Source organism: Homo sapiens, chromosome 17 (genome assembly GCF_000001405.40).
Source record: "Homo sapiens chromosome 17, GRCh38.p14 Primary Assembly".
In the NCBI taxonomy this organism is placed as follows: Eukaryota; Metazoa; Chordata; class Mammalia; order Primates; family Hominidae; genus Homo; species Homo sapiens.
Genome location: NC_000017.11, coordinates 19,477,008 through 20,491,111, shown reverse-complemented (window position 1 = coordinate 20,491,111; position 1,014,104 = coordinate 19,477,008). Strand labels below are relative to the sequence as shown.

Sequence of the window (1,014,104 nt, the reverse complement as noted above, 5' to 3'; positions counted from 1 at the left end):
TATTAATCATAAAATAAAATTTCTACATGAAACTTTCAGCCAGCACTGTGAAATGTGTGGCCGTTTAGGGGAGGGGAATGAGATAGGTCCCATGAAAGCAAAAGAATATAAATAGGTAAAGCAAAAGCTAATGCATTTTTTATAATAGCCTGACCATCTTTTTATCCCAACATTGACTATCCTTCTAACATTAAACAATTATTTTTAAATAAAAGTTGGAAACCTACATAGAAGAAAGTCATGATTCTAAAAAGGCCAACTTTTAATCTTACATTTTCCTTTCTAGTATAGAACCTACATTTCCTAATAGAAAACCTTGGACTTGCCAGTGTCAGCTACTGGAATGAGGTGTTTGTCCAGTGCATCCAGCACCTTGCCACAGATTAACTGTAGCTCAGTCTCAACCTGAAAAAATAAAAATACATTTAAAAAAATCAGATTGTTGAAGTCTAGAAATTCTGTAAATTATTACACATTCTATCTACCTCTGATTTTGAAGAAGAGAGCTTAGTATTAAAGAGAATTGGTTTCCCTCTCCAAACTCCCTTCTTCCCTTTTGACACAAAAGCAGAGAAAAGCTGCCTCTCGGTTATAAAAAGTATCTTTTCCTTTCCGCATGCAATTAAGTGCTACACACACACACCACCCCCACCCCAGCACCCCCTCACAGTCCAACTGCAGAATCACCAATGACTGAAACTGAACACTGATGCTGCTTGGTAAACACTGGTCAATTACATGAATCTTTCACAAGGTAGCAACTATTGTGTCCATTTACTTGGGAAAGCAGAAGCTAAGACATTTGCTCAAAGATCATCACCTTAAAAGAACTTAATAAGCAGAGCTAGGATTTGAACCCAGGCAGGGTGCAAGGGACAGAACAAAATTCAAACCCAGGCAGTTTGCCTTCAGTATTTACATTCCTAACAACGTTCAACAGGCAATCCCTTTAGTGGAAGAGATCCAAAACTAGTTAAGATACCAAAAATCTATGGACCAAAGTAACTATTGCCACTCATCTCTATTCATTTATAATGCTGAAAAGGTACAGCACCTCTAAACGCACATAACCCAGCTTGCTTCCTTTTTTTTTTCTTTTTTTTTTTTTTTTTTGAGACTGAGTCTCACTTTGTCCCTCAGTCTGGAGTGCAGTGGTGCGATCTCGGCTCACTGCAACCTCCGCCTCCTGGATTCAAGCTATTCTGGTGCCTCAGCCTGCAGAGTAGCTGGTATTACGGGCACTTGCCATCACAACTGGCTAATTTTTGTATTTTTCTTTCTTTTTTTTTTTTTTTGAGACAGACTCTCGCTGGTCGCCCAGGCCGGAGTGCAGTGGCACGATCTCCGCCTACTGCAAGCTCCGCCTCCCGGGTTCACGCCATTCTCCTGCCTCAGCCTCCCGAGTAGCTGGGACTACAGGCGCCCGCAACCATCCCCGGCTAATTTTTTGTATTTTTAGTAGAGACGGAGTTTCACCGTCTTAGCCAGGATGGTCTCGATCTCCTGACCTCGTGATCCGCCCACCTTGGCCTCCCAAAGTGCTGGGATTACAGGCGTGAGCCACCGTGCCCAGCCCCTGATTTTTGTATTTTTCTTAGTAGAGACAGTTTCACCGTGTTGGCCAGGCTGGTTTCAAACTCCTGAACTCAGGTGATCCGGCTGCCTCAGCCTCCCAAAGTGCTAGGATTACAGGCATGAGCCACCACGCCTGACCTTATCACAGTTTTTTTTTTTTTTTTTTTTTTAAGAGACAGAGTTGGCCGGGTGCGGTGGCTCACGCCTGTAATCCCAGCACTTTGGGAGGCGAGGCGGGTGGATCACGAGGTCAGGAGATCGAGACCATCCTGGCTAACACGGTGAAACCCCGTCTCTACTAAAAATACAAAAAATTAGCCGGGGATGGTTGCGGGCGCCTGTAGTCCCAGCTACTCGGGAGGCTGAGGCAGGAGAATGGCGTGAACTAGAGAGGCGGAGCTTGCAGTGAGCCGAGATCACGCCACTGCACTCCAGCCGGGGCCACAGAGCAAGACTCCGTCTCAAAAAAAAAAAAAAAAAGAGACGGAGTCTCACTCTGTCTCCCCGGCTGAAGTGCGGTGGTGCGATCTTGGCTCACTGCAACCTCCCACTCCTGGGTTCAAGCAATTCTTTTGCCTCAGCCTCCCGAGTAGCTGGACTACATGTGCACGCCGCCACGCGTGGCTAATTTTTTTTATATTTTGGTAGAGACGGGGTTTCACTGTGTTGCCCAGGCTGGTCTTGAAATCCTTAGCTCAGGCAATGCGCCCGCCTCAGTCTCCCAAAGTGCTAGGATTATAGGCATGAGCCACTGCGCCTGGCCTATCACAGCGTTTTAAAAGTGAAAAGTTATGTACATATAAATATTCCTTACATGTGTATCTACATTATTAAAAACCATAAACCAACTGAAGTATAAATGGGGGAACAGTTTAACACACATCAGTAAGACTGAAACTTGTTTATGCTAAGAGAGAAAACATAAAATGATGAGTGCTAGGAGAATAACTGTTAAAAACATGCCCATTGGCCTGGTGTGGTGGCTCTTGCCCTGTAATCCCAGCACTTTGGGAGGCCGAGGCAGGTGGATCACCTGAGTTCAAGTGATCAAGACCATCCTGGCCAACACGGTGAAACCACGTCTCTACTAAAAATAGAAAAATAGCTGGGCATGGTGGTGGGTGCCTGTAGTCCCAGCTACTCAGGAGGCTGAGGCAGGAGAATCTCTCGAACCCAGGAGGTGGAGGTTGCAGTAAGGTGAGATGGTGCCACTGCACTCCAGCATGGGCAACAGAGAGACACTCCATCTCAAAAAAAAAAAAAGAAAAGAAAAGAAAAAAAAAAGAATTCTATTGCCCAGATTAACAAACTAATTTTGTGCCAACTGCCTTAATGAAGATAAAATAAATGAAATAAACTACTAAATTTAGTGCAAAGGAGCAGAGCAGACAATCTATTAATCTGGTAATTTTGTTAAGAATAACGATAGCTAATATTCATGGAGAGCTTGTTATGAGCCACGTCCTATCCTAAATATCCTACTTGTTTTAACTTCATCCTAGCAACAAATATATGAGATGGATTCTAAAACTCTCTTCACTTAGAAACAACTGGGGCCTAGAGAGATTTCTCTGGCCATATGATGCTGTTTGGTAGCATTTTGCCTCCAGTAGTTTCTTTCAGAATTGGGGTCAGTCCTCTCAAACCCCTTTGCTGGTTTATCAACTAAGTTTATACCCTCTTCTGAATCCTTTGTTGTCGTTTCAACAACGTTTACAGCATCCTCACCAGTAGAATCCATCTCAAGAAACCACTTTCTTTGCTCATCTGTTAAAATCAACTCCTCACCTGTTCGCGTTTTCTCATGAGCTTATTGCAATTCGGTCACATCTTCAGGCTCCACTTCTAATTCTAGTTTTCTTGCGAGTTCTGCCACATCTGCCGTTCCTTTCTCCACTGAAGGCTTGAACCCCTCAAAGTCATCCAGGGTGGTTGGAATCAATTTCTTCCAAACTCCTGTTGATGTTGATATTCTGACCTCCTCATGAATGTTCTTAATGGTATCTAGAATGGTAACTCCTTTCCACAACGCTTTCCATTTACTTTGCACAGATCCATCAGAAGAATCACTATCTATGACAGCTTTAGCCTTACAAAATGTATTTCTTAACTAATAAGACTTGAAAGTCAAAATCGCTCCTTGAACCACGGGCTTCACAATGCATGCTGTGTTGGCAGGCGTGAAAACAACATTCCTCTCCTTGTACATCTCCATCGGAGCTCTTGAGTAACCAGGTGTGTTGTCAAAAAGAAATAATATTTTGAAAGAATTCTTTTTTTTTCTGAGCAGTAGGTCTCCACAGTGGGCTTCAAATATTCAGCAAATCATGCTGTAAACAGATGTCTTCCAGGCTTTGCTGTTAAGTGTACAGAGCACAGGCAGAGTAGATTGAACATAATTCTTAAGGGCTGTAGCATTTCTGGGATGGTAAACAAACAACGGCTTCACTTTAAAGTCATCACCAGCTATGTTAGCCCCTAAGAAGACAGTCAGCTGTCCTTTGAAGCTTTGAAGCCAGGCACTGACTTCTCGTTTCTAGGATGAAAGTCTTAAATGGCATCTTCCACCGGAAGGTGGAGGTTGCAGTGAGCTGTGACTATGCCACTGCACTCCAGCCTGGGTGACAGAGACAGACCCTGTCTTAAAAAAAAAAAAAAAAGACACATACACAACATTGATTAAGTTCATCCTCTTATATCACTGAGGTTGTAAACAATTACAATAGCAACATCAAAGATCGCTGATCGCTATGACAGATATGATAATAATGAAAACATCTAAAATACTGTTACCGAAATGGAACACAGAGACACAAAGTGAGCATATGCTGTTAGAAAAACAGCACCGCAAGACTTGCTTGACACAGGGTTGCCACCAACCTTCAGTTTGTAAAAAAATAATATCTGCAAAGTGCAATAAAGCAAACACAATAAAATTTGGTAGGCCCGTACGTGAGATTTCTTTGTATTATTTCTTTTTGTTTTTCTTTGTAGAGATGGGGTCTCACTGTCACCCAGGCTGGAGTGCAGTGGCACCATCACAGCTCACTACATCTTTGAACTCCTGGGCTTCAAGGGATCCTCCCGCCTCAGCCTCCCAGGTAACTGGAATCACAGGCATAAGCCACCACACCCGGCCTCTCTGTATTATTTCTTACAACTGCATGCAAATCTATAATTAACTCAAAACAAAAAGTTAAACATTTATTAAGTGTTGACCAATGTACCAAATGACAATAACAAAAACCCAATTCCAACTTAGATTAAATATAAAGCTACATACTTAAGTAGTATACAACTGTGAAGCAGCATTTTAAAAATCAGATAACCATGTAGAAATACATTTCTATCTAAATAAACTCAAGGCATCAGACTAGAAAGAAATGTAAAATTACAAAGCCAAGCATTTCACACAAATCGTCAGAAAGCCAGCCAGGTACACTTCATCATTTCCACTATCTGCTTTCTATAAGATCTGAAGATATAATAGCATTTGTCTTGTATCTGTTCTCAACCCCAGAGGTCAGAACCAAACTAGCTAATAAACTAGTCTAACTGCTATACTTTAGTTAGAAAATAAACTCATTATAATTTGTACTCAAAGACAATGTTCCTGAGGAATTGGAGTTGAGATGGACTCTAAGGAACATGTCATTACATATATTTCTTTATATGTCATTACATATAAAGAAAATTATTTGAAGTGGTTTGTGGCACACAGATAGAATCCTTGTTCTATGTAATGAGTGCTGGCTTAAAAGGTATGCTTTCTGGAAATGACATTTTGACCAATTTAAATCATATTTTACATGTAATAAAACTATTTTCTATTTACATGAATCAAATAGTCTCATAAAGCAAACACTTACGTCTCCATTTATTTCCCACTTTTTGCACAAAATTGGATTTTAATAGAGTAGGTTTTCTTAAAAGGATAAATGCTCACTGAAATTGGTCATTTTATATATTTGAGGCTGACAACATATCCTCATATTATGGTAATTTTATAGCAATATTGTCAAAGAAAACAGTGTTTTCTGGATTCACTTGAAAATGAAACCAACCTAAAGAAAACAAAAATTATAATCCCAAATATGCTACCCTATAGAGGAAAGGGTGTTTCTTCCCCTTAAGTCCCCTTATACATTAGTCATCTTTCTTTTATTAAAAGTCTTAAAATATCCTCTAAAGCAGATTTCAAAATACAACATTCCTGAGTCCTCAGGAGCCCTGCTCACAGAAGGGATCTTTAACTTACAGGAAGACGATGCTGACACTAGCTTAAGCACGCATTCAGCACACCACAGTTACAGTGAATCACACAGGAATTCCACACACATTCCCTACCCACTGTCAGCCTTAGTTTACATAGTGGCGTCAACAGAGAAAAGCCAGTGGTTCCTAAACGTCTTCTCAAATTGCCCAGTCTCCAGGTCCTTGCTCATTTGGCTAAGACTGAATAAACAAACACCATTCATTAAAATGCCTCCTGGCCAGTGTGGACACAACGACAGAGTGACTCCATACCGATGGCATCATCTAGTTAAAATTAAATTTAAACTTATTTTCCTTTGGGGTATGAAATATATAATCAAATGGAGTTATCCTTCGTATGTAAGTACTTGATAACAGCCCTGAGGTGTTCTATAAACTCATCTAGAGCCTGTAATTAAGAAACAAAATTCTGTTTGTCTCAAGACCAATGTAAACTAGCTGAAAACAATAAGCTACATTTCATCAGCAGTTATCATGCTGAGGAATCACTAAAACCATATCTAAATAATTCTCTTTTTAAAAAATAACTCATTTCCCTTTAAAAAATAACTCATTTCCCTTCACACACACACTGCAAATGGCACACATTTCAAGAATAAACGTGATTTCAAGCATATATCTTAAAGCAATTTAAACCAACAAAATGTAAGAACTTGGCAAAATCACTTAGATAATATCTAATTAGAATCCTCTTTTAAAACAACAGGAAAGTAAGTAAATAATAAGCAAATAAATAAGAAAGCAAGTAAATGAGAAAACAAATAAGCACGTATATAATTAATAAGTAAAAATTTAAAAATCAATCCCTTTGCAAGCTGCAATAATTAATGAGGTTGTCACTAACCAATCAGACCATTTACATCAAGCATTGTGGTGAGACAGTCTTTCAGTTAGTATAAGAGTAAACAGAAATGGCGAAAAACTAATTCTTCACAATACTAGGATTTAGTTAAATTGAATTCATTTTATAGGTGGGTAACTATTCGTAGACCTTGAAGTTCTGAAATACAGAGTTAAAATAAGAGAAAGCTTTCTGGAATCAATAATATTCTAGTTATTGCTTAGTTGACTCATTGTGACATGCTTCCAACCTGGGCATCAAACAAGGATACACATCAAATCGGACTCAGTCTGGTTGGCTCCTTGCGCTCTGTAGCCGTGGTGGCAGCAGCAGCAGACGTCGGCGGCTGGGCTGCCAGGAGCAGTTCCACTGGGTTTCACTGTCCGAGACTTCCTTTGGGGCACTCCAGCAAACCAAGGTGGAGTACGAATGGAAATCTGATAAGCAAGGGCTTCAGCAAATCCTGCAGCTATTGAAGGAGTCCCAGTCCCCAGACACCACCATCCAGAGAACTGTGCAACAATTCTAGAAACTGGAACAACTTAATCAATATCCAGACTTTAGCAACTACTTGATTTTTGTTCTTACAAAATTAAAATCTGAAGATGAACCCACAAGTTCATTGCGTGGTCTCATCTTGAAGAATAATGTGAAAGCACACTTTCAGAACTTCCCAAATGGTGCAACAAACTTCATTAAAAGTGAATGTTTAAATAATATTGGTGACTCCTCTCTTCTGATTAGAGCCACTGTTGGTATTTCGATCACAGCTATAGCCTCCAAGAGAGAATTGCAGAATTGGCCTGACCTCTTACCAAAACTCTGTAGCCTGTTGGATTCTGACGATTACACCACCTGTGAGGGAGCATTTGGCACCCTTCAGAAGATTTGTGAAGATTCTGTTGAGATTTTAGATAGTGATGTTTTAGATTGTCCTCTCAACATCAGGATTCCCAAATTTTTACAGTTCTTCAAGCACAGTAGTCCAAAAATAAGGTCTCACGCTGTTGTATGTGTCAATCAGTTTATCATCAGGACTCAAGCTCTGATGTTGCACATTGATTCTTTTATTGAGAAATCTCTTTGCATTGGCTGGTGAGCCAGAGGTATGGAAAAATGTGTGCCGAGCACTTGTGATGTTGTTCGAAGTTTGAGTGGATCGCCTGCTCCCTCACATGCGTAATATAGTTGAGTATATGCTACAGAGGACTCAAGATCAAGATGAAAATGTGGCTTTAGAAGCCTGTGAATTTTGGCTAACTTTAGCTGAACAGCAAGTATGCAAAGATGTATTCGTAAGGCATCTTCCCAGGTTGATTCCTGTGTTAGTGAATGGCATGAAGTACTCAGATATAGATATTATCCTACCTAAGGGTGATGTTGAAGAAGACGAAATGATTCCTGATAGTGAACAGGATATATGGCCACGTTTTCACCGATCAAGGACAGTGGCTCAGCAGCATGATGAAGATGGAATTGAAGAGGAAGATGATGATGATAATGAAATTGATGGTGATGATACAATTTCTGACTGGAATCTAAGGAAATGTTCTGTTGCTGCCCTAGATGTTCTTGCAAACGTGCATCATGATGAACTGCTGCCATATATATTGCCCCTTTTGAAAGAATTACTTTTTCATCATGAATGGGTTGTTAAAGAATTAGCCATCTTGGGTTTAGGAACAGTTGCTGAAGGTTTGCATGCAGGGCATGATTCCTTGCTTGCCTGAGCTTATTCCTCACCTTATTCAGTGCCTCTCTGATAAAAAGGCTCTTGTCCGTTCCATAACATGCTGGACTCTTAGCCGCTATGCACACTGGGTAGTCAGCCAGCCACCAGACACGTACCTGAAGTCATTAATGACAGAGTTGCTAAAACGCATCCTGGATAGCAACAAGAGAGTACCAGAAGCTGCCTGCAGTGTCTTTGCTACCCTAGAAGAGGAGGCTTGTACAGAACTTGTTGCTTACCTTGCTTATATACTTGATACCCTGGTCTTTGCATTTAGTAAATACCAGCATAAGAACCTGCTCATTCTTTACAATGCCAGAGGGACATTAGCAGATTCAGTAGGACATCATTTAAACAAACCAGAATATATTCAAATGCTAATGCCTCCACTGATCCAGAAACGGAACATGTTAAAGGATGAAGATAAAGATCTTTTCCCTTTACCTGAGTGTCCATTTTCAGTTGCCACGGTGCTGCAGTCTGGCTTCCTTCCATACTGTGAACCTATGTATCAGCATTGGGTAAACCTAGTACAGAAGACTCTTGCACAAGCCATGCTAAGCAATGCTCAACCAGATCAATATGAAGCTCCAGATAAAGATTTTATGATAGTGGCTCTTGATTTACTGAGTGGCCTGGCTGAAGGACTTGGAGGCAATATTGAACAACTGGTAGCCCGAAGTAACATCCTAACACTAACATATCAGTGCATGCAGGATAAAATGCCGGAAGTTCGACAGAGTTCTTTTGCCCTGTTAAGTGACCTCACAAAAGCTTGCTTTCAGCATGTTAAGCCTTGTGTAGCTGATTTCATGCCAATATTGGGAACCAACCTAACTCCAGAATTCATTTCAGTCTGCAACAATGACACATGAGCAATTGGAGAAATCTCCATTCAAATGGGTATAGAGATGCAGCCTTATATTTACCCTATGGTGTTGCACCAGCTTGTAGAAATCATTAACAGACCCAACACACCAAAGACGTTGCTAAAGAATACAGCAGTAACAATTGGTTGTCTTGGTTATGTTTGTCCTCAAGAGGTGGCCCCCATGCTACAGCAGTTTACGAGACCCTGGTGCACCTCTCTGAGAAACATAAGAGACAATGAGAAAAAGATTCAGCATTCCGTGGAATCTGCATCATGATCAGTGTGAATCCCCATGGCATAATCCAAGATTTTATATTTTTTTGTGATGCTGTTGCATCATGGATTAACCCAAAAGATTATCTCAGAGACATGTTCTGTAAGATCCTTCATGGATTTAAAAATCAAATTGGCAATGAAAATGGGAGGCATTTCTCTGACCAGTTTCCTCTTCCCTTAAAAGAGCATCTTGCAGCTTTTTATGGTGTTTAATGTAATACACTTAAGCTGCAGTCCCAAAATTAGGGGTCCTTCAGTCTTGGAGACTATGAGGGAGCCTCTGCACCCAGGGAAAATGCTACCCTTCATGGGGGGAAGGGTAAACCACTAGGGAATACAGTATAATCTCAACCCTACTGGGAGGGGCGGGGGGGAGGTGTTGCCATCACTGTATTAAGTTGATGTTGGGAAACGTTTTAACATCTGGAGGCTTTGTGGGTGGAAATATGTCTCCAGTTACAACTCCACAGTGGACGTGAAGAGGGGGAAAAAAAAGAAGAAAAAGAAAGAAAGTGTGGCCGGGCACAGTGGCTTATACCTGTAATCTTAGCACTTTGGGAGGCTAAGGCAGGTGGATCTGTTCAGGTCAGGAGTTTGAGACCAGCCTGACCAACATGGTGAAAAAAATACATCTCTATTAAAAAAATACATGCACACACACAAAAAATCTAGGCATGGTGGAGGGCACCTGTAATCCCAGCTACTTGGGAGGCTTAGGTGGGAGGATCACTTGAACCTGGGAGGTGAAGGTTACAGTGAGTTGATATCATGCCATGGCACTCCAGCCTGGGCAACAGAGCAAGACTCCTGTTTAAAAAAAAAAAAAGAAAGAAAGAAAGAAAGGGATGGGGGAATGCTTCATTAATGCAGTTGTTTAAATATATTGTGATTAATCCATACAACCAAACTGTAAAGATGTATCTTAAAGAACAAGGCACCTCTCTGTGTACTGAAATGTACTGTATGTACATTTGTACTGAAATATAAGCATAAGCAAGTATGTGCTGTCTATGTATGTGGAAAGAGTCTGTAATGCATTAAGAGGAGAAGGCGTGCATTAAAGGAGGTATTTCCCATTTTGGAGGCAGGGAGGAAATTCTGGCATGCATGTGTGTGAGAGAGAGTGCATTAGAATATGCGCAGAAAACACATCTGCGAACACATAGCGCAAATGCTTACTAATGGAGAGCAGGGGTGCTGGCCAGCTTCTACTCTGTTGTGTGTTTCCATTGTGTTAGACTTACTGATAATGAGTTCATGTGACTTTGTAATCCTAGAGAGGGGACAGCATGTGTGAAGGTCTGAAGCAATAGAATGCATTAGGGAAAATACTAAAATTGGCCCAAAAAGGAAAAAAGGATGGCAGGAAGAGATGAGAGTGGAGAGGAAGGCGGCAGGCAGATGGCCCAGGGTAGCCTACGCTCTGCCAAGGAGTGTGGGGTTCATCCCAGTGCAGCAGGCTTTCTTTGTCCTCACTGGCAGCTCCTCTCAGCCTATGAGGCTGCCTCCTTGTCTTCTGCCCACATCTGACTGTGGGAGTTTCTAATCTAATCGCTTAGGAGGCCATCAACTTTACTTAGGGCTGAAGAATGTCTCATTCACTCAATAAATATTTACAAGCCCCAGCACAGTGGCTCACGCCTGTAATCCTAGCACTTTGGAGGCCAAGGTGGGAAGATCACTTGGATCTAGGAGTTGGAGAGCAGCCTGGGCAACATAGCAAGACCCCATCTCTACGAAAAATAAGAAATTAGTCAGGCCTGGTGCTGCGCACCTGTGGTCCCAGCTACTTGGGAGACTGAGGTGGGAGAATCGCTTGAGCCTGGGAAGTCAAGGCTTCAGTGAGCCGAGATCTTGCCACTGCACTCCAATTTGGGCAACAAGCAAGACCTTGTCAAAAAAAAAAAGAAGGAAGGAAAGAAGGAAGGAAGGAAGGAAGGAAGGAAGGAAGGAAGAAAGAAAGAAAGAAAGAAAGAAAGAAAGAAAGAAAGAAAGAAAGAAAGACAGAGAAGGAAGGAAGGAAAGAAAGAAAGAGAAAGAAAGAAAGAGAAAGGAGAGGAGAGGAGAGGAGAAAGAAAATATTCATAAAGAGAAACTGGAATCCCACAGGCTCAGTCCTGATGAGGGTGGTCCTGCTTCCTCATCTCTTCTCTGTCTACACTGTCTCCTGTGACATCATCCATGTTCCTGGCTGTGTAAAGCATCTTCATGTGCCCCTCCCACGTCCTCTCTCCTGCTTGGTCTCCCTCTAAGCACAGACTTGGGAATATAACTGCCTCCTTGGCACTTTCATCTGATAGGCATCTCACATCAAAAACTCAACTCTGGCTTATAGCCACCCGCCAATCTGCTCCTGTTTTAATCTTCATCTCAGTAAACAGTGCTACCATCCACCCTGCTGCCCAGGCCAGACACCTAGGAGTCTTCTTTTTTTAATTAATTTATTTATTTGAGACAAAGTATTGCTCTGTCGTCCAGGCTGGAGTGCAGTAGCACGATCTCATCTCACTGCAACCTCGGCCTCCTGGGTTCAAGCAATTCTCATGCCTCACCCTCTGGAGTAACTGGGATTATAGGCGTGTGCCACTATGCCTGGCTAATTTTTGAATTTTTAGTGGAGATGGGGTTTTGCCATGTTGGCCATGGCTGGTCTCAAATTCCTGGCCTCAAGAGATCTGTCCACATCGGGCTCCCAAAGTGCTGGGATTACAGGTGTGAGCCACCACACCCAGCCTATTTTCACTCTCTTAATGATGTCTTTGGAAGTGCAAAAGTTTTGAATTTTGAAGAAGTCTAATTTATCAATTTTATTGTGATCTATCTATCTATAGAGCTATACATACAGACATTTCCTGATTTACAATGGTTCAACCTACAATTTTTGACTTTACTGTGGTATGAAAGCCATATACATGCAGCAGAAATCATGCCAAGTACCCATAAAACCATTCTGTTTTTCACTTTCAGTACAGTATTCCATAAATTATGTAAGATAGTCACCACTTTATTATAAAATAAGCTTCGTGTTAGATGATGTTGCTCAACTGTAGGCTAATGTATGTGTTCTGAGCACGTGTAAAGTAGGCTAGGCTAAGCTATGATGTTTCATAGGTTGTGTATTAGATGCATTTTTAACCTGATATTTTCAGCCTACGACGGGTTTGTTGGGATGTAACCCCATCATAAGTCAAGGAGCATCTGCATATAATGTTTTGTGTGTGCATATATTTTTAAAGTCTAGCTGACAGTATTTGGTAATGAATTAGATTTCGGGTAGAGAAGAATTAAGAATGATTCCAGTGGTTTTGGTCAAGCAAGTGTCTAAGATGGGGGAAGCCTACAGAAGCAGGAAGTTGGGGATGGGGGATCAGGAGCTCTGTTCTGGATGCACAGAGTTTGAGCTTGTCTGTTAGAAATCCACGCAGAGATGCTGAGAGGCAGGTGGAATCTGGAGTTCACAGTCATTTGATAGATTAGGTGGCTGAGTGAGGTTGCAGAAGACCAACAGGGGTGAGAGGGTGGACTGAAAGGAGGAGAGAATCGAGGCCTGCCCAGGGCCTCTGCACTTAGAGGTTAGACAATGAGGTAAACCCAGCAGGAAGATGAGAAGGAGTGGCCAGTGAGGTGCAGTTAATCTTCCTGAACATCAGTTTCCTTGTAATAACTAGGCAGCAGTCATGAACAGTACTTCCCTCATAGCGTGATGGTGAGGTTCCTGGAATGTGCGCTAAAAGTGCTTAGAGCAGCACCTTGCATGTAGGAGCTGCTCAGCGCATGTTAGCTAAACATGAGAATCTTCTCTCTAAACCTTCTAAAGAATTGTCAGACCTTGCCTGATGGCCTTAGCTATCAGGAGAGAAAATCTACAGAGAAACTTGGAGCCCACCTCAGCCAGGTGGCCTGGGCACTGTAGGATGCCAGCTGCTCAAGGGGAGGACTGGGCACTGCACTGAGTCTGCTGCCCAGAGCCTGGCACCATTGGGCTGGCTGAGGCACACTGCCAAGCCAGCAGGTTTGTGCAACAGACTTGGCTCCCAAAAGGGAGGCCCAGAAGGCCCAGACACCCTCAGGAATAGGGCCTGGCTGAAGACTGTGATTAAGGAGGTTTGAGTTTCAAGTCTGGTAATTTTGTTATTAAACAGAAATGTGACTTCATTTACATTCCTGAGCCTCGAAGCCTGGACTTAAAGATGAATCCCCAGTGGGTGAGGCTGGGTACCAGAAGTGGCTACATATTTGCAGAGCCCACCGAAAATGGAAATGTGGATCTCTTGGTCATGTGTCATGAGGGATGTCAAGGCAGTTATAGCAGAGCATTAAACCAAGTGTGGGGCCCTTAACACCGGGGCCCTCTGTGACTGCACAGGTCGTAGGCCCATGCAGCTAGTCCTGTCTAGCCCTGCCTGGTTTCCATCCACAATGAAGGAGGACAGAGTCTGGAAGGTTGAAGAGGGAGGCACTAGACATTCGTGGGTAGAGAGACCACTGTGGCTACAGTGTGGAGAATGGGTCACGGTGAGCAGGAGTGGTCAGAGCTGTTGGAGCTTTATGCTGAGATGGGATGAGGTCTGCCCAGATGGGTGGGGAGGGGACAGGAGAGGAGTGGGACCCTCTCTCTGGGGAGGTTGCCCTGCGGCTTCCTGTTTCTCCCTGTTTCCTGCTCATTGGGCCTTTTCTGCCTTCTCCTCAGGAATTCTCCTGGGACTGCCATTCTGGGATGTGCATATTCTTTCATTCCACTCCCTTTTGTAGAGATGGAAGCTCCCCCACTGGTGTGGGGCTGAGAGCAGATTCCCCCCCATTGACAGAAACGAAGACACCACAACCCCTCCCTCACGGCACCATTGCTATCCCTTCGGGAACTGTGGCTTGAGATGTCCTGTTGAGTCACTTCACACCAGCCTCTCACTGGCAACCTTTGAATGTCTATGACATTCAAAGACAGAAAAAGTAGGCCAGGCGCGGTGGCTCACGCCGGTAATCCCAGCCCTTTGGGAGGTCCAGGCGGGCAGATCACCTGAGATCAGGAGTTCGAGACCAGCCTGGCCAACAAGGTGAAAACCCGTCTCTACTAAAAATACAAAAATAATTAGCCAGGCATGGTGGTGGGTGGCTGTAATCCCAGCTACTTCGGAGGCTGAGGCAAGAGAATCACTTGAATCCAGGAAGCGTAGGTTGCAGTGAGCCGAGATCACGCCACTGCACTCCAGCCTTGGCAACACAGTGAAACCCCATCTCAGAAATAAATTAATAAAAGGGAGGTTCTCTAAAAAAATTCTTTATAAGTTGCATTATTCAATTCTGTCTTTGTGAAAATTAAATTAAATTTAAAAAGTTATATTGTACTTCTTCTGTCTTTGGTTTGTTTTTTTGTTTGTTTGTTTGTTTTGTTTTGAGACGGAGTTTTGTTCTTGTTGCCAAGGCTGGAATGCAATGGCGTCGTCTCAGCTCACTGCAACTTCCACCTCCTGGGTTCAAGCAATTCTCCTCCCTCAGCCTCCCAAATAGCTGGGATTACCGGAGTACACCACCAAGCCCAGCTAATTTGTGTATTTTTAGTAGAGTCCAGGTTTCACCATGTTGGCCAGGCTGGTTTCAAACTCCTGACCTCAAGTGATCTGCCCACCTGGGCCTCCCAAAGCGCTGGGATTACAGGCGTGAGCCACCGCATCAGCTTTTTTTTTTTTTTTTTTTTTTTAAGAGATGCTAGAAGTGTGGAATTTTATGTGAAATCTCCCAATTTTCAGAAGTTGGCTTACATTTTTAAAACAGTTTATAGGACAAACAAAACAAGTTTGCAGACTGGAATTGGCTGCAGGCCACCAAGTTGCAGGTTCTGACAGCTCCACTGTCACTGGGAGGCATCTGGAGCTGATTCCAAGCTGCTACGCCCAGCATCAGGAAGTGTCAACTGTATGTTCACCTTCCAGCTTTTGGCTGCCACACACTGTGTGCTCTAGTTACATGCTCTGACCCGCCACAGACCACGGTGGCTCTCCCCAAGGCCCAGAGTCCATGATGGGAGCGTGACATGGTGTCAGTGAGATTCAGTAGAAAGGGGGTCTCCCCCAACAGTGCAGCGAAAAGCAACAAGAGTTGGGGTGGGGACGTGGGGAACAACATGCTCACATGCAGGGCTCTGAGCTCTGTCCGCTCTGCCTAATTGTTCTTCTCTTGGTCATTGGACAGCCCCAGCCCCTGCAGTTCCTGCTCTCCTCAACAGGGCTGCCCAGTGAGAACCGGACCCTGTCTGCTAGTCTGCTAGAACACTTTACCTTCACAGATGCAGGATTAAATACCCTGGCATCACACAGTGAGGATGTTATTTTCAAGTGTCTTTCAACCCTTCTGATGACCTCAAGAAGAAAGGCTAGGCCAGGTGTGGTGGCTCAAGCCTGTAATCTCAGCACTTTGGGACACTGAGGTTGGAGGATCGCTTGAGCCCAGGAGTTTGAGACCAGCCTGCGCAACATAGCGTGACCCTGTCTGTAAAATAAATTAAATAAATAAATAAATAAATAATTTTTTAAAAAGAGAAAGGCTCAGGTTGATGCCAGTACCTCCTCTCCACCGGTGTTGATTGCATTTTTTTTTTTTTTTTTTGAGACAGAGTCTTGCATTGTTGCCCTGGCTGGAGTGCAATGGCTCACTGCAACCTCCGCCTCCTGGGTTCAAGTGATTCTCCTACCTCAGCCTCCCAAATAGATGGGATTACAGGTGCCTGCCACCATGCCTGGCTAATTTTTGTATTTTTAGTAGAGACGGGGTTTCACTATGTTGGCCAGGTTGGTCTTGAACTCCCGACCTCATGATCCACCCTCCTCAGCCTCCCAAAGTGCTGGGATTACAGGTGTGAACCACCATGTCTGGCCACATTTTTTTTTTTAAGAGATGCGGGTCTGTTTCTGTCACCCAGACTGGACTGCAGTGGCTATTCACAGACATAATCATAGCATGCTACTGTGTGGAACTCCTAAGCTCAAGCGATCCTCCTGCCCCAGCCTCCCAAGCAGCTGGGACTACAAGTGCACACCACCACGCCTGGGTCTGATCTCACTTTTAACACAAAAAGGGCAGGCTTCAGACTCAGAACTTTGGGTTGACCACATTATCCCATCTGGAATATAATAGCAGTTGAGGGGGAAGCAGGCTCAATTCAATCAGGCCAAGCACCTGCATTCTTTTAATTATGTACATTGCAGAGACAGAGCAGGTGTGTGGATTCTGGAGCAAAACAATGGGAGACTGTAAGTGAGTATTTTAGCTTTTTCTTCCTGATACCTTTATATACACTTGCAGAGTTACCACAGCAACCTAGCAGTGATTGCCTTCCTCCCCCCACCTTTTTTATGTGGTAAAGTGTACAGAATATAAAAGTTATCATTTAAACCATTTGGAAATGTACAAATTACTAGCATTAAGTACATTCACACTGTTATGCAACCATCACCACCATCCATCTCCAGAACCTTTTCATCTCCAAATGAAACTCCCATTAAACACTAACTCCCCTTTCCCCAGTCCCCTGAGTCCATGGGGGACACCAAGACAGCCCTCAGCCCCGCTACGGGTTCCTGCACCTCCTGGAACCTCCGTCTCCTTGTTGATAAGGGAAGTGGGATCTTGCTACTTGGCAGGCTTGTGGTGATGACCAAATCAATGAAGTGTGTGAAGCACTTAGCACATAAAGTGAATGTTCAAAGCCTGATGGCTGCCCTCATCCAGCCAGGATCTGCACCTCCCTTCCAGGATCACTAAGTCCATTCCCAGAAGGGAAGCTGTGCATTGATTGCAGTGACCCGGTGATGCCTTCTTTCCAGCCCACGTGAGCTCTGGCAACGCATCACGTTCAATGCTCGCAGCATGTGGACGGCCCGTGACAACACTCTAGTTTCCAGTGTGAATGTAGATTTCCACTTCCCGCCCACATCCCACCTTTAAAATTGTTGGTTGTTATTTCAGTCAGTTTCTAGGCTGGGAGGCAGAGCCGCACTGAAGAAGTAGACACACCCTTCTCAGTCACCTTCTCATCACCAAGTAGGAACTGAGCATCTACTGTCTTTCTCCCTTGAGCAAATGGCTGGACAATACGCCTCAGGAATAGGGCTCATCAGAGGGAGGGTGCGGGAGGCCTGGGTTCTGAATCTTACCCATCTCTCCTTCGTTGGGGTATTGAGCAAGCCTTTAGTGTGGAAGGAAACAGGTCCTGAGGTGTGCAGGAAGTGGCCTGGGATTTTCCATATTTCTGTAACAGCACAACTATCACTGCAGCCAGGTCATTTATGATGGCCGCTGGGAGGACACTGAGAAGCAGCTGCTACCTGTGGAAAGAACTGTAGGATTTTAGTTGATGAGAACCACTGAGGGATATGGCTGCCAAAATAATAAAATAATCTTAGGTGACATCACTGGTGGTAGAGTGTGTAGAAACAAGGGAGGTGAAAGCCCACACTGCAGTGTGTTGGTCAGATTCCTTGGGGGACAGGGTCTAGGTCCGGCACATGCCAGGAAGCCTGGCCAAAGGGAGAGATGGTCACTGACTGCCTACTACGTGGCAGGATCATGCTAGGTGCTTCACATGTGTTCTCTCATTTCACATCAGGGAAGTCATGTGAGAAAATATCACCCCCATGTACAGAAGGGAAAACTGGGGGTTACTGCAGTGAAGTAGCCTGCACAGCATCATCCCGCCTGGAAGTGAAGGAGCTTGGAATTGGGGCCAGGCCTGGCTGACTCCCAAAGTGTGTGCCCTTGTTGGACACTGGGGCTCCCCTAGAAGCTGGCGTTCCACTCTTTCATACCATGTTGCATTCTTCTCTGGGGATCCCCAGATACAAAAGAGAATGGACTCAGTGTTCCTTCCTGTTCAGCAGAGCAACCCCCACCCCTCATTCCCTGCCACCCCTCTGGAATCAGCCCTGGATGAGAGTGAGTTGATAGGACTAGGAGCTGAGCTGTGCCATTCTGGGCTTCCCACCCCCCAGGCACAGAAAACAGTGATCAAAATGAAACCACTTGGCAGAACCCTCCTCACTCCCTAGGGACAGAGTGCAGTCACTCAGGCCCATGTTCCCTGCAAAGACGTTGAGGTCCGTGAAAGTAGGTCCATCCCATGAGGGGGCATCTGAGAAGAGAGGTGGGGTGGTGCCGTGGTGAGCAGCACAGACTCCATTGCGGGACTGCCCGGGCTGAGTCCCGGCTCTGGCACTTTGCCTCTGTGTGACTGTGGGCAAGTTGCTTCACCTCTCCGTGCTTTTGTTTCTTTCCAGGTAGAATGGGGATTATTATTTGTGCCTGCTTCATAAAACTGACATAAAGTTAATTGTAAGACACCTAGAATGATGTCCAGCACATAAGCAACTATATTAACTTTAACAAAAAATCTTGGCCGGGCACGGTGGCTCACACCTGTAATCCCAGCATTTTGGGAGGCCGAGGTGGGTGGATCACCTGAGGTCAGAAGTTCGAGATCAACCTGGCCAATATGGTGAAAGCTTGTCTGTACTAAAAATACAAAAAATTAGCCGGGTGTGGTGGTGGGTGCCTGTAATCCCAGCTACTCAGGAGGCTGAGGCAGGAGAATCCTTGAACCCTGGAGGGGGATCTTGCAGTGAGCTGAGATGGCACCATTGCACTCCAGCCTGGGCGACAGAGACAGACTCTGTCTCAAAAAAAAAAAAAAAAAAATCTCTGTGCACTTCCTCCTTGAAGCCATGTAGCCCAGCTGTATATCCATCTTACCCTTTGGAATATGAGATGCTTAAGGCTGGGACTATGTCCAATTCTCTCTGTACCCCAGTGCCCAGAGGAGTCCAGCACTTACTTATTGTCTGCGGCAGGCATTGAATTTTCCAAATATTCCTGGTCCCAGGTGCTCTTTCAACCTCTTGCTGCCTCCTGTCTGGAGGTGAGGTCTCTTTCCCCTCCCCTTGAGCCTGGGTGGTGCTCATGTGATTGCCTCAACAAATAGAATGTGGTGGAAATGGCACTGGATGGCTTCTGAGGCTAGGTTATAAAAGGGATGTAAGTTCCACCTGGCTCTCACTGGGAATGCTCACCCGTGGACTCCAGCCACCATATTGTGGGGAAGCCCAAGCCATGTGGAAAAGCCACTTGCAGGTGTTCTAGTCAATGGCCTCAGCTAAGATCTTAGCCAAGAGCCAATATTAAGTGGTAGACCTGTGGTATTAAGAACATTCATGCTGTTATACAATTATCACTACCATCCATCCGCAAAACTCTTTTCATCTTGTAAAACCAGAACTCTATGCCTATTAAATGATAAGTCTTCATTCCCCCTCCTACCAGCCCCTAACCACCATTCTACTTTCTTTTGTTGATTCTGGCCACTCTAGGTATCTCAGACAAGTGAAATCATACAGTGCTTTTTCTTTTTCTTTTTTTTTTTTTTTGAGACAGAGTCTCATTTTGTTGCCCAGGCTGGAGTGCAGTGGTGCGACCTCAGCTCACTGCAACCTCTGCCTCCCAGGTTCAAGCGATTCTCCTGCTTCAGCCTCCCGAGTAGCTGGGACTACAGGCACTCATCACCGCACCTGGCTACTGTTTGTAATTTTAATAGAGACGGGATTTCACCATGTTGGCCAGGCTGGTCTTGAACTCCTGACCTCAGGTGATTTTCCCACCTTGGCCTCCCAAAGTGCTGGGATTACAGGTGTGAGCCACCGCACCCGGCCTACAGTGCTTGTTCTTTTATGGCTGTTTTATTTCACTTAATGTTCTCAAGGACCATCCATGTTGTGGCATATGCCAGAATTTCCTTCCTTTTTAGGGCTGAATTGTATGTCTGGCCCACATTTTGCTGACCACTCATCCGTTGATGGACACGTGATGCTTTCACCTCTTGGCTTTTGTGAATGATGCTGCTACAAACGTGGGTGTTCACATGTCTCTTTGAGTTCCTGCTTTTGGTTATTTGGGGGATATACCCAGAAGTGGAATTGCTGGATCATATAGTAATTCTATGATGAGGTTTTTGAGGAACAGCCACGCTGTTTTCACAGGGTTCCAGTTTACTCACATTCTGGCCAACAGTTGTTATTTTCTGGATTTTTTTTTTAATCATAGGCATCCTAATGAGTGTGAGGTGGCAGACTCCCTCAGTCTCTAGGGCAGAGAAGAGAGAGCCTCTGAGAAGGGTCTGTGACTTTGAACACTAGAGCTCTGAGCAGGAACATTCCCGAGGGCTGCTTCTAGTCTCCTGAAGACCAGAGCTAACCACTGGGAATGGATTGTGGTGACTGAAGGGTGCCGAAGTCAGAACTCTCAGTGGCCTGGCACTGTGCCTCGAAGTGCCTCCCTACTGTGTTGATTAGTCTAAAAACATGTCAGCCTTTGGGTATGACCTTACTGGGGCCCCTCCAGACAGGGCATGGAGCAGAGGGCCCTCCTTTATGGGCTGGACTCACTAGTGAAGCTGCTTAACTGTGACTCACCTCCAAGGCTCAAGGTGATGCTAAGGTGCTAAACTGCTGGAACTCTTAGCTGTGCCTGTGTCTCCTTGGGCTCTGGGAGATTTTTTCTTTTAGCAGTATTTTATGGCGATATTGTCTAGGTAGAATAAAATGTACAGATCCTGGTTTTCTGTTTGAGTTTTGTTTTGTTTTGTTTTGAGACAGGGTCTTGCTCTGTCACTCAACCTGCAATGCAGTGGCACGATCATAGCTCACTGTGGCCTCAGCCTCCCAGGCTCAAGCAATACTCCTGCCTCAGCCTCCCTGTAGCTGGGACTACAGGCATGCACCACCATGCCTCACTAATTTTTTTGATTTTTAGTACACAGAAGGTCTTGCTATGCCGCCCAGGCTTGTCTCAAACTCCCGGACTCAAGCAATTCTCCTGCCTCAGTCTCCCAAAGTGCTGAATTACAGGTGTCAGCTGCTGCACCCAGCCTCAGCCTGTTGTTAATGGATGTAAACACCTGTGGGACCACCACCCAGAACCAGATCCAGAACATTTCCAGCCTCTCGAAGACTCCTTCGTGCCCCTCCCAGTCAGTGACTCCCAAGGGTAACGCCACTCTGGCCTGTTGTTCAACTTGACTCGAATGGAATTCTCACAGCATGTGTCTGTTTGGATCTGGCTTCTTCCGCTCAGTTGCAAGGCTCATTGACGTTTCCTGTGGCCTAGCTCCTTTTTATTGCTGAGGGCCACCCTGTGGTGTGAAAACCACAATTCATTTCTCCCTTCTTCTGTTGGTGACTATTTGCATTGTTACCAGCCTGGGGCTATGACGAGTAAAGCTTTTAAAAACAGACAAATATGTTTTCCTTTCTCTTGGGTAATTTTTCAGAAGTAGAAAAGCCAGCAACTTTGAAGTAGATATTTGACTATATTACAACTCACCAAGCAGTTTTTCTTTCTTTTTATTTTTTTTATTTTTTGAGACAGAGTCTTGCTCTGTTACCTAGGCTGGAGTGCAGTGGCGTGATGAGGGTTCACTGCAGCCTCGGCCTCCTGGGCTCAAGTGAGCCTCCCACCTCAGCCTCCCACATAGCTGGGACCACAGGTGTGCACCACCACACCTGGCTAATTTGCCTTTTAAATTATATGTAGAGACAGGGTCTTCCTATCTTGACCAGGCTGGTCTCAACTTCTTGGACTCAAGTGATCCTCCCGCTTCAGCCTCCCAAAGGGCTGGGATTACAGGCATGAGCCACCACGCCCTGCCCATTTTTCTAAGTTGGATTATTTTACACTCAAGTCTGCTATGAATGATAGTTCCAGTTGTTCCATATCCCAATCAATTGGTGATTGCTACAAATGACGTGACGTGATGAAAATATTCCTGGTGTTCGAGAGGATTGCAAAGAATTTCCCTTCTTTTCTCTCCTTTCTGCTCCCCTTGTACTGTCTACTCCTTAACTTGGTCAAATTCTACTTGATCCAGAACATAATGGGATGGTGAGTGCAGACGACACACACGGCCTCAGTCTATGGGAACATCTCAAAGGAGTTCGTCTGCAAATTCTAGTGCATCTAGGCAGAACACAGGAAGGAAGAGAGGTGCAGACTCACGTATGGCCTGGGGCACCTGCCATCCCCTCGAGCCTGTATGGTCCTTACCCGCCCATCCCCAGCTTGAGTTCTGGGCCTTCTCGCCAGCACATCGTTGGGACCTGGTCAACTTCAGGTAAGTTTATTTCATGGCTCCCTCTCCCCTCTGCAGCCTATCCTGTTATTCTCTGTTTCAGCCAATTATTTCCCCTAACTAGGTGCTGAAGCCAATTAAAGGCAGTTCATGCCATATGTTCCTTCCCACTCCCATGTCACTTGAAATGTTCTATTATGTCCAAGACTTCTCTCCCCATCCTAAAGCTCACAAAATAAGGATGGAGAAGAGAAGAAAGAGAGATTCACTGAGGGGGAGGATCAGAAGCTCCTGGGCACCCCATACTCTAGAATAAAAATCTTCATTATAGTGTTTTTCATGCAAAATATTCCCTTCTACATAATTATGTTTTAACATGAAGAATAGAAATTTAAAGAGGAGAAATACTTCTTGAAGATTCTGAGAATCTTCATATAGCTCAGGCTGCCACGAATTAGCTGTGTGACCTGGGGCATGTCCCTCAGACTCTGAGCCTCAGCTTCTCTATATGTAAAATGGGTTGAAGCCGCCCTTCCCCACAAGCACCCTGTGCACAGGCAATGCCCAGCCCCATTATTTTCTGGAACCAGTGGCCAAGCATGCTTAGGACACCCAGCCACATACTTCTGGGCAGTGTCATCTGGCAACTCACTGTCATGTCAGTGTGGTCAAGCATTGTAGACCTCTATGAACCAAATATGCTTCAGGCTGGGGTTGAGCACAGGAGAGGGAGGAGGGAAAGGTCACTGGGGCTGGGAGTGCCTACTTCCCTCTATGAGTGTCACCCCAGTTCACCCAACACCCTACCTTTCTCTCTCTGGACCCACTTCCTCTTGCTGCCGGCTCCTCCCCATTGAATAACAGCCAAGTTGCTTTGGTTTCTATTACTTTGTTAAGTCATTCCTTCTGCAAAGGACTGCCTGGCAGGTGTGAAAGGCAGCGGTGGCCACAGAGGCGGTGGAGATGGCCTTCAGCGGTTCCCAGGCTCCCTATCTGAGCCCAGTGAGTTCCAGGGCCGTGGGCACAGGGCTGCCTCAGCCAGGGGGACACAGTTATGGGGCTCTGAGGAAGCAACTCCTGGGTGGCAGGAGACAGGGGTGGGGGCATCCCAAAGAGAACACAAGCAGGGCAGAAATGTCAGTGGGGGTCGTCCTGGCACAGCTGTGCCATGCTGAGCTCACTCATGCCTGGAGGGATGCTCCTCCCATGAATCATGGGTTTGACAGTGTTGGCTGAGCTGTCGTGTCCTGTCCTGTGCGCTCAGGGGAAGAGGTGTAGAGTGGGATGGTTTGTGTAAAGAGGAAGCAAGCATGCTTCTGGGACAGTAAGGATGCTACCCGGCATGGTAGTTAAGGGTGCGTACTGTGGAGTTGGCCTCCCTGGGTCCAGCTATTTACTGGCTGGTGGTCTCTGGGCCTCAGTTTCCATATCTGTGAAGTGGGAATAATACTTGAGCCCCCCACTCCCAGGGTTGGGATATGGATTAAGGAAGTAGTGTATCTAGAGTGTTTGAACAGTGCCTGACACACTGTAGGTGCTTTGGGAGTGTTTCATGTTATTGGGAGTCTGGGGGCAGCAGGGAAGGCCTCCCGAGGAGGTGTCTGTGCTCTGAAGGGTGAGGCGGAGTTAACCAGGCATAGGCATGTCAGGGCATCTGTAGACGGACAGTCTCAGAGGTGACGGAGGCAGGGACTGTCCCTGCAGTGTGGGGTCAGAGGGCTGCAGGTGCCTTGCTGAAACTCTGTGAGGTTTATGAGTCCCCTTCATTCACGGAAAATCCAAGGTTCAGGGAGGCAAAGGCCAGTTGCCAAATGCCCCCAGATGGGAGTGGCAGCCCCAGGAGCCCAGGAGCCTTCAGGGGTGACTGTGTCCTGGGCTGGGTCCTGTCACAGGATCTCACCCTGCCTTGGCAAAGAGCTTCCCGAGGGGCTGGAGTGGGTGGGCTGATGGGCCCTTCCTGAGTGGGGAGACAGAATGGGGAGGGTGGGCAGAGGCAGGGTGCTGAGGGCAGGGAAGCTGCCAGGGGCCACCTCAGCAGAGGCCAGGGTCGGGCTTGGGTGCCCTCTGGTGATACTGAGTCCAGAATGAGGCTGCCTATGTTCTGGTCTGCAGAGCTCAGCTCTGCTTTCTAGACTCCAGAGAGGAAGAATGGAGAAAGGAGGCCTGTTTCCTCCTGGCTGTCACCAATGACCCCTCAGCCACCCTATGGAAGCCCCCAAGGTAGAACCTGCATAGAGGGAGTGGGGGAAGCTGGAACGGGCTGCCGGTGTTGGGCGAGCCTTAGAGTCAGCGTATGCCACCTTGAGCATGTCACCCCGTTTCTGGTTTTCTGCCAGAGAGGGGATCCCAGAGCTTCTTCCAGGTTCTGACATATTATTATTCTGGTAACTGGTTTTTACTTTCTAATCTTTGGATTCAGAAGGAAAATCCTCCTATGCACATCAGAGAGTTTGAGAGAGTTAAAGCGGGGCCTTGGAGCTCAGACAAGAAAGACGATCAGTGCAGCCCCCACAGGTGTCCAGAGCTCCCCTCTACCCTACGGGGGCTCCCCTGGGTTGGGACACTTGAGCCTCACTCGGTGACCCATCTGGCAGTCGGAGCCACGCTTTCTCCACATGCCGACAGTGGGGGAAGGTCACGCGGTTCACTGTCCTGCTGAGGAGGGCTGAGTGCCATGAGGGCCTGGCTTGGAAACCTCACTCCCACTTCTTGTCTGGCCTCATCTAGCCCAGCCTCTTTGGAGGGCTGGGGGGAAGCTGGAACCACCTGCTGTGTGGCCCAGGAAGCACTGCGAGAGCCAGGAATAAGGACGTTCCGAGCTTCCTCATGAGAGGAAGCCTGTGTGGTGGTTAGAAGCGTGGGTGCTGGGGTTCAAATCCCAGCTCTGTTGCCGACCAGCTGTGTAGCTTTGGGCAAGTGACTGAACTTTTCTGTGCCTCAGTTTCCTCATCTGTAAAAGTGGCCGGGGTTGCTGTGAGGATAAATGTTCCCGGTCACCCCCAGAGCCCTCATGGACACACATGGATCCAAATGCCACAGCAGCCTTAGCTGGCCAACTTAAAACAACACATTTGTGCTTACAGTGTTGGAGGTCAGAAGGCTAAAATCAAAGTGTCATGAAAGGTGGCCAGCAGGACCGTGGAGCCTCTGAGGCAACAGGGCACTTTGGCTAAGGGCCACGTACTGGCTCCAGCTGGCAGGCAGTCTCGGCCAGCCAGGCTGAGCTCCCTACTCCTGGGGCCAGGCCTTGGTGTCCTCTGGTGATGCTGAGTCCAGAATGAGGCTGCCCACATTCTGGTCCGCAGGGCTCAGCTCTGCTTTGACTTCCAGGTAGGAAGAAGAGGGAAAGTCCCCGGTCTCTGGGCACAACCAGGAACAGAGAGCAAGTTCTGACTCAGCAGAGGGATTGATTTGTTCCATGCAAAGAGCTGCACTGTCAAGGCCGACATGGGCCAGAGGCTCAGCACATGGCATCGCACCCCGTCCTCTCAGAACGCTGCCAGCCAGGGACTCAGCACATGGCATTCCACCCAGTCCTCTCCAGAATGCTGCCAGCCAGGGACTCAGCACACAGCATTGCACCCAGTCCTCTCCAGAACACTGTCGGGTGGTGTTACTGCCCTGCCATTCAGAGGAGGGAAGTGGGGCACAGGCAGGTCAAGTGACTTGGCCAGTGTCAGAATTGCTAGTGTACAGAGCTGGGAGGCGAGCCCAGGCCCATGGGACCACAAATCCAACACAAAAATCCATCCTCCTGCACCCTACGGAGCAAAAGTAGGTCCAGTTGTTTTCCTGGGTTTCCTGGACACACGGATCTAAATTCCACAGCAGCCTTGGCTGGCCAATCTTAAAACAACAAATTTGCTTTCTTAATGATTCTGGAGGGCAGATGTTAAAATCATCGTGTGAGCAAGGTTGTTTCCTTCCGGAGGCTCCAGGGGAGAATCTGTTTCTTTTGCTTTTCCAGCTTCTAGAGGCTGCCTGCCTGCCTTGGCTTATGACCCCTCCTGCCATCTTTAAAACCAGCAGCTTTGTCTGGGTGCAGTGGCTCATGCCTGTAATCCCAGCACTTTGGGAAGCTGAGGCAGGAGGATCTCTTTAGCCCAGGAGTTGGAGACCAGCCTGGGCAACAAACTGAGACTGTGTCTCTACAAAGAATAGACAAAAATTAGCCAGGCATGGTGGTGCATGCCTGTAGTCCCAGCTACCTGGGAGGCTGAGGTGGGAGGATCGCGTGAGCCTGGGGAAGTGGAGGCTGCAGTGAGCTGAGATCATGCCACTGCACTCCAGCCTGGGTGACAGAATGAGATCCTGTCTCAAAAAAAAAAAAAAAAAAAAAACACAACAAACAAACAAACAAAACCCCCAAAACCAGCTTCTTGCTTCTGTTGTCACATCTCTTACCTCTGACTTTGATCCTCCTGCTCCCTTTTATAGGACCTTTGTGATTACATTGGGACCACCTGTATAATCCAAGACAATCTCCCCATGCCAAAATTATGCATTTAATCACATCTGCAAAGTCCCTTCTACAACATATTCACAGTTTCCGGGGATTCGAATGTGGATGTTTCTGGGGGGTCGCCCACTGATAACCAGTATTATAAGTTTCTTGTAAATCCTTCCAGAGATATTTTATCTATAAATAAATAAATGCAAGTCCATAGCCTTCCCCTACCCACTTTTTATGCAAATGGCATTATTCCATATCGGTGCTCAGAGTTTTCCTCTTTTTCTTTTTTCTTTTCCGTCTTCTTTTTCTTTTCTTTTGAAAGCTACACAGAACTTATTCTATTATATGGAAATACCCTAATTTATTTCACCTTTTCCCTGTTGGAAGACTTTTAGGCTCCTTCCAATGCTTTGCTTTATAATCCTTTGTGTTATAATGCTGCAATGAATAACCTTGTTTGTTGGATGATATTCAATTTAAAATCTCATTTTTCAGGACAGGCATAGTGGTTCATGTCTGAAATCCCGGCCCTTTGGGAGGCCAAGACAGAAGGATCACTTGAGCCCAGGTGTTCAAGACCAGCCCTGGCAACATATCGAGACCTGGTCTTTTCAAAAAAATTTGAAAATTAGTGGGGTATGGCTTGGTGGCCTGCACTTATTTGGTCTCAGCTGCTCGGGAGGCTGAGGTGGGAGGATTACTTGAGCACAGGAGGTGGAGGCTGCAGTGATCCATGATCACACTCCTCACTGCACTCCAGCCTGGGCAACAGAGTGAGAACCCATCTCAAAATAAAATAAAATAAAATAAATAATAAAATAATCTTGTTTTTCAGAAATTGGGGGTGCCATTTAAGACATTTTGAAACCTCACAGAACTTTTTTGGGGAACTTGTTGCCTTGGAGATTAGCCTGCCCTGTCCTGCCCCCATGACCTGTACTTGGTCTTTCTCCCTCCTGGCTTCCTTAGTTAAGCCTTGTGTGGACTTGCGAGCCCATGTCCATCACTCTCTGCCTTCAATTCTAGGTGCTGTGGTGTGAATACGCTTGAGTGGAGGCCGCATGCTTCCCAGGAGGGTGTGTATTTTCAGCGTTGTCTCTCATGATAGAATGAAAGGCTCTGGAGGGAATCACAGGCTGCCACAAACAGGCAAGGGGAAAAATCTTCCACAGACGTGTTTCAGGGACAACAGGCTTCCCAATCCTAGCCCATGCTGGCCCATAACTGGATCAGGCTGACTCTCCTTCCCCCACACCGCTGGTGTAGACAGGGACAAGAAAGAGAAGTCAGAGACACAGAGAAGCTGTGATTTGCTTGAGGTCACCAAAGTATTTAATGGCAGAGTTCAGACCTGACCTGAGGGGCAAGAAAAGACAACCCCCTCAAATCCATGGGGAGCAGAGACTATCTGGATCAGATCTCAGATTGCCTGGGGCTTTCACGGTGCCAGGTGTGTACACTGAGCTAGGATGGGTTTCCCAGGGTGCTGTGTGGTCACATAACTCAACAATACAGACCAGAAAGCAGTGACCAGTAGGCTGAATTTGGCTAGTGGGTGTTTTCTGTTTGGCCTACACAGTGTTTACTTTAACTTGTTATTATAGGAAATTCAAACATGCAGAGAGAATTGTACCATCAACAACACACACCCATCACTCTGCTCCAACAATGATCAACTCAGGCCTATCTTGCTTCATCCTGTACCCTCCCTCGCTTGCTTCTCTTCCCACCTTCAGATATGCGGAAGCAAATCCAGAGATTTCATTCCATTGTAAATATTTCATTGTGTATCTCTACAATGTGGGAATTTGGGGAGTTTCATTTGAGACAGGGTCTCGCTTTGTTGCCCAGGCTGGAGTGCAGTGGTGCAATCGTGGCTCACTACAGCCTCGACCTCCCAGGCTCAAGTGATCCTCCCACCTCAGCCTCCCAAGTAACTGGGGTTAAAGGTGTGCACCACCACATCTGGCCAATTTTTTTATTTTTTGTAGAGATGGGGGTCCCACTATGTTGCCCAGGCTGGCCTAAAACTCCTGGGCTCAAGTGATTGTTTTACCTCAGCCTCCCAAAATGCTGGGATTATAGATGTGAGCCACTGTGCCCAGTCAGGAACTTTTACATAATCCTTTTTGACAAAAGATTTCCCCCAAGAAATTAGAAAGTTTTACAAAAAAAAAAAAAAAAAAAAATTCAGGTTTCTGTCTCATCTTAAAAATTTGGAAGTTCTGCCAATACTAAGCCCAGATGGTAATCATTGGTTAGTGCTGAGAAGATGTTGACTTTTTAGATGAGGCGTGTGACGTCTACTTTGCCACAGTCCCCACCACTCCCTACCTGGCCATCTGACTCATACACATCACCTGCCTGGCTTCTTTAGGCATTTAATTTGTGTAGGAAATTGACCTAAAGGAGATATTAGAGAAGACATTAAAAACTTGAAGAATGTGAAAATCAGCCATGAGATAGAACTGTGCTTTAATGCAGGTTATAGAACCACACCGGATATGAGGCATTTCGGAATAAACTTTGAAGATTGGAAGTACCAGTTTGTGAATTTTGCTCAGAGAGACCAAGGTGGGGGTGGGTGACAGTGGTGAAGCGTCTCCTCTGTGCCAGTCTCTTCTACCACAGGCTTTTTCTCACAAAATCATCAATCATATGCAGTAGGAGAAACACCTTCCTATTTTACAGATGAGGAAACTGAGGCAAAGAGAGGTGAAATAGGCTTCCCAAGGCCACTCAGGTCAGGAGCAGCAGAGTTAGGATTCAGACCTGGAGTCCGCCTGACTCCAAAACGATGCATGCCTCACCATGGCCCATAGCTCCTTTAAAGAGGCGCGGAAGAGAGAATTTGACAAAGTGCTTGCCCACGGGGCCTGGGATGGGTGGGGAAACTACGCTGGGGCTCGGGGCTGCGGAGGGCATCTGGGAAGAGGCTCTGCTGAAGGTGGTCAGGAGGGCAAAGGTCATGGTGGCCATTGTTATATGGTGGTGGTGGGGAGAGGTGCATGCCTTCTTCTTGACACTCTCTGGTGACCCTCTCGGTGGAACCTGCAGACCCTTGATGGGTCCCTTTGTTCCCTTGGGCCTCCTGAGTCCCCAGCCAGGGCGCTGGGCACTTTGCTGGGAGCTTGGCATGGGGTCCAGCAGCCCCATTGCTACCTAGTTCCTTACCAGCCCAGGGCGTCTGCCTGCTACTTCCCTGCCTGGAAGGAAGGCCTTCCGCCTGGAGCGTTCCTGGTGTGGCCTCCGCTGCCTCTCAGACTCTCACACAAGCTCAGCTCCCTGTCGCGTCCTCTCAGGGCCAGGATTCTCCTTATCACAAGCTTAGACTGTCTGAGTAACTAATTGGATTTGTGTCTGCCTCCACACAGGACCCTAAGACCCGTGGGGCTGAGACTCCTTCTGTCCTGGTCACAGCTGCACCCTAGCCCCTCGCATGGTGCGGTCACACCCAGGCCAGCCACTGACTAGCCCCGAAGGGGAGCAAACAGGAGGCCGGCCACCTGACTGAGGCCCCATGTCTTCTCCCTGCAGGCCGTCCCCTTTTCTGGGACTATCCAAGGGGGTCTCCAGGACGGATTTCAGATCACTGTCAATGGGGCCGTTCTCAGCTCCAGTGGAACCAGGTGTGTGTATATGGATGGAAACGTTTCACTCCAGCCTCGTCCCTTAGTAAAGCCACTGTGCCTGTGAGCCTCGGTTAGTTCAAACAACAACATCCAAGCTCACGTGCCTGGCGCAGGGGAGACCCAATGCATCCTTAACCCATGCCACAGGACAGCACTCCACAGGCACAACCTGCACCCAGGGATGCCATTAACCTGGACTCCAGGATGAATGGGGCCCTGGGAGCTGAAGGTCTAAGGAAGGAGTGGGATGGTCAGAGTTGGATGATTATGTTCTGGGCTGAACCTTGCACACTGTGACTGAGAGTTGCAAAAATCAAACTTCCTCCGTTTCCCATAACTGCTTTCATCCACTCTGAAGCTCTCCTTCTGCTGACATGAAAATACTGAAAATTGACATCCGAAGTAATTTGGTCTCTTTCGGTTTCAAGGCCTTTTCTGGAAACTACTAAGTCCATTCAAAATACTAACATTGTATCAGGGCTGTTTCCCACCCCTTCCTCCCTCCCAAGGTGGGCTGTCTGGGAACAGAGAGGAGCTCACGTGGCTTGTCAGTGGCTGGGAGGGCCCCCGACCCTCACGCAGGCCTGGCTGACCCCTGCCGAGGCATCCTGACTGGGTGGCACAGAGGTGTGCAGCTCTCTCCTGGTTTAGTGAGGGACCACGGGTGGCTGCCTGCTGAAGTCTGCGGGGCCCACAGAAGAGCCTCTGGACTCATGGCTCTCTCTCGGAAGCCTCTCTGCCTCAGTCCCAGTGGACCTCTCTTAAGACCCTCTGGGCCTCGTAGATGCCAGCTCAACCTCAGCTCCGCCACCTAGATTCTTGATGACCTCCTCCGCCATTGCTATCCTGCTGTCGGACTTCTCTGAGAGCCTGCAGTGCCCCCAGGAGATGCCAAGGGCAGGGAGGCCCTGATCCCCCTGAATCCTCCAACCGGGGGAATCAGAACCATGCCTCTGATCTTCCACCCCTTCCTCTTTCCCTCTCCCTCTGTTTCCCCCACCTCCCAGCACCAGGAGGGCTTCCCACTCCCATCCTGTTGCACAGAGACAGATCCTACCTCAGAGGGCCCTCTCCTCTCAGGAGCTTTCTGTCTCTCCCTTCCTTGGGGCAGGAATTTCCAAAGGGCCACAGGAATGAAGCTGAAGGTCTCCAAAGGAAAAAAATACATGCAGTGATATTTCAAATGCAATCTTCTCCATTTATTCATTTAATTAATTTATTTTTTTCTTTAGAGACAGGGACTTTTTTCTTTCACCCAGGCTGGAGTGCAGTGGTACGATCATAGCTCACTGCAGCCTCGACTTCCTGGGCTCAAGGGATCCTCCCATCTCATCCCCCAGAGCAGCTGGGACTATAGACATGCATCATGATGTCTAGCTAATTAAATATATATATATATCTTTTTGTTTTTTAAGTAGAGATGAGATCTCGCTCTGTTGCTCAGGCTGGTCTTCAACTCCTGGGCTCAAGTGATCCACCCACCTTGGCGTCCCAAAGTGCTGTGATTACAGGCGTGAGGCACTGCGCCCGGCCCCGATTTCACATGCTCTTTACATTTGTTCTCTTCTTTCGCACTTAATCAGGCATGTGCTGGCCTCCAACAAGTGTCCACTGGCACAGAAGCCTCTCTCTTCTAGGTGTGCTTAACAACTTCCATCTTTGTTACCAACTGGTAATCACTTTCCAGGACCTATGCTTCTTGTTTGCTAATGCCAGCACTTTCCCTTAGCCATTTTCTACTTATGTTTAGAAAATCGTGCTGTAAAGGCAAAATGCAATAATCGCACAAAAACACATTGGATCCAAATTAGAGAAACAAAAACGATGCCAACCAAGCAGTCTCTGCCACGCAGGTTGTATGCAAGATCCCAGACAAACACAGGGCAGAGGCACCGAGGCCCTCCTGTGCCTGTCACTGGCAATAATCCATGCCACAGAAGACTATTTGCTTTTCCTGGGCCTAGGTTTGCTGTGGACTTTCAGACGGGCTTCAGTGGAAACGACATTGCCTTCCACTTCAACCCTCGGTTTGAAGACGGAGGGTATGTGGTGTGCAACACGAGGCAGAAAGGAAGATGGGGGCCCGAGGAGAGGAAGATGCACATGCCCTTCCAGAAGGGGATGCCCTTTGACCTCTGCTTCCTGGTGCAGAGCTCAGATTTCAAGGTAAGCAGGAATCCCCTCCCCACCTCTCGCCCACGGGACTCCCAGCCCTATCAGGTGAATGTGAATGGCCTTTTAAGTAACCACTTTAATTGACATTCAGCCAGAGTGACACCACCATACAGATAACATGACCATTTCCTTGTAAGGGTGTTACCCATGGCTGTGTAGTCTCCTTACGCACCTTCACCTGAATCTACAGGTGCACCTCCTGCTTCTTTTACTCTGAAAATAAGAACTAGAGGAGTCATCACGTTGCTGTTAGGTGTTGTGTGTCTTTGAATTCCAAGCTCATTCCATTCCTCTGCTATCACCATACCTCCTCTCCAGGTCCCTGGTAACATTTATTTTTCAGCGACATTGTTCCAGCCTTTATCCAGAGTCTATTACGGTTATAGTTCTGTAAGCACATTGCAAATTACCTTTGCAAGCACAGTAGGTCTCTGGGCTTGAGAAGCCGGTGGGTAACTCAGTCTGAATATGCTTATCTGAGATAAGGATGTTCCCATCCATTCAGTATGCAACCCGATGTCACCTCTCCTCTGCTCCCCGTGAGCATTTTATGCATATTTAAATAATACCCCTGCAGTCCTAAAAAGGAATGAGATCATGTCCTTTACAGGAACATGGATGGAGCTGGAAGCCGTTGCAGGAGCAGAAAACCAAACACCGCAAGTTCTCACTTATAAGTAGGAGCTGAACGATGAGAACACATGGACACAAGTGGGGAAACAACACACACTGGGGCCTGGTCGGGGACGGAGAGCATCAGGAAGATTAGCTAATGGATGCTGGGCTTGATACCAAGGTGAAGGGTTGATCTGTGCAGCAAAACACCGTGGCACACATTTACCTAGTTAACAAACCTGCAGATCCTATACTCATACCCTGGAACTTGAAATAAAAGTTGAAGGGGCTGGGCACGGCGGCTCACCCTTATAATCCAAGCACTTTGGGAGGGTGAGGAGGACAGATGGCTTGAGGTCAGGAGTTCAAGACCTGCCTGGCCAACATGGTGAAATCCCGTCTCTACTAAAAATACAAACATTAGCTTGGTGTGGTGGTGGATGCCTGTAATCCCAGCTACTCGGGAGGCTGAGGCAGGAGAATCGCTTGAACCACTGCACTGCAGCCTGGCTGACAGAGTGACACTCTATCTCAAAAAAAAAAAAAAAAAGTTGAAGGAAAAATAATAAATAAATGAAACCCCAGGAAATTCAGTTTGGTTCCTGAGCATGGGCTCTTTCTGGAACAATATGGCCTCCTAACCAGGCTGGAAATCGAGGAGTGAGAAGAAAGGGGAAGGAAACAACCAGAAGAATGGAAAGCCCGACTGGAGCCCAGTAGAGACTCCGGTTGATGCACTTCGGGCCACACACACGTCCCTGTAACTGGCCCCACACTGAAGACCAGACTCAGGTCTTCATTTTTTAGAAGGAGGGACCAGGAGCTCAGGGGTGGTCCCCATCCCGGCCTGGGGCACCTCCCCCGAAATACGTGCTCTCCTCTGGCAGGTGATGGTGAACGGGAGCCTCTTCGTGCAGTACTTCCACCGCGTGCCCTTCCACCGTGTGGACACCATCTCCGTCAATGGCTCTGTGCAGCTGTCCTACATCAGCTTCCAGGTCAGACTGTCCACCTGGCACCGGTCCCAGGGGCTGGGATGCAGGGCCCAGCTGGGGGGACCCAAGCCAATCTCCTACCCAGGTCACTCTGGGGACAACCTCTGCTTCCCTGTCCCAGTACCTGCCCGCCCCTTCTCCTCTGTCACTCTGCCCCTCCTTCTGTGTCACTGTCTCTGTCTGGAACACCTGCCTTGGTCTCCCAGACTCCTCAGCTGCCCCTTTCTCTTCATCCGTCAATTTCCATCCTGGTAAGGAGGGCATATTGTTCTAGAAAGAGCCCAGGCTCAAGAACCAAACTGAATCCAGTTCAAATTCCCAGCTCTGCCATTCGTCATCTGTGGGATCTTAGACAAGCAACTTTGCCTCTCTCAGCCTCAGTTTCGTCATCTGTAGAATGAGCATGGTCATTGCCTGGCCCCCATGGGTGGTTGTGTGATTCATTGAGGAGACAGATATCAGAGGTCACACAATGGCGCCCCTGGGCCCACACCAGGGTCTGTGTGACCTCTGTGTTTTAAAAACTTTGAATGCGTTGCCAACATCTAAAAGGTCAGGAGACCCAGGTATGGTGGTGGAGGTCTGCAATCCTGGTTACTCAAGAGGCTGAGGCAGGAGAATCGCTTGAGCCCAGGAATTAGAGTTCTGCCTGAGCAACATAGCAAGACCCCATCTCTAAAATCTTTTTGTTTGAATAATAAAATAAAATAAATAAAACTAAAGAAGGTCAGGAGATACCAACACCACGTGAAAAATGGGAAGATTAGGGTATGCTGGGCCCACATTCCCACAGGGCACCGGCAGCTGGATGGGAGCTGCTGTTACCCTTTTGGCATTCGAGGGAGCTCCCTGAGATGAGCGAAGTGCACAGTAGGCCCTCAGCAAATCTGGGCTCCTCACCCTTTGGTCCTCATCTCTCATTCCCTCCTTCCCTGACTCTCTCCCCTGCGGGTGGAAGGGGAGGGAAGAGCTGGAGGGAGACTGTCCCCCTGCGCTGCTCACCGAAGCCTGGCCCTTTCCGCTCTCGCCTCCGTGTGGCCCTAACCCCCTTGCTGCATCCCCCTGCCTGCCTGTTCTCTGCCTCCTGCCCCTGCATCTGCCTTTCGGCTTCTCCTTGGCTCTATTAATGCTTCTCCTCACCGGCCGGTGCCTTTTGTTTTAACAGAATCCCCGCACAGTCCCCGTTCAGCCTGCCTTCTCCACGGTGCCGTTCTCCCAGCCTGTCTGTTTCCCACCCAGGCCCAGGGGGCGCAGACAAAAAGTGAGTTCAACACAGAGGCCCTGGGTGGCTGAGCAGACAGCAGGAAGGACCGAGGGTTTGAGAGGCTGGCCCCAGCCAGCAGGCCACCAGGGCCTATGGGCCACATCTTGCCCACTCAAGAGTTCCCTGTCTCTGTCTGCTGGGCACCCAGAGCCGGGGACCTGGGTGTTGCCCTGGATTCTTCACTACCCTTTCTTTATGTCTCTCCAAGGCACCAACATATCTCCCTCCCAAAGCCACCGATGTGGCCCAGGCCTCTGGGATTCCTCACCATGACTACAGGGGTCCAGTTCCCCACCCCCCACACCCAACCGCTGCCACAGTGACCTTCTTATAAGCAAATCTGATCACACTCTCTCCCTGCTTAAAAATCTTAAAAGTCCCCAGCCCTTCAAACAAAGCCCAAATTCCCCAGCAGGGCATACGAATTCCTCCCCAGTCTGGCCCCAGTCCACCTCCTTGCCTCACCCCCAACCCACGAAGCTCATGCAACCTCCACGGCTCACTCAAGGCCCTCTCGGGCCACCATGCTTTTGCATATGCTGTCCCTGGTCCCGGAAGCACCCTCTGCCAGCCTGCCCTCAGCACACGCCTAATCGCCCTTCCATGCTCTGCCAAAGTGTCGCTCCTCTGGGAGTCCTCCCTGCCCAGAATATTGTTGGATGCTCCCCCCATGCCCCCACGGAGTCTGTACATATCTGTGCCATGCCAGTTCACAGCACCCCATTGTAACTGTTTGCGTGTCTGTCCCTGTCACTCCACCCCCATCTCCCTATGCCCATGAGGCCCCAGAGGGCTGGGACTGTGGGTCGTTCATTTGCACAGTGCCTGGCACTCACTAGGGACTCGAAGAATGGATGAATGTGGAATGTGGTTTTCGCAGCCAGGGAGAATGGGATACCAGCCAGGGCAAGAACAGTCTACTGGGTGGGGCAGGATCCACGACAAGGAGGTGGGCAGCCCTTCCTCTGGCCACTCAAGCAGTGGGGACTGGGAGGAGGGGCGCTTTGTCTATGTAGCCTTTTTATGGCCCATGATGGTACAGACAGTGCACCTGCCTCCTGCCACGCTGACTTCAGGACTGGTGGAGCCCCAGGGAACATTCGCAGGGCAGCCAAACTTTGGCCCTGGCCCTGGCGCTGGCCCTGGCCCTAGGGATGACAGAAAGTGTGCTGGATGCAGTCAGACAGAATTGGCTGCCATTTTGGATTTGATCCCTTCCACCCGGGCAAGCTTGGGCAAGTTGCTTAATCTTTCTGAGCCTCATTGCCTCACCAGGGACACAGGAGCTGAGGCTGCTTCCCTCTTTGGAAAGCACTGAAGCCCAGGACTCGGCCCACAATAGGCCTTCAACAAATACCACTTCTCAGCTTACGGGTGAAATATGGCACCGGAAGTAATGCTCTTGGCTGTGGGAGCTACAGACAGCAATGAGGTCTCTATCAAACCCAGCCTCCTCTCTCTCGAGAGGAACCAATGGGGATACCCTACCCCTCAACCCCAAAGCCTTGTGCACCTGAGGGTAAAAATCTGGGTGCCACGGGCTCAGGAAGGCTTGCTTGGGAGCAAGAGGGAGGTGGGTGTGTCTGGGGAGGCATTTCTGAGCACAAGAGCCTCCCTGGAGTTCTGCCATCGTCTCTCCCCGTTCTGTGGTGCCCGCAATAACCACCGTTCTGACTCTCCTCACCCCTCCAGCCTCCCAGCGTGCGGCCTGCCAACCCAGCTCCCATTGTAAGTCTCTTGCTTTCTTTTTGGATCCTCTTGATTTTGGCTCTTCTTCTGGGCTAATGGAGGATGCAGGGCCAGGCATTGGGCCTCTCCCATCGGGAGTGGGGAGGGCAGAGGCCAGGCCCTTGACCATCTACCCGGCCTGGCGAGGTTGGTGGGTGAATGTGGTTGGCTGGCCGTGATGGAACAACCTGAGTTGCCACTCCATGGGCAGCCACGGAAGACCATGCCCCACGTTCACTTCTCTCACCTGCAAAGGGAGGCTAGGCTGAGAGACGTTTCCCCGAGAGGAAAGATGGGCCAGAGCCACCAGCGTCCCCATCTGTCTTCTCCAGGGTTCTAACCTTTGCCTCTCCCTCGTCCCCTGGACCCACCCTCCGTGGGGTCTGTGGGGCCACTGGGCTGGTTATGCCCCTGGAGGGTGCCTGCCGTGTGGCACCCTCTGGTGGGAGCTGGGGTGGTCTTTACTCAGGAGAGCCTGGGTGAGACCTGGTTTCTTTCTTCCAGACCCAGACAGTCATCCACACGGTGCAGAGCGCCTCTGGACAGATGTTCTCTGTAAGTCTTCAAGTTCTGATCAGTTCACAGCTGCACAGTGCCCTCCTTCCCCAAGAACTAAACTCCCTAGAGCCCTAGAGTTGGGAAGAAAGCGGTTTAGCAAGGAGGGTGGGGACATCTGGGGCTGAGTCCTTGGCTCAGGTGACATGTGGTTAAAACTATCCTTGGGACAGCAGAGATTCTGGATTTATCCAGTGGTGGAAGAGGCAGGTTCCCTAGAGACTGGGAGGGAAACTGGTCCTTCTGTCACCAAGTGGGGAGTGCAGTGGCCCCAGCACCCAGATGTGAGGTTCCTGGCCCTGCCTCCTGGGTCCCCGGGATGTCACTACAGATCACAGGCTTAAGCTCTTCTCCTGCTGGTGCAAATCAGGCCGGGAACTTAGCATTAGTGGGGCTGCCTGCGGAGGGGCTGAGGGGCAGGTGACCATGGTGGGGTCTGGGAACACGGCAGGAAGTTCCAGGAAGGCTAACATGAAAACGGAGGTTTACGGGAGAGTCCAAGGGCCAAAGGCTCATGAGGTCAGCCTCACAGTGGAGCCCCCTCTAGAATGCGTGGGTGCGCGTGGGTGAGTGCTCGCGCACACATGCGCTCTCCCATTGAATTTCCTGGTTTCTTTTCAGCAGACTCCCGCCATCCCACCTATGATGTACCCCCACCCTGCCTATGTAAGTGGTTTCTCAGGGAGGGCAGAGGTTCTGTTTGTGGTGGGCAGGCTAGGGATGAAGGGCCGCTACGGGGGGATCCGCTGGCCTTGAAAAATGAAAAGCGAAGGGCTTTCAAAATGGTAAGCTGAAGGGCTTCAAAGCGTCCCAGTGAATTAGAAGACTGTGGAGAGGAGCTTTCAACCTTAAAACTGTCGTGTCAACGTGAGCACATTGCATGGCCCTCCCTTTTCACCCCACGAGTCTTTCTTTCTGTGTTTGGCCAAATTTCCTTTCATGACACTAATCTAAGCCCATTAATTTGAGGAGCACCGGAAAGTTTTCCTTTGGCTTTTATGGAACCAAGTAAAGATATCGTGGGCTTCTTCTCAGCTGACAGCCTAAATTCATGGGAAATGGTACAATCTTCCCCTTCCATGTGGCGGCTGCCCTGGCTGCCACTGGCTGACCTGTCCCCGTCCTTCTGACAGCCGATGCCTTTCATCACCACCATTCCGGGAGGGCTGTACCCATCCAAGTCCATCATCCTGTCAGGCACTGTCCTGCCCAGTGCTCAGAGGTAAGCCAAAGGCTCCAGTGACCTCTGGGAAGAGAGAGCCCTTCAAGGTAATTCCAGCCATTCCCCTGGCTTTTGGCAGGCTGGCGATGATGGGGAGGAAATGGGGCTCAGAACTCAGTGGACAAAGGTCCAGGTAGGCTGCCCACCGCAGGTTCCACATCAACCTGTGCTCTGGGAGCCACATCGCCTTCCACATGAACCCCCGTTTTGATGAGAATGCTGTGGTCCGTAACACCCAGATCAACAACTCTTGGGGGTCTGAGGAGCGAAGTCTGCCCCGAAAAATGCCCTTCGTCCGAGGCCAGAGCTTCTCGGTAAGGCGCCGCAGCCTGGAGCTTGAGGAGGCTCCTATGGGTACACGGGGAGGGGGTAAAGGAGGTCTGGGGCACCTTGAACAGGATGGAAGCTGATGCCTCTGGGATGAGGGCCCAGAAGAAAAGGTGGCCAAAAAATTATTGTCATTATTATTAATAATTATTACTGTCCTGCATGAAGGAAGCGTTGGGATCTGCTTTTTTAGATGAGGAAAGAAACTCACAAGTGCAGGTTACTTGCTTGCGGTCACACAGTCAGTAAGTGTCAAATCAGACCCAAGAAGGAGGTGTTATTCATTTCTTCACTGACTCATTCAACGATTTCACTGTCGCCCGCTTTGTGCAGGAAGCACTCCACGTGCTGGGAGCGCAGTCATGAAGCAGACACATAGGGTCCTTCCTCCAGAGAGTTTACAATTTAGCTGGGGGAAGGAACAAGGAAACTAAAGCATGAACAGATTGTTGCAGATAACAACAGTGCCACGCAGAAAGCAAAACAGAGCGATGAGATAGAGCGAGCCTGGGAGGGGCAGCTAGGGCCAACATGCAGAGGTGCGGGTGTGGCCTCTCCAGGAACAGCAGCAGGCGTGCTCCGCCCTGACTACACATTCAAATCACCCAGAGAGCTTACAAAGAACATATAGGTGCTGGGACCCCAGCCCAGGCCAATGAGGCGGTCAGCCTGGGCATTTGTATTTTTAAAATATGCCTGAAGTGATTACACTCTGCAATCAGAGTTGAAAATGACTGATGTAGGGCTTTGCAGCCATGGAGCCAGGGAGCAACATTCTTTGATTTGTGGACAGCTGTGTGACCTCGGGCAAGTGACTTAGCTACTCTGTGCTTCAGTTTCCTCATCTACAAAATGGAGCTAATAATCATATGAATCTCCTAGAGCTGTAAGAATGGAATGAGGCAGTATCTGTAGCACGCTTAGGACAGTGCCTTACACATGGCATGTGTGTTAAGAGTGTCAGCTATTGCAAAGGGCAGGAGGTTTTAACATTTGTACCCTGACTGCCTCATGGAGAAGGCATTGGGGTGGAAAAGACAAGTTAGGAGGCTGATGCTGCAGGAGCCCAGGCCCAGAGCACTCCTGTGTGCTGGGTCCGAGGGATACAGATGGCACAGGCCAGTGCTCCTGTCCCTGATGTCGTGGGAACAGTATTCTAGGCCAGGGAACAGTACAGGGGAAGGAGCACGCACAGCCTGTTTAGTGAAGAGCCGGTCGCTCAGTGGGGATAGAGTGCAGGTGAGGGGCTTATTAACAACTGAGGAGGGAGGGAGGGAGGGAGAGAGGAGGCTGCAGTGAGGGTGGAGGACTTCCCAAGTGTAGTGCAAACGGCATAATCTCTGCACAGGTGTGGATCTTGTGTGAAGCTCACTGCCTCAAGGTGGCCGTGGATGGTCAGCACGTGTTTGAATACTACCATCGCCTGAGGAACCTGCCCACCATCAACAAACTGGAAGTGGGTGGCGACATCCAGCTGACCCACGTGCAGACATAGGCGGCTCCCTGGCCCTGGGGCCGGGGGCTGGGGTGTGGGGCAGTCGGGGTCCTCTCATCATCCCCACTTCCCAGGCCCAGCCTTTCCAACCGTGCCTGGGATCTGGGCTTTAATGCAGAGGCCATGTCCTTATCTGGTCCTGCTTCTGGCTACAGCCACCCTGGAATTGAGAAGGCAGCTGACTGGGATTGTCTTCCTCAGCCGCAGCAGCACCTGGGGCGCCAGCTGCTGGAATCCTACAATCCCAGAAGGCGGGCACAGCCAGGGAGAGGGGAGGAGCGGGCAGTGAAGATGAAGCCCCATGCTCAGTCCCCTCCCATCCCCCACGCAGCTCCACCCCAGTCTCAAGCCACCAGCTGTCTGCTCCTGGTGGGAGATGGCCTCCTCAGCCCCTCCTCTCTGACCTTTAACCTCACTCTCACCTTGCACCCTGCACCAACCCTTCACCCCTCCTGGAAAGCAGGTCTGATGGCTTCCCACTGGCCTCCACCAACTGACCAGAGTGTTCTCTTCAGGGGACTGGCTCCTTTCCCAGTGTCCTTAAAATAAAGAAATGAAAATGCTTGTTGGCACATTCATGTGGGTTGACTGTGGCTTCTTTAATTCATTTGGAGACATTTTGGAATCTGTGGAATCAGGCGGAGGGGCTGCTGAGAGGAGTGGGATGGGAGAGCATGGACTCCCTTTGGGCAGGGGGTCCTGACCTCACACCTCCTAATTAAAAAAGGATTAATGGCCGGGTATGCTGGCTCACGCCTGTAATCCCAGCACTTTGGAGGCTGACGCAGGTGGATCACCTGAGGTTGGGAGCTCATGACTCGCCTGTCCAACATGAAGAAACCCCATCTCTACTAAAAATACAAAATTAGCCAGGCGTGGTGGTGCACACCTGTAATTCCGTCTACCTGGGAGGCTGAGGCAGGAGAATGGCTTGAACCTGGGAGGTGGAGGTTGCAGTGAGCCGCGATTGCGCCATTGAACTCCAGCCTGGGCAACAAGAGTGAAACTCTATCTCAAAAACAAACAAACAAACAAAAAAACGAAAAACGAGCTGGGCATGGTGGTGGTGGCGGTGGGTATCTGTAGTCCCAGTTACTTGGGAGGCTGAGACACAAGAATCACTTTAACCCGGGAGGCAGAGGTTGCAGTGAGCCGAGACTGCACCACTGCACTCCAGCCTGGGTGACAGAGCAAGGCTCTGTCAAAAAAAAAAAAAAAAAAAAAAGGAAGCCAATGCATGGGCTCCTCTGGTGGCCACAGGGTCTAGAATTATCAGGTCTCAGGGATGACTCCACCAGGGCAGTGTGGAAGGGAAATGTGGGGTTGAAGCCCCCACACAGAGCCCCCACTGGGCCAGTGTCTAGGGGAGCTATGAGAAGAGAGCCACCGTCCCATGAGGGTGTTGGAGAAAGCAGGCTGGGGCTCTAGTCTTTTGGGCAGGAGTCTCGGACACAGGAAAGGTGGTAATGGGGGACCCCAGGAAACAGCCCCATGCCTCCGAGATGGGAGGCGGGCTGGGGCAGAGCCTGTGAGGGCCACAGCAGGGCCAGAGCTGGCTCCTCGGACCTGGCATCCCAGTGGGAGGAGGTGGCTTGGGGAAGGGGTGTCAGGAGAGGCCCACCCGAAGCACCGTATGGGTGTGTGTTCCATTGTGGGTCTCCCTGGCAATAGGGTTAGGACTCGCATGAGAAAAGTGGCTCAGTGTCCATGTGTGGGGTTCTGCCAGCCACTGAGCCACCGCCAGACAGCCCAGCTCCGCGTCAACGTGATGCCAACACATCCTGCTTGGCCCAGCAAGAATCCAGTTCCTCAGGCCCCCGTGTAGTCCTCAGAGTGGCGGCGGCAGCAGCGACTGAGAGCTTGTTGGAAACGCAGCATCCCGCACCCCACCCCACCTGCGAGATCAGAGTCTCTGTCTTCACGGGACCCCAGATGAGGCCCGCACATGAAAGCTGGGAAGCCCTGGTCCGGAGCGGACTCCTGGCCGTGTTGCTGAGATGCACGGCTGCCACGCAGGGCAGGGCACGTCTGGAGCCTGAAGTTGGCACTGCACCTTCTCCTGCCACCTGAGACGCTGCTGCTGGAAGGAGGAGGGGAGGGGGAGGGTCCTGGGCCTGGCCCAGGAGGCACAGGCCAAACCCCAGCTGGGAGCCACGTGTTGCCAGGACCCCAGAGGCCGCCACTGAGCTCCTTCCTTGGTTCTGACCAGGAGAAGGAAATGGGTCTAGTCTCTTAAAAAGCCTTCCCTGGCTGTCTCCAAACCCAGGAGGGTCTTCAGTCCCTTGGGCGAGGATGCTGTGGCCCACACTCGCTTTGACACCCTGTGTTCCCAGAGGCCACATCTGTACTGGCCAAACTCACGTGAGACAGGTGGCCCCAGAGCAAAACCTTTCTAAGACAGTGTCCAAGAAGAAGCTCAAGACCTTCCCTGAAGCTCTGGCCTCATATGAGAATCCCACTCTTGCCAGACCCCGCGTCAGATCCTTTGTGTGGGAGGCAGGCCTGTGCCGTCCACCCTACCGCAGGTCTTTGGACCAGCACGAAGCTCCATCTGCTGCTGTCACACCTGGCAGCCATTTCAGAGGAGCCGTGGCCTGCCTGGGGTGTCCCTCTGTGGGGCATCTGTCCAGGCTGCGACACCCACCAGCTCCCCACTCTATAACTGAGGGCCACATTCCCTATAAAACATCCCCCACCAGCTCCCCCAACAAACACACACACAGTGTGATTAAAGTAAAATTCAACTCATGTAAATATCTCCATCAGGGAATCATACAGAGAAGACCCAAGGGGCCATTAGGAACAGACTAGGGTGTTCGTTTTTTAAACAGAGGCATAAATAATTGTACCCATGGCAGTTAAATACACAGTGGTGTGACGGCACTTCCTGGTGGTCACTTGAAGTGGTGCACTCAGCAGCGGGTTCCATCTTTCACCCACTTGCCAGGCCTGGCATTGAAGATTTCGTCTCCAAGGGACCAGGGAGGCCCCAGCTTGAGAGAGGAGGCTCCGATCAATCCAGGGTGCTACTTGGTAGGAGGTCAAGTAAAGGGCTTGATGGGGAACGAGGTGAGAAATAAGACGTGAGGCTGGGGGATATCACTTTCCTCCATCTCCCCAGGCCCTGTGACCTCGGATAATGCAGAGCTGGCTCCATCGTTAAGTTCTGTGCTGGCAGCTTTAACCCCTCCTGTGGGCCCTCAGAGTGCTGACATCTCCAGGCTGCTGGGCTGCACCGCCGCCCTGTCCTTCTTTGCCTCGTAGGGAAATACAGCACCAAAGATATCGTCATGGAAGTGCTTCTGGCTCTTTTAGGTAAAAACAGAGACCAATGTGTCAAGTCCAGGCTGGAATGAGCCCCTGGGGTTGCCCAGCTTCCTTATCACATGGACCTTCATGAGCCATCTGTCTTCCCAACTGTTATACTTTGATTGCGCTTGAATCTGGTTTAGACCCTAAACCCGCTCAGCACCTGCTCTGGAGCAGGCCCTCTAACCATTTCCAAAGCTTTACTTGGCATTCCCATTTCCTGCCCTGTGCTCATCCCCCACCCAAGATGCTCCAGGAAGTGTGAGCTTTCAGATTAACACATTTGGGAAATGCTACATCCTTTCTTTCCTCCCAGCCTTGAAGGGTCCCGATGCACAGCAGCACGTTGAAGGCCCCCAGAAGTCTTGTAGTAAAGCAACGTGCTTGCCTTGGCTTAACTAAGCATGTCCTAGGCTATTCGACCTTGTAACCTTTTGGATGCCAAACATCTACCGACTCATTTAACACATTTGGGGAAATGCCTGTTATCTCCTCACTGTTCTTCAAACACGCCAGCTTAACTCCCACCCCCGGGCCTTTGTATCTGCTGCCCTCTCCAGAACAGCCCAGAGTGTTTCCTTCAGTATCCACGGGGCTCCTCCTCACCATCTCAGGTTTATTCTCAGACGCCGCCTTCCAGCTCCGCCTTCCCTGGCCACCCTATTTAAAATTACACTCCCCAGTGTCCCCTGGGCTATTTCCTGCTGTTTTTCTCCGAAGCACTACACCTCTTCCTTGTTTGGGTTTGTCAGCCCCAGTGGAATGTAAATAATTTTTGCCTGATTCATTTACTGCTCTATCCCTAGCACACAGTAGGTGCTCAATAAATATTCAGTTGAATGTATGAATGTGTCTTAGGGAGAGTATGGAAGTCACAATCACAGGCTTTGGAATCAGAGAGACGCAGACTGAACTCTAGGCTCTCACTGCTGTAGACCCCATAGGCCCCCTTCCCTCTGTAAAACAGGGTGCTTCCCTCATAAAGTCCTCGGCAGGACTGAAAGAAATGTCACATGAGAATCCTTGGCAAGCACTTGGCCCAGTGTAAGCCCTTGATAAATATCACTATTATTTTCATCAATAAAATGCAAGCCCTTCCTGCTGGGAGGATGAGGGTGAGCAGACGCCAGCCTGTGTGTAAATAAGAAGTGTGAGGTTCACACGAGGCTGACGGGGGGCAGCCTTGCTCTCCCCTGTGTTCACAGCCTTGCTTTGGCCACACAGATACTTTCTGAAAGGGGGGTTTGGGGAGAGGGCAAGTAGACTCTCTTGCTCCCATTCCACAGATGGAAAAATGGAACACATTCACCTGACTTCTCAAAGCTGCCAACCAGTCCAGGATGTGCAGTGGGGCCTTCTGACAGCCCACCCAGCTCAGATCCCAGCCACTGCTAAGATTCCCTTGGGGTCCAGAACTTTTCTGGGCCTGACTCCCCTGGGTCTACCTGCCACCCCTGGTCCTGGCTCCAATAGCCTGTGCCCTTGGCCAGGACCCTCAGCCCATACACCCACTATTACACCTTGAGCTGAAAGAAATAGTCCTCGACCTGCTCCTCATTCAAGTTCAGCTAGGCAGCCACCAGCTGCTAGGGTGTGGGCCACATCCCAGGCCATGCACACAGCCCTGCAAACATAGAGGTGGCCCGGCTCCTTGTGGAGCACACGGAGCACCTCGCTGGCCAGCTGCTGCTGCAGGATGTCCTGAACACAGACCTAAAACCAGAGGAAACGGTGGGTCCAGTTCCCGGCCACTGGAGACAAGGATTGCAGGCAGGACTGCTGGCCTCAGGGAGTTGGGGAGAGGGCACTAAGGGCTGTGGAGTGAGTCCCCTCCCAGCCACGACCTTGCACAGGTCCAGGCTCAGGAAGAGGAGGAGCACAGATGCTCTGGGGGCTGGGCTGGGAGTAGAGACATAAATGCTGGACACAGGCCTGCCCTCAAGGGGCTGACTGTCCAGTGGGGCTCCCAGACTGTCTCTGAATTTGCCATGCTTCAAAGAGGCATCAATGAAGGCAGTCCCCCTGCCCAGGGCTCTGCCTACACCCCTGAAAAGTATCCTCTCAATGCAGACTGTCCATCGGGTCCCTGCAGGGTACGGATCCCGGGCTTCCCAGTTAGAAGGTCCAGGAGTCAGTCGGGGACTCTCTGCTCCTGCTCCACACAGCATGCCCAGTGGCCCCAGCACTGGGCACAGAGCACTGGGCCCGAGAGGTGCCCTGATGGCAACAAATGTGTGAGAGCCGAGAGTCTATTCTGACACCTCAGGCTCAGAGGGCAACGCGGCCCTGGGGGCAGGTGAGCCCGTCTGAGGGCCATGGTGGAAGCATCGGCCGCCCTCCAGCCTTGCTGGGTTTGAACGTAGCCGGCCTGGACCACCTCTCCCAGGGGAGCCACCTGTCCCGGGGGCCTGCGGATGACCTTCAGCAGGCTGGGCTCTGGGCTCAACCCGCCTGTGACCTAGGTTAGTCCTGAACCTCTCCGGTCCTGTCACTTCTCTTGGAAGAGAGGGCGTAACAGTCTTCACAGCCCCACTCTGATGGTTGTGAATTACCTGCATTTTAGAGCTCAGGAGCTGCAGGCTCAGGGAGGCGAGGGGCCTGTGGGGACCCCGGGCTCACACTGGAGCCTGCGTTGTGTACTGCTTCACCTGCTTTGAGGCTGCATTTACCTTGGGCTTGCCAGGCAGGCAGGAATAGGCTGTGGGCACCGCAGGCAGCACCCCCTTCCGAGCCATCTCCAGCATCTCCTCCTGGTAGATGTGGTCCTCATTTGGGCTGCGGCACTCGAACACCGGGGTCATGCGGCCTCCCTGCACTCCTGCAGGAGTCCCGGGCTGTTGTTACCATGTTGGCCAGCAGGGCGCTATGGCTCAAAGCCGAACTGGAATTCTCACTTCACTCCCACAAGTATCCTAGCTAGTTAACAGCATTATCCCCACTTTACAGATGAAGAAACTGAGGCCCAGGGCATTCCAATCACTCATACATAGTCACACAACTGAAAGTGCAGATGCAGGATTCCCTCAGCCCATCGGAGGTCAAAAGCAGGGACTTTCCCGTTACCTCCACTCCCGAGAGAGGGAGCCCCGGTTCCAATGCCGGAGACAGGAAGGCGGCCGTTCTCACCCACATAGGCCCCACACAGGGAGACAAACTTGGGAGGCCTTCCCTCCAGAGAGGTCCAGGAACCGTTTGTGGGGCTACGGTTCTGCTCCTAGGCAGGCGCTGGCCTCTGGTACCCTCCCACCTGGGAAGCCTCCAGCCACACCCTTTTGCTGGGAGTCATGGAGCCGCTGCTGCCAGAAACTGAGGAAGGGAGGGATGCCTGTGCCAGGCCCGATGAGGACACGAGGATGGGAGGGGTCCTCGGGGAGCCGGAAGCCGCTGGCGCTGAAGAGGACAGGAGAAGAGGGGGCCAGTCCTCAGACACCCCGGGCCCACGCACACACAGGACGGCTGGGGAGCTGGGCCTGTGGGGAGCGGTCGTAGCGGGTGGAGAGCAGCTCCTATTTGATTTCCCACGCCCTGCAGGCGGCTTCACTTCTGTCCAGCCACCAGCACCTCCCCCAGGTCCTTCTGAAAAAGGGCCAAGCTCACTGGACTCTGGGCCCTTCCAGCTCTGCTGTCATCGCTGTCTCTGCTAGAGACAGCCACACCAGTGTGACCCCAGTGTCTTCTTTGTGGGCCAAGGAGCCCCGAGCGGCACCTAAACCCCAGATCCCTCCCTTTCCTCCCCGAACCTCCAGGGGTCGGCGGTCCCACAGGGGACAGAGTGGAAGGGGTGCTTACTTCCGCACAAAGCAGGACACTTGGTCTTGGGGCTTCAGTTGTTGAGCCATGTGCCGCAGACGCCGTGGTGCAGGGGACCCTGGCCATCTGCAACGATACCACAAAGTGACCAACGTCCCCCCACTGCCCATGCGCAAACTGTACCAGCTGCTCCGCCCACACCACGGCCTCCTTGGACGCCCCCACTCAGGCACTCTCAGGACTCAATGAGCAGCTCTTTGTCCTCCTGGTTCTGAGATCCACCCGCTGTGAGCCCAGAGCTGAGGAAGGTTGAAAGGGACTTAGAGAGGTTGCGAGTTGCTCCATCTTCAACGCAGAAAGTGAGTCCCGGAGAGGAAGAGTGACTTGGACAAGGTCACTCAGGTCATGGTGAAATCAGGACAGCTCAGCTTCCCTGACTCCTACTCCAGTGCTCCTTCCAAAGAGTTTCTCCAGGAACACTCCCAGCTCACCACTGAGCTCCACTGACAGCAGCAGGAAGTGGCCCCTCGGGGTGGCTACTGCTGTGCGTGCTCATGAGCGTGGCCCTTGCTGGTTGCAACCCTGGGTGGCGGATGAGCTCCGCGCGTTTCAGCCTGCTCTGGCACCTCGCTTTCCTCCTCAGTTGCCCCTCCTGGGCTGGTAGAAACCCAGGAGGTTTCTCTGGGTTGCATTTCTTTTACAATGGCCCAGCACTTGCTGGAGGCCTCCAACCAAACTGCAGAGGTCCCCCTGGTTTTCCTCGGGATTAAATTTTGCTCTCACAGGACGTGTCTGCCTCTCCTCTCCTGGTCTGGGTGGGTGTTCTCTAGCAGGACAAACAGAGTCTCTGGCCAGTTTTTAGAAACTGTGTTTTTGTTTCCTAGACAGAGGGCTCAGAAGTATAGGCAGCTCCCAGCTTTGCCAAACCAAGCAACACTCAGTTACAGAGGGCAGGGCGGGGGGCAGAGGCCAGTGGTGGAGCCAAGACCACCTGAAAGAGATGTTGGCCTACCACTCTATGGCAGCGTCACCCCCTCTTCACTGTCCTCAGTGATGCTGACCTTTCCTTCTTGGCTTCTGGACAATGAGAATCATCTAATTATTTCTACACTCATCTCTCCACTGCTGCCTCTAGATGCTCCCTGAGGGCAGGGCTGATGTCTGTTGTATTTCCACACCTGCCCCAGTGCTGAGCACGGAGAGATGTGAAATAAACCGTCACTGAATGAGCTCAGTGAGTGAGTGAACAGCCAATGCAGAATCTCCCCTGCGTTCAGGCTGCACAATCAGGAAGACTAAGGACCACTGGGCTCTCACCAAGGGTTGGGTGCTCTCCAAGTCTGATCTCATTAAATTGTCTCAAGAGTAGTGGGACAGTGGAGTGGTGGAAGACTTGGACTCAGCAGTTAGACCACCCAGGTCCAAATCTCAGCTCTCCACTTACTCACAGTGTGACTTTCTGTGCCACCTGTAAAATGCACACAGTACCTACCCTACATGGTAACTGATCATATACATACAGAAGGCTTGGTTTACTGCCTGGTTCATAGAGCTGTCTCCCACATGCCTCCTATTACCATTAGCAACTCTGGGCTGTAGGTGTTCCCTCCCTCCTTGAACTGATGAGGGAACTGAAGGGGCAGAGCGTGACTGCTCCACAGCCTCTGCCCCAGGCTCACCTCGAGTGTGGTACATGAGCACGGCCACAGTCAGGTGGATCGCTGTGGGCGTGTGATCCTGGGAGGAGCTGATGGAGTAAAACCTGGGCTTCAGAATGGGGAGCAGGGAGAGCAGGAAGCCAGCAGACACCTGCAGGGATGGGAACTCCTCCAGCAACTCCAGGAACGTGGGGCTGTTGGTGAACTTCCACTTGCTGTACTCTGAGGACTGAAAGCCAAGGGTGATGTGAGCGACTCAGGGCGCCTGCCCTGCTTTGGGGAAAAGGCTGTCACAACCCAGTATTCATTCATTTCTTCACTCACTCAACAAACAAGTCCATGTGCCAGGCACTGTCCGGGGTGCTGAGACTACCAAGCTTAAGAAGAAATAGTTCCTGTCCTGGAGGAACTCAGTCCGGTACACTTATCTAACTTATGTGACTTCCACTGTCAGCAACTCATGGGCTGGGGTCAAATCTTTGTTGAATGGCACTTTCCCCAGCTGTCGTGTCCTAGGCAGTTTGGGTGGTAGGTGGGCAAATCATTAAAAACAAATCAAAATCTCTAGTGAGAAAATCTTTTTCATTGTCTTTCAATCTTCCCGAATCCTTTGAGGGGTCTGTTGCTAGGCTAGGCTTACTCTCAAACCCTTGTAAATCCGTCCCTCCTGCCTGAAAACACTCTCCCTCAGCCCCTGCTTTTATCAAACAGAGCAAAAGCAGCTCTCAAGCTCAGAAGGTTTACCACTGTAGAATTTAATGATATTGTTTTGTTTTATTGCATTTATTTTTGTGATTACTTTCCATTAATGGCAAGTGACATTATTTTTCCATTTAGAGTGATTTAAAATTTTTCTTAAAACACAGGTAATCAAATTTTAAAAACTGAGTTGATTTCTATGAAAATATTAAGTAATGGTGTAGGTTCTACACAAATATGACACTATGGAACAGATGGTTCCTGGAATTTGGGAAATGTTGATGGGCGGCGTTCCCTAACCTGACACTGCTTAGAACGTTGATGGGCGGCATTCCCTAACCTGGCACTGCTTAGAACGTTGATGGGTGGCGTTCCCTAACCTGGCACTGCTTAGAGCGTTGATGGGCGGCGTTCCCTAACCTGGCACTGCTTAGATAGGGGAGACACCTCTGAACACAATAGTGTTTGTAGTGCCATTTAGATCTACTGGGTTCTGATAACTCATGGGTCTTTTTTTTTCTTTTTAAATAAATAATTACCTTTTCTTGATCACTATTGTGTAAAACTTGGAAATACAGAAAAACATGTAGAATAAAAGAAAATATAGAAAAATATATAGAATAGAATGAAAAATCACTCATCATCTCGCCACTCAGAAATAACCACTCCTAGTATATTGGTAAATGTTTTTCTCTCTGTGCACCAACATAGCTGTTATTATAGTACATATATTTTATTTTTGTAGCCTGTTTTATTTCCTTAACCTCATAGTATAAGCATGTTCCATATCATTCAAAATTCTTTATAAACATGGTTATAAATGGCTGTAAGATATTTAATGTAGAGAAGCCTCATAATGGATTTAATCATTCCCTAGCTGTTGGACATTTAACTATTCTCCAAATGTTGGGTTGTTTCTGGTTCTGTCTATTATCATGTTGTGATGAATATATTTTTGTTTGTTTGTTTGTTTGTTTAATAGACAAGTCTTACTCTGTTGCCCGGGCTGGAATGCAATCATGTGATCATAGCTCACTGTAGCCTCAAATTCCTGGGCTCAAGCAATCTTCTTCCCTCATCCTCCCAAAGCACTGGAATTACAAGTGTGAGCCACGGCACCTGGCCTGAATATTTTTATGCACAGCTCTTTGTCTTTATTTTAGATGGTTTCCTTATAGTAATTTCAGAAGTGGCATTCCCAAATGGGAAGATTTTGTAAGGCTTTTAGGATACGTATTGCTGGACTTTTTTTAGAAGGATGAAACATGAAGGTATTCAGATCCCCTGGACCTACATGATGGGACATACCCTAATTTGTGTGTGGGGTGGTGTTGTCACTAGAAAGAGCTCAGACTCTGCTACATTGGGCAAGTTACCCAACTTCACCAACTCCTGTTGGTGCAGGTCTGAGTAGTCACTTCCCAGAAATCCAAGAGTGACAGTTCTTCACAGCTAGGCTAATGAGTGCTCATATTTTAGCTTTAAAAGTACAGATGTGGGCTGGGCATGGTGGCTCATGACTGTAATCCCCGCACTTTGGGAGGCCGAGGTGGGTGGATCACTTCAGGTAAGGTGTTCAAGACCAGCCTGGCCAACATGATAAAAACCCATCTCTACTAAGAAAACATAAAAGTTAACTGGGCATGGTGATGCGTGCCTGCAGTCTCAGCTACTTGGGAGGCTGAATCAGGAGAATCTCTTGAACCCGGGAGGCAGTGCTTTCAGTGAGCCGAGATCGTGCCACTGCACTCCAGCCTGGGCGACAGAGCGAGGCTCCAAAATACAGATGTCATTAACTTCAGTTTGTGTTATTTCCCTTTCACGAGAAGGGCTCAACAAAAATATTTGGGAAAACTACTTGTCTCAACAGCCTAAAATGCTTTTTTTGTAGCAGAAGCAGGAAAGGTTTGACCAAACATACCTGACATTAGGAAGAAATGCAACAGGCACTCATGCTTCCTGGTGTCCACGATGCATGTGCCAGGAGCCGAGCAGAGGGCCTGGTGTTGAGCATTTCTAATCTTCCCAAGCAGCTTTCCCCACCACGGATTACACAAAACATTGGTTCTGCAGGATGCTAACAGGTATTCCTTGCAAAAAGGAATTTTGTTGTTTAGAAAAACTGAGTTAATGAAAGTGGAACCCATTCTTTTGTTATTTGAGAATTCCCAAGATGAGGATATGATATTGAGCATTTGCCAAACTCACTTGATAATAAAAACCTTTTCCATCTCATAGGATTGATGTCCCAAAGACAAAACTTTGAGAATCACTGCTGACAACAAGCTTACAATATAATATTTCTCTTTGTATCTCACAAATAGGAAAGCTGAGGTCAGGTAAATTGACCAAGATAGCAAAACCTAGTGATTCAAGGACTCAGGGTCAGAACCCAGAGCCACCTGACCTCAAACCCATGTTCTGTTCCACTCTCTCCCCGAAAGGGGCTCAGACTGTAGGGTGCCCCTGACCCAAGTGAGTGCCTGAAGCCAGAGGGCGAATATGAAATCAATATCAGAGCTTGAATAGAGAATCCCAAACTGACTGTGTTGATCCTGGAGACTGGGCCACACTAGAAACTGATGCAGGGTGAATAAGCCAAGGAAATGAGCAGCCTGGAAGCTGAGCATGAGGAAGGCAGTTGGGATAAATTTTGGGGACTGCATGGACTGCTGTGTCATGGAATCAGCTGGCTTATGGGGGAACAGGATTCATCTCTTGTACCTGGGGTAAGGTGGAGAGAGGAGGAGGAATAATATTCTATTTGAGGGCTGCCCAAGAGTCTCCTCTTATTGCCTCGCAGCTCTTGACTACGTTAATTCTCCATGCCTCCCACTATGAAATCATCAAGTATTCTTCTGTCTCCTGTTGTCCCCAAAGTCTCAGCCTGGGCTGTTTTCTTCTAGGGCTCTGCTTTTCCACACCTTTAAAACCTCTCCACGTGCATTATTCTGGCTTCAGAGGTGTGGAAGAAATGGATTCTGATAACGCAATAGCATAATATCTAAAGCACTGCTGGTCCATGCACTCGACAAAGATTCATGTCCCAGTTGCTGGTCTAGGCACCACAGATACATTAGTGAGCCATCCGGACACAAATTCCCGGCCTCATGGCATAGCCCTTCGCTGAGGGAGAGACGATAAGCCAGATAAAGAAGTCAAATGTTAAACAGTGATCCGCAATAAAGAGAAAAGGGGGAGGGGCCTGACATTTCAGATTGGGTGTCCAGAGGGCCTTACTGAGAAGGGGCTTTTGAATTTCCATCACAGCCTTTTGAGCAGAGAAGGGATTTAACATTTGCTGCACTTCTGGCAGCTGACAGGCATTGCACACTTACATATCCCATATTTTCTTTTCCTCTGTAACTTAACAGATGAAGACAGTGAGGCTCCAAGAAGGCAAGTAATTTTTCCTCATTAGAAACTTGTTCTGACACCAGAAAGCCCATGCTCTCTCTGCAATCTCACACTCTCTTCTTGAAATAACCAGGCCAGCCACTATGTTACTCCACTTTATAGGAAAGGAAACAGAGGCCAGAGAACCTTGGAGGCCTGCAGAGCTGGGACTGGGGTTCATGTCACCTAACGCCCAGTCCAGTTTTCTTTCTGCTTTAGTAGACTGGGAGCAATGAGTATAGGATTGGTTTTTTGTTTTTTGGTTTTTTTTTGGTTTTGGTTGTCTTTTGTTGTTGTTGTTGTTGAGATGGAGTCTCGCTCTGTCACCTAGACTGGAGTGCAGTGGCACGATCTCGGCTCACTGCACCTCCACCTCCTGGGTTCAAGCGATTCTCCCACCTCAGTCTCCCAAGTAGCTGGGACTACAGGTGCGTCCAGCTAATTTTTTGTCTTTTTAGTAGAGACAGGGTTTCACTGTGTTAGCCAGGATGGTCTCGATCTCCTGACCTCGTGGTCTGCCTGCCTCAGCCTCCCAAAGTGCTGGGATTACAGGCATGAGCCACCGTGCCTGGCTTGTTCTTTCTTTTTTACTGGCGTACAGAAAGAAACAAAAGACTGAAGGGCTTGTCAAAACTTCTATGCATGTGAAATGATAGAAGTTGACTTAACAAGAAGCGGCAGTGACCAAATGACTCAGCACCCGATTGCACCGCACCGGTCTCTTGAACAGCTGCGAGGAGACTAAAGCCTTCTAAACGCTTCTGGTGGAAGGATGGGCCACAGGCCAGCAACATGGGCAGGACCTGGGAGCGTGTTAGATGTGCAGAATCTCAGGCCTCATCCCAGACCTACTGGATCAGAATCCACATGCTAACCAGGTGATCGTATGCATGTTAAAGTGTAAGAAGCCCTGCTCTGACTGCCCCATCCTGTGGTGCAATGAGGCTGGGTGTCCCCACAGAGCAGTCAGGAAGCCTAGGTATAGTTATAGGAAGACTCATGCCAGGTAGGACTGCGGAGCTGGGGTGACATGGGCAGAGGCCTCTGCAGAAGCTTAGCTCTGGTTCTCCCAGCAGCGGCAGCTCATTTTAGAGGGACTGAAGGGGAGGGTATGGGATGGTGGTGTTTCTGTTTCATTTACTGTCCCATTGAGACTAGGACTGGTGGAAGAGATGTTCTCTATGACCTGCTGAAACCTGAGAAGGAATCTGCAGGAATAAACAAAGCCTTTAGAGCTTACTAATTCTGATATTTGGAGGCCTTTGCAAGGTTTAATTCAATTTATTATTTACTGATGACCTACCGTGTACCAGACATTGCACTAGGTACTGGGAATACAAAGGGAATCAAATGTCCTAGTGTTGTATTGGGAAGGGAGTGTCACATTCTTGCATGTGTCTGTGTTTGGGGATGAGATGAGTGAGGGGCAGGCCTGCAGGGATAGAGCAATTGCATACTCGGTGTCACCTGGGTCCCGAGGGGCAGGACGAAGGACAGATTAAGGAAGGCTTCCTGGAGGAGGTGGCTCCTAAGCTGTCAAGTAGGCTAAGAAATGCTCTATGCATGGGCTACCCACTTCCATACACTCGCCACACACACTCACTCAGATGCACTCACAAACTCCCACCCACACTCACACATCTGCATCCACACACACACTCACAGCATGTATACCTATTCCATCCACACACACACTCACATGCACTCACGATCTCCCACCCACACTCACACATCCGCATCCACACACACATTCACAGGCATGTATACCTACTCCATCCACACACACACTCACATGCACTCACGATCTCCCACCCACACTCACAATGCACATCCACACACACACAGCATGTATACCTACTCCATCCACACACACATATAGGCAAATTCACACACACCCACACATGTGCACAGGCACCTACACACACACACACCACATATTGTAGTATTTTTCTGGGGAAACAGAGAAACAGTCACTCTTTTGAAGAACCTCAGAAACTGCACAAGAAGAGCTCTTCATTTATCATCAAAATTCAGATAAAGTTGAAGGTCTAACTTCCAAGAAGATCTAGACTGTTTTCCAGATTGTTATAAATGCATCTTCGGACATGAAGGAGCACCTCACGGTTGCATTCAGATACCTCCTGGGATGTGATTTAGTCTTGATGATTATCATTACATGTCAGTGAATATAGTTTGATGGAAACTTTTAGGGAAACAAAAATTTTCAGAAACTGTGTCCAGATTTACTGTAGTAGTAGTCAACTCTGAGGATACATTTTTTGACCAGGCAACTATTGTTGGGGGCCCTATACCTGACTTGGAGAGGTGTGTTTGTGCCTTTTAGGTAAGATGAGGAATAGAGGGCCCTCAGACTTAAGAGCTACATGTGATATTTGAGATAAATTGATCCTTAACATTTTTCCCAAGTCAGAGTTCTCATTACTTGTCTCCTTGATGCCAATAGAGTAAAATGCAAAATGGCTCACCACAAATGCAAAATGGCTCAAAGCCCCTCCCTTTCAACTGGCCACATCCTGGCTTTCCTGGGCTCTTTCTACTGAACCAAGCTCTGTGTTCCAAGAAATCATCCTGTCCTCAAATCTCTGTACCTCGTTCTCTGCCGAAGCCATGCCCAAGCAGTTCCCTTTGCCTGGTATGTTTCCCTCTCCCATTTTCCTGCAACACTGCCCCTCAACGTCTTCAATGCGAGGTTCCAGCCCCTCCTTCTAGAAGCTTCCAGAAGCCAGTATTGGGCTTTGGCATTAAACAGCCTGTGTTCAAACTCCACCTCTGTCATTGACAGGGTGACTCTGAGTACGTGGGTCCTTTTGAGCCTCTGTTTTCTAATCTTAAAAAAAAAGGGAGGGGAAAATATTTACTTCACACTTTTATTTAGTTTGTCAAAGATTAAATGAGACAATGTGAGTGAAACTGACCAGCATACAGGAGATAGTCAAGAAATAGTTCAGTGGATAATGGCATTTCTCTCCTGATGAAGTTGGATTAACCCTCTCTTCTACAGTCCGGAACGATCTGTACCTTATACAGCTGCCTTGGATCTGAGGTTTCTGGGTTTGTGAGGTGGGCTCATCTTGGTCTCTTGCCTGGTGACTTTAGCATAATCCTTGCTCAAAAAATTAAATTAAATGAAATAGACTCTTTGGGTATCGCTTTCTTTTTTTCTGCCACATTCCTTCTAACAGCCACCGAGCCTGAAGACAGCAAAGCTGCCCAGACTTTTCTCCTGGGCTCCAGCCCCTCCTGTCTGACTGCTCAAAAGAATCTCAGCAAGCAGGTCTCCCAGGCACCTCAAATCCAGCCTGTGTAAACCTGAGCTGCCTGTGTCCACACTCCTATATCCTAGAACCATGGTTCTCAAATGTGGGTGTTTTTGCCCCCCAGGTTACATTTGGCAGGGTCTGGGGATGTTTTTCTTTGTCACGACTTGGACAGAGGGTCCTTCCTGGCGTCTTGTAGGCAGAGGTCGGGGGTGCTGCTGAACATCCCACACTGCATAGGACAGTCTCCGTAACAAGGAATGATCCTGCCCCAAGTGTCACTAGTGCCGGGTTGAGAAATCCTGATCAAGAGGGAGCCTTTACCTGGTAGGTCAGGCCATTGCACCGCTCTGCTCACCATCCCCCGGGACTGGTGCTGTGGAAGACAATTTTCCACGGACTGGGGGGCTGGGGGGAATGGTTTCAGGATAAAACTGTTCCACCTCAAATCATCAGGCATTAGATTCTCATAAGGAGGGCACAACCTAGATTGCTAGCATGCGCAGTTCACAATAGGGTTCGTTCTCCTGCGAGAATGGCATGCCGCTGCTGATCTAACAGGAGGCAGAGCTCAGGCGGTAATGGGAGCAAGGGGGAGCGGCTATAAATACAGCTCACCACTCACCTGCTGCTGTGCAGCCCGGTTCCTAACAGGCCATGGACGGTGCTGGTCTGTAGCCCAGGAGTTGGGGAATCCTGCTCTACAGAGTTTCCAACCTCAGAGATGAAGCATCCCCTCTGTAAGTCAGAAAGAAATTATTCAAGTAGGAGAATTAAAACAGGATCACAGAGAGGGAGGCTGAAGAATTTGACTTTCTGTGTTTACTTGTATGAGGAAAAACAGTACATAGAGGCATCCACAGTATTTAATTTGTTTGGATAACAGTTACAGATAAATAGGTACACCCCATATACAATTACCAATACTTTTTATACAGTTCATATTTCAGTACATCAACACTATTTTATTTACACTCTATTTATGCACATTAACATCTTTCTAAAGTCAGTGCATTGTCAACAAGTTTTATACAGTCATTTACAAGGTGAATGTGGTTAATAGTTAATTTAATAAATTTTCCGCTAGTTCATGAATTAAAAAAATTAATTACAACCAGTATAACAAACACAGATCAAACAACATTAGTAGATTGTGCTACCTGCTTAAATAAAACATCTGTAAAGAAATTATTTAAGATCTTCCACTTTTTAATGGGACATGTCCAGGTAGGAAAGGACAGATTTTATATACTGAAAATCTTGAAACTATAAAGTATGCATTTTGTCTGACTTTATTACATTAGATAATTTAGGCCACTCCTACCTATTTGCAATTATATTTTTTCTGAAAAGGATTTCAATTTAGGTAGCCATTTAAGATAACCTTTCCAAATGCTCTGAGAACTAGATATTAATAGTTACTGGCCTCAGATATCAGAACACAAATGCTTAGTTACACTGGTAATTACTACCTATGAGGAAGAAAGTGTAGTGGAATCTGACAATTAATGAGAATCAACTTGCAGGGTCTAAATGAATAAACAAAGACCAAAAATAAGGTGAAACATTTCCTTCAAGTATATATTAAAAAACTACATGAAAAAAATTCTACCTGAAATAAATAATATTTATACTTTTGTCCCAGTCTTGAATAATTAGAGGAAAAAATGAAGTAAACAAAGAAACATAACTTTCAATGACTACTGTAAAATTTTTTTAAAAAGACTAATATCAAAATAAAAAAATTAGTGGACATGCAAACAAAGCAAAACTAAAGTTGACTTCCTAAAACCACCAATTTCATTAAATATACTTATGAACTCCTAATGTCTGGGATGTGTTTTGTTTGTAATTCATAGCCCTTGGAGCCATCAAATACACACAAGCAAGTTCATTTGCATGTGTTCTCTCTTTTTTAAAGTGCAAAATAAACATGGAAAAGAACCACCACTAATTGTGAAACGTGATCTAGCTCCGATGCCGCTTACCTTCCCAGAAGCTCTTGTTGCAACATGTGCATGTGAAGATGGTGCAAATATTGGCAACTGCTCCCCTTCCCTCAGCATGGGCGGGGCCGGGGGTGCAGAATACATTTCTGAGGATACCTGAAGTATCCTAAATGTAAGATGCCTCCACTGGGAGGGCCATGGTAGCTGGATTTCCCAGGATGTTTTTCTTTCTACTGGGTCTCCCTCTGAGTAGAAGGCACATAGCTCTTAAGAGAGCCTCCCTTTCAGACTGACCACTCTATGCCCCTGCCACCAATGACTGGTTGTGTCTCAAACTTAAACACAACGGCAAAAACAAAAAGCAAGAAAGACAAAGAAAGGGTATGGAAACTTTAAAAAATAAATTGAAAAATCCTCGCCCATGCCGTAAGAATCATTTGCACACCTTCATGATCTTGCTTTCACCATCTTGTCAACAGAATGGAATAAAACTTCAGGAAAAAGGAGGTAGCATATCATGTCATCCCTAGACAACATTACAATTTTTTGTTTTTTACTTTGACTCCAAGGAAATCTTTAATATTTGTTATGATTATTGATAAACTCTATACTCACTACATATTTGTTCATATCTGGACAAGCACAATTGAATTCTTATTTGGTCCCAGGTGGCTGGTGCCAAACCTTTTGTTTACAGGCTAATGGTGGGATCTGCCTGAAAGTTCTCTATCGGACAACTTGCATGAGACTTCAAAATAAAATTACTGCTACTCTTAAAGTTAACTATTTTAATTAGAATTTGTATTCTAACAGGATAAAATAACTACATTTAGCTTGCCTCTCAGTGACACTTTTGCCAAGTATCAGCTACAAGGAGTCATCTTCCTCCCAACCAAGCTGTCTAGCAGCCAGAGTGGTAGCTTTACTGTAACACACAGTACTTTTTGTAATCAGACTCAAAGTCTTCATCCATACTGCTTGTGTCTGCCATCTTTTTGCCATCAATCTTTGGCAGAAATTGTGCGTAGTCTATCCTCTGCTGCTCATAGAAAAGAATGTAGGCAGAGTCGGTGTCAATTTCATCAGGGTGACGTTCCTGAAAGGGCAAGAAAAACCTTTAACAAAAAGCCATCACTATTATGGCTCTAAATCCTTGCCAGGAAAGGGAAGACCAACCCTCTGTAATTACTAAACCTGATTGCTTCCAATAAGCTCACTAGTTTGGCTGTCTCACACCTGCCCCTTTAAAATGAGCCCCATTATTTCCAAAGTTTGCTTTGGAGAAAATATTTTGACCATAGACAAGTCAAAAGAGAATGACCTAAAACCCCATCAAATTCTATTTATTTATTTTGTATTTATTTATTTTTTTGAGAAGGAGTCTTGCTCTGTCACCAGGCTGGTGTGCACTGGCACGATCTCAGCTCACTGCAACCTCTGCCTCCTGGGTTCAAGTGATTCTCCTGCGTCAGCCTCCTGAGTAGCTGGGACTATAGGCATGTGCCACCACGCCTGGCTAATTTTTTGTATTTTTAGTAGAGACGGGCTTTCACCATATTAGCCAGGATGGTCTCGATCTCCTGACTTCATCATCTGCCCACCTTGGCCTCCCAAAGTGCTGGGATTACAGGCGTGAGCCACTGCACTTGGCCCAACCCCATCAAATTCTAACAGTCTAGAAGATAGGAGCTTTTTGCATTAACTAACTCCTTTTTTTTTTTTTTTTTTTTTGAGACGGAGTCTTGCTCTGTTGCCCAGGCTGGAGTGCAGTGGTGCAGTCTTGGCTCACTGCAACCTCCACCTCCCAGGTTCAAGCCATTCTCTTGCCTCAGCCTCCTGAGTAGCTGGAATTACAGGCATGTGCCAACATGCCCAACTAATTTTTGTATTTTTAGCAGAGATGGGGTTTCACCATGTTGGCCAGTCTGGTCTTGAACTCCTGACATCAAGTGATCCACCTCCTAAGCCTGCCTCAGCCTCCCAAAGTGCTGGGATTACAGGCATGAGCCACTGCGCCCAGTCAACTAACTCTTTATTTTTCCTCACTACTCATGTTTTCATTCCCTACTCTGCATATCACTTTTGTTTCTTTAATACTGACAGCATCTATATATTGATTCTAACAGAAATATCTATTTCCTATTCAAGAGATAGTCTATTATTTCAACAAATGTTTCCCAGTTCTGTTGATATTCTGTTTCTAACCTTCATTCAAAGATTGAGAATGTTTACCTCACAGATGCTGCCATTGTAGCAGTACCACTTGCAGTTTGGGTTTTTCGCATAAGTGACGTAACGGCCCCCACTCAGAATTCCTGAATGGCACTGTAAGAGATAAGAGAGTGGATGTATGTTAGTTGTTAACTGTACTATGTACTATGGCCAGGGTATAGCACTAGGATCTGAGCAGGAGAACAGTGATCATGTAAATGATCAGTAGGTGAGAAAATATTTTAGAACCCTCTAACTTTCTCTAAAACCAAAATAAGCAAAAAGCAAAATACAAAAGTCATAAGCTCCAAGTCTTGTGTGGATAAACAATCATTTTATAATGTAATTACTATTATTATTATTATTTTGAGACAGGGGCTTGCTCTATCACCCAGGCTGGGGTGCAGTCGAGTGATCACAACTCTCTAAAGACTTGGCCTCCTGGGCTCAGGTGATCCTTCTGCCTCAGCCTTCCAAGTAGCTGGGACCACAGGCAATGCCACCATACCTCGCTCCATTTTAAAATTATTTGTAGAGATGGGGCCCAGGCTGGTCTCAAACTCCTGGGCTCAAGCGATCCTTCTGCCTCAGCCTTCTAAAGTGCTGGGATTACAGGTGTGAGCCACCACACCTGGGCAGGCCCAGATTTCTATGTTAACTTTCTCTATCACTAAGCTCAATGCTAGGAAATAAGCAGGACCTGAAAAATACTTGCTGATGAATACATGAAAACAAGTGAACAAAACACAGACCACTCTCCGAAAACCATACAATAAACCACTTACTGAAATTGCATATAGATTATAAATAGGCTTAATATGAGTGTCTTCTCTTTGGTCATCAGTGCTGTCTTCTTCACTGTGGTTTCCAAGCTGACCATTGCTGTAGCCATTGCCACATGCTTCATGCTCATAAAGGAATCCATTGGCCAAAGCTACCTCGTGGTCCTGAGGAGTGACCAGCTCTGGTTGGCTGCCCCCACCGCATATGCCCTCGGCTCAAGGCGTCAGCCAGCTCACAGATCTGCCCAGCCCCATTCTCTTTGCTGGCATCCAAGTTCTTCTTACTACTTGACAGTTTATTTTTGCTGCCAATCTGGGGCAGCCGGAGCCTCCCTTTGCTCCTCCCCAAAGTCCGTGGGCTGCTATTAGGGCTGCTGTTTTTGCTGGAGGGACAGCTGGTTCCACTTTTTCTTGATGAAGAAGGAGAACCTGTGAACAGGACAGAAGAAAAGATTCACAAATCCAAATGCCACAAAGTAAGCCAGCCCCAAATGCTAACTCTGAGGTTAGCTTCACAAATGTACACACAAAGGTAAAGACAGGGGAGTCGTGACTGGCTACCCTTTAGTTCCTATTGTGTGGCCAGTAAGTTACATTTTTGTCTTCTTCAATGCCGAGTCCCTATAAGCAACAATGTCCTGAAAATGTAAAGTAGGTTATAGGGACTCAGAAAATAGCGGAAAGATGATTTATGTCAGATTCAGTTGAAAAAAATCTAATTATTAAGAGTAAGGAGTTTTCCAAATACATATTCCTCTCCTTTGTAAAATTAGACAAAAAATGCAACCACCATTTACTGAGTACTTCCTATTGTTAGGCATGGTACTGGGAATTTCTTGCTGTCCACTGTTACCTCTATGTCTCACAAAAATCCTGTAAGGCTTTAAACTTTTTGGTTATAGCCTCTTACCCCTACCCCCTTTTATACCTTTAAAAATTATTGAGAACCTTTAGAACTTTTATATGAATTTTATCTATCAATATTTCCTGTATTAGAAACTAAAACTGAGGCATGAAAAAGTACAATACATTAGCACAGACTTCACTGTCAAAGTGACGATATTATTCCATGTCGTCTCTTACACCATTGTACATCTGTGAGAGAATAAAAGCGAAAAGGCACATATTGTCTTAGTATTTTTATGAAAATAGTTTTGGGCCAGGCACAGTGGCTCACACCTGTAATCCCAGCAGTTTAGGAGGCCGAAGCAGGAGGTTCACTTGGGTGCAGGAGTTCGAGCCCAGCCTGGGAAACATGGTGAAGCACCATCTCTACAAAAAATACAAAAATTAGCTAGGTGCAGTGGTGCGTGCCTGTAGTCCCAGCTACTCAGGAGGCTGAGGTGGGAGGATTGATTGACCCCAGGAGGTCGAGGCTGCAGTGAGCTGTGATCTGTGTTGCACCACTGCACTCCAGCCTGGGTGACAGAGTGAGAACCTGTCTCAAAAAAGTAAAAAATAAAATAAATAAATAAATAAATAAATAAATAAATAAATAAAGAGTTTTGATCCTCTAGACCCCCTGAAAGATGGGGAACCTCAGAACTTTCACTATAAGGGGACAAGACAGCAGCTACCATTCCTGTTTACCATACATCAGGCACTGTGTGAAGTGCTTTACTCTCCATGTGTCAAACTCTCAACTCTGTAAACCTGGCATTATCTCCATTTTACAGATGAGAAAATAGATTCAGGGAGGCTGAATCTCTTGATAAAACTTACATAGCTCAAATACAGATAGGTCTGATTCCAGATAGGTTCCTTCCACCCAACCAACCTGATGTTCCAGAACAGAAGACAGAAACATATGTAGCCTACAGGAGTCCCAAGAAAGCAACTGCATAAGGCCCCCAGGCCTCACCTTTTGGGCTGCTGCTGATGTTAGCGCTGAGTGAGGATGGGCTTTTGCTCAGGAGCATGTCCTCTTCCCCAGCCAAACTCTGCACATCCACTTTCTTCACCTCTCTTGCCAGAATCCTGGGCTTGGAGAGCTCATCCCCCTGGGGTGTGAGTGGTTGATGCTGGCAGAGAGCTGGGTCTCGTGGTACCAAAAAAGCACTCGGATCAAAACTTTCCCGAGGAAATTTGACAATTTTCTGTGATTTTATCCACTGATCATTTACAAATTGAAATCACTTAAGGTGAATAATCTGGAGAAGTAAAGGTAGAAAACATCGCATTAAAGCGTTCTGAAGATACAAAATTTACATGGAAAAAACAAGTCAAATACATGTGAATGTTTGGGAATATATAACAGAACATTTGCTCTTCATTATTTTTTAAATACTTCAAAAATATGGTTTCCTAAAGGCCTCTACACAGGCCCCAATGCACTGGCGTGCTTGTGCACACACTCAACTCAGCAGTGTGGCACAGCCACCTGACTGCGCAATGGGTATTGCCTCCAGGCTCAGTTGCTCTTCTAGAGTCCACAAAGGGCTAGCCTGAGCTTCCACTCTCCACAGAGCCAGAAGTTCACCCTCTCCTGAAGTTCAAATTCACCACGTTGTACCCCTTGTGGCAGTTCTCACATCACACTGAATTGCAGTTACTGGGCTACATGACTGCTCTGCTTGTTTTATTTGATGATTATATGAAAATATATACTTGTTAAAATTCATCAAACTGGATATTAAAAATCTATGCTTTTAATTGTATGTTAATTATACCTCAATTTTTTTAAAAGGTCTCCCCCTCGGCCAGGCGTGGTGGCTCACACCTGTAATCCCCATACTTTGGGAGGCCGAGGTGGGTGGATCACGAGGTCAGGAGATCGAGACCATCCTGGCTAACACAGTGAATCCTCGTCTCTACTAAAAAAAATAAATAAAAAACACACAAAAAATTAGTCAGGCGTGGTGGTAGGCGCCTGTAGTCCCAGCTACTCGGGGGGCTAAGGCAGGAGAATGGTGTGAACCTGGGAGGTGGGGCTTGCAGTGAACTGAGATCTTGCCACTGCACTCCAGCCTGGGCGACAGAGCGAGATTCCATCTCAAAAAAAAAAAAAAGGTCTCCCCCTCCTCCCCACCCACCTTGTCCCCAAGCCTGCCCCTTCCCTCTAGTTCCTATCTGTGGAGCTAGCTGACAACCAGTGTTATTAATTTCTTGTGCATCATTCCCTGGGAAGCTGTTCTGGTCCAAGAAAAACTTACATTCAGCTTCACAGAGTAGTGTGACAGAGACATGATTAGAGTAAGAAAATACGGCTGGGCATGGTGGCTCATGCCTGTAATTCCAGCACTTTGGGAGGCCAAGGTGGGTGGTTCACCTGAGGTCAGGAATTCGAGACCAGCCTGGCCAACATGGTGAAACCCCATCTCTACTAAAAGTACAAAAATTAGCCAGGTGGTGGTGGTGCATGCCTGTAATCTCAGCTACTCAGGAGACTGAGGCAAGAGAATCACTTGAGCCCAAGAGGTAGATGTTGCGGTGAGCTGAGATTACAACACTGCACTACAGCCTGGGTGACACAGTGAGACCCTGTCTCCAAAAAAAAAAAAAAAAAAAAGAAAGAAAGAAAATACATATAAATATCTGATTAAAATAGGCCAGTACCTTACAGTTACACTGACCTTAATGAATAGGAAGATTTGTCACTTCAAACTCTCCTGACAAACAAAAGGACAGTCTCCTAATCCATGAAGGGAGAAGGCAGAAGTAAATTGAATCTAAAAGAACACACAGGCCCTAGTGCACTGGCGTGCTTGTGCACACACACTCAACTCAGCAGCGTGCCACAGCCACATGACTATGTGCAGTGGGTGTTGGGGGCTCCGGGCTCAGTTGCTCTTCTAGAGTCCACAAAGGGCTAGCCTGAGCTTCCTCTCTCCACAGAGCCAGAAGTTCACCCTCTCCTGAAGTTCAAATTCACCACGTTGTACCCCTTGTGGCAGTTCTCACATCACACTGAATTGCAGTTACTGGTCTACATGATTGAGCTCTTCTTCTAGGTTGTAAGCTCTTTAGGAAAAGGAACTACCAAATATTTGTAGAAAGATTCATCTCTGTATTCAACATAAAAACCTTGTACAGAAAGTGTTTTAAACACTGCTGCAGGAAAAGTCTTATTCTCAAAAATAACAAAACCTCCTGTTTGTTCATGTCTTCTTTCTTTTATGCTAGATTCCTGCTCTCTCAGAGGCAGGACTGTAACATACCAGGAAGGGTGGAAGCCTCCAGAGATCCAGCTTCTTTGTTGCTAAGCAGTGGGTCTTACACTTGGAACAGTAGTACATCTCATCTTCCCCTAGCTCTTCCTCACTGGTGAAAGCACGGAGACAGCTGTCCAGGTTGATGGGCTCGACTTGCACTCGCCAACTCTGCTCCACACTCTCATGCTCATCTACAACCTGTAGGTAGAGGGAACAGGAGGAAAGGGGTGTGTGGGAAGGCATTTAAACTGGTGATCTAGCTATGCATCAACCTCTCGGTCACTCACCCTTATTTTACTCTATATAAGGAAAAAGAAAATATAACTGGCTGGGTATGGTGGCTCAGGCCTGTAATCCCAGCACTTTAGGAGGCTGAGGTGGGGGGCATTGCTTGAGTCCAGGAGTTCGAAACCAGCCTGGCCAACAGAGTGAGACCCTGTCTATGTGAAAGAAAAACCTAAAAATGAGCTGGGCGTTGTGGCGCATGTCTCTAGTCCCAGCTACTCAGGAGGATTGCTTGAGCCTGGGAGTAGAGGTTGCAGTGAGCTGTGATTACGCCACTGCACTGCAGCCCAGATGACAGAGAGAGACCCTGTCTCAAAAAAAAAAAGGGAAAAGAAAACACAACCCAAACTAGAGTCTGAGCAAATACAGCACCTACACATTTATTCACAAATGTTACATTGTAACATTCTGGATAAAATTTCTATTTATATGATCATAGCTTTTCTTGAAAAATTTTTGAATGCTTCAAAATGACAAAAAGAACTGCATTTATTTAACAACTTTGGAATCCTATAAGGGATTACATGTGAGCTGGCCCTCAAACCAGGGGTGATGATAGTAAGCCATTTATCTTTAATCAGAAAGCCAGAGCATTATTAGTATGCTGCAGAGTTTACAGAGGCTAGGAGAAATAACATGAAACACAGAAACCAGAGCTGGATGAAATAAGGGCACAGAAAAGCTCACCATGAGAAGACAACACAGCAGAGCACGAAACACCACAGGGTACAACTCATTTACATCTGATCCCATGTAACACAGAGTTATCAGAATACCAAGTCTATACTTATCTGTCTCCTCCCTCATGGGGCCTTTTTATCTGAGATGGCAACAAAAGGAAGAACAAGCTCAAGAGTGTGCTGCTTTTGTTGAGAAGGCCCCTAATACCCACCCAAACCTTTGGGGTCCTGTTAATCAGCATGTTAGGCTGTGGAGCAAGAAGGAGTTAAGTGTAAGAAAGGAGAGAGAGCAAAGAATGGGCGGGGTGCAGGGATATGTGTTGGGGGTGGTGTAGAATGAAGAAGGAGGAGAGAAGGAAGGATCTAGAGTGCAGCAGAAAAGAAAGAATTTTTCCCTCTCCATGCCTGGCTGCTACCTGACAAACAATCAAGAACCATAGAGCTGGGATCCTTCTGTTTGTCCCTCTAATGTATGGGAAGGTGGGTGAAGCATCAGGGTTATGAATGCTACCATAAGACTTCACACAGTTTATATTTGTGTCCCAAAGCAGAGCCCGGACCACAAGGCCCATACTGACGGCCTCTCTGTGGCAAACGTCACATATGTCCATCACCCACCCTATTTATTGCTCCTCACCCTTCCAGAGGTGAACTTCCTCCATGAATTTCCCTTCCTGAAACTCACGATGGGAACCTTAGGCTGCCTGGAATACAAATTGGCACAGCTCAAGACACGCAGCTTAGCATGGGTTTTCAGGCGAGACTTTTTCCCTATGTGAGAGTCACGAGGCTGTCAAATGCTGTTATAAACAAGCAAGGTTGGGTTTGATCATGCAGTTACGGTTCTAGCACTGCATAATTACCCAGGCTAAAGAGCTCATTTAAAAAGGGGAACTTAGAGGAAAATTCTTTTTTTAGAAAAGGAAATCTGGCTTGGACTTGGGTTATAGACTTCTTTTTTGAGTACAAATTCTGTAGTAACAAGATATTAACTGTCATCATCTTTTGAACTGGTCACTCAAGGAAAAAACACGTGCTTCAAAAGGAAACGTGCTGTATCATCGTTGTTGGAATGAGTAGAAAAAGGGGTGTATCATATACGATAGTGTTTCCTTTCTCATGGCCAGTTAAATATTATCTCTATTATCTCTACCAGGAATACTTTACGGCCAACCACAAATTAGAGTAAGCTAGTAAAGAATGTTGAATTTTATTGACTATATTTTCTGTGGAACACAGGCTACAGTGCTAGAGGAAGACAGGGAGGAAAGATGGCTGATAAACAACATATTTGTGGACTGTACTGACAGTAATTTCTATTTATCAGTAAAAGTTCCCAAAGTGATAAAGATTCCCTTTACCTCTTGGGATCTATGCTTAGATCCTCTACTATTGTTTAAACAGTCTATGAATTACTTATACGCACCCTCTTCTTTTTCAGAGTTGCTTTAAAGCTCATCTTAACACAAAACACAGGAAATGAAGTAATAGTCTTCATATAAGACTATTAAAAAAAAAAAAGAGGCCTAAGAATTTGTCTAGTTTAATTTTCTTTTTTTCTTTTTTTTTTCTTTTTTTTTTGTGAGACAGGGTCTTGCTTTGTTACCCAGGCTAGAGTGCAGTGGCGAGATCACAGCTCACTGCAGCCTTGATTTCTTGGGCTCAAGCAATCCTCCAACCTCAGCCTCCCAAGCAGCTGGGACTATAGGTGCACAACACCACACCTGGCTAATTTGTGCATTTTTTGTAAAGACAGAGTGACATCATATTGCCCAGGCTGGCATCTAGTTTAATTTTCTACTGAGGAATCTGAGGTCCAAACAGGAGAGAAATGTAAAGGATAAGAGTGAGTGTCCCTGTATTTTTTTCTGATTACTAGGTATAATATTCATGTGGAAATTTTGGAAAGCAGAGAAAAATGTAAAAAGGCAGGGAATCCTTTTATATTCTTAATACAAAGGCAACCACTGTCAACATTTTGGCAGATTTTCTTCTGTCCTTTTTCCTAAATAGTATTTTTTTCAATATTGAAGGTATTATTTCCAGTATATGCAACTTTATGTCTTGTTTTTAAAAAAATGTTCACATATCATAAGCATGTTCCCATAAATGTTAGCAAAAACTCCTGGTAATCATTTTCAACAACTGCATTATAGTTTATCCAATGAATACACCATGCTTTATTTAACCACTCCTCTAATGTGAGACAAATATAAGTTGTTAATAACTTTTTACTCTCCTAAAAAATGCTATGATGATATTTGCCTGCAAATTATGGAGTAATTACAGAGTATTCTCCCCTCAGATAAATTCCTAAAAGGGAAATCACTGGAATAAAAAATATAAAACATATGGACAATAATTCCAATTTAAAAAGATGTTAATGTATATAAATAGAGTGTAAATAAAATAGTGTTGATGTACTGAAATATGAACTGTATAAAAAGTATTGGTAATTGTATATGGGGTGTACCTGTTTATCTGTAACTGTTATCCAAACAAATTAAATACTGTGGATGCCTCTATGTGCTGTTTTTCCTCATACAAGTAAACACAGAATGTCAAATCCTTCAGCCTCCCTCTCTGTGATCCTGTTTTAATTCTCCTACTTGAATAATTTCTTTCTGACTTACAGAGGGGATGCTTCATCTCTGAGGTTGGAAACTCTGTAGAGCAGGATTCCCCAACTCCTGGGCTACAGACCAGCACCGTCCATGGCCTGTTAGGAACCGGGCTGCACAGCAGCAGGTGAGTGGTGAGCTGTATTTATAGCCGCTCCCCCTTGCTCCCATTACCGCCTGAGCTCTGCCTCCTGTTAGATCAGCAGCGGCATGCCATTCTCGCAGGAGAACGAACCCTATTGTGAACTGCGCATGCTAGCAATCTAGGTTGTGCCCTCCTTATGAGAATCTAATGCCTGATGATTTAAGGTGGAACAGTTTTATCCTGAAACCATTCCCCCCAGCCCCCCAGTCCGTGGAAAATTGTCTTCCACAACACCAGTCCCTGGTGCCAAAAAGGTTGGCAACCACTGATGTAGAACAAGATCCCTACAGTGGGTACTACCCTACAGAGGTACTACTACAGGGGGTAGAACAAGATCCCTCCAGTGACCAGGTGACTTTAAACATGGCTCACATCCCTTTTAGAAAGTTATGGCAGGGAAGCAAGTAGAGAGCAGGTGGTAAACTGAGGATTGGTGCCTACATCGGTACCTACACTGGGTCCTACAGTCACTTTTGTGCAGATCAGGAGATGAGGTGAAGAGAAGGAAAGCTTCTCATTTGCATAATGCCTTGAAATGACCCGAGGTTTCTAGGGGGCACCGAGAAACCAGAGATGTCCCTTGTTGTCTGTCTGGGAAATCCAAGGGGACAGTTGGCAGTGTTGAGAAGAGATGAAGGTGACAGCTGTAGGTCCTTCACCCTCAGCTTCTATTTGTTCACCTATAAAATTAAAATACCGAACACTCAGGCTTGTAAGAATTAAATGAAGGACGCAAATGCCTGGCACAGTTGCTTGGTAAGTGCTCAATCCAACGATACTCAATCCTATTTTACAAAATGGGTTTTTTTTGTTTGTTTTGTTGTTTGTTTTTTTACCTCCTTGCTATACTGATGCTAAAAGAGTTTAATAGTCCTCTGGTCACATTTTCCAAAAACAAGAATACACATTAAAAATGTATAAAATGGGCCAGGCCCAGTAGCTTACGCCTGTAATCCCAGCACTTTGGAAGGCCAAGGCAGGCAGATCACCTAAGGTTGAGAGTTCCAGACCAGCCTGACCAACATGGAGAAACCCCGTCTCTACTAAAAATACAAAATAGCCGGGTGTGGTGGTGCATGCCTGTAAACCCAGCTACTTGGGAGGCTGAGGCAGGAGAATTGCTTGAACCTGGGAGGCAGAGGTTGCAGTGAGCCGAGGTCATGCCATTGCACTGCAGCCTGGGCAATAAGAGCGAAACTCTGTCTGAAAAAAAAAAAAAAAGTATAAAATGAAACATGTTGAATCAGCAGCAGTGGCAGCTTGTTTAAGGAAAGGAACAGACAAAATTAATACAGAAAGTCAAAAAATGAAGCACAACTCTTTTAAGTGCCAGTCTGTTTTTAGGTTTCTTTCTTTCTTTTTTTTTTTTTAAATAGAGACAGGGTCTCTGTTGCCCAGGCCGGAATGCAGTGAGGTAATCACAGCTCACTGCAGCCTCGACCTCCCAGGCTCAAGCAATCCTCCCACCTCAGCCTCCCCAGTAGCTGGGACCACAGATGTGCACCATCACACTCAGCTAATTTTTGTATTTTTTGTAGAGATGGGGTTTCACCATGTTGCCCAGGCTGGTCTTGAACTCCTCGGCTCAAGCTATCTGCCCACCTCAGCTTCCCAAAGTGCAGTGATTACAAGTGTGAGCTGCCATGGCTGGCCAAGGCTGTCTTTTAAAAAGCTAAAGATGTGTTGGTTCAAGACCAGTCTGAGCAATATGGCGAGACCTCATTTCTACTAAAAAGAAAAAAAAAAAATCAGCTGGGTGTGGTGGCCCATGCCTGTAGTCATCCCAGCTACTCGAAAGGCTGAAGTGGGAGGATCGCTTGAACCCAGAAGGTTGAGGTTGCAGTGAGCCTTGATTGTGCCACTGCACTCCGGCCTGGGTGACAGTGAGACTTTGTCTCAAAAAGCCTCGGAAGGAGTGGCCTAGGGAGATGAGCAAGCATTTTGTTTCTAGTTTCTGAATGGCCCTGTGCATTGAGAGAGGTCTTCGGCCTCCCAGCCTCTCTGGCTGAAGGTGGCGATTCTGCATGGAGTCTCTCCACCACTTGGTGGCATTGCTCACAGTGACTTCTTACTTCTAAACACTATTGAATTGGAGCAAGTAGATGATTTGCCACATTTTTCCCAGCTAGTTTGGAGGCTGAATATAGAATTTTACTGGGGCACACCAGAATGTGTACGTTGGGGAGCAGCGATCCCCGTTTTCCTTGATAATGTGCCGACAGCTTCCTTAGTATTGAAATCACAAAGTCAGAAATGCACACACCTCTATGATGAGAGATCCATACAGGAGAGAGCAACAAAAAGAGGCCTTTTAAGTTTGCCAGACTTCCTGACCAGTGGGAAGCAAGAGAGTAGATAAGTGTGCAACAGGCACAAACCCAGGCCTATAAGAACCTAGTTGGGAACAGAATGTAAGAGAATGGGGAGCGATGGGGACTCTAGTGTGTTCTGGGCACGTGCCCATCTAAAGTCTCCATGTGACTGTTGCCCTGCAGGAATGTGGGCCCCATTGTTCACCAAACCTTTTTTTTTGTTTGTTTGTTTCCCATGAAGAGAAGCCAGAAACCCAGATATTGATACAAAGTATCCAGTTTAGAAGTGTTGGTAGTTTTTTTAATTTTGAACATTGTGCTGCCCAAAGAAGGTATCTGCAAGCCAGGTACAAACCAGCAGTTCATGCCCTCTGGTGAGCAGAAATGTCGGAGGTCGAATTCTAGTTCTGCTGTTGCAACAGCTGTAAACGAAAGTCTTCAGATTTCTAATGCCCAATGGAAATGCCACTTTATTTCCAAAGGTTATTAAAAGGAATAGTTCATGTATGTAAGTAGGCACAGAGCTTGCCACCTATTAGGTACTCAAAAGCATTCTTCCTTCACCTAAGGAAACAATACAGGCATAATGCAACAATAATGTTACGATCAAGTTCATTATCAGGAGGCATACACCCAAACAATAGGGGAGTGAGCACCTACCACGTACAGAGCTCTCTGCTAGGTTCTCTGGGGGCAGCAGTTCCCAACCTGGCAATTCATCGGCATCATCGGAATCAGCCAGCAGCTTGTTGGATATGCTGAGTCCAGAGTCCCGCCCATATTACACCTAACGTTCTGTGCCTATTACACCCAGATTTATGAGATCCTCCTCTCCCATGCAGTCAAAGAATCTGCATTCTAATAAGTTCCTCAGAGGAAGCTCTTTTGCAGCCAGTTTGCACTGGTCTGTGGGTTGGTCACTTATGGAAACCACTGCTCCAGGGAATGAATCATGATTTCCAGTCTCATTAGGGAAAGATGATATGCATATGCACACATGTAAAGAGGAGTGACAGTAATTAGCCAAAAGCTCTGTGGACATAATTGCCTCTGATGAAGTGCTGACTGATGACATCAGACAGTAGGCTATTGACAGTGTACCCCGGGGAAAGCTAAATGCAAAAGAGAAGCGAACTGCCTCATGAAGTGAGATCAGGATTACAGGGTCAGAAATGTGGAGAGGGTGATTCAGATGGACAAAGGAGCAGAGGCAGGGTTCCAGTGATGTGTTTCGGAGGCAGTGCAGCCTGTTTGTGCTGAGTGGAAGGTGCACGAGGAACATAGTAGACGGTAACATGAAGGCAGGAGCTGTGAAGGCCTTTGAAGGTCAGGCCAGTTGTAATAAAACTATTTCACATTGTCAGGTATCTTGCGATGGTTGCCAAACATTTTTCTATGGTTTGCATAAATACATATCTATTTTATTTATGTATTTATTTATTTTATGTATTTATTTTATTTATTTATTTATTTTTTGAGACGGAGGTTCGCTCTTGTTGCCCAGGCTGGAGTGCAATGGAGCAATCCCAGCTCACTACAACCTCCGCCTCTCAGGTTCAAGCAGTTCTCCTGCCTCAGCCTCCTGAGTAGCTGGGATTACAGGCATGAGCCACCACGCCCAGCTAATTTTGTATTTTTAGTAGAGATGGGGTTTCTCCATGTTGGTCAGGCTGGTCTTGAACTCCCAGCCTCAGGTGATCCACCCATCTCGGCCTCCCAAAGTGCTGGGATTACAGGCATGAGTCACTGCACCCAGCCTATTTTAGTTTTCTTTGAGACGGAGTTTCACTCTTGTCGCCCAGGCTGCAGTGAAGTGGCACTATCTCGGCTCACTGAAACCTCCACCTCCCGGATTCAAGTGATTCTCCTGCCTCAGCCTGCCAAGTAGTTGGGATTACAGGGTCCCTTGAAGCCCAGGCCAAATGGCCCTGCTGTGGCCTTGCCCCAACTCACCCCCGACTTCCTCTGGGTCAGCCCCAACTCGTAGTGCAGTCCTCCCAGTTCCTCTGCTTCTCTGAGTATAACTTGAGCTGACGTGTGGTGCATTCCACCTACCTGACTTACATCAAGCTGTCAATGGCAATCAAGCGTAATGAGAGCATGGCCAAAGGTCTGCAGAGGGCTCTGCTGCAGCAGCAGCCAGAGGATGACAGCAAGTGCTTCCCCCGGCCCCAGGACCTGATCCGGCTTTATGACATCATCTTACAGCTGACCCTTGAGGACCGGGAAGGCAAGGGCCTGTCATTTTCCTTTGCCTGTGTCAGACACAAAATGACTTAACTTTGTATCATGGAAGGGCTGTGACAAGCAGGACCTGTTAGTAGCTGGGAAAAGACAAAGGTCTTACACCAGTTCCACAGTCTGTGAGCCCCTACCTCTCAGACATGCTGATCTGCAGAGAATAGTGACCCCAGATCATCACTGAGCACTTCACCTGTGTAAGATGCTCCCAGGTGCCATAGAGCATCTGAGACCTGAATCCATGCCATCTCGGCCCCCAGGGAGTTTGTCAGTCAGTAGGACTGTGAGACACACACAGTCAAGGCATCTGAGTAGATGCTAAGCAAAATAAAAGCTCAGCGCTGGAACAGATCCCTTCCAGCTAAGATGGGCCAAGAAGTCTCTGAAGGCGGGTGAGCTATGAGTTGAGTTGTAAAGGGCAAATCTGTTTCCAAGATGAGAGGGGAATGGAGGTGACAGCAGGTGTGGCTGCTGCCAGGTCACTTCACAGGCTTTTCCCCATTGTATTGACCTCGGGGTTTTTTTTTCTCACCATTTTCTGTTCTTACAAGGTCTTCTGTGAAAAATTCAACCTAAGATCTACTCTTCATGAATTTTCTTGTTGCATCTGTTGTACAGAATCTGGTGGAATTGCTCCAGCTTCCTGGTTTAGAGGAAGACAAAGCCTTCCAGAAAGAGATAGGCCTCAAGATTCTGGTGTTCAAAGCTTACAGGTAACGTCCCATGGGATGGGCAGAGTTTTCCTCTGCCTCCCAGGTTCTGTAAGCATTGGGAGCATGACCCAGCCCACAGCAGATGGGATCATTGGCCTTGAGTGTATGGTTACCTTGCCTGTGATCAGAGGAAGGTCAGCCCAGCACGTTCAAGGGGAGTTTCTAAAGGCTGTGGTCAGTAGTGGCCAGTGATGATGACTGCCCTTTGGCCAGGTTGGAGGAGTGGAGCACACACGTTAAACTTGGCTTCCTCGCTGGGTGTGGTAGCTCACGCTTGTAATCCCAGCACTTTGGGAGGCAAAGGCAGGATTAAAAACTTAAATCTAAAATGAAAACATATTAAAACCTTGGACGATAACCTAGGAAATACCATTGCAGACATAGGACCTGGAAATGATCTTCATGACAAAGATGCCAAAAGTAATTGCAAGAAAAACAAAAATTGGCAAATGGGACCTAATTAAACTAAAGAGCTTCTTTACGGCAAAAGAAACTATCAACAGAGTAAACAGCTCACAGAAAGGGAGAAAATATTTGCAACCTAGCCATCTGACAAAGGTCTAATATCCAGCATCTGCAAGGAACTTAAATTTACAAGAAAAAAAACAAACAACCCCATCAAAAGTGGGCAAAGGACATGAACAGATACTTTTCAAAAGAAGACATAACATGTGGCCAACAAGGCTATGAAAAAAAAGCTCAAACTCACTAATCATTAGAGAAATGCAAATCAAAACCACAGTGAGACACCATCTCACACCAGTCAGAATGACTATTATTAAAAGGTCAAAAACTAACAGAAGCTGGCAAGGTTGTAGAGAAAAGGGGACGTTTATGCACTTCTGGTGGGAATTTAAACTTGTTTAGTCATTGCGGAAAGCAGTTTGGCGATTTCTCAAAGAACTTAGAATTGCCATTTGATCCAGCAGTCCCATTGCTTTCCCCATTGCTTTTTTTAAGTGGAGTTGTTGAAGGTTGGATGGTTGTAGGTGTGCTGCATTATTTCTTAGCTCTCTATTCTGTTCCATTGGTATATGTGTCTGCTGTTGTAACAGTACCATGCTATTTCTGTTACTGCAGGTTTGTAGTATAGTTTGAAGTCAGCTACCAAACCACCAATGACATTCTTCACAGAATTAGGATAAACTATTTTAAAATTTATATCGAACCCCAAAACAGCTGGAATAGCTAAGGCAATTCTAGCTTACTTTTATAAGAATATAGTGTATAATACATAGAATATACAGCATATATATTAATCAACTTTGTTATGGGTAAGGTTTCTGGTCAACAATAGTTAATCAGGTCAGTCAGCAGTTACATTACAGGGAAGTCAAAATTTAGGCAAATTTTCGGCTGTGTGGGGTTCAGCCCCTCTAACTTCCACATTGTTCAAAGGTCAAGAGTACTGAAAGGGAAAAAAAACTAAAATGAGCCATGTGTGATTCAACTGGAATTAGAATCACCAGGAAGAACTCATGGTTTTCAGTATATTCTAATATAGAAATATCGATGAATATAAGCATGTATGTTTGTATATTTATCCATCTAGCTGTATTTTTCTGCTCTGTTCACTGAGGAAGCCTATGAGCAATGACAACTCCAATAGCCATACGTATCTACCACAATTACTGCCCAGATATTGGTTTCTAATTACTGTCCCCTAAAGAAAGTCAGGGCTTCTGGAAAAAAATGAAAATGGCTGATTCAAGGGCTGGGGCAGAGAAAATACAAAGTATGGTTGAAACAGCTTATGCCAGAAAGTAAGGAAGTATTCAAAGAACAATAAGGACAGTTCAAAAAGACATGAACTCAGCTTGAAATGGCTACCACTGGTCAAAGCGGAGGGAACCTGAACAGCAAAACAATAAATTTTCCCTTCTCCCCTATTTGTTGGTTGGTTTTGTTTTGTTTTACTTATCCACGTAGAAGGAATGAAAGATGAAGACAATCATGACTTGGCAACCACCATAATAATAATTGACCCAACAAAAATAATCAATGAAATGCTAAATCTAGTGGGTGAGATGTTTAGAGTAACCAGATATTTACAGAGCCTCAAACTATGCTCACATAAGACATTGGTGAAAAACAAAGGGTAGACAGTCACTTTATCATGGACAGACCTGGTAGATTCTCAAACAAAGTCAACACTGGCCAGTAATGGAGCCAAGTAACAGCATATGCCTCCAGATATGCTGCATTGGGAAGAACTTAGCCTCACTTGTGTGACCTTCCTGCCTGAATGGTATAACCTGAACTGAATCATGAAGAAATATCCTATGAACCCAAACTGAGAGAAAATCCACAAAAAACTGACCCATACTCTTCAAACACATAAATGCCATGAAAATCAAGGAAAGACTCAGGAATCATCCTGGACTAAAAGAGACTAAAAAGACAGAATAATTTGACACAGATCGACTCCTCCAAAGGTCAGCAACCTCAAACATCAAAGGTACATAGGCCCACAGAGATGAGGAAGAATCAACGTAAAAATGCTGAAACCTCTCAACATCATGGATTATGAAAGTCAACATCATGGATTGTAACATCACCCATCTTAAATTATTTGGCTATAAAAAATATTATTGAGACAACTGAAAAAAGTAAAATAAGGTTTATGGATGAGATAGTAACAGTAAACCATTTTTAATTTCCTGATTTTGATAGTTATACTATAATTATGCAAGATAATGCCTTGTTTTTAGGAGACACACATAAAATTATTTAGAAATAAAGAGGCATCATACCTGCAACTTATAAACCATTCAGAAAAAGTCTATATTATGCACCTACATTTATATTTACCTAGAAAGAGAAGAGGAAAAGGGGGAGAAAGGATAAAGCAAATACAGTAAAATGTTCACATTTGGGGAATAGTATCCAAGAATGTTTTGTAGTTTTCTTACTATTTTTCTATAAGTCTAAAATTGTTAAAATAAAACATTTCTAAAAAGAAAAAAATTGTTAAAAAAAATTGTCAAATTATAACCTATTAAATGAAATAAACCACAAGTAAATATCAAATCAAGTAAATGAATAAATTGAGTTTGATGAAGAACAGAGATATCTACATAGTCTCAAATTACCTCCCCACAAAATATTAATATTAATTAATTACAAGGTGAAAAAGTAACATTACAGAGGAGAAAGCTAGCAGACACCACTGTTTGTGATCAATGCCAACATCACCAGTAAAAGGGCAAATCAAAATTGTAGGTCACTCATGTTCTATGGGGCTAACAGAGCTCTAATTTCTTCCCGGGATGGAGTGCCTGAGGGGTGGGGCAGGCTGCCACCTAGGCCTTTCAAGCTTCTCAGCCAGTTCAGCCTGTGGGCCTTTGGACAGCCCAAACTGAATGGGAACTAAAGGGATCCCCAACACAGCACAGCTGGTCTACCAAAAAGTAGCCAGAATCATTCTTTAAGCAGGTCCCTTATCCCATTTCTCCTGACTGGAGGAGACCTCCCAACTGGGGTATCCAGCCACCTCCTACAGGCACTTTCGAGCCAGCAATAGGTCAGTACCCTGCTGGGATGGAGCTTCCAGAGGAAGTGGCAGGCAGCCATCTTTGCTGTTTCACAGACTTCACTGATGATACCTCCAGCTATGGGAAAAACCGAGGCAACTAGGGTATAGTGCGAACCCCCAGCAAACTGCAGCAGCCCTGCAGAAGAGTGGCCAGACTGTTAAAAGAAAAACAAGCAGGAAACAACAACAATAACAATTTAAAAAGCCACAAAAACCCCATCCTCAAGGTCAAAGTTTAAGATAGACCCACAGAGATGAGAAATAACCCCAAAATCCTGAGGACTCAAAAAGCCAGAGTATCCCTGCAACACCTCTCCAGCAAGGGCTCAGAACTGGGTTGAGCCTGAGATGGCTGAAATGACAGAGTAGGCTTCAGAATGTGAATAACAGTGAACTTCAATGACCTAAAGGAGCATCTTGTAACCCAATGCAAAGAAACTAAGAATCATGACAAAACAGTACAGGAGCGGACAGCCAAAATAGCCGGTCTAGAGAAAAACATAACTCACCTGTTAGAGCTGAAAAACACACTACAAGAACTTCACAATGAAATCACAATTACTAACAGCAGAATAGGCCAAGAAAAGAATCTCAGAGCTTGAAGACGATCTTTCTGAAATAAGACAGGCAGACAAGAATAGAGATAAAACAATGAAAAGGAACAAACGATACCATCAAAAAATATGGGATTACATAAAGAGAACGAATCTATGATGGATTGGGGTACCTGAAAAAGACAAGGAGAATGGAACCAAGTTGGAAAACATACTTCAGCATAGGATCCAAGAGAACTAACTTCCCCAAGTTAGTTCTAGCAAGACAGGCCAACACTCAAATTCAAGAAATCCAGAGAACTCCAGTGAGATACTCCACGAGGAGATCATCCCCGAGACACATAATCATCAGATTCTCCAAACTCTAAATGAAAGAAAAAATGTTAAGGGCAGTCAGACAGAAAGGCCAGGTCACCTACAAAGGGAACCCCATCAGATGAACAGCCGACCTCTCAGTGGAAACCCTACAAGTCAGAAGATACTGGGAACCAATATTCAACATTCTTAAAGAAAAGAATTTCCAACCCAGAATTTCACATCTGGCCAAACCAAGCTTCATAAGCAAAGGATAAATAAGATGCTTTTCAGACAAGCAAATGCTGAGGGAACTTGTTACTACCAGACCTGTCTTGCAAGAGCTCCTGAAGGAAGCAGTAAATATGAAAAGGAAAAACCATTACCAGGCACCAGAAAAACACACTAAAGTACAAACAACAGTGACACTGTGAAGCAACCACATAAACAAGTTAGCAAAATAACCAGCTAGCATCATGATGATGAGATCAAATCCACATATAATACTACTAACCTTAAATCTCAATGTGTTCTCCAATGAAAGACACAGAATGGCAAGCTAGATAAAGAACCAAGACCCATCAGTATGCTGTATTCAAGAGACCCATCTCACACACAAAGAAACACATAGGCTAAAAATAAAGGGATGGAGGAAAATTTACCAAGCAAACAGAAAGCAGAAAAAAACAGAGCTTGCAATCCTAGTTTCTAACAAAACAGACTTTAAATTAACAAAGATCAAAAAAGAGAAAGAAGAGCACTACCTGTTGGTAAAGGGTTCAATTCAACCAGAAGAGTTAACTATCCTAAATATATATGCACCCTATACAAGAGCACCCAGGTCCATAAAGCAAGTTATTGGAGACCTTCAAAGAGACTTAGACTCCCACACAATAATAGTGGGAGACTTTAACACCACAATGACAATATTAGACACATCATGGAGACAGAAAATTAACAAAGATATTCAGGACCTGAACTCAGCTGTGGATCAAGTAGACATGATAGTTATCTACAGAACTCTCCAACAAAAAACAAGCGAATATACATTCTTCTCATAGCCACATGACACTTACCCTAAAACTAATCATAAATTAGGAAGAAAAACACTCCTCAGCAAATGAAAAATAACTGAAATCATAACAAAGAGTCTCTCAGACCACAGCAAAATCAAATTAGAACTCAAGATTAAGAAATTCACTTAAAACCACACAACTATATGGAAATTGAACAATCTGCTCCTGAATGACTTTGGGGTAAATAATAAAATTATGGCAGAGATCAAGAAGTGTTTTAAAACTAATTAGAACAAAGAGACAACATAACAGAATCTCCAGGACTCAGCTAAAGCAGTGTTAAGAGGAAAATTTATAGCATTAAATGCCCACATCAAAAAGAGAGAAAGATCTCAAGTTAACAACCTAATATTACAACTAAAATGACTAGAGAACCAAGAGGAAACAAACTCCCAAGCTAGCAGAAGACAAGAAATAACCAAGATCAGGGCTGAACTGAAATAGAGACACAAAAAAACCTTCAAAAAAATCAATGAATCCAGGAGGTTTTTTTAAATTTACTTTTTATTTCAATAGGTTTTTAAGGAACAGGTGGTGTTTGGTTATATAAATAAGTTCTTTAGTGGTGATTTTTGAGATTTTGGTGCATCCCTCACCCGAGCAGTGTACACTGTACTCAATGTGTAGTCTTTTATTTCTCACTCCCTTCCCACCATTTCCGCTGAGTCCCCAAAGTCCCCTGTATCATTCTTCTGCCTTTACATTCTCATAGCTTAGTTCCCACATATGAGAACATATGATGTTTGGTTTTCCATTCTTGAGCTACTTCACTTAGAAGAATGGTCTCCAATTCCATCCAGGTTGCTGCAATTAGAAGAATGGTCTCCAATTCCATCCAGTTTGCTCCTTTTTATGGCTGAGTAGTATTCCATGGGGTGTGTGTGTACATATCACGTTTTCTTTATCCACTCATTGATTGATGGGCATTTGGGCTGGTTCCATATTTTCACAATTATGAATTTTGCTGCTATAAACATGTGTACAAGTATCTTTTTTGTATAATGACTTCTTTTCCTCTGGGTAGATACTGAGGAATGGGGTTGTTGGATCAAATGGTAGATCTACTTTTAGTTCTTTAAGCAATCTCCACACCGTTTTCCATAGTGGTTGTACTAGTTTACATTAGTATCAACACTATAAAAGTGTTCCCTTTCCACCACATCCATGCTGACATCTATTATTTTTTAATTTTTTTAATATTGCCATTCTTATAGGAATGAGGTGATATCGCGTTGTGGTTTTGATTTGCATTTCCCTGATCATTAGGGATGTTGAGCATTTTTCCATATGCTTGTTGGCCATTTGTATATTTTCTTTTGAGAATTGTCTATTCGTGTCCTTAGCCCACTTTTTTATGGGATTGGTTTTTTTCTTACTGATTTGAGTTCTTTGTAGATTCTGAATATTAGTCCTTTGTTGGATGTGTAGGTTGTGAAGATTTTCTCCCACTCTGTGTGTTGTCTGTTAACTCTGCTAATTATTTCTTTTGCTGTGCAAAAGCTTTTTAGTTTAGTTAAGTCCCATCTATTTATCTTTTGTTTTTGTTGCATTTGTTTTGAGCTTCTTGGTCATGAAGTCTTTGCCTAAGCCAATGTCTAGAAGGGTTTTTCCAATGTTATCTTCTAGAATTTTTAAGGCTTCAGGTCTTAAGTTCTTGATCCATCTTGAGTTGATTTTTGTATAAGGTGAGAGATAAGGATCCAGTTTCATTCTCCTAAATGTGGCTAGCCAATTATCCCAGCACTATGTGTTGAATAGGGTGTCCTTTCCTCACTTTGTTGAAGATCAGCTGGCTGTAAGTATTTGGCTTTAATTCTGGGTTCTCTATGCTGTTCCATTGGTCTATGTGCCTATTTTTATACCAGTATCATGCTGTTTTAGTGACTATGGTGTTACAGAATAGTTTGAAGTTAGGTAATGTGATGTCACCAGATTTATTCTTTTTGGTTAGTCTTCTTTTGGCTATGTAGGCTCTTTTTTGGTTCCATATGAATTTTGGGATTATTTTTCATCATTTTGTAAAGAATGATGGTGGTATTTTGATGGGAATTGGATTAAATTTGTAGATTGCTTTTGGCAGTATGGTCATTTTCACAATATTGATTCTACCCATCCATGAGCATGGGATGTGCTGCCATTTGTTTGTGTCATCTGTGATTTCTTTCAGTAGTGTTTTGTAGTTTTCCATGCAGAGATCTTTCACCTCCTTGGTTAGGAATATTCCTAAGTATTTTATTGTTATTATTATTATTTGTAGCTATTGTAAAAAGGGTTGAGTTATTGGTTTGATTCTTGGCTTGGTCGCTGAAGGTGTATAGCACAGCTACGGATTTGTGCACACTTGTGTGTAACTCTGTACCCTGAAACTTTGCTGAATGCATTTACCAGTTCTAGAAGCTTTTTGGATGAGTCTTTAGGGTTTTCTAGGTATACAATCATATCATTGGGAAACAGCAATAGGCAGACTTCTTCTTTACCACTTTGGATGCCCTTGATTTCTTTCTCTCGTCTGATTGCTCTGGCTAGAACTTCCAGTACCATGTTGAATAGAAGTGGAGAAAGTGGGCAATCTTGTCTTCTTCCAGTTTTCAGGAGGAATGCTTTCAACTTTTCCCTGTTCAGTATAATGCTGGCTGTGGGTTTGTCATAGATGGCTTTTATTACCTTAATGTATGTCCCTTCTATGCTGATTTTGCTGAGGGTCTTAATAAAATAAGGATGCTGGATTTTCTCAAGTGGTTTTTCTGCATCTATTGAGATGATCATGTGACTTTTGTTTTTTAATTCTGTTTATGTAGTGTATCGCATTTATTGACTTGTAGATGTTAAACCATCCCTGCATCCCTGGTATGAAACCCACTTGATCATGATGGATTATCTTTTTGATATGTTGTTAGATTCAGCTAGCTAGTATTTTTTTGAGGATTACTGCATCTCTGCTCATCAGGGATGTTGGTCTGTAGCTTTCTTTTCTCATTATGTCCTTCCTTGCTTTTGGTATTAGGGTGTCTATTAGTCTGTTTCAGTATTAGGGTGTGTATTAGTCCATTTTCACACTGCTGATAAAGACATACCTGAGACGGGGCAATTTACAAAAGAAAGAGGTTTATTTGACTTACAGTTCCACATATTTGGGGAGGCCTCAAAGTCATGGTGGAGTCAAGGAAGAGCAAGTCACATCCTACGTGGATGGCAGCAGGCAAAAAGAAAGAGCTTGTGTAGAGAAAGTCCTGTTTTTAAAACCATCAGATCTTGTGACACTCACTCACTGTCATGAGAACAGCATGGAAAAGACCTGCCCTCATGATTCAATCATCTCCTACTGGGTCCTTCTCACAACATGTGGGAATTATGGGAGCTAAAAGATGAGATTTGGGTGGGGACACAGAGCCAAAACATATCATGGTGATTTTGGTTTCATCAAATGATTTAGGGAAGATTTCTCTTTCTCTATCCTGTGAAATAGTGTTAATAGGAAGGGTACCAATTCTTTGAATGTCTGATAGAATTCAGGTGTGAATCCATCTGGTCCTGGACTTTTTTGTTGTTGGCAATTTTTAAATTACCATTTTCAATCTTGCTGCTTCTGATTGGTCTGTTCAGAGTTTCTATATCTTCCTGATTTAATCCAGGAGGGTTGTATATTTCCAGGAATTTATCGATCTCCTGTAGGTTTTCTAGTTTATGGATGTGAAGATGTTCATAGTAGTCTTGAATAATCTTTTGTATTTCTGTGGTATCAGTGGTAATATCTCCCATTTCATTTCTAATACAGCTTATTTGGAGCTTCTCTCTTCTTTTCTTGATTAATCTTGCTAATGCTTATCAATTTTATTTATCTTTTCAAAGAACCAGCTTTTTGTTTCATTTATCTGTTGTATTTTTTTGTTTCAATTTCATTTAGTTTTGTTCTGATTTTGTTATTTCTTTTCTTCTGCTGGGTTTGGATTTGGACTGTTCTAGTTTCTCCAATTCTGTGAGGTGTGACCTTAGATTGTTTATTTGTGCTCTTTCAGACTTTTTGATATAGGCATTTAATGCTATGAATTTTCTTCTTAGCTCCACTTTTGCTGTATCCCAGAGTTTTTGATAGGTTGTGTCACTATTATCGTTCAGTTCAAAGAATTTTTAAATTTCCCTCTTGATATCATTGTTGACCCAACAATCATTCAGGAGTAGGTTATTTAATTACCATGTATTTGCATGCTTTTGAGTGTTCCTTTTGGAATTAATTTCCAATTTTATTCCACTGTGGTCTGAGAGAGTACTTGATATAATTCTGATTTTCTTAAATTTACTGAGACTTGTTTTGTGCCCTATCATATGGTCTATTTTGGAGAATGTCCCGTGTTCTGATGTATACAATGTATATTCTATGCTTGTTGGGTAGAATGTTCTGTAAGTATCTGTTAAGTCCATTTGTTCTAGGGTATAGTTTAAGTCCATTGTTTCTTTGTTGACTTTCTGTCTTGGTGATCTGCCTCGTGCTGCCAGCGGAGTATTAACATCCCCCACTATTATTGTGTTGCCAACTACCTCATTTCTTATGTCTAGTAGTAATTGTTTTATAAATTTGGGATCTCCAGTATTAGGTGCATATATATTTAGGACTGTGATATTTTCCTGTTGAACTAGTCCTTTTATCATTATATAATGTCCCTCTTTGTCTTTTTAAAACTGCTGTTGTCTTAAAGTCCGTTTTGTCTGATATAAGAACAGCTACTCCTGCTCGCTTTTGATGTGTCCATTTAGACGAAGTGTCTTTTTCCAACCCTTTGCCTTAAGTTTATGTGAGTCCGTATGTGTTAGGTGAGTCTCCTGAAGACAGCAGCAACTTGGTTGGTGAATTCTTACCCATTCTGCCATTCTATATCTTTTAAGTGGAGCATTTAGGCCATTTACGTTCAACATTAGCATTGAGATGTGAGGTACTATTCTATTCGTAACGCTATTTGTTGCCTGAGTACCTGAAAACCTGGAAGCATTCCCTTGAAAACTGACACAAGACAAAGATGCCCTCTCTCACCACTCCTATTCAACACAGTATTAGAAATTCTCACCAAGGCAATCAGGCAAGAGAAAGAAAGAAAAGCTATTCAAATAGGAAGACAGGAAGTCAAACTTTCTTTGCAGATGATATGATCCTATATCTAGAAAACTCCATCATCTCAGCTCAAAAACTTCTTAGCTGATAAGCAACTTCAACAAAGTCTCAGGATACAAAATCAATGTGCAAAAGTCACTAGCATTCCTATACACCAACAACAGGCAAGCCGAGAGAAAAATCATGAATTAACTCCCATTCACAATTGCCACAAGAAGAGTATAATACCTAGGAATACAGCTAACAAGAAAAGTGAAGGACCTTTTCAAGGATAACTATAAACCATTATTCAAAGAAATCAGAGATGACACAAACAAATGGAAAAACATATGCTCACAGACAGGAAGGATCAATATCATGAAAATGACCACACTGCCCAAGGCAATCTGTAAATTAAATGCTAGGCCCATTAAACTACTATTGACATTCTTTACAGACCTAGAAAAAGCTATTTTAAAATTCATATGGAACCAAAACAGAGCCCAAATAGCCAAGACAATCCTAAGCAAGAAGAGCAAAGCTAGAGGCATCATGCTACCCAGCTTCAAAATATACTACAAGACTACAGTAACCAAAACAGCATGGTGCTGGTACAAGAACCGACACATAGACCAATGGAACAGAATAGAGAACCCAGAAATAAGACCACACACCTACAACCATGTGATCTTTGACAAACCTGACAAAAGGAAGCAATGGGGAAAAGATTCCCTATTTAATAAATGGTGCTGGGAGAACTGGCTAGCCATATGCAGCAAATTGACACTGGACCCCTTCCTTAACCCATATACAAAAGTTAACTCAAGATGGATTAAAGACTTAAATCTACAACCCAAAACTATAAAAATCCTGAAAGAAAACCTAGGCAATGCCATTCAGGACACAGGCAAGGGCAAAGATTTCATGACGAAGATGCCAAAAGCAATTGCAACAAAAGCCAAAATTGACAAATGGGATCTAATTAAACTAAAGAGCTTCTGCACAGCATTAAGAAACTATCAACAGAGTAAACCGACAACCTACAGAATGGGAGAAAATTTTTGCACTCTATCCATCTGACAAAGGTCTAATATCCAGCATCTACAAGGAACTTAAACAAATTTACAAGAAAAAAAAACCCAACCCCATTAGAAAGTGGTCAAAGGACACAAACAGACACTTTTCAAAAGAAGGCATACATGCAGCCAACAAACAAAAAAACCTCAACATCACTGATCATCTGAGAAATGCAAATCAAAACCACAATGAGACACCATCTCACAACAGTCAGAATGGCTATAATTCAAAAAAATGAAAAGATGCTGGCAAGATTATGGAGAAACAGGAATGCTTTTACACTGTTGATAGGAGTGTAAATTAGTTCAACCAGTGTGGAAGACAGTGTGGTGATTCCTCAAAGATCTAGAACCTGAAATACCATTTAACCCAGCAATCCCATTACTTGGTATATACCCAAAGGAATATAACTAATTCTAGTATAAAGATACACGCACAGGTATGTTCATTGCAGCACTATTCACAATAGCAAAGACAAAGAATCAACCTAAAAGCCCATCAATGATAAACTGGATAAAGAAAATGTGGTACATATACACCATGGAATACTATGCAGCCATGAAAAGGAATGAGACATGTCCTTTGCAGGGACATGGGTGGAGCTGCAGAACATTATCCTCAGCAAACCAACGCAGAAATAGAAAATGAAATACTGCATGCTCTCACTTACAAGTGGGAGCTGAATAATGAGAACACATGGACACATGGCGGGGAACAACACACACAGGGGCATGTGGGATGGTGGCGGGTGAGAGAAGGGAGAGCATCGTGAAGAACAGCTAATGGATGCTGGGCTATTATTAATACCTAGGTGATGGGATGATCTGTGCAGCAAACCACCATGGCACCTATTTACCTATGTAACAAACCTGGACATCCTGCACATCCTGCACATGTACCCCTGAACTTAAAAGATGAAAATAAAAAATAATAATAATTGCAGGTCACCTGATAGAATGCAGTGAGAAGATCATGGGATAACTTCTGTGATACTCTTGCCAAAAAAAAAAATTATCATCTAAATCTTATCATAAAAAAACTTCAGAGAAATCCAATGGAGGGACATTCTGTATTATTGGACTTTACTCTTCAAAAGATTTAAGGTCATAAAGGTCAAAGAAAAACTGAGGAACTGTTCCAGACTGAAAGAGTCATGACAACTAAATGAAATTCATGGACCTGAATGGGATCCTTCTGCTACAAAGAACATTATAGACAATTAAGAAAACTTGAAAAGAAACTGAGAATGAAATGATCAAGTGTATTGATGTTAACTTTCTGATTATGAAGTAGTTATATAAAATGTCCTGACTTGTGGGAATACCCACATACCAGATGTGATGGCATAATGTCAGCAATTTACTCTCAAATGGCCCACAGGGGGAAAGCTGTTTTTCCTAAAATGTGGAAATTTTCTCCAATTTTAAGACTGTTTCCCAAAAGTTAATCTAATAAAGAAATGAAACAATAAATAAAAAAGCAAAAAGCCTTAGGCAAACCTTATTTTTCCACAAGGAAAGATCTAAATAAATCAGTGCTTAAAATTAAAATTATCTAAGTTTGATTGCACTATAACAATCGTAATATATCCAAACATTGACAATGACCACAGTACCAGTATACCAAAATGATGTCTATCTAAACTTAAATCTATCACTATGTATAAAGATAAAATTATAAAATACAAACAAGCCATCAATTGGCTCCACTAAATTATTAATGGCAACTTGATTATTTGGCTGTTTAAACAGCTAACATTTGGGCAGTTCGAGTATGTAAAACTCAGTAATACTGGTTTTCATTTGCAAAATCCACTTAAAAGTTAGCTGAAGAGGCCAAGAAACATTATTTAAAATACTATATAAATTTTCATCAGACATGTATAACATAGAATATTTCCCTTTAGTAAAAATGTTCACATCATATATTTAATGGGAAACAAAATATCATGTGAATAGCCCAAATAAAATTGCCTTATCTTTCAGAGTATGTATTTTCTTCTTAAAATCTGTGCATATTCTTTTGCTACTTCCAAAACTGGATCTTGATTCAGATTTTCCTTGTGTGTAAATCCTAGAGGAGAAGCTATATAGGATCCAGGTTCATATTTAGTAGCAGCTGAAAAAAAAAGCAAGAATTATATTATTATTATTATTATTATTATTATTATTATTATTATTGTTATTATTTTAAGATAGGGTCTCACTCTTTCACCTATGCTGGAGTGCCGTGGTGTGATCACAGGTCACTGCAGTCTCGTCCTCCCAGGCTTAAGCAATTCTCCTGCCTCAGCCCCAAGTACTTGGAACTGCAGGCATGAGCCACTGTGCCTGGCAAGCTTTTGTATTTTTTATAGGGGCAGGGTTTCGTCATGTTGGCACAGGCTGCTCTCAAACTCCTGGGCTCCAGTGATCTGCCTGCCTCAGGCTCCCAAAGTGCTGGGACTACAAACGTGAGCCAACATGCCTGGCCAAAGAATTATATTCTATATATTTCATAGTTAACTAAGTGCAAATCAGTAAAAAAGAGTTGAGAGCTTTTTCAGTGTTAACAAGAATGAAAAGTATGTATGACTACAATGCTAACTTATTATTAGATAAGAATCTGCCCATAGTTGCACACTAAATGATCATTGTGGTTGTGTATCACAGCTTCTGGTTTTCTCATTCTTCATTCATTTATTCAACAACCGCATGCTAAGGTACTAGACTATGCCCTGGAGTTACAAGATGAAGATGATACAGTCCACCCCTCAGCAATCACATGCTATAACCTGAAAAAGCAGACAAATAGGCAATTTCCATACCAAGTCATAGATACCCTGACAGGTATAAAACAGGGCACTATTGGAATGCAAGAGGGACACCTATCCCAGTTTTGTCTCGATACTGTAGGTTTTTCGGTGGAGGCATGGTTAGTGGATACCTGAAGGATGAGAAAAAAAGGTTGGCAGATAGAGCAAAGAAGCAAGTGCAAAGAGCTGGAGGAGAAGGACGAGCACTGTGGAATTCTGTGCAGTCCAGTTTGGCTGGATCCTAGAGCAAAGGGGCAGAGTAAAGTAAGTGGTGAGAGATAAGCCTGAGTAACTTGACAAGAACCAAATGAATGTGGGTGTTTATATTACATGTTAAGGAATTTGGAACTTTTTCTGAGGGCAAAAGTAAACCAATGACACTGTAAATGACTGGAGATTTAAAGTGTTACCTCTCAAGCGACTGCTTATAAACTGTAACTGCTTGAATAGGTTACTAGATGAGACTGGGATGTTTTGGCCTTAAAAATCACTACCATAACCCTGAGAAGTTGATGATGCCTCTGTTTTCTGAGAACCGTTTCTGTGTGCTGGCTGACAATTCCATAGGGATGGCAGAAGTGAAGAGTAGAGCCAGACTTCTTGAGCTATTTTTTTCAAGCTATGGAACGTGATGATTCATGAGGCATAAGTATGCTCTTCATTATACATGTTCAGGTTTTCACATCTTTCATTAGATGTATATGAAAGAATATTTAATGTAGTATCTACTAGCCCAAGAACGGAAAGGGATGTCGTTTGCAGTTTATTTCAGATATATATTAATCTAAATTTAATTCATAAATTTTGGTAACATACCTGCTACTTCTGCAGTTAGGTCATTTTGCAACTTCTGCTGCATCTGAAATAAGTCAAATATTATTTATAACGTTTAAGAAGAGACATTATCATGGTAAGGAGCATTAATTACAAAATGCGGCCTTTAAATAATACTTTTACAGACTAGACCTAACTTGAAGATAGCTTAAATTAAAAATATCATATAAATTCCTACCTATTTTAAGTTTAGATAATGGAGAACATATATGTGTTATGCTGTTTAGATTAATCTCACAAAAGTACAATTAATATTGGTCTGTTGGATCTATGTCATTTCAAAAGTGTGATGTTTTCCCTTATCAGTACAGAGGTTACACAATTCAAGTCATATTCTGCAATGAATGCATTACTTTCCCATTCTTATCAAAACTCTGCCCTTTATCAAGGTCTAACCAGTTTTTCACTTTAATGAATAGTTCCTTACAATGAACTCTCCATTCTCCACTTTTAGAAAATAATAATTTCAAAGTATGTTCTTTGCTATTAATTCAGCACAGAATCTTTAATACATACTTGAAGAAAGCAGTATTGTTGTGATGCCATGTGAAAGTTCCACTGGCAAAAGATTAAAAACATTATGCTATTATGATTAACATTTCTTCATTCATACGGACACAAAGATTTCAGAAAATTTACATAAAAGCAAGGATAAATACAGGTTAGAGCCAGTTTTCAATCTTAGTTTCTTTGATTCATGAGTGTCTAGAATTAAAAACTAGGAAAACAATTTAGAGTTATTTAACTACAACTTTGATTTCTTTTCAGAAATTAGTACCCATTTTTTAAGCATCTGACAAGTTATAGTTATCTACTTAATTATGAAAGGTGTGGGAATATTTCAAACTTATTGCCAGTGTCCCTATCTAGAGTGCTCTTATTTAATTTTTTTTTAGAATAGGTATTCTCTCACTAAATGCCTAGAACAGGGTCTGAGATAGTTTGTGGTGATAAAGATAATGATATCTAATGCCTTTACAAATTTTAGGTGTCAAGTCAATTTTTTTGTTTTACTAACAGGTTTACCAATATTTTGAGACTCCTTTCCATAACATTTCTGTGACAAAAACATTACAGATAGGCTTTATAGAGTAGGTAACATGACAACAGCATTACCATCCAGGCCTTATAAAAGTAATAATTCAAGAAATGATCCTTTTCAAGCTATGTCCCACAGAAATCTAAGGTTCCACAGAGGATGCTGAAGGATTAAGGGATAAGAAAGTCACAGCTTCAGAGCACTGATCCTTCCTTTAGTCAGGCAGCACTACTTCTGTTTTCTATAATGTGGTTTTATGCAATTTAAAAAAGTTCCATTCTTAAAAAAAAAAAGAGATTTACTTAAACGTATGAATGTCACTGATTTAGTCAAAGTCCTTAATTTTACATAAGAAACAAAACAGGCTCAGAGAGCCTGCAGCTTGCCTGAGGTCACAAAACCAATTAGTTACAAGGTAGGAGTGGGCTTCAGATCTTTCACTGAGCCTGGAGTTATTCTATGCCAGCACCTTCCTTCATATTCAGAAAAGAAATACAGATTTTTAAAAATAACTCAGGCTGGGCGCGGTGGCTCACACCTGTAATCCCAGCACTTTGGGAGGCCGAGACGGGAGGATCACAAGGTCAGAAGATCAAGACCATCCTGGCTAACACAATGAAACCCCGTCTCTACTAAAAATACACAAAATTAGCCGGGCATGGTGGCAGGCGCCTGTAGTCCCAGCTACTCAGGAGGCTGAGGCAGGAGAATGGCGTGAACCCAGGAGGCGGAGCTTGCAGTGAGCCGAGATCGTGCCACTGCACTCCAGCCTGGATGACAGAGTCAGACTCCGCATCAAAAATAATAATAATAATAATAAAAATAAAAAAATAACTCAGACAGTCCAGGTGTGGTGGCTCACGCCTGTAATCTCAGCACTTTGGGAGGCTGAATTGGGTGGATCACAAGGTTAGGAGTTCAAGACCAGCCTGGACAATATGGTGAAACCCCGTCTCTACTAAAAATATAAAAATTAGCCAGGCGTGGTGGTGTGCACCTGTAGTCCCAGCTACTCAGGAGGCTGAGGCAGGAGAATCGCTTGAACCCGGCAGGCAGAGGTTGCAGTGAGCAGAGATCACGCCACTGCTCTCCAGCCTGGGAGACAGAGTGAGACTCTGTCTCAAAAACAACAACAACAAAAAAAAGAGAAAATGCATCTATAAACTGTCATGATGCTCTATAATGTTTAAGCATGAGACAAAAAATAGTAGCTCTCCAAATTGTAAGTTATGAATCAAATTTAAAGAACAATTAATATCATAACTTCTGGCTAGTACCAGTCAAGACACTCAATTTATAAAGAACCCATTTTTCAAAACGCAGAACAGAAAACTTGAAGGAGAAAATCTTTAGTTGAACCAAGCAAGCAGAAATTAAGAAAACTGTTCCTTAAAAGAACTATTCATTCTCCTCCAAATAAGACGTGGTTTAGGAAAATCAATCAAGTCAATTATCCATGTTGTGAGTTACTTATAGAAAAACTGAAAACACAAAACAGATTTCTCTTTACCATCTACCACACGTCTGTCCAACTTCTAATCACTAATTTGTACATACAAAGACATGGGATTAATTTCAATTATCACTTAAATCCAGCCATAAATGATAGGAGAACCTTCATTTTCCTGGCCTCAGGTTTCAAATGAGGACTTAGACTCTCTCTACCTATAGCTTCCTCTTGAGAGGATATCAGATCTACCTAATGGGTGAATTTGGGCAAAGCACACAGTGTGCTTGCTTGGCTCAGGGTCTCTTTCAAAAGATGTGTCTGCCCACAGTGACATGAGTTCAGGTCTGCTGTCATCTCTGCAGTAAGCAGCATGCACCTGCGATGGGTGTCAAGCATTTGTTTTCTCCACTTAAAACTCTGTGGGTTAGTGCCTAATCTGGGATAAAATACTGTGGCTGCACATCTGAGCCACATCCTCCCATTAGTTATCATGAGTCTGTAATAGAGCTAGTGTGTTGATGTCCATCTATCTGACTCCTGTGTTCTGAACTCAGAAGGGAATGAGGAGCACCATTTGCTGCCTATCCACCACAGCCTGAAAAAGAACCATGACTGTATAACACTTATAGAAATAGTTTCTTCTTCCTTGACTTTTCTAATCTTACCATACATTCTTCACAACTACCTCCACTTTTTTTTTTTTGAGATGGAGTCTTGCTCTGTCACCTGGGCTGCAGTGCAGTGGCACAATCTTGGCTCACTGCAACCTCTGCGTCCTGGGTTCAAGCGATTCTCCAGCCTCAGCCTCCCGAGTAGCTAGGATTATAGGCGCCTGCCACCACGCCAGGCTAATTTTTGTATTTTTAGCAGAGACAGGGTTTCACCATGTTGTCCAGGCTGGTCTCGAATTCCTGACCTCAAGTGACCCACTCGCCTCGGCCTCCCAAAGTGCTGGGATTACACGTGTGAGCCTCCGCACCAAGCACTCATATCTTGATATAATCATGCTTTTAAATCTCTTTTAGTAAATCTAACATGATTGGGCAAAAAATGCCCCACAAGGAAACTAGGTATGCCTTGGAACTACTACATTAACATTAACTTTAAAACAAACAAATTTTCTACTTATCTAGAAATACTAAAAAATGAACACCCCCTTCCCCACAAAACAGAAATTAAAAAAAAAAAGTTCCTCAAAAATCTTCCCTTGCATCACATCTGCTTTTATTTATTTTATTTATTTTTTTCCCCCACCCATGAGATGGAGTCTTGCTCTGTCGCCCAGGTTGGAGTGCAGCAGCACAATCTCAGCTCACTGCAACCTTTGCCTCCCAGGTTCAAGCGATTCTCCTGCCTCAGCCTCCCAAGTAACTGGGACTGCAGGCGCACACCACCATGCCCAGCTAATTTTTGTATTTTTATTAGGTACGGGGTTTCACCATGTTGGAGGTTGGTCTCGAACTCCTGACCTCAGGTGATCCACCCACCTTGGCCTCCCAAGGTGCTGGGATTATAGGTTTGAGCTACAGTGCCCGGCCTACATCTGCTTTTTATACTCTCTCAGCACCATCTTGTAAAATGATACATTACCTTGTTTTTCTGGTAAGTATTGTGAAAGGAAAATATCTTGGGCCTCCAAAATCACTAAGCTAAAAGGAAAACTCAGGCTGGAAACTGCTTAGGGCAAACCTGCCTCCCATTCTATTCAAAGTTACCTCTCTGCTCACTAAGATAAATGCAGATCTGACTGTCTCCTTTGGAAAGGCTAATCAGAAACTCAAAAGAGTGCAACTGTTTGTCTCTCATCTATCTGTGACCTGGAAGCCCCCTCCCCGCTACCAGTCTTCCTCCCTTTGCTTCAAATTGTCCCGCCTTTCCAGAGTGAACCAATGTACTTCTTAAATATATTGATTGATGTCTCATGTCTCCCTAAAATGTATAAAACCAAGTTGTGCCCCAACCACCTTGGACACATGTCATCAGGACTTCCTGAGGCTGTGTCACGGATGTGTGTCCTCAACCTCGGCAAAATAAACTTTCTAAATTAATTGAGACTTGTCTCAAATTTGGGGGGTTCATAGTACTAATGAGAACATTATATTTGCATCTTGCTTAACCATTTACAGACGTATTTAACATTCATTTCCCATTAGTACCCAGTGGTACAATTTCGTGACTGAGGCATTTGGACGCTGATCATCTCATTTTTTTCAGAAAAATAAAACCTAAGCGAACAATATGATTAAAAATATCAGCTAGCTGGGCTCTTGTAATCTATGTATTAAAACAATCATTTAATGCATTCCCTTTTAAGCTATTTGGCCACAATGCTATCTAAGAAACCTTAGATTTGCTCTTCTATGATTTGTTAGGACACGAAATAGCCAGGTAAACACAACAAGGTTGAGGTTCATTCCATGTGGGCCTGCGCTACTTTTCTGTGCGCTAAGGAGATCATAAAAACATCAAAACTATAAGCCAATGTGCATCGATTGAAAATTTTAAAAACAACAATATACACAAAGAAAACTATTTATCTATTGTTGTTCAAACAAATGTTTTATGGATTTTGTAATTTTTTTAAGAGACAGAATCTTGCTATGTTACCCAGATTGGAATGCTGCAGTGCCGTAGCTACTCACAGGAATAATCATTGCGCACTGCAGATTTGAACTCCTGGGTTCAAGTGATCTTCCTGCCTCAGCCTCAGGAGCAGCTGGGACTACAGGTGTGTGCCACTGTGCCCAGTTTTTGTAATTTTCCCTCAGTTGAAAAATGGACAAATGTTAGACAAATACCTTAATCTGGGTCAAGCATAGTTGAACTACGTTTTGTTTTTTTTTTTCCTTACCAACTCTATAGTTGATACAGCTCGTCATTTTTGGATCCATTTTGAAATCCCCAGAAATAGACTCTTACTCTGAGTGAAACCACACGGTTGAACTAAAAGGTTCCTGTTACATGTCCAGGGGAGATGTCCATGTGCAGCTTTACATGGAATTTGGGGTATTAAGAATAGAACTGATTCTGTTTGGTCACATTTGCTATTGAAGGACTCTAGATACCATTGCCATCTTAGTCATCAATTACTAAAGTTATGGCCAGGTAGAGAGACAAAACTTATGTGAGCTTTACTTTAAAAATTCAAATATTTATTTGATTTAACTATTTCAAAACCACTGTGCTATTGCATAGCAACAGACACATTTTACTAAAATTGGGATTAAAACACTATTAAGTGCAATAGCAATTACAGATGTACTCATGTAAGAAAATCACAAAACTTTTAACTTAAAGAACAGATTAATCAAGTGTTGCAGGTTTATATAACATATAAAAGTGTTCACCTTGGGTCCTTTTAAATAATAAACATCCATGGGTGGTTAGTGTTTGGACACCAATCATTCACATATGATGACGGGTAGAAAACCTGAGATGATGCAGAAAAACTTTAAAAGTGACCCCAGGCACACTAAACCCATTAAAAGTGAACCCCAGACAAACTAAAATCAATTAGTAAGACAAAGCACATCAAAGTAAACCTTTGGTTAAAATCTAACTTAAATGCAGTTTTTAAAAAAATTTAAAATGTGTCAGTTTGGTTACATTTATTAAATAAAGTTAACAAAGGAGTAATCTCTTATGAATGAGAGCTCCAGAGACTTGAAAATAACTGTAAAATTTCTGTCTCCTCTCTTTATTAACACAGGTAATTATTACTTTTACTTACCATACACAAGACAATTAAGTAACTGAGTATTTTACCAAATAACATACAAGAATTCTATCAGAAATCTGAACGCCGAAGGAAAAAAGATAGCTAAACTTCAACAAGTAGCTCTCCATGTCCTTAAGAGCAGACCTCTTTTTTCTTGGAATATGTTTTCTGTTGAGACCTTCACTATCATTAAGATTTCCAACGCAAGGTGACTCTAGGACTGGCCTTGTAGCATAAGCAGTGAATAGAGATCTGGATCTGGTCTGCTCTTTCTCCACAGTAAGTTGTGTACTGACCTCTGCTATCATCTCATTAGTTCTATGAAGATTGCAAAAGACAAATGCTTAGTATTTCATTTTTTCCTAAATGATTCCTAAATGACTTCGATTGTTCTAAAAGTTGCCATTAAGAGTAAATGGAATATACCATAAGCCGTGTTTTAACTCTGAAAATGTGTTAGAGCATGCCTACTGTATCCAATTATAGTTTTAACATTGTTCTAAAGAAGTACATCTATTTCTAGAGGGATTTCTAACAAACAAGTAGTTCAAAGAGAGGGAGGGGACAGAAAAGACTATCAATGATGTATGGCTTCATAGTTAACACTTGTTGCCCATCTGGAATGACTCTACTTATACGATTCTTAAGGATGCCATTAGAATTACTTGTATTCCAAGGGTAACTATGTGAAATGATGAAGATATTAATTTGCTTGACAAAATAACCATTTCACTGCGTATAAATATATCAAAACATCAAGTTGTACTCCTTAAATATATACAAGAAAAAACTAAAAGTAAAAATAAAAGCTAGAAATACTTGTATTTAGTAAACAATACATGTTGTTAGAGATTGTCTAAAAAACTCTCTCTCAAAGACATTTTCAAACAATTGTTTTCACCACCCTTGTATATTTCACCCATTATCTGGAAAAACTTGAGCATTTGGCACTGAGGAATCATTCACGGCGACTTTTCCTTGGGGAGAATAAGACTGCTGAAATCAAAGAGAACTAAAGCAGCATGGAGGACAATCAGCTCCTAACACTGCGGCCCATGTATCAGAGGTGGGGCCTGCCCTTTCTGTCTTCCATATACCCCCTCAGGCTGACCAAGGTGTTATTTTTTATCACTTAGTAAGTTATACTTCCCTTCAACCCTAGTTGATCATTCTCTGCTTCACAAGTGTGCCTTTATGTGGATTGGAAAAACTATACAGGACACTTCTTCTCAAGGCACCCTCTAATGATCACAATCAAGCAAAGTGAATTTACTGAGTGCCAGAATGTGTCCAGAGTAGTCGTACTTGACCCTTTTGGTTTTCAGCTGTCGTCTTCCAGAAATTAATTAAATTCATTAGTATTTTGAATTAAGGGAATACTGACAAGCAATTTTTATAATGGTATCACTGTCTAAATTATGAAGCTTCATAAATATTTAGCTGAAACCCTAATAGATCAGGTTAACTATATAAGAATATTAAGGGGTGGGGGGAAGCCACATAAACCCAAAAAACAGGAGAGACAGGAACTGTCCTGGACTAAAGATTTTAAAGGTTACGTTCATTTACTATTTTCAATTTTACTTAAAGGTTAAGTTCATTTACTATATATAATTTACAATTTTCCAAAATTGTATGATCTAGTTAGCTTTCACTTCCCACAAATCTCATGAACCTGTCTCACTAAAAGTCATGCTTTTGAAGGCAAATTAATGAGCTTAACTTATTTTCTATGATTCTGCATATTGACTTACCTACTGAGTTCATTTGACAAGGATTCTCTAACTTTCACTTCTTCTAGGTAGAGTTCCTTATATCTTTCCAATTTGGTTTTATTAAAGTCGGCTTGCGAAGTTTTTATTCTGGAGATTTCAGATTCCAGATCTATGACTGTGAGTTCCATCTGAGTTTTTATTGAAGTAGTATTATCCTCCCTTAACTGTGCTAACTGTTCATGAGATACTGCTGCTTGTTTCTAAAATAAATTAAAAGGGAACATTTTAAAAGTAATTGTAACCTGAATAATTACTGTGTATTTGTTTCCTTTTGTTTGGAGTCAGTGATTCAGAGAACAATTTTAAGTACGTGATTCAGAGAACAATTTTAAGAAAAATGTGAAGAAAGAAAGAAGCTCAAGCTTAACATATTTATGACCAGTACCAACTGAATTAATAACTGAATCTGAATTGTTGAACAATTCTCCAAAGAATGACAGAACCAAGTTAAAATTTTAAAAGTGGAACAACGTAACTTAAAAGCAGTTCAAGAGTATGGTATAATTTCTAAATCACAATTTTTTTTTTTACTTTTTCTATTAGTCTTGTTTTATGCCAACTGGCTTTAGTAATTAAATGATTCTCTAGTGAGAATTATTCTTATGGAAGATCAATTTAGTTATAAGAATGATGGAAACAAAAATATTTAAATGGAGAAACAAATACCACCTTCCTTCTAGAAGTCTACCAAACAAATTGCTGTAAGGAAAGTAGAGAAAACATGTACAATGTATATATCCAAAATAAAATTTGCAGCGAAATGAATGAAAGCACATTACAGATAAATAAACCAACCTGCAAGGTGAGAATGGCTTCGTTTAATTTTTCTTCTATCTCCTTCCTTGCTCTTTCTTCAATCAACAGTTTATGCCATTCAGCTTCACCACGTTCTAACATATTTCTTTCCATATAACTTTTGAGGTTTACTACTTCTTGTTTCAGCTGCTTCTTATTCTTCTGTAGTGTTTCACATTGCTTTTGTATTGCTTTCATAGAGAATAATGTCTGTTGAAGTTGAAGAACTTCATTCTCTGCATCCAGATGTAGACATCGTGAAGGTACAGTTTCCTGTGCTTCTGTAAGGTCAATCTGCATGAGTAAAACAATATAGTTTGGTAATGAAGAAGGTAGACTGAGAATGGTCTAACAAAAAACTAATATTTTTTTTTTTTTTTTTTTTTTTGAGATGGAGTCTCGCTCTGTCGCCCAGGCTGGAGTACAGTGACGGGATCTCGGCTCACTACAAGCTCTGCCTCCCGGGTTCAGGCCATTCTCCTGCGTAGCTGGAGTAGCTGGGACTACAGGCGCCCACCACCACCCCTGGCTAAATTTTTTTATTTATTTATTTTTTATTTTTAGTAGATGGGGTTTCACCGTGTTAGCCAGGATGGTCTCGATCTCCTGACCTCATGATCCACTCGCCTCGGCCTCCCAAAGTGCTGAGATTACAGACGTGAGCCACCGCGCCCAGCCAAAACTAATAATTTTTGAAATAAATTCAGTTGCAATAAAATGTTACCTATACTGTTGTAGATTCATAAAATACAGACCCTTGGATTACTCAGAAAATTAAAAACAAAGTTAAAACCACCAGAATTCACAAAAATACATCCTTTACTTTCATCATCTTTGCCACACAACATTTGGACTTGATCTTAGACTTCTGTTTTCCTATGACGGTTTCATGGCTTTCCTCCTTAAAATGGCTCTAAGTTACCCCTTTAGCACAAAGTCTCTTATTCCTTTAACCCACTATCATTCTCCATAATTTGCAGAGAAGTTTTAGGGGCATCATATTGAATTATTTGGGCCTGAGTCAATAAATGGCTCCCATAATAAGACTCTGAAAATAAGACTCTAATTAATACATTTTGGAAAAAAAAAAAAAAAGGATTCCAATACCATAAGCCTTTTGCTGAACTGCAAATGTCTTACGCTAATTTGAGTTACATTTCAAAGAGTAATGATACTTGGAGTTAAGAAGCAATCACATCTCCCAGTATAAAAGTTCAGTGGCATGATCCATACCATTTTTCTGAAGAAAAATGCCTTAATTCAGTAGCACAATCTTGTAATTCATTGTTACTTTACACAAAATAAGGGAGCACATTAAAGAATGACAACAAAAAATTGCACTGAAATTTCAGTGGTGCTGAGTTGGAAATAACTGCTTTCCTTTAGAGGAAATAATTATGATTGTCTTTTATTTTATAAAGGTAAGTGAAGTGGTGGTTTTAAAACATCTACAAATTGCTTGCCACTTCTCCCATGACATTCCCTCTCCTGAATACAAGCTGGCATTGACAACCGGCTTCTCCGGAACACAATGTGGCAGAACTGCTGTGTGACTTCTAAAGTTGGTTACAAAAAGTCACACAGCTTCTACCTGACTCTCTCTCTAGGGACGCTTGTCCTTAAAATGCAGCCAACATGCCGTGAGAAAGCCCAAACCACACCGTGAACCCTCATGTAGGTAGGTGTTCGAGCTGACTTCCCTACCTAACGTCCCAGCCAAAAGCCAGCTTCGAATGCCGCACAGGTAAATAAACAAGCCTTTAGATGATTCTAGTCCCCAGCTTTAAGTCACCTCAGCTGATGCCAAGTAAAGAGAAAGTGAGTTGGACCCACTGAGCCTTGCCTAAAACTGCAGATTGTGAACAAAATAGATGTTGTTTTGAGACACTGCATTTTCTTATATACCAAGAAATAACTGATACAGATATTGACACTACATATAGATTGCACAACAACAACACAACAAAAACTACTAAAACATGTAGGACTACCATTGGACCAGGAGCTAATCAGAAGCTAAAAGGACCTACAGAAGAATAAGCACAAAAACAAGAAGAGTTTTAAAGAGACTGTTAGTGGAAGCCTGATGGTCCTCGAAGAAGCTGGTAGGAAGGGCTTCAAGGATAGTGAAGAAGACGATACGGGAACCTGAAGGAAAGGGCACTGTTACTACACAGCCGCTGAAAGTAAAACCAATGCAAGAGATAAGCTAAAGAAAGACTACTACATATAAAAGAACCAGGACTTTCTAGGTTCAGTATCCTTTTTATAGCCTCTCCACATGTCAGATTCCCAAATATAGACAGTCCTTGACTTAGCATGGTTCGACTCACCATTTTCTGACTTTTTATAATACTGTGAAAATGATATGTGTTGAGTAATGAAATGATATGTGTAAGCCTTTTGGCTTACAGGGGTGGTTACATCAGGATAAAGTCACTGTAAGTGGAAATTATCGTAAATGGAAAACCCACCCATAACTTCTGATATTTGCAATTTATGATGGCCTATAAATTGCAAATATCAGACATAACAAATGCAAATGCCATCCAGACATAAACCCATCCTAATCTGAGGAGCATCTGTATTGCTGAAATAAATGGCCTCTGAGATAAGATCAAATCCAGGGTGCCGCCAGGAGAAAGTCTGAAGGTGAAGCCAAGACTGTCAGTGTAAGGCCCTATTTTAAGACCTTAGAAAGATTTAAGGTGGTGCCTCAAATTCCCTTAAAGATCTTAAGGGTATAAGCATCTTAAGGCACTGTCCTACTACACAGAACAGTGTGCTTCCTTCACAGGAAGCACAAGGTGAAGTGCTTATCTCAAAGAGATTGGGACAAGTGGTTTTTCCAATGACAAGAACTCAAGTAAAATTCACAAGAGACTCTAAGAGAATTATAGTAACAATAGCACTGCTTGCTAGCTTGGCTTAAAAGACAACAAGACAGTAAAAATGAAGAGAGGCCTTAGGACCTAAGAGGTTCTACAGGGAGGAAGCTGGCTGAAGAAACTACTTAGCTGAAAACACAGGTCATTGCTTATGAAAAGGATACAACAAAGAGCCAAGAAGGTATCACAAAAAGCCACAGAGGATGGTTCCCATGAAGTCCAAATCAAGTAAGTGGAAGCACACATCAGGCTGTATTTCAGAATTTCTATGGTCTAATATTCCCTTTGTGACTCCCATTTTCTCTCTGTTCAATAGGAGGGTCTCTGGCAGTTTAGGAGAATGCTGGGTGGGTGAGTGGTAGACAAGTTGTCCCTTTAGTTCTTACGTCTTTGTGTTGACAAGAAATGCACTCAAGGGGTTATACCGCAGAAACCACAACCCAGGGTGCATCCCTACCATCTGTGATAAAGATGGTAGGGTCTTGCACTTCAAGCCTGAGCTTGCTGCCATATTAAATGAAACTTGTGTGTGTGTGGTGGGAGGTTAGGATCTTGCACTTTAAGCCTGAGTCTGCTGCCATATTAAATAAAACCTGTGTGTGGGGTGAGAGGTAATAATTAGAAATTAGTGTGTTTTTCAAGTGGTAGAAATCTTTTAAATTATAGTTATAGGGTCAGTTGTGCAGGTTTTAAAACATGTCTATACATTCCTTAATATGCACAGCATAGACAGAGACATCATCGAGATGGCTGACTGGGAATACCCAGCACTCACCTCTTTCAAAAAGAAAAACCAAAACAGCAAGTAGGTAACCACACCTTGAGGAAAACATCAAAGAGAGTATACTGGAATTCAGCAGGAAATTGATAGGGATCCTCTGATGACAGGAGGAAAGGGAACTGAGGTAGCCAGCCCAGCCAGGATCATCTCAAAACTAGGACTGATTCCCCCAAATCCCTAGTCCCACAGCACCATATACCTGTGGAAATAGGTGGTCACCTAATAGCCCACCAGGGAAACTACTCTAGGTCAAAGGGATCCTAAGTATGTGCTGTCTAGAGCCTAGGAGCCACCTGACTGACACCACTGCCACCACCAGCAGCCCTATCCCCTTCAGGGGCAGTGCTGTGCATACCTGTACATACCTTTAGGAGGCCGGAGGACTGGCCCACTCGAGTGTACCATGCAGGAGCCTGAGAACAAGCCTGTCAAACCCACCAGGGGTGGCGCCCATGTGAGCCATATGAGAGCCTGAAGACAAGGCCACTTTGCTTGCTGCTGCTATTGTTGCTATCAGTGCTCACATACACTGTCCAGGACCCTGAGGAGCAGTCCACCCCACCCAGGCCTCTGTGCCTTTACCCAGGCCCCGTCTACCACTAATACCAAGGAGAGTCCTACTGCCCCACCGGCACCTGCACATGGCATCCAGGAGCATAAAGACAGGGCTGCCTCACCAGCCACTGGCAAAGGTTCCTGCACGTGTCTTCAGTTAACCTGTGGACAAGCCTGCTCCACACACTGCCTTAGGTACCCACCTAAATGTTCCTCATAGGGGGCCAGAGAAATGCCCATGCAGCCTGCTTTCACCACTACCAGTGCCCATGCATGCTACCAAGGGATCCAAGGTCCGGCCCCCAGCTGCTACTGTCATCTCCAGTGCCACAAGTGTCACCAAGGTCCTGTGGCCTGGCCTGCTATTGCCACCTCTGATCCCAGCACACACCACCTGGAGGCCCAAGGGCCAGCCCACTCAGGTAACCCACTGCCACAAAAACTGGGAAGCATGGCCTGGTGCTGCCAATCACACATACATCCTTGTGTATGCCATCAATGTGCCTGAGGACCGGCCTGCTGTCCTCCCCATCACCATCAAGGCCTCACCACAGCATCCCCTGCTACTAACAACCACACCGTAAGCCACTGAGGAACTTACAGACGCTGATGTTGATTACAGCAGAAGAAAGCATAAGTATATGGAGACCACACCAATGCACCCACCCATCATCAATGCCAGAGCACCATATTCAACCAACAACATAGATACATCTACAGAAAAAAGTCAACCCCTAAAACTAGATGAAGTGACTGTTATACCAGCTGCACAGTTATCAACATTAAGGACACAAGAAGTATGAAAAATCAAAGAAACATGACACCTCCAAAGGAACAGAGTAATTCTCCAGTAACAGATCCCAAAGAAAACAAAACCTATAAAATTCAAAATAATGATCTTAAGGAAACATAGTGAGATACACAATAATACAAAGGAATCAGGAAAGATTCCTGATAGGAAAGATAGGTAATACAAATGAATCAGGAAAACAATTTATGATCTAAATAAGAAATTCAACAATGAAAAAGATAGCATTAAAAGGAACCAAACAGAAATCCTGGAACTGAGAATTCAATACATAAAATAAAAACAACTGAGAATGTTGGCAATAGACTAGATCAAGGAGAAGAATGAATTTCTGAACTTGAAGAGAGGTCTTTATATGAGGCCAGGCAAACAAAAAGCAAAAAGAAAAAAAAGAAAAGAAAAAGAATGAAGACAGTGTATGTAATATATGGACCATCATGAGCCAAAATTTTTTCGGATATTGGGAGTTGCAGAAATAGAAGAGATGGGAAAAGGCACAGAAAACCTATCTAATGAAATAATAGCTGAAAAACTACCAAGTCTTGTGAGAGATGCAAACATCTGGATACAGATGTCTCAAAGATCCCCAAAGAAATACAATAAAAAATGTCTTCTCTGCGGCACATCAGAGTCAAATGTCAAAAGTCAAAGACAAAGAGCAAGAGAAAAACACCAAGTCACATACAAGGGAATCCATATCAAATAGCATATTTGTCAGCAGAAACCTTAGAGGATAGGAGAGAATGACATGATATATTTAATATGCGGGAAGAAAAAGACTGCCTGTCAAGAATATTATACCTAGCAAAGCTATCCTTTAAAACTGAAAAAGAGGGGCCAGGTGCAGTGGTTCATCCCTGTAATCCTAGCACTTTGGGAGGCCAAGGTTGGGGGATTGCTTGAGCTCAGGAGTTCAAGACCAGCCTGGGCAATTTGGCAAAACCCTGTCTCTACGAAAAATATACAAATTAGCTAGGCATGGTGGCTCATGCCTGTAGTCCCAGCTACTCAGGAGGCTGAGGCACAAGAATTGCTTGAACCTGGGAGGCAGAGGTTGCAGTAAGCTGAGATCATGCCACTGAACTCCAGCCAGGGCAACAGAGTGAGACTCTGTCTCCAATAAATAAATAAAACTGAAAAAGAAATAACATCTCAGACAAGCAAAACCTGAAGGAATGCATCACCACTAGACTGATCCTACAAGAAATGCTTACAGGAGTCCTCAATCTGGAAGCAAAAAGACAATGTCTACCACCATGAAAATCAAAAAACTGTAAGACTCACTGGTAGAGCAGGTACAGAACTGAAAAAGAGAAAGGAATCAAACATTATCACTACAGAAAACCAGCAAATTGTAGAGGTAAACAATAAAAGAGGAAGATAGGAACAAATGATAGACAAAACAATCACTAAACAATTAATAAAATGAAAGGAGTAAGTCCTCACCTATCATAAAAACTTTGAATATACATGATTTAAATTCCCCAATTAAAGATATAGATAGAATGAATGGATTACAAAAAAAGACCAAATAATATGCTGTCTACAAGAAACTCACTTTACCTGTAAAGACACATAGACTGCAAGTGAAAGGAAGGAAGGATATTCCATGCAAATGGAAACCAAAAGCACACAGAAGTAGCTATATTTATATCAGACAAAATAGATCTTAAGTAAAAAAAAAAAAAAATAAATAAAAGAGAAAGAGAAGGGCATTATATAATAATAACAGGATCAATTCAGCAAGAGGATACAGCAGTCATAAAGGTATATATACTCAATACCTGAGCACACAGATATATAAGGCAAACATCACTGAAACTAAAGAGACAGATAGCCTCCAGTACAATAATAGATGGGGACTCCATAGTCTGACTTTCAGCATTGAAGGGATCATCTAAACAGAAAATCAACAAAGAAACATCAAAATGAACCTGCACTATAGACCACATGGACCTAGCAGACACTTACAGAACACTGTATTAAGAAGCTGCAGAATACACATTCTTCTCATTAGCACATAGAACATTCTCCAGAATAGACCATATATTGAGTTTAAAAGCTCATATCAAATATCTTCTCAAACCACAATGGAATAAAAATGGAAATCAGTAACGACAAAAACTTTGTAAACTGTACAAATGCATGGAAATTAAACAGCATGCTCCTGAATGAACAACTGGGCCAATCAATAAATTAAGAAAAAAAATTTAAAATATCTTGAAACAAATGAAAATGGGGAAAAAAAATCAATCCCTATAGAAAGTGACAAAAGAAGCACTAAGAGGGCAATTTATAGCAATTAACAGCTACATCCAAAAAAGAGAAAGACTTCAAATAAACAACCTAACAATACACCTGAAGAAACCAAAAAAGCAAGAACAGACCCAAAACTCAAATGTAGTAGAAGGAAAGAAATGATAAAGGCAGGGCAGAACTGAACGAGGTAGACTAATAAAGCAAAACTGCAAACTACATTAACAAGAAAAAAGAGAAAACTCAAGTAAATAAAGAGGGAAACATAAAAGGAGATAGCAAAGAAATACATGGAGTCATGAGAGACTATTATGAACAACTATATGCCAACAAACTGGAAACGTATGGAAAATGGATACATTCCTGGAAGTGCATAACCAGCAAGAATGAACCAAGAAGAAAAGGAAACCTGGACAGACCAATAACGGTAATGTAATTGAATCAGTAATAAAGTTTACCAACAAAGAAAGGTCTAAAACTGGGTAAGTTACTCTGAATTCTACTAAACTTTTAAGGAAAAACTAACAGCAATTTTTTATAAATTATTCCAAAATCTTCCTAGTTTATTCTAAAGGTCAGTATTACTCTAAGGCCAAACCCAGACAAAGACACAACAACAAAAGAAAACTACATGCCAATATCCCTGAAGGATGCAGATACAAAAATTGTCAGAGAAATAAAGGGGATCCAGATTGGAAAACAGAAAGTCAAATTGTCTCCCTGTGCACATGACCTGATCTCATATACAGAAAACCATAAACACGCCACCAAAAAAGCCTGTTAGAACTAAAGAATTCAGCAAAGGTGCAGGCCACAAAATCAGCATACAAAAATAATGCCAATAGCATGTGTAACATTTCTATACACTAATAATCAACTAGCATAAAAAGACATCAAGAAGGCCGTCCCACTATTCTAGCTACAAAATAATAAAATGGCTCAGAATAAAGTTAACCAGAGAGATTTTGTAAAGAGCTTTACAAAAAAAAAAAAAAAAAACTACAAAACACCGACAAAAGAAATTGTAGAGGACACAAACATGGAAAGATATTGCATGCTCACGGACTGGAAGAATATTGGTTAAATGACCTTATTACTGAAAGCAGTCTACAGACTGAACGCAAGCTCTATTAAATACCAATTTTGATGTTTTTAGGGGAAGACAAGATGGTCACCACATGCAGCCAGGAAATGCCTCTCTGCGAGAGAGAAACCAAAATATCAAGTAAATTATCACACTTGGAGTAGGTCTTTGGAGAGAAAACACTGAAATTTGATAGGTAATGCAGGCATCAAGGCTGAAGAGGAATAAATCTGGGAAGCCTGCACAGAGTCACCAAGCACTAGGATTACCTCCCAATCCAGAAACTAAGGAAGGGGTGGGTGAAGGAACTGTGCAGCACCACACTCCCACCAACGAACTCTGGGATACTAGCTCCCGGAGATCCCTGGACCCACACAGACATCTGAACTGGCAAGAGGAACCGGCTGGCGAATAGGCAGAGGCAGAGCTCAAACCCGCATACAGCCCAGAAGGTTTCGCACCTGGTACGGCTGCAGCAAAACATGACCATAGGCACCCATCCCCCAAGGCTCTCCATCTTGCTCTGAGTGACTCTAGCTCCTGCTTACTGCCAGGCCAGAAGACAGTAGGGCTGCATTTACCATGGGACTGCAGCATATCTGGTCTGTGTACCTTCTTGTCCACCAGCCCCTCCCAAGGCCCCTGCCTAGCTACTCACGCAAGGGTAAGCACACAGCACAGCCTCCACTGCCCCATCTGAGTGCTTTGCCGGAGGCCTGGGAGCAGTTCAGCCCCCACCCTCAGCACAGCCAAAGCTCAACCCCATGAGACCAGAAGACAAAGTCATGAACCTGGTCTCAATACCCCCAGGATTCAAGCACACTGCTCAAGTATACTGAGCTGGTATCTGTGGCCTGAGCTCAAGAAGAGGAGTAGCTTTCTCTCTCACAATGCCGAGAAGAGAGGGCCCAAGTTCATATGCCAGTGTGGGAGCCGGGTGTGCTCCCTCTGCAACAGCAGTCCCCAACCTTTTTGGCACCAGGTGCTGGCATTGTGGAAAACAATTTTTCCACAGACGGTGGGGTGGGGATGGTTTCGCGATGGAACTGTTCCACCTCAGATCGTCAGGCATTAGATTCTCATAAGGAGCACGCAACCTAGGTCCCTCACGTGCACAGTTCACAACACGGCTCGCGCTCCTATGAGAATCTAATGCCGCTGCTGATGTGACAAGAGGCGAAGCTCACGTGGTAATGCTCACTCACCAGCCCTCCCCTCACCTCCTGCTGTGCGGCCCAGTTCCTAACAGGCCACAGACCAGTACTGGTCTGCCACCTGGAGGTTGGGGACCCTGTTCTACAAGATCTGTCCAGGAAGGGTGTAACCTGTCTGTCCACAGCCTCTGCCTGAGGGAGCACCACTGCCTGAAACAGCTAACAGTCCAGTTGATCTGGGCACGGAAGGCTGGGGGACAAAACTACCTAGTTGGGCCTGCCCTGGGGGCAGACACTGGAGGGAGGCCTGGTTGGGTGAGTGCCAGCTAAGTGCTCCCCACAGCCATCTGCTGGGCAAAAAACCCTGGGCTGCACGCATCACACCAGGTGCACACCCACAGAACCACAGCCCTGCCCGGGGATCCTCCCCCCTTGACCCACATTATATCAACAGACGACCCGCAGATCCGCAGACATACTCTACAACCTGCTCTGACTCTACCAAGCCCAGACAACCAGCACGTCCCCAGAGAGTTGTAGGTCTCTCGGCAACCTAACTTTTGGCTTGGGCCGCTGCCCTAAGGGTGGGAGGTGTGCAGCCCTCAAAATTCAGGTGTGGCATCAGTGATTGGAGGGGGCTCTCCCAAGTTCCAGGAACTGATTTGGTGAGGGGGTTATCTCTCGCCTTCCCAATCCTACTTCTCCCCCTTCCCCAGAGCACTGCTGCCAACACGCTGAAACAGAAAAGAGGCATGCCAGCCCGTACTCTAGAGCACCATCTCCTGGATTGCAGACTGAATTACACCACCAAACAAAAATCATGATATACCTTCAACACACATCTGTGAAACCCAATGCAGGGAAGTAGCCACAAGGAAGGAACCTGTGTAGAGTCCTGGCCATCTGAAACCACCCAGAAAAAAAGGCCAATCAACTATACACAATACACACCACAAACCCTCAAGAGAAAAAAAAGAACATAAAAACAAAAATTCCCATCCAAATGACAGGAATTTCAAAACGATAAAGAAACATCAGCATTTTCAGAGGAGGAATAATCAGCACAAGAACTCTAGCAATTCAACAAATCAGAGCATTTCATTACCTCCAAAAAATCACACTAGCTCCCCAGCTATAAATTCTCACCAGATTAAAGTGTAATGACATGCTTTATCACAGACATGTGATTCAGAATCTCAATGGCAACAAAGCTCAATGAGATTAAAGAGAAAGTTGAAATCCAATCCAAGGAAGCCAGTATAACCATCCAAAAGTTGAAACACGACAGAGCCATTTTTAAAAAGAATCAAACTGAACTTCTGGAGCTGCAAAATTCAACACAGGAGGGAGCTTCAAAACCAGATGAGACCAAGCGGAGGGAAGGATTACAGAGCTCAAAGACCTGTCTTTTGAGTCAGCCCAGTCAGACAAAAATAAAGAAAAAACCATTTTAAAAATGAACAAAACATCTGAGGAATGTGGGATTTTGTAAAGACACTAATCTATGACTCATTGGCATGGCTGAAAGAGAAGGAGAGAGAGGAAGCAACATGGAAAACATATCTGAGGATATAGTCCATGAAATTTCCCCAATCTCATTACAGAGGTTGATGGAAAAATTCAAGAAATTCAGAGAACCTCTACAACCATCCCCAAGATACACAGCCCATCAGACTTTCCAAGGTCAACACGAAAGGAAAAATCTCACAGGCAGCTATAACAGCTGCATCAGGTGAAAAGCTGACCTCTTTCCGGCAAAACCTTATAAGCCAGAAAGTGGGGCCTGTTGTCAGCATCCTTAAAGAAATTTCAGCCAAGAACTTCATACCACTCCAATCTAAGCCTCATCAGTGACAGAGAAATACAATCTTTTCCAGACAAACACTAAAGAAATTCATTACCGCTAGACCAGACTTACAAGAGATTCTTAAGGAGTTCTAAATATGGAAAAGAAAGAACAATACCCACTACCACAAAAACACACCTAAGTACATAGCCCACAGACCCTATTACACAACTACACAATCGAGAGTACAAAGCAAACAGCTAAAAACATCATGGCGGAATCAAAATCTCACATATAAATATTAATACTGAATTCAATGGTCTAAATGCCTCACTTAAAAGGCACAGAGTGGCAAGTTGAATTAAAAAAAAACAAACCAATAAGAATCAACAGTCTGCTATATTCAAAAGACACATCTCACATGTAATGGCACCCACAGGCTCTGAGTAAAGAGATAGACAAAGATCTGTCATGCAAATAAAATGCAAAAAGCAAGGGGTTGTTATTCTTAGATAAAACAGACTTTAAACCAACAACAGCCAAAAAAGGATGAAGAAGGGCATTACACAATGATAAAGGACTCACTTCGCCAAGAAGACATCCCTATCCTAAATACATACCCACCCAACACTGGAGCACCCACATTCAAAAACAACCAAGTACTTCCAGACCTACCAAAAGACTCAGTCACACAATAACAGTGGGGATCTTCAACATTTCATTGATAGTGTTAAGGCAAATCATTGAGACAAAAAACTAACAAAGAAATTCTGGGCTTAAATTTAACACTTGACTAATTGGACCTAACAGACATCTACAGAATACTCCACCCAACAACTACAGAATACACTTTTTTCTCATCTGCACAAAGAACATACTCCAAGATCAACAACATGTTTGACCATAAAGCAAGTCATGATAAATTTTTAAAAAATGAAATCACACAACACCATTCTCTTGGACTACAGTGCAATAAAAATAGAAATGAATACCAAGAAGATCTCTGAAAACCACACAATCACATGGAAATCAAACAACTGGCTCCTAAATGACTTTGGGAAAAGAAAGAATTTCAGGCAGAAATCAAACAATGATTTGTAATAAGCAAAAAGAAACATCATACCAAAACTTCTGGGATACAGCAAAAGCAGCATAAGAGGAAAGCTTATAGTGCAAAACAAATATGTTGAAAAGTTAGACAGATCTGTAATTAACAATCTGACACTGTGCCGAGAGGAACTAAAAAACAAGGACAAAATAACCCCAAAGCTGGCAACAGAAAAGAAATAACTAAAATTAGAGCATAACTGAGAAAACTTGAGGCCCAAAAATCCATACAAAGGATCGGTGAAACCAAAAGTTGGCTTTTTGAAGGGATAAAAATACCGACAGGCTACTAGCTAGATAAATAAATAAATAAATAAATAAATAACAGAGAACATCTAAATAAGCACAATCAGAAACAACAAAGATGACATTACAACCAATCCCACAGTAATACAAAAGATCCTCAGAGACTACAATGAACACCACTGTATACACACAAACTAGAATATCTAGGAGAAATGGATAAATCCTTGGAAACCAACAAAGATTGAACCACGAGGAAATTGAAATCATGAACAGACAAATAACAAGCTCTGAAATTGAATCAGTAATAAAAAACCAACTAGCCAAAAACAGATTCAGATCAGACTGACTCATAGCCAATTTCTACCAGACATACAAAGAAGAGCTGTTAACAAACCTAATGAAACTATTCCAAAATATTGAGGAGATACTTCTCCCTAACTCATTGTATGATGCCAGCATCATCTTGATACTAAAAGCCAGCAAAGACACAATGAATAAAGAAAACTACAGCCCAATATCCCCAATGAATGTAGACACCAAAGTCCTCAATAAAATATCAGCAAACAAAATCCAGCAAACACATCAAAAACTTACTTCACCACAATCAAGTCAGCTTTATTTTTGTGATGCAATTGGTTCAAAGTACACAAATCAATAAATGTGTTTCACCACATAAACAGAATGAAAACGAAAAACCATATGATCAACTCAAAAGATGCAAAAAAGCTTTCAATAACGTCCATCATCCCTTCATGAAAAAAACACCCAACAAATTAGGCATCAAAGAAACAGACCTCAAAATAATAAAGGCCACTCTATAACAAACCCACAGCTAAAACCATACAGAATGGGCAAAAGCTGGAAGTGGGGGCTAAGTGCAGTGGCTCATGCTTGTAACCCCAGCATGTTGGGAGGCGAAGACAGGAGAATCACTTGAGGCCAGGAGTCTGAGACCAGGCTGGGCAACACAGTGAGACCTTGTCTCTATAAAATAGTAAAGAAAAAAATTAAAGAAAAAAGAACAAAAATAGTTGGAAGCATTCCCCTTGCCAACTGGAACAAGACAAAGATGCCCACTCTCACTGTATGTATTCAACATAGTACTGGAACTCCTAGCCAGAGCAATCAGGAAAAAGAAAGAAAGAAAAGGCATCCAAAAAGGAAAAGAAGCCAAACTATCTCTCTTTGCTGATGATATGATTCTGTACCTAAAAAACTCTAAAGAGTTTGCCAATTTATCCTGGAACTGATAAATGACTTCAGTCAGGACACAAAAATCAATGTAAAAATATCCATAGCATTTCTATATACCAATAAAGTTCAAGCTGAGAGACAAATCAAGAATGTAATCCAATTTATAATAGCCACACACAAAAAAGCAAAATACTTAGGAATGCATCTAACTACAGAGATGAAAGGTGGTTACAAGGAGAACTACAAAACACTGCTGAAAAAAAATCATGACACCAAATAGATGACACCAAAAAAAATGGCAAAACATTCCATGCTCATGAATTGGAAAAATCAATCGCATTAAAATGGCCATACTGCCCAAAGCAGTCTACAGATTCAATACCATTCCTATCAAACTACTAATGTCATTTTTCACAGCATTAGAAATAACTATTCTAAAACTTCATATGGAACCAGAAAAGAGCCCAAACACCCAGAGCCATCCTAAGCAAAGAGAACCAAGCCTGATGCATCACATTACCCAACTTCAAACTATACTACAGTAAACAAACGCTACACTAAACAAATCAGCACGGTACTGGCACAAAAACAGACACATAGACCAATGGAACAGAACAGAGAGCCCAGAAATAAAGCCACACGCCTACAACCATTGGGTCTTTGACAAAGCCGACACAAATATGCAATGGGGAAAGGACTCCCTATTCAATAAATGGTGCTGGGATGACTGGTTATCCATACACAGAAGAATGAAACTTGACCCCTAGCTATCACCACATACAAAAATTAATGAAAGCTGAATTACATTCTTAAAAGTAAGACCTCTAACTATAAAAATCCTACAAGAAAACCTAAGAAATACACTATTAGAAATCAGCCTCTGAAAATAATTTATGAATAAGCCCTCAAAAGCAATTGCAACAAAAGTCAAAATGAAAAATTGGGACCTAGAGGGGAGGGAGGGGAGGGAGAGGAGGGAGGGGCGGGGGCCGGGCCTCCCAGCGCGGTACGCGGTGCCTTTTGAGCTCCTTGTCCACGCTCCGCCCCTGTGGGAACGGCCGCGCTCCCCGCAGCTGGTCATCCGCCGCCTGCCTCCGGGCCTCACCAAGGAGCAGCTGGAGGAGCAGCTGCGCCCGTTGCCAGCACACGACTACTTCGAGTTCTTCGCCGCCGACCTGAGTCTTTATCCTCATCTCTACTCAAGAGCATACATTAATTTTAGGAATCCTGATGACATCCTTCTTTTTAGAGATCGTTTTGATGGGATATATCTTCCTTGACAGCAAAGATCCAGAATATAAGAAGTTTTTAGAAACCTACTGTGTGGAGGAAGAGAAGGCCAGTGCCAACCCTGAGACTCTGCTGGGGGAGATGGAGGCGAAGACAAGAGAGCTCATTGCTAGAAGAACCACACCTCTTTTGGAATATATTAAAAATAGAAAATTAGAAAAGCAGAGAATTCGAGAAGAGAAGCGAGAAGAACGGAGGAGGAGAGAGTTAGAAAAGAAACGTTTGCGGGAAGAGGAAAAAAGAAGAAGAAGAGAAGAAGAAAGATGCAAAAAAAAAAAGAGAGACAGATAAACAGAAGAAAATTGCAGAGAAAGAAGTAAGGATTAAGCTTCTTAAGAAACCAGAAAAGGGAGAGGAACCAACCACAGAGAAACCAAAAGAAAGAGGAGAGGAGATTGATACTGGAGGTGGCAAGCAGGAATCCTGTGCCCCCGGTGCAGTCGTAAAAGCCAGGCCCGTGGAAGGCTCGCTGGAGGAGCCCCAGGAGACGTCACACAGCGGCAGTGATAAAGAGCACAGGGATGTGGAGAGATCTCAAGAACAAGAATCTGAAGCACAAAGACACCATGTGGATGATGGCAGGAGGCACAGAGCTCACCACGAGCCTGACCGGCTTTCCAGAGGGAGTGAGGATGAGCAGAGATGGGGGAAAGGACCTGGCCAAGACAGAGGGAAGAAGGGGAGCCAGGACAGCGGGGCTCCGGGGGAGGCCATGGAGAGACTGGGAAGAGCGCAGAGGTGTGACGACAGTCCAGCACCCAGAAAAGAGCGACTGGCAAACAAGGACCGGCCAGCCTTGCAGCTGTATGATCCAGGAGCTCACTTCCGAGCGCTAGAGTGTGGCGGAAACAGGAGGATCTGCAAGGCAGAAGGTTCGGGAACTGGTCCTGAGAAGAGGGAAGAGGCAGAGTGAGTCACTGCACGCACCTGGCCTCCATGGACGAGCGAGGGCATCCCAGAAACGTGTAAATGACCCCGAGTGTGACTGGGAAGGAGAACTTATTCCTTACCAGGAAACTGGAAGCTAAAACTACAGAGGGTGACATAGAAACACGCAGAAACCATTCTAAAGAAAGTAGTGATCTTGTATTAAATTGAGCAGAATTCTCACAGATTTTACCATTCCTGTTATAAACTAGTATTTGTTGTTTAGCCAAAACAGAAAATGATTTCCACTGGACAGTAGAAAAATATGTGTAAAATAGGGAAGAAAGTTAGTATTGGATCAGTGTGAGTCCTGAAGCACTTTCAGTGCTGTGAGAACGACATCCACTTTGGGTTTCATTCGTTTGTAAGCAGAGGAGCTGTCAGTCACTCGTGCTTCTCGTTGGCCTCTGAGCCATGGTGTCGAGTGAAGAGTAGTTCTTGTTTGTTACAACCTTTGTGAGTCAGCCATGCCTGCAAAGTGTGCTGTGTTTTAGTCCTGGTAGGAATATTTATCAGAGTTCACACTATATAAAACCCAACAGCTTCAACTATTGCCCTTTCAACAGTTTTGCCACTGACCGGATAAAAACGGTTTCAGTCTTTGGATGGATGTGTTTGTGGTTTGTAACCATTACGGTTTAAACCATGGTTTAAGAATTTGCCCAAATAACAGAAATTTTGTTCGGGAAGGGATAAACGAGATATAGCATATAGAGCCTGTTTTTGAGTTTTAGATACTTTATTTGTAAATAACTTAAAATAGCTTTCTGAAACCGTGCATTCTGTAGTTTCTTCCTTTCAGTGAAATTGCTAAATGTGAATGTATTTTTGGCACTGCGATTTTAACCATTTATTAAATAAAAATTTTGTTAAAGAAAAAAAAAAAAGAAAAGAAAAATTGGGACCTAGTTAAACAAAGGAGCTTCTGCATAGGAAAAGGAACCATTCAAGAGACTAAATAGGCAACCTAAATAATGAAAGAATGTATTTACAAGCTATGCATTGAACAAAGTTCTAATATCCAGAACCTATAAGGAACTTAAATCAACAAACAAGAATTTAAAAAAATATATAAAAGCGGGCAAAATACATTAACAGACACTTCTCAAAAAAAGACATAAAAGTGGAGAGCAAACATATGAAAAAATGCTCATCATCACTGATCATCAGAGAAAAGCAAATCAAAGCCACAATGACATACCATCTCACACCAGACATAATGGCTATTACTAAAAAGTCAAAAAATAAGCAACAACAACCCAGATTTTGGCAGAGCTGCTACAGCAAAAAGGGAATTCTAATACACTTTTGGGAGAAAATGGTAAATTCGTTCAGCCACTGTGGAAAGCAGTTTGGAGGTTTCTCTCACGGAACTAAAAGTAGAACTGCCATTCAACCCAGCAATCCCATTAGTTGGTTAAATATCCACTTCCCACCACCAAAAAATCATTCTACCAAAAAGACACATGCACCCAATGTTCACTGCAGCACTATTCACAATAGCAAAGATATGGAATAAAACCAGAAGCTCATCAATGATGCACTGGATTAAGAAAATGTAGCACATATACAATATGGAATACTATGCAACTATAAAAAGAACAAAATACTGCCCTTTGCAGCAACATGGATGCAGCTGGAGGCCATTATCCTAAGCAAACTGATGCAGAAACAGAAAACCAAATACTACATGTTCTCACTTATAAGTGGGAGCTAAACACTGGGTACACATGGACATAAAGATGGGAGCAATAGACAGTGGGGACTATAAGAAGGGGGACTGGGTTGGACAATGATTGAAAAATGACATGCCAGGTACTATGCTCATTACCTGGGTGATAGGTTCAACTGCACCCTAAACCTAAGCATTATGCAATATACCTGTGTAACAAACCTGCACATGTACTCCCTGAATCTGAAAGTTAAGAAAGAGAAAGAATAAGATAAAAATAAAATGCCCTTTATAACTTGCAACAAAAAAACACCAATAACCCTCTTCACAGAAATGGAAAAAACAATCCTAAAATTCATATGGAACTGCAAAAAAGCTAGACTATACAAGCCAAGCCTGAGGGAAAAGAACAGAGCTGGAGGCATCACTCCACCTGACTTCAAAATATATTACAAGGTTACAGTAACCAAAAGAACAAGGTCTTGGTATAAAAATAGAAAATTAAACCAATGGAACAGAGAATGCAGAAATAAATCCACATATTTACAGACACCTGATTTTCAACAAAAGTATCAAAAACATACATTGGGGAAAGAACCCTCTCTTCAACAAATGGGGCTGGGAAAAGTGGGTATCTGTAAAAAGAAGAATGAAACCAGGTCCCTATCTTTCACCATATACAAAAATCAACTCAAAATAGATTAAAGACTTAAACATGAGATCCAAAATTATAAAACTACTACAAGAAAATATATGGAAAATGCTTCAGGACATTGGTCAAGGCAAAGATTTTATAGCTAAGTTATCACGGGCATATGCAAAAAAAAGCACAGGTATAAAAACAAAAATACATAAGTAAAGCTATATTAAAATTAGGTTTCTTCACAGCAAAGGAAACAATCAACAAAGTGAAGGAAACAACCAACAATTGTAGACTGGGAGAAAATATTTACAAATCTATTCATCTGAGAAAGGTCTAATATCTAGAATATGCCAGGAACTCAAACAACTCAACAGTAAAAATTGTTAATAATCCCCCCTGAAATGTGGAGAAAGAATTTAAATAGACATTTCTAAAAAGAAGACATACGAATGTCCACAAATGTATGGAAAAGTACTCAACATCACTAACAGGAAAATGAAAACAAAATCCCAAATAAGATATCGTCTCACCACAGAATGGCTACTATCAAAAAAATCAAAAAACAAAAAACAAAGAAACCAGAAGTAAAAAATCCTGGCGAGGTTGGAGAGAAAAAGAAAACTCTTATGCTCGTGGAGGGAATGTAAACTAGTATAACCATGGAAGTTTCTTAAAAAGCTAAAAATAGAAGTGTCATATGATCCAACAATCCCACTACTAAGTATTTATCCAAAAGAAAGAAAATCAGCGTATCAAAGGGATACCAGTATTCCCATGTTGATTGCAGCACTATTCACAACAACCAAGATACAGAATCAACCTAAATGTTCATCAACAGATCAATGTGGTTGATGAGTAAAGAAAATGTGGTATATGTCCACAGTGGAATACTATTCAGCCATAAAAAAAGAATAAAATCATATCATTTACAGCATGGATGAGGCCATTAAGTGACACTAAGTGAAATAATTCAAGCACAGAAAAATAACTACTGTATGTTTTCACTCATGTGGGAGCTAAAATTTAAAAAAACGTTCACGGAAGTAGAGAGTAGAACTGTGGGTATTAGAGGCTGAGAAAGGTAAAGGGGAGTAGAAGATGGGGAGAGGCTGGTTAATGGATACAAGATTACAGTTACATAGGAGGAATGAATTCTAGTGTTCTGTTGCATTGTAGGGTGAATATGGTTAACTAATATTTTTTTTTTTTTGAGACAGAGTCTTGCTCTGTCACCCAGGCTTGGCGTGCAGTGGTGCAATCTCAGCTCACTGCAATCTCCGCCTCCGGGGTTCAAGCCATTCTCCTGCCTCAGCCTCCCAAACAGCTGGGATTACAGGTGTGTGCCACTACACCTGGCTTGGCTAGCTAATATTTAAAAAGCTAGAGGAGAGGATTTTGAAAGTTCACAACACAAAGAAATGGTAAATGTTTGAGGTGATGGAATATATTAATTAGCCTGATTTGACCATTATACATTGTTTACACATATCAAAATATCACTGTGTATACCATAAATATGTACAATTATACAGGTCCACAAAAAATCAAAGGAAGCCAGGTGTGGTGTCACATTCCTGTGGTCTCAGCTACTTGGGAGGCAGAGGCAGGAAGAATTCTTGAGACATGGAGGTCAAGGCCGGCCTGGGTAACATAATAAGACACCATGTCTAAAAAAAAAATACATCAATAAAAATAAAAGCAAAATCATTCATCCTATATATAGACTATAGGTGAAACTTAGTGACTTGCTTCTAATGAACAGAAAGTGTTAAAAGTGATAACCATGTGGCTTCGAACATTAAGTTAGAAGAGGCTCTCTACCGCAGACTGCTCACCCTTGGACCCCAGCCCCCATGTTGTGAGGAAGCTTAGGCCACAAAGAGAGCCTAGGAGTTCCAATGTAGATATTTGGGCAACCTGCCCCAGCTAAAGTTCCAACCAATAGCCACCATCAGCAACAGACATCTTAGTGAACAAACCTTCAGATGATTCCAGTCCCTCAGCCTTTGATTTATCCCAAGTGAAGCTGAAGGGAGCAGAGGCAAGCTGTCCCAGCCAAGGTTTTCCCAAGCCACAGATTGGTGAACTAAACGAATGTTGTTCTTAGCCACTCAACTTTGGGTAATTTGTTAGGAAAAAATAACCAGAAAAATAAATTTAAACAAGGAGACAACAAGAAATAGAATAACATACCCAGTAGAAATTAGTCTCCTTTAAAGTAAGATCTAAAAAATGTTGAGGTTAATTTATTAATGACAAACAACTCTAATGGGAAGCAGCAGACAACCAGGAGAAGGATGTAAGAACTACTGCAGAGGAAGTTTAGAAAAAGTTCCTTTCGATTACAAATTCTGATGACTAAGCCAGTGAGGCTTTTAGAATTTGTCCCCCGAGTTATGAAATAAGGAAGATGAAGAACGAAGGAGATATATAATTTGAAGTATAAAGTTGAAAAAACCAGAAATATTTGATTAATAACCAAAAATCAGACATTGTACCTGATTTCAATGAACTGAAATTCTAAAAGTGATAAGCAGCTTTGGATATTTATTAGTCAATCTAGGATTCAATCTTCATTTCCATTACCTCACTGAGAAAATTAACAAAATATTATGGAATCAGTTTTAACAATCTCAGAAGTAAAAATGTAGTGTCCTTTGAGTGTTAAGCTATTAAATGCAATTTCCCCTTTACCTTACTTCAAGCTCATTTGTATGGAGAAGGGAAGAGCATCTCATCTTTATGTTGTATCAAAATGCTTCTCCATATCATACAAATTGGCTCTGAAATTTTGAAATTCATACAACTAATTCAACCATTTGTTTCTGATAAATGCCTGGACATGACCTGATTTCCAGTTGCTGCACTCCTGGAAGTTGTTCTTTGAATGGGTTGAAGTATTTATTCAATGAATTATGTATTGAACTATAAAAGCATAGCTATGCATCTCTATTTAAGCAAAAGGAGGTAAATGCAGGGAACTCTGGTTTCTGAGAATGTAGTATCTGTGCCAAGAAGAGGATTCAGCTCCGGGAGTGTACAAGAGAACCGGGTGCTGGGTCAAAAGAGTATCTAACTGTAAACTGCAACATGATGAATTAGCTCAATTTCCAATGAGGAAAGATGACAGCCTAGACTTAATCTTGCCCTTCATAGATAGTTAAAATCTACACATGACTCTATGACTTACAATGAGTTAATAAAAACATAATGCAGTAAATAGTAGACGGAGTCAGCATATCCTGTGACCAAGATTTGATGGAAATGGGAATGAAGAGAGAGGCACTGGGTGAGAGACAAAAGGTATGACTGGAGAAAAAAAATTAATGGGATCTGTCTTCATAAGCCTGACTCTCATCATGTCATGGAGTCAGCAAGGCATAAGCTGGCCATACACTCCTTCAAGAAGCAAAAAGTGAAATTAAAGACATTCTACTACTTGAATTTCTATTCTTACATAAGACAACTGGTAATAAGCAACAGGACTGAAAATGAATTTTCCTAAAATGTGATTTGCTACTGGCATAAGGATAGACATAGCTCAATATATTAGAACTGAGAATCCAAAAACAAACCCACACTTTTATGGTCAACTGATTTTCAACAAAGGTGTAAAAAAAATTAAATGAGAAATGAATAGATTTTTCAACAAATGGTTCTGGGAAAACGGTATATCCACATGCAAAAGAATAAAGGTGGACTTCACCAAATGTCATATCTAAAAGTAACAAAATAGAACCGCTAAATGTAAGAACTAAAACTATAAAATTCCTAGAAGAAAACATAGCCATAAATCTTTGTGACTGCAAAACAAACAAACAAAAAATTAACTGGACTTCATCAAAATGTGAAACTTCTGTGCTTGAACAGAGACCATCAAGAAAGTGAAAAGGAGGCTGGGCATGGTGGCTTACACCTATAATCCCAACACTTGGGAGGCCGAGGTGGGAGGATTGCTTGAGCTCAGGAGTTCAAAACCAGCCTGGACAACATAGTGAGACCTTCTCTCTACAATTTAAAATTATATAAATTTTAAAAACATAATAAATCATAAAAAAGAAAATAAAAAGGAAAGCCATTGAAAATATTTGGAAACATATCTGATAAGGGACTTACACCTAGGGTATATAAAGAACTCTTAAAATTCAGAAATTTAGGACAACCCAATTTTAATGTGGGCAAAAGATTTGAACAGATATTTCTCCAGAGAAGATATACAAGTGGCTCATAAGCACATAAAAAGAGGCTTAAAGTCATTCATCATTAGGGAAATGTGAATCAAAACCACAATGAGGTACCACTTCATACCTCTAGGTTGGAATCCTTTTTCAATCAAAAATATGAAAAATGTTGGCAAGGATGTGGAGAAATTAGAACCCTCATACAATGCTGATGGGAATGTAAAATGGTGCAACCACTTTGGAAAGCAGACTGGAAGCTCCTCAAAATGTTAAGCATAGTGTTACCATATGACCCAGAAATTCAACTCATATGTATATACCCAAGAGAAAGGAATACATATACAAACACAAAAACTTGTAAATAAAAGTTCACAGCAGCATGATTAATAATAGCCAAAACATGGAAACAACCCAAAGGTCCATCAACTGATGAATGGCTAAATAAATTAGTGGTATGTCCATACAGTGGAAAATTACTCAGCAATAAGATGAAATTAAATACTGATACATGTTACAACACAATGAACCTTAAAAATGTTATGCTAAGTAGAAGAAGCCAGTCACAAAAGACCACCACACATTGTGTGATCCAATTGATACGTGGTGTCCAGAATGGGCTAATCTATGGAAACAAAATAGATTGCTGATTCTTTTCAGGGTCATGAAAATGTCCTACAATTGATGATGGTGATGGTTATGCAACTCTGTGAATATATTAAGAGACCATGAATTGTACACGTTCAATGGGTAAACTGTATGGTATGAGAATTCTCTCTCAGTAAACTTGTTTTTAAAAATTCAGTGGTAGAATCTAGATATATCTCTTAATTCTCTACTTTGGATGTACATACTATACATGATTTGTAAAAAAGCACAATATATTTAAAATGAAAGGAAAATAAAGGAAGTACCTAACATTTCAAGTAGTTTGTAAATTAAAACATTTGCATTTTGGAGAACAGTACTATGGCCTTTCTGTACCAGTTATCCTGAAATTCATGAAATAAATATACACAGATTCTGTACCCATTCACAAAAGTAAAGATAAGAAATAAGACAATTTTCTGGAACATTCTATTAAACATTATCCTATAATTTAATCTGGCTTGCCTCACCATGGCAATAGAGAAATCACTAAAAAAATACTACTTCACAGGAAAAAAAAAAAGCCTCTCAACTTCTGTGAGGAATACTGAATAATTCCCAATTTTCCTAAGGATCTTTGGAAATGATCCTTATTTTTAAAATGTACTTATGAGGAGAAAAGGACAGAATGAAAGCCAGATGGTAAGAAACAAGTGTATTATAAAGATAATTAAATTGTAATAAAATGAATTATAATAAAAATACAAAAGAAAGCTATCCACTGCAATCAGTATCCTAAAACATCTGACATTATTTCACCACCTATAGATTAACTGTTGACATGTTATGTTTCATACATACTTCACTTCTGATTTGACCCAATTTCTTCTTTGAATCCTGTGTCTCATCTAAATTAATGTGACAACGTGAGGTAGCCTCTGACGTAGGTTGTTGTTTTAGGAGATCGGTCCATTCTTGCTGGAATTCTCTCATAACTACCTGTGAAGGTATTTTTTGTTACTGATTTATAAATCACCTTATTATTAAATTATGGTAGTAAGATTTAACTCTAACTCATATACTTTGAAAAACATCAACACATATATGATTCGCCTTCTTTTCCTCATGTGCACACATTCTTGTTTATTACTGAATTTAGTTAAGGACAAAGAAGGTGTTATCTTCCTGCCAAATCGGTTTTCTGTTAACTTAGGCAATAGATTCAGCCCACTACTCACTCTTCCCTGAAACATCTGCAGTGCTTAACAACCTACTGAAGTCTCAAAAAGAATTTGATACGTGGGTGGGGCTGCTGGTGGTACATCCCACACTGGTAAAATGTTTTCTCTGTTTTTTATTAGAAGCTCAAATCAACCTCAGAGTTCCTTGCATATTCAATTGCCTGCTCAGATCCTTCTAAAAGATTTCTATCTCACAATACAAGTAAAATTCCAATGGCCTTTGAGGCCCTAGGTAACCTGGCCTCTACCTCCCTCCTGATCTCAGCTCCTACAACTGTCTCACCGATTCAGTCCATTCCTGCTATATGTGAATCCTGCCACTTCTGATTAGTTTGAAAATGGGACTCAATGCCAAACAAATAAATCACAGATAGCCACAGTTACCTTTGTACTATCAGTTATATCCGAATGATAGGCAGTGAGCCTTGAAATGAAAATTATGAGCAAATTCTTTGTAAAAACATTCAAAGTAAATGATAAATACCAGTGGTAAGATTAAATGTAACATGGCTTTGCTGAAATTCACATCTGTCCCAAATTATGATTTAATAAAAAGTAAATGCCTTTAGGCCGGGCACAGTGGCTCACGCCTCTAATCCCAGCACTTTGGGAGGCCAAGGCGGGCGGATCACCTGAGGTCAGGAGTTCCAGACCAGCCTTGCCAACATGGCAAAACTCCGTCTCTACTAAAAATACAAAACTTACAGAGCAAGATTCCATCTCAAAAAAAAAAAAAAAAAAAAAAAAAGTAAATGCCTTTAAAGAATTGAGCGGTCATAACAAGTAATTTGAGACTGAAATCGTCTCAGATTTAAGTCAAATTGATATGAATAAAAATAAAATTATACCAACTTAAATACATTACAAAATTACTGAAGGAAAAGTATTATGAGATACAGCAGTATACTTCAGTTCACCTGGGAAATCTGGAATTAACGGTCAAAGCAACCCTCCCCACTGAATCTTAATTTCAAAATACTCATGTCAGGTATGAGCATTTCTGTTTATCTGCTTCATCATGGTATTAAAACATGGCCACATAAAGGCATTGCAATGATCATTTCAGCAGCATAAGACTACATCATGAGTATTAGTCTGTACCTATTAACACTGTAACTGAACTTAAAATTTCATAGGTGACACAATTTCTTTATGCAAAGTAAAGCATCTTTCAGGTTTAACTTCTTTTTCACTGGTACATTTCTAGGCTGATACAGCAAATACATTTATGATCTATACATTTTATATTCAACTAGATACAACATTTAGCCATAACCAAATATTACTTTACATTTTCTTTCAGGAAGGTTGAAAAATATTTTATCTTTCTTAATACTTACTTTTCTTCCTGCTTTCTCTTTCTCACATTGATCCATTCTTTCTTTTAAATGATTATATTCATCCATCAGCTCCTTGTTCTTCTCTTGTAGTGAAAGAATCTGCTTTTCACTCTCAGCTTGAAGATTTTTGGCAGCAGAATGAAACTGGTCTTGGATAGTACTGATTGTCTTTTCTTGACTGTTAGCTTTCTTGTGAACATCATCCAGTTGCTGTCGAAGCAACATATTTTCACTTTGTAGTTGAGATAATCTCTCCTCTACAGATTCCTGCTTGGCAATGTATTTCTTCAGTTTGCTTTGGTACATTTGTTCAGTTTCTTTCTTCTGACACTGTGTTTGGCTGAGGTCTCTTTGCACACGTTCCAAAATCAAACTCTCTCTTCCAAGAGCATCTCTTGTGTTATGGAGCTGAATTTGTAGGCTGTTAATTTTACTTTCAGCATTAGAAAGTTTTTCAGAAAGAATCTCATTCTTAGCTTGTAGGCCAGACATATCAACCTTCATTTTGTCATGTAAACGAACCCACTCTTGTCTTGTTCTCTGGAAATCAAGTTTTAGGTCTCTTGCTGTCTGACTTTGATCACAGTCATGTACAGCAGCAGCCAGTCTACAACGGTATGATTCCATTTCTATTTCTAGTCTTTCTTGGTTCTCTTTCCCATTCTCCAGTTCAGAATTGAGCATTTTGTTCTCAGCTGTCAGATTGTTCAGCTGTCCACTGTACTGGAGTATTGTTTCTGTTAATGTTTCCTCATTTCGTTTTATAATTTTTTGAAGGTTATCATTCTTTTCTTTCACAACCTCAATGTCCTCAAAATATTTCTTTTCCTTTTGCTTGTTCTGATTTTTTATTGTATCTATTTCCAGTCTCAGCAAGGCAATTTCTTCCTGCAACATGCAATTTTCATGAAAGAGATCCTTTTCTTTCTGATGCCTATGAGAAATCTAAGTAAGAAAGGAAACATTCAGTAGCACTCAATAAAATGACAGATTATGATTTTCTCTGAAATTAAATAACCTATACATGTATACAATGAAAAGATTGCCATAAGTGGATATCCAACTGGAAAAAAATATTCTATCGAAACTTCAAACCTCATAGAGCATAAATTCCCAAAACTTCATAAGTTTATTTGAAGACAATGAATCCATGAATGTAGAACATAAATAACTAGAGAATTTTTAAGCATCTCAGAATTGGAAAAGACGGTCTCCAAATTACAACAAACTCAAAGGCATTAAAGACTAATAAATTTGACTACATTAAAAAATTGGCTTTACACTCTGACATCTAACCTATACACCACCCTATAGTAAAAGCTGTAGCTTTGCATATATCTGGACAGAGGAAATGTTCCAACGTTCTTGAAGTTCTTTTTTTCCTGAGAATATTCTATAGCTATTTATTTTTCTAACATTTTTCTCATCGGTTATATAAGAATTACATTTATTCATAAATGCTAAATCTAAGCATTATATTAGGCTTTTTTTTTTTTTCGAGATAGGGTCTCCACTCCATCACTCAGGTTAGAGGGCAGTGACGCAATCAAGACTCACTGTAGCCTTGGCCTCCCGGGCTCAGGTGATCCTCCCACTTCGGCCTCCTGGGTAGCTGAACTAGAGGCACACACCCCCACACGCAGCTAAATGTATTTGTACTTTTTGTAGAGATGGGGTTTCGCCATGCTGCCCAGGCTGGTCTGGAACTCCTGGGCTCAAGTGATCCACCCACCTCGGCCTCCCAAAGTGCTGGGATTACAGGCGTGAGCCGCTGCACCTGGCCTTGTACCAAGCACTTGTACATGTATCACTGAACTCATTTATATCACAATTCTGAAAGGAGAGGTCAAAAAATATGCAAGTTGCAGGATTTTCCCTAGGTTCCCTTACTTTACTTCTAGTGCTCTTCCACCAAACCACAATTACTTCTGTGTTGTAAATATATAAATATAAAAGACGCTTATTTCAAAACACCAGTGGTAAAAAAAGAAGTTACAGAGCTTTTCTTAGAAAATCATGAGATTATCTGTTATTACAATAACTTACGTTTCCTCTTTATAATGTCTGAAACAGAAATAAGCATGAAACAAGGTGAAATACACTGAACTATTTTTCTTTTCTCTTTTTTTTTTTTTGAGACGGAGTCTCGCACTGTCACCCAGGCTGGAGGGCAGTGGCCCAATTTCGGCTGACTGCAAGCTCCGCCACCTAGGGTTCATGCCATTCTCCTGCCTCAGCCTCCCGAGTAGCTGGGACTACAGGTTCCCGCCACCACGCCTGGCTAATTTTTTTTGTATTTTTAGTAGAGATGGGGTTTCACCGCGTTAGCCAGGATGGTCTTGATCTCCTGACCTCGTGATCCACCCGCCTCAGTCTCCCACACACTGAACTATTTTTCTAAGAAAAAACACTTACCAATAAATTATCACCAAGTTTATATTATGGCATATCATTGTTTTCAAAGCTCTTTGCACTGAAATGAGACACTACTTGGAGCAAACTGTTACTCTCCTCAAAAGTAAGGGAAACGGCTTCTGAAGTACGGCCTCTGAACTGGCTATACATTTCATCCTTACTGCAAGTGGAAATAATAATCTAACCTCTCCATTAATATATTAGGAAGATGAAATAATGTCTGAAAACTAGAACGTCTGTTGTTAGTAGCAAGGATTTTGAGATTGTGGAAAGATCATTAATTCTATGAAAAATAACAAATGTTTCTCCTTTGGATAAGGCCACTGTGAATGTCACTACTTGACTCTTGCAAACAAATGGAGTTGAATTAAGAACATGACTTTATTCAATGAGCCAAAAATGCCAGAACCACCATCACCACCCCCAAATGTGTGTGTGTGTGTGTGTGTGTGTGTGTGTGTGTGTGTAGTTCAAAAATCCATTGTACTTTCCAAGTTGCACAGAGTTGTTTTTTAAAAATATATTCACATACAAAAATATATTTGAAAATGACTAAAGAAAATACCTCAGGATTCCTTTTCTTCTGAGCCATTTCTAGTTCCTTTTGTTTACTCGTCAGAATCTGATCTTGTAATATTCTGGCATCCTGTTCTTCAGAAAGTTGCTTCTGGGCATCGTTTCTCTCCTGCACAACCTAGAGATGACATGGAGGTTTTGGTCTAATAGCACTGAAAAAGAAAATCTAAAAGGTTAAGAGCAGAGCCTCTCTTATAAAACGGTTAAAAAGAAGTAGCCTGTTAAAACACAAGAACTTTTATCCCTCAAGAATCACTCAAATCTTAATTGCATACATGACAGCTAAATCTGTCAAAGAGGAAAAACAGTTCTTAACTACGAGAAGATACAGCATTGTGAAATAAAATTTCTTTCAAAACATTTAACTAGTGTCCTTATAGTTTCAAAGCTATTTAGCCTGTATTTTAACATAAAAAATGTGTAAATGAACAGCTATATTAGTAATTAAACTCAACTTATCCTCCACTCTAAAAACACAGACTGAGCATCTATTAGATGACAAGGTTTACAGTAAATAATTTTATCTATAAATGTCATAGTTCATTCTTAAGAGGAAATAACAGTTTTGGTTTATTTTAAACCTAAATGATATACATGAAGGCAAAAAATTATAAGTAATACCGATGAAACATAAAGTTAGAAAAATGAAGTTTACACCAAAGATTAATTTACCAGATCCAAGTTATTTCTTACTGTCCTCAATTCCTTAACAAGTCTTCTCAGATTCCATTTAAGTTGTTGCTTTGTTTCAACCACTTTCCCACACTCCTCTTCTTTTATTCTTAACTGTTCACTATCTTTATTATACAACATATCGGCATTTCTTTTCTCCTCATTTTCTTGTTTTAAGGCAAGTCTGCAGTTAAACATGGATTACATTAAAATGTGTTTTGTTAAAAAATAAAAAAGTTTATTCTGTGATCTGGCTCTTCCCATGTGGGTTTATTATCCTCATAAAAACTCCTATGCTCTTGTTTCCTTTCTAGTTCTCATGTTTTTAATTTCTCACTTCGATCTCTTCCAAGGGACATATATATTTGAGAGGTAGTGAGGAAAGAAATATTCCATTAACTGGTAAGTTTCTGTTACTAGTAACCCTGGTAAATATTATGGAAAAGCATATTTGAAATTTTTCAGTAAAGTTACAAGTTGAAAATTACTTCTTTTTCACGTTATGCAAGTTGAAAATTAATTAGATCATTTAGAGTTAATTTAAAAGAAGTTACTGTTTACAAACAAGTTTAGAAATTCACTAGAAATGCATTTTCGTCTTCATGGAATAGTGTATGTGTAGTCATAAAAATGATTTACAGTGTAAGATAACACCTTCAGATGTCATTCACACAACATGTATCTGCAGATTACTATAATCCAAGACTAGCCTAAGCTGTCTATAACTGTTACCCCATCCTTTTTATGTTTCTCTTTTGGGTAACACTTTCAACTTATCTTCTTGATTCTTAAGTATTTCATCACCAATTTTAAAATCCCTTTTTGGAACAAGACAGGATCTAATATTTAGTTTAAAAGTAAAGGATAATATGTGTTTCAACAATGAATTTGGAATTAATTTTATCTGCATATGAGAGATATGGAATAAAATAATCATCAATTACTGTCCATTTTACTTATTTCGTGCATATTTAGAATAAAACTGGGAAGTCCTAGCCAGAGCAATCAGGTAAGAGAAATAAATAAAGGGCATCCAAATTGGAAAAGACAAAGTCAAACTATCTCTGTTTTAGCTTAGAAAACCCTAAAGACTCCTAGATTTAATCAATGAAATCAGTAAAAGTCTCATGTTACAAAATCAATGTACACAAATCAGGAGCACTAGTAAACATCAAGAACGACCAAGGTGAGAATCTAATCAAGAACCTAATCCCTTTTACAACAGCTGCAACAACAACAACAACAACAAAAACCTAGGAATATACTTAACCAAGGAGGTGAAAGATCTCTAAAAGGAGAATTAGAAAGCACTGCTGAAGGAAATCATAGATGACACAAACAAATGGAAATATGCCCTATGTTCATAGATTAGAAGAATCAATATAGTGAAAATGATCATATTAACCAAAGCAATCTACAGATTCCATGCAATTCCTATTAACATACCACTGTCATTCTTCACAGAATTAGAGAAAGTACCCCTAAAATTCACAGGGAATCAAAAACGAGCCTGAATAGCCAAAGCAATCCCAAGCAAAAAGAACGAAGCCAGAGACATCACATTACCAGATCTAAAACCATATGACAAGGCTAAAGTAACCAAAACAGCATGGTACTTGTATAAAAAAGTACATACGTAGACCAATGGAACAGAATAGAGAACCTAGAAATAAAGCCAAATATGTATAACCAACTGACCTTTCACAAAGCGTACAAAGACATAAACTGGGCAAAGAACACCCTATTCAATAAATGGTGTTGGGAAAATTGAATAGCCACATGTAGAAGAATGAAACTGGATCCCTATCTCTCAACATATATAAAAATTAACTCAAGATGGATTAGGCCTAACATGTGGCTCACATCTGTAATCCTGGTACTTTGGGAGGCCAAGGCAGGAGAATGACTTGAGCCCAGAAGTTTGAGACTAGCCTGGGCAACATAATGAGACCTCATGTCTACCAAAAAAAAAAAATGTGTGTGTATATATATATGAAACTACCTACTGAGGTACAATGTGTACTACTCAGGTGATGGGCACACTAAAATCCCAGAGTTCACCACCATACACTTCATCCATTTAACCAAAAACATATATATATATATATATATATATATTTTTTTTTTTTTTTTTTTTTTTGAGACAGAGTCTTGCTCTGTCACCCAGGCTGGAGTGCAGTGACATGGAGGCCAAGGTGGGAGAATCACCTGAGGTCAGGAGTTCAAGACCAGCCTGACCAACAGGGAGAAACCTTGTCTTACTAAAAATACAAAATTAGCCAGGTATGGTGGCAATGCCTTTAATCACAGCTACTCAGGAGGCTGAGGCAGGAGAATAGCTTGAACCCGGGAGGCAGAGGTAGCCATGAGCCGAGATCACGCCATTATACTCCAGCCTGGGCAACAAGAGTGAAACTCTGCCTCAAAAAAAAAAAAGAAAAGAAAAGAAAAGAAAAGAAAAGGCTTCTGCACAGCAAAAGAAATAATCATCAGAGTAAGAGAACCTACAGCATAGGAGAAAATATTTGCAAACTATGCATCTGACAAAGGACAAACAAATCAGCAAGAAAATGCAAATAATCCCATCAAAAAGTACACAAATGACATGAACATTTTTCAAAAGAAGATGCACAAATGGCCAAAAAACATATTTAAAAATGCTCAACAGCACTAATATTCACAGAAATACAAACTAAAACAACAAGGAGATATCACCTTACTCCAGCCAGAATGCTCATTATTAAAAAGTCAAAAAACAATAGATGTTGGTGCAGATGTGGTGAAAAGGAAATGCTTATACACTGCTGGTGGAAATGTAAATTAGTACAACCTCTATGAAAAACAGTAGACAGATTTCTCAAACAACTAAAATAGAGCTACCATTCAATCCAACAATCCCCTACTGGGTATCTACCCAAAGGAAAAGAAATCATTATATCAAAAAAAAAACACCTGCAAACGTATGTCTATTGCAGCACATTTCACAACTGCGAAGATACGGAATCAACCTAAGTGTCCATCAACCAATGAATGGAATAAATAATATGTGGTATATATATGTCATGGAGTACTACTCAGCCATAAGAAGAATGAAATAATGTCTTTTGCAGCAACTTGGAAGGGACTGGAGGCCATTATTCTAAGTGAACTAACTCAGGAATGGAAAGCCAAATAAAACCACATTCTCACTCATAATAGGGAGTTAAGCTATGGGTGCACAAATGCAGACAGAGTAGTATAATGGACATCGGAGAATCAGAAGTGGGAGAGTGTGGGAGGAGGATGAGGGATGAGAAACTACCTACTGAGGTACAATGTGTACTACTCGGGTGATAGGCACACTAAAATCCCAGACTTCACCACCATACAATTCATCCATTTAACCAAAAACCACTTGTATACCTAAAGCTATGAAATTAAAAAAAAGTTTTCAAAAAGAATAAAACTGTATAAATTTTTTGAAAATTACTTTGGGTTTAGAAAAGTGACCAGTTCATGCTCTGTTGCTTGAACTATAAATTAACACAAACATTCTTGTGAAAAATTAAGAAATGTTGATCAGAGGTCTTTTTAAAAAGTTCCTATATTTCAACCAATAATTCTATATTGGAGAATTTATTCAAAGCAAACAGTTTAGGAATGTAGAAAAACATTTATATAAAAAATGTTCTGGGCTGGGCATGATGGCTCATGTCTGTCATACTAATGATTTGGGAGGCCAATTTTGCAGAAGTAATGCTTGAGGTTGGGAATTGGAGATCATCCTGAGCAACATAGTGATACCCCGTCTCTACAAAACACTTAAAAAGTTAGCCAAGCATGAGAATGTGCACCTGGAGTCCCAACTACTTAGGACGCTGAGGCAGGAGGATGGAGTTCAAGGCTGCAGGGAGGTATGATCACACCAGTGAACTCCAGTTCCAGGCACAGAGACCCTGTGTCTACAAATAATAGTAACGATAAAAGATGTTCCTTACATCATTAATTATAAATACAAGATAATTTTAAAACCCAAATTACAATTTGTTAAATGAGTAACAAGATTTTATATGGTGGACTTCTATATGGCCATTTAGATTGCAAAGAATATACATTTATTTATTAGAAGAGTTCACAGTTAATAATTTGTTTTATTATTTCCAAGAATTTCATATCCCACAAGACCAAAAAGGTTTCTCCCCCATTAATCTGCAGAAGGTAAGTCAGCAGTTACAAAAATTCTGATATATTGTCTTTAGTATAAATATTTCTTTAGAACTAGAACATCATACCTCAAATCGTACAGCTCTTTCTCCCATTCAATTTTTTGAAGTTCTAACTGTAATTTTGTCTTTTTTGTTTCAGATAGCTCATTTTGTAGTACACTGACCATATTTTCCATTTGTTTAAGTTTTACTGTAAGTTGGTCACAGTGATTATTCTTAAGTTTCAGTAAGTGTTCACACAAACAAAATGTGTCTTTCTTGGATTCTTGGTAGGCTAGCAGAATCTGTGTCAGGGAGAAAAGGTAGAAATAAAATATATGAGTACTTTTAGGTATTAAAAAACTGTGCATTTTTAACATTGTCTCCTTCATACATTGAACACATATGCACTGAGTGCCTACAAAGTGGGAGACATTCTACTAAGCTCTGCAGATAAAACAGATAAGACCTCTACTCTCATTTAGCCTTAAGTGAAGTAAGGAACAAACACAACAAAAATGACAATTATAAATTCAGATATATGGTGTAAGAAAACAGAGTTCTATGATCACACAGAAGAATTTGATCTATAATGGGCCCAGGGAAGATTCCCCTGAGGAACAGATGGCTACACTGAGAAATGAAGGGTGAGAAGGAAGCAGTTAAGCAAAGGGGTAGAAAAGCATTCTTGCCAGTCGACAGCAGGTGCTGAAGCTCTGCTGGAATCTGCTTCTGGCCACAATGGACAGCAAGTACTGATTTACCTTCTGGCCTGAAACAACCAAAAAGAAAACAGACAAAATATATTATACAATGATTTACCAGGCAGTGGACTTCAGGTAATGAAGACAATGATCCCCGTAAGACAGGAAACAAAGGAAATTCATCCAACACTCCAGCTCCCTGCCTTCACGGAGTTTCCAGGCTACCGCACAGAGAGAAAAAACTGACATAGAGTCCACCAGATTCCCTGAGATGAGATGATGAAGCTGAGAGTCTGGTAAAGCCAAGGCACACAGAGATCACAAAACAGAACACCGGAAAGGAGACAAAGTACAGGGAAAGAACACTGAAGATTTGCAAAAATACCTCCTGGGTATCTAGCAGAGTAACAAACAGCACATGTGTGCCAGAAAACCGCCCCAGATCAAGGGGAAAAAAACATCTAAAAAACACTGGAAAGAAACATGTCTGGTGTTCACGATGTGCCAAAAAGAGTGTCCATTCCCATGAGTGATGCTGGGAAAACTCAGACTTCGCATGGCAATGAATAGAGTCATCACAAAGATCTTGCCTCAGGAGCAGGAAATTAGACCAATCATAAAAGCAAGATCAGAAAGATCAAGCTGTTCATATGGAACTCAACTGTATATTAAAATTAAGCTCAAGCAGACAGGCAGAGGCATGGAAGATTTTTCTTTAAAGCAAACTACACTTGTAGAGATTCAAATTACAATGTCAGGAATGAAAGCTAAAATGGATGGAGGTGAACACAGATTAGACATCACCAAAGAGAAGATTCATAAATTTGAGACATCAGTGAACTATGAGAAAACTTCAAGCAGGAATAAGTCCCCAAAGAGGGAAAAAGAGAGACAGAAAAATAAAAAAAGAATGGCCAAAACTTTCTAAATGTAAAGAAAACTATAATCCTACAAATCCAGAAGTATCTGGCTGGGAGAGAGGAAATGAAAGTATACTATTCCAATTTTCTTTTTTAAAAAATTTCAATAGCTTTTGGGGTAACAGGTGGTCCTTGGTTACATGAATAAGTTCTTTAGTGGTGGTTTCTGAGATTTTGGCGCACCCATCACCCAAGCAGCATACACTGGATCCAATCCGTAGTCTTTTGTCCCTCACCCCCCTCCCACTCTTTCCCCACAAGTCCCCAACCTGTATCATTTTTATGCCCCTGCATCCTCATAGCATAGCTCCCACTTACAAGTGAGAACATACAATGTTTGGGTTTTCATTCATAATTTTCTTATGCCATATATGATATGCCATAATATTTTTTGAAGATGGACTGTGATGTTAAAATCATATACTATAAATTGTAGTGCAACTGCTAAGATAGAAAAAAATAGTTATCGCTAATAAGCCATAAAAGGGAGATAAAAATAAATCATAAAAATTACTGGACTAATTGAGAAGAAAGCAGAAAAAGAAGAGAACAAAGAACTGGGGGGACCAATGGAAATCAAACAGCTTGATGACAGACAAATTTCACTGTATCAATAAGCACATTATAAATGGAACTGGCCTAAAAATCTCAATTAAAAGGCAGATTGTCAGACTGGATAAAAAGGCAAGAACCTACTCCATGCTTCCTATTAAAAAAAGCACTTTAAATGTAAAAACATAAATTGTTCAAAAGAATGGAAAAAGATATATCAGGCTAAGAGTTGACAAAAGAAGCCTGAGAAGAAATGGCTATGTTAATACCAAAGTAGATTTCACACCAAAAAAAAAAAAAAAAATTACCAGCTATAAACAGTCATTTCCTAATGACTTTTAAAAGTTCAGTTAATCGGCTGGGCGCGGTGGCTCATGCCTGTAATCCTAGCACTTTGGGAGGCCGAGGCAGGTGGATCACGAGGTCAGGAAATCGAGACCATCCTGGCTAACATGGTGAAATCCCGTCTCTACTAAAAATACAAAAAAAAAAAAAAAAAATTCAGTTAATCAAGAACGTGTAATCTCAAATGTTTGTGCACCTAATAACAGCTTCAAAATATATGAGGCAAAAATCAATAGACGAAATAGACAAATTCACAAGTACATCTGAGATTTGAATATCACTTACTCAATAAGTGATAAAACAAGGGAGCTGCAAATCAGCAAGAATGGAGCACACTTGAACAACACCATGCTTCTCAAGTACCCAGTGAGCACTTACCAAACAGACCACATTCTAGGTTCTGCAATCAATCTTTTTTTTTTTTTTTTTGAGACGGAGTCTCGCTCTGTCGCCTAGGCTGGAGTGCAGTGGCGGGATCTCGGCTCACTGCAAGCTCCGCCTCCCGGGTTCATGCCATTCTCCTGCCTCAGCCTGCCACCACGCCCGGCTAATTTTTTGTATTTTTAGTAGAGACAGAGTTTCACCGTATTGGTCAGGATGGTCTCGATCTCCTGACCTCGTGATCCATCCGCCTCAGCCTCCCAAAGTGCTGGGATTACAGGCGTGAGCCACTGCACCCGGCCTGCAATCAATCTTAATGAAAGAATTAAGTCAGAAAGATTTAAGTCATACAAAGTATGTTCCCTGACCACATGGCAATCAAATCACAAATTAGTAACAAAATATCTCATCAAAATATTCAAATATTTTAAAACAAAGTAATACACATCTAAATAACCCTAGGTCAAAGACACGATGCAAAGAGAAATTAGAGAGTATTTTGAACTGAATGAAAATGAAAATACTACATATCAGGATTTGTGGAACACAGCTACAACAGTACTTAAAATTTTTTAGCACTTAATGTCTATATTAGAAGACTCTCAAGTCAATGGTCTTGACTTTTATCTTAAGAAACTAAAAAAAGAGAAGAAACTAAAAAAGAAGAAGAACAAATTAAACTCAAAGCAAGCAGAGGAAATGATACAATAAGCATCTGGTATTGTCTGACATTTGCATCCTCCCAGAACTCATATGCTGAAACTTAATCACAGAGGTGATGTTATCAGAAGGTGGGGCTTTGTGGAGGTAATTAGCTCATGGGAGCCAAGCCCTCATTAGTGGGATTAGTGCCCTTATATATATAGACCCCAGAGGGCTCATTCACCTGTTCTGCCATGTGAGGACACAGGGGGAAAAAAGAGATCTATGAACCAGGAATTGGTCTCTCACCAGACACCAAATCTGCCAGCACCTAGATCTTGGACTTTTGTGAGAAATCTATTTCTGTTGTTTATAAGCTACCCAGTCTATGGTATTTTGTTATAGCAGGCCGAACAGACCAAAACATCAAAGATGAAACCAATAAAACGGAAAAACAATAGGAAAAAAATCAATAAAACCACACACTTTGAGGAGGTCAATAAAAGTGATAAAACTCTAGCCAGGTTGATCATAAAAAAGAAGATGCAAATTACTAACTTCAGAAACATAGTAACATGACATTTTTATAGATTCTACAGATACTAAAAGAATACAAATATAATAAGGTAAGCTTTATGTGACTAAACATGACAACTTTGATAAAATGGACACTTGCCTTGAAAAACAAAAATTACCAAGGTCCAATTTAAGAAGGAATAACATGAACTGTCCTATATCTATAAAAGAAAGCATAAGTAAAGCCTTCCTAGAAAGAAAACTCCAGGCCCAGATAGCTATGCTGGTGAATTCTACCAAATATTTAAGAAGCAATATAACAATTTTACATGACCTCTCCCCCTGCCCTCAAAAAAAAAATAGAGGAGAAATACAACTCATTCTGTCCCTCTAGCATTACCCTGAACCAAAATCTGACTCCCTCATGAACATGGACGTAAAAATGTAACCAGTTTCTCAAAAAACCAAGATATCCTCCTTTAGGTGAGTGAACAACTTCTGGTACAGCCATGCGATAATGAGCTATCATGCCATGAGAAGACATGAAGGAACCACAAAGGCATATTACCAAGTGAAAGATGCCAGTCTAAAGGCTACACGCTGTCTGATACCAACTAAATGACATTTTGGAAAAGGCAAAACTACAGACACAGTAAAAAAAGTCAGTGGTTGCCAAGAGTTGGGGAGGGAAGGTGGGAAAAGATGAACAGATGAAGCACAAAGGAGTTTTAAAGCTCTGAAATTACTTTGGATAATACTACAATGATAAATACATGTCCTTATACTTTTGTCCAAATTCACAGAATATAAGACACCGAGAATGAACCCTAATATAAACTATGGACTTTGGGTGATTATGATTATCAATTCAGGAACATCAATGAGATCAAGTGTAGCACTCTGGTGAGGATATTGATAATTGTGGAGGCTATGCACGTGTGGGGGCAGGGAGTACAGGGATAATCTCTGTGCCTTACTTTCAATTTTGCTGTGAAGCTAAAACTACTCTAAAAAATAGTCTTTTAAAACGCTCTAAATAAAGCTTTGGCAAATCAAATCCAATGATACATTAGAAGGATAATACATCATAAACAAGTGGGGTGTATCCCTAAATACACGGTTTGTTTGACATTAAAATATAAGTATTCACCACATTAAAAAACTAAAAGAGAAGAACCATATGATCATCTCAGTAGATAGAGGCATTTGATAAAATACAACATTCATTCCTGATTTAAAAAAAAAAAACCCCTCTCAGTAACTAAAGAATACAAGGGAACGCCATCAGCATGATAAAGAGCATCTCTGATAAACCTACAACTAACATGTGTCATGATGAATAACTGAATGCTTTCCCTGTAAGATCGGGAACAATACAGGAATGTCTCCTTTCACTATTCTAGTCAGCATTGCACTGAAGCCAGTGCAGTTAGGAAAGAAAAGGAAATAAAAGCTACCTGAGTTGAAAAGAAGAAGTAAAACTGTCTGTATTCACAATCATGATCACATAATAGGGATGGGTAAAATCCAACCTGCGGGGCAGCTTCTTATTTTTGCAAATAAAGTTTTAATGGAATGCAGTTGTGTTTTTTAACATATGTATTGTCTATGGCTGGTCTCATACTACAATGGCAGAGTTGATTGGCTGTGACAGAGACCATTTCATCACAAGTTTAAAATATTTACTATGTTTAGTAAGATAACAGTTTGAAAATGAAAAGGTTTGACTATCTTTGGTGTATGTAAAAAAGCTGATTGAATCGAATCTCAATTTTAAATGTTCATAAGCTACCCAGATTGGAAAAGACAGTTCACAGGTGGCAAATAAGCATATACAAGATGCTCAACATTATTAGTCCTTAGGGTAATGCACATTAAAACCATAATGATATGCATAATACACACCCATCAGAATGGCTAAAATTTCAAAATTTAAAAACAGCAATAATAAGAGCTTGTGATGATACAGAACAACAAGAAATGTCGTATACCTCTGGTTGGAATGCAAAATCAATACAAATACTTTGGAAAACAATTTAGCAGTTTCTTAATAAAGAAAGACAAAGGGACAAGAAGAGACTTTTATGGATGATGAACATGTTAACTCTCCTGATTATGGTGGTTTCAAATGTGCACACGATTGTATATTTTATATACGTGCAGTCTATCATATATCAGTTATACCTCACTGAAGCTATCAGTGCTGGAACAAACATATAAGACACAGAGTGGGACACAGAGAAAGAGAAGAGTAAAAACGATGCAGGATAAAGCTAGAGGATTCAGATCTCTAACCTTACAGCAATAAGAAGTAGTAGCTGAGTTATAAGCAAAGGAGTAACATGATCAGATCCAAATTTTTAAAAATTTGTCATTATGATTGCAGAGTAGACCATGGTTTTAGGAGGTGGGGTATTTGGGAAAACAGTTCTAAGATTCCTAAGATTCTCGCAGCATTCCAGGTGGAGAAAAAAATGGTAACCTGACATTGGGGGAAGGAATAGGAGAGAAAGAGTCAACAAAAAGACTGGGAATGCCACTCACACTGAGAGAAGTACAGTGGAGTTATCATAGCTCTTTGGCGTAGAGTATAAGCTAGTTCTCTATTTTAACACTGAGCGTATTTCTGAGATGAGCTTCACTATCACACATCAGTTCTCAGCAATGTATACACACATTACTGCAGGATACATCAAAAGGCCTTGCATTTATGCAGTGGTCCTACCTTTATACTCCATTCTAAGTTGTTCAATCAGCAACATAAAATTCTCATAAACAGAGTGAGACAATTCACAATCCTCCGAGGCTATTTCAGATGGCTCCATTGAGTCAGCAAAGTCAGCCTCAGGATATATTTGGTTTTTGACCTATAAGATAAATAATACTGTTTCAAAATGTCCTCGAAAGATTTATAGCATATACTAAAGGTACAGAAGCGGTATTTCTCCATTTTTTTTGTATGAGCAAAAATACAGGTACTTCTTAAAGCAACAGATTGTTCTTAAAAGGTACCATTATCAACGGTTACTGTTTCTTCATCACTTTTTCTAAGCAAACAGCCTTACAACAAAACATCTTGTTTTTTTCATTTTTACCTTTTAGAACTTGTTTTTTTAAAACAATATTTTAGATCATTTCCTTTTTTACAATACCTCGTTCTTTTCATTAGATGTTTTATCTGCAGGCCTGAAAAAAAAAAAAACAATTCCTCTTAGAAAAATAGCAAAGATTTAAAATACAAAGAATATCTAACACTACTGTTTTATCATATAAAATGTCTGCATTTGTGTTACTTCTATTCATCAAGTGTATAGGTAATTTTTTTACAGGTAATGTAAAATGCAGTAATTTTCTACAACGGACATTAAACTATAAACAGAAACAGCAACATTAAGGGATAAAGAAATTTACTACTACTAATATAATTACAAAGAATTAAATTTAGGTCAAGATTTCTCATAGTAAAACCAAAAGAAAAAAATATGTTACCTGCATTACGTGATAAAAATAAATATACCAGGGTCTTCTCATTGTTGTCCTTTTCAATAAAAACAAGCTTTTACGGGCACTAAAACCTATTTGGAAAATATTACTCACATTCTTATATAAGGGAAACCCTTTTTTAATGATGATATTAGTAAGCTTTTTCTGGACTTACTATGCAGGTACTGTGCATCATTCTGAGCACTGTCCATGTGTCAAACTCATATAATCCTCATAACAATTCTGTGAGGTCAGTAACATATTAAGAATTTTATAAAGAAAGAAAATAGGCACAGAAGGGCCAAGTGACTGTCCTCAGCCCATACAGCTGGTCAGTAGCAGATCCAGAACTCAAACCCAAGAATTCTGCCTCAAAAACATGTGCTTCATGATATGCTGTGAAGGTAACATTTATTTTCAAGTGTTTTAAAGAGAGATGATAGCAGATGAACCCACATTGTCATTCCATTTCTGACTACAACTATAAATAATGTCAGAATCTTGCAATTTTTTCTAATAAAAAAACTTTATACAGAGGCAAGTTTAGAAAACTACTTTCAAAAAACTAAAAAGTATTTTTAATGAAATCCATCAACAGGTATTCATTCATGTATTCACCCATTCATTCACGCATTCAACAAATAAATACTCATTGAGCACACAATACATGCTGATGGCAATGTTGGTCAAGGGAAACATGGTTTTGATACTTCAGAACTTTATAATCCATTGTAGGTCAACTTGATTAAATATTTTTAAAAAAAACTTTATAGGCCAGGTGCAGTGGCTCACGCCTGTAATCTCAGCACTTTGGGAGGCCAAGGTGGATGGATCACGAGGTCAGGAGTTCAAGACCAGCTTTCCCAAGATGATGAAACCCCGTCTCTACTACAAATACAAAAATTAGCTGGGCACGGTGGCGGGCGCCTGCAATCCCAGCTACTCAGGAGGCTGAGACAGGAGAATCGCTTGAATCTGGGAAGTGGAGATTGCAGTGAGCTAAGATTGTGCCACTGCACTCTAGCCTGGGTGAAAGAGCAAGACTCTGTCTCAAAAAAAAAAAAACAAAAAAAACAAAAAAAACAAAACTTTATAATCCAGAAGTAATAATCTGATAGACTGTCAACAGTTAGCTTTTCTAAAGTACTTAAACAAAACCCTCCCCTTCTCCCCAGAATCTAAACAACTGTAAAGTTGATACTCCTGACATTTTAGAGTACCTCAGCAGATCATACCTATTCATCAGGGATGTTTAAATTCTATTCAGTATGGCCTAAGTGTTTGCATGTTTATTATTTCATAATTAAAAACAATCTGCATATGATAGTTTAAATTTTAGGTCACCATTCACAGGTTCAGTTATGCTAATATGTTACATTTCTGAACCAATGCTGAAGGAACAAACTCTTACCATAAAACTCTACATGAATAAACACTTTAAGGACAATTAGTTTGCTAAAAACCTACAAAAGATAATGAACCGAGCTTTCAAACACTTAGACATACAAAATTAAATCTCATAAACATGTTATCCTTGTCCCTATCATTCCCAGCAGCATACAAACACACTCTAAAAGCTTCTATTTTGAAATAAAAAAGAAAGAAAATTCCCTTGAATCCCACATTCTTCTTCAGTTATCACTCATTTCTCTGTTGCCTTTCCCAATAACGGTTCCCTCAAGGGGTATCTATGCTTATCCACTACAGTCAGGATTCCACAGCAATTATTTATTGAAACTGCTCCTTGTCAAAGTTACCAGCCCTCATCATAATCAGTCTTTCAGCATTGATATAGTTGAGTATTCTCTAGCTTTGGCAGACTACACTATTTTCTATTTCCAGAAAAAGTAACCACTGGGAATATTCCTTCTCAGAGAAATAAAGAACTTATACATTTTAACTTCTTTCAACCTCATCTATTTCACTTAAACTGCTGTCATCATCTCCTTGTAGCAGACCACAAGTTACTAAATTAGCCTTCTCAAACACTGGTGTAATCAGAGATTATTTTAGAGATTATTTTGAGGTACATTTTTTATTTTCATTTTTCTTTACTTCCTTCATATGTAACGCAGAACCACAACTTTAAAAAATCTACAAAAAGCCAATGTTTTATAATAATTCTACTGATAACAAATAAAAAAAATTTTGTAAAATTCCAATTCTTCCCCATCTCAATTCATTAATTCAAAAAACACAGTTATGAATTATCAACAACATATAAAGAAATATATATTTCCTGCCTCAAAAACCAGGTAATATGCAATTATGATACAATGTGTAGTTTAAGAGTTGATATATGGAAAGTTATATTTTAGCACAAGGAAGTCATTACAGAAGAGGCAAAATATAAGAGGAGCTCACCAGGGAAAAAATAGAGAAAACTACTCCACTTGGAGAATGGAATGACAGCACAAAGATTAGTCCCATGGAGTCTAGGTGTTTCCTAGGAACTTGAAAGGAAAAGTGTAAAACACAAAGAAAGTAAGAATGGAAGATGAATGCCACACTAAAAAGCTGGAGTCAGCTGGGTGCGGTGGCTCACACCTGTAATCCCAGCACTTTGGGAGGCTGAGGCGGGCGGATCATGAGGTCAATGGATCAAGACCATCCTGGCCAACATGGTGAAGCCCATCTCTACTAAAAATACAAAAATTAGCTGGGCATGGTGGCGCACCTGTAGTCCCAGCTATTCGGGAGGCTGAGGCAGAAGAATCGCTTGAAGCCAGGAGCTGGAGGTTGCAGTGAGCTGAGATTGCCACTGCACTCCAGCCTGGTGACAGAGTGAGACTCTGTCACAACGAAAAAAGAAAAGAAAAAAAAAAACAGCTGGCCGGGCGCAGTGGCTCACGCCTGTAATCCCAGCACTTTGGGAGGCCGAGGCGGGCGGATCATGAGGTCAGGAGATCGAGACCACGGTGAAACCCCGTCTCTACTAAAAATACAAAAAATTAGCTGGGTGCGGTGGCGGGTGCCTGTAGTCCCAGCTACTCGGGAGGCTGAGGCAGGAGAATGGCGGGAACCCAGGAGGCGGAGCTTGCAGTGAGCTGAGATGGTGCCACTGCACTCCAGCCTGGGCGACAGAGCGAGACTGCGTCTCAAAAAAAAAAAAAAAAAAAAAAAAACAGCTGGAGTCCACTGCACACAGGCAATGACTCTCACACATGAAACTCATATTTAGATCTGTGCTATGTTTTGGGTTTTGTTTTTAAATATAATAATGTTTAAACAGATTAACCAAGTTTTAAAAATAACAGGCACATATTACATGAAAGAAATCAAGGAAATGTCTCGGGAAGAAAAAAATCTTAGTGTTAAAATTCCTAAATGTCATTATAGTCATTATATATTGTTCAAAAATAGCAATATTCTGATTAGTTATATGTTTGTTTGAAAATAAAATAATTTGGTAAATTTCCCACATATTTAGTCTAGTACTTAGTCTTAATATAAAAAGGTGGATTTGCCAGCAGAAAATTGTAATTACTTTTTTATGAAGTAAACACACATTATATCACTATCATTGCATGGAAGAGAAGGTGAACAAAAAAAGATTAAGGAATAAAAAAAAGAATATCACTATCATATAACTACATACATTAACAAAGAGACAAACATTTCCCACTGGAGATTAGGAGTTTAGCAGAAGTCTCTGAAAATACTAAAAACTGAAACAAAATTAATAATTGCTTTTTGTTTGTTTGTTTGCTTGTTTTTTAACTATGTAGCGAATTCTTCTGGTTAAGACTAAGCATCAAAAAAAGAGATCTTCCTGAGAGCAATTATTAAACAATTCCTCTTGACCCACACTTCCAAATTAAGTCTATAGTTCTGGAATATGAAATCATTTTCATTTTAAACATAGTTGATGGAAGGCAACTTTTAAACAGAAAACTGCAGTTTAAAGTTGTCTCAAACTTAGTAGCTATATTTGTAACAAGCAACCACCCACAGCCAGTTGTAAATACAGTCAATCATCAGTGACCATTGGCCTCTCTCACCAACCAATATCAATGTGGACCACTTGCTTCGGAAAGACAGCCAATTAAACACAAACTCACTCCAATCCACAAGCCTGGGAGTGTTAACCAACCCACAGCAGCCTCACTCAGATAGCCATGTTTCTCCAGATGATGTTAACCCTCCTATGCCGCTGAGAGTCTGCCAATGCTTCAAGTCCGCTCCTCCTGCAACCCTATGTAAGATCAACAGCTGCTCTGTCAGAATACAGAGTGCCTGATGAGCATAGCTCTCTTATAGAAAGCAACACATTCCAACTTGGTCTTTTAACTTCAAATACTGAAGGTTCATAATCAATTGGAAACAATTTTAAGTCCATTAAATTTACCACCCTTATATTTTAATTTTCTTTATAAATTACCAATGAACTATGTAATTCCTTTGATCCATTTTATCATAAGTAAAACTATCATGATTATTAGTAAAAGAATAAATAGTGAGTAACCACAATATTGAGCTTTTCTCTCTAAATGGAAAACTATTAATACAAAGAATGTAGCTTATTACAAAGAGCCAAAAAATCCAAAAACGCATATAATTTCCAGGCAAAAGTGTTAGAATGAACCCATGTGAAACCTTTCTTTTTCTTTTTTTTTTTTTCTTACCTGAGAATCAATCTAATGTTTAAAACAATACACCGAAGGGTAAACTTCAGTTGCTCATTTAATAAATATTTATTGAGTAGCTACTTATTGCAAGCTAGGCCCTTTTCTAGGCACACAAACATCCTACTCATGGGAGTGAAATAAACACAATAACCATAGATAGATTAGGCAAAATATACAGTGTTAAAGGAGAAAAACTAAAGCAGGAAAATGAAATGTTTACAGGTTTGAGAGGAGGGATAGTGGGAATTCTAGGATGGCCAGAAAAGTCCTTATTGAGAAAGGGGCTTTGAAGTAAAGAACTGAAGGAATGGAAAAAGAAAGCCAGGAGGCTATCTGAGGAAAAGGCATCCCAAACACAGGGAACTGCCCAGTACAGAGGTGTGCCTGGGGTGTTTAAGCAACTGTGATAGATAACGAAGAGCAAGAAGTTTAGTGTAGCTGAAGCACAGCAAAGGGAATAAGAAACAGAAGTTTAAGTGAGAGAGAGAACAGGGCATATTGTGTGTTGCCTTCTAGGTATGAGGAGGAACCCTGACACATACTCAGAGTGAAATGGGAGGCAATCAGATGGATCTGAGCAGAAGAATGACATCATCTGACTTATGTTTTAAGTATGGCCACTGAGTTAAGGATTAATGAAAAGAGGTTTCTTTAAAAAAAAAACAACAGACCAATTAACAGTCTATTACATGCATCTAGAGAGCAGATGGTGGTGGGTTGGAAATGGAAGATATGACTGGCTTCTGGATATATTCTTCAGGTACTCCTGACAAGATCTGCTGACAGATTAGATGTGAGGTGTCAGAGAGAGAGGGGAGTCAATGATGACACCTTAGTTTCTAGCAGAGCAACTGCAAGAGTTGCCATTAATGCAAGTAGGAAAGACCATGTGAGGGGTAGGTATGAGAAAGAATATCGGTACCCCAATCTTGGACCTGGTAAGTTTGTGATACCCAACAGTTCGTGACCAATCAAACAGAGATGTCAAGTAGGCAGGTTGGTATAGAAGTCTGGAATTAAGGAGAGAGATCTAGGCTGGAGACACGCATTTGGAAATCATTAGCACACACAAGGTAGTAAAAGTCATGAGAAAGAAGATTGAGGACTGAGTCCTGGGACATATCAGTCCTGGGACATATCAATGTGTAAAAGGTGGGATATGAGAAGAAAGCAAAACAGACTATGACAGATGGACTGGAAAGGCAGGAAGAAAAGCCAGGTGAGTGAGTGAGATCCTGAAAGCCAAGTGAAGACACTGTTATGGAGGAGAGAGTTTTCCATTGGGTCCAATATTGCTGACAGGTTAAATAAAATGAGGTCTAAGAAACAATGTCTAGATTTACAAATCAATGGTAAACTTGAGAACAACAATCTTGGAAGAGTGGTGGGAGTGAAAATTACTGGTATCAGCTCAAGAGTGAATGGACAAGAAATCTGAATCCATGAGTATAAACCATTCTTTCAAGGCCAGCATACCTAGGGGCATGACTGTAGATGATCTAATTTTCTTCTTGTTTAGCTGTATTTTTCAATTCTTATATAACTATATGCTATATTTTTACCCTTTAAAAGTTTTTTTTAAATCATATCTATATGGCATTTTTGAAATGCCAGATGAAGGTATTAAATAAAAATTCATTAACTTATAAGACCAAAAGACCTCTTGAACATTTCTAGATTATATAAGCTGATTATCATTTTGCTCATGCTTATACATAAAGACCAAGGAAGACTAACAGTTTCAGGAGAAGTATTTCTTGCTTGATAAAAATCATCTAACTCTAGAATATTTTATACTCATCAAATATACAAAGTAATAGTCAAAATATGGAATTCTATAACAAGAATAAAAGGGGACAAGTGCAGAAAATCATCTTATTTTGTAAATCAAATTTGTCTAAATTATATGAAGCTACTGTTGAAAAATATGGTGTGTTTCCTACTGAAATACATTATCTTTTAAAAGAAAGGATAATGGCATGCATGTAGGGTACCTTTAAAAAGAGGATTCACTGCATAACAGCACCTTGGTTTTAGCACAAGGATCAACAAATTGGTGCTTGTGGAGCAAATCCAGCCCACTGCCTGTTTTCATAAGGAAATTTCCTTGAAATGCAGCCACACTTATGCCCTTTATAATTCACAAGGCCTAAAATATTTACTAACTGGCTCTTTACAAAAAGAGCTGTCCAATTCTTGGTTCAGTAGAGCTAAGATCCTCTGTTGTATTTTAGTAAGTTTTACCCAGTATATTGAAAAGCTGACACGGAACATGAATCCCCATGTGCAATCCCTTGGCAATATTCAGATTAATTTGAGGATCTGGTATTTCAGCACTCACACATTGACAGCAAAAAACAAAAATTTAATAACTAGAATTCTGTTGCTAACAAGGTACAGTGTCAATGTAGCATGTAGCTAGCTTCCTTTTGTAACTCAGCAGATATTATGAGAATTCCAACAAAACTGGCTTAAGATGTGTCATCAAACTAAAGGCTTTAAATAGACTTTAATTGTGAAATAATCAGTACACTCCTGGTCTAACAACTTCTTTTATTAAAATGAGTGCATGCTACATTATTTTCTGGGTATGACAATTGTACTATTTCCTTATTGCTAAGGATTTAGACTATCTCCAACTTCTTGATATTACAATGCTATAATAAATATCCTTATACATAAGTATATATGTAACATATATAATTATCCTTAACATATATATCATATATACTTAACATTATATATATTTAACCTATTAGCCTATTGTATGTTACATACATGTAATAAATGTCCTTAACACATATGTGTATGTGTTTACACAAGTCATATTTTCCTGTAGGATCTTGTCCCAAAAGTGAAGTTGTTAGGTTAAAGAAGTGACATATTTGAAATTTTGATACATGCTACTAAATTACCCTGCAAAAAGGATTCATCAATTTCATTTAACAAGTGTATGAAAACGCCTTTTTCTTCACATTTGCCAATACTTCCTATTTTTTAAATAAAATATCAATATGATTGGAAAACATGGTGTCTCATTGTTAGTTTGCATTTTTCTGATAACCAAGGAAGGCTGAATATCCTAGTAAAAGTATAAAATCTGTTCATCATGAATATTAGCCCAAATTAGGATTCATTTCATAGCACATAATTGTCTCCTGTTTTTTGTTTTTGTTTCTGTTTTTGCTTTTTTTTTTTTTTTTGAAATGGAGTTTTACTCTTGTTGCCCAGGCTCGAGTGCAATGGCATGATCATGGCTCACCACAACCCCCGCCTCCCAGGTTCAAACGATTCTCTTGCCTCAGCCTCCTGAGTAACTGGGATTACAGGCATGCACCACTACACCTGGCTAATTTTGTATTTTTAGTAGAGATGGGGTTTATCCATGTTGGTCAGGCTGGTCTTGAACTCCTGACCTCAGGTGATTCACCCACCTTGGCCTCCCAAATTGCTGGATTACAGGCGTGAGCCACCACACTTGACCAATTGTCTCCTGTTAAACGCTGCTATAGGCTTACCTGTCATGCTCTCCATTTTCCTTCCTAGGAATCTGCTGATTTAGTCCATCATCATCATTGCCAACAGTAGTACCATCAGTTAGGGTTCCTGATAATTCTGTGCTATTACTTCTGTGCTTCTCCATTTCTTCTTCAACCTTGAGTGAGAGTTTGATGTTCAGGATGATTGTTATTGCTTTATTCAATACAAAGAACTTTTTTCTGTTTTCATTGATTTCATCATCACTTGACTCAGTTTAATTATAATTTTAGTCATTAAAATATTTGGTGCTTACTTTAATTTTATCACATCTGGAACTATCATCATATAATTATAATTATTATAATTTTATCATCAACATTTTTGTAAAGTCAGCTTCATTTCTGTTTCAATGAATGAGACAGAATTTCCCAAAATTTCAACCAGGGCCCGTCTTAATTTTGTGCTTTTATTCCCAACCACCCTTCACTATGTATTATGAATTTTTACCTCATTTGACTGGCACAAACATGGAAATAAGAAGATAAAGACACAAAGCATGTCTTCTTCTGTCTTTGCCACTTGACTTTCATATTCAACAGCCAGATTGAGAGGATACAACACTGTGGGGTTTTAGGAAAAGAAAGGAAGCTTTCCCTTTTCTGCACTAAGCTATTCTTTTCCCCCACTAACTTTTGTCTTTTTTTTTTTTTTTTTTTTCATTTGAATCCTGGGATATCGAAAAGGTGAAGGTGCTTACTGAAATACAAGTCTGGCACAACACAAAAAGCAGAGTGAAACTGCTGAGCTAGGGTGGAATTCTCGAAATGAGATGCTCCCCAAATTTCACATTCAATAGCCATAAAAGTTTATAGCTGGAGGATATACAGTATAAGAATCTACTTTAGCTCACTCTCTATTGATAACTGGGCTAAAGCCAAAAAAGATTAAAATGATTGATCCAAAGCCCCTGAAGTGCCATTACCTAGCATTTTGTGGCACCAAAAGAGACAGTACAATTCCATAATGCTGAATCAGACAAATTCAGCAAAGTAATCAGATAGGTTAAAAGTGTGACTTGGGTAAAATAATTTAATGCCTTAGAGGAGGGTGGGAGGCCTGCCCTAATCAATGTAGAAGACTCAGCTTTCTACTTTGGCATCATATACTAAGTGTTTGGCTGAGCATTTATGCTACTTACATGGAAAAAATATATGTGCCAAAACTTACTGTACTTTATTAAGCAACATAACATAAAGGTCTGATTCAACAGAAACAGTGGAGAGTAGTTATATTAACAAATATATTAAAGTGTATATACTTGTTGTTGAAAAATATTTAAAGTGGTCATGATGCAATTCTAAGTTCCAACAGTTTGAGTTAAACAGATAAACCTGAAAAGCACAATAAACAGATTCATTGGCCAGGAATATTTGCTGCAGCTCTCAGGGCTGGATACTTTCTTTTTCTTTTCTTTTCTTTTTTTAGTAAGAGATGAGGTCTCACTATGTTGCCCAGGCTGGAATGCAGTAGCTATTCACAGGCACGATCCCACTACTGATCAGCACAGGAGTTACTTATGACCTGCTCCATTTCCGACCTGGGCTGGTTCACCCTTCTTTAGCAAATCTGGTGGTGCCCCGCTCCCAGGAGGTCACCATATTGATGCCGAACTTAGTGTGAACACCTGATCGGCATAGCACACTACGGCCCAGAATGCCTGGCCTCAAATGATCCTCCTGCCTTAGGCTCCCTAGTAGCTGAGACTACAGGTGTTTGCCACCACGCCTGCTAGATACATTTTTATATCTCTTCTTAGTCATTGCTTCCTTTCTACTGTATTCCCATCTTATTGTTAGACACAACTCATCTTTAAGTCGGTAAAAGGAAAAAGCCCTCAAGCTCATCACATTTCCTTTAGCAATTTTCTTGACGCCTCTCCTGGTTCTGAAGGTCACATGATATATGGCTACATGAGTTTCACAATCCATACGCCACTTGGAAGACTGACAGAGAGACTTAGGTCAATTAAGAAACAAAGATTATGAGAAAGTTTTCCTAAACTCCTATTACTTAGAAATCATCTGTTTCTACACACAATTACAGATTTAGACAACCAAACTGTATGATTTTCATATGCTTTTCCTAAGTGGAAAATCAGAATGGACCAGATAATTGAGAGAAAAAACAAAGAGTGGCAGCAAGTAAAACCCTACCTCTTTATGAAGTTGAACATTTTCTTTCTTCAAAGCCAGGAACTCTTCTTCTAATGTGTTGACCTCATTCTTAAACTTTTGCATGTCTTGCTGTAATTCTTCATGTAGATATACTTCTGATGTTCTGTCAGAATCTGGTGGTAAAGAACTCAGATTTTCTAATTTAGGTTTCAGGCTTTTATAGTTATTTGTACTGCCACTGTCACTATTTTGGTTCATATTTTTTGTCATTTGCAAATCAAACTCTTGGTCTTCTTTCATTTCAACCGTAACCACTTCTGGGTTCCTTGCTTTCTTAGTGCTTGCATCATTATGAAAGTTCTTATCTGTACTAAAAATATGTCCAATGCCTGGTTTGTTATCATTGTCGCAGTCTAATTTATTTTCATGTAAATGAAGCTTAGAAGATGACTGGCAAACATGTTCCTGGGACCCAGAGTACGGATGGTAGTATGAATGGATGATATTTTTGAGACTGGGTTCTTTTTGTTCAGGAAATGTCTCGAATACCACTGAGACAGATATTTCAGATGCATCTTCTTCCTCACAACCAGGTATGTTATTTGTCAAATTAAAGGGAATATCCTTCACATCTGTTCCTCTTGTAGAGTTATCAAGTAGTGGCTCTTCCTCAGGACAAGCCGGAATTTTGTATTTTTCATAAATTTCACCAAACCTCTGCTTTAACTCATTTATGACGAGTTTTAATTGGTTTTTCCACTCTAATTTGCCTTGTTCAATCCGCATTTCCTCAGATTTTTGCACATGAGGAAGTACTGGATATATAGGTATATCCTCTCTATCACAATCCTTAGCCATTTCTGGTTCTTGAGACGTTTTCTGCAGATGCAAAAGTGGAAGATTAATTTGCTTGTTTTGTTTCTTGGGTGTCTTCTCTGTTGGGCTACATGTTTTAAAAATAGCTTTGTCCTTAAATAACAGGTATAAACAAAGAAAAATTCACAAATAATTAAAATGAAAATTTAACTGTTAAACTTCTTCATCTAGGTTTGGCTACTCCCAAATCACTGGCTTGTAACTAAGAAGTTAAAAAAAATTGTCTTAGCTGAAAGGAGGAGAAAAATATGAACCAGCAAACTTAACTTTGTCACTGTTTGTTTGGAATAAACTTAATTCATTATGTGTTAAATCTACCAAAAATGAATTAGCAGATGATTTCTAGTGTTACAAAGGCTTCCTCACTTGAAAAGTGAGCCCCTACAGTACATGTAAGTACTACATATTACTACATGTAAGTACTATATATTACTACATGTAAGTTCTATAGATTACTAACTGGAGGGTAGGCAATCTTCAAATTATTAGGAGCCCGAATCAACACCAATCAGAAACAAAAGCAAATTCTTAAGTTTTAATTCAAATTATATACTGTAACATCATAGGGTTATATATCTAGACTATCTTCTTCAGTTCAGTTCTAATATATACTACGGTCCCCTAATAACACTAACTAAAACTTTAAAGATAATTCTTACTAAGTTTCTGCATCTAAAAAGTTAGAAAGTTATTGTTTGTACCCTAACACCAAAGATCCCATTCTGCAAGGTATGATTCCCTTAATAGGCAGTTGGGTTGATTTCATAACCCCACTCTCACTGAATGTAGACCGTGAAGTCAATGAAAGGCCACATCTTTAACCTAGGCATTAGTAACTGGCAATATAAAACTGCAAAATTTGAGCCACTGGCCATGATTACTCCTATACCATGAATCCAACTTAGTGGCCATCACTGTTAAATTGTTCATAATTTCTGTTGCTTAATAATATAAGTCAATAATTGACATTACCTTCTTTATCCCATAAGGATATTGTAAGAATGGAAGAGCAAACAAAATTCTGGAATGTTTGCCTCTACTCCAAGGGTAAAGATTAACTATAAGTTATGATAGATTCTAACAATATTGTGTTTTATAACTAGTTTAAATGTATTTAAAATTAAATATTAAGTAAGGATCTATTGATTCTCAAAGGCTAGTCTGAGAGGTAATTTCATTTGGGCTAGCATATTAAAGCAAAGAAAAGAGTATTAAACCAGAAATTTAGATTTTAGTTTAAATGTTTCCACACTTGTGGCTGCTTATTTTCGCATCCTTTAAGTCTTTCTTGCTCTTCCTCTGATGTCAGCTCCAAGTCTTGTTCTGCTGCAAAATCCAAACGTTCAGTTAAACTACTTAGAACAGTTAGATAAAAGACATAGTCTTTATAAAAATAGATTTTAAATTACATTTCATTTTATTTCATAAATTGAGAGTTTAAATGAAGCTTGATCTTTAGTGGAATACTTACTTCTTTAAGAAATAATTCTAATTCTCCAAAACTTCAACAAACCACTTTCTGGGAGACACTAGATGCCACCAGGTTAAAGAAATACAATCATGTTGAAGATTCACTCACAGATTCATCCACCCAACATCAATGAACAAAGCCATCACAAACAAAACAAAATTTTGGAATGCAGTAGCAATATTATCAGGCAATGCTGCATACTGTTCTCCATTTCATAATAGTACCTTATTAATGATTTCCAAAATGACTGTGGACACCTTTATTGGTGTACAACCTCTTCCTAACATCCGAAATGGTTCCCTGTATTATTCTGACAAATGTATTAATATTTTCATCTTTTAAAACAGACTGCTAAAAATAAATAAATAAAATACATAAAATAAAAAACAGACTGCTAGGTGAAGTTGACCCTCATCCTCATCTTTCCCCAGGTAAACAGGTATCTAGGTATCTCCTTCCTTAGGGCTGCCCTAGAACTTTACTGATTTTTCTACTGCATCTCCACCACCCGAATTGTCAATTATTGCTTTACATGTCTATTCCCTCTGCTCCTTGACTGTAGGGAACAATCTTGAAAATCATCTTTGTACAAAGAGTCATTATCTATTTTACTCAGCAATTATGTATTGAGTCTTGCTATGTGCTAGGCACTAGGATTTAAAGAGTGAAAAGAAAGCATGTCAGAGATGACTTTTCTAGAGATCCTGCCCGAGCTGAGGCTTAAAGAGTGAGGCTAGCCTAATTAGAAGGGGTAGGGGACAGGAAAGAGTGAGAGCATGACAGGCAGCAACAAAAGGCAGAAAGAGGCCTGAAAGAGTGTATGTGTTTGCCTGCAGTCGAAGGATGGGTCAGCAGGACAGGACCAGCAGTTCAGTAAGGCCAGAGAAGGGGCACACGGGGGAAAGGGCTAAAGATGGAGAGCTGAGCAGAATCACATTATGAAAGCCTTACGTATAACTTTAAGATGCTTGGACATTAATGTTCTCAAGAGTGGTCCCTGGTCTTATTTGCATTGGTGATAGAACACTGTCAATGCCAAAACCAACATCCCTAGCGAACACATTTATTAACGCAAGGTGGTAGCTCATGTGGACACAGCCAAGGAGATACTATGCAGCAAATTCTCAATAAGTCTCATTAATTACTGACTTGGAAAGTCAATTCTATAATACATAAAGTCATAGAAACGATAGGAAGTCACTTAATATTTGCTTTTGGAAGGTGTTTTTTTGTTTTTGTTTTTGTTTTTTGAGACGGAGTCTTCCTCTATTGCCCGGGTTGGAGTGCAGTGGCGCAATCTCGGCTCACTGCAACCTCCACCTTCTGGGTTCCAGCGATTCTCCTGCTTCAGCCTCCTGAGTAGCTGGGACTACAGGCATTCACCACCATGCCTGGCTAGTTTTTTTTGTATTTTTAGTAGAGATGGGGTTTCACCATATTGGCCAGGCTGGTCTCGAACTACTGACCTCGTGATCCACCCACCTCGGCCTCCTAAAGTGCTGAGATTGCAGGTGTGGGAAGGTGTCTTTTAAATTATAGTGCATATAGTTATAACTAACAGCTGTGAATTCAGAGCTGTAAAAATAAAGCAAAGAAACCACATTGTGTTTGAGTCAGCAATCTTTAGGTCTCTACTAAGTTATCCTAAATATAATCCTATGTTAGTCCCTAAACATACTTAGTCCCTATATTCTAAATATAATCCTACTTCCTAAAGAAAATCCTGCTTTCCCCTAATTCTCTGTTATCTAGATGTTGCTTTGGTTAAAGGAAGAACACAAATATCCTGCCAAAAGGTATTCTGTTCAGTGCAAAAGGTGAGTAAACACAAAGCACATTTTACCAGAAAAAGTTTTTTTAAGTCAGAACTATAGCTCTATGCAGCCAAGCAGAGGCACTCTAGGACTGAATTCTCTATGCTTCTTTGTTACCTTCTTTGCTCTCTTTGTTTTCTGGTAGCTGTGATTGGCACAGGTCATGGAGAGTATCATTCCCTGAGAGAAGTACAACCCCAGTGTCCATCTTTTCTCGTTCTGTTAAGTTCATCTGTCCCAGTTCTTTGGTTGCTGACTGATTTTCAGGCATTGATGGTGATACAGATGGACATTTATCATCAACTTTCAGATTCTTGGATCTCTGACAAGTCTCATCACTAAGGGTCAAATTAGTAGGATGCCAATCTGAAAAATCCGAAAATGAAGTTTTCATTTTTAGGATGTAAATAACACAATAATTTGACTAACTTGTATACATGCTTTCTTCACAGAAACAGTCCCACATCCTGCTCTCTCCCACAACACACTATGCATTCAGGATTATTACATTTTACATGTCCTATGCTTACAATTCATTCAGGTAAGTTTAATTAACTATCATCTCTCACTTTTCTACATTTTTACCGTTTACTATTACTTACTTTTATTCACTCAGCAGTCTCTATTACATATTTTGCTTCCCATTAAGATTCTTCGTGGATATAAATCTTTTAAAACAGAATTTATGTCTAACCATTTTAAGCTTAAATATACATGACAGCATTGTATGTATGTATTGTAGAGACACAGGATTTACAAAAACTCATAATAAATATACTTTTAAAACTATTTTAATTATAATGAGATGGTCTTTCCTCAATGCACCACTATCTTCAGAATTTCCTTTCAAATACTTGGATAAATTTCATACATTTATTTGCAAAATAAGAGCTGTTAAGGGCTCTAACTGTTCCCATGTGAGAACAGGATTAGTCTAGGACCACACTAGGTCCAAATAGCACACAGTGCCACGAGACAGGAAAGGAATACATAACAAAAATATTTTCCTTTTTACTATATAAACAAAATTGTTGGGATTTAAATTTTTTTTTTTATTTTTTGAGACGGAGTCTCGCTCTGTCACCCAGGCTGGAGTGCAATGGCGCAATCTTGGCTCACTGCAAGCTCCGCCTCCCGGGTTCACACCATTCTCTGCCTCAGCCTCCCGAGTAGCTGGGACTACCGGCGCCCTCCACCACGCCTGGCTAATTTTTTGTATTTTTAGTAGAGACGGGGTTTCACCGTGTTAGCCAGGATGGTCTCGTCTCGATCTCCTGACTTCGTGATCCGCCCGCCTCGGCCTCCCAAAGTGCTGGCACTACAGGCGTGAGCCACCACGCCCGGCTGCATGCTTGTTTTTAAAATATTTTAGTTTTTATTTCTAAAATAGTAAATAACAAAAGACACAACCGACTTAAATAAAAGCTCTTTGGAATTTGCAATAATTTTTCTTTATTTTAATTATTTATTTATCATTATGAAGAGAGTTTGAGATCCAGTCATTTGATAGAAAACCAGAGCTTCCTGTGTCAATAAGGACTGACCTCAAAAATGTAATGTGACCAGACAAAAGAAAGTTGCAAAATATGTAGAGTGTAAAACAATTTATATACAATTTTAGGACATGAAAACAAATTCTACATATTATTTATGACCATACACATATGTAATAAAATGTTTTAAAAGGGAATGGACATAATAAATTCTTAATTCAGGGTGTTGGTTACCTCTAGGCAATAATATTTAATCATATAAAATGAACCCCAGGCCAAAAAGTTTCAGAATCAATGTTTTAAAAGACTGTGTCCACCATATAGTTATTAAGGGTAATTAATTGCTTTCTTCATTTCTGATAATCAAAACACACACACATATGATTTGCTGACCAGAATATCTGACTGGCTTAAAATCATCAGTATAGCCACACTATGATGAAATAATTAAACTTAAAGCACAACTAACATATTGGCAAGTAAAGTTTGTCTTATCTGATAAGTTTTGGTGCTGCACGTTCACCTTATATTCTTTCCACCTTTCTAATACCCCACTCTTCTTTTGAAGTATTATCTCATTTTACCACCCTCCATCATATCCACTTGCTTCTTTTCCCTTCATTTACTCTCTGTACTCTCTGCCTTCCACATTCTTTATTCCCCCTTTTGCTCTTATCCTCTTCCTTCTATCCTGACATTGCATATCTAGGGTTCAGTACTATCCACAGTTCCAGGCATTCACTGGGGGTCTTGGAACATATCCCCCATGGATAAGGGGGGAAAACTGTACATTTTGTTATGTAGGTCTATGGGTGCTGTGCTGTGTTATGTGGCAAAACATAGGGAAGAGACCAGGGATAAGGATCTTTGCAAAGACTTTTCAGCTGCCAGTGGAGAAGAGCTCAAGGGAGATCAATGTACTCACTCTCACTAATCCTCTTCTGGGGCAGATGCTGGCAATGTTTACTGAGTTCTAGCTATTTTCCCTAGTACAAACAAGGCTCAAATTCACCTCCCATTTTACCTCCTATGGACAGAACCACTGGAAAGATCACTCCCTTAAAGAGCTTATTCACTCTGAGCCACACCATTCATTCAGTGAGAAGCTTAAGAAGAAACACTGCCACAGTGGTGGCAGGTTGCCAGGGAATACTACCTGGTATGAAAAATATATATGAACAGAACTATCAGCTCACTCAACCTGCCAGAATGTGCCAACAGTTGTTACTCTCTCTGGTGAAAACAAAATTATTTTTCATTTATTGTAAAGAAAAACACTGGCATTTCCATGACAGAGCATTTAGTTGTAGATGAGCCATATTCTAATAATATAGACTGTTTTCAAGCTCATCCCTAAAAGGAAGAGAACCAGAGAGGAACATATTTATTCACCTGTAGTGTTCACTGCCTGATCTTTTTAAGTGCAAGGTAAGTATGCAAGACTTTGTGATTCTAGTTTTATAAAGTCCAGCTCTTGAGATTATCCCGTCCCATCGCTAGAGTCTATCTGGACCCATCTCCTAGAGCATGATGGTCCAGTTAGTGCTGTGGAATACTGCATGATGCCATTTTCCCCACCCTCCCCGTTACATGGCAAACGTCTACAGAAATCACGCTTTCTCAGCACGTCAAATCATATGCCATCAGATCCTGTTCTGATGAACACAACATGAGGAAAACAAACGCAAGGACAAAGAACATCTAAAATGACAGAATCAAATTACCATGGAACTTTATTGTTTAAATATTCAAAAAGATATCCACCACTGTTTTATTCCAACTATATGACTAGTCTGGAAAAAGCAAAACTACTGAGACACCAAAAAGACCAATGGTTGCCAGAAACCAGTGGAGAGGAAGAGACGAAACAGTGGAGGACAGAGGATATTTAGGGCAGTGAAACTATTTTGTCTGTGATACTACAAGGGTATATACATGCCATCACACATTTGTCCAACACCATAGAATGTACAACACCAAGAGTGAACCCTAACGTAGACTGTGGACCTTGGGGGTGATGTGTCTGTCAAGGTAGATTCCTCAACTGTAACTCTGATGAACTCTGATGGGGGGTACTGATAATGAGGGAGGCTATTCATATGTCAGGGGTCATGGGGAATATGGAAAATCTCTGTACCTTCTCAATTTTGCTGTGAATCTAAAACTGCTCAGAAAATAATATTATTAATTTTAAAGCACATACTCACTGAACTTGCTATTACCCTAAATTATAAAAAGACAGAGTCACCTTGAAAATTGCAAATCACTAAAGATCAAGGTAACAGAATACGAGTACTATCTCCCAAATTGAAGCATATAAAAACACATAAAGCAATTAATTTTAATTGTATACTTAGGCAAAAAAAATTCACAAAAATGATTGAATATCTGATCTTATTTCATAATTGTAAACAGGGATTTAGTACAATATGAATCAAAACTGGTCCATCCATGAAAATAAAATGAAAGACAATTTTTATTCTAATTTCAAATCAGAACTTATTATGCCTACTTTATCCCACAATTTTACTGAAAGGTTAATCAGATAAGAAGGACAGATTATAATTACTTAATATTGCCATAGTAACTTATGTACCAATACCTGTTAAGTATTCACCAAATGTCAAAACTGTAAGCAGCCTTGCTATTTAATATGAATGATGCAGCTGAAACCAGTACCATGTTATGGTCTATCATATTATTTGCTATTGTATTATATAAAATGTTAAGATAACACCAAAAATTTACTCAGGGGCATAGCTGCTGGGCAGCAAAGATTTCATATAGCAGGCATGAGACACCCATCCTTAGAAAGGCTTGCTTGCAAGGCTAGTCCTTGGCTGGTGTTTGGGACCTTGAATTTGGGAGGGTTCCCAGCATTCCCTAACTTAGAAGAAGGGAGTGGCTCACTGTGCCTAAACTGTTTGTGCAAATGTGGTTTACTATGAACAGTTAATTTCCTCCTGGGAGTCTAGAGTTTTGTTACATGTGAGGGAGAGGAGAGGTTGCCTATGTGACTAGCCTCCATCGAAAACATGGGTGCTGAGCCTCTAATGAAACTCTGGTAAGGTAGACAACATTGCACATGTGTCGTCAAAATTTGAGGCTGGGGGAATTAAGCATATCCTGCTAGCTACACAGGAGATGACTCCTGTAGCTTGTGCCTGGCTTCCTCCAGACTTTGACACATGCACCTTTTCCTTTCTCAAATGTTGCTTTGTGTCTTTTTGCTGTATTAAATGTAATAAATCAAAGCCCCAAGTATGACTATCTGCTGAGTCCTGTGAGTCCTTCTCAGTGAATTACCAAACCTCAGTGAAGGGGGTCTTGGGAACCCCTGATACAATTACATTATACAATTTTTTATTGTTTAAGTTGATGTGTTTCATGTGACTACAATCAGAAGGTAATTTCACAGAATACCTTTCCCTAATCTGCTTATTTTTTTTTTTGACATTTGCCTTGGAGATTCCTGTACTTCTATATCCACCGGACTAAAGGCATTAAAAATGCATGAAACAATGATGTCAGAAAGTAATTTTAAAAAGCAACAATCCTATTTTAACTCAATTAAAAATAGAAAATCTTAATGACTGACAATATATTCTACAGTATAAAAGTTTCTGGAACAAAAAATTATAAGATCACAGTCAATTTTCTCCCACTAGGTAGGATTTAATTCATTTTTATAATAATTGTGCAGCAGGCCAGGTGCAGTAGCACACATCTGTTGTTCCACCTACTCAGGAGGCTGAGGCAGAACAATTGCTTGAGGCTAGGAACTAAAGCTGCAGTGTGCTATAATCACACCCGTTCAAAAAAAAAGTCCAGGCCGGGCGCGGTGGCTCACGCCTGTAATCCCAGCACTCTGGGAGGCCGAGGCGGGTGGATCACGAGGTCAGGAGATCGAGACCATCCTGGCTAACACGGTGAAACCTCGTCCCTACTAAAAATACAAAAATTTAGCCAGGCGCGGTGGCGGGCACCTGTAATCCCAGCTACTCAGGAGGCTGAGGCAGGAGAATGGCGTGAACCCGGGAGGCGGAGCTTGCAGTGAGCCGAGATAGCGCCACTGCAGTCCCGCCTGGGTGGAAGAGCGAGACTCCGTCTCAACAACAACAACAACAAAAGTCCAAAAAAACCCTGCAAATAGTGGAACTGATCAGTAAGGATCAACAGGACTTTTAACTTATCTGGCCGGGAGAAGAGACATCTTATGTATAGATGGTTAAAAGTGTGGTAATCCAATTGACCACATATTCTAGTTAAATCACAGATTACCAATTTCTGAAGAAATGTAATACCAGAAAAGCACTTCACATTTAAACTATGTCAGATAAAACAATTTGTATTTGACAACCCAGAAGACACTTAAAATCTTGGCAGACCATCATCATTGTGTCATTGTGGTGCAGATATAAAGAAGTGCATTTGAAATGTGTTCTAATAGTATTTTCTTTAGGAATGGAATTCAAAAGGAAGCAGTAAGAGCAGAAATATCACAAGAGGGTAAATGAAAAGGGAACTGCACTAACAAAAGGAGTCAGGCACTGACTTTTCTCCTGATGTGACCAAAACCCCAAGTACTGAGAACTGGTATATTCAGCATTTCACTTTATTTTTTTCTCCAGGACATTATATTAGTTTCCTGCAATAAAATATTTTTAAAATGTCAGTTTGTCTAAACTGCTGGCCTGTAAACTATTTCTAATCAAAACCTGAAATTGTGTCACAACATGGCTGTATTATGATTCCATGTCAGAGGAAGGATATATACGTGTATCTGGTGGTGGCTTCCCGTTGTTGCTGTCAGATGTTTGTTTGGGAATGCATTCAGAAGAGCCTATCAAGGACTTGAGTACCAAACAAGCATTTCCACAAAAAAGCAGTTAAGAAAGACTACACTTTTCCTCACATATGACCTTAGGTTTAGACAATTCTAGGAAAATGGTGGTACATTAACTCACCAGTCTTGACCATTTTCCCTGATCCTGTACAGGGAGCTGCTGCAGTTACAAAAGTTAGGTAGGATCTTGGTAGGTGTATTCTTCCACATTTGAACATCAGAAGTACTGATCACATAAACAGCGAACCCCACAACTCTATGATTGTTCTTTAGAAGACAGTGCCACTGAAGGCTTTTAAAAGCTTAACTCACTTTACTTTTTAGTAATCTTACTGGTTAGAATTGATACTCCCTCCTTGAAATTCTCACCTTTGTAAATTTTTGCAACATCACTTTATGATTCCTCTCCTCTTTTTCTTTAGCCACGGCTCAGGCTTCTTTCCTAATTCCTCTGGGAAATGCTGATATTCCCAGGGTTCTGTCACTGGCCCTCTGCTCATTCTATACCTTTCCCATCATGGACAAGCTCACTCAGATCTACAACTTTGCCTCAGTTATTCCAAGTCTGCAACTCCAACCTCAGAGCTCCATCTCCAGCCATAAAAATTTATCCAATTACCTACTGAAAATATCCCACATGGACATTTCAGTAAACTCAGCAATGCAGAGAAAACTGTTAGTCGTGACTGCTGACCTGCTGCTCTCCTCTATACACCTGAAAACTGCCTACTCCCTCGTGTCCAGGTTAAATGCTAGGGCACAAGCCAGAAACCTGAGAATCATCTGAGATTTCTCCCTATCCCCTATCTTTTTACATTCAACAATCACTAAATCATATTAACTGTACCTCTTTTCTGCATCTGCTTTATATTTCCACTGTGACACGTTTATTTTATGTTTATATTTCCTAGTTAAACATGGGCTCTTAAGTAGTGGCTTTTATAGGGAAAAAACAACTATTAATGTTATTTCTTAAATTAAAAAAAGTTTAAGTAAAATAAATGAAAAAGGCATCATGCCAAGAAAAAGACCAACATTTTTAAATGAATAACTGAGCTCCTTAACCTTAGTGATTTCACCATGGATGGGTGAAAACCTCACAACAGACTGACACTAGTCTGAGGACAGCACAAGGAAACTATAGCTCTGATAAATGCAAATGTTTCTTTTGTTTCCCTGTCTCTTTATGTGGTTATCTTCCAGCTGCTCTCCATATGAGGGGTCAGCAAACTACAGGCCATGGAGCAAATCCAGTCTGCCTTATAGTTTTGTAAATAAAGTTTTACCGGAGCTCAGTCATGTGTATTTGCTTGCCTTTTTATGACTGTTTTCATACTTCAATGGTAGGGTTGAGTAGGAATGACAGACCACATGAAAAAGCCCTGTACAGAAAATGCTTGCCAATCCCTGCTTTATACCATAACCAGATTGCCCTAATACTCAAATCTAATCATGTGACTCCCCACTCCAATGTGTTCCTACAGTAAACATTGCTGTCTCCCTACCCAATAGCGATTCCCTGTTCTGTCTTGCTGGAGAAACACGAATCTATTTGGATATTTATCATGCCAATAGCCCTCCCCACTCCAAAAGAAGAAATGATTATTCTAAGCTCATCATAGTAATTACATTTGCTTCCCCAGTGCCTGGTTTAGGAATGAGCATGTGGTAGGACCCAGCCAATAAAATGTTACAGGAAGTCAACTGCACCCTTCTGAGTCTTCTCCCTAACTAAAAGAAACATGTAAAGAAAAGCCACCCTTTCAGCCTTCAGATATTGTCGGTGAGACCATGATGTTTGGAGCTGTTGCTAATTAGTCAGCCATGAAAACAGACATGAACAAAACATCGTGTTATCACTGAACCATCAAAATAACTCTGGTCCCTACTGTTTTAGCCATTGTTAGTTAGGTCACCTAGTATTTACAGCCCAATGCATTCCACCTGGTAAATTTCCCATGGCCTACAGGAAAAGTTCTACTCATTTCTTTTTTTCTTTTTCTTTTCTTTCTTTTTTTTTTTTGAGACAGAGTCTTGCTCTGTCACTCAGGCTGCAGTGCAGTGGTGCGATCTTGGCTCACTGCAGCCTCTGCCTCCAAGGTTCAAGTGATTCTCCTGCCTCAGCCTCCTGAGTAGCTGGGACCATAGGCACGCTCCACCATGTCCAGCTAATTTTTCATGTGTATTTTTAGTAGAGACAGGTTTCACCATGTTGGCCAGGATGGTCTCAATCTCCTGACCTTGTGATCTGCCCTCCTTGGCCTCCCAAAATGCTGGGATTATAGGCATAAGCCACCATGCCCGGCCCGAGATCTACTCATTTCTATAGTATTAAAAAGTCTGGGCAGGGAGTGGTGGCTCACGTCTGTAATCCCAGCACTTGAGAGGCCAAGGTGGGTGGATCACTTGAGGTCAGGAGTTTGAGACCAGCCTGTCAAACATGCCGAAACCCTGTCTCTACTGAAAATACAAAAATCAGCTGGGCATGGTGGCTGGCGCCTGTAATCCCAGCTACCTGGGAGGCTGAGGCACGAGAATCACTTGAACTCAGGAGGCGGAGGTTGCAGTGAGCCAAGAGAACGCCACTGCACTCCAGCCTGGGTGACAGAGTGAGACTCTGTCTCAAAAAAAAGTCTGTCATGAGCTTGCCTTAGGTATTCACTTCATTCCCAACCATTCACATCTCATATGTTTTGCACTGGCAAAACTGAACTGCTCATAAACCCTGCAAAGTTCACTCAAGCATCTTACTTTTGCACTCGCTGCTCCTTCTGTGAAACACACAATCTTCTGCCCACATCATCCTTCTGCCTCTTTACCTAGAAAAGTTCTACTCACTCTTCATGCCTACCTTAAATCTTACTCACTTTTTTACAGCTTTCATTCCTCACCACATAAAGTGTCTGGCACATATTTAACATAATAAATGATCACTATACGGTTCCAGAGGGCATCTAACACAGTAGTAGGCACTGAATAAATAATTCATCAAATAATTAAAGTGACAATGATAATAACAAGCTCCTGGGTTTTGTTGGTTTGTTTTTTTTCTTTTTTGAGACAGGGTCTCACTCTGTTACCCAGACACGAGTGCAGTGGCATGATCATAGCTCACTGTAGCCTCAAACACCCAGGCTCAAGCAATCCTCCCACCTCAGCCTCCCAAGTAGCTGGAAGTACAGGCACCTGGCACCATGCCCAGCTAATGTTTTATTGTTTTTTTAAAAATTTAGTAGAGATGAGGTCTTGTCATGTTGCCCGGGCTGGTCTCGAACTTCTGGGCTCAAGTGATCCTCCCATCTCAGCCTCCCAAAGTGGTGAGATTACAGGCATGCACCACTGTGCTGGCCCCAACAGTATTTTTAAATGTCTGTATTCTGTAACATTAGAAAAAAAATGCTTAGTACTAAAAGACATTTGATAATTATTTGTGAAGTGGACAAATGAATAAATGATTTCCTTGAAAATTCTGTTGAAAAAAACACAGAAATTAAATAGAGAAAGCTCTATTCTATTATGAGCACCTCAAAGACCAAAACTATGTCTATTTCATGTTTGTCTCCCATAACGTGCAAAACCTAACTTAGAGAAGTTCTTTGATTAATATGTACTAAATTAAAGGTGTCCTCTTACAGTTCAGATTGTCCAATGCATTAGGCATAACATCTTGGAAGCACAGAAGCATTTTTTGTTATTGTGAAACATTTTTATACTTTCATTATAATTTGTTGAGCCTAGAGTTGGGCTATTTGAATATTTATTATGATAATCTTTTGGCTAATGGTAACTGCATATCTTGTTCTAACAAAATTACTGTTAACATAGCAATTAACCAGCAGGTAGAAAAACACATCTTGTTCTAATGAAGTAAATATACCTCATTCGATTTCAAATTGGGGGAAAGTCAATAATAGCGACACCTTGTTGGTTTATAAGTATGTAACATGACCTGTTCTTCTCAACAAGGAATTGCTTTTCTGACTTCTGCACTCAGAAGGTATCTTTGAAAAATAATTTCCCATTAGTATTAGTGCACATTGGGTATGTTTGGCAGGGTTTTGTTTGTGTTTTTGTTTTTGTTTTTTTCTGAGACAGGGTCTCACTCTGTCATCCAGGTTGTGATCATGATCACAGCTCACTACAGCCTTGACTCCCAGGCTCAAGCGATCCTCCCATCTCAGTCTCCCAAGTAGCTGGGATTACAGGTGTGCACCAAAACACCCAGCTAATTTTGTATTTGCTTTTGTAGAGATGTGGTCTCACTATGTCACCCAGGCTGGTCTGGAACTTCTGGACACAAGCGATCCTCCCACCTAGGCCTCCCAACTTGCTGGGACTACAGGTGTGGGCAGCACACCTGGCCATTTCACAGTTCTTATTGCTATTTGTTTATGGTGCCAGAAAGGTATTGCTGAGTTTCCAGTTTTGAAACTAATTTCTTTTAGTGACACAAATCACTATGTAATATAGTTAGCCTTTGAACAACACGGATTTGAACTGCAGGGGTCTACTTATGAGCAGATTTTCTCCCACTTCTACCACCTGAGACAGCGAAGACCAATCTTCCTCTTCCTCCTTCTCCTTAGCCTGCTCAACTTGAAGACTATGATGAAGAGTTATATAATGATCCACTTGCATTTAATGAACAGTAAGCGTATTTTTTCTGCCTTATGATTTTCTTAACAGTTTATTTTCCTAGCTTCCTTTATTGTAAGAATACAGCATATTAATACATATACCATACCAAACATATCTTAATTGACTATTTATGTTATCAATAAGGCTGCTGGTCAACAGTTAGCTATTAGTAGTTACGTTCTTGGGGGAGTCAAAAGTTATACACAGATGTTTGACTGCAGAGGGAATCAAGCATCCCTAAATTCCACATTGTTAAGGGTCAATTGTGATTGATATTCATTTACTAAACATAAGTCATTTATTTTAAAAATTAAATAGAAGTTCCAATTTCATAATAAGTCTAATTCATTATAATGTGACTATAAAGAAAACATACAACTTACTAACTCAAAAATATCTTTTTCTTGGCCGGGCGCGGTGGCTCACGCCTGTAATCCCAGCACTTTGGGAGGTCGAGGCAGATGGATCACGAGGTCAGGAGATCGAGACCATCCTGGCTAACATGGTGAAACCCCGTCTCTACTAAAAATACAAAAAATTAGCCAGGCGGGGTGGCGGGCGCCTGTAGTCCCAGCTACTCTGCAGGCTGAGGCAAGAGAATGGCATGAACCCCAGGGGGTGGAGCCTGCAGTGAGCCGAGATCGTGCCACTGCACTCCAGCCTGGGCAACAGCGAGACTCTGTCTCAAAAAAAAAAAAAAATCTTTTTCTTATTTATACAAAAATATCACATAGGATTTTAGGGACTATAATTAATTTTTTTTCAGACCAGATTGTTTGAAAAAATAAATGACCTATAATTAACTTTTTAAATAATTGTGACATCTAACCTACCAAGAAATCTAACCTATCAACAAAGAAATAAAGATTTTTTAAAACTGCTCTTTCATGATCAAAACTTCCTGACTCTTACTTCTTTTTTACCTATGGTAGGACCACCAAAAATAATTCACTATCAGAAGTCTTACCTGGATTGTTATTTTGAGGAAGACTTTCAGGTGTCTGTTTTTCCTTATATTCAGGAACTAGTTGCTGAATGCTATGGATAAAAATGTAATAAATGAAATTACTATTTTAAAACAAATGAAAAATACCAAATATATTAAATTTTTAGAGTATTTCAAACAATATCAGAGTTAATATCAGAACTTTAATTATCCCATATACTTCAATTTGTGAGTTCTACCAACTTCTCTTTAAGCTTCTGAAGAAGAAAAAAAGATGAAGTACTCATGAATTGAAGGGAGTATAGTTCAGTAAATTAACTCACATTAGCTTGGCATAATGGAAAGCATCCTAGCTCTATTACCAGCAGCTATTTATTCTCTGACAAGTTGCTTCTCTTAGGCTCAATGTATTCTTCTAAAAAGCACGGATTTTACTGCCTTATTTCACTAGGTTGTTAAAGATTTAACAAGAAAACGTTTTGTAAATGCTCAGAGAAACAGTGAAGCAATGAAATAATTTGTTCTTGAGCTTTATTGCGGAAATGGTTTTGGAATCACAAATAAAACCCAATGTGTATTTTTTCCAGAGGTTCTAATATTCAAATGTTGCAGTTTTCCAAAACTGTTATTAAGTTCTAGTTTTATTAGTTCTATTCTTTGTGGCTTATAATTTGGGGCATCACAGCTAGTTCATAGTTTGTAACTAAATTTACTTATAAATATATTATTTCATCAAACTAGATAGCAACACTGTCCACTATTACTGAGCTCATCAATCACGCCAAGGGGAGAAAGCTAATAGATGTCAAGACCTAGCTTGGACTACTGTTCCATACAGACTCAAACTCTGAATCGGCAGATCTTTGTTAGAAGGATGCTCAATCCCCATGTTCATCTCCAACTGACATGGAAAACAAAATTCTACTTTTTTTTTTCAGTTCCATGAAAGACATGCAAGTTGACATTCTCTCATTTCTGAGATACATACTGACAATATATTTGCACACAACATCCCACGTGTTACTCAGCTCCATTGATCACCTTACTGCATATTTTTGTAGTGAAAAATCACAATTTTAATATTAGGTGATACCCAGTTTGCTTTGACTCACACTGTCTTTGGAACTAGTCAGCAAATAGTCAAATGAACTTCTAGTGACTGCGCAAAATATGGACCACTTCAAAAATCTGTGCATCATCCTTATGCAGGCAGGGGCCATGCTAATTTCTCTCCATTTTGTTCCAATTTTAGTATATGTTTGCTGCTGAAGCAAGTTTTGTTTGTTTGTTTGTTTTAGACTGAGTCTCGCTCTGTCACCCAGGCTGGAGTGCAGTGGCGCGATCTCGGCTCACTGCAAGCTCCGCCTCCCGGGTTCATGCCATTCTCCTGCCTTAGCCTCCTGAGTAGCTGGGACTACAGGCACCCACCACCACGCCCGGCTATTTTTTTTTGTATTTTTTAGTAGTGACGGGGTTTCACCGTGTTAGCCAGGATGCTCTCAATCACCTGACCTCGTGATCCGCCCACCTTAGCCTCCCAAATTGCTGGGATTACAGGCATGAGCCACTGCACCCTGCCAAAGCTCTCATTTTATACATGGATATTCATGAGTCATGGATGAGACTTAGCTCTGTTAAATCCAACTAACATGCTTGAGACTCAGAATTCTGGTGATGGCTTCCTGCCACAAATCTGGGAAAGGATAATATGGGACATTCCACGATCTAAGAAAAGGGTCCTCAGCATACAGATCTGGTAGCAATGAGAAAAGGAAACTCATCTCTTTCTGCAACATTATTTGAACTGAACCCCGAGGGCCTAAAGGATAATTTGTCATGAAGGTTTTAGCTAAGTCTAGGCTGAGACAAAAGCATAACATGCGGGGTTTCACCATGTCGGTCAGGCTGGTCTCGAACTTCTGACCTCGTGATCTGCCCTCCTCGGCCTCCCAAAGTGCTGGGATTACAGGCATGAGCCACCGAGCCCGGCCAACATGAAGTTCTTAAGGATGGAAGGAACCTGAGCGACAGTAGAATATGTCTGCTGTATAATAGGTATTCAGTTTATGTTTTTTTTTTTTTTTTTTTGAGACGGAGTCTCGTTCTGTCGCCCAGGCGGGAGTGCTGTGGCGCGATCTCCGCTCACTGCAAGCTCCGCCTTCTGGGTTCACGCCATTCTCCTGCCTCAGCCTCCCGAGTAGCTGGGACTACAGGCGCCCGCCACTGCGCCCGGCTAATTTTTTGTATTTTTAGTAGAGACGGGGTTTCACCGTGGTCTCGATCTCCTGACCTCGTGATCCGCCCGCCTCGGCCTCCCAAAGTGCTGGTATTACAGGCGTGAGCCACCGCGCCCGGCCCTTATGTTTGATGAATAAATTGAGAAAATGGATAAACACAGTTGGGAAGTGCAATATTTTTAAAGAAAACTCCTGTAAAGTAGACCAACACTTTTGCAATAGTAATAATCCTTTATATTTGATCCCGTCTCACTAAGAGGCCTGGGCCCCTGACCCCTCTGACGTTTCCCCATCCCGGGTGCCGTGGGGCCTGCGGGCACCAGAAAGCCAGTGTCCCCGACAGGACGGCGCGCCCGCATCCTTCGCCTGGCCATTACCTCTTCTTCCTATCCCTCTTGTCCACGCCAGTGTCTCCAGGAACCAAGACGTGCTCCACCCCAGGGACGTCGCCCGACCGGGCAGCTCTGTGGAGCTCGCCAAGATCTTCCAGGCGGACATCGTGCTGGGGCTGGTCTAAGGCGCCCTCACCGTGCTTGCTCTCGCTGCCGACGCTGTTTTTCCACCAGCTGTAGGAGAAGCCCGAGGACCACTGGTCCCCCGGGTAGCCCAAGTACCACTGGTCCTCCTGGCTCCTGACGCTACCGGTTTTCCTCGTGGCGTAGACTGCCGGCTTCGGAGACCCCTCAGCCCCTCCCCGCTTTTCTCCACCCCAGGAGACCATCAGTAGCGAGCTACTGCCTCGGCCACAACCTCCCAGCAGGATAGCCCGCGGTTTCCAATCTGCGAAAGGAGGACCGCTAAGCCAGAAATGCCAAGCCAAGCGATCACTGCCACGCCAAGCCAAGCGACCACTGCCAAGCCAAGCAGCCACTGCAAAGCCTCGCGGGTAAGGCCAAGCCAATCCGTTACAGACTAGTGCGCCTGCCCACCTGTGACGTCACGGAACCTGTGACTTCACTGCAACTGCAGCTCCAGCCTCCCAGAAAAAGACTCCTTGGCCTGCACGTCGCGCTGCAGCTCCAGCCTCCCAGAAAAAGACTCCTTGGCCTGCAGGTGGCGCTGCAGCTCCAGCCTCCCAGAAAAAGACTTCTTGGCCTGCAGGTGGCGCTGCAGCTCCAGCGCCAACCTGGGCTGGCTGGTCCTCCCTCGGAGGTTTCGGGGTGGCGGCGCCCAGCCTGCCTGTCATGAGTGCCGCTTCACAGCGCCGCCGGCGCACCTGCTCCTAGGCTTGCTCGGTTCAGGGGTATGGGCCAGTTCCGCCCCCGGCTTGGCCACTGCAGCGAAGTTGCCCTAGGGTCCGCGCTGCCAGGACGCAAGCGGAGTCTGATGGCTGGGTCAGAGCGGCCTGTCAGCCCGGCTGGAAGGGCCTGCCCGACGCCGCTGCCCGCCCAGCTGCTACTCGGCCTGCGCCTGGAGCCAGGGACCAGCTCTGGGCATTCTGCTGCCTTAGGATGGGGCCGAGCAGCCGCTCCCCGCCCTGTGCCGCAGCCGCTGCGCGCATCTGCCCAGGGTCCGTGCAGCTGGCGACCCGGGCAGGTCGGGGAATGCCTGGTGCCACCGGGATTGCTCGCCTCTAGTCCGTCCTGACCCTTCAGCCCGCGAGCACCAGTGAGATTGAAGAAAAGTGACGGCCGGGCGCGGTGGCTCACACCTGTAATCCCAGCACTTTGGGAGGTTGAGGCGGGCAGATCACTTGAGGTCAGGAGTTTGAGGCCAGCCTGGCCAACATGGTGAAACCCTGTCTCTACTAAAAATACAAAAATTAGTTGGGCGTGGTGGTGCGCGCCTGTAGTCCCAGCTACTCCAGAGGCTGAGACAGGAGAATCGCTTGAACCCGGGAGGTGGATGTTGCAGTGAGCTGATATCGTGCCACCAAACTCCAGCCTGGGCGACAGAGCAAGACTCCGTCTCAAAAAAAGAAAGAAGGCAGGAGAGAACGAAGGAAAGAGAAGAAAAGAAGGAAGAAAGGAAGGAAGGAAGGAAGGAAGGGTGACAAAGAAGAATCTAGAGAGCACTCAAATACTAATTCTTGAGGACAATTAAGACAGATCGCATTATGAAAAACAGATTTTGTCACTGAAGCCTCAGGGCTTCAGCCTAGATCCTGCGCTGCTCACCCACAGAAAGCCAACCACTGAGATGAGTATTGCAAAGGAAGAAGGCTTTAATCAGATGCTGCAGCCGAGGAGATGGGAGCTCAGTCTCAAATCCCTCTCTCTGACCAACTAAAATTAGGGATTTTTAGTATAGCAAAGAAGAAATGTAACTATGTTTAAGAAAACATGAACTAGGAAGGGGTAAGGAAGCAATCATTTACAAAATATCTGTGGCCGGGCGCAGTGGCTCCCACCTGTAATCCCAGCACTTTGGGAGGCAGAGGCGGGTAGATCATGAGGTCAAGAGATCAAGACCATCCTGGCTAACATGGTGACCCCTTGTTCTCTACTAAAAATACAAAAATTAGTTGGGCGTGGTGGCACGTGCCTGTAGTCCCAGCTACTCGGGAGGCTGAGACAAAAGAATCGCTTGAACCCGGGAGGCGGAGGTTGCAGTGAGTCAAGATCGTGCCACTGTACTCCAGCCTGGCGACAGGGCTAGACTCCATCTCAAAAAAAAAAAAAAACCAGAAAAAGAAAAAAAGTATCTTCACCCTGCCTCCTCAATCTTGGCATAATTCCCCCTGCGAGTGGTTTCTGGGGTCTCAGTTGGCATTTAGTCACACATTGCACATATCGTGTGCACATCTGCACAGCTCAGCAGTGTCCTGGGTAGGCCTTGAAGGGTGATCTTCACGTAAGCCTGTGGCCTGAGCAAGAAAGCTGCACACGGGCAGCGGAGGAACCAGCAGGAGCCCAGTCCTCTGTGGAAAATTCCAGCACCACCCGCAAGAGCAGCTGCAGTGGAGACTGTGACCCGACAAGGATATATGCATGAAGATGCTGGTCTGAAAACAGACTCAGTTTAAGGGTGGCACTTTGAAAAAATATTGATAAATGTCAGTGAGAAAAAAATAATTAGAAACAAAATATATTTATTAGAAATATTACAGTCATTTATCATACACTTTCCTATGAATAGTTAAATACATCTAATTAGCATGTCATATCCAAAAGTGCTGGGTACAATCTAGTGTGCTCTTTATAGACACGAGGCCACAGATGTATCAACTACACTCAACTAATGTAGTTAAAGTTAGTGTGCTAAAAAAAAAAATTAGTGTGCTATTCAGGATGCTACAGATTTAGCAAAATTCTAACCTGGATCAGAGGAGTGAAATGCCCCGTGAATTGAGGCAACTGTAGATATTCGAAATGCTTCTAAAAAGGCTGTGAGGTTATGTCCTTTACTGCATGTCATTGGTAGGTCATCTCAAAATGGCACTCGAGCTTTGGAAGGGTGAGAACTATTGCTAGATTTGGTAGGGGGTCTGCATCTATGGGCCCGAGTCCTCCATCTCCACAAGCTGCCCCTCAGTGGGGAAGAGGAGGGGGAGGCTAAGGGAGTCTCCGTAACGTTTGTGGGCAGCAGGGAAGAGAACATGGCAGAGATTCCTCACCGCTGGATGGCTTGTCCCCTGGGGATGTGTGTTTTTATCTAACACCCACCTGCATCTACTTGGGTTGGTCTCTACAAAAGCTGTAAAACAAAAACTGAATGAAAAAGGAAAATAAAAGACTAATATTTTTGAAATGAGAAGGGGCTAGGACAAGAGAAGCTCCTGAGAATGTTATCCCCGCAGGGCGGGGGCCATGGGTTACCATCAGACAAGGAAAATTCAATCCATGTTCAATGCAGAGAACAGCGACTTCTCACCTTGAAAAACTCTCCAACTCTACTGGGGCTTGCATTTTGCAGCTGTCTTTCATGTAAAAATGATACATTAAAAAAAGGATCTTCAGAACAACTGAAGAATTTTAAATGACTACTGGCTGAGGGAAGATGGAAAGAAATGTGGCTGTTGTGGTCTTTGAAATCCTCAGGACAGAAACTGGGAATGGCACACTCTGCTGAGTATAGAAAAAATAAGATGCTGACCTTGTTTTCCTGCCAACTTTCCACCTTCACCTGGTGCTCTGAGCTCTGTTAAAAACAGACCTAAAAACCCTACCCCTTGGCCTAGCTGGGTTGGGGACTGCCTCCCCCAGGTCCTGCACCTCCACACGCCAGCGGATGGCTTGGGGGAGCCCTACTAGCTGCTGTGCTAGAAGGCCTATTCCTGGACTCCTGAGGCCATCAGTCACAGTTCCAGGACCCCAGCAGAACCTTCCCTTCCCCAAAACACCACCTGTATTTCTTTTTTTTGTGTGTGTGTGTGACAGGGTCTTGCTCTTTGGCCCAGGCCAGAGTGCAGTGGCACAAACACAGCTTACTGCAGCCTCAAACTCCTGGGCTCAAGTGATGCTCCCACCTCAGCCTCCCAAGCAGCTGAGATTACAGGTGCCTATCATTGTACCCAGCTAATTAAAAAACAAAATTTTGGGCCAGGCGCGGTGGCTTACCCCTGTAGTCCCAGCACTTTGGGAGGTTGAGGCAGGCTTATCACTTGAGGTCAGGAGTTCAAGACCAGCCTGGCCAACATGGTGAAACTGTTTCTACTAAAAATACAAAAATATGCCAGGCATGGTGGCATGTGCCTATAATCCCAGCTACTTAGGAGGCTAAGGCAGGAGAATCTCTTGAACCTGGGAGGCGGAAGTTGTAATAAGCCAAGATCACACTACTCTAGCCTGGGTGACAGAGAAGTGAGACGCTCTCTCAAAAAAAAAAAAAAAAAAAAATTTTTTTATAGAGTCAGAGGTCTTGCCATGTTGCCCAGGCTGGTCTCAAACTCCTGGGCTCAAGCAATCCTCCCACCTCAGCCTCCCAAAGTGCTGGGATTATAGGCATGAGCCACCATGCCTGACCACCATGTGTATTTCTATGGACAGGACATGGCATTCCTCTTCTACATGCACACCACTGGCAAATAAAAAAAAAAAAAATGGTAGTCGGGGAAACTCCTGGAGTTGTAAAAATAAATTGTACATGGCCTTTCATGTTTCTTTCCTTCTTTTTAACCTAAAGAGAGCAGGATACAGACAAAAATGGGGGAGTTTGGCCACAGTCATTGGCAACTTGGGCTCCCAGTGGAGAGGGGCTGGTATGGCCCCAGCGGGGAGGGAGGGACACCGCAACGCCATTGCTCAGAGCTGGTTCTAGATGATTTACACGTAATCACTCAAAATAGAGCCAATCACAGGCCAGGTGTGGTGGCTCACTCCTGAGTGAGCTGAAATCGCGCCACTGGCACTCCAGCCTGGGCGACAGAGCAAGACTCTGTCTCAAAAAAAAAAACAAACAAACAACAACAAAAAAAACACAAAAAAACAGCCGGGCTCAGTGGCTCATGCCTGTAATCCCAGCACTTTGGGAGGCTGAGGCAGGCAGATCACCTTGCCATCAGGAGTTCGAGACCAGCCGGGCCAACATGGTGAAACCCCCTCTTTACTAAAAATACAAAAACATTAGCTGGGTGTGGTGATGGGCACCTGTAATCCCAGCCACATGGGAGGCTGAGGCAGGAGAATCGCTTAAACACGGGCGGCGGAGGTTGCAGTGAGCTGAGACGGTGCTATTGCCCTCCAGCCTGGGCAATAAGGATGAAACTCCATCTCAAAATAAATAAGTAAAAATAAAAAACAGAACCAATCACAGAAAACACCCACTCCCACTCCGGGTATCCCAAGACAGCAACTGCCTCCCCACATAAAACCCTGGACTAATTCCAGCTTAAATCTAACAACCAACAGCTCAACTCAACTACTTGGGATATTACTTTCCCCCACTTTAATGGTGGGCAAAGAAGAAGTACAGGGTTAATAAAAAAAAAATGCTTCAAACAAGTGCCTGAATCAGCAGAAGTAGTAACTTTCAGGTTGAATTGGTTCTATGTGTCGAGTTTCATTTAAATACAAAGGCATGGGTGATGTAATGACCATCGCCCAACAGCTGCTCAGGAGCTCCCGCAGGCTGCCTGCCTTGTGGCTGCCAGGGGAAGGTGTCCACCCCTCAGTGGTTCTCCAAGCAGCTGTGCTTCAGTCGCCTAAAGAACTTACAAAACATGTGAACTGCATCTCTGGTCCCATTCCAGACATTCTGAAGTTAACCAACTAGGGCAGCCAAGAGTGTTTTCAAAAGGGTCCACTGTAGGTTCTGATGCAGAGCTGCAGCTGGGATGCACTAACAGGGGGGCGGAGTTCTTGTCTCAAGGTGGCTTGAGAATCAGGGATCTGCTGACCCGTGCAGCCCAGTTGCCACCTCTGCAAAGGTCTGGCTTGGAGGAAGGGACTGAGCTCCTACCTCTCCAGGAATGGTAAGGGGCTGGACCTGCAGCCTCTAGAACCTGGCTCTGAACCAGTGGCTCAGATCAGCAATCAGAGATGTACTTTGAATAGTAATGGCAGTCACTGTCATTCTCGGTGACTCACTGGAAGGATGATCCTTTGTTGGAGGGGCGCTAACACGCTATTTGGCACTTAAAACAGCAAGGGATGGGCATTACCCATTTCCCTCAAACAACTGTGTGAGCCACGCCCTCACTCGCTGTGTAGTGCACACAGATCCGCCCAGAAGAACACGGCAGAGCCACCAGATGGGCACTCGGGCCGGACTGAGCACTTCTGAGGGACTGGGGCACCGCTGGGGAGGGCTCTGCTGCCACTTAAGGTGACCAGTAGGATGCTGGGGCAACTGCATTCTTCTTTGTTAGTTATAAATGTGCCCTCACCGCCCACCCCTAAGGGCTTTTCCCATGCCGATGAAAGAGGCCTGGGGAAGCACTAAAGGCCAAATCAGTCCAGAGCCGAAATACTGTTGGGATTTGCTGTCAGCCCAGCATCCCCAGAGGCACACACCCTCAGCCTGCTCAACCCTGTAAAGCAGACACAGGCCATTCACACATGTGACCTCCTGTCAAGTTCTGTGGGGTACAAGCCTGTGTGGATGTGAACGGGAGGGTAAACGAATGGGAGGACAAAGGCGCAGGTGACGAGGACTGCGGTTTCCCTACTGTGAAAGCCGCGAGCTGCTCAGGAGCACACAGACTTTGGTGGCAGAGGTGTGGGGCACCTCCCAGGGACTCCAGCAAAGCAGCCAGGGGCTCCCTTGCATTCTCACAGGCTTTCCTTTTGCTACAATAAATCAAATAAGGGATGGTGAGAGCTAAAAGTGAATCAAGTTCCAGGTGTTAACATTGTTACCTAGAACTCCCATTTTTCCCCAAAAGGCTGAGTGCGCACGCACGTTTCCAGGTTGCCCTGGAACAAATGTTTATTTTTTGTGTTTTGTTGTTTTTTTTTGGGGGGGGAGGGGGGAAGGGAGGGTTCACAAGGGCAAAGTTTTGGGTTTTATCATTTTTTTGAGACAGGGTCTGGCTCTTTCACACAGGCTGGAGTGCAGTGGTATGCTCATAGCTCACTGCAGCCTCGAACTCCTGGGCTCAAACGATCCTACTGCCTTGGCTTCCTAAAGTGCTGGGATTACAGCCACGAGCTACCACACCCAGCCAAGGGCAAAGGTTTCATAAAGGCAAAGCCGGGATATTTTTAACAACAGCAACCAAAAGACTGATTTGGAGATGTTCTTTGTCTGAATTTCTGCAGATAATGTGTTCGTTCAGCCACCCAATATAATCAGCAAAACAAGCCTGGGTGTGGGGTCTTGGTCTGGAAGGAGGGAGGCTGCCCTCTTTAGAAGCATCCCACAAGAGATCAAAGAGTCCCCAATTTACAGTCCAGCTGCATTTGCATTTCAGACAGGTACATCGTGGGACCCACTCTGTTTCTTATTTGGGTGTTGGTCCACTTGGATTGAGCCTGTCTTTGAAGTCTAGGCAGCTGGGTGGTGGGCAGAGCAGGGTCAGTGGACAGTAATCAGGCGCTTCCAGGAAAAGCTGCAGTAGGTGGCAATGGTGGCTGCCCCAGGCCCTCCAGGGTTACGTCTCAAAGTACTTGTAGATTTGGGCCACGTACTGCATCACACTCTGCCAGTCGGGCCGGTCTGTGTACAGCATCTCGCTGAGTTCCTGCAGGGGAAGGGAATGGGGGACAGATCACAAGGCAGGACATCACAGACCCCTTCCCCTCAAGGACTTCAGTCCAGGTTAGGGCTTACACTGCCTGGAAACCCTCCACTTACACAGACAGAACGTGAAGGCCAGCACAGGTGGTGCTGAAAGCGATGAGTTAAAGGACTTTTCCTCCCACTTATTCAGGAGATACTGTCCCTTTCCAAAAACGGAAAACATGACCTCCCACTGCTTTTATCTTTTAACCATATGACAGCATTTAAACAAGTTTTAAAAAGCAAAAATCACCCATAATTTCACTATTAAAATGATTTCCAAGTTTCTAAATTACATTTGAATCCACCTCTAATTCCCCAGACTCCCAGCACACTGCACGCGCTATTACGTGGGCTGTGCCATTACGTGGGCTGAGCATTTCACACCCGGGTCCCCGTGCTGCTGTGCCACTGTGCGGGCTGCCATTCTAGTGAATGTGCACTCACCAGGGAAACTGCTGTCCACAAGGGACATGGCATCCAGTGTACGCTCACCTCGTGACCACCACAGACTCTGCAATCAGCATCTTTGTGCAGTATTGTTTCCTTCTGTCGAACTAGTCCCTCAAGATAAATTACTGAGTGGGATTATCACAAAAGCCTTGAACCAATTTCAAATGCAACCATTTATTTTACCAGCATTGTTACTACTTAATGTGTTTTTTTGTTTGTTTGTTATTTAATACAGTTTGGTGATTTTTTGGCTTATTTTTATTTTACTTTTGCTAATTTGCTGGTTTTTACTGACTGATTTATTTTTGTTCATTTTGCAAGTAAGCTTGTAATGAGCATGCATAACATCCAGGCCAGAAAGGGAGGGGCAAGAGGGTGGGCATCCTGTCAGGCACTCAAACTTTTCTGAAATTTGTGCCACTGGACATATTTAATAATTAACTTTGGGATTGAATTTGGATTCTGTGTGGTTAAAAGAGAATAGTAGGAAAGGACCCTGATGTAAAGCCAGAAGCAGAGATGCCATGGAAAAGTAAGGCTGAACTTAGCACATCAGTTCCTGGGGGTTAACAGAGTTGGCTGAGGCTGTTAATGAGCCATTCATCCCCTGATTCAAAATCTGAACAGACTTCACTTATTCTGCTCCCTGGTGATGCTAAAAAATTATCAGCCTATCATTAGTCATGGGAAAGGAGTGGAAGAAGAGTTGGTAGAACATTCCGTGCAGGTACACCTAGAACAATTTTAAAAGAAAAACAAACTTTCACAGAATACAAGAATAGAATGTCTCCTTCTACCTACACTGGCTGTAGTCATGACTGCACACAGACTGAGGCCTGGCAACCTAAAATCCGTACCAAGGAGTGTTGCTAACATGACTTACAGAAAGGAACTGATGAAGAATTGGGCATGCAATTTGGACATAGATGAGCTCTGGGAAAAGAAGGGATACCTACAAACACAAGAGAGATGGCACACTGCACACTTTCCTCTGTATTATGGAAAGGGTGTGTCTTTAATCTCAGAGAGGACTCCGAAGTCCAATCAATATTCAGTTTTGAGCAGACAATCTTACATGCTTGAACTTCATAACTGAACTAAAAATATTTAGTACATTGTTAACATATTTGAGAATTTGTGAAAAGATGTTATACATTTCAGAAGACAGAGTATGCTGCATTAGTAACAATCTTATAGTGCATGACATTTGTTTGAATTAGTAGTTAAGACCCTCCAAAAGATACCAGACCCAGATGATTTCACTTGTGAATTCTATCAAATACTTAAGGAAGAAATAATACCAATTCTACACAATCTCTTCAAAAAATGGAAGAGGAGAGAATAATTCCCAACTCATTCCAGGATCCCAACATTATCCTGATACCAAAACTAGACATAAACATTACAGGAAATCTACATGCCAATTTCTCATGAATACACAATCTATTAACCTATAAAAGTATAATACATCATGATCAAGTGAGGTTCATCCCAGGAACACAAGGCTGGTTCAACATTTGTAAACTGATGTAATTCGTCACATTAACTAACTGAACAAGAAAAACCATATGATCAAATCAACAGATGAAGAAAAAGCATTACACAAAATTCCACAATCAAGATAGTTTTTATAGGTGGTAACTCTCAACAAACTAGGAAGAGAAGGGAACCTCTTTTACCTAGCAAAGGATATGTATAAAAAACCAACAGCTGACATCATACTTAATGGTGAAAGACCTGAACATTCCCCCCGTAAAATCATGAACAAGGCAAGGATGTCCTTTCTCATCTGTCCTATTTAAAACTGTACTGGACTGTAATCCCAGCACTTTGGGAGGCCGAGGCGGGTGGATCACCTGAGGTCAGGAGTTCAAGGCAGGCCTGGCAAACATGTTGAAACTCCGTCTCTACTAAAAATACAAAAAAATTAGCCAGGCATGGTGACAGGTGTCTATAATCCCAGTTACTCAGGAGGCTGAGACAGGAGAATCACTTGAACCCAGGAGGCAGAGGTTGCAGTGAGCCGAGATCATGCCATTGCACCCCAGGCCTGGGTGACAGAGCAAGACTCCATCTCAAAAACAAAAACAAAAACAAAAACAAAAAAAAAATGTACTGGAAGTTCTAGCTAGTGCTAAACGGCATGAAAAAGAAACAAATGGCACGCAGATTGGAAAGGGAGACATAAAACTGCCTTTATTTGCAGATGATATGATTGTTTAGAAAAATCCCAAAGCATTTACATGCAGGTTTAGCTAAGTCTCAGGATACAAGGTCAGTATACAAAAGTCCATTGCTGTCCTATGTACCAATTGAACAACTGGATTTTGTAATAAGAAAAACAATAACATTTACAATAGCACCAAAAAAAAAAAAAAAAAAACCCCACTAAGGTCTAAATCTAACAAGGTATGTGCAGAAGGCAGACACAGCTGTCAGGGTGGTTGACGGCATGCGCTCTGGAGCTGCCTGCCTGGCCTTGCCTCTTGCCTTTCCCGCTCATAAGCCATGTGCCTCAGTTTCCTCTTATAGAGTGCATCCACCTTGCAGGACCTCCATGAGGGTCCAACAAGTCCTTGCATGAAAAATGCCCAAAATGGTAAATACATACAGTAAATATGAAAAACAAAATGCTTGTCACACAATCAAGCACAAATTAGCTATTTAAGCACAGCTCATTAAGTTTACACTTGCAGAGTAGGCCCAGCCATGCCTCAGGAATTGCTGCATGGTGACCTCCCTCCACGGGGGCATGCCAGCACCCAGTCCTGCAGCAGCTGTCCTGGTGGGCATGCTGGCACTCAGTGAGCAACAGCCCTCATGGACTACATGGCCTGGTAAAGACACAGCAGCCCTGGGGACACATGTTTTGGCCGTTTTTATGACAGTGACATCACATATCGTCCCTCGCCTAATTCCTTTTCTGGGGAGTTGCTTGCATCTGTAATTGGGCTGGCTAAGATGCTCTCCTTACACGGTGGCTGAGAAAGAACACTTTCTAATATCTGGGGAACACTATAGAGCTTCATTTTTAAAGATCTCATCATCTCACACCAGTCAGAATGGCTATTGATAGAACGTCAAAAAGTAACAGATGCTGACAAGGCTGTGGAGAAAAGGGAATACACTCTTGGTGGAAATGTAAATTAGTTCAGTTACTGTGGAAGGCACTTTGGAGATTTCTCAAAGAACTTAAAACAGAACTACCATTTGACTCAGCAATATCATTACTGGGTATATATCCAGAAGAAAAGAAATCGTTCTATCAAAAACACATGCACACTTATGTTCATCACAGTGCTAGTCACAATAGCAAAGACATGAAATCAACCTAGGTGTCCATCAACAGTAGACTGGATAAAGGGCCGGGCACAGTGGCTCATGCCTGTAATCCCAGCCCTTTGGGAGGCTGAGGTGGGTGGATCACCTGAGGTCAGGAGTTTGAGACCAGCCTGGCTAACATGATGAAACCCCATTTCTACTAAAAAAAATACAAAAAATTAGCTGGGCATGGTGGTGCGTGCCTATAATCCCAGCTACTCAGGAGGCTGAGGCAGAAGAATTGCTTGAACCCGGAAGTCGGAGGTTGCAGTGAGCCAAGATTGCACCATTGCACTCTATCTTGGGCAACAAGGCGAAATTCCATCTCAAAAAAAAAAAAAAAAAAAAGAAAAGGAGAAAGAAAACCAGTAGACTGGATAAAGAAAATGTGGTACATATATACCATGGAATACTATGCAGCCATAAAAAGAACAAAATCATGTCCTTTGCAGCAGCGTGGATTCAGCTAGGGGCCATTATCCTCAGCAAACTAATGCACAAACAGAAAACCAAATAAGACATGTTCTCACTTATAAATGGAGCTCAACATTGGGTAGTCATGGACATAAAGATGGGGACAGTAGACACTGGGGACTACAAGAGGGAGAAAGGAGGGAGGGAGGCAAGGGCTGAAAAACTATCGGCTACTATGTGCCTATCTGGGTGACAGGATCACTCATATCCCAAACCTCAGCATCATCCAGTGTACCCATGTAACAAACCTGTACATGTACTCCTTGAATCTAAAATAAAAGTTGAAATTATAAAAATAAAGATCTCATCCTAATATGTTATACCCCAGAAACTTATATTTACTTGAATATAAACATATAAGACAATTTTCCTGGCATAATCTAACAACAGAACTTGACTGAAGATTTGGGGATTACTGCTGTCACTTCTGACTGGGTGTAGTTTTAAAGTGTCATGTGTAATTCAACATACTGGATTTTCCAATCCACATCAAGGTACTGAAAAGCAAATTTAAGAATGTAGGAAATTTCTATTTTGTTGGTGGAAAAAGCCGGGAAAGTGCTCACAAACACTCCTAAGTGCCTTTGAGATTAATTATCATGTGTGTCAGCAGCTCCTCACAGACCATCCACACCAATGAAACCCCTGGCTCTGACAATTAGGACAACAAAATGACCTCATTCACTTCCCAGCTCACTAACTTCTATAGCACATTAGATGAAAATTAAGAAAAAGATATTATATTTAAACAGAAGTAAATATTAATTACAACACTACAAAGAAAAATGTATTCTGTGTAAAATATAATCTTCCAACAAGGTCTCATTGTATCTTTATCCTTACCTGATCTCTCTGTTGGTACTCCTTAGTTTTGTTGTTTCTGAAGGGAGATCCCTGCTACTCCACCCTGGTCAGATGTGTAAGTTTCCTCACACCTTTTTAAATTTCCCAGACTTGTAAATACACAATAGGGATATCTGCGTCTTAAAGATTTAGCAAAATCTGGGCTGATGGGGATATTTTTTCTTTGTGTGTGTGACTACATTTTAAAGCATAAATTCAACCTCTTCAATGGTTAAAGTTTTATGTCTTCTTAAGTTTCATAGGAATATTTACATTTAATATTTGAAGAAACATACTTGTATTTTTCTAGAAAACTGTCCATTCTGTTTCAAAATTACACTGGCATAGCACTGTTCATGGTGGTAAGATTTCACAATAGATGTACATTCACTTTTTCATTTCTCAGATTCCCCACATGCTTTGAGGGTTATGGAATTTTTTTTTTTTTTTTTTTTTTGAGATGGAGTTTCGCTCTTGTCACCCAGGCTGGAGTGCAATGGTGCAATCTTGGCTCACTGCAACCTCTGCCTCCTGGGTTCAAGCAATTCTCCTGCCTCAGCCTCCCGAGTAGCTGGGATTACAGGTGCCCGCCACCACACCTGGCCAATTTTGTGTATCTTTAGTAGGTACGGGCTTTCACAATGTTGGCCAGGCTGGTCTCAAACTCCTGACCTCAGGTGATCCACCCACCTCAGCCTCCCAAAGTGCTGGGATTACAGGTGTGGGCCACTGCACCCAGCTGGAATTGTTATCTCATTTTTATTTCAACTTAGATTTTCCCAATCCCTAATGAGATTGAACATCTTTAAAAATCCTCATTGACCATTCATCATCATCATCTGTGAATTTTCTCTTCTAGTCTTTGATAATTTCCTACTAGGTTGTATTTTTATTACTGGTGAGCAGAAATTTTTAATAGATTATCTGTCTTTGCTTTTTCTGTAGTTTCATTACAATATGTCTAGATGGATATTTTGTTTTATTCATCCTGCTTGAGATAAATAAAGAATCTGTGGACTCTTTCATTATCCTTTCATCATTCTGGAAAATTTTCAGGCATCATATCTTCAAATACTGTCTCCATTCCATTCTTTCTATCCTTTTCATCTGGAATTCCCTCTGGGCATGGGACATGGCCATTGTCTGATTTTTTTTGTCCCTGTCTCTTAAACTCTGAGACAGACACTATTATTTAGATAGCCCAACAGTCATTCCCAAGCTCTCTCCCTCGCAGGCTTCCCACTAAAGAAACTGAAAACTGTTCATATGCTCACTTCCTCAAATGCCCTTGCAGCTGGGGACCATGTAACAGAGTACTGCCAATGAGCTGGAGAAACCCAGGGAGCCTTTCACTTTCATTCTTTAAAGGGAAAGATAGGAGGCACTTGCTCTCTCTCTTCCCCTTCTTCCTGCCCTGTAGGTGGAAGTGATGTCTGAAGTTTGGCAGCCACCTTCAACCACAAAGAACAAGCATGGGGACAAAAGGAACAGATTAAAGATGGTGAGAATGGAGAGGAGACACTCTGGGGCTTTGATTACAATACTGAGTGGTGAACCAGTTCTAAAACTACTATTGTTAAGAAAATTAACATTTTTATGGTTTAAGCAACTGCTGGTTGGGTTTTCCATTTCTTGAAGCTGAACACATACTAATTCAACCTTACCATTATATTTTATATTTTTTAATGTCTCTTTTATATTTTGGGTGATCTCCCTGTATTTATTTTCCAATTTAGTATTTCTCTCTTCTGCTGTATCTAATGAGTTTGGCAACACATATTGTGGTCTTAATTCCAATTTTTCATTTCTAGAAGTGTTAGATTCTTTTTACAAATCTCTTTTTTAAATAGAATCATTCTTTCCTTGTGGTTTCTATTCCTCCTTTTATCTCTTTCATGTTTAAATAGTCTTTTGGTAGTCTCTTATTTATCATCTCAAGTTCTGGTAGATAATCCTTTTGTTTGCTATATCTGCTGACTAGCTCAAGTAGATCATTTTCTCAAGTGTTCTGTTACTTTTTAGCAGCCATTGTAGTATCAGCCCAGGGGCTTCCTGCATCTAAGAGTATACTAAGGGCTTCATGCAGCACAGATATTATAAATTTGGACTCTAAACCTCATCTGGCCCTGTTTCCTTTCCTTGCAAGAGACTCTCTCTCTTTTCTCTCTCTCCTTTTCCTCTCTCTGCGCGCACGTGCGCACACAATCCCAGGTGGAAACCAGCTTCCTTATCACCTCCCTGGGCTGGCTGGTGGAGTTTTAGAGATTTCTGCTTTCACTAAGAAGATCAGCATGTTGTGAGCCTTGGCTTTATGCAGGCTTGCTGCTTGCTTGGCCCACCATCCCCCACCCACCCCTGCCGAGTTTTGCAGGCTCAGTTGTGCCTGGTTTCTGCTTTGTTTTACATTTCTGGCATCTGGGTATTTCCCATTCTTTATTAAGAGCTTAGCTATGTGTTGATATTTTTTAACATAGCATTTTATTCAGATTTCTAGGTGTTCTGAACAAGAGGGCTCTAATAATAATTCAGTCCACTGTGTTTCCAGAACTGAAATTTGTCCATATGAAATCTTATGCGATTGAAAATCTCTAAATCATATGTTGATATGTGATTATATCAACTGGATAACTCTATATTAGGTATTGAGAGCAACAGACTTTCGGCAAACAGATGTCAATGTTCTACGAGAAACTGTTTATCAGATGGCATAAAGTCATTTCTCATACAATTAAAGTATCACAAGGATACAAAATAGGATACGTACCAGGCTGGGTTTGATGCCTACACTTTCAGCCGCTTCAAATGCCAACAAGAGATTCCTCTTCTAAGTTAAAAAGACAAAGAGACTGGAATCAGTAATTTAAAATATATAGCTTTTGCCAGGAAAGAATATCAACTGATATTCCCATATAGATTATTCACTATTATAAAGCGAAGAATAGTAAGTCAAGTGTACAATATTTGATCTCAGTTTAAGAAAAAAAAAAATCAACAGGTTGCAACTGCACCAAAACTAACATTACTGATTGACACCTATCAAAGATAAATTTTTGTTTACCTTTGTCAAGATTTAGGTAATTCATACTTTGCAAGATTTATGGCATAAACATTCTGTTGCATAACAAAGTTGCTTAATCATGATGCTATATCAAAAAAATTATCAAAGTAATAAATGCATATATTATAGTATATATAGATTGTATTTAAATCAAATGAAAACCTGTTCCTTCCTTCAATCCTGGTCCTTCAGAGAACTACCTTTCAATTTCTGTTTAGTTATGGATTATTTCCGTATCTCTGTAATATGCTAATACGACTACTACTTGATTTCTAAAATGAAGGCATTTTCTACTGACTTCCTCCAGGACATATGAGGACTCAGGCACCATGCATCTGCCTCCTCCTTACACTATAGACACATAGCTAATTTTAGTGCCCGTATTAATATTAGCTATGTTTGTGACCTTAAATAATATCCTTGAACTTCTATTTTTTGTCCCACTGGGTATGGACAACACTTCCTGACTCTACTTTGTATGTCAGGAGTAAATTACCCTTTCTTCCCTCCACCTGGTCAAGTTGTACATTGTCACAGCTGAGAACCTTTGCTTCCTTCCCTGGAAGCACATTTAAGTCCTCGGCGCTCTCTGACTAGAATGATTCTGGAAGCTGAAAACCACAAGCGGCATCACAGAAGCCAGCTGTGGGCACGTGTCCTCTACAGCTCCACCATCATGACCTGAGCCACTCAAAGCATCATTTAAAGGAGTTCCTCTGTTACTCTACCAGTCGCCCAAAATCACCCCACATTTTAGTGTGCCCCAGATTTGGACCCTGCCTTTCTTCAAAAGTTTGTTTTTTTCCTACAGTTTCTGCTTGTTTGGGGTTTTCCTTACTGGGAGGGGGGCTTTGTGCCTCCTTCTCATCTGGCCTCTTGCCCATTCTGACTGTTGCTTTTAAGTCCTAACATTCTCCTTGTGGCTGCCGCCATTCTATTCTGACACAGAGGGCCTGCCTCATAGTTGGACCCTGGCTTCCTCGCACAGTTTCTCATCTTCTCCTTTATCACAGCCTCGAGCTCTTAATCATCTCATCATTCTATGAAACCCTACAGCCCCAAGCCCTCCAGAACCTCACTGATTTTTGGATTTTACCCCCATTCTATTGCCTAGGTTCCTTCTTAAGAAAGAATATGGGGAGACACATTTTCTGGATGTATGAAAATTTCTCCTTTCTACCATCACGTTCAGTTAACAGGCTGGCTGGACAGGGAATCTGAGGCTGAAAATAATTTCCCCTTAGAATGTTAATGGTAGTGCTCCACAATCATTCAGCCCTAGTGTGTGGCTTCTTTTGGGGACTCTTCCTGGCTATTCTCTGATGTTTGTTCATCTAGATGAACCTAAGAATCATTTGTTCATGCTTCTCCCATTCCAAAATTCATTTCAAAATTATTAGGATTATATTAAAATTAAATTGTTATATTAAGTATAATTGAGATATAAATGTTTCTCTACATATTCAGTTTTAAGTTCCTCAGTGAAATTTCCTTTTTTTGAGATGGAATCTCGCCCTGTCACCCAGGCTGGAGTGTAGTGGCTTGAGCTCAGCTCACTGCAACCTCTGCCTCCCAGGTCCAAGTGATTCTCGTTTCTCAGTTACCTCAGTAGCTGAGATTATAGACATGCACCACCACACCTGGCTTTTTTTTTTTTTTTTTTTTTTTTTTGTATTTTTAGTAGAGAAGGGGTTTCGTCATGTTGACCAGGCTAGTTTCGAACTCCTGGGCTCAAGCGATCTGCCTACCTCAGCCTCCCAAAGTGCTGGGATTACAGGTGTGAGCTATGGCACCTGGCCATTATGTTCCTCAGTAGAATTTCTTAATTTTTTTTTTGAGATGGAGTCTCGCTGTGTCACCCAGGCTGGAGTGCAGTGGCACGATCTCGGCTCACTGCCACCTCTGCCTCTTGGGTTCAACCAGTTCCCTTGCCTCAGCCTCCCTAGTAGCTGGGACTACACGCGCCCACTACCACGCCTGGCTAATTTTTGTATTTTTAGTAGAGACAGGTTTTCACCACATTGGCCAGGCTGGTCTTGAACTCCTGACCTCAGGTGATCCGCCTGTCAAAGTCTTCCGAACTGCTGGGATTACAGACGTGAGCCACAGCACCTGTCCAAATTTCTTAATTTTGTATGTTTAGATTTTATACATAATTATGTATTTTAGATTTCATACATCATTTTATACCCTTTTCCATTTCCCCCACGGCTCTCACTCTCTACCCTTGCTTGAACATCTAGAGCCTGAAGCGACGGGTTTTCCCTGACACTGAAGCAAACTCTAGGCACCAGGTCACCAAAAAAACAGAAAGATGTAGCCACCACATTTTCTTCCAGTCTGTGGCCCATGCCTTGGAAAGCTGTTGATCTGTGGTGATCCTGCCCAAGCTGCCATGCCCCTTCCTTGAAATTAAAGGAAAGGAGCGGGCATGGGCTGGAAACTGCACACTTGTTACCCTAACACTACTCTGTTCTGCTGAGAGGGGAGCTGTGAACTCCTGGCTTCCTTCCATTTAGCCCAAATTAATGGCAGCAATCTCCTATTTTGGTGCTATTGAGGTCTTTGTGTTTACTTCAGTCCTTTTGGTTTTTAGCCAGTTTTTAGGCCACCATTATTCCAGAAGTCAAATATTTTATGGCTTTTAATATGTAATGCCAAACATTGCTTTCTAGAGCGTTACCCCAATTTTTGGCTCCAGCAATAGTGTATAAGTGGCTATTTTCCTGTACTGTCTCTGCCAAATGTATCAGGCTAAAAATATTTTATTGTTTTAATTTGTATTGATTACTAGTAAGGTCTAACGAGAAAGCATTTTTAAACTCAACGTTTTATGCAAAAACCTTCTAGTTTGATTCTAATGAAACCACTTGTTTTCTTTCCTCTTTTTTTTTTTTTTTTTTTTTTTTTAGATGGGCTCACTACTGCAGCCTCAAAATCCTGGGCTCAAGGGATCCCCCAGCCTCAGGCTCTGGAGTAGCTGGGATTACAGGCATGTTGCCACAACGCCTGGCACCGCTGTGTTTTCACAGTGTGCTGCATGCTGTTTCTTCTATGTTCAGTATCTGTTGTGAAAACACAAGCGGAGCAAGACGTGGTGGCAACATGCCTGTAATCCCAGCTACTCTGAAGCCTGAGGTGGGAGGATCCCTTGATGAAAAACTGTCTCAAAATACCCTGAAATAGTATACAGGGTGACATAGAATACAGAGAGGGGGTGGTTTTTTATTCACAACAGTAACTTTTATTCATTTTTGCAGCAGCAGAACATCTGTGACCAAGTGTTATTATCCCAATGCTCTTTCATTTGATCACTGTCACCACCACTGTGCAGAGGCCACCTGGGAGGCAGAAGCCACAGACAAGCAGCAGCTCCGAAGGGCCTCACTTCCCCCACGGGCTGTAAGCTTCAGATGCAGCTCAGCCCACAGGAGCCGGGCAGGGTGACGCCATCACTGCTTCAGTCTGCCCTGGTCGGGGGATGATGGTGCAGGCCTGGGACCTTCCAGTTCCAGGACAGCCTAAGTGCCCAACCTGTGGCAAAACTCTTAGTCACCAGCAGGGATTGAGGGGTTGGGCCCGTTGGGCCTCACACTCAAAACCGACGGGAGAAAGATGCCAATCCTAGAGTTCCCCCTCTCAGGGTCACACTTCATTCATTTCAGATACTGACATAAGCAAGGTCCAGTCCACTACCTGAGTCCGTCTGGACTAAGCAGAGAGTTGCAAAGGCGGACAAGTGAATGCCCTATCTTTTTACTGAAAACAATAAAAACAAAAATGGCTGGGCACAGTGATTCACCACTGTAATCCCAGAACTATTGGGAGGCCCAAGCGGGTGGATCACCTAAAGTCAGGAGTTTGAGACCAGCCTGACCAACATGATGAAACCCCATCTCTACTAAAAATATAAAAACTAGCCAGGTGTAGTGCCGTGTGCCTGTAGTCACAGCTACTCGAGAGGTTGAGGCAGGAGAATCGCTTGGACTTGGGAGGCGGAGGTTGCAGTGAGCTGAGATGGTACCACTGCGCTCCAGCCTGGGTGACAGAGTGAGACTCTGTCTCAAAACAGCAACAACAACAACAAAATGACAAAATCTTTCATGGACTGTAAATCGCACCCTGTGATCATATATCTCTTTACTATCATAGAAGACATGCTTGTTAGTTTTTATCAGAAATTCTCTACTTAATACCAATGTCAGACATAGTTTAATTGCTTCCATCCAGGTGGGGACACCTCATAATTTCTATACATTCTGGGCTATCAACAACTCTATCACATACTTTTTAGATTTTGATTTTAATAGTTTTACAAACATTAAAGGCTTCTCTTGGTGCCCTTTCTGATGTAAGTGTAAATTAAAAAAAAAAAAAAATGCCCTGGCACTGAGCACATAGGGGAACACGGCTCCAGGCTGGGGCTGGACACATGTGCCTCTCATCCTGATGACCCAAGGTATGTGCTGTATTCACATCCACTTGCTCCCTGTGAATCCCAGCTTCTAACACACTTTTAGGAAATCTTTCCTGCTCTTTCCCCTCTCTGCTCTAGTAAGATTCCCCCCGTGTGCTCAGTTTTATATGGTACGAGTCTGCCTGTTGGGATACGTTACTTTGAAAACCCACACCCGTAACTGTGATAGATATGGCCTCTCTCACCAAAAAGAACGCCAGCATCCCCCAGGGCAAGCCACACACCAAGAAGTGGCGAAATGTCACTGCAGCCACTGTGGCTCCTCCAGAGTGTGGCCAGGATGGGGCATTTAGGAAACAGGAGGCTGGTTGTTCCTTCAGAGAGTGGCAAACGGGCTGTAATTAGCAAATAAAATCCTAGGCTCTGGGACACAACCCAATTCAAGATTACTGTGAGGCCAAACAGATCCTAAAATGAAAAATTCCAGACATCCAGGGCTGACTCAGACTCTCATCACAGACCCACAGTCTTCCACACGCTGCCTTACACACTCCCTGGTGGTCGGGTGATTGGTCTGGGGAAGAAATTCAACCCTGCATGTAGGGAGCAGGGGCCTATACCATGGCCTCAGCCTGCCCCCACTGCATGCTGCCACGGCTGCGGGAGGCCTGGGCAGCTGGCGGAGCCTCTGCGCTCAGAATCGCAGAGACTAGGGCCAGACACAGGGGCTCTGGCCCAGGAGGCAAGGCTCACAATTTGGAGCCTGAGAACAAACACTTTTAGGTCCATAATTTTCCAATACAGCCATGCTGATTCAAGGACAAAGCAGCCAGTCTGTCTGGATGACTGCAGGGAGTGACGCACACACACTGTCAGGAGGACGTAGGTGTGTGCATGTGTGGGCTTCACCCAGCACAGTGTTAGAAAGGCCTTCTGACTATTTTCAGTGCTTTTATGCCCACTATTTCCTCAGTTATCTCTCCAACATCGTATCAGAAAAGCAGACACTAAGACATCAAGAGGGCAGGGAGGGAATAAATGCATAGATGACACCTGTGACCCGTGAGGCCGCTGAAGCCTGTGGCCCCAGCTCAGGCCACCTCTCTGGCTGCTCCTTCCTGGTCCCCTTTGCTGTGTCCTCCTCCTCTACCTCCACAACAAACACTGGGGTTCCCAGGTGTGTTCCTCGGTCCTCCCTCTGTATGCTTCCCTAAGACCAAGGGACTGGGTGCTCTCCTCCACTCTTAATGGCTTTAAATTCCATTTGTGCCCATGCTGTCCAACATGGCAGCCACACATGATGTGGTTATTTAACATGAAAATTGAAATTAAAAATTCAGTCTTCAGTCACATCTGCCACATTTCAAGTGCTCAAAAGCAGGTGTGGTTGGTGGTTGCCCTGTGGGCAGTGCAGATACACAACATTCCCATCATCCCAGGAACCTGCATTAGACAGCATGGATCTCTTCATGGACGACCCCCAGATCTGTGTTTCAAGCTCTGCTCTCCCATCCAGCTCCGGATTTGCTGTGCAATCGCCTGCCTGCCATCACCACCTGCATATTTCACAGCCCCTCAGACTTCACATGATTTAAATACAATCTTTCCCCCAGAATGTTTAATAATCCTGTACAGCCTGCTTCACAAACAAAGCACCCCACAGAAAAGTAATTTAAATATTTTAATACATTCTGTGATGGTTAATTGCATGTGTTAACTTGGATAGGCATGGCACCCAGATACTTGGCCAAATATTATTCTAGATGTTTCTGTGAAGGTTTTTTTTCTTTTCTTTTTTTTTTTTTTTTTTTTTTTTGAGACAGGGTCTCTGTCACCCAGGCTGGAGAGCAGTGGTACAATCATGGCTTGCTACAGCCTCAAACTCCCAGAGTCAAGTGATTCTCCCACCTCAGCCTCCTGAGTAGCTGGGATCTCAGATGTGCGCCACCAAGCTCAGCTAATTGAAAAAAAATTTTTTTTGTAGAAATGGAGGTCTGCCTATGTTGCCTAGGCTGGTCTTAAACTCCTGGGCTCAAGTGATCCTCCTGTCTCAGCCGCCCAAAGTGCTGGGATTACAAGTATGAGCCCCCACACATGGCCCAAGTTTAACATTTAAAGCAGGAGACTTTCGGCAAAGCAAATGACCCCAGTTAGTGTGGGTGGGCCTCATCTAATCAGGTGAAGGCCTTAAAAGAAAAGGCTAACCTCACTGAAGAAGAGGGAATTCCACCAGCAAATGGCCTTCACATTGGGACTGTAGTATCAGCTCTTCCCTGAGTCTCCAGCCTGCTGGCTTACCCTGCAGATGCTGGACTTGCTAGCTTCTATAATCTCGAGCTAGTTCCTTAGAATAAATCTCTCTCCCCAGCCCCCACCTCTCTCTCTCTCTCTCTCTACATACACACACACACACACACACACACTCTCTCTCTCTCTCTCTCTCTCTCTCTTTTGGTTCTGCTTTTTTGGAGAATTCTAACACCTTAAAAATTAAATTACTTTGCTCAGTTTTTGTCATTGCTATGATCCTTCTTTGTACTTTATTTAAATCCTGATGTGGGATAATCGAAACAGAGCTTTTAAACATATCTATGCCCTCCCCATCTCAGAAAATGGCCCTTTCAAACTAGACACCAGGGCGTCATCTTTGACTCCTTCCTCTCCTCCTCCCCTACAACCAATCTGTCACTAAATCCAGTTGATTCTGTCTGAGACATATTTCAAATCCTTCTATGTCTTTCCGTCTGCGTTGCTACCACCCTCATGGTTAGTGGGTGAGGCCAAACCAGAGCTGTGGGGAAGCTCTGTCGCCTCTCCCGCCCCAGACTCCCCAGATCAGCCCAGCTATGGGGGTCTGCCCCCTCCACTTCCCTGGATCAGCACAGCCTCTCTGGCCCCACTAACTGCATCCAGCCAACCAGCCTTCTTCCACGGCCTGGACAACACCAAGGTGTTCCCCAGCTGCTGCTGCTCCATAGCCCTGGCTCTGCACTGCTGCCTCCTCTACCTTCCAATGCCAGTTTGTTTTTCTTTTTTTTTTTGAGGAGTCTTGCTCTGTTGCCCAGGCTGAAGTGCAGTGGTGCGATCTGCCTCCCAGGTTCAAGCAATTCTCCTGCCTCAGCCTCCCAAGTAGCTGGGATTACAGGTGTGCACCACCATGCCCAGCTAATTTTTGTATTTTTAGTAGAGATGGAGTTTCACCATGTTGGGCAGGCTGGTCTTGAACTCCTGAACTCAAGTGATCCACCCGCTTCGGCCTCCCAAAGTACTGGGATTACAGGCGGGAGCCACTATGCCCAGCCCCAACACCAGTTCTGACATCACCGCTGCAGTCTCCCTGGTCTAAATGTGATCCCCGTCACTCTGTCTCACAGCACTGAGTTTCTCTCTGGGCTCTTAGACCACTTATCCTTGCTAATTTATAATTTTACTTGTTATAAGTCTACTCGCTTGCTTATTATCTGTCTAGCTCATGAGGGCATAGAACGTCTCTATTGTTGCCTGTTTTCTTATGATAGTGCCCGATGCTTGACAAGAAATTCTTGAGTGACCAACAGCGGGACCCAGCACAGTATTTTCCAAAGTATGCTCTGTGGGACATTTTGTAGGAGGTTCTAGGTCAGGGGTTGGCAAACTGCTGTCCCAAATCTGGCTCATAGCCTGTTTTTGTAAATAAAGGTTTGTTGGGACACAGCCATGCACATTCATTTACAAAGTGATCAATGGCCTCTTTAGCCCGATGGTAGAGTTGAACAGTTGTGACTGGACCACCTGACCCACTGAGTCTATTACGTGGCCCTTAACAGGGAAAATTTGCCAACCCTTGTTGTGTGATTGTAGTAAAACAAACAAATATAAGTAAAGAGGTTAAGTGGATCTGATCTATGCTGTGTTAAACAGTCACATAGATTTCTTAATGTAGGACTTCTTGAAGTCTTTAATGTGTTAACAGGCACCATGCTCTCTGAAAATGTGATGCAATATACAGTGTCCAAGACTTATTTGAACAGGGAATTCTTTTTGTTGGTGCTTGCTGGTTCTTTGGAATAGGCTTTGAAAAATGCTGGCCAAGGTCTTGAAACCATGAAGCTGAGATTCCTGAGAAGGGAAACTGAGGAAGATTTGCTGAGGATGGGATTCCACGGTGCAGTCAAACATTCAGGAGTTATCTGTACCTGGTATCAATATCCCAACTTCTACTTCAGGCCTGTAAGCCCCCTCCCACAGTGGGGTTTATCAATTAGGACTCCTGCATTTCTTAGAGGATAACCAAGGTGACAGGGCCATGACTTACTTTCTCCTGACTATTCAGCTCCTGGTAGGGGATGTGGGCAGGCAGGTAGGTGTGGAGCAGAGCACAGAAGGCCAGGCCATCGCTCCAGCTGCTGCTGAAATTGGTGATGTCAATGTTCTGCAGGAGAGAAAAGTAGTAATAAACAAGAACTATTGCAAACTGTGCAGTATCACAGATGAGGAAGATTGTGATAAGATGGGAATCTACACAAAATCAATGTGCAAAAATCACAAGCATTCCTATACACCAATAACAGACAGAGAGCCGAATTCACGAGTGAACTCTCATTCACAAATGCTACAAAGAGAGTAAAATACCTAGGAATCCAACTTACAAGGGATGTGAAGGACCTCTTCAAGGAGAACTACAAACAACTGCTCAACGAAATAAAAGAGGACACAAACAAATGGAAGAACATTCCATGCTCATGGATAGGAAGAATCAATATCATGAAAATGGCCATACTACCCAAGGTAATTTATAGATTCAATGCCATCCCCATCAAGCTACCAATGACTTTCTTCACAGAATTGGAAAAAACTACTTTAAAGTTCATATGGAACCAAAAATGAGCCTGCATTGCCAAGACAATCCTAAGCAAAAAGCACAAAGCTGGAGGCATCACGCTACCTGACTTCAAACTATACTCCAAGGCTACAGCAACCAAAACAGCATGGTACTGGTACCAAAACAGAGATGTAGACCAATGGAACAGCATAGAGCCCTCGGAAATAATACCACACATCTACAACCATCTGATCTTTGACAAACCTGACAAAAACAAGCAACGGGGAAAGGATTCCCTATTTAATAAATGGTGCTGGGAAAACTGGCTAGCCATATGTAGAAAGCTGAAACTGGATCCCTTCCTTACACCTTAGACAAAAATTAATTCAAGATGGATTAAAGACTTAAATGTTAGACCTAAAACCATAAAAACCCTAGAAGAAAACCTAGGCAATACCATTCAGGACATAGGCATGGGCAAGGACTTCATGTCTAAAACACCAAAAGCAATGGCAACAAAAGCCAAAATAGACAAATGAGATCTAATTAAACTAAAGAGTTTCTGCACAGCAAAAGAAACTGCCATCAGAGTGAACAGGCAACCTACAGAATGGGAGAAAATTTTTATAATCTACCCATCTGGCAAAGGGCTAATATCCAGAACCTACAAAGAACTTAAACAAATTTACAAGAAAAAATCAAACAACCCCATCAAAAAGTGGGCAAAGGATATGAACAGAAACTGCTCAAAAGAAGACATTTATGCTGCCAACAGACACATGAAACAATGCTCATCATCACTGGCCATCAGAGAAATGCAAATCAAAACCTCAATGAGATACCATCTCACACCAGTTAGAATGGTGATCATTAAAAAGTCAGGAAATAACAGGTGCTGGAGAAGATGTTGAGAAATAGGAACACTTTTACACTGTTGGTGGGACTGTAAACTAGTTCAACCATTGTGGAAGACAGTGTGGTGATTCCTCAAGGATCTAGAACTAGAAATACCATTTGACCCAGCCATCCCATTACTGGGCATATATCCAAAAGATTATAAATCACGCTGCTATAAAGACACATGCACACATATGTTTATTGCGGCACTAATCACTATAGCAAAGACCTGGAACCAACCCAAATGTCCATCAATGATAGACTGGATTAAGAAAATGTGGCACATGTACACCATCGAATACTATACAGCCATAAAAAGGATGAGTTCATGTCCTTTGTAGGGACATGGATGAAGCTGGAAACCATCATACTGAGTAAACTATCACAAGGACAGAAAACCAAACACTGCATGTTCTCACTCATAGGTGGGAACTAAACAATGAGAACACTTGGCCACAGGGTAGGGAACAACACACACCGGGGCCTGTCATGGGGTGGGGGGAGGGGGGAGGGATAGCATTAGGAGATATACCTAATGTAAATGATGAGTTAATGGGTGCAGGACACCAACATGGCACATGTATACTTATGTAACAAACCTGCACATTGTGCACATGTACCCCAGAACTTAAAGTATAATAATAATAATAATAATAATAGATGGGAATCTACCTTTGGATTTTTCAGTAAGGCAACATAAGAATAAACTTCCCAAATTTGCTCAGAGTACATTTTGTTTTGGTACCAGGAATGGCCTGGTGTTGCCCAAATCCATTCACAGAATAGTATTGAGGAAAAGCCTTCAGTGCTCAAAACAGTAGAGGATTTCTGTCCATCCCTCAGGAGAGTCATTAAAGGCTCAAAGATATCTTATTCTCAAATTAACCCACCTGATTAGTTTTGTACATGCCAGCATTTCCCAGACTTATTTGGTCAAGGAGGAATCACTACCACCACCACCATCATCAGTACCTTCATAACCATGACCATCATCCCCACCACCATCATCAGTACCTTCATAACCATGACCATCATCCCCACCACCGTCGTCATTACCTTCATAACCATGACCATCATCCCCACCACCGTCATCACTACCACCATCACCATCTCTGTATAACCCCAATTCGCAACAAGCAGACCAAGATGAGAAGGTCTTAAAGACCTACAAGACTGTCTCTGGATTGCTCTTCCTACCACACTCTTCTCCCCACAATGTAGGAGGCTTCTCAGGGGGAAAAGAAAACCCGTCCTGTTCAGCAGCCCCGTCAGCACACCAAACAAGCAGGGAGCATGAGGCTGCATGGGGAGAAAGAAGCTCCTCCATCGGGATGGGTGCAGCCCCCAGCAGCTGCTTGGTACACAGTGATAAGGAAACTAAAATCCAACTCTAGCTGGGCATGGTGGCTCACGCCTCTATTCCCAACACTTTGGAAGGCCGAGGCAAGTGGATCACCTGAGGTCAAGAGTTTGAGACCAGCTTAGCCAACATGGTTAAACCCCGTCTCTACTAAAAATACAAAAATGAGCCAGGTGTGGTGGTGGGCACCTGTAATCCCAGCTACTTGGGAGGCTGAGGCAGGCAAATGCCTTGAACCTGGAAGGCAGAGGTTGCAGTGAGCTGAGATTGCACCACTGCACTCCAGCCTAGGTGACATTCTGTCTCAAAAAAAACAAAAACAAAAAAAATTCAATTCTAAGTCCCTGCCCATCGAGATGGTGGCTTCTGAAGACTCCTGTACCGGTCCCCTAGGCCAGCTGGGGACTCCAGTGCATCCCCACCTCTTAGATCCTCAGTCCTGTCGGCCACCTGCTCACCCCAACAAGGTTTTCTTCCCTGGATCCACAAAGTTTGTCCCAAATGAAGCATCAAGTTCCCAAGCCTACTAAAGCTGGGAGCTCAGGTTGTTTAAGCAGGGGCCTTGCAAGAGATTGCAGAAGCGGGGCATAGCTTGGGCTTGGCTGAGTTTTAGGTCTGTGTTGGGTTTTGGGACAAGAAGAAATGGGCAAGTCTAGGGCTCCTTCCTGCACTCTCCCCACAGCCACTGAGGAGCTCTTCCTCTTCTTGCCCTGTCCTGGGAAATGTGAAGCCAGCAAAGTTGGAAAGCTGTGGTGGGTGCTGCCTCCCTCCCACAGGGTGGACACTGACCACTGTTTCCTCCCTCTGCCCAGATGGCCAAATGCAACCCTACAACAAGTTAACTCTCTGACTGCCCTGGGAAGGTCATTTAGGGTGTTTCTATCAGAATCAATTTGTAACTGAAAAGGAGAGGCAGGATGAAGAGAAATAATGCATGACATTAAGATGGAATAAGAGAAGGAGGTTTGATGGAACTCTCCTCAAAGTGTGTGTGAAGAGGTTCTGGAGAACATGCATAGGATGGAGATGTGTACTAAAATATGGTACCATGTTTCCTGTGAAGTTTCCTTAGGGTTCTGGAAGCAAATAATCTTAGGCAAAAAAAAAAAGCCTATAATCTCATTTAGGTTTTTATCTAGATTTCTTGAGGGTTATTTCAAGCTAGCCTGACCCTTAGCAATAAGGTTGGTCAAATATCTCATTTGAAACTGAGGTCAAAAGAGATGGTGTCACATGTCACATGTAGGGTTTACCTGAATGACATAGATACAAAGAATCTGTCCCTATCTTCCCAGCAAACCTCTTCTCAGTTCCAGTCAGCATCCAGGATGACCCTGGTGGGCCCCAGAATGTCCCCCAAAAGCACCGGCTTTCAGGAAGACAGTGTCCTGGAGTCTGCTTTGCAGTTACATTTCCCCAGCGAGGAGTATCTAGCTGAAAGCAACACACAACCATAATAACGTCTCTTCATCTTGGCTTTCACGACACAAGCACAGTCAACTTTCAGCAGTCGCTAAGCACACCAGCATTACGTAAAAGCCTGAGGATGCCTTTTGTTGGGAGGGCCCCATCTTGTAACTTCTGGGGCCACTGGGAAGCTGATCCTGTGGACTCTTGGCTTCAAAGTCTCTTTGGGTTCGACAGCTACCTGATGAAACCTGGACACTGCTTTAGAAATGGGGAAATGCTTTCATTTTACACTTTCTGAAGAGGTTTGTAGGTTACAGAGGCTGAGGTGAGCGGATCACCTGACGTCAGGAGTTCGAGACCAGCCTGGCCAATGTAGTGAAACCTCAACTCTACTAAAAATACAAAATTAGCTGGGCGTGGTGGCTGGTACCTGTAATCCCCGCTACTCAGGAGGCTGAGGCAGGAGAATTGCTTGAACCTGGGAGGTGGAGGTTGCAGTCAGCTGAGATAGCGCCACTGCACTCCAGCTGGGGTGCAGAGATTAACTCCGTCCCCCCCCCAAAAAAAAAGATGAAAAAACAGGCGGTGGTGGGGCAGTGGGGTGCCCCATCCAGTTCGCTGGAATCATTCAAACCAGATGTTATGGACATCAAACCCTGGGAAGGTGAAAACAAGGAGGGCCTCTAACAGAGGGTCTGGTTTCTGCTTTCCTCTTGGGAAGGGCAGAGAGCACTGTGGCCCCTGCCAGTACTCAGCTCCCCCTTCCTTCCTCTGCCACGCACAGGCTGGCTGCGACCCTATCTCCAAACCCATCTCTTGCACTGCTGACCTGGAAGAAAGCAAGCCAGGCTTTAGATCCAGAAACCCGTTTTGACGTTTACATTATGCTGATCTCAAGGCATCTGTGTACACAAGGCAAGTGCTTGCCCTGCCTGGAAGTGTTCTTTCCCAAGAGCAATGCTGACGGATACTAGATCGTTTCCAACAGAAAGACCACATTTTAAATAGAAAACCAAATGCTCAATGAGCAAGACCAAAGTCCTTTAAGTATGAGTCCCTTGGCTGGGTGCGGTAGCTCACGCTGTAACCCCAGAACTTTGGGAGGCCAATGCAGGCAGATCACTTGAGCTCAGGGGTTTGAGACCGGACAGGCCAACATGGTGAAATCCCATCTCTACTAAAAATACAAAAATTAGCTGGGTGTGGTGGCACATGCCTGTAGTTCCAGCTACTTGGGAGGCTGAAGCAGGAAGATCGTTTGAGCCCAGGATGCGGAGCTTGCAGTGAGCCAAGATCATGCCACTGCACTCCCGCCTGCATGACAGAGCAAAACCGTCTTTTAAAAAAAAAATGGTGGGCTGGGAAGGGCAGTGGCATTTGCTGAGTGCCTGTGATAAGCCTGTCACTGTGCATTTTCTCATTTACAGCCATGCACGGTGACTAGTGTTATACCCATTTTACAGATAAGAAAGCCAGAACAAAAAGAAATATTTCTAGCGCCAGAGTCAGGGCCAGAACGCCAGCTCCATTTGCCTCTGAAGCACATGTCCCATTTGCAGTGGACACTGCCAGCAGACCCTGCTGAAAGAGGCCCTGCAGCTTGCTCAATTCATGTCTTCGACAAGAGTGAAAGGAAAGGCTGAGGGTGGGAGAGGGCAGATTCTAGAGGAGTGAGTGGTGAAACTTTGATTCCTTCTTGTCAGTTAAAGAAACTAGAACCCCATTTTCTGAGGCCAGGCCAGGCCCACCAGGAACAGACTCTGGGGTGGATGGCACTGCTCTCTGCACTGGTGAATGCTACCGCCCCAAGGAACTTGTGCATCCAAACGGGCCAGGTTCTCCTTCTCACCCTTCCTCGCTCCCTTCCCAAATTCACTTTAACACTTGCTAAATCCTTCTTTTCCAAAAACATGAGAACATTATATACACACTTACATCTTCTATCATTTCTGATACAAAACAGCATTTTTCTTCATCTGCAAAATCTTCAGAAGCATTTGAGAGGTCAGATGGATCCGGAAGCTCAACAATGCCACCATCTCCCACAACCAAGAAGGCGCCCATATGCTAGTTCATTGAACACTGTCAAGAATAGTTTTTGGGCTCAGAGTGGTGGCCCAGAACTTTGGGAGGCCAAGGTGGGCAGATCACTTGAGGTTAGGAGTTCGAGACCAGCCTGGGCAACATGGTGAAACCTCACGTCTACCAAAAAAATTTAAAAATTAGCCAGGCATGGTGGTGTGTGCCTGTAATCCCAGCTATTCAGGAGGCTGAAGAGGGAGAATTGCTTGAACTCAGGAGGCAGAGGTTTCAGTGAGCAGAGATCATGCCACTACACTCCAGCCAGGGCAACAGAGTGAAACCCTGTCTCAAAAAAATAAATATAAAATACATAAAAATAAAAATCAGACAAGTGTGGTGGTGCATGTCTGTAGTTGCAGCTACTTGGGAAGCTGAGGTGGGAGACTCACTGGAGCCCTGGCATTCAAGGTGGCAGTGAGCCATGATCACACCAGCCTGGGTGACAGAGTGAGACTCTCTTTAAAAAAAAAAAAAAAAGTTATTTTTTTGTTTTCCTTGTGTAGGGTCCCTGCCAGTCTTCTCTGTATCATTTCCATGTTGGTATGTATGTTGCCAAAGTGACCACTAGTTCTTGATCTGTAACTATAAATGGGTCACAGGTTGAGACTAAAGTCTGGCAAGATCAAAGCCATGGTTGAAAAACCAAACAAAATGACTGAAACCCGCAGGAGAGCTCTGAGAGTCCAGTGCCTCAGGACAGACTGCACTGGTGGTGCTCTGGGGGCTCGGCCGTATTTGAATGCAGATCCTGGCACTGCAGCAGTGAGACCACAGAGAAACAACACAGGAAAAAGGAGAATGTGTACCATCTTAAAAAAGAATTATTATAAAAGTCCAAATCTAGTCAGGTAGACAAGCCCAAGCCCATGATCAGGAAACACTCTTCTTCTCTCTAAAAAGTTTCCCTGCCTCAGACTTTTTATTGCTGACGTTGGCAGAGGTAGAGGCCACCCAACTATGGTTTGTGACATAACACTCGCTCCAAGAACATTATACTCCTAAATAAAGACGTTCCCTTTCATCTCAGAGTGGAACAACCCCAACCGAGTCCCCTAGTTGCCATCTAAAATTATCTCTAATTCTAGCTGAGCATCAGGAGCACCAGCAACTCCCAGTCCAGTGCAGCTGGGGGACAATTCAAAGCCGTGTGCACTGTCATCCACAACGGCTGAACTAATTTACATTCCCACCAACAGTATAAAAGTGTTCCCTTTTTGGCCAGGCACAGTAGCTCACGCTTGTTAATCCCAGCACTTTTTGGGAGGCCTAGGCGGATGGATCACTTGAGGCCAGGAGTTTGAGACCAGCCTGGCCAACATGGTGAAACCCCATCTCTACTAAAAATACAAAAAATTAGCCAGGCATGGTGGTGTGCACCTATAGTACCAGCTACTTGGGAGGCTGAGGCAGGAGAATCACTTGAACCCAGGAGGCAGAGGTTGCACTGAGCCTAGATGGCGCCCCTGCCCTCTAGCCTGGACATCAGAGCAAGACTCCATCTGATATGGTCTGGCTGTGTCCCCACCCAAATCTCAACTTGAATTGTATTTCCCAGAATTCTCAAGTGTTGTGGGAGGGACCCAGGGGGAGGTAACTGAATCATGGGGGCCAGTCTTTCCCATGCTATTCTCGTGATAGTGAATAAGTCTCACAACATCTCATGAGTTTATCAGGGGTTTCCACTTTTGCTTCTGTCCTCTTTTTCTCTTGCCACCACCACCATGTAAGAAGTGCCTTTCAGCCAGGCACGGCGGCTCATGCCTATAATCCCAGCACTTTGGGAGGCTGAGATGGGTGGATCACGAGGTCAGGAGTTCAAGACTAGCCTGGCCAAGATGGTGAAATCCCATCTCTACTAAAAATACAAAAATTAGCCGGGCACGGTGGCAGGCGCCTGTAATCCCAGCTACTCAGGAGGCTGAGGCAGGAGAATCACTTGAACCCGGGGGGGCGGAGGTTGCAGTTAGCCGAGATCGCACCACTGCACTCCAGCCTGGGCAACAGAGTGAGACTCCGTCTTGGGACAAAAAAAAAAAAAAAAAAAAAAAAAGAAGTGCCCTTCACCTCCTGCCATGATTCTGAGGCCTCCCCAGCAATGTGAAACTGTAAGTCCAATTAATCCTCTTTTTCTTCCCAGTCTCAGGTATGTCTTTATCAACAGCATGATAATGGACTAATATACCGTCTCAAAAAAGAAAAAAAAGTGTTCATTTTTCTCTGCAACCTCGCCAGCATCTGTTGTTTCTTGACTTTTTAATAATCGCCATTCTGGCTGGTGTGACATGGTATCTCACTGTGATTTTGCTTTACATTTCTCTAATGATCAGTGATGTTGAGGTTTTTTTCATATATTTGTTGGCTACATAAATGTCTTCTTTTGAGAAGTGTCTGTTCATGTCCTTTGCCCACTTTTTAATGGGGATGTTGTTTTTTTTTCTTCTAAATTTGTTTAAGTTCCTTGTAGTCCTCAAAGATCTAGAAGAAAAACCATTTGACCCAGCAATCCTATTAGTGGTTATATACCCAAATGAATATAAATCCTTCTATTATAAAGATACATGCACACGTTATGTCCACTGCAGCACCATTCACAATAGCACAGTCAAGGAATCAACCCAAATGCCCATCAGTGATAGACTGAATAAAGAAAATGTGGTACATATACACCATACTATGCAGCCATAAAAAAACAAGATCATGTCCTTTGCAGGGACATGGATGGAGCTGGAAGCCCCTTTCCTCAGCAAACTAGTACAGAAACAGAAAACCAAACAAAGTATGTTCTCATTTATAAGTGGAAGGTGAACAAATGAGAACACATGGACACATGGAGAGAAACAACATACACTAAGGCCTATTGGGGGTGGGGGAGGGAGAGCATCAGGAAGAATCACTAATGTATGTTGAGCTTAATACCTAGGTGATGGGTTGATCTATGCAGCAAACCACCATGGCACACCTATGTAACAAACCTGCACATCCTGCACATGTACCCTGAAATTTTAAAATAAAAGTTGATTTAAAAAAAGAACTAAAATAATTAAATTTCTCAGAAATAAAACAAAAAAAAAAAGCTATGTGTACTTAGGCCTTACTCAGACATAAGGCCAAGCAGCAACCTGCAGAGCCCTGTGCACCTCAGAGGCTGCTCTGCTGCTGTGCTTACAACAAAAGTGGCTTCCTTTCCAGTAACTGGGGTGTGCTTTCATGAGCTCTAAGGTGTATTTTCAGGAACGAGGGGGTCAGTATCAATGTGGCACAACTGGTATCATTCACACTTTCCACATGGATGGAAGATGACTTGCAGAAAAGAGATGAATTGAGTTATGCTTTATCAGAGCTCTCAGTTCATTCAAAGCCATGTCATTTTTTTTTTTTTTTTTTTTTTTTTTTTTTTTGAGACGGAGTCTCGCTCTGTCGCCCAGGCCGGACTGCGGACTGCAGTGGCGCAATCTCGGCTCACTGCAAGCTCCGCTTCCCGGGTTCACGCCATTCTCCTGCCTCAGCCTCCCGAGTAGCTGGGACTACAGGCGCCCGCCACCGCGCCCGGCTAATTTTTTGTATTTTTCGTAGAGACGGGGTTTCACCTTGTTAGCCAGGATGGTCTCGATATCCTGACCTCATGATCCACCCGCCTCGGCCTCCCAAAGTGCTGGGATTACAGGCGTGAGCACCCGCGCCCGGCCAAAGCCATGTCATTTAAATTACTGTTCCCTTGCAGACCACGTACAGAGGCTATGAGCTATGCAGTGTGTTGCACCCTCATCAGCAGAGCCCAGGGGAGGCAGGGGAGGCTGCTGACGGCAGCCGATGGCCTAAGGAGTGCAAGGGGATCAGTCCTCCAGGAGCCAGGACTTTCTTGGGGCTAGCACAGTTTCCAGGAGCTCCTGCAGCCTGGGCCCTGGGGGCCAGTTCGTGGGGGTTGGAGGGAAGAGGCAGGCAGCAGCGATGGGATCATGCCATCATTCACCAGTCTCTTGGGGGCTGGTTTCCTGGACTGGAAAAGCATCCAGCCCTGGGCAGCCAGGAGCTAGGCAAGGTCTGTGGGTCCCAGGTAGGTGGGTTAAGATCCAGTCCCACTGCAGTGACCAGAGAGGTCAAGGAAGCCATGGCAGCAAGGTACTCGTGTGGGCAGGGCCAATATACTGGGCACCAGGCAGAAAAACAGCAGTTTGTGGGACATGGGTGGCCGGGCAAGTCCTAGGCACCCCAGGGAGCAAGCTGAGAACTCACTCCAGGACCTACCCCTGGATGGAGGTGAAAAGTCTCATTTTTGGCGAGGGGATGACTAGAGCTGGCACAGGCCTTAAAGTAGAGAGGGGTGAAATCTGGCTGAGCTGCTGCGCGACAGTCCTCAATGCTCACAGAAGCAGCCAAAACTAAGAAGAAACACAGACCACCCCAGGGATGTTAGTATGGTAAGGTCTTTTCCCAAGGACCACTCATCTGAGACTCAGAGGTTCATCAAAAGAACCATGAGAAGAAAATGAAAAGCAGCCCAGCAGGCATTCTGTAGGCTGTTACCTTCTGGTATTTTCCTTGATATTCATCCCTGAATAAAACGGACTAGGATCATTGTTATCCTTGAGTGGAAGCTGGTAACCAGGGGAACATGAAGAGGATTCTGGGGGGCTGAATGCTGTGCTTTCTAGACCTGGGTCACCTCGTGAGCATCCCCCATGCACATGTGTATGTTATACCTCAATTAAAAAGGAGGTCATGTGCGATGGCTCACAAATCCCAGCACTTTGGGAGGCCGAGGCAGGAGGTGCTTAAGCCCAAGAGCTCAAGACTAGCCTGGGCAACATGGCGGGACCCTGTCTCTACAAAAAATGTAAAAATTAGCCAGGCATGATAGTGCATGCCTATAATCCCAGCTACTGGGAAGGCTGAGGCAGGAGAATCACTTGAGCCTGGGGAGACTGGGGCTGCAGTGAGCCATGATCAAATCACTTCACTCCAACCTGGGTGGTAGAGCGAGACCCTATCAAAAAAAAAAAAAGGAAGGAAGGAAGAAAGAAAGGGAGGGAGGGAAGGGGAGAGAGAAGGAGGGAGGACAGGGAGGGGGAGGGAAGAAGGAAACAAGGAGGGAAGGACCCTGATTGTCTTAAGGGGCTAGAGTGTGGTGTCCACTCTGAACACTAACATTTGGAATTTATGTACAAGATTTTTGGGGAGGAAAAAGTGGAGCAAAAACAGAAAGAAACTTGCTGATTATTTTTACCCAGGGAAATGCTAGTTACTAATTACAAATTAACTTTTCCCAGGATATAAATACTTTAGCAATATTTCTGAGTGGAATATGGAACTTTTTGATGAAAGTCTTAGATGTTTAATAAAAGGGTAACAGTCCAACCATCTCCAAAACTGGTTATAGGTCTCTAGGAGGGTTTAGGAAAAAAAAAAAGTAAGATACAGAATTTTGTCCACCTCAATGAAGCAAAAGTCATTTGAGAAAAATGAAGACATTGAATTACACATGGGAAGGTAAAAATCTAATTTTAGTGCATATCCAAGAATATCTTCCCAGAGTGTTGAGGTTGTACTAAAGTTGCAGACGGGGGAATGTAGAGACAGCACTCATGAATAACGCAGCAGGACAGGGCAAAGCAAAACCACACAGCCTGCGCATTTGCTTCTAGAAGATGCTTTCGCTTGCCTTGGTTGCCTGGTTACTTGCCTTGCCTTGGTTATTAACATTTGGTAAAAAACATCAATCACTGGGGGGACAAGCTGCAGGGTACACACTGAATTGTGTACTGTGCTAAATTCAATCGAGGACACAGCTGGATTCCGTGGCTGCATTCCCAGTACTTCTTTACCTTCACCAAGGACCTCCAGGTGCCTCCATGAGGTGTCTGTGAATGAACTGACTCTGTGTACACTAACTGCAAAAGTCAAAAAGAAAAAAGCAAAGCTTCTTGGGAAAAAGGCAGGAGACTGATTAGAAAATGCTGTACATTCATTCTTGCAGGAACCAGCTGTCTCAGGCTCATGGTGATCTAAACAGTCTCACTCCCTGAATCTCTCTGGGGTTTTCCCAATTGGTCTTTATTATCACAGCTGTGGAATCAGATTGAGTTTTTAGTTTTTGGAAAGTTTAACAGTTTACAGATCACAGAGGATAAAAGCAGCTCATTCCTCACTGGAGCTCAGCATGTGCAATAAAAGCCCAGGGAGGATCACACTTACTTTGAAGGTCTGGTCAGAGAGGATACAAAGCAAATGCACACATAACATTTCATGTGAAATCTCAGCAAATGCAGCCTGTGCTCCTTCCCTGCCGTGCATTCAGTGTTCGGTCCTTGCCTGGGACAAGTGTACACACACATCCAGTTTTAGTACCTCTGTTCTGATCTCAGACTATCTGGTAAACCTCGAGTGGCCTCGTCCTGCACACGGACAGCACAACCCTTGGCCATGACTTGTGGAGACCTGCACATAGACTCCTGGGCCCCCTATCTTCACAGCATCCTCCTTTCTGATGCCCCATTCCATAAAATGTGCAGCTTTGGCTGCCCCTCTCTGATCACCGCCTCCTCAGCCAGTGGGGCTGCTGTGCTCTGCTCAGAGGCCAGCTCCCTGCACTGGGAAGTGGATATTGTTCCCAGGCAGAGAGCTGGTGAGCTGGCCATCACTGCAGGAGTTTCCCTTCTCCCAGGGATTAGTCTCGCATCGCTTGTTTCCTAGAGATGAGTTCCAGATGGCTAAGCTTAAAAACCAAAATTATAACATTATAAAAAGAAAAATATAGAAGAATAGGCTTATAATCCTGGGGAAAGAAAGCCATCTAAGGCACAAAATGCAAAAAGTATAAAGGAAAGGATTAAGAAATCTGACTTAAAGAAAGTTTCTATATGACAAAATTAAAACCAATATATGTATAGCAAACGACTAATACTCAAAATATATTCCTGTAATCAATAAGAAAGAGGACAGACATGGTAGCTCATGCCTATAATCCTAGCACTTTGAGAGGTTGAGGCAAGTGGATCGCTCGAGGCCAGGGGTTTGAGAACAGTCTGGGAAACATGGCGAAACCTCATCTCTACCAAAAAAATACAAAAATTAGCCAAATGTGGTGGCATGCAGCTGTAGTCCCAGCTACTTGGGAGGCTGAGGTGGGAGGACTGCTTGAGCTCAGGAGGCAGAGGTTGAGGTGAGCCAAGATCGTGCCACTACACTCCAGCCAGGGTGACAGAGCAAGACTCTGTCTCAAAGAAAAAGACAAACAACTCAAGTAAAAATTGGCAGAGAAATGAACCTGTAATGTACTGAAGAGGAAATACAAATAGTCTGAAATGTATGAAAAGATGTTCAGTCTCACCAGAAAATAAAAACGGTAAAATATCATTTTCACTCATCAAACTGGCAAAAATTAAAGACATTTAATTCATAAGGTTAATGAAGATGTTATTGTAATCCACTGTTTCGGGGTGGTTTGCTCTACAGCTACAGACAATCAGAATGCCTGAAGTGACTTCTTTTATATTTGCTGCAAAGGGCAAGTCACATCTCTGGCAGCGGAAAGCTACCTTTTGTCCCTCATGGAATAACTCTGGGATTCCTTGGAATGCCTTTCCATTTCTGCTCCTGTTCATATTATTGCTTTAATCTTTTTTGTTTGTTTGTTTTTCTAAGATAGGGTCTGGCTCTGCTGCCCAGGTTGGAGTGCAATAGTGTGATCAGGGCTCACTGTAGCCTCAATCTCCTGTGCTCAAGTGATCCTCCCACCTCAGCCTCCAGAGTAGCTGGGACTACAGGTGGAAGCCACCATGCCTGGCTAATTTTTTTTTTCATCTTTTCTTAGAGATGGGGTCTCACTATGTTGCCCAGGCTGGTCTTGAACTCCCGAGGTCAAGCAATCCTCCTGCCTCAGCCTCTGAAAGTGCTGGGATTACAGGCGTGAGCCACTGCACGCACCCAGCCAATTATTTATTTTTCTACTTTAGATTTTATATGGCTCATTATCTCCCAAATCAAATCTGACAACTTCTACTTATCTTTTAAGATTTAAAAAAATGCAGACCTCCTCAACCCGTTCAAGTCAGTGTCATTACTATTCTGAAACATGAGCTGCAGGGGCCATGCTCATGGCTGTTTCCACTGTGTCTTTGCTTCTGCAACGCTACGGTGGGCAGAATGACGTGTGAAGGGGGTCTCCTCTGCCGTGGCTTCATTGCACCTTTCCAGTCAGGCAGGGCAACCCACTTTCATCAGCACTCTTTCTCTAAACTTTTTTGGCTCTTCTTAGTTGCTTATTCTTCCAGGTGAATTTTTAATTACTTTGTTAAGTTCAAGAATAAAGAAAGTCTGTTGGGATTTTAATCGGAATTGCATTAAATTTAGAGACTAATTTGGAATAATTCACTTTTTAAATGTTCCTCCCACTCTTTTATCCACACTGAAAGCACCGAGGGTTTGAGACTGCGAAAATGGAGACAGCGGCCACGGTGAGCTGGTGCAGGAAGCAGCGCCCTTCCCTTTACTCCTCTGTGGACAAGAGCCTTCCTATGGCGAGAGGACGGCTGTGTCCCAGAGATGTTCAGGCAGATGCTGCACAGTCCCTCCCTGGAGACAGAATCACAGAAGATACACATCTCAGGAGCAGCTGGGGCCCTGTCTTTCTTGCTTCCTCCATTTTCACTTGACAAACACTCAGAAGTCCCCACCCACGGCGTTTCTTCCCCGAGGTTAACTGGCTTTGGCATTGTGACACAGGGTCTGGTTGCCTTGCAAGCATGGGCCTGCGGCCAACACCTCCTGCCCCCTGGCTGGGTCCACTTCCTCCAGCCCAACAGCAGTTCCACTGGCAGTGCTAGCCTCACACAGCACCCGAACGCAGGCGAAGCCCCGCGGCTCAGCAGGGGCCTCCCAGTTCTTCCTTGGCGTCCTGAGAACAGGTCTTCTCTGTGCCCTCACCTCGGATCCCAGATGATTCCCTGCCATCTTCTGACCCCTAGGACCATGCTCAGGCCTCTGGGGAAACACTTCCCTGGAATTTTCTTTCCTCTTCTGCCTTTCTGTTAAGTTGGCTACCTCATTTTCATTAATTCCACTCTTCCTCCTTGCTTGCTGCTTCTAAAAAAGGTCATGGTCATGCATAGCTCTGCTGGCTCCTCTCCTCCTGGAGTCACCCAGGCTCAGTGGACTAGCAGCCCCCTGAAGCCCCATTCTGCTCCTTGCTGAGTGTTTACCTGTGTCCAGCAGCTCCCTCAAGGAAATGTTGGAGAAATCTCCTCATGAGCCATCTGCACAACTCACTAGCGGTTCAGCCCTCGAGGCTGGGAGTAGAGTCCACACAAACATTTCCAAAGCCCTCCATGTGTGAGGCGCTGAGGAGTACACCGCAGGGAAGCATGGTCCTACCATGGTTCACCCATGCTGTGGTGCAGGCAGGCAGGACAGCCTGAGCCTGGGGTGTGCAGGAGGCAGGATGAACTCTGGGGCTTCAGGAAAGGGCGAGCCACTGCAAGATTCCTCATGGAGTTCTGGGAGCCCAGGAGACAAAAGTCTGGTTCTTTCTTTCTTTTATAGTAAGTCCTCACTTAATGTTGGGAGGTTCTTGGACACTGTAACATTAAGTGAAATGGTGACACGCTGTATAACAAAACCAGTTTCACCGCAGGCTAATTGACATGGGCCAGAGTTGAGTTCCCATGGCTTACAGCACATGGTTTCACCCAAAGCCGCCATTTCCAGGAACCGACCGGCCATGCTAAGAACTGAGCTGACATCAGATTGAATGAAGCCCCTGGCAAACGAGAATGTCCGATGCTCTAAAGAGGAACAAACCAAACCAAACTGTGACCCGCTCCTTCCTCCTCACACTAACGCAGCTGAATATGACTTTAGGAAAGTGACTCAACTTTTCTGCCTTAAGTTTCCTCATCTCTCAAATGAAGTGGCTAGATTAAATTAGTGGTTCTGAAATAAACAGTTATGAAACCCGTTCTTCCAATGATGCTTCTGCAGAAGGTTTTTTAAAAGTAGGGATTGCAAACCACAAAATCCGGTGATCTTTTCTTTAACATCCATCTGTCTATATTCTACCTTGCATTGCCCCATACGACAGCCACCAGCCCCATGTGGCTGTTTAAATTAGTTAAAATTAAATAATATCAAAATTCCATTTCTCAGTCACATTAGGAATCTTTTAAGTGCTCAGCAGCCACCTGTGGCTACAGGATTGGCCAGCACAGATATAGAACATTCCCATCATCACAGAGGGTTCTACAGGACAGTGCTGTCTTGCACTTATGCAAACATGCATGTGTATTTCCCCCTTTTATGCAGATGGTGGCATGTTCTGCACCCTTACCAAGATATATAGAGCTAGGTCCTTCACGACATCTGGATGAACAGTTTCAGTGTAGAGACCAAGGGACTGGATGCTGGGCCCAACAGCAGGAGTTCAGTCCCAGCTCTATCCCTTACTAGGGTGTGACTCTGAGCAGTCATGGAGCCTCTTGCTGCCTTAGTTTTGTATTTGTAAAATGGATACAAAATGCCTAACTCATGAGATTGTGGTCAAGATTAGATGCACTTAGACAATGTCGGTCACGTGGTAAATATTTTGTCACTGCTAGCTTTACTTCCATCACCATTCGCTACTTTGTTCTCTGACGACACATGCAGGTCCATCACATGGATGGAGACAGCAGCCCGTTTAGGTTGTTTCCAGTTTTCTGTTATCACAAACAGTACTGCGATAATTGTCCTCCCATGCACCTCTCTGCACACAGGTGGAATCCATTTTGATGGATTCTGCCAAATTGCCCTCAAAGAGGTTCTTCCACCTTAAACTCCACCTCCCAACAACACACATGCGACTATGTTCCTCCACCACACAGCACGTGCCCTTTGGTGATGGGCTGATTTCACTCACTGAAGCATCCTCAGACCCATCTGTGTTGCAGCGTGTGTCAGCCACTCTGCTTCTGCATCCATCTGTCCACCTTCTCCTCTCCATATCCCAACCCCCATCCTAGTTCAGGAGTTGTGGTCTTCCTCATGTCTTCCAAAACCACAGCTCTGGCTGGGAGACCACCTGTCACCATGGTTTTTAAACCCTTTCTGACTCTGTAGTCAGCAGAATTAGAATTGTACTAAGAAAATAATATGCAATAACTGAAAAATTGATTATAAGGAATTTTGTTCCAAGATCAAGTTTAGTTTATACTAGAAAAGTAACCTTCAAGGCTGGGCGCGGTGGCTCATACCTGTAATCCCAACACTTTGGGAGGCCAAGGCAGGCGGATCACCTGAGGTCGGGAGTTCAAGATCAGCCTGACCAACATGGAGAAACCCTTTCTCTACTAAAAATACAAAATTAGCCGGGCATGGTGGCGCATGCCTGCAATCCCAGCTACTCGGGAGGCTGAGGCAGGAGAATCGCTTGAACCCAGGGGGCAGAGGTTGCAGTGAGCTGAGATCGCACCATTGCACTCCAGCCTGGGCAACAAGGGAGAAACTCCATCTCAGAAAAAAAAAAAAAAGAAAAAAAAAAAAAGAAAGAAAAGTAACCTTCAACTCCGTTAACCTTCTACCCTCAGAAAGACTGAATTCAGCCTGTGAAATCATAAGTGTCTTGCCATGAAATTACTTCTTTTTCCCAAATGAACATTTCACGAGTAAGAGAATGGAAAAAATGCTCAGTGCAGATTCACCTGGGACTGTGATTATCTAAATAGACTCACATGCTGTCCTGGGGGATGGAGAAGGAACAGCAGCAAAAATCAAGGCCTCCTTTTTCTGAATGGTGACAAGATGATGGCTTTGGTGTTGGGCAGTGTTATGCTGCAGCAGCAGCTGCTGGCATACTTGACCCATGGAGGCCCTCAGCTGGGGACAAACAGCCCATGGGAGGAAAGAAGACCAAGGGACTTAAATCACCCTCAGTCCCCAGGAGGATGACACATTCTTATAACATTTTATTTTGAAAATCCTGTTTTTCCTTCCTGAAGCTGGCAAAACATCTAACATTTATATAAAAAATTTTAAAGTGTAAATTGGCAGTTTTGATGCAGATGCTTCCTTCAAATGACCCTGGGAAGTCAGAAGACGAGGCTAACTCATGGTAAGAACCTTTAAAAAAAAAAAGAGAGAGAGAGAGAGAGAGACAGGGTCTCACTCTGTCACCCAGGCTGGAATGCAGTGACACAATCATAGCTCACTGCAGCCTCAAACTTCTATACTCAAGTGATCTTCCTGCATCAACCTTCCAAAGTGTTGACATTACAGGTGTGAGCTACTGTGCCCAGCCAAGAACCTTTAACCAGATTAATAAGCTCACCTTATTAGTTCCCTCACTTTCTCCTGCATGTTGTAGGAATTTGGCAGGTCAGAAGAGGGAGGATGTGGGCCCTTAGCCTGTAGGGTGGCTGAGTTTCCAGTCTTCCCAGTTCCACCTCTCAGCCCCCGGCCACCACATCCAAGGGCGCTGGCCTCTGCTCTCCCTCAACCTAAGCCTCTGCTCTTATCCTCTGCCTCTGTTACCCTCTTGCTTCTAATTCTCCAATATGGACCTTGATGACTTACAGAAGCCTGGAGCCCAAATTGTTGGCAATCAAAACACTCTCTTCTTTTCCTTAAGGACATGGTGGATCTAATCTTCCCGTTTTTCAGGTAGGTGTGGTGAGGGTGGGGAGGGGAGCTATGTTCCATACCTCTGAGAAAAGGGAGGACAAATAATACAGCTAAATAGTCCCATTAAAAAAAGCCGGTCTTTCACACAGGCCAGGAATATGGGTCCAACTCTGCTGGCTGCAGAGTCGTTAAGGGTTTTCAAGCCATGGTAGCAGGCGATCTCCCAGCTTTGGTTCTGGAAGACACAAGGAAAAATCACAACTCCTGACCCAGGATGGGGTGGGGACTATGGAGAGGAGAAGGTGGACAGATGGATGCAGAAGCAGCGTGGCTGACACACGCCACAACATAAGTGGGCCTGAGGACGCTGTGCTGAGTGAAATCAGCCCCTCATCAAAGGGCACATTCTGTGTAAGTCCACGTCTACAAGGTGGCTAGAATGGGTAAATTCAGAGACGAAGCGGAACGGTGGTTAGGCGCTGAGGGCGGGGAATATGGAGTCCCCTACCCCGTGTTTAAAGCATACAGAGCTCAGTTTGGGATGATGAAAACATTTCGGAAATAGAAAGCAGTGATGGTTGCACAACCATGTGAACGTGCTTCATGCCCCTGAACTGTACACTTAAAATAGTTAAAATGATAAATTTCATGTTATGTGTATTTTACAATAAAAAAGAAAAAAAGAAAAACCAGATCAAGAACTATAAGGCTAAAGGGACAGACCACACCCCCTCTTCCCCAAAGCACCAATAAAAGGAGCTAAGTGAACTTCATTTGGCAAAAACAGATCCTCCCTGTGAAATTAAACATACTTTCATTTAGCAGCATCATTTTAAAAAAAAAGTTTAAAAAGTACTTTAAGCATATGCCCTACTTAGCAAATTGGTAAGCCATCTTACCCAATTAGGTTGGAGAGTTTCCAGTTATCCTTTTAAATGGCTGCTAAGGAGTTCTGCTTGGTCATGTGGTTGTTTCTGTCCAGGGGCACCCTGCTACCGTGAGGCTCAGTCATGCAGAAGCATCAGCCCAAGTGTCCAGGCATGTCCCCATGCATGCTGGTGACTAGACATCAGATGCCATGAGACACTGGTCTGGATCCCTGAATGGGCCACATCTGTCCCTCTCTGTCCATCTTGCTTTCTCAGCACCCTCACCCTTGCAGGCTGCTATCCGAGCCCGACTCCTCCAACTCACAGTGCTCCAGATCTGCTCCAGGTCTTTGGAGTCCTTCTTGTTCCCAGGTACGGCCCTGACTTCGGGCTGCTCCCCTGGTGACAGTGGCCAGTGGACTTGGCCCTTGCCCATGGCTCTTCCTCCATTCTACCCCAGAAAGCAGCCCTGGCAAGAGCAACTGGGCCCAGGCCCTGCCTCCAATTCTGACTTCTGACCCCAAAGGGGCCGACGGGGCTGTTTCTCACTAATGCAGCCGGCTCTGTAGCTCTGCATTTTTTAAAATGTGTTTGATTTATGATTCTGCTCCAGTTTAACAAAAACAGACTCTAGCTTTAAACTTTATGATTATTCCACTGTGGTTACCCCTCAGAGTCTCAGGCCTGGGTTTTTCCACCTCTTCAACTCACACACCTTACCACGCTGCTAGGTGCCTGGGAATCAGTAAGAAGGAAGCCAGCAAGAGAAGTCTACTAAAAATAGAAAGTGAGACAGAGGAAGAAGATAAAACACATACAGCCACAAGAAAATGTGAACAGGCTAAGCTGCCCTGTTAGAGGAATTTTCAGATTACATGTAAAGCCAAACTATTTATAAGACATAACCCTGAAACAACCAACTAAGAAAGGCTGAAAATAAAGGAGCTGGGCAAAGTGGCTCCACACTTGTAATCCCAGCTAAGTGGGGAGACTAATGTGGGAGGATCTCTTCAGCCCAGGAGTTCAAAATCAGCCTGGGCAACATAGCAACACCCTGTCTCTAAAAAAATTTTTTAAAGAATTAGCCAGGTGTGGTGTCATGTACCTGTAGACCCAGCTACTTAGGAGGCTAAGAAAAGAGGATTGCTTGAGCCCAGGAGGTGGAGGCTGCAGTGAGCTATGATTGTGCCACTACACTCTAGCCTGGGCAACAGAGCAAGACTCCAACTCTGGGGGAAAAAAAGAGAAGAAAGGAAAGAAAGTACAAAGATATATCATGCAAATAACATAAATGCAAAACATAAAATGCACAGAAAACATAAATGGAAATAGCAATATTGGTATATAAAATGTAAGCTTCTAGATCAAAAGGATTAACTGAAGTAAAAGGTAAAAACCACCAAGAAGATAGAACAAGAAACCTTTACGTATGGTTCAAAATATCTGGAACATAATCTCTCAGCAATCAAAGCTTTTGACACAAACCACAGTCAGAGTAAGAGATTTCAACACACCTGACTCAGAATCCAGCAGATCAAGTGGCCACATGGGGACAGGGGACACTTGAGCTCCCACTGAGGTAACTGGGACCACTGATGGGCCTTCGGCTGCTCAGGCCTTGAGCCCTGAGAATAGGCAGGGGCCTAGCCTTACCTCTATGCAACTAACAAGTCCTTTCAGAGGACTTTCATCAAAACAAAAGAGCATCAGTTCCAGGAAAAATGTTAAGTCTTCACTCTTATACTTTTCACAAAAATTGTCTGAAGCTTAAATGAAAGGTTTCCCAACTTCTACCCAACAACATTTTTGGGGTTTTCAGGTTTTCATTTGTCAGACTGGACAGAACTTTGCAACTAGAGTATAAAACATTCTCTTTGGCTAAGAATTAATTCTGTCATTAATCCTACTACAGAAGGTGGTAAAATAAATACCTATTGCACTTTTTACTATATACAGATGATACAGGGTTTTAGAGCTCACTAACATCATAACAAAAACAAAAACAGGCCTTATTGAGACAAAACTTCATTTATACCAAAGCAACCAACAAGAAGCCAAATGTCTCATCAATAACTGAGTATAAAAAATCGTATATTTCACATTAAAGAATAACCACAATCAAGTAGAGTTTCCTTCAGGAATAGTATACCATGACCAAGTTGGAATTTTGCCCCCAGATATGTACAAATGTTCCCCTACTAGTAAATGTATTTATGTTATTAATTACATAAATGGGTCAAAAGAGAAGAAACCATATGGATAGCTCATTAAAAGCTAAAAAGGAATTTGATATAATTCTTACCTATTTCTGGACTTAAAACATCCCCCGGTAAGCTCAAAACAGATGCAAGCTTCCTTTAGTTGATAGAGTATTTATCACAAAACAATACAAGAATCTCATTTAGGTGATTATTAAATTATTATTAAATTATTTAATAATATTATTAAATCTTATTTCTGTTATTACGAACAGAAAATAAAACAAGAATATCCACCATCAATAGCATTATTCAACAGTGACCTGGACTTTCATGAATGCAATAAACCAAAAAAAGTACAAGAGGTATAAATATTAGAAGAAACAAGGCTGGGCACAGTGGCTCATGTGTGTAATCCTAGCACTTTGGGAAGCCAAGGCAGGTGGATCACAAGGTCAGGAGATCAAGACCATCCTGGCTAATGTGGTGAAACCTCGTCTCTACTAAAAACACAAAAAATTAGCCAGGTGTGGTGGCACGTGCTTGTAATCCCAGCTACTAGGGAGGCTGAGGCAGGAGAATCACTTGAACCTGGGAGGCGGAGATTGCAGTGAGCCGAGACTTTTTTGAGACTACCTCTCAAAAAAAAAAAAAAAAAAGAAAAAAGAAAAAAAGGAAACAAAACTATTGTTATGTGTAATAGTTTACCTAGAAAACCAACAAGTATAATCAAATAATGAAAAATGCCAGGGCATTAAATTCATCAAAACAACGCATGCCACAGCACTGACTGACACTCACAGGACCCTGGCTGAGGCCCAGGGCGCTGTGCCGCACTCAGGTCCTGCTCTCATTTCTCTGCTCGGCAGCAACCTGTGGCAGAGGCCAGACCCACAGAGGCACAGAAGGGAACAGCAAGTCCAGACACCACTCAGTTCCCATTCATACCTAGGCCTATCAGTTAGTTCAAGAGAGATGATGAAATAAGTGATGCTGAAATAAATAGCCATCCATCTGGGGGAAAAATAAAACTTGACCTAACAAACACAAATGCACTCCAGAAGGAACAAAAGGGTGTGTGTATTTGTATATAATATAGTATATATGTAAAGGGTACTTGGAACCTCTATGACAGATAATGGTTAATATCCTTAAGGAGAAAGGAATAAAGCTCTCTGAGGCCTCCAGGCTGATGGCAATGAAACGCATGCATTCACAATCTCACCCCCTCGTGAAGCCCCAGAAAACCACAGAAAGGAATTTTTCCTCCAAAGGCATTAACAGACAAGGAAAAAGGGAACATGAAAGAAAGCAAAAAGACAAAACATTGGCAGCTGAAAAGTCAATGGACAAGAGATAACTAACATAACAGACCGAAGCAAACTAAATCCCAGGCCAGCAGTGGCGAAGGGCAAAGACCCAACCTGATTTATGGTGCAAAATCCCTCAAAGACACAGGAAATTGGTGGCAAGAGGTGCTTCAGGTGGGGGAATGAAGGTGGTTAAAAACAGGAAGAATGGGTTGGAGATCTGTTTATAGAGCAGCCAAAGCTCCAAACGTTCTCTCTTCTGTGCACACCCAGAGGACAGTGAGCAGTGGAGGCATGAGTGATGCAGTGAAAACAAGGGAATTAAGTGAATTTACATGGTGAGGGCTGAGGTAGTCACTCTCCACCCCCAGGCCTCTTCTTTTTTTTTTTTTGACAGAGTCTCGCTGTGTCACCCAGGCTGGAATGCAGTGGCACGATCTCGCCTCCGCCTCCCAGGTTCAAGAGACTCTCATGCCTCAGCCTCCCAAGCAGTTGGGACTACAGGCGTGCACCACCATGCCCCACTAATGTTTTTAGTAGAGATGAGGTTTCACCATGTTGGCCAGCCTGGTCTTGAACTCCTGGCCTCAAGCAATCCACCCACCTCGGCCTCCCAAAGTGCTGGGACTACAGGGGTGAGCCACTGTGCCTGGCCCACAGGCCTCTTTTCTGATTAGGTCCCACAATTCTGGTTGCCAGGTTGATGTCCTCCAGCAGGAGACTAGAAGGCCTTTCTCTGGAGAATGGATGTGCCCAAGAGGAAGGACCACCTAAAGACACTGACACCAGAAGTTCGTCATGGATATGCCACAGGAACATAGTCGCAGGCCTCATACGCAGGCCAGGGAGGGGGTCAGCTTTGCAGAGCCTCCACCTAAACATGAGCAGTCAAACCTCCAGCATAAAGATAGAGACCTAAAGATACCAATGGAATAAAGGGACTGTAGGAAACAATCTGCATAGAGAGATTTGGTGATAAAATCAACCTACAATCCTCAGTGAAATTCATATGTAACATTGTATCTGTGAAACAAGAACAGGATGCTATAAAAAATTTCAGGGAATAAAAAAGAAATCCTAGAAGTTAAAAATATGATAGCAAATATAATCAACGGAATTTTATTCAGTCTTAAAAAGGAAGGAAATTTTGACACATGCTATAACATGGATGAACCTTGAGGACATCATGCTAAGTGAAATATGCCAGACACAAAAGGACAAATACTGTATGATTCCGTTTATATGGGGTACCTAAAGTGGTTAAATTCATAGTGATACAAAGTAGAATGGCTGCTGCCAGAGGCTGGGGGAAGAGGGGAATGTCAGATTAGTGTTTAATGGGTATAGAATTTAAGTTTTGCAAAATGAAAACATTCTAGAGATTGGTTACACAATAATGAGAACATACTCAACGATACTGAACTGTACATTTAAAAATAGTTAAGATGGTAAATTTTATCCTATGTACATTTCACAATTAAAAAACAATTGAAATGATGCAAAAGCAAAAAAAAAAATGCAAAATTAAGCATTTAATAGAATTTGGAAGATTAAAGTTAGGGAAGCCTCCCAGAAAACAAAACTGTAATGCAAAGAGATAGAAATAGGGGAAAAAAAGAATATGATAATTAGAGGGCCAGGCCAGGGGGATTTCCAGAAAAAGAAAACAGAGTAGAAGAAATTACCAATGAAATAATTCCAGAAAATAAAGTCATGAATTACATATTGAAAGGGTGCAGTGAGTGCCTAGCATGATAGAAAACACAAAACTTAAGCTATAGAGCAAGGCACATCACCCTGAAATTTTAGAATCCTGGAGACAACCAGAACCTCCTATGAGCTTTTGCAGAGGAAAAAAAAATCACAAACGACTGTAATCATTCTTTTCTTGCTGCAACACTGGCAAATAGAAGACAATGGAGCGATGCCCACAAAATTATGAATGAAAATAATTTCTGACCTAAAATCTTATACCTAAAGAAACCATCAAGCATCAGGGTAAAACAAAGATGCGAGGTCATAAAATTTTACCATCTATGAACTCATTCTCAGGGAGATACTGAAGGGAAAAAAAAACAAAGGGAAAAAAAAACAAAGGGGAAAAAAAAGAATAGGATGTAGGATACAGAAGATCAAAAAAGAGAGAGGCAAAGAACTAACAGGGACTCTGTGCACCAGGCATAGAGGGCAGCCATGATGGAAGAGGTCAGAGGCTCCAGAGAGATCTCCTCAGGATAACACAGCTGCAACCCCTGACCCTTGTGATGTGTGGGGATATCTCATGAAGAGTTGCGGTTGAATGAGTATCATTTACATACAAAACTAAGTAAACAGACAAAAACAAGACGATTTTAAGTGTAAGGCAAGTAACAGGTTGTGTAAAAGAAAAAGCTGCAGCAGTGTATACTACTACATGGCTAATCTATGAATGACACTCACAGCATCTTAATGTGAACTCCAGATATGTACAACCATGAAAGAATGCAAAGACAGGAAGCATGGGGGGGGTGGGAGTGAAAAAGAAATAAACCCTCATCTTTCACAGTAGGAGATCAAAATACAACATCTAAAATGAAAAACTAGAAATAGCAGTTGATAAACGTGCTAGTCAGCAACGTAGAGGTAAATGACAAAAAAAAAATCAGCAAGGTGACTTGAAAATGCTTGACTCTGGGGAGCAGGAAGCAGAGCTCTCAGGCCGGCTGACTGCTTTGCTCATCAGGATCTCTGCATACCTGATTGTGGGCATGCAGAGCTTTGATAAAAATAAAAACCAAAAGAAAACCAAAAAGAGCTATCACAAATTTTGAGGAAAAAAGATGAACATACAAATAGAAAAGCAAGCAAAGCAACTGTAGTAGTAATTCACAGAAGAAAGATATAAATAACTAACAAGTTGATAAAAAGTGCTTCTCCTTCATCTGCAATGAAAAATTAAAAGAAATGCCATTTTCTCCTCTTAGGCTGAAAAAGATCAAAAGAGTAGGTGTATCCAGTATTGGGAATGTATAATCTTGTACACTGTATAGAGAAGTGTAAACTAAATAACCTTAATGAAGGCAATTTGAGAATATATATTAAAATGGAAAGTGTAACACACCCTTTTGCAAAAACAAATTCACTTCTAGGAACTTACTTTACAAAAATTTGGCACTATTTCACAACTATTTAGCATAAGCATAAAAATGCATGGTAAGTGATATTCATCATCATGGCACACTTTTTTTTTTTTTCCCCAGAGACAGGGTCTCTCTCTGTTGCCCAGGCTGGAGTGCAGTGGTGTGATCATAGCTCACGGAGGCCTTGAACTTCTGGGCTCAAGTAAGTCTCTGTCTTCAGCCTCCTGAATAGCTGGAATCACAGGTGTACACCATCGTAGCCGGCTAATGTTTTTTTTTTTTTTTTTTTTTTTTTTTTTTTTTTGGTAAAGACAGGGCCTTGCTATGTTGCCCAGGCTGGTGTTGAACTCCTGGTCTCAGCAGTCCTCCTGCCTTGGCCCCTCAAAGTGTCTGGATTACAGGCATGAGCTATCGTGTCTGTTCATAACACTGTTTTTTTTAAAAAAAATTAAGGTAAAATTAATGTATCACTTTCACCATTTTAAACCAGTTTAAAGTGTATAGTTCAGTGGCTTTTAGCACATTCCCAATGTTGTGCAACCATCACCACTACCTAGTTCCAGAACATTTTCATCACCCAACAGAAAACCCTGTACCCACTAAGCAGCCACTCCAGTCCCTATTGCCCTCTCTCCTCAGCCTCTGGCAACCGCTCATCTGCTTTCTGTTTCTGTGAATTTGCCTATTCTGGATATTTCTTATAAATGGACTCATACAAGATGTAGATTTTGCACCCAGCTCTTTCACCTGGCAACACGTCTTCAGGGAACATTCATACTGCAGCCTGTGTCAGTGCCTTACTCCTTTTTAAGGCTCAATAAAAAGCCCGTGTTCAATGATCAGGGGAAGGACCCACAGGACGCAGCATGGAGTCATGGCCACGGCTATTCACAGATTTATTACTGCGAAAGGACACAAAGCCAGATCAGCAAAGGGAAAAGGCACAGGGCAGGAAGTCCCGAGGAAACCAGGCACGTGCTTCCAAGAATTCTCTCCAGCAGTCACGGACATGTTTAATTCCCCTGGCAACAAGCCATGACAACACGTGTGAAATGCTGCCAACCGGCCGGGTGCAGGGGCTCACACCTGTAATCCCAGCACTTTGGGAGGCCGAAGCAGGCAGATCACCTGAGGTCGGGAGTTTGAGACCAGCTGGGTGTGGTGGCACATGCCTGTAATCCCAGCTACTCGGGAGACTGAGGCAGGAGAATCTTGAACCCGGGAGCGGAGGTTGTGGTGAGCCGAGATGGTGCCATTGCACTCCAGCCTGGGCAACAAGACTGAAACCCCATCTCAAGAAAAAATGCTGCCAACCAGGGAAGCTCACTAGGGACTCAGCATCCAGCCCCTTCTGCCCAGCACATACTACATTCCAGACTCCCCAAAGGAAAGCTGCTGTTCAGCACATACCATGTGTTTGCACAAACAGTTTCAGCACCGTGAGCCCCTCTCATCAGTTCTGGAAACAATGGGAACCCTCCTGTAATCCCAGTTCCCAGACGCCAGCCAAGGGCCAGCCTTGCAAGCAGCCTTGCTAAAGAGAGCCGTCCCAGGCCTACTGGGTTAAGTCTTTTTTGCACAGAGGCAAAAACATGGCTGCCAATAGCATCTGGGCTTTATATTTTAGAGTAATCTTTCTCAGTTTTATTTCCAAAATTCCCAAGGAATTGGGGATGTGCCCAGCTTAGACTTGTCAGGGCTGCTTCTTCGGTGTTTGTGCAGACTAAGGTGGGAGAACGTGTCCCTCCCCATCTGCTGTGCGAACAGTCTGACAGGTCTCTACACACTTTGATATTTTTGTTCAGAAAGCCACTTTTATTCCTTGAAGTTTCATACCTCTGGGCATGCACACACCACTGAGAGTGGGAGTGGGAGCGGGTGCCCCACAGCACACTGGCTCGTGAGAGAAAACCAACCAGAAACACGGCCACCAGGAGAGGACTGTGTCTCCCACAACATGGGAAAGCCTTGCATCTTTATTTTGCAAACAAACTCCACTGTTGTCACAGGTTGTAGGACAACACCTGTGCCACTGAAAATGTCTTCACAGACCACTGTGTCAGAAACGGTACAGAAGCAGAGAAAGTGGGTAGAAAAGGCCTCAATAGAGTGGAAGCCCACAGTGCCGCGCATCTGCTATTGAGACTCTATCATCTAAGTCAGGGAAAGGACCACTCTGATGGCAGTAAATAAATCAAAGGCTTTATGTTCTTTGAATTGTGCGTGTAGCCTTCAAGAGATCTGTCTCAAAAAAGAATATAAGAAACAGAGCCCCAAGTGACCTGATATTTTAGAGGCTGCTTGCTATTGGCTAAGCAGATTTTAGTGCTTGTTTGTGGGAACTCAGAGACAGAACAACAGAAGTTGCCTGCAACATGGGTGTTCTTTCCAGATTCAAAGCAAAATTCAGTGTGGACACACAAAGACTGATTTTTTTTTCTCCAAAAGAGAAGAAGATATAGGTCTGAGCTAACAGGTTAAAACCTGGTTCAAAGACGTCATCTGTCCCTTAATGATAGTGTAGGTGTCGCCTGCTATCTGAATTCTTGCCATACAATTTCAAAAGTGGAACAGATACAGATACATTTTCAAGTAAATCCCTATCTAAACTCTTCTTTCTTTTGATCTGAAATGCAAGAACCAAACAGGAATTCAAGTAACAGTAAATACCGGTATATATTTTCGTCTAAAAGATACTTGCAAGTATCTTCATGCCACCCATGGAGGTGAAGGGTAGCTGTGCCTCATCATGCCTCCTGGGAGGTAACAGAGGACTCAGGAGAGACTTAGAGCTGAATTCCACATGTTCATCAGAGTGACTTCCAGCCCAAGATCCCCCAGCTGAGGGAAAGCAGAAGGCAAAGCAAACTGAGCGTCCCTGGCCTGGCTGAGGTCTGAGGGCATCAGGACAGAGGAGGAGACAAAGGACCCGGTGGCACTACACACAACTTGCAGTTGTCAACCTCAAAACTCCAGAGCACCCACATGGCAATTTCTGGGCACGGCCAGGACCTCAGCACTAATGCTTTAGTGCTAGAAAGTCCCTGTTTCCTGCTGGCTGCCAGCCAGGGGGCCCTTCTTGGCTCCTTCTCACGTGCCCCCTCCCTCTTCAAACCACCAAGAACAATCAGAGTCCTTCTCATGCTTTGAATTTCCCCAACTTCTGCCACAAGCCAGAGACATCACTTGGCTTCTACAGGGGTTTGTGATTAGTGGGCATATCCAGACCATCTCCCTGTGTCATATAAAGAGGAGGACATTCTACCATGGAGAGTCATGGGGGTTATCTTCAGAATTCTTCCTGTCACACCTACCCTCCCGACTTTCTGTCCCTTCAGAATTCTTACTGGAAATTACAAATGGAAATCTCTCCATCGTAACAGAAAACTAGGAGCTTAAACTAGACTTTCAGATGAAAGAAAGGGAGGGGTAGGAGTTATCTGAGTCAGGCCTGCCCTTGGCTTGGAAAACAGCCAACACACATCAGGAGTATGAAATTTGAGGACTGAGAGTAATTTAGAGGGCCTTTCCAGGAGTGACTTATTCCAAAAAGACACCAGTGTGTATGAGTTGAGCAGAATGTGAGGAAGGGCCTCCTAGGAGCGCCATTTTGAGCTTAGTGAACTGGGCCTCACTTCGTAGTGAGGGCAAACTCACATCCTTTCACTGGGTCTCAATCCTGGGCCACTCGAGATGTCAGGCAGTTGGCCCGGAGCTCGGCAGGTGGGTCTGGCTGCGATGCTCACTTCCCAGTGCTGCTGACCTGGGTCGACCACCGTGTGTCACTTCAGCTTCTATTGGCACAGTAACGACAGTAATGACCTCCTTACTCTGACCCTCCACACCTAGGCCTTGGTGGGAAATAAAGCTTCATGCAGACACCAAAGCCCTTCAAGAGAGGGGAGCAAGTGCTCAAATGTCATCTCCCTGACCACTATGTATAAATTGTACCATTCACCCAACATTCCCAACCCTCCTTCCCTGCTTTATTTCTCTCCACGGCAATACAACCTTCAAATACCGTACATATGTTACCTTTTATTTCAGTTAACTGCCAGACCCCATGAGGATTTAAGTTCCATGAGAGCAGGGACTGTTGCCTGTTTCATTCACTGTGGAATCCCCAGGACCTACAATATATATATATATTTTTTGAGACGGAGTCTTGCTCTGTCGCCCAGGCTGGAGTGCAGTGGCGCTATCTCGGCTCACCGCAAGCTCCGCCTCCCGGGTTCACGCCATTCCCCTACCTCAGCCTCCCGAGCAGCTGGGACCACAGGTGCGTGCCACCACGCCCGGCTAATTTTTTGTATTTTTTAGTAGAGACGGGGTTTCACCATGTTAGCCAGGATGGTGTCGATCTCCCGACCTTGTGATCCACCCGCCTCAGCCTCCCAAAGTGCTGGGATTACAGGCGTGAGTCACCGCGCCCGGCCCCCAGCACCTACAATATTACCTGGAGCTGAACAATATATGGAAGGAGGCTGAAAGAAACCAGCTATGACACAAATAAATGGAGAAACATTCCATGCTCATGGATTGGAAAAATCAGTATCATTCAAATGGCTATACTGCCCAAAGCACTTTACAGATTCAATGGTATTCCTATCAAACTACAAATGTCATTTTTCAAAGAATTAGAAAAAACTATTCTAAAATTCATATGGAACCAAAACAGAGTCTGAATAGCCAAAGCAATCTTAAGTAAGAAGATCAAAGCTGGAGACTCGCATTGCCTGAGTTCATGTTATATTCTAAGGCTACAGTAACCAAAACAGCATGGCACTGGTATAAAAACAGACACATACACAAGTTAGAGTATCCAGAAATAGAGCTGCAAACCTATAATCATCTGATCTTTGACAAAAACAAGCAATGGGAAGAGAATTCCCTATTCAGCAAATGCTGCTGGGATGACTGGCTGACCATACGCAGAAGATAGAAACTAGACCTCTACCTGTCACTACATATAAAAATTAACTTAAAATGGATTACAGATTTAAATATAAGACTTCGAACTATAAAAATCCTAGAAGAAAACCTAGGAAATAACTTTTTCAACATTGGCCTTAGCAAAGAATTTTTGGCTAAGTCCCCAAAAGCAAGTGCAGCAAAATAAAAAATTGACAAGTGGAATCTAACTAAACTAAAGAGTTCCTTCACAGCAAAAGAAGCTATCAACAGAGTTAACAGACAACCCATAGAATGGGAAGAAATATTCACAAACTATGCATCTAATATCCAGAATCTATAAGAACTTAAATCCACAAGCAAAAACCAAATAACCCCATTAAAAAATAGGCAAAGGAAATGAACAGTCACCTCTCAAAAGAAGACATATATACATTCAATAAACATGAAAACACGCTCAACATCCCTAATCTTCAAAGAAATACGAATCAAAACCACAATGAGATACCATCTAACACTAGCCAGGAGGCTATTATTAAAAAGCCAAAAAATAGCAGACGCTAGCGAGGCCATGGAGAAAAAGAAATGCTTATACACTGCTGGTGGGAATAAAATTAGTTCAGCCCCTGTGGAAAGCAGTTTGGAGATTTCTCAAGGTACTAAAAATAGAACATTTGACCCAGCAATCCCATGACTAGGTATATACCCAAAGAAAAATAAGTCGTTCTACCACTCGTATGTTCATTGCAGCACTGTTCACAGTAGAAAAAACATAAAATCAACCTAAGTACCCACCAACAGTGGGTTGGATAAAGAAAATGTGGTAAATATACACCATGGAAATACACAGCCATAAAAAAGAACAAAAATCATGTCCATATAAAAGAACAAAAACATGGATGCAGCTGGAGGCCACTATTCTAAGCAAACTAACGCAGGAACAGAAAACCAAATACCACATCTCACTTATAAGTGGGAGCTAAACGTTGAGTACATATGGATATAAAGGGCCAGGTGCAGTGGCCCTTTTTATGTATATGTATCCAGTAGCCCTTTATGTATATTACAGGTGTGAACCTGTAATCCCAGCACTTTGGGAGGTCAAGGTGGGCGGATCACCTGAGGTCAGGAGTTCGAGACCAGCCTAGCCAACATGGCGAAACCCTGTCTCTACTAAAAATACAAAAATTAGCCAGGTGTGGTGGGGTGCACCTGTAGTCCCAGCTACTTGGGAGGCTAAGGCAGGAGAATTGCTAGAACCTGGGAGGTGGAAGTTGCAGTGACCTGAGATTGTGCCACTGCACCCCAGACTGGGTGACAGAGTGAGACTCTGTCTCAAAAAAAAAAAAAAAAAAAAAAAAAAAAAAAATCCGTCTCCAAAAAAAGCCACATGGATGGCAACAATAGATACTGGGGACTACTAGACAAGGGAGGAAGGGAAGAAGGCCTGAGTTGAAAACCTACCTACAGAGTACTATGCTTACTACCTGGGTGACGGGACCCATAACTCAAGCCTCAGCATCAAGCAATATACCCTTGTAACAAACCTGCCCACTCACCCCCTGAATCTATAACTAAAGCTGAAATAAAAATATATATATATGGAGGGATGTAACATAACCTTTCACGCTGTATTTTGATGAAATAAAAGGAAAGTTATTTTAAGTCAAGTACACATGGTTCCCGGTTTTCAAAAAGTTTTCACCAGTTATTTTTGGCTTCCTAATTCTGAGAGAACAAGACTATGAGGTGTCTCAGACAAACAGGTCTAGACATATTTTGTGAAGGGTAAATAAAGCAGACACATGGTCATATTTCTAATTTTACAGAGATTTCATGATGAATGAAAAGTACTACAGGCAAAATGAGTTTTGGGTTTCATCAAACGTAAAATGTTTTGAAAACGAATCCAAAATGTTCACACACACACACACACACACAAATCACTCCAGCAGGAAATAGTGTTCTTGTGATCCTGACTGGAAACATCTTATTGTCTGTCTCTTCCCTGCATTACAACAAGGTTACATCATAGAAGGCCACTCCTTCTGAAAACGTGAATTGTCTTTTCATATGCACTCTGGCAGCTGCCTTGGTCCATTACTGTCAGGTGGGGAACAGCACAGGCGGCATCAGTGGAGTCATTCTTGAATGACAGCTCTTTTTAAATGTTTTCTTCAATTTCCCATCACCATTCCTATTTTCTTTACGCTAAACCTCCTGCAGGCAGCTGCCTCCCTCTGACTTCTTATTCTTTTTTTTTCTTTCTCCTTCTTGATATTTATTTATTTTCTTTTAATATATTTTTATTATACTTTAAGTTCTATGGTACATCTGCACAATGTGCAGGTTTGTTACATATGTATATATGTGCCATGTTGGTGTGCTGCACCCATTAACTCATCATTTACATTAGGTATATCTCCTAATGCTATCCTTCCCCCCTCCCCCCACCCCACAACAGGCCCCCGTGTGTGATGTTCCCCTTCCTGTGTCCAAGTGTTCACATTGTTCAACTGCCATGAAGGAAGGCCCCTTGGTTACAGCCTCCCCAGCCCATCAGTCACGCTGCCAAGGACACAGGAAAGAATAAGAAGTCATAGCTATTGGTTCTTATGGCTTCTTATTCTTTCCCGTGTCCTCGGCAGCGTGGCTGATGGGCTGGGGGAGGCTGTAACCAAGAGGCCTTCCTTCATGGCATGGTCCATCCTTGAAACAGGGCAGAGGCAGAGTGGACAGGGTAGCAGGAAGAATAAACAAGGGTCTGAGGCGAGTTTATACTTTGGGAGCCTCTATTATTGGTCAGTAGCATGACAGGTTTTTCTTTTCTTTTTTCTGACCCACACTGCACTACAGTGGTGCTATCTCAGCTCACTGCAGCCTCAAACTCCTGGGCGCAAACAATCCTGCCCCCTCGGCCTCTCAAAGTGCTGCGATTCTTTTTCTTTTTTAACATAAAGTGAAAAGAAGGTAATGGCAAAGATACAGGATACACATACTCTGGGTAGATTCTGGTTTTAAGACATCTGACTGCTGACATGACAGAGACTCCCAGCCCTGCTAATTTACTATCTGGGATGGATCTTGGCTGAGGCTGGGTTTTTCTTGCTAGCTTCTTTCATTTTCCATCCCCACCTCCCTCAAAAGCTTCAGCCTGGGAAGGGAGTATTACGGTGCTGGAATCTTCCGAAATTTTAGCAAAATATTGTTAAGAATGCAGTAGGAATTGCCAATTTTAAAGAGGGTATCTATTTGCATATGAAAAGGTGTTCAGCCTCCCCAGCCAACAGGAAAATGCAAACCAAAACCACAGTGAGACAGTACTACACATTACCCACATGACCTTGAGTAAAAAGACTGACAATACCAAGTGTTGATGTGAATGCAGAGAAATAAATCTCTCATAAATTGCTGGAGAGACATAAATTATACAATTACTTCAGTCATCTGTTTGGCACTATCCACTAGATTGTATGCATACCCTATGGCCCAGGAATTCCATTCTTAAGCATGTATCCAGCAGGAATGAGCACATATGTTTTTCAGGAAATACGCACAAGAACATAACAGCGTTATTCATAATAGCTCCAAACTAGAAATGACTCAACTCTCCATCAATAATCGAATGGATAAATAATGGTATAATCCTACAATGGGTTACTAAATGGTGAAGAAAATGAACAAATTACAGCTATATGCAACAATGAGGATAAATCTCACTGACTCAATACCGTGTAAAAAAAGCTAGCTGCAAATATTACATAGTTTTTTATTCCATTTGTAATAAAATTCAAATGCAAGCAATACTAACATAGTACTTACGGATGCATACTTTTGTAAAAATCTGGAAGGAGAATTGAGGACAATGGTTATCTTAGGGAGTACTGAGGGCTATGATGGGAAAGTCATAGGAAGGGTCTGTGGGAGCTGGTGATGCTCCTCTTCTGGATGGGAGTGGTGACTGCATGACTTTTCACTTCCTCACAGTTCAAGAAATTATGATTTATATTTTGTGCATTTTATCTTTGTGTATTTCACAAGAAAAAAACTTAAACTTACATCAGGTATTACTTCCCTTTTCTGATATTCACAGAAAACAGATACTGTCCTAGAAAACAAAAACTCTTAAACTAAACGCAAACAATTCTCAAAACAATAGAAACAAAATGTTTGGAGAAGTTTTGGAGGCCCAACTACATAGGACCTTTATGCGAATTAGGCAAAGCACTCTTCTTCAGGAGGGTAATTCAGCAAAAGCTGTCTTCTTGGGTGGAGGCATCACTGCTCGGGGAGCTTGTGTCTGCTTTTTTTTTTTTTTTTTTTTTGAGACGGAGTCTTGCTCTGTCGCCCAGCCTGGAGTGCAGTGGCGCAATCTTGGCTCACTGCAAGCTTCGCCTCCCGGGTTCACACCATTCTCCTGCCTCAGCCTCCCGAGTAGCTGTGACTACAGGCGCCCGCCACCACGCCCGGCTAATTTTTTGTATTTTTAGTAGAGATGGGGTTTCACTGTGTTAGCCAGGATGGTCTCGATCTCCTGACCTCGTGATCTGCCCACCTCGGCCTCCCAAAGTGCTAGGATTACAGGCGTGAGCCACTGGAGCTTGTGTCTTCTTCTGAGACAGCAGGGACAGGACTTGGCTTCAGCTCATCCCCACTATAGCATTCTTTCATGCATTCCCACTGATCACAAAACCCACACCACTACTTCACTGACATACCTGCTTAACAGTCATGCAAAGAAAATAGCCATACTGTTTTTCCGCACTCTCATAATGTTTAAAAGAATAAAAGAATGTTTAATTCTTTTACTTAAATAATTCCAGAAACTGGCCCTAGGAAATCCAACATATCCAACCAAAGTTGCAAATGTCCTCATCTCAGGGAAGAATGCTAAACAACTGATTTACAGCCTTGCTGCCACCAACCAGAACACTAGGTGGCCCATGACTCAAGACAACCGTCGCCAGCAGATAAACTGACCCACATCCCCTACCCCTCATATGATCTACCCAGCCCAGCCCACATTCTCTATGTTGATATCAATTCCTGCACTTTGCTTAATAAAAAAATCCCTACCAGCTCATTTCAAGGAGTCAGCCAGAGAATCCTCCCTCTCCCGTGCTTCCTCCCTCATGCCTGAGGGATAAGGGCATAAGCTCCAATAAAGCCTTGTTGAGAAAACTCTTTTGGCCTCATGACAATTTCTATCGCATTGACAGCCCAAGAACCTGTGGCCAGTAACACTCTGACCAAAGAAAAAGGTCCCCTTCCCTCGGGAGGTGCAGCTCTGCGTGCAGCCATACATTTGGTGGGTGGAGTGCAGACCGTTTTTCAGTTGCATTTGCCTCTGTCACGGTGCCTTTGGGCAGTGCACAAATATCAAACATTCCCTGGCAGCCCTGCCTAGGAGAATAGAAAGATGACAATTACATGCATATTGGCCCATCAAGCACAGGCACACAAGGAACATGTATTGGCACAGGACTACTACTGCCCAGGGGCAGCTGGAAGTTGGCTGATGTTGTCCCTTACCGCATAACCTTGTGTCTTCTTCTGGCACCATTTCAGTAGAGCATTGCGCTTGGAACCACCGTATTCCCGGGCCAAGGCTGCCAGAGGGTCTTTTCTTTCCACACTGGTTAGAAAGAAGAGCACATGGTAAGGAGAAGATGCTAATACTTAGAATTCTCAAATACACAAGAAATAAATACCTACTTTAGAAAAGCAAAAGTCTAGTTTATCCAGCAAGATTCTAAAGAAACAGCCGAATTAGTCACATTACTATTTTGTGATATCTCACAGTATAAAATAAAAATTAAATTGTGCTTCCTGACTATCATAAATTTGGGGAGAGTTTTGTTACATTTTGTTTTCAAATCCATTTGTTGCTCATCCATCTAGTCTTTCATTTGTTTACTTAAGTACAGTATCATTTGAATTAAAGATACGTAAACAAAACACACCCTACATGTTTCAAGACTAAACCAGTACCTAAATAACATGTAAAAGGTAGATTGGCTGGGTGCAGTGGCCCACATCTATAATCCCAGAACTTTACGAGCCAAGGGAAGAAGATCTCTTGAGCCCAAGAGTTCAAGACCAGCCTGGGCAACATAGCGAGACCCCATCTTTAAAAAAATAAAAAATAAAAAAATTAGCTGGGCATGGTGGTGTGCATCTCTAATCCCAGCTACTCAGGAGGCTGAGAAGGGAGGACTGCTTGAGGCCAGGAGTTCAGGGTTGTAGTGCACTATGACTGTGCCACTTCACTACAGCCCGGGCAACAGAGCAAGACCCCATCTCCAAAAAATAAAATAAAATAAATTTTAAAGGTGCATTGGAAGGGCATATTAAAAACACCAAATATCTTGCCATTGTTTATGTCAATAACGTAAGTGTAAAATTGAAATAAGAATTTTACTAATTTAACTTTTCATTAAAAAAGGTAAAATATCAATAGCATATTCATATACATATAGCCTTTTTGTATGCATTTCTGGCATAAAGAAAACGGCAACTTCAGAACAGCACTAATTCTGGTCCTTAAAACCTCTTTTGATTATTTAAATCTCTTGCACATAAACAGGACAATATGTAGTATCTGGGGCTTTACATTAAACTTCTGAAACACATGACTTCATCTATTTGGGTCCAAATATATGCTGTACCCAAAGGTGTAACAAGACCTGAATTTATTCAGACTTTTATAAATCCTTCTATAATACCCATATTTGTGATTATAAGATTTATTAAAAAGCTATTACTCCTAAACTAGCCAATTTTGTATATTAATCCATCTACTCACTCGTAAGTTTTACTAAGTGAAATGCTATGTGTGTTGCACAATGCAAGGGGCTGGAAGAGATACCAAAATGTAAGTTGAACTTTTACTGTCAACTAAATTATAGCATAAATGGAGACAATGGCATGTACTGTGCAACAGTGTTCCACACTACAAAGCAGTACAAAAACTAAACACCCAAAAAAGTGTAAGACGCCAAAGTCAGAGAAGGGATATGTCAATGTGCCAGGTGTTAGGTACAACTTCATGAAAGGTTTGACCTTGAAGGAGAAGCAGTATTTGGAGTATGAAAGGAGAAAAGAAAAACGATTCAGGCTAGAACCTTATACATAAAGACTTGCAATCAGACATGGTCATGTTCTATTACAAAGGCAGAAACTAAAACAGGCTCAGGTGGAGGGAGGAACAGGGCCATTCTGGCAGGTGGGTGGGGTGGTGCTAAGTTGTGGGGCATCTAGAAGACCAGGATGAGGAGTGCAGATGACAGAGTCATGTGAGATTTCTGCAAGGTCTGCAGCAGGATGTGCTCAGTGCATCAGAAAATTAACCAACACAGAGAAGCAGGGAAGTCACAAGGGGAGAGGAAGCAGCTGAAAGAGGTTTGCTGTGGCCTGGGCGACCAGGGGCACTGGAAAGGGAGGAGGTGACAGAGGTGTGGGAACAAAGACAAGCTCTTAGTGACCACCCTGCTGGTCTTGCCATCCTCTCCCTCTGCCAACCATTCCTTTACATCCCTGTGACAGTCCTTCTTAAACACTGATTTCAAAATGCCTCTTCAATCCTTATATACCACTGTTTTCTGATGAATCCTCCTTAAAATGCAGGTCCAATCTCACTGTACAACCTCAAAATCCGAAACAAAATCCCACAAACTTGGTGGTACTCCAGTGCTTTACCAAAATAATGCACAAACCTCTTCCTTAGCAATGAAGACTACTTACAATATGCCCTCCAGATGGAATGTCCTAGTCACTTATCCATCCACCCAACAAATACTGACAGAGAGCTTGTTATGCATATGTACAGCAGAGTCCCGGCTCTCAGGAAGCCCACAGACTAGTTCAGACACATGACACCACCCACATTCCCTGATCACTATTCCACAGCGTGCTTGTAATGGTACCTTTAGAGCCCTTGGCAGAAACACCACTTCTCTCTAGACTTCTTGATCCAACTAACAACCTCTCAAGACTTTGCTTATGCAGTATTGTTTTTTACAGCCCTTAATTCCATTTTGCGCACTACTACTATCCACTGTCATCCTTTTAGACTCACCAAGGGCAGGCACAGTGTCTTAGTCATTTTCATGCAGGAAATATTTGTAGAAGTAAATTGGCCACGGGGACAAAACGGAAGGAAGAATAAAAGGTGATTAGCCCGATGTTTTTCTGATTTCTTATTGTTTGAAACACGATACCTGAGTTTGCTTTGTGGTTTCCATGCCCGGGTGGAAGCACTCAGCAGTCTTGTGTCCCCAAAGCCCAGAGACGGGGGTCTGCTCAGTGACTCTAGTGAGGGACTCTTGCGGAGGTGGGGGTCTGGCTTCAGGGTCTCAGTCCTTCCCTTTAGAATATCTGTGGGAACAACCACATAATCACTCATTCCCAAAGAAGCAGCTCTTGACTGCCATCATACTTCATTCTCAAATACAATACAGTTCTCATTTTATCCTCAAGTGCAAACATATATATAGTTTCTGAAGTAATAAAAATGCAATAGGGATGTGGATTCTACAGGCAGGACCACTACATCATTTACAGCATCTAGCACCAAATCAACCTCCTGCTCAAAAATCACTGTGAATTTCAAGATGATGTCATCAGAGCATTACACCAAGCATGTGTCCTTCTAAGGGCCTTGTGCAAGTGCCAACGAAGCCAGCCCTGTCCCCAGGTAGTATCTTTTGTTTTAACTGACAGACATCTGAGAGAGAGTGGCAGGAAAATGCCTCAAGTGATGATCAGACCACAGGCAGCAATAAACAAGAAGCTGGGAACCAAGAAGAACTACTTGACAAGAGAAAAGGCCATTCTAGCCATAGGGCCTGGCTTGCTAAACAAGAAGTAGGAATCACTCTTTCAAGGCTCCTTTCTGCTGTCATATTAGTCTGAGTCAAAAAACAGGTAATGAAATGAACTGAATCCTCCAGATGATACTTGTTTTTCTTTTTCTCTTCTAGAGACAGGGTCTTGCCGTGTTGCCCAGGCTGGATTTGGACTTGACCTCCTAATGATCCTCTGTCTCAGCCTCCCAAGTAGCTGGGACTACAGGAAAGTGCACCACCATGTCTAGCCAGACTATATTTCTCAAAGGACCATAAAAGTGCGGAACAGGAGACATCTTTCGAGACTGTCTAGTTTATATTTATAGAGGAAACTGGAGCTCAGAGAACTAAGTGCCTTGTTCTAAGCTACAGAGCAGACCAGGGACCAGGATGAGCCCACAGTTGCCGCCCATGACCTGTGAATAGTCACAGAAGAAAGTAATCCTTCCACAGCTCACTGCCACCAATTAGGGGCAGTAAAGTTGGGAGTGAGGCTAGTCAGCTCTAAATAGCAGAGAAAAACAGTATTTACATCCAAGGGAACAACAAGAACAGCACATTAATCTTTGGTTTCTGCAGCTTCCAATGACCTCAGTGTTGACAAGCAATTCCTGGGGATTGCTAGAAGCAAGTAATTGTCACTGTAATCCTTTGCTGTAATAACAGTAAATATAATCATCCAAGCAGACAGGTGCCTGGTGGGGGCTAAGTAGGGAGGGCTGTCAATGAGATATTAACTGCAGAGCAATAAGCTATTGTGGTCTCAAGTTCAGTATGTACCGTGTCAACTAAAAGAATGGTTTTGGCCGGGTGCAGTGGCTCATGCCTGTAATCCCAGCACTTTGGGAGGCCGAGGTGGGTGGATTACGAGGTCAGGAGATCGAGACCATCCTGGCTAACACGGTGAAACCCCATCTCTACTAAAAATACAAAAAATTAGCCGGGCATGGTGGCAGGCGCCTGTAGTCCCAGCTACTCGGGAGGCTGAGGCAGGAGAATGGTGTGAACCTGGGAGGCAGAGATTGCAGTGAGCCGAGCTCACGCCACTGCACTCCAGCCTGGGTGACAGAGCAAGACTGCATCTCAAAAAAAAAAAAGAATGGTTTCTTGGCCAGGCATGATGGCTCATAACTGTAATCCCAGCGCTTTGGGAGGCCAAGGCAAGAGGATTGCTTGAGGCCAGGAGTTCAAGACCAGCCTGGGCAACTTAGTGAGACCCTGTCTCTATCCCCCCACAAAATTTTTGTAATTAGCCAGGCATGGTGACATGCACCTCTAGTCCCAGCCACTTGAAGGCTGAAGCAGGAGGATCATTTGAGGCCAGATGTTTGAGGCTGTAGTGAGCTATGATAATGCCACTGCACTCCTGCCTGTGTGACAGCAAGACTCTCTCTCAAAGAAAACCAGAAAGAATGGTGTCTCTACACAATAGAAAACTTTAAGGCTAGTGGAACAGAGAGAAGAACAAATATTATCTACCAAAGGCTTACCTAGTTCACTTAAAAATGGTTGATAAGGTAAATTTTATATTATGTGTCTTTTACCACAATTTTTCAAAAACCCCACACCTAGCACTATGCGTGTCATCAAATTATTCCCTCTTTTGTGCTACACAGCAAGCACGGAGATGGTGAGCCAAGTGGGCTTCCTGCTGTGCTCTGGTCTCCTCCACTCCCCTCCTAGTATGGGACACTCAGGCCTGGTCTCCTGGAGCACGTACTCTCTCATTTCTCTACCTCCACTGAACTCTGTTTGTTCTTACACTCTTGACTTTACACTGGCCTTTGGTCTTCATTTCCTTCTGCTGGGAAGTCACTATCATGACTTGGAGTCCCACGTAAACTTTCACCACTTTAGAAAGCTATTACTCGAGCAATCACCAGCCTCAGCACCAAGAGGCACATGGTAGAAAGAATCAGGAGACTTCCTGGCCCCACAGCCATCCAAAATCGCTGTAGCCTTTATAAGTCACTCAATTTCTGTAGGGCTTGAATCTCTCCCATGTAAAACTCGAGGAATGGGCTCAGATCATCTTCAAATTCTCAATTGTCAGTGTTTACCCAACTCTAAAATCCTTATTTAATTCCATGAAAAAGCAAAGAAGATTCAGAGGGGAAAGTTCCCTCATAGAAACAACTATTTTAAGAACAAGCCTGATTGTGTTTGACCAAGATCTAAAGGAAGTACAGCTGTAGAAATTTTATTTTATGCTTAGAAACAAAAGGATTTCTGTCCATGTGACCCAGACTTTTGGCTTTCTATCCCTTCTACAGGGACCAGTAAACAGTCCATTCAGTGTTCTTTTTGCCTTTTTTATTTCCTAACAGTCACCACATAGACACATACATAGGTTCTAAGCCCCGTATTCTGGACAACCTTAACTTCCCACTAGGCTTGAGCACTGTTGTCCCTTTAGTTCTGGGCAGGCGAACTGGGTCAGCAGAGAACAGCAGGTGAGATGTGCACAGTAAACACTTCCACAGTGCTTGCCACACACCCAGCATGTTCAAGGCGCTTTAATGTGCTAACTCAATCCTTGATACAATCCTAGGAAGTGGACCGGATTATTTCCGTTTTAGAGATGAGGAGACTAAAGCACAGAGAAGTGGGGTGATGGGGCCAAAGCCAGGCTGAGCAGCAGTACTGAGACTCAAGCCCACGTGTCCCTTCTTGAGGGCTGCTTCACATCAGCCTGTGACACAGGAAATATGACGCCACGCAAATGTGATGGATGGGGACTGCTGGGACTGCTGAATGCAACCTCCACTTTACAACCAGGATTGGAGTTAAAACAAAAAACAAATACACACACACACACACACACACACACACACACACACACACACGGTGTAACAACAGGAAGAGGACTGCACCAAAAGACAAATACCTTTAAAGGGGCAAATTTTAAGAATTGCAGAAGTAGCAGACAAATTCAAAATCAGGTAAGATTTTTTCCCTTAGTTACTTTTTAAAGATTAGAAAATATGCTCTTGAGGTTCAGTTAAAAAACAATATGCCAGGCACAGTGGCTCACACCTATAATCCCAGCACTGTGGGAGGCCGAGGCAGGAGGATCACTTGAGACCAGGAGTTTGAGACCAGCCTGGGAAACAAAGCAAGACCATGTCTCTGAAAAAAGGAAAAGAAAAAAAAAATTGGGCCTGTCTCCCCAGCACAAGGGCACTGAGAAGTGCAGCTGGCAGGAGACACTTTTTCCTTTTGTCAGCTGCACTGCTGCATCTAACATTCATGATATGTACATTATTCGGGGTTGAAATCACTTGCAAGAAATGCCACTGATTATTTTTCTAAGCTCAGTTTCATGCAGAGAAATGAAGAAAAGTTAACTGCACGGAAAGATAAGTCAAAAGTTCTTTATGTTGACATAATTTACCTGAGAGGGGAAGGTCAGGAAGGTCCAAGCGTTGAGTCACCCCTCTGCTGGCTGGCCGCACACTGCTGTAAGTCGAATGCCTCTGTAAAAACCAGGGGGACACCAGCACGGTGAGCTCATAACATCAAGAATAGCACAAACACAGATGTGTGTGTGTGCATGCGTGTGTGTGCAACAGTTCTTAAACACAGTGGAATAACCAGGGGAGTTTTTAATTAACTCATTTATTTGAATAGGTAATACATGCAATAGACACTATCCCCAAAAGCAATGAAAAGGGCAAATAATGAAGAGAAAGTCTCCTTTTCCTTCCCATCTCCCAGTTCTTCTCTCCAAGGGCAATCATTATTAATTGGCTTTGTGAATATCTTTCCTGGAATGTTCTATGTATATTCAAGGATGTGTGTATAAGTATTCTATTTTTAATGGTTAATAGGTATATGAAAAGATGCTCAACATCACTAATCATCAGGGAAATGCAAACCAAAACCACAGTGACACGCCACCTCACATTTATTAGGAAGACCATCATCAAAAAAAAAAAACTGAAAAAGAACAAGTATTGGTGAGGAGGTAGAGAAAATGAAACTCCTGTGTACTGTTAGTGGGAATGTACAATGGTGCAGCCATTACGCAGAACAGTATGGAGGTTCCTCAAAAAATTAGAAATAGTACTACCAAATGATCCAGCAACACCACTTCTAGGTATTTATCCAAGAAAATTGAAAACAGGATCTCAAAGAGATACTTGCACTCTCTTGCTCATTGCAGCATAATTCACAACAGCCAAGACGTGGAAGCAACCCCAGTGTCCACCACCAGATGAATGGACGAAGAAAATGTGGTATAGAATATACAATGGAATATTATTCAGCCTTAAAAAAGAAGGAAATCCTGTCCCATGCTACAACATAAATGAGTTTTGGAGACATTATGCTAAGTCAAATACACCAGTCACTGAAGGACAAGAGCGGCATAACTCTATGTACGTGAGGAATCTAAAGTAGTCAAAATCACAGAAGCAGACAGTGGAGTGGTGGCTCCCAGAGGCCTCAGGGAGGGGAAGTGGGGAATTGTTCCGTGGATACAGAGTTTCAGTCAGGCAAGATAACAAAGTTCTAGAGGACAGAAAGATGGCAACAAGAGACACTGGGGAGTGCTAGAGGAGGGGGAGGCAAGCACTGAAAACCTGTTGGGTACTATGCTCACTACTTGGGTGATGGGATCAATCATACCCCAAACCTCAGCATCCCACAATATATCCATGTAACAAATCTGTACATGTACACCCTGAATCTGAAATAAAATTAAAAATTTAAAAAAAAATTTTTCTAGAGACCTGCCATACAATATTGTGCTTCTAGTTAACAATACTTAAAAATTTGTTAATAGAGTAGATTTCATGGTGTATTTTTTTTACTGCCATTTAAAAAAGCATTTCAGAATGCAAGTAAGCATGATATTATTCAAGGAAAAACCTTGAAAAACACCCTCTGTTTTTCTAAAAACACAACTGTTATCATAGCATTATATTGTTTTGTACACCATTTTGCTTCTTTCACTTACTGTATCTTAGAAGTCATTCTATACCCACCATCACCCACCATCTTGGCAGCTTCCTCTGAGAAGTGCCACAAGAGGCCAAGTAAGTGGCTCTGGGGACAGATGGCACCACCCACCTGTGAGACTCTGGGTTACTTAATTTTCTGTGCCTTATTTTCTTTATTTATAAAATGGCAACGATACTAAACGTACTTACCTCAAAGGGTTATGGGAGGATTAAATGAGTTAAATCCAGTTAGAACAATCAAAACACAGCCCAGCAGATAGTAAGCATTCAGTAGATCTTAGCTATTTTCATTACCATAATTTATTTTACTGATTCTCTATTGATATTCATGTTGATATTGATATTAGGAACAATGCTGCAATGAACAACCTGGTACATTTGCCTGTGCAGGGCCATTCTGAGGCTTTCCAGAACATTATTTTCTCTTAGAGGCTCTACTTCATAGCATATTAAACACAATTCCATGTATCCACATCCCACAAAAATATAATGGTCGTGGTATACAGTTTTCAAAAGTAGTTTTAAATCTTGCTTTTGAAGTTGGCTGAACAAAAGTGACAATATGGGGCATTCCTATCCCATTCACAATCCTGTGGGAAAGCATCCGATATTTCACCATTAAGTATGATGTTTGCTGTAGATATATAATACAGACCCTTTATCAGATTAAAGACTTTCCCTTCTATTCCTACTTTTCTAAGAATTTCCATCAAGAAAGATATTAATCTTTATCGACTACATTTTCCTGCCACCACCTACTAAGATGACCATATGCTTTTTTTTTTTTTTTTTGAGATAGAGTCTTACTCTGTCGCCCAGGAGTGGAATGGCAATGATCTCAGGTGACTGCAACCTCCGCCTCCTGGATTTAAGCCATTCTTGTGCCTCAGCCTCCCAAGTAGCTGGGGGTTACAGGCGTGCACCACCACGCCCAGCTAATTTTTGTATTTTTAGTAGAGATGGGGTTTCGCCATGGTGACCAGAGTGGTCTTGAACTCCTGGCCTCCAGTGATCCACCTACCTTGGCCTCCCAAAGTGCTGGGATTACAGGCATAAGCCATTGTACCTGGCCAACCATATTCTTTTTATACCTTTGTTAATGTGGTGAATTACTCTGGTTGGCTTCAATATTAACCACCTTCCATTCCTGGAATAAACCCAACATGACATGATCTTTTTCATGTGTCTCTGAATAAGGTTTTCCAAGATTTTGTTCAGGATTTTTGCAAAGAGGTTCGTGAGAAAGACCTTTTAATTTTCTTGTCTATTAATGTTCTTGCAACTATTAGGGATCAAAGCTATGCTGACCTCTTTCCTAGTCTCTGAATTTACGTAAGATTGACATTATTTCTTCCTTAAATGTTTGGGAGGTTTCATGGTGAAGCCATAAGGCCCTGGCATTTCTTTTAAGGAAAAGATATAAATTATAGGTGATTGAGATTTTCTACTACTCTCTCCTATGTAAGTTTAGCACGTTACATTTTTCTAAGATTTTGACCATTTCATCAATATTTTCTAATTTATAGCACAAAGTAGTAATATATAATATTCTCTTACTATTGCTTTAATAATTATGAAATCTTTAGTGATGTACCCATTTACAAATTCCTGATACAGGTAATTTTGCATTAGCTTTTCTTGTCAGATGTTTTGAATTTTAATAGTCTTTTAAAAGAACAAACTCCATGCAGAACTCCTTTAAATAGTCTTTTCACTGCAAGTATCCTAGGAAAAAACATCTGGTTTTGTTGGACTCAAAGCATCTTTCTTTTGTGTTCACCTTTGAAGGGTATTTTCACCAGGTACAGCACTTTGAAGCATATTTTCATGAGGTAAAGGAAAGCAGGTGTTTTCTTTCAGCATTTTGCAGATGCCACTGCATTGTCTTCAGGGCTTCCATCATTCTTCTTGAGAAGAAAGATGTCAGTTTTGCTCTTCCTCCTTGGACATTGAGGTATCTTTTTTCTTTTGGGTGCTTTTAGGATGCTTTCTCTTTCATTTCCAGCAGTTTTAACCTCATGTGTCTGGGTGGTTTTCTTTGTACTTATCTCACTTGGGGTTCTTATTGTTTCTTGAATCTGGGCTTGACATCTTTTATCAGTTTTGGAAATTCTTGATCATTATCCCTTCCAATATCACTTCTGCTCTTTTTCTCCCCTTTTGGGGACTCCAATTACACATGAGATTTTTTTATTCCATCCCATATGTTTCTTATGTCCTTTTCTCTATTTCCTATCCTTTTTCTCTGTGCTTCAGTTCAGATATTTATACTGACTTGTCTTCAGTTCTTTAAGCCTCTCTTAAACTGTTTAAGCTACAGCTAAACTTTATTGAGTCTTTAATTCAGGTATTTTATTTTTAAGTCATAAAATCTCTAACAGATTCTTTTTTATACATTGTGGTTTTCTGCTGAAATTCTCTACCTTGTCACTTATTTTGTTGACAGCATTAATCTCAGTTGTTTTAGGGTCTATGTCTAATAATATCAATATCTGAATCTTCCGTGTCTGTTTCTATTGTCTATTTTTTCTCTTGGCTTTTCATCATTTGGTATTATCTATTTGTATGCCTGGTTTTTTGTTTTATTTTATTTTATTTTAAGATGGAGTCTTGCTCTGTTGCCCAGGCTGGAATGCAGTGGCGCGATCTCAGCTTACCACAACCTCTGCCTCCTGAGTTCAAGTGATTCTCCTGCCTCAGCCTCCTGAGTGGCTGGGACAACAGGCACACACCACCATGCCCAGTTGATTTTTGTATTTTTAGTAGAGACGGGGTTTCACTATGTCGGCCACCCTGGTCTCGAACTCCTGACCTCGTGATCTGCCTGCTTCGGCCTCCCAAAATGCTAGGATTACAGGCATGAGCCACTGCACCTGGCCATGCCTGGTATTGTTTAAAGTTACTATATAACGTTGTATTTTTTAAAATGTGGCTATAATTTAAGGATCTAGATGGTGTAATTGTCCTCCAGAGAGTATTTACTTCTGCTTCCAGAAGGCAGTTAAGATAGGGGAAGAATATCTAAATCCAAACCCATGTTTCTATGGGTTTTAAGACTGAAGAAATAAAAGACTTCCTTAAGATATTTAGGGAGAATATTTTAATCATCTAATAGCTAGAAAAGACATTTTAAGGCAGGAAACAAAACAAAATCTTAAAACACAACACAAACATGTAAAATTTCTCTTCAGTAAAAGATAACTATTAATATGACATTAAAAGATAAAAAAGGTAATACAATTACATATGAAAAAATGTTAAAAAGCACAATATATCAATACTTCTTACAAAACATAAACAGACTAACACTTCAAAAGAAAAGCAGGCAAAGTATGTAAGTTTCCACACCGACACACAAGAGATAAATGGCCTATAATCATACGAAGAAGTGCTCCACCTTACTGATAAAGTAAAACAAGATATTATTGTTCACTTACTTGATCTTCAAAAATTATAGACAGTGTCAAAATTCTTGGAAAATAGTACTGTAAGCGGGAGGGCAAACTGAAGGGCAATGTGTCTATCAAGTTTTTCGACATGCTGGAACAGGTCAAATACATTTCCTTTTCTAGGACTCCATTTTCCTTCACTAGGAATCAATTTGTAGAAGATCTCAAGACGGGCTCACTCAACTCCATCCTCATCTCCTTGTAGGGCGACTTATTGAACTATAAGGGACTGGGAAGCTAAAGGGTGTACTTGGCAAACTCCTTTAAAGCTTGGCTCATCAAGTGGCCTAGCTTCTGTCAAACAGGCCCCTTCTCAGAGGATCTGGAAGGTGCAAGGGAGTGTAAGGCTTCCCTTCTGCAGCTTCTCCTGGTAAACATGGCTGGGAAGGCATTCGCTGTTCTGTGGCAGGGGAGCAGAGGTTCTGGGGTCTGTTCCACCGTTTTCTGGTCAGTATGGGGCAGGCACAGAGTGTGCTTTTCTGGCATGGACTGCACCTGTGGCAGTGTAGTCACCAGGCTGATCCTAGATCTTGGTAGCAGTGGCAGTCCTGGGTAAGCACTTAGAGAAAGACTTCCCGATTCTGGCAGAAACAGAAGCTCCTTTAATGGGCCAACTTTCAGATGCTCTGGGAACCTTTCCTGGAAGCTCAGTGCAGCCTAGACCTTTCTCCAGCCCTCAGTACCAAAATCCCTGTATTAAATTCCTTTCTGCTTAACTACAGTCATCTCTGATACTTACAAATGAATCTTGATATACCCTTATTTAAAAAGTAGCCCCTTAAGTGGTCAAAAATTTGTATCAGTATCTTCACTGTATTATTTTTTGTAATAAGTTAAATCCAAAAAAACCTAACTTCTATCAGTAGAACAGTGGCTAAATAAATCACCACATATTATGTAATCTTTTATAAAAAGAATCGTTTCTGCAAATATTAAAATTTGAAAACATATTCCTTCATTCATTTAATATTTATTGAACTTCTACTATAATGTGACCATGTGCCAACCAGTGTTACAGACAAGAGATAAAACAGCAAGCAAAATGAACAAAAATATCTGACCTCATGAAGCTTACATTCCGATGATAAAGTGAAATAAGTATTGGAATAATGCATAGTGCAATCCAATTTACAAAACACATACTCTACACACACACATACACACACGGACACTAATATGTGTAAAGAAAAACATCTAGAGGGATACACAGCAAACCATAAGCAGTGGTTATTTCTGGGGCTCATCTACCTGCATTGGAGAGACAGCAGCTGCTGGAGCAGTCCTCACTGGTATCCCACTTAGGGGACTTCTGGGGGTCTTATGGACAGAAATATTCTGTCCAGCTCCACCTGCCAAGAAAAAACATGGGAACATTTATATGTTGTTCCACTTCAAAATAGCATATACTTGTTCCTGATTTCTTGTTACTTTTTTTGGTGGCTTAAGGAGTATCCGTGTTTAGTGTAATATTTACTCTATTATCCTTTTCTTCTCCGGACTAGAGCTGCTTTGGGGAAACAAGAAGGGAAGATTTAGCTGAGTGGAGGTCAGTCTTAGATGAAGGATAGCTGAGCAAAAAGAAACTGTATAAATAATGAGATGCCTAGAGAAGGAAGGAACAGAAAAGTTCTTGTACAAATTGTTAATTCATTTCCTGTCTTCACAGACATGAAAGGCTTTCATGTCTTTGAATATGTAGAGTCTAGTCTTAATCTAATTTAGGTGCAAACAATTTTAGCAGAGACAACCAGGTACATCCTAGGATTAACTTTTACTACAGTCTCCCAATACAATGGCATGTTTGTTGCACTCTGGGGAAGAAAGATATTGTTACTGTAGACAGATGCACATTCTGTTTCTTCTATTTGCTATGTTTATGTGTACAGTATATGTATGAAGTATAGCTACGCATCTTTCTCATATAGGAAGATAAGCATGACTAAAGGGGAATTGTGAGACCATCAGACAACACCAGGAAAAGCTGGGAACACACCTAGATCAGGAGTGACAGATTAGCACAGGTGCTCACGTACAAGACCAGGTAGAAAAACGTCTAGCAGGTTGCAAGATGGGGATGGCCAGGGGTGCCTCCAAGAGGGCCAGGTGCAGAGATGTGATGTCTCGTTTCCTAGGAGATGAAGTCTCCAGCTGACCCTCATAATTCTCATGAGATGACAAAAAGGCAAATAGTAGTGACCTGAATTTAATGGCTATGAGAGGCAGAAAAGAAAGGTAGCAAGGCAGGAACTGGATGGAAGGAAGCGGTAGAGAGGAAGAGGCTGCATTTGTGTTATTCATGAGCCAGGCTCTCCATCAGTGCCTCCCTGGAGCCTCAGCCAGGCTCCTGCATGCAGTGGCTGCACGTGGTAGGACCTGGAAAGCGCCCTTGTGGTTGTAACAACACAGGGCCAGGGTGGAGTAGAGATAGTAGACATATCAAATGTCGGGCCAAAGTTTGAATTTGGAGCTTTGCTTATAGAAAAAATGATTAAATACCTGGGCGTCCCAAGTCAAATGACTTGATAAGTGACTTAACGGTGGTTGCCGACTCTGGGGGTGTTGGAGATGTTCTGCTAACACAGACACCAGGCCACCGACCAGCAGCATCGACCTCAGAGGACTCTGGCTCTTCATCCACAGGTCTGCATGGCAAAGAGCAAATCAGATTGAAAAGATGGAGGACATCCCCATGGGAGAAAAAGACACAGAGGAAAACAGAACTGATGTGGAGAAAATAAATGAAGCTGGAAGGGAAATTCTGAATTTAACATCCTGTTTTCTCTACCAGTTTGCATCTTTAGGAAATAATGTAGGCATTGCTCTCAATTTTTAGAAGAGCTGTTTTCTTGGGAAATGGTCAGAAATAATTATTTTTATATGTAGAGTGACTTGATATTAGCTCTAAATAAAAAGTGTGTATGGCTACTCTGCAAATTGTGCATTTTTTGTGAAAAAATGCAAATGTTATTGACCATAAATATTTCACCTACTGTCAATGGTGAATGCAGTGGACCGGCTGCCGACATGTGCTCCAACCCCCATGCAGTACACAGAGTTTGGAAAGATGAAATCTCACAGCTCTCCTACAGCTGGGATTTTGGGTGTGATTTAAGTTCCACCAATCAGAAAGACTTGGGCAAGACCTGGAGTGGGACCTGAATCAGAGGAAGAGAGGCAGGGCACCGGGCATTCACTATGTAGACAGAGACTGTAGCAGAGACAAGATGCTATGGTGCTGGCAACTGTGGTGGCAGCTTTCCAACTGGGTGGGCAGCTTTCTGAAGTTAAGGCTCCTGTCCTGGTGGAGGGAGCAGGTTCCCTGGTGGTCCAGTTGTGTGTGGAGACTTTGGGAGCTGCTCCTGGAAGCTCAGCCTTCCCAACAATTCTGCAAACCATTTAACACCTTTCTGCCTAAGCCAACGAGAGTGCAATCCATTATACACAACAGAATCCTGATTCAGACACTCTGACTTCTAAGCATAAGAATGGTAACAGCACTCTAAAATCACACTGCAATTCTGCATGAGGTGAAGCTCCTGCTCTCACCCAAGTTTCCTGGTGTGTTCTTCATGAGGCTTCTAGACTCATAGAAAGCATTCTATGATAGATCATTGACCCAATCCTCAATCCTCTCAATGCATGGCTTCCTCATATAGGGGACTTTGGCATGTCATGTGATCTCCCTGTGAAGGAGCCAAGACAAGAACTCCCAACCTTCTCATTGCTAAATCACTGCTCTCTTCATTGTATCATATTGCCACAGCTGTTTTGCAAGATGACTAATTTATGATAATAGTTCAAACAGAATGTTTCTGGAAGTATATTTCAATAAGGTCGGTGGAAGTTTAAAATAAATCAGTAAATAAAATAGTTATTTACTGATCATTTTCAAATTAATCTAGCTACTACTCATAAGCTTCTCCAGTTGAATTTGTCTTTAATTCTCTAAGCTTTCTTCTGTTGCTCTGTAAATAACATGAATAGAATAAATTTAAGAGAAACAGAACTTAAAACAGTTAAACCACACTGCCTTACAATCTTCACTCCACAGTCCCTTCTTATGAGTGAAAAAAAAAATCAGTAAACTGAAAACTTCATTGGAAGAAATTATCAGGCACTTCAGAAATTGTAGGAGGTTGGGTTTTTAAAATAATTTTTAAATAATTTTATTGAGAGGAACTGGTTTTCATACTTTCCCATACAATAAAATCAGGTGGCAAAAATGCAGAAAGAAAAAGAAATCAGGTTAGGTTTGAGCAGAAAATAATTTCCTCGGTCTGTGCTAGCCATTCTCATGAAGGTCATCAACAAACAAAATGGGCCACCTTTTTTTTGTTCTGAGACAGAGTCTCGCTCTGTCGCCCAGGCTGGAGTGCAGTGGTGTGATCTTGGCTCACTGCAACCTCTACCTCCCAGGTTCAAGCGATTCTAATGCCTCAGCCTCCTGCGTAGCTTGCTGGGACTACAGGCAAGCACCAGCACACTTTGCTAATCTTTCGTATTTTTTTTTTTTAGTAGAGATGGGGTTTCGCCATGTTGCCCAGGCTGGTCTCAACCTCCTGAGCTCAGACAATCTGCCTGCCTTGGCCTCCCAAAGTGCCAGGATTACAGGCATGAGCCACTGCGCCTGGCCACCTTCTTACCAGTCCATTTAAATGACTCAGTACCAAAGGCCCCCAAGGACAATCATTTTAAATAATTCATTTTACATTTCATTCTTTGATAATTTAATAAGAACAAAATGGAGACGCCTACATTCTGCTGAGGTTATTCCTTTCAGTTATCTAAATTTATCTGCAATTCAAAATATCAAATGATAAATTTAAAAAGCAAGGCCACAAGAATCAATTACCTCAGGCTTCAGGTATCCAAAGATGGTATTTCAAACACTAAGTCTACTTGGCCAGAACAATAAGAGTCAGTATGAGAAAACCCTGTATAATTTGAGAAGAGAAATACCCACTGTGTTATGTAACAGTGGTATGTGTGTGTGTGTCTGTGTGTCTCTCTGTGTATGTGAGAGGGATTCACAAAACATAGCCTGAATTGAATAACCAAAGAAAATGGTTATTAAGAATGCTATTGGCTTATTAGTATGTACTTAAATCATAAATGAGGCTGAAAATCCTTACACCAGCCTATTTTAGAATTGGCTGGGATCAATTAGTAACAGCCTCAGCCATAAATGAAGTCTTACATTTCCTCTGTTCCAAGGAAGAATAAAAACTCTGTATTCTATAATGAATATTAAGAAATATGTAAGTATACAGCCAGGTATGTCTTAGCATTAAATAAAAGAAAAACTGCAAGGTACCACTACTGGAGAAACACTTGTTCAAGGCTTGCTACTGCCTCTAAGGCTGATGTTAGGTTCTAAAATCAACCTGCAAAGTAATAATCACACATGTAGTCAAATAAACCATGAAAATAATTTGAGTCACTCAAAAGTACATGCTTTTGTAAACATGACTGTTTACAAACACACCAACTCTCCAGAAGTCTCACATACTTGCATTCCCTCCAGCATTTCATGATTGGCTCTTTCTTCAGTTACATCACACATTAAATAGGTGCTTAGTGTTTAGGGGCCATGCTTAAAACAACAAAAATGAAGCAAGTATTCTACCTGCTCCCAGCATATAAAACTGGGATAATAATCGATAATTTCAGCAAAACAAATATGAATGTGTATAACTCCACTGTATATGCCAAGCACAGTACCATGTGTCTTAAAAGCATTATCTAATTTAATTTTCAACAAAACTAGATATTATTATCCCTTATTTTAGAGGAAAATTTGACCATGGTCACATGATTCATGAATGGTGAAACTGGGGTGCAAATCCAGCTCTGGCCACGCATTTCTCAAATTTTCTATAATGCATAAATGTTCTGTGAGAGATATACAAGGTTCTAGAAATAATACTGATGGTATTTCTTCCTAAATTTTAAGTACATTTAAAAAATACTACCAAGTTATTTCAGTGTTCCTATCTTTATACAATAATCTGCTCTTAAAAGGCGGCAACCCATACTAGAGAACAACAGTTGCAGGCCAGATACTAGAGAACAACAGTTGCAGGCCAGACCGCCTGATGCTGTGTCACACACAGCAGGTGATGCACACTCCATAAGCAGACAGTGTCTCCATGGAGCACAGCAAGGCACATGGCCCTCCTCACTGAATGTCGGTCTGCCTTCCATGCCTCACCTTGTCATTTAAGCACATATACATACATGTCTCTAATTATTTCCCTTTAAAACTTTTATTTAACCTCTCTAATTTGCTGCTTTCCTTGTTATGTTAGAGAACAGAGTTTTCAAATGTCAGTCATGGTCTACAGCATTTACTTCCTAAAAACAGCACTTTATGTCATTGTTCATTCTGATCCAGGAACAGGTGAGCTCCTGTACATGATGATTTTTAAAGTATTCAAAGGTTAACTCCATTTGGGTAGTGTTGTATGGCACCACTGCTACCTTCACAATTGGCAGATTAATATTTGTGAAGAGGGCGGGTCGCATGTCAACCACATGCTCACGCCTGCCGGTCTCTTTACTGAACACCTGAACAAAGCCCAACCCCAGGTCTTTCAGTTAATCTCCCAAGACTCCCCTCTGCCCATCTAGTTTTGGACTATTCACCTGAAGTTTTTTACTTTTATGCCCTGCCTCTGTGCCTTTGCTCATTCTATGCCCTTGCCTGGAATGTAATTTTTTCTAAATACTTATTTTGCATAAAACAAATCTAACAGAAGTTTTTCACTCTATTTGAAGACAGAAATTATGAAGTACTTTGTCTCTTAGGTGTCAAACAATATCTTCTAAATTTCACTTTCAAATTTCAGTAAAAGCATATATAACAATAAAAACAAACAGGATAAGAAAGTAATTTGAACACCAGCATCATAATCTACAAATCCCAACAATAAGAATCAAATAGTAAAAGTCCTGTAGTCGAGTATCATTGACGTGGCTTAGATTCTGAAGAATTTCTGCTAATAGAGAGTACACGGTCGGGGGAATGAAAATACAATACCAAGGGCTTTCCCTCAATTCCCTTCCAAAGAAAATGGAGATATGGGAAAACCCCAACTAATGTCCCCCACCCTAGAGGGCCAAGGCTGGAGAGGAGCATGAGAAGCCCAGAGAGATGCACGGCGTTTTGGCAAAGGATCAGGAACAAGAAGAATTTACATCCGAGAAGGCCAAGGTTGGTTTACCCTAGGCATAAAGGGCAGTAGTGACAAGGGGCAGGATAGGAAGAGCCACAGTGTGCACCTAAAATGGATGAGGGGCACGCAAAGAGATCCAGAGAGCTGGCTCTGCGTTCCAGGCTCACCAGGCAGAGAAGAAACTGGGTACAGGTGAATTTCCCAACTAGGCACTCACCCTTCTCTACTCTACCTGGGCTTCTGTACCTCCAAGTATGTAATACAAATGTACCTTCAAGAGCCTCCCAACACGTTTAAGTCATGAGAAGAAGATCAGAAGCACTGTCAGGCAAAGGCAGTGGATCTGAGCAGAATTCAGACACGGACCTGGGGCAAACGTCAGGCCCTGCCACACCTGGATCTGCTTCAGCAAGAGAAGGTGACAGGCAAAATCATGCCCTGCTCGATGCAAACAGTTCATAATACAAAGTGAAGGGGAAACTGCACTCAAGAGAGGACTGGCGTTTGTAAATTCATGACTGGAAACAGAGTTCAACACTGATACTGTCTGCCTTAAAATTCAATAAAATAAAAATTTTAAATGAAAGGATGAGTTAAAAGTAATATAAGCAATCTAATAATCTATGAATATTTTAAAGCAGAGCTAACTCAAAAGAGAAAGAAATGGGAGCACATCTAGGGCAGGTCTCTCTGAATGTGGATGACATAAACCATGTAAAGGTGGGATTTCAATTCAGTGGACAAAGGATGACTCTGGTAATAAACAGTGCTACCCAGTGGGAGAAAAAGAACCACACCTCACATCAGATTAAATAAAGAGAGGTGGATCAAATGGCCTGCATATGTGTGTGCATCAAGTAGATGAAGACATTTAATAGCACATTTGTATAATACTGGGGAGAAGGAATCTTAAAAAAAAGAGTAAAGGAAAACACTAACAGTTTACATAAAAATATAAAATTTTCTATGATAAAGATAAAGCCATATCACATGAAAAATATGATAAAGGCTCATAATATAGGGGATACAACCGTATCCCTAATAAAATACTGACTTATAAGCTGATGAGAAAAAAACAATCAGCTCAGTGAAAAAGCAGGGAAAAGTTGCAAAACTAGTAATTCTTAGAAGAGAAAATGCAGTGGTTAGTAAACATACAAAGATGTGCTTAGAAAGGGCTGGGCATGGTGGCTCATGGCTGTAATCCCTGCACTTTGGGAGGCTGAGTTGGGAGGATCACTTGAGCCCAGGAGTTCGATACCAGTCTCTCTGTGCAACACAGTGAGACCTCGTGTCTACCAAAAAAAAAAAAAAAAAAAAAAAAAAAAAAAATTAGCTGGACATGGTGGTGTGCCCCTGTAGTCCCAGCTACTCAGGAGGCTGGGGTGGGAGGACTGCTCAAGTCCAGGAGGTTGAGGCTGCAGTGAGCCATGACTGTACCACTGCACTCCAGCCTAGGTGACAGAGTGAGGCCCTGTCTTTAAAAAAAAAAAAAAAAAAAAAAAAAAAAAAAACTCAGCGAAATGCAAATTAAAGTGCTAATAAGATAGTATTTTTTGATTATCCTATTGGCAAAAATATGATCAAGGCTCTCCACTACTGCTCAGGATGTATACAGATGGGCATGTTCAAGAGTGAAATGTCACAGCACTCAGGTGAGTAATTGGAGACATCTATTAAAATAAAAATGTGCATATACTTTAGAGCAGCAATAGTATTTTGAAAAACCCATTCTATAAAAATAAAACCACAACTACATAGGACTATATGAATAAGGACTGCTATTATAGCATTACTCATAAAAAAAAAATTATAACCTTGTTGTGCATTAGTAAGACAATATTTTAATATTCCAGGACATATCCTTCCTATGGAAGGTCATGTTGCTCTTAAAATAAGATAGATTTCTATGTATTGACCTGGAAGGATGCCTATGATATGATAAAATAAAAAGGTGCAGAGTACTGAAAAGAATATAATCCAATTTTTATTAAAAATATGAAAATGAACCCTATACATATTCATGAGTAAAGAAAAATGTACACACTGTTAACACTGATTTCCTCACAGGTGGTACTGAGGGAGAAGAAAGATTAATATTTTTCTTCACACGTCTCCATTTTGTTATTAGTATACCTAAATAATACTTCATAATTAAGAAAAAATCCAATACATTAAATCATCAATCTATTCATATTTAAATGTCAACAAAACACATCTAGACTTTAAGTCCATGCTATATTTTCTGAGACCCTAGAGTTTTAAAAATTTATGCAAAATTAGCATTTTTACTCCATGCCCTTTTGTTCTACTAATGAAACTGTTCATATTCCATGTCAACCTCCTATTTACAACTTACATCCAGCTTTTTTCTACCTCAAATTCTAGTTACTTGATGTGACTTTGAAGTTCTGAAACTGTATTCAGAAAAAAATGTAGAACAAAACGACATAAAGGCCCTGCAGAAACGTAGCTGGTGATTAAAACTAAGCAGCAGACGCTTCTATATAATAACATGTTTATTTTGCACTTCATAAATGCTTACAGATAAAAATATTCAACAGTACCTAACGACAGGTCAAAATATAGGGTGCAAATACAGCAGTGCCTTTTAAGTTGAAGTTGCAGTTTTCTTATTGTTTATACTTGAAAACATCCAGCAAATGAATTTTAAATAATCCTAAGAACTCTGAATCTGAGGTAAAGAGTGCCCAAAATATAAATTTCAGTCCTATTCACAAGTATCTAAGTAAATTTTACAGAGAAGACCTCAATGTCTCTTCTCACGCCAAGCTAATTTTTCTAATGATTCTGTGCTGTCCAGTTTGACACCCCAAAAGATCTTCCTGAGTTTAAAGAGCATTCCTGTTCCTAATTTTCCTTTTATTAGACAGTAACTTTTGTCTTGTCTCATCCTTTGGATAACGTCACTAATGGCTCCATGCTGTGTACACTGTGAACCAGTTCCTCATGTGAGGATTGCAGAAGGTTTCTGCCTGATGGAGGTTGCTGAATTGGATTTGGATCTTCACAAACACACATATTTCCAGAAGTTTAAAATCACATTTTGAATTGTGTATCACTCTGATTTGAACACTAAGTTTCTGGGGTGAGTTTCATCCATGAAACTTTGGTGTAGTTGTCATTCAATCGTTTTCCATTAGATTTCTATTGCCATTGTCACCGTGCTTACCTATCCGGCTTAATAACATCCTTTATGATCAAACTTCTACTTATGTTTAACCCAACAAGATTCTGGAAATCAACCCAAAGCTTGGAGGCACCTTGTTTCAGACGAGGTAATGAAGTCAGACTCCAAGTGAAGGGGCTCAATCAAGACCCCACAGAAGGGGCCAGACATGGGGTCTCAAGCCTGTAATCCCAGCACTTTGGGAGGCTGAGGCGGCCAGATCACTTGAGGTCAGGAGTTCGAGACCAGCCTGACCAACATGGTGAAATTGCATCTCTACTAAAAATACAAAATTAGCCAGGAGTGACGGCACATGCCTGTAATCCCAGCTACTTGGGAGGCCAAGGCAGGAGAATAGCTTAAACCCAGGAAGCGGAGCTTGCAATGAGCCAAGATCGCACCACTGCACTCTAGCCTGGGCAACAAGAGTAAAGCTCCAACTCGCCGAACCTTCTGACTTCTTCGGAATGTGACATCACGCAGATGGCTTCCTATTTTGCCTTGAGTAATGTGAATTCCAAGATGATCAGACACCACGATCAAAAGGAAGCAGAGAAATGAACACCAAAAAGTAGAACTTGGGCCTTAGGTTCTGGGTGCGGTGGCTCATGTCTGTAATCCCAGCACTTTGGGAGGCTGAGGTGGGGATCACCTGAGGTCAGGAGTTCAAGAGCAGCCTGGCCAACACGGTGAAACCCCATCTCTACTAACAATACAAAAATTAGCTGGGTGTGGTGGCAGGCGCCTGTAATTCCAGCTACTTGGAAGGCTGAGGCAAGAGAATCACTTGAACCCGGGAGGCAGAGGTTGCAGTGAGCCGAGATCGTACCATTGCACTCCAGCCTGGGCAACAAGAGTGAAACTCTGTCTCAAAAAAAAAAAAAAAACAAAACAAAACAACAACAACAACAACAACAAAAAACAAAAGAACTCGGGCCTGCGCTGTACCCAGCTCTGCATCTGCTCTGCCACTGTGCCCTTTTCAGCACTCCAGCTGCAAATAACTTTTCATAAGACTTGTACTTTGTTTTTTTCAGAACTTCATTTTATTCTCCAAATAAAAGACAGCTCAATCTTCTGAGGAAAAGTAAAAAGAGGGAAACATCATCTTTGATCATGCAGTAAGCTGATCCCAAAATGTGGACAAAAAGCAGAGACTCGACGGCAATGACTCTGAGAAACAGAGAATGTCACAAGGAGACAACTGGGCTCTTTATAAAGAGGCAATTTCTCCTCTACACATTCCCCCTTTCATCTAGAGATGGCTGCGGCTCCCAATCATGGCAAGAGCTGGGCTGTCTTTCTTCCACCAAATGCTCTGCTAGCTGACAGAGCCCAGGGAGCTGTGAAAATAGAAACGGGAGGGAGAGGCTGTAAAGGAGTTACCTAAGGCAATACAGTCTTAGTTCACAAACGCAAGAATTTCCAGCTTACACTGTCCCACAGGGAAAAGCTAATGTCCAGGATAGGCCAACAGATTTTAAGTCCTACTGTTCCAATTTTTTGGAAGCCAAAGGTTTTCAGACATAAAAAAAAAAAAAAAAAAAGCCAGACTGCAAATGCCTGTACTAGGCTCCTCCACCAGAACTTCTCCAGCAAAGAACTGTGTGGTGAAGCAGAGATGTCCAGGATGAACACCATAGGCCCCTCCAGAATTTACAGAGGCTCATGCTTCTCTCTACTGTCAAGGCCAAAAACCTTCTTGCTTTTATAACTGCAACCTAAAAATCCTAAAGGCCTAAGGGAAGCTTATGTCCACATTGTTGAAATCTGTAAAATCAGGGGTCAGAGAACAGGGAGGCAGACACAGCTCTTTAGAATTATAGACTGTGTGTCTAATGTCATAAATGTACATTTAAACTATGAAAAAAAGAGTACTAGGTGAGGGAACAGATAATGCTAGCTGGAATAAGAGCACATTGAGAGGACCAGGTTCTGCATCAAGGGCCAAATTAAATGCTGGAGACCCCTGTCCATCATGCCGTCATGGGTGCTAAGGTGAGGTCTGTTCAGAAACTGCTTAAGAATCCTCAGGAGAACAGCCCCCCTCCACCTGGGAGAGGGGCTCAGTATCAGAGCATCTGTGGCAAGACAGCTGGAAAAGGGACCTTAAAGAATCTATACCTCCAACTTCCGCCCCTCCCCTCTCCATGGTAGCTGGAGAACACATGCTGAGCGGCTGTGACCCATTAGAGCCATCAGAGCAACACAGAGGGCAGCACAGGCACACACAGTGACACTCAGGCTGACACGGATGTGCACACATGGAGTTAAGCCAATTCCAGTGGAGTCTGCACGTGCTGCGCTGCCACACTGCTCACCTCCAAGAGGGGACAATGCAAGAACTTGTGGTATAGGCAAAATGAAACACATTCGAATCACAGACATTCTATTTAGAAACCAACAGCATTAATTAGGCACAGATATTAAGTGTGTTTAATTATCTCTTTTAAAGACGTTTTCCATGGATGTTTATTGGTGTTATATGACAGACACAGTAAGAATCAGATAAGTCACCCTAAAAGTAATGGCATTTGCTGTTTCAGAACAAGAGGAACAAATGCCACAAACACAGAGGTCTTTCCCTGATGCTGCTTGAGAAGCCTGTGCCATGCACTGCTCACGAACCATGTCTTTCATTAGAAAGCTTGTATGCGGCACAATATATCATTACATTGAGCTGCCTGTGTTTTTTCTGTTTTTGCCAGGTCCCAGGACTCAACTTTTCAGGAAAAAGATGTGACGGGTTCATTTCAGTGAGAGTTTTCATTTCAAAGCCTTTTTCTCAATTGGTAGTTTTCAAAACTGGGAGGAGCCAGAGCTGAAAAAGTTATTATCTTTTCATCTATTACATTATATGTGTCCAATGAAACAGATCACTTTTAGGTCCCTAAAAACACACTGGCTTGTTCACATTTCTGGAAGAGAAAGAGCAGGCTCCCAAGCCACAACTAAGATATGGAGATGCCACTGTGTCAAAGAGGTTCAAGGCATTGCACCAGAATAACTCTAAGGCTGGCACTGGAGTTTCTTACTCTCCCACCAGGGAAAGGTCAGCTAACCAACCAGTCCAGAGAACAGCAGAGCTTAAAGAGACCTCAAAAACGACCCCCTCTTCCCACCTCTTTTAACAGAGGCAAGAGGCAGGGCTGAGAATGAGATGTTACTGGTTGGCTGCAAACATGACACTGGGAATGAGATATTGCTGGTTGACTGCAAAGATGAGGCTACCGCCTTCCTTCCCCACATACCTTAACATCAGTTATTCTGACTCTGAAATAAAAATATCTGTGAAAGTGTAACAGGACCGAAGATCATGGATGAGTTAGATAATATCCCACTGTTTAGTTACTGAGTTCCAGCAATGAATGCTGGTTTGCATTTCTGCCCAGGTGCTTCATCTCGTGCTTATCAGCCTGGCTGCAACCAACCCTGTGAGTGCCCACGGACGCAAACAGAGCTTAAGAACCAGGTAATCTCATGTCTGGATCCAGGTGCTTTTTGGGTGATCTTACCTTCTCTCAGTTGTCCTTGAGGACCTCGTCAGAGAATGCTCTGCAAGTTCTTTGGCTGTGGCTGAACCAAGAATGACTTTTGAGTTCTCACTAGATGACTGTCAAAGTCAAACTGAGTTTCAATCAAGAACTCATTCAGTCAAGATGGAAACACTAGGTGGCTTCCGGAGCTTTGAGGGTGTGAGTTGGTTTCAAGTCTTGCTCATGGGGTAGGTGCTGGAAGTGGCTGAACCACCAGCAACTAACTGCCATATAGTCAACTCTTTACAAGGGGCAGCTTGCCAGAGAAGTGCAAAATCAGACAAGAAACCAGCATCTCCGGCACTTGTCTGACTTCCTGCCAAATGCACTGACAGACAGAAACGTTCTGATGCCTGATTTCAGTACCATGACATGTTCTCATTGGTGTCCATTCTAAAATTTTGAAATGTTTTTTGAGAAGGGATTAAACTGTTAGATTGGGAGGTAGGTTTGCAAATCACTGGAAAATCAAAAAAGAAACATTCTGTGCTTAAAAAAAAACGTGACGTTAAGATTGAAGATGCAGGATGCAGCATAGGGAGTCCTAAACTGGCAGGACGTATGCGGAGATTTCCTAGAATATCAGGGTTCACGCTGCATGGTCTGGCCTGTGTCTCAGAATATACATAAGAAACATGGCATCTCATAGAAGAACCTGGCCTGTGTCTCAGAGTATACGTAAGAAACACAGCATCTCATACAAGAACCTATTCAGGGCCACCATAGAAACTCAGGACTTGTCTTTTACCATTTATCATTAAAATAACGTACATGTGAAGCAACACAAGTTCTGACTCGGATTTTCTTCCAATGACAGACAATAGGGAAGCAAGACAGAGGCAAACGAAACAAAAGCAGACACAGAGGCCACCCAGAACGGCCTCACTACTGTTTCAGTAGGGAACACTGTGAAACCTAGTTTTCCTATTCTCCCTCTACCTCCACTTAAAATTCACATCCTTTGGTGTCCAGAGGGAGAGCTCTGTCTATAAAGTAATGACCTTGTCTGGCGCATGTGTAGTCCTAGTTAGTCAGAAGGCTGAGGCAGAAGAATCTCCTGGGCTCAGTAGTTCGAGTCCAGCCTGGGCAACATAGTGAGACCCCCATCTCTAAAAATAAATAACTAAATAAAATAATGATCTCGATATTGATTTTTCAACAGTGAATTGTGGAGCTAGCTATATCTGATCTTCATCCTTCCCCAAAGGCCATTTTATGTAAAAGTTATAAACAAAGAAATAAGGAATTACTTGGAGCAGAATTGACAGGAGAATCACAGCTGAATTCTGAAAAATCTCCTCTTTCCAATGTCATGAAATTCATGATAACCAAACATCAGATCAAAAGGCTCAGGAGCTAGCCACTGATCTTGGAAACATGTAAACACTAGGGCCACCTGATCAACATTCAAAACCCAGGAAATTTGATCTAAAAAGACTATGTTTGATATTTGAGAGACACCTAAAAATTCAAAATCATTTCCTAATATCCAAGAATCTCAAAGTTAAGGACACTGATTCCTCATTGGGTAAATATAATATTAGCTAAAGCAAAAAATGCTGTTTATAAATTTGTCTGTAAACCATCTAAATTTCAGATAATAATTAACATTGCATTCACTTTGGGAATACCTTCCTCTTAAATGTCACTGTTAGTAGAGCTCCCTGGGCTGATACACTGTGTGCTTCTCCCCATCAAGAGCAGAAGGGAATGTCACACATCAGCCAAATGCATGTTTTCTACTCTCATCCTTTTTTAATAAAATAGGTTATGTCAAGGCCTTTTGACGTAGCTCATGGGTGTTCTCAATAAGCAGGCACATCCTTGGGCCCAGAGGAATGTGTCCTTCTCCGGCGGCTCCTCCCCTTGGGAGTGATTCCAGCTTCTCCCACTGCATGGGAGTGACCTGTACAAGGTGGTGGATTCGTATTTATTAGTGTGCACTCCCCTGCATTAATAAATACTAAGATTCAGGGAGCATTCTAGACAGGACTTCTATTCTTTAAGCCTAGCAGGATACTTGGCTAGAACTGGCCCTTCATATGTAAGTGAGGAGCTTAGCAGCCTCTTATGCTGCAGCATGGCAGGGACTGGGTACTGTACAGAATGTTCCTAGTGGTAAGGTGGTGCTAGTAATTCAGGGTGATCTCAGAAAGGAAATAGCAGAACCTGGCACAGACATGAAGAGTCCCATCCCCACCAGGGAGCCCCATACATAGTGATTGAGAAGCAAGCACGGCCCTGGTGCCCACCAGACTCACGGAGGGGCGGCTCTGCTGGTGACCACCCTGCCGTGGCCCTGCACATCCCCCAGCTCCTTCTGCAACCGGGCATTCTTCTCCTCCTCCTCCAGCAGTTTCCTCTTCACGGTGCGCAGCTCCTGCTGGGCCTCACACTTGATGTCATTGGCCACCACCACTGCGGTCTGCAGATCCGCCTGGAACCGCCTCCATTCCTCGGTCTCCTCCTGAAAATGTCAGAGCCCATCCTTATGTCAGACGCCTGCCAGGGCCAGTGCCTGGGCAGGGACCCCAGAGTCCCCGTGTTGGTCACCAAGAAAAAAATGCCATCAGTGCTTGGTGAGGCCCTGCTTACACGGTGGCTCACTGCTAGGAAAAGGCACTGGTGGAATTACACCTTCAGGTTATGAGAATTCTCCATCCTGACACCAAATGACTCCTTTGATTTTACTTCCTGCCAACAAGAATTTACAGTTCCAGGGCCCACCATGCCGTGGAAACGTTCCAAGAGAAAGCAGGATAGAGAGAGTGATCCACACCTCGGAGCGGGTAATTCATAGGAAGATGGTGGTGAAGGCTCCCACCCGCATCTCACCTTCATCTGCTTGGTCAGAGTCTTCAGCTGCCTCTCCAGGTCTGACTTCTGTTCCTCCAGCTTGATCACACTACCTAGAAATAAATAATTCAGACAGGGCTTAGAAAAGCTGTGAGACTCTTAAGAGAAGACACGCTAGGTAGCAAAGAAAGGGGCAGCTCCAGATGCCACAACAGGCATCCAAATCCATCCATTCTACTCTAAATGCAACTTTTAGCAATTTCAATTTACCCTGTAAACCAGGGAATGGACACAAGAGCCTCCTCTGAGATAAAGAACAGGATGATCTGGAAAATATGTGATGTGTATTGAGGTTACAGTCTCAGCAGACAGAATGCACAACCAAATAGCAGCACTACGGGAAGAGGCCTCCATGGCCATGCACACTTGCATACCGAGTCCGGCCTCCCTCGCACTCACACACAATCGTCCTAAGTGTCCTTTATTGCTGTGAGATAGAGGCTTTCACATAACAGAGCACATGAATGCTTATTCCTCCTGTGATTTGTAAAGCACTTTCTAGAGTCATGGGTCTCAATCACAGTTAAGCCTCTAAATCACTGGTGAAGCTTTTCAAAAGCACCGATGTTCTAGTCCCACACTCCAGACACCTGGAGGCAGAATCTCCAAGGGCAGACAGAACCCGGGGATGTGTGCATTTAACATCTTCCCAGGTGGTTGCCTGCCTCTCCCTACTTAAGGACACCTGCAGCCCCTTGTTCTCCTTGCCTCCAATTCTCTCCATCTGGCTATCAGAGTCATTCAAATTTAAATCTGATGGTGTCAGTCACTGAGCTGAAATTCCTCAATAGGTCCTCATGCTCTAACCTAGAGCATTAGCTTTCTATGAAGGATGCAAATCAGAATCACCAGAGTAGGCTAAAAAGATGCTGTGGGCAGGTCCTACCCCAGCAGTTCTAGTTCTAGTGGGACTGAGAGTTTGTGTCTGGAATCAATGCTGCACAGTAGAAAACACTCCCTAACTTCCTTTTATTTTCCAGTCCATTCCTTTCCCATCAGGATCTTATAGGAAGAAGTGATTGGTCTAGGCTGGATTTATGTGTCCCTAGGTCTCTGTGCAAAAACATATCTTAACAATACCTCAATATCCTTTTAAAAAGTTTAAAAGTTTTTCAAAAGATGGCTTGCATTGTTGTCAGTCTTGGATATATGATGATATAACCACAGGCATGTGTCTAAATTTTGCTGTGGACATTAATTATACACTGGTTTTCTTAGTGTGTCTGTGCTGACTTTTAAGGATTTAGGGACAATACAACCCTATTTTCAACAGCAAAATATCACAAAAACAAAAACAAAACAGAACTTGTCTTGACTTTTCTTCTCAATCATGGTGCTGGGTTTGGAAGGATACACTGATGATGATGGCGTCCAGGTTTTCAGTTGTATCCTGAGAACAGCCTGGATGGCACTGACACTGAACGCTGAGGTTCTGCAGTTCTACTACATGTCATGTTCAAGGAGAAATGGGGCAGGTGCTGTCAACTGTCACTCTAACCAACTAGTCAATGTCTGAAATACATAGTCAATTCTAATAATCATGGTAGTTGCAGAGAGTTGCCATGCACACCAAATCAGCAAACACCGAACTATTGTCTCTAGGAAAAATACAGGTTAGGTTCCTGCAAGCCTCTGGTCACAACATTCTCATCAACTAAAATGCCATTTGCATTATATAGACGTATCTGCCAATGTCTCTATAAACAAGCCAGGCTCATCAACCATGGAAACCCACTCTTTCCTTTTTTCCTCTTCCTGAATAACACTTAGCAAGTATTTTTAAATTCTTCTTCAGCCTCCTGATCTGCAGAACCTCCCCTGCCTGCAAGGTTAACCTTTCTCACACTTTATGGCCTTTTGAAACTTGGGAGCCAACCAGCACTAGCCAAGAAGGGGTTAACATTTTCCTGACCCTGGGTGATGTGAACAAATATTGCTTTGGTTTTCAGCCACACAACAATATTGCCCACAGCTTTTTAAAACTGGCTGTCATCTCACAAATCCATGAATTTGGCTGCTTTAGCACATCGCTTTAGCATGTCTCAGGGCAGCCTTATATACATATTGTCAAACTTCTCCCTTTCTCTGATGCACCGTATTGGGCTTTTTTGTTTGGTTTGGTTTTTTTATTTTTTTAGAGATGCAGTCTTGCTCTATTGCCCAGGCTGGAGTGCAGTGGCACAATCTTGGTTCACTGCAGTCTCAGCCTTTCAGGCTCAAGGGATCCTCCCACCTCAGCCTCCAGAGAAGCTGGGACTAAAGGCATGCGCCACCACACGTGGCTAGTTTTTATTTTATTTTATTTTTTTGTCAAGACAGGGTCTCACTATGTTGCCCAGGCTGGTCTCGAACTCCTGGGCTCAATCGATCCTCCTGCCTCAGTCTCCCAAAGTGCTGAGATTACAGGGATGAGGTCACTGCACTTAGCCTGATGCGCTTTGTTGATTCAATAACACCGAACTCACGCACAACGGGACAAGAGCTTGCGTCTGCATGAAGCTTCCCTAATACACGTGTTTTCTCTGTAGGTGCGTCTCAACCTCACTGTGCTTGGGGACAGTGGACAGCACTGCACTCAGGGCCATTTTAAATAGCAAAGTCACCAAAAACAAAAGCACAAAAATGTTAAAAGCATGGTATTAAGCAGACTGTAAAAAAGACACATGTACAGTATGAGAAGGCCAAGTGTCTCTGTCTGACCCGAGTTGGGAACATAAGCACTGGATGACACAACCTTTTCACTTCTCTGTGCATGTCTGAAAATGACTGTGGAAGTGCTCTGTGTATTGGTTTTGGGGTTAAAATACGTTTTATCAAGCAGATGAATTCACCAATGTGAAATCTGTGAATAAGGAGGATCGACTGCATGGGGTAAGGAACTTCTCAGGCAACTGACCAAGCTATTCTTAGTAATGGCTGGTGTGACTAAATGCTTTGTGCATTAAATCTTTTGTTACAAAAGAAAACACATTAGATGTGATAATTTGGTAAGGCTTATTTGGACAAAGAAGGTAATGTTTAATCTCTTTTAAAAATTTCTTTCCCAATTCAAAGCAAACTATGAGTTCATAAATAAGCCATATGCTGATGTCTCTTCAGCAACTAAGTGGCAAACATCTAGAAGTTACTTGATATCCTACCACCAATGGGACACATGCGGGAATTGTTTTCTCCCTTAGACCAAGAGCACACATTGTTCATCCACTCTGATACCTATCATCCATCTCTGTCAGATACAAGAGATAACACAGTGTCAGTACTTGATGACTGGCAAGCAATTTCTTCTGAATAACCTTCTCCTACCCTGCAAAATATCCTTAGGAAGGGTCCCTGTGAACTCTCACAGTCACAGCTAAAGTATCCTAACATGTGGCCTTCAAGCTGATCAGGCTGCCTGGAGACAGCAGCAGTAGCATGGCTCACACAAAACACATCCAGCACAGCCAAAAAACATTTGCAGCTCAATACGGTGGCTCACACCTGTAATCCCAGTGCTTTGAGAGGCCAGGAGGATCACCTGAGCCCAGGAGTTTGAGGCTGCAGTGAGCTACAACTGCACCACTGCACTCCAGCCAGGGTGATAGAGCAAGACTTCTTAAAAAAAACAAAATGAAAAGCATTTCTATTTTTCGCAATCACCTACACACTGCTGACTCATGTTCAACAGCCTGTTCTTCTGTCATCCCAGTTTTCAACTGCTATGATCATTGATCTCTTAATCTCTAGTTTTTAAACTGGAGATTAATGATTGTTTCTTAGGTGACATTCTTCCTAGGAGATTACAGCGCACTCAAATGAGAGACTTCATAAACCCCAGCCAACATACAGTCAAACCCACCCCCCCTCGTCACCCACTGCTGCTGGTTTCTTTAGTGTCCTACTCAGCTCCATTCCACATTTCTCCTGGGCTTGACCTCATTTGCTTTCTTTTGCAGTGGCGCAATCTCGGCTCACTGCAACCTCCGCCTCCTGCGTTCAAGTGATTCTCCTGCCTCAGCCTCCTGAGTAGCTGGGATTACAGGCGCCCACCACCACGCCCGGCTAATTTTGTATTTTTAGTAGAGACAGGGTTTCACCATGTTGGTCAGGCTGGGTCTCGAACTTCTGACCTCAGGTGATCCTCCTGCCTCAGCCTCCCAAAGTGCTGGGATTATAGGTGTGAGCCACCATGCCTGGCAGACCCCACTTACTTTCTAGCTCACTGATGAGTTGATTATTGTGTAACTTGACAGCCCGGTGCTGTTCCACCTGATCTTCCAATTCAAATATGGTTTCTTTCATGTCTTTGATCTCTGCATCACTCTCTGATGCTTTTTCTTGCAGCTTTAGGCTGGTTCTGCTCAGCTGTTCGGCTTGGTGATCACATATCTCCTTCAGGTATGAATAATCCTTTTCCACCTAAAATAAAAGGAAGGTTCCTTGGTCAGTTAACAACAAAAAAATTCCCACAGTGATCTGTACACTAGAAGGCCAAGCCCCACCATGATGCAATATACCCATGTAACAAACCTGAACATGAACCTCTTCAATCTAAAATAAAACATTACGAAAAGCTCCCCACAAGTCAGCAGCAGGCTCACGGACATAGTAGCAAAGACGCCCTTGGCATGTGCTGTTTCTTGCATTCTTAGCCTCAGAAACAGCCAAGGCTGTGAATAGTCAGAGAAACACGATGTATGCTTCCAAATGGCTGGATTCTGTGCCCCCTCCTACAAGCAGGAGGGAATCTGCACGTACTTAAATATTCCTCTTTCCCACAGCTGGGGAGAGCAGTGCTTCCCTGGGAGAGCAGTGCTTCCCTGGGAGGCACTGGCCCTGCACCAAGAGAGCTGCCTGGTGTGGCCACCCCCACCGCACATCTGCTATGGAGCAGCGCCCTCTGCTGCTGAGCTGTGAACAACAACCCTGAAGCCAGGCTAATCTGCACACCCCCAGGTTCCCTTAGAGATAAGATACTTGGGGCTGCAATGCTTCTTTAGAGGAAACTCTAAAGATTCTCTATCACATTCATGCTCTATCACAGCAAAAATGTGATAGAGAATGTCGGCGGAAGGCACACAAAAACGTACATACACAGAAGCAGAAAAGTGGCACGGCACAATCGCTTCATCTGTTCAATTTTTTAATTGTTAAACATTTTAAATACACAGAAAAGCACCAAAAATAATAATCATGCACCAAACAGACTTAACAATGGTTAAATGTTGTCACATTTGCAAAATCTTTTTACTTTAATAAGAATTTTTTAAAACCTCAATCTTCCCTCCTACCTCAGAGAGTAATAAGCATTATCCTAAAATTGGTATGTGGTCAATCCTTGAATGGTTTTTCACTTTTACTATATATGCATGTGTCCATGACAATACATAGTATTGTCCTTTTACACAATGCTACACTATATTGTGCTTTTGCAGTGGATTATACTGTATCTGTATTATTCTGCATTTATAACATGGTAATATGCTTTGTCCTCTACAATACTATGCTTACTATGCTCCTGCATTTTAACTGTGTTTTTGAAATGTATCCACACTGATACACATCATGCTAAGTCATTACTTTAATTGGTGCATAGTATTCCACTGTTTGACTATATTATTTTATTATTACAAAAATGCTGCAATAAACATCATTGTCCCTTTTCTACAGTCCTTTAATTAACATTACTAAATAGCTGTATATTTACCAGGTAATCTGGCGCTGGGGGTGGGGTTTCTTTGTATGAAATGAAATTTTTTTCCAATTACATTTCATGTGCAAAACCTTCTGGCTATAAGCTCTATGGGAATAGGGACCTTGTCTGTTTAATTCACCATTGCACCCCTAGTATCTACACAGCATCACACACAGGAGGCATTTAATGAATATTTGATGAATGATTGAATGAACACTGGGAGGCAGCACTGCAGGATCATTCACTGGGAAATTGTGACAAAGGATAAGGAAAGGAGGAGAGACCTGGAGACAGAACAACATGGCCAAAAAGGATCCTCCAGCAATGGCTTCCCTGCAGGAACACCAAATGGAACTGCTATCCACGTAAGAAAGCATCTTCATAAGAACCAAAAATCAGATGAACGATCACAGTGCCTGGTTTTAACACATCATATCAAGGAAAGATGCACCGGAGAGGGGAGGAAAGACCGTCTTGACTCTCCAACATCCCCTCTCCCTCATCCCTTGGCAGCAACCACATGGTAGAGAGACAGCATCTGTGCACCCCGGGGGAGGGAAAGCACAATGATTGTGAGATTGCATTGGAATTTGGTGCTGTCCCATCACAGCAGAAAGCAACACAGGACAGAATTCAGCCAGCACCCATAAAAGGAGCATTTAGACCAGCCCTAGCCAGAGGGGAATCTTCCATTCCAGTGAGAATCTGAGTTCTGGCAAGCCCTACCTCTGTGGGCTAAAGCACTTTGGAGTCCTAAGTAAATCTGAAAGAGGCTAGGCCACAAGGGCTGCAATTTCTGGGCAAGTCCTGGTGCTGTGCTGGGCTCAGACAGTGGACTTGGAGTGCACATGACCCAGTGAGACACCACCTGGAGCAGCCAAGGGAGTGCTTGCACCACTCTTCCCCCAACCCCAGGCAGCACAGCTCACAGCTCTGGGCGGAGAGGGAAGAGTAAAGAGGACTTTGTCTTGCAACTTGGATACCAGCTCAGCCACAGTAAAATAAAGCACTAAGCAGATTCCTGAAGCCCCCATTCCGGGTCCTAGCTCCCAGATAACATTTCTAGACATAGCCTGGACCAGAAGGAAACCCACTGTCATGAAAGGAAGGACCCAGTCCTGGCAGCATTCATCACCTGCTGACCAAAGAGTCCTTGGGCTTTGATTAAACATCAGTGGTACCCACACAGTACTCATCATGGGCCACACACTGTACCGGCTTCAGGTGTGACCCAGTGCATTCCCAGCTGTGGTGGCCACAGGGAGAGATCCCTTCTGCTTGAGGAAAGCAGAGGGAAGAGTAAAGGGGACTTCATCTTGCAACTTGGGCACAGCTCAGCCACAGTAAAATAAAGCACCAAGCAGGCTCCTAAAGTCCCCCATCTAGGCCTTAGTTCCTGGACAGCATTTCTAGACCCACCGTGGACCTGAAGGGAGAGATCCAGACCTGCTGACTAAAGAGAACTTGGGCCCTGAATAAACATCAGTGGTGCTGCCACAGGCTTGGGGTGGCGGTGGCCACTGGCAGAGATCCCTTTGGCTTGAGAAAAGGAGAGGGAAGGGTAAAGGGCTTTGTCTTCCAACTTGGATACCAGCTCAGCCACAATAAAATAAAGAACCAAGCAGACTGCTAAAGCTGCTGACTCCAGGCCCCAGCTCCCAAGTAGCATTTCTAGACCCACTCTGGGCTAGAAGGGAACCCATCACCCTGAAGGGAAAGATACAAGCCTGGCTAGATTCCCCATCTGCTAATTAAACGGCCCTTGGGCCTTGAATAAACATCAGCAGTAGCCAGGCAATAGTCACCACAAGTTTTGACTGAGACCCAGTGCTGGGCTGGCTTCAGGTCTGACCCAGCACAGTCCCAGTAGTGGTAGCCACAGAAGTGCATCACCCCTGCTCCAACTCCAGGCAGCTCAGCATGAAGAGAGAGACTCTGTGTGTTTAGGGGAAAGTAAGGAAAAGGAACAAGAGACTCTGCCTCATAAACCGGGAAATTCTCCTAGATCTTATCTAGGATCACCAAGGTGATACCTCAATGAGTCTGCAAGAATCACAGCATTACTGGGCTTGTGGTGCCCCCTAATGCGGACACAGCTGCAGTGACCAAAGGCTTAGATCCTAACACTCAATTCCCTTTGAATATCTGGAAAGTCTTCTCAAGAAAGACAAGTACAAACAAGCCCAGACTGTGAAGACTGAATAAATACCGGACTCTTCCATGCCCAGACATCTATGAACATCCACAAGCATCAAGACCATCCAGTAAAACATGACCTCATCAAATGAAGTAAATAAGACACCAGTGACCAATCCCAGAGTGACAGAGATGTGATCTTTCAGACAGAAAATTCAAAATAGCTGTTTTGAGGAAGCTCAATGAAATTCAAGATAACACAGCGAAAGAATTTAGAATCCTTTCGATATATTTAATAAAGAGATTGAAATAATTTTTTTTTTTTTTTGAGACAAAGTCTTGCTCTGTCGCCCAGGCTGGAGTGCAGTGGTACTTTCTCGGCTCACTGCAACCTCTGCCTCCCAGGTTCAAGCGATTCTCCTGCCTCAGCCTCCTGAGTAGCTGGGATTACAGGCAGGCGCTACCACGCCCGGCTAATTTTTGTATTTTTAGTAGAGACGGGTTTCACCATGTTGGTCAGGCTGGTCTCAAACTCCTGACCTCGTGATCTGCCCACTCCGGCCTCCCAAAGTGCTGGGATTACAGGCATGAGCCACCGCACCCGGCCGAGATTGAAATAATTTTTTAAAAATAAAGCAGAAATTATGGAGCTAAAAGTTTATGACATACTGAAGAATGCATCAGAGTCTCAACAGCAGAACTGACCAAACAGAAGAAAAATTAGTGAGCTTGAAGACAGGCTAATTGAAAATATACAGAGGAGACAAAATTTAAAAAAAATAAAGCACACATACAAGATCTACAAAACAGTCTAAAAAAAGCGCAAATCTAGTAAGTTATTGGCTTTAAAGAGGAGGTAGAGAGAGAGATTGGGGTAGAAAGTTTATTCAAAGGGATAACAACAGAGAACTTCCCAAATCTAGAGAAAAATATTAATACTCAAGTACAATAGGTTATAGAACACCAAGCAGACTTTGCCCAAGTAAGACATTTTAATAAACAAATTCCCAAAAGGCAAAGATAATGAAAAGATCCTAGAAGCAGCAAGAAAAAAGAAACAAAGGAGCAGACTTCTCAGTGGAAACCTTACAGGCCAGGGAGAGAGAGGCATGCCATATTTAAAGTACTGAAGGAAAAAATGTCAAACATGACAGAGAAATAGAGACTTTCCCAGACAAACAAAACCTAAGAAATTTCATCAACAGCAGACAAGAAATGCAAATGGGAGTTCTTTGATCTGAAAGAAAAGGACATTAACAAACAAAAAGAAATCATCTGAACATACAAAACTCATTGGTAACAGCAAGTACACAGACAAATACAGAATATTTTAACACTAATTGTGATGTGTCAACTACTCGTATCTTAAACAGAAAGACTAAAAGATGAATCTATCAAGAGAAATAACTACAACTTTTCAAGACATGGTATAATAAGCTGTAAATAGAAACAACAGACAACAACAAAAAGTTAATAAGACAGAAAATCAACAAAGAAATATCAGACTTAATCTGCACTATAAAACAAAACAAATGGAACTAACAGACCTTTACAGAACATTTCATCTAATGGCTGCAGAATACACACTCTTTTCCTCAGCACATGATTCTTCTCAAGGAGAGACCACATGTTAGGCCACAAAATAATTCCTGAAACTTTTTTTTTTCGAGACACAATCTCGCTCTGTCTCCCAGGCTGGAGTGTGGTGGTGCGATCTCGCTTCACTTGCAACCTCCGCCTCCTGGGTTCAAGCAATTTTCCTGTCTCAGTCTCCCAAGTAGCTGGGACTACAGGTGCATGCCACCACACCCAGCTAATTTTGTATTTTTAGTAGAGACAGGGTTTCTCCATGTTGGCCAGGCTGGTCTCAAACTCCTGACCTCAGGTGATGTGCCCGCCTCGGCCTCCCAAAGCGCTGGGATTACAGGCTTGAACCACCACGCCTGGCCCTGTAACTCCTAAAACTTAAAAAAAAAAAAAAAAACTGAAATCATATCAGGTATCTTCTCTGACCACCATGGAATAAAACTAGAAATCACAAAGAGGAACTTTGGAAATTATACGAATACATGGAAATTAAGTAATACACTCCTGAATGACCAGTGGGTCAATGAAGGAATTAAGAAGAAAAAATTAAAATGTCTTAAAACAAATGAAAATGGAAACACAACATACCAAAGCTTATGAGATACAGCAAAAGCAGTACTAAGAGGAAATCTTACAGCAATCAGCGCCTACATCAAAAACAGAGAAAAACTTCAAATAAACAAACAATGCATCTTAAATAACCAGAAAAGCAAGAGCAAATGAAACCCAAAATGAGAAGAAACAATAAAGATCAAAGCAGAAATAAATGAAATTTTAATGAAAAAAATACAAAAGATCAACAAACAAAAAGTTGGTTTTTGAAAAGATAAACAAAATTGACAAAACTTTGGCCAGACTATGAAAAAGAGAAGACCCAATTAAATAAAATCAAAGATAAAAAAGGAGATATTGCAACCAATACTACCGAAATTCAAAGGATCATTAGAGACTACTATGAGCAACTATATGCCAATAAATTGGAAAACCTAGAAGAAATGGATAAATTCCTAGACACATACAACCTAACAAGATTGAATCATGAAGAAATCCAAAACCTGAACAGACCGGTAACAAGTAACGAGATAAAAGCCAGAATAAAAAGTCCCCCAGCAAAGAAATGCCCAGGACCCAATGGTTTCACTGCTGAAATTTACCAAACATTTAAAGAAAAATACCAATCCTATTCAAACTATTCCAAGAAATAGAAGAGAAGGGAATGTTTCCAAACCAATTCTGAAAGCAGTATTATCCTGATAACAAAACCAGACAAAGAAAGATACATGAAAAAAAGAAAACTATAGGCCAATATCCCTGGTGAACATTGATGCAAAAATCCTCAACAAAATCCTAGCAAACCAAATTCAACAAAATATTTAAAAGATTATTCATCATGACCAAGTGGGATTTATCCTAGGGATGCAAAGGTGGTTTGACATATGCAATGTGGTATCAACCAAATGAAAGGTAAAAACCATATGGTCATTTCAACTGATGCTGAAAAAACATTTGAGAAAATGCAACATCCCTTCATGATAAAAACTGTCAATAAACTGGGTACAGAAGGAACATATCTCAACATAATAAAAGCCATATACAACAGACCCACACCTAGTATCATATGAATGGAGAAAAACTGAAAGCTTTTCCTCTAAGATCTGGAACAGGATAAGGATGCCCACTGTCACCACTGTTATTCACACACAGTACTGGAAGTCCCAGCTAAAGCAATCAGACAAGGGAAAGAAATAAAGGGCATCCAAATTGGAAAGGAAGAAGTCAAATTATCCTGGTTTGCAGATGATATGACTTGATATCTGGAAAAAACTAGCCTCCACAAAAAAAAAAAAAAAAAAAACTATTAAGAACTGATAAATTCAGTGAAGTTGCAGGATACAAAATCAACATGCAAAAATCAGTAGCATTTTTATATGCCAACAGTGAACAATCTGAAAAAGGAATCAAGAAAGTAATCCCATTTATAGTAGCTGTGAGTAGAATAAAGTAGGAATAAACTTAATCAAAGAAGTGAAAGATCTCTACAATGAAAACTATAAAATATTGACACCAGAAATGGAAGAAAACACACACACAAAAATAAAGACACTCTATGTGTAGAGACTGGATAAGTCAATATGTTAAAATGTCCACACTACCCAAAGCAATCTAAACAGTCAAAGCAATCCCTATCAAAATACCAATGACATTCTTTATAATTTTTTTTAAATCCTAAAAGTCATATGGAACCACAAAAGACCCAGAATAGCCAAAGCCATCCTGAGCAAAAAGAACAAAACTGGAAGAATCACATTATCTGACTTCAAATTATACTACAGAGCCATAGTAACCCAAACAGCATGGTACTGGCATAAAAACAGACACATAGAATAATGAAATAGAATAGAGAATCCAGGAATAAATCCATACATCTACATGAACTCATTTTCGACAAAGGTGCCAAGAACATATATTGAGGAAAAGACAGTCTCTTCAGTAAATGGTGCTAGGAAAACTGGATATCCATGAGCAGAAGAATGAAACTAGACACCCCCCCCATATACAAAAATCATATCAAAAGGATTAAAGACTTACATCTAAGACCTCAAACTATGAAAACTACTAAAAAACCAACAACATTGGGGAAACTCTCCAGGACATTGATCTGGGCAATGATTTCTTGAGTAATAGCCCAAAAGCACAGAATACCAAAACAAAAATGAACCTATGAGATCACATCAAGTTAAAAAGCTTCTGCACAGCAAAGGAAACAATCAACAAAGTGAAGAGACAGCCCACAGAATGGGAGAAAATACTTGCAAACTACCCATCCGATAAGGAATTAATAACCAGAATATATAAGGAGCTTAAACAATTCAATGGGGGAAAAAAATCTAGTAGTCTGATTAAACAGTGGGCAAAAGATCTTACTAGACATTCTTTAAAGACATACAAATGGCAAACAGAAACATGAAAACATACTGAATGTCACTGATCATCAGAGAAATGCAAATGCAAGTCAAAACTACAATGAGATACCATCTCACCCCAATTAAAATGGCTTTTATCCAAAAGTCATGACTTTTATTCAAAAGTCATGAATGACAAATGCTGGGGAAGATGCAGAGAAAAGCAGACCCTTGTACACTGTTGGCGGGAAAGTAAATTAGTACAGCCACTATGGAAAACAGTACAGAAGTCCCTCAAAAAAACTAAAAATAGAACTACCATATGATCCAGCAATCACACTGCTGGGTATACACCCAAAAGAAAGGAAATTAGTCTATCAAAGAGATATCTGCACTCACCAAGTTTATTGCAGCACTATTTACAATAGCCAAGACTTGGAATCAACCTAAGTATCCATCAACAGACAAATGGATAAAGAAAATATAGTCCATATACACAACAGAGTATTCAGCCATAAAAAAGAATGAGATCCTGCTATTTGCAACAACATGGATGGAACTGGAAATCATTATGTTAAGTGAAATAAGCCAGACATAGAAAGATAAATTCATATATTCTCACTCATTTGTGGGAGTTAAAAATTAAAACAATTGAACTCATGAAGATAGAGAGTAGAATGATTACCAGAGGCTGGGAAGGGTGGTGGGGCAGGGGTGGAAACAGGGATGGTTAATGGATACAATATAGTTAATAAAACCTATTATTTGACAGCACAACAGGGTGACTACAGCATTGCATACCTGTGTCAAAATATCTCAGGTACCCCATAAATATATATACCTACTATGTACCCATAACAATTAAAAATTAGAAAAAAAGAATAAGGGAGGGGGGAGGAAGGGACGGAGGGAAAGGACAGGAGAAGAGAGAGAGAAACAGCCTGGGAAACAGCCAGAGAGCCCTGCCTGTGCTCAGGGGTCAGCACTGCTCTGTGAAGCTTGTGTTTTAATTATAAAGGCGTGAGACTCTGGATTGTAATACAAAATAGATCATTGCAGGTTGTGCTCTGAAGCTTGAAAGCTGCTTAAATGCATCAAGATGACTAAGGACATATATTCTGGAGCCAGACCGCCAGGGTTTAAACCCCAATTCTAGTGAATCAAGCCTTGTATTCCTTAATCCCTCTGCCTCTGTTTCATAATCTAACAATGCAGGGTTGGGGGGTGGGCAGTTAAGTGAAATAATGACTTGGAGAGTTTATCATAGTGCCTGGAACATGTAACAGTAAAAGTCAATGAAAGTCATTCTTTCTCTCACAATTGCCCTATGTATTATATATACAACACTAGGTAGTAATATAATACAGGTCAGTTTGACCAAGAAAAATCACAATACATGAAAGACCAATATATACTTAGCAATAGCTACTTTATTAAACAGAAGCTGACTTTACTATTTTTTAGTTTTTTTGGAGTCAAGGGACAAGGTCTTGCTCTGTTGCCCAGGCTGGAGCACAGTGGCACGATCACGGGTCATTGCAGCCTCTATCTCCTGGCTCAAGCCATTCTCCCCACTTCGGCCTCCCTCAGAGCCAGGACTATAGGTGTGCATCACAATGCCCAGTTCATTTTTTTTTTATAGGTGGGGTCTTGCTATGTTGCCCAGGCTCCCGGGCTTAAGTGATCCTCCCATCTTGGCCTCCCAAGTGCTGGGATTACAGGCATGAGCTGCTGTGCCTGGCCAGAAGATGAATTTAAGGAGAAAAGAAGTAATGCATTTTAGATCCTGGAAGGCTGATGTCTGAAATCATTTGAAAAGCAGCAATAGAAGGTGGCTTTTGAGTCTTGCATCCTGGGGCAGACTGTGGCCTTCTGCATAACTACCTGGCTGCATGTTGTAGAGTCCTCAGGCTAAGGGCCTGTCACCTGGAGTCTAGAAACATGCATGTGGTTTGGCTGGGACAACTGTGGGCCAGGAATTAAACTGAGGATGTAACGAGGCAGCCTAGAGGTCGAGCACCCTGAGCAAAGCCTCTGCTTGCAGGTGAGGCTGCTGTCCCTCAAAGGCTCTGCGCCAAGTTACAAGCTAGGTAACTCGGCATGGGGGAGGGGACCTGCAAATCAGCAGTTGTTTCACATGCACACATCACTACATCCTTCTTGGATGTTGGAATAACTATCTCAAGTTTAACAATATATTCCAGAAAGCTATTTACAAGAAAAAAAAAACACACACACACACACACAATAAAAAAACTGAAACCCTTAAGTCATTTCACAACTTCTCACAAGGGCTTGCTACATAATAACAGGCAGATATTTTTATATTCATTTTACAGAATAACATATGAAGAGAGGGAGAAATTAAATCACTTGAAAAGAGTAATCCAGCATGTATCAAGTGGCTGAGACCAAAGCCTACCCTTCCACGACTGCAGGGGATCCAGGCCCTATTCACATTGCTGGTCTCTCTGCTGGCCAGCTCCTTTGCATTTCCCTTGAGATTTTTTTTTCTTTTTTTTAAGACATGGGGTCTCGCTATGTTGCTTAGGCTGAACTCCGGGGCTCAAGTGATCCTCCTGCCTCAGCCCTCTGAAGCTGGAACTACAGGGAGACCACCCAACATGTCTGACTGGCCAGCTCCTTAGAGTTTAACTTCTCTAGGTCAAGAATCACACTCTTAGACACCCAGCAATGTGATTTTCAACGTTTCCCTTGAAAAAAGGAATCACTCTCATGCATCTCTCAATTTCAAAGATCAACTTTCTGTAGATATGGAGCCAGTGGAATTGCACTATAAATAGAGTCAAACAAACTTCCCAAGAAGGGTTCCTGCAGAGAGGACAGAGAAAGCCACTCCTTTCCATCAGGTGCCCAAGGCATATGGCAGCAGAGGTTCCTACGCAGGGCCCAGAGGATAAGCAGGCAGCTCTGAAGTCAGACCCCTCTAGAATCCTATCAAGGGTCACCTCCTCCACCCACCCCACCCCCACACCATGCTTGTCAGACACATGTAAAGGAAAATAAAGTCTCAGGACCCCCAAACTCCTTACTCGGAAGATAAAGTTAAGCCTGGAGGCTGAGTCATGCTACTTGCCATCCTCTCCCCAAAAGAATCACTGTCACTTCACAAGCTTGGATCAAAGAATTAGATTAGACATTAACCAGCACCCTAAGGAAAGGCAATGGGCCTCGGGCATCTCCAGATGAGTGCTCCTGCAAAGAGGAAGTGCTTGGGGGTGGGGGGGATGCTCTCCCCGACTGCAGATATTAAGAGCACTCCTATGCTGGTGGCAACACACACATCTAGATTCTCCTCTCTCGGAGGGGTAAACAACTGTTTGTGATGGTTTGACCAAGGGTAGGGTTTGGTCTCAGCCACTTGATACATGCTGGATTGTTCTTTTCAAGTGATTTAATTTCTCCCTCTCTTCATATGTTAATCTGTAAAGTGAATATAAAAATATCTGCCTGTTATTATGCAGCAAGCCCTTGTGAGAAGCTGTGAAGTTACTTAAGGGTTTCTGTTTTTTGATACCAGATAATTTGACAATACTGAAAAAAGATCTCTGTCAGGGCATCTATATAGCTTTCTTTAGTGTGATGAACAAAAGCAGAAAGGAAATCAAGCTAGAGATATCTAAGAACCAAGCTCTTCTCCTACACAAAGCAGCCATAAGAATAGAGACTGTAGACTAAAGAGAATAAGGAATTAGGTTTATAGATTACCCAACATTATCAATATATAAAGAACAAAGAAAACAGTACATTCAAGTAAAAGCATTCTGTGAGACAAAATGCGGCTCAAACATTTCAGTGTTAGTTATTTTTTGTAAATTTTTATAGCAAAGACAGTATCTTGAAGAATTATGCCCTGGCTATGAGAAATCATTTAATCTTTCATTCAAATAGTTACATGCCAAAAACATGGTACTATAGAGACATGGACAGAATGAGATCACTATAATAAGTTCTGAGTAAATTCCAGTAACATTAAAGTTGTACAGACAGTTTTATTAGAAAACAGAACAAGTGGAGAAGAAAGATACCTGACTCATAAACCCCCCATAACTGCCTCTTGTGTAAGTCTGTCATTTTACTTGGCTTTTGACTTAATCTGTTTATTATATAGTGATTATATAGTCCATTCAATCAAGTTTTCTCGAGTGCTTAAAAAGAGATCATCTACCAGGGCAGAGAATGGTCAAGAATTCAGAATCGCACCTGCTCATCTTCAGAGTCGCAACCTCCTCTGACACTGTGGAGGCTCCTCACAAACCTCAGCATATGTGAAATGCATTCATGGAACATCCTGTCTAGACATATTTCTACAGCTTCTAAAGGTACTGGAGGGGCAAAGAGAGACCTCAGGCACGAGGCCCCGGCCTTGGAGGACTCTTGGCCTGGAAGGGCAGAGGCTCCCGGATCTCCTCTGTGGCTGCATCGGCAGTTGCTGACAGCAGCCTGGGCTTGCAGGCCTGGGTATCCTTGTTAGCTCCAGCAGATAACGCTCCCTTCTCAAGCCTGCCCCACATTCTGTGTTTCCTCTCCCAGGAAGCAGCACAACCGCACATTCAATCCTACAAGCTGGAGATCTATGAATAGGCTGAAATGCCTTCCTCCTGCCCGTCCCTGACATCAAATCAGTCACCTGACCCTACTGAGCCTCCCTTCTACACATCTAACATCTAAATGTCTTTCCAGGCCGGGTGCAGTGGCTCACGCCTGTAATCCCAGCACTTTGGGAGGTTGAGGTGGGTGGATCACTTAAGGTCAGGGGTTTGAGACCAGCCTGGCCAACATGGTGAAACCCCGTCTCTACTAAAAATAGGAAAGTTAGCTGGGCGTGGTGGCAGGTGCCTGTAATCCCAGCTACTCAGGAGGCTGAGGCAGGAGAATCGCTTGAACCCAGGAGGTGGAGGCTGCAGTGCGTGAAGAGATGCACCACTGCACTCAGCCTGGATAACAGAGCAAGACTCCGTCTCAAAAATAAATAAGTAAATAAAATGAATGTCTTTCCAGCCCTCATCTTCCCACCCAACTCACTCCCTGTTCTGTCCTTCATTCTTTCTCACCTAACTGTGGCCCAAGTCATCTTTCTCAACAGTAAATGTGATTCCATAACTCTTAAAATTCCTCCGACCAAAAGCACAAACCACCAAAGAAAAATAACTAAATTCGACTTCATAAAAATAAAAATTAAACAATTTTGTGCCATAAAGGGCATTATCAAGACAATGAAAAGATAACCCACAGAATGAGAGGAAATATTTGCAAATCATTTATCTGGTAAAGGATTTGTATCCAAAGAATAGAAAGAACTCTTCAGCACTCTGGGAGGCTAAAGTGGGAGGGCTGCTTGAGGCCGCAGGGCGTGGGTTCCATGTGTATAAAACATCCAGAAGACCCAAGTCCACAGAGCCAAAACATAGATTTGTGGTTGCCAGGGGCTGGGAGGGAGGCGGTCTTGGAGGGTGACTGCTGTGGGTTAAGATTTTTTTACGGGGTGATAAAAATGTTCTAAAATTGATTGTAGTGATGGTTGCACAATTGTGTGAATACACTAAAACCCACAGACTTACGTGATTTAAATGGATCATATCTCAATAAAAGCTGCTATTTAAAAAAAAAAATTCTTCAGAGACTCCCACTGTCTTGAGGATAAAATCCTAACTGCTTGGCTGGTGTCTCCACCAGGCCACTTCCACTGACCACCCTGTTCACTCCAACAAGGACAAACTACCTGCATCACTTCCTTGGTGGCCAGGCTTTCTGGCCTTAGGACCTGCTGTTCTCTTCTGGCAGCATTCCCAGAGTCCCCACCCCATACACTCAGGGGTCAACTCACCCCCTCTCCCCTCAAGACTCAGGTAGAGGTCAAACAAAATAACATTTCTTGATGACTCAGGTTTTCACTGTGAATTTCTCCATTGTATTACAATCAGGTAAAACTCTCCTAGTTCAACAAGGCTTTCAAAGGTGGTTTTCTTCAAAGGGCTTTGGCCTTAAGATGACAGTGACAACTATTAGTCTTAGGTCTGCTTTAAGTGTTTTTCTGTCTCTTCTTTGCTTTCAGGTAACTGGGCAGCAGTCTAAATCAGTGATTATAATAAGAGCTCTGGGTACGTTGGCTCACCCCTGCAATCCCAGCACTTTGGGAGGCACTGAGGTGTGGGAGGATCATCATAAGTTTGAGATCAGCCTTGTCAACAGAGCAAGATCCTGTCTCTATGAAAATAAAAATAAAAAATTGGGCATAGTGTTGCACACCTGTAATTCCAGCTACTTGGGAAGCTGAGGTGGGAGGATCACTGGAGCCCAGGAATTTGAGACTGCAGAGAGCTATGATCGCACCACTGTACTCCAGCCTGGGCAACAGAGCAAGACCATGTCTCAAAAAAAAAGAAAAGAAAAAAAAGAATAAGAGCTCTAAGGTCAGACCCAACTTTGAATGCTGGCTTCATTTCATCAATCCATTAGACTAATAACTTAAATCATTCTGTTTGCTCAAATGAAAAAATACTAGACAACAGAATCAACAGCATAAAATTAAGATAAATAAGATTAAATGATGGAAAAGCTCTGAGACTGCTTAGCACATACAAATAGCCCAAAATATTAGTTGCTGTTATTAAAATATAATAAACTTTACTTTTTAAACATATTAATATAATTATAGCAGCCCCTCAATTCTGCTGCAAGTTTCTCTGACATTCATTCATTCGTCTGAAAAGTATTTACTGAACACCTAATAGATGGAAGGAATTGCAATGCTAAAATTACATATAGTTTAAAAGGAAATAAACTTGGAATGACAGCTTGAGTAAATTTACCATGAGTGATACAGACTGGCTGCCTCCCCACCTAAATCTCATCTTGTATTCCCACATGTTGTGGGAGGGACCCCAGTGGGAGGTAATTGAATCAGGGAGGCAGGTCTTTCCTGTGCTGTTCTCCTGACAGTATAAGTCTCACGAGATCTGATGATTATATAAGGGGGAGTTTCCCTGCACAAGCTCTCTTATTTTGTCTGCCACCATGTGAGATGTGCCTTTCACCTTCCACCATGATTGTGAGGCATCCCCAGCCAAGTGGAACTGTTAAGTTCATTAATCCTTTTTTTCTTTCCAGTCTCAGGTATGTCTTTATCAGCAGCATGAAAACGGGCTAATTCAATGAGTAAGAAAGTGGGGTGTTTCTGTTCTGGCATCTAGCTTGGGTACTGCAAAACTCCCTCTGCTCGGTTCTTAGCCCTGTTGTGAATAGACACTGCTGATAATCATCCATAGTTCATTCTTATTGGCCTAAAGTTGAATTATTATTATTTTGGCCAATGCTGCTCCACCAAGGGAGAGGAGGAAATGTTAGTTTATTTACACTTCAGGTATAGTGGAGAAAGGCTGTTAGAAAACTCAAAGATGAGGGTAAACATCTGTATTTCACCTTTAGGAACTCAGAGGCAAGCTTCAGAAGCAGTGGCTGTACCCTGGTAGGGACCTTTCGAAGCAACAAGGCCCCACGCAGGTACTTCCCAAGAACTCGGACTGGAGAGAGAAGTGCTGGGCAACACCAGGTTCGCAGATGAGTCCTGAGGTCATGTGAAAGGAAGAGACTGCTTAGGCCTCACCTCACAAAAGGCATTAACGTGTCCAGGAGAAAACAAGTCCATCGCAGGGAAGCAGGGTCAGGCAGGATTGGGAAGCAGCCCCCTGTGGAGTCACAGGTAAGAGCAAGGGGTCGGAGCCACAGGTTCTGTGGATCTGCCCAACTGGCAAGACCACCCTTCCTCAAACTATCTGACTGTCTCCACCAAACTTCTGCCCCTTTTCAAGGGGCTTCAAGAACAGAGACCTGGGGGTGTCGGGAGAGGACCTGGCAGACATGCCATGAGTTCCGGGCCACATGCCTATCACATCCCACAAAATAAAAGGCTGCACAGGCATTCTGGCTTTGTAGTTTAATCTCTAGAAGATTCCGCTCCTAATGCTAAACTGGCTCTGCACAGCCAGGCTGAGGCCTGTGGCAATTTTCCCCAGGCCACAGCCCCTTGAGCAGAGGCTTACTGGTGCAACAGCTGTGGGGCTCTCCCCAACAGCCTCCACAGGCCTCCTCGACTTCCACATCCTCATGGCTTGCCCAGGGGAGCTGGAAAACAGGCCCTGTTGACAGGAGCTGCTGACAGGCCTCCTTCCCAGCATGAAGCCACAGGCCTCTGCTCACCAGAGTTGATATTTGGTGCCAGTGGGATGCCTTATGTGTGAGCTGAAGATGACTGAAATCTCCATGTTTTCAGCTCAGTAACCTTCCCACCTCTCCAGCAGCAGCCAGTGGCTACTCAGGCAGCAGGTTCCCTCAGCTTCCCTGCAGGGCCCCAAAGAGTTTTGCCTGCACATCTGAATCCTCTGAGGGCCAGGGTGGGTCAGGCCATTCCCATGAGTGACCTTGGCTGAGTGACAATAATGTCATTTACTGAGATGAGTCTGAAGTTCCATGGGACAGGGCCCCGCAGAGCTGAATGCCTCGCTGAAGACCCCATAACTGAGGCGGAAAGCTTCAGGAGGGACCAGGTAATGGTCAATGGGGTGGGGTCTCTTCAGGCCGAGAAAACCCCCTGAGCAAACATGACTGCCAGACAGTCACTGGCCCGGCCAGGCCTGGCATGGAGGGAGGGGTGGGAATATGGCTGGATGTGGGGTGGGACTGCAAGTGGAGGTGTGGTGGGAGCTGGGCACTGGGCGAAGCCATGTGGTGCCCCAGGCAGCACCGGAAGGCGCTACATGATCAGATCACTGTGAGTACTTTGTGGGAAAAGGTGAGGGAGTGGAGGCCTGGTGGGGCAAGTGCCCATCCCCCACCAAAAGCCACCCCCACCTTGTTTCTTCCTAACAGAATCCCAATTTTGTTCAAGAATCAGGCTGCAACTGTGATTTCAAGAGAGGTGGCCTGGGGGCACTGTGTGACGCAGTTCTCACCAATCAGATGTAAAGGTAAAGCTCTGGGAAACCCTCTCCCCATAGGACCCAGATGTCCAGGTGACATGCCTGCCCCAAGTCGCCAACAGGTGGACCAAGATGCTTGGCAATGCTGAGCTGTCCTGTACCCCTGGCAGGAGGTCCAGAACCACAGCACTGCCAGCCACAGCCTGGGCCTGCATCATGGGCAGCCACAGCCAATCTCCCACCCTTGGGGCCGGGGTGGAGGGAGTGTCCCCTGGCTCAAGCCGCTGACAGGAGGGCAGTTTCTCATATATCAATACATCACCTGGATACACTTCCAACCCACCTGACTGTTTAAACCAGGTTTCCAGATCTCTTAAGTCCTTTAAGGCATCCTATTCCAATGTCACAGCTACAGGATCATCTATTTGCCACATATTTCCCTCAAATTCTGGTTCTGCCATCTCTGACCACTGGCCACTCTAAATCAGTTTGGCTCTAGGACCCACACAAGCAGAACACTAGTCATTTCACCTCTGCTGACTCCCGCAAACCATTCATGCCAAGGGGTTATTTATAATCTCCTTACTCTTCTGGAAGCGGACTGAAGTTTCTGCAGAAAGAACTAAGATTCTAAGGATACCACCTATAAGCTTCAACCTCACGGGAATAAATAGATAATTTTCTTTTAAAACTTCTAGGTTTCAAGCCCAGAAAAGATATTCTAACTTGAAACCAAGATCCCAAACAACTGAAAAGGTAAAAAAGTAAATTAAAGCTGGGTCATGTTATTGTCTGGAAAAACAACAATCCCATACAACTCCATGCTGCTTGCTAGCTAGGGCAAGGATAGGAGTGGTGGCTTTGGGTTCTGTGGAAATCAGACCCGTCCTCAAAGTTGTACAGAAGTATGTCATGTGACTACAGATTAAGCGGCCATCAAGATGCATATGGGGTATATCAGAGAAGTTGAAAAAAATAAAGAAATCAGCAAACCAATGAAGAAAAAGAAATGAGAAGAAAAAAAGCCTACAAGATAGTGTAGAAATCCTACCAATTTTCCATTTATTGTTTGAGGAAGACACCTACCTCCTATTTTTAAAAAAGTACTTTTCAAGGCTTTTTATAGGTTCTTTTGACGGTATCTGGGTTGCTTGAGTAATCTTAACTTGAAACTTACATAGATTTACGGAATCTATTAGATCATAGGATGGTTTGGCACCACTTTCCCCTTTTGTAAATAGCTTATTGTATCCTTTTTAATAATATTCACCTTTCGCCAAGCATTAGAGTGGATGAATGCACTGCTCATGGGGTACACGTTGTTGCTTGGTGCTCAACAGGACAGTTACTCCGATACCTGCTGAAGGCAGCTATATTTGGAAGTTCTCAGCAAAAAGTCAAGTGAAACCACTGAAAACTGAAGAATTAGGATTTACCCCAGGAATGCAAGCATGATTTTACACTAGAGCACCTTAGAAAATCTGTTGTTATAACTTGCCTCACTAACAAGTTAGAGGAGAAAAAAACTTGATTACATAAAAACTATCAGATCACGTCATTAGCTGTAGAAAAAATTCAATCCTCATCCTTTAAAAACAAGCCAAGTAGTCAGGCATGGTGGTGCCTGGCTGCAGTCCCAGCTACCCAGAAAGGCTGAGGTGGGAGGATTGCTTGAGCCCAGGAGTTCAAGGCTGCAGTGAGCTATAATCGCCACTACACTCCAGCCTAAGTGACAAAACGAGAACCTGTCTCTAAAAATAAACCACCAAACAAAACACCTCTTAGCAAATACTTGCATAACATAATAAAAGGTATGTACCAAATGCCTACAAAAAACATACATCATAATTAAATGTTAAATGCTTCCCTTGGAATTAGATACGAGACCAGGATCCATCCACCGTCACGCTTCTATTCGACATTGCACAATGTAAAGGGGCCTGCCCAAGGTCACATCATTGCTCACTGGGTAAGTCAAGAGGACCCAGTCCAGCATGTTAGACCCTTCATCATAGTTTTGTGCTAAAACTTCTCCTGTTATCCTTTGGACATGAGTCTCTTAAGTATTATCATTTAAATTCATGGTTGTTGGCAGATTACTTGATAGTCTGTGGTAGAGATACAATCAGTATTAGTCCATTTAGGAGGTCTATGTTTTGCTTTTTCTACAGTAATGTAAAAGGGTAGGAAGATTAGTATGTTACAAGTCCACTGCAATTACAAATCAGTCTCTGTGCACATAAGACAGCACAAAATCACAAACCTAGGGTCTTGATAGATATACAAGAAACCCTATGTGATAGCATGCCCCCATCTTTACCTCAAACTCTCACCTAAAAATACTAGCTAGGACCTTTCCCTTCTTACTATCAGTATTTGATACTTCTAGTTAGCATGCAGTAAGATGTAGGATACATGAATAATAACAGTTTGATTTTAAACATATATGTTGTGCCTTGCACTCTACAGAAAATGCACACTTTCCTTTAAATTACATTTAGTTTATTCCAGAAGATTCCAGATTTTATTGCCTCTATTTACCAAAGCTATAACTTTAAATGCTTTCATTATCAACCAAGGATAAAAAAAAGTTAAATGAACAAAGAATTTTAGTCAAGAAACCAAAATGTACAAAAAATAAGACAAAAAAATTAATAAAGATAAAAGTAGAAACAAGTTAATCAGAAACAGATTAATAGTGGAATAGATAAACTAATCCAACTGATTCTTTGTAATGGAATGTGGACAGACATACTCTACTCTTCTGGATAGGAAGACAAAATATCATAATCATATCAATGCAAGTTTTTATGCATGCTCAAACATGTATAAACTGAGAAAAGGCCTGAAAGGACATACAGCAAAAGGTTAGCAGTTTTTCTCCAAGTGGTGAAATTAAAGGTAATACTTTTCTTTTTTATACTTTTCTGTACTTTTTAAATCGTCTGTAATAAAAATATTTTATGATCAGAAAAAAATAAGCTATTTTTAAGATGTCAAATTATTTCTCACTGATATGCACATTTAATGTAATGCCAAACTACCAAAAACACAGAGGGACTGATAAAGAACTTCAAGAAGGTGCACATGGGAGATAAAACATTTTGCCAGAGAGTAGTGAGTAATCTTAAAGTAAAAAAAGAATAATCTTACTCCACAAGATATTAAAACCCAATGCCAAGCCTGACTAGTAACCTCTAATGGAATTACTTCCGTACTTTCAATAAAATACCTACAAATTTAGAATACAGACAAAGAGAGAAACTCCTTAACATGACCCACCACTAAGCTCATCAGATGGCCAAATTGCAGAATCAGGCTGCAACAGACTCATCTTAAGACAGACGAAGCAGTGGAGAAAAATCTCCCTGAGAGCTCATGGCATAATTTGCTCCTTGAAACAATGACAACCCCTAAACTAAGGTAGGAAGATGTTTTGAATCTCTCTTGCCAGTAGATCCCTAAATCAGACCCAGAACTTGGAGGGAACAAGAAATAGGAGGCCATCTCTCTGCACCTCTCCAGCACTGCTCTGGGAGGTGGGCAGAATATCATAAAATCACCACAATTCTTGCATCAAAAACAAAATTACAGGCTGATTAAAGTGTTGAGAAAAGTTATTTGCTCTTGGGCTATGGAAGATCTTCCCAAGCAAAAAAGGTTAAAAAAATGAAATGATTAACAGATTTAAATGATATAACAATGTAATACCAAGTGCTGGCAAAGGCTCAGGAAAGCTCATGATCTCATGACCGCTAGGATGAATAAACTGGCATAATATTTCTGAAGGGCAATCTGGCTGAATGTGTTGAAAGTCTTTAAAATGTTTATACTCTTTGACTCGGTAAGTCATCGTCTAGGAATTTTTCCTAAATAAACAGTAAGATAGATATAAAAAAGTATTTATAATATTGAAAGACTGGAAAGACCACAAATGTTTGACAATACATGTATGTTCAACAACAGGGTAAATATGAAATATTTATATTAAAATAGTATCTGGCCTTTAAAATAATGTTTAAATGAATATTTAATGATAGGAATATGCTGAGAAAAGTTTTAATATTTCTAAAATGTCAAATGCAAAAAAAGTTAATAACATGTACAGGATGATTATAAATTTGTGTAACTTGTATGATACACATACACACACATATATCTGGAAGAAAACACCAAAATAGTGGTAATATTTTAGTTGAAAATTGGGAGTGATTTCATTTTCTGTTACTGGCAGCTAAAAGCATGCTGACAGACTGGCAAACTCCCACTCAATCTTCAGAACTCAGCTCAGTTGCTATTTCTTCCAGGAAGTCCTTCTGTGCTACGCCCAACCCCCACGTTACACCAGATGCCCCTCCTTTGCACTAGACTAGAGCCTGGGCATAGGCTGTATGATATTCTTTTATCACTGCATCATACTCTGATTTGACTCTACATCCCCACATTTTGAACCGCCCATAATCAGAAATTTGGGTGTTTCCTTTTTGTATCCCCCAATCCCAACCTGTGTGCAATCTAACAGGCCTTCAAGCTGGAATGCTGGCTTCGTGAATGAAACAGACTAAGCAAATGCTTCTCTGTGCTCTGTGAATTTAGAGGTTAAGGGCAGAAATGTGAACAAGGATGAGCAAATACCAGTAAAGAGCTGTCTCTTCTCACCTTGGCCAGCAGACTGGAAACATGTTTAATTTCACCGTTTGCCTTTAGTAATTCTTGTCTGAGCTCATTGCAAGACAGTTCCAGTAGATCTTTCTCTGCTCGGGCTACTTTCAACATTTCTTGAACTTCGCAGCTCTCTGCCGTCTGCTCCACAGCACTGGCCTCTGTGGCTTTCTGCTTCTCACCCTGCAAATGAGACTTCAAAGATCCATTCTCCATTTTTAGCCCTTCCAAGGTAACTCTACACTCTTCCAAAGTTTTGGCCATCATGTTATTATTATGCCGTTCCAGTTCTAGAAACTCATTCAGTTTTTCATTTTCTTCCTTCAGACGTTTAATCATTTCTAAAGCTCCTTGGTTTTCTTCCTCAACCTTCCGCAAGCTACAGGTCAACTGCTGCTGAATGTTGAGTAGCTTCTCTCTTTCAAAGCGGCCCTGTTCAAGAATACCTGTGCACTTCTGCTCCAGTTCAATAATTTTTCCTTCCTGAGTGGTGGGCTCTTCATTCTTTACTCGCTCTTGTAAAAGATTCATCAGCTTCTCATTTTCTTGACTTAGCTGCTCTGCCCTCTCTCGATGCTGATGAAAGGATGTCTCTAAAATCGTCTTTTCATCCACCAGCTTCTCATTTTCAGCTGTCAATTCCTGTACCATTTGTTGCTGGTCTGATAATTCTTGTAGAGTAGCCTGTAGTTCTTCTGCAGTGCTATGGTGGTTTTCTTCCATCTTTTGTATCTTCTCTGTGAGGGAAGCCAGGGACAATTCACTTACGCTGTTTGGGGAACTCCCAGCAGTAGAACACTTTGAACTCTTAAAGGGGTTACTGGTGGAGGACAGGGGCCTTGAGGGTGTCTCTGCTGTAATGTGCTCAAAGTCGGAAGCATCTGGCGACAAAGAAGCTTTGGTAACATCGCTACTTGAGGAGCCTGATGTCCGTAATGCATTTCCATGTATGTTTTTTTTATACTCATCAATGTCACTGGACATCTGATTTCCAGTTGGGCTTCCGAAGCTTGACTCTTGAGTTATGGATGTTGGGCAGCTGCTGTCGCCAGTGTGACTTGCTGCCCCTTCTGAATTTGGGGAGTGCTCAAGATAGATCAGTTTCTCCTTCAGGACCCGGTTTTCTTCCTCTAGATCGGAAAGCTCTTTCTGAAAGTTCTTGTTCTTCTCCTCAAGAGCTCTTATCATAGGTTCCGTGTCACCTGGGGAGACTGATGTTCCATCGACATTTGGGCCCAAAGCATCAGTCCCCTCAGCGTTCAGAGTCCTTTTCTCTTTGTATTTCTTTAGTTCACTTCGAAGCCTGTTAATTTCACTATCTTTTGCTTTGGCTTCTGCCAAAAGTTCCCGAACTTGGGACTCAAGCGCAGCCTTTTCTCCACCTTCATTCTCTTGCTTGGGCTTTGTGGAAGGGGTCCTCAGGTGTTTCGTAGGAGTGGGAGTGTTGGAAGAAGTTGGACTGGACACTGATTTCCTGGGGTTGGAGGGACCACGTGGCACAGACCTCTCTCTTGAGACAGTTACTGAAAATTCCCGTGGGGCTGGAATGCCTGTCCGTTTAGTTGTTGTAAAGGCCCCTTAAAGACAGAAGAAGAAAAAAATGAAAAAATAAAGCAAGCATTCTTATAAACAAAACCCAAATGACTGTAAATCACATGGCACAGTGGACAGTGGCTGTCGCTCTTCATCCATTTCCTCCTCCTCTAGCTAATTACCCAGTTCTGACTGTGGTTTCTGTGCTTCCTCCCCACAGCCCTATACTTTGGGTGAGGCTGACTCCAAGCCTGAGCTACTCAGGATGACCCCATCCCCAGCCAGTTGCTGGTTCACGCATGGGCACACAACTCAATTAAGATCAATGTGACAAAGGGAAGGTTTTCTGGGCAAGCTATTAAACACCACGGGACCAGAGTGAGAAAATGTGTAGGTGTGGGAATGGCTGGCAACCACCCTGCCCTTTCAAGAGGAAGGTGGGAATGCAGATGGCAGAGAAGGAAGAAGGAAACTAAACTCTCAATAGCATTGTTAAGTTGCTAAATCAAATCAACCCTGAAGTTTGGCCTATAGCTGGCCTTTCAGTTAGGCAAGCCAGTAAATACCCTTCCTATAAGTCACCTTGAGCTGGGTTTTCTGTAACTTGCAATTTAGTACATCTGCACTGATAATGTTGGCAACAAAAACAATGGCCTTTTGACAAAATACAAGTTCTTTGTGAATTTCTCAATAAACACTTTAAAAAACATCATTAACATATTTTGACAGCATAAATTTGATTAAGAAATCAGAAGATACAGATAATACTGAGAGATGGATCTGATACAATGACATATCACTTTTGCCGTAAGTGGAAATGATGTACTCATTTGTGTACATGGAGAAACAAGAATAAATGAAATAAGAACATACCTATGTTACTTGACATGATATAGACATAATACAGAATACTTGTAACAGCAAATGTAAGGTGTAAATAATTCTCTTTTATTTTCATCTGTACTATATCACAGACAATGTAAAAACAATTCTAGGGGTGAAACCCAGACATCAGTCTCCATTGTGCTCTAGAATTGAAACCCACCTCAGATGTTACAGTGTAAAATAAAATCCTGGACTTTTTTTTTTTTTTTTTTACAAACTGAAAGACTATTTGATGAGTCAAGGCTGGCTGCTGTCACTTACACAACTCTACATGCTTTCAGTGAGAGGTGTAATGAAGGGTCCCAGAAGTGGTCATCAACCTGTAGGCCTCTACAGTGTAGGAAGGGCACGGGAGGGAATGTTCCCATAGACTGGCAGCAGCCCCAGCGCTAAGGCAGGTTCCACACCTAACAAGATGGGCAGCTGTAAACCCACCACCAAGACTATTTCTGAGCCCTGAGCAAACACACACCTAAACATCCTGAATCCTGATGACATAAAGGCTGATGGCATTCATTACTAAACATCTAACAGCTGAGCTCTTTTGAAACTTTGACCTAATAAAGGCTGAACTGTCAAATTAATATATAGAAAACTATGGTTTTTAAATTAACTTCTTCAAATTAAGTTTCTGGAAAGCCAAGAGTATATCATAGACTTTTAATATAGTTGACCCCTGAACAACTTGGAGGTTAGGGGTGCCAACCTTTCATGCAGTCAAAACTCTGTGTATAACTTTTGGCTCCCCAGAAACTTAACTACTAATAGCCTATTGTTGACCGGAAGCCTGACTGAAAACATAAACAGTTAACACACACTTTGTGTTATATGTATTATATACTGTATTCTTAAGATAAAATGAGATAGAAAAAAGAAAATGTTATTCAGAAAACCATAAGGAAGAGGAAATACATTTGCAGTACCATACTGTATTTATCAATACCATAAGTTTACATGGTCTGTTTGCAAAATGAATCATCTGTCTGAAGCGACAGGCAACCATTCCTCAATCTAGCAAGCAATTCAATGCTGTCAGGGGTTTTATTGGCTTCTAGGGAGCACTGCCAGCATCACTAGTGGCACTTTGTATGGGTCCCATAGTGTTATTCAAGGTTTGTGGTACTGCACTAAACACAACAAAACATACTCAAGAATCTCAAGAGGTCACTTTTTACTGCGATCTGAGGTGTACTGGAGAGAGGAACTGCTCCCACAGAGATGATTAGCATCACAGTACCTTCCAAGCAGCTACCCCCAATGCTTGAGCGCACTGCAACAACATCAGGAAGTGGCTATAGAATTGTTACAGGAGTACTGTATGTACTACAGTTAATTGTATGCAGTTATAATACTGCATCTTTATATTTGTTTACATTTCTCTCAACTATGAATAGCACCATGTACAGTCTGTGTGTGCATAAGTTTAGACAAATTTTAACTTTTTATAATAGATTTGTGTATATTTTATGGTAGTAAATGATAAAACTGATTATTAGTATCTACATGTATTTTATGCATTCATGACATATGTAACTTTTTCTCAATTGTTTTCATATTTCTAGACTACCCAGTTCATCTGAATTTTTTTCAAACTGTTGCAACTCTCCAAATAATTTTCCAATGTATTTATTTTTTTTAAGTCTCCATATAAATGGACCCACACAGTTCAAGCTAGTGTTGTTCATGGGTCAGCCTTACTTATAGGTGTCACAGATACCTAACCTGCATCATACTACACACTCAACGAGGAAAAGACTTATTTAATTATTCTTGTGAAATAAGTATTAAAAACCACTAAGCACTAAAATGTTTTAGTAATGCTAGTTCTCTAGAATAAAGTCATTGCAGCAAGGACCGTATTAAAAACTGGAAGATAACTAAAGTTTCACCATAACTCTAGTCAGAACAGGCAAACCTGAGAGTCCAGGACTGATCATCACACTGGCATTTGTTATTCTTAATAACATCACTAAATTAAGGCTGACTTTTTCTTTCTTTTTTTATTTTTTTGAGATGGAGTTTTGCTCTTGTTGCCCAGGCTGGAATGCAATGTGCGACCTCAGCTCACTGCAACCTCTGCCTCCAAAGTTTAAGTGATTCTCCTGCCTCAGCATCCCGAATAGCTGGAACTACAGGCGCGAGCCACCATGCTCGGCTAATTTACTGTATTTCGTTTTTTTGTTTTTTTTTTTTTAGTAGAGATGGGGTTTCACCATGTTGGCCAGGCTGGTCTCGATCTCCTGACCTCAGGTGATCTCCCCGCCTTGGCCTCCCAAGTGCTAGGATGACAGGCGTGAGCCACCGTGCCCAGCCACTTTCTTTTTTTTAAACCTTCAATTGTTTGTTGGTTTTGAAGCTGGAAAAATTAATATAGAACAGATCAAGTCTGCTGTTATTTCCAGCTACAGTTTAACACCTTCCTTTTGCTGCCAAATTGCAGTCTGTTCTCCCCATAAGTGTTACTTCTGCCTTATCTATACTACTAGGAATTTTTAAAAAACCATGAAACTAAAGTATATTTATGAATGGATGTGTATTATGAAATGTACAATCCAGCCATATTTTTGTTATATCTATTCTTTTTCCTTTTTTTTTTTTTTTACTATGTCTGTCTCTGTTTTCCAAAAGATTCTTCCCATCTCTGTACACCTCATTTCAGAAACTGTTACAGAGCACAGGTTAGGTTCAGAGTTGCTAAAAATTCATCATCAGACCAATGATGATGGTCTTGGTTGTGCACCCACCATGTGAGCCCAGGCCTCCAGCCCAAACACACCTCCTCGTGGGTACTGACAGGGAAAAGTAAAGAGCAACAGCCCTACAGCTTACGACACCTCCTTGAAGCAGTGGGAGTCAGACCTCACTGCTAACCAAAGCACTCTGAAGTCCTGAGACTGGCCATGCTTCCTTACACAGCACCACATAAGGGACAGTGGAGAGAAGGGCCAGTGGAACAGGGATTGGCTCAGCCAGCACCATTGGATCTTTTGTGCTGCTCCCACCCCGTCATCACTTATGTGTACCATCCTCCTGAGGCTGGCTGATTCCAAGAAGTTAACATAAAAGCAAGCTCCATCTCATAATTATGAAGATTAACACAATCATAAAGAAGAAACATGTTTGAAGTGTGACATTTTTTAAATGCCAATGAAAAATTATACTGTGGTCAATCACGAGTACATCAAACTAAGCATTCATAGAATTCATATAAAATAAGCATTCACAAACTATAACAGAACACATGATATTGAGAACAGCTGAGTATTAAGCTGGTTGGTCTGTGAGTAATGTTACTGTTTCTCTTTTATGATTACATCTGTGCAATAAATTAGAAAACAGGAGTTAGCCAAACTGTATATGAAAAAAATGCACTAATCATCAGGGAAATGCAAATTAAAACCACAATGAGATATCACTTCTGTTAGAATGGGTACTACATTTGGGAGGTCAAGGCGGGTGGATCACAAGGTCAGGAGATCGAGACCATCCTGGCCAACGTGGTGAAACCCCATCTCTACTAAAAATGCAAAAATTAGCCGGGCGGTGGTGCCACAAACGCCTGTAGTCCCAGCTACTCAGGAGGCTGAGGCAAGAGAATCACTTAAAGCCGGGAGGCGGAGGTTGCAGTGAGCCAAGATCACGCCACTGCACGCCAGCCTGGGCAACAGAGCGAGACTCTGTCTCAAAAAATAAAATAAAATAAGACACAAGATAACAAGTATTGGTGAGGATATGGAGAAAAAGGAACCCCTGTACACTGTTGGTGAGAATGTCAATCAGTACAACCATTATGGAGAACAGTATGGAGTTTCCTCAAAAAGTTTAAAATAAGGCCAAGGCAGTAGGATCACTAGAGACTAGGAGTTCAAGAACAGCCTGGGCAACAGAGTGAGACCCTATCTCTACACAAAAATATTTAAACATTAGCCTGGGAATGGGGGCATGCACCTGTGGTCCCAGCCACTTGGAAGGATGAGGTAGGAGGATCACTTGAGCCCAGGAGTTTGAGGCTGCAGTGAGCTGAGATTACACCACTGTACTCCAGCCTGGGTGACCAGAGAAAGACCCTGTCTCTATTTAAAAAAAAAAAAAAAAAAAAAAAAAAAAACCAGCACGGTGGCTCACGCCTGTAATTCCAGCACTTTGGGAGGCCGAGGCAGGTGGATCACCTGAGGTCAGGAGTTCAAGACCAGCCTGGCCAACATGGCAAAACCCTGTCTCTACTAAAAATACAAAAATTAGCTGGGCGCCACAGCACATGCCTGTAACTCCAGCTACTTGGGAGGCTGAGGCAGGAGAATTGCTTGAACCCAGGAGACGAAGGGTGCAGTGAGCTGAAATCAGACTACTGCACTCCAGCCTGGGCAACAGAGTAAGACTCTGTTTCAAAAAAAAAAAAAAAAAAAAAAAAGCTACCATAAGATCCTGCAATTCCATTACCACATATGTAGCCTAGAAGGCAACAAAGCAAAAGCCTTCAAAGTTCGGAGGGAAAATGACTTTCAACCTAGATTTCTCTACCCAGATGAACTATAAATCAATCACAGAGGTAGAATACATTTTAAAGCATGCAAAAACTGAGAAAATTAAACTGTTAATACCCTTTCTAAGGAAGTTATTTGAGGATGTGTTCCAGAAAAACAAGGGAGGAAACCAAAGAGGAAGAGAAAGCAGTGGCTCTATTACAGGAAACCAGTCAAGAGAAGTCTCAAAATGATATCCATGAAACAAGTCTGAAAAATTAGTCTCTGATTCAAGAGGACAAAGTGCCCCTCTTAATAAAAGGCAAGGGTTAGAGGTCCAACTTATGAGGGATAGAGTCCCTTCTAAGATTTAGGGGGTTAGAGGCCCGTCTCAGTAAAGGCCTTCTTGGGTAAGAACAGGTTTGGCACTATGGGATGTTAACTGCTATTCTCTTTGGATTAATCTGCCTTGCACTCTTTGCTAATGGCTGTGGGTGACAGAGTCAGGTATGTACAGGACTATGGGACATGGGGAACTTTTTCTTCCCTAAAAGGGGAAACTTAAGAGCTGATGGGATGGCTGGAAAAGATCCCTTTGCTACTGAGGAGCAGCCACCTGAACTTTTCAATGTCACTGCAATGGGTGGGTCTTTCTCTGACCTCCCTGATCATTTCGCTTTCCCCACCCTGCTACAGGCAATGCTTTTCTCTCTCTACTTTTCCTTTCCTATCTTTTCTGTTACTCAGGGCAACCACCTTGCCCAGAGGCCACGTAAGTCTGAGGCTGGATTAAAGATGACGGGGCCCATTTGGGGGCAAATTTAAGCCTCACCAGTTTGATATTGGGTGTTAAGCAGAGTGGCTAATGTCTATGTCTTATCACATGTATTTTGCTCTGGCCAGAACAAAAAAAAGTAATTTTCCTTTATGATGAGGCTTGGCCCCCAGGGCAATGGTGCTGCAAGCCAGATCACTAGTGCCACTCAGGGAAAGGGAACCCAGAAGCCTGGCATGCTGGCCAAAGGGTAAGAATTTCTTGCCAGTCAGATTTCTAGCTTCTCACTCTCTATGCAAACAGTTGAATGAATGGGGGGAAAAATCAGTATTTATCTCCTCTGTAATGTTTTGATTAATGCAAAAAAAAATTCTAAGGCTAGTCTTAAGCTGGTGTATTTTGTGCTATGAATTTCTTTTTCCGTGTCAAGGGGTGCTTTAGGATAAAACACGGGCTTAGAATACCTGCAGGCCCACTTTTCAAGATAAGCCAGCAAGCTAGCTGGTCAGTAACAAACTTGGCTACAGATCCCTGAAACAAACAAAAAAGTGGATGAAGTCTCCACCTTGTTTATGTCCTTGGGAGCTTGACCTTGTAACCATGTGGCAGTACTTTTGGTCTCTGCCTTCCAGGGAACAGGAATTTTAGGGTTCATGTCATAGTTAGATCTAAAAATCATATTAGTTAAAAGCCTTTGCAAGCTCAAAATTAACTACTCTAAATTCCTTCTAGGAAAGGAAACAGAGACTGTCCCGTGCTGTAGCTCAGAAGCCAGGGTTTTGCACTTTCACAGTAGCAGTTCGGGTTTGATTCCTTCCCTAGGAAGTCGTTTCTGGTTTAATATCTGTGTGACCTTGTCTATTCTCTTCTCCTCCATGGACTGTCTTAAATTTTCCTTTCTCTAAGCACCTTGGAGGTTACCTTAGGTAAAGTTCAAAAGCCAGAAATATTGGCTGTTTGGCATAAAAAATTCTAAAAAGACTTTGTTAAAGAGTGCTATGGTTAAAATCAGTTTAATTAAAAGCAGATATTCAAGCTCTAACAGCCTGAACTCCTTGGGAAAAACAGGAGGCACCAGGGACCCCCTTTCCTGGCCCTGTTCTTCCAACGGCTCCACCTTAAAGCCAGTAATCCAATTAAGAAACTTAAAAACTGGCAAATGAAAAATCTTACAACTACTGTAGTAATATTCTTCTTTCTGGGTAGCTATATACATATTATGTGTAATGTTTATATAAAAGAAGTCTAATTGGCTGAAACAAAAATAAGTGCTTAAATCAAATATTTTGAAAGCAAAACAAAAACTGTAATGCCTTTTAGTTCATGTAATCTTAGTAATCTTCGGGAAATACAAACAGCTTTAAAAATTACTGATAAAATAAAAACATTCAGTCTAAATTATGCAGGTCAGATATTAAGTTTGTTAAATGCTTTAAGGTCATAAACTGTTTAACTTTTAAAAATTGTTCAATTTACCTGCCTTAAAGCCATTAGATTCTAGATAAGGCCTGGGGACATGTGGAATTGGCCATGCCCCCTAGCTATACAAAGATGATTATAAAGAAAGATTTTATATAAGAAAAGATCTTGGTATGGTAAATTCTTCTCCTAAAATAAAATGGTTGTTTAAAAGGAGGGATGTTTAGGGCAAGTCAGAAAGTCCAAGAATGTCTCAGATGGTCTGTGTAAGTCGTGAAAGGATTTTTGAAAGAAAATTTATGCAAGAAATGTTGCACAATTCAAAGGTTGTTAGGCCTCCTAAATGCGTCATAAAATGCCACTATGACTCTTACTGTATAACTTGCCTGCTTAAGTAAGGTAAGGCCTGGGGACATGTGGAGTTAGCCATGCCCCCTAGCTATGCTGGAGAGTCAGCCCTTATCTGCACTTCTGCCTGGCGTGTCCTAAGGCTAGGCTCCACACCTAATACACAATTAAAATTGCTTACTAACCAGGGTTTTCACCAAAAATAAAAGTTGCTAAAAGTTAACATTGTAACATGTAATTGAGACTATTGAAGAAATAGTTTTACCTGTAAGGTGTGTAAGGAAAGTAGAATATATTTTTGGTAAAAGATTATAAGAAGGCATGGGAATATGGGTTTTTTGCCTAAAGGGTTAAAGAATTGCTTTAAGTTAGAATAAAGCTAAAGGTTTGAACAGTTGTGGAAGGTTTGTAAAAAATTAATTGTAAAAGAGATTCTGTGTGTGGACATTGGCTAAATTAAAGGGGTATTATTCAGTTTTTCTATAAATTAAAATTGGTTTCTTAGAGCAAATTAAAATAGCCAGTGTGTGGACATTGGCTAAATTAAAGGGGTATTATTCAGCTTTTCTATAAATTAAAATTGGTTTCTTAGAGCAAAAACCTGCTTATGACCTGCTCTTTAACAAAAACTTGTAAAGGGTTATAAAAAGTTTATGAGAATCTTACCTTATGGTCAAACTGATTAAGATTGGAAAGATTTATTTATTTATAAGGTTTTATTAAGAATTGGCAAAACTCTATCTCTACTAAAAATACTAAAAATTAGCCGGGTGTGGTGGCTGGTGCCTGTAGTCTCAGCTACTCAGGATGTTGAGGCAGGAGAACTGTTTGAACCCGGGAGGCAGAGGTTGCAGTGAGCCAAGATAGCGTCACTACACTCCAGACTGGGTGACAGAGCAAGACTCCGTCTCAAAAAAAAAAAAAAATTGGGTTTTATATCTATAATGCACTAATACAACAGTGACATTTGGCTTATTTGATATAAAAATCATACAGGAAGCATAATCGAATGTGAAATGGTGTTTTGCTTTCTTTGGACTATATTTACATAAATGTGTTATTGGTATATTCTAAAGTTATGGGAAACTCCTATAATTCTAATATTATTTAGTGTGTTATTAATAATTATAATTGTTATGTAAAATTCTGTGTATCACAGAAGTAACAAAATTTCCTTATCAAATGTGGCTTTAATAGTGGCTGTCCTAAAGCTTTTTATCATCCAGAGATGACTGTCTTGTTTTAATCTCCTTTAGAAGGTGGTTTATAATCAATTATAGAACTCTAACAGGTGTTCTTCAATGCATGTTTTCTTGTAACTTTGGAGAGCGTAACAACAGAATAGAGGAAAAACTTTCAGGACTCTCATGGAGAGATGAAATGTTCATGAATATCAAGCAAAACAGGAGTTACCTAAATTCACTGAACCAATAAAAAACGGAAGTAATATTTCAAACTTTGCATAAAACACTACTGATCCTTTGTTTTTCAGAGTCAAGGAAACTTTCCTTTTGAGCTATTTATATTATAGCTCTTAACAGTTTATATACTCCTATGCACAAAATTCTGAGCATATTTGTTTCTCTCTACCTGATTTCTCCAGAATTTGGCAACTAGTTGTGAGTATTCTTAACTTACAGCAAAATAGTTATTTGCAAAGGTGCAATAAGAATCTGTTTTCTTGGCTGGGCATGGTGGCTCACACCTGTAATCCCAGCACTTTGGGAGGCCGAGGCGGGTGGGTCTCGTGGTCAGGAGATCGAGACCATCCTAGCCAACATGGTGAAACCCCATCTCTACTAAAATACAAAAAAGTAGCTAGGCGTGGTGGCGCCACCTGTAGTCCCAGCTACTCAGGGGGCTGAGGCAGGGGAATCGCTTGAACCTGGGAGGCAGAGGTTGCAGTGAGCCAAGATCATGTCACTGCACTCCAGCCTGGTGACAGAGCAAGACTCTGTCTCAAAAAAAAAAAAAAAAAAAAAAATTCGTTCTCTTTTCTAACAGAACACAATTGGAGAAATTGGTTATGTTACCAAGGTTTTGACTGGAATGGTGTGTTTTCCTTTAAGGAATTAAACTTGATTTATAGAGCCAATAAAAGCCTGTGTGGAACTGGCCTCACACCTTGTCTACAACAGTCCCTGTTCAAGGTTTCTGACTTGGGGTAAGTAAAGAATGTCACTTTCTCACAGGTCGAAGAGCCCCAAGTTATCCTGGGACCTCAAAAAGAAAGGAATTTACCCAACTCATAGGTATTTGAGGGTACAAACCCATGATGGGGCTCAGCTTTTAAAAAGTCTTATCTGAGATCCCTTACAAAACAGAGTTCCATTAAAGTCAATTAAAAAGCCTATGTGAAAAATAATTATTCTTGCTGCACTTTATACAAATTATCAGGCCAAGTATAATAAAACAAATCAGTCTTACCATAATTTGTCTTTCGTAAAAATGGAAAACTGGAGAGAGAAATATGTTTCAAGAACTATGGTACACCTGTTATTAAATTCTAGTCTCATCTGTTTTTCAGTTTGTTTCTGCAATTTAGTCTACACCTGCTTATTCCTGTGAACCTACCAGTGATCTCTGACTGCTGCTCAGAAGAAACAAGAGGGATGGATAATGTAAAAATCTGGATTAGTATTCTAATTCTGGGCACATTACAATCAGCTAACAACCCTATATCAGCTTAATTCCAACAGTTGCCCAGTTCATGGAAAGTCTTCTAATTTAGTTTACTTGGAATAACTTTACTTATTTTGCTTTACTCTTGTGGAATATATTGCTGTTATACTTTTTGTGTAGGAATACAGGACAAGCTTACTGAATGTTTTCTTAAACTCTTATTCATCTTCCAGATACCACCCTCTGTCGAAACTCAAGAGTTATGAATGGACCTTACCATACTGATGCTTTCTGACTCTGCTCCTCTCTACTCTGAATGTAAGAGACCCTAATAGTCAGGCAGGAATATCATCACCTCTATTCAGCCTGAAGGAGTTATAGAAGATGAATCTTCATCCCTCCGCAACCCTTAGGATTAAGCGTTCTCTTATAAAAGGGAGGGGGGAAATGTCAGAGGCATGTGAACCAGAACAACTCCATCTTGAATAGGAGCTGGGTAAAATGAGGCTGAAACCTACTGGGCTGTATTCCCAGTTAAGGCATTCTAAGTCACAGGATGAGATAACAGGTTGGCACAAGATACAGGTCATAAAGACCTTGCTGATATAACAGGCTGCAGTAAAGAAGCTGGCTAAATCCTACCAAAACCAAGATGGCCACAAGAGTGACCTCTGGTCGTCCTCACTACTACACTCCTGCCAGCGCCATGACAGTTTACAAATGTCATAGCAACTTCAGGAAATTACCCTATATGGTCTAAAAAGGGGAGGCATGAATAATCCACCCCTTGTTTAGCATATCATTAAAAAATAACCATAAAAATGGGCAACCAGCAGCCCTCAGGGCTGCTCTATGGAGTAGCCATTCTTTTATTCCTTTACTTTCTTACTAAACTTGCTTTCACTTTGCACTGTGGACTTGCCCTGAATTCATTCTTGTGCGAGATCCAAGAATCCTCTCTTAAGGTCTGGATCGGGCCCCCTTTCCTGTAACAAAAATAGTCACAAAACAAGAAACTTCATAAAAATAAGCTGTATAAGACAGATAACAAAATCACAGCACATAACTTCACTCTGCAGGGCACAATATATATGTAGTCACAATAATATCCATACTACACACAGAACATGCAAGACTATTTTCTAGAACATATGAATACTGTCATCCTTGCTAGTGAAAAAGGTAAAGTACAGATGAAAGAAACTGGGAGGTAGAAGAGAAAGCAGAGAGAGTGGGCAAAAAGGATGGCAGCAATAATATCCACCCTCACCTTACAAACAGGGTGTCAAAGATACTATATACAGTTGACAAGACAAGAAATAAAGATGAAATACATTACTAAAAGCAATAACCAAGAAAGAAACTAAAAACAGTGATATTATGACACTAGGAGAGGGTTGCAGGGCCATGTGTTAAATCCTCATCTATCATAAGAGGAATCAACAAAATTGGGGAAAAAAATAGCAACATCAAAAGAATGAGAACACAAGCCACAGGCTGGGAGAAAATATGTGCAAAAGACATATCCGATAAAGGACTGTTATCCAAAATATACAAAGAATGCTCAAAACTCAACAGTAAGATAATGAGGGCTCGGTGTAATGGCTCACACCTGTAATCCCAGCACAGCACACTTTGGGAGGCCAGGGCGGGAGGATCACCTGTGTCCAGGGGTTCAAGACCAGTCTGGGCAGCCTTGAGACCCCTGTCTCAAGGGGTCTCCCTGCATAGTGAGACTCGTCTCATCAAAAAAATCAAAAATTAGCTGGGCATGGTGGCTTACACTTGTAGTCCCAGCTACTCAGGAGACTGAAGAAGAAGGATCACTTGAGCCCAGGAGGTGAAGGCTGCAGTAAGTCATAATTGCACCACTGCACTCCAGCCTGCACAACAGAGTGAGACACTGTCTCAATAAAGAAAAAAATGGAAAACGAAACACCTGACTAAAAATGGAAAAACACCTGAATAGACAACTCACCGAAGAAGAAATACAGATGGAAAATGAGCTATGAAAAGCTGCTCTACATCAGACAGTGTGGCAATTCCTCATGGATCTAGAACTAGAAATACCATTTGACCCAGCAATCCCATTAAGGGGTATATACAGAAAACCAAACATCGCATGTTCTTTCTCATAAGTAGGAGCTGAACAATGAGAACACATGGACACAGGGAGGGGAACATCACACACCAGGGCTTGTCAGTGGGTGGGGGGGCTAGGGAAGGGATAGCATTAGGAGAAATACCTAATGTAGATGACAGGTTGATGATGGGTGCAACAAACCATCATGGTATGTGCATACCTATGTAACAAACCTGCACATTCTGCACATGTACCCCAGAACTTAAAGTATAATTAAAAAAAAAAAAAAAAAAAGCTGCTCCACATCATACATCCGTAGGCAATTTCAAATTAACACAAAAGTGAGATATCACTACACAACTATTAGAATGGCTACAATCCAAAACAATAAGAACACCAAATACTGGTGAGGATGTGGAGCAACCGGGACTCATTGCTGGTAGGAACGCAAAATAATTCAGCCACGTTGGAAGACAGTTTGGTGGTTTCCTAGAAAAGTAAACATACTTGTTCTCTATGATCCAGCAATAGCACTCCTTGGTATTTAGCCAAATGAGTCAAAAACATATGTCCACACAAAAACCTGCACATGGATCTTTACAGCAGCTTTACTCATAACTGCCAAAACTTGGAAGCAACCAACTGTGGTACACCCAGATAATGGACTATTAGTATCATCCACCCCTTAAAATGAAATAACTATTAAGCCATGAAAAGACATGGAGGAACCTTAACTGAAGCATTTACTAAGTTAAAGAAGCAGTCTGAAAAAGCTACACACAGTATGATTCCAACTATGACATTCTGCAAAAGACAAAACTACAGAGACCGTAGTTTTGTAAAACTATGGTCCTTTTGCTTGCTAAAGCAAAAAGATCAATGGTTGCCAGGGGTTGGGGGGAGGGAGGAATGAATAAGTAGAGCCAGGCACAGGTGAGCTACTGTGCCTGCCCATTCATCCCCCACCCCCAAGGGAGGGAGGCAAGGTGGGAGAATTGCTTGAGGCCAGGAGTTCCAGACCAGCCTGGGCAAGACAGCAAGGCCCTGTCTCTACAAAAAACTTGGATACATGGCATTATACATTTATCCAAACCTACAGAATGCACAATGCCAAGAGTGAACCTCAATGTAAACCACGGACTCTGAGCAATGTTACATCGGTGTGGGTTCACTGATTGGAAGATGTTGATAATGAGGAGGCTGAGTGTGTTTGGGAACAGGAGTACACTATAGGAAAACTTGTACTTTTCACTCAATTTTGCTGTGCCTAAAACTGCTCTTTAAAAAAGAGTGTTTATTTTTTTAGAAGGCAGTAAAAGCATAATAAAGTGTTTACCTTTGAGAAGAGGGACAAGAAATGGGAAGGGGTAGGGCAGCAGGGCAGCAGCAGTCTTGCTTTTCATAATAAGCTCCTTGTCCTGGTTCATTATTTTAACCCCTGTATATACTACTTTGATAATGAAAATTAGGAAAAAGAAATATGAATGTTTATGAGTACAGTGTGGAAACAGGCAATTAGCAATCCGTCAGCTTTATAGGCAGCACTGATCCTTTGGACTTAGAACAAATGAGATAACAGAAGTTTGAGGCAATTCAGCAAGCAGATGCACAGCCATAAGGAACTAAGTCTGTTATCAAATCTTGGGGCCCCACCTTGACTATGACAGAAAAGTAGTTTTTTCCACAGCTGGACTGTCTTTTGGGTCGTCTCAGTGGTGTGCTTTCTAGAGATTCATACCTAACTTGTACTAAAAGTCAATAGAAATTGTCTTTGCAAATCAAATGGAGGGAAAAAAACACAAAAGAGTCCTACACTCATGCAAATGAACCAAATTACTCACCCATTTTACTTCCTTTGTTAAAAGCAAACAGCAGTGTCAATGTGTAAAGATGATTTTTGTAAAGGGATAAACATTTTCTATCTCATCTCCATTTTACTTTTTTTGGGAAGAATGCAAAATTAATTTTCCTCACACTCCACTTGCTCAGCAAATTGGATTAGAATTCAAAATGCTTGTAAATCTACTCCTCCTGTTTCCCAAATACTCATGCTGTACCACGGCCACTATGAACAGCACTCCAGAAAGAGGGGGACAATAAAGCTTCTGAACAAAAGCCCCCTAACACTAAGAAGGGGCTCAGGCCTGGAGAGGACACAGTGACCGCTCTGTGTCAGGATGCAGGGGAGATAGGGCAGCAGACAAAGCCTCAGTGTTTCTGAGGAGAGATAATGGTATGGTCTGACTAGCTTCTAGCAGGCGGCCCACACAACCAGCTGCCATTAGTCATCTCCAGGAGAAGCCAGAATGCCAAGCAGCTCTGGGAGGGCAACTCCTGACAGGCCATTTGAAAAGTGCAAAGCAGGCAGGGACATCAAATTTCCATTGAAACTGAAGTGGCTGGAGGAGCGCTTCGTCCCAGAATTCTCTCTGCATACTGCGCCTTAGCTTCCTTGCCCATTGTGTAGGCCAAATGAAATCCTCATTGCCTAACTAGAGAGCTTGGCACCTCTGAACAGAAATCTCCCAGCAGCACTGTGGGAAAATAAAGCCCACAGTCTCCAGGCACCAAACACTGAGAATAAGGAGGAGCTGAGGGTGCAGGCTTTAGTGAACTAAAAGATCTGCCATATTCACGTGCAGCCTTACTTTCAGGACAGATGGGAAAAGCTAACCTCCAGGTTACGGAGGCTCGATGCAAGTGAGAACCACCTAGTCTAGTCTAGATCATAATCAGGCCCTGACTTCCTACAGTTATGGCTCAGGTGTACCTCAGTTATACCTCACAGAGATCACTGAGAAACTTCCAAGTTCTACCAGGAAAACATAATAAATTCACCTGAATTTGTAACTGGAGAAATTAGATAATTAGATGGACTGGGCACGCAAAATCCTGTTTATTTCTATTAATATCACTTTGGGGGTGGGAGTTGTTTTTTCAAAGCACCCATGGGTCAAAACACACAAAGAAATTTAAGGAATCGTCCGTATCCTTTGAATCGGAGTTTACTATGTAGGAAGGATAACAGCACTTTACCTTTGTGTAGCACTTTGGTTTTGTAAGCACTTTCACATACATTAACTTGAGGCACACAAAACTCAGTTCATAAAAGTATTATTATTGTTATTTTACAGATAAAGAAACAAAGTCTGAGAGACTTCATAATTTGCCCAACGGTCACATCATAAGTATATCTTCTAATACAAGCCGGGCACGGTGGCTCACGCCTGTAATCTCAGCACTTTGGGAGGCCAAGGCAGGCAGATCACCTGAGGTCAGGAATATCACCTGAGGTCAGGAATTCGAGATCAGCCTAGCCAACATGGTGAAACCCCGTCTCTACTAAAAATACAAAAATTAGCCAGGCGTGGTGGTGCGCACCTGTATCCCAGCCACTCCGGAGGCTTAGACAGGAGAATCACTTGAATCCAGGAGGCAGAGGCTGCAGTGAGCCGAGATCACACCACTGCACTCCAGCCTGGGTGACAAAGTGAGACTCTGTCCCAAAAAAAGAAAAAAAAAAAAGGATGTCTTTTGATACCTAAGGAAATACAAAATCACGTTATTTCAGAACTGGAAGAAACAGAAATCATATAACCTAATTTTTCATTCAAAGTGGCATCAATAGCATCCAACTTCTGTTGCCATCTACTAAAGTCTCATGTTCCAGTTACCATTGAATATTTTCAGTAAAAGGAAACCCACCACTAGACAGCCCCTTCCACTGTTGAGCAGCTCAAATAGTTGGACAATCCTTCCTTATATGAGGCTGAATTCTATATCTTCATTAACATGGCACACACCGATTCCAGTTCTGAAACACTCTGGAACCACAAAGAACAAATTTATTGCCTCTTCCACGTGACATCTGAATGTCTGCAGGCAGCTTTGTTTCCCCATTGGTCTTCTAAATCTTCACTCAAAACATTCCTAATTCTTCCCACCAGGCCTCATAGGTCCCGGGGTCCATTCATTGGATAAACTGCCTAGAGAGCTTCTGATTTACCAAGGTCCCTCTGAAATATTACCCAGAATCTCAGAAACACTGCAGATGTGGGTTTCTGTGAGTTAAAAATCTCTTGGTTGCAAGAGAAAACCCAACTCAAGCTTACAACAATAAAAAGAGGTTTTGACTCCCATAACTGAAAGTCTAGGATCAAGTCCAACTTCAGGTCTGGCTCAACTGAAAGATGTTCTCTCAGGGTCAATTTCTCTCCATCTTCTGCTCCTCCCTTCCTCCACAGGTCACCTTCATCAATAAGCTGCCTGCCCTCATGGCTATGTGATGGTACTGGCAGCTCCAGGGCTCACATCTGCACACCATCAAATCCAGCAAAGAGCGGGGACTCTCTCCCAGGCACCCCAAAAAACATCTACTCAACACTCATTCTGATTGAGTCTCTGCCATCCTTGACTCACTGAGACCAGGGTGATATGCTGACTCACTTTAAAGTGGGAATTAGCTAAAGAGAATTCCTGGGAGAAGACGGGGTTAAATGCTGGGAAGTCAACCAAAAAGTGTTCAAAATGTGGTCTGACCAATGCCGAGTCAGTTCCCTGGTGTAGTATACTGGTACGGGTTGAGCATCCCTAATTCAGAAAAAAATACAAAACCCTAAACATTCTGAGTGCTGACATGACCATAAAAGGAAACACTCATTGGAGTATTTCAGATTTCCAGATTAGGGATGCTCAATTGCTAAGTATAATGCAAGTATTCCAAAATACAAAAAAAAAATCCAAAGTTCAAAACACATCTGGTCCCAAGCATTTCAGATAAGGGATACTCAAACCTGTATAATTAATACAGCACATAGAACTGGTGTAGTGTGCCAGTTGAAAACAAACCAACCCAAAAGACTTCAGGACCCAGCAGGGGACATCAGGCAACAATTAAAAACAAAAATTGGCCAGGCTCAGTGGCTCACACCTATGATCTATAATCCCAGCACTTTGGGAAGCCAAGGCAGGAGCACTGCTTGAGCCCAGGAGTTTGAAACCAGCCTGGGCAACATAGTGAGACACCCATCTCTACTGAAAATACAAAAAAAACCCAGGTGTGGTGGTGTCTGCCTGCAGCTCTAGCTACTCAGGAGAGGCTGAGGTGGGAGGATCACCTGAGCCTGGGAAGTCAAGGCTGCAGTAAGCTGTGATTGTACCACTGCACTTCAGCCTGAGCGATGGGAGTGAGACCCTGTCTCATAAGCAGATACATACATACAAAAATCACGTAAACCATTTGGCATACTTTTAGTATACATGAGACACAATACAAGCACTTGCTTTATTGAGCTTTGCTTTTTTGTGCTTTGCAGATAATACATTTCTTACAAATTGAAGGCTTGTGGCAACCCTGCATCGAGCAAGTCTATCAGTGTCATTTCTCCAACAGAATGGGCTTACTTCGTTAGCATTTTTTAGCAATATTTTTTAAATTAAGGCATGTACATTGCTTTTTTTAAGATGTAATGCTATTGCACACTTAACAGACTACAATATAGTGTAAACATAATTTTTGTATGCACCAGGAAACCAAAAACCTCATGTAATTCATTTTATTGTGGTGGTCTGAAACTGAATTCACAACATCACCAAGATGTGTCTGTAGTTAAAATGCAACGTGAAATAAAAAATACAAAACACAAGCTGGGTGCAGTGGCTCATGCCTGCAATCCCAGCACTTTGGGAGGCCGAGGAGGGTGGATCACCTGAGGTCAGGAGTTCGAGACCAGCCTGACCAACATGGTGAAACCCCGCCTCTACTAAAAATACCAAAATTAGCTGGGTGTGGTGGCACACGCCTGTAGTCCTAGCTACTCAGGAGGCTGAGGCAGAAGAATAGCTTGAACCTGGGAGGCAGAGGTTGCAGTGAGCCAAGATCGTGCCATTGCACTCCAGCCTGGGCAACACAGAGAGACTCTGCCTCAAAAAAAATAAATAAATAAAAATACAAAACAGGACACCACACTTGAAGACTCCTGTGATTATCACTAGACAAATGCTTCTGGTTCATGGGACCATCAATCTGGGTGCAAGGAGTAGTGGAGGTTGGCTCTGCAAAGGTCTTTCCAACATGAATGAATGAATTCCTTCATCACAGAGTCGCTGCTGTTTACTAACCCTTACATTCCTGCCACCACTGTTTCAGAGCAAATTTCCCCATAACCTCATCACTTAACACAACCGTTTTATTTTCTGATCATTTTGCCGGTCAGGAATTTGGGAAGAGCTTGGCTAGGCCATTCTTACATAGACACTAGGAGGTGGCTCCTGCCATCCGAAACCCTGGCTGAGATGACAGCTCCACGGACTGTGGGCTGGAGCACCATGTGGTAGTCTCCCCAGCATGGTAGCCTCACAGTGGTTGGACTTATTACAGAACGGCTCACGGCTCCAAGCACAAGTGCCCCCGCAAACAAGAGGGGCCTGCACAGCCTTTTATAATTTAGCCTCAGCAGTCAGAGGAGCACTTCCACCCTCTTCTACCAGCTGAAGCGGTTCTAGGGCTGCCCAAATTCAAGAAGTAGATCCCTTAACAGAGGAAGTGGCAGAGTCACACTGTAGGAGGGCATGTGGGACAAGGGAGAGTCACAGCCTCAGCTGGAAAATGCAATCTGCTCCACCTCAGGAGGATGACAAGACAGATTTTTATCTCAAAACCCATTCATTCAAGTGTCTCTATTTCCCAAACTGATTTTTGCATCACTGAAGTGTTTAGACATCGAACCAGTGTGAATTCTGTGGACAATCAGCCAATTCCAAAAACACAGTGAAGACAGCTATAAAGCCCACTCGCTGTTAAATACAAAACTCTGTGCTTCGCACTTTCTCAGGCCAGCTGATCCTGTTTCTTCACTCCACTGAAAACGAGGCAAAGGCATAATTAAGAAATATTTTGCTGCATCACCATGTTCTTCAAAATCAAGCTCTAGGACTGATGAAAATATGTTCAGCACTTTACCACGGAAAGAATACAATGACCTTTCCTCTACCCTTGACTTACTTTAATAATAATACTTAAAATGTTTAAAAATAATAAAGCCGGCCCTCTCTTATATAGAACTCTCATGTAGAACTTCTACGGTACCAAATACTTTACATATACTGACTTGTTTGAAACTATATACAGTAGGTCCTGTTTCTACAAATATTTTACCAAGGAGGAAACTGAGGCACAGTAGAGATAACTTGCCCAAGATCACACAGCTTCAGCTGGAATTCAAACTCAGGAAATGCGGGCTCCAAAGTTCATACTTTTAATCACTAAACTCCCCTAAGCCCTCACATATAAAAACAATACATGCTGTTTCTAAGAGCAAAATAATCAAAATCCCCTACTTGCCTGGGATAATCATTATGAACAGCCTGGAAAGAATGTATTCTTCCAAGAATACATTCTCTCTGTGTTGACACAAACATGCTTAGCCTTTCGTTTGGGATCACAGCATAGGCACTATGACATAAAGGTGTAAACACTCTCTTGTGAGTTATATTTGTCACCTGATAATACATCCTGGTCATAGCTTCAGGAAATAGCTCTCACTTGTCCTTTTTAATAATATTTCTTACCTCTACATCTTTTTTTTTTTTTTTTTTTTTTGAGACAGGAGTCTTGCTCTGTCACCCAGGCCGGAGTGCAGTGGCACAATCTCAGCTCACTGCAACCTCCATTTCCCGGGTTCAAGCGATTCTCATGCCTCAGCCTCCCGAGTAGCTGGGACGATAGGCACGTGCCACCACACCTGGCTAATTTTTTGTCTTTTTTTTTTTTTAAGTAGAGATGGGGTTTTGCCGTGTTGCCCAGGCTGGTCTCGAACTCCTGAGCTCAGACAATCCGCCTGCCTCGGCCTCCCAAAGTACTAGGATTATAAGCGTGAGCCACCACGCCCGGTTGACATCATTCTTATTTAATAAAATTTCATAAGAATGATATAGTCGGCCTTCCATATTTCTGGGTTCCCCACCCAGAATTCTACCAACCACAGATAGAACATATTTGGGGGAAAAAGGGATGGGTACATCTGAATGTATATAGACATGTTTTTCTTGTCATTATTCCCTAAACAATACAGTATAACAACAAATGACACGGCATTTACATTGTATTAGGTAGTATAAGTAATCTGGACATCATTTAAACTATATGGGAGAATGTGCGTAGTTTAAATGCAAATACTATGCCATTTTATAGCATTTTATATCAGGGACTTGAGTTATCTGTGGATGTTAGTATCCATAGGAGATTCTGGAATGAATCTCCCAAGGATACTGAGGATGACTGTACTATAATTTATTTAACCAATTCCTACTGAGGGACATTCAGTATTCCTAGATTCGGGCCAGAACAAAAAAAGTACTGCAATTAGCAAACTTTTCCTACATTTGCAACGTTAAGTATGTACTTGTGCTTTTATGTCTACAAGACAGAATTCCTGGATTCCTCAAGAGAAACATATTTTCAATCTCAAAATTATTGCCGGATTGCTTTATAAAAAAGATTGCAATCATTCACACACCACAGGGGTAGACATATAGGAGTAATTGTTTCTCTGTACACTTACCACCACTGGAAGTTATTATTTTTGAAGGTCGAAAAGTGATTTCTTTTGATGTGCATTTCTCTGATTACTACTGATGTTGAACACCTTTGTTTTTCTTTTTTGCCACTTGATTGCTCATCACCCTATACCTACTGACCTCTACCGCCACCTCTTTTGGCATTTACTTTTATTTGTTTACAAGCGTACTAATATTTCAGCATATTTTATAATGTTTTCCCCCAGAGTACTACCTATGTCCAAGTAGAGGCTAGTTGTACCCCATTATTTGTTCTCTTTTCTTCCTCATTAACTCAACTTTTTGTTGGGCACTTGGTGGTTCCAGAACACTTCCAACGTCTTTTGCAGCTGGGTGTGGCCAGATGGCTAGGTTCTGGCCAAGCGGATGAAGCATTTTCTGGAAGCTCTCTTTAACAGGCAGTGCAGGTATCATGCATCACCTTGGTTCTCTCTTTCTTCACCCCTTTCCTCTATCCTCTAAGCTACTTGAGACTCAGTACTTTCTGAATCCAATGATAGTATTACGCTGTCATTGAAAATGTTATACTAAGTCACAAATACGTACTTATATGACATTAGGTCAGTTTTTTTAAAAACATTCTTCCTGTAGGTATACATTTGTGATCTCTACAACCTAACCAATTATTGCATTGTTATATAGTCTTTCAAAGCCTCAATTCAACAATACTTGTAACTATGAGATCATACCCAATGGAATAAGTACTAAATAAAACAAAATTGTCTATCTTTTTTTAAACCGATTCTGTCCGGTGGCCTCTATAAAACTCAATTTAAAATAAATTGAAGAGGTTGGGCGTGGTGGGTCATGCCTGTAATCCTAGCACTTTGGGAGGCCAATGAAGGCGGATTACTTGAGTCCAAGAGTTTGCTGCTAGCCTGAGCAACACGGCAAAACCTTGTCTCTACTAAAAATACAAAAAGTTTAGCGGGACATGGTGGTGTGCAACTGTAGTTCTAGCTACTTGGGAGGCTGAGGTGAGAGAATCACCTGGGCCCTGGAGGATGAGGCTCCAGTGAACCAAGTTCATGCCACTGCACTCCAGCCTGGGAAAGTGGAGTGAGGCCCTGTCTCCAAAAAAAAAAGAAAAAGAAAGAAAAAGAAAAAATTGAGGTTTGTCTGAAGTATTACTTCGTTATTCAAAAATAAAGTTATTAAGAACATGCCAAGTTTAAAAAGACACTTTCTAAGACTTAAATGTAAGGAGCTTCCTTTTTTCCTAATGAAAAATTCTGGGGAGAATTAGTCTCTTAAGCAGGCTACTTGGGAAGGACAATTTTATAACATTATATCTACCCACCCTGGAACATACTGCAGTTTCTCCATTATCTCAGGTCTTGTTTTATGAACCACAGTAAGATTTAATATTTATTCACTTTATGTCCTATAATTTTCTAGTTTAAATTACTCCTAGATATTTTATGGTATTTGTGAATTGAATTTTTTTTTCACGTTCCAATGCTAACCAGTTATTGATGGCATAGAAAAAAGGTATTTTGTTTTTATATTTATCTTATATATAATCACAAATTCTCTTATTCTTAGGTCAAGTTTATTTTCCTCTTTTTCAGTATTTAAAACAAAAAATGTTTTTGCCTTATTGCATCAATACCAAAACAATGTTAAATACTAGCAATAATACTTCAGGTTTTATATTTTTTCTAGAAAACAATTTGTGAATTTATATTTTGAGGGGAAATTGCCCACTTCCTCCAGAGTTTCACAAATATTGCTGCAGATTTAATTTTTCATTTATTCCATACCTATAACAATGGATTCTTCTTTGCTAATACTTTTTCCTTTTTCCTTTAATCAAGAATAATTTCCATTATTTGCCTTTTCAAAGAACTAGTGTTGTTCTTATTTATCTTCTCTACCATTTTATTTTCTATTTCATTCATTTCAGCTTTTACCTTTCTCTTTATTTTGTACTTTTTTCTAGTTTCATAAGTTGAATATTTCGCTCTTATATTTTCAGTCTTTCTTTTCTTATACTAATAAAAGCATCTAAGATTATACTTTTTCCTGACTATAGATTCAGTTCTATTCTACAAATTTTGATATCAAAAGGCTTCTATTTCTTTTATTTCTAGATGATTTATAATTTGTCTAGATTTTCTTTTGGTGCAGAGATTATTTTACAACAGTGGCTCTTAACTCCAAGGTAGTTTTTGTTGTTGTTGTTATAATCATCTCTTTTTTTTTACCACTAATTTCACTGGACTGACAGGACAGGTTATTGCATACAAAAATCAAAATTTTCATATTTCACTTTTTGTTTTCTGTGATAAATGACATGATCAACTTCTGTAAATACTCCCTAGACCTAGGGGAAAATGTACATTCCCTGTACATTTTCGCAATAAATATGTTTGCAACATATGCAATACATTTGTTGCATATGTTGTTTCTAACCTCTATACTTTTGCTTTTTTGTTTCAAAGGTTGAAAACTGGCAGGCTGCAAGCAAGCTACAAATATATTTTGTTTGGCTGGCAAAGTGCTTTAAAATGTATGAATTTCAATGCCTTTAGGCAAGACATGCATTATCCAGTTCGCTGTGCAATTCCCACCATCCCTGGTCTCTCACCATATAATTCACATATTCATGCCACCCACCGGCCCCTGTGAGCATCCAAGTTGGCAATTTAGCTTAGCTGACCCGTCAAATTAGAAAAGACACATAATTAGCATCTCTTAGTAGAATATGTTTCTTACCAAATTCTTTTGTTCCTGGTGTTTGTTCTATGCATTTTGCTGCTTAAAGGCAGTTATACTTTATATTTTTGGTTTCTACCAATATATAGTACCTCTTAGTCCTGTTCAATGCTTTTGTTCTTGCATCTTGCTCTGACACTAATATTCTGGACCTTTGTTTTTTAATAGGTGAGTTTAGCTGATGAGTATTTACTGTGGGGCTGCTCATTTGGCTTTACTGTTTCCACTTGATTTTGTTTACTATTTGTTAACTCATTTCATCTTTTTCCTCTCCTCGCTTTTGCTAATTTGATATTACTTCTCTTTATTCCTTCCTGGCCTGCTTACCTCTGTGCTCACTATCATCCTTGATCCCTGTTATTTTGGGAATACTATGTTTTACTACTTGGTTAGTAGTTACCTGCCATTTCTAACACTCTTAATTAAACCTTCATCCAAACTAAATAACCATGCCCCCCAGTCCCACACCAACAAAGATGAAATTTTTAGAGGAATTTTATATCTGAATGCCTGCAATCCTAGTTCAGGATTTTGCTGAGATGGTCTAGAATTTTTAGTTCCACGCTATTTCCTAGATGTTCCAAGGCAGTACGATCCTTCCAAGAATTCTTACTTTACACTTACATTCTGAATCTTCAGCCGTGTTAATATCTTCCATTTATGTATGCAATGTTTCCTGCTGCAACATTCACTGCTCTCTACTGTTACTTATATTATTCATTTTCTTCTATCTTCATATTTCTATTCTGAGCCAATTACCAGCATCCAATTGGACATCTGAATATTTGTTCAAATGAGATGGATGAATCCCTCATGGCTAAAAATATTCTTCTTTTGCCCTGGTTCGCTGAATTATATCTGGGCAAGAGTACTTGATCTCTGACATTCTTTCTGACTACCTAGCTTTTGAACCCTTCTTTCCTAAGCCTGGGGACTTTCCCACCTTATTAGTCTCAGTTAAAGGTAGGGTCTACCTCCCATTAAATAAGCTAAAAATGCCAGCTGCCTGCCTTCTCAGTGCCCCCTTGCAGCTAGGAGGCCCCCTTGACCCTGCCATTATTTACACCTGTCCCAGACTTTGATTCAGGAACTAATGCTGCAAAGCAAGGACTATGATGGAAAATGCTCACTGCAAGAATGGTAGCTGCAGCAAGATCAAGATCCCAGAAAGCAGTGGCCAAGGCACTCACTGTAGACTTTAGTGCCTGCAGCATCTGGTGCAAGCTACACTGTCTACGCCCAGGAACACAGCAGCAGCATCCGGCCTGGGCCAATTCTGTGTAAGATTTGATGCGCTGTCCCTGGCTGCAGTGCCTGCAGACATCTCTCTCTAGCCCTTCTAACAATTTCACAGCAACTCAACATCTTTAAAAATTTATTAGCCAACCAAAATCAGCTTCTGTGGCATGCAAGTAAAAACCCAGGCTGATATGTCTGAATACAGAAGATTTATATTAGTTCCTTAGAGTCAATAATCCATACAGACTCTATTCTAGCTTCTTTGTGAAGTGGGTAAGAATTCCTATGGCATCCCAATTTCCCTCAAAACAGACCTATCTTCCTGCCTAGAAGTTGACAGGATTTCTATCTTTATTGCTGCAGTCCAGCAATTGTCTTTTAAAAAAGAATTCCATGAGTCCTTTCAATCTGAAGTCTAACATTTTATTCAGCTCAGATGGGTTTCTTCTTTTATAATACGATGTATTTTCCATCTGTTACTTTGTCCCCTTCTAAGAATCCTATCATTCAATTATTAGGTCTCCTACATAGATCCCTTAAGCATCTTACATTTTTCACCTCACAATATCTTTGTTTTACAAGACACTCCTTCCAGAAAATTAATTCAGTTCTCAACACAGTCTGTTACCCTTTGTATTTCATCTAGTAAAAGTTTTAAATCAGGAGTAATCACTCTTTAAAAGTTAGTACTTATTTTTCTGGTTAATGCTTTCTTCTGCCTCTCTGATTTAGTTATGCTTGTTGTGAATGTTCAGCTTGATATCTCCATCTCAAGTTATTAAACCCCCTTTTAAGTGGATCACACTATTTCTTTGCTAAATGTGGGTTTGGCCCTTGGCACCCACACAAATCATCACACAGAGAAAAACACAGAAGTTTCCACTCTAGAGCCCAGGAGTAAATGAAAGGGCACACTGGGGTCTCCTCCACCTAGACACGGGAACATTTCTACCTGATCTCACGTCTCAAGAGAATAAACAGAGGAGAAGCACTCCTGCCCTGAGGAAACATTCAAAAACTTAAACACAGATCTATGTGTTAGTATTATTTAAAATAGAGAGGAGTCGGGAGTGGTGGCTCATGCCTGCAGTCCCAGCTACTAGGGAGGCTGAGGTGGGAGGATTGCTTGAGCCTGAGAAGTCAAGGCTGCAGTGAGCAGTGATCGTACCACTGCACCCCAGCCTGGGTGACAGGGCAAGACAGACCCTGCCTCAAAAATAAATAAATAAAATAAAATATGGCTGGGTGAGGTGGCTCATGCCTGTTAATCCCAGCACTTTGGGAGGCCGAGGCAGGCGGATCACGAGGTCAGGAGTTCAAGACCATTCTGGCCAACATGGTGAAACCCCGTCTCTAGTAAAAATACAAAAATTAGCCGGGCGTGGTGGCACATGCCTGTGGGCCCAGCTACTCGGGAGGCTGAGGCAGAAGAATTGCTTAAACCCAGAAGGCGGAGGTTGCAGTGAGCCGAGATCGCGCCACTGCACTCCAGCCTGGGCGACAGAGAAAGACTCTGTCTCAAAAAATAATAATAAATAAAATAAAATACAAAAATATTGAATCTAACAATGAAGGATTAAATAAATTATGGTAATATATACAATAGGATATTATGGAGATGTTAAGGATAGTTGAGAGTATTTAATTACATGAAGAAATGTTGATATGCCGTTAACTAAAGAATTCAAGATATGAAATTTAATATACAGTGAGGTTTCAACTGGGTAAACAGACACACAAATGGCTCAATAATGACACTACACAGAAATGTCAACAGTCATTATCTCTGAGTAGCAGGGCTTTGAATGATTTTATTTTCTTGATCTATTTATTTGGTTTCTTCATTTTCTAGAAGAAGAAAACTACTTACACAATCAGACAAAAATTTATAATTGAAAAGCCACCAAAACAACTCCACTGGCTCCCCTCTCTTTACAGGATACATTAGAAGCTCATTATCACAGCACATTCTAGTTTTAACCTACAATTTTCTTTGCCTACCACTCTCCTCAATATACCCTGTGTCTTAGCAACATCAAAGATTTCACTATTCCTCAAAATTGCTGGATTTTTTTTACAAGTCTATTTCTTAGCAAGTGTTGTTTCCTCAGCCTAAAAGCCTTCCAAACTTCCCTGGCCTCTTCATCCTTTAGGACTCAGCTCAAACATCTCTCTTCTATCAAACTTTTCCCAATGTCCTCAGAAATAACTGCTTCCTTGTCTGAGGTCCACACCTTTGGCTCAGGGTACCGCTGTGCAAGTCCCACCTGCACTATGCTATGATAAAAGGTTTACACATCTACCTTCCTGCAGCACACTGAATAACAATCCCCCAAATATGTCCACATCCTAATCCCTAGAACCTGTGAGTATGTCACACAACAAAGGGATTTTGCAGATGTGCTTAAGGATATTGAGATAAAGAGATTATCCTGAATTCTCTGCTGGGCTCAATATAATCACCAGGGTTTTACAACAGGGATGCAAGACAATCAGGGACGGAAAAAGGAGATGTGATGACAGCCCAAGAGGTTGAAGCAATATACTCTGAAGAGGGAAGAAGGGGCCACAAGCTGAGGAATGCTTGTGGCCTCTAGAAGCTGGGAAGGCAAGGAAACTGATATTCCCCTGAAGCCTCCAGAAGGAACACAGCCCTGCCAGTACCTTGACTTTAGACTTCTAACCTCTAGAACTGCCAGGAAATAATTCTGCATTGTTTTTGAATCCACTAAATTTGTAGTTATTTGTTATAGCAGCAACAGGAACCAATACACTCCCTGACTACATAAATAATACCTTAGAGAAGGCAAGAAGGGTAGTGGGAGAAGGAGAGGGACACGGAAGTAGGGAGAAGCACCTGTCTGCATTTGGTGAGAAATGAAATGTTGCCTACCCTCAAGTAAAATGACTGAAAAGTAGGAAAACGAGGCGGAGAAGACAAAAGAAAAAGAGAAGGGGTTAAGATTTTTTGAAACTAACATTTTCTGATAATTTATTTAACATTTATTAACATTCATTGAGAACTTATTAACTTCTGGGCTTTGTTCAAAGAACTCCCTAAGGAAATACTAACAGCCCCATTTTACACAGGAGGGGAATGTAGCAAGCAAGCAAGAAACTAGCCTGCGATCCTACAGCTAGTAAATAAAGGAAGCCAGGATAAGAATTTTCGCTCCAGAAAGCATGAAGAAAAAAACTTCTATGCAGAGAATCTGCAGAAATTTGCGCATTTACATAAGCCAAGGGGGCTGAATATAGTTTAAATCAGGCCTAATTCATTTAAAAAATACTCTCTACTCAATGTGCCATAGGTCAGTATGGTTCTCTTTTATGAGTAGTTGAATTCACACCTGGATTCAAATCCCTTGGCATGACACAGGAGAAGTTCACAGACTAGGAATGCTGCACTAAAGCCTACCCTACATGTGCATCCAGCCCACTGTCCCACCCGGCAGAGGCCCAGGCCCCCTAGGGACCTGAGCTACAGAAGTCCCAGTACTTAATCTCCAGGAGCAGAACAGTCATGGGTACCCACATACCCAGCAAGGCCAGTGTAGTAATAGTCCTTCAGAAAGTCAACCAATTTTCAGTAAGATGTTTAAAGAAAAACATCTTTGTTAAAAGGGAAAATGTCACATCAGAAAAGATTGCTGTCACTTGCAAAATAATGATCACTAGCAATACTGAACACTACAGAAAATCCAATCAATGAATGAGAAGACCGACTAAGAATACTGAAATGAATAGAAGTTTTAAAAATTTAAGAGACATAGAGGACTGAAAAGATCCAATACAAGTATAACAGGAAAGCCAGAGAGCCAGGAGAGGGCACACACAGAAGAAAAAGTAATGGAAGAAAACTTGCAGTAAACAAAAGCATTAAAAGATTTTAAAGGGAGTGCCAATTTCTAGGCAAAAATTAATAAAATGGTATTCACGCTTAGATGATGATCAACTGCCTGAATTCGAAGTGCTGTGCTGGCTTAGGGCAAATGACTTATGAGTGGAGGTGGTGGTGAGGGGTTCTAACGTGATGATGATGGCATCAGGAGCTTTGGCATGACTACATCCCCTCTGGGGGCTGCAGGCTGAAGGTCCTGGGCCCACAGCATTACCCCAGAAACAGAGGCGCACTTTCTTGACAACTGGCCAGGGCTCTCCCGCCAAAACTGAGCTGCGGAGCACAGAGGCGGCCCCAGGCTGTCCAGGGGCCTCTGACCCCACCCTCCACACTGCAGGGTGAGCCTGACCTGGCCTGCCCACCCACCACAGGCAAAGAGGAGGTTAAGATTTTTTTTGAAACTAACATTTCAAAAAATTTTGACCAAAATTTTGCCTTGGTCATTTTGACCAAGGCAGAGGGCTTGGTCAAATGAGGTGCCAGGAAGCAGGCCCTGGTGAGGTCGGCAAGGAGCGGAAGAAAATGAGTCAGGTCTAGGCGCTGACCTCCTGAGTCAGCCAGGCTGAATGCCGGCGGGACCTGTGGTCAGCCAGGGAGCCACCTCCCCGAGAATAAACTTTTGAAAGAAGAAAATACTCGGTGAGTGTTTGAGATGTATAAAGGAAATGAAGGGCAAGACTGCTGGAAAAGGCAAAGAAACAGATTCTCTGCAGACTCCCCTCCAAGACTGATGGGGGGGAGAGACTGATGTGACCACCTGGTCTCCATTTGGGACACGGTGAAGGCCCATTCCAGCTCAATCCCCTGGGACTGAAGAGGCAGCTATCGCAGCTGCATCCATCTTAGCTTCTCCCTCTGCCCAACCGGCTTCCCTCACCCCCTCATTGGTACTGTTCCCAGAAGCAACCCCCATAAACTCTGCACACAAATCTGGGTCTTGAGTCCTGCTTCCCTGGGAAGTAACCAGGAAGATCAATTATCTCCTAACTGCATATTTACAGTATATCAATTTAATTTTTAAAATTTATTTTATTTAAAAATCACCTTTATTGTAATTTAAATTCCAGTATTATAATAGTCTTTTCTTTTTTTAAACAGGGGTCAAAACTTCAACTGCCAGCCAGGTGTAGTGGCTTAGGCATGTAAACAGCACTTTTGGAGGCTGAGGCAGGTGGATCAATTGAGGTCAGGAGTTCAAAACCAGCCTGACCAACGTGGTGAAACCCTGTCTCTACTAAAAATACCAAATTAGCCAAATGTGGTGGCACATGCCTGTAATCCCAGCTACTTGGGAGGTTGAGCAGGAGGATCGCTTGAACCTGGGAGGTGGAGATTGCAGTGAGCCGAGATCACACCACTGCACTCCAGCATGGGCAACAAAAGCAAAACTCCGTCTCCACAAAAACAAAAAAAAAAAACACCAAAAACTTCAACTGTCTATAGAGCTAAATAGGTAAATAAATGTTTGCAAGAGCCAAGTAAAGAACAAAGGGGCTGGCAGAAACTGCAGCAAGTGGAGAACTCAGGCCCAAAATGTTATAATTCAAAAAACTTTAAACACTGTAAGGCAAATGAATTTTGCCAATTTGTGTCCTGTGGACTGTACTTTCACAAAGACTGAATCAGCATTCACACAACTTTGCACTTAGCTTTGTTCATGTACCTTTATGCCCAACATTTCACCACGGTTGAGGTCTAATCCTGACAATTACAGTTTAAAACGGCAGTCTACACACTCTCCAATAAGGCAAGTTGCCATCATTACTTCGCCATTCCTTTATGGTTGAGATGGCTAGACTGCTGGGAGGCGACCTAGCAATGTTATAGTGATAGTGTCATTGGGGGTATACTGAATGTCACCATAATCATTTGTGAGCCCAGGTTTATTTCTCTAAATTTAGCTTTCCAGCACTGCTCCTGATACATATACAATAAACATGGCACTTTGATAAATAAAAGTGACCACAGCTGTCTCACAGATAATAAAACCATCTTAATGTTGCACAAATATCTTAAAGTCTGGAGAGAAACTTCTTTGGGAGTAATGGTCAAAGCTGACCATTTCACCTAAACGTGAAATAAAACAGAAACCTTTAGGTCAGCTAACAGTCTGCATTCTTTTCATGCCAGGGCAAAGGCTAGACTTGTATTCTAGTTATTGTTTCCCTGTGTTTCCCAGAGTGGACTGTGCATCCTTATTTGGAAATTTTCCTTTCTGGCCCACAATTAGGGGAAAAGAAATAGTAAAATTCAAAATGCTTTATAGTCTGGACTCACTAGAGCGTACAACAGAATTATATACTTCTAAAAATTGGAAGGGATTTCATAGATGTAGCCCAAGTCTTCATTTGACCAACATGAAAATCCATCAAGGTAAAGAAAGGAGGCAAAATGCACCTAGAGTGCCTTTTCTCTGAATCCAAAGTTTTGTCTAACAGTCCAACCTATCACCTAGGAAAAATGAAGCTTGTCATCCACTTATAATCAGGCCTCACCAAAGATCTCTCCTGTATCAGTTCTCTTCAAGTTAATCGCACACACCGTCTCATTTTCAAAACACTCAGATCTGACTCTTACAGCCTTGAGGGGTAAAGCAGATTAAAACTCATCAAGGGCTAGTGGGCACAGAGCTTACAGCACACTTCCATGTTTCTTCCCCCTGGCTTCAGTCCTCACTCTTCCTCCCCATGTCTCTCCCAACCCTCCCAGCACCTGGCTGCCCCTCCCATCTCACGTCCTCCCACGCTGGCCTGCCATGGGCCCTCACATAGAAAGAAGCCTGAATTTGTCTGCTGGCAAACCCTGGCTCAGCCCAACCAAGCCCTGGGGTTTATTCTGCAGTCACAGCAAACCAGGAGACTTGCCCCCTGAGAGAGAAAGGGAAAGGTCTACCTGAAGAGGTGACACTGGACTGAGACCTGAAATGGTTAAGTAGGAGACAGTATATTTTATCTTCCAAATTGGGGCACTTTTTGAGAGTAAAAATAACAGGAGTAAACTGATCCACAATCAGGTGTTAACTGGAAGTATCCTGTGCAAACTGGGCCTTGCAGTCAACCCATGGAGGATCAGCTGTAACACGCTGAGAGAGGAGCATCCAGGCACAGAGAAGCCCATGCAGGAGCCCTGAGGCCAGAAGGGGTGTGGTGTGGTACAAGAAAGCAACAGAAAGGAGGCCCACACACCTTCCACAGGTGCCAGGGCAGGGGAACAGCACCTGACCACATGCTTGTGCAGTGACACTTTATCTAAGACTCAGTTCTATGGCCACTCAGCTACCTGAGATAATGTCATCAGCGGGAAAAGGAAGAGAGCTCCAGAGAAGCTCAAAATGACTGTGCCCTAAACTCCACACCTGCATACTACTAGGAGAAGCACTTCTGGTCTGTATACAGTTCTGGCAGGTTTGGCTACCAGTCTCCAGGCACACAGGAACAGATTAGAGGCAGCAGATAAGAGAGGAATGACCAGAATGCTGGCAAGCACATGACCATGGTGTGGGCTGACCACAGCCATCAAGAAGCCCCAGAGCATCTCCAGAGTCAAAGCTGGTACCAGAATTCACATTAATAGGGATGAGACCAGCCTGAGCAATACAGCAAGACCCTACCTCTACTAAAAATTTAAAAAAATTAGCCAAGTGAGGTGGCACACGTCTGTGGTCCTAGCTACCCGAGAGGTTGAGGCAGGAGGATCACTTGAGCCTGGGAGGTCGAGGCTGCAGTGAGCCATGATTGCACCACTGCTCTCCAGCCTGGGTGACAACGCAAGACTCTGTCTCAAAAAAAAATAGGAATAACCTAAGTAATGAAAAAAACAGTAAATGAAAAAGGCATGTTTGTGATACTTCAAGCCCTGTTTTCTATCTGAAAGGGTTAGCATAAGGTTCTGGATACCAAAATTTACAGAAGAAGTCATTTTAATGTATAGTTTACACTAAAATTTCATCATTGATCTGATTACTGGTATCTCTTGATTTGCAATCTTTCTTCTTTCCCTTATGATTCAAAATCCCTATGAAAGCATAAAGCACAGGCTGTCAGGGAAGTTGTGCAGGAGGAACACAGAAACACAAATACAAACAGGCAAACAAAGCACTCAGAGCCACATACCCCTCTCACTCATACTTTGTTAACCTGCAAATACAGGCTGTTATATGACATTTTTGGTCCAGTTTGGAAGTATATTAATTCCATGTATCTTCAGCATACTATAACATACGACTGAGGGGAGAGCAAAAGAGGCCAAAATATAACTATAAACAGATAATTTTCATAACAGTTTTTTACCACTATGAATAGACTCTGTTTATCTGCTTACAGATCAAAAGGTTAGACTGCTTATAATGTAACCTTCCAAGATTTTTTTAAAATTTGGCTGCTTGTGCTAGAGAGAAAAGCAGGACCAATTAGAGAAAGAGATGAATTCTCTGGCAGATAAAACAAAGGGGATTTTCAAGGGCTTTGGAGGTGGTTGGTACCAGTTCTTTACTAGATATAGTTTCACATAAAAATGTATTACTTTATCTTTCTAGGTTTATCATAAACCGTAATCTTAACACTCAACCATAATTAGGCTTAATTTGGAACAGGAAGTTGGAAATGAGGGGAGCATAAAAGAAAAAAGAAAAATTTTTCTGAAGTAAAAGAGCAACAGTTAAAAAGGAAAAATAACAGAGAAAGAATGATATTGGTAAAAGAGTATTTACAAATACTTATGAAAGACTGAGGGAAAGGAGACCATGGTGATGTTAGGTCTCTGGGACAGGGATGAAAGGAGACAGTAGGGTGGGCAAGGTCCCAGTGATACCTGCACCCCCCTGGGAGTTCCACTGGCTCAGGATTTCTGGGTCACTTTTGTAGTGGTGTGGGGTGAGGAAAAACTCTTATGGACAAGCTTTCTGGAAGTTTGTGGTACTAAAATAATTTCTTTAATCCCAATATAAAACATTTGGCCAACCACATTCGTTTTGAAATATCAAACCTACTTTCTCCTGAGAATTCAAAACTTTCCTGGAAATACAAGGGACAGCTGCCATCAATTCATTAAAACCATACATTTTGCTAAGGACTCTGCAGAGTGTTGGAGACCATGGAGATGGCAAAGATAAACATGGATCCTCAGACAGTTCTTACTTAGCTGGAGAAGCAACCAACTGCAGCACAATGTCCATGTGAAGGCAGATGCCAAACAACACACATCCTGGCTAAGCAAGAAGGTAGCGGACAAACTGGACGGAGGAGGGCAGCAAGGGCAATGGAACAGCAGAGGCTGGGTCTGGTGGAAGGACAGCCCTATAAGTGTTTTTGTCCTGTGACGGTAAAGTCTTCAGGATACCTGGAACCCTTCAAAATTCTCAATATTTTAATGTTACTTCTATGATACTACATAGGCTGGTTTGATCTGATTGGAGCCATATAAAAAATTTTTGTAAGTAAAATAGAATTCAACAAACTAGAAATCCCGTACCTAAAGCAAATTGGCGCAACACATTCAAGAGGTAAAATCCAAACACTTCTCTGAGTTAGAAATGTTTAAAAGTCTGGCCATGAGCGGTGGCTCATGCCTGTTACACCAGCATTTTGGGAGGCCAGGGCAGGAGGATCCCTTGAGGCCAGGAGTTCGAGACCAGCCTGAACAACAGAGCAAGCCCCTGTCTCTTGGGAAAAAATGTCTAAAACCATAAGATCACAGAATGTTAAAATTATCAGGAACTTTAGAACTAACCATGCACACATACCCTTATTTTATATATAACGCAATAAGGGACCAAGAAAAATTAATGCTGTTAATTCACCTTTCATGTTAAAAAAAAAAAAATTCCAAAAGGAAGATTTAGAAAAACCTGACACAGTTTATTGTAAGGTGAAGATATTTAAATCCATCAAATCATTCTATCTAAAAAGAAAAATAGATCTGTGTGAATGCCCAAAAGGCATTTTGGAAAATTCAGCAGCTATTTCTGATTTTCAGAACTATAATATATAATGATAATTCCTCCACTTAATGGAGGACACCTACCACATCAACACCAGTGCCTCTGAGGAGATAGTTTGTATCTATGCCCCTGAGTAGATAGTTTATAGCTCCCACAGAGGCCTTGCACACTTCTTATTTCTTCCTCAGGTTTTATACATTTTGTTCATAGTGTGAATGAAACCTTTTAACAAACCATTGTGGCCAGAGTGGCTCACGCCTATAATCTCAGTACTTTGAGAGGCTGAGGTGGGTGGCTCACTTGAGCTCAGGAGTTCAAGACCAGCCTGGGCAACATAGTGAAACCCCGTCTCTACAAAAAATACAAAAATTAGCTGGGTGTGGTAGCGCATGCCTGTAGTCCCAGTTACTCAGGAAGCTGAGGTGGAAGGATTGCCTGGGCCTGGAAGGCACAGGTTGCAGTGAGCCCAGATAGCACCACTGTACTCCAGCCTGGATGACAGAGCAAGACCCTGCCTCAAAAAAATAAAATAAAATATACCATCGTTTCTGATTACTAACATAAAACTACTGTTACATATACATCTACATCATATAAGCATACACATACATATCTGAATCATTCAAGCATACAAGCACACACATATATATCTGAATTTATATACTCATTTCCAAGCTGGTTACCTTACTAAATTGCCATAAGTTCTCATGCTTTTTCAGTTGATCTCCTTGGTTATTCTAACAAGAGAATTCTAGTATCTACAAATAATGCTAATTTTTTCTCATTTTTTAATAACCATTTTTTTAAAATCTTACTGGTTTGGCTAGTATATTTGAAAACAGTGTCATACAGTCTTGTATGGGCACCACTGTTTTGTCCCTGACCTTTATGGGGATGTTTTTAGTTTCCTGTTAAGCATGGTATGTGCTGCTTTTAGAGCATTTTATTTATCTTCAGAAAAGATCCAGACTATTCCAACAGGAATTAAATGTTTATGAGGTAGATGTTAAATTTTATTAAATGCATTACTGACATACAGTATGATGTTAATTTTTATCTTTAAATGTACTGATATTTCCAATTCTATTTATATAATAATATTTTTGCATTCTTAGAATAAGCCACTTTTTAGCCAATGGTGTAATGTTTTTTTAAATGCATGGTTGGATTAAATGTGGCTGATATGTCAGTTAAGGAGAGCATCTACATTAGTAAGAATATACTGTGGCTTTCTTTGTTCATACCATCTTTGAAAAGCTTTGGTATCAGAAACAGTATTAACAGTATTAGTACTACTTTTATCAAAACAAATCGGAATGCTTTCCATCTTTTCTGTACTTTGGAATATTTTTCAAGTTTCTATTATTTGAATATCACCTTCATAATTTTGGCTATATTTGCATTCAGCTGTCTTATGTGTTTAATATTTTTCTGCATAAACTTAATATTGACTAATTTCTTCTTTGACTTAACCTGATCCTAAGCAACAGACATAGATTAAATGTACAAGTTATAGTTTTTCTAGCATATGTTAATTATTAAATTAAGAAATAATCATCTGTACATATCTTATTATATCCTCTGTAATATGTAATATCCAATATCTTTGGGAAACATACCACATAACTTTAAATAGCACAGAAATTACATTTTTCTCATATATGAAAAACTTTACCTATAACACCATCTGGATTCAGGATTATTTGAGGAGGTATTTTCTTTTTGTTTTTGAGACGTAGTTTCACTCAAGTTGCCCAGGCTGGAGTGCAATGGCACAATCTCAGCTCACTGCAACCTCCACCTCCTGGGTTCAAGTGATTCTCCTGCCTCAGCCTCCCGAGTAATTGGGATTACAGGCATGCACCACTATGCCCGTCTAATTTTGTGTTTTTAGTAGAGATAGGGTTTCTCCATGATGGTCAGGCTGGTCTCGAACTCCTGACTTTGGTGATCCGCCCATCTCGGCCTCCCAAAGTGCTAGGATTACAGGCCGTGAGCCACTGCGCCCAGCTGGGAGCTATTTTCTTAAGTCACTTTGTGACATCTTCCAAGAATATTTTTCTGTCCAAGTGTTTCATTTCTTTATGAATTGATTTTGGTAATTTTGTTTTCCTAATTTCATCAAGATTTTCTATTTTTTATTCTAGTTTTTAAAAAATATCCAACATTCCTGATTATATACATTATATATATAGTATATATATAAACACATATATGTAGCTAACATATTACATACACTATATATAATATAAATTATATATAATATAATATATATATACACATTACATATATATAGCTAATTTGGGGTATTTGTGTTATCCTATTTCTTGATGAGTCTAACTAAAACTTTACTTCATTTGTTTAACAAAGAACATACTCTTAGGCTTTTTCTGCCCCAGCCTCCTGAGTAGCTGGGACTACAAGCAGTGCCACCATGCCCAGCTAATTAAAAAAATTTTTTTTTGTACAGATGGTGTCTCACTGTGTTGCCCAGGCTAGTCTCCAACTCCTGGCCTCAAGCGGTCCTCTCACCTCAGCCTCCCAAAGTGTTGACATTTGCCACCATGCCTGGTCCCATATAATTTTTGGGGTTGTCTTCTCAGTTTGCTGAGGTTTTTTTAATAAACAGAGATCTCTGACAGGGACAAGGCTGGGCTAGGTACTGAGGAAAGAGAAGAGTGAAACAGACACAGTCGTAACTTACTTCATTAATGTCTGCCGTTTTTAAAAACTCCCTCCGGTTATCCCAGATTTCTTTTGTTGTTTCTTTTCTTTTGAATGTCCTTTGTGTAGAACTTAATTTTCATTCTTTATTTTTTGATAATAAAAGTTTTCAGAGGAATAAATTTGCTTATTATTTGTAACTTTATTAGTATTTCATAATTATTTTTCTAAATGATCTATAATTGTAGTTTTCAATTCCTATTTGACTCAAAATTTCCAAATAGAATAAGTTTTTAAAATGTCAACTTTCATTATTTACAGTTTTATTGCATTACGATCACAGAGTGACCAGTAAAATTTCCCTTGAACAACAGTAATGACGTTTTCTTCCTGGCCTTAGAATAGATCAATATATTAACCATTCCATGATAATTTTGAAAAAATGGTTTGTGTAAGACAGTTAAATTCTCCCACTTTACTTGTGAGTTTTTCCATGTGTTTCAAATAGGTTTTGCTTTAGTTATTTCCAGTGTTTTGCTATTTAGTGAGTGGACTTTGTAACTGCTACTTTTTATTCTTGAATTGTACTTTTATCAATATAAAAGGTCCTATCTCATTTAAGACACTCTGTGGTGTATTGTGTTTTTAACTGATACTATTGTTTCAGTAGAATTATCTTGTAAGATAGACAAAGCCAAGAAAGATATCCACAATTAAATCACATTTTGTTTTAACTGTCAAGAAGGATACTGCTACCTACAGAATGGGAGAACATTTTTGCAAGCTATCCATCTGACAAAAGTCTAATATCCAGAATCTACAAGGAACTTAAACAAATTTACAAGAAAAAAAAAACCCATTAAAAAGTGGGCAAAGGACATCAACAGGTACTTTTCTAAAGAAAATATTTATGCAGCCAACAAACGTATGAAAAATAGTTCAACATCACTGATTATTAGAAAAATGCACATCAAAACCACAATGACATACCATCTCATGCCAGTCAGAATGACGATTATCAAAAAGTCAAGAAACAACAGACGCTGGTGAGGCTGTGGAGAAATACACTGTTGGTGGGAATGCAAATTAGTTCAACCATTGTGGAAGACAGTGCAGCGATTCCTCAAAGACCTAGAACCAGAAATGCCATTTGACTCAGCAATTCCATTACTGAATATATACCCAAAGGAATATAAATCATTCTGTTATAAAGATACATGTACCTGTATGTTCACTGCAGCATTTTTCACAATAGCAAAGACATGGAATCAATCCAAATGTCCATCAATGACAGAGTGGATAAAGAAAATGTGGTACATATACACCATGGAACAGAATGCAGCCATAAAAAGGAACAAGATCATGCCCTCTGCAGGGACACGGATGGAGCTGGAAGCCATTATCCTCAGCAAACTAACACAGGAACAGAAAACCAAACACTGCATGTTCTTGCTTATAAATGGAAGCTTAACAATGAGAACACATGGAAACGGCACAGGGGGTGGGGGGAACAACACACACTGGGGCCTGTCAGGGCGGGGGTAGTAGGAGGGACAGCATCAGGATAAACAGCTAATGCACGTGGGGCTTTAATACCTAGGTGACGGGTTGATCTGTGCAGCAAACCACCATGGCACACGTTTACTTATGTAACAAACCTGCATGTCATGCACGTGTATCCTTAAAATAAATTTAACTTTTTAAAATAAATTTAACTTAAAATAAAATTAATTTTTTTAAAAAAGATACTGCTTTAAGAGACAGAAAGTATAAAAAAACCAGGCAGTATTCTATCAAGTCAAAGTTCTTTGGAGTTAAATGGGAAAATATTTATATATTTTAAGTGCTAAAGAAGTGTAAACTCTAATCAGGTGATATGGCCGTTCGAATGGGGGTCTCAGGCTATTAGAAGCTACACAAATTAAATGTAATTTGAATCTAAGGCACATGAGTATTATGACACCTCTTTCTTCAAGTTTTGAAGTCCATGCTACAGAAAGATTACAAAGGTGGTGAACAAGAATTCTATACCCGGGCAAAGTATATAAAGGGTAAGGGCAAAACATTATCCTCAGATGAAGGTTGAGAAAACTAACAAGCACAGAATATCCCTGAATATGCTCAAACCAAATATGTTAAAGAATATGTTCCAACCAAAGCAAAAGTTGCTCAAGCTGATATCTGAAGTCTGGGTAGGGTAAGAATCCCAACCTTGTCCCTGTCAGAGATCTCTGTTTATTAAAAAAAACCTCAGCAAACTGAGAAGACAACCCCAAAAATTATATGGGGCCAGGCATGGTGGCAAATGTCAACACTTTGGGAGGCTTAGGTGAGAGGACCGCTTGAGGCCAGGAGCTGGAGACTAGCCTGGGCAACACAGTGAGACCCCGTCTGCACCAAAAAAAAAATTTTTTTTAATTAGCTGGGCATGGTGGCACTGCCTGTAGTCCCAGCTACTTCAGGAGGCTGGGGCAGAGAGGAAGGTCAAGGCTGCAGTGGGCCAGCATCGCACCACTGCACTCCAGCCTGGCCAACAGAGCAAGACTTTGTCTCTTTAAAAAAAAAAAAAAAAAAATTACATGGGAAGAAATCCCAATATTATTTGGAATAAAACACTTATGTAAACATCTTTTAATCCTAGAAAGATTTAGAACAAGTGGGGAAATAATCAAAAGAATCAGACAAGTAGTAATAGAATTCCATATTAAGAAATATCTGCATTATAGAATTATACTTTTAATGTTTATGAGAATTGGATCTATTAAAGAGTTACAGGGTCAACCTTGCGATTCCAATTCAAAATATGTAACTGAGTAATTAATTTGTAATTTTAAATTGGAAAGCTTGCATCTACATATACACACATATAAAGAGAGAATACAGGCTGGGCACTGTGGCTCACACCTATAAAATCTCAGCACTTTGGGAGGCCAAGGTGGGAGGATAGCTTGAGCCCAGGAGTTCAAGACCAGCCAGGGCAATATAGCAAGACCCCGTCTCTATAAAAAACACAAAAATTAGCCAGGGGTGGTGACATGCTCCTGTAGTCGTAGCTACTCGGGAGGCTGCAGTGAGAGGACCGCCTGCACCCAGGAGGTCAAGGCTGCAGTAAGCTCTGACCCTGCCACTGCACTCCAGCCTGTGTGACAGAGACAGAAACTGTCTCAAAAAAAAAAAAAAGAGAGAGAGAGAATATAAATGTTTTGGAATATATAAGAGGACTTAAGAATCACTAAGTTTATTAGAATAATTATTAAATTTATAAGACTTTAAAAACTGGATTTTTTTGTCAGACTTTAACAAGAACCTAAATATACTAAATTAATAAACACAAATTAAAATGTTAATTTTATTAGCAAAGTTTGTAAACAGAACTCAATTTAACCAGATGCTCTTAAAGAGTGCTTATTAAATTTTACTGCATTTGTAAATAGAACATATGGAATAACAAGACGTTGAACTTGAAAATTTCAAGAGCTACTTTTTTATTATCCACAACTTTAAATGACTTAATTTTAAAAATCAAAGTAACGTATAAACAAGCTTTTCTGCAGTATATATATTTGATTTTCTGTCTTAATTAGGGGAAGCTCTTTAATGGGGAGCTTAACCCACTGACATTTATTACAGTAACATATATTTGACCTTCTTAGATTTTTTACTATGTATTACCATTGATATTTGATGTATGCATCTTCACTTTGTTTTTTGTTTTTGAGATGGAGTTTTGCTCTTGTTGCCCAAGCTGGAGTGCAATGGTGCAATCTTGGCTCACCGCAACCTCCGCCTCCCAGGTTCAAGGGACTCTCCTGCCTCAGCCTCCCAAGTAGCTGGGATTACAGGCATGTGCCACCATGCCTGGCTAATTTTGTATTTTTCAGTAGAGACAAGGCTTCTCCATGTTGGTCAGGCTGGTCTCGAACTCCCAACTTCGGGTGATCCGCCCACCTTGGCCTCCCAAAGTGCTGCGATTACAGGCGTGAGCCACTGCACCCAGCCACATCTTCACTTTTACAAAAGCAAAGAGAATCCAAAAAAGAGAAAAAGGATCCAAGAAATAATGAACTAACCTGAGAATGAGATGGGACTAGAAAGCAACCAGTCCAAACCAAAGTATTATGTTGGAGGGTTAAGAAGAATTAACAGCTAAAACTTATCAGGTGCTTTCTATGTGTGTCTATTTTAAGCCTTCATATGTTTTAACCTATGAATCACCACAACAATCCTACAATGTAGGTTATATTACTCTTCCCTTTCCTAGATAAAGAATTTGAAGCTCGAGGAAAAATTATTTGCCTGGGCCGGGCGCGGTGGCTCACGTCTGTAATCCCAGCACTTTGGGGGTCCAAGGTGGGCGGATCACAATGTCAGGAGATGGAGACCAGCCTGGCTAACGCGGTGAAACCCTGTGTCTACTAAAAAATAGAAAAAATTAGCCGGGCGCAGTGGCAGGTGCCTGTAGTCCCAGCTACTTGGGAGGCTGAGGCAGGAGAATGGCGTGAACCCGGGAGGTGGAGCTTGCAGTGAGGCGAGATCGTGCCACTGCACTCCAGCCTGGACGACAGAGCGAGACTCTGTCTAAAAAATATATATATAAAAAAATAAAAAATTATTTGCCCGAAGTCTGAGGGCAGAAGTGACAGAAATGAGAGCAGGGCACGGTGGCTCATGCCTGTAATCCCAGCAATTTGGGAGGCCCAGGTGGGCGGATCACCTGAGGTCAGGAATTGGAGACCAGCCTGGCCAACATGGCGAAACCCCGTCTCTACTAAAAATACAAAAATTAGCCAGGCATGGTGGCACGCACCTGTAGTCCCAGGTACTCAAGAGGCTGAGGCAGGAGAATCTCTTGAACCTGGGAGGCAGAAGTTGCAGGGAGCTGAGATCACTCCACTGCACTCCAGCCTAGGCAACAGAATGAGACTCTGTCTCAAAAAAAAAAAAAAGAAAGAAAAAAAGAAGTGACAGAACTGAGTATGAAAAGGCAGACTAGCTTCTTGTTTTTAAGAAAAAAGAAATTCCCTCTTACAGTCTGCAAAAGACAGAAACTGAGTAACAGGATAAAAGCATATTAATTTTAAAAGTAAAGAGCATATTCATACCAACTCCTTTCCATTCTCCTTACTCCTTCCTCCTGTCTTCACAGATCACGCGTTATGCAATGTAAGATGCCACTGTCTTCTCTATAAATCTAAACATACTACCTGGTTCTCCATTAAATAATACATGAGATCCTGATATTTTAAATGCTGATAGGCCTTCCATTTTTAGAATTAACCTATAAATGATGCACAGAAGACTTACTAATACTAATTATGGAACAGAATGAAAATGTTCTAGCCATGTGAAAGGTCCAGAGGCAGACTGGGAATAAGTGCAGGAGGGGGACTCTTGAGAATAAGGCAGAAGACATTTAGGGGCACTACATCCTCATTTACCTGTGACGAAGCCTAGGACACTATTTAAAGCTGGTGAGTCAAGAAATAGAAGTGGAAAACAATAGATTACCTTAGAATTTTAAAGTTTTTTCTTTTTTGAGACACTCTTACTCTGTCACCCAGGTTGGAATGCAGTAGCGCGATCTCAGCTCACTGCAACCTCCGCCTCCCGGGCTCAAGCGATTCTCCTGCCTCAGCCTCCCAAGTAGCTCGGATTACAGGTGCCCACCACCGCACTCGACTAATTTTTGTATTTTTAGTAGAGACGGGGTTTCACCATGTTGGCCAGGCTGGTCTCAAAATGAAATTTTCATATAGCAAAGTGGAAGGACTTTTACAGTAAACTTCTGTATACCACTACTTGTATTCTACCACTAGCATTTTTATACTAACAATGGATTTGGAAAATTTAAGTATGACTTGCAGAAACGGGGAGTGAGGAGAATATATAGCAGGGAAAATGTGCTTAATTCCTCAACTTTCATAGTGCAGGTTAGTAGTAGAGAGGCTTGAAAACTAACAAATCAAGAAACAATAAGGGTATAGTATATCATGTAGAATTGTAGAGGTAACTACCATTTCATTGAAATGCATCAAAAAATAAGACAGACTAATGGGTGGGTAGAGGAATGAATATAGAGATGTACAAATAAAGCAAATACAGCAAAATATTAATTTAGAATCTAGGTGGTTGGTACATGGGTGTTTACTATGTAAGTCTTAATTTTTCTGATTAAAATTTTTGTAATAAAATACTGATGCAAATGTGGTTGAGAATGGTCATCATGTCTACAAAGAGACACTAATGTTTACCAATATGCATGCTCTCTGCTTGATGCAGTCCCCTGGCATGTCAGTGGGTCTCTGTGACTGAGTCTGGCCAGTGGAACATAAGTAGAAATAATGTGCACCACTTCTAGGCCTGGCCCCTAAAACCTCGGGCAGGGTCCTCCACACGCCTTCTCCTCTCCCGACTGCTGGCAGATTCAGGGCAATTTGGGAGCCATATGCTGAAGAGGAGCATCCACCAGCCTGAGTCTCTAACAACCACCTGCTGATGGCCCCCAACTCACACCAGATGCGACATGAGGCAGCAATCAACTTTAACTGTCTTAAGTGGCTATTTTGGAATTTATCTGTAACCACAGTTAGCATTAACTATAACTAATACAGAGTGCACCTGAGCAGCTTTTATTTCATGTAATTTGCATTAACTTTTTAATTTCATACATGCAAATTTAAAACAAATAATAAGCTGGTACTGGGACTAGGGAAAACCTTCTAAACTCACTTTCTAAGACTTCTTTAACACTTTGGGCACCTTTGTGTGAATATAAAAAGGCAAAATTGCAAAACGGCACCCCTTCCTCTGGGTTGCTACAACCCTGCCAGGCCCACTCAACTCTCTAAGCAGATGCCTTTGAACAGTACACAAATTGCACAACCATGCCCAGCAGCCCTGACAATGAGGTGATGACAACCTGGTTGGAAACTGAAGGACTGTTAACTAGGACCTTTTAGGAAGCATGAGATGTGGTCACCAACTTTCTCTGCCCAGGCTGAAAATTTCAGACATGAAATTTTCATATCTTTTACTGGATCTATTTATCTTATCCATTCTGCAATACCATGTTAAGTCATGATGTCCCAACTCGGAGGACTGCAGATACCACAACAGAGGAATCCTGCTGCCACCACAGCCAATTCCAGGGCTAGAAAAGCAGCAGCAGCTGAGAAGCTGCCTTCTGCCTTAGAAACACCCCAGAGGGGATGAGGAGCTTCCATCTGGAAAAGATGGTGCAATCTCAACGCCTACAGCGGGTCTCAGATGGGGATTTTACCTCTTTACTCTTTAAAGAGACTCTCCCTGTCCAAGCAACTGAGGTCCTGTGGCAGTCAACCATGGAGGTGTTCCACTGGGATCCCTTTTTCAAGAAAGAACTTAACCAGGTACAGTGGCTTACACCTGTAATCCCAGCACTTTGGGAGGCTGAAGCAAGAGGATCACCTGAGCCCAGGAGTTTGGGACCAGCCTGGGCAACATGGCAAGATCCCATCTCTACGCCAGGCATGGTGGCTCACACCTGTGATCCCAGCACTGTGGGAGGCTGAGTCAGGCAGATCACTTGAGGTCAGGAGTTCAAGACCAGCCTGGCCAACATGGTGAAATCCCACCTCTACTAAAAATACAAAAATTAGGCGGGCATAGTGGTGCACACCTGCAGTCTCAGCTACTCGGGAGGATCGCTTTAACCCAGGAGGCAGAGGTTGCAGTGAGCCAAGATCACACCACTGCACTCTAGCCTGGGTGGCAGAACAAGCCTCCATCTCAAAAAAAAAAACAAAAACAAAAACAAAATCCCATCTCTACAAAAAAAAACAAAACAAAAACGAAACAGCCGGGCCTGTTGTCCTAGCTACTTGGGTGGCTGAAGTGGAAGGATTGCCTGAGCTTGGAAGGTCAAGGCTGCAGTGAGCCATGATCACAGCACTGCACTCCACCCCAGGTGACAGTCAGACCTTGTCTCAAAAAACAAAACAGAACAAAAAAAACCGAACTTGCCATTCATCTGCAAGGACTGCAGAGGGCTGACAGCTTCCAGCTGTTGGCACCACGAGGATCCCAAGACTTGTGTTAGCTTCTGAGCTGAAGGCACGTTCTTCCAAAGTAGCCTCTGGCCAATGACTGACCCACAGAAAGACTAGGGACTGTCCTTTCTGCCCAACCTGAGACCCCTCTAATGGGTGGGCTTTGCTAGGGAGCTCCCCCATCAAGTGGCCAAGACTTCAGGTCTGCATCATTATCTGAGGCTCTCCCTGCCCAAACCTGCTGCCTCCCGCTTCCCTTTCATAGGTGTTGGGTCTGCATCATGATCAAAAGCTTTCCTTGCCCAGGCTGGTCTCGAACTCCTCTAATTCTGCTTCCTATCCCTATTGTCTGTCTTGGATACATTCTTAATTCTAAATGTCTGTTCTCCATGGACAAAACTGACACAATACGGGAACCATGCGACACTCAGGCTTGTGTGCTGCTATCACTCATCCAGCCTCCCTTCTCCTTCTGCTTCCCCCTTATATCCTTTTGGTCCCCTTGCTCTGATGACCCTCGGAAGCACTTGTTGAGATTCTAGTCCAATGTACCACAACTGCCAGTTGGGGCCATGCGACCTCATCCCAGTCCCTGTGGTAAAGCCGACTGAAAACCCACGCATCTTTAACAAAGCTCTAATTTCCAGGATCTCAGTGATGAACTCTACAGCATTTCATCACAGCATTAGAAGGCCAGTTAAAATTACACTTTCAGACAGTAATCCAGCATTTAAAGTTTTTACCACGAATTTCTAGCCAGGCAAGGTGGCATTTGTCTGTAGTCTCAGCTACTTGGGAGGCTGACGGAGGAGAGGTGCTGGAGCCCAAGACTTCAAGGCCAGTCTGGGCAACATAGTGAGACACCATCTCTTAAAAATGCCCTAAATCCGGTATCTTCATTTGCAGCAAATCAGAGTTCCCATTCTGAAATGATATGCATTCTTTGAAAAATACAATAAAATAAGTCACTGGCATAAACATATTCTTTTTATGTCCTATCCATCACAGTGCTTTAAAAAGTAAGGTCACTAAAAAAATTGGAACACAGGCATCCAATCAGTCTTAAAAGCTGTAACAAGAGTAACTCTTTTCACAATTTTAACACAAAGGAAATAATACACAGGGGTTTTCACAATACCTGGACAAGCATGTAACTAATGAGAAGTGTTTTTAAAATGTTACCAATCCTTTACCGAACCAATCCTTTACCAACAGGGTTATTTATAACAAGTATATTATTTTTATTTTATGCATATTTCATTTTATGAATATGCTTATTGTTGGTTATTCTGCCCAAAAAATAGTCTGAACAAGTGCTGTGTAACTAAAGTCACCTCTAGGCAGTAAGCTGGCCCCTGAAATTTTTCTTCATAGTATTCCTGTGAAGAAACTTGGACAGCCCGTCCAAGTTTTCCATCCTGGCTGTGGTACCAGTCCAATGTACCCCAAGTGTCAGGGAGGCACCCGCCTCCACCCCACCCCGAGGATAGGGCCAAGGTGGGGCGGCTGGGGCGCTGGGAGATGAAGGAGAAGCAATGCGCAGAGGCCAGGACGACCCAGCGTCCTACAGCACGGCACCCAGCTCCGGAAAAGGTCACTCGGACAAGTCGCTTCACCTCTCAGAGCCTCAAAGTCCTCATTCAAATTAAAATTCAAATATTACGCCTTTGGAAAATATTTACAGTTCTGACTCTCCCACAGAAACACATACCTGTCACCGGCCCCCCACCCCCACAAGGACTCCAGAGTCAGGTCAACCACCTCTTTCCTATCAGCCAAGATGCCATTTTTCAGGCAAAACTAAATCCCTTTTGCTTCACGTGACAGTCCAGAAATGTTTCGTTTTGTTTTTAAAAGCAACCCTGCTTATCGGCATCTAACTCTGCTGGGGGCCGACATGAGCTACCAGAGGACGAAAACTACGGCCCAACTGACTCCACGAAGCTCACTCAGGACTGAGGAAGTAAAAACGGGATAACCAGAGGCGCGCCCGACACCCCAGAACAAGCACGGACTATTCTGGGTTAGGAACAGTCGCGGGGCAGCCCTGGCGTGAGTGTGAGGGGCAGAGCCGCGGGCGCCACAAACTGCGGGGCCGGCGGCCGACAGGGAGAGGCCGCGGGGCACGCCCTCCCCGCAAACGCCCGGAAAGTCCGAGGGCGGCCTGCGCGCTCAGGAGACCTGGTCTAGGCGCAGGCCAGGCGCGGAGTGGGGAACCCCGCGGCAGGGACCCAGCGGTGCCTGCCCGGCGGCCCCGGCGCCCAGGTGCGCGTTCAGGACGAGCAGCGTTTTCTGGTCGCGGCGTCGGCACAGGTAATTTCACAATCCCAAGCGGCGCATTCCAACGACAAGAATCACACCCCAGGACCTTAGCCTTTCGCTCGCCCCAGTCGGCGCCGCGAGCCGGAGGCGGTGGGGGAAGGGCGCCTGGAGGGGGGGTGGGGTTGCGGCTGCGGCGCGACCCCCGCCAGCCGCACAGACCTGGTTCCGGATCCTCGGGCCGTCCTGAGTGGTTGCCCATGCTTGGCCGACTCGGGCACCAGCCGGCTTGCCGGCCTCGGACCGGGTGTCCACCGTGCCGAGCTCGCGCTGGCTCCGGCTGGCGAGGCGGTTGCGTCCGGCGGGTCCGCTCCAGTCAAAGAAAGGACCGGGCGCCTTCCAGTTCCCAGCAGCTGCCGGCGGAGCCGCTGCTCTCCCGCGCCCGTGGGCCCCGCCCCCTCATCTGCATCAAGCCCGCCCTCGCGGCCCGCCCCCTTCATCTGCATCCTGCCGGACCACCTCAACTGCACACCGCCCGCCAGGCGCGGCCCGCCCCCGTCATCTGCATACTGTCCGCCCACCTCATCTGTATTTCCTTCTTGGCTGCCAGAAGGCCCCGCGCCGTGGGCGGGACGCACCGGCTGACCGGCTGCAGGCCTCCGCCCGCGGATGCTGAGAACCGCAGCTGCACAAGGTAGGCTGGAAAAACCCCACTGCGGTGAGGCGGAAGCCTAGTGCCGCCGGAAAGGCAAAATCCTGCTCGTGTGAAGCTAGACCTATCAGGACAAGAGAAACCTAGGACTAGCGCAGGACAGGCGCTTAATAAGCATTTCTTTGGGTGAATGAATGAATGGATGAACAACTCGAGGAGGTGGTGAAGAAAAATAACGCTAACAAAGACGTACTCACCCAAAATGAATACTATGGCTAATAATAAAAATGCATACCAATCGTAAGTAGAAACTGTTCTGCCGCTGTCGGAAATTACTAAAATGGAAATTACCCTGAACGACTTTCATCCTTCATCTGACAGTGAAAACACTTAGAACAACGAAATCTTGCAGTAAAAATATTTAGGACTAAAAAAACCATTAGTGGTATGACTGGTTCTATCTCGTGCATCACTTGAACACTACGGTCCATTCTCAGGTGTCACGCATCAACATCGTAGGACACCACTGATTACTCCTAACGCCTCCAAACAGTGTGTTCACTTGGTTCCAGGATGCTACCCTCTCCTAGTTTTCTGCTCACTCCCCTAGAAGCCTCTTCCCAGTCCCCTTTGTTGGTTCCTCCTCATCTTGACCCACCCTGGGCACTAAAGCTCAGCCAACAGACCTCTTTCCTATATACTCTCTTGGTCTTTGATTTACCAACTTGTGGCTTTCAAATACCATCTACATATCTCCAGGCTGGTTCCCTCTTCTAACTCCAGACTCATTTGTCCAACTACCTTCTTGACACCTTCTCTTGACACCTCCACTTAGGTTTTTTAATAGTCCTCTCCATCTCCATAAGTGGCAGTTCCGTTCTTCCAGTGACTCAGGCCAGAAACCTCGACTCCTTTCACATGCCACATCTCGTCCCTCAACAACGCCTGTCAGTATGTGTATCATAAATAGCCCTACATCTCAGCACTTCTCACCTCCTCCACTGCTACCCCCGATCCAAGCCGCTGTCATCTCCTGCCAGGATTACTGCAACTGCCTCCTAACCAGTCTCACTTCTCCTGCCCTTGCCTCTTTATAGTCCATTCTGCACATACAGTGAGAGTGATGCTTCTAAAGCCTAGGTCAAATCATGTCACACCCCCACTTGCAACGCTCCAGTGTCTTTCTGTCTCACTTGGAGGGAAAGTCAAAGCCCTTACAATGGCCTCCAAGGCCCTGAATAATCCTCCTCTTCCCCCATCAGTGAACTCACCTTCCCCTTCTCACATTGCTGTTGCTACACCGGCCTCCTCACTGTTCCTCAAATAAGCGGGGCATGTTCCCATCTCAGGGCCTTTGCACTTGGTGTTCCCTCTGCCTGCAACATTCTTCCTCCCGACACCTACACTGCATAGACCTTATGTCTCACCCTCTCTCACTCCCTGGGCCTTTGCTCAAATGTCACCCTACTAAGGGGGCTTCTCTCATCGCACCACATTAAATAGTAAGCCAGACCCTCAGCACACACCCTCTCCTACTTTGCTGGCCTCTGTGACACTGATCACCATTCCATATACTACATGTTTACTAATTATTGTTCCTCCACTAGAGTGTAAACTTTATAAACACAGAGACTCGGAACAAATGAATGAAAACAAATGAATGAACCAATGTATAGGCTGCAGGCAGCAGACACAAATTAGCCCTTAAATACACATTACTTCTTTTTAGTGGTAGTATAGTACCATGAGTTGGTTTCTGCCACAAAACTAGCGTGTCAAAGACAAGAGTCACAGTTTTATTTCTGTAATCTATAAAACACAGCACAATACTGAGCATGTACAAGCAAATATACTAAGGAAAATAAATAGCAGGAAACAATGTTAGAGCAGAAATGCATATGACACCAAGTGCAACTCCCTCCCCTTTTAAAAAGGTAACTAGCCCAGAAAAGATGGTCGACTTCCCCAAATAGTTCCAAAATGATAGGCAGAGCCTGAGTTTGTGATCATGGTAAGAGTGACACAACTTCAATCTACAGAACAGTTACATACTTATTCAAAGAGTTTTGGAAATCAATGAGTCAATATACTAATTCTGTAAAATGTCAAGTAATTAACATGTCTCTTTATGGAAACTGGACAAGTAAGACCCCAACCCAACCTGGACTCCTATGGCTCTCTCACCTCCCACATTTAAAATATCTAGTCAAGTCCTGCACATTTCATCACCTTAACATTTTCCAGACTTTGCCTCTCTTGTCTTTGCTGCATCTTTGCTTCACAAGGGCTACTGCATTAGCTTCCCAACTAACTTACTACTTCCACTTTCGCTGCTACTTAAATTGCTCCTCCACCTGAATTATCAAAAATGCAAATCTGACTGCGCCATGCCTCTGCCTAGAAGTTCCTGTGGCTCCCCTCTACCCTTAAGATGAAGTCCTTCTAAGCTTAGTATACCAAGGTCCTTCATAATCATGTGCTCCACCTCCACCCCTATTGTTCTAGCCTCAGCTTTCAGAAGTTCTCCCTCCCAACTTATATTACAGCAATGTTGAGCCAGCTGTAGCTCCCTGAACACACCCTATTGTTTCAGGCCTCTATGCTTTCATATCTGCTATATTCCGTCGGTTTCAACACCTCGTCCATAACTGAGCTGCCTGGCAAATGCTTATTCATCTGCTGTGAACTGAGTTGTGTCCTTCCTAAATTCATGTTGAAGCCCTACCCCCCACAATGTGATAGTATTTGGAGACAGGGCCTTTAGGAGGTAATTAAGGTTAAATGAGGTCATAAGGGTGGGGGGCCCTAATCTAGCAGGATAGGTGGCCTTATAAGAAGAGGAAGAGGCTGGCGGAGGCTCACGCCTGTAATCCCAGCACTTTGGGAGGCTGAGGCAGGCAGATCACGAGGTCAAGAGATCAAGACCATCTGGCCAACATGGTGAAACCCCATCTCTACCAAAAATACAAAAATTAGCTAGGCGTGGTGGCACGTGCCTCTAGTCCCACCTTCTCAGCTGAGGCAGGAGAATCGCTTGAACCCGGGAGGCAGAGGTTGCAGTGAGCCGAGATCGCACCATTGTACTCCAGCCTGGCAACAGAGCAAGACTCCATCTCAAAAAACAAAACAAAATAAAACAAATAAAAATAAAAAAAGAAGAGGAAGAGATCTTTCTCTCTCTCTCTTTCTGTTATGTGAGGTCACAGTGAGATGGTGGCATGTATAAGCCAAGAAGACTCCTCACCAGAACCCAGCCATGCTGGCACTCTGAACTCAGGCTTCCAGCCTCCAACACTCCGAGAAATAAATTTCTGCTGTTTAAGCCATCCAGTCTGTGCAATTGGTTATGGCAGCTGAAGCAGAGTAATATATATCATCTTTTAAATTCTTGCTCTGTTATCACCCCCCTTTGGTCTGCCTGCACATCTCAGACAGAATTCAATGCTGTCTCCCTCATGGTACTTCTGTACCTGTCAATGCTTGTATTATTTTATTTTATTTTATTTTTTGAGACAGTTTTGCTCTGTTGCCCAGGCTGGAGTGCAATAGCGTGATCTCAGCTCACTGCAATCTCCGCCTCCTGGGTTTAAGTGATTTTCGTGCCTCAGCCTCCCAAGTAGCTGGGATTACAGGTGCATGCTACCATGCCTGGCTAATTTTTTTATTTTTGTAGAGATGGGGTTTCACCATGTTGGTCAGGCTGGTCTCAAACTCCTGACCTCAAGTGATCCACCTCCCTCTGCCTCCCGAGTAGCTGGGATTACAGGCATGAGCCACCAGGCCCAGCTGGGGTTTCTCCCACAGAACTAGCATGTCAAAGACAAGAGCCTCCCGGGTTCAAGCGATTCTCCTGCCTCAGCCTCCCAAGTAGCTGGGATTACAGGCGCCTGCCACCATGCCCAGCTAATTTTTCTATTTTAAGTAGAGACAGGGTTTCACCATGTTGGTCAGGCTGGTCTCGAACTCCTGACCTCAGGTGATCCACCTGAGTTGGCCTCCCAAAGTGCTGGGATTACAGGCATGAGCCACCATGCCCAGCCATGGATAATTTTAAAAAGCAGTTCAGGGATCAGTCAGGTTGTGGCAGTCACACATCCTGGGCAAATGAAAAACCAACTGCCTGAATGTTATATGAACAGGATAAAATTTCCTGTGGAATCAAAGAGTCCAGTGGAATCAAGCAACACGCGGAAGTGAAGCTGATGTGCTGTGTATCTGATGTAAACCTTAAAAGTGGCTCTGATGATCATGGTGACAGGGTGACATGTCAAAGACGCCTGTGATGACTATAAAAAAAGCAACAGTGTACAGACACTCCTCAACTTATGATGGGTTACGTCCCAATAACCCATTGTAAACTGAAAATATTCTAAGTCGAGATGGGCTTTGTAGACAGGATGGATGCAAAAATGCTGGCAAACAATATTCAAAAAAATGCTGACAACGCAGTACTGTTGAAGGTTTACCCCCATGATTGCAGGGCTGACTAGGAGCTGCGGCTCACAACCACTGCCCAGCATCACAAAAAAGTGTAGCTCCACATATCACTAGCCTGGTAAAAGATCAAAATTCAAAATTTGAAGTACAGTATAGCTTTTGTACCATCACAAAGTCAAAAAATCCTAAGTCAAACCATCATAAGTCAGGGACTGTCTGTAATTTCTAAATTACTGTATTTCTATAATGTGTAATTTCAAATGTAAAGGTATAACTAAGTTGACAACTTGGACATTATAATTACATATTTTTTACTTCACCTATAATCTAAGCGTTTTAAGGAAGACAAAAAGGTTTTTATGGAACTTCACTGAATATAAAGATCCCTTATATACAGGCATAAACAATAAAATAATATATATGTGGTCCCATTTTTATTAAAAATTTCTATATTCTACTGTCCATATTAATATGTGTAGAAATAAATTTTGACATGTATATAGCAAATTATTAGAAATAACTATATCTGAAATATAGAATTAGGAAAGACTTTTTTTCTATACCAAATATCTGTCTTAATAAATATATTTTACTACTATGACCAGAACACATTAAAAAAAGTACATATCCTTAAGCTCAGCAGTTATTCTTACAGAAATTTATTTGAAAGAAATAGTTACAGGCCAGTCACGGTGGCTCAAACCTGTAATCCCAGCACTTTTTTTTTTTTTTGAGACAGAGTTTCACTCGTTGCCCAGGTTGGAGTGCAGTGGTGCGATCTCGGCTCACTGCAACCTCCGCCTCCCGAGTTCAAGCGATTCTCCTGCCTCAGCCTCCCGAGTAGCTGGGATTACAGGCATGCACCACCACACCTGGCTAATTTAGTATTTTTAGTAGAGACGGGATTTCTCCATGTTGGTCAGGCTAGTCTCGAACTCCCGACCTCAGGTGATCTGCCCGCCTCGGCCTCCCAAAGTGCAGGGATGATCCCAGCTACTTGGGAGGCTGAGGCAGAAAAAATCACTTGAACCTGTGAGGCAAAGGTTGTGATGAGCTGAGACTCCGTCCCAAAAAAAAAAAGAAAAAAGGCCGGGCACAGTGGCTCACGCCTGTAATCCCAGCACTTTAGGAGGCTGAGGCGGGCAGATCACCAGGTCAGGAGATCGAGACCATCCGGACTAAAACGGTGAAACCCTGTCTCTACTATACTAAAAAAAAAATACAAAAAAATTAGCCGGGCGTGGTGGCGGGCGCCTGTAGTCCCAGCTACTCGGGAGGCTGAGGCAGGATAATGGTGTGAACCCGGGAGGCGGAGCTTGCAGTGAGCCGAGATCGCACCTCTGCACTCCAGCCTGGGAGACAGAGTGAGACTCCATCTCAGAAAAAAAAAGAAGAAAAGAAATAGTTACAAATATACACAAACATCTAGCTTGCAAGATAATTCTTAACATTTGTTGAGAAATAATTACATGCCAGGCACTATTCTAAGTACATTATATATTTCGATTTATAAAACAAAACTGTTTTTTTAACTCAAATTAAAGATTAGAAAATGACTGAGAGGGTGAGTAACTTGCCTAAGTTTACTCCGCTAGAAAGCAGCAGAGCCAGGATTTAAACCTGTGTCCCCAAGTCCACCCCAAGGTTTGGTGATTCTCTGAAAGGACTCACAAGACTCAGCACACAGTTGCACTCAGAGCTATGATATATGACAGCAAAAGGATACAAAGAAAAGGGAAAAGGTCTACAAGACCAAGTCCAGAGGAAACTAGGTGCAAGCTTCCATGAATTTCCCCCCAGTGTAGTCATTCAGGGTGTGCTTAATTCTTCCAGCAATGAGCTGTGACAACACGTGTGAAATGTCTGCCAGGGAAATTCACTAGAGACTTAGCATCCAGGGTTTTTACCAGGCGATCACATAGGCTCCTGGAAGGAAAACAGGAGTTCAGCATAAACTACAGTGTTTGCACAGTTTATGCAGTGAGCCACTCTTACCAATTAGGGTGGCAGGAACCCTTCCGAAATCCAAGTTCCCTGACACGAGCCAAGTGCCAACCTTGGAAGCAGCCTTTCTAAGGACAGCAGTCCCAGACCTGCTACATTCACCCTTTTCTGCAGAGAAACCATGCCATTTAACTCCAGAGTTTGTGTTCTTAACAACTGCACGTTGCCTCCTTTCTGTTTGTAATAGCAAAAAGCTGGAAAAACCTACAATGTTCAACACAAATGTCCAAGTTTAATAAAATATAATACAGCTATATGATGGCTTCCTATGCAGTCTCTAAAGCTATGTGTCAGATACTAAGTTAAAAGCAAAACAGTACATATGTTAAGAATGTAATCCGCTGGGCGAGGGGTGGTGGCCTACCCCTGTAATCCCAGCACTTTGGGAGGCTGAGGCAGGCGGGATTGCCTGAGGTCAGGAGTTTGAGACCAGCCTGGCCAACATGGTGAAACCCCGTCTCTACTAAAAATACAAAACAATAGCTGGGCGCAGTGGCAGGTGCCTGTAATCTCGGCTACTCGGGAGCCTGAGGCAGGAGAATCGCTTGAACCTGGGAGGCAGAGGCTGCAGTGAGCCGAGAACGCGCCACTGCACTCCAGCCTGGGCAACAAGAGCAAAACTCTGTCTCAAAAAAAAAAGAATACAATTCTAAATTTTTGTACATAAACAAAAACTATATAGACACAGATACCTGGATAAGATGGAAAGGGTTTCAACAATTATACCTCAAGGCACTGATTGAGAGTGGCCCTCTCTGAGTAGGCAAGATTATGATGTCCTTTATATAAGTTCTTTTATTGCTTGTCCTTTTTTTTTTTTTTCTAGTGCACATGTACTGCTTTTTGCTTTTGAGTTAAAAATACATTTATTTGGAAAAATACATAAATGTTAAAATAATTTAAAGTAAAATTCAGCCTGGGAAACAGCACAAGACCCTATCTCTAGAAAAAATAAAAAATCAGCCAAGTGTGGTAGTGTGCACCTGTAGTCCCAGTTACTCGGGAGGCTGAGGTGGGAGAACCACTTGAGCCCAGGAGTTCAAGGTTGCAGTGAGCTATGATTGCACTACTGCACTCCAGCCTGGGCCACAGAGTGAGACCCTATCTCTAAAAATAATAATTTCAAGTAAAATTTATCATATTACCAAAAATCTTCAGTTTCTAGGAAGATTCCTTGAATAATAAACTCTAATACATATATATTCAACAAATATTCATTTATTCCTCAGAATACTGTTAAGAACTAAACTTAAGCAAAGGTAGGACCAGAAGACAGTTCCTAATTTTTACTAAACACCAAAGTGTCCATCTTTTTTCTTATTTTGAGACAGAGTCTTGCTCTATTGCCCAGGCTTGAATACAGTGGCCCAATTATAGCTCACTGCAGTCTCGAACTCCTGGGCTCAAATGATCCTCCCACCTCAGCCTCCCTCCCAAGTAGCTGGGATTATAGCCTCATGTCATCACACCCAGCTAACTTTTTTAAATGTTTTATAGATATGGGATCTCACTATGTTGCCCAGACTGGCCTTGAACTCCAGGCCTCCAGCAATTTTCCCTACTTGGCCTCCTGAAGTGTTGGGATTATAGCATGAGCCATTGCACCCTGTCTCTATCATTTTTAAATAATACATGATTAAACTTTAATTAGTAAAAACCTTTTATGAAAAGCCGCAACATACACAAAACTAAAGAGAACTAATATAATGGCCCTCCATATGCCTCTCAACTCAGTTTCAATAGTTTCCAACTCAGAGCCAATTTTTTTCATCTATCACCCACTTCTTCCTCTAGCTTCAATTATTTTGAAGCAAATCCAAGACATCCTATTTCATTGGTAAATATTTCAGCATGGATTTCTAAAGATAAGAACTCTTTAAAAAACACACACACAATTCCATTATCTCAACTAAAAAATATTAACAATAATTTTTTACCAAATAGCCAGAGTTCAAATTTCCTTGTGCCAGTATTTTTTTTAAATCATGATCCATGGCCAGGCATGGTGGCTCACACCTGTTAATCTCAGCACTTTGGGAGGCCAAGGCAGGCAGATCACCTGAGGTTGTGAGATCGAGACCAGCCTGACCAACATGGAGAAACCCTGTCTTTACTAAAAATACAAAATTAGCCGGGCATGGTGGTGCATATCTGTAATCCCAGCTACTCAGGAGGCTGAGGCAGGAGAATCACTTGAACCCAGGAGGCGGAGCCTGCGGTGAGCCAAGCACTCCAGCCTGGGAAACAAGAGCGAAACTCCGTCTCAAAAAAAAAAAAAAAAAAATCACGATCCATACTGTTATGCACCTATTAGAATGGTGAAAATCCAAAAGACTGACAACACCAAATGCTGGCAAGGATGTAGAACAACAGAAACTCTCATTCATTGCTGGTGGAAATGCAAAATGGTACAACCATTTTGAAAGACAGTTTGTCAGTTTTGTTTTGTTTTGTTTTTTGAGACAGAGTTTTGCTCTTATTGCCCAGGCTGGAGTGCAGTGGTGCAATCTCAGCTCACTGCAACTTCCACCTCCTGGGTTCAAGCAATTCTCCTGCCTCAGCCTCCCAAGTAGCTGGGATTACAGGCACCCGCCACCATGCCCAGCTAATTTTTTGTATTTTTAGTAGAGACAGGGTTTTGCCATGTTGGCCAGGCTGGTCTTGAACTCCTGACCTCATGTTCCACCCGCCTCAGCCTCCCAAAGTTCCAGGATTACAGGCGTGAACCACCATGCCCAGCGTCAGTTTCTTACAAAACTAAACATATTCTTATCATAAGATCCAGCAGTTGAGCTTCTTGATATCTACCCAAATGAGCTGAAAACTTAGGTCTACACAAAAACCTGCACATGAATGTTTATAGCAGTTTTATTCATAATTGCCAAAACTTGGAAGCAACAAAAATATCCTTCAATAGTTGAATGATAAACTGTGGTACATCCATATAATGGAATATTATTCAGCACTAAAAAGAAATGATCAAGACACAAAAAGACATGGAGGAACCTTAAATGCATACTGCTAAGTGAAAGAAGCCGGTCTGAAAAGGCCACTTCTTTTCAGCTACACTACATCATTCCAGCTATCTGACAAAAAAGGCAAACCTGTAGAGACAGTAAGATCAGTGGTTGCCAGGCACTTAGGAGGAAGGATGAACGGGTGGAGCACAGGCGATTTTTAGGGCAGGGAAACTACTCTGTATGACTCTGTAATGGTGGATACGTGTCAAAACCCATAGAATGTACACCACCAAAAGTGAACCCTAACATAAACTATGGACTTTAGTTAATAACAATGTACTTACACTGGCTCATCAATTCCAAGAAATGTACCATCCTAATGCAAGAAGTTAGTAACTTGGGAGTCTGGAGGTGATGGTGAGGGGGTATATATGGAAACTTTCTATACTTTCCACTAACTTTTCTATAAACCTACAATACCTCTAAAAGATAAAGCCCATTAATTTTTTAAACATTCCTGATCCAAATAATAAACTAGACCTTAAATTAACACCACAAAACAAGTGTGGCAGTCTCTGTGGACTACCTATCAGCCATTTCCCACATCTTCCTTCCTTCCTTCCTGCCTGCCAGGGAGCTGGCCCTGAGAGAAGGTGGCCTGTTCTTAGCTGAGTAGTAGATCCTTCATGCACAGCCTACGTTAATCCTGGTGATTCCATTTTCCTTGCTAGTGACTAGGTCAAGGATGCTATGAGACCCAGTTCTGACCAAAAACATTTGAAGGGAGGTCTGCTGGGAGGAAGGCTGGGGAAAGTTCTCTTATTCTTAAAGAGATACTGAAACCTTCTTCTTCCATGGGACTCTGTCCTCGGTTTGAGGTTGCCAGAACTCTAGTAGTTATCTCGTGATGACGAGGGGAGCTGGCCAGAGGGCCAAGCCAGCACAATCAGGGTGGTCGACCAAAAAGATGGAAAGAACCTGCACCCTTTTTGGCATGCCGAACCCCTGAATTAAACACCCTCTGAGTTACCTACTTTCCATTCTGTTACGCACTTGGCACACTTCCTCAGTGTTACAATCCAGCGAATCCGGTGTGGTCTGACCCAGTAGCCATTCTTTTTCTCTACTTACAAGCAAGAGACCGAGGTTCAGGGAGATTACGCTATCTTGCCCAAGGTCATATAGATTAAAAGTAGGGAGCTGAAATTTAATGCAGGCCTGTTGCCACTGAAGCACTCGTTCTTCCTACACTAAACCACTTTGTCTCCAGTAGAAGCTGGACACAGAATCTTCAAAGAGAAATCAACATTTCAGGATTCACAGAAAACAAATAGTTTCTTTAAACAGCAAACTATAAAATATGTAATATCTTTAAGGAGAGAATCTTGAACATCCTTCTTGAATTAGAATGTTTTTAGCCTTAATAGGGCTTAACTTAAATATGAATAACCTTGCTATAATCTAAATGAAAGAAGACTGATATCAATCACTATAAAACTATACACACAAAAAAAACCTCTGTACTTGTCTCAGCCACTGATTCATTAGGTGATCCATCCTCCTAGCGTGTGACACCTCTATTATCTGCCCACTGCCTTCTTTGAGACCTTGGTACAAATATAAAAAATCTTCATTGAGCCAGGCATAGTAATGCATGCCAGTAGCCCCAGCTATTTGGGAGGCTGAGGCAGGAGGATTGCCTGAGCCCAGAAGCTCCAGTCTAATCTAAGCAACATAGCAAGACCCTATTGCTAAAACAGAAAAATCAAAGTCATCATTGGCCTTCAAGATTTTGAAGTTCACTTATATATAAAGGAAAATTATAGGCTGAACACCTTCCTATGTATTTTGTGTGTCTCATGTTTCCCTAGACCAACAAGTCTAGGGGTACCAATGGGGTCATGTTAACAGTACTGGCTGGGCACAGTGGCTCACACCTGCAATCCCAGCACTTTGGGAGGCCAAGGCAAGAAGATCACTTGAGCTCAGTAGTTCGAGACCAGCCTGGGCAACACAGGGAGACCACATCTCTACAAAAAGTAAAAAAATTAGCCGAGCATGATGGTATGCACCTGTAGTCCCAGCTACTTGGGAGTCTGAGGCAGGAGAATCACTTGAGCTTGAGCCCAGGAGGTCAAGGCAGCAGTGAGCTGTGATCGCACCACTGCACTCCAGCCTCGGTGACAGACAGAGACCCTGCCTCAAAAAAAAAAAAAAAAAAAAAAAAAAAGAAAAGAAAAAAACAGTATTAAATAATATTTTTCTGGCCCTAGTCATTTACTTATCGTCCCAACTGCAAAGTTCCCGCAGTATTTCTGGGAGTCCCAGGAGTGTGTCACCTTTTCTCAAAGCGAGGACTCTCAGTGAACTCACATAGTGTGCTCTTTATTCTCTCCTCTACAGAACTCCCTTGGGAAGCTCAACCTCAGCAGCCTAGGCCCCTCCCTCCACTAATGGCAGAAGGAGGCTCCCTGTTGCCTGGGCTCCCCCACGCCCTGTGGTGGGCACTGAAGCCGCCCCACAGGCCTATCAGGCACTCACTGCTGCAGGTACAGACAACTTTCCTGCCTTGCGTGATCAGCCCCCCATCCCTGCTGCAGGCCTCCTCTCAAGGACTCTGAATGGATTCCCCCTACTCTGAACCTGTACTGGTATTTGTCGTTACGAAGGTACCACCGCTGAAAGAGATGCTTAGAAAACCATCCCCATACACTGGTTGTTTTTTTGTTTTTTTTTTGAGACAGAGTCTTACCTCTGTTGCACAGGCTGGAGTGCAGTGGCTCAACCTCCGCCTCCCAGGTTCAAGCCATTCTCGTGCCTCAGCCTCCCAAGTACCTGGGATTACAGGCACGTGCCACCATGCCCAGCTAAATTTTGTATTTTTAGTAGAGACAGGGTTTCACTATGTTGGCCAGGCTGGTTTCAAACCCCTGACCTCAAGTGATCTGCCCGCCTCGGCCTGCCAAAGTGCTGGGATTACAGGCATGAGCCACCACGCTCGGACTTTTTTTTTTTTTTTTGAAACTTGATCTTGCTCTGTTACCCAGGCTGGCGTGCAGTAGTGCCATCACAGCTCACTACAGCCTCGACTTCCTGGGCTCAAGCAATCCTCCTGCCTCAGCCTCCTGAGTAGCTGGGACCACAGGCACGTACCACCACGGTTGGCTAAAGTTTTGTATTTTTGATAGAGATGGGGTTTTGCCACGTTGCCCAGGCTTTTTTTTTTTTTTCCTATAAAGAATATTCCTGTGGCAAACACTGGTTGTTTCTAAGACGTGGTGTTTCAGATAGTACTTTAACTTTCTTCTCTGTTCTTCTTCTGTTATTCCCTTTATTATTTTTATTTTTTAATTGTGGTAAAATATATGTAACATAAAACTCACCATCTCAATTATTATTTTTTTTGAGACAGGGTCTCACTCTGTCAACCAAGGCTAGAGTACAGTGGCGCGATCTCAGCTCACTGAAACCTCCACCTCCCAGGTTCAAGTGATTCTCCTGCCTTAGCCTCCCGAGTAGCTGTGACTACAGGCACGCACCACCATGCCTGGCTAATTTTTGTTGGTTTTTTTTTTTTTGGTAAAGATAGGCTTTCACTGTGTCAGCCAGGCTGGCATCTCAACTATTTTTAGTGTACAGTCCAGAGGTGTTAAGTACATTCACATTGTTGTACAACCATCACCACCCCCATTTCCAGAACTCTTTTCATCTTGCACAACCAAAACTTGGTACCTATAAAAGAATAACTCTCTACTCCCTCCTCCCGCAGCCGCTGGCAATCACCATTCAACTTTCTGTCTCTATGGATTTGGTGACTCTAGGTCCCTCATAGGAATGATCACACAATCCTTTTACTCAGCATAATGTCTTTGAGGTAGCACATGCTGTAGCACGTGTCAGAAATTCTTTCTTTTTAAGGCTGGCCTGACATTCTGTTGTATGTATATACCACATTTTTGTTGATCTACGCATCTGTTGATGGACACTTGGGTTGCTTCCACCTTTTAGTTATTGCAAACAATGCTGCTAAGAACACGGGCGCACAAATATCTTTTCAAGTTCCTGCTTTCAATTATTTTGGGTATATAACCAGAAGTGGAAATACTGGATCATATTATACTTTTCTTTTTAAGGTATTACTTTGTTTGTACTCTTTAAGCTATCAAGCATGAATCATCTTAATAAAAACAATGTAATTTTCCTTACCAAAAAATAAAAAGTATTTATTAACCAAAATAATAATTTAGTGACTTTACACGCACTATGCTGAATGTAACAGAAGACAAGATTTCCCATGCCTTAGCAGGGCTCAGATTCCTTCATTCGGTAGATAACATTCAGCATCTGGTTTGTACATGACACTACAATATTTGTACATGACACTATTCAAGTTTTCCATATTCTGAAAGAGGGGAAAAAGCTCAGTTTTCTTAATAAGCCAAAGGCCAACTCGGTGAACAGAGACTAGGTTCACACAACAAAGAAAACCAAGAGAAACTTGAACATGGGGAGAATGAGTGAAAGAGAAGATCACAAAGTTACGTAACTGAATCGGAAGAAAAGTTCCTTAGGCAAATAGCACACACATTAGTCCAGAAAACACTCCAATTCTGAGGAAGTGGCAGGGAGAGTCAAGGGAGGAGCTATACGGATAAAAAACAGATTAGTGGTTGCCTGGAGCTGGTGGTGGAAACAGATATTGACTGGAAACAGCAGCATGGGGTATTTCTGGAGTGACAGGAATATCTTAAAACTCATCTGCGGTGATGGTTGTAACTCAGTCAATTCACTAAAATTCACTGGATTGCACACTGTAAATGGGTGAATTTTATGGTATGTAAATTATTATCAATAAAGCTGCTTCTTGAAAAAGTCAAGGGAGACAAGCAGATAAGCCTTCAAGACTTGATGTATTATTTACAACCTCAAAAGAGCCATGTCCTCGCTCTGAATCAGTTAGCATGACTGAAGCCTGGGGGAGCCTGGTGAGCTCGCATTCAAAGACACACAGTCTTTGAAGAAGAGGAGATAAAGGGGACAGCATCGCCCATACTCAGGAGTTGCCTGCTTGCTGAATGAGCAGCGAGCAGGTCCAGTGAGCTGGGTTCAACTCACGGCAACAGAGAGTTATTAGGCAGGAGAAGCAGTATAGGTAGGATATGGGAGTGACTTAACAAATACACATGGGGTGCTGCAGAAGGGTTTTTAAAGGAAAAAGCATGCCCTGTTGAAAGGAGCTCAAGAAACGCTTTTTGAAGGAGGTGCTACTATGAGCGGGTCCTTTCCAGGTGAACAGCATATCCATCAAGGTCTGCAGTGGCAGGAGGAGAGAAGGGGGCAGCAGGGAGGGAGGGGCTTGGCTTGGACATGCACAGCCTAGACAAGCAAGGCCCCGGCAGCAGGCCCCGTCGTTGTTCACCAGAGTGACTGTGAAAAGGTCACAGTCAAGGCACCAACGGGGGAGGGAGGTAAGACAGCCATAGATCACAATGAATCACAAGGCAAGATGTTGCCCTTGGCCCCTCAACCAGTGAGGAGTGCTTGAAGGTTTTCGAGCAGAGAAGTGATCTCATGACAGCTGTGGCTTAGGAAGATTACTCTGGTAATACAGAAGTTGCTCTCTTATGCACTCTCTACTGAACATTTTACAGATAATCAATTCACCAAAATAACCAATGCACCCCATGTTTACAGGACACACTGACTGACACCCTTGGCAAGATGAACACTTTTGGCTGGTAGTCTCCTCTCTGGGACACCTGGGCACTCATGCTCCCATCATGTGGGTTGTCTTCATAGTAAGAGTCAAGCATATTTGTTCCCAAACCTATTTATGCTAGTTGTACTTGCAAATTTATTTCCATAACTTTGTACATTAACTAGTGAAATATGAGTACAAAGAGGGAGAGATATCGCTTCCTCAAAAGACATGCTGAATGGTTTGAAAAGACTCAATGAAGATGAGTCACTAAAAATGGCTGAAGCAATTATAATAGAGGAATATTTGCAAACATGTGAAAGGATTCAGTATCCAATCTTCCTCTTAAGTATTTTCGTTCTTTCTCATGTTTAAAAAAACTAAAACTGGAAATCATAGGAGATATAAGAATGGAAAGATGTTTAAAAAAACTTCAATCAACAAGACCACTGTAAGACAATGTCTTGGCTCTATAACTAAAGATGAGTGAACAAATGTGCAGTTATATGTTTTGGGTGAAAATAAAATGTTTAAAAGTATAGTTTAATTTTTTTAGGTTTCCCTGGTTTAGCCAACTTTTTCAATTGATGGGCCGAAAATGATCCTACTCACATAGGACGAGAGAGTAAGCATTAACCACCAGCAGCAACTCAAGTCAGGAAGCTACTGTGCTTTGGGTAAGAGATGCTGTGTTGGGTGAAGTCAGGGGAATGCAAAAGAAATAAAAAGAAGTGGGCTGGGTGCGGTGGCTCACACCTGTAATCCCGGCACTTTGGGAGGCTGAGACAGGCGGATCACAACGTCAGGAGTTCAAGACCAGCCTGGCCAACATAGCGAAACCCCGTCTCTACTAAAAATACAAAAAATTAGCCAGGCGTGGTGATGGGCACCTGTCATCCCAGCTACTCAGTAGGCTGAGGCAGGAGAATTGCTTGAACCGGGGAGGCGGAGGTTGCAGTGAGCCGAGATTGCGCAATTGCACCCTAGCCTGGGAGACAAGAGCGAGATTTCGTCTCAAAAAATAAATAAATAAATAAATAAGAAGTGTAAGATGCAACTGTAGATGACAATTACATGTTGAGAGAAAGGAAGTTAATAAAGATAACACTAGAATGTATCTGGAGGACTGAGAAATGCCACTTCAGTTAGGACAAATCCAGATGCTAGAGAAAGCAGTTAAACAACTCTATAATGAAACGAGGATGATGGGTTTGGTTAAGACATGTTGAGAATGAAATGTAAGATCCATGAGAGCAGGGACTTTTTTTGTTGTCGTTAACTGCTGCATCCCTAGCACCCAGAAAGATGCCTGGAACATAGTAGACACTAAATATGTATTGAAGGAATGAATGAATACACATGCAGAATATTCCCCAGACATTTTCAGCAAACAGTGGGAGGAGTGTTTCTGGAGTACAACGGGCAAGTTGGGATCCGAGATGCAGGTTTGGGAATCATCAAGGACTTCTGTCTATCTTGTAACCCAAAGGCTTGGAACAGAGCTTCCCACATGGGAGGATACAAGAAAATGTACCCAAGAACAGGTCTTTGACCTTAATAGCAGCCCCTTCAGGGTTGGAAAGGACTTTGATGAAAGTCTTCCAATCCTGTCACTCCATAGCTCCTCCACTTGTAGAGAATGAGTACCTCTCTAGCAAGCACATGGAGTTCCTTACTTCCTGGAGCAACATGCTTGTCTCTGAATTGCTGCAGCTAACCAGAATATTCTTTCATCTATTAGTCAAAATCTGGCCCTATTTTTACTAGTTGGAGCCAAAAATGGAAAAATTTAATATTGACCAAAAAAGAACTGGTTGATAAGTGATGGTAACTTGGGGAGAAAAAAACATGTCATCTTAAAGCAAAGCTTCACGAGTATTTATAGAAGCTTTATTCATAATTGCCAACACTTGGAAGCAACCAGGATGTCCTTCAGTAGGAGAATGGATAAATAAACTGTTGTACATCCAGAAAATGGAATATTATTCAGTGCTAAAAAGAAATGAACTATCAAGCCATGAAAAGACATGGAGGAAACTTAAATGTGTATTACTAAGTGAAAGAAGCCAATATAAAAGGTGACATACTGTATGATTCCAACTATGTGACATTCTAGGAAAGGCAAAACTATGGGACAGTAAAAAGATCAGTGGTTTCCAGGGACTAGGGATGAGGGAGGGATGAACGGGCAGAGCACAGAGGATTTTGGGGGCAGTGAAACTACTCTGTGTGATATTACAATTGCCGATACGTGGCATTATACATTCATTCAAACCCACAGAATGTACACCACCAAAAGTGAACCCAAACTTAAACTATGGACTTTGGGTGACAATGATCTGTCATGTCAATGTACCACGCTGGTGGGGGATGTTGATAATGGGAGAGGCTGTACATGTGTGGGGGCAGAGGGTGTATGGAAACTCCAAAAAAAAATTAAGACTCAAGCTAGGCCTGGTGGCTCATGCCTGTAATCCCAGCACTTTGGGAGGCTACAGCAGGAACATTGATTGAACATGAGTTCAAGACCACCCTGGGCAACATAGTGACACCCCATCTCTACAAACAAAATTTAGCTGGGCATGAAGGTGCCCACCTGTAGTCCCAGCTACTCAGGAGGCTGGGGTGGGAGGGCTGCTTGAGCCCAGGAGTTCAAGGCTGCAGTGAGCCATGATTGCACCACTGCACTCCAGCCTGGGCAACAGAGTGAGACCCTGTTGCATAAAAATAAAATAAAATAAAGGGCTGGGTACGGTGGCTCACGCCTGTAATCCTAGTACTTTGGGAGGTGGAAGGGCGGATTATTTGAGGTCAGGAGTTCGAGACCAGCCTGGTCAACATGCCGAAAACCCATCTCTAGTAAAAAATACAAAAATTAGCTGGGCTTGGTGGCATGGACCTGTAATCCCAGCTACTCAGGAGGCTGAGGTATGAGAATCACTTGAACCCGGGAGGCAGAGGTTGCAGTAAGCCAAGATTGTGCCACTGCACTCCAGCCTGGGCAATGGAGTTAGACTCTGTCTCAAAAAACAAAATAATAAATAAAATAAAGATTTAATTTTAAAAAAACCTTTTAAAGGAAATAAAAAAAGAAAGCAAAACTTGAAGAATCTTAAAAGATGACCAAGAGTCTAAGGCAGGTGGATTTTTTTAAGTTTGTTTTTGTTTTGCCATAATTCCTAAGTAGGATATTCTGTTAAAGAAGATTATTTGAGGGAAAAATCACATTTTATAAAAATATCTATATTTCAGTTTCTGCTCTTAGTTCTGCAGATGTGTCATTTCATTTGCTTGTCACAATTCTCTGTAATGGGCACGATTAACTCCATCTTATGGATGAGGAAACCAGCTGAGAGACACTAAGCAGCTTGTCCAACATCACACACGATGCTCCTCCAAGAGGCTAAGACATTCGCAGAATTGTGAGTCTGACCTCAAATGAGTAACTGACAGACTGAAGAAGAAAGGGGACGGTTCCTAAATAAACCAGTGTAACCGTGCAGGCGTTCTTGATGTGCTCAGGAAAACATGAGGGCATATATAGAAACTGAAAATAGGGCACACGGCCATGGCCAAACAGGAGTGGGCAGAAATCTCGGAAAGCAGTCTGAAAAGCTAGCCCTGAAAAGGAGCTGAGTGGTTTCCGATGGTGAAGGCAAACCCTCTGGATGCTCTTTCAGCTTTGTTTTTCTGTCTTCCCTCAGGCATATACATCCAAAAATGGTCTTTGCCCATTTGCAAAGTGTAGCTCAAACCTTAGTGGGAGGAAACTAAAGTCCAAGGAAACCATCTCATGAATGTAAATATCCTGGCCCAGGGAAATTAAACCCCAAACACGGAGATAACTTGGGAATGAGGCTGTGAACTGCTATCAGTAACCACTGAGAAATCATAAAACAAGTGCCAGAGAGATGGGGACCAGAACGAGGAGGTTCTTTATGGAATGATAGGAATGATTTCCAAAATACACTGAAAAGAGAAAATGCGCACGTGCAGAATGGTGTGTCCATTTACGTTACTATTTGCATACAGAAAGGTAAAAGGATATCCTTTTGCTTCCAGACACACTGAATAGTTCTAGAAAGATACCACATTCCCCACCACTGGTGGGTGAACTTGGTGGCTGGGCAAAGGGGCAGGAGCAAAACTTTTCACTGTAACCCTTTACATTTTGAATAAGTAAACTGTCTTACTTGTTCCAAAAAAAATGAATAAAACTTAGAAAATGTTTACCTGATAAAAGACTAGAGTTTGAAAAGACAGATTTTTTTTTTTTTTTTTAATAGATGGAGTCTAGCTCTGCCACCCAGACTGGAGTGCAGTGGCGTGATCTTGGCTAACTGCAACCTCCGCCTCCCGTGTTCAAGCAATTCTCCTGCCTCAACCTCCTGAGTAGCTGGGATTAACAGACGTGCGCCACTATGCCTGGCTAATTTTTGTATTTTCAGTAGAGACGGGGTTTCACTATGTTGGTCAGGATGGTCTTGAACTCCTGACCTCGTGATCTGCCTGCCTTGGCCTCCCAAAGTGCTGGGATTACAAGTGTGAGAAGTGTGAGCCACCGCGCCCAGTGCAATGGTTTGCAAGGAGACATAGTGATCCCCAGTACACAAAATAAGCCAAACTCTAGGACCCTTTCTACAGCAGGGTGTGTAGGCCCTTTCTACAGCAACATCCTAGAGTTTGGCTTCTTCTCAGTGATTTTTCCACTCCCACAGATTTGGCTCCTCCCAACAGAAGGAATGGTTGTAGTTGGTAGGTTAATTTGCTTAAGGTCACACAGCCAGGATGTGGCCAAGAGGACAGAACAAAGTCATGCCTATGCCCTCTCTTATACAGACTTTTCTTATGGTCTTCTCATTACTGCATTGACTACGTGCAAGTCTTATCTTCTGGTCCCCCACACATGGTTCCTAATGTAATTCCCTGCAATGTAGATTATTAAATGTATGTTGGGATCAGGCACAGTGGCTCACACCTGTAGTCCCAGCACTGTAGGAGGTCAAGGCAGGAGGATCACTTGAGCCCAGGAGTTCAAGACCAGCCTGAGCAACATAGTAAGACTCTGTCTACAAAAATAACAAATTATCCAGGCATGGTGGTGCATGCCTGTGGTCCATCCAGACTATTCCAGAGGCTGAGGCGGGAGGATCACTTGGGACCAGGAGGTCAAGGCTGCAGTGGGCCATGATCATACCACTGCACTGCATCCTGGGTGACACAGCAAGACCCTGTCTCAAATGAATACATAAACAAATTTGATTTTATTGCAAACTTCTTGGCTTAATGTTCCAAAACTAATTTTCACAGTATAAAACTACCACAAAGGGGCTGCCTTTTGGGATTGATCAAATAAGGATAAACGTCCCATCTAAACAGCACTGACAAAATCCCAGCAAGATTCCACTGTTGAGGGGGAAGAGGGAAGTATCAAGAGTACACACTTCTACTCTGACCATCTGTACTGTAATTTGCTTAGGAACAGTACTTTCACAGTATTAAACTACTTTTTGAAGTGGAAATCAATATGCAAACAAAGACAATTCAATGGCAAACTCAGTAACATGCACAAACTTTCAGGAAAAGAGAACACACAACACTGAGAATCTACTGTGTGTCAGCAGCCAGGAAAAGCAGCATAAGAGATCTGATCATGTTTTCCACTGACAAACTTGAACATTTCAGAAGGTCACACCCAAGTTCAAGGACTGGAACTTTAATATTCCATGAATTCAGTGGAAAGACCTTCAGCTTCCCTTCCATCCAATGTGATGATTACACAGAACCAGAAAAGCAGAACTTTCTTCTGGAACATAAAACTTGTTATATGGTGGGATCCTACAATTCTTTCCCTTTTCTCCTCTTCCATAAGGGAGTATGGGATACTGGAACCTGACCAAGTTACCTGCAGGGACAGCATTTCTCATTCACCCCCATTTCAGCATTTCTAGGCAACATGTCAGGTGCAGTGGCTCACACCTATATTCCCAGCTACTCTGGAGGCTGAGGCAGGAGGATGGCTTGAACCCAGGAGTTGGAGACTAGCCTGGGCAACATAGTGAGACCCTGTCTCAAAAAAATAAAACAAAACTTTCCTAAGCAATAAGAAGTACCTTTCTCAACAAAGAAAGCAGGAAATCTTGCTTTCTGATAATGCAAACAACTAGAAGTACGAAGCACATTTAATTGGCTTTATAATATACCATTTTTAAAAAGCTCCTGTGCCCAATTTTTTTTCCCTTCCCAGGGCAAGGGGTCAGCATGGGAGCTGAGTATGGGGCAGTGAAAGGATGTTATGGAGTCATGCAGAGGGGTGGGTTGGTCAGTGAGGCTGGAGGGTGGGGAATGGGGAGTTGGGTGCAGGTGGCAGGTGGGAGAAGGATTTGAGACTGGTTATATTGAGCAAATAGGTACATAAATTGAGGATACTGGCAGCCATGTTTCTCACTACTACCAGAGATGATGGTTACAAGCAGAGAAAGGGGCAAGGCTAGAAAGAACCCTGAGTGGTTGGATTGAAATTGGAGGTGTGGCTTTATTATATATACATAGGGAATATATAATATATATTTTATACTATATTTTGTTATATTTATATTACATAAATATATACATGTTTGTAATATGTTTATATTTAAACATATATAAACATTATATGAAGTAATACTTATATAATGTGTGAATATTCTATATGGGAATATATAATCTTGTAACCCTAACCATCAACTGTTATGAATAACACCATCTGGGCCCCAAGAAACACTTCACATCTCTTTTCCTTGTCCTTGAAACAAAAAAGAGTGCGTCTGAACGCTGTGAGGGTTTGTGAGTTGTACCACTGCCCACAGTGGAGACTGGTCTGGTTGGGAATACGGAGTGCAAAGCCGGGAGGGGCTTTGACAACAGATCACACAAAAGATTCAGTCTGTTAAACTGGTTTCAGATAGGATGAATACAATACATTCTTACACTTTGCCAGAGGTGCCAAGTTCCATTTTCCATTTTCTTTTTCTTTCCATCCCAACAGGTGGTTCTGGAATATTCATGAATCCCTGCAGTGTTTGCAACAGGAGCCATGGTGGCCGAGGAGTAGTTTGCAATACTAAACTATTCTTATTCCTCTCAAATTTATGTATATGTAAATCTAGACATAACATGAGTCAAGTGTGATTTTGAAAAAAAAAAGAAAAATCTTAAGAAAGCAAAGCCTGAAACACTGGGCAAGGTACACCACACTAAGGCAGGTAGATTCTTTTTTTTTAACTGCCATGATTCCTAAGTAGGAGATTCTATTAAGGGAGCTAGTTCAAGGGGGAAAAAAATCACATTTTACAAAATAATCTACACTTCTGCTTCTGTCCTAGGTACGTGTATTTGTCATTTCACTTAATTCTCACACTGTAGGAGATGGGTAAGACTAGCTCTGTTTTTCAGATAAGGAAATAATAAAGAAGAGCAGAACTCGGTGAAATGGGAAAAAAAAATAGAGAAAAACGAGTGAGACAAATAGCTGGTTCTGAAAAAAAATTATAAAATTGACAAACTTCTGACAAAAAAAGAGAAAGAATATACAGATTACCAATGGCAGGAATGAAACTGGGGATATCACTACAGACTCCACAGACTCAAAAAGGATAAAGGGGAATATAATATGAATAACTATACACACGGCTAGGCACGGTGGCTCACACCTGTAATCCCAGAACTTCGGGAGGCCGAGGCGGCAGGATCACGAGGTCAGGAGATCGAGACCATCCTGCCTAACACAGTGAAACCCCATCTCTACTAAAAATATAAAAAATTAGCTGGGCATGGTGGCGGGCGCCTGTAGTCCCAGCTACTCGGGAGGCTGAGGCAGGAGAATGGCTTGAACCCAGGAGGTGGAGCTTGCAGTGAGCCGAGATCACGCCACTGCACTCCAGCCTGGGTGACAGAGCGAGACTCCATCTCAACAAATAAATAAATAAATAAATAAATAAATAAATAAATAAATAACTACACATAAAATTTGACAGTTTAGAAGACATGGACCAACTGCTTGAAAAATACAACTCACTCAATATTAAGCAGGTAATATGAGTAGCCCTATAACAATTAGGGAAATTTGAATTTGAAATTTTTTTAAACTCACCCTTTCACACCAAAAAAAAAAGCCAAAAAAAAATGAAAACAAACAAACAAACAAACAAACTTCTAAGTAGAGAATATTTCACTCAGAATTCTACCAATTATTTAACGAAGAATTAACACAAACTTTACCTAATTTCTTCCAGAAAAAAAGAAAAGTTAGGAATACTTCCCAGTTTACTTTATGAAGTAGTATTATCCTGATACCAAAACCAGAAAATGTCAGTACAAAAAATGCAAACTACAGACCCTCATGAATACAGATTTTTAAATTCTTAACAAAATACTAGCAAATAGAATTCAGTAATATATAAAAATAATCATATACCACGACCAAGTGGACTTTAGAGGGTACAAGGCAGGTTCAAGATCTGAAAAATCAGTCAATGTAATCTACCATATTAACAGGCTAAGAAAAGTCACATAATCACATCTATCAATGCAGAGAAAACATTAGACAAATTCAAAATCCACTCATGGTAAAGACTGGAATAGAGGGACATTTCTCAGAAAAAAAAAAATCTTAGAAAAACTGGAATAGAGGAGAAATTCCTCAACTTGCTAAAGAGCATCTACAGAAACTCCCGAAAGCTAACATTACATAATTAATGGTTAAAGGCTGAATGCTTGGCCGGATGCAGTGGCTCACGCCTGTAATCCCAGCACTTTGGGAGGCCAAGGCGGGCGGGGATTGCCTGAGCTCAGGAGTTCAAGACCAGCCTGGGCAACACAGTGAAACCCCGTCTCTACTAAAATACAAAAAATTAGCCAGGCGTGGTGGTGCGCACCTGTAATCCCAGCTACTTGGAAGGCTGAGGCAGGAGAATTGCTTGAACTCGGGAGGCAGAGGTTGCAGTGAGCCGAAATTGTGCCACTGCACTCCAGCCTGGGTGACAGAGTGAGACTCCATCTTCAAAAAAGCAAAAAAAAAAAAAAAAAAAGAAGAAGACTGAATGCTTTCCACGTAGATCAGGAACAAGACAAAGATGTCTACTGTTAGCACTTTTATTCAATATAGTGTTAAACTTTCTAGCCAGTGTGATAAGACATGAAAAGGAAATAAAAGGCATACAGATCAGAAATGAAGAAATAAAACTGTCCTGGCTGGGCACAGTGGCTCACACCTGTAATCCTGGCACTCTGGGAGGTCAAGGTGGGTGGATCACTTGAGGTCAGGTGTTCAAAACCAGCCTCGCCAACATGGTGAAACCCCGTCTCTACTAAAAATACAAAAAAATTAGCATGCCTGTAATCCCACCTACTCAGGAGGCTAAGGCAGGAGAATCACTTGAATCTGGGAGGCAGAGGTTGCAGTGAGCCGAGATCATGCCACTGCACTCCAGCCTGGGCAACAGAGGAAGAAAACGACTCAAAAGAAAAAGGAAGAAATAAAACTGTACCTATTTGTAGATGACATGATTGTTTACATTGAAAAATCCCAAGGAATCTAAAACAAACAAAAAATCCTCCTAGAACTAATAAGCGACTTTAGCAAAGTTGCAAGGTATAAGGCAAACATATAAATATCAATTGCATTTCAATATACTAGCAATGAACACACAAACACCAAAATTAAAAATACAGTATCATTTACAATTCCTCAAAAATAAAAAATAAATACTTAGGTGTAAATCTAACAAAACAGGTATAGGATTTGTATGCCGCAAACTACAAAATGCTGATGAAAGAAATCAAAGATCTAAATAAATGGAGAGCCATACCATGTTTATGGATTAGGAGATTCAACATAGTAAAAACATGTGAATTCTCCCCAAATTGATTTACAGGTTCAACACAATTACTATCAAATCTCAGAAGATTTCTTTGTAGGTATATTTATATGGGAAGTCAAAGGAACTAGACTAGCTAGAACAATTTTGGAAAATAATAAAGTAGGAAGAATCAGTCTACTTGATTTCAAGACATTACAAAGCTACCATAATCAACAGTATGAGGCATTGTCAGAGGGACAGACATATAGATCAACAACACAAAATGGAGAACCCAGAATAAAAGTATGCCCAACTGATATTTTCTTTTTTAATAGAGACAGGGTCTCGCTCTGTCACCTAGGCTGGAGTGCAATGGCGTTATTATATATCACTGCAGACTTGACCTCCCAGGCTCAAACAATCCTCCCACCTCAGCATCTCAAGTAGCTGGGACCACAAGTGTGCACCACCATACCCAGCTAATTTTTTTATTTCTTGTAGAGACGGGATCTTGCCGTGTTGTCCAGGCTGCCATCCTCTGGCCTCAGCCTCCCAAAGTGTTGGGCTTACAGGTGTGAGCCACCACGCCCAGCCCCAACTGATTTTCACAAAAGTAGAAAAGCGATTCAATAGAGAAAGGATACCCTTTCCAACAATGGAGCAACTGGACATCCACAACAAAAGTAACCTTGACCCAAGTCTCACAACTTTTGCAAAAATTAACTAAAAATGAATAACACACTTAAATGTAAATGTAAAACTATAAGACTTTCGGGAAAAATATAAGAGAAAATCTTAAAGAAGTGGCTCTAGGCAGCTGGGCGCAGTGGCTCACACCTGTATTCCCAGTACTTTGAGAGGCTGAGGCAGGTGGATCACCTGAGGTCAGGAGTTCAAAACCAGCCTGAGCAACATAGTGAAACCCAGTTTCTACTAAAAATACAAAAATTAGCTGGGCGCAGTGGCACAAGCCTATAATCCCAGCTTCTTGGGAGGCTGAGGCAGGAGAATCACTTGAGCCCAGGAGGCAGAGGTTGCAGTGAGCCAAGATTGTGCCATTGCACTCCAGCCTGGGCAACAGAGTTAGACTCTGTCTCAAAACAACCAAACAAACAAACAAAACAACAACAACAACAACAACAAAACTGGCTCTAGGCAAAGAATTTTGACATCAAAAGCACAATCTATAGAAGGGAAAATTAGCAAGTTGGACTTCATCAAAATTTAAAATTTTTGGTCTGTGAAAGACCCTGTTATAAGGTTGAAAAGATAAAAGAGAGACTGGAAGAACATATTTGCAGACCACATATCCAATAAAGAACTAGTTTCTAGTACATATAAAGAACTCACAAAATTCAACAGCTAAAAAAAAAAGAAATCTGGCTGGGCGCGGTGGCTCACACCTGTAATCCCAGCACTTTGGGAGGCCGAGGTGCGTAGATCACGAGGTCAGGAGATTGAGACCATCCTGGCTAACACGGGGTAAAACCCCGTCTCTACTAAAAATACAAAAAAATTAGCTGGGCGTGGTGGCAGGCGCCTGTAGTCCCCAGCTACTCGGGAGGCTGAGGCAGGAGAATGGCTTGAACCCGGGAGGCGGAGCTTGCAGTGAGCCGAGATGGTGCCACTGCACTCCAGCCTGGTGATAGAGTGAGACTCCGTCTCAAAAAAAAAAAACAAAAAAAAACAAAACAGGCCAGGCACAGTGGCTCACACCCATAATCTCAGCACTTTGGGAGGCCAGGATGGAAGGATGGCTTCAGCCCAGGAACATAGTGAGCACCTGTCTCTACAAAAAAATTTAAAAAATTAACCAGGCATGGTGGCGCATGGCTGTAGTCCCAGCAACTTTGGAGGCTGAGGCAGGAGGATCGTTTGAGGCCAGGAGTTTGAGGCTGCACTGAGCCATGATCATGCCATTGCACTCCAGCCTGTGTTACAGAGTGTGACGCTGTCTCTAAAAATAAAAAATTAAATTAAAAAATTTAAAAATATGAAATATATTTCACCCTTTATATTGACTTTAATTTCTATTTTGAAGAAAAATTATTTTAAAATTATATTTGAATATCATTAATTTTTTTAACCTTTGAGAAGAATTACAAATTTCAAAGTGATAAAAATGAGAAAATACTAAAGTAGAACTTGGGGGAAGCTGGGAAGAAAAAATAAAATTCACCACACAAAATTCACCCATTACTGATTAAAAAAAAGATGAAAATGAGTAAGAAAATTATTGTCATTAGATCGACAAGCTACCAGGTCATCTGAAATCCCTGACACTTGATCTCCTTTACTAGAATATTTAATTATATCAGAATATTGTGAATAAACAGATGGCCCCCGCTGCACTCTTGCCCCAAGCCTTGCAAATATGAGGGGCACGCCTGCTTCCTGCTTCCTGCTCCCTCCTTGTGATCTGACAGCACTCCTGAATAGGAGAACACAGTTATAAATACCTACATCCAGAATCTAACTCTGTTTTACAGAGAAACACAAAGCAGTTTCACACAGCATTGCTATTATACACTGAATTTTCTAGGAATGCAACTATCATGTAACTTAAGGAAAGACAGTACTTTGCTTTATTCAAAATGTTTACCCTGAGCTGTCAACATTTCAAAGTCACTGATGTCAACACGCCTGGTATTTGAATTCTCAACACTGCACCCATGAGTCAGTCTCATTTGTAGCATTCAAGCTTAAGGCAGCAATCTCCACTAATGTACAAGCATCTGTCTTCTAGTGGAGTCAGGCTCCAGCACTTACACACTGATATGTCACTTCATTAGAAATTATTTGCCTTTTATTTCTTCTCTACATTATAGGTACAGCATTATATTGATTTTTTTCAGTAATGTATATGGACTGGTGAATTTCATTTTAGGATATTAAAGGGCACATTACAGAATCGTCATCATTTAAAAGGGTAACTGGACTACTAAGTTGAGGCCTCTGCCATGAGCAGCTTCAGAAGGCCTGCTAGTGTTCCCTTCTCCTTGCCTGCATGCACAGAAGGCCACACAAGGGAAACAGCCATGGCCAGCTGATAAGAACAGGGGCCATCATGCAAGCAGAAGGGGAGGACAAGGCCACCTTCCAACAGGCACTAAAGTAACAATGAGAACAACAAAAACAAAATACATAGAAAAGAAAAAAATGGCAAAATTGCACTTCAGGCTTTAATGCCCTCCTTACTTTCACCCCAGATAATGCAAAAATTTTTCCTCTTCCTTCGACAGAGCGTAAATGATATGACCTGGCTGGGCGCTGTGGCTTACGCCTATAATCCCATCACTTTGAGAGCCTGAGGCAAGAGGACTGCTGGAGCCCAGGAGCTCCAGGCTACAGTGAGCTATGGTCACGCCACTACACTTCAGCCTGGGCAAAAGAGTGAGAGTCTGTCTCAAAAAAAAAAAAAAAAAAAAAAAGATGACCTGATAACCACACATTCTCCAGTAGTATCCCTCTCAATTTCTGATTTTTGGACCAATACTAGCTTCCCTCTGTAAAGATAGGTGATCACAGAAAACTCTCTAGATCTATCTGGAAAGCTCTGGCAGATCATAAAAGGGGGAGCAGCTGAGGATTCCAAGTAAATATGCACCTATGAAACAAAGTTACTGGTAGAAATGGGAGATTTCAAAAAAATCTGCAATTTGCATTCTCATTTGAAATTCAAGATTTGATAGCTATGAAAGTTGAGCAAGAAGTCATGAAGAAATAATTTGAAAGCACAGAAATCAGACTAAAGATTAAAAACATAATAGTTGAAGAAAAGAAACATACAAAGCAAAGCACATTAGATGATAAACTTTGAAAAATCAGAGCATGAATGAAAGTGATCACAAGAATCAGAGATAACATATGTGACATGGAAGAAATACCCAGGAGACCAAATACACACATACTTTAATTTCCTGGAGGAGACTCCAGGGTAAAAAGAGAAGCAATAATCAAAGTAATAACAGCATGCCTAGAAGGCATTTAATAAAAGCCATGACCAAATCCTAATAACTCAAAGGAATATAGGAGGAGAAGACTTAACATGTAAAACAAAGCCCCAAGCCAACTTTCTGCATCATATTTAATCAGAAAACACCAAAATCACCCACAGTAAAGTGAGAGCAAGTCAAGATGTCACTAGCATTTAACACAACTGGGGTCACACATGCACAAAACAGCAAGAACCAGAAATAAAAGAATAACTCCTGGAATGGAGGAGACAAAAGGCATTGTTATCTGCAGCTGATATGACTGTCTGCTTGGAAGACACCTGAGAATCAACTGAAAACCATTAGTGCTAAGAAGAGAGGATGGTAAGGGAGCGAGCCAGTTCCAAACTAAATATTTTTTAAAGTATCTAATTAGAAAATATAGTCAGTGACAGTGCTAATACCAAAACTGGAATGATGCAGAGAAGATTAGCATGGTTCCTGTGTAAGGATGACATTCAAAGTCGTGAAATAGTCCATATGTTAGAAAATAAGAACAAAGTACAATGAATAAAGAATCCCATTCACAATAGGAATAAAAGTATAAAACAAAGGCATAAACTCAACAAAAAGGAAGGAAGGAATGAAGGGAGAGAAGAAGAGAGGAAGGGAGGGAAGGCATAAACAAAGGTATAAACTCAACAAAAAGGAAAGGAGGAGAGGAGAGCAGGGAAGGAGGGAGAAAGGAAATAGCAAACTTCAGGGGAAGAGCCCAAATAAAAGGAAGAGAGGACATGGAGAACTGGAGAGACAGCCAGGACCTGGATGGAAAGAGTTGGCAAAGATGTCAGTATTCTTCGGGGAGGTGCAGGGAGAGCTCCCCACTGTCTATACCACAGGCACCCAGGGAGGACCCAGGAGAGCTGCCATCCCCAAACCAGCACTGCACCTTGTGCCAACAGAGAAAGTCACAGAAAACCCTTGGCCCCACTCCAAAGCCCTGACTAAATCATGTACTCCCGGGAAACGCAGGGCCACGACACCACCATGTGTGTCCTCAAGCTTAGAATTCAGCACCTTAACTAGTGCAGAGTTCATAACATCCTCACAACTGGGTTTACCTCAGACACCACCAGAAGCTGAAAGCCAGTCTGGTCCATCCATGTATGATGGATAAACAAAGTGTGGCTATCCAGACGATCGAATATTATTCAGCCTTTAAAAGGAAGGAAACTCTGACACATGTCCCATTGTGGATGAACCTGAAGGATACTATGCTAAGGGAAATAAGCCAGTCCCAAAAGGATACTGTATGATCTCACTTGGATGCAGAATCTCAAACAGTCAAACTCACAGAAACAGAAAGTTGAGTGGTGGCTGCCAAGGGCTGCAGACAGTGCGACAGGGAGTCGTTCAGTGGGTACAGATGCGTAAGCTTGAGGGACCTGCTATGCAGCATTGCCCCTGAATTACATGCTTAAAAATGTGTTCAGAGGGTAGATCTCCTACCACAATGTGAAAATGAATTAAATGTAGAATAAAATAGAAGAAAATGAAAATACAGACAGTTCCGAACTTATGATGGTGTGACTTACCCTTTTTGACCTTAAGGTGATGCAAACATGACGCGCATTCAGTAGAAGCTGTACTTCAAGTGCCCAGACAACCATTCTGCTTTTCACTTCCAGTAAATTAGGTTGATGGAAAAGTAACTGCAATTTTTTTGTTTTGTTTTGTTTTTGTTTTTGTTTTTTGAGATGGAGTCTCGCTCTGTCGCCCAGGCTGGAGTGCAGTGGCGCGATCTCGGCTCACTGCAAGCTCCGCCTCCCGGGTTCACGCCATTCTCCTGCCTCAGCCTCCCGAGTAGCTGGAACTACAGGCGCCCACCACCATGCCTGGCTGATTTTTTGTATTTTTAGTAGAGACGGGGTTTTACCGTGTTAGTCAGGATGGTCTCCATCTCCTGACCTCGTGATCCGCCCACCTCGGCCTCCCAAAGTGCTGGGATTACAGGCATGAGCCACCGCGCCTGGCCTGCAATTTTTAAAATGGCAAAAATCACAATTACTTTTTTGCACCAATCTAATACAATAAATTATGTAAGATATTCAACACTTTATTATAAAATAGGCTCTGTGTTAGATGATTTTGCCCAAATGTAGGCTCATATGAGTGTTCTGAGCCTGTTTAAAGCAGGCTGGGCTCAGCTATGATGTTCGGAAGGTTAAGTGCATTAAATGTGTTTTCAACTTAGCATATTTGCAGCTTATGATGAGTTTATCTGGAAGTAACCGATGAAGTAAGTGGAGGAGCATCTATACCGAATCTGAAATTTTTTTTATCACAAAATATACTCATTGATAAATGACCTCTCTAAAATTATGAAAACAAGAACAAACTCATTCCTGGCATTCTGTGATTTTCCAGGTTCTCATCTCCAAAGCGATTCAGCCCCACCTGCCCCAGGCCCCTCCCTTGAGTCCCCAACACTTCTTCAGGGCCCTTCAGAACTCACAGTGAAATCAACATTTCCCATAGGCTGAGCTCTCTGAATGTCCCCTCACTTCCACAGCTGGATGAATCCCACCACTGCCTTCCCAAGGCCAGTCTGTTCATTTTCTCACATTTCCCAAACTGAAGGTCTCGCTGTACCTCATACCTATGACTGTTGCTTCCCCCCGTCTGTTCCCCTCCCCACTGTAAACAGACACCTTCCATTTCTGCAGTTCACACAGCAGGACCTGGCATCCTCTTCCCCTCCCTGTTGCCATCTACACATCCCCACCCCATTCTCCCCATTCCCTGACATCCCTGGCTCATGGCCCTCCTCCTTCTGTGGCATCCAAGAAACTGACCCACCCACCTTCCGGCCTCTCAACTCCAAAACTTCCAACATCCCCTTCCTCCACTCTCACCCCAGCAAGCCAACCCATCCATGGTTTTCTTTCAGCCCCTGTTTCCTAATCTGCAAGTCCTGGTACCAATATTTATATCCCATGGACTTGGACAGTCTGCTTAATCTCTTTATGCCTCAGTCTCCTGATCTATAAAATGGGAATGATAATAAGGATACTATTTCATAGGGCTGTAGTAAAGACTAAAGGAGACCATATTCATCGCACACTGAGAACAGTGGTTAGCACATAGTGAGCAAAGAATGCTAGTCACCGGTAATAGTAATTCTACAACAGGTAAAGATGATGAGGGAAGAAAACAAGTCTCCCTACCTGAGACAAACAGAGTAGCAGAAAAAAGAACTCTGGAGTCGGACCTGGGTTTGAATTTGGGAACACTACCTATCCTGGAGCTTTCGCTTCTTCACATGTCAGATGGGGATAAGAATACTTACCTTCCATGTTAGACGAGTTCCCCTCCTCATGTCAGAGAGGACAGAGTTATTCCCTCCTCATGTCAGAGAGGACAGGTGTCTCAGGTTGGAGCCTCAGGCATTACCTGGTTGTGATGCAGGTAACTGGGAGCATGCAGGGGTCCAGGTATCAGCGAGGACACTGACAGTTTCTTGGCAGTGAGCCAATCACGACTGCTTGCCCTTACTGATCACCATCTGAGATGTCTGAGATTCTGCAAGCATCAGAGTTTGGCCACAGTAAAACTAGCCCTTCACATTTATTTTGCCTTTTAGAAAACACTGATATCAGTTTAAAATAGTGACATGTCTTTGGATCCCACGTGTGCTATATAAAGAAACATCTAAATGGGCACTTCCATGTCTCGTGGTTTTAAAAATGTTTTAAATGTGGCTACATGAACCTCCTTCTAGCCGACTGCTGTCTCCAGAAGAGATCCACGTTCACTCCTCATCCCTTGGGAAGGCCCATCAGATTTCATCTCACTCATCCCACTGCTAACATGAGCAGAAATCTTACCCTACACCAACTTTACAATCCATCAGGAGAATCCAGCAATCCCACTTCCAGGTATATACCCTCAAAAAGTCAAAGCAGTGTCTCAAGGAGATATCTGTACACCTGTGTACAGAGCAGCATTATTCACAATAGCCAAAAGGTAGAAATAGGCCAAGGGTCCTTCAACAGGTGAATGGATAAAGAAGATACGGTATATCCAGACAAGGAAATATTATTTAGCCTCAAAAACGAAGGAAATTCTGACACATGCTACAGTGTGGATGTACCTTGAGGATATTATGCTGAGTGAAATAAGCCGGTTGCAAAAGGACAAACACTGTGTGATGCCACTCCTATGAGGAACTGAGAGCAGTCAGATTCAGAGACAAAGAACAGAATGGTGCTTGCCGGGAGCTGAGGGAAGGGGAATGGGAAGCGAGTGTTTAATGGGGACAGAGTTTCACTTTGAGAAGATGAAACAGTTCTGGAAATGGAAGGTGGTGATGGTTGTACAACAATGTGAATGAACTTAATGCCGCTGAACTGTACACTTAAAAATGATTATGTGTATTTTTCCACAATTCAAAAACCAGGAAAGTTGAGAGCCAGCTGGCTCTCCCCTTCAGAATATATCCAGACGCAGCTGCTGTTCCCCGGTGCCATGGCTGCCAGCCCAGCCCAGGTCACTTCTTTCCTAGACCACAGCCCTAGCCTCCAAGCTGGTCTGCTTACCCCATCTGTCCACTCTCAACAAGCAGCCCAAAGCAGTCCTTTTAAAATGAGGTTGGGTCATATCACTGCTCTGTGCAAAACCTTGCAAAAGTTCCCCAGTGGAGTCAAGAGTAAAAAATCCAAAGTCCTGACAGTGACTCGCAAGCTCCCCCATCTTTCTATCCTCCTCCCCAACTGCTTGTTCACTCTGCTGCGGCCCCACTGGTCTTCCTGCCACTCCCTTGACGTGGGGGACACGGGCCAGCCGTCATCTCTGCCTGGAATGTCCACCACTCCAGCTGTTCACCTGGCTTTCTCATCTCTCCCACGTCTTGCTCATGTACCTTTATGAAGGCAGGGATGTTTGTCCTGCTCACTCATATAGTCCTTTTGCCTAGAACAGTGCCAGGCACATGGTAGCCACTCAAAGATATTTGTTGAATTAATCAATAAATACAAGCATTGTTTCTAAAGTCAGAAACATTTGTCAGAACCAGAACTTGTAGCAGAGGAGAAGGTGGGTGCTTTTGACAAGGCTGCCACCTAGTGGCTGGATTCCTTGACAGCCTTCTGGGGGTTCCACAACCTTTCACTTGACCCTGGGGCAGGCAGGGAGGACCCTGCACACAAGGAACCTCCTCATTCTCTAAAAGCCACACCACTGTGTAACATGAGATACACACAAAGGACACCTCAGGGAGAAAAAGAATAATAAGAACTGGAATCCAGGCCAGGCGCAGTGGCTCATGTCTGTAATCCCAGCACTTTGGGAGGCCAAGGCAGGAGGAGCCCAGGAGTTCAAGACCAGCCTGGGCAACATGGCGAGACCCCGGTGGTGTGCACCTGTAGTCCCAGCTACTCGAGAGCTGGGGCAGGAGGATTGCTTGAGCCCAGAAGTTGGAGGCTGCAATGAGCTATGATTGCACCACTGCACTCCAGCCTGGACAACAGAGCAAAACTCCGTCTATAGAAAAAACAACAACAACAAAAAAAAGAATTCAGAATTCTTTTTTGGAATTCAGATAAGTGAATAATATTAATGAAATAAAACCAATTAGAAAAAGTGGATGTTCCATATGGAAACCTGTGGTGGGCACGGGAGAGAAAAAGTAAAACTGGTTTGACCTTTCCAAAGCCAAGGTTCCTGGTCTAGATAAAATAACCATGCTCTTCCTATGGCTATTGTGAGCATGAATAGAGACAGCAGCTCAGAGAAGCCGGCACAGTGCAGGCAGGTGGCAGGGCTCAAAAATAGAAGCCCCTTTTGTGATTTTTGCTGTGTTCTTGCTATTGTTGGAGCAAACTTTGGCATAGCCCCAGAGAACAGCATAAGGCCTGGAAACCAGAAACTGGAAATAGTCTTGAAAAGAATGAGGAAGCTCATGCCTCCCCATTCAAGCAGTTCCAATACCACCCATGACAGATGGCAAGTTGGCGCCCTAGGCAAGGCTGAGACAATAATATAATTATTACGACCAAAAGATTACATGATTTCTCCTGGAGTAGATTTCAGGGATTCTCCCTGAGGACAGATCAGCTCCCAGGAAAGGGTGCAATAAAATATAGGCTGACTATAGATTTAATTCTTGTAAGTTCAAAATCACAACACTGTATTAAAATTTCATGACAAAAATCTTTCTCAAAATTAATACAATTGAAATAAAATATAGATAATACCATGCTATGCATCGTAGAAAACTTGTCCCCAAGTCAAAAGTACAAAAACTAAGTCTTGCATGGCATAAAAAGAATTCTGCCCCCTACAAGTCTAATATATAGTTGATTTCCTGTGAAAAGAAATTTCCTCTGAAAGGAAATCAACTATATATTGCCAGAAGTCCCCCAATTTCCTTTAATTTTATTCTTTTCCTTCACAGCTGAGCCTATAGAAAATTGGTTTAAGTCCAGTGAACATCTAATTTCTAACACACTAAATAATTTCCATCTTTGTATCAACTGTATTTTTTTTTTGAGACTGAGTCTCACTGTGTTGCCCAGGCTCGAGTGCAGTGGCACAATCTCGGCTCACTGCAGCCTCCACCTCCCAGGTTCAAGAGATTCTTCTGCCTCAGCCTCCCAAGTAGCTGGGATTACAGGCACCCGCCACAACACTTGGCTAATTTTTTTCTATTTTTAGTAAAGAAGGGGTTTCGCCATGTTGGCCAGGCTGGTCTCCAAATATCTCAGGTGATCCGCCTGCCTCGGCCTCCCAGAGTGCTGGGATTACAGGCATAAGCCACCCCACCCGGCAGTACTGAGATTTTAAAACCCAAGCTTATTACTACAGGGTGAGTATCCCTTATCCAAAATGCTCAGGACCATAAGTGTTCTGGATTTCTGATTTTTTATTTTGGAATATTTGCATTATACTTACCAGTTCAGCATCTCTAATCCAAAAATCCAAAATCCAAAATGCCCCAGTGAGCATTTCCTTTGAGCATCATGTCAGTGCTCAAAACATTTCAGATTTTGAAGCATTTGGGATTTTGAATTTTTGGATTTGGGATGTTCAGCCTGTACAACTAGTTGCTGTAATCCCAACCAGCACTTTCATTTTCCTCGTTTTCACGCATGTAAAATAGACAAAATGCAATCAAATATTGAAATGATTACCGAAACAATACTATACAACTGTAGAGGTGATAACACCTGCAACAGACAGGCACTGCATACCACTGCTCCTAATGGTCTGTCCTAATAGACTGGTATTCACCTATTCCAAATGAGGCAGTCTGGGGACAGCATGACAATGTACAAAAGTATCAGCTGTCCAAAGGTGCTACAAAAATGTTGAGGACTACTGACATTTAAAAATAAAAGCTCTTGGCTGGGTGTGGTGGCTCACGCCTGTAATCCCAGCACTTTGGGAGGCTGAGGCAGGTGGATCACCTGAGGTTGGGAGTTCAAGACCAGCCTGACCAACATGGAGAAACCCGATCTCAACTAAAAGTACAACATTAGCTGGGCGTGGTGGCGCAAGCCTGTAATCCCAGCTACTCAGGAGGCTGAGGCAGGAGAATCACTTGAACTCAGGAGGCGGAGGTTGTGGAGCGCCATGGCACTCCAGCCTGGGCAACAAGAGCGAAACTCCGTCTCAAAAAATAAAATAAATTTAAAAAAATAAAAGCTTCAGAAACAAAATGTAATTTTCAAATTCAACCCTATTAACTCAAATAATTTAATTTCACTTAAATGAAGTAACTGACAAACAATTTGTATAACTAGGAGAATAATAACTGTCACTTACTTTTCATTACAGTCTATATAAATTATTCACAGACCTTTTTCCCAACATCACTGTATAGTAGATATGTAGTTATTTCCTTCCTTTGACAAATAAAGGATGCCAATGCCCCTTGGGGCATGGGAACTTGTCTACTTTAGGAGCCAATATGAAACCAAGGTCTTTTCCTAGAATCCTGTGCAAAGGAGCAGATGCTATAAGCAAACAATAAAAAAAAATCCACCAACAAATGGCTAAAGAACACTACAAAAGGCAAGTAGAAGAGGAAGGATTTTGTGAAGGCAAAAAAAAGTTTAGTTTATATTTATATTGTCTAAATTTATGTTGTATTTACCTTGTTTTTAATTTTGTATAGCAATGTATGCATATGTTTAAAATGTTCAAACAGCACAGGAAAATCTAAAATGAAAAAATTTTCCTCTGCCACTATCAATTCTGCTAACTCTCCTCAAAGATAATCATTCTGACATCCTTCCAGGAAAAAAAAGTTGATTTTAATAATTAATATATACTTCTAAAACCAAAACCAAATTAAGGTTATACCATATGCACCATATTATTTTCCCCACTTAGTAATGTATATTGGAAATCTTTCCCTATCAGTACACACAAATCTACTGTATTCATTTTCATGCCTGTATACTATTCTACTGCACCAAAATCACATTGTTCAACCAGCCCTGTATGAATACATACTTAGGTTGTTTCCCATATTATACTATTATAAATAATCATGCAACTGAACTTGCTCATACATGTTGGCATCCTTTTCCAAGAATATCAGTAACCGTTAAGTGCTAAATAATAGAAATGCTTGGTGAAAGATTAAATTAAGATTTAGATAGATATTACCAACTTGTCCTTGTGCATCAACCATATGTGGCTCTTTACACCCTTAATGACACCAGAAATGATAAACTGTTTTAATTTTTGCTAATGTATTAGCGGAAATTATATATCTAATTGTTGTTTTGCTTTATTTATTTATTTATTTATTATTTATTTATTGTGAGACAGGGTCTCACTGTTGCCCAGGCCGGAGTGCAGTGGCATGATTTCAGTTCACTGCAACCTTCACTTCCCAGGTTCAAGTGATCCTCCCACCTCTGTCTCCCAACTAGCTGGGACTACAGGTGCACGCTTCCATGCTTGGCTAATTTTTGTATTTTTTGTACAGACAGGGTTTCACCATTTTGCCCAGATTGGTCTCGAACTCCTGGGCTCAAGCAATCAGCCCGCCTCAGCTTCCCAAGGTGCTAGGATTACAGGCGTTGAGCCACCGCACCCAGCCTTGCTTTACATTTCTTAAGTAAGGCTTAGTATCTTTCCACTAGCCATCTGTATTTTTCATGGGCGCTATATATATTTCTATTATATTATTTTTCCTTTTCTTTTTTTTTTTTTTTTTTGAGACAATCATCCCACCTCAGCCTCCCAAGCAGCTGGGACTACAGGCACGCACCCAGCTAATTTTTATTTATTTATTTTTGTAGAGATGAGGTCTCACTATGTTGCCCAGGCTGGTCTTCAACTCCTGGGCTCAAGCAATCCTCCCACTTTGGCCTCCCAAATTGCTGGGATTATAGGCATGAGCCACCACATCTGGCCTATTTTTCTTTTTCTTATTGATTTGTATAAACTCTTTGTAAATAAGCATTTTGTTACATGTATTGCAAATAATTTCTTCTTTTTGCAAAGAAGTTTCTTATATTTATGTAAGTACATTTTTCATCTTTTCCTTTATGGCTTCTGTGTCTGTTCCTACTTAGAAAGGTTCTTCCAAGGCCAAGACTACAAATTAATTCTCTGATGCTTTCTCTTTGTAGTCTTGCAGTTTCATTTTTTAATATTTAAATCTTTAATCCTCCTAGAATTTATTTTGATGGGAGGAATGAGATAGGGATCCAGCTTTATTCCTTCCTAAATACTTACTCGGTCACATTTTTGAGTGAATTATCCACCGTGATATGAAATGCCACCTTTCCCCTGTACTAAATCTTCCAGTGTATTCTGCACTTTGTCCACCGTTCCACTGAGCTGCCTAGCACCTCTTCAGTTCCAGAATGCCTAAGGTTAATCCCCTGATTAGTATTGTCAGAATTTTCCTGGTTACTCTAGAATATTTATTCTGCTAGGTCAGGATTTCTCAGCAGCAGTACTGTTGACATTTTTGGGCAGGACACTCTCCACTGCAGGGACGGTCCTGCGCATCCTAGGATGTTTAGTATCTCTGGCTTCTACCCACTAGATGGCAGTAGCAGCCCCGAGTCATGACAGCCAAAAAAAAAAAAAAAAAAAAAAAAAAAAAAGTCTCCAGACACTGCCAATTGTTCCCTGGGTTGGAACTGGGGGACAAAATCGTCCCCCATTGAGAACAACGGGTTTTAGATAAATTCCAGTTATTTTATTCAGGTTTCCACTCCCAAATTCCCACTGAATCAAGATGAAAAGGAATTCTTAGAATAATTCAGACATCCTTATTACATTTTATATCTTGTACTAAGTTTAATCTTAATTCTATTTAATCTTCCTAAGAATCACATATATGCTTTCACTTATTTATGTCTTCTTTGAAGGACATAAGACTTCTCCTTCAAAAGAGTTTTAAGATTTTTTTTATAGATGCTCACACTATTTCTAAATATTTTGCCCTTTCATTCCTTTATAAATAGAACTGTTTCTTACATTATTATCTTTTCTAGTCACTGGTAAGAAAGCTACTGATGGCCGGTCATGGTGGCTCATGCCTGTAATTCCAGCACTTTGGGAGGCCAAGGTGGGTGGATCACGAGGTCAGGAGATCGAGACCATCCTGGCTAACATGGTGAAACCCCATCTCTACTAAAAATACAAAAAATTAGCTGGGCGTGGTGGCGGGCACCTGTAGTCCCAAGCTACTCGGGAGGCTGAGGCAGGAGAATGGCGTGAAACTGGGAGGCGGAGCTTGCCGTGAGCCAAGATCGCGCCACTGCACTCCAGCCTGGGCGACAGACCGAGACTCCATCTCAAAAAAATAAATAAATAAAATAAATAAAAAAGAAAGTTATTGATATATTATAGTCTACAACTAGCCACATACAGAACTCTTATTGTCTCTAATAGAATTTCAGAAAATTCTAAGACAATTTTCAGGAAATTCAAAGCATACAATGTTATTATCTGATTACAATCATCATTTTGTTCCCTCATTTCCAATATTTATGTACTTCTACATCTCTCTTATCTTACTGCCTTGGTTAGTATCTACCGAAAATTTTAGATGACTGGTGATAGTAAGCAACCTTGAATTATCTTTGACTTTAATGGGAATCGCTGGCTTTTGTTTGTGACACATACACATCATTAAAGAAGTCTCTGCACATGTATAGTCTATCAAGAGTTTGTTGTTAGAAAGATTGTTAATTGTGTCACATGTATGTTCTGTATCTATAGAGATAACTACAGTTTTTCTTCTTTGGCCTGTTAATATGGTATGATAGATTATATTCCAAAATTTCTTAATATTCATCCATTCTTGGGTGGCATAAATTCACTTAGTTGTGATGTACACTACTGTTCTTTTAATTTATTGTTGAATCCTATGCACTAATATTTTGATCTCCAATTTTTTTTATTTTTATTTATTTATTTATTTATTTATTTGAGACAGTCTTGCTTTGTCACTCAGGCTGGAGTGTAGTTGCACGATCTCGGCTCACTGCAACCTCCACCTCCCGGGTTCAAGTGATTCTCCTGCCTCAGCCTCCTGAGTAGCTGGGATTACAGGCACCCGCCACCGCGCCCAGCTAATGTTTGTATTTTTAGTAGAGATGGGTTTTCACCATGTTGGCCAGGCTAGTCTTGATCTCCTGACCTCATGATCCACCCACCTTGGCCTCCCAAAGTGCTGGGATTACAGGTGTGAGCCACCGTGCCCGGCTGATCTCAAATTTTTATATTAATATTTGATCATGGGATCAGTCTTTTTTTTTCCTTTTCCACACTTTACATCATTTATTAATGCAGTATACATTAGATCTAAAATCTGCAGTTTCTAAACACACCATGTTATATCTTTCGGATCCTTCTGCAGTTTTAGGTTATTTCTACAGAGGTACCTTTAAGTGAGTGAATAACACATTCTATAATTCCTGAAAATATAGTACAAAGTGAAATGATTTAAATATAATTTAGGCAAATGTTGATTATGAAAATAGATAATCTCTCAATACAATACTTCTCTGTCTTGGTAAAAATAATAAAGCAAAGAAAATAATTCATTTCTGAAGTTGCTTTCCTTCACTTGTAAAGGTCTGATCTTCTCCCACTATGCATATGTGCCCTTTACTGTCAAAGAAAGCTTTGCATATGTAGATATAGAAGAATACACTACATAAATACTAAAGATGAGTCATTCTCCCAAAGGAGACAAAAGTGGTTTTCAATGATTCCTTGCCTCATGTTGATGAGTCTGTAGAATTCAGAACCCTGTGGACACAGCTAACATCCCTGCTCTTGGGGTAGATGTAAGGACACCAGGTCATTGGTAGGGAGATACAGGCCCTTCCTCTACTGTTGCAGAGAGAAAATGACTCAAGAAAAACAGGCTAAATTTCACTAAAAAAAAAAACAAAAAAAAAAACAGGCTGGGCGCCATGACTCACGCCTGTAATCTCAGCACTTTGGGAGGCTAAGGCAGGTGGATCACAAGGTCAGTAGATCAAGACCATCCTGGCTAACATGGTGAAACCCTGTCTCTACTAAAAATACAAAAATTAGCTGGGCGTGGTGGTGTGCACCTGTAGTCCCAGCTACTCGAGAGGCTGAGGCAGGAGAATCGCTTGAACCCAGGAGGCGGAGGTTGCAGTGAGCCAAGATTGCGCCACTGCACTCCAGCCTGGCGACAGACTGATACTCTGTCTCAAAAAAACAAAAACAAAAACAAAAAGTAAAAAATGTAAGTAAAAGAATCATAGGTGCTGACTGATTGGTGTTACATCTTGGACCAGCCAAATGCCTTTATTTTTACTTTCTTTATATATACTTTTTTGGTGGCTGTAATCAAATATATGTTTAAAATTCCTCATTCCCCACTGTAGGGTTCTAGCAGCAATTATATTACATTGCCTTTTAACAGGCAACTCTACCATATTCATTCATATTGTGTAAGCTTTGATTGCAGTAGATCTGGATTTAATATCTATTTCTAAGATGGCCCTATGTAAAACTATTTGGTATTTGAATTAAATGAATATTAATGGTGCACCTTGGTTTTTTGGTTTTGAAGTATCTTCCTATGCTTGTGCTGATTGTATGAGAAAACTAGGCTAATAGTGTGAATAGACAGAATTGCTTGGTCTGGTGTTGAGTGGAACTTGCCTAGAATGACATTCTGAGAAATGCTCATTTATAAGTGTTGTAGTGATAGGTAAGTTCTTCCTCCATCCGGAGTTCCACTGTACCTTTGGAATGACAGTGATGTACAACGATGTCTTTCTTTCCACTCTGTCTCAATCAGTAAGAACTGGATATTACTGTAATTTAGCTACTGTTTTGTTCTAAAAAGTAAACATTATAAAAATGAACCTGAAGAGTCTTAGGGAGTCTGATCTTACCATATTCATATGCTGTGACAAGTATTTAAAGAAGGAGGCATCACTAAAGCTATTTATAAACCTGAACAACCTTTTCCAAGTTTTCGTAAAGTTTTTACAATTTAAATATCCATACTGCATCTAGTATTCAATAAATATAAATTGCATATGTTGTGCTTTCCATAAATTAAAATCCTCAAATGCATCTCAAACCAAGATGGTATTTCCACATCATGCCTATTTAAAAGCAAATGTAATAGATACTATTCCTGGTCATAAAACCAGGTAAACCCCCCTACCCTGTTCAAAAGGCAGCAATATCTAGTTTCCCTATATCTATTAAATGAGTGCTTTTCTGTTAAAAATCAGAATATGGAAAAAAAAGTCAATTTTTTCCCTTATGCACCACTGAGAACAAGCATAATCCTCTAAATTTTTTTTTAACTTCCTTACAGTGTTATTTCTTCTAGACAACTGAGCGGGTGGAGAAAGAAAAGTGATAAGGAAAACATTTTCATCTTGTACATGTTCCTCCAGCCCCTAAAATTCTCATCTAACACTTTGTGACATGTGTAGTGGTGTTAGCATCTCTTCAAATCTAGCTCCCTTCATGTTGGACCCTCTCAGGTTGGCTTCTTGAAGATCACACCCAGACAGATCACAATTCTCTAAATCAGTTCCTGCCAGAGTTGCTCCTCTGAGGTTACAGTTCTTCAACTTTGCATTTTTTAAGGTAGTCACTCTCAGGTTAATTCCTGTTATCTGACTTCCTTCCATATCCACACCTTTCAGGTTAGCACCTTCTAAATTGGCTTTAAGACCGGAAGGATCCTCAAAATTACACAGTTTCAGGGATGCTCCTTCTACATTAGAACAGAGTGTCTTGACTCCCTGAAGATTTGCACAGTCAAGCACTGATCCAGAGAGATCAGCTTGTTTAAGATTTGCACAGCAAAGATTTGCATGTGCAAGACTGCAGCGGCTTAAACTGGCCATTTTGAAGTTAATGTTTCAAAGGTCCAAATGAGAAAGATCAGCACCACTGAAGTTCAAACCTTGGCATCGCAGTTCTGACTTGATTGAAGTTGCCAGCAAAAATCAGACAAATTCCTTTCAGGATATTGGTGAATGATCCTCCGGTGGTTTAGAATTCTTTATTGCCATTTCTAGGTGTTCAATCAATGAGTCAATACAAAAAATCTTGCTTCTTCTAACATATCCAATAAATTAATGCCATCATGTACAATAAGCTCTCCATGACACAAGTAGTTCAAAATGGGTTCAAAGTACTCAGGACTTCGGTCAATTAAGAAAGCTCCTCTGTGATCTTGCTTATTTCCCAGACATCTTTGTCCTTAAACATGTGGGCCAGCATACTATCAGGTTCTTTATTCACTAAAGTGCTCTGTGTGGTTGTAAAGTACCGCCCCTCCAGCATTTAATGTTAGCCAGTCTATGTGGAATCCTGACAATCCCTCAGGTGGTTTAGAATCTGTCAGGATCAATAAATGGCTCTCCTTCACACACAAACAAAACATCATCATCCCTGATCAAAGCAATATCATCAATCAGTCCACCTTTGCCATTATACACACTGGTGGCTTTTATGCCAAGTTTACCACTGGCCACAGAAAGCAAATCAGATAAAGTTCCACATACAGCAACCACCTTTCCCTTCTTGGGGCTGCCGTTCAGGAACAGGGCCACCCACCTCATCGCGCTGCCCCCCCCCTGGGTCCTGAGTGAGCCACCACCCTCCCACCCGATCCTCCTCCCACCTTTTTCTCCTTCCGCCTTTCCCCTCCCTCCACCCACTGGGATTCGCCTCCTTTCGCCACCTTCCTGCTTTTGGGGACACACCACACACACGCAATTTGTCCCACACCCGGGACTCGGCTGGTCCTCATTCCCACCCTGCCCCTAGGCTCCTCCCAGTCTGTCTTTTTTTGAGTGGGGCTTTATTAACTTTTGGGATCACTGTTAGGCTGGCTTGATAAAAATAAATGGTACTTTTGTTTATTGTATTTTAAAAACCAAGTGTGTGTGTATGTTTAATACAATATCAGTATTTACAATGGTAAAGCCATTATATAGAAAAACCAGGCCATTCCCTTTATATCCAAGAAAAGAATACCTTGTATGGTTTTCACAGATTCAACTTTTTAAAAACTGATAAATTAAAATATACCTTTTGAGATCTAGCCTGAATGTGACTTTTACGAAAAGAGCACAAAAATTATAAGTGCCCCTTCAACACATTAAAAATTAGTAACGATGTATTTCAGTTATTTTTCCCGTCTTAGACAATTTAGCAATACACTGAGGGCTGCACTGTAAGAGTTAGGCCATGAAAGCTTAAGAGTTATTATCTATATGCACAAAGAGAGAATTAAATAAATTCTTTGATATTTCATGTTTCACATGCTCTGAACTCAAATATAATGATTGAAAAACCCTTTTCTGATTCTTAAAAAATGAGTAACACTGAGAAGGTTCACAGCTTCCTGTTGCCACTGCCGTCCAAGCCACTCTGAGCAGCCTTCCACAGCTGCTGGGCGAGGCTCTTCCCAGCTTTCCATAGGGTTCAGTACAAATATTAGACACCCACCTTCGCAAGGGATCAACAGGGTTCATTCATTCCTCTAATGCATTCTGTATCAAGACAGCCCCAGAACATATGCCGCCCTGCTTGGATGTCAGAAGGATTTCACACGTGCATGGTGACAAATGGACCTCCGAAGGGACCAAAGAAACCACAGCACGCCCAGTTACCTTTTGCTTCTCATCGGTCTCCCCACTCTATAGATGTAAACTCCCTGTGGGCAGCGACATCGTCTGCCTAAAACAGTTCCGGCCCAGGGTAAGTGGTCAAGAAATATTTCACGAGGGAAGGAATGGATGGGTCATGGGTCACTGAAGTGCTTCCATGCGGCCAGGACTGATGGCCTGCCGAGCCCACCTGCCCGGTCCCTCCTACCTGTGCCGCTCCTCAGGCGGCTCTCCGTGAGCTCCGAGATGGCTCCGGCAGTGGCGGTCTTCTTCAGGCGAACCACCCCCGATGCAGCGGTACTTCCTGGCTTGTTGAGCGTGTCCTCACTGCTGGCCCTCTTGAGCTGAGAGAGTTGGAAGGAAAGAGAGAGGATGAAGAGGTGGTTTTCAGGAAGGAGCGCTATAAACAAGCAGAGCATGGGAGCTGGGCTATGTGCCCAGCAGTCAAGATACAATAACAGCACTTTGAGTAGCATGATAGAGTGAAGTGAAAAAATGCAAAGCTACACAAACCTGTTTCTGTCATAACAGGTCCGAGTATGATCTCCCATGACTGTTTCAAAGAGCAGTGTCTAAGACTGTGCGTGAAGAATACCATCAGGTCACACTTCAAGTAATGAGCCTTAAAAAATGTGGCTGGGCACAGTGACTCACGACTGTAGTCCCAGAACTTTGGGAGGCTGAGGTGGGAGGACTGCTGGGCTCAGGAGTTCAAGACCAGCCTGGGCAACAGTGAGACTCTGTCTCGCTAATATTTTTTTTTAATTAGCTGGGCATGGTGACACCCAGGAGGCTGAGGTGAGAGGATTGCTTGAGCCCAGAAGTTCAAGGTTGCAGTAAGCTATGATTGTGCCATTGTACTCCAGCCTGGGTGACAAAGTGAAACCTCGTCTCTAAACAAAAATTTTAAATAAAAAATAAATCTGCTCTCCTGGTGGGGGAAAAAAAGAATGGGAACCAATGAAAAAAGAACTGGGAGATGCACAAAAGGCAGGGTAGGGCAATGCAAAAGAAATTCCAGGACAACAAAAAAAGGCTCATGACATAGGCCAGGAGGAGGTGGAGGGAGAGAAACAATCTGAGTATCTGCTGTGGCCTCACCACCAAGCATTCTGTAGATGATCTGACACAGAAAATGTGTTCAAAGGTGAGAAAGGAAATCTTGGAGGCTGGAAGACAGAAGAAAGCAGCGCCCTCTGTTCTGGCTTTGCTTTCTTCCCTGTCATGGGACAAACATTTGCTAAAAGGTGCTGAAGTCTAAGAAAGGAGACTCCTAAGTGATCCACACTTCAGGCCCAGATAGATTACATTCAACGTTAATGAGAAAAACCACAACTGAATTCTCTCAACTACTGTTGGGTCTTCATGAAAGAAGGCTCTGGAGAGGAACAGTGCCGGAAGACTGGAGAAGGCAGCTGCCCAAAGCTGTCTAATGTATCTGACATCCAGAGCACACAGTAAGGAAAAGCCCTTAAATCAATGTCGATATGCAGTGGGCGAGCCCCGCCCATCACACAGGCTGAAGGGAAAAGCCCTGCTCCATCCTACTCCACTGGCTTTGGGGTCATTTACTGAGAGTTAGAAGTTTAAATATTTGCACAATTTTTTAAAGTTTCCATCTTTGCATCATTTAAATTTCAGGGTGTAACCACCCTCACCCCACCATAGTTTGAAAGTGAATAAACACCAATACCAAGTGTTGGTGAGGCTGTGAAGCAACTGGAACACTCATGCCCTGTGAGTGGAAGTGTAAACTGGCATAACTGCTTTGGAAAGTGGCAGTATCTACTAACGCTAAGGCTGGAAAATAGAAGAAAGCAACACCCTCTGCTCTTGCTTTGCTTTCTTCCCTGTCATGAAAGGGGTAGGACAAACATTTGCTGAAAGGCAGTAAGTCGAAGAAGGGAGACTCCTAAGTGAGCACGCACAGTTCCCTGTGACTCAGCAATCCCATTCCTAGATCCGCACCCAAGAGAAGCAAGTACATAGGTCCCTCAAAAGAATGTTCATAGCACCTTTTTTATAGCAGCCCAAAACTAGAACAACCCAAATGTCCTTCAACAGAGAGGATAAATGCAATGAGAACCACACAGCAAATAGGAAAAAAATGAATTACTGATATACTAATAAATGGGTGGCTGTCCCAGGTATTATGCTAAGTGAAAGAAGCAGACACAAAAGAGTATATACTGCCTGATTCCACTTGTATTAAGTTTAAAAGCTGCACAATCAAATGATGGTAATATAAGTCAGAATAGTGGTTACCTCTCGGGGAGTTACAACCAAAAAGAAACCTTCTGGGGTGCTGGAACGTTCAACATATTGACAGGGTGGTGGTTACACAAGTGTAAAAAAATATAAACATGCAATGAGCTTTATAGCTAAGATTAAGATTAGTGTACTTTATGGATTTTATTGTAAATATGCTGTGCTTCATTAAAACAGAAAAAGAAAATTGGAGTGAAGGAAGTTTGCAATTTAGGCAAAGTCCTAGTTCCACTCCTGCAAATACTAGCCTTCTGGGTTTTTTTTTTTTCCTTTTTTTTGTAATTTTTAAAACTTTACTGTGCTAAAATAAGCATAATATAAAATTCACCATTTTAAGTGCACAATTCAGTGGTATTAAATACATTCACCATGTTGTACAACCATCACCACCATCCATCTCCAGAAATTTTTACCATCACAAATAAAGTCTACTCATTAAACAGTAACTCGCCATTGCCTTTTAACAAGAGGGATGACGGTAGAAGTCTTTTTGTTTTTTTAGAGACAAGGTCTTGCTCTGTTACACAGGCAGGAGTGTAGTAGTTCAAACATGGCTCATTGCAGCCTTGAATTCCTGGGCTTTCCTGCCTCAGCCTCCCAAGTAGCTAGGACTATAGGTGCACAACACTATGCCTGGCTAATTTTTTAAAAATATTTTTGTAGAGGTGGGATCACATGGTCGAGCGCAGTGGCTCATGCCTATAATCCTAGCACTTTGGGAGGCCAAAACGGGCAGATCACCTGAGGTCAGGAGTTTGAGACAAGCCTTGTCAACATGGTGAAACCCCATCTCTACTAAAAATACAAAAATTAGCCAGGTGAGTTCGAGATGAGCCTGGTCAACATGGTGAAACCCCATCTCTGCTAAGAATACAAAAATTAGCCAGGTGTGGTGACACATGCCTGTAATCCCAGCTACTCGGGAGGCTGAGGCAGGAGAATCGCTTGAACCCAGGAGATGGAGGTTACAGTGAGCCGAGATCGCGCCACTGCACTCTATACTGGCAAACAGTCTATCCATCTCAAAAAAAAAAAAAAAAGAAAAAAGAAAAGAAAAGAAGAGACAGGATCTCACTATGTTGCCCAGGCTGGTCTTGAACTCCTGGCCTCAAGCAATCCTCCACCTCAGCCTCCCAAATGCTGGTATTATCGGTATGAGCCACCACTCCCAGCCTGATGGTGGATGTCTTCATATTAGCCATGCAATCTTGGTCAAGATTTCAAAACAAATTATTAACTTTAAAAACAAGTAATTCACATTAAAAGGATGATTTGTGTGCAACTCCAGTTACTAGATGTCAGCATAATCACATTTTCTTTTGTTTTTCTTTTCTTTTTTTTTTTTTTTTTTTTTTTTTGAGACACGAGTCTCACTCTGTCGCCCAGGCTGGAGTGCCGTGATGCGATCTCGGCTCACTGCAACCTCTGCCTTCCTGATTCTCATCCTCCCAAGTAGTAGTTGGGGCTACAGGCGTGTGCCTCCACACCTGGCTGATTTTTGTATTTTTAGTAGAGACGGGGTTTCATCATGTTGCCCAGGCTGGTCTCAAACTCCTGATCTCGGGTGATCCACCTGCCTCAGCCTCCCAAAGTGCTAGGATTACAGGCGTGGGCCACCACGCCTGGCCCACGACCACATTTTCTGAACAACAGCACAGTCCCCTAATTTAGCAACTGGACTGTATTAGTCTGTTCTCATGCTGCTAATAAAGACATACCCAAGACTGGGTAATTTACAAAGGAAAGAGGTTTAGTTGACTCACAGTTCCACATGGCTAGGGAGGCCTCACAATCATGGTGGAAAGCAAAGGAGGAGCAAAGTCACATCTCACTATACTCTTGGTAGGCAAGAGAGAGCATGTGCAGGGGAACTCCCCTTTATAAAACCATCAGACCTCCTGAGACTTATTCACTATCATGAGAACAGCAGGATTCAATTACCTCCCACCAGATCCCTCCTGTGACATGTGGGGATTATGGGAGCTAAAATTCAACATGAATTTTGGTTGGGGACACAGCCAAACCATATCATGGACCAAACATGACACTTGAGTTAATCCAGAAGTTACACTACTACCCTTCTTAGAGAACTCTGTAATGGTCTTTCCACTTCCCATCTCAGAGTAAAAAGCATCCCTTCACTCAAGCTCTCCAACCTCTCAAACCATCCATCAGGTCACCTGTATAATACATGTTTAATATTAAATGACCATAGTCTATAATGTTGGCAGCTTTTTCTCAATAGAGAAAAACTATTACTCACTCTTCCAAGAAGCACACTCAGGTGCCTCCCTGGTCCCCAAATGAAAATCAATTCTGGTTTGAAACTTTGAAAACTCCCTAGATGACTTCTCAAATGAAAAAGGGAAATCACAGTGGTTAAGGGAATTCTTAACGCAATAACGCAAGCCATACACGGTGGATTCTGCTTTTCCCCTATCTGATTCTCTGACATTTCTAAAATCTGCAAGTCTGACTCAAAGTACAGAATTTTCAAACTCTACAGCAAAGGCCAAGAGAGGAAGGGCTCTCTGAAACCCAGAATAAACCAGGAAATCCAACAAATGAGAGCACTCCTACTGGGAACAGAAGTGAAACCCCCTCGGAGATCCCACCACAGCCTCCATCCCCAGCCACCACCCCAGAGCAGCAGAGGTAGAGCTTGCCCTGCCCCCTTCCATAAGGGGTTGGTTCCTGGGACTCAAGGTCTTGGTGAGATGACAGCTGGAGGCAACACAAGACAGCAGTGCGCAAGCAGTGGGAGTTTTGCCTTTGAGGCACTGCAAGAGGACCTGGCATGGTAACATAGGTGGCGCCAGTCATGATAAGAACAGGGGTGAAGCAGTAGCAGTGACCGGGGGGAAAGCACAGGTAGCTGCAGCACCATGCTCAGGGCTGGGGGGTCTCTGGTGAGGAGTCAGCAGTAAGTGCTGCATCGCAGGGTTTGTTTTTGTTTTCAAGGGTGGGGAGGGAGTGGGACATGCAAAAGAAGACTTGGGATCTGGGATCTCTATATAGGAGGTTCCCTGCAATCACACAGGAAGGAGGCAGCCCAGGGAGTGGTGAAGGGAGCAGCGCTCCTTCTTCCTACCTATATGACCCAGGTACTGATGCTGCAGTTCCTCAATTCTAAAATGGAGAAAACATTTGAAGGCCAAGGCAAGACAATCACTTGAGGTCAGGAGTCCAAGACCAGCCTGAGCAACATAGTAAGACTCCATTTCTACAAATAATCTTTTTTAAAAATTAGTGGGGTGTGGCACTGCGTGCCTGTAGTCCTAGCTACTCAGGAGGCTGAGGCGGGAGGATCGCTGGAGTTCGAGGCTGCAGGGAGCCATGATTGCACCACTGCACTCCAGTATGGGCAACAGAGCAAAACCCTGTCTCCCGCCCCCCCACCGAAAAAAAAAAGAGAAAGCAGTTGGCGTATCTCTAGAGTTGTGCCCTTAGTTAAAAATTTAAAGCATTTTATTAAGAACATAAATGTTGGAGGCTCTCATCATCTTCAACATCATCATTGCAGCTGTTTTCCTAGTGGCTCTCCATGGTGGTTCTCCAGGCTGGCAGCAACAGAAGCATCTTTAGATTTACAAACAAAATCTAAATCCTCCTTTGGAAGGAGGGCATGAAGTACCATGCTGTATTAGGAATCGGGCAACCTGTGAGCCATGGAGCCCTGGAAAGGTTTGGATCTGGTAGCTCAGTCTCCTCACCTCCAAAAGAGAATTTTTTTTTCTTTTTTTTTTTTTTTTTTTTTTTTTTGAGACAGTCTCACTCTTTCACCCAAGCTGGAGTGCAGTGGCACAATCTCGGCTCACTGCAACCTCCGCCTCCCAGATTTGAACGATTCTCCTGTCTCAGCCTCCCAAGAAGCTGGGATTACAGGCACGTGCCCCCACACCCAGCTAATTTTTGTATTTTTAGTAGAGACGGGATTTCACCATGTTGGCCAGGCTGGTCTCAAACTCCTGACCTCAGGTGATCCACCTGCCTCGGCCTCCCAAAGTGGCGGGATTACAGGCATGAGCCACCGTGCCTGGCCAACAAAAGAGAATTTGAATCACCTAAGATCCTTCTCCCTGTTTATGTCCTCATTGCTATGAGACTGCATATGCTTATTAGGCTTAAAGAGTTTATTGATCAGTGTCACTGCATTTTGTGCACATGTACTCAGAGCACAAACAGCAGAGAATACAAAAATACCCCACACTGTCTGGGCTGATTAGCTGAAGAAGGAATGTGCTGATGCCTTCACGATCCTGCACTGACTGTACTCATCACGCCTTCTGTTTAGTACACATAGTGGCTGCTTTTTCACCCTCCTTACATCAGAAAAACTGCACCATTAAGGGCCCAGGGTAAATGTCAAATATCGTACTAACCAACTGATTGTAACCTCCACTTCAAACATGCTGATTTTTGTCCACTGATCCTAAAACAGACTTTATATTCATTCCACAAACATAGAAATGCCACCACTCATAGCCTAGGGCCTGGATGCAGCAACATTTCACACGGAAAAGAATGTGAACAATGGGTCCTGAGCAGAGGGTGGGGCTCCCTTTCTCGTCCCCCTTCTCCTCTCCCCTTCTCCTCCAGCCAGCTCACCCACAGTAAAAGAGCCCTTAGAATATGGGAACACCTAGTATGTTAGCTGTAAAGGCTGAAGGGGATTCCAGCCATCCAACAGCCTTTCAGTGAATCCTGCAGTGAGATAAAGTCCAGATTTCAGTGCCAGGAGGAAGTGGACGGGGGATGCGGACGTCCTGGGGAGAGAGGGGGGCACTCCTCCTGGGATGCCATGCTCCTAGGGAGACTGCAGCAGCCCTCCACATGTATGTGGGAGAGGGAAGGGAAGATCGGCAGGAGAAACAGCTCCAAACCCCTCCCTCCCTTCTTGTCACTTTGCCAGGGCTGCTTCTGTCGGGCTTGTGGCTTCTCCATTCCTGTCCCTCCCATTCTGAACACTGTAATTCAGCTAAGCTTTACCAAAAACCCACTAGAGGCTGGACGTACATCTTTAGCCTACGTCCACTTAGAAGATCTGTATGCTGTGCATATGGCATGAATGTCAAAGTGAATCAGGAGGCCCTGCCGATCAGAGTTAACCACCTAAAGAGGAGGTTCCCATATAACCACACAGAACACACTGAGGACAGCACTAAGCTGCAGAGAAACGAATGTGGAGAAAGCCCAGGAGGGGCTGGGGGAGTCCCAAGACCTCACAGAAGAGGCCATGATTCAGTTTTTCTCAGGCAGAGAGGGCAGGGAGGCATTCTGGAGGGGTGGGTGTCTTCCACAGCAACACCAGGCTGAAGACCAACAGGAGCCAGGAGGTCCCCATCCCACGTCACAGGGGTTGGGAAAAAAGCTATGTCACGTGGCAGCACAGTTTAGTGGCCAAGGGCTGAAAATACAGACCACCTGGGTCTGAATCCTGGCTCTGCCAGTGCTTAGCTGTGTGACCTTGGGCAAATCACGTCCTCTCTGTGCTTTGGTTTCTTCACCTAAAAAGTAAGTATGATCATGGTACCCACTTCAGAGTGTTGCTCTGAGGATTAAACAAGTTAGCCATGCAGTGTGCTTAGGATAACAGTGTCTGACACAGTATGCATTGAACAGACACCAACTATAACGATAACAAATGAAAATCATCATTATTGTTTTTACTATTGTTATCCTGTAAAAACTAAATTCAAATTAAGGCAAGGAGGAGGAGGGAGGAGGGGAGTGTTTTTAGGAAAAATGAACGCAATGCAACGGGGATTCCAGAGAGTACAATAGAACATCAAGCAAGTCATCAACCTCTCTGAACCTCAGGCTCTTCTTCGGTAAATCCATCCAAGAACAATATTCAGTAAAAATGCATAGTGTGCCTGCCTGTGATGCACCAGGCACAGCTAGAGATAACACACATCAGCTATTGTGTTCCATTTTGTGAGCCAGCCACACTCAGCTGACTCTGTCTCCTCTTGGACTAGGGGATTTTATGCTGCACTGTGGGTAGATGTGGTCCTGTCCTTCCCAGACAACAGGATAAGTATGATGTGCTGCAGGCCAGTGCTGTGCCACCTCCCTCCCATAGGGCATGGAGTTTGGGTAGCAGCAAAGCTTTCAAGGGGAGCACTTCATTTCCCCTGCACCTTCCACGAGGAATTCCATTTGAAAAAGACTGGTAGCTTAAAAGGTTTCCTGGGGGTAGGACATAAAGACAAAAAACTGATCCCACGTGTCCTTCAAAACAAACAGCTGAAGGTAGCTACTCTTACTTTGTCACTGCTTTTTGGATGCAACATCAAAAGGAAAGCTACCAGTCTCAGTTACTAATTCTTGCTCCTTCTCTATTCACCACTGCATTTTTTGCTTTGTTTCCTGGCCACAGCACCACTTGAGATTTCTGGCTTGCTCCAGAAGATCCTATGAAGGTGTGCACTTCGGTGCTGCTTTGCTATTTAGTAAGTATCTTCATTAACAGCTTCACTGATATTTAAGCTGCCAACCACCTGTATAAGAAAGTATATAAAAGGAAAAAGTTCAAATGCCTCACAGATTAAAGTAACTAAGAAATTCCTCTCAATTCCACAAAGATGTAGAAAAGAATTCACAGCCCTAAAATCATCAGACATAACATAATCTGGTCGTTACTGGTGGATAACATGTTATGGTTGGACACCGCTTCTCAAACTTGAGCAGACATCAGAGTCACAGGAAGGGTTTGTTAAAATGCACCTTTGTCCCGCTCATAGTGACATGGGAGCCTTAGGATCTGCTCAGTACATTCCTTTTCTGCTGAAGCAAGCTTAAGCCAATGTTTCATCATTTGCAACCAAGAGGACCCCAATTAATAGACCTGGGCCTCGCAAATGACACTGCAGGTTCTCTTCTTTCTGGGCTGTGCTCAGATACCACAAGGAGGATTTACAGGAGTGTATGCACCCTCCCTGAGTGTCCACGTCCCCAGCCTCTGCACCCTGCTTTCTTTCACTGCTCCTTCAGTTCAGGCCAATGTTGAAAGTCAGGTATTTAGACACTTCTCAAAAGAAGACATTTATGCAGCCAACAAACATGAAAAAAAGCTCATCATCACTGGTCACTAGAGAAATGCAAATCAAAACCATAATGAGATACCATCTCACGCCAGTTAGAATGGCGATCATTAAAAAGTCAGGAAACAACAGATGCTGGTGAGGCTGTGGAGAAATAGGAATGCTTTTACACTGTTGGTGGGAGTGTAAATTAGTTCAACCATTGTGGAAGACAGTGTGGTGATTCCTCAAGGATCTAGAACCAGAAATACCATTTGACCCAGCAATCTCATTATTGGGTATATACCCAACGGAATATAAATCATTCCACTAAAAAGACACATGCACATGTATGTTTATTGCAGCACTATTTTCAATAGCAAAAACTTGGAACCAACCTAAACATCCATCAATGATAGACTGGATAAAGAAAATGCGTCACATATACACCATGGAATACTATGCAGCCATAAAAAAGAATGAGTTCATGTCCTTTGCAGGGACATGGATGAAGCTGGAAGCCATCATTCTCAGCAAACTAACACAGGAACAGAAAACCAGACACTGCATGTTCTCACTCATAAGTGGGAGTTGAACAATGAGAACAAATGGACACAGGGAGGGGAACATCACACACCCGGGTCTGTTGGTGGGTAGGGGGCAAGGGGAGGGAGAACATTAGGACAAATACCTAATGCATGCGGGGCTTAAAATCTAGATGACTGGTTGATAGGCACAGCAAAGCACCATGGCACATTTATACCTATGTAACAAACCTGCATGTTCTGCACATGTATCCCAGAACTTAAAGTAAAATTTTAAAAAAATAATAATTCGAATTAAAATTTAAAAAAAGAAAGTCAGGTATTCAGTTCTACTTTCAGTGGATTTGTCTCAGTGTTCCTGTTTTGACCAGTGAAACCCTATCTATCCATTTCCTATAAAGCAAATATAGTGAGATGCTAACTGTAGGACCTAGGTGGTGGTCTATGGTGTCTGCTGTGGGATCCCCTGTACTACTGTAGAACCTCCCCGTGTGCTTACAAATTGTCACAGTAAAATATTGGGAGGGAAAATTACTTGCTTTTTTGTCCACCACCATTTCCTCTTTCTCTCTTCTGCTCTCTGACTTCCTTTTTAGTATTTTTCTTCTTCCCATACCATAGGTGGAAAGATTAAGGTCAAATCAGAGGAACAGAACCAGGGCTGGAAAGGTCAGGCGGGCTACATTTCTTTCTGCTGCTCCTTCCCTCAAGCCCTATCATTTTCCTGCACAGAATCAGGCCTGGAGAGGACAGGAATCGGGAAGGAGAGCAGAAGGCCCCTAATATGCGCATGGTACCAAGTGCAGAAAAAGTTATTCAAAACATTAATTTTAAAAATTAACAATACAACAATAAAAAAATTTAAAATGACACAGTATAACAACTATGTATGCGGCAGTTACATTGCATGAGGTATCATAAGTAATCTAGAGATCACTTAAAGTATATGGGAGGATGTGTGTAGGTTATATGCAAACACCCTTTATATCAGGGACTTGAGCATCCATGGATTTTGGTATCCACAGTGGGTCCTGGAACCAATCCCCCAAGGATACCAAGGAATGACTGTATTTGCTTTTCCCTGACATTTTCTCTTTGGAACAAGTTTCCAAAACATGAACCTATCAATGGGAGAAGTGTCCAGCATCTCATTCATTGTCCTTTAGAAACATTCCTATGCTTCTTCCGGCCTTATTTTATATATTTTGTGGGTTTTTTTTTTTTTTTTTTTTTTTTTTGAGATAGAGTGTCACTCTGTCACCCAGGCTGGAGTGCAGTGGTGCGCTCTTGGCTGACTGCAACCTCCGCCTCCCAGGTTCAAGCAATTCTCCTGTCTCAGCCTCCCAAGTAGCTGGGACTACAGGACTATGCCACCACGCCCGGCTAAGGCTAATTTTTTTTTTTTTTTTTTTTTTTTTTTTGGGTAAAGACAGGATTTCACCATGTTGGTCAGGCTGGTCTTGAACTCCTGACCTCAGGTGATCCATCCACCTCAGCCTCCCAAAGTGGCATAAGCCACCCTGCCCGGCCGAGGCCTTATTTTAAACACTGCTTTTAAAAATATTTCCGTATTCCAGCAGCTCTAATGATCTGTTATTGTGGAATGTATGTATTCATTTAAAAATCTAAGTTTATATGTTGCTTATTGGATATAGAAAAAATAATAATAAACATAAAAATCTAAGTTTAAAGTGTGCTGTTGGGTTGAAAATAATAAAAACAAAAATAATGGAAATGATGTTTCAATCCAGGATAATAGAATAATAAACAAAATTACACATAGGATGCTTTACCCACATTTACTCCTTATGACAAAGAAGGTGTTACCTTCATCTGAAAGACAAGGAAGCACAAGCTCAGGGCAGCTACACAGCTTGCCTGCAGCTTCACAGTGGGGAAGTGGCAGAGCCAGGATTCCAACTCAGGCCAGCCCCACGCCCCCAAGCTCCTCTTGTTCCATCAGACCGCCAGAAAACAGGTGTGCTCATCATTCAATAAATACTGAGTGCCTACCAGGTAGCAGGTGCTCTTCTAAGCACTAGGGACAGAGCCGAGTACAAAAAAGAAGCATACAGTCCCTGTCTGCAGGGGGCTTACTTTCCAGCCATGAGAAGACAGACCGTAAACAAGCAGGTGTGTGCAATGGCATCAAGAGCAGAGAAGGAAAACAAGGCAGCAGGAGGAGGAGGATGGAGGTCAAGGACACTTCCTATAGAGGCACCAGGTGCTTTCCGGGCAGAGGGAGCAGCAAACACAAACACACTGCCGCAGGAGTGCACCTGGCAATCCGAAGGACAGCTGTCACCAAACACCAGCAGAACGTGTGGCTGGAGCTCCAGGAGCCAGGGCACAGAGGAGCGAGACCACACCTGAGAGGCAGGGGACAGGGTTGGGCCCTGAGGGCATCGCTGGCCATTTCAAGGACTCTGCTTTTCACTCTGAGTGAATGGGGAGAGCCACTAGAGGGTTGACGCAGAGAAGTGACATGACTCAGGTGTTCCAAGGACCAGGACTAGGGCACAGAAGGGTGGGGGCATGACCCAACTGGTCACAAGGGAGGCAGTGGGAATTGGTTGGAGTTGACACATATTTTTAAGGTAGAAGTGATGGCATTTCACTGATGGACTGTGAGACATGAGAAAAGGAGGGTTTAAGGGTGATGCCACTGGCTGTGGCCTGAGCAACCAAGAAGATGGAGTTGCTATTTACACAAATGGGAAGATTTGGGGGAGCAGGTTAGGGGATGGTGAGAGAGATGGAGAGGAAGGCATTGAGATTCGGTTTTGGACATGTTACACTTTTGGACATCCAAGGGTGATGTCACAAAGGCAGTTAGAGGGGTCCCAGCTGGAGATGCAAATTTGGACGTTATCCACTTAGAGTGTTAAAAGCCATGAGAATGGACCCGTCACCTAGAACAATGGTTCTCAATGGGGACAGGGCTGTCCCTCAGGGGATGTGTTGAAAATCTGAGGGCACATTTTTGGTTGTCACCATGACTGGATGTGTTACTAATATTTAACGGGTAGGAGGACAGGAAATTCAGATGTCCTAAAATGCTCATGACAATCTTACACAAAGAACTGCTCCACGACCCACACACTTTCCACATATTCCGCAGGCACTGACACAGGTGGAACACCTTTTATTATTATCTGAGCCTAGAGCCTCCCTCCATTTGACTCATAAAAACAATGTGCCCCTTGCCTAGCTCTAAGAGTGTCTTCACCAAGAGTGTCTGCTCTAAGTCCAAAAATACTAAAACAAAGGGAGCCGGCACCATGCTTGGTTCAGAACTTCACCAAGAGTGTCTGCTATTTCAAAACAATCCCGTCACTCCTTCTGCAGCAGCCTTCACCGTAGTTGAGTCATCAACACAATTCAAATCAGTCTGCATCTCAAATCCATCTGCATTGTAGCTGTCACGCCCGTGGTGCTTTAAGGAGCATCTCAAGGCCTTTAGCACAGCTGTGCAGATGGAAATCCATGCTAATATAGAAGATCATATTGACTTTTCTAAAGTATTGCATGAGGTAGGTGCTACTGTCTATGAATTCATCTCAGGGCAGCTAAGGAGGCACTAGGCTTTGCACGGTGAGAGCCTCTCATGTAAAGAAATGAATGCAGCTAGAAAAGAGATGAGTCTAGGAATGTGGCATGGGCCCACCCAACCTTAGAGACCAAAGGGATGGGGGGAGGAGAAAACCAGAGGAGAACGCACTCCCTCATGAAGGGCGTAATCAACAGCGTCCATGCTGCTGCGGGGTCCAGTAAGAGGGGCTTGAAGAACTACAACTGGATTGTGGGGGGCTGCAAAGATCGTGCATGACCTCGACCCCTATCCAGGGCCGTGCTTGGGGCAAAACTGCCGGGATGTCCATGCAACCCAGGGCAGAGGACCTTAATTACTGTGTTAAACACTTTGCAGACCTCCTTTCTGGACCCCAGAGGGCCCCCACTCCCACCCGCTAGCTCTATTCCTTCATGTCCAGGCATGCTGGTCCTCCTGCGACCCCTCCTTGGGAGCCTCCTTCCCTGCCCCGAGAGGCCACTGGTTTGCTTACTGCCCTCTTCAATCCTCCCAACCCAGGGTATCCAGGCGCTCTGCCTGGCCCTGTGCATTTTGATCCATACCCTGCTGAGTCGGGACTCAAAAGCCAAGGAAGTTGAAGACTTAGAACTCTTCATGCCGGAAGAGGCTGCAGGCAGAGGCCGCACCCGGTCTGGGCCGTGGCCCCCTGCTCTGATGGCTGGGTTCCAGGGCTTGGCTGCACTCCGCATGCTTGACTTCGTGGGTCTGTCCTGCAAAAGAGCAGAAAAGAAAAACATGTCTCCATCACTTGAACCTGCTGCATGACATCATCACACTTTACACCCCACATACCACGTCACCATGAACTATCACAGAGTAGGAGCACCTATGATTTGGCTGGAAATAGAATATTCCTAAGATGGGTTTATAGGCTTTATACTAGGCTAATTTTTACAACTCCATAACAGCTTTTACCAAACTACTGAAACATATCCACATTACTGATGTCCTGACATCACTTTTCAGCAGAATGACCTGAGACAGCATTCCACCAAATACCCATACACTATGTATCTGTATCTCACACCCAGATAAAACAGGTCAGCCAGAGTCAACCAATAAAATGCCCATAAGCTTTGTGGCTTTAGGGTTGACAAAGGAACAATATACTTATTTTTAAAATAAACATAAATGAATTACTTGAAAGAATTCACAGAAGCACAAAATGACTTTTTTCTTCTTTTGGATAAAAATGGGTATCATAAAAAATTAATGAAGCATATTTTAATTGGTCAGACCCAACACTGTTGGGCAGAGTGACTGCCCTAACTACAATATTTTATGAAAGGAAAATTGTTCAAACCAGCAAGATACAGCTGAAGACATCAGGGGAAAATCCACACAGAGATGTGGAAGGCAGCCCGAGACTGGCCAGCAGGGACCGGCACTGTGATTCCTGAGCAAGGAGCGGCCTGGTCCATCCCTCACCCTCTCAGAGCCTCTGTTTCTTCTGTCAATAACATAACAGGACTGGATTAAATGCCCTCTCGGTTCTCTTCCAGCCCCAACCCTGACTCCGCCTGTCCCCATGGACTCAGGGTGTGACACAGGGCACCAAACCCATGATGTTCTGTCCTTTCAAAGAACATCAGAAATGCACTTTACAAAACACCCACAAGTGACAACCAATTCTAACTGCCACTCTCACAGTGCACAGGGTGGGGGCAGGGTGGGTCTCACTAACTGCCCCCGGGGGATGGCGGCCAGTGCTAGCGTCCCTGGCTGCCTCTCCCCTCACAGCCCGTTAGCCAGCCACGAGAAGAACCACAGGCAGCATCCTGCTCAGTCTGCGACCTTGTTTCTCCTGACAATGTCTCTCTAGTTCCCGACCATCTAGTTCCCGACCCTATTGAAACAGTGACCAGCTGGTGGCGTGTGTCCAGGCATGCATCTGACTGAGCTCACGCTGCAGAGCTGATGGCAGCGGCTCTGTGAATGCTGCTACCAGTGGAAACACTCCTTTAAAGGCGGCGTAATTTGTTTTCCACAGTGTTTCCAAGGAAAACTATTAATGATTCAGTTACATAATTAGTTCAGAACCTTATGAGTCTCAGCTTTGTTCCAAGTATGATGATTTTTTTAAAATTCTGGATTACAGAAAGCAAGTTAATTATCATGTATTTTACAGATGTTCAGCACCGATTATTTTTCTTCTTCAACCCACGATTTTTATTGCTTGTTTCCACAGCAACAATGAAAGAATGCATAGGTTGAGACCTATACAGTAACTAATTTCATGAGGACCTCCTCCCAATATAAAATGAATGAACAGAGCCGGAGTGACTCTTGAAGAGAATTACTGATGAATTTCACCAATTACTGCAGAATCAACCAGCAACCTGTCAGTCTGACTGACTCATGGAGATGACTTAATAAAGTATCTGTTTAATCAAGACACCCTTTTATGTTATGATTAGAATTACTTAGAAATGACTATTACAGTCCAGGCACAGTGGCTCATGCCTGTAATTCCAATATTTTGGGAGGCCAAAGTGGGAGGATCACTTGAGTCTAGGAGTTTGAGACCAGCCTGGGCAACATAGCAAGACTCTGTCTCTACAAAAAATACAAAAATTAGCCAGGCATGGTGGTGCACACCTGTAGTCCCAGCTACTTGGGACAGTGACAGAGTGAAAACCTCTCTCTAAATAAAAAAAAAAAATAAAGGACTGGATATTACAGGGCTTACTTTATGAAAACATAGGATGATTTTGCAATCTGTCTACATTTTCCAAAATCTGCCCAGGTTACCCCTGAAATGAAATGCCTTTTATTTATTGCCCACCACCACACCACCACAAAAGAGAAAAATATAGAGATGAAAAACAGCAGGAAGAGGGTGGATGTTTTCCCTGTCAACCTTTTCCCCAACATTTCAGGAGTCTAAGTCCTTGGTTAAAGAAAAGAAGGAAAAGCCACCTCAGTCAAAATTAAAAGATCTAAACTTCTCTCTTAATCTCTGGCAACAAATGCGTCGATCCTGTGGATGGTGCCCCTGACGAACACGCAGCCTCCTTTCCAGGGTTGGCAGGTGGCCCGCTCTGAGGCAGCACTGTCCAGGCCCATGTTTGTTGCATCAGGGTCCCTTTCTCTTGGACCCTCTGAATTCAACCCAACTACTCCCACATGACTGCACCCAGAAAATGCTCCTCATCCATCCCCCTCCTGCTGCCCACACTCCCTTTCCTGAGCATCTTCGGCTTCATTCCCATCATTGTTTTCCTGGGCAAGGCCTTCCATTTTGTACCCACCCATCAGCCATACACTGCTCCTCAAATCCCATCTTCTTCTCAAATTTAAAATATACAATATAGGCTGGGAGTGGCTCACACCTGTAATCCCAGCACTTTAGGAGGCCAAGGTGGATGGACTGCCTGTGCTCAGGAGTTCGAGACCAGCCTGGGCAACATGGTGAGACCCTGTCTCACTAAAAATACAAAAAATTAGGGGGACGTGGTGACACACACCTGTAGCCCCAGCTACTTGGGGAGATGAGGCATGAAAATCACTTGAACCCGGGAGGCAGAGGTTGTAGTGAACCAAGATTGAGCTACTGCACTCCAGCCTGGGTGACAGAGGGAGACTCCATCTCCAAAAAAAAAAAAAACAAAAAACAAAAACAAAAACAAAAACAAAAAACCCACAATATGGTGCCCTCCGTCCACTTGCAGGAAGGACTCCTACTAGAAGGGGAGCAGGTGCACCCCTAGGCCCACTCCAAGTTTCTTCAGGTTTCCTCCCAATCCACTTCCCACCACTTCTACATCCCTCCCGTCATCTCAGCCCCTCAGCCTGGCTCTCTGAAGCCAGTTCATTTACATAAATGCTGTCATGAGCTGAGAGCAGCTATCCTATTTCATTCTGAGCCTGGCAAAGCACTGCTAAATGCTCTATGTAAATAGCTCAGTAACCCTACGAGGTAAGGGTCACCTCCTGCTATGATCTGAATGTTCTCCCAGAATGTACATGTTGGAACCTAACCCCCATTGTGGTATTAGGAGGTAGGGCATCTGGGAGGCAGAGCCCTCATCAATGTAATTAGTGCCTGAGGGAGCTTGTTTGCCCCTTCCACCAAGTGAGGGCACTGCAAGAGGACTCCATCTATGAACCAGACAGCAGGCCCTTGCCAGATACCAAATCTAGTGGCACCTTGATCTTAGACTATGCAGCCTCCAGAACTGTGAGCAATAAATTTCTGTTGCTTATAAGTCACCCAGTTTATGGTATTTCTCTTACAGCAGCCTGAACAGACTAAGACATATCCATTTCACAGGTGGGGAAACTTCATTTCCCCAAGGGAGGTTAAGCAACTTGCCCAAATCTCAGAGTTTATCTTGGAGCCAAGATTCAGATCCAGTTTAAATTGGTTCCAAAACCTACACACCTAAACACCAGGGACGGATGGCCTCTCTGAATAATCTTTGCTCCCTGGAGAGCACCAAGGCTATAGATCAAATGCACCTGGTCCAAATTCAGCTCCACTGTTGACATTGTGAACTCAGCCATGCTTTCTGAACATGATTCTCTACATCTTCACCCAATAAGATGGAGTTATCAGTGCCAACTTCATAAAACTGTAAAGATGAAAGGAGAACAAGTCCATCAGGTGCCAGGCACACAGAAGGCTGTTGACAACTATGAGCCGCCCTCTCGACAAAAACTGTTGATGGTGTTCAACGGAGCGCTGCTCTGCCTTCTGACTCAGCAGCACACAGTGATGGGTCAATTAAATGTGTGTTCAGGGCAGGAGGCAGACAGACATATCAGATCCAAGGAACACACTCTTCTACACAGAGAAGACTATTTTCACTTGGAAATGTGAAAGAGAGAAAGAAGCGAGGGAAACACACCTGCAGGGAAGACACTTCACAGCAATTAAAATTGCCCAGGGCTTAACAAATCCTGGCTGCTGAAAGATAAACACAGGTGGGAATGCTAGCTGAGTAATCGTTTTCTTATGGATATGAATTAGCCATACAAAATAAACAGGCTCCAGCCAAGTACAAGACAGTGAAAAGAAGGTTTCTATTATTAATCTCATGATTTCCTAAAATCCTCATGAACACCACAAAGGATCACATCGATCAAGGAATTACAGTTAAATCTAGGACCCCACACCCATGGTGGGGTGGGGGATGTCGTTCCAGGGGTGTTTTCTTTAAATTTGTCAAACATTTTATTTTCTTACCAAGTTTCTCTCCTCTCCAGAATAGTGTAGGACTTAAACTGCAACTCTTAAATTTCACAGTGTAAAGTAGAAGAGAAAGGAGGGAGGGAGAAAAGGAGGAGAGAGGGAACCCCTATTTAAGGAATACAATTAGGCGCTGGGCAACAGTTAAAGTCAGAGTCCACACGTCTCCTGCTCCCTGAAAACACGCTGTTCCGCCACTAAATTGCTGCCTTCGGAGCCTGCGTTGGAGAGGTTATCTCGGGCCTCAGCTTCATTATCCTTTTAAGGCAAGAAATAGAAAGGCAACTGGGAAACCATTCTGGACAATCAGAAAATAATGACGAGTCTCCAGGAGTGGGAGAGGGCACTCAGGGCTCGGCTACAAGCACAATAAGCACTGGGAAGCGGAAGAGGCCAAACCATTCAAGTCTGAGAACCAACAAAATAAGAATGTGCACATAGCTCAATTGCCAGGGGACTCAGCAGGAAATAGAACGTAAGTGAACCACATGTTGAAAATACTGAGCTGGAGCTTTTTGGAACATGGGTCGAATTTGCTCCTGACCTCTTCTACAGTAGTAGTTCTAAGCCCAATGGGCACGTGGCAATGTGCAGAGGCATTTACGGTGTCACAACTTGGGGTGCTACTGGACAGAGCCCAGAGATGCTGCTAGACATCGGTAACCCAAAGGGGAGCCCTACAACAAGGAAGCATCTGGCCTACAATGTCAGCAGTGCCACGGTGGAGAGACTTCCAGAGGAAGAATGAGAGCCCTGGGACACTGGCTCCTAGACCAGCCGGCACATGACATATCTGCTTAGCCTCACCACCTAACATGGAAACATTAACACTGAAAATCTGGTTGGGGCGCAGCTGACGGAATCCCAGACTTCAGCAAATGGCCACAGGAAATGCTTCAAAGCTGATTATTTCCCACAGTCTTGAGATGAAAAATCATCCCAATAGCCTCAGATTCTTTCCCAGTAAATAAGGAAAAGAACAGATTTCCATACAGCATCAGAAGAAAAATTCCAAAGTAAAATTCATTGATCCCATCAGCAGAAGTCACTGGAAAAAAAGAAGTGATAAAAACAAAAACTAAATGGAAAAGAACATTTGTACATCGCTAACCACACCACCTCAAACCTGAAAACAAACTTTGATAGTGGAGTAAGAAACTATGGACTCCTGCCAGAAGGTGAAGACCCATAAAGAATAGGGTGTAATCTGGAGACCCATAAGGAATAGGGTATAATATGGAGACCCATAAGGAATAGGGTGTAATCTGGAATAAGAAACAGAGGCCGAGGCAAGTCCCAAATATGAAATGCAGACCCAAGAGAGAGGCTATAATCTGGCAGCTATATTGAGACCAAGAGCTCACAATCACTGGTCTGTGACGTCCTTCTGTCTCCAAAGCTGCCTCAAGCAACCAGCATCCCAAAGAGCTAAATGACCACTAATAAGTAGTTATTCCCTTACCTGTAACATGGCTTCCATCAAAGGATTAAAGTGAATGAGCCAAGGCAGTAGGAAAAGGAGATGGAAATAAAATAAGAGCCCTTTTTTTTTTTTTTTGGAATAGTGTAAAATGGTCTAGTGCAAAGTAAACAGAATAAAAACTACAGTATAGGAGGGAACCAGAGACTTTCATATCTATCTAGGCTGCAGCATCTTGAGCCATATTTATCAAGTCCTGGCTCCGGGCCTTTGCACATGCAACTGCCTCTGCCTGGGACGCCAGCTGGGGAACTGAGGTGAGCTGAGAAAGGAAGTGTTTACAAAGGTGTGGGCAGGGCTTGTAATGAAAGGGAGAAGCAAAACGGAAAGTGCAGCACCCCAGAGCTAGGAAACACCTCATACGCATCCTCTCCCTCCCTCCAACCTGACAGCCAGTGCTGCCCACAGGCTCAGGGAAGGCATGGGACACAGGTACAGTGTCTACGGTCGCCTGCGCTGGTGCAGAGCTGGAGGAAGAAGACAGAGATGTGGTGTGGCAAACAGGAGGCCCAGGAAACCTGCCCAGCTCCCATGGCCCGGCTAACTTCAACACCACCTTCCAAAGTGTGCTCAAGTCTCTCCGCTCCAGAAAATCTTCTCCTAGTCTGAGACGGTCTCATACGTATGCCTCTCCTTGTTGGTAAGCCCTTCCCAGGGGCAGCCTCCTGGCATCTGCCTGTGTACAGCCAGCCTCAGCCTGGGGCACAGAACAAACCCTGAATAACCAGCTTCAGCCCGGACTTCCCTATTTCTGTCATCGGCACAGCCTTTCTCTTGCTCTTCCAGACTCAAAACCTCAGTCATCTTGGACTCCTCTCTAGGGCGCCCATTTCTCAAATTCACGGCTGTCCAGGCCAGCAGATCAGATGCCTGCAACATTTCCTGTAGGAGCCCTGCCTTTTTCTCCAGCACAGATTGGCATTAAGGCCCTCCTGGGCTCATCCGTTCCACATATTCAAGACAGATTTCTGAAAATTCAGCTGGGGTCAGTCATTTTCTGCTCAAAATCCTGCATTTTATCTTATTTACTCATTTATTTTTTTAGAGATGGGGTCTTACTCCATTGCCCAAGCTGGAGTGCTGTGGCATAATCACAATTCACTACAGCCTCGACCCCCTGGGCTTAAGGGATCCTCCTGCCTCAGCCTCCCAAGTAGCTGGGACAACAGATGTGTCACCACGCCTGGCTAATTTTTTTTTTTTTATATAGAGGCGAAATCTCACCTTGTTGCCTAGGCTGGTCTCAAACTCATGGGCTCAAGTGATCCTCCCGCGTCAAGCCTCCCAAAATGCTGGGATTACTGGCATGAGCCACTGCACTCAGCCCATTTTACTGTATTTTTAAGCTAACATTTAGCAACACCAACTAAGAGACTGGCACCATGTTCATCATTTTCCTTCGTCTTCTTTCATGTTTCTGACTACCCTGTGAGGTAGCTGCTGTCATCCCCATTTTATAGTTCAGCAACAAGGGAATGTCGAGGAGTTTGCTAACTCCCCCAACGGGACCCTCAGCAATGCCACTTCAGGCTGTGTGCCTAACCCTGGCCTACTGCTCCCCTTACACACCGTCTGAGTCCATTTGGGTTCCTACAACAAAAAACTGTAGACTGGGTAATTTATAAACAAGGCAAACTCATTGCTTACAGTTTTGGAGGCTGGGAAGTCCAAGGCAAGGCACCAGCAGATTCAGTGTCTGGTGAGGGCTCACTCTGCCGCACAGAAGGTGCCTTCTTGCTGCGCCTCACATGGCAGAAGGGGCAAGGGAGCTCCTCAAGCCTGTTTTGCACAAGCACAATCCCATTCATGAGGGTGAAGCCCTCATGGCCGACTTCCCAAAGGCCCCACCTCTTAATCCTATCACATGGGGTTTTAGGTTCCAACAGATAAATTTTGGGGGGTACATCAACATTCAGACAATAGCATCCACCAAATTAAATGACGGCTTGCCTGAGCTCGGCTGAGCCACGCTGACCCCTTACCCTGCAGCGTAGCCAAACAGGACTCTTCTCTGCACTTCCAATGAAACTTGCGGTTCTCATCTTGGGGTATTCACCAATCTGAGGGCCTCCCTGTATGAATGTTTTATCCCCTCCTTTTAGGCTTATGCCAATCAAGACTTTCTTGCAAAAACCTTTCTGATGAGATACTCCCAGCTCTAAACCTCCAGAAAATCGTCTCTCTTCTGGAACTCCTAGGTCTGTGACCACTGCCCACCCCTTGGGCCAGCCCTGCCTCTCACCCGGGTGCTGCAGCCTCCCCTCACTGGCTCTTGGCTTCTGCTCTTGCCCCTTCTTGCCTACCACTTAATGCCCATTCAGCAGCCACAGGAGTCTTTTCAAAACACAAATCATGAACTGTCCACTTAAAAATGGTTAAGATGGTAAATTTCATGTTATGTGACTTTTTTTCACTAAAATTAAAGTTTCAAAATTAAGACACGTACACAAAAATCAGATCACATCACTCCCTACACAGAACCCCCCAGTGGCTTCTCACTGCATTGGGAGTGAAAGCCCAAGGTCTTTGTCCCAGCCCCAAGCTCCTAGGCTTCCTGGCCCTGCCCACCTCCTCGCCTAGCTCTGATCACTCTCCCCTGCTCACTGTGCTTCATGTGGGCCGCTCCCAGCTCCCTGAGCATGTGCAGCTAGTTCCCAAGGAAGAGCTCTGACCCTGCTGTTCCCTCTGTCCAGAATGTCCCCCCAGCTCCTCACACAGTGGGCTCCTTTCTCCTAGGTCAGTCTCTGCTCCAAGGTGCTTCCTCTAGGAGGCGTCTTTCTTATACTCTCTAGAGTAGCTCTCCCACCCCACCAAACAGCCCCTGGTTTATTTCTTCAGAGCCTTTATCACCAAATGAAGACTCTCACTGCCATCGATTATCTGCCATTGATTTTCTGTCATGGGTTATCTGCCTTCCTGTGCTACTAGGGAAGGTCCGTGATAGCAGGGCCTTTACCTCCCTTGTTCACCATTGTGTTCCTGGCACATAATAAGTGTTCAACAAATATTAGTTAATGAATACTTAGATTCTGGCTTTCACTGAAAACATGCATATGGGTGCCTCCCTGGCCCTGCCCCACCAGCCAGGGAGCTTCTACAAAGGTACACAGTCCCAGCAGGCAGGAGCCACTCACTAAATAGGTGCTGAATTAACGGGCAAGCACAAAAGAGAACTGGAAGGCAATGACAATCCTTCTCCCATAATACTTATAAATATCTCTAAATGGTTGAAAAAAAATAATAAAGTCCCCAGACTGCTTTCAGGATGAGAGCCCCATGGATGTGAATATAGAGCCTTCCAGCACTACTACCTTGAAAACATTCATGCTGATGTGTAAGCATCAGTGTTATAAAACTTAATATTCTTAACTCACAGTCATGCTTGAGAAATAATTCCTAAATTTATTCCTGAGGGATGGCTTTTAAAACTTTTGGTTTACACCCTAGTTTCACAGAAATAGTAAACAATACTTTACATTTCTATGGTTTCAGATTTAACCAGGCATCTTCACAGAAACATAATAAATGAATTTATGTTAATAAATGCTTTGTAAAGTATGAACTGATGGTAACCATAGACTTAGGAACTTGATAATTTAAAGTATCAAGTCTGAGTACCTTATCTTTTATCCAACCTTTTCTGCTTCTTTGTTCCTAACTTAGGGGCCCCTAAGCCAAGCGGGGATATGGGCACAGCCCTGTGATGTCAGGAGAACAGCTTCCCAGGCAACAGGCAGGCCAGTTCTGTTGCATTCTATTCTATTTCCTCTGGAAACAATGCAAGAACTGCAGGGCATGCTGCCCCACCCACCCAGCAAAACCTCTGTGTGCTCTACCAACATGCTTCCGTGCATTTGAACGATGAGGACCTGGGAGGAAGGGGACAAACCCTCTTCCCCCGCACTGCTGAGCACAGACGCAAAAAAGGGACCCTCCATAACGAGAGCCCCCACCCATGGATGGAGAGGTCTGGCCCCTCACCACGTCCACTGCCCCTCCCTCTGCTCACTATACTTCAGCCACTCTGGTCCAGAGGAAGATAAAATCAAGGAGGAGCCAGCCCAGCTCTGCAAACTCAGGAGAGGCAGGCTACACATGCCACATGCCCCTGGTGACACATACTGGCTGTATGGGACCCAACAAGAGAAGCCAGAGGGTGATCTCATAAGTCCCCTAGTGGCTTAATTCAATGCACAGAAGCCTTAAGTCATGAGCAGCAGGGTCTCAACTGGACCCAACCACACTGAGTGCTGTGGCCTCGGCATGTGAAGAGGCTGGCTGAGGAGGGTCCCTGGCAGTCTGTCTGTCTGTCTGTGGAAGTGAAGGGTCTCCTGGGATAACACTTGGCCTAGGGGGAGAGACAGGAGGTGGGAACAGGGCCATCAAGGCAACATGGAAAGAGCTACTTCCCCAGGAAAATTCTGAGGCCTCCACCATACTCATCATGGCTTCTGGGGCGTGCTGAAGACTTGGCACTATGGCACCTCACAGCCACAGGGCAACAAGGCAGCAGTGGTGCCCAGGGTGGCGGAGGCAGCAGTGGGACTGCAGGCAGCAGAGGCCTTCAGTGTCATGGACATGATGGCAGCAGCCATCCCAGAAAGTGCCTGGCCAGGTAGAGAAGGGAGAGAGAGATGGCACATTAGCTAGGCCTATTCATTTGCTTCACTCCTTGGGGACATCAGGAAGAAAAGAGGGGAACACAGAACTTTGCTGGAGCTTCTCTAGTTGCAGAGGATGCAGGAACAAAACCTGGATCATCGCCGCATGGCCCTAACTCACATCTGCATCCCGCCGTGGGTACCCAGAGTCGTGGTGGATATCCCCTCCACTGAACAGGGAATATCCATCCACTCGCACATGCAGCGGGAGTCCGCCATTGCTCAGAGCACCGTGAGTTCTGGATTTCCTTATTGTTGCCAGATTAAGTTAAATCACTGAATGTGGCTGATTTCTTTTTTGTTCTCGCATTCCTGAGATTTTCTTTTCTAACCCACAGGCTTTAGCAATATTCCTGCAGTGCCAGCTGGCTAATGAAAGCAACTGCTGTGCTTTGCAGGGTTAATTTATTCAGTGCCTGGAATATGCCCTATCCTTCGTCAGCATCAATCGCTTCTAGCATTGTGTTTTAAATATACACAGGAACCACAAATACGACGGATAATTTTGCAGGCTGCTCCTGGGATTACCTTGTCATTACACGTTCCTTGCACAGGAGTAAGTCTACAAGGAACAGCAAGTACAGCAACTGCTGTGCGATCTGTTTCCAGCGTGAGGGACAGAAACGGTTATGTAACAGCACTTCCGCTGCCCCCTATGGATGTGCCCTTTATGACACAGACACATCTGACTTTCAAAATAAAGAGGGACAGTTACCCCCGACCCTCAAAGAGCACAGCCTGAGCCATGCCATGAAGCCACCTCCACCTCCTCTTTGTTGGAGGATAAGGCACACCAAGTGCTCAGGCCCCTGCTCCCTTCTGCCCACTCCTGCCAGCTGTCTTGCACTTTGACCCCAGGCACAGCAAATGACCAGCAGCTGCAGGGATGCTGAGTTCTATCATCCAGCCTCCAGGCCTGCCCAAGGCCACTCTAAGCCCAGAACAGGCTTCCCAGCCTGAACTCCTGCTTTTCACTTACCCTCTACTGTCTGGTAAACCTCAGTTCACAGCCCCTTGTCTGGGCACAGACCTGCTTCCACACCACAGTGTGTCCACAGCACCCTGGACCCAGGCTTATCAGCAGGCCTTACACCAGACAAAGACTGTTTCCCTGTGTGACTCCCACCCCCACCTCCCTTGCCCAGATGGTCCCTGAGTGAAGGGCTCTGTCTCATTCCTCTGTGGTTCCACACCTGTGGGCCCAGTGTCTGGTCCACATTAAAGACAGCCCATTGACCTAAAGGTGAAACCTGAAACTAGAAAACCTCTAGAAGAAAACAGGAGAAAACTGTTGTGACCTCGAGTAAGGCAAAGATTTCTTAGTTACAACACCAAAAATATGAGCAATAAAATAACTAAGATAAAAAAACAAAAAAACCCACCTGATTAATGGGATACTGTCAAAATTTAAAACTTATGGTCTTCAAAAGACATTGTCAACAAAATGAAAAGACAAGCCATCAACTGGAAGGGAAATATCTGCAAAACACAAAACTGATAAAGGACTTGAATCTTGAATTCTTGAATAATAACCATTTTTGTTATTATTTGTTACTTTTATTTTTTATTTATTGAGACGGAGTCTTCCCCTTGTCGCCCAGGCTGGAGTGCAATGGCAACGGCACAGTCTCGGCTCACTGCAACCTCTGCCTCCCAGGTTCAAGCAATTCTCCTGCCTCAGCCTCCCGAGTAGCTGGAATTACAAGTGCCCTCCACTGTGCCCGACTAATTTTTATATTTTTAGTAGAGACAGGGTTTCACCATGTTGGTCAGGTTGGTCTCAAACTCCTGACCTCAGGTGATCTGCCCGCCTCGCCTCCCAAAGTGCTGGGATTACAGGCGTGAGTCACAGTGCCCAGCCTCTTTGTTATTTTTGTTAAAAATAACAAATGATGTCCATATTAATAACAAATAATAATAATAAACTGCACAAGGCAATAAAAAATGACCAAATATTTAAATAAAAACTTCACCACACAAGATATTTGGATGGCAAATAAGCACATGAAAAAATGCTTGACATCATTAGTCATTAAGAAAATGCAAATTGAAACCATAAGAGCTATCACTACACACCTACTAGAATGGCTAAAAATTTAAAAACAAAACAAAACAGTATCAAGTGCTGGCAAGGATATGGAGCAACTGGAACTCTAATACATTGCTGGCGGAAATGCAAAATGGTACAGCCACTTTGCAGTGCTGAAGTTTCTTAAAAATTAAACATATACAATCCATTAATCCCACTCTTCAGTATTTATCCAAGAGAAATAAAATTTGTATTCACACAAACATCTGTAACACTAATGTTCATGGCAGCTTGATTTCGTAACAGCAAAAGTCAAGCAACCTAACTCTCCCTCAACAGTGAGTGGATACATAAACTGATGCATCCCCACATTAGACTAGTACTCAGCAATAGAAAGAATGAACTCAGCAATAAAAGTGAATGAATAGCACACACACAAAAAGGATGTATTTCAAATGCACTATGCTAAGTGAAAAAAGCCTAAACTCAAAAGGCCACCTATCTACACAAATCTTACCCATCTTTAAGTCCCAGATCAAATGTCAGTTCACCCTTGTAGTCTTATCTGCCATCTCCCCACACCTACAAAGACAAATGTGATTTGGTGTTGCTCTAAATTCCAAGCATTTTGTCTATGTCCTCTCTTGTATGACTGTATATGCCAGTTATGTCTCTCCAACTAACTGGAAGTGCCAACTCTGATTCGCCTTTGCATTTAAAAGGAAAGGCAAATCAGTGGCCCCACCAGCAGCTGGCTGGCATTCAGACCCCTTCTGCTGTGCCTGCTGCCTAGCATCTGGATCAATGCCTTACATATGAGAAGTGTTCAGAAATTTTGTTTGATGAATTAACAAAAAATTAAATGTCCCAGGTGACCTGTGTCAGATATAGTTGGTGTGGTCAGGACTCAAAGAATAATACAGTCCAGGAGTCTGGACTAGATGTCTCTTAGTACTATTTTTAGATGGATGAATGAACGAACGAACGAACGAACGAACGAACGAACGAACGAACGAACGAACACCAAAGGACACAGCAACCAGTGCTAGAAAGAAGCCCACTAACAGGCTATGGTGTGTGAGCACAGTGGGTGCTGGAGGGGAAAGTGGCATCTCACTGAGACTCTAGTCATGGGCTGAACTGTGTCCCTCCCCGCCACTCCCTTCCTATGTTGAAGCCCTAACCCCTAATGTCTCAGAATGTAACTGTATTTGGAGAGAGGGTCTTTCAAGTGGTAATTAAGGTGCAATGAGGTCATATGGTTGAGCCCTAATCCAGTATGACTGATGTCCATATAAGAAAAGATTAGGACACAGGCACACACAGAGGGATAACCATGTGAAGATACAAGGTGAATATATATATATATACACACATATAGTTTGAGACAGGGTCTTGCTCTGTTGCCAAGGCTGGAGAGCAGTGGCATGATCATACCTCACTGAAGCCTCAAACTCAACACTCAAGCAACCCTCCCACCTCAGCCTCTTCAGTAGCTGGGACAAGGTGCGCACCACCACGCCTGGCTAATTTTTTTCTTTTTTGAGAAATGGGGTCTCACTGTGTTGCCCAGGCTGGTCTCAAACTCCTGGGATGAAGCAATTCTCCTGCCTCAACCTCCCAAAATAACACCTTGATTTTGACTCCAATGTCTGCTTCCAGTACTGTGAGAAAATTAATGTCTTTTGTTTAAGACCTACAGTCTGTGTTACTTTGTTGTGAGCGACCAAGCAGACTAATACAACTCTGAAGGATGGGTAGGAGGTTGACATGTGAAAACTGGAGGAGAGGGCATTCCAGGTGAGAAGAGGAGCACCCCCAAAAGCAGGCAAGGAGTAGTGCTGTTTGGCCACAGCGCGCGAGCACGGTGGAAGTTGTGCAAAATGGCACTGGAAAACAAGAGTGGCGGTGGATGGCGGAGGCCCAGAACGGCAGGTTGAAGAGCTGAGGCTTTGAGGGTGCCTTTTCCCTGTCTTGACTGGTAACAACTCAGTATCATCTGTGATGGAAGGAGGCAGCGGGAGCAGCAGCAGGAGTCTGAACGGCCAGCCAGCTGCAGGTGGGGCCACCGTGGCCTCAACTGGCACACATGGGCCCCAGGGGCTCCTGGGGTGGCTTTGGGGGCAGCAAAGGTTTGTTGATTGAAAAGTTGTGTGTGTGTTGTAATGTGGGAAACTCAGGGCCCCAGCATAGCTCACCTGTGAAAAGTTACAGCACGGATCAGAGCAACAAACACATCACGGGATCCTGACGCCCAGAACGCTGCACCCGTGGGCTCTACATTCCGGACAGATCCCAGTCCAGCCCAATCTTCCAGATGCCACCACCCCTCTAATTCACCTCCATCCTCTCCTCAGCCCTCTCCCTCCACCTGGCTAATCTTTCCACACTAACCACAATGATCCTTTAGCAATGTAGGTCAGATCCCATCACTCCTCTGCTCAAAGCCCTCCAGTCGGTCCCTGTGTCCCTTGGAATAAAACGCAGGCTTCCTCCCATGGTTCACACGCACACCCCACATCCCCGCTCCCCAGGCCCTCCTCTCCCCTTCATTCCCTGTGCTCTGCTGCACTGGGAAAAAAAACCAGGCCCAAAACGAGTCGTGGGAATTCACTCGTTTACACAAACAGCTGGGGACTGTCTCATTCATTTGTTTGCTCAAGAATCATTCTGGAAGCACCTCCTGTATCTAGGCACTGCAGTAGGCACCAGGACACAGGATGGACAAAACCAAACACCACCCCTCCCCACCTGGGGCTCACCATCCAGTGTAGGGAACTATCAAATGGCCTTGAAAATACCAGATATCAATTGGGAAAATGCTACTAAAAAGTCACACAGTGACAGAAGAGCTTATTCAAGGGGCACATGACCCAGCAGGAAGGAAAAGACCCTTTGGTGACCCTTCCAGGATAAGAAGCATGAACTAGATGACAAGAGGGAGAGAAACTCACAGGCACAGGGAACAGCAAAGCAAGGAGGAGGCATACTGGGGCAGGAAGGAGAATGCAAGTTTGGGGCAGGGGTTTCAAGTTCCTGCAGCTACAGGGGTGACGCCGGCAAGAAGGACCACAGGAGGGCCCCAGTGACCACCCCCCCCTGCACTGATCCCATCATGTGGGCCTGGCCCTCCTCAGGATGGCCAAGGGATGCCCAAATCTCTCAGCATCCCAAGCCAGTTCAAAAAAGCTGCTGTACCGCCTTCTTGTCCTGGGGCTCCTCCCATGCAGTAAGGGCTCGCAGGCAGCACAGGTGAAGCCAGGAGGACTTCCTTTCCCTATGTTCGACCTCATCAGTAAGACCCGGAGAGGCCCTCAAGCTCCTAGACTCAAGACAACCCGAGACCCTCCCCACGAGAGTCTCATTCTTTACCCACTGCGAAACCTCCCCGAGACTGCCTTCCCCAAGAGGCAGCAAGGTAGGCCGCTTGTTGCTCCTCTGCCCCAAGCCATTTATGTCGGGCACTTGTGGCTCTTCTCGTTATAAGGAGGCCCGTTACTGTAGCAACCAGATGTGGCTCCCGCAGTCTGTCTCAGAGGGACCCTCTGATCCCCCGGGTTGTAATGTGTTGCTGGCTTATCTCACGCTTGTAATTAAACAAAATAAATAAATGCTCTGCAGTCTCTCCCTCTTTCTGTCATCTCTTTCCTACAGTGTCCTCCCTGAGTTCACTGACAAGAGAGTCCCCCTGCCAGCTAAATATCTAATCCTAATACATTCCCTTTCTCCCATATAAATAGCATCCCTTTGTGATCAGAGCAACCCCATGCATGCCTTCTAGACCACATTCAAGAGTTCTGCCTTCATTACCTATCATCCTAACTTTTAAATTTAGCATCATTTCATTTTCATTGTTTCTCACTTGCGGTTAAGTCCTTTCAAGATACATTAATAATGTTAAGTCAGTTTTAGGAACTGTAATAAGTAATGGTAGTTGACAATGGCAACAACTGTGAAAAGAGGCATTAAAGAACTAAAATCTGGGAAACAGTGGTCCCAGTGAAAGGAATGAAGACATGGCGGTAGGGGTGCGGAGAAAGGGATGGAATGGGAGAGACTGCAGCGATGCAGGCTCTCCTCAGAGGACCCTAGTTTCCTTGCGCCTCCTGCCCACCCAGGGAAAGGATCCCTCCCTCTGTGACTCTCCACCACAGCCCCCAATGGCAGCTTCGCAGCCACCATCACAGTGATATAATTCATCAGTGTTTACTGTCCCTCCTCCCCAACCCATGCGTAGGTCCCTGGAGGCTGGCACGTTCTCTTTTGCTCACCCTTGTCTCCCTAGGGCCTAGCACACTGCCAGCTCAGACTGGGTGCTGGATGTCTGCTGGGTGGATAATGGATGAAGGGCTTATTTTGAACCTCAGATGACAATCTTTTAAACTAGAGAGGCCAGGCACAGTGGTTCACGCTTGTAATCCCAGCACTTTGAGAGGCCAAGGTGGGAGGATCACTTGAACCCACAAGTTCAAGAACAGCCTGTAGTAAGCCTCTATACCTACAAATAAATAAATTAGCCAGGCACGGTGGTGCACACCTGTAGTCCCAGCTACTCAGGAGGCTGAAGTGGGAAGATCTCTTGAGCACAGGAGGTTGAGGCTGCAGTGAGCTATAATCTCATCACTGCACTCCAGCCTGGGTGACAGAAGAGACCCTGTCTCTAAAAATACATACATAAATAATAAATCAATAAACCAGAGATAAGGAACACATGTTGGAAAAGAAAGTGAGGAGCACAGTGCCTCGGGGGCGTCTACGAGCCGTGTGTGGGGACGCAACTGCACAAAGCCTGAAAACAGGCACAGGAGATGGAAGAGGTCGGCGCCCATCAATAAAGCAACTTTTCCTCCATGCCTCTTGGGTTGCTTCCTTTTCTAAAACATAAGTTAAGACCTTTAAGCATCTTTAAATACTGCCACCAAATTCTTGTTCTTCCCAAAATCTGTCACTCACTTTCCCAACCTTGAGCTTCTACAGCTAGCATCCTGCTCCCAAGAATCTTCTTGCCTGTGGGCCCGGAAAAATGCCTGTTTATTTACTTTATACAAATGCACAAATTCAGACTCATGAAATATTCAAACACAGAAGTATATCTAGCAAGAGGAAAAAGCAACCTGGCCCTTAGTCTACTTCTCTCTCCAGAGGTGACACAGGAAACAACAGTTTGATATCACACATCCAGTGCTTTTTATTAAATGAATTTTTATATACATACAAATAAAAATATATAGCTTATATTTTTAACATACAATTTTTAACATAAATATGTTTGTATTGTTTATGCTTACTTAAAAACATGTACAGTGTTTTTCTAAGACAAATCAAAGGTATGCATATTTTACCTTTTGATAGATTTTATAAATTTGCCATACAAAAAAGCTTTACTAATTTTTGTTCCCATTGGTTATGATTGCCAGTTCCCATCTTCCTATGATTCTCTCTATGCTGGAACATTATTCATATTTTCCATTTTTGCCAATGTGTTGCATGGGAAATGACACGTCATGAGTATTTGAATTTGCATTTCTATGACTATTATTGAGGTTGAACATTGCATGTTTATTGGCCTTCTATATTCCTTTTTCTAGGAATTGCTTTTTTATAACCTTTGCCCATTTTTCTTTGGTGTCTGTTTTTTCTAGTTGATTGCTGGGATCATTTATTATGAGTAGTACTCTTTGTGGTATGTGTGCTGCATGTATTTCTCTCAGCCACACGCTTGTCTTTCAATGTACCAAGTTTTTTGCATATGCAACTCAAACGTGTCATTCTTTCCCTCTGTGGCTAAGACAACCTTTCCTGTCTCCCAAGATTACATGAAAGGTTGTCTTAAGCCATAGAGGGAAAGAATGACATGTTTGACTCTATAAAAATACATATGTCTTTTTATGTATATATGTAATATAATCCATACTCATGTATATAGAGTCATCTATATATGCTTCAAATACTTTCTCTACACATCTACCTACATCAAATACTTTTTCAGTGTGTGTGTGTGTTTTAATTTAGCTTTTGTTTCCTCACTCCAACAACCCTATGGAATAGAAACTATTATTAATTTTATCCCCATTTTACAGATAATAAGACTGAGGGACAGAGAAGTTAAGGCTGAGCAATCTGCCTCCAGTGCCTATGGGCTTAACCAGAATCTTATGTTGCCTCAGTATTACTCCACACAACTCATTCTCTCTACATATCATAAAAGCAACAGGCTAGGTGCGGTGGCTCACGCTTGTAACCCCAGCACTTTGGGAGGCCAAAACAGGTGCATCACCTGAGGTCAGGAGTCCGAGACCAGCCTGGCCAACATTGCAAAACCCCACCTCTACTAAAAATACAAAACTTAGCCAGGCGTGGTGGCGGGTGCCTATAATCCCAACTACTCGAGAGGCTGAGGCAGGAGAATCGCTTGAACCTGGGAGGCAGAGGTTGTGGTGAGACGAGATTGTACCACTGCACTTCAGCCTGGGCCACAGAGCAAAACTCCATCTCAAAAACAAAAAAACAAAACAAACAAACAAAAAAAAGCCACAAAAGCTATCACAGTGCGATAATGGCGTAGAAACAGATTGCTCCTATAAATAATCAAATAATCCAGAAAAATCATATAATAGAAAAGCTGGAGGTATAAAAAGAGAAAATCATAAAATATTAGAAAACATAAGAGTTGCTCATAAATGATATTGGAAAAACTGGTTAGCATTTTTTAAAGCCAGTTTAAATTTACTTTCACATCATCCATGAAAGAAAATACTAGAAGAACATAAATGCCTTAAAAGCAGAGAACTTAGATCTCTAACATAGAAGACTTACGAAAAAAATGAAACCAATTTGACTACATAAAAATGTTAAATGACTGCATGTTTTTTAAAAATTTTAAAGAGGTAAACAATAGACTGGGGAAAATAACTGACAAAAATATGGCAAATAAATCTTACCCATATAAATTGGCCCCAAAAAGCCAGCATTACGATCCCATAAAATGATCAAAAGAGAAAGTACAACTTGTAAACAAGCATGTAAAAAATGTTCAGCCTAGCTGTATTAAAAGAAATGCAAAATACCATAAAGAGGTTCTGTTTTTCTTACTCTTTTTTCCCTGTGATACTGTCGGCTGGTTCTGTTTTTCTTACTCTTTTTTCCCCATGATACTGTCAGCTGGTGGAATGGATGAAATTAAACAAGTGCTCCCCCACACTGTGTTGATATAAAGTAATTTAGCAACACACACCAAGCACCATTAAAATGGTCATGCCCTTTTACCCAGTAATCCCACATCTGAAAATCTACCCTACAGATACAACCCAAAAACATAAGGAAAGTTCCATGGACAAAGACGGTTACTAATCTATTACTTATAATAGCAAAACACAAAAAAGGAAAAGCAACCTAATTTTAAAAAACAGGGAATAGTTAAATAACTTATGGACCAATCACTTAAGAAAATATTTTATGCCATTAAATATTTGTCAAACCAGGCTGGGTGCAGTGGCTCATCCCTGTAATCCCAGCACTTTAGGAGGCCAAGGCAGGCAGATCACTTCAGCTCAGGAGTTCAAGACCAGCCTGGGAACCATAGTGAAACTCCATCTCTACCAAAAATACAAAACTTAGCTGGGCATGTTGGCACACGCCTGTAATCCCAGCTACCTGGGAGGCTGAGGTGGGAGGATAGTTTGAGGCTGGGAGGCAGAAGTCACAGTGAGCTGAGATCACGCTACTGCACTCCAGCCTAGGCGACAGAGTGAGACTCTGTCTCAAAAGAATAATATAGTAATAATTGTGAAACTATGTAACAATTTTAAAGCCTTATGCTATAATATCTAGTTGTACAGGTAGAAAGAAATATATAATTTTTTTAGAACAGGGTCATACTCTGTCACTCAGAATGAAATGCAGTAGTGAGATCATAGTTCATTGTAACCTTGAATTCCTAGGTACGAGTGATCCTCTGGAGTAGCTGGGACTGCAGGCATGCAACACCACACCTGGCTAATTATTTATTTACTTATTTTAATTTTTAGTTTTTTGAGACAGGGTCTTGCTATGTTGCCCAAGGTGAAATGTAGTGGCATGATCACAGCTCACTGTAGCCTCAACCTCCTGATTTCAAGCGATCTTCTTACATCAGCCTCCTGAGTAGCTGGTGCTACAGGTGCACATCGCCACACTTAGCTTGTGTTTTGATTTTTTTGTAAAGATGAGGTATCACTATGCTGCCCAGGCTGGTCTTGAACTCCTGAGCTCAAGCGATCTACCTGTTTCAGCCTCCCAAAATGCTGGGATTAGAGGCATGACCTACGACGCCCAGACCTGGCTAAATTTTTTTACAAAATTTTGGAGACAGTGGCCTTGCTATGTTTCCCAGGCTGTTCTCGAACTCCTGGTCTCAAGCAATCCTCCTTCTTCTCCTCCTGAGTAGCTGGGATTTCAGGTGCAAGCCACTGCACCCAGCAAAAAATCCAGAAATTTTAACAGTTGCTTTAAAGTGTGGGATTAAGTCACTATTTTCTCCAATTTCTGAATTTACTGAAATGCCGTATCAGAGCATGAGCTCTGGATTGAGACAGACTTGAGTTCCCATCCTGGCTGCACCACTCACCTACCTGCCCACCCATCTCTCTGACCTCTCTAGGCCTCCACATCCTCAGCTATTAAGTGAAGACCAAAAAGGTAGCTACCTCATGGGGCTGCTGGGAGAATCAAATGAGATGATGTTGTACAGTGAGAGCTCAAAATTACTTAGATCATTTAAAAAAATGTTAATGTATTGGGGCCAGGTGTGGGGGCTCACGCCTATAATCCCAGCACTTTGGGAGGCCAAGGCAGGTGGATCGCCTAAGGTCAGGAGTTTGAGGCCAGCCTGGACAACATGCTGAAATGTTGTCTTTACTAAAAATACAAAAATTAGCTGGGTGTGATGGCATGCGCCTGTAGTCTCAGCTACTCGGGAGGCTATGACAGGAGAATCACTTGAACCTGGGAGGCAGAGGTTGCAGTAAGCCGAGATCAAGACACTGCACTCCAGCCTGGGTGACAACAGCAAGGCTCTGTCTAAAAAAAAAATAACATATTGGAAAAATAAAATTGGAATGAGGAATGATACTTCACAGGTGGTGGTTTATTTCAAATTCCAGGTTTTCAAATGAAAGTTTAGTATTGCTTATTTTGCACCCCCTCTCCTGCCTTGGGGGCTCCTCTGTTTAGACAGGCTTCCATGTTAACTCACTTGGTAAAGGAAAGGTTAAAGGAAGTGAAACACGGCTACTCTAAAACAGAACCACAGAGACACAGAGTCCATGGAGCTGAGCTGTAAAGGAGCAGAAGCAGCCACACCAGTGAGTTCTGCAGCTAGAGCAGCACCTTAGCATTCTATCGAGAAGGGGTGGAAGCCACATTTCCCAAGAAAACTTAGTGTGGACCTTCTGCACCGCTGAGCTAAACATTTTATACCTATAGGAAATTAGAGTCAGTGGGACAAGGAAATAAAAAGCAAAAACTTAATTTCTAGAAAATAGAGTGGGTAAGAGAGATTTTAAGGTATCTTCAGCCCTGTGATGGGATGTGGGGGAAAAACAATCTCAAGTAACCATATAATAAATAACTTCCCAGAAAAGCCACCAACTTTATCATATTATTGCTTGAAACTCTGCCATCTGGGCTTCACAAACATCTCATTTCAGACCCTAACACAATGTATGTATTGCCCAGATGTTGAGCATTGCGACATTATCAGACCCTCTGCCAGACGACAGGGCACACTACAGTGCTGATCTCCTCCAAGGGGAGATGACTCGAGAACGTTCCAGGGGCTAAGCACTAGTCGAGTGGGCGGTTCTCTCCACAGGACCTTAGACATCCCACACTTGGCAAAAGGAATGCACAGAAGCAGCCCTATTCACCCTGGATGGGAAAATAATCTCCACGCTGCTACTAATTAGTACCCACAGGGCTTCTTTTCTAAAGAACTTCATATATTAACTTGAAGTTGGCATTAATCATCCTTTCCTTGCAAGATAAAACAAGTGAGAAAAGATCATTTTCTTTCAACACGTCAAAAGGTGGGTTTCAAATCCTTTTTCAGCCCCCCAAAATCATGCATGTGGCATTAACTTATCCAGTCCATGCACCACGGGAGAATGTATTCACACTGCCTTAGTCACACCAAGATCCACTGGGTCTGTAAGACATTGTACCTAAAGCAGAAGCACCTCTTCCCCAGCTATCCTAAGATTTTCCATCTCTGTCTTAAATAATAACCAACGATGTACTTACTGCAAAAACTCTGCTTCTCCTGCTTCTCGGGAGCTGCCGACCTCAATCAGCAAGTCAGCCACTCTATTCTGGGTTTGGTGCTGGCCTGGGAGGAAAACCACACTCGGAGGGGGCCGGGCAGAGAGCGCTTGAGCAATGCTTCACTCAGGAAGCAGGCGGGCTCTGCTCTCCCCAAGTTCTGATGGCCTCTCCCCGTCTCTCTCCTGCCTCTCACAATCTCTCTCTCTCTTCTCTTTCTTACATGCATACATGCACAAAGTGCAAAATCATATTTCCATCCTACTTGGTCCTCAATGCTTAATTTGTACCTCTCCAAAATGTAAGGGTTTCAAGATGTAGGCTGGCTAGCTGCTGACTGCTCCCTGAGATATCAAACAGATTTAAAAACAAAAACAAAAACTCAGTCTGCTCTTCACAAATGGATTTACCCTGAAGCTTCAGCCACGCCCCACCACCTTGCCATGACCCTGTGAACACTGTGAGTTCTAGGTGGGAAGGGGAAGTCGGGCTACAACCAGGAAGCATATCACAGCAGGGGCTTCTGGTGAGCCAACTAAAGGGATCTCAAAGGTAGGCATCGGAAACTCCTAGGCTCCAATAATTTGTTGCAATTTTTTTTCGTTCTAAATAAATCTTTTCATACTTAATTTTGAATTCAGGGAGCTCCAAAATGATATGGGCATCCTCACAAAGCCTGGGGTCCACGTTCCCTGCTACTACGGATGGCCTAGAGTAAGCCCCAGTGACAATGGGATCTACTGCAACAGGGACCAAATACACTGCCCAGAAAAAAACACCGAAGAAATGTTGTGAAGGTAAACAAGCAACATGTGTTATATCCACAGGCACCAAGAACTCTATCAGCGGGCCTGGGCTAAGCTTAGTCATTGCCACAAGCTGCATTTTAATTGCTATTTTACTGGATAATAGGTGTGGAAGGCAGCCAGTCTGCTCTTGCATGGCAGAGAGCTCTTATATAGCAGGTGGCATGGGTTTGCAGAGCCTCTGTGACATAGAATCCCCCATGTTCACTATAATTCTAACCTCCATACTCAGACTCTGTCATTCTAATGGACAGAGTGCAGTAAGGAGTTCAGAGCCGGCCTGGCCTGGCACGGCAGCCCCATGCCCCACCTGGCCAAGGCTGCTGCCTCTCATGGCCATCCAGCTTTGCCTTGAAGGAGACAACAGGCACAATGCACTGAACCTGCTCTTACTGAGGAACACCCACTCTCCTGGGGGGCAAGGGGCATACAGGGTCCTAACTCATCTGGGTGACTCCCCATGTGGCACCATGGCACAGACACAGGAGGTGGTAGTGGTTGGGACTCTGCAAATGACAGACACCTAACTCAATTTTGCTTAAGCAAAATGGTGAGTTTGTTGGCTTTACTGATTTAGGAAAGTCTAGGATGAATTCAGGCTGGCTTTAAGCCAGCTCTAGACCATGAGGTCCAATGATGTCATCAGGAATGGTTTTGAATCACCTCGTAGCTTCACTCTCCTAAGCTGGTATCATTCAAACACAGGTGCTCTGAGGATAGGAAGGCCTTGCCCAGCAGCACTGCAAGACTAGAGGTCTTTAGCATTTGAGATTCCAGATTAGAGAGTCTCTCCCAGAAAAGAGCCTGAGGTGATACACTGTCCAACCCATTGGCCGTGGAGAGGGACCTGGATGATTGGCAGCTCCACTAGTTATGGGAAAAGCAGTTTCCAAAAGGAGAAAAAAGGCTAGGCAGAAAAAAAGTACAAGCTAGTCACTCAATAGTGTCTCAGATTATTAAGCCTTTCATGTGATCATGTCTTACTTCCCTCATTAGACTGTAAATCTATTAATAGAAAGATACACACAAAATGTTAACAGTGCTTATCTCTCAGACTGAGTGTCATTTACTTTTTAAATTCACATTGTAGCTTCTAAATTTTCTAAAATAAGTATGTATTCAACTGTATAATAAAATAATATACCTAAATAAGTTATCACGTTAAAAAAAATCCTACTTACAATAGCATCTATAAATAAACCTGGTAAGAAAGTTACAGTCGCCCCCCAAATTCATGCTTTACTGAATGACAAAAAAGAAGACTGGATGAAAAGCATACCATGCTCTCCCAACGGATATTCATTCTCTGCAAACAATTTTATAAATGTGTTGTAATTCCAATAAAAATTCTAATCAGATTAGAAATATGAAGAAAATTATTTATAAAATTGTCCTGAAATTCATCTGGTAGAATAATTGATTATTCTCTACAGAAGCTATCAAGTAACTTGATTCTTCTCTAAAGGAGAAAATTACACACACACACACACACAAACACACACAAACACAAACCACTTGTACTACCAGATAGTAAAATAGATCAGAAAAATAAAAAATTACAATGGCATGGTTCAGGAATAGAAAGATGAGCACTGGATCATGGCAAAGCCCAGAAATAAGAATTCAGATTATGACAAAGATGGCATGACTAATCTAGGATAAAGAATGGATTGTTTTAGCTGAGCACAGTAGTTGGTGTGAGCTTGTAGTCTCAGCTACTTGGGAGGCTGAGGAGGGAGGATTGCTTGAGCCCGGGAGATCAAGGCTGTAGCGCACTATGATTGTGCTTGCAAATAGCCACCGAACTCCAGCCTGGGCAACACAGTGAGACCCTGTCTCAAAAAACTGAAAAAGAAGAAAGACCACACGTCAACCTGGGCAACGTAGTGAAATTTTGTCTTGAAAAATTAAAAGAGAAAAAAGAAAGAAAATATAGGAGATTATCCTGAATAAGGTAGGAGAGGCCTCTCTGAGCCTATAGGCAAAGGCAGAATACATAAAGAAAAAACAGATGTGACTTACCTGAAAATTAAAAACCTCTGAAAAAAAAACCCCACTATAAACAACTTGAAAATGTCAATGACAAGATGAGACAAACATCTGTGCATAACCTTTGGTTCCATTATTCCATTTGTAGGAATGTATCCTACAAAAATAATCATGAATGAATACAAAGCTATCTGAGCAACAGTGATGAGCTTATCCTTGATTATAACAACAACAATGGCAAGAAAAGAAATAATTTAAAGTCTAATTGGTTAGATTATGGTATATCCACATAATTAAGCCTTATGCAGCCATTAAAAGTGATAATAGATGTCATATAGATAAAATATATAGATAAGATATAGAAAAATCCTCAACAAAATACTAGCAAACCAAACCTAAAAACATATATAAAGGATTATATACCATGACCAAATGGAATTTCTCCCAGAAATTCAAAGTTGGTCAAAATCAATCAGTATAATTTGCCCTAGTAATAGAATAAAGGACAAAACCACATGATCATCTCGATAGATGCAGAAAAAGCAGTAGACAAAATCCAACAGATTTTCATAATATAAACACTGAACAACTAGACATAAAAGGGAACTTCCTCAACTTGATAAAGGGCAAGTTCAAAACACTCACAAACTAACATTGTACTTTACGTGAAAATCTGATAGCTTTCTCCTAAGATCAGAAACTAGACAAGGGTGTCTCTCTGCTCTCACCACTTCTTGTCAACATTATACCAGAGGTTTTAGTCTGGACAATTAGGCAAGAAAAAGAAAGAAAATGCATCCAGATTGGTAAGAAAGTAAAACTATCTCTAATCACAGATGACATGCTCTTATATGTATAAAATCATAAGGAATTTACAACAAAAAAACCTCTTAGGGCTAATAAAGGAGTTCAGGAAGGCTGCAGAATACAAGATCTTACAAAAATCAATTGTATTGCTATATACTTGCAGTGAATAATCCAAATATACTCAGAAACCAATTACATTTATAGTAGTATCAAAAAGAATAAAATATTTATGTTTAACTATAAAATATTTATAAATGTTAATTATAAAATATTTATCAATATGTATGAGTAAGTGGAAAGTCTACACACTGAAAACTACAAAATGTCATTGAAAAAACTAAAGAAGTCAAGTAAATAAACAGACATCCCATGTCCATGTAAGACAGTCATATAGACCAATGGAATAGAATTGACAGTCCAGAAATGAACCCATAAATTTATGGGCAGTTGATTTTCAACAAGGATGCTAGGACAATTCAATGGGAGACAGTCTTTTCAACAAATTATGCTGGAATAACTGGATATCCACATATAAAAGAACAAAGTTAGACTCCTACCTCATACTATACACAAAAATCACCTCAAAGTACAAGAGCTAAAACTTTGTAATTCTTGGAAGAAAATATAGCTGTAAAACTTCATGACTATATTAGACAGTATTTTCTTAGAGATGACATCAAAAGCAGAAGTAAGCAAAGACAAACTAGATAAAGTGGACTTCATAAAAATTAAAAACCTTTTGCTTCAAAAGATACTATCAAGAAAATGAAAGGACATGCAGCCATAAAAAAGAACAAGATCACGTCCTTTATAGGGACATGGATGGAGCTGGAGGTCATTATCCTCAGCCTCCAGCTAATGCAGGAACAGAAAACCGAATACTGCATGTTCTCACTTATTAGCGAGAGCTAAATGATGAGAACTCATAAACACAAAGGAGGAAACAACAGACACTTGAGGGTGGAGGCTTGGAGGAGGGAGCAGAAAAGGTAACTGTTGGGTACTGGGCTTACTTCCTGGGTGATGAAATAATCTGTATAACAAACCCCTGTGACATGAGTTTACCTATGTGATAAACCTTCACATGTACCCCTGAACCTAAAATAAGTTAAAAAAAAGAAAATGAAAAGATAACCCACAGAATGGGAGAAATCATTTGCAAATCCTATATATGATAAGTGTCTAGTATCTAGAATGTGTAAAGATCTCTGAAAACTCAATAATAAAAAGACAAATAACCCAACTGAAAAGTGGGTAAAGGATCTGAACAGGTATTTCTCCAAATAGACTATACAATACAAGTGGCCAACAAGCACGTGAAAAGAAGCTCCACATTAGAAAAATCAATCATTAGGCATTATGCAAACCAAAGCCACTGGGAGATGCCACTCCACATCGACTGGGATGGCTCTAGCCAAAAGAACAGACATTAACAAGTGCTGGTGAGGATGTGGTGACACTGGAACCCTCATACATTGCCTACGTAAATGTGAAAAAGTACAGCCACTGTGAAAAACAGTTTGGGGAGTCCCTCAAAAAGTTACACCCAGTTACCATTATGACCCAGTAACTCCAGTCCTTGGTATATATCCAAAAGAATTGAAAACAGAAGTTCAAACAAGAACCTGCAGACAAATGTTCACAATAGCACTAATCACAGTAGCCATAAAGTAGAAAAAACCCAGTGGCCATCAGCTGTTGAATGGATAAATATAAAGTGTACATCCACACAGTGAAATATTATCCATCAGTAAAAAGGAATAATGTACCGATACATGGATGAACCCTGAAAACCTTATGTTGAACAAAAGGAGCCACACAGGCTGGGCATGGTAGCTCATACCTATAATCCCAGCACTTTGGGAGGCTGAAGCAGGCAGGTCACTTGAGCCCAGAAGTTTGAAACCAGCCTGGGCCAACATGGCGAAATCCTGTCTCTACCAAAAATACAAACCAGGGGTGGTGGTGTACATCTGTGGTCCCAGCTACTTGGGAGGCTGAGGTGGGAGGATGGCAGAGGTTGCAGTGAGCTGAGATTGCAGCACTGCACTCCAGCCTGGGTGACAGAGCAAGAACCTGTCTCAAAAAAAAAAGAGAAGCCACACACAGAAGACCATCTATTGTATAATTCCACTTCTACGCAATGTCCAGAAGAGGGGAATTCACACAAACAGAAAGTACTTGAGTGGCTGCCACAGGATGAGGGAAGGAGCGATGGAAGGGTGGTAACTGCCCTGGGTTTTCGGGGCGGGGGGGTAATGTTCTAGAATTTGACAGTGCCAACTATTGTATAACTTTGTGAAGATACAAACAAATCACCATATTGTTCACTTTTAAAAGTATGAATTTTATGGCAGTGAATATAAGTGAATACATGTTATCTCTATAGAAATATGATATATACTATAAATGTTAAAAATATTATAAATATGTAAACATTTATATAAATGTAAATATATGTGAATTTATGGCATCTCAATAGAGAAAGTGATACTACAAAATATCCAGTGATATGGAACAATGACGACAATATATTTTGGTGGAAAATACAAATTGTAAAGTGTATGCAGTAGGAGCTCATATTTACATTTAGGCATATAAAAAGACTGAAAAAAAAATCTATATATTAAGAATGGTTAGGTTGGGCGTGGTAGTTCACGCCTGAAATCCCAGCACTTTGGGAGGCCGAGGCGCATGGATCACCTTAGGTCAGGAGTTCAAGACCAGTCTGGCTAACATGGTGAAATCCTGTCTCTACTAAATACAAAAATCAGCTGGGCGTGGTGGTGTGCACCTGTAGTCCCAGCTACTTGGGAGGCTGAGGCAGGAGGATCACTTGAACCTGGGAGGCGGAGGTTTCAGTGAGATGACATCATTGGAATCTACATCTCCAAAAAAAAGAAAAAAGAAAGAATGGTTATCTAGGTGGTGGAATGATAGGAAATTTTAATTTTCTTTATGCTTTTTACATTTTTCTACACTGTCTACTATGAACATGTAACAGTTTTGTAATTTTTTAAAATCTATTTAAGGCTGGGCATAGTGGCTCACACCTAGAATCTCAGCACTTTGGCAGGCCAAGGCGGGAAGATTACTTGCATCCAAGAGTTCAAGACCCGCCTGGGCAACATAAAAGCCCTTATCTCTACCAAAAAAAAAAAAAAAAAAAATTTGATTAGCCAGGTGTGGTGGTATGGCACCTATAGACCCAGCTACTTGGGAGGCTGAGATGGGAGAACTGCTTGAGCCCAGGAGGTTGAAGGTACAGTGAGCAGTGACTGTGCCACTGCATTCCAGCCTGGGCAAAACTCTATCTCAAGAAAAAAAAAACTACTTAAGCATAACAACAATTATGTATCCTGACAGTATCAGACTCTATTTGTAAATTCATGGCTTATATTGCAGAAAGTAAATACAATTCCACCTGAGGAAAGCTTTCTTATTCGTAGAAATAATTAAACCCTGCCCAAGACATCCTTTGCAGGAACTCTCCTCCTGGATTCTGTAAAAACAGAGTAAGATGACCAACTATAATGGCATGCTGAGGTGTTCATTTGCAGGGAGACCGGGAAGTATCAGGGTAGCCAAGCTCCAGGAGCCGGATGGATGACTCCAGACCAATGCTCTTCCACTGAAGGAATCTCCGTGCAGGCTAAGTTCCTAAGTGGGCATCCAGCCAGCTCTGCACAGAACAAGAATTCCTAAATGCTAGCCAAAAATCAAAGCTTAAAAATGCTCTGTTTGCTCTTGGAAAACAAATTTATCAACCCTAAAAATAACTAGGAGAAAGGCAAAGATGAAAATGACTCTGAGTGAGTTTCAAACAGATGTTTGGCTAATTTTTGCAAAGGCTGTTAGAATAAGAGTCCTCAGAGAGGGGTACCTAGGAGACTCTAATGATTCAGGATGAAAGGGCACACTCCCATTTGTAAAAAAGGTAAAAAGCTTCATGAGTTTCCGAGTTTCACCTAGCCAGCAACAGATCCAGTTTTTATTATCAGAAAATGGGTATGGATAGAAATTGTTTATCTGATGGTATGTTGTTATGATTGACTGATAGATAGATATAGATACAGATATAGATATACATATAGATAGATAGATATAGATAACAAATTATAACAAGGACTATGGGCATTAGAACCGGTTCCTGGCTCCTGATGCCTATAGTCCTTCTTATAATTTCAGGGCACTTTAGGCCTCAGGAAACAGAATCTCTCTCTCTCTCTGAACTTCTCCTGTCCTTTCACGTGCCCAAGACAGGACCCTTCTCTAATTATGGGTCAGGAGTCCCTCAAACTAGAGAGAGTCCTAACTATACCCTAAAGGAAGGAATGTTACACAGAGAGACCAAGAAAAGTCTTGAAGAGACAGGCATGCTAGGTTTAGATCATGTACTTTTTGTCCAATCACATTTCTACATGGTTGTGGTGCCTATGCAATGAAGCCTCCATAAAAACCCAAAAGGTCACAGTTCAGAGAGCGTCTGGACAGCTGAACACCTGGAAGTTTCTGGAGGGTAGTGCACCCAGGGAAGGCGTGGAAGCTCTATGCCCTTCCCCATCCTTTGTCCTACACTTCTCTTCATCTGTATCCTTTGCGATATCCTTTATAATAAACTGATCAATGTAAGTTAGTGTTGCCCTGAGTTTTGTGAGCTGCTCCAGCAAATTAGTTGAACCCAGAGGAGTCATGGGAACCCCAACTTGAAGCCAGTTGGTCAGAAGTTCCAGAGGCCCAGACTTGAGACTGGTGACTGGAGAAGGAGGCAGCCTTGGGGCCTGAGTTTTGCCCTGTGGGATCTGATGCTCTCTCCAGGTAGACAGCGTCAGAGTTGAACTGGAGAACACCTAGCTGGTGTCCACTACTTCTATAGAGAAACCCCCATACATTTGGTCACAGAAGTCTTTTTCCGTGTTGATGACTGTTGTTGTGGTGTGAGAGCAGAGGAAAAACCCAGTTTGAGAGGGTTCTTCCAAAACAGGTGGGTTAGATCATGATTAATATACAAATTGTTAAACAAAATCTGAAATTTGACACAAGCATGTAGTTTAGAAATACATTGCTCTTCTTTCTAGTATCTATAAAGTCTGACTATAACTGCTCATTTCTACTAAGAGGAACTTGACTTCCATGATAACCAAACCATCTCTTTAGATGACTTTTTAATTTTGTTCTGAAGCATGACATTTTACCATAAGAAAGTACACAGGGAGAAGTAATTACAGAGGGAAACATACCACACCCGGCAAGGAGTGGTTAGTGAAGTTGGCCTTCTCATGAGCTATAAGACAAGGTTCATCATGCCCTCCCTGTGAAAACATAAAGGCAAGGGCTTTCTGTAAGTACATGGCTAGAAACAAGAAGTTTGTGGGCTTACAAGTTACAATACGCTGGTACATTTTCAGTTTTAAGAACAATACTGTGGTGCCAGGTGAATTCATATGCCGAAGGTCATGTAGCATGACCTTGAGAGGTCCCGTAGGGATGGAAGACGTCTGGCGCTGGGACAGATCCTCCTGCTGTCCTCCCACCCCAGCACTAAACACCCTCTGCTTCTAGCGTCATGTACCTGCCACCCACACTGTGCTTCCCTCCCAGGCTGTGTGAGGATACAATAAGGCTATGCATACATTTGCATTTGTTTAATTAGCCAGAAAGAGAAAAGCAGTTACCCTTTTGATTCCAAAGCAGATGTTAAACTAATTTGGGGAAAGAACAAGAGTCCCAGAGAGTCTGAAGAATGACTCATCGTCAATCCCCCACAAGTTTCATCACACTTGGTGGTGTGCCCGTTCTCTGACTCTCCTGCCATCAGGGTTCTGGATGTGCAATGCCCTTCTCTGGCCCCCAGCTGCTCCTCTTTTGGCTGTCCCAGCATCACACTCCCTCCGAGCTGGGTTTGCATGCTCACAAGAAGCTGAAGCCCCGACTCCTGTCTCTTCGTGGTTTTTTCCATGCCCTGCTGGTCTCACTTGCCTCACTGACTAGTCTGAAACCCCAAGATCACCTCCTTCTGCCAACTCTGGCCCTGCTTACTCAGCCACCAGCCAGAGACTGCCAACTCATTTTTCTTTGTTCCTGATCTAGGTCTCCAAACAGAACTGAAAAACCGAACTGCCCTGAGGCCATTTGGCCCTCAGCACCTCTAAGTGATTGTTTTATTCATTTCCAACTGTCTTCTTTTCAAACCTCTCAAAGCGTTTATTCTAAATGCCTTATTCTGTTGGCTAAGTTTAACTCAGAGGGAAGGGTTACTAGCCTGACTGTGATCTTAGGTCAAGCACTACTCTCTACTTCAGCCTTATTAACAAAGCTGATAGTCTGATTCAGTCTGCCTGATTCCTGACTCATTTCTTGATGGATTCTGAACTGCCTGTGTTTGTGATGGCAGTTGGGAGTGAGGAGGTGAAGGAGAATGATGCCAACAATTGTTTTCCTGACCCTCGACAACTATCTTTGAACCTTTGTTCCCACCTTCCTCTACATGAACGGGTCTTCTCTGAGTCCACAGAAAGCAGGATGAAGAATGAATAAAGATAAAAACGGCAATTAATTAAACAGAAAACATTTTTTAAATGACCTTGAAGATTAATAAAATGAAAAGCTGATGCTTTGAAAGGACTAACAAGATAGAACCTCTGGCAAATCTAATCAAGAAAGAAAAAAGGAAGGTACCCAAATTAGGAACAAGAAAGAGAACGTAATTACATATAAGGATTTGTAAACTAGGCAAAGCAGATCATTTTCTAGGAAAACATAGAATACCAAAATTAACTCAAGAAGAAACAAACAGTCCAACAGAAAAAAGGCAAAGGATATGAAAAGGCAATTCACAAAAATCCAAATGACTGCTAAACATAAGAAAAGATGCTTAACCCATCTAATAGCAACCAATATGAGCTAAAGCAATGAGGTATTTTTAAACCCATCTTGCAGACTAACATTTTAAGAAGAGATAAGACTATTAGCAAAAATATAGAAAATAGTCTCTTTCATGGCTCTTGAGAGGCAGTTGGGATGGGAATTATAAGGAGTGACTTCATATTTACTCTATATCTATATATTTGGCTTTTTATAAGAATGCGTTTCTTGGCTGGGCACGGTGGCTTATGCCTGTAATTCCAGCACTTTAGGAGGCTGTGGTGGGCAGATCACTTGAGGTCAGGAGTTCGAGACCAGCCTGGCCAACATGACGAAACCCTGTCTCCACTAAAAATACAAAAATTAGCCGAGATGGTAGCGTGCACCTGTAATCCTTGCTACTCGGGAGGCTGAGGCAGGAGACTCACTTGAACCCAGGTGGCAGAGGTTGCAGTGAGCCGAGATCCCACCAGTGCACTCCAGCCTGGGTGACAGATTGAGACTACATCTCAAAAAAAAAAAAAATGTATTTCTTGTGTTATACGTGAAATTTTGACCTGGTATGGTGGCTCATGCCAGTGGGGAAGCACTTTGGGAAGCTGAGGCAGGAGGATCACTTGAGCTCAGGAGTTTGAAACTAGCCTGGGCATCATAGCAAGGCCCCATCTCTAAAAAAAGTTTTTAAAAATTAGCCAGGCACAGTGGCACATGCCTGTAGTCCCAACTACTTGGGAGGCTGAGGTGGGAGGATCACGTGAGCACAGGAGTTCAAGGCTGTGGTGAGCCGTGATCACACCACTGCACTTCAGCCTGGATGAAAGAGGGAGAACCTGTTTAATTTTAAAATAAAAATACCTGAAATTTTTTGGATGGAAATGTTAAGCGTTTTAATGCACAAAGGTTAATGCTACGACTGTTACGGTATGTTTAGACTGGAGAACAAAATTTTTTTTTTTTTTTTTTTGACGACAGAGTCTTGCTCTGTCACCCAGGCTGGAGTGCAGTGGCGTGATCTCGGCTTACCTCAAGCTCTGCCTCCCAGGTTCACGCCATTCTCCTGCCTCAGCCTCTCGAGTAGCTGGGACTACAGGTGCCCACCGCCATGCCTGGCTAATTTTTTGTATTTTTTTAGCAGAGACGGGGTTTCACCGTGCTAGCCAGGATGGTCTTGATCTCCTAATCCACCCGCCTCGGCCTCCCAAACTGCTGGGATTACAGACGTGAGCCACCGTGCCCGGCCACAAAATAATTTGAAATAAAGACATAGACAAAATAGTTTATGGATCTGAAACATAATAGGTAAGAAAAAGGAAAAATAGAAAAGTAAGTAGCAAAGTGTAAACTGGATATGATACAGGAGAAAATAATATATACAAAGCATTAGTTCCAAGAGGGCAAAAATGCTGTCTTGTCTTTCAGAGTGCCTAGCACACAGCAAGCCCTTAATACATATTTGTTGAATAAATGAAAGAAAAATGGGACTGAAGTCAGTAAGTTATAGAAAACATTAAAAAATTTATGTGATTGGTAAGGAGAATAACTTAAAGACCTTCCAAATGTATCTGTCAAGAAATCAATTTCCTCATAGGCCTTGCTTAGCCAAGATTCCTGAGTGATGATCAACTAGGGGATTTACTTGTTTATAGCAATCAAAGGTTCAAGGTTCCCAAAGGTTGCATCTTTAAGGATCTACCAGGTGCACTCTCAGACTGGCCTCTACCATGGTCCTTGCCACCAAATGGCTACAGCCCAATGTACATACAACCTGCAGATGGAGGACATGTAGAGGCCCATGGAAGTTCAACAAAAGCTACACTGGGAATTCCTATTTCAAAAGAAACAAATGGGCCAAGTATGGTGGCTCATACCTGTAATCCCAGCACTTTGGGAGGCCGAGGTGAGTGGGTCACTTGAGGTCAGGAGTTCCAGGCCAGTCTGGCCAACATGGTGAAACACTGTCTCTACTAAAAATACAAAAATTAGCCGGGCGTGGTGGCGGGCACCTGTAATCCCAGCTACTCAGGAGGCTGAGGCAGGAGAATTGCTTGAACCTGGGAGATGGAGGTTGCAGTGAGCCGAGATCGCGCCACTGCTCTCCAGCCTGGGTGGCAGAGTGAGACTCTGTCTCAAAAAGAAACAAAGAAATAAATGAAACAATTTTGTTCACATATATTTCACAAATTTGAAATGTTAAAGGTATTATGGTCACTGATATCCTGTTTCATTCTTTATATAATCATTAAGTTTGAAATGTATACTTGCACTACTAACACAGTAGTTAATCTTAGTCCTACAAGTTACTGCTTTTACACAATATATTTTCGTAATATGTATGCACTGGTGTTTATGTACGTGTTTATGTTTATATCTGTTAAAATTAGCAGTTTCCATCTTTTTCTATTTTGTACCATCACATCAGTTCAGAAGGATTGACAGAGCAAAATGATTTGATGAAGTATAAAAGTCACATGGTGAGTGGCATAAATACAACTCTGAACAATTAGGAGGCTCACTATTGACTGGAACTAAACTGCAAGCCAGAAAGACACATATCCTATATGTCAAGAGATGTACCACCCAGGCAGTTAAAGAAGGGAAGTACACATAGAAAGCACAATGGTGAATAATTAAAAAATTGGAATTTATCAGACACTGGATTCATTTGCTCCTAAAGTCAGAGTCCTCTATTGTTTTTTTGTTTTTGTGGGTTTCTTTTTAAATTTTTTTATTTTTTGTAGAGTCGGAGTCTCACTGTGTTACCCGGGCTGGTCTAGAACTCCTGGCCTCAAACAAACCTCCTGCCTCAGCTTCCCAAAGCATTGGGATTACAGACATGAGCCACTGAGCCCAGCCCAGACGCTTTAGCATTTATGAAGCTTCTGAAATAGTTGTAGAAACCGCATAAGCTTTCCATGTCACTTTCAAAGTTTGATGGTCTCTTTAGTAAACCAACCAAGTTATTCCTCAAGGGCAAAATAACATTTCTCAGTGCAAAACTGATGCACTTCATTACCAAAAGGAAAAGACCACAACTATAGAGGCGTCATTGAAAGCTGCACTCTTCAGAGGCCAAAAAAAAAGGTACAAACACATACTAATGGAACATTCTTTAGAAGAGCCCCAAAGTTAATGATAAACATTTTCATCAAAGAGAAAAGAGAACAAGGTGTTAGCAAATTCCTCTATCAAATAACACTAAACATCAAGGAACATCAATGGCATGCCATGTGGAAGAGGAAGTGCTAGCTCATGTACAAACCAGTAGATAATTTCAACTTGCTGCCGAATGAAACCTCTTTGCAAGGTATGAATCAGCACTTCTCATGTTTGTTTTGCTTTGTTTTGTTTTGTTTTTAGAGACAGGCCCTTGCTCTGTCACACAGGCTGGAGTGCAGTGGCACGATCAGAGCTCACTGCAACCTGAAACTCCTGGGCTCAAGGGATCCTCCTGCCTTAGCCTCCCAAGTAGCTGGGACTACAGGCCCACCATGCCCAGCTAATTTTTTAAATTTTCTATAGAGATGGGATCTCACTAGCACCTTTCATGTTTGATGTTCATATACAACGACCAAGGTACAATGTGGAAAAGGGTCTCAGGGATCTAAAGTGAAGGAGGACCAGAAAGAAAAGGGGTTGCTACATAGAGTAGAAGAAGTTGCACTTCATGCCAGTCTACAACACTGCTGTTTTCCTCAGAGCAGAGTTGATGATCTAAATCAGGGGTCCCCAACCCCCAGTTCATAGCCTGTTAGGAACCGGGCCACACAGCAGGAGGTGAGCAATAGGCAAGCGAGCATTACCACCTGGGCTTCACCTCCCGTCAGATCAGTGATGTCATTAGATTCTCATAGGACCATGAACCCTATTGTGAACTGAGCATGCAAGGGATGTAGGTTTTCCGCTCTTTATGAGACTCTAATGCCGGAAGATCTGTCACTGTCTTCCATCACCCTGAGATGGGAACATCTAGTTGCAGGAAAACAACCTCAGGGCTCCCATTGATTCTATATTACAGTGAGTTGTATCATTATTTCATTCTATATTACAATGTAATAATAATAGAAATAAAGGCACAATAGGCCAGGCGTGGTGGCTCACACCTGTAATCCCAGCACTTCGGGAGGCCAAGGCAGGCGGATCACGAGGTCAGGAGATCGAGACCATCCTGGCTAAAACGGTGAAACCCCGTCTACTAAAAATTCAAAAAAAAATTAGCCGGGTGTGGTGGTGGGCACCTGTAGTCCCAGCTACTCGAGAGGCTGAGGCAGGAGAATGGTGTGAACCTGGGAGGCAGAGCTTGAGGTAAGCCGAGATCACGCCACTGCACTCCAGCCTGGGCGACAGAGCGATACTCTGTCTCAAAAAAAAAAAAAAAAAAAAAAGAAATAAAGTGAACAATAAATGTAATGTGGCTGAATCATTCCAAAACAATCCCCCCACCCCAGTTCACGGAAAAATTCTCCCACAAAACCAGTCCCTGGTGCCAAAAAGGTTGGGGACCGCTAATCTAAATAATCTAATCTTCATTCAATGCTAAAAAATGAATAAACTTTTTTTTAAATACACGGTCTCACTTTGTTGCCCAGGCTGGAGTACGGTGGCATGATCACAGCTCACTGTAGCCTCAATCACCCAGGCCCCAGCGATCCTCCCACCTAAACTTCCTGAGTAGCTGGGACTACAGGCACGCACCACCATGCCCAGCTAATTTTTAAATTTTTTATAGAGATGGGGGTCTCACCATGTTGCCCAGACTGGTCTCAAACCCTGGGCTCAAGTGATCCTCCCTCAAACTCCTGGACTCAAGTGATCCTCCTTCCTTGGCCTCCCAAAGTGCTGGGATTACAAGCATGAGCCACTGTACCCAGCTGGATAAACATTTTAAGTCGCACTACAGTCATGGACAATCAGGCTTTTCAACATGCAGTATGGACAGTGAGTCCCAGGGTCTGCTTTTCCATACTGAAATACATGTGATACTAAGGAGAAAGGTGCTCGCAAGGATATTTAAAATGAAGAATATTTAAAATGAGGAAAAAACTGTTTCTTCATGACTTTGATAAGGCTGATAAAGACCATTTCTGTGATCTCAGGTGATTCACTCAAGTAGTATATTTCAGTAATCATTATCTGGAACAGCCTGAATCTTAACCAAAATACCATGATTTTTTAATGCTGTTATGATACCTTGATGATATGACCAAACTGCAATGTAGGCAGCTAAATCTCCACGAGTTTGACTTCCCCGAGAGTTGACAGTTTTCTTCACAAATTAAAGAAATATATTTTTTGATACATGATTGGCATATTTAAAAACTACACTGAAATGCTGCAAAATGATATAAAGAAACATTTTCCAGAATCAAATGCAATCAAAGAGTGGATTAGGAATCTACTCACCATTATCAACTAAATAGAAACACTTGGACTGGGTGTGGTGGCTCACATCTGTAATCTCAGCACTTTGGGAGGCCAAGGCAGGTGGATTGCTTGAGGCCAGGAGCTCAAGACCAGCCTGAGCAACATAGCAAAACTCTGTCTCTACAAAAAAAAAAAAAAATTAACCAGGCATGGTGGCAGATGCTTGTAATCCCAGCTACTCTGGAAGCTGAAGTAGGAGGACTGCTTGAGCCCAGGAGATCAAGACTGCAGTGAGCCGTGGTCATGCTGCGCCACAGCCTGAGTGACAGAGAGAGACCCTGTCTCAAAAACAAAAACAAACAAAAAACACTTAACCTTCCTGTTTTTTGCTGTTGTTGTTGTTGTTTGTTTGTTTTGAGATGGAGTCTCACTCTGTTGCCCAGGCTGGAGTGCAGTGGCGTGATCTTGGCTCACTGCAAGCTCTGCCTCCCGGGTTCACGCCATTCTCCTGCCTCAGCCTCCCGAGTAGCTGGGACTATAGGCGCCCGCCACCACGCCCGGCTACTTTTTTGCATTTTTAGTAGAGATGGGGTTTCACCGTGTTAGCCAGGATGGTCTTGATCTCCTGACCTCGTGATCCACCTGCCTCGGCCTCCCAAAGTGCTGGGATTACAGGCATGAGCCACCGCACCCGGCCAACCTTTCTGTTTTTTAGTTTGATATGCTTGTTAACTCAGCAGCTGAAAGAATGCTGAAAGTGGCCTTCAGTAAAAAAATTTCACTAGAATCTCTACATCCATATTTAATCTGAATGCATATCCAGATTGATCAGTTAGAGCAAAAACACTCATCATCATTCCTGATGACCTCTAATTCTGGTTTCGGCTTTCTATTTCAATGGAAACAGAATAAGGAAAGAAATGGAAGGGCTCTGGAAATTTGTCCTGGGCTATAGATACTATCAAAGATCACCAACAATAAGATCTCTCCTATAAATATAAAACAAGTATAATTAATTTTTTAATTATTTTTTTCTCTTCAGAGGATTTTATTTCAAGATAAAACATAACTTCTACCCATACTATTGATTCCAAAGGTTAGAAAAAGTGTTTTTCCTCATCTTATCCTTCAAAGAGGTCACAGCAATGCAAACATCTATAAAATGCCTCTGCATAATTGTCAGAAGCTATAGTCCAGAAATCATTGAAAATGCTTTTCCATTTTAAGCTTAGGTGAGGTGTCTTAGGAAACCTCTATGACAACTTACTCTATTTATTGGGAGGTAAACTCCCAGACTCTCCCAGGGTCTCCTGTATTGATCTCATTTTTTAGGCTTCCTAATCCCTTGAAGCACAATCGAAAAAGCCCTGGATCTCTTTTCTGCACATATCATCGCGGAATTCATTCGGCTTCCAGCAAGCTGACACTCCATGATACAAGCGGCCTCGCCCTTCTCCGGACGCCAGTCCTTGCTGCGGTTAGCTAGGATGAGGGGTTTGCTGGGCTTCAGTGCAGGCTTCTGCGGGTTCCCAAGCCGCACCAGGTGGCCTCACAGGCTGGATGTCACCATTGCACACTGAGCTCCTGGCAGGCTGTACCAATTTTTTAATTATTTAATATTTATTTTTAAAATTATGGTGAATATTTTGGTATTCTGCTCTAAAATAGGCCCATAAATGCACAGCAGATATCTCTTGGAACCCACAGCTTTCCACTGGAAGAACTAAGTATTTTTCTTTTAAAGATGCTACTAAGTCTCTGAAAAGTCCAGATCCTCTACCTCTTTCCATCCCAAACTAAGACTTGGAATTTATGAGAGATCTAGCTAACAGAAATCCCAGACACATCATTGGTTCTTCCCAGAGTGCAGTCCTCCTAAAGAGGCTCAGCCCTAAGCAGGCCCCTGCACCAGGAGGGTGGGTCTGAGACCCACATAGCACTTCCCAAGGTGCATGCTCCAGAGAGGCACTGAAACAGCTGAGCACAAGCCTGCAAGCCTGGAGAACTCTCACAGTCAGAACGGAGGGGGCCCAGTGGGACTAACATAAAGAGAAAAGGGAACACAGAGAAATGGATGGCACCAACAACCAGCAAAGCCTTCATGGCCAATGAAAGCATCAGTGACGGGGCCAGAACCCTCATCCCCAAAGACTCTTCACTGCCTTTAGTGAAAAACAATGGCTAGAGAGTGAAGTTATGATCATGTATAGAGAGGTAAAGTTACATTTTTATATTCTGACTCTGCTAATGTGAAATTCCCTATCTGCTAGACTAAAAGTTTCAGACACCCTGTTCAAATATCCCATTAGTTGCTAGAGACTTAAAATGAACAGAACGCACATTGTCAGGATGACTATTACCAAAAAATCAAAAGACAGCAAGTATTGGTGAGGATGTAGAGAAACTGGAACTTTTGTGCACTGTTTATGAGAATGTAAAATGGAGCAGCTGCTGTGGAAAAGAGTATGCAGGTTCCTCAAAGAGTAAAACCAAGATGTGGAAACAACTAAATGCCCATCAGTGGATGAAGGGGTAGACAATATGTGGTATATACATACCATGGAGTACTATTCAGCCTCTAAAAAAAAAAAAGGAAATTCTATAACATGCAACAGCATGGATGAATCTTGAGGACATTTTGCTAATGAAATAAGGCAGTCATAGAAAGACAAATACTGCACGACTCCACTTATATGAGATACCAAAAATAGACAAATTCATAGAATCAAAGAGTACAATGGAGGTTACCTGGAGCTGCAGGGCGGGAAACGAGGAGTTACTAATCAACGAACATAACGTTGCAGTTAAGTAAGATGAATAAGCTCTCAAGATCAGCTGTACAACACTGTACCTAGAGTCAACAATAATGTATTGTACACTTAAAAATTTGTTAAGGGTAGATTAACAAATGTAGTAGATCCACAAATGTGGTTAAGTGTTCTTACCACAGTAAAATAAAAAAAGAATATCAAGCCCAGGAGTTCGAGACTAGCCTGGGTAACATGGTGAAACCCTGTCTCTACAGAAAATACAAAAATTAGCCAGCTGTGGAGGTGCACTCCTAGGGAGGCTGAGGTGGGAGGCTTGCTTGAGCCCAGGAGGTCAAGGCTGCAGTGAGCCATGATTGCACCACTGTACTCCAGCCCAGATGACAGAGCAAGACACCACCCCCCCCAAAAAAAGAAAAAGAATATCAAACATTTTAAAAGATCAGATACGCAAGAACAACAACAAAAAAGAGATGAACAGAGCATCGACCCTCATCTAGTGGGATTCTTGGTCTAACTGAAAAACAGACATTGAGAGACAAACAATGACAGTGATGTGATCACAGCAATTACACAGGTATCCCCTGGGGACTGCAGAAGAAAGGAGGAATGCCTAACTTTCAGAAAATAGAGAAAGCGTCAAACAGTTGGTGAAAGCCTTCCAAAACTAGAGAGAACTGCACACACCAAATCACAGAAAGAAGAAAAGCCGTGGGAGATTCTGGGACCCACCGGCTATTTTTGATGGCTGAACACCCTGCTGCAGGAGAGACAGGAGCTGGAAAGCATGGTGGGATGAAACCTCAAACAGCTTTGCCTGCATTGCTTAAGATGACTGGGCTTGATTAACTCTAGTCAATGGGGACAATTCAATCAAAGAAGAAAGATGCTCAAATTCACATTTTAGAATGATTTTTTATGGCAGTATGGGGAATAGATTAAAAGAGAGTGAAGCTGGAGGCAAGAAACTTGTTAAGAGGCAACTGAAACAGTCTAGATGATAAATAATAAACTGACAGAGTGACTAGAAAAATCAGAACAGGCTGAATCAACAGATACCTAGATGAAAATAACAGGACTTGATCACCAGTTGTATCTTGGAGAGGAAGGAGTTGTTTCCTTGCTTTCCCTACGACTGGGAATACGGAAGGTTTGCCGTGTGTATTGGTTATATACTGGTGTGTAGCCAATCACTGACAACCATTTAGCAGCTTAAAACACAAAGGCTTATCTCCCAGTTTCTGTGGGCCAGGAATCTAAGATAGGCTTAGCTGGCTGGTTCTGGCTCAGAGTTTCTCAAGAGGTTGCAATCAAGATGTCAGCTGGGGTTGCATCATCTGAAGGCTCAACTGGGGCCGGAGGGTCCACTTCCAAGGAGTTCACTCACCTGCCTGACAAGGCAGTGCTGGTTGTTGGCAGGAGATCTCAATTCATTGCCAAGTGAGCCTCTCTATAGCATTGCTGGAACATCCTCCCCATCTGGCAGTTGGCTTCTCTCAGCATGAGTGATCTGAGAGAGAGAGCAAGGAGGAAGCCACAGTGTTCTTCCTACTCCTACTCCTAACACTATGGACCTACTCCTAACACTCTCACTTCTGCCTTATTCCATTAGTTAGAAAGGGAACTAAGCTCCACCTCTTGAAATAAGAAGTGTCAAAGAATTTGTGGATATATTTAAAAATCATCACACTGTGGAAGTGGATAGGGGGTTCAATTAATGCTGAACTTGAAATGCCTGAGACATTCAAATGTCCAACAGGCAATGAACATACCCATAGATGGTCATGACTTTAGCAAGAATAGAGGAAGATCACAGAATTAAGGAGGAATTGAAAGGTAAAAGAAGTGGAGTCAGATTCCCCCTGAAAAGTGAGCCATGAAAGGAACTTTAACTATTGAGTTAGAGGTCAGAGTAGGAAATTTCGGTGGAATTCTTTTTTAAAGAAAGGAACCATATAAGCATGTTTTGAGGTAGAGGGAGAATAAATCAGTAGACAGGGAGAGGTAAAAAACATAAATGATAGGGGATAGTTGACAAAGGTCTTGGCAGAATCCCTTACCCATTGACTTGGGGCCAAGAGAGGGACACTTCTTTGTTTGAGGGATAAGGAAAATAAGAAAGAATGGGTGCTATTTAGTGTGGTCCTGTCTCTAGGGCAAACGCATAGGTAACAAACTGTGTGTGTTAGGAATATAGATGTGACCTCACATTGAGATTCTCACCTCAAATCCATTTTGTTGTTACCTGTACCTTCCTACCTTCTCTTTTTGCTACATGCAGACTGCTGTTTTGTCTTCCTGGCCTGTTCCAGGTTTCAGCATTCTGGCATATCTGCTACCCTGTTCCCAAACCTCTCTAGAGTCCATGCTCCTTCCTTGGATAGTGTTTGATTGGGCCACGTATCTAAGAAGTGATGCCTTCAGTTAGGCCTGAGAACCTCCTCTATGGAAATCTCCATCAGTGACCCTGACAGACTTGGTATCTTGGAGATGTCACTGCTCCCAGCCTGTGGTCTAGGAGAATCTCAGCCTGGGCCTCTAGTAGTATGGATAAGGCGTTAAGGTATCTTTGAACCAGAGTCTGTCATATTCCTCAATGTGGGACAGATAAAACAGTGGTAGTGCTGGTGTTTCTGAGCTAGAACTCTGGTTTTTGGTCTAGATTCTTTGATGTATGACCTTTCAGAGGTATTAAAATTTGTTCTAATACAATGTTCAATACAAATGTAGTTCCTTTTCTGTTAGGACCTCAACAAAACATGACCAACTGTAGATGAACATTAAACTATGACAATTCATGGAAATGAATACAGTAATACCTGCGGTTCCCCCATTTTAGCAGTCACTATGGTGACATTTGGCACAAATGGCTATTTAAGGGTGCTTTTGTTAAAACCTACCATCTTACTAGGCACATGATATTGAAACTAATGAAATAATGGAGAAACTTCTTAAAAACTTTTAATGAATAAAGTGATGAAGTGATAATATTTTAGCTGCTATTTATAAAGTGACTATTACAGGTCAAACATTCTTCTAGGGTTTTTTTGTTGAAGTTGTCACATTTAATCCTTAATAACCCACTATGAGTCAGGTATTCTTCTCTCCCCTTTGGACAGTTGGGGAAATGGGGGTCAGAGAGGTTAGGTAATTTGCTCAGGGCCACACAACCTGCATGTAGAAAATCTGAGATTTGTACAGGAACGTATCAAACTCTGAAGTCCATGCTTCTATTTTCCCATGCTGCCTTTCTAATAAAAGGTAACTAATGCTACTGGATGCTGCCCCCAAAGTGAGTCACTTTCACCCCACCCTACTTGATTTTCTCCATAAAACTAATCACATCCTGACAACTTATTTATTGCTGATCTCCCCCACTAGATTATAAACTCAATAAAAGCAAGATCCTTGTCTGCTGAATATCAGTACCTAAAACGCTGTCTAGCACAGAGCAAGTAATTAATATTTGTTGAATGAACAAATAAAGGAAAAAAATTCAAAGGAAGAAAAAGCCCTAAAACAGATGTTTACCTAAACATACATTTTAAAAGAAAGCATATAACAAATTCAGGACAGAATTTAAATTTGATTTTTTAAAGAAATAACCAAGTGCTAGCTGGGCACAGTGGCTCACACCTGTAATCCTAGCACTCTGGGAGGCCGAGGCAGGCAGATCACTTGAGGTCAAGAGTTCAAGACCAGCCTGGCCAACATGGTGAAACCTGTCTCTACTAAAAATACAGAAATTATCCAGGCATGGTGGCAGGTCCCTGTAACCCCAGCTACTCAGGAGGCTGAGTCAGGAGAATTGCTTGAACCCAGGAGGCAGAGGTTGCAGTGGGCCAAGATTGCACCACTGCACTCCAGCCTGAGTAACAAAGCAAGACTCTGTCTGAAGGAGAAGGAAAGAAAGAAGGAAAGAAGGAAAGAAGGAAAGAAGGAAAGAAGGAAAGAAAGAAAGAAAGAAAGAAAGAAAGAAAGAAAGAAAGAAAGAAAGAAAGAAAGAAAGAAAGAAAGAAAAAGAAAGAAAGAAAGAAAGAACCAAGTGCTTATTTGGGACCTACTATGCTATGTTTTTCCATGCACGCTATTTTCAGTAAAGCAGTTAGCAAACTTGCAAGATCATAACAACAAATATATGCTTCTATAACTCTAAAATTGTGCTTTAAGAAGTTCCTCTTTACCAGCTCATGTATGCATTAGTTTTCTAAGAGTTACTAGTAACTTTTTCCCTGGAGAATATCCACAGCCAGTTTATTTAACCAAAGGAGGATGCTTACTAACATGAAGTTATCAAATGTGAGCCTAAGTTGGGCCAGTTCATGTTAATATACTCCAGAACAAAAACCATCCTACTGTCCTCTGACAATTTTACCTGAAAATTCATTTTCCACATTACCAAGGAGCCAGGGTAGGAGAATATAGAAAGACCACCCAAGAATCCTTACTTCTTTCAGCAAAATCAATTCAAAGTAGGTAACTAAACACATGCCCTAACAATGAATAGCAGATTGTGCTCAGAAGAATGATCTACAACATCTTACTGTGAAGGAACTACTGAAATATTCCAATAAGACTTCTCTCCAAAATGATTTTATTGAATTTGCATTTTAAAAAATATTTTAAGCCTAAATTTTAAAAGGTTTGATATTGGTACATGAATAGACAAACAGACATGGACTAGACCAAGAATTAGGTTCAAACATATACAGGAATTTAATATACGATAAATCTAGTATTCCAAAGGAACCAACAAATGGTGTTCAGACAGCAGGATAGGCATCAGGAAAAACACAGTTGGGCACCCTACCTTACTCCTAACACCAGGAGTAACTGAAGGAGCACCAAATATTTATTTATTTTAATTATAGTTTTAAGTTCTAGGGTACGTGTGCACAACATGCAGGTTTATTACATAGGTATACATGTGCCATGTTGGTGAGGAGCACCAAATATTTAAAAGAAAAAAATTGGCCAGGGGCGGTGGCTCACACCTGTAATCCCAGCACTTTGGGAGGCCAAGGTGGGCAGATCACCTGAGGTCGGGAGTTCGAGACCAGCCTGAGCAACATGGAGAAACCCCATCTCTACTAAAAATACAAAATTAGCCAGGCATGGTGGCACATGCCTGTAATCCCAGCTACTTGGGAGGCTGAGGCAGGAGAATAGCTTTAATCTGGGAGGCACAGGTTGCGGTGAGCTGAGATATTGCACTCCAGCCTGGGCAACAAGAGCAAAACTTCAACTCAAAAAAATTAATAAATAAATAAAAATAAAGAAAGAAAAGAAAAAAATGAAAATAGTATAATTAGCAGAAGAAAACACCGTAGAATCCTCGGACTCTTAGGATGGGGAATGCCTATAATATAAAAACCCTGAAGTTATAAAAGAGAAAATCACCTACATACAAACCAAATCTTTCTACATGCCTAAAACATAGCACAAACACAGCTAAATAATCATAGCTGAATGAACTGGGAAAACAAAACTTGACTCATATCCAGACAGAGTTAATTTTCCTACACATAAAGAGTACCTATATAAACCCAACAAAAAAACCACCACTAACCCAAAATAAAAATGTGACAGGTAATGAACAGGTAGTTCACAGAGAATACAAATGGCTCTTCGGCACATAAGATGCTCAGACTGACTTTTACTTATTTATTTTTTGAGAGACAGGGTCTCACGATGTTGCCCAGGTTAGGCTCAAACTCCTGGGCTCAAATGATAGTACCAGGACTACAGGTGTGCCCCACCGCACCTGGCTCCTCAACCACCTGTATTAACAGGAAATGCAAAATAAAACTTTCAAATCTATTTTACCTATTAGAATGGCAAAAATTTGAAAAACTTCAAACATCATCATGTTGGTGAGAATGTGAGGAGACTGGCACTCTCATTTTTTGCTGATAGCATATATATACTGATGGCTTCTATGGAAAGCAATCTGGCAGCGTCTATCAAATGTACAAGTGCATATATCCTTTGACAAAGCAATTCCACTCTAGGAATGTGTTCTATATGGTTGTGCTTCCTGGGGCTGGGAACTGGGAGCTAAGGGACAGGGGCAGAAGATAATCTTCTTTTCCCTCCTTCCCCGTTAAACATGTTGAATTTTATATACTGTAATATATTATTTTTCACAAAAGATAATTTTTAAGCGATATGTCTGGGAATTTTTTTTTTTCTTTTCTGAGACAGGGTCTCACTCTGTCATCCAGGCTGGAATGCCATGGTATGATCTCAGCTGACTGCAGCCTCGACCTCCTGGGTTCAAGCAATCCTCCCACCTCAGCCTCCTGAGTAGCTGGGACTACAGGCACGTGCCATCATGCTAATTTTTGTATATACAGGGTCTCACTATGTTGCCCAGGCTAATGTCAAACTCCTAGGCTCAAGCAATCCACCCACCTCAGGCTCCAAAGTGCTGGGATTACAGGCGTGAGCCACCGCGCCTGGCCCTGGGAATTCTTACAAAAGAAAAAATATCTACTCTCCCCTTCTATTAAAGTCAAAACAGAGAAGGAAATTCAACCTATAATGAAAGTAGAGAAGGGCCTCAACCCTGAGCAACAAACACAAAGGCTATTTCTGAGACAGGAATTTGCTGAACAAAATCGAGGGAAGATGACAAGAATCAAGACTCACTTCTCGGCTGGGCGCAGTGGCTCACACCTGTAATCCCAGCACTTTGGGAGGCCGAGGCGGACAGATCACGAGGTCAGGAGATTGAGACCATACTGGCTAACACAGTGAAACCCAGTCTCTACTAAAAATACAAAAAATTAGCCGGGCGTGGTGGCAGGTGCCTGTAGTCCCAGCTACTTGGGAAGCTGAGGCAGGAGAATGGCGTGAACCCAGGAAGCGGAGCTTGCAGTGAGCCGAGATCACGCCACTGCACTCCAGCCTGGGTGACAGAGCAAGACTCTGTCTCAAAAAAAAAAAAAAAGACTCATTTCTCTAGATCTTGAGCCGTATTCAAATTTATCTCAGCTTAGTGAGAGGTTAAAGCAAGGAATATCCTTCCCTGTGGGCCCTGCTCCTTACTGAAGGAAGGTAACGGATGAGTCAAGGACACCAATGGAGAAAAGCACTAACACCATTATCTGATGAACATTACGTGAAGAAGGGTAAGAAGTGAAGTGGAATTGCTGAAGAAGTCAGTGAAAGCGGACATTCATTTGGGGAAATGGAATATAGGAAATCCATAAAAGTGATTAAAAAGATGTTAGAGGCTGAGGCGGGGGGACCACAGGGTCAGGAGATCGAGACCATCCTGGCTAACACGGTGAAACCCCATCTCTACTAAAAATACAAAAAATTAGCCAGGCGTGGTGGCAGGCACCTGTAGTCCCAACTACTCGGGAGACTGAGGCAGGAGAATGGCATGAACCTGGGAGACGGAGCTTGCAGTGAGCCGAGATCACGCCACTGCACTCCAGCCTGGGTGACAGAGTGAGACTCCATCTCAAAAAAAAAAGTTAGATACGAGAGATAAAGATCCAACAGACACACAACTGCTAATTCTGAACAGAACAAAACAAATGGCACAGGAAAAGAAAATTTAAGATATAACACCGGAAAACTTTCCTGAAATTGAGTAACTGAATCTATAGCTTGAAAGGGTTTAGCATATGCCAAGAAAAATCAGTAGAGTCCAACCAGCACAAGACACATCTAGCAAGGCTGGTGATTCTACCAACACAGAGAAAGAAGTGGGTGACCCATAATGCGGAAAAAGGCAGACCATCTGCAGTCTTCTCCAGAACACTGGAGTCTGAAGACAAAAGAATGCTGCCTACTGAGCCAGAAGGGAGAGAAAGTGACCCAACACATCTTTACCAAGTTAGAATGTCACGCATTATTTAAAGGCTGCAAAAGCCATGAAAGACATGAAAGAACACAAGCATTTACAACATGAAAGAACACAAGCATTCTCATACTCAAGAATCCTTAAGAAAAATGTAGTCCTAATCCAGCCCACTGAAAGTTAAATGTACTTAATGTGCTCATTAATGGGAACTTCATAGCTTCAAATCAGTCTGGTCCCATCTACCAACATCTCTCGCCCGGCTTTCCTGCAATAGTCAGCACCTTTCCCTCCTCCCAGTCTTGTCCCCTGGAGTCTGCTCTCAGCATAGCAGAGTGACCACATCAACACCCAAGTCAGAGCCCTCCAGTGCGCACTGGTCTACAAAGCCCTTCCCACCCCCCACCCCACGTGCCCTCCGGATCCTTGTGACGTGTCTCCTGCATACCCTAGCAGCCCTGGCCTCCTCACTGCCCCTCCTGTACATCAGGAAGGCGACTCCTTGAGTCTTGGCTCTGGCCGCCTCCTCCACCTGCAGTGAGTTAACTCCCTTACCTACTCTAGGTCATTGCTCAAATGTCAGCATCTCAATGGGGCCCTCCCTGACTACCCTATTTAAATTCTACATACTCCCCTTGACCCCATGGACCTCACTCACCCTATTCCACTTTTATTCTTACAATTTAGCACTTGTTCTCTTCTAACGTATTCTAAGACTTACTCATTTATTACATTGTTTGCCACCCCCTCTAGTACATAAACTCCAGAGGGGCAGGGATTTCTGTCTATTTATTCATTTCTTTATCCCTAGGACATAGAACAGGGCATAGTTCAGAGTATTCAATGTTATCAATGAATGAACTAGCAGTAGTACCAGTTCCAGTTAGGCACAGAATTAAATCTAAATAGAATTAAATCTCATGGTCTGGGTTAACTATGGATAGAAAATTAGATATAATTTTAAGAAGCCTAGAAAGAAAAAATTAATAATGTAAAAATAATATTAATTTGATAATAATAACAAAAACTCTGCCAGGCACTGTGGCTCAAATCTGCAATCCCAGCTACTCAGGAGGCTGAGGTGGAAGGATCACTTGAGACCAGAGTTCAAGACTCAGCCTAGGCAACACGGCAAGAAACTGTCTCTAAAAAAATTAAAACTTAAATTTTTAAAAAAGAATTCTCAAAGCGTCACAAAAACTGGAGATTAAGGTACAGGAAGTGTGAAGTAATATTACTATGCTAATGGTTTTTTTTTTTTTTAGAAAGGTATAACCAAAAGATTTCTTTCTCAAGTCGATAAACTGAGAAAGATAAGCATATCTTCCAATTAACAGAGGGGGAGGAAAAGCCAGATACAACAAAATAAGATATAAATTAGTTTCCAGTTGAAAACAAGAGTAGGAGTTATTTTGCATCACCTCACCTGTGACCTCCCCCAGCCCAAAAAACACTACTGATAAACAGGGTAGAAAAGCATCATCTCAGATAAAGCAGGAAAAACTGCCACAGTCTCAAACCACAAACTATAAGCACACACCTGGCCAACCCTGCCAAGTCTGGGCTCAGTAGGAGGAACGTGCTGAGAGCTAGGATGTACCAACTTAGACATTCTGTGGGATACAGATGTCCCTGGAAGGGTCACACCATCTCAAAGGCACCTGTAATGCCCACTGATTACAGCCACCATATGTGAGAGAGAAACTCAGGGCACTTAGAGAGTATAACAAGAACCTTATGTCATCTGAGATGAGGAATCCTCAGCCCTGCAAATTAACCAACTCTTTAGAACAACTGGCAAAACATAAATATCCACAACTTTTGTTTCAGTAATTCCACTCTTAGATATCAATCCAAAGTACATGAGACAGCAGATACACACACAAAATGGTATTTACTGCAGCATTGTTTATAATAGCAAAAAACAAGAAATAATCCATATGTCTCAATAGGATACTGGGTACATGAGGGTATGTACCCATCATTCAACCATCAAAAAGAGTGATATGGATGTCCACAGATGGACATAAAAAGCTGTGTGTTACGTGAAAACAAACTCAAGCAGCAGCAGGATGGGCTTATGATAGTCAGTATGAGCTAATTTCTGGAAAAAAAAATCTAGTGTGTGCACAGAAAACATCTGAAAGAACAGAAACAAAACTATCAGCAGAATATTGAGATGTTTTACTAAGTTGTATATCTATACTGCTTGTAATTTTTACCCCAAGCAAGAATTACTTTTTGGAAAAAGAAAATTCAGGAAATAAAGCATTTCTTTAAACTTCATGTTTAAACAAATGGTGATGGAATAAAAGAGTTCTTATTCATCATAAACACACACAGCACACATGCACGCATGTGCGTGAGCACACCCTTTACTTGATAAATACCATGTTGAATATTTTAGTCTTTCCTTTTAGGTTCTATCCCTTCACTCAAAATGCGGTTATAAATAAATGTACTTTTCATGTGCCTTCTGCCTAAACCCACTTTAATATAACTTTACAGTCCCATTATCATTATAGTCTCAAAGCTAGACTCAGCCTGAAACTACCCTTTCATTTGGAACCCTTATTAAAATGCCACATACAGCTCCTTCAAATAAAAACAAACCCTAGGACCTGACACTAGGCTTCCTTTGTTGCTACTCATAATGGCCAAGTTCTGTGCTTATAATACATCTTCTTTCATTTTATTGCTACATATCCAAGGGTTTTATATGTTTTTCTTATTATATCTTAATTCAAAACACCATCACGCTCTTTTCCAGATGAAAATAAGGAAAAGAAATTGAGCAACTGACTGACTTAAAGGTCATAAAACTATATAGTAGCAGAGTCAGCAAAAGAAGAAACACACATCTCCCAAGTAGAGGCTGAAAACCAGTACCATTCACCTCCAGGGTGAGCTATATACAGATTACAAAGTCACCTTCTCTAAATGTTCAAACTGAATCCCATACCCATACTTTACCACTACCTCGTAAGAACAGCCTCAGATCTTGTTATAGCCTTTTTTTTAGCATGCTGAAGCCAATAAAATGCTTCCCATTCAGCAAGAGAAACAAGTTCTGAAACACTGAATAATCTGCCCAGGGCCTATGAACATTTCCACTGTGAGAAATGTTCTCCACTGTGTGGAGAAGATCCTTACTCTTCTCCACACAGGCAGAACATTAGAAAAATTCTTGGATTCTATGATGCACAGCTTAGGAGTCTGTTTAGCACAATTTAAGTCCAAATAGTTATTAAATCCTCCTCTGTTCCAGAAACAGTGCTAAATACTGTGAATATAAAAATTGAAAAGATACTCTCCTGGCTCCCAAGAAAGTCAGCCAGATAGAGGAGACACAGGCACACAAATCACTGTCACATGAAGCTCTACCTCCCTAACTTCAAACGAGGGCCTAAGTCACCAAGAATACAGTAGCAGTTGTGACTACGAGTAACTACTATAATTCAATACTTTATCTTCCCTTAGAAAACTCTTCTCCCTTGGAAATTTATTTGCATTTCTAAATACCATTCCTTACTAAAAGGAAGCAGGGCTCCTTGGGGAAATAGCTGATTCTAGGTGTGGACTATGAAATGAAAATGGTGAGTCTGGGACATCCCATGTTGCCCAGAAATCAAGGAACTGCCCAAAGATTAACAGAGTCATGTTAAATGGACCTAAGAGTGAACCAGAAGGAGCTCACTTTGCCCCGCGTGGAACAATTTCAAGAAAAACATGACAGTAATGAATTATAAAACATGAATTAAAATACATATTGGTACTAAAAAGAGAACAAAAGGATGTGGCTTTGGATAAAGCTCTTCTTCATGGAAGAATACCAGCTAATAAATGTAAAGGAAATGAGAGAATTAGAAAAATTATCATTTTGTAAACCTTAATATATTCACCTAGACATGCTAAAACCACTGAGTAAAAGGCTGCTTGGGAAGAGGATGCTCACATGATCTCAGAGTTTCACACCACAGATAATTTATTAGATACAGGAAGGAAGATGTGATCAAGCTTCCTGTGACCCCCAGCCAGGCCCCACAACACTATGTGCCTCCTTGTGATGTGGGAGCTACACAGCATCGCCCACACAGCTTCTCGCCAAAACTGTTTGAAGCTAATCACAAGGGAAGAACTGGACAGCTTCTGACCATGAGACGCTCCACCAGACAACTTGCTTGGCCTCTCCAAAGAAACTTGCTTGGCCTCTCCAAAGAAAACTCAGTTTCATTTAAAAACAAAACTAATTATTTAAAAACAAACGAAAAGCAAGTTGTGGACTTGAGCTCCAGGGACAGAGCAGACATACTTTTCCCTGTTCTTCCCAGTAAGTGGTAATAAAAACCCTCAACACTAGATATAAAACAAATATAAGAAGGTTCTGGAAGGGGAAGAGGAGGCAGACTATCCAGGTGCCTTGAGGCCCACAGAACAACCCAGTGATGGGTTCACTGGGTCTTCTTTTTGCTTCATTATCTCAGACTTGGAGCTGAAGCAGCAGGCAACTTCAAAACACCAAGGGGCACAGATTGAAAAGCCCCAAGAAAAGCCTGCCCTCTCTAGCCAAAGGACCAGGAAGGAGACAGTCTAATGAGATGGAACACATTTAGACAGTAACTGCCCATTTACCAGCAATAACTGAGCAGGGAGCCTAGACTTCCAGTCTTGTGAGGACGTACCAAGGTACCCAACACCCCCACCAAGGCTGAGTAAGGACTGCGACTTTTATCCCTGCATGGCAGTAGTAAGGAGCCCATCCCTCACCCGCCAGCAGTGTCAGGGGAACCTGGACTTCCACTCCCACCCAGGAGTGATGAGGCCCTCCCTGCTGGGGTCATGTCAGAGGAGGCCTAGTGGAGATTCAGTGACTTAACCTTTTCCCAGAGATAATGAGGCCACCTTTCCTCCCTCTTCCCCCATGGTGACAGTGAAAGCACTGTGGCAAGCAGTAGGCACTCCTACCCCTCCTAGCCAGGGAGGTATCAGGGAGGCCAAGTAGGGAACCAGAATACCCACAACCACCCAGCAGCAACAGGGGTCCCCCACCCCATTGGGTGTCAATGGAAGCAGAGCGGAAAGCCTGGATATTTACCCCCATCTAGAAGTAACAAGCTGATGTCCCCCTTCTTCTACTACAATGGTGTTCAAAACAGGTTTAAATAAGGTCTAGAGTCTGATAACGTAATACCCAAATCGTTGAAGTTTTCATTGAGGATCATTTATACCAAGAGTCAGGAAGATCCCAAACTGAAAGAGAGAAAAGACAATTGACAGACACTAGCACTAAGAGAGCACAGATATTAGAACTACCTGAAAGGATGTTAAAGCACATATCATAAGCCTCAACAGGCTGGGCGCGGTGGCTCACGCCTGTAACCCCAGCACTTTGGGAGGCCGAGGCAGGTGGATCACAAGATCAGGAGATCGAGACCATCCTGGCTAACACGGTGAAACCCCGTCTCTACTAAAAATACAAAAAAAAATAGCAAGGCATGGTGGTGGGCACCTGTAGTCCCAGCTACTCGGGAGCCTGAGGCAGGAGAATGGCATGAACCTGGGAAGAGGAGCAGTGAGCCGAGATCGCACCACCGCACTCCAGCCTGGGCAACAGAGCAAGACTTCGTCCCAAAAAAAAAAAAAAAAAAAAAAAAAGCCTCAACAAACAACTACAAACGTGCTTGAAACAAATGAAAAAAAAATCTTGGCAAAGAAATAAAAGATATATATTTTGGCCAGGTGCAGTGGCTCACAGCCTGTAATCCCTGCACTTTGGGAGGCTGAGGCAGGCGGATCACCTGAGGTCAGGAGTTTGAGACCAGCCTGACCAACATGGAGAAACCCCGTCTCTACTAAAAATACAAAATTAGCCAGTCATGGTGGCACATGCCTGTAATCCTAGCTACTCAGGAGGCCGAGGCAGGAGAATCGCTTGAACTCAGGAGGTGGAGGTTGCGGTGAGCCGAGATCCCGCCATTGCACATTGCACTCCAGCCTGGGCAACAAGAGCAAAACTCCATCTCAAAAAAATAGATACATATTTTAATGGAAATTTTAGAATTGAAAAATACAGTAACCAAATTGAATGGAAAGACAACATAGAATGGAGGGGGCAGACAAAATAATCAGTGAACTTCAACAGAAAATAATAGAAATTACCCAATATGAAGAACAGAAAGAAAATAGACTGGCCAAAAAATAAAGAAGAAAAAAGAGGAGCAGCAGGAGGAATGATGGAAAAAGAGAAAGGAAGGAAGGAAGGGAAGGAGGGAGGGAAGGAGTGAGGGAGAAAGTCTCAAAGACCTCTGAGACTAAAATAAAAGATCTAACACTTGTCATCAGGGTCCAGGAAAGAGACAAAGATGGCACAGCTGGAAACGTATTCAAAAAATAATAGCTGAAAACTTCCCAAATTTGGCAAGAGACATAAACCTATAGATTCGAAATGCTGAACCCCAAATAAAAAGCCCAATAAAATCCACACCAAAATACATCATAGTCAAACTTCTGAAAAGACGAAAAGAGAAAACGTCTTGAAAGCAGTGAGTGAAACAACACTTCATGTATAAGGGAAAAACAATTCAAGTAACAGATTTCTTACAGAAATTAAGGAAGCCAGAAGGAAATGACACAATGGTTTTCAAGTGCTGAAAGAAAAGAAGTGTCAACACAAAATTCTAGATTCAGTAAAAATATCCTTCAAGAATCAATGGGAAATCAAGACAGTCTCAGATAAAGCAAAATAAGAGAATATGTTGCCAGCAGATCTCCCCTAAAGGAATGGCAAAAGGAAGATCATGCAACAGACCAAAAAATGATGAAAGAAGGAATCCAGAAACATCAAGAAGAAAGAAATAACATAGTAAGCAAAAATACATGTAATTACAATAAAATTTCTATCTCCTCTTAAGACTTCTAAATTATATTGATGGTTGAAGCAAAAATTATAACCCTGTCTGAAGTGCTTCTACTAAATGTATGCAGAGAATTATAAATGGGGAAAGTATAGGTTTCTATACCTCATTGAAGTGGTAAAATGACAACACTGTGAAAAGTTACATACACACACACACGTAAGTATATATAAATATATGTGTGTATATGTGTGTGTATATATATATATACATATAATGTAATACAGCAACCACTAACAACACTATACAAAGAGATAATAACCAAAAACAATTTAGATAAATTGAAATGGAATTCTAAAAAATATTCAAATACTCTACAGGAAGACAAGACAAAAAGAGAAAAAAAGAGGAGGACAAACTAAATTTTTTAAAAACATAAATAAAATGGTAGACTTAAGCCCTAACTTATCAATAATTACATAAATGTAAATGATCTAATTATATCAATTAAAAGACAGAGATAGCAGAGTTAATTTAAAAACATAGCTATAAGAAACCTGCTTTGGGCTGAGTGCAGTGACTCACACTTGTAATCCCAGCACTTCGGGAGGCCAAGGCGGGTGGATCACCTGAGGTCAGGAGTTCCAGACCAGCCTGGACAACATGGTAATACCCCATCTCTACTAAAAATACAAAAAAATTAGCCAGGCATGGTGGCACACGCCTGTAGTCCCAACTACTCAGGAGGCTGCGACACAAGAACTGCTTGAACCCGGGCAGCAGAGGTAGCAGTGGGCCAAGATTGCGCCACTCCAGCCTGAACGACAGAGTGAGACTCCACCTCAGTTGAAAAACAAAAAAGAAACCTGCTTTAAATATACCAACATATGTTGGTTGAAATTAAAAGAATAAAATATATCATGAAAACATTAATCAAAAGAAAGGAGTGGCTATATTAATAACATAAAATAGACTTCAGAGAAAAGAAAATTTCAAGAGACAGGAATAAAAGGATCAAGAAAAGATCCTGAAAGAAAAGCAGGCAAATCAATCATTCTGCTTGGAGATTCAACACCCTCTCTTAACAACTGATAGAACAACTAGACAAAAAAATCAGCATGGAGTTGAGAAGAACTTAACACCACTGAACAACAGGATCTAATAGACATTTACGGAACACTCTACCCAACAATAGCAAAATAAACATTCTTTTCAAGTATTCACTGAACATATCCTTAGACCCTACCCTGGGCCATAAAACAAAGCTCACTAGTGATTGCCGAAGGCTTGGATGGACAGTGGAAGAGCTGCATGGGGAGGGAGAAGGTGACAGTTAAAGAGTGTAGGATTTCTTTTTGGGATAATGAAAATGTTCCAAAATTGATTGTGGTGATGTTGGCGCAACTCTACAAATATAAAAAAGGCCATTGAATTGTACGTTTTAAGTGGGTGAAACATATGGTATGTGGATTATATCTAACGCTTTTTAAAAACTTAACACATTTCAAAGAATAGAAGTCATACAGAGTGTGCTCTACTGGAATCAAACTAGAAAGAGGTAACTGGAGGATAACGAGAAAAGCCTCCAAATACTTGAAAACTGGACAGCACATTTCTAAAATCATCCGTGGGTCAAAGATATTCATTTCTGATATTCATTTTTATTGTTTAATGTATTTTTAAAAATTTCTTAAGGGAAATAAACTGACTAAAAATGAATATGGCTGGGTGCGGTGGCTCACGCCTGTGATCCCAGCACTTTGGGAGGCCGAGGCTGGTGGATCACAAGATCAGGAGTTCGAGACCAGCCTGGCCAAGATGGTGAAACCCCGTCTCAACTAAAAAACTACAAAAAGTAGCCAAGCGCAGTGGCGGGAGCCTGTGGTCCCAGCTACTTGGGAGGCTGAGGTAGGAGAATCGCTTGAACACAGGCAGCAGAGGTTGCAGTGAGCCAAGATTGTGCCACTGCACGCCAGCCTGGGCGACAGAGACTGCCTCAAAAAAAAAAAAAAAAAAAAGAATATCAAAATTTGTGGGACATAGTTAAAGCAATGCTGAGAGGGAAATTTATAACACTAAATGTTTACATTAGAAAAGAGAAAAAGTTTCAAATCAATAGTCTCCACTCCCATCTCAAGAACACAGAAGATGAAGAGCAAAATAAACCCAAAGCAAGCAAAAGAAAGAAAATATAAAAATAAATCAGTAAAATTGAAAACAGAAACACAATAAAGAAAATCAGTGAAACAAAGTACTGATTCTTCGAAAGATTAATAAAATTGACAAACCTCTAGCAAGGCTAACAAACAAAAAAGAAAGAAGACACGGATTACCAGTTATTAGAATGAAAGCATAATTAGAAACAACTCTACACATTATAAATTTGACAATGTAGATGAAATGGACTAATTACTGAAAAAACACAAATTACCACAACTCACCCAATATGAAATAGATAATTGGGATAGCCTGATAACTACTGAGAAAATTGAATTTGTAATTTTAACACTCTTAAAACAGAAACATTAAACTTAATATTTTATAAATATTAGATAAGGTAATTATACCCTTCCTTAACAAATAAAAACGACAAATTATTTTGCAGCTAAAGAGATGTATGTACTGTGAAAAATATCTTCAGAAAAATAGAACTTTGTTTGAAGAATAAGGATTTAAAAAATGTTTTTAACTCTCAAGAAGCAAATATCTGGGCCCAGATGGTTTCACTGAAGAATTCTACCAAATGTTTAATGAAGAATTACCACCAACTCTACATAGCATCTTTGAGAAAACTGAAGAGAAGGGAACATCTCCCAGTTCATTTTATGAAGTGGGTGTTACTCTGATACTAGAACTGTATAAGGACAGCTACTCTTGACACACTGCCTATGGGTAGCTCTGCTCTGCAGGAACAGTCAGAAAAAAAAAAAAAAGAAGCACTGGACAAGGGCAGTATAAAAAAAGAAAACTGGGCCAGGTGCAGTGGCTCACACCTGTAATCTCAGCACTTTGGGAGGCTGACGCTGGTGGATCACCTGAGGTCAGGAGTTTGAGACTAGCCTGGCCAACATGGTAAAACCCTGTCTCTACTAAAATACAAAAATTAGCCAGGCAGGGTGGTGGGGAAAATAAAAAGGAAAAAAAAACAAAAATAAACTGCAGACCAATATCCTTCATGAGTATAGACACAAAACTCCTTAAACTCCTTAACAAAATATTAGCAAGTAGAAGCAATATATAAAAATAATTATACACCATGATCAAGTGGGACTTATTCCAGAAACGCAAGTCTGGTTCAACATTTGAAAACAAGGTAACCCACTATATGAACGTACTAAAGAGGAAAACTACATAATCACATCAATCAATGCAGAAAAAAGCATTTGCCAAAATCCAATATCCATTCATGATACTCTAATAAGAAAAATAAGAATAAAGGGGAAATTCCTTGACTTGATAAAGCTTACAAAAGACTACAAAAGCTTACAGCTAACCTATACTTAATGGTGAAAAACTAAATGCTTTCCCCTACGATCAGGAACAAAGCAAGGATGTTCACTCTCATTGCTCTTATTTAACATAGCCCTGAAGTTCTAACTTGTGCAAAACGATAAGAAAGGGAAATGAAAGACCTGCAGATTGGCAAAGAAGAAATAAAACTGTTCCTGTTTGCAGATGACATGATTGTCTCATAGAAAATGTAAAGCAACTAGGGGTAGGGGGGCAGTGGAGACACGCTGGTCAAAGGATACCAAATTTCAGTTAGGAGGAGTAAGTTCAAGATACCTATTGCACAACATGGTAACTATACTTAATATATTGTATTCTTGAAAATACTAAAAGAGTGGGTGTTAAGCGTTCTCACCACAAAAATGATAACTATGTGAAGTAATGCATACGTTAATTAGCACAACGTATATTACTCCAAAACATCATGTTGTACATGATAAATACACACAATTTTATCTGTCAGTTTAAAAACACATGATTTTGGCCAGGCACAGTGGCTCATACCTGTAATCCCAGCATTTTAGGAGGCTGAGGCGAGCAGAAAACTTGAGGTCGGGAGTTTGAGACCAGAATGGTCAACATAGTGAAATCCCGTCTCCACTAATAATACAAAAATTAGCAGGATGTGGTGGCGTGCACCTGTAGACCCAGCTACTTGGGAGGCTGAGGCACGAGAATTGCTTGAACAAGGGAGGCAGAGGTTGCAGTGAGCTGGGTGCCACTGCATTCCAGCCTGGTGACAGAGTGAGACTCCATCTCAAAAAAAATAAAATAAAGCATGACTTTTCTTAAATGCAAAGCAGCCAAGCGCAGTGGCTCATGCCTGTAATCCCACCACTTTGGGAGGCCGAGGCAGGCAGATCACAAGGTCAGGAGTTTGAGACCAGCCTGACCAACATGGTGAAACCCCATCTCTACTAAAAAATATATAAATTAGCCAGGCATGTGTAGTCTCAGCTACTCAGGAGGCTGAGGCAGGAGAATCACTTGAACCCGGAGGCAGAGGTTGCAGTGTTGAGCCACCGCACTCCAGCCTGGGTGAGAGAACGAGACTCCGTCTCAAAAAAAAAAAGCAAAATAACCTAATTTTAAAAACACTAAAACTACTAAGTGAATTCAGTAAGTCTTTAGGATTCAGGATATATGATGAACATACAAAAATCAATTGAGCTGGACAAAGGAGGATTGTTTTAGGTCAGTAGTTTGAGGCTGTAATGCACAATGATTGTGCCTGTGAATAGCTGCTGTGCTCCAGCCTGAGCAGCATAATGAGACCACATCTCTATTTAAAAAAAAAAAAATTGTATCTCTATGTACTAGCAATAAGCACATGGGTACTAAAATTAAAAACATAATAAATACTGTTTTTAATTGCCTGAAAAAAATGAAATACTTACATATAAATCTAACAAAATGTGCAGGACTTGTGTGCTGAAAACTACAAAACGCTGATAAAAGAAATCAAAGAAGACTTAAATAGCGTGAAATATACCATGCTTATAGGTTGGAAAACTTAATATAGTAAAGATGCCAATTTTATCCAAATTATTACACAGGATAACATTATTACTACCAAAATCCCAGAAAAATTTTACATAGATATAGACAAGATCATACAAAAATGTATACGGAAATATGCAAAGGAACTAGAGTAGCTAAAACAAATTTGAAAAAGAAAAATAAAGTGGGAAGAATCAGTCTATCCAGTTTCAAGACTTACATAGCTACAGTAATCAAGACTGTGATATTGACAGAGGGACAGCTATAGATCAATGCAACCAAATAGAGAACTAAGAAAGAAGCACACACAAATATGCCCAAATGATTTCTGACAAAGGTGTTAAAACACTTCAACGGGGGAAGATATGTCTCTCATTAAAGGGTGTAGAGTCATTGCACATCTATAGGCAAAAAGATGAACCTGAACCTCACACCCTACAGAAAAATTAACTCAAAATGACTCAAGGACTAAACATAAGATATACATCTATAAAACATTTAGAAAAAGGCCACGCACGGTGGCTCACGCTCGTAATCCCAGCACTTTGGGAGGCCAAGGCAGGTGGATCACCTAAGGTCAGGAGTTTGAGACCAGCCGGATCAACATGGAGAAGCCCCATCTCTACTAAAAATACAAAATTAGCTGGACGTGGTGGCACATGCCTGTAATCCCAGCTACTTGGGAGGCTGAGGCATGAGAATCGCTTGAACCCGGGGGGCAGAGGTTGCGGTGAGCCAAGATCACACCATTGCACTCCAGCCTGGGCAACAAGAGCAAAACTCCAACTCAAAAAAAAAAAAAAAAAGGAAAAATAGAAAATCTTTGGGATGTAAGGCGAGGTAAAGAATTCTTACACTTGATGCCAAACTAAGATCTATAAGGCCAGTCGTGGTGGCTCATGCCTGTAATTCCAGCACTTTGGTCAACTAGATGAAAGGTATATGGGAATTCACTGTATTATTCTTTCAACTTTTCTGTAGGTTTGACATTTTTTTAGTAAAAAATTGGGGGAAAGACCTGACGCAGTGGCTCACACCTGTAATCCCAGCACTTTGGGAGGCCGGGGCAGGTGGATCACACGGTCAGGAGTTCGAGACCAGCCTGGCCAACATGGTGAAACCCCGTCTCTACCAAAAATATAAAAAATTAGCCGGGTGTCATGGTGCATGCCTGTAATCCCAGCTACTGAGGAGGCTGAGGCAGGAGAATCACTTGAACCTGGGAGGTGGAAGTTGCAGTGAGCCGAGATTGTGCCACTGCACTCCAGCCTTGGGTGACAGAGCGAGACTCCGTCTCAAAAGAAAAAAAAAAAAAAGAATATCAAACGCTTACTTTAGAAACTATTTAAAGGAGCCAGAATTTAATTGTATTAGTATTTAGAGCAATTTTTATGCTCCATGGCATTGTTAAATAGAGCAACCAGCTAACAATTAGTGGAGTTCAACAGCTGTTAAATTTGCTAACTGTTTAGGAAGAGAGCCCTATCAATATCACTGTCATTTGAGGCTGACAATAAGCACACCCAAAGCTGTACCTCCTTGAGGAGCAACATAAGGGGTTTAACCCTGTTAGGGTGTTAATGGTTTGGATATGGTTTGTTTGGCCCCACCGAGTCTCATGTTGAAATTTGTTCCCCAGTACTGGAGGTGGGGCCTTATTGGAAGGTGTCTGAGTCATGGGGGTGGCATATCCCTCCTGAATGGTTTGGTGCCATTCTTGCAGGAATGAGTGAGTTCTTACTCTTAGTTCCCACAACAACTGGTTATTAAAAACAGCCTGGCACTTTCCCCCATCTCTCGCTTCCTCTCTCACCATGTGATCTCACTGGTTCCCCTTCCCTTTATGCAATGAGTGGAAGCAGCCTGAAGCCCTCGCCAGAAGCAGATAGTGATGCCATGCTTCTTGTACAGCCTACAAAACCATGAGCCCAATAAACCTTTTTTCTTTATAAATTATCCAGCCTCAGGTATTCCTTTATAGCAAGACAAATGAACCAAGACAGGGGGAAATCAACTTCATTAAAATAATCTATGCAGTCACTAAACAAATAAGAACAAGAGGCTCCAGAAGTGGGAAGCCAATACCCAGAGTTCCTACAATACAGTATCTGAAAAGTCCAGTTTCCAACCAAAAAATATATATATACAGGCCGGACATGGTAGCTTATGTCTGTAATCCCAGCACTTTGGGATGCTGAGGCGGGCAGATCACCCTAGGTCAGGAGTTCGAGACCAGCCTGGCCAATATGGCAAAACCCCGTCTCTACTAAAAATACAAAAATTAGCCAGGCATGGTGGTGGATGCCTGTAATCCCAGCTACTCGGGAGGCTGAGGCAGGGAATCACTTGAACCCAGGAGGCAGAGGTTGCAGTGAGCCGAGATCACGCCACTGAACTCCAGCCTGGGCAACAAAGTGAGACTCCACCTCAAAAAAAAAAAAAATATACATATATATATGTGTGTGTGTGTGTGTGCGCGCGTGTGTGTATATACACATACACATATATACATATATACAGACACACATATATATATGAAGCATGAAAAGAAACAAGGAAGTATGAACCATACTTTCTGTGGTTATGATAGGATGGGGTATCACGGGGGAAGTAGACAAGGGAAACTGCAAGTGAGAGCAAACAGTTATCAGATTTAACAGAAAAAGACTTTGGAGTAACCATTATAAATATGTCCACAGAATTAAAGAAAAGCGTGATTAAAAAAGGAAAGGAAAGTATCATAACAATATTACTCCAAATAGAGAATATCAATAAAGGCATAGAAATTATAAAATATAATACAATGGAAATTCCGGAGTTGAAAGGTAGAATAACTAAAATTTAAAATTCACTAGAGAAGGTTCAACACTATATTTGAACTGGCAGAAGAAAAATTTAGTGAGACAAATATACTTCAATAGACATTATTCAAATGAAAAATAAAAAGAAAAAAGAATGAAGAAAAATAAACAGAATCTCAGCAAAATGTGGCACACCATTAATCACATTAACATATGCATACTGAGAGTACCGGAAGCAGATGAGAAAGAGGAAGAAAAAATATTCAAATGATGGCCAGTAACTTCCTAGATTTTTGTTTTAAAGCAATAACCTATACAATCAAGAAACTCAATGAATTCCAAGTAGGATAAATACAAAAAGAACCACAAACAGATACACCATGGTAAAAATGCTGTAAGTCAAAAACAGAGAAAATATTGAAAGCAGCTAGAGGAAAACTTATAAGAGAACCTCACTTACAAAAGAACATCACTTATAAAAGAACCACAATAATAGAAACAGTTGACCTCTCATCAGAAACAATGAATGATAACATATTTGAAGTGCTCAAAGAAAAAAAATAAAGATTCCTATATACGACAAAGCTGTCTTTCAAAAATATACATCCAAAAGGATTGAAACCAGGGTCTTGAAGAGTTATTTGTACATCCATGTTCATAGCAGCATTATTCACAATAGCCAAAAGGTAGAAGCAACCCAAGGGTCCATCGACAAATAAATAAAATGTGGTATATGTATACACAATGGAATTTATTCAGTATTAAAAAGGAATGAAATTCTGACACATGCTACAACATGGCTAAACCTTGAGAACACTATGCTAAGTGAAATAAGCCAGCCACAAAAGGACAAATACCATATTACTTCACTTGTATGAAATACCTAGGGTAGTCAAATTCAGAGATAGAAAGTAAAACAGTGGTTGCCAAGGGCTGAGGGAGGGAGTAACGTGGAGTTATTGTTGAATGGGTACAGAATTTCAGTTTTGCAAGATAAAAAGAGTTCTGGAGACAGATGGTGGTGAGGGTGGTACAACAATACAAATATACTTTATACTACTGAACAGTATACTTAAAAATGATTAACATGGTGAAACCCCGTCTCTACTAAAAATACAAAAAAATTAGCTGGGTGTGGTGGCGGGCACCTGTAATCCCAGCTACTTGGGAGGCTGAGGCAGCAGAATTGCTTGAAACCAGAAGGCGGAGGTTGCAGTGAGCTGAGATTGCGCCACCGCACTCTAGCCTGGGCAATAAGAGCAAAACTCCGTCTCAAAAAATAAAAAATAAAAAAAATTTAAAAATGATTAAGCAGGAGGCCAGGCACGGTGGCTCACACCTATAATGCCAGCACTTTGGGAGGCCGAGGCAGGCGATCACTTGAGACCAGGAGTTTGAGACCAGCCTGGCCAACATGGCAAAACCCTGTCTCTGCTAAAAATACAAAAATTAGCCAGGCATGGTGGCATATACTTATAATCCCAGCTACTGGTGAGACTGAGACACGAGAATTGCTTGAACCCAGGAGGCAGAGATTGCAGTGAGTCGAGATCGCGCCACTGAATTCCAGCCTGGGCGACAGAGCAAGATTCTGTCTCGAAAAAACAAAAACAAAAACAAAAAGCAAAACCAAAAAATAATTAAGCAGGAAACGAGATTGCTGCTGAGGAGGAGAAAGATGTGCAGGACCAAGGCTCATGAGAGCACAAAACTTTTCAAAAAATGTTTAATGATTAAAATGGTAAATTTTATATGTATCTTACCACAAAAAAAAGGGCTGGGGGGCAGGAAATGAAGGTGAAATAAAGACATCCCAGAGAAACAAAAGTAGAGAATTTGTTGCCTTAGAAGAAACACCACAGGAAGTTCTTCAGGCTGAAAACAAGTGACCCCAGAGGGTAATCTGAATTCTCACAGAAAATTGAAGCATAGCAGTAAAGGTTATTCTGTAACTATGACACTAACAATGCATATTTTTTCCTTTCTTCTCTGAAATGATTTAAAAAGCAATTGCATAAAATATTATATATAAAGCCTATTGTTGAACCTATAACATATATAGAAATATACTTGTAATATATTTGCAAATAACTGCACAAAAGAGAGTTGGAACAAAGCTGTTACTAGGCTAAAGAAATTACTACAGATAGTAAAGTAATATAACAGGGAACTTAAAAATAAAATTTTAAAAAATTTAAAAATAATAATTACAACAATAATATGGTTGGGTTTGTAATATTAATAGACATAATACAAAAATACCACAAAAAGGGAAGAAGACAATAGAACTACATAGGAATAACATTTTGGTATCTAACTAGAATTAAATTATAAATATGAAGTATATTCTGGTAAGTTAAGACACACATGTTAAACCCTAGATACTAAAAAGTAACTCACATAAATACAGTAAAAAAATAAATAAAATAATTAAAATGTTTGTATTAGTTTCCTCAGGGTACAGTAACAAACTACCACAAATTGAGTGGCTTAACACAACTTAAATGTATTTTCTCCCAGTTCTGGAGGCTAAACACCTGCAATCAAGGTGAGTACAGGGCCATGCTCCCTGTGAAGGCTCTAGGAAAGAATCCTCCCTTGTCTCTTCCAGCTTCCAGTGGTTCTCAGTAACCCTAAGTGCTCCTTGGCTTGTAGCTATATCATTCCTAGCAACCAGAAAGAAGAAAATAATAAAGATTATGGCAAAAAATAATGAAATCAAAAGGAGAAAAATGGAAAAAAATAAATAAAACCAAAAGCTAGTTCTTTGAAAAGATCAACCAAGTTAACAAACCTTTTAACTAGACTGACAAAAAGGAGGTAAGACTCAAATTACTAGAATCAGAAATAAAAGAGGGGACATTACTAATGAGGGATTAGAAAAGAATACTACGAACAAATGTGTGCCAACAAATTAGAAAACTTAGATGAAATGGACAGGTTCCTAGGACAACATCAACTACCAAAATTTACTCAAGAAGAAAGAGACAATTTGAATGAGCTATAACAAGGGAAGAGACTGAATTGACAACCAAGAAACTATCCACAAAGAAAATCCCAGGCCCAGAAGATTTCACTGTGAAATTCTTTCAAACTTATAAATATAAATTAACATCAGTTCTTCACAAACTCCTCCAAAAAAAAGAACAGATCTCTATTTACAGGCGATACGATCTTTAGAAAATCCTAAGGGAACTACTAAGACACTATGATAACTGATAAACAAGTTCAGCAAGGCTGCAGGATAGAAAACCAATATACAAAAATCTATTATATTTCTATACACTTGCAGTGAACAACCCAAAAATGAGATTAAGAAAATAATTCAATTTACAATAACATCAAAAAGAATAAAAACACTCAAAAATAAATTTATTCAAGTAAGTGCAAAACTTATACTCTAGAAGCTACAAAACACTGTTAAAAGAAATTAAAGGTTTACATAAATGAAAAACTATCCCATGTTCATGGATCAAAAGACTTATTACTGGCAATGCTCTCCAAATTGATCTATAAATTCAACAAAATCCTTATCAAAATCCCAGATGAGGCTGGGGGTGGCGGTTCATGCCTGTAATCCCAGCACTTTGGGAGGCTGAGGCACGCAGATTACCTGAGGTCGGGAGCTCGAGATCAGCCTGACCAACATGGAGAAACCCTATCTCTTCTAAAAATACAAAATTAGTCAGGCGTGGTGGCACATGCCTATAATCCCAGCTACTCGGGAAGCTGAGGCAGGAGAATCGCTTGAACCCAGGAGGCAGAGGTTGCAGTGAGCCAAGATCGTGCCATTGCACTCCAGCCTGGGCAACAAGAGCAAAATTCCATCTCAAAAAAAAAAAAAAAAAAATCCCAGATGACTTCACTGTTGAAATTGAAAAGATTATTCTAAAATTCACATGGAATTGCAAGACCTTGAGAATAGCCAAAACAAACTTGAAAAACACGAACAAAATATAGGATGACTCACTTGCCAATTGCAAATGTTACGACACAGCAACAGTAATCAAGACTGTGTGGTACTGGCAAAAGACACATACATACATACATATCAATGGAATATAATTGAGAGTACAGAAACAAGCCTAAACATCTATGGTAAGTGCTTTTCTATTTTTTTCTTTTTTTTTTTCTTTTTTGTAGAGATAGAATCTCACCATGTTGCCCAGGCTGGTCTTCAACTTCTGGGCTCAAGCAATCCTCCCACTGTGGCCTCCCAAAGTGCTGGGATAACTGGCATGAGCCACCACATCCAGCCCAGATGATTTTCAAAAAAGTCAACAAGACCATTCTTTTCAACAAATAGGTCTGGGATGATCAGATAGTCACATGAAAAAAAAAATGAAGTTGGACCCTCCATCACACTAAAGTGCTGCGATTATAGGCATCAGCCACCACATCCAGCCCAAATGATTTTCAAAAAGGTCAACAAGACCATTCTTTTCAACAAATAGGTCTGGGATAATCAGATAGTCACATGAAAAAAAAAATGAAGTTGGACCCTCCATCACACCATATGCAAAAATTAATTCAAAAATGAATTGATGACTTAAACGTAAGAGTTACGACTGTAAAACTCTTAGAAGGAAACATACGGGTAAATCTTAAAGACGTTAGGTTTGACAAAGAATTCTTAGACATGACACCAAAAGCATGACCAACTAAGGTAAAATAGGGTAAATTGTACCTACCAAAATGAAAAACCTTTGTGCTGGAAAGGACACCATCAAGAAATGGAAAGCCAAAATAGCCAAGGCAATATTAAGCAAAAAGAACAAAGCTGGAGGCATCATACTACCTGACTTCAAAGCAACAGTAACCAAAACAGCATGGTACTAGTAGAAAAACAGACACATAGACCAATGGAACAGAATAAAGAACCCAAAAATAAATCCACATATTTATAGTCAACTGATTTTTGACAATGACACCCCTTCAATAAATGATACTAGGAAAACTGGATATCGATATGCAGAAGAATAAAACTAGACCCCTATCTCTCACCATATAGAAAAATCAACTCAGACTGAATTAAAGACTTGAATGTAAGACCCAAAACTATAAAACTACTGGTAGAAAACATAAGGAAAAACGCTTCAGGACATTGGTCCAGGCAAAGATCTTATGGCTAAAACCTCAAAAACACAGGCAACAAAAACAAAAATGGAAAAATAGCACTTTATTAAACTAAAAAGCTCCTGCACAGCAAAGGAAACAACAGAATGAAAAGACAACCTGTAGAATGGGAGAAAATATTTGCAAACTATCCATCCATCAAGGGACTAGTATCCAGAACACACAAGTGACTAAAACAACTCAACAGCAAAAAAGCAAATAATCTGGTTTTTATATGGGCAAAAGATCTGAATAAACATTCTCAAAGGAAGACATACAAATGTCACTATCATTCTGCCAGTACCACACTGTCTTGATTACTTGTTAGTGTATAAATTTTTAAATTGGGAAGTGTGAGTCATCCTACACTTTGTTCTTGTTTTTCAAGTTTGTTTTGGCTATTCTGGGAGCCTTGCAAGTATAAAATAGCCAACAAGTATGAAAAAATGCTCACCATCACTAATCATCAGAGAAATAAAAATCAAGACCACTATGAGATATCCTCTCACTCCAGTTAGAATGGCTACTATCAAAAAGACAAAATATAATGGATGCTGGCAAAGATTTGGAGAAAGGGGAACTCCTATACACTGTGGGTAGGGATGCAAATTGGTAATGGCCATTATGGAAAATAATACTGAGGTTTTTCAAAAAACTGAAAATAGAACTACCATATGATCCAGCAACCCTACTACTGGGTATTTATCCAAAGGAAAGAAGTCAGTATACTGAAGAAATATATGCACTCTCATGTTAATTGCAACACTGTTCACAACAGCCAAGACAGGGAATAAATCTAAATGTGCATCAACAGATGAATGGATAAAGAAAATGTGGCATATACACTCAATAGAATACTATTCAGCCATTAAAGAAGAATGAAATCCTGTCATCCCAGCAACATGGATGAACCTGGAGGACATTATATTTAATGAAATAAGTAAAGCACAAAAAGATAAACAGTACATGTTCTCACTCAGACATGGGTGCTAAAAAGAAAATGGGGTCACAGAATTAGAAGGGGAGGCTTGGGAAAAGTTAATGGATAAAAATTTACAGCTATGTAAGAAGAATAAGTTTTAGTGTTCTATAGAACTGTAGGGCGAGTATAGTTACCAATAACTTATTGTACATGTTCAAAAAGCTAGAAGAGATTTTGGATGTTCCCAGCACAAAGGAATGATAAATGTTTGTGATGATGGATATCCTAATTACCCTGATTCAATCATTACACATTGCATACATGTATCAAATTATCACTCTGTACCTCATAAATATGTATAATTATTACGTCAACAAAAAAAGGAAAAAAAAGAAAATTAAGACAACCCACATAATGGAAGAAATAAAATATCTGCAAATTATATATATCTGATAAATATTTAATATTTATAATATATAAAGAACTCCTACAACTCAAGAACAACAACAAAACAACCCAATTCAAAAATGGGTAAAAGCCTTGAATATACACTTATCTAAAGACTATATACAATTGGCCAATAAAGACACGAAAAGATGCTCAACATCACTAGTCATCAGGGAAATATAAATCAAAACCACAATGTAGAATGTAGACACCACTTCATATGCACTAGGATGGCTAGAATAAAAAGGTAATAACAAATGTTGGTAAGGATGTGAAAAAATCAGAAACCTCATTCGCTGCTGTTGGGAATGTAAAGTGATGCAGCCACTTTGGAAAACAGTCTGGCAGCTCCTCAAATTATTAAATACAGAGTTACCGTATGACCCAGGAATATTCCTCCTGGGTCTATAACCAAAAAAATGAAAACATATATCCACATAAAAACTTGTACATGGGCATTTATAGCAACATTATTCATAACAGCAAAGGTGGTAAGAACCCATATGCCCATCATCTGATGAACAGGTAAATAACATGCGGTATTATCCATACACTAGAATATTATCTGCCCATACAAGGAGTGACATCCAGCTACATGCTACAAGGATGAATCTCGGAAACCTTATGCTAAGTGAAAGAAGCCAGTCACAAATGACCACAGATTATGATTCCATGCATCGGAAATGACCAGAATAGGGAAATCTATAGAGACAGAAAGTAGATTAGTGGTTGGGTGGGGCTGGGAGGACAGGTAGTACACTACTTTCCCAGAACTACTGGAACAAAGTACCACAAACTGGGGAGCTTAAACATAGAAATTGATTTCCTCACAGTTCTGGAGACTAGGACTCTGAGATCAAGGTGTCAGCAGAGCTGGTTCTTTCTGAGGGCCCTGAGGCAAGGCTCTGTCCCAGGCCTCTCTCCTTGGCTGGCAGGTGGCCATCTTCTCCCTGCGTCTTCACATCATCTTTTCTCTGTGTGTGCCCATGTCCAAATTTTGATTGGCTCATTCTGGGTCATGGCCAATTGCTATGCACAAAGTGAAGTCTACTTCCAAAAGAAGGGAAGAGGGAACACTGACTAGGCTAAACTTATAGTCATTTTAATGTCCGCTTTTCCTATGAGATTGTGAACACACAGAAGTAGGGTTTTTATCTACATTGTGCAAAGTTTAATAAGAAAAATAGAATTCAAGAGAAGCAGTTCAATAGCAGGAATTTAATATGGGAACTAATTACAAGGTTTAGGGCAGGACTAAAAAGCCAGTTGGGATGGTGAGCCAACCCAGAGATTAGCAACAGTGGGACCCCATCTACCTACCACCCATGAAGCTGGAAGGATAAAGGAGGGGCTATTATCAGAGTCCACAAGCCAGTGTCAGAGTCCTTGGCTGGAGCTGGGACCACCCTAGAGACACTGTGCAAAGCAGAAAACAAGGGGGAAAAACCCTGACTTCTCCCTTCCTCCCACCTTTCAATCTCCCACTAGTGCTTCCTACTAGCCATACTTGGCCAGAGACAGTGACAAGGAACACTGCAAAATGAAGTTTGTAGGAATCATCTCCCTCTGAGACAGAGAAATATGGAAGGGTAGAAAATGAATCAGAGGATAAAGAGAAAAAACCCTGAGTACTATCTTATTTATCTTTGTATCTCCAGTGCCTAATCTGTCTCTCAAAAAAGGAAAGCAATTGAGAGAAACTGAAAACTCCAATTGAAATGAAAGAATGGAGAATTACTGGACTAGAAGAGAAGAGAAAAATTTATTCCGCATAGAGTAAACAAGAATGGATTCACAAAGGACGTGATGAATGAAAAGCTATAATCAGCAAAGATTTGCCAGAGAAATTAAAAAGTGGTAAACTCAGCCACGCTGTACAACCTGAAGGCACAATGCATGAAAACGTTTCAAGAAATGACAAGATTTGAAGTCAAATTCTAAGTGCTTTTCCAGAATCTCTCAAGACGATTATATAGCTACCCCATTTTATTAAATAAAATGGAAACTTACTAAACTTTCCCCTTGTATTAAACTAACATATGTCCTAATAGCAAACGATTCTGGAATTCCTAGAGTAAAATATATTTCGTCAAAGTGTATTGCTCTTTTAATATTCTGCTGACCTCCTTTTGCTATTTAGGATATTTGTATACACATCACACGTAAATTTGGTCTATAGTTTACATCTACGGGCTTATACTGTTCTTTTTTTCATTTTTTTAAAATTTCCAACCCCCAGTATCCATATACTGCTCTCTATCAGGGTTATTTTAACTTTGTAAAATCAGCTGAGATGCTTTCCATGTTTTTTTTTTTTATTTTCTGCCACATTTGAATAGCATAGGAGTTACCACCATCAACCTTGGATTATTTAAGCATTCACGATTCCACGTGTGGATTTTTTATTCAGAGTCTTTCTTGTCATTCCTGCTATCAGCACAGAACCCAATCTCAGCTTTCCAGCTATACTCTCACCCCATGGAATTTGCAGATGAAGTTCAAAAGGACCTTTGCATTATCCTGCCTCGCCCTCTTCCCCCTTCATTTAGACATCACCTTCTTCTAGAACGTCTTACCTGACATGCCCTGCTCCCAACCCCTGCTGCCCAATTGTGTGCTCTCCCGTGTCCTGGCCTGCCATCCTCTTTAGTAATTGCCTGCTCCCTCATCTGTCTCCCCACCCAGACATTAAGCTGAATAGACTGGATTTGTGTCTTGTCCATCACTATAATCTCAGCACCTAGTACCTAGTAGGTACTTACCATGTATTCATTAGCAAAATGTTATGTATAACCTTGCACCTTAAAAACAAGAGAAGGAAGACAAAATTAAGTCTTAAGACTATGGTTTAGAACATGGATCAGAAACTACAGTCTGCAGCCCAAATCCAGACCAAATGAAGAGACCATGTTCATTTACATACAACCTATAGCAGCTTTCACACTACAGGAGCAGAGCTAAGTAGTTCCAAGGGAACACACGGCCCTGCAAAGCCTAAAATATTTACTCTATAGCTCTTCACAGAAAAAGTTTTCAGATCCCTCGTTTAGAACTCTTGTTCATATGCAATTTCACTAAACCATAGTTTTTTGGGTTTGTTTGGTTTTTTTTGGCAAAAAGGAATGAGCCGATCCAGAAAAGGTTGAAAAGAATGAATCATTACTGCTGAAAGAATGTGCACACAGTCCGTCAGTATTCTGCTGCCATGCTGACACCCATCCAATAGTGTCATGAGATGCAGCAGCTACTACTGTGTTCTCAATGCCGAGTCCACCCACTCCATAACCATGTCCAAGCAATCTTGGGAACATCATCACCATGCTTGTTTATCCTTAAGGTATTGCCTCACATACAGCAGTGGCTGGTCATAAAGTCAAATGACACTAGTGGCCAGGAGGTCAAGAGAATGAGTGAGGACAGGTGGGTAGGCAGCCCAGGCCCTAGCAACAGCAGGAGCTCACCCCTCAGTCACTCTAGCCAGGACTGAAATACTTTTCACCCTTTCAAGAGAGACTAGGAATCTGGATTTTTATGTGAAATATCTTGATTACTAAATGTTGTCAACAGACATGTCAAAAGGTAAAACTAAGTAAGTTCATGGGGCAGATTGACTATTCAGGTTATAGAATTAAGGATTCTTATCCAACACAGATACCAACCAAAAAGCTGACGTATAACATATTAGGAGAAACTATGTGCACTGTCGAAACATCAACAAGGGGCTAATGTCTAAAATAGTCTATATTGGATTCCAGTTGAAACATGGGGAAAGGACATGAACAGGCAACTTATGTCAATGGAAACTCAAAAAGATAACAAGCATATATAAAAGCATTCTCAAATTCAGTAGTAAACAGACAGATGCAAATAAAAAGAGGGAAACTGCTGCCGGGCACAGTGGCTCACACCTGTAATCCCAGCACTTTGGGAGGCCGAGGCGGGCGGATCATGAAGTCAGGAGATCGAGACCATCCTGGCTAACATGGTGAAACCCCGTCTCTACTGAAAACACAAAAAATTAGCCAGGCGTAGTGGTGGGCACCAGTAGTCCCAGCTACTCAGGAGGTTGAGGCAGGAGAATGGCATGAACCCAGGAGGCGGAGATTGCAGTGAGCCGAGACCATGCCACTGCACTCCAGCCTGGGCGACTGAGTGAAACTCCATCTCAAAAAATATAATAATAATTATAATTATAATAATAATAAATAGTAAATAAATAAAAAGAGAGAGACTGCTAAAGTCTAGAAAGTTGAATGATGCCAAGCGCATGCAAAGATCAGGGCCTTGGGATGGCCGGGTGCAGTGGCTCACGCCTGTAATCCCACCACTTTGGGAGGCCAAGGCGGGCGGATCATGAGGTCAAGAGATCAAGACCATCCTGGCCGACACAGTGAAACCCGGTCTCTACTAAAAGTACAAAAAAATATATATATATATATATATTATTATATTATATATATATATATCAGAGCCTTGGGAATCCTTGTGTGCTGCTGGGGAAGGTAGTGGTGCAGCCACCCTTGACAGCAATCTGGCAGTACTTGGTTATATTAAGTATAGGCACACACCACGACCAGGCAGTCCTACTCCTGGGTCTAAATCCCAAAGAATTCTCACACAAGTCCATAAGGAGACATGTACGAGGCTCATTCAGCATTACTGGGAGTGGGAATCAACCTGGGTGTCCATCTACAGGAGACGAGATGGACAAAATGTGGTGGATATTAAGACCAGAATCACCAAGTAACAGAGATGGGTGGTGAGTGACAATCCTAAGATACAGAATAAAGGCTAGAACATGATGCCATTCATGTAAATTAAAAATAGATGCACACAAAGCAGTATACGCGTGACCCTTGAATAGCACAGGTTTGAACTGCCTGTGTCCACTTACATGTGGATTTTCTTCCACTTCTGCTACCCCCAAGACAGCAAGACCAACCCCTCTTCTTCCTCCTCCCCCTCAGCCTACTCAACATGAAGATGACAAGGATGAAGACTTTTATGATAATCCAATTCCAAGGAACTAATGAAAAGTATATTTTCTCTTCCTTATGATTTTCTTTATCTCTAGCTTACATTATTCTAAGAATATGGTACATAATACACATCACACGCAAAATAAATGTTAATTGACTGTTTATATTATGGGTAAGGCTTCCACTCAACAGTAGGCTGTCAGTAGTTAAGTTTTGGGAGTCAAAAGTTATACACAGATTTTCAACTGTGCAGGCAATCAGTTCCCCTGACCCCCTCATTGTTCACGGGTCAACTGTATATACACAAAAGTATTATATGAACCTCATTAGAATAGCTGTCTATAGGGAGAAGAGAATGAGAGTGGGATAAAACGGAATGAACAAATAAACCAACAAATGCATTAACAAGCAAAACAACAGAGGGGCTTGCATGGGCCAGTGATGATAAAGGGCTAAGAATGAGAATATAATTAATTCAATTCCTCACACCTGAGGTCTAAAACCAAGGAAAGGGAGGGCCAGGCGTGGAGGCTCACGCCTGTAATCCCAGCACTTTGGGAGGCTGAGGCGGGCGGATCACAAGATTAGGAGTTTGAGATCAGCCTGGCCAACACAGTGAAAGCCCATCTCTACAAAAAATACAAGAATTACCCAGGTGTGGTGGCACATGCCTGTAGTTAGCTACTCTGGAGGCTGAGGCAGGAGAATCACTTGAACCCAGGAGGCGGAGGTTGCAGGGAGCCGAGATCACACCATTGCACTCCAGCCTGGGTGACAGAGTAAGACTCTGTCTCAAAAAAATAAAAAAAATAAAAAAACAGAGAAAGGGAGGAAACTAGATCCAGGCTGACTAGATACAGCCTTTAGAGTTAGAAAAGATGATTTGACAATCTAAGCCCACACTCAGATTGAATGAAATTGAAAAGCCTTTCAAACTAAAACATTTAATTACACCATCTGCTGCAGACAGAACTCAGACAACTCAAACAGGTAATGTCAGCGTGGTGTTTTATATCACCACCCTCAACACAGAATAAAAATCAGCTGCATGTGAAGCAGTGACTAGAATGAAGAAAAGGCTGCTTCTTACTTCCTTCTAGTGGTTCTTTCCGAAAACATTAATAGGCACCAGCTCTATGCATGTCACCCTGCAGGGAGACATGGGGTATATAACTATGACTTACTGTTCATTCCTCAAGGAATTCCCAATCTTGTGGAAGATTATACACAATGAGGCAACAAAAACTATCCAATAAAACCACGGAAAAGAAGCCAGTGACAAAGAAGCCAGTGATGAAAGGCCCTGTGAGCAGAGCTGATGGCCATTTGGGGAAGAAAGACCAACATGGATGGGGGTGATCAGGGTGGCTCCGTGGGAAAGCTGGAAGAGAAGTGGCAGATCTCTGAGCTGGATGATGGGCCACTACCATCTGTATATGGCTAATTAAAGACCATGTGTGGATTTTTTATTCAGCTCTTTCGTGTCATTCCTGCTATCAGCACAGAACCCAATCTCAACTTTCCAGCTATATTGAGCTAAACTTCTCACCTCATGGAATTTGCAGATAAAGTTCAAAAGGATCCTTGCCTTTTCAAAATAATTTTGAATGGTTGAGTAGTCCCTCTGTGCTCTCTCACTGACACCCTCTCAAGGCTGCTGAGCACGTGCCATGCTATGGCTTTCTCCAACATCAGGAAATGTTCTCCACTCAGTTTCACCTTAATACAAATGTGTTCTCTCTTCAGAGAAGGCAAAAAAATTCATGACCATCTGACTGGGAGAAGTCATTTCTAGGTAAAGTGTCCATCTTTTTCTGAGGAACACAGGAGGAAAATCTTACAGAAAAGAGTTAACACAGCAGGCCTAAGACTGCTTTTTAAAATAAATAAATAAATAAATAAATAAATAAATAAATAAATAAATAAATAAATAAATGAATGATAGGGTCTTCTGTATTGGCCAGGCTAGTCTCAAATTCCTGGCTTCAAGAGATCCTCCCACCTTGGTCTCCCACAGTGTTGGGATTATAGACATGAGCCATTGTGCTTGGCCCAAGACTGTTATTCTTAAAAAGTCTCATAAAAAGCATGGTTAATCCTTGGCTGGCACCTGGGAACTTAGATTTCAGAAGGGTTCCCACCATCCAACCTGGAAAGAGGGACTCACTGTGCCTAAATTATTGTGTGGTTTATGCTGAACTCCTGCTTTTCTTCAGGTAGCGTGGAATGTGGTATGTGCTGGGCAAAGGGGGCCTGCATGACCAGCCCCCAATAAAAACCCTGGGTGTTGGGTCTCTAGTGAGTTTCCCTGGTAGACAGCATTTCACATGCGTTGTCACAGCTCCTTCCTCGGGGAGTTAAGCACATACATCCTGTGTGACTGCACTGGGAGAGGATGCTTGGAAGCTTGTGCCTGGCTTCCTTTGGACTTGGCCCCATGCACCTTTCCCTTTGCTGATTGTGCTTTGTATCCTTTCACTGTAATAAATTACAGCCGTGAGTACACCACATGCTGAGTCTTCCAAGTGAACCACCAGATCTGAGCATGGTCCTGGGGGCCCCCAACACAGAAATAAATTATAAAAGACCAAGGACTGGGCATGGTGGCCCATGCCGGTAATCTCAGCGCTTTGGGAGGCCGAGGCAGGAGGACCAGTTAAGCCCAAAAGTTCAAAGTTACAGTGACCTATGACTGCGCCAATGCACTCTAACCTGGGAGACAGAGCAAGACCCTGTCCCCAAAACAATAAACTAAACACATACTTCTGCCTTCCAAGTGTCTTAAAATTCAATGGAATGGTAGAAACATTTTTAAAACACTAAATCAAAAGAAACCTGGAAAACAAGAGTGCCGATGGCCAACTAAAATGTCTAGGAAATTTCTGAAAAGTAAAAAGTACTCAGAACCAGATTACCTGAGCAAACCATAGCCCAATACAAGCTTGGGAGGAGGCTGTTATGCAGAAGGAAATGGTAACAGGTTTCCAGGAACAGACTTGTAACAGCAGATAGAACAGCAGAGGTAGAACCTGACAAGGTGATTACCTGGGGAACTGCAGTCTGAATGACCAGGACTGTTGGACCCTTCCCCTCACATGGAATACACACGCCACTCAGCAGCACACCACAGCTCTTCAACAATCACAGGAGGCACGCTACGCCTAGTAAGACAGGAAAAAAGGAATTCTCAAACTTCGAAGATGAACACATAAAGAATCACCAAGTTTTTATTCAGTATGATGAAACAGGGACACTGAATCAACAGAACACAAACCCAAGCAAAGATAATTACTAGAGCACATAGAAGAAATTATTAGATATTCTTGGGAAGACCTAAGGGGACATTATAAAGAGCAAGCAGTTGGTATGTGACGATCTTTGTGATATACCAAGAAATAAAAACACAGGATGAAGACCAGATAGAGAATAATGCTACTATTTGTGCAAAAAAGGAGAAATGGAGAATCTGATTCATATTTGCTTGTATTTGCATGAAGAAACTTTGGAAGGTACATAAGTAACTAACAACAATGGTTACCTACTTGTAAGGCGAGAGAAGTAAGAGGACAGGAATGGTGGGAACACCTTTTGTGTCCGGAATTGGTGGGTTCTTGGTCTGACTTGGAGAATGAAGCCGTGGACCCTCGCGGTGAGCGTAACAGTTCTTAAAGGCGGTGTGTCTGGAGTTTGTTCCTTCTGATGTTTGGATGTGTTCGGAGTTTCTTCCTTCTGGTGGGTTCGTAGTCTCGCTGACTCAGGAGTGAAGCTGCAGACCTTCGCGGCGAGTGTTACAGCTCTTAAGGGGGCGCATCTAGAGTTGTTCGTTCCTCCTGGTGAGTTCGTGGTCTCGCTAGCTTCAGGAGTGAAGCTGCAGACCTTCGAGGTGTGTGTTGCAGCTCATATAGACAGTGCAGACCCAAAGAGTGAGCAGTAATAAGAACGCATTCCAAACATCAAAAGGACAAACCTTCAGCAGCGCGGAATGCGACCGCAGCACGTTACCACTCTTGGCTCGGGCAGCCTGCTTTTATTCTCTTATCTGGCCACACCCATATCCTGCTGATTGGTCCATTTTACAGAGAGCCGACTGCTCCATTTTACAGAGAACCGATTGGTCCATTTTTCAGAGAGCTGATTGGTCCATTTTGACAGAGTGCTGATTGGTGCGTTTACAATCCCTGAGCTAGACACAGGGTGCTGACTGGTGTATTTACAATCCCTTAGCTAGACATAAAGGTTCTCAAGTCCCCACCAGACTCAGGAGCCCAGCTGGCTTCACCCAGTGGATCCGGCATCAGTGCCACAGGTGGAGCTGCCTGCCAGTCCCGCGCCCTGCGCCCGCACTCCTCAGCCCTCTGGTGGTCGATGGGACTGGGCGCCGTGGAGCAGGGGGTGGTGCTGTCAGGGAGGCTCGGGCCGCACAGGAGCCCAGGAGGTGGGGGTGGCTCAGGCATGGCGGGCCGCAGGTCATGAGCGCTGCCCCGCAGGGAGGCAGCTAAGGCCCAGCGAGAAATCGGGCACAGCAGCTGCTGGCCCAGGTGCTAAGCCCCTCACTGCCTGGGGCCGTTGGGGCCGGCTGGCCGGCCGCTCCCAGTGCGGGGCCCGCCAAGCCCACGCCCACCGGGAACTCACGCTGGCCCGCAAGCACCGCGTACAGCCCCGGTTCCCGCCCGCGCCTCTCCCTCCACACCTCCCTGCAAAGCTGAGGGAGCTGGCTCCAGCCTTGGCCAGCCCAGAAAGGGGCTCCCACAGTGCAGCGGTGGGCTGAAGGGCTCCTCAAGCGCGGCCAGAGTGGGCACTAAGGCTGAGGAGGCACCGAGAGCGAGCGAGGACTGCCAGCACGCTGTCACCTCTCACTTTCATTTATGCCTTTTTAATACAGTCTGGTTTTGAACACTGATTATCTTACCTATTTTTTTTTTTTTTTTTTGAGATGGAGTCGCTCTCTGTCGCCCAGACTGGAGTGCAGTGGTGCCATCCTGGCTCACTGCAAGCTCCGCCTCCCGGGTTCACACCATTCTCCTGCCTCAACCTCCTGAGTAGCTGGGACTACAGGCAATCGCCACCACGCCCAGCTAATTTTTTATTTTATTTTTTTTTTAGTAGAAGCGGAGTTTCACCATGTTAGCCAGATGGTCTCAATCTCCTGACCTCGTGATCCATCCGCCTCGGCCTCCCAAAGTGCTGGGATTACAGACGTGAGCCACTGCGCCCTGCCTATCTTACCTATTTCAAAAGTTAAACTTTAAGAAGTAGAAACCCGTGGCCAGGCGTGGTGGCTCACGCCTGTAACCCCAGCACTTTGGGAGGCCGAGGCGGGCGGATCACGAGGTCAGGAGATCGAGATCATCCTGGTTAACACAGTGAAACCCCGTCGCTACTAAAAATACAAAAAATTAGCCGGGCGTGGTGGTGGGCACCGGCAGTCCTCGCTACTGGGGAGGCTGAGGCAGGAGAATGGCGTGAACCTGGGAGGCAGAGCTTGCAGTGAGCCGAGATAGTGCCATTGCCTTCCAGCCTGGGCGACAGAGCGAGACTCCACCTCAAAAAAAAAAAAAAAAAATAGAGACCCGGAAAGTTAAAAATATGATAATCAATATTTAAAAACACTCAAGAGATGGGCTAAAGAGTTGACGGAACAAATCTAAATATTAGATTGGTGACCTGCAAAACCAGCCCAAGGAACATCCCAGAATGCAGCCCATAAAGATAAAGAGAGCATTTCCGCTGGGCACAGTGGTATGGCAGGGGAATTGCCTGAGTCCAAGAGTTGCAGGTCACATTGAACCACACCATTGCACTCCAGGCCTGGGCAACACAGCAATACTCTGTCTCAAAAAAAAAAAAAATTAAATTAAAAAAGACAGAATATTTGAGAGAAAAAAATGCTTATTTCAAGAAACATGAAAGATAAATCAAGATATTCTAATTCCCAAGTAAGAATAATTCCAGAAGCAGAAAATAGAATAGAGGCAAGGAAACACTCAAAACTTCTCCAGTGCCATAGAAATGTGTATTAATCTTTAGAATGAAACGGACTACCAAATGCTGAGCAGGAAGAACAAAAGAGATCCACTCTTAAGCCAGTGTGGTGCCCAAGCGCAGTGGCTCATGCCTGTAATCCCAGCACTTTGGGAGGCCGAGGCAGGTGGATCACCTGAGGTCAGGAGTTTGAGATCAGTCAGGCCAACATGGTGAAACCCTGTCTGTACTAAAAATACAAACATTAGCTGGGTATGGTGGTGCACATCTGTAATCCCAACTACTTGGGAGGCTAAGGCAGGAGAATCACTTGAAACCAGGAGGTGGAGGTTGTAGTGAGCCGAGATCATGCCACACTCCCAGCCTGGGTGACAGAGCAAGATTCCATCTCAAAAAAAAAATCCACTCCTAGACAAATAATAGTTAAATTTTAGAACACCAAGGAGAAAGAAAAAAAATTGTAAAGCTTCAGAGAAAATAAACATTAACTACAAAGAAACGAGAGTCAGACGCGTGCACTTCTTCCTAGATACCAGCAGATAAAGCAATATCTCCAAAATTCAGAAGGTTTTAACGTAGAATCCTATACCCAGTCAAGAATATTCACATGGAAAAGTGAAATAAAAAACATTGTTTAAACATGCAAGGGTTCAGAAAGTTTACCATTCACAGAATCCCTGAAAACAAAACCAAATAATCACTTAAGGACTCATTAAGAAAACAAATGAAATAAAAGCACCAATGATGAGTAAATAATCAGAAAAATTTACAGTTTACCTAAATAACTGTTTATGCATAATGTATGAAAACCCAAAAATTTAATATGGGACAGAATTAAAATCATGATAAGATTCTTTTTTGCTTTACTCATGGAGAGTTCACATAAACAGATTATCTTTTAATAGCAAGAGAAAAAAATGTTTAGATATGTGTGAAAAACTAAGGGTACCAAAACAGTGCAAATTCATTTATCATCAGGAAAATCCAAATTAAAACCACAGTATCCACCAGAATAACTAAAAGGTAAAAGACAGAAATTACCAAGAGTTGGCAAGAATGTGGAGCAACCACATATACTTCTGGGGTAAATAAGTTGGTGCAACCGGTACTGAAAACTGTTTGCTAGTATCTACTAAAACCGAGCACATGCACAGACTACAACCAAGCAGTTCCACTCCCAGATACACACTCAACAGAAATGCACACACTCACTCAACAAAAGACGTGTACTAGAGTGTTCATGTACTTACTATTCATAATAGTCCAAAAATGCAAACAACCAACTGCCAATCAAAGTCAAATGTATATCTATATTAGGGATATATACAATGGCATATACACAGCAATGAGAATGAAATGAACCAGCTCGGCACAGTGGTTCATGCCTGTAATCTCAGCACTTTGGGCGGGTAAGGCAGGCAGATCACTTGAGGTCAGAAATTTGAGACTAGCCTGGCCAACACGGTTAAAACCTGTCCCCACTAAAAACACAAAAATTAGCCGGGCATAGTGGTTGCAGGCCTGTAATTCCAGCTACTCGGGAGGCTGGGTTGGGAGAATCGTTTGAACCCGAAAGCCGGAGGTCGCAGTGAGCGGAGATCGTGCCACTGCACTCCAGCCTGGACGATAGAGCAAGACTCCGTCTCAAAAAAGGAAATCAAAAATATAAAATAAGATGACAGGAATAATCCGCAAAAGATCAGTAATCAAAATAAATATAAATGGGCTAAAGCTACCTATTAAAAGACAAAGATTTCACACCCATAAGGATAGCTACTATCAAAAAAAGAGAGAGAATAACAGATGTTAGCAAGGATGTATGGAAACTGAAATTCTCACGCATTGCTGGTGAGAATATAAAATGGTTCAGCCTCTGCGGAAAACACTATGCTGGGTCATCAAAAAATTAAAAATAGAAGTACTACTTGATCCAACAATTCTACTTCTGGGTATATACCCAAATAACTGAAAGCAGGGTCTTGAAGAGATATTTGTACACCCATGATCATGGCAGCATTATTCATAATAGCTATGATGTGGAACCAACATAAATATCCTTTGATAAATATATGGATAAGCAAAATGTGGTGTATACATTCAATGGAATATTAATTAGCAATAAAAATGAAGAAAATTCTGACACATGCTACAACATGGATGAACCTTGAGGGCATTACATTAAATGAAATAAGCCAGTTATAAAAAGACAAATACTATATGAGGTACTATATTAGATACTCATGCAAGGTACCTAAAATAGGCAAATTCATAGAGACAAAAAGCAGAATGGTGGTTGCCAGGGGCTGCGGTAATGGATACAGAGCTTCAATTTTGTAAGATGAAAAAATTCTGGAGATTGGTTGCATAACAATGTGCACACACTTAACACTGGGGAACTGTAAACTTAAAAGTAGTAAATGGTAAAAATAAAAATAATAAATAATAAATTTTATGTTATTTTACCACAATATTTATTAAAAGACAAAGATTAACTAATTAAACAAAATCCAGCCATAAGCTAATGGTAAGAGTAACAATTAAAGAAGACACAGAAAATTGAAAATCAGTGACTAGAAAAAGATATTCCATATAAATGCTAACAAAAAGCAAGTACAGCAATATAAAGAGAATGAACAAAAAAAAAATTAAATAAGATGGCTCGTTTATTCCCAAAAGGTACAATTCACCAAGAAGATACAAGAATTGTGAACCTTTAAGCACATAAAACAGCTTCAAAAATACAACATTTAAAGAAAAATATATATTAAACATAGAAATAGTACAAAAACCCCTACAAGAATCATAATGGGAGTCTTCAATACAACTCTCCATATCAACAGGTCAAACAGAGAAAAAAAATAAGTTAAGGATGCAGAAAACCTGAATTACCATCAATAAACTTGAGATTAATATAGAACTGTATACCCAATATACTAAGAGTTCAGGGAACAGTCGTGACTGACAGTGGACTGCAAATTAATCTGTTCTTAATCTTTGTTTTTCTTTCAGCACTGTGGCAGAATAGAGATCCTAAAAACCTTCCAGCTACAAAACATCTTTTTAAAAATATAAAAAAATACAAAAATAACTCTGAAATCAATAGAAGACACATGGTGAAACCAAAATTCTAGAATACAGGGAGAATAAAGGCATTTTCAGATATTACAAAAACAGAAAATTGATCATTGCTGAAGTAATTTCTAAAGAATGTACTTGAGGGAGAAGAAAAATGTTCCAAAGAAAAGTATCTGTGATACAAGAAGGAATGGAAAGTGAAGAAATGGTAAACAGGTAGATAAAGCTAATAAATGTTGACCTAGAAAATAACAAAAACAATAGCAATAATGTCTCGTTGGAAGGGTTGAAGTAAAAATACAATTAAGGCCAAATGTGAGGTAAGTGGAATGAAAGAATTAGAAGTCCTTGCCTTGTTCACAGGACTGATTAAATAAATGAGCCAGGTTTTCCATTCAAACAGTTAAAACTTGAACAAAATAAACTCAAATTAAGTAGAAAGATAAAAAACAGAAATTAATGTCATAGAAAAATAAAAAATCAATAGAATTAATCAATAAATCCTGGTTAATAAAAGCTGGTTCTTTGAAAGGATTAATAAAATAATCATTAAGCAAGTCTGATCAAAAAAAAAGAGAAAAGGTACCAAAAAAAGTACTGTATCAGAAAGAGAACATACAGATACATACAGATATGTAAGAGTCTGTTTTCTTACACCAGAATACTATATACAACATTATGCTAGCATATATTAAATTTCAATAATGTTAATGATTTTCTAGGAAAACAGAAAATATTAAATTTACTTTGAAGAAACAGAAAAACTGAGAAAAATAAATGATCATGAAAAAAATGAAAAGGTAATTAAATACTGATATTAACTGCCTAAACAACACCAGCAGCAGCCCAGGCAGTCTGCAGTCAAGTTCTGCCAAACTTGAGGGAACAGATAATTCTTCTATTCCAGAGCATAGAAAATGATGGAAAGTTTCCCAATTTAATCAGAGAGGACAGCCTGATCCTTGTTATGAACACAGATAAAAATGGGGTAAACTATATGCCAAACTCAGATACCAAAACCCTAAATAAGATGCTAGCTTATTGATGTGAACAATCCAAAAGTGCATTTTAAATTAGCCCAGGGTTTTAGAGAAAGAAAATCTAGCAATGTGACCACCACTTATGTTAACAATTTTAAGACGAAAATCTACATGATCATATCAATGCATGCTACACAAAAGCATTTGGGCAAAAAACCCAACACCCACCCTTGACTTTTTAAACTCTTAGTAATTAGGCATAAACAGAAATGTACTTAATGTGATAGAATACACTCGGTGAAGATACAGAGGGAATGCTCCCTAAAACCAAGCCCAAGACAAAGATTCCTATTTAACCTCAATAGTCAACACTGCAGCGAGAGTAATCTATGGAAGACAAGGAAAAAAGTAAAAACATGAGAGACATCTGTTGTTTAACAGACAATAAGATCACCTACTTGGAAGAGGCAAACGAATCAAGCGAAAAACTATTAAAACTGAGACAGGCTTTAGTATGGAGGCTCAGCTTCAGCTGTAGTTTGGGCTACCAAATTCAACTCGCTTGCTTGGAGAGTTAATCCTGCAAAGCTAATTTCTGTTGAGGTATTAGGATTGACAAGCCTGTGCTCCTCCCTCCTCCCCCATCTTCAACACTGAAATAACACGGTGTTTGGAACTGGATAACAGAATCTTCCAAAAACAAAAATTGTCCTGAAGGGCTGACTTGTGCCCTTACTCAAAAAACACTTTATCTGCTGCCTGCAGCTCCTACAGTTGCTGGTGGATAAGCCTGCCAACCAGCTCGGCGTAATTCTTCCTGCAGAGGGCAAGGAAGAGCACTTTCACAGGAAAATTTTTTTCCGAACTGTATGCCGCTTATTACATAAACTTACGTGCTGGCAAATGGAGCTCCAGCAAAATAAGATATTCAGAGTCAAACTTCCTTAGGAAAAAAAAAAAAAAAAAGCAAGCACATAACACTAATTTCCTTGCATGGGCACTGGGGAAGGAGGTCGTTACTTCCGCACGCCCGCAGGTCCGCACCACCGGGAAACCCACGGGCACCGCGCGCTGCCCCCGGGCCTTCCAGGTGCACTGCGCCGCGGCGCCCCAGCTGACCCGGGATGCGCAGCCCTAGCCCTTCCCCTGTCACCCCGGCCAGGAAGGGGCGGGAGCGCGGCGGACGCCGAGGGCGAAGGGCTTCTCGGTCCTCTGCACCACGCAGCACCCCCAAGGCACAACAGGGAGGGTGCGGGAGGCTCCCGAGACCCAGGAGCCGGGGCCGGGCGTGCCCGCGCACCTGTCCCACTGCGGCGAGGGCTGGGGTCGCCTCCAGGGCCGCAGCTGTCGGGAGCCACCTGGCTCTCAGTCCCGGGTCCCTGCGACAACCCTCGGGCCCGGAGGGGAGGAGGCGGCCACCTGCCGCTGCCACCTGCGGCACCGGTCCCACCGCTCCGGGCCGGGCAGGACAGGCCAGGACGTCCCTCCTGGGCTGGGGACAGGACACGCGACGAGGGGACCGGGGCCCCCGCGGCGAAGACGCAGCACGCCTTCCCAGAAAGGCAGTCCCGTGCCCCCACGACGGACTGCCGGACCCCCGCGCTCGCCCGCCCATCCCTTCAGACCACGCGGCTGAGGCGCAAAGAGCCGGCCGGCGGGCGGGCTGGCGGCGCGGCTAGTACTCACCGGCCCCGCTGGCTCAGCGCCGCCGCAACCCCCAGCGGCCACGGCTCCGGGCGCTCACTGATGCTCAGGAGAGGGACCCGCGCTCCGCCGGCGCCTCCAGCCATCGCCGCCAGGGGGCGAGCGCGAGCCGCGCGGGGCTCGCTGGGAGATGTAGTACCCGGACCGCCGCCTGCGCCGTCCTCCTTCAGCCGGCGGCCGGGGGCCCCCTCTCTCCCAGCTCTCAGTGTCTCATCTCCCTATCTGCTCATCCTCTGGTCGCACATAATCGATGTTTGGGCGTCCCAAGCCAGATGTGGACCCCATTTCCGCACTCTACACTGGAGGTTTTCTAAGGGTGGTGCCCGGACCAGCAGCTTCAGCCTCATCTGGGAACTTGAGAAAATGCAGATTCTCCGTCCCACCCAGCCTATTCGGTTTTTCCTGCACTAAAACCATGAAGGTGGGGCCCAGCAGTCCACATTCTCGCAAGCCCGTCAAGTGATTCTGAGGCGCCCTCCAGTTTGAGAGCTATGCTCACGGCCTCACCTCCGCCCCGCAAGGAGCCCGGTCTTGCCTGTGGCGCTAGCCGCACACGGACACCTCATCCTGCGGGGCCCGCCCCCCCGCTGCACCCTCACCGCCCAACGCCTCCTCCGGGATGCAGCGGAGGCGCCTGGAAGTCGGCAAGGTCAACATCCCCCTCAGCATCTTCCCTACCCTCACGGCTCCTCCTCCAGGGGTGCCTCATGGCCAGGGGTTAGAAAGAGCCACTGTGTTTCTTGACATGGAAGTGGCCTAAGACCTTAATGAAAACTGCAGGAGTGGAATGACAGAACCTTTGGTCATACTTGAGGGCGTGAAGCTCAAATGAGGAGGAAGGAAAGGATCCAGGGAGAATAACCAACCCTGGCAAGTTGTGGCGCCCAGGTAGAGGGGCGAGCCTAGGCTAGCGGTTCTCGACCAGGGCCGGTGTTGCCCCTCCTCGCCGCCCCGCGTACATTTGGGGAGGTCTGGAGACATTTTTGGTTGTCATGATGCGGGAGTTGCTACTGTTGCCTAAGTGGGTAGACACGAGGGTGCTCCTCAACATCCTACCTGAAGGACAGGACTGCCCCACAAGGAAGAATGATCCGGCCCCAAATAAGAAACCCTGGGCTGGTCAGCAACAACCCCTTTGTTCTGAGAAGAGAGGAGGAAAGAATAAAAGAAGTGGGGTGAAGTTTTGGTTTGGTAGAGGAAACTTGAAGACATTTTCACTGGAAAGGAAGAGAGGAAGAGGAGGGAGATGTCTGTAAGGACGAGCAAACCGGGTGACAGCTGATTTCCTCATATTGAAGTAATGAGTCCTAGTTATAATAAATTCCTAATAAAAACCCAGTTTATCCCTGCAATAAACTTGTCTTTTTTTTTTAAATATACTGCTTGATTCTGTTTGCTAATATTTTATTTACAGGCTTTGCATTGATATGCAAAAATGAGATGGGCAATAATTTTCTTTTTGAATGTCTAATGTTGTTTGGTTTCAGAATCAATGTTATGCTCACATCATAAAAAATTTGGAACCGAGGCAGGAGGAGTGCTTGAGGCCAGAAGTTCGAGACCAGTCTAGGAAACACAGTGAGACCCCCCCATCTCTACAAAAAAAAAAAAAGAAAAAAAAATGGGCATGTTTGCTTTTTCCTTTTACTCTGAACAATTTAAGGAGCATTAAAATTATCTATTCTTTGAGGTTTGATCATTTCCCAGTTAAAAATGTTCCTCCCAGCCTGATGCTTTCTTTGGGGAGGGTAAATCTTTTAAGGCTAGAAAAGTTTCTTCTGTGGCAATTTTATTATTTACATTTTAAAAATTATTCTAGAGTTAATTTTGATAAAGCATGTATTTCTTAAAACAAATTATCCTTTTTTTCCAGATGTTCAAGTGTATTTGCATAAAGTTGAGGAAAGTAGTCTTTTGTGAATCTTTTAACTTCTCCCAAATATCTTATTTTGTGTATTTTTGCTTCTTTATTTTGTTAACTTTTAAAAGTGTATTTTTTTTTCAAAGAATCAGCTCTTAGGTTTATGTTTTTGGTTATACTGGAGCTTTTTTCTTCTTCTTTTTAAAATATTTTTTCTCCTTTATTTTTTAGACGTATTTTGATCTAACGTAATCGGAAGAAGGTAAATTAGAATCTTTTGTTACTATTGTGTTTTTATTTCTCCTTATTTCTCTGAAGTCCTGCTTTATAAATAGTACCATGTTATTTGTGCATAAATATTCATTTGTCTTATATTCTTGGGAATTTTCCCACTTCATCATAAAATGACCTTCCTTGTCTCATTTAATGTGTTCAAACTTTGCCCTGAATTTAACTTTGTCTGATATTTTACCATCCTGCTGAATTTTGTTTGTTACCCCAAACAACCTTTGCTGTTTTCGTCTTTTCTGAACCCTTTATTTTAGGTAATCCCTTGAATTAGAGCACTAAGTTTTGCTTTGTGATTAAATCTGAAAATCTTTATCTTGCCATAGATGAGTTGAGCCCTATTCATGTGACAGCTATATTATGCTGTTTCATAGCCCTTTTGGTCCTTTTTTCACTCTTGCATTGCATATTTTGTGTTTATTGTGTTTTGTGTTTCTTCTGATAATTTGGAAGGTTTGTATTTTTATTCAGGGAGTTGCCTTATAATCATACTCCGCAATACACATCGTCCTCAGTTTCTTCAGACTGTCTGTTAACTCCCTATTCTGAATAAAAATGACATTGTAATTTCCCTCTTTTTTCTTTACCCCTTTTCTTCTCCTCACCTAATGTAAATGATTTTATCCTTCTTTAGTATTTGCTTTTTTAATTAACTACATTTATAAATATCTTTATCACTTGATTTTTAAATCAGCTTTGAATGAGATATTTGGATTCCTAGATATAAAAGATGTTAATTATACCATTTCCACGTTAGTAGGTTTATAAAATCATACATTCTGCTGTGTAACCATAATCCCACGTTTGTTTTAGTTCCACTCCTACAGTTAAAAGATTCAGAAGTATTATTAACAGTTATTTTGCCATAGTTTTTTCCCCAACCCATTTTGTGGTAAGTTATGATCCTGCTTTAGTTTCTTAAGAATAATTTATAGAGCAGAGTGTGGTGGCTCACGTTTGTAATCCCAGCACTTTGGGAGACAAGAGGTAGAAGGATCGCTTGAAGCCAGCAGTTCAAGACCACCCTGAGCAACATAGTGAGACCTTGTCTCTACAAAAAATTTTAAAATTTAGCCAGACGTAGTGGCGTGTGCCTATAGTCCCAGCTACTCAGGAGGCTGAGGCAAGAGGATTGCTAGAGCCCAGAAGTTTGAGGCTGCAGTGACCTCTGATTGTGCCACTGCACCCCAGTCTGGGCAAGAAAGTGAGAACCTATCTCTTTAAAATAACAATAATAACTTATGAAAATTATATTCCCTGAGTTTTTCATGTTTAAAAATATTTGTTGCCTTTATCCTGTAAAAGTTTGAGTATAAATTCTTGGGTTATACTTTATTTATTGAAGAATGTATAAGTATTGTCTTCTAGAATTGAGTGTTGCTGTAATGAAACCAGAAGTCAGCCTGGTTTATTTTTCCTCAGAAATGAGGTAATTGCCGGCCGGACACCGTGGCTCATGCCTGTAATCCCAACACTTTGGGAGGCCGAGACAGGTGGATCACGAGGTCAGGAGATTGAGACCATCCTGGCTAACATGGTGAAACCCCGGCTCTACTAAAAGTACAAAAAGTTAGCTGGGCATGGTGGTGGACGCCTGTAATCCCAGCTACCCGGGAGGCTGAGGCAGGAGAATGGCGTGAACCTGGGAGGAGGAGCTTGCAGAGAGCTGAGATCGCGCCACTGCACTCCAGCCTGGGCGACAGAGTGAGACTCCGTCTCAAAAAAACAAAAAAAAAACAAAGAAGTGAAGTAATTGCCATGATGCTCCAAGAATTATCTCTTTGTCTATGAAATCCAGAAATCTCACTGTTATACATTTTGGAATTATTATTCTGGGCCAATATTTCCTGGGACACAATAGATTGACTCTATAGATTTAATTTTTTTTTTTTTTTTGAGACAGAGTCTCACTGCAATCTCAGCTTACTGCAACCTCTGCCTCACGGGTTCAAGCAATTCTCCTGCCTCAGCCTCCCAAGTAGCTGGGACTACAGGCGCGTGGCACCATGCCTGGCTAATTTTTGTCTTTTTAGTAGAGACAGGGTTTCACCATGTTGGCCAGGCTGGTCTTGAACGCCTAACCTCAAGTGATCCACCTGCCTCAGCCTCCCAAAGTGCTGGGATTACAGGCGTGAGCCACCATGCCCAGCCTCAATTCCTCTTTCTATCTGGTAATTTTTCTGAAGTTGAAAACATTTGTTCTAATACGTTATTTCAGTGTTCTTCTAAGATGTGTAAAGCACCCTATTCCCAGGTCAGCCCCCATCTTGCTAGTGAGCTCGGCTGGTTCTTCACAAGAGCTCTGGTTTTCTCCTGCTTAATCTCAAGTACCTCTGTCAGCCTCCACCTGGTTTATGATTTGGAGTTTTTTGGTTTTTGTTTTTTGTTTTTGACAGAGTCTTACTCTGTCACCCAGGCTGGAGAGCAGTGGCATAATCTCAGCTCACTGCAACCTCTGTCTCCCAGGTTTGAGCGATTCTCCTGCCTCAGCCTACTGAGTAGCTGGGATTACAGGCGCGTGCCACCACACCCGGCTAATTTTTGTATTTTTAGTAGAGATGGGGTTTCACCATGTTGGCCAGGGTGGTCTTGAACTCCTGACCTCAGGTAATCCACCTGCCTCAGCCTCCCAAAGTGCTGAGATTACAGGCGTGAGCCACCGCGCCTGGCATGGTTTGGAGTTTTAATCTGTAGTTTTAATAAAGATAGTGCTTATGTTTGTGTTTCTTATATTTCTTGGTACTCTTGGGTAATTTGTAAGATCCCCATATCTACACAAGAAGTCCATTTTCAATTCTTTTCTTCAGACTGTTTATTTTATTTTATTTTATTTTATTTTTATGTTTGAGATGGAGTCTCGCTGTGTCACTTCTGGAGGCTGGAGTGCAGTGGCGCGATCTCAGGTCACTGCAACCTCCGTCTCCCGGGTTCAAGCAATTCTCCTGCCTCAGCCTCCCGAGTAGCTGGGATTACAGGCACCTGCCACTTTTTAATTTTTTTAGAGACAGAGTCTCGCTTTGTTGACCAGGCTGGAGTGCGGTGGTGCAATCATGGCTGACTATAACCTCCAAATCCTGGGCTCAAGTGATCCTCCTGCCTCAGCCTCCTGAGTAGCTGGGACTACAGGCACATGCCACCATGCCCAGTTAATTTTAATTTTTTTGTAGAGACAGGGTCTCCATATGTTGCCCAGGCTGGCCTCCTACTCCTGGCCTCAAGTAATCCTCCTACCTCAGCCTCCCAAATTACTAGGATTATAAGCATGAGCCACCATGCCCAGCCTTGTTCTACTACTTTAATTTCATATGTTAGGTGACCATGTAATTGATCATCCAAACCAGGATACTGTAAGAATGAAAGAGGCTGACAGTAGTATGATGCTGGGACTAGCATTGTGCACTGAGATTATTTCTGGGAAAGCAGGAGATACGGTCACCCTACTTATAGTGTGCTTGTCTTTGGATTGTTGAATTTGGAGTTTCTATTTGCAGGCTTATTTCAACTGGGCAGCCTTGATCCGCCCTGCCCAGCAATGCTACCGTTCTCTCCACCGGGTCTCTGGGACCCCTTCAGTCACTATACTTAGCTCAGTTCCCCACCCTCCCACTCCCTAAAAGCGTAACCAGGAATCCTGCCTCAGGTCTACTGCCGTCTTCCGTGGGCTGTTTCAGTTCCTATTACCCAGAGTCAAACTCCCAGCATTCCCTACCTGATTCCAGACTTGGAGTCCAGAGCTTTAACCTCTTCAGGCCAACTCCCCACTTTGCATTTCTGTCCCTATATCTTAGTCCATGGAGATACATTTCATGTCTTTGAGTCTACTTACAAAGTAAATTTTGCTGTTTTTTAATTTTTTTTTTGAGATGGAGTCTTGCCCTGTCACCCAGGCTGTGGTGCAATGACGCCATCTCGGCTCACTGCAACCTCCGCCTCCTGGGTTCAAGCGATTCATCTGCCTCAGCCTCCCAAGTAGCTGTGATTACAGACAGGCACCACCACGCCCAGCTAATTTTTTTTATCTTTTAGTAGAGACAGGGTTTCACCATGTTGGCCAGGCTGGTCTTGAATTCCTGACCTCGTGATCTGCCCATCTCGGCCTCCCAAAGTGCTGAGATTACAGGCGTGAGCCACTGTGCCCAGCCAATTTTGCTTTTTTTATATTTCATTGCTATATGTTTAGAGGATAAGTTTACAGTGCTATATGCATTCCCAAATATTAGACCAAAAAAATCTCCAAAAAATTAGAAAGAAAATCCAAAAAATCTCAAAAAATACCAAAAAGCAACAATCTCACAGACCATACTCACTGACCCCCAATAAAATAAAATTAGAAATTAACCACAACTTAACAAAATAAAGTACTCAAGTCAGAGAGGAAAGAGGAAATAAACATCAAAATTACAAAGTCTAGGCGGTGGCTCACGCCTGTAATCCCAGCACTTTGGGAGGCCAAGGCGGGCAGATCACAAGGTCAGGAATTCGAGACCAGCCTGGCCAATATGGTGAAACCCCGTTTCCACTAAAAATACAAAAATTAGCCAGGCATAGTGATGTGTGCCTGTAATCCAGCCACTTGGGAGGCTGAGGCAGGAGAATCACTGAACCCAGGGAGACGAAGATTGCAGTGAGCCAAAATCGTGCCACTGCACTTCGGCCTGGGTGACAAAGCGAGACTCCATCTCAAAAAAAAAAAAATTACAAACTCTTTAGATAGAAATTTTGGTGTTTTTTTTTGAGACGGAGTCTCACTCTGTCGCAGAGGCTGGAGTGCAGTGGGACTATGTCAGCTCACCGCAACCTCCATCTCCTGGATTCAAGCAATTCTCCTGTCTCAGCCTCCCAAGTAGCTAGGATTACAGGCGCCCACCACCAGACCCAGCTAGTTTTTATATTTTTAGTAGAGATGGTGTTTCACCATGTTGGCCAGGCTGGTCTCAAACTCCTGACCTCAAGTGATCCACCTGCTTCAGCCTCCCAAAGTGCTCAGATTACAGGCGTGAGCCACCGCACCCCACCTAGATAGAAATTTCAACATGAGGCCGGGCACAATGGCTCACGCCTGTAATCTCAGCACTTCAGGAGGCTGAGGCGTGGGAGGATCACTTGGGCCCAGGAGTTCAGGACCAGCATGGGTGACAGAGACAGACCCTGTCTCTATTTATTTGAAAAAAAAAAAAAAAAAGAGAGAGAGAAAGAAATTTCAACATGAAAAGTATCTCTCAAACCCTTCGAGATGTTGGCAAAAAGCGACTCAAAGGAAAATGTATTACTGTGTGTGAATTTGCTTGAAAATAAGAAAGAGGCCGGGTGTGGTGGCTAACACCTGTAATCCCAACACTCTGGGAGTCCGAATCAAGTGGATCATGAGGTCAGGAGATCGAGACCATCCTGGCTAACATGGTGAAACCCTGTCTCTACTAAAAATACAAAAAATTAGCTAGGCGCGGTGGCTCATGCCTGTAATCCCAGCACTTTGGGAGGCTGAGGCAGGTGGATCACCTGAGGTCAGGGGTTTGAGACCAGCCTGGCCTACATGGTGAAACCTCGTCTCTTCTACAAATACAAAAATTAGCTGGGCGTGGTGGTGGGTGCCTGTAATCCCAGCTACTCAGAGGCTGAGGCAGGAGAATCGCTTGAACCCGGGAGGCGGAGGTTGCGGTGAGCCGAGATCGCACCACTACACTCCAGCCTGGGCAACAGCCTGGGTGACACAGTGAGACTCCATCTCAAAAAATACAAAAAATTAGCTGGGTGTGGTGGCCTGCGCCTGTAGTCCCAGCTACCCGGGAGGCTGAGGCAGGAGAATGGAGTGAACCTGGGAGGAGGAGCTTGCAGTGAGCCGAGATCCCACCACTGCACTCCAGCCTGGGCGACAGAGCAAGACTCTTGTCTCAAAAAAAAGAAAAAAAAAGGAAAAAAGAACCCTGATAATAAAGAAACCAAATGTTCAACTCTCAAAGCTCGGACACTTTAAAGAAATAATTAATAAAGGCAGAAGTTAAAGGGAGGATGATAAAGCAATTTTTTTTGTTGGTTTTTTTGAGATGGAGTCTTGCTCTGTCACCCAGGCTGGAGTGCAGTGATGCGATCTTGGCTCACTGCAACCTCTGCCTCCCGGGTTCAAGCAATTCTCCTGCCTCAGCCTCCTGAGTAGCTGGTACTACAGGTGCGCGCCACCTGGCCCAGCTAATTTTTGTATTTTTATTAGAGACGGGGTTTCACCATATTTGTTAGGCTGGTCTCAAACTCCTGATCTCAGGTAATCTGCCCACCTCGGCCTCTCAAAGTGCTGGGATTACAGGCAGGCGCCACCGCGCCTGGCCTAAAGCAAAATATTGGTTCTGTGCAAAAGGTCAATAAAAAGAGCAAACGTTTACAAACTGGAGCCAGCACCCATTCAGCTCAGTGTGTCTGGAGAAAAAACAATCTCGCTTCAGAATTCATGATTACGCAGCCCTTTTTGCTTCCTAAAAATCCTACTATGTTGCTGTTGACCATTCTCTCTCTTTCTCTCTCTCTTGCTTTCTCTCCAGAAAAGCTATTCAGACATTCTCCTCTTTCCTCAAACCTCCAACACTTCCTCCTCCATCCTTAGCCTCAGCTGCTGACCTCACTTCTAATCATTGAGAAACCAGGAGAAGCATTTAAGAGTGAACCTCCGCCTCCCCGCACGGGCAAAACCACCCACCCACAGAATTGTGCCCCAATTCTGCGTCCTCTCCTCTCACCATGGATGGACGGTCCAGGCTCCGAGCCAAAGCCAGGCCTCCCCTGGAGCTCTGGATCCACCACCTGCAGCTTCTCAGGCAGGGCCCCAGCAGCTCCCCTGCTCCCTTGTACCATCAATCCCTCCCCTCACTGGGTCACTCCCAACAATATATATATTTAGTGATGTTTCTCCCATGTGGTAAAATCACTTAGCCTCTCTCCTCCCCCAGCTACTATCCTATTTGTTTCTTTCCATTCTCTGCAAAACTTCTCAAAGCATTGTGTCTATGTGCTGACTCCATTTATCTTCTCCCGTTCTCTGCTGAGTCCTTCCCACAGACTCTCACCCCAGTTACTCCATGAAATGACCTCTGCACTGCCACATCCAATGGTGAATGTTCAGTTCTTAATTTTATTCAGTCTTTCAGCAGCATTTGACCTGGCCGATCACTCCCTCTTCTTAAAAATACTTTTCTCAGCCAGGCGTGATGGCTCACACCTGTAATCCCAACACTTTGGGAGGCCAAGGCGGGAGGATCATGAGAGCCCAGGAGTTCAAGATCAGCCTGGGCAACATGGCAAGACCCTATCTCTACAAAAACTAAAAAGTAGCCAGTGTGATGGCATGCACCTGTAGTCCCATCTACTTAGGAGGCTGAGGCAGTAGGATGACTTGAGCCTGGGAAATCAAGGCTGCAGTGAGCCATGATTGCACCACTGCACTCCAGCCTGAGTGACAGCGAGACCCTGTCTCAAAAAGACAAAATAGGAAACTTTTCTCAGCATATTCCTCTGATTCTCCTGCTGCTTCTGTCTGCACAGATTCAGTCTCCTTTGCCGGTTCTTCCTCATCCTCCTGATCTCTTGACCTTGAAGTGCCCCAGAGTACAGTCTTTTTTTTTTTTTTTGAGACGCAGTCTCGTCTGTCACCCAAGCTGGAGTGCAATGGCGAGGTCTCAGCTCATGCAACCTCTGCCTCCTGGGTTCAAGCGATTCTCCTGCCTCAGCCTCCCAAGTAGCCAGGACTACAGGCACATGCCACCATGCCCAGCAAATTGTTGTATTTTTAGTAGAGACAGGGTTTTACTATATTGGCCACGCTGGTCTCAAACTCCTGAACTCGTGAACCACCCGCCTCGGCCTCCCAAAGTGCTGAGATTACAGGCATGAGCCACCACACCCGGCCCAGAGTACAGTCTTTAGACGGCCTCTCTACCTATACTTGCTCCCCTCATAAACTCCTCCTGCCTCATGGCTTTAAATACCATCGGTAGACTGATGACTCCCATATTTCTCTTTTTTTTTTGGAGACGGAGTCTCGCTCAGTCCCCCAGGCTGGAGTGCAGTGGCGCGATCTCGGCTCACTGCAAGCTCCACCTGCCAAGTTCACACCATTCTCCTACCTCAGCCTCTCCAGTAGCTGGGACTACAGGCACCCGCCACCACGCCTGGCTAATTTTTTTGTATTTTTAGTAGAGATGGGGTTTCACCATGTTAGCCAGGATGGTCTCGATCTCCTGACCTCGTGATCCGCCCATCTCGGCCTCCCAAAGTGCTGGGATTATAGGTGTGAGCCACCGTGCCCAGCCGATGACTCCCATATTTCTATCTCTTGCTGTGTGGGAGTTCTCCTCAGAACTCCATACTCATAAATCCAACTCTCATAAATAGTATCTCAAATGGGCAATATGCTCAAAAGTCAATTCCTACTTTTCTCCCTAAACTTGCTTTCCTGCAGTCTCCACCATCTTAATGTCCAATCTAACATTAGGAGGCAAAAACTTTGAAGTCATTCTTGACTCTTCTCTATTACACACCCTATCCAATCTTTCTGCAGATCCAGTCGACCCCCAAATCCAGTTAGCTCTCATCATCTCCCCTGTTACCCCCTGGTCCAGGCCATCTTCCTCTCTCACCTGAATCACTGCAGCATTCTCCTCACTGGTCTCTTTGGTTCTGTTTTCACTCCACCTTAGCATAGTCTCCACAGAGCAGTCAGAGGGATCCTTTTAAAGTGTAATTCCCATCCTGTCCCTGCTCTGCTCAAAACCCTGTCGTGATTCCCGTTTTAATCTGTCAGATTAAAAGCCAGAGTCTTTCCAGTGACCTACATGATCTGCCTATTATCACCTCCCACTTCTTTCCCCTTGCTCACTCCACTCCAGCTCTGCAGCTGTCCTTTCTGTTTCCTGAACAGCCCAGATTTTGCTTCTTTAGAACCTTTGTATTTGCTGTCCCCTCTGTCTGGAATGTTTTTCCAGGAAGTCACCTGGCTCTCTCCTGCACTTCCTTCCTGACCACCATGTTTAAAAATCACTCAAACACACTTCAGGCCGGACATGGTGGCTCACGCCTGTAATCCCAGCACTTTGGGAGGCCAAGGTGGGTGGATCACCTGAGGTCAGGAGTTCGAGACCAGCCTGGCCAACATGGTGAAACTTCGTCTCTACTACAAATACAAATAGTAGCCAGGTGTAGTGGCACACACCTGTAATCTCAGCTACTCAGGAGGCTGAGGCAGGAGAATCGCTTGAACCCAGAAGGCAGAGGAGGTGCAGTGAGCCAAGATCACGCCACAACACCCCAGCCTGGGTGACAGAGCAAGACCCCATCTCAAAAAAAAAAAAAGAAAAAAAAATCACACAAACACACTTCTCTTCATATTCCTTTTCCAAGTTTTATTTTTCTCCAGAATACTTTACATTGTTTTAATGGAAGTTCTCCGTTTCCCCCCAACTAGAATGGATACTTCCTGCAGGTAGGCACTCTAGTCCTCCCATCCAAGTACTAACCAGGCTCAACCCTGCTTAGCTTCTGAGAGCAGGGGAGATCAGGCCTGTTCAGGGTGGTATGGCCCAGGAATTTTGATTCTGTTTTATTCATTGCTGTTCTGTTGATTCTCTTTTGTTCCTCCTCCTAGTGCTGAGAACACTACTTGTACATAATAAGCATTCAATAAATATTTGTTGAATGAATGACTTGTTGAATGAATTAATCTCAGAAATGCAGGACTGGTTCTACATTAGAAAATTTTTCAAGGTCATTCTCTGTTGTCGTAACACATTAAGAGAGGAAAATTTTGTACTCTAAATCATTTGATAAAATACATACTGATTTCTGTTTTCAAAAACTCTTAGTGGCTGGGCGAGGTGGCTCACATCTATAATCCCAGCATTTTGGGAGGACGAGGTGGGCGGATCACTTGAGGTCAGGAGTTTGAGACCAGCCTGGCCATCATGGTGAAACCCTATCTCTACTGAAAATAGAAAAATTAGCCGGGTGTGGTGGCGCATGCCTGTAGTCCCAGCTACCTGGGAGGCTGAGGCAGGAGAATGGCTTGAACCCGGGAGGCGGAGGTTGCAGTGAGCCAAGATCATGCCATTGCACTCCAGCCTGGGTAACAGAGTGAGACTCCATCTCAAAAGAAAACTCTTAGTGAGTTTAGGAATCCAAGGAAGACCCTCAAACTAAATAGATAATCTAGCTACCAGAAGCCTTCAGTAAACCTTAACACTCCATGGTGAAACATTAGAAACATTCCTACTAAAAGACAGGCTAAGAATGCCTGCAATCTTCACGGCTAGTCCAAGAAGTCAAAAAGAAGAAATGAGCGCTGATTTAAAAAAATAAACAAACAAAAAACTACCGATGCAGAGGCTGGCAGCAAGGACTGAAGGACTGTACAGTACTTGCCTGGAGCAGGCGGATGGCCACACCCCTGCGAAGCCTGCTCAGCTGGCTGGGGGACGCTCCAGTGTGTGAGTGGCAGGATGCAGGGTACTTCCTCTGCCAGGGAGTTGCACTGGGGAGATCCTCCCCCACTCACACTTTGGCAGCTGGGGCTTTGGAATGTGACTTAGCTTCTGTCAAAGGGTCAATCCACCCTTTGATATATGATGCAAAGGCGAACATATGATGCAAAGGTGAGAGAACAGCCCAAATTAGGACTTTTACCACAGCTGTGGAGGTGGACAGCGACAGTGGTGGGCCCTGGCCAGACTTTTCATGCTCAAAGGTGGTGGTTGTTCTTCCTACTTCTTGTCCCTCCAGGGCTTCCTTTGCCTGTGTGCTGAACCTGCTTCTTTTAATTTTTTTTAACTTTTTTAAATTTTTAATTGTTTTAATTAAAACAAATTTTGAAAACTGTCTGAACCTGCTTTTGAACCCTGCTATGATTTGAATGTTTGTCCCCTGCCAAACTGATTTTGAAACTTAATCTCCAAAGTGGCAATATTGAGATGGGGCTTTAAGCAGTGACTGGATCATGAGAGCTCTGACCTCATGAGTGGATTAATGGATTAATGAGTTGTCATGGGAGTGGCATCAGTGGCTTTATAAGAGGAAGAATTAAGACCTGAGCTAGCATGGTCGCCCCTTCACCATTTGATATCTTACACTGCCTAGGGGCTCTGCAGAGAGTCCCCACCAACAAGAAGGCTCTCACCAGATACAGCTCCTCAACCTTGTACTTCTCAGCCTCTGTAACTGTAAGAAATAAATGCCTTTTCTTTATGAATTACCCAGTTTCAGATATTCTGTTATAAACAATAGAAAACGAACTAAGGCAAACTCTCATGATTCTACTGCCATGCCATTCCAATAAACTCCCTTTATGCTTAAGAGAGCCAGAGTTGGCCAGGCGTGGTGACTCACGCCTGTAATTCCAGCACTTTGGGAGGCCGAGGCAGGTGGATCACAAGGTCAGGAGATCGAGACCATCCTGGCTAACACGGTGAAACCCCGTCTCTACTAAAAATACAAAAAAATTAGCTGGGCGTGGTAGTGGGTGCCTGTAGTCCCAGCTACTCGGGAGGCTGAAGCAGGAGGAGAATGGCGTGGACCCAGGAGGCGGAGCTTGCAGTGAGTCGAGATCGTGCCACTGCACTCCAGCCTGGGTGACAGAATGAGACTCCGTCTCAAAAAAAAAGAGAGCCAGAGTTTATTTCTGTTGCTTGCAACCAAGAAATCTGGCTGGTGCACTGAAGTTTCCATAAATAATAGCAATTTAAAGACTCTTTCCAAGCCAGGCAATGCCTAGCCTTGTGTAGTCCTTGTGGTAATACATTCATTCATTCATTTGTTCAACCAACTGTGCTCCAGAGACTAAGAATACAAAAATGGGGGCCGGGTGTGGTGGCTCACACCTATAATCCTAGCACTTTGGGAGGCCGAGGCAGGTAGATCACCTGAGGTCAGGAGTTCGAGACCAACCTGGCCAAAATGGTGAAACCCCTACTCTACTAAAAATACAAAAAATTAGCTGGGGGTGGTGGCGGACACCTGTAATCCCAGCTACTCGTGAGACTGAGGCAGGAGAATCACTTGAACCCGGGAGGCAGAGGTTGCAGTGAGCCGAGATCGCACCACTGCACTCCAGCCTGGGCAACAAGAGCGAAACTCCACCTCGAAAAAAAAAAAAAAAAAAAAAGAGGGCCGGGGCTGGGCGCAGTGGCTCACGCCTGTAATCCCAGCACTCTGGGAGGCCAAGGCAGGAGAATTACGAGGTCAGCAGATCGAGACCAGCCTGACCAACATGGTGAAACCCCATCTCTACTAAAAATACAAAAATTATCCGGGCGTGGTGGCGCACACCTCTAGTCCCAGCTACTTGGGAGGCTGAGGCAGGAGAATCGCTTGAACCCGGGAGGCAGAGGTTGCAGTGAGCCGAAATCATGCCACTGCACTCCAGCCTGGGTGACAGAGTGAGACTCCGTCTCAAAAAAAAAATAAAAAAAAAAAAAGAATTCAAAAATTGTAGAGTTATAGTGTGCTTCTAGTTTAGTTGAGAGGACATCTGTCCTTCAAGGAAGGCTAGAATCTATACCCTGAGTCCTTACTGAAATCAATCCAGCAGTCAAAACATGGGACCAACGATCACAGCAGTAAGATAGGAAGAGCACCTTTGTACATTTAGCTCATGTTGAGATAAGCCACTGACAGAGCTGAAGGAAGCTCACAGTTCTGGGTTCCATCCTTTGGCATTTAAAAAGAAAAGTGCTAAGAAAATTCGGTTGGTCACGGTGGCTCACGCCTGTAATCCCAACACTTTGAGAGGCCAAGGCAGGCAGATCACGAGGTCAGGAGTTCGAAACCAGCCTGGCCAACATGGTGAAACCCCGTCTCTACTAAAAACAGAAAAATTAGCCGGGCATGGTGGCGCATGCCTATAATCCCAGCTACTCAGGAGGCTGAGGCAGGAGAATTGCTTGAACCCGGGAGGGGGAGGTTGCAGCGAGTGAGAGCAGGCCACTGCACTCCAGCCTGGGAGACAGAGCAAGACTCTGTCTCAAAAAAAAAAAAGAAAAAAAGAAAGAAAGGAAAAAAAGAAAGAAAAAAAAAGAAAAAAGAAAATTCAGGCCAGGCCAGGCCTGGTGGCTCACACCTGTAATCCCAACACTTTGGGAGGCTGAAGCGAGACGGTGCCTTAGCCCAGGAGTTTGAGACCAGCCTGAGCAACATAGCGAGACCCTGTCTCTATAAAAAAAAATTTTTTTTTGGCCAGACGCAGTGGCTCACGCCTGTAATCCCAGCACTTTGGGAGGCCGAGGCAGGTGGATCACGAGGTCAGGAGATGGAGACCATCCTGGCTAACACGGTGAAACCCCATCTCTACTAAAAAATACAAAAAATTAACCGGGCGTGGTGGCGGGCGCCTGTAGTCCCAGCTACTCGGGAGGCTGAGGCAGGAGAATGGCGTGAACCCGGGAGGCGGAGCTTGCAGTGAGCCGAGATTGCGCCACTGCACTCCAGACTGGGAGAGAGTGAGACTCCGTCTCAAAAAAAAAAAAAAAAAAAAAAAATTAATTGTCAGGTGTGCTGGCATGCAGCTGTAGTCCTAGCTACTCGGGAGGCTGAGGTAAGAAGATCGCTTGAGCCCAGGAGTTCAAGGCTGCAGTAATAGTGCCTCTCACTCTACCCTGGGTGACAATGAGACCCTCTCTCAAAAAGAAAGAAAAAAGGGAAAGAAGAAAAGAAAGAAAGAAAGAGAAGAAAGGAAGGAAGAAAGAAAGAAAAAGAAAAGGAAGGAAGGAAGAAGAAAAAAAAAGAAAGAAAGAAAAGAGAGAGAAGTTCAAAGACCAAAGGGTCAGGATCCCAAAATAGTTTTTATGTTTTATTTATTTATTTACTTATTTATTTTTGAGACAGTATGGCTCTGTCGCCCAGGCTGGAGTGCAGTGATGCGATTGCGGCTCACTGCAGCCTCCAAACTGGGCTCAGGTGGCCCTCCCACCTCAGCCTCCCGAGTAGCTGGGACCACAGGCGCGTGCCACCATGCCCAGCTAATTTTTTAATTCTTTGTAGAGATGAGGTCTCTATATGCTGCCCAGGCTGGTCTCGAGCTCCTGGGCTTAAGCCATCCACCCGCCTGGGCCTCCCAAAGTGCTGGGATTACAGAAGTGAGCCACCGCGCCTAATCGGGTGGTTTGTTTGTTTATTGACGGGGTCTCGCTGCTGCCCAGGCTGGAGTGCCAGTGGCTGTTCACAGGTGCAGTCCTGGAGCATTGCATCAGCTCTTGGGCTCTAGCGATCCTCCAGAGTAGCTGCAGCTGGGATTCCAGGCGCGCCACCGCGCGGGGCTCAGAATGGGTTTTTATATTGAGGGTTATGCTGCCACCTAGAGGATATATGTAGTACCGAACTGTGTGCGCAGGGAGGCTGAGGTTGCAGTGAGCCAAGATGATGCCAGGGCACTCCAGCGTGGGTGACAGAGCAAGATTTCATCTCAAAAAAAAAAAAAAAAAAAAAAAAAAAAGAATTGAAAGTAAGGTCTTGAAGAGATATTTGTGCCTGTATGGTCATAGCAGTATTAACTTTGACCCACTAGCTAAAACACAAAAGCAACATGTGTCTGTCAGCAGGTGAACGGATAAACAAAATGTGGTATATATGTACAATTGAATATTATTCAGCCTTTAAAAAGGAATAAAAGGCTGGATGCGGGGGCTCACGCCTGTAATCCTAACACTTTGGGAGACTGAGGTGGGTGGATCACCCGAGGTTAGGAGTTTGAGAACAGCCTGGCCAACATGGTGAAACTTCATCTCTACTAAAAATACTAAAATTAGCCGGGCATGGTGGCACTTGTCTGTAATCCAAGCTACTGGGGAGGCTAAGGCAGGAGAATTGCTTGAACTCAGGAGCCGGAGGTTGCAGTGAGCTAAGATGGCACCACTGCACTCCAGCCTGGGCAACAGAGTGAGACTCCATCTCAAAACAAACAAACAAAAAATTATTATTTCCAAAGAAACAAGACCCTGGGTCCATTTCCCAGCCCACACCTGATGTTGACTCACAACACACAGCCTGGTTTGCTATGAGCCTGCTTCATTTAATTGTCACCTTAACTTCACATCACCCTCAAGTCCTGGAATAACTCTTTGCTGACCTTTGTGTGCTGAGCCATCTCCATGTCGCTCAACGTGCAGTCCCTCTCACTGCACTGAGTCAATAGCCAGACGTGGTCTGACTGCAGGGTCATCCTTGGTGGCTTAGGCTGACTCGGGCATAGCAGGGTGCTCTGAGACCTCACCGCATATAGGCTTTGCCCCCAATAAACTCTATATAATATTCATATTATGTGGTCTGGGTGTGTGTAGCTTTGCACTGTCTTCTCGTGACAGTGCCCTCAACCTCTTTCCCAGGATTTCCTCCTCTACCTCCTCAAGTCCCACTGCTCTGCAAAGACCAAAAGCTGCAGAGTCCCAGCTCCCTCCTTTACACCCCACGACGCAGCCTCCTCTCTCAGAACCCTTTAAACAGAGTCTTTTACTGCAGATCCCAAGAACAGCCACACCCCTCTCTCCCACCCACTCCAGACACACCCAGGTAATTATAGCACCCAGGGTAACTATGTAGATGGAGTCCCTGGAACATGTGGATAGTGCCCCCTGGGAGTATGCAAAAGCAACATTGCTGGCACCTGCAGAGAACAGGGTGACATCCAGGAATCAGAGCATGGGCCTCTGGGAGGTAGGGATGTGGCCAGGCAGGCTGCCAAAAATTGGTAGAGCAAGGCCACAGGATCTTTCTGACCTTCCTTCCAAACAGAGGCTCCTGTACTGGTGATCCCTGTGTTGATTGACCACTCCCTTCCTGGGGGTCGTGGTCTCTGTCCCAGTTGCCCGGACTTCTGTGAGTGTCCTACTGAGGTCCTTTTCATGAGAAGCATGCTGTCCTTCCACCTGCTGGGAGCAAGAGTGACAACTTCAATACTATAATAGCAGTGGCATACAGAGAAGAAGAAAGATGAAGTGGCAAGAAAAACAGGCTTCCAAGCAGGAGTTTTTCTATAAAAACAAAAACGTTTACAAGCAAACTTTTTATAAAGGGCTAGATAGTAAATATTTTAGGCTTTGAGAGCCACATAGACTTGTTTGCAGGGACTCAATGTCGCTATTGTAGTTTGAAAGCAGCCATCAGGGTTATGTAAATGAGTGAGTCTGATTTTGTTTCAGCAAAATTTTATTTACCAAAACAGACAATGAGTGGGCTGGATTTGGCCCATGATCCTTAGTTTGCCAACTCCTGCTTTGGGCTCACCCAGATCTGATTTTGAATTCTGGCTCTGCTACTGGTTAGCTGCAGGAGCTTGGAAGGCTCTCTGAGCCTGTTTCCTCATCTGTAAAATTAAAGCAATAATTTCTAACACTCAAGAGTGTTACCTCACGCCTGTAATCCCAGCACTTTGGAGGCTGAGGCAGGCGGATCACCTGAGGTCAGAAGTTCAAGACCAGCGTGGCCAACGTGGCAAAACCCTGTCTCTACTAAAAAATACAAAAAGTAGCCGGGCATGGTGGCGCGCATCTGTAATCCCAGCTACTTGGGAGGCTGAGGCAGGGATACTGCTAGAACCTGGGAGGTGGAGCGTGCAGTGAGTGGAGATCACACCTCCACACTCCAGCCTGGCCGACAGAGCGAGACTCCATCTCAAAAAAAAAAAAAAAAAGAGTGTTAGAAGGTTTTGAGATAATGAATAAAAGATGCCTTGTGTATACTAAGTATTCAACAACTGATAGCTGCATTGGTCTAATTATAACAGTTTAGAAGCGATTGAGTCAACAAATGCTGGATTTGTCAGGGAGGACTTCCTATCAGGAGGTAGATCTTGGGCTGAGTCCTGAAGCAAAGATAGGCATTGGATAGAGGAGTTGAGAGAACACCCTAGGACTGTTATTATTATTATTCGACACGGAGTCTCTTGCTCTGTCACCCAGGCTGGAGTGCAGTGGCGCGATCTCGGCTCACTGCAACCTCTGCCTCCCAGGTTCAAGCGATTCTCCTGCCTCCTAAGTAGCTGAGACTACAGGTGTGTGCCACCACACCCGGCTAATTTTTATATTTTTAGTAGAGACAGAGTTTCACCATGTTGGCCATGCTGGTCTCGAACTCCTGACTTCAGGTGATCCACCCGCCTCAGCCTCCCAAAGTGCTGGAATAACAGATGTGAGCCACCGCACCCAGCCCAGAACCATTTTTCAATCCTTGGCTCTGCCTTTTATTAGCTGCAAGATCTCAGGCAATTTATTTAACCTCTCCAAAGACTCATTTTCTCATTCACAAAATGAGGCAAATAATAATATCTACTATCCCAGGTTGTCATGAGAATTAAATGCAACATGACATTTAATGAAATGAGAAGTCCCTTGGACATTAACTGGCTAAAGTATGTGCTCGACAAGGATATCATTTTAGGTGGATACTTAGCATCTCAGAACTGATGCTCACAATGGAATATCATTGAAACGCATTAAAATTCATTTTAAATGATTGTAGGTAGTGAGGCAATTGAAAGAAGAAGACAAGAGGACTGATTATAATGCTTCAGGCTCACTAGTCTCCTTTTAGGAGGGAAAAACAATTTCAAGTTAAATTTTAGGCTCTAGATTTTTACCCCTGCTGCTCATTAGAATCACCCAGATTGATGAAATCAGAGCCCATCTGAGGCTGTGTTTTTCATCTCCAGAATGAGAGCTGTTGTGGGGATTAAGTTTTTGAAAAAGTACATCTAACAGGTGATCGAAAATGATAGTGATATTATTGCAGTGATGGTCATTATTGTTGTTATTATTATACTGAAAGAGGCTTCAGTTTTCTGATCCATAAAGTGAGGGAATTGCATGAGACCATTGCTAAGATTCCTTCTAGCTCTGTTTTTTTGTTTTTGTTTTTTAGACAGAGTCTCTGTCGCCCAGGCTGGAGTGCAATGGCATGATCTTGGCTCACTGCAACCTCCGCCTCCCGGGTTCAAATGATCCTCCTGTCTCAGCCTCCGAAGTAGCTGGGACTACAGGCACACACCACCATGCCCAGCTAACTTTTATATTTTTAATAGAGGTGGGGTTTCACCATATTGGTCAGGCTGGTCTCAAACTCCTGACCTCAGGTGATCCACCCGCCTCGGCCTCCCAACATGCTGGGATTACAGGCATGAGCCACTGTGCCCAACCCCTTCTAGCTTTCTTGATCACTGATTCTAGGGTTCTCTGCTGAAATATATTTGAGACATCCTGGATAAAAGATCATGCAAGAGCTCCCAATATGGTATTAATAATTGATTCTGGAGGCTTAGCTACTCCTGATGGATTAGACATGACTCAACTGCCTCTCTTATGTGTACAACACAACAACACAACCAAGAAAGGTTATTCTGGCATTCCATTTATTCAGTTTATTTACAGCCCTTACTTCCAGCAGCACGTTAAAGATATGGCCAGGGCCGGGTGCAGTGGCTCAAGTCTGTAATCCCAGGACTTTGGGAGGCCAAGGTGGGCGGATCACAAGGTCAGGAGTTTGAGAATCTGGCAATTCTTCAGACTTAGAAGCAACCAGCTCGATAACACAGTCTTGTGTGGGCTCTCCCTCTGTCCCTCCCTCGCTTCCCTCATTTCTCATCCCTGCCCCTGAGACTGTGCACCTTCACATAGCCCTGCCATGAGACCTTCATCTCAGGCTTTGCTTTCTGGGGTAACTGAGGCTAAACACTGAGTGGCCCTAAAAGAGGATTGGGATTTGGAAGTTAGATTATTCACCAGAGAACAGACTTTGCTGATGATCAGGCCCAGGTTGTAATTGTTGAAAAAAAGAGAGGATGCATAGTCTTATCTCATCTCCTAGTCAAAGTCAACACCATGATAAATAAGAGTCAAATCCTGAGATGTGAATTGGGGACATTTGAGTGGTTAACCCTGAGAAGCTTGCACCTTCAGACCCCTCAATACCCCTGCTCCCCAGAGAAGGCTGGACATTGACCTCAGCACAGGCAGGAGCCCTGCAAGATGCCATTTGTCCTACTAAAGATGGACCCCTCCACTCTGTTTCTAGGTAAATAACCAAAGTCAAGTCTCCACACAGCCTGAGCAAGAAAGTCAGAGCCTGCTACAGGAGAAAATACCACACTGGCCAAAGGATTCACTAGCCCTGGCCACTGTGTGTGGGAGGAACCAGGGAATCATGTGTGGGAGTCAATGTTGAAGCTGTTGGACTGGGGGTGGGGTGGAATATAAGCCTGGCCCTGGGGAGTTTTTCCCGTTTGAGGGCCTTTACCCACAACTCAAGATCCAGTGCTATAGCAGGAGATCCCAGAGCTAGTCCTAACAGATGGTCAGGATTGAACTTGGCCTAGAGTAAAATGAGGAGGATAGTGCCAGAACTTTCTCAACATACTATTGAGGAAGAGGTCAGAAGGCTTAAGGAGGTAGTGTAACTGGAAAGGGGTCCTGATCCAGACCCCAGGAGAGGGTTCTTGGACCTTGCATAAGAAAGAGTTCGAGACGAGTCCACCCAGTAAAGTGAAAGCAATTTTATTAAAGAAGAAACAGAAAAATGGCTACTCCATAGAGCAGCGACATGGGCTGCTTAACTGAGTGTTCTTATGATTATTTCTTGATTCTATGCTAAACAAAGGGTGGATTATTTGTGAGGTTTCCAGGAAAGGGGCAGGGATTTCCCAGAACTGATGGATCCCCCCACTTTTAGACCATATAGAGTAACTTCCTGACGTTGCCATGGCGTTTGTAAACTGTCATGGCCCTGGAGGGAATGTCTTTTAGCATGTTAATGTATTATAATGTGTATAATGAGCAGTGAGGACGGCCAGAGGTCGCTTTCATCACCATCTTGGTTTTGGTGGGTTTTGGCCGGCTTCTTTATCACATCCTGTTTTATGAGCAGGGTCTTTATGACCTATAACTTCTCCTGCCGACCTCCTATCTCCTCCTGTGACTAAGAATGCAGCCTAGCAGGTCTCAGCCTCATTTTACCATGGAGTCGCTCTGATTCCAATGCCTCTGACAGCAGGAATGTTGGAATTGAATTACTATGCAAGACCTGAGAAGCCATTGGAGGACACAGCCTTCATTAGGACACTGGCATCTGTGACAGGCTGGGTGGTGGTAATTGTCTGTTGGCCAGTGTGGACTGTGGGAGATGCTACTACTGTAAGATATGACAAGGTTTCTCTTCAAACAGGCTGATCCGCTTCTTATTCTCTAATTCCAAGTACCACCCCCCGCCTTTCTTCTCCTTTTCCTTCTTTCTGATTTTACTACATGCCCAGGCATGCTACGGCCCCAGCTCACATTCCTTTCCTTATTTAAAAATGGACTGGGGCTGGGCGCGGTGGCTCATGCCTGTAATCCCAGCACTTTGGGAGGCCGAGGCGGGCGGATCATGAGGTCAGGAGATCGAGACCATCCTGGCTAACACGGTGAAACCCCGTCTCTACTAAAAATGCAAAAACATTAGCCAGGCGTGGTTGCAGGTGCCTGCAGTCCCAGCGGCTCAGGAGGCTGAGGCAGGAGAATGGCGTGAACCTGGGAGGTGGAGGTTGCAATGAGCCGAGATTGTGCCACTGCACTCCAGCCTGGGTGACAGAGCGAGACTCCGTCTCAAAAAAAAAAAAAAAAAAAAAAATAGCTGGGCATGGTGGCGCGTGCCTGTAATACCAGCTACTCTGGAGGCTGAGGCAAGAGAATCGCTTGAACCCAGTAGGCGGAAGTTGCAGTGAGCCGAGATCTTGACACTGCACTCCAGCCTGGTGACAGAGTGAGACTCTGTCTCAAAAAAAAAAAAAAGAAAAAAAAAGACAGAAAGAAAGAGCACAGACAGAGTCACAGGTATTTGCAGTAGGAAGCTGTCAGGTTAGAGTGCACGGAAATAGAAAGTATATTTTACACTTACAGCACATCTTCGTTTGATTAGCCACATTTAAAATACTGAATAGCAACGTGTGGCTATTTAGTATTCACTAAAATCTTGGACAGTGCAAGTCTAAAGAATCCTTGATCCGTCCGGCATGGTGGCTCACGCCTTTAATCCCAGCACTTTGGGAGGCCAAGGTGGAAGGATCACTTAAGGTCAGGAGTTCGAGACCAGCCTGGCCAACATGGTGAAACCTCGTCTCTACTAATAATACAAAAAAAATTAGCCGGGCATGGTGGTGCATGCCTGTAATCCCAGGTACTTGGGAGGCTGAGGCAGGAGAATAGCTTGAATCCAGGAGGCGCTGCAGTGAGCCGAGATCATGCCATGCCACTACTGCACTCCAGCCTGGGCAACAGAGTGAGACTGTCTCAAAAAAAAAAAAAAAATTGTTGGGCGTGGTGGCTCACGCCTGTAATCCCAGCACTTTGGGAGGCTGAGGGGGGTGGATCACCTGGGTTCTGGAGTTCGAGACCAGCCTGGCCAACATGGTGAAACCCCATCTCTACTAAAAATACAAAAATTAGCTGGGCGTGGTGGTGGGCACCTGAAATCTCAGCTACTCAGGAGGCTGAGGCAGGAGAATTTCTTGAACCCAGGAGGCAGAGGTTGCAGTGAGCCAAGATCGCGCCTCTGCACTCCATCCTGGGTGGCAGAGCAAGACTATGTCTCAAAAAAAAAAAAAAAAATACTTGATTGTCTGGACATTCTGCAGAACATCATATGGAGACACTATGTTGACGACATCATGCTGATTGTAAGCAAGAAATGGCAAGTGTTCCAGAAACACAGTCAAGACACATACATGCCAGAAGGTGAGATATAAACTCTACTAAGATTCAGTGGCCTGCCACACTGGTGACATTTTTAAACCTGCTAGATGTTTGTGTAGAAAAGGATTTAACCTTGCCCAAAGAGGGGTCTGGCCTTTGTCCCCAGCTACTGGACATAATCTCTTTAAACTCTTGAAATATCATTCCTGATAGAAGTATTTTTGTTTTGACTAGGGGCCTTGGGCCAGCCAGATAGCAACAATGTGATCTGGGTTGGGGGCTTTGGATCAGGTGGCATCAGTGTGACCTCCTGAGTGGCTAGAGACTAGAATCAACCACATGGGCAGACAACCCAGCTTACATGATGGAATTCCAATAAAGACTTTGGACACAAGGGCTTGGGTAAGCTTTCCTGGTTGGCAATGCTCTATACTGGGAAACCCATTCTGACTCCATAGGGAGAGGACAACTGGATATTCTCATTTGGTACCTCCCTGGGCTTTGCCCTATGCATTTTTCCCTTGTCTGATTATTATTATTATTATGAGATGGAATCTCGCTCTGTCACCCAGGCTGGAGTGCAGTGGAATGATCTCAACTCACTGCAACCTCTGCCTCCCCGGTTCAAGCGATTTTCCTGTCTCGGCCTCCCGAGTAGCTGGGACTACAGATGCATACCACCACACCCGGCTAATTTTTTTGTATTTTTAGTAGAGACGGGGTTTCACGTTAGCCAGGATGGTCTCGATCTCCTGACCTCATGTTCCGCCTGCCTCGGCCTCTCAAAGTGCTAGGAATACATGTGTGAGCCACCGCGCCCAGCCCCCTTGGCTGATTATTAAAGTGTATCCTTGAGCTGTAGTAAATTATAACCGTGAATATAACAGCTTTTAGTGAGTTTTGTGAGCACTTCTAGCAAATTATCAAACCTAAGGATAGCCTTGGGGACCCCTGAACTTGCAGTTGGTGTCAGAAATAAGGGTGCTCATGTGTGTACCATGCCCTCTAATTTTGTAGTTAATTAACTTTCACAACTTTATTATTACCGCTTACACTCAATGTTTATTCACATTTATCCACATACCACTTATTCTAGTGCCTTGCATCAAAGACTTTCTATCTCATGTACTTTATTCTGCTTGAAGTAAATCCTTTAGGATATTCTTTTTTTTTTTTAAACTTTGCACATACATACTTTTATTTTTTATTTATTTTTAATTTTGTTATTTTTGTGGGTACGTAGTAGATATATGTATTTATGGAGTACATGAGATGTTTTGATACAGGCATGCAATGTGAAATAAGCACATCATGGAGAATGGGGTATCCATCCTCTCAAGCAATTTATCCTTCAAGTTACAAACAATCCAATTACACTCTTTAAGTTATTTTAAAATGTACATTTAATTTTGTATTGACTAGAGTCACTCTGTTGTGCTATCAAATATAATTTTTTTTTTTTTTGAGACAGAGTCTCACTCAGTGGCCCAGACTGAAAGTGCAGTGGCACAAGCTCGGCTCACTTCAATCTCTGCCTCCCTGGTTCAAGCGAATCTCCTGCCTCAGCCTCCCACATAGCTGGGATTACAGGCACACACCACCATGCCCAGCTAATTTTTATATTTTTTTAGTAGAGACGGGTTTTCGCCATGTTGGCCAGGCTGGTCTTGAACTCCTGGCCTCAAATGATCTGACCACCTCAGCCTCCCAAAGTGCTAGGATTACAGGCATGAGCCACCACACCTGGCCAAAATAGAATATTCTTTAGTGAGGTCTGCTGGTGACAATTTTTTTCTTTTTTTTGAGACTGAGTCTCGCTGTTGTCAGCTTGGGCTGGAGTGCAATAGCACGATCTCAGCTCACTGCAACCTCCACCTCCCGGATTCCAGCAATTCTCCTGCCTCAGCCTCCCAAGTAGCTGAGAGATTACAGGCACCCACCACCACACGCGGCTAATTTTTGTATTTTTAGTAGAAATGGGGGTTCACCGTGTTGGCCAGGCTGGTCTCGAACTCCTGACCTCAGGTGATCCACCCACCTTGGCCTCCCAAAGTGCTGGGATTACAAGCATGAGCCACCACGCACAGCCAATTTTTTCCGTTTTTGTCTGAAATCTTATTTTGTGTCATCTTTGAAATATATTTTTGATGGATATAAAATTGTTGGTTGATAGTTATTATCATTATTATTATTATTTTGAGACAGGGTCTCACTCTGTTGCCTATGCTGGGGTGTAGTAATGTGATCTCGGTTCACTGCAGACTTGACCTCCTAGGGCTCAGGTGATCTTCCCACCTCAGCCTCCCTAGTAGCTGGGACTACAGATGCATGCCACCATACCCAACTAATTTTTCTATTTTTTGTAGAGATGAGGCTTTGCCACATTTCCCAGGCTGGTCTCTAACTCCTGAGCTCTAGCAATCCACCCACCTTGGCCTTACAAAGTGCTGGGCCATGACTAGCCAGCAGTTACTTTTTATAGCATATTGAATATTTAATATGAATCTTCTGGCATCCACTGTAACTGTTTAAAAAATCAGCTGTTTACTTGGCACTCTTTTTTTTTTTTTTTTTTTTGAGACAGAGTCTTGCCCTGTCGCCCAGGCTGGAGTGCAGTGGCGTGATCTTGGCTCACTGCAAGCTCTGCCTCCCGGGTTCACGCCATTCTCCTGCCTCAGCCTCCGGAGTAGCTGGGACTAAAGGCGCCCGCCACCACGCCCGGCTGATTTTTTTGTATTTTTCGTAGAGTTGGGGTTTCACCGTGTTAGCCAGGATGGTCTCGATCTCCTGACCTCGTGATCTGTCCGCCTCGGCCTCCCAAAGTGCTGGGATTATAGGCGTGAGCCACCGCGCCCAGCCTCTTTTTTTTTTTTTTTTAGACGGAGTCTTACTCTGTCATCTAGGCTGGTGTACAGTGGCGTGATCTCAGCTCAGTGCAACCTCCACCTCCTGCCTCAGCCTGCCAAATAGCTGGGATTACAGGTGCGTACCATCACGCCCGGCTAATTTTTGTATTTTCAGTAGAGATGGGGTTTCACCATGTTAGACAGGCTGGTCTCGAACTCCTGGCCTCAAGTGATCTGCCTGCCCCAGCCTCCCAAAGATTACAGGCATGAGCCACCGCACCCGGCCAAGTAGCACTCCTTTGAAGGTAATCTGCTTCCCCTACCCCTAGCAATTTTTAACAATTTTTCTTCATTTTTATTTCCTGAAGTTTTGTTATTAATAATCTGTGTGCAGATTTCTTTGTATTTCTTTTGTTTGCAGTTCATAGTGATTCTTGAATTAGTGTGTTGGTTTCTGTTATCACCACAGGAAAATTGTCAGCCGTTAGCTTTTCAAATATTTCCTTGCTAAATTCTCTCTTCTCCCCTTTCGGTACAATTGATTTGATTAAAACTAAAACCAGGGCCGGGTGCAGTGACTCATGCCTGTAATCCCAACACTTTGAGAGGCTGAGGCAGGTGGATCACCTAAGCTCAGGAGTTCAAGACCAGCCTGGCCAATATGGTGAAACCCCGTCTCTACTAAAAATACAAAAATTACCAGGCATGGTGGCACACATTTGTAGTCAGGAGGCTGAGGCAGGAGAATTGCTTGAATCCAGGAGGTGGAGGTTGCAGTGAGCTGAGATCCCACCACTGCAGTCTGGCCTGGGCGACAGAGTGAGATGAGAATCTGTCTCGAAAAAAAAAGTTATGAATGTTTGATAAACTATATTTGTTAGAATGTTTGTTGTAGAATACTATTCATTGATTTTTAAACAATGTTAGATTAAACCATTCACTGGATTTGTGATAATTAACTTACTGATTTTACCTCACTGATTTGTTGTAATTAATACAACTGGTATAAAAAGACTGTGACGAGGCCGGGCATGGTGGCTCCCGCCTATAATCCCAGCACTTTGGGAGGCTGAGGCAGGCGGATCACCTGAGGTCAGGAGTTCAAGACCAGCCTGACCAACATGGTGAAACCCCATCTTTACTAAAAATACAAAATTAGCCGGTCGTGGTGGTGCATGCCTGTAATCCCAGCTCTTCGGGAGGCTGTGGCAGGAGAATCACTTGAACCCGGGAGGTGGAGGTTGCAGTGAGCCGATATCGCGCCATTGCACTCCAGCCTGGGCAACAAGAGCGAAACTCCGTCTAAAAAAAAAAAAGAAAAAAAACACATAAAACAAAACAACACTGTGACGGTTCCCAAAAATTAGGAGCATAATTAAAGGAACTCCTGATAAAAATTAATTTTATCTTACATGTAAACTAAAATGACTTTATGAAGTTAATTCAGAAATACAATGCAGGGTATTAGTTTGCCACAGCTGCGTATTCAGCCTAATGTAATATTCTTGTTATTTTTAAATTCTTCTTTTAACTTTACTCATATGTGGATCATCAAATTTCAAAAGATTAAATGACAATACTCTTAGCAGCAAGCTTCCCTAAGCATATAAACATTTTAATGGGTGATGATTCAGAAGGTACCCGAAGAATATGTACTGCCAGATATCATTCACCCCCATATACCTGCCCGACAGACATCCCATTTTGGGACCCTGGATAAATGTGTGGGTGGAGAGAAAGATAGGAGAAAGTGGTATAAGCAAATGGCTTTGGAGTCTGATTGACAGCGATTGAAATCCTGTCTCTACCTCTTAACAGCCTCATGATCCTACATAAGTTACCCCGATCCTCAGGGCCACATCTGTAAATTGGGGGTTGCGATGGCAGCCATCTCACAGGGTCTCTTTTCGGGGAAGGGCAGGAATTATGGATTAAGTGAGCTAGTAATTGTAAAGCACTTAATACAAGGAGGGCGCATAATAAGTACTTCATAAATAATGACGGCCATTATCATGACTGAGGTGTATGCAGCTGTCGGGGATTACGGCGACTTCAGAATTTCTGGTGGGCAGGGCTCAAAGGCAGCAAATCACACTGGAAGTCGAGGTGAGGCACTGCTTCTGCACAGACTGCTTAGCTGGAGAGAATGAGGAAGGCTTAGAGGAGATTTAGAGGAACTTAGAGTCCTCCGCCTCCAACTCTGTGGGATCTGCTCCCGTGCCAGAGACATTCAGGGGATTTCTCGCACTCTCCCCTCCCCTACGTCCCTCCCGCCCCATCCAACTAACCACACAACACATACAAAATAGCCCCTGCGAGGTTCTGCACGCTGGAAGGGAACAGGAGAAGGGCGCTGCGCTTTCTTGCTGATGCCCTGTACTTGGGCCCCTGGTAGACACAGCCACTTGTCCCCTCAGCCTGCAGAGAAATCCCACGTAGACCGCGCCCGGGTCCTTGGCTTCAGCCAATCTCCCTTTGGTGGGGGTGGGATGCACGATCCAAGGTTTTATTGGCTACAGACAGCGGGGTGTGGTCCGCCAAGAACACAGATTGGCTCCCGAGGGCATCTCGGATCCCTGGTGGGGCGCCGCTCAGCCTCCCGGTGCAGGCCCGGCCGAGGCCAGGAGGAAGCGGCCAGACCGCGTCCATTCGGCGCCAGCTCACTCCGGACGTCCGGAGCCTCTGCCAGCGCTGCTTCCGTCCAGTGCGCCTGGACGCGCTGTCCTTAACTGGAGAAAGGCTTCACCTTGAAATCCAGGCTTCATCCCTAGTTAGCGTGTGACCTTGAGCAGTTGACTTTATTTTTCAGTGCCTAGTTTTCCAGATACCAGGACTGACTCCAAGGACTATTACTCATCTGGAGGGTTTAGCACAGTACCGTCGCATAGTAAATTTCCATGTCAGTTTTGGTTACCTTTCATGCACTTGCAAACATGCCATGCTCTGAAACGAAATAGGCACATCTTTTTTTTTTTTTTTTTTAAGGAGTCTTCCTCTCGCCCAGGCTGGAGTGCAGTGGCGCGATCTTGGCTCACTGCAACCTCCACCTCCCGTGTTCGAGATTCTCCTGCCTCAGCCTCCTGATTAGCTGGGACTACAGGCATGCCACGACGCCCAGTTAATTTTTGTATTTTTAGTAGAGACGGGGTTTCGCCATCTTGGCCAGGCTGGTCTAACTCCTGACCTCAGGTGATCTGACTGCCTCAGCCTCTCAAAGTGTTGGGATTACAGGCATAAGCCACTGCATCTGGCCAGAAATGAAATAAGTAAATCTTTTAACCTGCTCTAACAATATAGTGAAAAGACCATATTATTATTAGAGCAGGTTAAGGGATTTGCCTATTTCGGGTTCTAGTTATAGTCTTAAACTTGGACATTCTTGTAGAAAGTAAAAAGTTTCCTCTTCAAAGTTCCCCTTCTTGTTAAAGAATACATCATAAGTGTTAGAAGTAATAGTTTATTTTAAAGACTAACTTTCTTCAAGCCTCCTTGCTTTGTGCTAATAACTCTTTGTTAAGCCCTATCCTATGTAACTGTTGGACATGCTCACAGGCACGTTCCAGTTCACAGCCTATGCCCCTTCCTTATTTGGAAATGTTATTGCTTCCTTAAACCTTTCGGTAAGCAACTTCCTCTCCTTCTTCGTTCTTCCTTGCACTTACCTATTTAGAAAGTTTTAGGCTATTAGCAAATCGGCTATCAGTTTAAGAGTGTGAGGTCCCGCTCCAGCCAATGGATGCAGGACATAGCAGTGAGGACGACCCAAATGCGTAAGGGATAAATATGTTTGCTTTTCCTTTGTTCAGGTGTGCTCTCGACATCGTTCCATCTGCGATTGAGCACCCTTTCTGCAGAAAGTAAAGATTGCCTTGCTGGAGATCTTTTGTCTCCGTGCTGACTTTTCTTCGTGGCACCGATTATCTATTTCTAACAATTTTGGTATTTCTAACATTCTGAACAATCTTGGGCTAGTTGTCTCTTCTGGGCCTGTTTCCCCATCCGTCACATGATAAACTTCATTGGTTTAAAAACCCCAGCGAACATTTATTGAGTTACTATTACCTTCCTGCCCTCCCCAACCCCAACCCCAGGGAGCAGTTACAACCTCAGCCGCTGAGCGCACTCGCCGGGTGTTAAGAAGCACCAAAGACAGGGAGGCTTGATTGATTTTGCTTTGGGAGTAGAGGGTCAGAAGATTCACAGGAAAATGGCATTTGAGCAAGGATGATTCACTGGAGCTAGCTTTTAAATACTGGCGAGGCTTTTATGTTGCAGTCCCTTACAAAGTTGAGCATTCGCAGGGACTGCACTCCGAAATAAGCCCGCTTCCCCTTTTCATTCGCTAATGATCCAGGGAGCTGCTGGTTCCGCATGCGGCAGGTTGTGCCTTTTCCTAATCAGGGTTCTGCATCGCCTCGAACCCGCAGGCCGTGGCGGGTTCTCCTGAGGAAGCAGGGACTGGGGTGCAGGGTGAAGCTGCTCGTGCCGGCCAGCGCCTGTGAGCAAAACTCAAACGGAGGAGCAGGAGGGGTCGAGCTGGAGCGTGGCAGGGTTGACCCTGCCTTTTAGAAGGGCACAATTTGAAGGGTACCCAGGGGCCGGAAGCCGGGGACCTAAGGCCCGCCCCGTTCCAGCTGCTGGGAGGGCTCCCGCCCCAGGGAGTTAGTTTTGCAGAGACTGGGTCTGCAGCGCTCCACCGGGGGCCGGCGACAGACGCCACAAAACAGCTGCAGGAACGGTGGCTCGCTCCAGGCACCCAGGGCCCGGGAAAGAGGCGCGGGTAGCACGCGCGGGTCACGTGGGCGATGCGGGCGTGCGCCCCTGCACCCGCGGGAGGGGGATGGGGAAAAGGGGCGGGGCCGGCGCTTGACCTCCCGTGAAGCCTAGCGCGGGGAAGGACCGGAACTCCGGGCGGGCGGCTTGTTGATAATATGGCGGCTGGAGCTGCCTGGGCATCCCGAGGAGGCGGTGGGGCCCACTCCCGGAAGAAGGGTCCCTTTTCGCGCTAGTGCAGCGGCCCCTCTGGACCCGGAAGTCCGGGCCGGTTGCTGAATGAGGGGAGCCGGGCCCTCCCCGCGCCAGTCCCCCCGCACCCTCCGTCCCGACCCGGGCCCCGCCATGTCCTTCTTCCGGCGGAAAGGTAGCTGAGGGGGCGCCGGCGGGGAGTCAGGCCGGGCCTCAGGGGCGGCGGTGGGGCAGGTGGGCCTGCGAGGGCTTTCCCCAAGGCGGCAGCAAGGCCTTCAGCGAGCCTCGACCTCGGCGCAGATGCCCCCTGAGTGCCTTGCTCTGCTCCGGGACTCTTCTGGGAGGGAGAAGGTGGCCTTCTTGCGCGAGGTCAGAGGAGTATTGTCGCGCTGGTTCAGAAGCGATTGCTAAAGCCCATAGAAGTTCCTGCCTGTTTGGTTAAGAACAGTTCTTAGGTGGGGGTTAGTTTTTTTGTGTTTCTTTGAGGACCGTGGATCAAGATCAAGGAAATCTCTTTAGAACCTTATTATGGAAGTCTGAAGTTTCCAAATGTTGAGGGTTTTATGTCTAAAAGCAACACGTGAAAAAATTGTTTTCTTCACCCAGTGCTGTCTTCCAATTTCCTCTTTGGGGGGAGGGGTAGTTACTGCTGTTACTAAAATAAAATTACTTATTGCTAAAGTTCCCCAACAGGAAGACCACTACTTTTGATGACTTTGGCAAGTTTGCTAACTACTGGAACCCTAACTTACAAACGAACTACTTACATTTTTGATTTCCAGTTGTATTACCTGCCCAATGTTTACGTAGAAACAGCTTAATTTTGATTCTGGGTAACGTTGTTGCACTTCATTAAAAATACATATCCGAAGTGAGCAAGTATGGGTCTGTGGACAGCAGTGATTTTTCCTGTCAATTCCTGTTGCTTCAGATAAAATGTACCAGACAGAGGCCGGGCGCGGTGGCTCACGCCTGTAATCCCAGCACTTTGGGAGGCTTGGCGGGTGGATCACCTGAGATCGGGAGTTCAAGACCAGCCTGACCAACATGGAGAAACCCCGTGTCTACTAAAAATACAAAATTAGCCAGGGTGGTGGCGCATGCCTGTAATGCCAGCTACTTGGGAGGCTGAAGCAGGAGAATCGCTTGAACCTGGGAGGCGGAGGTTGCGGTGAGCCGAGATAGCACCATTGCACTCCAGCCTGGGCAAAAAGAGCGAAACTCCGTCTCAAAAAAAAAGTACCAGACAGAAATGGGTTTTGTTTTCTTTTTTTGTTTTGAGACGGAGTTTCGCTCTTGTTGCCCAGGCTCGAGTGCAATGGCGCGATCTCAGTCTCGGCTCACTGCAACCTCTGTCTCCCAGGTTTAATCGATTCTCCTGCCTCAGCCTCCCAAGTAGCTGGGATTACCCATGCCCCACCATGCCCGGCTAATTTTTGTATTTTTAGTAGAAACGGGGCTTCACCATGTTAGGCTGGTCTTGAACCCCTGACCTCAAGTGGGCCTCCCACCTCGGCCTCCCAAAGTGCCAGGATTACAGGCATGAGCCACCGCGGCCAGCCAGAAATGGGTTTTGGAAAAAGCACTAAACAAAATCGAACTTGGTTTCATATGACAGCTCTGCTGCTAACTGTAACAGGGGCAGACCAGTTAACCTACTTTTCTGTCTTCTGTCAGCTGAGAATTAGATGATTCCCAAAGGCCCATTGAACTCTGAATGACTTTAAATACTTCTTCTTAAGTGGGTACACGGTTTTGGTAACTGATGCCAGGTGATGAATGCATGAAAGTGCTTAATGAATGAAACCGGTAAAATAGTAGGAGGAAGCTTTATTGGTAAGGCAGGGGTATACCTAATAGCTCTCTAATTTATTGGTATTGAAGTGGTTAACTTTTGTTTTTTTAAGGGGGGAAAACATTCTAAGAATAATGAGGCAAACTGCATATTGCACAAGAGACTGTTGTCTCTATTCAACAAATACCTTTTGAGTGTCCAGAGTCTGCCAGGTGCTGTGCTAGGCCCTCACGATTGAGTAGTGAACCAGAGAATGTCCCTGCACCCATGGAGCTTATTGTCTACTGGGGTAGACAGATAATAAATAAGCAAACAAATCTTCTCTCTTCTCCCTTTCGCTCCATGTAAGTGTGTGTGTATAGGTGTATACTTACAAGTTGAGTAAAGTGTTATGAAAGATTAAGAGGAGAAATGCATTTTGGTTAGATGTTAGAGGACTCAGCAGGTGACCTTGAAACTTAGAGCTGAAGGATCAGTAGGAGGTAACTAGAGAGGCCAGGGAATCGCATGTTCAAAGGCCAGGAGGCAAGAAAGAGCATGGTGCCCTTCAAGAGAGGAAAGAAGGCTACTGTGACTGGAGCATAGATGTAGGCAAGTGTTGGGTGATTGAGAGCTCTACGGGCCATGGTTAGGTTTTATTCCTAATGCCGAGATGCCAAACATGGTGGTTCATATCTGTAATCCCAGTATTTTAGGAGGCCGAGGCAGGAATATAGCTTGAACCCAGGAGTTCAAGACCAGCCTGAGCAACATGAGACCTGTACAAAACATTTAAAAAATTGCTGGGTATGATGGTGCACACCTGTGGTCCCAGCTACTCAGGAGGCTGAGGCAGAAGGATCACTTGAGCCTAGGAGGTGGAGGCTACAATGAGCCATATTTGAGTCACTACACTCCAGCCTGGATGACAAAGTGAGACCATGTGTCAAACAAAATACAGAAAGAATATTAATTTAAAATTTTGAAAGAGGAGTGATCTGAACTTATATCTTAAAAAGATCATTCTAGGGCATGGTGGCTCATGCCTGTAATCAAGGGCTTTGGGAGGCTGAGACAGGAGGATCACCTGAGGCCAGTTCGAGATCAACCTGTACAGCATAGAGAGACTCCATCTCTACAAAAAGAAAAAATAAATAGCTGGGTGTTGTGAGTTATTCAGGAGGCTGAAGCAGAAAGATCACTTGAGCCCAGGAGTTTGAGGCTGCAGTAAGCTATGATCCCACCACTGCAACACAGTGAGATCTTGTCTCAAAAAAAAAAAAAAATCATTCTAGGTGCTTTTTGGAGGCTGGATGTGGTAAGAGTAGAAGCTGGAGATGGTCCTGTTAGGGATTCGATTCAGACTTTAAATACCATCAATGCATTGAGTCCCAAATTTACATCACTACGTTGGATCCTTGCCCCTGAATCCAGACTGGTATATCCAACTTTAGGTTCAGTTTGTATCTCTACCTGACCAATATAGAGGTGTCCAGTCTTTTGGCTTCCCTAGGCCACATTGGAAGAAGAATTGTCTTGAGCCACACATAGAGTACACTAACGCTAACAATAGCAGATGAGCTAAAAAAAAATCGCAAAACTTATAATGTTTTAAGAAAGTTTACGAATTTGTGTTGGGCACATTCAGAGCCATCCTGGGCCGCGGGATGGACAAGCTTAATCCAGTAGATACCTTCAACTTACAATATCTAAAATTTTATGCCAGATTTAGTCATTTTAAACCTGCTCATCAGTTTTTCTCAAGAAGTAGTATTTTGGCTTTTTTTCTTTTCTTTTTTTTGAGATGGAGTTTCGCTCTTATCGTTCAAGCTGGAGTGCAGTGGCGGATCTTGGCTCACTGCAACCTCCGCCTCCTGGGTTCAAGTGATTCTCCTGCCTCAGCCTCGCAAGTAGCTGGAATTACAGGCATGCGCCACCATGACCAGCTAATTTTTGGAGACAGGGTTTCACCATGTTGGTCAGGCTGGTTTTGTACTCCTGACCTCAGGTGATCTGCCTGCCTCGGCCTCCCAAAGGCTGGGATTACAGGCATGAGCCACCGCTCCCGGCTGCATTTTTGGATTTTTAGTTGCTCAGCCCAAAACTTTAGTACATCTTTGAACCTCTTCTTTCCTCCTACTCTATATCTGATCCATCAGCAAATCTGTTAGGTCTACCTCACACATATCGAAATCCTACCACGTCTCACCATCTGTGACAATTAACACCCTGGTCTAGGCAGTCATCTCTGTTAAGATTGAGTGGTTAAGGATGTCCTCTAAGGAGATGACATTCAAATCTTAGCTTAAATGTCAAGAGGGAGCTGGTTTTATAAAGATTGAGGAGGCAGCATTATTTTGCCATAGGCTTCCATTTGGTTTCCATTCCATTCTTGATACTTATGGTATATATTCAAAACAAATGCACAGAAACAGACCCAGGTATATTGGGAATTTCGGATATAGAGTTCCTAGTTGGGAAAAGATAGACTGATCTGTAAATGATGCTAGTTATCCATCATCTGGCAAAAAATAATTTCCTGCCTCCTCTCATATATCTCAGATCAACAGACTTTTTCTGTTAAGGGCCAAATCATAAATATTTTAGGCTTTCCAGACCATATGGTTTCTGTCACACTCTCCTTTATCCTTGAAGCCATAGACAATATGTAAACAAATGGGCATGGCTGTGCTACGATAAAACTTTACTTACAAAAACTGGTAGTGGGCCAGTTTAGGCATGGCCAGCACTTTGGGAGGCTAAGGCAGATGGATCACTTGGGGTCAGGAGTTTGAGACCAGCCTGGCCAACATGGTGAAACCCTGTCTCTACTAAAAATACAAAAAATAGCTGGGCATGGTGGTGGGTGTCTATAATTCCAGCTACTCTGGAGGCTAAGACACAAGAATCACTTGAACCCAGGAGGCAGAGGTTGCAGTGAGCTGAGATAGCACCACTGCACTCCAGCCAGGGTGACGGAGTCTTAAAGCAAAACAAAACAAAAGGTAGTGGGTTGTATTTGGCCCATGGGCTGTAGTTTGCCAATCCCTGATGCAGAAACAAATTCCAGGTAAATAAGAGCCTGGAATGTTAAAAAAACAAAACTTGAAGTCATGTAGAAGAACAGGTAGGGGGAACAATCCTGATCTCAGGATAGGAAGGGATATTGCTTAAAATAAGACACAGGAAAATATAATCCATGTTGTGTAAATTTGACTACGTTAAAACTTAAAACTTTCGCCAAGCGCGGTGGCTCACGCCTGTAATACCAGTACTTTGGGAGGCCGAGGTGAGCAGATCACCAGGTCAGGAGATTGAGACCATCCTGGCTAACACGGTGAAACCCCGTCTCTACTAAAAATACAAAACATTAGCCGGGCGTGGTGGCGGGCGCCTGTAGTCCCAGCTACTTGGGAGGCTGAGGCAGGAGAATGGCCTGAACCCGGGAGGCGAAGCTTGCAGTGAGCTGAGATCGCGCCACTGCACTCCAGCCTGGGCGACAGAGTGAGATTCCGTCTCAAAAAAACAAAACAAAACAAAGCAAAAAACCTAAAACTTTCATACAATAAAGTATACCTAAGATACTTCTAGAAGAGAAGATTTACATCCAGGACGTGTATGGAATTTCTGCAAGTAATAAGTAAAAGACAAGGGACATGAAGAGGCAGTTCACAAAAGAGGAAGCCAAAATGACCAATAAACATGAAAGGATGTTTAACCTCAAAGGAAACAAGGAAATGAATTAAAAACATCAAATGCCATTTCAAAACTAGTAAGTTGGCAAAATTAAAAATACCAAGGATGAGAATATGAAGCATGGCTATATGAGTGCATGGAATGGTACAGTCACTTTCATTAAAAATGCACATAATTTGTTTTTTATTTATTTTTTTGAGACAGTCTATGTCGCCCAGGCTAGAATGCAGTGGCATGATCTCGGCTCACCACAATCTCTGCCTCCTGGGTTCAAGCAATTCTCCTGCCTCAGCCTCCTGAGTAGCTGGGATTACAGGCACATGCCACAACGCCCGGTTAAGTTTTGTATTTTTAGTAGAGACAGGGTTTTGCCATGTTGGCCAGGCTGGTCTCGAACTCCTGACCTCAGGTGAGCTGCTTCCCAAAGTGCTGGGATTAGAGGCGTGAGCCAATGCTCCTGGCTGAAAAAAATGCACATAATTTGTTACCTAGCAATTCCATGTCTAGAGGCTTATCCTAGAGAAATTCTTGCTTATATGCATAGGAAGACGTGTACTAGAATGTTCACTAGTTGAATGTTTAAGTGAAAATTAGGAAATAAAGTAAATGTTCATTAACAGGAAAATGAGTAAAGGTATATTTATAAAACAATTAAGTAGCTAAAATGAATAAACTAGAGCTGCGTGAATGAACTAGAACTGGTTCAATAGTCATGTCAGATTATTGAATGAATACAGGTCAGATATGTATAGAGTGTCATTTGTGTAATTAATTTTTTTTTTTTTTTTGAGATGGAGTCTCACTCTGTTGCCCAGGCTGGAGTGCAGTGGCGTGATCTCAGCTCACTGCAACCTCCACCTCCTGGGTTAAAGTGATTCTCCTGCCTCAGCCTCCCGAGTAGTTGGGATTACAGGCATGCACCACCATGCCCAGCTCATTTTCCTATTTTTAGTGGCCACAGGGTTTCACCATGTTGGCCAGGCTGGTCTTGAACTCCTGACCTCAAGTGTTCCACCCAACTTGGCCTCCCAAAGTGCTAGGATTACAGGCGTGAGCCACCGTGCTCAGCCATTTGCGTGATTTTTAAAGATGTGCAGAATAATGCCATTAAAAAAAATACACATACATGTATATATATACACGTTTGGCTGGGTGTGGTGGCTCACACCTGTAATCCCAGCACTTTGGGAGGCTGAGGCAGGAGGATCACTTGAGCCCAGGTGTACAAGACTAGCCTGGGCGAGATAGCAAGACCCCATCTCAACAACAGAAAGGATAATTAGGTATGGTGGCATGAGAGGATCACTTGAGCCCAGGAGTTCGAGTGTTATCAGGCCACTGCACTCTAGCCTGGACAACAAAGCAAGACCGTGTCTCAAAAAAATAAAAATAAAAAGTATTTGTATGTGGTCATAGTCAAAAAACGTACATGGAAGGAAAATGTCTTTATTTATTTATTTATTTTTTTTTTTTTAAGACAGAGTCTTGCTCTGTCACCCAGGCTGGGGTACAGTGGTGTAATCTCAGCTCACCGCAATCTCGGCCTCCCGGGTTCAAGCGATTCTTCTGCCTCAGCCTTCTAAGTAGCTGGGACTACAGGTACCCGCCACCACACCCTGCTAATTCTTGTGTTTTCAGTAGAGACAGGGTTTCACCATGTTGGCAAGGCTGGTCTCGAACTCCTGACCTTAAGTGAGCCACCCGCCTTGGCCTCCCAAAGTCCTGGGATTACAGGTGTGAGCCACTGCGCTTGGCCAGGAAATATCTAATTTAGTAAGTATTTATATCTGGGAAAGGAAGGGTCAGGTGGTGATTCATAGGAACTCTAAAGTCTATGTATAATACTTAGGGGGACAGAAGGAAATAAAGCAAAATGCTGATATTTGATTGTTGAGTTGTGTATATGTTAGAAGTATAACATAGGAGATCTGATTGATAGTAGGAGAATGTTTTTAGGTGGTAAAAGTGGAACCGTGGTGGTTTGTTTTGGCAGTAGAATCAGTTGGTCATAGTTTGTATGTGGAAGGTAATAAACAGACCATGTTAAGGATGACTTCCGGAATTTTGGTCTGAGTAGTGGGTGGATGACAGTGTCATTCATGAGGGAAGATGAAGACTGAGGTAGGAACAGGTTTGGGAGAAGATGACATGTTCCCTTTTAGACAAGTGGAATTATGGAAGATGGCAGGTAGGTGGTTAGCTATATGAATTTGAGATAAAAGATTTAGGATGGAGATATAAATTTAGGAGTAACAGCGTATCTATGGTATTGTAAGCCTTAAGAATGGGTAGGATCAGCCAGGAAATACAGATGTATATGCAGAAGAGAGGAGTCAAGGAAGCCAAGACAAGTTAATGTTTAAAGTGAGTGATGTAGTCCATGGGCAGATGCTGCTGAGAGGGCTGCAAACACCAGTGACCCTACAACATTTTTAAATGTCGTCTTCCTGACAGCAGTGATCAGTACCTGCAACGATCTTATTTATTTTTTTCATGTTAGTCTCCACACACTTGAATGTAGACTTTTTGAAGGCAAAATCATTGCCTTTTCTGAGCTGGGAGCATGTCTGGCACATACCAAGCACTCAACAGTTGATGTATTGACTTCATCCAGATACTCTGAGGGCGAGTTATTTCCTGCTACTAGCCTTTCACCTTTCAATGTTTAAGAGCACAAATACAGAGATGGGCACGTTTTGGCATTTCTTATTTTGATAACCTTTTCCTGGTAAGATTTTTTAATGTTGAAAAAAAAAAACAAGAAAAGAGGGTTAAAAATAGTCTTATGTCAGATCCTGTGATAGAATTCACACTTGGCTTAAGCTGCTGGGCACCTTCCTATCTTGGATGTCATATTAGCTTATCTACAGCAGAATTTTTACTGTTTTATGTAGTAAGGAAGCAATTATATGATTATTTTACAGACAAATTATTCTTTATCTTTTATTTTTTTAGACGGAGTCTCTCTTTGTCTCCCAGGCTGGAGTACAGTGTCGCGATCTCGGCTCACTGCAACCTCCGCCTCCTGGGTTCAAGCAATTCTCTGCCTCAGCCTCCCAAGTAGCTGGGCTTACAGGTGTCCGCCACCACACCCAGCTCATTGTTTTGTATTTTTAGTAGAGATGGGGTTTCACCATGTTGGCCAGGCTGGTCTTGAGCTACTGACCTCAGGTGATCCACCCGCCTTGGCATCCCAAAGTGCTGGAATTACAGGCGTGAGCCACCGTGCCTGGCCCAGACAAATTATTATACTCTGAGTGTTAGAGGCTTAGGATGTTTTCACTTGATGCTATGGGAGGAATAAGTAATAAGATATGATACACAACCAAAGACCTTTCTTCACTATGCTTCTAGTAGCTAGTACTATGGATGACACATGGTAATAATATTGGTTAGCATTTGTCCTCAATTTACTGTGCTAGTTACTCTTCTAAGCCCCTTACAGGTATATATTTTTTTTCATCAATAATCCTCTAAGGTAGTTTTTATTATTGACCTAATTTTATAAATCAAGAAAATTAAGACCCAGAGAAGTAAGTAACTTGTCCAAGATCACATGGCTTATAAGTGGTAGAGCCAGAATTTGACCCCAGATGTTGTGACTACATTGTCTCTCCATAAGCAGGTTCAACTCTTTTGACTGGATGCTGTTCCAAGGTCACTTCCTTAGAGAAGCCTTTGCTGACAACTACCCTCCTGTGCCCTCCTCCAAGGCTGTCCATTGTTCTAGAACTTTGAATACTCATCTTAGAATAAAGCTGGTCTAATTTTTACAGTGTTATAGAATGGATCTCTGACTGCAAAAGTTGGTCATAATTATCTTTTTATGTTCTAGTGAAAGGCAAAGAACAAGAGAAGACCTCAGATGTGAAGTCCATTAAAGGTAAGTTCTGCCCTTGGCAGTCCACTGCATTAAAAAGTGATGTGCTTTGCATTTGTGAGTTCTTTAATCCTGTTATACTCTCTCTTTTGGCATTAATCATTTCTGCCTTATTTTATAATTACTTATGATTTTGATTTATTTCCCTCTTTAACCTGTATAATGCTTTAACATCTAGCATATAATAAGTAGGCTTTTTTTTTTTTTTTTTTTTTGGAGACGGAGTCTTGCTCTGTTACCCAGGCTGGAGTGCAGTGGCGCGATCTTGGCTCACTGCAAGCTCTGTCTCCCGGGTTCACACCATTCTCCTGCCTCAGCCTCCCCAGCAGCTGGGACTACAGGTGCACGGCGCCACGCCTGGCTAATTTTTTGTATTTTTTAGTAGAGACAGAGTTTCACCATGTTAGCCAGTATGGTCTCGATCTCCTGACCTTGTGATCCGCCCGCCTCGGCCTCCCAAAGTGCTGGGATTACAAGCGTGAGCCACCGCACCCGGCCGTAAGTAGGCTTTTTTTACCTTAATTTTATTTTTTTGAGATGGAGTCTTGCTCTTATCCCCAGGCTGGAGTGCAGTGGTGCCATCTCGGCTCACTGCAGCATCCACCTCCCGGGTTCAAGCGATTCTCCTGCCTCAGCCTCCCGAGTAGCTGGGATTACAGGTGGCCGCCACCATGCCCAGCTAATTTTTGTATTTTTAGTAGAGACAGGGTTTCACCGTGTTGGCCAGGCCAGTCTCAAACTCCTGACCTCAAGTGATCCACTCGCCTTGGCCTCCCAAAGTCCTGGGATTACAGGCGTGAGCCACCATGCCTGGCCATAAGTAGGCTTTTACTGAGCCTTGTGTGTATTGGCTATCCTAGTGATTACAGTGAACCAGTGCCCTTCTTATTAATCACACATTTAATTGTTCCCTAAAAGTGATTAGTTCACTTTATTTATTTAGTAAGACAAAAAATGAAGAATACTCTTAACTGAGCAGTCTGTTAACTGTAGGAAAGCACTGACACTTATAAGGCTTAGTTTTCTGTCATTTATCCAGAAGTATGGTTGATTACAGTTTTTACTTTTTTATTTGAATGAACAACCTTAATTTAAAATATATTTTGTTTATTTTTTGTTGGGATCGATACATTGTCCTTGTTTATAGATTAGAGCATGCTTTTTAAAGATGCTGTATTACTCACTGATTTTATTTGTCCAGTGTACAGAGATTGAAGTGGGAAAATTATAATGGAAATTGTTTCCATAGTCATTACATATTAATTTCATCAATTTATTTCCATAAAATCTGTAGATTGCTACTTATTTAGATTTTTCCTTCAAATGTTTTTATGTTGTATTGCTTGCACTGAGTATTTATTCTATATGCTCAATTTGCTGGAGAAGAAGACTAATTATAACTTAGGCAAGTTGTAAAATTAGGGAAAAAAGTAAGGTACCTTACAGCCTAGTTTACTTATTTCTTATGTAAAGCCAGTTAGATTCCACATTAGTTCAAACTGCCTTCTTTGAGCAAAACTTGATTGGCAGTGATAAAGGCTTAAAGCCCTTCTCAAGCAGAGACCTGTAAAGACTAGATCTGACTGTAGTAGAAGGAAGGAACTTAGATGTTTCAGGCAGTGAGAACACCAGTCTTCCACTCTAAACTTTGCCACTAACAGTATGACCTTGGGAAGTTGTAACTTTCTTCAGATTCTTCATTTGTTGAATGGGGGGATTGGCCTAGCTAATTTCTAAATCTCTACTGGGCTAAAAAATTCTGTGCTTATACTCTGATTATGAAGTACATAATCTGTGCTTAACATTCACTGACTTATCCTTAGGATAATACAGAAGCAGTACAAGAAACAGCCCCTCAAGATGTTTGCAGTCTGGTTAGAAAGACAAACTTATACACAGAACAGTAGCAAATAGACCAAAATAATAATAGCTGCCATTTATAGAACACTTCTTCTGTTCTGGGCATTAGACAAAAACTGACTATAACGGTGAACAAAAAAGACTTAGGTCCTGCCCTCATTGAACTTACAGATTAGTAGGGGAGAGGAACATTAATCAAGTAATTCCACAGATGGCTTAGCCTAGATTGGTAGTGATGGAAGTAAAGAGATGTGAACGGACTTGAAAAAAAATTCGGAGGCAAAATGGATAGAAGTTTATTATTGATTAAATATGAGGTGTGAGAGAGAGGGATATTTAAGATTGATACCTACCTTCTGGCTTGCCTAACAGAACCAAAACAGGAAATTATATGTTCAGTTTTGTTATGTTGGGTGGGAGGTGCTTTTGAGTCATTCATTTATATATGTTATATATGTTATTTTATATGCATAGTAATTTTAAGGTCTGAGTTTTAAACCAAAGGTTAGAGAGTGATTTTTTAGAGTCTAGCAAACCTAAGTTGAAATCCTGCCTGTTGAAATGGCTGTTTACTAGCTCATTAACCTAGGGCAAAGTATTCAACTTGTTTTCATTTTTGTCTTCATCTCTAAAATGAGGAAAATATGGTCTTACAAGATTGTCCTGAGAGATAGATGAAATAATATCCAAAAAAAAAAAAGGTACATAGAGAAACTCGTATAGTGCCTGGTATATAGTAGGTCCTCCATTGGTAGCTATCATTATCTAGTTTTAACATAGCCTTCAGTTTGTTGAATTAGTCAAACTGAGTGAAGCACTGCAAGGAATTCAGAGGAATTTGAGATCAACAAATGATTTCTGAAGTTTAGGGAAGACTTCATGGCAATGACACTTACCTTGTATAAAAGTTGAAGAATAAGAAAGATTTGAATGAGAGATTCTTTCTCTTCTCCCTACCAGCCCAGCTTCTTATTTGAGGATATATTGGGCAAAGGGGCCTTCAGACAAGTAGAGGGAGATTTTTACAGAAAGATTGAGATGAAGGTATAGAAGGCTGTAAAGACCAGAAAAGAGAATTGAGACAGAGGAAGCAGGAAGCCACTGTAGGTTTTTGAGCAAGATATTGATGCTGTAAGTATGGTGTTTATGAAAGGTTAGTCTGGAAGAGATTTGCAGGATGGAGACCCCGGAAGTTTTTTTGTTATAATACAGAAAGACTTGCACTGAGGGTGAGGTGTTAAAAATAAACAGGTAAGTAAATGTTTAAACATCTTGAAGGAAAAGTCAACAAATCTTGGCAAGTAAACAGATAACAGTGAAAAAGAATGGGACCAAGATTTTGAGTTTTGGAGACTGGTGGATTGAACAGACAGGGAAATTGAGAGGAGAATCAGATGATGATGTTTTAAGTTGATATTTAGACAGATTGTGCTTGAGATGGTAAAGTCAATGTGGGTGGGAATGCTTAGTAGCGAGTAATCAGTGATACAAGACCAAAGCCCAGGTCAAAGACAAGTCACAGATACAGATCAGGGCTTTTTCATCTGCTCCACAGAGGTGTACCCTAGGAGCTGTTGCAAACAGTCCATGTGGAGGGTGTGAGTAAGATGTTTCCCTTGAATTTGCCAGAATTACTTTTTTGTTGTTGTTGTTGTTTTTTCTGAGACAGATTCTCGCTCTGTTGCCCAGGCTGGAGGGCAGTGGCGAGATCGCGCAGCTCACTGCAACCTCTGCCTCTCGGGTTCGAGTGATTCTCCTGCCTCAGCCTCCCAAGTAGCTGGGATTACAGGCTTGTGCCACCAAGCCCAGCTAATTTCTTTTGTATTTTTAGTAGAGATGGGGTTTCACCATGTTGGCCAGACTGGTCTCGAACTCCTGGCCTCGTGATCTGCCTGCCTCAGCCTCCAAAAGTTCTGGGATTACAGGCGTGAACCACTGCACCCGGTCCCTTGTTAAGTTTATTTTGGTGGGAAGCAAAGGAGGTTTCAGCTTTTAAAAAGTTTGAAAATTATTGCTCTGGTAATAATTAAAGATTTGAGAGTAAATATGCTTTCTAGCAGAAAGAATAAAAGAAGAACAGATAGCCTCAAGAAGGGGAGCCAAAGAAGCAGGCTATATCTGACACACTGGGTGTTGATAAATGGGTATTAAAAGAATGAGAGCAATGAGCAGATAGAAGAGGAAATTAGGAGAGTATAATACCATGGAGACCAAGAAAGATAGACTATCAGGAAGGAGTGGTAAAAATAAGTTACTAGTTCTAAGAGAGATGTTAAGAGGGACCGGGGAAAGCCTTGTACAAATGAGTTAGTAGCATTTTACATTATATACATCTAATTAAGAAACAATGCGAGAGTCTCACCATTCCTATAGACTCTTACTTGTACTTGTCTGAACACGAAAACTGGCTTTTGTTTATAAATAAGCTAAAAATTATTTTGCTCCAATTTCTCATGAAAATAAAAATAAACCTTCTTTTAACATTGAAAAAATAGTTTGAAGACAGTCACTCTTCATTTTGTAATTCCCACAACTATTATTGAATGACTGAAATTATCTTTATTCTGAAGCCAAAGGGGTGATACTGATATTTCTTCAGACTACTAAAAATATATTTTATGAATTTTTAGTGTGCTTTATCTTTTTTTGTTTTTTTTTTTGAGATGGAGTTTCACTCCCGTTGCTCAGGCTGGAGGGCAGTGGTGCAATCTCAGCTCACTGCAACCTTCGCCTCCCAGATTCAAGCAATTCTCCTGCCTCGGTCTCCCAAGTAGCTGGGATTACAGGCACCTGCCCCCACACCCAGCTAATTTTTTGTATTTTTAGTAGAGACAGGGTTTCACCATGTTGGTCAGGCTGGTCTTGAACTCCTGACCTCAGGTGATCCACCCACCTTGGCCTCCCAAAGTACTGCGATTGCAGGCATGAGCCACCATGCCTGGCCTGAGGAATATTTTTCTAGGTTCCCCCCACCCCAAGCATTTATTCTGCAATTTTAGTTTTGTTCCTAAAGCAAGCAAGGTTTAAGGATTTAAAAATAATCCGTATTTTAGAATGCTTTCTGGCTTTGTTACTTTTTATCCACAGTAGAAGTTCTCAGAGAATGATCTCCCTCTTTTAATTTAACTTTTTGGCACAGTATTTTGAGAATTATAAATAATATTAGAATGTTTTCTGGCTGGGTGTGGTGGCTCATGCCTGTAATCCTGGCTACTTGGGAGGCTGAGGCAGGAGAATCACTTGAACATGGGAGGCAGAGGTTGCAGTGAGCCGAGGTCATGCCACTGCACTCCAGCCTGGGTGACAGAGCAAGACTCTGTCTGGGAAAAAAAAAAAAAAAAAAAAGAGTGTTTTCTTTCCTATTTTCCACCACTTGATTAAGTTACTTTTCCTCTTAAGTATTTTTTGCTGAGTATGCTGACTTAAGAGTAATGTTACAAAATTTAATTTTTAAAGTTCTCTGAAAGCCCCTTTATGAGAGTTTTAGGCTATCAAATTGTGTTTAATTCTTAACAATTTTTTGAAAAATTATAGCTTCAATATCCGTACATTCCCCACAAAAAAGCACTAAAAATCATGCCTTGCTGGAGGCTGCAGGACCAAGTCATGTTGCAATCAATGCCATTTCTGCCAACATGGACTCCTTTTCAAGTAGCAGGACAGCCACACTTAAGAAGCAGCCAAGCCACATGGAGGCCGCTCATTTTGGTGACCTGGGTAAGTAACTATCATTTTTTATTAACTTGTATTAGAAGGATTTGAGTACAATATGTGAAACTTCTGTCATAGGATACAGAACTATATAATTGGAAAGTGCTTTGGAAAAAATGTATTTAAAATAACAGCTACAAGTATAATGGGTAGCTGTGTTGTGTTCCTGTAAATATAGAATATAAAGCATGCCCAGTAGAAAAACAAGCATTTCCAGAAGAAATATATCTGATCACTAAATATAAATATATGAAAAAGATGTCTCACTTTATTACTGAGGGAAGTGCAAATTAAAATAATCAGTTAATGTTCTCCTAACACATTAGCATATTTTTTAAAGTTTGACAATTTGAATGTCAGTGAAGATGCAGGGAAATACCCCTCCTATTTAGTGATAATATAATCTGGTGAAGACTCTTTGGAAAGCAATTTGGAAATCAGTATAAAATATGCATGTCATTTAGGCCACTCTTTCTAAGACCTAGCCCTCAGATATGCTCATTCATATGTGCAGGTGTGTATGTGTGTGTGTGTGTGTGTGTGTGTGTGTATATGTATGTATGTATGTATGTATGTATGTATGTTGAAGGCTATTCATTATAGTATTGTTTGTGATAGCAAAAAATTATGGACAACATATAAATATCTGTTATAGGGAAATAACCAAATTGTGGTATACGCATGCTCTGGAGTATAATATAGCCATTTGTTTCTATTTATTTATTTTCTTGAGACAGGGTTTTACTCTGTTGCCCAGGCTGGAGTGCAGTGGTATGATCATGGTTCACTGCAGCCTTCACCTCCTGGGCACAAGCCATTCTCTCGCCTCAGCCTCCAGAGTTACTAGGACTGCAGGCATGTGTCACCACACCCAGATAATTTTTTAATTTTTTGTAGAGACAGGGTCTCACTATGTTGCCTAAGCTGGTCTCAAACTCCTGGCCTCAAGCAATTCTCCCACACAGGCCTCCCAAAGTGCTGGGATTACCAACGTGAACCACCACACCTGGTTCAGTGTAGCCATTTAGAAATCTAAAAAAGACGTGGGAAAATGTCTAAGGCATGTTTAAATGTGAGAAAAGCAAGTCACAGTATGCATGGTAAAATCCGTTATATTAAAATAAGTTCTTCCAAAACAAAAACATATGCAGGAGACCTTTATTTTGTCAGTATTTCTTACCCAAATTTCTGCACTTAGAAAATTGCATGTCATGTTGTCATAAGTTGAAAAAAAGATCCATGAACCAATGGACTTCTAATAAAATCAGTCCTGCTTTTGACATCTCTCTCTACTTTTGTGTATATTCAAACCAGAGTGTCAATGTGTTTGTGGGGCACACTTAGCAATAATACATAGCAGACAAAATGCATATAGCTCAGAGAGTAAAATTGTAAGTTTTGCTAGATCACTCATAAATTGCTGATGAGAATTTAAAATGGTGCAGATGCTCTGGAAAACAGGCAGTTTCTTTCTTTCTTTTTTTTTTTCTTTTTGAGACAGGGTCTCACTCTGTTGCGCAGGCTGGAGTACAGTGGCGTGATTACAACTCACTGCAGCCTCACCCTCCTCAGGTTCAGGTGATCCTCCCTCAGTCTCCTGAGTAGCTGGGACTATAGGCATGCACCACCACGCCTGGCTAATTTTTGTATTTTTTTTTTTTTTTTTTGTAGAGACGGGGTTTCGCCATGTTTCCCAGGCTGGTCTCAAACTCCTGGAATCAAGCGATCCACTTGCGTAGGCCTCCCAAAGTGCTGGGATTACGGGCGTGAGCTACTGTGCCTGGCCTAGGCAGTTTGTTTGTTTGTTTGTTTGTTTGTTTATTTATTTGTAGACGGAGTCTCACAGGCTGGAGTGCAGTGGCCCAATTTTTGGCTCACTGCAACCTCCGCCTCCCAGGTTCAAGCTATTCTCCTGCCTCAGCCTCCTGAGTAGCTGGGATGACAGGTGCCTGCCATAATGCCTGGCTGATTTTTGTATATTTAGTAGATATGGGGTTTCACCATGTTGGTCAGGCTGGTTTTGAACTCCTGACCTCAGGTGATCAGCCCGCCTCGGCCTCCCAAAGTGCTGGGATTACAGGCATGAGCCGTCATCCCTGGCTGGTGGTTTCTTATGACGTGAAACATGCAATTACCATATGACCTAGCAGTTGCACTCTGTATTTATCCCAGATAAATGAAAACTTACCTTCCAATAAAAACCTGTGCACAAATGTTCATAGCAGCTTAATATTGAAAAACTGGATGTTCTTCAGCAGGTGAATGAACTGGTTCATTCATACCATGGAATACCATTCAGCAATAAAAAGGAACAAACTGTTGATACATTTAACCACCTGGATGAATATCAAGGGAATTATGCTGTCAGACAAAAACCAGTCCCTAAAGACTACATATAGTATGATTCCGTTTGGATAATATTCTTGAAATAGAGAAATTAAGAGAAATGAAAAGATTAGTGTTTGCCAGATGTTAGAGACAGGGAGGTGAGAGGGGTAAGTGGGTGTAGTTATAAAAGTGCAACATGAGGGATCTTTGTGATGTTGAAGTTGTATCTTGGCAGTGGATGCAGAAATCTCAATGTGATAAAATTACAAAGAACTAAAAACAAGAATGAGTATAGATAAAACTGGGGAAATCTGAACAAGTTAGAGTGTTGTATCACTGTCAGTATCTTAGAGTGATATTGTACTATAGCTTTGCAAGATGTTACCATGGGAGAAACTAAAGTGTACAAGGGATCTCTAGGTATTATTATTTTTTTAGAGATGGGGTTTCACTATGTTCCCCAGGCCGGTCTTGAACTCCTGGGCTCTAGTGATCCGCCTGCCCCAGCCTCCTAAAGTACTGGAATTACAGGCGTGAGCGACCATGCCTGGCCCTTTCAGTATTGTATCTTAGAACTTCATGTGAATCTAGCATTATCTCATAGAATTTAATTAAAAGAAATTGTAAACCTCACAGAAGATCAGAATTTCCTCAAGTTTGTGATGTTGACAAAGATGAACTAGTTGACACTGACAGTAAGACTGAGGATGAAGACACGACGTGCTTCAAAAAAATGATTTGAATATCAATGGATTAAGAAGAACTCTTTTGACAAATTGATGAAACCCTCAGTCAGTTTTATAAGAATGCCCATCTTTATGATCATGCTATGAAAGCCAATTTTTAAAAAAATTTTTTGTCTTTCCTAACAATTAGCTTGTGGTTATAATTTAAATTTAGTTAAATATAAGATAAATGATTTTTTATTAAGTTTAGTTTCATTTTTCAAGGTACGATCTCAAAGCTACTCTTTAACCTACTATGAATGAATAATGCTGAGTTCATAACATCTTTGTAGATATATCCACAATTTTCCCTCAGGATAAGTGCCTACAAGTGGAATTACTGGACTGAAAATAATGCAGTTTGCTAAGACTTTGCTATCTGTTCCTGAATGCTCCTCCAAAAAGGTTTTGCCAGTTTACATCCTCATGACCAGCGAATGAGAGTGTTGCCTATTTTCCTGTGCCCTTGTTACTGCTTAATAATTTTTGAAAAAAATCTAATTTGACAGACAAAAATGCATTTTATGTTAATTTGCTTTTCTGGGATTTTTAATGAGGTTGAGTATAGTTTTTAATATTTTTATTGGCCCCTTTGGAACTAGTATCATAAGTTTTTTTTCTTAAGAATTTATGTAGTCTGGGCTGGGCGCAGTGGCTCACGCCTGCAATCCCAGCACTTTGGGAGGCCGAGGTGGGTGGATTGCCGAAGGTCAGGAGTTTGAGACCATCCTGACCAACATGGTGAAACCGAATCTCTACTAAAAGTACAAAAACTAGCTCAGCGTGGTGGCGGGTGCCTGTAATCCCAGCTACTTAGGAGGCTGAGTCAAGAGAATCGCTTGAACCCGGGAGGTGGAGGTTGGTTGCATTGAGCCGAGATCGCGCCATTGCTCTCCAGCCTAGGCAACAAGAGTGAAAAGTCTCAAAAAAAAAAAAAAAAAAAAAAAAAAGAATTTACATGGTCTGAATTGCCATTAAAAGAGATATGAGAATTATTGAGTAACAAATAACTTTTTAATAATTTAGGCAAGTTTTGGACGATTGTACTTTGTTTAGAAACCAAAAGCATAGTATTTGTAGTTTTTTTATTTACTTTAGTTGCTAGGAAGTAAACTTTATTCAAGGTCTCTGGTACCAGTTGTTGCTAAAAGTGATTGACTAATCTGTCAATCTGAAATTATTTGTTGCTGAACTGCTAATTCTTTTGCTTCTATCTTTTAGGCAGATCTTGTCTGGACTACCAGACTCAAGAGACCAAATCAAGCCTTTCTAAGACCCTTGAACAAGTCTTGCACGACACTATTGTCCTCCCTTACTTCATTCAATTCATGGAACTTCGGCGAATGGAGCATTTGGTGAAATTTTGGTTAGAGGCTGAAAGTTTTCATTCAACAACTTGGTCGCGAATAAGAGCACACAGTCTAAACACAGTGAAGCAGAGCTCACTGGCTGAGCCTGTCTCTCCATCTAAAAAGCATGAAACTACAGCGTCTTTTTTAACTGATTCTCTTGATAAGAGATTGGAGGATTCTGGCTCAGCACAGTTGTTTATGACTCATTCAGAAGGAATTGACCTGAATAATAGAACTAACAGCACTCAGAATCACTTGCTGCTTTCCCAGGAATGTGACAGTGCCCATTCTCTCCGTCTTGAAATGGCCAGAGCAGGAACTCACCAAGTTTCCATGGAAACCCAAGAATCTTCCTCTACACTTACAGTAGCCAGTAGAAATAGTCCCGCTTCTCCACTAAAAGAATTGTCAGGAAAACTAATGAAAAGTGAGTATGTGATTTTCTTGTGTGTACATATGTGTCTCACTTTCTTTTTTTAATTTACTAAGCAGAACTTCAGATGAGGAATAAAATGATTGGAATATTTTTTTTCTCCTCTAACTACTTGTAAATTTGGGAGAATTTGGAGAGTGTAGTAGAGTCAGATCAGTGTATGGAAAAGGAGCAGGAGTGACTGGACCTTCTAAGAAGTGTGTTATCAGAATTAGTAAATGAAGGGTCAAATGTCCTACTTTTCCCCTCCACTGATTTTGACATCAAACCATTATCCACATAGCCTTATTTCCTCCCTCGGTCTTAATTTTATTAATATTTTACTGCACTTTGCAGATAAAATTTTTAAAAAATTTTTAAAAATTGCCAATAAGTGACATTTATTAAGTTCAGTGCTTAGTGTATATTTGGATTTTATTTATTAGTCACAAGACCTTTGTGCAGGTAGTAGGCATGATTATCTTTTTTTTTTTGAGATGGAGTCTTGCTCTGTCGCCCAGGCTGGAGTGCAATGGCGCGGTCTCGGCTCACTGCAACCTCCGGGTTCATGCCATTCTCCTGCCTCAGCCTCCCAAATAGCTGGGACTACAGGCGCCTGCCACCACACCCGGCTAATTTTTTTGTATTTTTAGTAGAGACGGGGTTTCACCATGTTCGCCAGGATGGTCTCGATCTCCTGACTTTGTGATCCGCCTGCCTCGGCCTCCCAAAGTGCTGGGATTACAGGCATGAGCCACCGCGCCCGGACTGATTATCTTATTTACACATGAGAAAACCAGGGCTTAGAAAGGTTAGGTAACTTCCTCTAGGTTGTACAGTAAATGTGGACCTAGAAGCATTTTGACAAGAGCACCTGTTTTTTTTTCTTCTCTATTAGTTTAGAAATTATATACTCTTAATTATCACCTGGGATTTTGATTAGACAGCCTTCATGTTCTTTTTCATCTTAAATGTTCTTTGTGTCTTAAAGGGCTAAGTGATTTCTTCAGATCTTTTAGTTCACTCATTCTCAGTGAACTAAAATGAGGTCTAATCTGCTACTGAATCAAGTTTTCAGCATGTTATTTCCTTCCTCCCTCCCTCCCTCCTTCCTTCCCTCAACCAGGCTCCCGAGGAGCTGGGATTACAGGCGCCCGCCACCACTCCTGGCTAATTTTTATATTTTAGTAGAGACGGGGTTTCACCATGTTGGTCAGGCTGATCTTGAACTCCTGACCTCAAGTGACCCACCTGCCTCGGCCTCCCAAAGTGCTGGGATTACAGGCATGAATCACCACACCTGACGGCATGTTATTTTCATCGCAAAGTTACTGTAAGCTGGGAGAAGTGGCACACACTTGTACTCCCAGCTACTCAGGAAGCTTAAGGTGAGAAGATTGCTTGAGCCCAGGAGTTTTGAGACCAACCTGGGCAACACAGCAAGACCCCAGCTCAAACAAAGAAAAAAAGTTATTGAATTTTTTATTTCTATGGATCATTTTTTGTAGTTTCTTATTCCTTTCACCCTTCATTCCCACTTTTGATCCCATCTTTTATTTATTTAGTTTTATTAAATGTATATTTGTCTGATAATTCTGCTATCTACAGTTTTTTGTGGACCTGACTCAGCATTTCTTTGTTTCTTCGGATTCAGACTGTTGGTGGCTTGTGATTTTAGTGATTTTTGGCCGTGAACATGTTTCTTGGACTTTTGTCTGTGGGAATTCTCTGTGTACTCTGTATAAATTAAGTTACTTCAGGTGTTTTGCATTTTCTTTTGCCATGCACCTGGGGCCTGGGTCACTACCCTTCTGGTACCACTTAAAACTGAATTTTTGTCTTGGGTGCTCGTACTGATCCTGTATGAGTACAGGTTTATACTTACTGTAGAAATATGGTGTTTGATTATGGGGTATTGTCCCAGATGGTGCTGGAGTATTAATATGCTCTCTGTTAAACTTAATGTGTTGTCCCTGTAAAACTCCAAAATTCTGAATTCCAGAATACTACTGGCCCCAAATGTTTAAGATAAGGGCACTGCCTGTATTTGTTTCTGCCTCCCACTATTTTCCTTAGTTTAACACAAACTCACCTTTTTAAAAAACATTTTGAGAGAATTCAGTATTGGGAAGAGTTTCTAACCTGTTTCTGGAAATGGAAGTCCAAAGTCTGTTTCTGTAATTGTTTTTTTTTTGAGATGGAGTCTCACTCTGTCACCCAGGCTGGAGTGCAATGACGTACTCTCAGCTCACTGCAACCTCCACCTCCCGGGTTCAAGCGATTCTCTTGCCTCAGCCCCCTGAGTAGCTGGGATTACAGGTGCCCACCACCATGCCTGGCTGATTTTTGTATTTTTAGAAGAGATGGGGTTTCGCCATGTTGGCCAGGCTGGTCTTGAACTCCTGACTTTGTGATCTGCCCACCTCAGCCTCCCAAAGTGCTAGGATTATGTTTCTGTAATTGTAATACATTTATTGTTTTTAGAAACTGTCTTTGCTTTAGTGGTAATTTTCAATAAAAATAGAAATAGCAGTGGAGTTATTAAAAGAGCATTAGTTACATTTTTCCCTTTTTCATTATCTTCAAATATTATATATAGTAAGTTTGACCTTTTTAAAATGTATACTTGTATCAGTTTTAACACATACATAGATTCCTGTAACTGTCACCACTATAAGGGTAAAGAACAGTTAGTTCCTTCACCTTTGAAGTCAAGCCCCACCTCTATCCCAACACTTGGCAACCGCTGATCTTTCTCCGTCTCAATAGCTTTGCCTTTTCTCTTTTTTTTTCTTATTTTTTTTTTTGAGACAGCGTCTTGCTCTGTCGCCCGAGCTGGAGTGCAGTGAGGCAATCTCGGCTCACTGCAACCTCCGCCTCCTGGGTTCAAGCAGTTCTCCTGCCTTAGCCTCCCTAGTAGCTGGGATTATAGGCACGCACCACCACACCCGGCTGATTTTTTTGTATTTTTAGTAGAAATGGGGTTTCACCATGTTGGCCAGGCTGGTCTCAAACTCTTGACCTCAAGTGATCCACCTGCCTCGGCCTCCCAAAGTGCTGGGATTACAGGCGTGAGCCACTGTGCCCAATCAGGACTTTTTTTTTTTAAATTTACATTCAACTTGTCATTTTTTTCTTGTATGGATTGTGCCTTCAGAGTCACACCTAAGAGCCCTTTGCCTAAGCAAAGGTCATGAAGATTTTCTCATATGTTTCCTTTTAAAAGTATTGTGGTTGGCCAGGTGCCATGGCTTATGCCTGTAATCTCAGCACTTTGAGAAGCTGAGGTGGGCAGATTACGAGGTCAGGAGATCGAGACCATCCTGGCTAATGCGGTGAAACCCCATCTCTACTAAAAATACAAAAAAAAAAAAAAATTAGCCGGGCGTGGTGGCGGGCACCTGTAGTCCCAGCTACTTGAGAGGTTGAGGCAGGAGAATAGTGTGAACCCGGGAGGTGGAGCTTGCAGTGAGCCGAGATCGCGCCACTGCACTCCAGCCTGGGCAACACAGTGAGACTCCATCTCAAAAAAAAAAAAAAAGTATTATGGTTTTACACTTTACGTTTAGATATATATCTTTTTTGAGTTAATGTCGTATAAGTATGAGGGTTACGTCAGATTTTTTGTTTTTTGTTTATTTTTACATATGGATGTCTAGTTGTTCTAATACCATTTGTTGAAAAGACAACCTTTACTCCATTGAATTGCCTTTGTACTTTTGCCATATTTGTCTAGGCCTGTTTTTGGACTCCTTTTTCTGTTTCATGATGTGTGTGTCTATTCCTTTGTTAATACCACATGGTCTTAATTACTGTATAGTAAGTCTTAAAATTGGGTAATGCTGGCCTTATAAAACGAATTGGGAAGTTTTTATTTTTACTCTTATTTCCATTTTCTAGAAGAGATTGTGTAGAATTGGTGTCATTTCTTCTTTAGATATTTGGTTGAATTGGGAAGTGATGCCATCTGGGCCTAGGGTTTTGTTTTTTGTGTGTGAGACAGAGTCTCACTTCTGTCACCCAGGTTGGAGTGCAGTGGTGAGATCTTGGCTTACTGCAACCTCTGCCTCCCAGGTTCAAGTTATCCTCCTGCCTCAGCCTCCCAAATAGCTGGGATTACAAGCGTGTGCCACCATGCCCGACTAATTTTTGTATTTTTAATGCAGACAGGGTTTCACCATGTTAGCCAAGCTGGTCTCGAACTTGTGACCTCAAGTGATTAGCCCACCTTGGCCTCCCAAAGTGTTAGGATTATAGATGTGAGCCACCGTGCCTGGCAGGGGCCTAGGGTTTTCTTTTTCAGAGTATTTTAAACTATGAATTCAGATTATTTAATAGATATAGGACTATTTAAGTTATCTGTTTCTTCTTGAGTGAATTTTTACTGTAGTTTATGGCCTTTGAGTAATTAATTGTATTGAATTGTCAAATTTATGAGCGTGTAATTATTTATAGCATTTCGGGTTTGTAGTGGTATCCCTCTTTTATTCCTGGTGTTGGCAATTGTGTCTTGTTTTTCTTTGTCAGATTGTATAGGGATTTATTAGTCTTTTCAAAGAACTAGCTTTTGTTTTGATTTTTCTGTTGTTTTGTTTTCAATTTTATTGATTTTCTGCTCTTTATTATTTCTTTTCTATTATTTCTGCTTGCTTTGGGTTTATTTTACTCTTTTTTTTTTCTCCAAGTTGCTTAAAGTAGAAACTTAGATTTCTGGTTTGAGACCTTTCTTTTCTAAGATAAGCATTTAATACTGTAAATTTCCTTCTAACCACTGCTTTAGTTACACCCCCACAAATTCTGGTATTTTGAACTGAGCACAAATGAAATGTTCTAATTTCCCTTGAATCTTATTCTTTTACCAATGAATTATTTAGAAATATGTTATTTAGTTTGCAAGCAATTGGAGACTTTTTTCCTGTTATTTTTCTACCATTTATTTCTCATTTCATTATATTATGGTCAGAGAATATATTTTGAATGATTTCATTTATTAATTTTTAAAAATAACATTAAAAAATTTTTTAAAATGTGAATATACCACATACAGTATAAAGATTGTACATTCTGTTTTTGGACAGTTTTCTATAAATGTCAAGTTGATTTAGTTGGTTAATGATGGTGTTCAGTTTTTCTTTATTCTTGCTGATACTTTGTATGCAGTTATATCACTTTATTACTCAGAAGAGTGTTGAACTTTCCAACTACAATTTTTTTTTCCAATTTTACTTTCAGCTCTATCTGGTTTTGCTTCATGTATTTTGAGGCTCTGTTGTTAGGTGTGTACACATTCAGGATGATATCTTCTGGGTGAATTGCCTGTTTTATCATTATGTAATTCCCTCTTTATGGTAATTTTCCTTGTTCTAAGATCAGAAATATCTGTTGTCCAATTTATATAGACACTGCAGCTTTCATTTGATTAGTGCTTGCATGGCATATCTTTTTCCATTTTTTTACTTTTGATCTACCTTTATAATTCTATTTAAAGGGGGCTTCTTGTAGGCAGCATATAGTTGGGTAGTGTTATTTATTTATTTATTTATTTATTTATTTATTTATTTATTGAGACAGAGTTTTGCTCTTGTTGCCCAAGCTGGAGTGCAGTGGTGCAATCCTGGCTTACCACAACCTCCACCTCCTGGGTTGCAGTGATTCTCCTGCCTCAGCCTCCCAAGTAGCTGGGATTACAGGCACGCGCACCATGCCTGGCTGATTTTTTGTATTTTTAGTAGAAACGGATTTTCACCATGTTAGCCAGGCTCGTCTTGAACTCCTGACCTCAGGTGATCCACCTGCTTTGGCCTCCCAAAGTGCTGGGATTACAGGCGTGAGCCACTGCACCCGGCTGAGTCATGTTATTTTTAATCTTTTCTCACAATACAGGGTTTTTGTTGGTAAATTTAATTATTTTAATATAAATTTTAGTATAATTATTTACATTAAATGTAACTGTTGCACTGGGGTATTTATAATGTGTAAATATAATTATTGGTATTAATATAATTATATTACTCATAATAATATTAATATCTTTGGATTTAGATTACCAGTTTAGTATATGTTTTTCTGTTTCTCCCTCTTTGATTTCCCCTTTTTTGCTTTTTTTTTTTTTTTAATTCTTATTTTTTTTTAGTATTTGTTGATCATTCTTGGGTGTTTCTTGGAGAGGGGGATTTGGCAGGGTCATAGGACAATAGTTGAGGGAAGGTCAGCAGATAAACATGTGAACAAGGTCTCTGGTTTTCCTAGACAGAGGACCCTGCGGCCTTCTGCAGTGTTTGTGTCCCTGGGTACTTGAGATTAGGGAGTGGTGATGACTCTTAACGAGCATGCTGCCTTCAAGCATCTGTTTAACAAAGCACATCTTGCACCACCCTTAATCCATTTAACCCTGAGTGGTAATAGCACATGTTTCAGAGAGCAGGGGGTTGGGGGTAAGGTTATAGATTAACAGCATCCCAAGGCAGAAGAATTTTTCTTAGTACAGAACAAAATGGAGTCTCCCATGTCTACTTCTTTCTACACAGACACAGTAACAATCTGATCTCTCTTTCTTTTCCCCACATTTCCCCCTTTTCTATTCGACAAAACTGCCATCGTCATCATGGCCCGTTCTCAATGAGCTGTTGGGTACACCTCCCAGACGGGGTGGCAGCTGGGCAGAGGGGCTCCTCACTTCCCAGATGGGGCAGCCGGGCAGAGGCGCCCCCCACCTCCCAGACGGGGCAGTGGCCGGGCGGAGGCGCCCCCCACCTCCCTCCCGGATGGGGCGGCTGGCCGGGCGGGGGCTGACCCCCCACCTCCCTCCCGGACGGGGCGGCTGGCCGGGCGGGGGCTGACCCCCCACCTCCCTCCCAGATGGGGCGGCTGGCCGGGCGGGGGCTGCCCCCCACCTCCCTCCCGGACGGGGCGGCTGCCGGGCTGAGGGGCTCCTCACTTCGCAGACCGGGCGGCTGCCGGGCGGAGGGGCTCCTCACTTCTCAGACGGGGCGGCCGGGCAGAGACGCTCCTCACCTCCCAGATGGGGTGGCGGTCGGGCAGAGACACTCCTCAGTTCCCAGACGGGGTCGCGGCCGGGCAGAGGCGCTCCTCCCATCCCAGACGGGGCGGCGGGGCAGAGGTGGTCCCCACATCTCAGACGATGGGCTGCCGGGCAGAGACACTCCTCACTTCCTAGACGGGATGGCAGCCGGGAAGAGGTGCTCCTCACTTCCCAGACGGGGCGGCCGGTCAGAGGGGCTCCTCACATCCCAGACGATGGGCGGCTAGGCAGAGACGCTCCTCACTTCCCGGACGGGGTGGCGGCCGGGCAGAGGCTGCAATCTCGGCACTTTGGGAGGCCAAGGCAGGCGGCTGGGAAGTGGAGGTTGTAGGGAGCTGAGATCACGCCACTGCACTCCAGCCTGGGCAACATTGAGCATTGAGTGAGCGAGACTCCGTCTGCAATCCTGGCACCTCGGGAGGCCGAGGCAGGCAGATCACTCGCGGTCAGGAGCTGGAGACCAGCCCGGCCAACACAGCGAAACCCCGTCTCCACCAAAAAATGCAAAAACCAGTCAGGTGTGGCGGCGTGCGCCTGCAATCCCAGGCACTCTGCAGGCTGAGGCAGGAGAATCAGGCAGGGAGGTTGCAGTGAGCCGAGATGGCGGCAGTACAGTCCAGCCTCGGCTTTCACAACTTTGGTGGCATCAGAGGGAGACCGGGGAGAGGGAGAGGGAGACGAGGGAGAGCCCCTTTTTTGCTTTCTTTTGGATTATTTGAATTTTTCCTTAAATTTATTTATCTTACTTATTTATTTATTTTTTTGAGTGATTCTCCTGCCACAGCTCCCAAGTAGCTGGGACTGCAGGCATGTGCCACTACACCCAGCTAATTTTTTTGTATTTTTAGTAGAGACAGGGTTTCACCATATTGGCCAGGCTGGTCTTGAACTCTTGACCTCAAGTGATCCACCTGCCTCGGCCTCCCAAAGTGCTGGGATTACAGGCGTGAGCCACCATGCCCTGCCTTTTTCTAGAATTTATATATTGAGTTCTTGATTGTATCTTTTTATGTAGGCTTTTTAGTGGCTTCTCTAGGAATTACAATATACATACTTTTCACAGTGTACTCACATTTAATATTTTGTAACTTCAAGTGGAATGTAGAAAACTTAACCACCATAAAAATAGAACTAGGGATGAGGTTAAAAAAGAGAGAGAAAAGAAATGTAATAAAGATTTAATAACACCGTTTTTTTTTTTTTTTCTCTTTTTTTTTTGAGACAGAGTCTCTCTTTCTGTTACCAGGCTGGAGTGCAGTGGCGTGATCTTGGCTCACTGCAACCTCCGCCTCCTGGGTTCAAGTGTTTCTCCTGCCTCAGCCTACTGAGTAGCTGGGATTACAGGTGCGCGCCACCATGCCCAGCTAATTTTTGTATTTTTAGTAGAGACGGTTTCACTGTGTTGGCCAGGATGGTCTCGATTTCTTGACCTTGTGATTCGCTCTCCTCAGCCTCCCAAAGTGCTGGGATTACAGGCGTGAGCCACCGCGCCCGGCTAAGTCTTTAAATATTTTTTTGACATTGCACTTTTTCTCTTTTCCTTCTAGGATTTTAGTAACCCAAATGTTAGTTTTGTTATTGTTTGGCAGGTTCCTGAGGCTTTCCTTACTTCTTTAAATTTTTTTTTCCTGTTGTTCAGCTTCGAAAATTTCTATTCATCTGTCTTCAAATTCACTGGTTCTTTCCCGTTATTTCCATTCTGTTATTGAGTCTTTGTAGTGAATTTTAAATTTTGTTTATTATGTTTTTTAGTTCTAAAATTTTCTTTTTTTGTGTATGTCTTATACTTTGCTCCTGAAACTCTTATTTGTTTCAGGAGTGATCTTATTTCTTAGAGCATGGTTTTAGTAGCTACTTAAAATTTGTTTTATCATCCCAGCATATGTGTCCTCTTGATTGTCTTTTCTCTTGTGAGATAATGGGATTTTCTGGTTCTTTATATGACAATTAATTTTGGATTGTATCTTGGACAGTTTGACTTACGTTACATGATTCTGAATCTTGTTTAAATCCTGTGGAAAATATTGAAGTTTTTGCTTTAACAAGCAGTTGACCTAGTTAGGTTCAGTCCACAAATTCTAAGCAGCATTCTGTCGGCTCTGGTTCCATCATCAGTTCAGTTTTGTATCTTATCTGCTTATGTGCCTTTCTGTGTCCAGTCTGGGACCTGGCCAATGGTCAGGTCCCAAAGCCTTTGTACACTTTTAGAAGCAGGGCCATGCACACCCAGCTCACGAGTGGCCCCGGGAGTGCACATACAACTCGACGTTTTCATGGGCTCCTTCTTTTCTGTGATGTCCCTGACACGTTCTGCCTTCTAAGAACCTCCCTTTATCCCTTTCCTGTTGTCTGGCTAGAAAGTCAGGGCTTTAGATTCCCTATACTTCAGCACACTTCCTGTAGCTATGTCAACCTCTGTGGCCACGACTTCTTCTTCTTGGGACTGCAGTTTCTCTTGTCAGAAAGTAGGATTCTTGGAGCTGCTGTCATTGCTGCTGTGGCTGCTCTGATGCTGCCTGGGAGTCGAAGGAGAGAAAGGAACAAAACAAAACAACCCAGGGGATTTCCTCCACTCTCTTTGATCCGTGAGAGCCCCCTTTCCTGTTCCTCAGACCAGAAATAGAGGGCCTGTCTTGGAACTTCTTCTTTGTGCATCTGGTGTGCAGTTTCAGCTTTTGAGTCCAGGCCAGGAGGTGCTGGACAAACTTGTCAGGAGTACGGAGGTACTGCAAGTTCTGATTACTTTTCTCAGTCCACCTGCTTCCAAGTCCTTGGATGCATTTGTCCATTGTTTTGAGTTGCATTCCATGGGAGAGACAGAAGAGTGTGCTTATTTCATCTTGACATACTTATTAGGATTTCATATCAAATCAACGGATGATATTCTCTATATTAATTTGCTGTTTTCCCTTTAGCAAGCACATTAGGAAAATAACACTTTAACACCCGCCTTTGGTGGTTTCTGTCATAATTATTAATACTTGACTTTTTTTTTTTTTTTGAGACGGAGTCTCACTCTGTCCTTTGAGGCATTGTCCCCATAAACTTTTGGTAAAGCATCAATAATTTTATCTTTCATCCACACAAGCTTCACCATAAATTTGATGTTTATTCTTCCATTTTAGCAGAATTCATGTTGCTCCAATAGGGGCTGTCTTCAAACTGATGTTTTCTCCTTCTTAGTGCCTCAGAGTAGATCCTGTTCAGATACGTTATAACAGGTTAATATGAGTTTATTTTGGTGTAAAAGTACTTTGAAATTCATGCATAGTTTTTTCATCATATGCATTTTCCATAGCTTTGAACACCCCCATGTAACTCTCCTCTTCCACAAACCAAACAATGAAAAAGCACCTTTGTGATGGAAGTTTATTTTGCAATAGGAACTCACAGTGATCTAAGCCCTGCTATTCATGAATATAATTCATTACTGGAGTCCAAGTTGCTTTTTGGTTTTTGAAGTTCTCTTCTTCCCTTGCAGGTATAGAACAAGATGCAGTGAATACTTTTACCAAATATATATCTCCAGATGCTGCTAAACCAATACCAATTACAGAAGCAATGAGAAATGACATCATAGGTAAGCAGTGCTTGAAACTATGGCAAAAAAAAAATGACAAAAAATGCACAGAACTGACAATTTTCGTTATTGACTAAGATAATTTTTTCTTAACATGGAATTTAGCAGTTCCCTTCCTAATTTGTTTTCTGAGTATTTTTTATATCGGATTATAGCTCACTTTAAAAGTTTCTCGGCTGCATTCGGTGCGAGGGTCTTTGCCTGGGCCAGATGGGCTGCAGTGTAGCGGGTGCTCAGGCCTGCCCGCTGCTGAGCAGCCGGGCCGGCGGGCGGCTACGCTAACCGGCACAGACCACCGGATGGACTGGCCGGCAGCCCCGCACCAGTGCACGAAGTGGGCGGGACAGAAACTTCTGGGGTTGGAAGTCCAGTGAGGCTAAAAGCCGGTACCAAAGTCTCTAGGCATCAGGGCTGCAGCCCAAGAGTCTCACGACCAGTGGGCAACTGGATGGCCAGACAGGTGTCTCAGTGGTGGCCTCTCCGTCTCAGGGCTTCATCCCACTTCTCAGTGGGCCTGACGTCCCTGGGCACCCTGGATGTCTACCTGCATTAGCCAGAGCCATCACATGGCCTGTGACTTGCCTTTTTTTGCCAGTTGATTGTGCCACACACAGTGTCATTTCTGTGTCATTTGGCACAGCTGGAGGTGCAAGGAGGAGGGCAGCCTCATGTCCAGTCCCAGTTTCACGTAACTTTATTCTTCTGAATAAAGACAATTTGCTAACCTTAAAAAAAAAAAAAAAAAAAAAGTTTTTCTTATATGTTGGACCCAAATTCTTAGGCTTTAACCTGAATAACAATGACAGCAAGATCAATAAATAGTACACATTTATTAAACACTCACTGTGTCCCAGACAATATTCCAAGCACTTTTTATGGATAGACTCATTTTAACTTCTAAAGAACTTTGTGGGATAAATACAGTTATTTTATAGATGAAGAAACTGAAGCACAGAGAAGTTAAGTGCTTTGTCCAGGGTAACAGCTCAGATATGGCAGAGTCAGGATTTGAAACTAGACCCTCACATACCTTAACTGCTGTGCTGTGGCAGTGTTTTTCATACTGTAGGTTGGGACCAGCCTTCTCTTATGCCCTCACCCCCTGCCAAAAAAAAAAAAAAAAAAAAAAAATATATATATATATATATATATATATATATATATATATAATATATATATATATAAAATATATATATATATAAAATATATGTATTAGTATATATGCATATATAGTATATATTATATATTAGTATATATACTAATATATAATATACATATTAGTGTGTGTATATATATATATACTAGAATAAAAAAATCAAAGTATCTCAGAGTAGTAAGGACAAACATTTCAGAAAAATGTTTTCATTATATATACATGTATGTATGTGTATGCTGATTCAACAAATATATTTCTTATAGGTTATAGCAAAATAGTTTGAAAGCTTTTACTGTGTTTTATCAGGAAGACCTTAGGTGAACGTATATTCACAGATAAAAGAGGTTATTTATTCATTCAATAAATATTACATTCTCATAAGTCCTAATATTATGTATTTTTATTCTTCAAAAAAGTTAGTATTTGTGATTTATGAAATAAGACATGTTCTTGCACTTTTAGCAGATCTGTCCCGATGTTGGGCTTCTTTAATCCTTAGTGTGGGTGCTTTGCACTCACTCACTGCTGGGGACAGCAAGACCCCTGTTAGTCTCAGCTGTGTTTCTTAAATTGGCCCACTGTACCTTCCAGTTAGCTATTCTGGGGTCCATGTCATGTTGGCTCCATTTTCCTTTTCTTTCTCCCACACAGATACCTATAACGGCTATAACATAGGCCTGGTGGCTGTTGGTGGCTTATCCCTATCTGCTTGTATTTAAGGGGTACTGTTTCACTGAGTTTTGCTGACAGATGTTGTCATGAGATTTGAGGTTTTCTGTGTTGTTGCTCTATTTTTATGTGGGAATTTGCTACTATCATCATCCCTAGACCAGCTTTTCCTAGTAATACAACAGGGATGTTCTGACTGATTAGAGTTTGCCTGTTTGAAGAATTGGTTGGCTAGTGATTTTTTTTTGAGGGGAGTCTGTACCAGTTAATAGCCTGACTGGCGTGTGGATAAAAAGGAAGCAGTTTCAAGTCAAATAAAACACTTAAAATGAAACCACACTGCAACTCTCTTTCTTTTACTTAAGCTTAATCAAATTAATGATGATGTAATCCCATGAAGGAAAAGTCTTCTGAAGGATCAAGTTGATAACATTTTGTGATCAAAGAATTTGAGAAAACCTCTATCCCAGTGTCTATCATTATATATTTTAGGATGTTAATTACCTGTGTGGCTTTAGGCAAGTCATTTTTCCTCCTTGAGCCCCATTCTTAATCCTGTCCAAATTATTTGTCTCCTCTTGCAGTTGGACTATTTTAATATAGCTGTCCTTCAAGTGAGTTTTGTTCAAAGGAGCCTTCACTTTAGCTCTTACTGTGTACCCACTTTGCATAGTCTTGTTTTAAATGTAATCCTTGGATTTTTGGTGTTGCTAACTAATTACTGTTTTTATGTGAGGATTTAGAGTGATCCAGAATCTATACTTGCACTACCTCCTTCATCTTCCACAAATGTTTGAAGTGGTAGAATTTTTAAAAACTTTGAAGGTACAGCTGACAGAATTTGCTGATGGTTTGGAAGTGAGTGGTATGAGAGGGAAAAAAAGGAATAAAGCATGACTGCATTTTTTGTTTGTTTGTTTGTTTGTTTTTGAGACGGAGTCTCACTCTCGCCAGGCTGGAGTGCAGTGGCGTGATCTTGGCTCACGGCAACCTCCGCCTCCTGGGTTCAAGCGATTCCCCTGCCTCAGCCTCCCAAGTAGCTGGGACTACAGGCGCTCGCCACCACGCCTGGCTAATTTTTTTTTTTGTATTTTAGTAGAAACGGGGTTTCACCGTGTTGGCCAGGATGGTCTCCATCTCCTGACCTCATGATCTACTCACCTTGGCCTCCCAAAGTGCTGAGGTTACAGGCATATATATAAGCATATAAAGTGTGTTATAGCATACAAACAGGTATATATATAAACATGCAGTCCACACAGCTGATAGGAATGAGGCAGTAGTGAAGGAGAAGTTGATGTAGGAGAGGGGACAGTTGTTACAGGAAAGAAGTCTGGAGGCAGAAGGGATGAATTCCAGTGCTCACATAGAAGATTGCTTAGATGGGAGCAAGGACAATTTATCTAGAGTCACAGGAAAGAATGCAGTACACGGGTAGAGATGCAGGTGAGTTGAAAGATGTGAGAGATGATGGAAATAATTTTCTGATTGCTTCTATATTCTCAAGGAAGCAGGAAGCAAAGTCCTCAGCAAAGAGAATAGAAGAGGTGTTAAATATTTGAGAAAGGAGATGTACTGTAGAAAAAAAAAAAACTCAGTTTCTCCTTCTGAACTCTCACAAAACAGAACCCTTCCATGACTCTAGTTGTGTGGGGTTTTTTCCCTGTCAGCTACCAATTCTGCAGATGATTGTTCAGTGAACACCAACTGGGTGTCCTCTAAGTCAGTTCAGTTCTCACACTGTTTACCTGGAGATAGCATCAGATCCCACAGATTGAGGACTCTGTCCCACAAGACTGCCTCCACTTCAGATGCCAGTCTCAAGTACAAGTTGTGGCCTGTGCTTCTGACTGACCTTCTATAAATTGGAGTTCCCACAGTCCCCTCCTTGGGTTCAATAAATTTGCTAGAGCAGCTCTCAGAACTCAGGGAAATGCTTTACATATATTTACCCATTTATTATAAAGGATATTACAAAGGATACAGATTGAACAGGCAGATGGAAGAGATGCATGGGCAAGGTATGGGAGAGGGGCACAGAGCTTCCATGCACTCTCCAGGTCATGCCACCCTCCAAGAACCTCTACAGATTTAGCTATTCAGAAGCCCCCCTCCCCATTCTGTCCTTTTGGGTTTTTTGTGGAGACTTCATTATATAGGCATGATTGATCATTGGCTATTGGTGATCAGCTCAACCTTCAGCCCCCTCATCCCGGGAGGTTGGTGGGTAGGGCTGAAAGTCCCAAACGTGTAATTCTGCCTTGGTCTTTCTGGTGATTAGCCCTCATCCTAAAGCTCTTTAGAGGCCACAGCCACAAGTCATCTCATTAGCCTTCAAAAGAATCCAGAGATTCCATGAATTTTAGGCGCTGTATGCTAAGAAACTGGCTAAAGGCCAGTTGCAATGTCTCAGGCCTGTAATCCCAGCACTTTGGGAGGCTGAGGCAGGAGGATCGTTTCAGGCCATGAGATCAAAACCAGCCTGGTCAACATAGTGAGACCCCCTTACAAAAAATTTAAAAATTGGCCAGGCGTAATAGCTCTTGTCTGTAGTCTCAGCTACTCAGAAGGCTGAGGATCACTGAGCCCTGGAGTTGAAGGCAGCAGTGAGCCATGATCGTGCCACTGACTCCGGCTTGGGTGACAAAGTGAGACCTTGTCTCAGAAGAAAAAGGAAAAAAAAAAAACTGGGCAAAGACTAAATAACATATTTCACAGTATCACAGATTTGTATTGTCTAGGAAAGTGAATGTAAACAGACCAGGACACTAGTATGATCCCTTGGTTTCATGAAGGTCCCACTAAAGTCATGAACACAAAGTGAGACTAGGCATCATGTTATATGGTTTTTCCAGCCATGTTTAACAGCTAGCTAAATAGCTAATTGTTTCGCTGCAGTTTATTTTAGCAGTTCCTTATTTTAGCACATTTCATGTTTTAAAATTTCTACCAATAACATTTTAATAAACTTTTTTACAGATAACTTCACAAATCCATAATTTTTTAAGTTACAATCCCAGAAATAGAATTGCTCATTGAAAGGGTATGTTCATTTTTAAAGTTATGCTAGAAACTGCCAAATTGCCTTCAGAAAAAGGTGTTTGTATCCCCACTAACACTAGTGTTAGTTTTCTTGTGCCCTTGCTCAAGTATACATATTATTAAAAACAATGTTGGGCCAGTTTACTAGATAAAAGGTGTAGTGCCTCCTTATTCTAATCTATTTGATTACTAGTGAGTATGTATGTCTTTTCACGTTGGTCATTTTATGTTTGTTCCTTTGTGGATTGTCATGTCCTTTGCTCATTTTTCTTTTGGAACATTTCTTAGTAGTTTATAAGAGCTCTTGGTATTTTAATGATAGTAACCTTTTAACTGTCATGCATGCTGCAAATCTTTTTTCTGTTTGTTTGCCTTTGTATTTTGTTTTTGGAGGGTTTCTATGTATAGGAATTAAATTTTATGTTGTTAAATCTTTTGATTTCTGCTTTTGCATATGTACTTCAAAAGACTTTCTATTTTAAGATCAAGTGTTACCTGTATTTTCTTTTAGTTCTATTTAAAACCTCTTAATTTATATGCCTGTGCTGTTAACTCCCAAGTTGATTCACAAGTGTGTATACATAGTTTGAATTTAGTGGCAATTTAATTATTTACAACTTCTTTTGCAGCAAGGATTTGTGGAGAAGATGGACAGGTGGATCCCAACTGTTTCGTTTTGGCACAGTCCATAGTCTTTAGTGCAATGGAGCAAGAGTAAGTTAGTTCATATTTTCACATTGTGCATCCTAGGGAATTTGGGTTCATTGTTAGGAATGGGCTTCACTCAGCTAAAAACAAAGTATTTTTGAGAATTTAAATATTTTGGATATTTACAAGATCATATAAAGCATACTCTATCTTGGTTAACAGTTTCTTTTAAATATAAATTATGTGAACTCTTAAAATTTTCATTTTCATTTTCAATGTTAATATTTCCTAAGTTAAAATAATTTGTTTTTAGTTCTGAAATAATTTGGGGAGTGATTGAGTCTGTAGTGATTATGACTATTAGAATTGGTTTATTTATTTAAATAATGCATGTCTTCAGATGGCTCTCCTAATTTGTTAGTTAGGCTTTAAGCTAAATGGATGCTATATAACTAAATCCACATAGATTTGTTGAAATGGCTCCAGAGGTTTTTTAGATTTATTACTGCTATGTGCCCTTAAAAAAAATCTATTCATTCTTTCACTTAACATTTATCAGAAGAGTGCTCTGTGTAAGACGTGGTTAGGCATAGTGCCAGTCTTGAAGGAAGTTACAGCCTAATAAAAGACATAGGGCATGTTGTTTGGTTACTGTAATATGAAGTGGCATGTGTTAAATGTCAGGGGAGAACTACAAAGTCATAAAAAGGTGGGAGAGATTACATACAGGTAAAGGAATCAGGAATGACACCATGGGGAGTAAGGTAGTGTTGACCTAGGCCTTTAAGATACAATAGGGACAGTATGGAAAGAGTATATTTTTCCCACTTAAACTCTTTCCTTGGTCGTTCCCTCAAATTTTCCCTTTTGTCCATGTGCAGGCACTTTAGTGAGTTTCTGCGAAGTCACCATTTCTGTAAATACCAGATTGAAGTGCTGACCAGTGGAACTGTTTACCTGGCTGACATTCTCTTCTGTGAGTCAGCCCTCTTTTATTTCTCTGAGGTAAAGTCTGCATTTCTTTTCACACTCTATTCGAGCATTCCAGCCTCTAACTATCAATGCTGGGGCCCTGTCTATAGGAAATAACACAGAAGAGCCAAGTCATTTCCAAAAAGATGTATCATTGTTTCAAGTTGTTTCTGATGGCAAGAGTAATTTAATAATATATTAGAGAGAACATGAAAATTCAATGTATTAAATAACTCTAATTTTGAGAAACCTAATTAAACTACTGCATGTAAGAGAGTGCATGTTTTTAATTATTTGGAGCTATTTTAAAACCACAGAATTTGAAACTTGCTTCCAGTGCATAAATTGCAGACCAGACTTCAGAAGAGAAAAAAAGTAGTAAATTTTTTCTTATGCTCATCATTTTTACTTTAGTCACTTGATAGGATTGCCCAGTGAAGAAGCATTTGCAACAGACAATGAGTATATTAATCTTTTTGAGGCATACAGTTTAGTATAATGCTCTTTGTTAGGCTTCAACAAGTGAAATTATTTTGTTGGAAAGCAAATGACTATTAAGTAGAAAGAGGATTCCCAGTCTCACAAAGCAGTAATTTAGACACTCGATTCTGCCTCTTTACAAGAATACAGGTACTCAGTTGATTTGTTTTCTCACTCCCTTTCTTTGCTATAAGTTTAAATCAACAATTTGTTTAGGTTAATATGTCCTCATGGAATGGTGGAAATGATCAGATATAAAATATTTGGTTTGGTTAGTTTACTCTTTATATGTTTGCTGGCAAGGAACCACAAATCCAGTTTAGTATAATTTTTACTCTAGTTCACTAAAAGTTTGCATCCAGCTGTGTAGGTAGTGTTTGTTTCTTGTTAACTTTTTTTTCGTCTAAAAGAATACTTTAAAACTTTTCAATCTCAAATGACTGTAACTTGCTGACAGGTGTTAACAGAAGAAGTAGATCTTTTTGTTTTTTGCTTATGACCTGTATTTTAATATTTGAGCTTATAGATTAGAGATTGTGAGAGAAATCTGTTTATAGTCTTATTTTCCCTTGTGTATTTTTTCTTCCTAGTACATGGAAAAAGAGGATGCAGTGAATATCTTACAATTCTGGTTGGCAGCAGATAACTTCCAGTCTCAGCTTGCTGCCAAAAAGGGCCAATATGATGGACAGGAGGCACAGAATGATGCCATGATTTTATATGACAAGTGAGTTATATTGATAGATGGATTCAGCAGATACTTATTGAACATTTGATATGTTTTGTGGAAATAAAGATGAATAAACTCAGTCTCTGTTGTCAAGGAGCTCACAGGAGGCAGCATAAAAGCTGCTTTTATATGGTGTTTGTAAAGCTTTGGGGGTTCTTAGAACAAAAGTTTCTGCTGGGAAAGGGGAGGTGTATGTGGGGTAAACAGGATGGCAATGGTGGTGTTCAAGGAGTGTTTCCCAGAAGAGAGATTTTGTTTGGATCCCAAAGAAAGAAGGGAATTTTGCTACCCAGAGAAGGCAGAAAACAACATTCTAGGCAAAGGCATTGGCCCAGAAGCCATGGAAACGTAGGGGAAAGTGGCACTTTCAAGAAACTTGAGTTTAGATAATCAAAGGAGTGGGGAATAAATATGAGGATGCTGGTACTAATTGGAATAGATTGTAAGGGACCTTGAATGCCTATTTATGGGTATATTATACTTTCTGTATAAATCTGCTCAGGCACGTTGTTAATTAGTTTTTTATTAGTTTTCACTGAAAATGAGAGGATGGAAACATCATACAGTAAACAAAATTGAAAATATCTGGTCAGGCAGATGATGAGCTTGTGGCCAGCTCTGTAACGTATGGTATTCTTTTCATTTAACTTTTCTTACTCTGTAAAAAAAGTAATTCGTGGTCGGGCACGGTGGCTCACTCCTGTAATCACAACACTTTGAGAGGCAGAGGCAGGTGAATCGCTTGAGCCCAGGAATTTGAGACCAGCCTGGGCAACATGGCAAAACCCGCCTTTACTAAAAATACAAAAATTAGCTGAGCGTGATGGCGTGCGCCTGTTGTCCTAGCTACTTAGGGGCCTGAGGCAGAAGGATCACCTGAGCCTTGGGAGGTCGAGGCTGCAGTGAGCTGTGATCCACTGTACTCCACCCTGGGCAGGGCAGTAGAGTGAGACCCTGTCTCCAAAAAAAAAAAAAACAACAAAGGTAATTTGTTATTTGTATCCTTAAGCAAATGCTAAAGGGGTAACTTGGGGATAGAGAAAAGTCCACAGATGTTAGGGTTTGAAGACACTAATAGTATCTAGGCCAGTGGTTCCTGAACATTAGTCTGTGGGCTCTTGCTGGGCTGTCTGCATAGGAATCACCTGAGAGCTTATTAAAAATAGGTTTTCAGGCTGGTTGCGGTGGCTCACGCCTATAATCCCAGCACTTTGGGAGGCTGAGGCAGGCGGATTACTTGAGGTCAGGCGTTCAAGACCAGCCTGGCCAACATGGTAAAACCCCGTCTCTACTAAAAATACAAGAATTAGCCAGGCATGATGGCACACACCTGTAATCCCAGCTACTCAGGAGGCTGAGGAAGGAGAATTGCTCGAGCCCGGGAGGTGGAGGTTGCAGTGAGCGGAGATCATGCCACTGCACTCCAGGCTGGCTGACAGAGGGAGACTCTGTCTCAGAAAAAAAAAAAAAAATAGGTTTTCAGTCTGGGTACCGGTGGCTCACACCTGTAATCCCAGCACTTTGGGAGGCCAAGGCAGGCAGATCACTTGAGGTCAGGAGTTTGAGAACTGCCTGGCCAACATAGTGAAACCTTGTCTCTACTAGAAACTACAAAAAATTAACTGGGCATTTTGACGGGTGCCTATAATCCCAGCTACTAGGGAGGCTGAGGCAGGAGAATTGCTTGAACCCGGGAGGCAGAGGACTGCATCTCAAAAAAAAAAAAAAAAAAAAGGTTTCCAGTCCCCCTGTCTCAGAAATTCTGATTCTGCAGGTTTGAGGTGTGACCAGGAATCTTTATTTTTAGAAGACATACCAGATAATTCTGATAAATAGCCAGTTTAGGGATGTAGTCTAATTTTCCTATTTTGCAAGTAAGGAAAATAAGGCCCAGAGAGGTAATGATTTTCTCAAAGTCACAGAACAAGTTAGTGGCAGAATTTGGACTGGAATGCAGTTCTTAATGTTCTGTCCAGTGTTTATTCTGGTACAGTATGTTTGTAGAAGGTATTACGTAAGAAACATTGTTATATAGATGTTGAGATAGGAAGAGTTTACATTTAGAAATTTGGTCTAAAATGCCTGAACATTCAAGTCGTGGAGGAGTATTGACCAACTTACTCAATACAACATAGGAGATTCACATTTTGTTACAAAAATGCTGATTTAAAAGGAGAGTTTTCTTTTTTTTCTTCTTTTTTATTTTTTGAGATGGAGTCTTGCTCTGTCACCCAGGCTAGAGTGCAGTGACACGATCTCAGCTCACTGCAACCTCCACCTCCTGGGTTCAAGCGGTTCTCCTGCCTCAGCCTCCTGAGTAGCTGGGATTACAGGTGGGGGCCACCACGCCCAGCTAATTTTTGTATTTTTAGTAGAGACAGGGTTTCACCATGTTGGCCAGGCCGGTCTTGAACTCCTGACCTCAAGTGATCCACCCACCACTGCCTCCCAAAGTGCTGGGATTATAGGCGTGAGCCACTGTGCCCAGCCTGCTTGTTTTTGTATCATATATATGCATCATCATAATCATGCATTATCAACCTTTGTATTTCTGTCAGGACATAGAAACCATTAGAGTGCTTGGAAGAGAGCCTTTTTTTTTTTCTCGCATTTAATGCTTTTTTTGGTATTCATTTCATAATCAGCTTACCAAAACATTACCTGCATTATACCCCATCAAGGTAGAAATCTTTGTGTTATCAATATTGGTTACTCCCTTTCCACACCGAGTCATCAGTAAGTCCTGTTCTATCCAAATAGGTCATATGCATCTAGCTCACCCCTCAGTGCTGTTTTGTTTTGAATTTGTACATGTTTACTCCTGATGCCTTGTAGTTATGATGATGTGTTCTTATTTTATTCTGTGCATACAAGTTCTCAGCTCGCTTTTTAGGGAAAATGACCATGTCTTCCTTTCCTATAAATTCCTTTCTATCTATCAAGTCCTCAACAGAGAATAGGTACCCATAAATATGTGATTGTTAGTTTCTTTGCCTCAGTTGTAGTCTGATCCTTACAGCTTTTAAACAACAGTAGAGTTCACCGTCAAGAACTAAGGATGGTTGGCAGGCAGATAGAAAGGTAGCAAGTTGACCCAACTATCTCTGGGGAAGTGGGAACAAAGAAAGGTTACATCAGCACTGTCATCACATAGCTCTATAGTTCTAGGCCTGCAGGCTCAATCAAGTAGCCTTGTATAAGATTCTCTGGAGGAGGTGCTGAAAGTTGCTTATACTTGCTATGGAATTTGATTTTACTTCGGATATCTTTTTACCATAGGTACTTCTCCCTCCAAGCCACACATCCTCTTGGATTTGATGATGTTGTACGATTAGAAATTGAATCCAATATCTGCAGGGAAGGTGGGCCACTCCCCAACTGTTTCACAACTCCATTACGTCAGGCCTGGACAACCATGGAGAAGGTAACCCAGAACTTCAAACGTATCAAACTACAAGAAGTTTTATTGGTAGAACTCATAAAATATAAGGTGGGAAAACCAAGCAGAATAGCACAGTGGAAATTGAAGCAGTCCAGCAAAGTGATTAAGAGCAGAGGCCTTGAGTCTGGCCTGGTATGTACAGTCACGTGCCACATAACATTTTAGTCAACAGTGGACTGCGTGTACGATGGTCCTGTACGATTATAATGGATCAAAGCTGGTAGTGCAATAATAACAAAAGTTAGAAAAAATAAATTTTAATAAGTAAAAAAGAAAAAAGAAAAACTAAAAAGATAAAAGAATAACCAAGAACAAAACAAAAAAAATTATAATGGAGCTGAAAAATCTCTGTTGCCTCATATTTACTGTACTATACTTTTAATCATTATTTTAGAGTGCTCCTTCTACTTACTAAGAAAACAGTTAACTGTAAAACAGCTTCAGACAGGTCCTTCAGGAGGTTTCCAGAAGGAGGCATTGTTATCAAAGGAGATGACGGCTCCATGCGTGTTACTGCCCCTGAAGACCTTCCAGTGGGACAAGATGTGGAGGTGAAAGAAAGTGTTATTGATGATCCTGACCCTGTGTAGGCTTAGGCTAATGTGGGTGTTTGTCTTAGTTTTTAACAAACAAATTTAAAAAGAAAAAAAAAATTAAAAATAGAAAAAAGCTTATAAAATAAGGATATAATGAAAATATTTTTGTACAGCTGTATATGTTTGTGTTTTAAGCTGTTATGACAACAGAGTCAAAAAGCTAAAAAAAGTAAAACAGTTAAAAAGTTACAGTAAGCTAATTTATTATTAAAGAAAAAAATTTTAAATAAATTTAGTGTAGCCTAAGTGTACAGTGTAAGTCTACAGTAGTGTACAATAATGTGCTAGGCCTTCACATTCACTTACCACTCACTCGCTGACTCACCCAGAGCAACTTCCAGTCTTGCAAGCTCCATTCATGGTAAGTGCCCTATACAGATGTACCATTTTTTATCTTTTATACTGTATTTTTACTGTGCCTTTTCTGTATTTGTGTTTAAATACACAAATTCTTACCATTGCAATAGTGGCCTACGATATTCATTATAGTAACATGTGATACAGGTTTGTAGCCCAAAAGCAATAGGTTGTACCATATAGCCAAGGGGTGTAGTAGGCCATACCATCTAGGTTTGTATAAGTACACTCTGTGATGTTAGCACAATGGCAAGCAGCCTAACGGAAATTCTGTTTATTGATTGATTGATTGATTGATTGATTGAGACAGAGTTTCACTCCATTGTCCAGGCTGGAGTGCAGTTGCACAGTCTTGGCACACTGCAACTTCTGCCTCCCAGGTTCAACCAATTATCCTGCCTCATCCTCCCAAGTAGCTGGGATTACAGGCAGGCACCACCATACCTGGCTAATTTTTGTATTTTAGTAGAGACAGGGTTTCACCATTTTGGCCAGGCTGTTCTCGAACTCCTGACCTTAAGTGATCTGCCTGCTTTGGCCTCCGAAAGTGCTGGGATTACAGGCATGAGCTACCATGCCTGGGCAGTAACTGAAATTCTCTAATGCCATTTTCCTTATCTGTAAAGTGACGATAATATGCACGTTTACCTCAAAGTTACTTTGATGATTAAAGTAAGGTAATGTATATAAAATACATATTAACATAGTACCTGACACATGGTAAGCATCAAAAAATGTTAACTACTTTTATTACTATTATTATTACGTATTTTTAAATAATTAGAGAGCAGTATCAAAAATTAGCTGGGCGTAGTGGCATGCACCTATAGTTCCAGCTACTCAGGAGGCTGAAGCTGGAGGATTGCATGAGCCTGGGAATTAAAGGCTGCAGTGAGCCGTGTTCATGCCCCTGCACTCCAGCCTTGGTGACAGAGCAAGACCCTGTCTTGAACAATTAAAGAAGGCATTATGCCGCAACGTTAGCTTAGAAATGATCCACATATATCACCAGTAACTGTCAACAGGATTGGAACCCTAGTTTTGGGTATTATGATCACAAGGTATTATTAATAGCTTATTAATAATAAAGCGTTGGCTAGGCACGGCGACTCACATCTGTAATCCCAGCACTTTGGGAGGCCGAGGTGGGTGGATCACCTGAGGTCAGGAGTTTGAGACCAGCCTGACCAACATGGAGAAACCCCATCTCTACTAAAAATACAAAATTAGCCGGGCGTGGTGGTGCATGCCTGTAATCCCAGCTACTTAGGAGGCTGAGGCAGGAAAATCTCTTGAACCCGGGAGGCAGAGGTTGCAGTGAGCTGAGATCGCACCATTGCACTCCAGCCTGGGCAACAAGAGCAAAACTCCGTCTCAAAAATATAATTATAATAAATAAATAAAAGTAAAGTATTGATGTTTGTGAATGATTTATTCTTCTAATGAACTAGAGGAGATTTTTCCAGGAATTTCAGAGCCAGTGAGGTTATGTTGCTTGTATGTGTCATGTGTATCCAGGTGAAAAAACTTAATTAAACGCTATTATATAATACCATACATAAAAACTGAATTTTAGGAATACTGAAGAATGACATATAGAAGTCAAATCATTAAATAGCTAGTAGTAAACAGAATAGAGTGTCAGCTGTTACCCAATGATGATAATATTTTCACGATTAAAATTAAACCTTTTCTGATTTTAAAGGAAAAGTTCAGATCTGTATCATATAAAGAATGTAAATTTTCAGGGTAATAAAATTAAAATGCAGAGAGAAAAATGCAAAAATAGTTCTTACTAGATGTGTGTATGTAAGGAACTTAGACTAATTTTAAGAACACTGTCAAGACCCTGGTAGTTAGGTAGGAAAAAAGACATGAATGATTCATTCAACAAAAACTTTGAGTATTTCTGTGCTAGATGGTAGTGTTACAGTGGTAAACAAAATAAATGTGTTTCTGCTATCCTGGAGCTTAGTCTACAAAAAAGGTACATATTGGCCGGGCACGGTGGCTCACGCCTGTAATCCTAGCACTTTGGAAGATCGAGGCGGGTGGATCACCTGAGGTCAGGAGTTCAAGACCAGCTTGGCCAACATGGCGAAACCCCGTCTCTACTAAAAATACAAAAATTAACTGGGTGTGGTGGCGGACACCTGTAATCCCAGCTACTCGGGAGGCTGAGGCAGGAGAATCACTTGAACCTGGGAGACAGAGGTTCCAGTGAGTCGAGATCATGCCACTGCATTCCAGCCCGGGGGACAAAAGCGAAAATACGTCTCAAAAAAACAAAAACAAACAACAAAGGCACGTATTAAATACGAACATAAATATTTACAAATTATACTGAATAAGTTCTCATGTTTATTATTTGCTTGTCCAGTTACAAACTTTTCCTTCGTAGAATTAGAAATATAAATAATAAACATGAGAACTCATTCAGTATAATTAATAATTATTAAATGTAAATAAAAACATCTATGTACAATTAGGCATTTATTTAAGAATTATTTGAAAAAAAAACAATGTGGAAACAGATATTTTGATATATTGCTAGTGATTGAAATTGATAATGTTCTTTTGAAGAGTAAAGTGACCATATATATTAAAGTTAAAATTTAACTCAGCAATCACACGCCTGGTGAGTTATCTTAAGGAAATCAGTTTGAAAGTAAAATCAATATATGCACAAAGACTTTAACATTTATCATAAACCAGAAAAATCGAGTTTCAAATTATATCCTATGGACTATTTTCTGCTAAAAAGTATTAATATCAACTTTATGTAATACTTTCGTGACAAATATTTTGGGGGAGAAAACCCAACAAAATTACATGCATTGTAATTTTTTTTTTTTTTTTTTTTTTAGACAGTCTTGCTCCAGCGTCCAGGCTGGAGTGCAGTGGTGCAATCTCGGCTCACTGCAACCTCCATCTCCCAGGTTCAAGCAATTCTCCTGCCTCAGGCCTCCCGAGTAGCTGGGATTACAGGCGCTCACCACCATGCCTAGCTAATTTTTATAGTTTTTAGTAGAGATGGGGTTTCATCATGTTGGCCAGGCTGGTCTTGAACTCCTGGTCTCAAGTGATCCGTCTGCCTCGGCCTCCTAGAGTGCTGAGATTACAGGTGTAAGCCACTGCACCCAGCCTTATGCATTATAATTTTAATTTGTAAACTGTACAAAGGGATAATACTTGTAGTACAACAAGAAGTAAAAACATTTGTTATAGGTAGTTAACATTTGTAACCAGTAGAATTATAGGTAAAATTTATTTATTTAAAACAGTTTTAGTTGGATTTGATTTCAACTTTAAAATAATGCTTTTCATCTCTATCAGGTCTTTTTGCCTGGCTTTTTGTCCAGCAATCTTTATTATAAATATTTGAATGATCTCATCCATTCGGTTCGAGGAGATGAATTTCTGGGCGGGAACGTGTCGCTGACTGCTCCTGGCTCTGTTGGCCCTCCTGATGAGTCTCACCCAGGGAGTTCTGACAGCTCTGCGTCTCAGGTATTGACTGATTGCGTCTGCCATTAGGGAGAAAAGCATACACATCCTTTCCTTCACATCCCAGTAACAGATCCTATTATTTGTAAATTTTAAGTTGTGGAAAAAAAAGATAAAAGCCAGGCACAGTGGCCTGTGCCTGTAATCCCAGCACTTTGGGAGGCTGCGGTGGGCGGATCACACGAGGTCAGGAATTCGAGACCAGCCTGGCCGACATGGTGAAACCCCATCTCTACTAAAAATACAAAAATTAGCCGGGCATGGTGGCAGGCACCTGTAATCCTAGCTACTTGGGAGGCTGAGGCAGGAGAATCGCTTGAACCCAGGAGGCAGAGGTTGCAATGAACCAAAATCACGCCACTGCACTCCAGCCTGGGTGACAAAGTGAGACTGTGTCTCAAAAAAAAAAAAAAAAGAGAGAAATAAAATTAGCCTACTTACTATCTTCTAATCAAAGCATTTGTGGTAACTTAAAATATACTGTATTGTAAAGTATCATGCTGTTTCATTTAGGCCATTATTCTATTTGAATCTGTGGCTGTTTCTCTTAATAAATCAAGTAATATGGAATATATTCATAGCCTCTGAAGAGCTCTTTATGTAAGTATTTATTTAGGATACTTTTTGTAAAATAAGTGAATGAATTCTTAGGTCTCCTTTTTTTTTCTTTTCTTGAGACAGGGTCTCCTCGCTGCAACCTGGAAATTCTGGGCTCAAATAATCCACCCACCACAGCCTCCTGAATAGCTGGGACTAGAGGCATGCACCACCACGCCTGGCTAATTTGAAATTTTTTTTTGGCCAGGCATGATGGTTCACGCCTGTAATCCCAGCACTTTGGGAGACCGAGGCAGGCAGATCACGAGGTCGGGAGATGGAGACCAGCCTGGCCAACGTGGTGAAACCCCGTCTCTACTAAAAATACAAAAATTAGCTGGTTATGGTGGCTCATGCCTGTAATCCCAGCTACTTGGGAGGCTGAGGCAGGAGAATGGCTTCAACCAGGGAGTCGGAGGTTGCAGTGAGCCGAGATCACGCCACTGCACTCCTGCATGGTGACAGAGTGAGACTCCATCTCAAAAAAAATTTTTTTTTTAAATGATGGAGTCTTGCTGTGTTGCTCAGGCTGGTCTTGAACCCCTGACCTCAAATGCCGCCTGCTTCAGCCTAAGTTTCTTTTTTTTTTGTAAAGAGACAGGGTCTTGCTATGTTGGCCAGGGTAGTCTCAAACTCCTGGCTTCAAGCAGTCCTCCCACCTTGGCCTCTCAAAGTGCTGGGATTACAGGCGTGAACCACTACCTATAATGTTGTGTTTCACTCAAGGCCTTTTGATTTCGTTTTGCATTACCGTGCCACATTGTGCATTTCCTTGACCTTTTTTGGGTTTTTTGGAGTGCTTTCATATGTTAAACCATACCTGATTCTCCTCAAAATCACACAAAGTAGAATATCCTAAGACAAGAAATCTAAGGAGGCATAAAGAAGTTAACTGGTTTTATTAAACTCACACAGTAAATGATAGAGCCAGAAATATTCCCCTTCTAGTGTTCTTCACCATCAGCTTAATGTAGCATAATAATTTTCTAATTACTGTTGACAAATAAATAACCCTTTGAATTTTCAATACTGGGCCTTGGATAAATTTTCCTAATTTGTAAGAGAGTATTATCGTATTGCCATTTACAAAGCTCTCCTGAGTATCTTTTTCTTCTGTTAAGTTTACCTAGGAGATAAACTGCTGAGTATGGTTGCCATTTTGGTTTTTTGATATAGGTTAGAATGTCTTGGTTTTTTTTTTTTTTTTTTTTGGTTTTTGTTGTTGTCATTGTTTGAGACAGCATCTTGCTCTGTCGCCCAGGCTGGAGTGCAATGGCACGATCGTGGCTCACTGCAACCTCCACCTCCCGGGTTCAAGCAATTCTCCTGCCTCAGCTTCCTGAGTAGCTGGGATTACAGGCATGTGCAACCACACCTGGCTAATTTTTGTGTTTTTAGTAGAGAAGGGGTTTCACCATGTTGGTCAGGCTGGTATTGAACTGCTGACCTCATGATCCACCTGCCTCGGCCTCCCAAAGTGCTGGGATTGCAGGCATGAGCCACTGCACCTGGCTGAATGTCTTGTTTTTGATTAGGCACTTAAGAAAGGCCTAGGTACTAACCATAAAATATATTTTTATACCTTTTGTTGATACTATATATATAGAAAACTGCACTTATCATAACCTTAGACACCTTGAAGAATGTTCACAAGCAGAACTAACCCATGTGACCCAGCATCCAGATCAAAAACAGCATTATCAGCCCCTCTAGAAGCCCTCTTGGGCCCCTTCCATTCACTGTCCTTCTTGTCACCAGGGTAGCTACTATCCTGACTTTTGATGGCATAGATTAGCATTACCTGTTCTTGTCATTTTATAAATAAAACCATACTGTGTATTCTTTTCTTGTACAGCTTTATTGTGCTAATTCACATTTACATCATACAATTCAGTGGTTTTTATATGGTCACAGAGTTAGGTAACCATTACCACATCGATTTTAGAACATTTTTTTCACTCCAGATAGAAACCCCCTTTACTTAAACTCCAAATCCCCCACTCCACCAGCCCTAGGCAGCCACTAGTCTACTTTTTATCTCTATAGAGACAATAGATTTGCTTATTCTGGACATTTCATAAACATGGAACCGTATATTATGTGGTCTTTTGTTGCCAACTGTCTTTCACTTAGCATCATGTGTTCAAAAGAGCATCATGTTATCCATGTTTGGCATGTATCAGAATTTTATTCCTCATTATGGCCAAATATCCCATTGCAAGGATTTATGACATTTTATTTGAATTGTACCCTCCTTTCTGCCATTTATCAATAATGCTACTGTGACCATTTGTGTACAAGTTTTTGTGTGGATACAGGTTTTCTTTTTGTTTTTAAATTTGAGGTGGAGTCTTGCTCTGTCGCCCAGGCTGGAGTGCAGTGGCACAATCTCGGCTCACTGCAACCTCTGTCTCCTGGGTTCAAGCAGTTCTCCTGCCTCAGCCTCCCGAGTATCTGGGACTATAGGCACGCACCACCACGCCCAGCTAATTTTTTAGTAGAGATGGGGTTTCACCATGTTGGCCAGTCTGGTCTCGAACTCTTGACCTCAAGTGATCCACCCATCTCGGCCTCCCAAAGTGCTGGGATTACAGGGGTGAGCCACTATGCCCGGCTGTGGTTTTCATTTCTTTTGTTGTATATACATAGGAGTAGAATTGCTGAGTCAAGAGGTAACTCTTAAACTTATTGAAAAACTGCCAGATTGTTTTCCGAAAAGGCTGCACCATTTTGCAATCCCACCAGCAGTGTATGAGTTTTACAGCTTCTCCACATTTCATTGGAACTTATTATCTGTTTGGCTGTTTTTAAAAATGATAGTCATTCCAATAAGTTCTACTTCAGTGTGGTTTTTGCACTTCTCTGATGAGTAATGATGTTGAGCATCTTTTCATTTGCTTATTGGCCTTTGTTCTAGCTTTGGAAAAATGTTTATTCAAATCCTTTGGCCATTTTTATTTTTATTTTTATTTATTTATTTTTTTTTGAGACCAAGTCTCACTCTGTCAGCCAGGCTGGAGTACAATGGTGTGGTCTCAGCTCACTGCAACCTCCGCCTCCTGTGTTCAAGTGATTCTCCTGCCTCAGCCTCCCGAGTAGCTGGGATTACATTTCAGGCACCTGCCAGCATGCCGGGCTGATTTTTGTATTTTTACTAGTGACAGGGTTTCACCATGTTAGCCAGGCTGGTCACAAACTCCTGACCTCAGGTGATCTGCCTGCCTAGGCTTCCCAAAGTGCTGGGATTACAGGCGTGAGCCATTGGGCCCAGCCTAGATTTTCTTTTTTCTTTTTTTTTTTGAGAAGGAGTCTTGCTCTTGTTGCCCAGGCTGGAGTGCAATGGCACAATCTTGGCTCACTGCAACCTCTGCCTCCTGGGTTCAAGCGATTTTCCTGCCTCAGCCTCCCCAGTAGCTGGGATTACAGGTGCCTACCACCACACCCAGCTAACTTTTGTATTTTTTTTAGAGACAGGGTTTCACCATGTTGGCCAGGCTGGTCTCAACTCCTGACCTCAGGTGATCCACCTGCCTTGGCCTCCCGAAGTGCTGGGATTACCGGCATGAGCTACCAGGCCCAGCCAATTTTCTCATTATATTGCCCAGGCTGGTCTCAAACTCCTGGGTTCAAGTGATCCTCCTGCCTTGGCCTCCCAAAGTGTGGGGAGTACAGGCGTGAGCCACCTTGCTCAGCCCCTTTGCCCATTTTTAAATTAGATTGCCTTTTTATATTGAGTTTCAGGAGTCCTTTATATATTCTAGATAAATGTCCCTTATCAAATTATATTATTTCCAGGTATTTTCTTCATTCTGTGAGTTGTCTTTCCTCTACCTTTTAAAAAAGGTGGGTTTTTGTTTGTTTGTTTGTTTGTTTTTTTAAGATAAGGTCTCATTCTGCTGCCCAGGCTGGAGTGCAGTGGCACAATCACAGCTCACTGCCACCTCAACTTCCTGGGCCGAAGTGATCCTCTTACTTCAGCCTCCTGAATAGCTAGGGCCATAGATACACACTATCACACCCAGCTTTTTTTTTCTGTTTGTAGAGACAGATCTTACTGTGTTGCCCAAGTTGGTCTCAAACTCTAGGCTCAAAGTGATTCTCCCACCTCTGCCTCCCAGAGTGCTGGGATTACAGGTGTGAGCCACACGCAACCTGTCTTTTCACTATTAATAGTGTCTTCCTGCTTCAGCCTCCCGAGTAGCTGGGATTACAGGCACCCACCACCATGCCTGGCTAATTTTTTTGCATTTTTAGTAGAGACAGTGTTTCACCATGTTCACCCGGCTGGTCTTGAACTCCTGACCTCAGGTGATTCACCTGCCATGGCCTCCCAAAGTGCTGGGATTACAGGCGTGAGCCACTGCACCCGGCCAAAATATTGCCTTCTTAACAGTATTGTCTTCTAATTTGTGAACATGGATGTATCTTCATGTATTTATGTGTTCTTTCATTTCAGCAGAATTTTGTAGTTTTCAGAGTAGAAGCCTTTCACCTCCTTGGGTCATTTATTCCTATGTTTTAAGTTCTTTTCGATTCCATTATAAATAGAATTGTTTTCTTAATTTCATTTTCAGATTGTTTGATGAGAGAGCATAGAAATACAAGTGATTTTTACATGTTGATCTTGCAACTTCAACTTTGATAAATCTGATTGTTAGCTCTAATAGTTTTCTTGTGGATTCTTTAGGATTTTCAATATATAAGATCATGTCATTTATGGATAGAGATAGTTTTTTTTCTGGCTAGAACTTACAGAGCAATGATGAGTAGAAGTGGCAGAAGCAAAAATCTTTGTCTTGTTTCCTATCTGACAGGGAAAGCTTTCAGTTTCATCATTTAATATGATGTTAGGTGTGGGTTTTCAATAAATGCCTTTTTTCAGATTCAGGAATTTCCCTATCATTCCTGATTTTTTAAGGCTTTTTTTTTTTTTTAAATCATGAAAGGGTGTTGAATATTGTCATGTTCTTTCTGTATCAGTATAAATGATCCTATGGATTTTGGGTTTTATTCTGTTGATGTGAAATATTAATTGATTTTCAGATGTTAAACCAACCTTGCATACCTGAGATGAATCTCACTTGGTCATGGTGTATAATCTTTTCAATATGCTGCTGGATTCCATTTACTGGTATTTTGTTGAAGATTTTGTATCTGAACGCTTAAGATAACATTTACACTCTATCAGAAATGAATTGACCATAAATGTGAGAGTGTATTTGTGGGTTCTTGATTCTCTTCCATTCCAAAGATAGACATACATCCGTCTGTATGTCTGTCTTTATGCCAGTACCATACTCTCTTGATTACTATTGCTTTGTAATAAGTTTTGAAATCAGAAAGTATAAATGAGATTTTGGTATCTGAGTAACAGTCCTCATAGAATTAGTTGGGAAATATTCCCTCTTTATTCTGGTCCCTCTTTCTTTTTTGTTTAACTGTGTATCTTGGAGATTGTTCCTTCTCAACACATGAGAGCCGCTTTCCCTACCCTCCCACCCCTGCTATAGAGAGGTCTATAAGTGTCTGTTCAATTATTTTATTTACTTAACCTATTACTTAGTCGGGGACATTAAGCTTGTTTATGTCTTTTATTTTAAACAATGCTGCAGTGAATAATCTTGTATATAAGTCATTTTCCATCAATATAAGTCTCTCTGTAACTGAATTTTTAGAAGTGGAATTTCTAGGTCAACCTATGGCTCTGTATTTCACAAAAATACCAATTCTGGTTTTTCTTGTGGAGGTGGGGAGTAGGAGGTAGAATGCTGGAGGAGAACTTGCTGTACTCAGCTGGCTAGTCATTTTAGAAAGGTTTCCTTAGCTTCTTTTTGTCATATGGCCTCACCAAGAATCAAAAACATTCCTATTTACCCTGTAAACATGGGGCTTTACTACCCAAGATACATATTTCTGGATGTATGACAGCTTTTCATATTGAAGAAATAATGCTGTGAGTACAGCACATTTGTTGGAACTTAGGTCGTTAAGAATGTCTTATAAATTCATACATTATACATTTTATTTTATTTTATTTTTTAGTTTTTGATACAGAGTCTTCCTCTGTCGCCCAGGCCAGCGTGCAGTGGTACAATCTTGGCTCACTGCGACCTCCATCTCCTGGGCTCAAGTGATTCTCATGTCTCAGCCTCCAGAGTAGCTATGGTTACAGGCATGCACCACCATGCCCGGCTAATTTTTTTATTTTTAGTAGAAACTGGGTTTCACCATATTGACCATGCTGGCCTCGAACTCTTGGCCTCAAGTGATCGGCCTGCCTCAGCCTCCCAAAGTGCTGGGATCCTTGTATTGGGTAAAAGATGAATATTGAGGGCTGCATGGTGGCTCATACCTGTAATCCCAGCACTTTCTGAGACTGAGGTGGGAGGAGTCCTGGAGCCCAGGAGGGTGAGGCTGCAGTGAGTTGTGATCGCGCCATTGCACTTCAACCTAGGAATTATAGGCTTCAGTCACTGTGCCCGGCATGTACATTTTAATATTGTGCTTTCCTCTTTTAGCTATAGTATGAGGTTACATTTCAGAGTCATTGTTGTTAAGCATCTTAATAGTGATGAGGTTGAGTGAAAGTTACTTCTATTTCAAACACTGAAGAAAATTTTGTACAAATCTGTCACATTCCAAGCCCAGGACTGATTGTTTCATATACTTCTAATTTTACAATTTCTATTGTAGTCCAGTGTGAAAAAAGCCAGTATTAAAATACTGAAAAATTTTGATGAAGCGATAATTGTGGATGCGGCAAGTCTGGATCCAGAATCTTTATATCAACGGACATATGCCGGGTAAGCTTAGCTCATGCCTAGAATTTTTACAAGTGTAAATAACTTTGCATCTTTTAAATTTTTTAATTAAATTTTACATTTTTTTCTAATCTATTATTATATGCCCAGAACTTTCACTTAGAGTGTGCAGTATAATGTGGTGGTTAAGTATAAAGGCTCTGGAGTGACTTCCTGGGTTTTAATCTTGGCTCTGCCATTTATTGGCAGCCGCTAACCTCTTGGTATCTCAGTTTCTTCATCTGTAAAATGAGAATAATAAAGTGAAAAGATGCCAACATCATTTACTCTGGGCTGCATAACTGATACTTGGAAAAAGTATTCCTTTGAGTTTAAGAATTAAGTTGGTTATTCATTTTAGCTTGTAATAAAAAGATAGTGATTCATAGGATATGCCACTTACTGAAATTTACCACAGATCCAATCATAAAATCACTTTCTCTTCCCTAAAGATAGCTTGATTAACATGTAAAGGTGTGTAAAGGCTTGATTACACTACCCTGATCCGTACCCCAGTTCCCAGCAGCACCATGAAAAAGGGATTTCAACATATTTAATTACTTTCAGTAGAAAGTAACAGTGGTAGGCCAGGCGCAGTGGCTCACACCTGTAATCCCAGCACTTTGGGAGGCCGAGGTGGGCGGATCACGAGGTCAGGAGATTGAGACCATCCTGGCTAACACGATGAAACCCCGTCTCTACTAAAAATACAAAAAATTAGCCGGGCATGGTGGCAGGCACCTGTAGTCCCAGCTACTTGGGAGGCTGAGACAGGAGAATGGCGTGAGCCCGGGAGGCGGAGCTTGCAGTGAGCTTAGATTGTGCCACTGCACTCCAGCCTGCGCAGTGGAGCGAGACTCTTGTCTCAAAAAAAAAGAAAGTAACAGTGGTATTGGGAGACTGAGGAGCCTAGAAAGTACTTGAAGGAAGTAAAAGGTTTGTTTGACCACATTGTATTTGGAAAGCCAGCTTTTTCAGCTGTGTCAGCTTTGTGTAGTGATTTTTAGTTCTTCTTTTAGAAAATAACGGACAAGGCCGGGCACGGTGGCTCACGCCTGTAATCCCACCACTTTGGGAGGCCGAGACGGGCGGATTACCTGATCTCAGGAGTTCGAGACCAGCCTGGGCAACATGGTGAAACCCCGTCTCTACTAAAATACAAAAAGTTAGCCGGGCGTGGTGGCGTGTGCCTGTAGTCCCAGCTACTCCGGAGGCTGAGGCAGGAGAATTGCTTGAACCCGGGAGGCGGAGGTTGCAGTGAGCCAAGATCACACCATTGCACTGCAGCCTGCGCGACAGAGTAAGACTCTGTCTCAAAAAATAATAATAAAATAAAAAAGAATGGACAGTAAACCTAAATGAGTTCATTCCCAAAGATGATGTTATTCTTAAGGGATGGTTCATTTATTTAAGACCTTACATAAAGTCTATCAATTGCGTGATTTTTCACTTCTGTAATTGTGTGTATGTATAATGTAAATATATATGTTTTTGTTTTGTTTTGGTTTTTTGAGACGGAGTCTCGCTCTGTTGCTCAGGCTGGAATGCAGTGGTGCAATCTCAGCTCTCTGCAACCTCTGTCTCCCAGGTTCAAGCGTTTCTTCTGCCTCATCCTCCCAAGTAGCTGGGACTACAGGCACGTGCCACCACGCCCGGCTAATTTTTTGTATTTTTAGTAGAGATGGGGTTTCACCGTGTTAGCCAGGATGGTCTCAATCTCCTGACCTCGTGATCCACCCGCCTTGGCTTCCCAAAGTGTTGCTATTACAGGCATGAGCCACCACACCCAGCATGTATTTTTTAAATGTATAAAATGAAGCAGAAAAGAGAAATGATAATTTTTCTTCATCTTGAAAGATTATCTTCACCAGGCGCAGTGGCTCACACTTGTAATCCCAGCACTTTGGGAGGCCTCGGCAGGCGGCTCACTTGAGTTCGAAACCAGCCTGGCCGACATGGTGAAACTCCGTCTCTACTAAAAATAAATAAATAAAGATGGTTTTAATATATGTTTTAGTTTTATGATTTTAGCATCTTTCTGAAATTTTTCTCAAGGCAAGTAAATTTGTATCAGTTGGTATATTGGTACCCATCTATGAAATAACTTATTAGGAAGATATCTCTAAAATAAGATCACTTTGCCTAAAATAAACTGATATATTGATGTTCACAGAATTTTTCTTTTAACCGACTTGATAAATGCATTATTCTTGACGTCAAGTGATCCACCTTCCTCAGCCTCCCAAAGTGCTGGGATTACACACATGAGCCACCGCACCTGGCATTATTCTTATAAAAGGTTAAATTTCTAGTTAAGTTTAATGTCCTCTTTGTTCATGTACCATTGCTTATTTTCTTCCCTTCCTACTCACAGTAATCATTCTTATGGTATGCACTTTTGTTTGCTTATTTTTATGTAATTGATATTACGCTCCATTCTGTACGTTGTACTTTCATTCACAGTGAGTTTTGGACATTCCTATGTTCATCTATACAGACTTACTTCATTTTAACTACACTGTAGTATTCCGTATGTAATATTTACTATAACTCATCACTGTAGCAGAGCATCTCATAGTGTATGTATTACTGTTTTGCCATTTTGGTATCAATGAGTATTTAAGTCATTTGCAGTTTTTCCCTCTTATACCCAGTATTACAGAGGATCTCTTTTTATATGCTTCTTTGTACCAAGAGGCAGATTAAAAAATTTTTTTTTGAAAAAATTTTTGAAAAAAAATGAAATGAAGTCTCACTATGTTGCCCAGGCTGGTCTCAAACTCCTAGGCTCAAGCAATCCTTCCATCTTGGCCTCCCAAAGTGCTGGGGTTACAGGCATGAGCCACCATGCCTGGCCTACATTTTAAATTTTGATAGCTCTTACAATTTACTTTGTAAAGTATCTGCATCATTTTATGTTCTCACCAGTCTTTAATAAGAATACTTCATACTTTTGGCTGGACACAGTGGCTCACGCCTGTAATCCCAGCACTTTGGGAGGCCGAGGCGGGCAGATCAAGAGATCGAGACCACCCTGGCCAATATGGTGAAACCCTGTCTCTACTAAAAATACAAAAATTAGCTGGGCGTGGTGGCGCACCCGTAGTCCCAGCTACTCGAGAGGCTGAGACAGGAGAATCACTTGAACCCGGGAGGTGGAGGTTGCAGTGAACTTAGATCACACCACTGCACTCCAGCCTAGCAACAGAGTGAGACTCTGTCTCAAAAAAAAAAAAGAATACTTCAGACTTAATTTTTTTTCCAGTCTTAAGTGTTTGCTAATGAGATTGAGTTTCTTTTGGTATGTCTCTTGATTGTTCAGGTTTTTTCTTTTATGAATTGACTGTTCATCTCTTTTTCACATTATTTCTGTTGGGTGATTTTATTAGTGACTTGTTAAAATTCTGTATATTTTTTCAGCATGACACTTCATTATTCAAAAAAAAAAAAAGATTCTCTATGTTTCTCGATACTAATCATTGGTTGGTAATACCTTAAAAATAAGACCCTTACTGTATTTTTTGCTTTTTTTTTTTTTTTTTTTTTTTTTTTTTTGAGATAGAGTCTTGCTCTGTTGCCCAGGCTGGAGTGCAATGGTATGATCTCGGCTCTCAGCTCACTGCAACTGCAACCTCTACCTCCCTGTTTCAAGCAATTCTCCTGCCTTAGCCTCCCAAGTAGCTGGGATTACAGGCATCCACCACCACACCCAGCTAATTTTTGTATTTTTAGTAGAGACAGGGTTTCACCATGTTGGCCAGGCTGGTCTCAAACTACTGGCCTCAAGTGATCCGCCTGCCTCGGCATCCCAAAGTACTGGGATTACAGGCATGAGCCACAGTGCCTAGCCACTTTTTGCTTTTTAACTTTGTTTTATAGTACTATAGTTTTAGTATAAACAGATGTATGTATACACACAACTATGGCTTTATAATATGTTTCAGTCATTGTTAGAGCAAGGCCTACCTTTTGGGTGCTTCTTTTACAAAATTGTCTTGGCTATTCTTGTGCCTTTTTTCTTATTTGTGAATTTTAGAATTGTGAATTACCTGTTGACTCACCATGTTTTGTAAACTGAGGATTTTGAATGGAATTGCACTCAATTAAAGATTATCTTGCTTTCTGTGCAGCAATGTTTTATTTCAAATAATCCCTACTTTAAATTACTTAGGATAGCTATAAATTGTGTTTCTGGCTTTCTAGATTTAGATGAAACGCTTTAAATTGATTGTTTTCTCCTAAATTTAAAACTGATTGTTAGAAGTTAAAGTCTTCTGTTCATTCTTATTTAGGAAGATGACATTTGGAAGAGTCAGTGACTTGGGGCAATTCATCCGAGAATCTGAGCCTGAACCTGATGTAAGGAAATCAAAAGGTTTGTGGTGTTTTTATACTTCATATTAAGCCTTTACTCACATTAGTGATTGACTGTAAGTCAAAGACCACTTAAGGTTTAAACTGTTTATTTTGTAAAGTAACCACTGTATCTTTCACCTTGTGTTTATAGTCAGAAGTAAGTACAAGGGCTTCCTGTAGTCACATCTTTATGCAATCTCCTCTGAATCAAAAGTTAGTGAACTTGCTTTGCCACTCCAGAAGGCACATGAATATGAAAAAGCATTGTCTATTTTCTTATTTAATGGCAAAATACCCGACCTAAGTTGGACTTAATGTTTGAGACCGTTTATTTTATTAAATTATATTTTTTCTCTTTTCTTTTTTTTTTTTGAGACAGTTCTTGCTCTGTCACCCAGACCGGAGTGCAGTGGTCTGACCGCACCTCACTGCAACCTCTGCTTCCTAGGTTCAAGCGATTTTCCTGCCTCATCCTCCTGAGTAGCTGGGACTACAAGTGCGCACCACCACACCTGGCTAATTTTTGTATTTTTAGCAGAGATGAGGTTTCACCACGTTGGCTAGGCTGGTCTCATACTCCTGACCTCAAGCAATCCATCCGCCTTGGCTTCCCAAAGTGCTGGGATTACAAGTGTGAGCCACCATGCCTGGCCTTATTAAATTATTTTTATTAAATTTCCTCAAGATTGATGAAAGTAATGAAATATAAAAGTAATGAAATATATGTGGAAAATAGACTGGATTAAGAAAATGTGGCACATATACACCATGGATACTATGCAGCCATAAAAAAGGATGAGTTCATGTCCTTTGTAGGGACATGGATGAAGCTGGAAACCATCATTCTGAGCAAACTGTCTCAAGGATAGAAAACCAAACACCGCATGCTCTCACTCATAGGTGGGAATTGAACAATGAGAACACTTGGACACAGGGTGGGGAACATCACACGCTGGGGCCTGTCGTGGGGTGGGGGGCTGGGGGAGGAATAGCATTAGGAGATATACCTAATATAAATGACGAGTTAATGGGTGCAGCACACCAACATGGTACATGTATACATATGTAACAAAGCTGCACGTTGTGCACATGTACCCTAGAACTTAAAGTATAATAAATTTAAAAAAAATAAATATATGTGGAAAATATTAATAGGTCAAAATTCAAATTGTTCATTTAATCAGAAGAGTAGTTTAGTCAAATCCAAGGGTTAGACAACAGAAATCTTTTTTGTCAAGTGCATTCTTTGTGACTGATTTCATTTTCTTCCTGGTTTACACAGGAAGATTTCAGAAACAAATGTGGATCCGTGACAGATGGTATCTAGAAGTTTTTAGTTTGGTTGAATTGACAGTATTTTATTGAGTAAAAGATACTAATTTTTGTAAGAAGAAAAATTCAATTTTGATAAGTATGTTTAAGATTAAGAGCTATTGGCCAGGCGCTGTGGCTCATGCCTGTAATCCTAGCACTTTGGGAAGCTGGAGCAGGTGGGTCACGAGGTCAAGAGATTGAGACCATCCTGGCCAACATGGTGAAACCCTGTCTCTACTAAATTAGCCAGGCGTGGTGGCACATGCCTGTGCACCCGCCTCCGGGTTTAAGCGATCCTACTGCCTCAGGCTCCTGAGTAGCTGGGATTACAGGCGCCATGGCTAATTTTTGCATTTTTAGTAGAGACAGGGTTTCACTACATTGGCCAGGCTGGTCTGGTCTCAAACTCCTGACCTCAGGTGATCTGCCCGCCTTAGCCTCCCAAAGTGCTGGGATTACAGGCATGATTCACCATGTCTGGCCATTTATCTTATTTTCTTTTTTTTTTTTTTTTTTGTTTGAGACGGAGTCTTGCTGTGTCGCCCAGAGCTGGAGTGCAATGGTGCGATCTCAGCTCACTGCAACCTCTGCCTCCTGGGTTCAAGCAATTCTCCTGCCTCAGTCTTCCAAGTAGCTGGGATTACAGGCGCGTGCCACCACATCTAGCTAATTTTTGTATTTTTAGTAGAGACAGGGTTTCACCATGTTGGCCAGGCTGGTCTCGGAACTCCTGACCTCGTAATCTGCCCACCTCGGCCTCCCAAAGTGCTGAGATTACAAGTGTGAGCCACTGTGCCCAGCCATCTTATTTTCTTTCTTTTTTTTTGTCGGGTGGGAGGGGGACAGAGTCTAGCTCTGTCGCCAGGCTTGGCTCACTGCAACCTCTGCCCCCCAGGTTCTAGCAATTATTCTGCCTCAGCCTCCCAAGTAGCTGGGATTATAGGCACCTGCCACCACGCCTGGCTAATTTTTTGTTATTTTTAGTAGAGATGGGGTTTTGCTATGTTGACCATGCTGGCCTCAAGTGATCCGCCCACCTTGGCCTCCCAAAGTACTGGGCTTACAGGCGTGAGCTTGTATTGGGTAAAAGAACAATATTGGGGGCTGCATGGTGGTTCATACCTGTAATCTGAGCACTTTGTGAGACTGAGATGGAAGGAGTGTTGGAGCCCAGGAGGGTGAGGCTGCGGCTGCAGTGAATTGTGATCACGCCATTGCACTTCCACCTAGGTAATGGAGCAAGACCATGTCTCTAAAAAACAAAACACAATTTTTTTAAGGAATACTGGGAAGAGGTCAGTGGTGGTTTTAGAACAGAGGAAGTGCCAGATGACCTTTGTGAGGCATTGGCCAGGAAGAACTCTACAGTGTCTTTAGGTAGCTTCTGTCCATAAGGATAATGGGGTCTCCTCCCCAGTATTAATAGAAAATCTCTGAGCTGTTTTTTTTTGTTTGTTTGTTTTGTTTTTTTTTCCTGAGATGGAGTCTCTCTCTGTCGGCCAGGCTGGAGTGCTGTGGCGCGATCTTGGCTCACTGCAAGCTCTGCCTCCCAGGTTCACACCATTCTCCTGCCTCAGCCTCCCAAGTAGCTGGGACTACAGGTGTCCACCACCACGCCCAGCTAATTTTTTGTTATTTTTAGTAGAGATGGGGTTTCACCATGTCAGCCAGGATGGTCTCGATCTCCTGACCTCGTGATCCGCTCGCCTCTGCCTTGCAAAGTGCTGGAGTTACAGGCGTGAGCCACCGTGCCTGGCCTGGTTTTTTTGTTGTTGTTATTTATTTATTTATTTATTTATTTTTTGAGACAGACTCTCGCTCTGTCGCCCGGGCTGGAGTGTAGTGGCACGATGTCGGCTCACTGCAAGCTCTGCCTGCCAGGTTCAAGCCATTCTCCTGCCTCAGCCTCCTGAGTAGCAGGGACCACAGGCGCTCGCCACCACGCCCGGCTAATTTTTTGTATTTTTAGAAGAGACGGGGTTTCACCGCATTAGCCAGGATGGTCTCGATCTCCTGATGTCGTGATCCGCCCACCTCGGCCTCCCAAAGTGCTGGGATTACAGGTGTGAGCCACCGTGCCTGGCCTGATTTTTTTTTTTTTTTAATCTGGTCTCATACCTCTGACAGCTCATGAAGAAGTGCTCCTGCTTCATATGTATATGTGTTAGCATAGTGTTAACATAGCATAGGTGTTCGGTGTTTGCAGTTTCTGTTTGTTTTATATGAATTAAGGTGTATTATGAGCAGTTGAAGATATATAGGAAATTTTTTCCCAAACCACTATCTCTGCTCGTTCTATTCATTCAGTCTGTTTATGTTATTCCTTCATTCATTCATTTTATAGAACAGTGGAGTGCCTACTGTATGCATCTATTGTTCTGGGTCCTGGGGAAGAAAACAAAGTTCCTGCTTTCATGGAACTTACATTATATTGGCGGAGACAGTAACAGACAAACAAATGTAGCCTGTGTACATGTGTTACATGAAAAGCAGGGTAGGGGGCTGGGAGAGAGTAGTAGGGAGTGCTATTTTCGAGGTGGTTGTCAGGAAAGGCCTCACTGAGGAGGTGGCATTTTGAGTAGACCTGAGCGCAGCGGGGGCGTAAGCCCAGGCAGCATGTGGAGGAAGAGTGTTCTTGGTGAAAGGAACAAGGATAGAGGCCCGAAGCTAGAGAGCTCAGCATGATCAAGGAACAGCAAGCCCCGTGTGGCTGGAATGGAGTGAGCAAAGGAATGAGCAGTAGAAGGTGAGTGAGTTGGGAGGTCACCAGAGACCATGGCAAGGACTTGAAAGTGTCAGGGACACATTGGAAGTTGGAGCAGGGAAATGATGGGATTTATGTTTTGTTTTTGTTTTATGTTTAGTGTTTTTAAGGGATTGCTCTATCAGCTATTTGGAAAATTTAGTGTAGGGCTTCAAGAAGAGAAGCAGAGAAACAACATTCTTGCCATAGTCATAGTCTAAGTAAGGGATGATGGTGGTGTGGATTAGGCTGGTAGTGGAAGACCAGTCCAGTTCGGGTTGTATTTGAAGGTAGAGGCAAAAAGATTATATTTCTACCAGCAAGCCCATCTATGAAGTTACTTGTATTATTAATTTAATTGAGACATGCCCACATAAACTAATAAATAGGAATTTCTGCAGTTTGGTTAAACACCCCTGTATATCCTGGTTCTTCTTTTAGTTGTCCAGATGTCTCTTTAAGTCAAGTATTTTTTGGTGGTGTAGGAGCCTAGAGATTGAATTTATTCACCCAAAAGGCATTTGAGTGATTACTATGTGCCAGGCACTATGCTGAATGCCAAGGATGTAAATAAGAGGGCGTAGTCTCAGTCTGTTTTACTCCAGCTTGGTTCCTTTTTAATGACCCTGACTTGTTAAGCATATCAGTTATCCTACAGAATGTTTAATCTTCTGTACTTTCCTGGTTGTGTTATTTAGCTTATTTCTCTTTCCTTGACATTTCTTGTAAACTGGAAGTTACACCTATAGTCTTGATGATTCGTGTTACACATTTTAGATTAGAACACATCATGTGTTGTATATGGTGTTTTTGAAAGCCTCTCTGTATATTGGTCTGTACATTAAAATGTTGCCTGAATGGATACACATAAAATTTAACAGTGATTACATTAGAGATGAGAAGAAAGAGGTGCCTTTTACTTTTCAATATACCTTTTCCTCTGCTTTTTGAACTTTCTTGCCCTATGCATACGTTATTGCTTAATCATCCACCTCATCTCTTCCCCTGTGGCTTTCTGTTGCATTTGGAATGAAATCTAGCCTCTTTGCTGTTACCTGTGGATGTCCCTTGCTGGCCTCTATCACCTTACTTTGAACCACTCCTTTCATGGACTGAGCTCTCATTGGACTATCTTTTATTCTTTTGCTGAAGTTTCTTCACTTTGAGTGCCTCTGCAGTTGCTATTTCATGGCTGTGGCAAGCCCTGCCATGGCTTTCATGCAAGGATGGTTCCTCCTTCTCATCTCAATATTATCTCTTCAGAGAGGGACCTTCCCAACTCCGATGATCTAAAATCCTTTGTATATACCACTCACTACCACTTCTTTCTTTTCTTTTCCTTTTATCTTTTTTTTTTTTTTTTTTTTTTGAGATAGGGTCTTGCTCTGTTGCCCAGGCTGGAATCACGACTCACTGCAGCCTCATCTTCTTGGGCTCAAATGATCCTCTCACCTCAGCCTCTCGAGTAGCTGGAACTGCAGGCACACACCACCATACTTGGCTTATTATTTTACTTTTTGTAGAGACAGGGTTTCACCAAGGCTGGTCTCAAGCTCCTGCCGCAAGCAATCCACATCTCTCAGCCTCCCAAAGTATTGGGATTATAGGAGTGAGCCACTACTCCTGGCCTATTTTCTTATTCACTGTCTAAAATTATCTTGTTCATTTATTTACATACTTGTTTATAGCTTATTTCTCAGCTGGACATGGTGCCTCACACCTGTAATCTCAATACTTTGGGAGGCTGGGTTGGAGAATTGGTTGAGCCCAGGACTTCAAGACCAGCCTGGGCAACAAAGTGAGACCCTGTCTATAAAAAATTGTTTAAAAATTAGCTGGGCATGGTGGCACATGCCTGTGGTCCCAGCTACTTGGGAGGCAGAGGTGGGAGAATCGCTTGGGCCCAGGAGGTTGAGGCGACGGTGAGCCATGATTGTGCCACTGCACTCTAGCCTAGTGACAGAGTGAGACCATGTGTCTAAAAAGTAAATAAAAATAGTTTCTCTTTCATGACTAGAATATTACCTCTATGTGGGCAGGGAGTTTGTCTATACTATTTGGCACTATATTTCCTGATTCTGAAATTATGCCTAGCACATGGTAAGTACTCCTTAAATATTTATTGACTGAATTATTTAATACTTAAGAATTTCATTTGGGATTATCTGAGTGGTAAGATTACGGATTATATTTATGTAAGAAAAAATCATTTTTTAAACTTGGTTGCCCTTTGCCACACTGACATAGACACTAAGTTTTCTTAGCCAGATTACTTCCGAGGATACTCACAGAGGCCATTCTCTTCTCAATCCCCAAATAATTGATATTTCTTAGCACTTTCAAGCTAATGCAATTCTTAGATGATGTATCTGTGTATATCATATCCTCATTCTACAAATGTAGAAATTGAAGTCTGGGCACAGTGGCTCTCACCTGTAATCTCAGCAGTTTGGGAGGCCAAGGCGAGCGGATCACTGAGGACAAGAGTTAAGACCAGCCTGGCCAACATGGTAAAGCCTTGCCTCTATTAAAAATACAACAATTAGGGCCGGGCGTGGTGGCTCACGCCTATAATCCCAGCACGTTGGGAGGCCAAGGCAGGCAGATCACGAGGTCAGGAGTTCGAGACCATCCTGGCTAACACAGTGAAACCCCATCTCTACTAAAAATACAAAAAATTAGCCAGGCATGGTGGCACGCGCTTGTAGTCCCAGCTATCGGGAGGCTGAGGCAGGTGAATCCCTTGAACCCGGGAGGCGGAGGTTGCAATGAGCTGAGATTGCACCGCTGAACTCCAGCCTGGTCAACAGAGGGAGACTCTGTCTCAAAAAAAAAAAAAAAAAACAATTAGCCAGGCGTGGTGGCGGGTACGAGTACCTGTAATCCCAGCTACTAGGGAGGCTGAGGGAGGAGAATCACTTAAACCCAGGAGGTGGAGTTTGCAGCGGGCTGATAATGCACCACTACATTCCAGCCTGGGCAACAGAGTGAGACTCTGTCTTAAAAAAAAAAAAAAGAAAGAAAGAAATTGAGGAATGTGGAGATTGTGGTCTGTGATTTGTTAGGAATCACACAGCAGGTTAGTAGCAACTACAGGGCTTTGGTTCAGAATACCACCTTGACAATGGTTTGTTTACAGTTCGGCTCCCCTTCCTCTGCCTTTCTCTCCTTCCTTATTGAGGGCAGCTGGAAAGAATTTTCATCATTTACTAGCCTATAGCTTTAATTTGAGTTTTGAAACCTTGATAATAGAGCACAGAGGAAAAGACTGAGTTTTCTTTTTTTGAGACAGTCTTGCTCTATGGCCCAGGCTGGAGTGCAGTGACACCATCTCAGCTGGTTGCAACCTCTGCCTCCCAGGTTCAAGCAATTCTGCCTCAGCCTCTCGAGTAGCTGAGATTACAGGCACGTGTCACCACGCCCAGCTAATTTTCTGTTTTTGTTTCGTTTTGTTTTTTTCTGAGATGGAGTCTTGCTCTGTCACCCAGGCTGGAGTGCAGTGGTGCGATGTTGGCTCACTCAAACCTCTGTCTCCTGGGTTCAAGCAATTCTTCTGCCTCAGCCTCCCCAGTAGCTGGGACTACAGGTACGTGCCACCATCCCTAGTTCATTTTTGTATGTTTAGTAGAGATGGGGTTTCACTATGTTGACCAGGCTGGTCTCGAACTCCTGATCTCAGGTGATCTACTCGTCTCAGTTTCCCAAAGTGCTGGGATTATTGGCACACGCCTATTTTTGTATTTTTAGTAGAGACGGGGTTTCACCATGTTGGTTAGACTGGTCTCAAACTTCTGACCTCAAGTGATTTGCCCGCCCCAGCCTCCCAAAGTGCTGGGATTACAGGCGTGAGCCACCGTGCCCAGCCAAGATTGAGTTTTGAAAAGAGCCTTCTGAGATTATGAGAAGGGCAAGCAAGATAACTTAAGAAGTTACATTAAAATCATCTAAGAGACAGTGTAACAAGAAGGAATTGTAAAATGATGTTATGAGCACGTGCCCAATGTAGTGGCAATCCCTTGTGCTTCGATACATTGGTGGGAGACAAAACTGTACTTAAATTGATAAATCCCTTACATGTCATTTTAAGGAGCTTAGACTGACTCCCATCATGTAGACATCAGAGATTTCTTTTTTTTTTTTTTTTTTTTTTTTTTTTTTTTTTGTGACAGAGTTTTGCTCTTGTTGCCGAGGCTGGAGTGCAATGGCGTGATCTCGGCTCACCACAACCTCCACCTCCCAGGTTCAAGCAATTCTCCTGCCTCAGCCTCCCGAGTAGCTGGGATTACAGCCATGCACCACCACGCCTGGCTAATTTTGTATTTTTAGTAGAGACGGGGTTTCTCCATGTTGTGGCTGGTCTCGAACTCCTGACCTCAGGTGATCCTCCCGCCTCAGCCACCCAAAGTTCTGAAATTACAGGCGTGAGCCACCGCGCCCAGCCCAGAGATTTCTAAACAGAGTTCTAACCAGATGCTTTTCCCTGTCAGTAGAATGAGAATGAATTGGAGGTGGGAGAGACTGGCATGAGGGACACCAGTCAGCCAGTGGAATTAGCTGGTAATGTTGATAGGAGAAGAAAAAGATTCAAAGTTAGGTAGTGGTAGCAAGAATTAGAGGGAAGGTCGGATTTATGATATGTCCAAGGTTGAATTCTAAGGTGAAATTTGGTGGCAGATTTCATGTGTAAATTGGGAAGGTAGATTGAGTTTTTTTAACATGGGTTTTCTAACATGTCAATAGAGTGACTCTGCAGGGGGGCCTGACGAGAGAACAGTGCATGGGGTGATTCAACAGCCAGTTGAGCCTTCATGCAGAGCATTTAACACTGTGACTCTGTAGACTCTGGTTGGCAGTAAAATTTCATTAAACCAATATTTAAACCCTTAGGTAATAATAAAAATTGAGGGAAAAGGATCCAGGTTTTGTATTTTTTATGAATTCAGTTATTGAATTAAACAGGACCTTGCCTCAAGAAATAATCTACCAACAATTAACTTGTTTTAAAGCAAAGTTAGGAAGTGAGCATGTTCAAATTATTAAATAAAAAAGTAAGCTGTGTATTTCATTCATAGAAATAGAGGCTGGCCTACTTCGGATGATTCTCAGCATGTGATTACAGATGTGGGCTTATACATCCTAGGGAGTTAAGGCGTACTCTGGCTTGGATAGAGTAGAGCTCTTTGAAACTCTTCTCTCACCCAGCTAGTTTATATAGACTAGAGAACTAGAATGTAGCAGCATACTCTGTCTTAGAAGCCCTTTTATATAGGAGCTGGTCTGGAAGGTTTGAAAACATAACAAATGTGTTGGTGTCTCCCAATGTATTGCTAGATTCTTACCCAAGAGCATTATCCTGGTTAGGGTTTGGTTTGGTTTTGTTTTGTTTTTTAATGTTTGCCACAAACTAACACTAGATGTTAGTTCTTTCATCAAGTGAGGAGAGTAGAAGAAAAGTCCAGAACTCTGAAACACCTTTTCAAAAGTTTTTCAAGCCATGATGTTTGCAAGTTAAATGCTCTGTTATGTAAGCAATATAATCAGTTTTTATTAATGTAACATTCCTTAGTGTTTTGGGGTATCACACAAAAAAGAATATCCATATCTGGAAGCAACAGCTTTTAAATAAGAGCATTGTGGTGGTGGTGGTGATAGTGGTTTTTTTTTTTTTTTTTGAGTTGGAGTCTCGCTCTGTTGCCCAGGTTGGAGTGCAGTGGCACGATCTCAGCTCGCTTCAACCTCTGCTCCCAGGTTCAAGCAATTCTTCTGCCTCAGCCTCCTGAGTAGCTGGGATTATAGGCACCTGCTACCATGCCTGGCTGATTTTTATTATTTTAGTAGAGACAGGTTTCACCATGTTGGCCAGGCTGGTCTTGAACTCTTAACCTCAGGTGAATCACCCACCTCGGCCTCCCAAAGTGCTGGAATTACAGGCATGAACCACCATGGCCAGCCAAATAAGAGCATTTTTAATGTAAAATTATGCATGAAATGTACATTCAATTTTGTCTTTGTTTACTAGGATCCATGTTCTCACAAGCTATGAAGAAATGGGTGCAAGGAAATACTGATGAGGTAAATCCTACCTTTAGGATAAAAAGATTTCTGTTTATAAGTGCCACCCTCATGTAAGTGAGGTTTAAAATTTTCCTTTTCTTTAGGTCCCATGTTTAAGCAGCATGGCACATTTATGTTCTCTTACCCAGAATGTACCAAGAAAGGGTGGTCCCTTCTTAACATCTAACAATTGCCTGGTAGTAGCAGTGAAGGTATCTTCAGTCAGAGGCTAGGACCACTGAAGGATATACATGCATTCAAGTTTCCATCAGCCAGCAGGCATCAGTAATCAGTGTGTAGATCAAAAGCTCAAATGTTTCCTTCCCCACTGGCAGTTTTACTTCAAGTAGTGGAGGCTTGCTTTTTTAATAGTTAATTAAGTACATTGAGAGATGGGAGGTGAAAAAAGGAAAATGTTTTATTTTGACCATCTAATATGAAAGTAGTTCGGTGTTAGGTATCCAGTAGTTGACACTGGAAGACAGGGAATGACATGTTAATATTCATAGCCAGAGGGTGGCCCAGGTTTTTTCGTACATGGGAATGAAATTCTTATCCAAATAAGTAGAAATTATGTGCGTAAGCCATTTGTTAAGAGCACTGAGTATGTGCATCTCGATCCATCTAATGAATAACCATTATCACCAGTTTAAATTATTTTCTTTAGGCCCAGGAAGAGCTAGCTTGGAAGATTGCTAAAATGATAGTCAGTGACATTATGCAGCAGGCTCAGTATGATCAACCGTTAGAGAAATCTACAAAGGTAAGGATGACTTCGTTTTGTGTAAACTAAAAAGTATTATTTTCCAGGTGTAAAAATAAAAAAGAACATAAGGGGTTTCTTTGCCTTTGAAGGATTAACTGCTGTGGGGATTACCTTCTTATCATAAGCAACTAGAAAATTGACAAACTAAATGAAACAACTGTTTGCATATATTGGACAATGGGCAATACAGGGAAACCATGGAAACCAAACAGAGCCCAGTAGTCTTGCTGAACGAAAGAGTTAAATATCAAAGTTCAGGCCAGGTGCAGTGGCTCACGCCTGTAATCCCAGCACTTTGGGAGGCCAAGGCGGGTGAATCACTTGAGGTCAGGAGTTCAAGACCAGCCTGGCCAACATGGTGAAACCCTGTCTTAGCCGGGTGTGGTGGCAGGCACCTGTAATCCCAACTATTTGGGAGGCTGAGGCAGGAGAATCGCTTGAACCAGGGAGGCGGAGGTTGCAGTGAGCCGAGATCACACCACTGCACTCCAGCCTGGGCGACGAGCGAAACCCCATTTCAAAAAAAAAATCAAAGTTCAGAGAGCTCAATTTGAGTAGAAGTTGTAGGATAAGGTAGCAGAAAAGAGGAAGCTGCCCAGAAAGAAAGCCGTAGAGATATTTAGAGAGATTCCCATGGATCCTTGGCCTAGGAGTGATCTGTATATGTGTGGGGTGAAAACGCATGTGTCCAGGTAGAGAACCCCCCAGAAATTAGTAGGCTGAATGATTGCTGGAACATAGGGCTAAGAAAAGTTCATGGCCAGAAGGATCTGGCCAGAGTAGAGAGACTTAGTAATACACAAGGCATTGGGTAGTGTCTTCACAGAGGTTATGCCTTACTACTGAAGATAAATTAGTCCTAGAGTACAAGCACCTGAACCAAGTTTCAAAGCAAATTTTTAAAGGGTCAAATTACCTAACAACTGCATGCCAAAACAAAGGCCTAACCCTCTTTACAGTAACACAACAAAATTCAGCACTTCACAGTGTAAAGTTAGAATGTCTGACGTCCAGGCTGGGCGCAGTGGCTCATGCCTGTAATCCCAGCACTTTGGGAGGCCGAGGCAGGTAGATGACCTGAGGTCAGGAGTTCAAGACCAGCCTGGCTAACATGGTGCAACCCCGTCTCTATTAAAAATACAAAAACTTAGCCAGGCATGGTGGCCGGCACCTGTGATCCCGGCTACTTGGGAGGCTGAGGCAGGAGAATTGCCTGAACCCAGGAGGTGAAGGTTGCAGTGAGCCGAGATCGCACCACTGCACTCTGGTCTGGGCAAAAAGAGCAAAACTCAGGCTCAAAAAAAAAAAAGAATGTCTGACGTCAATCACAAATTACCAAGCATGACATGAAGTTGACCTATAACCAGGAGAAAACTCAATCTATAGAAACAGACCCAGATGTGAGAAAGATGATGAATTTAGCAGACAAAGACCATCAAGTGGCTATTTTAAATATTAAAAATATGTTCAAGTGGCCAGGTGCAGTGGCTCATGCCTGTAATCCCAGCACTTTGGGAGGCCAAGGTGGGTAGGAGTTCAAGACCAGCTTGGCCAATATGGTGAAACCCCTTCTCTACTAAAAATACAAAAAAATTAGCTGGGCATGGTGGCAGGTGCCTATAGTCCCAGCTATATGGGAGGCTGAGGCACAAGAATCACTTGAACCCGGGAGGTGGAGGTTGAGGTTGCAGTAAGCCGAGATTGTGCCACTTGTACTCCAGCCTGGACAACAGAGTGAGACTCTGTCTCAAAAAAAAAAAAAAAAAAGTTAAAGAAAACAAGAGTATAATGAGAAAAATGCAAAATAGTTTTAAAAGAACCAAATGGAATTTCTTAAAATAAAAAATACCAGAAATGGGGGCCGGGCGTGGTAGCTCACGTCTATAATCCCAGCACTTTGTGGGGGCTGAGGCAGGCAGATCACCTGAGATCGGTAGTTCAAGGCCAGCCTGACCAACATGGAGAAACCTCATCTCTACTAAAAATACAAAATTAGCTGGGCGTGGTGGCGCATTGCCTGTAATCCCAGCTACTTGGGAGGCTGAGGCAGGAGAATTGCTTGAACCCGGGAGGCAGAGGTTGCGGTGAGCTGAGATTGCACCAGTGCACTCCAGCTTGGGCCACAAGAGTGAAACTCCGTCTCAAAAAAAAAACAAAAAAAAACAGTAGACTCGAAGAACTAGCTGAGTTTTTCTTTACTTTAGGCAGTAAGTGTGACCTTTTGCAGGTGACTACTTTAGTTCCTCATGTCCTCATTAGTAGATCAGAGAAATTCGACACCAAAACCCCAAAAGAAAAACCCCTTCTAATCCTCATTCCATGATTTTATGAATGCATGAAGTCCTAGGCCTGCGAAGGAATACTCATTCTCTTTATCCTGTGTTGATACCTCTCTGCTTCAACCTCCAACTCGACATTTGCCTATAGGATGTACTTGGACATTCAGCATAAACTACCTCACACCATTACTGAATTGCTTCATGTGCACATGTCCCATGCCACAATACCGGGGACCTTGTCTTCCGTGATATTTGTCCGCAGTGCTGTGACTACAGGAGGGAGTCAGTGAATGTCTGCATGTGTGTCTTTACCATCCCTCTTGAATATGCTCTAGGGTTAATTCCTAGAAGTAGAATTACTCTATTGAAAATTGGCAATATTTTTCATTCTAATATCTATTGCCAACATGGGAAAGCAAGTCTGGATGCCAGTCCTTGTTATATGCCCCTTGGGTAAGTTACGTAACCTCTTTAAGCTTCTGTTCACTCATATTTTAACAAGGAAAATTACAATATTTTACCTCACAAAATTGTAGTCAGCTTCTGGCTGTCTTAAACTCTGGTATATAGTAAACACTAAGTGTTGGTGTCCATCCTTAATTTGTAATAATAGGTCACTTGTTAGAGAAATGCACCTTACCATTTTCTTTTCTTTTCTTTTTTCAGTTATGACTCAAAACTTGAGATAAAGGAAATCTGCTTGTGAAAAATAAGAGAACTTTTTTCCCTTGGTTGGATTCTTCAACACAGCCAATGAAAACAGCACTATATTTCTGATCTGTCACTGTTGTTTCCAGGAGAGAATGGGAGACAATCCTAGACTTCCACCATAATGCAGTTACCTGTAGGCATAATTGATGCACATGATGTTCACACAGTGAGAGTCTTAAAGATACAAAATGGTATTGTTTACATTACTAGAAAATTATTAGTTTTCCAATGGCAATAACCCATTTATGAGAGTGTTTTAGCCTACTGGAATAGACAGGGACCACATCCTCTGGGAAGCAGATAAGCATAGAACTGATACTTGATGCACACTCGTAGTGGTAACTCATCCCTAATCAGCATTGTAAAGCAGGTGCCAGAGGTGGTTTGCTTTGTCCTTCCAAAGCAGGTGAGTCAGCCCCACCGAGAGCCAGGCAGCTTTGAGTGGCAGCGTGGTGCTAGCAGCTTCAGCGGAACAGGGTGAGAGTTAATTATGCAGTCTTCTTGACAGCGGCATTAATTTGGAAGGAAACTGACAAGTCATGGGTCAAGTTTCAGTGACTTCCTCCTTCCTCTGATGGCAGTATATAGTTTTCACATTTTAATTCCTCCTCCTGAGATGCACTATACTTAAAACCATTCTCTCCCCTGCTAACAGAAGGGTGTGAATCTGGTTTACTTTGAGCATTAGGATTTGCCCCTTTGGAATTCTGCACTCCAGTTACTTAACTTTCCCTTCAGAATACATGTGGAAAGAAAGAAAGAAATAGCGATGACTCCACTTTTGCCCCTGTGGCACCTTGAACAAAGCAGTTCTTCCCAAATTATACTTTTTTTTTTTTTAAATAAGGTGAGCAGGATGACTGGGGAGAGAGAAACATTTGACTTTGACTGCCTCCCCCATTCTTTGCTGTGAGCTGGAAAGTGTGCAGTTGGTCGTCTTTCTTCTCCTTTCTTTAGGATAGTAAGAGACTCACTCACTGCACTTCTGCTCAGTTGGCTTCTGCATCGGGATCACACAGCCATCAGCAGGACTGCCCAGTTGGTGAGCACACTCCATTGACCACGTGGCGCCAGCGCTTCCTCAATGCACATGATTGAGAGGAAAGAAAGTTCTCTTAGATGTTACTGCTTTTGCTCAGACTTTGCAAAAAAAAAAATATATATATATATGTATAAATATATAATTATTAATCACTTTTGTCCTTGAGAAAGTCTTGAATGAACAGAGAATTTATTCCATTGCAATATTTGATTGTATAGAGGCACACTGTTTCATCGACAGAAGAAGCAAAAAGGCTTTGTGTAAGTTTTTGGTACTATGTACCACCTCTGTTATTCTTTTAAAGCTGAAGTATTCATGTACTTAAACCATATTATATTTAATTGTGTTTGATTTTAAAATATATATATATGAATTCTATTTAAAATTGTGTCAACTTTCTGCTTTCAGGGCATTTATGGCTCTTCTGTTGAAATATATTGATCTTTCCAAATATTTTCATTTGCTTTCTAAAAACCCAGAACATGAGCCACTACTGGACTTTGCCTTGTGTTTGAAGTGTATGGCATAAACCCAAGGTTTTTATTAGTCATCTATGCTGTGATTAATTCATTTTGTTCTTTTAACAAAATATTTCCATCCACTTCACATTGCTTCAATCTTTAACAGAAAAGCAATATAAAGGTTATAGAATAAAATGTGGTTTTGGGCAACTCTTGCTGCCTCTGCATGTTTTGGAATAACAATTTCTACAAGACTCTAGGCTGTTTAAACTAGTGCTTTCAGTTAAGATAAATTCTAATCATTTCTTTGTATATACATTTTGTGCTTCTGAGCTAGAGATGCCAAGTAGTTGTAAACTGCTTATAAAGAGAATAGCAGCAAATTTGAGACTCGGCTACTTTTTTCTGCCCCACCTGCTTTGAGACACAGAAGCGGAGTGTGGCCCGAAATTATTAGCCAGATTTAATATTTGATCTAAAGTAGGTCCTTGTACTCATTTTAAAGTTGGAATTTGATTCCTCCAACATTGAGCACCCACCATGTTCCAGGCTCTGTGCATTGTGCCCACAAAATAAGATTCCCTGGTGGAGTTTTTATGGGTTCAAATAATCAGTTGAACACCCTTCATCTTTATCATGTTGTTGACATTGACACAAATTGTTTAAAAAGAAAAGATATTAGAGAGAAAGTGGTACCTTTGTAACTTGATGTGTCTTCATCATTCGGTAAGATTTGATGAAAGTAAAAAGCAAATGTCAGCCAAATCCAGTGAACAGCAATAAAACAGGGAGTAACTTTTTATAACTTTTTCTACTTGGATTTCAACATTCAGTAGAGCTTTTCGAAATGTAAGTAGTTTACAGTACTGGAGGTTTGACTAGTTCAGTAGGAATTTGGAGGGGAAGGTCATTCTGAATTGTAACAAAGTACAAACTTCTTTGCTGTTTTATTTAAGTACTGAGAGCTAAGCACCTGATGAAGTGACTGACCTCTCTCCAGTGACAGTGTTTGGGTACCTGCCTGACTTCAGGAGTGGGGTTTATGTTTCTACACAGTGACCTTTTCTCTCGCCCTCTCCTCCCTCTTGCCCACACACCAGTTGATTGGACCTGGGTTGAACTCCTGATCCAGACAGGCCCAAGACAGTTCTTAATGTTAAGAATTTTGGGGCCGGGCACGGTGGCTCATGCCTGTAATTGCAACACTTTGGGAGGCCGAGACAGGCGGATCACTTGAGGTCAGGGGTTCGAGGCCAGCCTGGCCAACATGGTGAAACCCTGTCTTTACTAAAAATACAAAAATTAGCTGGGCATGGTGGCGCACGCCTGTAATCCCAGCTACGTGGGTGGCTGAGACAGGGGAATCGCTTGAACCTGGAGGCGGAGGTTGTGCAATGAGCCGAGACCGTGTCACTGCATTCCAGCCTGGGTGACAGAGGGAGACTCTGTCTCCAAAAATAAAAATAAGAAAAAGAATTTTGGGCTAGGTGCAGTGGCTCACGCCTGTAATTACAGCATTTTGGAAGGCCCAAGATGGGCAGATCACTTGAGGACAGGAGTTCGAGACCAGCCTGGACAACATGGTGAAACTCCATCTCTACTAAAAAGACAAAAGTTAGCCAGATGTGGTGATGGGCACCTATAATCCTAGCTCCTCGGGAGGCTGGGGCAGGAGAATCACTTGAACCCAGGAAGCAGAGATTGCAGTGAGCCAAGATCACATCTCTGCACTCCAGCCTGGGCAACAGAGCAAGACTCTGTCTCAAAAAAAAAAGAATTTGGCCAGGCGCAGTGGTTCACGCCTGTAATCCCAGCACTTTGGGAGGCCAAGGCAGGCAGATCACGAGGTCAGGAGATCGAGATTGTCCTGGCTAACATGGTGAAACCCTGTCTCTACTAAAAATACAAAACATTAGCCGGGTGTGGTGGTGGGCACCTGTAGTCCCAGCTACTAGGGAGGCTGAGGCAGAGGAAGGATGTGAACCCAGGAGGCGGAGCTTGCAGTAAGCCAAGATCGTGCCACTGCACTACAGTCTGGGCGACAGAGTGAGACTCCGTCTCAAAAAAAAAAAGAATTTTGGCCGGGTGCGGTGGCACATGCCTGTAGTCCCAGCACTTTGGGAGACCAAAGTGGGCGGATTACCTGAGGTCAGGAGTTCAAGACCAGTCCGGCCAATATGGCGAAACCCTGTCTCTTACTAAAAAAAATACAAAAATTAGCCAGGTGTGGTGGCGGGCACCTGGGGAGGCTGAGGCAGGGAGAAATGCTTGAACCGGGGAGGCAGAGGTTGCAGTAAGCCAAGATCGTGCCACTGCACTCCAGAGCAAGACTCTTTCTCAAAAAAAAAAAAAAAAGAATTTTGCATGGGGAAGGAGAGATACTGTTCACCATCTGGAATGGTGCTTGGATGTGGCACTTACAAAATCAGGAGCCAGCACTGCATGGACAAACAGAAGCATGTGGGCCTGAGATAGCAGGTACCTTGATAACCCTGAAGACATCCTTGGTTTCTGCATCTATTCCTGCATCCTTGCATTGGACTACATTAATCTGTCAGTTATCCTTATAATGATTTTTGATTTTTTTTTTTTGAGATGGAGTTTCGCTCTTGTTGCCCAGGCTGGAGTGCAATGGCACGATCTCGGCTCACCACAACCTCCACCTCCCAGGTTCAAGTGATTCTGCTGCCTCAGCCTCCTGAGTAACTGGGATTACAGGCATGCGCCACCACACCTGGCTAATTTTGTATTTTTAGTAGAGACGGGGTTTCTCCATGTTGGTCAGGCTGGTCTCGAACTCCCAACCTCAGGTGATCACCCTGTCTCGGCCTCCCAAAGTGCTGGGATTACAGGCGTAAGCCATGGTACCCGGTCTGTTTTTTGATTTTTTGAAACCAGTCTGAAGTGAGTTTTTTTAATTACGTGAAAGGAGTTTGGCTAAAATACTGCCATACTGCCCTAATGCCTAATGATTATGTATTCTCAGCATGTCTGCAAAGTACTGCTGATTTCTGGAGAATAATTTTTCTTTAGTAAACTTCACTTAAGTCGTCATGTGTATTCTCTCAAAATGGTATCCTAACCTAATGGAGCTAAAAGACACCCCTTGTTTTTATAACAAGCAGTTACTGAGGCCCAGGAAGGGGAGAAGTCCCTGGCTTGTGAGATGATCACCATTAGAACTCAGGCCTGGGCCAGTGCCTTTTCATGCTTCTCAGATCCTTCCAAAGAATAATGAAGATTATAACCGCTTTTAGCAATTGTAATAAACCCAGAAATAGAAAGCTTTTTGGTTAGAGTACTGGTAGAAGTTTGGCGGGAGAGATAATTTTTACAAAATTTGTAAATACCTGCCAATTCTATATACTAGGCAAGGTCTCTGGCCTTGTAAAACCCCTCAAGGTTACAACTTTGGTGGCCCACACTAATAGTTACCCACTGAGGCCCTCTCCGGGTGAACATTGAGCACTAGAGGAAGCCCCTCTGCTTGGGCAGGACTGGGCGTGGTGCAGAGTAGGAGCGGTGATACTGTGGATTCTGGGCAGGTGGAGATGGCCAGTGATGTCCAATAAAGGACACTGGAGGGAGCAGTGTGAGTAAAGGCCCTGAGGGCATTCATGTTCAGGGAGGGTTGCTGCCCACTGGCTTGCTTGGCACACAGGAGAGTGGGTATTCCTGCCTTAGTAACTTTATGTAAACAAGTATTTCCTCAGTCTGTTCCTCTCAAACTGCCTGCTCTGGCACATTCAGAATGTCACAGAACTCACCTGGATGCATTCAGCCCCTTGCCTAAAGGTGACAGTGCATCTCCTTCCCCACCCCACCCCTCATACCACTGAAGCACCTGTCAGACTGGCCCAGTCTGTGGGCAAGGAGCCTAGAGAGGGCTTAGTTTCAGCTTGAAAGGAGCTGGGATTTACCAAGAAGCAAATGAGAGACGAGGATTGCAACAACTGTGCCATTTCCCCAGCTTCAGCTGACTCCTGTATATTGACTGTGCCTTCAGACTCATCCGTAAGTGACCCCAGGCTGGCCTCTCCCACATCACAGTAAGAATTCCACACACCATACAACTTGGAAAGAGGCTCCAGCTGAAGGAAGCCCCACACTTCTTTCAAGTTTTTCTTAGTCTTCTCTTCTTGGCAAAGAGTACCTTTTGTTTCTTCTAATTATGTAACTATTGGTTTAGTAAATATTCACCCATTCAGTCACCCTGTAAGTGGCAGGCACTGTTTACAGGGACACAGGAAGGAATAAAAACTTGCAGGCACCTTGGAGCTTGCATTCTATTGAAGAGGTAATGGAAGTTGGGATAGCAGCTAAACTATGCTGGTATTGGCCAGGCGCAGTGGCTCACACCTGTAATCCCAGCACTTTGGAGGCCAAGGTGGGCAGATCATGAAGTCAGGAGATCGAGACCATCCTGGCTAACATGGTGAAACCCCGTCTCTACTAAAAGTAAAAAAAAAAATTAGCCAGGTGTGGTGGCGGGCGCCTGTAGTCCCAGCTACTTGGGAGGCTGAGGCAGGAGAATGGTGTGAACCCAGGAGGCGAAGATTGCAGTGAGCCGAGATGGCACCACTGCACTCCAGCCTGGGTGACAGAGCGAGACTCTGTCTCAGAAAAAAAAAATATGCTGGTAGTTTTGATTCAAGATGGCCTTTGGAGCCCATGATTTAGGTCTCGTACCCACCAAGGTCTACTGGAAAACATCAGGCTCTCCTGCTATAGACCCATAGGGAGAGCTGCAGCCGAGAGGGGGAGCTGAAGAGAAGTGCCCCTTCTGTGTCCTGTCAGCCTCATCCTTCCGCAAGGACCAGTTGCTGTGCCACTCCATTCACTTGCTGCAAGACTGGAGGTTTTTCCTCAGGTGTTGAGCACCTGGTTTACAAGATGTCAGCATCTTGATGCCTGAGACCATCAAGGCAAGTCTCTGAACAGGGCTTACCTTAGAGTAAGGCTTAGAAGAGGCCGTAAAGTCAGTCTCAGCTCCGTGGCTCTGCAGAGCTTTGGGACATGTGAATTCTTAAAAACAAGACTATTGTACAGTTACTATATGCATGCAGTATAAAATTATAACCTTGGAAAATCCTAGCTAGCTGTTGAGCTAATTCCATAAAGTAATCAGCTCCTGAGTTCTGCAGTGGTAATAATAATCAGCATAATGAGTAAACACTGTGTGTGCCAGGCAGCGTCTCATTTGATCCTTGTGATAATCTTGTAAGTACTGATTTTCTCCCTTCTTTAAACAAAGTTTTTTTTTTTTTTTTAGAGAGGGTCTCACTATGTTGCCCAGGCTAGTCTTGAATTCCTGGCCTCAAGCACTCTTCCCATCTCAGCCTCCCAAAGTGCTGGGATTATAGGTGTGAGCCACCATGCCTGGCCATTTTTTCCCTTCTTATAAAGAAGACAAGCTTAAGAGGTAAAGGAGGCCAGGTGTGGTGGCTCATGCCTGTAATCCCAGCACTTTGGGAGGCCAAGACAGGCAGATCACGAGGTCAGGAGATCGAGACCATCCTGGCCAACATGGTGAAACCCCATCTCTACTAAAATACAAAAAATTAGCTGGACATGGTGGCACAAGCCTGTAATCCCAGCTACTTGGGAGGCTGAGGCAGGGGAATCATTTGAACCTGGGAGGCAGAGGTTGCAGAGAGCCGAGATCGCGCCACTGCACTCCAGCCTGGCGACAGAGCAAGACTCCATCTCAAAAAAAAAAAAAAGAGGTAAAGGAATTTCACCAGGGTCTCAGCCAGGGGAAACTGCCCTCTTACTCACAACTGTGCTATCCTGCAAATGTTCTCTTCTCTCATTTTCCTGCTTATTGGTACTCACCACAGACAAGTATAGAAGATATCAAAAACTTCAGAAAAAAATTAGAGGGATTCACTTTAAAATGGAAAACATCCCATCTATCTACCTTAAAGCAGTGGTTCTTAAATTTTCACATGCATCAGGATCCCCTGGAGGACTTGTGAAAATGTGCATCATTGGGCCTAATCCCCAAAGTTTCTAATTTAGTAGGTCTGGGGTGGTGCAAGAATTTGCCTTTGTTTTTGTTTTTGTTTTTTCTCTGAGACAGAGTCTCATTCTGTCCCCCAGGCTGGAGTGCAGTGGCACGATCTCGGCTCACTGCAACCTCCGTCTCCCGGGTTCAAGCAGTTCTCTGCCTCAGCGTCCTGAGTAGCTGGGACTACAGGCGCCCGCCACCATGCCCGGCTAATTTTTGTATTTTTAGTAGAGACGGGGTTTCACCATCTTGGCCAGGCTGGTCTGAACTCCTGACCTCGTGATCCACCCACCTCGGCCTCCCAAAGTGCTGGGATTACAGGCAGGAATTTGCATTCTTAACAAATTCCCAGATGCTGCTGCTCTGGAGACCATACTTTTCAAGAATCCCTGCCTTAAAATCTTTCCTGTGAGTTGGGAAATGAATATTTTCATTCCCTTTTATTGGGAATGACCATGCTATACAGAAATGTAATTTGAGACCTATTATTTATGACTCACCCAAACAAGCACATAAATCCTTTACTATTATTCAGATGTTTATCAAAGCTGAGAACACCCAAACACCACTGTAGTTTCTCAGTCTCTGGTTGCCTAGGCAGATCTGAGGCCATCAAAGCAAGTCTCTTGCTGGGATGAGGCTTAGAAGAGGCCACAGACCAGTTTCAGCCCCATAGTCATCCACTCCCCAGCCCCTTTGCTGGGAACAGTACCCGTGACAGTCCAGGCTGAGACTTGCGGCTGTTGGGATCATACCCAAGGTTCCAGTGGAATCTCACACAAATCCTGTCTGGTTCATTTTCTTTCTGTTTGCACCTCAGGTCCTCAGTTCCCTCTGAGGTCCCCACCATGCCTTTCCTGGCCTGTCTCTCCTTCGCTGACCTCCTTTTCAAGTCCCTCCCAGAGAATGCTCATACCTTAGTCTTTTCTTTCCTTCTTCCTTCATCTCTCTATTTCTTCATCAGGTATGTATTTCCTGAGGGCCTATTATATGCCTGTTGTAGTTGCTGGGGATACAGCAGTATCCAAGACAAACACTGCCTGCCCTCCTTGCAGTCCAGAAAGCAAGCAATGACCACTCAATGGGATGAGTGCTACTAGACAGTAAGGGACCTGCGGGGGGCAGTTTAGGTGCCCTCCCTCAACCCTGCAGTTTACAGACTTTGTGACCATCTCACTCTTTCTCTAGGACTTGCCCATTCTGCAAGTCTCAAGACACCATTTCTTCCCAGTCCTGACTCCCTACCCCACACCCCATCATCATTGTCCGTAGCACCCACTCCCAGCCAGTGCTGCTTCCACAGCCTTGCCATCTGAAACTGCCCTTTCACTTTTGCCATCTGCTCAGCTCCAAGCCGCTCCTGCCTGTTTCTCCAAGTCTTCCATCTACCACTCCCAGGTTTCGTCACTTCATTCCCACCCCAGGAACATCACTGTCCATGATGGCAGTCTGCCCGGCAATCTGGCCTGTTCCCAAGACTGGCGTTTCACTCCTCGATTGCACCTGTAACCAAACTTGGTGATCTCCTGCAACTGCTCTACCTCTGGTTTCTCCTAACATACTACCCACAGCAACCTCAAACAATGAAGTTTTGTACCATTATAGAGTCCTCTTATTGGAATGGATTAGAGGGGAAGGAAGAAACTTAAGTCATTATACCAGGAAAATCATTCCCTCACTATTGCAAGAGTTAGGTTTCATAATCTGCCTTTCAAAGAGCAATTACAAAAGCAATAAGTAATTTTGTTGTAAGGATTACAAATACACCTACATGATAAATTGGGGGCCGGGGAGGATGGTCCTAATGTGGTAACTTGGGTCAAACTTGCCAGTGAGTCAGACATGTATTTGAGAAGTGCTGCATCTCAGACAGCTTAGATGCAAGTGAAGGAGATACACTTTGAGAAATGGACTGTAGATACCATGAAGACGTTGATGTCCAAGATGCATGTAGAGAGTGAATAAAATTGTTACTTGAAATGTGAGAATGGGAAAAAAGCAATATTTTGTATTAATGTATTATATATATAATGTTATTTTAAATATGCATGTGTAACTAAAGTAATAAATTAGATATTATAACTAGACGTGCCTATTTCATCAACATTCCTAGAAGTTTAAGTACTCTGGGTACTTTAAATTATTTTTTTATTAAATGTAGAAATCAACTGTATGTTTCATGAAGTTCCTATTGTCCGCTGAATAAAGTCCAGAGTCTCACTCTGTCACCAGGCTGGAGTGCAGTGGTGCAATCTCAGCTCACTGCAACCTCCACCTCCTGGGTTCAAGCGATTCTCTTGCCTCAGCCTCCTGAGTAGCTGGGATTACAGGAGCATCCAGCTAATTTTTGTAGCTGGGATTACACCACACCCAGCTAATTTTTGTATTTTTAGTAGAGATGGAGTTTCACCATGTTGGCCAGGCTGGTTTCGAACTCCTGACCTCAGGTGATCCACCTGCCTCAGCCTACCAAAGTGCTGGAATTACAGGCATGAGCCGCTGCACCCAGCCAGAACACTACTACTTGAACTGCACGTCTCTCTCCTCGGTGGGTTTCACACTTCAGAACTGGTACCTTTCCTCAAGCAATGCCCACAGTTTAAAATGTCTTCCCCCACATTCTGTCCAAAGAAGTCCTCATCTCTGAAGACTGACCATTTTCTCCTCCACATCCTCCCAAAGCCTTTCCCAATGCCCAGCCTGTCCTCACATAGCATCCAGTTTGGCATCACTGACAGTTCGGTTCTGGGCCTCTATGCCACCAGATGTGAGTGAGCTCTTCCTGGGAAAGACTGGGGTTTGTCCCCAGGAAGCATGACCCAGGAGATGCAGGGGAAAATAAGTTTGCTGTAAATGGACCAGGCCCAGCTAATGGCCCTGTTGGGTCCATCTGCCCAGAATCTGAACTAAGCCTTCCTTTGCTTTAGCGCCTGAAAAACACCCTATCTGCTCCTACAAAGAGGCTGACATTAAGATGTCTCTCTCTAGTGCTAGTCCAGCAGTTCACAAGACATCATCCCACAGGTGCCCAAGGGTCCCTGAGACCCTTTCTGGAGGTCTGCGAGGTCAAAACTTCATAATCAGACTAAGATGTGGGGTGTCACTATGTGAATATTTGTACTGATGATGCAAAAGCAAGGATGGGTGAAATGCATCTCAGTGGAAATCTGGACAGTGACACTGACCTGTGTCATCATTATTGAAATCTTCACCACCATGCACTCACCACAAAAAAGAAAAAGCCTGCCAGGCACGGTGGCTTATACCTGTAATCCCAACACTTTGGGAGGCTGAGGTGGGTGGATCATCTGAGGTCAGGAGTTCAAGACCAGCCTGGCCAACACGGCAAAACCTTGTCTCTACTAAAAAATACAAAAATTAGCCGGGCTTGGTGGTGGTCGCCTGTAATCCCAGTACCCAGGAGACTGAGGCAGGGGAATTGCTTGAACCTGGGAGGTGGAGGTTGCAGTGAGCCGAGAGAGTGCCACTGCACTCCAGCCTGGGTGACAGAGCAAGACTCCATCTCAAAAAAAAAAAAAAAAGTTTCCCATAGGAATGTTCTTGGTGAAGGAGTAACAATTGGTAATTTCATTAAATATCAACCCTCGAGTACATGTATTTTAATATGCGTGACAAATGGGAAGTCTGCGTAAAGCACTTCTGCACAGTGAAGTATGATGGCTGTCCCTAGGAAAAGCACTGGTGCAGTTGTCTGGATAGTCAGCCAACTTAGCCACCATTTTCATGGAATACCATTTTTGCTTGAAATAACAACTGACCAACTGGCTATTTATTGGGTTTTTAAAAGACATTTTCTTTTTTCTTTTCTTCATTTTTGAGATAGGGTCTCACTCTGTCACCCAAGCTGGAGTGCAGTGGTCTGATCATGGCTCACTGCAGCCTCAAACTCCCGTGCTCAAGCGATCCTCTCACCTCAGCCTCCCTCGTAGCTGGGACTACGAGTGTGTGCCACCATGATTTTTTTGTGGAGAAGAGGTCTCACTATGTTGCCCAGGCTGGTCTCCAACTCCTGGGCTCAACTGATCCACCTTGGCCTCCCAAAGTGCTGGTATTACAGCTGTGAGCCACCACACGAGTGAACAAATGTGATTTTTAAAATGCTGTGTAATAAAATGTGTCAATGTTTGGAGGATCTGCATAATCCAGTACAATTTTTGTTTTGTTCTGTTTTTTGAAACACAGTCTTGCTCTGTCACCCAGGCTGGAGTGCAGGGGTGCAATCTTGGCTCACTGCAACTTCCACCTCCCGGGTTCAAGCAATTCTCCTGCCTCAGCCTCCCAAGTAGCTGAGATTACAGGTGTGCACCACCACACTGACTAATTTTTTTTTTTTTTTTGTATTTTTAGTAGAGACGGGGTTTCACCGTGTTGTTAATTCCTGACCTCGGGTGATCCACCCACCTCGGCCTTCCAAAGTGCTGGGATTACAGACATGAGCCACCACGCCTAGCCCAGTCCAATTGTTTTTTGAGATGGAGGTCTTACTGTGTTGCCCAGGCTGGTCTCAAACTCCTAGCCTCAAGTGATGCTCCCACCTCAGCCTCTCAAAGCATTGGTATTATAGGCATGAGCCACCAAACCTGGCCAAGCCAGTATTTTCCAAATGACCAGTGCATGATATAAGAAATCATGTTTAGGTAATAGATCAAAGTGCAAGAACCAGCAATAGATTTCAATATAACAGTATCAACAGCTCATTGATATGGTTCAGATTCTACATTGTAACTAACCTTTAAGAAAAAAACACAAGGCTGGGCGTGGTGGCTCACGCCTGTAATCACAACACTTTGGGAGGCTGAGGCGGGTGGATCACCTGAGGTCGGGAGTTCAAGACCAGCCTGACTAACATGGAGAAACCCCGTCTCTACTAAAAATATAAAATTAGCCAGGTGTGGTGGTACATGCCTGTAATCCCAGCTACTCGGGAGGCTGAGGCAGGAGAATGGCTTAAACCCAGGAGACAGAGGTTGCAGTGAGCCAAAATTGTGCCATTGCACCCCAGCCTGGGCGACAAGAGCAAGACTCTGTCAAAAAAAAAAAAAAAAGAAAAAAAAGGCTGACTCCTTTTTCGGACTCAGCCCACCTGCACCCAGGTGAAATAAACAGCTTTGTTGCTCACACAAAGCCTGTTTAGTGGTCTCTTCACACGGCTGCACGTGACATGTGGTGCTGAAGACCCGGGACAGGAGGACTCCTTCAGGAGACCGGTCCCCTGTCCTTGCCCTCACTCCGTGAGGAGATCCACCTACAACCTCGGGTCCTCAGACCAACCAACCCAAGGAACATCTCACCAATTTCAAATCAGATAAGCGGTCTTTTCACTCCTCACCAGCCTCTCTCGCTACCCTTCAATCTTCCTCTCTCACTACCCTTCACAATCTTCCTCTCTCGCTACCCTTTAATCTCCCTGTCCTTCCAATTCCAGTTCTTTTTCCTCTCTAGTAGAGACAAGGAGACACATTTTATCCATGGACCCAAAACTCCAGTGCCGGTCACGGACTCGGGAGGACAGTCTTCCCTTGGTGTATAATCACTGCAGGGACGCCTGCCTGATTATTCACCAACACTCCATTGGTGTCTGATCACTGCGGGAATGCCTGCCTTGGTCATTCACCCACATTCCCTTGGTGGCAAGTCAATTGCGGGAACACCTGCTTTGACTACTCACCGCCCCTCTTCTCTGTGTCTCTACTTTTCTCTTTAAACTTACCTCCTTCACTTAGGGCAAACTTCCGCCCTCCATTCCCCCTTCTCCTCCCTTAGCCTGTGTTCTCAAGAACTTAAAAGCTCTTCAACTCACACCTGACCTAAAACTTAAATGCCTTATTTTCTTCTGCAATACTGCTTGACCCCAATACAAACTCGATAACAGTTCTAAATAGCCAGAAAACGGCACTTTTGATTTCTCCATTTTATAAGATCTAGATAATTTTTGTCAAAAAATGGGCAAATGGTCTGAGGTGCCTGACGTCCAGCCATTCTTTTACACATTGGCCCCTCCCTAGTCTCTGCTCCCAATGCGACTCGTCCCAAATCTTTCTTCTTTCTCTCCTGTCTGTTCCTTCAGTCTCCACCCCAAGCTCTAAGTCCTGTGAATCCTCCTTTTCTACAGATCCATGTGACCTCTTCCCTCCTCCCCAGGCTGCTCCTCACCAGTCCCAACTCTTCTTCAGCCTCCACTCCCCCACCGTAGAACCCTTCTATTACCTCCCCTCCTCACACCCGATCTGGCTTACAGTTTCGTTCTGCGACTAGCCCTCCCCAACCTGCCCAACAATTTCCTCTTAGAGAGGTGGCTGGAGCTGAAGGCATAGCCAAGGTTAATGCTCCTTTTTCTTTATCCGACCTCTCCCAAATCAGTTAGCGTTTAGGCTCTTTTTCATCAAATATGAAAACCCAGCCCAGTCCATGGCCTGTTTGGCAACAACTCTTAGATGCTTTACCACCCTAGACCCAGAGGGGCCAGAAGGCTGTCTTATTCTCAATATGCATTTTATTACCAAACCCACTCCCGACATTAGAAAAAGCTCCAAAAATTAGATTCTGGCCCTCAACCCACAACAGGACTTAACTGACCTCGCCTTCAAGGTGTACAATAATAGAGAAGAGTTGCAATTACTTGCCTCCGCTGTGAGAGAAACCCCAGCCACATCTCCAGCACACAAGAACTTCCAAACGCCTAAACCGCAGGGGCCAGGCATTCCTCCAGGACTGCCTCTCCCAGGATCTTGCTTCAAGTGCCGGAAATCTGGCCACTGGGCCAAGGAATGCCCATAGCCTGGGATTCCTCCTAAGCCACGTCCCATCTGTGTGGGACCCCACTGGAAATCGGACTGTCCAACTCGCCCGGCAGCCACTCCCAGCGCACCTGGAACTCTGGCCTAAGGCTCTCTGACTGACTTCTTCCCAGATCTTCTCAGCTTAGTGGCTGAAGACTGACACTGCCCGATCGCCTTGGAAGCCTACAGGACCATCACAGACGCTTTGGGTGACTTACAGTGGAGGGTAAGTCCATCCCCTTCTTAATCAATATGGAGGCTACCCACTCCACATTACCTTCTTTTCAAGGGCGTGTTTCCCTTGCCTCCATAACTGTTGAGGGTATCGACAGCCAGGCTTCTAAACCTCTTAAAACTCCCCAACTCTGGTGCCAACTTGGACAGCATTCTTTTATGCACTCTGTTTTAGTTATCCCCACCTGCCCAGCTCCCTTATTAGGTGAAGACACGTTAACCAAATTATCTGCTTCCCTGACTATCCCTGGGCTACAGCCACACCTCATTGCTGCCCTTTTCCCCAGTTCGAAGCCTTCTTCGCATCCTCCCCTTGTATCTCCCCACCTTAATCCACAAGTATGGGACACCTCTACTCCCTCCTTGGTGACCGATCATGCACGCCTTACCATCCCATTAAAACCTAATCACCCTTACTCCAATCAACGCCAATATCCCATCCCATGGCATGCTTTAAAAGGATTAAAGCCTGTTATCACTCGCCTGCTACAGCATGGTCTTCTAAAGCCTATAAACTCTCCTTACAATTCCCCCATTTTACCTGTCCAAAAACCAGACAAGTCTTACAGGTTAGTTCAGGATCTGCACCTTATCAACTAAATTGTCTTGCCTATCTACCCTGTGGTGCCAAACCCATATACTCTTCTATCCTCAACACCTCCCTCCACAACCCATTATTCTGTTCTAGATAAACCTAGCTGACCCCATAAATCCTAAATCCTTTTCCCACTCCCCTTTCCATTCCTTAAAAAACAGCCCTAAAAGCTGCTCCCAAACTAGCTCTCCCTAACTCATCCCAACCCTTTTCATTACACAACCCTGAAGTACAGGGCTATGCGGTCAGAATTCTTACACAAGAGCCAGGACCGTGCCCTGTAGCCTTTCTGTCCAAACAACTTGACCTTACTGTTTTAGCCTAACCCTCATGTTTGTGTGTGGCGGCTCCCGCTGCTTTAATACTTTTAGAGGCCCTCAAGATCACACGCTATGCTCCACTTACTGTCTACAGTTCCCATAACTTTCAAAATCTATTTTCCTCCTCACACTTGACACATATACTTTCTGCCCCCCAGCTCCTTCAGCTATGCTCAGTCTTTGTTGAGTCTCCCACAATTACAATTGTTCCTGGCCCAGACTTCAATCCGAACTCCCACATTATTATGGATATCAGAACTGACCCCCATGACTGTATCTCTCTGATCCACCTGACAGTCACCACATTTCCCCATATTTCCGTCTTTCCTGTTTCTCACCATGATCACACTTGGTTTATTGATGGCAGTTCCACCAGGCCTAATCACCACTCACCAGCAAAGGCAGGCTATGCTATAGTATCCTCCACATCTATCATTGAGGCTACTGCTCTGCCCGCCTCCACTACCTCTCAGCAAGCCAAACTCATTGCCTTAACTTGGGCCCTCACTCTTGCAAAGGGACTACACGTCAATATTTATACTGACTCTAAATATGCCTTCCGTATCCTGCACCACCATGCTGTTACATGGGCAGAAAGAAATTTCCTCACTACACAAGAGTCCTCCATCATTATTGCCTCCTTAATAAAAACGCTTCTTAAAGTCGCTTTACTTCCAAAGGAAGCTGGAGTCATTCACTGCAAGGGCCATCAAAAGGCATCAGATGTCATCGCTCAGGGCAACGCTTATGCTGATAAGGTAGCTAAAGAAGCAGCTAGCGTTCCAACTTCTGTCCCTCATGGCCAGCTTTTCTCTTTCTCACTGGTCACTCCTATTTACTCTCCAAATGAAGTTTCCACCTATCAATTCCTCTCCACTCAAGGCAGATGGTTCTTAGACCCAAAAAAAAAAAAAAAAAATCTCCTTCCAGCCTCACAGGCCCATTCTATTCTGTCGTCATTTCATAACCTCTTCCATGTAGGTTACAAGCCGATAGCCTGCCTCTTAAAACCTCTCATTTCCTTTTCATCATGAAAATCTATCCCCAGTCCACCACTCTTGACTCCCTCTTGGAGTGGATCTTTGCTGACAGGACACATGCCAACACTTTCACCCTGATGAAGTCCTATTCTTTACTTTTATACTCACTCTTATTCTCATTCTCGTTCTTATGCCACCCTCTAACTCTCCCCAGCTATCTCCACCACACTATCAATCTCTCTCACTCTCTGCTAGCCGTTTCTAATACTTTTTAAACAAACAGTTGCTGGCTTTGCATTTCTCTTTCCTCCAAAATCGCCAAGGCCTCGATTTACTCACTGCTGAAAAAGGAGGACTCTGTATATTTTTAAATGAAGAGTGTTGTTTTTACCTAAATCAGTCTGGCCTGGTATATGACAACATAAAACAACTCAAGGATAGAGCCCAAAAACTCGCCAACCAAACAAATAATTACGTTGAACCCCCTTGGACACTGTCTAATTGGATGTCCTGGGTACTCCCAATTCTTAGTCCTTTAATACCTATTTTTCTCCTTCTTTTATTCGGACCTTGTGTCTTCCGTTTAGTTTCTCAATTCATACAAAACCGCATCAGGCCATCACCAATAATTCTATACGACAAATGCTCCTTCTAACAACCCCACAATATCACCCCTTACCCCAAAATCTTTCTTCAGCTTAATCTCTCCCACTGTAGGTTCCCATGCTGCCCCTAATCCCGCTGGAAGCAGCCCTGAGAAACATCGCCCATTATCTCTCCATACCATCCCCAAAAATTTTCACTGCCCCAACACTTGACCACTATTTTGTTTTGTTTTTCTTATTAATATAGGAAGACAGGAATGTCAGGCCTCTGAGCCCAAGCTAAGTCATCATATCCCCTGTGACCTGCACGTATACATCCAGATGGCCTGAAGCAACTGAGGATTCACAAAAGAAGTGAAAATGGCCTTAATTGATGACATTCCACCATTGTGATTTGTTCCTGCCTCACCCTAACTGATAAGATATAGTCTCCCCCCGCCCTTAAAAAGGTACTTTGTAATATTCTCCCCCGCCCTTAAGAACATACTTTGTGTGCCTACCCCAACCATATAAGAACTAATGATAATCCTACCACCCTTTGATGACTCCTTTTTCAGACTCAGCCCGCCTGCACCCAGGTGAAATAAACAGCCTTGTTGCACACACACACACACACACACACTTACACACACACACAAAGGCCAGACATGGTGGCTCACGCCTGTAATCCCAGCACTTTGGGACGCCAAGGCAGGTGAATCACGAGGTCAGGAGATCGAGACCATCCTGACTAACACAGGGAAACCCCATCTCTACTAAAAAAATACAAAAAAATTAGCCGAGTGTGGTGGCAGGCCCCTGTAGTCCCAGCTACTTGGGAGGCTGAGGCAGGAGAATGGCATGAACCCGGGAGGTGGAGCTTGCAGTGAGCCAAGATCCCACCACTGCACTCCAGCCTGGGCGACACAGCAAGACTCCGTCTCAAAAAAAAAAAAAAAAAAAAAAAAAAAAAGAAGAAGAAGAAGAAAGAAAGAAAGAAATACTCGGCCAGGTGCAGTGGCTCACACCTGTAATCCCAGCACTTTGGAGGCCATGCTGGGCAGATCATGAGGTCAGGTGTTAGAGACCAGCTTGGCCAACATGGTGAAACCCCATCTCTACAAAAAACAAAAAAATTAGCTGGGCGTGGTGGTGCACACCTGTAATCCCAGCATTTAGGAGGCTGAGGCAGGAGAATCACTTGAAACGGAGAGGCAGAGGTTGTGGTGAGCCGAGATTGTGCCATTGCACTCCAGCCTGGGCAACAGAACTAGACCCTGTCTCAAACAAACAAAACAAAACAAAAAACACTTGTCAAATTTTGATCTGAATAGGCTTTTGAGTTAGTCCACCTCTTCAACTACATATCTATGAGGCCAGATTTTCCTTAACCAAAACAGTGTATTACAACAGATTGAATATAAAAAATATATGAGAATCCAGTTTTCTTCTATTAAGCCAGACACTAAAAAAATTTGTTAAAACATAAAACAATGCCACTTTTATCACTACGTGTGTTTTGGAAAACATAGATTTTTAATGATACATTTTTGTGTTAATTTATAATGAGCCTATTATTTTTAAATAAAATATATCCTAAGTTTCTTAGTTTTAATTTTCAATACAGTAAATATGTCAGGAATCTTGAAAGTAAAAAGCTTAAGAAGGCCAGGCGTGGTGGCTCACGCCTGTAATCCCAGCACTTTGGGAGGCTGAGGTGGGCGGAGCTCTTGAAGCCAGGAGTTCAAGACCAGTCTGGCCAACACGGCAAAACCCTGTCTCTACTAAAAATACAAAAACCAGCCAGGCATGGTGGCACATACCTGTAATCTTAGCTATTTGGGAGGCTCAGACACAAGAATCGCTTGAACCTGGGAGGCAGAGGTTACAGTGAGCTGAGATCGTGCAACTGCACTCCAACCTGGGTGACAGAGCGAGACTCGGTCTAAAAAAAGAAAAATGCGTAAGAACTGCTGGATTAACTAGGCAAATGACAAATGTGATTGAACACATAAAACTAGGGGAAACTATGAAAAGGTAGTTGAAGGAAGAGAATTGAACAGAGATGCTATTCAAAATAAAGCCAGGCAGCTGGGCACGATGGCCCACGCCTGTAATCCCAGCACTTTGAGAGGCCCAGGCGGGCGGATCATGAGGTCAGGAGTTCAAGACCAGCCTGGCCAACATGGTGAAACCCCGTCTCTACTAAAAATACAAAAAAAAAAAACTAGCCAGATGTGGTGGCAGGCGCCTGTAATCCCAGCTACTGAGGAGGCTGAGGCAGGAGAATGGCTTGAACCTGAGAGGTGGAGGTTGCAGTTAGCCGAGATAGCGCCATCGCACTCCAGTCTGGGCAACAAGAGCAAAACTCCGTCTCAAAAAAAAAAAAAAAAAAAGAAGAAGAAGAAATAAAGCCAGGCCAGGCCTGGTGCCTCGTGCCTGTAATCCCAGTACTTTTGGAGGCTGAAGCAGGCAGATCTCTTGGAGCCCAGGAGTTTGAGACCACCCTGGGCAATATAGGGAAACCCTGACCTGTCTCTACAAAAAATACAAAAAAATTAGCTGGGCATGGTGGCACATGCTTGTAGTCCCAGCTACTCCAGAGGCTGAGGTAGGAGGATCAGCTGAGGCCAGGAGGTCAAGGCTGCAGTGCAGTGAACTGTGATTGTGCCAGTGCACTCCAGCCTGGGTCACAGAGTAAGATGAAAGAAAGAAAGAAAAGAAAAGAAAAAGAAAGAAAGAAAGAAGGAAGGAAAGAAAGAAAGAAAAAGAAGGGAGGAAAGGAGGAAAGAAAGGAAGGAAGGAAAGAAGGAAGGAGAAGGGAAGGGAGGAAGAAAAGGAAGGGAGAGAAAGAGAAAGAGAGAGAGAAGAAAGAAAGAAAAAGAGAAAAGAAAAAGAAGGAAAGGAAAGGAAGAAAGGAAGGAAAGGGAAGGAAGGAAGGAAGAAAAAAAAAAAGTATCCAGCCTGACCAGCATGGTGAGACCCTATTGCTACCAAAACAACAAAAAAGTTACCAGGACATTGTGGTGTGTGCCTCTGGTCCCAGCTACTCAGGAGGCTGAGGCAAGAAGACATCCTTGAGCTTAGGAAGTCAAGTTTGGGTGAGCCGTGTTCATGCCCCTGCGCTCCAACCTGGATGACAGAGCAAGACACTGTCTTAAAAAATAAAATGAAAAGGAAAAAGAAAACCAAGTATCAATTTCAACAGAAAATTTCAGGTTGTCTAATGATATGAAAATTAATTTGTGGTCCAGGTGCGGTGGCTCATGCCTGGAATCCCACCATTTTGGGAGGCCAGGGTGGGAGGATCACTTGAGCCCAGGAGTTCAAGACCAGCCTGGGCAACATAGTGAGACCTCATCTCTACTAAAAATTTAAAAAGTTACCGAGGTGTGGCAGCATGTGCCCATAGTCCCAGCTACTCAGGAGGCTGAGGTAGGAGGATCGCTTGAATCCAGGAGTTCAAGGCTGTAGTATGCTGCACTTGAGGCTGGGTGACAGTGAGACCCTGTCTCTTAAAAAAATAAAAAAATAGGCCAGGCGCAGTGGCTCACGCCTATAATCCCAGCACTTTGGGAGGCTGAAGCGGGTGGATCACCTGAGGTCGGGAGTTTGAGACCAGCCTGACCAGCATGGAGAAATCCTGTCTCTACTAAAAATACAAAATTAGCCAGGCGTGGTGGCACAGCTACTCAAGAGGCTGAGGCAAGGAGAATCGTTTGAACCTGGGAGGCAGAGGTTGCGATGAGCCGAGATTGTGCCATTGCACTCTAGCCTGGGCAATAAGAGCAAAACTCTGTCTCAAAAAAAATTAAAAATAAAATAAAAATTAAACATAAATAAGATATTCATTCTAATAAATTATTTTATATATATTTCATAATAAAGCTGTTGGATATATTTTTTAAATCTCTGACCTTATTACAAGGATGAAGAAGATTCCGAGACATGAACAATATTGTTAATATTGAAACATTCTCTAGGTATTAAGAATACAGGCCAGGCCAGGCACGGTGGCTCACACCTGTAATCCCAGCACTTTGGGAGGCCAAGGCAGGCGGATCATGAGGTCAGGAGATCGAGACCATCCTGGCTAACATGGTGAAACCCCATCTCTACTAAAAATACAAAAAATTAGCCAGGTGAGGTGGCAGGTGCCTGTAGTCCCAGCTACTCGGGAGGCTGAGGCAGGAGAATGGCGTGAACCTGGGAGACAGAGCTTGCAGCGAGCAGAGATTGTGCCACTGCACTCCAGCCTGGGCGACAGAGCAAGACTCTGTCTCAAAAAAAAAAAAAAGAAATCCTCAAAGTAATTTAATTAATAATGTGTGCTACATCTTCAATGAGTTGATAGGAAACTTTATGTCATGTGTTATTTGGTTTATTCAAAAAATAAAATGTTAAATTTTATATGTTAGTATATAATATTGTTAAAAGTTGCCTATACTGTTTATATTAAATATTGTTAAATATGTTTAACACCCCAAATACAAGAAAGATTTGGTTCCTGTTCTCAGTAGCCCCTCAAGGATGAATACTGTTTCAGTAATCTACTGCTGTTTTGCAAAACTTAGTCACTTAAACCAAAAAACTTTTTTTTTTTTTGAGATGGCATCTTGCTCTGTCACCCAGGCTGGAGTGCAATGGTGTGATATCGGCCCACTGCAACCTCCGCCTCCCGGGTTCAAGCAATTCTCCTGCCTCAGCCTCCCAAGTAGCTGGGATTACAGACACCCACCATCATACCCAGCTAATTTTTGTATTTTTGTAGAGACAAGGTTTCACCATGTTGGCCAGGCTGGTCTTGAACTCCTGACCTCAGATGATCCTCCGCCTCAGCCTCCCAAAGTGCTGGGATTACAGGTGTGAGCCGCCGTGCCTGGCCAACATTTTTAAAAAACTGTTCGTAGGCTAGGCATGATGGCTCATGCCTGTAATCCCAGCACTTTCAGAGGCCAAGGTGGGAGGATTATTTGATCCCAGGAGTTTGAGACCAGCCTGGGCAATCAAACAAGACCCTATCTCTTAAGAAGTAATTAACTAATTAATTAATTAAGGGTTCACAATTGAGTAGGTCAGGAATTCTGGTAGGGCCATCAGGGATGGTTCATCTCTGCCCCACATGGTTTTGCCTGTGGTGACTCAACTGGGGCTGTAGGATCTGGGTCACTGGAGCTGGCCAACAGTGCTGGGTCTCTTTGTATAGGATGAGCTGGATTCACTCATTTTTCTGGAAACCAAGTTCCCCCGTCACAGACCCCCTCCTCCTCCCATCCCGCCACTGTACTCCAAAAGGTAACACTATCGCAACCTCTAGATTTAGTTTTGTCTGGTTTGTATCTGGTTTCTTTCACTCCACGTCATGCATGTGAGAGTCATCCGTAGAGGGCTTGTGGTCCTTCACTCATTCTCATTGCTATTCAGTATCACATGGTACGCATAAACCACGACTGCCAAGTTTATGTCTCCTGCAAATAGTGCTGTTACAAACACTCTAGGTTGTGAATTTGGGTGAACATTTGTCGACATTTCTGTTTGTATACCTAGCTATGGAACTGATGGATCATAGGCAATGCATGTACTCAACATTGACAGATACTAATGAAGTGTTTTCCAAAGAGTTTGTACTGTTAACTTTTTTTTTTTTTTTTTTTTTGAGACGGAGTCTCGCTCTTTCTCCCAGGTCGGACTGCAGTGGCGCTATCTGGGCTCACTGCAAGCTCCGCCTCGTGGTTTCACGCCATTCTCCTGCCTCAGCCTCCGAGTACCTGGGACTATAGGCGCCCGCCACCGCGCCCGGCTTTTTTTTTTTTTTTTTTTTTTTTTTTTTTTGAGACGGAGTCTCACTCTGTCGCCCAGGCTGGAGTGCAGTGGCGCGGTCTCGGCTCACTGCCAGCTCCGCCTCCCGGGTTCACGCCATTCTCCTGCCTCAGCCTCTCGAGTAGCTGGGACTACAGGCGCCCGCCACCACGCCCAGCTAATTTTTTGTATTTTTAGTAGAGACGAGGATTCACCGTGTTAGCCAGGATTGTCTCGATCTCTTGACCTCGTGATCCGCCCGCCTCGGCCTCCCACAGTGCTGGGATTACAGGCGTGAGCCATCACGCCCGGCCTTGTGCTGTTAACTGTTTAAAAACTGCAATGTATAAACTTAGAAAAAGGGAAGAGACTTGATTTTTTTTTCTTTTTTTTTTTTTTTGAGTCGGAGTCTCACTCTGTTGCCCAGGCTGGAGTGCAGTGGCGCGATCTTGGCTCACTGCAAGCTCCGCCTCCCGGGTTCACGCCATTCTCCTGCCTCAGCCTCCCGAGTAGCTGGGACTACAGGCGCCCGCCACTACGCCCGGCTACTTTTTTTGTATTTTTTTAGTAGAGACAGGGTTAGCCAGGATGGACTCGATCTCCTGACCTCGTGATCCACCTGCCTCGGCCTCCCAAAGTGCTGGGATTACAGGCGTGAGCAACCGCGCCCGGCCGAGACTTGATTCTTTATAAAAGGGTTACAGCCCCCAAGGTGACCATCCCACAGGCTGGAAAGCGTGCCTCTGACCAAGACTAGAGATAGGCACTTCAGAGGAGGAGGGGTTAGGGTAGGAAGTTATGCTGGACATGTTGGCTAAGCATACATATTCAACATGTTATAGGAGGAGCTATGCTATGAATATTCATGAAGGCAGTCCTGATGTGTATTGAGCAAACATACATGTAACATATAACCCATGTTCACTTCTGGGTAGAGATTTAACATTTAAATGTATTACGGTTAGGCCCTATATGTCAAAAGATCTTTTCAGGACCCGAAGTCATGAAAATACGAAACCTCTGTAAACCCACAAGAGCCAGTCCATAATCAGTGGTCTTTTTTTTTTTTTGAGATGGAGTCTCACTCTGCCGCCTAGGCTGGAATGCAGTGGCGCTATCCCTGCTCACTGCAATCTCCACCTCCCGGGTTCAAGCGATACTGCTGCCTCAGCCTCCTGAGTAGCTGCGATTACAGGTGCTTGCCACCACGCCCGGCTAATTTTTGTATTTTTTAATTTTATTTTTTGTTTTTTTGTATTTTTTGTTTTTAGACGGAGTCTTGCTCTGTCACCCAGGCTAGAGTGCAGTGGTGCGATCTTGGCTCACTGCAAGCTCTGCCTCCGGGGTTCACGCCATTCTCCTGCCTCAGCCTCCTGAGTAGTGGGGACTACAGGCACCTGCCACCACGCCTGGCTAATTTTTTTTTTTTTTGTATTTTTAGTAGAGACGGGGTTTCACCGTGTTAGCCAGGATGGTCTCGATCTCCTGACCTCATGATCCGCCAATTTTTGTATTTTTTTAGTAGAGACAGGGTTTTACCATATTGATCAGGCTGGTCTCGAACTCCTGACCTCAAGTGATCCGCCCACCTTGGCCTCCCAAATGTGGACTTCTTATCCGGAGAAAGTTACTTAAATCAGTTTCTTGACCAATCAAAGCTGTAGCTATGGCTAGCGGAGCAAGGGTTCAGTTAGTCAGCATCTGTGAGCTGGATGAGTTGTCACTGTTTTAACATTGCTTATTTGAGGCCACAGCTTGTTTAGTTGCCAGAGTTGCTCTCAGCATTTTGGGAAGCTGAGATGGCAGGATCACTTGAGCCCAGTAGCTCAAGGATGCAATAAGCTATGATCGCGTCAGTGTACTTCAGCCTGGGTGACAGAGCAAGACCCTGTCTCTAAAAAAATTTTTTTTTTTAGTTGGAGTTTTGCTCTTGTTGCCCAGGCTGGAGTGCAATGGCATGATCTCGGCTCACTACAACCTCCGCCTCCTAGGTTCAAGCAGTTCTCCTGCCTCAGCCTCCCAAGTAGCTGGGATTTCAGGCACCTGCCACCATACCTAGCTAATTTTTTTTTGTTTGTTTTTTGAGACAGAGTCTTACACTGTTGCCCAAGCTGGAGTGCAGTGGCACGATCTCAGCTCACTGCAAGCTCCGCCTCCTGGGTTCCAATGATTCTCCTGCCTCAGCTTCCCGAGTATCTGGGATTACAGGCACCCGCCACCATGGCCAGCCAATTTTTGTATTTTTAGTAGAGACAGGGTTTCACCATATTGGTCAGGCTGGTCTGGAACTCCTGACCTTATGTGATCCAACTGCCTCGCTCTCCCAAAGTGCTGGGATTACAGACGTGAGCCACCGCGCCTGGCCAAAATTTTTTTTTTTTCCGAGATGGAGTTTTGCTCTTATTGTCCAGGCTGGACAATCTTGGCTCACTGCAACCTCCACCTCCCAGGTTCAAGAGATTCTTCTGCCTCAGCCTCCCAAGTAGCTGGTATTACAGGCATGCATCACCACTCCCAGCTAATTTTTTGTATTTAGTAGAGACAGGGTTTCACCATGTTGGTCAGGCTGGTCTCGAACTCCTGACCTCACCGGTGATCCACCCACTTCAGCCTCCCAAAGTGCTGGGATTACAGCTGTGAGCCATTAAATTTTTTTAATGGTGCTAGGTCAGACACTGAGATTATCATGATGGAGGCATGGATAATAGATGTTTCCCAGGAGAGCTACGTGGATAGGAGGTTGGCTCTGACAGTCAGAGTTCAAGATCAGCAAAAAATAACTCACAGCAGAGGTTATGTGAGATGTCTTAGAGAAATAATATTAATGCCAAGTCAGCAAGAGCTTTTTTTTTTTCTTTTTTGTTGAGGCAGAGTCTTGCTCTGTCACTCAGGCTGGAGTGCAGTGGTGTGATCACAGCTCACTGCAATCTCTGCCTCCCAGATTCAAGCTATTCTCGTGCCTCAGCCTCCCGAGTAGCTGAGATTACAGATGTGCACCACCATGCTCAGCTAATTTTTTGTATTTTTAGTAGAGATGGGGTTTCACCATGTTGGCCAGGCTGGTTTTGAACTCCTGGCCTCAAGCAATCCACCCACCTCAGCCTCCCAAAGTGCTGGGATTACAGGCGTGAGCCACTGTGCTTAGCTAGCAGCAAGATTTTTAAATTGAGCATATCTTAATAAAGAGTGTGGCCCAGGCACGGTGGCTCACGCCTATAATCTTAGCACCTTGGGAGCCCGAGACAGGTGGTCAGGGGTTCAAGACCAGCCTGGCCAACATGGCAAAACCCCGTCTCTGCTAAAAATACAAAAATTAGCTGGGTGTGGTGGCACATGCCTGTAATCCTAGTTACTCGGGAGGCTGAGGCGGGAGAATTGCTTGAACCCAGGAGGCAGAGGTTGCAGTGAGCCAATATCATGCCAGCGCACTCCAGCCTGGGCAAGACAGTGAGACTCTGTCTCAAAAAAAAGAAAGAAAGAAAGAGTGTGCTGGTCAGATGCGGTGTCGCACACCTGTCATTCCAGTGTTTTGGGAGGCTGAGGTGGGAGGATTGCTTGAGCCTAGCAGTTGGAGGCTGCAGTGAGCTATGATCACACCACTGTACTCTAGCCTGGGCAACAGAGTGGGACCCTTTCGAAAGAAAGGAAGAAAAAAATGAAAGGAAGCAAGGGGGAAAAGAGGGAGGTGGGGGAGTAAAGAGTGTACTAATCAGAAAGGGGCTGAGAGCCCTGGAAGAATGAAAAGGCAGAGTCAAGGAGACAATATGGGGAGAGAGAGTATTGCCTTGCCAAGGGTGATGCCTTCAACGGCATTGCCCGAGGTCAGCAGACACCCTGGGCTCAGATTCCAGCTTACTCAGTACCCCTGAATCTATGGCTTCCCAGGTGGCTTTGCAGAGCTGAGGGTATGTGAGGAGCTACTTACTGTTACCAGCATTTTAGCCCACCAGACAGTTCATCTATTCATTCATTCAACAAGTATTTAGGAGTGAACAAAATTGACAAAGTAGCCAGGTGCAGTGGCTTGAGCCTGTAATCCTGGCACCCTTTGGGAGGAGAAGGCAGTAGGATCACTTGAGTTCAGAGCCTGGGCAACAGAGTGAGACCCTCTCTCTGAAATACATATACATATATATAATATATGTATTTTATATTCATATTTACAATTTTAATATATATATTAAAATAATAATAGAAATAACTGACAAAACCCCTGTTCTCAAGAAATGTATTCTCTAGTGGAGGAAGCTGACCATCAAACAAACAAACTAGGTAGGATGTTAGCTGGTGATGGGTACGAAGGAGAAAATGAAACCTGGAAAGGGAGATAGGAATTGTAGAGGGAGGAATACAACTTGACAAAAGGAGGCCAGGGATAGCCTCACTGAGCAGGTGACATCTCAGTAAAGACCTGAAGGAAGTGAGGGCGTGATCCTTGCAGATAGAGTGAGAGCATTCCCAGAGGAAGAAACAGCATGTTTAGGAGCCCTGAAGCAGGAGGCCAGGCAAACTGGGGGAAGGTGACATGAGATGTGGACACATGGGAAACAGGCCAGATGGTGAAGGGTCTTGCAGGTTATTGTTAAGGACTTTCCTTTGATTGGATGAGAGGACTTTGTAGGGTTTTTAACAAAGAACAACATAATCTGGGTTACTCTTTTCCTTTTAAAGACTTTATTTTTATCTTTTTAGTTACTTTTATTTCGATTTGTACAAATGTATTGGGTACACGTGCAATTTTGTTGCATGCATAGATTCCCCAGTGGTCAAGTCAGGGCTTTTAGTGCACCCATCAGGTACATTGCACCCTTTAACTAATTTCTTATCATCCACCCCTCCCCCTCGCAGCTCCTCACCCTTCTGAGTCTCCATTGTCTAGCATTCTACTCTACGTCCATGTGCACACATTTCTTAGTACCCACTTATGAGTGAGAACATGCAGTATTTTATTTTCTGTACCTGTCTTGTTTCACTTAAGATAATGACTGACCTCCATTTCTACCCATGATGCTGCCAAAAACATAATTTCATTTTTTTTTTTTTGAGACGGAGTCTCCCTCTGTCACCCAAGCTGGAGTGCAGTGGCTCGATCTTTGCTCACGGCAACCTCTGCCTCCTGGGTTCAAGTGATTCTCCTGCCTCAGTCTCCTGAGTAGCTGGGATTACAGGCATGCACCACCATGCCTGGTGAATTGTTCTTGTATTTTTAGTAAAGATGAGGTTTCACCATGTTGGTCAGGCTGGTCTCGAACTCCTGACCTCATGATCCGCCCTCCTCAGCCTCCCAAAGTGTTGGGATTACAGGCGTGAGCCACCGCACCCGGCCAATAATTTCATTCTTCTAATGGCTGAATGATATTCCATTGTGTATATGCACCACACTTTCTTTATTCATTCACCTGTTGATGGACACTTAGGTTGATTTTGTATCTTTGCTATTGTGAATAATGCTGCGATAAACATACAAGTGCAAGTATCCCTTTGATACACTAATTTCTTTTCGTTTGGGTAGATACCCATAGAGGGACTGCTGGATTGAATGACATTATGGTTCTATTTTCAGTTTGTGAGAGATCTTCACATCGTTTTCCACAGAGGCTGTACTAATTTACATTCCTACCAACGGCATATAAGAGTTCCCTTCTCTCTGCAGCCTCACCAACATCTGTTATTTTTTGTCCGTTTAATAATAGCCATTCTGACTGGTGTGAGATGATATCTCATTGTGGTTTTAATGTGCATTTTGCTGATAATTAGTGGTGCTGAGCATTTTTTAGGACTTTACTTTTTAAAGCAGTTTTAGGTTCACAGCAAAATTGAGCAGAAAGTACAGCAAGTTCCCACACACTCCCTGCCCCCACTGCATGCACAGTCTTCCCCACTGTCAACATCCCCCATCAGAGTGCTGCATTGGTCACAATCCATCAGGCTACACTGGCACACTCTAATCACCTGAAGTCCACCGTTTACAGGAGGGTTTTTACATTAGTGTTTTCTCTTGGTGATAGACGTACTATGGGTTTGGACAGATGTCAAAGTTGGGAGAAGTTCACCTTTAATCAGAAATGAATGTTGGATTTTGTCAAATGCTTTTTCTGGTTTAGTTTTTAACAGCTGAAACTTTCCCTCACAAATCAATACATTCGGCTTCTGGGATATATGTCACAGCCTCTAGGATTGTGATTCATGTGAACTCCTCTTGAGAGAGACTCTCACCCTGATCTCTGGGTGCTCATGAAATCAGGTTCATGGACCTGCCAGGCCAAGTTCTGCATCCCAACTGAGGTGGTTTCTCTAGAGCAGGCAACCCGTTGTGAAGCCTTAGGGAGGACATGGGCTGCAGCTTCTCAGGGTGACCCCCTCGCTATCAAGGCACAGCGCTGTGGGCTGTGGGTTCTACTGGTCTCAGGGTTCTACTGATGTCTCTGCTATGTCTGCACTGAGATCACACACACAGTTTTAGTTCTTGTTGCTGGTGGGTTTTGCTTCTTCCTTCCTTTGAAGAAGGCTGGCAGCCTCCAAGAGCTTCGTCCCTGAGAGGCGTGGCATGTGGGCATGTGTGTGCCGTGTGGTTGACCTCGGGCAAGATCCCTACCACATCCCCGAGAGGCAGAGGAGATGGCTTCGGGCCCCCTGCGCAGGGCAGGGCGTTCACTTCCTCTTGAGTTGGGGGAAGATATCAGCTCAGCAATTCTCACCACGGTAGGGAGAAAAAGGGAAATATTAGTTTCCCAGTGTTAGCAATTACACAACAGCCAGAAATCAGTCCTCCTGATTATAGACTCCTCCAAGGAGGAACTGAGGGCTGCAGGGGCTGCACGGAAAGAATAGCCTTGGGAGTAATATCAAGAGATAGGTCTGTCTTTGTAATAAATCAGAAAAATCAATGCTTTATTTTTATCTATTTATTTATTTTTGAGACAGAGTTTCCCTTTTGTTGCCCAGACTGGAGTGCAATGGCACGGTCTCGGCTCCTGCAACCTCTGCCTCCCGGGTTCAACCGATTCTCCTGCCTCAGTCTCCTAAGTAGCTGGGATTACAGGCGCGTGCCACCACGCCCAGGTAATTTTGGTATTTTTAGTAGAGACGGGGTTTCACCATGTTGGCCAGGCTGATCTTGAACTCCTGACCTCAGGTGATGCATCCGCCTTGGCCTCCCAAAGTGCTGGGATTACAGGAGTGAGCCACTGCCGCCGGCCACCAACTCTTTACTCTCATCTTCATAATACATCATCAGGACCTCCTGACTGTCCCACCAATGTTTCACAAGTCAGTGAACTTGTCTCTATCTCTGTCTGCCACCAGCAGTCACTAAACATCATCATCTCCATTTCTACAGATGGCACAGAGGCCCAGAGAGGTGAAGGAAAGCCTAAGGTCCTACAGCCAGGATGTGGCACAATTTGGAACTGAACCTACTTTACTGCAAACAGCACAGTGTAGATGAAGCCTGGCCTCTTACGGCACTAGCTTGAGCTTGGACTAGTGGAGCAGTTCTCAAACCTTTCATCTCAGAAACCCTTCACACCCTGAAAATGTTTTGAGAATCCCAAAGAGCTTTGGTTTATGTAGGCTAGACCTATTGACATATGCATAATGTATCAGAAATTAAAAACAGAAATTGGCCAGGTGTGGTGGCTCACACCTGTAAGCTCAGCAATTTGAGGCAGGAGTATCCCTTGAGCCCAGAAGTTTGAGACCAGCCTGGGCAACAAGTGAGACCCCATCTCTAAAAAAATTTTTTAAAGTAGCCCAGCACAGCGGCTCATGTCTGTGCTTCCAGCTACCCAAGGTGGGAGGATTGCTTGAGCTCAGGAGGTCAAGACTGCAGTGAGCTGTGATTGTACCACTCACTGCCCTCCGGCCTGGGTAACAGAGTGATAACCTGATTTAAAAAAAAGAGAGAGAAATTTTTGGCCGGGCACAGTGCCTCATGCCTGTAATCCCAGTACTGTGGGAGGCCAAGGTGGGTGGATCACCTGAGGTCAGAAGTTTGAGACCAGCCTGGCCAACATGGCGAAACTGCCGTCTCTACTAGAAAGACAAAAAAAAAATCAGCTGGGCCTGGTGGCCCTCTGTCTCCTGGGTTCAAACGATTCTCATGCCTCAGCCTCCTGGAAAAAAAAAAGAGAGAAAAAATTGAATTTTCTATTATAAATCATTTATTAAAACCAGACCCTTAAAAAGTTTCATTTATTTATTATTTAGCCACTCCCATGTTACAGTTTTTATGTTTTTATTAAACTTTCTAAATCAGGATGGATTCCTTTTTTTTTTTTGAGACTGAGTCTTGCTCTTTCTCCCAGGCTGAAGTGCAGTGGGGTGATTTCGGCTGACTGTAACCTCCGCCTACCGGGTTCAAGTGATTCTCCCACCTCAGCCTCCCAAGTAGATGGGATTACAGGCATTCGCTACCACACCCAGCTAATTTTTGTATTTTTAGTAGAGATAGGGCTTCACTATGTTGGTCAGGCTGGTCTTGAACTCCTGGTCTCAGGTGATCCACCCACCTCAGCCTCCCAAGTGCTGTGATTACACGCCGGGCCGAGTCACAGGAAAAAAAAAATTTAATAGATGCTTTCAGATATTTTTTCTGCCAGTTCCACATAATTCACAGGACACACTAAATAATCTTTAAAGTCTTAAAATTTGCATTTAAGTACATTATTAAAATATTTTAATATGAAATAATAGATGTGGCATTGATAATGGTAGAAAATTACGGCTTGACTTCCAAGTGTTCCCGAAAGTTGTTGCAGTAGCCTTGGGGACATGCTGCCCAGACCTTCCCTGGAGGACGAACATGCTGCGAGGCTGTGGTAGCACAGTAAACGTCCAGCAGTCAACTCCTCCTGGCCTCAGCAGCAGAGCAGCCTCACCGCCCTGTCAGGGGCCTGGGTGGCCCCACCAGGTTGCTGAGTGAGGCGTGACATTTTGGCTCAATGCGGGACAACTCTGATGTTCTGCTCCAGAGCTTTCTGCTGAGGAGGTTAGGCATGGTCGAGCCTGCATCACAGTTCTTCCTCTTCTGTCCCGTTCTGCTTCCAGCCCCCATTTTTCTCCCCCTGGTGTTAATCCCTAATAATCATCTGTACCTCAAGTCCAGGTCAGCATCTCTTTGCAGAGAACGCAACCAAGGACAGTTGTTTTGTCATTTCAGTGGGTCTTTGCTTCGTAAGAGGGAGCTCAAATCTAGATTGCAATGGCACATCTACATTGGTCTCATTCCTTTTTTCTTTCTTTTTTTTTTTTTTTTTTCTGAGACCAAGTCTCGCTGTGTCGCCCAGGCTGGAGTGCAATGGTGCCATCTTGGCTCACTACAACCTCTGCATCCTGAGTTCAAGTGATTCTCCCCCCTCAGCCTCCTGAGTAGCTGAGATTACAGGTGTGTGCCACCACACCTGGCTAATTTTTGTATTTTCAGCAGAGACAGGGTTTCATCATGTTGGCCAGGCTGGTCTCAAACTCCCGATCTCAAGTGATCCACCCACCTCGGCCTCCCAAAGTGCTGGGATTATAGGCATGAGCCACTGTGCCTGGCCAGTCTTATTCTTTTTTGAAGTTCTAGTAAATCCATCATGGCTGAAAATGCTCTATTCTTTCTAAACCATACAGTAGATTCTGCTGACATTTTTGAAGTGCTTCCAGATAGCGGAACAGGGGAGGTTCCTGGAGGGTGCTGTGCCTGGAGAGGACATAGAAGCTCCATGCCCCTTCCCACATGCCTTGACCTGTGCATCTGTTCACCTAAGACACATGCTCACCAGTGCCCAGATGAGGAAGTAAGAGCTGTGGACAACAGTGTGCTGAACAGAATTGGGGAACCCAGCTTCTTCTCGATCCCCTTTCATAGTCCTTTTGGACATGACCTTATCAGACAGGCTGGAAGTAGGAGTTGGCGGGGCCTCTAGCACCTTCCTGGATAAGGTCCCAACCTAACTTCCCAGCCCCATCTCCCACTATTCTATCCAACCCATCCAACCATGTACCTTACATTCTTGCTATGCCAAACAGCCCACTGGTTCCCACAATGCCACATTTTGAACACGCTCCTTTCACTCACCTTTCCTACTTGGCAGGCTCTGATACATCTTTCAAGACTTTTCTCCAACATGACTTTCTTCCAGAAAACTTTGCAACCCCAAGCAATGTTAGAGTCGTCTTCTTCTGGTTTCACCATGTTGGCAAGGCTGATCTCAAACTCCTGACCTCAAGTGATCATGTGGGAAGGGACATGGAGCTTCTATGTCCTCTCCAGGCGCAGCACCCTCCAGGAACCTCCACCTGTTCAGCTATCTGGAAGCACTTCAAAATGTCAACAGAATCTACTGTACGGTTTAGAAAGAATAGAGCATTTTCAGCCATGATCCCAAAATGCCTGTAATCCCAAAATGCTGGGATTACAGGTGTGAGCCACCGTGCCCGGCCTGGTCAATTGTTTTATTTTTTGTAGAGAAGAGGTTTTCCTATGTTGCCCAGACTGGTCTTGAACTCCTGAGCTCAAGCAATCTGCCTGCCTCATTCTCCTAAAATGCTGGAGTTACAGTCTTGGGCCACTGTGCCTGGCCTGAAATGCAAATTTTTTTTTTTTTTTTTTTTTTTTTGAGATGGAGTCTCACTCTGTCGCTCAGGCTGGAGTACAGTGGCGCGATCTTGGCTCACTGCAAGCTCCGCCTCCCAGGTTCACGCCATTCTCCTGCCTCAGCCTCCCTAGCAGCTGGGACTGCAGGTGCCCGCCACCACGCCCAGCTAATTTTTTGTATTTTTAGTAGAGACTAGGTTTCACCGTGCTAGCCAGGATGGTCTCGATCTCCTGACCTCGTGATCTGCCTGCCTCAGCCTCTCAAAGTGCTGGGATTACAGGCATGAGCCACTGAGCCCGACCTGAGATGCAAATTTTATACTGATTTTTTTTTTTTTGAGACAGAGTCTCGCTGTGTTGCCCAGGCTGGAGTGCAGTGGCATGATCTCAGCTCACTGCAAGCTCTGCCTCCCGGGTCCACGCCATTCTCCTACCTCAGCCTCTGGAGTAGCTGAGACTACAGGCGCCCACCACCATGCCCAGCTAGTTTTTTGTATTTTTAGTAGAGATGGGGTTTCACCATGTTAGCCAGGATGGTCTTGATCTCCTGACCTTGTGATCTGCCCGCCTCGGCCTCTCAAAGTGCTGGGATTGCAGGCGTGAGCCACCGCGCCTGGCCAAATTTTATACTGATTTTTGCACAATATAAAAAGATGCTCCCTGCTGTTTTTGTTTGTTTGTTTGTTTTTTGCATTGCATCAAAATATTCCTAGGCTGAACTTTGTTACTGATATCATTTCAGAAAATTTACATTTATTATTCAGAAGATTTGTCATTATGGTATTTTTTAAAACTTTAAAAAACATACTAAAAATTTGTTATTGCTTCCTTTTTTGTGCTTATTTTTCGTATTTTATTGTAAATTCTTGCATTTATAAATATCAAAGCACTGCACCCTAACTATTCACAAGAATTTCAAAGCATCAGCAATGTCATCAAAGTAGAAACAATAGAACCAAAATAGAAGGAATAGCAATGATGTAATTTGAAGATAATAATAAACTGGCTATTCTCCTGCATCTTGGAATGCCTCCCTGCCCAGCAGAATATTTCTCACATTTATTTTCACAGGATACCTTTTATCATCAGAACATTTCTATAGCACTGGATGATAAACTAAACAGTTTATATTAGAATTTATATTAGTAATTAATTTTTTTTTAAGACAGTGTCTCATTTGTCACCTAGGCTGGAGTGCAGTGGTGCGATCCCGGTTCACCACAACCTCTGCCTCCCGGGTTCAAGCAACTTTCCTGCCTCAGCCTCCCGAGTAGCTAGGATTACAGGCGAATGTCACCACACCTGGCTAGTGTGTGTGTGTGTGTGTGTGTGTGTGTGTGTGTGTGTGCATGTGTGTGAGATGGATTTTTGCTCCTCTCATCCAAGCTGGAGTGCAATGGTGCAATCTTGGTTCACTGCAACCTCCGCCTCCTAGGTTCAAGTGATTCTCCTGCCTTAGCCTCCCGAGTAGCTGGGATTACAGGCACACACCACCACGCTCGGCTACTTTTTGTACTTTTAGTAGAGATGGGGTTTCACCATGTTGGCCAGGCTGGTCTGGAACTCCTGACCTCAGGTGATCCACCCACCTCAGTCTCCCAAAGTGCTGGGATTATAGGCGTGAGCCCCTGTGCCTGGCCTATATTAGTAATTAATTTTACCTCTCATTGCAGTTACTGTTTTTCTATTTACTAACTGGTATTGAAACATTTCAACAGTTAAGCATGTTTAGACACACATGCATATGCACACACAGGACAAATTAAGAACAATGAACATGAATCAAATTGGCAATTTCCAGTGATTTTAGAGGTAAACTAGAAATCTGCCCTGGCCTCCATTCTCAAATGAAGCCTAAATTTGACCTAGGGTGAACACTTCCTGGGGTGCCTATGTGGCCCCTGCTTCTGGGGACTCAGAACACCCACAGGCTTGTGTTGGGGGCAGCCATAGTTACATGATCCTGCCTTCCTCAGTCCCATTCCTGGCTTCCGATGATTGTTCAGGGCCCAGCACCCAGCTGAAGTTAGGTTGATCAGAATCCCCTCCTTAAGAATTTGGTGGCTGGGCCCAGTGGCTCACGCCTGTAATCTTAGCACTTTGGGAGGCCGAGGCAGGCGGGTTACCTAAGGTCAGGGGTTCAAGATCAGCCTGGCCAACATGGTGAAACCCCGCCTCTACTAAAAAAGCAAAAAAAATTTTAGCTAGGTGCAGTGGCACGCAACTGTAATCCCAGCTACTTGGGAGGCTGAGGCAGGAGAATCGCTTGAACCTGGAAGGCGGAGGTTGCGGTGAGCCGAGATCGTAACACTGTACTCCACCCTGGGCGACAGAGCAAGACTTCGTCTCAAAAAAAAAAAAAATTTGGTTTGGAGACTGGGGCTGCCATTGCCACCATGTAGGAGATCTCAGGCAAGAGAACAAAGCAGGGGCACAGACGGAAGGCAGTTCTCTTTGAGATCCTGGTTCTGCGGGTAGTTTGCTTTTGAAGCCCAACTTTGAACTCTGAGAAGCACACCTGTATCTTTATCTACATTCTTTATTTTTCACTTTATCACATTTGACGTTTGCTATTTGCTACCAACATAGTCCTAACTAAACATTTTTTAGCAAAGCACCCCCTGCCTCCTGCCCCCACTTCTTTTCTGACTCTTGAGGTCAGAAATCCTGCACATTTTGCTTTTCAAATGGATATGTCCATGGGGCCCATGTTTGGCCTGTGAATACAGGACACGCATGTCCAAACGAAGGGCCTATTGGAGGTTTCTGAAAAATACCTTCATGTGGCCGGGCGCAGTGGCTCACGCCTGTAATCCCAGCACTTTGGTAGGCCGAGGTGGGCGGATCACGAGGTCAGGAGATGGAGACTGTCCTGGCTAACACGGTGAAACCCCGTCTCTACTAAAAACATACAAAAAATTAACCGGGCGTGGTGGCGGGTGCCTGTAGTCCCAGTTACTCCGGAGGCTGAGGCAGGAGAATGGCGTGAACCCGGGAGGCAGAGCTTGCAGTGAGCTGAGATCGTGCCACTGCACTCCAGTCTGGGCGACAGAGCAAGACTCCGTCTCAAAACAAACAAACAAACAAACAAAAAACCTTCATGTGGCTAGGTGAGGTGGCTCACACCTATAATCCCAGCACTTTGGGAGGCCGAAGTGGGCGGATCGCTTGAAGTTGGGAGTTTTGAGACCAGCCTAGCCAACATGGTGAAACCCCACCTCTACTAAAAAAAAAAAAATTAGCCGGGCATGGTGGTGCAGGTCTGCAATCCCAGATACTTGGGAGGCTGAGGCAGGAGAATCACTTGAACCCAGGAGGCGGAGGCTGCAGTGGGCCGAGATCATGCCATTGCACTCCAGCCTGGGCAACAGAGCAAGACTCTGTCTCAAAACAAAAAACAGGCCGGGCGTGGTGGCTCACGCCTGTAATCCCAGCACTTTGAGAGGCCGAGACAGGCTGATCCCTTGAAGTTGGGAGTTTGAGACCAGCCTGGCCAACATGGTGAAACCCCATCTCTACTAAGATACAAAAATTAGCTGGGCGTGGTGGTGCGTGCCTGTAATTCTAGCTGCTTGGGAGGCTCAGGCAGCAGAATCACTTGCACTTGGGAGGCAGAGGTTGCAGTGAACCAAGATTGTGCTACCGCACTCCAGCCTGGGTGACAGAGTAAGATTCTGTCTCAAAAAAAAAAAAAAAAAAAAAAGTAAACAAAAAAATAGACTGTAGAGAATCTTTCAGTGAGGTAAGGAATCATCTCCATCCATTTTTGGGTGTATGTGCAAACTTGCTTAAGTTGCTGTCAACTTTTGAAGGCTCCAGATTTTCAGTGTCTAACACAACCACCTGGGCCAGATGTAAGTAAGGACAGGATAACGTAAGCGTGCACAGTAGCAGAAGCAGAAACTCAAGGCCCTACGTTTTGAGCGTGTGAGGAAGGAGCGTTCTCTCAGAATCCTGGAGCTGACTCTGTCATGGTTCAGAGATCAGCTTGCAGGGACAGGCAGTGGCAGTCGAGGTGGTGACAGACCCCAAAAGCACATACCCTATACAACCGAACACACACTCAAGTGTGGAGCCTGCGTATTCCATGGTAGTTTCAAGCATATTGTTTATTAAATGGTTTCATAAGACACTTCTTTGCGGGAAACCTGACAATCTGTTCCTTGTCACTTGGACAGCTTTAACAATCAGGTAGAAAAGAAAGCTCCCTTCGGCCATGTGAAGTAAGCCCGAGGTCAAACTAGCCTGACACTAGGAGCTCCCAGGAGAACCTTGAAAACGTGTGCGATTCTGAGTCGGTGTGCAGAAACGATTCTCTGCGAAGAGGGCCCTGAGCTGTCACCAGCTTCTCGCAGTCAAGGGACCCCCAAAAGGTGCAGAATCCCGCCTGTCACCGTCCCTCTAGGGATCCTAAGCGAGTAAACCCCGAGAGGCGTCCGAAGGCTGGCAGTTTGGCAGCGTGAACTCTGGTTTTCCAGAGCGCGGGCAAAGCCTGGAGTAGCAGTTGCTCCTTTGCTCTGGCAGGAATCTGGGGGTCTACCCTGCGCAGATAATCCCGTCCTGCCTGCAGCTGGGGTTCAAGACCCGCTTCTCTGAAGTCCGCCTCCCAGCGGCCTGGAGCCCGGGGCGTGGTCGGCTCGAATCTGCTCCCCAGGCCCAGAACGGAGCCCGCAGCCCGTAACCCGCTGTGGCCGCAGCGGGTCGCGCCCTTCGTCCCCGCCTCAGGAGCGGCCGAGGATCTGCCCAGCTGCGGGCGCCAAGCCCTGGCCGCACTCCTTTCCCCGGCGGAGGGAGCCGGCTGGCGCTGCGGCCTTCAAGGCGCGCGGACGTCGCGGAGGGCAGCCAGTCGCGCGGGAGCGGGTAGCGCGCGCGAGGGCGTTGGGCGCCGCCGCGAGGCGGGGAAGCGCGGGGCCGCGGCGGTGCGGGTTCTAGGGCGGCGGCCGTCGCCGTCGCAGCAGCGCCCCGAGCGGGGAGGGCCGAGGAGGCCCGACGAGCTGGGGATGGAGAGTACCGGGCCCCTCACTGCCTCAGAGCGCGTGTGCGGCTCTGGGCGCGCACAGTGACGGTGACGGCACCCCTGGCCCGGCAGCGCCGAGGCCGCTTCGCCAGACAGCCAGCGGCCGGCGGCAGGCCGGGCCATGAGCGGCAGGGGCCGGGCCGGGCCTCGCTGACCCTGGCTCCGCGCGGCAGCTTCCCCAGTTTCCGCTCCGGTCTCTCGGCATGAGAGTCCGCCCGGGCCCGGGGCTGCGGCTGCCCCAGACCCGCCGCACGCTGGCGCGCTCCGGGCCCGCGGAGCCGCGGTGCTGATACCTGCGCCGCACTGCGCCGCCCGCCCGTCCGCTGTGTGCCCCGGGGGCGCGGCCATGGAGGTGGTGGGTGACTTCGAGTACAGCAAGAGGGATCTCGTGGGACACGGGGCCTTCGCCGTGGTCTTCCGGGGGCGGCACCGCCAGGTGAGCGCCGGCCGGGGCGAGGCCGGGCCCCGGGCGGCAGGCACGGGGCTAGGTGGTTCTGAAACTTGGCGCAGCCGCGAGCCGAGACCCCCGACTCGGCTAGCCGCCCGGGTATGCTATTGTGCGCGCAGCCCGTCTCGCCGTTTGTTTTGGTCCTGTGAGGGTTGTTGTGAGGCCCAAGCCTCTGGCAGCGCTCCGCCTACCGACCGGCTGCTGCTGATCCTCCTGTGTGCCCGGGGCCCACCCCGCGGTCCGCCCGCAGGAGCGTTTGCACCCAGGTTACCCTGGACCCAAAATAGACGGTACTGCACCGTGCAGACTCGAGGGTTGGGCGTGAATGGACCTTTGGTTTTTTTCCCCGTGCCCAGGGCTGGTCACTTTTGAGGTTGATAATTACAGACCCAGCGGAAAATGGGCGGATGTCCCATTAGCCTCAGGCTTTCGCAGCCTGGGAGGTGTCACCTTTCCCAGCACTGGTCCCCTGCACCCCGAAGAGCCCCCGTACCGTTTTCCCCCCCGGAGTCAGATAGACGAGCTCCGGGTGAGAAAGGTGGTTGGACAATTCATTTTCAATCACCTTGAACATGAAATCACCTTTAAGCCTTAAAAAAATTGTTTTAAGCCTTTGCTGTTTCGCAAGTACAGTTACACGAGGTTTTAGAATCTAAAGAATTTGGAAAGGCATATCGGGAGTGGAAATAATCTTAAAGGGTGTGGCAGTTCTGATTGTTGCCCAAGGGGCGTGTTAAAAGTGGGCTGACTTTGTTGCTTATCGGATGAAGTAATGCTACTTTTCTTATTTATTTATTTATTTATTTTTGAGACAGAGTCTCGCTTTGTCGCCGAGGCTGGAGTGCCGTGGCGAGATCTCCGCTCACTGCAACCGCTGCCTCCCGGGCTCAAGCGATTCTCCTGCCTCAGCCTCCTGAGTAGCTGGGATTACAGGTGCCCGCCACCACGCCCGCCTAATTTTTTTTTTTTTGTATTTTTAGTAGAGATGGGGTTTCACCACGTTGGCCAGTGTGGTCTTGAACTCCTGACCTCAGGTGATCCGATCTGCCCGCCTCAGCCTCCCAAAGTGCTGGGATTACAGGTGTGAGCCACGGCTCCCGGCCTACTTTTCATTTATTAGGAAAATAATTTAGAACTCAAGCACGGTGTAATCCTTCCAAGCTAACAAATAACTTTTCAATTAACTGTATCACCTTCCAAGTTTATTTCTACATTTGTCCATAACTTTGAAGTGGTTGTGAACTGTTCTTTTTTCATTTAATGTTAGTTACCATGTGGACTTCATATTTGTTATTTTTAGAAGTTGTGTTGTAGGATCTTGGCATATTGCACTATAATTTATGAAATCACTTTCCAATTATTGAAAATAATTCCATTTTTCCCCAATGCCGTACATTTATTTGCCAAAAACACCTTCGCGCTTGTAAATTTTTTTCTGTTATTTATGTGGAATGGTATCTAGGAGTAACACTGTTTTTCCTTTTCAGAAAACTGATTGGGAGGTAGCTATTAAAAGTATTAATAAAAAGAACTTGTCAAAATCACAAATACTGCTTGGAAAGGAAATTAAAATCTTAAAGGTATGTTACTTTATGTAGTAGTATTCATATAAGGTTAAAACTTAATTTAAATGAATACATGCTGCCATCCTTTTCAATTTTGGTAGTTGGGTCCAAGTTTGAGAATTTTCAACTGTTGCTCTCCTTTTTGCATGCTCACTTTTTTAAAACATTGAGTACTCGGAAGCTATTTTTAAGAACCAAAGCTCAGAGGGATTCTGTGAAGACTGAGTTTAGCTTCTCATCATTTCTCTTTTTCCTAGTGACTGTGTTGTTGTTTGAGAAGAGGGCCAGGCAGACCCATCTTGTACATTGTTTTTACCTCTCCTGTTGTCCCCTTTCATGTTACTACTAAGTTTTTTGGGGGGAGTAGGGGTGCTTGGGGTCTTTCTTTAAATTGAAGAAAGTTATATTCCTTGGAGGTGGCCTTTTTAGATCACTCACAACCAGTGTTATCTAAGTGGGATGGTTTGAGAAGATGGTTGAGTACGTTTGGAAAACCCCATTTACTAAATACTTCTTGGAGAGTCACAAAGCCTATGGCTCATTAAAGAAAGTCTGAAAAATTCTACAATGAAGAAACTTGTTTCAAAGTACTTAACCTGGTGTTTTCCAAACTAATACAAGCGTGGAACCCTCATTTAACACCCGATTTCCTCAAAACTGCTTCCTGTGGAGAGCTCTTTTTTAAGAATTGTAGCTCTTTGAGCTAAAAATCATATTTTCTTTCAGTGAGATAATGTGCTTTTTGTTTGATCAGGCACATTTCTTATTCTTTAATTGAATTTTTATAGTCTTAATATAAGTATAATACTAGAAGTGTATGTGTATACTTTAATTTTATTTACATATTAAAATATAGTAAAGTCATTAGAATACTTACATATTTTTCATTCTCAATTTTCTTAATAGGAACTTCAGCATGAAAATATTGTAGCACTCTATGATGTTCAGGTACCTTATTTTGAAAATTTTTAAAAATTAAAATAAATTTTTTTTAATTTCATACAGATTTAAGTGACTCTTAATAGAAATAAAAATGACCTTAATTCTTGTTGAAAAGATGCATAGCTTGAGTTACATGTTTCTGAATTAAGAAATTGTTTAAAACAGAACAGAGTAATAGGCTGAAAGAATTTGCTGCATGAGTAAGTTTATTAACAATTGATAATACACTATAGGTGTAGCATTGTTTTAGGTGAAGTAGAGGACTGTTGATACCAGATCTAGCATTCTCTGATGAATGTTGAAAGGACAATTAAAAATAGAGCTTTTTTTTTTTTTGATGGAGTCTCACTCTGTCTCTTGGGCTGCAGTGCAGTGGCTTGATCTCGGCTCACTGCAACTGCTACCTCCCGGGTTTAAGCGATTCTCCTGCCTCAGCCTCCCGAGTAGCTAGGACTATAGGTGTGCACCACCATGCCCAGCTAATTTTGTGTGTGTGTGTTTTTCATAGAGATGGAGTTTCACCATGTTGGCCAGGCTTGTCTCGAACTCCTGACCTCAAGTCATCCTCCCACCTTGGCCTCCCAAAGTACTGGGATTACAGGCGTGAGCCACTGCGCCCCGCCTAAATAGAAGTTCTTTTTTTAAAAAAACATTTTTTTTATTTTGTAGAGATAGGGTCCCTCTGTGTTGCTCAGGCTAGTCTTGAACTCCTGGGCTCAAGGGATCCTTCTGCCTCAGCCTCTCAAAGTGCTGGGATTACAGATGTGAGCCACCACACATGGCCTACATAGTGCTTTTTCTTCTTATGAAAGCAATATTTGTAAATTGAAAAAATATTAGAAAATAAATTAAAAACAAGGTCACTATGCATGTTCATCACCCAGTTATATCTATGATTATAGGTTATAGATATATTTGTGTATGCTATGGCATGCAGTAGAGTTGCATTTTATTTGGAATGGGAAGTAGGTTCTAAAGTCAATCACTAAGGCAAAATTTCTGTATAGTCAAAATTACTCTTGGAAATCCTTTTCAGATCTCAGCATTGGAGAAAATTGCTGTTTTCTGGGTGTAGCACCAGATGAAGTAGCTGGCTTATATTTAGGGCCATATTATGTTAAAAAATCCTTCAAATGCAAGAATCAGGCTGGGTGTGGTGGCTTGAGCCTGTAATTCTTGCTACTCAGGAGGCTGAGGCAGGAAGATCGCTTGAGCACAGGAGTTCAAGGCTGCAGTGAGCTGTGATCCTGCCACTGAAGTCCTGCCTGGACAACAGAGCAAGATCGTCTCTTAAAAAAAAAAAAAAAAAAAACTAGAATCACATGTAGCTAGTGTGATACCATGTGAGAGCTGTGGGGACCTGAGACTCCCAGAGGGAATAGCAGATTCTGGTTTTTTCTCCACTGTCACTGCAGGGCAGGTCAGCATGATGATTTACATAATTTCTTTCTTTTGCTTAGTCTGGACGGTTGAATTCGGGTAAGGTAAATGTATATGTTATGTGATCCTATTACATATATATTTCTAGCTAAAACCTCTTCTGTATTCACTTGCATTACTCAAATTCATTCATTTGACAACCTTTTTTTTTTTTGGAGACAGTCTCACTCTTGTCGCCCAGGCTGGAGTGAAGTGGTGTGAGCTTGGCTCACTGCAACCTCTGCCCCCCCGGGTTAAAGCGATTCTTGTGCCTCAGTCTCCCAAGTAGCTGGGATTATAGGCGCCTGCCACCAAGTCCAGCTAATTATTGTATTTTTAGTAGAGACAGAGTTTCACCATGTTAGCCATGCTGGTCTCGAACTCCTGACCTCAGGTGATCCTCCTGCCTCTGCCTCCCAAAATGCTGGGATTACAGATGTAAGCCACCACTCCCGGTCTGCTTTGCAAGTTTTTGAGTGACTATTATGTGCCAGGCATTGTTCTGAGTGCTGGGAATGAGGCAGTGAATAAAACAAAGTCTTTGCTTTCAATATGTTTAGTTTTAGTGGGGTGAGACAAATGGGCTGTTGTATATTTACTTTTTAAAAAATACTGTCATTTTTCAGCTGGGCACGGTAGCTTATACCTGTAATCCCAGGACTTTGGAAGGCTGAGGTAGGTGGGTCACCTGAGGTTGGGAGTTCGAGACCAGCCTAACCAACATGGAGAAACCCCATTTCTACTAAAAATACAAAAATTAGCCAGGCATGGTGGTGGGTGCCTGTAATCCCAGCTACTCAGGAGCCTGAGGCAGGAGAATTGCTTGAGCCCAGGAGGCAGAGGTTACATTGAGCTGAGATTGTGCCATTGCACTCCAGCCTGGGGTAACGAGCGAAACTCCATCTCAAACAAAAAAAAAAAATTGTCATTTTTCATGTGGTCATATCATAACACAAAGTAACTAAACTCATGTTATAAGATGTTTAACTTTTTTTGCCTGGTTGCGATGGCTCATGCCTGTAATCCACACTTTGGGAGGCTGAGGCAAGTGGATCACCTGAGGTCAGGAGTTCAAGACCAGCCTGGCCAACATGGCGAAACTCTGTCTCTGCTAAAAATAAAAAAATCAGCTGGGTGTGGTGGCAGGTGCCTGTAATCCCAGTTACTCAGGAGGCTGAGGCAGGAGAATCACTTGAACCCGGGAGGCGGAGGTTGCAGTGAGCTGAGATCGTGCCACTGCACTCCAGCCTAGGTGACAGAGCCAGACTCCATCTCGGGGGGGAAAAAAAAAAGAAAAAGGATGTTTAAGTTTTTCCTAATAGAAAAATGCTGTAAGAATTATGTATATCTTCTGAACATATTTTTGATTATTTAACTTCAATTTCTAGAATTGGAAAGACCAAGTCAAATAGCATGCACAGTGTTAAAATTTTTGATTGTAGAGTATGATTGCTTTCCAAAAAATTTACAATTTAAACTTCCATCCATGGAATATGTGAATGCAGTGGGTATATTTTATTACCTGTTCAGATAGCTGTTAATTCGTTTCTTCATTTGAGAAATTCAAAGCAGCATGAAAAGGGGAGAAACCTTTTAAGTCAAAACTAAACTCATCTCTCAGTCCCTAGTTGAAATGTTGGTTCTCCTCACTGCTGTTTGTGTAGTTTGTCTTAGTCTCTGTAGATAGAGGGCACCAAGTGGTACAACTCAGTGCCTAGTACCAAAACTGTTAAATAATGTTAACTCTTTAGTTTCCCAATCTTGGAGAGATACAGAAAACCCTGGCAATTGCAGAGTAGGTTTTGTTTTGAAAGTATACTTAGATGATTTTCTTTTTTTTTTTTTGAGACGGAGTCTCGTTCTGTTGGCCAGGCTGGAGCGCAGTGGCGCGATCTTGGCTCACTGCAAGCTTCGCCTCCTGGGTTCACGCCATTCTCCTGCCTCAGCCTCCAGAGTAGCTAGGACTACAGGCGCCCGCCATCATACCCGGCTAATTTTTGTATTTTTAATAGAGACGGGGTTTTACCTTGTTAATCAGGATGGTCTCGATCTCCTGACCTCGTGATCCGCCCACCTCGGCCTCCCAAAGTGCTGGGATAACAGGCGTGAGCCACCGCGCCCGGCCTTGCTTAGATTATTTTCTATCAGAATGAAAAGTATTTTTTAGTACCAGCTTTGATTATAGAATGAGGTATCATTAGGGAGAACATACTAAAAAATGTGAATTGTTAATCAATCAGGAATTTCAGGGTGACTGCATTCAAATGTTATATTATTTTGTACATGGTATACTGTTAGAACTAATTTGTTTTTCTTTTTTTTTTTGAGAAGAAGTCTTGCTCTTGTCGCCCAGGGTGGAGTGCAATGGCACAATCTCAGCTCATTGCACCTCTGCCTCCTGAGTTCAAGGGATTCTCCTGCCTCAGCCTCCTGAATAGCTGGGATTAAGGTGGGAGCTGCATTGGCCAGGAATCGAACCTGGGTCTCCTGCGTGGGAGGCGAGAATTCTACCATTGAACCACCAATGCTTTTAACTAATTTATAAAAACAAATTTAAGAAGTGTCAGGCCAAGCGCGGTGGCTCATGCCTGTAATACCAGCACTTTGGGAGGCCGAGGCAGGCAGATCATCTGAGGTCAGGAGTTTGAGACCAGCGTGACCAACATGGAGAAACCCTGTCTCCACTAAAAATACAAAATTAGCTGGGCATGGTGGCACATGCATGTAATCCCAGCTACTCGGGAGGCTGAGGTAGGAGAATCTCTTGAACTGAAGAGGCGGAGATTGCAGTGAGCCGAGATCGCGCCATTGCACTCCAGCCTGGGCAACAAGAGGGAAACTCCGTCTCAAAAAAAAAAAAAAAAAGAGGTATTAATCAAATGTCTTAAGTATTTGGCTATTAAATAGAGTTTTGACCTAATACTTTATATTTGTTTTATTGATTGAAATTGTTCATCAAGGGGTACAGTATGTTTAGGAATTAATACAGTAACTATCAACTTGAAGTGAATGTCATTTTTACTGACCATTAGTTTTGGTTATCTGTCCGAAGTTTATAAATTGGGAACTTTTGCTATTGTAAAAATCAGCTTTCAGTTTAGATGACACTTAAAAAGAAATGCATTTTCCCACTAATTCCAAAAGTAATATATACCCACAGTTAATCAAATACTGTGTGAATGGTAAATTAGAAAAGAGATGGCAATTCCCAGGGATAACCACTCTTTGGTATATTTGTTTTAGAATTTTCTAAACATTTATACTTAGTTTTTAAAGCTTTTCATTTTGAGAGAATTAGTAGTGTTTGTACAGAAATGCAACTTGTTTTATTAAGCTTAATGTATCTTAGATACCTTTTCATAATCAGTATAGTATTGTAGGGCTAAATGATAATTTACTTAAAACCCAATTATGAGCCAGGCATGGTGGCTCACACCATAAACTCAGTGCTTTGGGAAGCTGAAGCTGGAGGATTGCTTGAGGCCAGAAGTTCAAGACCAGCCTGTGCAACATAGTGAGACCCTGTTTCTACAAAAAATAAAGTTAGCCAGATGTGGTGGCGCATACCTGTGATCCCAGCTACTTGGGAGGCTAAAATGGAAGGAAGGCTTGAGCCCAGGAACTTGAAGTTACAGTGAGCTGTGATTGCACCACTGGCCACTGTACTCCAGCTTGGGTGACAGAGTGAGTCCTGTAGCTTAAGAAACCACCGAATTATGGCTATTTGGAGTGTTTCCTATTTTTTCCCTATTGGAAACAGTATTGCAGAGAAAGATGTGTGCATATATCTTTGTGTGTTTTTATAGTGTTCCTGTAGAATAAATTCCTTGAAGTGGAATTGCTTGGTCAAAGATATTAGCTATCTTTTAAAAGATTATACCAATTCTTTCTGTTACCCAGGCGGGAGTGCAGCGACAGTCTCAGCTCACTGCAACCTCTGCCTCCTGAGTTCAAGTGATTCTCTTGCCTCAGCCTCCCAAGTAGCTGGGATTACAGGTGCCTGCCACCACGCCTGGATAATTTTGTTTTTGTATTTTTAGTAGAGATGGAGCTTCACCTTGTTGCCCAGGCTGGTCTTGAACTTCTGACCTCAGGTGACCCGCCTGCCTCAGCCTCCCAAAGTGCTGGGATTACAGGCCTGAGCCACCGCACTCAGCCTATACTAGTTCTTTTTAACCAGTAGTGACCTTTTTAAAAAAAATTTTTATAATCTCACACTAGGAAAATATCTTTTAAAACATTTTTAAATTATATTTACTTAATTAATAGAGATGAGGTCACTATGTTGCCCAGGCTGGTCTCGAACTGCTGGACTAAAGTGATCCTCCTGCCTTGGCTTCCTAAAGTGCTGGGATTATAGGCGTGAGCCACCATGCCCAGCCTAATTTTATTACTTTTCTTTCTTTCTTTCTTTTTTTTTGAGACGGAGTTTCACTCTGTTGCCCAGGTTGGAGTGCAGTGGCACGATCCTGGCTCACTGCAACCTCTGCCTTCTGGGCTCAAGCAGTTCTCCTGCCTCAGCCTCCCAAGTAGCTGGGATTACAGGCGCCCACCACCACAACTGGCTAATTTTTGTATTTTTAGTAGAAATGGGGTTTCACCATGTTGGCTAGGCTGGCCTCGAACTCCTGACTTCAAGTGGTCCACCTGCTTCGGCCTCCCAAAGTTCTGGGATTACAGATGTGAGCCACTGCGCCCAGCTGGTATTTTTTTTTTCTTAAACCATTAGGGTATCAGTCATCTTTTTGCTGTATTTGTCTTTTTACATTTCTTCTGTGACGTTCCCATTGCTGTCCTATGATGCATAGGTTGTGTTCATTTTTCTTACTGGTTTATTTGTGACTAGTATTTCTTGAGCTGGTTAATGAGATGTACAGGCGTATAGTGGTGAACAAAGTAGAAATGGTCCTTGTCATTGTGGAACTCTTACAGGATATTAGGGAAGATGACATTAAGCAAATAGTTACTATTTCTTTTTTTTTTCTTTTTTGAGACAGGGTCTGGCTCTCTTGCCCAGGCTGGAGTGTGGTGGCATGACCACACCTCACTGCAGCCTCCACCCTTTGGGCTTAAGCCATCCTCCCACCTCAGCCTTCAAAGTATCTGGGACTACAGGCAGGCACCACCATGCCTGGCTAATTTTTCTATTTTTTGTAGAGATGGAGTTTCACCATGTTGCTCAGCCTGGTCTCAAACTTCTGAGCTTAAGCGACCTGCCCAGCTTGGCTTCCCAAAGTGCTGGGATTACAGGCGTGAGCCACCACACCCGGGCCAATAGTTACTATTTCCAAGTGTGCCAAGTGCTGTAAGGGAGAGCTCTTGGCGAGGTTTGAACAATATGGGGCCTAGGAAAATGGGACAAGGGAAGGCTTCCTGGGGAAATGATATCTGTAGAGACTGAGGGATGGGTGGGAGAAGGCTAGGTGGGGGTTAATGGGAGAAAATAAAGTAAGTTTCCCAAGGAGATGAAGGCTTCTGTAAAGACCACTGACAGGAGAGATCACTGAGTTTGAGGAACTGGAAGAAGGCTAGTGTGTCTGGAGTACAGTAATGAGAGCGAGAGCATAGTGTTAGATGATACTGGAGAGGTTAGCAGGAGCCAGATCTGATCTTTATCTTAAGGACAGTACAAAGCTATTGAAGAGTTTTAAAAGCAGGAGAGTGATACCGTTTTTGTTTTTCAAAAGATAAATCTCCTAGAGCACTCTGAGCATGAGATAAGTACTTTCACTTAGGAATACATAACTGTGTGATTGTCAGTGGCCTGGTTAAATATCTACCTCTTGGTAATTTTTAGTATCGCAAGAAAAAGATGATTAATTTAATAGGTGGTGCTCATAAAACTGAGACATCTGACAAAAAATAGAATTGGAACACCATTCTCATCATTTTCCAAAATCATTTCCAAATGAATTAAAAGCTTAAATATATAAAGTAAACAATAACAGTCTCAGAATAATATTTAAATGACTGTACAATCCAAGGGATGGAAAGACATTTTAAATCAAGATAAGAAACTCAGAAGCTGTAGTATCAGAAGCTCTAGTAGGGACATGTAAAACATTTTTTTTTTTTTTTTTTTGAGACAGAGTCTCACTCTGTCACCCAGGCTGGAGTGCAATGCCGTGATCTTGGCCCACTGCAACCTCCACCTCCCAGGTTCAAGCAATTCTCCCTGCCTCAGCCTCCTGAGTAGCTGGGATTACAGGCGCCCCGCCACCACACCTGGCTAATGTCTGTATTTTTGGTAGAGACGAGGTTTTGCCGTATTGGCCAGCCTGGTCTCGAACTCCCGACCTCAGGTGATCTGCCCGTCTTGGCCTCCCAAAGTGTTGGGATTACAGGTGTGAGCCACCGTGCCTGGCTATAAAAAATTTTAAAACTCTTTTTTTTTTTTTTTTTTTTTTTTTTTGGAGATGGAGTCTCGCTTTGTCACCAAGGCTGGAGTGCCGTGGTGCGATCTCGGCTCACTGCAAGCTCCACCTCCTGGGTTGACACTATTCTCCCACCTCAGCCTCCCGAGTAGCTGGGACTACAGGCGCCTACCACCATGCCTGGCTAATTTTGTTTTTGTATTTTTTAGTAGAGACGGGGTTTCACCGTGTTAGCCAGGATGGTCTCGATCTCCTGACCTTGTGATCTGCCCGCCTCGGCCACCCAAAGTGCTGGGATTCCAGGCGTGAGCCACTGCACCCGGCCGTAAAACTCGTTTTATAGCAAATAATACAATGAACAAATTGACATATATAAAAAGGAACAAACGATACATGTCATAACGTGAATTTCAAACTTTTTTTTTTTTGTGTGTGTGACGGAGTCTCGCTCTGTCGCCCAGGCTAGAGTGCAGTGGCGCGATCTCGGCTCACTGCAAGCTCTGCCTCCCAGGTTCCCCTCATTCTCCTGCCTTAGCCTCCTGAGTAGCTGGGACTACAGGCACCTGCCACCATACCCGGCTAATTTTTTGTATTTTTAGTAGAGATGGGGTTTCACTGTGTTAGCCAGGATGGTCTTGATCTCCTGACCTCGTGACCCGCCTGCCTCGGCCTCCCAAAGTGCTGGGATTACAGGCGTGAGCCACCGCGCCCGGCCTCAAACATTATTTTGAGAAAAATAAGCATGCCATATACTGCTACAGTATAATTCTGTTTTTGTGAATTTTGGGAAGAGTCAGAAGTAAGCTAGGGTGATAGAAATCAGAACAGAGGTTGACTCTTGGTCCCAGGGAGTGATAGGAAAGGGGCATGAGAGAACTTCTTGGGGTGATGGAATTGTTATGTATTTTGATTGGCAGGGTAGATACGTAGGTGTAAACATTTGTCACAACACATTGAACTGTACATTTATTTTTATTTTTAAATACTTATTTAGAAATGAGGTCTTACTCTGTTACTCAGGCTGGAGTGCATTTCTTCTGTGGTGCCATCATATCTCACTGCAGCCTCTAACTCCTGGGCTCAAGCGATCTTCCTGCCTTTGCCTCCTGAGTAGCTGTGATTACAGGCCTGTGCCACCATGCTCAGTGTATACCGTTATTAAAAAGAAAGAGCTATTTATATCTGGGTAAGAAAGAATGTTGGTATCAATGGAGACAGAGGCCTGGACAGATTAGTGAGATGTTTAGGAGATAGAATTGTTAGGACTTGGGCACTTGGACTGTAGGAGGTAAACAAGAGGGAATCAGAGTTGATAGCTCTTTGTCATGTTTTGAGATATTTTTCCCATTTTGTTTGGTATTTTTGTGGGGGGGTCTTACTTTAGACTTTTTTTCCTTTTTTTTTTTTTTTTTTTTTGAGATGGAGTCTTGCTCTGTTGCCCAGGCTGGAGTGCAATGGCACAGTCTCGGCTCACTACAACCTCCGCCTCTCGGATTCAAGTGATTCTCCTGCCTTAGCTTACCCAGTAGCTGGGATTACAGGCACCTGCTACCACACCCGGCTAATTATTGTATTTTTAGTAGAGATAGGGTTTCTTTTCTTTTTTTTTTTTGAGATGGAGTTTCGCTCTGTCACCCAGGCTGGAGTGCAGTGGCGCGATCTCGGCTCACTGCAAGCTCTGCCTCCCGGGTTCACGCCATTCTCCTGCCTCAGCCTCCCGCGTAGCTGGGACTACAGGCGCCCGCCACCATGCCTGGCTAATTTTTTGTATTTTTAGTAGAGACGGGGTTTCACAGTGTTAGCCAGGATGGTCTCGATCTCCTGACCTTGTGATCCACCCGCCTCGGCCTCCCAAAGTGCTGGGATTACAGGCGTGAGCCACCACGCCTGGCCTAGCCTCTTTTTTTTTTTTTTTTGAGATGGAATCTTGTTCTTTTGCCAAGTCTGGAGTACAGTGGCGCACTCTCAGCTCACTGCAACCTCTGCTTCCTGGGTTCAAGCAATTCTACTGCCTCAGCCTCCTGAGTAGCTGGGGTTATAGGCACCTGCCACCAAGCCCAGCTAATTTTTTGTATTTTTAGTAGAGAAGGGGTTTCACCATCTTGGCCAGGCTGGTCTTGAACTCCTGACCTCGTGATCCACTCGCCTCTGCCTCCCAAAGTGCTGGGATTACAGTCTTAAGCCACCATGCCCCCGCCGTGTCTTTAATATATGGAAGTTCCTACATGGTAGAATTTATCCAACCTGTTATTTAATGACCCCTAGGTTTCATATTATAGAAGATTTCTTTACCCTGAGCTTATGAAAATGATTCCCCATGTTTTCATCTAGTACTTAGGGTTTCATTTTTTCATATTTATATTTTTGATCTCTGGAACTTAGTTATGTACAAAGGGATAATGTAGGGACTCAACTTATTTTCCAGAAAGCCCAACCAGCTATCCCAGACTCTTACCTGTTTTTGAGGATATCTACAGAAGAAGTCTTCTGTAAGACTGTTAAAAAGAGTTAGGACTTAGGGAATTTGAAGAATTACAGCAAATCAGGGTCAGATTAGGTGAGAATCAATTTATAAATTTATTAATCAGTATTATATATTCTGAATATTTTTGCAACCTTTGGTATAATTAGTATTAATGAGATACACATTGAAGGAGAGTTTTTCCACAAACCTATGTTGGGTTTGTGTTAGATCAGGAAGCTAGAAATGCCTTTTTTTGTGTGTGCTTTTTTTTTTTTTTTGAGATGGAATCTCTGTTGCCCAGGCTGGAGTGCAGTGGCGCAATCTTGGCTCACTGCAACCTTCGTCTTCTGGGTTCAAGCAGTTCTCCTCCTTCAGCCTTCCGAGTAGCTGGGGTTACAGGCATGCACCACCACACCCAGCTAATTTTTGTGTTTTTAGTAGAGATGGGTTTCACCGTGTTGGCCGGGCTGGTCTCAAACTCCTGACCTCAGGTGATTGGCCCAGGGATTACAGGTGTGAGCCACTGTGCCTGGCCAGAATTGGCTTTCATATGTTGTATTTTGCATCTCTAAGTTTTGTAGAACTTGATTTGCTGTGGTGTCAATCAATGTTCATGTCCCTCCAAAATTCATATGTTGAAATCCTATCACTCATGGTGATGTTATTAGAAGGTGGGGCCTTGGCCGGGCGTGGTGGCTCCCGCCTGTAATCCCAGCACTTTGGGAGGCCGAGGCGGGGGGATCACGAGGTCAGGAGATCAAGACCATCCTGGCTAACAAGGTGAAACCCCATCTCTACTAAAAATACAAAAAATTAGCCGGGAGTGGTGGCAGGTGCCTGTAGTCCCAGCTACTCGGGAGGCTGAGGCAGGAGAATGGCGTGAACCCGGGAGGTGGAGGTTGCAGTGAGCTGAGATTGTGCCACTGCACTCCAGCCTGGGCAATAGAGTGAGACTCTTGTCTCAAAAAAAAAAAAAGAAGGTGGGGCCGAATTGTAGGAATGTTTCTTTTCTCTTTTCCTGTGAGATAAACCATAGAAACTGCCTGAGGGGTGGAGAATGAATTAAGAATATAGCAGAGAGATGTGAGGATTTGGGTTTAGAAACCAGGAATTAGGCCAGGTGCGGTGGCTCATGCTTGTAATCCCAGCACTTTGGAAGGGCAAGCTGGGCAGATCGCTTGAGTCCAAGAGTTTGGGACCAGCCTGGGCAACGTGGCAAAACCCCGTCTCTAGAAAAAATACATAAAAATTAGCTGGGCGTGGTGGTGCACACCTGTGGTCCTAGCTACTCGGGGGTGCTGAGGCAGGAGACTCGCTTGAACCCTGGAGGTGGAGGTTACAGTGAGCCAACATCACACCACTGAATTTCAGCCTGGGTAATAGAGCGGGACCTTGTCTCAAAAAAAAAAAAAATTAAAAAAATTTAAAAAAATGTCACTTTAAAATAAAAAAGAAACCAGGAAGTTTTCTTTGAATTGTCTGGCTTGTCATTTACTTTTCTGTTGCTTTGTATCATGCTGCCATTTTCTCTACTTCTGCTTCTAGGCATCTGAATTTACTGGAGAGAACCACCTACTCATGTTATTTTGACTTTTAAAAATTGGCCGTGCACGGTGGCTCACGCCTGTAATCCCAGCACTTTGGGAGGCCGAGGTGGGCGGATCACGAGGTCAGGAGATTGAGACCATCCTGGCTAACACAGTGAAACCCTGTCTCTACTAAAAATACAAAACAACAACAACAACAACAAAAAACTAGCCAGGTGTGGTGGCGGGTGCCTGTAGTCCCAGCTACTCGGGAGACTGAGGCAGGAGAATGGCGTGGACCCTGGAGGTGGAGCTTGCAGTGAGCTGAGATTGCGCCACTGCACTCCAGCCTGGGCCACAGAGCGAGAATCTGTCTCAAAAAAAAAAAAAAATTTACTTTATTGTTTTTTTAAATTACAAAAGTAAATGACCTTCAGTATAAAAACACTTTAAATAGCCTAGCAGTATATGAAGTAAAGAGATGCCCTCTTTTTTTTTTTTTTTTTTGAGATGGAGTCTCGCTCTGTCACCCAGGCTAGAGTGCAGTGGTGATCTCGGCTCACTGCAAGCTCTGCCTCCTGGGTTCACACTATTCTCCTGCCTCAGCCTCCCAAGTAGCTGGGGCTATAGGCGCCGGCCACCATGCCCAGCTAACTTTTTGTATTTTTAGTAGAGATGGGGTTTCACCGCGTTAGCCACGATGGTCTTGATCTCCTGACCTTGTGATCCGCCTGTCTCGGCCTCCCAAAGTGCTGGGATTACAGGCGTGAGCCACTGCGCCCAGTGCTTTTTTGTTTGTTTGAGATGGAGTCTTGCTCTGTTGCTCAAGCTGGAGTGCAGTGGCGCGATCTCAGCTCACTGCAAATTCCGCCTCCTGGGTTCAAGCCATTCTCCTGCCTCAGCCTCCCAAGCCGCTGGGACTACAGGTGCGTGCCACACTGCCCAGCTAATTTTTGTATTTTTTTTTTTTTTTTTTTTTTTGAGATGGAGTCTCATTCTGTTGCCAGGCTGGAATGCAGTGGCGCAATCTCGGCTCACTGCAACCTCTGTCTCCCGGGTTCAAGCGATTCTCCTGCCTCAGCCTCCTGAGTAGTTGGGACTACAGGCATGTGCCACCATGCCCAGCTAATTTTTGTATTTCTAGTGGAGGTGGGGTTTCACCATATTGGCCAGGCTAGTCTCGAACTCCTGACATCGAGGTCTCGAACTCCTGACGTTGTAATCCGACCCGCCTTGGCCTCCTAAAGTGATGGGATTACAGTCGTGAACCACCGCACCCGGCCGAGATGCCCTCTTCTTATACCTCTCTATTTCCTTTTTCCAGAAGAAGAAACTGTTTTGTGTCCTTCAAGACTTTTTTATTTTTATTATTTATTTATTTATTTTGTGATGGGGTCTTATTCTGTTGCCTAGGCTGGAGTGCAGTGGCGCGGTCTCAGCTCACTGCAACCTCCACCTCCCAGGCTCAAGCGATTCTCATGCCTCAGCCTTTGGAGTAGCTGGGATTGCAGGCGTGCACCACCACGCCCGGCTAATTTCTTTGTATTTTTAGTAGAGATGGGGTTTCACCATGTTGGCCAGGCGGGTCTTGAACTCCAGACCTCAGGTGATCTGCCCACCTTGGCCTCCCAAAATGCTGGGATTACAGGTGTGAGCCACTGTGCCCAGCCTAATTTTTTTTTTTTTTTTTTTTTTTTTTGAGGGGAAGTCTCACTCTGTTGCCCAGGCTGGAGTGCAGTGGTACGATCTTGGCTCACTGCAACTTCTGCCTCCTGGGTTCAAATGATTCTTCTACCTCAGCCTCCCAAGTAGCTGGGATTACAGGTGCCCGCCACCATGCCTGGCTAATTTTTTTTTTTTTTTTTTGGTATTTTTATTAGAGACAGGGTTTCACCATGTTGGCCAAGCTGGTCTCGAACTCCTTAGCTCAGGTGATCCACCCGCCTCAGCCTCCCAAAGTGTTGGGATTACAGGCATGAGCCACTGTACCCGGCCATTTTTTAATTGTTAGTAGAGATGAATTCTCCGTGTGTTGCCTAGGCTAGTCTTGAACTCTTGGGCTCAAGTGATCCTCCCACCTTGGCCTTCCAAAGTGTTGGGATTACAAGTGTTAGCCACTGGGCCCAGCCCAAAAGCTATATATCTAGATATAGATAGGTCTAGATCGATCTAGACCTATCTATATATATTTTTTGAGACAGAGTCTGGCTCTCTTGCAGGCTGGAGTGCAATGGCATGATCTCGATGATCTCGGCTCACTGCAAGCTCCGCCTCCCAGGTTCATGCCATTCTCCTGCCTCAGCCTCCCAAGTAGCTGGGACTACAGGTGCCCGCCACCACGCCCGGCTAATTTTTGTATTTTTAGTAGAGATGGGGTTTCACCGTATTAGCCAGGATGATCTCGATCTCCTGGCCTCGTGATCCGCCTGCCTCGGCCTCCCAAAGTGCTGGGATTACAGACGTGAGCCACCGCGCCTGGCCAAAAGCTATATTTTGAATTACATTTGCACACTGGCTCAAGTTAAGCCACAGGGAAGTTCAATCTAAATTTTAGTTATCGTTATAAAAATTGCCATTGAAGAGCCAGCTAATCAGTCTTTGAGTTACTTAATCAACAGCAGACCTGGAGCTATATGGATTTGAGAGACTTTTTAAGAGCCCTCAATTCATTTCCTCAACATTGTGGAACATGTGTTGATAATGTGATAAAACATTTCCCTTTGCCACCAATTGCTGATAATGCGATTGCCCCAAATAAACATAAAAAACAGAAAAACAAAAAACCAGGCGTCCTGAGTCATATATTCCAGAAATCAGACTGTGCATATAGTGTTGCTAGGGAGGATTATGCTGTTTTGCTGCTCCAAATCATAAACTTTTCAAAGTGGAAGTGTTTCCCCAAGGACCAAAGAATCCTTCCTTTTTCCCCATTGTAAATTTACCATGCTTTTTGTCCTAGATCTGTTGTTTTAGGTCAATCATAACCAAAAGATGAATCTTTCTCTAGTTATTTCTGTAAACAAAATTTTACTTCTTGATGACTACATTAGTGTTACCAAAACTTGATTTGGCTTTGTAGAGGAGATAATTACATCATTGTGTTGGGAATTTTAATTTCACTTTCTAATAGATTTTGTGATTTCATTTTACCAGTTTTAATAATGAACAAGTATGGTATTTTTAACTATCATTATCTTTAAATTTTGTGTTTAATTTTTCTCTAAATGATATTTAATATGTTTACTTTTCAGGAATTACCCAACTCTGTCTTTTTGGTGATGGAGGTAGGTAGTATACAAACTTCTGTTTAATTTATTTCAAATTTCTTTTTTTTTTTTTTTAGATTCTAGCATAAATCTGCATATTTCAAATCCTTTTTGATTAATATGAACTTTAAAATTGGTAGTAGATTATTTGAATTTTTGTATTAATAAAGTTGATTCAGTGATCTAGATTCTACTCAAGGAATATAAAATTTAAAAAATTTTGAATCTATAATGTTTTTAGGCTATATTTACATGACATTATATACAAATGATTTTTTAATCACAATTGAGAATGGATTGAATTAATCTTGAATCACTGTCCTTATTTTCATTACTTTCTCTTTTCTATGTCAGTATTGCAATGGTGGAGACCTCGCAGATTATTTGCAAGGTAACTGTGTATGTGTGTCAGTGTTCAGTAAAGACAGTGCTGCAGCCTGTTTAATCCTAAGAGGTACTTGTGAAATACACTACCCATTTTCTGCTCTTGTATAGAAACATTCAATAAATATTTGTGTATTTGTTTGACTTGTGGTCACTTTGCAGACCAGTTGTTGTTGTTGTTTGTGGTTTTGTTTCTAAGCTTTACTTGTATATAAGTATTTACCTTTTTGTGTGTCTCTCTCTGACAGTGTTTGAGAGATGGTCCTATCCCCAGGAGAGGAGAAACCCGATAGAATTCCTCTCCTTCAAAAGGCTTGACTGAGTTTTAGTCCGTTTCGTTTCTTTCAAAATTAAAAAATTATAGTGGAAAAATATATCCAAGAAGGTATTTATGTGAATATTTCTTGTAATTAAAAAAAGGCAACAAAAATTATAAGGCATTAAAGGTAACATTTAAATTATTTTGTGGTACAGAAGTAAGATTTTAATATTAGATGGTGCTTGAAATTCTGAACCCAAAATGCATACATGTAGGATATGAAGCATTCAGATCAAATTGTGTGCCTCCAGAGTATTTTCTTTTTCCTTTTTTTTTTTTGGAGATGAAGTCTCACTCTGTCACCCAGGCTGCAGTGCAGTGGTGCATTCTTGGCTCACTGCAACCTCCGCCTCCTGGGTTCAAGTGATTCTCCTGCCTCAGCCTCCCGAGTAGCTGGGATTACAGGTGCATACCTCCACACACAGCTAATTTTTGTATTTTTAGTAGAGACAGGGTTTCACCATGTTGATCAGGCTGGTCTCGAACTCCTGACCTCGTGATCGGCCCGCCTCAGCCTCCCAAAGTGCTGGGATTACAGGCGTGAGCCACACACTGGGCCATATTTGATAATTTTTAAACCATAAAGATTTATTTTATTTGAAGATGTTAAGGACATGTAAAACTTGACAGGTCATTAAAATGATTTTAAAACCACAGTATTTCACTTGTTCCAAATACTAATGTTATTTCTCTCTTATTTACAAATGGAAAGGTTATATAGAACATATTCTAAGAATTATATGGACAGACATGCATCACGAATAATTTAAATAGGTACATGGATACTAAATCCTCAGTGTAGGTAAGGAATTACACTTGTGACTTTTAGACTCATTGTAATAAGTATTTGCATACCTGCTACATTGAAATATGTGCAAAGCCTTTTTCTAAAGTTTTCATAATTTTTTTCTTTTTTTAATATAAATATTTTTTGCTAATCTTCTCTGTATTGTTCCAATTTTAGTATATGTGCTGCTGAAATGAGCACAAGTTTTCATTATTAAATGGGTTTTATTTAATCATCATGTCAACTCGTAGTTATTCTCATCAACTTTTATACATGAGGAAGGTGGGCACAGAGGGATTGTCTTTTCAAAAGGGTCACACATTAAGTGGAAGAACTAGGAGTTGAACAAAGGCAGCTAGACTTCAAGTCAAGCTGTTAACCACAACATGCTCTGGCATACACAGAAATAGAATTTACTGAATAGGCTGGTCACGATGTCTCTCAGTGTAATCCCAGCACTGTGGGCAGCTGAGGCAAGTGGATCACTTAGGTCAGGAGTTCAAGACCAGCCTGGCCAACATGGCAAAACCCTGTCTCTACAAAAATAGAAAAATTAGCTGGGCATGGTGATACATGCCTGTAGTCCCAGCTACTTGGGAGGCTGAAGCTGGAGAATCTCTTGAACCCGGGAGGCGGAGGTTGCAGTGAGCTGAGATTGTGCCACTGCACTCCAGCCTGGGGGACAGAGTGAAACTCTTGTCTCAAAAAAAAAATATTTACGGAATAATGACTCACTACTTTCAAATAATGTTCATATCACCTCTTTATAGTGGTGAAATCGGTTAAAACATTTATTCTTAAGGTATTTTTAGTTATGAAAGATAGTGGGACGGGGGTGTGGGAGATAAAAGGACAGAGTAGATGCAGGAACACAGATGCCTCACAGGCACGGGTAGCAGTAGTATCTGATCCCTCTGGTCAAAGATTTTGCTTGTTTTTAATTTGTGCTCACATAATGGTTGGAATTAAATATGGACACTTATTCCAGATATTTGACTAATATGAAGGGAACTTAGCTTTTGGCTTGTAAAGGACATTCATATTTATTGAGTACATATGGTGTTCAGAGTCATGTGGGCACCTTCAGCAGTAAAAACATGAAGGAAAAGCAAAAACCACAGGTGAAACAAAAGGTGAAAGTGCCAGTCAGTTCTCTTTACAACAGATTGACTACAGGTTTTGAGAAATCTGATATCTCTTCATAGTCTTCAATTATTAAAGTTAAAAAAATAAATAAATGTGAATCCAAATTCCTCATTCCCTTCATGCTCTCCTTCACAACCCAATCCTGTTGATGGAATATGCAGATGGTATTTGATTTTGTGTGCTTAAATATTTACGTGACTCCTTTTGTACCAGCGAAAGGGACTCTCAGTGAAGACACGATCAGAGTGTTTCTGCATCAGATTGCTGCTGCCATGCGAATCCTGCACAGCAAAGGAATCATCCACAGAGATCTCAAACCACAGAACATCTTGCTGTCCTATGCCAATCGCAGAAAATCAAGTGTCAGTGGTATTCGCATCAAAATAGGTAAATGGCCATGTATTGTGTCATGGAAAGGACATTTTTTGAAACTATTTTTAGACAACTTTAGCTTTGTTGAATGATGGATTTTTTTTTTTTTTTTGAGATGGAGTCTCGCTCTGTTGCTCAGGCTGGCGTGTAGTGGCGCGATCTTGGCTCACTGCAACCTACGCCTCCTGGGTTCAAGCGATTCTCCTGCTTCAGCCTCCTGAGTAGTTGGGATTACAGGCATGCACCACTACGCCCAGCTAAATTTTATATTTTTAGTAGAGACAGGGTTTCACCATGTTGGCCAGGCTGGTCTTGAACTCCTGACCTCAGGTGATCTGCCCGCCTCAGCTTCCGCAAGTGCTGGGATTACAGGTTTGAGCCTCCACACCTGGCCAGATGATGGATTTTATTGATGCAATCTGATATTTTTATTGAGATCGTGGAGTTCTCTTAGATAGGTGAATCCTTTACATTATTGACAGTTTCTGCCAAGTCTCAGGCAGTGCTGACAGGCCCACATCAGGAGCTCTAAATATGAATACCTGCGTCTCTCGAGAGGAAAATTGATGTGGTGTGCTTACTGGCAGCAAATTAATAACTCTGATTCTTTTTTTGTTTGTTTGTCTGAGATGGAGTCTCGCTCTGTCACCCAGGCTGGAGTGCTGTGGCACGATCTCGGCTCACTACAACCTCTGCCTCCCAGGTTCAAGAGATTCTCCTGCCTCAGCCTCCCAAGTAGCTGGGATGCGCAAGTAGCTGGCATGTGCCACCACACCCAGCTAATTTTTTTTGTATTTTTTTTTTCAGTAGAGACAGGGTTTCACCGTGTTGGCCAGGCTGGTCTCGAGCTCCTGACTTTAGGTGATCTGCCCACCTCAGCCTCCCAAAGTGCTGGGATTATAGGTGTGGGCCACCACGCCTGGCCATAACCCTGATTCTTTACAGTTCCTAGGCTTTTGACGTAGGGATCTCAGAGACCATCTAGTTTAGCCCTTGGCAGTTTTTTTTTAGTAGTACCTCAAAATTATTTGAAACAATAAAAGCATAATTGTTCACATTCTACATCTGGTATTGATATTTAATGAAAACTGTATTAATGAGCTACTTATTATAATTAGCATTTTCACTTGCAAAGTTTCGTACACCTTGGTTACAAATCTGGCAGAGCAGTGACTTGTACAGTTGACGATTACTACTATTTTTAGCTTGCTGAAATCAAGGTAGCTACTTTTTTTTTGGTGGACAGTCTAATTCAATAAGCTGTTTATTTTTCACAGTCCTTTGTGCCTTCTTGTGTCTCGAAGAATCATATGATATATGTTAGGTATGAGCGAAGACGTAATTTGCTTTTCTACTTTCTGTTTTGTGAAATAGCGGATTTTGGTTTTGCTCGTTACCTACATAGTAACATGATGGCTGCAACACTGTGTGGATCCCCGATGTACATGGTGAGTGAGTGTTTGCATCCTTGTGTGTTTAAAGCATGGCTCCATAATCATTGGAATTTAAATATAATGCGTGCTTCCAAATAAGATGTGATTTTACATATAGTCCAAGTTGTTATTACTAATGTTAATTATATTACTGATAATGCTATAATACAGACATCTTTTGCCTTAGCATAGTGGACTGTAAAAGTAAGTCATTTTTGCCCATTTGTTTTTATTTTTTAAAAAAGATTAGTTATGAGACAAATCTATTAAGTTGAAAATAAAAATTAATCAAGGGTAGTCATGCTGTACATAATGTATAATATAAGAGTGCTTTAAAAAACATCTTCTGGGAGCACTTCTTCAGCTGTAGGATGTGCTTATCTTTTGCATGTTAACTCTCGTGACAGGATCCCTGTGTTGTAGATGTTTTTTCCATTAGCCTCACACAGCTGAAATATCTCAGCTTTCCCCTTTATCCTCTCATATAGATATCATCATGTATTATAGGGTTAGGCTATGAAACTTCTAATGTAATGTGCAGTATTAAGTCTGGAAATACCTTAATTCTAGAGATTCAGAATTATGTAAAATAAATGTACCTATTTCAGTTCTAAATTTAAAATGGGTTTATATTAAATTCAAAATTTCTCTAAACTAAAATCAACTTTGAACTGGTAATCAAATTTCAAAAAAATTTTATTAGATTTATAGTCTTGATCATAATTTTACTGCTTATATATAATTTTATAATTTTATATAAATTTTAAAATTACTTTGTACTTCTTGAGTATAAAATTAGTTTAGCCTTGAGGTTAGAGTGCTTTGGCTGATTATTAAAGGATATTGACTTAATAAGAAATTTACTAGGGAAAATAAATAAAAATGTTATGCCTGAGCTGGGTGTAGTGATGGCGTGCCTTTAGTCCCAGCTACTTGGGAGGCTGAGGCAAGAGGACTTCTCAGGCGTTCATGGCCAGCCTGTGAACACAGCAAGATCCCATTTCCACAAAGAATTAAAGTTAAAAGGAAATGTTACATCTGAGAAATAAAACTATCTTTAAGTATATTTTCCATTTCTGTTTAATATTTGTCCTGATTAATGGTATATTTAAAATGCAACATTTGATGAGAGGTGGGAAAATACCCGTAACAAAGCAGCAGAGAAATGGTTTTGCTTTTAGGACAATTTTTAGTATTGTGTGGGGTTTTGCATCATAGTTTTTCTATTACTATAAAAGTATTCAGATTACAAAAAACATAGGGAATAATATAGCAAACACCTATGTACCCACCATCCGTATTTCACAAAGTTAACATTTTGCCATGTTTGTCTTGATCTTGTTTTTGAAAGAAATCAAATAGGCCAGGCGCAGGGGCTCATGCCTGTAATCCCAGCACTTTGGGAGGCTGAGGTGGGAGGATCACGAGGTCAGGAGTTCGAGACCAGCCTGGCCAACATGGTGAAACCTTGTCTCTACTAAAAATACAAAAAATTAGCTGGGCATGGTTGCAGGCGCGTGTAATCCTAGCTACTTGGGAGGCTGAGACAGGAGAATCACTTGAACCCAGGAGGTGGAGGTTGCAGTGAGCCGAGATCACGCCACTGCACTCCAGCCTGGGTGACACATTGAGACTCATTCTCAAAAAAAAAAAAAAAAGAAAAAATATTTTGGAGACAGCCCAAGTTCCTTTTGTACCTCTCCCTGATTGCATTTCCTCCTCTGCTCCTCTCACACACCTGAGGGAACCTCTGTCCTATGGTATGTATTTTATACACCATGTCCTATGGTGTGTATTTTTCTTTACTCTTTCGGCCCTCTTACTGTACTTTATGTGTCCATTATAATCAGGTGAAACATTTGTTTCTATAACTTGCCTCTTTTCATGCAACATTGATTTTGAGATTTACTAGTAAATCTCAATATATAATAATATGTTGTAAGTTCTTTGCCTTATTATTTGATTAGAGAACTATCACAGGGTGTTGTTTTATTCTGGTAGTTTGTTAGAAGTGTCACCTTTACCAGTTAATTAATATGTGCATATTAATTATGTAAATAACGTACGGCATGCCCCTTAAATTTTTCTGTTCCCAGGCTCCTGAGGTTATTATGTCTCAACATTATGATGCTAAGGCTGACTTGTGGAGCATAGGAACAGTGATATACCAATGCCTAGTTGGAAAACCACCTTTTCAGGTAGGCTGACTTTTTTCTTATGTCCTCAGTTTTGGGATCTTGTCATTTTATAGTTGCGTTTGATTTGTAAAATGAAGAATACTTTGAAAGCAGTGTTTTTGGCTCCTCTGTGAGTTACTTTGATTCTGTTATAGGCAAAAACTGCTTTAGTGAGTCAGAACGTCTTTTGGTTTTCCCCTTTTATCTGCCTGCCCTTTGTAGTTGGACTGGGCATGAAGTCTGTTGTATGTTGGGTTCGGGGCTAACAGCCTGGTGGGAAATGGGTGTGAATGGTGACACCAGAGCTTCCTAGTTAGCCTGGTTTTGGGATCCCGGAATCCACATGAGGGCTGGGGCTGGTCTGGGGAGATCTCTGGAAACCATCTCTAGCTCTCTATTTCTGACACTGCTAGGTGAGAGGGAGGTAATTATATACACTTTATGGAAATTATTATGGGTCTGTCTTCTCCTCCTCTCCCCCAACATCCTGCCAAAAAGTGACCCTGTAGAGTATAATCACGATGATTTCTCTTGAGTTCATATTGCCATGTTATAATTTCTTATGTTACAAAGAAGATCTTCGAATTTGAAAACTGAAACAAAGTGAAAATATTTGCCCGAGATAGTATTAAGAAAATTAGTGATGGCCAGGCGTGGTGGCTCACACCTGTAATCCCAGCACTTTGGGAGGCCGAGGCGGGCAGATCACCTGAGGTCGGGAGTTCGAGACCAGCCTGACCAACATGGAGAAACCCCATCTCTACTAAAAATACAAAATTAGCCGGGTGTGGTGGCACATGCCTGTAATCCCAGCTACTAGGGAGGCTGAGGCAGGAGAATCGCTTGAACCTGGGAGGCGAAGGTTGCGGTGAGCCGAGATCACACCATTGCACTCCAGCCTGGGCAACAAGAGCGAAACTCTGTCTCAAAAAAAAAAAAAAAAAAAAAAAAGAAAAAGAAAATTAGTGACACAGCCAGGTTAAACACTTTTAATTTCTTAGTCTAGTTTGCATGTAGAGGAGGCTTCACTAATTCAGCAGCTGTTGTTATCAGCTATTTGTTGTTGTGGAGAGACTGAATAGTAGCAGTATACATAGTTCTTTTCTTTGAATTCCTTTAGGGTCCTAAGGTAAAGTACACCTGAATTTTACCCAACAATAATGTACCTATTGGGCAGGCCGTGTAACCTTCAGAATAGTGGTCCTTAATCTATTCTAAGTTTCAGGCTCCTCTCAGAGTCTGACCTCAGAAAAGGTACTTCAGAAAAGGTACCTCAGAAAAGGTACGTTATACTCAGATGTACAGAATTTTCACACAATGTCATAGGTTTTATGAGTTCCTAATGACCAGTTATGGGTCCTTCAGCAATCCATGGCTTTCAAGTTGATAGTCTATGTTCTGTAGCAAGAATATGAGCATCATCTCTCTTTGCTTTCCTCCTCCCTCATACTTTCCCTCCTTTCCTGTCAGCAGTCCCTTCCTTGAAACTCCCACTCCCTCAATCCCTTAAAAAAAAAGCATATGAGTGTCAATCATATGATTTGAAAGTTTTGCCCCCATTGTTTAGGAAATTAAACCTTTTTTTTTTTAATAGGCCAATAGTCCTCAAGACTTAAGGATGTTTTATGAAAAAAACAGGAGCTTAATGCCTAGGTATGTGTTTAGATTACACTGGGTTTTACTATTTGTGAATACAGTGTTGTTTATTTGAACTGTTTGTGTTTTGTGTATTCTCATTTTTTAATTCTTTTTCAGTTGATAATGTGAAAGCATTTGTTACAACAAATTAGAAAATTGCTGGCACATCATAGGTGTCTGTGTAGTGCTGTACTCTTTTCTTTCTTTTTTAAAATGTAAATTTAAAAGAAAAAGATACGGAAGTTACATGTGTTCCTTGTGGGGAGGGTAATGTGGACAGAATAGAATAGATACGCATAAAGTAGGAAGTGAATTCCCCCCAGCTTTGCTCTCTTTAGGGGTAACAAGAGTTTGCTGTGTCTCTGTCTTCATAGTTTTTTGGGTGTTCTTTATACGTGTTTGAATGCTTGTTTTCCTTTTTTTTTCCTCTCGAACTTGTATCTTGAGATGAGTGCTTGTTTATGTATGTATTTATACACACACATAGTTTAAGACAAATTACATCATATTTTGTGAGTTGTTTGCAGCGTCCTTTTGTTTTTTACTTTGTAGCACATCACAGATGATGTTCCGCAGCAAGATGTAGAGAGGCACTGTATGCTTTTTTTTGTTTTTGAGACAGAGTCTTGCTCTGTCACCCAGGCTGGAGTGCAGTGGCATGATCTCGGCTCACTGCAGCCTCCCCCTCCCGAGTTCAAGTGATTCTCATGCTTCAGCCTTCCTAGTAGCTGGGACTGTAGGCACCCACCACCACGCCCCTCTAATTTTTGTATTTTTTTTTTTTTTTTTAGTGGACACGGAGTTTCACCATGTTGGCCAGGCTGGTCTTGAACTCCTGACCTCAAGTGATCCCCCCGCCTCATCCTCCCAAAGTGCTGGGATTACAGGCATGAGCCACCATATCTGGCCAACTGTATGCTTTTTTTTTTTTTTTTAAATGATTAATAGACTATTTAGGCAGGAGTACATATAGTCATCATTGACAGACTTAATATGAGAGGTTAAATGTTTGATCCAATTTTCCTTCCCGGATAAGTTTTTCTTTTCTATCCATGTCAGTTTTGAAAACACAATACCAGAAGAAGAGGGGCCCAAATGCACACAGAGCGCCCAAGAGTGAGTTTTTAGGAGTGGGTCTGAAATTAGGATAGACATTTGCTGATCTTGCATAGGTCCAACGAATCAAGGCAGGATCTTCGATGAGCCCTCTGCGGTTGGGGTTGTTGTACTGAAGCAGGTACTCTCATTTCAGCCCGGCTCTTATGGCCAACTGCTCAACTTGCGCCCGTCGGGTGTCCGGAGATATGTTGTATTCGGCTGGGTTGAGGGTCGGGGGCACAGTGGCCAGGCGTGATAGAGTATACTTTGGGAACGACATCTTGGTGACCCAGAGCTCAACTGCACCTGCCACTGTATGCTTTTAAATGCCACAGAGAGTCCCATAGATGTACATTATTTTATTTAATCAGATCCCTGTTTTCATTTTTTTGGTTACTGCAAACAGGCTCTAGTGAAGTGTGTGTGTGTGTGTGTGTGTGTATGTGTGTGTACTCCTTTGTGTATGTGTGCATTTTGTTAGGGTGGACTCCTAGAAATGGAATTGTCAGACCAAAAGATACACTCTCCAAATAGGCTGTCCCAGTGAATACAGCAAGATAGAAGACTGCTCCTTTTCCCTCATTTTTACCAACATGGAATGTTAGCAGATTTGATGCTGCACAAATGCATGAGGACCAGTTAGCTATTAATTTAATTTGCATTATTCTCTTTATTAGTGAATTTGGCTCCTTTGTATTTCTTTAATATCTTTTTCTTTTCTTTTCTTTCTTTTTTTTTTTTTTTTGAGACAGAGTCTTGTTCTGTTGCCAGGCTGGAGTGTAATGGCACGATCTTGGCTCACTGCAACATCCACCTCCCAGTTTCAAGCCATTCTCCTGCCTCAGCCTCTCAGGTAGCTAGGACTACAGGCAGGCTACCACACCGGCCAATTTTTGTATTTTTAGTGGAGACGGGATTTCACCATGTTGTTCAGGCTGGTCTTGAACTCCTGACCTCAAGTGATCCACCTGCCTTGGCCTCCCAAAGTGCTGGGATTACAGGTGTGAGACACCGTGCCCAGCCTGTTTAATATCTTTTTGTAATTCTTATTCTTTGAATTGTGTACTGCTATTAATTCATTTTCCTGTTGCTTGTTGTTTTCATATCGGATGTTAGGAAGTTGTATTAGTTCTCACTTGTATTTAAGTGCTGCCCTTTTCCAGACAGAAATGGAGGTGGCTACTTTGTAATAGAGAACATTATAACAACTATTAGTGCAAGATTGAAGCTATGCTAAAAGTCAACATTGGGCTTTTGAGGTGCCTTACTCCTGCAGATACTCAAAACAACAGCAAGCACAATACAGGAATCTTCTCAATTTGATGCTGTTTCTCAAAGGCAATTTAGTGCTTTTTTTCCTTCTTTTTTTTTTTTTCAGATGGAGTCTTGCTCTGTCGCCCAGCCTGGAGTGCAGTGGCATGATCTCGGCTCACTGCAAGCTCCACCTCCCGGGTTTATGCCATTCTCCTGCCTCAGCCTCCCAAGTAGCTGGGACTACAGGTGCCCGCCACCACGCCCAGCTAATTTTTTTTTTCTATTTTTAGTAGAGATGGGGTTTCACCGTGTTAGTCAGGATGGTCTCGATCTCCTGACCTCATGATCCACCTGTCTCGGCCTCCCAAAGTGCTGGGATTACAGGCGTGAACCACAGCACCCGGCTTTTTTCCCTTCTTTAGATGACTCTTACATGGTCTTCGTGGTATAAATGTATTGGTATTTGTGAAACCGCATACACGTTTTAGTTTACTATATGGAAGGCAAAAGTTAATGTTTATGTATATAAACTTATCACTTAGGTGGTTGTGTTTTTCCTTTCCCCCAGTATTCCCAGAGAAACATCACCTTATTTGGCTAATCTCCTTTTGGGTTTGCTTCAGAGAAACCAAAAAGATAGAATGGACTTTGGTAAGAAATAGTTTTAACTTTTGCATGTTTTCTAATTTTATTGTTATATATGCCGAAAGATTTAAAAACTAGAGATTTCAGAAAATTAAAGTCAGTTTCACTTTTCTTTTTGTTTATTTCCTTCACTGGTTTCGTAAATATTTATTGAGTGCTTATTACTATGTTCTAGGTACGAGAGATAGAGTAATAAAATCACTCTCCTCATGTAACATATATTCTAGTGGTAGAGACAATAAACAAATTAAAAACCATAATTATATATTATATTAGAAGTTGCTAAGTATTATGGGAATAAAGAAGTGGGGGTGGGGTGGGGGTGGGGATTGAAATTTTAAATAAGGTAGTCAGTGAAGACCTTACTGAGAAAGTGACATTTGAACAAAGACTTGACTTGAAATGAGAGTGAGCCATGTGGATATCTGTGGGAAGAGCTTTTTAAGCAGAGTGAACAGCCAATATAAATGATGAGGGCTGGGAGCATGCCTGTAAGCTTGAGGAACAACTAGAAGGCCAGTTGAAGACTTGGGCTTTTCCACAAAGTGTGATGGGAGCCATTTAGAGGGTTTTGAGTGGAAGAAAAGTGATGTGACTAATGTTTTTAAAAAGGATCAAGCTGGCTGCTGCTTGAGAATAGACTGTGTGCATGTAAGGGGAAGAGCAGAAGCTGGGAGACTAATCAGGAGACTCTTGTCGTTACCCAGGTGAGAGATGAGTGTAGCTTTGACTAGGGTAATAGTAGTGGAGGTGGTAAGAAATCTTTCTGGTGGTAGAGGCAACAGCATTCACTGATAGATTGAATGTGAGGGTGTGAGAGAGAAGACTCAAGGATGACTCCAAGGTTTTTGGCCTGAGCAGCTGAAAGGATGTTGTCGATTACAGTGATGGGAAAGACTATATGGATAGAGCAGGCTATGGGGACAAGATGAGGAGTTTCTGTTGGACATGTTAAATTTAAGATAACCATTGGATATCTAAGTGTCGATGTCAGAAGTGCACTTGAATTTCAGAAAAGTCTAGACTGGGGACAGATTGGGGAGTTGTCAGCCTGGATTTATTTATTTATTTATTTTTATATTTTTTGAGACAGGGTTTTACTCTGTCACCCAGGCTGGAGTGCAGTGGTACTATCATGGCTCACTGCAGCCTTGACTTTCCCAGGCTCAGGTGATCCTCCCACCTCAGCCTCCCCAGTACCTGGGACTACAGGTGTACAACACCACCTCTGGCTAGTTTTTGTATTTTTTTTGTAGAGACAGGGTTTCGTCATGTTGCCCAGGCTGATCTCAAACTCCTGGGCTCAAGCGATCTACCCACCTTGGCCTGCCAAAATGCTGAGATTACAGATGTGAGCCACAGTGCCAAGCAATATTTATTAAATAGATTCTTTTGTTTTTTTTTTTTCTTTTATTAGAGAAAAGGCCTCACTCTGTTACCCAGGCTGGACTGGAATGCAGTGGTGTGATCGTAGCTCACCGCAACCTTGAACTCCTGGGTGCAAGTGATTCTCCCACCTCAGCTTCCTTAGTAGCTGGGACTACAAGCCTGCACCACCACAGTTGGCTAATTTTTTGTTTTGTTTTATTTTGTTTTGTTTTTGAGACAGAGTCTCGCTCTGTCGCCCAGGCTGGAGTGCAGTGGCATGATCTTGGCCCACTGCAACTTCCGCCTCCTGGGTTCAGGCAATTCTCTGCCTCAGCCTCCCGAGTAGCTGGGATTACAGGCGCCCGCCACCATGCCCAGCTAATTTTTTATATTTTTAGTAGAGACAGGGTTTCACCATCTTGTCCAGGCTGGTCTTGAACTCCTGACCTTGTGATCCGCCCACCTCAGCCTCCCAAAGTGCTGGGATTACAGGCATGAGCCACCATGCCCAGCCTGTTTTGTTTTGTTTTTTCGAGACGAAGTTTTGCTCTTGTTGCCCAGCCTGGAGTGCAGTGGCATGATCTCGGCTCACTGCAACTTCCCAGGTTCAAGCTCCCAGGTTGCAGCCTCCCAGGTTCAAGCTATTCTCCTGCCTCAGCCTCCCAAGTAGCTGGGATTACAAGTGCCCATCACCATGCCCGGCTAATTTTTTTTGCTTGTTTGTGTTTTTGAGACGGAGTCTTGCTCTGTTGCCCAGGCTGGAGTGCAGTGGCGCGATCTCGGCTCACTGCAACCTCCGTCTCCCGGGTTCAAGCGATTCTCCTGCCTTAGCCTTCTGAGTAACTGGGATTACAGGCACATGCCACTATGCCCGGCTAATTTTTGTATTTTTAGTAGAGATGGGGTTTCACCATGTTGGTCAGGCTGATCTTGAACTCCTGACCTCATAATCCACCTGCCTCGGTCTCCCAAAGTGGTGGGATTACAAGCGTGAGCCACCATGCCCGGCCTAATTTTTGTTTTTTTTTTTTTTTAGTAGAGATGGGTTTTTGCCATGTTGGTCAGGCTTGTCTCAAACTCCTGGCCTCAGGTGATCCACCTGCCTTGGCCTCCCAAAGTGCTGAGATTACAGGTGTGAGCCACCGGGCGCGGCCCAGTCGGCTAATTTTTTTACCCTTTTGTAGGGATAGGGTCTCACAATGTTGCCAGGGCTGTTCTCGAATTCCTGGCTTCAAGAAATCTTCCTGCCTTAGCCTCCCAGAGTGCTGGGATTACAGGTATGAGCCATTGTTCCTAGTCAAAATAGATTATTTTCTAGTGTGCCATTTAAATTCTTTCATTGAGTGTTCTGGCTTTTTTGTACTATGTATTTTTTTTTTTAATGATTGCTCTAGGGATTACGGTATGCATCTTTTTTTTTTTGAGACGGAGTCTTGCTCTATCACCCAGGCTGGAGTGCAGTGGCGGGATCTCGGCTCACTGCAAGCTCTGCCTCCTGGGTTCATGCCATTCTCCTGCCTCAGCCTCCCGAGTAGCTGGGGCTACAGGTGCCTGCCACCACGCCTGGCTAATTTTTTTGTATTTTTAGTAGAGACGGGGTTTCACCGTGTTAGCCAGGATGGTTTCGATCTCCTGACCTCGTGATCCGCCCACCTCGGCCTCCCAAAGTGCTGGGATTACAGGCGTGAGCCACCGCGCCCGGCCTCTACAGTATGCATCTTAATTTATCACAGTCTACTTTATATAAAAACTAGTTGAGGCCGGGTGTGGTGGCTCATGCCTGTTAAGCCCAGCACTTTGGGAGGCTGAAGTGGGCAGATCACGAGGTCAGGAGACCAAGACCATCCTGTAGTCCCAGCTACTCGAGAGGCTGAGGCAGGAGAATGGTGTGAACCTGGGAGGCGGAGCTTGCAGTGAGCCAAGATCGCGCCACTACACTCCTCCAGCCTGGGTGACAGAGCGAGACTCCATCTCCAAAAAAAAAAGAAACAAAAACCAAAAAACCAGTTGAATTCCATTAAAATGTAGAAGCTTTGTTCCCTTAATATGGCTCCATTCGCTCTTCCCTTTGTGCTGTTGTCTTACATATTATGTCTATGTTGTAATCTCAGCAGTGGGGTGTTAGGACGATTGCTTTATACAGTCTTACCTCTTTTTAAGAAGTGAGGAGAAGAAAGGTGAAAAACATGTATAGCGTCTTTTTGTGTGTTTCTCTTTTTTTTTTTTTTCTGAGACAGAGTCTCACTCTGCACCCAGGCCTAAGTACGGTGGTAAAAACAAGCCTCACTGCAGCCTTGACCTCCTGGGCTCAAGTGATCCTCTTGCCTGAAACTTCTGTATAGTTGGGATTACAAGTGCACACCACCATGCCCAGCTAATTTTTAAATTTTTTGTAGAGAGGTTTTTGCCATGTTGCCCAGGCTGGTTGCCAACTCCTGGGTTCAAGCGCACATCCTGCCTCGGCCTCCCAGAGTGCTGGAATTATAGGTGTCAGCCATCATGCCCAGCCTTAGATTACTATTTTAGCCTATACATTTATCATTTCTGACACTCTTCATTTATTCTTACGGACTCAAGTTACTGTTTGGTGTCATTTTTTTTTTCTTTTTGTATTTTTTGTATCTCTTTTTTGTTTGGTGTCATTTTTTTAGTTCTAATATAATTCCATTCCTTTCCTCCTCTTTTGTGTTGTCATATATATTAATCTTTGTATGTTACAAAGCCCAATAGTACAATTTTATAATTATTTTATACAGTTGTCCTTTAAATCGGCTAAGAGAAAAATATATAATGTACTGTCTTCCATAATTATCTACATAATTACCAATGCTCTTTATACAAATTCTCAGAATCTTCATTTATCTGGGAATGTCATTATTTCCCTTTATTTCCCTTCACTTTGGAAAAGTGTTTTTTTTTTTGGTAGATACTGAATTCTTGGTTGTTAGGATTTTCTCCAGCCAGTACTTTGACTATGTCATCTTACTGCTTTCTGGCCTCCTCCATTGTTTCTGATGAGAAGTCACCTGTTAATCTTACTAGGTTTCCCTAGTAGGTGATGAGTCATTTTTCTCTTAGTGCTTTTGAGATTTTTCTCTGTCTTTGATTTTCAACAATTTTAACTGTGATGTGTCTAGATGTGTATCTCTGTGTTTATCCTGCCTGGAGTTTATTGATCTTTTTGGATATATAAATAAATGTTTTTCACCAAATTTGGGGAGTTGTCAACCATCATTTCTTAAAATATTCATTCTGTCCCTTTCTCTTTCTCTTCTCTGAGACTCCCATTGTGTGCACTTAATGGTCTATGCTTGATGATGTCGCACAGCTGAGTCTGTTCATTTTTCCATATTGTTTTTTCCTTTGAGTTTTTCAGATTGGAAATATCTGTTAATCTGTTCTCAGCCTTGCTGATTGTTTTATTCAGTTATTGTACTTTTTAACTCCAGATTTTCTGTTTGGTTCTTTTTTATAATTTCTGTCTTTTTCTTGATATTCTCTATTTGATGAGTCGCTGTCTCCTGCCTCAGCCTCCTGCATAGCTGGGACTACAGGCGCCCACCACCATGCCCAGCTAATTTTTTGTGTTTTTAATAGAGTCGGGGTTTCACCATGTGGGCCAGGCTGGTCTTGAACTCCTGGGCTCACGTGATCCACCCACCTCGGCCTCCTAAAGTGCTGGGATTACAAGCGTGAGCCACTGTGCCTGGCTGGCTTTCTCTACTTTTAAAAATGGGCGACAGAGCGAGACTCTGTCTCAAAAAAAAAAAATTTGTTTATAATAACTGCTTTAAAGTCTTTGTTAAGTTCAACATTTGGCCCCCTCACGACAGTTTCTATTGACTGCTTCGTTCCCCTGTGTATGGGCCATACTTCTTTGTTGCTTTGCATGCCTTGCGGTTTTTTGTCAAAAATCAAACATTTTGTTCAATACAGATAGCAACTTTAGATTTGAACCCTCCCCCTCTCCCAATTGGGGGTTGTTCTGTTTTTTTTTTTTTTTTTTTTTTTCCTTTGAGACAAAGTCTTACTGTGTCGCCCAGGCTGGAGTGCAATGGCATGATCTCAGCTCACTGCAAGCTCCGCCGCCCGAGTTCAAACAATTCTCCTGCCTCAGCCTCCCGAGTAGCTGGGATTACAGGTGCACACCACTACGCCTGGTGAATTTTTGTATTTTTAGTAGAGACAGGGTTTCACCACGTTGGCCAGGCTAGTCACGAACTCCTGACCTTAAGTGATCCACCTGCCTCGGCCTCCCAAAGTGCTAGGATTACAGGCATGAGCCACGATGCCTGGTCGGATTGTTCTATTTGTTTAGTAACTTGCGTGGACGAAATCTGCGGAATATTGTTTTCCTTGCAGTTTTTGAACATTGATTTATCTCCAAAATTGTTTTTGTATTTTTTTCAGTTAAAAAAATTGTAAAGCCCAGTTTCCTAGGGGTCACCCCTTTGTCTACAGTTTTTTAGTGGTCAGCCAGTTATTGGTCAAAGGTGGTGCTTTGAGATGGTAAGTTACCATCCTTTGTCCATAGATCTGTGTGTGGCTTGGGGAATGCACTAAAAGTTCAAGCACAGCTGGGCATGGTGGCTCACATCTGTAATCCCAGCGCTTTGGGAGGCCGAGATGGGCAGATCAGTTAAACTCAGGTGTTTGAGACCAGCCTGGGCAACGTGGTGAAAGCCTTCTACTAAAAATACAAAAATTAGCTGGTGTTGTGGTGTGGGCCTGTAGTCCCAGCCACTCAGGAGGCTGAGCTGGGAGGATTGCTTGAGCCCTGGAGGTCAAGGCTACAGTGAGCTGTGGTCATGCCACTGCACCCAGCCTGGGTGACAGAATGAGACCCTGTATAAAAAGAAAAAAAAAAAAAAAGAAAATGTTTCATTTATCTTGACTCCAATCTTTATTATTTCTTTCCTTCTACTAGTTTTGGGCTTAGTTTGCTGTTTTTCTAGTTCCATAAGCATGAAGTTAGCTTATTGATTAGATGTTTCTTTTTCTTTTTTTTTTTGAGATGGAGTTTTGCTCTGTCACCAACGCTGGAGTGCAGTGGCGTCATCTTGGCTCACTGCAACCTCCATCCAGCTCCTGGGTTCAGGCGATACTCCTGCTTCAGCCTCCAGAGTAGCTGGGACTACAGGCTCAAGTCACCACACCTGGCTATTTTGTATTTTTAGTAGAGACAGGGTTTCATCATGTTGGCCAGGCTGGTCTTAAACTCCTGATCTCAGGTGATCCACTTGCCTTGGCCTCCCAAAATACTGGGATTACAAGTGTGAGCCACCATGCCTGGCCTATTTCTTCTTTTTTTTGAGACAGAGTCTTGCTCTGTCGCCCAGGCTGGAGTGCAGTGGCACAGTCTTGACTCACTACAACCCCTGCCTCCTGGGCTAAAGCGATTCTTCTGCCTCAGCCTCCTGAGCAGCTGGGATTACAGGTGCCCACCACCACGCCCGGCTAATTTGTTTGTGTTTTTAGTAGAGACGGGGCTTCACCATGTTGGCCAGGCTGGTCTTGAACCCCCAACCTCAAGTAATCTGCCTGCCTTGGCCTCCCAAAGTGTTGGGATTATAGGCGTGGGGCACGGCACCTGGCCTTATTTCTTCTTTTTTAAAGGAGGTGTTTACAGGTATATTTTTCCCTCTTACTACTGCTTTTGCTACATCCCATAAGTTTTAGTATGTTGTGTTTTCATTTTCATTTGTCTCAAGATATTTTCTAATTTGCCTTTATGACTTCTTTGACTCATGGTTGCTTAAGAGTTGGTATCCTTTGGCTCTGTGTCCCACCCAGATCTCATCTTGAATGAGATGAGACGGGGAAGGGCTTGGTGGGAGGTGAGTGAATGGGGAGGGGCTTGGTGGGAGGTGAGTGAATCATGGGGGCGGATTTCCTCTATGCTGTTCTCGTGATAGTGAGTTCTCACAAGATCTGATGGTTTGAAAGTGTGGTACATCCCCTTCCTGCTCTGCAATGGTAAGACATGCTTGCTTCCCCTTCACCTTCTGCCATGATTGTAAGTTTTTTGAAACCTCCCCAGCCATGGAGAACTAAATTAAACCTCTTTTCTTCATAAAATGGCCAGTCTCAGGTAGTTTTTTTTTTTTTTTTAGCGACGGAGTCTTGCTCTGTCACCCAGGCTGGAGTGCAGTGGAGCAATCGTGGCTCACTGTAACCTCCACTTCCGGGGTTCAAGCGATTCTCCTGTCTCAGGCTCCTGAGTAGCGGGAATTACAGCTGCGTGCCACCACGCATGGCTAATTTTTGTATTTTTAGTAGAGATGGGGTTTCACCATGTTGGCCAGCTGGTCTTGAACTTCTGTTCTCAAGCGATCAGGCTGCCTGGGGCTCCCAAAGTGCTGGGATTATAGGCATGAGCCACTGCGCCCAGCCTCAAGTAGTTCTTTATAGTGTGCGAAAACAGAGTAACACAAGAGTGTTTTGTTTAATTTCCACATATTGTGGATTTTCCCGTTATTTCCTCTGTTACTGATTTCTAGTTTTTTTTTTTTTTTTTTTTAAACAATCTCAAAGGACAGGCATGAACCACTGCGCCCGGCCCTTGATTTCCACTTTTATTCCATTGTGATTGGAAAAGATAATCAGTCACCGTGATTACAATCTTTTAAAATTTATGGGCCAGGCATGGTGGCTCATATCTGTAACCTTAGTGCTTTGAGAGGCTGAGGAAGGAAGACTGCATGAGGCCAGGAGTTTGAGATTAGCCAGGGCAACATAGTGAGAACCTGTCTCTACAAAAAATATTAAAAATTAGCTGGGTGTAGTGGTATGCACCTTTAGTTCCAGCTTCTTGGGAGTCTGAGGTAAGAGGGATTACTTCAGCCCAGGAGTTTGATGCTGCAATGAGCTAATTGCACCACTGCATTCCAGCCTGAAAAAACAGAGCGCAACATTGTCTCTGATTAAAAAAAAAAATTATTAAGACTTGTTTTGTGGCCTAAGGTGTGGTCTGTTTTGGAGAATGTCCCATGTGTACTTGAGAAAAATATATGCTCTGCTCTCAGAGACTAGAGTACTCTGCGTGTGTCTGTTAGGTCCAGTTAGTTTATAGCACTGTTCAGTGCCTCCCTTTCCTTATTGATGCTGTATCTGGTTATCCTATCCATTACTGAAGGTGGGATATTGAAGTCTCCAACTATTATTGTACAAATCTCTTTCTCACTTCAGTTGTCAATGTTTGCTTCATGTATTTTGGGGCTCTGATTGTTTATAAATCTTAAATTTTCTTGGTTAATTGACCCTTCTATCATTATTTAATACCTTTTTTTTTTTTTTTTTTGAAATGGAGTCTCGCTCTGTCACCCAGGCTGGAGTGCAGTGGCGCGATCTCGGTTTACTGCAACAACCTCCGCCTCCTAGGTTCAAGCGATTCTCCTGCCTCAGCCTCCCAAGTAGCTGGGACTACAGGTGCCTGCCACCATGCCCAGCTAATTTTTATATTTTTAGTAGAGACAGGATTTCACCATGTTGGTCAGGCTGGTCTCAAACTCCTGACCTTGTGATCCACCCTCCTCAGCCTCCTAAAGTGCTGGGATTACAGGCGTGAGCTACCGTGCCCAGCCCCCCCCCTTTTTTTTTTCCTTGACAGGGTCTCATCCTGTCACCTAGTCTGGAGTGCGGTGGTGCAGTCTTGGCTCACTGAAACCTCTGCCTCCTGGGCTCAAGTGATCCTCTCACCTCTGCCCCTCAAGTAGCTGGGACTACAGGTGCAAAGCTACCACACCTGGCTAATTTTTGTATTTTTTGTGGAGACAGGGTTTCACCATTTTTTCCAGGCTGATCTAGAACTCTTGAACTCAAACGATCCACCCACCTTGGGCCTCCCAAGTGCTAGGATTACAGGCTTAAGCCAGTGTACTTGGCCTTATTTAACGTACTTTTTGTCTTTTATAACAGTTTTCAATTCAAATTCTATTTTGTCTGATAGTCAACTTTGCCCTTCTCTTTTGCTTAGTATTTGCCTGGGAATAGCTTTTTCCATTATTTTGCTTTCAAATATTTGTGTCTTTAGATTTAAAGCGAGTCTCTTTTTCTTTTTTCTTTTCTTTTTGAGATGGAGTCTTACACTTTCACCCAGGCTGGAGTGCAGTGGCACAATCTCAGCTCACTGCAACCTCTGTGTCCCGAGTTCAGGCGATCCTCTCACTTCAGCTGGGACCACAGATGTGCAGCACCATGCCTAGCTAATTTTTTTGTATTTTTGGTTTCACCATGTTGCCCAGGCTGGTCTTGAATTCCTGAGCTTAAGAGATCTGCCTGGGATTAGAGGCGTGAGCCACCTCACATGGCCTAAAGGGAGTCTCTGTTCTGTTTACAGATTATAGTTGGATTATTTCCTTTTAATCTACTTTGCCAGTCTCTGCCTAAGGAGATCTATTTACATTTAAAGTAATTACTGATGAGGAAAGATTTTCACCATTTTACTATTTTTATGTCTTACAGCTTTTTTGTCCCACATTTCTCCCATTACTGCTCTCTTTAGTGTTGTTTTTTATAGTAATGTGTTTTGATTCCTTTCTCATTTCCTTCTGTGTATATTTTTCCTTGTGGTTACCTGCGGATTACATATAACATCTAAAGTTACTGAATTCATATTAACTTTAGTTGCACACAAAAACTCTACTTCTGTATTGCTTTATACCCCCTTTATGTTGATATCACAAATTATATCTTTATGATAATTTTAATGCATTTGTCTTTTAAACTCTGTAGAAAGTGAAAAAGTGAAGTTACAAACCAAAATTACAGTACTATTGGATTTTAAATTGCCAGTGCATTTATCTTTTCCGGAGATCTTCATGTCTTCATGTGGCTTTTTACTGTCTAGCTCTTTTCATTTCAACCTGAAGTACTCTCTTTAGCATTTCTTATAGGGGAGGTCTTGTGGTAATGAATTCCCTCAGCTTTTGTTTTTCTGGGGATATCTTAATTTCTTCCTGAGTTTTGAAGGACAGTTTTGTGGAATGTAGAATTCTCAGTTAACTTTTTTTTCTTTCAGCACTTTAGATAATATCCCACTGCCTTCTGGCCTCAAGATTTTTGATGGGAAATTGGCTGATATTCTTATTAAGGATCCCTGTATATTACAAGTTGCTTCTCTCTTGCTTCCAAGATTCTCTCTGTCTTTTGAAAGTTTGATTCTGTAACTCTGTGTGGGTCTCATCAGTTTATCTTAAAGTTTTTGGAAGTTGCTTTTTTTTTTTTTTTGAGACAGAGTTTCGCCCTTGGTGCCTAGGCTGGAGCGCAATGGCAGGTTCTCGGCTCACCGCAACCTCCACCTTCCGGGTTCAAGCGATTCCCCTGCCTCAGCCTCCTGAGTAGCTGGGATTACAGGCATGTGCCACCATGCCTGTTAATTTTGTATTTTTAGTAGAGACGGGGTTTCTCCATGTTGGTCAGGCTGGTCTCAAACTCCTGACCTCAGGTGATCTACCTACCTCTGCCTCCCAAAGTGCTGGGATTATAGGCGTGAGCCACCACGCCCGGTCCAACCTAATTCTTATCTTAGGTAAAAACAGCTACTTGAAAATGTCAGACCAGAGAAATCATTAAGACATGTTTAATGAAAATACTTAGCAAATTAACCCTGATCTTGTAGTTTTTAGGGAAAAAAGTGTTTGACTTTTCCTGTAGTAATAGTTGTAATACTAACAGAGATTTGTGGAAATATACTCCAGGATTTTGGTTTGCTAATGTATAGTATAATAGGGAAACCCACATTGGTATTTAAATAAGTTGGACTAGAATTTGAATTCTAGTCCCTCACCTTACTAACTCTTTGACATTGGACAAGAAACATGGCCTTTGTGTGCTTTTAATTTTATTACCCATCATAGGAGGACATACTTCCTCAGATAAGGTTTGTGAAGCACCCAGTTCATTGTCTTAGTGAATGTTGAATACTCAGTAGAGGATAGCTGTAATTGTTTCCATGTCGGGGAAAAGATGAAATGGTCTGAATACCTATTTTCTTAATGTTTTGTAAAGTTGGACTAAAATTAAGTTCATGTAGTTGGAAATATTTATACCTATTAGGGAGAAGTTAAGCTGAGAGTTGCTCTGAACCATGAGAATTATGGTCAATAGTGAAACAACTATTATGGAGAATGGTTTTAAAATTATTGAATGTATTGTTTTTGTAGTTTCTTTTTTTTTTTTTTTGAGACGGAGTCTCGCTCTGTCACCCAGGCTGGAGTGCAGTGGCGCGATCTCGGCTCACTGCAAGCTCCGCCTCCCGGGTTCACGCCATTCTCCTGCCTCAGCCTCCCGAGTAGCTGGGACTACAGGCGCCGGCCGCCATGCCCAGCTAATTTTTTGTATCTTTAGTAGAGACAGGGTTTCACCGTGTTAGCCAGGATGGTCTCAATCTCCTGACCTTAGGTGATCTGCCTGCCTCGGCCTCCCAAAGTGCTGGGCTTACGGGCGTGAGCCACCACACCCGGCCAGTTTTTTCTCTTTTTAATGTGAAACCAGCATCAGGAATACTTGTAGGGGCGAAGGATAGTTTGTTGTATAAATCAGCTGTATCAATTTCCTCTTAGGACAATTAACAGCTGTAGTTCACATGGGTGCTTAACAAGGGCCTGGTGATCACAGTTCTCCTGTGGGGCTGTCCACTGGAGGGTGGCATACGTTAGAGAACATGTCTGTGTAAGTAGCATCAGAGTATGTTGTGCTGGTGATAGATGTTTTGAGAATTCGTAATTATTTAAAATTTGTTATTGATTCATTATTTTATATGATTATAAAAATAATTATTTTATAGAGGATTTATAAAAAATACGCTTTTACATTTAAAGGAAATGGAGCCTATATAAAGAAGTTAAATTCTGATCTCAAAGACATTATATTGAATACGTTGAGAAAAAATAACCTGGTTGATAGTTTAGTCAATGTCTCTTTAAAGGTTGCATTCTCATTTCTTGTTACAGAAGCATTTTTTAGCCATCCTTTTCTTGAGCAAGGTCCAGTAAAAAAATGTGAGTATCCATTTTTTGTATTTTCACTTAAAGAATGAATGCAAGCTTTAGGAAAAATTAATGATTTTTACTACAAAATTCATCTTTTATTGTGACTCCTAAAATTTCATTGAATTTATTTATTTATTTATTTATTTTTTTTTTTTTTTTTTGAGATGGAGTTTCGCTCTTGTTGCCCAGGCTGGAGTGCAGTGGCGTGATCTCGGCTCACAGCAACCTCCACCTCCCGGGTTCAAGCCATTCTCCTGCCTCAGCCTCTGGAGTAGCTGGGATTACAGGCATGCGCCACCATGCCCGGCTAATTTTGTATTTTTAGTAGAGATGGGGTTTCTCCATGTTGGTCAGGCTGGTCTCGAACTCCGGACCTCAGGTGATCCACCCGCCTCAGCCCCACAAAGTGCTGGAATTACAGGTGTGAGCCACCACACCCAGCTACTTTTTTTTTTAAACGGAGTCTTGCTCTGTCACTCAGGCTGGAGTGCAGTGGTACAACCTCTGCTTCCTGGTTTCAAGTGATTCTCCTGCCTCAGCCTCTGGAGTAGCTGGGATTACAGGCGGGCACTACCACACCTGGCTAATTTTTGTATTTTTAGTAGAGACGAGGTTTCACCATGTTGGTCAGGCTGGTCTCAAACTCCTGACCTCAAGTGATCCTCCTGCCTCAGCCTCCCAAAGTGTTGGGATTATAGGAGTGAGCCTCTGCTCCCAGCCTGATTTTCTTAGATACCTACGGTTGTGTTTATTTAATAACTGTTCTATTTTTCCTTCTGAAACGAAGTTGAAATAGTTTTAGTAATTGCTGCATTTTTAGTTTCATCAGCAGATGTGGTAATAAATAGGTAAATGCAGATTTTGGGGGAACACAAAGGTGTAGTAGTTTTGGCAAGTGTTTCTGTTATACAGGTCATGTGACTGCACTACAAAATGATGTAGTTCATTTGTGTTTCTTCCCCTAGCTTGCCCAGTTCCAGTGCCCATGTATTCTGGTTCTGTCTCTGGAAGCTCCTGTGGCAGCTCTCCATCTTGTCGTTTTGCTTCTCCACCAGTAAGTTACAGTTTATTAAAAATAATTTCAGAGTTAGTGCTATTACATCTTTTCTCAAATGGAGCATGCACATACACTGTGGATATTCTTTTTATGTGTAATGTTTACTAATGTAGCTGAGATTTGGGGGAAAGAACATGATAGTTGGGTCAAATGGACCTGCATTCGGGCCTCTGTCCATATGTTACTGTGTAAGCTCCAGAAAGAAATGTCACCTCTCTGGGCCATTTTCCTCTGAACAGTGAGTATAGCACTATCACCTTCTTATACCCTATGGTGTTTTGGTGATGATACTTGCAAACAGAGTACCCATTACAGGTGGATAGGCAATAAATATTTATTTGATCTGAATGCCGTAGACATGAGCTTGGATTTTTTTTGTATGTGGAATTTCTACTGAGGGAGGAGTCACCTCTGAGCCAGATTTCACTGACTTAGATTCTCTTAATCATGATTTCTGGCGCTTTAAGGTGGCTTCTACTCAAACCTCTTCCTTTCCCTGAAGCTCCCAAGGCATTTTCTTCATGGCTGTGTTCCCTCCCATCTCAGTACTTCTTCCTAATCCTGAGGCCTTCTGGTCACTCTAGTCACTTCTTCCTACTCCACTCTTCTCTTAGGCTTTTTTTTTTTTTTTTTTTTTTTTTTTTGAGATGGAGTTTCGCTCTGTCGCCCAGGCTGGAGTTTAGTGGCTCCATCTTGGCTCACTGCAACCTCCGCCTCCTGGGTTTAAGCGATTCTCCCAGCCTCAGCCTCCCAAGTAGCTGGGACTGTAGGCGCACACCACCACACCCAGCTAATTTTTTGTATCTTTTGTAGAGACGGGGTTTCACTATGTTGGCCAGGCTGGTCTGAAACTCCTGAACTCAAGTGATCTGCCCGCCTTGGCCTCCCAAAGTGTGAGCCACGGCACCCTGCCCCAGACATCAATTTCTTGAATGCCGCTGGCAGAAAGATAGGGGAGCCATAAAAGTGAGACAACTCAGAGGTTTAAGTGGATGGGGCTTGCAGCCTCCATGTACCTTACCTGTCATATAGGACACCTTTTTTTTGTATGTCAAGTAAGTGTAATTTACCTACCTCGTAGGGTTCTTCAGGGATAAGTGAGTGTAAGCACTTATTGCATGCAGGGTCTGACACATAGTATATAACGCAAGGGGTGGCAACTGTTAGGTAAAGCAGATGCAGATGTAGCCTGTTGCAAACAGACAAGTCTCAAAACTGGCAGCAAACCTTTCTTACACAGCCCCGCAAATTCATACCAAATAGATAAAGCAGATTATGTTAATAAGACTTATGTTATGTTCTGGTGAACTAAAAAAATTAAGAGCCAGACACGCTGGCACCAATCCTAGCCCTGCTGCTTGCCCACTCAGTGACTTTGGGCCGGTCAGTTAGAGAGGTGGGCCATGGTGTCCTCATCTGGACCATAGGCTTGTTTAACCTTTGCTTGCAGGGTCCTGGTAGTAAGATGTGGGAAGTGCCTAGCCATGGCAAAGTCTCAATAAATTGTGGCTATTATTATGAACCATATATTTGACACAATGTAATATGAAAAGCAAAGCTTGTGCTAGAGGAAAGAACAACAGGGAAGAATCTAATTTTGGGAGAGCAAACATAAAGGAGCCTGTGGGGTGATAGTGTGACTGAGGGATGAGAGAGGCCAGTAGGGAGGACGTTGAACTGGAAATTTTCTTTGACTGGAGAGAGCATTTTGGGGTTTTTGTTGGTTGAAAGAGGAGGACAAAATAGGAGCCAGGCTAGGGCTGCCAAGGAGTAGCTGAATGTAGAACTAACTGGAGGAGTGAAGAGAGGCAGGAGAAAGAGAAAGTCTTTTTTAGATGTTAAAAACTCTGGTGGACAAACCTATTTTTTCTGAGGCAGGAATATTGTTTGATTCCAGGAGTTCAAGACCAGCGTGGGCAACATATCAAGACCACCCATCTCTACTAAAAAAAAAAAAAAAAAAATAGCCAGGCGTGCCTGGGCATGACTGTAGACTCAGCTGTAAGGGAGGCTGAAATGGGAGGATTGCTTGATCCCAGGAGTTCAAGGCCAGACTGGGCAACATAGTAAGAACCTGCCTCTATTAAAAAAAAAAAAAAAAATCCGGCTGGGTGTGGTGACTCACGCCTGTAATCCTAGCACTTTGGGAGGCTGAGGTGGCCAGATCATGAGACCGGGATATCAAGACCGTCCTGGCTAACACGGTGAAACCCCATCTCTACTGAAAATACAAAAAATTAGCTGGGCATGGTGGCACGCGCCTGTAGTCCCACCTACTCGAGAGGCTGAGGCAGGAGAATCGCTTGAACCCGGGAGGCGGAGGTTGCAGTGAGCTAAGATCGCTCAACTGCACTCCAGCCTGAGCGACAGAGCGAGACTCCATCTCAATAAAAAAAAACAAACCAAACAAAAAACAGTAAACGGGCCGGGTGTGGTGGTTCATGCCTATAATCCCAGCACTTTGGAAGTCTGAGGCGGGTGGACCACTTGAGGTCAGGAGTTTGAGACCAGCCTGGCCAACATGCCAAAACCCTGTCTTGGTGTTTTTTCAAATAACAAAAATTGGCTGGGCGTGGCGGCGTGCACCTGTAATCCCAGATACTCAGGAGGCTGAGGCAGTAGAATCACTTGAACCCAGGAGGCAGAGGCTGCAGTGAGCCAAGATCATGCCACTGCACTCCAGCGTAGGTAACAGAGCGAGACTCTATCTCAAAAAAAAAAATAAAATAAAAAATAAAATAAGTCACTGGCATAAACATATCCTTTTTATGTCTTATTCATTAGAGTTCTTTAAAAAGTAAGGTTGGGCCAGGCTCAGTGGCTCACGCCTGTAATCCAGCACCTTGGGAGACCAAGGTGGGTGGATCGCTTGAGATTAGGAGTTTGAGACCTGCCTGGCCAACATGGTGAAAACCTGTCTCTACTAAAAATACAAAAATTAGCCAGGTGTGGTGGCGTGCGCCTGTAATCCCAGCTACTTGGGAGGCTGAGGTGGGAGAATCACTTGAACCCAGCAGGTGGAGATTGCAGTGAGCTGAGATTGTGCCACTGCAGAGCAAGACTTTGTGACTTTCTCTCAAAGAAAAAAAAAAAAAAGATAAGGTCAGCTGGGTGTGCTTGCTCACGCCTGTAATCCCAGCACTTTGGAAGGCCAAGGTGGGAGGATTGCTTGAGCCCAGGAGTTTGAGACCAACTTGGGCAACATGGTGAAATCCCGTCTCTACAAAAAAATTAAAAATTAGCTGGGTGCTTGAGCCCCTGACTTCGAGGTTACAGTGAGCTATGATTGCTCCACTGCACTTCAGCCTGGATACAGAGAGACCCTGTCTCAAAAACCAACCAACCAATAAACATCATTTTAGGAAGCCTTTAAAAAAAATGGAAATAAAGTGGAAAGCAGGGGAAAAAAGGAAAGTACGAACATTTGTATATAGTTTCCAGTTAGTGGGATTAGAAAATGGTATGGTTTGATAGACCTTACATTTAACATCATCTGCCAAAAATAAGATGATTTCATACATGCTTCCCCTTCTTTCTAGGACTGGTGTAGACTCATACAGAGGCTTGAGATACACAGGCATGTGATATAACGTTGTCGTTTTTACATTCTCATGTAAATATCTAGCTGCTATTTTATTCCAGAAAAATTCTAGGCCCCCCCCAAAACAAAAAATTACAAACAATAAAAAAACTCCAAATCACTCTTTTAATTATGATACTGACTAGAGATTAAATGCTATTTAGATGGTAAATCTTGAATATTTATTTATTTAGTGATTTTTTTGAGACAGAGTCTCACTCTGTCACCCAGGCTGGAGTGCAGTGGCGCGATCTCGGCTCACTGCAACCTCTGCCTCCCGCGTTCAAGTGATTCTCCTGCCTCAGCCTCCCGAGTAGCTGGGATTACAGGCATGTGCCACCACTTCTGGGTAATTTTTGTATTTTTAGTAGAGATGGGGTTTCGCCATGTTGGCCAGGCTGGTCTCGAACTCCTGATCTCAGGTTATCCACCTGCCTTAGCCTCCCAAAGTGCTAGGATTATAGGTGTGAGCCTCCTCGCCTGGCCTATTTATTCGTTTTATAACATTTATCGAATACCTACTTTGTGTGATGTTCTGGTTTATACTAATGAATGAGATGACCAGGTCCCTGACATTAAGGAGGTTTTAATTTAATTGTATGGAGAAGAGGTAGGTAACTCAGTCATTGCCAGAAGCATATGTATATGTATCTTCATTGCCTATGGGAGTGTGATTGGGGAACATCAAAATTAGATTAAGGATTTAGGAAGGCTGCTAAAAAGAGGGGATTGTTTGAGCTGAGTTTTGAAGAAAGATTGCAAGAATTAGTGAAAGAATGATATTGTAAGCAGAAGAATTTCCGTACATGAAGTCATAGAAGCGTGAGCCACTGAAGGAACTCTAGCTCTCCATGGCCATTTACATTTAAATTTGTTAAAATTAAGTGAATTTTAAAATTCATTTTCTTATTCACACCAGCCACATTTCAAGTGCTTAGTAGCCTTAGCTAGCTGGTAGCTCCCATAGTGGATAGCTCAAATATAGGCCTTTTCCATCATTGCAGAAAGAACAAGGCTGCACTCAGTAGTTCAGTTTGGTGGATGCAGAGAGCATTGGTGATGGGTGAAGGGAAAAGAAAGCTAGAGAGGTAGACAGAGGCCTGACAGTATTTGGAGGTCAAGCAAAGGAATTTCAGCTGCATTCTTAAAAGTTGTAGTGAGCTAGGCCGGACACGGTGGCTCACGCCTGTAATCCCAGCACTTTGGGAGGCCTAGGCGGGTGGATCACAAGGTCAAGAGACTGAGACCATCCTGGCCAACATGGTGAAACCCTATTTCTACTAAAAATACAAAAATTAGCTGGGCGTGGTGGGGCGCGCCTGTAGTTCCAGCTACTCGGGAGGCTGCAGCAGGAGAATCGCTTGAACCCGGGAGGCGGAGGTTGCAGTGAGCCGAGATCACGCCACTGCACTCCAGCCTGGTGATAGAGCGAGACTCCATCTCAAAAAAAAAAAAAATAAATAAAGTTGCAGTGAGCCATTGGAATGATTTTAGAGTGAGTGATATGATCCACTGTGTTTTTTAGCTAGATTCTCCCAAAAGCAGGGTGGAGGACTAGGTTGGAGTGAGAGAGGAAATACAGAGGTCTCCACTAGAGGAGAGAGGACACCTTGAGACCCTTGCACCTTTTATTTTATCATCATTGTTGTTGTCGTCATTACTGTTTTGAGAACGAAGCCTGAACTAAGGCGGCAGTAAGGAAGGAGAAGAGCCAGGTAAGAGAAAGGCAAAGAGCGCACAGATCTTGAAGATTGCTTGAACTTGGAACCTGAGGAAGAGTGAGACCTTGCTGGTGACAATGGCCGGCTGGCAAGGTCACTCTGAGGGAACTTGGGGAGCAGTGCTTTGGAATATAAAGGTGATGAGTTAACGTACAGGCATGAATGTGTTGTATAGGCAAGTGAACAAAGGGATCTAGAGCTCATCAGAGAGAATTTTGGCTGAAGATCAAAAAGTAGGAACCATCATTCTGTGAGTGGTAGTTAAAGGTAGGAGGGACAGTGAGCATGGTCACTCGGGTAAGTACAACAAGTGAAGCGTGAAGAGCCCAGGGTGGCTCATGGGGAACTCTCTACTCTTCTCCTTCTCCTCCTTTTTGAGGGGCAAATGAGAAGTATGTACTCACAAAAGAGACTCAGAAGGAGTCCCCAAGAAGTAGGAAAAACAAGAGATTGCAGGGTCACTGAATGAAGGGGCAGAGTGTTGAGAAGAATGGTCCACAGTACAGATGGAGCAAAAAGTTCAAGTACCTTAAGGAGTACGGGAAATACTTGCTGGACTTGACAATAGAAATTATTGATAATCTTAGTAAAGGCATTTTTATTCAAGGGTTGAAGACAGAGTGGGTTATGTTGAATTAAGGGATATATAGGATGTGACACATTTGAGTCAGTGAAGATGATAATTTCAAGATATGTTGTTTATAGGCTCATGCCTGTAATCCCAGCACTTTGGGAGGCTGAGGCGGGTGGATCATGAGGTCAGGAGTTCAAGGCCAGCCTGGCCAAGATGGTGAAACCCCGTCTCTACTAAAACTACAAAAATTAGCCAGGCATGGTGGCAGATGCCTGCAATCCCAGCTACTCGAGAGGCTGAGGCAGGAGAATCGCTTGAACCTGGGTGGCAGAGGTTGCAGTGAGCCAAGATCATGCCACTGTACTCCAGCCTGGGTGACACAGTGAGACTCCATCTCAAAAAAAAAAAAAAAAAAAAAGAAAAAAGAAAAGAAATGAAGAAGAGATGATAATTTGAGAGGGTTTTAGGGATTTGAGATGTGAGAAAGTTAAACATGGTTATCTACAGAGGGAAAAAATGCCATAACAAAAGGAGAGGATGAAAATGTCAGGAGCCGAGGGGAGTTGTTCTAGGCCACTGGGGACATAGAGGAGCATGGAATGCAGAGCACAGGTGGAGAGAGGAGCGCCCATGGAAGAGAAGCATCTCTTCCACTGTTACGAGAAAGAATGACCAGGGTGATTGTAGATGCAGGTAATTTTGTAAATAGCAGGAGAAGAAACTGGGAAAGTTCCTGCCTAAACCACTGGAAAGATATTGTGGAGTTAGAATCACATCTCAGCTTGACTACTTTTTAATTGTGTGATCTAGGGCAAATTACCTGTCTGAACTTTATTTATATGTGAATGGGCTAAAGTTAGATAACATGGAAAGCTCTTTTTTTTTTTTTTTTTGAGACGGAGTCTCACTCTGTCGCCCAGGCTGGAGTGCAGTGGCGCAGTCTTGGCTCACTGCAAGCTCCGCCTACCGGGTTTACACCATTCTCCTGCCTCAACCCCCCGAGTAGCTGGGACTACAGGCGCCCGCCGTCATGCCCGGCTAATTTTTTGTATTTTTTAGTAGAGACGGGGTTTCACCATGTTAGCCAGGATGGTCTCGATCTCCTGACCTCGTGATCTGCCCGCCTCGGCCTCCCAAAGTGCTGGAATTACAGGCCCAAAGTGCTGGAATTACAGGTGTGAGCCGTGATTCACACCCTGCCGGAAAGCTCTTTTAACAGTGCCTAGCGCATGGTTGAGGCTCAGTAGTGCTAGTTCTTCCATCTTCCCTTCCCTTCATTACCTTGAGATACAAAGTCTCTTCAAAAAGTGATAAGGAGAGATTGTGTCAAGTGCATGTCACACACATGAAAATAAGTGGTATCAGTGACCGATACCATGGCACAGTGACATTCAAAGGAGCAGCAGCAGTGAACCAGGTATTTAAGGCTTGGGTTTAAAGAGCATAATATAGTATTTTTCCGTTCCTTAAATAAAGGCAAAGATGAAACAGGTTAATAGGGGCTTGACACAATAAGCTATGAAGTTCATTGTTGTAGAAAACCATTGTATAATCAAGATATTCAATGAGTTGTCAACTAGGGTCCTTGCACTAGATAAACGACAAAAGATACGTAGCTAGTTAGCTCTTAAGTATTTGTTTAAATATATTTACATGCTTTTCTTCCCTTCCTATCCTATCTCCTACTAACAAATCAACTACTACCCCTGATAAAACAAAAACAAGAGGAACACAAGGATACCTGTAAGGTTTTCCAAATCTATAAATACATTTCTGGTCTTAAGTGCAGGCACCCTTCCTGATTTGTCTATTTTTTTACATAATGTGGTCTCTTGGTTTCCTGCTTATAATTTTTCTTCATTATATATTTAAAACGTGTGTGTGTAAGATGTCGTTAATTTAAAGTCTCTGGACATTTTGTGTTTAGTCATTAAGTGGAAAGTTATTAAGTATCTGCTTTGTTAGGCCATGAGCTAGAACCGGGGGATGTTGTGATGATAAAAATTTACTTTCTCAAAAACTTCAGGAGAGGGAGGCAAGTACATGCGGATAAGTGGTACGATATATTTTTAAGTATCATTTTTGGAAAACATTTCAGAAGTCTTTATGCAAACACTTTTAAAAGAAAGGTTTTCTAAAGGAAAGCTTTTCCAAAGAGATTTTTTTGAAACCTTAGATGGAATTGGACTTCATGCCCACTTTTGTGGGGGAAAAAAAAAAATTCCTTAGTCTAGTCACTATTCTGACTTGCATTTGATTATTAGACCAGTTTTAATTTTATGTTGTTAATTTTAGTCCCTTCCAGATATGCAGCATATTCAGGAAGAAAACTTATCTTCCCCACCATTGGGTCCTCCCAACTATCTACAAGTTTCCAAAGATTCTGCCAGTACTAGTAGCAAGAACTCTTCTTGTGACACGGATGACTTTGTTTTGGTGCCACACAACATCTCGTCAGACCACTCATGTGAGAATCTTTTCTACTTGTACACATTGTATTTCTTAATCTACTAAACTAGCATCTTTTTTTTAACCCATATATTACACTTTCTTGTGTAGGGCACCTTTTCAAATGAGCATTTTATTTAGTTGTTTGAATTCTCAGAATTATATTCCTACCTTTTTAAAATTTGCTCAATCATCTTCTATTAAACAATAATTTTGGATTCTGAAGGTACATGAAAACTTTATAGGAAATGATCTCAAATTCTGTTTGTATCCAAACAGAAAGAAATAGAGAAACCAGCAGAATGAGTGAAACTAAGGAAAGAAAGGAACAACTCATTTGGGGAAAAAACCTGAGTCAAAAGAGTGTTATAAACAATCTGAACGTCCTTCAGAAAATACTTATGTAAGTTAAGGAATGAACTTCATAAATATATGGGAAGAATTTTCATAAAGGAACTAGAAGCCAAGTGACTAAATAGAGCCAGTGTACTTTGGAATAGTGAAGGGTACCAGAAAACCTACAAAAAAGAGATATTAGGTAAAACTATTAAAAAGAAGGAGCCATGGTTTGATCATGAAGGAATAGTATCAGAAAAGCTAGAGATTTGATTACTTTAATAATTGAATAATATCAAGTGCTGATTATGTGCAGCAGTTTGTATCAGGTCTTTTTAGTTGTTCGTCTAGTGCTTATTTAGTAGATGCTCATTCTAGGCACTGTGCTAGTTGTGAAGACCATAATCCCTAAACTGAATGTAATTAAGTATTAGCTGGGTGTGGAAGGGAAAACATGGACCACAGCAGCAGTGCCATGGCAGTTTATAACCAGCATTATGAGAACTGAGAGTTACCTTTAAAAGTAATCTAGTACAGTGGTTTTCTTTTTTTTCTTTTTTCTTTTTTTTAAATTTTGTTATTATTTTAGGTTTTAGGGTACATGTGCACAACGTGCAGGTTTGTTACAAATGTATACATGTGCCATGTTGGTGTGCTGCACCCATTAACTAGTCAAGTGGTTTTATTTATTTACCAAAAGTAATTAAAACTTTTAAAATCATGAAACATTTTAAACAAAATAGTAGAGCAGATACTCAAGGTACCCACTAGGCTGTGTTACTTTTATATAGGTCAATATTTTGCCATATTTGTCTTAGATGTGTTTTTAAAATATATATAATGCCATAAGTTGCTGGGCGCAGTGGCTTACGCCTGTAATCCCACCACTTTGGGAGGCCGAGGTGGGCAGATCATGAGGTCAGGAGTTTGAGACCAGCCTGACCAACATGGTGAAACCCCGTCTCTACTAAAAATACAAAAATTAGCCAGGTATGGTGGCGCGCACCTGTAATCCCAGCTACTCGGGAGGCTGAGGCTGGAGAATCGTTGAACCCCCTCCAGGAGCACTGGGGTCCCTGGGAGGGGGAGGTTGCAGTGAGCTGAGATCGTGCCATTGTACTCCAGCCTGGGTGACAGAGAGTGACTCTGTCTCAAAAAACAAACAAAAAAACAAACAAAAAAAAATGCTGTTAAGTACAGCTAAAGTGCCTTTTCTCTTTCTGCTCTTGCTAGGGGTATATTCTTCCTGTAGATTTCATATTTCTGCATACAATTGTATCCATACTTAACACAGGGTTTTTGTGTTTTTATAGTTACAGGTTGAGCCTGCCAAATTAGAAAATCTGAAATGCCCCCAAATCTGAAACTTTTAGAGTGCCAGCATGATGCCCAATGGAAATGCTCACTGAAGCATTTCAGATTTTAGATTTTTGCATTTGGAATGCTCAGTATAATGTGAATGTTCTAAAATTCAAAATTCATTCCAATACCTGAATTGTATAATATAACTAAAACACAGTTTATCCATTTCCCTACTGATTTATAGTTGGGTTACTTCTACCTTTTCACTGTCCAAAATGTAATGAGCCAGGCATTGTGGTTCACAACCTGTAATCCCAGTAGTTTGGGAGGCTGAGGAGGAAGGATTGCTTGTACCCAGAAATTTGAAACCAGTCTGGGCAACATAGTGAGATTCTTTCTCTACAGAAACTAAAAGGTTAGCCAGACGTGGTGGTGCACACCTGTAGTCAGAGCTTCTCTGGGGGCTGAAGTGGGAGGATCGCATGAACCCCCAAGTTCAAGACCAGCCAGGGCATCATGGCAAGACCCCACCTTTACCAAAAATAGAAAAAGTAGCTGGGTATGGTGGTGCATACCTGTAGTCTCAGCTTGGGAGTTTGAGGCTGCAGTGAGCCATGATTGTGCCACTGCACTCCAGCCTGGGCAACAGAGCAAGACCCTGTCTCCAAAAAAAAAAAAAAAAAAAAAAAAATATATATATATATATATATATATATATGTATATAATAACAGACATTCTTGTGTACATGTCCCAGAATTTCTTCTAACTAAAAACTTAGATATCTACAACTTTATAATATATTGGTACAAACAACTTGTACTAATATTCTCTGTCATGCTGCCCTAGTGTTATAATGGTGTTCTATATTTTCTTCTAAAGATTTTTTTTTCCACATTTAATTTTACCTGTAACTCATTTTTGTAGATGGAGCAAGGTAGAAATCAGTCACATGTCCTATTTATTAAATATTTGTCTTTTCTCCACTGATACGCAGTGTCACATTTGTCATGTCAGCTTGAAATACAAGATGGGGTTTCTTTTTTTGTCTATATTATAAGAATTTTTAAATTTGTGTCAGTATGTGTGTGTGGTCAGGGAGGGAAGGAGAGGCAGAGAGCATTTCAGTATTCTTCAGAATCACTCTGGCTATTCTTGGCCCTTTCCCCCCACATATAGTTTAATTTCAGCTCAATAAGTTTATGAAAACCATTTTGGGATTTTGATGGGAATTGCATTGACTGTATAGTATGACCTATTCAAGGACAGGCAGGTTCTTTACAATATTAAGTCACCTAATTATGAATGTGTATTTCTCCACTTATTTAGGTTTCTTTAATGTGTTTTGATACATTTTTATACTTTTCTATATAAAGAGCATTCACATCTTTTGTTTTCTTCTAGTTATCTTTTTTCTTGTGTGTGCTGGTGTAAATGTTTCAAAACTGCTCCTGTCAAGATCTTTGTGCTGCCAAATCCTAGGGGTCAGTTCTCAGTCCTCATTGTCCTGATATATCCACATTTGTTACAGTTGATCATGCCCTTCTTTTTAATGATTAAAAATGTGCTATTGTGAAATGTATCATACATACAAGATGTTTAAAACAGTTATACAGTTTAAAAGTAATATATAACATAACAAGTACCTGAGTGCCCTGCTGATTTTTATCTTTTTTTGGTCATATTTTCCATCTTTTTGTCTTATTGCTCTAATTTATTAATGTTTCTTCTTACCCTTTTAGTGAGTTTTTCTTTTATGCTCTCATGTTTTAAATTTTCAGAAGTTCTTTTTCTCTGAGTATTGTTCTTATTTCAACATGCAGTATATTGTATGCTTCTTGATGATGGAGAATTTGAAAGTTGTTTGAGAGCTCTGTATGTGGGAGTGTCTCATTGACAGCAAGCAAGCCTCTTTGATGAATGATATGGCGGGGGCAATTCTTGGGACTATTTCCCTTTTGGAGGGCTACTCAGATCCCCCAAAAGACTCATCCAATCTTTTGCCTGAAGAGTATAAACCTGATATTATCTGGAGTAGCAAAATGGGGGAAGAAGTATGGAGTTCTCAATAGTCAGTGTAAAATTTCGTTTAATAACTCTTTTCCACTAATCTTTTTATCAGTGTAGTACCCTTGCTTTTAATTTTTCCTGCTGTTCTGCAGTTCAGAGACCCTCTGTTTTACTCTGTCCCAAGTATGAATGTACAGTTTTTTGCTATAGTGGGAGATGGGCATTGCCTACCTGCATAAGGTTGGGGAAAGGATATAAAATTCTAACTGCTTCTTTTAAAAAGAATTCTATATAAAAAAATACGTTGTATTATGTATATTTAAGGTATGCAGCATGATATTATGAGATATACAAATAGTCACTGGCTTACAATTTTTTGACTTTATGATGGTGGGAGAATGATATGCATTCAGTAGAAACCATCCCTCAAATTTTGAATTTTGATCTTTTTCTGTATTAGCAATATGCAGTACAGAACTCTCTTGTGATGCTGGGTGGCAGCAGCGAGCTGCAGCTCCTAGTCAGCCTGCGATCACCAGAGTAAACAGCTGATGCTGGAGATATTCAACACTTCATAAAATAGGCTTTGTGTGCCCAATTGTAGGCCAGTGTAAGTATTCTGAGTATGTTTAAGGTAGCTGGGCTTAGCCATGATATTCGGTAGGTTAGGTGTATTAAAAGCATTTTGACCCAGGACAATTTCAGCCTACAATGGGTTTATTCAGAAGTGACACCATCTTAGGTTGAGGGGCATCTATATATAGTAAAATGGTTACTACGGTGAAATAAATTAATGTATTCATCAACTCACAGTTACTCACCCCTCCCTCCATGAGCAGCTGTAATCTATTCACTTACCAAAAATCCTGAATACGATACACTATGATGAACTGTATTCTAACGGCTTCTAAATAGACTTTCAATCAATCCTGCTTTTAGTCCTACCTTCAGTGCTACTCTGAAAGGTATGTGGTACTGCTGATTACTAAGCATTTTGGAGTTCTGTGATGTAAATTGGTTTACTTCTGGGCTTTCCAGCTGGCTAAGGTTCTATCTTCTTGGGTCAACTAAGTCAAATACTACTCGTCCATCAACTTTATACCTTCCAAATTTTGGTGGCTGTGAACTTTTCTGTTCTTTTTGTCCTTGTGAGTTTAGGCTCTTCTCTTTTCTGTCCCGTTGCCTCTATAGTTTCAAAATTACAACATGGTATCAAAAGAACTCTATGAATATTACTTAAAATATGATTATTTATTGGTCCTATCTGACTTAAAATTTTTTAAAATGTGGTCATTGAAAGCCATTTAAGATCTTTTTTGTCCTTAGGATAATCCCATTGGGTATATGCAATCAAATTATTGAGTTTCAAAGTTAACTTGAGGCCAGGTTCAGTGGCTCATGTCTGTAATCTCAGCACTTTGGGAGGCCGAGGTGGGCAGATCACTTGAGGTCAGGAGTTCGAGACCAGCCTGGCCAACATGGGGAAACCCTGTCTCTACTAAAAATACAAAAATTAGCTGGGTGTGGTGGCACACACCTGTAATCCCAGCTACTTGGGAGGCTGAGGCAGGAGAATTGCTTGAACCTTAGAGGCAGAGGTTGCAGTGAGCCGAGATCATGCTGCTGCACTTCAGCCTGGGCGACAGAGTGAGACTCTGTCTCAAAAATACATAAATTAAAAAAAAAAAAGTTACTTGAAATAATTTCCCTCTCGTGATTAAGCTATCAGGTTGATACATGATTAGGTTCCTTTACTTTTGATTTTTAGGGATTTTATTTTCTTTTGATTTAATTTCGTTTGAAAATTATGTATGGTTTCAAACTCAAAGCTACGAAAGGAAGTACACTTAGTAAAATCTAGATTTTATCCCTGCCTCTTCTCCCTGTTTTCTCAATTCTCCTATAGACAAATATTCATTGTCTTTAAATAAAAATGGACTTCCCCTTTGCCCTGCTACTCTTTTTTCCCTTACCCTGATTTATTTTCCTTTATAATGCTTATTGCTACCTGACATTATTATGTTTTTTTTTTGAGAATGGGATCTTGCTATGTTGCCCAGGCAGGTCTCAAACTCCTGGGCTCAAGCTATTCTCCCGCCTCTGCCTCCCTAAATGATGGGATTCCAGGCATGAGCTACCACACCTGGCCTTCCATGACATCTTGTTCAACAACTCATGCAAGACCTGAGAGAGTGTTATGCAGGAGGATGGGGTAATCCGACATTTTACGGAACTAGAGTTTGTTATATGGTCAGTTCTTCTATTATGTTATATACATGTTCTTTGCAAAATTTTGCAATAAAGTTATGTGCAAATAGTATTAAAGGGCACAACTCTCAGAACTTTTGTCATTGACACAGAAAAAGGAACCTGATAAAAACAGCACAGTTTTTGCATGTTTAATGGGGAAGAAATATGTAAACACTGCAATAAATATGGCATTTTATTTTGAAGAAGACCTCAAATTTGCTTATAGAAGTGGGCATCCAAAGAGTTGCAGCCTATGTCTTCAGCTAGGTGTAGTTTTCTGAGGTCATCTATTATTTCTTATACATGAAATCATAACATAAGCCAATGGTAATTTTGCATCGTGCATGAAATCCTAATAATCATTTTGGAACAAATTTGTGTTTTTTTAAGCAGATGGTATAACAGGAACTGATTGTTCTTTTCTCTCCTTTAGGTGATATGCCAGTGGGGACTGCTGGCAGACGTGCTTCAAATGAATTCTTGGTGTGTGGAGGGTATGTATATTTACATTATCTTATTAAAATTTGTTTTATATTTTATTTTTGTGAGTAAGGTTATAGAACTTAGTGTTCTTGATTTAAGATTTATTTTGTTTTACAGTCCATTATTTCTGGTTTTTTTTTTTTTTTTTTTTTTTTTTTTGAGATGGAGTCTGGCTCTGTCACCCAGACTAGATTGCAATGGTGTGATCTCAGCTCACTGCAAGCTCTGCCTCTGGGTTCACGCCATTCTCCTGCCTCAGCCTCCCGAGTAGCTGGGACTATAGGTGCCGGCCACCATGCCTGGCTAATTTTTTGTATTTTTAATAGAGACAAGGTTTCACTGGGTTAGCCGGGATGGTCTCGATCTCCTGATCTCATGATCCGCCCGCCTTGGCCTCCCAGAGTGCTGGGATTATAGGCGTGAGCCACCGCACCCTGCCTCATTATTTCTTTTCTTGAAATTTTATTTAGTTATTTTTTTCTTTGAGATGGAGTCTTGCTCTGTGGCCCAGGCTGGAGTGCATTGGTGGGATGTTGGCTCACTGCAACCACCGCCTCCTGGGTTCAAGCCATTCTCCTGTCTCAGCCTTCCAAGTAGCTGGGATTACAGGCATGTGCCACCATACCTGGCTAATTTTTTTTTTTTTTTTTTTTTTTGAGACGGAGTCTCGTCCTGTCACCCAGGTTGGAGTGCAATGGCGTGATGTCGGCTCACTGCAACTTCTACCTGCCGGGTTCAAGTGATTCTCCTGCCTCAGCCTCCTGAGTAGATGGGATTACAGGTACGCACCACCATGCCCAGCTAATTTTTTGTATCTTTAGTAGAGATGGGGTTTCACCATGTTGGCCAGGCTGGTCTCAAACTCCTGACCTCAGGTGATTGCCCGCCTCGGCCTCCCAAAGTGCTGGGATTACAGTTGTGAGCCGCTGTGCCCAGCCTGAAATTTTAATTGTGATAAAAAACACATAAAATCTACTATTTCAGCCATTTTAATGTTTATAGTTCATTATTGTTAAATATGTTCACATTGTTATGCAACCAATTTCTAGGACTTTTTCATTTTGCAAATCTGAAACTTTATACTCATTAAATATTACCTCCCCGTTTCCCCTTCCCCTCAAGGCCCTGATAGTAACCACATTCTGCTCTCTGTTTCTATGAATTTGACTACTTTAGATACCTCATGTAAGTGAAATCATATAGCATTTATCTGTTTTGTGACTTGACTTATTTCACTTAGCATAATGACTGTAAGGTTCATCCATGTTGTGGTATGTGACAGGCTTTTTCCCTTTTTACAGCTGAATTATATTCCATGGTATGTATATGCTACATTTTGTTTATCCATTAATCCATTGGTGAACATTTGGGGTTGCTTCAACCTCTTGGCTATTGTGCATGCTGTTATAAACATGAGTGTGTAAATATCTCCTTAAGATCCTGCTTTCAGTACCTTTGGATATGTACCAAGAAGTGAGATTGCTGGATCATATGGTAATTTTGTGTTTACTTTTTTCAGGAATTGGCTAAATTTTCCATAGCAGTTATACCATTTTACAGTCCAACCAACAGTGCACAGGGGTTCCAGTTTCTCCACATTCTCACCAGCATTTGTTATTTTCTAAAATAACAGCCATCCTAATTAATGAGTGTGAGGTGATACCTCATTGTGATTTTGATTTGCACTTCTCTAATGATTAGTGATATTGAACATCTTTTCTTATACTTCTTAGCCATTTGTATATCATCTTTGGAGAAATGTCCAGTCAAGATCTTTGCCCATTTTTAAATTGAGTTATTTGGGTTTTTGTTGTTGGGTTGTAAGAGTTCTCTGTATATTTTGGATATTAGCCTCTTGTCAGGTATGATTTGCAAATATTTCTTCCCATTCTCTTGGTTGTCTTTTGACTCTTTGTGTCCTTTGATACATGAACATTTTTTAAGTTTGAGGAGGTCATATTTGTGTATTTTTTGTTTTGTTGCCTGTGCTTTTGGCATCATATTCAAGAAATCATTGCCTACTCTTATGTCATATTAAGCTTTCCCTCTATGTTTTTGTCTAGGAGTTTTATAGTTTTGGGTATAATGTTCAGGCCTTTAATCCCCTTTGAGTTAATTTTTGTGTATGGTGTATGATAAGATTCCAACTTTACTCTTTTGCATGTGGATATCCAATTTTCCCAGCACCATTTGCTGAAGAGACTGTCCCTGTCCCATTGTGTGGTCTTAGCATTCTTGTCTGAGATCATTTCACTGTATATGCAAGAGTATCTTTTATTTTTGAGATGGAGTTTCGCTCTTGTTGCCCAGGCTGGAGTGCAATGGTGCGATTTCGGCTTGCTGCAGCCTCCGCCTCCCAGGTTCAAGCAATTCTCCTGCCTCAGCCTCCAGGGTAGCTGGGATTACAGGTACCCGCCACCACGCCTGGCTAATTTTTTGTATTTTTAGTAGAGACGGGGTTTCGCCATGTTGGTCAGGCTGGTCTTGAACTCCTGACCTCGTGATCCACCTGCTTCAGCCTCCCAAACCTTAAACAATTTGATGTACTCTAAGGCGCCCCTTGAGTAGCACTGGTACCTTGGGGGCCCTCAGTGCACAGTTTGGGAACCACGGGGATAAGCAAATCTTGTACAATCTTGTTTCTTTCCTCTCTTTGAGGATATGGGAATTCAATTATGGGAATTGTATATTGCCAGATTTTCACTTCTTTTGATGTGCTGCCTTTTTTTCTTCTTGAGTCATCTTTGGCTCCTTTTTGGCTTCTCTTCCTATGGTCTAATTCTTGAACTTTCCTTTACCAGTGAATATGCATTTTTCTCTAAAGCAGCACTTCTTAGTAATAGTGCCTTCAATAGCTACATGGCAGTTTTCAGTACATGTAGGGAATATAATATCTATTCCTTGTGCATCCAGACAAAAAATAGGCATAGGCATGGGAGTTAGGATATCAGAATTCTAAGACTGGTTGTTGCCAGACATTGATGGAGGCCAGCTGCATACACAGCCCATGGTGCATTAGAGTGCACCATCTGAGTGGATTTCTACCCTTCTGATTGCTTCCCTTTACATGCAGTAACCCCTTTCTCACTAGAACCTTGCAAGCTGTGTGCCTGTGTGCCACACTAGGCCCTTTTCTGATGCTGCTTGGGTCTCTGGGTGATGAGCAGGTTATCTCCACTTGGCTCCCCATCACTTACACAGCCTCATGAGCATGAGCTCACAACTGTGGCTTAGCATTAGTCTGCTAGATTGAGTTTCACAGGAGCTCTTATGCATAGATCCTTCCTTCTTCTCTCCCTCTGTCCCTTGGCATTACTTCCAGCTGAACCCTTGCTTTCCTGATTACCTGTCACCCTTTCAGGATTTACTCATGGAGTCTTCTAAAACAAAGAGGCAACTGGGGATTTCCTGGTGTAAAGATTGTGTATTTGAAGAAGTTGTCATGCTATCACCTAGTCTTTATTTGTCCATTTGCATTTGTGCTTTCCTCTCAGCACAAGTAGATAGAATAACATGTGATTGTGCTTTTGTGTGGCCAGGCTGCCTTATCTTTCAAGTATTTCATATGGGTCCAAGATGACGGTCCACACAGAGAATGTTGTGAATTGTAGGCCCTAGTGGAGGTGAGGAAGATGTGCTGGAGACTCAGGACATACACAGACTTTCCCTCTCCTTAACTTGGACTCAGGGAGTTGAAGATGGTTAAATATTGGTGTTAATATTAAGTTGTACAGGAAAATGGCTGCAGTTGTCTTAGCTAGCTAGAGATCTGGAATTTGTCCAGGGAAGACTTTCTAGACCCTGAGCAAGTCTGCTTGCAGGTCCTGTCCAGAGACTATCTGAGATAACATTTGCAGAACACCATCCATGGCTGTTCATGTCCTCATGCTGGTAGGGGGAGGAACCAGAGGTGTTAGAGAAGCCAGCTGAGATTACCTGAGAGAGGTGCTTAGAATTATGAGGTTGCTAAGTTTACTTCTTTGGGTACCTTTATTTAGCTTCTTCCCTTTGGAGATTAACCAGTACAGGAAAAATTTTAGAGCTTGATAATGTGTATTTAAAAAAAATTCCCTGATGTACTTTAGCAGGGAATGAATGCTTCAAAAACTCTGTTTACTTACTAAATTGAAACAATAAAAAAATGGCATTTATTCTTTCACATTCTGATAATTGATGACTGTGTTGGTTATTCTGTTGTTAAGGAACTTGGGTTGTCAGACCTATGAGTGCACTGGCTTGCAGACACCAGAGCTGATTAGTGAAGTACTGTTAAGCTGTTTTAGTGGTAGTAGAGGGTTTGTGTTTTTGGGATTTTGTTTGTTTGTTTTTAGGATGTAGATAAACTGAAGAATCAGATGTGTAGATATTAAAAACATTATTGTATTTAAAGATACTAAATGGAAATACCTAAATAAAAATGTATAGAGAGAGCTCATAGAAGCACACTAAATGGCGTATCATTAGGAATTCCACTTGGCTGTAAACCACAGGGTCCTAACTATAGAGTGGTTGAACACTTAAAGGTTTTCTCTCATGCAGAAAAGTCACGATAAACAGTTGTTTCCTTAGTTTCTGTGGCTCAAGGAAGTTACGTGTCTTCAGGTCTTTTGGCCTTTTTTTTTGTGGTTCAAAGGTATCTGCTGAAGCTCCAGCAAGCATGCTCACATTTTGAACAGGAAGAATGAGTAGAAGACTTCTGCTTATATCTCACTGACCAAGAAAGACATATGGTTATGCTTGGCTGCAAGGGAGTCTGGGATATGCTGCAATTAATTGGGCATATTATTGCCACTAATAAAATTTAAGTTATTTTTTAGTAAGACATAAAGGCTGAATGGATATTGGGAAAGCAGCTAACATCTCCACTACAAAAGTGTTTTGTATTTCTTTTTACTTTGAAATAAGTCATCTCTCTTAGGGCCCAGTGTTATCTCTGATATGTTTTTAGGATATGTTGTAAAGTGAATTGAAAGTGGTATAAGGACATTCTATTTCTGAATTTATGAAAAGTGAGGAAAGAGGCTATTAAAGAAACCAAATACTGACACTACAAAATGTGGACGTCAGATGAGTTGCATGCTTTGAGAGTTTGTGCAAGATGTTCTCCTTCTTCATAAAGTCAGAGCTCTTTGAGAATGCTTACAGCATTCATGACTTTTGCAAACATTCCAGTCATCTTTGTTGTTGAACTTCCCGTTCTTTTACCCAGCATATTTTCCTGGATATTTTTTCTCTCACATAGTAATGAATAGCAGAATGTGAGTGGATGAAACAGTTTTGCTGACCTGTGGACTTTTCCTGTTGTTGTAAAGGAACTTTTTTCCAGGTTATTATAATTCTTAGTCCTCAATATGCATATGAATGCCAGGAGTTTTTTAGATAATAAATGTGATTTTTTTTGGCTTTATATATTTTTTAACAAGATCATTTCTTATTAAGGTAGTGGAGTGACCATTTGGCTCTTTCTGGAATTTTCTCTAAATATAACTAATGGGTCAAATGAAAGAAAAACAATCCTACCACTGTTTCTTTCCTTTTTCAATAAATTACGATTGCAGGCAGTGTCAGCCTACTGTGTCACCTCACAGCGAAACAGCACCAATTCCAGTTCCTACTCAAATAAGGAATTATCAGCGCATAGAGCAGAATCTTACATCTACTGCCAGCTCAGGCACAAATGTACATGGTTCTCCAAGGTAAGTTAGTAGCTTTTTTCTTGCTTAATTCTTTTTCATCTCCTTTAAAAAAAATTTATTGATATTGGAAGATATGTTACTTTCTGTGGCATAGTGTCTTACATGTGTGTATAATGGGAACGCACAAAATTGAATAATAAAGTTTTATAATTGATGAATTTAAATGCTATTTAAGCTTAGCTTGATAATATAGTATGATATGTATATATTTGTATATATTTTATATATGTTAAGTATACATGTGTATAGACATATATACTTAAAATGTATAATTACTTTTAAGAATTGAGGAAGAACTTATTAAAAAATGAAATCCCACCAGTTGTAGCAGATTATTTACATATTGTTTACTTTTTCCCCCATCCTGAGACCTTACTAAGATCATATTAAAGGAATAACAAAGGTACAAGTCCACAAAAACAAGTGAAATAAGAATAGATTATTCTTTTTTTTTTTCTTTTTCTTTTGTGCTTTTAGAGACGGGGTCTCACTACATTGACCAGGCTGGTCTTGAACTCCTGGCCTCAAGCGATCCTCCCGTCTCAGCCTCTCAAAGTGCTGGGATTACAGGCATGAGCCACCACGCCTGGCCAAGCATAGGTTATTCTTACTCTATTCAGTGAGAGAGAGAGTTCAGTAAATTTCTGGAAAACAGAAGGGGATAGAAGAATGGTACTTGATTTAGCATGGCAGACATAAGTATGCACGTAATCAGGGATTCTGACATAAGGAGAATCACTGTGCCCCACAGTACCCTCAGAGAGACCTAAATCTCAGAGCACCCAATAGAGTGGAGGGAGGAAATAGCACTTTGACTTCTGGTAACTAATTCTACATATATGTATGTCATGGACATAGTCTACATATACAGGCCTCTCCTGTGTATGAAATTGCATTTACACAAAGTTGTTAACTGTTACGATACCAAAGGATGAAAAATAAGCCAAGTGGCCACTGGTAATGAACTAATTTATTAGGATCCATCTCTGATAATGGAATATTACACACCTTCCATTCCACAAAGAGTGAAGGAGTTCCCTCTGTGCCAAGATAGAAAGATTTCCAAGTTATATTATAAAATGAAAAAAGTAAAGTGATTAACAGTATATTGTACAGTGGTTCTCAAAGTTTAGTCTGTGGATCCCTTCAGAGGGTCCATGAGGTCAAAACTATTTTCATAATAAAAATTAGACGTTATTTGCTTTTTTCATTACATTGATACATGCACTGATAGTACAAAATGCAAAGATGGATAAAGCTATTGGTACCTTTGCCTGAATCAGGGTGGTGGTACCCAAACAGTACTATTAGTCTTTGTATTCTTCTCCACTACACACTTGCAGTACAAAAGAATGTCCTTAATGAGGCAGTAAAAATTAATATTTTTCTTTGAAAAAATCTTTGAGTGAGATGTACACATAAAGCACTTTTGCCACATATTAGAGTAGTTATCTTAGGAAAAGCATTGTATGATTGTTCTAGTTCCAAGTTGAGCTAGCTGCTTTGTCATAGAATACCCTTTTTACCTTAAAAAATGGCTGATAAACTATGGTTATGGGTATCAAGCAGCTATTTTGTCAAAAATGGTAAGTCTTTCCACTTTGAAGAAAACAAGTGATGATAAAACTTGAGCTTTTAAGCAAAAATTGGAATGTTGGAAAAATTCAGTGGTGAATACAAGTTTGACAGCTTCTGTTATACCTTGACAGGTGTTTCTTTTAAAATTGAGGGTGATATTTTGTTATGAATATGACTTTTTGATATTGTTTAATGTATCAGCATTGGAATATCTGCATAACTCAGTGAACCAATGTTTTCCAGATTACTGAATGGTTAAAAAAAATCATGCACAGGTAAAAATTTCATTCAAAGTGCAAGATTCTTTGCAAAAGAATGGAGTCTCACATAATGGAGTATGAGTTCATTAATCTGGTTTCAGATCCACATTGCAGCCAACCTTTTAGCAACGACCACTTGCTGAGTTTTGGTGTAGTATCAAAGAAACGTGTCACAGTTAACCTGAAAAGGCTACCAAAATATTCCTTCCTTTCACAGTTACACATCTGTGGAAGGCTGGATCCTCTTCATATTCTTCACTCAAAATAACGTATCTTACAACAGATTGAATGCAGAAGCAATTATGAGAATCCAAATGTCTTCTGTGAGCCATTAGAAATTTATAAAAATATATAAAATAATGCCATGCTTCTTACTAATTTATTTTGTTTTGGAAAATATGCTTATTTTTCATAATCTTATATTACATGGAATAAGCTTATTAATGAGTTAATAATTCTTAAAAATTCTCAGCTTAATTTTGAATACAGTAAATATCAATAGATATAAATTACATAAACAGAACTCTCTGGGGTCTTCAGTAATTTTTAAGAGTATAAACAGGACCTAAGACCAAAAGGATTCAAAATGATTGATATGTAATATATCACCTTTGGTGTTAAAACATGGTGAAAAGGAGTATATATTTAGTTTATTTTGTATATGCATTAAGGAACTCTGGAAGGATATACTAGAAACTAAGAATCATGGTAACCTTTTGAACAGAATTGGGGAAGTGTTGGGAATTAGGCAGATAGAATAGAAAAATGAGAGGGAGACCTCACTCTTTTTATGCATCTTATAATTGTTCCATGTGACTGTATTACATATTTTTGAAAACTACTCCGTGGCATATTGTTAGGAAGTTTCAGAAAATGCAGGAATAAAAAGAGAGTTCTAGAACCTTTTATAGAAGGAATAATTTACTTTTCAGATCTGCAGTGGTACGAAGGTCCAACACCAGCCCCATGGGCTTCCTCCGGCCGGGATCATGCTCCCCAGTACCAGCAGACACAGCACAGACAGTTGGACGAAGGCTCTCCACTGGGTCTTCTAGGCCTTACTCACCTTCCCCTTTGGGTAAGTAGAGTTTAAAAACAGTTGTTTTCAACCTTTTTTTCACTGTAATAAATCTGACATGACACATTTTCTTTAGGAACTTCGGCTCATGATGGCAGTGATTCTCAGCTGATTGGAGGCCATACCCCGTCCCTCCATCTTTACCCCAATCCCAACTCCCTCTTTTCTTTTCTTTTTCCTTTTCTTTCTCTATTTGAGACAAGGTCTCACTCTGTCGCCCAGGCTGGAGTGCAGGGGGCATGATCTCGGCTCACTGCAGCCTCTGCTTCCCAGGTTCAAAGGATCTTTTCACCTCAGTCTCCCAAGTAGCTGGAACTACAGGCGCATGCCACCACACCCAGCTAATTTTTTTTACTTTTTTATTTTTACGGAGACAAAGTTTCACTATGTTACCCAGGCTGGTCTCGAGCACCTGGGCTCAAGCATCCACTCGCCTTGGCCTTCCAAAGTGCTGGGATTATAGGTGTGAGCCACCGCGCCCGGCCCCAACTTCTTTTTGAGAATCTCTGTATAAATTTGTTAGGATCTCTACTGGAAATACAATAATATAAATGTAATTTATGTATAAAAAGCATCTCCTTTGGGATTGGGCTCTAAATGCAAAGTCAGAAACCCTAGGTTGAAGTGCATAAAATGCCTTTTCTACTTATCACTCATACTTATAAGGATTACTGTATAGCAGCTCTGGGTCACAATTACCAGAAACCTTCCAGTTCTGGTAGGCATGTGGTGGCAGCTTTGTTACAGATCTTCCCACTTCTCCTGGTACCGTAATAAGGAGAATGCCAATACAAACAAAACACCAGAAACAACAAAAACCCTACCAAAAGGAAAAACAAACCATGTACCATATCTTCAGTGAAACCAAGGGACAGAAATAAAAGCTCAAACTGCAGAAATATGTGTGAGAGAGCCAAAGCCATTGAGACTACAGCAGCTGTATGAGAGGCAGCACTGAGGTGGTGGGAAGAACAGGTGGTGCACGCAGGGCCTGGGGGTGGCAAATCTCAAAACTGTAAAAAAAATACTTCCAGGAGAGGGCCCCACCTTCAGTCAGAACTGCTGAAGTAACACTAAGATGGAACAGGAAGAAGTCTCCAGAGACAAAGAGAAGGGCTTTCCTCAGGAGCCCTGTTTAAAACAAGACAAAACACACAATGACAGTGTTAAGAAAAAGAAAGAAGTTTAAATTGCCACATTACCTGTTGCAATGGTTTCAAAGCTGTTTTTAGATGAAAAATCTTTAAATAAAATTTTGGCCCTTTCTCACCCCTGTAGCAGCCCCTGAGGTACTTCAAGGTCTCCAAAGATAAGGTCCAAATCTCATCCTTGCACACAAGGATAAAGCCCTTCCCTAAGGATCTGATCTCTGCCCGCTGCTTAATCCCTTGGAATGAGCCCTCTTGATATAGACATGTTTCTCATCTGCTTAAACTGCCTGAAGCCTTCCCTAACTCTCTCTCTCTGTGTTAGTTTTAATTCTCAGAGAAATGGATGCATAGAACATATTAGATATACAAGAGAGTGACTTGGGGAAACTTCTGTGAAGAATGAAGGGGAGGAGCAGGAGGAAGCAGGGAGGGCCCTCAGACCAAGACATAGGTCCAACACCTGGAAAAGGAGGGCAGGAAGGAGGAAGAGCTGGCCAGGAAGAGTCTCAGACTGTGGTGTAGGTCTGAGAAGGTTTCAGCCAGACTGAAGAAGTAGCCCCAAGCACTGGATTGTCTTGTTAGAGGAATTCCCTGACCCGCTTCAACAAGCCTGAATTAGTGTCCCACCATATGCAGTCATTGGCTGGGAACAGCCCTGGGGGAAGCCTAGCCTTGGCACCAGAGGGACTGCAGCTGGGGCTCTCTGTTAGCTGTGCCCTGCAGCTCCACAAGCCCGGACACTTTGTACAAACTCTTTGTGCTTACCTGTCTTATGGACATACCTGTTAGGAGCATTTATTTGTTTATGTGGTTTTTCTTCCCCTAATGTTCTTATTTCAAGGCAGATTATATGATACTTTTTATCTTAGTGTGCAGCACCCAGCGGATTGGTTGTCCAGTAAATGTTAGTTGAACTAAACGTTTGTTACTTAAAATTTTCTAACCAGTAGTTTACTGTGCAATTTGTGCATGTGTTGCCTGTTGCCATCTTTTATTGGTTTTTGATCATTTTTCTTCCTTTCCCCATCTTTTTTTTTTTTTTTTTTGTAGTTGGTACCATTCCTGAGCAATTCAGTCAGTGCTGCTGTGGGCATCCTCAGGGCCATGACTCCAGGAGTAGAAACTCCTCAGGTAGGATAATGTATTTGGTTTATTAATAATTTGAATTGTATTATAAATGGATTTGAGTTGTGTTTTTCTAGTTTTATCAAAGAACAGAATTGATATGAAATATCTCCTCTGCCATCCTGATTTTTAGAATCTTGGTCTAATGTGGTTTAATATGTCATAAAGCTAATCTACTACCTCCTTTTGGATATGAGATTCCTTAATGAAAATAAGTCTTAGAAATTAAATAACTTGGCTAAGTTTTGGTTATTTTCACATAGATAATGAAATTTATTTATGGAGTGAAATTTTATTACTTTAATACTATTGATTAATAATACTTTTTTTTTTTTTTTTTGAAATGGAGTCTCGCTCTGTTGCCCAGGCTGGAGTGTAGTGGCATGATCTTGGCTCACTGCAACCTCCACCTCCTGGGCTCAAGCAATTCTTCTGCCTCAGCCACCCAAGTAGCTGGGACTACAGGTGAGCAACACCATGCCCGGCTAATTTTTGTATTTTTAGTAGAGACGGGGTTTCACCATATTGGCCAGGCTAGTCTCGAACTCCTGACCCTGTGATACACCCGCCTCGGCCTCCCAAAGTGCTGGGATTACAGGTGTGAGCCACCATGCCCGGCTGATTAATACCATTTTTGGTAAGAGCCATGAGTCAGCATCAGATAAAATAATATAGATTTTAAAAATTATATGTATTTGCCTGAAAAGATATGTGTGAATCATGTCTTTATAAGTTAAAGACACTTTATAAGTTAAATTCTGTTGTATGGATATTTAAGGAGTTGGCCAGTTAAAGGAATCCTGTGTTACTTAGAAAAGCACTCTTTAACAAAGCTTAAATAACTTTATTCAGACCATAAGATTTTAACACAAATTTATTTTTATAAAGGGCAGTAAAATTAAATATCAGGTTTGGAAAGAGATGAAGCCAGAAGTGGTCAATAGCAAAGCTTCTGTTGGTTTCTGTTTTTAGAAGAATGATGGTTAGGTCACTAAGAATATTTGCACGCCCTTTATATTATTCTTGCTAGTTTGGCTTCTAAGAAACTCCAAAGAGTGTGTAACTGGAGTCAAGGATTAGTGGACCTTGGGTTGGAAACAGCAAGGTTTGTAGGGGGGAAACAGGGATCTCTTAGGCTCTTGATTTGGTGTCCCCTGAAGAGGCAAGGATATCTGCAGGCAAGTGTTATCTTTGTGAGAATATGGATGCTTTCGGTTTTAAGTGTGTAATTTAATGGACAAAGTACAGAAAATCCACATGCTTGTTATTTTTACACAAAGTAAAATCTCAGAAAGGTCTGTTATCTTATGATCTTCTTTCCTACACGTTATATATATTTGTTTATTTTGTTTTTTTGAATAAGGAGTTATTTTGAGTTAGTTCGAGTTTTCTTTTAGTTGCTGTGTGAGAAAAGAGAATAATTACATAGATTTATCCAGGTATGTATTCATATAGAGTAACAATCATCCTGTTCAATGTAGGTTTTTGTTGTATTCATTAACTTTAATCATTAACGATATTGTTCTCTTTGGTGCTAGTCAGACCTTGCATTAATCTGAGTTATTTGCTATCTACTGATTAAAAACAGCTAATAACCTGTAATCATTAAATTCTGTCTCCTGAGAATACGAACAATGGACTTGTTTTGCAAAGGATGACAGAAAAATAGTCTCTTGCCAAGTAAATCACTTTTAGAATGTCTTATGAAAAATAAGATATTTATCAGAATTCTCATTTTAAAAATTGTCTTCTTAATTTTTACATTTTTGCACTGCACTTCTTCACTTCAGGTTAATGTTACATTTGTTTTCTTGTTAGGTTCTCCAGTGCCACAAGCTCAGTCCCCACAGTCTCTCTTATCGGGTGCTAGACTGCAGAGCGCCCCCACCCTCACTGACATCTATCAGAACAAGCAGAAGCTCAGAAAACAGCACTCTGACCCCGTGTGCCCATCCCATACTGGGGCTGGGTACAGCTACTCGCCTCAGCCCAGTCGGCCTGGCAGCCTTGGAACTTCTCCCACCAAGCACTTGGGGTCCTCTCCACGGAGTTCTGACTGGTTCTTTAAAACTCCTTTGCCAACAATCATTGGCTCTCCTACTAAGGTTTGTTTATTAAACCCTTTTGTAGGTCAGGAACTGGTATAGTACTTTATGGAAAGGATTCATTATGAGAATAGCTATAATTTTTTTATTTTATTTTTTGAGACAGAGTCTTGCTTTGTCGCCCAGGCTGGAGTGCAGTGGCACAACCTCAGCTCATCACAACCTCCACCTCCCAGGTTCAAACAATTCTGGTACCTCAGCCTCCCGAGTAGCTGAGATTACAGGCATGTGCCACCATGCCCAGCTAATTTTTTTTGTATTTTTAGTAGAGATGGGATTTCACCATGTTGGCCAGGCTGGTCTTTAACTCCTGGCCTCAAGTGATCTGCCTGCCTCAGTCTCCCAAAATGCTAGAATTACAGGTATGAGCCACTGCTCCTGGACAATAATAGCTATAATATAATGAGCACTTTCTGTGTACCAGATGCAGCGTAAGTACTTTATTTGCAGAATGCTTTTTGTGTATGATCCCATTTAATCCTGAAAAAAGGAAATTGAGGCTTAGAGAGTTTAAATTAATTGTGCAAGGTCACACAAGCTGTAAATAGAGCTGCCAGTGGGTTTGACTGACTCCAGAGTCTATACTCCTGCCAGGTCTCACCCGCAGACCCTGACCAAGTAATGGATGAAAAAATGCACTCCAACACAGACATCCAGTGAAGGAGCGGGCTAGGGGACCGGGCCGTTCACAGAAAGAGTTGTAGCAGCCACAGCCCTGACATGCTGGTGCTGCAGGCATTTATTTAGTACAGATTTAATGACAAAGGCCTTGAGTCAACATACTTGTAAGTAATTGTGCATGGATGATTAAAGGCCAGGTTCCAAGGCCTAAGTAAACTAACTTATCTAGATCAGTTTTTTTACATCCCCTTGTTATCTAACCTAAGCTTTCAGGAACCAGATAAGAGAATCTGGTTGCCTTCAGCCAAATCCTAACTTTTGTAAAACCTCCCGGCCTTCCAAGAAGGTTTGCATCTTTCTACAATTTTTCCCACCACCCGACCTATCTCCTACATGCTCCTGACTACTGGGTCACACAAACCTGCCAGTACTGAATAGTTCATGCATCGTATTAACTAGTTTACATATATATATATATATATGTCTCTTTAGACCACAGCTCCTTTCAAAATCCCTAAAACTCAAGCATCTTCCAACCTGTTAGCCTTGGTTACTCGTCATGGGCCTGCTGAAGAACAGTCGAAAGATGGGAATGAGCCACGGGAATGTGCCCATTGCCTCTTAGTGCAAGGAAGTGAGAGGCAGCGGGCCGAGCAGCAGAGCAAGGCAGTGTTTGGCAGGTAAAAGACTGTTTCCATTCTAGCATTAAACATGAAAACTGTAATAGTAAAACATAGATTTCTGTTATAAAAGCAGCAAGACTACATTAGTGTAGCGGGTGATTTATGCCATATGGTTATTGATATGTACCACGTACATTTAGAATCTCTGAAAACCACAGATGCTTCCTGTAACTATGTAAGTACATAGTTCTTCCTGAACTTTTTGAATATTCTATTTCTGTCCTTTATTTGTATTATTGAAGTTTATCTCTACCCTGAATTGTTTGGTATCTATTTCTTGTTTCCTCATTCTCTAACTTCCTATTAACCCTTCTAGTTTTAAAAAGTATACTTTTCCTTTATTAAAAACATCACTATTCTTTTTAGATCTGTCAGTACCGGGAAGTTATCAGATCAACAAGGAAAGACTCCTATATGTCGACATCAGGGCAGCACAGACAGTTTAAATACAGAACGACCAATGGATATAGGTAAGAAAAATGTAGTTTCTTTTTAGGCAGGTAATTTGCTAGCATATGCATTTGTTTCTTACTGCTGTTGTAACAAATCATCACATGCTTGGTGGCATAAAACAACACAAATGTATTATTTCATAGTTCTGGATGCCATCCCTATCCTCTCATCTTCCTTCTCAGTAGCCCATTCAGAATAGGACCTTATTCAGTATCTTGATGAGCAGCAGCCTGTGCGTTACTAATGGAAGGAGTTCTGACGAAGATTTTTTTTTTTTTTTTTTTTTTTTTTATCAGTAGGGTAATACTGGTCGAAGTTGGCCTAAACCTACATGTACTCCTGAGCATTTACTTTACAGCAACTGGATTTTATAAAGACCCATAGGTCACTGAGACCCCTGAACCTTTCGGAGTTGCTCCAGAGACTGTATGTTCATGACCACCCATGTATATCTAGATTACTTGGCCTGTGTGTCAAAAAACAAAAACAAAATGGAGATTCTAGACTGTAATTCCGTATTCCAGACTTGCTTGCTTAAATTTTCTGGGTTTTTTTTTTGGGAGATGAAGTCTCGCTCAGTCGCCCAGGTTGGAGGGCAGTGGCGCAATCTTGGCTCACTGCAAGCTCCGCCTCCCGGGTTCACACCATTCTCCTGCCTCAGCCTCCCAAGTAGTTGGGACTATAGGCGCCCGCCACTACGCCTGGCTAATTTTTTTGTATTTTTAGTAGAGACAGGGTTTCACCATGTTAGCCAGGATGGTCTCGATCTCCTGACCTCGTGATCCACCCATCTCAGCCTCCCAAAGTGTTCTGGGGGTTTTTAGGAATCAACATGTGTAATACACTCCCAGGTGATTATTGTGGACACCCAGATTTGAGAATCACTATTGTAATCTCCTTGTTTTTTTTTTTTTTCTCTATGACTTTTTAATTTTCCCCATGAGCATCCAAAGGAGGAAATATCTGAGCCAGCATCGTTTCTTTCTAATCCAAAGAGAATACTGTAGGATTTAATATTTCACTGTACTATCTTCTTCCCTGCATAGTTTCTAAAGAGAAGTCTGATGTAATTCTTACCCTTGTTCTCTGTAGGTGAGGTGTGTTTTTGTCCTTGGCTTCTTTCAAAATTTTCTCTGTCTTTGATTCTCCGAAGTTTGAATATGATATGCTTAGGTGCAGATTTTTTCATATTCATTCTGCTTGGTGTTTTCTGTTTCCTAGGTCCGTGGTTTTGTTCTGTCATTAATTTTGGAAGTTTTTCAGCCATTACTGCTTTGAATGTTTCTTCTGCTTCTCTCTCTCATTCTTCTGGTATTCCCGTTAAGTATATGTTCTACTCTTATAGTTGGCTCATTGTTCTTAAAAGTCTCATGCTCTACTGACTGAGCTAGCTGGGCACTGGCTCCATTGTTCTTAGTCTGTTCTTTTTTTCTTCTTCTTCTTCTTTCATTCTTATTTCTCTTTGCTTTTTAGTTCAGGAAGTTTCAGGAAGATATTCACATATCTTCAATCTCACTGATTCTTTCCTTGGCAAAGTCCAGTCTACTGATGAGTCCATCAAAGGCATTCTTTGTTTCTGTTACTGTGATTTTGATTTTTAGCATTTCCTTTTGACTCTGAGTTTCCATCTCTCTGTCTGTATTACCTATCTGTTCTTGCATGTTGTCCACTTTTTCCATTAGAGCCCTTAGTATATTAATTATCATTACTTTAAATTCCCAGTGTGGTATTAAACAATTCCAGTATCTCTGCCATATGTGAGTCTGGTTCTGATGTTTGATTTGCTCTCTCTTTTCAAACTGTACTTTTGCCTTTTAGCATGCCTTTTAATTGAGGCTGGGTATGATGTACTTTGTTTAAAAACTGAGTTAAATAGGCCTTTAGTGTGAGGTTTTTTGTTTATCTGGCCAGGAGTTAAGCTTTATTTAGTGTTTGCTGTAGCTGTAGGTATCAGAGGCTAAAATTTTCTCTGGTATCCTTGTTTTTGTCTCTCCGGTTGTCTTTGGGTTTCCCTATACACTCCTTCTTAAATTGCATCTGGACCTTGCCTAACTCTGTATTTTCTTCCAAGAGTTTTATAATTCTAATTTTAAAAGTGTAAGATGTAGCTCTTATGCTTATGTCTGTGGTCCAGTTTGACTTAATTCATATGGATGATGTGGTGAAGGGATCCAGCTTTATTCTTTTGGATGGGCTATTCAGTGGTCGCAGCACCATTGAAGACTATTCTTTCCCTGTTGTGTTGTTTTGCTAGCCTTGTCAAAACTCGGTTGACCATTGATAGGGTTAGGTTTTGTGTCCCCACCCAAATCTCATCTTGAATTGTAATTCCCATAATTTCCATGTGTCAGGGGAGAGCCAGGTGGAGGTAATTGAATCATGGGGGCAGTTTCCCCCATGATGTTCTCATGATAGTGAGTTCTCACGAGATATGATGGTTTTATAAGGGGCTCTTCCCCGCTTTGCTTGGCATTTCTCCTTCCTGCTGCCTTGTCAAGAAAGTGCCTTGCTTCCCCTTTGCCTTCCACTGTAATCGTAAGTTTCCTGAGGCCTTCCCAGCCATTCTTAACTGTGAGTCAATTAAACCTCTTTCCTTTATAAATTTCCCAGTCTCGGGCAGTTATTTATAGCAGTATGAAAATGAACTAATACAACTATAAATATGTTTATTTCTGGACTCTTAACTATTTCACTGATCTATATGTCAATTTATGCTGGTACCATACTGCCTTGATTACTGTAGCTTTGTCTTAAGTTTTGAAATCAGGAAATACGAGTTTTTCTTTTTTGTTCTTTTTCAAGACTGTTTTGGTTATTAGGGGTGCCTTGAGTTTCCATATGAATTTTTGCATCATCTTGTCAGTTTCTGTAGAGAGACTGGCTGGGTTTTTTTTTGTTTGTTTTTTTGTGTTTTTTTGAGACGGAGTCTCGCTCTGTCGCCCAGGCTAGAGTGCAGTGGCATCATCTTGGCTCACTGCAAGCTCTGAGAGACTGGCCGGGTTTTTGGTGGAGATTGCATTATTAGATCACCTTAGTGAATATTGAAATCTGTCTTAGTCCATTTTGTGCTGCTATAACAGAACATCTGAGACTGCGTAATTTATGATGAACAGAAATTTACTTTCTTACCATTCTGGAGGCTGAAAGTCCAAGTTCAAGGCACTTGATCTGGTGACAGTCTTGCTGCATCATCACATAATGGAAGGCAGAAGGGCAGAAGAGGGCTTGTCCTTTGACCTCAAGCCCTTTTATAATGGCATTAATCCATTCATGAGGGCTTTTGGGTCTTGTTTCCTCTTTTCTTAGTCTGGTCAAAGGTTTGTCAATTTTATTTATCTTTTCAATAAACTAGCTTTCATTTCCTTGATCTTTTGTATTGTTTTCTTAGTTTCAATTTCATTTATTTGTTCCCTGATTTTTATTATTTCTTTTCTTCTAGTAATTTTAGGTTTCGTTTGCTCTTGCTTTTGTAGTTCTTTAAGATGCATTGTTAGATTATTTGAAGATTTCTTCTTTTTTGATGTGTAGGCACTTTTAGCTATAAATTTCCCTCTTAGTACTGCTTTCACTGTAATCCCATAGGTTTAGTATGTTGTGTTTCCATTATTATTTGTTTCAAGAAATTTTTCAATTTCCTTTCTCCATTGACCCACTGGTCATTCAGGAGCATATTGTTTAATTTCCACGTATTTATATAGTTTCCAAAATACCTCTTATTAATTTCTAGTTTTATTTCATGGTAGTCAGAGAAGAAGCTTGATATTATTTCATTTTTTTTTTTTTTTTTTTTTTTTGTAAACAGGGTGTTGCTGGAGTGCAGTGGCACGATCTTGGTGCACTGCAATCTCCACCTCCCAGGTTCAAGCAATTCTTGTGCCTCAGCCTCCCTCGTTGCTGGGATTACAGGTGTGTACCACCATGCCTGGCTAATTTTTATAATTTTTTTCTTCTTTTTAGACAGAGTTTCGCTCTGTTGCCCAGGCTGGAGTACATTAGTGCAATCTTGGCTCACTGCAACCTCCTCCTCCTGGGTTCAAGTGATTCTCCTGCCTCAGCCTCTTGAGTAGCTGGAACCACAGGTGTGTGCCACCATACCCAGCTAATTTTTGTATTTTTAGTAGAGACGGGGTTTCACCATGTTGGCCAGGCTGGTCTGGAACTCCTGGCCACATGTGATTTGCCTGCCTCGGCCTCCTAGAGTCCTGGGATTATAGGCATGAGCCACTGCACCCACCTAATTTTTGTAATTTTAGTAGAGACAGGGTTTTGCCATGTTGGCTAGGCTGGTCTCGAACTCCTGGCCTCAAGTGATCTGCCCGCCTCAGCCTCCCGAAGTGCTGCAGCTACAGGTGTGAGCCGCTACACCTGGTTGTTGTTGTTGTTTAATGTTTTATGACTTGTTTTGTGACATAACATATGAGAATGATCCATAAGCTGAGAGGAATGTATATTCTGCAGCCATTGGGTGAAACGTTCTGTAAATATCAGTTAGGTCCTATAGTGCAGATTAAGTCTGATGTTTCTTTGTTGATTTTCTGTCTGGATGATCTATCCAAGGGTGAAAGTGGAGCGTTGAAGTTTCCAGCTATTGTATTGGGGTCTATCTCTGTCTTTAGCTCTAACAATATTTGCTTTATATATCTGTATGCTCGTGTAGGGTGCGTATATATCTACAGTTGTCATATCCTCTTGCCGAATTGACCCCTTCGTCATTATATAATGACCTTTGTCCCTTTTTATGGTTTTTGTCTTGAAATCTATCTTGTCTGATGTAAGTATAGCTACTCCTGCTCTTTTTTAGTTTCCATTGTGTGGAGTATCTTTTTCCATCCCTTTATTATCAGTCTACATGTGTCTCTATAGGTGAAGTGTGTTTCTTATAGGCACCAGATAGGTGGGGCTTATTTTTTTAATCCATTCAGCCACTCAGTGTCTTTTAACTCATGGCTGAAGAGTTTAGTTCATTTATATTCAATGTTTGTATTGGTAAGTAAGGACTTAATCCTGCCATTTTGTTATTTGTTTTCTGGTCTTCTTTTTCCTTCCTTCCTTCTTCCCTCCCTCTTTCTTGCTTTTAGTGAAGGTGATTTTCTCTGGTGGTATCACTGATTTTCTTGGTTTCTATTTTTTGTGTATCCAGTGTATGTTTTTTTATTTGAGGTTACCATGAGGCTTGTAAATACTATCCATTGATTCAATTTAATTCAATTTTTTTATTTTTGAGATGGAGTTTCGCTCTTGTCACCCAGGCTGGAGTGCAAGGGCACGATCTTGGCTCACTGTAACCTCTGCTTCCTGGGTTCAAGCGATTATCCTGCCTCAGCTTCCCAAGTAGCTGGGATTACAGGCGCCTGCCACCACACCTGGCAAATTTTTGTATTTTTAGTAGAGACAGTGTTTCACCATGTTGGCCAGGATAGTCTCGAACTCCTGTCCTCAGGTGATTCACCTGTCTTGGCCTCCCAAATTGCTAGGATTACAGGCTTGAGCCACCACTCCCGGCCCTATCCATTATTTTAAAGTGATGACAACACTGATTGCATAAACAAGCAATAAGAAAACTAAAAATACTCTATCTCCTTGCTTCTTAACTTTTTGTTGTTTCTCTTTATATGTTATTGTACTGTCTATGTCTTGAAAAGTTGTAGTTATTATTTTTGATCGGGTCATTGTTTAGTCTTTTCTACTTAAGGCCAATAACCCTTAGTTTTTGTTTTTTTTTTTTTTTGGCAGCTTTTTTTAGATTTGTAGGCTTGCTTCATTCTTTTTCATTTTTTTCTTCTGTTTCCTCTGTATTTTCAGATAGCCTATTTTCAAAGCTCACTAATTCTTTCTTCTGCTTGATCAATTCTGCTATTAAGAGACTCCATTGCATTCTTCAGTGTGTCAATTGCATTTTTCACCTCTGGAATTTTTACTTGATTCTTTTAATTATTTCAGTCTGTGTTAGATTTATCTGATAGAATTCTGAATTTCTTCTCTATATTATCTTGAATTTCCTTGAGTTTCCTCAAAACAGCTATTTTGAATTCTCTGTCTGAAAGGTTATGTATCTGTTTCTCCATGATTGGTCCCTGGTGCCTTATTTAGTTCACTTGGTAAGTTCATGTTTTCCTGGCTGGTCTTGATGTAGATTTTTGTCCGTGTCTGGGCATTGACATGTTAGGTATTTATTGTTGTCTTCACAGCCTGGGCTTTGCAATCTGTACCCGTCCTTCTTGGGGAGACTTTCCAGGTATTTGACGGGACTTGGGCTCCAAGCCCAATAATGCTGTAGTTCTTGCAGACTCATTGACTTGGATAAGATCCAGAAGAATTCTATGGATTACCAGCTAGAGACTTTTGTTCTCTTCCCTAACTTTTTATCAAAAGGTGAACAACTAATGGCGTGTCTCTCTTTCTATGCTGAGCTACTTGGAGGTGGGGGTGGGGTGATGCAAACACCCCTGTGGCCACCACCACTGGAACTGCCTGGGTTAGACCTGAAGCCAGCACAGCCCTGGGTCTTGCCCAAGGCCCTCTTTAATCATTGCTTGGCTACTACCTATGTTCGCTCAAGCCCCAGGACTTACAATCAGCAGGTGGTGAAACCAGCCAGGTTTGTGTCCTTCCTTTCAGGGCAACAAGTACCCCAGGCACCAGGCATGTCCAGAGATGCTATCTAGGAGTCAGGGGTTGGAATAAAAAACCTTAGAAATCTACCTGGTATTGTATCCTACTGCAGCTAAGCTGCCACTCAAACCGCAAGACAAAGTCCTTCCCGGTCTTTCCTGCCCCTTCCACAGGCAGAGGAACCTATCCCTGTGGCTGTAACCACCAATGGCCCACAAGGAGTTCTGCCAGGCCACCACTGATGTTAACTTAAGGCCCAAGGGCTCTTCAGTCAGCATGTGCTGAGTGCTGCTAGGCCTAAGACCCACCCTTCAGGGCAGGTCCAGAAATGTCCAAGAGCCTAGGCCTAGACTTGGGAACCCCAAGAGCCTGCTTGGTGCTCTATCCCACTGTAATCAAGCTGCTACCTGAAGCCAGCATGTCTCAGAGTCTCACCCAAGGCCCAAGCATGCTCCCTGGGTAGTATTATTGGTTATTCAGGGCCCGAGGACTCTTCAGTCAGCAGGTGATGAATCCTGCCAGGACTGGGTCTTTTTTTTCAAGGCCAGTGAGTTCACTTCTGGCTCAGGGTGTGTTTAGAAATGTCAACAGGAACTAGGGCCTGGGATGGGGGTCTCACGACTCTGCCCGGGGCTCGTCCTACTGTGGCTGAGCCTAGTATCCAAGACATAAGAGAAAGCCCTTTTTACCTTTATCTCTTGTCCTCAAGCAGAAGGAAGGAGTCACTTTTGTTGCTGTGAGCTGCGCTGCCTGGGTTTGGGAGGAGGAGTGGCACAAACACTCCCTTAGAAGCCCTGTCTGATGTCTCTCTAAGTCATGCCCCAATCCACTGGCTTTAAGCCCAGCACGGCACCAGGATTTGGCTAGGAATTGCAGTCCTTGTGTCCTAGACTGCCTTTCAAGTTCACTTGGACCCGGAGCGCTTTAGCTTGTGGTGGTGAGGCTTGCAGAAACTCACATTCTGGCCACTCAGACAGGCACTTTCCCTCTAGCTACAGCTGGTCCAAATGCTCCCTCCGTGGGCGGACACCAGCTGAGTTCAGCATGGTTTTCCTTTGCACTGTGACAGGACAGCACTGAGTTCAATGTGCAATCCCCAAATTGCTGCACTCTCCCTCCCCCAAGTACACAGATTATTTCCTTGCCACACACAGCTGCTGCCAGGGGAGGGGCGGAGGGTGGTGCTGGTGATTCAAGACTGCCTTTCCTACCCTCTTCAGTGCCTCTTTCAGTGATATGAAGTTAAAACCAGGTACTGTGATTACTCACCTGATTTTTGGTTCTTATGAAGGTGCTTTATTGTGTGCAAATTTTTGGGAGGTGGGTTGTACAATTGGTGGAGCCTTCTATTTTGCCATCTTACTCTGGTTTGTAATTTTATGTCTTTGAAAAGAAGCTGAGATAAGAAAGCAAGTATGTATTTATAGTTTGTTATATTAACTTTCTTACTTATCATTTCTGGTTATCTTGGTGTGTTTTTGTGGATTTGAGTTACCATCTGGTGTCACTTCCTTACTCTAATATAGTTTTACTCCCATCTGACTCCTTTATGTTCTTATTATCAAATATATTTCTGGCTGGGTGCAGTGGCTCACGCCTGTAATCCCAACACTGTGGAAGGCCGAGGCAGGAGGATCACTTGAGCTCAGGAGTTCCAGGCTGCAGTGAGCTATGGTCACACCAGTGCCCTTCAGCCTGGGTGACAGGTGGAGACCCTGTCTCTAAAAAAATAAAAACTAAGGCTGGGCGCAGTGGCTCACGCCTGTAATCCCAGCAGTTTGAGAGGCCAAGGCGGGCGGATCACAAGGTCAAGAGATCGAGACCATCCTGGCCAACATGATGAAACCCTGTCTCTACTAAAAATACAAAAATTAGCTGGGCGTGGTGGCACGCACCTGTAATCCCAGCTACTCGAGAGGCTGAGGCAGGAGAATCAGGAGGCAGAGGTTGCAGTGAGCTGAGATCGTGCCAATGCACTCCAGCCTGGCGACAGAGTGAGATTCCGTCTCCAAAAAAAAAAAAAGTAAATAAATGAACATTACATTTCTATATGCTATAGACCTGACAGTGCAACTGTATACATGTTTTATACAGTTGCTTTTTAAAATCAGTTAACAGAAGAAATATACAGTTTGTGTTTTGTAATTATCTTTACAGATTGGGATTACTATTTGGAGTTAGTTACTTTTGGTCTGAAGAGCTATCCTTTGTATTTCTTGTAAGACAGGTCTGCTGGCAGTAAATTCTCTCAGCTTCTGTTTATTTGGGAATGTCTTTATTTTGATTTCTTTTCTTTCTTTTTTTTTTTTTTTTGAGACGGAGCCTCACTCTGTCACCCAGGCTGGAGTGCAGTGGCATGATCTCAGCTCACTGCAACCTCTGCCTCCTGGGTTCAAGAGATTCTCCTGACTCAGGCTCTTGAGTAGCTGGGATTACAGGCACGCATCACCATGCCCGGCAAAGTTTTGTATTTTTAGTAGAAACAGGGTTTCACCACGTTGGCCAGGCTGGTCTCGAACTCCTGACCTCAGGTGATCCACCCGCCTTGGCCTCCCAAAGTGCTGGGATTACAGGCATGAGCCACCACACCTACCCTAGTTTAACCTGTTTTTATTCCCAGTTCTTGGCGTTCATTTTTTTAGTACTGTCTTCAACATGTATAACTTACAGTTCATGTATTTTAGAAGTATACAAACATAACTCTGAATGCTAAATTTTGGTGTGAAGAAGATTCACACTTGAGATTACTATAAGTTATTTTAATGAAAATATTGTATTACGTTTTCTGATTTTAAGAGCAATAAGTACTTTTTGTAAGAAGAGGGAAAAAAAAAAAACCACTAGACTCCTGATATAAAAGTCAGTATCCCCCTGCAATCCCATCTCCCAGATATAAACACTATCAGGGTAATATGACCTTCTATAAACTTTTTGTTGTAGCTCCGGCAGGAGCCTGTGGTGGTGTTCTGGCACCTCCTGCAGGTACAGCAGCAAGTTCCAAGGCTGTCCTCTTCACTGTAGGGTCTCCTCCACACAGTGCGGCAGCCCCCACTTGTACCCACATGTTCCTTCGAACAAGAACAACCTCAGGTAAGGAGCATTTGTTATATTACAGTCTTTGGCTAGTATTTGGAATGTAGTGTTTTGACAAATGACTCAGTGTTGTAACTTGGACAAGTCACTTAATTCTCTGGGCTTCAGTTTCTTTACCAGTGAAATGGAGATTACTATTTTCTTTATCTTAATGGGTTATAAGAAGTAAATGAGGCATCATTTGTGGGGAAAAAAACTTTGTAAAGTGCTATATTATATATTAAAATATAAATATATGTTGTATATGTTTTTACAAAATGACATATAGTATAAATATGACTTCTTCGTGAAGAAGCAAATCGTATATGGTTCTTCTCAGCTTATATATTAAAGGGTTACTTTAGTAGATCCAATAAATTATTTGAAAATTATAGGTTTGGTTTTTTTTTGGTTTTTTTTTTTAAAGAAACTTGTTTTGGCTAGGTGAGGTGGCTTATGCCTGTAATCCCAGCACTTACTTTGGGAGGCTGAGGCAGGCAGATCACTTGAGGCCAGGAACTCGAGACCAGCGTGGCCAACATGGTGAAAACCTGTCTTTACTAAAAATACAAAAATTTAGGCAGGTGTGGTGGCAGGTACCTGTAATCCCAGCTACTCAGGAGGCTGAGGCAGGAGAATCACTTGAACCTGGGAAGTGGAGGTTGCAGTGAGCCGAGATTGCGCCATTGCACTCCAGCCTGGGTAACGAGCGAAACTCTGTTTCAGAAAAGAAAGAAACTTGTTTTATTTATTTATTTTTAATTTTTTGTACTTTGGGTCTCAATCTTTGCACTTAATCCTATATACAGTTAGAAGGCTAATAGATTTATCATTTATAATCTGTAAATAGGTTAATACCAAAACTTAAGAAAGTATTTAGATTGGACTTGAAATCAATAATTTGATGTCTTATCTGTTGTATCATGAGTCAAGTTATCTTATTCTAAATAAGTTGCTGATCAAGAGACCAGGTTAATAAGCAAAGGATAGAAATAGATAAGAGAAAATAGATCTAAAATTATGTTTTTAAGACGATTAAAAACCTTGAATAATAAGAAAATACCATTTTACGAAAGTAACATTTTATATCTGTTAACTATACCTATATCTTAAAAAGTACAATGCCCAAGACTGGGCATGGTGGTTCATGCCTGTAATCCCAGCACTTTGGGAGGCCGAGGCAGGAGGATCACTTGAGGTCAGGAGTTTGAGACCAGCCTGGGCAACATGGTGAAACCCCATCTCTACAAAAAAAATACAGAAATTAGCCAGACATGGTGGCATACGCCTATAGTCCCAGCTACTTGTGAGGCTGAGGTGAAAGAATTACCTGAGCCCAGAAAATCAAGGCTGCAGTGAGCTGTGATCACGCCACTGCAATTCAGCCTGCGCAACAGCAAGACCCTGACTCAAAAAAAAAAAAAAAAAAAAAAAAAAAAAAGTATCATGTCCAGTGTTATTGAGGTTTAGTAGGATCTATGTGCTTACTCAGGGCTGCGTTAGAGAGTACTATAACAGTTCTTAGGAAGAGCTGTAAAAATATTTATTGATCTATGCTAATTCCATTCCTTCTTATACCACTTCAGAGTATTTATCACAAAGAAATTATTCAAAAGAAGGAACAACTGTCTGCATTTCATTACAGTGCTATTTGTAATATGAATAAAATCAGAAATAGTATAAATGACTCCAGATAAACATTATATAATATATATAAATTTAATGAATCAGTGCATCCATTGAGTTTTATAATTATGAGGCCCTGTGGAGCAGCAAGGAGAAATGAATATGATCTAAATTTGTTTAAAACAGAGTATAAAAAAACTAGCTCTGATGATGTCTAATATAAAATATATAGACAAGGAATAACAATGAACATGGATAAGTAAAAACTATTAATATCCTCAAATAGTACATAGGGGGTCAGTGAGTTTCTTTTAACGAAACTTTCCTTTGTCACCTCAGCAGGTTTGTTTAGTAAATAAGAGTAGGAGTGGGTGTGAAAGCCCTAACTCTGGACACTGCCATGTATCCTCTGTTTCCTTGTAGTGGGGCCCAGCAACTCCGGGGGCTCTCTTTGTGCCATGAGTGGCCGCGTGTGCGTGGGGTCCCCGCCTGGCCCAGGCTTCGGCTCTTCCCCTCCAGGAGCAGAGGCAGCTCCCAGCCTGAGATACGTGCCTTACGGTGCTTCACCCCCCAGCCTAGAGGGGCTCATCACCTTTGAAGCCCCTGAACTGCCGGAGGAGACGCTGATGGAGGTAGAAAAGAGACTATAGTGGTGTGAATGTAATGTTGATTTGATATGAGAACATTCTAGTGATGACAAGAACAAAATACATTAAATAGTTAGGAAGTTATGTTCTCTTTAACGTGCCTTTTCTGTTTGAAAAGTATTGCTGATGTCTTTTTAAATTAACATTGACAGTGACACTCATCCATAATAAGCTTTGGTTTATAGGAAGAAACACATAGATTCTGTGTTTTTCTTTCTTTCTTTTTTTTTGAGACAGAGTCTTGCTCTGTCACCCAGGCTGGAGTGCAGTGGTGCAATCTCGGCTCACTCCCACCTCTGCCTCCTGGGTTCAAGCAATTCTCCTGCCTCAGCCCCCACGAGTAGCTGGGATTACAGGCACACGCCACCATGCCCGGCTAATTTTTGTATTTTTAGTAGAGACGGGGTTTCACCATGTTGGCCAGGCGGGTCTCGAACTCCTGACCTTGTGATCTGCCCACCTCTGCCTCCCAAAGTGCTAGGATTACAGGCGTGAGCATTCTAGTACATTCTATTGCATGTTCCAGTGTATTGAAACATACAGTGCAATATGCTGTCACAGAGCAGAGAGACTTTTAGAAGTCAATTGGCTTATTCTCCTGTCACTAGGAAAATGATTCTCATCTTTATTTAACCATAAAAGAGTGGGAAACTTTTAGGCTTGAGATTTCAGAATGCATTTATAACTAAAAACAAATCTCAAAACAACAATCTAGAATACCCATTTATTTATTTATTTATTTGTTTGTTTGTTTGTTTGTTTATTTGAGACAGAGTCTTGCTCTGTCACCCAGGTTGGAATGCAGTGGTGCGATCTCAGCTCACTCTAACTTCCACCTCCTGGGTTCAAGCCACTCTCCTGCCTCAGCTTCCTGAGGAGCTGGGACTACAGGCACATGCCACCACGCCCAGCTAATTTTTGTATTTTTAGTAGAGACGGGATTTCGCCATGTTGGCCAGGCTGGTCTCAAACTCCTGACCTCAGGTGATCCACCCGCCTTGGCCTCCCAAAGTGCTTGGATTACAGGCATGAGCCACCATGCCCGGCCTAGAATGCCCATTTTTAAATGACAGCCCTCTGAATGCTGTTATGTCTACCCACACTCCCCTCTTTAACTAACTGAAAAGATCACAGAAAGTTAGAGCTTTGGTATTAGTAATCACTGTTAACTGAAAAACGACCAGAAATTAAATAAAGCAACTCTGAAATTATAAGAAGTCAGCAGAATTCAATACAGTATCAAGAAGTGTGATTTAGCACCTATAGTATCCTTGTAATCTTTGTGTCTACCTTGTCACGTTTTTGTCTCATGTATATTGATTTAATCGTTCAGCTTTCTTTTCTTTTTCTGGTAAAAGCACAGCGACCCATCCTGAGTTTACTTATGTGGGTACTCTGATACACATACACAAACACATGCATATACCTATATTTGGTTTCATTTGTGTTCATTTTCTTACCAGCTTTCTGAAATTTAAAAATTTCAATCTCCTTTTGTCATTCTGATACTCATAAGTATAGAAAACATGATCAGCGGCCATGGTTTATGTACAGAAATGAGTATGTACGTATTTTTAATCTGAAATTTTCTAAGACAAATTGACTTTGCTGCAGCGGGAACACACAGACACCTTACGCCATCTGAATGTGATGCTGATGTTCACTGAGTGTGTGCTGGACCTGACAGCCATGAGGGGAGGAAACCCTGAGCTGTGCACATCTGCTGTGTCCTTGTACCAGATCCAGGAGAGTGTGGTGGTGGACCAGATCAGTCAGCTGAGCAAAGACTGGGGGTGGGTGCCCCCTTGTCATTCATTTCCAGACTTTTCATGCTTTGTCTAAACTTGTGTCTAAGTTGTAGGTATTGTCATCCACTGAAGATCATATCTCATTATTAAAAGCTAGGAGTCTCAATTATTTCTTTGTACTACATTTCACTATATGAGCCAAGACCTGGAGATTATGCAACCTCAGTGTTGCCTTTCCTTGTAAATTATACTGTTGAAGTTCTTTTGTGTAAATAGATTGTATTGATTTTTATCTGAGTGTATCCGTTATTTTCACAGTACACACATCTTTAACTATGCCTTGTCCCTTGAGAGTTTACTTGTGCATTAAGAAATTAAGGAGGGCTGGTCGCAGTAGCTTATGCCTATATGTAATTCCAGCACTTTGGGAGGATGGGGCAGAAGGATTGCTTGAGCCCATGGGTTCGAGACCAGCCTGGGCAATATGATGAATCCCTGTCTCTACAAAAAATACAAAAATTAGCCGGGCATGGTGGTGCGTCCCTGTGGTCCCAACTATTAATATTCGGGAGGCTGAGGTGGGAGGATCCCTTGAGCCCAGGAAGTAGAGGCTGCAGTAAGCCAAGATCAAGCCACTATACTTCGGCCTGGGGGACAGAGCAAGACTCTGTCAAAAAAAAAAAAAAAAAAAGAAAAGAAAGAAGAAAAGAAATCAAAGAGGATGCTATTCCTTTATAGAAAGGCAATTTTAATGGTGACCTGTTGTGTAGAGTGCCACATCTTACATTAGTTCACAAGATAACCCTCTGCTACTGTCTTTTGGGTGCAGGCGGGTGGAGCAGCTGGTGTTGTACATGAAAGCAGCACAGCTGCTTGCGGCTTCTCTGCATCTTGCCAAAGCCCAGATCAAGTCCGGGAAACTGAGCCCATCCACAGCTGTGAAACAAGGTATGGGAGAAGGCAGCGTGTAACTCCAGGGGTCAGTCCTTAAGTTGCTCTTTCCCATCACACTGTGAGAGAGTGTCTGATGAGTACTCACTGTTGTTTTTATTTTTCAGTATTCTTAAAGGGAAAAGATGCTGGGTTGTTAGCTTTTTGCAGTTCAATTGATAGAAGTCTGAAGTGCATTATTCTCAATCTTTTCATATTGAAAGAGATAACATGAAAAAATCCTATTTCTGGTCCTTTTTTTGAATGATCACATAGTGACACCTTCCCTATATATCAGCAGGAAAGATACATATAACTGTGTCTTTATTTCTGGAGGAAAATTAAAATTAGTTCCCATCTCAATTTTTTTTCAGTTGTCAAGAATCTGAACGAACGATATAAATTCTGCATCACCATGTGCAAGAAACTTACAGAAAAGCTGAATCGATTCTTCTCTGACAAACAGAGGTTTATTGATGAAATCAACAGTGTGACTGCAGAGAAACTCATCTATAATTGTGCTGTAGAAATGGTAACCCTTTCTAAGGTTTAATATTGTATAGTACTACTTATCTTTAAGTGTCTTTTTAATTGAATATCTATATGACAGCTATCCTTTTAAAAGATAATGTCTCAAGTCCCAAGTATTGTGGATTGCCTTCTACTAAAGAAGTAATTGGATTTAAGCAACTGTTAATGTCATTTACTGGATGTATTTTAAGTAATTACAAATCCGTTTACCACATTTGCTATAAGTTTATTACAGCTCTTATTAAACATTGCTGGCATTAGGCATGATCTAATCTTTTTTTTTTCTTTTTTTTTTTTTCTTGAGACGGAGTTACTCTGTCGCCCAGGCTGGAGTACAGTGGCACGATCTCAGCTCACTGCAACCTCTGCTTCCCAGATTCAAGTGATTCTCCTGCCTCAGCTTCCTGAGTAGCTGGGATTACAGGCACTTGCCACCATGCCCAGCTAATTTTTGTATTTTTAGTAGAGATGGGGTTTTGCCATGTTGGCCAGGGTGGTTTCCAACTCCTGGCCTCAGGTGTTCCACCCTCCTTAGCCTCCCAAAGTGCTGGGATTACAGATGTGAGCCACCGTGCCCAGCCGATCTAATCTTTTTATAGTGTGCATCTAAAAGCATTAGCAGGATCTGTTTCTGCATTTTCTGCTGTTTAAGAAAGTTAGGCTTGATAAAACTCTTAGGAAAAACACTGCTTTATTAATCAATCCACACAAATTTATGTGCTCAGGTCCCACTTACTGATATTGTAGGATAGACACAAAGTAAAACCTTCTTTTCCTATTTTCTGGTTTTAATATTGGAAATAATTTGTTTTCTGCCTCTCGGGGAAAAATTACTCTAAAGTATAAATAAAAATAGAGGCTGTTGAAAAAGTAGTTAAGTGGGGGAAAATTCATTAGTTAGCCAATCATATGTTTTTCTTTTTTTTTTTTTTTTTTTTTTTGAGATGGAGTTTTGTTCTGTCGTCCAGGCTGACGTGCAGCAGCATGATCTTGGCTCACTGCAACCTCTGCTTCCCAGGTTCAAGCGATTCTGCTGCGTTAGCCTCCCATGTAGCTGGGATTACAGGCACCTGCCACCACACCCAGCTAATTTTTGTGTTTTTAGTAGAGACAGGATTTTACCATGTTGGCCAGGCTTGGTCTTGAACTCTTGACCTCAGGTGATCCACCCACCTCGGCCTCCCAAAGTGCTGGGATTATAGGTGTGAGCCACTGTGCCCGGCATGCCAATTGTATTTCTAACACATTAACATAATAGATCCCCCTTTCCATTTTCTATTTGTCTACTGTGAACTGTGCTGTTATATTACATCCGTGGCCTTATTTTGAAATTTATTAAAATAACCATAGGAAAATAACTTTGGAATATAAATTCTTGACAAAAATAGTATATATCATATTGCTGTAAACTATTGAGATGAATAATATGCACTGCATCACTGTATGCTGAGTTGAGACCTCATATGATAAATTATTTTTAGAATTTTGCACCAGAAAAATGTCCTCCATATGGAATTATAATGCTGTTTTTCCTTCTCAGAATAAAGAGCCCTATAACTTATAAATTCCTCCGTTCGTCCTGGCTGCTTAGTGAGCTTAGAGGCATTAACACTTAGTTATTTTTTTCTTTTTCCTTGTCCTGGCTCTGATCTTCTGTATCCATTTTATTTGCTTTATTGTTAGCTGCTTGAAATTATTTTTTTTGAAGGAGAGAGAATAGCTAGGTGCAGTGGCATGCACCTGTAGTCCCAGCTACTCAGGAGGCTGAGACAAGAGGATTGCTTGAGCTCAGGAGTTCAAGATTAGTCTAGGCAACAGAGCGAGACCCCATCTATATAAGAATGCATAAATACATTTTAAAAATTAAAAACAAAAACAAGATATAGCATATTAACAAGTAAATTCGGATACTGGATTTCTGAGAGTTCTGGTACTTAATGATCAAAGAGAAAATCAGAATGTCGATGGGGAAACCCCTGTGAATAATGCTACCATCCCCTCTTTCTGGAGAGCCCCTTCCCACATTTTTCCTCACCTGATTCACTTCTGCTGTTGTTGCTTTATGATTCAGCACAAACAGCACCTCCTGGAAGCTTCCCCTAATCATCTTCTCCTTCCGTAATATAGGTTAGAGGCATCCCCTATGTATTCCGTATCATCCAGTGCTTCCTCCTGTAACACCGTGTGTGCCTTGGCATTAGAATTGCATTTTTTGCAGGACTGTATCTCCCTCCAGACTGCAAGCTCTCCTTCATTGTAGGCGCAGTGCCTGGCACTTTGTTAGGTGCTCAATAAGTATCTTTGAATGAATGAATGACTACACCCAAAAATTATTTGGCTAGAAAAAGAAGCCAGTAAAGCCAGCAAGTGACTATTAGCATCATTTAATTATATTATTGAAACAAAATCTACTTTAATGAAATTTCAGGTTACCCTTATATGGAAGTGTGTGTTTAAAATCAATTTATAATGAAGTCATAAAAGAGCCAGTTTAGAAGGGTTCTAGTATGAAATTTATGAAGCATACCTCTGAATACCAGAAGGCTGTGTTTGAAAGCAGACCGACTTTTTATGAAGTTGCTCTTATATATTGCTCATCCCAAAGAATCTTTGAGTTTTATGTAGTTTTGCAGACTGTATCACTTTACCAAAATGTGTTAATTTTAGGTGGATTCCATTTAAAGCTTCATTGCCCAAATGGATTTGTATTTTCTTGGAAAAATTGAGAGAATTGTGTTTTTGTTGACTGGTTCCAGGTTCAGTCTGCAGCCCTGGATGAGATGTTTCAGCAGACCGAAGATATTGTTTATCGCTATCATAAGGCAGCCCTTCTTTTGGAAGGCCTAAGTAGGATTCTACAGGACCCTGCAGATATTGAAAATGTGCATAAATGTAAGTTGACTTACAAAGTAGTGTATTTTTTTACTTCATTTTAGTTGTCTATCACAAGCATAGTACAAAGAGCTTGGAGTTTGGAATTCTGCCTTGGTTTGAATCGTGGCTTTCCAGCCTTGTGCAAATCACAGCCTTTGTGTGGCCTCAGCTTCTTTTTCATAAAATAGGAGTAGGGCCAGGCACAGTGTCTCACGCCTGTAATCCCAGCACTTTGGGAGGCCAAGGTGGGCGGATCACCTGAGCTCAGGAGTGCAAGACCAGCCCGGCCAACATAGCGAAACCCCGTCTTTATTAAAAATACAAAAATTAGCTGTGCATCATGGCGCATACCTGTAAGCTCCACTGCTCGGGAGGCTGAGACAGGAGAATCGCTTGAACCCAGGAGGTGGAGGTTGCAGTGAGCTGAGATTGTGCCACTGCACTCCAGCCTGGGCGACAAAGCAAGACTCCATTCTACGTAGTTAGGTAGGTAGGTAGATAGGTAGGTAGGTAGGTAGATACATACATAGATACATAGATAGATATATAGATAAATAGATGCATAACTAGATAGATACATAGATACAGCAGTGCCTGCCTTGCAGGGTTGTTGTGAGGATTACAGGTGATGCATGAAAAGCACTGGTGACTGCGTAATTCATCTTTAGATTTCTACACGGTGTTACTTTGTTGGCAAGTGTTCGTATATGTAGGAGGACTTTAGTTTTATTATTAAATGTAACTGTTTTAAGCCTCATGGGCTTAGTGACTAAAGAGTCCTGTGAAACTTCTGTGTACTGCAGACTTGGTATAGATAGCAGACTGGAGATTGATGGGATACCAGGATGTTATTACTTATCACATACAAGCCCAATAATCTGGTTTTTTAGGCAGAGGTGGTGGACTGGTTGGAGTGTATGTGGTCCTGCTACATTTTGAGTAGCCACAGGAGGATGGCAGTTCTAAGAGTATTTGCAGTTATGAGCAAGCTAGTTATGTAGCAAGCTAGCTGATGTGCTTACCTAAATTTTACCACTTTGCAGCACTAAGCTAGAAGTCATATCTAAACTATTACCAAGCAGAAAGAAGAAAACATATTCAGAACTGTTAACTTTGGGGCAAAGATAGAATAGAGATGACAATATAGTGATTTTTTTCATTAGTTCTTCATTTTTGTTATTTTATTTCTAGATAAATGTAGTATTGAGAGAAGACTGTCGGCGCTCTGCCATAGCACCGCAACCGTGTGAGCAGCAGGCTCATCCCGTGGACCGGTGGTGGGAACGTGAGGTGATGCCTTTGGGATTACAGCTTGAGTTCTGTCACCCCATCCCCAGGAAACTGTAGCTTCTTAACTGGTGACTACCAAAGAACAAGCAGTGATTTGAAAAAGGAAAAACAATCCAAAAACTACATATTTGTAGGAAATCTGCCTTATTGGAGAAAATCACCCTTTCCCTTTTTCTTTGTAGAAGCAGGAGCAAGAGTGTTTGGCTCCCAGTTTGGACTTGGTGAATAAATGTACCTTAGAACTAGGATAATCGGTACAGTTATTCTTAAAGATAATTAAAAATGAAACAAAGTGAGTGCTCGTCACTGGGTTCATCAGAGCAGTGTGTGAAATTCCATGTGTTTGCTGAGGTGTAAAGGTAAATGTATTCACCCCTCATCCAGGCAGTTTGATATTTGGAGTAAGTTTGTTTAAATCTGAGCATGCATCTTTAAACAGCTCAGGAAGAAATAGCTTAAGAAGAAGTGAAACATGGATCTTGGAAGAAATTTTGAAATCTTCAATTTGATCCTAATATGGATACATGTTAATCTTCCAAAATCTTTCATATTGCACTAATTTATTAAAACAACTGTGTATTGGATTTTGTAATTTAACTAAGGCACAATGGACTTGTTTAAAATATTTTACTTGATTGTATACATAGACCCTTTCCAGAATTCACATGTAATCTCCAGTGAACTTTTAAGTGGTTAAAACTTGTATTCATGTGAACCTTTGCACATTTTTTTTTTTTACTTCTTTATCTACACCTACAGATTTTCTCAGTAATGTTTTTGTTAGCTTTTGGTTCCATTTTTTATTGTGCATGCAGAATGTACATTGATGCCTGTGACCTTAGGTTTATTAAAGGCTAGGTTTATTTGGGCAGTATTAGAAACAAAATCATGGATCAAGAGATACTCTTGATAATTTGAATAGGGCCAAAACAAAGTTGGTGACCTAAAGGCTTGTTAGTGATGTGGAGTTCCTACATGCAGTGAGTGGAAAATGAAGTTCGTTTTCTCTTAGGAAAATGGGCAGCTGTCTTCTGCCTAATGTGTATTTTTCATGTTAATTCTGACAGTTCACCAAATAGCTAGTCATGGAGAATGCAGGCAGTTAACTTAATATCCCTCCAGGAATGGTTCCTACGTTGTGTATTACTTGGTTTCTTTTACTTACCTGCTTGAATACTTGAATAAACCATTCACCAATTTTAATCCTTTTATTTTAATCCTTTTACATAAAATAATCTGAACTCTTTGACAAATTGCACAGAGCTCTTTGGCATTAATCTAATTTTAATGTACTGATAAAAACAAACATGGTTTTCCTTTACTTTGACAAAGTAATGTAATTTTTACCTTATTTATCTGTATGAAATTCCAGTAGTTAATTTGAACATTTATTTATATGACGTTTGTATTTTTAGGTCTTTAATACAGTGTTTCTACCTCTCATTTGTAACTGCATGCATTATTCTTGAAACTAGGTAAAACTCACTGAATTGTTGTGTAATAGCCTTTTTATTATTGCCTGTACAAATGTATATTAAGGTAAAATAAAACTGACAAAGTGTTTCTAGGGTGTAGCTGGGTACATATTAAGTGGCTTGTTGAGCCAGGTACTTCCTTAGTGAGTTTAGAGACTTGGCCATGAATATCCTTTGTCCTGCCCCAGGATTTAGATCTTGGCTACTGTCATGCAGGCTTCCAGGAACATAGACTGTTTTACCTCCACAACCCTATTTGTTATTAGTGATACTTTATTTTATATAATATTTTTTATTCACAGTGAAATTTCATTCATGTTCTTTCAGTTATCACCTGTGTTATCTCAGTTGTAGGTTTATTCTATCCTCTCCTCTTCCTCTCCCATTTCTTTTTTAAGACAGGATGAAACAGGTTCAGAGAGGGGAAGTGATTGGCCTAAAGTCAGGAACTAGGCAAGTGGTCAAGCCATGCTTTGTGACTTTCAAGTTAATTCTTCTTGTTCTTGTATATTAAAGGTCTTGGGGTAGATGGTGTGTGTGAAACAGTGAAGTCTCAACAGCAGAAAAGAACAAAATGTAAATTCATGAATAATGGTTCTGGTTATACTTCCATTATCAAGGCTAATTAAGAGATTTTGCCTTGAGTATAGCAATAATAAACAAATGCTTTATGTTTCCCTGAGTATTTTTAAATTTCATATCGTGTTTCATAGAGTGGAAATGTACCAGTTCATACATTCATGGGTTGACACCTGTATTCAAGCCATAACCTGGAAAATTGCTGACCAGCTATTCCTGCTCTAAGGGTTTGCTTTAACTATACCCTCCACTGGACTATATATAGAGAGAGAGCCTATGCTGTATATAGTTGGTTTCCCACAGTCCCTGTCCCCTCCTTCCATTGAGAGAAGTAACTAGAGCAACAGTTGTTCTCCCTCGCTGGAGTGGTGAATAGGAGCCGGGAGGAGGGGACTGTTAGGGTCGGGCTGCCTCAGTCTCCACAGTAATTAAGAGGAAATTGAGTTGGATACAGCGGACATGAGGCCTGGAATGGGTACCCCAAACCCATGCATCTTAAGTGTCTGGGTCCCCACGCCCCCTTCTGCCTGCCAGGAGTACTCTGTGCAGCCATCCTGTAACTGCTTCAGTCCAGAGAAGGATAGCATCCATCCCTCCCTCCAGCTCGCCTCTCTGCTGAGGCTTTCTCCTCTCCACTCAGCATTTGCAACAGCTTCTCTCCTGGCACTTGTCTGGGAATATCAAGTTAAAAATTACAACACCCAATTTTGATAACTTTAGTTGAGAGAAACAACCTCTAGTGAAGACTGATAAGTAACTTATTGCCCGTAGTCCCATGTTCCTTTGTCTCCACCAAGAGGAATTACCAGCCCAGCAGTTCTGCCCTCACTAGAGTCCCGTCCAGGAGCTTGAGAGGAGAGGATTTTTAGGGCTGGATTGCCTCAGTCTGCACAGTAATAAGTTGAGTTAGACACAGTGGACATGAGGACCTGGACTCAGATATCTGAAGAATCCTTATTATTTTTTTGTTGGCTTGTTTTGAGACAGAGTCACCCTGTTGCCCAGGCTGGAGTGCATTGGCGCAATCTTGGCTCACTGCAACCTCTGCCTCCCAGGTTCAAGTGATTCTTCTTCCTCAGCCTCCCAGGTAGCTAGGATTACAGACATGCGCCACCACGCTCAGCTATTTTTCGTATTTTTAGTGGAGATGGGGTTTCACCATGTTGGTCAGGCTGGTCTTGAACACCAGCCTCAGCCTCCCCAAGTGCTGGGATTACAGGCATGAGCCACCGTGCCCGGCCAAAATCCTTAATGTTTTTGTTTTTTGGTTTTTTTTTTTGAGACAGTCTTGCTCTGTCACCCAGGCTGGAGTGCAGTGGCACAATCTTGGCTCACTGCAAGCTCCGCCTCCGGGGTTCATGCCATTCTCCCGCCTCAGCCTCCCGAGTAGCTGGGACTACAGGCGCCTGCCACCACGCCCGGCTGATTTTTTGTATTTTTTAGTAGAGGCAGGGTTTCACCGTGTTAGGATGGTCTCGATCTCCTGACCTCGTGATCCGCCCGCCTCGGCCTCCCAAAGTGCTGGGATTACAGGCGTGAGCCACCGCGCCCGGGCTATCCTTAATGTTGATATTAGTGGTTAGCACATGTTTTGGAGGAGGACTTCACACTTTTTAAACTATGCTCCCTCGTATTTTCTATAAGCAGTCTTAAATTCTTTCTGGAATAAAGCAAGATTGATCAGTATTTCTCAAGGAGGATTATTTGGCAGGCAGTAGCTACTGCTCAGAGAACTTGGTATTGTTACATGCATCCTGGAAGTATCTGTGCCTATTTCTAGACGGCCTCAGACCACTTTTTTCTGAGTCCTGGACCCTTGAATCTGCAGCCAAGCAAGCTCTTGGGTCCCTCCCAAGTCTCATGTTTAGTAAAGCCCTGTGAGAATAATTTTATTGGTGGAGGAGTCAAGATGATACTTCCCTCACCTGCATCAGAGGAAACCACATCAGAAACAATCCACCTAGAAAAACACTGCATACGGGAAAGCTGACAACTTGCCCTGAGAAATCACAGCTTTGGTGCAAGAGGTGAAGCCGAACTGGTAAAAGATCAAAGTGAATTCAGAGATCAAACTGTACTAGGGAAAGGAGCAGAGGCTGAGATCTTGCTGCCAGCGTGACCTCTCACAGAGTGGCCCAGCAGAGGCTGTGCAGAGATGGCCAGAGCCAGGACCCAGCCCTGTGGAGCCCCTGGGCACATGTGGTCCCGAGTGAAGCCGTGCCTGTTGCTCTGAACAGGTGGGATCAATCTGTAGGTTTTTCCACTTTTCACAGAGTGTGGCTCTCTTTAGGTCTGCACTCCCTCTCTGCGCAGGGCGGACCTCCCTGGGCTCTGCAGCATGATCTCCTGTCCCAAGACAGTCGTGCTCTTGGACAGTTAGCTTCTGTCATTAGGAAGTGCCCACATGAGCTCTTGTTTATTGGAAACCGTGTTCTATGCCTCCTTTGGGGTTTCTGCAACTCAATTTGGCAGGTAGCTTAGTGGTCCACTTGGTCTCAAATTCCAGCTCCACCATGTGCAGTTGTGTGTTCTTTGGCAAGTTCCTCCCCTCCTCCGAATCTGTCAGTGGGGGAAGAGTGCATGTCTCACAGAGTTGAGGTGAGAAATAAGTTAATGAATATGAAATTCTTTGCCCAGCCCCTGGCACGTGGAAGGGCTCAGCAATCCTGTATCCGTTGTAGTGGTCATCACTCTGTGGCTCTTCACTGCTTTTGTTTTGTTTTGGGAGGGGGTGGAGAACAATTTGTTCTGTGTTTGTGTGGGGCAAGGCCTGTCTTCAGGGCTCTCTCCAACCACGTACGCTCTGGCTGGAGCTTCTGAAAGGACACAGTTCTTGCATAGAAGTTGCTTTCTCCAGCTTGCCCACCAGGCAGTCTGGCTTCAGACATCTATGTTGCCCTTTTAAGTCAATTTGGCTGTTTAAGTGGAATGTTTGTGTCAGTCTGATAATTGTTAATTCATTTGATCCTCATACCAACCCTTACTTGCCTCCTTTTACAGATGGAAAAATCAAACTTGGACAGTAATTTCCACAAGGAAAAGCCCCACAGCTGGAAAGCGGTGGGAGCAGGAGGCCACACTGGGTACAGGAGTACCCATCTCCCCACAGGAGCCCCACACTGTCTCACCCTTAGGAAGCCCAAATGCTCACTCCTTGAGTTTCTAATGCATTCTTTCTGATGTACAGGAAGAGGGGAAGGAAGGAAGAGCTTTTCCATTTGGTGCTCCAATGTCTCCTGCTGGACCCATCTGCCTAGTGGAAGGCAGCAAAATTTCAAGAAACAGGTGAGGTTGAGCAGCTTGGTGCAACCCCATGGGGCCTGGAGTTGGAGCTCAACAGCAATGGATTTCAGAGACCACCCTGAAACTCCCAGTAAAAAAGACTTGGGAGACATGTTAATAAACTCAAGCATTTGATCGACCCACTTTTAAGTGTTCCTGTTTGCTTGTTTTTGCATATGGCAGTGAGATTGAGCAGCAGGGAATTGTTTCAGTGGGAAGTGGGAGGACTCTCAAGTCTAGATGTGCCCAGAGGACCCTCCCCTGCCATAGGCCCTGCCGCCTGCTGGGGCCAGTTCCTTCACTGATGGCAGTAGACATAGCCCCTTTCTCCAGGAAAGCCCTTTAGAGGCTGCCCTGCTGAGGCTGCGTGCACTCCCATTCTCACCTCGGCCTGCCCAGCCTAGCTTTCAGTGCCAGTCCCCTTTGGCTTACGCAGGACGAGGATGGCATGTAGAACCCCATCTCCAGCCACCAAGTCCACCCAGCTGCTGCCTTCTCCTACCTTCTGTCCTATTGTTCCCATCTCAGCCCACATGGGGGCCCTTGTTTACACTGGCACCCCCACCCGCTACTACAGGGAGAGGCTGGGGAAGAAGATAGTGGCTGAGCCTGGCCAGATCTCTGGAAGGCCTCTCCCAAGTCTCACGGGCAATAAAGTGACTTCTTGTCTAGCACATGGATTCCCTTCAGGAAGCAATGATGGGAAACCTACAGCCAGGGCTTCTGAGGGGCCCTGGGTGGCTAGAGGTTATTGCTCCACTTCCTCTGGAAAATTTCAGTGAAGATGAAGATGAGTTGATAAACTTTGGAGCTAAACCAAAGATGACTGATTTAGGTAGGAATTCTCATAAAGAGCAGGAAGAGTGCAGGCTGCTGATTTGATATGGAATGCCTTGTGGTTGGAAAATGGATTTAGTTTCTAGTAGAAACCCAGAATATTTTGAGCACGAACAGTTTTGTTTTCATAAATCCCTTTTACATTCTGAGAAAGAAAACAGCACCCCCATACACCTGTCTCTTTGGGAGAACTTTCCTACAATATGATGAAAGTATGCACAAAAGGTTTGAATACATTTTAAGTGTTTATAAGATGATAAAGATATATCTGTGGGTGTCCAATGGAATAAGTTTTCCTTCCCTATCTGTAGTGTCTGATGGACTTGGAAAATGGGAATTATTTTAGAGGGTGGGTGAGACTTGTTTGTTTGTTTGAGGCGGAGTCTTGTTCAGTCACCCAGGCTGGAGTGCAGTGGTGCGATCTCAGTTCACTGCGACGTCCGCCTCCCAGGTTCAAGTGATTCTCCTGCCTCAGCCTCCCAAGTAGCTGGGATTACAGGTGCCCACCACTAGGCCTGGCTAATTTTTTGTGTGTTTTTAGTAGGGATGGGGTTTCAGCATGTTGGCCAGGCTGGTCTCAAACTTCTGGCCTTCAATGAACCACCGCCTCAGCCTCCCAAAGTGCTAGGATTACAGGAGACATTTAATTTTATATTCCATAATGCTGATATTTTTCACCATGAGCTTATATAATTAAAAAAAAATTTTTTTTTTTTTTTTGAGACAGAGTGTCACTCTGTTACCCAGGCTGCAGGCTGGAGTGCAGTGGCACGATCGCAGCTCACGCAACCTCTGCTTCATGGGTTCCAGCTATTCTCCCACCTAAGCCTCCCAACTAACTGGGATTACAGGTGTGTGCCACCACGGCTGGCTAACTTTGTGTGTGTGTGTGTGTGTGTGTGTATTTTTTTGAGATGGAGTCTCACTCTGTCGCCTTGGCTAGAGTGCAATGGCGTGATCTCGTCTCACTGCAACCTCTGCCTCCTGGGTTCAAGTGATTCTCCTGCCTCAGCCTCCTGAATAGCTGGAATTACAAGCACGTGCCACCATGCCCAGCTAATTTTTGTATTTTTAGTAGAGACGGTTTCACCATGTTGGCCAGGCTGGTCTCGAACTCCTGACCTCAGGTGATCCGCCCACAGCCTCCCAAAGTGCTGGGATTATAGGCATGAGCCACTGTGCCTGGCCTAATTATGTAATTTTTAAAAACAAGGTTTTTTTAAGTATAGGAAAACTAAAAGACTAGGAAAGATTTGCAGTAAATTCAACAGATGAAGGGAGGTTAAAGTAGGGGAAAATGTTAGGAGAAAATCCAGAAATTCTCTTTGCTCCTGACAGCCCCACTTCACCAATGGTGAGCAGCAGAGGGGCCTGAAAGGGTAGTGGGTTTGAGAGGCCCTGGTGTCCTGTGGGGCCCTGCCACATGCCCTGGTTGCCTCCTGTGTGCGCCGACACTGACCTGGGTGAGACGCCTCACTCCCTGGGCTTCCCTGTCCTTGTCAGTAAAGCAGAGACAGAAACACAACATGCCTCTTGGGTTTCCTGCAAGAGTTAAATGAGCTGCCGTGGAAAGTGCACATGGCAGTCCCTCCCTGAGGCTGGTGTGGCCAGCAGTGGGAGTAGCAGAGGGAGGCTGAAAGGACACGGGAGGCCTCAGGATCCACTCTGTTGTTTCTCCTCATTGGCCATCAGATGTGCTTCCTCTTTGTCACATCTGTATTTTGGAAACGTAAACCCTCCTTTCCATGGAACATGTGCTAAAATAACATTTCTTAGAAAAATTGGTCTCAAGAATATATCGTTCACTCAGTAACAAAGGAGTCAGCAGTGTGACAAATGTCAATTCAAAACGGACCTGAAAACTGAGGTCTGTTTTGGAAACAGGATGCTTATTACATAAGTAATTTGTGAAAAATAAGTTGCTTATTTTGGTAAAGGTCACAGTTTCCTTTTACGTCTATGGTCATAGAAACATTATATGGGTTGTTACGGAGGAAGTCTGGGGCAGGATGGTCCAAGATAACCAGGTGTGTAGACCAGGGGTTGACAAGCTTTTCCTGTACTGAAAAATACAAATATTTTAGGTTTTGAAGACTGTCTGGTCTCTGTCGCAACTGCAGGAGTCCCACCTTATTCATGAGGTTATGCTCCAAGACCCCCCAGTGGATGTCTGAAACCTTGGAAACTGCCAAACCATATATGTATGCTGTTTTTCTCTATACAATCACATAGTATAGGGTGGATCACATATGCGGCGTGGACATGACAGACAAAGGGAATGATTTGTGTCCCAAGTGGGATGGCAGAAGACTACATCACACTGCTCAGAATGGTGTGCAACTTAAAACTTAGGAATTGTTTATTTCTGGAATTTTCCATTGTTTTCTTTCTTTCTTTTTTTTTTTTTTTTTTTTGAGACAGAGTCTCTGTCGCCCAGGCTGGAGTGCAGTGGCATGATCTTGACTCACTGCAACCTCTGCCTCCTGGGTTCAAGTGATTCTCCTGCCTCAGCCTCCCCATTAGCTGGGATTACAGGCCTTGTGCCATCACGCCCAGCTAATTTTTACATTTTTTGTAGAGACGGGGTTTCGCCATGTTGGCCAGTCTGGTCTTGAACTCCTGACCTCCGGTGATCTGCCAGTCTCAGCCTCCTGAAGTGCTGGGATTACCGGCGTGAGCCACCGCATCCAGCCTTAAACAGAATTTAATGAACTGTTAGTTTACAGCATGCAAATTTTTCTCCATTGGTAGTTTTGGAACATACTTGTTTTTCTGCTGCTTTGAGAAATGAGGTGTTCTACTTTTAATCTTCCTGTGTGTTATTTGGACAAGTTACCTTCCCATCCTGAGCCTCAGTTTTTCCATCCATTAGAGAAGATAAGAGGACTACTACTTTCTAATCCTACCTGTGTGGGGAAAATGCTCTTTGCACAGTGCCTGGCATTTAGCAAGTGCTCAACAAATGGTGGCAGCAAGCAAAGTGAAGCTCTCCCTGCCATGCTGGGATCTGATGCCCCTGTTCCTAGCAACAGCTGCCTACAGTGCCGGGGAGCCAGGCCTTGGGCTGTTGCCCTGTCTCTCAGCAGGGCTATGTAAGCATATTGATTTTTGCAAAACCAAGTTCTGGTTCCTTGCTGTGGGGCTGACAAAAAACCATGGGGTCGATCCTCTATAAATATTTTAGCTATGTCCTCTGTTTTTTAAATACAAAATGTGTACTCTAGCCCTTGCCTGTCTGAATTGAAACAAACTCTTTTGAGGTCATGTGCCTCTGGACCCCCACAGCCACACACTGTCAGCGGCAGGCCCCACCCCTGGGACTCATGTCCCACCTCAGTGCCTTCTCTGCCTTTGGAGAAGGAGCTTAGGTCAGGCCCCACACACCTGTCCAGCCCCATGTGTCTCCCCGACCAGCCCTACTGCCAGCAGCGCCCCGTGGGCTGAGCCAGACCTGGGCCAGCCCTCAACCGGCAGAGGGCGCCCGCCCCCAGGCAGTGAGGCTTCTCAGGCTGCTCCCTGAGAAAGGACAGTGTCTTGCATGGGGAGGGGAGAAGGGACAGTGAGGTAACTTCTTCCCAAGGGGTCGCCAGCAGGGACCCCTTTGAGAGTCTGAGGAAAACCTCAGAAAAGGCACAAACTCACAGAAAACGTGAGAGCTGCCCTCTTGGTGCCCCCCTGTCACTAGATGTTGGGGACTCCCAGCTCCCCGGAAGCCCATCTCCCTTCTTAAGGGAAGCAGTGAGGTGAGTCCTCAAGTCCCTTTTCCCCAAAGAAGCTCTGCTGTCTTGCCCCAAAGATTCCTCGATCCCCTCTTGGGGCTGGTCAGATCTGCCCTTGGCTTGAGAAGGGGCTGGGGAGCGAGCCTGCCCCTAAGGAGACTCGGACCTGCAGAACTAAGGGCCACCCCCAGGAGGGAAGGGCTGCCCTCAACACACGTCCCTTCTGGGGCCTGCCTCTGCTCGGCAGGGCAGGGGGTGCCCCATGTGGAGGACTGCTCTAGATGGGCTTTTGTAGGTGAGAAAGGTAAGACCTCAGGCCTACTAGCGCATAGAAGAAAAAGATTCTGGCCGGGCTTGGTGGCCCATGCCTGTAATCCCAGCATTTTGGGAGGCCAAGGCAGGTAGATCACCTGAGGTCAGGAGTTCAAGACTAGCCTGGCCAACATGGTGAAACCCTGTCTCTACTAAAAATACAAAAATTAGCTGGGTGTGGTGCCTGGTGCCTGTAATCCCAGCTACTTGGGAGGCTGAAGCAGGAGAATCACTTGAACCCAGAGGGCAGAGGTTGCAATGAGCCGAGATCACGCCATTGCACTCCAGCCTGGGCAACGGGAGTGAAACTCCATCTCAAAAAAGAAAAAAAAAAAAAGCCTGCTGCCAGGAGGTCTGATGTGGGGCAGGTGGGGTCTAGGGTAGGAGTTCCCTTCCCTGGATGTTTCCTATGCCAGAGGCTAATGGACAAATTTTGAGAAATTGTGATGTTTGGCTTGATATTGGGTCTTTTTTTCCTGTCATTCATGCCCTCGAAGCCATTTGTTAAGCACCTGCTCTGAGTTGGTGCTATACTATGACACAAGGGAGAACGCCAGGGCATGGCCTGCCCTCATGAGGCACACACTGTAGATAGGACGTTGATAAAGACAACATGACAATTGTGACTAATGCCACAGAAGACAGGTAGATGATGTTGTTATGTGGACTTGTGGGAGGGGAACTGGACCAGCCAAGGAAGTCAGGAAAGAAGGGAGCATGAAGCCGGCGGAGAGGGGAGTGTTCTGAGCCGGGGACCAGCATGTGCAAAGGCCAGCAGGTTTGCTTTCTGCAGTGCAGTAATCACTTTCGGAAATCATCTTGTGTGTATTTTTACTTGTTTATTATTATTATCACCTCACTAAAATGTCAGCTCTCTAAAGCCAGGAACCTTACTGTCTTACTGTGTCCCTAGCTCCTAGGACAGTACCTGGGAGATAGTAGGTACTCAACATATATCTGATATTTGTGGAAAATAATGGCTGACATACACTGCATGTCTTCCCCATGCCAGTCAGTTTTTTTTTTTTTTTTTTAGACGGAGTCTCACTCTTGCCCAGTCTGGAGTGCAGTGGCGCGATCTCAGCTCACTGCACCTCTGCCATCTGGGTTCAAGAGATTATCCTGCCTAAATCTCCCAAGTAGCTGGGATTACAGGTGCCTGCCACCACGCCTGGCTAATTTTTGTAGTTTTAGTAGAGATGGGATTTCACCATCTTGGCCAGGCTGGTCTTGAACTCCTGACCTCAGGTGATCCACCTGCCTCAGCCTCCCAAAGTGCTGGGATTACAGGTGTAAGCCACTGCGCCCTGCCTGCCAGTCACAGTTCTAAGCATTTTATATGAACCCACAGCCAGCCCATGAGGAAACTGAAGCTTAGAGAGGTTAAGTAACTTGCTTAATTTCTCATAGGTGGTGAGTCCCTGAGCCAGGATTCTAACTCAGGCAGGCTTCCTCCAGAGCTCATGTTCTTACAGCCCATCTCTAGATGTAAATGAAGCAGATGGATCTGCTTAGGTGCAGCTTTAAGCATGTTTATGTATATGTGAGCAAGTCGGGGATTTCAGCTCACAACAGAACACAGGCTGTCAGCACTGTCACTGTGTGACTGCAGGTCAGAGAGTCTGGGTGGGAAGAGAGAGAGGGAGAGGTATGTTGATGAGCTTGCAGCCTTTTTTTTTTTTTTTTTTTTTAAGACGGAGTCTGGCTCAGTCGCCCAGGCTGGAATGCAGTGGCGAGATCTTGGCTCACTCCAACCTCTGCCTCCCGGGTTCAAGCAATTCTCCTGCCTCAACCTCCAGAGTAGCTGGGACTACAGGCGCCCGCCACCATGTTTGGCTAATTTTTGTATTTCTAGTAGAGATGGTGTCTTACCATGTTGGCCAGCTGGTCAGGAACTCCTGACCTCAAGTGATCCACCCACCTCGGCCTCCCAAAGTGCTGGGATTGCAGATGTGAGCCACCGTGCCCAGCCTTGCAGCCATTTTTAAGCATGGGATGTGGCTTAATCAGATTGGCAGGTTGCAGAAAAGATGAGAGGGGCACAGATGGATTCAGGGAGACCAGATGAAACTTACTCACATGAGAATGATGGATGATTTCAATAGATGAGTAGGAGTTAAAATGCCTTGGAGATCAATAGGATGTGGGTATCTATCAGTATTCTCAGTTGCTAGAAAGTGTATGAGTTAATTTTTGCTGTATAACAAGCCACTCCAAAACTTAATGGCTTAAAATAATAAGCATGTATTATTTCTCATCATGCTTATGGGCGAGTTAGGCAGTTCTGGTCTGAGTCAACATGGCTGGTGGTCAGTGGTCTAAGACAACTTCACTTGGGTTTGTAGACTTGCATGATGTTTAGCTGGGACATCAAGGATGACTTGGCCTCCTGTCTGCCATCATCTGGCAGGCCAGCTCAGCCTTGTTTACATGGTGGTGTCCCATGGTAGGTGGAGAGCAAGTCCCAGGGCGCAATCACCAGCACCCTACGTGTCTCTGTGCCTCATATTTGCCAGTGTCCCATTGGCCAAAGCAAGCCCCATGACCAAGCCCAGATTCAGGAGGTGGAGAAATCCCCCTATTGATGGGGTTTATAGCAAAGGCACATTGTAAAGCTCTGTACATACAGGGATGGGAGGAATTCCTATGGCCATTTTGTGCAGCTTAGCAAAAATGGGAACATAGGAACAACTTTGGCTTATTTAAGCAGAAAAGAACTTGTTATTTTTTTTAAAGGCTATTTGTAAGAATTTGGGGGAGGCCTGGAGAGCTGGGGAAAAAAAGTCAGAAATGAAGCTGCAGAACTGGAATAGGCAGAGGATGTCAATGCATTGCTGACACTGTGTCCGCTGCCTCTCGGGAAATTTGATCTTGTGGCAACCACTACTGCTGTCAGAGAGAAAAACCCCTGAGGTCCCCACATCTTGGCTCTTTTAAGGTCCAGTGTCGGCCTGTTGGATTGGTGAAGCTAGGTCACATGCTAGGAGACCCTGTCTGCAAGGTGGGCAGAGCTTCCAGCAGCGTGCCTGGCATAGCCTTTGTATAGAGAGGAGAGGCTGGGGGGAAGGAGAGACACAGACATGCGGGCAGTGGTGCATGGCTTTGCTGATTGGTCAGGGGCTTAGAAGAAGCAAGATTGGCAAGTTGGAGCGAAGGCGATCTGGAGAAGACTTGTGATAACCCAGGCAGTGAGCAGACAGTACTGTGTTTAGTGTCAGCGCCCACCAGAGGGGCACAGGACAAACCAGGTGGACAGGACGACTTGTCCAGTGAAGGTCAACTGGCCTCCATCCTTGGCCACCCTGATGCTTGCACCGTGAGCCCAGGATAAGCCTGCCATGGTGAAGGAGCTGCAGGCTACCCGTGGGCCCAGCAGGCTGATTTTGCTAAGCTCAACCTGCCAGCAGCAGAGGGCAGTGCTGAGTCCTCCGGGTGCACCATTGCCAGGGGAGACCAGCCAGACCGTTGCTCAGGCGCCCCCGCGGAAATAGCCAGGACCCAACTCAGTGTTGCCCTTGCGCTGGCTCTCCTTCCCCGGCCCTGCTTTTGAGGGATGCTAAGTGAGACTGCTTTGAGCGTCTCCCTCCGATGGAGGGCTGAGGCTGCTGGCACCCCTCCTTGGTGGCACCTTTGGGAGAGCTTTTCTATGTATCTTCTGAAGCTTGGGGGACATGCTAGGTGGGTGTCTGCTGCCTGAAAAATCAAATGGCCAGGAGTTCATTTCTGGCCAGCTGCTCTCAAACACTTTGTAGGCCAAAGACTGTGCAGCAGTGCCAAGGGGGCGATGTGGGCAGAGACGCAGGCAGGGAGAGCTGGGGGTCCTGTCCAACATGGCTGCTCCAGGGCTTGGGGTAAGGGGGCCTTGGCAGGAAAGCAGGGGGTGTCTGTCAGAGGCTAAGGAGCAGCAGAGGAGCATGAGCCGTCTGTAGAGATGGCATCTCCTCCGTCAAAGGGAGCCCAGGGCAGCAGTCCTTGGGAACAGAGGGTGTGGGAGGCTGTCAAAAGCTGCTGTGTGAGCGAGCAAGCCTCGGACCTCAGAAGAAACCACCTGAGACTGGCGCGAGACAAGAAAGCTGCTCCCCAGCCCCTTTGCCTACCTTCCCTCTGTGATCTTAGTGGAGCCCGGGCTCACTGAGGCCGAGGAGGAGGAGGAGGAGGAGGAGGAGGAGAAGGAGGAGCAAGGTGGGGAGGCTGAGAAGCCTATAGGGCCTCCTGCCCACCACAGCACCTGCAGCTGCAGAGGCCCACGGGGTGAGGTACTTGGAAGAGGCTCCAAGGATTACCCCAACGGGCATTTTTTTTTTTTTTTTTGAGATAGAGTCTCGCTCTGTTGCCCAGGCTGGAGTGCAGTGGTGTGATCTCGGCTCATTGCAACCTCCGCTGCCAATGTTCAAGCGATTCTCCTGCCTCAGCCTCTCGAGTAGCTGGGACTACAGGCGTGTGCCACCACGCTGAGCTAATTTTCTTGTATTTTTAGTAGAAACGGGGTTTTGCCATGTTGGCCAGGCTGGTCTCGAACTCCTGATCTCAGGTGATCTGCTTGCCTCGGCCTCCCAAAATGCTGGGATTACAGGTGTGAACAACCACGCCCGTCCCCAACAGGCATTTTTTTTTAACTGACTGAAATCAAGTTGTTATTCATGATCGGAGAGGGAACATCATGGACTTGCCCCAGTTCTCGTCCCAAGGTCCAGGAAGAACTAGCTGCAGAGCTCAGAGGAGAGAAAAGAGAGTTGTTTTTCTGACGGCAAACTCTGAGACCTGCCTGTTCACTGTAGCGATTAAGTAACCTCCATGAAAATAAGTGTTGTGAGGATGTGGAGAAATTGGAACCCTTGTGCATGGCGGTTGGGAATGTTAAAATGGTGCAGCTGCTGTGGAGAACAGTCTGGCAGTTCCTCAGAAAGTTAAACGTAGGATTACCACATGATCCAGCAATTCTGCTTCTGATTATATACCTGAGAGAAGCGAAAGAGGGTCTCGAGGAAATCCTCGCACCCCCATGTTCATTGCAGCGTGATTTGCAATAGCCAAAAGGTGGAGGCAGCCCAAGTGTCCACGGGCTGGTGAGTGGAGGAGTAAAATGAGGCATAGACAGATGGTGGGATGTTATTCAGCCTGAAAAAGGAAGGAAATCCTGACGTGCTGCAACACGGGATGCATCTTGAGGACATCACGCTGAGTGAAAGAAGCCAGACACAGAAGGACAAATTTTGTATGATTCCACTTCCATGAGGCACTGAGTCGTCAGGTTCATAGAGACAGAGGAGAATGGTGGTTTCCAGTGGCTCTGGGGAGTTTTTTTAATGGACACAGAGTTTCAGTTTGGGGAGGATGAAAAAGTCCTGGAGATGGATAGAGCTGATGACTGCACACAGTGTGAATGTGCTTAATGCCACTGAGCTCTACACTTGAAAACGGTTACAATGGTGAATCTATTTTATGTATTTTTACCACAAAAGAAATATGAAAAAAATAGGTCTACATGGAAAAATAAGGCACTTGTTTGCCAGTGTTTGTTCCTTAGTTCCAGCTCTGATCCTGCTGGCCCCAGACAGGCATCATCAGTTATGAGAGAGCACCTTTCTCCTGACCAGGGCTGTCACTGTGTAAAGCTCATCGCTCACAGTGGGACCTTGGCAGTGTGAGCTGAAGGCGCATGGAAGAAAAAGTCGGTGCAGATGAGATCAGAAGCCGAGGGCTCTGGCGCTGAGCATCTTAGTGAGGAGGGCCAGGTGGGCCTCCCTAAGGGAGAGGGAGAGAGGAGGGGCCTCGGGCCATGGTGTCAGCTTCCGAGGAGCTGGGATTTGTGGAGACAAGCACTGTCCTGCGGCCTGGATGCACCACAGGGCTTGGAGGAGCCCTCTCCACCCCAGGTCCTGAGGCGTGAGGGGCCTGGAGAAAGGCAGCACCCTTGGGAAGGAGGGCCGCAGGGAAGCCGCCCTGGTCCTTTGGGCAAACAGATTTCGGGTTCAGGAAGGGAGGAGGAGGACTGTGCTTTCCAGAGGGCCCAGAGGCAGGGTTTGGGTGGATGGATGGACAAGAGGGTGGCAGGAAGGAGGGGTGGGGCGTGGGGCGGGGCAGCCAAGGAGCAGGGAGCGTGGAAATCTCGAAATGACAGGTGAGTGGGGAGTGAGGCCCCATGGATTCGTGCAGGAGGAAGGCATTAGGCCACGTGTTGAGATGCTTGCTTTTGGTGGCAAGCAGGCCTCGGGGCTAGGGCTGTGCGTGTGAGTGTGGGGCCTCACTGAGCACAGGCATGGGAGTCCATGGACACTCCCTGTCTCCTTCCCGCTTCTCCTCCAGCAGGCAGGAGGAATGAGGCAGATGTGCAGAGACAAGCAGGGGGCAGGGAGGGCAGAGGGAGAGGAAGGGAGACAGACCACACCCTCATGCAGCGGTCCCCAGGCCCCGAGCTTGCTCCTACACCTGCATCGCCACAGCTTGCTCCTACACCTGCATCACCAGGGCTCCTCCCAGAGGGCCAAAGCAGCATCTTCTCTTGGTGCTTGTCATTTGCAGGAGAGGCCAACTAATACACGTCCACCTGAAGTTTACTCTGTGCTCCCTACTGCCCCCAGAACACAGTCCAAGCACCTCCGCCCTGCATTCAGGGTGACCCAGCTCCGCCCCACCCATCGCACCCCAGCTCTGCCCCACCCATCGCACCCTCTCAGGCCTCCATGAACAGACCTGGTCAGGCAATGCGTTTGTGCTTATTCGTCAAGACTGGTCTCGAACTCCCGACCTCAGGTGATCCGCCTGCCTCAGCCTCCCAAAGTGCTGGGATTACAGGCGTGAGCCACCACACTCGGCCCATTCTCTTTTATCTTTCCCACACTGAAACTCTGTTCCCATTCAACACTCATTCTCCATTCCCCTCCCCTCAGCCCCCAACAACCATCATTCTAACCATTCTATTTTCTGTCTCTATACATTTCACTTCTCAAGTACCTCGCGTAAGTGGAATCATACAGGATTTGTCCTTTGGTGACCAGCTTATTTCACTCAAGGTTCATATCCATGTTGTAGCACATGTCAGGATTTCCTTCCTTTTTTTTTTTTTTTTGAGACAGAGCCTCGCTCTGTCATCCAGGCTGGAGTGCAGTGGCACAATCTTGGCTCACTGCAACCTCTGCCTCCCGGGATCAAGTGATTCTCCTGCCTCAGTCTCCCAAGTAGCTGGGATTATAGGTACCCGCCACCATGCCTGGTTGATTTTGTATTTTTAGTAGAGTTGAGGTTTCGCCATGTTGGCCATGCTGGTCTCAAACTCCTGACCTCAAGTGATCTGCCCACCTTGGCCTCCCAAAGTGCTGGGATTACAGGCATGAGCCACCATGCCCAGCCTCCTTACTTTTTTTTTTAGAGACAGAGTCTTGCTCTGTTGCCCACCACTGGAGTGCAGTGGTTCGATCATAGCTCACTGCAGCCTCAAACTCCTGGGCTCAAGCAACCCTGGTGGCATGTGCCACTATGCCTGGCTAATTTTCTTTTTTTGTAGAGATGGGTGTCTCACTATGTTGCCCAGGTTGGTCTTGAGCTCCCGGTCTTAAGTGATCCTCCACCTCAGTCTCTTGGGTCGCTGGGAGGACAGGCATGAGCCATGGTGCCTGGCCTTCCTTCCTTTTTAAGGGTGAATAATATTCCATTGTATGTGATTTTTGTGGATGGTTTTGAATGGGTCTGGGGGGCTCTGTGGTTGTCTTAGTGATTATGGGGCGGAAGGACACAGCTGGAATGGAGCGTGCTCCAGTTTGGGAGGCACTGGGAGACTCACCCACTCTCCACCCATCACCAGGGGTCCCAAGGCCTGAAATGCCATCATCTTGGGCTCTGTACATCCTTCGTGTGCTCTGGGCCTTTGCCCTGTGGAGACCTCTCCCAAGGATGAGGGAGCAGAGCCGGCCCTTCCATATCTTCCAGCATCTCTGCCATGTAAACAGAAAACTAGACATTGGAGAGCTGGTGAGAGTTGAAGGAATCATGAACCTAACAGGAGAGAAACAGGACCTTTTTCCTTCCTTCCCTGGAGCCTCCCTCACACACAGATGGGCTCCCCACCACTCTGCGCCAACCATGGGGCTCCAAGGGACTCCCTGATGGAGATGGGGGTACCTGCAAGGAAAGGGGTGGCGTTTCATTGCCCGTTGGGATGTCTTCTCATACAAAGGACTAGCTGAGCCACCGTCTGTGTCATTTGAGCTGGTTGAGCAAGAAAAAAGAATGAGACAGAGATGGCTGGGCAGAGAGGGGCTGAGTGCGGTGCCTGCACAGGCGTCTTGCATGGGGACAATGCGTTCGCTCCCTCTGGGCCAGCTGCACCCCAGGAGGCTTGCTGGGTGGGCCACCTTGCCGATGCCATGGCCAGGGACCTGCTGGTGAGGTGAGGGGCCCCATGGAAGGTACTTGGCGGAGAGTATGGGGGGCAGCAGGAATCTCCCTCCCTCTCCAGGAACCCAGTGGTGGGTAAGCACTGCAGGGGCTGTGAAGAGCAGCACCTCCCAGGAGCACCAGTTAAGTCAGAAGTCCTTCGCTCTTGCCCATTTTTCTCCTACCAGCCGATATTCCAGAGGGAAAGGGAGACCCAGGGTGGGCGGGGTAATGAGGCCTTCCTTGTCCCCTTCCTCAGGGCCACAGGCCCAATCCAGGCTGGGCAGAAGCGCATTCACTAGGGTCAGCTTAATAAATTCTCCTGGACCTGGCGTTTTGATATGGGACACCAGCCAGGAAGGGATGGGAGCTGTTGGGGTGTCCTAGGGATGGATAATAAAGGTTGGACAAGGGACAGTGGGAGGCAGTAATTGGGAAAAAAGTCATTTTGTATTCATACCTCACTTGGGCCAAATAATAGTGTAAAACTAAAAGTACAGGAGGGCTCTGTACTTTTAGTTTTAAGTGGGGGGCAAAAACCTTGGGGCACAGAGGTGGGGAGGGGGAGGGGTGCCCATCCCAAATGCTACAGCCAAGGCCTGGGGTGGCAGTGGAGCGGAGGTGAGTCTGAAGCTCGTGTCCTGGCAAAGGAGGGCAGCCCAGAGTGGGAAACAGTGGGTAGAGAAATGCGCCTGTGATTACGGAGCAGAGACGGGAGGACCCATCGACACAGCGGAAAGGTAGGAAGAACTCACAGACAAGCCAGGGGAAGTGGAAGGAACAGCACTGGAGGCAAGAGGAAATAACCGGAGGAAGTAAACCGCTCCATACAGGGGGAAATTGAGAGGATAACCCCAAGTATTTCAGCCATTACACAAAGAGAGGCTGTCAGGATATTGTCTGAAAACAAGCCCTAGCTCTGCAGGATTGACGGGATGCATGCGGAACAGCAAGGTCGAGAAGGGCTGGGGGCGGTCCGTGTGTGGACAGATAAGACACAGACGTGGCGTGCCAGCAGTGTGAGCCACAGACAGGCGGACTTTCAGCTTAGAACATGTGATGATGAAAAGCAAATCTTATAAAGGAAAAAAGTCATAGACCCATATGGACTAAGCAAAATGATGGTTAAATACACAAAGCCAAAATTACTAGAATTGTAAGGAGAGCTTGATCCAAATACAGTTACAGTGGGCGATGTCAATACACAGCTCTCAGGCCAGTCAATAAAAAGGAATGATATAAAAGAATAACCAATACATTTGATTTAATAGGTGGAGATTCTTTTTTTTTCATGTGTGTAAAGTATAGTTGTTAAAACAGCAGAAACAGAGTAAAGAGGCCGTGGCTCCTCTGGGGCAGTGGCAGAGCAGGCCCCTGCATACTTACTTAGACCTGGGGAGGAAGGGCTCTATGCTCCAGCAGGTCTAGGGCTGGCAGGCAGGGAGGTGGGTTCTCACGTGTTGGCCCTCATGGCAAAGAATGGAGATCTGGTGGGGCTGATGGTGGGCTGGAGAAAGCCTGATCAAGATGTAGCTGTGGCCTCAGCCCCCTCCTCCAAGTCCCACACTGCAGGTAATCAGCAAAGAGAGCCCTGGCCCAGCACAGGACACGCCCCAGGTGGCGTTTTCACATGAGGCGGTCAAAGCACATGGCCAGCTCGTTGTCATCCAGCGCATTGCACATGGTGTGGTTGCGGTGCTCCAGCAGGAGGGCCAGGTAGAGGAACAGCATAAATGGGTTCCCCCAACCAGACTCCTGGGGTGGGGGCAGCCCCATTGGTGGTGTGGGTGGCAGGGACTTTCCAGGGTCTTTCTGGGAGCCTACCTCTCGCACCAAGGGGGAGCCGACAGCATGTCAGCAGTGGCAGACGCCTCCTGGGTGGATGGTGGAGATAAGGAAGATGGGGAACCAGGATGGGAAAAGGAGGAGAGCAGTGGGTCTGGGGAGTTTGGCAAAGGCTTGGAGAGGGACTTGGAGCTAATAAGGGTGGTTGGGTGGGGCAGCTGGACCAGAGGGTCCCTCCCGAAGCCCATGTTATCCCTGAGTTGCTGGAGGCCATCCAGGACGGCTTGTCTCAGGTGACACCCCCTGCTACCAGGCCCCTGGCTGGCTGTGGCCAGGTGGTCAATGGCATCTTCAAAGGTACTACCTCCTCCACTGGCAGGCCTTAGCATGTGCCTGTCACACGGGCTGCCCCCTGTGGCCACCAAAACCAGTGTCTGCCACTTAGCTGGGGGATCCAACCAGTTCTCCCTCATGTTCAGGAGGATCAGGGGACAGCGAACTTCAGGTGACCTCACACATGTAGAGGGCATCTTTGAAGGCGAACTCTCGCTTGAGCTCCAGCAGCAAATTCAGAGGAAAAGCAAACACTTTCACTCCTGTGTTATAATAGGAAAACAAAAATAAAGGACCTATATAGTTTAAGCACCAAAAGAAACTAGGAATTGATAGAAACGGAAATCAATGAGCTGGGAAACCAACACGCATCCCATTCATACTTCTTTTAGAGTGGATGAGCGACCCCACGCATGGACTGGTCTCTGCAAGCACTGATGAGACAGACCTGGGCACATCGTGATTTGCAGTTTCCCTGGGAAGGGGAATGGGGATAGCAGACACGTTCAAGACTAGGAATGAGAATAGAATTTGGAGAAAACCGTATTCCACACTCTGGCAATATGTTTGCAAACCTGGGGGGAAGGACTCCCCAGGATATGAGTCTCCTCAAGGGGATGCCAGGTCAGATTCTCGGGTGAAACCTGGCTCGATCACTCACTAGCTGTGTGACCTTATGCAAATCACTTAGCCTCTGTGTTCTTCAGTTCCTCATCTCTCATGGAAATAATGATAGTTTCTGCCTCTTGGGTGCTTGTGAGGACTAAAGGAGTTCATACATGGAAGTGCTCAGACCTGGCACATAGCAAAGGGTCAGGAAGGGGTGGAGTTGTTATTAAACGATGCTGGCACACAGGTTGTGCATCTGCAAAAAAAAAATACAACGTGTGGGCTGGGCGCGGTGGCTCACGCCTGTAATCCCAACGCTTTGGGAGGCCGAGGCAGATGGATCACAAGGTCAGGAGTTCAAGATTGGCCTGGCCAAGATGGTGAAACCCCATCTCAACTAAAAATACAAAAATTGGCCGGGCGTGGTGGCAGGTGCTTGTAGTCCCAGCTACTCAGGAGGCTGAGGCACAGAATTGCTTGAATCCGGGAGGCAGAGGTTGCAGTGAGCCGAGATCGTGCCACTGCACTCCAGCCTGGGTGACAGAGTGAGACTCTGTCTCAAAAAAAAAAAAAAAGGAAGAAAGAAAGAAAAAGAAAAAGAAAATCAATGTGCATTTCCATTTGCATTTGTAAAATCAACTCTTGATGGATTCAAAGTGAATAATAAAACAATAAAAATCTTAGCAGAAAATTAGGAATTAATCCTGGGGCAAGGAGTACCCTCCTAATCTAAACTAAAACAGGAGAGTTCTATTTAGCTTTATAAAAACTTTTATATAACAAAATATACCATAAATAAAGTCCGTGGATAAATGATAGATTCAGGAAAATACTAGTGATGCAGATGGCTGTAATATACAAAGAGCTCCTAGACACTGACAAGGAAAACACAAACCCTTCCAAGAAATGGGCAAATGCCAATGGCCATTGCACAGTGAGGAATGCACCAGCCACTAGGCGGCAGGGAAACGGCAGAGTGCCACACACTGCCAGGCCAGCTGGAACTACAACAGCCCCTTAGGGCCACCTTGGTGGATAGTCACCGGCAACACCTGTGAAGACTGACAAAGCCAGCATCCCTGGGATCTAACACGCAGAAATACACACGCCAAGACATGCAAAGCGGCCCATGGAGCATTGATCCAAAGTGGAAGGCAAAGTGGTCTCCCATCCACGGGGAACATTGTGGTTGCTTGCACATTCTACATGCTTACCACTGCTTTCACACGGCCATGAGGAGGAATGGACTCCAGCTCCCGGCCGCCCCGGAGGGAGTGGGGTCAGAAGATGCAGAAGAGGGTGCATGATGAGGCTCTGCTTTTAAAATGCTGACAGCTTCCAGTGTGTCATGTACATTTTTGTGTATGTCAAATAAGCACTGAGAAAAACTTAGGGAAAATATTGTGGATTACAGATGAGACACTCATATTGAGAAAGGGGCAAACCAAGTACGTACAAAAGAAAAAGTCTGAGCTAAACAATGTGTATTATGTTTGTAAAATTACATTTGTGTGATTATTGTGAAGAAACAAAACTTAAATTTTCTTTGCATTTTTCGAGTAAACATTATATTTCATGTGTGATGAGGGTGCATTCCGTGTCCGTTAAGATCCAGGACGGGGCTTCCCAGACCCCAAGAGACTGGCAGTACCAACCCAAGCGTGCCCTGGCATGTCCTCCTGGCATGCCCGCTGTGTCCCTTCCAGGATGGCCGGGGTGTGGGCTGGTCTGCAGAGGCTCTGCAGCTGGGGCTGCAGCCAGGCGGTGACTCAGGCAGGTTCCGCCTGGGCTAGGAGGGCCGGGCATTCCTGCTGTGAGGCTGCCCGTGCCTAACTCACCATGACTTGCACTTTGCTGCCATCCTGCCTGGCAGGCTGACTTAGCCAGGATGGCCCTAGTACCCACTTCCCCTCCAGCCAGCACTCATGCCTTCTGCCCCGCTAAGATGCCCTTTGTCCTGACTCGGCAGAGGCTTCCTGGGAGCCAGGGCCTGGGCCTGGGAGCCACAGCTTCCTGGGAGCAGGAAAGTCCAAGGGAGATGGGGTGAGGACTGGGGCCTCTGCAGCATCTTAGGGGAGGCTCCCCCTTGCTCGCACTCACCTCCGCTGGCTGCAAACCTGCAGCTTCTCTGACCCAAGGCACTATGACTGGCAGCAGATAAAGAGATGAAGAAGCCCCAGAAGTCCTTTCCTACAAGTCCCCAGAAGGTGTGGACACAGTGGGGAAATTGCCCCGGGCACAGCCAGTTCTGCTGACTTCATGCCTCTCCAAAGAGGGGCTTTGTAACAGTAACAGAGGGCTTTGTAACAGACTGACTGCTCTTGGCTGGGCACGGTGACTGGATTACAGCTCTCTGTGGCCTTCAACTCCTGGGCTCAAGCGATCCTCCCACCTCAGCTTCCCCGAGTAGCTGGGACTGCAGGTGCGTGCCACCACGCCCAGCAGATTTTTACATTTTTTGTAGAGATAGGGTCTTGCTTGGTCACCCAGGCTGGTCTCAAACTCCTGACCTCAGGTGATCTGCCCGCCTCTTCCTCCCAAAGTGCTGGGATTACAGGTGTGAGTCACCGTGCCTGGCTGAACACTAAGTCGTATTATTTCTACCTAAATATGTGTTTGTACGCACTAAGCAAGCTCTCTTTATTCCCCCACCTCCCCACCCTTCCCAGCCCTGGTAACCACCGATCTATTCTCTATCTTCATGAGATCCACTTGTTTGGCTCCCACACATGAGGGAGAACATGTGGCATTTGTCTTCCTGAGTCATAACACTTTTAACCAACGGGGAGGTCCCTGAGACCCACTGCCTAATTTTCTCCTTTCTACTCTCTCTTTTTTTTTTGAGACAGGGTCTACCTGGTCACTCTGTCCCCCAGGCTGGAGTGCACTGGCATGATTACAGCTCACTGAAGCCTCGACCTCCTGGGCTCAAGTGATCCTCCCGCTCAGCCTCTCAAGTAGCTGGGTGCATGCCACCACGCCCAGCTAATTTTTTTTTTTTTTTTTTTTTGAGATGGAGTCTCGCTCTGCCCTCATCCAAGTTGGAGTGCAGTGGCGCAATCTTGGCTCACTGCAACCTCCACCTCCCAGGTTCAAGCGATTCTCCTGCCTCAGCCTCCCGAGTAGCTGGGATTACAGGCATGCACCACCACGGCCAGCTAATTTTTGTATTTTAGTAGAGATGGGGTTTTACCATGTTGGCCAGGCTGGTCTTGAACTCCTGAGCTCAAGTGATCTGCCCGCCTCAACCTCCCAAAGTGCTGGGATTACAGGCGTGAGCCACCGCACCCAGCCTCCTTCCTTTTTTTTATTTTTTGTAGAGATGAGTCTCTCTATGTTGCCCAGGCTCCTTCTACTCGTATAAAGAAAGTGGTTTCCCCTCCCAACAACTATATCTAATCTAAATGTTCCTTGAAATTTAAGCAAACTCGCTATTCATTCATTCATTCATTCATTCAACACTTTTTTTGCTAGCTTTGGGTGAATTTGCTGAAAATCGTCTTGCTAAATGATTGCTTTTCCATCAGAGGGATGGTTAGGTGTAGTGGGCTGCTTCCGTATCTTCAGAGGTCTCCCTTGTGCCAGGATATGGTGCTGAACAAAAGTTGAGATCTCTGCCTTTGTGGACATTCCAGTCCAAGGGGGAATAAGGAGAGACATAGTCACACAAACAAAGATATGAACGCAGGTTGTGACAGGTTCCTGGAAGTAAGGAAGGTTTTATTTGAGAGGTGAGAGAGGTCAGGGAAGCTGAGATCTGAACATGGATAAGAGTTAGTCTGGTGCAGAGTGGAAGAAAAAGTGTCCCAGGGAGCAAGAACAGCATGTGCAAAGGCCTTGTGGTAGGAAATTGCCTGGTTAAGTCAAGGAATGCCAGCAGACTGGAGTGCAGTGAGAATGGTGGGAAGTGGTGCGAAGTGAGGCTGGCAAGGCAGCCAGGAGCCAGGCCAGGCAGGGGCTCACAGGCCATGGGAGGAAGCTTCCTGACAGCAAGGGGGTGCCACCCAAGGATGTGAATCAGGGGAGAGACATGCTCAGGTCCTTATCGTCCGCATGTCTCTCTGGCAGCCACTTGGAGAAGGCAGCTGAGCCTGACTCAAGGAGAGTAGGTAGAGGGCAAGAACAGTGGCCTGGGAGAGAGAGAGTGAGTGACAGCCCAGGTGAGGATGAGGCATTGGGGATGGAGTATTAGGACTTGCAAAGATTAACTCATGCTTGCAATCCCAGCACTTTGGGAGGCTGAGGCGGGAAGATGAATTGAGCCCAGGAGTTTGAGACCAGCCTGGGCAACATAATGAGACCCATCTCTACAAAACATTTAAAAATTAGCCAGGCATGGTGGTGGGTTCCTGTAGTCACAAGGTGGGAGGATCGCTTGAGCACCGGAATTCAAAGCTGCAGTGAGCCGTGATGGCACCACTGCACTCCAGCCTGGGCAACAGAGCAACACCCTGTCTCAAAAAAAAAAAAAAAAAAAGAAAAAAGAAAATCTGAAAAGCAAGTATCTGCAAGTTTCTAGCACAACCCACACTCCCACACTTTTGCCACTACTGAAACTATAACCAAAACCCAAACACGCAAACAAGGATTTTGTTCTTCGTAGATTTGAACTGCTTTTAGGCTCCTTGCTCTGACGCTTCCACCACTACTGCTGCCACTTTTGATGACACCCACACCACCTAACCTTTCCAGGATGCCCTCGGCCCGCCAGGCACTGTTCTGGTCACTTCGTGTACTCAATGCTGTGTTGCTGGCTTTTGCTAGTTGCTTCCATGGTTCTCCCAGGGGAGGGCCGCTGCCACAAGAAGTCAGCTCCGAATGGCCTTCGGCCTTGCATTCTGCCCTCTACTCAAGATCCAAATTCCCAGGAGAGTCAGGGAGGCCTCATGGGGAGCCCACCCCAACCCATGGCTGGCCTGGAGAAGGCACCTGGTTGATCATCTCACCAAGTAGGAAGGGGTTGCCTGCAAAGATAATCAGCTGCTGCCACCAGAAAAGGGGAGAGGCTGGCACAGGCTCGGTCTTCTCCCCTCTCAGGAGGCACCCCACTTTGCACCTACCACCCAGTCCAGCCCCTGCACAGGTGCGAGGTCCTGCAGATGCTTCTTTCTGCTGTTTCTGGAATGTTTCCCATTCTGTTAGTCTTATTTGGGGGTCTCGTCATTTCTTGCCTGCATTGCTGGAAGCTGCAGCCTTTGGGCTAGACCTTTCTCACACTGTGCCCTGTCCAGGGGGTTCTCTAAAACAAAAAATAGCAGACATTTGTCTGTCTGATAATCTCCTCAGCGCCCTGCACCCCCACAGCCAGCCTGGCCCACAGGCCTCCGTGAGCCCCCGCCCCAGGAGAGTCATTCACCTCCACACCTCCTGCTGGCAACAGTGGACACATCGCACTTTTTCGTGACATAACGTTCCCAGCCTCTGTGCCTTTGCTTCTGCTCTTCCAGCCCCCTTGCTGTTCCTTGCCCAAATGCTTCTCACTCAGCTCAGATGATGTTCCCTCCCACGGACTCTCACCCCAGCCCCTCTAGCATCCTCTGCCTACCTGGTTACTACAGTGTTCACATTATTTTGAAATTTCCTGTTTATTTTGTCAGTCAATAAATATTTATTGAGCATCTACTATAAATGCTGTATGGAGGTTACAGCAGTGAACAAATCAAATTCTAGCTGTCAGGAGTTAAGGGACAGGTAGCAAACAAGATATAAACGCTCCAGAGAAAAAATAATGGAGGAAGACGACAGCATTGTGCTATTTTCCACAGCACATTGGAGCGTAGCCGTGTGGGTGGATGTAGGGGAAGGGGGCTCCAGGTGGAGAGAAGCAGGAGGGCCAGAGCACATCCTCAGGACTCGTAGGCCAGGACCGGAACCTTGTGTTTTCCTCGAATGAAATGGGAAGCAGGGACCCCATGCTGGTAAGCAGTCTGCCTGCAGGCGGGTGAGGGTGGCGGGAAGCGCCTGGTGAGAGGGGCCGAGAGTCTGTTCCACACCTGCCTCCTCCCCACAGCGTGGTGCAGAGCAGGAGCCCAGCGAACATTGATCAGACAGCGTGGGAACGGCTTTTCCAGACTCCTTCCTTCCCAAGCATCTCTGGTTTTCGGTGACCACACAGACCCTTGGCCCTCTTCTCAGCTATTCAACGAGAGAGCAGATTTATGGATTGGAGACCCCCATCAAAAGTCCCCAGCCTGTGGCTCCCCAGGGTTAGGATCTCTGACTCAATGGGGCCCTGTGCACACTGGGGGATGTGAAGGGCCCGGGGCAGCGGTGGCTGGGGGTGCGTTTCGGGGGAGCTGCATGCTCTCACTGTGGTTCGTGGCTGAGCCCTGCCGATCTTATGTAACCAGAGAACTCAGAGAACCGCATCTGGCAGCGGCAAGTCTGGAAAGCTGGAAGAGCTCCATGCCAGGCTGAATCAATCAGCAGCCCCCACGCCCAGGGCAAACATAGGCTCTTTTGAAGATTGGAGATGTGCCCTGCCCAAGCCTTCAGAAACATTCTCGCATTTCAGAAGTGAACAAAAGCAAACAGCCCGGGACCTAATCCCCAAAACCTGGGCTGTAGGGAGCAGAGGTCCAGAGGACGCCACACCCCACATTTGAATATTTTTTTTTCTTGTCACGCAAACTTCCTGGGCAGGAACTCCAAGGGCTCAATGGACGGGAAGCAGGGTCCTTAAATACGTCCCCTCTTGGCTCTTGCCGTTCCAGGAGCCCCAGTTACCGGGAGAGGCTGTGTCAAAGGTAATCCTCTTCCCTGCATTCCTTATTTTTTCTCTTGTCTAGGTGGAGTCTGCACTCAGAGCCGGGGCCCTAAGTGTCAAGAGTCCTACATCATCTCTCCAGGGGGTCCCTGCCTCTGGGACCATCATCTCTGGAGCATCCTCCTGGACCTCTGGCAGCTCTGCCATCCCCCAAACCAGGAGGCAGAGGTCCCAGGGATCCGCGGAGCAGGGACACCAAGGTGGCCGTGGAGTGAGAGGCCCTGATGGGCCGTCAGACTCCATGACTGGAAGGAAGGCAGCAGAGCCGAGTGCTAAAGGCATGAGCTGCTGACAGAGATGCATGTGGGTTCAAACCCTGACATGCCACCTGCTAACTGTGAGATCAGATACAGCATTAAACGTTTCTCAGTCTCCCTTTCCTCATCTGTAAAATGCACTCATAACCGTTTCTTCTTCATGGGCATCACTACAGAGCTTTTGTGAGGATGGAAGGCAATGAGGAGGGGAGGAGGTGTCACTGGGGGGCAAAGTCAACACTGGCACAGGTGAGAGGAGCGGGGTGCAGGAATGTGGGGTGTGAGGCGACGGGCTCTGGGGAGGCCCCCAGTGCATGCTGCAGCAGCTCCCATTTGGGTGCAGCTGCGACGTGATGGTGTCCACTCATCTCTGTGAAGTGGCACCTTTGTTAACCTGTCTCTCGGGGAAGTCCTGGGAAGGCCGTCCAGCCCAGAGACCACAGTTCCAAGTGGCGATGCTGGGGTGCAAGGCCAATCCCGTCCCACGCTCACCAGGCTCTTCCCACCTGGGCTGCCTGCCTTGGTTTGACCGTACAAGGCTCGGGAGAGAAGCGGGACCTTCTCTCCTGGGTTGTGGTCAGCAGGAGGGGCCTGGCCCATGGGACTGAGGAGGTCCCAGTGAGGGGGCTTTCCCAGCCTCCTATCAGAACATAGGGAGGGACCATGGAAGGGCCAGGCTTAGAGCACCCTCAATGCCAGCAGGTCCCTCCTCCCTGTGCAGAAAGCCTGGGATTAGGGGTCAGCCTATGGGGAGGGGAGGCAGAGGAAGGATTGGAAGCCACTCGCTGGAATGTAGGCAGGACCATATATCTATATACAATATAATTATATATTACATATGATATATAGGGTTTTTTAAAAAAATGGAAATACCCTATTTCTGCTGATGTTAAAAGTTATGCCGGGTCTGCAAGTGGGCTGAGTATCTCAGGAAGGGGAGTAAGGAACTGGTAACAGTGGCCCCTCTGTGGGGCAGCACCTGACAGCTGATGGAGCAGGGAGGAGGGAGGCAGACTTTTTTCTGTGCCCCTTTGCTATATTTTACATTTTGTTTCATGAGCATGTAGTGCCTATCTTAAAACGCACCAAAATTTAAAAAATACAAGCTCATTGCAAAAAGTCAAACATTGCATAAGAGGAAAACAGATCATCAATAATTCCACCCCCATCAGTTGTCTCATCGTGTCGGGGGCTACCGTTCTAGTCCTTTCTTGCATGTTAGAGCGTGCACGCCCACACACACACGCACACGCGCGCACACACACGCACATGCACACACACGCACGCACACACACACGCACATGCACACACACGCACACACACACATGCACACACACGCACACGCACACACACACACGCACACACACACATGCACACGCCTGGTACATCTGTTGTTCTGTAACTTGTTTTCTGTTTTTCTTTCTTTCTTTCTTTCTTTTTCTTTTTTTAGATGGAGTCTCGCTGAAAGTAATTATATTACTTACCCGAGGCCTTCAAATACCGCTTCCACTGACAGCCTCTTGACTTCTAGCAAATCTCACTAACCTTGCCTTACCTCCTACCACTAATCTAATAGGAGAACTCTGTGATTATGGCTCCATTCTCCCGGTCAAAGTGCTGGAGTGCAATGGCCCAATCTCGGCCCACTGCAACCTCCTCCTCTCAGCTTGGTTCAAGCAATTCTCCTGCCTCAGCCTCCCAAGTAGCTGGGACTACAGGTGCCTGCCACCACTCCCAGATAATTTTTGTATTTTTAGTAGAGACAGGGTTTCACCATGTTGGCCAGGCTGGTTTTGAACTTCTGACCTCAGGTGACCCGCCCACCTCAGCCTCCCAAAGTGTTTGCTAGGATTATAGGCGTGAGCCACCGCGCCCGGCCTGTAACCTGTTTTCTTTCTTATCCCCAGTGCCTGAGACACCCCTGGTGCAGAGAGAGCCCCTACAAACATGCTGAATAGCCTGCTCCACCTAATCCCTAAATACTGCACAGTAAACCCTTACGTGGGTGTGACAGGAGTCATTTAAACTGTCTCCTTTCTTTCGGATCTTTGGGATGTTTACAATACTTCCCTGTTATAGAAAACAGTGATGACTTTCTTATTCGTGAATGTTTAGGAAAGGCTGTAGGACCTTTTCGTCACAGAGAAGTATGTTTGAAAAACTTTTGCCACATATTGCCAAATTGCCCCCAGCAGGGCCATCCCGATTTGCCACTATACTTTCGTGTATTGGTAGCAGGAATCGCCTCCACACCTCTTTGTGGAAATCTGCAGCTCTCTGAATCCTTGGCGGGCATGGGCGTGCGTCTCCCAGGTGTGGCACGCGTGGTTTACACACCAAGCCTGGTTCAGCTCTGCCAAGAAACCAGCGCTTTTTAGAACAATGGCTTAGCCAGGAGGGTGGTGCTGGGTTTTTCTTTATCGGCTTGGGTGTGGAATCGCGGACTGCGCCCCTCCAATCTGATCTGGAGAGTGGCTGACTGCGTGTGCAGAGCTCTGGGGGTGTTGGTCTGGGATTGTGCCATCAGCTTTGCAAGCAAGTAAGGGAGCGGAAAAGGCCGGGAAAGGCCCTGCCGCGAGCACGCTGCCAAGAGCCCCCAGCAGCAGTTCGGCTTAGGACTCGGGTTGCGGCGGGTGTCACCTTCTCAGGGGCTAGCAAGGCAGCCAGGGCCCAGGCGTCTGAGTGAGGGGCGGGAGAGGAGGCGAGGCAGAAAGTGGACCTTCCAGCGGAAAGGCCATTTTCCCCAAGGCCGAGCCCAGGGAAGTCCCTTCCTATAGAATTCAGGCAGGGTGGGAGGCAGGGCGCGCTCGTGCCCCTCAGCCAGCTGCAGGTGCTCTCTGTCCCCAGGCGCCATGAGCAAGATCAGCGAGGCCGTGAAGCGCGCCCGCGCCGCCTTCAGCTCGGGCAGGACCCGTCCGCTGCAGTTCCGGATCCAGCAGCTGGAGGCGCTGCAGCGCCTGATCCAGGAGCAGGAGCAGGAGCTGGTGGGCGCGCTGGCCGCAGACCTGCACAAGGTGCTCAGGCTGGGCGGCCGCCTTCTGCCAGTGTCGGGGCCATGCGATGGGGCGTGGGGGGAGGGGCTGGGGAGAGTGCGACCCAGAGAGGTTCAGGAAGGACTTGGGGCCACCTGGCCCCTCGGTCGCGGAGACTGGGCGCACCGCCCTCCCCTCCGCCGCGCCCCGCGCGCCCCCGCCGCCTCTTCCGCCCTCTGGCCTTTTCCTCCTGGCCCGGCCTCCGCGTCCCGCCCGCAGCGTCCCCCATTTCAACTTCCTGCTGCCCCGACACCCTGAACTTCTGGTCCTCCCCATTCCTCAGCCCCACGCAGGACCACTTGGTTCTCCACACCAGGAACCAGAGCAGCTTGGCACCCCGGAGGGCATGGGGGGCTCTCCCCTCCCTCCCAGTTCTCACAGGGGCTGTTCCGTCCCTCACCCTGAGCAAGACCAGACACCTCTGCATTCGCAGCCCCCTGCTGTCCCCACATGCTGCCTGGGGTCCAGCGCTCCGGAGCCCATCCTCCCACCGACTACCCTCTTTGCTCCTGCACTTTTATTTTTATTTTATTTTATTTATTTATTTGAGACAGAGTCTCGCTCTGTCGCCCAGGCTGGAGTGTAATGGCGCGATCTCGGCTCACTGCAACCTCCGCCTCCCGGGTTCAGGCAATTCTCCTGCCTCAGCCTCCCCAGTAGCTGGGACAACAGGCGTGTACCACCATGCCCGGCTAATTTTGTATTTTTAGTAGAGACAGGGTTTCGCCATGTTGGACAGGCTGGTCTTGAACTCCTGCCCTCAGGAGTTCCTCAGGAGGAGTTCTCGGCCTCTCAGAGTGCTGGGATTACAGGCATGAGCCACAGCGCCGGGCCTGCTACTGCACTTTTCAAGAAATGGCTCAGGACTTCTCATCTTAAACCAGAAACAACAAGGAAACCCATTCTGTTGACTTTACAGCTTCTGTGTTGCTCTTCACAGCCCAAGTTTATAAAAGAGACGCGTTTTCCGCCGTCTGCATCTCCTCTTCTCACCCCTGCTCCCCACAGGAGGCCCTGAGCGCCCAGCAGCCCTTGGTCCTGCATCCCCCTCCAGACAACTAAAGGGCCTGGCTCCCTCCACCCTGCCCGGATCCAGCTCCCAGTGCCCGAATCTATCCCCCCTCCCCGGATCCATCCCCCCCTCCCCGGATCCATTCCCACTGCCTGAATCTACTCTCCCCTGCCCGGCTCTATTCCCCCTACCTGGATCCATTCCGTTGCCCATGCCTGGTCCCTTCACCGGCTCTCTCCCCTGGGGCCGCAAACCTACCTGGGCCCCCCTCTGGCAGAAAGGGGTCCTCTCAGACCCACAGGTCCAACGGCTAATCCTGGCTCTGCTTCCCCTGGGAGCCTTCTGCGGCTGCCCCCACCCTGGGCTGGGTGAGTGACCCCCATCACCCTGGCAGCTGAGCAGTGGGGCTCCCCACTCGCCCCAGCTGCAGGCGGGCCCTGGCCCTGGAAGCTCACTCCGGCTCTGTCGCTGCAGAATGAATGGAACGCCTACTATGAGGAGGTGGTGTACGTCCTAGAGGAGATCGAGTACATGATCCAGAAGCTCCCTGAGTGGGCCGCGGATGAGCCCGTGGAGAAGACGCCCCAGACTCAGCAGGACGAGCTCTACATCCACTCGGAGCCACTGGGCGTGGTCCTCGTCATTGGCACCTGGAACTACCCCTTCAACCTCACCATCCAGCCCATGGTGGGCGCCATCGCTGCAGGTGCATGGCCCTGTGGGAAGGGAAGCTGGGGGAGCACCGTCCCCCAGCGTGGAGCCAAGCCAGGATGGGCTCAGGCCTGTGTTAAGAGTCCTGGGGTCAGATAAGGGTTTGCTGGGTCTGTCACAGGAGGCTGTGGGGACCAAGCTGTTTAGCCAGGCCTCTTGGTGCCTGAGGTCCAGTCAGGCTCAGGTGTCCACACCTGGTGATACAGAGAGGGCCTGCCTTCCCCCACCCCTGTTGGGGGGCTGGAGCTTCTGTCACCTAATATGCATCAGGGCTTCCTTCCTAGAATGGGCCAGCGCTGTTCTACCAACCGGGCCCCCAGAGCCTCTCTCCCCTTTCTGCTTTTCCTCCAACATCTCAGCAACTCAGAGGGCCAGGTGGTGCAGCTCTGGCCAGCGTGTGCCCGTGTGTGTCCCTCTGTCATGTGCCCGTGCGTGCTCCTGGGTGTGCCCCGTGACATGTGCTTGTTTGCTAACAACTCTTCCATCCACTGTCCCGAGGACACACAATGGAGGGGAGGCTTCAGGTGTGGTCCTTGGGAGGGCAGAGCCTCTGGTGAAGTACCCTGGGCATAGGCCTGGCTCGGTGTGCTCTGCAGGGAACTCAGTGGTCCTCAAGCCCTCGGAGCTGAGTGAGAACATGGCGAGCCTGCTGGCTACCATCATCCCCCAGTACCTGGACAAGGTGAGTTGCCCTCCAGGGCCTCGTAACTCCATGGCCTCATAACTGAGCTAGGGCCAGGTCTTTGGGGGGTGAGAAATAGTGAATTCTTGCAGCAAGGGGCCAAGCTACTGGTGGGGCTGAGGATTGTTCTTAGCAGCTGCCCTCTCTCATTGGGGTGAACAGAGCCCCTGGGCCAGGAAAGGCGGTCTACTGCCAGTTACTGCTACCCCCCGCCCAAGGTGGGGTGCTGAGCTTCGGGGCTGCTGGTCTTGGCCACTGCAACTCACCCACACTTGCAAGAGCGAGGAGGGGCTTGGTCTTTGCTGAGCCTCCCCTCTCTCCTTGCATGGAAGGATCTGTACCCAGTAATCAATGGGGGTGTCCCTGAGACCACGGAGCTGCTCAAGGAGAGGTTCGACCATATCCTGTACACGGGCAGCACGGGGGTGGGGAAGATCATCATGACGGCTGCTGCCAAGCACCTGACCCCTGTCACGCTGGAGCTGGGAGGGAAGAGTCCCTGCTACGTGGACAAGAACTGTGACCTGGACGTGGCCTGCCGGTGAGAGGCACGGGCCTGCTGGCTGCAGCAGTCCTTACTCTGCTTTCCAAGCACACATGACTGCACCTCATGCTGTGGGTCCACTCTGAGTAACACAGACACCCCCTGCCTCATGGAGCAGTGGTCCTTGCAGAAACTTACATGGGGGTAGGGGTGGGGACCACATGCACAGAAGACGTGTGGGGAGTCCCAGAAGGCTTCCTGGAGGGGGAGAGGTCTAGGCTGAGCTCTGTTTGCTGAGTGCGCATCACTGGGGAAGTGGTACTCCAAGCAGAGGCTGCAGAAAAAGCAGCTGTGGGACGTTCAGGACACAAGGAACTGTACTGGGTTCAGCCCTCTGATGGGGCAGGGCAATCTGAGTTCTGGAGAGCAGGCCCAGAGGGGAGAAGGGCCACCGCTGCTCGGGGTCTGGGGCAGAACCCGTATCTGCACCTCCTGACCCTAGCCAGGGCTCTGACCACCTCCATATCCCACATCTGTGGCCCCAGAGATGTAGGGGGGCCCGAGTAGCAGTGACACCTGGCTGTGCAGGACAAGGGCGTGATCAGGGAGCACGGAGGTTGCCCTCAACAGACGTCCTCTAGAAATTCCCCACCAGTCGCCGGTGAACATGATCAGGGCCATTGGGTCTGCTCGGTCCAGTGTCTAGAAGTGAGCAGACCGCTTGGGAGGACTCACTGGTGGCAAGGTCACAGCCGATGGCTTCTGCTGACCAGAGAGCTCAGGGGTCTGCAAAACGAGATGCAACTCCTGGGGAACCTTTTGGATTTAGTCCAGTCTGGGATTCTCACAGACGCATCGCCTGGGGGAAATTCATGAACAGTGGCCAGACCTGCGTGGCCCCTGACTACATCCTCTGTGACCCCTCGATCCAGAACCAAATTGTGGAGAAGCTCAAGAAGTCACTGAAAGTGAGTGTTGACCCCTTGGCAGGGTGGGATGAGAGGCTGTAAGGCACAAGGGGGGCCTGGCCCCTTAACCAACTTCTACAGATTTGGAAACACTGGATTTATTTTCTTCTAATATAAACATAATGCAAGCTAGGCATGGTGGCTCACACCGGTAATCCCAGCACTTTGGGAGGTAGAGAGTGGAGGATCACTTGAGGCCAGAAGTTTGAGACCAGCCTGGGTAACATAGCAAGATCCCATCTTTACAAAATATGTTTTTAAATTAGCCAAGCATGGTGGCATGGTGGTGCATGCCTGTTGTCTCAGCTACTTAGAAGGCTACGGCGAGGCTGGAGCATTGCTTGGGCCCAGGAGTTTGAGGCTGCAGTGAGCTATGATTGCACCACTGCACTCCAGCCTGGGCAACAGAACAAGACCCTGTCTCTAAGAGAAAAAAAAAAGATAATGCACACTCACTATAGATTATTTAGAAAAGATTAAAAAGCATAAAGAAGAAAAAAGCTCCACCCAGAATCCCACCACCCAAAGACAGACACTGCTGGCCTGTGTCTGTGCAGCCTTTGGGCAGGACGAGGCTCTGCGTCCTTACCCGAAGCCCCCACCTCTTCTCCACAGGAGTTCTACGGGGAAGATGCTAAGAAATCCCGGGACTATGGAAGAATCATTAGTGCCCGGCACTTCCAGAGGGTGATGGGCCTGATTGAGGGCCAGAAGGTGGCTTATGGGGGCACCGGGGATGCCGCCACTCGCTACATAGGTGCGTGACCCCTGAAGAGCACAGCCCACCTGCCCAGGCTGCAGGGGTCCCCAGCAAGTTCACAGCAAGTGGGCACAGATGCTTGATAAGCGGACACGACCTCGGGATGGGTATAAATTGCTTTCACCAGGGAGCCTGCGGTAGACTCCAGCAGGCAGGGGCTGAGGACAGCCCCTGCTTCAACCTCAGAATCCCCTCTCCCAGCAAAGGCCCAGAAAGAGGGGCCTCATCTCCCTGCCCCTCTGAAGCAGCAGGAGCAGGGACAGCAGAAGCCACAGGAGCCCCAGGTGTGCCCAGCCGTGAGGGGCCCCCAGTGCCCAGGCTGTGGGTCACCAGATGGGACCCTCTTGGCCCCGAGTTTGTCAAGGAGACAAGAGAATTCTGGCAGGGCATCAGGTGGCCGGCAGGTGCAGTGCCTGCTCCTGGAGACAGATCTCGGGTCCTTCCGTACAGGTTAACCTATAGTTGTCCCCAGTGGTCTGCTCAGATGGCATCCAGGACGCAGGTGCCTAGGGTACCTCTCTGAGGCCTCGTCCCTGCCCTTTTCCAAGCCTGGGCAGGTTTGCCTGGAAAAGGGTTGGAGCAGGGGTCTAGGTGCTTGCACTTTCCATCCGCGTGGGGGTCTCTGCGCCGTCCAACTCTGGCTTGTTTCCTGCCTCAGCCCCCACCATCCTCACGGACGTGGACCCCCAGTCCCCGGTGATGCAAGAGGAGATCTTCGGGCCTGTGCTGCCCATCGTGTGCGTGCGCAGCCTGGAGGAGGCCATCCAGTTCATCAACCAGCGTGAGAAGCCCCTGGCCCTCTACATGTTCTCCAGCAACGACAAGGTGGGTGGTGGGCCTGGGGTGCCCTCTGCCAGGGTCCTGGGGCCCACAGACCTGGGTTCAAACTGCAGCTTCACTGTTCTCTGGCTGTGTGACCTTGGGCAAGTCACTGGATCTTTCTGAGCTCCTTTCACCTCGTCTGTAAGATCAGGACAGCAGCATCACCTGAGGGCACTGAATGAGCGATCCTTGCCCAGGGCCCTGCACACAGGCATGGGGGCGGCTGCTGTCACTCTTTGCTCATGTGGTGCTGACAGCCACGCGGTCTGCAGGAAGAGCAGGAGATGGAGGCTAAGGCTCTGCCTCCACCTGCTCCTGTCCTTGTGGCTCCAGGCTATACCCAGGCAGGGTCGGGTTGGGGGCTGGGGCATCCTGTGGGCAGGAGACTGAGGCCAGTGGCTGGGTCCTGGTGCAGGTGATTAAGAAGATGATTGCAGAGACATCCAGTGGTGGGGTGGCGGCCAACGATGTCATCGTCCACATCACCTTGCACTCTCTGCCCTTCGGGGGCGTGGGTGAGTCTGGGGCTGAGCTTGCTGCCTCCCTCTGGGCCCCAGGGCTGGGCACACTCACCCAGCAAATTCAGGAGGGACCACCTCCTGCAGCCCGGGCGGCAGCCTCCCATTAGCCTCTTCCATTTGGACCTTGGCCTCTGCGTGCCATCCATCAGACACACTTAACCTGGGAGCCTAGAGGTTCCTAGAGGTCACCTGGTGCACCGGCCTATTTCATGGAGGCCTGAGAAAGGTGACCCAGGCCAGAGGTCACACAGCCATTTAGTGGCAGAGCTGGGATTAGACCCTTGCTGGGCACTCCCACAGTGTGGATGCCCTGGGGACACCCTAGACATTGGCCACCCTCAGGAGGCCCAGAAAAGGGCCACAACCTGGGGCTGGGTGCTGAGGGCCATAGGATTTGAGGGAAGGATGGGTGATGGTGGCTGGGGCTCTGCCTCCCTGTCCCTGTGGTTCTGGGATACACCCAACAAGGTGGAGAGGGAAACCTGGGGCGTCCTGGGGGCAGGATGCTGAGCCCTGTGCTTACTTCTCCTCCGCAGGGAACAGCGGCATGGGATCCTACCATGGCAAGAAGAGCTTCGAGACTTTCTCTCACCGCCGCTCTTGCCTGGTGAGGCCTCTGATGAATGATGAAGGCCTGAAGGTCAGATACCCCCCGAGCCCGGCCAAGGTGAGAGGGGGAAGGCGCTGTGGGGGAGACCGGGCTGTGCGGGACCAGGGCCTGGGGATCACTGCCCACTCCGTGTCCCTTTCACAGATGACCCAGCACTGAGGAGGGGTTGCTCCGCCTGGCCTGGCCATACTGTGTCCCATCGGAGTGCGGACCACCCTCACTGGCTCTCCTGGCCCTGGGAGAATCGCTCCTGCAGCCCCAGCCCAGCCCCACTCCTCTGCTGACCTGCTGACCTGTGCACACCCCACTCCCACATGGGCCCAGGCCTCACCATTCCAAGTCTCCACCCCTTTCTAGACCAATAAAGAGACGAATACAATTTTCTAACTCAGCAAATGCAGGCATATGGCACTTCTTTTGTAGCCCTGCACCCACCGACCTGTCCTGCCTGATCCCACTGCCCCACGCAGTGTGGTCACTGATGTACCAGCAAAGGCCTCTCATCAGCTGGTGGGGCCTTGTGCCAGGAGGCCATGCACGGTGTCAGGGTGACACTTGTCTTCCTTTTAGACTTGGGGAGGTCAGCTCCATCTCTGGTGTGTCCAGCCAAGGAGAGCCTGAGGAGGCTGGGCCTTGTCGGCACAGTGGCTCAGATATGGGGAGCTGATGCCGTCTCTTCCCAGACTAGCTTCACTATCTCGGGCAGGGGCCACTTTGTGAGACGATGCAGTAGTCAACACAAAACGCCCTGGTGATGTCATAGTGCTGCTCGTGGGGGCAAAGGACCCGAGGCCAGGCAGCACCAGCACCCACGGTGCCTCAACTGCATGGCGTTGGGCTGCAGCTGGCCCAGAGTCCCGCCCCAGAGGCCTGAGGAGCCAGGACAGGGTCTGGCAAGGGGAGTCTGAAGCTGGGTGTTCTGGGGGCTGGTTAGACTCAGAGCCAGGAAGCCTCCCAGCCTGGGCCTGGCAGGTAAGGGGAGGCTGCTGGGGGAGACCTGCTGAGGCTGGGCCTGTCCCTCAGGGTCCTCTACACAGACTCTCCTGGTATCATGCAGGAAAGCCCTCCCGGCTTTTGCTGAGATTTCCTTGTGAAAACATAGAGTTTTGTGCCACCACCAACAGGTGTGCCTGGCCCCACCTGTGCCTGCTCCCAGCAAAAGCCCACCCTCCACCTGGCCCGTGCCCCGCCACCACCACCCCCTTCCCACTCCTGACCTTACTCTCTCTCCTGCATCTTCAGTTTCCCCTTCTGTCCTGGACCATTCCTATTCTCTAGTGTCTTGAACCTTATTCCAAGTCCCCCAGACCCCAAATGCAACCAGAAAAACCGTTAAGTGTTACCTGTGCTTCCTTCCCTCCAGTGAGGGGGTGGGAGCAGGAGCAGAGAGGAAACTGTTTTCTTATGTTTTGTTTTGTTTGGATGTTTCCCGCGTGCACCTGTGACTTATTGTATACCCAGAGAATTGAGCCAAACTAAATCTTGGCTGGGAGTGGTGGCTCATGCCTATAATCCCAGTACTTTGGGAGGTCAAGGTGGGAGGATCCCTTAAGCCCAGGAGTTCAATACCAGCCTAGGCAATAGAGACCCTGTCTCTACTAAAAATAAAAAATTAGCTGGGTGCGATGGTGTGTGCCTGTAGTCTCAGCTACTAGAGAGGCTGAGGCAGGAGGATCACTTGAGCACAGGAGTTCGAGGCTGTAGTGAGCTGTGATGGTGCCACTGCACTCCAGCCTGGGAGCCACAGTGAGACCCTGTTTCTAAAAAAATTTTGAAAACCAAAACCAAGAACAAAACAAAATAATATTTTCTCCTAACTGGCTCCCCCTGCGGCAACTGCCTCATGTCTCTACGCTCCTTCCCGGCAAGACTCATCTGAATGGTTGTTCTCAAACAGCGCTTCCTGTCCCCACTAACTTCCGCTTGCCCAGGTGACCCTCCCTCACCTCTGTCCTACAGGGAAGCCCTGGCTCTTGACCAGGCAGGCACAGTCTCGTGCGGGCAGATCCCCAGGGTCTCGCAGCCACCTTGGGCATCTCCACTGCCCTGCCACCTCCTTCCGTCTGACCCCAACCTCCCTCGAACACTCTGTTCTCCGGGTTCCTGGACCCCACGTGCTCCAGTTCTCCTCCCTCACCAGCTTGTGTTCCCAAGTTAGTCTCCAGCCCTCCTGACCTTGAGCTCCTGACTCATATACCCGACAACTGACTTGAACTGTGAACTGGAGTCTCAATAGGAAATTAACACTTACGTGCCCAAAGGAGAACTCTTGATTTTCCCCTCTAAGCCACTCGTTTTTTGTTTTTTGTTTTTGAGGCAGAGTCTCTCTCTGTTGCCCAGGCTGGAGTGCAGTGGCATGATCTTGGCTCACTGCAACGTCTGCCTCCCGGATTCAAGCGATTCTTCTGCCTCAGCCTCCCGAGTAGCTGGGACTACAGGAGCGTGCCACCATGCCCAGCTAATTTTTATATTTTTAGTAGAGACAGGGTTTCACCATATTGGCCGGGCTGGACTCAAACTCCTGACCTCGTAATCTGCCCGCCTCGGCCTCTCAAAATGTTGGGATTACAGGTGTGAGCCACCGGGCCTGGCCTAAGCCATTCTTTCCCAGTGAATGTCACCCTGCAGAGTGGCTGAGGCCAAAACCTAGGAGTCAGCCTTTACTCCCAGCTTTCCTTCAAGTTCAAGACTTCCGCAAGCCCCCAGGGGAGCACCTTCAACTATCACAAAAACGTGTCCAACTCTGCATTTTCACCCTCACGTCCCTGGCCTGAGCACCAGCAAATGCTTTCTAAGTGGCCTTCTTTCCTCCACTCTTGCTTCCCTGTGGTTCATTCTTCACTGTGCACCCAGATGATATTCCCAATACAAAAATCTCCATTAGGGCAAAGTTAAAATGCAAAAATAAGAGGCATGCCGGGCACAGTGGCGCATGCCTCTAATCTCAGTGCTTTGGGAGGCCAAGGCAGGAGGATCACTTGAATCTAGGAGTTCAAGACCAGCCTGGGCAACAGAGCGAGATGCCATCTTATATTTTATAAATGTAAGAAAATTAGCTGGTCATGGTGGTACATGCCTGTGGTCCCAGCTACTTTGGAGGCTGAGGTGGGAGGATCACTTAAGCCCAGGAGTTTGAGGCTGCAGTGAGCTGTTTTGACACCACTGCACTCCAGCCTGGGCAACAGAACAAGACTCTGTCTCAAAAAATAGAAAAAAGAGACTTAATTATCTCTGTTGAAAAAGAGATTTCTCTCCCTTCCCTTGTCTTAGAGCACCTGCTTTGGAAAACATGTCATTGTAAGTTCTGTCTCTTTGAAATGTGTGTAAGTCTTTTCAGAAGCTGTAATAAATAAGACTCTTGTCAGCTTTACGAGCCGGACATCTTTCTCAAGGGCTGGGGTGTCATCTCTTTGAAATGCACCCCCATCTTCTAGTTCCTGTGAGAGGGAAGAAGCCTAATTTCCAGTGGGCATATCTGTCCAAGTTGCAAAATTACCTCCTGTCATAAAGATATAAGAGGTTTGTTTTCTGGATAGAGCTAATTAGCAGGTCAGGCACAGTGGCTGACACCTGCAATCCTAGCACCTTAGGAAGCCAAGGTGGTAGGATCATTTGAAGCCAGGAGTTCAAGATCAGCCCAGGCAACATGGTGAAACCCCATCTCTACAAAATATGAGAAAATTAGCCAGGCATGCTGGTGCACACCTGTAGTCCCAACTTAGGAGGCTGAGGCAAGAGGATCACTTAAGCCCAGGAGGTCAAGGCTGCAGTGAGCTATGATCATGCCACTGCACTGCAGCATGGGTCACAGAGTGAGACTCCAGCTCTAAAAACAAATAAGTAAATAAATAAAATGTTATGATGGCTTCCTGTTGCACTTGAGGATCCGTAAATTGCCTTGCAAAGCGCTATGTGCTCTGGGCCCTGCCTTACTCTCTGACCTCTGCCACGAATTTCCTGGTCAACACCCATGGCCTCCTGCAAGCCTTTCCCTTCCTCAGGACTGTTCCTTCTTCTCCTGGATCCTTCTCATCAAGCCTCCTCCGGCTCAAATCTCACCTCTTTTCCCTATTCACTCTCACTCGCCTGCCTTAGTCTTTGTCTTGTCTGTGTATCTGTTTATTGCCTGTCTGTCCCCACTCGAAGGCAAGCGCTGACCTTTGTCCATTGCATTCCCTCTAGATCTCTAGAGGCTAGAACAGTGGCCTATACATAGAAGGTGCTATGTAAATATTTGTTGAGTAAATGAAAAAATGAGTGAGTTTCAAAGACATCATTGGCGTTTTGTTGCTCTAAACGCCCCCCAACCCCGCACCATCATCTCATCTGAAATTACCTGATTTTATCATTTATTTATTTATTTTGAGACAGAGTCTCGCTTGCTCTGTCACCCAGGCTGGAGTGCAGTGGTGTGATCTTGGCTCACTGCAACCTCCACCTCCTGAGTTCCAGCAATTCTCCTACCTCAGCCTCACGAGTAGCTGGGTCTACAAGTGCCCACCACCATGTCAGGCTAATTTTTATATTTTTAGTAGAGGCAGGGTTTCACCATGTTGGCCAGGCTGGTCTCGAACTCCTGACCTCAAATGATCCATTCACCTCGGCCTCCTAAAATGCTGGGTTTATAGGCATGAGCCACTGTGCCCAGCCTGAAATTACCTGATTTTAGATGACAACAAGCTTCATAGGATCCCGCTGTGGGATAAAACAGCCCAGAGGTTTTAAACCATATTAACCACAAAGACAACATCCTAATCAAAGACAGTGTGTCCTGTTGTCCTCATGCATCCCAGGTAAGGGCCCCACAGGTAATGCTCTGATAAATGACAGTTGCCCCCAGCCGAAGGTGGGAGGAAGAGGAGCCTTGGCTGGCACATGCTGGCTTCTCACCTTCACCTTCACCCAATGCACAATGCACCCACTACACCCACTGCACAATGGCCCTGTGCAGTGAGGGTGTGAGCTCATTTGTTGAAATTTATTTATTTTTATTTTTTATTTTACAGACAGGATCTCTCTCTGTTGCTGGAGTGCAGCGGCACAAACACGGCTCACTGTAGCCTCGAACTCCTGGGCTTAAGCGATTCTCCCCCCTCAACCTCCCCAGTAGCTGGGACTACAGGTGTGCACCACCATGCTTAATTTTTAATTTTTTGTAGAGACAGGGTTTCACTGTGTTGCCCAGGCTGGTCTTGAACTCCTGGCCTCAACTGATCCTCCTGCTTGAGCCTCCCAAAGTACTGGGATTGCAGGCGTAAGCCACCACACTGACTCTATTTATAGATTAGGAACCTGAGGTTTAAGAAGCAGTGTCACTAGCCAAGGTCTCCGGGTGCCAGCCACAGGTGCCACAGCTCTGGGGCATCTGGTCTTCTCTGACATCACAGAGCCTCCTCAAAACCTTTGCATCAGGAGCTATTGACGCAGTTGGAAACATTCAGAATGGAGGAGAGAAAGCTAAGGGTTCCCAAGGACATTATCTGCACTTTCCAAACTGAAGAATTAGAGCAGGTGGGTGAGAATCATAATCACCTCTTTCTCCTCTTCCTCTTCTTTTCATCCTCGTCCATCTCCTTTTTCTATGTGTTGTTAGTATGACACAATTTACAATATTACCTACTTTATTCATAATGCCCCAAGTCTGACCTTTTCTGAACTAATTCTATTTCCAAATTAGATCTCAATTTAAAATAAAACAGCAATTTAAAAAAATTGGTCTAGTCCCAACACCATGATTTAATCTACTGTTTTTTCTTTCTATGACATGGATTAAGGAATGGGCTGGAAAAAAATATTTGCCCAATTATGATTCAACCTTTCCACATAATTGCTATTGTCCAAAACATAAAGACCAAGGATAATCGCAACTCTCGTGTCACCAAGGAGAGCAGGTGACATTTCCGGATTGCACATTGCAATCCATGCCATGCTATGCATGGTGCACAGAAGGGGGCCTACTTCTGCCCAGGAGCCACAGCCATAGCATGCCATTGTTGAGTCCATTGATTGCTCCTGGTGTTTAGATTCTCAGATTAAAAAAAAAATGTATGTAATCCCAGCACTTTGGGAGGCTGAGGCGGGCAGATCATTTGAGGTCAGGAGTTTGAGACCAGCCTAACCAACATGGTGAAACCCCTTCTCTACTAAAATACAAAAATTAGCTGGGTGTGGTGGCAGGTGCCTGTAATCCAGCTACTCTGGAGGCTGAGGCAGGAGAATCGCTTGAACCTAGGAGGTAGATGTTGCAGTGAGCCAAGGTAGCATCTCTACACTCCAGCCTGGGTGACAGAGTGAGACTCTGTCTCAAAACAAACAAACAAAAAAACAAAGCAAAACAAAAGAAAATGTAGAGTCTCTCCCAAACAGGAAACTAAAAGGCAAAGTCTCAAGCCATAAAAGGCTTCCGTCTCTGTTGCATTGCTGATGCCCTCTGTCTCCTGATGTTCTAGAGCAGAAGGGAAGATTGCGCCCACCTATGGGTTCCTCCAGCAGGCAGTCGTGGCGGGGACTGCGCTCGAGGAGCTCACCTTGATGGGAGCGTCTTCGGCAGGACCTGCAGGGTTATGCGGCAGGAACAAGTTAACCTCAGAATGGCGGCGGCTACAGAGGAGGTTGGGGGAGCTCTGCTCCACAAGGTCAACCAGAGAGGAGCTGACAGAGCCTTCACCATCTCAGTGCAGGGCTAGGGGTTCACCAAAGCAGGGAAGGGAGAACTGGAGAGGCCACCCCAGATCACCTCCACTCATAGCCCACTGGCCAGGACCACAGCCCAGAGCTGAAAGGGTTCTGGGAACTGTGGAGGAGCAGTCGTTATTTGTTGAGCAGCAAATGTCCCTGCTGCATGGACAGAGAAAGACAATAAACACAGGAATAAAGTGACATGAGAACTACCCTACAAAGCCAGGCCACGCCATGCAGGTCATGAGGGGTGTGCTGGTGTTTAGAGACCATTGGTTGAGGACTTGCCTGAGGGAAAGGTAGGGCACGGGCCCCTGAGCTCCAACCCTGACCTGCAATGACTCTTGTCCCCTCTCCCCCAACTGCTGCCATCCAGGCAGTTCCCACACCATCTGCCTTGAATGTGGGGCCCCCGGCTCCAGAGCCCTCACTGCTCTGCCGGGACTCCCCTCTACTCCTTGGCCACCTCTCTGCTCATCCCACTTTGGGGTACTCAAGGCTGAGCGGGTGACATTTCCCGGATCCCAATCTGTCAGGATGATGTTGAAATAGCAGCAAACTAAGATTCAAAAAGTTTAAAAAAGGAACTTCACCAGCTCACACTCCAGAAGGCTGCAGGGAGGACTGGTGCCAGGCTTGGACTCAGCTCCGCCTCTGCTGTGGGCCAGCCCTGCCCAGGGGACAGCAGGGTGGCTCCTTCTCTGAGTCCCCTTCTTTCCCAAAATTTCTCTGGAGTCACCTTGAGTGGCTGGACTGACTGCCTGGACTGAGCAAGCGTGGCAAACACTGCTGTTGCCTGTGCAAATCTGTTCCTCCTCCCTCATTGTTAACAGAATTCAATTTTGAAAATTTCTTTAAAAATGATGATGCTTAGGATCCTGAGATTTTCATCCTATGTTCTAGGCTAGAGCCAGGGCATCACTATATCTGGGTTATATGTTATTTGTTTGTTTTTTGTTTTTTGTTTTAGACAGAGTCTCACTCTGTCACCCAGGCTGGAGTGCAGTGGCACAATCTTGGCTCACTGCAAACTTCACCTCCCGGGTTCAAGTGATTCTCCTGCCTCAGCCTCCCGAGTAGCTGGAATTACAGGTGTGTACCACCACGCCCAGCTAATTTTTGTATTTTTAGTAGAGATGGGGTTTCACCATGTTGGTCAGGCTGGTCTCGAACTCTTGGCCTCAAGTGATCCACTCACCTTGGCCTCCCAAAGTGCTGGGATTACAGGCGTGCACCACCACGCCCAGCTAATTTTTAGTAGAGTATTTTTAGTAGAGATGGTGTTTCACCATGTTGGCCAGGCTGGTCTCAAACTCCCGACATCAAGTGATCTGCCCGCCTCAGCCTCTCAGAGTGCTGTGATTACAGGCACCTGCCCGGCCCCTCAGGCCTTTTTTGTAAGGGCACTAATCACCTCCCAAAGGCCCCAAACTCCTAATACCATCACACTGGGGACAAGGATTTCAACACCTGAATGCTTAGGGGGACACAAACATTCAGATCATAGCACCAATAAAAACAGATGCACAAGAAAGGGCGACCCCTCTCCCGCCAGAGAGTGGCATGTCTGGTTGTGAACTTGGAATGCACAGCCATCTTGTGGCCATGAGGACAGCCCTGAGGCGAGGCCGGCGGGCTGAGACCGGCTTAGTAGGGAGATGATGCCCCTGGGCTGCTCTGGGATGTGAATGAGCTGCTGGAGCTGCCTTCCCTTTAACAAATTTTCTTTTCCTCAAGCCATTTTGCCATTTTGAAGCATTTCCCATTACTTACATCTGAGAGCCTCTTATCTCTCCTCCTCTTACCGCTTGGTGTACTCCTTGTTCCAGTGTCTCCTGAACAGGGCGGGCTTGTTCTCCTGAGACTTCTGCTTAGACCTCCCAGCACCTCCTCCCTCCAAGTCTCTTCCTCCCCAGGACTGCAGGGCGTCAGCAGGGCCTCCAGACTGTAGACACCCGCGCAACGCCAGTCTTTGTGCAGATCCCTGCGCACACACACCACCCACCTGAGGCCACCCTGCAACTGTGAAAGTCAAGAACTCCCTGTCGGCCGGGAGCGGTGGCTCACGCCTGTAATGCCAGCACTTTGGGAGGCTGAGGCGGGCGGATCACTTGAGGTCAGGAGTTTGAGTCCAGCCTGGCCAACATGGTGAAACCCCGTCTCTACTAAAAATACAAAATTAGCTGGGCGTGGTGCTGCACACCTGTAGTTCCAGTTATTTGGGAGGCTGAGGCAGGAGTATCGCTTGAACCTGGGAGCTGGAGGTTGCAATGAGCCGAGATCTTGCCATTGCACTCCAGCCTGGGCAACAAGAGCAAAACTCCATCTCAAACAAACAAAACCTTCCTGTCATGGGCTCAATCCAAGGGAAGCTGGGACTGGGAAGCTGGCACTGCCATCACCACTGTAACTGCTTCTTGACACTCACAGAAGCGGCTGCTGGATAAGAGATCACTAGTGCAGGAAACCCAGCAACCAAAGCAGCCAACTCTTTTTTTTTTTTTCTTTTTTTTGAGACAGAGTCTCCCTCTGTCACCCAGGCTGGAGTGCAGTGGCTTGATCTCAGCTCACCACAACCTCCGCCTCCTGGGTTCGAGTGATTCTCCTGCCTCAGCCTCCCCAGTAGCTGGGATTACAGGCGCCTGCCACCACGCCCGGCTAATTAATTTTTTTTTTTTTTTAGTAGAGACAGGGTTTCAGCATGTTGGTCAGGTTGGTCTCAAACTCCTGACCTTGTGATCTACCCTTCTCGGCCTCCCAAAGTGCTGGGATTACAGGCGTGAGCCACCGCGCCTGGCCCGAAGCAGCCAACTCTCACACAAGTGCATCTGAAGTGCAGAACTTCATTCTTCCCTGGAACCCTGCCCCAGGGGAGTCTGGGAAATGTGGGTTTTAGCTGCTGCTGCATAGAGAGCTGTGAGCAGGAGGTGGAAGGGAAGCTGAGGGCCAAGTGATCGATCATACCCAACCATGTGAACGTGGGTGGCTGGCCCACCCCCGGGCCTATCTTTCAGCTACTAATTGGTTACCTCAGTGTTTGCCTCCTAGGGTTGGTGTGGATTAAATGAGATTGTGCAGGTAAAGCACTTGCGCCTAATCGGGGGCTAATGAATATTAGTTCTTATTATTTCCAATACTTTTTCCTTCTAGCTCTGTGGTTCTCCAAGCCTGAGCTGCTCAGACCTCTGAAATGGGCCCCAGAGGTCACTGGAGAGTTTGCAGAAGGTTCAGAAAGAATAGTCCTGAGAGGGATGACCCAGGCCCCTGCCTGCCTGGACACACCACTGTCTGCGCCCAGGCCTCTCTCTCAGCTATGCCAAGCAGCCGCTGATTCTCCAGCCAAGGGTGTTATATAAGCTTCATCTTTTCCTTTGTTTACAGGAAATTTTGAAAACACCAACTGGGCTTGGCCTGAGCTCCTTCATTCCTAAAGGCAACAGAAATTGTTTGGGCAGGAGAGGCAGCCACACGCAAAGCAGCTGCCCTGGCACAGGGCCAGGCCTTGCAGGACAGGCAGCTGCTGGCAATCGTGAGGTCAGGCACTCTTGTCGTTCAGGGCCAGGATCTGCGGTGCCTGGGGGAAGCCGTGTACTTCTGGATGTGCAGCTTTCACCCACACCCATTGGGCCCTGCCTTGGTTTCCCTGCCTGATGCTGCAGTTCTCTGCCATGATGGCAGCTCTCCACCCTGCCAGACCCTGCCTCTGGGAGGCCTGGGATGACCTGGGAGCACTTTCTAGGGTTCTGCCAACAGCTCAGACAGATCTCAGCCTCTTAGCAGAGCAGGAGGAGTAGGAGGCACCTCAGCCTGGGTGGGGTGGGAGGACAAGGGCAGATGGGAAGGAGATATCCCCTCTTCTCTGCTTTGACCCACGCTTCTAAGTGGACAGGTGGGGGAAAGCTCACACCCTTCGTTTCCTCACATGACAATGGGGCTGTGCAGGTGCCAAGCTTCCCGAACAACTGCCTTGCCCATCCTAGGAAAGTTGCCTAGGCCTGGTCCCCGGGAACTGCTTTAATGGAACATCTTCTATTTGAGCCAGGGCCAGACATGATCTCACAAGTCCTCATGTGATCTGCTGGGAAACAAATGTTTGTTGCTGGTAACTTGTGCTTGAGCAAGACAACAGCTCTCTGTTTCCCAAGGCTTGTATGCCTGATAGAAGTTTACAGGGTAGCTGACTGGTAGAAATTGGCACCAGGAGTAGAAGTTTCTACCAGAAATTCCCAACTGGATTTTCTACACCTTCCCTACCTTGGGAAGGCAAAGGGGTGAGGACAGAGAGACCTAGCCCCGGCTAGACACCCTGACAGTAGGAAGGCTGGGCCTTCCTGACCATTCTGACACTGAGTTCTTTTTCAGGCCAACAGTTGCTAGACAGACAGAAAAAAATATTTTCTTTCTAGTTCTGCTCCTAAACCTGTGCTCACTATGATGTAAGTTGGAGAGGTTTTTCCATAAGCACACATACTGTTACTCCTCTATCCAGTGTCCATGGCAGACATTACAAGTTGATCACCGCACTCTTGTTTGCTTTGCTGAATCCGCTGAATTCACAATATAGCAATGCAGTACAACAGAGTAGAACTGGCAGGCTGGAGAAAAGCTATCTGTCATCCCAGATGAAGTAGAAAGGATGTGCACTTGGATAGGAGACAGACTCAGCCTCATATTCTGAGTCTGCCACTTTCTAGCAGTGTGACCTTGGGCAAGTACTTTCTTTCTCTGAGCTTCAATCCTGTCATTTGTAAAATGGGAATAAGTATATCTGCCTGAAAAGGTTGGCATTAAATGAGATTAAATGAGATGTGTCTCGTGCTGCACAATTAGCACATAATGGAGGCTCCGATTCCTACATATATCATTACATCATCACATACACTCCTACACACCATTCAGACGTATTCTGTGGGGAATTTGTAGAAATGAAAATGCTAAACGCCAAGCCAAAGTTTTCTTTCCAAGCCAAAGGAGTCATCTTCTCCTTCTCCCCCCCCTCCTCCTCGTTCTCCTCCTCTTACTCCTTCTTCAAAAATATTTGTTATGTAACAAAATGTGTTATGCAGATTATTTAACCTACTTAAGAAAAGAAACCTGAGAACTTTTACAGTGTTCATTGATATATAAGTAATGTCTGGGCTACTTACAAATGAGTTTCATCTAGTCTATGTCTTTAAGACATCAGGAGCCAAGGACCCAGAATTTTAGCATGAAAGAAAAAAGGACCATAACATTGGATAAATGTCTACTAGGTTCCAGACACTTACATCTATGTTAGCCTATCTCCTTCTTGTACCAATACTGTATGTCAGGTTTGTTTTTATTTGTATTTTAATCGTGATAAAATACACACAACATAAAATTTACCATCTTGGCTGGGTGAGGTAGCTCACACCTATTATCCCAGCACTTTGGGAGGCCCGGGGCGGGTGGATGGATCATTTGAGGTCAGGAGTTCGAGACCAGCCTGGCCAACATGGTGAAACCCTGTCTCTATTAAAAATACCAAAATTAGCTGGGTGTGGTGGTGCACGCCTGTAATCCCAGCTACTTGGGAGGCTGAGGCAGGAGGATCGATTGAATCCAGGAGGTGGAGGTTGTAGTGAGCAGAGATCACGCCATTGCACTCCAGCCTGGGCGACAGAGACAGACTCCATCTCAAAAAAAAAAAAAAATTACCATCTTACCCGATTTAAGTGTACAGTTCAATAGTTAAATACCTTCACATTGCTGTGCAAGCAGTCTGCAGAACTCTTTTCATCTTGCAAAACTGAAACAATTTACACTTTAAACAACTCCCACCTTCTCTCCAGCCCCTGACAACCACCATTCTACTTTCTGTCTCTTGGAATTTGACGACTCTAAGTCCCTCAGGTAAGTGGAATCACACAGTGTTTGTCCCTTTGTGTCTGGCTTATTTCATTCAGCAAAATGTCCTCAAAGTTCATCCATGTTATATGTGGCATCTGTCAGAATTTCCTTCCTTTTTATGGTTGAGTAGTATTCCGTCATATGCATGTACCGCATTTTGGTGACTCACGCATCTGCTGATGGACACTAGGGCTGTTTCCACCACTGGCTGTAGCGAATAATGCTGCTGTGAACATGGGTGCACAAATATCTTTTTGAGTCCCTGCTTTCAGTTCTTTTGGGTATTTATGGAAATGGAGTTGCTGGATCATATGTAATTTTATTACAAGGAAGGAACAAACTAAAGAGAGTAAATGACTCGCCCAAGGTCAACACAACGAAAAAGTGGCAGAATCAGAATGTAATCCAAGTCTATCTGAAGTGAGCTTAAATTATGTATTTCCTTTCTCTCATTCCAGTTGGGTTAAACAAACAACCTCACGAAGGGCGTGCAGGTATGAGGAGCAGGTGGGGATGTCCTCTTTCCCCGCAGGCTAACATAGGTCTGATGGGTCAAGAAATGGCCTGCTGGGTGGTCTGGAAGCCCCCCTGGCCCTCAGGCTAGGGGTCTGCCTCCTAGCAAGGCCCACGAGGAAGGATGGTAAAGCCAGGCTTTGTTCAGTGGGGTCAGTATGAAGACAGTGAGGTTGTGGATGGGGAGATAGCTGAAGTGGAGACCTCCCGACAGGCCTCACACAGTCAGTCAGGGGTCACGGGTTAGGAGGAACAGATGCCATTCAAACCGTCTCAACTTGAAAAAAAAAAAAAAAGATTGGTCCATCCTGGGAGAGGTGTCCAACCCCCTGCGGCCCGCGCGGAGGCTGTCACGTGGCACACAGGACCACGCCTTCCAGGCCGTGGGCAGGGCCTGTCCGGGGGTCCAGTGTGGGGGCCACGCGTCCTGGGGAGACCTGTGCAGCCCCCGAGGGCAGGGTCCACGGGGAGCGGGTGGGCGCGCTCGCCGCCCCTGAGGGGCTGGCTGACCGGGCGGGGCGTTCCAGGCGGCGGATGTCCCCCGCAGGCCTCGGTATCCGCGCCACCCGCGCCGGAGGCTGCTCTGAGTTAGGACCTGCGGTTAGAGAGAGGCCAGTCGAGTGCTGCGGTGCCAACGCCTGCAGCCCGGGCTCGGGCTTCCTGTTTGCGCGCCCTGGCGGTGTCACGTGCGTGGGCGAAGCCTCGCTTTGACCTCAAAAAGCCCGGTGTTTCATGCCAGCCGGTCTCCGCCCGATGAGGACAGTGGAGTTAAGAGGGATCCCTGCGGCTGGGCACCCAAGTCCCCAGCGCCTGCTCCCTGGACCGCACCTGGGCTGGCTTCACAGACCCCGAATCCTCCCCTTGGCGAGGGCTGACCAAGTTGGGAGGGGATGGCGGGGATAAGCAGTATCAAGTCACTGAGACCTGACAGCCCTGCCAGTGCCTGGAAGGGTAACCTCAGGGACAAATAGGTGTAGAGCCAACAGTAGCCAGGCTCAGTAGCCCACCCATATCAGGCAGTCCTAGGAGAGTCAGGACATGCACCTTTTAATTTGAGAAGTAACCATTGAGCACAATGGCACTGCACCCCTCCATCTTTGCCAAGGACACTAATTGGGATCAAGTCTGGCAGCAACATGCTGAGAAGCTGGGCCCTGCCCTAGCCCCAGGGTGAATGTGTCCAGACCTGTGGCTCTCAGCGCCAGCTGCACATCAGAGAGGGAGGTTTAGAAGAATGCCTGGCAAATGATTCTCTGGTGCCCAAAGTCAAAGCAGTGGCTACCCTTGGTAAGGGACAGTGACTGGAAGGGGAAACCAGGGGGCTTGGAAGCCACCAAAGTTCTGTTTCTTGATCTGTCTGCTGGTTACTCAAGTGCATTTATTTTATGAAAATCCAAGGAGGTGTACACGTGCACAGTTTTCTGTATAAATGATATACTTCAATAAGAAGTTAAAGAAATCAGGCGGCCGGGCGCGGTGGCTCACGCCTGTAATCCCAGCACTTTGGGAGGCCGAGGCGGGTGGATCATGAGGTCAGGAGATCGAGACCATCCTGGCTAACAAGGTGAAACCCCGTCTCTACTAAAAATACAAAAAATTAGCCGGGCGCGGTGGCGGGCGCCTGTAGTCCCAGCTACTCGGGAGGCTGAGGCAGGAGAATGGCGTGAACCCGGGAAGCGGAGCTTGCAGTGAGCCGAGATTGCGCCACTGCAGTCCGCAGTCCGGCCTGGGCGACAGAGCGAGACTCCGTCTCAAAAAAAAAAAAAAAAAAAAAAGAAATCAGGCAAAAAAACCCCAGCTGTCTGGGCCAATTTCCGATCAGAATGTCTGGGGCGGGCCCTGGATAGCGGTTTTTTCTTTTTTCTTTTTTCTTTCTTTTTTTTTTTTTTTTTTGAGGAGGGGCGAAAGCTTCCTAAGTGATGATAAAGTGCAACTGGTTTAAACCCAAATTTGCCACCCAGGGTTGCTGCCAGAGCTCTCAGGCCCTCATTTGGATGAGGCAATGGAGTTTCTTTCAGCGCAATGTTCAGGCTCTGGGACTCCTGCTGGAAATTTGCCAGGGCCCAGGGCTTGGGGTGGCAGCTCCCCACAAATATGACAAGGCTGAACGGACAACCTCTCTTGCCACTATCCTGGCCGCCTTGCAGGTGAGCCTCCAGCCTCTTTTATACATTTTCCCAAAATGTAAAAATCTATCTTTGCACATGCAATTCTTCACCGTCCCAACATATATATAACCTTGGTGTGTAAAGAGCTTACAGCATCCCTCCCCCCACACCTATAAATAGCTTCATTCAGATAAAAGTCACATGCCATATGCACCTTTTTTTTTTTTTGAGACAGAGTCTCACTCTGTCGCCCAGGCTGGAGTGCAGTAGCACGATCTCGGCTCGCTGCAAGCTCTCTGCCTCCCAGGTTCATGCCATTCTCCTGCCTCAGCCTCCCGAGTAGCTGGGACTACAGGCGCCCACCACCACACCCGGCTAATTTTTTTTTTTTTTTTTTGTATTTTTAGTAGAGACGGGGTTTCACGGTGTTAGCCAGGATGGTCTGGATCTCCTGACCTCGTGATCCGCCCGCCTCGGCCTCCCAAAATGCTGGGATTACAGGTGTGAGCCACTGTGCCCGGCCGCCATATGCACCTTTTTAAAGTATACAATTCAATGGCTTTTAGTAGATTCACAGAGATGTGCAACCAGCATCACAATCAATTTTAGAACATTTTCATGACCCCCCAGAGAAACCCCATATCCGCTTAGCTGTCACCCTATGTGCCCCGCACCCCCCGCTGCCCGCTCTCTGCCAGCCTCTGGAAATCACTCGTCTACTCTCTGTCTCTATGGATTTGCCTATTCTGGACATTTCATAGAAATGGAATCACACACTTTCTGACCTTTTGTGATTGGCTGCTTTCACATAGCATCATGTTTTCAAAGTTCATCCATGTTTTTAGTGGATCAATACTGCATTTCTTTTTATGGCTGAATAATATTCCATTATTGGATATTCCACATCTTGCGATTCCTTTCATCAGTGCATGGACATTTGAGCTTGCCACAGTTTTTGGCAACTGTGAAAAGTGCTGCTGCTGCATTCTGGATCCAACATGAAATGCATGGGCAAGAGGGGGACATGTTCCCTAGAGATCTCAAGAAATGCCCCGTTGTTATTATTTTGTGTACCATTTTAAAAAATAGACTTTCTGTTTTAGAGGTTTACATTTACAGAATTGCACAGAAAGAACAGAGTTTGCAGTGACCTCGTGACCTCCACCCCCACCTCCCCACCAGTTTCCCCATTGACATCTTGCATGAGGATAGTAGTACGTTTGTTACCACTGATTAACAAGTATTGACACACTATTATGAACTAAAGTCCATAATTTACATTAGAGTTCACTAGTGGTGTTGTACATCCTATGGGTTTGCAGAAATAATGCGAGGTATCCACCATTACAGGATCCTACAGAATAGTGTCTCTGCCCTAAAACTCCTCTGTGCTCCACCTGTTCATCCCGAACCCCCACAGCAACCACTGATCTTACTGTTTCTATAGTTTTGCCTTTTGCAGAATATCATAGAGTTGGAATTGTACAGTATGCAGCCTTTTCAGACTGGCTTCTTCCAATTAGATTAGCAATATGCATTTGAGGTTGCTCCATATCTTTTTGTGGCTTGATAGCTCATTTCTTTTTATTGATGAGTAATATTTATTTTTATTTATCGTAGCTTTTCTCCAGATGGAAAGGCCCACCATCTTCCAGCACTTGGCAGTGTCTTCTGGGGGTCTTGCCGCCACTTGCTGAGGGCTTTGCCAGCTGGCTCTGTCTCTCCCCTGGCCTGCAGGATTGGGAGGGGTGATGTCAGCTCAGGGACTGAGCCCTGGTCATTTCTAGGGGTGCAGCACCTGGGCCTGGAAGGTGCCCAGGGAGACCTTGCGGGAGGAGGGAGAGAGGAAGATAGGAAGGGGTGAGGGATGGAGGGAGAGGGTACTAGGTGGAGGCAGAGAGAGAGAGGCAGCTGCCAAAATCTATGAGACAGTTGAGGAGGAGTGGAGGAGGGGCGCCTCAGGGATTTAGCAGTTGTTGGTCACTGTCTGGTGGGAGACCTGGGGGACGAGGCAGGGGGCGGACAGCTCAATCCTCCCCAACTGTCCTTTGCCCTGAATGTGGGGCTGAGCCATCAGCCAGAGTCCCCACCCTCCCAAGGGAGAAATGGGTGTTTTGCAGTCAGGAGGCAGCGGAGAGGGGTTAGAGGAAAGGACATTGGTCCACAGCCCTTGTGGTGCATGTCTCTGGGAGCCAAAGGGCAAATGCAACACCTTTGGGCCCAGTGAGGTGTAACCAAGTGAGAAAAGGTTAACAGAGGCCCTGGACCCAGACTGTACTTGGCAGGACTCCAGGAAATTAGTCACGTGAAGGCAGGGCCCAAGGACCTGGCCCTTGCCCCCAGCAGGCTCCGAGCCTGCAGGAGCTGAGCCCTCAAGTGAGGGGGACTTCCTGGCATGCCCACATGCCTCTTGGCTCTGCCTCAGCGAGGCTGCTGGGGCTGGGGGAGCAGCTCCCCCTGGGTCAAGCTTCCTCTTGCTGGCTGGGAGCCTCCCTAATCCCAGGGTGTGTGCTGGGGGCTTGCCAGGACTCTCCACTCCCTTGCCTCTCCCCGTGCCTCCTGCCATTCCTAGGATTTTGTAGCTTTGGGTCCTCCTTCCCCAAAGAGGTCCTCGATATGCGTGAGTCCTCTCATCACTGACCTCAGGGGTCTTTATCTGCTTGCCCTTGCTCGGGGCCAAGTGTGGACAGCGGGTGGCACAAGAGAGAGCAGAAGAGAGAATGGAGAGGGAGGAATAGAAAGGAGGAAGAGGAGAGTGCTGGTTAAAGGCATGGCCTCTCGGCCACTCCCACCTAGAAGTGGAGGCTGTTCCCTCTCCTGTGAAATTTGGGCGAGTCCATGATTAGCTGTGGTCAACAGGATGAGGCAGAGGGGCATGGGGACCTCCCAGGCTGGCTCTTGACCTGTATGCAGCTTCCACTTGCACCATCGAATGTCCTGTCTTCTGTTCCAGCTCCATGCTGAGATGCCCGTGGTGCACGGGGAGGTCACTCCATGCTGAGATGCCCGTGGTGCGTGGGGAGGTCACTCCATGCTGAGATGCCCGTGGTGCACGGGGAGGTCGCTCCATGCTGAGATACCCGTGGTGCATGGGGAGGTCACTCTATGCTGAGATGCCCGTGGTGCGTGGGGAGGTCACTCTATACTGAGATGCCTGTGGTGCGCGGGGAGATCGCTCCATGCTGAGATGCCCATGGTGCGTGGGGAGGTCACTCTATGCTGAGATGTCCATGGTGCGTTGGGAGGTCGCTCCATGCTGAGATGCCTGTGGTGCACGGGGAGGTCACTTTATGCTGAGATGCCCGTGGTGCATGAGGAGGTCCTATGAGGGGAGGTGGAGATGCTCCGACTGACAGTCTCAGCTGATAGCAGGCACCCACCGCGGCCTGGACATGAGCCTGGAAGACTGGCCAGCCTGGGCCAGTCCCCGGTGACTGCAGACACAGCTAGACTAGGGGAGGCAGAAGGACCACCCAACTCGCCGCACAGACTCATGACACAGATGATAATGGTTTTAAGACACCAATTTTGGGGGGGCTGGTAATAGATAAATGAGGCAGGGTGTGTAGCCATGTTTTCACTTTCATAGCATCCCATCCTCTGGGGGGCCCCCTGCCCCACTTCAGGTAGCTCACAGCTTCCCTCCTTCCCACCCTTTCCACCTCCATTCTTGTTCAGGTTGGCTCTTGCCCCAGTCTTCCAGGAATTTGCCTCTGGGACTGAAGGTGTTTGGGCTGAGTCACCTTTCCCTGAATCACCCTGAGAGTCCAGAGTCTCCCTTCTCAAGGCTGGCGGCTCAGCCCTCTTCTGTATCACCTGGCAATAATGATCTCCTCTCCCCCTTCCTCCCTTCTTCCATCTGCTGACATGATCCCAGTTCGTTTCTACTGTTTCCATCAGAGAACGTGGCTGACACGGCAACTGGCATCGGGAGAATGTCATAGGCCATGTGCCCCAGGAAATAAGGGCCTTGGAAACAAGTGATCAGCTGAGAAGGGAAAGGGTCCAGCATCGCCCGGACTTGCTTGTATATTCTAGGGGATTGGCAGCCCTGTTCCTGAGAGTGAGCTGCTGATCCGTCTGTTGTGTGCAGTATCTGAGACCACAGAAGATGCAGGACTGAAGGGTGGCATGTTGCTCCTGACAGCATTGGAAGCTCTGGAGAGAGGGCAGAGGCTGAAGTCTCGGAGGCTCCCCCCGCCCCAGCCACAGGATGGCGCACAGGGGCCATGTGCAGCTCCGCTCAAAGTATCTCAGGTTCCGGGGCAGAATCCTGGAAAACCCAACTCGGAGCTGAGTCTGCAGGTGGCTGCAGGGCGGTGCTGCTGAGTCTGCAGTTACCACCACAAAAGGAGGGCCTGAAGGCATTGCCAGGAGACTATGGAGGACTCACGGAGCTCTGACACCCCTCACCTGGAGGAGGTGGCTTCCCCCCACCCCCCACTCTGCCTGCACCACCTTTGCCTGGGGCGGCCAATGCATGGCAGTGGAGTCAGTAATCGCCCTTGCTCCTCCCCAGGGTCAAACCCACTGGGGTCTGGGGATTGAAATTCTGAGAGGAGTGTAGGAGGAGAGTGTCTTCCCGAAGAAAATGTAGGAATGCATTGGCTTCTATCACAAAAATCCTGGGAATGTTCCTGAGAAGGGATTTTGGAGATGCTCGGCCTAGGACTGGCCCTCGGGAAGATGACCCGACCTTTGTCCTGTGCAGCTGAGTGCTGAACACTGGTCAGCTCTGGATAAAGCCTGATGTCACCGAGCTGATGGCGGGGCGTCTGCACTGAACACCTTCCAGCTTGGTGGGGGCACGGGAACCAGCTGTCCTCATTAAAAGTGACCTGGAGTGAGATGGATTCTTCTGCCTATACCTCCACGTGTGGGCTCCCTGAACACCCCCATCGCCATGGGCTCCCAAGAAGTATTGCTTCTGGCTGCAGGGCTCACTGCAATGCTGCGACAGGAGGTGACAGGCCAAGGCCAGCAGGTGACTGCTCTCCCCAGAGGCCCTGTCAGCTGGAAGCAGCTGGTTTCACATAACAGAGACCCCAGGCCCAGGTCCCCTGGATGCAGGAGGATTTGCGGCTGCCCTTTTGGAAGAGGTAGGCTGACCATGAGAACTGGCCAAAGGTGAGAAGGACGTGGAGAAGGTGTTGGAGGAGGGAAGTCAGACATACTAGCAATAGCCTGGCCTGCAGGGCTGTAGCTTTCACCTGTACTTCCTCCTGTTTGGTGTCATCATCACAATCACGATGGTGATAAAATGTCTTCTTTCCTCTAGGCAGGTGGTAAAGGTACTATTTGGTGCACAGGTTGGAGAGTGCTGTGATAAGAACCATCAGAACAAGGGCAGGAATGTGACCTCCCAGGTGATCCTGGGAGGATCCAGTGGAGCGTTTCAGAATTCTGTGTCAAAAAAGAAGGCTGCGTGTTGACTGGGGTGGGGCTGTGCCTGTGTTTGGGGCCGCCCATGGGTGTAGCAAACCCTTTTTTTTTTTTTGTATTTGTCCTGCCTCCTCTCCTTCAGGGTCTGCTCCTTCCTCCTCGCGGCTCTGGGGGCTGCATCTCGGAATCCTGCCGGCCACTCCTCCGCTGCAGGGGTGGACATGGGAACCAAGTGGGGCCTTTGGGATGTCTTCAGCCCTCCCACAGCCACTGGCCAGCCTGCCTGCTGTCTTCCTGCCCCCCTCGCTCACTCCTCCTTCTCCTGGGCTGAACCACACCCAAAAGCTTGATCCAGGACTGGGCTAGGTGACCGGTGCAATCCTTAGATGCCTCTCTTGGTTCCCACTGCCCTGCTGGTCTTGAGGCAGGTTGAGGGGGGAGTCACAGGCCATCCCTGCAAGGAAAAGCAGAGAGGGCAATTTGGGAAGGTGACAGAGGACCCTGTGGGACGTCGAGTCACAGCCTTGCTGGGCACAGTGACTGGCGTGCATAGTGAGCTGCTTTCCCAAGCACTGCCACCCCTGGCTCTCAGATATGCTGCTGAAAGGGGTGACGGGCAGTGGGGGGCTTGGGACTCCGCCGAGGTGTCCTAGCTCCCATCCCTATCCCCAGGCCCAGGCCCAGGCCCCTCCAGCATGAAAGGCTAGGGACCGCACTGCCATGGGGTTTGCCAGGCCCCTGTCTCTTGGGAAGCCACCCCTCCCAGGGAAAAGCAGGGCTGAGGGCTGTTCAGGCTCTGCCACCACCTGCTCTGTGACTTCGGGCAGGCCACCAATTCTTCTGAAAAACGGGAGTCACTGTGGGCACCATCACGCCCGGGTACAGGACGCCCAGTGGCTCAGCTGCCCCAGCCAGGCTGCCCTGTCCTGGCCTCAGCACACCTCCCACAGCCACTGCAGGCAGCCCTGGACCTTCTCCTGCTGAGGCCTTACTGCCAATCCCTCTGGGAGACCAGACACAACAGGCAGCGGTCTGGGTGACTCCCAGGAACCTGTCCTCCCTAGTGGCTGAGGCAGTAGGCTTGGCAGCAGGGACTCAGTGCCCTAGGAGGCAGGGCTCATCCCACAAGTTGCCATGGTAGCCCCTCCTCCTGCCCCTTACTCATCAGCCAGGCTGTACCGACACGGGCTGCCCAGGCAGGGGGTGGCTCGCTGGACAAAGCTGGCCGTGCAGGCGCTCAGGCGTGCAGGGTAGCCAGTGCCCCGGCCAGGAATGGACAGCCTCCAGGACACAGTGGCCCTGGACCATGGGGGCTGCTGCCCTGCCCTCAGCAGGCTGGTTCCCAGAGGCTTTGGGACTGAGATGTGGACTCTCTTTGCCCTTTCTGGACCCCTGGTAAGGAGGAGGAGCTGGGGGGCAGGTAGGGAGTGGAGGAAGCTGAGAGGCTGAGGGTGTCTGCCTTGCAGGCAGGATCCAGAAATGTGCTCACATTTTCCCCAGAAACTGCCCATGTTGACTGCCAGGTCCAGAGTCTGGGGACAGCAGGATGGCTCCTGAAAGCTGTCTCTGGACAATCCCCAGTGGCAGTGGGGCCTGACTTTGCTCAGCAGCAGGCAGCCCCCACACAGAAGGGGTGGGTGTGCCTCAGCTGGAAACCCACAAAAGCCTGAGTTGGAAGATGGCTCCAGGACAAATGGGACCCAGAGATGCATGAAGCCTGCAGCACCTTCGCAGGGGGAAGAAGGGGCCGGCTACCCATTTCATTTCCAAAGGGGAAATTGTTTTAAATACATTTATTTTTTCTGATCATGAAGAGGAATAGGCTGGGCGTGCTGCCTCACGCCTGTTATCTCAGCACTTTGGGAGGCCGAGCAGGGAGGATCACCTGAGGTCAGGAGTTGGAGACCAGCCCGGCCAACATGGAGAACCCCCCGACTCTACTAAAAATACAAAAATTAACCAGGCATGGTGGCGGGCGCCTGTAATTCCAGCTACTTGGGAGAGAGAGGCAGAGAATCGCTTGAACCCGGGACGGGTAGGTTGCAGTGAGCCGAGATCGCGCCACTGCACTCCAGCCTGGGCAACAAGGGCGAAACTCCGTCTCAAAAAAAAAAAAAAAAACAAAAAAAACAAAACCAAAAAGGAGTAATGGAATTGCACTTCCTGTAAAACTTTTAGAAAAAAATGAAAGATATAAAGAAGAAAGAAATTTAACTCAAATCCTAGTACTTGGAAATAGCCATTACTAAGATTTTGGTGTATTTAATTCCCCTCCTTTTTTGGGGGTGTGCGGCCTGACCAAATTATTGTTATAATAGGAACTGCAATAGCAGTATCAGACACTTGGGTCAAGCTCAGGGCGCCAGGCACTGCGCTGCGCCAGGCACTGACCCTTCTGGGTAGGGACGTGGAGGCCAGGCGTGACTGCAGCTGCAGAACGCAGAATGGGAGCTGGGCTAGGTCATCCGACCTCCAGCCCTGGCTTCCCCAGGCGTAGGTGACCTCTCGGGGCACTGGTGCGGGGCCCTCAAAGCTGGAGAGGCCTGTCTTGCAGGGCTCGGCTGTGTGGGCACCTGTGGCCCCGAGTCTGACCTGGCCGCTGTCCTCCAGTTCCTGTTCCAGGTGCTGACTTTTATGATCTACATCGTGAGCACTGTGTTCTGCGGGCACCTGGGCAAGGTGGAGCTGGCATCGGTGACCCTCGCGGTGGCCGTGAGTACCCAGCTTGGCCCAGAGCAGGGACGTTCTCTCCCCAGGCTTCTCCACCGGGTTCCCGGGTGGGCCCGTCTTGGGTGGCTGGTCAGGGATGGGAAGACACAGCCCACGTGGCTGGACAGCTGCCTTCACAGGTGGAACCTGAGGGCCGGAGATGGAGGCGGTCTGGCCCTGGGGCACACAGCACATGAGGCTGCTGAGCAGAGCCTCTGCCACCGCTGCCTGCTGGGCAGCATTTCCTGACCCTGGCTCAGCCCAGATGCAGGGGCCTCTCTTCAGGCCTCACCTGACAAGCTCTTGTTTCCTCCTGTGTGTGGCGCCAGTTTGTCAATGTCTGCGGAGTTTCTGTAGGAGTTGGTTTGTCTTCGGCATGTGACACCTTGATGTCTCAGGTGGGTGGCCTCCTGGAGCTGGGCAGGAAGCCAGGCAAGGGCAGAGCCAATTCCACAGGTGCCATGGAGATGGCAGGTGGGAGGGGCGCAGCCAGGTGATCTGGGAGCAATGGGCCCTGGGGTCAGCTGCCCCTGCCCTACCTCCAAGGACCACAGGCTGTCAGGGAAACAGACCCTCCCCTTTGAAAGAGTCTGGGCCAGGAGAAAGGGGTGGAGATGGTGGAGACAGTTCTCTGATCTCTTGCCCCCAGAGGAGGTCACCAAGTAGAGAAAGACAACCGGTTCCCCAGCCTCAATCCTAAGTTCGGCTGCCTACATGCAGGCATGTGTCGAAGGCCAAGGGGACACAGAAGGAACCTCCCTGCTTGCAGGGGCCTGCAGTCCAGCAGGGGCTGCCCAGGTGGCCATGGGGTCACAAAGCGGCAAGGCCTCACCTCTCCCTGGGGGTTTTAGCTTCACGGTGGACCTGGGCTTTGTCCTGGCTCCACTTAACCTGCCGCTGACATGTGATGAAGCCCCATGTGCCTTCGTCCTCCTTGGAGCTTTGGAAGAACAGTGGAGACAGTGGTAGGCCCAGGCTCAGGAAGGCCGCTGTGCCATTACAGGCTGCGGGCGCCAGGCTGTGGTCACCAGAGGCCGCCGGGTCCGCCACACACCGCTGGCGCCGCTGACAGCCCGCTCCCCGCGCGGGATTTAGGAATGTCCCGGGCAGTGGAAACGGCTGACGCGGGGCGGGCTGTTTTGCAGAGCTTCGGCAGCCCCAACAAGAAGCACGTGGGCGTGATCCTGCAGCGGGGCGCGCTGGTCCTGCTCCTCTGCTGCCTCCCTTGCTGGGCGCTCTTCCTCAACACCCAGCACATCCTGCTGCTCTTCCGGCAGGACCCGGACGTGTCCAGGTGCGCTGGGCTCCGGCTGGGGAGGTGGGGCTTGCTGGGAAACCCGGGCCGCCGAGGGAAACCCTGAAGATGCCCAGCCCTCACACCCCATGCTTCTCTAGGCCACGAGTGCTCACAGTGCACGGTGCCTGTGGGTACCTTCCAGGCTTTGGTTTGGGGATTCTCCCCATGGCTGCGGCTCCAGCAGTGACCAGCAGGGACAGAGGCGGACAAACGCCCAGTTTTAATTTAGAAGGCAAGGCAAGAAACAATTTGGGATTTGCATTTTATTTGCATTTGTGTGCCCGGACACAGTTGGAGCTTTACAGATGCTTTCGAAGAAATGAAGTGTGTGCATTTTCCCATATTCCGAAAAGGAGAAAGATGACAACCACTTTTTGATGAATTATAGATGATGATGATGATGATGATTATTATTATTATTATTATTATTACTTGAGACAGAGTCTCGCTCTGTCGCCCAGGCTGGAGTGCAGTGGTGCAATCTTGGCTCACTGCAACCTCTGCCTCCCAGGTTCAAGTGATTCTCCTGCTTCAGCCTCCTGAGTAGCTGGGACTACAGGCACGTGCCACCACACCAGGCTAATTTTTGTATTTTTAGTAGAAACGGGGTTTCACCATGTTAGCCAGGATGGTCTTGATCTCCTGACCTCGTGATCCACCTGCCTCAGCCTCCCAAAGTGCTGGGATTACAGGCATGAGCCATCGCACCCGGCCTATAGTTTATTATTAAATTTATTTTATAATAAATCCCTCTCATAGGGATGCCTTGTTCATTTATATTATGTACATTTCATTTGGTTATTCCTTTTTAAGATATAACCTTTTTTTCTTACGAACCACGTTACTCTGAATTTAAGTTCCCTCATCCTGAGGCCTGGGTGTTTGGGTGTTTCGGCTGCCCCTCCTGGCACCTGCTTACCATCTGGAAGCAGCAGCCCCTGATGCTGAGGTTTCACAGTCCTGGCTGAGACCCTGGGACAGCGGCCGAGCACCCAGTCCTGGAGGACACAGGGGAGAGGGCCCTGCCTCCCCGGGCCACAGCCTGGTCAGCTCCGGAGCTTCTCCCTCTCTTGCAGGTTGACCCAGGACTATGTAATGATTTTCATTCCAGGACTTCCGGTAGGTGCCCCTGTTTGCTGAGCGTGGAATCACATTCCCCTAAATTCTGGCTTTTTGCTTTCCCACTCTATCTGCTGCGGAAGATCCCTATCCTGCTGTGACTTCCTGCTGGGCCATGAGGGTGACTGACAAAAGTTCCCGTTGCAGTTGGTGCAAATTGAATTTAAAAAAAATAGTATAACATGTTTTTCTGATTTGAAAATGTTTATTGGAGAAAATACGAAAAGCATGAGGCAGAGAAAATTCAAATCACCTATAATTCTACCACCCAGAGAGAACATATGTTACTATCTCTCTCCAGGATTTGATTTTTTTTGAGATGGAGTCTTGCTCTGTCACCCAGGCTGGAGTGCAGTGGCACAATCTTGGCTCACTGCAACCTCCGCCTCCTGGGTTCAAGCCATTCTCCTGCCTCAGCCTCTGGAGTAGCTGGGATTACAGGCATGCACCACCACGCCTGGCTAATTTTTGTATTTTTTAGTAGAGATGGAGTTTCACCATGTTGGCCAGGCTAGTCTTGAACTCCTGACCTCAAGTGATCTGCCACCTCGGCCTCCCAAAGTGCTGAGATTACAGATGTGAGCCACCGTGCCCGGCCCTCCAGGATTATTTCTATTCACGGGTGTGTGTATTCAAACACACACATAAACACAAATTGGAATGGGATCAGTATGTGTATATTGGGTTATAATACGCTTTTTCCCTTTAAAATATGTCATTAGTCTCTTTATAGGACTAAATAACCTTCCACAATATTAATTCCAAAGGTTATCTGGTACCCATAGTTAGGCCATAACTTATTAACCAATCTCTATTTATAATACGAACTATTATAAATAAGATTTGTGGTAAATATTCTTAAAAAAAAATCTTTGTGAATCATCTTACAGATGGTTTTCAAGGAAACTATCAATTACAGAAATGCATTACTGGAAGTGGACGGCTCAGTGAATGGCTCTTGAGACATATTGCCAAACTACCAATTTCTACTCCCACCAGCAAAAACTTCCACTAGCATAGACTATTATTATTAAAAGATTTCTTCCAATTAGAAATAGTATTAACATGCATTTCTTTTTTCTTTTCTTTTTTTTTTTTTTTTTTTTTTTTTTTTGAGACGGAGTTTTGCTCTGTCATCCAGGCTGGAGTGCAGTGGTACGATCTCCGCTCACTGCAACCTCTGCCTCCCAGATTCAAGCAATTCTGCCTCAGCCTCCCGAGTAGCTGGGATTACAGGCACCCACCATCATGCCCAGCTAATTTTTGTATTTTTAGTAGTGACAGGGTTTCACCATATTGGTCAGGCTGGTCTCGAACTCCTGACCTCAGGTGATCCACTCGCTTCCACCTCCCAAAGTGCTGGGATTACAGGCGTGAGCCACCACGCCTGGCCTGCATTTCTTTTACTGATAATGAAGTTGAACATTTTCTCATGTACTTATTATGTGAATAGCTCTTCGCTTATTTTAGTGGGTTAATCTTTTTCTAAGTATTGTACTTCTTATTAAATAATATCTTAATCCTTTGTCTCAAATATTTTCCAATTTGTCGTTTGCCTTTTATTCTGCTTATGTTTCTGACTTAAAGAATTTTGAGCTGGGCGCAGTGGCTCACGCCTGTAATCCCAGCACTTTGGGAGGCTGAGGCAGGCAGATCACCTGAGGTTGGGAGTTTGAGACCAGCCTGACTAATATGGAGAAACCCTTTCTCTACTAAAAATACAAAATTAGCCGGGTGTGGTGGCGCATGCCTGAAATCCCAGTTACTCGGAGGCTGAGGCAGGAGGATTGCTTGAACCCAGGACGCTGAGGTTGCAGTGAGCTGAGATCCCACCATTGCACTCCAGCCTCACAAGAGTGAAACTCCATCTCAAAAAAAAAAAAAAAGATTTGTGAATGTGTATGTAAGTCCTATTCCTTATGTCTTTAACGAGCTTAAAAGACTTAACCCAGCCGGGCACGGTGGCTCACACCTGTAATCCTAGCACTTTGGGAGGCTGAGGCGGGCAGATCACCTGAGGTCAGGAGTTCGAGACCAGCCCGGCCAACATGGTGAAACCCCGTCTCTACTAAAAATACAAAAATTAGCTGGGCATGATGGCGGGTGCCTGCAATCTCAGCTACTCGGGAGGCTGAGTCAGGAGAATTGCTTGAACCCGGGAGGTGGAGGTTGCAGTGAGCCGAGATTGTGTCACTGCACTTCAGCCTGGGCAACACGAGCGAAACTCTGTCTAAAAAAAAAAGACTTAACCCACTGCAAGATTATATACACATTTGCTTATACTTTTTTGGACCCTTCCAGGGTTTCTATTTTTACATTTAAGATATTAATCCAACTAAAATTTTTTTGAACACCATTTATTACATATTCTCTCCTTTCTGCATTAATTTGTTAATTAATCAACAGTACATCTATCTAGGTCAGTGATTGTATGTCCAGTGACCCGGGGATCTGTATGTCTCTTCTGCAGCCCAGTGCTTCACTGTTTGACTTGCAGCTTAGTGATGCCTGTTACGACTGGCAGTTCTGTGTGCTAGACAGCCCTACCAGGCTCAGCTCACTTTCTGACAGTGTAGCCTCCATGGCACCAGGGGGAATGTTTGGGGCAAGGGAGCTGGGCAGGGAAGAGGTCAGGGTGAAGGTGGGGTGTCCCAACAGTGTGCAGTCCCAGCAGACCCAGCCACACCCACCTCTCTGCCAGGCCAGTGCCATGACCTTTTTGGGGCCTAGCTGGTTACAGATTTTTTTCTGGTTTACGGAAACCCCCTTATAGGGCTGCTCTTCTCCTCTGAGTCTTCCACATAATCCATACTTTGGCTTTTCAGACCGAGGTGATGGCATCTTGTCAACCAGGATTTTTGGGGCTGGGTCGGGGGGAAATGCCCTGTAAAGATGTCACTGTGGTGTCTTCTTTGTCAAGCCAAAGTCCTTCCATAAAATGCAGCTGCAAAAGTTAATTGCCAATAATAGTGACTAATAACACTAACATAGTTATGTTAGTGGCTAACACTTGGAATGCTTAAATGTCCCATATATCATTTGGTAAGCACTTTGCAATATTAACTTTGCAATATTTATGTATGTAAAATATTAAGTGTATATTAAGTACACACACACACACTATTATTATCCCCATTACAGATGAGGAGACAAACTCAGGGAGATTAAGTAACTTGCCCAAGATCACACATCTCAGAAGAGGCAGAGCCAGGAATTAAACCCGGTCTATTCCAGCTCTGTACTCTTAATCAGTACACTATGCTGAAAATAAGTGAAGAGCTACAGGAAGGAATGGGACAAGGGCCCTGGGCTAGGTTTCAGTTGATGCCTATTCTATTCCCCTTAAGAGAGGAGAGAAAGGGTAGGTACAGTGCCCCCCAACACACACACTGCCACGTACACTCCCCTATGGTCCTCCCCAGCCAGGGAAGGGCCCGCCACCCCCGTAGGGTCTTGAACCTGCTTAGCATAGGCTGCCCACGGCCAGCATGTCTCAGTACCTGCCATTCCCTCGTCCGAAGTCACACCTTCAAATCCTGTCTCTAAGGCCAGAACCAAAGTGGGCCCTTCTGTGAACAGGTCCTTGGGTCACTTCTCACCTTCCTAAGCTGATGGAAGCCTGGCTTAGCAGCCGGAAGGCCTACCAGGCACTGTGCACTATGAGCATGTGTGCAAAGAGTACTCTCTCTGAGCCAAAGCATGCCTGCTCATCTCCCCTGTGGCAGAAGGGAGCCCTGAGGGGGCCTCTTCCATAGGCTGGGCCCGAGCATGAGTCCAGGTGGCTGGGTAGGCTTTGGCCGCACCTGAGAGGTCCCAGACATACTTTGATGAAGTAATTTCCCCAATCTGGGGTACTATGTCCTGGAAAGGAATGTCTGTTAATGCTCATTTGGTGAGTTTTGGTCATTATTGTTGATTTGTTTGGGTTTGCTTTTCATACAGGTGATTTTTCTTTACAATCTGCTGGCAAAATATTTGCAAAATCAGGTACAGGTCTTTGGTGTGTGGGGAGGCCCTTCTCCCAGCACACTGCCCTATTCCAGTGGGAGGGGGGCCTGGGGCTTTCCCCTTCTCTCCACCATCTGTGAACCAGCTCTTGAAAGGGGTCACTTCCAACCCACCTGCCATATCCTGACCTCCCGCACAGAGGCAGGTGAGAGGCTGTGCGTCCCAGCCTCTTCCAACTCCTCAACAGGGATGGCTGAAGGGGCAGGAGGAGGAGTCCCCATTCCAAACCCCGGGTTTGTCCATCCTCCATCCATCTCACTCACACCTTAGCAGGGCCAGTTTTCATTTATTTCAGAAGATCACCTGGCCCCAAGTCCTCAGTGGTGTGGTGGGCAACTGTGTCAACGGTGTGGCCAACTATGCCCTGGTTTCTGTGCTGAACCTGGGGGTCAGGTGAGCCCGGGGGCTGGTGGGGCCTGGTCAGGGGACACTGCCCACTGAGCTCTCCACCCCTGGTGGAGACAGATCAGTCACCATCCTGGCCCTGCCTGTGCCGTCCTGAAGTGGAGGGTTATGGGGAGTTGGAGGGGCCTGATGGTCCCTTGGGGACCTCAGTTTGACGCTTGATTGGGTGAGAGGACAGCCACTCCCCGCTCCTGCCCAAGCCCACCAGGAGAGGTGAAGTGGGCACTGGCAAGGTGGCCCCCAGGACACTGTAGTCACGGCTGCCTTGGTAGAGCCACCATGGCCAGAGGTGCCTGTGGGCCCTGGTTGAGTCTGATCCCAGGATGGGGGAAGAGCAGAGCCATGCCTGCCCCACACGGGCTGGCCGCCAGAGCCACCTCTCTCTCAGGCAGGGCGGTGGCAGAGAGTTGGCATCAGTCGCAGCCCTGTTCTCCCTCCTTACCCAGGGGCTCCGCCTATGCCAACATCATCTCCCAGTTTGCACAGACCGTCTTCCTCCTTCTCTACATTGTGCTGAAGAAGCTGCACCTGGAGACGTGGGCAGGTGGGAGGCCTGGCCTGCTCTGGGAGGCTGAGCAGGCCAGCGGTGGTGCTGCCCTAGCCTTGGGGCAGGGTGGTCAGCAGGCAGAGGGTGCAGTAGAGCCTGTTGGAGGAGGTGCAGGACCCTGCACGGCCCCCTCCTTCCCCTTTGCTTCCCCAGCCCCAAGGGCCCAGAGTCCCTCCACCCAAGGTGTCACGATGCAGAGCCCTGCTGGGTCCATCACAGAAGCCTGGCCCAGGGAGCTTTCTTGCCCAGCCTCTGCTCTCAGGATGGCGGTGAGAGCAGTGACACCCGTGGAATACCAGGCGTCAGCAGTGCGTGGGGTGCCTGACATTCCTGAATTCATTTAAACCTCACCCCACCTCATTAGCCCCATTTTACAAAGAGGAGATTATGACAGACGGAGGTTAAGTAATTTGCTGAAACAGCAGGCGTGTAGGGGCCTGCCTGTCCTTTTCTGCCTCTTGAGAGCCAATCCCATACAAGGACCTTCTCCTGCCAGGCATTTCAGGAACAGCTCTGCAGGCCCCTGGGGCCTCATGTGGGGCAGGGCCCTGGCTGAGCCCCTTCCAAGCTTGCCCAGTGCACCTGTGGTGTGTTTCCCTTCAGCATCCTTGATCTCATGCCGCCTCTGAAAACTCCCCAGGGAGGCAGGGCAGCTATAAGGCCTGGGGTTTTCAGATGGAAATGGAGCCTGCAGAGTGGTGGGTGGTGGAGTGGGGACCAACACCCATGCCCTGAGCCCTGGGGCCACACCGTGGACTGGCCAGGTGAGCCTGGTGCCCTGTTCCTGCATCCTCCTCCTCCGTAGGCCCCAACACCAGCTCTAGACCAGCTGCATTCCCTCTGCAAAATGCCCAGTGCCTGAGCCTGCTAAGCCCCAGAGCAGGAAGAGCCAAAGGGGTTTAGGGGCCTCCTGGCAGTGGGGAGCAGGAATGAGGTGGGCAAGCAGGGCAGGCTGTCAGCTCATGGGGCCTCTGTTTCCAGGTTGGTCCAGCCAGTGCCTGCAGGACTGGGGCCCCTTCTTCTCCCTGGCTGTCCCCAGCATGCTCATGATCTGTGTTGAGTGGTGGGCCTATGAGATCGGGAGCTTCCTCATGGGTACGTGGAAGAGGATGGGGGGCGCAATGGCGTGTGGGCGGCTCACCCAGCCCAGAAGCCCCCTCCCCAGGATGGCGGCTCACCCATCCCAGAAGCCCCCTCCCCAGGATGGCAGCTCACCAGCCCCCTTCCAGCTTCACTGGCCAGGCCCTCAGGCTTGGACCCAGAGAACACCACTGCCCAGCGGGGCTGATCCGTCTGTTGCTGGTCTGCCTCCCCAGTAGGCTGTGAGCATCCAGGAGGCAGACTTGGGCCTTTTGTGCCTGAATCCCAGCATGGGCCAGGCAGAGCAGGTGCCCGTGGGAGGTGGCTGAGGCACGGAGGAGTGAGAGATTCAGTTGGTTTGCGGGTGTGAGCAGAGGTCCAGGCTTGCCAGTGTGAGGCTCCCACCTGCTGCCTTGTGTGTGCTCATTAGAGCACTCGGTGAAGTGAGGACTCCAGGCAGCCTGAATGTGAGAACCCCTGCCCTGCCCCGCATTTGCAGATGAGAAAACGGGGCCCCAAGAACACAGGAACTCCACAAATAGAAAATCAGTGGGAGGGCCAAGAACCGAACTCGAGTTGCCGGACCCTGGTCCTGTTCTCTGTCCCCTCCCTCACACTGCCACCCTGAGTTCATCTGGAAAGACAGACCACACAGGGAAGCCTGCAGGGGCCTCCGGGGCACTGGGCAGAATTTTCCTAACAGGCTGAAGGCCAGGCAGGAATGTCTTTTTGTTGTCATTGTTACCAATCTGCCCTTCAAAATCAGCCGGGCTCAGTGGCTCATGCCTGTAATCCCTGCACTTTGAAAGGCCGAGGTGGGTGGATCACTTGAGGCCAGGAGTTCGAGACCAGCCTGGCCAACATGGCGAAACTCTGTTTCTACAAAAAAATACAAAAATTAGCTGGGTGTGGTGGCACCACCTGTAGTCCCAGCTACTTGGGGGCCTGAGGTGGGAGGATCACCTAAGCCAGGAGGTGGAGGCTGCAGTGAGCTATAATTGCGCCACTGCACTCCAGCTCAAGCGACAGAGTGAGACCCTGTCTCAAGGAAGAAAAAAAAAAAAAGCCCCTGAGTCCCCAAAGCAAAGCAGCGTCCTGTCGGCGCAGGGTCTGGGTGTCTGGGGCTGCGGGCCGGACTCACGGCGGGCCTCTTCTCTAGGGCTGCTCAGTGTGGTGGATCTCTCTGCCCAGGCTGTCATCTACGAGGTGGCCACTGTGACCTACATGGTAAGGCTCCTGCAGGGGTGCCTTCCCCACATCCCCCACCTGATGGCTGGAGGTGTCATAGGAGGGGGGCAGGCTGTCACCTGAAGCTATCTCTGTCTCCCGAAGGACCCTCCCCGGGCCTCTCGTGCCCACCAGGTCCAGACCCTGCTCAGCTTACGCCAGGACTCACACACAGGTGCCCACAACCTGACGACCAAGGGTGATATTTCACTCACAGATGTTGGAATTTTAAAAATTAATTAGTATCATTTTAAAATTGGGAGATTTCACATCACAATCTTATTTTTGGATTTTCTTTAAAAATGCACATTCCAGGCTGGGCGCAGTGGCTCACGTGTGTAATCCCAGTACTTTGGGAGGCTGAGGGCGGATCACAAAGCCAGGAGTTCAAGACCAACCTGGGCAATATGGTGAAACCCCATCTCTACTAAAAATATAAAAAGTTAGCCAGGTATGGTGGCACAAGCCTGTAGTCCCAGCCACTTGGGAGGCTGAGGCAGAAGAATCACTTGAACCCGGGAGGCGGAGGTTGCAGTGAGCCGAGATCGTGCCACTGCACTCAAGCCTAGGCAACAGAGTAAGACTCTGTCTCAAAAAAAAAAAAAAAAAAAAAGCACATTCCATCGAGCAGCAGGCCACATTCCTGCACACTGCAGTCGGCCAGAGCTGGGTGACAGCGTCCCCAGCAGGGCCATGGGCTCTCCTCCACCACAGCCCCCACCTCCCCTCTACTCCCCACAGAGACACAGCCATCGTCTTGCTTATGCAGCCCATGTCACTCGGGTACGCATCTGCATGTTATCCCTGACCCCAGCTTTAAGCAAAGGAGTCACAAAAATCTACATTACAAAATCAATTTAGAGATTCTTATTTTTACAAGTGGTTTCTGCTGAAATATCTTTTTTCTTACAGGGAGCTTTTCTGGGACTAAGACCACAGTCACCTCTTTAAAATCTGTTTACTCATTTGATTTGGACAACACAGTGATTTCGGTTGCAAGGCCCGCCTGCCTGTGCTGCTTCTGATGGCGCAGGTGGTGGTGGGACTGGCTGTGTCACTGGGGGTACCCCCACCCTTCTCCCAGCCCCAGCCCTCCCTGCCTCATTGTCAGCAGCAAGAATGTGACGTGCCTCTTACACTGCATGCCTGAGATCTGCTCTGCCTTCCCGCTCACGTCCCTCTTGGCCCAGGCTGGCTCAGGACTTCAGGGGTTGGAGGGTGGGCCCACTGACAGTGCTTTCTTATCTTTGATCCCAGATTCCCTTGGGGCTCAGCATCGGGGTCTGTGTCCGAGTGGGGATGGCTCTGGGGGCTGCGGATACTGTGCAGGCCAAGCGCTCGGCCGTCTCGGGCGTGCTCAGCATAGGTAGGTGGAGTCCTCTCCTGGTGGGCCTTCAAACGTTGGCCTGAGTCACCAGCCTGGGCCACAGGAAGGCTGGCATGCTGGAGGCAGGGCTGGCCTCGGGAGCTGCCAGGTTTATCTTCCAAGCCTGCTGGACCTGCCATCTGACCCAGGTCAGCCTCTGCTGATAAGCTGACAGCTGCCCCTCCCTGAGCAGCAGGCGTCCCTCCCACCACTTTCTCCCCATCCCCACTCACTCCTTCCCTGCTGCTGTGATTCTGGGACTCTTCTGGAGACAGCTGGCTTCTACCACTTACCTTAGAGCAAACCCTGACTCTTTGACGGCCCTTCCTGCCCAGCACTCTCCTTCCAGCTGTCCAGAGTCCTTCTGCAGGCCTGGCCCTCCCAGCACCCCCATGAGCTTGGCAGCTGCCAACCCACTCTGGAGAAGGAGCCACTCATGTCCTCTGACATCATGGCTGTGCTTTCTGAGACTGGAAGGCTCAGACCGGCTTCCCTGTAGAAAGCAGTGGTTCTTAGGCTGTAGCCTGCGCTGGAATCCCCTTGGAGGGCTGGTCACAGATTGCTGGGCCTCACCAGCAGGCTTTGGTTCAGCAGGTCGGAGGCAGGGTCTGAGAATCTGTTTCTAACAAGTTCCCACGTGATGCTAATGCTGCTGCGCCAGCGTGCCGCCCACTCTGAGAACCACTGGAGTGGAAGCATTTTCCACACTGCCCTTCCTACAAGACTGTCTAGCCCAAATGAACGCCTCAGATGCGGGGGACATGAAGGCCTGTGACAAAAGGCACCTGGTTGCAGAGGGCTGGGCTGACTTGCACTGACATAGGGGCCAGCCCTTTGCTGATCTGAGCAAGGGTGCTTCCTGGCTTGGGGTCTGTCATTGCTGCACCTTTTGTCTCTTCCAGTTGGCATTTCCCTGGTCCTGGGCACCCTGATAAGCATCCTGAAAAATCAGCTGGGGCATATTTTTACCAATGATGAGTAGGTAATCAGTTTTCTGTGCTGACTCTTGGAAAATGTCAAAGTGGTTCCCAGTGTGTCCTCAGATTTATCACATTCCTGGCTCAGTGCTGGGCCCAAAGGAAGCAGGAAGAGCCCAGGCTTGGCTCTCACTGAGAGGAAGCCAACTTCTGTCTATCCACCCCAGGCCTTTAGTGCCTGTCCATAGACAAGAGGCTAATTGAAGGGCAGTCCAAAATTGTGGGGGCTCTTCTGAAGTTTTAGGTGTGACCCACAGACACAGAAAACTCTGGGCTAGCAGTGCCAGTTACATTTGTGTGGGGCAACTACCTCTATTCCAAAGCTTTTTCTTGTGGGGGTGGGGTGTGGAATAGAAGGGATATAAATGGGTCTCAAAGGATACATCTGTGTCTTAATGCTTTCTCATTTCTTCTGCAGAGATGTCATTGCCCTGGTGAGCCAGGTCTTGCCGGTTTATAGTGTCTTTCACGTGTTTGAGGCCATCTGTGTAAGTACCACTTTGATCCAAAGCCTGACTCCCTGGGACATGATTTATGTACTTGTGCCCTCCCCAGGACCTCGCAGGGCTGTGAGGATGAACTTGTTAATACACATGAAGGGCTAACTGTATAGTAAGTGCCCAAAGTATTTGCTGATAATAGTTCCATTCTTATTTCAAACAGTGACTTCCCTCTTCTTCTGCAATTTACACGAGCTCAAAAGTGAATGCAGATTAGCAAAGAACTGAAAAATTGCAGCAGTGTAAAGCCACAAATCTTTTTCTTCCGGATTCCTCATGAGCTGGGACCATGACATTGACCTGTGCCCCAGGCTGGCCAGGAGCTGAATGGCAACCATATCCTGTTGCCAGCACAGAGGGACATTTCTACAAGGGAACGAGCCCACCCAGAACACAGAAGGAACTGGACTTTCTGCTCCTTTGATCACTAAAGGACAGGTGTCATTTAACACAGATTTGAATTATGTAATTTTTTTTTTTTTTTGAGACAGGGTCTCGCTTTGTCACCCAGGCTGGAGTGCAGCAGTGCGATCATGGCTCACTGCAGCCTCAACCTCCTGAGCTCAAGTGATCCTCTCACCTCAGCCTCCTGAGTAGCTGGGACTACAGGTGCATGCCACCACATCCAGCTAATTTTTAAATTTTCGTATTTTTTGTAGAGACAGGGTCACACTATGATAGGTGGAATCCTCTCCTGGTGGGCCTTCCAACGTTGGCCTGAGTCACTAGCCTGGGCCAGAGGAAGGCTGGCATGGTGGAGGCATGGCTGGCCTCGGGAGCTGCCAGGTTTATCTTCCAAGCCCTGGCTGGCCTTGAACTCCTGGGCTCAAGTGATCCTCCCATATCAGCCTCCCAAAGTGCTGGGACAATAGGCATGAACTACTGTGCCCAGCTATGATTTTTTAAAAACACAAGAAAACAACAAAACCCAAAACACTAAACTCTTGCTTAATAAGCAGAATTTGAACTCATAGCTCTCCTACTTTGCATCTGGAGTTACGTGAATTCTTCAGGAACACACCCCTTGCATACATTCCCATAGCTCTGCAGAAGGATATGCCCTTACTTAGCAATACTGGCGCATTCCAGCCCTTTCCCTACCTGGGGAAAAAACACTTGCATAATAATTACCAACTCATTACAAATCTACTGAAAGAAATCATATTTATGGAGGATATTTCCAAAGGCCTCTGTGTACTCCATCCAGTTCGCTAACTATTCTAGGATTTATTTTTGAATATAGCCGGGCATTCAGAAAGCGACAAGCTCGGGCCACATGTTCTTAGCCTCAGCAGAAATTCCCTCTCTGGGCTGTGTTCTGGCATCATATTTGTGGCCTTTATCAAGGAACATTAAATGAAACTACTTTATGGAGCCCATTATTGCTTTTGTCATAGGATACTATTTTTTTTTTTTTTTTTTTTTGAGACAGAGTCTCATTCTGTCGCCCAGGCTGGAGTGCAGTGGTGTGATCTTGGTTCACTGCAACCTCCACCTCCTGGGTTCAAGTGATTCTCATGCCTCAGCCTCCCGAATAGCTGGGATTACAGGCATGCACCCCCATGCCTGGCTAATTTTTGTATTTTTAGTAGAGACAGGGTTTCACCATGTTGGCCAGGCTAGTCTCAAACTCCTGACCTCAGGTGACCCACCCGCCTCGGCTTCCCAAAATGCGCTGGGATTACAGGTGTGAGCCACCGCACCTGGCCTGGATACTGTTAAAAGACACTATTCATACTTTTTCTCTAGTGTCTGGGTGAGACCACACCTGAGAAATCATTCTTGAAATTGAAAGCTAGGAATAGCTTTGCTTTTTTTTTTTTTTTTTTGAGACAGGTCTCACTCTGTCACCCAGGCTGGAGTGCAGTGGTGCCATCTCAGCTCACTGCAGCCTCGACCACCTGGGCCCAAGCAATCCTCCTACCTCAGCCTCCTGAGTAGCTGGGACTACAGGTGTGCACTACCATGCCTGGCTAATTTTCTTTTTAAAGTTTTGTAGAGATGGAATCTTGCCATGTTGTCCAGGCTAGTCTTGAGCTCCTGGGCTTAAGCAGTCCTCCTGCCTTGGCCCCCAAAGTGCTAGGATTACAGGCATAAGCCATGGCACCTGGCCCAGCATTTCTTAAGAAATTAAGTATGCCTCCCCTTCCAGGGGGCAGTAGTTCTCTAGTCACTTGGCTACCAAGAAACTCCGAGTCAGGTTTACAGAGAACAGTTACCAGGGCCTGAGGGCTTGTGTATGTGCAGCCCATCATTTTTCCTCCTGGCTAGTCGGTTTTTTCTTAATTTACATTTTCCATGAGCCTTATTTTTATATTTTGTAAACTTTTAGTGAGTTATAATTTACATATGATAAAATTCATATATAAGTATACAACTCAGTGATTTTAAATGAATTTGGAGTTATGTAACCATCACCACCATCTAGTTTTCCATCACCCCGCAGAATTTCCTGGAGACTGTTTTGTAGTTAATCCCTGCTCCCATCTCCTGCCCTGGGCAATCCACTGCATTGCTTTCTGTCTGTATGAACAATTTCATATAAGTAGGGTCTTATGATATGCAGTCCTGTGTCTGGCTGCTTCTCCTTAGCATACTGTTTTTGAGGTTCATCAATGCTGCAGCATGCGTCACTGCTTCATTCCTTTTATTACCGAGTAGTTCCATTGTATGGAAATACTGCCTTTGTTTATCCATTCATCAGTGGATGGACATTTGGGTTGTTTCTAGTTTTTGCTATCATCAATAATGCTGTTTAGAATGTTCACGTGGAAGTCTTTGTGTGGATTTGTTTTCATTTCTTTTAGTAGAGTTCTGGGAGTTGAACTGTTAAGTCAAATGATAACTTTATTTTTAGCTTTTTAAGAAACTGCCAGCCAGGTGCAGTAGAGCTCATGCCAGCATACCAGTGCTGGTAATCCCAGCACTTTGGGAGGCTGAGGTGGGAGGATCATTTCAACCAAGGAGTTTGAGACCAGCCTGGGCAACATAGGGAGACCCTATCTCTACAAAAGTTTTTAAAAATTAGCTGGGGGAGGGGGTCGGCGGGGAGGCGGGGTTGGCACACACCTATAGTCTTCGCTACTTGGGAGGCTGAGGCAGGAGGATTGCTTGAGCCCAACAGTCCAAGGCTATAGTCAGCTATGATTATACCACTGCACTCCAGCCTGGGCAACAGAGTGAGACCCCCATCTCTAAAAATAAAGTAAAATAAAAAATTTTAAAAAGTCACGGTGTAACCCAAATTCACCTAAATTTTCTATTATTTTGTAGGAGTTTTATACTTTTGCATGTTGCTTTTATGTCTGTGGTTTTAACTTTTGTAAAACAGGATATCTAAATTCATTATTTTGTATGTGGATGTCCAGTTGTTCCAGTACCATTTCTTGGAAAAAAAAAACTAGGCTTTCTCCAGTTGCCTTTGCTCCTTTGTCAAAATCAGTTGACTGTATTTGTATGGGTCTATTTCTGGGCTCTCTCTTCCATTCCAGTGATCTTTTTTGTCTATTCTTTCACCAATAGAATCATTCCTAGGTATCCTTGGGCAATTGGTTCCAGGACCCCGCAAGGTACCAAAATCCACAGATGCTCAAGTTCCTGATATAAAACGGCAGAGAATTTGCCTATAACCTATGCCCATCCTCCTATGAGTTTAAATCATCTCTAGATTACTTATAATTCCTAGTACAATGTAAAAGCTATGTAACAGTTGCTATGCTGTTTATTTTTTTATTGTTGTATTATTGTTTTTCAAATATTTTTGATCCATGGCTGGTTGCATCCACGGATGCAGAAGCTGTGGGTATGGAGGGCTGGCTATATACTTAACACTGCTGACCTGTACACTTAAAAACATTTAAGACAGCACATTTTATGTGTATTTTATCAAAATTAAAAGAATTTTTTTTAATCAACCCTGACATAAAGTATTGATACAAGGCTGGGTGCAGTGGCTCATGCTTGTAATCCCTGGACTTTGGGAGGCTGAGGCAAAGGAGGTCCTCACTTGAGGTCAGGAGTTCAAGACCAGCCTGGCCAACATGGCGAAACCTGTCTCTACAAAAAATACAAAAATTAGCCAAGCATGGTGGCACATGTCTGTAATCCCAGGTACTCCAGTGGCTGAGCATGAGAATTGCTTGAAGCCGGGAGGTGGAGGTTGCAGTAAGCCAATATTGCGCCACTGTACTCCAGCTTGGATGACAGAGCAAGACTCTGTCTCAAAAAAATAAATAATAAAAAAAGTACTGATACGAGAAGTAACTGAGCTAACATGTATGAAAGTGTCTGAAACACAGTAGCCATTTAATAGACATTAGGGTTGACTATAATGCAACAGACAAGACCTTGTGGACAACTTTACCATGCTGTCTTGATCACTGCAGCTTTATAGTAATTCTCGAAATTGGGTAGTATCACTCCTCCAACATCGCTTTTCTTTGTAAATGTTGCGTTTTGAGTCTTTTCCCTTTCTACATAAGCTTTAGAATCAGTTTGTCAATATCTACAAAACAAGCTGCTGGATGGCTTTTCCTTTCTTGTTGCAGCCATCCCAGTGGGGATATGCTACTATGTCACTGTGGTCTCAGTGTGCATTTCTCTAATGACGAGCCCCTTTTTGTGTGTTTATCATTCATTCATATGTAGCCTTCAGTGAAATTTCTATTTTAGTCTTTTGCCCATTTTAAAAATTAAGTAGGCTAGGTGTGATGACTCAAGTCTATAAAACCATCACTTTGGGAGGCTAAAGAAAGAGGTTGGCTTGAGCCCGGGAGGTCAAGACCAGCCTTGGTGACATGGCAAGATACCATCTCTACAAAACATTAAAAAAAAAAAAAAAAGCTGGGCATAGTGGTGCATATCTGTAGTCCCAGCTACTAGGGAGGCTGAGGTGGGAGGATAGCTTGTGCCCAGAAGTTCAAGGCTGCAGTGAGCTATGACTGCATCACTGCACTCTGGGCTGGGTGACAGAGCAAGGCCCTGTCTCAATCTACAAAATAAATAAAACAAATTTTAAAAATATGAAAATATAATATTTGGTAGCTGGTTGTATTTGCTTGCTAAGTGCTTTGGTTTGAATGTGTCCTCCGAAGTTCATATGTTTATGTAACAGTGTTGAGAGATAGAACTTTTTTTGGTTGTCTTTTTGTTTTTTTGAGACAAAGTCTCATGATGTCACCCAGGCTGGTCTTGAACTCCTGGCCTCAAGCAACCCTCCTGCCTCAGTCTCCCAAAGTGTGCCCTGTCGAGGTGGGACCTTTAAGAGAAGGATTAATGTCATTATCTTTTTCCTTTGAGACGGAGTCTTGCTCTGTCTCCCAGGCTGGAGTGTAGTAGCACGATCTCAGCTCACTGCAAGCTCCACCTCCCGGGTTCATGCCATTCTCCTGCCTCAGCCTCCCGAGTAGCTGGGACTACAGGCATGCACCACCTACACCTGGCTAATTTTTTTTATTTTTATTTTTAGTAGAGACAGGGTTTCACCGTGTTAGCCAGGATGGTCTCGAACTCCTGACCTCGTCATCCGCCCGCCTCAGCCTCCCAGAGTGCTGGGATTACAGGCGTGAGCCACCACGCCTGGCCTTAATGTCATTATCTTAAGAGCAGGTTAGTTATTTCAAGAGTCGGTTCCTGACAAAAGGATGAGTCTGGCCCCCTTCCCCTCTTTCTTGTGTGCTCTTTTGCCCTTCAGGCATTGGGATGATACAGCAAGAAGGCCCTCAACAGATGTTGTCACTTGATCTGGGACTTCCCAGCCTCCAGAACCGTGAGCCAAATAAATTTCTGTTCATCATAAATTACTCAGTCTAGGGTATTATGTTATAGCAACACAAAATGGACTAAGACACTAGCACTGCCATAACAAAGTACCAAAAATTGGATGGCTTACATAACAGAAATTTACTGTCTTACAGTTCTGGAGACCAGATATCCTAAATCAAGGTGTCAGCAGGGTCATACTTATACTTCCTTTGAAGGCACTAAAGAAGGATCTGTTCTGGGCCTCTCTTCTAGCTCTGGTAGCCTCAGGGGTTTCTTGGATTGTAGATGGTCATCTTTTCCCTGTCTCTTCAAGTCTTCCTTCCATGTCTGTCTCTGTCCAAATTCTCTCTATTTTTTTTTTTTTTTTTTGAGATGGAGTCTTGCTATGTTGCCAGGCTGGAGTGCAGTACTGCAATCTGGCCTTACTGCAACCTCCACCTCCTGGGTTCAAGCAATTCTCCTGCCTCAGCCTCCCAAGTAGCTGGGACTACAGGTGCGCACCACTCTGCCTGGCTAATTTTTTTTTTTTTTTTTGTATTTTAGTAGAAATGGGGTTTCACCATGTTGGCCAGGATGGTCTTGATCTCCTGATCTCATGATCTGCCCACCTCGGCCTCCCAAAGTGCTGGGATTACAGGTGTGAGCCACCGCACCAGGCCCAAATTCCCTCTTTTAATAAGGACACCAGTCATATTGGATTAGGGCCTACCTTAATGACTCCATCTTAACTTGATCATCAGCAAAGGCCTTATTTCCAAATAAGGTAACATTCACAGGTACTGAGAGTTAGAATTTCAACATCTTTTGGCCAGACACAGTGGCTCACACCTGTAATCGCAGCACTTAGGGAGGCTGAGGTGGCAGATCACCTGAGGTCAGGAGTTCAAGACCAGCCTGGCCAAAATGGTGAAACCCCCATCTCTACTAATAATACAAAAATTAGCTGGGCGTGATGGCACACACCTGTAATCCCAGCTACTCAGGAGGCTGAGGCAGGAAAATTGCTTGAACCTGGGAGGTGGAAGTTGTAGTGAGCCAAGGTTGTGCCATTACACACCAGCCTAGATGACAAGAGCGAAACTCCACCTTAAAAAAAAAAAAAGGAATTTCAGTATCTTTTGTGGGAGACACAATTCAACCCATAACATTTATTATTAGTTATAAGAGTTCTTTATATATTCTGGATACAAGTCCTTTATCAAGCTTTATGATTTGCAAACCCAGGCTGTGGCTTATCTTTTTAAATTAAATTTTATTTTTTAAATTCACAGATAAATATATTTATGGTATACATTTTTTCTTTTTTTTTTTTTTGCTGTTTTTTTTTTTTGTTCTTTGTTTTTTTTTTAAGACAGGTCTCACTCTGTTGCCCAGGCTGGAGTGCAGTTGGCACCATCATAGCTCACTACAGAACTCCTGGGCTCAGACCATTCTCCCACCTCAGCCTCCCAAAGTGCTGGGATTACAGGCATGAGCCAATGCACCCAGCCACTATGTTTGTATATATGTAAACATTTCACTATGTTTAGACATTGTGAAATGGCTAAATCAAGCTAATTAACATATGCATTACCTTACATAATTCTAATTTTCTTGTGGTGAGAACATTTAAAATATACTATTACCAATTTTCAAGTATACAATAGTTAACATGTTGTACAGTAGGTCTCTTAAACTTTTTCTTCCTGTCTAACTGAATCATTTTCTTAATGGTATCTTTTGAGTTGCAAAAGTTTTCACTTTCAATGTAGTCCAATTTCTTAATTTCTTTTATGGCTCATGCTTTTGCTATTTTATATATAAGAACTCTGCCTAACCCAAGGTCACAAAGATTTTCTCCTCTGTTTTCTTTAAAAAGTTTTAATGTTAAGTCTTTCTTACATTTAGGTTTATGATCCTTTTTTTTTTTTTTTTGAGATGGAGTCTTGCTCTTTTACCCGGGCTGGAGTGCAGTGGCACAATCTGGGCTCACTGCAACCTCTGCCTCCCGGGTTCAAGCGATTCTTCTGCCTCAGCCTCCTGAGTAGCTGGGACTACAGGTGTGTGCCACCTCGTCCGGCTAATTTTTGTATTTTTAGTAGAGATGGGGTTTCACCATGTTGGCCAGGCTGGTTTCGAATTCCTGACCTCGTGATCCACCCGCCTTGGCCTCCCAAAGTGCTGGGATTACAGGTGTGAGCCACAGCGCCTGGCCTCTGATCCATTTTTAGTTCATTTTTGTGTATAATATGAGGTAAGGGTTTAAATTCATTTTTTACATATGGATATCCAATTGTCCTGGCACCATTTGTTAGCACATGAAAGACTCATTTCTCCAGTACTAAGTTTCTTGGAAACACAGTTGAAAATCAACTGACCATAAATGTAGTGGTTTACTTCTGAATTCACAATTCCGTTCCATTGATTTATGTCTATGCTATGCCATTGTGACAGTCTTAATTACTGTAGCTTTACAGGGAGTTTTGTAATCAGGTACTATTAATATACCAACTGTTCTTTTCTGTCCCCAAACTCTTTTGACTCTTTTAGGTCCTTTGCATTTTTGTATGTATTTTAGAATCAGCTTATCAATTCCTACTAAAAAGCATGCTGAGATTTTGAAAAGAATTGTGTTGAATCTATAGATCAATTTGGACAGAACTGTCATCTTAACAATATTGAGGCCTCCAATCCATGGGCACAGAATGTCTCTAGTTATTTAGAACTTCTTTATCTCGGCAATGTTTTATAGTCTTCAATGGACAAATCTTATACTTCTTTTGTTAAATTTATCCCAAAGAATTTTATTCTTTGGATGCTACTGTGAATGAAATTGTTTTCTTAATTTCATTTTAGATTGTTCATGTTTATAAAAAATCAATTGATTTTTTGATTATTGATCCTTTATCCTGTGACCTTGTTCTAATAGTTTGTGTGTCTGAGCTCCTTAAGATTTTCTACATGTAGGATCATGTCATCTGTGAATAGACACTTTTACTTCTGCTTTCCAATTTGGGGAGAACCTCCAATACAATGTTGTTTTGTTTTGTTCTGAGACGGAGTCTCGCTCTGTCGCCCAGGCTAGAGAGCAATGGCGCGATCTTGGCTCACTGCAAGCTCCGCCTCCCAAGTTCAAGCGAGTCTCCTGCCTCAGCCTCCCAAGTAGCTGGGACTACAGGCACGCAACTCCGTGCCTGGCTAATTTTTATTTATTTATTATTATTATTATTATTATTATTTTTAGTAGAGACGGGGTTTCACCATTGGCCAGGGTGGTCTCCAACTCCTGACCTAAGGTGATCCACCCTCCTCAGCCTCCCAAAGTGCTGGGTTTACAGGTGTAAGCCACTGTGCCCAGCTCTCCAGTACAATGTTGAATCCAAGTGTAAAGAGCATACATCTGAGCCTTGATTCCACTATTAAGGGGAAAGTATTCGAAGTATTCAGTCTTTCTGTGTTAAATTTTATCTGTAGCATTTCCCTAAATGCCCTTTTTCAAGTTGAGAAAGATCCCTTCTAATTCCTAGTTTGTTGAGATATCTCATAATTGGGTGCTAGATTTTGCGGAATGCTTTTTCTGCTTCTATTGAGATAATCATGTGGTTTTGTTCTTTATTAATATGGTGTTTTGCATTAATTGTTCTTTATTAATATGCTGTTTTGTATTAATTGATTTTCAGGTGTTATACCTTGCATTTCTGGGATAAACCTCTTTTTTTTTGAGACAGAGTCTCACTCCGTCGCCAGGCTGGAGTGCAGTGGCGTAATCTGGGCTTACTGCAATCTCTGCCTCCCGGGTTCAAGCAATTCCCCTGCCTCAGCCTCCCAAGTAGCTGGGATTACAGGCACGCACCACCACACCTGGCTAATTTTTGTACTTTGAGTAGAGATGGGATTTCACCATGTTGGCCAGGATGGTCTTGATCTCCTGACCTCGTGATCCACCTGCCTCGGCCTCCCAAAGTGCTGGGATCAGAAGCATGAGCCACTGCGCCTGGCCCGGATAAACCTCTCTTGATCATGGTGTATATATTTTCTGTATATTACTAAATTTGGTTTGCTAATATTTTGTTAAAAATTCTGAGTCTGTGTTCATGAGGAACATTTGTAATTTTTATTTTTTGTTATCTTGATCTGGCTTTTGTGTAAGGGTAACATTGGCTTTACAGAATGAGTTTGGAAGTATTCTCTCCTCCAGTACTTTCTAAAAGAGTTTGTGAAGAACTGACATTATTTCTTGTTTAAATATTGAATACAATTCATCGGTAAGGTCATGTGGGCTTTGGCTTTTGTCAGAAGAGTTTAAATTATAAATTCAATCTATTTACTTGGTATAGGTCTATTCAGATTTCCTATTTCTTGTTAAGTTAGTTTCAGTAATTTGTGCCTTTCTAGGAATTTACTCACTTCACCTTAATTGTTTAATTCCTTTGCATGAAGTTGCTCTTCATATTTCCTTTAATTTTCTTCTTTATGGTCAGCAGTGATGCTCTCATTTTCATTTCTGATTTTGGTAATCTATGTCTAACTCTCTTTGTTTTTTGGTTTTATTTTACCAAGATCAGATCCTTGGTAAGCGTGGGTCAATTTTATGGATCTTTTCTTTTTCTTTTTTTTTTTTTTGACATGGAGTCTCGCTCTGTTGCCCAGGCTGGAGTGCAGTGGCACGATCTTGGCTCATTTCAACCTCTGCCTTCCGAGTTCAAGCGATTCTCCTGCGTCAGCCTCCTGAGTAGCTGGGACTACAGGTGCCCACCACCACATCTGGCTAATTTTTATATCTGTGGTAGAGACGGGGTTTCACCATGTTGGCCAGGCTGGTCTCGAATTCCTGACCTTATGATCTGCCCACCTAGGCCTCCCAAAGTGCTGGGATTACAGGCGTGAGCCACTGCGCCAGCCAATTTTATGGATCTTAAGAACTAACTTTTGTTTTTATTAATTTTCTCTGGTTGTTTATTTATCTTAATAGGTACATATTAGATGTATATATTTATGGGGTACATGAGATATTTTGATAAGGCATGCAATGCCTAATAATCAGGATAAATGGGGTTTTCATCACCTCAAGCATTAATCATTTCTTTGTGCTACAATCAATCCAATTATACTTTTATTTTAAAATGTATAATAAATTATTGTTGCCTATAATTACGCTGTTGTGCTGTCAAATGCTAGATCTTATTCATTCTATCTAACTACATTTTTGTACCCATTAACCATCCCCATTCCCTCTCCCACTATCCATCCCAGCCTCTAGTAACCATCATTCTATTCACTATCTCCATGAGTTCAATTGTTTTAATTTATGTCTCCTACAAACGAGTGAGAATGTACAAAGTCTGGCTTTCTGTGCCTGGCTTATTTCACCTAACATAATTTCCTCCAGGTCCATGCATGTTGTTGCAAGTGACAGGATCCTATTCCTTTTTATGGCTGACTAGTACTCCATTGTATATACGTGCCACATTTTCTTCATCCATTCATCTGTTCATGGATACTTAGGTTGCTTGCAAATCTCGGCTATTGTGAATAGTGCAATAAATATGGGAGTGCAGGTATCTCTTCGCTATACTAATTTCCTTTCTTTTGAGTATATACCTAGCAGGATTGCTGGATCACGTGGTAGTTCTTAGTTTTGTGAGGAACTTCCATACTGTTCTCCACAGTGGCTGTACTAATTTACATTCCCACCAACAGTGTACAAGGGCTCCCTTTTTTTTTTTTTAGACGGAGTTTCGCTCTTGTTGCCCAGGCTGGAGTACAATAGCGCAATCTCGGCTCACTGCAACCTCCGCCTCCCAGGTTCAAGCAATTCTCCTGCCTCAGCCTTCCCGAGTAGCTAGGATTATAGGCATGCACCACTACGCCCAGCTAATTTTGTATTTTTTTTAGTAGAGAAGGGGTTTCTCCATGTTGGTCAGGCTGGTTTAGAACTCCCGACCTCAGGTGATCCGCCCACCTCGACCCCCCAAGGTGCTGGGATTACAGGCCGTGAGCCACCGTGCCCGGCCAAGGGGGGTTCCCTTTTCTTCATGTCCTCCCTAGCATCCATTAGTGCCTGCCTTTTGAATAGAAGCCATTTTAACTGGGGTGAGATGATATCTCATTGTAGTTTTGATGTGCATTTCTCTAACGATCAGTGATGTTGGGCATCTTTTCATATATGTTTGCCATTTGTATGTCTTCTTTTGAGAAATGCCTATTCAGATCTTATACATTTTAGGATTATTTTTTCTATTTCTGTCCATTTTTAAATCGGATTAGATTTTTTTCTATAGAGTTGTTTGAGCTCCTTATATATTCTGGTTATTAATCTCTCATCAGATTGATAGTTTGCAAATATCTTCTCCCATTCTGTGGGTGGTTTCTTCACTTTGTTGATTGTTTCCTTTGCTGTACAGAAGCTTTTTAACTTGATGTGATCTCATTTATCCATTTTTGCCTTGGCTGCTTGTGCTTTGGGGGTATTATTCAAGAAATCTTTGCCCAGATCAATTTCCTGGAGAGTTTTCCCAAAGTTCTTCTTCTAGTAGTTTCATGGTTTGAGGTCTTCAGTTCAAGTCTTTAGTCCATTTTGAATTGATTTTTGTATACGGTGAGAGATAGGGGTCTAGCTTCATTCTTCTACGTATGAATATCCAGTTTTCCTGGCATTATTTATTGAAGAGACTGTCCTTTCCCCCATGTATGTTCTTGGCACCTTTGTCAAAAATGAGTTCACTGTAGATGCATGGATTTACTTCTGGGTTCTCTATTCCGTTCCATTAGTCTGTGTGTCTATTTTTATGCCAGTACTATGCTGTTTTGGTTACTACAGCTCTGTAGTATAATTTGAAGTTAGGTAATGTCATTCCTCCAGTTTTGTTCTTTTTGCTCAGGATGGCTTTAGCTATTCTGAGTCTTTTGTGGTTCCATATAAATTTCAGTATTATTTTTTCTATTTCTGTGAGGAACATCATTGGTATCTTAATAGGGATTACATTGAATCTGTAGAATGCTTTGGGTAGTATGAACGTTTTAACAATATTAATTCTTCCAATCCATGAACATAGAATATCCATTTTTTGTGTGTCCTCTTCAATTTGTTGCATCAATGTTTTATAGTTTTCATTGTAGGGATCATTCATTTCTTTTTCTTTTTTTTTTTTTTTGAGACAAGGTCTCACTCTGTCACTTAGGCTGGAGTGCAGTGGCATGATCATGGCTTACTGCAGCCTTGACCTCCTGAGCTCAGGTGATCCTCTCACTTCAGCCTCCTGAGTAGCTGGGACCATGGGTGCATGTCACCACACCCAGATAATTTTTGTATTTTTTGTGGAGACAGGGTTTCGCCATGTTGCCCAGGCTGGTCTTGAACTCCTGGTCTCAAGAGACCCACTCACCTTGGACTCCCAAAGTGCTAGGATTACAGGCATAAGCCAGCGTGCCTGGCCATCTTTCATTTCTTTGATTAAGTTTATTCCTAAGTATTTTACTTGTAGCTATTGTAAATGGGAATACTCTCTTGATTTTTCAGATTGTTTGCTGTTGGCATACAGAAATGCTACTGATTTTTGTATGTTGATTTGTTGGATTTATCAGTTCAAATAGTTGTTTGGTGGGGGTCTTTAGGTTTTTCCAAATATAAGATCCTATCATCTGGGCCAGACATGGTGGCTCACAACTGTAATCCCAGCATTTTGGGAGGCTGAGGCAGGAGGACTGCTTGAGGCCAGGAGTTTGAGACCAGCCTGGGCAACACAGTGAGACCCTATCTCTCCAAAAAGATTTTTAAGTTAGCCAGGAATGGTGGTACATCTCTACTAAAATAAAAAAGTAACCAGGTATGGTGGTGCATGCCTGTAGTCCTAACTACTTGAGAGGCTGAGGTGGGAGGACTGCTTGAGCTCAAGAGGTCAAGGCTGCAGTAAGCTGTGAATGCACCATTGCACTCCAGTCTGGATGACACAGCGAGACCCTCTCTCTTAAAAAAAAAAAAAAAGATATCACCAGCGGGGCACAGTGACTCACGCCTGTAATCCCAGCATTTTGGGAGGCCGAGGTGAACAGATCATTTGAAGTCAGGAGTTCAAGACTAGCCTGGCCAACATGGTGAAACCTTGTTTCTACTAAAAAAAATACAAAAATTAGCCAGGCTTTGTAGTGCAGGCAGTGCAGTGTAATCCCAGCTACTTGGGAGGATGAGGCAGAGAAGTCCCTGAACCCTCCAGCCTGGGCAACAGAGCGAGACTCCATCTCCAAAAACAAAACAAACAAACAAAAAAGATGATATCACCTGCGAACAAGGATAATTTGATTTCCTTTTCAATCTGGATGCACTTTCTTTCTCTTGTCTGCTCTAGCTAGGACTTCCAGTACTATTTTGAATAACAGTGGTGAAAGTGGGTATCCTTGTCCTGTTCTAGATCTTAGAGGGAAGGCTTCCAATTCTCCCGTTTGGTATGATACTAGCTGTGGGTCTGTTGTATAAGGCTTTTATTGTGTTAATGTTCCTCCTATACCCAGTTTTTTTGAGTTTTTTTTTTTAATCATGAAGGGATGTTGAATTTCATCAAATGCTTTTCAGCATCAATTGAAATCATATGGTTTTTGTCCTTAATTCTCTTGATATGATGTATCATACTGATTGGTTTGCATATGATGAACCATCCTTATATCCCAGAGATAAATCCCACTTGGTCATGATAAATTTGGTATGCTAGTATTTTTGTTGAGAATTTTTGTATCAATGTTTATCAGGGATACTGGTCTGTAGTTTTCTTTTTTTTGATGTGTCTTTGGTTTTGGTATCAAGATAATACTGGCCTCATTATAGAATGAGTTTGGAAATATTCCTCCCTCCTTTATTTTTTTGAACAGATTTAATAGGACTGGTATTGGTTCTTTAAGTGTTTAGTAAAATTAAGCAGTGAAGTCATTGGGTCCTGGGCTTTTGCTTGCTAGGAGACTTATGATTACACTTGATCTTAGCCAAAAGGCTGAGAAGTGATAGGAGACTTATTATTACAGCTTCAATCTCATTATTTGTTATTAGTCTGTTCAGGTTTCAGATTTGTTCATGGTTGCATTTTGGTAGGTTGTATGTGTCTAGGAATTTATCCAGTTCTAGGTTTTCCAATTTATTGGTATACAGTTGCTCATAGTAACGTTTAACAATCCTTTGCATTTCTTGGTATTAGTTATGTCTCCTTTTTCACTTCTGATTTTATCTGGATCTTTTCTCTTTTTTTTCTTCATCTGGCTAAAGCTTTGTCTATTTTGTTTATTTTTTCAAAAAAACAACTTTTCATTTCATTGATCTTTTGTATTTTTTTGGTCTGTTTCCATTTAACTTATTTCTGCTCTGACCTTTATTCTTTCTTTTCTTCTACTAATTTTGGGTTTGGTTTGCTCTTGCTTTTCTATGTTTCTGGCTGGCCTCACAGGACACAGACTACTAATTTTGGGTTTGGTTTTCTCTTGCTTTTCTAGTTCTTTAAGATGCATCATTAGGTTATTTATTAGATGTTTTTCCACTTTTTGACGTAGGTGTTTATTCCTATAAACTCTCTTAGTACTGCTTTCATTGTATGACATACGTTTTGATATGTTGTTTCCATTATCATTTGTTTCAAGAAATTTTAAAAATTTCCTTAATTTCTTCATTGACCCACTGGTCATTCAGGAGCATATTAATTTCCATGTGTTTGTATAGTTTCCAAAATTCCTCTTGTTATTGATTTCCAGTTTTATTTCACTGTGGTCAGAGAAAATACCTGATAGGATTTCAATTTTTTCTGAATTTTTTAAGACTTGTTTTGTGACTCAAATATGGTCTGTCCTTGAGAATGATCCATATGTTGAGGAGAAGAATGTGTATTCTGCAGCAGCTGAATGAAATCTTTTGTAAATATCTATTAGGTCTATTTAGTCTCTAGGGCAGATTAAGTCCAATGTTTCTATGTTGACCTTCTGTCTGGATGATCTGTCCAGTGTTGCAAGTGGGATGTTGAAATCTCTAGCTATTATTGTATTGAAATATATTTCTCTCTTTAGTTCTAATAACATCTGCTTTATATATCTGGGTTCTCCAGTGTTGGGTACATATATATTTATAAATGTGATATTCTCTTGCTGAACTGACCCCCTTTATCGTTATACAATGACCTTGTCTCTTTTTACAGTTTTGGTCTTGAAATCTATTTTATCTAAGTATAAACTACTCCTGATCACTTTTGGTTTCAATTTGCATGCAATATCTTTTTCCATCTCTTTATTTTCAGTCTATGTGTGTCTTTGTAGGTGAAGTGTGCATCTTGTAGGCAACAGATCATTGGGTTTTGTTTTTTATCCATTGAGCCACTCTATGTCTTTTGACTAGAGAGTTTTTAGTTCATTTACATTCGATGTTATTATTGATAAGTTAGGACTCAGTCCTGCCATTTTATTATTTATTTTATGGTTTGGTGGTCTTCTCTTCCTTTCTTCTTGTCTTCCTTTTTGTGAAGGTGATTTTCTCTGGTAGTATACTTTTTATTTTTTGTGTATCTTTTGTAGGTTTTTGATTTGAGGCTACCATGAGGCTTGCAATATTATTTATTTATTTGAGACAGGGTCTCGCTCTTGTAGCCCAGGCTGGAGTGCAATGGTGTGATCTTGGCTCACTGCAACCTCTGCCTCCTGGGTTCAAGCGATTCTCCTGCCTCAGCCTCCTGAGTAGCTGGGACTACAGGTGCTCACCTCCATGCCCGGCTAATTTTTGTATTATTAGTAAAGACAGGGTTTCACCATGTTGGCCAGGCTGGTCTTGAACTCCTGACCTCAGGTGAGGTCTTTTGCTTTTGCCTCCCAAAGTGCTGGGATTACAGACATCAGCCACTGTGCCTGGCCAATAATCCATTATTTTTAAACTAGTGACAACTAAATACTGATTGCAAAAACAAACAAGCAGAGAAAATTAAGAAAAACTTTAACTTCATCCCCTGCTGTTTCTTAACTTTGTTGTTTCTATTTATATCTTACACTATGTCTTGAAAAGTAGTTTATTTATTTATTTATTTATTTAGTATTTATTGATCATTTTTGGGTGTTTCTCAGAGAGGGGGATGTGGCAGGGTCATAGGATAATAGTGGAGAGAAGGCCAGCAGATAAACACCAGAACAAAGGTCTCTGGTTTTCCTAGGCAGAGGTCCCTGCGGCCTTCGGCCCTGTTTGTGTCCCTGGGTACTTGAGATTAGGGAGTGGTGATGACTCTTAATGAGCATGCTGCCTTCAAGCATCTGTTTAACAAAGCACATCTTGCACCGCCCTTAATCCATTTAACCCTCCCAGACGGGGCGGCCAGGCAGAGGCGCTCCTCACCTCCCAGATGGGGCGACTGGGCAGAGGCACTCCTCACTTCCCAGACGGGGCGGCCAGGCAGAGGGGCTCCTCACATCCCAGATGATGGGCGGCCAGGCAGAGACGCTCCTCACTTCCTAGACGTGGTGGCAGCCAGGCAGAGGCGCGCCTCACTTCCCAGATGGGGTGGCCAGGCACAGGGGCTCCTCACATCCCAGACGATGGGCAGCCAAGCAGAGACGCTGCTCACTTCCTAGATGGGGTGGCGGGCGGGCAGAGGCTGTAATCTTAGCACTTTGGGAGGCCAAGGCAGGCAGCTGGGAGATGGAGGTTGTAGCAAGCCGAGATCACGCCACTGCACTCCAGCCTGGGCAACATTGAGCATTGAGTGAGCGAGACTCCGTCTGCAATCCCAGCACCTCAGGAGGCCGAGGCGGGCACTTCACCCGAGGCTAGGAGCTGGAGGCCAGCCCGGTCAACACGGCGAAACCCCATCTCCACCAAAAATACAAAAACCAGTCAGGAGTGGCAGCGCGTGCCTGGAATCCCAGGCACTCGGCAGGCCGGGGCAGGAGAATCACCGGAGCCTGAGGCAGGGAGGTTGCAGTGAACCGAGATCATGGCAGTACAGTCCAGGCTCCGCAAGAGAGGGAGACCGTAGAAAGAGGGAGATGGAGAGCGAGAGCAAGAGCGGGAGGGAGAGGGAGAGGGAGAGGGCGAAAAGTAGTTTTTTTAATAGATGCATGTTTTAGTCTTCTGCTGTTTATTTCAATGATTTCACACTAATCTTTTATCTATTTATTTTTTAACTTTTAATTTTTTTTTTTTTTTTGTAGAAAGAGTCTTGCTATATTGCCCAAGCTGGTCTCTAACTCCTGGCCTCAAGCAGTCCTCCTGCCTTGGCCTCCCAAAGTGCTGGGATTACAGGTGTGAGCCACCATGCCTGGCCCACACTAATCTTTTACATTCTTATCCTTTTACTTCATTTAGGTATAGTTTGTTCTTCTTTACTAGCTTCTTAGGGTAGAATAGTAGGTCATTGATTCGAGACCTTTCTCCCTTTCCAATATAGGCATTTGAAGCTGTACATTTCCCTCTAAGCATTGCCTTAGTTGCATCTAATAAATTTTGATGTTCATCAAAATTTTCAAGTTTGAAATATTTTTAAATTTCTCATGTGATTTATTCTTTGACTTATGGTTTAGAAGTGCATTTAATTTCCAAATATTTGGGGTTTTATTTCTGGCAGGCATCTCTAATTTAATTCTGTTGTGGCCAGAGAACATACTTTGTATGAATTCAGTCTTTCAAAATTTGCCAGGCATGATGGAATGTGCCTGTAGTCCCAGGTACTCAGGAGACTGAGATGAGAGCACTACTTGAGCCTAGGAGTTCAAGACCAGCCAGGGTAACATAGCAAGACTCCATCTCTTAAAAAAGATTGTTTTAAGTTTAGTTTATTGAGATTTGTTTTGTGGCCTACCGCAGGTCTATCCTGGAGAATGCTGCATGTGAGACCCAAGGAATGTCATTGTGTTGGTTAAGTAACTTGCTTAGACTGATTCTGTGACTCCTGTCTCCTCTACAATGTACAGCTGCTGATGTCTCTTGCTCAGTTTTTTCCCCCTTGTTCTTATTTTTTTAAGTCTAGCTTTCTAGTTTAAAATGTTCTTTCTAGGATTAAAAATGTCTGCAGAGCTTAGTGTTCAGCCAATTACTGGTCAGAGACTGTGTTCAACACCTCTGATAGCTAGCAAAGCTTCCATTCTCTGCTGACAGATCCATGTGTGGGCTAGAGACGTATTCAGAGTTCCAGCTGTTTTCAAGTGAGTCCTGGCTTTTACTTTCTTCTGGGTACTACGGGTCTCTTCAGCCCATGTGGACAGGCTCCATTGTCCAGGAACATGTGGGAGGCTTGGTCTCTGCTACACCATATGCACAGCCTCTGGTCAGCTTGGGATATGTAGAGAACTTACCAGTACCTCCCCATTCCCTTGGCTGTTTTACCTCATCAAACTCCCTCTTAAATCCCTGCCTAGTCCACTGGTCGATGGCTTCTCCCAAACAGGCCCACAACCTCAGGCTAGCAAAGCCACTGGCCCTTCCTGCCACTGAAATTGCCACTTTAATTCACAATACTCTAAATCAGAGTTTCTCAACCTCAGCACTACTGGCACTTTAGACCAGATAACTCTTTGTTTGGTGGGGGGAGGGCGGTCCCCTGGGCATTGTAGGATGTTTAGCAGCATCCTTGGTCTCTACCCACTAGATGCTGTAACACTTTCCCCCACCACACCCCCACAGTTGTCACAACAAAAACATCCCAGAATTTGTCATCCCCATTTGAGAAACACTGGTCCAGGGTACATCAATCATAATTTGGGAGAAGTCTTTAGCCAAAAAAGATCATGCCATGACATATAATAACCAGAAATATACATACCATATTACAAAGTTCAAGAGGCATACATCTCCTAACCCCAGTGCATTACCTCTTTGTTCAAATGTGTACAAACCACAAAATACTCCCCACCTCTCACAGGAACAAAATAAAAATAACCAAATATCTATTGGCCAATAATCCTGACCAAGGATGAGCTGTGCCTGTAGTTCAGAAGATCTGGAATCACGTTGGGAAAATGAGACTAATGAAATAAACAGTACTTTTTCCAGAGCAATTCTCATCTTTGAGATGAGACATAATCACAGACAGCAGTGGGTGAGGGCTGCTTGTCTCATATGGAATAAGCTAACAACCACTGTTTGCCATGCATGGTAGGCAAAATAATGGCCCCCAAGTTTCAACGTCCACATCATAATCCCCAGAACCTGTGAGTGTTTCAAGGCAAATGGGACTTTGCAGGTGTGATTAAGAATCTGGAGATAGGGGGATTATCCTGGGTCATCCAAGTGGGCCCAATGTAAATACAAGGGTCCTTAGAAGAGGGAGGCAGGAGAGTCAGAGGAGATGTGAGGCTGGAAGCAGAGGTTAGAGTGATGTGGGGCCACCAGCCAATGAATACAGAAGGAATTCTAGAAGCTAGAAAAAGCAGAGACACATTCTCAACTAGGGCCTTCAGAAGGAACAAGCTCTTGATTTTGGCACAGTGAGACCCAATTCAAACTTCTAACCTCCAGAACTGTAAAATAAAATAATAAATTTGTGTGTGTGTGTGTGTGTGTGTGTGTGTGTGTGTGACCAAGTCTCGCTCTGTCGCCCAGGCTAGAGTGCAGTGGTGCATCCTAGGTTCAAGCAATTCTCGTGCCTTAGCCTCCCAAGTAGCTGGGATTACAGTGCCACCTTGCCTGGCTAATTTTTGTATTTTTAGAGATGGGGTTTCACCATTTTAGCCAGGCTGGTCTTGAACTCCTGACCTCAAGTGATCTGCCCTCCTCAGCCTCCTAAAGTGCTGGGATTACAGGCATGAGCCACCATGCCCGGCCCAAATTTATGTTATTTTAAGCCACAATATTTGCAGTAATTTGCTACAGTAGCCACAGGAAACCAACACACCACCTCTGTATCATGTGAAGTTAGTCCAGTCTCCCAGACCAACTGGTTGCTGGCCACCAATTCTACCTTTACTTTCTAGGGAGGCCATATGGTGTGGCAGTGAAGCCTGAGTACTGTAGGGTTGTGTTCAAAACACAGTTACTTCTGTGTAACATGGACAAGTGATCTGACCTGTCTTGGACAGCCACCCTCAGGGAAGAAAGGGAGATAAGGGCACCCATCCAGTGCTGTGAGAACTCAGTGAAGCAATGCCATGCGAATGGCTTAGCACAGTGCCTGCTGCATGACACCTGCTCTTAGTCTCATCATCCTGACTCTTGCCCATTTCTGTCTCCCCTCCTAGTGTGTCTATGGCGGAGTTCTGAGAGGAACTGGGAAGCAGGCCTTTGGTGCCGCTGTGAATGCCATCACATATTACATCATCGGCCTACCACTGGGCATCCTTCTGACCTTTGTGGTCAGAATGAGAATCATGGGTATGTGGTGTGAGGAAGTCGGGAGAGGCCTGGGTGGTCGTCGGACATTGTTCCCATCATCACTTGTCTCCTCCAGGCCTCTGGCTGGGCATGCTGGCCTGTGTCTTCCTGGCAACTGCTGCCTTTGTTGCTTATACTGCCCGGCTGGACTGGAAGCTTGCTGCAGAGGAGGTAAGTGGGTCAGCTGACCCTGGCCACAAGACACCCTGCACCTGACCCCAGCAGGTGGAGTGACTACTCAGCCAGAAATGCCCAGAGCACATCAGAACTTGGCAGCAGTGTGGTATAAGCTGCAGGTGTTTTTTTTTTTTGTTTGTTTGTTTGTGAGATGGAGTCTCACTCTGTCGCCCAGGCTGGAGTGCAGTGGCGCGATCTCAGCTCACTGCAAGCTCCACTTTCTGGGTACATGCCATTCTCCTGCCTCAGCCTCCCCAGTACCTGGGACTACAGGCACCCGCCACCACGCCCAGCTAATTTTTTGTATTTTTAGTAGAGACGGGGTTTCACCGTGTTAGCCAGGATGGTCTCGATCTCCTGACCTCGTGATCCGCCCACCTTGGCCTCCCAAAGTGCTGGGATTACAGGCGTGCTGCAGGTGTTTTGTGGGGGATTACAGAGGGGCCACCTGAGCCTCAACAGTGGCTCCTGTCACTGTAATTGGCCAGTATAAGAAGCATGCTCTGCAGTTATAAACAGAAACAAAACCAAAAACCTTCCTTAGACAGCCCCATCTGTGGAAAACCAAACAAACGCAAAGAACTCAAACTAGTCTGAACCCAGATGAACCCCCGAGCGTGTGCCTTGACTTTGGAAGGGGTCATAAAATCACCCTGCCCACCATCCTCTTTGATGTCCTTTTTAAACAGGGCAGGGCAGCCTTTGCATCTCAGGCACAGCAAAGGCACAACTCAAGTCTGCAAGCAGAGCACAGAAGCAGTGTTCTCTCAAAGACCCTGAATCCTATCAGGGTGTGGTTTTGCCTTTGTGCACAGAAAAAGTCATCCTGACACTTAAGATGCTGGATAAACAGATATTTAAAATGATACATTTATTTATTTGAGATGGAGTATCGCTCTGTTGCCCAGGATGGAATGCAGTGGTACAATCTCGGCTCAATGCAACCTCTGCCTCCTGGGGTCAAGAGGTTCTCCTGCCTCAGCCTCCTGAGTAGCTGGGACTACAGACATGCGCCACCATGCCCAGCTAATTTTTTAGTATTTTTGGTAGAGACAGGGTTTCACTATATTGCCCAGACTGGCCTTGAATTCCTGAGCTCCAGCAATCCACCCGCCTCGGCCTCCCAAAGTGCTGGGATTACAGGTGTGAGCCACCATGCCCAGCCTTAAAATGATACTTTCTAAAAGCCCCATGACTATGAATACATGCATATATGCTGCTTCAGCTTGCAATGTTTTAAAAACAGAGAATGCGAGGCTAGCAGTGAAGGGGTGAACTGTTGAGCTGGCAGGTTGACCCAATTGAGTTCTTTCTCCTTTAGGCTAAGAAACATTCAGGCCGGCAGCAGCAGCAGAGAGCAGAGAGCACTGCAACCAGACCTGGGCCTGAGAAAGCAGTCCTATCTTCAGGTAATACTGTCACCGCTGCTTCTACTTTGGTACACATATAAATGTCAGTGGCATGTTGCTCTTGTCTGCCCTCTGTGCCTCATGCAATTGGAAATTGTACAAGCCCAAGCTATTTTTCTTCCCATTATTATGAAAATGATGTCCTAAGCACCAGGAAGACAACAACATCTATTGTCTAGCAGGCATGCAAGTACCAGGCCCCACACCAAGTCTTTGGCCTTGAGAGGCAACTAGATGTATGCCCATTTTCAGATGAGGAAGTGAGGCTGAAAGAACTTAGGTATTTCCTCCCTCATCCCACAACTTGTAAAGGCCAGACATAAGATCTGCGCATCAACCCGTCAGATTCAAGAGCCCATGATCTCCCCCACTGAACTCTGCTCAAGACGGAAGGCCAACTTTTAACTTGTGGGGAGCCTGGCTTGTCAGCCAGCCTGGCTTGACTCATTGGCTTTGGGGGGGCACCTGCTATCTACCTCTCTCCACCCCATCAGGCAGACAAACATCTCTCTGGTTTGTGCCCAGTGTCCATGTCATGAAGTGATGGCCCCAGCTCTGCCCCAGGGCTGGTCCTGAGTGCCAGGCGTGTGTGCACATGGCCCAAAGCTCACACAGATGATGTCTCCATGACCTCATCCATCCTGGGCTAATCCTTGATCAGGGCAGTAGTGAGCCAGCTAAAACTCTGGGAGCGTAAGTTGTCATGAGAGAATACGGTAAGACATGATTAATTGTGTTTCCCACGTGCTTTTGAAGCCACAGATCATCACAGGGCCAAGCGTTGACAAGAACACTCCTCATGAGATCCTAGTAGTAAGCATTATCTGCACGTGAAATTCACAGTTTAAGATGCTTTCCTGCATATCTCCTCCTCTGATCTTGCTTGTAAAGTAGATAAAGCAGTTATTTTTCTACTGTATAGGCATCGTCCCTTGTGAGGTGTAACAAACACAGCCAGGTGGTTAACCTAGGTTTCCCGATTCCAAGGCCAAAGCTCTCCCTCTGACCCCTGACCTGCTGAGTTTGCTCCTGTTTGCTTCCGCAGTGGCTACAGGCAGTTCCCCTGGCATTACCTTGACAACGTATTCAAGGTCTGAGTGCCACGTGGACTTCTTCAGGACTCCAGAGGAGGCCCACGCCCTTTCAGCTCCTACCAGCAGACTATCAGTGAAACAGCTGGTCATCCGCCGTGGGGCTGCTCTGGGGGCGGCGTCAGCCACACTGATGGTGGGGCTCACGGTCAGGATCCTAGCCACCAGGCACTAGCAAAGAAGCTTGGAAATAGAAAGCCAGGAGTGGCTGTCCCCAGTATGCAAACACACCACGGTCTGCCCTGCAAAAACACCAATGGGGTCTAGTGCAGGTGGACACTTTGAACCACTCCTCAAAAAAAGAACTTTGGCTGATTCCTTGTGGTGACACTCAGAGGGGTCTGAACAGACTTGACAATTCTGTTCTGGTCAAGCTGGAGTTTTCTTCTGTGACTTGGACTGCTCTACAGAAGACATCAGCCAACTGCACGAGTCAGAGTCCAGGGATTGTCACTATTATTAATAATGTAAATGGCTTCAAATGGGACACTGCAGATAAAATCACAAAAACCACTGTTATATTAAAGATTACACATTTCCTGGGCACAGCCTGCTGCTCAAGTCTGTCATAAAGCCTCTGTGAAGCTCTGAGAAGGGGACCAGTGGGCCCTGTCCAGACAACCCGTGTGCTCCTGGCAGATGCAGGTGCTGTGAGACCCTGACCAGGGCAGTGGCTGTCCATACACCCTTCTTCCCCTTTTCTACAGTTCTTTCATTCCATCAGCATTTTCACTTATCACAGACTTTGAGAAATACTTGTTCTTACTGAACTTTTTCTTCTAGTAGTGACATGATATAAATAAGGGCACAAAACAAGTAGGAACAGAGCACAGCAAAGTCATCATGGAAGCAATTCCAGACTCTATGCCACTGTTTGCCCAAGTGTGGTCCATGGTTAACAGGTATTAAGGTAAACGGCTCCGCGGTCAAGGAAGTCTGGGAGCTGCACACACTAGCACTTCAGAGGTTCCAAATGACCTGGGTCCTTTAGTTTGCTGATGTGCTTTACAAGCCAGTGGTATACAGGACTGGTGGCAGGACCATTTTTTTGTGTAAAATCTTGCGGGATTAGTGTTCTACAAATATGCTTACAGAAACACTTGTTCTAGATCAGCAACTGGGGGTAGGAGGATGCCACTGGAAAAACCTATTTACTATAGCTACTAACCACCACCCCCAACACACACAGCAGAACATAAAGTTTGAGAAAATCTTCTCAGCTAAGAATTTTAAAATGAGAAAAAAAAAGTTGACAAATACCATCTATGATAAAGACATAAAATGATTTATAGTTGGGGAGAATTTATGATCAAAGGATTGTCTCCAATAGGGTATATCTGAGGTTCCATACCAGGAGCGTCATTAAAATTGATGCCAATTTTATGAAATATGTTCATTTTGAAGCAGATGTGTATTAGTAGACAAGCCAATAATTTAAACATACTCAATGAAAATTCCATAGTGCAATTTTATCTAAGGTATTTTATGATTACTCTCTTAGAGCCACAGTTTTAAGCAGCTTTTTCCTAAACTAGGCTCGTTATTAATTTTCAACACTTCATACTATGATGAAGACATCACATACTTTAGACAGCCTTAATAGAACAAATTATTCAACAAAGTTGATTATACGTTCTATAAAGTAAATCACATTCTCTCATTGAGTGAGCTGAGTCTTTTTGAGTGTGGGGACAGAGTCCCTGCAGTCAGGAGCTCCAAGGCATAGAACTGCCTGCCCTGCTCTGTCCAGCAGGTAATGCTGCATTCCACAGGCCTCTTCTTCAGCCTTGCCCACTCAGCAGAGTACCTCAGGTTGTGACCATGAACGACTGATGAGAGTAACTTCTGACTTGCTCAGGGGATCCTCTTGCCATCAATTCCCTTCAGTATGACCAACCGCAGTGGCTTACTCGCTTCTTGTCCAGACCATCCACCATCTGTCTGCCCCATGATGCTCTCAAACCCCAAAGTCCTAATATCCCAGGCCTCTTTGTCTGTGAGAGGAAATGGTTCCCTCACTTTAAGTTCTGTAGGCTAATCAGAAAGGGATCTCTCTATAGTTTCAAAAAGTGAAATTTTACTTGCACTACAGAAATAAGAAACTTACAGATTTGTCCTTGAAGACCTACTAACCTGCAACTTTAGGGTCCTGAAAGAGGATTAGTATGTTTATAAGTACTTTTATTACAGTATTTTTTATTTGTTTCGGAGACAGGGTCTTGCTCTGTTGCCCAAGCTGAAGTGCAGTGGTGCAATCACAGCCTGCTGCAGCCTTGGCCTCGCAGGCTCAATCAATCCTCCTGCTTCAGCCTCCTAAGCAGCTGGGAACACAGGCTCATGCCACCACATCTAGCTAATTTTTATTTTTTGATAGAGATGAGGTCTCACTGTGTTGTCCAGGCTGGTCTCAAATTCCTGGACTCAAGCAATCCTCCCACCTCGGCCTCCCAAAGTGCTGGGATTACAGGCATGAGCCACCACGCCCGGCCACAGTATTTTTTAAATGCCAGTTAGGTTTTATAAGATGTAGAATTCTATAACTCCAACACAAGAATGACAGGTGATGCTTGCATGACTTTGGCAACTAACTTCCAGGAAGCCCTAGGATTTACAAGATGCTTTGAGTGACATTAGTCACAAGAGATTGTTGCAACTAAACAGAACACAGGATGATAAAGAATGAATGAGGAAGAATGAAGACCACTGGTGAGATGGCACTTCTGACCAGGGGCCTACTCCTGGAGGTCAAGTCCTTGAGTCCCATTGGAGGAGGAGTAACCCCTCCCTTCCCCACATAGAGTTTTAGTGCCTGAAACCTCACAGGGAACCAAGAAGATCTAATCTCACCTCTCTGGACTACAGAGGACTGCCGGTAGCCCTGGGAAGTACCAAGCTCTTGAAAGCTTCACACAGTGATGGTGGCAGCAGAGGCAGGAAGTGAGCAGTGCCATTAACTGGAGTGAAGGATTCAGTGAGGTTCTGAGACTCCCTTACAACCCCGCAGTTTGTATTTAGTCTAATACATTCTCCTCCCCTAGCTCAAAGTTCCAAGATTTAGATAAGCACAATTTAAGACAGGTTCCCTGAATACCCTATTAGGGAATGTTGGGACGTAGTTGAAATGGCAACTTTTATTAATGATGAATGGCAATGACTTTTAAGTTTGATCACAGAGTGTTTGCATATTTTCTTACTATTTTTGGTATGATTTAAAAATTATTGGTTCATTAACCATTTAAAAGAGGAATAATTCAGTAGAGGCACTAGGAGGTTGAACAGGATCATTCTTCAGTAATATTCTGCCTGGAGAGAGGAAAAAAGGATTCAGTTTACTCAGCTGCTTTAAAAACCTACCCACAACCAGCCTTGCAACACAAGCTCAGCACTGGGACTCAGACACCTCCTGTCTGAAGAGACTCTACATGCATTGTACAAAAAAGGACTACATATCCCTAGGAAGCCTAGGAAGCACGGTTTAGGCCAAAGGATTATGCCCTTCCTCAAAAAACAACAATAACAATAAGAGTAAGACAACGTGATAATGAAGGCTATATTCTGTCCACTGTCAACTAGCTAATGTCAGAGTAGAGACAGAAGATGAGAGTACTAACTTATTATCCTAGCATTTTCAGTAGGAAGCTGAAGTCTCTACATGGAATTCAAAAACTGGTATACAATTTTGTTTCTAAAATTCAAAAGTAGTACTGAATTTAATCCTTCCTATTGAAGACTGAGGAAGGGCTGCTGCAATCTCAAGGTTCAAATGTCATATTTAGTTGTCAAAGGCCTAATGAAATTTATCAACATTAACCTCTTATGTTTCTCGACCTTTTAAAACCCACATCTCCCACAATGCCTTCTGTAGCTTATAAGCTTTATTGGAACTTTACTTTGTGTACAATACTTCTGCTCTAAATCCCTTCTAATTCTAGTAAGGTAATTAATAAAATAAAATCCAAGAGTGTAACAAAATAAGGAAACTATTAAGTACATAAAAGCCATTTCAGAAAAATGTAATTACAATAAATAGACTATTCAGGTAAATATACAGTACAGATTCAAAGTCATTTATTTTAAATAAAAGGTAATTTGATAAAAAGAGGATTAAAAGCTCAGAAAGGAGCAGAAAAGCAGCAAAGTGGAAAAGAAAACCAAATCTCTACCTAGTTCCAGATTGAATCCAAAGAAATATTAACAACTATTAGTAATGAGAATTGAGCGGAAGGGTTGAAAGTGGCCTGGGGAATCACTGACACCTACTCCCTCACCCTGTAGATGAGCAAGCTGAGGCCCAAGAAAGAGCTCAGAAAAGGCCTTGCCCAAGTTCATTGAGCCAGGAATCAAACCACATTTTTTTGTTTCTGCTAAAGGTTTTATATATTGCTGCTTCTTTTATATATTGCTGCTTCTCTAGACCCTCACAGAGAAACATGCCTGCCAAACCCTTTGGGAACTCGAACCTGCCTGGCACACTGCACTGCACCTGAGGGAGGCTTCTTGGGGGTTTGGTAAGATTGGAGAATGCAGACTCAGCCTGGGCCTCCGTATTTTCCATGAGGCTAAAATATTCTATCCTACCAAGATGCATTATCAAACTGAGGAACCGAGGTCTTGGGAAAAGAACAAAAGAGACAGATATTGACCAGAGACCCAAGTAAGCTTCCGACCACACCTCCAGCCTCAGGAAGGCAAAGAAAGTAGCCCCTAAATTGTATACTACACCTTGATTTCACGACATTTGCTGCCATGAATTCCAAAGTCAAACCTTTTTTTAAAAATGAAAACAAATCAAAACTACTTAGTGATTTAAAAAACATATTCTTAAATTATGACATAAAGAGTTCAGTGCCTAGATGGTGACAAGTCTGAATTAGTCAGCTGGCACCTCCCCCAGGAGAGCTGAGTAGAAGGGGAAGAGAAATGAGGCTCACACTCAGCTGCCCTTTTCCAAGAAATGATGTATGCTTCACCTGGACGCAGCTAAGCCATTGCCTCTGCACACTTCTCTTAGATTCCTAGCAAGTCACTTCACCCTTTTAAAATTGTGGATAAGTGGAGTTTTAACACCCTGATACTCTGGGCCCAGGTCCAAAATGTCTAGAGATAAGTAAGTTAAACATTCTTTTTTCTTTCTTTTTTTTTGGAGACGGAGTCTTGCTCTGTCACCCAGGGTGGAGTGCAGTGGCACAATCTTGGCTCACTGCAACCTCTGCCTCCCGGGTTAAAGCAATTCTCCTGCCTCAGCCTCCCTAGTAGCTGGGACTACAGTCACGTACCACCACACCCAGCTAACGTTTGTATTTTTAGTAGAGATGGGGTTTCACCATGTTGGCCAGGCTGTTCTCGAACTCCGGAACTCAGGCAATCCACCTGCCTTGGCCTCCCAAAGTGCTAGGATTACAGGCGTGAGCCACTGCGCCCGGCCCATTCTTTTTTCAATAACCCTTAAGCCTCCAACTGTAGCAAAAAAAAAACAAAAATAAAAACAAAAACAAAAACAAAAACAAAAACAAACCAAAAAACCCTTGAAAACATACCCCAACTTGGCCCACCTTACATATAGAAAGAAAACAAAAAGTTCCTACCTCACTCTTAACAGACAGGGCTGGGTTTTGAAATCTGGTGTTCATCTCTGCTTACTGGACCAACGCAGTCTGTGAACTACCAGAAAAATCAACAGGGCCTTTCTCCTCAGCACAGCTTGGTATTTCTGAGAAAACCCAAATGATTTCAAATGCAACTGGTATCTCCAATTCCACTAAGGCTGGGATACTGTAAGATGAGCCAAACCCCTTTCAAATTTTTGTTGTTGTTGTTGTTGAGATGGAGTCTCGCTCTATTGCCCAGGCTGGAGTGCAGTGGCATGATCTTGGCTCACTGCAACCTCCACCTCCCGGGTTCAAGTGATTCTCCTCCCTCAGCCTCCCGAGTAGCTGGGACTACAGGTGCGTGCCACCATGCCTGGCTAATTTTTGTATTTTTAGTAGAGACAGGGTTTCACCATATTGGTCAGGCTGGTCTTGAACTCCTGACCTCGTGATTCCCCTGCCTCAGCCTCCCGAAGTGCTAGGATTACAGGTGTGAGCCACTGCGCCGGCCCCCTTTCAAATTTTAAACAAAACATAAACACAACTATTACCATTGCCTTTTCCAAGCCCATTCTTCACTGATATGGTCAATATTTTCAATGTTATATCCTCAGTTGAACGGCTGAGGGCACCACAGACACAATTGCCTTCCTCATTCCATCTTAACTTTAATTACGGATTTCCTCTTTCATCTCAAAATACGCAAACTGCTTTGAGAAGGCAGCTATCATGAGGGCCTCTTTGCAAGCCCATCCCTATAATGACTAATCACCAAAGATAAACTTTATCAGGTAGTGAACTTTGGAGGAAAAAAACTCAAGCCTAATAAAATATCCCTCACCAAAGCTGTTGTACCAGAGTTCTTGCCTTCACCTCTGTGGTAAGCTGATTTCATGCACATTCAAGAACAAAGCTGTAAGTGACAAGGAAAGTCCAATACCAAAAGGATCAAAGGGCTAACCCTTTGATCAGACAGCTCAGAATTCTGCAATCAAGTTCTACGCTGTTTTAATCTCTTAGACCAGAGATCAGCAAACTTTTCTGTAATAATTTAGGCTCTGAGGGCCATTCAGCCTCTGTTGCAACTACTCAGCTCTGTCACTGTCCCATGAAAGCAGCTGTGGATGATTAAACAAGTGGGTGTGGCTGTGTTCCAATAACTTCAGTGACAAAAACGGGTAGCTGGCCAGCAGGCTGTGGTTCACTGACCCTGTCTTAGACTCTACAAGTTAATGTAGAGTCCTGCTAGAATATGCATCTGGCAGCCATCAGGCCAGGACCAGACTGAATGGCACTCATGGGTTATAGGGACTCACCTTGACAAGCACAGCGGCTACAATACCCAGGAAAGTGAGCAACAGGAGACCGAGTTTTTCTTTGTTGAACCGTTTCAAGAGAAAAAATTTTCCCCAATCCACCTTTGACTGGCTGTTGGGAGGATATCTGAGTTTGTTAGCACCTTCTCTCTTTAAACTTTTTAATAAACAGGGACGCTGATGAGAAAAAGTATCAAAACTATGTTTTCCGTGATAAGCTCCCATCCCACTGGAACCTGAAATAAAGGGAACAGACAAAACAAGCTTCACTGTAGATGATGCAAGCTACTTCTGTCTAACAACGACCGGGAAAGCTCACATGCACTCCCTGCTGCCTGGGAACCCCACTGAACATCTCTGCCAGCTGAAGTATCTCTTTTCAGGAAGTCCTTACCAACTTCCCTGGAAAAGTCAATTTCCCTGTCAAACAGGATGCTTTCCATGAGCAAGACAAGGACTTGCACCTCTTCTAGAGCTGTGGCTCTCATTTATGCCAGGGACTGTGCTAAGAGTTAAATCATTCTCTTAAGATAATTCTCACCACAATCCCACTTGGTGAATTATCAGCAGCCTCATTTCCAGAGAGGGAAAGGGAGCTTACAGGGTCAGTTAACCTGCCCAGGGTCACACGGCTGCTAAGTGGCAAAGCCAGAACCCGAACCTGGATCAGACTCTAAATGCTATATGTGCTCTCTTCCCACCATCCCATGTGGCTTCATTCATCCATGGCCCCACACACCCACTTGCTTTCTCAAAGCCTGTGGAAAGTAAGACAGGGCAACAAGGTTGCACAGCTGGATGATAATAAGCAAGTGTAAATCTCTGCCCTCCACAAAGCCATGCTCTGTGACAGTTTCATTTCTCTAATTCATTGTGTGTACAACAGACTGACAGGCACAAAGCGGAGCAGTGTGAGCTGGGCAGAGGGAATGGCATGTGTGATATAAGACACAGGTGACCAGAGGCCAGGGAGCAGTTTACCAAGGCCAGGCTGCAGGAAGGAATCATTCATGAAGCAGGCCTGGTGTGAGAAGAGACCCAAGGACAAGACCATGAGAAACCCTAACTCTGAGGGAGGGTAAAGAATGAGGGAGGGGGCCGGGTGCGGTGGCTCACGCCTGTAATCCCAGCACTTTGGGAGGCCAAGGCGGGTGGATCACAAGGTCAAGAGATCAAGACCATCCTGGCCAACATCGTTAAATCCCGTCTCTACTAAAAATACAAAAATTAGTTGGACGTGGTGGCGCACGCCTGTAGTCCCAGCTACCTGGGAGGCTGAGGTAGGAGAATTGCTTGAACCTGGGAGGCGGAGGTTGCAGTGAGCTGAGATCGCGCCACTGCACTCCAGCCTGGGCGACAGAGCGAGACTCCGTCTCAAAAAAAAAAAAAAAAAGAATAAGGGAGGGGCGAGCCAAAGACATAACCAAGGTAGTAAGAAACTGGGAAAAATTTGGGAGGCTGATGCAGGAGGATTGCTTGAGCCCAGGAGTTCAAAGTTGCAGTGAGCTATGATTGTGCCACACTGCATTCCAGCCTGGTCAACAGAGTGAGACCCTGTCTCAAAAAATAAATAAAAAGCAAAAAACTGACATGAAGGAAATTACAAAGTTTTGTTGAAAGATATAAAAGGGCTATATAAATGAAGAGATGATATAACATATTCCCATTAAGACTCCACATTTTAAAGATATAAATTCTTCCCAAAATAATTTAAGTTTAAATCAATTTTAATAAAAATCCTAGGGGATTTCGGAAGGTTTTGTTTGTTTGTTTTAAGTAGGAGGAGGTAGTGATTCCAAAGATCATCTGGAAAAATAAATTTAGATAAGAACAAGCAAGAAAACATCGAAAAACAGTAATAATGAGGAGCTTTTACTTTTAGGTATTGAAATAGTACTGTGTCCTAAAGAGCAAACTACTGGATTGGTTGAATATGTGGGTTTTGGAGCCAGACAACTTTGGCTCATTTCTTGGCTTTACTACTTATTAGTTGTCTGTCTCTAAAATGCGTGCATTTGACCGGGCACGGTGGCTCACACCTGTAATCCCAGCACGTTGGGAGGCTGAGGTGGGAGGATTGCTTGAGCCCAGGAATTCAAGACCAGCCTGGGCAACACAGTGAGACCCCGCCTCTATACAAAAAAAATTTTTTTAATTAGCCAGGCATGGTGGTGCACCCTTGTAATCCCAGCTATTCAGGAGGCTGAGGCGGGAAGATTGTTTGAGCCTAAGAGGTTGAGGCTGCAATGAGCCGTGATTGCACCACTGTACTCTGGCTTGGGTGACAGAGTGAGACCCTATCTCAAACAAGAAAAAAAAGAAAAGAAAAGGCGTGGATTCAACCGCAGTACCTGGCATACAATAAGCACTTACTAAATGTCACTTATAAAGCTAACTGTACAACTACTGTAATTGAAACTGTGGTACTGGCCCACGGAAAAAACAAACCAGAAAGATAATGCAACCAATGAGAAAACCCTAAGAATGACCCAAACGTGTTTTTATTGAGTACTGATGGTATAAGGATGATTATTTCAAAAAATGGTGCCAGCATAGTTTACTCTTTGGGAAAAAAAAGGTAAATTATTACATCATGCAGCGTATGGCATTCTAAAGTGAACTCCAGGGTGTTTTTTTTGTTTGTTTGTTTTTTTGAGATGGAGTCTCGCTCTGTTGCCCAGGCTGGAGTGCAGTGGCATGATCTTGGCTCACTGCAGCCTCCGCCTCCCAGGTTCAAGCGATTCTTCTGCCTCAGCCTCCCAAGTAGCTGGGACTACATGTGCATGCCACAATGCCCAGCTAATTTTTTTTTTTGTATTTTTTGTGGAGATGAGTTTTCACCATGTTGGCCAGGCTGGTCTCAAGATTCTGACCTCGGGTGATCTACCTGCCTCGGCCTCCCAAAGTGCTGGGATTATAGGTGTGAGCCACCATGCTTGGCCAACTCCATGGTTAAATGGAAAGAAAAGAAAAGAAAAAAGAAAAGAAAAGAAGAAAAGGAGGGAGGGAGGGAAGGAAACTACAGATAATATTTAATTATTTATTTATTTTATTCTTATTTTTTTGAGACAGAGTCTCGCTCTGTTGCCCAAGCTGGAGGTACAGTGGTGCACTCTCTGCTCACTGCAACCTCCGCCTCCAGGGTTCAAGTGATTCTACTGCCTCAGCCTCCTAAGTAGCTGGGATTACAGGTGGTGCCGCCACACCCAGCTAATTTTTTGTATTTTTAGTAGAGACGGGGTTTCACCATGTTAGCCAGGTGCCTTGGCCTCCCCAAGTGCTGGGATTACAGGTGTGTGCAACCGCACCCAGCCTACAGATGATATTTATATAATAATGAAATAGGGAAAGCTTTTCTAAGCCTACTTTCCAAATCGGAAACCAAAAAACAAAAAGCCACACAGGCTTAGGCCAGATGTGGTGGCTCATGCCTGTAATCCCAGCACTTTGGGAGGCTAAGGCAGGTGGATCACCTGAGATCAGGAGTTGAGGACCAGCCTGGCCAACATGGTGAGACCCCATCTCTACTAAAACTACAAAAATTAGGTAGGAGTGGTGTCGGGTGCCTGTAATCCCAGCTACTTGGGAGGTTGGGGCAGGAGAATTGCTTGAAGCCAGGAGTCAGAGGTTGCAATGAACCGAGGTCGCGCCATTGCACTCCACCCTGGGTGACAGAGTGAGACTCTGTCTCTAAATAAATAAACGCTTCAAATCATAGATAAAATTAAAAGAAAAATTAAAATCTGGAAAGGGATATGTATTACAGATAGGACTGAGGATTTTCTTACTTATAAAAAAGGCTATTTATATACCAATAATAAGGAAGATGTGAACACAGCAAAAATATCAAAGGACATAAATAGAAAATTCATGAGAGTGGTAAAAAAAATTCAAACTCACTAATAATCAAAGGAGTACAAATTGAAATGAGACCCTTTTCTGTCTAGAAATTTAATAATGGAATAATCCAGAATTGGGGATATAAGGAAGTAAACACTCATATACTGATCATGGGAATATAAAGTGGCAGAAATCTGCAAAGACACTTGAAATATCTATCAAAAGTCTTAAAGAGAAGCATTTCTAAAGAAAAACCTAGGCTGGGTGCGATGGCTCACACCTGTAATCCCAGCACTTTGGGAGGCCAAGGCAAGTGGATCTCTTGAGCCCAGGAGTTTGAGACCAGGCTGGCTAACATGGCAAAACCGTGTCTCTACTAAAAATACAAAAATTAGCTGGGCCTGGTGGCACACACCTGTAGTTCCAGCTACTTGGGAGGCTGAGCCAGGAGAATTGCTAGAACCCAGGAGTTGGAGGTTGCAATGAGCTGAGATCACACCACTGCACTCCAGCTTAGGTGACAGGGAGTCTCAGTCTCGATAAAAAGAAAAAAAAAAGAAAAATCTAAACTATATGCCAAAATATTAAAAAGTTTAACTGTTTAGACTTTTTGCCACTGTGTCTATATTACTTTGAGAATTAGAAGAAAAAAGCATTTTTTTCAATTTGGAAAATTGTATAAGCCCTTTTAACAGAGTAATTACACTTGTAGACATTTTTCCTAAAGAAATAATCAGAGATTGCATAAAGATACATTATATAAGAATCGTAATACCAAAAAAATTGAAATCACAAAAATCTAATACTGGGAATTGGTTACATAAATATGCCACATTCATATGATGGAAAAGTATGCAGCTACTAAAATTATGACATGCAAGAATATTGACATGGAAAAGTGTCACACTATTCTGTCACATACAGGGTACAGAACAATATATAGTATGATACCTTTTTGAATAGAATATTCAGATGACCGTGTATATGTGTGTGCATATGTGTGCAAGACATATACCAGTTATCTTTACATAGTGGGGTTATGGGTAATATAAATGTTTATTCTTTGGGCTCTTCTATCTTTTCCAAGTTTTCTTAAAAAGCCTGTATTCTTTTTACATTTGGGGGTCAAGGCTTGTTTTTATTTTTTATTTTTATTTTTTTACAGCATGGCCACTATAATAATGTATTATATGCCTGAAATTTGCTAAGAGAGTAAACCTGTTTTTTTCTTTTGCATCTTCTTTTTGTATTTTTAATTTTTGTGGGTATATAATAGGTTGCTTGTTTTATTTTATTATTTTTATTTATTTATTTATTTATTTATTTATTTATTTATTTTGAGATCGGAGTCTCGCTCTGTTTGCCAGGTTTGAGTGCAGTGGCGCAATCTCAGCTCACTGCAACCTCCACCTCCCTGGTTCAAGCAATTCTCCTGCCTCAGCCTCCCTGGTAGCTGGGACTACAGGCACGCACCACCACACCCAGCTAACATTTGTATTTTTAGTAGAGATGGGGTTTCACCATGTTGGCCAGGCTGGTCTGGAACTCCTGACCTCAAGTGATCCACCCACCTCGGCCTCCCAAAGTGCTGGGATTACAGGCATGAGCCACTGCGCCCAGCCTTGTTTTGTTTTAAATAAGATGGTATAGTCAATGATGCCACAGGCTATCTTGTCAAGTAGGACAGGGACTGAACCCAAGTCACTTAGATTTGCAATTAGAGGGCAGTGGAGACACCATATGGAACAATTACCGAGTTGATTACTGCACTAGCACAGTGGATGCCAGGATCCTATGTGGTGAGCTGAGGAACAGAGACAACAGAGTCCAATCTTTTAAGCATTTGGGCTACAAAACTATTACTTACTCCAGCCAAAATCCCAGGAGTCATCCTCTCTCATTCACCCCCTCCTCCAACATTCACTCCATCAGCCAATCCTGCTGCTTGATCCCAAAAATACCCCCTTCCCTTTCCACTATCTCCCCTGCTACCACCCTCTACAAGCCACCACCATTTCCAATTTGGATCTGGCAATACCTACCAATTGGCCTCTTCCCGCCTGTCCCTCACTCATGTCAGTCACTGTGCTGGGTGCTGGCAATATGTTTACCTCCTAGACAAGGACCTGTGGCTATATAGGTCAAGGCTCCTTGGTCATAGGACAAGGTTTCCTTAACCAGGAACAGATGGTCCTGCCAAACTGGGCCATCGCATCCCATGGAGCAACTGACTTAGGACGGTATTACAAAGGGAGAGGATAGAACAGGGCTTTAAGACAGTGGCTTTTCTGGTTGGGTTTTTGTTATGAGAATGTTTACATATCGGCTATTTTGTAATAGCTCTAGTAGAGAGTAGAAAAGCCCACCTAGCCTAGGTCCCAAAGGAGAAATAAAAAGCTGAGTCAGTCATCTCACATGTGGGAGAGGCAGGCAGGTCATGTTCTAAAGGGAAAAGCAAGGATCAGGCTATGTCCACAAAGCTTCACTTGGAATGAATTTCTTTCTGCCCATCCTCTCTAGAACAGGGGGAGTCCCGTTTTACTCAAATCACAAAACAATTCAAGGAGAGGCTGCTCCTCCCAACAAAGGGCTGGGGAACAATGCAGGTAAGAACTGAGCAGAAAACAAAGGCACATTAGAAAACCCCTCTACCTTCTGTCCCTGGTATTCCGAACCTTTCATTTGCTACTTCATTAAACACACACACCACACACACACACACACACACACACACACACACGAAGAGAGATCTTCTTAATTAATTTGAGACCTGATTCTTGGTTCCCAAATCTCCTAAATGTGGCAGGATAACAAAATCAACGAAGTGAACAAAGCTGTGGTCAGTCAGTGCTGCTGACAGAAAGAGAGTGACAAGACATTTGCCCTATGCTGGAGGGGTGGGTGGGGAAGCAGGAAAACCAGTCAACTGGGTGACCAGGAAAAGGTCTCCCTCAGGAGAGGACAATCAGGGTACGCAACAGCTGGCTATTTCAGCAGCCCATACAATCCACTCATGAAATGGTGGTGCTTTTGAAATATCTACTACAAGCAGGAGAAAATAAGACTCACCCACTCCTCCAAATGGGAAAGAGTTGAGCGTGAAGTGCATAATGACGTCATTGCCTGTGACACCTCCACTGGATGTCTCATCAATCATCCGTTTGATGAGCTGAGGACAGACCAAAGGTGTCCAGGTCAGTGAAGTTGCCCCTTAGGGAACACTCATGGCCCCACCACACAGAGGGCTGTGTGCTCAGTTATGTGCTCAAAGCATGCACATTCTGGCTTTGTGTCAGTGAAAATTCTCGAGTTTGGGGACACCATGCCAGATAGACAAACAATCTCAACTGGTTAATTTAGCAAAGTGACTGATACCCAACTTCTCAGACACACATCTAGTGCACAAAAGGAGGCAGCTCCAAACCTCTGGGCCTACTCAGCCACAACCTGGAGTTGTACTCCCCAACACAGCAGCAAAAGACTCTTTAAAAGGGGACAGCTTAGACTATATTCCAGCTTTAAAAACTGTTATTATTTCTTTCTTATCTCTGCTTTAAATTATAACACATGATTAATAGGTATTATTTAGTCTTTATGAAATGTAAAAATATTTAAGACTTTAGATTTAGCATCCTATTTTTTAAGAAATAAATGGTTGTTTGGCCTAAGGCTCAGAAAAGCACAAGAACACTTGACTAGTAAACGTCATTTACCCTTGGGTGCCAGCAAGCCCTTGACAATTGTTCATGGCAAACGTCAAGTCTGGACTATAGTGACCTCGGGTGACCCACTGCTGGGAAGTGCTCCACACCTGACTTATACCCTGGCCAGCCTACTTTCGGCTTCAGGGTTCCTTCCTGCCCACATTATCCATGGTTTTAAATGTCAAACCATTGTTTTGTTAATAACCCAGTCTTTACTGAGCCCCACACATTTGGTCTCACTTCAAATACCTGTAGCTATCTGTATCTCAATAGTCTCACAAGCTCCAAAAGCTGTCACATGACTATCTATACATTACCATCAGAAGCTCTCCAGAAAACATTTGGGCCATGGTCTCTTAGTAGCGGCTGGTCACCTAGTGACATGAATGAGTGAGCCATGCAGAAAGTGGCAGAACTGCTCAACCAGGTGATGCAGTTCCACCACTCTAACAAGAAGCTAGCGTCATGTTAGAAACTAAAATCCATCATATCACAACCATTTATGTGACAGTGTCGGGGTCTTTGTCCCACACAGTGGGTGTGAATGCCATTTTGTGCAGGCTGTTATTCAGCAATGCCCTGTGGATTAACATCAGAAAAGCATTTAATGCTGGCACATATAAGTCTTCCAATTATACAGGAGATGTTTGTGAATCAAAAACCTTGTGACACTCAACCCTGCAGACTCAGATCTAACCCGAGGGAGGAGGGGAATGGATGCTGTGATAACCCCAGAGTCTCATTAACCAAGACAGCAACCTCGGAACACAACCTCACTTAGTGGATGGACTCTGACATGACACAAAAGAAACCATCATTGTTTCACATTGTTTTTTGCATTGTTTTACAGCAAAGAAGGAACATGACTCTTGACAGTTGCTTATGCTAACTAGCTGTTCTCTCTAAAGCTTACCTTATGGTTATGCGAAAATACATAAAGAGCCAGAGGCTTTTCACGTTCATTTATGAAATTTATGGCCTCATCTACATTTTTCACAGGCACTATTGGAAGAATTGGTCCAAAAATTTCTTCTTGCATCACCTTGGTTTTAGGATCAACATCGGTAAGTACTGTTGGGGCTAAAAAGAAAATAAACAAAATGAAAATGCTTATTAGACAAAAATGCACAACTCTCATATTACATCTCTTTCATTGGGTCACTTATCCATGCCTTTCCCTCTCCCACCCAAGTCATATCTATTGAAAAATCCTGAGCACGTGGATGAACTGTGCACATACTCAATGTCTCCAAAGCCTGTGAATCACAACCCTGCGGATACTTGTGCAAACCAAGGGAACGATACACACTCAAATATATCTTTTTCACATTGAACCCTGTTCACAGCCATGCATGTATTTAACTGTAGATTATACTTAACATTTTTCTGTGGACAGGTTTTTTTTTTGAGATGGAGTTTCGCCCTTGTTGCCCAGGCTGGAGTGCAATGGTGCCATCTCGGCTCACTGCAACCTCCGCCTCTGGAGTTCAAGTGATTCTCCTGTCTCAGCCTCCCGAGTAGCTGGGATTACAGGCATGCACCACCACGCCCGGCTAGTTTTGTATTTTTAGTAGAGATGAGGTTTCTCCATGTTGGGTCAGGCTGGTCTCGAATGGACAGGTCTTTCTAGGAGCAAAGACAGCTCCTCTGTGAATCAAATCAATACTATTTTTCTTAACTCGAGTGCTTTCATATATATGATCTCATTAACCTTTATTATAACTCTGTTAGACAGATTAAGAAAACAGACTTAAATGGTCAAAATTCCCTAAACCTTAGTCCACTGTTCCATCTACCATGGGGAAGAGGCACAAGAAAGGAGGGTGAAACAGATGCTGGGGAGGCTAGACAAAGTGTCCCAGCATCTGCTGCCAATGTAAGTCACCAACTAGCAGTACTCCAAAAGATGCTGTAAGTAAGAAACTGGCTCGTCAACCAAAAGAGAAGTCATCTGACAATAACAAGTTGGCACTTTTCCTTTACCCCCAGTTTCTAATAGGTTATCTTGGCAATGTGGCTGGGGACAGCTTCTTGCAGCACCACTTCCAGGGGGTATATAAACTGCCACTCCAAATCCATTGCCCACATCTTCCTCAGGTCAGAGAAACAATTTGGGCTGAGTGTCTACTTCCTCTGCATAGCCATGCTCAGGTAAGATGATCCCAGCTCGAAGTCAGGGGAAAGTCCTAATTAGTCTATAAGCTAATCAGGATAGCCCCTTCCTCTTACCATTCATTAGCCTAGAAATAGGCAATGTGGACATGCTGAGGATGGGAGAACAGAGAGGTGAAACAAGTAGAGTCTGTTTTCTCTTTTTTCTACAGATGTATTCCCCAATTCAATCTGGGCTGCCACCAAGAGAGATAGAAGGCACAAGGATTGTTTTCTTTTGCATCCTAGTACAAAGAATCAGGGTTTTTTGATGGTACCACGGGGCCACTGAATTATCTAGCTCAGGAGAACCTCGGGACTGCTAATTATAAGAGAATCAATTCTGCTTATTATTTCATTTTTAAGTTTTTTTTTTTAAAGTTGATTTTTTTTTTTTTGGTGACTTATAGCATCTTATCTGATAAAGGGGATAAGTAAAGCTAGGTGGTGCAGCTTCTTTGCCAGCAAAATGTGTCTAATTTTTCTGTCACCTTATATGTTACTGTAGAAAAATGTGCTTAACATTCAAAGTAATACATATTCAAGGCAAAGAAGAAAAAGCACAAAGAAGGTACACAAATAATAAGGTCAAGCATGATGGACCAAAACATTATTTCTGGAATGGTACCGTCACTGGTTAATTGTGGAATAGTGGCCAAGCTATTTCCTTCTTTGTGCTGTTTTCCCATCCACAAACTACAGATAATTACATCAAGTTCTATTCTGCTTCTCAGGATTGTTAGGAGGAAAAAAGGAGTTATGTGTAAATATGAACAACTGGAGCAACGCTGGTGGCATCATTCAATACACAGAAACACAGACATTTTAAATAGTTTATAACAAAAGCTACAGGTACAGTATACCAGAAAGCAGGATTTAGTACTTTAACAATTAAATGCTATATATTTAATAGTTTATCTAGTGTTAATAAGTAGTGTCAGCAAAAACTGCCAAATTGCCATCTTCCCATAGGAAAAGGAGAATTTCCATTACCTATGTAGCGTGTGGCCTCATCAGTCTCCCCACCAAAAGCTATCTTTTGTCCTTCAAGCAAACTTAGTATCCTCTTAAAATGACGAAGATTGATGATCCTTTCATAATCAGGAGACTCTTTTATATTTTCTCCATAAAATTCCTATTTAAAACAACAGGAGTATATAAATGTCACAAAGACCCACAATTCAATTTCAGTAAGTACAAAATCCAGCCATGCCCCAAAATCAATCTGGTTTTATATCCTCACAGAATCTAACACCCCACCCCTCAAGTAATTTAACAGTAGTATGATAGTAGCAAGTTTCAGCTTTTTGGCAGGTCGAGGACCAGAAAATAAAGCATGCACACACACAGAGATCTGTCATTGTCCATAGTTCCAAAGGTTCTTATGGATCTCTTAGAGTCCACCCACAGGCCTTCACCTCCTGGGGCTGACAGTGGGAGCAGGCTGGGGAAAGAAGTCTTGCTCTGCATCAGAGTTGCCTATTTGTTAGCACATTGGCTGTGCCTGCTTTCCCCCTACAGTAAGTTCGGTAGTTACAGCAGAGACCCTAACATCTGCAAAGCCTGAAATATTTACCATCTAGCCCTTTACAGAAACCATTTGCCAATCTTTGCTCCACTTTGTTGTTTTGGTCTTCTTTGAACTGGTATTTCCACCACTTACACATGATGGTGAAACCACCCGAAGGATCAAAATACAGCTTTGGTAAATTACCAAGGTAAAAGAACGTCAATAATCATACAATCAATATTTACTTAGTAAAACAAACAAAATTACTGAATTGCTGCATCACTTCAAAGCCTTGTGAGAGTTCCCAATTTCATCCCAAATCAAAATGAACATTGTTCATCCAACCTCTACCAAGAGCAATTCTCAAGTCTGGGTGGTCGGAATCACTGGTGCAGCTTGCTAAAATGCATGTGCCTGGGCTCTGACTCGAGAGTCACCAACAGTAGTTTTCAATGCTGAATGCATCATAGAATCACCTGGAGGCCTCAGACGAGCTGAATCTTTGGAGGGTAAGGCTTGCAAACTTGTTTTTAAATGGCTCACTAGGGTAACATGTAGCTTGAGAACCACTGTGTTAAGAGTATAAATGCCTCAAAGGGAGGCAGAGGCCCTTATTCCTTTGAAATTGAATTCATCACCACACTCAACTAAGCATTCTCCAATTCCCAAATATTTTCAATCTCACAAGTATCTTTAACCACTCTCTCTTCCCACATACCCTGAATCTGGGCAACTCTCCCTTCATGTGCTCATCTGGATCCATTTTTAGTCCTATGACTAAAAATGATAGTCCAATTTCCATGTCAAGACCCTAGCACCTCATCCCCCAAGTTACTCTGCCTGGAACACATAGTGAACTATTGTCCTGAACTTCCTGGTACATAATTTTCTCTTTTTTTTTTTTTTTTGAGACAGGGTCTCACTCTGTCACCCAGGCTGGAGTCCAGTGGCACATTCTTGGCTCACTGCAGCCTCCGCCTCCCAGGAGGATCAAGCGATCCTCCTACCTCAGCCTGCCAAGTAGCTGGGACCACACGTACACGCCGGTACACCTGAATTTTTGTATTTCTTGTAGCGACAAGATTTTGCTACGTTGCCCAGCTGGTCTTGAATTCCTGGCCTCAAGTGATCTGTCTGCCTTGGCCTTCCAAAGTGCTGGGATTACAGGAGTGAGCCACTGTGCCCAGCCAATTTTCTCTTTTTTTGTTTTTTTGAGACAGAGTCTTATGCTGTCACTCAGGCTGGAGCACAGTGATGCAATAATGGCTCATTGCAGCCTTGAACTCCTGGGCTCAAGTGATCCTTCTGGCTTCAGCCTCCTGAGTAGCTGGGACTACAGGCATGTGCCACCATACCCAGCTAACCTTTTTTTCTTTTGTAGACACAGGGTCTCATTATGTTGACCAGGCTGGTTTTGAACTCCTGGGCTCAAGCGATCTTCCCACCTTAGCCTCCCAAAGTGCTCGGATTACAGGAGTGAACCACCACAACGGCGACAATTTTCATATCTTTTTTTCTTTTGAGATAAAATCTCATTCCGTTACCCAGGCTGGAGTGCAGTAGCATGATCTTGGCTCACTGCAAGCTCCACCTCCCGGGTTCAAGCAATTCTTGTGCCTCAGCCTCCCAAGTAGCTAGAATTATAGGTGCGTGCCACCATGCCCGGCTAATTTTTGTAATTTTAGTAGAGATGGGTTTTGCCATGTTGGCCAAACTGGTCTCTAACTCCTCACCTCAAGTGATCAACCTGTCTTGGCCTCCCAAAGTGCTGGGATTACAGGCGTGAGCCACCATGTCTGGCCAACAATTTTCATTTTCAGATCACATGCATTACTCTTTGGTGTTTTTGATCCTTCCTTTTAGTGCTCAATTAACATCTGTCGAGTAAACAGTGACTGCTCCAATAATTTCTTTCATCTGAGGGGTTAATGATCCTCACCCACTGCTGAACTCAGTCACACTGGTCATTTGGTCATCCCATTCTTCTTTTTTTTTTTTTTTTTAAAGACAGAGTCTTGCTCTGTCGCCCAGGCTGGAGTGCAGTGGCGTGATCTTGGCTCACTGCAACCTTTGCCTCCCGGGTTCAAGCGATTCTTGCCAGGGTTCAAGCAAATCTCGTGCCTTAGCCTCCTGAGTAGCTGGAATTACAGACATGCACCACCATCCCCGGCTGATTTTTTTGTATTTTTAGTAGAGACAGGGTTTCACCATATTGGCCAGGCTGGTCTTGAACTTCTGACCTCAAGTGATCTGCCCCCCTAGGCCCCCCAAAGTGCTGGGATTACAGGCATAAGCCACCGTGCCCAGCCCCCATTCCTTTCTACCAACTTAAATCCTATATTTCTTCAAGTCTTGGCTTAGGACTCTACATGCAGTCTTCCTTGGTTCCCTCACTGCAAATATTTACTTTAAACACGCTGAAAGATTGTTAATTATATAAAGGGTATACTGTAAGTAGTTATTTAATTAAGTCACTCCTCCAAACTACTGGCCACCCTAGGCCCTCTACATACACAAAAACTGATAACCTTCAGCAGCAATGGCCAATATGCCAAAGAGTCTCTCTGATTATACCTAAAGGGTTGGCAACATTCCCTCAAAACCACGGACACACGATTATTTAACTTTTTTAAAAAAAGTATATGCCACAACTAATCATCAACAAATCAACTAGACAGTTTAAGTAGATTTAACACCAATGCAACCTTGCTCCCAGCATATATTCTATGGTACACATAGCATTTTCATATTAGTCAATAAGTTCACTGAGTCACATATGATTTTGAAATTTTCCTGAAGGGAGAAACAAATGGGGATGCTGCCTGCGAATAGTTAATTTGACTCCTTATCTTATTAAAATCAGTGGAATCAGATGTTTTTAATACAAACCTTCACTGTTTCCTTAATCTTCCATACAATTTGATTTTGGAGGGATGCTTCACAGAGAATATAGTCGGGTGCAATGCAGGTTTGGCCACAATTCATGTATTTTCCCCAGGTTATGCGTCTGAGGGGAAAACATCCAGAACAGCTATATAATTCAGTAATTCAGTCAAATATTCATTTGTTACATTGTGTTGTTTGAATGTCTTGCAACTAAAATAGATTCATATATTTATCTGGCAATTTTTATAAAAAAGTTAAAAACTCATTTCTAAATCAGTTGTTTGGAACTTAGAAAGTATTTTCCAAATGAGGTGGAATATTTTACATAGCAGGGAAGTTCTCAGGCCAGCTCACGGCAAACAGTACTTGGTAAACAGTGAAGCCATTGCCTGCTGCAGGAAAAGAGGAGAAACAGCCTCCCAATGTCCTTTCCCCTCTTCCAGTCCAGCCAAAGGAAAGTCCTGGATGACCAGAGTTCGGTACAGACTCTCCTGGTTGTGGCTTTTGGCTCTGCCTGCAAGATGTTCAGGTATAAAGCAGGATGTCAGCCAGCCTCCAAGGCCATCCTCCTCTTTGTGGAGCCCTGCCCCACTTGGGAAGACCTTTCCTATGCATGGGCAGAAACCCATGCCCTAAACATTCACTAACTGAGGGTGTCTGGTTTTGACAAATGGATTTCTACTTAGGAAGCCAACCTGGAACCCTGACCTGGAATCTCTGAAGGGCAGAGAAAGCCACACCACCCAGAGCACAGAGTCAGTTCTATGATTTGGCACTTCTTAGTAGCTAAACCGGATTTAGCAGAGAGAACCTGAAACCTCTTATTTTCTAATTTTCAGATGCAAGATGTTATTCACAGTTAAAAAATGAGGAACACTTGTTTTGCCCACAAAGGATCTCAGTTAAGATATCAGCATAATACCCTCTCAAATGGGCATTTAAAGATTTTATTAGGCACACACAATACTTTGGATTATGTACTTCACAGATCACTGGCCAGAAGAACGTTAAAATTTCTTGCTAGATCTAGCTGTAATCTTGAGAACAGATATAACTTTTTTAAAATTCCTAAGGACAACCACATGATGTCAGGACTTACAGCTCACCATTTTTGACAGTGGCGCCAAGAGACAGTGAAAGACTCCTGTTACTCTTGAGGACATCAACCACCAAAGCTTAATAATGTATCTTGGAGCCATAAGGTATGGGGTTCAAGTACAAAGAGTAACATTGTCAGGAAAAGTCTCCATTGTGCTGGGAAAACCTCAGAAAATCAGAGAGCCAGACTCACCTGCAAACAATGTCCAGGTCACAATCTTTATCAATATAACATGGACTTTTCCCTCCCAGTTCAAGAGTCACAGGGGTCAGATGCTTGGCAGCAGCTTCCATGACAATTTTGCCAACCGCAGTGTTTCCCGTATAGAAAATGTGGTCAAATCGCTGCTTCAGGAGCTCCGTGGTTTCCTCAACACCACCATTAATAACAATATAGAGATCCTCAAAGAAAGAGAAACACAAACTCTTGCACTGCCAAATAAATCCTAACGTCTAACATCAGCAATCTCTTCAACATAAACATGTAACATTCAGTAAAACCCAGAGAGTGTCAAGACCAGTCCCTGTGAGGGATGGGAGAGGGAACTGACCAAGGACAAGAGGAGAACACACAGTCCGATGGCATCTGGGAAGCATGAACCCACATAGAACTAATCTGGAGACTCCAGTGTTTTTTTACATGAGCTCAGCAACAAAGACACTAAGGAGAACAAATGGTTGAATTTGACCAGGGAAAATGCATGAGACGCGGGTGTGTGCAGAAGTGCCTCTGGTGAAGAGTGGCTCCCACAGGACAGGTCATGCATGTCTTAGTCTGAATGTTCTCTGTCTCACAACACAGAGTGGGCTTAGCCCACGCTATTCTGAATGAATGGTATATCCGGCACAGTAGCTGAGAGCGCTTGCTTTTGAAGTGTATCTGGTTTGAATCTGGGCTCTGCCACTCACTAGCTTATGCAACCTTAGGCAAGCTACTGAACATCTCTGAGCCTCAATTTCCTCATCTGTTACTGGGAGAATTCACGTAGCTTCTGTGGACTGAGCCCATCTATGCATTGTGCTATCATTACCAGCTATTCTAAGAGAGAACATCTTGGACAATAACAGCATCAAAAGTAAGAGAACAGATGGCAAGCAAGGAAGACAGAGAGGTATTCAAGACTCCAAGGTGGAAGTGTGAAGTAAAAGCTGGCTTGTGGATCTCATGTTTCCACTTGAAGGCGAATTAATTTCATTCACTTCATGGTTCAGCTGCCCAACAAATGTTTCAAGCTTTAACTTTTCTATGGCTTAATCTACATAGCATATATTATTGATCCCCTAACACGGTAACTGAAGCTGGTAGAGCATTATTATCCTCCTTATCCGGACAGAGTCAGTTATTGAAGAATTTACCCCTGGTCAGGGGCAAAGCGGTACCTTCAACCTCTATCTTCTGGTTCTACGTCCTATTCAATCCTTGACATCTCACTGTCTTCCATTTCATCTTTCTTGATTGGATCATCACAGCTATTAGAACAAAATGGCTCTAACAAAGAGAAAAATATCATTCCAAGAACCAGAACTGGCCTCAATCCATCACAAGTTGATGTACAGAATACAGGTAAGATATTTTTAAGCTGTATTTCGCTTAAAGCTAAATGAAGACTCCTCCCTGTAGCAACTGCATGTAGAACTCAGCAGTGCCAATTTCTTCGCGGCATCATAACTTCCTCCCCAGGAAGGCATAAGAACCTCTGACTCAGACAGATGAACTACCCGCAGTTGGGCAGATCATTTTCTTTATTCAGTTCTTGATATTCTTAAATGCCAGCATGTTAAGTCAGTGTGAGGATCTGCCCTCTAGTTCAGGAGGGCACTTTTTGTGTATGTGTGGCATGTTTTCATGCCACAGACATGTCTTTTTTGAAAGCAGAAGTACTCTTATAGGCTGGGTGAGAGGTGAGAGCGTGCGGGCAACCCTTGCTCGCTCTCAGCACCTCCTTGGCCTTGGCACCCACTCTCGCCACGCTTGAGGAGCCCTTCAGCCCACAGCTGCACTGTGGGAGCCCCTCTCTGGGCTGGCCAAGGCTGGAGCCGGCTCCTTCTGCTTGTGGGAAGGTGTGGAGGGAGAGGCGCAGGCAGGAACCGGGGCTGCGCGTGGCGCTCACAAGCCAGAGCGAGTTCTGGGTGGGCGCAGGCTCAATGGGCCCCACACTCGGAGCAGCTGGCCGGCGCCGCCAGCCCTGGGCAATGAGGGGCTTAGCACCTGGGCCAGCTGCTGAGGAGGGTGCCCCGGGTCCCCCAGCAATGCCAGCCCACCAGCGCCACACTCGAATTCTCGCCGGGCCTCAGCCACCTCCCCGCAGGGCAGGGCTCGGGACCTGCAGCCCGCCATGCCCAAGGCCCCCACCCCGCCCCTGGTGGGTTCCCATGCTGCCCGAGCCTCCCTGATGGGCGCCGCCCCCTGCTCCACAGCGCCCAGTCCCATCGACCGCCCAAGGGCTGAGGGGTGCAGGCGCGCAGCGCTGGACTGATGGGCAGCTCCACCCACAGCCCCGGCGTGGGATCCACTAGGCAAAGCCAGCTGGGCTCCTGAGTCGGGTGGGGACTTAGAGAACTTTTATGTCTAGCCGGAGGATTGTATATGCACCAATCAGCACTCTGTGTCTAGCTTGGGGTTTGTGGATGCACCAATCAGCACTCTGTATCTAGCTAATCTGGTGGGGATTTGGAGAACTTTTATGTCTAGCTAGAGGATTGTAAAAGCACCAGTCAGCACTCTATGTCTAGCTCAAGGTTTGTAAATGCACCAATCAGTGCTCTGTGTCTAGCTAATCTAGTGGGGACTTGGAGAACTTTTATGTCTAGCTAGAGGATTGTAAATGCACCAATCAGCATTCTGTGTCTAGCTCAGGGATTGTAAACGCACCAATCAGCACCCTGTCAAAACGGACCAATCAGCTCTCTGTAAAATGGACCAATCAGCAGGATGCGGGTGGGGCCAGATAAGGGAATAAAAGCAGGCTGCCCAAGCCAGCAGCGGCAACCTGCTCGGGTCCCCTTTGACACTGTGGAAGCTTTGTTCTTTCAGTCTTTGCAATAAATCTTGCTGCTGCTGCTCACTCTGGGTCCGCACTGCCGTTATGAGCTGTAACACTCACTGCGAAGGTCTGCAGCTTCACTCCTGAGGCCAGCGAGACCACGAACCCACCGGGAGGAATGAACAACTCCAGACAGGAGGAACTAACAACTCCAGATGCGCCGCCTTAAGAGCTGTAACACTCACCACGAAGGTCTGCAGCTTCACTCCTGAAGCCAGCAAGACCACGAACCCACCAGAAGGAAGAAACTCCGAACATGTCCGAACATCAGAAGAAACAAACTCCGGACACACCATCTTTAAGAACTGTAACACTCACTGCAAGGGTCCGCGGCTTCATTCTTGAAGTCAGTGAGACCGAGAACCCACCAATTCCAGACACATGGGCATGGTGGCTCACACCTGTAATCCCAGCACTTTCGGAGGCCAAGCTGGGCGGATCACCTGAGGTCAGGAGCTCGAGACCAGCCTGACCAACACGGTGAAACCCCATCGCTACCAAAAATACAAAAACTAGCTGGGCATGGTGGCACACGTCTGTAATCCCAGCTACTTGGGAGGCTGAGGCAGAAGAATCGCTTGCACCCAGGAGGCAAAGGTTGCAGTGAGCCGAGATCACACCACAGCACTACAGCCTGGGTGACAGAGCAAGATTCCATCTCAAAAAAAAAAAAAAAGTACTCTTATATAATCACAGAAAAGTACATTTTGTTAGAACAAAAGAGATTGTTAGTAACAGAAATATGTCAGCACCCAGCACAGTACCAGTCCCTCATTAAATAATCCATTAAATGAAAACACCTAAAATCATGTTAGCTCAAAAATTAACCCCAAATCCCAGACAAACACAGAATCTGTTTGGCATGAAGCCATGGGCCTACATATATTGTGTAACCCCAAGAGCTGGGTGACTCCACACAAAATACACTCCGTGTATTTTGGAACCGAACTTCTTTTGCTAAGCCAACTGTTGAAGGCTTAAAGAGACTGCAATTGGGTCCCCGGCCAGCAATAACATGCAATAGCAAGAAAATAAAATGTGTGTTTTCCACAGTAAACACATATGTTGGAGATGAGTCAAGAAATTCTTACCTGGTCTAAATACTGAGGGAGAAGCTTTGCCAAGATCTTGGCTGTATTTTCACTCAGTTCAGAAGGCTTTATAATCACAGCATTTCCTAAATAAAGTAAAAAGTAGAACAGTATCATCTAATATTTAACTTTAATAGCTACCAAAATGATGTTCAGTGGGAAGAACAGGCTAGGTACTCCCAATTATTTCTGCAGCTCTCAATGCTGCATATCCTCATAATTAGCATAAGAGCTCATCTCACTTTCTCTTCTAAGGCTAACTCCTTAGCTGTCCTCATCTTCAGGTCACTGACAATGGGTTCCAGCAGCCTTTCCCACTCCTCCAGCTTTCTATCGCTTTTCTCCCACTTCTGCCCTTAGATTGTCCTCTCTGCCCTGGAATTATTGGGCAAGTGAGCCATTTCAACATACATCTCTCTATCTGGATCCTGCAAAGTGAGAAATTAATCTCCTGGCATTTGCTATATACCCAAGCTAGCATTACTCTCATAGTCTTTATTTGAATGAAGAAACTGGTCAGACAGAATCAAATGGTTCATCCGAAGCCAGAGCCAGCAACTGAAACCATATTAGAACATGGATGCCTGACTCCAAACTCCTGGGCCTGCTGACTCACACATCTTTACACTCCCACAGGTTCATTCCCCAGGTGCTTCAAAACATAGCCACACAAATCTCCTCAGCAGCCCATTTAAAAATATGTATGGTATGTATGAATTCTCAGTACACTGGTGGTGTAAACAAAGGCAAATCACCAAGTAAATGTATTTAATTAGCCACTATCCTTAATTTCCAATTAATATGAGAAAATAAGCCTCCCTAAAAAGGTATATAGACATAAGGTGGCACCAGACCTGCAGCGATGGCTCCTATCAGTGGCTGAATGGTGAGAACGAAGGGGTAATTCCAAGCTCCGATTATCAGCACCACTCCCAGAGGCTGTGGCTGAATATAGGCCTCATCCAGCATGGTGAGCACGTTCTTCTTAACTGGTTTAGCAGTAACCCATTCAGGAAGATTCTCAAGCATAAAATCAATTTCCCCAAGGACAGTAATGACTTCCTGACTGTACACATTGAATTCACTCTGTTATAAGAGAATCACAGTTAATCTTGCAGAGTAAGTATGATACACTTGGCCCTGAATGTCAGAACACTCACACCAGGTACACCTGTAGTGACAACAACTGGCATTATCAGACTAGCTGTTTGCCATTCAGACTCCTTTTGCACCCTTCACGCCCCTGGTAAGGGCTTGCTAATTCTCTAATATATTTCTTTTAAAAAAATCAAAGATTATTTCAGGGAGTAGTAACACTAGTCGAATACCATTAGTAAATCCTTCTTTAGTAATCCACACCCTTTAAAAGCCAGGCTTAAATATTACCTCTTTCAGGAAGATTTCCTTGAGCAATAAAGGTCTGCTCTGAACACACTTTATATATTACAGCAATCATGCTTTTGACCTGCATCTTAATATTCATCCTTAACACACTGGTTTATAACTATCACTCACATTTCATCTGTGTATGTTCTGTTTCCCAGTCAAGTTTAAAACTCTTGAGGACAGGGAACTTATTGTATTTCTTGAGTCATCCTATATACACACATACTCACACAAACATTTAGTTCTTCAAGTATGATTAAATGACACAGACTTTTTGGAATCTTAATTACCCCATCTTGTTTATTTAATATCACAGCCCCTTTCCACCAAAAGTACTCTAAAAGAAATTTCATAGTTGCTACTAGTACTACCACTATTACGACTTATTAAAATAATCTTTGATTGAGGGGATTGTGGGGAAGGGAAAAATCACAAACCCAGAGCAAAGCCTTGCTACACATGTAATGCAGATAAAAAGTAAAAACAAGATGATAGGCCAGGCACGGTGGCTCACGTCTATAATCCCAGCACTTTGGGAGGCTGAGGCGGGCGGATCACAAGGTCAGGAGATGGAGACCATCCTGGCTAACACAGTGAAACCCCGTCTCTACTAAAAATACAAAAAATTAGCCGGGCACGGTGGCGGGCGCCTGTAGTCCCAGCTACTTGGGAGGCTGAGGCAGGAGAATGGTGTGAACCCGGGAGGTGGAGCTTGCAGTGAGCCAAAAGAGCACCACTGCAGTCCGGCCTGGGAGAAAGAGCGAGACTCCGCCTCAAGAAAAAAAACAAAAACAAAAACAAAAACAAGATGATAGCCTCATGCCTGTAGTCCTAGTATCTGGGAGGTTGGGGCAGGAGGACTGCTTGAGCCTAGGAGTTGGAGGCTGCAGTGAGTTATGATTGAGTCACTGCACTTCAGCCTGGGTAACAAAGGGAGACCCTGTCCGTTTAAAAAAAAAAAAAGTAACAATATTATCAGCAAACATACAGGAATATACTTACACCCTAAAACACTACTTAAAACTTTGCTACCACAGGCCGGGGGGGTGGCTCACACCTGTAATCCCAGCACTTTGGGAGGCCCAGGCAGGCGGATCACTTGAGGCCAGGAGTTCAGGACCAGCTTGGTCAACATGGTGAAACTCCATCTCTACTAAAAATACAAAAATGAGCCGGGTGTGGTGGCGCACGCCTGTAATCCCAGCTACTGAGGAGGCTGAGGCAAGAGAATCGCTTGAACCCAAGAGATGGAGGTTGCAGTGAGCCGAGATCGCACCACTGCACTCCAGCCTGGGAGACACAGTGAGACTCCGTCTTAAAAGCAAAACAAAACAAGCAAACAAACAAAAAAACCACACACACAAATCAAAACAATAAAAACTTTGCTACACAAAGCGTGCTTCCAAAAGAGGCATATGATATCACTGGGGACCTTGTTAGAAACTTGGAATCTCAGATCCCACCCCCGACATACTGAACCATAATCTGCATTTTAACAAGATCCCCAGGTGACTGTTAGTGCATTAAAATTTGAGGAGAACTGACCTAATAATACACAAAGTTATGAAGAAAAATTTGACTGCAACTATAACTTAAAAACAAAACTCTGTCTAACAAAGAAACCATAAACAAAGCTAAAAGACAAGAAATAGACCCAGAGGCTGGTCTGATGGTAATGGGTTATTCAGAACTTATTAATATTACTGTTATTCAAGTTGGTATGCAACTCTCCCACTGCTAAATTTGGCTTAAAAAAAAAGAAAAGAAAGAAACCCAAAGAAAGTATCCACAATACAGTAAACTGACAAATTACTTAAATCCAGAATATACAAAGAGTTCCTACACATCATAAGGAAAAGAACCACAAATGTAACAGAAAAATGGACAAGAATAGAAAAGGCAGAAAAGGAACCACAGAAGCTAGGTAACATATGCCCTTCTGAGTGCTAGAGGACCGGGAAAGTCTGCGGGAACTTTGGCTTTATCTGTATCGCTGGAGATCATACTCCCAGTGCTGGAGTAATCCGAAATGTAAAAGCAAAAACAAAACCCAGCCGAAGCTCCAGTCCACAAGTGCGCGGCGGGGGCCAGTTTCCCCACACCCCGCCGCACGCGTGCGTACCTTGCACAGGTCGGCGGCGATGGCCGTCAGGATATCCTTCTCGCGCTCCTGCACCATCCTCCGCAGGGCCTCCAGCTGCTGCAGCCGAAACCGCAGAGGTCGCGACCGGCCGGACAGGAACGCCTGTCGGACCCGCCGGACTTCGAGCTCCATGGCCTGGTCCTGCAGAGAACTGCACGGTCCGGGGGCGCTGGGGAGTGGGAGGCGGGAAGCATGCAGGTGCAGGCCTCGCCTCCCTTCCCTCCGCCTCCCTCCGGGGGGTGTCTCCACCGTCAACCCACAGCCACAATTCACTCGCCCAGGGCTCGCTCGCTCAGCCGCGACCTCCACGCCCGCTGAGTCCCACTGCCAGTCGGAGGCGCCGGGGGAGGACTGAGCTCGACCCAAAGCCTCACCCCTATTGGCCTGGGCGGCCCACGTGACAGCCGCTGTTCACGGCCTCGCCCACGCGGCCCCCGCCCTCTCCCCGGCTCTGGCAGCGGGCTGGGATGTAGGGGGTGGAGTGAGCAGTGCGGGAGCCGAGCGCGGCCACGGGCCAGGGGGCGGCGGGGTGTAGGGATGGAGGGAAGGTGTTGGCCATCCTGCTGAGAGCGCCCCGGGGCGGCCCCAGAAAGGGCGAAGAGGAATCCTGGAGGAGCAGGCGGAGGGCGCTCGGCTGGGAGTGGGCGCCCTGCCGGAAGCGCCCCGACTGCGACGGAGAGCAGTCTCCGCTCTGGCACGCTCTGAGGGGTTCCCTCCTCCATTTTGTGGCTCTTCAAACATGGCCAGATGGACGTAGTTGGAGGCCTAGCGCTCCCCATTCCGCTTCCCTGTCCCCTGCTCCTTCCTTCAGCGAGGAGCTGCCTCGACCGGCACTGACCGTCCCAGTTCCCTGGAGAGCTAGTCCCTGAGGGCGGGAAGCCGGGGTTCGTCTCCCGCGGAGCCGGGACAGCGGTCATTTCCTTCTTGCACAAGCATCATCCTCGCACGTCCGTTACTCAGAGCTTCTCCCCAGGCTGCATTTGCCTCGCTGCCCATGGTTCCGTGTTCCCGCTCCCAAGAGAGAACCCGCTGCCCTCAGGTTTCCCCCTCCCGCCTTATTGCCTTTCGGGCGAGAGACTTCAGCTCTCATCACTGTACTCAGCAGCAGTTGGCTCAGCTGATCGGTCCTGTCTTGTGGAAAGCTTTCTTTTCTTTACCATTTCCCTGCACTCTTCTGCACTTTTCTTTTTAGCTCACTGGCCGGGTCCTCTGGGGTTCCTTTGCTGGATTTTTCTCCCCTTCCTGACCTCTCACTTGTTCAGGTGCCCAGGGCTTAGTCCGGGGCCCTCTTTTCACAGCCACTCCCTCATGTAATCCCATGAATAGTGCTCACAGAAGGCTCTAATCCCAGCCTTTCCTCTGAACTCTAAAGGGTATATTTGTGAAAAGAAAATAACTCGGGGCCCTGGCCCAAATGAACTCTCCACTTATGTACAAAACAACAAAAACCGTGGGAGCTCAATTCACTATGCCAAAAGGAAAAAATTAAGCAAAAAGCTGAGTCATGCAAGAAACTGCCTTTCTCTATGTCCCTAAGCAGATAGCTACAGATAAAAGGTTAAATGTCCCCACAGGTAGCTGCTCTGTCCTCACCTTATCTTACTGAAGTGCTGATTTACACAGCAGGAGGCAAATACATAATTGACTATTCCCCTGCCTGTTCCTTTTTCTATTTGTGCAATGTGTGGATTCAGTAATGACCATGTTCTCCCTCTTTCCCCTCCAGCCCGCTCCTCCCTTTTAAATATTGAAGCCCTCAAAATCATCTTTAGATAAAGGCACAGACCTCCCTCCCAAGCATGTCCTTAACCTTGGCAAAATAAACTTCCAAATTGATTGAGAGCTGGTTTTGGTTTACAAGCTGGCAGCCAAAGGAAGTGACTCAGTGGAGGTGGCCCTGACCTTTGACAAATCTATCAGTGCTTGGTACCAGCTTGGGCTATTTTTATTGCTCAAACAGGACAATTTGCTGAGGCCTGGGAGCACCCCACTCCAGAGAATCCCTGATGTCCCAAAATTTGGTTGAGATCTAAAGTTTATTTTGCTGTACACCTCTTTGTCTGCAGTTTTACTTACTCCCAACAAAGAAGGTGCGTTTTCCTGCCTCCATGACGATGGAGGGGAGGCAACTCCTTTCTGGAATTTCATCTGGCTTCCAGCAGGGAAGGTGAGTCTGAGTTTTTTTTCTCCTTCTAAAATGGTAAAGAGCAGTCTTGAGCCTGGACCCTATTCCTAGGTAAGCACCTGAATTGGAGTTTTGTCTTGGAAACTCTCCTTGGTGACTAAAGTTAAGATTAACAACCAGCTGGTCTTAATTTCTCCTTACCATTAGAGCGCTCAATAATACAAATTGTGCGATCATTTCTTTTGCTTAACTGTTTCTTTGTTTGTTTCTGTTGTTGTTTTGGTCTTTTTCCCATTGGGTTTGACCAGCTCTACTTGACTTGGTCAAATCTGAAGGAAAGTTGAAATTATGGAGAACAAGGTCTTTGAATTGGCTAAATTACCACAGCTGAGGGGAAAAAAATGAAAAAGAAAAAACAGGCCGGGCATCCTGATGGTTTCCCTGCTTCTACTCTTTCGGGTTTTTTTTTTTTTTTTTTTTTAGACAAGGTGTCACTCTTGTCACCCAGGCTGGAGTGCAGTGGCCATGATCATGGCTCACTGCAGCCTCCAGCTCCCAGGCTCAAGTGATCCTCCCACCTCCACCTCCCAAGTAGCTGGGACTACAGGTATGTGTCACCATGCCTGGCTAAATTTTTTTGTATTTTTTGTAGAGATGAGGGCTTGCGATGTTGCCCAGGCTGGTCTCCGACTCCTGGGCTCAAGTGATCCCCCTCCCTCAGCCTCCCGAAGTGCTGGGATTACAGATGTGAGCCACCTCGCCGGCCCCCTGCTTCTACTCTTGACTCTAGAGATTGTTATTTCTCAGTTCTACACTTGCCCTTTTATACTCTACTGCAGGGACCTAGAGTGTGTGAACCCCATTTCCCAGGCTCTCGTGCCCGCTGGCTTCTGCCAGTAGGGGGCACTATAAGGAAATCAGAAGGCAGGAGGTGGAGAGTAACTTACTGCTTCTGGATTCAATCGTGTGGCAGTTGCTGGCCATTTCTATAGTGAAAGTGGAGGAGGGATTATTCTTTACTCTAGGAATTCCTTCCATGGTCAAGGTGGCACCTCTCTAGTAGACAGAGGATGAAAGTGATAGTGTCTCCAAATGGCACAGAAGCTGGTGCAGTTCCATTGGTTCCAGCTAAGGGTATTTTTAGCAGCTTTTTTATCTATGATGTCACTCCATTATTCTTTTTGACATCTATTACTCTTAAAATTCCCTCTGCATGAAATAACTAGATAGTTTATCTTTCGTGACTGGACTCTGATAACACTTTGTTGTAGCCTGTTCTCCACCTAGCCATTGGTGTCCGAAGGTACCCTGATCATGTTAATTCACTGCTTAAAACTTTCCAATAGCCTCCCCTCACGTTTAGAATAAAATTCAAAATGTGAATTTTTCTACACATATTCTACAAGCCCTAAATGCCCTGGCCCGTGACTACATCTTCAACCTCTTTTTGTAGGATTCTCCCACTTAGTGAGTTTCAGCCAGAGTGCCTTCCTTGCTGTACACTACTGAGCATTCTAAACACATTCCCAGCCCGGGGCTTTTGCATTCATTCTGTTTCCTTTGCCTGTAGTGTCCAGCTATCATTCTCACTTAATTCAATTGCTGCTTCAATATTACCTCCCTAAAGAAGACTTCCCTGACCACCATGTCTAAAATATCAGTCTCTGCTACTTTCTGTCCCTGACCCTGTTTTATTTTTCTTAATATAAATGTATCTATTTGTTTGTTGTTTTTAATGTGTCTTCCTCACTGGAATATCTTGTAAAATCAGGGTCTTTGTTGTTCATGTTCACTGTAATGTTAGTACCTTGAATAGAATCTGGCCCACAGTAGGTGCTCAGTAAGTATTTATTGAATGAATGAATGAATGAATGGTACACTCTCACATACTCTAGTCTTAGTGTCTTGGCACTGTCTACTTTTGTGGCTTTCTCAACAGCCTGTAATTTGAAGCTTAAGGAGATTCATGATGAAGCAAGGAAATTGGCAAGACCATCAAACTCTTCTTCACTTCTACTTCTCGCTTGCCTGCTTTGGACAAAAACAAAAAAATCCAGCCCATGTGGAAATACCATAGTTAAAGTTGGGAGACAGTAGGTGAAAAGGCAAGCAGGCTTATATAACAAAAGCAGTAGCTCCAACATATACAAAGTGTTTAATTCAATTATGTAAGTAACTGAGGAGTGCTTGTGCATAGGAAGCCAATCAACTAATATCAGTATCTAGAACCGTGTGGCAACAATATTTAAATCAGCTCAAAGGCCGCCAGAGAGTGTACCCAATAATCTTTATCTGATCTGAAAGGGTAACCAGTTCTAAATGCTGGCTAATAAATATTGTGTAAGGAACTAGGTAAATTGAGATATGAATCATGCTTCCATTTAAAAAAAATGTAAATAATGAACAGAATTCCAGTGTGGAATTAGAACAGGAATCGGTTTCACCTAGGGCAAATTAATTGCTAAGTAGCGAAGAGCTGCTGCTTTTGCTGAGCATAAGATGTGAGGATTTCTTTCTTTCTTTCTTTTTTGAGGCAGAGTCTCGCTCTGTCGCCCAGGCTGGAGTGCAGTGGTGCAATCTTAGCTCACTGCAACCTCCACCTCCCAGGTTCAAGCAATTCTCCTGTGTCAGCCTCCTGAATAGGTGGATTTCAGGCATGTGCCACCATGCCCAGCTAATTTTTGTATTTCTAGTAGAGACAGGGTTTCACCATGTTGGTCAGGCTGGTCTCAAACTCCTGACCTCATGATCCGCTGCCTCAGCCTCCCAAAGTGCTGGGATTACAGGCGTGAGCCACCGTGCCGGGCTGAGGATTTCTTACAAACGATGTACTCTGATTCTAATGGCATAATCACCAAGAATTTACTACCAACTCTTGAACATTTTCTTTATTAGTTAGAGAAATCAACTGATGGCATTTTGTTGGGCATATTTAAAAATCACATCCAAGTGCTTTAATAGAACAAGGTGATATATTTATGGAACCAAAGAGAGGACTGGGAATTCTTTTACTACACTCCCAAGCTGAAACATTCTCCCTTCAGCTTTTGAATATGATATACTCATTGATTTAAGTAGCTATGGGTAATGAAATCACCACAGCAGGTTATAGGGGTAAGGGGTGAGTCCTCACAAGCTTCTCCTTTCAGGAATGCAGTAGACTGTAGTGATTTTACTATGCCTGCCCACTATACTTTTCCATCCTCCTTTTTCAGCTTAAAAAAAACCAAGTTTTTCTTTTTGTTTTTATTGGGGGTAATCAACTCCATGACCCTTCTCCACCACAACCTTTAGATCTTTGATCTGCTCAGTTATCAGCAGGGAGAGTTTTCTTAAAGGCAAGGATGAAACAGACACTTTTAATTATTTAAACCTCAGGGGGACTAAGGTAGTGAGTGTGTACCCAGGAGTTCTTTCTGCCTTCTGGCCCAAATTTCATTACATTTTCATTGGATACTACATAAATACAAAACAGTGCCTACAGTAAATTATTACAGAGTTTACCTACCTGTATCTATGACCCAGAACATTACCAGCATTCCTTTTAGGCCCCTACCCAATCACCACTATAGAATTTCTGGGTGAAAGTAAATACATGTTTTAACTTTAGAAGCCAAATAATTTTTCAGTGTTTTTATACCAATTTATATTCCCTACCACACAGTCTAGCAGCTGCTTTCTAAAACTTGATTTAAAAAAATAATTACCCATTCTGGTGGATGCGTAGTGATCTCTCTCTCTCTCTCTCTTTTTTTTTTTTCTTTTTTGAGACTCTGTCTCAAAAAAAAAAAAAAAGGAATGCAGCGGTATGATCTCAGCTCACAGCAACCTCTGCTTCCTGGGCTCAAGTCATCCTCTCACTTTAGCCTCTCTAGTTGCTTGCGTTACAGGTGTGTGCCCCCGTGCCTGGCTAATTTTTATATTTTTAGTAGAGACAGGGTTTTGCCATGTTGCCCAGGCTGGTCTTGAACTCTTGAGCTCAAGACATCCACCTGCCTTGGCCTCCCAAAGTGCTGGGGTTACAGGTGTGGGCCACTGCACCCAGCTTGTAGTGATATCTCCTTGTGATGTTAACTTCCATTTCCCTAGTGACTAATCATGGTGGGTTCCTTTTCATGTGTATTGACTATTTGCACATATTTCCATAGCTGGGAATAGCAGATTTTATGAAAGGTGTTTAAGACAACAGACGTGAATTGAAGCCTCAGACTGCCTTGGACACCTTTCCTAACTTTCAAAACACTCTTCTTCAGCAAATGCCAATATAAATGTTTGTGTCCACAGATCAATAATAGAAAAGAACAAACACAGGACCATAGACACTACACACACGCACACATGCATATAACTCTAAGGAAAAGGAGATAAAGATCTTTACAAAAGATGAAGCATTCTGATGTGTAATTCTCACAATCTCTTAAGACACTGACACATGATCTTTGGGGGCGGGGGCGGAGGAGTTAGCCCAAAGGAAGGCTGTGAGGGATTAAAGAATAGATTATAAGAAAACAGGAGAGGGCAAACTCGAATTGAAACTCAGGAAAGAAAGAGAAGAGAAAAGCACACCTTAATAGAGATGAAAGTTGCATGAGAACAAAAGGTAAGAGATACAAAAAGAGAAGTTTGACAAAATTACATAAAATGAAAAGGAGACAAATGATTCCATTTACATGATAGAATAGTCAAATTCATAGAAACAGAAAGTAGAACAGTGGTTACTAAGGGCTGGGGCAGGGGGCAAGGGAAGCGGTTATGGTAACAGAGCTACTGCTTGATGGGGACAGAGTTTCAATTTGGAATGATGAAAAAGTTCTGGAGGTAAATAGTGGCGATGATTGCACAACATTGTGAATGTACTTAATGCCACTGAATTGTTCACTTAAAATGATTAAAATGGTAAAATATACATAAAAGATACAAAAAATACATAAAACATGTGGATGTAAGTTTTCAACTCATTTGGGTAAATAGCTTATTTGGGTATGTGCTTATTGGAGACCTATGCTTAGCTTTGTAAGAAACTGCAAAACTCTTCCAAAGTGGCTGTACCATTCATCATGCATTCGTACCAATATATAAGAGTTCCTGCTGTGCCACATCCTTGCCAGCATTTGGTGGTGTAAGTGCTTTGGATTTTAGCCATTCTCATAGGTGTGTAGTGGTATCTCATTGTTTTATTGCCAATTCCCTGATGACACATAATGTTGAGTATCTTTACACATCTTTATTTGCCATCTGTATAGATTCTTCGGTGAGGTGTCTGTTTAAACCATTTTTAATTGGGTTGCTTTTTATTGTTGAGTTTAAATAGTTATTTGTATATTTTAGATAAATAGTCTTTTATATAAGCTATGTTTTTACAAAGATTTTCTCATAATCCTTGGCTTGTCTTTTCATTCTATTAACAGTGTTTTTTTACAGAGCAAGTTTTAAATTTTAATGAAGTCCATTTTATGAATTTTTTCTTTCATGAATTGTGCTTTTGGTTTTGTATCTAAAAAGTCATTGCCAAACCCAAGGCCACCTAGATGTTCTCCTGTGTTATCCTAGGAGTTTTATAGTGATGCATGTCAGGAAGAAAAGAAAGATACAAGATTTTTCTCTAGGTTTTGGTTTTGTTTTATTTTTTGGCATGTGGATATCTAGTTGTTTCAGTACCATTTGTCAAACAAGCTGTCCTTTCTCCATTGAATTGCTTTTGTTTCTTTGTCAAACCTTAGTTGACTGTATTAGTGTGAATCCATTTTCAGTTTTGTATTCTGTTCTATTTATTTGTCTATTCAGTCATCAATGCCACATTATTGTGTTTACCTTTATGGTAAATCCTGTAGTTGGTAGTGTCAGTCTACCAACTTTGTTCTTCAACATTGTGTTGGCTATTCTGGGTTTTTGCTTTTCCATGTCATCTTTAGAATCAAGTTGGTCAATATCCACAAAATAAACTGCTAGATTTTGATTGAGAGTGTTGAATCCATGTATCAAGTTGAGAAGAACTGGCATCTTTTCAACTTCAACTCTTCATTTTCATGAACATGGACTGTCTCTTTATTTATTTACATCTCCTTTGGTTTCTTACATCAGAATTTTGTAGTTTTCCTCATATAGATCTTGTATATATTTAGATTTATATCTAAGTATTTCCGCCCCTTTTTGGTGCTAATGTAAGTGGTGTTTTTAATTTTAATTTCAAATCCAAAGTGTTCATTGCTATTGTATAGTAAAATAATTGACTTTGTATAATAACTTTCATCCTGATACCATGCTATAATCACTTATTAGTTCCAGAAATCTTTTTTGTTGATTATTTGGGATGTTCTACCTTGATAACCATGTTATCTGTGAACAAAGGCAGCTTAATTTCTTTCTTCCTAATATGTATACATTTCCTTTATTTGTCTTATTACATTAGCTAAAACTTCAGTTACGATGTTGAAAATGAGTGGTGAGAGGGGACATCCTTGCTTTGTTCCTAATATTAGCAGGAAGGCATGCAGCTTCTTTTGACTAATATGTTATCTGTAGAATTTTGTAGATGTTTGTGATCCAAGTGAGGCATTTTTATTATTATTTTTTTTTTTTTTTTTTTTTTTTTTTGAGACGGAGTCTCGCTCTGTCGCCCAGGCCGGACTGCGGACTGCAGTGGCGCAATCTCGCTCACTGCAAGCTCCGCTTCCCGGGTTCACGCCATTCTCCTGCCTCAGCCTCCCGAGTAGCTGGGACTACAGGCGCCCGCCACCGCGCCCGGCTAATTTTTTGTATTTTTTAGTAGAGACGGGGTTTCACCTTGTTAGCCAGGATGGTCTCGATCTCCTGACCTCATGATCCACCCGCCTCGGCCTCCCAAAGTGCTGGGATTACAGGCATTTTTATTATTGAAATAAAATAAATAAAACTTACTATTTTAACCATTAAGGTGCACAATTCAGTGACATTAAGTACATTCACAATGTTCTGCAACCATCAATATCATTCACTTTTAGATCATTTTCATCATCCCAAACAGAAATTGTACCCATAAACAATAATTCCCCTCTTGCTCTCTTTCAATCCCCTAATAACCTCTATACTTTATGATTTTGACTATTCTGGGCACCTCACATACGTGTAATCATACAAGATGTGTCTTTGCGTACTTGTACAAGTGTCCTTGTATAATAGGCCTGCATATGGCTTATTTTCCTTAGCACAATGTTTTCTTTTTAGGGGAAAACAGGGTCTTGCTCTGTTACCCTGGCTGGAGTGCAGTGGCACAAACATGGCTTACTGCAGCCTCAATCTCCCAGGCACAAGTGATCTTCCCACCTCAGCCTCCTGAGTAGCTGGGACCACAAGCATGTGCCACCATACCTGGCTAATTTTAAAATTTTTTGTACAGACAGGGTCTCACCATTTTGCCCAGGCTGGTCTCAAACTCCTGAGCTCAAGGGATCCTCCTGCCTCCATCTCCCAAAGTGCTGAGATTATAGGCAAGAGCCACAACACCACCAGCCCTAGCACAATGTTTTTAAGGTTCATCCATGCTATAGCATATATCAGAGTTTCATTTCTTTTTAAGATTGATTAATATTCCATTGTAAGTATACCACATTTTGTTTATCCATTTACAAAATGGACATTTGGGTTGATTCTACCTTTTGGCTATTGTGAGTAATGCTGCTGTGAACACTGGTGTACAAATATCTGTTTGAGTCCCTGCAGCATATCATAATTCTATATTTGTTAAAGATCTCACATACTATTTTCTATAGTGGTTGCACCATTTTATGTTCCCATCAGCAATGTACAATAGTTCCAATTTCTCCACATTCTCACCAAAACTTGCTTTCTGTTTTCTTTCTGTAATGACCCCTATAATAGGTATAAAGTAATATCTCATTGTGGTTTGGATTTGCATTTCCCTAATGACTAGTGATGCAGAGAGAATATTTTCATGCCCTGGTTAGCTATGTATCTTCTCTGGAGAAATGTCTGTTCAAGTCCTATGCCTAGTTTTTTTGTTTTTTGTTTTTGAGACAGAGTCTCGCTCTGTCACCCAGGCTGGAGTGCAGTGGCGTGATCTTGGCTCACTGCAACCTCCGCCTCCCAGGTTTAAGTGATTCTCCTGCCTCAGCCTCCTGAGTAGCTGAGATTACAGGTGGCTGCCACCATGCCCAGCTAATTTTTGTGTTTTTAGTAGAGATGGGGTTTCACCATGTTGGCCAGGCTGGTCTTGAACTCCTGACCTCAAGTGATCCACCTGCCTCGGCCTCCCAAAGTACTGGGATTACAGGTGTGAGCCACCATCCCCAGCCATATGCCTAGTTTTGAATTAGGCTGTTTGTATATTTTGTTCTTGTGAGTTGTTAAGAATTTATGTCCGAACATAAATCCCTTATCAGATATATACTATGCAAATACCTTTTCCCATTCAGAAGGTTACCTGTTTATATTATTAATAGTGTCCTTTTATGCACAAAAGTTTCTAATTTTTATGAAGTCCTGTTTATCTATTTTGTTGTTGTTGCTTGTGCATATCCAAGTAATCGCTGCCAAATCCAGATTTCCCCTTATGTTTTCTTCTGGCAGGCTTAGTGTTTGGTCTTATGTTTAGGTCTTTGATCACTTTTTTTTTTTTTTTTTGAGATAGGGTCTCACTCAGTCACCCTGGAGTACAGTGGTGCAATCAGAACTCACTGCAGCCTTCACCTCCCAGGCTCAGGTGATCCTCCCACCTCAGCCTCCTGAGTAGCTGGGACTACAGGCACACATCACCACACCTTTTGTGTGTGTGTGTGTGTGTGTGTGTGTGTGTGTGTGTGTGTGTGTGTGTATTTTTTGTAGAGACAGGGTTTTGCCATATTGCTCAGGCTGGTCTTGAACTCCTGGGCTCAAGCAATCAGCCCATCTTGACCTTCCGAAGTGCTGGGATTATAGGTGTGAGTCACTGTACCCAGACTGACCACTTTTGAGCTAATATTTATATATCGTAAATAGGGGATCAACTTCATTCTTTTCTATGTGGATATCCAGTTTTCCCAGCACAATTTGATGAAAAGACTTTCCTTTTCCCATTGAATGGTATTGGCACCCTTGTTTAAGTCATTTGACCATATATGCAAGGGTTCATTTCTGCATTCCCAATTCTGTCCATAGGCATGTCTTTATGCCAATACCACACTGTGATTATGTAGCTTTGTAGTTTGTTTTGGAATCAAGCAATCTGAGTCCTTTCACTTTGTTCTTCTTTGTCAGACATTTTTGGCTATTTGGGTCCATTGAGATTCCATATGTGTTTTAGGGTGGATTTTTCTATTTCTGCAATATGTCTTAGGGATTTTGATAGAGATTGCATTGAATCTTTAAATCACTTTTGGTAATATTGTTATCTTAACAGTATTAAGTCTTCATATGCATGAGTATGGATTGTCTTTCCGTTTATTTATGTCTTCTTTAATTTCTTTCAATTATGTTTTATAGTTTTTCGTGTACAAGTCTATTGCCTCCATGGTAAATTTATTCCTATGCATTTGATTCTTTTTGATGCTATTAAAAATGTAATTGTTTTCTTAATTTCTTTTTGGGATCATTCATTGCTAGTGTATAGAAATGCAACTCATTTTGTGTGTTGTGATTTGCATCCTGTGACTTCTGAATTTGTTAATTGAGTCTAATGGTTTTGTGGAATGTTAAGGGTTTTATACATATAAGATCATGTTATTTTTGAACACAGGTAATTTTACTCCTTCCTTTCCAATGTAAATGCCTTTTATTCTTTTTGTTGCCTAATTGCACCATCTTAAACTTTCAATAGTATTGTGAATAGAAGTGGGGAAAACAGACATTTTTGTCTTGTTCCTGATCTTAGGGGACAATCTTTTAGTCTTTCACCATTGAGTATGATCTTAGCTGGAGGTTTGTCATATATGGCTTTTATCATTTTGAGGAGCTTTCCTTCTATTCTCACTTTATTAAGTGTTTTTTTTTTTTTCAAAGAAAAGGTGTCATTATTGGTATAGTGAGATTAGTATCTGTATATGTTACCTTTTCTATTTTTTTGTTTTTTGTTTTTTGTTTTTTTGAGACGGAGTCTCACTTTGTTGCCCAGGCTGGAGTACAGTGGCGCGATCTCAGCTCACTGCAAGCTCCGCCTCCCGAGTTCACGCCATTCTCCTGCCTCAGCCTCCCAAGTAGCTGGGACTACAGGCGCCTGCCACCACGCCTGGCTAATTTTTTGTATTTTTAGTAGAGACGGGGTTTCACCTTGTTAGCCAGGATGGTCTCTATCTCCTGACCTCGTGATCTGCCCACCTCGGCCTCCCAAAGTGCTGGGATTACAGGTGTGAGCCACCACGCCCTGCCCACCTTTTCTCTTTGTTGTCCTTGTTACTTTTTTTCTTCCATTGTGGTTTTAACTGAGCATTTTATGAGATGCTATTTTCTTTCTTCTCTTAGCATATTGATTATATTACTTTTTAAAAACTTTTTCATTAGTTGTCCTGGAGTTTGCAATATGCATTTACAACTAACCTAATTCCACTTTTGAATAACACTATTCTTCTTCATGGGTAATGCAAGTGCCTTAGAATATTCTCAGTTCCTCCCTCTTGACCCTTATAACACTGTTGTCATTCATTTTAGCTATGCACAAGCTGTAATAACCAAATACATTGTTGCTATTATTTTCATATATTTTTTATCAATTAAAAATAAGAAGGATAAAATATTTTACCTTCATTTATTCCTTTTCTAGTACATAATTCCTTTCTTTATGTGTATCTGAGTTTCTGAAGTATTTCAGAAAATAGGCTTGGCATTATTAGTAGTATGTGATCTCTAGTAATCACAATGAGACACCACTTCCCACCCACTAGTATGATATAACTAAAATCAAAAAGAAAATCACAAGTGTTAGCAAGGATGTGGAGAAACTGGAAACCTCATACACTGCTGGTGGCAATGAAGAATGGTGCAGCCACCATGGGAAACATTTTGGCAGTTCCTCAAAAAAAATAGAATTATCCGCCTGTAATCCCAGCACTTTGGGAGGCCGAGGCAGGCGGATCATGAGGTCAGGAGATTGAGACCATCCTGGCTAACATGGTGAAACCCTGTCTCTACTAAAGATACAAAAAATTAGCCAGGCATCGTGGCGGGTGCCTGTAGTCCCAGCTACTCAGGAGGCTGAGGCAGAAGAATGGCGTGAACCCAGGAGGCAGAGCTTGCAGTGAGCCAAGATCGCGCCACTGCACTCCAGCCTGGGCAACAGAGCAAGACTCCATCTCAAAAAAAAAAAAAAGAAAGAAAGAAAAAAAATAGAATTATCATATAACCCAGTAATTCCACTCCTAGGTATAGACTCAAAAGAAGCGAAAACAGGTGTTCAAACAAAAACTTGTACACGAGTATTTACTACAGCATTATTCACAATTGCCAAAACATAGAAACAATCTAAAAGTCCATCAACTGATTAATAAACACCAGGTGGCATATCACACAATAAACTATTCAGCCAGAAAAAGGAATCAAGTTTTGAGAGACATGCTACAACATAGAGGAATCGCGGGCCAGGCATGGTGGCTCATGCCTGTAATCCCAGCACTTTGGGAGGCCGAGGTGGGTGGATCACGAGGCCAGGAGTTCAAGACCAGCCTAACCAACATGGTGAAACCCCGTCTCTACTAAAAATACAAAAATGAGCCGGGCATGGTGGCACGCACCTGTAGTCCCAGCTACTCAGGAGGCTGAGGCAGGAGAATTGCTTGAACCTGGGAAGTGGAGGTTGCAGTGAGCTGAGATCGTGCTACTGCACTCCAGCCTGGGTGACAGAATGAGACTCTGTTTCAAAAAAAAAAATAGAGGAATTGCAAAACCATCATGCATGCCAAGTTCAAAAAGCCAGACTCAAAAGGTCACATGTTCTATGATTCCTTCATTATGAAACATCCAAAATAGGTAAATCCACAGGCACAGACAGCAGATTAGTGGTTGCCAGGAACTCAGGGAGAGGGGTATGGGGAGTGAGAGGTTAATAATCTGAGTTTCCTTTTTGGTATGATAAAAATGTTTTGGAAGGGTTAATTTTATGTTATATGAATTTTACTTCAATAAAATCTAGGGCCAGTCACAGTGGCTCACGCCTGTAATCCCAGCACTTTGGGAGACCAAGGCAGGAGGATCTCTTGAGCTCGGAAGTTCAAGACCACCATAGGAAACATAGCGAGATTTCATCTCTACTAAAACTAAAAAAAAAAATTAGCCAGAAGTGGTGGCACACGCCTGTAGTCCCAGCTACATGGGAGGTTGAGGTGGGAGGATCGCTTCAGCCCAGGAGATCAAAGCTACAGTAGCTGTGATCATGCCACTGCTTGAGCCAGGGAGACAGAGCCAGATCCTGTCTCTAAATACATACATACATACATACATACGTACATACATAATCTTCTGGAAAAAAAACTTTTTTTTGGAGTGCAGTGGTGTGATCAGAGCTCACTGTAGCCTCGAACTCCTGGGCTCAAGTGATCTTCCCACCTCAGATCCTGAGTAGCTGGGACTACAGACGTGTGGTTTTGTTGTAGAGATGGGGTTTTGCCATGTTACCAAGGTTGGTCTTGAACTCCTAGGCTCAAGCCATCCACCTGCCTCAGCCTCCCAAAGTGCCGGGATTAGAAGTGTGTACCACCATACCTGACTGAATGTTTTATTCTATAGCATCCTATTCTATATCATAGTTGAAATATTTTGCGTTACCTCTTTGAAGATGTAAGTTTTCTCCCTATAATGCCTATTTTTTTTCTGGTTGCTTTCTCCTATAATTGGATTTTCACAAATAATCTGATAATACTGGGTTGCTTGTTAACACTCAAGAGAGGGAGACAAATAAGCTAAGGGAAGCACTGGTGACATTGGGTGCTTTCCACTGTGGGCTCCTCTCCTGGGAATCTGGTGGGCTTTGTGTGAGAGAATACCCAATATTCAGATTTTTTTAAGGATTTTCTTTTTGGGCTGGTCTAATTTCCTATAAAAGACTAAAACTCTTTTGCTTTGAGGATGAGGCCACCATAGCTGCCAGCATTCTGGGAGCTGAGTAGCAGAAGAGAACACAGCTCTTTATTTTCTACTTTATTTTCTACTTTAAATGAAAGTTGCCACAAAATTAATTAAAAGGCAAAAATGCTAAAAGTTAATCTTTTGTATTGACTGTATAGCTCCAAATATTGTCAGCATACATTGTAAATTTTAAGAGGTTCCATTTTATAAAAGCTTATATGGCAATACCTGAGATAGGACTTGAACAAGCACTTAATATACACTCACTGACAAGATTAAGTACATTCATAGAGAAATACAAAGAAAATAGATCAGCAATAATATTTTACAGGACTATGAACCACTCCCCAGGAGAAGAAAGATGTTTGAAATAAGAAAGAGTAAGTAACCTTTACATCAAGGAAAATCTAATTTGTATATTTAGAAACCATGATAAAATTAACAGGGAAAACTTTACTTAAAATTATAGCCCCTTTCTTGATCTCCAATAGGATAGTGCAATTCCTTGGAATAACCAAGGAAACATCCCTGATATTCTTTCCATCCACAGTTAAGAGTAAAAACTGTCCAAATAACAAGGTCACCTTTCATACTTAACATATGGCATATAATTATCATTTCTAGTTTGTAGAATGGTGGTAATTCTACCATTTTAGCCATGGTCATTGAAAACTCTTAATGAAAATTCCTGCTGAAAGGAAAGTGACAGCAAGAGCTAAAGCCATTCCATGATAGAATATCAGCTGCCTCACTGTCAGGACCTCTCCAGCGGTGGACATTGCATACTGGGTGTTTTCTTCTGGTCTCATCAGTCGAGGGGTCTGGCTCTCTGGTCTGATGATATCAGGCAAAATGATTCCATCAGTTACTTCTCTTCCCAAGATAGGTAGATCTGTTTGCAGAGAATAGTGGGGTATTCACTTATGTCCAGTAAAGGCATATTATGTCAAGTAAAGGCATATTATGAAGTTTACCTAAGAATACGTTATAAACAATAACCCTCAGTTATCAGTTAGTATATGTGAAATTACATTTAAAAATATTTCATAGGAGAACCCACAGGTGATCTCACCAATTACTAGGGCTGAGACAAGTTTTATTGAGCAAGAGAGCAGGATCTTGCAAACTGAGCAACTCTGGCTACACTGTTTCAGTTTTCGTACCTCAGACATTGAATATACTAGAGAATGGCCTCTGTTACCTGAGGAGGTAGGCATGGTCTCTTTATTCCCTTTTAGTCCAGCTTGAACCTGTGCCTAGAAACAAGTGTCACATGAGTAAATGCAGAGTAAGTTTAATCACGCTAGTAGTTGTTTGCTAAAACTTTGACTTAAAGCCATTGTGGGCTGGGCGCAATGGCTCACACCTGTAATCCCAGCACTTTGGAAGGTTGAGGTGGGCGGATCACCTGAGGCCAGGAGTTTAAGAACAGCCTGGCCAACATGGCAAAACCCCATGTCTACTAAAAATGCAAAAAATTAGCCAGGCGTGGTGGTGGGCTAATCCCAGCTACTCAGGAGTCTATGGCAGGAGAATAATTTGAATCCAGGAAGTGGGGGTCGCAGTGAGCCAAGATTGCACCATTCCACTGCAGTCTGAGTGACAGAGTGAGACTCTGTCTCGAAAAATAAATAAAGCTACTATGAAACCTACTGCTAATGGGTTACAGTATCTAGCACAGTCTGTCTTGGTCCTGGATGTGCCATAAAGCAAGAGAACAACACCAGAAAAACACAGACTCAGTTCACAACAATAATATAAAAAGCTGCTGTTGCTGGAGCGGCAAGTTTAACATATCATTTGCACTTGTGCCCTTCAGTGCTCCGAAACACAGATAGAAGGAAGAAGGTCTGAAGGTCAATGGTATTGTGATCTAATGGGTAGTTTATGGCCCATCTTAATCTCCTATAAAGTTTAGTCCCTGAATAAATCAAACAGAAGATAGGAAAGATACAATGCATCATAGTTAGGCAAATCTAAAGCATAAAGGTGGTCAAAGCTTAGACAGTGATGGTTGACATGCCTAAACTCATCTTGTTTCCTTATTAATAATCCCTAAGCCAACCACCCATCTCTTTTTTTAAAAAAGTATTATTATTATTTTTAGTAGAGATGGCTTCTTGCTATGTTGCCCAGGCTAGTCTTGAACTCCTGGCCTCAAGTCATCCTCCTGCCTCAGCCTCCTAAAGTGCTGGGATTACAGGTGTGAGCCACTGTACCCAACCACCCATCTCATCTCAAGCCTCAAACAATAAAAACTGCTTGGCCAGGCATGGTGGCTCACGCCTGTAATCCCAGCACTTTGGGAGGCTAAGGTGGGTGGATCATGAGGTCAGGAGTTCGAGACCAGCCTGGCCAACAAAGTGAACCCCCCCAACCCACGACCGTCTCTAGTAAAAATACAAAAAATTAGCCGGGCGTGGTGGCACGTGCCTGTAATCCCAGTTATTTGGGAGTCTGAGACAGGAGAATCGCTTGAACCCAGGAAGCAGTGGTTGCAGTGAGCTGAGATCGCGCCATTGCACTCCAGCCTGGGCAACAGAGCGAGATTCCGTCTCGAGAAAAAAACAAACAAAAAAATGGCTCCCAGTTCAGCATGTAGATGCTCACATCAGTGAAGATGCAGACTCTATCCACATGTTGTTGTTCTGCCCCCAAAGTACTTCCCACAGATCACAGATACTTAACATAGTGCTTTTATGAAACTATGGACAAAATAGAAAGAGGCATAAAGAACAGCTAACAAGTCAGTATAAACAGGAAACAAACTACTATTTTCCTACAACTAGTACACCCAAACAGCAAAATATATATATCTTTAAATTAAGAGATAGGGTCTTCCTCTGTTGCCCAGGCTGGTCTCACACTCACTTGGGCTCAAGTGATCCTCCTGCCTCGGCCTCCCAAAGTGCTGTGATAATAGGTGTGAACCACCATGCCTGGCCCTAATTCCTTTTCTTTTTTAGGTTGAGTCCCTGGTTAGTAGATATTAAATCAGCTCTATATAAAGAGGAAAATGTGCTGAAATATGTTTTCTTTTGCCTCCCCTCCCCACAATGTTAGATGTATTTCATGATTCACAGTGAATCATTCTGCCAATAGCATTTTTACCATTTTGACCCTAAGAGGTTCCTTACCATGCCATGGGATTAAGTAGAGCCATGTTTCTAAAATAATACACTGACTGTTACCTGCTCCACAACTTTGCTCCAGTTTATCCTCAAGATGTACACCAGATAGAAAAGGGCTTGAAAGAAGACACAAACTATCAATCCAGACCAGAGACCTATGGGTATAAAATGAAATCAGAGTTTAGATTTTTTTCAATTCTGTTCCTATGAGCATTAAAATTCTTCCCTAACTACTGTATCCATAGAGTGAAATTTCAGTTAATTTCCCTAAAATTTTAGATAAAATTTTAGATAATTATGGACAAAGATTAGACTCAAGTTTACCACTGAGCTATTCATGGCAATCATTCAATCAATGAACGACACAACACCTCCAAAACTGTTTGCTGCTTGTATGTTAACAAATACTTGCTGCCTTCAGTTTTATGCCAGGTATTGTTTTAAGGGCTAGAGATACAGAACTGAACAGGCAGATGAGCAAGGTGTCCTTGGGAGTTTATGTTCTGCTGTGCAGGACAAATAATAAACAAGGAAGCAATCATGCAGTCATTTTAGGAGTGAGAGGTGCCAGGACAGACACTGGGCAGAGCCACGTCATAGCACCAAAGATTTGCAGATGAGAATGTGAATGAGACAGCCAGGCCCCTCTAAGGTGGGACCTGGCAGCGAGAAGACGCCATGAGAAGTCTAGGACGGGCACTGCAGGCAGAGGGAAGAGAAGAACCCCAGCCAGAGGAGTCCCAGGAGCTGAGGGGCCAGTCAGAAAGGAGCACAGTGGCAGGGGAGCATCCAGGAGATGGGGTCAGAGAAGCAGGCTCAAAGGATGTGAATGCCATGGTAGGACTGGGGTTCATCCTAAGGCTGACGGGGACCTGCCACAGAGCTCAAGCCTGGGGTGTGCATCCACAGATGTGAGACCTGATGCTTTCAAAAGCTTGCCTTGAAAACAATCCGTCCAACCACGGGATGGAAAATAGTATTGGGAATCCAAGAGTGCTTGGTAGAGAAGAGACAGTAATAAATATGGCTGTTCTGTCCCCAAATAAATAATGACGAATTCCAGCTTGAAATAAAATATCCTATGGTCCCAGCCTGTACCAGTCATTTAAGTGGGAGATGACACAGAAGACACTTACTCATTAATCCACCAGATGACATTTCCAAAAAGACGATAAGAAACAGCCGCTGTGTTTGTGTTGACACAAAGTTCTTGTGACAGCTGTAAGACTAATACTTCACAAAGAAATGGTGACAGAATCAGAGTTTTTACCTAGTAAAAGTAATGCACTGGTTGGATACAGAACAAAAGGAGTTATTTGAGTACATATTACAGGACTCATTCCATTTTCTAGTTAGACTTTTTAAAAACAAAATGAAATTCATTGTTGCTAAATCTGTAGAAAATGAAGATGTGGACATATATGCAAAACACATATATAACAACTTATCCCAAAAGCACATAAGTTAATTTGCACAATTCTTTACATTTAGAACCTCAATAAAGTGGATAATTTCCTTAAAAAATATAACTTACCCATGTTGACACAATAAAAGAAAGTCTTAATAGACTGAGAAGAAATTGAGAAAGCTGTACAAAGAATAAACTACTTCAAAATGCCAGGTCATGGCAGTTTCATGGAAGAATTACACCAAACCTTTATAAAACAGAGAATTCTTATACTACTTAAATTGTCCTGAGGCATACAAAAAGGTAAAATTTTTAATTATCTTTAAGAAGTGAGTATAACATTAATATCATTAATATCAAAACCTAACAAAGATACACAAAAAATACAATTACAGACCAATCTTACTTATAAATTTTAGTGCAAAATTTTTTAATAAAATATTTAAAAAGTGTAGCAGTTCCCTCTCCCTCTCCCTCTCCCTCTCCCTCTCCCTCTCCCTCTCCCTGTCCCTCTCCCTGTCCCTCTCCCTCTCCCTCTCCCCACGGTCTCCCTCTCATGCGGAGCCGAAGCTGGACTGTACTGCTGCCATCTCGGCTCACTGCAACCTCCCTGCCTGATTCTCCTGCCTCAGTCTGCCGAATGCCTGCGATTGCAGGCACGCGCCGCCACGCCTGACTGGTTTTGGTGGAGACGGGGTTTCGCTGTGTTGGCCGGGCCGGTCTCCAGCCCCTAACCGCGAGTGATCCGCCAACCTCGGCCTCCCGAGGTGCCGGGATTGCAGACGGAGTCTCGTTCACTCAGTGCTCAATGGTGCCCAGGCTGGAGTGCAGTGGCGTGATCTCGGCTCACTACAACCTACACCTCCCAGCCGCCTGCCTTGGCCTCCCAAAGTGCCGAGATTGCAGCCTCTGCCCGGCCGCCACCCCGTCTGGGAAGTGAGGAGTCTCTGCCTGGCCGCCCATCGTCTGGGATGTGAGGAGCCCCTCTGCCTGGCTGCCCAGTCTGGAAAGTGAGGAGCGTCTCTGCCCGGCCGCCATCCCATCTAGGAAGTGAGGAGCGCCTCTTCCCAGCCGCCATCACATCTAGGAAGTGAGGAGCCTCTCTGCCCGGCCGCCCATCGTCTGAGATGTGGGGAGCGCCTCTGCCCCGCCGCCCCATCTGGGATGTGAGGAGCGCCTCTGCCCGGCCGAGACCCCGTCTGGGAGGTGAGGAGCGTCTCTGCCCGGCCGCCCCGTCTGAGAAGTGAGGAGACCCTCTGCCTGGCAACCACCCCGTCTGAGAAGTGAGGAGCCCCTCCGCCCGGCAGCTGCCCCGTCTGAGAAGTGAGGAGCCTCTCCACCCGGCAGCCACCCCATCTGGGAAGTGAGGAGCGTCTCCGCCCGGCAGCCACCCCGTCCGGGAGGGAGGTGGGGGGGGTCAGCCCCCCGCCCGGCCAGCCGCCCCATCCGGGAGGGAGGTGGGGGGTCAGCCCCCCCGCCCGGCCAGCCGTGCCGTCCGGGAGGGAGGTGGGGGGGTCAGCCCCCCGCCCGGCCAGCCGCCCCGTCCGGGAGGTGAGGGGCGCCTCTGCCCGGCCGCCCCTACTGGGAAGTGAGGAGCCCCTCTGCCCGGCCAGCCGCCCCGTCCGGGAGGGAGGTGGGGGTGTCAGCCCCCCGCCCGGCCAGCCGCCCCGTCCGGGAGGGAGGTGGGGGGGGTCAGCCCCCCCCGCCCGCCCAGCCGCCCCGTCCGGGAGGTGAGGGGCGCCTCTGCCCAGCCACCACCCCGTCTGGGAGGTGTGCCCAACAGCTCATTGAGAACGGGCCAGGATGACAATGGCGGCTTTGTGGAATAGAAAGGCGGGAAAGGCGGGGAAAAGATTGAGAAATCGGATGGTTGCCGTGTCTGTGTAGAAAGAAGTAGACATGGGAGACTTTTCATTTTGTTCTGCACTAAGAAAAATTCCTCTGTCTTGGGATCCTGTTGATCTGTGACCTTACCCCCAACCCTGTGCTCTCTGAAACATGTGCTGTGTCCACTCAGGGTTAAATGGATTAAGGGCGGTGCAAGATGTGCTTTGTTAAACAGATGCTTGAAGGCAGCATGCTCGTTAAGAGTCATCACCAATCCCTAATCTCAAGTAATCAGGGACACAAACACTGCGGAAGGCCGCAGGGTCCTCTGCCTAGGAAAACCAGAGACCTTTGTTCACTTGTTTATCTGCTGACCTTCCCTCCACTATTGTCCCATGACCCTGCCAAATCCCCCTCTGTGAGAAACACCCAAGAATTATCAATAAAAAAATAAATTAAAAAAAAAAGAAATGATTTTGGATATATTGGGTTAAATAAAATATATTATAAAAATTAAACAAAAAAAAAATAAAAAAAATAAAAAAAAAAGTGTAGCAGTTCAATAAAAAACAAGATATCATAATCAGGATAGTTCAATATGAGGACACCAATTTAATAGTATTTATCTTCATGATAGACCTAAGGAGAAAAATTATAGAATCATTTCTGATAGCACTAAAAAGGCATCTGGCAAAATGCTCAACTATTTTTGTTTCAATAAAATAGACTTCATGGACATTTCCTGAACATGATTTCAAAAAACACGAGCACATACATTCATAGTTGTGTGTGTGTGTGTGTGTGCATTTTTTTGTTTTTTGTTTTTTGGTTTTTTTTGAGACAGAGTCTCACACTGTCACCCAGGCTGGAGTGCAATGGCGCGATCTCGGCCCAATGCAACCTCTGCCTCCCAGGTTCAAGCAATTCTCCTGCCTCAGCCTCCTGAGTAGCTGGGATTACAGGCGCCCACCACCAGGCCTGGCTAAATTTTTGTATTTTTAGTAGAGACAGGGTTTCACTGTGTTGGCCAGGCTGATCTCAAACGCCTAACCTCATGATCCACCCGCCTCGGCCTCCCAAAGTGCTGGGATTATAGGCGTGAGCCACTGCGCCTGGCCGTGTGCGTGTATTTCAACCTCAAATCCAGCATACCATTTAGTAGAGGAACACTGGCAGCACTATCACTAAAGTAATGAATAAGACAAGAATTTCCACTTTTACCACAACTTATTGTACTACTAGAGGCATTATGCCGGAAAAAAGAGAAGAGCAGTGCCCTCTTCTTCTCTTTTGCAATGCTTAACCAACAGGTATTGACAATTGTATAAATAAGTATTGAATCTGGCCCTCATTCAGAGGGCAGGACCATGTTTATTTTGTTTGCCATTGCATTTCCAGTGTATTTGTGTGGAGGAGGCACCCAATAAATATTGGGGGAGAAAATAATTTTTCCTATTAACACAAGGGCAACTTTCTAGTTGATTGCTTTTTTTTAAGAGTTATTTTGTTTTCTTGTTTCCAGTGGGGCTGGAGTCAATTGTTTTATATCTCAAGCAGTTTATCTTAATATGACAAGTGAGATTTGAGACAAGTCACAGGACTCAAACACATACCTATTATCCTGAGTTTAGTGGCAAACATCAGAGATACTCCAATGGGAAAACCAAAGACATAGTACCCAATGGCATTCAAGATAGCGCCAATGTTTTGTTTTCCTGTACCTCTCAGGACTCCACCACAGGCGCCCTATGGAGAGGAAAACCAAACCCAATGTTGCTGTCAAGTCTGTCATCATCACAAGGCTCAGAAATATGGATACAGTCAAATGGCCCTAACTCAAAACAGGCACAGCACATTATGTAAGAGAAAAAGGAAATCTTTTGTTTCTAAAGTTATATTAACAACAACAGCAATAAAAAACCGCAGCTCCTTTCATCAGAAACCTATCATAACATGACTTAAATCTCTAACTCTTTATCTTGACTATTTAAAAACATTTTGTAAGTTAAAAAAAGATGTAGAGGTTTCATCAATGGCATCTCTTCAAAAGTTAGCCTAATATCATGGCTGAGAAACATTAACGCCATTGCAGGCTTCTCATCCACACTTCTTACCACAGTTTCAATGGGTGCCACATCTTCAGGATGACATGGACAAAGTGCAAGAAATTCCATGGAAAAAAAGATGACTAATGCCTAGAAATCATGTCATGAGGAAAAAACTCAAACTGGGAAGAAGCCGGATGGGCTGATTCTGGGGTAGAGCAGGTCTTCAAACCCTTGTACACCCACAGATCAGCCTAGACAGGGACTTTCTAGTGGTCAGAGTCAACTCAAAGGTGGCGTGGCCTGCAGTGGAGGGTTCAAGCAAAGGTCACCTCACCACTTGGATACAACACCTGGCATTCAGGCACCAGATGAAGATAGAGGAGGGGAGAACTCACTTGGCTCACAAGCCTCTTCTCCACCTTGAGAGGCTACACTCTTTAATAAACCATCTTCCCCCAAGTGACTCACACTGTCTAAAGCAAGAGCTTTCTCTTTTTAAAAATAAAATCACCGACCTTTAATTTCTAATTAAAAAGCTAGAAACACAAAACAAATTTTGCTATCTTTATTAGAGTAAAATCACTCCAAATACTCACTGCAAGTGCATCAAATAGATGAAAAGGGGCAAAAATAGGTATCACTTGGCTCACAAGGGAAGTAATATCTCTGTTAGAGGAAAAGAAAGTAGTTAGTGATCTAAAAATCACATTAAAGTGGGGTATTAACTACTGATCTGACAAACCTGACAAATTTATCAATAAATTCAGTCAAAACAGTACATTTCTTTTTTTATAAAGTTAGTACATAATAAAACCTCACTGATTTAAAATTTATTATTATATAGAATTTAGGTTAAAATGGACAAGGCTGCCACTATAGAAGATAATTCTGAAAACTTTATCTGGATATATAAATGTGGGGATTGGGAAGAACTCGATTCAGGTTTCAGCCTGGGTGTGGGAATCATCCTTAAAAATGGAGTTGAAGGCCAGTATTCACATAGGAAGCATTTGCTTCCTCAGGGAGCCCCTGAACTCTGTTCAGTTATGGTGGAAGATCTGCCTGGGGAGCTCTGCAGAAAGATGCTGGGGCTCTGGAGAGGGACACAGCAGAGGTAACTAGAGACCCGTGAGATGGATCTAGAGTGGGTAAACACATGAAACAGGCCCAGTGCCCTCTCCCACTTATCCTACAGGGAAGCCCGCTGGTCAACAGGTACCACCAATTTAGACAGAGCCTACAGGACATCCTCTGACTCAGAAGAGTGACCTCTTTGGAACAGACCTACAGAACTGCAAAGTTACCTAACGTCTGCACTGTCTCCACCAATCAACATGGCAACACAGTCTTTCACTCAAAAATACAAATGTTCACAAAAACAAATGTTCACAATTGCAAAGATATGGAACCAACTAAGTGCCCATCAATCAATGAGTGAATAAAGAAAATATGGTATATATACACCATAGAATACAAGCCATACAAAAGAAATAATGAAATAATGTCTTTTGCAGCAACTTGGATGGAGCTGGAGGCCATTATTCTAAGTGAAGTAACTCAGGAATGGAAAACCAAATACTGTATGTTCTTACTCTTAACTGGGAGCTAAGCTATGTGAGTATGCAAAGGCATACAGAAATAATGGGCACTGGAGACTCAAAAGCTGGGGGTGGGATAGGGATAAAATAACTACATATTGGGTACAATGTATACTACTCAGGTGATGGGTACACTAAAATCTCAGACTTCACTACTACACAGTTTATCTGTGTAACCAAAAACCACTTGTACCCTGAAAGCTATTGAAATAAAAACATATTTTAAAAATAGAAAAATAAAATACATTTTCAACATTAAAAAAACAAAAACAAAAATACAAATGTTAAATCAGTGTTCACCAGACACTGAGGAAAATCAACAGCACAAAAAAAGGAAAGACCAAAATAAGCCTGCTAATACAACAGGAAACAAAGAATGCAAGGAACATGAGAGAAAAAAAATTTTTTTAATTATAATTACTATTATCAGAGACATTTATCAGCTAACAACAGGCAATTAAGGAAGAGGAGCAATTGAGAGAAAAGTAATTGGAAATGAAAAATATGAACACTAAAGACCTTTTTTTAGAAACTGGATAATGAATAGACATGGCTAAACTACATTTCAACTTGAAAGATAAAGTTGAAAAAATATCCCAAACACAGAGATAGAAACTGGGAGAAAAGAGACATGTCAGATTAATCCATACATTCTATCCTTTATCCAAAAAGAATTCCAAAAGGAGAGAACGGAAAAAAGGAAAAGGAGTAAAATTTTTTTTAAAGGGTAAATTTCCTAGAGCTAAAGAAAAATCCAATGCTTCAGATTGAAAGTCTACAAAATAGCAAGCAGAATATAAGAAAAAAGATTCACCCACACCTAAGCACACCCAGCAGAGACAAAAATAATATCTGAAAGATTTCCAGAAAAAAAAAATTTGTTCTACAAAAGAACGAGAGCCAAATCAGCATGAGAAGCCTCTATCCAGGTGACATCATGAACAACAGTGGAGTAGGAAGCTCAAGAATCAGTCTCTTGTGAGACTGATGGCGAGAGATGTCACAGTCAATGATTTTGGCACTCTGGAGGCTAGTGAGAAACTCGCAGTGAGCAACAAGGGGAATGCCTGAAGAAAGGGCCTGGTGATCATGGGTGAATTGCATTTCACATAGTGGCTACCTTTTCCCGTCTTCCAGTTCCGCGGCAGGCAGCTGCAGGGATGGCTGCCTGCATTCCTAGTGTGGCTTACTAGTGCCAAACTGGGCAATAAAAACCTTATCCTCTAAAAATTAAAGTTGTGTGTTTCGATCTATCTGGAGGTTCCACTGAGGAGCTGGCATAGAGGCCCTTTGGGATGAAGTGGCTTCACAGGCAGTGCCTGTCAAAAAAGCCAGCTTAACTTTCTTGTTAGATAAAGGCATTTAAGGAAATCCCTGCCAGATCATTCTGTCTTTGTAAAAACCACTTTGGAAAAATTACTAAACAAATAGACAAATAGCCCCAACAAACAAGAACAACAATGCCTGGAGAGAGATGAAAATCTGATTTCCAGTGTTTTCATATAACAATACTCACAATGTCCAGTTCTCAACACAAAATTACAGAGCATACAGAGACAGGAAGTATGGCCCATTCACAGGAAACACAAATTGGCAAAAATTGTCAGAATCAATTTTTTCATGGCTGACTGTGGTTGCTCACACCTGTAATCCCAGTGCTTTGGGAGGCCAAGGCAGGAGGGTCACTTGAGTCCGGGAGTTTGAAACCAGACTGGGCAACATAGTGAGACACTATCTCTACAAAAAAAATTTTTTTTTAAATTAACTAGCTGCACACAGGGGCAAGCACCTGTAGTTCCAGCTACTTGGGAGGCTGAAGCAGTAGGATCACTTGAGCCCAGGAGCTTGAGGCTGCAGTGAGCTGTGACTGCACCACTGCACTCCAACCTTGGTGACAGAGCGAGACCCTGTCTCTTAAAAATATTTTTTTTAATTTAAAAAAATACAATTTTTTTCCCAGATTTTCAGAAATTCACTAAAGGGAATTGGGAGCATTTATTTAAGAAAGGTGGCTGAATCTTGGTAAGAACAGTAAGCATTGTGGTATTTTAACTTACCCTAATATCATCCTGTTGCTCCTAGCTCAGCAGTAACCTTGAAAAATAACAGTTCCAGGACTTGAGGAGGAAGAATGGGTTGAACTCTTTGAAAGCCCTATTCCCAAGGAATAGTTATTATTTCACAGACAGATCATCTGTCTGGTGGTTCCCTAGAAGACCCCACTTGAAAGGCTAACTTTATTTCACCTGATTCAAACCTGCCCAGTGCTAAAGTTGATGTTGAGGGATGTTTGTTGAAAACGTATACGGGCAAATGTTTTAGCTGCTGCTGCCTGATACAAGGGATACACAATAAACTCACCAAAAAGCTTAGTAGGAATGGCTGGGGAATGAAATGTCTGAGGGGCTTTGCAAAGTTCTGACATATTCTGGGGAATCTAGAAGGCCATATGCATGCTTAAGACTGTGCCCCTGCTCAAGGAAGACCCATTAAGGCCTAAGCACTCACTTCTGGCCGAACTTGAGACTCTGCACAAACAGGAAGTGAAGTTTAAAACCAAGTTGTGGCTGGACATGGTGGCTCATGCCTGTAATCCCAGCACTTTGGGAGGCCGAGGCGGGCGGATCACGTGAGGTCAGGAGTTCGAGACCAGCCTGGCCAAAATGGTGAAACTCCGTCTCTACTAAAAATACAAAAATTAGCTGGGCAGGGTGGCACATGCCTATAGTCCCAGCTACTTGGGAGGCTGAGGCAGGAGAGTTGCTTAAACCTGGGAGGTGGAGGTTACAGTGAGCTGAGATAGTGCCACTGCACTTCTAGCCTGGGAGACAGAGTGAGACTCCATCTCAAAATAAAAACAAAAAACAAAGTTGTAAACTGCCTCACTGAGTGTTGAAGGTGTTCCTCAAAATGCACAGAGAGTCCCTTGGCAAAGAATGGGAGATATTTGGGATTCTAAGCATTTGAGAAAATATTTCTCCAATAATTAGCTGACATTAAGCTAACAGAACAGGGACTTTAGTGGCTATATTTGGCAAATAATATAGACTTTACAGAATTAGTCCATAAAAATCACTAAGCAAACAAGCAGCAACAGCAAAAGCCCCTAAAGAAAAAGACAATCTGACTTCTAGAACAGTGGCACTGTAATATTTAAAATGTCCAGTTTTCAACAAAAAACTATGAGTCATGCAAAGAAACAAAAAGATACAGCCCATACACAGGGTAAAAAGCAATCAATAAGAATTCTCTCTGAAGAAGCCCAAACATTGGACTTATCAAAAAAGACTTTTTTTTTAAGAGAGACAGGGTCTCGCTCTGTCACTCAGGCTGGAATGCAGTGGCACTATCCTGGCTCACTGCAGCTTTGAACTCCTGAACTCAGGAAATCCTCCTGCCTCAGCCTCCTGAGTAGCTGGGACTACAGGCACATGCCACCATGCCTGGCTAATTTTTAGTTTTATTTTTAATTTAATTTAAAATTTTTATAGAGACAGGGTCTTGCTATGTTGCTCAGGCTGGTCTCAAACTCCTGGCCTCAAGTGATTTCACCTTGGCCTCCCAAAGTGCTGGAACCATAGGCATGAGCTCCTGCACCCAGTCAAAAAAAAAAAAGACTTTAATTCAGCTATTTTAAATATGTTGAAAGAGATAAAACTACATCTAATGAAGTATGAGAATATTGTCTCACCAAATAGATGCTATCAATACAGATATATAAATTATTTTCCAAGAGAACCAAATAAAAACTATGGAGTTGAAAAGTACCACAACTGAAGTGAAAAATTCACTAGAGGGCTCAAGAGCAGATTTGAGCCGGCAAAAGAAAGAATCAGCAAACTTAAAGATAGGATAATTGAGATTAGTCTAAGGAACAGAAAAAAAAGGTAAGAAAAGTGAACACTGATATAGGGACCTAGAGAACACAATCAAGTATATCAGCATATAAATAATGGAAGTCTCAGAGGTGAGGAGAGAAAGAAAAAAACATAAAAATATTTGAAGAAAGAATAACTGAAAACTTTCCCAAATTTGATGAAAGACATGAATCTACATATCCAAGAAGCCCAACAAGCACCAAGTAGGATGAACTTGAGGAGGCAAGGTCATTTGCTGACAGTGATGGTGGAAGGTGGTAGGGAGGGGCCAGTGGTTTTAAAAGAGTAGAGAAGGTTTAACATGGGTTGCAGAGATGGACGGTGAGATGACTAAACAAAGGTAGGGCAGGGTGCTGAGGGTCTAATTATGGTTAATGGTCATAAGTTTCTAGTGTAACCAATATGAAGTGATTGGCTATTAGTACAGAAAATGTGCAACTGGGTTCCTCCAGGATGGAGTTCTGTCATTTAGAAGGGTCAAAAGAATTCAGGTTACTGGCAAAAGAGTTACTAAAATGATGAACCATACTGACTAAGCTACATAAGGAAGGAAGTAAAGGCAGGAATGTGGTAGATTGAGAAAGAGTTGTCAACTGACTGGGAGGCCCAAGTGGTTGAAGAAACCTCTTAAGTAGACATAGCTATAAAAGTATGCTGGAAGGATTAGGGATGTGGCCAGTTAAAGGGCTGAAGTTGGAACAGTTATATGCAATGAAAAAGCCCAAAATATGATCACGGAGTGTGTGCCCAAGGTAGGGCAGGAGAAAGTTACTGGAGAGAGGACTGGGGAGTTGAGGTGAGGGGCTGGGGCATTGAATGTCTTCATCTATATGGATGCTGAGTTCACACAGGATGCTGGTAAGATTTGAGGGTGGAAAGACTGTATGAAGGTGCTAGGGTTTTACATAAAAGAGGAGGAAATGAAGATCTAAAAGTGTATATCACATGTACAGGTGCCACTAGCTGGAAAGGATAGGACATACTGTCACTGGAAAAATTAGACACCAAAAATGTCAAGATGACTAGAAAATAAGAAAAAAACAATTAATGGGTCCAAATGTAGGATTCTGCACTTGGGCTCAGGAGGACAACCACACAAAGGAAGGGTGGTGATGCTGTGGCTGGTCAGTGGCACATTGGCAGGTCATGTGGTGTAGCCACCAAAAACTTAGTACTTCCCTAGAAGTCTAACGGGTTCTGCTCTAATGGAAATGGTTCTTCTCTAAATGGTGCTGTTTGTACTATGGACACTGCCTTCAGGCTTCTGTTAATTCAAGATGAAGATGGTAGAGACTCAAAACCACATTCCATGAGAAATGACTGAAGGAATTACAAATGTTTACCATGAAGATCCTGTGGAGCATGAGCCATCATAAAAACACCCATAGGGCAGTAACTGAAAAATGGACAGACTCTCCTACAGAATCATAAGCCCAACAGCTAGTATCAGTGGGTGAAAGTTATGGGTAGGAAAGGTAGGTTTCAGTTCAAAAGAAAAGTGTTCTGAGAATCAAGCTGCATTGGGAGGTAGCAAGTTCCTCATCAGTGAGTTAATTAAGTATAAACGACAGCTTGGCCAGGATGTTCTAGAGGAATCCCAAGGTCAGATCAGTGATTACATCAAATAAATACCCTTTTAGACCTTTAATCTGAAGATTTTATCAAATGTGGAAAGTTTTTTGCCATTATTTCTTTAAAAAAAAAGTATCCTGCCCCTCTTCCCTCTCCTCCGCTTTGGGAACTACGTACGATTATGTGCTTTTAGGCCACTTACAACTTGCTCATTTTCATTTTTTTCAGTCTTTTTTCTCTCTACATTTTATTTAGGATATTTACCATTGCTGTATCTTTAAATTCACTAATCTTTTCTTCTACAGTGTCTAATCTGCTGTTAATGTCAACCAATGTATTTCCACCTCAGATTTTTTTGTTTCATCTCTTGCAATTCAATTTGCTTTTCTTTTCATAAATTTGATATCTCACTTTAGCATGCTCATGTTATTCTCTATTTTCTTAAAGATTAAACAAAATTATAGAAACCATTTTAGTATTCCTGAGTAGTAATTTTATCTGTTCATTTCTGGGTCAGTTTCTATTGATTGATGTTTCTCTTTATTATGGATTTTAGTTTATTATTTCTTTGTATGCCTGGTAATTATTAATTGGCAGACATTGTGATTTTTACTTTGTTGGTTACTACATATTCTTGTACTATTTTAAATGCTCTTGAGCTTTGATACAGTTAAGTTCTGTGATGCAGTTGCTTCCTAGAAGCAGTTTGACCTTCTTGAGGTTTGCTTTTAAGCTTTGTTAAGCAGGACCAGAACACTCTTTATTTTTAGGGCTAATATTCCTCTACTACCCAGGCAAAACCCTCCTGAGAACTCCACCAGCTGTCTTATGTATTACGAGGTTGTTTCATTCTGGATGTTGGGAACACAAACTCTTCCCAGCCCTTATGAACTCCAGGGATTGTTTTGTCTGCTCCTTTCAGGTGTGTCCCGCTGGCTTCCAGTAGCATCCTCACATGCACATCCAGTTTGGTAGTCAGCTAGACTTGAGAGAGCCCCTCTGTGGATTTTTTTTTTTTTTTGAGATGGAGTCTCAGTTTGTGGCCCAGGCTGGAGTGCAGTGGTGTGATCTCAGCTCACTGCAACCTCTGCCTCCTGGGTTCAAGCAATTCTCCTGCCTCAGCCTCCCAAGTAGCTGGCATTACAGGTGTGTGCCACTATGCCTGGCTAATTTTGTATTTTTAGTAGAGATAGGGTTTCACCATATTGGCCAGGCTGGTCTCAAACTCCTGACCTCAGTTGATCCACCCACCTCAGCCTCCCAAAGTGCTGGGATTACAGGCGTGAGCCACTGTGCCCAGCCAAGATCTTGAAAGCACTCCCTCTCAAACTCTCTCCTCTCTGGTCCCCTGCCTTGTGAACTCAAGTCACATGGCCTCCCAAAACTCCCAACTCCATTTCTTCATCTCACAGAGATAGCAGGGCTTTCCCTCTTCCTGTGCTATGGCCTGGAAACTCTCCCCTAGTACACTGGGTAATCATAGTGTTCTCTCATTTTTTTCCCCTCTTTGGGCTGCCTGTTGTCCAATGTCTGAAAACTTTTTTCTTTTTTAAGATAAGGCCTTGCTCTGTCACCCAGGCTAGAGTGCAGTAGCATAATCATGGCTCACTGCAGCCCCAACTTCCTGGGCTTAGGTGATCCTCCCACAGAGCTGGGACTACAAGCATGTGCCACCACATCTAGGCAATTTTTGTAGTTTTTGTAGAGATGGGTCTTGCTATGTTGCCCATGCTGGTCTCAAACTCCTGGCCTCAAGGGATTGAAAACTATTTTAAAATATATATATATATTTTAATATATATATATATAATGTACATATATACATATACATTTATACATATATACATACATATATAATATATACATATTATATATTATATATACATACATAATATATACATATTATATATTATATATACATACATAATATATACATATTATATATTATATATACATACATATATATACATATTATATGTATGTGTTGGCCAGTTTTTAGTTGTTTAAAGCAGAAAGGTAAATCCAGTCCCTATTACTCCATCTGATCACCTCCTTGGTCCTGAGATTTTATAAGAATACGTTTAGGCATTGGTCTAAAATCAGTGAGGTCAGATGACACTAGGAAAGCACACTTGAAAATAATAAAACTGGGCCAGGCGTGGTGGCTCACATCTATAATCTCAGCACTTTGGGAGGCCGAGGCAGGCAGATCACCTGAGGTCAGGAGTTCAAGACCAGCCTGGCCAACATGGTGAAACCCCATCTCTACTAAAAATGCAAAAATTAGCTGGGTGTGGTGGCACGTGCCTGTAATCCCAGCTACTTGGGAGACTGAGGCAAGAGAATTGCTTGAACCTGGTCTTTAGAATTATTTCAGTAGAACCAAGTGTAACATTATTTAGTTGGTTTATCATTAACAGAAAATCATAATTAAAAGCTTTATTTAACTTTGTAAATTTGAAAGAGCATAAAGAATAGATGTTTTAGTTGAATATATATATATGATTCAATTCCTAGAGAAATTCTGATACATAGATTTTAACTTAGCACACTAAGTTCAGCACAGATGCCAGGGAGTAGAATGCTTGACTCACCAGCACACAGGAGAACTGTGGTGCAGGAGCACCAAGCCTCCTCTACATTCCCTTCCCCCAGAGCATTGCCCACTCGGATGCTGGCTGCAACTCCAAGGCCCAGGGGTACCTGAGAATTAAGAAGCATAAATCACAGTCGTAAAGCCTGAACATTGGAGTATTAGTGCACTAGCGTCTAACTAAATGGAAACAGGACAGACCCGGAGAGCTGAGTTCTAGAACTGGCTCTCTTACATCCTAGCTGTGTGACTGTGGACAAATTGCTTAGCCATGTGACATCCGATTTCTTTGCAGGTAAGGAAGCATGACAGTTGCCCTGACGGCTCCCTGTACCACATTCATCACAGCAGAACCTCGTAATGAAGCTGGATTTGAGGGCAACACACCCCCTTTATTGGCTACACACACACTATCAAGACAATTCAACTTAGCTACATTATACAAAGTAAGATTTAACTTAGTATAAACGTTAGTATACAAATAATTTGTAAAAATTAAATGACCCATGTGAAAAAGCATTTAGAACCGCGCCTGGCACACTGTAGGAACCCCAGACATTGATGAAATCTGACTCCACGACAATACCTCGTTTTTGGTGGGATGGGTGAAACATTCCATATGTCTGATTATCCGGTAAATTGAAAGAGGCCCCTTCAAATGCAAAGGCTTAATTTTAATCATTGATTATGAAAATCTAAAGCTATAAGCTTATTTGCTTCTTAAATAGACCACCACTCAACCTTTGGGGCCACCTTCTTGACCCCTATCATGATCCTGCAATACAATGCTGCCCCCAGGGGCTGCGAGGGTAACGTGGGTTGTACAGACAACTTAGCTTTGGGCTCTCAAGTTCACTTTTAATCACTCGTACATCAGCTCTAACTTCTCATTCCTACTAGAAACAGCATCCTCCCAAAAGCCTTCTAATTCATTACTGTTTTGAAAACTAGCCTAAGTTCAGTTGATAAAAATATATATTAAATTGTTAAGATTAAGAACTTGAGGCCAGGCGCGGTGGCTCATGCCTGTAATTCTAGCACTTTGGGGTGCCAAGGCTGACAGATCGCCTGAGCTCAGGAGTTCGAGACCACCCTGGGCAACATGGTGAAACCCTGTCTCTACTAAAATACAAAAAACTAGCCACGCATGGTGGCACGCGCCTGTAGTCCCAGCTACTCGGGAGGCTGAGGCATGAGAATCGCTTGAGCTCGGAAGGCGGAAGTTTCAGTGAGCGAAGATTGTGCCACTGCACTCCAGCTTGGGCTACAGAGTGAGACTCCATCTCAAAAAAAAAAAAAAAAAAAAGAACTTAAAAAAAAAAACAGACCTGAGTATGAGTATATAAACATCTCTTAAGATTTGCATGCCTAAAGTACACATAACTGGCTTCCAGTTCAAAATGAATGAATCACATGCCTAACTCCCTTCCCTCCCAAAACACTGTTAATGGAAAATAAATCTCCATGCTTAATAGAAAATAAATTCATTAACAACACTGAGAATGAGAGCCGGTCAGCTTCTGGAAGAGGGAAAGCAGGCTCCACAGCCATGATCCAAGGGCAGAAACGCAGGAAGCCACAGCACAGAACATGAACAGAATGCTGCCTCACACTCCGTCTTCCCAGTAGAGCTCCAGGAGCACTGACGCCCTGCTTCCCCCCACCGAGGCTGTGAAGAAGAGCAGTCAGGGAGATGCGCCACAGGGCTGGGACAGGACACCCAAGCCCCGCGACCTGCCCGTCCTTAGCCTTACTGCACACAAGAAGCTGGGCTGACACAGAAAAGCCAAGTGTGGAGCTTCCTCCGTGGCGTGAGTCAGGCCCTTCTTCTTTTGTTTTGGGGGATAGGTGGGACATGGGGATAAGGTGGGGCAGGAGGTCAGGCTGCCTACTGCCTAATCCTCACCCATAAGTCCTAAAATGAAGATGTCACTGGACAGGTACCACCTTGGTACCGAGTTCCCCACTGGTCCTTCCCATTTTGGGGAGAGGCCTGTTGGAGAAAAATCTCCAAATAATAGGAGAGGAAAGCTATGCCGGCCATTTGTTTGATAAATCAATGTACTCATTCATTCCTAAGTATAAACAGACTAGTAAGATCACCAGAGCTTTGAGGAAGACTGAAGCACACATCCCCAAAACAGATAAAGATAAGTAAAAGGTCAACTGATCTCAGAGAAAATAGATGACTCAAGGAACACAGAAGAACGTTTAAAGTTCCGATTTAGCATCCACAGGGATATTTAAAAGGTAATGCAGCATAAAACAAGAACAGGTTCCCATAAAAGAGACTATAAGACAAAAAAAAGATGTTCTTAGAAATTAAAAATGAAACTAAAAAAAAAAGCAGCAAAGAAGATAAACAAAAAGACAAAGAGATATTTTTTAATAGAAAAAAAAAAGCCAAAGCCAAGAAGATTAATTCCCAAGGTCAACCTCCACCTAATAAGAAATTTAAAAAGAAAGAACAGAAAAAAATTTACAGAAAAGAGGGAAAGAATATTTTTTAAATTTCCCAGAGTTGAAGAAAAACACAGGTCTTCAGACTGAAAGGGTATACCAAGTGCTAAGCAGAAGTTAAAAAGTATCCTCAGAGAAATGCACTCTTGTGAGATTTCAGAACTATAAAGATAAAGAAATAAACGTTAAAACTTTCAAAGAGAAAAATCATGCTGCCTACAAAGGAACAAGAAACAGATTCTGAGCAGACTTCACATCAGTAACTCTGAATACCAGACTGAGACACAGCAATGTCCTCAAAATTCAGAGGGAAGTTATTTTGAACCTACAATCCTATACTCAGCCAAATTATTAAACAAGTATAAGAGGAAAATAAAGACTCTCGAATATGCATGGCATATGATTTACTTTCCATATAATCTTAGAACAAGTTTTTGACTAAGTACTCCAGAACAAATTTTTTTAAATTTTCATTTGGCTGCTGCTAGATCAGAAGAAAAAAAATTAAAGAAATCTAAGAAAGAGGAAGAAATGGGATCAAAGAAATTGTAGGCTTAATTCAGGAGGACAATGAGAGAAATTCTGGAATGACAGCTGTGCAGCAAGCTAGAAAAAAGTCTAGAAATCAATGGATACAAATTAATTATTCCTTTTTTTTTTTTTTTGAGACAAGAGTCTTCTTCCGTCACCCAGGCTGGAGTGCAGTGGTGTGATTTCAGCTCACTGCAACCTCCGCCTCCCAGGTTCGAGTGACTCTCCTGCTTCAGCCTCCTGAGTAGGTGGGACTACAGGAGCCTGCCACCACTCCCAGCTATTTTTAGTAGAGATGAGGTTTTGCCATGTTGGCCAGGCTGGTCTCGAACTCCTGACCTCAGGTGATCTGGCTGCCTTGGCCTCCCAAAGTGCTGGGATTACAGGCATGAGCCACCGCGCCCAGCCTGGATACAAATTAAAACAAGGAATCAAAGGGCCCTGAGGCATTCAAGAAAAAAATGCACTCATACTTAACAGTATGTTTACACACTGGATCATCTTAGTAACGAGATGAGGGGCCATGCTGCTCCATCAATAAGAAATAAAGGCTGTTAGAAATGCCAGAAAAAACAAATGAGCTGCACAAGAAAAGTCATGGCCTAAATATGAAACAAAATATGACATGATTTTGACCAAATGACAAAAGCAAGAAAAAATAATGCATTTCATCTTTCACTTGTAAAAGCCTCTTTCAAGTGGTAGTGTTGGTGGCTACTGGATTTGCATTTCCTTCTCGTCTGATGCAAGACCACATTTGGATCTGCAAATAATCATATTTACAAAAATCATAATATTATGAATGTTTATTTTTTTCAGACAACCCCTAACACATGAAAGACATGATAACCATTAGATAATACAATTCAAATGTCGTAAGCTTCACAAAATAAAAACAGTGATATAGCTGAGAGGTAGCTGTGATTAAGACCATGACCATGACCTCTGGAGCCAAGTCCCTGGGCTCAAATCCTAGCCAGTTACTTCCTTGAACTTGGACGAATGATACTCTCTGGGCCTTAGTTTCCTCATCTGTGATGCAGGGGAAAGAACAGTAAATCCCTCACATGGCATTGCAATGAGGAGCTTGTGAGTCCCATTTGTGAAGTGTTTCGCATAGTGCCTGGCTCATGGCATGTGGGTGGCTATTAAGCAGCATATGGAATTCTGGAATTTGGGAGGCAAATGGGAAGAGAGACGGAAAGAAACAAAAGGACCCCATGTTCCTCATCTTACAACTTAGGGGTCAGGTCACAGGGTCTATAAAGTTGTTGGACCAAGAAATAGAGGTCTATGCTTATTATTTAAGGTTATAAACAATTTGACCACTAAGAGAACTATAAACAGAAAAACAAAAACCACAAGGAAGAGGGAGATGGCACGTAAAGTGAGCTGATTTCTCATCTTTCCAACAGGAAGCCAACCGTTACCGGGTAAGGGTGATAAGAAGTGTAGGGATAAAGCTCTGGCGACAATCATCAGAGCTATAGCCAGAAATGGTTAGGAAGTGGGACAGATTGGCCGGGCACAGTGGCTCATGCCTGTAATCCCAGCACTTTGGGAGGCCGATCATGAGGTCAGGAGATCGAGACCATCCTGGCTAACATGGTGAAACCCCTGTCTCTACTAAAAATACAAAAAATTAGCCAGGCCTGGTGGCACATGCCTGTAGTCCCAGATGCTCGGGAAGCTGAGGCAGGAAAATTGCTTGAACCCAGGAGGCGGAGGTTGCAGTGAGCCGAGATCAGGCCACTACACTCCAGCCTGGGTGACTCCGTCTCAAAAAAAAAAAAAAAAAGAAGTGGGACAGCTCTGGGGAACTAGCCTAAATAGAAGAAGTGCTCACTTTCAGTTGTGTTAACTTCTGAACTATGCTATGTGTTCAGAATGTGTTATGTGTTGCTTAATATAATTTGCTTTTATAATAAAACATTTTTAAGAATACATAAAATTTTAAAATAAAAAGGAAAAATTCGTCACAGACACAACTGATAGAAAACTAATAATCTTCTAGTTATAAAGAACTCATATAAATTCAAAAGAAAAATAAACCCCAAACTGATAAACAGGCAAGAGACATAAACAGATAAAAGATGATTAAAAGAAAAACTAGTTAAATATAGTCAACCTCACTAATTTAAAAAATTGAAATTAAGTACCCATTTTTCATATACTGAGCTAGCAAAGATTTTTTGAAACACTTGTTTCTGATTTGGGATTCTAGTCTCAAGGATCAAATTTTGTGTAAAGATATTCAGGGAATCAATTATAGGGGATAGTGAAAAACTAGACAAATGAAAAGTCCAATGACAGTGAAGTAATTAGGTGAACAGTGTGACAGTTACTGATTATACAGAGACAATCGGATTTTAACATTATTTTCAGGAAGTGCCTTTATAAACATAAAAAACATGTTTGTGTGGTAATGTTAAGTAAAAAAGCAGGACACGGCTGAGACAAAAAAGCACTGCAAAGAGATTGGAAGTGAGGGAGGGGAGATTTGAGAGTCTATCTTTGGGAAATTTTGTGTATTTTCCTTTAGTGTGATTATACATATTTGAGATTTAATTCTACTATCTTATTTTGTATTATTATAATGCCTTCTTTTTACTTTTTATCTTCATTTTCACTGCTTTATGTTAGATTTTTTTAATTTCCTTTTGATTTCTACTGGTTTATAAATTATATATTCTAGGCCGGGCGCGGTGGCTCACGCCTGTAATCCCAGCACTTTGGGAGGCCGAGGCGGGCGGATCACGAGGTCAGGAGATCGAGACCATCCTGGCTAACATGGTGAAACCCCGTCTCTACTAAAAATACAAAAAATTAGCTGGGCATGGTGGCAGGTGCCTGTAGTCCCAGCTACTCGGGAGGCTAAGGCAGGAGAATGGCGGGAACCCGGGAGGCGGAGCTTGCAGTGAGCCGAGATCGGGCCACTGCACTCTAGCCTGGAGGACAGAGCGAGACTCCGTCACAAAAAAAAAAAAAAGTTTGAGATTCACATGTTATGACATGTATCGTTTGTTCCTTTTTATATATGTCAATTTGTTCATTGTACTATTTGCTATAAAACGAGTTTTACGGCCGGGTGCAGTGGCTCACGCCTGGAATCCCAGCACTTTGGGTGGCCGAGGCGGGCAGATCACAAGGTCAGGAGATCGAGACCATCCTGGCTAACACAGTGAAACCCCGTCTCTACTAAAAAATACAAAAACAAAATTAGCCGGGCGTGGTGGTGGGTGCCTGTAGTCCCAGCTACTCGGGAGGCTGAGGCAGGAGAATGGCGTGAACCCAGGAGGCAGAGCTTGCAGTGAGCTGAGATCGTGCCACTGCACTCCAGCTTGGGCGAAAGAGCGAGACTCCGTCTCAAAAAAATAAATAAAATAAAATAAAATAAATTATATATTCTATTTCTTCCCTTTTGGTTATTCCCTTAAAATAGCAACATGCATACCTGACTTAAAAACTTTGTCAATCACTATATCCTACCCTCTTCCCTGATAATATCTAGATGGCTTTAACTAACAGAATCTTCTCCCAATCTTACCGTTTATTGCTGTACATATTTTATTTCTACTTTATTTTTGTACTGTATGAATTAGCCTATTATTTTTTAAAATTTAAATTCAAAGTGAGTTTCAATATATCCATATTTACCAATTTCGTTGCCATGTTTTGGACATCAGTGTGTTTTTTTTTTTCATGAATGCTCTATAAATAAATGGTGATGCCTCTCAGTATTTGCTGGAAAATGTCTTTTAATTTGCCCTCTTTTGAGAACAATAGTATAGCTGAATAAGGAATAACACTATTCTCTTAGCATTCTGATGATATTATTTCACTGTCTTCTGGTTTTTATTGTTGTTGGTGGTGTGTGAATCCTCCAACTTTCTTCTTTCACAAGATTGTTCTGACTATCCTGGGTCCCTTGCATCTCCATGAGTTTTAGGATGTGTTTTTCAATCTGCAAGAAGGGGGCCTATTTAAAGTTTGATAGGGCTTGCCCTGAATCTGTAGATCAACTTAGGGTGTATTTAACAATTTTAAGGCTTCCAGTCTATGAACATGGGAAATCTTTATTTACATTTTTAATGTCTTTTAACACTGACAAGTCTTGCACTCCTTTGGTTGAATTTATTCCTAAGTATTTTATTCTTCTTTGTTATTCTTGTCATTTTTGTTTGTTTGTTTGTTTGAGACGGAGTCTCGCTCTGTCTCCCAGGCTGGAGTGCAGTGGCGCCATCTCAGCTCACTGCAAGCTCTGCCTCCCGGGTTCACGCCATTCTCCTGCCTCAGCCTCCCGAGTAGCTGGGACTACAGGCACCTGCCACCATGCCCAGCTAATTTTTTGTATTTTTAGTAGAGACGGGGTTTCACCATGTTAGCCAGGATGGTCTCGATCTACTGACCTTGTGATCCGCCTGCCTCGGCCTCCCAAAGTATTTTATTCTTTTTGATACTTTTGTGAATGGAGTTGTTTTCTTAATTTCATTTTCAGATTGTCTATTGCTAGTGGATAGAAATTCAACTGATTTTTATGAATTGATCTTGTATCTTACAACTCTGCTGAACTCATTTATTAGCTCTAGTAGTTTTAGTTTTGTGTGTGTATGGATTCTTTAGGGTTTTATAAATGAACGATCATGTCACACTCAAATAGGATAGTTTTACTTCTTCCCTTACAAGCTGGATGCCTTTTCTTTCTTTTTCTTGTCTAATCACCCAGGGTAGAATCTCCAGTACAATGCTCATTAGATTTTTGAATATTAAGATTCATGTCTTACTTCAAGTGTCTTCTGTCAAATGTCTGAGTACTACATCTCCACCAGTCTCCTACTCTTTTCCTTAGAATTTCTATCAGATAAATAATGACCTAGGCCCGGCGCAGTGGCTCACGCCTGTAGTCCCAGCACTTTGGGAGGCTGAGGCAGGCAGATCACCTGAGGTCAGGAGGTCGAGACCAGCCTGGCCAACATGGTGAAACTTTGTCTCTACTAAAAATACAAAAATTAGCCGGGAATGGTGGCAGGCGCCTGTAATTCCAGCTACTCAGGAGGCTGAGGCAGGAGAATTGCTTAATCCTGGGAGGCAGAAGTTGTAGTGAGCCGAGATCGCGCCACTGCACTCCAGCCTGGGCGACAGAGTGAAACTCCGTCTCAAAAAAACAAGAAAACCCACTTAGATCTTGCATACATTCCATCTCTTTACATATCTTTTATTCTGGGGAATTTCCACAAATCTATCTTCAAGTTCATTATTTAATCTTTCAGTTGTAACTAATCTGCAGTTTAGTCTATCAAGTATTAAATGTCAATGGATATATTTTTTACTTCTGGAAGTTCCCTGTGGTCCTTTTTCCAATATTGTTCTTTTGGTTTCAATTCCTTCTTTTATGTCTAATGATTTTTTTTCTTTTTTGAGATGAGTTTTGCTTTTGTTGCCCAGGCTGGAATGCAATGGCACAATCTCAGCTCGCTGCAACCTCCACCTCCCGGGTTCAAGCGATTCTCCTGTCTCAGCCTCCCAAGTAGCTGGGATTACAGGCGCATGCCACCAAGCCTGGCTAATTTTTGTATTTTTAGTAGAGACGGGGTTTCATCATATTGATCAGGCTGGTCTCGAACTCCTGACCTCAGGTGGTCCGCCCACCTCAGCCTCCCAAAGTGCTGGGATTACAGGCGTGAGCCACGTGCCCGGCCTTTATGTCTAATGATTTTAAACATAATTTTCTATTCTCTGTCTGATTATGATACCATTATTGCAAATTCTTAACTTTAATTTTCCTGTTAGTTGTATGTGTTAACTCTTGTTCATGGTGGATTACTTCTTTATATTTTATAATTTTTACTGTAAGCTCACCACTAACAGGGCTTGTTTTGCTGTTAGTGGTGTTGGTGTTAGTATTAGGGAATAATGAAGAATTGTTGCCTCACTGTCTCTAACAAAAAAGGGCCTGCGACGAGAAACAAAGTAGAAGGTGGTTACCAGGGTCTGGGGAAGGAGGATAAGAGTTGTTTAATGAGTACATGATTTCAGTTTTGCAAGATGAAAAGTTCTGGAGACTGGTTGCACAACAGTGTGAATACAGTTAACACTACTGAACTGTACACTTAAAAATGATTAAGGAGGAGTCCAGGCACAGTGGCTCACACCTGTAATCCCAGCACTTTGGGAGGCTGAGGTGGGCAGATCACCAGAAGTCGGGAGTTCAAGACCAGCTTGACCAACATGGAGAAAACCCAACTCTACTAAAAATACAGAATTAGCCGGGTGTGGTGGGGTATGCCTGTAATCCCAGATACTCGGGAGGCTGAGGCAGGAGAATTGCTTGAACCCGGGAGGTAGAGGTTGAGGTGAGCTGATATTGCACCATTGCACTCCAGCCTGAGCAACAAGAGTGAAACTCCGTCTCAAAAAAAAAAAAAGATTAAGGAGGCAAGGCGCAGTGGCTCATGCCTTTAATCCCAGCACTTTGGGAAGCCGAGGCAGGCGGATCATCTGAGGTCAGGAGTTTGAGACCAGTCTAGCCAACATGGCAAAACCCTGTCTCTACTAAATATACAAAAATTAGCTGGGCCTGGTGGCAGGCGCCTGTGATCCTAGCTACTTGGGAGGCTGAAGCAGAAGAATTCCTTGAGCCCAGGAGGCAGAGGCTGCAGTGAGCCAAATCACACCACTACACTCCAGCCTGGGCGACAGAGCAAGACTCTATCTCAAAAAAAAAAAAAAAAAAAAAGTTAAGGAAGCCGAGTGCAGTGGCTCATGCCTGTAATCCCAGCACTTTGGGAGGCTGAAGTGGGAGGATCACTTGAGCTCAGGAGTTCGAGACCAGCCTGGGCAACATGGAGAAACCCCATCTCTACAAAAAAAAAAAAAAATTAGCCAGGCATGGTGGCTGGCTATTATATGTATGTAGTCCACATACATATAAGTACATACTAAAAATTCCTTAATCAACTTTCGTACATCTACTATTAATGGCCCCTAAAACAGAAGAAACACCTGCCAAGTGGAATGAGAAGATGGTTAAATCTACAGAGGCTCCTGCATGTGTTCAGTTTCCTGCTAAAGGGGGATGAACTGTTCAGCGGGTTCCAGCGCCGGCTTCTACTGTTGAGGATGCAAGTAAGAGTAGGAAAGAGACGGGCAGAACTCAGAAGCTCATATTATTTATCCAGGGAAATGTCATATCGGGTGCACCAATTATTAGAGGGACTAGCCAGTTGCCGAAACCTCCAATTATGATTGGTATTACCATAAAGAATATGATGATGACTGCGTGGGCGGTAACAATAACACTGTAGATCTGATCATCTCCAAGCCAAGTTCCTGGTTGGCCTAATTCTGCTCGAATTAGAAGGCTTAAGGTGGTGCCCACTATCCCCACTCATGCGCTGAATAGCAGGTATAGTGTTCCAATATCTTTGTGGTTAGTTGAAAACAATCAACGACTGATGAACATAAGTGGGAAAAAGGTAAAATGGCTGAGTAAGCATGAGACTGTAAATCTAAAGACAGAGGTCAAGACCTCTTTTTACCAGCCCTGAAGTGATTTCTCATGTTGAATTGCAAATTCAAAGGAGCAGCTTCAATCCTGCCAGGGCTTCTCCCGCCTTTCTCCCCGCAACAGTGGGAGAAGTAGATTGAAGCCAATTGATTAGGGTGTTTAGATGTTAGCTAAATTTTCGTGGGTTTGAATTCCACCAGCCTAGCCAGGGCTTAGCTTCATTAAAGTGGTTGATTTGCGTTCAATGATGCAGAAGAGAGTCTTGCAGTCCTTAGGTCTGTTACAGAAATTAAGTATAGTTTACTTACTAAGGACTTTGAAGGCCCTTAGTCTTATTTAACCTAAATTTCTAAGTTATAGTTAGTGTTAATGGAGAGATGGGTAAGAGGAGGGTAGAAGAAATGATAACTGGGGGGAGGAGTAGTATGGGTTTTGTGTTTTCAAATTGTCATTTTATTTTCATGTTATTAGATGTGGAGAATATTGTCACTGAGATGGAATAAATTAGGCATATGTAAACGTACAGGTTGAGTAGGGTTATGGTAGCTATAATGATCAGGATATTAAGACTATTGTTTTTTGTAAATTCTTGAATGATGGCTCATTTAGGCAAAAATCCTGTTAATGAGGGTAAACCTCCTAGGGATAGTAGAATTAGTGGAATTATAGGTGTTAATCATGTTAATTTGTTTCAGGCATGAGATAGTGACAGGACTGCAGTGCTTATACTCAGGTTGAGTGCTAGAAATGCAGTAGTTGTTAAAATAAAGTAAATAATCAGGTTTAGAATGGTAATTTTGGGGTCATAAATTAGTACTGCTATTATTAAACCTATGTGAGTAATTGAGGAGTAGGCTAGGATTTTACGCAGTTGTGTTTAAGTTCTCAACCGCCCACAATAATGGATAAGATTGTGATAGATAGGCTGGGCGTGGTGGCTCACGCCTGTAATCCCAGCACTTTGGGAGACTGAGGAGGGTGGATCACAAGTTCAGGAGTTCAAGACCAGCCTGGCCAAGATGGTGAAACCCCGTCTCTACTAAAAATACAAAAATTAGCCAGGCGTGGTGGCAGACACCTGTAGTCCCAGCTACCCAGGAGGCTGAAGCAGGAGAATCGTTTGAACCTGGGAGGTGGAGGTTGCAGTGAGCCAAGATCGTGCCATTGCACTCCAGCCTGGGCGACAAGGGCAAAACTCTGACTTAAAAAAAAAAAAAAATTATGATAGGAGGATGTTCGAGTTTATTGTTGGGAAAATTTGAAACATAATCAAGATAGGCGCTAGTTTTTGTCATGTGGGGAGAAGTATGCCAGACATTAGAGAGGTTCCTTGGGTTACTGTTGGGACCCACAAGTGAAAGGGGGATATTCCTAGTTTTATTACTAGGACTGTTATTATTAAGGATGAAAATTGATTACTAGTGTTTATTATTGTTCATTGTCCAGAGGACAGGTTATTGGAAAGGATACCTATCATGAGAATTATAGATGTGGTTGCTTGTGTAAGGAGGTATTTGGTGGCTGCTTCTGTAGAGTGGGGATTTATCTATTTATTTATTTATTTATTTATTGAGATGGAGTCTCGCTCTGTCGCCCAGGCTGGAGTGCAGTGGCGCAATCTCGGCTCACTGCAAGCTCCGCCTCCCGGGTTCAAGCAATTGTCCTGCCTCTGCCTCCCGAGTAGCTGGAACTACAGGCACCTGCCACCACACTGGGCTAATTTTTTGTATTTTTAGTAGAGACGGGGTTTCACCATGTTAGCCAGGATGGTCTCGATCTCCTGACCTCGTGATCCGCCCGCCTCAGCCTCCCAAAGTGCTGGGATTACAGGTGTGAGTCGCCGTACCTAGCTATTTTTTTAAATTAAGATTGGTATAAAAGCTAGTATGTTTATTTCTAGGCCTGTTCAGATGAGAAATCAGTGTGAGCCCAGCATTGTGATAAGAGTTCCTGTGAAAATAGTAAGGCCAAGCTAATGGATTAATTAGTATGGGAAGGGTATGACCAACATTTTTGGGGTATGGGCCCGATAGCTTATTTAGCTGACCTTACTTTAGGATGTGGTGTAATAGGTGGCATGGAGAATTTTGGATTATCAGGGGTAGGTTCAATTCCTATAGTTCTAGAAATAAGAGGATTTTAACCTCTATTATTTACTCTATCAAAGTAATTCTTTTGTCAGACATATTTCCTATGTTTGAGGTGGAATGCTGGAAATTAGGACAGGCCATATAACATATGCAGAATGCTAGTTTAAGTGGTAGGAAGTTTTTTCATAGGAGATATATGAGTTGGTTGTAGCACAGTCAGGGGTATGCTGTTCGAATTCATAAAATCAGGGCGGTTAGAACGAGGGTCTTGATAATGAAATTTGTGGTATAGAGTTCTGGTGAATATATAGTGTGTAGTGCTCCTAGGAAAATAGTAGTAGTTAGGGCACTTATTAAGATAATATTCATGTATTCTGCCATAAAGAAGAGGGCAAATGAACCTGTGGCATATTCAATGTTGAAGCCCGAGACTAACTCTGACTCTCCTTCTGTTAGGTCAAAAGGGGCTCGGTTAGTTTCTGCTAGTGGGGAGATAAATTATATTATGACTAGGCGGCATGATGGTAGGAGCAGTCAGAGGAATTCTTGTGTTGTGATGAGTGCATATAAGTTAAATGAGCCACTTATCAGTAGAATTAACAGCAGGATGATGGCTAGGGTGACCTCATATGAAATTGCCTGGGCCACAGCTCGTAATGCGCCGATTAGTGCATAATTTGAATTAGATGCTCATCCTGATCATAGAATAGAGTAGACGGCTAGGCTTGATGTGGCTAGTATAAATAGGAGGCCTATATTAAAATTAATTAGAGGATCTGGTATAGGGAGGGGAGCTCACAAGAGGACAATGATAGAAAGGGCCAGGGTTGGAGCAATAATATAAAGGGTAATAGTAGATGTTGAGGGCCATAAGGGTTCTTTGGTGAAGTTTTACTGCATCAGTGAATGGTTGAAGCAGTCCATAGGGACCTACAATGTCAGGTCCTTTGCGTAGTTGTATATAGCCTAAGATTTTCCGTTCAGTGAGTGTAAGGAATGCTATAGTGATTAGAGTAGGAATGATGAGTAGGAGAAGGTTAATTATAGGCATACTGTTAAGAAGAGGAGTTGAACCTCTGATTATAAGTTTTAAGTTGGCCGGGCGCAGTGGCTCATGCCTGTAATCCCAGCACTTTGGGAGGCCGAGGTGGGTGGATCACGAGGTCAGGAGATCGAGATCATCCTGGCAAAACATGGTGAAACCCCATCTCCACTAAAAAATATCGAAAAATTAGCCAGGCATGGTGGTGGGTGCCTGTAGTCCCAGCTACTTGGGAGGCTGAGGCAGGAGAATGGTGTGAACTCAGGAGGTGGAGCTTGCAGTGAGCCAAGATTGCGCCACTGCACTCCAGCCTGGGCTACAGAGTGAGACTCTGTCTCAAAAATAAATAAATAAATAAATAAATAAATAAATAAATAAATAAATAAAGTTTTAAGTTTTATGCAATTGCTGGGCTCTGCCATCTTAACAAACCCTGTTCTTGGGTTGGGTGTGTGATAATTTGTTTGACTGAGATAGCATCATCTATGGGGCAAGAGCGCTTTTGAAGTGGGCCCTATTTCTCTTGTCCTTTCATACTAGGAAAAATGTTAAATAGATAGAAACCGACCTGGATTACTCCGATCTGAACTCAGATCATGTAGGATTCTAATCATTGAACAAACGAACCCTTAATAGCGGCTGCACCATTAGGATGTCCTGATCCAACATCGACGTCGTAAACCCTATTCTCGATATGAACTCTAGAATAGGATTGTGCTGTTATCCCTAGGGTAACTTATTCCGTTGATCAAATTATTGGGTCAGTGTGTGTTAACTCACTTACACTAGTGCAGTCTTAGTTTAGGTTGTTCGGAGGTTGGATTATGCTCTGAGGTCACCCCAACCAAAATTTTTAATGCAGGGATAGTAGGCTAGGGCCTGTAGGCTTTTTTTTTTTTTTTTGAGTTTTTATTTGCATTAATAAATTAAAGCTCCATAGGGTCTTCTCGTCTTATATCCGCCTCTTCATGGATACGTCAATTTCACTGATTAAAAGTAAGAGATGGCCGGGCACGGTGGCTCATGCCTGTAATCCCAGCACTTTGGGAGGCCGAGGCAGGCGGATCATGAGGTCAGGAGATCGAGACCATCCTGGCTAACATGGTGAAACCCCATCTCTACTAAAAATACAAAAAAAAAAAAAATTAGCTGGGTGTGGTGGCGGGCACCTGTAGTCCCAGCTACTCGGGAGGCTGAGGCAGAATGGTGTGAACCTGGGAGGCGGAGCTTGCAGTGAGCTGAGATCACGCCACTGCACTCCAGCCTGGGCAACAGAGTGAGACTCCGTCTCAAAAAAAAAAAAAAAGAAGTAAGAGACAGCTGAACCCTCGCGTGGCCATTCATACAAGTCCCTATTTAGGGAACAAGTGATTATGCTACCTTACATGGTCAGGATACTGCGGCCGTTGAACATATGTCACTGGGCAGGCAGTGCCTCTAATACTGGTAATGCTAGAGGTGATGTTTTTGGTAAACAGGCAGGATAAGATTTGCTGAGTTCCTTTTACTTTTTGTAATCTTTCCTTAGAGCATACCTGTGTTGGATTAACGGTATAAATAATAGGATGCTTATTATATCACTTATTAATATTAGGCTTTCAGTGGGTTATTCCGATCTTATATAAGCTTATGCAATGGAGAATATCTTCATGTTACTTACATTAACATTATTGCTTCTATTAAGTAATAGATTAGTCCAGTGTGATGTTAGGAGTTCAGTAGAATGATTAGAATTTAAGATAGTTAGATGTTGAGCTTGAATGCTTTCTTAATTGGTGGCTGCTTTTGGGCCAACTATGGTGGTAATATTTTTTACTCTCTGTAGGAAGGCTGTTTCCTATGGTCTAAAGAGCTATCCCTCTTTAGATTAACAGTTAAACTTTTTTTGTTTTTTTTTTGAGATGGAGTCTTGCTCTGTCACCCAGGCTGGAGTGCAGTGGCACAATCTCAGCTCACTGCAAGCTCCGCCTCCCGGGTTTGCGCCATTCTCCTGCCTTAGCTTCCTGAGTAGCTGGGACTACAGGTGCCCGCCACCACGCCCAGCTAATTTTTTTTTTTTTTTTTTGTATTTTTAGTAGAGTTGGGGTTTCGCCATGTTAGCCAGGATGGTCTCGATTTCCTGACCTCACGATCCGCCCGCCTCGGCCTCCCAAAGTGCTGGGATTACAGGCATGAGCCACCGCACCTGGCAATTAACAGTTAAACTTATAGGGAGATTAAGTAGTTCTGTGAGTAAGTTTAAAGTTGAACTAAGATTCTGTCTTGGACAACCAGCTATCACCAGGCTCCGTAGGCTTATCGCTGCTACTCATGAATCTTCCCCCTATTTTGCCACATAGGTGGGTGTGCTCTTTCAGCTGTTCTTGGGTAGCTCATCTGGTTTTGGGGGACTTGGCTGTGGTTCTCTGTGTAAAGTTATTTCTAGTTATGCAGAAGGTATAAGGGTTTGTCTTTGCTTTTTAATGCTTGATTCAGTTCTTTCATCTTTCCCTTATGGTACTATGTCTATCACACCAGGGTAAAAATTTCTATTATCTATACTTTTGTCTAAGGTAAATGGTTTGATTAAGATAGTTCGATAATGTTTTTAGTGAGGTTTGGGGCTAGAGTTGGCTCAAAGTGATCAGGTCGTGATGAAATTTTCCGGATGAAAGCCGGATGCTTTGGGTTAAGCTACACTTTGGTTTGTCCAAGCACACTGTCCAGTATGCTTAACATGTTACAACTTATCTCCTCTATATGTGCGTACAGAGTTTTTAGTAATAGTAATTTCTAGAATAATATTTGAGGAGGGTGATGGGCGGTGTGTGCATGCTTCATGGCCTTATTCAACCAAGCACTCTGCTCTTGGTTTACTGCCAAATCCTCCTTGAGCCCTTAGATGTCATAAAGATTGTCGTGAGATTTTCTGAGTATAGAAAATGTAGCCCATTTCTTGCCACCTCATGAGCTACACCTTGACCTAATGTTTTTATGTGTATACTTGTGCTTACTCTACAACCTTTTTAGGGTTTGCTGAAGATGGCACTATACAGGCTGGGGGCAAGAGGTGGTGAGGTATATCAGGGTTTATCGATTATAGAACAGGCTCCTCTAGAGGGATATAAAGCACTGCCAAGTCCTTTGAGTTTTAAGCTGTTGCTTGTAGTACTCTGGCGAATGGTTTTGTTAATGTAACTATTAGAGTTTAGGGCTAAGCATAGTGGGTTATCTAATCCCAGTGTGGGTCTTAACTATTGTGTCTTCAGGGTATTAAAGCCACTTTCATAGTATATTTTATTTCAGCTGGAGGTTTTTTACAACTTAGATGGAGTTTAGCTTTATTGAGGCCAGACCTTAAACACTCTTTACGCCGAGTTCTATTAACTTGGGTTAATGTTATGGCCACGATGGCTGGCATGAAATTGACCAACCCTAGATATCAGTATACCTTAAACTTTCGTTTATTACTAACAGTTTATCACTGCTGTTTCCCCTGGCGGTGTGGCTGAGCAAAGTGTTTTGAGCTGCATTTGTGCATGCTTGATACCTGTTCCTTTTGATCTGGGTGATCTAGAGGGCATTTTCACTGGGGCGGGGGTGCCTGCGTGTGTAATCTTACTAAAAGCTAATAGAAAGGCCAGGACCAAACATATCTGTTTATGGGGATGTGCAGACCCATCTAGACATTTTCAGTGTCTTGCTTTGAATAATTAAGCTACATTAACTGCATAAATACTTAAGTGTAAGATTAAAATATGAGAAGGAAAGAAGTAAGTATAAATAGTCGTTTACAGTTCTGGGAAGTCAGGGTCTTTAAAGTTGAATTGGCAGAGGTTTGGCTGAGAGGACTACTCATAATTTGGATATAATTGATTTAGGGTATGGCATATGGGGTAGCACTTTCAGAGGGGTATGCCCAAGGTGTTATATCAGTATTAGGGTGGAAATTTAGTTATTGTATTTATTATATAAAATGGAGGCTTAATTTAGTAGGAGGGTCTTAAGATTTTTAGGAAAATGACATCAATCGAGTGACAGCTGTTGGGGTATTCATGGTTAAAACATGATTTCTGGGCTCTGACTGGGTTGCATTTTAGTCTCTTGTTTTGGGGGTTTGGTGAGGGTACACTTACCTAGGTTGATGGTAAAGTCAGAGATGGGGGGTTGCGGATTTAATCGGAAATAGTTCTTGAAAGTGAGTGGACATGCATGAGCATACGTGCCTATTGATTAATTGTTATGTCTTTCAAGCATGAATTAATTAATACCTTGTGGTTATTGTGCCAGCCTGGAATATTCAATATAAGCTCAGCTTCTACAATTGATTTGGCAGGAATCAATCCAAGTTCATCTACAGCGGATTCGGAAGGGACTAGACCTTCCGCAATGGTGAGTGATAGCATCCCCCAAAGTTAGAAATACCCAAGCATGACAGTGCTCCCATGACTGGTTAATAGGGTGATAGTCATTAATCCATCAAGATGTCTTATTTAAGGGGAATGTGTGGGTGATCTTAGTTTTATGGCCCTGAAGTAAGAACCGGATGCCAGGTATAGTTTCAGGATAGTCACCCCCAAGTGTTATGGGCCCAGAGCGAGGAGGGTAGCACTCCAGAGCGGGATGATGATTTATTGGAGGTTGGTAGATTAAGAGACCAAAATCTGGCAGAGGATATCCATGTTGACAAGGGATTTCTTGACTGAAATGTGCCATGTCCAATGAACGAATATATGCGCTATGCAATATTAAGAATTTCTAGTACGGATCAATATTCATATGGATTAGGTTTTGTTGTACAGTCAATAATAGTATATATACGCATATATGTGTGTGTGTGTGTGTGTGTGTGTGTGTGTGTGTGTGTGTGTGTATAAACAAAAATGGCCCATAATCCCACTGCTGAGATGGCCTCAGTTGATCTTTAAAAACAAAACAAAACAAAAACAAGAAACAAACAAAACAAAGGGGATATCTGCACTGGGTTGGGACATTCAAAAAGCATCAAAAGGCAACAGGCATTACCGCTACAGTTGCTCAAGCCAGAAACTCTGCAGTCTGTGACCCTTCTCCTTCACTGTTTTGCATTCCACAACCAAACCCTGATCATGACCTGTCGATTCTGCCTCTACACATAACTGATCCACCCCCTTCTCTCCTCCCCCACCAGCAGCCTCCTGATTGTTCATCTGGACGATTCCAACAGCCTCCTTCTGCCCTCCCAACTCACACCCACACCTGTTTTCCTCTAAGCCCACTTCTACATGGCACCAAGAATGGCTGTTTCCTTCTGGAGCCCACAGGCCCTGCGTGCTGCCTCCAGCCTCCTTCTACCCTCACTAACCCTTCACCTCATCCACGCCAGGTGCTTGGACCCATTGCAGAGCCTTGGCCCAGGCTGAGCAGTTGGCTCCTGTGCACAGGCTCCCAAGCTGGCTCCTCTCATCCTTCAAGTCTCAGCTTAAACAGCAATGCAGAAAGACCCTTCCTGACTACCCAAGCCAAAAAGGTGTCATCTCTGTTTTCATGCATATCAGTCCTACTTTTGCTTTTTTTTTTTTTTTGAGACGTAGTTTCGCTTTTGTCACCCAGGCTGGAGGGCAGTGGCACAATCTCAGCTCACTGCAACCTCTGCTTCCCAGGTTCAAGCAATTCTCCTGCCTAGACTCCTGAGTAGCTGGGATTACAGGCATGCACACCACACCCAGCTACTTTTTGTATTTTTAGTAGAGATGGAGTTTCACCATGTTGGTCCGGCTGGTCTTGAACTCCTGACCTCAGGTGATCTGCCCTCCTCAGCCTCCCAAAGTGCTGGGATTACAGGCATGAGCCATCGCACCTGGCCCTGCTTTTGCTTCTTAATGGTACCTATCGCATACATTTACAATGCTCTCACTCATCTGTGTACTTGGCTCATCCCTGTCTCCCCATGGGGCCACGAGCTGCAGAGGGCAGGAGGTGACCCCATCTCACACCCCACTGCATCCTAGCACCAACTCCACATCAGGTGAACGTATGTGTCAGGCGTCGTGTTGAGTGTTGCATATGCATGCATTCTCATTCAATCTTCACCTGCAAAGTAGGTTTTTTTTCCCCCCATTTTGTATATGAGGAAACTAAAGTTTGGAAAGGTTAAGTAACAAGCCCAGGTCACACAGTTGGGGAACAACATGGCCAGGACTCACCTCCGTGTGTCTGGCCCCCATCCATGCTGTCCACACTGCACTGTCCTCTCTCACTTGTGCTGCCTGGTTCCTCCCTTCCCATGGTGCACATCTGCTGAGTGAATGCAATGACAGTGGCACAGCAGGTTTAAGCAGAGAAGGTGCCAGGTCTCGTCCCGAGTCTCACCCAAGTTCTTACCATGTAGGCCACTGACGCCAGCTCACAGATGATGCCCTGAGTGCCGAGCTCCATCACATCAATCAGTCCTGAAACATCAGCACACACACAACACATTTCAAAAAGTATATAAACATTTTCCTTATGAAACTAGAACTTATTTTAAGAGAACCCAAGAATGCCCCCAAGAAGCATAACCTGGTGGCAGAATTCACTGCGTGTGCTGAGAAGCCCAGACATCCTTCCCTGAGCAGTTACCATGACCATGATCTCAGGCAGCTCAGATTAACACAGCCTCATTCTACAAATCCCTACTCCGCCAGGAAACAAAATATCAGGTTCAAGGTAGAAAAAAGAATGGCCAGGTGCAGTGGCTCCCACCTGTAATCCTAGTACTTTGGGAGGCTGAGGTGGCAGGATCACCTGAGCCCAGGAGTTTGAGACCAGCCTGGGCAACATAGTGAGACCCCCATCTTTACAAAAAAAAAAAAAAAATTAGTTGGGCGTGGTGGCACACTCCTGTAGTCCCAGCTACTCAGGAGGCTGAGGCCGGAGGATCACTTGAGCCCAGGAGGTCGAGGCTGTAGTGAGCTGTGATTGCACCACTGCACTCCAGCTTGGGTGACAGACTGAGACCCTACCCCCACCCCCAAAAAGCATAAAAAAGTGAGGCTGTTAGAGTTGCAAGTCACTCCGTAGAGAGACATGGGGTCACATGGTGGGAGGGGAGGCAGAAGGCTGCAGAACTCTACAGATAGCTGATGGGACTGTTGATGTGTTCAAGTGTCCATGGAAATGGCAACGTTGTCACTGTCACCCTCTGCATCGACTGTTACTTTACTAATAACAAGATGGCTAAGGTAAATATCTATGGCAAAAATTATTACAGTTCCAACAGAAACATAGGCCATGGCTAAAACAGGGCTAAATCCGTCACCCTGAGTACATACAACTCTTAGAAATTTGGCTTGGGCTAGGCATTGTGGCTCATGCCTGTAATCCCAGCACCTTGGGAGGCCAAGGCAGGTGGATCACTCAAGGTCAGGAGTTTCAGACCAGCCTGGCCAACACGGTGAAATCCCATCTCTACCAAAAATACGAAAATTAGCCAGGCGTGGTAGTGCACGCCTGTAGTCTCAGCTACTTGGGAGGCTGAGCCAGGAGAGTCGCTTGAACCAGGGAGGCGGAGGTTGCAGTGAGCCGAGATCACGCCACTGTACTCCAGCCTGGGTGACAGAGCGAGTCTCTGTCTCAAAAAATAAATTAAAATTAAAATTAAAAAACAATTTGGCTTGATACCTGGCAAAAGTCAGCTGAGGCACAAGCTAGTTCATGAGGCCTGGGGTGGGGCTTTTGTTCCTTCAGTTGGTGACCTCTGACAAACCTCTGACCGGCAGCTTCCCTTTCCTCACTTACAAAATGAAGGGTACTGCAGCAGAGCCAAAACCCCACCCAACCTGAGTCTGCTAATGATGGGATGAGGGCTTAAACCTATATTGAAAAGCTCCACAAGAGCCTGATGAAATGAGGCAGGACAAAGAAGCAAAGCTGGAGCTTCCTGGGAATCTCTGGAGATGTGACTGGCCGGGCTGAGGACAGCTTTCAGCTGGACTGCTGACAAACCTGCAAGGAAGTTTCCGATCTCAAAGGTCCACTGCTCAGTGCACACCATGAACATACTGGGAATAACCAGGTGGATGTAGGAGCCCCACTCCTGGAAGCACTCCCTCGTCCAACCTAGGGAACAGGAAAGAAAACAGGCGTTTGTTTTTCAACAGTCTCTGGCACCAACAATTCTATTTCACATACCTGTACCCTGCAAATGGCCAGAGACTAGGCGCAACCTCAGTTCTCCAGCAAAATATAAAGATGCCAAATGGATTGAGATGGCAGGCACTAAGCTGGCAAGACTCAGTAGATGCCCTTTCACCCACACATTCTACTCCCGGGTATAAATGGCAGAGGGATTTTTGTAGACCTCTATAAAAAAACATATAGAATATTCCCTGTGGCAGACGTTAGTTGAGGGGTGTGGGAGACAACATGGAACTAGAGGAATAAAATATGATAGATGCACATTATGATTAAAAGCAAAACTGATGTATATATAGCAATGTGGATTTTTTTTTTTTTTTTTTTTTTTTTTTTTTTTTTTTTTTTTTGAGACGGAGTCTCGCTCTGTCGCCCAGGCTGGAGTGCAGTGGCGCGATCTCGGCTCACTGCAAGCTCCGCCTCCCGGGTTCACGCCATTCTCCTGCCTCAGCCTCCCGAGTAGCTGGGACTACAGGCGCCCGCTACCACGCCCGGCTAATTTTTTGTATTTTTAGTAGAGACGGGGTTTCACCGTGTTAGCCAGGATGGTCTCGATCTCCTGACCTCGTGATCCGCCCGCCTCGGCCTCCCAAAGTGCTGGGATTACAGGCGTGAGCCACCGCGCCCGGCCGCAATGTGGATATTTTAAAATACACTATGTATTTAAAATACATAGTGCTCACCAGCAACAAAAGTAAACATAGATAAAACTTGTATGCATCAAAGGACACAATCTGCAGAGTGAAAGGGCAACCCATGGAATGGGAGAAAATATTTGCAAATCATATAAGGATATCTGGATATCATAATGTCCAGAATACATAAAACATTTCTATGGCCAGGCGCAGTGGCTCACGCCTGTAATCCCAGCACTTTGGGAGACCAAGGTGGGTGAATCACCTAAGGTCAGGAGTTCGAGACCAGCCTGGCCAACATGGTGAAGCTCCGTCTCTACTAAAAATACAAAAAATTAGCCAGGCGTGGTAGCAGGCACCTGTGATCCCAGCTACTCGGGAGGCTAAGGCAGGAGAATCGCTTGAATCTGGGAGGCGGAGGTTGCAGTAAACCGAGATTGCGCCACTGCACTCCAGCCTGGGCAACAGAGCGAGACTCCATTTCAAAACAATAACAACAACAACAACAACCAAAATTCCTATACCCAACAACAAAAAAAGAAGTAACCTGATTTAAGAAAAGGGAGGGCAACAGACTTGAAGAGACATTTCTCCAAAGATGATATATAAATGGTCAACAAATATATGAAAAGATGCTCAACATCTTTGTATTGGAAAATAACCATGGAGTGTCTTCCATAGGTCATATTTTATCACAACAAATAGAACCATGCCCCGCTCTGGCATACAGAGCCAGGGACTCTGTCTTCCTGTCTATTTTTCCATTCCACTCCCCTACCCAATCCTCCATTTTACCCTTTGTTAATCCATTCCTAAATTTTCTTCTCCTTTTCCCCGCTATCCCCAAGCTTCCCTGTGTACATCTGTTGGGGAAACCTCTAAGAGACGCTTTCTGAGGTCCACCTCCCAGGAGAACCTGGGTGGCCCAGGCCTCCTGTTTCTGGACATGGGTCAACCAACTGGTGCTCACACCTCCCTGTGGGACTCCAGCTTCCCGGGCCAGTGCCTCGTCCAGCTTTCTGACAGAAGGTGTGTTTCACTGATGTGTTCTTATGTTCCATCTTCAGCCAGCCTTTAAAGATTTTCTGGCCACACTGAGGAGCCTGGCTCTGGCTCTAGGCACAGAAGTGTCCCCCAGTGAGGGACCAGTGAATTGATAGTGTTTTCTTTCTGGGACCCTCATCTCCTCAAGCTTCATAAGGATGCAATTGGGCTCAGTTTCTTACAATTCCAAGATGCTAGGAGAATCCCTAAGGTGTCTGCCCTACTCTGTCTTTGCTGGGGTGGCCCCTTTCAGCCTTCACAGACCACAGCAACTCCCTTCTCTAGGCGAATTCCACCTCAACACACAATCAGCTTACACATCGCTTCTTCCCAGGCACCATCCCTATCTCTCCACCCACTAACCCACTGACCTTCCTTCCAACAGCCTGAGCCAGCTGCTTCTCCTGTGAGGTCCTGTGGCACCCAGTTCTCATCTGGCACACAGACCACCTGAACACCCAACTCTATTGCCTGTCCACCTGTCCATATTCCCTCTACCAGACGATTTCACTCTCGCTATCCCCAGTCCCAGGGACAGGAGACAGCAGACAGCAGACATTCAGTATGTGTTGAATTCAGGGGTCGTGACTTACACCACTCTGAAGTCCAGGGCATACAGCAAGAGGGCATTCATGCCCACGTTGATGACATTAGCTGCAATCCTGGTAATAACTTGAGGCATGCTGATGCCCTAAAACCCCCAAACAAATAGGAAAACATTCACATTTTCGAAAGCTAATTAGCTAGCCTATCAAGTGAACACTCACAGTTAAACAGGGAACAGTTTAAATGATGGCAAAGTTACTCAGGACTGGAATGGTCAGGAGCTGAGATGACCAGATTAGTCTCCTCCGTTGGTGCATTATCTGCCTATCCCAACCAGAAGCTTGCAACTGCTTCTGAATAACCTGGTAGGTCATGGTTTCCAGAAGAGCAGCAGAGAGAAAAAACCTCCTGAAGGGCAAATGGGCCCTGGCATGAAGTGAAGGAGAGGCAGCTTGGAAGATATCTGTGCCAAGTTGCTAAAGTTCTTGCATACAAGACACCCAGCAATGCCTGCTTCATAGCAGGTGTGCAGAACATGTTCACCCTATTGTTGTAGGCGCCAGTCACTCATTTCTTTTGTTTATCCTGTCTATTCAAACATTTTCTTTCAGTAAAACCTCTCTTTCATTCCTGCATTGAAACAGAGAGCTGACTGTTACCAAAGCTGGGTAAGGCAAGAGGGCTGCGGCCTCAGATGGGCGAGAAGGGACCCGGGGAGGCAGAGCTCTGCTTCTCTCCACTGTCCACCCAAATCTTGCCCTCAGACTCCTTCGCTGCTCCCTAGTGGCTGTAGGGACCCCAGGCCCTCCTCTCTAAAGCAGAAGCACAGGAGCCAGGCCCCAGGCCAGATGCAAAGCTGGCACCAGCCCCAAGAGAGGGGAGGGGTCGGGGCAGGGGTCGAAGCAGGTGGTGGTGATTGAAAGGGGAATGGGATGGATTGATACAGCCGTCTCTCTTGGGCTAGACAAAATTCACCTACAAGGCCTCAATCTCTCAGGCAAAGAACTCTAAGGTAGAATTACAGGGGGAAAAATGTGAATTACTGTTATAGAACATTCCCTACGAATATTTACTAGACATTTCCAGGATTATGGAGTAAAAATTGTAAAAAGAATCTATACCTGACTTTGTAAATATCTTGTCTGCAGCTGGAACAAGAATGCTGCCTGTAAGTTTAAACAGAAAAACAAACACTTCTCATTAATATAAATTCCAACGGTTTAGTTTAGTTCCGGTTTTTAATCTTAAATAAGACACTTCCCCTTGATGTATGATCTCAGAGAACCTCACTCACATGAGACAATGCTAGGGCACTATTTGGAATTTTCCAGAGTGGATAAAAGATGTACTCCCTGAAGAATTGACACAGGCCGATTCCAACTGGCTGAGGCAGAAGCCACCGTCTTGACATTTCGAACGGCTCCGAGGGTGCCCGAATGCAGCACTCCCCAAATCCTAGATGATCCAGAAACATTCTGGTTGATTTGCAATCAAAAATAACCATAGAACAAGGAATCAGGAAGGAAATGTCTTCCCCTCATCAATCTTTGTCTTTTTTTTTTTTTTTTTGAGACAGAGTCTTGCTCAGTCACCCAGGCTGTAGTGCAGTGGCACGATCTGGGCTCACTGCACGCTTCGCCTTCCGGGTTCACGCCATTCTCCTGCCTCAGCCTCCCGAGTAGCTGGGACTACAGGTGCCCGCCACCACGCCCGGCTAATTTTTTGTATTATTAGTAGAGACGGGGTTTCACCATGTTAGCCAGGATGGTCTCGATCTCCTGACCTCGCGATCCACCTGCCTCAGCATCCCAAAGTGCTGGGATTACAGGCATGAGCCACCGTGCCCGGCCCAATCTTTGTCTTTAATTTAAGCTACTGTACACCAGAGTGGTACATGTCCTGAGAGTCAGCAAGGGAGGGACGACAGGGCCAAGAAATACATGTCGGGCTTTTGGCATGAACTGCACCAAGATGGAGAAACAAGAGCCGGGGGAAGGGGCATGTGCAGGGCGACACATGTGAGCTGCTTCATGTAGTGAGACACAACAGCCTTGAAACTTACAGGAAGGGCAGGAATGAAAATCAGCACATAAATTTGGGCTATCCTGAAACAAACAAAATAGTCTTCAGTTAATATTAAAACAGTTGCTGGTCATATTGTCTTCAAATTGAACCCACAGAGTATTTTCTAAAAATTAAAATTAAAAATTATTTACTTTTTAGAGACAGGGTCTTGCTCTGATGCCCAGACTGGAGTAGAATGGCACCATCATAGCTCGCTGTAACCTCAAACTCCTGGGCTCAAGCAATCCTCCTGCCTCAGCCTCCCAAAGTGCTGGGATTACTATAGACGTGAGCCACCACACCCGGCCTAAAAATGAGAGAAACTTAATAACAACTTTTAAGTGTTTTTCTTCAACCTACACAAACATGACACTAAGTCTACTAAATGTCTGCTATCTAAGGGGCAGTCTGACCACTTTCCATTTTTCAGCTCATTCTTAGCATGAAAACTAAAACTTGGGCAAAATTCAGAAACCATTGGAAAGTGTCAGGGTCACCTAACAGTGAGCGAGACAGTCTTCTAGAAAGGACCACGCACCCCAAGGACAATACCAGAGAATACACTGGAATTATAGGTTAAAGAAAAAACCCAACACTAAAGTCATACGTGAAGGCGATTACACTGCTATTCTACTTCAGGGGAAAAATATTTTCTGCATTTGCCAGACAGCAAAATGGAGGGACTCGGTGAACGGGAGACAGGCCAGGCACACAACACCCTGGTCCTGTATCTTGTCACCCTGAGTCAGGTGGTCCCTGCAGCCCCCAGACCCTGTGGCCCACAGTCACAGCTTTCATTTTGTTGTTGTTGTTGTTGTTGTTGTTGTAGTTGTTGTTTGAGACGGAGTTTTGCTCTTGTCACCCAGGCTGGAGTGCAATGGCACGATCTTGGCTCACTGCAACCTCCGCCTCCCAAGTTCAAGTGACTCTCCTGCCTCAGCCTCCCAAGTAGCTGGGATTACAGGCACCTACCACCACGCCTGGCTAACTTTTTTGTATTTTTAGTAGAGACGGGGTTTCACCATGTTGGCCAGGCTGGTCTCGAACTCCTGATCTCAGATGATCCACCTGCCTCGGCCTCCCAAAGTGCTGGGATTACAGACGTGAGCCACTGTGCCTGGCCAGCTTTCATTTTTGAAAGGGATCAAGACCATGTAATTGGCCGAAAATGTCCACACAGGTACAATGACCAGATAGCCACTTACTCTTAACCTAGGATTGGGAAACAGGGGACCTCACCTGGAGACTTCGGGTCTTGTTTTAAGAGCAGGAGGATGCGCTCGGTGTTGACCAAGTCGGCCCAGCAGGGAAAGCAGCACAGCATAAGGATGAGGACCCCTCTCTGAAGTATGATCCCCACGCGCTTGAGGTTCTTGACTCCAAAGGACTTGAGAAAACAAATGCACTGCTAACAGCATATGCCAGGCAGGCCGAGGCTGGGGGCCTGCGCCACAAGCAACCCCTCCCAGGGGCGCCTGCCCGGCGCCCAGGCAGTCCGGTTTCCCATCATCTGCTCCCGCCCTCCCCACCAACAGCTGACAGCATTGGGGGAGCTTCTGAGCCAGGGACAACCACAGAGGCCCCTGTGGCATTTTACACATGTCCTGGGACAATGTGTCCCTGCTCCCAGGAGCTGGGACTGTTAACATGGAGGGTAGAGGCAGCAGAAACTGAAGCTTAAAAGAGAGTTTTCCACATGGGGGAGACAGATGCTGCAGGAGAATGTGTGCCATTGTAGAAGGTGAAGTTGTGGGGGACTCTGAGGGCCAGGGATACCCGGGGAGGGTGCAGTGGAAGAAAAGCACACACTGTAGGCTGAGAAGGGCAGCTAGCAGGGTGGCAAGAACTTCGGGGGGCGGGAGGTCATGGAGGCCAAGGCAGTGCTCTAGAAAGCAGGGATGGCCAAGTGGATTAAGGACGGCCAAGCGCTCACCTGAGGATTTTGTCACAGGAGGCCGGGAAGAGGCCAGGCCCAGTGGACTGGGCAGGAACAAACAAGGCATCAATAGGGGCTGAGTCGGGAGTGCAGGCCAGGCCCGAGTGCAAAGAACACCTTCAAGAAGCTTGGCTTGAAGGAGGCCAGCAGGGAAGGAGGGGTGGTGGTAAGGGAGGGCGATTTTAGGGTATGGGAGACCAGACTGGGAGGAACAAAGGACAAAATGCCCTTGAGCAGGTGGCCCCAGAGGACAGCACTAGTCAAGCTGACTCTGCTGTTTTGTTTTTTTGTGTTTTTTTTGTTTTTGTTTTTTTGAGATGAAATTTAGCTCTGTCGCCCAGGCTGGGAGTGCAGTGGCGAGATCTCAGCTCACTGCAACCTCTGCCTCCCGGATTCAAGCGATTCTCCCACCTCAGCCTCCTGAGTAGCTGGGATTACAGGCGCCCACAACCGTGCCTGGCTAATTTTTGTATTTTTAGTGGAGGTGGGGTTTCATGATGTTGGCCAGGCTGGTCTCGAACTTCTGACCTCAGGTGATCTGCCTGCCTTGGCATCCCAAAGTGCTGGGGTTACAGGCGTGAGCCACTGCGCCTGGCTGACCCTGGTTGTGTTTCCAGTCATTAGCAGCTATGTACAGATGTTTGTTCCAGTAGTCCCAGCTACATGGGAGGCTGAGGCAGAAGGATCTCTTGAGCCCGGGAGTTCAAGCCCAGCCTAGGCAACATAGGGAGACCTCGCCTGCAAAAATAAATATAATTTTTTTAAAAAGATGCTCCATGACTTACAATGGGCTACCTAGCTACCTCACAACTGTAAATTAGAAATATCTTGAGTTGAAAATGCATTGAATGCATCTAACCTACCAAACATCACAGTTTAGCCTGGCCCACTTTAAACGTGCTCAGAACACTTACATTAGCCCACAGCTGAGTAAAATAATCTTAGATAAAGCCTATTTGTGATACAGTGTTGACTATCTCATGGAATCTACTGGACGGTACTGAAAGTGGAAAGCAGAATGGTTGTAAGGGGCTTGAAGTGCAGCTACTGAACGCGTGTCACTGTTGTACCATCACAAAGTTTAAAAATCTAAGTCAGGGACCATCTGTATTTGACAAATAAAATGCAACAAAACCCATAGGGTGGATGGTCCTAGAAAGTCTCTATTATGAAAGGTAACTGTCAAAAAACGGTATGTGGGGGAGGGTGGTCCTCACCTGAGACATGAGGGTGTCATAAGCTGAGGCTAAGCCAGTGCCAACTGCAATCCCAGTAACGTTCACCACCTGCAAGAGAACCACAGACCTGGTGTGGCAGACCTTCAGGGGACGACGCCAGTTCAGGGTCGCATCAGACAGCTCCCTCTTCATGGAGGAACCTCAACAAGCTTGTCTCTAAAGGGCAACTCAACAGATGTATGCTGTATTTTAGATCAAATGGGTGTCTACATCTATCCTTATTGATTACTGAACAAAAGTGTACCTTCTAACTAAAGGATGATAACCACCTTGTGTCAACTGGGGAAATATTAAACCTAGTTTTTCTTAAACAGTATAGCACATTATAATTTCTATATTTAAGGTTAAATTGTGGGCCAGGTGCGGTGGCTCATGTCTGTAATCCCAGCACTTTGGGAGGCCGAGGCAGGTAGATCACTTGTGGCCAGGAGTTTGAGACCAGCCTGACCAACATGGTGAAACCCCATGTCTACTAAAAATACAAAATTGGCCGGGCATGGTGGCGGGCGCCTGTAATCCCAGTTACTCGGGAGGCTGCGGCAGGAGAATCACTTGAACCCCGGAGGTGGAGGTTGCAGTAAGCCAAGATCATACCATTGCACTCTAGCCTGGGTGACAGAGTGAGACCCTGTCTCAAAAAAAATAAAAAATAAATAAAGTTAAGTTGTGGTTAACATCTAAAGGTGATGCCCCGATCTGCCAGTAGGATGTGCATTTAGTAATAATAACAGCAAACTTTTATTGAGCACATACTATGTGCCAGGCACTGTCCTAAGCCCCTCATGTGCATAGTGCTAGGACAACTCGTCTCATTTTTTGTTTTGGGTAACCTGAGTTACACAAAGTGTATGTCCCTTGCCCAAGTTACTCAGATGGTGACCTAAGTCTGGGAAGTCTGGCTCCAGATCCCAAGCTTTAGTCCTCCAGTGAGGAACAGGACTAGTTGTGTCACCCTCTTGACCAGACCTCACCCAGTCCCTGACAATTAAGGGCACATAGAGTAGCCTGCAGGTAGGGTGCAGGAGGCATTCAGGACGAGGGGCTGAAAGACCCTCATTTGCGTCCTGGGTCTCACGGTTACTGGTGATGGCAGCCCCAGGTGAGTTAGCTTCTTCACTGACCACGACTCTGGCTTGATAAACACAAACTCCAGCCCCACCACATAACTGACAGGCCATACATGTACTGCCCAGCGGGACCCCATGAGACCAGGGTCTCCATCTAACCGTGCCCCAGGAGGGCTGTGGCACAATGAGGATTTACCCACACAGCAACACTGAATTCCAGCCAGGGCAGAGGGGCATGACTAAAGCTCCCAAACCCCTCGGACTGCCAGGAAAACAGAAAGGTAAAGCATGCTAATTTATGAAGTTTTGTGTTTTAAAAAGTCACACAGAGCTGGGCACGGCGGCTCATGCCTGTAATCCCAGCACTTTGGGAGGCCGAGGTGGGCAGATCACTTGAGGCCAGGAGTTCAAGAGCAGCCCGGACAACATGGCAAAACCCCATCTCTAGAAAATACAAAAATTAGCCAGGAGTGGTGGTATGCACCTGTAGTCCCAACTACTCAGGAAGCTGAGGCACAAGAATTGTTTGAACCTGGGAGGCAGAGGTTGCAGTGAGCCAAGACTGCGCCCCTGCACTCTAGCCTGGGCAACAGAGCAAGACTCTGTCTCAAAAAAAAAAAATATGTCACATAGGAGTGTAGGGGGATGGGGGGGATAGGGAGAGATGTGTTAAAGGATACAAAGTTACAGTTAGGCAGAAGGAATAGGCTCCTGTGTTCCACCACACTGCAGGGTGACTGCAGGAAACAATCACAGATAGCTTCAAATAGCTGGAAGGATACTGAAGCCTGGGCAACATGACCAGACCCCATCTTTACAAAAATTTTAAAAATTAGTTGGACATTGGCCGAGTGTGGTGGCTCACGCCTGTAATCCCAGCACTCTGGGAGGCTGAGGCAGGTGGATCACCTGAGGTCAGGATTTCGAGACCAGCCTGGCCAATACGGTGAAACCCTGTCTCTACTAAAAATACAAAAATTAGCTGGGTGCGGTGGCACATGCCTGTAGTCCCAGCTACTCAGGAGGCTGAGGCAGGAGAATCGTTTGAACCCAGGAGATGGAGGTTGCAGTGAGTCACTGCACTCCAGCCTGGGTAACAGAGTGAGACTCTGTCTCAAAAAAAAAAATTTTTTTTGCTGGACTTGGTGGCACACAACTGTGGTTCTAGCTACTTAGAAGGCTGAGGTGGGAGGATCACTTGAGCCCAGGGGTTTGAGGCTGCAGTGAGCTATGATTGCACCACTGCACTCCAGCCTGGGTGACAGGGCAAGATCCTGTCTCAAAAAAAAAAAAAAAAAAGAAATAAAAGAAAAGAAGATATTGAATATTCCCAACACAGAGAAATGAGAAATGTGTTACTCTCCCCCGGGGCTCAGTCTACCCATGTAAAGCAGGACCATGGCCTTGGGCCCCGTGGCTTCTGCTGTCACAAGCTTTTATCAAACTGAGCTCTGACGTTAGACCTCTCGCTTACAACACACAACTTTATAAAAGATAGAACAAAAATTGCTACTCTGTCTCTGGCGACAAGCAGCCCAGAACACCACGCTCCATGTCATGGTGTCTGCCTTCTGAAGGTCAAGGGGAATGTGGCTGAGGCTCAGTACCCAGGCCCGCCCTTCCGCTGAATCAAGGCTTCCATAAAACCTCAGCACAGTTTCCATCCTATCCCATGCCAACTCACCCCTGGCTCCCAGCTTTTCCACCCATGTTTCTTTGACCCAATTCTAACAGCTATTTATTTATCCTTCTTTTAGGGAAGTATTTGTGTAAACTGGTTCAAATTCTTCGTGGAACAAGGTGGACTATAAATAAATGTTCCTTTATTTAAAAAAAAAAAACACATTTTTATTAGTCCTTTTATACTATGAACATTTTTCCAAAGGTAAAAAATTTTGTTTTCACAGTTATCTTAAAAATGAGTCTATTATCTTCCTAGAAGATCTCACTGCAACCTCCGCCTCCCGGTTTCAAGAGATCTCCTGCCTCAGCCTCCCAAGTAGTTGGGATTACAGGCACCCACCACCATGCCTGGCTAATTTTTGTGTTTTTAGTAGAGACGGGGTTTCGCCATGTTGGTCAGGTTAGTCTTGAACTCCTGACTTCAGGTGATCCGCCCGCCTCAGCCTCCCAAAGTGCTGGGATTACAGGTGTGAGCCACCACGCCATGCCTAACCACAGGAATTTCTGTAGCCCGTTCCTGATAAGGGGCTCTGCGCTCTTCCGCCTTTGGCCAAGGGCAGTGGTAGGTCAGCTAAGTTGTCAAGACAATTTTGGCCAACATGGTAAAACCCCGTCTCTACTAAAAATACAAAAATTAGCCAGACACGGTGGTGGGCGCCTGTAATCCCAGCTACTCAGGAGGTTGAGGTGGGAGAATTGCTTGAATCTGGGAGGCGGAGGTTGCAGTGAGCTGAGATCTCACCACTGCACTCCAGCCTAGGCAATAGAGCAAGACTTCATCTCAGGAAAAAACAAAAACAAAAAAAACACAAAAAAACAAAACAGCAGAGTCAGCTTGACTAGTGCTGTCCTCTGGGGCCACCTGCTCAAGGGCATTTTGTCCTTTGTTCCTCCCAGTCTGGTCTCCCATACCCTAAAATCGCCCTCCCTTACCACCACCCCTCCTTCCCTGCTGGCCTCCTTCAAGCCAAGCTTCTTGAAGGTGTTCTTTGCACTCGGGCCTGGCCTGCACTCCCGACTCAGCCCCTATTGATGCCTTGTTTATTCCTGCCCAGCCCACTGGGCCTGGCCTCTTCCCGGCCTCCTATGACAAAATCCTCAAGTGAGCGCTTGGCCGTCCTTAATCCACTTGGCCATCCCTGCTTTCTAGAGCACTGCCTTGGCCTCCATGACCTCCCGCCCCCCGAAGTTCTTGCCACCCTGCTAGCTGCCCTTCTCAGCCTACAGTGTGTGCTTTTCTTCCACTGCACCCTCCCCGGGTATCCCTGGCCCTCAGAGTCCCCCACAACTTCACCTTCTACCATGGCACATGTTCTCCTGCAGCATCTGTCTGCCTCCCATGTTGAAAACTCTCTTTTAAGCTTCAGTTTCTGCTACCTCTACCCTCCATGTTAACAGTCCCAGCTCCTGGGAGCAGGGACACATTGTCCCAGGACACGTGTAAAATGCCACAGGGGCCAGCTAGCTCACTGGTTGTCCCTGGCTCAGAAGCTCCCCCAATGCTGTCAGCTGTTGGTGGGGAGGGCGGGAGCAGATGATGGGAAACCGGTCTGCCTGGGCGCCGGGCAGGCGCCCCTGGGAGGGGTTGCTTGTGGCGCAGGCCCCCAGCCTCGGCCTGCCTGGCATATGCTGTTAGCAGTGCATTTGTTTTCTCAAGTCCTTTGGAGGCAAGAACCTCAAGCGCGTGGGGATCATACTTCAGAGAGGGGTCCTCATCCTTATGCTGTGCTGCTTTCCCTGCTGGGCCGACTTGGTCAACACCGAGCGCATCCTCCTGCTCTTAAAACAAGACCCGAAGTCTCCAGGTGAGGTCCCCTGTTTCCCAATCCTAGGTTAAGAGTAGGTGGCTATCTGGTCATTGTACCTGTGTGGACATTTTCGGCCAATTACATGGTCTTGATCCCTTTCAAAAATGAAAGCTGTGACTGTGGGTCACAGAGTCGAGCCCACAGCCCCAGGGATGACAGCAGAGGCGGGGAGAGGAGAAGAGTGGACACCCAGATGCTGAGGTCCTCTTGAACAAGGTGGCTGACTGGCCATTAGATGTCATCCACATGGAGGAGTGACCGATGGCCCAGAAGTGAGCCCAGGGAGCACCCTGGGGGCAGTGATGGTTGGCAAGCAGTAATCAGAAAAGGTGGACCCCAATCCTGGGCCCTGCGGGGACACAGCAGGAAATTTCCCTGCCAGTCTTAGATCATCATCCTGTTAAGGTAGAGGCCAAGCTCGTCTTTCCCGGTGGGGACACTGGAGCAGCCATGTATACGAATCTCCTCTGCCTTCATGCCTCTTCCTAGAGTCCCAGTCTAAACTTTCAAAGGAAGCAAAAATGTCCCTTAATCCAATACGTTCACCAAATAACAGACCTGTAAATAAAATGTGTGACTGATTCCACCTGGCAAGGTCTTGGCTCCCATGTAGCTGAATGAGAAGCTCCGGTGGCCCTCCGTGTTCTTAGGGTGTGTACCCATCTCACGGGGACACAGGGGACATTTTCTGAGACTAGGGAAAGCCGCCTACCATCACCAGCAGAAGTGTTTTCCACTTTCTCTGAAAGCCTGGATGAAATGCAGGAAGAAACAACTTTCCACATCACTAACAAAAGCCAGGGAACAGACGTCCCAGGAGGTGTGATTTCAATCCATGGGAGAGGCTTTTCCACAAGGGTGAAAGGGTGGGAGCTGAATGTACTGTGTAATCCAATTAATGGCAAACAACCTAAATTACCTAAAAGTCTCCTGATTTAATTTCATAATAGAAAAAAGTGCAGTTATTTCAGTTTTACACTTTTCTAAGTATTGACACGAGCTCCTTCCAAATCTAATCAGGTAATGGTAAGCCACAGGTCAGTCCCAGACCTGTAAAGGAAGATGCATAAGACATGATACAATTCAAACTGATTTTTTTTTCTTTCCTTTTTTTTTTTTTTTTTTTTTTGAGACGGAGTCTCCTTCTGTTACCCAGGCGGGAGTGCAGTGGCACAATTCCGGCTCACTGCAACCTCAGGCCCCTGGGTTCAAGCGGTTCTCGTGCCTCAGCCTCCCAAGTAGCTGGGATTACAGGCCCGTGCCACCACACCCGGCTAATTTTTGTATTTTTAGTAGAGACGGCGTTTTCCCATGTTGGCCAGGCTGGTCTCAAACTCCTGACCTCAGGTGATCCGCCTACCTCGGCCTCCCAAAGTGCTGGCTGGGATTACAGGCGTTAGCCACCGCGCCCCGCCCTGTGTGTTTGTTTTTGAGACAGGGTCTTGCTCTGTTGCCAAGGCCGGGGTGCAGTGGTGCGGTCTCAGCTCACTGCAGCCTCGATCTGCTGGGCTTAAGCGATCCTCCTGCTTCAGTCTCCCGAGTAGCTGGGACCATAGGCGGTGCCACCACGCTGGGATAATTTTTGTATTTTTAGTAGAGACGGGGGTCTTGCTATGCTGCCCAGGCTGGTCTCGAACTCCTGAGCTCAAGCGATCCTCCCACCTGGGCCTCCCAAAGCGCTGGGATTACAGTCGTGAGCCACAGCGCCTGGGGACACCGCTCAAATCCTAACCCTTGGCCGCCCGTCGGCTCCTACAGGGGCGAAATCAGGCACCCACCGTGACGGCGAGCGTGACAGCGTCCGGCTCGACCTTGCCCAGATGTCCACAGAAGATGGAGCTGACGAGGCTGATTATAAAGATCATCAACTGCGCAAGAAACTGCGGAGGCGCGGAAAGCAAGGCGCGTTCACAGCCGCCCTCCCTCCTGGAAGCCCGCGCCCACCCCTGCGCGGCGGCCGCTCCGGAGGCGTCGGGCTGGGCGTGAGGACGCCGCACTCACCACTGGGCCCGCGAGCGCCGCCAGCTCAGCCGCCTCCCCCCGCAGGTCCGGGGGCAGCGCACCCCGCAGGCCCCACAAGCCGTCACGCCATCCGAGGGCCCGGAGCCGCTATGGGGGCCGGTCCTTGGCGGCGGCGGGGAGCTCGGCGGGGACCGGGGCGTCGGCGGCCGCAGGGGCCTCCATGCGGAGGCTGGGAGCGGCTGGCGGCGGCGCGGGCGCGGGACCGCAGCGCGGTGTGGGGGTGAGGGGGGCGACCCGATCCCACCCAGCCCCGCCCCTCCCCGTCCCGGACCCGCTCCAGACGCCCAGGGCAATGGTCGCCGCCCGCAGAACTCTGGGGGAGGGCACCGGGAGGGCCCTTGGGGGCTTATGAAGGGGGCTCGGGGAAGGGGTCCCTGCGTGAGAGGACCCCTCGTGTGCTTTTGGATGACACGGGTTTTTATCAGGAGAGTTTGTAGGTCAGGTTGGAAGAGCAAAATGCCTAGAGGGTGGGCAGACAGGACTGAGCTGGTGATTCCATCCTCCCGCGGAGCACAGGGCTGGCGCTTTCTGGCATGCTTCTGGCCTGGGCTTGCTGCGGGTTCAGTGTTTCCGGGAGAGGAGGGGTCCTGCCTCGCAGGGACCCCAGCCTCCCTGCTCCTGGCGGCCCGGGGTGGCCTCCTGGCCGCGGCTATTTGTGGCTGGTGGTTGAAAGAACCTCCTCTTATCCCCAGGGGGTCCCTGCCCTACCTGGCAAGGGGAAGGGCAGGGAGTCCTGTGCGAGGGGAATGGAGACAGGGTTCGAGGGTTCCTGACGAGGAGCTGGGGAGGGGCCTCTGTGGTGTCTGCCCCCTGCCCCCAGGCCCAACCCCGAGGGCCACAGTGCAAGCCTTTACCTGCCTTCCTGGAGAATGGGCCTCGTGGCCCCAAGAACAAGGCACTGAGGGTAGAGATACCTTAAGGTGGCCCCAACCAAAATCAGCAGTTGGGTGTTTTTTACTCAAAGTAGGTAACTTTTCTGATTTTGTTATTTCAGGAAAAGGCCATGCCTAGAGCATTATATCCATCCTAGCACTAAGTCAAAAATGTAGAGGCAAAATCTCTATTTAATGTTTTATTTTGGAAGAAAGAATTGCATGTTCAGGGCATCCATGTAGACCAGTTGGTCCTCGGTATGTCGGAACAACACAGAGAAGGCTGGAGGTTTTATCAAAAGAAATGTCAGTATTGCTCTTTGAGAAAGTTTATTGGCACCAGGAAGGGTGTTGGGAGCTGGCAAGCTACAACTGGTGAGCAACCGGGCAGGCAAAATTATTCCTAGAGCTTCAGCAAGTTCTCTCAGCAGTTATGGACAAAGCTGGTCCCAGCTTACAGCACGCAGTTTCACCAGCTGGATGTGCAGAGAATTACATTACTAGATTAATGTTATGTGCCTGAGGTGCTTTTATCCCTGGCTTCTTGACTTTTGATTGGGTGTGATAAGAATGACTTAATTTGGTGTAATCCACTTTCACAGCACTGAGCATACTTAGTATGTACTGAGGGTTGCTGAATTAACGGTGTGTACCGCACCCCAGGAAGGCTTAATGAAGTAGGATTACTGCTTAAGCTAAGACCTTTATTAAAATTTTGTCCTCTGGCCAGTCGTGGTGGCTCATGCCTATAATCCCAACACTTTGGGAGGGCAAGGTGGAAGGATTGCTTGATCCCAGGAATTCAAGACCAGCCTGGGAAACAAAGGGTAGACCCTGGTATAAAAAATTAGCTAGGCGTGGTGGCACACGCCTGTGGTCTCAGCTACTCAGGAGGCTGAGGTGGGAGGATCACTTGAGCCCAGGAGGTTGAGGCTGCAGTACGTCACGCACACACCCCTACCAGGAATTATCAGTCTTTGTTTGGATTTCCACAGCTCGAAAGATTTCCCAACTGTTTTTCAGTGTCCACAGTGCCTAGATCTAGACCTCAAATGAAGATTAACAAATGCCAGCTGGGCATGGTGGCATACCCCTGTAGTCTCAGCTACTCTGGTGGCTGACACAGGAGGATTGCTTGAAGCCCAAGAGTTCGAGGCTGCAGTGAGCTATGATCGCACCACCGCACTCCAGCCTGCATGACAGAGCAAGACTTCCGTCTATTAAAAAAAAAATTAAAACAAAAACAAATACCATTTGCCCAGTGAATAGTAATCTAAGGCCCAAGGAAAGATATACTGTAAAATATATTTTACATAATTCAAGCAGTATGAATTCTTAAGCAGTTAGTTTATGGGTTTGTGTCTAAAAAAATAGCAGAAGTATCAAAGCCATTGGCCAATGCAGTCAGCACATTGATCCTTGCTTGGTTCAGATAGTGGTGAATTACTACTCATGTCATCTTTCAGACAGTGTCTTGGGCCACAATATAGCTTTTAACCTTAGTTGCTTTTTCTTTTTATAGAAAAATGTGTCTTTGCATTTCCAGCCCTCAAAATCCATGGGCACACCTGAATGACATTAACTCACAGTAAATTGTCACTGGTGGGCCTGTGAATTGTGTGTAAGCTCAAAAGCATCACTTGACCTGACTTTCTTTCCTACCACGTCACTGAATTCTGACATAGAATCTCACTAAAATCCCCACCAGCAAGATTAAGAAGACCCCCAGGAGCAGAAGCCCTCGCCGCAGCACCAGCTGTTTCCTGGACAATTTAGCGCCGTCCTGTGGATGTTCCGGCAAAGGTTCTTCTTGGCGCATCTGCTGATCTGACTGAGGCTCGCCTGTCTTTCCAACATCGTTCGTTAAAATTCCTTCAAGGTTTTCAGGGCACCCTGGGAGGAAAAAGGAACTTAGCAGCTTAAAAGGGATTTTTTTTTTCATTTTTATAAAGGGCTATGTATAAAAGGAATATGTGCTAATAGTGGAGAGAAAGTTAATTCAGGACACTATTGCTACAGTGAATAAATAAAAGAAATCTTATCGCAGAGTGCCCCTCCACTCACTCCTTCACGAACACCGATGATCCTACCAGCGCTGGCTTGGGTGCTCCAGGGAGCACTCTCCCAGGAGCTAGAGAAATAAGGTAGCCCTCTCCATTAAAATTCACAGGGAAGCCGGGCGCGGTGGCTCATGCCTGTAATCCCAGCACTTTGGGAGGCTGAGGCAGGCAGATCACCTGAGGTTGGGAGTTAGAGACCAGCCTGACCAATATGGAGAAACCCCGTCTCTACTAAAAATACAAAATTAGCCGGACATGGTGGCACATGCTTGTAATCCCAGCTACTCAGGAGGCTGAGGCAGTGAGGCAGGAGAATCGCTTGAACCCAGGAGGCAGAGGTTTGGGTGAGCCAAGATGGTGCCATTGCACTCTAGCCTGGGCAACAAGAGCAAAACTCCACTCCAAGGGAAAAAAAAAAAAGGATTCACAGGGGAAATTTTCAAGGAGCCAACACCCATCTAATAAGCATTTCAGAACAAAACACAAGGAGAAACAACCTAAGAAATAATTCAAGTCTGGGTGCGATGGCTCACGCCCGTAATTCCAACACTTTGGGATGCTGAGGTGGGAGAATCCCTTGAGCCCAGGAGTTCAAGACCAGCCTGGGCAACATAGTGATACCTCATCTCTACAAACAAAAACTTTGCTGGGCCTGATGGCGTATGCCTATAGTCCCAACTACTTGGGAGACTGAGGTGGGAGGATCACTTGAGCCCAGGATATCGAGGTGCAGTTAGCTATGATTGTGCTACTGCAGTCCAGCCTGAGTGACAGAGAGAGACCCAGTGTCAAAAAAAAAAAAAAAAAAGGAAGGAAGAAAGAATACAAGGCTATTCACAGAATGGGAGAAAGATGTGACCGTTCACATCAAAGGGCCTACTAAGTATTGAAGGATTGCAGAGAATTTCACCCCAAGATATGGCTCCCTGGTATAATGAGTATTTTAAATTAAAAACTCTTTGGAGATCAACAGGCCTTGAAAGAGACTTTTCCCCATCTACATAAAAGCCAGACAAACCCACCAAGAAGAACAATTGCCAAACCTTTTACAAAATAATGCCAGTCTCTCAGGTTCATTCAACTTCCAAAGGGAACCAGTCTGTCCACCCTGCCCCCAATCCATTCATTCTGCAAAATATTCAATCATTTTCCCTAGTACTCATTTACTATCCCTCAACAGAAGCACCAAATGCCCTATCTCCTCTCTCCCCTCTGAAAGTTGGTTATATGAGTGTTGGGCCTCACTGGGATGTTGGGTAATGACTGTGATTCTTCCCTTTTGCATGGTTAAATACATTTGTATGCCTTTTCTCTTATTCATCGGCCTTATTATAAGTTGATTTTTCAGTGAACCATCGGAGGGCAAGGGGATAGCTTCTCCTTCACCCCAACAGTTTCAAGCAGATAATGATTCACACCTAGACTTAGTCTCAAGACACTTCAGAACAGTAAGAGTAATAGGCCAGGCGTGGTGGTTCACACCTGTAATCCCAACACTTTGAGAGGCTAAAGCAGGAGGATTGCTTGAATCCAGAAGTTCAAGACCAACCTGGGCTGCAAAGCAAGACCTGGTCTCTACAAAAATATTAAAGAGTTAGCTGAGCATAGTGGCACGCACCTGTAATCCCAGCTACTCAGGAGGCTAAAACGGGAGGACTGTTTGAGCCTAGGAGTTTGAGACTGCAGTGAGCTATAATTGCACCACTGCACTCCAGCCTGGGTGACAGAACAAGACCCTATCTCAAAAAAAAAAAAAAAGGAATAATAATAAGAAAATGTCCTAAAAGCTTCCGAAGAGAAAAATGAAGGCATATTACATAATGGCACGAGAATAAGCTTGGCCATCCCACTTCCTAATGAGCATAAGTGGATGAATGTTAGGAATGTAGCAATATCCTCAGAGTTCTGAAAGAAAATCATTTTGGGCCGGGTGCAGTGGCTCATGCCTCTAATCCCAGCACTTTGGAAGGCTGAGACAGGCAGGTTGCTTGAGCCCAGGAGGTCAAGGCTGCAGTGAACCTTGATCGCACCACTGCACTCCAGCCTGGGTGACAGAGAAAGAGAGAAAGAGAGAAAAAGGGAGGGAGGGAGGGAGGGAGAAAAAGAAAATCATTTTGAACAGAATCATACCAGCTCACACTTAACAAAATGCTTTCCCTGGTCAGGCAGTTCTGGGTGCTTCTCAACCCCAACAGCGGTAGTATAAAAGTAAGTGCCATTGTTAGGCCGGGTGTGGTGGCTCACGCCTGTAATCCCAGTACTTTGGGAGGCCGAGCCAGGCGGATCACTTGAGGTCAGGAGTTCAAGAAAAGTCTGGCCAACATGGTGAAATCCCGTCTCTGCTAAAAATACAAATATTAGCAGGGTGTGGTGGTACACCACCGCACACACCTGTAATCCCAGCTACTCAGGAGGCTGAGGCAGGAGAATCACTTAAACCTGGGAGATAGAGGTTGCAGTGAAAACGAGCCACTGCACTCCAGCCTGGGCGACAGAGTGAGACTCAAAAACAACAACAGGGATAAGTGCTATTGTTATGCGGATTTCACAAATCAGGGAAATTGGCAAGATGGTAGAAAACATCCACCAACCCTTCCCTGAAGATCATTATAGAACCTCAATAAAACAAATTAAATATCATCTTGAAGGCATCAGAATGCAAACAATGTAATGAAGAGTCACCAGGGCAAGATCCAGGGACGAAGGAAACCCAGAGGGGCTGCCCAGCCTCTGAGGCTGCTTCACATCAGAGAGTTCATTCAGATCAGAGAGATGAGAGGATGCAGGTCAGAGAGACCTACATCCAGATCACATGACTGAGACGCTGACCAGGGCTTTGGCGACTTGGGTACCTACCAAGAATCAGGCCCTGGCAAACCTCTCTGTACTTGTGGTTAGAACCCCAAAGGGCTGCATCCAAGACTTAAGGATGAACCAGTCCAGGTGTGGTGGCTCACGCCTGTAATCCCAGCACTTTGGGGGGCCGAGGAGGGTGGATCACTTGTGGTCAGGAGTTCGAGACCAGCCTGACCAACGTGGTGAAACTCCATATCCACTAAAAATACAAAAATTAGCCAGGTATGGTGGTGGGCGCCTATAATCCCAGCTACTTGGGAAGCTGAGGCAGGAGAATCGCTTGAACCCGGGAGGCGGAGGTTGCAGTGAGCTGAGATCGCACCATTGCACTCCAGCCTGGGCAATAGGGTGAGACTGCTTTTAAAAAAAAAAAAAAAAAAAAAGCATGAACCAGAAGAAGTAAACCAAGCCTCACACTGGCTGCAGCACACCTTCAGTTTGGCTGGGTGCTCCAGAAAGCTCCATTTCCAAGATTGCCCTAGACTGCTGGTCACCCTCAGTGTCCAACAGAAGGAAAAGAAAATCCTCTCTGAAGATAAATAGACAACATTCTTTCAGGCTCAAGTTACTTCTATGAACAATTTTCAAATATAAAGTCTGGAACATAATCAAAGATAACCAGGCCAGGTGTGGTGGCTCACGCCTGTAATCCCACTGCTTTGGGAGGCCAAGGCAGGAGGATCGCTTGAGCCCAAGATGTAAAGGGTGCAGTGAGCTACACTGCACACCATCATGGGCAACAGGGCAAGACCCTCTTTCTATTTAAAAAAAAAAAAGTTTTTCTTTAATTTTAAAAAATTAATTTAAAAATAAATTAAAATCAAAGATAACCAGACACACAGCACAGGAGCCTAGACAACATGAATGAAAATTGGCAGAAACAACACAACTGACCACTGACTAAGTATCAGCCATTCTATGAAGTCAAAGTGTTTAAATTATAAAGGAGCAAGGGTTACTGAGAGTGGGTGGCTAACTGCCTAAGGGGCCAGGAATCGGGGGGATTACTCAACTGACTGAAGAAAACCATAACCACATTTGCACAATGTGAATCAGAAGCAAAGGTCCAAGCAACGACCTGTTTAAAGCCCACAAGTGTCTGCCTGATGAACAGCAGGGACCCCATTAAAACAAACAAATGTCAGTTTCTAAGCTATGGTAGAAGCACAGTATTTCCAAGTGTTAGAAATGCCTGCAAAGTGCTTGCAGAAATTAGGGGAGGAACTGGGGACCTTTCAGTCATCTATAGCGGTTTACTAATGTGTGGAATGAACTCAGTTTACCTTGAATTGTGTGTTACTTGGCTTTATCATGTGTTTCTGAAACATTATTGCCCTATTTAAATGAGAGCTCATAGCAGCAAATCTAGCTGTGTCTCACTAACAGCCCCTCCAGTCCTACCTAGACAGGCCTGTCCAAGGGCTGAGGGAGTCATATCTTACCTGGGTGAAGCGGATCCTGAGGGAGAGCAGAATTCCCACTCCGAGGCACGTTGTTTACTTTCAAATTGGCGTGTACCTGAGCCTGGAAAATGAAACTCAGTCCATCAGGCTTCACAATAGTGTTAATATGGTATTTTACTTGACCACCTAGTTTAGGAAGAGCCAAGCCATTTTCCTTAATTGGCATGTATAGCTGAAGTTCCTCTCATTCACAGGTCATCTTTCATAAAGATTGAAATGGGGCCAGGCTCAGTGCTCACACCTGTAATCCCAGCACTTTGGGGGGCTGAGGAGAGAGGATTGCTTGAGCCCAGGAATTCAAGGCCAGCCTGCGCAACACAGCAAGATCCCATCTCAATTAAAAAATTAAAAACAAAAAAATAACAACAACAACAAAAAAAACAGCCAGGCATGGTGGCGCATGTCTGTATTCCCAACTACCTGGGAGGCTGAGACAGGAGGATCACTTGAGCCCAGGAGGTTGAGACTCCAGCGAGATGTGATCCTGCCACTATAGTCCAGCCTGGGTGACAGAGTGAGAGCCTGTCTCTTAAGAAAAAGAAAACAGAAAAGGCTGAAATGGGGTCCATGAAAGGGAAGGTGGGATGGGAACAGTACAGGGTGAGGGAGACAGGGACAAGAGAGGGACCAAGATCATTTAGAACTCTCCCTTTTTACTTTATCTCTTTCTTTTTAAAACATTTTTATTTGTAGAGACAGGGTCTCGCTCCATCACTCAGGCTGGAGTGCAGTGATCACAGATGACTGCAGCCTCGAACTCTAGGGCTCAAGCGATCCTCCTGCCTCAGCCTCCTGAATAGCTGGGACTACAGGCATAAGCCACTGTACCTCGACTCATCTCATTTTTCTACCACCTATTTCTAGACCTCACACTGACCCTAGAAAGTTGAAGGGAAGGATGCACACAAGTATCTTAACAAAACATTTGGAGACCATAAAAACAACATCAGGATGACTTTGATGCATCCCACATTTCTCTCCAGTTCTAATTCTTGTCCTGAAATTGGATTTTCCTGCACAAGGGTGACAGCCTGGCATGGGAGACAAGGAAGAAAGGAGTCCCCTGTTTTTCTGGGAATAGATAAAGCCAGGATCATCTGGCCCTTCACATCTGAACTGTCTAGTTAAAACAACAAGAACAATAGTATTCATGAGATAAGAATAAAGAAAATGAGAAAAGAACTTTCCAAAAGAAAAAAGGGAGAGCCAGATCAGATCCTGTTTTTCTAGGAGAGGAACCTTTACCGGGACAGAATGAACATAGTTACCTGCTGACAGGCTTTTTTCCAATTTAGCTGAATAATAAAGCCTAGAAAACACACAGCTTGAAAGACTGTACAGATGATGATCCCTGACCACAGACCTAGAAATAGAAATATTTAATAGAGGTTAATTCCATAGAAAACCAGCTGCCCCTGGGGAGTATGTTTTGCCTATATCACTTCTGTCAGCCATACTGAATATCTGCTTTCATGGCTGAGGTGGAGCCCACAGCGGGCCAGAGACCTCTATCCTGCTCCTCCTCAGGCTTCCAGAAGGTTCCAGAAGGTTCTGGAAAGCCCAGTACTCCTTGAGGCCACCCCCAAAAGGGCCATCTCTTTTGGTTCAGGATTTCGGAACAAATATTCAGAGGATATTTTTGGCCTTACTGATTATAATGCTTGAATATTAAGAAAAATGCCAGTTATAAGGAAATTAAAATTTCCCAGGACCAACTACTTCTGCCCTGGTTTCCTCAAAAAAGGGGACTAACATTAAAAAAAAAAAAAGCAGAAATCACTAGCCATATAAACTACTAATGTTCTCTTCCTCAGAGTTCCTGCCAGACCTTGGACCTTAACTTGCTTCTGACACAGACTTTGCTAGAAGCTTCCAGAGCAGGGCTGAGCACCTACAGATGACTGGAGAACACCAAAGGCAGGCCAGGTGGGAATGGATGGCGGGAAAAGCCCTGTGAATCTCAAGGCACCACACAGGGCACAGAGGGAGACCCCAGGTGAGGAGGGTTTTTTGGTCAACAGTAAACTAATGGCAGAACCAAAAGCTCCAACAATAACCAAGAGACAAAGTCCTGACCGTAATAAAAACAGACCTCTGCCTCACAACCTGCAGCACCCTGCCCAAGAAACCCCACCCCATCTACAATAAACCCAGGAAGCCAGCCTTCCCTAAATCAGACTTGCAGGAAGCAAGATCGCTGCCTTTGGTAACAATCCAGGAAGCTAACCAGTAACTTCTGTAACGATTGGCCCCAGATGGCCAGGACTTGATTAGCAACTGACAGCTTGCCTAATTTTGGTCTGCACTTCCAACTTAGGACCAACCAGAGAAAGTAAAATACATCCCCCTAACCAATCACATGGGAGGCCCATTTCTAGTCAGCCACCTCCAGCATCCCCCAGATCAACAATCTCCACTCAGGACACACCTGCAGCCTCCCCTTTTATCCACTGTGACGCTTTCCCACTCCTTTGCCTGCCTTTGAGTTTCTGCCCAAATGCAAGTGGTGGCAGCCAACACCCTTGCTGAGAATACACAGACTTTGCTTGTCTTGCTTGGTTGGTCCTGGTTTATTTCCACAGCTGTCCAGATCTATGTAAGGGTTAAGGTGGCTAGTCTGGGTTCCTGGTTTATGGATTCGGTACAGGTTTTACAGCTCTGTTTCTTGGTACCAATCACATTTTTCAGGTATGATCAGCCTGCCCTTTTGTTTGTTTGTTTGCTTTTTAGAGTCAGGGTCTTGCTCTGTTGCCCAGGCTGGAGAGCAGTGGCATGACCACAGCTCACTACAGCCTCCAACTCCTAGAGTCAAGTGATCCTCCTGCCTTGGCTTCCAAAGCACTAGGATTATAGGTATGAGTCACTACGCCCAGCCTAGCCTGCTCTTAGAATAGTATAGTTGGTGCCACCTGCTAGTCCTATAAAAAATTAGTAAAAGCAAGCTACTGGCTTCCTCTTTCAAATCCAGTGTTCTCAGTACATAGAAACTACAAGCTCACCTGAACCACCTTAAACAGGAAATAACCAGCTAACTCCAGCTATAATTTGAAAGTTATGAATTAGATTTCCAATAATTTTAGCATACATCATTTAAAAGATTTCTATTTGACCCAACCTATGAGCCCAAAGTGGGATGATTATTAGATCTCATGGGCAAGGCCCAGGAATTTACATATTTAAAATGTCTCCCAGGGATTCTGAGGGTCATTATGATTTCCTGAGGTTGCTTCTGAGAACCTGCAGAATTCTGATGCTCTCCTAGACACCTTGTATAGGTATACTGCATACCATACCAGGAGACACAATACTCAAAACCAATTCGTACCACAATTTCTTCTAATAGGTGGGTGGGGGGGATTGACTATAGGCTTCTCATAGAGCCCTCACATCCCCAGGGCCCCCACCATTTCTTTTCAGTGATTCTCAACTTCCTCTTCTACTTTGCACAATTAGTTACGCTTTTTTTTTTTAAGGTAGAGTCTCACTCTGTCGCCCAGGCTGGAGTGCAGTGGTGCCATCTTGCTCACTGCAGCCTCCGCCTCCCGGGTTCAAGCAATTCTTGTGCCTCAGCCTCCCAAGTAGCTGGAACTACAGGCGCACACCACCACACCTGGCTAATTTTTGTATTTTTAGTAGAGACGGGGTTTCGCCAAGTTGCCCAGGTTGGTCTCAAACTCTTAACCTCAAGTGAACCACCCACCTCAGCCTCCCAAAGTGCTGGAATTACAGGCATGAGCCACTGTGCCTGGCCTAGATATATTCTGTTAAATGAATAGGTGAGCCAAGGACGGCACTTGGGATACAGATGGATTTATATTTCAAAGCAGGTTCCTCATGCCTGTAATCCCAGATACTTGGGAGGCCAAGGTGGGAGGATCACTTGAGTCAAGGAGTTTGAGACCAGCCTGGGCAACATAGCAAGACCCCATCTGTAAAAAATGAAACAGGAGAATAAAGTAGACTCCTCTTCTAAAAAAGTTGAACTCATAGAAGTAGAGAGTAGAATGATGGTTAGCAGGGACTGGTGGCAAGGAGGGGAGGGCATGGGAATGGGGAGTTGTTAAGGTACAAATTTCTGATAGACAGGAAGAATAAGTTTTGAGATCAATTGCACACCAGGGTGACTGTAGTCAATGTACTGCACATTTTGAATTAACTAAGTAAATTTCAAATGTCTCACCATAAAAAATAAGTGGTGATAAGTATGTTAATTAGCTTAATTTAATCATTCCACATTTTATACATATATCAAAACACCACACTGTACCCCATAAATGTATACAACTATAATTTGTCAATTTAAAGTTTAAAAGATATAATATAGAGAATTTAAATTATTTCCTTAATATTTTATACTGATTGCACGTTGCAATAATTTTAGACATATTGTGTTACATAAAATACATTACTTTAAAAATAAAAATAAATTAGATTTCTATAATATTTGCATTAGCTAGGCAATTGGCAAATCCAAACTATGAATCGCACCAGAAACTCAGCTAAATAATTTTCTGCACTATCATGCAAGCCCAATGAACTTTGCATTGGCAATACTATTCTTTGAACAACTCCTGTATTTTTAATTAAAATATTATTGAACTTGAGAAAAATGTGCCACATAAAGGAACATACTGAACTGGAAGTTCCCTGTAGGTATCAGTTGACTTCTCACCACCTCTGAGCCTGCCAAGTACAGATGAATCAAAACAAGCCACGCTTTAAGTCAGTCACTACTCACCCCAAAGATAAATGTCCAGGTTTTCATATCATCATTTATTAACTGCCAATATGTTCCAAATTATTATTTTAGAAATCAAAGCTGGGCAGTCATTTATTTCCGTACTTTTTAAAAAGATTAGCTCTGGTAATTTCAGATGCTGTGGATTAAGTTTTTTCTTCCAAATGTGGGAAGGTGCTCAAGTCCGCCCCCTTCCTTCTGTGCTGTTCACACCGACCACGTGTATGGCCTTGTGGGGAGCTCTGTGGGGGCACAGAGCTAAGGCTGCACAAGGAGGGAGGTGGAGGCTGCGGAGTGCGATGAGGGTGATGAGAAGGGCACTGGCCACCCATTGCCCTCCAAGGATCCAGCCATGCTGCTTGGTGAGCACATGGGGCACTGCTCTAGGATGCAGAGTGCCACCGTGAGTGCAGACCCTGCAGCACCCCACGCACGCAGGACCGCCTACGATAGCCCTGGCCCTGCAGAGTCACCCTCAGGGGCTCACATGCTGTCTCTAAAGAACAGCACGAAACACACTAAGGGGATGCTTCCAAATGCTTCTTCAGCGGTCCCTGCTGTTGCCTCCTTTAGAGAAGTGAGGGCTGGATGACTCAGGATAGGAGGTTGGTAGAAAGGGCATCTGTGCTCAAGTGTGTCAGCGTGGAAGATCGCCCGCAGGGGTGTGAGGGGCAGGACCACATAGCCTTGGGGCCCTGGCTAGAGCTGGAGGTCACCTCCTGAACGCCCCCTACACTCTCTGACAAGACACAGAATGGACGTGGGCGAGCTCCCGAGTTTCAGAGGTGAGCCTCAGTCAAAGACCCGTGTGCTCCGACGGTCATTTCCTGGGCTGGTGAGCAGCTAAGCCCTGCCTGCAGAGGTTAGAGCTTACCCATCACTCCAAGTGTGGTTGCAAACATCAGCGCGATCCCGATGGGGAGGCCAACCACATAGTACCCAATGGTATTCACAATGGCTCCAACCTTCTGATTTCCACTCCCCCTCAGAACACCACCACTCGTGCACTGCAGGCAGAGAGCATTCCATCACTGTGAACACATCCGGCGCTCTTGAAACACTCCCATCTCCCGAGCACTTCATATTCTGTGCTAAAATCCATGGTAAGGTGACAGTATCCTTCTAAACGAAATGTGGTAACAATATTCAATCTTCCTACCTATGCTGGCCCCTCCTCTCAGCTGAAATTTACCACCATCAGAAGATCATAACAGTGCTTAGGGGACTACTACATAATACTTACAGCAAGAGCTTCAAAGAGGTGGGAAACAGCATAAATTGGAACCACCTGAGCCACCAGATTAATGATGTCTCTGTTAGGAAAATAAAGCACGTGGTGATTAGGAGACAAAGTGGAGAAAGAAGTATATAGCTTTCTGGCTAGGCGCAGTGGCTCATGCCTGTAATCTCAGCACTTTGGGAGGCTGAGGCGGGAGGATCACCTGAGGTCAGGAGTTTGAGACCAGCCTGGCCAACATGGTGAAACCCCGTATCTACTAAAAATATAAAATTAGCCAGGCCTGGTGGTGGGTACCTGTAATCCCAGCTACTCAGGAGGCTGAGGCAGGAGAATCGCTTGAACCCGGGAGGCAGAGGTTGCAGTGAGCTGAGATCTCATCACTGCACTTCAGCCTGAATGACAGAGCGAGACTGTCTTAAAAAAAAAAGTATATAGCTTTCTGCATATTACAGACATGCACATGCATTGAGGCCAGCAGCCTAGTCAGGGACAGTTCACCTGTTGCTGGGTCCATAGAGGAAACTAACTGCATGTTGTATCTCACAGCTTTTAGAAAAAATAGGCAGCACCACACCCTTGTCTTCAAGAGATATGTTTCAAGTCCCCCAGTGGATGCCTGAAATCGCAGAGAGGACTGAACCCTAAATACATTGTGTTTTCCTTATACACAAATACATTATGATAATGTTAATTCATAATTTGGGCACAGTAAGAGAGTAACAACAGTAGTAATAAAGTAGGCCATAACCACATGCCAGCATCACTACTTTTGTGCTTTGGGATTACTAGCACTGTGATACCAAAACAGTCAATCTGAAATAACTAGCGGGTGGAAAGCACACACAGCGTGGAGATGTTGGACAAAGGGATGATTTCATGTCCCAGGCGGGACGTGAGATTTCCTCCTAATACTCATAACCGCACGCAATTGAAAACTTATGAATTGTTTATTTCTGGAATTTTCCACTTAAGATTTTCAGACCACCAGGCACGGTGGCTCACGCCTGTAATTCCAGCACTTTGGGAGGCCGAGGCGGGCGGATCACAAGGTCAGGAGATCGAGACCATCCTGGCTAACATGGTGAAACCCCGTCTCTACTAAAAATACAAAAAAATTAGCCGGGCGTGGTGGCGGGCGCCTGTAGTCCCAGCTGCTGGGGAGGCTGAGACAGGAGAATGGCGTGAACCTGGGAGGCAGAGCTCGCAGTGAGCTGAGATCATGCCACTGCACTCCAGCCTGGGCGACAGAGCGAGAGTCCATCTCAAAAAAAAAAAAAAAAAAAAAGATTTTCAGACCAAAATTGACTGCAGGTGACTAAACCTTGGAAAGCAAAACCAAGGATAAAGAGGGGTTACCGCATAGTCCATCTGGTCAGTGTAGACAAATCAAGGGATTTGGTGACATCCCTCCCCCGTTCCCCATCAGCTGAAAAGAAGTTTGGCTGGGCACAGTGGCACGCACCTATCATCCCGGCAAGTTTGGATGCTATGATCATCCTTCTTTTAAGATGATGCCACAGGCCAAGTCTGACTGTGTCTCCTAGTAAGCCTCAGTGAAGCACTACAGAGTAAAAATTAAGTTCCCTCTATGGAACGAAGGTTGGTAAAGGCCATAGATATATTCTGCAGAATTATCCTTGGTTCCTAGAAATGGAACCCCTAAAGCTAGAGACTTGGATTCTAACCTCTGCATGTGAAGGGAGATGAGAAAAATGCTGCCCTGACCTGGGGAAGCAGGAAATTCACAACACCCTTGGAGTGAGTTTTGTCACTCTAAACTAGAACCTAGAAGACTGTCTCCCAATAAATACTTGTTTAATTACTAAATAAGAAATCCAGCACTGGCCCAGGAGTGGTGGCTCATGCCTGTAATCCCTGCACTTTGGGAGGCCAAGGCAGGCAGATCACCTGAGGTGGTGAGTTCGAGACCAGCCTGACCAACATGGAGAACTCCCATCTCTTCTAAAAATACAAAATTAGCAGGTGTGGTGGTGCATGCCTGTAATCCCAGCTACTCGGGAGGCTGAGGCAGGAGAATCACTTGAAACCAGGAGGCGGAGATTGCGATGAGCCGAGATCGTGCCATTGCACTCCAGCCTGGGCAACAAGAGCGAAACTCCATCTCAAAAAAAAGAAAAGAAAAGAAATCCAGCACTGAACAAGATGATCACTTCCTCCTCACCAAAAAGGACAGAAATATAATTATTTTATTCAAATTTTATTTTTTGAATAGGTAACATGCACATGGTCAAAAAATGGAACAATATGAACAAGATAGTAAGCAAAGTCTTACTGCAATGCCCTTCCAGTTTGCCCCAGTACCAGCCCTGCCTCCTCCAGGTAACAATTCCTAGCACGTTCCATGTTTGTCTAGTGTCTATGAAAATATAAGCAAATACAAATGTATATTCTTAATTTTCCTTTCTATATTCTATCATTTCACATGCAGCATTCTCTATATGATGTTCTGCACCTTGCTTTTTCCACCTGAGATATTATATTCACTTTTTTTTTTAGACAGGGTCTCACTGTCACCCAGGCTGGAGTGGAGTGATGCAATCATGGCTCACTGCAGCCTCAACCTCTCAGGCTCAAGTGATCCTCCCACCTCAGCTTCTTGAGTAGCTAGGACTACAGGTGCACACCACCATGCCCAGCTAAATTTTATTTTTTGTAGAGATGGGGTTTCGCCATGTTTCCCAGGCTGGTCTTGAACTCCTGGGCTCAAGTGATCCTTTTGCCTCAGTCTCCCAAAGTGTTGGGATTACAGGCATGAGCCACCGCGCCTGGCCTATATTCACTTTTATATTTCACCCAAATATATTCTTTTCAATGTGCTGCTAAATTCTGTCTAATAACATTTTTTTTTTGTCTGAGACGGAGTCTCGCTCTGTCGCCCAGGCTGGGGTGCAGTGGCTCAATCTCGGCTCACTGCAAGCTCCGCCTCCCGGGTTCACGCCATTCTCCTGCCTCAGCCTCCCGAGTAGCTGGGACTACAGGTGCGTGCCACCACGCCCGGCTAATTTTTTGTATTTTTTAGTAGAGACAGGGTTTCACCATGTTAGCCAGGATGGTCTCGATCTCCTGACCTCGTGATCTACCCACCTCGGCCTCCCAAAGTGCTGGGATTACAGGCGTGAGCCACCGCGCCCAGCCTATGTCTAATAACATTTTATTTTGGATTTTTAAATTCATATTAATACATAAGAGTGATCTGTGATTTTCTTTCTTTTTTATGTGCAAACTTTGTCAGATTTTGGCACCAATGTTATATTTGCTTCATAAACAGAATGCAAAGTTTTCCTTTTCCTGTGCTCTGAAATTTTCTGTTTTATCTATGTTTGCAATTCCCCATGTTTTGAAGATTTTATAAAATTATCCTTTGGAACCTTCTGGGATTGTGCTTTTTGACATTTTAAAATAGCTTTCTCGGCCGGGCGTGGTGGCTTATGGCTGTAATCCCAGCACTTTGGGAGGCCGAGGCGGGCGGATCACAAGGTCAGGAGATCGAGACCATCCTGGCTAACACGGTGAAACCCCATCTCTACCAAAAATACAAAAAATTAGCCGAGCGTGGTGGCGGGCGCCTGTAGTCCCAGCTACTTGGGAGGCTGAGGCAGGAGAATGGCGTGAACCCGGGAGGCAGAGCTTGCAGTGAGCTGAGATCATGCCACTGCACTCCAGCCTGGGCGACAGAGGGAGGCTCCGTCAAAAAAAAAAAAAAAAAAAAAAAAGCTTTCTCTTATTTCTTACAGGAAATCAGTTATTTAGACCTTCTATCTTTTCTAGGGTACATACTGATCAATTATTTCCCTAGAAAATTATCTGTTTATTCCACATTTTTAGATTTCCTTGGAAAAAGTTGTGCAAAGTAGTCTCTTAGGATTTTTAAAAATGATTGTGTTTAGTAGTAACGTCCCCCTTTATTTGTTAGAGGTGCCGTTTCCCGCCCCCTGTGATTAAGTTAGGTAGAGGTTCATCTCTTTCACCGATTCTACCAGGTTGGGTTGATCCTGGCCACCTTACAAGTAATTTGATTGTTGAGTTTCTGATGTTTCCTCATCTCGTCAGTTCTATAGTTTGTGGGCCTCTTGTTTTTCATTCTTTTCCTGGGCTGTATGGTTTCCCAAGTGGACAGATTCAGAGTCCAGCTTCTACTATATTCCTTCTGAAACCATCCATTTATCCTGGTCCTCATAAAGTTCATCCTGATTCCCTTTGTGAGAAAAGCCAACTATTTGCCATCGCCTTCCCCACTCATTCTGAGTGAGGGAGTTATAAACTTTTTTTTTTTTTTTGAGACAGAGTCTCACTCTGTTGCCCAGGCTGGAGTGCAGTGGCACAATCTCAGCTCACTGCACCCTCCGTCTCCCAGGTTCAAGTGATTCTCCTGCCTCAGCCTCCTGAGTAGCTGGGATTGCAGGCGTGCCTCACCACGCCTAGCTAATTTTTTTTGTATTTTTAGTAGAGACAGGGTTTCCCCATGTCGACCAGCTGGTCTTGAACTCCTAAACTCAGGCAATCCATCTGCCTCAGCCTCCCAAAGTGTTGGGATTACAGGAGTGAGCCACCGTGCCTGGCCTAAACATCTTATTTCCCCATAACAAAATAGCTGAAGCTGAAAAATGAAAACCTACGATCTGAAGTCAAAAGTCAAATGTGTGAAGAATAAACCATGAAATTAGTTCTGTCCGCTCCACCAGCTTTCTGAATCCAGGAAGGCAAAGTCCATTTGCATTTTGTAACTGCTGACAAAGGTGTCCAAATAAGAAGTACCCCCACGAAGTTTCTATATAGTCCGAATGTACACACTAGCATCGCTGATGAAGGAAACAAATTCTGCAGAGCAGAGGGGACTTATCCAAGAATTCTTCAGTAATCAATCTGAGAATATGACTTTTGAGACAGCTCACTGGTGAGATTTTAACTTCAATTCAGTTTGACAAACATATTATGCAACTACTACAAACCGGGCACTTTGGCCGATACTAAGAAACCAAGAGGATTCTTATCACTGGAAACAAAATAATTAACTGAAAATGTAATTAATCGTACTAAAAAGGGGTTTCCACCTTTAAAATACATGACCAGCAGAAGCATAAAATCATTACCAATGCCCATTAAGTTGGCACTGTAGATTATACATCAGTTCCTACATCTAATATGTTCTTCCCAAGTAACATCAGTGGAGCCTCTGATCTTTTTTTTTTTTTTTTTTTTGAGACAGAGTCTTGCCCTGTCGCCCAGGCTGGAGTGCAGTGGCGGGATCTCAGCTCACTGCAAGCTCCACCTCCCGGGTTCACGCCATTCTCCTACCTCAGCCTCCCAAGTAGCTGGGACTACAGGCGCCCGCCACCACGCCCAGCTAATTTTTTCTATTTTTAGTAGAGACGGGGTTTCACCGTGTTAGCCAGGATGGTCTTGATCTCCTGACCTTGTGATCCACCCGCCTCAACCTCCCAAAGTGCTGGGATTACAGGTGTGAGCCACCGCGCCCGGCCGAGCCTCTGATCTTGCAAATGAGTCAGACATCCCTGCTGCAACAACCATAGGTGGCCTCTATGATAGCATCTATCCAATTTAACCATTTCTTTTTTAAATTTTGAGATGGAGTCTCATTCTTGTCACCCAGGCTGGAGTGCAGTGGCACGATCTTGGCTCACTGGCACCTCTGCCTCCTGGGTTCAAGTGATTCTCCCACCTCAGCCTCCTGAGTAGCTGGGATTACAGGCGTGTGCCACCATGACCAGCTAATTTTTGTATTTTTAGTGGAGATGGGGGTTTCACCATGTTGGCCAGGCTGGTCTCGAACTCCTGACCTCAGGTGATCTGCCAGCCTTGACATACCAAAGTGCTAGGATTACCAGCGTGAGCCACTGTGCCCGGCCTCTTTTTAAAAAAAATTCCTAGTTTTAAAAAACTTTTTCTGCTGGCATCTTGCTCTTGGAGGAACCATTTCTTTCTTTCTTTTTTTTTTTTTTTTTAAGACGGAGTCTTGCTCTGTTGCCCAGGCTGGAGTGCAGTGGCACAATCTCGGCTCACTGCAACCTCTGCCTCCTGGGCTCAAGAGATTCTCCAGCTTCAGCCTCCCAAGTAGCTGGGATTACAGGTGTCTGCCACCACACCCAGCTAATTTTTGTATTTTTAGTAGAGATAGGGTTTCACCATGTTGGTCAGGCTGGCCTTGAACTCCTGACCTCAGGTGATCCCAAAGTGCTGGGATTACAGGTGTGAGTGAGATGTTTTCTTTTTACTGATATGATTTCAAACAGCAATGTTTCTGAACAGCCTGATTTTAGAGAACAAATTTTCTCAATGAACCATTTCTTTATCACAGATTTCACATTTCAAGAAAATCCTAGCACTCACCGGTCGGTAGTAAAAATGTACCCCACGTGATCCTTACAGCTTAACAGCAGGACACTGAAGGCTACAGCAAAGAGCACTGAAGGTAAAAACGGCAGAAGAAACAACACAGTGAACAAGAAGATCCACAGGAAGTGGAGGAGCCTGGGTTTTGCATGCAGAGACTGCACCAAGAGCCTCGGGTAAAGGGGTCTCAGCACCTGTAATCAGCAGGGAAACGGTAGAGGACTTCCGTGCCTGCTCCATGTCTCCAGCACCCAGAGCGTTTCCTACCCGGACACTGGCAGCCACACTGAAGCCTGCAGGGACCTAAAATAAAAAGGAAACCTGCAACAATGAGTGAGAAACTGCAGAGCGAGAACACGTGCAGAGAAGCAGCCTCATGCCTCACACCTGGTGGGAAAACTTGGTCCTAAAAGTTTTGAAAAGACTGATTTGCAACATCCCCTTTGTCTAGCCGGGAACTCCCACGCTACTGTGGAAACTGAGCCCCAGGTTACGATGCTTAGCACAAACTGGGCTTTGCTGCAGAGCTTCCAACCTCTGCGACATGAGGGTGCTGCACAACCATGTTCCTCCTCTGGGTGTCGGGGGATGGACTGACTCACCAGGAGCCCAGGTTTTGTCTGTTTTTTTTTTGTTTTTGTTTTTAAATAGGGACAGAGGTCAGGCGTGGTGGCTCATGCCTGTAATCCCAGCACTTTGGGAGGCCGAGGCAGGTGGATCACTTGCGGTCAGGAGTTTGAGACCAGCCTGGCCAACATGGTGAAACCCCATCTCTATTAAAAAATACAAAACTTAGCTGGGCGTGGTGGTGCACGCCTGTAATCCCAGCTACTCAGCAGGCTGAGGCAGGAGAATCGCTTGAACCTGGGAGGCGGAGGTTGCAGTGAGCTGCGATAGTGCCACTACATTCCAGCCTGTGCGACAGAGTGAAACTCCTTCTCAAAATAAATAAATAAAATAAAATAAATAGGGACAGGGTCTCACTCTGTCCCTCAGGCTGGAGTGCAGTGGCACAATCATAGTTCACTACAGCCTCGACCTCCTGGGCTCAAACGATCCTGCAACCTCAGCCTCTCAAGTAGCTGGGATCACAGGCATGCGCCTCCACACATGGCATAGTGTCTGTTCTGAAAGACCATCAAGGGATCCAGCTTAGAAGACAGGAGTGGCACTAAAGGAACTGCAGGGAAACAACCCTGTATTGTGGTTAGGGATCAGGATTCTGAAGCCAGATTGCTTGGGCTCAAATCCCAGCACAGCCACTTTATCAGCTGCATCACCCTGAGCAAGTTACTTACCCTCTCAAAACCTCCAGAGTTTTATCTGTAAAAGGAGTTGAATCATAGAACCTATCTCATTGGGCTATTGTGGGAACTTAATGAGTCCATACATGCTAACTGCTTAGAAGAAGCATGTAGGAATTGCTCAATAAAGATTTACCATTACTATTATTTATAAAGTTACCACTTGAAAAATTAATATTAATAAGGAAAAAGGAGTCATCACTTGTTGAAACATGAACATTGCCTTAGGATCAGGATGACTATGGACCAGCTTAAAGAAAATCTGATACACAGATTGAGAAATAAAAAAGTAATAGAAGACTGAGTCTCTGCCTATAAATTCACAAGTAGGGACAAACAGAGATCGCCTGACAAATTATTTATTCATTACAAAGGGAAAGGTAGTAACTTGACAGGAGAAACCTGGCAGGTACCACCTTAACCAAGCAATCAAAGTTAATACTGGCAGGGTGCAATGGCTGTGCCTGTAATCCCAGCACTTTGGAAGGCCAAGGTGGAATGATTGCTTGAGCCCAGGAGTTTGAGACCAGCCTGGGCAACATAACAAGACCAAATTTTTTTTAAAAATTAGCTGGGAGTGGTGGTGCATGCCTGTAGTCCCAGCTACTCAGGAGGCTGAGGTGGGAGGATTGCTTGAGTCCAGGAGGTCAAGACTGTAGTAAGCCAAGATCAGGCCGCTGTCACCAGAACAAGACACTGTCTTAAAAAAAAAAAAATAAGTAAAATAAAAACAACCACCAACAAGTAAAAAGTAGTATCACCAACACTGAGACAGATCAACATCATGTGCCTCCTGATATGGTGCACTAAGAAGGACACAGCATCACTTCTCTAGCTTTCCTGCCCAAAACGGACAATCTAAATTTATTTATAAGGAAACATCAGCTGCACCACACTGAGTGAACTTCTACAGATAACGGCCTATGTTCTTCAAAAATGCCAAGGTCAAGAAAGACGAAGGAACAATGAAGATCTGTTCCAGATTAAAGGACACTAAAGAGATATGACGCTAGGGGAAAATTAGTGATAAGGGACATTACCAGAACAATTGGTATTGTTTTGAATTGACTGTATTGATATAGTATTTGAACATGGACTGTGTAGATAGACCAGACAGAATAAATGTGACAAAACTGGTGAACCTGAGGAAAGGGCATACATCTTTCTTTTGATTAAGAAATACAAGTGTAAATTCTTACAAGCCTATTGGAAAGCATATGGAAATATATTCAAAAGACATAAAATCGTACCTTTGTTTCACTTTTATGAATCTTTTTTTTTTTTTTTTTGGAGGGAAAGTATAACTTTTATTTACAAATAATTATTGAGCATGCTAGATGCTACTAGAACAAAAGTTACAGTTTCCACTGTTAAGGAGAAACAATGGAGAAACCAGCGTGAGCTCCAGTGCTTTCTTCGATTTGGTGCACTGAAGAATCCCATTTTGGGAGCAGAAAAACCCTGTGTGTTGTGTTAGCTGTTCCTTATCACCAACGAGAGTAAGTATTGTTACCCTCACTACATCTACGGGTAACTGAGGCACAAACGTTGTGAGGCAGTTAATGTTCCCAGGGTCACCCATGGGCCAGCTGGGAGGGCAGCATCGCCCCGTGAACATACCCTGGGCCCACTTTTATGAATCTTAAAGAAATAATCAGACAAGTATATGAAGATATTTTTTCCTAGGATGTTCCTTGAAGAGTTGTTAATATTGAAACATTGGAAATAAACTATTCAACCATAGGAAATTGATTTTAAAAGTATATCACATATAGTGGAATCCTATATACCATTAAGCATTTTGACTTAGATATAGTTAATGAATTTACTCAAATATAAAATGTAAATAAAATATTAAAAGTGAAGTAAAAAATCCATGTTAAAAAACTCTGCCAAGGATAGAAAAACAAAAACAAAAAACATAGGTCTGCAAGAGAATAATTCTTAAACAAAACAGAAAATGTGTACTCTATGTTTTAAAACATAACCAATATCAGAGGGAAAAAATCTAAGTGTTAATACTGCAAAAAATGCCAAGCATATCTGCTGGCTTGAGTTTCTCCCCACATTATAAACTCCCTTTGTTTTTAATTTTACATTTCTAAAATGGTACTTGCTTCCTTCAGAATCTCCAGTTGATGTTTTCAGGAAAATAAAGCCAAAGAAAAGCCTCCTAATGACTAGTGTTCTCTATGATCAAAATTTCCTCCCTTTTAAGGCTGAATAATACTCCACTGTATGCATAGAACCCATTTCATTTACCCGCAGACACATAGGTTGCTTCCACCTTTTGTCTACTGTCAATAATGCTCCTGTGAACACAGTTAACAAGTCAGGCGCGGTGGCTCACGCCTGTAATCCCAACACTTTGAGAGGCCAAGGCGGGTAGATCGCCTGAGGTCAGGAGTTCAAGACCAGCTGACCAACATGGTGAAACCCTGTCTCTACTGAAAATACAAAATTAGCTGGGCGTGGTGGCAGGCACCTGTAATCTCAGCTACTTGGGAGGCTGAGGCAGAAGAAATGCTTGAACCCGGGAGGCGGAGGTTGCAGTGAGCCGAGATCACACCATTGCACTCCAGCCAGGGCAACAAGAGTGGGACTCCATCTCAAAAAAAAAAAAAAAATCCCTTTAAGACCCTGCTTTCAGTTGTTTTGGGGATCTACCTTGCAGTAGCCACACTGTGTTTTCAGAGGCTTCAGAACCAGGCAGGAGCGGGCATAGTGACACAGGCAGCTTGATGTTTATGGTCATACACCCAGCCTCATCCCTCTGCTATGCCACCCACCTGGCCCCTCAAGGCATTTGTGTTGTGACAACTGAAAAAGATTCTAAAAGTATGGAAACAAAATCAAATCTTTCAAGGGAAGATTCAGCTGGGAGCTGCGTTAGGAGATGGAGAACCAGCAGATCATGTGCAGTTTCTCTCCAGCCCCCCTTCAGTTCCTAGGGAAGATCCAGCTGTAGCAGAGGTACCCTCCCAGGCTCAAGGATGGGATTTGACTTTTGTCCATCATTTCACAAATGATTCATGTACGAATGCCTGTGCTCATCCATAGACTCTTTCAGATACCAAGCAAGGAAAACGCCTGGCACCTCCCCATGATCGGCTCCCCTGCTTACCATGTACACAATGATGGCCAGTTCATACACGATGGACTGAGCGCCCAGCTCCACCATGCCGAGGATGCCTGGTGAAGAAAGACAGCTGTCGCCTTGCACCCAGACAGGGCCCCCAGGTTCCCACCAGTCCCCGTCATCCATCCTCATACAGACCACTGAGGAAGCTCCCGACCTCATAGGCCCACCACTCCATGCACAGCATGAGCATGCTGGGGATGGCCAGGCGGAGGAAGGAGGCCCAGTCCTGCAGGCACTCGAGGGACCAGCCTGTGGGGGGGACACACACATTTCCAGGAGATCTGGCCATCGGGCTGGAACTCAACCTGAGACAAAACCCACATCCCAGTTGGAAGACAAAAGGGCAGTCATTACCTCCCCATGTAGCTTGATGCAGTTTTTTCCCGAGGATGTAGAGAAAGAGGAGTAGAGCCAGGGTGTACTGGGAAATCAAGTTTGCCAGTGCAGAGCCTCTGGAAAGAACAGTCCCAATGAGAGGGAGGTACCTTCCTGCGCCTCTCCCTGCCCAACTCAGTGAGGAGGGGAGACTCATCCCTTCCCGTGCTGTCCTCAGCAGGCCAAGGTCTTCTTCCCAGAGCAGCCTCACCCTCCATCCCTGACAGTGCTTTCCACAGTGTGCAAGAAAGAGACCACGCATGGACACAAGAACCAGCTGAAGAGCCCACTCTTCTCCCTCCTGGAAAAACCACATGCAAGTCATCCCTTCTCCCTGTCCCAAGAGTATGTTGGACTCACATCACCCCAAGATGCAGTTGATGGAGAAACAGATAGTTGGCGAGGGCATTGACAAGGTTGGCTGCAACTCCAGTTACGATCTGGGGCAGTACAATTCCCTGGAAAAAGGACACCGCATGCCATCCTTGAGATCCACAGAATAGGACTGCCTTTCTGCTACCCAAGCACACACAGGCTCCAGCTGGCCTGCTCAGCGGGTATCACAGGCATAGCTGGGGGGCTTAACTGGGGAGGTCATGTCCTTGTTGCTCCTGCCTTTCCACTCTCCCACCCCTTTCTCTTCCTTCTCTCTTTGAGGTATAAAGTGCGGAGTTCTGGCCACAGAGAGACACAGGCAAGATATGTTCAGCAGCAGGGAAGGAAGAAGATAAATGGCTTATTTCCAACAGTGCAAGGACTGGCAGGGGCTAAATGGGTCAACAAGGCACCTTTGACACTGGACGATAGGAGAAAATGAGAATACTTTCTTCACCAAAATAGAAATTCAGAAAATTGACCTAAGATCTTGAAGAAACTAGAGTTTCTTTCTAGAATACGGAAGGGATTCCAACATATCTAACTTTCAAAAGTACAGGACTGGTGAAACATCCAGACTGTTTGGTGTCTCAAAGTAAGACAGGGGTGAAAGTAAAATTACATCAGACCAAGGAAGTAAAACTCTGTCCTGCCCCGCATCCGGATAGAATAGCAGACGCAGATAAAGTCAGTGCAAACGTAAAAGGAAACCTCCTTTCTCCCAAGGTCACGCTGTCCCCATAAAGTGTCATTACTCCCCTAGTGGAATGACGAGTGCTTTCTGACTCACTGAGAAACTTTGTTGTCTAAAATCAGACTGTTCAGAAACATTGCTGTTTGAAATCATTTCAGTAAAAAGAAAACACCCCACTCTCGCGTGGAGGCTCAAAATCATGTTAACACAAAAAAGTAGCCTCAATTTCCAACCCAGGCACAGAGCTTCGTGGGAGCTCCTGGATGTGGCATTTTACATCTGTCCACCCTCAACATCCTTCTTAGCCTTGAGTTTCCAAAGGAGGAGCACCAGGTCCACGTCACAGCCCAGGCCTGATGTTGGGCCCCTCACTCACAGATCTGCTCAGCGCCTATCAAACCATGATTTCGCTTAAATGTCACCTGAACCCCACCCTTCTTCAAACCTTTATAATAACTCTTCTTCCTTTGCTGAGGCATCCCACAGCCTCTCTAGTCTCTCTCACTGCGACAGGCCAATAAACACAACTGCAAACCCACTGGCCTACAGTCCTGTCTCTGGTGGTCTCAGGCTGATGGGGCCAGGACAATGGTCTTGGCCGACAACTTGTGTAGGCCACATATTTATGGGGAGGCCCTGGTTAGTTTGTAGCAAGGGAATTAGTGATCAGATTTACTTTTCAGGCAGATGGCAGTGGATGGAGACAGGTTAAGGTCCTCTGAAATGACACAGAGGACAAATGGCAAGAAATGAATTCAGGGCTGGGCACGGTGGGTCACGCCTGTAATCCCAGCACTTTGGGAGGCCAAGGCGAGTGGATCACCTGAGGTCAGGAGTTTGAGACTAGCCTGGCCAACATGGTAAAACCCCATCTCTACTAAAAATACAAAAACTAGCTGGGCGTGGTGGCACGCGCCTGTAGTCCCAGCTACTTGGGAGGCTGAGGCAGGAGAATCGCTTGAACCTCGGAGGTGGAGGTTGCAGTGAGCCGAGGTCACGTCACTGCACTCTAGCCTGGGCAACAGAGACTCCATCTCAAAAAAAAAAAAAAAAAAGGAAGAAAGAAATGAATTCAGGTGGTGGCATGGAGGATTGGGAGGAGGCAGAAGCTATAGGACCAGGTGACTGACCAGATGTGGGAGGGAAGGAAAGATGGAGTCGAGGATGTGACAGGGACAAAAAGGACAGGTTACTGGGAGCAAAAATGGCTGAGGCCACGGAATTCCACCCATTGCGATGGAATGGAAGGCAGAGGAGCAGGCTCGTGGGAGAACGAGAAGAGGTGGCCAAGCCTGCAACACGCATGCGTCTCCATGTCCAGTGGAGTCACCTTCTCCTCCAAAGCCCTCTTGACTCTCCTACTTGAAAGTCTCCCTTCCCCCGATACCATCTGGCTCTGTTCCCACCCTCCACCCTCTCCGAGGGCATTCACTTTCTCCAAACTCCCAGCTGCTTCTCTTTGGTTCTACACTCAGCTAATGGTTGCCCTGTCTTCCTAGGGAAGGGCCCCAGGACAGAAACTCCTTCCACCCTGGGGGCCCAACAACCCCTGCCATTTCTACAGAACCCACCCATCATCGTATCTCCCACTGCTCCCACAACGCAAACTCTTCATCACAGACCTTCACCATTATTTGTTTGGATCATGTCCATAACTCTCCCCTCTTCCTCTCCCAATTAGTTAATTTCCCAAAACTAAATGCCCCAGCAGAGAACACAAGGCCCTGCGCACGCTGACCCTGGGCCAGCCCGCCTCTCGATGCCATCATCTCACTGCATCCCCTCCCACCGCAGTGGCGTAAAGAGACTCTGCGGGCCCCAGCCCCTAGGAACAGGCTCTGCTGCACCTCTGTCTAGGATCCCCTGCCTTCCTTCCCAACCTTGGAAACTCCACGTGTCCTCTGTAACCAAGTTCAAAGCTCCCAACCCCTCTCAGCTCGTGGCTCCTACTTCCATGCCTTTCCCTGTGCCCCAGAGAACAGGAAAGAAGACTTTCACACTCATTGTCCTCAGCAGGTCACATCAGACCCTGAGGTTAGGGCCACCACAGTGGTTGGGGGACTGAGTCCAGGAGAAGGCCTTGCAGGGTGCTAAGGCATCCATGCTGCCTTAGCAAGGGTCTAGATCAAAAGGAGACAGCCCAAAGCCGGATGAAATGTGTGGGTTTCCTTCTCTCTAGTCTACACCTATTTCTGATATGTCATTCTATGCTAATCGGGATTCTAAATATTCTTGTTTTGTTGATAGAGTAATATCCTGGCCGGATGCAGTGGCTCACACCTGTAAGTCCAGCACTTTTGGAGACTGAGGCAGGAGGATTGCTTGAGGCCAGAAGTTTGAAACCAGCCTGGGCAACATAGCAAGACCCCATATCTACTTTAAAAATTTTGTTCTAATAGAGGAATATCTTAACTTTAAGAACACTGCATAGGTGGGAAACTTCCTTTCTTCCTCCTCCCCTCCTGGCCCTTCCTGTTGCACATGCCTGGAGAGCCCGCCAGTGTGGCCGGGATCCATTGCCGAGTACCCCTGTTTACCTGGACTTATCTGGAAGAATGTAGAGAGTCCCACATATGCTGATTTCATAAATCCACCCCTACCAAGCCATGGCCTTTGGCCCTGACTGTTTAATCACAGAGGAGGAGTTCTGGCTGACGTTAGGTGTCATTAGAGTTTGAGCTCTTACATCCTCAATGAGAAAAGTGGGGCCATTCCGACAGAACAGAGCAGACAGTTTGGTTCCCTCTCTGCCAGACGAGCTGCCCCCAGCCTGCGCTCTGTCTTAGGAGCAAATGGGCATGCACCCTTCTTTCCAGGACGCTGGTTAAAATGCAGAGCCAAGGAACACTGCGGCTCTGAGCCCACCCTGCCAATGACAATATTTCCAAGTGGGAATTGGATAAGAGTTTTCCAGAGCCAAATATAATATGTTCTTTCCTTGACATCACTTAACAAACCTCTTGACATCCAAGTTCTGTGTGCACAACACTGAAAAAATATCTTTCAGTGGCTCCCAGCAGTGAGCTCCCTCCACCCTGGGGTCCCTGGTCCTGGAGTATCTTCAGGGCCCCCATTCCCAGAAAGGTACAAACTCCCATTAGCCTCCCAAAGGAAGAGAACAGTCAGTATTACCTGGTTGAGCAAATATTTAACTTGTAACATATAAAGAAAGGTTGCCTACAAGAGAACAAGAGAGATGAATGTTAATGTTTCAGCCTTGCCACACAGAAGTGAGGTCACACGGCAGGGAGCTAGGAGCCACAGCCAAGGTTCGGCTGCCCTCTGCTCCCGCACGGAGCCACAGAGGCTGTCGTCTCAGGACAGGGCTGGGGCCAGGGTGTTATGGCCCAGGGGCTTCCCACATCTTCTTTATGGGTGCATATGCCCCAAGCATATTCCCTCCATCTGGCAAAAGGAGGTGGAGTTTCCCTGGGTGAATGGCCAGGACTCTTCTGGGGACACTGGCATGGAAAGGAGGCCCCAGGCACACTCCAGATGGGCACCTCCATATAGACTGGTCCTATGTGGTGGAATCATGAAAGACTGTCACATTTACAAGGTTTCAGGATAAGTAAGCGAGCACACTGCCAATTCTGAGGGCAAATGGTGTCCCTAGATCCGTATGTTGAAGCCCTAGTCCCCAGTGTGACTATTTGGAGGTCCTCAAGGGGAGATTAAATTAAAATGAGGTCATTAGGGTGGGGCCCTAATCCAATAGGACTCGTGTCCTCATAAGAAGACAGGGGATACCGGGGGATGAATGCACAGGGGACAACCTGCAGAGGGTGGCCGTCCACAGGCCAAGGAGAGAGGCCGCAGAGGACACCAACCCTGCTGCACCTTGACCTTGGACTTCCAGCTTCCTGAACTGTAAGAAAATAAACTTCTGTTGTTTAAGCTCCCTAGTGTGTGGTATTATATTACGGAAGCCCCTGCAGACTAATTCAGCTACAGCCTCCAGCTGAATAACAAACACTTAGCTCTCAGGCCAGGTGTGGTGGCTCACACATGCAACCCAACACTTCGGGAGGCCAAAGCAGATGGATTGCTTGAACGCAGGAGTTTGAGACCAGCCTGGGAAACATGGTAAAATGCTATCTCTACAAAAAATACAAAAATTAGCTGGGCGTGGTGGTGTGCACCTGTAGTATCGGCTAATCAGGAGGCTGAGGTGGGAGGATCACTTGAGCCAGGGAGGCAGAGGTTGCAATGAGTGAGGACTGTGCCACTGCACTTCAGCCTGGGTGACAGAGTGACACCCTATCTTAGAAAAAAAAAATTAGCAAGACCCTGTCTCTACAAAACTAAAAAATTAGCCAAGTGTGGTGGCATGTGCCTGTAGTTCCAGCAACTCAGGAGGCTGAGGCAGGATGATGGCTTGAGCCCAGGAGGTCAAGGCTGCAGTGAGCTATGACGATCCCACTGTACTTCAGCCTGGGTGATGGAATGAGACCCTGTCTCAAAAACACCAAACAAACAAACAAAAAAACCACTTAGCTCTCATTGTTCATTGGCCACACACTGCTGTGTCAAACATTAACCCATGCTTAAGGTTCTGTGTGGTCAAACGCAGCAGACCAAAAAAAAGTCTAAAGGTTCTAAGTGACACCCTCAGGGGTTCTGAGATGGGTGAGACTTTGCCCTTGTTTACAATAAAAGTTTGCACTCTTCTCCATGGATGATTCTGGAGGTCTCTCCAGCTCTACTCCAGACGTCCTGGAGTAGCCTCAATCTTGGTGTTCCTTGAGATGAACATCTGTTGTGTCCTTAACAGGCATAAATAAAAACAGGCTTCCTTGAAGGCACCAACACCACAGATAAGAATCATCTAAGACTGAGCCAATACACTGAGCTCACAGATATGGTGGCTACCTTTCACCCACGGACCCCAAGAAGGGAATCTCTTAGCCCTTGAGCACTTACAGGAAGAGCTGGAATGAAGATCGTGACATAGGTCTGGGTAAGCCTAAATAACGAAAAGAAAAAGAAAACAAAAACTGTGATGGAGGCCTCTGTTTCCAGGGAAAGTTAGGCAGAAGAAAATAACTAAAACTGCCTTTTCCATTCTTGGCTGTTTCCAGATTAATGGGCTTAAGTTGCTGGAGCAGGCCGGGCGCGGTGGCTCACGCCTGTAATCCCAGCCTGTAATCCCGAGGCAAGCAGTTCATGAGCTGAGGAGTTCGAGACCAGCCTGGCTAACATAGTAAAACCCCGTCTCTACTAAAAATACAAATATTAACCAAGTGTGGTGGCGGCCACCTGTAATCCCAGCCACTTGGGAGGCTGCGGCAGGAGAATCTTTTGAACCCAGGAGGCGGAGGTTACAGTGAGCTGAGATCACACCATTGCACTCCAGCCTGGGCAACAGGGCGAGACTCCATCTCAAAAAAAAAAACAAAACTGCGGAGCAAATGTGAAAATTTACATATAGAGCTTGTCATCTTATAACCCTGATAACCTTTCTTGATTATTTTATATCTTTATGTCTAGGACAGGGTTTTTCAACCTCAGCACTATGGCCAGGTAATTCTCCACCTGTTGTGTGGTGCTGTCCCGAGCACTGCAGGATGTTCCACAGCCTCCTGCCTTCTACCAGGAGCACCCTCCTACTGCCAGCTGTGATAACCAGAAATGTCTTCAGACATTGTCAAACGTCTCCTGGGTTCAGAGCCGCTGGTCTAGATAAGAGCTTTAAAAGCTCTTACCCAATTAAATCAGTGGGTCTCAAACTTGACAGCACAGTAGAATCACCTAGGGTGCTTTGAAAGATACCGATACCCAGGCCTCACCACAGACCAATTAAAAGAGAATCCTGGCCGGGCATGGTGGCTCATGCACTTTGGGAGGCCGAGGCGACAGATCCCGTGAGGTCAGGAGTTTGAGGCCAGCCTCGCCAACATGATTGAAACCCCGTCTCTACTAAAAGTACAAAAATTAGCCAGGCGTGGTAGTAGGTGCCTGTAATCTCAGCTACTCGGGAGCCTGAGGCAGGAGAATTGCTTGAACCCAGGAGGCAGAGGTTGCAGCGAGCCAAGATCGCACCACTGCATTCCAGTCTGGGGGACGGAGTGAGACTTGGTCTCAAAAAAAAAAAAAAAAAAGAAAAATCTTGGGTGGTAGGGAGCAGGGGCACAGGTGGGTTTGAAAGCACCCAGGTGATTTTAATATCAACGAAGGTCAAGAATAACTAAACTTTGAGCAAACGTCACAAACTACCATCCCACATGGAGGGTGCTTGCAAATCTATTTTCATTTAAAACTCTTAACCATGCAAGTCACCCAGGAGGCGAGGGGGAGTACATCTCAGATGCCAGGTGTGGAAAGTACTAAGACCTAGGAGACGTCAGCCAAGGAGAGATGAGCACCACCTTGGTGTGCAGCCTTGTCCCTGGCCCTGGCTGCACCCAGACAGGATAATCTTTCCGTGGGATGGACGCCAAGTCCCGCTGCGACAGGTTCCATCTTACCTGGACACATCTGGGTCCTGCCTGAAGAGCAGCAGGATGTGCTGGGTGTTGAGAAAGAGCGCCCAGCAGGGGAAGCAGCAGAGGAGCAGGACGAGCGCACTCCGCTGCAGGATCACGCCCACGTGCTTCAGGTTCTGGCTCCCGTACGTCTGGGGTGCACACAGCCAAAATGAGCCCATTAGCACAGACCCAGCACACCAGCTGTCCCCTAAAAGCCTTCAATTGTGCCACACAAAGAAGCAGGTTGGCTGGATAAGGTGGCTCACGCCTGTAATCCCAGCTACTCAGGAGGCTGAGGCAGGAGAATCGCTTGAACCTGGGAGGCAGAGGTTGCAGTGAGCCGAGATCACGCCACTGCACTCCAGCCTGGGGGACACAGCAAGACTCTGTCTCAAAAAAAAAAAAAAAAAAAAAAAAGAAGCCCATGGCCCTAGACACTTTGCCCCAGTGTTTAGGTAGGAGAAGGATGGTGTGAAAGATGCTTCTCAAACTCAGCTTCCAGTAGCATCACCAGGGGAACATTTTCAAAACTCTCACTAATGATATTCTGGACTTAATTCACACAGGGCAGGATTCAGAGATCCGTACCTTTTTTTAAAAAAAAATTATATTTAAAACAATTTCTTTTGCAGAGGTAAACAATCTGAAATTCACACTTCATTTATTTTTAGAGACTGGAAAAAAATTTTTTTAGGGAGGCAAAGTTTGCAGTGAGCCGAGATTGTGCCACTGCACTCCAGCCTGGGTGACAGAGCCAGAGTCCATCTCAAAAAAAAAAAAAAAAAAGCCAGGCTGGGCATTGTGGCTCATGCCTATAATCCCAACATGTTGGGAGGCTGAGGTAGGAGGATTGCTTGAGCCCAGGAGTTCGAGACCAGCCTGTGCAACATGGCAAAACCCTATCTCTACAAAAAATTAGCTGGGTGTAGTGGCACATGCCTGTAATACCAGGTACTTGAGAGGCTGAGGCAAGAGGATCGCTGGAGCTCAGGAGTTCGAGGCTGCCGTGAGCAGTGGGTGTGCCACTGCAGCCCAGCCTGGGCGATAGAGCAAGACTCTGTCTCCAAACAAAACAAGCCAAATTTTGTACATCTTTTCAAGTCGTGCACATCTCTTCCAGCTCCAGGTTCAGTGACATCTCTGGTAATCTGAAATTAACCAGAGGAAATACTTACGCCCCTGGAACTGGCAAACACTGCCAGTCATGTGTTTCCCTCCTTCCCCTTTCACCCAAGGCCTGGTTGCTGAACATTTACCAGCCTGCCACTGGGTGGGGCCAGGCAAGCTGGGTTTTAACAAGCTCTCCAAGCTCAATCAATGCACGCTCAATTCTGAGAACCACAGAACTATACCAAATTCAAACGTGGGGAGCAATAGAAGGGAATTTTACAAAATGTCCCCTATTTGATCAAAATATAGGGTAAGGCAGTTGTGCAGACAAAAACTAGTTGACAAGGCTGAAAGAAACCTAGTGACATTTCAAAGAAAGCAGGCCAGGAGAAGAGGAGTTGCTGGCTGATAGGTGCTGCAAGTGCTGGCTGCTGAACTCTTCCTGCCAGTGGAGCTCTTCCATCTACACTTGAGAAAAGATGTTTGAGGTCACTGTGAGCGTGTGACCACTTCCATTTACCTGGGAGATGAGGGTGTCACAGGCAGAAGATAAGCCGAATCCCACTGAGACACCAGTGACATTGATAACCTGCAAATAAACCCAAAGATAAGGCCCTATAGAGTTAAAGGAGGAAAGGAAGACAAAATCCCTGTGTGTATTGATAAGAGCCTGCAAAGCTCCTCCTTCAGCATTCACAAGTCAATTTTACCAACTTTGTTAGCTGCCTGGACCCCACTCATACTGAAGCCATTCTCACAGGTTTAACAAGAATTCTGGACAGAACTATAATATATATATTTTTTGAGACAGAGTTTAGCTCTGTTGCCCAGGCTGGAGTGCAGTGGCGCGATCTCGGCTCACTGCAACCTCCACCTCCTGGGTTCAAGTGATTCTCCTGCTTCAGCCTCCCGAGTAGCTGGGACTACAGGAGTGCGCTACCATGACCGGCTAATTTTTGTATTTTTAGTAAAGACGGGGTTTCACCATGTTGGCCAGGATGGTTTGATCTCTTGACCTCGTGATCCACCCGCCTCCGCCTCCCAAAGTGCTGGGATTACAGGTGTGAGCCACAGCGCGCGGCCTAGAACTATAGTATTAATCAGGCTGCACTTTGACCCACTTCCTTATAACTGAAAGTCATGTGGCACCAGACACTGGCCATGTACATCCCCACTGTTCCTACAGATGGGATTTCTGGTGTTACAATGATAAGGCTATTGTTTAAGAATTGTTGGCCAGGTGTGGTGGTTTATGCCTGTAATCCCAGCACTTTGGGAAGCCAAGGTGGGAGGATCGTTTGAGCCCAGGAGTTTGAGACCAGTCTAGGCAGCATGATGAAAACTCGTCCCTACAAAAGTACAAAAACTAGCAGGCATGGTGGCATGCTCCTGTAGTCCCAGCTATTTCCAGAGGCTGAGGTGGGACGATCACTTGATCCCAAGAAGCAGAGGTTACAGTGAACTGAGATTGCACCACTGCACTCTAGCCTGGGCAATGGAGTGAGACCCTGTCTCAAAAAAAAAAAATTTCTGGCCGAGCATAGTGGCTCACGCCTGTAATCCCAGCACTTTGGGAGGCCGAGGTGGGCGGATCACGAGGTCAGGCGTTTGAGACCAGCCTGACCAATATGGTGAAACCCAGTCTCTACTAAAATACAAAAATTAGCCCAGCATAGTGGCGGGCGCCTGTATTCCCAGCTACTCAGGAGGCTGAGGCAGGAGAATCACTTGAACCCGGGAAGCGGAAGTTGCAGTGAACTGAGATCGTGCCACTGCACTCCAGCCTGGGCAACAGAACAAGACTCCATCTCAAAAAAAAAAAAATTTTTTATTAAGCAGAGCCTGAATTCCAGTGAAACATCTGACACCAACCAGTTTGCAGACCCACAAGGAGGAACTGAATCAGCATGAGAACACAGTTTCTTCATCTCCCTGTCCCATGACTTCATGCTGCACTCTTCAACCAATCAACAATCACACTTCAGCCCATTCGAAAATCCTTAAACACCCTGCCCCAAACTCCTCAGAGAGACTGATTTGAGGTGTCCTCATTCAGTGGCCTTACAATTAAACCTCTTTCACTGTTGCAACCTGCCATCTCAGATTATTGACTTGTGACAAGCAAGTTGACAAGCCTATTACGGTTACAAGATCTTGGATGGGTAAGGACATGTACAAGTTTGGAAGGGGAAAAGCCTAGGCTAGAGGTGATTACCCAGGCTTTCTCTTTTAAAAAGTCACTTTGCTCTCCAATTTCGGGTATCAGGGACACTTCTTCCGGGAATGCAATGGCACAGTAACACAGAAAAGTCCGCCTGCTGGAGACCTAGCATGGCCTGCGTCCGTACCCTGGGGGGCACTGGGAGTGCAGAGGCGGTCTGAAGTCCGGACTAGTGCCAGAGGCTTTCCAGGTGTGCTCGCCTTCACCAGGGTCAGCAGCAAACCCTGAAGTTTCGAGGAGCCTAGAGCAGTGCCCCCCAAACCAGGGAGTGGTATCACAGGATGTCTGATGTGCTCCCCATCTGGAACCTGGTACCTCCACTTGACTCTACAGCAGGGAACCTGTGGACAACAGCCCAAACTGCACCCAGCCTGGAAGCACTGACTTTGATAAGTCCTTGGCCACATCCTGTAATTCCTTGGCCAAAGAGAATCTGCTGAGGCTTGCTAAGTGCATTTCTGTCTTCTCCTCTATTGCAAATACAATACTTAAAAACAAAATGGATAATTAAGCCTGGGATTGTCCATGTTGCCCGCTAAAGCCAAAATAAAATAAGCCATGCTGGGTGCAGTGGCTCACGCCTGTAATCCCAGCACTTCAGGAAGCTGAGGAGGGCAGATCACGAGGTCAGGAGTTCAAGACCCACCTGACCAACATGGTGAAACCCCATCTCTACTAAAAATACAAAAAATTAGCTGGGTGTGGTGGCATGTGCCTGTAATCCCAGGCTGAGGCTGGAGAATCATTTGAACCCGGGAGGTGGAGTTTGCAGTGAGCCAAGATGGCACCACTGCACTCCAGACCGGGCGACAGAGCGAGACTCCATCTCAAAATAAATAATTAAATAAAATAAAATAAGCCATATATACTCATAGCTAGCTCCACATATACTTGGTGACTAGTTCCCAGGCGTTTCGCGTAGTTCATGGATAGCAAACTCAAATGCCTGGCGAGACCAGGCAGATCAAGTGAAATTGTGTCTCCGTCAGGGCAGGAGGAAAGGGGAACATACACCTGCCCGAGAGCCACTGAATCCACTTTTCTAGAAACAACCTAACTAGACAAACCAAACCCTTTGTTCTTACATGGCCAGCTGACAATTCCTGGCTGAGATTGATGACATGTCTCTGGTTTTGGGGGTTTGCATCTATTATACAGAGAGGATTTGCAGTTCCTCCCAATTTTAAGTTTGGACACAAAGATCTAGATTTTTACCTTCCAGACCCATTTCTAGATTAGGACTCTCAGTAAGACAGACAACTGAGGAGTGGGCATGGGGGGGAGTCAGTTCCTCTGAGGAAGTCAGACTGAACTCCCCTTTTACTGTTCCCCTCCCCCAACTGTGGGACCAAGAGTGGGAACGAGTTCCATGGATTAGAAATAAGATGATGTAGGCCGGGCGCAGTGGCTCACACCTGTAATCCCAGCACTTTGGGAGGCCGAGGCGGGTGGATCACCTGAGGTCAAGAGTTCAAGACCAGCCTGACCAACATGGTGAAACCCCGTCTCTACTAAAAATACAAAAATTAGCCAGACATGGTGGCAGGCACCTGTAGTACCAGCTACTCAGGAGGCTGAGACAGGAGAATTGCTTGAACCCAGGAATCGGAGGTTGCAGTGAGCCGAGATTACACCACTGCACTCCAGCCTGGGTGACGGAGCAAGACTCCGTCTGAAAAAAAAAAAAAAGAAAAGAAATAAGATGATGTGAGGCTGGGCACGGTGGCTCATACCTGTAATCCCAGCACTTTCGGAGGCCAAGGCAGGTGGATTGCTTGAACTCAGGACTTTGAGACCAGCCTGGGCAACATGGTGAAACCCCATCTCTACTAAAAATACAAATATTAACCAAGTGTGGTGGCGCACGCCTGTAACCCCAGCTACTCAGGAGTCTGAGGCAGGAGAATCGCTTGAACCTGGGAGGCAGAGGTTGCAGTGAGCCGAGATCGCACCATTGCACTCCAGCCTGGGTAACAGCGCGAGACTTCATCTCAAAAAAAAAAAAAACAACAAAATAAAATAAAATAAAATAAATGAGAAGATGTGATAGACAGGATAATGCCCCCCCAGATGTCCCCAGCCCAATCCCCAGAACCTAGGAATCTGCAAGGTTACACAGCAAAGGGGAATTAAAGTTGCAGCACCTTGATTTTAGGCCATGAAACCCACTTCAGACTTCTGCACTCCAGCACTGTAAGAGAATAAGTCTGTGTAGGTTTCAGCCACTACATTTTGATGATTTGTTATAGTAGCAGCAGAAGGCAAACACAGACAGTGTTGGTAAACCTGCCAGAAAGCCCACACGTACCGCGATTGCCAGCGTGACTGCATCCAGCTCCAGCTTGCCCAGGTGGCCACAGAACACGGAGCTTATGAAGCTGATCAGGAACACCATCAGCTGAACCAAGAACTGGGAAGAGAGGGGAACGGGAAGGGACGTGAGTGACCACCATTGCAGGGAAGCCTGGGGCCCCAAGTGTGACCCCGACCCAACAAGTCCAGTCAGAAGTAAAGAAATACAACTTCAGTGAGCCTCTGCCACCTTTCACAGGCAAATGTACAATTTCTGGGGCTGGGGATGGGAGGCTTCTTGAAATATTAAAACATTTATTTGCAACCACTGGGTCAGAATCACTTTTTTGAGAACTTCCCAGCCTTTTCAGCTTTTCTTTTTTTTTGAGACAGAGTCTCACACTGTCACCTGGGCTGGAGTGCAGTGGCGCGATCTTGGCTCACTGCAACCTCCGCCTCCCAGGTTCAAGCAATTCTCCTGCCTCAGCCTCCTGAGTAGCTGAGATTACAGGCAGGCGCCACCACACCCACCTAATTTTTGTATTTTTAGTAGGGACAGAGTTTCACCATGTTGGTCAGGCTGGTCTCAAACTCCTGACCTCGTGATCTGCCTGCCTCGGCCTCCCAAAGTGCTGGGATTACAGGCGTGAGCCACTGCGCCCAGCCTGCCTTTCCTGTTTTTCAGTTCAGTTTCTCAAGCCATAGATCACATTAAATTTCCTCTGCAATGTGCAGAGGCTGCCTTCTGGGATAACCCCCTTGTTATCCAAGATTCCTAGTGAGGACTGGAGAGAATACAGCCTTCAACAACAAGAACACATTCCAGCAAGGAAGTCTGTAGACAGGAGGAGCTGGAGGTAGCGATGAGATCGTCCACTTGGAGTCCCAGCGGGATCCGGACTCTCAGGGTGAAACATTACAGGCCTGCTGAACGCCTTGCATTCTAGGAAGCCTCAGATGTGAGGGCAAATTCTGGAATATTGAACCATTCTTCCTCGAAATTCCAGTGGGCAATTCTATGAATTGCTCCACAGTGCTTTCACTGCATGATTGGATAATGAGCTTATTTCTGGAGGTTAACTTAAAATCACCTCCTGCCCCCCACCCACTAGACCCAGGCGGTCCAGTATCTCTCTTGGGGAAGCCCCTCTCCCCTGGCAGGCTACACGGCCCAAAATGGGGAGTTCACCTGACCCCTGCTCCCTAGGAGAGAATGGGTGTGTAAGGATTTGCTGCTGCCGCCGCTGCCTGCATCTGCCCCATGGGGCCCTCACTGAAGCTGATACCCCAGAGTTGGTGATGCTGCTGCTGGTCTAGCCACAAGGCCGCCTCTCACCGCCCTCAGGGAGAACAGAGTCCTCTGTGCTGAGCCCACAGAAAGGTCCCTCTTTTAGGGCTCCAATGACTTAGGTTCTAGAGCTGACCTCCACCAGGCTCACACACAGCCCATCTGCCAGCTCTGCAGCCACCCCAAAACTGCTACGTCAGGACCTCATCAGGCCCCCGAGCCATAATGGTTCCGATGATCTCCCTCTTTTCTTCCCTAGAATCCACATCCCGGGAGAGACTGTTTTCAACTCCTGTGATGGGCCCAGACCTTCAGAGCAAGCACAGCCTGTTCCTAACCCTAGGGGTGTGTGTGTGTGTGTGTGTGTGTGTGTCTGTTGTAGGAGAAGTATCTTTCTTGTATGAACTCCTACATGATCCAGGCACTTCTCTCACTACCACAGAAGCCTAATGTGAATTTAATCGCCACAGTCCCCCTGCTACTGAACGTGAGGAGCGCTTTTGCAATGTTTTGCGTAAGCCAAAATAAGACAGAAGATGGGAATAAAAAGGGGGTGGGGTGGAGGTGTCAATAAAAAAGGCTGACATGAAGAACCAGATGCTGGAGAATCTAAACCTAGAGCCAATGGATGCCCAGTAGGCCTGTAATGGTGCCACACGATTTGGGCGTTGTCACCACCCTTACAGATGTCCCCTGTGGTTTCACTGGGTGGAGCTTGGTGTCTCTTTAAATTGTGAATTCATGTATCTTTAAAGGCCACAGGGTCCCTTTTATTTGTAAACTCGGCATCACTTCCAAATCTGTTCAGTTCACTGTGCTTTAAGCTTTTGCACATCATCTGTAACAAATGGTTGTGTTCACAGAATCTGTCTTCTCCTTTCCCACGGAACATCACGTTTACACTCCACAGTTCCCTGCCTCCCTGTGGGCCACCTGTGAGCTGTTTTTCATGGCTTCACATGGAAGTGTGCTCGGTCTCCCCTACTGCCCGGCCTTTGGAGTGCTGCCCAGATCTTACCATCACAAATTGCACTGCCTTGAACATCTTTCTCACTTGGGTGGGGGCCAGTCCAAGGGAATCATTAGATGTCTCGGATACAAAAGGCCAGGAAGTCGAGCTGAGTTAGACTAATCCATGTGAGATGCATCTTCAATGTCAATGCCAGCAAAAATAGTTTTTTTGAGAGCTGCCGCAGCTCTGCCAGGGTTACGGCAACAACCCTGTACTCCGACTGCCTGAGTCGGGCAGCCTCATGCAGTCAGCCCATCCTGAAAGTCCGTGCCAGGGATCTTGGCTTGAGTCCAGATTTACTAACCTCTTCTCAGATCCTGGTTTCAAGCCCTTTGGGTGAACGCTTGGCCATAGACTGTGGATCATGTACATAAGGGCCACCTGGGAGCCTTTGCCCTGGCCCATCGCAAGACCCAGGAGGTTAGGCCAGGCTCAGTGGCTCACGCCTTGTAATCTCAACACTTTGGGAGGCCGAGGCAGGTAGATCACCTGAGGTCAGAAGTTCGAGACCAGTCTGGCCAACATGGTGAAGCCCCATCTCTACTAAAAATACAAAAAATTAGCTGGGTGCAGTGGTGCACACCTGTAATCCCAGCTACTCGGGAGGCTGAGGCAGGAGAATCGTTTGAACCCAGGGGGCAGAGGTTGCAGTGAGCGGAGATCAAGCCACTACACTCCAGCCTGGGTGACAGAGAGAGACTCCATCTCAAAAAAAAAAGACCCAGGAGTTCCCTGGGGCTGAGGAATCTTCATTTCAGTATATCCCCATGCTCCCTCATACACACCAGGCAAGATGCATGTGGTCCAGGGCCACACTTTGAGAGTGCTCCAGACCCTCTGGGACTGTGCTGTCACAGAGCATATTTCTGTGCTCGGGGAATGAACCAATTCTGGACAAAGGCCTGTTCCGCTAGATGTCTCAGCAGCTGCTGTCTGAAGAACAGCCTGAACTGGCAGTGGCTTGGACAGAGCTGAATGGATGACAGAAATTGCCAGACTGGGCCGGGCACGGTGGCTTATCCCTGCAATCGCAGCACTTGGGGAGGCTGAGGCAAGAGGACTGCTTGAGCCCAGGAGTTCAAGACCAGCCCAGGCAACATTTTGTAGAGACCCCGTCTCTACAGAAAATACCAAAAATAGCATGCGTGGTGGCATGCACCTGCAATTCCAGCCACTCAGGAGCCTGAAGCAGGAAGGATCACTTGAGCTCAGCTCACCACTGCATTCCAGCCTGGGTGACACAGCGAGACCCTGCTTCAAACAAAGAAACTTCCAGACTGACCGTGCTTCCGTCCCTTCTTGTCACAGTGACCCTGCTCAGATTTTGGCCAGACAACAATAAGCAAACTTGGCAGTCAGATAAAGACCTTCAGCGCCTGGCAGCTTTAGAAGTTGCTCTCCAGGGCCAGGCACCTCCAGACAGCCTCTCCTACCCCCTCCCATGATTGCTGAAAGTTCACTCACTGGAAAGAAGCTGAGAGGTCACCTGGGACAGCCCCCCTTCTTTTACATGTGAGGAAGCACAGCCCAGGAGGTTTCGCAACTAGCCCAGCCACCTGACTCTCAACTCAGATGGTTACATAAGGCCACTGTCTTTGGAGCACAAAGTACATCCCAGCACTGGGGGAACAGGTGTGAGTTAGACACCATTACTCCATTCCTGCCCCACGGGACCCACAGTACAGATGGTCCTGACTTACAATTTTTCAGCTTTGCAATGGTGCAAAAGCAATGTACATTCAGTAGAAACTGTACTTGGAATTTGGGATATTGATCTTTTCCCCGGATAGTGATGTGTAGTCTCAGACTTGCAGTGCCTGTCAGGGCAGTGGGCCACAGCTGCCCATCAGCCCTGCCATCACGAGAGCAGGCAGCTGACACTCTACAGTGGACTGTGTTGCCAGCGTTTTTTGGGTATTTTGTTTTGTGTTTTTGCATCCCATCATAACTACAAAATGGCCATCTGTGCCTCCTGCTTCTGGGGAAAAGAAGGCAGCTATTACTCTTGCAATGGAACTGAAGATAATTGGCCAGCACGGGGATAGCATGCGTCCCACGCAAGTCAGGACTCTCGCAATCCGTGATCTCATCCTTTAGAGGCATTTTGACTTAATGATATTTTCAGTGCATATAACCCCATCGTAAGCCAAGGAGCATCTGTGGAATAGGGAAAGATGTTCAAAACGCAATAAATAACACAGCTCAAGACATTTGCATGATGAGCTGTGGGGTGCAGCAGAGAATTCAGAGAAGGTTTCTGGGGGAAATGAAGTGGGGCTGAAACCTGCATGATGAACAAGTCAATGTCAAATAGTCAGGTGCTGGAGACTTGTCTGTCGGGGAGGACTTTCCAGGCTGAGGCACTGAAAGGAGGCTGGGTGGAGGGTGTAACCAGGAGATAGGGACGAGAGATGAGGCTGGAGGCCTGGCCAGGGCCAGGCCATAGAGGGCTTTGCAGAACCAAGGAAAGGGTTCTGAGCAGGAGGCACAAGCTCAGATGTGCGTTTGAAAAGGACTTGGTGGCTCCATTTGGAGCATGAGAGCGGAGATACGAAAAAGTGGATCCCTCTGAGAGGTATTTAAGGAGCTAAAGCCAAAGGCCTTGGTGAGGACGGATTGGAGGAGGGAACGGGGAGTAGAGGCGTGGGGGCCGGACCTCACCCGGCTTTCCTCTGTCCAGCTCCTGCCATCTTTGACTACTTCCTCTCACCCTTTGAATGGAAGGAACCACCTTCCCTGTAGGTCTTCCCCTCCTCGGGCCTAGGCCTGTCTGTCTCTGACCAGGCTTCCCCTGCAGAATTTGGTGTCAGTAACCACTTCCTGATCAATATCTTCCCCATTGCCTTCAGGATACAATTCAAAAGATCAGCCTGCATTTTTTCCTTTGTGTGTCCCGGGTAAAGCGGTTCTCTCCAGATCCCCCACCTCACCCCCCTCAACCTGCCTGCCTTCTCTGATATTTCTGCCCTGTAACCCTAGAAGGTCCGCCAGCTCCTTCCCACACAAGTGGAAACATTTCCCTGAGCTGGGGCCTGGGCTATCCCACCTCTGTTACATCCCGGGCAATGCCCGGGGTCCATCTTTGGGGTTACTTTTCAGAACTTTTGCTGTTTTGATTCAGCCAGGTGATGAGAGGCTGATGACCAAGAAGAGGCACAGCTGGAGTACCTGAGGCCAGGTATCTGCACGTTCCCTCCCTTGCAAATCCAGTCTTCCTCAAGCTTTCTCCAGGATAAAATGGACGCATCTTTTGAGAAATAAGCACCATTCGGCTCACATTTCCATTGTGTTATGGGTTACTCTCTTTACAAAGCCCTCATTTAAAGCCCAGTGAGACCTCAAGGGTCAGGGTTAACTTGAGAGGTCTGGAAGGGAGATGGCAAATGAGAGAGAAAATTACAGAGAGGAGAGCCAGACAGGGCATCTTCCTCATGTTATGTTGGACACTTGGAGAAGAAAGTATTGGACAATGAGCATGGGAAAAGAAGGGGGTGGTCTCTCCTTATCCCATGCCCTTTAGTAAACAGAAAACTTTATAGCAGATGGGATTAGAGATGGGAGACAGACCCAGGCCGGTCCACATACACTTCATGAGAGACTAAGCAGGTAGCAAAACTCTACAATCACATTTTCACAAAGCAGAGACACACACACACAAAGGACTAGAAGGAAAGCTCCCAAATTACCTCTCAGCGGTGAGATTTCAGAGGGTTTTTTCCTATTGTTGGTCTTGGTTTTCTATTTTTTTCTACAGTAAATATGCATGACATTTGTAATAAACACAATGGTATACATATATGTACATACAAAGAGAAAAGGTGAGGTCCCCAGCATGTCAGTCTAGTGCTCATCCCTGGAGACCTGGAGAGGTCCCCCACATCAAGGGGATCAGGCTACTGGGAGGGCTGGATTTCAGAAACCTGCCCTGTTATTATTATTATTATTATTATTATTATTGCTATACTATTAAAGCAATAACAGGCTGGGCAAGGTGGCTTATGCTTATAATCCCAGCTCTTGGGAGGCCGAGGCAGGAGGATTGCTTTAGCCCAGGAATTCAAGCAATGGGCAACACAGGGAGACCCTATCTCTAACCCAAAATACAAAAATTAGCCAGGCATGGTGGTGTGTGCCTGTAATCTCCGCTACTCCAGAAGTTGAGGCTGCAGTGAGCTGTGATCACACCACTGCACTCCAGCCTGGCCGACAGATCAAGACCCTGTCTCAAAAAATAATAATAATAATAAAACAATAATAGCCTTAGAAAGCCCCTTCTCACAGCAGCTCTGTGAGGGAGTGTTGAACCAAGACATGATTATTATCTCCATTTTACAAATGAATATGCAGAGACCAGAAGAGGTTAGGAGGCTGTTTCAATCTGCACAGCTGCTTCCTGACTTACTTTCGGAGGTCAAAGCAGGGCACGCAGCCCCAGGTCTTGAGATTCCAAATCATGAGGTGTTTTTTTGCCCAGGCTGGAGTGCAATGGCGCGATCTGGGCTCACTGCAACCTCCGCCTCCCGGGTTCAAGCGGTTCTCCTGCCTCAGCCTCCCAAGTAGCTGGAATTACAGGCGCCTGCCACCATGCCCAGCTAATTTTTATTTTTTATTTTTTGTATTTTTAGTATAGACGGGGTTTCACCAGGTTGGCCAGGATGGTCTCAATCTCTTGACCTCGTGATCCGCCTGCCTTGGCCTCCCAAAGTGCTGGGATTACAGACGTGAGCCACCACGCCCAGCCATGAGGTGTTTTTGTTTTGTTTTGTTTTGTTTTTTGAGACCAAGTCTTACTCTGTTGTTCAGGCTGGAGTGCAGTGGCACCATCCTGGCTCACTGTAACCTCCACTTCCCAGGTTCAAGCGATTCTCGTGCCTCAGCCTCTGGAGTAGCTGGCACTACAGGCGCCCGCCACCACGTCTGGCTAATTTTTGTATTTTTAGTAGAGACGGAGTTTCACCATATTGGCCAGGCTGGTCTCGAACTCCTGACCTCAAGTGATCCATCTGCCTCAGCCTCCCAAAGTGCTGGGATTACAGGCGTGAACCACCGCGCCCAGCCCCAAATCATGAGTTCTTTCTGGTCTGTGAGAAAGCATGGCTGATGGATCTTATTCCATGGCTTTGACCTCGGCATTACCCTTGCTGTCCTGCACACCACAGCGGGTGCCACAATATCCCACAAACTACCGAGCCCCCACTCCAGAGGCACAGCGGCCCCCCTCAGCCCGCGCAGGTGCAGAATGTGGGCCTCAAAGTCAAAAGCTTATTCACGCCTTAAGTGCATACCAGTTGCTTCTTGTGCCGCGTCCTACCCTCTCGGTTTGAAAACCACCCAAGCTGGCAGGAGAACGTGGATAGGATTGTGTTTTTGTGGTTTTTAAAACCACATTATTTTTAGGAGACAAGGCAGAAACAGCCCTAACCTAATGATTAAAAAGAAAAGAATCCCACAGATAAGAACACCTCGACCCCACAAAGAACCACATTAAAACCCCTTTTTTCTTTCACATACATAATTACTGGCGGGGAGGGGGTGGTACAGGATGCCTCTGGTTTCCTCGGTAGAGGTTGACTGAATTCTGAAGAAATCATTTCGCAGCTCTGAGTCCACGACAGACCACGCACCCCCTCCTCCGTGCCTCGGGATTATTTAGATCGCAGAGCTCCCGAACTTTTGACCGCTACTTTTCAAAGAAACAAGTTCCCTTGTGTTTTGAAGTTCAGGCAACTTGCGTTTTATTGGCCGGAATCAGCTCCCAGAGAAGGCACCCCCGGATGCAAATGCAGCCTGGACCTGGTAGAGCCCCGTTAGGGGCAAAGGTCCCAGCTCTCCGGTGTCTCCTGGCGCAGGAGGCTGGAGCCGCCGGCCTCTCCGAGCCAACATGCGCCCGGGCGCGTACCAGCCGTTCCCGCAGTGCCCCGCGGGGCCCCCAGTCGGGTGGTGCGGAGCGGAAAGCGGCCGGGACGCAGGCAGAGGAGCTGGGGTGCCCGCCCGGCTCCTGGCACGATGCTCCCCGGAGCCCGCCGGCGGACAGCTCGCTCGGTCCCCAAAGCCCGCCAAAGTCACCCGCGGAGGCAGAAATCACCAGGTCCCCAGCCCGCCGGTACCGGCCTGCCACTGAGGCCACCTTACTCACCGCGGGGCCAGCCAGGACCAAGAGCGCCCGCAGCTCTTCTCGGAAGGCGGACAGCCGCAAGCAGCGCGACCCACGGACCTCAAGGGTGGCCTCCGGGCCTCCGCGCACTGGCGCGGGCTCCTCAGGAGCTTCCATGTGACTCGCGCGCTGCGGCCGGGTAGCGCGGAGGCCGGCAGTGGGTACCGCGGAGGCCGGCAGTGAGTACCGCGCAGGCCGGCAGTGGGTACCGCGCAGTGCAGCCTGCTCTGCAGTCCCCGCCCCGGCCGCCCGCCCAGAGCCCGCCCCGCGCCTGGCGCCCGGGGGCCCGACTGAGCGCGCAGCCAGGCAGCCTGCGACCTTGGGCGCGCCCCTTGCACCTCTCTCTGCACCACTGCGGACGCCTGCGGGTCTTGCAAAGACCAAGGAACTCCTGCACTTGGAAGGCAAAGTTTGAAAAAGCTCTGTAAACTAACGGAACGCGCTCCGGGGGCTGGGTCCTCCACGTCTCGGACGCCAGGACTCACCCCGGCTCTCCACCTCCGCTGGGGGTTTCAGGTTCTGAATGACCTGGCGTGGAAGGACCCAGAGGCCTCGAGCCGTGACTCGGTTAGCACCCCGCGGGGTGTGTGGGGTTGGGCGCATTTGCTGTGCAGATTGAGTTGGGTACACCCTTTGATGCTGGTTAGGGTGTTGCATACTCCTCTCCTCTCATCAGTTGTTCCATTAGAGAACTTAGAATCTACCAGGATAGAGCAACATGCTCCCATTTGCCAAGTAGCACAGTTTGTGCCAGCTGGTCGTGTTGGAAGTTTATCCATCAAGCCTGCTGTGGGAGTACGAGAGGCTGCGGCCCAGAAGGGCAGGAGCAGCGCGCTTTCCTCCCAGAGCCTCAGCTTCCTCATCTGCAAACGTGAAAGAACACTCGTCGCCAGCTGTGAAGACTGGGGTTGCCTGGGCGGAGGACCGGAGTCAGTGCCACCTGCCCTCAGCCTGGCACCAGCCGTTACCTAATAAGTGTCAGTTACCAGGACAAGATTGATTTCTCTAATAGTCAAAATTCCTTCCGTTGTAATGATCCAATGTAAGTAGAGAAAATGGAAAACAAATTTTTTGGCTCACATAATCAGGAAGTTTGGATTCAGGGATTTGAAAACAAGGTCATTAGGCCAGGCGCGGTGGCTCACGCCTGTAATCCCAGCACTTTGGGAGGCCTAGGCGGGCGGATCACAAGGTCAAGAGATCGAGACCATCCTGGCCAACATGGTGAAACACCGTCTGTACCGAAAATTAGCTGTGCATGGTGGCGCGCGCCATAATCCCAGCTACTAGGGAGGCTGAGGCAGGAGAATTGCTTGAACCCGGGAGGCAGAGGTTGCAGTGAGCCGAGATCTCGCCACTGCACTCCAGCCTGGTGGCAGAGGGAGACTCCACTCAAAAAAAAAAAAAAAACAAAACCAGATCATTCTTGTTGTCCCTCTTCCCATCTCTGTCCCTCTCCTCCCTTCTCCTCGCCCCTTGGGATTCTTTCCGTAGTTTCTCTTCCTCCTCTGCCGGCAGCCTTTCTCTTCCTGTGCAAGTGACAGTGGTGGCCTCTGATACCCTCGTTCCTATCTTTCCCGTCTGTTAAACCAGAAAGTAAGGCCCTCCCCTCCTCTCTTCTGGTTCCAAACTAACAAACAAAAAACTGGGAGAAAATCTGGTTGGCCCTGCTTAGGTTTCTTGCCCACCTCTGGAACAATCGCCCTGGGTGGGAAAATAGGGTCTGATGTTTGGCTGGCCCTGGACCATGCACCCAGCTTTGAACCTACAGGGTTAGGGTTAGGTGCCCTGTGACTGGTCTCGTCCCACAAGGACTGTACATATGGAGTAGCGCAGTTTCCCAAAAGAACTGAGAGTGTCAACAGACAAATACCCGAGGATATTCACTAGATCTCTGATCACTGCTGTTTTTTGATAATTTTCTGGAAGTCCTGACTGATGTAATAAGACAGGAAATGGAAATGTAATGTATAATGTTAGGAAAGAAAAGGCAAAGGGATTACTCACAGTAGAAATTGACAGACCGGGCCAGGCACAGTGGCTCATGCCTATAATCCCAACACTTTGGAAGGCCGAGGTGGGAGGATCACTGGAACCCAGGAGTTTTGAGACCAGCCTGGGCAACACAGTGAGACCCCATCTCTTAAAAAAAATCCACACAACCCAAAGAAATAAAATATGAACAAAAGCTAATAGAATTGATAAAGGGGTTTAATAAAGTTGCTACATAGAAGTTCTTCAACAAGTCATATCAGTCCTTTATATTGGTAATAACATATATGAAAATACTAAAAGAAATCTTTCACAATAGCAACAAAAAACAAAAGGTCCTCGTGATACAGAGCATAACTCCTCACTCCTTAAAGGTGGATTGTACACAGTGACTTCCTTCCAAAAAGTAGCACAGGAAAATTAATTTTCAATTAATATATTAGGTTTTAGTCCACTACTGTGTATTCCATTATTTTAAAATTTAATAGAATGATTCTAAAAGCAATTGATAGTGTAAACAGGAAAAGATATAACAAAAACTCTGAAAAAGAAAAGTAAGGAGGAAAGAAGTAGCTCTATTGGCTGGTAAATAGCTTTTAAAACAACGTGTGGTTGGCTGAGCACATTGTACAGGTGAGTAGCCCACACCTGTAGCCCCAGCACTTTGGGAGGCTGAGGTGACAGGATCGACTGAGCCCCGCAGTTTGAGGCTGCAGTGAGCTATGATTGCACTACAGCACTCCAGCCTGGGCAGCAGAGTGAGACCCTATCTCAATAAAAAACAAAAAACAAAACAATTAAAAGAACAAAGAACCCTGTTACTTGGAAAGTGTTAGGATTTTGATTGACATTGCATTATATCTGCAGATTTATTCAGAAAGAATGCACCTCGTTAAAATTCTGTCTTCTATTTCAATCATATCCCTAGTCTAATCAGTACTCATCTAGGGAATGGGAGACTCACTGGACTAGGGATATGATGAATTTGTTATTGATGCTTGATAAATAGTCATAAGTATGTTCATATACGGTTCTTAACTTGCTGAAATATATTATTAAAAGCATGTATTAAAATTGAATTTTATCAGGGTTTTTTTTTTTTCTTTTCGGGGGGACAGGGTCTCTCTCTGTCGCCTGGACTGGAATGCAATGGTTTGATCTCGGCTCAAAGCAGCTTCGACCTCCCTGGCTCAAGCAATTCTCCCACCTTAGCCTCCTGAAGAGCTGGGACTACAGGCATGTGCCACCACACCCGGCTAATTTTGTTTTCTTGTTCCTTTTTTTTTTTTTTTTTTTTTTTGAGACAGAGTTTCACTCTTGTTGTCCAGGCTGGAGTGCAATTGTGCGATCTTGGCTCACCGCAACCTCTGCCTCCTGGGTTCAAGCAACTCACCTGCCTCAGCCTCCCGAGTAGCTGGGATTACAGGCATGTGCCACCACACCCGACTAATTTTGAATTTTTTTTTTTTTAGTAGAGTTGGGGTTTCTCCTTGTTGGTCAGGCTGGTCTCAACCTCAGGTAATCCACCTGCCTTGGCCTCCCAAAGTGCTGGGATTACAGGCATGAGGCACCATGCCCAGCCTATTTTCATATTTTTTATAGAGACAAAGAGGTCTCACTATATTGCCTAGGCTGGTCTCAAACTCCTGAGCTCAAAGTGATCCTCCTGCCTTGGCCTCCAAGAGTGCTGGGATTACAGGCATGAGCCACTGTGCTCTATATATATATATATATATTTAGTATTAATTGAAATAATCAAATTTTTCTTCTCTTTTCGGTTGTTAGTGTAAGTTCATTGTAGATTTCCTAATGTTTAGCTGTCACTGATTCCTGGAATAAACTTCCCTTATTCATAATAGTATACTATAACAGGTATATAGTGGTAGATTTATTGCTAATATTATATTCAGGATTTTTATATTTATTTATTTTTATACAGACAGGGGTCTCACTATGTTGCCCAGGCTGGTCTTGAAATCCTAGGCTCAAGCAGTCCTCCTGCCTTGGCCTCCCAAAGTGCTGGGATTACAGGCGTGAGCTGCTGCGCCTGGCTTCCGTGAATCTTTAGGCTCTGTAATTATTCAAATACCATAAGAATGATCTGTTTCTTGAAGGTTTGAAGGCCACTCACCTAGAGGACCATCTGATGCCTTTATAGAAGGGGTATTTTATTTAAAAATAAGAAAAAAAATAAAAGGTTTTCTGTTTATTTAGAAGTTGCTGGTCTATTCAGGGTTTTGTTTAACCTCTTCTTGAATTAATTTTGGTCATTCATGATAAGTGTTTATTGATTGCTGCTGTAACAAATTACCACAAATTTAATAGCTTATGATAACACAAAGTTACTATTTAACAGAGGTCAGAAGCCTGAAATGGGTTCCGTGAGGCTGAAATCAAGGTGTCAGCAGAGCTGCGTTCTTGCTAGGGCTCAGGAAGAATCCATTCCCTTGCCTGTTCCTGCTTCTAGATGCCGCCTCCCTCTTCCTCCATCTCCAAAGCACATCACTGCAGCCTCTGTTCTTTCATCACGTCTCCTTTTTCCAGCTTTTACTCTCTTGTCTTCCTCTCAGAAAAAGAGATTCCATTAGGCCCACCCGATAACCCAGGATAACCTTTGCATCTTAAGATCCTTGTAGTAATCACATCTCCAAGTCCTTTTGCCATGCAAGGTTATGTATTCACAGGTTTCAGTAGATGGATGGGGACATCTTTGGGAGGCCTTATTCAGCATCTCATACTCACCATGTTCTGACCACGTCTGTATCTTCCCTGTAATTTTAAATTCTGATTAGCTTTTCATTTTCTAGTGGGTACTTTCTCAGGATATTGTGGCGTGTGCTTTCTGAATGTTTGCGGTCATGATATTTTACACATTCCCATGCTTCTAGCGTTATACATTACAGGTGAAAACTCCAATCCACTCCAATTCTCTCTCTCTCTCTCTTTTTTTTTTTTTTTTTTTTGAGATGGAGTCTCACTCTGTCGCCCAGGCTGGAGTGCAGAGTGCAATGGCACGATCTCAGCTCACTGCAACCTCCACCTCCCAGATTCAAGCGATTCTCCTGCTTCAGCCTCCAGAGTAGCTTGGATTACAGATGTGCGCCACCATGCCTGGCTAACTTTTTTTGTATTTTTAGTGGAGATGGGGTTTCACCATTTTGGCCAGGCTGGTGTCGAACTCCTGACCTCAAGTGATCCACCCGCCTCGGCCTCCCAAAGTGCTGGGATTACAGGTGTGAGCCACCGTGCCCGGCCCTGATTCTCTTTTTTTTTTTTTTTTTTTTGAGATTAAGTCTCACTCTTTTGCCCAAGCTGGAATGGTGAGAACTCAGCTCATTCCAACCTCCACCTCCTGGGTTCAAGCGATTCTCCTGCCTCAGTCTCCCGAGTAGCTGGGACTACAGGCATGTGCCACCACACCTGGCTAATTTTTGTATTTTTAGTAGAGACAGGGTTTCACTGTATTGACCAGGCTGGTGTCGAACTCCTGACCTCAAGTGATCCACCCGCCTCGGCCTCCCAAAGTGCTGGGATTACAGGTGTGAGCCACCGTGCCCGGCCCCGATTCTCTTTTTTTTTTTTTTTTTTTTTTTTTTTGAGATTATGTCTCACTCTTTTGCCCAAGCTGGAATGGTGAGAACTCGGCTCATTCCAACCTCCACCTCCTGGGTTCAAGCGATTCTCCTGCCTCAGTCTCCCGAGTAGCTGGGACTACAGGCATGTGCCACCACGCCTGGCTAATTTTTGTATTTTTAGTAGAGATGAGGTTTCACTATGTTGGCCAGGCTGGTCTCGAACTCCTGACCTCATGATCTGCCCGCCTCAGCCTCCCAAAGTGCTGGGATTACAGGTGTGAGCCACCGTGCCCGGCCCTCGATTCTCTTTTTATTGTAGAATTGATGGTGGTCATTGTGGCTAGTTCCCCAACATTCCTTTCACCCCAGATGGGTCATTTAGCCAGCCACAAGAATCTCATTTTCCTTCTCAGGGCCCTATGTAGGAATGGACATGCATGACCCAATTCTATTTAATGTATTTATATGTATATTAGAGACAGAGTCTCACTATGTTGCCCAAGCTCATGATCCAATTCTAGCCATGAAGCCTGAGTGAAAATCTAATGGCGTTTCTGGAAAAACTTTCCTATTTCTAACAGTCAGAGAAGAAAAAGGCCCCTATTTTCTCCTTCAGATATTGTGGCATCCGAATTTTTTTTTTTCGAGACAGAGTCTCACTCTGTTGCCCAGGCTGGAGTGTAGTGTGTGATCTTGGCTCACTGCAACCTCTGCTTCCTGGGCTCAAGAGGTCCTCCCACCTCAGTCTCCCAAATAGCTGGGACCACAGGAGCCCGTCACCACACCTGGCTAATTTTTGTATTTTTTTGTAGACACGGGGTTTCACCATGTTGCCCAGGCTGGTCTCGAACTCCTGAGCTCAAGCAATCCACCTGCCTTGGCCTCCCAAAGTGCTGGAATTACAGGCGTGAGCCACCACACCCAGTGGTATCTGAATGTTATGCCTGGAAGTGCTACAACCATAATGCTGCTGGCCCTGGGATAAAGCCAATATTGGAAAAGGGCAAAGCCAAGAGAATCACAGATATTAAATGAAGACAGAGAGGGAGAGAGAGAGGGAGGCAGAGAGAGTATAAACAGGTGATTGTAAAGGGTAAATACCTGTTTTTGGCAAGAAAGGGGAAGGCTTTTTAAAATTTAGACACACAGGGTAGTGCAGAGGCTTACGCCTGTAATCCCAACACTTTAGAAGGCTGAGGCAGGAGAATTGTTTGAGCTCAGGAGTTCAACACCAGCATGGGCAACATGTTGAAACCCCGTCTCTACAAAAAAAAAAAAAATACAAAAATTAGCTAGGTGTGGTGGCATGCGCCTGTAGTCCCAGCTACTTGGGAGGCTGAAGTGGGAGGATCACTTGAGCATGGAGGGGGGTGGAGGCTGCAGTGAGCTGTGATTGTGCCACTGCACTCCAGCCTAGATGACAGAGTGAGGCCCTGTCTCAAAAAATAAATAAATAAATTTAGATACACAGAAAGAGAGCCAACTTTTTCAGTTTTGTTAACTTTGCCCACAAATCATAAAGGAAAACGCAGAACTCAAAACTGACCAATTGGTTGAGCTACAGGAATCAAAGGCTGCTCTCCATTCCAGGGAAAGAAAAGGCCCTTTTCTAATTGAATAAATTGCACTCACACTGTATATAAACAATAAAGACAAAACTGAGGAGCCAGGAGACATTGGGATCTCCAAGATAAACACACAAACCAAAACAAGAACAACAAAAATCTACTACCAATAATCAGAATTCCTGCTCAGTCTGCTGTCTGGCAGAGTTCGCCTAATGGTCAGATCATGAAAACCTCACTGAAGGGGCCATAAGTCGCTGTATACAAATCAGAACACAAGCCAGAAACAGACCTGGCCAAGAATCAGACAGAATCTAGAAAGTAAAACAGAAACAAAGCCAGCAAACAGTTAAAAAAACACAGGAGGCGGCGCGGTGGCTCACGCCTGTAATCCCAGCACTCTGCGGGGCCGAGGCGGGCGGATCATCTGAGGTCTGGTGAAACCCCTTCTCTACTAAAAATACAAAAATTAGCTGGGCATGGTGGCGCAAGCCTGTAATCCCAGCTGCTCAGGAGGTTGAGGCAGGAGAATCGCTTGAACCCAGGAGGTGGAGGTTGCAGTGAGCCGAGATCACGCCACTGCACTCCAGCCTGGGCAACAAGAAACTGTCTCACAAAAAAAAAAAAAAAAAAAAAAAAAAAAAAAAAAAAAAAACAGATTCGTGAGAGTTAAGCTTTAAGCTTTATTGCATCATGAAATTCATCCTTGGCCGGGCGCAGTGGCTCACGCCTGTAATCCCAGCACTTTGGTTTGGGAGGCCGAGGCGGGCGGATCATGAGGTCAGGAGATCGAGACCATCCTGGCTAACACGGTGAAACCCCGTCTCTACTAAAAATACAACAGCAACAAAAAAATTACCCGGGCGCAGTGGCAGGCGCCTGTAGTCCCAGCTACTCGGGAGGCTGAGGCAGGAAAATGGCGTGAACCCAGGAGGTTGAGCTTGCAGTGAGCCGAGATCGAGCCACTGCACTCCAGCCTGGGCGACAGAGCGAGACTCTGTCTCAAAAAAAAAAAAAAAAAAAAAAGGAAATGCATCCTTATTGGGAGGATCAAAGGATAAAATGAGTGTAAAAGTACACTATGACTCCTTTTTTTTGAGACAGGGTTTCACTCTGTCACCCAGGCTGGAGTGCAGTGGCATGATTTTGGCTCACTGCAGCCTCAACCTCCTAGGCTCAAGTGATCCTCCCACTTCAGCCTCCTTAGTAAGGATTACAGGCACTCACCACCATGCCTGGCTAATTTTTTTATTTTTTATAGAGATAGGGTCTACCTGTGTTGCCCAGGCGAGCCTCAAACTCCTGAGCTCAAGTGATCCTCCAGCCTCCGTTTGCCAGAGTGTTGGGATTACCGACATGAGCAGCCATGCCTGCCTGTGAACCCTATTGAGGAATGCAAATATAAGCCATCACTATTAACGTCATCATCTCCAAGTTATAGGAGCTTTAGAAATTATCTAGGTTCGGCAGGGCGCGGTGGCTCACACCTGTAATCCCAGCACTTTGGGAGGCTGAGGCAGGCAGATCACCTGAGGTAAGGAGTTCAAGACCAGCCTGACCAACATGGCAAAACCCCGTCTCTACTAAAAATACAAAAAAATTAGCCAGGCGTGGTGGCGGGCGCCTGTAGTCCCAGCTACTGGGGAGGCCGAGGCAGGAGAATGGTGTGAACCTGGGAGGTGGAGCTTGCAGTAAGCCGAGATCGCGCCACTGCACTCCAGCCTGGACGACAGAGTGAACAGAGCGAGACCCCGTCTCAAAAAAAAAAGAAAGAAAATGATCTAGGTTCATCTGTGCACCTGGACAAACCGCCCCGGAAGCTCCAGTAGATCAGTGCCTCCAGGCTTTCTGGGTGGACCCTTCCCAGTGGGAGAAAAAGCCAGAAGCAGATGCATTTTAAACAAGGGAAGAATGTTATCTGCAGAACAATTGCATGGTCAGACTTCAGGGAATGGATTTCCAAATCAGAAGACACTACAGGTTTTTGAAGAAAAAAAAAGACAAGATTACCAAAGTTACTGTCTGTTAATGATATGAAAAAAAGAAAAAACAGCGAAAATTTCACATGAAAATCATATCCATAAAGGTCATAACACATCTTCAGATATTAGCATTACAAAAATCAGAGAGAAGAATTTCAGGTCAGGGAGTCAACAACTTCCAGGAACAACTCAAGTTTCACTGATTTGGGATACTAGGACTTGACAGAGTAACCCTGGTTTTTTTGGTTTGGTCTGATTTATCTCAGAGCCCAGTGTTTGGTTTGTAATTTTTTCCTAACTGTGGGATGTGATGCCTGCACTTAGCCATCACCATAGCGGTTCAAAGCGTCAGGTTTTGGGGGGTTTTTTTTGTTTATTTTTGTTTTGAAACAGAGTCTCTGTTGTCCAGGCTCGGAGTGCAGTGGCAAGATCTTGGCTCACTGCAACCTCTGCCTCCTGGATTCAAGAGATTCTCATGCCTCAGTCTCCCAAGTAGCTGGGACTACAGGCACACGCCACCACGCTTGGGTAATTTTTGTATTTTTAATAGAGACAGGGTTTCACCATGTTGGCCAGACTGGTCTCAAACTCCTGACCTCAAATGACCTGCCCACCTCTGCCTTCCAAAGTGCTAGGATTACAGGCGTGAGCCACGGTGGCCAGTCTGTTTCTTGTTGGTGGTGGTGGTTTTTGTTTTGTTTTGTTTCTCGAGACAGCATCTTGCTCTGTCGCCCACGCTGGAGTGCAGTGGTACTATCATGGCTCACTGCAACCTTTACCTCCCTGGCTCAAGTGATCCTCCCGCTTTAGCCTCCCAAGTGGCTGGGACTACAGGCTCATGCCACCACGCCCAGCTAATTTGTTGTTGTTGGTAGAGATGGAGTTTTGCCATGTTGCCCAGGGTGGTCTTAACTCCTGCGCTGAAGCAATCCTCCCGTCTTGGCCTCTCAAAGTGCCGGGATTACAGGCATGAACCACTGAGCCTGGTCATGAATTTAAATCTTATATGATTCCTCCTCTTTGAAACTTGATAACCATGTGGCAAACATTCCTAAACACGTGGTTGCCTCTCGGGGAACACATAAACAATGAAAAGTGGCAAAATCAAGATAATTCCAATACACATGTACGAGAAATTCTAACAACCCGGATTGGATGTCCCCAAGTTGCCCAACCTGCTAAGGTCACCCTATCATCTAAAATCAAAATTAAAATGGTCGAACCGAACCCCAGCTTACCTGTAGTGGGAAACCCAACACCCTTCCCCGTAATATCTCCAAAAGAGGCTTGTGGTGGTGGGTTAGACAAGGGGCAGTGGTGATTGGTTTAGGCAAATCAGGATCAATCCCTTGAAACTTAGATATGCTTAAGTATGCATAAGTGAAATGAATGACAGCAACCATAGAAAGGAATGAGAGGGAGGAATTAGGATTATTTTGTTATTATAAAGCACTTGTATTACCTGTGAAGTGACACATTGTTATTTGGAAGTGGACTTGAATTAATTGTAAATGTATATTGCAAACTTTTGGGGAACCACTAAGAAAAAGTTTTTAAAAAAGAAAAAGAAACACAGGCTAGGCAAGGTGGCCCACGCCTGTAATCCCAGCAATTTGGGAGCTGAGGTGGGAGGATTGCTTAAGCCTCGGAGTTCAAAACCAGCCTGGGCAACGTAGCAAGATCCCATCTCTATTAAAATAATAATAATAATAATAATAAAATAAAGCTATTTTAAATATAAAGACATCTAGATTAAAGGCAAAGGGATGCAGAAAGATATATTATGCTAACGCTTATCAACAGAAAGCAAGGGTTAGCTATACTGACTTTAGACAGAACAGATTTCAGAGCAAAGAAAGGGATATCTTTATAAGGGTATTACACAATGGTAAAGGGGTTAATGCATAGCAATTTTTTTTTTTTTTTTGAGACAGGGTCTTGCTCTCTTTGTGTCACCCAGGCTGGAGTGCAGTAGTGTGATCTCGGCTCACTGCAACCTCCTCAAGTGGTCCTCTCACCTTAGCCTCCCGAGTAGCTGGGACTATAGGCACATGCCACCATGCTTGGCTAATTTTTGTATTTTTTTGCAGAGACAGGGTTTTGCCATGTTGCCAAGGCTGGTCTCAAACTCCTGGACTCATGCAATCTGCCCACCTCGGCCTCCCAAAGTGCTTCACCTGGCCCCATAGCAATCCTTAATGTGTGAAGCAAAAACTGATAGAACTACAAGGAGAAATACATGAATCCACTATTATTGGTTGAAGATTTCAACACCCCTCTATCAAAAATGAACAGATCTAGCGAGCAGAAACTCAGTAACTCAGTAGCACCACCAGTCAAGCAGATATATAAGTATTTGTAGGCTGCTTCATCCAGCAACGGCAGAATATACATTCTTCTCAAGGTAGCATGGAACATCCATGAGATAGGCCATTTTCTGGGCCATAAAACACACCTTAACAAATTCAAAAGAATAGAAACCACACAGACCAGGCATGGTGGCTCACACCTATAATCCCAGCACTTTGGGAGGCCCAGGCGGGTGGATCACCTGAGGTTGGGAGTTCGAGACCAGCCTGACCAACATGGAGAAACACTGTCTCTACTAAAAATACAAAATTAGCTGGGCATAGTTGCTCATGTCTGTAGTCCCAGCTACTCGGGAGGCTGAAGCAGGAGAATCACTTGAACCTGGGAGGCGGAGGTTGCGGTGAGCCAAGGTCAAGCCATTGCACTCCAGCCTGGGCAACAAGAGCGAAACTCTGTCTCAAAGAAAAAAAAAAAAGTTAAAGGAAGTGAGGTAAAGTGCACAGGGCTTCAGAAGAACATTTTGGGCCGGGCACGATGGCTCATGCCTGTAATCCCAGCACTTTGGGAGGCCCAAGTGGATGGATCACCTGAGATTGGGAGTTCGAGACCAGCCTGACCAACACGGAGAAACCCTGTCTCTACTAAAAATACAAAATTTAGCCGGGTGTGGTGGTGCATGCCTATAATCCCAGCTACTCAGGAGGCTGAGGCAGGAGAATCGCTTGAACCAGGGAGGCAGAGGTTGCAGCAAGCCAAGGTCGCGCCATTGTACTCCAGCGAAACTATGTCTCAAAAAAAATAAATAAAAGAAAGAAAAGAAAAAGAAAAAGAAACCACACAAAGTATGTTGTCAGGACACAATAAAATTAAACTAGAAATCAATAACAGAAAGCTAGCTGGAAAAAGCCCAAAATATCTGGAGATTAAACAACACATTTCTTTTTTGAGACAGTTTCACTCTTGTTGCCCAGGGTGGAGTGCAATGGCGCAATCTCGGCTCACTGCAACCTTCGCCTTCCGGTTTCAAGCGATTCTCCTGCCTCAGCCTCTCAAGTAGCTGGGATTACAGGAATGCGTCACCATACTCAGCTAAGTTTTTGTATTTAGTAGAAACGGGGTTTCACCGTGTTGGTCAGACTGGTCTTGAACTCCTGACCTCAGGAAATCCACCCGCCTCAGCCTCCCAAAGTGCTGGGATTACAGGTGTGAGCCACTGCGCCGGCCAACAACACGCTTTTGAGTAACACATGGGCCAAAGAAGAAATCCCAAGAAAAGTTTTAAAACATGTTGGTCATGAATTTAAATCTTATGAAAATGAAAATACAAACTATCAGAATTTGTGGGATGCAGAATTAAAAAATAGTGCTTAGGGGGATATTTCTAGCATTGACTGCATCTATGAGAAAAGAGAAAGATCTAAAATCAATCATCTAAGCTTCTACCATAGGAAACAAGAAAAAGAAGAGCAAATTAAATCCAAAGCAAACAAAAGAAAAGAAAAAAAGAAATTAGAGCAGAAGCCAATAGAATTGGAAATAGGAAATCAATAGAGAAAAACCAACAAAACCAAAAGCTGGTTCTTTGAAAAGAAAAATCATTGTGGTTCTGTGAGCACAGAATAGGAGCAGAATGGGTGTAAAGCAGGCAACCAAGAGTGAGCGTCTGACATGTATGCTCAGCAGAAGTCCATATCCTTGTCCAAGATGTCAAAGAAATCTCTTGATACATCTCTGGGCTTGAAGCACTGCCCTACAAGGTGCCCCCATGTACACCCCGACAGAGGACGCCCCTCCGCCCCACCCAGCTCACACCTAGTCATATGCAGATGTAAGACCCTGAGATTTTAAGCCCAAATGGGCAAAACATGTGGCCACATCTTTTTTATGACTTTTTGTTCAAAACATGTGGCCACATTTTAAGGGGGCCTGCCCCTCCACACCCCTGGGTACTTCTCGCAAGGTGGAGACAAGAGAGTGGGAAAAGAAATAAGACACAGAGACAAAATATAGAGGAAGAAAAGTGGGCCCAGGGGACCAGCGCTCAGCAAGTGAGGACCTGCACCAGTACTGGTTTTTGAATTCCCTCAGTATTTATTGATCACTATCTCTACCATCTCGGCGAGGGGGATGTGGCAAGACTATAGGGTAATTGTGGGGAGAGGGTCAGCAGGAAAACATGTGAGCAAAGGACTCTGTGTCAAAAATAAGTTTAAGGAAAGGTGCTGTGCCTGGATGTGCACATACGCCAGATTTATGTTTGACTTTACACATCTCAGTGCAGTAAAGAACAGTATTGCCGCCAGCATGTCTCACCTCCAGCCGTAAGGCAGTTTTCTCCTATCTCAGTAAATAGAATGTACGATCAGGTTTTACACCAAGACGTTCCATTCCCAGGGACGAGCAGTAGACAGATGCCTTCCTCTTATCTCAACCGCATAGAGGCCTTCCTCTTATCTCAACCGCATAGAGGCCTTCCTCTTTCACTAATCCTCCTCAGCACAGACCCTTTACGGGTGTCGGGCTGGGGGACGGTCAGGTCTTTCCCTTCCCACGAGGCCATATCTCAGGCTGTCTCAGTGGGGGGAAACCTGGACAACACCCAGGGTTTCTTGGGCAGAGGTCCCTGCGGCCTTCCGCAGTGCACTGTGTACTCGAGACTGGAGAATGGTGATGACTTTTACCAAGCATACTGCCTGCAAACACATTTTTACCAAAGCACATCCTGCACAGCCCTAAATCCCTTAAACCTTGAGTCAATACAGCACATGTTATCTGCCAGCACAGGGCTGGGGCTAGGTCTACAGATTAACAGCATCTCAAAGCAGAAGAATTTTTCTTAGTACAGATCAAAATAGAGTTTCTTATGTCTTCCTTTTTCTAATAGATACAATAACAGTCTGATTTCTCTTTATTTCCCCCACAACATCTTTTATGACTCAGCCCAACAATCTCCAGGCAGTGCCCAAGGTTAATGCCTAGGCCAATTGCTGCTGCAATCTGGGCTCAGGATGTGCAGACCAGAGATAGCCAAGGGTGTCTGATAACTCTAAGGGCTTGGTCGTGCTCAACCAGGATGGAGCTCAAGCCCCCAGACTGGCCAGGAGCTCAGTTGACTCAGCACTGCTCTTGAGTGCAGGTCAGAATGGGACTAGTGTTGGATTTTGGAGGTTAAAATAAAATACTCCAGGTCTTGACAGAGATGACTTAGCTGAAGTCATTCTGTTCCCCATCAAACATGACCCCTGGACTCAAGAAACAGGCAGCATCATGGGATGGGAGGCTGAGCCCTGGAGTTGGAGACCAGCCTGGGCAACATAGTAAGACCTCATCTCTACAAAAAAATTTAAGAATTAGCCAGGCATGGTGTCATGAGCCTCTAGTCCCAGCTACTCAGGAGGCTGAGGTAGGAGGATTGCTTGAGCTCGGGAGGTCAAGGCAGCAACAAGCCATGATTGTGCCACTGCAATCCAGCCTGGGCAACAGAGTGAGACCCTGTCTCAATAAATAAATAAATAAGGGCCAAGCATGGTGGCTCAGCCTGTAATCCCAGCACTTTGGGAGGCCGAGGTGGCAGATCACCTGACGTAGGTGTCAGGCCTCTGAGCCTAAGCTAAGCCATCATAACCCCTGTGCCCTGCGTGTATACATCCAGATGGCCTGAAGCAACTGAAGAGCCACAAAAGAAGTGAAAATAGCCTTAACTGATGACATTCCACCATTGTGATTTGTTTCTGCCCCACCCTAACTGATCAATGTACTTTGTAATCTCCCCCACTCTTAAGAAGCTTCTTTATAATTCTCCCCACCCTTGAGAATGTACTTTGTGAGATCCACCTCCTGCCCACGAAACATTGCTCCTAACTCTACCGCCTATCCCAAAACTTATAAGAACTAATGATAATCCCACCGCCCTTTGCTGACTCTCTTTTCGGACTCAGCCCTCCTGCACCCAGGTGAAGTAAACAGTCTTGTTGCTCACACAAAGCCTGTTTGGTGGTCTCGTCACATGGATGCATGAGACAGTAGGGAGTTCGAGACCAGCCTGACCAACATGAAGAAACCCCATCTCTACTAAAAATACAAAATTAGCTGGGCATAGTGGCACATGCCTGTAATCCCAGCTACTCGGGAGGCTGAGGCAGGATAATCACTTGAACCCGGGAGGAGGAGGTTGCGGTGAGCCGAGATCACACCATTGCACTCTAGCCTGGGCAACAAGAGCGAAACTCCATCTCAATCAATCAATCAATCAATCAATAAAATAAAAAGTAGGAGAACATCCTGTCCGCCATCTTTCCAGTCCAGAAAGCTCTGTGCAACTACAAAGGCCACTTGGAGTCATCTGAGGGACTATGTTTGTAAGAAGTACAAGGACTCTCAGATTGTAAGCCATCTTTGGAGAAGAGTGTTTGCTTGGTCATGCCTGTGAGGGGCCACTGTGGACCAAGTGTGACACCAGACCAGAAGTAATATCAAAGACCTTGGAGGGAACCATCTTCCAGGAACCTGGGTGTCATCTGATCACTGAGGGAGAATGCCCAGAAGCACTTTTTGTCCTATAGCTCCATTTGAATCTGTCCCCAAGATATTAATAACAATGACAACTATAATAATGTAATACCATTGTCCATTACCTACTATTTGATGTAATGACATTTCCTTCTTGTAATATCATTAACAGCTGCCATATTCTAGGGCTGGGCTGAGTGTTTTCAGCCATTACCTCATAATCCTGACAAGGATCCTAGAGGGGGTTATTACTTGCTTTCTTCAGATGGGTGAATTGCAGTTCAAATGGTTTAAGTAACTTGCCTGGAGCTGAATGGCTAATCAGTGGCAGATAGGGGACTGGAAATTACTTCTGCCTGATTCCAGAAACAGAGTGGGAACAAAAGGTCATCATTTAACAACAGATAATCAAAAGACAGGAATATCCAACTCCATACACAGCTCATCACTCATTCAGCAAATGCACTGGGAGCACCTGCTGTCCCCAGAAATAAAACATTCAGAATGAATAAATTCCATATTTTCAGATGTGAGGAGTCAGAAATGAAAAGTAATGTCTCTAAACTGTCAGGATATGCCTAATTCCTAGAGTCAACAAAATGTCTAAATTCCCAATCATTCTGGTGGTTTGGTTCGTCAACTAAGGTACTTCAAATCAGTTTAATTCGGAACAGTTGGGCAGAATCTTTTCGGCCGCAACGTGCATGAGAATCACCTGGAAACCTTGTTCAGGTGCTGATTCAGAGTCTGGGGTAGGTCTGGGTGGGGTCTGAGAGTCTGCAGCTACTCCCAGGCCTCCTCTGCTGCGGGTCTGAGGCCCACCTTCTAAGCAGCAAGGCTGTAGAGAGTTATCACGAGAGTGTCAAAGCTGGAGGCCTCTCCAGCTTGCATTGGACACATGGGGTCACTGGGCCTCAGAGGAAAATGGGACTTGCCCAAGGTCACACAGGAATTTAGGGCAAGAGCTGGCCCCAGAAGTCCTGGCCCTCAGAGCAATGGAAGTATAAAGACAGCCCTGTTCAGCATCACCACAAGAATAACCCCCAGTTTTGAACACCTAACTGCCAGGCCCTATAACACATTCTCATTTGATTCTCACCAAAAAGAAAAAAAAAATCACAATGGGCATTATTATCTCTTATTCTTATTTCTTCATAGGTGAGAAAACTAAGGCTTATGTAAAAGCAACTGGTCAAACCAGGATTTAAATGTAAATATGTCTAACTTTAAAGCTTGTTCTTTCTGCTAAGGCACATACATTTCATCCCATTTCAAAATGTCTAAGACCAGACAATCATGGGCGGTCTTCAACAAGTAGGGGACTTAAGTTGCATTCAAGTACAAACTATCTCTATTTTTTTTTTTTTTTTTTTTTTTGGTTCAGGATCTCACTCTATCACCCAGGCTGGGGTGCAGTGGTGCGATCATCACTCACTGTAGACTCGATCTCTTGGGTTCAAGCGATCCTCCCGTCTCAGTCTCCCAAGTAGCTGGAACTTAGACTCCCGACTAATTATTTATTTATTTATTTTTGGTAGAGACTGGGTCTCATTATGTTGATAGACTGGTCTTGAACTCCTGGGTTCAAGCAATCCTCCCTCCTCAGCCTTCTGAGTTTCTGGGATTGCACTCCGGAGCCACTAATAAAAATAAATATTATTTAAATAATAATTTTAATTAAAAAATAACTAGGCCAGGTGGGGTGGCTCACACCCATAATCTCACCCCTTTGGGAGGCTGAGGCTGGAGGATCACTTGAAGCCAGTAGTCCGTACCAGCCTGGCCAACATAGTGAGACCCCATTGCTACAAAAAAATACAAAAATTAGTCAGGTGTGGACATGCTGGTAGCCCCAGACAGACAGGAGGCTGAGGCATCAGGATTCCTTGAGCCCAGGAGTTCAAGGTCCCAGTGAGCTCTGACGGCACCACTGCATTCCATCCTCGGTAACAGAGAGATATCCTGTCTCAGAATAATAATAGTTGGGGGTAGCAGTCTTGCCATGTTGGCCAGGCTAGGCTTGAACTCCAGGCCTCAAGCGATCCCTCCACCTTGGCCTTCCTAAGGCATTGGGATTATAGGCGTGAGCCACTGTATCCAGCCCCTAAAAGTGGAGTTTAAAGAGCTATAAATTATTTCAGTGTCTTATTGCAAAGTAAGGCAATTAAATAGACTATAGACATATGTAACACTTAAAATAGAAACACTTTAACCCAAGTTAAAACATTTAAAACAGGCCGGGAGTGGTGGCTCAAGCCCAGCACTTTGAGAGGCCGAGCCAGGCAGATCTCCTGAGGTCAGGAATTTGAGACTAGCCTGGGCAACATGGCAAAACTCCGTCTCTACTAAAAAATACAAAAATTAGCGTGGCGGTGGGCGCCTGTAATCCTAGCTCCTCGGGAGGTTAAGGCAGGAGAGTCGCTTGAACCTGAGAGGCAGAGGTTGCAGTGAGCCAAGATGGTGCCACTGCATTCCAGCCTGGGTGAGAGAGCGCAACTATGTCTCAAAAAAAATTTTTTTTTTTAAACAGAAAAACTACCTACTCACGGGTGTTCTGTTATTCCTTGTCAAAAAGTAACAAAGCTATTTGGGAAAATTGCGTTTTTCTTTTTCTTTTTTAAAATGTCTACTCCTCCCTTTGCACAGATTCTACCTGTGACTCGGTCTCCAGGCTTCCTTTGGGTTGACTTGGCTGAGTGACATCTGGCCCAGCACTCCGGGGCCATGCAAAGACCTTGGGGTGTGCTCCTCCCCCAGCATCTGGAATGTTATTGCTCCGTCTGCTCTGCTGTGGTCCCTCCAGTGGGCCACTGGCTCGGTCAGCTTTCCCAGTCTCTCCATAGCAGGTTTTGACCGCATCTTCAAACTGGAGTAGTCAATACTGTATGTGACAAGGGAATACTGTGTGTGACAAGGAAAGTTTTAAGGCTCATGACTGTAATCCCAGCACTTTGGGAGGCAGAGGCAGGTGGATCACCTGAGGTCAGGAGTTCAAGACCAGCCTGGCCAACATGGTGAAACCCTGTCTCTACAAAAATACAAAAATTATCTGCGCACGATGGCAGGTGCCTGTAATTCCAGCTACTCGAGAGGCTGGGGCAGAAGAATTGCTTGAACCCAGCAGGCAGAGGCTGCAGTGAGCCGAGATCATGCCACCATGCCATTGCACTCCAGCCTGGGCGACAGAGTGAGACTCCATCTCAAAGAAAAAAAAAAAGCAACTACTGTTCCAGATTCCCAAGTTTCTGGTTAAAACTGCCTTCTCCTTTCTCTTCTCAGTGTATTTGTCACTAAAGAAAGACACCTTCTCACCTACATTGTACCTCACATTGCTCCAAGGTGGAAACACTTGTCAGGTGCCAAAGAGGCAGTCTGACAACTTCAAAACCTCATAATACATTATCAAGATGTGTAATATATTTGTGTTGTTTGTAGCAATGCTGTGTTGATATTAATTATAGTTCCCATGATTTGAGGGAGCCAAAAAATATTTTTTAAAATAGTGATAATTCTATCCCAAAGAAAAATTGTTAATACTTAGCCTTTGAAGGTCTCAGGAAATGAGACATTTTAATTTTCAATTTACATTTGTATTTTTGTGGCAAGAGTCATGGTAGAGTGGTAAATAAAAGACTTTCAGCATAAAAGTATATTACAAATTGATGGGGGAAGGAACGGAAATATGAAGAGAAAAAGGAAAGATGAATGATTCTGACTGTTAAGGAAGAACTTGTTCATGTATTTTTAAAAAATGGGTGACAGTATCAAATTGTGTTGTGTATATGTCATTGGATATATTTAAAACAATGATGTAATCGTTTTATTTTTAAATGTTACTATTTGCGATATGCCAGCCCTCGCAACTATTTTTAATTATGGTGAAAATGTTTTATGCCCACTTAGAAAATGTACAAGGGTTACATGGTTTTCCAGAAATTATTTTAGAGAATACCCAAGCACAAAGTTAATTAGTTCTATGTTGGAGGAAAAAGATGTTCGCAGTGACGTCCCTGTGATTCCTGGGCTTGCCGTTTGCGCCCTCTGCCGGTGTTCTGAGATTTTGCTTTTTAGACAGCGAAACTGTCCTTTGCTCTATCCTTTGCTAACTGTGGTCAAAATCTCCCCACCAGGAGGGCCTGACAAGAGCCAGGCGGCCTGTGATGGCCTCAGGAGCCTGTTGTGCATTTGAATGATCCATCGCAGCATGCAGGTCACAGAATCAACGGGTCCCTGTCTTGGAGCTGGGTGACAGTGGAACACACTCTTGGTCTAAGTTCTGAACTTACACAATCTTCTTTTGCTGACTGATCTAGTGATGAGTTTCTTAGCCTTGGAAATATTAATAATTCTAGAAGAGCTACTGTCAAAAAGAGCCATATTCTGGAGAATATTGGAAGAGATTTATTCTGAACCAAATATGAGGATCACAACTTGTGACACAGCCCCATGAGGTCCTGAGAATATGTGCCCAAGGTGGTTGGGTCACAGTGTGATTTTATACATTTTAGGGGGAGAGAACTTGCAGACATCAATCTATATATTTAAGGTGTACATTGGTTCTGTATGGAAAGACAGGATAACTCAAAGAGGGGAGTGAGAGCTGGGAGTGATGGAGGTGGATTGAGGCTTCCAGGTCATAGGTGGATTCCAAGATTTTCTGATTGGCAATTGGTTGAAAGAGTTAAGTTATGATCTAAAAACCTGGCATCAATAGAAAGGAGTGTCTGGAAATGGGGGTTGTGGAGATCAAGTTTCTGTTCATGCAGAGGAAGCCTCCAGGAAGCGGGCTTTAGAGCTCTTATCAGGCCTGAAAAGGTACCAGACTCTTAATCTCTCCTGGACCAGGAAAAAGACCTGGAAAGGGAGGGGGATTCTCTACAGGATACAAATTTCCTCTACAAGAGACAGCTTTGCAGGGCCATTTCAAAATATGTCAAAAAATATATATTCTGGGGCTGGGCATGGTGCCTCACACCTGTAATCCCAGCAGTTTGGGAGGCCTATGCGGGTGGATCACTTGAGGTCAGGAGTTCAAGACCAGCCTGGCCAATATGGTGAAACTCCATCTCTACTAAAGATACAAAAATTAGCCAGGCATGATGGCACGCACCTGTAATCCTAGCTACTCAGGAGGCTGAGGCAGGAGAATTGCTTGAACCCGGGATGCAGAGGTTGCAGTGAGCTGAGATCACACCATTACACTCCAGCCTGGGTGATAAGAGTGAAACTCTGTCTCAAAAAAAAAAAAAAAAAAAAAAAAAAAATATATATATATATATATATATATTCTGGAATAAAATACATTGATTTCTTTCGGGGCCTGCTATCTGTCATGTGATGCTATACTAGAGTCAGATTGGAATTTGGTACCTATAAAGACATTGTTTTGTCAGTCTTAAGATCTTTATCTTATTTTTTTTATTATTATTTATTTTTATTTATTTATTTATTTTGAGACGGAGTTTTGCTCTTGTTGCCCAGGCTGGAGTGCAGTGGCCTGATCTTGGCTCATTGCAACCTCTGCCTCCTAGGTTCAAGCAACTCTCCTGCCTCAGCCTCCCAAGTAGCTGGGATCACAGGTGCCGGCCACCATGCCTGGCTAATTTTTGTATTTTTAGTAGAGACGGGGTTTCACCATGTTGGCCAGGCTGGTTTCAAACTCCTGACCTCAGGTGATCCACCTGCCTTGGCCTCCCAAAGTGCTGGGATTACAGGCATGAGCCACTGCGCCCTGCCAGATCTTTATTTTAACATTAATATTGGTCCCTTGTACCTGAATTCCAAAGGGAGAAGGGTATCATGAGGCATGTAGACTCCTCTTCCCATCATGGCTTGAACTAGATTTTCAGGTTTGGAATGTCTTTGGCTGAGGAGGGGGCAGAGGTAGGGAATGGGGCGTGTCTGCCAGTCAGCTGGAGAGCTTAGACATTTTTATTTTACTATTTTGTATTTATTTTATTTTGAGACAAGGCCTCGCTCTGTCACCCAGGCTGGAGTATAGCAGTATGATCATGGCTTACTGCAGCCTTCACCTCCTGGGCTCAAGCAGTCCTCCCACCTCAGCCTCCTGAGTATAGCTGGGACTACAGGTGCATGCCACCACACCTGGCTAATTTTTTAAATTATTATTTGTAGAGATGAGGTCTTTCTATGTTGCCCAGACTGGTCTCAAACTCCTGGGCTCCAGCGATCTTCCTGCCTTGGTATCCCAAAGTGTTGGAATTACAGCTGTGAGCCACCACACCTGGTCAGAATTTTATTTTTGGTTTACAGAGTAATGGTGAACACAACGCCAGCGTCTATGGTGTTTGCCATGTGCCAGGCACTGTTTGAAGCTCTCTGTGTTCACTCATGCAGTATGAACTCTAATCCATTCACCGAATTCTCTTATTTGCCCTGTAAGGTGGGGACAATTATTATTCCCATTTTACTGATGAAGAAGTTGGGGACTGAGAGGTTAAATAAACTGTCCCAGGCCACACAACTAATCAGGGCAGGAGTCAGGATTTCTGGCCAGGTCCTCTCACTGTAGGCTGGAACATTTACTACTATTCTTTATTGTTTGTTGCTTCAAAATAATAAAACACAGGCAAAAAGATTGTTTAAAAAATCTGTTATCTTGTCACCCAGAGATCATTATCACTAACGTTTTGGCGTGTTCCTTTCTAGTCCTGTGTGAGTGGGAGTCTGTGGGTCCCTGGCATTCTGTCTGTTTTATGCAAATGGGACCTTCCAGTTCTGTAGTCCGCTCTGAACACTTTTTGCCTCTATTCCCAGCCACTGTCAGTTTTGTGTATCCTCTGGAGCACGAACTAGGCTGAGATCACCCGGTTTCTTTCTGACACTCAGCTTCTAGAGTTCTCTCTCCCACAGGCAGCTCCAGGGAATGAGGTCGTGAGGACTCTTCACCCAGGCCTGGCCAGGCAGTGTCCCCGGGGCTGAAGTCCCCGCTGAGGGAGGCTGCCCCTCCTCTGAGGTGGGAGTGGGGCTGACGCTGAGGAATTTCTCATGTTGAGTATCAAGTTCAGATGGCGCGTGGGAGGAACAGAAGGTGGGTTCCAGATCTCGGCTTGTGCCGCTTAGCTCTCCAGCTTTGGTGACATGTGCTCAGGCTTTAGCCCATTGAAGGAACAGATTCTGATAGGAACATTCTCAGTTCTGAAGCCCAAGCTCATTCCTCCCCTCTGGAGCCAAGGATGCCAGTATGTGGTGTAAACTAAAAATCCTAGGTTCCCCAGGCCGGGCGCGGTGGTTCACGCTGTAATCCTAGCACTTTGGGAGGCCGAGGCGGGTGGATCACGAGGTGAGGAGATTGAGACTACCCTGGCTAACACGGTGAAACCCCGTCTCTACTAAAAATACAGAAAATTAGCCAGGCGTGGTGGCGGGCGCCTGTAGTCCCAGCTACTAGGGAGGCTGAGGCAGAAAAATGGCGTGAACCCGGGAGGCGGAGCTTGCAGTGAGCTGAGATCGCTTGCATCCCAGCCTGGGCCACTGAGCGAGACTCCGTCTCAAAAAAAAAAAAAAAAAAAAAAAATTCCTAGGCCCCCCAAACAACGGAACGGACCCCTCCTCTCGGCCAAGCGCAATTCTAAAGTAAACCTGAAATACGAGTTCAGGCCGTGGTGGGAATGGGTGGTCGTGTTTCCTTATACCTTCCTCCCTTTGGAATTCAGGCACAGTTGACCAGCACCAATTTTAAATAGAGACCTTGGCCTGGCGTAGTGGCTCATGCCTGTAATCCCAGCACTTTAGGAGGCGAGTGGATCATCTGAGGTCAGGAATTCGAGACCAGCCTGACCAAAATAGTGAAACCTCATCTCTACTAAAAGTACAAAATTAGCCAGGTGTAGTGGTGCACCAAGCCTGTAATCCCAACTACTTGGGAGGCTGAGGCAGGAGAGTCGCTTGAACCCAGGAGGCGAAGGTTGCAGAGATCCTGCAGCCTGGGCAACAAGAGGGAAACTCTGTCTCAAAAAAAAAAAAAAAAAAAAAAAAAAAAAAAAAGAAAAGAAAAAGAAAGAAACAGAGACCTTAAGACTGACTTTTCGTAGCAATAAGATACTAACGTGACAGACAGCAGGCCCTAAAAGAAATCAAAGAATTTTATACCAAAACATAATTCCTTGACTTTTTTTTTTTTTTTTTTTTGAGACAGAGTTTCGCTCTTGTTTCCCAGGCTGGAGTGCAATGGCATGATCTTGGCTCACCGCAACATCTGCTTCCTGGGTTCAAGCGATTCTTCTGCCCCAGCCTCCTGAGTAGCTGGGATTAAAGGCATGTGCCACCACGCCTGGCTAATTTTGTATTTTTAGTAGAGATGGGGTTTCTCCATGTTGGTCAGGCTGGTCTCGAACTCCTGACCACAGGTGATCCGTCCAGCCTACTTTTTGTTTTGTTTTGTTTTTGAGACAGGGTCTCACTCTATTGCCCAGGCTGGAGTGCAGTGGTGTGATCATGGCTCACTGCAGCCTCCTGAGCTCCTGGGCTCAAGTGATCCTCCTGCCACAGCCTCCTGAGTAGCTGGGACCACAGCAGTGCACCACTACTTCCGAGATGGGGTCTCACCATGTTGTTCAGTCTGGTCTTGAACTCTTGGGCTCAAGAGATCCTCCCTCCTGGGCCTCCCAAAGTGCTGGGATTACAGGCATGAGCTACCATGCCTGACCCTCTATTTTTATAATACGGTTGAGCAGTTTTCAATTTGTATATTTAGTCATGACTGACCACATATTTTGAATCACCACAATATTCCATTTTATTCTTTTTTCAACTCAGTCTAATCTGCTGTTAAATATATCCATTGTGTTTCTAACTTCAAGTATTAAATCTTCCATTGCTAGAATTTTGTTTTTAGTTATTTACACATATATTTTTATTGTTTATCGTTCTCTAGTTAACTTTTTGGTCTCCTCTTTTATTTTTTGAAAAAGATTAAACATATCCATTGGGTATTCAATATCTGATAATCTCCATACTGGAATCTGTGGATCTGATTCTGCTGTTTTTGCAAAAACAGTGGACAGCAGAATCAGCTTCACAGACTTTATTTTCCTTTAAAATGTATTATGAGTAAATTTCGACTGGGACTTTATATGTGGGAAAACTAAAAGGCCTGTTGTGAGGATGTATTTCTCTCAGAGAGAATTTACCTCAACTTCTGCCAGCATCTGTGGGGTATCCTAACCTGGGAAACTATAATTTCTTGGCCTGGGGCTTTTGGACCACGCAGGTGGAGAGAATTCAGACCTGAACATCATGTTTCGTAACATTAGATCCTATGAACCCGCCAACCAGATATCATACATGGTAACAACTGTTAGACAACATTGAAGTGAATATCCAGGCCTTACGGCTGTGGCCGAATCATAGACCTGCTGAGAATGAGGTGTCAATTCAGGTGTCAGAGAAAGGACCACCAGAGAGATCATCACTGAGACTAGGAATCCCTGAAAGTGCGGCAGACAAAAAAAGAGAAGTTCAAGGCAGGCAGGGAGAAGACGGAGATGCAAAAGACACCAGTCCTTAGGGTGGGGAACCCACTTCCGGGAAGCGAGGGACCCCTTCCAGGTGAGAGCCCAGGTGAGTGGGGGGCGGGCAGAAGTGGGCGTGGGAGTGGCGGGCGGGGCGCCCTCCCTGCGACACGGCTGGGTGGCTTCCGGCTCCCTCGCGGTTCGCTCGGAGGGTTGGTGCTGCCCCTCCCTCGGAACGGAACGGCGTTTTTATTCCCAGGGAAAGGAAAAAGAAGTTGCTTTCCGTTGCGTTGGAAGGACAACATATCTTGCAGGGGGCTTAATTTCTCATTTATGACTTTTATTCCGCTCTTTCCAATCCTCTACAATTAAGAAAGAAAAAAAAAAAAACCCAACCTTGACCCCGACGTGACTTGAACACGCAACCTTCTGATCTGGAGTCAGACGCGCTACCATTGCGCCACGAGGTCACACCAAAGTGGTGACTCCGCATCGCTAAAGACCTCGTTTCTGCAGTATGGTTCTAGGGCTGGGAGGCTAAGGAGGAAAGACGCCCTCTTTCCTGAATTCCAGCACCAATTCAGAGCGCTAGCGAGTGTGGTTTCTCCGGTGCGGGAACACAGACGCGCTGGAGCATCCCAGCCTGAACTGCGGCGCCGCAGCGGAGCAGCCACCCGGCGGCCGAGACTCGGGCTCCGCCTCCTCCGCGTCGCGTAGTGACCCGGCGAGGGGACGCCGGGGTGCGGGGACTGGCACCGGGGGGTGGGATTAAGGAGATGCCCAGGAGGAGGCCCAGGATCGGGGGGATCCCTGGGCCATGGGGATTCTGGGAGGGAGCGAGGGGACGCAGGGGAGAAGGGGACGCAGGGGAGAAGGGGACGCCGGGGCGGACTAGGGGACGCGGGGGTGGGTGACTCCGAGGAGCGGTGAGGACGCCGGGGGTTAGGGGTGAGGAGATGTCCAGGGGAGGAACGAGGGACTAGAGGAAGCCCAGAGGGCAGGGGGACCCCGGGGTAGAAGGGACTCTGAGAGGGAGCGAGGGGACGTCGGGGCGGGGGTGGGGACGCGGGTGGAGGAGGGAACGCCGAGGAGGGAGGTGGGTTGACTCCGGGCGGGGCTGGGGACGACGGGGCCTGGCTGGGGGCGGCTGGGCGGCCGTCAGAGGCGTTCGCGGTCGCCGCTCGCCGGGTGCCCTGCCTCCTGTGAAGCGGCGACGTTGTCGTCGGGAGGCGGCAGGAACCCGGCGTGGCGGCCGAGAGCGGATGGCGGCGCGGGGGACGCGGGGGCGCGGGGCTCGGGGCTCGGGGCTGCTCCTTTCTCCTCTCCTCTCAGGGGACAAGCGCGGGGGTGCGGAGGGCGACGCCCACGGCCAGGAAGCACCTTGCCAAAAAGACTTGGAAAATGCCACATTTCTTTTAATTTTTGAGACAGAGTCTCGCTCTGTTGCCCAGGCTGGAGTGCAGTGGCGCAATCTCGGCTCACTGCAACCTCCGCCTCCCGGGCTCAAGCGATTCTCCTGCCTCAGCCTCCCTAGCCTCCCGAGTAGCTGGGATTACTGACGCCCGCCACCACGCCTGGCTAATTTTTTTTGCATTTTTAGTAGAGACAGGGTTTCTCCATGTTGGCCAGGCTGATATTGAACTACTGACCTCAGGTGATCCGCCCGCCTAGGCCTCCCAAAGTGCTGGAATTACAGGCTTGAGACACTTAGCCTGGCTTTTTTTTTTTTTTTAGACAGGGTCTTGCTGTGTTGCCCAGGCTGGAGTGCAGTGGCGCGATCTCGGCTCACTGCAACCTCCGCTTCCCGGTTTCAAGCGATTCTCCTGCCTTAGCCTCCCAAGTAGCTGGGATTACAAATGCGTACCACTACATCCGGCTAATTTTTGTATTTTTACTAGAAATGGGGTTTCACCATGCTGGCCAGGCTGGTCTCGAACTTCTGACCTCAAGTGACCTGCCCTCCTTGGCCTCCCAGAGTGCTGGGATTACGGGCTAAGCCACCGCGACTGGCCTGTGCATGGTTTTAAACGGCTCATTGTCCACTTAAGACTCCGGGCTCTTGTGGGAGTCTTGTGGGAGTCAAGTCCCTGATTTGAACAGTACTTTCTTCTTCCTATTAAATAAGAAAAATAAAACAGTGAGTGAATGCTTTTTTTTTTTTTTGGATGGAGTCTTGCTCTGTCACCCAGGATGGAGTGCAGTGGTGTGATCTGGCCTCATTGCAACATCTGCCTCCCAGGCTCAAGCGATCCTCTTGCCTCAGGCCCCCACTTAGCTGGGATTACAGGTGTGTGCCACCATCCATGGCTAATTTTTGTATTTTCAGTAGAGAAGGGATTTCACCATGTTGGCCAGGTGGTCTGGAATTCCTAGGCTCAAGTGATCCTCCTGCCTGGGCCTCCCAAAGTGCTGGGATTACAGGTGTGAGGTACTGCGCCTGGCCAATAAGTGAGTGAATAAATTTTTCAGTAAAAAGGCTAGTAAATAGGCCGAGCGTGGTGGCTCATGTCTGTAGTTCCAGCACATTGGAGGGACCAGGAGGGAGGATTGCTTGAATCCAGGAGGTCGAGGTTGCAGTGAGCCATGATTGCACCACTACATTCCAGTCTGGGACAGAGCGAGACCCCGTCTCAAAACAAAACAAAAAACCTTATTAAATAAGAAAGATAAACTCTCCTGGTCTGTTGAAGAACATGAAGCATCAATCTTAATTCAATAAATACAACACTGTGGGGAAAAGCAAGAGAGATCAGATTGTTACTGTGTCTGTGTAGAAAGAAGTAGACATAGGAGACTCCATTTTGTTCTGTACTAAGAAAAATTCTTCTGCCTTGAGATTCTGTTAATCTATGACCTTACCCCCAACCCCGTGCTCTCTGGAACATATGCTGTGTCAAACTCAGGGTTAAATGGATTAAGGGCGGTGCAAGATGTGCTTTGTTAAACAGATGCTTGAAGGCAGCACGCTCCTTAAGAGTCATCACCACTCCCTAATCTCAAGTACCCAGGGACACAAACACTGCAGAAGGCCGCAGGGACCTCTGCCTAGGAAAGCCAGGTATTGTCCAAGGTTTCTCCCCATGTGATAGTCTGAAATATGGCCTCGTGGGAAGGGAAAGACCTGACCGTCCCCCAGCCCGACACCCGTAAAGGGTCTGTGCTGAGGTTTAGTATAAGAGGAAGGCATGCCTCTTGCAGTTGAGACAAGAGGAAGGCATCTGTCTCCTGCCCGTCCCTGGGCAATGGAATGTCTCGGTATAAAACCCGATTGTACGTTACATCTACTGCGATAGGGAAAAACCGCCTTAGGGCTGGAGGTGGGACATGTGGGCAGCAATAATGCTTTGTAAAGCATTGAGATGTTTATGTGTATGCATATCTAAAAGCACAGCACTTGATTCTTTACCTTGTCTATGATGCAAAGACCTTTGTTCATGTGTTTGTCTGCTGACCCTCTCCCCCCTATGTCTTGTGACCCTGACACATCCCCCTCTCGAAGAAGCACTCAAGAATGATCAATAAATACTAAGGGAACTCAGAGGCTGGCGGGATCCTCCATATGCTGAACGCTGGTCCCCTGGGCCCCCTTATTTCTTTCTCTATACTTTGTCTCTGTGTCTTTTTCTTTTCCAAGTCTCTCGTTCCACCTAATGAGAAACACCCGCAGGTGTGGAGGGGCAACCCACCCCTTCACAACACCCACAGGGCTTTATGCCTTTTAGAAAAGAAAAGATCTGGCTGGTGCGGTGGCTCACACCTGTAATCCCAGCACTTTGGGAGGCCTAGGCGGGTGGATCACCTGAGGTCAGAAGTTGAAGACCAGCCTGGCCAACATAGTGAAACCCCATCTCTACTAAAAATACAAAAAAATTAGCCTGGCGTTGTGGCGGTGCCTGTAATCCCAGCTACTCAGGAGGCTGAGGCGGGAGAATCGCTTGAATCCGGGAGGCGGAGATTGCAGTGAGCTGAGATTGCGCCATTGCACTCCAGCATGGGCAACATGAGCGGAACTCCATCTCAAAAAAAAAAAAAAAAAAAAGAAGAAGAAGAAGAAAGAAAAGAAAAGAAAGAAAAAAAGGAAAAGAAAGATCTGGCCAGGCCAGGTGGCTCACGCCTATAATCCCAGCAGTTTGGGAACGAGACCCTGTCTAAAAATAAAACTTTTTTTTTTAAATTTTGTATTTATTTTTGAATCAGGGTCTTTGTTGCTCAGGCTGGAGTACAGTGATGTGATCACAGCTCACTGCAGTTTGAACGCCTAGGCTCAAGTGATTCTTCCACCTCAGCCTCCTGAGTAGCTAGGATTACAGGTGCACAGCACCACACCCATCATTAATTAAAAGTTAAGTTTTAACTTTTTTGTAGAGACAGAGTCTCACTATTTCGCCCAGGCTGGTCGTGAACTCTTGGCCTCAAGTAATCCTCCTGCCTCAGCCTCCCAAAGTGCTGGGATTACAGGCATGAGCCACTGCACCCAGCCTCCACTGTGTTTGGACACCTGCTCAGATCTGTGGCTGCACCTGTGATGTCCTGGCCCCCTATTTTCCTAGGATATGGAACCAAGCACTGTCTTGTGTTCTATGACAGAGGTAAGACATTAAACTACAGTATAGCGTTGTGATCAAATGAAGAGATTAGATCAAGTGACTTATGCAGATGTGGCTAAAGGGTCCCTTTAAAGACTAGGACTCTGGCTGGGCATGGTGGCTCACACCTATAATCCCAGCACTTTGGGAGGCTGAGGCAGGCAGGTCGCTTTAGGTCAGGAGTTCAAGACCAGCCTGGCCAACATGTGAAACCCTGTCTCTATAAAGCAAACAAATAAATAAATAAATAATAAAGACTAGGACGCTACTTACCAGGGCAAGGACTAGGAGTGAGGCAAGCATGCAGTTGTGCAGGGTGGAAACCCATCTTATGTAAAATTTTGATACTTTGTTCATCAGAGATTTTTGCACTAATTTTTACTTTTGGAAATATTAAATATTTTAAATGTCTTGATTGCTGAGTGTTTTGACAGCTCTTTGAATTATGCACCTGAGAGAGTTACATAGCGCCTCACCCTCCTCCCAGCTCTGCTGTTGCCCAGAAATTGTAAAGAATTGCTTCCTTATTTTAGAGTTTGTATATGCAAACACTAAACCTTATTTTTTTATTTTTTTTATTTTTTTGAGACGGAGTCTCGCTCTGTCGCCCAGGCTGGAGTGCAGTGGCGTGATCTCGGCTCACTGCAAGCTCTGCCTCCCGGGTTCATGCCATTCTCCTGCCTCAGCCTCCCAAGTAGCTGGGACTACAGGTGCCCACCACCGAGCCTGGCTAATTTTTTATATTTTTAGTAGAGACGGGGTTTCACCGTGGTCTGGATCTCCTGACCTTGTGATCCGCCTGCCTTGGCCTCCCAAAGTGCTGGGATTACAGGCATGAGTCACCACGCCCAGCTAAACCTTATTTAACAACAACAACAAAAAACTTCTGTAGAATATAGAAAATTGACAAATACAAACTAGGATAATTACCAACATTGGCAAGAATATGTGGAAATAAATATTGTCATGCAAGATGGGAAAAGCACGTATAAATTGGAACTTGCTTTTTGGATTATAATATGACAAATGTTTTTTAGATGCTTTTGTCTAGACATTTCTATTTCTAGAGAATATGTACTAAAGAAACAAGGATAAATGCAAAGATATGCCTTCAAGATTGTTTTCATAAAAATTGTGTTTATAATCATGATGCCTCAGAGCATCTTGACTGTCCCGTTGTACAAATGCAACCTAGATTTCCAGGGCATGAGGCCGGGAAGCTGACCCTCGTGAGAGCTGGCCCCTATGCATGAACATACAAGGCTCCTGGAGTAAAGAGGTATGACAGTGACGACTCAGAGTGACTGTTGTGGAGGAGGCGGAAGGACGCAGGGGTTACGCCACAAGCACATTATGAGTGGGGCTGCCTCATCACTGAGAAAAACACGCACAGCTTGGTTTCCTGGTCTCTGCTTAGTTTAGTATCATCTCACACCTAGGTGACTGGTGGGTGTTTTTGTGTTTGTTTTTGAGACAGAGTCTCACTATGTTGCTCAGGCTGGAGTGAAGTAGCACCTTCGTGGCTCCCTGAAGCCTTGAAATCCTAGGCTCCAAGGGATCTTCCTGCCTCAGCTTTCCAAGTAGCTGGGACCATGGCCACCATCCCCAGCTAATTTTTTTTTTTTTTTTTTGAGACAGAGTCTCACTCTGTCGCCCAGGCTGGAGTGCAGTGGTGGGATCTCAACTCACTGCAAACTCCACCTCCCGAGTAGCTGGGATTACAGGTGCGCGCAACCATGCCCGGCTAATTTTTGTATTTTTAGTAGAGATAGGGTTTCACCATGATGGTCAGGCTGGTCTCAAACTCCTGACCTCATGATCTGCCCTCCTCGGCCTCCCAAAGTGCTGGGATTATAGGTGTGAGCCACCATGCCCGTCTGCCTGGCTAATTTTTTAATTTTTTTGTAGAAACAGGGTCTTGCCATGATGCCAGGCTGGTCTTGAACTCCTGGGCTCAAGCAATCCTACCCCCTTGGCCTCCCAAAGTGCTGGAATTGCAGGTATGGGCCACCATACCTGGCCCAGGTGTATTTGTTAGTCAAGACAAAGTCTTTACTTTTTTTTTTTTTTTTTTTTTTTGAAACAGGGTCTTGCTCTGTTGCAGGGCTGGAGTGCAGTGGCACGCTCATGGCTCACTGCAACCTCTGCCTCCCGGGCTCAAGGGATCCTCCTGCCTCAGCTTCCCAAGTAGCTGGGACTACAGGTGTGTGCCACCACACCCAGCTAATTTTTATATTTTTAGTAGAGACGGGGTTTTACCATGTCGCCCAGGCTGGTCTCAAATTCCTGGACTGAAGTGATCTGCCCACCTCGGCCTCCCAAAGTGCTGGGATTACAGGTGTAAGCCACTGCGCACAGCCTTGGCTCCTGTTTTCTAAGGGGCTGAAAATGTTCCAGCTCCCCAAAGCCCATGGAAGATGTCATTTATCTTTCAGATTTACACATTCCTGATCTGACAAATTCCAACCAGAACTTGAAAACTGAACCCTGAAGGGAAAAAGCACACTGCCCTGTGGAGTGGGTTATCTCTACCACCACACCAAAGGTTTGGGGGACAGACTTGCTCTTGCAGGCTGGCTTTTTGGGAAGTATCTGCTGACACAGTGATTTTGGGAGTAACACTTATGAAAGGAAATGGGAGTTGGCCGGGTTGGCAGGGACAGCCATCAGGCCAGGATGCATGTGTACAAACTATCTCTAGATGCCTGTATTCTCTGCCTGTCCATGGGGAGCTCTGTTAGGGGAATCCCATGTCCCATGGAAATGGCTTGCCCTGTACCACCACCTTGCTCAGTCACCGGCCAGGGCCACTCCTGTGGGATGGTGACATTGGCTGGAAAGCTGAGGTAGGCAAAGGCCAGCTGCAGGCTGTCCACTAACTGCCCTTGTATGGCTGGACAGCAAGTTCTCCCTTGGAGGAGGACCTGAGGACCACATCTGGGATTTGCCACAGCATGCAACATACATTTGCAGATTTTTCCCCTCTTTGTTTTTTACCCATCTCTGATGTCCTACTTCAAGCACCAATCCCAACTATGAGTGCCCCAACTGATAGATGACTCCAGATTCTTAGGAGCGAAGTCTCTGGATGATCTCTAGCTCCCCTGCTCCCCGCTAACAGGGAATTTAGCCCAAAGGAAAGAAAGGAACTCCTGTTTCCCATTGTGACAGAAAATCTTTCTTCTAAGTCCCAACACCAGCTAGCTATGCCACTCTTCAGGACGAAAGATCCCATTAAAACTGGTGGCATGCCTTCAGTTTCCATCAGAAATCCTCACTGGGAGTCAGTGTGGGCTTCATGCAGATCCCCAGGCAGAGGGAGCCTCCACCAGGCTGCAGCCTCCTGACAAAAAAAGGCCAGTCTGCGGTGGCTCACACCTGTAATTCCAGCACTTTGGGAGGCTGAGGCAGGCGGATCACGAGGTCAACAGATTGAGACCATCCTGGCCAACATGGTGAAACCCCGTCTCTACTAAAAATAGAAAAATTAGCTGGGCATGGTGGCATGCGCCTGTAGTCCCAGCTACACAGAAGGCTGAGGCAGGAGAATTGCTTGAACCTGGGAGGTGGAGGTTGCAGTGAGCCGAGATCATGCCACTGCACTCCAGCCTTGGGACAGAGTGAGACTCTGCCTCAAAACAAAACAAAACAAAACAAAACCCCAGTCTGAATGCCATGTTATGGAGATGGAGGAAGATCAAAGTGGAGTCTAGCTGCTACTTGGGGGTAAAAATGCAGATTCGGGGAGTTTGTGAACGTTGGGCATTTAGATTTTCATGATGATTTTGTTTGATGCCAGGTTTTCATTCATTTCATATGATGTGCCTCAAGGCCCTCAAATAGGAAAGAAACCCTCTCTTAAAATGGGAAAATCCAAAAAGATTACAGGTGGAAACAATTGCCTTGTTTTTTCTCTCTGCCTGTCCCCCTTTTAAGGCTTCTGTGACCTATTAGGCTTTGGTTTTTCCGAAGATGTGGTTCAGTTCAAACCCATGTAAATGTGGCTAAACAGTCAGGGCCTAAAGTCTTTCAATGGTCTGTCTGATTAGAAGAGTGCCATGTATGTTCAATGGTCTGAAGACACTAGAGTGATTTGGATGCCCGTTGCATTGGAGAAATGGAATGTTGGAAGTGGAAAGTGCTATGTCTCTTGGGGTAACAGCTTGTGAGTGCAACTAGCAAGGGATGAGGATCCTATCCAGCCAGTCCCTATTTGACAATAAATATGACTTTTTCCATTTATCTTTGCCCCCATGACAATTTTGGCTGACCTTGTCTTTGGAGATGTTTTTCAGCCTAGAGAGCTGGACTCGGTACTTTATTAAACCCAAAGGCCATGCTTCCTCAATGCTCACAAAATGCAGCTGATGATGAGTGTGGCTTATTAGTGAGGGCTATGTGCAGAGAGAGAGGCCCAGTGGCAGACAGAGCTCTGTAATTCTGTCAACATTAATGAATATGAGGCTGTCTTTTTTGGACCACCACAGCTGTCTTCCAACCTGATATATGATATTAATTGTAAAAGAGGGCTTTGTCCTAATTGGGATTTTTGTTGTTTGTTTTGTTTTGTTTTTTGAGATAGAGTCTCGCTCTGTCACCCAAGCTGGAGTGCAGTGGTGTGATCTCGGCTCACTGCAACCTCCATTCTCGTGCCTCAGCCTTCCCAGTTGCTGGAATTACAGGCATGCACCACCACGCCCAGCTAATTTTTGTATTTTTAGTAGAGACGGGGTTTTGCCATGTTGGCCAGGCTGGTCTTGAACTCCTGACCTCAAGTGATCCACCTGCCTTGGCCTCCCAAAGTGTTGGGATTACAGGTGTGAGCCACCGCAACTGACCTGTTCTAATTGTTAATCAGAATTTACTTTTATGGGTTTAAAATGTCTTCATGGGCCTGGTGGGGTGGCTCACACCTGTAATGTCAGCACTTTGGGAGGCCAAGGCAGGTGGATCACTTGAGGTCAGGAGTTTGAGACCAGCCTGGCCAACATGGTGAGACCCTGTCTCTACTAAAAATACAAAAATTGGCTTGGCACAGTGGCATGTGCCTGTAATCCCAGCTACTCGAGAGGCTGAGGGAGGAGAATAGCTTGAACCCAGGAGATGGAGGTTGCAGTGAGCAGAAATTGTGCCACTGCACTCCAGTCTGGGCAAAAGAATGAGACTCCATCTCTAAATAAATAAATAAATAAATAAATAAATAAAATTGTAAAAATGTCTTCAGCAATACAAATAAGGAAGATCTAAGGTATGGAGATCCATTCTACCAAGAAAGAGGTAACAACTATGCCAAAGGGCCAGATGTCAGGACAGGGCCTCAAGTCCTTGCTACCTACTAGCTGTGTGATTTTGGATGGGTCACCCAACTTTTCTTTGCCAGTTTCCTCAACTCTAAAATGTGTGGAGTATAACCTATCTCAAAGGGTTATTGTAAGGATTAAGGGAAGTAATGTATGGAAATGGATTCCAGAGAGAGCAATTTTTGGATTCCTGATATTTAGTGTGCCTAGTGTATCTAGGCTTTCACAGATATCTTGGTTTGTTTTCTGTTGCTATAACAGAATACCTGGGGAGGCTGGGTAATTTATAAAGAATAAGCTTATTTAGCTCACGGTTTTGGGAGCTGAGAAGTCCAACAGCATGGTGTCGGCATCTGGTGAAGGCCTTCTTGCTATGTCATAACATCGCAGAGGGCGTCACATGGCGAGAGGGCAAAAATGTGCATGTTATCTCAGGTCTTTCTTCCTCTTGTTATAAAGCCACCAGTCCCATAATAGGACTCTGCCGTGATGACGTTATCTAATCCTAATTACCTCCTAAAGGCTTCACCTCCAATAAACATATGAATTTGGGGATTTAGTTTCCAACACATGAAATTTGGAGGACACATTCAAACAATAGCAACAGATATGTCAGAATTTAGGACTTCATGGGGTACAGAGCTGACAAGTGCTATAGGACTGAGATGTATAATTTAACCTACTTCTAGCTTCTCTGCAAGCATGAGTGACAACTAAGTTTGCTGTTAATATTTACAGTGGAGTCACATAAACCCAAAGACACCATGGTGTGAGTGGGCCCCTTTTTCTAATTACTTTGTTGTAATGTTGGTTTTCTTTTTCCCTTTCTCATTTCTCCTCTCAAATTTACTCTTTCTCTGATTAGGCCATATGGAGTCCAATCTAATCACTCTGATTGCATGCTCAGAATCCAGATTGTGTGAACTTCTTGTGATGCTTTATGAATGTGTAAATTGGCCACAGAATTGGTGTGAATCTGATGTGAATCACTACAGAATGATTCACAAACCAATTCTGAGTGGTCTGGAAATGCAAATCTTTGTTACTTTATCTAATATTTTTTCCTGAGGACCTGTTATTTTCCTAGCACTGTATTATACATGCATTATTTTAATCTTTGCTACAAATCTATTTTTGAATTCTCATTGCACAACTTTACCTTGTTTAATGGCCTTTATTAATTTTCCTCCATTCTTTTTGTTTTCCTTTTAATTGCACTTATTTTAATGCTGAATTTACTCCCGTGCCATAAGTTTTTGTTTCTTCAGTTTCTTCTGGGATATCTTTTTCTTCTGGGCAACCTCCTCTTCTGGTTTAGGAACAATCTGTTCCTTTTCAGTAAGGATCATCTCAGTGTGGCAGAGAGAGCTCACGTATGGGTTAATCCGACCATAAGCCCTGTAGGTCCAGTGGCATATCTTCGGTGCTTTGTTCACTTGGATATGCTCAATGACCAGAGAATCTACATCTAAACCCTTAAGTTCACCATTACTCTCTGCATTTTTTAGCATGTGCAGCAAAAATTTAGCACTCTTTTTGGGCCACCGACCTTGTGTCCAACCCCACTGTTTGCCAACTTCATTACTGTAACATTAGAATGGTACGCACTGTTTCTGTAAAGTGACATCTTTCAGAGACTTCGTGGCTTTTCGTATATGCACACTCTTGATGGCCTGGGCAGTTTCACAAGTGTTTTTTGAGTGGAACACGAGGAACTCTTGGATCACAACTATGAATCGCATACCTTAAAGTGAACACGAATATTGGAACCTCTTGATTTGCGTGATTTTGTGGGGTTCTCGAGGTCAAGTGAATAGTGAACCTTTTTCACAGATTACCTTGGGCCGCTGAGGGAAAGAGGCTCCATTCTTTTTTGTGTGGAATATCTTCCTTTAAAAAGCCTTTTGCTGTCCACTCCCTGCCCACAAGAGATTTTCTGCTTTTGGCTTCAATTCACATTTTGATAATATTGTAAGGACTCTTGCATCTTTATAGAGATTTTTTTTTTTTTCCGAGACGGAGTCTCACTGTGTTGCCAAGGCTGGAGTGCAATGGCACGATCTTGGCTCACTGCAACCTCCGCCTCACAGGTTCAAGCAATTCTCCTGCCTTAGCCTTCCGAATAGCTGGGATTACAGGCACCTGCCACCATGCCCGGCTAATTTTTATATTTTTAGTAGAGATGGGGTTTCACCATGTTAGCCAGGCTGGTCTAGAACTCCTGACCTCAGGTGATCCGCCTGCCTTGGCCTCCCAAAGTGCTGGGATTACAGGCATAAGACTCCTTGCCGGCCTGGAGATTTTTTTTTTTAAACATGTTTAATCTACTGTTCAGTCCATTGACATCTTCCTTTTCTGAAGAAAAGTGTTCCTTTTTTTTCCTTTTGTAGAGATGGGGTTTTGCCATGTTGCTCAAGCTAGTCTTGAACTGCTGGGCTCAAGCAATCCACCCACCTCCGCCTCCTAAAGTGCTGGGATTACAAGTCTGAGCCACCGTGTCCTGCTGAAAATGTTCCTAAGAATAAAATCGTATTGATTACAGGTTCCCCCAAACACTTCAATAAATTCTGGGCCAGGACTTAGGCCCCCATATCCCACAGAACCATTAACCAATCCTGGGGTTCTTTAAAGGAAAGAGAGGTACAATCCACACCTTTTTTTGTGGGGAAAGGTGGCTCCTCTAAGCCCTGTTTTGAGGTTCTGATGTTTCTTGTCATCATGAGCAAAAAGGCAGCCTCTCTGCACCTGTACAAACTATTTTTAGATGCTCCTATTCTAAAACCTAGTTCTTCATTCTCTGTGGTTTTGGTTCTTCTCTGCAGGGAATGACCTTCATTTATTTCTGTTCCTATGCTCCCAATTCAGTTTATTTGATGAATGTTTCCAAAGGTTCAATGGGTTTCAGTCTAAATTTGTCCCGGAGGCTCTAGAGATGTCCAGCTGGACAGTGGGCCCCACTGAGGACATCTGTCCCTGAGCTGGAGGCACGGCTTCCCATGGAGGCACCGCTACGCGGCATCCACACTTCCCACAGCACATCGGCTTCCCGAGGCCGCCACCCAACCCTGGTTACCTAGACCCAAACAGACCTGGGCGCGAGGCAGGGAGGCCGCAGGAGAGTTAGAAGGGCGAGAAGCCTGGAATGCAGTCAGAGGCTGGGCCTGGGAGACCTAGGCAGGGGTGCAGCCCCAGCCCTGGGCTGACATGCAGACAAGGCCTGGGACTTAGGGGACCCAAGACAGGTGAGCGTGGCCTCCTCACCGGAGTCAGGGTTCCGGGTTACCTAGAGGGGAGGCCGGGCAGGAGCAGCAGGAGCAGCAGGAGCAGCAGGAGCAGCAGCAGGAGCAGCAGGAGCAGCAGCAGGAGCAGCAGAGACTCTCTCTGCCCAGACTCTGGCCAGGGTGGGGGCCCTGGAACTCTGGCTTTATCCCTGGCCGGCGCCTCCCGGCCAATCCCAGCTGAGGCTGCCTGTGTGTCACAATGGGGCGCCTGTGGCGTCACGCTGGCCCGCCCCACCCCGTGTGCTCGTCTGGAACCGCCCGTCCTACTTGCTGCCCCATCGCGAGAGTCCTTCCTCTCCAGTTCGGTCCACCACCTGCCCCCATGCTCGATCCTCTGTGGAACCAGGAGCTGTCCCACACCTTATAGAGGCATACCTGGGATGACGGACAATGACTTGCCCGGGATCACTTTGCCAATTGGAAAGGAGGAAAAGTCCCACACCCGTGGCGCTGTCTCCGGAGGGTGCTGCGTCCAAGAGGCCCACCCGCAGGGATGAGCCTGAGTGCGCGAATCCAAGCACGAGAAGGGAGCTGGGAATCTCCCGGTGGCTGGGGACCCCTGCTCCTTCTAGAGCCTCTGCCTCTAGGTCTTTAATAAAGTATATACAATGTGAGTATCAAATGCCTTTAAAAGCAGATTTTCTTAAAAAAAAAAGTAGCTATATGTTATCATGAGATGTGATTCATATACCATACAAAAATAGCTAACGTTATATTGAGATAGAACTCACATGCCATAAAATTCAGTGGCTTTTAATATAGTCACAGTTATGCAGCCATCACCAAAATCAATTGCAGAATATTTTTATCATCCCAAAAAGAAATCTTAACCGTCACCTCCCAATTCCCATGAATTAGTCAGAATTATCCAGATAAAGGAAACCAATAACACATATATGCATTTGAATTGGCTCTTGCAAGTCCTAAGATCTCCAGGGTCAGTCAGCAAGCTGGAGACCAGGAAGAACTGATGGTTTTGTTCTAGTCTAAGTCCAAAGGCCTGAAAGCTAGGAGAGCCACTGGTGTAATTTCCATCTGAAGGCCAGTGGGCTCAAGACCCAGGAAGAAGCAATGTTACTCAAGGGAGGGTGGGGTTTTTTGTTCTAATCAGGCCCACCCACATTTGCAGTTGGCTTTACTCAGTCTACTGATTTAAATGCTAATCTCATCCAAAAACACCCTCACAGACACACCTGGAATAATGTTTGACCAAATATCTGGGCTCTCTGTTCCCCAGTCAGGGTGACAAATAAAATTAACCAACGCATCTGCCAGTTTCTACAGCCAAAGGCAACCACTAGTCTACTTTCTATCTTTATGGAATTGCCTGTTTTGAGTATTCCATGTAAATAGAATCATACAGTACATGGCCTCTCGGCTCACTGCAACCTTCGCCTCCCAGGTTCAAGCGATTCTGCCTCAGCCTTCCAAGTAGCTGGGATTACAGGCATGTGCCACCACGCCCAGCTAATTTTGTATTTTTAGTAGAGACAGGGTTTCACCATGTTGGTCAGGCTGGTCACAAACTCCTGACCTCAGGTGATCCACCGCCTCAGCCTCCCAAAGTGCTGGGATTACAGGTGTGAGCCACCACGCCTGGCCACATTTTATTTTCCATTCATCAGTTGGTGAATATTTGGGTTCTACTTTTTGGCTTTTTTTTTTTTTTTGAAAGAGTCTCGCTCTGTCACCCAGGCTACAGTGCAGTGGCACGATCTCAGCTCACTGCAACCTCTGCCTCCTGGTTCAAGCAATTCTGGTGCCTTAGCCTCCCGAGTAGCTGGGAGGCGCCCACCACCATGCCTGGCTAATTTTTGTATTTTTAGTGGAGACAGAGTTTCGCCAGGTTGGCCAGGCTGGTTTCAAACTCCTGACCTCAAGTGATCCCCCACCTCGGCCTCCCAAAGTGCTGGGATTACAGGCGTGAGCCACCGCGCCTGACCTTTGCTTTGTTTTTTTTTTTTTTTTTTTTTTTTTTTTGAGACTGAGTCTTGCTCTTTTGCCAGGCTGGAGTGCAGTGGCACGATCTCCACTCACTGCAAGCTCTGCCTCCCGGGTTCAAGTAATTCTCCTGCGTCAGCCTCCCGAGTAGCTGGGACTACTGGCGTGCACTACTACACCCAGCTAATTTTTGTGTTTTTAGTAGAGATGCGGTTTCACCACATTAGCCAGGATGGTCTCGATCTCCTGACCTCGTGATCTGCCCACTTCGGCCTCCCAAAGTGCTGGGATTACAGGCGTGAGCCACTGCGCCCAGCTATGCAGGAGCTTTTCGAAGTCTTTATTTCTCCATGTTTCTCTTTCCCCAGCCTCTTCCCTCCTAGGTGCTCTGGTGTGTCTGCTTCTGGCCCCATCTGTTTTCCCTTGCTCCAGGTGGCTACAGCTGGCATATGCCTTTAAATCCTTTCGACAAACACTGCTGGGAAGGTGGTTCCAATGCTGAAAGTTCTGAGGGCGATGAAACAAAGGCAAGCCTCTGAGTCAGTCCCTCTGGTTGCTGCCAGACTGGTCGAAAAATACAACCACAGCTTTTTGAGAACAAGGACCTTATTGGCCTCTCTGGCACAAGCAAGCTGCCCAAGGAATGTGGGCCACCATCTCCATAGCTGCTTTCTGAACTGGGGATTGAGAGGTGATTGGGGGTTACATTGAAATGCCACAATATCTCTTACCAAAATTTAGCTGCTTCTTTCTTCATTAACCAGACCCTCAGTGGTTGTTTTTTATTATCCCAAAATTCAGGAAAAGTAAATTCTGACATTTTTTTTGCCAGTTTAATTGTTGCTTTAGTGGAGGGATGGGTTTTGGAGTTCTCTAGTCCACCATTTTCAGTGACATCATTTCTTTAACATTCTTAAAAGCCCTCCTAGTCACACCCATACATCATTTTGAGGTATCAGTGAAGGGTCTTATAGCTTATAATGGACCGAAATTTATTAGCTCACCGTTCTGGAGGGCTCCAGGTTCTGGCAAGGGCCTACTTGCTGTGTCGTCCCATAGTGGAAGGGCAAAGAAAGAGTGAGAAACAGAGAGAGAGTGAGTGCAAGAGGGAGCTGAACTGGTCCTTTTATAAGGAACCCGCTCCCACAGTAATGAATCTTTTCCTCTAAGAATGGCATTAATCCATTCATGAGGGCGGAGCCCCCGTGACCCAAACACCTCCCATTAGGCCCTGCCTCCCAACATTGCTGCATTGGGGATCAGGTTTCTAACACATGAACTTTGAGTGTTGGACACATTCAAACCATACCATCAGGTTTTAAACTATCATTTTATAGACCTAATATATTTTCTTGAGTGCTATGTTCACTGACAATCAGAATTCTTCCCTACTTGTCTCTTTTTTCATTGAGGGTGGGAGGACTAAGTAATAAAAACACCTCCCTTCCTCTATTCAAGTCCCTATTTCCTGCCACTATTTCTGATACTATTCTGGTTTTCCAACAGTGGATCCTGCGGGTGGAAGGATAATGTTTTTCTTATAAGGACACCAGTTATATTGGGTTAAGGCCCACCGATATAATGGCCCTTGTTCCAAATACAGTCACATTCTGAGGTGCTGGGGATTAGGACGTCAATATATGAATTGAGAGGCGGGGGACACAATTCAGCCCGTAACATACAGGAAGAGGGTTTTGTGCTGCTGGATACCACTGTTGAGGCTGGAACGCAGATCCATCTACTGTAACTCATGTGCTTCTTTACTTTTTCATTGCCTTTTCAGCATCTGAAATTCTACTTTGAATCATTCATTCCTTTTTGTTTGGTTCTTATCTCTTGTATAAAGGGATCCCCTATGAGCTGAGCACTCTTCTGTAAGAGTTAGCTTAAACTGGCCAGGTGTGGTGGCTCACGCCTGTAATCCCAGCACTTTGGGAGGCTGAGGCAGGTGGATCACCTGAGGTCAGGAGTTCAAGACCAGCCTCAACATGGAGAAACCCCGTCTCTACTAAAAATACAAAATTAGCCAGGCGTGGTGGTACGTGCCTGTAATCCCAGCTACTCAGGAGGCTGAGGCAGGAGAATCGCTTGAACCTGGGAGGTGGAGGTTGTGGTGAGCCGAGATTGCACCATTGCACTCCAGCCTGGGCAACAAGAGAGAAACTCTGTCTCAAAAAAAAAAAAAAAGAGTATAGCTTAAACAACAAAAATATTCTGCCCACATGGATAATTACTAAGTGTGACCTCAGCCACTGTGGGGATAACAGGAAACTCACTTTACACCATGTCCTAGCATCGGCCTGTGACGTAAGCCTAATTATGGCTGGGTCCTCAAGGACACTGCCTCGACAGAACACGCTAACGTGAAATTTGCATGCTGAAACCTTTACATATTCAAACCTTCCAACTAGCTCTGTGTTTCCATTCTTCGATATGAGAAGAAAACCAAGGACTATGACACATCCCAAGGAAGTGTCCATAAAAGAAGGAGATCAGCAACCTTTGCTGGGTCTCAGAAAGGTAACCCACGCCAAACTCTGTGAGGAAGATGGAGTGGCAGAGAAGGTTGCACATGTGTGGCGGGGAGTGGGATGGAGGAAAGAGCAAAATACAGCATCCTATTTTGAAATATGGAGCTATGAGACCGGGCGCAGTGGCTCACGCCTGTAATCCTAGCACTTTGGGAGGCCAAGACGGGCGGATCACGAGGTCAGGAGATCGAGACCATCCTGGCCAACATGGTGAAACCCCGTCTCTACTAAAAATACAAAAAATTAGCTGGGTGTGGTGGCGGGCGCCTGTAGTCCCATCTACTCCTGCCTGTAATCCCTGATACTTGGGGGGCTGAGGCAGGAGAATGGCATCAACCCGGGAGGCGGAGCTTGCAGTGAGCCGAGATCGCACTACTGCACTCTAGCCTGGGCGACAGAGCAAGACTCTGTCTCAAAAAAAAAAAGAAAGAAAGAAATATGGAGCTATGTACCAAAAGAATCTGCAAGGAAGGCCGGGTGTGGTGGCTCACACCCGTAATCCTAGCACTTTGGGAAGCCGAGGCGGGTGGATCACGAGATCAGGAGTTTGAGACCAGCCTGACCAACATGGTGTAGTGGTGCAATATTGGCTCACTGCAGCTTCCACCTCCTGAGTTCAAGCAATTCTCCTGCCTCAGCCCCCCAAGTATCAGGGACTACAGGCAGGCATCACCACCCCCAGCTAATTTTTGTATTTTTAGTAGAGACGGGGTTTCACCATGTTTGTCAGGCTGTTCTCTAACTCCTGACTTTAGGTGATCCACCCACCTTGGCCTTCCAAAGTGCTGGGATTACAGGCATGAGCCACCACGCCCGGCCGACATTTTTTTCTTTATAAATTATCCAGTCTCAGGTGTTCATTTATAGCAACACAGGCCAAGACAGCCCCTATTCAGAAATGTTTCCCATTGTTCTTCCCCAGCTTCATTTGAATCTCAGGGGAGTGGAAGTGCAGACATGGGTGCAGACAAAACACACACAGAGAGGGAAAAGCATCAAGAGTTTGGGAGATGGAAGACGATTCAGTGCTGTTCTTGCCAGTGACTTTCCCGTGTGGCAGGGCGTTCAGCTCCCTGCTCTGCTTTCGTCTTTTGTCATACTTATTTGGTGGCTTCGATCCATCCATTCTAAGATTTGTTCTCCCTGTGCCATTTGCTGTCCAGTCATCATTTGTGCTGCTCGCCTGGCGGGATTTTTCTCCGTCTCTTACTCTGGTGGAGTATTTAGCCAGACCCTGTTCCATGTTGAGCCGTGGGGGGTTCAGGAGGGGAGCATTTGGGCTAAGAGCCTGCAGCACACCAAGAGCTGTGGGGCTTTCCCTTCAAGCATCCGGAAAGGAAGTGCTGGGATTAGGCTGGAGCCCATCAGGCCCAGAGGCCAGAGACAGGAGGGGAGGCATCATTGCCCAGTGTATCAGTCACACCTGCTGTCCCCAACCCTCACCCAGCAGGGGTTTGGTGCTGCTCACTCTTGTTAACACCCACATTAGTAGCCTGTGCCTGTGCCACGGATTCCTGCTGGCAGGGGGAGGGGCAGGCAAGGCTGTCCCACGGCATGGCTGAGCAGAGCCCAGAGCAGAACAGAACTCTCTCTCTCTCTCTTTCTCTCTCTCTCTCTCTCTCTTTCTCTCTCTCTCTTTCTCTCTCTCTCTCTCTCTATATATATATTTTTTGAGATGGAGTCTCGCTCTGTCGCCCAGGCTGGAGTGCAGTGGCGCGATCTCTGCTCACTGCAAGCTCCGCCACCCGGGTTCACGCCATTCTCCTGCCTCAGCCTCCCGAGTAGCTGGGACTACAGGCGCCCGCCACCACGCCCGGCTAATTTTTTTGTGTTTTTAGTAGAGATGGGGTTTCACCTTGTTAGCCAGGATGGTCTCGATCTCCTGACATTGTGATCCGCCCACGTCGGCCTCCCAAAGTGCTGGGATTACAGGCATGAGCCACTGCGCCCGGCCAGAACTCTATATTTGTTTTTTAGAGATGTGGTCTTGCTATCTATATCGTCCAGGCTGGAATGCAGTGGCTACTCACAGGCATGATCACAGATCGCAGCTCACTGAAGCCTTGAACTCCTGGGCTCAAGTGATCCTCCTGCCTCAGCCTCCTGAGTAGCTGGGACTACAGCACTTACCACCATGCCTGGCTCTAATATAATAAATGTTGGCGGCAGCTCTGACAAGTGCTGGAGCGGCTCCTAGCCCCACCCTCCCAGAACACAAGGGCGACTCTGTGGCCTTTTCCTTGCTCTAAGCCTCAGCCTTCGGTCTACCTGACCACCATGCCTGCTCCCAGAAGCCATGTTCTAAGCTCTCCTCTGGCGAGGTGCCTCCCAGGCTCAAGCAGCTTCCAAGTCCCCATTGACTCTGGTCCAAGTCTCAAACACATCCATAGCCCTGGGTTTGCTGGCTGGGGTTTCATGGCACTGCCTGGCCTCTCCCTCCCAGTCTGGCTTCCCTTTTCCTGCGGCCCACCACTCTCCCTGCATCTGTCACACTCGTCTCCATACACCCCTGCTGAGACCCCTTCTCTCCTGGCCCACCAGTCAGAATGGAAGTTCTACTGTCCTCCAACTTTTGAATTCCAACCTGGCCTTTACTCAAGCCCACGCCGGGGAGCTTTTCCTGACTAGGAACTCCTTGAGCCTAGCCTTATACCGAGAATTCCCTGCGACCTCCACAGACTAAGTGCTGATGTAATATGAAAGTTGTGCAGTTGTCATCCCACGGACTGTTTGTAGCTCATTGCAGGACCAGGCCCTGCTCAGCCCGAGGAGCAGTGTTGAATGGTGGGAAAATGGGTCAAGGTTTAGGACTCTGGTTTGGCTCCTCCCACTACCTACCATGTGTTCTTGGACAAATCTCTTCTTCTCTCTTGGTCGTGGTTTCTGCATCTGTAAAGTCGGGGCAGAGAGAACTGATTGAATCAGGTGTTCTTGTCAGCCTGTACGTTATAAGTACTTGGGGAGTTTCAAAAAACAAGATAAAACTGAATATCCCAACTACAACTCCAGACCATTAAAATCATTTCATAATTTTATGAGGGTAGAGCCAGACATAGTTTAAAAAATATTCCCGGCCAAGCGCAGTGGCTCACGCCTGTAATCCTAGCACTTTGGGAGGCAGAGGCAGGTGGATTACCTGAGGTCAGGAGTTCAAGACCAGCCTGGCCAACATGGTGAAACCCCATCTCTAGTAAAAATACAAAAAATTAGCCGGGCATGGTGGCAGGCGCCTGTAGTCCCAGCTCCTCGGGAGGCTGAGACACGAGAATCGCTTGAACTGGGGAGGCGGAGGTTGAAGTGAGCCGAGATTGTGCCACTGCACCCCAGCCTGGACAACAGAGTGAGACTCCATCAAAAAAAAAAAAAAAGAAAGAAAAAGAAAAAATGTTCCCAGGTGATTCCAGTATGCAGCTAGCTTTGTGAACTATGAGAATAGTCTCCAGACCCTTCCAGCTTTCCCGGTCTCCAGATTAACATCTTTGCTGGAGGAGGCCGAGTGACCTAGAGGGCCCTACTTATTCTGAACTCTTGCCGACTGAGCCCTATGTAGATACCAAAACCCCTGCAGCACTTCCGGTAGCAATAGAAGGAGCAGGTTAAAAGCAACAACAGGAACAATGATGAGAGTGATGATGACAGCTGGTTTTTCCAGCTTCTCATGGGTCTCACTTTTCCTCCACTCCCTCTAAAGGGGACACTGCAATTGACCATCCAGATCCCCTTTGGAAAAGAAACATTTCTTGGCCACACTGCTGGGAATGCTGTTGGCAGACAGCCTTCAGCCGTCAGGCCTCTCCAAACGTGCCTCCACCCAACCACACTCTCATTTCCTTCAGCAACACACGTCCAGGATGGGGATAAACATACGGGGTTGGCTGAGGCCTTCGCTGAATGCAGCCAGTTTCTGCCTCTTCCTGATCCTGCTTCGTTCTCTTCTCTTCTGCAGGTGGCGATCACAGGGCACGCCCTAAGAAACCTGCACACTAACCTCCCTCTCAGACACTGCTTCTGGAGAGCCCAACCTGTGACCGCTGGGTCAGGAGGGGTCTGAGGAAGAAGATGCTAAGATGGGATTCTGGCTCTGGATCACCCACTGCCTAGCTGCTGATAAGGATCCTTTTGCTGGGGGTAGATGGAGCGGGTACATGCCCCCGCACAGAGCAGAGGTACTATTGTTCAAACTGTCACTGCTGGCAGATGCAGAGGTGGAAGGGAATGTACCAGCAAATGATGAATGTGGGGGAGTCAGTCATTGTCAGGAGAGTGGGACTGGAGTGGCTGCAGCTAAGCAGAGCCTGATTAATCAACAATTTAAAGCTAAATGAGAAAGTAACAGGGTTTCCTTGGGAGCATGTAAAGTGGCTGAAGGATGGAGAAAGCTGAGGCCCAGGCCCAGGCCCAGGTCTTAATTGCGAGTAACTGCGCCCAAAGAGGGGGAACTCCGGTGGGGCACGGTGGCCAAGCACTTTGGGAGGCCGAGGTGGGAGGATCACCTGAGGTGGAGAGTTCGAGACCAGCCTGACCAACATGGAGAAACACCATCTCCACTAAAAATACAAAAAAATTAGCTGGGCGTGGTGGCGCATGCCTGTAATCCCAGCTACATGGGAGGCTGAGGCAGGAGTATCGCTTGAACCTGGAGGCGGAGGTTGCAATGGGCTGAGATCACGCCATTGTACTCCAGCCTGGGCAAAAAGAGCAAAACTCTGTCTCAAAAAAAAATAAAAATAAAAATAAAAAAGATAAGAAGAGGAACTCCCCATCTGAACAGGCCTGCCACACCAAGGTCATGAGCTGGTTGGAAAACAATGAGGACTATGAAACATGGATGGGGCTAGATGCACCCTCAAATCCTGAATCACCAGATTTTCCCAAATCCTCCAAGTCTGCCGAACTGGCTCCCCCCTCCCTATTTAGGAAGCATTCTTCTCTCGCTTGTAGGCAGTGCAGAGGCCACTCCCCTGCAAAACCACATCACCCCCCTCAGCTCTTCCTCCACCTCACAATCTGGCCAGTAGGCCACTAACGAGGGTTAAGTCACAGTGTGTCCCAGCTGGGTATGTGCTAGTCTGAAAAGGGAGGGATGATCCTTTGCTCCAAAGAAGCTACAGGACCTAGTCTCCATGGACCAGCAGGGATGGGGAGAGTCCTCATGGGGCTGGATCTGAGGGCCTGAGTCAAGGGCAGGGAGAAACAAATTTGGAAGATGAGAACTTCCTCAATTTGGAAGCACTCCCCCGGGATATAAGATTTGTCATCCTGAAACGGACTCCAGAAGTTGGTACAAACATGTAACTTTGGCTGGGCGCGGTGGCTCACACCTGTAATCCCAGCACTTTGGGAGGCTGAGGCGGGCGGATCACGAGATCAAGAGATCGAGACCATCCTGGCCAACATGGTGAAACCCTGTCTCTACTAAAAATACAAAAATTAGCTGGGCTTAGTGGTGCACACCTGTAGTCCCAGCTACTTTGGAGGCTGAGGCAAAAGAATCGCTTGAACCTGGAAGGCAGAGGTTGCAGTAAGCCAAGATCACGCCACTGCACTCCAGCCTGGCGACAGAGCAAGACTCTGTCTCAAAAAAAACAAAACTAAACAAACCATGTAACTATATTGGCACCTAGAAGCATGGTAAAAGGAATTACCCAAACTAAGTGAAGTTAAAAAGGCCTGCATTGCCAGAGACAGTGGGAGAAGGGATGAGAAGTTTCAGTGACATGGGCATGCTCAGATGGATGATGCTGTGTAAGGCTGGTAAACCCACCAGGTGAGGTCACACCACAGAGGCCCCAGAAGATTCACCACTTACCAAAGCAGCCAGGCATGTGCTGGGGAGGAATCCCAGCACCACAGGAATGTTGGAGTACCTCTCTTCAGAGGGCCGGGGCAGAGGTAGGAGATGCCTGTGCAATGGCAATGAGCAGGCCCCAAAACCCTTGAGACCAGCTGGTAGCATAAAACCACGTGAGTGCAAGCATATCAGTAAATGGAAGAGCAGAGTGACAGCCAAGGGGTCATCGTATAATGATAAAAGGCCAATTCAGTAGGCATATATAATAATTATAAATATATAAGCTCAATATCAGAGTACTTCAATATATAATACAAGTTTTGACAGATCTAAAGGGAGTAATTAACAGTAATACAATAATAGGAGGGGACTTCAATACCCCACATACATTAGTGCATAGGGCATCCATACAGAAAACCTATAAAAAGCTGGCTCAGGCCGTGCGCGGTGGCACACACCTGTAATCCCAGCACTTTGGGAGGCCGAAGCAGGCGGATCACCTGAGGTCGGGAGTTCGAGACCAGCCTTACCAACATGGAGAAGCCCTGTCTCTACTAAAAATACAAAGTTAGCTGGGCGTGGTGGCGCTTGCCTGTAATCCCAGCTACTCAGGAGGCTGAGGCAGGAGAATCACTTGTACCCGGGAGGCGGAGGTTGCAGTGAGCCGAGATTCCGCCACTGCAATCCAGCCTGGGCAATGATTGAAACTCTGCCTCCAAAAAAAAAAAAAAAAAAAAAAGCTGGCTCTAACAACACTATAGATCATAGATCAGTACCTAACAGACGCACGCAGAGCTCTCCACTTAACTGCAGAATACAATTCTTCTCAAGCATACATGGAACACTTTCCAGAATAGATCACATGTCAGATCACAAAACAAGTCTTAACACATTTAAGAAGGTTGAAATCATTACAAGCATCTTTTCTGACCACAATGAAATGAAACTAGAAATCAATAACAGCAAGAAAATGGGAAAAGTCACAAATACATGGAGATTAAGCAACATACCCTTGAATAATCACCAAGTCAAATAAATCAAAAGGGAATTTAAAAATATTGTTGAAGGCCAGGCGCAGTGGCTCACGCCTGTAATCCCTGCACTTTGGGAGGCCGAGGCAAACAGATCACTTGAGGTCAGGAGTTTGAGACCAGCCTGATTAACATAGTGAAACCCTGTCTCTACTAAAAATACAAAAATTAGCTGAGCATGGTGGCACATGCCTGTAGTCCCAGTTACTCAGGAGGCTGAGGCAGGAGAATTACTTGAACCCAGGAGGCGGGGTTGCAGTGAGCTGAGATGGCACCACTGCACTCCAGCCTGGGTGACAGAGATTCCATCTAAAAATAAATAAAAATTTAAAAATATGTTGCTGATGAAAAACCCAAACTCTGTAAAATATTTGAAGAAATTTATTCTGAGCCAAATGTGGGGACCATGACCCATGATACAGCCCCAGGAGGCCCTGAGAACATGTACCCAAGTTGGTTAGGTTACAGCTTGGTTTTATGCATTTTAGGGGGACAGAATTTATAGACAGACACCAATCAGTACTTGTAAGGTATACATCGGTTTGGTCTAGAAAGGCAGGACAACTCAAAATGGGGCACTTCCAGGTCATAGGTGGATTAAAATGTTTTCTGATTGGCAATTGGTTGAAAGAGTTATTATCCAAAGACCTGGAATCAATAGAAAGGAGACTCCAGGTTAAGATAGGTCCTGGAGACTGGCTGGTCGTGGTGGCTCACGCCTATAATCCCAGCACTTTGGGAGGCCGAGGTGGATCACCTGAGGTCAGGAGTTTGAGACAAGCCTGACCAATTAGGTGAAAGCCCATCTCTACTAAAAAGACAAAAATTAGCCCAGCATGGTGGTATGTGCCTGTAGTCCCAGCTACTTGGGAGGCTGAGACAGGAGAATTGCTTGAACCCAGGAGGTGGAGGTTGCAGCAGTGAGCTGAGATCAAGCCACTGCATTCCAGCCTGGGTAACAGAGTGAGACGCCATCTCAAAAAAAAAAAAAAAGAAAAAAAAGAGGTCCTGGAGACCAAGGTTCTTATTATGTAGATGAAGTCTCATAGGTGGCTACCTGTAGAGGCAATAGATGGTAAATGTTTCCTATTCAGACCTTTAAAAGGTGCTAGACCCTCAGCTAATTTCTTCAGGATCAGAAAAAGACCTGGAAAAGGAAGGGGATTCTTTACAGAATGAGAAATTTCCCCACAAGAGACAGCATTGCAGGGCCATTTCAAAATATGGCAAAGAAATATATTTTGAAGTAAAATATTTTAATTTCTTTCAGGGCCTGCTATCTGTCATGTGATGCTATACTAGGGTCAGGTTAGAATTTGGTGTCAAAGTTTTATTGCTGCAAAGACTGTTTTGTCAGTCTTAAGATCTCTGTTTTAATGTTAATGCTGGGAGTTGTGCCTGAATTCCAAAGGGAGGAGGTCATAATGAGGCATGTCCAACCCTCTTCCATAATGGCCTGAACTAGTTTCTCAAGTTTAGTTTGGAATCCCCTTGGCTGAGAGGAGGGATCCATTCAGTCAGTTGTGGGGCTTAGAATTTTATTTTTGGTTTACAGTATCTCAAGACACATAAAAAAACGTAACACAACATACTAAGAGGAAAGTTTGTGGTGATAAATGCCTATATGAAAAAAAGAAGAAAGGTCTTAAATAAGCAATTAATGTAACACCTAAAGGAACTAGAAAAAGAACAAACTAAAATCAAAGTTAGCAGAAATAATAATAAAGGTTAGAACATAAATAAGTCAAATAGAGAATAGTGTTAAAGGACCAAATTGGAGTCTGCTTGCCTGGCACAGTGAGGTCAAACATCTGTACTGAGGTTTGCATAGGGAGAAAGGAGGGAGGGCATTTATTTGCAGGGTGCCAAATAAGGAGAATCCGGCAGCTCATGCTTAAGACCCGACCTCCCTGATGGCTTGCATGCAAGAGTTGGGTTTTTTTTTTTTTTTTTTTTTGAGACAGAGTCTCGCCCTGTCACCCAGGCTGGAGTGCAATGGTGTGACCTCGGCTCACTGCAACCTCTGCCTCTCAGGTTCAAGCGATTCTCCTGCCCCAGCCTCCCAAGTAGCCGGGATTACAGGCGGGCGCCACCGTGCCCAGCTAATTTTTTGTATCTTTAGTAGAGAAGGGGTTTCACCATGTTGGCCAGGCTGTTCTCAAACTCCTGACCTCAGATGATCCACCCACCTTGGCCTCCCAAAGTGCTGGGATTACAGGCGTGCACCACCATGCCCAGCTAATTTTTGTATTTTTAGTAGAGATGGAGTTTGTCATCTCATGCTGAGAAGATTAACGACACATACACATGAGTGGGTTAAGGAGAGGAAAGTTTATTTATTTTTTCTTTTATTGTATTTCTTTTATTTTTTTGAGACAGAGTTTCACTCTTGTCACTCAGGTTGGAGTGCAATGGCATGATCTCGGCTCACTGCAACCTCCACCTCCCAGGTTCAAGAGATTCTTCTGCCTCAGCCTCCCGAGTAGCTGGGATTACAGGCATGCGCCACTACACTCGACTAATTTTGTATTTATTTATGTATGTATGTATGTATTTATTTATTTATTTTAGTAGAGATGAGGTTTCTCCATGTTGGTCAGGCTGGTCTCGAACTCCTGAATTCAGGTGATCCGCCTGCCTTGGCCTCCCAAAGTTCTGGGATTATAGGCATGAGCCACTGCGCCCAGCCTATTTTTTTTTTTTTTTTTTTTAGACACAGTCTTGCTCAGTTGCCCAGGCTGGAGTGCAGTGGCGCAATCTCGGCTCACTGCAAGCTCCGCCTCCCGGGCTCACGCCATTCTCCTGCCTCAGCCTCCTGAGTAGCTGGGATTACAGGCGCCTACCACCACACCTGGCTAATTTTTTTTTTTGGTATTTTTAGTAGAGACGGGGTTTCACCATGTTAGCCAGGATGGTCTCAATCTCCTGACCTCGTGATCCACCCACCTCGGCCTCCCAAAGTGCTGAGATTACAGGCATGAGCCACTGTGCCCGGCCGCCCAGCCTATTTTTTATTTTTATTTATTTATTTTTTTGAGATGAAGTTTCACTCTTGTAGCCTAGATGACACGATCTTGGCTCATTGCAACCTTTGCCTCCTGGGTTCAAGCGATTCTCCTGCTCCAGCCTCCCAAGTAGCCGGGATTACAGGTGCACGCCACCACACCCAGCTAATTTTTTGTATCTTTAGTAGAGACGGGGTTTCACCATGTTGGCCAGGCTGGTCTCAAACTCCTGACCTCAGGTGATCCGCCCACCTTGGCCTTCCAAAGTGCTGGGATTACAGGCATGAGCCACTGCACCCAGCCTCAATGGCATTCTTTACAGAAATAGAAAAATATCCTAAAATTCATATGGAACCACAAAAGACCTCAAATAGCCAAAGCATCCTTGAGCAAGAAGAAAAGCTAGAGGCATCACAATTCTTGTTTTCAAAATATATTACAAGAGTTCATAACCAGCCTGGGCAACATAGAAAGATCCTGTCTCTGCAAAAAATTTAAACTGGGCATAGTGACATGCACCTACAGTCCTAGCTACCCAGGAGGCTGAGGTGGGAGGATTGCTTGAGCCCAGGAGTTGGAGGTTACAATGATCACAGCTCTGCATTCCAGCCTGGGTGACAGAACAAGACATTATCTCAAAAACAAAACAACAACAAAAACCCAAAATATATTACAAAGCTACATTAATCAAAATAGTATGGTACTGGCATAAAACAGACATATAGACCTATAGAACAGAATAGAAAACCCAGAAATAAATCCACTAATCTATGGTCAACTTATCTTTGACAAGGATGCCAAGAAAACACAGTGAGGAAAGGATTATCTCTTCAGTGTTGGGAAAACTGGATATCCACATGCAGAAGAATGAAACTGGAACTTTACCTCACATTATGTACAAAAATCAACTAAAAATAGATTAAAGACAAAAACCTAAGACTGGAGACTACAAAACTATTAGAAGAAGAAAACACAGGGGTAAGCTTCTTGACATTGACCTGGGTAATGATTTTTTTGGACACGACACTAAAAGCACAAGCAAAAAGGCAAAAATAGACAAGTGGACTGCATCAAACTGAAAAGCTTCTGCACAGCAAAGGAAACAAAAGAGTGGAAAAGGCAACCTATGGGATGAGAGAAAGTATTTGAAAACCATGCATCTGATAAGGGGTAAATAAATATCCAAAATATATAAGGAACTCATACAACTCAGCCAAATAAACAAAAAAACCCAAATAACACAATTTTAATTTTTTAATTTATTATTTTTGAGATGGAGTCTTGCTCTGTTGCCCAGGCTGGAGTACAGTGACATGATCTTGGCTCACCGGAACCTCCACCTCCCAGGTTCAAGCGATTCTCCTGTAGTTGGTTCAAGCCTTCCGAGTAGTTGGGATTACCAGTGCCTGGCTAATTTTTTTATTTTTTAAGTAGAGATAATTTCACCATATTGGCCAGGCTGGTCTTGAACTCCTGACCTCAGACTATCCACCCGCCTTGGCCTCCCAAAGTGCTGGGATTACAGGCGTGAGCCATCGTGCCTGGCCACAATTCAGTTTCTAAATGGGCAAAAGACCTGAATAGACATTTCTCAGAAGAAGACATACAGGCCAGGCATGGTGGCTCATGCCTATATCCCAGCACTGTTGAAGGCCAAGGCAGGCAGATGGATCCCTTGAGCTCAGGAGTTGGACCAGCCTGGCCAACATGGTAAAACCCTGTCTCTACTGAAAATACAAAAATTAGCCAGTGTGGTGGGACATACCTGTTTTCCCAGCTACATGGGAGGCTGAGGCAGGAGAATTGCTTGGGCCCCAAAGGTGGGGGTTGCAGTGACCTGAGATCATACCTCTGTACTCCAGCCTGGGTGACAGAGTGAGACTCCATCTCAAAAAAAAAAAAAAAAAAGAAGACATACATACAGTAGCCAGTAGGTATATGAAAGGGCACTCAACACCACCAATCATTAGGGAAATACAAATCAAACCCACAATTAGGTATCACCTCACACCTGTTAAAATGGCTATTATGAAAAAGACAAAAGAACATGTTAGTGAGGATGTGGATCTAATGTACAGCAATGTGAATGTAGTTAACAATAGTATATTAAAGACTTGAAATGTGCTAAGTTGGTAGATACAACAACAAAAAATACTCTAGAAAAAATCAAACACAAGAAACCGCAGTTAATGAACTAATTGAAGGAGGAGAGAGATGTAGGGCATATGGAAAACAAATAGCAAAATGTCAGAAGTTATTCTTTATAGGCCAGGCGCAGTGGTTCACGCCTGTAATCCGAGCACTTTGGAGGCTGAGGCAGGTGGATCACTTGAGGTCAGGAGTTCGAGACCACCCTGGCCAATATGACGAAACCCCATCTCCACAAAAATACAAAAATTAGCTGGGAGTGGTGGCATGTGCCTGTAATCCCAGCTACTCAAGAGGCTGAGGCATAAGAATCGCTTGAAACTGGGAGGCGGAGGTTGCAGTGAGCCAAGATTGCACCACTGCACTCCAGCCTGGGCAACAGAGCAAGATCCTGTCCCCCGAAACACCTGCCCCAGAAAAAGGGCTGAGGCAGGAAGATTGCTTGAGCCCAGGAGTTCACAGTTACAGTGAGCTATGGTCACACACTTCACTCTAGCCTGGGTGGCAGACCAAGACCCTGTCTCAAAAAAACCAAAACCAACCAAACAAAACAAACTAACTTTACCACAGACAAATTGGAACATTACATACAGATGGTCCCCGACTAAAATGATTTGGATAAAATTTTCAAGTTTATGATGGTGGGAAAGCAGGACACATTCAGTAGAAACCATACTTCATACTTTTGATTTTTAAAAAAATTAAACAAAAATATTTAGTGGCTGCCAGGACCCCCAGTGCAGGGCACGGTGGGCCTGGCCAGAGCCGCGGATTAGAGGCCCTGTTTTTCACTTTCAGTACAATATTCAATAAATTACATGAGATATTCAACACTTTATTATAAAATAGGCTTTGTGTTAGATGATTTTGTCCAACTCTAGGCTAATGTAAGTGTTCTGAGCTTGTTTAAGATAGGCTAGGCTAAACTGTGATGTTTAGTAGGTTCAGTATATTAAATGCATTTTCAACGTACCAAATTTTCAACTTACAATAAGCTTATCAGGATGTAATCCCATTGTTTAAGTTGAGGAGCATCTGTATTGACAAAATTCATCCAGAAGAATAACAATTATAAATAATATATGTACCTAGCAACAGAGTCCCAAAATACATGAATTGAAGGGATAAATATAAAGCTGTTAATAATAGTTGGAGACTTCAGTACCCCACATTTAATTAATTAATTAATTTATTTATTTATTGAGACGGAGTTTCGTTCTCGTTGCCCAGGCTGGAGAGCAATGGTGAGATCTCGGCTCACTGCAACCTCCACCTCCTGGGTTCAAGAGATTCTCCTGCCTCAGCCTCCAGAGTAGGTGGGATTACAGGTATGCGCCACCATACCCGGCTAATTTTGTATTTTTAGTAGAGACGGGGTTTCTCCACGTTAACCAGGCTGGTCTTGAACACCTGACCTCAGGTGATCTGCCCACCTCAGCCTCCCAAGGTGTTGGGATTACAGGCGTGAGCCACTGTGCCCGGCTCCACCCACTTTTAATAGATAGAACAATTAGAAGAGCAAGAAGAAAATAGAAGGCTTGAGCATCATTATGAATCAACTAATAGACACATTTAGAACACTCCACCCAACAACAGTAGAACACATATTCTTCTCCATTCTAGAATTAGAAATGAAGGACTAGAATGAATGGGGACGTTACTACCAACAAAAAGGATTATGAAGGAATACTACGAACACTTAAGTGCTAACAAATTAGGTAAGTTAGATGAAATGGGCAAATTCTTAGAGACACACAAATTACCAAAACTGACACAAGAAACAGAAAATATGAATAAACTTATAACAAGAGATTGAATTAGTAAACTACCCACAAAGGAAAGCCTAGTCCCAGAGGGCTTTACAGGAAAATTCTCCTGAACATTTAAAGAAGTAATATAAATTCTTTACAAACTCTTCCAAAAGACAGAAGAAGAGGGAACATTTCCTAGCTCATTCTATGAGGCCAGTATTACCCTGCTACCCAAATCAAAGATATCACAAGAAAAGCAAACTACAGATCAATGTCTA

At 43.9% G+C, this 1,014,104-nt stretch overlaps 8 protein-coding genes, 5 long non-coding RNA genes, 3 other non-coding genes and 21 pseudogenes across 91 annotated transcripts, besides 70 other annotated features; 12 read left to right on the top strand and 25 right to left on the bottom strand.

Annotated features, from left to right (window-relative positions):
• Nucleotides 7,100-10,052, top strand: TNPO1P3 (transportin 1 pseudogene 3; annotated as a pseudogene).
• On the top strand, nt 23,573-41,717 carry LGALS9B (galectin 9B). Of its 2 annotated transcripts, none has more exons than NM_001042685.3 (11): nt 23,573-23,680; nt 30,669-30,760; nt 32,728-32,929; nt 34,441-34,551; nt 35,714-35,809; nt 37,505-37,540; nt 38,045-38,095; nt 38,720-38,761; nt 39,229-39,317; nt 39,469-39,631; nt 40,993-41,717. In NM_001042685.3, the coding sequence occupies exons 1-11, from the start codon at nt 23,642-23,644 to the stop codon at nt 41,137-41,139; spliced, it is 1,068 nt and encodes a 355-aa protein (NP_001036150.1). In that variant the 5' UTR covers nt 23,573-23,641; the 3' UTR covers nt 41,140-41,717. The 2 variants fall into 2 exon arrangements, with proteins under 2 accessions (NP_001036150.1, NP_001354221.1); NM_001367292.2 differs by having other exon boundaries at nt 38,717-38,761.
• Nucleotides 40,825-41,324: an enhancer, noted in NCBI's record as "H3K4me1 hESC enhancer chr17:20353101-20353600 (GRCh37/hg19 assembly coordinates)". NCBI's record gives its function as "activates a minimal SCP1, AML or CMV promoter by ChIP-STARR-seq in naive H9 embryonic stem cells {active_cell/tissue: H9 hESC(naive)}" and the evidence as "EXISTENCE:reporter gene assay evidence [ECO:0000049][PMID:30033119]".
• Nucleotides 41,718-43,867: 2,150 nt separating the features above from the next.
• On the bottom strand, nt 43,868-54,288 carry NOS2P3 (nitric oxide synthase 2 pseudogene 3; annotated as a pseudogene). Its single transcript, NR_144552.1, has 5 exons — nt 52,477-54,288; nt 49,878-50,085; nt 48,238-48,324; nt 47,118-47,266; nt 43,868-44,447 (listed from the first exon to the last, which is right to left on the bottom strand). The product of NR_144552.1 is annotated as a nitric oxide synthase 2 pseudogene 3 (transcript).
• Nucleotides 52,501-53,605: a non allelic homologous recombination region, noted in NCBI's record as "recombines with the distal SMS-REP block A recombination region". NCBI's record gives the evidence for it as "EXISTENCE:nucleotide sequencing assay evidence [ECO:0000219][PMID:14639526]" and "EXISTENCE:restriction fragment detection evidence [ECO:0001124][PMID:14639526]".
• Nucleotides 54,289-58,043: 3,755 nt separating the features above from the next.
• On the bottom strand, nt 58,044-80,596 carry USP32P3 (ubiquitin specific peptidase 32 pseudogene 3; annotated as a pseudogene). Its single transcript, NR_146076.1, has 12 exons — nt 80,217-80,596; nt 79,624-79,772; nt 79,364-79,467; nt 78,851-79,009; nt 78,073-78,130; nt 75,433-75,607; nt 74,421-74,620; nt 66,329-66,520; nt 64,033-64,321; nt 62,175-62,600; nt 61,411-61,503; nt 58,044-60,274 (listed from the first exon to the last, which is right to left on the bottom strand). The product of NR_146076.1 is annotated as a ubiquitin specific peptidase 32 pseudogene 3 (transcript).
• FAM106B (family with sequence similarity 106 member B) lies at nt 72,610-74,092 on the bottom strand. The gene has a single exon (NR_172097.1). It is a non-coding gene; the product is annotated as a family with sequence similarity 106 member B (long non-coding RNA).
• SRP68P3 (signal recognition particle 68 pseudogene 3) lies at nt 74,417-75,321 on the top strand (annotated as a pseudogene).
• Nucleotides 80,597-88,920: 8,324 nt separating the features above from the next.
• Nucleotides 88,921-169,938, bottom strand: CCDC144CP (coiled-coil domain containing 144C, pseudogene; annotated as a pseudogene). The gene is made up of 16 exons (NR_023380.1): nt 169,452-169,938; nt 166,859-166,929; nt 155,032-155,280; nt 152,882-152,955; nt 150,793-151,632; nt 148,618-148,754; nt 140,141-140,174; nt 139,714-139,855; nt 133,016-133,233; nt 128,745-128,928; nt 128,062-128,190; nt 125,082-126,026; nt 99,344-99,637; nt 98,528-98,748; nt 90,549-90,591; nt 88,921-89,056 (listed from the first exon to the last, which is right to left on the bottom strand). The product of NR_023380.1 is annotated as a coiled-coil domain containing 144C, pseudogene (transcript).
• UPF3AP2 (UPF3A pseudogene 2) lies at nt 114,168-116,296 on the top strand (annotated as a pseudogene).
• Nucleotides 168,002-168,111, bottom strand: RNU6-467P (RNA, U6 small nuclear 467, pseudogene; annotated as a pseudogene).
• Nucleotides 172,086-481,753, bottom strand: SPECC1 (sperm antigen with calponin homology and coiled-coil domains 1). 34 transcript variants are annotated; one of them, NM_001386083.2, is made up of 17 exons: nt 481,688-481,753; nt 473,010-473,125; nt 433,295-433,435; nt 394,314-394,481; nt 380,550-380,685; nt 285,200-286,779; nt 263,492-263,699; nt 259,281-259,354; nt 258,707-258,912; nt 245,041-245,186; nt 243,793-243,893; nt 237,526-237,607; nt 233,505-233,661; nt 230,818-230,920; nt 194,035-194,151; nt 185,030-185,089; nt 172,086-177,136 (listed from the first exon to the last, which is right to left on the bottom strand). In NM_001386083.2, exons 4-17 carry the CDS (start codon nt 394,458-394,460, stop codon nt 177,047-177,049), a joined length of 3,207 nt encoding a protein of 1,068 aa, NP_001373012.2. In that variant the 5' UTR covers nt 394,461-394,481; nt 433,295-433,435; nt 473,010-473,125; nt 481,688-481,753; the 3' UTR covers nt 172,086-177,046. The 34 variants fall into 34 exon arrangements, with proteins under 34 accessions (NP_001373012.2, NP_001373007.1, XP_047293021.1 ...); NM_001386078.2 differs by lacking the exons at nt 285,200-286,779; nt 433,295-433,435 and adding an exon at nt 366,115-366,212; XM_047437065.1 differs by lacking the exon at nt 433,295-433,435 and having other exon boundaries at nt 285,176-286,779.
• Nucleotides 175,374-175,874: an enhancer, noted in NCBI's record as "H3K4me1 hESC enhancer chr17:20218551-20219051 (GRCh37/hg19 assembly coordinates)". NCBI's record gives its function as "activates a minimal SCP1, AML or CMV promoter by ChIP-STARR-seq in primed H9 embryonic stem cells {active_cell/tissue: H9 hESC(primed)}" and the evidence as "EXISTENCE:reporter gene assay evidence [ECO:0000049][PMID:30033119]".
• On the bottom strand, nt 200,754-200,855 carry RNU6-1057P (RNA, U6 small nuclear 1057, pseudogene; annotated as a pseudogene).
• Nucleotides 209,089-209,589: an enhancer, noted in NCBI's record as "H3K4me1 hESC enhancer chr17:20184836-20185336 (GRCh37/hg19 assembly coordinates)". NCBI's record gives its function as "activates a minimal SCP1, AML or CMV promoter by ChIP-STARR-seq in naive H9 embryonic stem cells {active_cell/tissue: H9 hESC(naive)}" and the evidence as "EXISTENCE:reporter gene assay evidence [ECO:0000049][PMID:30033119]".
• Nucleotides 258,787-259,287: an enhancer, noted in NCBI's record as "H3K4me1 hESC enhancer chr17:20135138-20135638 (GRCh37/hg19 assembly coordinates)". NCBI's record gives its function as "activates a minimal SCP1, AML or CMV promoter by ChIP-STARR-seq in naive H9 embryonic stem cells {active_cell/tissue: H9 hESC(naive)}" and the evidence as "EXISTENCE:reporter gene assay evidence [ECO:0000049][PMID:30033119]".
• Nucleotides 301,522-301,816: a silencer, noted in NCBI's record as "tiled region #374; K562 Repressive non-DNase unmatched - State 8:EnhW". NCBI's record gives its function as "represses a minimal TATA promoter and a strong SV40 promoter by Sharpr-MPRA in K562 cells {active_cell/tissue: K562}" and the evidence as "EXISTENCE:reporter gene assay evidence [ECO:0000049][PMID:27701403]".
• Nucleotides 334,539-334,748: a silencer, noted in NCBI's record as "silent region_8308". NCBI's record gives its function as "represses an Ori minimal core promoter by ATAC-STARR-seq in GM12878 lymphoblastoid cells {active_cell/tissue: GM12878}" and the evidence as "EXISTENCE:reporter gene assay evidence [ECO:0000049][PMID:35858748]".
• Nucleotides 334,759-335,208: a silencer, noted in NCBI's record as "silent region_8307". NCBI's record gives its function as "represses an Ori minimal core promoter by ATAC-STARR-seq in GM12878 lymphoblastoid cells {active_cell/tissue: GM12878}" and the evidence as "EXISTENCE:reporter gene assay evidence [ECO:0000049][PMID:35858748]".
• Nucleotides 335,219-335,328: a silencer, noted in NCBI's record as "silent region_8306". NCBI's record gives its function as "represses an Ori minimal core promoter by ATAC-STARR-seq in GM12878 lymphoblastoid cells {active_cell/tissue: GM12878}" and the evidence as "EXISTENCE:reporter gene assay evidence [ECO:0000049][PMID:35858748]".
• Nucleotides 347,241-347,749: an enhancer, noted in NCBI's record as "H3K4me1 hESC enhancer chr17:20046676-20047184 (GRCh37/hg19 assembly coordinates)". NCBI's record gives its function as "activates a minimal SCP1, AML or CMV promoter by ChIP-STARR-seq in primed H9 embryonic stem cells {active_cell/tissue: H9 hESC(primed)}" and the evidence as "EXISTENCE:reporter gene assay evidence [ECO:0000049][PMID:30033119]".
• Nucleotides 354,683-354,899: a silencer, noted in NCBI's record as "fragment chr17:20039526-20039742 (GRCh37/hg19 assembly coordinates)". NCBI's record gives its function as "represses an EF-1alpha promoter that drives an FKBP-Casp9 reporter gene in an ReSE screen in HepG2 liver carcinoma cells {active_cell/tissue: HepG2}" and the evidence as "EXISTENCE:reporter gene assay evidence [ECO:0000049][PMID:32094911]".
• Nucleotides 364,624-364,724, top strand: RNU6-258P (RNA, U6 small nuclear 258, pseudogene; annotated as a pseudogene).
• Nucleotides 367,943-368,168: a silencer, noted in NCBI's record as "fragment chr17:20026257-20026482 (GRCh37/hg19 assembly coordinates)". NCBI's record gives its function as "represses an EF-1alpha promoter that drives an FKBP-Casp9 reporter gene in an ReSE screen in phorbol 12-myristate 13-acetate-treated (for megakaryocytic differentiation) K562 erythroleukemia cells {active_cell/tissue: K562(+PMA)}" and the evidence as "EXISTENCE:reporter gene assay evidence [ECO:0000049][PMID:32094911]".
• Nucleotides 377,925-379,477, bottom strand: KCTD9P1 (potassium channel tetramerization domain containing 9 pseudogene 1; annotated as a pseudogene).
• Nucleotides 385,282-385,576: a silencer, noted in NCBI's record as "tiled region #1687; K562 Repressive non-DNase unmatched - State 24:Quies". NCBI's record gives its function as "represses a minimal TATA promoter and a strong SV40 promoter by Sharpr-MPRA in K562 cells {active_cell/tissue: K562}" and the evidence as "EXISTENCE:reporter gene assay evidence [ECO:0000049][PMID:27701403]".
• Nucleotides 385,358-385,407: a silencer, noted in NCBI's record as "silent region_8305". NCBI's record gives its function as "represses an Ori minimal core promoter by ATAC-STARR-seq in GM12878 lymphoblastoid cells {active_cell/tissue: GM12878}" and the evidence as "EXISTENCE:reporter gene assay evidence [ECO:0000049][PMID:35858748]".
• Nucleotides 417,298-417,517: an enhancer, noted in NCBI's record as "active region_11868". NCBI's record gives its function as "activates an Ori minimal core promoter by ATAC-STARR-seq in GM12878 lymphoblastoid cells {active_cell/tissue: GM12878}" and the evidence as "EXISTENCE:reporter gene assay evidence [ECO:0000049][PMID:35858748]".
• Nucleotides 426,526-426,595: an enhancer, noted in NCBI's record as "active region_11867". NCBI's record gives its function as "activates an Ori minimal core promoter by ATAC-STARR-seq in GM12878 lymphoblastoid cells {active_cell/tissue: GM12878}" and the evidence as "EXISTENCE:reporter gene assay evidence [ECO:0000049][PMID:35858748]".
• Nucleotides 426,822-427,116: a silencer, noted in NCBI's record as "tiled region #535; K562 Repressive non-DNase unmatched - State 23:Low". NCBI's record gives its function as "represses a minimal TATA promoter and a strong SV40 promoter by Sharpr-MPRA in K562 cells {active_cell/tissue: K562}" and the evidence as "EXISTENCE:reporter gene assay evidence [ECO:0000049][PMID:27701403]".
• Nucleotides 427,056-427,105: an enhancer, noted in NCBI's record as "active region_11866". NCBI's record gives its function as "activates an Ori minimal core promoter by ATAC-STARR-seq in GM12878 lymphoblastoid cells {active_cell/tissue: GM12878}" and the evidence as "EXISTENCE:reporter gene assay evidence [ECO:0000049][PMID:35858748]".
• Nucleotides 430,977-431,056: an enhancer, noted in NCBI's record as "active region_11865". NCBI's record gives its function as "activates an Ori minimal core promoter by ATAC-STARR-seq in GM12878 lymphoblastoid cells {active_cell/tissue: GM12878}" and the evidence as "EXISTENCE:reporter gene assay evidence [ECO:0000049][PMID:35858748]".
• On the bottom strand, nt 434,283-435,814 carry LOC100131943 (uncharacterized). Its single transcript, XR_001753087.3, has one exon. It is a non-coding gene; the product is annotated as an uncharacterized LOC100131943 (long non-coding RNA).
• Nucleotides 437,162-437,456: an enhancer, noted in NCBI's record as "tiled region #5861; K562 Activating DNase matched - State 24:Quies". NCBI's record gives its function as "activates a minimal TATA promoter and a strong SV40 promoter by Sharpr-MPRA in K562 cells {active_cell/tissue: K562}" and the evidence as "EXISTENCE:reporter gene assay evidence [ECO:0000049][PMID:27701403]".
• Nucleotides 481,082-481,261: a silencer, noted in NCBI's record as "silent region_8304". NCBI's record gives its function as "represses an Ori minimal core promoter by ATAC-STARR-seq in GM12878 lymphoblastoid cells {active_cell/tissue: GM12878}" and the evidence as "EXISTENCE:reporter gene assay evidence [ECO:0000049][PMID:35858748]".
• Nucleotides 481,282-481,951: a silencer, noted in NCBI's record as "silent region_8303". NCBI's record gives its function as "represses an Ori minimal core promoter by ATAC-STARR-seq in GM12878 lymphoblastoid cells {active_cell/tissue: GM12878}" and the evidence as "EXISTENCE:reporter gene assay evidence [ECO:0000049][PMID:35858748]".
• SPECC1-DT (SPECC1 divergent transcript) lies at nt 481,852-483,057 on the top strand. The gene has a single exon (NR_186461.1). It is a non-coding gene; the product is annotated as an SPECC1 divergent transcript (long non-coding RNA).
• Nucleotides 482,384-482,951: an enhancer, noted in NCBI's record as "H3K4me1 hESC enhancer chr17:19911474-19912041 (GRCh37/hg19 assembly coordinates)". NCBI's record gives its function as "activates a minimal SCP1, AML or CMV promoter by ChIP-STARR-seq in primed H9 embryonic stem cells {active_cell/tissue: H9 hESC(primed)}" and the evidence as "EXISTENCE:reporter gene assay evidence [ECO:0000049][PMID:30033119]".
• Nucleotides 495,393-495,892: an enhancer, noted in NCBI's record as "H3K27ac hESC enhancer chr17:19898533-19899032 (GRCh37/hg19 assembly coordinates)". NCBI's record gives its function as "activates a minimal SCP1, AML or CMV promoter by ChIP-STARR-seq in primed H9 embryonic stem cells {active_cell/tissue: H9 hESC(primed)}" and the evidence as "EXISTENCE:reporter gene assay evidence [ECO:0000049][PMID:30033119]".
• Nucleotides 495,893-496,394: an enhancer, noted in NCBI's record as "H3K27ac hESC enhancer chr17:19898031-19898532 (GRCh37/hg19 assembly coordinates)". NCBI's record gives its function as "activates a minimal SCP1, AML or CMV promoter by ChIP-STARR-seq in primed H9 embryonic stem cells {active_cell/tissue: H9 hESC(primed)}" and the evidence as "EXISTENCE:reporter gene assay evidence [ECO:0000049][PMID:30033119]".
• Nucleotides 497,866-498,399: an enhancer, noted in NCBI's record as "H3K27ac-H3K4me1 hESC enhancer chr17:19896026-19896559 (GRCh37/hg19 assembly coordinates)". NCBI's record gives its function as "activates a minimal SCP1, AML or CMV promoter by ChIP-STARR-seq in primed H9 embryonic stem cells {active_cell/tissue: H9 hESC(primed)}" and the evidence as "EXISTENCE:reporter gene assay evidence [ECO:0000049][PMID:30033119]".
• Nucleotides 503,266-504,062: an enhancer, noted in NCBI's record as "H3K27ac-H3K4me1 hESC enhancer chr17:19890363-19891159 (GRCh37/hg19 assembly coordinates)". NCBI's record gives its function as "activates a minimal SCP1, AML or CMV promoter by ChIP-STARR-seq in primed H9 embryonic stem cells {active_cell/tissue: H9 hESC(primed)}" and the evidence as "EXISTENCE:reporter gene assay evidence [ECO:0000049][PMID:30033119]".
• Nucleotides 512,201-512,914: an enhancer, noted in NCBI's record as "H3K27ac-H3K4me1 hESC enhancer chr17:19881511-19882224 (GRCh37/hg19 assembly coordinates)". NCBI's record gives its function as "activates a minimal SCP1, AML or CMV promoter by ChIP-STARR-seq in naive H9 embryonic stem cells {active_cell/tissue: H9 hESC(naive)}" and the evidence as "EXISTENCE:reporter gene assay evidence [ECO:0000049][PMID:30033119]".
• On the top strand, nt 513,284-586,810 carry AKAP10 (A-kinase anchoring protein 10). Of its 5 annotated transcripts, NM_007202.4 has the most exons (15): nt 513,284-513,520; nt 522,651-522,698; nt 528,090-528,272; nt 532,541-533,098; nt 543,607-543,705; nt 549,202-549,286; nt 550,102-550,225; nt 551,263-551,399; nt 554,682-554,826; nt 559,134-559,307; nt 566,595-566,704; nt 570,994-571,076; nt 581,134-581,186; nt 581,836-581,931; nt 584,880-586,810. In NM_007202.4, exons 1-15 carry the CDS (start codon nt 513,433-513,435, stop codon nt 584,883-584,885), a joined length of 1,989 nt encoding a protein of 662 aa, NP_009133.2. In that variant the 5' UTR covers nt 513,284-513,432; the 3' UTR covers nt 584,886-586,810. The 5 variants fall into 5 exon arrangements, 4 of the variants coding, with proteins under 4 accessions (NP_009133.2, NP_001317081.1, XP_047291175.1 ...); NM_001330152.2 differs by lacking the exon at nt 559,134-559,307; XR_007065258.1 differs by lacking the exons at nt 566,595-566,704; nt 581,836-581,931; nt 584,880-586,810.
• Nucleotides 513,387-513,576: a silencer, noted in NCBI's record as "silent region_8302". NCBI's record gives its function as "represses an Ori minimal core promoter by ATAC-STARR-seq in GM12878 lymphoblastoid cells {active_cell/tissue: GM12878}" and the evidence as "EXISTENCE:reporter gene assay evidence [ECO:0000049][PMID:35858748]".
• Nucleotides 592,079-592,578: an enhancer, noted in NCBI's record as "H3K4me1 hESC enhancer chr17:19801847-19802346 (GRCh37/hg19 assembly coordinates)". NCBI's record gives its function as "activates a minimal SCP1, AML or CMV promoter by ChIP-STARR-seq in primed H9 embryonic stem cells {active_cell/tissue: H9 hESC(primed)}" and the evidence as "EXISTENCE:reporter gene assay evidence [ECO:0000049][PMID:30033119]".
• Nucleotides 592,579-593,080: an enhancer, noted in NCBI's record as "H3K4me1 hESC enhancer chr17:19801345-19801846 (GRCh37/hg19 assembly coordinates)". NCBI's record gives its function as "activates a minimal SCP1, AML or CMV promoter by ChIP-STARR-seq in primed H9 embryonic stem cells {active_cell/tissue: H9 hESC(primed)}" and the evidence as "EXISTENCE:reporter gene assay evidence [ECO:0000049][PMID:30033119]".
• Nucleotides 623,123-623,712: a silencer, noted in NCBI's record as "silent region_8301". NCBI's record gives its function as "represses an Ori minimal core promoter by ATAC-STARR-seq in GM12878 lymphoblastoid cells {active_cell/tissue: GM12878}" and the evidence as "EXISTENCE:reporter gene assay evidence [ECO:0000049][PMID:35858748]".
• Nucleotides 623,123-624,059: a biological region, named in NCBI's record as "H3K27ac hESC enhancer GRCh37_chr17:19770366-19770874".
• Nucleotides 623,176-720,282, top strand: ULK2 (unc-51 like autophagy activating kinase 2). 5 transcript variants are annotated; one of them, XM_047437147.1, is made up of 28 exons: nt 623,176-623,784; nt 625,284-625,376; nt 626,268-626,309; nt 641,338-641,370; nt 641,707-641,743; nt 644,202-644,375; nt 645,735-645,808; nt 647,890-647,991; nt 649,565-649,623; nt 652,529-652,611; nt 664,926-664,973; nt 665,930-666,018; nt 674,192-674,363; nt 680,674-680,734; nt 686,282-686,419; nt 689,190-689,335; nt 691,537-691,617; nt 693,430-693,716; nt 694,830-695,017; nt 695,387-695,490; nt 705,107-705,175; nt 707,207-707,415; nt 709,045-709,223; nt 710,008-710,126; nt 710,483-710,640; nt 713,396-713,531; nt 714,705-714,803; nt 720,045-720,282. In XM_047437147.1, the coding sequence occupies exons 1-27, from the start codon at nt 623,695-623,697 to the stop codon at nt 714,761-714,763; spliced, it is 3,030 nt and encodes a 1,009-aa protein (XP_047293103.1). In that variant the 5' UTR covers nt 623,176-623,694; the 3' UTR covers nt 714,764-714,803; nt 720,045-720,282. The 5 variants fall into 5 exon arrangements, with proteins under 5 accessions (XP_047293103.1, NP_001136082.1, XP_016880914.1 ...); NM_001142610.2 differs by having other exon boundaries at nt 705,026-705,175; XM_017025425.3 differs by having other exon boundaries at nt 641,707-641,806; nt 705,026-705,175.
• Nucleotides 623,551-624,059: an enhancer, noted in NCBI's record as "H3K27ac hESC enhancer chr17:19770366-19770874 (GRCh37/hg19 assembly coordinates)". NCBI's record gives its function as "activates a minimal SCP1, AML or CMV promoter by ChIP-STARR-seq in primed H9 embryonic stem cells {active_cell/tissue: H9 hESC(primed)}" and the evidence as "EXISTENCE:reporter gene assay evidence [ECO:0000049][PMID:30033119]".
• Nucleotides 623,793-623,972: a silencer, noted in NCBI's record as "silent region_8300". NCBI's record gives its function as "represses an Ori minimal core promoter by ATAC-STARR-seq in GM12878 lymphoblastoid cells {active_cell/tissue: GM12878}" and the evidence as "EXISTENCE:reporter gene assay evidence [ECO:0000049][PMID:35858748]".
• On the bottom strand, nt 630,180-630,250 carry TRG-CCC3-1 (tRNA-Gly (anticodon CCC) 3-1). The gene has a single exon. It is a non-coding gene; the product is annotated as a tRNA-Gly (tRNA).
• On the bottom strand, nt 642,988-643,043 carry LOC124904110 (uncharacterized; annotated as a pseudogene).
• Nucleotides 650,545-651,010, bottom strand: NDUFB4P3 (NADH:ubiquinone oxidoreductase subunit B4 pseudogene 3; annotated as a pseudogene).
• Nucleotides 724,199-724,348: an enhancer, noted in NCBI's record as "active region_11864". NCBI's record gives its function as "activates an Ori minimal core promoter by ATAC-STARR-seq in GM12878 lymphoblastoid cells {active_cell/tissue: GM12878}" and the evidence as "EXISTENCE:reporter gene assay evidence [ECO:0000049][PMID:35858748]".
• Nucleotides 728,150-728,650: an enhancer, noted in NCBI's record as "H3K4me1 hESC enhancer chr17:19665775-19666275 (GRCh37/hg19 assembly coordinates)". NCBI's record gives its function as "activates a minimal SCP1, AML or CMV promoter by ChIP-STARR-seq in naive H9 embryonic stem cells {active_cell/tissue: H9 hESC(naive)}" and the evidence as "EXISTENCE:reporter gene assay evidence [ECO:0000049][PMID:30033119]".
• Nucleotides 728,526-728,615: an enhancer, noted in NCBI's record as "active region_11863". NCBI's record gives its function as "activates an Ori minimal core promoter by ATAC-STARR-seq in GM12878 lymphoblastoid cells {active_cell/tissue: GM12878}" and the evidence as "EXISTENCE:reporter gene assay evidence [ECO:0000049][PMID:35858748]".
• Nucleotides 731,178-731,715: an enhancer, noted in NCBI's record as "H3K4me1 hESC enhancer chr17:19662710-19663247 (GRCh37/hg19 assembly coordinates)". NCBI's record gives its function as "activates a minimal SCP1, AML or CMV promoter by ChIP-STARR-seq in naive H9 embryonic stem cells {active_cell/tissue: H9 hESC(naive)}" and the evidence as "EXISTENCE:reporter gene assay evidence [ECO:0000049][PMID:30033119]".
• LOC441784 (TBC1 domain family member 25 pseudogene) lies at nt 734,706-735,731 on the bottom strand (annotated as a pseudogene).
• Nucleotides 735,042-735,281: an enhancer, noted in NCBI's record as "active region_11862". NCBI's record gives its function as "activates an Ori minimal core promoter by ATAC-STARR-seq in GM12878 lymphoblastoid cells {active_cell/tissue: GM12878}" and the evidence as "EXISTENCE:reporter gene assay evidence [ECO:0000049][PMID:35858748]".
• Nucleotides 736,082-736,221: a silencer, noted in NCBI's record as "silent region_8299". NCBI's record gives its function as "represses an Ori minimal core promoter by ATAC-STARR-seq in GM12878 lymphoblastoid cells {active_cell/tissue: GM12878}" and the evidence as "EXISTENCE:reporter gene assay evidence [ECO:0000049][PMID:35858748]".
• Nucleotides 737,182-738,381: an enhancer, noted in NCBI's record as "MED14-independent group 3 enhancer chr17:19656044-19657243 (GRCh37/hg19 assembly coordinates)". NCBI's record gives its function as "activates an origin of replication core promoter dependent on BRD2, BRD4, P300/CBP and CDK7 cofactors, and independent of MED14, by STARR-seq in HCT116 cells {active_cell/tissue: HCT116}" and the evidence as "EXISTENCE:reporter gene assay evidence [ECO:0000049][PMID:35650434]".
• Nucleotides 737,799-738,329: an enhancer, noted in NCBI's record as "H3K27ac-H3K4me1 hESC enhancer chr17:19656096-19656626 (GRCh37/hg19 assembly coordinates)". NCBI's record gives its function as "activates a minimal SCP1, AML or CMV promoter by ChIP-STARR-seq in naive H9 embryonic stem cells {active_cell/tissue: H9 hESC(naive)}" and the evidence as "EXISTENCE:reporter gene assay evidence [ECO:0000049][PMID:30033119]".
• Nucleotides 740,578-740,857: an enhancer, noted in NCBI's record as "active region_11861". NCBI's record gives its function as "activates an Ori minimal core promoter by ATAC-STARR-seq in GM12878 lymphoblastoid cells {active_cell/tissue: GM12878}" and the evidence as "EXISTENCE:reporter gene assay evidence [ECO:0000049][PMID:35858748]".
• On the top strand, nt 742,814-753,128 carry ALDH3A1 (aldehyde dehydrogenase 3 family member A1). 6 transcript variants are annotated; one of them, NM_000691.5, is made up of 11 exons: nt 742,814-742,853; nt 745,978-746,144; nt 747,649-747,880; nt 748,482-748,567; nt 748,900-749,108; nt 749,902-750,019; nt 750,635-750,776; nt 751,438-751,604; nt 752,017-752,116; nt 752,659-752,789; nt 752,877-753,123. In NM_000691.5, exons 2-11 carry the CDS (start codon nt 745,983-745,985, stop codon nt 752,889-752,891), a joined length of 1,362 nt encoding a protein of 453 aa, NP_000682.3. In that variant the 5' UTR covers nt 742,814-742,853; nt 745,978-745,982; the 3' UTR covers nt 752,892-753,123. The 6 variants fall into 6 exon arrangements, with proteins under 6 accessions (NP_000682.3, NP_001317079.1, NP_001128639.1 ...); NM_001135167.1 differs by lacking the exon at nt 742,814-742,853 and adding an exon at nt 745,500-745,669 and having other exon boundaries at nt 752,877-753,128; NM_001330150.2 differs by lacking the exon at nt 745,978-746,144.
• Nucleotides 745,138-746,105: an enhancer, noted in NCBI's record as "H3K4me1 hESC enhancer chr17:19648320-19649287 (GRCh37/hg19 assembly coordinates)". NCBI's record gives its function as "activates a minimal SCP1, AML or CMV promoter by ChIP-STARR-seq in primed H9 embryonic stem cells {active_cell/tissue: H9 hESC(primed)}" and the evidence as "EXISTENCE:reporter gene assay evidence [ECO:0000049][PMID:30033119]".
• Nucleotides 746,165-746,224: a silencer, noted in NCBI's record as "silent region_8298". NCBI's record gives its function as "represses an Ori minimal core promoter by ATAC-STARR-seq in GM12878 lymphoblastoid cells {active_cell/tissue: GM12878}" and the evidence as "EXISTENCE:reporter gene assay evidence [ECO:0000049][PMID:35858748]".
• On the bottom strand, nt 768,684-776,766 carry LOC124903948 (uncharacterized). Its single transcript, XR_007065659.1, has 2 exons — nt 775,877-776,766; nt 768,684-773,738 (listed from the first exon to the last, which is right to left on the bottom strand). It is a non-coding gene; the product is annotated as an uncharacterized LOC124903948 (long non-coding RNA).
• Nucleotides 772,133-812,795, top strand: SLC47A2 (solute carrier family 47 member 2). 15 transcript variants are annotated; one of them, XM_017024222.3, is made up of 18 exons: nt 772,133-773,001; nt 775,895-775,996; nt 776,323-776,391; nt 777,139-777,287; nt 778,367-778,409; nt 782,352-782,396; nt 782,605-782,810; nt 783,269-783,366; nt 784,351-784,464; nt 785,609-785,676; nt 786,418-786,459; nt 786,934-787,042; nt 787,945-788,020; nt 788,438-788,507; nt 809,442-809,574; nt 809,651-809,745; nt 811,073-811,160; nt 812,206-812,795. In XM_017024222.3, exons 2-18 carry the CDS (start codon nt 775,919-775,921, stop codon nt 812,424-812,426), a joined length of 1,704 nt encoding a protein of 567 aa, XP_016879711.1. In that variant the 5' UTR covers nt 772,133-773,001; nt 775,895-775,918; the 3' UTR covers nt 812,427-812,795. The 15 variants fall into 15 exon arrangements, 11 of the variants coding, with proteins under 11 accessions (XP_016879711.1, NP_001243592.1, XP_016879710.1 ...); NM_001256663.3 differs by lacking the exon at nt 772,133-773,001 and adding an exon at nt 774,528-774,679 and having other exon boundaries at nt 782,713-782,810; XM_017024221.2 differs by lacking the exon at nt 772,133-773,001 and adding an exon at nt 774,528-774,679.
• Nucleotides 773,353-774,200: an enhancer, noted in NCBI's record as "H3K4me1 hESC enhancer chr17:19620225-19621072 (GRCh37/hg19 assembly coordinates)". NCBI's record gives its function as "activates a minimal SCP1, AML or CMV promoter by ChIP-STARR-seq in naive H9 embryonic stem cells {active_cell/tissue: H9 hESC(naive)}" and the evidence as "EXISTENCE:reporter gene assay evidence [ECO:0000049][PMID:30033119]".
• Nucleotides 774,201-775,050: an enhancer, noted in NCBI's record as "H3K4me1 hESC enhancer chr17:19619375-19620224 (GRCh37/hg19 assembly coordinates)". NCBI's record gives its function as "activates a minimal SCP1, AML or CMV promoter by ChIP-STARR-seq in naive H9 embryonic stem cells {active_cell/tissue: H9 hESC(naive)}" and the evidence as "EXISTENCE:reporter gene assay evidence [ECO:0000049][PMID:30033119]".
• Nucleotides 783,475-784,112: an enhancer, noted in NCBI's record as "H3K27ac-H3K4me1 hESC enhancer chr17:19610313-19610950 (GRCh37/hg19 assembly coordinates)". NCBI's record gives its function as "activates a minimal SCP1, AML or CMV promoter by ChIP-STARR-seq in primed H9 embryonic stem cells {active_cell/tissue: H9 hESC(primed)}" and the evidence as "EXISTENCE:reporter gene assay evidence [ECO:0000049][PMID:30033119]".
• Nucleotides 784,113-784,750: an enhancer, noted in NCBI's record as "H3K27ac-H3K4me1 hESC enhancer chr17:19609675-19610312 (GRCh37/hg19 assembly coordinates)". NCBI's record gives its function as "activates a minimal SCP1, AML or CMV promoter by ChIP-STARR-seq in naive H9 embryonic stem cells {active_cell/tissue: H9 hESC(naive)}" and the evidence as "EXISTENCE:reporter gene assay evidence [ECO:0000049][PMID:30033119]".
• Nucleotides 809,761-810,262: an enhancer, noted in NCBI's record as "H3K4me1 hESC enhancer chr17:19584163-19584664 (GRCh37/hg19 assembly coordinates)". NCBI's record gives its function as "activates a minimal SCP1, AML or CMV promoter by ChIP-STARR-seq in naive H9 embryonic stem cells {active_cell/tissue: H9 hESC(naive)}" and the evidence as "EXISTENCE:reporter gene assay evidence [ECO:0000049][PMID:30033119]".
• Nucleotides 813,516-842,976, bottom strand: ALDH3A2 (aldehyde dehydrogenase 3 family member A2). 10 transcript variants are annotated; one of them, NM_001369148.2, is made up of 12 exons: nt 842,847-842,976; nt 841,988-842,177; nt 839,334-839,565; nt 838,480-838,565; nt 835,725-835,833; nt 834,538-834,746; nt 833,250-833,367; nt 829,844-829,985; nt 827,613-827,779; nt 826,065-826,164; nt 819,156-819,391; nt 813,516-815,554 (listed from the first exon to the last, which is right to left on the bottom strand). In NM_001369148.2, the coding sequence occupies exons 6-12, from the start codon at nt 834,636-834,638 to the stop codon at nt 815,540-815,542; spliced, it is 879 nt and encodes a 292-aa protein (NP_001356077.1). In that variant the 5' UTR covers nt 834,639-834,746; nt 835,725-835,833; nt 838,480-838,565; nt 839,334-839,565; nt 841,988-842,177; nt 842,847-842,976; the 3' UTR covers nt 813,516-815,539. The 10 variants fall into 10 exon arrangements, with proteins under 10 accessions (NP_001356077.1, NP_001356066.1, NP_001356065.1 ...); NM_001369137.2 differs by lacking the exon at nt 835,725-835,833 and adding an exon at nt 817,837-817,961; NM_001369136.1 differs by lacking the exons at nt 835,725-835,833; nt 842,847-842,976 and adding exons at nt 817,837-817,961; nt 842,269-842,361.
• Nucleotides 826,663-827,164: an enhancer, noted in NCBI's record as "NANOG hESC enhancer chr17:19567261-19567762 (GRCh37/hg19 assembly coordinates)". NCBI's record gives its function as "activates a minimal SCP1, AML or CMV promoter by ChIP-STARR-seq in primed H9 embryonic stem cells {active_cell/tissue: H9 hESC(primed)}" and the evidence as "EXISTENCE:reporter gene assay evidence [ECO:0000049][PMID:30033119]".
• On the bottom strand, nt 829,022-829,112 carry LOC124900397 (uncharacterized; annotated as a pseudogene).
• Nucleotides 841,752-841,801: an enhancer, noted in NCBI's record as "active region_11860". NCBI's record gives its function as "activates an Ori minimal core promoter by ATAC-STARR-seq in GM12878 lymphoblastoid cells {active_cell/tissue: GM12878}" and the evidence as "EXISTENCE:reporter gene assay evidence [ECO:0000049][PMID:35858748]".
• Nucleotides 842,312-842,591: a silencer, noted in NCBI's record as "silent region_8297". NCBI's record gives its function as "represses an Ori minimal core promoter by ATAC-STARR-seq in GM12878 lymphoblastoid cells {active_cell/tissue: GM12878}" and the evidence as "EXISTENCE:reporter gene assay evidence [ECO:0000049][PMID:35858748]".
• Nucleotides 842,906-843,555: an enhancer, noted in NCBI's record as "OCT4-NANOG-H3K27ac hESC enhancer chr17:19550870-19551519 (GRCh37/hg19 assembly coordinates)". NCBI's record gives its function as "activates a minimal SCP1, AML or CMV promoter by ChIP-STARR-seq in naive H9 embryonic stem cells {active_cell/tissue: H9 hESC(naive)}" and the evidence as "EXISTENCE:reporter gene assay evidence [ECO:0000049][PMID:30033119]".
• Nucleotides 843,556-844,206: an enhancer, noted in NCBI's record as "OCT4-NANOG-H3K27ac hESC enhancer chr17:19550219-19550869 (GRCh37/hg19 assembly coordinates)". NCBI's record gives its function as "activates a minimal SCP1, AML or CMV promoter by ChIP-STARR-seq in naive H9 embryonic stem cells {active_cell/tissue: H9 hESC(naive)}" and the evidence as "EXISTENCE:reporter gene assay evidence [ECO:0000049][PMID:30033119]".
• Nucleotides 844,753-844,972: an enhancer, noted in NCBI's record as "active region_11859". NCBI's record gives its function as "activates an Ori minimal core promoter by ATAC-STARR-seq in GM12878 lymphoblastoid cells {active_cell/tissue: GM12878}" and the evidence as "EXISTENCE:reporter gene assay evidence [ECO:0000049][PMID:35858748]".
• Nucleotides 857,287-862,082, bottom strand: SLC47A1P2 (SLC47A1 pseudogene 2; annotated as a pseudogene). Its single transcript, NR_170227.1, has 4 exons — nt 861,427-862,082; nt 860,351-860,445; nt 858,361-858,415; nt 857,287-858,051 (listed from the first exon to the last, which is right to left on the bottom strand). The product of NR_170227.1 is annotated as an SLC47A1 pseudogene 2 (transcript).
• On the bottom strand, nt 885,179-885,658 carry MTCO1P39 (MT-CO1 pseudogene 39; annotated as a pseudogene).
• Nucleotides 886,068-887,267, bottom strand: MTND2P12 (MT-ND2 pseudogene 12; annotated as a pseudogene).
• NMTRQ-TTG12-1 (nuclear-encoded mitochondrial tRNA-Gln (TTG) 12-1) lies at nt 887,767-887,838 on the top strand (annotated as a pseudogene).
• MTND1P14 (MT-ND1 pseudogene 14) lies at nt 887,907-888,853 on the bottom strand (annotated as a pseudogene).
• Nucleotides 895,054-911,169, bottom strand: SLC47A1P1 (SLC47A1 pseudogene 1; annotated as a pseudogene).
• SLC47A1 (solute carrier family 47 member 1) lies at nt 912,078-957,258 on the bottom strand. The gene is made up of 17 exons (NM_018242.3): nt 957,038-957,258; nt 948,618-948,719; nt 944,609-944,677; nt 942,979-943,127; nt 941,435-941,477; nt 939,644-939,688; nt 935,803-935,900; nt 935,422-935,519; nt 935,203-935,316; nt 935,050-935,117; nt 930,816-930,924; nt 930,619-930,694; nt 924,253-924,322; nt 923,884-924,016; nt 919,540-919,634; nt 918,251-918,332; nt 912,078-913,785 (listed from the first exon to the last, which is right to left on the bottom strand). The coding sequence occupies exons 1-17, from the start codon at nt 957,170-957,172 to the stop codon at nt 913,559-913,561; spliced, it is 1,713 nt and encodes a 570-aa protein (NP_060712.2). The 5' UTR covers nt 957,173-957,258; the 3' UTR covers nt 912,078-913,558.
• Nucleotides 914,715-915,290: an enhancer, noted in NCBI's record as "NANOG-H3K27ac hESC enhancer chr17:19479135-19479710 (GRCh37/hg19 assembly coordinates)". NCBI's record gives its function as "activates a minimal SCP1, AML or CMV promoter by ChIP-STARR-seq in naive H9 embryonic stem cells {active_cell/tissue: H9 hESC(naive)}" and the evidence as "EXISTENCE:reporter gene assay evidence [ECO:0000049][PMID:30033119]".
• On the top strand, nt 919,634-930,817 carry LOC105371578 (uncharacterized). Of its 2 annotated transcripts, none has more exons than XR_934310.4 (3): nt 919,634-920,267; nt 926,483-926,589; nt 930,587-930,817. It is a non-coding gene; the product is annotated as an uncharacterized LOC105371578 (long non-coding RNA). The 2 variants fall into 2 exon arrangements; XR_001752814.3 differs by lacking the exon at nt 930,587-930,817 and adding an exon at nt 928,862-929,128.
• SNORA59B (small nucleolar RNA, H/ACA box 59B) lies at nt 933,401-933,552 on the bottom strand. Its single transcript, NR_003022.1, has one exon. It is a non-coding gene; the product is annotated as a small nucleolar RNA, H/ACA box 59B (small nucleolar RNA).
• Nucleotides 937,784-938,284: an enhancer, noted in NCBI's record as "H3K4me1 hESC enhancer chr17:19456141-19456641 (GRCh37/hg19 assembly coordinates)". NCBI's record gives its function as "activates a minimal SCP1, AML or CMV promoter by ChIP-STARR-seq in primed H9 embryonic stem cells {active_cell/tissue: H9 hESC(primed)}" and the evidence as "EXISTENCE:reporter gene assay evidence [ECO:0000049][PMID:30033119]".
• Nucleotides 938,285-938,785: an enhancer, noted in NCBI's record as "H3K4me1 hESC enhancer chr17:19455640-19456140 (GRCh37/hg19 assembly coordinates)". NCBI's record gives its function as "activates a minimal SCP1, AML or CMV promoter by ChIP-STARR-seq in primed H9 embryonic stem cells {active_cell/tissue: H9 hESC(primed)}" and the evidence as "EXISTENCE:reporter gene assay evidence [ECO:0000049][PMID:30033119]".
• Nucleotides 971,567-972,286: an enhancer, noted in NCBI's record as "H3K27ac-H3K4me1 hESC enhancer chr17:19422139-19422858 (GRCh37/hg19 assembly coordinates)". NCBI's record gives its function as "activates a minimal SCP1, AML or CMV promoter by ChIP-STARR-seq in naive H9 embryonic stem cells {active_cell/tissue: H9 hESC(naive)}" and the evidence as "EXISTENCE:reporter gene assay evidence [ECO:0000049][PMID:30033119]".
• Nucleotides 980,223-980,844: an enhancer, noted in NCBI's record as "H3K4me1 hESC enhancer chr17:19413581-19414202 (GRCh37/hg19 assembly coordinates)". NCBI's record gives its function as "activates a minimal SCP1, AML or CMV promoter by ChIP-STARR-seq in primed H9 embryonic stem cells {active_cell/tissue: H9 hESC(primed)}" and the evidence as "EXISTENCE:reporter gene assay evidence [ECO:0000049][PMID:30033119]".
• Nucleotides 982,860-982,931, bottom strand: TRW-CCA2-1 (tRNA-Trp (anticodon CCA) 2-1). Its single transcript has one exon. It is a non-coding gene; the product is annotated as a tRNA-Trp (tRNA).
• Nucleotides 983,199-983,278: a silencer, noted in NCBI's record as "silent region_8296". NCBI's record gives its function as "represses an Ori minimal core promoter by ATAC-STARR-seq in GM12878 lymphoblastoid cells {active_cell/tissue: GM12878}" and the evidence as "EXISTENCE:reporter gene assay evidence [ECO:0000049][PMID:35858748]".
• Nucleotides 983,359-983,408: a silencer, noted in NCBI's record as "silent region_8295". NCBI's record gives its function as "represses an Ori minimal core promoter by ATAC-STARR-seq in GM12878 lymphoblastoid cells {active_cell/tissue: GM12878}" and the evidence as "EXISTENCE:reporter gene assay evidence [ECO:0000049][PMID:35858748]".
• Nucleotides 983,519-983,578: a silencer, noted in NCBI's record as "silent region_8294". NCBI's record gives its function as "represses an Ori minimal core promoter by ATAC-STARR-seq in GM12878 lymphoblastoid cells {active_cell/tissue: GM12878}" and the evidence as "EXISTENCE:reporter gene assay evidence [ECO:0000049][PMID:35858748]".
• Nucleotides 983,649-983,818: a silencer, noted in NCBI's record as "silent region_8293". NCBI's record gives its function as "represses an Ori minimal core promoter by ATAC-STARR-seq in GM12878 lymphoblastoid cells {active_cell/tissue: GM12878}" and the evidence as "EXISTENCE:reporter gene assay evidence [ECO:0000049][PMID:35858748]".
• Nucleotides 985,033-985,632: an enhancer, noted in NCBI's record as "NANOG-H3K27ac hESC enhancer chr17:19408793-19409392 (GRCh37/hg19 assembly coordinates)". NCBI's record gives its function as "activates a minimal SCP1, AML or CMV promoter by ChIP-STARR-seq in naive H9 embryonic stem cells {active_cell/tissue: H9 hESC(naive)}" and the evidence as "EXISTENCE:reporter gene assay evidence [ECO:0000049][PMID:30033119]".
• On the bottom strand, nt 993,545-994,192 carry RPL17P43 (ribosomal protein L17 pseudogene 43; annotated as a pseudogene).
• Nucleotides 997,967-998,484: an enhancer, noted in NCBI's record as "H3K27ac hESC enhancer chr17:19395941-19396458 (GRCh37/hg19 assembly coordinates)". NCBI's record gives its function as "activates a minimal SCP1, AML or CMV promoter by ChIP-STARR-seq in naive H9 embryonic stem cells {active_cell/tissue: H9 hESC(naive)}" and the evidence as "EXISTENCE:reporter gene assay evidence [ECO:0000049][PMID:30033119]".
• Nucleotides 1,007,853-1,008,766: an enhancer, noted in NCBI's record as "OCT4-NANOG-H3K27ac hESC enhancer chr17:19385659-19386572 (GRCh37/hg19 assembly coordinates)". NCBI's record gives its function as "activates a minimal SCP1, AML or CMV promoter by ChIP-STARR-seq in naive H9 embryonic stem cells {active_cell/tissue: H9 hESC(naive)}" and the evidence as "EXISTENCE:reporter gene assay evidence [ECO:0000049][PMID:30033119]".
• Nucleotides 1,008,767-1,009,682: an enhancer, noted in NCBI's record as "H3K27ac hESC enhancer chr17:19384743-19385658 (GRCh37/hg19 assembly coordinates)". NCBI's record gives its function as "activates a minimal SCP1, AML or CMV promoter by ChIP-STARR-seq in naive H9 embryonic stem cells {active_cell/tissue: H9 hESC(naive)}" and the evidence as "EXISTENCE:reporter gene assay evidence [ECO:0000049][PMID:30033119]".

What these genes read in the sequence shown, in the direction of transcription:
- LGALS9B (NM_001367292.2), top strand. Translation starts at nt 23,642, where the DNA reads ATGGCCTTCAGCGGTTCCCAGGCTCCCTATCTGAGCCCA. An exon ending in TGTCCTACATCAGCTTCCAG is followed by an intron (nt 34,552 to 35,713) that starts GTCAGACTGTCC and finishes TTGTTTTAACAG; the next exon opens with AATCCCCGCACAGTCCCCGT. An exon ending in CCTCTGGACAGATGTTCTCT is followed by an intron (nt 38,096 to 38,716) that starts GTAAGTCTTCAA and finishes GTTTCTTTTCAG; the next exon opens with CAGACTCCCGCCATCCCACC.
- SPECC1 (XM_047437060.1), bottom strand. Translation starts at nt 395,301, where the DNA reads ATGGGGACAGGCGGAGTCAGGGTTGGGGCTGGAAGAGAACCGAGAGGG. An exon ending in AGAAGACACAAGGTTATGCG is followed by an intron (nt 194,152 to 230,817) that starts GTAAGGGACAAC and finishes TCTCTCCTGCAG; the next exon opens with AACATTGACATCACCAATTT. An exon ending in AGCTGAATAGTCAGGAGAAA is followed by an intron (nt 185,090 to 194,034) that starts GTAAGTCATGGC and finishes TTTTTAACTTAG; the next exon opens with AAGAGGAATCTCTTGTTGGC.
- ALDH3A1 (XM_047435595.1), top strand. Translation starts at nt 747,737, where the DNA reads ATGAGCCCGTGGAGAAGACGCCCCAGACTCAGCAGGACGAGCTCTACA. An exon ending in GACCTGGACGTGGCCTGCCG is followed by an intron (nt 749,109 to 749,901) that starts GTGAGAGGCACG and finishes GGATTCTCACAG; the next exon opens with ACGCATCGCCTGGGGGAAAT. An exon ending in TGCCGCCACTCGCTACATAG is followed by an intron (nt 750,777 to 751,437) that starts GTGCGTGACCCC and finishes TTCCTGCCTCAG; the next exon opens with CCCCCACCATCCTCACGGAC.
- AKAP10 (NM_007202.4), top strand. Translation starts at nt 513,433, where the DNA reads ATGAGGGGAGCCGGGCCCTCCCCGCGCCAGTCCCCCCGCACCCTCCGT. An exon ending in CCCTCTTTTATTTCTCTGAG is followed by an intron (nt 550,226 to 551,262) that starts GTAAAGTCTGCA and finishes TTTTCTTCCTAG; the next exon opens with TACATGGAAAAAGAGGATGC. An exon ending in TATCAACGGACATATGCCGG is followed by an intron (nt 566,705 to 570,993) that starts GTAAGCTTAGCT and finishes ATTCTTATTTAG; the next exon opens with GAAGATGACATTTGGAAGAG.
- ALDH3A2 (NM_001369137.2), bottom strand. Translation starts at nt 842,140, where the DNA reads ATGGAGCTCGAAGTCCGGCGGGTCCGACAGGCGTTCCTGTCCGGCCGG. An exon ending in TCGCCGCCGACCTGTGCAAG is followed by an intron (nt 839,566 to 841,987) that starts GTACGCACGCGT and finishes CTCTTATAACAG; the next exon opens with AGTGAATTCAATGTGTACAG. An exon ending in TCCCTCAGTATTTAGACCAG is followed by an intron (nt 834,747 to 838,479) that starts GTAAGAATTTCT and finishes TCTTTCTTTGAG; the next exon opens with GATCTCTATATTGTTATTAA.
- SLC47A2 (XM_017024221.2), top strand. Translation starts at nt 774,557, where the DNA reads ATGGACAGCCTCCAGGACACAGTGGCCCTGGACCATGGGGGCTGCTGC. An exon ending in TTGCCCTTTCTGGACCCCTG is followed by an intron (nt 774,680 to 775,894) that starts GTAAGGAGGAGG and finishes GCTGTCCTCCAG; the next exon opens with TTCCTGTTCCAGGTGCTGAC. An exon ending in GCACCTGGAGACGTGGGCAG is followed by an intron (nt 783,367 to 784,350) that starts GTGGGAGGCCTG and finishes CTCTGTTTCCAG; the next exon opens with GTTGGTCCAGCCAGTGCCTG.
- SLC47A1 (NM_018242.3), bottom strand. Translation starts at nt 957,172, where the DNA reads ATGGAAGCTCCTGAGGAGCCCGCGCCAGTGCGCGGAGGCCCGGAGGCC. An exon ending in CAGTCACGCTGGCAATCGCG is followed by an intron (nt 944,678 to 948,617) that starts GTACGTGTGGGC and finishes GTTTATTTGCAG; the next exon opens with GTTATCAATGTCACTGGTGT. An exon ending in TCAGGATCCGCTTCACCCAG is followed by an intron (nt 913,786 to 918,250) that starts GTAAGATATGAC and finishes TTTTCCTCCCAG; the next exon opens with GGTGCCCTGAAAACCTTGAA.
- ULK2 (XM_017025425.3), top strand. Translation starts at nt 623,695, where the DNA reads ATGGAGGTGGTGGGTGACTTCGAGTACAGCAAGAGGGATCTCGTGGGA. An exon ending in TGGTATTCGCATCAAAATAG is followed by an intron (nt 644,376 to 645,734) that starts GTAAATGGCCAT and finishes TTTGTGAAATAG; the next exon opens with CGGATTTTGGTTTTGCTCGT. An exon ending in CAGCTGAGCAAAGACTGGGG is followed by an intron (nt 709,224 to 710,007) that starts GTGGGTGCCCCC and finishes TTTTGGGTGCAG; the next exon opens with GCGGGTGGAGCAGCTGGTGT.